The following is a 1,153,433-nucleotide window of genomic DNA, read 5'->3' as shown; positions in this document are numbered from 1 at the left end:
GGTTTGTTGTTGTTTTGCCTGTCGATAATCATAATTTTTGTTTTGGAGGGATTAATTTCAAGTCCAAGTTTCTCTGTCTCGTATTCAACCAATTTTAGAAGCTGCAGTAATTCTTCTTCGTTCATGTTTGGTACCATAGATGGGCTGGAAGTCTTCCGAAGTAACGCCATTGATGGTAATTCTACTTTTGGTATTTATATAGAGATTCTGAATCAATGAAATCAGATGAAGAGGCACGCCCATTTCTTTAAGAACCAAAAGCTTTTCGATAGTCTATGAAAGAAATATAGGGCGGATTGTTAAATTCTCACCTGTAGTACTAAGCAATAAAAAGGATTGGAAGAGAAAAACGTTTTCTCAGCAGGTACCATACCATAACGTGGTATACTGATGCTTCCAAAACCAAAGTTAAGGTTAAGTTAAGAATAGGAGTATTTGGGCCAAAAACTAAATACTCCGAAGCAATGGGCACCTACCCCAGCATCCTTCAGGCAGAAATCTACGCTATCGAAAGATGCGTACAATTTATCTTAGATAGGAACTATTGGAAACAGGAAATAGCATCTTATCCAATAGTCAAGCAGCACTAGAAGCGATCAACTCAGTAACCGTTAATTCGAAGTTGATCAAAGAATGCCTAGAGAAGCTGAACAACTTAGCCAAAGAGAATAAAGTACTCCTACTCTCGTTGCCACCTCACCAAGCAATAGAAGACACTGAAAAAGCAAACGATCTAGCTAGAAAAGGAGCGAACACTTCACTAACTGGATCAGAACCGTTCTGCTTTCCAAGTGGAAACCAACTTAAAGCGGAACTCAAGAACCTCATAAGACTACTGAAAACTTTAACCACCTTAAAAAAATTGTTCAAAAATGTTCGTTTTTTTAAGATTTAACATTTAAGCCTTCAAATACCGGCATAATTTGTAATGATATAAGAATTACTAAATTACTAATTTAGAAAGAAAGAATAAATTACTAATTAAATAGAAAAAATAATTCGAAATAAGATGAAAATTGGGTTAAAACTACTATTAAATACTAAATAAAAGACGTAAATTGCGAAAATATAGGCCGTTTTTGCTTTACTAATACCATTTAATGTAGGTTAAGATACACTATAAAAGTCGTTCGAAACAATAATGTTTAAAATCAATTTTCCTATAACTCCAGGACATTTAAGCCCTTAAAATACCATATGGCAGCGATCTTCATTTCATAGCCATCGTTGACGCCGTTTTTTTTCGATCACACGGTATATATTATATATGCCTATATGTATTCCAAAAGTATATATGATTTTTTATAAATGCAGAAGTTTTCATACTTTTTTTATCGTGATTAGTATATTTTCGAAAAATGTGAAAAAGGATTGTCTAAGCCGCCGATTTTGATATTAGTCCAGTAAATAAGGACACGAAAGACCCAAACATCAGATTAATTCGTCGACCATGACTTTTTAGGCGGATTGTGTACCTTTTGGGGAGTAGTTTTGGGAGAAAAATTGCACACTATGCAACACCGTGCATAGAAAAAAATGGTCCCAAATGGCCGAAAATCAGTTTTTCGCAAATATCTGCCTAAATATGCAATTTACGAAATTTTTCTTGAAATAAAAAATGAAGCTATATTATCTACCAAAAAGGTTCTGACACTTTTTTCGTAAAGTCCCAGGAAAACGGTTAAAACAGCCCTAAAGGATCAAAAATATGACATGTAGATGATTTTCATGATCGCCAAATGGAAGATTGGATCCTTAGAGGGAAAATATAGTCCTAACACTTTTTTCGCAAAGTTCGTAAAGAGAAACCAATTCGACTATTCGTAATTATGCCATTTTCTTCTCCAAATTATGACACTTTCGGGAAATCCCAAAAAAGTCACTCACGAATAGTTGCTTTTTATTAAAGTGTGATTAAACAAATTCAAATTTTCTGAGTTGCTTAAAGAGAATCTAAGAACAACTATTAAAAAAATCTTGACAAATAAGCTATTATTAGTGAAAATATAAATAAGTAAAAATCTGAAAATTTTTATACAAAGGAATGTTTGCCCGTTTTTTTATTATCATAAAATATGACAAAATTCAAACAAATTCCCAAATATGATAGCTGTTGATTCTACCTTTTAAATAAACTTTGAATCATCAAAAAATATTAAATTTTAGCCAAGTTATTAAACAATTTCTTCTGCCAATCAATGATACGCATATGAAATCTAAATATCATCGGAGTTTTAAAACTTAGAGAAAATTGAGGGATATCCCGGGCGGGATATCTCAAAAACTACTAATTTTACGTAAAAAATGATAAGAATCATTTTTGTGGTTGGAAAAATTTTGTAAATTGCATATTTTGGTAGATATTTGCGAAAAAACGGCCATTTGGGGCCATTTTTTTAGCCAAAGCTGGCTATGCACGGTGTTACAGTTTTTCCCCTTAAAACCCAAAAGGTACACAATCCGTCTGAAAAGAATTTTCTTCATTTACTGGACTATATGTTTTTTTTGATGCGACAGTCAGTTCAAATCATAGACTTAATATAAAAATGTATATGTTTTAAATATATGGTTGTCAAGTATATTTTAATTTAATGATAAATAGCTATACCGGGTGCGTCTCAAAAGTGACCCTTTTTGGAACTTTTTTATTTTTTCAGATAAAAAAACGAGATTTAATATGTTAGTATATGACTTAAATTAGGACTGATCGACGCTATCGATTGTTTTCGGTCACTTCCTGTTTCACCGGAAATGACTAGAAATTTTGATCTTTAAATGGCATATACTCGGTATTTTTTTTTACTTTATTCGATAGAAAATGATACTCTGAATAGAATGACATATCATATGTCAACTTTGGACATTTTCGTGTATGGTTTATTTGAAATTGTAAGATGCGGTTCATAACGACAATTTGACTCGAAAACCCAATTTTGTGGTACCAAAAAATATTTAAAAAAATATTTTTTCTAAATATGCTAATGAGCGACCCGAGTCCAATTCCAAAAAATTGAGATATTACTAAAAATACGAATTGGACATTTTTTAGCCGGCCAGGACATGACACTCAAAACATTAGTGTTTTAATACAACCATGGCATACTAGATTGAAATTTAAAATACAATGTTTTTTAAGCGAATATGTCAAAAGATGACATATGATTTGACCTATTCAGGGTGTCATTTTCTAATCGAATAATATAAAAAATGCAAAGGGTACAATTTAAAAATCAAAAGTTGTAGTGATTTCCAGTGAAACAGGAAGTGACCCAAAACAATTGAATACATCAATCAATCCTAATTTAAGTCCGAGTTTAAGTCAAATACTAAAGTACCAAATTTTTTATCTGAAAAATAAAAAAGTTATAGGGGTGAGCCTGGAGCCACTATTGAGACGCACCCGGTATAAATAAATAATAAGCCATTCACGATGTGTTTATTTTCATTGATCTTCCTCAATAATTACCATGTACGTCAAGTCGTTTTTGAAACTGTTCATAGCTCGCGAATCTCCGAGAAAGAAAAACTATAAAACTCAACAAACAAAAAGCGATATCGGTATGGAAACATCGTCGGATTGTAAACACGCAATAAACATTCACTTGTTCGTGTTCGTCCTATCGAATACATTCTGTTTCTGCATAGAGAGAAGTGAGAATTAAAAAGGTTGTACCGCAAACTCTCAAGCTCGAGCCGTTGCAACAGATATTATCAAGGGACGAACTTTATTTAACGCACTGCCAAGTTGTTAGCATTCTTGTACCGCACGTGAATATACTTTCAGCTCTGTGACAAATTGCTTTTGGCTAATGTACGAACTATTGTATTCTAATGAAATGCTATCGAAGAAAAGGCATGTCCTTTTTGAAAAGCAAATCAATATATGTTATGCTCATTGGTTGCAACTATAGCTTTCAGTATTAGACAAACTTAGCTCCAAATAGAATTTGAACAGAACTTATATTCACTGTATTCAAAGCTGCAGCAAGTCAGATTCCAAAAGGCTTAAATCTTAAGTTTTAAGTCATTTATAAAATCAAAATGATTTAAATCTTAAGTCAATTTCAACATCATTTAAATCTTAAGACTTTGACTTAAATAATTTTCTTTCAAGTCAAGTCATTTTCGTAACATTATATTCATTGAAGTCTCAATGAATATAATGTAATTTTAATCGTTTTTATGACTTAAGTCTATATTTATTATTTAAAACATGATGATGTAAAAAGTCAGGACAGCCAAAATTCAATTTAGGCCTATTTTTTAATGCTGATATAAATTTTCTTATATTACCCCGATTTACCGATTTCCTTATATTACCTATATTATTAATTTTTTCTTGGTTACAAATGAGATTAAAATCACATAAAATAAAAGGGTAAATTTCCAGAATAACTACAAACACAAAAATATATTTTTTTAATTTGACCCCTCGATTTTGTAGTACTTTATACAGGGTGAGTTTTCTAGGATGTTCTCTATGGGTATCTCGGAAACTACTGAAGATAGAGAGTCGGTTAAATGGGGAAAGTATTGCAGTTTTGTGAGGTCATAAATATGCGCCTTTCAGATTTTTAAAAAAGTTCATGGCTTACTAGATATTTCGAAAAAAACAAATTTTGGCTATTTTAAAAATTGTCTCTAATTCCGTTATAATCTATTTTAGAGAAAAAGTTTTCAGATAAAAGTTGCAGATAATCACATCCTTAATGAGATCGTATCCACCGATTTTTTCTAAAGCCTGTCATTTTTGACATATGACACAAACATATGTTTTTTTACATGGAAACCATAGTTGGCCATGACTTCATAAAAAACGCCATTTTTTAAGCTTTTCAGCGATATAAGCTATAATATGTTTTTTTTTCGAAAAATTACTGAGTTATAACCAATTTTTATCTTTTTTGACTAATTTCACTTAGTTGGTATGGTATTCTTATTCTGTTTTGATTTATAGTCTTAATGAGATCGTATCCACCGTTTTTTTCTAAAGCCTGTCATTTTTGACATATGACACAAACATATGTTTTTTTAAATGGAAAACATAGTTGGCCATGACTTCATAAAAAACACCATTTTTTAAGCTTTTCAGCGATATAAGCTATAATATGTTTTTTTTTTTCGAAAAATTACTGAGTTATAACCAATTTTTATCTTTTTTGACTAATTTCACTTAGTTGGTATGGTATTCTTATTCTGTTTTGATTTATAACTTATAAAGAGACTATATTATTAAACGGTCCATTACAATTAACATTATACACCTAACTACTAGTTAGGTTAGTTACCTAACCTAACTAAATCTTAAAAAAATAATATTACTACAAACACTTTAGGTTATTTTTGAAAATGTTCAAAAAATCCGCCATTGTTTTGAGTGGGTACATAAATGCATCTTTTTAAAACTGAATTACTAGATATTCTTACAGAACGACCGGTCGACTTTATTAAACTTCTCCCATACGCGTCTTCGAGTGCCTCTCTTAATTCATAAGTTCTTTTGTAAACCTTGTTGTTAACCATACCGCATAAAAAAATCTAAAATGGATAGGTCAAGTGATCAAGGAGGTCCATATTGGTCCACCTCTTCATATCCCTGAGTTTGCATAATTATGATATAAATAATTTTTAACATTTCTTTCATTATGGAGGGGGGGCATAATGAAAGTCGTAGGATAAAGCGTAAGAAACGTAAGTAACTTTAATTTTAATTACTCCTCGAAGATGTATGGCAAAGAAAAGTTGAACTAATAATCCTACACCTTTTTCTTCATTTGAAAAATTCATATTTACAATTTTTGTTCATTTTAATTTACAAAGTTTGGATGTGACAGTTTCACATTTCTGGGAGCAACGACGATTGAACTTATTTCCATGGCTAACTAAGTGAAATTGTTTAAAAATGATAAAAATTGGCTATAGCTCAGTAATTTTTCGAAAGAAACATATTATAGCTTATATCGCTGAAAAGCTTAAAAAGTGGCGCTTTTTATGAAGTCATGGCCAACTATGGTTTCCATTTAAAAAAAACATATGTTTGTATCATATGTCAAAAATAACAGACTTTAGAACAAAACGGAGGACACAATCTCATTAAGGATGTGATTATCTACAACTATTTGAAATTTTTTTGTCTAAAATGTATTATAACGGAATTAGGGACCATTTTTAAAATAGCTAAAATTTGTTTTTTTCGAAATATCTAGTCAGCCATGAACTTCTTCAAAAATCTAAAAGGTGCATATTTATGACAAAACTGCAATTCTTTGCCCATTTAACCGACTCTCTATCTCCAGTAGTTTCCGAGATACCCATAGAGAACATCGTAGAAAACTCACCCTGTATGTATACATTGCAGTTTAGATGTCAACAAATACATGTCCATTAAAAAGTGATGATATGTTTACGATGACATAAGCTGCTGGGGGATTCTTAAGGTACTCTTCAATATATTCGAGATTAGTTTCTTTCGTTCGTCTTTCGGGCCGGAATTTACTTGAAACAAAAAAAAACTTTTACAAACTAATTTCAAATGTTGTACCTACATGTATGGTGCATTTAGACTTGAGCACGCACGCACTGATCCTTCGCGAATGCTCAAGTGTAAACGGCTGTGCGCGCACTCTGAATCTGTCTGTGCGCGAGCAACCGCGAACGCGAGCCGTGTGGTGTCGGTTTTTGGTCCGTGCTCAAAGGGATTTTATATGTGCGCGAACGCTCAATTTGCACCCGAAATTTATTTTGTCTGCCTGCGTGCGTGCGTGTGTGATTTTTTTTTCGTTTTCTTCAATAAAATTATGGAGTTGACTAACGAATCTTCGTTACTGGTAATACAAGAATATGATTTTTTTTAAAAACAATTATTGAATGTAAAACATTCTGTGTATTATTCAAAAACCAAAAAAAAATGACGCATGGCACTGACTAAGAAATTTAAAGTCAAGGCTTAGCATTCTCTTGGCGATATTGCTATTTTAATTTTTTTTATCTTTTTTTGGAATTTTTGGTATAATTAAATTTAGTAAATATTCAAAGTCGGGTCTGGTCATTCTCGTAAAGTTTTTGAACTGATTATAGCCCTCCTCAGACACTAAGTTGTTTAATATGTTATATCGATTTCTAAAAATTTGGGTTTGCCATCAGTGACAATGTTTTCCATTTTTCTTCTTTTTAAATAATTAAACTGTGTATAACAATGAATGCAACCGCCGTTATCTCTCGGTCGTCCATTGATGATATGATTTTCACCAACACAACTCTGCTATGCGCGCACAATATTCTAAAGATGAAGTTTAAGTGCCATAACAAAATAAAATATTAATTGTGGCATATTGTTCAACTGAGCAGACCGAATTCTTTCAAAACCTAAAATAAAAAATGCAAGTCCATATTTAAAAAAAATAAGTTGGCTTATGTATCTCCCAAATTATCAGCTAATTTAAAAATCTAAAAATACTATCAGGTAGCCTTGATAAAGTGGCTATGAGAATGTGCAATTAATTTTTGGATTTTCTAAAAAGTAACTAGAGGTAAAAATAAAATTAGGTTGGTTGGCAACTCCTAAAATTTTTGAAACTTTTTTGAAGGGATCTTGGTGAACATCCCAAGGTGCAAATTTGTCCCAATTCAACCATGTTCGTGTATCTATTACTGTTGCCGAGAGACCAATGCTCGTACCCCGAAATAATTCTTTAAATTAAAATTATATTACAAATTACAAAAGGTATATTATAATTTAATTTTAGTATTTTTTGTATTAAGGTGTTTATAATTAATCTCAAACATTTTTAAAAGAAGTATGCTTCTTTCGTGGGAACATCTCTCTACCAACAGAAATAAAACAGTAAAGTACCGCATCAAATCAAAAGCTTTTTTATTTATATATTAATCTAACATCAGTTACTTGCAGTTGTAATAACGTCTGCAAACATAACCGGGAGTTGTTTTGAGAAAATAACTGTTTCTCAACGTGTCTAGTTGCAATTGAAAAATCATCGCGTTGGAGATTTTCAAAAAATACAATTTCTACTAACAATTATTTTAACATACAGAGCGAGTCAATCATTGCATAAAACCCTAGTACCCTATACTTTTGTACTACTGTAATCTTTATATTCAAATATGCAAAAAATCTTGCCAGTATTCTGTAATTTCAGAGGTATTAAGTAAACAATTGTTATAAATTTACACCTTATTTTCTCTTGCAATCTAATGTAAATCACTCATCAGCCTTATTAAGTTTACGCACGTAGGCACCAGACAGGATACTCCTAACATCTCTTGACTCGCTCTAACCAAATAAGCAAGAAAGAGAAAAAAAGCCAATATTATTGATATTGGCGCACTTTATTGATCATTAGGGAGCACACCTGCCATCTAACGGATCGCGCTATTAGACCGACCAGCTCTTTTTATTTGAATCTTTGTTTTAGCGTTTATGTTGGTTTGGAGCATATGTTCGCTGTACAGCTATTTATATTGCACACCGCAAAACTGATCGACCGTAAAAATAGTGCAGAATACGTATACCTACCTAATTACTTAATTTTTACCTCTACTTTTTGCCTTTTAATATTTAAAAGTCTACTGTACGTTTAGCGAGTTATATATAATTTGAATCATCATCTTTGTTTGCCATCTTTTTCCTGATTTTCGTATATCGTAAACCTATCGTTTTTTTTAATATGGTAGCAAAGCTGCAACAAGTCAATTTTAAAAAATTTACATCTTAAGTCTTAAGTCATTTCCAAAAACCAAAATGATTTAAATCTTAGTCAATTTCAACATAAATTTCAAATGATTCAAGTCTCAATCCATTGACTTAAATCATTTTATTTCAAGTCAAGTCATTTTTGTAAAGACTTAAATCAATATAACGTCATTCAAATAGTTTTTATACTTGTGACTTAAATCATGATGACCTGAAAATTAAGTCATTAAAATGTATTCACATTCCTATATCTATACTAATATCACAGATAACACATAATCCAGATGGCTCCTTACGTGTTAAAAATTGTCACCCTAATTTCACTCCAATTTGGAAAAATATTGGAGTGACATTTGAATAATCTGAAATTTTTAGATTTCTTTTCTCACTTTTTTGGGAGGTTTTGCTTCTCTTGCACAGATGTCGCTTGCACTTCAGTTGCGTGGTTGCCAAACGTTATATCGAAATATATTTCATTTCATTATGAATATATAAAATTAAAGGTATACAAAATTAAAAGATTATGTAATTTATAAACATGAAATAGATATGTTAAATTAATATATAAATATTTAACTTAATACGTTCATTATTATTTTATTAATCTATCGTCACACGTCATTTACCAGTTCCCTAATTGCGAAAAGTTTCATATGACATTAACCTCAAAAATGATCTTTGAAAACAAACAACAACAAACAGAGCAAGAAATGAACAAATAACTACATAATGACTGATAATGATAAGTGATAATAATAACTTTAATGATATGAAGGCTGATGAAGGTAATTATAAACATTATTTTGAGTTTGTTTAATAAAATATAGGATACAATATAACTAAGCAAAATCAAACAGTTTTAGACAACCAATACAAGATTTAGAACTTGACATCGTGATAAACAAATTGTACATTCAGGAACTCGTTTAAATATTATAGGTAAGTAATATTTTCACAAAACTAAACATTTTAGCATAAAATCACAGATAATATATAGAATATTACCTATGATAAAATGTTAAATACTGATGTATATTTATTCTAATCACATATAAATTTAAACTCAAAATTTTCATAAAAAGAAAATGAGAATTTTTCGCAAATATAAAGTAAATAATATTACATATTTCAGGTTGATTGACGAATACTCCACAGTTGATTAGAGCCCATGATGATGCGAAGATAATTAATATCACCTAACTTCAAGAAACCAGCGTAAAGAAGTTTACATTCACAACTCATCTAACCATTATAGGTAATAATTTACAAAATTAGTCATTTTTGATTATAATATTAAGGTACTTAGGTACATTTTTATCTTCTAGATCAGTATGTCGTCATAATTTAAATGAACTCACAGATAGCAATGGGGCACTGCACCGAAGCAGTATTACAAAATATGTGAAATAAAACTGTAATACAAATTGCTCTATAAAATTTAATAGAAATAAATTTATTTATGAAAATTAAGTTATGAAGTTTTATTTTTCCTAGGAAAAAAATAACATTTATATTTTGATCAATTTAGAACATTACAGTTAAAAAAATATGTGTTAGAATAACATATTTTTAATAAAATTGCAGCTTTTAATTTTTATACTTTTTTGCTTTTATATCAATAAGAACTAACGTAAGGAACAATTCATATTTATACTATGAAAACACATGCATATTTTTTGATGTTTTTAAAACCAGTGAATGATGTTGAAATATACTACACCTATTATTCTTATTAACTAACTTTAATTACAAACTTACACATTATTGTCATTGGAAATAAATTAATTTGGATATTCTATTTGTTTAGAAACTTTTTTACCTATTGTAGTTTTTTTAAAACCTACTTGATTTAAAACAAAAAAATGTCACCTGTTGTGACAAAATAAGGTCTTTTTTACTAGAAAACAATCTAGTGAGCTTTTCTAATAATACTTTATTTGATATACCATATGATCGAAAAAACGGCGTCAGCGATGGCTATGAAATGAAGATCGCTGTCATTTTAAATGTAAATTTATATGGGAAATGTGTCATCGATTGCCATTTCCCAGCCAACTGGACGCCGTTTTTTTTTCGATCATACGGTATAATATGTATTCCCATCTGTTAATCTTTTTAATTTAAGGAAGATTTATCAAGGGTAGCTTAAAACATGTTTGTCAATCAATTATCTTTATATGTCGTTTGTAAAAATATTTTACAGTAGTAGAAAATAAAACTGTTTTTAAGGCGAACAGCTTTGCTAAAATATTTTTTTGGTCCCAATACATAATGATTTACATTTTTTTTAACTTCAAATAATGAATTTAATGGAAAAATTGCAAGTCATAAAAACGTTCTAAATATACAAATCTATCCATTTTTTCCATATTGTTGCTACAGTTTTTTGTCAAATTAACGAATATTAGAAATAGTTTATTTCAACCTCTTCAGCTTATTTTAAAAATGTTGACAAATAACAAAGAATACACCCCTTAAAGTTTCGCATTTGTCTTGATATACTCTGTATAAGACAACAGTAAATAACTTGTAATATAACTTCGAAATATAAATTTGAAATTATAATAATGATTTGTTCATAAGTGATTTACGTTTTATTAATTTTGATTTTTTTTTCTTAAATTTAATTTAAAAGTGATTTACGTTATTTATTAATTGAAACGTTTAAAATTTGAATATACGTTCAAAATTTTTTTTTACAATAAATTTGTTTATGATAAATAATTTTATAATAAAAATATGACCGAATTTCCTGGAAAGTTTGCCAGATTTGTACATATGAAAACCTAGCTTTACCACTTATCACAGAAAATCTCTATTCCTTCCCTTATCACAGAATAATACAGAAACGAACCATATGCGACAAAGATAGAATATGTCGTTACTGTTTTTTGTTTTTAATGGATATTTTAAAAGCCGGGTAATATATGGTAATCTGTGATGGTAATATACTATATACCTTTGACTGTCTTTGATTACAACTGTGTGATTAGTGATAATTATTATTAAAATGTCTGGTAATAAGTGTCAATTTTACAATTGTGAGATTTCTCGAAAATCAGGTGTACATGTGTTTAAGTTTCATGCGTCAAGAGATCCTAATTTATGTACAAAGTGGATAGAAAATTGTGAGTTCATTCATATAGAACTTTTTTGCACATTTTGTATGTAAAAATACGGCGTTAAGTTACCTTAGAAATGGTGATCGATGGCTTTTACCATATACCGTATGATCGAAAAAAAAAACGGCGTCAGCGATGGCTATGAAATGAAGATCGCTGTCATTTGATATGTAAAATTATATGGGGAATGTCATCGATCGTCATTTCCAAACCAATCGGACGCCGTTTTTTTTTCGATCGTAGGGTATAATTTAACACATTAAGAGTTGTCCATCGTTATATTTCTATATCTATGCAAAGTTTACGATGGATAAATCAAGTAATATTAAGTGGATACAAATTATAAATGAATCAGTGAATATAAACTGTTATAAATTATAAGTAGGTAATGCAGTTAGTGAATATACCGTACGATAGAAAAAAAAGGCATGGGAGTGGGCTTGGAAATGAAGATCGCTGTCGTTTAATAGGTATGTAAAATTATATGATAAATCTTATCGATTGTCACTTCCAAATCAACATGACATGCATCTGTACATCATTAATCTCACGACTAGAGTTTCCTGAAATCCCGAACTCCCAGGATCCCGGCGGCGTGTATGTTTATCTCCGAAATCCCGATATTAAATTCCGGGATCCCGAAAATCCCATAAAATTTAAATGTCCAATCTAAAATGATTCGACTTTATACACCTTTCAAAGATCAACAAAACAAAGTAAAATTCATATTTAGTAAGTAAAAAAATGCAGTTTCAGACAATAGTTTGGTTTGGTTTGGTCGAGTTTTGTTAACACTGTCTAGTCTGGGCTTTTTTATTTGATATATGTTAATCAAATAAAAAAAGCCCAGACTAGATAAAATCAGGAGCTAACTAATAGAATCGTATCAATTCTTTCTGATGTAGGATAAGTTTCTATTTTCGGAAAATTTCTTAGATTTTTTTTGTTTCAACTGACGAACTGACACAAAATGATAACTAGTTGCTAAAGTTGAACTAATTTGACAGCTATGTTGAAGTAACGTCAGACATATCACAGCCACCCTAGATTTTATCAAATAATAAAGATCTATTCACACTAAATCATAGAAATGAAAATATCTAGGAAAATCTTTGTTTGAGGGGTAGGCCGGTAACTTTAATAGTATTTGGAAGTGACATGAATTTCCCATTGAATATCGGAATAATATTCTGGGTGATTCAATTAAACTAAAGGAGTTATACAGGGTGGGTATTAAAGGAGTTATACAGGTTATACTAATGTTCAGCATTAATTTTGCCCCACCCTGTATAACTTTATGGGTCAGGTTTTAATTTGATTTAAAGTGCAATAGAGTAAATTCCAATTTAGGTAGTTTTTCTTGAAATTTAAAAATTGTTCTTCAAAATCTTAAGTAAGTCTAAAACCTTACATTTCAGTCATATACTTCCCTAATAAAATACACCTTTATTTTTCTCTTAGAATCTAAAAATTAATTAATAAAGGGGGTATTCCGTTACAAAAAAACACAAATTTGATGTGTAACTTTTTTTGGGGACACCCTGTAGAACGCTCTATATTTTTAAAACGTGCGCAGAATTAACTTACATATGCTCACAAAATTTCATTTTAATACGAACTGGTCGTTCTCCTTGGAGCCTCCGAGTCGTATGAGAGGCGCCACCCTGTATAATTTTTATATAGTTGCACTTTAATAAATTGTTAGTTAAAACTAACAGTCCTACGAGTGTGGAATTTTGTACAGGTGGATTTTGGACATTTATCTCCTAAGAGAGTGAAATAAGGGATGAAAATTTGTACAACATTTGTTAAAATCGGGTTTAGAAGTATGAAATTCTGTTTGTTCCTTATGTAACGTAATTTAGCAATAACAAGCAATTTTTTTTTCGTCCACACCTCATTTCACCCCGTTAGAGGGCGAATTTCCAAAAATTGTTCCTGAGTGCTAAATTACGTTACATAAGGAACGTCTGCGCAAAATTTCATACTTCCAAAACCGATTTTAATGAATTTTTGTACAAATTTTCATCCCTTAATTCTTATGGGGCGAATGCCTAAAATTCGCTTCTGAGTACTCTCGTACTTTCGTACTCGTACTCTCGTACTCTGAGTACTGAGTACTTTCATCACTTGAGGAACCTCTGTGCAAATTTTCATACTTCTAGGACAGATTTTTTTCAGAAAGTTCACCCCTCATTTCACCCCCTTAGAGGGAAAATTTCAAAAAATTGCTTCTTAGTGCTAAATTACCTTATATAAGGAACGTCTACGAACAATTTTATACTTCTAAAACCGATTTTAACAAATTTTTGTACATATTTTCATCCCTTATTTCTTAAGGGATGAATGCCCAAAATTCGCTTCTAAGTATAACTTTCATCACTTGATGAACCTCTGTGCAAATTTTCATACTTCTAGGACAGATTTTTTTCAGAACGTGCACCCTTCATTTCACCCCCTTAGAGGGAAAATTTCCTAAAATTGCCTCTTAGTGCTAAATTAAGTTACATAAGGAACGTCTACGCAGAATTTCATACTTCTAAAACCGATTTTAACAAATTTTTATACCAATTTTCATCCCTTATTTCTTAGGGGATGAATGTCCAAAATTTGCTTCTGAGTACTCACTTTCGTCACTTAATTAACAATTTCCAAATTTCAAACTCCTCGGACTAATTTTAAAAAAGTATGCAAAATTTCACCCCCAGTTTCACCCCTTAGTAGAAGAATTTCCTAAAATCGCTTTGTATAATCGAACTGTTAAGTTACGCTACTTAAGGCACCTCTGTGCAAAATTTCGTAGTCCTAGGACATGCTTTTTTTTGTATACAAAAGTACCCCCCATATCACCCCCTTAACGAGCGAATTTCCAAAAATTGCCCCTTAGTGTTCAATTACGTCAGTCAAGGAGCACTCGTGAAAAATTTCATACTCTTAAACCAGATTTTAACAAATTTTTATGCAGCTTTTCATCCCTAATTTCACCCCCTTAGCGGTCGAATTTTCAAAAAATCCCTTCTTAGTGCTCATTTACATCACTTAAGGAACCTATGTGCCAAATTTTATTTATTACTATATAGATAACCTTTACCCTTATTTTCAGCTAATGAATATTAAGAGACAAATAATAAAAATAAAATCTAAATTATAAATTTCATGCTATAAATAGCATATATATTCATCTAGAAATTCTGACTTTCAAACATCCACTGCGACTAGTATTTTCATATCCAATTGTATAGTATTAAAGTCCGAATATACATTTTCCCTGGGTTTGACCGGGAATTTGCTTATAAATATGAACAACCGGCTACGTCGCTTCACATCGCGTGGCCGTGGTGTGGCTCCAAATTCGTTCGTTTTAAAAATATTATTAGATTTGGCTATAGGCGCCCTCTGTGTCATTAATAGGGAACTGTCTCATAGGCGCCCTCTGTGTCATTAATAGGGAACTGTCTCATCGAAAACATGCTGTTCCGTAAGCAATGGCCATCTGGATTATGTGTTATCTGTGCTAATATATAAAATCCTTAAGTGACTGACATACTGATTAATCACGATCCTGCTCAAACCACTCAACGTAAGAAGCTCAATTTTGGCATAAAGGTTGATTCTAGGGTGTAGAGGTTCGATAAGAAGAGATTTTTCGAAATTCCAGTTCCAAGAGGGTAAAACCACCCCTCAAATATTACAATATTTTTCATTTAAAAAAAAAGTTTCCGATAAAACGCTTAAATACGTATATTTTATTTTGTTTTTTTATATATTTTAAGGTTTTTTAAAAATGTATACAGGGTATTTCGAAAAATCTGGTCATTGATTAATCACGATCCTGCTTAAAACGCTTGACGTAAAAAGCTGATTTATGGAAAACAGATTGACTTTAGGGTGTAGAGGTTCGATAAGAAGGGATTTTTCGAAACCCGAATTCTAAGGGGGTGAAAGTGGGGGTGAAAGTATCCCTCAAATATTAAAATATTTTTTATTTAAAAACCGGTGAGTTTTTCGGAAAACCTCTTAGACCTCTTAAACACGTATATTTTATTTTGTTGTTTTACATATTTTAAGATTTTTTATAAATTTATACAGGGTGTTTCATAAAATATGACCATTGTGTAATCACGATTCTGCTTAAACTGATTGACGTTTAAAGCTGATTTTTGGCAAACGGATTGACTGTAGGGTGTAAAGGTTCGATAAGGAGGGGTTTCTCGGATCTCAAATTCCAAGAGGGTGAAAACGCCCCTCAAATATTACAATATATGTTATTTAAAAACGGTTAGTCTTTCTGGAAAACGCTTGGACAAGCATAATTTATTTGGTTTTTTACATATTTTGAATTTTTTTAAAAAATCATACAGGGTGTTACAAAAAGTTGTGTAATTTCTTAACCACGATTCTTCTTAAACTGCTTAACGTAAAAAGCTTATTTATGGCAAACGGATTTTTCGAAAGTCAAATTCCAACGAGATGAAACTACCCCTCAAATATTACCAAGTTATATAATAATATCGCCATATTGTTTTTTCTCATGCTGACATAAATGTGAGAATTTTTTTTCCAGTTTATATGTTAATTGAAATTCTTGCTTTGCTTTATCATCACCATTACAAATGATTAATTCGACGCGAACGAAGTCGCTGGTACACGCTAGTTACTAAATATACGTAGTATTATATCAATCAGGGTTATTGTGAAAGAGACATCCTGTAAATTTTAAATATTTCAACGTTTTACATAAAAAAAACAAAAATACATTGAATTCCTGAACATCATGACAAAACAAATAATACGTTCTGTTAAATGTATTATGTCTATAAATCTAGATCAAGTCAAGATCTTGGTCACTAGAGACGTGTTTTTGCAGACTGATTGACAACATCGTGAGTCTTCAACTTCAAACAGATGACTCAATTTTAAAAACAGGTAACTGTAATCTAAAGGCATCTATATAAAAAGTGAAGATTGTCAAAAGTGTGAAATTGTTCCTCAAAATTATTTTAGTATTTTGTTATGAAAGAATAACCGAATAAAGTAAAACTTTGTCTGATGATTAGGTTGAAACAATACAGGGTGACTCACGGTTATTGAGAACTGGTGATAGGACTTTTTTGAAAATTTTGATTTTTGAATAAAGGCACCTGCTTCATCTGTCTAAATTATTTCGACGTTACAGGATTGCCGCTTCATACTAAAAGTGGTAACATCTTTGTTATTTTTAGTGCTACTTTCATATCTCATATTTTTTTTATTTTACCTACTAACCTAAACCAATCGCAAATACTCTTCGAGATAAAAAAAAATACAACATGTATAAAATTGACAAGAGCATGATCTTGAATAACCGTTGGTCAAATCATAAATTCGGCATATTGAAAGCTGAAATTCGGATTATATGTTAAGGAAAGTCGACATATTCTATCTGTCTAAATCAACCGAGAAGATCTCAAACAGGGAGACCAAAAAAATATTTATTTCCGTTTGTTATAAAATAGCTCAAATCACTGTTATTTTAAATACAAGCCATGTATATTATTTGAGAAATCAAAATATTAAGTTTTATAAAACCTGTTGGTTTCTTCAGTAAAATAATTTAAAAGATAAATATTCTATTATAATTGTTTCGTTTAAAGAAAATCGTTACCATCACAAATATACAAACGTTATATGTACCATTTAAACTTTACTTGCTAAATTTCTAAAATTATTATGATAACGAACTTCTTGAAATGAAACTATGATATAGAATTATTAATTTTTAAATAGCTCTACTTGTATACTGAGATGAGCTGCCTATTTAAAAATTTCATTTACAGAACCTATCCTCCTCAAATTTCCCAAAATATTGCTTCTGTCGAACGCATTCGAGGTAATCACAATAAAAAAATATTAAAATATATATAAAACACAACGTAGGTTCCTTTATTTCGTTTAAATTGTTTTGTTATACAGTTGACCAAACTATTACCTCTTTAACTTTGTTGAACGAACTACAATACATAGGGCTGAATTTTAATTAACAAAGATTTGGGCAATTTTATAACGAACGGAAATATTTTTTTTGTTCTTCCCGTGTTATATCCAATCGTTTGTTATAGACCGATCGAATATATGGACTTTCTTTAACTTGTAATCCAAATTTCAACTTAAAAAATTTACAAATCATGATTTTACCAATGTTTATTCAAGATAATATTTTTGTCAATGTTAAACATGTTTTATTTGTTATCTCGAAAATAGATATAGGTTAGTATAACAGAGAAATTATGATATATGAAAGTAGTCTCCAAAAATGTAATAATATACTGGGTGTCCCATTTAAAATAACAAAGATGCTACTACAGTGTTTTTATTTTGCTGCTACTACATTTAAAAGGATCCGGCAACACTGCCTCGCTGATAATATTCTCGAAATATGGAGCAGGCGCAAAAATCCAAATTTTCAAAAAATCCTGTCACCAGTTCTCCATAAACGTTTATGGTACCATATCGCCGTGAATAATCAGTACATATTCAATTGCAATTTTTATTCTCAGTGACGAAAAAGAACATCAAATATATGATTTTCTCTTTTTAAGTAACAACTATGTTAATAAACAATGTTTAAGAACATCATATGTTTATTTCACATCTACTATAATAACAAGAATACATATTAAACTAATTAAATTAATACCTTTTTCAACACGCACTCATAGAGGCATACATTATGCAAAACGAAATTGCGAACCATAGATACGGTTTTTTCACCATAATCGTTATTAGTTGAAAAAATAGAAAAAAAGTGAAATTGGTCTGTAACCGCACGCAATTTTATCGATAATTTATTCGCACTGGCTATAATTATTAATTAAATCATACATTGCGACGTAACTAGTAGAATTTTTCAAACATTTACTACTCGAGTTACAAATGAGCCTGTTTATTTTTAGCCTAATTAAGCAAGAATGATGAGGCTATCGCAAGCATTGATTTGGCGGAGAAAATTAAAGGAAAATAAATAATTAGTCATACCATCATTCTTAATATTCAATTAATTATTCGTACCATCACTATTATTATTATTATTTACAGTTAAAAGAATGTTGCCTCGTATTGCACTACAATAAATGATTTTTTGAGAGACCAACAAGCAAACAATAAAAGTACAGGAATCAGTTTTGCGCGGTTTCGCTTACAAGTGGTTTTATTAATTTCATATTAGATAGGAAAGGTAAATTTGTATGTAACTCAATACGAGAAGAAATCAACCGATTGTCGATATGTAACTTACAATGCGAAACGACAAAATAGATATTAGCCACGTATGACTAGAAATTGACCCACCCGCAGGTGCATATCAAATTAATGAAATTGCTGATTAAGAAAATGTCGTTGCTTGGAGATGGATTTAATAACTTGCATCTTACGACCGAAAAAAAGATTTTACTTGATTTAAGTAAGAACAATCTTGGGATTGTAACGGGATTTTTAACATGCCTCCTCAACGAACACCTCAATAGATTGATAGTAAGAAACAACAGCAAATGCAGATTCTGTGGGGGAAAATGGGGAAACACCAGAACCTCATCACTAAGGGCGCAGAGACGACAACCATTCGTGCCATAAACTTGGTACGAGTGATATCGGAGATGGAGAACTAGCCTCAATTAAGCCGTCTCAGATACTGGCTTTCGTCAAAGCCCTGAGACTGTATGATGAGTTATAACTCGTTATAACTCATAAAAGAGAGACATATAATAGATCTGTAAGGTCGCAGTGATTAACCCCCCTCCTAAACATTCTACATTCTACCTCAGGAAGATGTAAATGACTTACTTGAATCAAATATTGTTGATCTCACTGAAGAAGAACTCAGAGGATTGAAGCATAAGAATCACACTCAAGAAAGAAATGAAGATGTAGCCCTGACACCATAGGAGTTAACACCGGCAAAACTCTACACAAATCTTACCATAACACATGATCTTTAAAATTAAAAAAAAAGTTTGAAAATTTAAACAAGAGTCCTTCTTTGTAGCATTTGCATCAAACATTTATTTGTGTATTAACAATTATTTATGTTCATAGATACAAATTTGCATGAATGTTACATGATATTATGTATACAGGGTGGTCCGAACTGTATTCCGGAAACTTTGGCAGCATATTCTGCAGATAAAAATAAGTAAAAAAGTTCGTATAGTATGTCCTAAAATGCTTAGTTTCGGAGATACAGGGTGTAGAAGTTTAATTTTTATTTCGATTTTTTTTTTCAAATAATCTCTGAGCTAACGTTAATATTTGGATGAAAATTGGTACCTGAGAGTTTTTGAGATGAGAAATTTGATTTTGATGTCAGTATGATTCCTACTTGTAGAGAGCGCCAAATACTCATTTTTTAATTGGTTTGAAGGGTAATAACTTTTCGTCCGTACCTGTATAAAACTACTACACAGACGAGTAAAAAAATATACATGGACGACATTTTTTACGTAAAAAAAGGTCTCTTGGTAAAAATCGCTACGAGCAACCGTTCTTAAGATATTTAGAATGAAAATAGCCAAGACATGTTATTATTGTAAAAAAATAGACATGCTGAGTAGACAGTTATTTGACTGAAATGATTAATTTGGAAACTTATTTTTTTTAATTAATCATAAATTTTTCTTTGAAAAAATGATGATAAAATAGTTTCTGTTGATCATTTGGCACAAAAACATTTCAAATTTATGATTTCAGTCTAATAATTATTTTCAACAACAACAAATTTCGTCAACATATGTTTAATTTTTGTCAGTGTTGAGTGCTGACAGATATTGATAATTTAGATTCCAAATATCTCGAGAACCATTATCCGTAGCAATTTTTACCAAGAGACCTTTTTTACATAAAAAATGTCGTAAATGAATATTTTTTTAGTCAGTAGAGGTCAACAGGTACGAACGAAAAGTTATTAGACTTCAAACTAGTTAAAAAATACGTAGGTGGCGCCCTCTGCAAGTAGTAGGCATATTGACATCAAAATCAAATTTCTCATTATAAAAAACTCTCAGACACCAATTTTCATCCAAATATTGTAATTACTTCAGAAATTATTTGGAAAAAATCGAAATAAAAATGAAACTTTTACTATTTTAGTAATCTGTGTTTCTACACCCTGTAACTTCAAACCTAAGCATTTTAGGGCATATATTTATACGAAATTTTTTACAAAATGTTGTATTTCATAAAAAACTTTATAAAACCCCAAAAATATATTATTTATTCATATCATCATCCTAAATATTCAATAATTTATTAATACACTGTTATCATTATCATTTACAGTTAAGAGAATGTTGTTCCATATTGCACTAAACGAAATGACTTTTTGAAATATCAACAAGCATTCAACAAAAAAAAAATTATCTAAATTTAACACCTATTATAGGTATACCGTAAATACAGCAACACCATAGGTGGTATAAACGGTTAAATTTTGTTTAAAAATACATAATGTTGTATTTCATTAAAACCGTTTAAAATAAATACAAAAATAGCTAGTCTCAGTTTTAATTACCTCCATGTCGCTATAATGCTGCTGTCAAAACGTGGAAGTTGTAAACCATTATACGAACGCATTCGTCCAGTTTAGCAGAACCAGATTATTACTTAACCAGACTTAACGTTCAGTTGGTAGCACTGTAGCGACTTCCGTACCTGCGGTAATTTCAACGTAAATCACTCTAAGTGACATTGTGCATTTATAAGGACGATATATTTTCGCTAAATATTTCTTAACAGAACGTTAATTACATTAATTTTCATGTAATATTTGATTAGATATCTTGCAATTTGACTAGTAACGCAACTGCGAATCCGACAGAAAATGGTTTGTTGTTTTTCAATTAGCTTGGGTTAAATATGTAATAAAACATCTGTAGCTTAATAGTTCCACTACTATTTTTGTTTTATTTTACTATGTAATTAGTTTCGTTATCAATGCAACTTCTTCGAAAGCAACTGAATTATACAGTTATATTTAAGTACAACACTTTTTTTCATATTAAGATCCAATGTAACATAAAAATATATTCAAAAAAGTCTTCTGGACTCTTTAAATAGTTTTTTTTTGTAAACATCGCAGCGTTGACCAATTTGTTAGCGATATTTTACTAATAAAACCAAATTGCATAGCGGGCAAAAACTGTAATAACTAAGAGTACAAACAAAAAAACTTGTAAAACCAACTGCTATAACTGTCTGTAGAAATATATTGTGTTGTTTTCCCATTCTACTTCAAGGACTAGGCGAATATTCATAATTTCGGCCTTCTTTAACAAGATCCATGACGTTTGCACAATCTCCGACAGTAAAAAACATATTCCGTCTTACACAACAATAATCACCAAAGCCACTATGTCATTATGAAAAATAACATCAAAATGTAATGATAATTGAAAAAATTGTAAAATCTTTGTGGCAAGTTCATTTCCTCTTAAAACTAACCAAGGCATGTGATGACAAGAGTCAAAAAATAAAATATTCGGGAGACATGGTTCTGACTGCAAAATAAAGTTTTAGGAAAATTTGCTCACGAAATTATTACACAGGGTCTTTTAAAGATAGGATAAAAAACAATTCTTCGATTAACGCTGTATCATAAGTCAAATACTAAAGTTTATACATACTATAAAACAGAGTTTACAAATTAAAGTTTTATATATTTATATATAGATTGTTAAAAAAATCGAAATAGCGTTAAAACTAAGAAAATATAACATTTTACACTTGACCAAACATTTTTCCGTTACGTTTTTTTGCATCTGAGTGTAGATGCATTTTTTAGTAGATCATTTTGTTTTATTAGTAGAATACCGCTGACAAATTAATCTCCGTTGGATGAACGCAACGATGCCGATGTTTTCAAAAAATATCTATTTTATTTTGTAGATTTTTTTCTAGTGACAAAATACCCAGAAGTTTTTTTGAAGAAATGAACCCGCGCTACAAAGGTATACTGGGTACGTCTCAAAAGTGGCTCACCTCTATAACTTTTTTAGATAAAAAACAAGATTTGGTATGTTAGTATATGATATAAATTAGGATTGATTGACGTATTCAATTGTTTTCAATCACTTCCTGTTTCACCGGAAATGACTAAATGACTAAATGACTTTTCTAAGACTCCTTGATTAAGAATTAGTGTTGTAAACATAGCCTAATTTAAAATACGATTTTTTATTAAACGAAAATATCAAAAGTTGACATATGATATGTCATTCTATTCAGAATGTCATTTTCTATGGAATAAAGTAAAAAAATACGGAGGATGCCATTTAAAAATCAAAAGTTGTAGTCATTTCCGGTAAACCAGGAAGTGACCAAAAACAATTGAATATGTCAATCAATCCTAATTTATGTCATATACTAACATACCAAATCTGTTTTTTTTATCTGAAAAAATAAAAAAGTTATAGGGTTGAGCCACTTTTGAGGCGCATCCGGTAGATATTATTTATAAAAATTTATATTACATTTATTGAAGATATATTGAAGAAAGAAGAATATTGAGGAAAGAATCTGGGTTATAGAATAGAAGTTTATTTAAAAATGTAACATTAATCAATCGACTATACGTTAAAATTATTCAAATTTAATAAAAATAAGAAGATAAAAAACGGAATAATAATAATAAATTCTACATTCTACGACTCCTCCATATAATCGTTCCATTACCGTTAGCGAAGATGTTTCAAAATTTTTCGAAAAACCGTTTCTGCCGAGGACCATATGGTTCTCACCAGCCGAACTATTTAATCAGCTAGATATTTGTAGTGTTCGAATCATCGCTATATTTCATCTTCGGCATATGGCGTTTTCTACTGTACCTATACTCATACCATCAGTAGTTTTTTCATATGCAAACTTCCGCAATTATTATATTTACTTCTTTTTCATTAAATTTTACAATTTAAGTAAGGTTGAAAAATAAAATAAATAACGGTTTCTTGTTTAAAACGATAAAAAAACAGCATCAAAGGCGGTTGGGAAATGACAATCGATGATAATTTTGGCGAAATCAGTCTCTAAACGTCATGTACTAAAAATTGACCTTAAACTTGAAAATGATAGAACCTTACCAGAGACACAAATATATTTCCAAAAAATAATTTTCTCTCGAATTTTAAATTAAACTACACCATTTAAAAATCATTTTTACTCAATAAATTACAGCCTTCTTAAGGCCAGCAGTAAGCATCATAGAAAATAAAGAAGTAAACGGGCTAAGAAGAGTACGAGCCAGGATTGTCATTCCCCAGTCGTCTCTAACGCCGTTTTTTTTTCGATCGTATGGTATAAATAAATATATGTTTTTAAATGATTATTTATGAGATAACAGAATGACAATAAATACACTCACATGCACGAAAAACGAGCACCTTAAAATCCTGATGTGTTTTAAAATTTTATATATTGTGTTCTAGTGATCCTAACCGATTTTGATGATCTTTTAAGCGGTTTATAGATAAATTATTTGACTTATTAGGATCTCTTTCTAAATTAAAAATGAAAGTTAATCTAATCTGTCAATTATACGAGGGAACACAAAATGTTGTTATTTTGGTGAAAGTTTGAAACATCCTGTAGAATACATTAAGACAGCAAGGAATTTAAAAATAATTTTATCATCTAGGTACATCCTTTCTCGATGGTTTGTTTTTTGGTTCATCTGAATAGTTTTATTCTTGTTTGAGATATTATCTTTTGAAGAAGAAACTAACATTTTTTCGCAATTTCTACATTAAAACCATGCCTTTTGTTTTGGTCCCAGTCAACAGACCTATGAAATAGTGATTATGATTTATGTAATGTCATTGTTATAGAAAAAATATAGTATTATTGTCCGTTGGCCGTTAGGGATAGATAGATGTTGGCTGTTAGATGATAGAGATCAAAATTAGGTCGCTAACAGATTTAGGTGTACAGTGCAGTCACTTCCTCGAGGCAAGTTCGTAAGCTAGATGTCTAGGAACCGTCGTATGAGAACTTCGAATCGAGACAATTGACTTATTGTAAGTTTATCGCTAAGAAACCACCTTTTGCCAACTCTTCAAATTTGTAATGAATTGCCCCTAAGGAACGTACATGTAAGTGAACAAACTGCAATAAAAATATTAAACCAAACAAATCTTATATCAATAGGGCCTGCTTCGGGACCACAACTTACTGGGTCTGTTGACTAGGACCAAAAGCAAAGGTGAGGTTTTAATATAAGAATTACGAAAAAAATGTTAGTATCTTCTTCAAAAGCGAATATCTCCCACAAAAATAAAACTATCGAGATGAACCAAAAAACTAACTATCGAGAATACTAGGATGTACCTAGATGATAAAATTATCTTTAAATTCCTTGCTGTCTTAACATAATCCACAGGGTGTTTTAAACTTTTACCCAAATATCAACATTTTGTTTTCCCTCGTATAATTGACAGATGGGAACTTCCATTTTTAATTTCGAAAGAGATACTGAAACGTTTAATAATTTAGCTACATATTGCTGAAAAATCATCGGTCCACTAGAACAAAATATATTAAACCTTAAACTACATGAAATTTTTAAGGTACCCGTGTTAATCCACTTGAAAATATTTATTCTAAAAATGCTTCATAAGCTTTACATCGTATGATCGAAAAAAAAAGCATCCAGTTGGACAGCGATCTTCATTTCATAGCCATCGCTGACGCCGTTTTTTTTTCGATCATACTATACAAGCATATGGTTCCTCTTTACAGTCTAAAAGCAAAATATTACATAGTTATTAATATTAAAGCTGTTTCTATTATATTATCATAGTTGTTTAAAAATAAGCAGCATTTTTGAAAACTGTAGTAGTAATGAATCGGAAAAAATAACGGATTTTCTGTAATAGATTTTATAATCTTCTGCAATATATTTTGTTGTTTATTTTCTTCCGTATAGTGAAACGTCTCAAAAAGAAAACACTTTTTTCCCGATTCTGTACCCCAGGGTAAAGGAAGAATGAGGTACTTACCGTTAATGTCATCTACGCATATTCTAAGATCTTCTCTGAAGGCTGGCAGATGCGAATGGCACCTGCACGTGCAAAAATTCTCACCCGATACGGCAGCGGCGGTGCCACTGCTGATACCGACGCAGGTTTCTTCAGTGCAACGCTCATCTTTATCTGCAATCAAGAAAATCACATTAAAATGAACGTATTCAGTTATGATGTTCGATAGAAAATTGTTGAGACTGTGAATTCTATTAAGAGTCTATTACGCTGTACTATTCGGATCGCTCTCAGGGGTCGGGGACAGCAGATGGTGGCTGTAGGAAATATATATTATAATTCAGAAATCTGCCAAAGGCTTAGCCCGATACTGTTGCGTTAAGCTACATCTACAATTCCAAACACACGTGCTTGCATTAAGGCTTGATTAATATTTGCAGGGCTTCAGCATTTCCCATAAAATAGCGAGCAATTTGTTACAAAACCATATATAAATCATATATCATTGTAATCACAAAATTTTTATCTATTTCCGTATTGTAACGGAATTTTAAATTACGTCTTTATTTTCGAGTAAATTTAGTCCAAACATAAGGAATATTTTGTTCATGTCTGACCATCAAAGTCTTGAAGATAAAGAAATTTTCTAAAAATACGATACAATACGGATATAGTATAATCCTTTATCTTTAATTTTCTTCTTCATTTGTGTAAAAATACGTACCCAGTTTTACATAAAACGTTAAATGCCGAACGCTTATTTTGCTACTGACTAGTGAAATGGTCTCTTTAAGGTTTTATCATAACCGTGAATATATCTAACCGTAAAAATACTATGAGGGATATTTCAAATAGATATCGGTAATTTGGAAGAAGAACCAAAATGAGGTATTTTTGAATTCACCCACCCTCATCTCTTATAGAACAGCTACACCTTTTTTAATACAAACCAACCGTGCGTTCGACATCGTTAAAAAGCTCATTGCTTTCTCTTTACAGTCTCAATCTTCAATCGTAGATACTATTACATTTTTTAGACTTCCCTGTTTAAAAGTAAGCAACATTTTTGAAACCTAGTAATTATGAAACAAAAGTTTTATATGAATGTTGCATAATATACAGGATGAGTCTTAAATAAGTACAAATATTTTTAGGAGTCTATATTTTGACCCCAGAAAAAATATGTTCAAAATCTTACATTTTCTTTTAAATTTTCCTGTATATTTTAGAAAACTTTTTAGAACCGCCTGTTCGCCGCATATTTTTTTAATCTCTCTGAATTCTTAATGAATCTCTAATTTCTTAATCTCACCATTTACTGTTACGGCACTAAAAGGGATGCAAATACAGAAAAAAAACCGGGTGTTTTTAATAATAAATCAATTTTCAAACTTGAATAATTCGGGTATTTTGGACTTTGAAAAGATGAAATGTTGTGAAAAGCACAAGATATGGGAAGAAACACCTACATTATATCTTACAAAGAGTATTTTATACGGCGTTCTCAAACCGTAAAAAAATCGTATAATGACCGATATGACATATTAGTCCATTCCAGTAACGGTCATAAAATAAGACCACCATAACAATTTTTAAACAAAGCTTTAGTAAATACGAAATAGCATGGCAACACCGCATATTGATTCACGTAAAAATACTGCACTATACTGGGTACGTTTCAAAAATGACTCACCCCTATAACTTTTTTTATTTTTTCTTTTTTTTAAAAAAAACGAGATTTGATATGTCAGTACATGACATAAATTAGCATTGATTGACGTATTCAGTTGTTTTTGGTCACTTCCTGGTTCACCGGAAATGACTCAAACTTTTGATTTTTAAATGGCACCTTCGGTATATTTTTCTTTATTCGATAGAAAATGCCAGTCTGAATAGAATGACATATCATATGTCAACTTTTGACATTTTCTCTTTAAAAATTGTATTTTAAATTTCAATCTAGAGTGTAAATCAGAAAAAAAATTGAAATAGAAATAGAAATTTCAATCGGCTCTGTTAAAAACACTAGTTTTTAATGAAGGAGCCTTGGAAAAATAGATTTGATCGTCTAATATTTTTTTGTGTCTTGTTTTGAATGTCATTTTGTATCGAATAAAGTAAAAAAATACCGAGGGTGTCATTTAAAAAATAAAATTTGTAGTCATTTCCGGTGAAACAGGAAGTGACTGAAAACAATTGAATGCGTCAATCAATCCTAATTTATGTCGTATACTACCATAACAAGTCTCGTTTATTTATCTGAAAAAATAAGAAAAGTTATATGGTGAGCCACTTTTGGAGATGCACCCGGTATAGAGAATTTTATGTTGAATTATTATTATTCATTACAACGTTATCATTATTTTCTTTTGGAAGACCCTTATTATAAACCAAGTAACATTTATACAGGGTGAGTCTTAAATAAGTAGAAATATTTTTAGGGGTGGTATATTTCGACCACTGGGAACACATCTATAAGCTTTTTCCGCGAGTTAAAAAAAATTGTTAAAAACATAATATCTTGATATAATGGTAACATAGGTTGTAGATTAACTTAGAAGAACGAAATCCTTGAAAAAATCCGGTGGTTCTCAAAATTAACAAAAAATCATTTTTTTTTTAATTTTCAATGTAAAAATAACTCTTTTGGACTTATCTCAAATACGATAAAAAGAAAATATGTTTCATTTATCGAGATTAACCAGCCCTGTGTGAAAATATTTATATTCATTTAAGACTCCCTGAAAAATATATAAATATATGGGTGTATAAAACTATATTTCATATCTTCATCAACAACGACGATATTGGAATTCCTCGACTATTGGACCACCCTGTATATTTTATATCTTCCGAATTGTATTTTTCCTTTCAGATATAATCCATGTTGCTACTTTGTAAGCAGTCCCCTGTATACAGCTTACGTAATAATTAAGTAGGTATTAATGTAACAACTCTATATTTATACCGTCCGTCCTCGTACTTAAGTTATATTACGTTGAGATACTCAACTTTAATTGATCTGGAAGACCAGTATCTGAAGAAATATAGCTGCTCATTAAAATCGCAATAAAACGGGCTCTAGAGCTGGACACGTCTTAATTTTACTCGTTCTCGGACCGTAAAAAAATCGTAAAGTGACTGATATGACATCAGCCCATTCCAGTAACGGTCATAGAATACGAAGATAATGCAGAGGTGGCATATTTATATTTAATAATTGTTTCATAAAGGCAAACTATAAGGAGAATTGTCCTCGGTGTTCCAGGGCCCGAATTTTGTAAACGCTAAAGCGCTTTTGGCTTTGGGAAACGCTAAGCGCTTTTAGACGCTCAGCGTGTATGACGTTAATTTTCGCTTAACGCGCACTTAACTACCAATTTGGGTATTCTCATCTAACGTGCTTATTGTTTCGAAAACGGCTACCTTAAAAGGATCGTTTTGCTTGTCGACCTGTCAGTAAAAATAGAAAAAAATGTGATTTTGTGCGTTCTCTTGCTCTTTAGTGAAAACTACTTTTTCTTTTATAAATTCCTCAATAAGTAATTGATAATTTTCGACTTGGCAACTATAAATATTGTTCAAAATAACGAAGATGCTTAGAAGCGTCTTCAACATTTCCCTCATATAATAAGAATACTGACATATCCATAGAAAAATAGGTTGACATAACTCAACAATAATTGGTTATGAAATTCACGTAACATTGACATTTTTCATTGTTTTGTCCACATTTGCCTATTAGATACCTGAGAAATTGCGATGCTGCCATCATGTGTTCAACGCGTATCCAGAAAACGATTTTAGAATACCAAAATCGACTGATGCTTAGCGAACGTATTCACTTTCGCTCACCGCTTTAACAGCGTTACGGTTTTTATGTCGAAGTTCAAGAATTCGCTCTCAGAGCATTTAATTTATTAAAAAAGGATTCAGGAGTCCTTTATTTTTGTCGCAGGGACAAAAATAAGGATTACAATACCAGGAGGTGAAACGAAGCAATCCATGTATTTAGATGAGGATATATCATGCCATCAGGGGCATATATACAAAATATCTATCATTTGTTTTTTTAATGTTTTTCTTTTAGTTAAAATAAAACCAAAAATATTATTGTGTCAAAGAAAAAGAATACTCTGTTTTATTACCCAGGTAAGATTTCGACAGAAGATCAGATGCAGACCCCGAGCACCCAGAGCAGTTTATAGTTAATATTCTGTGCCAGGACAGAGAGTTTTATTAGTCACCAATAAAGTTACCATCAATAAAGTTTGTTTACCATCCCGTATATGGTACTAAAAACTAGAGTAGCTGTAAAATAACGACATCACACGATAGGAAAATAATAGATTTTGGTACCGAAGAAAGATAAGTCAAAGGGTACTGGTTTAAAAAAATTAAGATTAAAGTTAATTAAACAACTTTTATGGTATAAAATTAAAGTGTTATTATTAATAAAAAAATGTGTTATTCTTCCAAAAAAACATGTACGCCATTGACTTTTCTCTCCTGTTATCAAAATTGTGTGGACCGTGTAATGCCGATTAAATGTTGTTTCTTCATATTTTGTCGATCTCGGTCTCCTTGATGCGAAATCTATGCGATGGAAAGATGCGTACAATTTATTTTAGATAAGGAACTCTCGAAAATAGAAAATAGCCATCTTAACAATAGTCAAGCAACACTAAAAGCGATCAACCCAGTAACCATCAATACGAAGTTGGTCAAAGAATGCCTCGAGAAGCTGAACAAATTAGGCAATGAAAATAATAGACAATTGAAGGCAATGAAAAAGCAAACGCTCTACCTAGAAAAGGAGTGAACACTCCACTAACTGGAGCAGAACCGTTCTGCCTTCCAAGCGGAATCCAACTGAAAGCAGAACTCAAGAACCTGGAAGACTCCATCAGAAAACCTGGAATGGGAATCCTCCAACGGCTTAAGAGACATAAAAAAGTTTTTGTAAACTTACGACCGAGAAAAATTTTCCTTGATTTAAATAAGAACAATCTTTGGATTGTCACGGGGTTTCTAACAGAACACTTTTCCCTCAACGAACACCTCAGTAGATTGAAGGTTAGAAACAACGGCAAATGCAGATTCTGAGAATGGGGAAATACCAGAGCACCTTATTACTGAGTGCACCGAGTTGGAAAGCTGGCTTCTGTGGAGCCGTCTCAGATACTGGCTTTTGTCAAAGCCCTGAGACTGTATAAGGATTTATAACTCGTTATAACTCAAGATAGAGGACACACAATACAACTGTGGTCGTGGTGATTAACCCTGCTGCTAAACATTCTACATTCTCCTTTAATTAGTTTGCCCCAGCAATGCAAGTCTAACAACAAACTTTAATAGTTATTAATGATACAAGTTCGATACAAACATCATAATGAAACGCGTGTAACGTTAAGCCACGAGGCGTTAGCCGAGTGGCTTAGTTACACAAGTTTCATTAAAAAGTTCGTATCGAACGTGTATCATTCAAAATTTAATCTACGACGCGACACGAGGGACGATCCAAAGAGATTTGATTTAATTTAAAATATCAGAGATATCCTCATAAAAATTAAAATTCAAAATTATCAGGTGCCCATATTATTCGAAGCCGCGCCGCGCCATGGTAACCGTGCTTGTTGATTGTTTCCATTTTGACTTTGACAACTCAATTATTGATGTTCAATTCTGTGTTAAACGTTTAGTTTTAGCAAAAAGCAAAAGATAATATTAATATGGGTGATTCTGATTCTGAAAGTAACCAATTTCAAAACCAATTCTGAATTTAACCAATTGTACTGATATTATAATTAATGTTTACAATAAATAAACGTATTTAGGTACCTGTTTTTGCTTGTTTCTTATATTAAAATTTGCCTGTTATTATGAATTCATAATAGCACTAGTGCTATTATGAAAGAAACAAAACAAAACAAAACAAACAACGCTTTATTGTGCAAAAAGCCAAAACAGCTTCATCGACAAAGCACTCACAAACAACAAAATCACAAAAAAATACAAACAACAAAAAATACACAATACAAATAATACAATTCAAAAAAATTTAAGTCTTTAAAATTACAAAAAGAATATACATGGACAATTTTAGAACAGTACGCAGTAAATAGATATAATTTTAAAGTTATAAAATATTAAATACTTGACCTTTGACCAGTGTGTGAGATGATCAAAATTTTAAAATTCAAAATTGTTCATAATTAAACATCAACAAAAAAGTCGTTTACCACATATAGGGCTCTCTCCAGTAGGTATGATTTTAGAGCTTTGCGAAATGCGGGAAAGAATGAAAGCGATTTGCTATTCAAAGGCAGATGATTGTACATTTTTTTGGCATTGTACAGTATTGAACCTTTAACTAGTTCTGAGCTTGGGGATGCCAGATAAAGATCGCGCTCTGCATTCCTAAGTGGATAGCTATGAGATGGCCTTTCGGGAATAGCAGATATGTGCTTGCGGATTAAGCAAACGGATTCAAAAATGAATAAAGAAGGAAGAGTCAGTATTTTCAAATTTTTAAAGAAATTCTGGCAGTGAGTTCTACTGTTCAGTCCCAATAAATATCGAACTGCTCTCTTTTGAAGTCTGAAAACACGATCAAATTTTGTTGCGCAGCTAGTACCCCAGAATGGAAGGGCATAACGAAGATGTGACTCAAAAAGGGCATAATAGGCTATTCTAGAGGTTGAGAAGTTAAGTTCCTTAGAAACTGATCTTAGCGCAAAACAGGCAGCGCTTAGTTTCTTTGATAGAGCTTCAATGTGAAAGTCCCATTTTAACGAGTTGTCTACAAAAGCCATCTACGAAAGCCATAATGACATTCAAATGACAATGTTAAATGTGTCATAATGACATTGTCGTAGATTAAAATGTTTAATATCATTAATTAGCCGAAGTGTCAAATAAATATTCATCGATTCCTCATCAAAAAATATGGAAAATGTTCGTATAAACATAGGTGCAGAAATGCATAGTTTTAAAGTTACAGGATGATAAAACTTTTGTCTTAAATACCATTTTTTTTTAATTTGCAGTAGGTAGCACTGTTTATACATTTTAATAAAATTAAATATTAAATTATATTAAATAAATAATTTATTAATTTTCTTTTTATTTTATTAATTGTAATTCATAAAATTGCGTTTATCTCAGCAAGGAAATCGAAATCGACAAAATATCAAGATAAAACCGAGGATAAAACTTTTAATCGGCATTAAACGATCTGCATAATTTTGCTAAGAGAAAAAAAGTCAGTGGCGCCCACACAAATGATACAAATAAATAATACGAAAAATACAAAAAATATTACAGTGATAACTGTAATATTTTGTGTGCATATCCCTGGTGAATCTATCGATAATTCTTTAGCCTTAAAATACGTAGCAATTATACGTATAATTATACGTATGGTGAGACAATTCCGTTTGCGGAGGAAGTTAAGTATCTGGGATTAAACCTGGACAAAAAACTTAGCTGGTCCTCTCATCTGGAAAAAACATCAAAAAAGGCTTGCTATGCTCTATGGGCATGCCGCCGAATTTGTGGTAGAAACTGGGGATTAAACCCCAAAAATATGACTGGCTATACGTGACGGCCATCAGACCTATTATCACGTATGATGCAGTTACCTGGTGGCAGAAAGCCAACCAAACAACGGCAAAGAATAAATTGTCGAAACTACAACGACAAGCATGCTTAGCGGTGACTGGTGCTTCCATTCCACGCCGTCAAAAGCTATGGAAACCCTACTCGACCTACCTCCTCTTCAAATTCTTTTGGAAAGAGAGGCGAGATGGGCTACATATAGGTTTCTAAGTATAGCACGAGGAAGCCAAGGAACAATCATGTTCATACAAAACCGGCTAGTAGAAGAACTACAGTCGGATGGGATTCTGGGAATGGTCTCGGATCTCACACCACCAGTCCAACTCTTGACGCGCACCTACAACGTCCTGTTTCCGAATAGGAACGAGTGGGATAAGCCGGGAAACGGTTTATTACATGCGGAAATGTGTTGGTACACGGACGGATCCAAAAACGAAAAAGGATCTGGCGCAGAAATTTACTGCAGCAGTCCAAAGACTGAGATCTACCACAGTCTTGGAAAACACACCACGATTTTCCAAGCTGAGCTATATGCTATTGAAACCTGTGTGCAACTGCTGGTAGAACAGCAATACACCGGGAAAACAATATGCATATTTTCCGATAGTCAAGCCGCGCTGAAAGCACTTGAGGCAACGAAAAGCACGTCTATGACGATTCTTCATTGTAAGAAACTACTCAATATACTGGGAGATAGGAATAAAGTGTCGCTAATATGGATACCGGGACATGTCGGCCTAGAGGGAAATGAACGTGCTGATTCCCTCGCCAAAATTGGTGCAGGCTCGCCATTCGTGGGCCCAGAACCGACACTTAGCGTTCCTAAAAATCTCGCAAGTCACAGGCTCTGTGAATGGGTTACGGGTGCGACGTTCCGGGACTGGAATGACAGTCCCGGAATGGAACATGCCAAGAAGATCCTAGCAGGGCCATCCAAACATAGAACAGGAGAACTCTTAAAGGCCGGTAGGAATGGAACGCGTGCTCACTGCAGTGTACACGGGCCACTGCCGGCTGAGATCTCACCTACAGAGGACAGGACTGGTGGAAGACGCCGAATGCCGACTCTGTATGGAAGATGATGAAACAATGAAGCACGTTATGTGTACCTGCCCCGCTGGGAGCAGGACCAGGTTTGAGATGTTTGGCAAACCCATGCTAGACCTATCAGACCTAGGAGACATATCGCCCTCAGACATAACGGCTTATATTAAGAGGCTGGGTCTTGAGGATGAACTTTGACGCTCTTGTAAATTAGAGCTTGCAGAAACTGAGCCACAATAGGCCCTCGCGGCCTCAGTGGAGTGTCCCCTATGGGACCCACTCTTAGTCAAATACAATACAATACAATTATACGTATACTAACTCTTAAGCTTGATTTTCATGCATCCGTTGTCCGACGATACGATGATACGATATTAATTTTATTGGTTGAATTGAAAGGCTTCGATTGGTTAACCGTTTCTAACCAATCGAAGTCTTTAAATTCAACCAATAAAATTAATATCGTATCATCGTATCGTCGGACAACGGATGCATGAAAATCAAGCTTTAGACTAAAATTTTTATTTCAGTCACAATAAAAGCACTGCGAAGAAAACTATAATACATCCAATAAAAAATAAAGATCTCTCTGTACCTATAAAACAAAGCAGAATCGGACTTATAGTTATTATATAAAAAATGAATCTTAAATTTACGTGAGGAATCTCCCCACGAGATGGAACATGTTTTTGAACACCCTGTATATAATATACAAAAGATTTTTTTTTCTGCTGCCATCGAGTTAATTATACATGTTTAATAAAAAAATACATAAAATTTTATTATACATCTAATTACAAAATAACTATCTCTATGAACATATTCAGGAACGTTTCCTCAAGAAATAGTTACCATATTTAGAATTTACCATACCATGTGCTTATATCCTAGAATTTAAAAAACCCGACAATCCCACAACTGCTGCTAGTACCGGTAGTAGAGCGTACCATTTTACTGACATACAAGACGGCTCCTGAAACACGTATCGAAACCTATTGTAACATGTCTTTCGGAAATATTGCAGATTTATAAAATTTAAGTAACTGTACCTTGATCTAAGGTGTATCGAGTGCCGAGAACGACCAATTCAACCACACCCTGAGTGTTTTAAATCTCGTTGAGTGGAATAGATAATACAATGGAGGAAGAATAAGAATGTAAATATATGGGTGGTTTATTGAATTGATTGGTGCGTGTACTATCACGGAATACAGAATAAATCTGTATTCCTTGGTACTATTTTGAATAGAAATAGCCTATTGATAAGATTATTTCAATACTATGTAATACGAGCAATGTAGATTGTAGATAAGGAAAGGATTTAATTCACAAAAATCTCAATATAAATTGTAAAAATGTTCTGACACTGCAGTGTATCTTTCCAGATTTATTAGCTTTAGATCAATTATAAAATATACAGAATGGCGCTTCTCATATGACGCGGAGACTCCAATGAGAACGGTAGCTTATATTGAGGTGAAATTTTGGGGGAATATGTAGGTTAATTATAAATAATATATAATTAATATGTTAGTTAATTGTGAAATAATTTTATAAAAATATGTAGAATTCTACAGGGCGTCCCCAAAAAAAGTTAACCATCAAAGTTATGTTTTTTGTAATGGAACACCCTATATATTAATTGATTTGTTATGTGAATTTTATTAAAGAAACATATGCCTAAAACGTAATGAAGAATAAATTTTAAATTTCAATAACAGCAACCTAAATTGTAATTTACCCTGTACAGCCTAATATTTAATTACAATAACCATTGTATGTTAAACCAAATTAAAATTTGGCCCGAAAAGTTATTCAGGGTGACATAAAATTAATATTGAACATTGGTGACATTTAACAGCAAGTTACTCCTTTATTTTAAATAGACCACAAAGTATATTATTCCGATGTTCAATTGAGAAGTGGTTGTCAAAGGTTGTCTACCCCTCAGACAAACATTTTCCTAGATATTTTAATTTTTATCATTTTGCGTCAGTAGATCTTTATTAATTGAAAAAGTCTAGATGGCTGTCATATAGCGTTTCTTAATTTAGCAAAAATTAAAGGTTGTAGAGTAAAATATTCAACGATAATAAAAAGATACACGTTTAAGACATATTTTCACTATTACAGAATTAAAACTAGATATAAACGTATAGGGACAACAATTAGCTAGATGAAATCAAAGGCTCAAAATGCTTCCTTTCCTGTTCATTGCATAAAATTATTCTCTTTTCAAAAGATCTTTTCATGTTAAAAGGTATATGTGGAGTTTTATCTACTTCGAAAGGTAGCTAGAGTTGCTACCTTTAGCTACTTCGAAAGGTTCTCTTGTTGTCGACAATCGCTGGTCGAGTTTTGTAAATTGTATTTAACATATCCGCATAAAAAGCCCAGACTAGATAAAATCAGGAACATTTAAGTATTCTATTAATTGGTGAATGCACACTGCACTCACCAACTAATAGAATAATATCAATTCTCCCTGATGTAGGATAAGTTTTCAGTTTCGGCAAATTTCTGAGAATATTTTTTGTTTTAACTGATACAAAAACTGGTTGTTAAAGTTGATCTAATTAGACAGATATGTTGAAGTAACATCAGACGTATCTCAGCCACCTAGATTTTATCAAATAATAAAGATCTACTGACAAAAATCATAAAAATGAAAATATCTAGGAAAATCTTTGTTTTAGAGAGACTTTAATAGTATTTTGAAGAGACATAAATACCGCATTGAATATCTGAATAATATACTGGGTGTTCCATTTAAAATAAAAGTGTTTCATTTAAAAATAAAAACTTGCTTTTAGACGTGACCAATATTCAATATTAATTTTGTCTCACCCTGTATAACTTTTTGGGTCAAGTTTTAATTCGATTTAAAGTACAATAGTTATTTTAACTACATATTGGGCTATACCGGGTACCGGGTAAATTCCAATTTAGGTAGCGTTTATTGAAATTTAAAAAGTCTGCTTAATTTTTAGAAAATGTTAAATTTTATCAAAAATGTTATATTTTTGTCATATACTTTTCTAATAAAACTCATCTTTATTTTTCTCCTAGAATCCGAAAATCAATTAATCTCAGGGAACACGTCTACATAGGCTTTTCCGCGAAAAAAATATTATTTAAAAATTTGAAATTTTTTAATTCGTTTGAAAAATATATCTTGGTCACATTGCAACATAGGTAGTAGATTATCTAAGACTCATCCTGTATAATTGAGTATATATCATCCATATATAATTGTAGTTCAACAAATCTGACACAAAATGAATGGTCATAACGAAATTTCAAAAAATAAATTAGATAGAATAGAGATGAATTTTGCTATTAAAAAAAATATTATTTACCTTGGTCTTTTGAGAAGACGTCTCCATTGTTATGACGCGTAATGTGCAACGGACCCATAGCATGTATTATTGCTATAAGGGCTAGAAACCATATCGCCCCATAGACTCCAAACGCTATTTCCATCTAGAGATCAAGATCTGACAACTCTGAACCATATCTTTCTGAAAATAAAATCAACAAAGAATTATTTTAAATATTTTTTTGTCTTATGTATGACAGTTAATATAAAAACAATATACAGTGTGGTCCGAATTGTATTCGAGAAACTTCGGCAGCATATTCTGCAGATACAAATATGTAAAAGAGTTCGTGTAAATGTTCATGTTCATGTATGTCATGTTCTGAACTAACGGAATTGGATGATATAATTGGTGTCTGGGAGTTTTTTGACATGAAAAATTTGGATTTCGATGACAAATGACTCCTACTTAGAGGGGGACACCTACATAGTTTTAACTAGTTGAGGAGTAATAATATTTTGTCCGTGTCGGTATAAAACTACTAAGTGAAAAATATACATCTCCGCCGTTTTTTAAGAAAAAAAGGTCTCTAAATCAAAATTTTTATATCTAATGGTTCTCGAGATATGTGGAATCGAAATAATCAATACGATCATGTCATCATTAACAAAACAGTTAATTGGCTGAAAAGAGGTTTCTCATAGATATAAGAACTTTAACTTTCGCTTTAGATACAGAATGGTGAAGTGTTATGTCTGGTCCGTTTTCTTGTATGGTGTGGAAGCATGGACACTGAAAGTAGCAACAATAAACAGAATTGAAGCTTTCAAAATGTGGACCCTAGACGAATGCTAAGAGTATCCTGGATCGATCGTGTGAGGAATGAAGACATTCTTAGAAGAGCTGGTCTAGAAAAACGTAAGCTCTTCGAATTTATCAAGAAGAAAAAATAGCTCTCTTGGGTCACATACTACGTGGAGAACGCTTATCACTTTCAGTGTCTAATTATCTAGGGTAAAATCGAGGGAGGTAAAAGGGGAATAGGCTGATAGAAACTATCGTGGTTGAAAAATATTTGTCATTGACATACAGGACTTCTAAGCTCTCCGAGTCGCTAACCCAGGAATCTGCTCGACACTTTAAGAAGAAGAAGAATGTTGAAATCATAAATTTGAAATGCTTAGGCATGAAAGGTTCAACAGAAATTGTTTCATCAATTTTTCCTAGAAAAAATTATGATTAATTTAAAAAAAATTAAAAGTTCCCAGATTTATTACTTCAGTCAAATAACAATCTAATCAACATGCTTATTTTTTTGTTAATAATGACATGCATTGATAACATTCCAAATATTTAGTTATTAGACTTACCGATTTATACCAAGAGGCTTTTTTTACTTAAAATACAGCAGAGATGTAATTTTTATCTAAATATTGACAGTAGTTATAATAATTTGGAAGAAATCACATTAAATATGGAACTTCTATACCTACTCTGTATCTCCAAAACGAAGCATTTGAAGACATAAATTTATACGAACTTTTTTACCTATTTTTATCGGTAGAATATACTGCTGAAGTTTCACGAATACAATTCGGACCTCCCTGTGTAAATTAGTATAAAAGTTGTTACTCAATATTCTAATTTGAGCGCACGGTATACAAATAAAAGAAAGTTTATATAAACACCTTTCTCTGATATCGATAATTATTTCGTCATCGTTTCAGAAATTCGGTTGTATCGATTCACATGACAATTTTCATACGGATTTTGATTAAGTTACTGACCTTTCTTCGGTGGATCTGGTGGCGAATATTTCGTAATATTATAACGGTTAAGAAGCGCTCCAACTCCGAGAATTGATAACATATGGCAACCGAGCACCTTGCGACGTTTGTCACTTGCCGAAGACACCGTCTTCCCATCTTTGTTTAACAGTAATTACCATTTCGAACGTGATTGAGAAAGATATTGTTTTTTTTTAATTGATTATGGCAAATACTGTGTGGCGTTGTTAAAAATTGCCTTGAGTGACTTTGAGGGTATCCAATTTTCAGAATACTCTTTAAGTTGAGTTCATATCATTGAAATCTTTGAATAAAAAGATTAAGAAAGGAGTATACAAAGGTGAAGGGGTGTTAATGGGATAATGAAGCGCAACATAAAGCCTCTCTTACCCAAATGTCAACCACCCACTGTCTAGAAATGGACTTGGTACACCCTGTGTTCGCAAACGAGGCTCTGCCGGCCGAGTATGGGCGGTATAACCCTAAAACCTGCACGCACTAAATAGCGTCGCTCAAGCCAGGTTTTACCTGAGGTATGTTTGGATGCTATAGCTGGCAAACCCAGCACCAAAATCGGATGCGGAAGGCTAATCCCCTGCCCATCTTAAAACTATTGATTCCTGAAACTGAAAAGAGAGAAAACCGGATTGATCTTACGATGACGAACATTGGCGCGAAAAAACGGACAAGAATTGGTAATTGGAACGTCAAAACTATGCTGGAAGCGACTCGTTTGGCACAAATCATTCATGAAATGAACAACTATCGTCTAGATATTTTGGGAATATGCGAGTCGCGTTGGAACGGCTTTGGAGAACATCACTCAGCCTCAGGAGAATTACTATTATACTCTGATAAACCACCTAATGAAAAACATGCAAACGGAGTGGCTCTTCTCATAACTAAAAAGCTCACCAAAAGCCTTATAGAATGGAAACCAATAAATGACAGAATCCTGATAGCAAGATTCAAAACCAAAGTCAGAAATCTTACAATTGTACAGTGCTATGCTCCAACTGAACCCTCCACCGATGAAGACAAAGACATATTTTATGAAACATTGAACACTACCCTTAATGCGATAAAAAATCAGGACATGATGATCGTGATGGGAGGCTTTAACGCCAAAGTTGGAAGTGATAACCGCAATTCTGAAGATATAATGGGAAACACGGATTAGACAATCGAAACAATAACGGCGATAGACTGCTGGGAATGTGCTCTAATTACCAACTAACTATCGGAGGCACACTTTTCTTCATAACATAGTCCATAAAGCGCTACATGGAAATCGCCAGATGGGCACACAAACCAAATTGATCACTTTTTTAATTAGCCGGAAGTGGAGAAACTCACTTTTTGATGTAAGAGCGTACAGAGGGAGCAGACATTAACAGTGATCATTATCTACTGATTGCTCAAATAAAATTAAAATTGCAAAAGATTCAGAAAACACAACCGCTAAGACGTAAATTCGATCTTCGTCGACTGGCTTCTCTAACATTCAAAACCAAATAAAGCACCAGATAGAAGAAATAAACATCGATAATTCAACTGTAAATATAGAAGAGAAATGGGAAGAAGTGAAAGAAAGCCTTCAAAAGATTGGCGAAGAAAACCTCGGATATCAGAGACATATTAAAGCCATGGATCTCAGATGGCACATGGGAAAAAGATTAAAGAAAGAAAAGAAATTAAACAAAAATTCTACAAGCAGGCCACAGCACACAAATAAGAACACTAGAGGAGCAATATCGCACAAAGAATAAGGAAGTGAAGAGATCAGCAAGAAGAGATAAGCAGCTTGTGGACAGAAGAACTTGCAGAAAAAGCTCAAATGGCAGCTGAAATAAATGATTCCAGGACACTTTATCGCACTACTAAAACGCTTGCCAATAAAAAACATTAATAGGAATGTCCCATAGTGAAAGATAAAGAAGGAAATATACTGACCTCAAAAAAAAGATCAGCTGCACAGATGGACAGGAGAATTTTTTTTTTAGTGAGCCTCAACAGGTAACAAATGTATTGATGAGGTACCAACGTTTCCAACAGAAAACTGCAAATCTAGAATCGCAACACGTGCTCCATCGATTCAAGAAATTAAGCAAGCATTATCACAGCTTAAAACTGGCAAAGCGGCAGGTCCTGATAATATACCCGCTGAACTATTTAAGATACACCCAGAAAACATTGTACAGCTACTAGAGACAATAATAAAAAGCAGTTGGGAAACAGAACATATCCCGTCAACGTGGAAAGAAGGACTTATTGCAAAACTCCCCAAGAAGGGCGACTTATCCCAGTGTAAAAACTGGCGAGGCATTACCTTACTTAACACCATTAACAAGATAATTGCTATAGTCATCCAAAAAAGAATATCAGATGCCCTTGAACCGACTTTGAGAAAAGAACAAGCAGGCTTTAGGCCTGAAAGATCATGTATCGACCAAATTAATACTCTCAGAATAATAATAGAGCAATCTCAAGAGTTCAGATCGCCATTATACATGGCGTTTGTGGATTTTCAAAGAGCATTCGATATATAAAACACATAGCTATCTGGAAAGCTTTGAGAGAAAAAGGAATACCCGAAAAAATAATCCGCATGATTAAAATGCTTTATCATGATGCTACAAGCTGTGTATTACATAAAGGTTAAGTGGGGGAGAAAATTTCTATTGTAGTAGGTGTAAAACAGGGCTGTATACTTTCGCCGCTACTCTTTAACATCGTTCTGGATGGTGCACTAAATAGAGCATTTAAAGAACCACTAGGGATACAATGGGGACTCTTAAGCAGGCTTGAAGACCTGGACTATGCAGACGATCTATGCATCTTTTCCCATTCACATTCGGATATGTCTCCAAAACTTCTTAGACTCCAAGAGGAAGCTAATAATGTCGGTCTTTAAATCAACGTGGCGAAAACCAAAGAAATGAGGTCAAATACTCCCAACAACCAATGTCTATACATCTCCAACTGAGCCATCGAAAGAGTTGATGAATTTCAGTACCTGGGAAGTATGGTTCACAGCGATGGGGGCACAGAAAAGATATAGAGGAAAGGATTTTGAAGGCACAAAGAGCTTTTGGCATGCTTACACCTGTGTGGAACTCCTCTATATATATAGCAAAAAAACTAAAGTCCAGCTCTTCAATAGCAATGTCAAATCTATTTTGCTTTATGGATGCGAAACATGGAAGGTTACGCGTGGTCTCATGGATCGCCTACAGGTGTTTGTTAACAAGTGTCTTCGAAGAATATTGAGAATTTTCTTGCCCAATCAAATTAACAACGAAGAACTGTTGAGAAGAACATCACAAAATCGAATAGATATCGAAATTAAGAAAAGAAAGTGGGGCTGGATTGGGCACATTTTGCGCAGACCCCACAGAGATATCGCTAGACAGGCACTTGAATGGAATCCACAGGGAGACGTGCCAGGGGAAGACCAAGGAATACCTGGAGAAGAACAGTAACCTCTGAAGCCCAAGAGGTCGGGAAAACATGGGGAGAGATCAAACAGACAGCTCAGAATAGGATCAGATGGAAACATCTCTTAGAAGCCCTATGTCCCACGAGAGGGATGGCCAGGGAACATATATATATATATATATATGCTGTATATATATATATATATAGCATATATATATATATATATATATATATATATATATATATATATATATATAACAACTAATATGTAACATATATGTATATATGTATATATATGCTATATAATATTAAGGAGCTTTAAGGTCACGTTGGGGTTGCAAAAGATGTTTCTAGATTTTGTTCATTATATATTATTAGCTTTGTGAAAGATGTTTCGATTTTTTGTGTCATTATTTTCTTACAGCTCGATTCTTTCGAGCGTTAAATGTTTGTTCTACTGGACAATACAATAACACATATTACTATTGTTTTTACTTGTTTTGGACATTACACGAGCCTACGAGCACGTACGTATTTCCTTGCCGATCGCTCTGTATAAAACACATTCATCGGTTCATTCAAGTAGACATCGGGTATTGAACCGGATGAATGGGGTTCTGGCAAACAGAGCGATCGGCAAGGAAATACGTACGTGCCCAATAGTAAAGTGTAATGTCCAAAACAATTAAAAACAATAGTAATATGTGTTATTGTGTGTCCAGTTAACAAATTTTAACTCTAAAGCAATCTACGTTCAAGAGGCTTGAAAAAGAGACATACTGCCTGAAACGTCGTCACAAAAATAAAAAAACATAATGAACAAAATCTAGAAACATCTTTGCAACCCCTAACGACCTAAAAGCCAAGAGTGAAAAACAAAAAAATATATATATATATATATATGTTATGTTATATATATATATATATATATATATATATATATATATATATATATATATATATATATATATATATATATATATATATATATATATATATATATATTAAATTTCGGTTTAACACTGCCGCTTTAATTAAAACTAGAATGTAAAGTAGACTCAATAATTTGTTACTTTATTTTACGGTGTCAATAACTGTTAGTAGTTATTAAAATTATTATAAAAGCACAAAAGTAAATTTTTCTAGTTATAACTAGATAATAATTATTTAATAACACAAACATCAGATACTCGACTAAAACACGTATATCAAATTGACGTATCTTAATTTTTATTGAGTACTAAAGTATAAATAAAAGCGAAAATGGAAGACATCATATACAGGGTGAGTCTTAATTAAGTGCAAATATTTTCAGGGCTGGTAGATCTCGATAAAAGAAACATATTTTCTCTTTACCGTTTTTTTCAAATAAATCCAAAATAACCAAGTTACTTTAAAAATTTCCAAAAAAAAATAAGTTTTTGCAAAAATTTTGAGAACCACTAGATCTTTTCTGGATTTTCTTCCTTGCAAATTTAATCTACTATACCTAATTTGCCATATTATCAACAAATTATGTTTTTAACAAAAACTAAAAAAAAATTCCAAAATTTTTTGGAGATAATTCCTAATTTTCAACTTTCTTGCGAAAAAAAATCGTAATCATGTTTTCTGGGGTCGAAATAGACTACTATGTATACTACCCCTGAAAATATTGCACTTGTTTAAGAATCACCCTGTATAATTAGTTAATTATAAGTAAATTCTATAAATAATCGGTTTACTACACGTATGTATATTATGTAGTCACTTACAAGTGAAAAGTTATGCCATTATTTTTCCTTGATTTATGATGGAGATCTAACGCAAGCTGGACAACCAACTATTTTACAGCTTTTTTCGGTAAATCGCAATAGTGTCACTGTTAATTTAAGTTCTTACACAATTTCCTTCTAGATTTACACCTCTAAACAAAACTATAATTGTAGAATAGATAATAAATTAACATAAAATAAGCTCAGTGAAGACAAACAAATCCAAAAAAATTCAAATAAAATTCAAACGTTTCAATTAAAACGTCAAACAGAACTGTCAGGGGTGGGGACCTATGATGTCGATTCCGTCCATGTATGAATACATGGATAGTAGATAGTACCGTATGATCGAAAAAAAGCGTCCAATTTGCTTGGAAATAAACATCGAACATTCCCCAAGAAATTTACATAGAAAATAACAGCGATTTTGATTTTATACCCATCGCTGACGCCGTTTTTTTTTCGATCATATTGTATTTAACTCCTTCCTTAACCTTTTTATTCAAAGATTGAAATAGTATATTACAGACGGAGTAGGGATTGATTCATTACTATTAACAAATTGAGTAAATGTTTGGTTTGGTTTGAATAATGAAAACGCTTTTCCTGATTTGTATACTATTATTTACAGCCACAACATTAATAATTGAAGAAAAAATACATATTATTTTAGAAAAGAAAAATGGAAAACTCTAGTAAAAATGTCGTTATTTTGCCAAAAAATTGTCAGAAAAAATCTAATAACAAGGAGGAGTAATTAAATAATGATAATCCACTAAAACTTAAAGAAGCAACATTTTGTAAAGAAATGGAAAAAAGTAAGGCAAACGGGAAGGAAACGAATGGGTAAAATATGTAAGGAAAATGAAAAACGGAATTGACACTTCCAAAATTTAATAGTCAGAACATTACAAAAGACATTAACAAGGCAGAACATTAAAAGAAAAACTAACTCTTTCTTTTCCCAATTGACTAAAAGATAAAACGACATACAGAGGAAATCTTTCATCTCATAAGTTAATATAAAATTAAACATTAACTTGCAATATTGTTATTAACTGACGTTCTTGTAAATCTGATGTGCTAACAACATGATGGAACCCTTGTACGTAGCTGTTATAAAAACGGTTTTTGCGTAATAGTGCCACTAAAAGAACCATAATTTCACCGAAAACAACGAAATTAAAACGTCTTCTCATAGGTTGGACAATGCGAAGCCTGAGAACGGGCACAGAACCATAACTTAGGACTAAAAGTGAAGGTATTGCTTAAGTTTTCTGTCGTTAAAAATGAAAAGTATGAATTAATTAATTATTAAAATAAAAAAAATAAGAAATATGGGGGTGGGTAAATTTTTTTATATTTTTTTCTAAAATGGTTCACACTGAAATCCGGTCATTTGGTCTGTGAATTCCATAAATCAAGTCGCATTTTTAGGTAATAACGATTATACGGAAGTGTATACAGGATGTTAAAGAGCAACTCGAATGTAATATATAACTAACATTTTTTATTGTCCAAGCAATTTTAAAATATTTTACTTTTTGAGCCTTATGCAGTATATTAGACGTAGGTACTCCGATTTGTCTGAAATAGTACCGTATGATCGAAAAAAAACGGCGTCAAGACGGCTGGGGAATGACAATCAATGATAATTTTTGCGAGGTGAATATTTAAACGTCATTTACTAAAAATTGACATAAAACTTATTAACACTAATTATAGAAAGATTTATAAAGGATAGGTTAGGTTGCAGAATATTATTGACGGCTTGAAGTAAATAACGTTCTCTCTCTAAAGTGCCGAAAAATCGGTTTGTCATGTTTTATTTTTTGTAAAATGTCCTAAGTTCCATAACCAACAATATTAAATTGTATTGAAAAAAATTCTCAACATAGACCGGGCGGTGTCTATGTTGAGAATTTTTTTTCTTACTGGGCAAACATTTGTAATTGGCATATAGGGTTCGGCGATAGTGCGTCGGTCATCTGTAGCTCCTATAATAAAAAAACTTTTGTAAAAAAGCAACCTTAAAGTATGTATAATGTATAATTTTCATTTCAGGACATTTCTTGTATTTTTAATATTTCTTAAAAAAAGCTTTTATTTATTTATTATTAATTAAAAGCTTTTATTTATTATACTTATTATATATTACATTGCTTTTATTTATTTATTAATATCTCGTTTATTATAGTATACAAACTATCAACACAATTATATCTTAGGATTTTGTAAATTGATCAGAAAGGAAGCCAAGGATGCAATATTATAGAGTGTATCCTATTTAAAAAAATCATCCCGATCTACTCACATATTTTTGAGCCATCATGTAGAAGTTAAAATATTTCCTTGAAATATATCCTAATACCGTTACTAATACCCTTGTTTATAAAGGCTATACTTTAGGTTCGCACTTATACAAAATTTCTAAGTTGTTTATTATAGGGACTATAGATGCCCGAAACACTTTTTCAGGACCCTGTATACCAATAATAAATGTTTGCCAAGTACACGAGTCGTCTGAGTTCGGCAGTATACATTGGTTATATAAAAAAAATTGTTTATTTCGAAATAATGATTTAGATACTTGAACATTACCTATTTACTTCATGTCGTCAATTAGAGATATGAATCAAATATAATCGGTTTTAACCGACTTTTTGTATAATCTTTAGTAATTTTCTACATATTTTATATAACTACTTAATTGAAGTAAACGAAAACGATCAAGATTTGTTAAAATTATATTGAAACCGATCAATCCTGTTAAACAGTTAGAAATATGTATGCAGCCTGGAGTCGTATATTAATTTAATTATGCAAAATATAAATATGATGGATATTTTTTTTATTTAGACCTCACGCACGAACCTACATCATCATCATCATAATAAGCCTCATGGCAAAAATAAGATATATTAGCAAATAAAATTATTAGAATACATGCAATAAAGATGACGCTAGGTGGCCAACCTCACATACACAACGTGTGCGCATAAATGTTACCGATAGGGTCGTCTACGAATATCAAGATATTAAAATATCGATATTCAGTTTAGTATCGTATATATGGTATATAGTCTGTTCAACCACAAAATCCTTGGGAGTGGTTGTGGTTGGACATGTATGTGCCTGTCATCTGTCATTTTAATTATAAAGTAGTTTATTTTATATTACAAAGAAATAAGTTGGTACAATTGGGACGCATAGCGGAAAACTAATATATTTAAAATTGGTGTGACAAGTGATTGTGTCAAAATATATGAGATTATGTAATTTTGGTAAATTCTCTGATGAAACTTTATATCACGTCCCTTTGCCAAACGGTTTTGCGCGCCTTTTTACAAAATACAACAACGACAAGAACAAACATTTTCCGCGAGGTTTTCCAGAGATTTTCGATGACATAACCTCACATCAACTGTTGATGTAAGGTTGTGTGATCGAAAGTCTCATCAACATCAACCACAGAAGATAACTGTCACGCCTGCCAATCAAATTAAATCAGGATAATGTTTTTATTTCTGTTAAGATTATACCATATTTCTGTCATATTATACCAGATTATACTCTCCTTTTTTATGATTATCGCCTACTCTAGAAAAAAAAACGAGATAAATCGAAAAAATTAATTTTAAAATTTCTAATCATTTCTAATGTCATTCTAGAGACTTCCTAAAAATATTTTATTTCGTCTTATGAATATCTTTAAAATGATGTCCAAAAGTTGTCTTATTGGTTAGTCTTTAGGCGTTAAGATCTAATTAAGATATAAAAAAGACGTCTTTAAGATATTATGTGCTGTCTGGGATAACACCACATACCAAAAAAAATATTAAAAATAACTACCTATTTCTTACTTTCAAACTTCAAGAACTTTCTGCAATTATTATTATATTTATCAACATAACTTTTGTACAAATATTTTTTTTTTAAATTGCACAGGAATAAATAAAACAAGTCTATTATTTATCTATCTCGTGATGTCGTTATTTTACAGCTACTTCAGTTTTTAGTACCTTATATGGTACATCTCGTATATATACAAGATGGTATATAGTATAAACTTTATTGGTGGCTATTGGTGGATCTGGACACAGAATAACAGAATATTAACTATAAACTGTGTTCTGGGTCTACAGTTAATTTTCCCTCGATCTTTTCTTCACTTAACTTCAAAAAACACAAAACACAAGTAATATCACGAACCAAAATGTAAAAGCAATTCGCAAATAGATATTTGACACAAATTATAACCTATAATTTGGCAAGAGTTTGACAAGCCTAAAAAATTTTAAATCGAGTTCATACGCATCTGCGTCCGTGCATTGTTTATCATTCCGTCATTCTAATAATATTGAAATATGGTTTGTCATTTTTGAAATAAACCAATAAAACTGATTAAAAACAATAAGAGACAACACATGACGGATTTATGCCGGATGCATTTCAAAAGTGACTCACCAATATAACTTTTTTATTTTTTCAGATAAAAAAAACGAGACTTGGTATGTTAGTATTTGACATAAATTAGGATTTATTGACGTATTCAATTGTTTTTGTCACTTCCTGTTTCACCGGAAATGACTACATCTTTTAATTTTTAAATGACACCCTCGGTATTTTTTACTTTATTCGATAGAAAATAACATTCTGATCAGAATGACATATAATATGTCAACTTTTGACATTTTCGCTTAAAACAAAATTAAATTTTAAATTTCAATCTAGAGTGCCATAGCTGTGTTAAAAACACTAATTTTTAATCAAGGAGCCTTGCAAAAATTGATTTGATCGTCTAATTTTAATCGTGTCTTGTCCTGGCCGGTTAAAAGATTCCCAATCGTATTTTTAATCATATTTTAATTTTTTCAAATGGAACGAGGGTGGCTCATTAGCATATTTGGAAATAGCATTTTTTTACGAATAATTTGGTACCACACACTTGGTATTTCGAGTCAAATTGTCGTTATGAATCACATGTTGCAATTTCAAATAAACCATATTTGAAAATGTCAAAAGTTGACATATGATATGTCATTCTATTCAGAGTGTTATTTTCTGTAGAATAAAGCAACAAAACACCGAGGGTACCATTTAAAAAATCAAAAGTTGTAGTCATTTCCGGTAAAACAGGAATGAATCCTAATTTATGTCATATACTAACATACCAAATCTCGTTTTTTTATCTGAAAAAATAAAAAAGATATAGGAGGTAAGCCACTTTTGAGACGCACCCGGTATATAGGCAAACCCATCCATAGTTAACTTTTTTTTAGGCATAGAAACTTTTTTTTAGTGAAATAAATGGATTGGTATGGACGCCACCTGTCTTTTTTTGTCATCGTCTTTAGAAATATTTTACCTGAGTAAAAATCAGAGTATAGTAAATATCGAAGACCAAAACATACTTTGATCCATCTCTGATTTGAAATGTACAAAAAATATATACCAAATGATATACTAAAATTGGTGAAATTTACTAAATTTTTAAATACAGATTTCAAGCTTTAAGTCCCACACTTACTATGTGCCAGTGCGTCGATTTGATTCGTCCATGCGTCCATGCACGCATATAGTGATAATGATGTGGTTAGTTCGTTTGGAAATTCGTCCATTTTGTTCATGATATTTCTTTTGATGGCTCGCCAAGAGGTTTGCCCAAAAACCGATATTCCCCCGAACCGCCGCGGGCCGCACAATTCCTCGCATCGACGCATTAACGCACCAAATCAACGCATTGACGAACCGCATCAGCGCATAGTTTGTATGGGATTTTAGTCTTAGTAATCTTTGTCGCAACAGAAATCCCTCGCATATGTTATAGAAAAATATATCATCGACGTATCATATTATTGAAAAATATCGATATCGCCATTTTTCGATAAATGGACATTCCTACATTTAGAAAATTAAATTAATTGAATACATGTAATAAAAATGACGCTAGGTGGCCAGCCTAACCTATAAACAACGTGTGCGCAGCCACGGCAAATTCTAATACGCGTTTAAGTTTGAATTTATCATCTTTCCGTGATTGAACAGGAAACGTATTGAAAATTATTTACTAATAATAACGATTATTACTTTTATAAATCAAACCTGCGTTACTTAAATAGCCTCGCAGATCCAGCCTATTAGTTCTACCGTTAGAAATTTGAAAATTATCATAAAATTTATGAAATATCTCGTATTTATGGAGGAATAAAAAAATAGATTCGAACATTTCAGAATGTACGGTTGATATATTTATTACGCTGAAGGTTTTTATCGAGTTTGGGTATCTTGATTCCCCATACATGAATAACTTGATTTCAGTGTTAAGATATCGATGAACACTCACAAGATACAGCGCTTTAAAGAGGAGAGACTTGTACTCAATTACTTCTTTTAATAATAATAATAATGCTTTTGGAACGCTTTAGTTTTTTAAAAAAAACTAAAGTGTTCTCGAATAGTTACATTTAGATTTGACTTTTTCAGAGAAATAATGCTCTTATTATTACATACCATTGATATTGATACTTGGCTACAATGGCCATCTTCAAAAACAATTCTAGGTGTCAGACTATTTTGTATCTATATGGATGTAAAAACGAAGATAAGATAGTTCAACATATACTATACGTCTGCCCAACTTTGGCATCAATCAAAAACCAAATATGATGTTTTATAAAAACTCAATAATATAAAAATCCATTCATTACGAACTATTAGACACATTGTGGATAGACAATGTCTACCAATATTGTAACTTAATTATTCATTACCAATTATCAGCTTTGAAATTAATATTTGACAGTTGTTTCAAACACACCAACATATGGTAGAAATGCTTGTATATTAAGCGGAATTGCCCAAAGTGAAAATTTAATTTAAATTTAAAAAGCAGCAAGTGGTCAAAGATCGTTAGATAGGGGTTTCATTAATATTTAATTCCTAGTTATTCTTGAATCTAAGCCCAGAATGTTTATCCACGGTAGTTATAGTACCTGGTGCGTCTCAAAAGTGGCTCACCCCCTATAACTTTTTTATTTTTTCAGATATAAAAACGAGATTTGGTATGTTAGTGTTTTTAGTTACGTTAGTATTTTCCTGTTTTTTGGTACGTTAGTATTTTCCTGTTTCACCCGAAATTACTACAACTTTTGATTTTTAAATGGTACCCTCCGGTATATTTCTACTTTAGTTGATAGAAAATGACACTCTGAATGGAATGACATATCATATGTCAACTTTTGATTGAAATTGTAACGTTAATTGAAATTGTAACATGCGGTTCAAAACGACAATTTAACTCGAAATACCAAGTATGTGGTACCAAATTTTTCGTAAAAAAATGCTTTTGTCAAATATGCTAATGAGCCGCCCTCGTTCCATTTCAAAAAATTGAGTTATGATTAAAAAACGATTTGAGCTTCATTTAACTGACCAGGAAAAGATAGGAAAAACATTAGACGATCAAATACATTTTTCATGGCTCCTTGATTAAAAATTAGTGATTTTAACACAACCATGATACTCTAAATTTGTATTTAAAATAATATTCTTTTAATTAAAAATGTTAAAATTTGACATTGTAGTTGTAGTAATTTTCGGTGAAACAGGAACTGACTGAAACTAATTGAATACGTCAATCAATCCCGATCTATGTCATATACTAACATACCAAATAATTTATACCAACAAATTATTCTGGGTGCCGGGCCACAGCGGCATCCAAGGCAACGAAAAAGCCGATGAGCTAGCTAGGCAAGGATCATCAGCATCCTATCTTGGTCTAGAGCCAGTACTGGGAATACCCAAATGTATGGCACGTGCCGTAGTGCACTAAAACACGGGATCAGGGAAAAGCAGAATGTCCACAGGAAAACAGACAGGACCACAGGCACAGCCAGGCCTTTATCCACGGGCCTAGCTCTAAAACTGCAAAAGAACTGCTAATACTTAACAGGAATAAAGTGCGGATTACAACCGGCCTCTTGACAGGACACATGGCTGTCAAGTGTTACCTGAACAAGCTCAACCTGTATCAAGGGAGTCTTTGCTGCAGACTCTGCGATAAAGATCCTGAAACAGCGGAGAACATAATATCGCGAGGCTTTGGATCGCAAGCGACACTTTTATTTGGGAAAGCTAGGCTAGAACAGAAGGAACTATGCTCCTATCCTATCAAGGACCTGCATAAGTTAGTGAAGGGCACAGGGATAGGAGAATGGGTGCAGATATAAAATGGGGACAAACACTATTGGCTTCACAGGTCGCAGTGTTTCCGGGAGAGGACGGCCCCTTGTTATTGAAAAAAAACATACCAAATATGGATATATTTGGTATGTTTATTTTTTCATTTTTTCATTTTCACCTAAAAAATAAAAAAATTATAGGGATGAGCCACAGAAAAAAAATATACATACAGGGTGGTCCGAACTGTATTCCAGAAACTTTGGCAGTCCGGAAACTGTCTGCAGTCTGCATATAAAATTAAGTAAAAAAGTTCGTATAAATGTATGTCCTAAAATGCTTAGTTTCGGAGATACAGGGTGTAGAATTTTCATTTTTATTTCGATTTTTTCCAAATAACTTCTTCTTGTATACATGTATTTACATCTAAGTAGATATTTATTATTTTTATAATGAATATAATTTACACATTTTTAGAATAAAAATCCGATCTCATAATATAACCTTGCATATAAATTTGCCCTTCCCTAAAATAAAAAAAAATAATGTGAAAGACTTTCTTAATCTTTTTTGACAGCTTTACCTGCAGGGTACTTGGTCAGTTTTTTCTTATAATTGCCCTGTATTTATTGAATGAAATTGACTTTTAGTTCCGTTTTTATGTTACTTACATACATGCACCTGATAAATTTATATCGTGTGGTCGGTAGTACTTAAGATAAGACTTAAGGTACCACTTAAGGATCATAACATAAATTGAATCTGTCACTGGTTGTTAAGCACAACAAATTCACATTTTTTCTTTAATTTGCAATGGCATTCCAAAACGAAAGAGATCTTAATTCTTGTCTATCTCTTGTTAACTATTTAGACACACATTTTTTTAATAAAATACAATTTTAAATGAGGATATTCATAAAATATGAGGTTGAAACAATCTATGCCAACCATTTATATCAATAATTCAAGACATATGTTCAAAATAAAGTTAAATTTATATTTTCCGTAACTAATATCTGCCTGTGCAACATAAATATCACACTAGAAATTAATGAATTATTATGGAAATCAAAATTTTAAACTGTTTCTCAATTTTATTGCTATACCCATTAGGACCAAAATTTGAATATGGAAACGATCTTTTTACATTCTAAAAGAAAACACGTTCAGTATATCACCGACTAGTATAATAATAAATCAGTTATAAGTCGATATACAGGGTGTTTCAATTATATAAAGAACAAGAAAATTAATTTAGATGAAAAAAATTAAAATCTGGACGTTTTGCAAATATTTTTGCATCCTGTATTCATCATCATCATGGTCATATTTGACTTTACTTTATAATTAATTACAGTAAGTCCCCCCTTGAATGTTCTTACATTTGTGTCCATGTGGAGTGTCATCCTTGTGATGTTGGGGTCAAACATTTTGTTACTGCATATCTAATCCACTGAATCTTGTTGTGCATCTTGTCAAGCATGCATCGCTTTATAGATAGATCTTTGTGCTATATGGAATTTGTACACAGCGATCAACAATGATTGAAATGGTTGTTTTGATGTCGCTCGTTTAGTTGGCATTATACAGGGTGCCCCAAAATTCCGTAGACATAGAACTACTACGTATTTTTGGAATGAAAATAAGTTCATTGGGCACAATTTACCTCTATATAAAACAAAAGTTTACATTACAACCTGGGAAGGAATCAGCGAAAGAATTATTAAGATTAATATGAATATTCGAGGATATAGATTAACAATCATTGGACTATACGCAGTAAATGATGATTCACCAACAGCTTCAATAGATACATTCTTCTAACAGTTGAATGATGAGATTATAAAAATCGGAAAAACGAGAGAAATATTTTTGTTGGGGGATTTAATAGCCGCACCGGAAAAGTGATAATGATGTTACTATAGGAAAATATGGAGAAGAGACGCTCAATAATAATGGAGAAAGACTAATTGACATGTGCAAATAGAATAACTTAAGAATACTAAATGGATTTTATCAACACCGTAACATACACAAATATACGTGGACACAAGACACAAAAAAATTAAGATCTATCATAGATTACGTAATTACTAAACAAAAAACAAAAATACAGATTCAAGACGTAAGGGTATATAGAGGGGCGATATGCGGTAGCGACATTAAGTGTCAAACAGTCAAACAATTTATATACATCTGTCAGAAAATTAATTATTTCAATTTCCTATATTATAACTACTGCTACTTTAAAAGTTCAAAAAGGTTATTTATATAAATATATCTCGTATTTTCGTTCTTTAGTGATATATAATAGTTGATATTTTAATAATATACCGTACGCGATCGAAAAAAAAACAGCGCCAAAGTTAGCTTGGAAATGATGATCTATAATATAATGTCATAGGCTACTGGTTAAAATCAAGAAAAATATACGCTTTAAAGCTGTATCTTAAATAACTTAAAAACTATTTATTCTAGGTACAGGAATATGTATAGTCAAAGAGTAACAAATTTTAAAAACGAAAGTAACGAAAGCCTTTTCACGAGTGAAATAAAAAAGTGTATTTTCATTTGAACAAAAATGATTTATGATAATTTTTTAATCGCTCAATTCCATCTTCTCTTTATGGTACAGTGGCTGTGGCAATCACTAAATTTGAGGTTTAGGCTATATACATATTTTTGACAGGCAGTTTTTTCCTTCAAAAATTATAAATATTTTTTTTCTCAAAAACGGTTAGGTATAGAGTGTTTAATATCAAAATTCATAAAATTTTACAGAGAATTTAAGTATGTAATAAAAAATGGGGTCACCCATTTAAAATAAGAAAGTTGCTGTCAACTTCCGGTATCTACTTCCGAAAGTGCCGCCATATTGAAAATAGTTTTAATCGATAGATCTCATTGTGAAAAAATGATATGCACAAAATCTCGCATCTAGATATTGTAGTTCTCTAGAAACTTCTAACGCAGGCTCAGCCTGGGGCACCCTGTATAAATACTTGAATTTTGTCAACCATTATACATACGTCATTCAATTTTTACATAATGTGCATTAGAAGTATATCACTATTTAAACAGACCGGGGGCCACATTTAGCTTCGCCACCCCGGGTCCCCGACCAGCTTAGTCCGCCACTGGTAGTAGCTCTACTGTAAAAAATGTCAGGTTGCCACATTTATTTATTTATTTCCTAACATTGTTATTCGTTTTGACATTGTAGTTTTGAATTACGAGTTTTAAGTTAAACTGAGTTATGTTGTGATACTTTAAACTTAAAAATTTTTACTGGCAGACTTTTCAGTCGAAAATTGTTCTATTTAGACTTTAGAGCCGCTTTTAGTGCGAAGTCCGCAGCAGATGCCGAAGCAGCTTAACAGTAAAGTAAGTTAAAGACAGTTAAAGTGAGTTTTGTTAATATAATTGAACTACGTTGACTGACATAATTTTCTAAAATATTTCGATCAATAATCATTGGTGATCGTTAAGTAGTATTCCATCTTATTATAATGATTAATTATTTGCTCTTCTATTAAAGCACTATTAAAATTTTGTCCACTCTGTATAAGCTATACAAGTATTAGTTATGCAAATAAGGCAGATATCGAAATAATCTACATGTAGTTGTACAGATGTGTCTCTTTTCACTGAATCAATAGGAACCCAAACTTAATATTATAAAATTTATCAAAAACTGGTTTTATAGACTAGGAGAGAAATCTGTTTAGTGCAGATGCTTTTCTATGGCATAAAAAAGGATGCTATAGTAGAGTATAATAATTTTAACATAAACTTTACAACGTAGTAGTTAAGATTAAATATTTTATGGCCTTAAGTAAACACAAGAGTTTTATGAATAGTATGTATTAGAAAATGTAAAATATTGACTGTTATTTAAACACAGAATCATTTAAGTTTAGTAAAAAACGGAGAAAATGTTGGAATTATGTTTTTTTCGATAAAGTATTTAGATGGCAGATGCCCAATGGTCCTATTTAATTAATCATCAAATTATATGCCTTCAAATAAAAACCCGCCGGAGTAATTCATCCACGTATACAAATTGATACTGCCGAAATAACAGTTCTGCAAGAAGGACAAGTATGTTAAACTGTCATTAAAGACTTAATCATGATTTAAAGACTACGAATTTTAATTCGCCTTAATGACACCACGATCGCTAATAACAGCTCTTTGGCTGCTCACCGTCAATTGTTATTGATGAGCTTTAATGATAGGAGCGCCACGAAAAAAAATGAAATCTTTTTTATACCATTTTTTCATGATTTTTGAGATTCCTTATAAACAGCCTCATTCAAGAATTTTTGGTTTTAATTGGGAAATGAAAAAGAGTCAAAGTGGCTTCAAAGTTGTTTTTGTTCATGTGAAAAAGTATTTATTTGAAAATAAATCAAGTTAATCATTATTTATTTCACATCGACTATTTGAAACGAATTTATTAGAAGGCAAACTTATTTCTGTAGATTTTTAATTCGCGCGTTTTAAGTTTGGTATGTTTTAAGTACCTACTTAATATAGAAAGTCATTTTTATTTATCTCTAATATAAAAATGACACCAATTGTTTAAAATTAAAATAAAATAATGAAACTCGTATAAATGGTAATAATGATTGACTTACAACGAAACGGCTTGGCCTAAAAGCAGGAAATTTGGTATTGTTGAACCTTAAGTAAGCTAACCTTAAGTAACCTTAAGTACCATCAAGAAAAGATTTTAGGAAATTCAACCCCTAAGGGGGTGAAATTAGAGATGAAACTTTGTGTACAAATATGTTAAAATATGTTGAGGGGAGTATGAAATTATGTACAGAGGTTTCTTTAATAATGTAATGGAGCAGTAAAAAATAAATATACTATATAAAGAAAAAATATACTTTATATAAAGAAAAATATTGAAAATCAAGTATGTAGTTATTGTTGAAGTATGTTGTTTTTGTCCAGTCATGCAACCATGGTCACTATAAAGGAATTCTTGAAAATTGATCTTCTAAGAAGGTAAAATAGAGGATAAATATTAAAATAGGATGGATGAGTATTAAACTTTTAAATATGCTATGTGATATGGAGCACTAAGAAGAGATGTTTTCCCTTAAAAGGCTGAAATTAGGGGTAAATGTTTGTATGAACATTCGTTCTTATTTGGTCTAGAAGTATGAAATTTTACATAAAAATTCCTTAAGTGGGATAATTAAGTATTAACAAGCGATTTTTTGCAATTCATCGACATAGAGGGTAACATTAGGGGAGAAAAAATGTATAATTTTTGAATTACTACTATTTTATTTTGTATGGAAGTTAGTATCTGGTCTAGAAGTATGAAATTTTGTAAAAATGGTTTTAAGTGGCGTAATTGACCAGTATGTATCTATAAGAGGCAATTTTTGGAAATTCATACGTTCGGATGTGATATGAAATTTTTTATAGATATCTTGCCTAGAACTATAAAATTTGGCACAAAATTACGTAATTGAACAAAATGACGTAATTGAACAAAATAGCGTAATTGAGCTGAAAGGAAATAATTAACACATATTTGGAAGGTAATGTGTCGCAAATAGGGGTATAATTTTGTAGGAAACTTTGTTAGAACTGATAGTTCAATATTAAATACCTTAACATACCCAAACAGCAGGCGATCAAATCGATAGGAGAGTGATAGATCTGTACAGGGCAAATACGTGAATAGATACTTTATTAGCTTATGATTTTCTATTTAAAACAAACTTTTTGTACATTCTCTAAGTTCATTGTAAAATCAGAGTAAGTGGATCGAGTAGCGACAGAAACCGTCGGCTCTTTTGATGTGGTGGGACCAAATTTTCTCTCTCTCTCTCTCTCTTTTGACGTGTTTGACAGATAAACTACTTATTTAACTGCTCAACTTATGAAGTGGTCCTATAAACATGGTATGTATACACTGCTCATAATTTGAAGTGGAATTAATTATAAAGTTTTAAACATATTTTTTTGTTTTGTTTAGTCCTTATTTCTAAATTTGAATGTATAAAATATCTTACAGTTAATAAATAATTAAAAAAATGATTCGTTGCCTGAGGCATACTTCAAATAGAGTATATGTATAGAGATATTTGATAAATGGCAACAGTGGCAACTTCGCTTCTTCATATGACATGATAGAATACTTATTTCGCGCTAAGTCATGATAGACTACTTATTTCGCGCAGCCGCAAAGAAAATTGAAAATCTGGTAAAATGATATGAAATTCGGATGCTCGTGGTTTATTTCTGTAATTTACACCAACCCTAAAATGTATAAGAGATTCGAGTTTTACTGGTACCACCGTAACCACGGACGAAATCGAGAACCAAAAATTGTTGTAAATATTACTGTTAACAATATAATATTATTATACAGAGAGAAATTAAAAAGGTCCCCCCCCCCTAATAAAAATGCCTTCGATATGCCTCTGATTACAGTTAAATTAAAAAATTAAAATATCAATTTTTGTTCACTAATTTCATTGATTGGTCATTTTGTAAAAGTTGAATGGCATTTTACAAAATATAAAATTTTACTAAATTAAAATTTGATACTTATTTTAAAGTTTCTTGAAAATAAGAGTCGTAGATTTTAAAGTAACCCAACTTTTTCTAGAAAAAAATCGAATTCGGTTTCACTGGACAAACAATGCCTCATTATTACATCGCTAACAGCAGCGAAAACCATCATTAACTAATTACTAACCGTTTTGGCGGGAAATGAGCTGCTAAGTGCCATTTACAACGCTATCAACTTACCTCTTAGCAGTCGACGACGGTATTACAACTAATTACCACCAGACTTTTTGCGAAACACCGAAGATAGAACAAAACAAAAACAGCTTTTGACTCATGTGTTCACACTGAGTACAGCTATTCTTCCTACATAGGGTTGACACCTTTTTCTTCAAGACTTTCGCGCTTTTTTAACCAATTGTAACTTGTATGTACGATTCTCTCGACTTCTATATACAGGGTGGCCTTTTAGTGCGAGGAACTCCAATATTCCCGTTGTTGTTGAAGATATGAAAAAAGTTTTATACAGATGTTGCATATCCTAAAAATATTTTGTAGTATACAAAGTTATGATAAGGTTTTAAGTTTTTTTTTAAATTGCACTCCTTAATTTTCTGTAGATAATTGGATACAACATAAAATTCTGCATATAGTACACTACTTTTATTTGAACCACTATGCTTTACCATTCTATTTCTTTTTTACTAAGGGCAACGGCCCAGCTACGTCGAAACACCGATTCCCATTAGAACACCGAAGTTTGGTTTGGCGACGTAAGGCGATACTAGTGGATGGACGGGTGACCGGTTCGAAACTCTGTATCGTGCTCTTGTCCAATATAGGCAAATGTGTAAAATCTATTGACACACACTGCTCATTCACGCCGATTCGAGGCCGGATGAGATCGGATATCTTGTGAGTAAGAGTCGATTTAGACACTTGCCAAGTAGGTAGGCCATTGACCATGATATGGCCGAGGACCGCGGTTCGGATTCCGCGTAAACAAAGTAGGCCCCGTCCAGATTAGCCCTGGCAGCAAAAAGGAGACGTTAACTGAAATCTTTACTTTACTTTTCTTTTTTACTAAAACTTTGGTTAAAAACACTGGAGTGAATATAACTTTAAAATTGTGTGTCTTAAAAAAGAGTGAAATTATTTTTTTCACTGGTTATAAACTGGAGTGAATATAACTTTATTAATACATAGCTATATTTTTCTAAATGCCAAGAATAACAGAATAAATCCGAATAAAAAAATTTACGATATTCTATACAGATTGTTTTTTATAGCGTCACCATGTATACACCCTGTTTATTATTTTTCGTTTACATGCAGAATAAAAAATGCTCATTTTTTGTATTTAAAATGTTTATTAGTTTATAATTTTTAGTGGTTTTGCAGATATTCTCTCTATTATATTACATGTGGGGTTTTAACAACGGTAAAATACCAAAAATCATATTAGGTGGCTTTGATTAGGGAATTTATTGTTGGAAGAGCCATAATATGGCTATATTACATATTACGTAATATAATACCACGATTATCAGCAAAACTGAATTTAAATTTTTCCAATTTAAAGTTTTCCTAAATTTTTAACGGTTTTGCAGATAATCGCGGTATTATATAGATATATATGGCTCTTCCAACAATAATTTTTTATCAAAGCCACCTAATGATCATTGGTATTTTACCGTTGTTAAAACCCGAGTTAAAACCCCACATGTAACATAACAGAGAGAATATCATCTGCAAAACCGCTAAAAATTTAGGAAAACTTTAAATACAAAAAAGGTCACTTTTTAATTCTACATCTAATAGAAAAATAATATACAGGGTATTGAGATATAGCATTTTAAATATTGCGATGTTGGGGACACCATAAAAATTACCCTGTAAAAGATAATGTAGATTTTCCTTCACCGGTTTATTCGGTTATCCTCGAGATTATCCTTGTTGTATAGGAAAATATAGCTAAGTATTAATAAAATTTAATACACTCTACTTTTTAACCACTTTTCGGATATAGTGTTTTTAACCAAAGTTTCAGTAAATATGAAGTAGAATGGTAAATATGAAATAGAACACCACAAAGTGCTGGAAATGAAAATATCGTACTATATGCAGAATTTTATGCTGACTCAAAATTGAGAATTCAAAAAATTGAAAACTTTATCATAACTTTTTTTGGTACACCCTGTATACAAAAAAATATTTTTAAGATATGCCCCTTTATAAACTGTGCAACATCTGCAAAAAACATTTTTCATGTATTCGACAACGGCGACGGTATATTGACTTCTTCGCACTAATCTAATTGGCCACCCTGTATGTAGTTCCTAAATGCTTTTGGCGTAAATAGAGATGTTATGTCTATTTAACACTATTTTTCTGTGGACAAATCACTAAATAAACAGTTGGTTTACATTTTGCTTGTATATGTTGGAACAAAATAAATTAATTTATATGGTTACTAGCGTGTACCAGCGACTTCGTTCGCGTCGAATTAATCATTTGTAATGGTGATGATAAAGCAAAGCAAGAATTTCCATTAACAAACAAACTAAATAAAATTTTCTCACATTTATGTCAGCATGAGAAAAAACAATAGGGCGATATTATTATATAACTTGGTAATATTTGAGAGGTAGTTTCATCTCGTTGGAATTTGACTTTCGGAAAATCCGTTTGCCAAAAATAAGCTTTTTACGTCAAGCAGTTTAAGCAGAATCGTGGTTAATCAATTACACAACTTTTCGGAACACCCTGTATGATTTTTTAAAAAGATTCAAAATATGTAAAAAAAACAAATAAATTATGCTTGTCCAAGCGTTTTCCCGAAAGACTAACCGTTTTTTAAATAACAAATATTGTAATATTTGAGGGGCGTTTTCACCCTCTTGGAATTTGAGATTCGATAAACTCCTCCTTATCGAACCTCTACACCCCACAGTCAATCCGTTTGCCAAAAATCAGCTTTAAACGTCAAGCAGTTTAAGCAGAATCGTGATTACTCAATGGTCATATTTTATGAAACACCCTGTATAAATTTATAAAAAATCTTAAAATATGTAAAACAACAAAATAAAATATACGTGTTTAAGAGTTTTTCCGAAAAACGCACCGGTTTTTATATAAAAAATATTTAATATTTGAGGGATAGTTTCACCCCCTTAGAATTCGAGTTTCGAAAAATCCCTTCTTATCGAATCTCTACACCCTAAAGTCAATCTGTTTTCCAAAAATCAGCTTTTTACTGTTAAGCGCTTAAAGCAGGATCGTGATAAATCAATGACCAGATTTTTCGAAACACCCTGTATACATTTTTAAAAAATCTTAAAGCGTAGTTTACACGGGCAAGTAAATTATCGCAAGTATATGCCTGAGAGCACTTCTACCAAACTTGCATAATGTAAACTGTATCCGAAAGCACTCTCCCAGCAAGTCACAAAACTGGGGTGCAACTTTGTTCAAGTTAGCAACCGATCGTTTAGAAGCGATGTCAAAACCAGATCGATACTATGTTCATTGCAAAACTATTGTCTCTCAAATGCTGCGAAATATGGTATCACTATCACACTCTTGCACACGTGTCTAGACTGTCGCCTCGCCACAAAGCGAGAAATCAGAATATCGCTACGAATCGATGTTGCTACTGAACATAGTGCATCAAGCTACAAATTACTTTGCTATCGCTTTGAAACATGAACAAAGTTGCACCCCTGGCGGGGAAGTGGTTGCGACCATGTTGCGACGAAAGACGCTTGCTAGTGTAAACAGGTTGGGAGAGTGCTCTGGCAAGTTAAAATTTATTTCCGTCTTGTTGAAAGTTTTTGGTGTAAGTGATTTTCGAAGGCGTGTTAATTAACGATATTAAAATGGACTATGTGGTCGAAAGAAGATACCATCACTTTGATTAATTTATTTGAAGGATTTCCGGAATTGCGGCAAAAAAAATTGAAAATTTACAGAGATAGAGCAAAAAGCAATCAAAAAAGCAAAAAACAATCAAATTTATAGCTGACAAATTCAACACAACTGAGGCTGAGATTCAGCGGAAGATACATAATATTCGTACTCAAGCAAACCAGGAGTGGAACAAAATTATAAAAAGAAAAAGTAAAATCGACTTCTGACATTCGCAGAAAATTGTTTAAATGCTTTGGGTCTTCATTTCTTTATTTTTTTAATAGCATCGCGTAAGCTCCAATTCTAAGCCTTCTGGCAATCCATTCTTTAACCCATATTCTATTTCTAGATTTTCTTGACTGTTTGCGTAAAATTTCAACAAGTAGAGCAGTGGCTGCAGCTCTCTTTTTACGGCGACATTTTTCTAGTAAACAATATACTTGTGCAATATACACCATACCGTGTATACGTGCATGCATTTTCTTGCTCAAAGCATATGCCTAGAAAGTACTTGTTGCAAGAAATTTCTTTAAAATTTGCTTAAATGTAAACACTATCGCAAGTTACTCTAGCAAGTTCTATCACAATTTTCTATCCGGTGTGAGCTAAGCTTAAAATATGTAAAAAAATTCACAGTCCTTTACAAAGATGCAACCGGGGGGGCATTGAAAATGGTGAGTAAAAACGTAAAAATATGATTAGTGTTAATATGAGTGTATTACATACATATTTTTAAGTAACGAACTTAACAAAAAACAATAGATTTAAAGATTCACTGAATAAGTAGTAATGTTAACATTAAATAAAACATTATTAATAATAATTATGCGATCGCACCTGTCCGTAAAACAAACAAGCAAAAAAACAAAATAACATACAAAACATCAGGTTAACATGATGACAGATAAAGAATTCTTACGGGAAGTTACACTTTACGATATAATTTTTTAACTGTTAAAGGCAAACCCCATTTAAACACAAAATTTTTTAATACCTACTACTGTATCTAAAACATTTTTTTTTAAATTACTAAATTCTTAGCCACGCTTCTGTTTTTCTTGGCTGTTATGCGTCACGTCACAGATTAACAGGCCCACGTTTGCACCACAAGGCGATGCTGCAGACCACTAGGTAGACCGGTCGTAGAAATTTATGTTATAGAATTTGTAGTCAATCTACACAAATATTAGCAAAAGCTTTTTTTCTTTTAAAATGTGTTCAGATTTTGTAAAAAGTATAAGTCAAAATCGCAAAACTTAAATTTGATATGAGTTTCTTAGTTTTTAACTAATATAGTGGCGAATTATAAAAATTCCTTTTCAATGAAAATTAATCAGTTAAATAAAATAATTTAATAAATTACTAGCTTTTCCCGCGACTACGTTCGCGTTACACCTCGAATCGTTTATGCATTGATTTCAATGATTTTTTACTTCGTTATGAGAGCTAGTGAGCAAAGATGTTTTTTATTTTTCATCTTTCTTTTATTTATCAAGAGCACTAATACTCTCTTTATAGGTTATTTTTTATTCTTTGAAGGATAATTGAGGAAGATATATTTCGTTATGATGTCACTAAATAAACCCTTGTATAAAATTTTATACTGTCTGGTTTATAATGTTATATTAATTGCATTTTCGTACAGCAAACTTTCATTCCCTATTCTACTCCCTAAGTGTATAAATTTCATAAATTCGCTTTATCTTTGTGCCAATTTTTATGTGTATAATCCAGAGGTCACCAAGTTTTATATAAATTTTTACTAACTTTACCCATTTGGTTGATGAATTTCAAAAATTTCTTCTAATTCTTTTTGTAGGATTTTATTCTTCTAGACCAAATAGTAAGGAATTTTCATACAACACACTGTTCCGACATAATTTTACTCTCTAAGAGGATGAATTTCCTAAAATCGCTTTGTGTAGCTAATTCACTAATGTCGTTTAAACGAACCTTTGTGCTAATATTTATGTATCTAAAGCTGGCGGTATGAACTCACTCCTAAAATATCTAAAAACTTAATATATAATCTAACTGACACACCACTGACAATGACAAATAATTTATTTCTGGAGGTATTGTGTGTAGGTGTTTTTCAGGTATGTTTTAGTATTTAGTCGTTTTACAAAAGAAATAGCCATTAAGCACTATGAAAATAGTGCATAACAAATCACATGTATACCGTATGATCAAAAAACGGCGTCCAGTTGGCTGGGAAATGACGATCGATGACATTTCCCATATAAATTTACATATAAAATGACAGCGATCTTCATTTCATAGCCATCGCTGACGCCGTTTTTATTCGATCATACGGTACCTTTCATTTAAAAAAAGAATCATCATGATTGGTGAAGCGGTTTCGGCGGGATGGATGCAACAAAAAAACCCTTTGAGCTTTTATATATGTATGGATTAATTATTTTTCCAACATATTTTACTTCGCAAATTTTTATAAATATTCAGACTCGCCAATATCGTAGTCCACCGTGTCCAGCCTGTTTAGCCAAACGTAGGCCGATTCCTCTTCAGCGGCGCGCGGCGTCGTGAACATTTCTTATTTGTGAGATTAAAAAAACAAAACAATGCATTGGTTAAAATAAGTACATTCAATACATGTATTGTGTTAGACATTTATATGCCCAGTATATTTTTGTTTAACAAACCAATCAGGAAAAAATCCAAACCTACCGTTATAGGAGGTATAAGATGATTAAACTTATATAATGACAACTACTTATCGGATAACAAATTAATTACTACTGTCAGCTACTGTCTAGGTAGAATATACCTAGAGTACCTACACCTACCTATGATGTAGGTAGATTAAAGCTTATTTTGACTTTACGTGTCACTTCGGTGTCACAAGCTGAATTTTTCAGGGATGGAAGTACAGTACATGATATGGGGACCCTTATTCCGAAAGTAGTACAAAATTAGACCGGGTAAAAGGGCACTGTCATCAAAAATCGATATATTAATAACGCCGTATAGAGAAAACAAATACTTATTTTTTGATCCAGTACACAATAAAGTCTTCGTAGGGAGTAATTTTTTATAATTATTTACAAAAAAACATTTCCATTAGCGCTTATGACCAAAAAAAACTTTAAACATGAATAACTCATTTCAATCATGCGAAAATTTGGTTTAAAAATAGACTTTTTTTAATATAACTTTCATTTAAGGAAAAACGAAGGCCTAAATGAAAAAAAGAAACAATTTAAACGTTTTTGCGCGCGCTGGCCGACTGCCGCCGCTGCGCCGAGATTTTCTATACCCTTGTATATATGACGTCATGGTGTGGCAAATGTAGCATTTTAATTCGATTTGGGCTGCCTTATATAGGATAACAGAAACATTTTCAATGTTAAAACAAAATAAAATATAAGTGTTTAAGCGTTTTTTCGGAAACTTGACCGTTTTTTAAATAAAAAATATTGTAATATTTGAGGGGTGGTTTCACCTCGGAACTGGAATTTCGAAAAATCCCTTCTTATCGAACCTCTAGACCCTATAGAGTCAACCTGTATGCCAAAATTGAGCTTCTTACGTTGAGTGGTTTGAGCAAGATTTATCAGTATGTCAGTATGTCAGTCACTTAAGGATTTTATATATTAGTATAGATTTATACATATTATGTCCACGGTAGGAATACAAAAATTATGTAAACGAATTATTTTAGTATAAATAATCTAAAATACGTTTTATAATGCACTGATATGAGTTTGAGAAAATTTTATGATTCAATCAATCAATTCTTTCAATCGACGATGATACATATTCTTAGTTTTTTCTTCGATAAATGACATCCGCAAGTTTTTAGACTTTTCTTAGATTTTAAAAAATAACGCATATAATAAATTTAGAGATTTGTCAGAAACCATTTTTTAATACTATTTTAAATACGTCTCTAACACTATATTTTAAATACAGTCAATCATTTTTGTCTCTCAAAAATATTTCCAGCAAAACTCATAAAATAAATTATTGTTGAAAGTAATAATTGTAATAAACATATGGATATGTTTGATAATTAACACATTAAAAAAGCACTAGCAGAACGTAGTACGATTACATAAAACGGTATATTCAAATTAGAAAATTAAAAAGTTGAAAATTCATTACTTCATTAAAAAAGTAATTCTCAAATAAATTAAAAAATATAGAAAAAGTGCATAGAGTTATCTCATACTATAAATGTATTTCTAAGATAAAATGCCGTACGATTATCAAACGTGTAATTATTTTCATATGATGAGTTTTGAAACTAACACAACTAATAATTTAAGGTGACCCTGTGTATAATAAATGTAAAGATGCGCCGTTACCACTGCTAGACTGTAAAAAAATGCTCAATAAAATTTGTAAAAAATGTTTTTTTTTCAATGCAGTGGATTGTCCTATTTAAGGTGATTCGGGCTTCCGAAAAAATTGTTCTATTATGATACAAAATACAGGGTGTTACATTTAATACAGTGGATAAATATAAAACATTAGTTTTGACTCGACCTGTGTATATCAAACAAGATTGCAAATTATTGTAGATCGAATTTTGAAGAAGACACTAATATTACAGCTATTATGCAGTACTTGCTTTAAAAAAATAAAATTCTTCGAATTCAAAATTTTAAGAGAGATTTAAATAAGCAGTGAATTTACTTTAAAAACGATTATATTTCAAAAACCACTCGATATAGTATGACATTATAGTATTTTTGGATTGAAAATTAAATGGTAAATCCACTGAGTTAAAAAAAAATATAGTATTTCATTTAAAAATATAAAATTTTGCTTTAAAAATATATTTGAATCGCCCTGTATGTTGACAAAAATATTTTCAAAGTGTGCCTTACCATTGCCTATTGCCTTGCCATTGCATATTTGAAGTGAAACTACTTTTTACTTCCGTCTATCTGTCTGCCCATCTGAGCACTCCATTCGGGTACCTCTATCCACGTGTCTAGTTTGGTTCCAATCGACCGATAATTAAGAAAAATCCTGATGATTTCGTCCATTTAGAGGCATCGGTTCGAAAAGTCAAGGGCGTCATCCTGTAGCTCGTCACCAATTATGCCGAAATCGACGCACATTTTTCTTCAATATCAAACCCTTAGTCTCACCCTGACGAAGATGTAAACGAAACATCGTATCCGACTTTGCAAGGTGGGACCGACCGTGTGCACCGTCGCTCACATCAAAACTAATTGTCACAGTGACACGTGTCGTACACGGTCAAGTTGGCCTTAGTCCAATCTCTCGACATACCAAATTTCATTTAAATCGGACGATTTGTTTATTTGATTCATTGATGATGGGGTTTCGTAGTACACAAAACGTCGCTAAAATATCATGATAAGATGAAGCTCTTCGAGCCCCATCTACATTCCGGGTTTCAGCCCCCTAGCTCATTTAGGGCCCGAGTTACGACGCTCCAAAGACCCGTCTCAACTTCCTGATTGACTTGCCACTTTTTTCTCGCTAGCTCGTGTCAAGGCCGTGTCGTGTAACAGCCTTGAATTTTTACTCCCATCGCGCGTAAAGAAGTTTCACTTCAAAAATATATAGTATTTCATTTTAAAATATACAACTTTGGTTTCAAAATATGTTTGAGTCGCCCTGTATATTGACAAAAATATTTTCAAAATGTGCGTTACCAATGCCCCCATATTATGTAAAAGAACTGAAATGAAATTCACAAACCAAAAACATTTCACAAACCAAAAAAAAACTTTTTCGGAAGCCTGAATCACCCTGTACTTTTATTTATAGGACGAATCAATAAAGTTTCTGTATTCCTGTTATGTTATCTTGTAATTGAGTCACGAAAACACTTACGTATCTCTTTAATTTTAAAGTTGAGTGTTTTCTCGTTGACGACATTTAACCAAAATATTGCCAATAATAATCGATAATTATCCTGAAATATATTCCCGTTCTCCTTTTAAAAATTTCCGACTGGGAGATAAAAAGTAGAAACAATCAATTTTGCTGCATTATCCTGAAAAATAGGCCCATAAACGAAGCGACATTTTAATAAAAGTCTTTTTTCAGCTGGTTTAATGTCGGCAAAATATTGTTTCCGCCGTTTAATTATAATAAAATATGATCGGTAATGACTAACCGAGGGAGAATATTAAAATTATTTACGCGAAAGAGCCGTCCCGAAGTAGGGATGTACATAACAATCGAGATTTAAATGTCATTTTCTTAAAATATTTTTATAACTAAAATATTAATAACCAAATTAAAAGTAATGAAGGATTATAATGACATAGAATTTTGCATTATTAAATTGGTAATATATGACTTTTATAATTTAATTAAGGATGAAAAATAAAATAAATAACAGTTTCTTGTTTAACATGATAAAAAAGGCATCAAAGGCTGCTGGGAATGACAATCGATGATAATTTTGGCGAGGTCAATCTCTAGACGTCATTTACTAAATATTGACAAAAAACTTATCAAAATTGACACTAATTATAGAACTATTAAAAAAGGATAGTACGTTTCCAGAAACACAAATCGATTTCCAAAAAATACACCATTTAAAAATAAATTTTACTCAATATAAAAAAGAATTACAACCTTCTTAAGACCAATTAGCAGTAAGCGCCATCAAACAATAAAAAGGGGTTGACCTCGCCAAAATTATCATTTGAATTTATTCGTTTCATTTTTCACTTTAACGCCGTTTTTTTTTCGATCGTATTTTAGTATGACGTATAAAAGACCACAGTAAAAATAGAATCACTCATAAGGATGAGCTTTTTTGATAAATAACAATATTTTAATTATATAAACTAATTTAAAAAAGTTAAGGATATTGTGTTTTCGCTAGGAAGAATTTTTTTCAGAAAAAATGTGTTATAGGTATTAATACCTATGTCGTTTGTGTTTAAAAAAATACTGTTTGTAAACATAAAAAATTGTACCCAAACAAATAAAAAGCATTATCATAAAAAATGTACATTTAATTTTTGTTTAGAATAGAATTTGTTTGCGTGTTGCTAAGCAGCAGTTTGCGATATTGTGGTTATTCTGGCATCGATAATATGATTAGACGTCATTTAATAGTAGAGGAAGCAAATCAAGCCATTGGGTTGCTTCTTGGCGGTGCGCGACAGATCGATGTGGCTGATCGATTTAAAGTCACATAGAGTGTAATTTCTAGGCCTAAATCCAATTTAATGGGACTGGATCTGTCATGGAGAGGCATATTGAGAGTCGACCAAGATCGGCAAATGCTAGGGAGGACCAAAGCTTACTGAGAGGAGCTTGGATGGATCCTGCAAGAAATTACACGTTGCTCAACCAGAACCTTTTGGCTGCCAGCAGGGTACGTGTTACCCCTCGGGCAGTTTTAGGTCGATTAAAAAAGCAGTTTTACATTGTTATAGGCTTATAAGACACCCTCCGTGATCCTCCAATGATGTCAGCATAAATTTCACATGTCATTGTACCTTCACAGACATACAATTCCGTTCGACCTCCGTAGAAAATTCCACCCCAGACCATTACACCTCTAACTCCAAAGGGATGCTTCTTGAACATATCGGTCATTAAGTCTTGTATTTCTTAATCTCCAACTGTACGTCTGTCAGTACGAAGACAAAAGCGGCTTTCATCGCTGAACATCGCAGTATGCCACTCATCATTCCAGTTAGCTCTTTCATTACACCAGAGCAAACGTTGAGCTTTATGACCTCAACCTGACTCTCGCGGTCAACGGAGGGTGCCCTATAGCAATGTAAACCTGCTTTTTTTAATCGACTTAAGACCGCCCGAGGGGTAATACGTACTCTGCTGGCAACCAAAAAATTCTGGCTGAGCAATGTGTAGTTTCTTGCAGGATCCATCCTAGCTCCTCTCAGTAAGCTTCGGTCCTCCCTAGCATTTGTCGACCTTGGTCCACCTTCCCTATGCCTCTCCATGACAGATCCAGTCTATCATTAAATCGGTTTTTAAGCCTAGAAATTACACTCTAGTTGACTTTAAATCGATCAGCCACATCGATCTGTCGCGCACCGCCAAGAACCAACCCAATGATTTAATTTGCTTCTTCTATTGTTAAATGACGTCTGCTCATATTATCTATGACAAAATAACCACATTGTCGCAAAATGCCGCTTAGCAACACACAAACAAGTTCTATTCTAAACAATAATTAAATGTACATTTTTTTTGATAATGCTTTTTATTTGTTTAGGTTGTGATTTTTTATGTTTACAAACAGTATTTTTTTTAAACACAAACGACATAGGTATTAATAGTTATAACACGTTTTTTCTGAAAAATTTCCTTCTTGGCGAAAACACAATATCCTTAACTTTTTTCTCTCTCTCTCGATTAGTTTATTTAATTAAAATAAACTTACCTCTAAATAACAATTTCTGTGGATTTTTCTGTATACGGCACTGAAAAGTACCTAAACATCGATAAACTTTTTTCTTAAAACGCACATCTCTAGCACCAAGCCATCGTCTGATTTCAATTAGAGATTCAAGTAACTATATAAATAAAATATTCCAACGTATGCGAGCAAGTAGTGGTTATAAACACTGTTTTTCAACGATAATCTGACAGTTTTCTTCATAAATAATCCCATAACAGTGTTTTAAAATTGAATTTTTTACGTTCATCAATTTCAGATTTTATTAGCATACCCTGTACATGCAGTGGATTTCATATTTGTTTATATTGTTTATATTAATGTATATTAACTTGTTTTGACAACAAGGTTATATATTTAACAGTTATTATCGTAATTTGACATATTCTTAATCTGTTATTTGGTGTAAAAAAGTGAACATAGTATTGTTTCGTTCCAACACAACAGAGAACCGTACTCGGTACTGTAACGCTTATGCCCGCACTGATGAAAAAACGTTCCAACCAAGAGGGAAAATTCATTAAAAACGTTATTTAACGGTTAAATCAAATTGTGACTGATAATTTTATGTCCGAACAAAATAACGTGCAAACAACAATATTCACGGATTTTACTACTTGGTTTACCAATAGGTATGGTAAGCTATTCAAATTTGCAAAAAAAAGCTTTTTTTTAATTTCACTCAAAATGAGTTATTTGGGTCATAAATGACCTAAATACAAAATATTTTCATGGTGTCTGTATGTCTGTCCGTCTGTAACACGATAACTCAAAAACCGCTAAACCGATTTTAACCAAATTTGGCACAAAAATACTATGGCACCCAAGAATCTGGCCATTAGTTTTTGGTGGGGGTGGGGGTTGGTAATGGGGTATGGGAGGGGGTTAAAAATTTTAAAAAATCGTAACTCCAAAATTACAGTAGCTAGCGAAACGCGGTTTTCAATTTAAGATTGGGAATAATATTTGCAACAAAATTTGTCAAAACATCAAAATCAGTCAAAGTCGCAGTTTTTGAGATAAAAAAAAATTGGAAAAATTCCTTTACTTTGAAACTAAAAGAACTGCCTACCAACTTTTTATTAACATATTTTAGTATGGGCGGCTATACGTCCCACCCGACGCAATTATAGGCAACAATAATTAAAAATGAAGAAAACTAGACGAAAAATACTATTTAAGAACATTAAGATGTAAAATTCAATGTCTGTTCATCGTCATGTTCACAACGTTTAGTAAGTTTTAATTTAATTAAACATTTTCTTCATAATGTATCTTTCTTCATGTATTCCATAAGGCAAAAAATTTAAGCTTTGTATATGCAAATTTCCATATACAAAACAGAAAACAAATAAATAATATATTAATGAATAGCAAGTCTCTACAATATACGGTATCACCAAAGTTCAGTTATATACCATCGATACAATGGCTAATCTTTTCTTGATTACGGCCACAGATGAATTCTGCAGGATATAAGAAAAATTCTGAACATAACACATTCTGAGCATAATGCAATTTACCGAGCGTATATAATGGTATGTAGTACAGAAATATTACGCTACAAAACCACAAACCAGAACAATTATTAATTTTTGCCAACCCACAAGATATTACTCTTTCCTCTAACTGCTCTTATCTAACACCATTTACACAAGAAATGGAAATTGGAGGTGAAGTCTATGAACGAAATATCAGATCTTTGATAAGTAAAATTAGTGAAATCTGTGTTAATTATAACCAGTTTTACAGCTATTTAATAATTATTTCATTTGATTCTCACTATACCTTCCGTTTCCATTCCATATGCATTCCATATCCGTTCCGTATTTTTTATTGTATTGACGCTATACGTAAACTTCCGTTCCATATCAGTTCTATACTTTTTATTGCACAATTTATATCATTACGAAAGTTTTTAAAAATTTGAATCTTTTGAAAAAGATAATAAATTTAATTAAGAGGTGAAAGAATAAATAAATATCAACAGAATTTTAACAGCTGGTACAAATGTAAGAACTGGTAAGAACTCGACAACGCTGTTTCCGTCCGCCAAAGAAATGTATGGAAGGAAAGGATATGGAACGGAAGGGAAACGGAACGAATAGTGTGCATTGTCCTATTCATTTACGTGATATAATATTTCATGTAAACCGAAGGGAGCTGATATATGCAAGGTATAGTGAGAATCAACCTTAAAACTTCTTCTTAGAAGCTCATTTCTTAAACTATTTTAAGGCTCTGATTTATCAAAAAAGTTATAAGAAAATAGTCTATAATATAGACTACAATATTTTATATTGTCAATATTTAACTTTAAATAGTTAATTTGAAATGCATTGTGATGCATAGGTATGTGATCATGTATAATTAATGTTATAACAGTAGAAGGTATTATGGAATTACTTAACAAACAATATAACACTTAGTTACCACAAGTGTAAACTCTTCTCCTATATTATCTTTTGTTTTGGTTTGTAACCAATGTATTCTTATATATGCAATATGCAATCCAATAGTCGATGACCGCGGCTCCATAAGAATACGAGCCCTAACAACTAAATGTTCGGATTAACAAAAATTTATTAAAAACCTTTATTTTCATTAACTGAATTATTTACATTTAAGAAATACATTAAAAATATATTAAAATCTAACATTTCTAATGAGTATTTAAATAGTATAGTTTTTATAAACATTAAAATAAACTGTAGGCCAATAAATAATCAAAAATATTGCACAATATTGTGACAACTAAATGTTCGGACACTTTAAAAAATAACTGTTCTAATATAGCTTTACATCGGCATGAACTTTTGCAACCACTGCAAGCCTGTTTGGCATTGTTTTTATTAATGATTGACATACGCCAGAGTAAAAATTTTGCCATAATTCACTGAATATCATCGTCAAATAGGCAACGGTTTCTTGGGGATCGTGGCACAATTTTTTTTTGTTTTATGCCACATGTCTCGATAAGATTAAGGTCCGGACTATGCGAAGGCAATGAGGGGACCTTGATGTTCATGTCCCTAAACCATTTTTTAATAATTTTAGCCGTATGGCATGCCCCGCCATCCTGTTGAAATATACAATTCATATCCTGGTAGTCTCTCGCACTTCGCACAAAACTGTTTTTCAAAATTTCTTGTTATTTTGACACATTAGTTGTGCCTTTCTACCACCTCATACCTTCCTAGACCCATTGCGGACATAAACTCTAAAAGCATAATGTCTTTAGGAAATTCCACTGTCCATCTTTCATAAAGATCATGCATGCTTGCAGACGTAATCCTTGAACTTGCAGTTTATTATCAGCGTCGGATTGGAACTTCTGATGTCACAAACTACAAAAATGACATTAAGGTAAAATATTTAATTATTTCCCAATCCGACGCTAATAATTCCAATCGCAAATGGCAAGAGCACGGATTACATATGCACATGAGCCACCTTAATATCCTTAATATCGGTATAATAAATATAATCGAACACCGCTAGAGTGTCAATTTGATAAAGATTGCCTCAAAAGGACAGTGAAATTTCCTAAAGGCATTATGATTTGAAGGTGTATGTCCAAAATAGGCCCAGAAAAGTATGAGGTGGTAGAAGGCATAATTGATGCGTCAAAAAATCAAAGAATTTTGAAAAATATTCTTGTGTCAAGTGGAAAAGACAAAGGTCCTTGTAACCAATTGTTCTGGTAAAGACCAGGACAATAATTTTATATTTCAACAGAATGGCGGGGCATGCCATACGGCTAACACTACTAAAAAATGGTTTAGGGACATGAACATCAAGGTCCCCTCATGGCCTTCGCACAGTCCGGACCTTAATGCTATCGACACATTTGGCATAAAACAAAACAAAAATTGTGTCACGATCCTCAAAAGACCGTTGCCCATTTGAGGATGATATTAAGTGAATTATGGAAAAAAATTTACTCTGGCGTATGTCAATCATTAATAAAAACAATGCCAAACAGGCTTGCAGCGGTTGCAAAAGTTCATGCCGATGTAAAGCCATATTAGAACAGTTATTTTTTAAAGTGTCCGAACATTTAGTTGTCACGATATTGTGCAATCTTTTTGTTTATTTATTGGCCTACAGTTTATTTTAATGTTTATAGAAACTAATCTATTTAAATACGCATTAGAAATGTTAGATTTTAATATATTTTTAATGTATTTTTTAAATGTAAATAATTCAGTTAATTAAAATAAAGGTTTTTAATAAATTTTTGTTTGTCCGAACATTTAGTTGTTAGGGCTCGTACAATGATTAGAAACCTGCAACTAAACATTCAGTCGACTAAAAATTTTCTATCAGCGCACGGGTTAAGGCTATGCGTTGACTAGGGTTCAGAAGCGGGACATCCCGGTACAAAAAGACCCGAAATTCCCGGTTCTTTTGAGACATCAAAGAACCGGACTCGAAATTATTAATTATCGGTTCTTTCGGTACTTTCAAGACTCGGTAACAATAATTAAACAATTATTTTTTGTTACATGCGAAAGGCCATTAATACTTTCTAGCTGTCGAAATGAAATTCTTCTAAATATGTAGTGATGTTATATTATTGTTCTTACTTCTAAGCTCTTTTGGTGTTTTTGAAGTGCCTATAATGTTTATTAGCAATTATTGACGTTTAAATATGTTATTTTTTAATAGATGTTTGCATTTTTAATTTAAAAATGTAGGGCTTTTTTTCTCAAATCTGCTTAAGGCAATTTTCAGTCGGCCTGCTCTTTAGCTGTAAAAGTGAAAAAAAAGTTCAAATAATAAAAAATCTTATTAGCAGTGTTAAAAATGTAACCGAATATGGACTAATTCACACATAGGTAATTTATTAATGACAAAATTCTCGCACTAGACCTAGATATGCGACCAAGTGACACATCCAAGAGAAAGAAGAAAATAACAATTCAAGGACGTCATTGATGGTGTCTAGTGCCGGTAATGTTTAGAGATTCAGAGTAATAAAGAAAAAGTACAGTTTTCTTCTTTTATATAGTATGTCCCCGGATTGTCTTTACAAGAGGAAAAACCTTTTTATTATTGACATTTTGAGAAAAATGCATTCTTGTTCTAAAATAGTTAATCTCGTTTATACTTTTCCAAATTTCCATGCCGTTTTAGAGAAGATTTGAAAGATATGAAAATACATATTAATTTTATTTTACATTATATTATACATATATTATATACAGGGTTGTTCACTACATACGACACGGAGTATAGTAGCTAAACGATTAGATTTTTACAAATTGTAAGTTTTGGGTTCGTTAAAGGACTATTAGAGCTACAATTTAAAAATAATTTTACAAGATACCGAGTGTCCCAAACAAGTAAAAAATATTATAGTTTTATTTTTTTAAATGGAACACCCTGTATATTATTCTATTTTTAGATTCTACGATTGAAATAATGGTAAATTTGACTAAGGTTTATCACACTTATACCTTGCCGTTTTTGAAATATTTTCAATTTTATAAAATTGCAGTAAAAAATTTAATCTTCAAGTGTATCAAAGGTTGTAATACTAAATATTTACTGACGATTATTTATTGATCAGATATTGTGTTGCAATAATAAAAATTATACTACCTTATACAGAGTGTCTAAAAATTTGTATTAAATAATTAATACCTTTAAACGGCAATAACTTGTTTAATTTAAATGGAACACCCTGCATATTTTACATATATCAGATGCACAATTTAATTATTTATCAAATTGTATCATACAATTTTCCACCTATCTCTTCAAGTTTTCGTAGAAAATGCATTTTCTTATAATTTAGAGCTCATTTGTCACTATAGCCATGGAATATTGACATTTTAGATTTTTTTTAAAGCAACATAATTATGTACAAAATGTACAGGTGGTAAAAATAATAATATTGCAAGCCCATTTGTTTACGAAAAGCAAAACTATTTAAATATTTGTAAAAGAGTATACCAATTAAATATACTACCCATTATTTCCGATCAAAAATTAGTTGATACATAATTGTTTTAATTAATAAATTAATCAGAATAAATGTAGATTTGACTCAGAAATCAATATAATAATAAGTTATAAAAATGAACGTCACTGTTGTTATAAATAAGCATTCGTCAAAAAATGAAATAAAATTTATAAGGTGTGTTACTTTTTACCAAACTGTCTAATACACACACAAAATTAGTTTTTTAGTATTTGGAGCAATTATCATTAATCAATGTAAACAGTTAATTAATATAGTTTGAATACTGAGATCTTATTAAATGGTCCTCTTTAACAAAAATATTTAAACCGTTTTTTTAATGAAATAAGCAAACTATATCAACAATATTAGTATCTGGTACTCTGAAAATTTGTTACATCATTAAAAATAATCTAAAATGTCAATATTTCATGGGTATAATGATAAATATGGTCTAAATTATAAGAAAATGCATTTTCTACGAAAACTTGAAGAGATGGGTAAAAACGGTATAATACAATTTAATAGGCAATTAAATTATGCATCTGATTCACGTAAAATATACAGGGTGTTCCATTTAAATTAAACAAGTTATTGCCGTTTAAAGCTAGTAATTATTTCATATCAATTTTTAGACACTCTGTATAAGGTAGTATTTTGTTTATTATTGCAACATAATACCTGATCAATAAATAAACTTCAGTAAATAATTAGTATTAAAAACTTTGATACCCTTCAAGAAATGAAGCCTTAAAAATTTTACTGCAATTTCATACAATTGCAAATATTTCAAAAACGGTAAGGTTTAAGTATGATAAACCTTAATCAAATTTACCTTCAATCGTAAAATCTAAAAATAAAACTATATACAGGGTGTTCCATTTAAAAAAATACAACTATGATATTTTTTACTTATTTGGGACACTCTATATCTTGTAAAATTATTTTTAAATTGTAGCTCTAATAGTCCTTTAACAAACCCAAAACTTACAATTTTTAAAAATCTAAACGTTTAGCTACAATAAGGCTACAATACTCCGTGTAGTATGTGGTGAACAACTCTGTATATAGGTAGTAATTTTTGACAAGTTTTATATCAATTTTTAGTAAATGACGTCTAGGGTAATTAAATTCAACGATATTTTCATGTTTTTTTTTAATTTTCTCTAAAACGGTATACAAATTTGGAAAAGTATAAACGGAATAGACCATTTTTGAATAAGCAAAGATCTTTATGAAGAATACATTTTCCCTTAAATGTGAATAATAAAAAAGTTTTTCCTCTTGTAAAGACAATCCGGGGATATACTGTAGACTAATGTATTTTTTTATTTTGTTAATTGTTATAAGGAAGAATGTAATTTCAGTTATTTTAAAATCTGCTACTCAATAAATTACGAAAATTTAATTTAGTTATAGCGTTGATTGACAATTCTTTCAATCAGTGGTTATAGTTCATATCAAATAAACTTTTAGTCACGTGATTAAGTTTGACCGGCACAGCGGTGCCCACTTTTACATATTTTCTTTTAATCAAAATATTTTAGGAAACAAAAATGTATATGTAATAATGTATGTATGTAATAATTAAAATGTATGTAATAATTAGAAATATATAAAACAGTTATTATTTGCATCAATAAAATTTACCTTCTTAACAGCCCTTAAAGTCTGACATAACCAGCGACCATCTCTGGTATCGTTAGAAGATTTTCCACCCCCTCACAAAAAATAGTTAGGATTTAAATTATCTTATCAAAATCTCCTTTTTTGTTACTCTGAACGATACTAGCATCAAGACGTTTGAAACGGCTGGTCTAGATCAGGAAAACTGTTATAGAAAGAACGTCTGACGATCTAGGTGACACTTAATTCATTTCAACGCGATACCTCTCTAAATAAGTCTATAGAAGATGTCGCAAGAATGACTGAAAGATCTTTCATTTTTTTGTTATCGATGAGGCATCTACATTCTTATAAGCAGTTTCTTTATTTTCTGCCTTATTAGCAACTGTCAATAAGCATCATTTTTTATTACTTCAAACAGCAAAAAAAAGGAAAAAAATATTGAAAAACGGTTATATTTTAAAACTGCAATTACTATGTATTATTTAAAATTATAGACGTTTCTTAAAATGACGGTTATTCTTTCGCTTTCATAAAAATACTAATGTATAAACTATTAGTATTACCAGCAATTACTCTGTCACGTTAATATTATACAAAACAAGAAACTAACATTTACTTTCGTATTTTTGTTTTGTTTTTAATAATTTTATTATAACCCATTTGCCTCGTCTGCGTTTTCTATTCTTAATCGTATTATCATTTCGATCGGCAGAAAATGAGCAATAATAACAATAAATAATAGTTGAGTTGAATTCTCGAGACCATTTCTATAGGTAGATAATGGCTTGTAACTCGTAGTAAAGTAGCAGCGAAGCTTGCTGCTACCTAACCTGCAATTCCGGGCAACTTACATAATCTGTTATTTTCATTCTTGACCTTGCCCTTGTTTTAACCATGAACAGAACATTGGAATTCTTGGGCTACGATCTTAGAATATTACCGGTATAGAAACACAATTTACTTGCAATTTTTCAAACATTAATGAGGTGCTTTGTCGTATGTGGAGTCTCAATTTAAGTCATTTTTTAAAATTGAGAGGATTGTTATCATTTTGGGCAGAATATTTTATATTATTCTTAGCCTAGACTGTTTTACCATTATGACCCCTTTTTAATTATTCTCAATCACCGAAATTTTTTTAAAAATTATTATTTGCCATAATAATGTAAAAATATTGGAATATATCGATTTTTTCCAAAAGAATCAACATTATTCATTTTATTTTCCCTATTCCTACCACACCATAACCATTTTCCCAGTTTTATTTTGCGATTTATTACATATGTTTAGTTGTGGTGTTTGACCTAGTTTTGTTCCAGCTGTTTCTAATTTTGTAGTTTCATCTTAAGTTACGGCATTTCATCTTTTAGCGCTTCTCAGGTACCACTGGGTAATTTTTTCTGATCTATTTTTCGTCAATCGTTCTCTCTAAGTGACCCATGGTCCATTTGAGGAATTTAATTGTATAGATCACGTAAGTTTTACCTGTTGGTTTTCAGTCTTATCCACTTTACCCTCTTGTGATATTTCAATCATACCTTGCTTCATATATCTTCAGCTACCTTTTTTATAAATTCTTGTGTCTATGTTTCAATGTTCATAGGTCGGATGATGACTTGACTGATAATATAATTTTCTTTAGGTCAAGTTGCATTCTTTATACAATGTGTCTCAATATTCCGTGGACATAGCACTATGTATTTTTGGATTCAAAATAAGTTCAGTGGACACAATTTACCTCCATACAAAAAGGCTTCGTTTGTCCTTTAGTAGACATCAAACTTTAAAAAAACAAGAATTAAAGCTAAATATTTTAAGAACCTTTATCCCGATTTGAATGAGATTTTGAAAGCAGAAGAAGTTTGAAAAGCACTTAGCAAAAAGCTTGTGAAAAAAAAATCGGTCGTCGGTTCAGTTGAAAAATATTTTATACTTAAATTTATGTAGGAATGGGGGCAGTTTTTACCCTTCCCGTACGTTTTCTTGATTTTTATGAAAGTCAAATGTTAAAGCACTTAACAAAACATAGACACCCAGAATCTTATTCAAGTCGGAATAATGGTTCCTAAAAAATCTGAAAAAATGTGTTTATTTTCTTAAAGATTTGATACCCTCTAACGGACAAACAAAGCACTTTTGTATAGAGGCAAATTTTGTCCAATCAACTTATTTTGATTCCAAAAATACGTAGTAGTTCTATGTCCACGGAGGACACCCTGTATATAAAAAGGACGTGATTTTACCCTAATCACGTGTGCCAATTTTATTCTGTTAGTTTCCAAAGACTGTTAATTTAAGACTAAACCAAATTTGTGATTTTTTATTTGACCGAAATAATGAGATTTTAGCGAACTATTACAAAGAAATAAACAAGACCTATCATTTGTAATTTCGACAAAATATTTCAATAAAAAATACAAATATTTTTACAAAAATAAAGATTTTTTTAAATATCAACATAATGCTGATCATCGTCGGTCCACCTATCAGCCTAACAAGTCCACTGCAGGACATAGGCCTCTCTCAATCGTCAATATTTTTTTACTTGTAACGAATTGATTTTAACTTTTAATCTGTTGTCTGGCCATCTAAAGGTTGATTTTCACGATACCTTCCGGTTCCATTCCATATCCGTTCCGTATTTTTTATTGTATTGACGCTTTACGTAAGCTTCCATTCCGTATCAGTTCCATACTTTTTATTGTACAATTTATTTATATCCTTACAAAAGTTTTATTTTAAAAATTTGTATCTCTGGAAAAAGGTAATAGATTTAATTAAGAAGTAAAAGAATAAGCAAAATTTTAATAGAGCTGGTACAAATAATGTAATGCGACAACGTTGTTTCCGATATGCTTCAGTCTGTCCGCCAAAAAAATGTATGGAAGGAAAGGATATGAAATGGAAGGGAAACGCAGGAGTTAGCAAAAAAGAACGGATAGAACGGATAGTGTGCATTGTCCTATTCATTAACATGATATAATATTTTATGTAAACGGAAGGGAAACAGAAGGGAGCTGATATGGAAGGTATAGTGAGAATCGACCTTAATAGGGATCTTCCTCTGTTTCAAAAAGGTTTGAAAACATAATATTAGTTTTTGTAACTTGTTATAATAACCAATTAAACTTCTACTGAGAGAAAAACCGTCATATATTGTTATATAATGAACGATGGATAAAATTACAGGAAGACGACTTCGGCTTGTCCATTAATTATCGCCATATGCAATTTATCCAATTTGCATATTAATAATTCACTGTTAAGTACCTTCTGACAGTTGAAACGTATTGCAATAAAAAATAAAGTAATTATATAATATGATGTCTGAGAAACTTTATATAAATTTCAGAGACTTTGCTAAAGCATTCTTTTAAACCAAAAAGTAATTGATAATAGAGATATTGGGAATTGGAAATTGTGCCGCCTTTAATAAAAGGAGTCAATATTTTTATTTATGTCCATTATTCCTTGAGTTATTAGCAGAATGTTTTTTATTTTCATGATCTGTGGATCTGTTAGTTGTAAGCCTCTGGAGTTCTTGAGAGGTGGACTGCCAGCTGTCTTTCCATCTTTGTTTGGAGATGGTTTCCCTTCCAAAGCTTTGCGTGTTAGCCAGTTTTCATCGATGCTTTTTACGTGTGCAAACCATTATCCTTTGCTTTGTCTAGCCCATCTTATTACGTACCGTATTCCACATTGTTGTCTAGCATCTGTGTTTCTAATTCTGTCTCATCTGGTCTTCCCCATTATGGTTCTTAGGTTCCCCATTCCAGCTACTCTTAACATGCTTTTGGTTTTGTTTGTTTTTCCTCGGATTTCTATGCCAAATGTCATTATTGGTCTAGTGCAGGTCTTATACAATTTTCCGTACAATTTGCCTCAGGCATCCTGACATGGCCGTCGCTCTGTTTGTTTGGTTGCTTTTAATATCCTTCTCTGGATCGTGATAGTGCGACATATCTATTCCTAGGTATCTCAAATCTCAACTGTAATACTTGCTCAATAATTTTATTTTCTACTATTATTTTGCATCTTATCTGGTCTTTGGAAAAAGTTAAGCAACACCCACTAGCTATATACTTTTTCGTTCAAACCAACATTACCAAAAACAGATGTCACATGTCAAAACCATGTATAGTTAATTACGTGAGATTAGTATATTTTGCAAACAGGGTACCATATCCTCGGAATAAAACTTAATAACCGTTTAAACACCAAACAAAAACAAACTTTTATTAAAAAGCTGCTGAAAATGAAAGTAGAGAGAAGAAATTATATTATAACCTTCCTACAAACCACAATTGTTAGAAACCGCCAATAATTTGTTTTAAATTATTTAGATTAATAGACCAAAACGCTTGATCTATCTCACGGTGTTGTCTATTTTTCTTGTTTATTTCAAATTGTTAAATAAATCAAACAAAAAATAGTCGTTTAAGTTTTTAACAAGCTTATTGAATGACGGAAATTATGTACTCAATTATTCTAAATATCCCAATGAATAAAAAAGTTAAAGTTAATTTTCAGAAATTTAACGATTTAACTTTTCCCTTCACCTACACGAATTTAATTCCAGTATTATACAGGGTGTCTCTTAAATAAGTGTGAGTATTTTAACTGGAACGTATATTACATATTGAACGGGCAGAAATACCCTCATGAGTTTTTTGCAAAAAAATTGTTAAAAATTTTACATTTTAGACTTTTCCCGGTAAATTTAAAAAAAATTTAGTGCCTTAGATTAGTTTTCCTCAAATTTCTTAGCGGTGCAATTTATTCAAACATTGCTAACTCCTGCATTACCCACATTCTGGTAAGAAGTTATGTTCTTATGTGTGTTTATAAGTTTCCAGTAATTTTTTTTCTACGCAATAAATGACAAAAATTAATTTAATTATACAGGGTCCGGCAATAGTGCGTCGGGCATCTGTAGCTCCTAGAATAAAAAACTTGAGAATTTTGTTTAAGTGCAAACCTAAAGTATGTACCAGGATGTATTTCAGGAAAATATTTTAACTTCTATAGGGTGGCTCAAAAAAGTGTGAGTGGACCTGGATGATTTTTTTTAAACGGAACACCATGTATATTATTGCATTTTTGGATTTCTTTCCGATCACTTTACATAACCCTAAGATATGAATAAATACATTTCGATAGTTTCAGAGATATTAAAAAATAAATCAAAAATATATATTTTTCAGCCCTTCTTAAAAAAATTATTAAAAATACAAGAACTGTTCTGAAATCAAAACTATATTAGGTATTTACTTTAGATGGTCTGTACTTACTTTGCTATAAATATGAATATCGTAAATTATACAGGATGTTCAAAATTCTACGCCAAACTTTCTAAAATATAAAATAATTTTTCTTCGTTTTTTTAAATGGAACACCCTGTATATTATTCTTTCAGTAGACGGAGAATTAAAAAATGAACATTTTTTGTATTAACAGTGTTTTAAAATTTTTAACGGTTTCGCAGATATTTGCAGTTTGATATTTCATATGGCATTTTCCACAGTAAATTTTTATCAAAGCCACCCAATGATTTTTCTCTCGTATTTTACCATTGAAAGCGCCATATGAAATAATACTGCGTGTATCTGCGAAACCGTTAAGAATTTTGAAATACTCTAAATACAAAAAATGTTCATTTTTACACTCTCCATCTAATAAAAGAATAATATACAGGGTGTTCCATTTAAAAAAAAACAAAGAAAACATATTTTATATTTTAGAAAGTTTGACGTAGAATATTGAACATCCTGTAGGATTTACGATTACCATATTTATAGCAAGAATAGACCATCTAAAGTAAATACCTAATATAGTTTTGATTTTAGAACAGTTCTTGTATTTTTAATAATTATTTTAAGAAGGGCTGAAAAATATATATTTTTGATTTATTTTTTAATATCTCTGAAACTATCGAAATATATTTATTTATATCTTAGGTGTATGTAAAGTGATCTGAAAGGAATCCAAAAATGCAATAATATACAGGGTGTTCCATTTAAAAAAAATAATCTAGGTCCACTCACAGTTTTTTGAGCCACCCTATAGAAGTTAAAATATTTTCCTAAAATACATCCTGGTACATACTTTAGGTTTGCACTAAAACAAAATTCTCAAGTATTTTATTCTATGAGCTACAGATGCCCGACGCACTATTGCCGGACCCTGTATAGCACTGTAGTTACTTTTGCCAAACACTAATACATTTTTCCAGCTATTTTCAATTAAACTGAAAGAATAAATCTTATAACAGTTATTACAGATTTTCATATAGTCATATTACGAGGTATTTTGAATCAAGTGAAGTGAATACTTTCTAGCCCATGTGGCAACGCAGGACGCCTAATATACTAACCCCAAAGGATTAGACATCAAGCAGATGAGGCATACATCAAGCTTCGTGAATCTACATCCCGGTGCCAGTTCTGCCGTGTACGGATCTATATCATTCAAATTTTAATTTAACTAAATGTTCTTTAGCATGAAGTAATCCGCGTTCAAAAGTTTTGTAGTCCGTTAGGGAAATCTGATGTTTGCGTTTTGCCGAATCTTAGCTATAGAGGTAGCTTAAAGTTCAAATTTATGACTACGAGGCAAAGCATTACGAACTTTACATACTAATAAAAGAGTCGAGACACAAGCACAACTTTCCTTCAAAACTGAATGCGAGCAAACTGAAACAGACACTATGCGAATAATCGGCAGTTAACAGATAACTTTTTTACAAAAACAAAATTGAACGTAGTTCTCGTCTGCTGATTTCTTTGACGAACCCGTACAATCATAAGATATTCCAATATTAAATTATATGGCGAATGTCATCGATGTTCATTTCCAAACCAACTGGACGCCGTTTTTTATTTTTGATCATGTGGTTCTATCATATTTCAGTAAAATTAAAAATCTATTAATAATTATTGTTAGTATGAATTCATTAATTATGGTTATTTGCGAAGCAAGCAGTACAGTTTTTTTCATTTGTCTATTAATACATGTATAGTTCATATCAAATTAAGTTTTGGTCACATAATTAAGCTTGACCGGCACAGCGTTGCCGACTCTGACATATTTTTTTTAATAAAAATATTTTAGGAAATAAAATAAATTAATTATACATATATAAACAGTTATTATTATTATTTATATCAACAAAACGCACCTTCTTAACAGCACTTAAGGAAAATAAAGGGCCATTACTACTGCTTTCACGTTAAAAATATTTTAATAAAGTTGCGATGAGTTTTTACGGCTATTAAGCTATCTTGTACGCTTCGCACTAAAAGAGGTTCTAAAGAAAACAATGTTCGACTGCAAGGTCTGCTAGTAAACATTTTAAGCTTAAAGTATCACAACACTATTTATTTAAACTAAAAACTCGAAATATACGAAACTAAAGCATCAAGACGAATGACAATGTTAAGAAATAAATAAATAAATGTGGCAAGTTGACATTTTTTACAGCAGAGCTAAAAATTTGAATTTTTTTTAGTTTTTAGTTACAAAACATAATTTGTTGATAATATGGCAACAGGTAGTAGATTAAATTTACAAGAAAGAAAATCCAGAAATGATCCAGTGGTTCTCAAAATTTAGCAAAAAATCTTTTTTTGGAAATTTTCAAAGTGAATTATCTCGGCTATTTTCGATTTATTTGAAAAACGGTAAAGAAAAAATATGTTTGTTTTATCGAGATCTACCAGCCCTAAAAATATTTGCACTTATTTCAGACTCACCCTGTATGTATAGTATTTTTTATTAATAGAAAATAATCAATACTAAAATAAGTCATATAATGCGTAAAGCTGTAAAAAATGGAAAATTGCCTCCTCAACTTCATGACATAATAATTGCGTCTCATTAATAATGAGAAGCAATATAACTGCTAGTGTAATGTTATCAACACTTCGCCTTTTAACATTTAATGACACATTTGATAATTAAAAAAATTATCCCTCTATAAAACTTGTAATAAAACTCAGCAAATGACTTAATCCAAATGTATATGCTACGGGTATGTCAAGATTGCGTGTGTACGTACGGAATATAAAAAATAATATTGCAACATTCTGATAAACCTGGCGATAAAACAGAGCCCTGCGGTGAGAGACCCCTCGCTGTACATTTTATGTACTTATAAATTAACTGAGATTTTATCAAACTCCATCGTAATATTAAATTTGAATATCCGGAACTTATAGAGAAATTATAACTTGACATGGTAATTGTACATACGTGATTTGCTCAGGAGGTCGTTAAGCATTAAAAAGTAAAGTCGTTAATAGCTTAATAAATAACAAAAATCTAACGCATTTTTGAAAAATTAATTTAACAAGTTCGGAAATAAAAGTTTTAGATGTAACACGAAAATAACAAAAATGCTTTTTTGCTTTTGACTTTTGCTTTTTGACTCATGTATGCCTTGATTAATTTTTAAGAGCAAAATGAATTTGCCACCAAAAATTTGCAATTTTTTCATGATAGTTGTACTTTATGATGTTATTTTTTAATAACACAAGGTAGCTTTGGTGACTATTATAATAAAGTCATATCGACACTGATTAGAACTCTACAAACAGGGTTGTTCACCACATACGACACGGAGTATTGTAGCTAAACGATTAGATTTTTACAAATTGTAAGTTTTGGGTTCGTTGAAGGACTATTAGAGCTACAATTTAAAAATATTTTTACAAGATACAGAGTGTCCCAAATAAATAAAAAATATCAAAGTTGTATTTTTTTAAATGGAACACCCTATATATTATTACATTTATAATTTCTACGATTAAAATAAAGGTAAATTTGATTAAGGTTTATTATACTTAAACTTTACCGTTTTTAAAATATTTTCAATTTTGTGGAATTGCGATAAAAATTTTAAGGCTTCATTTCTCCAAGGGTATCAAAGTTTTTAATACTAAATATTTACTGAAGTCAATTTATTGATCAGTTATTGTGTTGCAATAATAAAAATAATACTACCTCATACAGAATGTCTAAAAATTTATTTTAAACAATTTCTGGAACGCCCTGTATATTTTAGGAGAATCAGATGCACAATTTAATTGTCTATCAAATTGTATTATACCACTTTTTACCTATCCCTTCAAGTTTTCGTAGAAAATGCATTTTCTTATAATTTAGACCTCATTTATCAATATATATATTATACACATGGAATATTGACATTTTAAATTGTTTTTAAAGCAACAAATGAACAAAATGTCCAGGGTAGTAATATTAATGTTTTTAGCGAAACGATAATATTACTAGCCCATTTGTATGTAAAAAGAAAACTATTTAAATCTTTATAAAATAATATACAATTAATTAAATATACCACCATTATTTCCACCCAAATAATAATTAATTACATACTTAATTGTGTTCGTTAATAAGTTATTCTAAATAAATATGGATTTGAATCAGAAATCAATATAATAAGTTATGAAAATGATCGTTTCTGTTGTTATAAAAAAGCATTTGTCAAAAAATGAAATATCAGTTTTAAAGTGTTACTTTTTCCCACACTGTCTGTCACATACAAAATTCGGTTTTTTAGTATTTGAATCAATTATTATTAATTAACGCAAACAGTCAATTAATGTAGTTTGAATACTGGCATCATATTAATTGGTCCTCTTTAACAAATATTTAAACAGTTTTTTTTTACTCTTTAATGAAATAAACGAACTATATCGACAATATTAGAATATGTACTCTTTCAAAATTTGGTACATATTTAAAAATAATCTAAAATGAAAGTATTCCATGGGTATTGATAAATGAGTTCTAAATTGCAAGAAAATGCATTTTCCACGGAAACTTGAAGAGATAGGTAAAAAATGGTATAATAGAATTTGATAGACAATTAAATTGTGCATCTGATTCTCATAAAATATACAGAGGGTTCCATTTAAATTAAAAAGTTATTGCCGTTTAAAGCTAGTAATTATTTAAAATAAATTTTTAGACACTCTGTATAAGGTAGTATAATTTTTATTATTGTAACACAATAACCGATTAATAAATAAACTTCAGTAAATATTTAGTATTTAAAACTTTGATACCCTTGGAGAAATGAAGCCTTAAAATTTTTACTGCAATTTCACAAAATTGAAAATATTTTAAAAACGATAAGGTTTAAGTGTAATAAACGTTAATCAAATTTACCTTTATTTTAATCGTAAAAACTAAAAATGTAATGATATACAGGGTGTTTCATTTAAAAAAATACAACGTTGATATTTTTTATTTATTTGGGACACTCCGTATCTTGTAAAAATATTTTTAAATTGTAGCTCTAATAGTCCTTCAATGAACCCAAAACTTACAATTTCTAAAAATCTAATCGTTTAGCTACAATACTCCGTGTCGTATGTGGTGAACAACCCTGTATATTAAAATTTAAGAAACCTTAAAAATTAACGATACAGGCTTGGTTTTAATAAATATTAATAACACTAACAGATCTGAGAATATTAAAAAGCACTGTAATAACTAAGTGTTCAAACAAAAAGCTTTTAAAAATTAGATAAATAAATGCATTTATTGCTCTTTTACTTTGTAGTGCCTCCCCGCGTCGGTTCATTCTGTTAATATGGATGCAAGTATATTGTGATATGTTTTCCCATTCTTCTTCAAGGACCAATTGAATATTCATAATTTCGGAAAATCAATGACTTTTGCACAATCTTCAACACTAAGAACTATATTCAATCGTACACAACAATAATCACCAAAGCCACCTCGTCATTATGAAGAATAACACCAAAAAGTAACGATAATTTAAAAAATTGGCGCCGGGGGACACGTATAGCCGCCCATACTTGATATTTTCTTTTATCTCAAAAACTGCGACTTTGACTGATTTTTGTTTTCTCTTAAGCTGGCAATGAGCGTCCATAATAAAATAAAAAGAGTAGGGCTTGACCTCACCAAAATTATCATCAATTGTCATGCCCCAACCATCTTTGACGCCGCTTTATTTTAATTGTATGGTATTCCAATTCAATCATGGTACATTCCAATATGGATAATAACGCCCATAGGCATCCTAATAATAATAATGAATAGGTAAAAGACTAATAGTTTAAAATATTTTGTTTGATTTGGTATTATCAGAAAGATTAAAAAAGAAAAATAAACGATAGGAAACGTATTGTCTGTGTTCAGTGTTGTATTTATTTTTTAAACGATGTGACATAGAAATGTTAGATTAATAGAATTTTCATTCGAACAATTACGTATTCCATTTCTTCCGATGCAGAATAACTTAATCCTTTTTAGTACAAAGTAAATTGACTAAACACACTCCTATTACCTCTAAGCAATCTTATATGGTAATGGCATAGTTTTTTTGTCACATTTTCTCGTTTTTTAGGTTAATTATTTTAAATGCACCTGACGTCAAGTTCTGTTAAAGATGTCGATTTAGAAGACTGCAGGAAATAATTTTCGTTTTTTATTTCGAGTTAATTAAAAGGAGTTAAATTAAATATAGTTTCAGAATAGGGTAAGTTTTTTTGATAATTATTTAACTAAAGGTACGATTCTCATGCTATTTTTTAGCTGTATTTTTTAAGTATGATACTTTATAGTTTTTTATTCGGTTGATTTCAAATTTACTTTTAAATTTAATACTACGCTCAATCTATACCAAGGGGTTCTAGAAATACGACATTTTTAGACTAAATGTTTTATTTCGTCAAGAAAATCCTATGGGTATTCCTTGCATTGCACTGTAAGAATACAAATGTTTGCCTTCTTACAGACAAAAGAAAGGTTTTTTTCAAACGTCACAAAAGTATTACTTTTGGGTTGGCATGATTTAAATCGTGATTTAAATCAAGTGATTTTTTTTTAATGTTAATCATGTGATTTAAATTAAAAAAATATTGAAACTTTATAATAAATAAAAAAATAACTGTAAAAGTTATAAAAATGTGTCTTAGAAAACTATAAAAATAGTTCTATAACAGATAATAAATCGAAAAATAATTCTGTACCTCAGAGCCAGACTATGTTAAGTCCAAATTTACCAAATTTTAGCTAAATATATTAAGTGACTTAAAATTTTGTGCTGCATTTTATGGTATTTTTTATTTTAACCAATCTTTTAAACTAACGGAAATATTTGATTTTAAACTACGTTAAGTCCATAGGTCTGCTGGACTCAAACAATGTTAAGTCTCACTAACCTCACATTTGCATCTGGATTCACGTCAGTTTGAAATGTCAGCTCCACCTGTTAACATACTTAACCTCCTACATTGTTGTTAAATCACATTTTTTAAAATAATGCCTTTTACTTCACGTGTTCCGTGGTCCTCTCGGACAAGTAAAATGGTAAAAAACTGCATAGAAAATAAAACAAATAATGTCCAATCTGTTTCCAATATTGAAATAGCAGAAGCCAGTTCTACACAAACATTAGGTAAGTACCTGCAAAATACCTGTTGTATGGTGTAGTTTTAATCTAAATTCAGTGTTCTAGTGTCCACTATTGGTGGTCCACTAATACCTAACTATAATAAATATAATAATATAAAAAGTTTATTTATTGTTTTTTTTGTTTTAGAAATTTATGAAGAGGAAAGTACATCTCCCATGAGACGTGCTATTCCGTCTTTAAGTTTTTTATGCCATCAGATGCTGCAACAGTCACGCTTTGTACCAGAAACAGCTGTTATACAAAATTTATTAGGAAATACTCCCGAAAAATCGCTAAATAATATCCCAGAAAAAGTGGTACATAGTTCTGATGAAGGGTTAAAAAATATTATGGACGATCACATACAAAATCCCAGTAAAGGCGAAGTTTTCCACATAAGTGCTGAGAATGAAGAACAATTATTACATAGAACTCCTGAGAGGGAATTTGTAGATTTTGATAGCGATGATGATATAGCAGACCCCGACTATTCCGATGACACCGAACCTGACGAGGATGAAAACCAAGAAGCAGTGAAGATGTTAAGTCGTAAAAGAAAAGCAGATCCAATGAGTTGGAAAAAGAATATTACAAAAAAGAAACGGTATTCAGGGTTAGAATACAAAACTGACAGTGGAAGTCGAGTTATGAACCCAAAGTCCCTAAAAGAACCTTGTCATGACAATTGCAAACTCTCCTGTAGAACTAGAATTTTAGAAGAACGTCGGCAAATGATACATTCTAATTTTTGGAGTCCATCAAAAACAGTAGATATGAGAAGACAATACATAGCATCTATGGTATCACAAATACCAATAAAAAGACGCAGAGAGAAGACCGGCGAAAGGAGAGGAAAAAGAATCTTTACCAATTGTTACAGTTTTGATACAGAAGGAAAAAAAGAAACAGTTTGTAAGAAGTTTTTTTTAAATACCCTTAGCATCTCACAGCAAACAGTAGATACTGCAATTAAAAAGAAAAAAGAAGGAGGTATTGTAACGCCTGATAAAAGGGGAAGACATCCATCTATTAACAAGATCCCAGAAGAAGTCCGCCAAAATGTTAGAAACCATATTTCAAAATTTCCAACATACGAATCCCATTATTCTCGGGAAAGAACCAAAAAGAAGTACCTTGGAAATCATTTGAATATAAGTAGAATGTACGGACTTTACTTAGAAGAATGTACAGAACGTGGTTTTGGACCCGAAAGTATTGCAAAAGAATGGCTATACTCGGAGATTTTCAACTATGAGTATAACTATTCATTTAAGAGCCCAGACAACGATACCTGTGACTTATGTGATCAACTTCAGCTTCAAATTCGCGAGGCGGAATCACTTGATATAAGAAAGAAGCTACAAACTGAATACGATCAACATCTGGCAGATACGACTAACAGATACAAAATGAAATCAGAAGATAAAAAAAAGTCCAGGGACAACTTATTAGAAGCAAAAGTTATTATGATTGATCTCCAAAAATGTCTACCGACCCCGGATTTGCACAATTCACAGAGCTTTTACTCTCTAAAACTATGGACGTATAACCTAACTATCCAAGATGCAACCTGTGAAAAAAGTTTCTGCATGATGTGGGATGAAAGTGTAGCCGGTCGGGGAGGAAATGAAGTTGCATCATGTCTAATAAAATGGGTTGAACAGAACGTTTCAGAAGAAATTAAGGAAATAACAATCTGGTCGGACAACTGTCCAAGTCAAAATAGGAACATCCTAATGATAATGTGTTATTTTTTTATCCTTCGTATAAGACCAAACATCACTGCTGTTAATCACAAGTTTCTAGCAAGGGGGCATACTCACCTGGAGGCTGATGTCGTTCACTCTACGATTGAGCGTGAAAGAAAAAAACTTCCTCAATTTCAAATTGTAACCCCTTGGGATTGGCAGCAGATGGTCCGATTATGTGGAACAAAAAAACAATTTAATGTGGTCAATATGGAACAATATGATTTTAAAGAATTTAAACATCTGTTTGAGGGATCAACTGCACCATACATCAACAAGAAAAAAGATATGACGGGAAACGATTTTCTGATATCTCATGCAGTTCACTTGCAAGTTAGGAGAAACAACCCTGGAATTCTCTACTACAAAACCGATTTTAATAAAGATTTTTTGGAAGTCGACTTTCACAGAAGAAACAAATCAAATGATTACACTCCTTTGGAAATTCCACCAATTCGAGAGAGTTCTAAACCAATATCTGCAAAAAAGTATAACCACTTACAAAAACTTCTTAAATGGGTGCCAAAAAGATTTCACGACTTTTACAAGAAATTGGAATATGAACGAAGCGGAGACGACGAATAAAAATATTTGTTTATAATAAAGGAATAAACTGTTTTATATGTTTTGTAAGCATTTAAGCATTAAACTAAGTATAATGATTAATTAGGTAGTATTTTTGCCCTTTCCATTGATCTAACATCCATATTATGTCCACTGTAAATATTTTAAGTCCATACCTTTGCTCTTAATATGGTTGTTAAATCCAAAATTTTAAGTTTTTCTAGATAGAAAACTATGTTAAGTCCCTTATTTCAAACAAAAACGAAAGGAAAAGTTTACATTATGGCACTTATTCCTGTGACCAAACCTTATTTAATTATAAAGTAGTTACAACTTTTACTAAAAACAGAATTTAAAAATTTAAAAAAATCTGGTATGAAGTTAATTAAATCGCTATACTGAAAAACAAAGCTTTTGGACTTAACATACTCTGGCTCTGAGGTACAGAATTGTAAATGTTATAAAACTATATAAAAATATCTATTCATCAATTTAAATGTTGGACCGATTTTTGAAGTAATTTCGTGTGAATCCATTAGACCGTAAACGCAGGGATTTATTTTAAAATTTATGTATCCCAAAAATAGGATATTATAGTTTCTTTATACTGTTTCAAATGAAACACATTGTATTTTATGACGAAATGAACGTAGTTTTTATCCAACATTATTTTGAAATGGAAAATATTTTTATATATAAAAATAGATGTCGATTCACTAATTCTCTGTTTTATAATGATAATTATCAGCTCTATTAGCGCAACAAATCATATTTATTAATTCGCAAAGTGAAATACCGTACAATAAAAAAACGGCGTCAAAGACGGCTGAGGAATGACAATCTATCGTAATTTTGGCGAGGTCAAGCCCTTCACGTCATTACTTGGCCCTTACGTCTTCTTTATTTGTTAATGGCGCTTACTGTCTTAGAAGTCAAGTTAGTTAGTCTTAAGAAGGTTGTAATTTATTTTTATCTTGAGTAAAAATAAATTTTAAATAGAATAGTTTAAAAATATTTTTTAGGAAATTGGTTAGTGTGTCTGGAAACGTTCTATCATTTTTAGATCTTTCTGTAATTAGTGGTAATTTTGACAGGTTTTATGTCAATTTTTAGTAAATGACGTCTAGAGATTCTTCAGCCATCTTTAAAGCCTTTTTTTTGATCATACGGTATTAATTTTGAAATTAATTACATTTTAATTTTGTTGTAAATATGTGTCACTTCTAATGAGAAAATTAAATTATTTTTATTTAAAAAATATAATTTTTTTCATATTTTAACTAATAAACTGAGAAGTGAAATAAAAATAAACAAGAAGAAGAAATCTACTCACTGAAACTCTAAAGTTCCAACCCCTCACTTTCTCATCAGTGTAATTCATTCGTTCACCGGTCACAGTCATCAAAACGTACCGAAAACGTCACTGAAAAATATTCGAAAAAACTACCATGATCATGACATTGAAAATCGATCTTTTTATACCGTTCGCGGTCAAAGAAAGCTAGGATGACGCTTCTTGCAGCGAATATCACCACGCGACTGACAGCAGGCCGGCTGCAGGAAGACCCTGATGGTGAAGAAGTAGCAAAGACAGGGAGAAGTTCCGCAGGAGGCGCTAAGAATGTTGCCGGATTGTCGAGAGAATACAAAGCTTCAAAGAATTTGTATTTGGTTGTGCTAATAGATACTGAAACCAATCACATGAAATTGAAATTATGGATGAGTTAATTCTAATGTGATGATTACATTGGGCTTCTAATTTCCTAATGTCATGGTCTCATCTCAGGTTCGGTCTTCTTCTAGGCCACGTAATTCCTCGTGGGTACCATGCTGTAATTTTTGGTCCATCTTTTGTCCGTTCTTCTTGCCAAGTATCCTGACCCTTGCTATTTGAGGAATTTATCTCTGTGCTGGATGACATCTATTACTTGGGTCTTTTATCGTATCCACTCTATTTTTTTACAATCTCTCTTGGTTATTCCCAAAATATTTTGTTCCATTCGGCGTTGTGCGACCTGCAGTTTCTTTATGATGTTCATTTTAAGTGTCCAGGTCTTGCATGCATAGGTGATGACTGGTAGTACACATTCGCCGAATGTTTTCTTCTTTATATAGAGTGGCATTCTAGATTTGAATATAATTGAGATTCTTCTATAAGTACTCCATGCTAATTTAATTCTTTTGTTGATTTCTAGTAGTAGAGATCCCGAGCCGTGTATTAGTTTTCCCAAATATATACATTCATCTACCAGTGTTATTTATTAGAATGATCTTTCCACTAGTTCGTTGTTCCTTGCTTTAGTTTTTGCTAGATTCATTTTGAGGCCCACTTTATTGCTGGCTGTATTTAGTTTATTAATTTGTGCTTGTAGTTCTTCAGGACTATTGGCAATTAGGACTATGTTATCGTCAAATCTTAGATAGTTAAGGTATTCTCCATCTATTTTTAATCGTTTGTTGGTCCAGTCTAGTTGACGGAAGACTTCTTCTAGTGTTGCTGTAAACAGCTTTGAGGATATTGCCTCTCCCTGTCGTACTCCTTTGCTAGTTAGGATAAATGTATATAGTCTCTATATAATTTTATATGTCAATATGTTGTTATAACCTATTAGGTAATAAAAGGGAAGCAGAAATATAAGAGTCTAAAAAAACTACCACCTTACGACAAAAAATACATATGTTTTAGAACACTTAATATCTCTAGTACCCCGAAAATAAAAATGTAGAGAACAAAATGGCGTTTTTCATCCCATCAAACTATCAATAAAGCAGTAAAAATGGGTTGGGGGTTTCACCCAAAAATGGTGGGTGATGGAGAACAGCAGATACGATAAGATATGAATCGTCAAAAATGGTGTCAGGAACACCCACTAAAACACATAACAATAATCTGCTTATTGCTGATTAGAATTTTAAAATGAGTGGGAGGGGGGGGTTAATCACTGCGATCTTACAGATCTATTGTGTCCGCCTTTCTTGAGTTATAACTCATCATACAGTCCCAGGGCTTTGACAAAAGCCAGTATCTGGGACGGTTTTATAGAGGGTAGTTCTCCATCTCCAATATCAGTCGTACCAAAGTTCATGGCACGAATGGTTGTCGTCTCGGCCCACTCAGTGATGAGGTATTCTGGTGTTTCCCCATTTTCCCCACAGAATCTGCATTCGCCGTTTCTTCTTAGTTTCAATCTACTGAGGTGTTCATTGAGGAGACAGTGTCCTGTTAAAAACCCCGTGACAATCCGAAGATTGTTCTTACTTAAATCCAGGAAGATCTTTTTTATTGCTGACTAAGCTGTGGCCAAGATGAAGAAGAGTTTGCAACACCGCAAGGACATGGTGTTACGTGGATGACATAACAGGTGCTCGACATATTCGGGCCACTATCAGGAATACTGGGACCTGAAATGACCTAGCGGTTGTTTCAAGCTATATTATATGAGTTTTGCCAACGCGCAACGAGCTGTATTTTTTTATTTATTTTCCTTTTAATTATAATTATCGAATCTTTTGGCATTTACCGACGACCAATGGTTAAAAAAGTCATTAAAATATGATAAGTATTTTTAAGTGTTCTTATATCTTAATTAGCAGAGAAGTAAACCATATAAAAGTAACTATATAGTTAACAATTTAAAAATTGACTTAAAATTAAAATATTTCTACTGCTAGATAAATTTTACTTTAAATTCCTAATTTAATTTTATATTAATTATTTATTTATAACATTACCTACTTAAAGATACTTAGTGTTTTTTATTCTAAAAATTAAATTTTATTCAATGAATTTAGTAATTTTGACACTATGCTATGCTGCTTCTAATATCCGTTGACTCATCACTCTATACAGTATGTTCCAGGATTGTCATTAGAAGAGGAAAAACTTTTTTATGATTGACATTTTTAGAAAAATGCATACTTCATAAAAAATTTTGCTTCTTCTAAAATGGTTAATTATACTCTTCTAAAATGGTTAATTATTAATTTATATTTTTCCAAATTTCTATACCGTTTTAGAGGAAATTGGAAAAAACATGAAAATATGGTTGATTTTTTCCTTAAAAATCAAAAGATATGGTAATAAAATTTGGATTTCATTCTTTTATAGATGGTTATGATTAATTTAATAATAATTGAAGACTTGAAGTAAATAATGTTCTAAGTGCCAAAAAATCGGTTTATCATGTTTTATTTGTAAAATGTCCTAAGTGCCACAACCAACAATATATATAAATCACTAATTGTCACGGCTATTAAACTGTATTGAAAAAAATTCTTAACAGAGACACCGCCCGTTCTTATACATTGTTATACCCTGCTGGCAAACGAACCTTTAGGTCGGCGTTTACATGTAGAGGAGTGAGTCGCTATGGCAATCTAGTAAGTCGGAGTAAGCAAAAATACGAAGTATTTATTACATAACTACTTAATCTGACGATAGATTCCATGCGCTTGGGAAAATACTCGCCTTCTGTCTTTATTCAGTACATCTTATTTTACAAAGCGTGTTGGCCGTGCTCTTCGTACACATGAAAACCGGCACCCAAGACCAGAAATGCCGACCCTTACTATAACAAAAAATGTTGTTTATCTAGAAAAAATGATTTTGGCACTTAGAACATTATTTACTTCAAGTCTTCAATTTAATTAACATCACCTTTTTTGCTGGTGTTAAAGTAGCACATTTTTTGATAAATATTATGACCCTTTCACAGCTATATTTTCATGTTTCTTTAAATTTTCTCTAAAACGATTGGAGATCTGGAAAAGTATAAATTGGATTAGCAATTTTAGAACAAGCAAAAATTTTTATGAGGAATGCATTTTTCTCAAAATGTCAATAATAAAAAAGTGATTCATCTTATAAAGAATCCGGTGACCTACTGTATAACAAAATATTTCTATTATTTGAATAGATTTTTATCATTTTTCCTAATAACGATTGAAGATCTGGAAAAGTATAAATTGGATTAGCAATTTTAGAACAAGCAAAAATTTTTATGAATAGATTTTTATCATTTTTCCTAATTTTTGATCCACTTAATTTGCCTTATCCTGTAGAGTGATTTTAAGCTGGCAAATGTATCTTTACAAGATGTGTTCTTTTTGCGAATTTAAGTTCAATTAAACATTCCGCTACTACTATAAAGGCTAAAATATATAGATATTATTTCCTTATAAAGATAAAACTGTCAAATAGAAAAAAATAAATTGTGATAATTTAACTAATCAATTTTTGAATTTATTTTTGGTTGACAAATTTTATGTTAATAACACTATAAATATTTCAGTGGGGGGGCTGTAACCTTTGGTGTTACAACAGCAAAACAAAAACACTAATTCACCACAAAACACTAAATCTTAGGTCATAATTTCGTTGGCTAAAACAACAGTTAATACTTATACACTCACCGGCGCTAAAAACAGGCACCTTAAAATTTTGATGTATTTTAGTTAAAGTTTTATATATTATGTTCCAGTGGACCGATGATCTTTTGAGAAATTTGTAGCTAAATTATTTGACTTTTTAATATACCCTTCTAAATTAAAAATGAAAGTTCCCATCTGTCAGTAAAAGGTCGAGGGAACACAAAATGTTGTTCTTTGATGAAAGTTTGGAACGCCCTGTGGAATATGTTAAAAATGCAAGAAGTTTAAAAATTATTTTATCTAGGTGCATCTTTTTTCAAGAGTTTACCTTTTTGGTTCATCTCAATAACATTATTTTGTTGGAGATATTCGCTTTGGAGATATTCGCATTATTTATTCTCAAATAGAAATGAAACTGAAAAAGTGACGGTAATATTCTGATTATATCCCGAAATTTTTATTTTTGGATTAAAAAATTATATTTACCTTTTGGTTGCCATTGCATTACGGATATTTCCCTGATGTCAAACACTAACAACAAATCAATAAGAAAAAATTGTCTAAAACATAAGACAAAAAATAAGCAAAAAAGCCACCCGGGCCCCTCATCACAATACCATCCGGGCCCCTCTGACCCAGTCCGACCCTCGCCAATGCAATTATAAACTCAAATACTAGAAACCAAATATTGAAAAGGTATGATGTAGGAGCCAGTACGGTATACCGGGTGTTGCATCGTCGGACGGGACATAGGAAATTCCATGTCAATTTTAATGGGGTCAATTATTGACTTCCCTAATTGTTTTAGAGCATAATTCTATTTAGGTTTATTGAAGAGCACTAAAACCCACATTCAAAAGTATAACTTTAGATATTTTTGATTAGCTCGTTTACGAGTTATCGCCGATTACTTTTTAAATATTTCTCCTTTCTTATGGCCCTGTATTTACTTATGAGCACCAGTCAAGGTAAAAGATAACTGTCAAATGAAGTTGTCATTTCAGAAATTTACCTATTTAGTGCTTTATTATTATTGAAAACTCATTCCTACATCGGAAATCTTAAAGATGTATTTATAAATACAAATTAATATGAATTAAAGTAAAATAAAGTAATCAATTACAAGGTTAATTATTATAGTATTATTACAATATTCAATAACTTATTAATTTTGGTACTATTAAATTGTTAGAACTTTAGGATTTAAGAAGATGTTCAAATATTCCTCCATCGACTGCTCGACAATAACCCAGGTGATCATAAAATTCTCTTCTTCTAAATTCTAAATTTCTCTTCTGATCTAAAATTCTCTTCTGACATTCGCTAGTTGGTAAACTAAAATTCTATTGCATTCGGCAGAAATAACATTTTTTAACTCGTCTAGATTTGGGTATTTTTTATCCTTGTATATCCTGTTTTTTAAATGGCCCCAGAGAAAGAAATCATTTGGCGAAATATCAGGAGACCTTGCTGGCCAATTTACTGTATGATTTAGGCCAATAATGTTTCCGTTAAAACTATTGTCTAAATATTTCCGAACAGCCAGGGTACTATGTGCCGGGCAGCCATCCATTTGGTACCAAACTTCCTGATTTTCCCTAGCGGCATCATGTAAAGCAAGTAAAATATGATTTTCGAGTAGTTCCAAATAATATTCTGCATTTAAATTTCGCGTAAGAAATAATGGCCCGATAATATTGTGTCCGAATATCCCTGCCCAAACATTTACTTTCTGTGGATATTGCGTCCTTGTTTCGACAAACCTGTGTTGGTTTTCTTTGTTCCAATATCGATAATTTTGAACATTGGGTTCATTATTTAAGGTAAACGTGCATTCGTCAGTAAAACATGTTTTTTTTAAAAATTCCCTATCCGTGTTTGCTCTTTCCATCATATCAAAACATAACGCCTGCCGCCGTATTTCGTCCCCATGTCGTAGCTCTTGGTGCTTTTCATATTTGAAGGAATAGTATTTATGTCTTTCAAAATTCGAAACGCTGTAGTGTGATCTATTCCTATTTCATCCTCAGGTTTCCTTGTGCTGATCTTTCCATCGTTCTCTTCCACGCACAATAAAACTTCCAAGTCGGTATCATTTCTTGCATCTTTTCTTTGTTCCTGCCTTGCTTCACATCTGCAGTTATTTATTAGGGTATCTTTGGTCTTAAATCTCTGGATATTCCTTGCGATTGTACATTTTTTTTGTAGACACGATTGTAGACACCTTTTGATAACCATTTCCTTGATAATAGCATTTAATCATCAGTACTTTTTCTTCGGTAGTGTAATTAATGGCTAATATTTTCGATGTAGGTATGAGTTTTTAATAATAATAATAAAATACTAAATAGACAAATTTCTGAAATGACAACTTCATTTGACAGTTATCTTTTACCTTGACTGGTGCTGAAGTAAATACAGGGACATAAGAAAGGAGAAATATTTAAAAAGAAATCGGCGATAACTCGTAAACGAGCTAATCAAAAATATCTAAAGTTATTCTTTTGAATGTGGGTTTTAGTGCTCTTCAATAAACCTAAATGGAATTATTCTCTAAAATAATTAGGGAAGCCAATAATTGACCGCATTAAAATTTCCATGGGATTTCCTATATGTCCCGCTCGACGATGCAATACCCGGTAGACTCCCCTTAAGTATTTCTCTATTTCTTGTGATATCTATGGTTACTACACATTGGTGATTCGAATCGCTGAGAAAGGCGTGTGCCCACTAACATCTAATTAGATACCTAGGCTTTCCTATATCTGTCCGATCTTTTATTAATGTGTAGTAATAATATGGCACTCCACCTCGAATTAACCTTTTTTATTCCTTCTAGTAATGCAGTGTAATAATGTGCTAAACTATCGTGCCTAAGAACTTCTTGCAAGAGTTATTCAATTTGAATGAGATGCCTAGGTAATATAGGATTGTTAATCAACTGGTTAAATGAATAAGTAATGAGAAGTTAACGTTTGGTACTCTGCTTTTTTCAGACAGATTCTTAATTTTATCAATATATTATCTTTGTATATGTATCTACTTTGATTATGTATAAACAAGGATATTTATAAATAAAAATATTATACAGTGTTTATAAAGAGTTCTTGTAGAATTTGGATATTTTAATTATTATTATTTTTTCGGAGTACGGGGTTAGACATATTTCCTAAAACGTTAAGACTTTTTGTTGGTTTGGCATATTTTTTACCAGCCTTCCAAATAAATAGTTTTCAAGTAAGCAATCAAAGCCTATTTATTAGACAGCCAGTCGACTTGAGACCTTTTATATGGAATTCTGCGTACTTTTTTAAATATTCGCCTTTTTTATCTTATAAGCCGAATTTTTAGCTCCGTGAAGGTCCGTTTATAAAAACTATGGAGAGTGGTGCTTTGACTGCCCGCGTAGGTACGAAAAGAGACGCAACACCTAAAGCGCGAGTACTCATTAATCAGCGAAGATGACTAGCTGCATAACGAATAACCTGTGTTTCTAATATTATTTTTTGTCTCAGATTTCAAAATTTTCGTATATATATTTCCTCTTTAAAACACATTACAATAATGATTTATTATACCTTTATACATAAAATAATAAAAATGACTATCCGCACGGCTCCTTATATAAATTATAGAGATGTTTTTCATGACAAAACGCTTTTAAAACAACTATATAGGTTTAAATTATGTCTAGAAAGTTGTTAAAACTGTATATTATTAAAACGGATGCGCTATGACAGTATATTCAGGGACATTTAGAGGAATACCTACGGAATTTTTGGAAATTATATTATAAAAAATATGGTGTTGACACACATCGATAGATTTCTGAATATTCTGCAAGAAAATACAATAAATATGTATGTTAGTATGTTTGGAAAATAACTAAATATTGTTGGATTTATGGAGGAAACTATATATCAATGAAATAGTTTTTTTTCTTGGAAGTACCCATCTTTCAGGAATTATTTGAATATACGGTTTTAAGTTAGTCAAATACACAATGTTTTAAACATTTCTTAATTGGGTACCATATCATACTAAGAATTCCAAAACAGTGATAATGGAACTACGTCAGAATAGTTTAAGATATCATTCACCAAACATATTGATATTTAGTTTTATTTATTGTCGTTTCTAGACTAGTCTCCTTCATTGGCAGAAATCGGAAGAAAATTCTGTAAAATATAAAAATGGATTTGTCTTATAAAAATGGAAAGAAGTTTATTTACTTCATACTTTGTGGCTTCTTGATAAATTTGGTAAGCGGTGTCAATCCAGGACCCCAAGTTATAGCTACCAAAGGTGCAATCTGGCCAAAACCACAACGACAAAATATTTCGGACAGTTATTTTATACTCAAACCAGGAAAATTTCAATTTGTCGTAAGTAAATGTTATATTTTAGTTAAAATTTTTACTTATAACAACAGTAAAGATGGATTATCACATACAGGGTGAGTTTTCTACGATGTTCTCTATGGGTATTTAGGAAACTACTGGAGATAGAAAGTCGGTTAAATGGGAAAGAATTGCAATTTTTGTGGGGTCATATATGCGCCTTTCAGATTTTTGAAAAAGTTCATGGCTTACTAAATATTTCGAAAAAAACAAATTTCGGCTATTTTAAAAATGGTCCCTAATTCGATTATAATCTATTTAAGACAAAAAGTTTTCAGATAAAAGTTGTAGATAATCACATTCTTAATATGACTGTGCTCTGTTTTTTTCTAAAGCTTGTCATTCTTGACATATGACACAAACTTATGTTTTTTTTAATGGAAACCACAGTTGGGCATGACATCATAAAAAGCGCCATTTTTTAAGCTTTTCAGCTATACAGGGTTGTTCACCACATACGACACGGAGTATTGTAGCTAAACGATGAGATTTTTACAAATTGTAAGTTTTGGGTTCGTTGGAGGACTATTAGAGCTCCAATTTAAAAATATTTTTACAAGATACAGAGTGTCCCAAATAAGTAAAAAATATCAAAGTTGTATTTTTTTAAATGGAACACCCTGTATATTATTACATTTTTAGTTTCTACGATTAAAATAAAGGTAAATTTGATTAAGATTTATTATACTTAAACCTTACCGTTTTGAAATATTTTCAATTTTGTGAAATTGCAGTAAAATTTTAAGGCTTCATTTCTCCAAGGGTATCAAAGTTTTTAATACTAAATATTTACTGAAGTTTATTTACTGATCAGTTATTGTGCTGCAATAATAAAATAATACTACCTTATACAGAGTGTCTAAAATTTATTTTAAATAATTATTAGCTTCAAACGGCAATAACTTGTTTAATTTAAATGGAACACCCTGTATATTTTACGAAATCAGATGCACAATTTAATTGTCTATCAAATTATATTATACCATTTTTTACCTATCTCTTTAAGTTTCCGTAGAAAATGCATTTTCTTGTAATTTAGAACTTATTTATCAATATACCCATGGACTATTGACATTTTAGATTATTTTTAAAGATGTACCAAATTTTTAAAGAGTACAGATACTAATATTGTCGATATAATTCGTTTATTTCATTAAAAAATAAAAAAAACTGTTTAAATATTTGTTAAAGAGATTAATATGATTCCAGTATTCAAACTACATTAAATGACTGTTTGCGTTGATTAATAATATTTGCTCCAAATACTAAAAAACTGAATTTTGTATGGGCATTAGACAGTGTGATAAAAAGTAACACCTTAAAAATGATATTTAATTTTTTAATAAATGCTTATTTATAACAACAGAGACTTTAATTTGATAACTTATTATTATATTAATTTCTGACTCAAATCCACATTTATTTATAATAATTTATTAACGAACACAATTAAGTATGTAATTAATTAGTATATGGGCGGAAATAATGGTGTTATACTTAATTAATGGTATACTCTTTTATAAAGATTTAAATAGTTTTCTTTTTGCATACAAATGGGCTAGTAATATTATCGTTTTGCTAAAAACGATAATATTACTAGTCTGTACATTTTGTACATTTGTTGCTTTTAAAAACAATCTAAAATGTCAATATTCCATGGATATATTGATAAATGAGGTCTAAATTATAAGAAAATGCATTTTCTACGAAAACTTGAAGGAATAGGTAAAAATGGTATAATACAATTTGATAGACAATTTAATTGTGCATCTGATTCTCCTAAAATATACAGGGCATTCTATTTAAATTAAAGAAGTTATTGCCGTTTGAAGCTAATAATTATTTAAAATAATTTTTTAAACACTCTGTATAAGGTAGTATTATTTTTATTATTGCAACATAATAACTGATCAATAAATAAACTTCATTAAATATTTAGTATTAAAAACATTGATACCCTTGGAGAAATGAAGCTTTAAAATTTTGCAATTTCACAAAATTGAAAATATTTCAAAAACGGTAAAGTTTAAGTATAATAAACCTTAATCAAATTTACCTTTATTTTAATCGTAGAAACTAAAAATGTAATAATATACAGGGTGTTCCATTTAAAAAAATACAACTTTGATATTTTTTATTTATTTGGGACACTCTGTATCTTGTAAAAATATTTTTAAATTGTAGCTCTAATAGTCCTTCAACGAACCCCAAACTTACAATTTGTAAAAATCTCATCGTTTAGCTACAATACTCCGTGTCGTATGTGGTGAACAACCCTGTATAAGCTATAATATGCCTTTTTCGAAAAATTACTGAGTTATAGCCAATTCTTATCTTTCTTGACTAATTTCACTTAGTTGGCATTGTATTCTTATTCTGTTATTTATTTAATTTATATAATTTATAACTTATAAAAAGACAGAATATTTTATTAAACGGTTCTTTACAAATTATATTACACAAACTAAAACTTAAAAAAATAGTATCACTACCATACACTTTAAATTATTTTAGAAAATGTTCAAAAAATATACCGCATTAAATCTAAAATGGATAGGTCAGTTGATCGAGAAGGCCCATGCAATTAGCCCACCTCTTCCTATTCCGGAGTTTGAATAATTATGATATAAAATGTTTTTAACATTTCTCTCATTAAGGGGGGTAGGGGCGGAGTGTCATATTCTAAGTCATGTTTGAATCACTCCATTGATTGGCGAGTCTCTAAATTTAACTTTTCTAAAATGTCTTGAAAACCGTTCTCTAAAAAGCGTATGTAACGTATCCTCGAAAATGTATGGTCAAGAAAAGTTGAACCAATATATCCTACACGCTTTACTTTATTTGAAAAATTCATATTTACAATTTTTGGTTATTTTAATTTACAAAGTTTGGATGTGACAGTTTGATATTTCTGAGAGCATAGACAATTAAACTTGTTTCCATGGCTAACTAAGTAAAATTGTTTAAAAATGCTAAGAATTGGCTATAACTCAGTAATTTTTCGAAAAAAACATATTATAGCTTATATCACTGAAAAGCTTAAAAATGGCGCTTTTTATAAAGCTATGGCCAACTATGATTTTCATTTAAAAAAACATAAGTTTGTGTCATATGTCAAAAGTGACTGGCTTTAGAAAAAAGCGAAGAACACAATCTCATTAAGGATGTGATTATCTACAACTTTTATTTGAAATTTTTTTGTCTAAAATGTATTATAACGGAATTAGGGACCATTTTTAAAATAGCCAAAATTTGTTTTTTTCGAAATATCTAGTAAGCCTTGAACTTTTTCAAAAATCTAAAAGGCGCATATTTATGACCCCACAAAACTGCAATTCTTTGCAATTAATGTATGAGATTTAGGAATGTAATTTTGTAAAAGAAGGAATGTAATTTTTGTTTTTTTTTTGTAAAAAAAGGAATGTAATTTTTGTAATTTTTGTGTTGCTGCCATTTTGCCAAAAAATAATTAACTAGAATTATAAGTTCTGGGTATAGCTAAGACTAATATCTCGGGACGTATTTGGAATTTTTACGATAACTCATCTGGAATAAAAGATAATCAATTTTTACTCTAATTTGTGTTTTTTCTACCTTTCTTATTAAAATTGTAAGATATTTGTTACTTTTACAATGTGAAATTAAAAAAAAAAGATTTAACTAACGCAGTTTAATACAGGATCTCTTAAAAATACGACCAGCGAAAAAGTAATTTTTTTGTAATACTCTGAACTTAACAGCCCAAAAGATTAATATAAAAGCTCGACACGTATTTGATATTTTTGTAAAAACTCTTTTTGTGTCTAAAAATCTGTAGTTTAGTTTTAGCTGCAACTTAAAGTGCTTAAAAACAATTAAAAAAAATACATAAAATTATTCAATATTATGATTTTTAAAGTTAAAATTGCGTAGGCGAAGGTGGAAAAAATACAAGTTAGAGTAAAAATTGATTATCTTTTATTCCAGATGAGTTATCGTAAAAATTCCAAATACCGTTCCGAGATATTAGTCTTAGCTATACCCAGAACTTATAATTCTAGTTATTTTTTTTGCAAAATGGTATCAACACAAAAAATACAAAAATTACATTCCTTTTTTTCACACCCTGTATATCATAGAAAACTAAATCTCATACGAAATTTAGAAAAATCAGAACTAAAACGATGTTTAATATGCCAGAAAAATCAACAAAATTGGTCCATTTTTTTCAAAGTTACAACTCGTTGAAAATGAGTAAAAAAATCACTGTGGTATTTAATTTGACGGGCAGTTTAGATTATATTTAGTTTAGATATATTATCATCATTACAGTACTATACATAAAAGTTTTTAAAATAACTTATATTTTTTTACACACAATTTCCTACAAACATAAAAAACCGGCAACACTGTATGCCGCTTTTGATTTTGTCTCTCTGTCTTTCAACCGGTTATTTATATTATTCTCTGTCACACCTGTTAAAATCCACACCACATAATTTGATGACCAGCAGGGTATACAGAAAAGTCCACAGACTTCGAAACATAGGAAAATCAAGTCCAGTTAGCGTGTGTCCAAATTTTGACAAGTTTTCAAAAATGACAGTTTTGTTTAGACTGACGTTTAATTTCACCTGACCTCTCGGTGAATGATTTCTTTTTATGGGGGTACATAAAATCTAAAATTTACGGCCATGAAGAAATTCAAAACATGGAGCACTTAAGGCAGAAAATATTTAATGCCTTTGACACTGTCACCTCTTATATGTTATCCAATGTGAGGAGGGGATTTTATGATCGTTTGGGTTATTGTTTAATGCAAGAGGGAGGCATTTTTGAACAATTTTTGTAATTTTTTAAATTTCATTATCCTGTTTTTTTACTGTTTACCTATTAACTACCTTGACGAACATGGGGAAACAAAGATTCTTTTCAGAACCACAAATATTTTGATTGAGAAATTTGTTACTTTTATTTTTTTTTGGATTAAAAAAACAAAAGTTGTTAATATACTACCAATTTAAAAGTGTTTTAGTAGTTTTAATACACACCATGATGTAAAATTTATTATTATTATAATGTACATTATTAATACTATTATTCATTCGAAATGCCATTTTAAGACCAAATTGCACCAATGATTTAATTTTTTCTTAAAGATAAGTAGAGCTTAGAATGAGCTGTATCAATGAGGGAATTTGACTGATACAATTTTTGAATTTGAATTGTTTTTAATGATACTAACAATTTTAGTTCAATTTTTAATAAAATTTATTTAATATTAATAAGAAAAAAAATCCAAGAGATTTGAAACCTCTTTTAGCGATTTATAACATTCTCAAATGAATTACATAGGTGCCCTTATTTTCTATGAAAACCACACAGCTTTTTTCATAGTCGCTGTGGTCGCTATAGCTATAAAAAACATTTTAAGGTGTGAAAATTGCGACACACGTTAAATGAACTTGATTTTTCCTATGTCTCGAAGTCTGTGGACCTTTCTGTATAGGTCTAGGCCTAGGCACAACTGTGCCCCGCAGTCAAATCGGTGCGCAGTATGTGAGAATACACTTTAATAAGTAAGTAAATTAAATGTTGATTTGTTTACCTGAACTTTTTGTTAGATGGTAAAAATACACAAATTAAGTGCAATTTCTTATTAGTATGCTCCTATTTTTTAGCTTTCAGATATAACTAAAAACTGTGGTATTCTACAAAGCGCACTAGATAGGTACCTAAAAATCATACAACAAAATGAAATTCTGACAAAAGATACTTTAAAATACCGGAAACCCCATGACAAAAACAAGAAATCCTGGCATTTCCGAGAAAAATTTTTGGGTTATCTGGACCAACTTACCATAAATTTATCCCAAACATGTGACGACACTAAATATCCAGACCTGGAAATGGACGAACACTGTAAGTTAACTTTCAATTATCGTGTATGTTTTAAAATTTCTTATTTTTAGATTATCTGGTTATCAATCAAACAACGTTTAAGCTTGAAGCGGCTTCTTTTTGGGGCATTTTAAGGGGATTGGAGTCATTTTCACAATTGTTATATCTAGGAGATGATCTATTATCTGTTAGTTAGGCAGTCTTCGTAGAAGAAGCACGTAATATAACGTTTTAATTCTTATAGCTACGCATCAATCAAACAGAAATTGTTGATTTTCCAAGATACAAACATAGGGGCTTATTAATAGATACTTCCAGGCATTTTTTGCCTTTGAATGTCATTTATAAGACCTTGGATGCAATGAGTTATAACAAAATGAATGTATTGCACTGGCATATTGTGGACGATCAGAGTTTTCCATATGTCAGTATTAGGTTCCCAGAACTAAGGTATGTAAATTTAAATAATGTATAATACAATATAAAGTGTTTCTTAAATAAGGGCAAGTATTTTAAGGGTGGTAGATCTGGACAAGTAAAATCTATTGTCTATTTACGATTTTTAAAATAAATTGAAACTAACTAGTTATCTAACTTACAAGATACGTATCACGTATATGTAATTGCAAGCGAATTGCTCCACACTGCGCCAGCGTACATATCAAATGATACGTTTACGTATACGTCTTTGACCGTGCTTTAACTATCTACTACCAGTTAATACTTGCACTTATAAGAAACACCCTGTATAATACTCAATGGAAATATTTGTCTAATTAAACCAGTAACATTACACAATTATGTTACACTTGATCAATCCCACTTTATGAAAGTGAAAATTAAAAAATAAAAAATAAGTTTAATTTGAACAGAAACACTACAAAAGGAGCATCATCTGCCAAATAGACCTTGAAAAATTACTTTTCCACACTAAACTACATTACAGATATATTAGGTGTACTCAGTAAAGTTTTCACGAAATATAATTTCTATGCATGAAATTATTTTTGTAATTACTAAAATATTACCGTATAATTGCCAAACATTCTGTATTCTGTACCATCTATAATAATACATTTTATAGTTAGTTTTATTTACATTAAGTCTTGTGTCTATTATACATTTCAAAAAACTACAAAATGCAAAAATTCTAGTCCTGCAATCATAATAAACATATCAATAACTTAAGATCTTAATTACTGTACCTAATCCAAAAAAAAAACGGCGTCAGCGATGGCTATGAAATGAAAATCACTATCATTTTACATGTAAATTTATATGGGAAATGTCATCGATCGTCATTTCGCAGCCAACTGAACGCTTTTTTTGGATCATACGGTATTACTGTGCTATTATTAATATTAAAATAATAAACGTTTTTAATTAAATATAATACATAATATATGATAATTTTTAGTAATATGAAATGTAAGAATTATAATGGGGGCGCAATGTTAAACAAAATTAATTGTAATTTCAGCAATTTGGGATCCTTCAATCCTTATACTAAGACTTATACTCCGGAAGATATCAACAGTATTATAGAATATGGAAAAGTAAGGGGCATTAGGATTATACCTGAATTTGACACACCAGGTATAGGTACTAGACATATACCGGGTGCGTCTCAAAAGTGGTTCACCCCTATAACTTTTTAATTTTTTCAAATAAAAAACGAAATTTGGTATGTTAGTATATGACATAAATTAGAACTGATTGACTTACTCATTTGTTTTTGGTCACTTCCTACCAGAAATGACTTTTTAGATTTTTAAAAGTCTCCCTCAGTATTTTTTTATTTTATTCGATAGAAAATGACACTGAATAGAAGATATATTTTTGGTATCTGATGATATATCATATGTCAACTTTTGACATTTTCGCATATTATGGTTTATTTGAAATTGTAACAAACGGTTCATAACGACAATTTGACTCAAAATACCAAGTGTGCGGTACCAAATTATTCGTAAAAATGCTTTTTTTCAAATACGTTAATGAGCCACCCTTGTTCCATTTGAAAAAAATTGAGGTATAATTAAAAATATGATTTGATCAACTTCTAACCGGCCAAGACAAGACACGAAAAACATTAGACTATCAAATTTATTTTTCCAAATCTTCTTGACTAAAATTAATGTTTTTAACACAGCCACGGCACTCTAGATTGAAATTTAAAATACGATTTTTTTTAGCGAAAATGACAAAAGTTGGCATATGATATGTCATTATATTCAGTCATTTTCTATTGAATAAAGCAAAAAAATACCGAGGGTGTCATTTAAAAATCAAAAATTGTAGATATTTCCGGTGAAAAAGGAAGTCACCGAAAAGATTGAATACGTCAATCCTAATTTATGTCATATACTAACATACCAAATCTCTTTTTTTTTATCTAAGAAAATAAAAAATTATAGGGGTGCGCCACTTTTGAGACGCACCCGGTATACCCTTCATTCGGGAGCTCGAAATTAGTGGTTTCAATTAGCGTAGAAGTTTGTTTCTTTAATTTTAATGTAAGCATTCAGAACGTCAAAATTAGTGGTACTAAATTTCAATTAGTAGAAAAAGTCAACAAACTTTTAACTTTTGCCAATATTATACTTTAAAATTTGCGAGAAGTAATGCCATTTTGTCCTTGGGAATTGTGGTTAGAAATGAAATTTTTATTGTTTTATAAGCTGATTAAAAAACTTTTAAGTAAAAAGGATAATTAAAACCACTAATTTATTCAACTAATTTCAAGGTTCTAAATAAGGCTATAGATTCGTAAAGTTTGTCGGAACATGAAAAGGAAAATTTCAATTGATTACATCCTGAAAATAGAATAATCTGCCTTCGCATTAAAAAGGCAGACGCAACTATCGCTGTCATAAGTGTCATATATTCTCTTGTTGGACAGACTATAGTATTACCGGGTGGTGCATCGTCGTTGAAAACATAGGAAATCCCATGAAAATTTTGAATGATTCGAATGAGGCAAAAACCTAACGTTTAGAAAATACAATTTGACAGTGACAAAATTATAGCATGACCACTTTGCTATAAAATTAATGGGGGAGGCAATATCTGGACAGTTCAAAATTTCCATGCGATTTCCTATGTTTCCAGCGCAATATTTTTTGACATTTAAATTTAATCAATCTATGATGATATTATTCGTAAAATATTTACAAATTACAACAAATATATACAGGGTGTCCCAGGCTGAGCGTGCATTAGAAGTTTCTAGAGAACTACAACATCTAGCTCGGAGATTTTTTGCGCATTATAGTTTCACAACGAGATCTATCGATTAAAAATATTTTCAATATGGCGGCACTTCCGGAAATACCGGAAGTTGACAGCAACTTTCATAATAAAAAATGGGTACCCCCATTTTTTATTATGTGTTTAAATTCTGTGTAAAATTTTATGAATTTTGATATTAAACACTCTATATCTAACATTCACCGTTTTTGAGCAAAAAAATATTTAAAATTGTGAAACAACAATTTGAGCAAAAAAAATGTCACAGATGAGATTTTTAGAGCTATAGATAAGGGTGAAACAGCAGTAATGGTACTTTTAGATTATACTGAGGCTTTTAACAAAATTAACCATGAAATTTTAGTTTCGATATTGCATTACTTAGGATTTTCGGAGAGTGCAACTTTGTTGTTAAGCGGATAGAAGACAGTATTTGGAAACAAATAAAGGAAAATCTGAGATTCTATCTATTGATAGTGGCGTACCGCAAGGTTCTATATTGGGGCCTCTTCTATATAGCATGTATACTTGCAACATATCTCAGTATATTGAATATAGCATGAGCCAATTATATGCCGATGACACGCAATTAGTAATGTCATTTAATCCTGATAAATCGGCCGATGCTTCAAAATTTCTAAATACTGATTTGAAAAGTCTAAGTAAGTTTTCGGAAGCGCATCTTTTAAATATCAATCCAAGTAAATCGTGTTTTATGGTATTTGGAAAACATAATAAAACAATTTCTGTTGATTTTGAATTAAAAATAAAAGATAGTACACTTCAATGTGTTGATGTAGCTCGAAATTTGGGTCTTACTTTTGATAGCAATTTACGCTTTAAACCTCACGTTACTAAATGCCTCAAAAGAGCGTATACTAATTTAAAACTATTGTTTCCTCATCGTCATATTCTGTCAGAAAAACTCAAGATTGCACTCTCCGATTCACTTGTTCTTTCACATTTTAATTTTGCTGATGCGGTTTATGGGCCATGTTTAGACCAGTTTGATATAAGACGTATACAAAAAGCACAAAACTCGCGTCTCCGTTTCATATACGGAATTAGAAAATACTCGCGAATATCTCATAAACTGTAAAGTGCATCATGGATGTCAATGTTAGAGAGACGCAAGCTTCACTCAGTTATATTGTTTCACAAAATTATATTTAATAACTGCCCTCCCTATTTAGTGTAGAAAATATCATATAGGACCGACATTCATAATCTCAACCTTCGATTTGGAGGTCGCATCTCGCCTCCTGCTCATAGAACACAAATATTTCAGAGGTCGTTTACTTATAACATATACAAACTCTATAATTTGGTACCTGACTATTTAAGAAATCTTTCACCTGAATCGTTCAAATTTTCCTACAAGTCATTATTAAGTAAGGCTTTATTGTTTGTTCCGGCTGGAGTGCCTGCCCAAACCTTATTTCATTGATAACTTTTGTTTCTTTGCTGTTCCGCTTCTCCCGTCTTTGATCATATATATGCTTATGTTTAAAAAAACTGCCTATCAAAAATATGTGTAATAGCCTAAACGTCAAATTTAGGGATTACCACAGCCACTGTGCCATAAAGAGAAAACATGTGGCTATCTATTTCAAAACTTAAATTGTTCGAATGTCATATAATAATGGCCGCAGCTGTCATAGAATTAAGCGATTAAAAAATTATCATAAATAATTTTTTTCAAATGGAAAACCACTTTTTTCAGTTCACTAGTGAAAAGGCTTTTCAATTCGTTACTTTTTAACTATACATGTTCCTATACCTAAAATAAATCGTTTTTGAGTTATTTAAGATTTAGTTTTAAAGCGTATATTTTTCTTGATTTTAACCAGTAGCCTATGACTTTAAACGTCAAGTGATGCAAAACAATAGATCTGGCCATGTCATATTGTGACGCTTTGTTCAAAAAGCAGCATCATTTTCGAGCCAACTTTGCGCTGTTTTTTTTTCGATCATACGGAATATTATTAATAATATCAACTGTTAGATATCACCCTTGTTTATATATATCACTAAAGAGCGAAAATACGAGATATATTTTTTTATAAATACACTTTTGAAACTCTTAAGCAGGCAGTATTTATACTATAGGAAGTTCAAATAGTTCTTTTTCTGACAGATGGAAATAAATTGTCTGACCGTTTGACACTTAATGTCAAAGGAAGCTAGATAAAAACAAGAAAAATATACGTTTTCAAACTCAATCTTAAATAACTTAAAAACGATTTATTTTAGGTATAGGAACATGAAAAAGAAATAAATAGTGAGGGAAATGTAAAAAAAAGGAGAAAAAAGATTAAAAGGCTCAGCCCTCAACAACTCGTAACCGTATACACCAGTGTACACCAGTGCAGACACGCATACTCACACTCACACAACCACACCTACACTAGTGCACACTGATGTAACTGCCTTCAGGCTTCATCAGTACGGTAAGGAATCAGGAAGCGAAGAAACCGATCCCAAAACACAAAAAAACCAGGAAGCAAACGATGCAACGAGGCACCGTGTGCAACCCAGGAGATGGTAAAACAAAATTGATGAAGAAACGAAAATAAAAGATGGAAAATAAAAGGAGCAAACGGGAGCCTAAAGCCCCAATTTGCAGCCAAGAACCAGAATCGCCCAGGATTGTGGGCTTCGTCCAGAACAGCCACGGAGGTAGCCAACAGCAACCCGCCGCAATACCCTTAGCCGTGGTACCAATATGAAAAAGAAATAAATAGTGAGGGAAATGTAAAAAAAGGAGAAAAAAGAATAAACGGCTCAGCCCTCAACAACTCGTAACCGTATACACCAGTGTACACCAGTGCAGACACGCATACTCACACTCACACAACCACACCTACACTAGTGCACACTGATGTAACTGCCTTCAGGCTTCATCAGTACGGTAAGGAATCAGGAAGCGAAGAAACCGATCCCAAAACGCAAGAAAACCAGGGAGCAAACGATGCAACGAGGCACCGTGTGCAACCCAGGAGATGGTAAAACAAAATTGATGAAGAAACGAAAATAAAAGATGGAAAATAAAAGGAGCAAACGGGAGCTTAAAGCCCCAATTTGCAGCCAAGAACCAGAGTCGCCCAGGATTGTGGGCTTCGTCCAGAACAGCCGCGGAGGTAGCCAACAGCAACATGGATAGGAACATGTATAGTTAAAAAGTAACGAATTGAAAAACCGTTTCATTAGTGAAATAAAAAAGTGGGTTTCCATTTCAAAAAAATGATTTATGTTAATTTTTTAATCGCTCAATTCCATGACAGCTACCGCCATCATTATATGACATTTGAACAATTTAATTTTTTAAATAGATAGCCACAAGTCTTCTCTTTGTGTCACAGTGGCTGTGGTAATCATTAAATTTGACTTTTTGACAATACAAATTTTTTTGACAGGTAGTTTTTTTCGTCCAAAAATTTTAAATATTTTTTTTCTCAAAAACGGTTAATGTTAGATATAGAGTGTTTAACATCAGTATTCATAGAATTTTACAGAGACTTTAAGTGTGTAATAAAAAATGGGGGCACCCATTTAAAATAAGAAAGTTGTTGTCAACTTCCGGTATTTCCGGAAGTGCCGCCATATTGAAAATGTTTTTAATCGATGGATCTAGTGAAACTATGATTTGCAAAAAATCTCCGATCTAGATATACTGGTTCTCTAGAAACTTCTAATGTACTCTTAGCCTGGGACACCCTGTATATAAAAAATTATGTTTAAGGTCATACAAGATCTTGGGGAGTATCACATCCCGAGCTTTTAACTGAATGCCAGGAACTTGATACTTTCGGTCCTTTGGATCCAACAAAGGCCGAAACTTATAGTTTTATGAACAATTTGCTTGCTGAAGTGAAAGTCTTATTTAAAGATCAGTTTTTGCATCTTGGAGGAGATGAAGTTGACTTTACTTGCTGGTTTGAAATAATTTTTAGTCTAATTTATGATTAGAGATAGTTGCTGGTATTTTTTTCTGCAGGATGGGGAGTCAGAACATTACTGAGTTCATGAAAAAGTACAATATATCTAGTTATTTCGCCTTAGAAAGTTATTATGTGCAGAAAATTGTCGATATGACTGAAAAGTTAAAACTAAACTCAATTGTATGGGAGGAAGTATTTCATAATGGTGTTAAATTACCACAAAGTACAGTGGTTCAAGTCTGGAAAGGTGACTGGAAAGAGACAATAAAAAATGTAGGAAGTATTATTATAATCTACTACTCACTACTATAGGCTATATAATTCTGTTATAATTTACATACTTATAACTATCCATGCGTTTTAAAAGCAAACTGATTCGAAACTAAAAAATGTCAATACAAATATATTTTAAAATAAGACAAATATTTTTTAAGTAGGTTACAGAATCAGGATATCAAGCTCTTTTGTCTTCCTGTTGGTACTTGGATAACATTCAATCTGGAGGAGATTGGACATCTTTTTACAACTGTGATCCCTCCGTGTTCAATGGGACAGAAAACCAACAGAATCTTGTATTAGGAGGTAATAAAACATTAATAGTTTCCATTAGTTCGTTATTTAAACATTTTTATAATGCACTAACTTGTTTATTGTCTGAATAAAGCTATATTTAAATACATAATAACTGGAAGAGGCCAACAAAACTCAACAATTTAAATTTTGGATGTAAAGCGTTCAATAATGTATAAACTTCAATATAAAGAATTGAAAATTCGATCAAAATACAATATGGAAAAAAATGGCGTCAGCGACATTTTATATGTAAAATTATATGGGGAATGTCATGGATGTTCATTTTCAAGCCAACTGAACGCCGTTTTTTTTTCGATCCTACGGTATTTCGTTGAGATTGAATTTCCAATATTATTGCACTATAATAATAAGTATTCAAGATATTTTAGGAATTCAGGAAATATCGATGAGAAAGAATTGATATTAGTGATTATTAAAAATCAAAATGAATTACGCAAATAAGACTGACGGTTTTCTTAGTTAAATCTGCGTCATTCTGTAGTTAATTACATATACTTCTCGCTAATAATATTAGTACTAAGGGAAGTACCGTAGACCACATTAAATACTAATTTGTGATTTTCTGGTTGGATAATATAGTAAGTGTATTTAATAACTAACAGGTAGCTTTATAAATTCCACAAAATAAATTAGATACAGTATATCTTTGGTATAATAAAAAACGACTTTAAATAAATTATAATGCAATTAAAAGTGTACTTTTTACATACAATATTCAGTCTTAATTATGTTTACTTAAAATTATTTTAAAAAAAGTTGTTGTTTTAAACCTATTATTATGTACGTACTTAAAAATAATTATATCAGCATTATTATATGATTTGTCTATTTGTGTATCTAACATATTTGATAATTTTTTATAGGTGATGCTTGTATGTGGGGTGAAGTTGTCAACGAACACAATTTAATATCCAGGGTTTGGCCCAGAGCGTCAGCCCCAGCTGAGAAGCTTTGGTCTGCCAAAAATAAAGATCCCGATTTAGATGAGGTAGCTAGAAGACTAGAAGAACACACTTGTAGAATGAACAGACGTAATATAGGAGCTGAACCACCCAACGGTCCCGGATATTGCGACTAAAATCTTAATAATACAAGAGATAATCAAAAAATACGATCATTCTACCAGGGTCCGGCAATAGTGCGTCGGGCATCTGTAGGTCCTAGAATAACAAACTTGGGAATTTTGTTTAAGTGCAGATCTAAAGTATGTTCTAGGATGTATTCCAGGAAAATATTTTAACTTCTATAGGGTGGCTCAAAAAAGTGTGAGTCGATCGGGATGAATTTTATTAAATGGAACACTCGGTATATTATTGCATTTTTGGCTTCTTTTCAGATCACTTTACAAAATCCTAAGATATGAGTATATATTTCGATAGTTTCAGAGATATTAATAAATAAATAAAAAATATATATTTTCAGCCTTTTTTAAAAAAATTATTAAAAATTCAAGAACTGTCCTAAAATCAAAACCATATTAGATATTTACTTTTGATGGTCTGTACTTACTTTGCTATAAATCGAAAAAACTATCGAAATATATTTATTCATATCTCAGATTATAAAGTGATCTGAAAGTAAGCCAAAAATGCAATAATATACAGGGTCTTCCTTTTAAAAAAAATCATCCGGATCCACTCACACTTTTTTGAGCCACCACAAGTTAAAATATTTTCCTGAAATACATCTTTGTACATATTTTAGATTTACACTTAACCAAAATTTCCAAGTTTTTTATTCTAGGAGCTACAGAATCTGCCCGACGCACTATTGCCGGACCAGAGAGCAGTTTTAATCAGAAATATCTCTGTTTTAAGAAATCTTATAATAAAAATTCTGTTCCAAAATGTATATTATAATTAGGAAACAATATATTATCACTTTTAAACAAGTGAAATAATCGACTTCGACTATATAATTACCACAAAGATAAACAAGAGATATATACCTACCTATACAAATATTTAATGCACTTATTGTTACTCTTATTAGCATTACAAGTATAAGTAAATAAAATAAGACAATCGTTGATTGATCAGTTTTAAAAAAAATAACCTAAATTACTTTGTAGAGTGCTCTTTAATGATAAGATTTTTTTGAAATAGTTACAATGCAATATTATTCATTGTTCATTAATATTTCATTTATTCTCCAATATCTTTTAAACTGTCAAATATAAGTGCTTATATTATACATCAAATTTTATTCAACAGCAGCACTATTTATAAAACATTAATAATAATCCGCAAATAAATAATTTATACCTACCAAGTGTTTTTCAAGAGTTTGATGACATGATCACCTCTATAACTTTTTTATTTATCCACATAAAAACATAACATAAAAAACTTCCTGTTTCCAGTGGCGGCTCGTGACCCGTGTGACTGATGGGTAGACAAAATTTTAGTTGCGTCTATTTGCCCCCCTCCTCCCCCCCTCCCCCATTTAACAAGCTGTACAACAATTTTGTTGCCCTCCGATATTTAAATTAAGCGGACGACCCCGGTATAATAATAATAATAAACCAAGTTAATAATAATAATAAACTGACCTCAAATTGCCAATTTTATAGCTATATAATCAAAATGATGTTTTCAGTAGTTTGTGAGACTACAAACGAATACATTAGATAAGATGGCCGGTATATTATAAAATAAACGTTAACGGGGAAGACCCACGATTTTTTAAACAAATAGGTACAAAATTTAATTTATTTAAATAGCACTATACTCATTTATTTTAATTATTCAAATGTATCTAGGAAAGTAATTTAAAAAATATATATCTTTAGTAAAATGATATCGATAGCTTATATACAGGAAGATAACAGTATTTGATTTCTTTAAATTTTTTGTATTGGTGTATATCAAGCGCAGTGATAATACAGAAGCGATATAATGAAGGTTTTGATAAGTGTGGCGGTAGCCCTGATTTTTACCGAGTGTGTTGATTGTTATATAGTGAATCCGGGGCCGTTATATGTGGCCACAAAGGGAGAGATTTGGCCAAAACCACAAGACCAAGTGAAATCAGAAGATTATTTTGTTATTACTCCAGAAAATTTTACATTTTTAGTAAGTATATAAATTAAGTATTTAATATTTTATAATTACTAAAACAAGCTATTTATATTTATGCAATTCATATTTATTCAGCTTGCAGAGAACAGTGGAAATTGTCTTATTCTACAAAATGCTTTCGAAAGGTACTTCAAAATACTTCAACAAAATACCATTTCACAAGCGACAGTTCGTCGACTTAAGTCATTTAGGGCGAATTTGACTGAAGGATCGAACTTGGGTTTGATAACAAATATAACAGTTAACTTGAATGGAGAATGTTCAGATAATGACTACCCTAGTTTAGATATTAATGAGACATGTAAGTTGAAAATACAAAATAATATGAACAAAGTGGTATCATTTTGAAATAGATATTTTTATTTTTTTTTCCTTTATTATTTATACAATTTTATGTACGTTATACATAAAGTTGTATAAATAATAAAGTTAGTAAACAAATTACAATATTTTTGCACATATTTAGTACTAATATTTTTTGTAATTTTACTATAAATTTTACTGTCGATAATTTTATTCAAAGAAATTTTGAAACATATCAAATACCTATTTTATTTCAAAATTGATGATAACGTCATATTTTAAAAATTCAAATATTAGTCTATATAAACATATTATATAAATGCCTACTTGAAATAATCAATAATTGACGTTCTATGACTTTATCTGATTTTTCTTAAATTGAATGCAGTATATTTCAAATTATGATATGGACAATAATAATAAAAAAATACTTGCGATTAAAAAAAGTATACTTATTAAAAATTTTATAATTTATTATGCTAACATTTATATAATTAATTTCCCAATACTTAAAAATACTTTTAAATTTTCGAAGACTTAAAAATGTTTCTCCTAAATCAATGAGTAATCACTTCACAAAATTTTAAATAAGTAAGATATATATATATATACATATAATAAAAACTGGTAAAATAGAACACTAATTCATCGTAATTTCTATGATCATAATACAAAATACATACACCAAAATACTTTTCTTTTTAAACACATTACGTGCGTTTTGCTAACCATGTTAACATTACCAGTTTTAATCATCTGCTAGCAATTGCTAACATGGTTAGCGAAACGCGCGTTCAGTATTTAAATGTAAAACACGTATTGTGGTTAATTAGTGTTTTATTTTGCTGTTGTAAGACCAAAGGTAACAAAGGTAACAAAGGTAACACCCAACTGTAACAAAAACTAATATTCAATATTGAATACTACATAACTACCGTATGATCGAATAAAAACGGCCTCAGCGATGGCTATGAAATGAAGATCGCTGTCATTTTATATGTAAATTTATATGGGAAATGTCATCGATTGTCATTTCATAGCCATACGGTATTATCTATTAAATATTTCATCATCAATTCATTATTATTTATGAATTCATTATACAGTAGTAGAAAATAAAAAAAATTGTGTGTGCACTATGTGCGCATTTGAAGTGAAATTTCTTCTTACTTCCGTCTGTCTGTCTGTCCGCCTGCCTGTCTGTCCGTATATGCACTCCATTCTAGTACCTCTATCCACTTACCTAGTTTGGTTCCAATCGACCCATAATTAAGGAAAATCCTGATGATTTCGTCTATTTAGGGGCATCGGTTCGAAAAAATGAGAGCGTCATCATGTAGCCCGTCCCCAATTAAGCCGAAATCGACCCACATAGATTATAAATTATTATCGTGACATTCGCGTCTCGTGTGTCACGACCTTCAATGTTTACTCCCATCGCGCGTAAAGAAGTTCACTTCAAAAAACATTGAAATATTAAAAAAATTATTAGTTATTATTTTTTAGACATATTAAATGTTACTCTATCAGCTGTCCAACTCGCATCATCCTCTATATGGGGTATTTTAAGAGGTCTAGAGTCATTTTCACAGTTACTTTATTTAGGATCCGATGGATATACTGTAAGGGTAAAACTTCAAAATGTTTTAAAATTGGAATGGAAAGATAGATTTAATGGTGTTTTTCTTGTAGATTCGTCTTAACAGCACGGATATATATGATTATCCTAGATACAAGCATAGAGGATTGCTTCTAGACACCTCTAGACATTTTATTCCTTTGAAACAAATCTATCAAATTATAGATGCACTCGAATACAATAAAATGAACGTCTTTCACTGGCATTTGGTTGATGATCAGAGCTTTCCTTTTGTCAGCCAAAAATTTCCAGAACTTAGGTAGGTATCTATATATAATCTATTCGACGAAAAAATATAACAGTGATAATAATGTAATAATATAATAGGTAACCTATTATTTTAAGCAACTATAAAATTTTTACAGCCAATATGGTGCTTATGATCCAGAACTTTATGTCTACAATACCACTGATGTGCAGGCCGTTATCGAATATGCCAGACAAAGAGGTATCAGAGTAATGCCAGAAATTGATACACCTGGTAAGCTTCCATATAAATGCAACTTTTAATTCTTTATCCGTAAAAACAACATTATCATTAACAGGACACACTAGATCATGGGGTGCTTCACATCCAGAAATTTTAACAGATTGTTCTGCTGTACAATCTGGAGCTTTGGGACCTCTGGACCCTACGAAAACAGAGACTTACACTTTTCTAAACGATCTATTATCCGAGGTGAGGGGTGTATTTAAGGACGCTTACATCCATCTTGGTGGTGATGAAGTTGGTTTTGAGTGCTGGTAAAAAATACAAGATTGATAATCTTAAAGTACCTACAATTATTGAAAAGATGTGTTTTAGGGAAAATAATGAAGATATAGTTAAGTATATGGCATCTAATAACATAAGTACATATGAAGACTTGGAAAGCTATTATATTCAAAAAATAATCAATTCAGCGAATTCTTTGAAGTTCAATTCAATTGTTTGGGAAGAAGTATTTGTAAACGGAGTAACTTTGCCCAACGATACTATCGTACATGTTTGGAGAGATTATGGGAACTTCAAGTGGGTCGAAACAATGAAAAGCGTTAGTTCGTAATGATATATTATATTTTTATTAATTATTTTTATATATATAAAATAGGTAACGGAATCTAATAAACCAGCTCTACTATCAGCCTGTTGGTATTTAGACCATCTTCAAACTGGAGGAGATTGGCAAGGATTTTATGAATGTGATCCAACGAATTTTGGTGGTAATGAAGAAGAACAAAATCTCGTACTTGGAGGTATGTGATCCGTACTATTACCAACGAATTTTAATTTATCCAGTAAGAGAATATACGTATATGTCAACAGACTACATCGAACATATCATAACAAAACTTTTCAATTCAATTTTCAGACAAATGTGACTGTCTTATACTCTTATTTCATCGGAAAGATTGTTTTTGCGTAGAAAACTGAACTTTAGTTTTATGTGCTGTGTCTGTAGTCAGAGCAGATGTCTCTGGTCAGGGTGAAACCCATGTGAAACCACAGCATCGTAGGAAAGGCCAGAACCACGGATCGGTGTATCAATTTCCAGAAGTTTTATTGGCTGAAATTTTTGACAGATACATTTTCGAAAAATTTTACCTAATACAATAAAATTGCTAAAGATACGCCGATCTGCCGTTCTGCTTTTCCTGCGATGGTCTGAATTCACCTTCTGGGAAGATTTCGAATTTCGCCAGACTACCAATAGTTTCTAAAAAATGACAGAAAATGCATTTTACCCAAATACGTTTGGTTTGGTTTATGTGTGCATCAAAATACAACTGTCACTGCCGTGTATCTTCTCGTTGAACATACTATATAAAGAATCGACAGTGTTTTAAATAAGCACACTTAATTCGTTTCCTGTGAAGGAGAGCTTTTTTTTTAATTTTTAATTATAACGGAAATTTTGTTACAAGATTTAAGATCCAAGTCAAGTAATAAAATCACTTAAAAATGGTATAATCTGTCTATCAATAGGATCCATGACAGTTATTTTAACTCACAGGTAAATGGTAGCTATTTTCTGTCTATTTTTACGTCGTTTGTCAAAATCTTCCCTGACTCGATGGACAGACTTTACTCATTTGTGATGTCGTGAGACAGTATGCAACTAATATTACACTCAGTCCTAATAAACTTTCCTCAATTTATGGATGATTAATTTCAGCTTTACGCATAGTTGACATAAGATCGAGAACAAGAGGAAACTAATATAATCCGACGGCTACACAGAAAGCGAGTAGAGCGATTTTGCGTGTAAAATGTTTAAACAGTTAACGTTTATATTTTTAAAAACAGTCAGGTATATTTAACTCTATGGTTATATTATATTAAAAAACGCTAAACGCTATACGTTTTTCACCGAGTCACTCATATAAGACTCATATAATCCTGTTACTTTTGTTTATAGTCGCAAAAGACGCTTAAACGCTTTTCACGCAAAATCGCTCTCTGTGGGGCCGCGGCCATTAATTTTGTTTTTAAAGATCTATAGTGACAAAAAGCTGTTATTTAAAATCAAAATAATCTACATAAACCAAAAATGTTCTGATATGGTGTTTTGAAACTAAATTATTTTGTCATTTGTTACGACGCGCGACGATTACGATTCAAACCTAAGATTACGACCATGTATTAGGACGATGCATGGTGTTGATTGCATACTATGGGTGGTTTCCAAAAACATGTGCCATCTCTCGTGGGGAGATTTCTCTCGCAAAAATAAGATTTCGTAGCTACAAGGAGTTAAAGTTTTGTTTCGATTTATTATAATTTTCTTCCAAGTGGTTTTAGCGATTCGAATGAAATTTTGGGGGTAAAATTTACTATAAGTACGACATATTTTAATGCTAAAAAAGTGTCGACATATTCACCACGGACGTGCATATGGGTTATCACTAGAATATTTTTCTAAAAAAAATATGTGCTCCACTGACTTTTTTCTTTTGCTGGCAAAATTTTGAATGTTCTATTGTTGGCGTTTTGAAAAAAATGCAATTTAATTCATTTGTCTTAACCCAATTCTAATTGCAACCTTGAAAACTTACATTAAATTAACTTGCCAAAATTTACTCTTTTAAAAAGTACTCATTGATTACTAATCAAAAAATATAAAAAAAGTTCCTATAAACATATGAGTGCGGAAATGCATAGTTTTAAAGTTACAATAAGATGTTAAAACTTTAAAAAATATAGGTCTTTTGTAATTATCTTAACCATTATTATCTTGGAGAATTTGATGTAGCACTGTACAGGGTGGACCATTTTGCTTGTTTCTATAGGGTATCTAGGAAACCGTGAGAAATATTCAAATTTTGATATTGTAGTCTCGGGTTCTTTTTTTAAAAAAATCACAATGCCGCAAACGAATCGTGGCTAGCTTGATCGGTTTCGAAGCTACAGGGGGATTCTCAAATTTTGTACTTTTTGAAGATGTTCGAGAGTATGTTTATTTCAACAACTAGGCAAAAATGAATTAACATTCTAAAGGCACTTTTCTGTGTAGAATGCAGTGGCGTAGTCAGACTTTTTTCGAAAAAAAATTTTTTTTTTTCAGATATTAACTATACTTATGTTTTTTTAAATACAACCCCCTGTATATTTTTAAATTTCCTGATTCAGTTTGCCATGGGCTTCTCGAAAATATATAACACTATATATTTATTTCCACTATTAACCTTAAAATTCCAATTTATTTAAAGATATCGACTTTCCTCTTGATAGGTCATGCCGAGTATTAAAGGAAACAAGCGAATATCTACTTTCAAATTAATCCATGTATTAGCAATTAAATAAATTCGAAAAATACGAAGCAAATAAAAAATAAGTGTGACAGAAACAAAAGAACATATTTTAATACAAACTCAACAGGTTATTTCAATCGGGCTTCTCAGTTAATATAAAAAAAAATTGGCGCCGGGAGGCACGTATAGCCGCCCATACTAAAATATGTTAATATCTCGAAAACTGCGACTTTGACTGATCTTGAAGTTATTACAAATATTGTTGGAAATATTATTCTTAATCTTAATTTGGAAACCGCGTTTCGCTAGCTACTGTAATTTTGGAGTTACGATTTTTTAAAAATGTTAACCCCCTCCCATACCCCCTTACCAACCCCCCACCCCCACCAAAAACTAATGGCCAGATTCTCGGGTGCCACAGTATTTTTGTGCCAAATTTGGTTAAAATCGGTTCAGCGGTTTTTGAGTTATCGTGTTACAGACGGACAGACTATAGACAGACACCATGAAAATATGTTGTATTTAGGTCATTTATGATCCAAATAACTCATTTTGAGTGAAATTAAATAAAACTTTTTTTTGCCAATCTTAATAGCCTATCATACCTATTGGTATGGTCGGCTAATAAAAACACAAAGACTACATTAAATGTTCAAACTGCTGCCCATTATTATCTAGACGGAGTTGGCACCGTCTCTGCACGCCGCCTCTAACAGCATTTCGAATGTGTATGTTGGTTACACTTTGCAAAGCCACAACAAAACTATTTTGTAACTCTTCTAATAAATTTGCATTTCGATAAATTCCGTTTTTCAGAAAGCCATAGAGAAAGAAGTCTAAAAGAGTGATATCAGGTGACTGAGGTGGCTAGGATTAAACCATTTTCTGACCTTTTAAAAATGGCTGGGTTTGGTTGCTCGCGCTCAAAATACCGCTCAAAATATAAATCAGCTGCCATTTGCTTATGTTTCTTAGACTCAATATAACATTCTAACATATTATATTTCTCAAAACTTTCAAATTTACTCATATTTTATTATTTAAAATACACACACTTCAACCTGTTGAAATGAAATGTCACGCATCTATCAAAGGTATGTGCCGATCACCATGACATGACAACCGTTTACTTTGTTACTCGGCGCGGCCTACTATACTAACTGGATATTTTAAGAAAAATTGGAAATGTTGAGGTTAATAGTGAAAATATATATAGAGTGTTATATATTTTCGAGAAACCCATGCCAAGCTGAATCAGGAAGTTTAAAAATATACAGGGGGTTCTATTTAAAAAAACAGAAGTATAGTTAATATCTAAAAAAAATATTTTTTTCGAAAAAAGTCTGACTACGCCACTGCATTCTACACAGAAAAGTGCCCATAGAAAGTATATTTCATTTTTGCGTAGTTGCTGAAATAAACAAACTATCGAACACTTTCAAAAAGTATAAAATTTGAGAATCCCCCTGTAGCTTCGAAACTGATCAAGATAGCCACGATCCGTTTGCGGCATTGTGATTTTTTCAAAAAAAGAACCTGAGACTGCGGCATCAAAATTTGAATATTTCTTACGGTTTCCTAGATAGCCTATAGAAACAACCAAAATGGTCCACCCCGTACAATTAGAGGACGCGTCCCGTCAATAAAAATTCGACAAATTTGCAAGTAGCCAATAAAATGAGTGGGCGGAGCGATTTGCGGTTGTCGTACTCGTCAAGTCAACGTATAAAATATATTGCTGTTTATTTAAATGTTTTTTGTCCGCATTCCTTTCATAGACACAAACCCAGCAGACCCACTTTACATCAGTGGTATAAATTTTAATAAAACTTACTAATAAATTACATTCAATAAACAATTTATTAATTTTATTTTTATTTTATTGTCATTACTAAAACTGTGTTTATCTCATCGAGGAGATCAAAATGGGAAAAATATCAAAAGATACATACAAAAGCACATAAGCAAGCCTACACACTTTGCTTATAAGAAAAAAGTCATTGGCGCACGTTTTTTTAGAAAAATATTCCAGTGATAACCCACCAGCACGTCCCTGGTGTATCTGTCGACACTTTTTTTAGCATTAAAATATGTAGCACTCATATTAACTTTTAGAAGTGTCTAGTCCTAGCAGTCAACTATTAAGCTTGACCAATCAGGTTGGTTAGCGTGATTATTTGGAGTGTGTTAATTCATTTGTGTTTGTCAAAAACTCTAACGTGATTGGTCGGGCTTAATAGTTGCCCGCTAGGGCTAGACACAAGTTTAATTTTTACCCTCCAAATTTCATTTGAATCGCTAAAAGCACCTGGAAGAGAATATATAAAATAAAAATACCTCCTGTAGCTACGAAACAAAGCAGAATCGGACCCGTTGATATGAATCGTTGATTGATTACGTGAGGAATCTCCCCACGGGAGATGGCACGTTTTTTGAAATACCCTGTAAATTTAGGGTCGGCGGGCGTCCGGAATTTCCGGGAAAATATCGGATAATAAGTTGTCCCGGAGCCTTGAATTATACTATCCCGGAAAACGTTATAAAATTCACAAAGTACAAAAATACACATTTATGCTTAACACATTTTCTTTCCATCACAATTTTTCGAATTAGCTTCGTGCGTTTAAGCGTTTATATCTAATTATTTACCTTGATTTATGATATTTTGGTATTATTTGTGGTATTATTAACTATCTTCGTTTATGTTGCTTGTGCTTCTGTCAATAAAACATGCGTTGACTATGATTTATTTTAATTATGGAATGTAGAGTTCTAATTTAGTTTCCAAACGCTATTCTAGCAAATGTGGAATAGGAAGGAGGTTCTGGTGCGTATTTTTTTTAAGCGTCATTTTTTTTGGTCTCGCATTTTTTTGCCCCCCTCGGAATTTAACTAAATCAATCTGGCAACCCTAGCTATATTGCGTATATCATACTCGTAGCTCGTAGATAATACAGATGTTAACATATTTGTGTATTGTGTGTTACATAAATAGAAATTTGAAAATTTTAAATTTTAGGGGAAGCTTGTATGTGGACCGAAGTCGTTAACGAATACAACGTTGTCCAAAGAATTTGGCCAAGAGCATCAGCACCAGCAGAGAAACTGTGGTCAGCTTACGTTGATGTGTCTGATGGTTTCGATTATACATTAACTGCACAACGATTAGAAGAACATGTTTGTCGCATGAACAGGCGCGGAATACCTGCTCAACCTCCAAATGCTGCTGGTTACTGTCTTTAAATTATTTAAAAATATGCCTGTCATCTTTGAAAATAAATAGAACAACTATTACATTTAAAATTATATTAAGTTTCTTTATATGTAAAAAAAGTATTTTTTATGACATTTAATCACAATTACACTGAACTTCAGTGATATTTTCAGATATTTTAAGGAAAAAATTGATCAAAACAACAACTCATTTCCTTTTTGAACATCCCTTACAAGCTAATACTTAAAATATAAAAATTTGTTTGTAGGTGTTCCAAAAAAGTTGTTTAGGTTTATAAAATTACATTTGAATGTAGATTCTTGATATTTAAATACACAGTATTCTAGGCTACAATTCTTATATAATACCGATTTCTCTTAATTTTTCTCTCATTTTAGACACAGTTCCATCCCAGAGCGTTTGTAATGGATCCCTTACTGTGTCCATGGGTAATTTTGTAATAATGCTCATAGCGGCTTTTAATGTTGGAACCATTTCTCCTAAAAATAAAAATATTTATTTACTAAATACATTGTATTTGTATTTTGAGGCTAAGTATTAAAGTATTAAAGTTCACCCTTAAAACGCAGCATTTTAACTAGGCTGTTATGTCCAAGGGTGTACTAAATACTTTATTAGAACATTAAAAACTAACCATGGTTATAAATATTTGTAATAGCTTTTGTGAGTAGTGTCTGTGATGCCTGTGCACTCTTTATTTCGCCGTTTTCCATACATGAACATATTGACTCAGCAAGCTTAGGTAAAATATTTAAGCTGTTACCCATAACGCAAGTGAAGCCACTTGCAACAGCTCCTAACATACCCTGGAAAAAAATGTTTTAAATAAAACATTATTATGTTTTTATGAAATGATCTACTTCATCTGTTCCCATAAAGACAATAAATTTCTCTGGATTTAATTCCATGACAGATACAGTTTCTTGTAAATCTCCTGTTGTATATATTAGTCCTACAAATGTGTCAACCTCCCCTGTTATATCCAACAAGAATTTTTTCATGTCAACTAAAACATTAAACAACTATAAAGACCAAACTCTCGTTACAGTGTAACTATTTTATAGGTACTTACTATTTAAATTTGTATATTTAGGATAATGATGATAGAGCACTGGCATTGAACCAGTATTATGGGAAACTGTTTTAATATAACGAATTAAATCTAAATGGGTTTGTGGCCTGTGGTACAGATCTGGTAAAAGCACAACTGCTCCAACACCGGTTTTCTCAGCATGCATTGCCTAAAAAATTGTATATTATTTTATTATAACTTTTATTTGGTTAACGACTCACCAACTCAATAACACTTCTCAATGGAGCTCCACCAATTTGGACCATTACAAATATACCATATTCTTTACAATAATTACACCAATACTCCAAAACTTTTTTTCTTTCACTAATAGTTAGAGACATGCCTTCTCCCAAAACATCATTTACTAAAATGAAATTTATTATGCTATGGTATAATATTCAGCTTGAAATTAGATTACCTAGAACGCCTTTTACACCACAGGCTTTTAAAAATTTAACATATGGTTTAATCAAATCGTAACATACATCTTTAGTCCTAGCTTTAACGAATGGTGTAACTACTGGGCATAGCAAACCCCTAAACTTCATCATTTGCTGAAAATATAAGTAATAAATTAATAAAAATTAAAATTATAGCACAACACAAATTTCCATAATATGATCTTACATTACTCCCCACCTTTTTTATAACTTTTTCAGAGGGTGGCTGCGTCGTATTTCTTTTGTGCTTCATAGAAGACATATGTTTAAATACTTCAGATTTCCCACACTTATAGTCTTTTTTACAAAATTTACAATAGAAGTAGGTTTCACCATGTACACTCTCAGACAACCAAGGCTTCACTGAAGGTATATCTTCCCATTCTTTCTTATACTTCTGCAAGTACTGTAAGCAAGAACAATTACTTAACAAAAATGTAAAAACTCAGAATATTCACTAAAATACCTTCTTATTATTTGGGGTACCATTAGACTTCGAGTCTCTTCTCTTTTTTCCAGTTTTACCAGGATTTTCCTTTTTAATTCTCTTAGCTAGAGGTTCATCATCATCTTCATCATCATCGGTATCATCCTCGTCGTTGTGCTCCAAATCGCTGCCTGAATCAGGCTTAAAATCTGAGAAAAGGTCTTTAGCTGTTTTTGGAGTTTCAGTTTTAATTTTATCGTCGTTTTCAATATCCAATTGTATAATTTCTATTCCATCTTCGTCTCCTTTATTGGATTCTTTTTTAACGTCCATTTTTATTAAATATTTGTAAAATTGTTAATAACAAACACATAAATGCAAGCCAAACATAACCTCCAAACCGAATCAAGAATCAATCGGAATTTTAATTTATGACAAATGACAGAAAAAAAAGCAAAAACTTGAATAACATTTCCACAGATTATAAATATCTTCGTCGGTGTTACTCTGCCTGGATGCGGGCAAAAGAAGAACAAGAAGGCAAAAAATTAAGATGACGGAACATCATATATATTTTATATATGATTTAAGCTTAAATCCGCTAAAATTAAGAGAAGAAATTTTGTAAAATAACAAGTTAACCATACTTTTTTATTCCAGACTTCCCTTTGTCCAGACCAGATTTCCAGACTATGTATATGTGTTTTGTGCTCCAGACATTCCAGACTGTGATTGTATCTTGATTGTATCGTCGTGGTATCGTCTCGAAGTAAAACAAGACATCTTTTCTTGCAACCCTTGTTGCAACTAAACAGGTAAATAATGGATACTCTTCATGATGAGAAACATCGTATTATTCTGAACGAACATAAAATTGTAAATGTAAGTACTTTATTTCCCTCGTTTATATTTATTTCACATAAGGATTGACTGATTCTAGAATAATTCAACAAGCCCCACAGTACTCGACGATAAATTCGATATCAAAAAGTTTAGAAAGATATTTAGAGTTGTTATAGTTCGTCATGAAAACTACGAAATGGAATTTGATTTGATTGGACTTCATCCATTTCTAGCAAATACTTTTCGAAGATTGATCCTTAGCGATGTTCCTAGCATGGCAATTGAGAAAGTTCATATTTTAAATAACACATCTATAATTCAAGATGAAATTTTAGCACATCGTTTAGGACTTATACCCCTCAAGGCTGATCCAAGATTATTTGAATATAAATCAAATTGTATGAAGTATTGCCTTTCAATTTTTTAGTTTTAGAATATTTTTAATCTAAGGTATAATTATAGGGTCAGCAGCTGCAAATGAGAAGGATACTTTAGAATTTGAATTGAAAATTAAGTGTTCTAATAATAAAGACTCTAGCAAGAAGGAATCTTCTAGAGCAGAAGATATTTATAAAAATACCAATGGTAGGTATTGGCTTTGTTTAAATACATATATAAGGGTATAAATAAGAACGAATATGAATTTTTAAACATTCGTGAATGCTAATTTAATTTGTTGTTAAAAAATTTATACTAGATTGTGGATGTTTTAAAGAAAAACTTTTTCTAAAAAAGTTTAGCTGTCAAATTGTTTATTAGTATGTTTAGTTATAAAAGATTACTATTTTTTCAGATTAAAAATCGATTTTATTTAAAATAAGAATACGTTGGATGATGGTTTGTTAATTTTTTTTTTCTCAAAAATATGCTTATCAGAAGATATTTTTTGTAAGGTACTTTTCATTTCATAAACAAGACAACTACTCTGATAAAAATTTAATAAAAGAACATACACATTTTTTTGCTTAGTAGTCTCTAAAGCCAAGTTGATTATAATACCTCAGCAACACCAAATATTAAGTAAATGTGGGTTACAATAATTAATGTAATCAGATATGTCTCTGATATAATTACAAATGATAGAATTGTAAGACTATGCCAACTTAAAAATTATAAGAAATTCATATTTATTTCCATTTACCCAATGTTATTTACATTTTATTTATTTTTTTGAATGTTAATATTAGTAAAATATTCACATAAATTAAAAATATGCGAATATTAGCAAAGTATATTATGAATAAAAATATATAAATATTTAATACTGTATTTTTCAGTATATTCCAAACATATAAAGTGGATACCCACAGGGAATCAAAAAAGTAAATTCAAAGAAAGTGATGTTGGTCCTATTCATCCAGATATTTTGATAGCTAAGATGAGACCTGGACATGAACTAGATCTCAAGCTTGTTGCTGTTAAAAGCAATGGAAGGGACCATGCAAAATTTTCACCAGTAGGTAGGTATAGAAAAATAGAAATATATCATTATATACTAATTTTTTTAAATTTTAGCAACAGCTTTCTATCGCCTATTACCAGATATTAAAATTGTAAAACCAGTAGAAGATGAAGCAGCATATAGATTACAGAAGTGTTTCTCACCAAGTGTTATTACTATAAGGACACAAAATAACAAGAAAATTGCAGTTGTAAAGGATTCAAGATATGATACAAGCAGTAGAAATGTTTTTAAATATGATGACTTGAAAGACTCGGTAGTTATGTCTAAAATTCAGGATCACTTTATATGTAAGTAGTAAACTATACTGAAATTTAGAAAACGTTAATTGACCCAAAGTGGGGTTATAAATAAATATCTTCAATTGAGGGAACAAAAGGCACTTATTCAGAAGGTAATGAATTAGAAATATTTTGTTTTTCTTGATATTTTTTCAGTTACAATTGAATCTGTTGGAGCTATGCAACCTGAAGTTATATTCAAAGAAGCTGTCACTATTCTCAAAGATAAATGTTTGTCTCTTTTGGCAGAGCTTAATTCCTAAATAAATTTTATCTTTAAACTGTATTTTTTACAACCTTAAACATCAAAAGAAAACGCCATTTACTAATGTAAAAATAATATATTTATTATTATTTTTTTTAATCCGTCACTCATTTTAAAACTAATACTATATAAAATAAAAATTAAACAAATAAATAAAACAATACGAAACAAATATAAGAATCTTGCACCGTAGATTGTTCACCCAAGAATATAGAAAAGTAAGATTACTTATTTTTCTAAAAATTTGAGTGCAGTCGCTTTAATAAAAGATTAAAATATAAACTTAAACATAATAACTAGGTGGAACCGAGAGATCACTTAAAATAGATAATTCCTCTTCAGTAAACTTTAGTTTGTGCATTTCCCAATTGTCATGATGCGTTCTCTTGAAGTCACCCATGGTTTTTCTTATTGTAGCCTAACGATTAATTTGTATGAAAATTTATATACCTACATATATTTAAAAAAATAGCTTTTACCGGTATTGGTTGTGGATCGCTTAAATTATACCCCAAAGCCTCAAACACGCTGGGTAAGTAATCAGGTACATTGTAAGGATGGGCGTTAATAAATGAACATAAGCCAAGTACGCCTGCGTGCCTGATAATAAGATTTTTATTAATATTTTCAGTCGTTTTGACCTTCTTGACCTTCGTTCTCGCTTTTTGCATGAATATATTCTGAAAATTCGTTAGTTCAATCATACAATATTCATTAATAATGCTGAAATAATACCAATAAGTCAGTTGGTGCTGGTATAAATTGGCAGTGTAATAATCCACTAACAACTTTGGCTGCTTCAACCCGCACTTCAGGCTGTGAATCTTCTAGAAGTTGTAAAACTAAATCTTGTATCTGAAAAAATGAAATATATGTAGTATATAGAACATTTAATATAAAAAAGAAGTAGAAAGCGGCAAATATTTATTGTGAAATACACTCCGCGGGTATAAATAAGTAGGGTTAATAAATAACTTTTCGTTGGTGCACTCCTGGAAAGTGAATGTTTTTTTGTTTTATATTTTGTTTATTACGGGGCTATTATTATTTGCTTGCTAAAACTGCATAAATAAATTTATAGTTTTTTGCGATGTCCAGATTTCAGAGTTCATTTGTCCGGATTTTGTCTGGATTTCTGAGTTCACTTGTCCAGAATTTACATAAGCTTTTATGAAAACCCTATGTATAAAATTATAGAATAGTTACTGAAGAAATATACACGGAAATGAAAATGAAAAATCAAATTTCAAAATTATACTGCGGGTTTAGTATCATGTCTCACTTACCTGTAAAACCCACTGCTTGTTACTATTTATCGTTGCCATGTTATAAAAAATTAAAACTGGCAACACCTCTGAAATCGCGCTTCTAGCAGACCATAGTGGACACCTAACAACCTCGCTAACGGCTTCTATGGCGTATGGAATGTGTTTTTCAGAGGTAGGACTTTGCGCCAATACCACCAGAAGGTTCACAGCCAGAATGGGGATTTCCTCGTCCTTATCGTAGTTGTGCAGTACGGCCGCTAAGGGTATGAGCTTTAAGAATTCAGGCCTTGGACTGAAATTCACTCTGTTGACGCTACCGATAATGAATTTGGATACTAAAAATAGACATTGTAAATAAGATTATAGATATAAATAAAAAGGCCGTGAGAGTAAATTAATAAGTATGTTAGACAAAAGCTCCATAGATCAATCTAAGTATAAAGACACATTGAAGTTGAATTAAACAATTTCTTACGTTGCTGTTCTGCTTACATATTTTTTCCTAACTTAAACATTTGACATAGTGTATGCTAATACTGTTCTAGGCAATATTTAACAATACAAAAATATAGATCAATGAAATATTTGCAAATTATATATAATATTAAATATAATTATTATAATCCATTATTTTCTCAACAATTGTGGGCAAATGTTGTAAATTTAATTATCACGAAAAGTATCAACTTACCTATTTTAAATAATCTCATAACATCTTCCCTATTTTTCTCCAAAGTCAAATCACACTCGCTTGATTTATCACAGCTATTTTCGTCGGTTGCCATTTTCAGAGCGTCATTATCACTTTTCTTTAAAAGATAATCATACAAAAGCTCCAATTTTGGAGCTACCTCTTTAAATAGATCTTCTATTCTGGGTCCCTGAGTGGGAGCACCGCCAGGAAACACTAAATCTTTGCCATAAACCACCGACAAAAACAAACTAATTTTGTCTCTAATATTCTGGTACGGATGTGTCAAGTGTGGTCTGAAATATTCCATCATTCTATTGTAAATAGGGGCGTTCCTCCAGGATTGCTGACTAATAGCTACGCAAAGCAAATGAAGCCGATTACAAGCGACAAAGGAGGTGGGGTCTTTCAAAGGATCATCTGTCAAAAATTCTAGAAGCCAGTGGACCATGGTGGGATCTCTGGTTTCGGTGCTCATGGTAATACAGAGAACCCAGTCCACTAAAGTCTCGTTGCTCATGTTGAGGATGGCGCTGTCCAGTATGGGCAAGATCTGCTGCCACATCTTGTTCACTTTTTCGAAGGGCCAGTGTTTGGACCCACGGATGATGGCAGTTACGAGTTCGGCAGCGCATATTTGGCTAGATTCGTGCTTGTCTTTGGCCAGTCGCTCAATGTGGGGAAGAAATATGGGCAGGAATTCGTCTTCAAAAGTTTTAAATATATTCTGGAACAGATCATAGAAGCATTATAATGTTACGATAAGGTCAGTGATTTTTAGTTAAAAAACATAATATCTTCATAATATGGCAACATAGGTAGTAGATTAAATTGACAAGAAAGAAAACCCGGAAAAGAGAAAATATGTTTTTTTTTTATCGAGAACTATCAGCCCCGAAAATATTTGCACGTATTTAAGACCCACCCGGTATAGACGGTATAGGAGTCTGGCGTCTACAGGCCGAAATATTTAGAGCGGACGCCGTCTTTATCTACGATGGTCGCAGCCGCCGTTGCTGGTCTGTGCCGATTCAGTACGCCGAGTTACATTTATTTCCATGTAAAGAAAAAACTGTCGATAGCTCTTTATTGTGTGGACCGGGCGAAGTCGATTCAGTGCACATTCACCTTAAGTGGGCGCGGACCTTTAGACGAAAATAAAAATGGCCAAACATTTCTAGTATGTTATAGATTTTACTGGAATACCATCTTTGGGTATACAATATACAATATGAATACGCTCAAGGCGGGACAAGTCAATTTTTTAAATAAAAAGTTTTTTTTAATAAAAAGTTGTAAGAAATCGATTGGAAATTAACAGTTAGTTATTATGATTTTTGTGGTGTAAATGAGTAGTGTATTGGGAGTTATTAGTGGTTTGGTCCATTACCCCGTCATCCTTTGGGTATAGAAATTAATGAAAAATTATACATGATAACATCCAAAGGATGCTTAGTATGGATGTTCGATTTAAATCGATTCTTCAGAAAATCAATCTTTTGACATGCGATTCCCGATTTTTTGAATCGATTAATCCAAAACCGATTTTTTATAGAATCGATTCTTTTAGATCGAGAACGAATCGTTATGCAACCCGAATTTTATCCTCAATTTCAGAAGATATCCTTATCCTTCTCTCTAGTGGTTTAATAAATTACTTAATTGTGTAATTTAGTAAAGTATGTTTAATTATTACAGTTGGGGGTTGGAACCTTTGGTGTTACACAGCAAAATAAAACACTAAATCACCACAATACACCAAAACACTTTTACTTTTACGCAAGTTTTGTAAAAGTAAAAGTGTTTTGGTGTATTGTGGTGATTTAGTGTTTTATTTTGCTATGTTTAATATAAAGACCGACGGTATCCGTAACAGTAAATACTATAAGTATATATGTACTAAATACTATAGACCTACAGTATGTCCTCGGATTGTCTTTACAAGAGAAAAAAACTTTTATTGATATTTTGAGAAAAATACATTATTCATAAAATTTTTTGCTTTTTCTAAAATGATTTAATCCCGTTTATACTTTTCGAAATTTCCATACTGTTTTAAAAAAATCATGAAAATATAAAATAGTTTAATTTTTCTAGGTCCTAAAAATCAAAACGCGTTTCTATGGTAATATACTTTCGTTCTCATTCTTTGGTAGATTATGGGTAGATTGTTATTGATAGAATTTTAATTAACGTCTGTTAACGTCATATTTTTTGCTGTTATAAAATGTTAAAGAAGCACAAAATTTATTTAATTCAATGCTACGGAAAGGATTATAATAGTTATCGGAAAATATGATACTTTAATAACGGCAAAATATATGACGTTAATCAAAATTAACAATAACCATCACACCATCTATCAAAGAATGAAATCGCAATTATATTACCATAGAAAGGGCTTTGGATTTTCAGGACTGAAAAATTCAACCATGTTTAGATAATTTTTTTAATTTTCTCTAAAACGGTACGGAAATTTGGAAAGGTACAAACAATTTTAGAACAAGCAAAATTTTTTATGAAGAATGAATTTTTCTCAAAATGTCAATAATAAAAAAGTTTTTCCTTTTATAAAGACAAGCTGGAGACATACTGTATATAAAAGAGGGGGATAGTATCTCCGGCGACGGAATATATGATAGTGACAATGTTCCCTGTCATTTCAATACAAAAGTAGATTTTTCGGTTATTTTTTAATGTCCTCTGTCAATACCATATATCCACGCAGTAGACAGACTATATAGTACAAAAACTAAAAATACCTTGAATGCAAGAAATCTAAAGGCGTTGAATTTATCCTGGCCTTTCTTTTCTTCCAAAGAAAGATATCTGATCAACTGTGAAATATTGTCTTCATTCCTAAAAAAGTTGAATATTTCTTTCTGCGTCTCGGTCATGTCAACTTGCCCCGAAACCGCAGTTTTTTGCTCAGATGGTGGAGCATAAAACGTCAACTTTTTGGGCCAGGTATAATAACCAACACTTTGATTGTGCATGAACTTCAATTTCTCCCATTCTTCGTTAGTTTTTGGTATTTTCTCCCTGTTGTACATCAACCACTGATTATCTGGTCGTTCTCCAGGTACCATTCTGTCGTTAGGTTGGCAATTTAACATCTGGTACGTGTCGATTTCGACTTTTTTGAATTTTGATTTGTTCTGGATGGTTATATAGACCAGCACCTTGATGGCGTTCTTCCTAATGTGCAACGATTCGTTTATGGTGGCCTTCAGGAAGAATCTGACGACTTTTGGGTCGTAGTTTACGTCGAAATGGACCAAATTCTTTATAAAGCTTATTGCCATAGAGTTGTATCTCCAGTGTCTAGAAAAAAAAGATTCAGCATATAATAACTATAGAAAATTTTATAAATTCTATAAAAAACAGATAAGATTTACAGCGAAAATTCTATAAAATACTTACAAATTTCCATTTTCACATGCCTCTAACAATGATGACATTGTATGGTTGTATGCCTCTCGTCTTTGGAGCGATTTTTCTTTTAAGTAATTCTCCCCATTATCAATAAACTTCTGAAATTCGACTAAATTGCAAACAAACGGCTTGGTGTTAGCCAAATCATAAGCTGACCTCAGTGTTCTTTCAGGTATAGTAAGCTTTATAGCTATGGTAGGAAAATATTTCTGCACAGAGTCTGACAAGGCCGCTATCAGATTTACTATAGAAGGTTTTTCTGAAGGCATTGACTTCACAATTAGCGGCCATATCTCTTTGATAAAGTCCCAATCATGTCTGGCAACTATGGGTGAGTTTTTAGGGCCTAAGAGAATATAGAGACATCCTTTGAATTTTTCGTGATTCTCCACTGAATCCATTTTTAGTATTTCCTTGATTTTATCAGTTAACAAAGTAAAAGAATAAGGGAAGTACTGGATCATTCCAAACAGTTTGGATTGGGCTGAAATTCTAATCTAAAATAAAAAAACTGGTTTTTAAGTTTAGTTAAATAATAGATCATGTAAAGAAAGGAATTTCAAGAATGCGGGCACAATATTTGAGTATAATCAATTTACTACAAAACACATTTAAATAAACAGCAATATATTTTATAAATCGCTACCTATATACAAACGGCAGAGTCCACGTGGACTTGACGAGTATGTCACCGCAAAACTCATTTAATTGGCTACTTCCAAATTTGTCAAATTTTTATTGAAGGAACGCGTCGTCTAATTTTTTACGAGAAATATCGATTAAAGTTTGATTTTCGTGCATCCGTTGTCTGACGATACGATGATACGATATTAATTTTATTGGTTGATTTTAAAGGCTTCGATTGGTTAACCGTTTCTAACCAATCAAAGTATTTAAATTCAGCCAATAAAATTAATATCGTATCAACGTATAGTCGGACAACGGATGCATGAAAATCAAGCTTAAACGGTAGCAGACCGAGCTGGGAGAACAGTGCAATCGTCGGTAAAATAGTTCCGTGATTGTACTGATTTTTTGTTTTTCTTCTAATTTTTATAAAGATTATGTGTCATTTACATGGGAAAACATTGAAAAAATACAAATGATTGAGTATTTTTTAAATTTTTGTATAAGTATAATGTTATCTAAAATATTTATAACACGCCCATGAATTGCCGGCTAACGGAAAATTTGATTTCCTCCCTTACGGATGCCTGTACCTACAAAAAGGACAGATGTACTGTGATAATGTAGTGTAAACTACAGTTGTTGATCAACTTGTACCGACTTAATACTAATTGATTTTTCCCAAAATATAATATTTATAATGCTCAAACTATTCCCAAAGTTGATACAAATACTCCTTGAGTTGTAAAAGGAAGTAAGACAAACTAGAGACTTTGTGTACCAATGATGACGAGTAAGCCGTCAGGCCTGTTTCCTAGAAGGTATTGGCCTAACCCGAAAATACTTCAATCAATAATGGAAAAATTTCTTAATAAGAGAAATCGGAAAATTTGAGACAGTAATACTACTGAGAACAATTTAAAAACCATATTTTTAAGATTGGTATTTGTAAGTATGATCAGTAAATTATCGATAGCGTGTATTGACAGAATCGACATAAGTTTAATAAATATATTGATCACACAGTGTTCCTATACTTACTTCACTATATCTTGATACTGCCAGTTCCAAAAGATCTTCAAGAATCTGCTTGTGAGTGAGAGTAAACGAACAATTCCTACACTCTATTCGCAGCTCTTGCTGAATCATCACCCTCTCCAAATGCATATGTCTCAAGTGTTGTTTCTTCTTATGAAGACGGTCTTCCAGAATCTTTTTGGCCACGTGAAATGACTTCCAATGAAGCTCAAAGTCTTGATTTCTCGATTTGTTGAAGAGAACTATATTGTATATCTAAATATTTTTTACAGGAAAGCTGAATATTAAATAGATCAAAGTAGAAAATATATTTACATGGATAATATTTTGAATACTTTTTGTGTCTCCTTCATCTAATTCTAGCAACTTCCTCTGTGCTCTGTGTAAAGTATTTACAATACCTTTCCGAATGTTGCTACCGTCCGGCATATTAACCGTTCCATTTTCTATAACTATTAAGTTAAACGCCCAAGGATCCAAAACTGAGTCCACTCTGAGGAAAAAATCAAATTAATAAAACAAATAGGTAATCGTCAGATAACATACAGTTTATAGGCCGGTTCTTCCCAGATAGGAAGCAATAAATGACAGGAAAGAATAGAAATGATAATCTTTAAAGTACACTTGAGTTCCTGTCGCGATATTTTTAAATCTCCAGAAGCAAACTGGTTTAAGGTTTCCAGTTCTGGTATCAAATATTTATTAACCAACAGCTGAACAGCCTCAATTTCTTTTTCTTTAGGAACGTACCAACTTATTTTTAAGTCTTCGATACTTTGAGCTTTACCCCACTCCCTGTAACAGTATAAAAAAAATATAAATAAGTAAATATAGTTTTAGTTAAGACCTTATGGGTAAGAAATCCTTCACAGGAGTACCATAGTCTTGATCTGAACTTCTGGAATCTCTAGTTGAGATGTTTGTTAAAGAAGCTAAAATTAGTTCAAGAATTCTTGCAGATAGCTGGTTAGCCTGCAGACATGTCATATGTAAAGTTTTGTCTAGTATTTTAGTTAACGGATCTATATAAGGTAATAGTTCGTCTTTACCATCAACAACCTACAAACAAAAACAGAAATCAAAAAAATTATGTACATATATTATACAGGCTATATACACACACAATAATTGTATTAATAGATACAAATATTACAGTTGAGGGTTGGAACCTTTGGTGTTAAACAGCAAAATAAAAACACTAAATCACCACAATACACCAAAACACTTTTACTTTTACACTGGACGCGCGTTTCGCTAACCATGTTAGCATCATCAGCAGATGATTATAAACTAAAGTACAATCTACAGGTTGAGCGTTTATATACTCGCCCAGTGGGCACCGAGTGGGCGTGGCAAAAACTAGCCAACCGAGTCAGAGCCAACTGAGCGTAACAGTTAGATTTCCGCCACTAGAGTAGTAGGAAAAAGAACTTGAAGGAATTGGACCGTTGTCTCTGTTCATACTATCTTTACATTTATTAATTCTGATGCTTTCATATGCATCTAATTGCCTGTAATTTGAGACTTGTTTAATTAATTTTAAATTATTAAGATCTATACAATGTTCTTTATGAACAATATGTTCGGCAACGCAAGATTTATCCGGTTTACCATATCTTATCTGAGCTAAATGTTCTTTAAATCTAGTTAATATTGATTTTCTAGTTTGCCCAACATATTTCTGATTACAATCTTTACAAGAAATTTCATAAATACCCGACCTTTCCAGTGGAGGTGTTTTATCCTTTGGATTACCTAATAATTGTTGTAATTTATTATTAGCACTATACACAAGTTTATAATTTACATTCTTCAAAATTCCTTTTAGACCACGGGATAACTCTCTATCAAACGGCATCGAAAAATATTTAGACGTGTCTTTCTCCACTTGAAAAGTCGAATTTTCAGAAATCATTAACCTATACCTACGTTTTCTAATTAATTTATCAACTAGTGAAGGAGAATATCCATTACACTCAGCTACATTCCTAATGTAATCTCTTTCTATTTCATATCTTTCTTTGGAAAGTGGGAAACTAAGTTATCTATGAACTAGGAAATTTAAACTAGCCATTTTATGTTCAACACTATGATGTGATTCATTAGGAATATATCTGCGTGTGGTCGTATTTTTCCTATAGATATTAAATTCCAGGCAATTATTAATATTTCTAATAACTCATACATCTAGAAATGGTAATCTGTCGTTGTTCTCAATTTCATGCGTAAATTTAATGGAAGGAAAACGATTATTTAACTTAGAAATAAAATTATCTATGGTGTCTGAATGTGTGTCAAAAACAGCAAAAATATCATCCACATACCTAAACCATACTCTTGGAAAATACTCAAACTGATTCTTAGCCTCCACTTCAAACCTGCTCACGAATAAATTAGACAAAAATGGAGACAATGGATTACACATCCCGCTGTTCAAAAAAAGTTGTTATTAAATTGAAAACAATTTTGTTTCATACATAACGATGTAAGCTCAATATATTCAATCACAGTTTTGTTGTCGAGACCATTTGCGTTCAGTAATTCCTTCAAGTAGCCTAAAGTATGTGGAATTGGAACACTTGGGAACAACGAAGATACATCAAAGGAGACCAAAATTTCACCTTCATGCAATGTTATATCTTTAATTTTGTTAATGAATTCAATATTATTTTTAACTGCGAAAGAAGGTTCTTGATCAGGTAAATTTTCGAACTCCCTTGATAACCATTTTGCCAAATTATAAGTCGGAGAACCTACAGCCGATACAATTGGGCGCATAGTTCCGGTTTATGAATTTTTGGCAAAGCATACAATTTTGGTAATGAGGGATTGGATACTTGCAATTTCCTCTTTAAAGAAAGATCAATAAGGGTGTTACATTCTTTTAGAGTTTTTTAACGTCTGCTACCATCTTAGACAAAGGATTCTTTTTCAAATTTATGTAGGGGCCATTATCGATTAAGTTGTTAACCTTATCGTAATAGTCTTTTTATCTAATATAACAACCTTATTTCCCTTATCAGCTTTTAGGTAGAAACAATCTTTGTTACGCAAACTCTTGACAATATTGTGCTCCTTGTTAGATTTTAATGATTTACTTGAAACGATATTTTTTGATAACTGATTTCTACAAGCCTCTCTTGCAAATACTTTAGAAGCCTCGGGCAAGTGCTGAATAGCAGTTTCAACACCAACGACGATTTCCTCCAAAGCGCTACCAGAGTTGGGCAATGCAAACTTTAAACCTTTGTTTAATAAACTGAGCTCTTGTTTATCAAAAGTCTGCGAAGAAAGATTTTCTACTATGTTTATGTCTCTTTGGAAAACATGTTTGTTTTTAGAGCTTTTTTCAAACAAAATTGTTTTCAATTTAATAACAACTTTTTTGAACAGCGGGAAGGTACAGCAATGGGTAATCCATTGTCTCCATTTTTGGCTAATTAGGTTTGAAGTGGAGGCTAAGAATCAGTTTGAGTATTTTCCAAGAGTTTGGTTTAGGTATGTGGATGATATTTTTGCTGTTTTTGACACACATTCAGACACCATAGATAATTTTATTTCTAAGTTAAATAATCGTTTTCCTTCCATTAAATTTACGCATGAAATTGAGAACAACGACAGATTACCATTTCTAGATGTATTAGTTATTAGAAATGCTAATAATTGCCTGGAATTTGATATCTATAGGAAAAATACGACCACACGCAGATATATTCCTAATGAATCACATCATAGTGTTGAACATAAAATGGCTAGTTTAAATTTCTTAGTTCATAGATTACTTAGTTTCCCACTTTCCAACGAAAGATATGAAATAGAAAGAGATTACATTAGGAATGTAGCTGAGTGTAATGGATATGTGGATATGAATGTAGCTGAGTGTAATAGATGATTATATCTGCTGATGATGCTAACATGGTTAGCGAAACGCGCGTCCAGTGTAAAAGTAAAAGTGTTTTGGTGTATTGTGGTGATTTAGTGTTTTTATTTTGCTAGATACAAATACATATTCTAATTGCTAGAATATTTTAACAGAAACATGCTCATGAGTTGTTTTCGCGGAAAAAATTGTAAAAATTTTATATTTTTCTTAAATGTAATGCGACATAATAAACAAGACAGAAACATTTATGTTTTACGACAAAATTGCGACAAATCCAATACATTTCTGCGACATTTTTGTCTCATTTTTGTTTTGTTTAAAAATTCTGAGACTTTTCAGTGTCCCGTCTCGAGTCGGTAAGGATCAAAGTGTCTATGTTTTGTTCGTATATTTTACGACAAGTTGTGGGCGCAGTGTAGATGGCGTGTGCTGCCCACAGTAGGAGACCAGTGAAATCACACATGGTTAATAAAACTCATTCGCAACAACTAAACTTTTGACTTTGTTGTACTTCTGTCTTTCCAGTGTGGACAATTTGTCTGAAGCTTGTCTTGTCAGAAATCCCCATTTTTTGTCTTAAGTTTGTCTCGTTTTGTCTCAAAATCGTGTTTACTTTTTGTCGCCTTGGTCTGGACCCGGCATAATAGGTATATTTTTTTAATTTTTAAAGATAAATAATCACTATTTTCATTTTCAATTAATTTTAAATATGACAAATAGAAAATACTCGTTTCTTCAGATCTACCATCCCTTATAATACTTTAAATTATTTAACAGTCCTTAAATTAAAAATGCTTATTTGAGAGCCACAGTCGAGTACATAGAGTATATAATACATCACATAAGAACACAGATTATAACACATCGAAAATATTTAACAAGATTGTGACAAAAATTATGGAAAACAACCTACTTTTGAAGTTGTAGATTCTTCTACATAAAAAATTTCTGTTTATAAAGCCCCGTTCTCAGAACAGCGACACATCAAAAGAACCAATGAGATTTGTACAAAGTTCAAACAGCTGTCAATTTTAAATTTAGTACAGCTCCCATTGGTCGTTTTGAAGTGTCAACCAGTGTAGCTGGCGACACGACGTCGTTGGAACACGTCAAAAGAACCAATCAGATTTGTAGGAAATTTAAACAGCTGTCAATTTTAAATTTTGTGCAAATCTCATTGGTTCTTTTGACGTGTCGCTCGACAATACAAAGTTCTCAGAACGACGTCGTGTCGCGGGCGACACGTCAAAAGGACCAATCAGATTTGTACAAAATTCAAACAGCTGTTAATTTTACATTTAGTACAGCTCTCATTGGTTGTTTGAAATCTCAAACTGTGTAGCCAGAGACACAACGTCGTTCTCAGAACAGCGACACGTCGAAAGAACCAATGAGATTTGTACAAAATTCAAACAGCTGCCAATTTTAAATTTAGTACAGCTCCCATTGGTCGTTTGAAGTGTCAATCAGTGTAGCTGACGACACGACATCGTTCTGAGAACGGGGCTTTAGTCTATAATAAATACCTCAGATAAAATCATCATATTGTACAAGAACTTTGCGTCAACGTGTTCATCCTGGATCAGGTTCGGATTTTCATTTAAGGCTTCTTCTATAGCACCCATCAAATAAGGCAAGAAAACTTTTAAGGTTTCTTTCGGATTGACCATGGAAAAAGCACGAACGACTACCGCAACTAATTTTCCTGCTACTTGCACCTCCAGAATTCTGTCCGCCACAAAGTTGTAAACTTTTCTTAAGGCACTCTAAGGGGAAAAAATTCTTTAAATTCACAGGAAAAAAACATGTTCAAATGAATAGTCACCTGGAATTAGTTATTAGTTACAAAAAAATAATGCGAATATAGTACTACCTGTAAAACTTTTCCCAAAGGTGGGAAATTATCCTTCAAAGGAATCAAAATTGATCATTTTTTAAATAAAACATAACCTGCTATAAGTATTCAAAGTGTCTATGAACATATTTGTATCCACTGTCTGAAGTTTTTTCCTTTTCAGTCAAAGCGTTCAAGGTGTCAAATGTCAAAAGGAGGGATTTTATGTGGAAATAACTATATTTGAACGAGCCTTTTGCAACTATTAACAAATTCAGTAATTCCCTGTGACTATAAAAATATTAATTACATGAAATATCGATGGAGAACACTGATTCAAAACGGCATGAACGAGGCTTCCCACGGCTGACTCAGCTATAGATTCCGATCTGTTCTTTGAATTGTTGTTGCTGGCCATCTGTTCCAATCTAACGAAATCCAGCGAGCTCGAATCGACCCACACGATCAGTTTATCAAAAAATTGCAGGACGAAATCCTCGAATCCTGCTGTAGCTTCACATAACAAGTGTTCTTCTTCAGTCAGGTTGTTGTAGTGATTGTAGGCATCTGAACAATTGATTAGAGGCACCATACTAACGAAACGCACGATAAAATTAAAGGTGACGTAAGACTTTCGGATGTCGTTGGGATCGATACCCGGTAAAAGGGCCATCAAAAGAGGAATCACATGAGTAGGGCCTTCAGGATAGTTGTTGTGAGTGCCTTGTACCATATGTCTGTAAAATATCGGTGTTTTATAATTATTGTAAAATAAAATCCATGGTCTGAATTTTAACATGTAAGTTTTTTGCCAGAAAAATATTTTTGTTAGGTTTGTACTTGTATATCAAGGGTTTTGTTTTACATTTTGCGAAAATTTTACATATCTTTTTAGTACTGCAGGTTCATTCTCCTCATATTTCTTGACTGTTTAGCGAAGCTTTTCAATGTTACCACATTCTAATCTAATTTTAATTTTCTATACAAAAAATTTCGGAAATTAATTATATCATATCATTGTACATTACTAATAATTTATTCTAGAACACCACTTATTTTTAAGCACACGTGGCAAACAATACTGTATAGCACCACAAGGCGTCGAATAATTACAGCTGAGTGCCGGTCTTAAAATGTTAACGTTATTTTTTTGAAGTGAAACTTCTTTACGCGCGATGGGACTAAAAATTAAAGGCCGTGACACGACCCACACGAGACGCGAGAGGAAAAGTCGTAACGATCTTGGAGCGTCGTAACTCGGGCCCTATGTGAGCTAGGGGACTGAAACTCGGAATGTAAATGGGGCTCGAAGAGCTCCAACTTTTCATGATACTTTAACGACGTTTCAAAAAATCGTCCCATTTAATGGGTCTTTCGAGCGTCATAACTCGGGCCTTATGTGAGCTAGGGGGTTGAAACTTCGAATGTAGACAGGGCTCGAAAAGACCCATCTTTTCATCAAAAAATCGCTCGATTTAAATGAAATTGGGTATGTCGATAGATTGGACCAAGGCCAACTTGACCGTATACGACATGTGTCACTGTCACAGTTAGTTTTGACGCGAGAAACGTCAAAAGTTGATGTCGACCAAATTTGGAGGGTAGGCGCGACCAAATTTGGAGGGTAGGCTATGTGAGTGACAGTGCACACCATAAAGTAATCCTAAGGTATACTTTATGGTGTGCACGATCCCACCCTGCAAAGTTGGATACGTTTCGCTTACATCTTCATCAGGGTGGGAATAACGATTTGATATTGAAGAAAAACGTGGGTTTGGCCACTCCTTAAAATACAATATGATAGAGAAAAACGGCGTCAGCGATGGCTATGAAATGAAGATCGTTGCCATTTTATATCTAAAATTATATGGGGACTATGATCGATCGTCATTTTCAAGCCAACTGGACGCGCCGTTTTTGTTTCGATCATACGGTACTTATTTCAAAGACACCCAGTATGAGACAAGTCAACTACTTCTATCTTTGACTTTCGCGTGAAAATTAAATAAGAACATAAATATATATATAGAATAATATAATGAAAACTAAAAATAAAAAATAAATAAAATTATAAAATAGTTAACTTAAATTTTGTTCATAAACGTTTACTCAGATCAAATATACCAAACACAAAAATGGTAAAAAAATAAAAAGGGGTACTCTTACCTTCCTACGGCAACAACGGCCATCATCGATGACGTGAGCTTATGAGGCTCAGTCAAACTGTCCATGGAAGCGTAGAGTTTGTCCAAAATACCGGGTATAATCAAATTCGGTCTAAGAGAAGCTAAATATGACAAAGTTAAGATGACATCTTGTGACCCTAGGCGAGAATACATGGCAGGCTCGACACAGGGTTTCAGTATGTTAACGAAGCGATCTATATCGTCATCTGTCAGTTTGAAATGATCGGGAACGTTGTTGTTCCACGAGGGCTTCTTGAAACGTTCCCAATGTAATCGCTGAACGAAAAAGAAGGTCAGTTTTTTAAGTAACTCTCGCAGTTTTATAGTCCACCTGTAGAAAAATATTTTATTCCCTTTAAATATCAATTGTTCATATGCTTATATACAGGGTGCTATAAATTCAGGGTACGAGCATAGATCTCGGTAACCGTAATAGATACGAACATGGTTAAATTGGGGCAAAGTTGCGCCTTGGGATGTTCACCAAGATGCCATCAAAAAAATTTTAAAAAATTCAAGGATTGCTCAGTTATTTTGAAAAAAAGGATTTTTTTTTAAAAATCAATTCTATTTTTTCCTGTCGTAACTTTTTAGACAACCAAAAACTAATTTCACATTCTCATATAGCCACGTTAAGTACCTAAAACAAAAACAAATAAGAAAATGGCGGTGAAATAAAAAATGGAGGTCCGTATTTAAAAAAATTAAGTTGGCCATGTATCTCACAAATTATCAGCTAATTTGAGAATCTAAAAATACTATCAGGTATATAGCCGTGATAAAGTGGCTATGAGAATGTGTAATCAGTTTTGGGATTTTCCAAAAAGTAATGACAGGAAAAAATAAAAAAAAATCAAATAACTCAACAATCCTTGAAATTATTAAAACTTTTTCGATGCCTTTACCCCAATTTAACCATCTTTGTATCTATATGCGTATCTATTCTGGTTTTCGGGATACCAATGCTCGTACTCCGAAATCATCGCAAGTTTTTAATGTTTTAGTAATAAAAAAACGGCCACGCTAAAAACTAGTCCCAATTTCAAAGTTGGATTTCTCGCTAACCACTAATTAGATTATGTAGGGTGCAGCAGCTGTAGTAGCTATTGCTAAATCAAATCACATTGTAGCCTCATCTTTTGTGAGCATTTTTTTTGTGAGCGTTTTTTTGTTTTATTTGTGGGCGTTTTTTTAATCACGACATTTTATCTCTGATAGTATTGGAGATACGCTGCTTTAAAACAAACGCCTCGAACAAATGCTTCGCAGGCAGAAACTTTTATGTGTAAATAATCAAGGCGACATACGCAAAAACGGACTTATGAATATTTGCAATATGACAACAACGGTTGTCAAATTAAAAAATGCCATTATCTTTAACGGATGGTGGCTCGTAATGTGGCTTTAATTGAGGATGGCCGAAGTCAACGTTATGTGTACAATACCCTGGGTATACCTCGAACAGTTCAGGTTGCCTGGAATCGGTATAAGGAAACGGGAAATTTCACCAGGAGAGTGTTCCGGAAGAAAACGGAAGAAAAATGAAATTGACGACCGCTTTATTGTCCTGAATACTTATAATACGAAATCGTAAAATTACAGCGTTTCAGAATCAACAACAATCTGCTACAAGCCGTGGGTAGAACTCAAGTCAGTGCGAGAACAATCCGACGAAGACTAAAAGAAAGCAGCGTGTCTCCAATACAAACAGAGATATAATGTCGTGATTAAGAAAACAAAATGCTCACAAAAGATGAGGCTACAATGTGATTTGATTTAGCAATAGCTACTACAGCTGCTGCACCCTACAGGGTGTTACAAAGTTCGGGCAAAAAACTTCGTTTTATTGTTGTGTCCTGTATACCGGGTGCGTCTCAAAAGGGGCTGACAGATAAAACAACGAGATTTGGTATGTTAGTGTATGAGATAAATTGGGATTGATTGACATATTCAATTGTTTTCGGTCACCGGAAATGACTACAACTTTTGATTTTTAAATGGCACCCTCGGTATTTTTTTTATTTTATTCGATAGAAAATAACATTCTGAATCGAATGACATATCATATGTCAATTTTTGACATAGTTACTCAAAAATAAATTCTATTTTAAATTTCAATCTAGAGTACCATGGCTGTATTAAAAACACTAATTTTTAATCAAGGAGCCTTGGAAAAATAGATTTGATTGTCTAATATTTTTACTGTCTTGTTCTGGCCGGTTAAAAGATGCTCAAATCGTATTTTTAATCATATCTCAATTTTTTCAAATGGAACGAGGGTGGCTCATTAGCATATTTGGAAAAAGCATTTTTTTACGAATAATTTGATACCACGCACTTGGTATTTTGAGTCAAATCGTCGTTATGAACCGCATGTTACAATTTCAAATAAACCATATGCCAAAATGTCAAAAGTTGACATATGATATGTCATTCGATTCAGAGTGTCATTTACTATCGAATAAAGTAAAAAAATACCGAGGGTGCCATTTAAAAATCAAAAGTTGTAGTCATTTCCGGTGAAACCGGAAGTAACCGAAAACAATTGAATACGTCAATCAATCCCAATTTATGTCATATACTAACATACCAAATCTTGTTATTTTATCTGAAAAAATAAAGAAGTTATAGGGGTGAGCCACTTTTGAGACGCACCCAGTATAGTCAAAATAAATTTGGAATAAACAATTCTGACCTAGCATCAGTTAAGAAGGAATTAATTTACAATTAAAAAAAATATATCATAATCAAATGAGTAGTTCGCGAGAAATCCAACTTTGAAATTGGGACTAGTTTTTAGTGGCCGCCGGTCAGTAAACATTATATTCCAGCATATGTCTTATTTTCCATATAATTTTACTGCATTTTAAGGTGCAGTTTAACTGCACTAAGGTAATAAACCTACAAAAATAAAATTTCATTCACCATACCTTCCCGTATTTGCTGGATAAAAGTAAGATTCTAAAGTCTGCATCAGTTTCTCCAAATGGAAAAATGTAGAATTGTCTTTATGCAGTGAGCATATAATCCAGATGGCCATGGCGGAAGTGTCAATTTTGAATTGTTTTCCCAATTGACGCTGCTTAAAATTTACAGGCAATTGTAAACACCTCTGAAATCTAACAAACATACCCTCTACATATGGCTCCCAATCAACATAACCCATTTGATAGGAGGCTAAGCCAGAAAATATCCACATCATGTTCTAAAATAATAATAAACGTGTAATTAATTCTGACTGGTATTGAAAAAGCTAACGTTTTCCCAACTGCCAGCATTAGGGCATGCTTCCCATAAGTTCATAAATTCATTAAGCCATAGATTATATCCTATAGGTGCCTCTTCAGGCTTCATAGCAGTGGGTAAAAATAATTCAAGATACTGAATTGCAGTTGATATTCCATCAACATTAAAAGGGCACAACTTTGATCTAAATTCATCTAAAATTTCTTGGGTAGCTGATGCAGGAAAATATCTAAAATACGTTTAATCAACAAATTTATTTTGTATGCAGTAATTATTATATGTATACACTTACAATTTGCAATTTTTTATTGCAGTGAACAAGGTACTTTCAAAAGTTGAAAAATACCTATACATTCCTATACCACTTTTACTTTTATCTAATGCTCGAATGCATAAATCATATAAAGGACGCCACTCCAATTGTAGGTCATCTCGACTCAATAGATGTTTCTTTCTAATATAAAATCAGTCACTAATAAATTCTAAGCAATTATTAATTAACAAAAAACAGGTACTTACTTAAGTAACTGCGATAACGTAAAAGCGCATTTGTTCACTCTCGTTGGTTCCAAATCGGAAATAGTCATTAATTCATAAAATAGCTTTACCAAAGCGATATGGTCCTCCTTTGAAAATTTTAATCCATAAATTTTTATATATCTAAAACAAAAGCGGGAAAATTTTGAATATTCCAAGATACAAATGACAAATCACGTGACAATGATATTCCAATAAATGTCGTCCGTCAAAGTCAGAAATTTAAATGTCATCCTCAACATGGCAAAATATTTTATATAATTTGAATTTTAAGATAATAGTTTAACTGCATATTTATATATCAATTTAAAATAAGTATAAAAGAGTTATAGCTTACTTATTAAGTCGAGACGTCCACAGGGCACATCCTGGTCGCATTTCGCGAGCCAAAACAGATTTGACAAGGTTAGTTTTGATTGCAATGAATAGTTTTTCCGATTCTTCGTCTATATATTGAGCGTAGGGTAGCAGTTCGTTGTATTCGTTTTCCTTTTGCGGTCTATACCCCAATTTGGCCGCCCTTTTTTCCTTATAATTTTCATCCATACTTATTTTTCCACTGTTGTCACTGTTGTCTTACAAATCACACTAAACTATTTTTTACGCACACTGTATTAAACTATAACTTTGTCTTGTTCCACGCACGATATAAAGTCAGAAATGAAACAGTTATTCAACAATCAACTATTTTTATTTACAAATGTACCAAGTCATTTTGTCAATGTTTTCTGACATTTTTCAAAGAATTTTTGATTGGAGTAATGACAGTTGATTTTTCCCCACTATAAATAATTTTGACCAATAAGATCTTTCTATGAACGCGGCATTTTTAAGTTGGAATAACTAGTTAATTACTACTACTTATAATCATGAGATTTGTGTGTGAATTTTCTAATATTATAAGTTTATGTACTTTTTCTGTGACTGTAATAATGACCTAATATTACGAAATATTAATTATGTATTTAATTGATATTCTAGAACTATGACTAAAACACTTTCAAGTTTTACATTGCCATGGACATTATGGAAGCGTACAGGATGTTTTCGACATTTTTCCTTTTCAAAAGGAACAATTTTATCTTCAGGTAAAAAAATTATAATTTGTATATGGAAAAATGGTAACATAAATATTTTTAGGTGATATAATTAAAATGTCAACAAATAATGAAGATGAAATATGCAATAGTCTTAAAGTAGCAACTTCCTCATCAAAAATATTAAACATAATTGGTGAAAATCATAAAACTATGAACAGTAAACATGTTCTTCAAGCTTTAAAATCAATATTTTATTTAGAAAAAAATGAAAGGTACAGGAAGATATTTAGTGAATTATTCTATAATTAATAGTTCATTTGTAGGACTAATTTTTCGTCCATGAAATCCCTATTGAACAACCCCAATTTTGAGAAACTCTGTCGTAATTTAAAATCACAGGCTGGCGTACTAGATTTAAATGATGTAGTTGAATCCTTAAAAATTTTAACATTCATAAAAGTACCAACTAATAGTACAATATCACAGATTCTTCTACAGTTGATCAGGCATAACGTGAACTCACTTAATATTTATCAGCTACTCTTCTTAGACTTTTTACTGAAATCTTTCGAACCTACACCTTTAGTTGAAGCCCTGAATATAGCATTACCTTTGGTATTTGAGATTCAAATACCGATAAAAATGGATAAACAAAACCCAGCACATATGGCAGCATGCTTATTTTATGCTCTTAGAAGGCGTCTAAATGACAAAACAATAAATTTGATAGTGAGGAGTTTAGAAGAGTATGAAGGGGAGTTTGATATGCCCACGGCAAAGAGTATAATTTTATCGTTGTGTGCCATGAGAAGAAATTATGATATTGAAGCCCTGTACCGAAAAAGTGTTACTGATCTTATACTTAATTTTGATGGAATATCTACTGAAGATGTAGGTATGGTGTTACATAGAATGGCTCAGAAATATTGCAGACTCTACTCATTTTATTATCAAGAAGTTTTTTTTGATACTTGCGCCAATTATTGTGTGGAGAACAAAATTGATATGAAAATGACAGCTGATATATTAAGACATAGCTCAAGAGTGGTAAGTCACTAAACTATTAGAGCTCAAAAGCACTGACCGCCAGGTCGCAGCGACTAGCCAACGGCGAGACCATTAAATCAAGTGATAAAACAAATAAATCAAGCGACCAAGCCATACCATTAAATCAAATGCTATTCGCTGCGACCTGGTCGTCAGTGCATTTGAGCTCACGCTTCATTCTATGTGGGAGACAAAAGCGCGCGATACGGGCGGTGCGAGCGCCGCGTATTTATCAAACAACGTTTTCTTACGATGCTGTCCTAGGTAGGAGATTGTAGTAGGAGATGCGCGCGACTGAAGCGGCATCGTAGACGATTAAAATGTCGTGCGAGTCGCGCTCATCGCCCTCTGTTGTCGTACGCGTCGCCCGCTCCCTTTTGTCGCCCACGTAGGACGAAGCGTAACATATAATTCAAACTCTTTAATAAATATAATAATTAATAAATTTTGTACTTTAATAAAAAATACCTTTAGCTAGTTTTTTAAACCCAAGGAATTAGAGCCCAAGCAAGTTAGCTAAAAAGTATTTTCTTTTTCTAGCATCATTTCAATAAAAATCTTCTGGATTATGCTTCATCTTTAGTGCACAATGACCCTTCCCTGATATGCACTCCGAGCCGTTGCTACAGCATTGTTATATCTCTAATTTTAAGTGACTACAAACCTATTTATTGGGATAGTTTATCAAACTGGATTAAGAATGCAAGGGATTTAGGTTTAGTTGACAAGAGAGAAATAATTTGGATACGATTTGCCGCAGCGTTATGTCTGTTAGAGATATACAAAGCGGATGTATTATCTAGAGCTCTAAACAGATCCTATTTAGAGGCCATATTTAGGAAAGGTAAATAAAAGTAACATACTAAAAAATGCATTTCCTTTGTGTTAATTTATTGCAAAATAAAATATTAACAATATTTACATTAAATAAAAATATATTGTATATTAGAACTATACATAAATAAATATCATTTTTAAATTTATAATACTATCCTTACAACAAAAATAATTGTTTGACGATTTCAGAACAAGTATATAAGTATTTAAATATTTCTTTACAGGTTTTATATCTGATTTTGAAAACTACTTTATAATTTGGAAATGTATAACAAGGGATAAGCCTGAATTAAGTGATCTACTGCCTTCAAATTTTGAACCAAAGACATTGGTTGATAGAATTATTATAACAAATGATTTTCCACTTCAGGCCGCTTTAGAGAGAGGTCTGGGTAACAAAAAATACTTATTAACAAATTTGTATTCAAAATATGGAGACATTATTGGTAAGTGCATAGCTACGAGATATAAATATTATTTTTCAAAGCAATTGTTAAGAAAAGCTTATTTTAATGGAATATGTCAAAACAAGTCATTTAGAGTACTAGGAAAGAAATTTTATCACATATTCACAATTTAAGTTCTTTTTAAGCCTCCTTGGTGATCCTTTTGCCAGTGTGTTTCTAAATGCTTCTTAATACACTGTAAAAAATAATTTGTAGATCATGCAATTGTTTTCGATGATAATGGAGATCCAATAATATTGGACCAAGATGTGAAGTTTATAGAAGACTTAAGTATAAACGACAACAGTCAATTGTAAATATATTATAATCAAATTAGAACATACCTATATAAATAATTTATTTTCAGGGTTCTAATTTTAGGATTGCAAGATTTTAATTATACAGTAAATACAAAAACTCAACGCGCTAATGTAACAAAATCTATTGAGATCTTAGAAGGAATTACAAAAAATTGCCATGTTATTCCTGTCAATTTAGAATGTTGGTTGGAACTAAATGAATTTGAAAAGATTCCCTATTTGATACAAAAAATTAAAGAAAAAATTGATCTTGATATAAATATGTCAGAGATTGTAATATGAGAATAAAACTTGTAAATGATCTTTATTTTTTATTACATGAAATATCTTTATTTTCAGCAGTAATTGCAAAATTATCTGGATGAATCACCAGTTATCTACTTAATACTAATTACCTCATATTTTTAATATATACCTTATGATTTTAAAGCTGCTAATCTACTTTGCATTTCTTCAAGCTCCGTTTCATCTTCTTCACTGTCTAGGCCAGGATTATCACTCTCCCTAACTTTCTCTGTGGGCTCTGAAGGTGGCAATGGAGCTTCTCCAATTTTCCCTTCAGTGATTTCAAATAGTACTTTATCAATTTCCTGTTGCGCCGCTTCTTCCTCTTCCTCAGTATTTTCCATATCGTCAAAGGTTTCATCAAGCATTTCTTCAATTATACCTGCCTTCATCATTTCTTTTGACATTTCTTGCATTGTATGAGCCACATCAGGCACGCGAATAAGAGACTGCATTGCTTGCATTACTTCGGTTGATTTTTGTAAGGAGCCAGCTACTCTTAAAGTTGCTAGCTGATTTTTCATTTGCAACATTACAGAATTAATATGAGCCTTTGATGTATATATTTTATTAACAGCTTTTCTAGCTCTTAGTATTTCTTTTGCCAAAATCGTGCAAGTGTCTTTATCGCCCTTTTTAGCAGCTTCTTTTAGAGAACGTTTAACTTTTTCTTCTTCTCTTTTTATTGAATTGATTTGGCGGTCCAGTTGGTACCCTTCTTTCCTCAACTTGTGATTCCATTCCGTGACCAGGTCTTTTGGATTCCGCTGCTGCGATTTTCCAAACAACCCCATTGCTTTCCAGTTGAAATCTTTTGCAGGAAATAGTTTTCAATAAAAAATAATTGCGTCACCAATCATAAATAAATCACTATTTACGGCATTTGCTATTTTGGATTGGAAACGTCAAAACAATAACATAGCCTCAAAATTTTGTGTCAACTTAAGCCCGAGTGACTAACGTTTCGCAGATAAATACAAAACACGGTTATAAAATTAAAAAAACATAATTCAATATAAATAGAAAGCCTTAACTTAAACCATTTTGCTAAGTAGGATTTTTGAAAATACATATGATATACCTTAAACATATTGTTATATTTTAATCAGTGTATTTATATTACAAATGTTTTTCTTATAGTACCCGCACATCCGTCTATCTGTAGACACACCCAGATATAATTTGTTATTTTTTTAAATTTTAAACTCCCCTTAAAATTGAGGGAAACCTTGACCTCTGCACATTGATTTTTACTAATTTAAATGGTTTTAAATGTTTATTCTATATTGAAGCATTACATAGTAGTACCATTATATTTGTTATAAAACAATATTTTGGGAATAACGTTTTTGTTTTATAAACGACGTGTTTTAATGCTCGACTTACATTAGGTTAAAGTATAATTACTTCAATTATTCCCTTTTTTCTGAAAACTTAAAACATAAAACAGTGCAATTTAGAAGTAAACATGTCCGTCAATCAGAATACGCCGTATAATAAAATTCAAAAAGCAAAAAGAGGATCACTAAACCGTCCTCAGAGTGCTGCTATCATGGATAGTGATTTTTCAACTGGATTCAGAAGCGATATTGAAAACGATTCGTTATCCCTGGCTTACAAAAGCAGACTACATGCACTCTTTATGCAAATTGAGAAAGAATTTGATTTACTTTATCAAGAGAATTTGAATTGTAAGTTGATCAATATCGTGATGATATGCTTGAACTTTTAACTCAATATTAATTTTAGTGCAAGAGAAGATTGAAATACTAAATGAGAAGTTAGAAAAAGATACATTTGACAAACCTGATTGTCCAGATCTTGAAAACAATTTTTCCAAAGTGCTCACCAAGAAATGCAAGTTCTATAAACCTATTTTAGTAATATTATGATTTATATTATGTTTTTGTATTTATTACAGTGAGTTCCTCATCTCAGAAATCTAAAACAGCTCATAAACTTAAGGCTCAAACAAGTAAAATTGTCTCAAGTTTTAAAGCTCCAAACTATAGCTGTGGTTTGATTAAAGAATATTTAGGGCATAAAGATGGAGTTTGGGAGGTATCTGTAGCTAGACCAGGGATTCCTGCAATTGGCACTGCATCAGCAGGTAAACTTGAGATAATTATTGTATTTCAACATCATACATCCATACTACATTTTATTTTTATAGATCATACTGCTTGTATATGGAGTATTGAATCTACCAGATGTCTGCTCCAATACCAAGGTCACTCTGGCTCAGTCAATTCCATTAGATTTCACCCTTCTAAAGATTTTGTTCTCACTGGAGGTGGAGACTGTGTTGCTCATATTTGGCAAGCAGCTTTAAATTGGGATTTGCCCGTAATGACATTTTTAAATTTTAAAGTCTTGAAATGCTTTTAATCTTTATACTTATAGAAAGGGCACTCGTCTGAAGAAGAATTAGAAGATGGTAATGATACTTTAGGAGCAGGAGACGATACTTCTGATGTAGGAAGCTGTCAACGAGTACCCACATTGAGGACTCCTATAGGAGAATTGATAGGTCATTCAGGTGCTGTTGCTGCAGCTGAGTGGTTAACAGGTGCTGAAATGGTTATAACAGCTTCATGGGATCGATCAGCTATATTGCATGATGTTGAAACTGGATCACAAATTGTCACACTTTCAGGTAAATGATATATAAGTATATGGGTACAAATAATGTTGTATGTTTGATATTTTTTAATAGGTCATGATCAGGAATTGACACACACTGCTAGTCACCCTACTCAGAAACTAGCAGTAACATCATCTAGAGATACAACTTTCAGACTTTGGGACTTCAGGGAAACTGTGCATGCTGTTTCAGTTTTCCAAGGACATACTGAGTTAGATAATTGGATTAAACAATTTTTTCAAACATTTTTAACTTGTTTATATGTTTAGGAGCGTTACTTCTGCAGTATTTACAAGAGAAGACAAGGTAGTATCGGGTTCGGACGATCGTAGCGTGAAAGTGTGGGACTTGCGCAATATGCGATCTCCTGTTGCAACAATAAGAGTTGACTCTGCCGTTAACCGACTTTCGGTTTCTTCAAATGGTATTATTGCCATTCCTCATGACAATAGACATATTCGTTTATTTGATTTAAATGGCGCCAGGTATGTATTTAAATAATTCTATTTCATATATACCGTTACTATCGCGAGAGAAGGCCGCTTTGACATACATATCTACCTACACAATGTGATGAAATGAAGGTCACTGTCATTTTATACGTAAATTTATATGGGAACTGGACGCCGGTTTTTTTTTTCGATCATATGGTGTGTTTTAAGGAAGGCGGGCGAACACTCAAATGTCAGTCATATCAGGATCAGACTGGCCATATAGTCAGGGTGGCGATTATACCCGGGCCTCACCCTACCCTGGTCCCCCCTGCCTTAGGACCTACATATAAAATAGTTTATTATTTATTCTTAAATACACGGAAAAAATAAATTGTAATAAACTCCACAATTGTAGAAAACACCGCTGCACCAAACCAAACCAAACCTAAAAGGGTACTAGGCATCACTTTGCAGCTTTTATTTCTGTTACAAGATCTTCAAAATAGTTAAATATTATGCTTGATTTTATATGAAAATAGCGAACAAGTGTGTTGGTAATTCACACAATTTGTGTCAGGAAATATTCAGATTGTACTTGTTGAAACTTAAATGAAAATCATTATTACAAATTGTAACACTACGTATTTTACTACTAACTATTTATTTTTTTGATACAACTTGCTGTTACTAAGCACTATTGTAAACTGAGTTGGGGAAGAATAATAACTTAGCTAATATAACAATTGTGTGTCATATGTTTACAAAAATCTAAGTACAATCTGTGGTGCAATGTTCTAGTTTTTTCTTAATTAGTTACTTTCCGTATAGAAATGAAACAGAAAGAAGTGACGGTAATATTCTGAGGTTATTCCCAAAACCTTTTTTCTATTAACTATATTTACATTTGCATGGCATTACGGGTAGTTCCCTGATTTTATCAGGGAACATTAACAGTTTAATATAGGGAAAAATTTGCAAAACGTAAGGCGAAAAAATGCCCAAAAAATTTCCACCCTGACCCCTTCTTACAACTCCACCTGGTCCCTGTCCGACCCTGAGTCATATGATAATGTTTTGGTTTGGAGAAATGACAATTCGTTTATTTCTAAACAAGGTTTTTCTTTATTATAGCTAAAATATGTTGAAATTAGGTGTTTTAATAGTTTAATAATTAATTAATACTATAAGCATAGAAAAAAGTGTGTATCTAAATAACTGTAAATTTTGAATATTGTGATGAATTTGATAGAATTTTAAAGACCTATATGTCAGTGCTATAAAAGAACCAGTGTGTACCTGTAAAGAGTATTGCCTGTTTCCTCAGTCTAATGACATCATACGTTGGCCGGCGGGCCTTCTCTACTCGATAGTAATGTAGGCACAAATGTATTCTCAAGAAATAATTTTTGCTTGAAAAATATTGACGCCTGTGATTGTTTCTAAATAATTCTTCAGATTAGCTAGATTGCCCAGATCAAGTCGTCAAGGTCACAACAGAATGGTGGCTGGCACTGCATGGGCTGATGAAACACTGGGAGGAGTTAATTTATTGACATGTGGTTTTGACAGGAGAGTATTAGGATGGTCTGTAGCGTCGTTGAAAGATATATAAAGGGGTCTAAATCATTCGGCAGTATTTCTTTATATATGTGATACAACAATTATTATGAGATTTAGGAAGTTAAATATTCGAATCAATTAAAAAATATATTTAGGAACAAAAAATCGATTGTAGAGGGAAAGCTTGTAGAGTGGGCGCATTTTAAGAAGGAGACAGGAGACAGGACCAATGTTTTGCCAATGAACGCCTAGACAGTGCCGCGCGAAATAATTCGAAATATTATTTTATAGTGTTAGAATAAAAATAACAAAGCTCACGCTCATGGGTCACTATGCATTAGTGTCATTGATAGCACTCCTTGTTTTTTTTAAAATGTGCCCACTCTATAATATTAAATACCATTAAAGGAAACTGACCTATACCAGGCCTAACCCTCCGTTTATATACAGTGTGATCAAAGAGTTGTACATTTTTAATTGGAAATAACAAAAGTGTGGGTTTACATGCATCTCTCATTAATCGTCCATAGCATAGATAAAGGAAATAAGATTGGAATAATTTAGATTGGAATGCTCGGCTTCCCGCCAAAACATATAATTGTTTTGGTTTGGGTTGGGTTGTCGCGATCTGGCGCTGCTTGCTGCTGGTTGCTAAGAACAATCGCAAACAAGAACAGAAATAATTTTCTCTTGTCAAAATCAGAATCTTCAAAAATTATAAAATCTTTCAAAATTTAAACCGCCCTCATTGAAAAAAGACCGAAAAGTGTTTAACATGTCTAAAGTTATTATCTATCTCTAGTGCGTTAAATTTAAATTTTCTTTATCTAAACCCGTGATATTTGTGAAAAAGTGGCATTAAAAAAACTTACCAGGCTGTGTGAACTGTGAACTCCAATTACCATCGTGGCATAACGTCGGTTTCAATGTTCCGTAGGTATTCCATACAAGTTTCTTATATGCAACATACTATTTTATTTATAAAATTAAAAGAAAATAATAATAAATTTGAATAAACAATATCTGGCGACATAATTCCGGAGACAGCCGAACCGCTCCGAAATGATCAAAAGCTTTGGATCGCGACCGTTGTAAGAATATATTTACATTGATCTTATGGGTACTTACCAATCTAAACTTGTTTTCTTTATCTATGGTCCATAGTTCCGTCACTCCAATCATATTTAAATATAGGCTGTCATTTTTGAAATAAACAAATACAACCTTTGAATAAAACTGTTTAATATCAACGATGGACGGCGCATATAAATCGACACAAGTCTCGTTCTCAGAACTACATTCTGTCAGTGACGACACTTGAAAGATCCAATGAAAGCAGTTTTAAATTCAAATTTAGACAACTGTTTGAATTTTTCTTGGGTCTCATTGGTTCTTTGAAGTGACGCCGGAAACTACATAGTTCTTCAACTACATAGACCGAGGCTTTAGAATGTTTAACTGTCATCTGTATCAGCTTAATGAAAATACTTTTTAATCGTGCGATATTTAGTTTAGTTTTGTGATGCACTGAATATTTCAGTATTTTTCCAATCAAAAATAGTTTGATTCGTTTACCAGTTTTGGTTTGGTTGTGCGTTAAATCATGTCGTTCTTTTTTAATAATAAATGACAACATATTCTGTAAATATATACGGTTTTGTGTAGTCATTTTATTTTAAATTTTATTCCCCCTTAGCTTTAGATTTAGGTGTTTTTTACTAATCAGTATGATTGAACGGAAATAACTTCACAAATTCGTAGAAATATCATTGGTTTTACTATAGTATCTCGCCGGCGTTGATATCGCTAGACAGTGGCATCTCGCAATTTATTAATATTATTCAGAGTTGAAAATTACACTTAGAAATTAAATTTTTGGCGATTTGAATATTTATTCGGATTTTCATGCATCAGTTGATAGGATGATCTGATGGCGCTCTGATTGGTCATAGCGTTTTCACGTCATTTTTCATCCGAAAAATTTAAACCCCTGCCCATCAACGGAGAAAATTAAAATAATAAAATTTCGTACAATAACGGATGTTTCGACAACTGTAATCTAATCTTACTTTCTTTTGTAAATTTGGGCATTTATCGCTATCTAGCTTTGAATAAGAAGACTATCTAGAAATGCTTATTATCTTTCTAATTTATATACAGGTTGTCTGATATATACCGGGTATATATACCGGGTGCGTCTCAAAAGTGGCTCACCCCTATAATTTTTTTATTTTTTCAGATAAAAAAACGAGATTTGGTATGTTAGTATATGACATAAATTAGGATTGATTGACGTATTCAATTGTTTTCGGTCACTTCCTGTTTCACCGGAAATGACTACAACTTTTGATTTTTAAATGGCACCCTCGATATTTTTTTACTTTGTTTCATAGAAAATAACACTCTGAATAGAATGGCGTATCATATGTCAACTTTTGACATTTTCGCATACGGTTTATTTGAAATTATAATTTGCGGTTCGGAACGAAAATTTGACTCGAAATACCAAGTGTGGGGTATCAAATTATTCGTAAAAAAATGCTTTTCCAAAGATGCTAATGAGCCACCCTCGTTCCATATGAAAAAATTGAGATATGATTAAAAATACGATTTGAGCATTTTCTAACTGGCCAGGACAAGACACTAAGAACATTAGACGATCAAACCTATTTTTCCAAGGCTCCTTGATTAAGAATTAGTATTTTTAACATAGCCATCGCACTCTAGATTGAATTTTAAAATACAATTTTTAATTAAGCGAGTATGTCAAAAGTTGACATATGATATGTTATTCTATTCAGAATGACATTTTCTATCGAATAAAGTAAAAAAATACCGAGGGTGCCAAAAAAAGTGACCAAAAACAATTGAATACGTCAGCCAATCCCAATTTATGTCATATACTTACATACCAAATATCGTTTTTTTATCTGAAAAAATAAAAAAGTTATAGGGGGTGAGCCACTTTTGAGACGCACCCGGTATATGGGAACGATCGATTATTAATTATTAGGTAAAATATACGAGGTACCGCAAAAAGTTAAATATAAAAGTTATATGGTTTTTAAATATCCATTGGCCAGTAATAAATTTAAGTATACAGGGTCGGTCATAAAGTTGTGGCACAGCAAAATTTATTTTTTTTTTAAATGGAACTCCCTGTATATTATTGAATATTTCAATTATACCTTCAATTTTCTGAACTATTGACTTTTGAAAATATCAGTTAAACAATTCGATTTAATTAATTTCGATGTGTTGGGTTTCATTTAACGATGCAATTGTGCGGAAACTGTGATACTTTTTTCTTCTTCTGCGCATGCGCTGTAAAGTTGTAGAACGGTTCAGAATTGGCAATAGAAAAAAACTGAACTAAGCTAGTGTTCTTTATTGTCCACTTTATTGTGAACCTCTGTTGCTAATGCATGATTAACTATCAGTTGTAACTGTGACTGATATTGTGACGTTATTTTTATTCAATCACAATGTACCTACAGTAAGTCCTCGGATTATCTTTACAAGAGTAAAAACTTTTTTATTATTGACATTTTGAAAAAAATGCATTTCTTCGTAAAATTTTTTGCTTGTTCTAAAACGGTTAATCTCGTTTATAATTTTCTCAATTTTCGTACCGTTTTAGAGAAAATAAAAAAAAAACATGAAAATATGGTTGATTTTTTTAAAAAAAGTCCTAAAAATTAACAGGCGTTTCTATGGCAGTATCACTGCGATTTCATTCTTTTATAGATGGTTATTATTAATTTTGATTAACTTCATATTTCTTAAAGTATCACATTTTTCTATAACTATTGCCACCCTTTCATAGACATTGAACTATATAAATTTTGTACTTATTCAACATTTAAACATCATAGCAGAAAATATGAAGCTAATTAAAATTCTATCACGGACTTCAAAAATTCTAAAAAACTATATTTTCATGTTATTTTTAATAATAATAGCTCCCGTATGAGTTTAACGCCTTGGGAATAGCATGCTAGCTACTTGGCATGCTAGAGCCGTTCGGTATACAAGGAAGGCAGTGTGGCTAGCACTCTACGCTTCAACCGTCTATTATTACCTCAGGATTGTGAATCCCAAGTACTCATTTAAGGCTGAATCGATCTAGGTACCTAAACTATTTTTATTTTATTAAAAATAGAACTGCCGTCTGTAGGATTCGAACCCACAACCTTTAGATTGATAGACGAGAGCTGGTACCTCTACGCTACCGGGCACCATTGCACTGGGCACCATGTTATTTTTAATTTTCTTTAAAACGGTATGGAATTTTGGAAATGTATAAACTGGATTATCCAGTTCAAAACAAGCAAATTTTTTATGAAGAATGCATTTTTCTCAAAATGTGAATAATAAAAAGTTTTTCCTCCAACCTCCTGTAAAGACAATCCGGAGACATACTGTATATAAATTTATTAGTTTTTGTTGCATTTTTTCTAGTCAACTTTTTTAACATAAAATTGTCTAATGAGAATAGTTGGATTTTAATATAGTTTAAAATATTTTCTGTTGTTTTATTTAAATAGTATTTTTAGGTAACTACACTATATTTTATTTAAATGATATCCTAGATATTTAGTCCATTCAGGAGCGTTTGTAAGTTAAACTAGAGCCAATATTAGGGTAGCCCAATGACTAAAGAATATAAGGACATGTAACGCCCATATACGGGCTGCAGCAGAATTTGTGACATTAGACGCCATTCTTTTAATAGCAAACAATGAGTCATCATCTGGTCACCAGCGACAATTTTAGCGATTTTTATTAGTTTGTGTGTAGTGAACTTTGTATAAACTTTATTACAATGGTGATTAGTTGTTCAGCTTTCAAGTGTAAAAGAAGCAGCGATAAGAAAGAGCCAGGAGTTACGTTTCATAGGTAAATAAACAGTCTGCTCCACCTTTTTAGCGTTTTCTTAGTTTTCTTATTGAATTCGATAATTATTTTTCTGATATTAATATGTACTGTTTTGTACCTTTTGTTAACATGTTAATACGTTTTTTCGTAATTAATTAGTATGATACCACCGTATAATACACCATAGGCGTAGTCAAAACATTTATCAAAAAATATCAATATTTCTTCAAAATTCACAATTTGCTCTCTGGTGTTATTTGTCCTTGGATTCTTTAGTCATTGGGGTAGCCAGACAGCCGTGATTTCCGGGAAAGTCCTGGATTTGGATAAGTTATCCTGGATCCCTGAAAATCATTATACTATTCCGAAAAGCGTTAATCAAATTATGAAATCAGGTCAAAGGTTATAAAGTTCAGAGAGTAAAAAATATACATTTAGGCTTAATATTATTCCATCGCATTTCGATTTAGCCTTCCTTCGTTGATATCTACATATATATTTTATCTCATTTATGATATTTTGGTAATTGTTTTTTTGCCCTCCCAGGAATTTAGCTATAAAAATGTGGCAATCCTAGCCAATATACATCATGTCAAAGTTTGCAGAATAAAATATATCACAGCCACTGGCGGCACAGTGGCCAGTGGCGTTCAATTATTTTCCCAAAATAGTAAAAAATGGTTAGGAAAAATGTATCATCATAGATTGTCATTTTAAAGTTCAATGTGAGTGGATTTATTTTTGTTCATACAACAGGTATTATAGGTATATTTGTGTTTCAGGTTCATTACAAGTAAACAAGATAAATCGTTCGATTATTTATTTGCCATGTTTTCTAGAAAATGTTGTTTACATAGGGGGCACAAAAAGGACGTTCTCAAACATTGTTTCAAACAGTACGGATGGAACAGATGATTGCAAGGGGTTATTCTTGCTCTAGACATATTACTTAGACATACGGCACAAATATCATCCCAATCTTCAATCTCCCTTTGAGTTGCTATTTGAAAACTTGAATAGGCTTCTTTCTCGGCTACCAATATTTCCCAGTAATTATAATATGCATCTTTTATTCTTAAGTACACCATAAAGTAAAGTGCCAAAAAAATAAGTGGGGAATAATTCAAGTACAAGTTGAACATAGATGCGGATAGTCCAGCTAATACAGCTAAAACATTCATGTAGAACGGTATGTATAGGTATTCTAAATTGTCAAGTTTTCTAATATTTAGAGCTTCAACAATTTTTGGAAATACTTCAATAAAAATTCTTTCAGTTAATAAATAATAAACAAAAGTTATTATGCTGTAGATAAGCTTTGGTTCGTATTGTATGCCTTGTTCTCTTAAACACAAAACAACAATGAGAGCTTTTATCCATTCCAAAATAATTCTGCATATCCATTTGGTATATGTCATAAATGATGGTGTTCTGGGAACTGTTCTAGTTCGGTTTCCTAGACAGATATCCCGTACTCTCGTAGCAAAATACCCAAGAACTGAGTAAAATAGTACTGTTGTAAGAGCCATCACTACATTCTTGTCACCTTTCAGTTGGGGATGAACTGAGTTGTCTAGTAATTGTTCACAAAGAATGAAAAAACTGACCTAAAAACAACGTAAGAATATTATCCAACTTTTATTTTTCAATACAAAACCTAAACTATACGCGATAAGGCGATACCAAATAAACTTTTAGTTACGTAATCGAGGGCGCGATTATTAAATTCATTGATGCCAACCATGGACATATTCTGTGCCTGGCTGACCCACTGGAATGTACATTTCCCGCTGGCGATTCAGGTGGTAGCTCTGCTGTAAAAAATGTCAAGTTGCCAATTTCTGATAGTTTGATTCGTTTTGACACTTCAGTTATGTATTACGAGTTTTTGGTTTAAGTGAATTGTGTTGTGATACTCTATGCCTAAATTTTTTTACTAGCAGACCTTGCGGTCGAAAATTGTTCTTTTTAGAACCGCTTTTAGTGCGAAATGTACACCATGCCGAAGCAGCCATTGCAAAAAAATTCAATGGGACCTTATTAGAATATTTTGAACGAAAAAGCGGTAGTAATGGCCCTTTAGGTCCCTTAAGTTAAGGAGGTGAGTTTTGTTGATGTAAATAATAACTGTTTATACAGGGTTGTTCACCACATACGACACGGAGTATTGTAGCTAAACGATTAGATTTTCACAAATTATAAGTTTTGGGCGCGTCGAACAACTATTAGAGCTACAATTTAAAAATATTTTTACAAGATACAGAGTGTCCCAAATAAATAAAAAATATCAAAGTTTTACTTATTTAAATGGAACACCCTGTATATTATTACATTTTTAGTTTCTACGATTAAAATAAAGGTAAATTTGATTAAGGTTTATTACACTTAAACCTTACCGTTTTTGAAATATTTTCAATTTTGTGAAATTGCAGTTAACATTTTAAGGCTTCATTTCCAAGGATATCAAAGTTTTTAATACTTAATATTTACTGAAGTTTATTTATTGATCCGTTATTGTGTTGCAATAATAAAAATAATACTACCTCATACAGAGTGCCTAAAAATTATTTTAAATAATTTCTAGCTCGAAACGCCAATAACTTCTTTAATTTAAATGGCCCCCTGTATCTTTTAGGAGAATCAGATGATTGTCTATCAAATTGTATTATACCATTTTTTACCTATTCCTTTAAGTTTTCGTAGAAAATGCATTTTCTTATAATTTAGACTTCATTTATCAATATACCCATGGAATATTGACATTTTAGATTGTTTTTAAAGCAGCAAATGTACAAAATCTACGAGCTAGTAATATCGTTTTTAGCAAAACGGTAATATTACTAGCCCATTTGTAGGCAAAAAGAAAACTATTTATATATTTATAAAAGAGTATACCATTAATTAAATATAACACCATTATTTCCGCCCAAATACTAATTAATTACATACTTAATTGTGTTCGTTAATAAATTATTCTAAATAAATGTGGATTTGAATCAGAAATCAATATATTAATAAGTTATGAAAATGAACGTCTCTGTTGTTATAAATAAGCATTGATTAAAAAATGAAATATAATTTTAAGGTGTTACTTTTTACCACACTGTCTAATACACATACAAAACTCAGGTTTTTAGTATTTGGGGCAATTATTATTAATCAACGCAAACAGTTTGAATACTGGAATCATATTAATTGGTCCTCTTTAACAAATATTAAAACAGTTTTTTTATTTTTTAATGAAATAAACGAATTGTATCGACAATATTAGTATCTGTACTCTTTAAAAATTTCGTACATCTTTAAAAATAATCTAAAATGTCAGTATTCCATAGGTATATTGATAAATAAGTTCTAAATTACAAGAAAATGCATTTTCTACGGAAACTTAAAGAGATAGGTAAAAAATAACATAATACAATTTGTTAGACAATTAAATTGTGTATCTGATTCTCATAAAATATACAGGGTGTTCCATTTAAATTTAACAAATTATTGCCGTTTCGAGCTAGAAATTATTTAAAATAAATTTTTAGACATTCTGTATAAGGTAGTATTATTTTTATTATTGCAACATAATAACTGATCAATAAATAAACTTCAGTAAATATTTAGTATTAAAAACTTTGATACCCTTGGAGAAATGAAACCTTAAAATTTTTACTGCAATTTCACAAAATTGAAAATATTTCAAAAACGGTAAGGTTTAAGTGTAATCAAGCTTAATCAAATTTACCTTTATTTTAATCGTAGAAACTAAAAATGTAATAATATACAGGGTGTTCCATTTAAAAAAATACAACTTTGATATTTTTTATTTATTTGGGACACTCTGTATCTTTTAAAAATATTTTTAAATTGTAGCTCTAACAGTCCTTCAACGAACCTAAAACTTACAATTTGTAAAAATCTCATCGTTTAGCTACAATACTCCGTGTCGTATGTGGTGAACAACCCTGTATATTTATAATTTGTTTTTTGTGTCTAAAATATTTTGATTGAAAAGAAAATATGTAAAAGTCGGCAATGATGTGCCGGTCAAGCTTAGTCACGTGATTAAAAGTTTATTTGGTATGATCCAATGACTAAAGAATACAAAGACATGTAACGCCCATATACAGCAGAATTTGTGATGGTAGACGTCATTTTTTTGGTTGTAGCGAATGAGTCATCAGCGACAATTTTAGCAATTTTTAATAGTGTGTGTAGTGAACTTTGTATAAACTTTGTTACAATGGTGATTAGTTGTTCAGCTTTCAAGTGTAAAAGCCGCAGCGATAAGAAAGAGCCAGGAGTTACGTTAAATAGGTGAATAAATAGCCCACTCCACCTTTTTAGCGTTTTTTTATTGAATTCGATAATTATTTTTCTGATATGTACTTGATATGTGCTATAGGTCCGTCGATACTAGTTTTGTACCTATTATTAACATTTTAATAAGTTTTTTTCGTAATTAAATAGTATAATGCTACCGCATACACCAGAGGCGTAGTCAAAACATTTATCAAAAATATAAATATCTCTTCAAACGGCTATGTTAAGGAAAATATGTGCCACGGCACTGTTTGGTGGTATGGTAACAATTTGGTTTCGGGTGTTATTTGTCGTTGTATCCTTTAGTCATTGGTATCATACCGGACGCGTCTCAAAAGTGGCTCACCCCCTATAACTTTTTTATTTTTTCAGATAAAAAATCGAGATTTGGTATGTTAGTATATGACATAAATTAGGATTAATTTATGTCATATAGGGCAGAGAGAAACTAATAACTAAAGTGAGAGGGCTTGTGGAATAGGGCATTTCGTAGACAAGTTTATTTTGTCACCGCGCATCCCAGACGCGCATAGCGTTTAGGCGGTCGAAAAAGGTTGCAAAGTTTTCAACTTTGCAAGTTAAACATTTGACAGGACTAATTAGATTGTCAGTAGCTTTTTCTATTTCTTAGCTCTAGAAGGAGATAACGAAAATCTGTTGATAAACGGAGCAAATCGGAGTAATAAATTGTTTTTAACTGAATGTGCCTGTTCTTTTAGCTTGTCAGAAGAGAAGATTATTGTCATCACAAAACATCCCCCTTTAGAACTTTTTCTTTAATGGCCATAAGCGGGAGTAAAAGACCAACCGCCCGAACAAACACTAGAGGCGCCACCGGTCATCAAATGGTGTAAAAATTGCGAAAATTTAGTCATCTAATTTTGAAACAAGGGGTCGCGCTTAACTTTTTCAATTTTAATTCAATATTCATTGTTTTCAAACTATATTATTAGACTTTGTTGAATTTTGTGAATGTATAAATGTTTTCTTAGTATAAAGTTGCATTATATTAATTTAAATTATTTTACATACATGTTTAAGATTCAAATATTATGACATATATGTCAGTTGCCGTCTAAAATGTCATCTTGATAAAAAGTTAGTTATTGTCAAAAGTAGTTAAAATCATGTTAAAATATTAAAATTTACAAGCTATAATTAGATATTTTATATTATTTCAACAATAAACACATAATAGTACAGCGTAATGTTGATATGCAGGTCCAAAACAAAAAGTGCCGTTATATTTTTCAGTTTTCGTTGACAGCCGCGGAAGTTTCAGTGATTTTAGTGTTGCCGGATATTTTTATTTGTGAAATAGAAATATTGCGGATTGCAAAACTAAAAGTGGAAGTTTTATTGCAATGTAAGTAAGCGTTTGTCCATTTTATATTTTACTTTTTTCATACCTACGACAAATATACATATATTGAAATTTTATAATACGTTTTATTTAAAAAATGTTAGAGAACAAGCTTGTAATCCTGTAATTGACATAATTGTTATGTAATATATTTCATTTAAATGTAATATATTACTTTTCAATTAAAAAAATGTAAATTTGAAAAATATATTAAAAATACATATAGGCATTAATTTAAATTTTTTGAGTGCGAACAAACACGAGAGGCGCTTTATTATTTACTTTCATTTCTTAACATGATAGACGAAGTTCTAAAGGGGGATGTTTTGTGATTGTCATTATTGATTATTTCAGATTCCACGATTATTCGGCATTTTTGTAATGTTTGTTTTGTGGTTGAGACCCAGACAAAACGTTTCCTTTAAAGGTAAGTTTTATCTCGGTAATTATTTTAACATACCTAATAGTAATAGTGAGTGCACATAATAATCGTACATTGCTAATTTATTTTTTTTTATTTAAAACATCACATTCTTTTTTGATTCCTATGGAACGACTAGGTATTATACCTGGTATTACTTCCAGTAATATAGTTATTTTCTATATTTATTTCCAGTAATAGTTATTTTCTTTAACTGCTAGGTTCTTGTTATAGAATAAAGACTATCAAAAACATTGAATACCTACGGGATACCTACTGATACTCTGTGCGAGCTCCCAACCGTGTTTCCCTGTTCACTCCCAATCAAGTTAGATAAAAAAGATACTGAAGATTGCAGCCTTGAGTTGGAGTATGGCAAGGAGTATGGAGTTAATTAAATTATTATGTTCCTACACAGTATTTTATTTATAGGTTTTAATGCTTTAAAGTCTAATAATAAATTTTCGTTGTCAACAAAATAATCTAAAAAAACTACGAAGATTTCTTATTATAAAACTTGAAAGATTAAGATTCGGTTCAAATATACAAATTTTAAATTTTTGGCGCCAGTATATAGGTATGAATGCAACCTACTATATCGATAATGCGCTCATAGTTCGGGTTAGATGCCAAAGGCCGCGCCACTAACACAGTCTTCAAAAATTAACGTTGATCGGTCTCTCTCACCTTAGTTATTAGTGTTCTCTCTGATATAGGGATTCTTTCAAAATAATAGCGCTTTTAGTTAGTTTGCAAAATAGCTGGCTAGTTTTAAAACTAGCCAAGTATCGATTTTAGCCGTAACATATATTTTATACATACCAAATTATATATACCACAATATATGTATTTTATACATACCAAATCTCGTTTTTTTTCTACAAAAAAAAAATAAAAAAGTTATAGGAGTGAGCCACTTTTGAGACGCACCCGGTATTTCTTTTAATTTTAATATATTGCATTCCAAATCATAATTACTATAATAATGTTAAAAAATGTCCATGGAGTCTATACGGCAGTATTATAAAAAACATGGGTGGATTTTATTTCATAACGCAAAAGAGCGATTTCTTTCGCTTTAATTTAGTGACATATAAGTAAAAAATTTTAAGGGGGTTGATTCGTGTTAATAATCATATTTAATTACTGTTCCAAGACAAACCTGTGAAGCGAATCCATAGATATTATGTAATTTAATAAAGTATTGCTCCACATTATGGATTTCTTGCAATATTTCCATCCTGATGGTTAAAAGAACCTCGAAAACCAAAGGACACCATCCTTAAAAATGTAGGTTGAATTAGAAGTTTCTTTTTTCATACAAACTCACTTAAACCAGGGTTAATTGACTCATTGGAATCTGTACTGTGAAAAAATGTTGCCATTTAATACTGAAATTTTGAATTTTGGTAACATTTGTCAAAAATTGTATATTTGATAGTTCCATGAATGATGTCATTATTGTCAATGTATACAGAGTGTTTCTTAAAAAAAATGATAAAAAAACAAATTAATAACTTGTATTTTATTATAATTAAGTACCAAAATAAGTGTTATAAAAATTCTTTTATAAATAGCTAATGATTTGTTTTGTTTGCAGTACAAAGTTCATGTTTTTGTGTCAAGATTTTCAGGGAAATTTTAAAATATTCCAAAATTTAATTAATAGTAAATTTGAGAAGAATATGACAAAGCTCTTATAGCTTATATTTTATTTTGCCGAATTGAATTTTATAAAAAATTCTTTTATGAAGATTCTCATATTGTTTGAAATACTTATAAGTACCTTTACTTAAAATTAATATTTTTGTATTCAAATACTCGAAAATGATGTTTGTACTAAACAAAACAAAAAAGAACTATAGACTAACTTACTAATATAAACGTACAAAAATTACTCCCTAACAAAGCAGTCATAATATTCTCTATTGACAATAACAATGAACCGAAAATATCTTAATCGACAGAAATAAAAACACTGAAAATACAACAAGAAGCGTTGAACGTACGTGCCTATAAAAATATCTTTAATATTACATTAAATTTACTTAAAAATATCTCATCTCTGACGCCAATGCACCCGAGTATAAATAAATCTGAAAATTTTTGGCAAGAGCGAAACCCTGTCAAAATAAACATTTTAAAAAATGTTTTGGTTGTATTATGGCCTGATTTTTTGTTCAACTGGGGTGTGTTTCTTTTTAAATTACCAAGGAAAGTTGGTTTTGTATATATTTCAGGACTTTTATGAACATATTATGCTACATAAAAAAAGTATTTTTTAATATTTATCTTGTATTCTGTAAACTTTATGGTGTTCTAACTTTCACTTATATATTTTTTGGTTTATTATTGCATTCAAAATTTTAATGGGGAAATTTTGTTACTTTGTCATGTTAATTGCTTTTTTATTTCAAAGATTTCAAAAACTTACGCCATATCACACATGTAACATAACATGGTATATGTTATCTGTGACCATATATGAAATTGGCTTGATTTGGTTTATGGTATGAGAATACCGGTTGCCTCTAAAAAGTGGCTCACGCCTATAACTTTTTTTATTTTTTTAGATAAAAATACGAGATTTGGTATGTTAGTATGTGACATAAATTAGGATTGATTGACGTATTCAATTATTTTCGACCACTTCCTGTTTCACCGGAAACGACTACAACTTTTGTTGAACAAAATTTTTAAATAGCACTTTCGGTATTTTTTTACTTTATTCGATAGAAAACGACACTCTGAATAGAATGACATATCATATGTCAACTTTTGACATTTTCGTTTAAAACAAAATTGAATTTTAAATTTCAATCTAGAGTGAAGGCTGCGTTAAAATGAGGCTGTGTTAAAATGAGGCTGTGTTAAAAACACCAATTTTTAATCAAGGAGCCTTGGAGAAATAAATTCGATCGTCTAATGTTTTAGTGTCTTTTCCTGGCCGGTTAAAAGATGCCCAAATCATATTTTTAATCATATCTCAATTTTTTCAAATGAAATGAGGGTGGCTCATTACCATATTCGGAAAAAGCATTTTTCCGAATATTATATATTATTTCGAGTCAAATTGTCGTTATGAATCGCATGTTGCAATTTCAAATAAACCATATTCGAAACTGTCGAAAGTTGAGATATGATATGTCATTCCTTTCAGGGTGTCATTCTCTATCGAATAAAGTAACAAAATACCGAGGGTGCCATTTAAAAATCAACAGTTATAGTCATTTCCGGTGAAAGAGGAAGTGACCGAAAACACTTGAATCAGTCAATTATTCCTAATTTATATCATATATTAATATAACAAATCTCGGTTTTTTATCTGAAAAAATAAAAAAGTTATAGGGGGTGAGCCACTTTTGAGAAGCTCTCGGTATAGGCAAAGTTTACAGAATCTGTAAACTTTGGTATAGGAGAATATCCTAAAATTATGAGTTTTTTTCCATTCTGAAGCATCATTTTGATAGATATACCTAACACTTTATATTAGTCTTTTTTAACGACTCTGGGCATTGAAGACTTTCTTTAGAATAATAAAAAAATATTCTAAAGTACCATTCCGAAATCTTTGTAGTTGTTTATGATAGAGACCTCTTAATTTTTTAATATCTATAAGAGGAAAGTTTTTTATTGCATTTAGGTGTCGGCCTACGTTAATAAAATTCGAATAGATAATTCTCCGCAATAAAAACATAATAATAAATTATAACGACCAAGGTTTAAGATCATGAGCAGTAGACACGTGCCAAACTAGGCCTTGCAGTGAGAGATGAGCGAGGAAAAATTAAATAGGGCCGTGGGTTGTTTATTTGAAAATAAATGGGTCAGCGTCTATATCTCAACGACGGAGATTTAATAGAAAAATGCCACCAACTTCCTTTTTATTTCGCGTCGAAAACACGATTGCATTATTCAAATTTAGAACTTATTAGTCTTAAAGATAGTTCACATATCTACTTATACACATTTTTATAAATTGTAATAAATATAATATAATAAATACTTTTTTTATAAATGTAAAAAATGTAAGTTTTGCCAATTGATAACAATTTGCGAAGTGACACGTTTTTATATTTCTATGTTACCATGACGCAGAGTGCGAAATATTTTGCGCTCCAGGGCGCAAAATTATTTCTCACTCTGTAGCCTGACTGTGCCTAAAAAATAAAATGCATAAAGGTGCGTTTAGACTTGAGCACGCATGCACGCGCTGAGCATACGCTAAGGGCATTCGTTCGCGCTATCGGCTCCGTTTAAATTAAAAACTTCTTTCTCGACGAATGAAGTGATCCACTTCGTGTTGGTGAAAAGAAATAGCCGCGGCTGCCTTCATTGTTATGCACAGTTTAATTATAAAAAGAAGAAAAGTCGAAAACATTGTCGCTAGGGTTAAACTCTAATTTTTGGAAATCGATATAACATATCAAACAATTTAGTGTTTGAGGAGGGCTAGGATCAGTTTAAAAACTTTACGGGAATGATCCAACCCGACTTTGAATATTTACTAAATTTAATAACACCAAAAATTACAAAAAAAAGATACAAATTTTAGAATAGATTTTATCTCCAAGAGAATGTTTTAGATAGCGGAATATTTTATATCCCATAAAATCGGCAACTTTTCGTGTTCTTGTATTAACAATAACAAAGAATCAAGTCCATAATTTTGGCGAAACGAAAATAATTTAACGAACTTCACACACCCACGCAAAACAAATTGCCTTTGTAAATTGAGCGTTCGCGAACACATAAAATCCCTTTGAGCACCGACCAACAACCGACACCAGACGGCTCGTGAGCGTGTTGCATTCGCGAAGGATCAGTGCGTGCGTACTCAAGTCTAAACGCAGCTTAAAAGGTGTGTTCGGGTTTTTGTTATTACCGATTCCGAACGCTCCCAGATCCCTAGTAAGCTATTGCTGTCAACAATTATTTTGTTGCCATAGTTATAGAAACAAGTTGATTTGGAAAGATATATTTTAAGTGCGATTCCTAACCTAACATTTTCATATTAAATTAAGCATGTTATTTATATCACCAAATATTTACAATTACATACAGTAATTATAAAAAAATAATATATTTTATCAAAGTACTCTTTCGCGCGTGAGACAAAAATAATATTCCATTAATTTTTCTGTTTAAATCCTGCTCTTAACAGACCAAAAAATCTTAGTTCGATGTTCATTATGCAAGGTGGGTCTTAAATAAGTGCAAATATTTTTAAGGGTAGTATATTTCGACTTCCGAAACACGATTATGCGGTTTTTTTCGAAAAACTTCGAAAATATGGGATTTTTTGAAAAAAAATTTGAAAATGTTTTTAGTTAAAAACCATAATTTAGTTGATAATATGGCAACATAGATAGTAGATTAAATTTAAAAGAAAGAAAATCCGGAAAAGGGGACCATTGGATTCTCAAAATTTTAGCAAAAAATATATTTTTTTGGAAATTTTCAAAGTAAAATAACTCGGTTGTTTTGAATTAATTTGAAAAACGGTAAAGAGAAAATATGTTTCTTTTATCGAGATCTACCAGCCCTGAAAATATTTGCACTTATAATATTATATTGTCCATTCTAGACTCGCCCTGTATAAATAAGAAGTAGGTATTTTATAAAATGCAAAATCTGTAAAAAATATCTGTAAAATTTCCCCAAACAGTTTTTGTGCTTGCGTAAAGTACGTTTGTGCTGCAGTAGTTGTGTTTTGTGCTCCAGTAAAATAAAGCATTGGTATTTTAGATAGATATTGTATCTAGAGCGACTGTTTAATAAATATAGTTGCACTTAGGTCTGATATATTGATTAGCAATAATGTATCACAATAGAATAATACACAATTTGGTGCACAAACTATAGTTATATAGGTATGCAATATTTTTATACAACATAGTCATAAAATTGAAACATAGATATACTTTTTCTATATCTTATGTCTATATATTTTTCTTTCTTTAGAATGCAATAATCACCCAAAAAATACTAGTGCACAAAAACGTACTCTCTTTTACAAATAGGGCACTTATTCGAATTATTCAAACATTCCCTCAGACAGTTGGCGTGGAACATATGCTGACAAGGCGTCACTCTTGCTTTCGTCATCTGACTCAGGCAAACCGCACATACGTCATCACAATTCTCGATTTCGTCACTGGTCGCGTAACGAAACTGACCCAAGACCGCCTGCTCGGTCCTAAGCTTTTTTAAACAGTTCACCACCATATCTTTTGTTCTAAGATACACCATGATGTAAAACGCGATAAACATAAACTTGAATTGTCCGTAGAATGGTAAGAGGATCACCATAATCACCGCTAGCGTGATAGTGTAATATCTGAGAATGACTGGGGCATAGAACTGCTCCAAGGCTTCGAGAGAATTTAGTTTTAACATCAGAAGTAACGGTAAAAACAAATCTACGAAAACTTTTTCGGTGCACATATAGTAAGTCCAAGTGATGAATGTATACAACGGCGTTGGATGATAATGTTGTAAGCCTTGCTCCAAGCCAAACACCAAAAGCATAAACGTCACTGTTATAATAAAGGTGACGGCTTTCGTCCATTCTAGAACGATTTTGGTCGCTGACATGGCGACGTGTTTGAGGTTGCTGTGATGAGTCATGTTGACAGTGACCGACCAGTCCTCTTTTTCGATGAGTTCTTTGATGTAGCTGACGCAGTAGGCTATGACGTTGTAGAACATGAGGGAGTAGAGGCCTGTAACTCGTTTTTTGGGACAGTTTTGCCCGCCGAGGCTGCAGAGGAGGACTTTGTCGCAGGCAATGAAGAATATCAGCTAAAAATAAGGTTTAAAATTACTATTATAAATAGTTCATTTTTTATAGAAGCTTTCTAAATGCTGTTAATTGCCTACCTGGGTAATCAGATTAGAAATATTGTTCATTTTCATGAAAACATTTTCACATTTATGTACTGGTGAATACACTCTACAGATGAAATTCCAAGTTGGTTTTGAATATTTTTTAAAAATACCTGAAAAAAGAACAGAAATTTTTATTAATTGATTAAATATTGATATTCGATATTAACTGTTGAATAGTAGATTGATTTTGGACTCTCATTGCTTTTATTTTTATAATATACTATCGAAGCACCATTATTAGTTAAACTGTTATTAAGTACGAATGTACGAAAACATTAAAAATAAGGGCAATCGAAATCCAATATTAATCTTTTATTAGTGAAATATAGATTCATTAGAATTTATTATAGTTTTTTAATTGAAATTATTAATTTATATTCTTCAATCTAAGTTCCCCGTCAATTTAATAAATGAAAACAATTATTGATCACTACTAAGCCTTTTTAAATCAAAGAATCCAATTAAATGCTCATTGTTACTGTTAAAATGAATCGGTTTTTTTTTGTCTCGACTTTGGTCCCAGAAGGTTATACACACGGCATGTTACATAAAATCTCCATAATAATGTGTTACACGCACCATTTTCATGCTACGGCTCTATTATATCCAAACAGCAGTAGCGATAACATTTTGATATTAGAAATTAGTGTCCCTAGAACACTCGACTGCGTAGGTACATACCTAATTTAATAATTGATATTTTTGAATAGTTCTAGTAAAATCAGACAAATCTGAATTAATATTACTGCTAAATATTACTGACATTTAATATACATATAAGAATCGCTTTTAAAACGTCCTTCGACGTTGTGCGATGCCTAGTCAACATTGGTTTCGTTTATTCCAGTATCCGGCACGCATCAGATCCCTTGAGCTCGCCTTCTTGATACCCTCCATTCAGTTTGTTCTTGGTCTTCCCCGTTTCCTTCTCTTTTGTGGAAGTCAGTTTAGTACCTTCTGAGGCAGTCGCGTGTTGTCCATCCTTCTCACATGTCCATACCACTTCAGTTGGGCTCTCTCTATTTCCTCTACTATAGTATTCTGTCTACCCATTTTGTCCCTGATTGTCTCGTTTCGTACTCTATCCAGCCTTGATGTTCGTGCTGATGTCCTTATCGCGTCCATTTCTACCGCCAGTAATTTTCTTTTGTTATTCTCCGTTAACCTCCATGTTTCTCGCCCCAAATGACATTTTATGATTATAAATTTCATATATTATATTTCTTATTTTGAACGTTTGGTAGTGCAGAATAAGTAACTAGGGTACAACTCTCGTCTACCACGCTAAAGGTCACAGATTCACTTCCTGTTGGTGGAATTTTACCAATCGGATTTTTTTTAATAAAGACTGGAAACTTAGGATGACCCCTAGAGGTTACACTGACTACAGACCAGCAAACGGCTCTAGAAGAGGCGATTACTGGACGAGACGAAGTAGTAGCGAGCGGATTGCAGCGCAACGACTCACTGCAATGTCGGTCATCTCCATTTTGCGGGAATGCACTTTCGGGTGGGTAATCCTCATAGATTGTGTATCTGAAGAATCAGTGGATTGGTTGATGGAAACGGTATTTAAGCTTAAGAATTGGCATCAGTGCCCGGGACTGATTGCAGTGAAAGGAGAAAACATCTCAAAAGGGGGCGACCATCACTGTCTTTCTGCCAAGGAGCAAGAGGAAAGACACCACCTATACCTGCTGAGCCTTATCCAAGCTCAGAACTCCAATGTAAGCACATCGAGTTGGCGAGTCATCAACTCGAGGGAGGAGGGTAATGGTCAGATCCTCACAATAGGAATCCAGAAAGGCGATTGAGAAAGAGGGTTCCTCCTCTGTTCTCTGTTATAGATTCGGGAGAACACCGGTATCAGGTCTATGGAGAGACCAAGTTAAAAAAGTGGAGAAAATGGAGACAGATCCTCCAGCTTCCACCTCATTGGTACCTCAGTCGGAGATAAGCTCCTCGACTGTGAAGGGCATGGAGGGCCCTTCACATATGAACCCCTATAATATATTAAGCCTCTGACACGGCACTGTTTGGAGTCAAATGATAACAATTTGGTCTCGGGTATTATTGGTCCTTGTATTCTTTAGTCAATGGCTGCATAAATGAATATTCTTATGAAGCTGCGCAAATATACTATCAAAAAATAAAAATCAGCCGATCAACTTCATAGATTCTCGGATATATTGTGGTCCTCTTCTGATCCTTAGGATACATCCTCTAGTACTATCCTTTTTACAAAGTCTAGCAACTTGGAGACTGAACCCCTCATGTAGCGTATTGGCAATAGCCCATCATTGCCTATTACCGAGAATCGCACATTTGCCAGCCTGCCGGACCGACATAAAATGTCTTTGTGGATTCTTCCTCAGATTGGCAGAACCTACACATGGCTTCGTCCATCAATTCCATGAGCTTTACATGCCTATTCAGCTTACAATGCCCTGTTAGTAAACCCACTACCGCATTGACTGTCTTTCTATCTTTGCTTATTTGGTCTGCCGTGAATTTTGGCGAATGTTCTACTATGACTTTTTCGCCTGTCTTTGCCCTGGTGAGTTTCTCCACCATTCTAGAGATTTGTTGGCCACCCATCTTTCCGTGACCATTCTCATCGACTTCATAAGAATATGTTATTTTCACTTATAGAACTCAATAATTGGTATTGCCTTTTAGATGTTTTTATAATCGAAGTTTCAATAGAGCGTAGTACCAGATTTTTTTTACATAACATAAGATATGCGAATATCTACGTAAATATAAATATGCAGGTGCAATAATATGGTGATGCAAATGACTGAAATTGACAAGCCCAGATATGCTGACGTTTACATGGAAACGATTGATCGTAAGTTGGCAGGCTGGTATGAATAGGTTGTGGTAAAAATAGCTGTGTATCTTGCTACTTTCAAAATATAGATCTCTTTTATTCTCTTTTTTTTTATTTAACTAAACCAATCCAATTTAAAATAAAGCGTGAATCACGAAGTTCCTCAATTAAAACTGGTATAAATGTATTTTTGAAACAAATTGGGAAAGAAAAATTATCACCGCACTAGACAGAATTAAAAATGTTGTTTGTCATGTCCTAATTTTTTCAGTTTAATATTAAATATAAAATAGACAACCAATATAAATAGATTGATGTATACGCATCGATTTATTAAAATTTCTAAAATCAAACTATTATGACAACCGCAATTAGCAGAGGTCAAGATGTCACGACGTTCATGTAACGTTTTTCAATGCATATAGGGTGTCCTTAATTAGAATTTTTGAATAATTCGTTGAGAGACAAATAAGGAAGCCTAGAGGAGTTATAATGTATTTCGTATTTAGTCAATCTAATACTGAAATTTTGTCATTTTCGTACAGGATTACCCCTGTACATGTTCTTTTTACTAACTAACCTTAAAAATCTTTAATCTTTGGGTCTAAGCTTGGTAATTTTCTGTACAGGGTCCGGCAATAGTGCGTCGAGCATCTGTAGCTCCTGGAATAAAAAACTTGGGAATTTTGATTAAGTGCAAGCCTAAAGTATATACTAGGATGTATTTCAGGAAAATATTTTAACTTCTACAGGGTGGCTCAAAAAAGTGTGAGTGGATTGGGATGCTTTTTTTAAATGGAACACCCTGTATATTATTACATTTTTGGCTTCTGTAGAAGTTTTTCCATGAAGTACATACTTTAGGTTTGCACTTAAACAAAATTCCCAAGTTTATTTTTATTCTAGGAGCTACAGATGTCGGACGCACTATTGCTGGCCACAGAGAAAGGACGTTTCTTGTATATTTAGATCATTCATGATATAAATATACAAGAAATTCAGATTCATGTATATTTATATCTTTTTGGCAATTTTCTGCATCTCTATTCTTTGAGTTCATAATAAGTAATTTTGGACTTAACCTCGTACGGCTTAGACTAGGCGCTCTGCTAGACGAGAAGAAAACAATGTACTTGTTGTTATTGAACTCATTTATTAATTTTTTTATTTAAGTCCAGTAAATAAACCAAACGATAAGGAGATGCGTTTACCAGGAAATGGTCTATTTTTAGAACGTAAATTAGAGCCATTTCATTAAACTTATCGTGCCGAAAGTACCACTAAAATACGACAGGAATTCCAAATTAATCAATTGTTTATTTGTTTGGTGCAAGGTAGTATGCAGTGCCGTCCTGAGATAAATAATATAAATAGACAATTAACTAACTGTACAAAAAGCGAAGGTACTCGGATATAAAAACCAGATGTAAACAGAAAAATGCTATATACCTAATACCACAAACTAACTTTAATACTACACTAATATTTTTCACAGATTCACAGAACATACTAAAAAAACACTTACTCCAGTGTATTTTAGTGGCGCCATCTAGTGTGCCAGGAATGAACTAAACCTGGCGGAAAATTTGAATATACCATATGTTATGTAAATTGTTTAAAATGTAGATACAAAACAATCAGAAACAATCAGATTTTCAGAAATCAGTATAAAAATTTATTTTCTTACATCTGATTGTCGCTGACTTGTTCGTAACTACTCTGAGAATAAAGAAAATTATCAATAAATGATAGGTATTATATTAAAAGGAGTTGTAAATATTGTAGTGTCAAATGGTTCCATCATACATTTTACAATACAGATGAAACTCAATTCAAACTATACGATAGGTATTTATTAATAAAGCTAATATGAATAACCTATTTGAAATAGTTTCTTCGAAAAACTTCTTCGAAATAGTTTTATAGGTTCATTATTTTCCCAAAAATTAAGTAAAAGTAACTTAAATGTTCCTAGAAATAGAAGTATTTACTAAAACTATTGTAATAGAAAACTGGGCAAATCTTGTAATAAGGTACGTAGGTACCTGAAACAATTTAATTTTAAATAAAAAATGTTTTCACACACAAATTCCTAACTCGGTTTATGAAAATTATGTTTTTTTCACAATTCACGAACTACTTCCTCACCTGTCGCAATAAAGATCTAAAATCACAAATCCGGTGAAAAATACATTAATTATTACAACAATTGAAGATCAAAAGTTCAGAAATCATAATTAACAGCTGATGATTTACCGTTATCAAATTTATAAAAGTGTGGTTTAAAATCAGTAGAAAAAGAAACAAAATATGTCCTTTTTGTCAGTTTTTAGGCAACTATAAAAACTTAACAATTTCGTACGCAATCTTTAGGCAACTATAAAAACTTGATACGCCATCTAGCGCACCAGGAAATTACTATCTCAATTAACAGATCGTTGAAGGTCGTATATCTCAGTTGACTGGCCCTGCCCTGATTGCTATTTATTTATAAAAGTTTATTAACGAAGATTGTATGTGATTGTAATATTTCATTAAATTATAAAGATTTTTTCAGTACGATTTTTTATACGGGGTGATTCAGGCTTCCGAAAAAGCTCTATATTAGGTTTTTGGTTTGTGAATTTTATTTCATTTTTTTACATAATATGTAAACTAACTAATGTAGAGCCTATTTTCGGAAAACAGAATCACCCTTATAAAATATTTTTTTCCTGAGTATTTCCTGTTATTATAAAAACTATTTTATACGCCACTGGAGAAAATGTTGTTTATTTATTACGTGGCGCCAACATAGAAAAAATATTATTTTTTCTAGATAAACTAGTCAAAATTGTTTACGCCCAGACGTTGCACTATTGGGGGTTATGAACAAGGAGGTACCATCAAGAGATCAAAAGTCAGTGAAGGCACGAGTCACATTAGATAATATTATATAAAGATTTATTACTTTTATACATCATTATAAATTAGTATCTCTATAAATATATCAATTTTTACATTATGAAACCTATATGTTGTCTAAAAATATTTCAGATAATCTTGAATAAATTATATTTAATAAACCTATCTAAATTGTTTGCCGTATTTTTTCATGGATATAGATGAAATGGTGGTGTCACTAGATGAAATGGTGGACTTTTTACCCAAGCTTTTTACGAAGCTCTTGATGAGCAATTTCTTTGCAAGCTCTAAAAAAACTTATATCTTCAAGGTGTAAAAGCCTCTTGCAAAATGTGTTAGAGAACTATACAGGGTCGCTGATGTATGGGAACGTTCGATTATTGGGTAAAATATAGGAGGTACGTATCGCAAAAAGTTTAATCTAAAAGTTATAGGGTTGTTAAATGTCTATTAGCGAGTGATAAATTTTAGTATACAGAGTCGATCATAAAGTCGTGGCACATCAAAATTTACTTTTTTTAAATTCAACCCCCTGTACCTGTTCCTTCAATTCTAAGCTAAAATACAGGGTGGCGCACCTCATTCGCCTCGGTTGATTATACGAAGACGGAAAGATGTACAAAATATTTTATGGGTATATGTGGGGAGTCAATGTGCACAATTTAAAATTATTTTGAAATATACAGGGCGTCTTCTGAGACTTCTCTTAGTTCTGACTAAGATCCATACCAAAGTTATCATTTTTCTTATGGAACACCCGGTATTTTATTTAATTTTTGGATTCTTGGGCCCAAAAAAGACATATATTGTAAGGGTTAAATGTTTAAAATCATTGGTTTTTGAGATATTTAAAGATATTTAAATATGCATGCTACAAGAGAATTGATTACCAATACCCTGTACATTACTTTTCAAAATTAATCTTCTGCTGAGTTTAAAGGCAAAGAAATAAACTTTACTGAAAAATGTTATTGCTTCCTTAAATTTATACAGGGGTACCAAAAATTAGTTATTTATTTTAAGGATTTATTCTACATAAAAACTTTGTTATTTCAAATGCAACACCCTGTATTTTTTTAAATAAATCGAAGCAGATTCAAATGCTCTTTCAAACTATATTAGGGTTTCCTATACCTATCTATCTCAGATTTTGAATAAAAAGCGATTTTTAAATAAAATGGTAATCAAGATGGCTGATATCGCCATGGCAATTTTCTAGTGACAGTTAGTAACTATTTTCAAAATCGACATTAGTTTATAGACTTTATTTAAATCTATACCAGTTTACTTTTATTTAATTGACCTACAATAGTTTAATAAATAATATTTATTAATATGTATTTATTATTCTATCAAGAAAAAGGAACAAGTAGTTCTTTGTTTTATTTTACGATAACTTGTAGATATATGATTTTTTTATAAAAGAGCCAATTACGGCAAATTCAATTTCTTCACTTCCCACGACAGGTTTCTGCTTCTGCGCCTAATAGGATTTTTATAAACTACACTACCAATTCTGCGAAATAGGAAATAGGACAAGTAGTTTTTCAAAGGAACGCTTATCAAGAAGATTCCTATTTGGATATATTTGAGCATTAGCTCTTGAAGCCAAGAAATAATTTTCCTCACAAAACAAAATCACTAGTAACATATCCATTCGTTCCACCAGCAGATATGGCTTTATTTTTCTTCATAAAATAAAGAATACTTACTTATTAAACTATTGCGGGTAAATTTTAGTAAACTGTTTAAATAATAATGTCCATACACTAATGTCGATTTTGAAAATAGTTACTAACTGTCACTAGAAAATTGCTATGGCGATACCAGCCTTCTTGATTGCCATTTTATTTAAAAATCGCATTTTATTCAAAATCTGAGATAGATAGGTATAGGAAACCCTAATATAGTTTGACAGAGCCTTTCAATCTGCTTCGATTTAACTAAAAAAATACAGGGTATTCCATTTGGAATAACAAAGTTTTTATGTAAAATATATCCGTAAAATAGGTCACTAAGTTTTGGTACCCCTGTATAATTTTAAGGAAACAATAACATTTTTCAGTAAAGTTTATTTCTTTACCTTTAAACTCAGCACAAAAATTAATTCTGAAAAGTAATGTACAGGGTGTTGATAATCAATTCTCTTGTAGCATGCATATTTAAATATCTTTAAATATCTCACAAACTAATAATTTTAAACATATTTAACCCTTATAATAAATGCCTTTTTTGGGCCCAAGAATTCAAAAATGAAATAAAATATCGGGTGTTCCATAATAAAAAATATAACTTTGATATGAATCTTAGTTCTGAGACACCCTGTATATTTCAAAATAATTTTAAATTGTGCACATTGCCTCCCCCATCAACCAAGGCGAATGAAGTGCGCCACCCTGTATACAACGTACCTCAGACCAACCGTTTTCGAAGCATTGACTTTTGAAAATATCAACAATTCGATTTAATTAATTAAGATGTGTTTGATTTCATTTAGATGTTTAAAATGAGATTATATATCAAGTCTGGAAATTACAAAAAAAATTGTTTAATATTTCATAATCAAAACTTCATAATTCGGAAATGGTTGAATTTAGGTACATTATGTGTATTACGAGTATGCTTAAAATTGAAGGAAGAATTGAAATATGCAAAAATATACAGGGGCATTTAAAAAAAGTAAATTTTGTTGTGCCACAACTTTTTGGCCGACCGGGTATAATTAAATTTACTACTAGCTAATAGACATTTAAAAACCCTATAACTTTGTATTTAACTTTTTGTGGTACCTTGTATATTTTACCCAATAATCGACCGTTCCCATACATATCAGCGACTCTTTATTTAATAAACCTATCTTAATTATGTTTCCAAATTGTTTACTCTATTTTTTTCATGGATTAACTTCCAAAATTATCCAGTGAATCCAAGCTTTTTGGTTAGCAATTTCTTTCAGCATATAGAGAATTAAATGTATACCTGCAAGGTGCCTCTTGCACAAGATAGATAATGTTCTATTAATTCCGTTGTAAATTCGCTATAAACATAAATTTCGTTTCTATTTTGCGTTAATCTCTCAGATATCTAAGATCTAAGATACCCTAAATTTTACCAGGAAGAGATAGCCTGTCCATTGTCCATGTCTGTTGTGTTTGTTATTTTAGTTCAGAGATAAATTAAACTTTCTGTTATTTTAACCTACGCTATTAAAAGATACGTACAACTTAATCTTAGATAGGAACTATCGGAAACAGGAAATAGCCATCTTATCTGATAGTCAAGCAGCGATCAACTCAGTATCAATCAATTCAAAGTTGGTCAAAGAATGCACTGAGAAGCTGAACAAATTAGGCAAAGAAAAAAAGTCCTCCTAATCTGGATGCCAGCTAACCAAGGGAAAGGTAATGAGAAAGCAAATGATCAGAACCGTTCTGCTTCCCAAGTGGATACCAAATAAAAGCGGAACTAAAGAACTTGGAAGATTCCATCCGTAATCTGGAATGGGAATCCTGCAACGGTCTAAGATACTCGAAGAAGTGTTTAAAGACTATTAAAGTAAGAACAATCTTCGGATTGTCACGGGGTTTTTGATTATATAAGGGGATACTGTCTCCGCTATGAACACCTCAATCGATTGAAGCTAAGGAAAAACGGCGAATGCAGATTCTGTGGAGAAAAATAGGGAAACACCAGAACACCTCATCACTGAGTGCACCGAGAGGACAACCATTCGTGCCATAAACTTTGGTACGACTGATATTGCAACTGGAGAACTACCCTCTGTAAAACCGTCCCAGATTCCCTGACTCGTTGATCAGATTATACTACATCGTAGTATGTATAAGGAAAAGTAAAAGTAACATCATGTCTTAAAACAATCATGCTGTTGTTCGTTCCATTGAGATGCTCTCTTGATTTCTTAATAAACTTTTATTTTTACTGTCTCACAACTAAACTCATTAATTTTTGTCGCCCTTTCATAATTTACTATAATATTTTTATATATGTGTAATTCAACTGACATCCTTTTATTTATTGCATAATAGCTATGTAGCTTATACCATACCAAAGTTTACAGAATTAAAATTATTTCTGTAAACTATGCTATGAAACTATGAGAATATGATGAACACAGAAATGGCATCAGAGATGACTTTGAAACGAAGATCGATGTCATTTTATATATAAAATTATATACACTCAGATGCAGAAAAAACGCAACGGAGAAATTTTTGGTCAACTTTAAAGTGTTATATTTTGGTGTTTTTAGCCCTATTTTCATTATTTTTTTAGCAAGCTGTATATAATTATATCAACTTTAATTCGCAAACTCACCTTTTTATTAGGTAGTATCTCACTTTAGTATTTTGCATATTATACAGGGTTAATCGAGGGGTTGTTTTTTTACCCTAACTTTAAAACACGTCGTGTGTAAATTTTCCTAAAATATAATTTTACGGTCAAAACCAAGACTTCTGAGCATTTTGTTTTTTCATTCACGTCAATACATGCTTTGGTTATTTTTTAAGAGCGAAATGAATCGATAACGATCAATTTGCAATTTTTTTAATTATCATTACTTTTTTATGTAATTTTTTAATATGACGAGATGGTTTTGGTGACTATTGTCATAACGTCATATTAAACTGCATTGGATACCCTATACTAAATTAAAAAAAACGTTAAAGACTAACGATACAGTCCTAGTTTTAATAGACATTAATAACGATAACCAGAGCTTATGATATTAAAGAAAACACCTGTAATACGCAAGTATACAAACAGAAAAAAAATTGTAAAAAATAGCCTAATACTTTGTATCACGTCCCTTGGCTACTATAACTGTATAGGTCCGTTCATACTGTCATTGAGGCTGCATATATCATATTGCGATATGTTTTCCCATTCTTCTTTAAGGACCAAGCAAAGTACATTTAATGAAGCTGGTACCGCTTTGCGACCTCTAACCCTCCTGTCAAGCATATCCCAAACGTCAAACGTGATGGGCAGTTCATAATAGTATATAGTTCACAATAATCATCAAAGCCCCCTTGTCATATTGAAAAATAACTTGCAATTGCAAAAATTGCAAATTGTTTGTGGCAAGTTCATTTCGCTCTTAAAAATTAACCAAGGCATGTATTGACATGATCATACACACTTTCCAGGTAGCATATCTATTGATACGCAAGTAGCTCCGACCGAACCCCACAATCCTCGCAGGGAAGACAGGGAGACGGCCAAGCTAGTAATAACGGAACAAAAACTGAAATGGGCTATTGACACCTTTCAGCCTTATAAAACAGCAGGAATAGATGGGATATTTCCTGCCCTTCTAAAGGAGGGTCGGGAAATAGCTTCACTCCATCTATTAAACAGATTTTGTGGGGAAAATGGGGAAATACCAGAACACCTTATCACTGACCACACACAATAGATGTATAAGGTCGCGGTGATTAACTCCCCTCCTAAACATTCTACATTCTACATTGACATGATCCAAAAAACAAAATGCTCAGCAGACATGGTTCTGACCGTAAAATTATATTTTAGGAAATTTTACACACTAAATTATTGCAGAGGGTGTTTTAAAATTAAGGTAAATAAACAAGCCCTTGATTAACCCTGTATAATATGAAAAATACTAGTTTATAAAAAACTGAGCTTACGAAATAAAGGTGATATAGTTATATACAACTTGCTAAAAAAGTCATGAAATTAGGGCTAAAATTAACAGAAATATAACACTTTAAAATTGACCAAAAATTTTTGTGTGTAGTTTTGAGTGTAGTTAATATTAGCGATCGTAATTTCCAGGCCCACTGTATACTTTTTTTTATCATATGGTATAATCCTTTATTCTATTGTGTTACTATATCCAATTATTAATTTCAGACGCTATTTTTTATAAGAAAAAGACACTTCACGTTAAAAATAAGAAAACCTTATTATAATACCAAAATATGCTGTTCAGATTAAGTTAAAAATAATCCCTCATCACTCAAGAGCCTAAAAAAATTGTTTTTTAACCCGGATGGTGGACTTTTGATAAGTGCTCAAGGACTTGGGGTGGGTATTTTAGCGTCCCATATTTTATTTGTGTTTCTAATTAAAATATGGTAATGCAAGCTCTAAAAAATCAGCAATTAAGGAGAAGATATATCGGGGGTGTCCTATGACTATAAAACTTCGGTTTTCCATGTAACTTCCTCACAGTAGCTCTTGTCCTTCTCCGGTCAACCGTGAAAGGGTAAGTAAAATTTTGTTATAGCAATATTTATTCGAAAATATTTTAGAGTTTTTTTATACTAACTGAAAATTCAAAATCTTTAAGATCAATAACATGAAACCATATATAATTAAAAAGAAAATCGTAGAATTTTTTTGCGACGGGTGAAATACAATAATTTGATGCCTCAGCGATATGGCTTTGAAATGAAGATCGCTGTCATTTCATATGTAAAATTATGCGCCATTTTTTCTTTTGTTGATCATGCATATGTATACAGGGTTAGTCTTAAATAAATACAACTATTTTCACGGCTGGTCCATTTCGATAAAAGAAATATATTTTCTCTTTGCTGTTTTACAAATGATGCCCAAAATAGCCGATTTTTTTTCAGTTTCACTCGATTTGTAGTGTTTTTCGTTCCCATCTTATCTACTATCTATGTGGCCATCTTTTTAAAATAATTGATATATTTTTTAATTTAAAATTTAAAAAATAAATAGAAATTTTCAAACATCACATTTTTTTTGCGATAAAAGCCATCATAGTTTCTGGGATAAAATGTAAAAATACATCAGACCTGAAAATATTTGCATTTATTTACGACTCATGCGGTATAACGGTATACAACCTATGTATATTGTATACAGGGTCGCTGTTATGTATGGAAATTGTCAATTATTAGTTAAAATATAGAAGATACCGTAAAAAGTTAAACATAAAAATTATATATAGGATTTTTAAATATCTATTAGCGAGTAATAGATTTAAGTATACAGGGTTGGTCATAAAGTCGTGGCACATTAAAGTTTTATTTTTTAAATAGAACCCCTTGTATATTATTGCATATTTCAATTCTTCCTTCAATTCTAAGCAAAAATCGAAATATGCACAATGTACCTCAAACCAACCGTTTCCGAGTTATTGACTTGAAAATATCGCTTAAACAATATGATTTAATTAATTTCGATATGTTCAGTTTCCTTTAAAGATGCAATTCTGCGGAAACTGTGATACTTAATCTTAATAATATTTGACGTTGGTTGTCAAATTAGCATTTATAGATGTATAAAATGAGATTATATCAAGCCTAGAAATTACAAACTTTTCGTTTAACATTCCAATTCTTCAATTTATGTACATTGTGTATTACGATTATTGTTTAAAAAAAAGAAAGAATTAAAATACGCAATAATATACATGGGGGTTCAATTAAAAAAATAAAATTTGATGTGCCACAACTTTATGACCGATCCTGTATACTTAAATTTACTAGTAGCTAATAGGCATTTAAAAATCCATTACAACAGTATCATAGTTTTGGAAGAATGGCATCATTAAATGAAACTGAACATATCGAAATTAAATCAAATTGTTAAGTGATATGTTCAAAAGTCAATAACTCGGAAACGGTTGGTTTGAGGTAGATTGTGTGTATTTCGATTTTTTCTTAAAATTGAGGGAAGAATTGAAATATGCAATAATATACAGGGGGTTCTATTTAAAAAAAATGAAACTTTGATGTGCCACGACTTTATGACCGACCCTGTATACATAAATTTATTACTCGCCAATAGACATTTAAAACCCCTATAATTTTTGTATTTAATTTTTTTCGGTACCTTGTATATTTTACCAAATAATCGACCGTTTACATACATAACAGCGACCCAGTATAAGGTAATAATAAAAGTAAATTCAAGTGTTTTAAGGAAATATAATTTCTATTTGCCATTTATCAAATAAATTTAAAATAACCGAGATATACTTTTCTTAAACCATATTTTTTTAAATGATTTTAACATTTTGAGAACCGTCTGCAAACAGCTTACGCCCTGTATTGTCAAATGAACAAGAATTTATACACTTAATATGACTGAAAAATACGTTGTCATATGATGATAAAACAAGCTGCAATATTTGTTAAGAATTTTATTATTAATAATATCAGTTAATTTGAAAATAACAACAATTTTTGTGTTTCTGAAGTCGAACTATATTCTACCAGTTAATAGGTACTTGCATTTATTTCTCTATTATTACCATTATTACTCTGTATTTATGACTTTTTCAAATTTTCTTTGGAGATATTCCAATAAATCCAATTTTATAAATACTTGTAGTTTATAATATTGTTCGTCTATCTGGTATGTAAATTTACTGAACTTTGGAAGTTTTGTAAACAAAATATTCAATACTTACGAGGAATGTTCTCTCTGATACTTCTCAACCATCGCACTGGGTACTTGTAATTGGCTGATATGAGAAGAGGCAGTACCAGAAAAGAGTAGGTTGTAACGAACCACCCACCAAGACTAACTAAGAGTGGTACATGGCCTCTCGAACAGTAGGGTAGTAGAAATAAAATGGACAGCAGACAAACTGAAAAGCCAAAAAATAAATTAAAAACTTATTGAAATCATATTCGTCAGATTTATCGATGATAGGAAATAATTAAAACTCGTTTTTTCGCTGCACTTTTAAAAAATGTCTGTTGAAATAAGTTAGAATAGACGCCCGCCCCATCTTCGCTGGCCAATTTCTCTAATTTTTATTTGACCTATTACCTATCTTTTCTAGGCGGCTGTAACGGGCTTCGTGAATGTTCTCTCGCTAGATTTTTCTGGTTGAATTAATATTAATGGCATAAATATTGAAGTCGGACAGCACTCCGCTTTAGAGCAGATCGTCGCCTCTATTAGAATAACTAGCTAAAAATAGAGCCGTTAAAACGAACATTTATGTTATTTAGTGGATCGCAAGTGTTCCAGTGAGATTCCAACTGGAATATTATTGGACCCACGCTAAAAATCGATTTAGTTCCTGATTTAAAATAATTATCTTAAAAAATACAGAGCAAACCAAACTGGAAGAAAAAAACAACGTGTCTCAAAAGTGGCTTACTTCTATAAATTTGTTATTTTTTTAGATAAAAAAACGAGATTTGGTATGTTAGTGTATGATATACATTAGTATTGATTGATGTATTCAATTCTTTTCCGTCACTTCCTGTTTCACCGGAAATTACTGCAACTTTTGATTTTTAAATGGTACCCTCGGTATTTTTTTACTTTATTCGATAAATGATACTCGAGAATGTATCATATGTCAACTTTTGACATCTTCGCTTAGAAAAATTGTATGTTAAATTTCAATCTAGAGTGCCATGGCATGGTGTTAAAAACATTAATTTTTAATCTAGGAGCCTTGGAAAAATAGATTTGATCGTCTAATATTTTTAGTATCTTATGCAGGCCGCTTAAAAGATGCTCCAATCGCATTTTTAATCATAACTTAATTTTTTCAAATGGAACGAGGGTGGTTCATTAACATATTTGGAAAAAGTTTTTTTTGCGAATAATTTGGTACCACACACTTGGTGTTTCGTGTTAAATTATCGTTATGAACCGCATGTTACAATTTCAAATAAACCATATGCAAAAATGTCAAAAGTTGACTTATGATATGTCATTATATTCAAAGTGTCATTTTCGATTGAATAAAGTAAAAAATACCGAGAGTGCCATTTAAAAATCAAAAGTTGTAGTAATTTCCGGTGAAACAGGAAGTGGCCGAAAATTATTGAATACGTCAATCAATCCCAATATATGTCATATACTAACATACCAAATCTCGTTTTTTTATCTGAAAAAAATAAAAAAGTTTTAGGGGTAAGCCACTTTTGAGATGCACCCGGTATAGTCCATCCAACTGGAGGATACATGACAGTGACAGTTGTGTCTCAGTGATTTTTTTACATTCAAATAAGCATTTGCAGAATCTGGCATTACCGGCAAAGATATTCTAGACAAAATGTCTGATTTATCACTTCATTTCTCCTTCGAGTAGAGTAAAGAATGAGTAAATAAAATTTTATACAGAATATTGACCTTGTCTGACAGACGGTTTCCTTTTCGTTCTAATTATGTTATTGTTCAGTGGTACTATTTTCATATTGCATTTCTTTTTCTCTATATTAAGAAAATGACTAATTGTTGATTCTCGTATCAAATCGAAGGAAAACAATATTTCGATACGAATTGATCAAATTATGAGGAGCATCTGAAAATTTAAGAAATATATTTAAAAAATTATTATCGTAAACAGACGAGAATTTATTATTTTTACTGGTATATTGTTATAAAAGTCAGCGTGCTAAAAGTCCATCGATGCGGGGGATGCGTCGCATCCCTTCAAAATATTGTGCTTAGTACGTTTTTATTTAAAAAAGTCACTGAGATCTCATAATATAGTAAATTAAGATTCTCAGCAAATTTATTCAAATAATTAAATTCAATTTTAATTATTTAATTATCTTGGTCTAAGACCTACACTAAACGCTAAAAATAAAAATATCTCTACCAGCGCCAACGCGAGGATGCGACTGTTTTCGCTACATCTTGAACGCCGCCGAACGCGAGCTGGGGTCAGCGAACTTTCCGGCTGCGATTACGTCTCCCATTCGCTGTTTTAGTCGGTGGGTGATGCGGCTTTTTAAACACATCTCGTTCGCAGTATAAAATAAAAAATATAGTCGCGCGTCGCGTTGACCGATTCTGAGTGCAGGGGTAAAATAGAAATAATTTTGCAATCATCCTTCAGTTCTATGGTGTATTCAGAAAAATTAAAAACTATTGAAGAAGCTAAATTAAAAACCTCTAAAGCATATTTTGAATATTAAAGTATTATAGAATATTAAATTAAAGTCGTGTGAAATTTTAGTGAAAATGTTTATAAAAGTAAACACTGGTAATGTGGTTGTAAGGCACTCAATAAACTTTTTTGTTGGCCTTGTCTATTTTATCTAACAGAATACGTTAGCAAATTTGTTTTTTAGCTAGATTTAGTTCTTTTTAAAACTGGTTTGATTATTTTTTTAACCTGTTAAATTTTTTGTATATTTTATTTTTGTAACTTCAAAATTAAAGACTTGAAAAAAAAAGGAAAAAACTTTATTGCGTTAGTAAAATTGGAGTTACTTATTATATCCCCTTGTATTGACCCCACGCTACGCCGCTGCTAAAAGTATATGCATATACATGTTCAATATATATATATATATATATATATATATATATATATATATATATATATATATATATATATATATATATATATATATATATATATATATATATATATATATATATATATATATATATATATATATATATATATTATACATTCAACCAGTAGCACATAAAGTTATAAACATTCCTTGTATCGATTTTTTCTTTGATCAATTTATATTGAACATTCGAAGCCGTTCTAAAAAATCGATATCATTGAATGTACGGCCCATTTCTAATACGTTATCAAATCTAAACTAATCTATTTGTTAAAAATACTTTATTTAGAACAAATAATTTAATAGAGGTTTGAGTAAATATTTTCAAGTATGAGGTGCATCAACACCAGGTTAATATTATTGATCGAAAACAACTGTTAAATTGTTTAAATTTCGTTCGAAATGAGTTTACTTAGACAATATTTTTACATCCAGCTAATCGCGGCTTTCAGATAGATTCTGTCAATAATCCAGAAAACGTTTATAAACAATAGAATAGTTCCTTGTTTTTGTCCATTATCATGCGCAGTTAGAGTGTCGATAGGCAATATTTAGTTCAATACTAATTACGTTTACTTAGATTCGTTATTTCTTACATTATTTTTGTTATAGCATTTGCTTCATTTATATATTCCAAAGGTTTCGATCAACAAAAAATAACAATTATTTTTGGGGTTTAATTGCCTCGGACAATATTTCTTTAATCCACATTTTATATTAGGTATGTATACTGTCTTCTGTCACAGTTAATTATTGCTACTTTAGTCTTTTTATTTTGCATTATTCATATAGTCCAGGAGGCACTAATTTTTTTTGTACTTATTTTCCCAGTGGGTGAATACATATGTACTAATAGTTTGTTCGGATAATGACATTAAAAATGACAATTTGTCAGTCTGGCTAAAATTTTCGGATGGGTCAACACAATAGAAAAAAAATTCACAGTCCTTTACAAAGATGCAACCGGGGGGGGCATTGAAAATGATGAATAAAAACGTAAAAATATGATTAGTGTTAATATGAGTGTATTACATACATATGTTTAATTAACGAACTTAACAAAAAACAACAGATTTAAAGATTCACTGAAAAAGTAGTAGTGTTAACATTAAATAAAACATTATCAATAATAATTATGCGATCGCACCTATCCGTAAAACAAGCAAAAAAACCTCGAAAAAAACAAAATAACATACAAAACATCAGGTTAACATGATGACAGATCATGATCAATTACAGATAAAGAATTCTTACGGAAAGTTACACTTTACGATATAATTTTTTAACTGTTAAAGGCAAACCCCATTTAAACACAAAACTTTTTAATACCTACTACTGTATCTAAAAGACTTTTTTTAAATTACTAAATTCTTAGCCACGCTTCTGTTTTTCTTGGCTGTTGTGCGTCACGTCACAGATTAACAGGCCCACGTTTGCACCACAAGGCGATGCTGCAGACCACTAGGTAGACCGGTCGTAGAAATTTATGTTATACAACTTGTAGTCTTTATTAAGAGCACTAATACTCTCTTTATAGGTTATTTTTTATTCTTTGAAGGATAATTGAGGAAGATATATTTCGTTATGATGTCACTAAATAAACCCTTGTATAAAATTTTATACTGTCTGGTTTATAATGTTATAGTATTGCATTTTCGTACAGCAAACTTTCATTCCTTATTCTACTCCCTAAGGGTATAAATTTCATAAATTCGCTTTACCTTTGTGCCAATTTTTATGTGTATAATCCAGAGGTCACCAAGTTTTATATAAATTTTTACTAACTTTACCCATTTGGTTGATGAATTTCAAAAATTTCTTCTAATTCTTTTTGTAGGATTTCATTCTTCTAGACCAAATAGTAAGGAATTTTCATACAACAAACTGTTCCGAGATAATTTTACTCTCTAAGAGGATGAATTTCCTAAAATCGCTTTGTGTAGTTAATTCACTAATGTCGTTTAAACGAACCTTTGTGCTAATATTTATGTATCTAAAGCTGGCGGCATGAACTCACTCTAAAATATCTAAAAACGTATTATATAATCTAACTGACACACCACTGACAATGACAAATAATTTATTTCTGGAGGTATTGTGTGTGTAGGTGTTTTTCAGGTATGTTTTAGTATTTAGTCGTTTTACACAAAGAAATAGCCATTAAGCACTATAAAAATACTTCATAACAAATCTACACATATATACCTTTCATTTAAAAAAAGAATCATCAAGATTGGTAAAAGCGGTTTCGGCGGGATGGATGCAACAAAAACTCTTTGAGCTTTTATATATGTATGGATTAATTATTTTTCCAACATATTTTACTTTGCAAATTTTTATAAATATTCAGACTCGCCAATATCGTACTCCACCGTGTCCAGCCTGTTTAGCCAAACGTAGGCCGATTCCTCTTCGGCGGCGTCGTGACCCTGGCCGAAGGAAGAGTCTTGAAGACGCTCATCCGCGCATAGGAACAAGTTGACTGCGTAGCGTATTGCGTATTAATCGATTCTGAAACTTTCTATCTCGTGTATAACATGTTACGCAAGTTTATTATTTTAATCTCGATTTTAAGATAAATGTGTGAAATGCCACCTGAATATCTTCCGCCATGACATGTTTTTACTTTTTTGTTATGGTAAAGTGATTTGTATAAACTTTATTCAATAACGTATATTTTCCACCATTTGTGATTTTTTAATTTTAAGCGAAAATTAAGTATAACGTTTTAGGAAAAAGAAACACTGTAATATTTAAAAGAATAAGAAGAAGTTAGTCTCATTTTGAAAGGAAAACATAAAAAAACTCTTTCTATAGAAAAAGTCTTTATACTAACCAGAATCCGGTGACATATACGCGGTCTCACCGGAAACATTACTTATTACTTCGCATAACTTGAAGAATATCTACTTTTAATAATGATCACTTCAGAAATACACCAGTAAAAACATTTATTATTTGAGATTAAAACTCGAATTAAATTATAAATATTAGTTACCTATGTTGTTATAGCTTTCATATGCCTGTTTAACGACTTAATAAGTTACCTAGCGAAAAAATCTGTGCGCGTACCTACCACTATTGTTACAGGTTAATTCGTTAAAGAAATATGTTACACGAGTTAAAAACGCTAAAATTTTAATGGTATTACTTGTGCATTATTTTCCTTATAATGTAGTTTGTTAATTAGACTTTTTAACGACTTTTAAGTTACCTAGGAAAAAATCTGTGCACGTACCTACCAGTATTGTTACAGGTTAATTCGTGAAACAAATGTGTTACATATTATTCGTGGTATTAGTGGTATTATATTGGAATCAGCTTGGCATTAGTGGGGCATTATATGAGAAATTTTGGTATTTAATTTGTATTTTTGGCATTACTTTGGCATTAGTATACAGACATTTGTAAGCGGTTTACTCCTTGTAGATAATCAAAAGTTTTTGATAAAATTTGCTTTTATGTCAGATCATTTCTATGAAAAATTACATTAGATTTTTATTAAAGACGCTGGGTAATTATAAAACATTGACTAATAAAGCTTGTCCACTTTAAATAAGGGGTCACGAAATATCCTCCTTGGAGTGTTTGGGTTAAGGGGTGTATAATAAATTAATCGTTGTTTTATAATAAAAACCATAAAACATTTATTTGCGAGTAAAATAATGCAATGGTTGGATATCTCTCCTTTATAATTAGGTGACTAAAAATACACTAAAATAATTAGAAAAAAAATCTTGTACTTATTTAGTAATTACGTCAATATTAATTAATTGACTTTCTAATCTATTCTATTTTATGTACAAATATATTATTAAATTTTAAGCATTAAGTAATAAAACACTTTGTGCCCTCTTATATCGTAAGAGGTTACGAAATATACTCTTGGTTACACCCCTCACAGAAAACAGTGTAAGGGGTGTAAATAAATTGTATAATCACTGTTTTTTAAAATAAAAACTATAAAACATTTCTTATTTGTGAGATTAAAAAAACAAAACAATGCATTGGTTAAAATAAGTACATTCAATACATATGTATGTGTTATAACATAATATAGCCATTGCTATTATACTATTATTATTAAAATAATATGGGTGTAACATATTTCTTTAACGAATTAACCTGTAACAGACATTTATATGCCCAGTATATTTTTGTTTAACAAATCAATCAGGGAAAAATCCAAAACCTACCGTTATAGGAGGTATAAGATGATTAAACTTATATAATGACAATTACTTATCGGATAACAAATTAATTACTACGGTCAGCTAGTTCAGCTACTGTCTAGGTAGAATATACCTCGAGTGCCTAGATTAAAGCTTATTTTGACGTTACCTCTCACTTCCGTGTCACAAGCTGAATTTTTCAGGGATGGAAGTACAGTACATGATATGGGGACCCTTATTCCGAAAGTAGTACAAAATTAGACAGGGTAAAAGGGCACTATCATCAAAAATCGATATATTAATACCACCGTATAGAGAAAACAAATACTTATTTTTTGATCCAGTACACAATAAAGTCTTCGTAGGGAGTAATTTTTTATAATTATTTACAAAAAACATTTCCATTAGCGCTTATGACAAAAAAACTTTAAACATGATTAATCATTTCAATCATGCGAAAATTTGGTTTAAAATAGATTTTTTTAATATAACTTTCATTTAACGAAAAACGAAGGCCTAAATGAAAAAAAGAAACAATTTAAAAGTTTCGCTTATGTCTTGACAATGTATCAAAGCAAACCCCATATTTTTTGCTTTTAAACTAATAAAGATATATCAATAAACAATTAGCGATGTAATGGTTTCTGCGCGCGCTGGCCGACTGCCGCCGCTGCGCCGAGATTTCCTATACCCTTGTATATATGACGTCATGGTGTGGCAAATGTAGCATTTTAATTCGATTTGGGCTCCCTTATATAGGATAACAGAAACATTTTCAATGTTAAAATACAGTAGACTTATTTCCCTAGTATAATCATTTTATTAATGGAAATAATAGTCTGGCACACAGAGCTGCAACAAGTCAGTTTTAAAAAGACTTAATAAGTCTCAAGTCAATTCTAAAATCAAAATGATTTAAGTTTTAAATCAATTTCAATATAAAGTTCAAATGACTTAAGTTTTAAGTCTTTGACTTAATTCATTTTCTATCAAGTCAAGTCATTTTTGTAAAGACTGAATTGTTTGTAAAGACTGAATTGAATTTTGTAAGAACTTGAAATTTAACGTATCATTTGATACTATCAGAAACTATAATTAAAAGCAAGTGTGGCAGATTTACGAAATTGGCAAATGAGTCTGGCAGCGCGGCATCTTGAAAATTGCAAAAATTTCAAAATTTTTGCTCTTATTTTCCCAGATTTGAGAATTTGCCACATGCCAAAAAAAAATATTATAATTTCATAGAAATGAAGTGATGAAGCCGCACGTGCGTATTTAGATAACATACGATAATAAAACACGGGTAACGACGCGGGAAATTTTTGACAATTTCGTGATTTTCAATACGGCAAAATCGAGAAACATACAGCAAATCACTTTTTATTTCAAAAAAAATTTAAAAGTCGCTCTAGATCCCAACACATGATGAGAAGTTTAAGACAAGTCACCTTGACCAGATATTTTTATTGCTATAACTCAAAAACTAAGGGAAATAGAACATAAAGTCAAGAGATCGATTTTTTAGAAAATACTATGTAAAAATGTAGAAAACTAAAAGCTTTCTCGTGTCTAATATTTATAAAGTTATTGGCAAATTAATTTTTTTGATGACAGACTCTGACATTTTGCTAAAACCATGTTTTTTGGATTCCTGAAGTCTTAAAACGTTGAGAAAAGCGTTTTTGACTATATTCAAGTTTCTCCCTAAACCAATACTTCTTTTATCATAAATTATGAAGACTAAAAACATGTAGAGATGACTACAATAATTCCCTGCATAATTGAACATGCCGAATTTACCGCACCTGACAGACGTCCACGGGCAGCTGTAATTATAATATAAACATCTGACAAATTTTTAAGACTGCGAAAATAAGAATAAGGGCAATGGTTTCACTAATTTTTATCCAATTTTTCACCTACCAGACATATTACCTAGACGATTTTTTTTCTTAACCGCACAACAAAAAAAAAGTGCAGTATGCATTTTCATAATATCATACATAATACATTAATAATATATATATACATAATAATATACTATACATAATAATATACCGGGTGCGTCGCAAAAGTGGCTCACCCCTATATTTTTTTTATTTTTTCAGATAAAAAAACGAGATTTGGTATGTTAGTATATGACATAAATTAGGATTGATTGACGTATTCAATTGTCTTCGGTCACTTCCTGTTTCACCGGAAATGACAACAGATTGATTTTTAAATGGCACCCTCGGTATTTTTTACTTCATTCGATAGAAAATGACACTTTGAGTAAAATGACATATCATATGTCAACTTTTGACATTTTCTCATATGGTTCATTTGAAATTGTAACATGCGGATCATAACAACAATTTGACTCGAAATACCAAGTGTGTGGTACCAAATTATTCGTAAAAAAATGCTTTTTCCAAATATACTAATGAGCCACCCTCGTTCTATTTGAAAACATTGAGATATGATTAAAAATACGATTTGGGCATCTTTTAACTGCCCAGGACAAGACAGTAAAAACATTAGACGATCAAATCTATTTTTCCAAGGCTGCATGTTTAAAAATTAGTGTTTTTAACACATCCGTGGCACTCTAGATTGAAATTTAAAATACAATTTCTTTTTAAATAGAAAATGTCGAAAGTTGACATGTAATATGTCATTCTATTCAGAGTGACATTTTCTATGGAATAAAGTGAAAATATACCGAGGGTGCCATTTAAAAATCAAAAGTTGTAGTCATTTCCGGTGACACAGGAAGTGACCAAAAACAATTGAATACGTCAATCAATCCCAATTTATGTCATATACTAACATACCAAATCTAAAAAGTTATAGGGGTGAGCCACTTTTAAGACGCACCCGGTATATACTAGGGTCGGCATTTCTGGTCTTGGGTGGCGATTTTCGTGTGTTTTAAGAGTACGGTCAACCACGCTTAGTAAAATAAGATGTACTGAATAAAGACAGAAGGCAAGTATTTTTCCAAGCGCATGGAACCTAGCGTCAAATTAAATGATTATGTAATAAATACTACGTATTTTTCCTCTCTCCGACTTACTAGATTGCCATAGCGATTCACTCCTATACATATGTAAACGCCGACCCAAGGTTTCGCTTGCCAGCAGGGTATAATATAATCATTGACATAATTCCCTGTAGACATAAGGGATTATTCTAGGGATGTTTAACCTTACTAGGAAAATAAATACCGAAAATCTTCACTGCCTCCTAGACTAATATTTAATTATTTAGAATTTCTTCTAAATATATTTGCAACGTAAATTATTTAATAAATACCCAAGACTATTTTTAGATACATTGTTGCTTAACGATTTTGATCTAAATACTTAAGTATTTGAAAATGTTGAAATAAATGTATTTACGGACATTCTTAAGCAACAAAAACAACAACATTCCAAGTATTTGTTAATTACTTAAAAGTATATATAAACAGAAACAACTTAGTAAATTGCTTGTTATTAGGTAAAAAAATTCCCAAACTTTAGAAAAATTTCTGTTTCTCAGTGATAAATGATCATAGTATGGTTTCTTGTAAATCTGTATTTTCTTATAAACATAGGTGATATAAGGATTGACTAAATCCAACCAGTAATTGTATGCTTCAAAATATATTAAGTAATTCCTCCAATCAGCCGGTTCACTTGCAATTTTATTACTTAAGCAATTAGACGTGGAATCCATCTTGCCTGTTGATGTTTGACTTGTCAACTGAACGTCAAATAGTTATAATGTAGATGTCGCAGGCGTATCGAATAAAGCTTGCTTTTCATGCATCCGTTGTCCGACGATACGTTGATACGATATTAATTTTATTGGTAGAATTTAAAGACTTTGATTGGTTAGAAAATAACCAATTAATTTTCATGCCTCCGTTTATCGGATATACGTTGGTGTCATTTTATATTTTCGTTTCCATAACGATTTTGCTATTTTACTTATATTTTTATTAAGGTTAGATTAAATTTGTCAAAAAAGTGTCAAAACGTCCGTTATCGTATGAACGGATCCATTGACGGGCTAAAGTAAAATATTTACGGATGAATGGCGCGAAAACGCTATGACCAATCAGAACCCCGTCGGACCATCGTATCAACAGTATCAACGTATAACGGATGCATGAAAATCAAGCTTAACTCGGCATTTTTCAAAAACACTAGGCTTATTATAAAACGCAGGCGTTTTTAACAAAAGAAGGATATTTTACAAAGAGCCTATCTGTTTTCTGTCACTTTGCAAGATGCCTAATGAGGACTAGTCTTATTGCATAAAACATTTTACGCGGGATTGGTATAACCAATAGTATAACTAACCTAAATTTATTTAACGACATTTTCTTGAACTTCTCTTTCAAAATTAGAAAATAATGGCACAAAAAGTGATAATTCTGTTAATAAGATATAAATTCATCTTATTCTAAGGGAAAGCAAAGTTTCACAAAGAAGCAGCCCTGTACACAGAATCGAATTACAGAATATAATAATTAAATAAGATATTAATATTAAAATTTAATATATTTTGTATTAAAAATTATGTTACTTATTAATATTATATATAAGACGAAAACAACTTGAACTCTATTTCATAAATAATTATTGAAATAAGGATCAAGTTGTTTTCGTCTAATCAAAATAAAATTTTGACATAAATTACTGTTTTTGTATAGGAAAATATGGTATTATATTAAATATAGCATAATTAAACAAATTATTCTATATGCTCATGCTCATAGCTGACTAAATTTTGATAATTTTTTAATATGCCTGGCTTTGATTTGGCATTTTGTAAAATGACTGAAAACAGCTACAGTCTTTTTGCAGAACTGTACAGAAAATATCGTTATTGTTTAATATGCCTAATTCTGATTAGGCTTTTTGCAAAGTGACTGAAAATAGATATGCTTTTTCTAAAAATTACTTCTTTTGTTTAAAAAGTCGGCCTAATTTGCCTAGTATTTTTGCAAAGAGCCGGATAATTCTATACGCCTGCGACATAGACACAACTTGGTCTGTACTTTTTATTTGCAAAATTTGGCGATGCTAACAAATCATATGATTAGTAGTTGCGTGTGGACCGCGCTTAACATTAGAAAACTCAAACACGTCAAATTTCTTTGGAGAAATTTTGCGGGCCGACTTTACGGATTTCTTTTTAAATAAATTGAACAAAAGTTTTTCTATGAAAATGAATAAATAAAAGATTGACTTGACTGGAACAACATAAAGTCAAAATTACATGTCATGGCTTTGCTCACAAAGCTCAACTTTTAAGGTATATTACCAAAAATAATTATTAAATATCTGTAATACCTTAATTAATTTAATATTATTCAGATCACTAATATTGACATTAAAATTATTAAAACAATTACGAATTTTTACCTGTTTCTGCAATTTTTTCATCACGATCTTTGTCATCTAACTTGGGCAACGTATGCAGACTTCTTAATCTGCCACGAACTCTAGTTATCATTCCCATGTTGCTCACTGAATATTCACAGTAAAAATCACACTTTCCAGTTTCGAAAAAGCGTTTTTCCAAGATTTTCACTTCGGTTTCTCTAAATTTTTCGATGAAAATTCAAAAGAAAATGTTTCTTTGTATCACTGTACGTTTTTTCGCCAGCTACAAATACGACTGCGAATCGCGAATTACCAATTTCCATTCATGTGATGTTTTTCAGGATGTGCCTATGTCCCCACCCCTCCATCGTGTTTTTCATTTTGCGAGATTTCATACAGGGTGGGTCGAATATAATTAATTTTCCATCGTGTACACAACACACTTACTCAGCATGGTTATTTTTGGATCGACTTCGAAAAGAGGAAAGACATCGGTGTTTTTATTGTCGATATTTTAATGCTGTTCTGCTTAAAAATATCTTTGAATATCGTAGGTTGAATAGTCGTACGATCTTGGCCCGACACGCCTCTTTTTATGTTTCAAATTTAACTGTAAAGACAACAACGAAGTGGACAAATTGTAGTTTCTTAAAAGAAAACTGTTACGTCGAAGTTTCACTATCGTGATGATTTAGCGTAGTCATCCTGTAGTTTATTCCTGGCAAGAGTCAACAGGAATACCGCTATAATACGTTAAACTTGAGATCGGTTATTTTTAAAGCGTATAAACATGTTTTGAATGTTTGAAGTACGATCATCTTCACATCCCATTACAATAAAGCTAAAAAATGTGCTAACAAAAGTTTCTTAAAAGATTCGCTGCTCAATAAAATTATTTTTTGTCGAATAATATTTTAGTTTTAGAATGCTTCTCTTAAATTCTCAAAAATAACAATGACAACATATTGTGATCTGTGAGCGTTGTTGAATTCTTTACTATATATAAAAATTGCAATCACAGATAACATTAGATATTATTATGTTATTTGTGTTACAATCATAGATAGAGAAAGGATGTCTTTAATGTCTTTGGTTACAATTCTAGATCATATATACTGGTTGAACCAAGGGGCTGAACAGACTACTTACGTGGATACGTAAATAACTATGAAAACTGTCGCAGACATATCAACTATTTACATTTATCTTCTTTATTTGTTGCACATGAGGTGCTTTTACTTTGTATATTCTTGTCGCGGAACTACTGTCCACAGGCTAAAAATGCATATACAGGTTGTTAATTTCTTTATTACTCGTGGCAAGAGCTTTATGGTTGAAATATGGCAACCTCGGCCCGCTCGTAGAGATACGACGCGACGCCATAGCGACGCGAAGGGACGAGTCGGCAGCTTAGCTTAGTACTAATTTGGAATGTAGGCAGTGTTGCCATTCTGTTCCCCAATAAGTAACCGTCCAGTTAACAATCTGTATATGCTAGACTCATATGCCGAATTCGCCCATTGAGCGAAATAAATACATCCACAAAGTTGCACGAAAGAGTTTTGATTGCATTGGTTTCAACTTCTATGCGGAGGGGGTTAATCTTCTGTTGTTATATTTTATCAAAAAAAAAATAATCCCAACCGCAAAGAAGTTATATAAAGACTATTTATAACCACGAAGTTGCACGAAAGAGTTTTGATTGCATCATAAATAATAGCATTTAATCATATCGCGAAATGAGTATTTATTTCGCTCAATGGGGAATTCGGCATATGAGTCTAACATATAAATACAACAAGAAATTGAATGTTTACTGTCAAAAAAAAATTATATAAAAAATACATTTAGCCACTCCGTACGAATAAGAATATTCTTAGGAAATCTAACCAGAAAGTATGCCGTGTGGTTTAATATAAATAAAAGTACAACTGAATACTTTATTTCCCTATGAAACGATAATTCGGCGTCCTTTATAAGAATTTCCACACACCAAACACTTTCTATTTTTTTATGTAGTAGTATATAAAAAGTCCAACGAAAAAAAAAATTGAAATATAAAATATAATTGCCCAAACTTAAAATTAACTTCTTAGTGAAAACACTTGCATCCATTGCTATATAAAGGCGCTCGATAAAAGAGTAATTAATAACATTTTTAAAATAAAAAACGCAAAAAACAAGCGGCGTTACACAATGAAAATGAAATGACAATACAAAGAAGAAAAGCGTATGACAATGAAAAGTTGTTTCCATAGCAATGTATAATTTGTACTTTTTAAAACCGTATAAAATTGTGATTCTTTTGAAAATATGTGCAAATTTTAATGCGCATGCGCAAAGTAAGATTCTCGGGGAAGACCAGGGAAGATAAACCTACTGAACTTTTCATACGTACAATAAAGAAGGTTTGAAAATAGCATGTCGTGATCTTGGAGACACCGTTTTTAATGCTAATCATATATATTAGTATATGTAATGATAATATAAATATGATCTAGGGTTACAATATAAAAATATAAATTGTTTCCAAACAAAAAACATGTGCAAATTTATTTCATTTTTCTATATATTAAACAATTAAATAAGACTGAAAAAAATAGAAATGAAAAGAAATAGAATAGAATCAAGTGTTTTACGAAACACATCTAGGGATTCTAGAACTTTTAGATAATTACAATAAATTTAAAGAAAAACAGGAAACTTTATAATGAATACCTATAAAACACTGTAAACAAAGTATTTTTTTGAATAAGTGTGTTTACATATTTTGTAGGCATTTATGAATTTGTTCACTAATTTTAGAGACAGCCAACTTAATTCTGTAAGCTTTGATACAGCAATTTCTAAAAAAAAATATTTAATGTATTTATAAATTTGATGACGTAGGTACGCAAATATGATGTCAACATAAGTTTGAGGGCATTTTCTGATTTATTTCTAATTTTCATAGCTAAAATATCACATGTTTTTGAAATTCATTGAGTCTGAATAAACAGTATTGTAATCACTAGTTAAATCATGAATTTAAATCAGTTAAAAAAATTAAAATAGGGTGTTTGCTCCAAGGGCATAGAAAAGGGGGGGGGTACTGGGGGACAGTATCCCCCCCCCCCTGACGCTTGACGAGATACGAGAATTGAAATAGTCATTGACTATAAAAGGATTTTTTTTAATTAAAATCCGACATAAGAACACTTTGTATGCTTTTAATTATGTTGATTTATCGTTTATAATATGTTCGACCTAATTAAAAGCACACAAAGTGTTCTTATTGGCCAGGACAGATCAGTGGGGTTAACTCTAATCAATATCCATAAAGATATTGAAATAAATGTTGATGCTGTTATTGATAGGTTTTCCAAACAGCGTACTAGAAAACTTGATTTTGTTTTGTAGTTTTATTTATAGTTTTTATAGTTTTTTTTGATAGTTTAGAGTTTTTTTTTATAGTTTATAGAAAATTAACTAATAAACGTCGTTGTTTCATTTTTGTTTATGTTATTTACAAATCTATATTTTAATTTTTGTGTTATGTTTTTATCTTTTTGAAGACAAAAAAATCGCCGTCGTTTTAATTCGACAAAAAAATTCCGACGGTGATTTTTTTTGCGACTTAATCATAGTACCACCCCCATAGCATACACCTATCTACGCCCCTGGTTTGCTCTACATATTTGCGTCAAGTGAGCTGGTTTTTCCATTGTTTAAAAAAATCAAATCGCCAATATATTGATTTTTGAATTTTTTGGCACCAGATCATTTCGTAATTCTAAATTTGTATCATCCGTTTTTATAAGCATTTTTTTAAGACACTTTTTCTCTACAGACATAACAAAAACATCGCTACCTACTTTTCATAGAAGAAAAAAAAAGTGTTTTTAGTACACGTCGAAAAAATGGGTTACCACTTCAGACTTTCCTACAGGCACAACATTTATCTCAAGAAGTGGTGTAACCAAGGCAGTGGTAGATTGAAGAAATAAAATTTCCAATTCTTTCAATCAACGGTGGTAGTCTTCGGATTCGAAGTATTTCAGAAAAAAATACGAGTTTAATAGAGATTCTTTTTGTTTTCTTCTTTCCTGGAGAAATTCAGAAATTCACTAAATACTAGTTACTCTAACACGTGAGATAGGGGACAACATGTAGCAGTAACACTAATCATTGTTGATCATAACAAAAGGTAATAATGAAGAAAGTACTATGTTACATTCTTAATTGTAAAACAGTATGGGAGAGATAACAACTAAAGGTAGTATCAGACAGAGCTACTTTTGTTGCGCAATTTTTTTGCTGCCGCTTCAAAAGTTGCATAAAGTGTTCATACACCAGCAGAATGTAGCCCAAAATGCGCATTTTTTATGCAGCCTGCCTAAATGTTGTTGTCGGTCGACATGCTTTTCATATATTCACACCAAAGCGCTACTTTCGCAGCATATTTTGGTAGCCGCGCCTTGGAGGGGCAACATTGTGTGTGTAGCTTTTGGGAGAGCAAACTGGATTTGGAACTTTTCGTTTTTGAACGATCTTTAGAATATTGTGTACGCAACTTTTTTTTTCTTATGTCTTCATTGTATGTAATTCAGAAGAAATTTCTGAAATAGCGGCTCGTCTTTTCGTTTGGTTGTGATAGAATGGACTTTTTACTTTTCATAAACAACTCCCTTGCTTCTACCGCTTCTATTAAACATTTTACTTGTTCTCTGTTCCAAATCGCTTGTTTTGACTTCGACGACATCGTAATTTGTCGGTTAATTCTTTACTAAATACCTACATATAAATCCTGGAGTTAACTGAAAAAAAGTGTATACATTTCGGGCATACCAACATAATACTGCACCGATGTCCGCAGTAAAAGTTACAACTGATTAGTAATCTTTTGCTGCATCTTGCAACCTACCTCAACAACTGTTCACACCGGCTATTTTTTAAACTGCGCGCAACAAAAAAGTAGCCTTCGCAACCAAGCTGTGATCGCAAAGTTGCAGGTTGCCTACCCAAGTAGCAAATTTTATTTTATAAAGGCTGTATAAACAGCTATGTGATCATTTTTATAGGATACCTCAATTCATATAACGTGCTATAAGACCGTAATATGATAGCTTTACAACCAAAAAAGGCCCATTTTTATACAACCGTTTAGTAGTATAGAAGTTCTATAAAAAGGGTATACAACTCTTATGCAACTATTTTACACAGCGTTATATAACTATTATAAAACTAGTGTTATTGTGTATTACGTGGTTACATCTAAGAAACAGAACAATAAAAACATTTGATCATTTAGCGAGGTAACAGAGTATTTTATTTTTTACCGAAGAATATTAGGAGCAAATTATATTTTAAGCGTGTAGTAAAATAAATCTAGAGAATGTGGATTGTTAAAAAGGAGACTCGACGGTGAAAATGGCGGGTAGAGCCAGAAGGTACAACAAATATGTAATATAAAAAATCATTAATAGGGTTTGAAAAGTAGGGACAATTTTTGTTGCGCCGAAAATTTTACTGGTAGATTAGAGGTATGTATTTGGCAAAAAATTAAAGCACTTTAATTTCGATTAAGGTTTACGTATAAATTTAAACAATAAAATAAAATAAAATTTTCAAAAATTCTTGTTTTTAATTTAATTAAACAGTTTATTACTGTTATGTGGGAATCTTATCACAAAATAGTTCTCAAAAATAACATTTTACAATTTATTTTGATGTTTTTAATTTTGCTTCATATAATGGCGGCCATAGGCCATACAAAAATTCTGCCTTAAACATGGCCAATTATAATGCAATAATATATTTTATTAGAAATGAATCCCTTAAATAAGTCTTTGTTGTAAAATAAAACGGTATAGGATAAATATCTATCATTACGCAGAATTTCCAGACACTATACAACTATTTTTGACATTTTGAGATTTGTGACAAATAGATGTTGCCAAATCTCATTTGATTAGTATTTAAACTAACAAACATGATCAGGTTTTCATGGATTCATGCACGCAATGCATTTCATGCATGCCCGACGAGTGAGCGGCAACCTAAGGACTTGGAAAAACAACAATAAAACAATACAAACACTACTACAGTAAAACTTTTACATCAACGTGGCAACAATACTTTGAAGAAACCAGACAACCCGAGAGATTTTGGCTTTTGGGAACCCAGGGAAATCTCGGGATTATTTGCCGTAATTTCGATGAGTTTTTTCTTACATGCTCTTTGTAACTACCACTGCGTTTGTTAACTTTTTTCCAACTTTGTCCAGAATTCATAATAGCTGTAATTGATTAAACTCGTACGTAGATATTACTTTTGCAATAATAACAAAATAAATAACTAGGTATACCATTTAATTTAAAATGAGGTTATATTATACATTCCCAGTTTTATAATGCAGGTATTACAGCGAATTTATTTTGTTGATCACAATTTTATCATATAAGGCTATATAACTGGTGTTGTATACAGCACCGTAGTTTAACGCAATAAAACATTCTATCATACAACGTAATATAACTTTAATAAGACAAGTTTAAGTAACTATTATATGATCTTGTGACTACTAGTTATATGAATATTATAGAACTTTTACATGGTGGGTATAAGAGTCTAATAAAATAATATGTTTCTTATCATTGTCTTATTAAGTGTTATATCATACTAAAAGAAATTATCGTTTAATGCGTTATAGGATACGTTGTAAAAACCACTAGAAAATGTTTAATAAACTTTTATTAAAAAACAGAATGGTCGAAATTAAACGCTTAATAAAATCAAGCAGTCCTTAAAACAACGCTATTCGACTGTTATGAAATAATTCAATCCTTTTAGAACTTCTTTTTGCTACTTGGGTAGGTATTCACACTTGCAGCAGATCAAGTTGCGCAGTTTTTTAATGTACTGCGCAACAAAAGTAGCTATGTCTGATACTACCTTAGCATTCAACGTCATGTTCTTTTGTTAATGTATTAAATGATTTACCCCGGTATCATTCCTAACCTTTCATAATATCGATGTCAAAACAAACAATTGTAACATTGTAATGTCGCTACCGATTAACTATTATGCAAAAATCGATTGTTTATTAATGTAACAAAGCCGGTTCAATCTGTTTTGAGGAATTTCCGACAGTGTCGGTAAAAGTTCTTGTTTACCAGTTTGAAAAATGACCAGCAGAACGAACAACGATATCCTGAGGAATATTTTTACAAATTTTATGGTTACTATAATAAACATGAATAATTCTGCATTGTAATATATGTATATATGTCGAATAATTCGGCTTTTTGCAAAAAGACTTTTTTTAGAAAAGAAATTTTTATTTTAAACAAAAGAAGGGAATTTTAAAAAGAGCCTATCTGTTTTCAGTGCTGTGCAAAATGCCTAATCAGCAGTAGGCATGTTAAATAATAATGATATATACTCTAAATTTCTAAATATAAGAGAAGACCGCTTGCCTAATAAAGACTAGTAAAGACTAATAAAGAATAAGCCTAATAAAGACTAGTCATATCGCACAAAATATTTTACGCGGGATTCGAATAACTAACCTAATTTTATCCAAGAAACATTTCCTGAACTTTTCTTTCAAATTTAGGAAATAATAGCACCAAATACTAGTGATTCTGTTAATAAAAGTGTAGTTAAGAACAATTCTAAATTAATTTTATTTTAAAAGACACCAAAGTTCCACAAAGAAAACCTGGATTCATAATTGAATTACAGAATATAATAGTTAAATGAGTATTAATATTAAGTATTTAATATATTTTGCATTCTAGTTGTTTTCGTCTAAACAAAATATTTTTTACATAAAATATTGTTTTTTTATAGTAAAATATGTATACGTCTGCTCATCTCATAGCTGATGATTTGATCTCAACCTTTGATGATTTTTTAACCTGCTTGATCTCGGTTTTGCATTTTGTAAAATGACTGAAAACAGGCAGTCTTTTTGCAAAAATGTACAGAAAATATCGTCAATTTAATAGGTATACCTAATTGATTAGATTTTTTGCAAAACTGAAAATATATGAGCTCTTTGTAGAAACCTTTTCCTACTTTTGTTTAAAAAGCTGGCATTTTATAATATGTCTAGTCTTTTTGTAGAATTCCGGATTATTCAATACACCTGCGACATATATCTGTAGACGTATGACTCAGGAAAAATTTCGACAGACGACATTAAAAAAATGTCAGAAAATACCACATTACCTGTGAATTAAAATGGCAGACACAACCCTCACTGTCATCGATCCTCGTTGGGCAGACTTTAGATTAAATAAAGCAGATTACCGACAGTTAAGCTTACTTATATTATTAATTAAAAAAAAACATAGGAACATCTCCACTAAGCTCTACAAAAACTATATATCCTCTTAGAAATCAACAAGTAACGAATAGCCAATTCATTCAAAAATCAATATCTTTATTTTCTTGACTAAATAAATAAATAAATAAATAAATAAATGACTTTATTGTCAAAAAATTTTTCAATTTGTAGACAAAGGTAAACTAACAAACAAAGTAGAAAAAAAAACAAGGTACACAAACAAACAAACAAAAGATAATACAAAACATTATATAAATAATATTGTCAGTCTTATTGTTAAAATAAACATTTATAAATGTTTACAATGTCAAAGAACAAAAAATTTAAAATAATATTCAAAAATATTTAGCCAGTTTATAGCAAAATATCAATGACCTCTAAATAAATTAATTATTAAATTAAAAACTATTCTATTCGTCATTATACTATTTCTGAAGACCTTGTATGCCGGGTGTTTTTCAAAAGTGTCTCACCCCTTAACTTTTCTATTTTTTCAGATAAAAAAACGAGATTTGGAACATTAGTATGTGATTTAGATCAGGATCGATTGACTTATTCAACATTGTTTTCGATCACTTCCTGTTTCACCGGAAATGACTACAAATTTTTAATTTTTAAATGACAGCCCCAGTATTTTTTACTTTATTCTATAGAAAATGACACTCGGAATAGAAAATGACAATTACAAAAATTGACCATATGATAAAATTTTGACATTTTCGCATGTGGTTTATTTGAAGTTGTAACATGTGGTTCATAACGACAATTTGACTTCAAAAGCCAAATGTGTGGTACCAAAAAATTATTCGTAAAAAATGCTTTTTCCAAATATGCTAATGAGCCACCCTCGTGTCATCTGAAAAACTTGTAATTTGATTAAAAATACGATTTGGGCATCTTTTAACCGGCCAAAACATAAAACATTAGACGATCAAATCAATTTTTCCTAGACTCCTTGATAGATTGAAATTTAAAATACGATTTTTTTAAATCGAAAATGATATGATACACTCAAGGATACACTATTTTATTTAGTGTTATTTTCTATCGAAAAACTAAATAAATACCGAGGGTGCTACTTAAAAATCAAAAGTTGTTATTTCCGGCGAAACAGGAAGTGGCCGAAATCAATTGAATACGTCAATCAATCCTAATTCATGTCATATACTAACATACCAAATCTCGATTTTTTATCTGCAAAAATTAAAAAGTTACAGGGGTGAGCCACTTTTGAGAAACCCTCGGTATAAGTCACTGTAATAATTTGCGTACTCCCAAACATATTTAGTCAGACATTATTTCTAAGAAATATATTTTTTTCTATTTATAGTGTAAATGGGAATACCGGATTTATTCAATTATAATTAAACTAGATAAAATTTAGTTAAAATGCTGTTATAAATTCTAGTTATACAGAGTTGCTCTTAAACAAGTACTACTTGTTTAAGAGCAAGGTAGTATATTTCGACCCTAGAAACACACCAATAGGTACTTCTTTGATTTTGTTTTTCTTTCAACTTTTTCCGTAAGAACATTTTACTGCTACAGGTTCATTCTTCCTGAAATTTCTTGACAGTATATCGAAGCCTTCCATGTTAACTGCTACGTTCTCACGTCCTGCAAATTTGTGTCTTTAGTCTTGATAAGTTTACATTAATTTTAATCATTTGCACAATAAGTTGGCAATAATTTTAAGATTAATTATATCAGTGGATTACTAAAAATTCTCGAAAAACGCAGAGTACTCATTTTTTTAACACATTAAATTCTGCAAGAATCATTAACTGACCGAAAAAAAGGCTCCAAAGACAACTGGGAAATAACAATCGGTGATAATTTTGGTCAGGTTAATCTCTAGACGTTGTTTACCAAAAACTGACATAAAACTTAACAAATACAAAACAAAAATTAACACTAATTATAGAAAGATTAAAAAAGTATAGAACATTTCCAGACACACAAATCTATTTCAAAAATACACCATTTAAAAATCATTTTTACTCAATATAAAAATAAATTACAAACTTCTAAGGCTTACTGGTGGTAAGCGCCATTAAAAAATAAAGAAGAATACGGTCCAAGTTAATGACATCGCTTGACCTCGCCAAAATTATCATCGATTGTCATTCCCCAGTCGCTTTTGACGCCGTTTTTTTTAGATCTACTAAATACCGCATATACGTATTTAAACATACTAAACTAGTGAAGAAATTCAAGACTAAGACCAAGATTTCTTTGGTCTTGGCCTTGGAGTGAAATAAATAGTCTTGCTCTTGGTTTTGCTGCAAGACTGCAAAATTTGCACTTATTTAATAGATTTTTACAAGGAAAACTTTAAATAAATCGTTTTTTAAGTAATATAATACAAATGAATCTTTAAAGAAAGAAACATTATTTGGATGATTGTATTTTCCTGTAAAATATATTGAATCAGCATTCAGCATTGTTTCCTTTAAAGGTCCCTTTAAAAGTTGAAAAGCTTAAGGGACATTTAAAGAATGAAACCTTTTCTGAGTAGGGATCGGCAAGACAAGAAATCTTGTCTTGACAAGCAATCTTGTCTTGACAAGCAATTTCTTGTCTTGTCTTGAAATATTTTCAAGAATTAAAAAAAATCTTCTCTTGACCATTTCTTGAGAGTTGATTTCTTGTCTTGATTCAAGAAATCTTGAAATTTCTTGATATCTTGACAAAAGGGAAACCCTCGTTTAAAATTCGTTTATTAAAGGGGAACCCCCTGTTTAAAAGTCACGGTGTGATTGGTTAATGTGATGTTTATGCTTTATGCTTAAAATCTAGGGTCAGGCATCTAATTTTCAAAAAATTCAACTTTGGGCTCATTATACTACAGTAGCCAAAATCATCAGATTTACATAATTTTGTTAATTATTATTATTATTATCTAACATTAAAATGAGTGATTGTGGTGGTTCGTTGAGCAGAAAATCTGAGCCATTCGTAATTGAATCGTTCAGAATACCTACCGCCTTAGACACCTGGACGTAGATAGAAGTTTAATTAGTGACTTTGGCAGTATATATATATAGTGACGGTGATAATACTACTACAGATAAAAACAGTAAAAACAACAATGATAAAAACTACTCTATTACTTCAGTGGCATTAGATTTTAGCTCAGATTTTAGATTCAGTATATTAAAATGTATTATTTTTTTTTATTTTAAAAGTTTTACGTTAATTCAAAAAGTCTGTATGCCACTGAAGTAGACCCGCTTTGCAAAGTTTTTTTTGTTCTAATTTCGTAGGCCATAACATAACATAACCAAAAAATTATAAATAAAACATTTAAAAATTCAAAAACTATTAGGCATTAAAAAGGTTTCAATTTAATTTGGCCCTCAGTATGCCAACTTTGGACATCCGACTTTGGACGTACTTATGGCAACTTTGGACATCCGACAAAGTGCCGCTTCGTACAAATATTTTTTTGCTTAATAATTTTTTTTAGTCAATTAATGGATATTCATATAATATACAAATACCTAAGTAAATGAGTATTTCTTTTTTATATTATATTTTCAAGAAATTTCAAGATTTTCTTGATTTCTTGTCAAGAAATCTTGATCTTGAGAATTAATTTCTTGTCTTGTCTTGAAAACCAAAAATCATTTCTTGTCTTGATCTTGACAAGATCAAGAAGTTGTCAAGAAAATGACGACCCCTACTTCTGAGAAATATTCCAATAGGTTCGGAGAAACCTTTTTTATTATTTTTTATTTAATACATTATAGAGAGGAGGGGTAAATCTAGTGATCAGATCGGTAATTTATAAATCGGTAATATTACGGGTAATATTACAGTAACATTGGTAATTTATAAAAAAACAGCTTTGTAAATAATATTTTCTTTTATTTCAAAACTGTAAAAATCTATTCTTCGTTCTCTTTCATTAATTGAGTCAAGTTTGTTACTTCGAAATCGATATCTTCTTTTATTTATTTCTCAGCAGCCTCTACTATCATTCTTGGACGTTCTTCTCCATTTAGTAAATTATAATTATGGGCAGTTTACGATGGTAAATTTCAATTGTCTATAGCCCGCATATTTATTTTAGAGCTGAAACATTTTCCTGCCCACTAGAGATATCCAGACATAGATTTTTTGCTAGAAAGGACGAATTCTTTAGCAGAAATATTACCTCTATTTTTGTATTGTGCCACTCAGTGCTTCCATAGTGAGATTTACTTGTCAAAAATATTTTGGATGATGCCTTGCAGAACCATAGATGAACTCCGTTGTAATTAATTATTCACCTACAGTCAAATTTTCGCTGCGTAAATTTAGTTATAATCGGTAGGCAGAAAGATGGGCAGGTCTTAAATATTTACTTGCCCGTTTTTCCAGAATTGCACATATTTTCTTGTTTTCCAACCTAGCAACGGATGAATCTGATACTTTGATACATGTACATATCGTATTTCAAAAAAGCAGCTAACAGGGACGCGCCAAGTATTTTCGGCGCCGTCGTGCGAAATTAAGGGTAGGCGCCTTTCTCCAATATTATAATATTAAGCCAAAATTTCCAATGACCAGCGACGCGGCGCTCGACATTGGTAGATAATATATTTTCACCACTGGCATTCATAGATAAAAGTATTACTTAAATTTTATGCTAATTTGTTGATAAGTTCCAAAAAATGATTTTATTATTTTTTAAAGTCAGTGACCGCAGGCGTCTTTAAGGATTTGGCGCCGTCGTCGTGCGCCGCACGGCCTTGCCCATATGGACGGCCCGCTAGCTTCAAAAATCGTTATCCACTTAGAGATTGGCTTAAACAAGTCATAAGTTGCTTGTATTTGTAGTCACAATCCGTTTCGATGCAATTTCCGATGTTCGATTTTCCGAAGAACGAAGAAATTTTTTAGTTTAGTGTCCAAAAAGGTTTTTAGACAAGAAACAAAGTTGCCCCATCTAGTTTTCACCAAAAAAAAAGAAAAAGAGTAGAGTGGGAAAAATTAGTATTTCCAATGTAATATTACCAAAATTACCGGTAATATTACTCTTTACATCACTACGTAAATCATTAAAAATGTTGTGTACTTTTAAAAATGTGTACTTCTTTTAATTATTTTTTAAGAAAAATTCGATGTAAATAAAAAACGTGAAAAAAAATGCCAGACCTCAAGATTGCCACTTGGTCTTGCGTCTTGTCTTGCACTGCAGTGCTACAAAGCTGTAACGCTAGTCTTGATCTTGATCTTAGTGTCGCTTTTTGTGCAAGACGAAGGCAAAGACCAGTTTCATGCATTATTATTTTCAATTGAAATGAAAGAACAAGATCTTTCAATTATTGTAGCTTCTGTTATCGCCATATCTTCTTCTTCCTTTGCCTTGTGCTTAGCCGCACGTTGACGATTGTCTGTACTCTTCATACAATGTGTAGAGTGCCGTTTTCGGCTCTTCGAAATATGGTGGCTGCGTCGCTGATGTTACACCAATCCCGTATGTTTCTTAGCCAGGAATGTTGTTTTCTTCCTGGGCTTCGCCGTCTCTCTATTTTTCCTTGTAGAATCAGCTTAGGAATGTAATATTTGTCTCCTCTAAGGATATGGCCGAGGTATGAGACTTTCCATTCTTTAACTATAATAAGCATTTCTCGTTCATAGCCTGCAGTTCTTAAAACTTCTTCGTTGGTGGCATGTGCGGTCCATGGCACACGTAAGAGTCTCCGGAGAGTCCACATTTCGAAAGCCTCGATGCGGTTCAAGGTCCTAGCCTTGAGAGACCACGCCATATAACAAAGTTTATTTAATCAAATTATTTATAAAATTTCTTCTCCATAGAATAGCCAGCTGGAAAAAAATTTCGAAAGTTATATTCAGTTTACTTTAAATATAGCAAATAAAAAATATATTTCATTTGTCCATATTCACTCCTTAATCTTAAAATACTTGCACTTATGCAATAACCACTTCGTATAATTAACTGTAATAATTTGCAATAATCTCCAACGTATTTTTAATCAGACGTTATTTTCTAAAGAATTAAACATTTTTCTATTTATAGTTTAAAAAAAATCTTGTTAAGTGTTGTTATATCATTCTTTTTCTACTTTTTTATTGTTTGCACACTGTTTAAGTTAACTGTTCCTGAAGATGCATTTATTAAAAATTATGGCTTTTACGGAAAATTAATATTTAATAGGTATTATGTACGTATTTTTAAAAATAATTCTATTACATCCTTGATTAATAATGAAATGTAAAGAGTGATTGCTTGTAACGATGACGTAATCACTAATAGATTACAGAACTTTTACAATATTTTTTATAAGAAAAACCAGAATATGGTATTAATAGGAAAAGTATGTCTCTATACTACCCAGTCAATTGTTAAATTGTCTGTGGTAAGGTACGGTGTAACAACTTTAAACCATTCAAATGTTAATAGGAACTTTGACCCCATTTAAAAAGGTAAGGTTACAATAATAATTGTATTAAAAAGATTGTAAACATTTTTAAAATACTACACCCCCTGGATGCCTAAATATTCTTGGAAATAAAAAAAGATATGTATAATTAGAGATTTATTAATATTATTATACCGTATGATCGAAAAAAAACCGCATCTAAGAGGGCTGGGGATTGACAATCGATTGTTATTTTGGCGAGAGTAATCTCTAGATGTCGCTTACCAAAAATTGACATAAAAATTGTTAAAAATTAACAATAATTATGGAAAGATTAAAAAAGGACAGAACGTGTCCAGACACACAAATTTTTCCAATTTTTTTCTGGAATTTTGAACTACACCATTTAAAAATCATTTTTACTCAATATAAAAATAAATTACAACCTTCTAAAGGCCAACTGGCAGTAAGCGCCATTAAAAGATAAAGAAAAGTATGAGCCAAGTAATGACGCCTAAAGTTAACCTCGCCAAATTTATCATCGATTGTCATTCCCCAGCCATCTTTGATGCTTTTTTTTTAATTGATATGGTACCAAAAAATAATTTTGTGCTGTTACCATTTATACAGGATGAGTCTTAAATAAGTGCAAATATTTTCAGCGACAATATATTTCGACCTCAGGAACACGTCTATGAGTTTTTTTGGCAAAAAAAAGATGTTAAAAATGGTGTATTTTTTTTAATTTTCCTGTATATTTTAGAAAACTTTTTAGAATTGCCTGTAATGCTTCTTCACCGCAAATTTTCTCAAAGTACCTATTTGTTAATTTTTGATATTATATATCATGGTTCCGGCACTAAAACGGATGCAAATACAGAAAAAAATCCAGTGGCTTTCAATATAGTTTGAAAATGTAATAATAGTTTGAAAATGAAATAAAAAATAATAAATCATTTTTTATTTCATTTTCAAACTATTATTACATTTTCAAACTATATTGTTATTTTGGACTTAGATATTTGAAAAAGGGTAAAGAGAAAATATGTTTCTTTTATCGGGATATGCCAGCCCTGAAACTATCTGAACTAATTTAAAACTCGCCCTGTATAATTAAAAACATTATTTGCTGACTGTACTATTTGATGCAATTTTAAGTCGGTTGATTATTTAGTTGCAGAATTCAACCCAATATTTTCATATGAAACTGGGCATATAAAATGCAATGAATAGTGGACCGATCGACATCGGCTCCATTAAGAATATATTTTTTTCACTTTTGCAACTAAATAATCGGCTGATTATAAATTGCATGTGAGCGCCAAGCCTAATAATATTTCAAAATTTAGGTGTGTGTATGAAACTGCAAGATTTATAAATAGTAAAAGTTTTTACCACCAATCTGATTATTTCTCAGTACATTCCTCAGCCTTTGTTTTGTAAAAAATTCAAGGAAAAATAATATTAAATCAATTAAAACTACAGAAACAAACGTAATAGACTTTTTGTTGTCTAGGGCAAGAATTAACTATTATTTATTTGTTTTGAAATGCTTACGTTATATGTAATCATTTGTATTTTTTTAAATCGTAATAATGACTAACAAATACAAATTATGTGATATATAAATAACTATACTTATACCATATTTAAATCAAAAACATCACCCTACGAAACTTCTAAAACAAACTTCTGTCATTGACCAGAGAGTACATTATTAGTGTGGGATTACATGCATCCGTAATGCGCCTTTCGTCCTTGATATTAGGCAATTTTATTGGTTTATTTCAAAAATGATGTAAAATTTGTTGGGTCCAGTGATCCCCAAACAAAACATTGCAAAAAACAACAATTTCGTGACCTATCTAACGGTGTATATTATTATTTATGATAAGCTACAAAAATAACCTAATACGTAAATAACTCTAAAAGTTTTATTAGTACATTCAGATGTAAGAAAAAAATTCTATATATCATGTCTTTTAAGACCCCGTATAGTATATATCTCGAACTTTGGTTGTTTATAACTCGAAGCACGCATGTTTTCCATGCCATTTTACACAAATGGAACAATTTTTATTTGTGCTATAACATTGGATGAATAAAAACATCGAACCAAGTTTGTCATGGGTCAAGCGAAAACAGCAGAAAAATCTCGTTTTATTTCATTAATTCGACAAAATCTAAACGCAGTTTCCCTCATTTATCGAAATTTAATGAATGAGTTTGGTTTTTACATAATTACATCTTATCATAGGACATAAAGAGAATTTATGTTTATAATTTTGATATAAATAAGGCTATACAAGTTTCCTTTACAGTAGGTCACGGGAAGTGCGTCTCATGTTGCATAATAATTATATATTGTTTATGGTGAATATATTAGATTCGTGTTTTAGTCAATTTTTAAGATAAATTTTAAAATATACACTATACAAATAAATCATATCTTACCGCCTATTCATAACCAGCTTGCCGACTTACGATCATTTGCATGGAAATATGCGTACCTACCTAGATATTCGATTATCTTACGTTGTAAAACAAGACTAATTCCACTGCAAGTAGTGCAACTAGGGGAGGGTCTAGGGGGGTTCAGACACCCCCTCTCCCCCATAAGCTGGTGCGGGTCGTATAAAATTGGTTTTAACCCCCTAAATGTCTGTGTCTAGTTGCGCCCCTGGCTACAGCCTACTCATTTAGACATTACATAAAACTCTTCGTATGTATTCCTTATCTTACAAATCGAATTTTGAGCTCCATTGACGATCTGTTTAAAAAAACAGAGCGTAAATAAGCCTGCGTGTGCACGAGAACAGGCACTGCAGATGAAGTAGAGATGGGCAGATCCGGTATTTTAAAAGAATCGGGTCCGGAGTTACATCAAGCTTCATGGACCTACATCCAGGTCCCAGTTCTGCCGGATCTATATCATTCTAACCTTTAATTTTAATTTAACTAAAACTGATTTTGCATGAGACAATATGCCTTCAAAAAGTTTGTATTCCGTTAGGAAAATCCGTTGTTTGTGTTTTGCAAAATCCTTATCATCTGAGCTTATAGCTGTTCTATTTATTTTTGTAAAAGTACTTTAAAGTTCAAATTTATGATTATAAAGCATTACGAACTTTCATAGTAATAAAAGACAGTCGAAAACAATTACAGCCTTCCATCAAAACTGCCGCATAGGGATAATTATGCTTATCTTCATACTAGAAGCAAAATGATCGCATTTTAACAGCTCAATTTTTTAAGCGATAAAATGGCATCTTTTTTTTTATAAAAAAAAACAGAATTTGAACGTAGTCCTCGTTTGCTGATTTCTTTGACAATCCTTATGCAATCATAATATATTCCATAATTTCTCGAATTTACCAATAAAGTAACAACCATGTAACAACACTAGACACAAATTTGAAATTATCATCATCATTTCCAGCATATTCAACCATTTCCAATTATGGTGTAGCCTTCCTCGCATATTTAGATACTCTCTTTGTAGTTTATACTTGGCATATTTAGATATTCTCTTTGTGGTTTATTCTTGGCTATGCAGGCCCAAGTTATCCCTGCTAATTTCCTAATATCATGGTCCCATCACAGGTTCCTTCTTCTAGGTCTCTTAATTCCTCATGGGTACCATGCTGTAATTTTTGTGGTCCATCTGTTGTCTGTCCTTCTTGCCAGGTGTCCTGCCCATTGCCACTTGAGGGATTTGATTCTGTGGATGACATCTATTACCTGGGTTTTTTGTCGTGTCAACTCTATTCTTTTATGATCTCTCTTGGTTATTCCCATCATATTTTGTTCCATTGAGTGTTGTGCGACCTGCAGTTTCTTTATAATGTCCGGTTTAAGTGTCCGGGTTTCGCAAGCATAGGTCATGACTAGTAGACACATTGGTCGAATGTTCTCTTCTTTAGATAGAGTGGCATTCTAGATTTGAATATGAATGAGTTTCTTCCATATAAGTGCTAACTTACTAACACATGCTAACATAATTCTTCTGTTAATTTCTGGTAGTAGAGCTCCCGAGTTTTGCATTGGTTGTCCCAAACATAAACAGGGTGGTCCGAACTGTATTCCGGAAACTTCGGTAGCATATTCCGCAGGTAAAAAAATGTAAAAAAGTTCCTATAAATGTATGTCCTAAAATGCTTACTTTCAGAGATACAGGGTGTAGAAATTTCATTTTTATTTCGATTTTTTCTAAATAATTTCTGAAGTAACGTCAATATTTGGATGAAAATTAGGGTCTGGGAGTTTTTTGTCATGAGAAATTTGATTTTGGTGTCAACATGACTCCTACTAGTAGAGGGCGCCACCTACATGTATTTTAACTGTTTTGAAGCGTAATAACTTTTTGTCCGTACCTGTATAAAACTACCGAGAAAAAAATACATCTCTGTGACTTTTTACGTAAAAAATATCTCTTTGTAAAAATCGCTACGAGCAACCATTTTTAAGATATTTAGAATGGAAATAGACAATGCATGTCATTACTGACGAAAAATAAACACGTTGAGTAGATAGTTATTTCACTGAAATAATAAATTTTTGGGAAATTTTTATTTTTTTTACTTAATCATAAATTTTTCTGCAAAAAATGATGATAAAAGAGTTTCTGTTGAACTTTTGGCACAAAAACATTTCAAATTTATGATTTCAGTCTAATAACTATTTAGTCAGCATGTTTAATTTATGTCAATGATGACTGGTATTGATAATTTCGATTCCAAATATCTCGAAAACCATTACTCGTAGCGATTTTTACCAAGAGACCTTATTCATGTAAAAAACGTCGTAAATGTATATTTTTTACTCAGTTGTTTTATACAGGTACGGACGAAAAGTTATTACTCTTCAAACCAGTTAAAAAATATGTAGTTGGCGCTATCTACTAGTAGGAGTCATATTGACAACAAAATCAAATTTCTCATGTCAAAAAACTCCCAGACACCAATTTTCAACCAAATATTGACGTTACTTCAGAAATTATTTGGAAAAAATCGAAATAAAAATGAAACTTCTACACCCTGTATCTCCGAAACTAAACATTTTAGGACATACACTTATACGAACTTTTTTATTTATTTTTATCTACAGAATATGCTGCCGAAGTTTCCGGAATACAGTTCGGACCACCCTGTATATACACACAACCAAACTTATATGGAATCGTCTATTATTTTTCATAATTTTTGAGAAAATTTTGTGTTTATGAATAAAACTCAGTCCTTACCAATGACTTTTAATGAAAAATAAACCATATAGTAATAAAAAAAGCATCAGTTCCCAAAATAAACAAAATGGTATTTTTTTGGATTCTGAAACGAACTTAAGATTTAAATTTTTAATGACCAAAAAGCATAAACAAAAAAAAATTGATAACTTTAATATTCCTTGTTGCCACCTCTAGCCCTTTTGCAAGCTTCTATCCGCGCTGGCATGCTTCTTATTAAATTATCCACGTTGACTTGGAGTATTTTTCCAATTCTGCTAATGCTGCATCAATAAGCTGTGCGAGATTTCCTGGATTGTTTCGACGAGCTCTAACCCTTCTTTTGAGCTAGTCTCACAAGTGTTCGATAGGGTTTAGATCTGGTAAATAGGCAGGCCAGTCCAAAACTATGACACCTTCCGTTTCAAGACATTCTCTAGTCACTCTGCTTGTATGGGGAAGTGCACTATCGTACATGAAGTTAAAATTATCCCCAATTGCAACTCTCTAAAGACTAACGATTGGTTCTAGCACCAAATCAACATATCTCCGGCCCGTTAAAATTTGTGGAAGTGGTAACAATGGAGTTTTTCTCCCAGTATAACACCTCCCCAGAACATTACAGTTCCTCCTTTATCTCTTGGTACAGATTTGGCAGCCTGAAGTCTCGCTCGACTTCCTGGAGCTCTGGGAACCCGAATTCGAAAGTTATCTGATCTTAGGCCAATTCTGGTCTCATCCGAAAAAAGAACATTTTACCAATTCTCAGTTAATGACAATCGTGATTTTACTGCTGAACACAAAATTCAAAAGAAAATAAATCGCAGCAGTCGTTTATTCTTTATTATCATGTTTATTTATTACAAAAAAACCTTATCTTAAAGTTGTATACCAATTTTTATCCTTGCAAGAAATTTAGCCAAAAATAAAGAATGATTCCATATAAGTTTGGTTGTGTGTACTTCTACTATTTCCAGTGTTGTGTTATTTACTGGAATGCCTTTTCTGTCTACCAGTTCATTATGCATTACTTTAGTTTCTGCTAAATTCATTTTGAGACATACTTTATTGCTGACCGTATTTAGTTCGTTAATTTGGGCTTGTAGTTCTTGAGGACTATTAGCAATTAGGACTATGTCATCAGCGAATCTAAGATATTCTCTATCTATTTTTAATCCTTTGTTAGTCCAGTCGTCCTGGACTATCTCTGTCTAGTCGTCCTGGACTATCATCCTTGCTAGTCCATTGACCGAAGATTTCTTCTAGCCTGACTGTAAACAGCTTTGGGGATATTGCATCTCCCTGTCGTACTCCTTTGCCAGTTGAGAAATCTGTTTTTTTATATATTACTAGCGTGTACCAGCGACTTCGTTCGCGTCGAATTAATCATTTGTAATGGTGATGATAAAGCAAAGCAAGAATTTCCATTACATACAAACTGGATAAAATTTTCTCACATTTATGTCAGCATGAGAAAAAACAATATGGCGATATTATTATATAACTTATTGTATTATTTGAGGGGTAGTCTCATTTGGTTGGAATTTGACTTTCGAAAAATCCGTTTGCCACAAATAAGCTTTTTACGTCAAGCAGTTTAAGCAGAATCGTGGTTAATCAATTACACAACTTTTTGAAACATCCTGTATGATTTTTTTAAAAATTTCAAAATATGTAAAAAAACAAATAAATTATGCTTGTCCAAGAGTTTTCCCGAAAGACTAACCGTTTTTTAAATGACAAATATTGTAATATTTGAGGGGCGTTTTCACCCTCTTGGAATTTGAGATTCGACAAACCCCTCCTTATGGAACCTCTACACCCCACAGTCAGTCCGTTTGACAAAAATCAGCTTTAAACGTCAAGCAGTTTAAGCAGAATCGTGATTACTGAATGGTCATATTTTATGAAACACCCTGTATAAATTTATAAAAAATCATAAAATATGTAAAACAACAAAATAAAATATACGTGTTTAAGAGGTTTTTCGAAAAACTCACCGGTTTTTAAATAAAAAATATTTTTGAGGGATAATTTCACCCCCTTGTAGTTTGAGCAGGATCGTGATTAATCAGTATGTCAGTCACTTAAGGATTTTATATATTAGTATAGATTACTCTTGCTTTGGCTTCCTTGTATATATTGGCGAGAGTTTCTATATCCTATATCTATATTCTAAGGCCGATTCTGCCAATTCTGGTATATGGTATATGGTGCTCTTTGTAGATGAAAACATTGACAGGCGCCTGCTGCATTTTTTTACGAATTTAATATACACTCCCAATTGAACTACCAAAACTGATTTTTTTGGTTCTTAACTTTAAACTTTTCTTACTTAACTATAACCTATAACATAGCTAATACTTTAACCTATAAGCCTAGAATACAGATATAGTTACAAACACAATTATGATTTATTAATGACCTGTCATTTTTATAAATGTATTACCCGGCGTCTAGTCTAGCAGACTTTTATCTGTAAACATGTATTTATTTAATAATAATTGATAAATATCTCCTAATAATTACTATTTTGTCGTCGAATGCTAGAAGATTATACAATAGATTTTTAAATCTTGAGGTAGATGGAGGAAGATCCAATAAAAACCATTCGCCATTTGCATATATACTGGACTATAAATTACAAACTTTATTACTTGTTACAAAGAAAATAAAACATATTTTTATAGGTTTTTAGTTTTATATGACATCTTCTCGTCGTAGGAAACGCTGGCAAAATATTATAGGTCATTATAACTTTTAGTAGGTATATACAGGTTCATTGTTAGAAAACAAATCTTCTACACAAAGGACCATAAAAACATAGACAGTAAAATAAAACCATTTTAAAATTAATTTTGGTCTTAGAGTTTGCAAATTTTTTAACAGTATCCTATTAACAATTTAATAACAAATTGTAATTATAAAAATTAAAAAAGAATAAAATACATTATTGTAAACAAATACCAACCCTGTATAATAATAATGTTAAATCATAGATATTCAAAATATTTTTCGAGATATGCAATTAATAGTATGTCTTTTAATTTAGTTGCTCTTGATTATTAGGTATTTATTTATAGATAACACTTATTTTTCAATTTAATGCTTATTAAATATAAATTATGTTAATCGTTTTTGTAAGTTAGACATCCAAAATATGAGTATTTTGTAAGCGATATCAGCTTAGAATATTTTAATTTATTATTGAAAATAAACAAATAAATAAAAATACTATAAGTCTTATGATGTCGGACATTCATAAGGACGTCATAAGGAAACTGCAGGGCGCACAAAGCTCAATGGAACGAAATATGCTGGGAATAAGCAAGAGAGACCGTAAAAAAATAAAGTGGATACGACAAAAGACCCAGGTAATAGATGTCATTCACAGAGTCAAATCACTCAAATGGCAATGGGCAGGACACCTGGCTAGAAAAACAGACAATAGATGGGCCACAAAAATTACAGCATGGTACCCACGAGGAATTAAGAGACCTAGAAGAAGACCGAATCTGAGATGGGATGATATTAGGAAATTATCAAGGATAAATTGGGCCCGCATAGCCAACAATAGACAATAATGGGCCTAACTACAAAGAGAGTATCTAAATATGCGAGGGAGGCTACACCATAACTGGAAATGGTTGAATAAGCTGAAAATGATGATGATGATGACTATAAAAGTCAGAAAATACAGTTTACCAGTTAATTAAAATCACAGGCAACAACTGTCATCGTCATATTTATAATATATTCCTTCTTCTCTCGTTGGTCAGACTTATCGTAAAAAATAATATCGGCTTTGATTTTTACAGTTTAAAAAATCTGATGTACTTTCTCATATGAACGTATATCTGTCATTAGCCAAGGCATGCTTGATATTAGTTTTTACTTTCTTTATAATTGATTTTATTTATTCTTTTATATTTAACAATACTCAATGTAATTTTTTAAAAGATAAATCCATATAAATTCATCTATTTTTGAAATATTTCTGAATTTAATATAAAGGTATTATTATTATTATTAATACTATGAATACTAAAAACATATACAGGTGTAACAATTTGAAAATGTAGCAGTCAAAAGAATATTAAAAAAAATATTATCGGGAAGATCTAAAATAACGAGGAAATGGAGGGGAACATTGGTTTCCCCGTTATCCATTTGAGACCTTTACCTTCACACATTTTCTTGCTTAAAGAGAAAGTGAAAATTATTAGTTTTCAAATGTTATTTTTAAATACCGATATCTCAAGAAGAAACCGTCAAGATTTTGGCATAACATAGTACAAGGGTGATAACCTTTTCGTGTGTTTTATGGGGCTTCTACTTAAGGGGTAGAGATACAAAGATGTGGTTTTCACATTAGTTTTATTGTTTCCTGAAATACCAGGGCGGATTTCGACTCCCTTCGTATCCCTGCTATCTTATAACTTAACAAAAAGGTGTAACCTGATTTCAGTAGAATTTTTTACGTAGGATCCAATGGCGTAACTACCATTTTGCTGAGAGTTAATGTTTTCAAAATATAAATGAAACTTATATATTTTATAAGCACACGTATACCGGGTGCGTCTCAAAGGTGGCTTACCCCTATATCTTTTTTATTTTTTCAGTATCATACACTTGGTATATTTCGAGTAAAATTTTTGTTACGAACTGCAAGTTATAATTTCAAATAAACCATATGCGAAAATGTCAAAAGTTGTATTCTATTCAAATTATTTTCTATCGAATGAAGTAAAAAAATATCAAGGGTGCCTTTTAAAAATCAGAAGTTCCGGTCATTTCCGGTGAAACAGGAAGTGACCGAAAACAACTGAATACGTCAGTCAATTGTATCAACAATCCTAATTTATGTCATATGCTGACATACCAAATCTCGTTTTTTTAACTGAAAAATTAAAAAAGTTACGGGGGTGAGTCACTTTTGAGACGCACCAGGTATAATTTTTAGTTTATTTGCATGATTATGAGATGTGTAAAAATATAATATATTCTATACTTATTTTTTTGTGCAGCTTTTAGATAACACGCTGTTAATCAGAGTTATTGATATGTTTGATCCATACTTGTGCAATAGTTCTACACACAGAAACTAGCGTGTGATAGCCAATAACCAAAATTTCAAATCGCATAAATTATTTGATTGTTTTGATTGTCTAATTTAAACCGATCGCCTATGTTAAAAAGTCAAATAAAGCATTTTTACCTTGTTTATGAATATAAGTATAATGCACACAGTGTTAGAAATAATATACAGTGTATCCCATTTAAAAAAAAATAAGTTTGAGCCATATTTCAAGAATGACAGCTCCCAGCGGAAATGTAGTTACGCCGCTGGATTCTATGTGAAAAACTTTATGGAACACAGTTTCGATCAGTTATTTATAAGATACCTGAAATACGAAGGGGTCAAAAAAAGGAAGATTCTGAAATTTGTTCTAGCATTTTTAGTTCCTGTAAAACACGAAATGGGACATCCTGTACAGAGGAAGACAACAAACAAAACGGGGACGCTACTTTATAAGGGGTGGGGCGGAGTCAAAAAGTATCTCATTTTAGTTTCTCCTCCAAACCTTCGATAGGTCCTTAGATACTCGTACTTCGATAAAATATGTATGGAAAAATGTCTAAAATGCCAGTTTTGGGAATTATTTGACGCGTATTCATGGCCCCCAAAAATTTTGTAAATTTTAGAGTTTGTAGTAAAATTTATGGTCCTTTTAGAATTTATAATCACTTAGCACAAAATTGATTTTTCGAATCCTTGTTTTTAAACGTATGGCAAGGTAGTTAAATCTTTGTTTACATCATAAAAACCATAAAGCAACCACCCCCTGAATTTTTTCGCCCTTATTCATTTACACTCTGTATATTTTCTAAAAGATGACAATTTTGTGAATATCTATATTATGTTGCTGTAAATCGCCACAAAAAAAGTACGCTTCTTCTCCAGTCTCTGGATATTGAGTCAACTGTCAACCGATGTGCAGCACGACTTTACGGTATACAGTACACAAACTGTTCACTGGCCCAGAGGTACCCGTAGTGGTGGTGGTACTTCGATAAGAACTCTTCCTTTCTTGTAATTGTCGCTAGTGTTCGCAGAACTGCCTCGGTGTTGTCGTTGTGTGATTGTCTCGTGTGGCGGCTCTCCGAGGATACTGCCTGCCTGGCCTTGTTCGTGGCGAAATACGATCCATAGATGTGTGGAATAATTGTTGGCGCCGAGGAACGGGTAACGCAGAGCTACCATTGGACGTTCTCGATTAGATACTTGAAAAGCCGATCTCAGACACTGAAGGTACTCCTATGCTCTTTCACACATTTTTTACCCTAATTTTTTACATTTATTCTACTGTTTTGAAATAAATAATTCCGATACTATCTCTATTTAATCTTGGACACACATGGATTTAGTTTTTTGGTCCCATTTTTCATAGAATTGTGCCAGAGACTCTTCCACACATTTTTTTATCTAATTTTTCACATTTATTCCACTGTTTCGACATAAATACCTCACATACTATCAAATCTCTTTACACAGGATTTTTAGTTTTTTAACCCTATTTTTGCAGAATTGTACCAGAAACTTGAAAGGTACTATCAGGCCCTTTCGCATATTTTTTAATTATTTTTTGACCTTATTTTTCCACATTTATTCCACTGTCGAGAAAAAATACTTCTGATACTATCTAATCTCTTCGGAAATTTGTATTTTTTTTTCCTATTTTTTTGTAGAATTGTAATACTGCTTTCAAAAAATACCTAAATAAAAGTAAACTACAGTCAGGTTTGTATACAAAGTACTGACTGCCTATCAGTGGCGTAGCTACACCTCCGCTAAACCCTACGGAAGCGGGGGGCTCGTTGATACACAGGGCCCCGACCGTGTAATTAAAAACTTAAGATATTGTGGACAGAGAGGCACAATGTTGAAAGATGCGGGGAAGCCCAAAATTTCTAGTTACGCCACTGCTGCCTAATCTTATTGATACCATTTTTTTTATTCTATTTTTTCAGTTTTATACCACTGTTTAATTCAAATAGCCAAAAGGAAATAAATTATAATTAAATTTTAATACGGCACTGTCTATACTCTATTCTAATTTTTAACTCTGTGCTCTATTCATTTGGAAGACGAAGTAATAATATACCCATACAGGGTGCGTCTCAAAAGTGGCTCACCCCTATAACTTTTTTTATTTTTTCAGATAAAAAAAACGAGATTTGATACGTTAGTATATGGCATAAATCAGAATTGATTGATGTATTCACTTGTTTTTAGTCACTTCCTGTTTCACCGGAAATGAAATTGTACCCTCAGTATATTTTTATTTTATTCGATAGAAAATGACTCTCTGAATAGAATGACGTATGATATGTCAACTTTTGACATTGTCACATTATTTTCGCCGATTTTCGGTTTATTTAAAATTGTAACATGCAGTTTGTAACGAAATTTTGACTTGGAAATACCAAGGGTGTGGTATCAAACTATTCGTTGTATCAAACTATTCGTAAAAAAGCTTTTTCCAAATATGCTAATGAGCCACCCTCGTTATATTTGGAAAAATTGAGAGATGGTTAAAAATATGATTTGAGCATTTTTAACCGGCCAGGACAAGACACGAAAAATATTAAACGAGCAAATTTATTTTTCTACGGCTCCTTGATTAAAAATTAGTGTTTTTAACACATTCTAGATTGAAAATTAAAATACGATGTTTTTTCTAAGCGAGAATGTCAAATGTTGACATATGGTATGTCATTCTGTTCAGAATGTCATTTTTTATCGAATAAAAAATACCGAGAGTGCCATTTAAAAATCAAAAGTTGTAGTAGATAATTTCCAGTGGAACGGGGAGTGACTGAAAACAATTGAAAACGTCAATCGATCCTAATTTATTTCATATACTAATATACCAAATCTCGTTTTTTATCTAAAGAAATAAAAAAGTTATAGGGGTGAGCCACTTTTGAGCCGCACCCGGTATATCTCCCAAAAATAGTAAACATCGCCGTAAAATTTTGAAAATGCCAGCGTTTGTAGCTGGCTCTCTCGTGGAGTGATTCCTGACATAAAAATAAGATTTAGTTTTCATATCAGCAAAGGTCCGATTCTGCTTTGTTTCGTAGCTATAGGGTGTTAAAATCTTAAAATTTTTTCGATTTATTATAATTTTCTTCCAAGTACCTTTAGCGTTTCGAATGAAATTTTATGGGTTATCACTGGAATATTTTTCTAAAATAAGCATGTACCCCACTGACTTTTTTCCTCTTTTTAGCGAAATAGTGTAAGCAGTAATGCCGATTAAAAGTTGTCTCTTGATATTTTGTCGATTTTGGCCTCCTTGATGAGATAAATGCAATTTTATAAATTTCTTTCCTCATCAAAAATATGAAAAAACGTTCCTATAAACATGGGTATGGAAATGCATAGTTTATTAGAGTTATAGGATGTTAAACTTCTATATAAAAATGTTTTTATATAGTAGGCAACTCTTTGCCTAACATCTATTACTAGTACTTACAAGCTTAAACAGCATAAATGTTCTTGAATTGTACCGTATGATCGAAAAAAAAACTGCGGCAGTGATGTCTATGAAATGAATATCGCTGTTATATATGTAAAATTATATAGGGATTGCCATCGATAGTCATTTGCAAGCCAACTGGACGCCGTTTTTTTTCGACCATATGGTATCTTATATTTAATTTAATTTTATTTTACTCCTTGACAAACACCTATTAAGGTAGCTACATGTAAAGGCCTAAAGGAAACAAATACAATCACAATTACTTTATTAAAACTAAGAAAAAAAATCAACATGTACTTCGAACCTACAAAAGTATACATAATATTTAATTTATAATTGGTCAATAATAGGAGTTCTATCGATCAGTGAATTAACCAAAATCAACACTTTTTTGCTAAAATATGATCGCTACCAAAGTAACTCAGTCAATCCAAAATACTTTTAGATATTTGTTTACTTATAAAATGACATACTTTTATTATATCTATTATATCTGTCTTATCGTTCTATTGATTTTCTCCAACAAGCTGCAAATACAAAAATCCAATTTATCTCTATTGTATTATAATGTATTGATATTGCTATTGGATAATAATAACAATTAATAATATCAAAAGTTTAGTGTACAACGAGATAAAAGTTTTAATTATACTTCACACGTCGATATAAAAACAATATCAAGTTTGTTTAAATAAATTAGAGCATAAGAATAAAGAATAATATTTATTTATCAACACTATTAAATAAATGTTGATCTAGGAAGGCTATGGAAATAAATATACGAGGGTGTCCTACAACAAAAATTGTGTTAAAATCATTAATGTCTTTGGTTATAATAGGTGTTTTCGAGATATCTTTAAACATTTGCATTATTCATGTTAGTTTTGCGGATTAAGATAGGATATATTTAGGTTTTGTGGATTGTTGACTGTCCGGTGTACGAGGAATTCAAAAATGTACAGATGCTACTGTATACGTTTTAAATGTATTAGTTTGTTTTCATCAAAATCATCGAGCTAAAAATATGATTTGGCCTGCTTAATTTATTCAATAACATATTTACAAAATTCGGTTACTTTCTCGTAGCAAACATGTGTATTTTATTTATTTATAACTCTTTTTTTTCTAAACTCTTTTAATGAAATCATTACCTATATTTGCCATTTTCTTTGTAATATTTTAATTAATTGATTGAGAGACAGACGATTGATAATTCTGAACAGTTCTTGTTATACGGAGTATTTCAAAAAACATGTGCCATCTCTCGTGGGGAGATTCCTCACGTAAAAATAAGATTTATTTTTGATATCAACATAGGTCCGATTCTGCTTTGTTTCGTAGCTACAGTGTGTTAAAGACTTAATATTTTTTTGATTTATTCTAATTTTCTTGCAACTACCTTTAGCGTTTCGAATGAAAATTTGAGGGTAAAAGTTACTATAACTGCGATATATTTTAAAGCTTAAAATGTGTCGATATATAACCAGGGACGTGCATATGGTTTATCACTGGAATATTTTTCTAAAAAAAAGCATGTACGCCACTGACTTTTTTTTCTCTTGTTAGCGAAATAGTGTAATCAGTTTATTGCCGATTAAAAGTTGTCTCTTGATATTTTGTCGATATCAGCCTCCTTGGTGAGACAAACGCAATTTTATTAATTTGCCTTTATCCAAGTCTAATAGCAAACCTTTAAAAAAAATAAACTTGTGAAAGTTTTAAATAAGTACTCCATTGATTTCCCACCAAAAAATATAAAAAAAGGTTCCTATAAACATGGGTATGGAAATGCATAGTTTTAAAATTACAGGATGTTAAAACTTTTTAAAATTAGGTTTTTTTGTAATTATCATAAATACCATTATTTTTTTACTCCAAATTGCTGTAGGTTGGACTAGTAGTAATAATAACTAATAGTAATAATATTTAATAATAAAGAAGAGGTAAAATATATAACTTATTTATTTTATTTTTCTTTAAATTTTATTAATTCTGATTATTATTTTTTTTAAATTGCTTTTTTCTCATCAAGGTGGCCGAATTCGACAAAATATCAAGAAATAACTTTTAGTTGGCATTAAACGACCTACACAATGTTGATATTAAAAAAGTCAGTGGCCTACGTGCTTTTTTTAGACAAATATTCCAGTGATAACCCATATGCACGTGTCTAGTGAATATGTCGACACTTTTTTAGCTTTAAAATATGTTGCATTTATAGTCACCTTTACCCTCAAAAAGTACCTGGAAGAAAATGATTATCGAATGATTACTAAGAATTTAACACTCTGTAGCTACGAATCAAAGCAGAATCCGACCTATGTTGATATCAAAAATAAATCTTACTTTTACGTGAGGAATCTCCCCACGAGAGATGGCACATGTTTTTTGAAAATCCCTGTATTAATCAGAATGGTCGAATTTTTCTTTAACGATAAGTCATATCACACTAAAGTGAGTAAAAAATGGTCAGTCTAGATCACAGCTTATTCAGCACCAGCTGAACATCTTCGCTTCTTCTTTGCGAGTATTATTATTTTAGAGTATCCTCGTGTCACCTAATCTTACTATTCTCATACATACGAGTATACCAGCAGTCAGAGCATGAGTCTCGTTCGTTTTTTTTTTTCATAAAACTTCCAAGGAGCTCGGAACCCGACTTGGTACATAACATATCTACTACACTACATGTATCTAGGCACACCTTATTCAGTACCAGCTGATCATCTTCTATATTCTATCTATATAAGTCAGGAGGCGGTGATAAATTATTGATCTAGATTAAATATCTGCTTTAGAACTGCACATGAACTTAAAGTGTTCGATGGAGATCGAATAATACATGTCTATTTACTTGGTTTCAAGTTCAGGAAATCTCTTTTTGAAAATTGAAGATAATTTCTTTAAAAAATAATTCCGTATGATCGAAAAGAAGGGCGTCCATTTGGCTTGGAAATGAACATCGATGACATTCCCCATATAATTTTACTATAAAATGACCGCGATCTTTTTTTCGATTATATTGTAGATTAATAATAGAAACTTAACAGATACAACAGTGGAGTACTACGGTATTTTTATTATATCATATTTAGCTTTAGGGTTTCATTTTTGCTCCACAGTATTTAAAATATTTTAGGCGGAAAGTATACTCTCGACTGACTAGTGAGAAAGAAAATCTAGGATTTAGTTGGGTTGCAGTCGGAAGGGTTTGACAAAGAATTAATACATTTTGTTAATTGTCAAGTTTTCGGAATTTATTTATTCCTTCCTCAGGACACTAAAATGGAAATACATGTTAGACAATTATTGTTCTAAAAGTTAAGAGTAAAAACTTACTTAACGTGGTACAGAAAAGACCTTCATAAAAAACTACATTAAACATCGTTTGTGTTGATAACTCCACCGTGAAACATCGCTGACCAGTCAACCACAAAAAAGGGGGGAAGAGGACTCTTATAGGGCGGTTAAGTCAATGTTCTAAATAAATATCAGGCGGCTTAACCGCCCTATAAGAGTCCTCTTCCCCCCTTTTTTGTGGTTGACTGGTCAGCGATGCTTCACGGTGGAGTTATCAACATAGTTTTTTATGAAGGTCTTTTCTGTACCACGTTAAGTAAGTTTTTACTCTTAACTTTTAGAACAATAATTGTCTAACATGTATTTCCATTTTAGTGGCCTGAGGAAGGAATAAATAAATTCCGAAAGCTTGACAATTAACAAAGTGTATTAATTCTTTGTCAAACCCTTCCGACTGCAACCCCACTAGATCCTAGATTAAAATATTTTAGGTAGTTAAGAAATAATATTAATTCAAGTAGAATATAGCAGTAAGTGAACACGCTTTGTCTGTATTTCTTTATTTTGTTCTTTATAACATATGTCATGTTGTAAAGGCTGGACCGACATACCAGTACTAGTTTATTTTATGACCGTATATACGGCCATTTTAATATGTGGACTTATTCGTCATGCCTGCTTTTACTACTGCTATATTTAATTAAAATTTAAGTTGTTATTGTTTATTTCTTTGTCTGTTTATCTAATTTCTTTATTTTTATTGTTGCAGGCTGCGATTCCCCGAGATCCGAGGACACAGAAAAAATTGTAACATCTTTAATTATGCATACTAGTATAGTTCTAGTATTAATTATAAGCTTTATGCTACCTCTCAACTATGAGGTTTACGGATAGTAAGTATACATTTTATCATAGTAGAATGTATAAAATGCAATATAAGTAATATCAAATTATATGTTTATTTTTTTATTAAAGCTCCGAATTGTATAATTTGAGTTGTGAAGCATTTCTGTATGAGCCATATACTTTTTCGTTTACCTTCTCTAGCAAAATAAATAATGATTTGGCATTTACTTTTGTTATTCAAAGAAAAGCAATTATATTATTATTGTGTTTTAATTAGTATCTATAAAAGAGTTGTATCTTCTGTTGTACAATAAAGAAAGTCAATTCCTCAGCAGAGCTGCAACAAGTCAGTTTCAAAATTACTTAAATCCTAAGTCATTTCTACAATCAAGATGATTTAAAACGTAAGTTAATTTCAAGATGAAGTTTAAAGGATTTAAATCTTAAGTCTTTGACTTAAATGATTTTCTTTCAAGTCAAGTCATTTTCGTAAAGACTTTAATCAATATAATGTAATTTAAGTCATGACTTAAGTTTATATTTTTAGTCTATATATAACTCGTAAATCATGATGATCTGCGAGTCGGCAAAATGAATTAAATCAAAATAATTACCGTTAAGTCAAGACTGCGAAAATTCAATTTAAGTACCTATATTTTAATGTTAAATAAACAGGTATGGTAGGCTATTAAGATCGACAAAAAAAAGTTTTTTTAATTTCACTCAAAATGAGTTATTTGGGTCATAAATGAAAATACAAAATATTTTCATGGTGTCTGTCCGTCTGTCTGTCTGTAACACGATAACTGAAAAACCGCTAAACCGATTTTAACCAAATTTGGCACAAAAATACTGTGGCACCCGAGAATATGGTCATTAGTTTTTGGTGGGGGGTTGGTAAGGGGTTATGGGAGTTGTTGTATGTAAAATTTCACTCAAAATGAGTTATTTGGGTCATAAATGAAAATACAAAATATTTTCATGGTGTCTGTCCGTCTGTCTGTCTGTAACACGATAACTGAAAAACCGCTAAACCGATTTTAACCAAATTTGGCACAAAAATACTGTGGCACCCGAGAATATGGTCATTAGTTTTTGGTGGGGGGTTGGTAAGGGGTTATGGGAGGGGGTTAAACATTTTACAAATCGTAACTCCAAAATTACAGTATCTAGCGAAACGCGGTTTTCAATTTAAGATTAGGAATAATATTTGCAACAAAATTTGCAATAAAATCAAAATCAATCAAAGTCGCAGTTTTTGAGATATTCCGTGTTTCCGTAGTCCGTTTTTGAGAAAATCCGTGTGGAGAACTCCAAACTCCCATCGGACGCGACCCCAGGTGGCGGATAGGGGAAATAACCACGGAGCAAAATTGGAAAAATTCCTTTACTTTGAAACTAAAAGAACTGCCTACCAACTTTTTATTAACATATTTTAGTATGGGCGGCTAGACGTGCCTCCCGGCGCCAATTTTTTTTATTTAAATGTAACCGTTTTTGTAGATGTCATCGAATACATGCCCATTAAAAAATGGTGATATGTTTGTATGTACTATGTCGATAGCATAATCTAAGGACTGGAAGATTTTAAGGTATTCTTAAATATATTCGCGATCAATTTCTTTCGTTCGTCTTTCGGGCTACATAATTGAGTCGGGGATTCATTTCAATTGTATTGAGTATTGTTTTTTATCGGCTGCCTGGCTGCCATCTAAAAAAAGAAATGCTACCCACTATTAAACATGTATCAAAAAAATATAAACATCTGACTTCAGTCTTTTATAAAAAGACTTAAATCTTTTTCTATTTGGGAATAAAGATTTAAATCGCAAATCGTTTTGAAAAAGACTTAAATTTTAAGTCTTAAGACAGCTTTCGGAAAATGACTTAAGTCATTAGAATTATTTAAATCAAAAAAATATTCTCTGAGCTTGCAGCCCTGTTGGTCAGTGAAGTCCTATTCCTTGGACCTTGAAAAAAACTCTGTATTTTGATATAAATATAGTGATTAAAATAAATAGCAACATTAATATATTTGCAAAAGACAAAATAGGAAATTTGACACAATTTAATCACAGTACAGTTTTAATCACGAAGACATTAACTTTCTTGAGTGTATATGTTTATCATTAAATAACTCGATTTCCTTTACTGTGTATCACAAGTTAAAGTCTGTTTTAAATACTGCTTTTCATAATAAATTTTGAATAATGCCATTTTTTTAGTATTTTATTAACCAAGAACTCCGATTTTTAAGTATTTTTAGGTTCCAGTTTCTTTAACTGCAAATATGACAAAATAGAAAATTATTTTTATAAATTAAACAGTGATTGGTGTTCTTTGAAACCTTAAATAAGTTTATGAATTCTGCGGACTTTCTTATTACTCAACCTATACGTCCTAATTCAAATCGTACATTGAACATACATAATCTGTCAGTTCTGGCTAGACAATTTTCTCTTTATACAATTAGTCTTGATCACGCACCGCTCGCAAGGACATTTTAGAAGCCGGTCTATATTTTCGTTTGTGCAGGTCTGTGAGATAATAAGATCATACACCGAGTGTTACGACGTATTCGTATATAATTTAATCCCATCTTTATTCAGCGCGTAAATTCTGATGCATCTAATGCATTCGTTAATGTAAAAATACGAATTTATAATGGACTAGAGATTTTTTATAAATATTTTTACATTAAAAAATTAATTTTCAAACGTATCCCTGAAAATGTTTGAAGGGTTTTAAAGTTTTCTTATAAATTAATCTTTTTTTTTTAGTTTTCTCAGACCGTGTCAAGTATGCGACGATGATTGTGATGCAGAGTTACCTCAGCCATGTATATGGGGAGAAGCTAGAGATGAATGTGGTCGAAGAATTTGTACAAAGGTATTTTTTATTAAAATATTGTATTCCACTTCTTAAATGCCATCACCACAATTTTTTATTACCGCAATTGTTTCCCTACTACAATGTCACATGTGGATTGTTAGAATCACAGCGTATTCATAACCAGCCTGCCAACTTACGAGCATTTGGATGGAAATCTGGATACTTATATCCTTCTTATATCTAAAGACTGTTCAGCCATCGTTTGCCGTTACGTCATCATTATTTTTCAAATATGAGTTTTAGGGTGTGTCTGAGATCAGTTCATATTGTTTAGAAAATTTTACGTACGTTCCTATATTATTATGTTTGTTCCAACCGGACGAGAGAACCGTCCTAGAACGGTAATTTCCTATCAGTCAATTCATTTGTTAATCTTGACAAATGATCAAACTTTTCAAACAATAAGTGGGCGACTAGAAATTACCGTCTCAGGATTCTCAGTCCGGTTTGAACGAACCTATTGATTAAGCAAGTTCCGTTCTTTTCGGCATTTATTCATTTTTCTTGAACTCTTCATCAGTTACAATCCTTTGGACAGTTGAAATTTCTATTTCTAAGGCAACAGCAATTCGCTATATTCTTTAAAAACGCTGTCAATTCGTATTTTACATATTGATATTACACCTTGACATTCATTTTTTAGCCGACCATACCAACAGGTATGGTAAGTTATTAAGATCGGTAAAAAAAACGTTTTTTTAATTTTACTCAAAGTGAGTTATTTGGGTCATAAATGACCTAAATACAAAATATTATTTTCATGGTGTCTGCCTGTCTGTCCGTCTGTATAATTCAAAAACCGCTAAACCGATTTTAACCAAATTTGGCACAAAAATACTGTGGCACCCAAGAATCTGGCCATTAGTTTTTGGTGGGGGTGGGGGTTGATAAGGGTGTATGGGAGGGGGTTAAAAATTTCAAAAATCGTAACTCCAAAATTACAGTAGCTAGCGAAACGCGGTTTTCAATTTAAGATTAGGAATAATATTCGCAACAAAATTTGTAATAACATCAAAATCAAAGTCGCAGTTTTTGAGATAAAAAAATGCTTTTTATACGTGCCTCCCGGCGCCAATTTTTTTTACTTCATATACGGCGTCCACGAGCGTCTCTTTCTGGAGAAAAATAATTATAAGCTTAGCAATGGAGTTCTTGTTCATTTTGGTTGGTCTTTGAGGCAGTTTTGCAATAAAAAAAATTGAATTTTGTTTTACAGCAACAATTTGGCAACAATCAAATTTTAATTTTGACATTGATCGATGTCCGTCAATAAAATTATAACCCCAAATGAAATGATAATGATAATTACTAAAAGGAATATGCAGTAATGCATATTCAAACCAAACCAAACCAAACCAAACCAAACATTTGCACTTATTTAAGACTCACCCTGTATATTAAAAATTTAATTGTTTTTGGAAAAATAAATTATAAAACTGCCATGCTTAGAGGTGCATGTTAGATAGTCGCTTATCTTATTTAACAAATAAGACAAAGTCTGAGATTGATTAATTGAGGGTGCATCCACATTATCCTAGAAAAAGCGGATCAGCGTATCGGCGTAACGATCTTGAAATGATTTCCAGTAATTCTATTGGCTGAAATTTTTGACAGCCAGAAAAATTACTGGAAATCGTTTCAAGGTCGTTACGCCGATACGCCGATCCGCTTTTTCTAGGATAATGTGGATGCACATTGAACCATCGTGTAAAAAACGACCAATAGTGTTTCTCTGACTGCTGGTAGAGGTGTTCACTATGATAGACGCAGTAGGAAACATTCGAAATACTCAAAAACAAATGAAGATGGGCAGCTGGTATTGAATGGGCTGTGTACGAGTATAACTACTTTTTGCTCATTTCTTTATTAAATTATTGATTGATAAATTGACTGATCTATTGAATTATCAATTTTAGGGACCTGGTGAACGCTGCGGTGGAAAGTTCAACATCTTGGGCAAGTGCGGTGAAGGCATGATGTGCAAATCAGACGAAAGATGTCACGGCTGTTCCGTCCAAACCCTGGAGTGTTTCAACGGCTAACGTCTCGATCTCAACACGCAACTACCATCATCAGTATTACGTGGCGTAACTGTTTCCCATTGTTTTTAGTAGTTTTTAATTCGTCAATTGTCAATTTTTTGTTCTACTCGTTTAAATGCTGTGATTCGCGTCGTTTTGTTTTATCTATTTCTTTTTTTACCGACTCGTGGAAGTGATAAGATAGTGTGGAACATCACACCTAGATGGCTGATACAACTAAACACTGACGACCTCTTAAGTGACTAAAAAAATTGTGCCCAATATTATGTAGAGACGATGTAATTTTATGCATACTTTTTTTTATTTATGGTATTTTTAACCCATACTGGTTAGAATTTTTTTTGTAAAGATATTTGTTATCTTGGGTTTATTTGTGATAAAATTAACCATAAGTGCTTTTAGGATTCAATCCTTCAAAATGTCAGTTAATATTATTTATTTTATAATATAACTTACAAAAATATTGCTCTCTTTATTACATAAGTAAATATGAAGATAAACGATAAAAACATGTAATAAAAAGAACGAGAATTAAAATATAAAATTATAATAATTTTTGACGCATAAATTGATATAATTTTGTGATAAATACTTTTAATTCTAATGCAACTCTAACAAACAACATATATATTATTGTACATATAAAAACCGATCTTGTACTGTCTTATAGCTCTCTTCCGAATAATTTTAAGGCCAAAAACTTTAGATTATAAGTTTTTATTTTGTATTTAAGGGCAATTCTATAGTACAAATATAAAATAGTGGGAAAGACAGACTACTATTATTAATCTAATATATAGGAGAACTAATCGACGAAATCAAATTAATGAAGTTTTGTTCAATTTCACGTTACACACTTTTTTTAAAATAACGTTTTTTCATTTTTTTGTAATTATGTAGTTACGCTACTGAAAACTGTGCACTAAAGTATATTTAATGTGATTATATGAAAATGGACTTAATATGCTTTTATCCTGTTAAATTTAAATAACAGGAAAATGCAAGTTCTGATCTGATCGTTATTTATTTTGTTAATCTACTAGACATGCATAATATTTGATATAATATAGGACTGCAAATTTCTACTATTTTGTTTTATTCTTGAACCTATTTATATATTCCTATCAAATGCAAGGGCCAATAATCCCAATTACCAACCAAATTGTTACCAGTTGGCACCAAGACTATATGGCCAGTGCTGTACCAGAGGGTTTATATAAAAATGCAAAATTAAATAAAAATCGCAATTTAAATGTTTCTTGAATTATTATCCGATGGTTATTAATTTTATGTTTTACACGTCTGCCTTTTATAATAAAATTGATTACTCAACTTTTTAACTCAAAAAAAATTAAATGTTATTAGTTATCAACTAAATTGGGGAGAGTTTACAGAATTTAATTTAGTATTTACTGTCACGAATTATTATTAGCTATAAATAATATTTATTTATTTATATTTTTGATAAAAGTTTGGCCTACGCCTATGGTGGATGCAGCCTATTTAGGTGGTGGTATGCCAATTATTTGAAGAAAACGAGTGGAAAATGTATTAAGACATTTACAGATGGTACAAATCTTGTATAGACTTTTATGCCCAATATCTAGTACATATCATAGTATACCTACTATAATAAAAATAATTATCAAACTCAATAAAAAAGCTATAAAGGTAGAGTGCAGCAAATTAATTTTTATTTACCTAGAAACGTAATTCCTGGCTCTTTCACAAAATAAGCTCTTTCTTCTTGCTGCGGCATTTACACTTAAAATCTGAACAAATCGCTATTGTAATAAAGTTTATACAAAGTTCACTACACACAACAAACTATAAAAATCGCTAAAATAATCCTACTCCTTTGTTTGCCACCAAAAACATGGCGTCCTATACAGGGTCCGGCAATAGTGCGTCGGGCATTTGTAGCTCCTAGAATAAAAAACTTGAGAATTTTGTTTAAGTGCGAACCTAAAGTCTGTACTAGGATGTTTTTCAGGAAAATATTTTAACTTCTATAGGGTGGCCCAAAAAAGTATGAGTGGATCTGGATGATTTTTTTAAATGGAATGTTATTGCATTTTCGGCTTCCTTTCTGATCACTTTACATAATCCTAAGATCTGAGTAAATATATATGTCGATAGTTTCAGAGATATTAAAAAATAAATAAAAAATATATCATTTTCAACCGTGCTTAAAAAAATATTAAAAATACAAGAACTGTTCTGAAATCAAAACTATATTAGGTATTTACTTTAGATGGTCTGTTCTTACTTTGTTATATGGCAGTCGTAAATAATACAGGATGTTCAATAATCTATGCCAAACTTTCTAAAATATAAAATATTTTTCTTTGTTTTTTAAATGGAACACCCTGTATATTATTTTTTTAATAGATCTATCTATCTATCTATTCAGCCTCTTCGGTCCATCGTTGGACATAGGCCTCCCCCAATCTCTTCCACTCTTCCCTCTCTGTCGCCATGCTCATCCATCTTGTGCCTGCATGTTTCTTCAGATCGTCCGCCCATGTCATCAGGGGTCTTCCTCTACTTCTTCTATTCTCCCAGGGCCTCCAGTTTACCGATGCATTTGTTCCATCGATCATCCTTCTGTCTGACATTGTGACCGGCAAACTTCCATTTCAATTTTGCTACTTCACTTCTAACATCCCTTACTTTAGTTTTTCCTCTGATCCACTCATTCCTTTTTCTATCTGCCAGCCTTATATGTAGCATTTGACTTTCCATAGATCTTTGAGATTTGATTACCTTATCCATATTCGATTTCGTCAGTGTCCAGGTCTGGGATCCGTAAGTAAGTACAGGGAGTACACATTGATTATATACTTTGGTTTTGAGGTACTGTGGATATCTTTTGTTTTTTAATATGTAACTTAATTTTCCAAATGCTGCTCAGGCCAGTCTTACTCGTCTCTTTATTTCAGCTGTTTGGTTTTCTTTTTTCAGTTTAATCATTTGTCCCAGATATATATACTCTTCAACTTGTTCTATTTTTTCTTGGTTTATTCTGGTTGTTATGTTTTCATCTGTGTTTGTTATGATTTTAGTTTTAGTGTAGTTCATATTTAGGCCTATTCTTCTAGCTGCTGTATCCAGTTCTTCCAGCATTTCTATCAGTTCTTCTTTCTTTTCTGTTATTAAGGCGATTCCATCCGCATATCTTAGGTGATTCAAGTATTGTCCACATATTTTGATACCTTTTTCTTCCCAGTCTAAATTTTTGAAAACGTCTTCTAATGCCTGGTTAAAGAGTTTAGGGGATATTGTATCGCCCTGTCTGACACCTCTTCCTATGCGAATTGGCTTTGTTCCTTCGTGGATTTTAATGGTTGTTGTTGCTTCGCTATATATGTTGGCTATTAAGTCTGCGTATCTGTAGTCTATCCTGCTATTTATTAAGGAAGTTTTTACTGCCCAGTGCTCAATACTATCAAAAGCCTTTTCAAAATCTACAAATGCAATATATAGTGGGATGTTGTATTCATTGGCTCGTTCTATTAGTATTTTCATAGTTAATAAGTGGTCGACTGTACTGTATCTTTTTCTGAAGCCTGTTTGTTCTTTTGCTTGGTATCCGTCAAATTTTGTTGTTAGTCTATCGGTTAATATTTGCGTGAAGAGCTTATAAATTACATTAAGGAGTGTTATAGGACGATAGTTTTTTAGATCTGCCTTCTCACCTTTTTTATGTAGGATGATGGTTATAGATTCCTTCCAGTCGTTTGGGATTATTTTTTCTATTAGGATTCTATAGGAGAATATGAAGAGTATTAACTACAGCTTTTCCGCCGTACTTTAGCATTTCTGTTGATATTCCGTCTTTTCCAGGTGATTTGTTGTTTTTCATTTTCTTCAATGCTCTCTTAATTTCCGATTTGCTTATTTCAGGTTGTAGTTCTGAGTTTTGAGTTTATAGTTCTGAGTTTACGTAAACTTTTCAATAGATGAAGATTTAAAAAACGAACATATTTTTTATTTAAAGTATTTCAAAATTTTTAATAGTTTTTCAGATACACGCAGTATTATTTCATATTATGGCGCTTTCAATAGTAAAATACGAGAGAAAAATCACTGGGTGGCTTTGATAAAAATTTACTGTGGAAAATGCCATATGAAATATAAAATCGCGAATATCTGCGAAACCGTTAAAAATTAATAATAATAAAATTGATACTTTAAATACAAAAAATATTTATTTTTAATTCTCAATCTATTGAAAAAATAATATACAGGGTGTTCCGTTTAAAAAAAAGAAGAAAAATTATTTTATATTTTAGAAAGTTTGGCGTAGAATTTTGAACATCCTGTATGATTTACGATTTCCATATTTATAGCAAAGTACAGACCATCTAAAGTAAATACCTAATATAGTTTTGATTTCAGGACAGTTCTTGAATTATTAATCATTTTTTTAAGAAAGGCTGAAAAATATATAGTTTTTATGTATTTATTAATATCTTGCTGAAATTACAGAAATATATTTACTCATGTCTTAGGGTTATGAAAAGTGAACTGAAAGGAAGCCAAAAATGCAATAATATACAAAGTGTTCCATTTAAAAAAACTCATCCCGGTCCATTCACACTTTTTTGAGCCACCCTATAGAAGTAAAAATATTTTCCTGAAATACACCCTCCTACATACTTTAGATTTACACTTAAACAAAATTCCCAAGTTTTTTATTCTATAGCTTTGTTTGGGTTCTTGTTATTACCGATTCTGAACCGTCCTAGAACTATGATGCGTATGCGCAGAAGGAAATATGAAGGCATTATTGCATTTGCGCATGCGCTGCAGAGTTCTAGGACGGCTCAGAATCGGTAATAACAAGAACCCGAAAAAAGCTAATAGGAGCTACAGATGCCTGACGCACTATTGCCGGACCCTGTACAATGTAACATAACATATACCTTGCTCCACACCTATATGTGTGTCCTTCTCTTCTTGAGTCATTGATTCCGAAATACATGTTGTAGATTATTATAGCTAGGGCTTGGAATCTTTGGTGTTACAACAGCAAAATGAAATAGCATAAGAATTTACTTTTAACACTGGACGCGCTTCAGCTAACCTTGCATCATCATTAGACGATTAAAACAATTCTTCTAAGTTTTAATCACCTGCTGATGATGCTAACATAGTTAACGAAAGCGCGTCCAGTGTTAAAAGTCAAGTATTTTAGTGTATTGCGGTGAATTAGTGATTTATTTTTCTATATGTTCATTCTTAAATGAAAAAATCTTCCTAGATGTTAAGGTAATGAATTTTCATACAACAAACTTTCATACCCCATTCTACCCCCTAAGGGTATGCATTTCTTAAATTCGCTTTATAACTCGGCAACCTTTGTGCCAATGTCTAAGGAATTTTCGTCACAATAGTGTGTAACTGTGCCATCTATCTTATCCAAAGTGAAATACATATTTTTTCGTCACAATAGTGTGTAACTGTGCCATCTATCTTATCCAAAGTGAAATACATATTACTAATAAAAATATATTATTGAAGAAAACGATTTTAGATATACATAAATCAAAATAATCTAGCTGAAAATTAGGTCAGTCAATTAATATTTTTATTCCCTTTTTTGACGATTTTGTCTATACCAAGCTTTACTATAAATACCTTGTCATATTCTACCTCACAAAATTTGTTTCTAAAATTATATGTTAATGACAAAATGGCGAAGGAGATTTAAAAATATAGTTTAAGCATTATTCATGTCATTATCATAATATGTCTCTAATATCCCCTTAAATTTAGTTATTTTTCCTTACTTGTCAAAATGGAACATTAAAGTTTTTCCCTTTTCATGAACTAAATAAAGCCTTATAAAATATAATATCTAAGTTGCCTTAAATCTATATTAATATATAAAATCCTTAAGTGACTGACATACTGATTAATCACGATCCTGCTCAAACCACTCAACGTAAGAAGCTCAATTTTGGCATACAGGTTGATTCTAGGGTGTAGAGGTTCGATAAGAAGGGATTTTTCGAAATTCCAGTTCCAAGAGGGTGAAACCTCCCCACAAATATTACAATATTTTTTATTTAAAAAACATTGATTAATCACGATCCTGCTTAAAGCGCTTGACGTAAAAAGCTGATATTTGGAAAACATATTGACTTTAGGGTGTAGAGGTTCGAAAAGAAGGGATTTTTCGAAACTCGAATTCTAAGGAGGTGAACTATCCCTCAAATATTAAAATATTTTTTATTTAAAAACCGGTGACTTTTTCGGAAAAACTCTTAAACGCGTATATTTTATTTTATTGTTTTACATATTTTAAGATTTTTTATAAATTTATACAGGGTGTTTCATAAAATGTGACCATTGATTAATCACGATTCTGCTTAAACTGCTTGACGTTTAAAGCTGATTTTTGGCAAACGGATTGACTGTGGGGTGTAGAGGTTCGATAAGGAGGGGTTTCTCGAATCTCAAATTCCAAGAGGGTGAAAACCCCTCAAATATTACAATATTTGTTATTTAAAAAACGGTTAGTCTTTCGGGAAAACGCTTGGACAAGCATAATTTATTTGGTTTTTTTACATATTTTGAAATTTTTTAAAAAATCATACAGGGTGTTCCAAAAAGTTGGGTAATTTCTTAACCACGATTCTGCTTAAACTGCTTGACGTAAAAAACTTATTTTTGGCAAACGGATTTTTCGAAAGTCAAATTCCAACGAAATGAAACTACCCCTCAAATATTACCAAGTTATATAATAATATCGCCATATTGTTTTTTCTCATGCTGACATAAATGTGAAAAAATTTTATCCAGTTTGTATGTTAATGGAAATTCTTGCTTTGCTTTATCATCACCATTACAAATGATTAATTCGACGCGAACGAAGTCGCTTGTACACGCTAGTTTAGTTATAAATCGATTTTAGATTTGTAGAAAGATTTATAGAGATTTTATAGCGACTGTCGCCTGGCGTGCCAAAACGAATCAACAAATCGTAAAGCTTCACCGTTGCAACAGTTTTGTTATATCTTTAGCAAAACAAATATAAACGAACTTGTACCGAATTTCTGAGGCATTTCACGGCCAAATGGTGAAAATAACGGCTCTCCACAAAGTGACACACACCAGCCAGAATCCTAAGCTCATCTGTAAAAACATTCTTGTTTATTACGAACGCATATTAGTGGCGTCGACTGACTTAACTTTATTATATTATGCGACCTAAATTAAACAGAATTAAAATGCACAAGGCCTTTCATTACATTTATTTTTATGATATTTCTCTAAAAAAATATCGCTAAGTCCTTAAAATATAAATCAGTAAGTAACATTGGAAATGCTAATTAATTCCCTAATTCTAATATCTTTGAAAAACATTAAACTAAGTATAATCTATTGTTAATATAATAATACAGCCTGATCAAAAAAAACAACGTCATGGTAGGGCCGTGGACCTAGAAATAACACTTCAGCTCGAGTTGTACCAGTCTGTGTAGCTTTTCACTTTGAAATTTTATTACATTAAAAAAAGTCAAACAAAACAATTAAGTACAGGTACACCTGTGGTATAATTATCATTTAGTCACACTGTTTTATTTGCATGCATTCGATTATGATTACTACAAATTAAATTCGTAACTAAAACTTAAAAATTCTGTGCTTTGATCATGACTTCACTAGATACTCATCTAATATACTCTTATAACTTACAGTAAGTTGTGAAATGTGTATTTTAAATACTTTTTTAATGAGAATGTATAATTATTCTTTTCTTGTTTGAAAAACAATTAAGTAAATAGTTTTGATCCGATTTTGAAACATCCAAATATTATTTTATATCAAGTATGGTTTAACGTAGCATTTGGAATATTGTTTCCTGTAGGGACAAAACTATTAATTATTATAAACATTTCTAGGCAATCTGTGCTGAAACAGATCAATTTGTTTGTTTCTTCTGTCTTCGTCTCACCAAGAATCCTCTGACGCCCGCTTGAATTTTGACAGCCGATTTTTCTTCTAAATCATCCTTTTTGTTGTCACCTGAAGAATTCTTCCTCCTCAGAGGTTTTTTGGGGTTCGTTTTATCAGCTGTCGTCTTCTAGAAATAAAATATCCATTAGATATTTATATCTGATGTCTGAAAAAACGGAGTTATTTTACTTTGAAAATTTCCAAAAAAAATATTTTTTGCTAAAATTTTGAAAACCACTGGATCTTTTCTGAATTTTCTTTTTTGTAAATTTAATCTAATACTTATATTGCCATATTATCAAGAAATAATGTTTTGGAATAAAAACTAAACAAATTTCGAAAAAAAATTTTAAAAAATTTCGAATTTTCAAAATTTTTTTTTCGCGAAAAAAACCTCATATGTGTGTTTCTAGGGTTGAACTATATTACCAGTTAAAATACTTGCACTTATTTCTGGGACACCCTGTATATTATAAACGTGTAAGTTTCTTTTGTATGAATTTTGTATGTTAGTTACTCTTTCACGCAAAAACTACTGAATAGATTTTAATGAAACTAACAATAATATAGCTTATACGTACATCAGAATAATATAAATAAAAAAATAAAAAGATAAATACCAGGAGACCAACAAAATAGACACATATTTAATAGGTACTTTCAAATAATGCAATTATATGCTATAATAAATATTATACAGGGTTCGGTAGGGTGCGTCGAGTATCTGTAGACCCTATATAATGAAAAACTTAGGATTTAGTATAAATGCAATCCTAAAGTATGTATTAGGATGTATTTCAGGAAAATATTTCAACTTCTATAGGGTTGTTCAAAACAATGTGAGTGGATCGGGACGATTTTTTAATGGAATACCCTGTATATTATTGCACTTTTCGCTTCCTTTCTGATCACTTTACATACTCCTAAGATGTTATTAGAAATATGTTTTGTTAGGTTAGTTTCAGAGATATTAACAAATATAAAAGAGATATATATTTTCGGCGTTTTTTAAAAAAAATTAAAAATACCAGTAATGTCCTGAAATCAAGACTTTACTAGGTATTTACTATAGTTGGTTTCTACTTACTTTGCTATAAAAATCGTATTCTGAAACAATACAGGATGTTCAAAATTCTATGCCAAACGTTCTAAATGGAACATCCTGTATATTATTCCTTTGTTATATGAAGGATTTAAAAATAAAAGTTTTTTGTATTTAAAATATTTTAAAAGTTTTCGCGGTTACGCAAATGTTCGCGTTTATATTGCATATAACTCTTTCAACGGTAAACTACCAGAAAAAAATTATTAGGTGGCTTGATAAAAAATTACTGTTGAAAAATCAATATGTAATATATTTTAACGAATATCCGCAAAACCCGCAAATTTTGAAATACTTTAAATACAAAAAATGTATATTTTTTAATCCTCCATCTAACAAAGGAATGATATACAGGATGTTCCATTTAAAAAAAAAATAAAATAAACTATTTTAAATTTTAGAAATTTTGGCTTTGAATTTTGAACAGCTTGTATGCATTTAATATTACTTTAACATACTATATTTATAGCAAAGTAAGTACAGACCAACTATAGTAAATACCTAGTAGAGTTTTGATTTCATGACATTTCTTGTATTTTTAATATTTTTTTAAGAAATATTGAAAAGATATTTTTATTTATTTATTAATACCTTTGAAACTATCAAAAAAAATATAATAATATCTAGGAGTATGTAAAGTAATCAGAAAAGAAGCCAAAAGTGTAATAATATACAGGGTATTTCATTAAAAAAAATCATCCCGATCCATTCACTCTGTTTTGAGCCACCCTATAGGTATAAGTTAAAATATTTTCCTGAAATACATCCTAATACATACTTTAATATTGCATATATACAAAATTCCTAAGTTTTTTATTATATTTATAATCTACAGATGCTGGACGCACTATTGCCGGACCCCTGTATAATATTAATAATATAATAATAGCTCGTATATAGCGTTTAACGCCTTGGGAGTAGCAAAAGTATGGCATAAAAATAAAATTTGAATTTTATACGGACGAAGTCGCGGAAAAAATCTAGTACTTAATAATTCAAAATAATCAGAAGTTATATCCAACAAAAAAATTAATAACATAAAAATGCAATTATGAAAAAATGTTCATAAGAAATAGTAACGTAAGATGATGTCTAATTTCTTATAGTTACAAAGTGTCAAAGTGAACAACACGTGCACAACAAACACAAGTGCACAACAAAAACACTTGGGCGCAATATTGGAAGAAAAATATGTTCTGCATATGATGATGTATACCTCTTTATTCTCCTGTCAATAAAACACATGTATGTCATTCTATTTGTACCCATTTTTTTATTAGTTTATAATTTAATAGCCTTTCTTAACAACTTAATGATGTTTTATAATGGTTTAACGATAAGTATTTTATGGTAAACGTCTTTAATTAACACCATTTAGGAAAAGCAGTCTTGTAAAAAAATACACAATAATGTAAAATATTGTAAACAAAACGATTAGTCTTTGGCACAAAAATGGTTTTATGGAGTTGAAAGTTGAGTATTTTATAAACGAATATTGACAGAAAAAAAAAGATAACTAATCCTTGCAGGTTCCTAGAAACACACACTTTATATAATTGTTATTTTCTTTATAAACTTAACAGAAAAATGAAATTAGATCAACCACGTCAATAAATATGGTTTGTCTGAAACCATTTTAATAGTAGCTACGAAATATTTTATGACATGGCGTAATATATACCAGGATACAACTGAACTTTTTAGCTACCTCATATACGCAATGCTGCTATCAAAAATTGTTGCAAATTTATTTTCTTCGTGAGTCTACAGGGTAGTTCAAATTGTATTCGGGAAACTCCGGCCACATATTCTGCAGATAAAAATAAGTAAAAAAGTTCGTATAAATTCATGTCCGAAAATTCTTCGTTTCTGAGATACAGAGTGTAGCAGCTTCATTTTTATTTCGGGGTTTTTCCTAATAATTTCTGAATTATAGTCGATATTTGGATGAAAATCTGCGTGTGGGTGTTTTTTGACATGAGAAATTTGATTTTGGTGCTAATGTGACTACTACTTATAGGGGAGGCCACCTACATGTTTATTAACTGTTTTCAAGGGTAATAGCTTTTTGTCCGTACTGGTATAAAACTACTGAGTGAAAAAAAATATATATCCTTCATTTTTTACGTAATAAAGGGCTCTTGGTAAAAATAGCTACGAGCAACTATTCTCAAGATATTTGGAATGAAATAGTCAATAAATATTTCATTATTGACAAAAAATAAACATATTGAATACATAGTTAAATATTTAGGAACTTTTTATATTTTCAAATTAATCATAATTCTTTGTTTTTATATAAAAAATTATGATGAAACAGTTTTTGTTGAACCATTGGCACAAAAACGTTTCTTAAATTATTATTTCTAATAACTCTAATAACTATCCAGTCAACATGTTTAATATTTGTCAATGGTTTATGAGTCCACATATCTTGGAAACCATTACTAGTAGAGATTTTTTACCAAGTAATCTTTTTACATAATATTTTTCTCGGTAGTGTAATACAGTTAGGTACAGTCGAAATATTATTATGCTTCAAAACAGTTAAAACGTATGTAGGTGGCGCCCCCCCTACAAGTAGGAGTCATACTGGCATAAAATCGAATTTCCCATGTCAAAAAAAACCATATTTTCATCAAAATATCGATGTTAGTTTAGAAATTAGTTGAAAAAAATCGAAATAAAAATGAAATTTCCACAACCTGTATCTCAAAAACGAAATATTTTGGGACGTGATTTTATACAAACTTTTTTACTTCTTTTTATCTGAAGAATGTGTTGGCAAAGTTCCCGGTTACAATTCGGATCACCCTGTATATCTCGAAAACTTAATAAATGATTTAAAAGGTAGAAGATAGTTTTGAATATATATTTTATTTATCTACCCAAGCAGTATTTGGACGTCGGGAGAACGTTGTGTCACGCGACCAATTCGCGACGTCGGCACAATCTCGTGCCAACCCTAGTCTGCACTAGTTTGGAGAATAATTTTTGGGTCGAAACGACGTTGGATACCGACGTTGGCTAGCAGCCTAATTTAGTACAAACTGCAACGTTGTTTAAAATCCTAATTCACAGAAATACAAAACTATAATAATATGGCGTCTAAGTCGCGTTTTATCCTAAATTGGGATAATATAGTAAAAATATTATTTTTATGATTTAGTTAGAGACATATGCCGGATGGCAGAAAAGGAAAACAAAACAAAAGTATTTAAGTGTGGAGGATGTTTGAAGATCATAATTATTGAAACACTAACCGACTCTGTAACTCGTTACCCAAGGCAAAAAAGTTAAACGAAAACAACTTTATTGATAAATATATTGTTTCTACTTTGAAAAATACTAATGGGCCTTAAAATTAAAGAAGTTTTAAAAAATTTCTTGAATTTTTTTTAGTAAAATGAGAATAATTTATTCGCAGTCGAAAAAATTGTTTCCGCGTGGTGTTTAGGGCCAAATATTTCAAGTTAATGTATTCAAAAAGCAGGAATTGCTATTTTAGGAACGAAACATTTTCTTATTCAACAACATGGCGACTTTCACTTTGTTGTTTTGGAGATTAAGATGGAGTAGTTCGAGTAGTCGCATACTGGACTAATAAAGTCGCAGTTCATCCTTAACAGGTAGTATACTAGTCGCAAGATTGCCTAATTTAGTCATCCTAGAATCTAGCTTGTGCCGCCCTCTATATTCTAAATAAACGAGGGAGTGAATAAAGTATCGGTAATATGTCGATATATATTTAAATTTAGTTTTATATGTACCTTTCTTATGTCCCATTTTAATTAAGTTTTTTTATAAAAACAAAAACAGCACCGAACTGTCTGACTGAACAGAACAATGAAGTGAAAATTTAAGATTTAAGGTTATGGTTCAATACAGTTGCAAAAAGGTAGTGGCTCGACGTCCTACCAACGTAAGAATAAGGAAATCTAAACAACGTTGGAATTAGTAAAACAGACGACGTTTGCATAACGTTGGAATAGGTCCTGAAAGTGACGTCGGAAAACTCTTTATTGTCCAACATTGTAACTACGTTGTCCGAATCACCTAAAGATCACTTAAGCAAAAAAAGGTTACAACACAACGTTTATTCGACATCACAGAAGCTTTTACTTTGTTGTAGTACTAGTTCAACGTCGGCACAACGTCACAACAACGTTTACGTTTATTTTAATACCCAAGGTACGGAGCTAACTATTATTTGAAACTAATCCAACGTTGTGTTTAGCAAACATGTGGTCGCAAGTCGTGAAAATGCTACTTGGGTACCCATACCTCGCTGGAATGCACTTCATACTAAAACACAGTGTATAAACATAGTATGTATTTTACATCCCTTCTTCTCCTATGCTACGCCCTATGACAAGTCGATCGTGACACACATTTAAGGTAAAAAGTCGATCTTATATACAGAAAAGTTGGCCACCCCTGCAATATACCAAGTCGAGAACAGCGTACCATCCTTTTCTCGAAGTTATTAGTGACTTTTAGATTAGTACTTTTGACTACCCTGGAACTTCGTTGTGGATAAAGTAAGAATATTAATTTTTACTAAACACGAGGACAGACTAGAGCTGGCGAGATTGCCAAAATATCTAGTAATTATAGCCTTTAGAAGCCTTTTCATATACAAGGATCATAGTTTATGAATTAGTACTTTTCAAATTTCTTTAATTTTATAACTGACTCACTGACAGATCATGAAAATCCTGAGGTACAGTTGACTATCGTAGATAGGTAGAGGTAGGAATCTGGCCTCTACAGGCCGAAATGTTTTAGTGGACGCCGGCGCCGTCTAAATGTACGATGGTCGCAGTCGCTTTTGCTGGTCGGTCCGATCCGATGCAGTGCGCGCGGAGCCTTAAGCTTATAACGGAAGGCAACAATTAACAATTTCGAAATATCTTTATGGATTAAAAGTAAGTCTTGTGCTAGTAGCCTAGTAGTCTAGGAAAGTCAGTTACCGGTAGCCTAACTGATTCTCTGGCGATGGTAATAGGAGAACCTGTGATAGGATGTTTTGAATGCCTGGATTTTTACATAAAAGTGCCTGCTCCATCTATCTAAAATATTATCAGCATTACAATGTTATCAGATCATTTGAAAAGTAGTAGCATCGTTGTTCAATTATCGAACACCAAGTATATTACTACATTTTTGAAAACTACTTCTTATCTCATAATTTTTCTACAGGATGTCCCAGAAATAAGCGCAAATATTTTAACTGGTAGTATAATTCAACCCCAGAAACACGCCTATGAGTTTTTTTTGCGAATTTTTTTTTTGAAAATTCGGAATTTTTGGACAAATTTTTGGAAATCTTTTTTAGTTTTTAGTTAAAAAATATAATTTCTTGATAATGTGGCAACATAGGTAGTAGAATAAAAGATAAGAAAGAAAATCCAGAAAAGATCCAGTGGTTCTCAAAATTTGAACAAAATTTTTTTTGGAAATTTTCAAAGTAAAATAACTCCTTTATTTTGGACTTATTTGAAAAACGATAAAGAGAAAATATGTTTATTTTATCGAGATCTACCACCCCTTAAAATACTTGCACTTATTTCTGGGACACCCTGTATTATACTAACTTATACCTATCTCTTATAGTTTTCGAGATAAAAAATAAAATATGTGTAATACTCACAAAAACATGATTTTGAATAAGCATTGACAATCATGAATAGAACATTGTTAAAGTTGAAATTTAGGTTATATCGAAAGCCGAAAACAAAATTCTAAGATTCTTCTAGATCTTCAAACTTCAAATTTTAAATTTTACATACCTAGTTAACTTTGTGCTTATAACGAAAGAAAAAAAATGAAAAATCTCGAAATATCCTTATGGATTAAAAGTTAGGTTTACAGCCGCTACCGGTAACTGACTTTCTAGCCCACAAAAAGATAGAATATAATATTAGACTTCGCGAAAAAAAAATTGAAAATTCGAAATTTTTATGGATTTTTTTTTAGTTTTTAGTAATATGGCAACATAGATATTAGATTAAATTTACAAGAAAGAAAATCCAAAAAAGATCCAGTGGTTCTCAAAATTTTAGAAAAAATCATTTTTTTTTGGAAATTTTCGAAGTAAAATAACTCCGTTATTTTGGACTTATTTGAAAAACGATAAAGAGAAAATATGTTTCTTTTATCGAGATCTACCACCCCTTAAAATATTTGCACTTATTTCTGGGACACCCTGTATAGCAAATGCCATCGATCGTCATTTCCAAGTCAACTAGACTCTCGATCATACAGTATTTCGTTGTCTATGTAAAATGATCGTCCTATAACGACAATGTCAAGGCCAATTTAAATGATTCAATGTGTTACTACTACTGAAATATTGCGTGTTTAATTACAGATAAATTGAAATTTAAAAGTTCGTTTTCTTTCAAAATTCTGGGTGTTAAAGTTTTAACATTAACCACCCTAATTTCTTTCTCACCCTAGACACGTCTTTGCAATCATTCACAAATCACATGTGACATGTGAGTATTGTAATTTTGTTATCATGGGACAAAATAACAACAAAGCTGTAAAAAGTTGTAAACAGCTTTTAAGGTAACTCAATGGGCATCATGCCATATTTTTGAAAATCAACGTAATAACACGTGTGTTGACCTCAAAAAACCATTAGGATTTTGATAAACAAGAACTTAATATAATGATGGATCATCTTCAAAAATCGAACGATTTTTAAAAAGAACGCCGGAAATGTTTATAAGATATATTAAAAAAATATGTTTTTAGTTCCATCTGAATAAAAAGGTGATCAGTAAAGAGTTTACAAATATCCAATTGTTTACAATAGAATTACATAAATATTTCAAACATATTTCCCGTTATTTATGTCTTAATAGACTATTTTTATTCGCTGTAAAATGAATGAATATCATGCATATGCATAAACAACTTATTTGAACTATTTAAATAAAAAACAAACATATAGATAAATAAACATTTAACAACTATAATTTCCAAATATCACCATATACTATAATTTATTTTAGGTTAGCAAAAATATTAACTAAAAATCCTAATAATCATAATGTTAAATAATTTGTACCTAAAACGGCCTCTACACTTCTCGCGAAGTAAGGCGAAGTAGGTTAAGGTTAAATAGTGAAGAGGGATATTCGTTATTTCCTCGTTTAACTTTACCTATCGCGGCTAATTTTCGTTAAGGCGGATTCTGACGACTCGTGTACTTGGCAAGTACGCCAATATATGCGTACTTGGCAAGTGTACCCATCCAATGGCGGATACAGAAGGGGGGCCCATGGGGCCCGTGCCCCCCCTAGAACCTGTAAATTGTGTTAAATATTATGCTTTTGGATTAAAAATGGCGCCCTAAAAAGCATATTCTACATTACTTTTTATTTTGGGCCCCCCCTAAAATAAATTCCTGTATCTGCCCCTGTACCTATCTTTGTAAACAACATTTCTTTGCAACAACGCTCACACGACATGACAAGTATATGCCAATAAAAAAAGTTTGTACAAGTTAAGTACACGAGTCGTCAGAGTCCGTCTGAACGAAAATAAGCTGAGATAGACAAAGTTAAACGAGGAAATAACAAATATCCCCCTATCACTATTCGACCTTAACCTACTTCGGCTTACTTCGCAAGTAGTGTAGAGGCCGTCTCTTAGTTACTTCTGTTTAGATTTAAGAGAAATTTTGTTAGTGTTATTACTTATGTTTAACGTTTTAAACAGCCTCTACACTTTTCGCAAAATAAGTGGAAGCATATCAAGGTCAAATAGTGAAGAGGGTTATTTAGTATTTCTCCGCCTGAATTTCTCTCGTCTCAGATTATTTTTTTTAAAAGGCGGATTCACACGCCTCGTGTACTTGTACAAACATTTGTTATTGGGATATACTTGCCATGTTGTGTGGGAGGTTTACTTATGCAATTATTATTCACTAGTCGCGTCGCGTAAGCACGAAGTTTGTTGTAAAAATATGTTATTTAAAAGAATAGTATACTTGCCAAGTACGCAAATATTGGCGTACTTGCCAAGTACACGAGTCGTCAGAATGGGCCTGTAGACAAGAAAACAGAAAGTAAACCTCTTCACTATTCGACTTTGACCTACTTTGGCTTACTTTGCAAGTAGTGTAGAAGCCATTTTACCTAAAAAATACCTTGTATATTTGGATAACTTATTACTAAACAAGACAGGGTGAGTCTTAAATAAGTGCAAATATTTTCAGGGCTGCCAGATCTCGATAAAAATACATATTTTCTCTATACCGTTTTTCAAATAAGGGGTCATCCATAAATTACGTCACACGAATTTTAGGACTTTTTAACCCCTCCCCCCGTCCTTGTCACAGGTTGTCACATTTTTAGAACCCCATCCCCCCTGATGTGACGTCACACATTTTTCAAATTTATGCATGTATTAAAAAATCATCAAAAGAAAACAATTATTTTTATTTTTTTCTTGACTTAAACCATTTAGAACTTTTGAGAATTTTAGTATCTCACTTGTATTAAAAGTCCGCTCTAGAAGTTAAACTTTGTTGCGTGAGATAATCTCATAGCGAGAGTGCTAAATTATTAATAAATATAGATCAAAGTCGAAAATTTTTAAAGCTATTTTTTTTGCAAATATAAATTTCGTTCTTTATTATTTTAAATTTTAACATGTTACGTCGGAAAACTACAGACCCCCCTGACCCTTGTCGCACTATGTCACATTACGGTGACAAACTCTTCCCCCCCCCCACGCCCCGTTAACGTGTGACGTAATTTATGGATGGCCTCTACAAAATATCCAGATATTTTACTTTGAAAATTTCCAAAAAAAAATTATTTTTTCGCTTAAATTTTGAGAACCACTGGACTTATTTTGAGTTTTCTTTTTTGTAAATTTAATCTACTACCTATGTTGCCTTATTATAGAAATATTATCCTAAAAATATTTGAACTTATTATTTAAGACTCACCCTGTATAATTATTGTTTTATTCCATTCTTATAAATCAACCACCTTAAAAAAGGCACGTTTTAAATAACGTATGTGGAAGTATTTTTGTCTAACAAGTTTTTTTAACAAAAAAATACTAGAGATCGCATCATTGAAAAAGGAATGTTGTCAAGTTGCCAAAGATGTAAAAAAAAATTTAAATAAAAATGTGGTTAAATGGAAAAGAAACATGTTTAATATTTGCTTAGAGTAAATTAGATTATTATCCTTTTTTGGGCATCATCCAATAAAGAAATCCATCCAAGAATTATAATAATTATTTTTTAGGTTAAAGAAGTTAGTTAGTTATTAAATTAGTTAATAGTTATTTAATAAAAAATTATTAATAATCTTTGTTTGTTCGTTACCGGAAAAATAATTAGTAATTATTTTAGTATTTATTTATTCTTTGTCATAGAAATAAGCCAAGGTCTACACTATATACACAGTTAATTTTCATGGAAAGCAATTTAACATATTTTATTGGCTAGTAACATTAGCATGCGCTAATTGTTTGTAAATAATTCATAATAGTTTTCATAGATATAAATAAATTAAAATAATTTGGTACAACATAAAATTATTTAATATGTAATAAAATATTTAACATCTGTGTAGGTAATCTTTCGGTGTATTTATAAATAATTCGAATAAATATAAGAACATGAGCTAATAGCTTAAACCAACTTTATTTATAGGTAATTATGCTCCATGTCGTTTTGGTACTCTCAAGAAGAATCATTAAATTGACCGCGACGATTTAATTGTGACAAAGTGTCAATAGAAAATATTTCTTAGAGAAAAAGTACAATGGAGAAGACCTTAAAAAGCACCAATTTATATCGATGGTGAACATTGGTTTCCTGGACGTTTATTTGAAATTTCTATTATTGTCATTTTTTCCAAGTCAAAATCACATGTTTCACAAGTTGCTTACTTTTAACCAGCAATATCTTAAAAAACTAATACGATGAAATATGTGTCCCAGTATGTATTTGGGATCTTAATAAGAGATATTCCTAATTAAAAATTTTCAAATTATCACCCATTATATAGTCTCGTACAGGATGACTGGTTAAACAATAATACAAAAACATGTATTCACTATAACACAAAACCATTCCTTTAATTATTACCTTAGATTTCAGCTGCTTCCTGACCTGGTATCCTCTGAATCCAGCCTGGATTTTGGTAGCTGCTTCCACTTCCATTTGTTTCTCCGTGGACCCGATAGCGCTGTTACTGACCGCGTTGTTTTTCTTGCTGTTGTTGTTACTACTGCTGTTCTCACCATCCATGTCCTGCTGTTGTAAAGTGCGCGTTCGCGACTGTGGAGGTGGTGAGCGGTGGCCCCCCTGCGAATCCTGCCGCGTTTTAAGTGGCGGCTGCGCCTCGAAGGAGGACCGCGGAGATGAGCTGAGCGGTGGAGGAGTCAAGTTCTCAGGACCTGCTGCACGTGCAAATCAAGTATTGGTCGATTATCTGTTTTAACAACTTCTTTTTAACTATAAAAACTAAATCATACTATCGCATTTGACACATAAATAGCTAATAGTTGTTAAATATTACAGGCATTTGCATTTGAAAAAAGTAGATAATGATGAATTGTCTCAAAACTGTGTGAACTGTCTGAAAATTGTATTTAAATTTGGAACATTCACAAATATACTCTGTTTGGGTGTCTGTGTTTTGCTAAGTGCTTTAACATTTGACATCCACAAAAATCAAGAAAAAGTACAGGAAGGGTGAAAACTACCATTCAAAACCGAGCATTTAAAATTATACAGGGTGGTCCGAACAGTATTCTGGAAACTTCGGCAGCATACTCTGCAGATAAAAATAAGTAAAAAAGTTCGTATAAATGTATGTCCTAAGATGCTTAGTTTCGAAGATACAGGGTGTAGAAGTTTCATTTTTATTTCGATTTTTTCGAAATAATTTCTGAAGTAACGTCAATATTTAGATGAAAATTGGTGTCGTAGTTTTTTGACATGAGAAATTTGATTTTGATGTCAATATGGCTGCTACTGGTAGAGGGCGCCACCTACATATTTTTAACTGGTTTGAAGAGTAATAACTAATCGTCCGTACCTGTAGAAAACTAATAGGTGAAAAAATATACATTTATGACGTTTTTTACGTAAAAGAGATCTCTTGGTAAAAATCGATACGAGTAATGTTTCTCGAAATATTTGGAATCGAAATTATCAATACCTTTCTTCATTGACATAAACTAAACATGTTGACTAAACAGTTATGAAACTGAAATCATAAATTTGAAATGTTTTTGTGTCAAATGTTCAACAGAAACTTTTTTATCATTTTTTCAAAGAAAAATTTATGATTAATTTAAAAAAATAAAAAGTTCCCAAATTTTGTCTATTTCAGTCAAATAAGTATCTACTCCACATGTTTATTTCTTGTCAATAATGACTAATGACATGTATTGACTATTTCCATTCTAAATATCTCTTGAACGGTTGCTCGTAGCCATTTTTACCAAGAGATATTTTTTACGTAAAAAATCACGGAAATGTATATTTTTTCACTCAGTAGTTTTATACAGGTACGGACGAAAAGTTAAAACAGCAGTTAAAACACATGTAGGTGACGCCCCCTACAAATAGGAGTCATTGACATCAAAATCAAATTTCTCATATCAAGAAACTCCCAGACACCAATTTTCATCTAAATATTGACGTTACTTCAGAAATTATTTGGAAAAAATCGAAATAAAAAAGGAACTTCTACACCCTGTATCTCCGAAACTAAGCATTTTAGGACATATATTTATACGAACTTTTATACATATTTTTATCTGCAGTATATGCTGCTGAAGTTTCCGGAATACAGTTCGGACCACCCTGTATAGTATATTTTCCAACTCAACCGGACGACCGATTTTTTTTCGTAAAATGATCTTTCTAGTATTTTCTATATCTCTATATCTAGTTTTTTCCTATATTTTTTATCTCTTGTAAAAAAGGCCACGTCGGCGTCGCAAAAAATTGGAGGATTTATTTTTCCAAAGCAGACCTACCAAATATACAAGGACTTCCAATATTCCGTGGACATAGAACAACTACGTATTCTTTGAGTCTAAATAAATTAATTGCACATAATTTATCTTTACACAAAAGTGCTTCGTTTGTCTGTTAGAGGGCATCAATCCAAAACAAACGCGAACGATGATTAATTTAAAGTTATTAATTTTTCAAGTTTTTATGAAGCAATAATCAAATATAATTTGTAATACTAAAGTGAAATTCCATATTTTTACAAACTAGATTATTAAGAACATAATAGATTTTATGTGCCCCCATAGCTTGATGTGACAAAAAATATTTTTTGGCAGTCAGCTTTGGAAAAATATTTTTTTCCTCAAGTATGTGCGATGACGTTTTTTTACAAGAGACAAAAAATGTAGTAAATACTAGAAAACAATTTTACAAAAAAATCGGTCGTTGGTTGAGTCGGAAAATATTTATAGTAAAATTTACGTAGGAGTGAGGGTAGCTTTACCCTTCCAGTACATTTTCTTGATTTTTGTGAAAGTCAAAGGTTCACAAATCGGAATAACGGTTCTTAAAATATTTGAAAAAATGTGTTATTTTTTTTTAAAGTCTGATGCCCTCTAACGGACAAACGAAGCACTTTTGTATAGAGGTAAATTGTGTCCAATGGGCTTATTTTGATTCCAAAAATACGCTGTCCTCGGAATATTGGGACACCCTGGATAAAGGAGAGACAAAACGTTTTCTAAATGTACGACTTAATGATCATAAAATCATACACAAAAACAGTGGCAGTACGTGGTTCAGTACATAGGGGTGTGTATTAATCCGAAAATTGACATGTCCACACCGAAAACAGGGCTATCAAATCGTCAATCAAAGGCTGAAAATTAAGGATCCTATTATATTCAACTAATTACCAAAAACACCATCTGTTAAAAGGTATTACCAGAAGTCCCAATCTGACACAGATAATCGCAGTCGCGAGCTGCAAGTGCACGTAAAACGTAAACCAGTTTAACAAACAAACAAACAAACAACGCTTTATTGTGCAAAAAGCCAAAACAGCTTCATCGACAAAGCACTGACAAACAACAAAATCACAAAAAAATACAAACAACAAAAAATACACAATACAAATAATACAATTCAAAAAAATTTAAGTCTTTAAAATTACAAAAAGAATATACATGGACAATTTTAGAACAGTACCCAGTAAATAGATATAATTTTAAAGTTATAGAATATTAAATACTTGACCTTTGACCAGTGTGTGAGATGATCAAAGTTTTAAAATTCAAAATTGTTCATAATTAAACATCAACAAAAAAGTCGTTTACCGCATATAGGGCTCTCTCCAGTAGGTATGATTTTAGAGCCAAGTTAAGTTTAATACAATGAACGTCGTTAGAGTGTAGCGGCGAACAAAGAATGTTGTCTAAAAAAAGTTAAAGGTAAAGGTTTGACCAATTAGATCTACGAGACCTTGTTGTTGGTGGGGAAGCTTCTAGTCAGGTGCTAGGGGAAATCCCCGCTAGTATGTTGGTGGGTCTATATAAGGAGCATCCCTAGCTGTAGTGTCGCTTGGCTTAATCACCCGGATCAAGAGGAGACAACCTCACCAAGAAATACATGGCTAGATAGAAGACTATAGCTTCTACTGGTTTCAACCTTGGGACTCTAGGAGGCAACCTATTGTATTCTCGTCTCCCTTACTTCTACATGCGGGGCTCTGTACTAACCCATAGATAAAGAATATATTATACTGAAACCACTGAACTAACCTTTGCGGTGTATCCCTAGCTTTGCCAGAACTCCAATGTAAGAACATCGAGTTGGCGAGTAATCAACTCGCGGGAGGAGGGCTATGGTCAGGTTTTCACAATGGGAATTAACCTCAAATCCAAGGAGGCAGAAAGAAAGATATACTCTATTTATAGATCAAGCAACGAAGCAATAGAGAAAGAGAGATATATCCTCTATTATGGATCCGGGACAACACCGGATTCAGGACTAAAGATAGATCAAGTTAAAAAAAAGTGGAGAAAATGGAGACTAATTGAGACTCAGACTGATAGATCCTCTAGCCTCCAACTCAAGGGTACCTCAGCCGAAGACAAGCTGCTTGACTATGAAAGGCACGGAAGGCTAAATCCCAACCGTAGAAGGGTGTATGCTTGGTGTATGCCCTCCTAGGGATAGATGGCCACTCCTCGGCTGGCAACCACTCATCAAACGTACTTATGTTGGCGCCTTTAGCAGACAATCTCAGCTCTAGGCAGCACCGACTGGCGATCCATCTGATCGAAACGCTCATAAATGTTGAGAATTAAGTACAATATCAATCAGAGAAGATATTTTATTTCATAGTACAGCATTTATTTCGATTTCAGAAATTATTCAATAATTTAAAATGTAGTAGAAAACTTATGAAGCTACGCATAGAAGATATTATTTGGAAATATTGTTCGAAACAATTTAAAGAATTTACTTTGGAAGCTTGAAATAAACTTGTGTAAAATAAAACTTTAAATGAACGTTTTTTCCAAATATTTCAAATTGCCTTCTATTACCTTAAGAAAACAAAACTCCTAAAACTTGCAGTAATCAATACCTACTAGGTCATGAAAACCCATTTTTAAACCATGTATATTTATCTAAAACGGAATCAAAACATCCCGGCCTAATTTATTGCCTTGAAGAATCGCGTTCTGTTTAAGCAAATTAAGTTTCACTCTCTCCTACCTAGGATAAACACCGAGTGTTCCATATAAACGTTAGATAATTAAATAACAAAACTATTTTCGATAGATTCCGATCGATTTCCTTTCATTAGTCTAGCCTTAGAGCGACAAAAAGATACAGAAAGACCATTTAAAAAAAACACTTTCTATCAGGCAGAGATGAGTCACTAATAATAATTAAAGATTGAATGTGCACATCCATTCCTGGCTTTATTACTAACACCAGTTTTATGAACACGTATATTAAAATAAATTATTTTATATTGCAAACATCCGTTTACGTTTTCTGTTATATGTTATTTATATGCATAGTAGTGGATCATAACTAGTCAGTATATAGTTTCAAATGCATCTTAGATCATAATATATTACCTATACGACCCAGACACAATATGCCGACGCTATTGCCCAAAATTCTAACGCGTGAAGAGTTATGTTTTCATTTTTGTTCCACAAAGCATGCCCTATACTTAATATACATGCGTCTCAAAACCTCAGGTTCATAACATAACGACAATCTGACTCGAAATACCAAGTGTGTGGTACCAAATTATTGTTTTATGTTAAATTAATGTTTTTCCAAATATGCTAATGAGCCACCCTCGTTCCATTTGAAAATTTTGAGATATGAATAAAAATACGATTTGGGTATCTTTAAACCGACCATGACAACACGAAAAACATGAGCCGATCAAATCTATTTTTCCAAGACTCCTTGATTAAAAATTAGTGTTTCTAATACAGTCATGGAACTCTAGATTTTTTAGAAATTTAAAATACAATTTTTTTTTAAAGCAAAAATGTCAAAAGTTGATATATGATATGTCATTCTATTCAGAATATCATTTTCTATCAGATAAAGTAAAAAATACGAAGAGTGCTATTTAAAAATCAATCAAAAGCTGTAGTAATTTCCAGTGAAACGGGGGGAGTGACTGAAAACTATTGATAACGTCAATCAATTCTTTTTATGTCATATACTAATTCACCATATCTGGTTTTTTTATGTGAAAAAATAAAAAAGTTATAGGGGTGAGCCACTTTTGAGATGCACCCGGTATGTTGAATGAACTAAGGTTTAACTATTTATATTATTTGTCTGAGTTTATGTATGTATAGAATATTAATCTAAAATGTGCGGCATGTCGAGTTTTTTTATTAATAAAATTGATTGATATCATAGACTAAATCTAATATTAACACCATATTATTTGTATAGGTTTAGTTTTGTATAATAAATAATATCTTTGAAATACAGGAATTAAATACTGTTTCAGTAATATTCTAAGAGAGATTTCAAATTGGGGGGGATAGTTGTGTATTATTTGAAATTTTTAGAAAACTGATTTTTTTAATTTGCTTTTATGTTGACTAGAACTAAAAAAACTGTAGTCCAGACAACTGAGTTCGTTGGCAAAAAATCAGCGATGGCCTATATATCTGTCAATGTCAAATTTAATTTGTTTTAAGATACTAAACGCGGAACTATATATATTTTTTTATTTTAAGATATATTTTCTTCTCATTTAACCCTATTTTACATAGGAAAGCACTGTTTCTATGATGCGTGACGCTCGTACGTCATTGTTGGAAGACTACATACAAAAATTCTAAAATTACACGCCGAATAGACGTAAAACATCCTTTCCTCTTTACTGTAACGTCAACGACAATCTATATTTAAAAAAAAGCTATGTATATACATAAAACCGCAACTGGAGATTAAAAGAACTCACGTTGTGTTAAAAGATGAGCGTATTTTTTAGCTTTTATTAGAATTTAATTATAGTATTTTTATTACATTTTGGCTTTTTATTAAAATAAACAAAGTTAATGTTCTTCTGCTTTTATACACAAATATCTCAGATTAAGAAAACAGAAGTATAGACTGTTGAAAGTGTTGAACTATACATTTAGCATCAACACTAAAAACAACAAACAATAAAAAACAGTAAACAATAAAAATGTGTGAACCCTAAACGCGAAAACCGATGCTTACAACTAACATATGATTCGAATGATCAGTTGATTCAACTTACTATTATAATAAATACTTGACCTGGAGCTTGTTGGATTGCTGTTTGATTACCACGATCTGTCGACTCAGGCCGTTGAGGTTCGGCAGCATCTTGTCCAGAAGTCATACCAGCAACCACATCCAGCCTTTCGTTGTTTAGTGGTAACGGAACCACCACTGTGTCATGGAACTCACTTGAATGCTGCAACATGTGTGTCTCTACATCTTTAGTTGGTGGTTTTTCGTTTAAACTTTTCACTTCAATCGAAGGAGTAGTCTGTTCTGCAACACCTGGAGCTTGTTGGATTGCTGTTTGATTATCACGATCTGTCGACTCAGGCCGTTGAGGTCCGGCAGCATCTTGTCCAGAAGTCATACCGGCAACCACATCCAGCCTTTCGTTGTTTAGAGGTAATGGAACCACCACTGTGTCATGGAACTCACTTGAATGCTGCAACATTTGTGTCTCTACATCTTTAGTTGATGGTTTTTCGTTTAAACTTTTCACTTCAATCGAAGGAGTAGTCTGTTCTGCAACCTTATATGTTGTAGAATGGTTATTATCTTCAAGATTGCTTATTTCATCAGGACTTAATACTTCCACTTCACTTTTTGGTCGCCCAGCTTTCAGATTTTCACTAGAAAGACTGGGATTACCACAAAACTTTACCGCATCTTTATTATCTTCAGAGTCTCTTGATTCAGTCTCACGTTCTTCTGCTATATCTGGTAGTTCCCTATTTGGACTTCTAATCCTTTTTGAATCAAACATATTTTCCTCTGGTTCAAAGTCGCTTAAATAATGCAGCAATTCGTCATTATGTGTTGTCTGTGTACTCTCATTTTCGTGATAGAGTGATGCAGCTTCTTGTAATTCTTGCCTCAACTGTTCTATATCGAATTTTTTCGATGTGTCTACTTGCTTACCACAAATCTGATCTAGTAGTGTATTTTGTACTTGGTCTATTAAATCGACATGACCTTCTAATGCATCTGACATATTTTTATTGGAAATATTTTTATTTGTTTTAGTTTCAACTTGTTCATTTACATCTTTCGATTCGTGATTTGGGTTTTCAATAACTGTAACTACTGAATCAGCCGAATCAACACTGCTTAAATCGTCTGGTCGTTCATCTATTTTTATATCCAGTTTTTTGGAAGTATTTTCCTTACCTTCAAAACGAGTTTCATTTTCATTTAAAATGGTGCTTCCCTTTTTATTTTCATCTTCATTCTCCTTTGTTTCATCGTTTAATAATTGTCTATCATTTTCTTTTGTTATAATTTTATTAGCTTCGGTATCATCTGAAATAGAATCTTTGTTTGATGATATTAACGTTTCTTTATTAGATTCATTTAAATTAACGTTATTTATCTTAGAAATAATATTGGGTTCTTCTCTCTTTTTATCTGTTTCAGTTACAAAATCCTTGTTCGTTCCCTGATCGTTCACTTTCGAATTACATGAAACTGGTTCATTTTGATCTTTATTCTGCATAATATTAGAAATTTTGCTAGTATCTTCTTTAACATCTTTAGATGATTCAGTTTTATCTTTCAAAGTGTTTCTATTATGTTTTGCCCCTACAGCAAGCGTATCAAAATTAAATTCATTGTCTTTCTCTTCTGTAACACCTTTTGTTCTTCTTAGTTCTTCAAAATGCATTTCTGATGGTAGTTTATCTAGTTCAGGTTGATTTTTCAAATCAGTATCATTTTTAGTAATATTGTCTGTTTTACTGGATATATCATCTTCAAGTTTGAGATCTAATATTTTCTCTCCACTATTTGATATTGCAAAGCGAGAAACCTTGTGATCTGCTGTATTTTTTAGTTCTAGTTTAGTTTCTGCTGTAGACTTATTTGTTTCTAATATGTTATCATCTTTGCTCTTTATATCATTAGCCTCAGTGACATAATCATTTTTGAATACATCTTCTTCATCGTTGTCTGGCTTGTTAACAGTTTCTATAATATTATTAGTATCACCATCGTCAGTTTTAGAGCTATCCATACTAGTAGATATATCTTGTAAAGTATCAAATTTATCTGGATATTCGTTTGAAATTGATTTGTTTTCAGAACTATTTTCATCAGATTCGGCTTTAGTAATCTGTGTCAGATGCTTATTAACTTTATCTAGCGATTTTTTATTTAACAGTTCAACATCAATTTTAGGAAACATTTTACTGTTATCAGTATTATCATCAAAACTGGTTTTAATCGATTTTATATCATCGGATTCAGTTAAAGTATCATCGTATGATTTTTCAGGCTCATCGTTCAATATTAGTTGTAGTTTGGCACTACCCTCTGTTAAGGTATGTGTTTCCTCGCTGCTATAATTTTCTGAATCTTTTGACATGTCCTTATCATTTTTCTCAGGTATTTTATCAACTTCTTGTATGCTGTTAGGGATATCATGAGATGGAACTATTGGAAGTTTACTAATAGCTTCTTCAATATTTTTCATACTTTTTCCCGTACAACTTGAACTTAGATTATTACTCTTTTCTTCAGTAGCTTCTTGTTCAATACCTGTGTCCATTATTTTACGTATAGTTTTACTGACTTCCTGTTCCATAGGAGTCATTAAAGCGGTTTCACTATAACCTCGTATAATTTTATGTACAGCTGATTTAGTATCTCTTTCTAAGTCTGTTTCATCTTTGCTTTGATTGTTATTATTATCAACAGTTTCCTCATATATTAACCTTTCGTTACTAGATTCTGATGAAGTATGAAGTTGAGGTATATTCTTTTTAATTATATGTGGTTCTATTACAGTATTTGATCTATAAAAATCAGGTTTTTTCGGTAAAGTATTATCTTTAGAATTTTTACTAGCCGTTGCTTTGATTTCTTTCGGAGGAGTTTGCATAACCTTCTTGTGCTTATTTACCTTTTGTCTATCTATGTAGCCTCTTACAAACGATTGTATTTTTATTATGGCTTGTTCAGTACTAAGGTTTGTAGACTTTCTCTAAAGCAATAAAACAATATTAATATTAGTTTAAAATTTGTTTGAAAACTTTAAAAACTTACCTGTTTTTGAGATTCTTTAAGATTTTTTCGGGTGATAAAGCCTCGCCACATAGATTGTATTTTTACAGCAAACTCTTCCTTTAGCTTTTTTTCTACTTTTCCATTTGCTCTACTTTTTTCTTGGTTTAATAAATCTATTTTATAGTTATGTAAATATTCTGTTTTTACATTATTAGTGTCTTTATAGTTTTTATCGTTTTCTTCAGGCTTTATTTTGTTTTCAGACTCTTTTTTATTTTTTGATGTACGTTCTTCATTATCTTCATTGTGTATTTTTTCCTGATTTTGTTGCATTATTGTATCTTTATCTTTCGGTATATTTATGTCATTATCTATGCCAATAGAACCTAGCATCATATAGTCATTGTTAGCAGATTCTATTACAAATGGCTCGCTCGCCAAATCAACCTTATGGTTCTTATTATTTACTTCAACAATGGTTTTATTTTTGTCTTTATTCTTTAATTTATATAGTCCATTTTGTTCATCATCAACTCCCTTTAACACTTTGTTTTGCTTTTCTTCAAATTCATTAATTATTTGAGTATCAGTTTTACTTTGTTTGGAATCAGTCTTTCCTTGCTTATGATCAAAAGAATCCTGCAAAGGTTCACTTATTTTTGCACCTTCAAGATAAATTTTATTTTTGTTATTTTCCGTTTTTTGTTCTCTTGAATTTTTTTCACGTTTTTCTCTTGATTTTCTTGAGACGTTCTCTTTATCACTTTTTTCACTACTCGATTCTTCAGTTTCTTTTTTCCCCAGTATTTTTTCTTCTAATTCTTTGCTAGTGGTCTCAAGTTGTCTTATCAAAGGTCGTCTACCTGCTGATTTTCTAGTTGTTTTTTCTTTAGACCTTTGTCTAGCGGACATTGGGATGCTAGTTGTTGGTTGACTACGATCTGATTTCAAGACTCCGACTGACTGAGTTCGTTTAATTTTATTTTCTCTAGGTGATATTTTTTCATCTTCACTTGAAGTTGTTTGCGACAAAGATCTTTCAAATCTTTTTTTAAAAGATCGTTCTTTTTTCTCTTTTTTGTCATCCTTAATTTGCTTTTCGTTCTTTGTAGATTTTTCTTCGCTAAATTTATTTTGTCCCTTTTCAATTGTGCCATCATTAATTTCTTTTGGTTTGAGAATGTCATATTTTTCTTGATGAATAAAAGAGTTTAGGTAATTCTTGATAGAGTTATCTATTATTCCGGGTTTTTCAGATGATAATTCAAGATTTGCAATGCTTTTAATTATATCTCCAGATACATTTGTATGTTTTAATTCTTTTTCGTCATCTTGCAATTTGAGGTGAGGTATTTCAATATTATTTGGGATATCTGCAGACAACAGCTTTATTTCTTTTTCATGTAACAGCTGCTTTTCTGATTCAGGTAAAGAAGTCTCCTTTTCATCTTTATTTTTGACTAAAGGTTTTATTTCAACGGAATCAGAATTTTGTAATGAGGACTCTGTTTCTTCAACTTTGACAGAATCTTCCGTATATTTTACTTCTTCTTTATTATCCTTAAGATTCTTATTTACAAATTGAGATACAGTACCATCAGACTCCTTATTATGTTCTGTATATGATGTTTCAGGTTTCATATCAGCTTTTTCTTTTGTGTTTATATTATTTTTTCCCAGTGGATCATCTTTCACTAAATGTTCTTCTTGTGATAAGGAATTATATTCAGTTTTTGTCTTACTGATATTCGTATTATCAATTTTACTAATCTCTGAGTGCTGAGGCTGTGGTTGTACTGTTACAAAGTTTTCATTTCGTACTAATTTATTTTCTTGGCTATGCATTGTTTGAAGTCCTGTAGTTCCTTCTTCTTTCAATCGACTATTTACTTGATCTTTGTTTTTATTTAATTCTTTAAATTCACTGTGAGTGGGTGTAGAGCTCTCTACAGTAGATACATTTTCTTTGAGTTCATTCTTTTTTACATTATTGTGAGTTACATCAATATTTTTTATAGAATCTTCATTTTGAAACGCGGTTTGATTTTCAGGGTTAGAAATACTTATGATATTAGTTTTCTCCTTTCTACTATCTATTTTCCTAACAGAATTTTCTTCTTCCTGTAATAATTCGTTATTTTTACTATCAACTTGTTGCTTTGCAATTGTTTTGCTTTCTTCCAGTAAGTATTTTTTCTGACCTTCGTTTTCATGATTTTCATTAAATTCATTACTACTATGATCAATGTTTTCTACAGTATATAATTTTTGTTTTAATTCGGGCTCATTTTCTTTAATGAGCTCTGTGCCATATTTTATTGGAGATTTAATTTTATGCGATTCTATATTTCTTAATGCAGTGTTATTTTCAGATGTTGTAGGTATATTTGTATGATTGACTGCCTCTTTATCCCCACTATCTGTTTTAATATTTTCTAAATGGCAAAGTTCAGATTGTACTGTGGTAGAATTTTCTATATCTATTATCTTATTGTTTTGATAATGGTTTATCTGTTGATCCAGAGATTCTGTTTTGTCTTTTAACTTGTCAGATTTGGTTACTTTGGTATTATTAATTTCCTGATCGCAGCTCTTAGAATATTCAGTAGATATATCTTGATTTAAAACTTGTTCTTTGCATTCTATATTATCGATTACATGAGCGGTATTTTCAGGTAAATCATTATTCTTTAAAGCAGTATTATTTTCAGATTCAATGGAACTATATATATCAGTATCCTTTTTATTGTCGCTACACTTTTTATCGTGCTGTAAAGGCAGTTGTTCTGTTTTAGATGTTTCATTTTTACTTAATTCAGGTTTTACTTGTTGTTCAGTAGATTCGTTGTATTTCTCTAACTTCTCATCTTTGACTTCCTCTTTTATTGGCTCTTTTTTTAAGACTGCATTTTGTGATAATATATCATTATTATACTTAATAAAATCATTTATATCACTGACGTTTACATTATTAGTATCTCTTTTATTTCTCTCCATAATTTGAGGTTCTGTTTGTTCTATTATAGAATTTGCCTTATTTATTATTTTATAATCTCTGTTATTTTCAACGTTTTGTTCGACTGCTTGTTTTTCTTGTTTCTTTAACTCATCCTTAGCATTACTAATATTTTTAGGTTTAATATTAAGAGATTCTGTATTAGATATTTCGAGATTTCTTTCACCTTCTTCTGGGTATGTTATATTATGGCTTATATTTGTGTTATCTAATTCAGATTCTTGTTTTACTTTTGTCACATTTTCTGGTTTATGGAATGGCGATTCGTAGTCCACACTGTCCATTTGGAAAACATGATCTTGTTCAGTTTTTATAAACCAACTTAGAAACTTTTTAACCTCGCTATCAACTATACCTGGATAGTCTTCAGATAGTTTTGACTCCAAAATCTTCTTAGTTGCGTTACGATAAGGTGAAGTTTTCATAATATCACTACCTGGTTCAGAAGCAACCTGTTCGTCGTCAGATACGTTTGATTTTACTTTATCTTTGTCAGAGAATGAGTCTCTCTTAAGGTTTTCTATGTTATGTTTAGCAATCGTTTGTGCTTGATGCATTTCAACAACAGGTTCTGCAGAAGATGTTGGAAAGCTAACTGTTAAAATATCATCTCCATCTTGATCTTCAACTTTATTTTCAGTTTTTTTATCATCTACTAACTGCTCAGATGTTGAAATGTTTTGAGGTAGCCCAGTTTCTTTATTTTCAACAGAAGGCACCTCTTCGGGTTCAGTCATATTTTTCTGGTCTTCTAATTGATCAGTCTTTTGAAGTATTTCGTAATTATTCGTTGTCTCATCAACATTTTTATTAATATCATTTTGTCCTTCTTCTTCTACAGTTTTGTCTCTTTCAGTATTATTTTCTTTCATTTCATTTTTAACTTTTTTAGATGTTTCTAAATCTTTCAATAACAATTCTTTATCTCCAGTTTTGTTAGATTTAATAGTAACTTGTTTAATATTTTCGGCAATTATATCTTGACTTGTTAATTTTAAATCTCCATTTTTAATATTATCTTTAAGTTCATTGACATTATCTATTTCATTCGTTGAGTTATCATTTTCTATATTTTCTTTTAATCCATCATCAACTTTAGATGATATATCGGAGGGTCTCAGTTTCTTATTCAAATCATGTTTATTCTCTTCTTGTAAGCTTTTTTTAATAATGTTAAGATCGTGTTTCAAATTTTCTTTTAATTCTATTTGACCATTATTATCTACAGCAGTTTTATTATCTTTGATTATATTTTCTATGCCATCTTTCATGATAGTAGATTTTTGTTGTTCATAATCCTTTTTTATATTATCTCCATCTTGCGAATTTTGCATTTCTTTAATACTTCCCTTTATATCTTGAGCTATATTTTCTGTTTTATTGTTTTTATTATTTTCAGAATCCTCAGGATTATCATTGATATTATTTAAATCTTGATCTTTAGATAATTTTTCCATATCACTCGATACAATTATTTGTTTGCTATTTTCAAATTCATTATTTTTATTATCACCCATTTTCTGATCAACGTCATTATTTGACTCATTTAAGTTTGATTGGATATTTTTAGATACTATGTCTAGATTTGATGATTTAGCCCATATTTTAGAATCATCTGCTTTATCATCCTTTAAATTTTCCTCTTTTGCATTGATTAATGTATTTTCTGATTTAAAATCAGTAAGAGGAACTTTCTTGATGCTGTTTTCACTGTCGGTAGAGTCTAACTCATTAACTTTATTTATGTCATCAGATAATATAGCAATATTTGTAGCTTTTGCTAAAATATCAGAATCTGAAATATCGTCTTTGTTATAGTCAGTTTTTAATGCACTTAATTTAGTTGAAACCTCAGGTACTTTTTCAGAGTCTTTATTTTCTTTAGTCGATTCTGATATACTAAAAGTTTCTTTGCCTTTTGTTTTATTTTTAATGTTATCTAAGCTGTTGTCTAGGCTTTCTGTTAAAATAGGAGTTACTGCAGCAACAGCAACCGTAGTAGCTCCAGCTACAGCTAAAGATACGGGACCTAAATTATCTTTACCACTACCTTTTTTACCATCACCTTTTTTAATGCTATCTCTGATATCCGTAAGAAATGTATTAATATCTTTTTTATCTCTACTTTTTAAATCATTGTTAGAACTTTCTATGTTGTCGGAGAATTTTTCTGCATCATCTTTATTAGTTATCATCATTCCATTTTCTTGACTCGTATAAGAATTAATAACATTATCACTAATCTTTTCTTTTTCAAGTTTAGCATCATTTATTTTACTGGATTCTTCTATATTCTTTTTGAGATCTATTGCTGAAGCAATATCGTTATTCACAGAATTGGGTCCTGTTTTCACTGGTAGTTCATTTTCACCTTTTAACTGAACAGATGTTTTACTACTGATACCTTTATTTGTTGTATCAGTAAAAGTCTTTGTGTTAAAAGTATTGTTTACAACCCTTGAATTTTGAAGATCTGGGTTAGAGACTTTGTCTATTTCTGACAGGGTTTTCACTTCATTATTAAAAACGTCTTCAATATTTTGATTATCTTCAACAAGATTTTTTGTGTTTTTTTCTTCAATAGTGTCAACTTTATTTTCTTTCATATTTTTCTTAAGTGTTTCAATATCTTTTTGATTAATTTCTAGCTCTTGAAATTCGTCTTTTTTGTTTTCATTAACATCTACATGATCTGATATATTTTCAAGTTTAGATATACTATTTTCTGTTTCAACTTTAGTAGAATTATTTTGATTGTCATTTTCCTGTATATTGTTTACGTTATTTTCATTTATTTCAACAGTATTAACTATATTAATATCTTTGTTAGAACTTTTGCCTTTTTCAACATCAGAACAACCATTATGAGTCAAATCTTTCTCTCTCTTGTCTTGGATGTTTTCCTTAACAATAATTTTACTTGATTTTGTATCTGCACTAATATCCTCTATGGTACTTTCTTTAATATCATGTGCATATTTATTATCTTTAGGTACCTCAGAAGAAACATGAGCTCTCAATTCTGGTAGATTTGCCTTTGGTTTAATTTCATTATCCTGTTCTACAGTTATAGGATTTTCCAAGTTTATCTCATGTTTAAAAACATCCTTCTTTTCACTGTCAAGGAAAGTAGTTAGTGCGTTGCTATCTATTTTTATATTTTTAATATTTTTTTTGATATCAATATTCCTGTCTTTTAAATTAGAATCTCCAACATTCTCTAAAAATATATCTCTAGAAAGTCCAGAAATATCAGTTTTTTCTCCTTTAGCTGTGCTAGTATCTACAGTATTAATAGTGTTTTCTTTATTGTCTTTTAAATCAACATTATCAGTATCAGTTTTCGTTTCCTCTACAAAATCACTGTTTTCCCTCTTGTAATCGTCAGAAATTTGTATTTTGTCATTCGTTGAAATATTTTCTTGATTTACATTCACAGCAGTTTTAGTCTGATTCTCATTACTTTTAACTATTTCATCTGGTTTAGATTGATGTTTATTGTTTTCTTTCTCTAACTTTGTATATCCTTCTTTAAATTCATTTGTAATATCTTTCTTATCTACAGATTCTTTAAAATCATTGCCATTATTTGTTTCTATATTTTCTTCTAAAATACTTAGTTCTTTATGACTATTGACTTTTTTAATTTTTGGGTCCTCGTTTTTATTAGAAATGTCAACGGCTTCGATAATTTTACTAGTATCCATTTTTGCTGTGTGATCAACTATAGCTTGTTTAGCTAGATCTGCTTCTTCTACAATTAATTTCTTTGGTATAGAGGAATCTTCCTTAATGATATGATCAGAAGATAAACTTTTATTATTATTAATCTCTTTTTTTGTTTCTTTATCTTGCTCTTCCTCAATATTATCTCGCATACTTTCATTTGTTTCCTTATTTTGTACAGTTAGAGGAACTGTTTCATTTTTACTTTTTTCTTTATTGTCTGAGAGAATACCAATTTCTTCTTTTGATCTGTTTTTATCTGGCTCCTCTTCTTTACTGTCTTCTATAGTAGGACTATTATCAGTTAATTTATCTTCAATTCGATTACTCTTATCTTCAGTTGATTTAAATAATCTATCAGAATTCAGTTTTTCTTCTTTTTCTTTCAGTTCAGTTTCAATTGTGATGGACTCTTCAATCGTTTTTTGCTCCTCAGATTGAGACAGATTATTATGAGAAGGTGCAATGTTAGTTTCTTCTACTGACATTAATTTATCTTGTTTGTTATCCTCTATTATAACCTTATATTCATTTGAATTATTATTTTCTTTAGTTGATTTGTTTAAAATATCTGATTCAAGTGTTTCTGTATGATTCATACTATTTTTATTAGTATCTTTAATAGTTTTATCCTTTTCAGTTTTGGAACTATAATTTTGGGAAATTGCGGTAGAAGATACATCCAAAATATCAGTTGTTTTTTTGATTTGATAATTATCTTTAGAACCAGCATTAATATTACTATCTTTTTCCTTATGAATAGATTTAATTTCATCATGATCTTTCTGTTTTTTACTCTCATTTGCAATTATTGTTTTGACAGAAGCACCTGCACTTGAAGCAGCAACAGCTGTACTAGTTATGACCAATCCATCTTTTAACTTATCTTTATAATCCTTTTTCTTGGTCCTTGATAATTTAAAATCTTTATCCTCTTTTTTGTCATCAACAGCTTTGACCTTCTTGGGTACAGAAGTTTGCCGTTTATCTCTAGGTGTACTTTGCACGCTAGAAGGGTTAGTTGAACTCTCACTCTTTCTTTTTGAGCTTATAGAACGATTCCTAGGTGTTTCTTTCTTGGTTTGACTTTCGTTTCTCTCCTTACTGCGGTTTTTCTCTCTGTTTAGTGAAGGTGCTAGTTTCTTTTCTTCTAATTTAGATTTTATTTTTGGTGATCTACTTCTAATGCTTAGCTGGTGTGAGAAATGCTTTATGGGTTTAGGTGGAGAGGAATTCTTTACAGGTAAAACCGTAGGTGCCTTAACCTTCGTTATAGATTGAGCTGATCGAACTGGGTGTACTGAAAGAATGATTAATTGCTCTGTATGGCACAAAAAATATAATCAGCTATTATAATTTATTATACAGGGTATCTCACAAATAAGTGTAAATATTTTAATTGGTAGTATATTTCGACAGCAGAAAGACGCCTGAGTTTTTTTGGCGAAAAAAAATTGTTGAAAATTTAAATTTTTTCTTGACATTTCCCAGGAAATTTTAAAAAACTTTTTAGTCCCACTTGTTTATTCACCTGAAATTTCTTTACGGTGTATCTAAACCTTACGGTGTTGCCACCTACTACGTTATCCACATTCTACATATTTCTATATTTATAAATTAGCAGCAATTTTAAATTTCTACTCAAAAAATTAGGAAAGTTAATTTTAAACTTTTATCTAAATTTGCCAATTAAATTCACTAATTTTAATACAAATTTTGATTGATATTTACTCAATTTAATCTAAAATTTTTAGATGCCATTGATTACAGAGTTTTGTTTGTTTCCTTTCGTTTTTCTCTGTTTTATTTTTAAAATTTAATACGAATTTCATTGCTTTGGATGTCTTGAATTTAAAATTGTTGCTTTTAAAGAACCATTTGGCATGTGGCACTCTTTTCGGACGGATGGGTTGTTGATGGAGCCATTGAATACTTCGCAATACATTGGAAATACATAAAAAATAACAAAAAAACAAAATATATGTATTCAAAATTAAGATTAAAAGTAGTTCGTGAAATGGCGATGAGAGGCAATAATTCCAAACATTCATTCATTCAGAAAGGTATTCACAGTGTAGTGTGCGCTTTTCAAGGTGTTTTGAAAATCATTGGTTCAAATTATGATGAAGCCTGTATGAAAATAATGTGTTAGAACGAGGACTATTATTTTAGTAGTTATTATAATAGCATGTACATGTAAAATAGCACAGTGAAGTGTATTTTAGTTAAGTGTGTATCGAAAAAGAGTACTGTCACATTTGTTATTACTAAATATGTCATAAGTTTAAGTATTTTTTTTACTGTTGTAGGTAAGTTTTTTTCTTTTATAATTTACTTTGTGTTGGCCACCATCTTAAAAATGTCTGGAATCTCTGCTAAACTCTTCAAATGGTGTGATTTTCTGATTGATTTTTAAGTACTACTTTCTTGACTATGCGGCAATACAGGGCGTCGAATTATCGGAGATGCTAGAACCAATCCGGATAATTTTATTAACTTTTTCTTATTTTATTTAATTTATATAGTTGGATGGTGTTGTCGATATCTGCCGGCGGTTCTCAAAATGTTGCCATATTTTTTTTAAATTTTCAAAGTTAAATAACTCGGTTATTTTCAATTTATTTTAAAAATGCTAAAGAGAAAATATGTTTCTTTTGACCAGATCTCCGACCCCTTAAAATATCTGCACTTATTTCTGGGACACCCTGTATATGCTACCATAAATAAATAAGTAGCTATATACTTAGGTAATCTATTTTTTAATCTGTGTGGAGACTATTATTTTTTTGTATCTATTCTATACATACCTTTATATTTGTGACTTTTTTCCCGTAGCAATACCAGTTGTGAAAAATACTCAGAAGCGAACTGGTACAGATCTTTAGGTTTTTTAAGAAGTACCTCTTTAGTTAATCCTTCCATGAGTTCTTCCAGTCCCGTAGGCACGCTTACTCTTTTAACGATCATTCTATCGTCACTGTCCCTTTTTATCAAAGTTTCCATTGTTGAAATAGGCTTAATTAATTAATAATAATTAGGATAAAAAAGACTACTTTAAAATAAAATTAAACAAAAATATACACTTAGATGCAAAAAAATGCAACGGAAAAATTTTTAAAATGTTATATTTTTATATTTTTAGTCCTATTTTCTTGATTATTTTAACAAACTGGTATACAGATGACAATTTCGATGCTCAACATTGGTATCTCAGAGACTACGAGAGATACGAATTCGGTTAAATAGGATAAAAGTTGCGTAATTAGAAGTTTGACAAACACATATGAAGAAAACCCCGGTATCTTGATTAGTTTCGGATTTATGTAAAAAAATTAAAATAATACGTTTATTTTAAATAACAATATCTTCAGAACTATTCTATCTATTGCAACGTAAGTTGGTAGTTTTATATTTTTGACATCGGCCAATTAGATGCCGTTTTCAGAAAATTTCTAAGCCTTCTAGATTTCACACAACAGTCAAGGTTTTGTTTTCTAATGGCCGCCATTTTGAATTTTTATACTGTTAGAGGGAGCGAAAAAAAGTCTATACGATGGTATCTAATTTTTATTCATTATTATGTAAATTCATTAAAAAATAGATTTTTCAAAATTCGCCATAGATCAAGTCTGCCTTGGAAATCCAATTAACACTTTATATATGTCAGCAAGTTATTTTTTGTTTATAATATTAAGTGTCAAATCTGGACGCACAAAAATTGTATAGTAGAGTTCAATACAGATCAATACAGAACCTAAAATTTTATTGTCAAGAATGCCAGCCCATACGTTCAAAGAATATATTACCCTTGATTATAATATATAGACAAGGATATTACTGTGGTCTGGTTTCTCTAATTAAATGAGGATTTTCTTTTGCATAATAATGTGAACTTTTTTTCTGTTAAATGTACCAGAATTTGTAAATAAAGATTCATCCATCCATAATATTTTTCTAGAAAAAAGAGGGCTGTTGAACACTTTCCCGAAACTATTTGCAAAATTGTAAATAGGGAATGCAATCCCGCACCAAAATCTCAATCCCGCAAGCCCGCGGGATTAAAGCAATCAATCCCGCGGATCCGCAAAATTGCGGGACTGTAAACAATAGTCATACATTTGGTTCTAAATGGTACAAAAGGCATTGTACATTTTGCATAGGCCCTCAATATATTGATATAGCGTGTATCTTAAACTAGCTGTACAGAAATTTGGACCGATTTATACAGGGTGTTCAAAAATATATTTAGTATATTAATCTAAATAAAATGAACTTAAATTTTATTATAATTTATCTACTTATTTTATAAATAAAAATATTATTCTGATGTTGAAGTTTTTTTTTAACTTGTGTTAGTTATCTGCTTTTAGATACACTCTATATCAATAATTTTTTGGCATATGCAGAATGTACAAAGCTTTTTGTACTACTTAGGACCATACATATGACTAAAAATGCATATTTTTCAAAAAAAAGTCAATTTTCCTTAAAACAAAAAAAATTAAAAAAACGATTAAATTGTTTTTTCTAATTTCAATACAGATTAGTCGTACTTGGTAAAAATTTCGATTTTTTTAAAACTCGTAAATTTGCGGTCAAAAAGATTCTTGACCAAATTTTCACTCTCTTATAAAACACCCTGTATACGAGAATTCGCTAAATATATTTTCGAAAACCACATAGCATCTTAAATCACAATAGATGCATCTAAAACCTGGTCCAAACCGCATCCCAAAATCTTTTTTAGTTCAAGAGATATTCAACTTTAAATTTACCCTAAAATTTTGCTTGTCCCGATAATTATGTCCGGCAGTTTTTTTGACGAAATTGTCCACAAGTACGGGTCCGGTTAAACAGGTCCCCCGGGTTCCGAGCGTCGACTCATCGGCCCGGAATGAAGGGGTTTGACCTTGGTCGTGATCGATTCGGTTACCCAGTAGTAATAATGTGTCAATCCCGCGGATCCCGCACGATAAATCCCGCAACTTCGATCCCGCGGAATCTCATTGCGGGATCCAGCATTTGCGGGATTGCATTCCCTAATTGTAATCTTCTCTCGTGATCTCCAGCATGTAAAAAAATGTAAATTTGGTATAATTTAAATTTAAAGTTGTGATATTTATGTTTTTTGATAATTTTCCCTTCATAAGAATCATTCATACAACACTCGCGAGTTATTTTACTTTACTACTAGAAGTTTCCGGATTTATTTCAATCTGAGCTGGCACATTAAAATCATTAAGTCTTTTTAAATATTGCCCTCTTGTTTCTTAAAGCTACCAGCAACTGCTAAATTTCTTGAAATCCTTGCGAAAATAGTACGATGAGGCTGCGTCCTTTCAGGACACAATGTTCTATAACTTGCGCATGCATGCCATATCGGAATTTCTATTATTTTTAAGTAAACATCATACATATCTCGTGTTTCTTCACTTGTGAACATATTGTTAAAATATATTTTACACTATTTACTATAAATTTGTGTGTCAAGATTTGACACTTAATAGAGTAAACAAAAATTAACTTGCTATCATTGGATTTCCCAGGCAGACTTGATCTTTTGAGCGAATTTGTAAATATCTAATTTTTTAGTAAATTTACATAATAATGAATAAAAATTAGATACCACTGTATGGGGGGGGGGGGAGCTTCCTGGCTACAACCCCCCGGGGTGCGTCCAACAAGTAATACGATATTATTATTTTCTTTAGTCACAAACGACTCTGGAGAATGTACTTTGAATCTTCTTTGAATAGAATTTTGTGTCTAACCCCCCCCCCCCCCCCATTTCCCGAATCCTCGATCCGCCGCGCCGCTGATCGAAGAGTTGTTTTTTACTCTATTTTTCGAAAGCCAATTTTTCTAAAACATCATTTGTCAGTCAGAACCATGTCATGAATATTTTGTTTTTTGACTTATGTCTTTTTTCAACACATGCCTTGGTTAATTTTTAAGAGCAAAATATGAACAAAATCCCACGAACATTTTCCAGTTCTTTCAATTATCGTTACTTTTTGATGTTATACTTCATAATGACGAGATAACTTTGATGATTATTGTTGTGTACCATTGAATATGGTTCTTAGGGTTGAAGATTGTGCAATTGTCATTGATCTTGTTGAAGATGACCGAAATTATGAAAATTTGCTTGGTCTTTGAAGAAGAATGGAAAGACATAACACAATATATTTGCAGCATCGTTAACAGTATGAACATGAACCGACGTCTACAGTTAGTTAAAGCAGTCGGGAGTGGTAGTAGAAAGTATTTCTTACAAGTTTTTTGTTTGTTTGTACAATTTACAGTTATTTTTTTTAATATTCTTAGTTCTGTTAGTGTTACTAATATTTCTTAAAACCAAGCCTCTGTATCGTTACTTTTTAACATTTTTTAAAATTTTAATATAGAGTTTCAGTGACGATATGACATTATGGCAATAGTCACCAAAGCCACGTCGTGATATTAAAAAAAAATATCCGGGATAAAGTAATGATAGTTGAAAAAATTGCAAATTGTTGGTGGCAAGTTCATTTCGCTCTTAATAATTAACTAAGGCATTTGTTGACATGTGTCAAAAAATAAAATGCTCAGGACTCTCAGGAGACACAGCTCCGATCTTTGTTCCGATCGTAAAATAATATTTTAGGAAAAGTTACATACGAAATTATTACACAGTGTGTTTTAAAGTTAAGATAAAAAACATCTCTTCAATTACCCCTGTATAATAAGCCAAATACTAAAGTTTATAAAAAACTGAGTTTATGAATTAAAGTTGAAAGATGTACACCGGGTGCGTCTCAAAAGTGGTTCATCCCTATATAACTTTTTTATTTCTTCAGATAAAAAAACGAGATTTGGTATGTTAGTATATATGACATACAGTACATCTGCTGGATCTGTGTCTACGAAAGGAATGCGGACAAAAAACATTTAAATAAACAACAATATATTTTATACGTCGACTTGACGAATATGTCACCGCAAATAAAAAAATTATAGGGGTGAGCCACTTTTGAGACGCACCCGGTATATAGTTTGCTAAAAAAATAATGAAAATAGGGCTAAAAGTAAAAAAACTATTAACACTTTTAAAATTGACGAAAAAAAAATTCTGTTGCATTTTTTTGCATCTGAGTGTACTTTAAAAATCATTTGTGAAAAAAACAGCCCTTATAGTTAAGGGTTGTTTTTTCACAAATGTTGTCTATTGACATACGCCTAAATAATACATACCGTATGATCAATAAAAAACGGCGTCCAGTTGATCCAAATTGTCCAAATAACGATCGATGACATTCCCATATAAATTTACATATAAAATGAAAGCGATCTTATTCATTTCATAGCTATCGCTGATGCCTTTTTTTCGATCATACGGTATTTTCAACGTATTATAATTTCTTACAACTTTGAAAAAAATGTTTCTTTCAATACCAGAATTTTAAAACGGGCGTATAAAAAAAATAGATTTTGAATAAATATCTCCTTCTATATATTTACTGAATTTTCATTAATATTGTAATTTATCTAATTTTTTACTGTTACGCAAGGTAGATAATCGAAATTGATCCAGATAAAAATAAACTAATAGAATAGAATAAAACATGAGATTTAAAAGAATACTGAATATTCCTAAAAATCTTGTACACAAAAATATATTTTTTCCTAAATATTTAAAAAAAGTCACTCACCAAAAAGTAGACTAATATTTGATAAAATACTATCAAATTTTGGATATAAACTTGATTCTTAGAGTAAGTTCGATGTTATAATGGTAAATATTCCTTAGTTACCAACTGGTTACCAACCACTCTAATGTTGATACAAACAAACTAAAAATATACATTAAATTTAAAGCGGTAGTTTACCCCGAAATATGATTTAGATATGCAGTAAAAAATACGCCCAAGGCCAACTTTTTACACCACCTTAAAAATTGCATGATGTTTAATATAAATATTTTTTAATTAATTTTGCTAGAAACATTAACGAACATATTTGGACTAAATTTAATTTAAAAATATTTTTTATTAACAAAAAATTAAATCCTTTGTCTTCTTAAAATAACTGAAATAATTGATCAAAATTCCTTTTTTAAATTGGATAAATTAACTATCTATATAACTGGTTGCATAACTACACTGATTATTACGTGTAGATTATTCTATTTCACGGAGTTCAATATGTTGCCAATTTCTATTAATCTTTTCATTTATATAAGAATACATATACAACACAGAAGACTTTAAATTAATATTAAAATTGATCTATAGCTTTATGTAATTATATAATGTATAACAAATAAAAAACACCACACATATCAAATGGTATTTATTTTTTATATAAATTGATCTACATTAATCATCATTGATGAAGTGCACCTAAAGTTGTATTAATTTCCCTATAGTATATACCTAGGTATTATTCCGAGGAAATGAAAAAATCAACTTTACACTTTCTGGAGTACTGAATAAAAAAATCTTATGAGGGTTTCTTTAAAATGGCGAAATCAGGGAACGTTATAAGTAGATCTCTCGGGGGTGGTTCGGCCGTACTATTGGAAAATATTTTAGATATATAATCGAGGGTACAATATTAAATTAAAAGAATATCTAACCTGCAGATATTTGATATTGGGAAATTTTGGAAGCGAAAATGAAAAACGGATAGTAAAAAATCGTCTGCAAAACGTTTTTCTTTAAATTTAGTACTACCTATTATAGTATTCATGGTTTACTAATGTTCGTTAATTTTTTATAAAGTTGCTTGTAATTCCTCTTAATTCCTGTGGAATTCCTCTAAATTTCTAAGGAATTCCTTGGAATTCATTGGAATTCTTACGGAAATAATTGGAATTCCTAGTAATTTCTATGGAATTCCTTGGAATTCCTCGTAATTCCTTGGAATTCCTGTAGAATTCCTTCATAGTGTACACCATAATTCCTCTGCGGTTTACCCCTCGAAATTTACATATAAAATGAAAGCGATCTTATGTATTTCATAGCTATCGCTGATGCCTTTTTTTGGATCATACGGTATTTTCAACGTATTATAATTTCTTACAACTTTGAAAAAAATGTTTCTTTCAATACCAGAATTTTAAAACGGGCGTATAACAAAAATTAGATTTTGAATAAATATCTCCTTCTATATATTTACTAAATTTTCATTAATATTGTAATTTATCTAATTTTTTACTGTTACGCAAGGTAGATAATCGAAATTGATCCAGATAAAAATAAACTAATAGAATAGAATAAAACATGAGATTTAAAAGAATACTGAATATTCCTAAAAATCTTGTACACAAAAATATATTTTATCCTAAATATTTAAAAAAGTCACTCACCAAAAAGTAGACTAATATTTGATAAAATACTATCAAATTTTGGATACCTATAAACTTGATTCTTAGAATAAGTTCGATCTTATAATGGTAAATATTCCTTAGTTACCAACTGGTTACCAACCACTCTAATGTTGATACAAACAAACTAAAAATATACATTAAATTTAAAGCGGTAGTTTACCCCGAAATATGATTTAGATATGCAGTAAAAAATACGCCCAAGGCCAACTTTTTACACCACCTTAAAAATTGCATGATGTTTAATATAAATATTTTTTAATTAATTTTGCTAGAAATACCAACGAACATATTTGGACTAAATTTAATTTAAAAATATTTTTTATTAACAAAAAATTAAATCCTTTGTCTTCTTAAAATAACTGAAATAATTGATCAAAATTCCTTTTTTAAATTGGATAAATTAACTATCTATATAACTGGTTGCATAACTACACTGATTATTACGTGTATTGGTGTAGATTATTCTATTTCACGGAGTTCAATATATTGCCAATTTCTATTAATATTTTTATTTATATAAGAATACATATACAACACAGAAGACTTTAAATTAATATTAAAATTGATCTATAGCTTTATGTAATTATATAATGTATAACAAATAAAAAACACCACACATATCAAATGGTATTTATTTTTTATATAAATTGATCTACATTAATCATATCTTAAATTTTTTTAAGAATTCTTCCTCTAGAGGATGCAGCACTGGAGCAGGAATAATCAAGGAATGTAAAGGACCACCTAAATCAAAATTTGATATATCTTTCAAACTGCAAACTATAATCTTCTGATTTTCTGATCCAATACGAGCCAAACCTACTCCTAAACTGGAATCTGTAATATCTAGAAAAATCCAATGATATATAAAAATATTACTATGGCGTCCAGTTGGCTTGGAAATGACGATCGATGACATTTCCCATATAATTTTACATATAAAATGACAGTGATCTTCATTTCATAGCCATCGCTGACGCCGTTTTTATTCGATCATACGGTATAATAATTGATTAGTTTGATTGAAAACAAAATGGCATCAGCGATGGCTATAAAATGAAGATCGCTGTCATTTTATATGTAAAATTATATGGGAAATGTCATTGAAGTTCAAGCCAACTGAACGCCGTTTTTTTTATCATACAGTATAATTACTCGTATTTTTATGTCCCTCTTGTCTCTTTTTAATAATGTCTAGTAATTGTTGGGAAGCTTCACTAACAGACATAAACCTTGGTTGCATATATTCTTTTTTCTTCTTTGTTAGACTCTCTAATGTAGGCTCTTTAACCTTAATGTCTATGAATAAAATGTTATTTCTCCACTATATAAAATGCATAAAAATAACTACCTAATAGACACAATGTGTGCCAATTATTTAAAAAGTTCTTTTCAATTTTATCATAAAAACTATCTGGTTGCCAGTTTTCAGTCCAATATGGAATTGATACTGTCTCGCCAAAACTATACAGTTGCAAACCACAACATCCAACTGCATTTAAAATTGAAGTATTGTGTATAACTTGAACTGGTATTTCTTTTTCTTCTGCTCTTAGCACTAGATCAGTATGTGTTGTAGCACCAAAAGGGTCTCCTACTACCAATAAAGCAACATCTGTTTTGTTTGCATCTCTTAAAATCTCATCTGCATCTTGTTCAACTAAATCTCTATCAGCTACAATTAATTCTCTTCCATAAAATTTTTCCTATAAAAGAATCTAATTATTCAAGTTGCTTTCATCAATAAGGGCTGTATTTTATTCTCTTACTAGTGCTTCTTTACCACATGTTAATATTGAGGTGTATGCTTCTAAATATACTCGTTCACATTTCTTTACTGCTTCTAAACCTTTTACAGTTATATCTTTACAGTCTCCTAAACCTAAACCCACGATATAAAACATTATTACTAATTTTACAAATTATTTCTAAAGTATTTTAGCGAACCTCTGCTGAAACATTGCAAATTGTAAGGTTTATGACTTACTTTCTTCTTATGTATAATTAATTTAAGGGCCTAAGCTGCTAGGATCGTAAAATAATAAACTAGGCTAGGACTATCCGGCCTAGCAATAAGGTTACTCATCGTCTTATAAATACGGGTCGTTGAATACAGGTTGAATATTAATCTGCTGGTATATAGGCAAGAAAAGCTGGTACTGAGACAGAAAATCTTAAGGTGTTAGGACTATCCAATCTGGATAAATACAAATTTTAAATTATCACGTCTTTTTTGCACCGAATCCGAACTGCAATCCTCAACGAAATCATTGGGCGCGTTGAGGGACGATCAGCGGCTGAGTTGGCTGAGCGGTTCTCTAAACGGTCTATTTTTACTATTTCTCTGATTTTTACACACAAAAATTGTCAGCCGCTTAGCAAAAGTCTCAGCGGTCGGTCAGCCGTTGTGTTCTCTGAACGCGCACATTGTCAATGGCCTACAGACTTGCTCGTTTTAAATTTTTAAGCCCTCCATAGTTTTAAATAATTGCCAAGTCAGTAGGCCATTAACCATGATATGGCCGAGTACCGCCGTTCGGATTCCGCCTAAACCCGGTAGTAGGCCTCGACAAGGAGAAAAAGGAGACGTTAACTCAGAGATATAGAGCTAACTTAAAATTTACCTTTTTTTTAATGTTAAAATTATGAAAAGAAGAATTTTCTTTTACTTTAGCAAACTGTCGCTAGATGACACCAATTTAAAATTTTGCTAAAAAATGTCAAAGTTTGATTTTCCATTAGAAAAACGCTTTTGATTTTTCTTTCTTGAGCCAGATTGAGCTTTTTATGGTTACATTCAATGTAATACTTTTTTGTAACTGGTAAGTACCTATTAAAGTATTACATTACTACAACCCTTGAACTAAGAGGTAAATGAAGGTAAAAAAGTCAAACTATAATAGATATCACTGCTTAATTCATTATATTAAAACATAAAAATATAAAACAATAAATGAGGTAATATGTATAATATACCGATTTAATTTTTAACATCTAACATATTACATGATATCACATGTTTATTTGCACACATCCAAGTGTTGTACGTAAATTTAATTATTGACGATACGTCGATGTGGGACGATAAGTATCTTTTGTTGCCTTAAAACAAGAAACAAACCACACTTTCTGTTGGCCAGTTTCATGTTTTTTTAAAATATTGCTCGTGTTTGAATTTGTGCAAAAAATTAGCCATGACTCAGTTTCCTACAGTCGAGCAGCAATATACAAATTTCAGTAAGTATTAAAATAGTTAAAATTTTGTTCGATTTATATTGAGTATTAAAACTGGGATATAATCACAGAAAACGGAGCGTATATTATGTATTATGGAGGTATATGTATACCTACCTATAATACGTAATTGAAAATTAAGATTTCCTAGAATTGTTTTAATTAGTAACAGGATTATGGCATAATTTTTTGATTTGCAAAAATTCAAAACCGATTACATTATAAGAAAATAATTTTCTTTATTGCAGCCTTATCAAAATATTTATTTAAATTTTTCTGTGCTGTAATATTTTTAAGAATTAAAGACACAGCAATATTTTTTCTTCTTTTAACTGTAAATATTATGTATATGATTGCCATTTATATTTATTCTTTTTATGTTCTACCTTTTAAACAGGCATTTGAAATATTTTTAAGTTAAAACAGCCATTCGGCATTGTGCCCTTGTATTATATTAAGTTCCAGCTAAAGTGTATTTTCTTCTGTTTTTTTTTAATATGAAAATTGACCAGAATATATTTTGTATATTATTATTCTTCAAAATAAATCTTGCTAAAATCGGAATATGCCATCAAAAGGGTTTTAATAAAAATTAAATTAAATTTCTTTATTTCCCCAACTTTAGCAAGATTACCTACAACAGTTGATATTTACACAGTATTTGTTAAAGATGCAACATAAGAAAAAAAAATAAAACTGATTAAAATTTGAACAAATGTCATGGCAAGAAATAGGAATACAAAAATAATAAATTTTCTCAATACAGTAAACTCTCCATTATACGTGCTAATGCTGTGCCCTAGCTCAGATAATTGGCGGCTCGGATATTCCGGATTCTTTAAATTTTGTTTTTTTATATATTTTTAATATGTATTATCTACATATGTATACAGGGTATCTCAGAAATAAGTAGTAAGAGTATTTTAAGGGGTGGTAGATCTCGATAAAAGAAACATATTTTACTTTGTTATTTTACTTTGAAAATTTCCAAAAAAAAATGATTTTTGCTAAAATTTTGAGAACCACTGGATCTTTTCTGGATTTTGTTGTAAATTTAATCTACTACCTATGTTGCCATATTATCAAGAAATTATTTTTTTTAAATAAAAACTAAAAAAAAATCCAAAAAAATTTTCAACTCTACTACCAGTTAAAATACTTGCACTTATTTTTGGGACACCCTGTATAAAATGCTAATGTTTGTCTGTGTCGTCTCTACTGAAGTAACGACTTGCTCTGGAAAGTTGCTTTTTTTACTAAAAGATAGCTAATTGGCTCTTCTAAAAACAGTCGCCGCCGAATTTTTTGTTTTTCGTTTAATTAAAAAAAAAGTATTTTTTTTTCTGTTGTAGTGGCGGATGCGCCAGGCTTCAACTATTTTAATAATAAATGCCAATACCAACGGTAAAATATTTTATTAATAATTTTGACAAACAAAAGAACAACTAAAGTCAGTTTGTGTTGCTTGTGAGAGTCGGATAATCGAGAGTCTACTGTACTTATGTTTTTTTTTCAAATTTGAATTATAAAACAAAATTAAATAAGGAAAATAATATGTTTACTTATAGATGGCGTCTTATACTATATATACCATCGCCTTTGTCGCTTAAAAAGCCCATGGGACGGTTTGCAAGATCGATTATTTTTTTGTATTCAATTTTATATCAAACTTTAATACTGGCTCGTGACTTTTTAATTGATTCAGGCAATGGCAGACTAGAATCATTATTCCCAACGAAGGTTTGTCGGTATTAAAAAATTGGTATTTCAACCGAAAGTGTTGTTTACTTCATCATAACATAAATTAATCAAATTCAGTTCTACTAAATTAATATATTTAAATAAAAGTACTTTATATAGAAAAGTGTTCTCGCTGGGAATGTATATATTTTTAAATATTCTTTTAAATATACTGCCAATTATATAAATTTCACATATATTTTATTTCTTAAAACAAGTAACGTTTGTTTAGTTTTATGTACAAACATATAGTACCTATCATTATATACCTCTTTTGTACACTATATACAAGGGATTTAACTATTTTACATATTTAAAACCCGCCTATTTAGGCTCTTAATTTGTCTACTAATAAACTTTTTGAGCTACGCAGCACAGATACGGCTATGGAACGTAGATTAGAATACATTTTAAAATTAAAAAAAGCACCATTTGTGAATAAGTCTTCGATTGACCTCATCCTCTTCGATATCAGAAATACTAAAATGAACTTTTTCATGGTTTTTAGGAAACAAAAATGAGAGAGAGAGAGAGAGAGAGTGAGCTTTGAAAATCTCTGGCACTGTTAAGCATAAGACAAATATGATGACAAAGAATGATTTTGATATTAGGATGCAATAATGTGAAGAATTGAGGTTTTTATAAAGATTTGTATCTTAAATTATATATAGTGCGTTTATTTTAACTAAAAATGCCCTTTATTGTTGTATATAACCAGAAATATTCAAGTGTATTTGAACTATTTCAAGTTAATAACTATAAATTCTACTATACGTAAAATGCATTTTCTTGCTACATTAATAAAAAAGTGTATGTCATATTTATAGTTAAAGTAAGAGCACTGCATATAACAACTGTTTTGTTAATTACTCGAGATTAATCGAGAAGTATCTCAAATATCTTCATATCTTATTAAATGAGAATCATATATGTTTTAGATGTGGATCTGTGTAATATATAATATATAAGCGATACCAAATAAACTTTTAGTGACGTGATTAAGCTTGACCCGCACCGCGTTGCCCACTTTTACATATTTTCTTTTTATTCAAATATTTTGGGAAACAAAAATAAATTATTTATAATTCTATAAGCAGTTATTATCAACAAAACTCACCTCCTAAACAACACTTAATGGACACAAAGGGTCATTACTACCGCTTTCCAGTTCAAAATATTCTAATATAAGGTTGTGATAAGTGTTTTGCAATGGCTATTAAGCTATCTTGTACACTTCGCACTAAAAGAGGTTCTAACAAGAACAATGCTCGTCTGCTAGAATTTTTTTAAGCTTAAGGTATCATTTCATTCAAACAATTCAATTAGACCAAAAACTCGTAATACAGAACTAAAGTGTCAGAACGAATGACAATGTCACGAAATAAATAAATAAATGTGGCCACTTGTCATTTTTTACCGCAGAGCTACCAACTAATCCCCAGTGGGAAATTTAAATTCCAGTTGGTCAGCTCCGCGCCGAAATGTCCATGGTTGGCAACAATGAATTTAAAAATCACGCCATCGATTACGTAACATAAAGATTAATTGGTATCGCTTGTATATATAGTTTAAGGTAATTGTTAAGATAAACTATTTTAAGAGACTAGTCAGATAACGTCTTATGTGTTAATCTGGCAAGAGATTCGAAGAGGCGAAGCTAGTTTCTGGGTATCGTTGTGCCCTCTATGCTGCGCTTTGTAAGTAAATTGAGCGACGGAGATCAGAGACGCCTTGCGTGTCACCGAATAAGTACCCACTTTGATAATTACCACCACGAGTCTCGCCCTCGCATTGTCTCTAAGAACTAATCTACAAATCACAACCTGAGTTAAAACACAATTCTTCTTGCTCTCGTCCAGTTATCAATTATTGCTACGTACCGCCTACCAGGACGTGCATAAGACCGTCCCATTCAGCGGTAGGTTCCGTTCTAGGTTCCTTCCACTCTTCATCGTTATCGCTTAAACCTAGCTCCGCGTAGAGCTCGTTGTTGTTGAGAGATTCCAGGTCGGTTTGTGATGAGAGGCTTAGGACGGAGCCCCAATTGATGGGCCTGGTGTCTTCGTCCCCTATTCCTGAATCCGTATCAGGAGCGGAGGATGGAAAAGGTGTCGCACGTCCCGAGGAGCACGCCACCTCCCGTAGACTCTGCTCGTACCCCGCTTCGGGCACAGGACAAGGCCTGGTAGGTGGGGTCATTTCAGGGAGAAGAGGGTAACTAGGTTCAGGAGGATCGGCTTCCATTTCTCGTTCCAGTCGCCTGAGGGTATTGCAGATGAGCACAGAACGACGCAGAGAGGGGTCGGAACATTGACGGTACCTTGCTAGTTTGCACATGGAGAGGTTGAGTACAGCGAGTCGTCGCTGCCGGTAACAAGGGACATGACACCACCTGGTGCGACCGTCGCAGCAACGAACGCGCGTCTTGGCTTGAGGAGCGGCGCCCAATTCCAAATACGACTTGCCATTTTCCTCACAGCGAATTGTTTGTTGTTGGGGTGGTTGGTAGTATTGCCAGTAGTCGGCGGATTGGTATCTGAAACAAAACGAATTGTTAGAACTATAAACGGAAAGACACTACCTTGTCATAACATATGAAAGGTGAGTTAGATCTGAGTAGTTAATAGAATAATGCTTACCTTCCATAGGAAATCTGAGGAACGGGGGTTGCGAATCTCGGTGGGTCGAAAGGCGGGACCATCCCAGCGCACTTCTCTTCGTCGCTCAATTCATCTTCAAACTCGTCATCCTCAAACTCGTCTTCGCTAAGCAGGGTGGCAGCTAGGGAGGGGGCGGGAGCCCGCCACGTATCGGCCGCGGGTACCGCTACTGCCCTCAGCCGCGCTATGCAATCGTCGGTGGCAGAGGAGGGGGTGACCGCAGGCGGCTGCTGTGGGGCGGTGAGTGTGTCCCACTTGCCGCTCTTAGCAGGGGGTGCGTCCGGATCTGGCAAAGGGGCGGGCGTGGTTGAGTCGAACTTGCGCTTGCCTGCCGCTACCGCTGTGGTGGTAGTCTGCAAACCCATCATGTCACAATTCTGAAAAAAATAAACATTGTTAGTTTAGTTTACTCACTCACATATATACATTATTATAGACTTATTAAATCATTATATATATTTTGTCCGGCTAAAAAATATATGAAATTAATAACGGTTGTCTGTCATCTGTCCAGATCGTACTCTCTTGTTTGATTACTATAATTAGTAATAGTTTATAATTCTGTAAGAGACTTTACTCTTACTTATTTGTCTCGCTAAAAAATGTATAAGTCATAATAAACACATACTGTTACTGGGCAACCTAAAGATTACAAGATAACTATAATACTAGTCTGTAGAGAATTTATTGTTATTGACTTTCTTGAAAATATCGTGACAAAAAATATAAAAATATTATTTTTTTTTGTGTTAAATGCCTCTGGGTTAAAATTTTTAATAAAATGTCTCAGTTTATGATTGGCGATTTAAGTTTGTTATGGTATTTCTAGGATATTCAACTATTTTGTATATACAATAAATGTTATATTTTTTTATATAAATAGTTTTAAATTTGTTGTTGATTTTTCTGAAATTAAGTCTTGTAGAAGCAAAACTCGTCTTGTTTTTCTTTTTGGAAATACATATGAGAAAGAAATCAAGTTGTTGACGACCTAAAAAAGTAGAATTAGAACTTTTTAACGCATATTTTAATTGATATAAGACAAGTTTTGCTGATCTGTACTATTCGCTATAGAATAGATACCAATTTATTAGAAGGTTCATAGGATATGTATAAAGAACAGATAATCAAGGAAAAAAAATCAATGCAATGTTCAACTCAAATTTCATGAAAATTGGATAAGGCGAATTTGGTTTGATGTCAGGATAATAGAATAGATATGAGAATATATAAAGATTCTACTAAAGACAGGGCCACGGTTTTGGGATAGGAATTATACAACAAGGTATTTATAACTTTTTTTTATTATATCTATTTGATTTACTAGTACTGCATCGAAATTGTTAAAATGAAGTTTTTGTTTTATACCATCATAAACTAATTATATATTTATATGAGCGATGTTGCCGTTATCGGGCCGCTAGTGTTCCGAGTTATATTAAAAAAACTCGTCGTATTGCGGCAACGCCGACTATCCGCGTGCGTGTGTGTTGTAAACGACGCTCAGTCGTCGAAAATAACCTTGAAGAGACGTAGTTTCTCATGACACAAGCTGGCCGGTCTGTCGGCCTATCGCCGCGGCCTTCAAGGATATAAAACCGGCCCGTGGAGTTGCTTGGGACAGGACTGCCTCGAATCGACAACGCCAGCAGCAGCATCAGCGAACCACCAAAGGAGAAAGAATACACCATGGGACGAATTATGTAGAAAGTTGTCATGTTTTCGACTGCAATAGATATTTCCTATTCATAGCTATTTTGAAAAGATGATTTACGTTTTTATATTAATTCGATTTTTTCTATTGTCTTAAGTGACTTGGACAAATCTATGTACTTTCTTGCCAGTTTTACCACAGCTTATTGGACAGCCAGTACTGCCCCGCTACATCCTACATCCAATGCAGTATCGCCGATGAAGTTTAATGTCATCTAATCTACATATCGGATGTTCTTTGGTATACAGAAAAAAAAATCGTGGGTGTTTGGGAAGGCTCGAAAGGAAACTTATGTTTTTGCGACGTTTCGCGACTTTATCGCTTCTTCAGGCACTATAGGATTCCCCCGATAATGATAATGATCAGTATATTTTTAGCAAGTGGATCCATGAAATAGATCTAAGGGATTGAAACCCAAATAGTACAGGACATCCAAAAGACATAAACACAGGACATTCAGAGGATGTCTTTTGTGATTTGTTGACTATGGTTGTAACAAATGAATTTAACAATGTATTATACAAATTAGTTTGTTTCTACATATGACAAATGTAACGTGTTTATTTGTAATATCTACTAAAAACAAATTCTGAAAGCACCATTGACAGGGTCGGGCTGTAAAATATTTGTAAAGTGGTGTAACCTCGATAGGTGGCGCAATTTCCATTCTGTTGTCTGTACGTGCTGCGTTGTGAAAGATGACTCGAGGTTAGTAAGTAAATGGGAAAAATAAATATTCACTGCAGGAAGGTGGCGTGACACCACAATACTCATATTGTTGCGAATGAAAACAGCCGTAGGGTTGTTATAAAAGGTTTAAAACGGCAGGCAGTTACTTATTTTTCTCTGTCGCCGTAAAAAGAGTAAAATTACATTTTTTAGTACTTTCCGTTAACCGACAGTTCATATATAAGATGAAGGGCTGAAAATTCATATTTGAAGAGAATTTAGTATTTTTAATAGTAATTTTTACTATTAGGCAACTGAGACCGATTATGATAGATAAGAAAAAGAGCGATTGACAACTGTAACTTTTAAATTTATTTATATACGAACGAAATAAAATGAAAGTCAACTTTTCCATAAAAAGAACCGAGTACAAAAGACAATGAAACCATAACTGACTGGAAAAAGGTATCTTTTGTCGACATGAAAAAAAAAACAAAAAAATTATCAATTGGCGAGGAATCAAGTAACGGATCTCGAGTTGCGCACCGAAAAGTGGTACGTGCGGCTGCTGCGGATCGACGCCATGGCAAGGTAAGACCGTCCGCCAAGGAAAATAATAATCAGTAAATTAAATAGAAAGCGCGCACTTATATAAAATCAAAAGGCCCGCGCTCGCTAGCTTGGTCGCCGCGCCGTTCACCGCAAACGGCTATGTTGCGAACACGGCCTCTCGTTTCCAAACCGCCTCAGAGCGACAAAAGAATTGGGATAATTACCCTGTCCGGCGAAAAAGTTCATAGTAGAACATTCGCCAAAATTCACGGTAGAGGTGATAGATAAGGATTGAAAGACAGCCAAAGCTGTAGTATGGATCTGCTAACAGGGCATTGCAAGCTTAATAGGCATCTAAAGCTAATGAGGTTGACGGTCGAAGCCATGTGCAGGTTCTGCCAATCTGAAGAGGAAACGACAGTCAGGAAGAGGAAAAACATTCTTTGTCGGTGCGACAGCCTGGAAAATGTGCGGTTCTCGGTAATAGGCAATGATAGACTATTGCCAGGGAGCTACATGGAGGGTTCAGTCTCCACGTTGCTAGACTTTGTGAAAACCTAAGGATCAGAAGAAGACCACAATCTAAGAAGGTCGCAGTGGATCAGGCCGATAGCCACCCCTAGGAATCTAATCTAATCTAATATATCCTTCCGCTTCCCGAAAAGTACTGTGGTTATGAAAGTACTGGATCCATAACAACCGAATTATTGAGTTTTAAACAGTGGAAAATATTTTCCTACATCATTCTCGCGGTCTCTGTCAAGAAAAATTTACGATTCTGTGAAACCACCCAGAAGCACAGAGAGGCAGACAATTTCCACAACAATAATCGTATATCAGATAATTATCCACTTGATAGCCAAGAATCGTATGTGCACGGCTGAAGACTCTGTTTTTGTCGTTCTGAGGTTGAAGCTCTCCTGCTGTCGGTTTCACCGTAACATTGTCGTCGTTTTTTCTTTCTTTTTCGACACGCCTAATGGTGAAATTTTCTCATTTTTCTCCCGTAGACGAACCGTTAACATCCTGGATTGGCGGTCCGATCAAAAGAAATTCTAGACTGCATCTCAAACAGTATCCGCGATATTAATTGAGACTTGATATTAGGCCATCAAAGTCTTTATTATGCCGATATTTACCTTCACTTCCATTTATTTGAATGTGTATTTTGATGCTTTTAATATACCGTGTGATCAAAAGAAACGTAAGGAAAATAAGTAAGTGAAATAAAACTATTGAGGACTACGTAAAAATGCATTCTCTTTACTGAGGGTCCTGAAATAAAGGATATATAGACATAGGAACTACCTTTAAGCTAACAGTACTTTAAGGTCCGTCTTATTATTAAAGACGGCCATAGGGACTTGATAAGAATGAAAATTATTACCTTATAAGTGTGGAGAATGTTACACTGAAAAAACAAAAATGTTACTAGAATTTAGAATTAAGAACATTATACCAACATAATAAAGTGAGACAGTTCAATCAATATCAGTGGTTTTAGACCATCTTTACTCATATTAATCTCAAATCTTAGTGGTCTGAGGCTAGAGTTGTCCACAGATCACCGCACGGGAGGACGTTTTTATTCAGAATGAAAATATTTTTAGGCAACCAAGCTTTGGAGTACCAAAGGTTTGTAGAACTTCTAAAGAAGACTAATCCAGGAATCCTTGTGCACACTCTCATAGGTGAACGATTTTTTACGCTATATTTAGCATGTTAGATGATATTTAGTTATAGTATCAGTCTGATAAGAGGTAGTGTGATATGGAAATCCTAAACAAGGATAGGATGCAACTTCGACATAATAAATTTCTTTTAAATGAAACATTATCTACCACCTTAAAGCGATTGTATTAAAAACATTTAAAAAATCTGATTCCATACAGGAATAATAAAACAGCACGGACAAATATAAAGACGCAACCAACGGAAGCCAATATCGAACGAGTTTATGAGCATCCTGCAGACAGGAACAATAGCAATGGGGCGCTTAACGTGCACATAACTGTCATAGCGGAGCACCTGCTGATCGAAAAATCACAAACGGCGTTAGGGTAGGTCGCGACAAGTGTCTTTAGTATTTATGGTCGGCGGCAGGCCCGTTAACAGTTACTCAAAAGTAATCTGTAGTCGGTTTATGTTCGACATAAACGACTGTGACACCTGTTTGTTCAATAGGTAATTGTAGGGTCTTCCCTTTGATGCGGTTTATAGAATATTTAGAAACGCTATTGTTTGTTTTTAATGGTATTATGGGTGGAGTAGTGTATTTAGGTGTTACTAATCCGATATTTAGAACTGCTTTATTTATAAAGTTTCGACATTTCATGACTTGTTCTAACCAAAGCACAATATTCATGTTCGTCATTTTAATTCAAAAGTTTTTTTCTGATAATTTTGGAATAATCTGGAATTTTTAGGATCCTGTATAGATCTTTGCAAAAACTTCCACCTTTGCAGCCTTTAGGACAATGCCTTCTTATTTATTACTTTATTAGAATCATTTTTCTATTTCCTCCGGTGTATAAAACCTCCCAAAAATCGACATATGAAGTGTATGCCCAAAATGTTGAATCCTTAAAAATACACTAAAAAGCGAATGACAAAATAAACTATAAGAACAAAACGGTAAATTCAAATTTCATAGATTATACACTATTAACATATTAACAATATCTATATATTTTATACATCACTAACTACTTTCAATTGGTTACTAATCGATTGCAGAAAATTGATGTAATTGAGGGGGTGTACTATTTGGAAAAAATAATACTTTTATGTATAATAAAGTAGAATAAAATTATAGATTATCTAAAATGAATTAGTGTTAAACGTGTCTGTTTAAATCAATCCCGTCGTTGTAAACAAGTTCCTTGATGAGCTGTTTTCGAGAAAATACATGTCGCAAATAACGCTCTAATTCAAGTTTTCCTATGAAAAGGACAAGAAAATAACGAAATAAAGTTTTAAAGGATATAAATTAAATAAAATTTTGGAAGAGTTGTAAGAAAAGTTTTTCGAACTCCTTTTTGAAAGATTCTTCAATTTTTTGCAAAATTTGTGTGTTATAAGTTATAATTACGAATTTTGGATTATAATTTTAGTCCATTTTAAAGTTTATTCAGAACCTCGCAATTAGTGGAATAAATTAGAGGCTTCAATTAGCGTAGAAGTTTGTTCCTTTAATTTCAATGTTAAGCATTCAGAACGTCAAAATTAGTGGTAGTAATTTTCAGTTAGTAGAAAAAGTTAAGAAACAAAACAAAATATCTTGAAAAAGTATAAATTATTTAACCATATAGACACTATATAATACATATGTATAATCTGTAATCTTGACACTATTTTACCAACTGATACCAAAAATTTAGCGTTTTTAATTTCAAACATTTTCAAAACCTCTCTCAGGCCAATATTATTCATTTATTCAAGGGATCCCTGTATCTTTCTCGAAATATAATGGCGGGTTTTTCGAAAAATCGACCTCGGTCGTCTACCTGGGGTAGTCCTTTATATCATCTAGCCTTTTGGGGCATCTGCGACCCTCCTTTTTTTCAAAGGGCCCAGGTACGAGACCCTTCGATCCTACGGAGGGTTTATATATTTTTAAGATACTGGTAGGTCTGGCTGTATTCTATGCAGGGTGTCTAGGTAGACTTTCTGAAAAACGACTATGTTGAAAGCATTTAGTTTTAATATCTTTAAAATTTTTGGTAGTAAAAAAACTACTGAAATTAATATAAAAATTGGTGGAGAGATTTTTAATTATTTCTTAGATATTTCCAATATTTAAGGGACCTAGTGTTTCTTATAAACGCTCCTATAGAAGTGATATAAAAGAAATATTTTCGTTTTTTTTATCATATAGGTATAGCTTTCGAACTTTGACTCACTGATTCATAGCTGGTTTTTTTTCTGTCCCCAACAGTCGCGTCATTTTCTCGTTAATGACTCACGGCCACAGATTCGAAATTATAGCTAACATACATCGATGACTATTCCTTTTCACCAGTCTTCCAGTGCTATATAACATGAAAATGATGTCTTTTTAAGTCGATTTTTATTAGGGAAAGGCCTCAAATAAACGTTAAAGTTACTTTTAAGTACTTCTATAGATATTAGGTATATTACGTAGTTGTTGATATTATTCTCTCTGATACTCTTGTACTTTCTGATACTCGTGTTTATACAGTGATCGGGAGAAGACGAAAATATATCTGAAATACTATTGATTAAATTTGATAAACAAGTAGTTGGTCAGTATTATACTAATTTTCTAGGCAAAGAAACAATTTATCTAGAATAGATAAAAAACAACGGTGTACGAAGAACATTACTGTAACAGTCAATATATTTACAAAAATAATATTATGCACAAATACAAAAATAATCCGGAAACTTCTTTTTTATCTCTACAGAAAAAGGATGCCTGGCCATTAAGGATTGAGGCTGCTACAAGTGGCAATTAGCTTTGGCTCATTTCACAAACTAATGTTTACTGGTTTCGACTGAGCCAACTAATGAACTTCCAATACTGAGGCCGATGCCTGTATATTTCGTCCTTTTTAATGGATAACTGCCGGCCGCGTTTGTTTTTATGACCTATAAATGTTTGTTATGCTATTTTCAGGTTAGGGTACTTTAAGTATGCTGGGTGTTAATTTGCAATACGTGGTTAATTAAGTGGGATGTAGAATGGTCGCAATTAAAGAAAAGGCTAGAAGCGTCATCAATATTTTGCCGGTGAATGCCTTCTCGACCGCGCGAAATAATTTGAAATACTGGGCGCGTTCAGCTACTAAATACCACTGAAAAGTTTGTTCAGCGGTTGACCGTTGTTGTGTGTTATTCAGGAATAGGCTTTCTCAGGTACTCAGCCGCTGACCATCCCTGAACGTACCTATTGTTTTATAGCGTTAGAGTAAAAATATCTAAGTTTGCGCTTATAGATCACCGACCCGTACAATCGCAAGCAAGGGGTGACTATGCAACCGTGTCTGGATTAGAATATAGACGCGTTCAACTCAGTAACCATCAATTCGAAGTTGGTCAAAGAATGCCTAGAGAAGACTTTCCTTGATTTAAGTAAAAACAATCTTCTGATTGTCACGGGATTTCTAACAGGACACTGCATGTCTCTTCAACGAACACCTCAGTAGGCTAAAGCTGAGAAACAACAGCGAATGCAGATTCTGTGGGGAAATGAGGAAACACCTGAACACCTTATCACTGAGTGCGCCGAGACGATGACCGTTCATGCCATGAACTTTGGTACGGCTGATGTCGAAGATGGCCAGCTGGCCTCTATAGAGCCGTCTCAGATACTGGTTTTTGTTAAAGCCCTGAGACTGTATGAAGAGTTATAGGTTGCTATAACTCAAGAAAGAGGAACACAATAAATCTCTAAGGTCGCGGTGATTAACTCCCTTCCTAAACATTCTACATGCAGTCGTAGCACCGTTGAAGTTTCTGACCTTTTCTTTAGTTGCGACCATTCTAGTTATCTAAACATTCTTGTGAGAATCTAAAATTCTTAAAATTTAATTAAATTAATTGAAAATAATGACAAATTTTATTACATATTAACGAATCCGAATTTTGTTCCAAGATGACAGTAGGTATATCTCCTGCGACATCTTTGCTTGCTTTTAATTATTTCCTATCTCATTCCCATCTCCACCTACACTAAGGTAAATATCACCGTCGCCGAAATTTTCCCGACCCTAGATGGCGGCACGGTCTTTCTCCTTCCACTCTCCCTCGCCACCCATCCCTCTCTCGAAATCCGAACTCCTTCGTTCTATTTCGAGCGTAGAGCACGAACGTGGAGCCAACCCCTCTATCCCCTCTATAGGGGACGAGATATCGAAGGGGGCGATGGAGTGTAACGGGGCGACAGCCTACGAACTCAACCGTAGAAGGAGAGACAGGGAGAGAAACGGACCGCCTGCCCTGTTGTCGGCTCGTGCAATATTTAATTAGTTTATATATATATAAATATATATATATATATATATATATATATATATATATAATATATATATATATATATATATATATATATATATATATATATATATGTGTGTCTGATGATGTCTAAACCGATTGTATTTTAACTACAAGTGCCGGCTTTACGATGGAGAACCAGAGGGAGATGTTCAGTAGACGTTTTTTTTGGCTCAGATATATTATAATGTCTTCAAGAACCGCTATGTTCAGTAGAGTTTTACTGAATGATTCATATGTGATCTTGTTCTTAGCTATACAGATACATATCAAGTGCTCCGGATTAAGAGTCTATTACGCTGTACTGTTCGGGTCGCCCTCAGGGGTCGGGTAAAGCGGGTGTGTGGCCGAAGGAAATATATATTATATTTCAGAAATCTGCCTAAGGCTTAAGCCACATCCAAAAATTCAAACACACGTGCTTTGTTTAATAGGTTTGCAGAGAGTCAGCATTTGCCATAAAATAGCGAGCAATTTGTTACAAAACCATATAAATTATATATCACGGTAATCACAAAACTTCAATCTATTTCCGTATTGTAACCGAATTTTAAATTATGTCTTTATTTTCGAGAAAATTTAGTCTAAATATAAGGAATATTTTGTTGATGTTTGACCTTCAAAATCTTAAAAATAAAGAAGTTGTCTAAAAATGTGCTACAATATTGATATAGTATAATCCTTTATCTTTAATTTCCTTAATATAAGATAACCGAGATATAGAAATATAAATATTTCTTCATTTGTGTAAAAATACCTAGCCCGTTTTACATAAAACGTTAAAACCGAACGCTTATTTTGCTACTTTTTCGGACTAGTGAAATGGACTCTTAACTTTACATGTAGCGTCTGTAGTACTCCTGGCATCCTAGGAAGGCTATCGAAATTCTGAACCAGATATTACATTTTACATTATTTTTTTTCTGTCAAAATCATAAATTATTTTGCTGGATTTTACCTACGCCATTCGTCAAAATTGAATAAAACTCAATAAGAAGTCTTAAGACAGTCAACTGGAAAGTTGTTTCAGTCTGACTATATCCATTTGGCATATGCATTCTAAATATCAATATACTAACTATGCTACTATAGTTTCATTCACGCATTGAAATGAAATATGAAAATATTTTTAATTAATTAACTCTATGGTTACAGGTTAAAACTTCTAAAAATCGTAAACCTTTTTGGGAAAGTTTCGTATGAATTTTTAATATTATTTGATGTGGCAACATCGGAAACAAAGAACGACGGCCGAGGACCAAGGGGAGGCGGCTCAGAGCCGGGCTCCCAAAGATTTATTTATGGCTATTTTTTTTTCTCTTGGAATCTTCGTCAGGGAAGGGAGACAGCCATGATCCATTGGCAAAAAGGGAATGCTTTTTTATTCTGGAATTTTTTACGATTTTGGTTTGTTTAGCAGTTTTGATTTTTACTTTTTATTATACTATACTATTTAGCAATATTTGATACATTGTTTTTACAAAAATAAATATCTGTGTAGTTAATGTACCTATATTTCTGAAGTTACAGAAGTGCCAGTATAAAAATGCATATTGAAAAACCACTAAAAGGTGCTCTCTGATAAAATATAATATCTGTAATGGAAATTACCTAGAAGTTTCTTCAAATATCATTTCAAATATCATCTCTTCGTGCCAACTTCTTCTCGGTCTTCCTGGCTTTGTTTTTTCTGCAGGTTTCCAGTTTATAATTTGCTTTAGGATTCTTATTTCTGCCATTCTTTGTACATGCCCTTACCATATGAGTTGTCTGTTCTTTATCTCGTCCACTATTGTATGTTTAAGTTCCATAATCTCTTATGCGTTCATTAGTTATTCGTTCGAGTCTTGATTTGCCTGCTGGTCTCCTCCAAAAATCTATCTCTGTAGCTTCCAGCATTCGTTTTGTTGTTTCCTTAATTGGCCACACTTCACAGCTGTACGTGGTTATACTCTTGATGATGGTATTATAATATATTAGTGTTTTGTTCGTTTGTTCCTGTTGTTTATGCTTCTGTCCCACAGTATCCCATTTAATACCGTGATAGCATTCCTTCCAAGTTGGTTTCGTTCTTTAATTGCTGTATCGAATAGTCTATCATTTGTGATTTCCATACCCAAATATTTGTATTTTGTGCAGCACTTAATTTTCTTCCCTTTTTCTAGTATTAGGTCTTCTTGTTCTCCTCCGATACACATATTCTGTTTTGTTAGTATTGATCTCAAGTCCCCATTTCTGATATTCTCCTATAAGCGTACCCTTCATATAATTTATGTCATCGTAATATTGTGTTATGAACACCTGATCGTCCGCGAAGCACAGTATGGGTACTCTCATATTTCTACATTTTTGCTTCCAACCTTTGAGAACTTGTTCGAGATAGATCTTAAATAGTGTTGGTGAAATACAGAACCCTTGATTCAGACCATTGGTTCCATTAGATCCTGTTGTTAACTTTTTGCCGACTTTTATAATATCTTAAGGCATATTAATAACTATAGTATTATGTATATAAAATATAATAAAAGAGCTAATGTAGATTTTATATGTAAAGATAAACTAAGTGACTAAAACCAAGACGAATGTGCCACAACCCGGCCCTGTTCACATCTCTCGCAACGTAGCTAGCGAGGATTAGTAATACGGAGCGGAGCCCCACAGGCGGCAAGCGTCCGGGGTTCGGCCCCTTTGTCAGGGGGCTGCCGAGGGCCACCCTTCTCGGAACAACGGCGGTGGGACTGACGCCAGCGCCATCTACGACAACGACCCTGGAGCGATTTATAGCGCGCGCTATGTCGTTAGGACTTGGGCTGCCGAACCTCATAGTAGGCCCTGAAAAAGGTAACGGGGGAAAGACCGGCGAGGAAAGGACGTGTGGCGAGTTATTTTTGGCGCCATAAATAATTGTTGGTTATGTTTGAAACGTATACCTATAAGGGTAGAACTTTTTTTCCATTATTGGTTATGTACTCTGTTGAGTTGTTATGTACTCATTTTCGCATCTATACCGTTCTTTTACAATTTTTTACATTTACCTAATTCTTTACAATTATATAGAGAGTGGCAATGTAAAAATCAATTGAAGGCGGAACAAAAATGATATACAGGGTAGTCTGAACTGTATTCCAGAAACTTCGGCAGCATATTCTGCAGATAAAAACAAGTAAAAAAGTTCGTATAAATGTATGTTCTAAAATGAATTATTTGAAAAAAATCGAAATAAAAATGAAACTTCTACACCCTGTATCTCCGAAAGTAAGCATTTTAGAACATACTTTTATACGAACTTTTTTACTTATTTTTATCTGCAGAATATGCCTTCAAAGTTTCCGGAATACAGTTCGGACCACCCTGTATATTTGTTTCTCCCCGCCTCGCCTGTCTCCTTAGGAAGCGGTCTAAGTTGAAAATCTCGTTACATTCTCTTGGATGATTAATTTTTGAGATACCAATGTTTAAAAGAATGCAACATTTTTGAAAAATAGTAGTTTTGACTTTCTATTAGGCAATCCACAAATTCACATCGATGAAACCAATGCTTCTCCTCCACTCCCCGAAACGTATTCGAGAACTTCCATCAGGATAGTATTTTTTGTTCTAAGAGATATTTTCAATTGCTACTCTTCAAATTGGAACGGTCAATACAACAGATTTCATTACATATAGGGAATCTTAAACTAAAAAATAATTTCCAATTTCCATGCCTTCCGTGACGTCCTTTTCGTGCTATTATTAGCATCTGTGAATTTTTTCAATGTAGATGTACTTTTCTTAAATGCATTTCAAATATTTAAATTGTAACAATCGTAACAATACTTTTATTTCTTATTTTCGTACAATAATTTTATTCAAGTCTCCGATCCTCGTGACACACATTTTCTTATCAAAATATATAAGAGTATTTGTATAGCGCCTGTTCAAATACTATGATCCCCTGCAGTTGAGCTTTACGGAGTTTATCTTTCGTTTTTTTGGCCCCACAGACCAGTTGCTTTAGATTCTTGGTCAGGAAAAAAGGGGTAAGATAAATAAAATAAATTTCGATATCTGTGGCATTTTATTTTTACTTTCAGAATAAAATAGAAAGCTTTCACCCTGTACACTTTTAATTTAATAAACAAGTATTTATGACAAGTAATTCTGTCTGATCATCACAACCACCATAAAACTTTTATCCGCGAATTCAAAAAATGACCTGTTGTTCCCACCCCGTTCCCTTTTTTCTTTTGACATTTCCTTCTTACGTTTGACAAATGTTTCCCGCATTTACAATAGAAAAATCAGGAACCCCTTCGACAAAGGATATGTATCCCCTCCCATCCTTAATTCAAATTCATCCGAAATTTGTGCGCGATACCGGCTTGGGGGAAAACCCCACGTATAACTCCCGAAAAAAAAGTAGAGAAAGGAGACAGACAGTCCTCTTTAAAATTTCCCTTTTCTCTGCGTAGAGAGGGGAACTTTTCCTCATTAATTTCCACGAGAAAAGCGTACCGAGGGAGGATGGATAAATGGGAGTAAGGGGAGAAGCAGAAAAATATATTCTGTTATTCGACGTTCGGGTATTAGGGAAGTTGAAATTTAAAAATACATCGATAGATATCAAATTTTTATTAAACTTTGTAAAATTGCGAAGATTTGGTAGTTTAAAATAACAACTCTTTTTACTGTGAGGGCTAATCTGGACATGAGCTACTTTATTAACGCAGGTATCGAATTGTAGCCTCAGCTATGTAATGGCCTACGTTTGTAGTATTGTAGAATGTTTAGGAAGAGAGTTAATCACCGCGACCTTGCAGATCTATTGTGTTCTTCTTTCTTGAGTTATAACGAGCTATGTCTCAGGGCTTTAACAAAAGCCAGTATCTGAGACGGCTCTGCAGAGGCCAGCTCTCTATCCTCGACATCAACCGTACCAAAGTTGATGGCACGAACGGTCGTCGTCTCGGCGCACTCAGTGATAAGGTGTTCTGGTGTTTTCCCATTTTCCCCACAGAATCTGCATTCGCCGTTGTTTCTCAGCTTCAGCCTACTGAGGTGTTCGTTGAGGACACAGTGTCCTGTTAGAAACCCCCGAAGATTGTTTTTGCTTAAATCAAGGAAAATCTTTGATTTTTCTCGGTCGTATAAGTTCTGAGAAACTTTTTCGAGGGTCTTAGACCGTGGGAGGACATCCATTCCAGGTTACGGATTGACTCTTCCAGATTCTTCAGTTCCGCTTTCAGTTGGTTCCCGCTTGGATTACAGAATGGCTTTGGTCCAGTTAGTGGAGTGTTTGCTCCTTTTCTAGCTAGATCATTTGGCCTACCGACTTAAACGAGTGTCTTTAACCGACATCTCATTTCATTCTTATTGTTAGAAGAATCAAGACTACAGCACTTATAACTTATCGAAAATGTGAAAATTGAGTAACAAAGAGTTTTTCACGTAGAACTCAGCGGCGTAATTATATTTTAGCAAGGAGCTGTTTTCATGCCGTCATGTTTTTTGTAGGACACGTTTAAAATGAAAACAAGGTTAAAATGAGAGGAAGGGTTTTCTTCTCTTTTTGAAAGTCCAAAACGTAATTTTTATAGTATCGTGAAAAATACTCATTATATTAGCCTAAAGTTTGCCATAAGAGGACTAGTTAGTAAGTTGTTTAGTGATGTAAAATTACCGGTAATTTCAAAATTGGTAATATTACCAGTAATATTATGTAACATTTCGGTAACATTGGTAATTTATAAAAACGCAGATTTTTAAATAATAGAGTCAGAGTGGCCTATATTATAATACGTAATAGAGTGGATAAAGGCAAATCATCCTAAATTTCGTCATCTCGTTCTTCTCTCTTTTTCATTAATTGAGTGAAGTTTATTTCTTCGAAATCGATATCTTCATCTTCCATTTCTTTGTCAGCAGCTTCCACCATTCTTGGATGTTTTTCATAGTAAATTATAATTATAGGCAATATATGTAAGTTTTCAGGAACCCTTTTCACGGTAAGTATGTTTCTTTTTGTACTAAAGGTTTTTCAGTTTGTGGCTGTTGACGATGGTAAACTTAAAATGTCTACAGCCAACATTTAGAGCTGGGCAACTGAAAAAGGGAAGAGCGAAAAAAAAACAATATTTCCAATGTTACCGATCTTGTGGTAATATTATGTAATATTACCACACGGCTAATATTACCCTTTACATCATTGAAGCTGTTATTTAATAGAACATCGCGTTTTTGATATGTCGATACTTTTATACATCTCTATGTAATATAATTTCTCTCATTTTGGAGACGGGTACAGGAGATGATTCGAAACGAGGGAAGAACGTGGAGATTATGAAGAAGGGGTGGCAGAGTCGCAAGGGTGAGGGATATATTTGGAATTGTTTCGCATGGGAGTTTGTTTGGATTTTGGGGCTTCCAATAGTGGCAAAGCGGACCTTTGTTAATAAACAATATACTATGTTTTGTGATTGGTTTTAAACGGTGCAATGCCTACTGACGGTATTTAAGGTCATTTCTTATCAGAGGGGATGAATAATGTGCTACTAAAGATTCTATGAGACGTTTCTTTGAAGATTTATTTTCAGACATCGGCTCCTTAAGAAATGCATTGGTTTGGTTCGGTTTGGTTTGGTAAATTTATTAGGCATCATTTTTTTTCGGTGCCATAGCCATAGAATTACTATTTTAATTCTGTAAACTTTGAGCATAGTAACTAATGCTCAAAGTAATGTTACAAACAACCGAATCGCAAAATAATGTTACAAACACTAATCGCATAGAGTAATATTAACAAGGCGTCAGGGAAAAAAAGAAAATATACCATCAGGTTGATGGTTGATGAGTATATTAAAATGGTATTTTATGGTAAATTAAATAGTCACACAATAATAATTAATGTTGCTATGTAAGCAGCAAACAAATTAGGCATATTATTGTATGAATTTTATTTTTGTCTTAAATATCCCCTTCTATAATAATGTTCGTATACGATCTTTTAAACCGTTAAAGCAACACAAGAAACGTTTTAAAACAAAAGAAACTGTATATACGTATACAAATTCTCGATCGGTTTGGAAATTAAAGATTATTCTGCGGAGATTTCCAGCGAAATTCGGAGCGGCAAAACCCCGAAACCCGAATCCGATCCTGTCGACCGATAACAAAAAGCGGCGACGTTGCAAAAACCGTACTAAAAACAACCCCCGCCAGCTAAAAAGAGAGGAAGCAGGGGCCGAAGCTGCCCTGAATTAAAACGCTCCGATCGGCTACCCTATCGTCAACGTTGCCACATGAGCAATATAGCTGAAAATCATATAAAACACTGACATGAGAATTTTTTTCATGTTTGGCCAAGTATTAAAATCAGTTTCAACTGAGTTTGATTATTAATTATAAATTTGTTGGCTTCTCTTTGACCTGTGTTGTTTTTCTAGACAATTCCGTTTGGTCCGTTTTCCAAATTTTCCAGACTTTTTAGGAAACTTTTACGAACAACAATTTGTTCTGGCAACATTGTCCAGCGTTTCATATTGGGTCGTTCTATGCAAACATCGTCGTTGGTGGGGATAGAGCGCCGCTCGAATGGCGTAGAGCGTCGCCATGGCTACGACCAATAGCCGTTCGAAGCCCAATCCCCACTCCTATTTCCAGGCAGACCCGTTCTGGATAAGGGGGTAAAGAGACGAGGAAATAGGGAATAAAGGAACTAAAAAAACGTGACTCTCTGCCGAGCTTTTCCGAGAAAACGTTGGAGAACGTCGAAAATTGTTTTTGCCAGTCGTCAAACGGCACACAGAAAGGTTTATTTTCTAATAATAATAACCCCTAAGGATTTTTTCCAAATGAATTTTGCCGAATTTATTGTTTTTGTTCGATGAGAGACGCAGAATCGGTCAGGTTCGGGGGAGAATTAAATTTTTAAGCGGTTATTTCAAAAATAGCCTTTGGTGGAGCGAATCGCGCAGAAGCGTGGGGGCGGGCACTGGAAATATCGATATCGATATGGGGGGCGGAACTTGGAAACAGTGGCGTAACCAAAGTGGAGTTTTTTATTGTTTATAGCTACTGTTCCAAGAACTGGCGAGGGTTTGAGCGTTATTATAACTTCTGGAATAAGTAGTTAAATGAATATAATTTTTATATAATCAAGTCTGTACGATATACAGGGACACAATTTCGAGAGTAGTAAATAAAAGGAAATTATCTTAGACAAAAATTGCTGTTAGGAAAGCAAAAAAAATACATAACGGGGTATTGAAGGGGCTAACTACTATGTCTATCTATTTTCTATACGACTCAACTTGTGTGGAACATCGTCGAAAAATTCGTTGTTTTCTTTTTACAGTTTTATAGCAAAATATTAAATTGTACTATTATTATATCGTCTGTTTCTTAGATAAATTCGTCATAACTATCTCGACATCGGAGAAAGCATTGTTCTCCCTCGATATGTATTTGACATCTTCCTCTTGATTTTTCATGGTGTCGCTCTGTATACGTATTATGTTACATAATATAGGTACCATATACCTCTGCAGTATTATTTACAACTGTTATATTTTACAGATAAATTAGTAATTTAATTGATGAAATCTCTAAAAGCATTTGCTATTAGTACAAAAATTGAAAAAATATATTTTTTACCTGAAATGTTTGAAAATTGGTGTATTATTTCATTAAAAACGTCTTTTTCGGATAAAAAACGTGATTTTAAAATCAGTAGATATACTACTTTATCACGAAAATACATCACAATTAATCTTAAACGCACAGCGTAAATATTACAACGATAACGCGATACTAATTAACACACTCTTTCTAATAACAATTATCCAATGATAGCCAATTATCGTCAATCCTCTGTGAAATAACGAAATGGCTGCGCCACTGGATGACGCGCTACTCCCGGGAGTCGAGAATAAAAAAAGCACGTGGCGGCAACGCGGAGCGTCGCTCCTCGCTCCAGCCCTAACGCAATTACCCGTTATTTTGTTCTCTTCCATCGTGGAGGGGTTGCTATTATTCGTGGAACTTCATCCCAGGAGATCGCAGCTTTTCAGGCGTAGTTTATACAGAGCGTCGCGAATTTTCAACATATTTTCAGATATGTATATAACTATAATATTTTTCATATACATTGGTATATCATATTTATACTTTTAAAACCTCTTATTCAGAACCCAGCTATCAATGTTCGTTTGTTTCGAAGAGTCCGCATGTCATATGTCATCTACTGCCACCTGTACACATGCGAGTAGTCAGAACACCACTTGTGATTGAGCAAAGCACCAGTGGAGCTTATTATCCGACTTGTTACAGAAGATAAGCCGATAATTAAGTAGGATCATGAATTCAGTGTAAAAAGTCATCATTAGCACTTGGCAGGCCAGTTCTAAATAGACTATGCTCTTAGTAGATGTTGAAAAATAATCTTGAGGGAAAGATATAGAAGAACTGAAATATGATGGAAAGGTAATCCAAAATTATTGCAATGCCATTCATGGACGAAAAGGTGGCAATGCCATTCATGGACGTTCCTTGTAAATTTGGTCTCCGTAAACCACTCTTCATCCAGAATAACCTCGCTGATGGACGACAGGGTCAAAACGTCAAGTAGCAAATGTTGAACGGCCTCCTCCTCTTCTTGTACATCCCCTGCAGAATGGTGTGTCACTTATTAGCGTAATTTTGTGAAGGTGTTTAATAAGTTGGCGATTAAAATATCAATTACAGTTTGAAGACTCTTTAGCACTGCAAAGTTCATATAGCGCATTTTTAAAAGAAATACTGAACTACACTCCAGTAGAAAGAAGAAGAAATGATAGACCGACAAAGCCTTGGATAAAAGAAATAATATGGTGAAATTAGAGCTAGAGGTCTAGATTTAGACCTGCAGGATGGCAAGAAACATCAGTGAGTTTAGCCAACATAATTTGTGACAACCTGTATAATTCTATATTTTTGGTTTTTCCTCTGTCGCATCGACTAGGAGAAGAAACAGTTCCTCAGCTCGTACGCGGTACCGTTACTTGGAAGCTTAGCTAAGCTCGCTACTCGCTAGAATAGGAATTTCGTTATTTTCGAAGCAACTGCAAACATTTTTCGGCGTCGTTTCAATCGGTTTGCTTTCGACCTTCTTTCGGTCGGCCTCCGCCGGCACGATCAATGCCGAACGCGCACGAATCGACTTTCGACCAGCTAAAGTTATCGTGAGGCCCAGGCAGGGGGCGTCAGCGACGTTGTCACACTGCATAGCTAGAGTAAGATTTCAGGATTATTTCTTCTATTTCTGTTTCTCTAAATATAATAATAAGTTAACTTAAGTATTTCATTATGGTTATTTTAATAGTTTATGTATCCAACGTTTTGGTTTCTGTAATTTCCAGAGGTATTATTATTATAAGAGTAATACTTCTGTCTCGATATATTGACAACCTTGATATTGACAACCATTGGAGATATTTATGCAATCTAAATATTCCAGTAAACCGTTAAAAAAACAATAGGAGGGACGATCAAAATCAGTCTCCTATAATTACAGCTCGTGTGTACTATTATTATTAGATACAAACGAGTCTATCTCCTTTTTACAAATTATAGCTATAGTCTGTTCAACGACAAAAAATGGAACAAAATATTATTGGCCTGTGAATATGGTGGGAAACGTTTATTGAAAAGTGGTCATCAAAGAGGGAACAAAAGATGGCGCTGCTAGGGCAAAAGTTCCACATTTGAAAGAAGCGCCAACAATGTTTAGAATAGGAAATAATTAAAAAGAGATAAATAAATATACACTTTCTTAAGTTCAGTTCCATCTATTATTGCTTATTGGCGCCACTGTGGTTATTTAGTGAACCCTTATTTTCTCCTTTTAAGTGACCATTTTTTCAAACAAAATTCGATTATAGATTCTCCTTACCTGTACATATCTATGATTTAAACTTTCACGGATCTTCCTGTTGGATAGACGTTATCCCAATTTAATCCAATAATTAATGTAACAATTATTTTTGGTGCAATATATTTTCATTTTTAATGAATCATACTTAACTGAAGAACAAGTAATCGAGCAATTTATTAGCAATAAAGAGACTAAATTTTGTAAATTTCACAGTGCTTATTTTTAATCATATTTTTTTCTAATTCCTGTAACTGTGTTTAGATTTGCGCGATAAGATTACACTACTTAAACATATTAAAATATAGGAACACGTAAAATTTTCCGAATTATATTAATACGGCTAGTAAAGTGAGCCGGCAACGCTGCTTCCTACATAAGGTCGAGATTGGCGCGCCAGAAACGTGCTTTTTTTAAACCACTTGTTTACGCCGCGTTCGGGTCGCGTCAGCCGCCTGCTAGATGGCGCTGCCGTTCGAATTTCCTGGCTATGCGGCGCGTTAACCAAATAACAACCGCTGTTGCCGGATCGCTTCTGTTGGTACTATAATATTCACTAAAAAGGTTATAGACGAATGAAATTTTTAGAATTCCAACCAACTTTGTTATACCTATATCACAAAATTACAATATATTTTTTACTCTAAAATGTTCTTAGTAGTCCTAATAAGGTTTTTAGGGATTTTTTTTTTCGTTACTCTACAATCTCTGTTGTAAATGAGCAATTTAGTTAATTCTACTATATTAACAAAATTGAGTTATACTGTTTTATTTCATTATCGTTCAAGTTTAGTAGTAAATATATTGATCAATAATTTCATAATTTTTTAGCTGTACTACAATTTATTAGTCAGAATTATATCCTATTTAGGTAAAACTTATTTTGTTATTTTAAAATGTCAATTGCAGTTTAGAACATCCATTTTTGTAGTTTTATTTTGCTGTTTTTTGGAATTTTGACAGATAAACATTTTCTTTGATTTAATCAAACCATATATTTTTAGGGCGTACTATTATTTGTATTAAAATTTTCTTTCGATGTGAAATATTGGCAACACTGATTCGTTACTCCAAAGTACGCGCGATGACTGAGCTAGCGGGTTACCATACGACAGCGTTAAAGCTGCTAGAAATAAATGAGGCGTTTCTGAGATCATAACCTAAAATAGAGTCGAGTGAGGATGATGGTTTGCTTCTTGTCCGCGTTTTAAAATGCTGCGGTTGTTCGATGAAATATTCGGCGGATGCCTATTCACTGAGATGTTTCAAATTTCAATGCGTCGTTTAATATATACAGTGTTAATTTTTCAAAATATAAATGCCCTAACTTTTCTGTTATTAATATCACTATAATGTTGTTGCTCGAATATGAGATTTTTGATCACAGCGTTATTCAATTATCTTTTTATCAGAAATGTTTAAAATATAAGATTTATAGTATACAGCATTGAAAGATCATAGACAATTTTTTACCGTTTTTAATATTTTGACAAAAACTTTTTCACATTAAATTACAATATTTTAATATGACTTTTTATTTTACTGGCTCTAATCTACAAATTGTGGCCGGCCGTAGATCCAGCAGTAGCAAAGCAGTAGTGTGCCAACTGCTGTGCGAGAGGTACTGGATTCGAAAATTTAATTAAATAAGGCTATTTAATTAAATAAAAATATTTATCTAATTAGAGCGACCAGCGGGCCACCATCTCAAGGAAGGCCATCTTGAGTATATTTACCTCGTACTGTATCTCATATAGTGTGATAAATAAACTGTAGGTCCCGTGTACTTGTGAAACACTGATGACACACATCACAATTACATAGTAGCTGACGCTCTTTCTAGAGTATGGCACTAGAAGAAGATTCAACAAGTAATACCTGTAGATATATAAATCTAACCTTTATATACAGGGTGGTACGAATTGTATTCCGGAAACTTCGGCAGCATATTCTGCAGTTAAAAATAAGTAAAAAAGTTCGTATAAATGTATGTCCTAAAATGCTTAGTTTCGGAGATACAGGGCGTAGAAGTTTCATTTTTAATTCGATTTTTTCCAACGTCAATATTTGGATGAAAATTGGTGGATGGGTGTTTTTTGAAATGAGAAATTTGATTTTGATGTCAATATGACTCCCATTTGTAGGTAGCACCACCTACATATGTTTTAACTGTTTTAAAGAGTAATAACTTTTCGTCGGTATCTGTATAAAACTACTGAGTAAAAAAATATACATTTGCGACTTTTTTTTACATAAAAAAGGTCTCTTGGTAAAAATCGCTACGAGTAATGGTTCTCGAGATATTTGGAATCGAAATTATCAATACCTGTCATCATTGACATAAATTAAACATGTTGACTAAATAATAATTAGACTGAAATCATAAATTTAAAATCTTTTTGTGTCAAAAGTTCAAAAGAAATTGTTTAATCATCATTTTTTTCGCAGAAAAACTTATGATTAATTTAAAAAATTAAAAATTTATTATTTCAGTCAAATAACTATACTCCACGTGTACTTATTTTTTGTCAATAATGACATGTGTTGACTATTTCCATTCTAAATATCTTGAGAACGGTTGCTCGTAGCGATTTTTACCAAGAGACATTTTTTACATAAAAAGTCATGAAAATATATATTTTTTTAGTCAGTGGTTTTATACAGGTACGGTCGAAAAGTTATTACTCTTCAAAACAATTAAAACACATGTAGGTGCCGCTCCCTACAAATAGGAGTAATTTTAACATCAAAATCAAATTTCTCGTGTCACAATACTCCTAGATACCAATTTTCATCCAAATACTGACGTTACTTCAGAAATTATTTGGAAAAAATCGAAATAAAAATGAAACTTCTACACCCTGTATCTCCGAAACTAAGCATTTGAGGACATACATTTACACGAACTTTTTTACTTATTTTTATATACAGAATATGCTGTCAAAGTTTCCGGAATACAAATCGGACCATCCTGTATATTAAACTATCTACGATTTAACACAAGCAATACATGGCGAGCCCAGTTTTTGTTTGTACTATGAAATATTATATTTTCATGTATTATTATATTATATGCATGTTGTCATAATTAATTATTTTATTTAATATAAAAAGTTACCTGTAAAACTGTAAACCGTGGACTCTGCTTACCTGTAACAAAAATTAAGATGAAACATAATGTAATTAGCGTACACATATTTATATTTATCTAAAAGCCACCGCAATAATCGATCAAACATTTCTCCGTACATCATACACATTTCTAAGAATTATCCGAAGTAAAATATATGTTTTTCGTTAAACTCAACAAATATACACACGCCGCCGATGCAGTTTGTTCGTAGCCCTCGAAGTAAGGAAGAAGCTGGAGGGAGCCGCGGGGCTAGAGGGGCTTATGTACATTGAGGAAAATGTGTAACGGGCAATGAATGAATGAAGGTGTGTGTACGTATGTGTTAGTGCAAGTTAAGTAGGTCAGAAGTATGTACGTGTGAGTGGAGAGTGCTTTATGAGATGTTACGAAGCGTATTTTGTTGGGGTGTGTATACAAAGGACGTTTATTGTATAATGGTTTTATTAAGAGAGAGATGAGTGTTTAAATTGGAGTAATTATTATTTGCGGTTTATGGAATTATTTAGCGAATTGCGTATTACAATAATGGGGAAAATGGGGAAACACCAGAAAACCTTATTACTGAGTTCGCCGAGATTACAACCGTTCGTGCCATAAACTTTTGTACGGCTGATGTAGACGGAGAGAGTATGTGGAGCCGTTTCACATACTGGCTTTTGCCAAAACCCTGAGACTGTATGATGAGTTATAACTCGTTATAACTCAAGAAAGGGGAACACACAATATATCTGTAAGGTCGCGATGGCTAACCCCCTGAATAAAACATTGAATAACAAACTAAAAATATAATATGTGTATCATATACCATGCAAGTGTGACAAAATTTGCATTGCCGAAAGATCTCTTCTTACAGCAAGGGCACATGTATAATATATAACGTATGGGGGTAATTACCTCTCCCAGGAAGAAATTTATAAATAAGCCAAATTTTGGTAGTAATATTTTTATTTAAATATTACTAAAGAAATTAATTATACCAAATTACTTCCTCTATCAGATGCGAGACCTTGTCGTTGGTGGGGAAGCTCCTAGTCAGGTGCTAGACGGAATCCCCTCTAGCCAGGAAAATGCACCAAGAGGTATATATAAATATCGATACAAGATGGGAGTACCCTGTCCGTCATTCCAGGCATCCTCGTGTCTAGATGCGTGGCTAGATAGAAGACTAGCCTCTACTGGTTTCAACCTTGGGGCACTAGGGGGCAACCCATTGTATACTCGTCTCCCTTACTTCTACATGCAGGGCTCTGTAGATGTGGACCAACTAACTCTTGCGGTGTATTACCATTTCCTATATCACCAGCTTTACCAGAACTCCAGTGTAAGAACATAAGGCGAGAGCGTTGAAGTCATGGTTACAAAATCCCGCCTAAGATGGGCTGGTCACGTATGCAAAATGCAAGAAAACCGCCTACCGAAATCTCTGCTTTACGGTGAGCTTGTGAAGAGGAAACCGGGTGGACAACTCAAAAGGTACAAGGATATTCTCCACCAAAACTTCAAGGGGATAAACATGTAGAATGAGTGGGAAGAAGGGCCATGGTCAAGTCCTCACAATAAGAATTGACCTCAAATCCAAGGAGGCAATAGAGAAAAAGAGATATATCCTTTATTATAGATCCGGGACAACACCGGTATCAGGTCTAAGAAGAGAACAAGTTAAAGAGGTTGAGAAAATGGAAGGCCAAACCCCAACCGTGAAAGGGTGTATACTCTCGTTGGAGATAGATGTCCACTCCTCGGAGGATGAAGAATTGTCGTCGGCGGACGATGGGAAATGCCCTGTTCCTCCCACAACAGGGTATCCTCATGAATGATGAGTTATATACTGTATTATGTTATAACTCAAGAAAAGGGGACACAATAGATCTTTATAGTCGCCATGATTAACTTCCCTTCCACTCATTCTACATTTAAAATCAAATTAGAAAATCCAGGCCAAATTCAAGTTTACTACTACCCATCCCAGACTCAATCTATAGATGCGCCACTATTGTATAGTGGTATGCGCTGTACAGGCGTAGATGACCGTATCAGTGTGTCACAAGAACACATCTATACTTCTTAAATGTTCGAATTAAAAAATACAAAGATTATAAATCGAGTTATAAATACATACTTTAATTTTTGCATAATATAAAGAATGATATAAACGTGACAAAATAATTCGATATTTTTGTCTTTTTAGACAACTGGATAAAAAACCGTCAGACGTCAAATATTTTTTTGTTGGTTTTTAAAATATGTCTTTAAGAAACAGTGTTTGGATTGTAACATTGAGCGCTACTACAGAAAAACTTTACGTGCACTTGGGACAAGCGTTTTGTTAACCATGTTGTAATCATCAGCATATGATTAAAACTACGTTTTACTTCGAACCAAAACTGTACCAGCTGATGATTAGTGATCCTCTGTTGATGATACGAACATGGATACTTACAGAGTTAGTGTTCTAAATCTAAGTAAAGGATTTTAGTGTATTGTGGAAAATTATTTTTCTCTCATTAAGAGCTAATGAAAATGTTCTTTTCATTAATTTGTAATAACATAATTTTGTATCAAACCGAGAAAACAGTAAAGAATTAAGAATACAGAACAATGTATACGCATCGTAACCATTGTAGAACAATGCTGATAAAAATCTTCCTGCAATCAGTCAAATTTCATTCAATATGGCACTGAATAATTGCACTTGGCATTGCCAACGAGACGTAATTGAATGCATAACATGTAGTGCTAGACGGTTAGACAAACAGAATCTGAAGAGATACGGAAACTACTACTGAACAAACGATTAGAGGACCCCCCACCGCTAGACCAATTAGTAGATGCCCCGACACCTGTTTCGCCGTAAACACCGATCAATTAGCATGGAAGCAGGCGCCGACACACACACTCGATAGAAACAATAGAACACGACGAACGACGTCGCGGTGGCCGTGACCTCGTGGAATCGACGCGCAAAAACAACGACCGATGATCGTCATCAATCACTGCCGCCGTTGAGCCCTACGGCGCGAGATGCCGACGACACTGACCCCGGAGCTGGCGACAGGTACATCACACGTCGCTCTCTCGCACTTCCGATCAAACAAAAATCCCGCCCTTTTTTATCGTACGCGTGTTGCTGCAGACGGCACGCGCCCGTCTGGCCTTTCCCCGCCAGAAAAAACACGCCCGGCGCTGCATGCATAAATAAATCTCTAGACCAAATACCGTCGATTTTCAGACTGATTGTTGATCTGTGTTTATTGAATACGTTCTATATTCCAAATACCTGTCGGTAGGTTAAAATTTCTTAATATTTTCTTAAATTTTTTTCTTGGTAATGTATTATTTACTAGATTAACATGATTAGTGCATCGTGCATTCAAAGTAAAAAATGGTATATGGTAAAATTATTTCTTTACGAAATGCTATTTTATCATTCTTTTAAACGTTGCAGGAAAGCGAGAGCCCCGCAGGGGTTTACATTTTGTAGAGTGCTGGGGTTGTAAGCCAAGAGGTAGGGGATGCTCACTTTGCTTTATATTATCTTGGGTTGGTTACTATTTGGTTATAACTCGTTGAAGACATATACATGGACATACGAGGCTTTGGACCTTAAGCTGAACATCGATAAAACTAAAGTCATGTGCACTCCCTCGGAAGATCACAACAATGCTATAAAAATATGGAAAATACGGAGAACTATTGGAGTATGTAGCGGAATTCAATTACCTCGGCATAGGCAGTTTGATTTCAGAAAAGGCCAATATCGACTCTGAAATTCAGCACAGGATTAGAAGCGCCTCTAGAGCATTCTGGGAATTAAAAGACAGGGCACTAGACTATAATCATGACTTGAGCACGAAAACGAAACTTGCAGTTTCCAAGCAATAATAATCCCCACCATGTTATATGGAAGCGAAACATGGATGCCGTACCGCCGCGCCGACACATGAACTCATTAAACAAGTTGCAACAGACACACCTTATACAACTTTTAAGAATCCGGTGGTTCCATTATGTCTCAAACGTATCGGTCCTTGAAAAAGCTAACTGCGAGAGTATTGAAGTCATGGTTACAAAATTCCGCTTAAGATGGACTGGTCACGTATCACGTAATGCAAGAAAACCGCCTACCAAAATCTCTGCTTTACGGTGAGCTTGTAGACGGTAAGAGGAAGCCGGGTGGACAAGGTACAAGGATATTATATTCTCCACCAAAACTTCAAGGGAATAAACACGTTGAATGAGTGGAAAGAAGCAGCGCACAATAGAACGCAATGGAGAAAAATTTTAAACTCAGTTAACAGCGGCAACCAAAAAGTAAAGAGGCAAGCAATGAGATTTTTGAATGTCCGGAGTGCGGAAGAGAGACATCACGTATCTGGCTTTTCAGTCACAGAAAATCTCATGAGAGAAAACGCCTTGCGTAACCATCTTCTGATGCGTGTCAAATACTCGTCAGCGAGTAATGGCAGTAGTATGTAGGTATGTATATTGTCTTGGGTGAGATCCTGTATTTTTTAACTTTTTTAATCAATTCCTTGTTTCAACTCCTTGATACTTCTTCTCTTTAAACCACAATAGGTGTTTGAGACCGCAGTGGAAGGTGTTTAGTGAAAACCAATTGAAGGCCTATTCAACTCGAAATAACTAATGCAAGAGATAAAAACTCACGTGGAAAGTAAATGTATAGATTTATTGAAAAAAAATAAACTTAAACGATTACCTATATTTAAATCCAGTATCCGTAAACAAGTTTTTATCTTCTATCTTTTCTTCCATTCTTTACGTACATTTCACTTTTTACCGAAAAAAAACGCATGTTCCTAGATCGATATCCTCACACCTTCCAACAAACTCCTACATTTCTATCCTTCGCAAGGGAGGTCATCTTACGTTTCTCTCCCTTCATCTTGTTTTCGTATGTGTACAAACTCACACAATCACACTTTGCCGACGGATTTACGTTCATATATGCATCGTCGTCGTGTCTGCGACGTGACTTCCCTTTATTTAGGTCAGGGACCGTGACAGTAAAAGTTGGAGACTCACGCGCTATTAGGGAGGACCGTGGAGGTTCTGAAAGAGTCGGGGGAGAGGGGGTGGTAGACCGTCGCCTTTCTCCATGTTATCTCCCTTTCCCGAGCCCGGTCTGCGCTAGTTTTAGTTTGTCTCGGAATGTAGGGAACTTACTACGACTTATAGCCTCCGAAGTTGTGTAGTTGTAAGACGTTTGGCGGTGCCTTTTGTCAGATTTTAGGACAGTGACGTGGGAGAGAAGACGGAGAAGGGTATTTAGTTTTCTTTTGATTAAAGGAATCTTGTAAACGAACGATTAGGATCATTTTGATGTAGATTTAGTAGGAACTGCAGTACAACCAGTTACAATGAAAATTCATAAGTTCTTTAAATATTAAATTAAATTTCACTGTCAAGATGTCAACCTTGAAACATCAGGATCAAAGAAGAATAATTTTGACAATTCTTTTAATTATAATGTATTTTCTGTGACCCCACAGATTTAACTTACAAAATATATTGATAAACTTTGAACAATACTTGCTTATTCGTCCATCCTAGGCTCTCATTGGTTGAGCTATGGCGGCGTGGTACGTGTTTCGTAACCATTTTAATCATGAACGGATGAATGCGAAATTGAGAAAGGCCTCAGGCCCAGGCAGACAGAGAGGTCGCTTACGTAATCCAATTAGGCGCATAATTTATCCCATCAACAAGTCCGGCCCGTTATTGTCGGCCTCTTGAGCCGCAGGGAAGAGGGTTCTGCCTGCTCGGCCCCATTTACCGGTTAATATTACCTATTACCCGAAATCGAAATGGTTTTGTATGGCTTTTGCTCGCAATAAGCGTGCCAAAGCCATCCCTAATCGTTCTTGCATTTCGCCAACTTAGTTTTCTTTTAAGTAGGATGGCACTGGTGTTTGTTCTGTATAGAGTCGGTCTCTAATGGGTTTTCAACTTGGGCGCAAAGGCTTATTGCGATCCAAAAAAAGAAAGGTCAGAAGGAAACAAGATTCGATCAAGGGAGATCGCTATTACAAGCTGAAGCCAACTAAGCACTAAGATACATCAGCAGATGATGCTAACTTAAACTTAAACAGTTCTAATCATCTGATGATGATTCTAACATGGTTAGCGAAACGCGTGTTAAGTGTAAAAGTAAAGTGTTTTGGTGTATTGTGGTGAATTAGTGTTTTATTTTGCTCTTAATCAGACCTTGCAAAAATAAAAGCAGGTGGAAGGGAGAATCGCTAGGGATTACAAAAGAAAGTAATAAGAATTATAAACTACAACGCCTACTACATTAGTCGAGCATTTCAGGCCGAGCATTCAAAAAAGAAGAAAAAAGTCGGATTTAAACTGCCATCAACGGGCAGGCGTTAACGGTGTCCGTTGTAGTATGAAACCTAATTAACAGCCGAAGAACTTTCATTAAGCTGCGGATATCGGAATGCGACAGACATAGGGTCTTTACCAGGCCGATTACGTGCTGTAAAAATAGATCGATTGTACCGTTTTTTCCGGTGAGTAAACTCGCTGTCATTCAGCTGGGTTTACTTTGAGGTGTTTATATGACTGTAGTGTTGAAAATTTTGGTGTTGCAGCACACTAATTAATTAGAAGGTGATTTAAACTTTCAATTTAAATCATAGGTTGATGATATTATGGTGAGTTAGGAGATCTTCAGGAAAAATATGATTACAAGTTTGACTCTTAAGAGTCCATTTCGCTAGTCCGAAAAAGCGGCAAAATAAGCGTTCGGCATTTAACGTTTTATGTAAAACTGGTTAGGTATTTTTACACAAATAAAGAAGAAAGTTAAAGATAAAGGATGTATACTATATCCGTATTGTAGCACATTTTTAGACAACTTCTTTATTTTTAAGATTTTGATGGTCGAACATCAACAATATATTCCTTATGTTTTGACTAAATTTTCTCGAAAATCAAGACAATTTAAAATTCCGTTACAATACGGAAATAGATTGAAGTTTTGTGATTACAGTGATATATAGTTTATATGGTTTAGTAACAAATTGCTTGCTATTTTATGGCAAATGCTGAAGCTCTGCAAACCTTAATCAAGTCTTAATCAAAGCATGTATGTTTGGAATTTTGGATCTGGCTTGACACGACAGGATTGAGCTAAGCCTTAGGCAGATTTCTGAAATATAATATATATTTCCTTCGGCCACAGACTTGCTTTACCCGACCCCTGAGAGCGACCCGAACAGTACAGCGTAATAGACTCTTAATGTCGAAATTATTTAGAATTAGTCATTAAAACTGATAACCGTAGGATTCACTTGTAAATAAGCTAGAAACCTCGACCCACAATACCATTTACTTTAATCAGATCAAAGTCGTGGCTTCCTGGCGAATTTCGTGACTGATATAAACTACGAGCGGTTTCGGAATGTCTGGGTCTGCATCTCTCTTGTGTGTATGTGTGCATCATCTGGTCGTAACCGACGTCGCGAAAGGATGGAGGCCGACGCCGACGGTGCTCGCCTTTATGAATGGAAAATTCACTCTCGATTTCCACCGTCAATATTTATGGCGGTTTCGCATTATACGGCCCGCCGCCGCCAGCAGCAGCGGATATAAAAAGCGACGTGCATTCCGCGCGACCGGCTCTGTTTGATTTGGGGGGCCCTGGGGGCGGCCGTCCCTCTTCGGAGGGCGGGGAAGGCCGATAAAAGTAGTATTTTTGAATGGGAAAATCGTCCCTGGTGGTGTTTTTAAAACGTAGTTTTATTGGGTCAGCGGTGCATCGCGGTGACGCTATCGATACATTTTATTGTTTTATGCGTGAGCGAAAGATATATAAATAATTAAACTTTAAATAACTGGTTTGTTTGTTATTGTGCTTTCTGCGCATTACGCTTTGTGTATACGAATTTTCATTATCGGGATTAGTTACTGGGCCTATTTGATGGCTTGGTATTATTAACGGGCCTAAGTCCGATTACCTTCTCCTAGTCCTAGTAGTAGATAGTCTTAGTATTTGGACGGATCAGGATTACTTGCTGGGCTTACTCTGGTATGGCTCAGGATTACTTTTTAAAATAAAGTATTAGATATTCCAACTGTACCATTATTTACCACTGAGCCACTGTACATAAATATTGGTCCTTTGTCAGGAATTAAAGAATCTTCAATACAGAAATTTCCTAGCACTTTCCTCTGTCTCTTTGACTATAAACTATGTTAGCAAGGACACTCAACCACAATTCAAAGTTGGTTTGCCGAATTAAGAACGACATATTTATATAATTTCCCTAGAAAAAAATTCAAGAAAAATCAGAAAGTTCAGTTCCATGCTAGGGATTATAAAATGATAGAATTAACTGGGGATAGATGCCAGGAAGATTTGTGAACTTGCCTCCGCAACAAGTGAGTTATCATCATATTGACTTTGAAACTAACGCTTGACCTCGTTTTCAAGGATGTCCCGCATATTAAACCAGCTCGCTTTGCTTTACATAATCTCCTACGATGATTGCTCGAAAAATGTTCATCTCTCGCGTTGTAGTATTCCGACACCAGCGAATATAACCTGAAAATTTCCATTCTAATGTTGTATTAATATTGTTTATCGAGATCAATTTGAAAATATGAACTCTTATAGTGACTCTTTTAGTTTTCAACTTGTAAATCGCTTGTGAAAATGTTAAGGACCGGTAATTGGCATCACTGTTTTAGCGTATTCTTTAATTTTGCTAATTATTATTAACAAAAAGAAAATATATTATTACAATATAATTTTAAAAGAAGACCAGACTGATATTAAGAATTGAAATGCCGTGCAACCGCGTTTTTAAACAGCAATCAATAAAAAAATATAATAAAAAATATATTATATTTGATACCAACTAAACTTTTAATTACGTAATCGACGGCTCGATTTTTAAACTCATTGTTGTCAACCATGGACATATTCGGCGCCGGGCTGACTAACTGGAATTTAAATTTCCCTCTGGGGATTCAGGTGGTAGCTATGCTGTAAAAAATGTCAGGTTACCACATTTATTTATTTATTTCCTGACATTGTCATTCGTTTTGACATTTTGATATTACGAGTTTTCGGTTTAAATGAATTATGTTGTAATATTTTAAGCTTAAAAATGTTATCAGCAGACCTCGCAGTCGAACATTGTCTTTTTAGAACCTCTTTTAGTGTACAAGATAATTAAATAGCCGTAAAAACTCATCGCAACTTTATTAGAATATTTTAATGGATAGTGGTAGTAATGGCCCTTTATGTCCCCTAAGTGCTGTTATGAAAGTGAGTTTTGTTAATAACTGTAAGTAATAACTGGTTTAATATATTTATAATTAATTTATTGTTGTTTGCCAAAATATTTTGATTAAAAGAAAATACGTAAAAGTGGACAACGCTGTGCCTGTCAAGCTTAATCACTTGACTAAAAGTTTATTTGATATGAATTATACATATTCATTACCATACATTTTGTTATAAACAAGAATAATTAGGTTTTACAATATTCTTTGACTATAACTGGGGGGGATGCATTTGAAATTTTGAGTAGCTAAAGAAACATTTCACTAGTATAAAATTTTTACTATATTCATTCATTCGACAACAAAATTTCAGGTACTATTGAGCATCCAAGTTGTTAGAATAGTAAACAGAATTAACCACAAAGCGGATTAAAGGAAACATTTACTTAAGTGATCCCCTGATTTTATTATTCACACTGTTTACAAACAAGATAAATTACCGTAACGGTTTACTCTTACGTTCGGCAGTCAGGCAAATGAATTTATTTAAATAGCCGAACTCGTCGACGACTACGTCATAAAAATAAACCATTAATACCAATTACCGTCGTTAAACCGTGACCTACCTCATAATCGAGTACTTTATATATTATCTCGAGACAGATCCCCCATCAGGCAAGGCGTAACATTAAATAACGTAATGCGATACCGACAAATTTACGGCCGATTTCATATAATTTCGGTGGAAGTATCGCTTTCCGACTCGGTGTCAATCAAGGATGGGTAAAAAATATCGATTTTGATTTAAATATTTTTTTTATTTCGCTATCCTATGTATGTACGTGTATTTTTAATAGGAAACCAAAATTATAAAAATCAACCAAATCTTTTTTTGCATCGATATGTCTATGTAATAATTTTGGAATCTACAGAAATATTTCATGGTTAGTTATTATATTTAAATTTTTTTCACTAATGTTACTCTTGAAATTAGTCACTGAATTATTAGTAAATGAAATTATTGTATCAATTGATATATCGCTGATCGCTTCAACAAGTTCTTCATATGAATGCTGAGATGACTAAAGGTGTTCGGATTATGCATGTAGGTAGCCTTTAAATTTCTTCCGAAATCTATATTGCTTCCTATTAATTATTTTGGTATCTGACTACTGTATTCTGCGATAAGAGATCTCGTGGTGTCCTTGATTCATTGGCTAGGGCATCTTAGTCTCACAGATATAAGATATTAAAAACCGTTAATATATTTTTAGGCTATATTTCCAGAGAGAATATGTGTATCATACTATGTGAAGTAATGATAAAATTTAATGTATATAATGGGGGTAATGTAAAAAATAAATAAAAAGAACGTTAGTAATTATATTTTACTGGGCCTTGGATTTGCGAACAAACACATATGATTCTGAGCAGTAGTACCGGAACAAAATCATGGAAATGAGTTTATTAGTCAACAATAAAAAAACTGTTCGTAGAGGAATTCGAGGAGACAAATCTCAACGGGTGTAAAGCTTTTGAGCGAGTGCAAAGAAAATGTAAAACAGCACAAGAAATTACGTAAGAAATTGCTAATATGCAGTGGACCCATCACTCGTATAATTCCGACACAAACTTATTCTGTAGCATTGTTTCTGTACATATAGAAAACTAACATTGGCCTTTTGTCAGGAATTAAAGAATTTACATCTTGAACTGTCTTCACATACATAGCCGCCATATTATTTTTGTTCAGCGATGTCAGCTTTTCTATTAATGAAACGAATGCCTGCTTTTCAATACAAAAATTTCCTACCTACAAATTTCCTAAATTATGTTTTAACTAAAAGGTTTTGGAGACAGTGCAAAGAAAATGTAAAACGGCACAATAAATTACGTAAGAAATTGCTAATATGTAATGGACCCAACCCTGTCGAATAATTCCGGCAAAAAGTTGGCTTTTCCTCCACCGTGTTAACCCAGTTCTCGTTTCGCGTTAATAAATCGACCGATTGGCCGATCTTAATAGTCGGTCGTCTGACCGCCGTCGACGTCAATTCCGTCTGTGAAGGAAACTCATTAAAAACGGGTCAGGGATTCCCTCAGTCTCCTTGCGCTGTATTTGTATCGGTTTTGGGGATTCCGGAAAAGGGTCGATGACCGGTAAGGCGCGCCGAGTGAGAGTTATTATTATGGAGCCCTTTGTTATGCCAAGAAATCTCAAAAGGGCAGGGTAAACACCTGTACGAATAAGCTGGAAAAAAGGAACATCGTAGATTCGTTTCTTTTATTGATTTCTGCTACTGTGAGATTCTCTTGCCATTGTTTCTAATTGCGCCTAATCTCTATTAATATAGTTACTTCAGCATTTTATAACAAAAATTAGATCGTGCATTTTCTATGTACATACATGCATGACTATGAAACAATACAACAATCTTTAGAAAAGCTCATGAATTCTTATATATTATTTGTCTTCCTTGAATCAGTGTTATCTAGTTGCAAGTTGCAAGACTGACACCTTGTAGAATGTAGAATGAGTAAGAGGGGGTGTTAACACCCGCGACCTTAAAGATCTAGTGTGTCCTCCTTTCTTGAGTTATAACTCATCATACACGGTGATCCTCCTGTTGTAGCGGGGACAGGGTATTTCCCATCCTCTGACAACAGATGTTAATCCTCCGAGGAGTGAGCATCTACCTCTTACGAGGGTATACACCTTTCCACGGTTGGGGTTTAGCCCTCCGTGCCCTTCACTGTCGAGGAGTTTGTCTCCGGCTGAAGTACCCATGAGGTTTAGGCTGGAGGATCTGTCTCCATTTTCTCCACCTCTTTAATTTGATCTCTCCTTAGACTTGATACCGGTGTTGTTCCGAATCTATAAGAGAGGATATATCCTCCTTTCTCTATTGCCTCCTTGGATTTGAGGTCAATTACACCCCCGGTCACTTCTACAGAGCCCCTCATATAGAAGGGAGACGAAAATACAATGAGTTGTCCCCTGGTGTCCCAAGTTTGAGACCAGTAGATGCTAGTCTTCTATCTAGCCACGCATCCCTTTGACCTGGTCCCGCCATAATAGGATTTAGGTTGTTGGTGAGGTTGTCTCCTCTTGGTCCAGGCAGTTAAACTAAGACCCCCTCCATACCCTCTGCCCGTGATACATGAGACTGACACCTTACTGTAGTGCGTATTTTGTATACATTTCCTGTTAGATGAGAATCGTTACTTAGAAGATCCAATTGATACCAACCTATTTCTATTTAACAAGTAGCTTTCTTGCAAATGAATTCTTCGTCATAAATAAAAAAATATTGTTGAAATATTGTTTGTAATTGCAATTATATTTATAAATTAATTAGACTATTATTAGAATTATTATGGTATTGCTAAAATATACGCATTGTTTATTTGAATAATTTGATAAGCGTAAACCTTGTTTATATTTTTATGAACAAATACTGCCCACACAACTTCTAACAAACGTTAATAACCACGATTCTGATCGTTGTGATCCTTTTTGCGAAAGGATAATGAGGTGTGCGAATGAGACGGTCGACTATGCACACAATGCACAATTGTGACAAATTGAAAATTACGTTAGAGTCGGAAGACGTCCGACACCTATCGACCCGACGCACATACACTCATACATCGTCAGTCATCATCGCTTTGAGGTAGGTCGGCAGCGAAACGCGCCAATTATTAATTATAGTAATAGTATTTTTATGTAAACGCTCTCCTTCTCGTCGTCGCAGTCCGTCTTTGTCGCTTTTCTGTGCTCCTAATGCCGCCCACTAGATAAAACACCGTTCGGGGTCTCTTCCTGTTTAGGGATGTATAAAATATATCGATATATGTTTTTTTAAACCGATATAGTATCGATAAAATAAATGCACATAAAAGCGCCTAACATACTAATAACATTAGTTTGCGGTTAATTGCAACATTACTTTATTAAAGGGATATGAAAAAGCAACAAATTTTTAGGGAGAATTTAAAAAACTCTTGCATATTCTTTCATTTTTGTCTCAATGTGTTTCGTTGTGCTGTTTCATACCATTTTGCTCCTGCTTGTTTTTTACACCTCTCCGGAACCACAGAGGTCTATTCATCACTTCTTATTGCCAGGAGACCTGCCCTTTGATATTTGACAGATTTAATCAACGCTTAATGTCTATTACTTGGGTCTTCTGTTTTATGCAATCTATCCTCGTTTGGTTCCTCTTTGTTATTCGATGTTTCATTGGCCTTTGTACTATCTTATGTATTTTTTATTAAGAATTCCCTCATTTTCTAAGTTTTATTTTTCCAAAATAAGTATAGAATTCATAAAAACTGCATGTTTACAAATATAATATTTCTTTCTTTAGACAATTTAAACTATGAACCCTATTTATTAGAATTATCACCCCATTGTGTATAATATATCTTACAGAATAATTATTATTAAGGATAATTTTAAATTTTACTTGTTCGATAATATATTTTGACTACATATGTGAAAATGAGATATCGATTTTTTCTACAATATCGATACTTTTCCAACGTCCCTAGTCCCTGCTATTGTCTGTTATAAACGGTCGCAGACTATTACGTAACGTAATGTGTTTTTTTATCGGCTTGGTGAAATAGTCATTCGCCTCATTTTGACGTGTCGCGAGTTTAACTCCGATTACCAACAATAATAATATTAATGTAATCGCGGCGATTTTATTTGTCTAAACTGTGCGTGTTTACATAAAGCAGATTTCTCGATACTCGTTCAACCTTGATCGGATTTATCTACCACTTGTTTGTTTATTTCTGCTAAATTCAAATTTATTACATGTGGTTATTTGTTTTAGTCGCTTTGAACTTGATAGAAATCCGTAGTTGATTAACTAGGTACTGTGGCTGACTGTGGTACTACTTAAGAGCAGTTCATTAAAAATCATGCTATATTTATTGGGGAAATTCTGTTTATTATAAATAAACTTGGTGTAAAATTTTGAAAATTTTAGCATTTCGGAAATATATGCATACTTTTAGTATTTGTAAACATGTAAGGGCTTAAACGCTCTGATTTTACAAGAAATTTATTTTTAGAAACCTTGATTTTGAACTCTTTTAATACCAACAGTTTCAACGATTTTTTATAGTACATTGCCTACATCTGACTTATTTTGATGGTTAAATTGTCTACATCTATCCATTGCCTACATCTCTAATGATCCAAACTTGTTTATTAATTATAATAATACCTTTAATTTAGAGATTATATTTTGAGTTACAATTAACTTTAAAGTTAAGTGAAATAAACAAGAAGGTTGTCGATCTAGGCAGGTCTCCATTATATACATAATCCATTTATCTTGCTCCAAAGCCGTTAAGTACACTTGTCCCGACCAGCTCATTTAAGTATTTATTACCGATCGCCACCGCTGGGGGCGTCGTAGTATCTCTCCGATCGACCTTTCGCCTTTCTTTCTAACCAACACCTGCAGAGAATTCCATTCATTGCTCGAAACATGCTCTAAAATCCTGTAAATCCGATGTAATTGTCCGATGGAGTCTCGTGCCATTAAAATACTATAACCATTCACACAGGTAGCCAGTAGCACACGCCGTAGAGATTAACATGTAAATTAAAGGCTTGTTAGCACGACAATGGAATTATGGATGCAAGTATTGTAGAAGAAACTAAGATCAGGCCGTGGCTCAGCGGCAAGTGTATCTGCTAATTCTACTTGCTACCAGAGAACGCCGGGTTTGAATACTAGCCGGTAAGATTGCTTTGTTTATTCAACCATCGAGCCGCCACTTCAAGGGAACTATTCATTTACGTTCTGTACTATAAAATAAGTAGAAAAGTAAAATGATGAATTTTACACCAAGATAACTGAAGAACTAACTTTGAAATGAAGAAGTTACATACTGAAAATTCCGAATTACTTAAAAAAGCTTAGAATCATTTAATGAAGGAGAATTTAAAGCTTAGTAAAAACGTAATAGAATCACACAGAAGGTATTTAATTACGTGATCTCGATTAACCTGCCTGAAAGGCCGCCGATTCAAGGCCGTATCTTCTTCGATTGACTTGTTGATACGTCTGCCTATTTACGATATAGCCTTTAGCGACAGATCCGAGTTCTTTAGATCTTTTATTGCCCGCGATCCCCATTCATAACGATTCACGAGATAAATCCGATCGGACCTGTTACGTCACCGATAATGGCGCCTCCTTTAATACGGTTTCGCGAAATGGCAATGTGCTGGTGTGCGTGATCTTTATAAATCATCGGCGTACGCGTAAACATGGGCGTACACTTCAATATTTTGTATTTTTATACATTTTTTTATTTTCTTCTACTTATTTCAGATCTAGTTGATCTGTTAGTTTTAAGGTTGCCTCTGTAGCAGTTCTTGGGAGATGAACTGCCAGCTGTCTTTCCATCTTTTTGGAGGTCTTCCGGCTAACTCTTACCCATGAGTTTCCCTTCAAGAGCTATGCGTGGATTTCTTCCATGCTCTTTATGTGTGCGAACCATTGCCTCTTTCTTTGCCTACCCCATCTCACTACGTCCTGTATTCCACATTGTTGTCTAATAGGTATTTGTGTTTCTAATTCTGCCTCTTCTAGTCTTCTCCATTATGGTTCTTAGGTTCCTCATTTCAGCATCCCTTAACATGCTTTTGGTTTTATTTGTTTCCTCTGGGATTTCTATGCAATATGTCATTATTGGTCTGATGCAGGTCTTATAAATTTTAATTTTGTTGTCTGTTCGCATGGGAAAGGGGTTTGACCGCACTTTTTACCTTAGACATCCTGACATGGCCGTTGCTCTGTTTATTTGGCTTCTCAGATCTTCTCCTGGATCGTGATAGTACGACATATCTATTCCTAGGTATCTGAACTGCGACACTTGCGCAATTATTTTCTTTTCTACTAGCAGTTTGCATCTTACCGGCTCTTTAGAAAAGGTTAAGCATTTAGTTTTTTTCTGTGTTTTTTTTTTAATTCTGGGCTTACTCCACGATAATGGCTACATCATCGCGTAACCAAAAGTGTAACACACCATGCTAACTCTGTTGTGTCCGGTTTATTGATGAATATCGGTTATTCAATAACCATATATATCGTGGTCACCTTTTCTAAGATGATGTCCATTAGAAGATTGAATAAGAAGCTTCAAGAATGATAAGAAGGCTCCTTGAATAATGTCTCCTGGTGTTGGTATGTCTCGTGTTAGATTATTCCCTGCTCTTACTTGAGTTATGTTATTTATTATTATTTAGCTTTCCGATGATTTTCACTATATTATCAGGCACTTTTTTCTCTTTCAATAATATCAAATAGGCGTACTTTATCGAATGCTTTAGTCAAGTCGTTGAAACAAAAAATATAGGCTGGTGTATTAAACTTTATTGCGTTTCCTTTAATTTGTTTAATGATAAACACGGCGTCTGTAGTTGATCTATTTCGTCTAAAACCTTGTTGCCTTATAATTTTTAAACAGAAATTATATAGCTATGTGTCTTCTGAAATAATGAAGTAAAAACTAAAATTATAAATATTCCATCCTCATGATCAAAGCCCGTAAATTGTTGCATCGAAATATTATAGGGAAATCCCTAAACTACTGTTCAAATATTGACATATTACAAACAAAACATCAACACGTGTGGTTTAAAATAAAAAGAGACAATCGAATGAATGGACTGCAAACACAGCTTTCAGCGACGATGTAACCTTAGAAAACAAAGAAAAAAAACAAAAGCGCGCCTCTGAATGGTATGTAAATCGTCGGCACGTGACACTTGCAGGCCACGGCGCCACTCTAATTAGGTAATGTGGTAATGTATTTATGACATTCCGTCAAAACATCCCGAAATCGTCGGGTTTTGCGAGCCCGTGGAGGGGTTAACAGTGAAGACGGGACGACGACAGGTGTCTGTAGTGGAAGCGGCGGACGGAAGACCCGTTTATGGTAATTTGATTTAGGGGAGACTTGTTTAACTTGATAGATTGTTTTCATTCAGTTTTTTTATTCTTTAAAAAAGTATCGTCATTTGATTAATGTTGTTTGTCAACAATTATTAACTTAACATTTTGTTTAAATACAAACCCTATATTTATAACTTTAATATTAATTTAATACTGTACTTAGATATGTGCCTGATGATGCTGTCTGAGCCTACTGTCTATAACTTTAAAAATATATAGAGTCTACAGTAACAGGTTCTTCTATTTCCAGTGAGGCATTTAAAGTAATGAAGGCGATTACTTGTACGCCATTTAAGGGATTTTCCTTTTTCTTTCTGAAAATCGCTTTCCATTTCGTACCCGCTTACCCGGTTAGAGTTTCCACGTTGTAACGATTTTTTATTATCTATTTTTATCGTAACAGCCTGTTTTTTGTCAGCTAAATAAAAATAAAACACAGCCCTCGTTTGCTAGGACAATGACGGGGATTTGGCAACAATGTATATGCGTCGCTGATGCGTATATTCGGAGTATACTTTTCGTTATAAAACAAATATTTTTACATTTAAAATTAGTAAAATATCGCAATAGGGACGCATAAATATATCGATATATTAAAACGTCCATACAATTTCAACTATCGATTTTATTTTAAATATAAAACCATTCCTAATTAAATAATACCTAGAAATACCAGACACATACACGTGATAAATCAGTGAACTCTATGTGCACTATAAGATAGACAATAATACTCTTGTTTATATGTATATTTCATATACAAGGACAATACTTATAGCATCATGATTTTTATTAATGATAACATCGGGAAAGTTTAATTAATATTCGATGTAAATAGGCTATTATAAAATTAATTATACATAGAGAAAAATTTCACATAAAAAGTAGTATAAAATTTGAAATCAAAAAATCAAACAATCTTAACTTAGTAAAATTAAATGCAAAATTTCCTATATCGGTATATAGAGTTTGTCAGTTAATTAGTGCACACACACGCACGCACATAGATTGTAACAATATTATTTATCGATTTTGACAGTGGACTATGTGAGCGCGCCATAAGGAGGCCGCCGCTTTGCGTTGGTGTGTATCCATGGCAACGGTGGGCGTAACACTCTGTATAACCTGTTTTGAACTTGCCTCCCTTCCGATTTGGGGGGACAGGCGGTCAGTTCGATGGATATACGGGATAATGAGACCCCCATTTGCTTCCAAAAATGATTTAGGAAAAAATTAAATTATAATTATAAATTACCATTATGTTTGACCAAAAAAATACCATTTACATAGAAACTCTTAAGAGGTTGATTTTTTAGGGTAGTAGACCTACTTAAGAATCTTTAATTGTTCTTGCAAACTGGTACGATTATCTATATAATCCGCGCTCTATTCAGTAACTGTTAAATAATCATTTCAATTCAGTAGTTACTCTAATTCTTTTAGTTAAATTCTACCTGACCATATTAAAATATATCTAAAGATCTATGTATATGTAATTGGGCTTAAATAATAATAATAGATATCTTTTAATCAATGAGGGAATCTATAGAGGGATAGTTTTGCAGATATACTTATATTTTAGTTATATTATGTTATTGTTTAATCGAAAATCACTGATAATATTAACTTCGTAGAGAGAAAAGTGGGTTGTATTATAACAAGTTTATAAAAAAATTATTTGTGATGTTAAAAACAAATCTACTTTAATGTAACCTCTTTCACGAAAATTAGGCGTATAAATAAATCCATAAATAGTACAATAAGTTTATTTCACCTGTTACTCCAATTCGGGAACCGTAATAATTATTTAAATATTCTCTACCTGGATTTACTAGAATATTTGTAAAATTCTAAATCTCATTATAAAATTATTCATTCATTGACAAAAAAAAACATTTTGTATAGTAGAGAAATAAAAGTGGCAGTGATAAAATTTTATATTTTTTAAATTTAATATAAAATATTTAAGGATACACAACAAATTAACTTGCTTATAAAATAAATATATTTAGGTATTTACATAAAATACAGTATATATTATTTACCAATAATTACTACTTAACACAATAATTAATTAGATATTTTTTGATTTGATCAAATTTTTCTTAATTATCCTAAAATTCAAATATGTAATATATTTATAATATTATCTTTATTGTTTCTTATTTTTTTTTGATAAAAATTGAATTTTTTAGTCAAAATATTAAAAGAGAAAAACTGAATTAAAAGGATGGGTAATTTCAGAAAAGCAATTGTTTTTCAGAATAAACTGTAACCGCATATGTGTGATTAAATTCTACTTAAAGCAAAAAGCAAACAGCGGAATTTCCCCAGGAACCCAAGGTCTTTTTGTTTTCGAAACTCCATAAAATATCCAATCAAAATCAGTTTCTAATCTAGAATTTCGCGTTTTCCGACTGCACGAAAATTTCGCGCCGAAAATCTATAACATCATTTTCGAAACTTGTAAATAATCGGTGTGGCGCCAACTCCCACTACCGACCCGTCTCAGAAGTACAAAGAGTAATGTCCAATCGCCCAACCAAACCTCGAGTCCGATCCACATAGCGTCGAACCAACGCGCACGTCCACAACTCGCTTGGCCGACCGCACACAAAACCATTCCAATGCACACCGAGATCCGCTCGTTTTCAAAACAAAACCACATGCCGAGATAACGTAGGTAACTAGATCAACTTTGACATTTGTCGCGCCGCGTTTCCACTCGAATTTTTGAATGAAAATCGTGGAAAATTAACGTGACAACCGTCGATAATATTCGAGGAAAGGTTAAAGTTGCATACTTCGAAAAAAAATCAGAAAAAAATTGAATAGTTTATGTGAAAAAAAAATATTTTTTTTACATACCTGAGTTTCAAACCACATTGTTAGTTGGGTCCGTGGTAGAGCATGGTCGCTCCGCACAGCAACATTTCGAACTGTAAAATCGCGCACAAGTAGAGAACTGAAGCGAGTAGGCTACGAATGGATCGAGACACTCGAAACTAGAGAGAATACAGCAGCGAAACAGCGTCTGTGTATGCGGCGCGAACGAACGAAAATACACTAAGTGCTGCTTAGTGCGGAGACCAGTCTAGCGTGGTCGGCACAGCTCGGTAGTGTTCGGCTTCGGTCGGCCCACCTGCATAACATGCCCGTTGCAAAAGGTTAGGTTGAAAAATACGAATATACGCTGCTGTCGCCTCTACCACTGTCGTTGCTGCTACGCGCGGACTTTCAAAACTTTTTACACAGCACCGCGTTGCCTGTAATATATAACGTTTATTATATTTTAACTTAATAAAAACACCCTCTAAAATGCTACTAAAACCAAAATCAGTCTTAATGGCACCTAATCAATGTCATTATTTCAGAATCAGACATGTACTACCAATATACTACTATGATAAACTTGTATATGTATATACACCTATATTTCCCTCTACTTTGGCCGCAAGCGCCTATTGTGACTTGAATTAATGTTTTAAAATTTTTAGTTACTTACTGCTTCTGTAATATAACTCTAAAACTTACAGAAAAAAATATAATTAATAATTACAGATAATAATTATTTATCAAAACATGTCCCAAATTCGTTCAAGATAACCGTACGCGAATTTTTGAAACTCATATACGCTATCAACAATTTACGTAGTCGAACCGTTTTCTCGATAATATCTCTCTTCTCTTTTTCTTTTGTCGTTGGAGAGACAGAGGCAGCCAGATAATTGACTCTTACTTGACTACAGAGGCGTGCGCAAAATAGCAGAGGCGTAGTTTATTTTAAAGAAGTAGTATTTTTACTCGGAGCGCGCGATGGAATTATAAGCGAATAATATTTGTTATCATGGAACGAAGTAAAGTTATCATCACTCTTGAGATTGTTTTTCGGAAATAATTCCAAAGTATTTTAATAATATTTTTTGTTTTTAATTGAATTTTAAAGACTTACATAATGATACCATTATTTTTATATATTTAAAAGAAGGATCTATTTGTTAATAAGCAAAAATTTATGGTTTAAATTTGCTAAATAATGGCAAAATCAATCTGCGGTGCTATTCCCCACTTTGCACAATTTTGCGTATACGACTAACATGTTTTGTTATATGGCTTTTTCGGAGAGCGAGTAATATTTGATGAGAGTGGTCAAGAATAGGTACCCTGTCCAGATTAGCTCTGGTAAAAACAATGTAACTTAACGTACTTCAATATATGTATATTTGCGGCCATAATAGAGGATCCCCAGTATGGGAAATATAGGTATATGATTATACGCTTATTCAATTTTATATAGTAGTATATTGTTTTTTCACTTGTAAAATACCGCTGATAAATTGGTTACTGGTGTTTACAAAAAATATCTATTTTATTTTGTAATTTTTTTCTAGTGGCGAAAAATCCAAAAATCTTTTTTGATTTAAATACTTTAACAATAATTGTAATTTTTTTTAAATTTATTTTATGTTTGACTTTTATTGTATTATTTTTTTAGGTCTACCCTATGTAGTTTGCGTTTTCAAAAGAGGTTAAAGTTTAAATGGAATTACTCGGTGATATACTTGGTGTTCCGAAATGCACACACCAAATCTGACCAGCTTATTATTATGATTTAAATACATCATTCAGGTGTCTCCGTTTATAGTTTATATCCATTTTATACTAAACAGGGTGACAATTAGAAATGTACGAATGAGAAATATTTCTTAGACAAAAAATTCTGTAAAAGGAAGATCTCAAATACATATCAGGACATCGGTAACATTGGTTTTTCCCGAGTCGCAATTGGATCCTTTATAACAATTTATCTGTTGACAATGGTCCCAATCTTAGTTGTCTATAAAATCATCTCATCCTTCAATGTGAATGGAAAACATTTGATTATAGAGGACCTTAAAATGAAAAACGAATACTATATGACAGGTCTTCAGAATTTTAATATACAAATTCTGGATGAAGTTGAAATCTATTTTTGTCTAAGAGTTCTTCAGTCTGAGCTCTGCAATCTGTAGCAGAATTAGGTTGTTTACTTACACAGAAGATGCTCTATTGGTTCCGCCTCATCATCGCATTTCTCGTAGTAGCGACATATCCGTCATTTACGGATAGTTTATTTTTGTATTTTACTCTGTTCTTATTATTTCTTAGTTCTAGTTAAAGTCAAAACTCATCCAGCCATCTTTTGTACTTTCCGTTATAAGATGTGTTTTTGGAATCTCATTAGAACCTTGAGATATTTGTTGTCATACAATTTCTTTTATTAGTAGATAGGGTTATTAGATACCTCTTGAAAACAGGTAACTTTTCAGTAATAGTAGGTAACTGAAACATTTATGACAATTTTTTTTCAATTTTTGTCATACTTTTAAAGACCGTTATCTCAAAGACTAATAATTGTACGATTTAATGCTTTGCTATAAAACTATAAAGAGAAAACAACGAGCATTTCAGGAACATTTCAAGGATCCAAGCAATTTCAAACGGCGAGCTTTATTAAATATTCCTTATTTTGGTTCCTGTTTGATCCTAAGAGATGTATTTCAGATTTTCACTAGAACATTTTTTGTCTAAGATATATTTCCGATTATTGCTTTCTAATTATCGCCCTGTATACTAGTATTTTTTATTTAAACAATATCAAAATACATGCAAGTTAAGGCAAACAATACTTTAAGCTAGTCAACGTATTATCAAAGTTCCATTACTCTATAATTCGTCCAAATTACCCTTAGATAAATTTGCCGCTAAGCCACCGTCTTTCAGAGCCGGAAAAATCCGGAGACCGCGTCAGGGACGCCATCCTCAGGCATTTCTACGCCACTTCCGGTGCCGTGCTTCTTATTTATTACCCTTCGACGACTTTGATTGCCCGCCGATACACACGCGGCCGCAGCTCTGAATGAAGAAGGACCTCTGGTGCGTAATTGTGTAGATTCGCTTTCGATTCAAGACGTACGGCGTCGATTTGCATTTTAATATTAAAGGAATAAGGATCTTTTTTAATGTTTCCTTGTGTGGATATTGGGAAGCTTTGAAAATCAAATGTTCCGTTCGGCTATTCCTTGTAACCCCTTGGAAATTTGTCATTTTGAAAGACGTTGGAATAAAGTAGGCACCTCCTGTTTAATAGAAAAGTATATAAAAGCCATATTTATAAATAATCGTTTTATTGTAAAAAACAATGAGAAAAAAATGTTTACTCAGAGTAGTAAAGGTGTATTTATATATAAAGTAATTTCTTAAACCATTCCATACTTACTGAGCAACTGAATCTGATTTAAAATTCCAATACTTATTACATACTAATAATATTTACTCATCCTATGTAACAGCCTCGATCTGTATAAATTCCATAAAAATTACGTTGCTTCAAGAGTCACGTTGCTTCAAGAGAAACTACACTACATGGCATCTACCTTTGTGACGGTTTCATTTCTTGAAAAAAATCTGTTTTGGAACTGTACAGAAACAGGAATCTAAAAAATAAAGTTATTTTTTTTTAATTCTATTGGGTAGAATCAAAATGGAAACCACCTTGTCAGTGGCAATAAATCGTAAAAGTCGTAAAGAAATCTGCTTAACCAACAAAAAATACTTATTATTTCAGTGATCTCCCCCTGTCCTCAGAAGCAAAAAACAAAATGAATAATGAAAAACTATTATAAATGAAACTACATCAGAACACTTTAGTTTACCGTTGACGTTTAGATGATAATATGACAGTTACCTTAAGAGACCTAGAAGAAGATCAAAACTGAGACGGGACCATGATATTAGGAAATTAGCAGGGATAACTTGGGCCCACATAGCCAACAATAGACAACAATGAACCCAACTATAAAGAGAGTATGTGAGGGAGGCTACACCATAATTGGAAATAGTTGAATAAGCTGAAAATGATGATGATGATTATGATGACAGAGTTACCCATTATCTGACAAACGGTTCTGAAACAGCAAAAGGTATGTGGGCAAAAAATCGAGGTTGTCAAGTTTAACTATACAAAAGCAAGTTTGTTCGATATTGCCTATAAATTTAATATATTTTTAGTTTATTCCACCATACCTACATAGTTATATATTACTATCTACAAATAATGTGTACAAATAAATAATTTTACACAGAAGTCTTAAAAAGGTTTTTAAAGGTACATTTTTTGTTTACTGAATACATAGCCAAATTTTGAACAAGCCGACGTTAAGTAATTTAAGAAAAACTGCATCTATTTTTAAATTAAAACTGAACAAGGTAACAATGCAAAACCAGGCAAATACCAGCGTACCTTAAGTTCTCATCCTATAAAGTTGTCAATGTCAAATTGTATTTTCAAAACGTTAGGCTTTTGCCTCATTCGAACAAGATTTAAATTACAAACATGGATGTTGGATACACTAACCGTAGGTACTATAACCTATTAGTGGAGATAGCACAGCATTCAAATTGCATTTGACAATGATAAAACCATAGGTTGCTAACTAAAGGTATGTTGACGTTTACCTTGTTTTGTATTGTTACCTGTTCAATTTTAATTTAAAAATAGATGCAGTTTTTCTTAAATTACTTAAAATCGGCTTGTCCAAAATTTTCAAAATTAGCATATATATGTATTCAGCATATTATGCAGGCCTTTGAGAATGTAGAATGAATGAGAGGGAGGGTTAATCACTGCGACCTTAAAGATCTCTTGTGCCCCCCTTGAGTCATCACACAGTCTATAACCCATCATACCTCTGTTATAGAGGAGACAGTCACAACAAATATTCTACCTCCGAGGGTACATACCCTTCCACGGTTGGAGTTTGGCTCTCCGTGCCCTTCACAGTCGAGGCGCTTGCTTCCGACTGAGGTACCTGTGAGGTATAGGCTGGAGGATCCGTCTCCACCTCTTTAACTTGGTCTCCCTTGAGACCTGATACCGGTGTTGTCCCGTATCTATAATGGAAGATATGTCTCTCTTTCTCTATTGTCTCATTGGATTTGAGGTCAATTCCTATTGTGAGGACCTGACCATGACCCACCTCCCTCGAGTTGATGACTCGCCAACTCGATGTCCTTACATTGAAGTTCTGACCCTGGATAAGGCTCAGCAGGTAGGTGGTGTCTTTCCTCTTGCTCCTCGGCAGAAAGACCGTGATGGCAGGCCTTTAAAACCCCTATTTATGACTGAGCTGTAAAATTAATAGGGGAGCCAATATTTGATCAGTTAAAAATTTGCATTGGATTTAACGTTTCCAAAGATAGGGTATACCGTAACCCGATAGGGGATAACCCGATAGGGTATGTCTAATATCTTATTTTAAATTCCTTGTTTGAGGAACTTTAATAATATTATCACAAATAGTTGATAGGAAGCTGTTTTGGAACATCTAGAAAGTTCTTAGTCTCCAAATGATGATGGTTGCGTTAAAATTGACATGTTTGTCAATGATAAAAATTTTCTCCATATTCAAGTCTCCGTATTCATGTCCAAATTCAAATCTTACTTGTCCTTGATCGGAATTTTTCAGACTATCCTCGAATTAACAATTTCGATAAGAACTATTCTTTTTAGAGACCTGTATATTTCGTATAACTAATTTTTTGGTTCAAATCTTTGGGGAAATACCCATACAAGATATTTATCCTTCAGAAGGCTGTGCTAATTGTAATAACGGTCATAATATACACTTGTGAGATAAGCGATATTACATATTTCAGTAATTTATTTATTCTGATAATTAAATATTTTTTACTCAAGCATTCATAAAAATAAATGAATATAAATGATTTTATTAAAAAGCATCAATAGAAAATAACGTAATTATCTCTTAGATCTCGCTAATTATAATCTTCGATCTAGCAACGGGTCTTTACTACGCGTATAAATATAGTAATGGCGCCGATACTATCCTTATTGGGCATGTAATTGTTGCATTCGCGTTCAAATCCAATTTAAAATAGATTTCCGACATGCGGTACTATGTCGACGGTCTAAGTTCAAGGTCATTGTGCGTGAATTTCACATTTTTGTTGTTTTTATGAGATATGTATGTTAATTATGGGGGCATTAATCTCGTGTGTAATTGGTCAAAACTGGAGGTGTGTATTTTTATCGTTTATTTTTAAATTAATACTATTTAAAATGCTTTATTGTATTACATAATCTTGATTGATATAGGAGATTATGGCAATGCACAAGTTATACGTAATTATTAATAACGAATTGAGTATGTTTGTTTTATTTATTTATTGATGGGCCATGGATTTATGAATGTATATTTTTTATTTGGAAGGTTATTTGATTTTAGTATCTTTCTGCGCGTCCAGTATTAAAAGTAAAGTGTTTTGGTGAATTGCAGTGAATTAGTGTTTTATTTTGCTGTTGTAATATAAAGGATTCTAACACCAACTGTTATCTTTAGAATACAATGGAGGAATATAAATAAGAGTGTAAAATTGCAGATATTTCTTCAAAATATTGTTATTTATCGTGATTTAAATTTTCATCCTTAACAAAACTTCCACAAAACTAAAATACTACTGATTGAGTAATTTTATCTGTTGTAGTTTTTATCATTATTACTTGACATTTAATAGCATCCTAAACATTTTAGGACTCAGAGACGGAGCAAGACTTCTTTGCTTCGAAGAAAAACAATTAGATATGAAACATTATTTGTTTTTTGTTACGGATTTATTATTGTTGATTCTTTTGGAATCGTCACCGAAACATTTATTTGGTTTTCGTTATTTTTGAATTTTTTAATACGCAATCCTAATTTTTTCTTCTGTGTACTTTATAGCTTCAGAATTGAGAATGATCCAGTAATGATTGTCTATAAAATTCTTTCATCTGTAGATGTATGTGGGAGACGTCAGATCATATAGGAACTTAAGATGAATACTGGGTGGCCCAGGGTTTTTTTTTCCTGAAACAGTATGGCTTTTCTTATTTCATCCATTAATATTTGTAGTTTTAGTATTGTCGTTTGTATGGTTTACATTTACAGGGACATTGTATTGACGTTTCCCTTGTTTTTTTTTGTCGATGATAATGCTATGATTAGAGTCATGTATGTAGCCCTATGTTTGGTTTGAATTTGTAGCTTCTTCTTTGATTTTTTTTTATTTGTGCAACTTTGAATTGTAAAAAGAAACTCTCTCTACTTTATATTAACTTTACAGTTTCAAAATGAAGGAGCCTTTACCCGAATTATGCAGTTTACTCACACAAAAGGTGCTCTGTTGGTTCTACTGCATCCTCGGAGTAGCGACATCCGTCATCTATTCTTAGGTCGATTTTGGTCGGATGATAACTGAGCGTATTGTGTTTTCAGTATTTCATCCTGTTCTGATTATTTCTGCGTTTCATTAAAGTAAAAATTCGTTCTGTCATCCAACCATCTATCCTTTACTTATCAGTATAAGATGTGTCTTTGGGAGCTCGTTAAAAACTAATATATTTATGGGGGCTATGTGCTGACTCTAGATAATGTGTTGACTCATAAGATCTTATGGTTTTTTTATATTCTTGAAATGAAAATCAACTATTTCTGAAACCTAAATATATACTTTAAAAATATTAGTGCTTTCATATCATTATCCTCACTATTTCATTGTTTTCAAACAATGCCCGACCGTCACTTAGAGTGTTAAGATTTATCGGAAAAAAGTTGGAAAAAAACTCAATTATCAATTTTTACTTTATTAATTAAAAATAACAAACTATACAACAATGGTTTTATTTGGATTTTGGCTGCTTTCGAAATCCCAAACATTTATCAGAAAGAAAGACGCGTATAGATCTCGCGACGAACGAATTACCCGCGCTGCTTCACTTATCGTACGTAATTTTTCCGATGCAGTCGCGCAACACCCGATATTAATATCGCAAACCGATTTTCCCTCCAAAAAAAGCGAATACTAATTAATCCGGGACTTTTGGTGGATGGCAAGTCCTCCTGCGTCCACCACCGCCGCACAGAGGGCCAGAAATACCCTTTAATATTGAATAAGTCCAAAATATTTTTATTAACATATCTGATAACTTAACACTTGCATAAACTTAGTAGACTTTGATCCATAAAAAAACAAAATAATTATTTCGATTGATCGTCATGGAGACGTCAAATAACGCGTCATTTTACGACAGGTTTGCCTTTCGCATTTGAAAAAAAGTTTGTCTTTAAAAAGTTTCAATTTCGATATTTTTTCTGTGGGAAATTATAAGCAATCAAATTTTTGTGATGGATGTAGGTGAAAGAGGTAAGTGTAGTCTGCTTTAACATATTTTATTTTGTTAGTAAATCTTACAACAAAAGGCACTTTAAAGGAAGACTCCTGAATTGGTAAAAATATGCCTCAAATCGAAAAGTTCAAATTTGCCACAGACTTTTTTTAAAATGAGGAAATATCATATTTTTGAAACTTATATTTTTGGAATATATAACAACTATATTTTATTTTGATAAAAAAAAATTCTGCCCCAAAGTGCCCCCCATTGAAAAATGAGCGTTTTTATTTGCTATGCATTTGTTACGAAAAGGTCAATACGCTTATTTTTATAGTATTGTGAGTCGTTTTTTCGGGTTATTATTATCTAAAATAATAATAATAATGCCGTGAAAGCCTACATTTATTATACAGGGTGGAACTTTTAACTGGAATAAATTCTGTATTACAAAATACTATTCATCTCGTAAGAAATTAAAAAAAATACGGGTCAATTTTTTTTCAATTTGCCACATTTTTTTCATGTCCAAATGACACTCACCCCCCATTTGGGGGTAAAAACAACCCCCAACTTTTTCTTTTTAATGTAAATGCCTTGTGGTAGCCGAAATCTAAAATTTACGTAACGAAATCTGAAAATTTGGAAGATAACACAAGAAAATAGACAAATAATCCCAGAAATAATACAGAATGTCGGAAATGAGTTTCATTTTAGATTAAGGTTCTGTCAGGAAAAAAATAGTGAACATTTTCAACAATTTTTTGCAATAAATAATATTTTTTTTACGAGTTTAATAAAATACAAAAGTAAATAGTGGGTCATATTCCTTTTTTTGTGCCCTTTCCAACGAGCTACCACAAAACATACGTTTACATTTGAAAAAAAGAAAGTTGGGAAGAATGTAGACATGAAAAAAATGTGGCAAATCGAAAAAAAATTGACCTTATTTTTTTATTTCTTTACCAAATAAACGCTGTTCTTAATATATAATTTTGATGGAGTTCTAATAGTTCTGATGGGTTTTTGCATTTTTAGAACTTGAATCCCATACGATTCAGTTAAGACAAATATTTGAAAAAGGCATAGAGAGGATCAAAATCAAAGAGACATTAAACTCTATTTTATGTATGAAGTGCATGAAGCAAAACAAGGCAAGAGTAATGCAATATTCTCGTCTTTATTCCCTTGATTTTCGAAGGAAATGGCTGGCTGCAAAAAGGACCAAGAGTAGATTTTTAGACTGGAACAAAACATGGCTTGACAGGGTCATAAATTTTGCTTGTGTTAAAACAAAAACTACTGGAAGACCCAAATCTGAGTTTCAAAATCTCAGTTACTCTGGAAAATTCCGAAGAACGGAACAGTTACGAAAAACGGAAACAAGCGAGCTGATTTTTGCTACTGAATTAAGATTAAGGTCTGATGGAAGACCAGAAGCTGCTAAATTATTATCTCGATCTCGTACTGTTTTATCTCCGAACCAAGAAATAAAAAAAAATAATCAAACTACTTCCAAAAACGCACAATCTCCATTAAGTTCAGATCAAGCTTTAGCGTTATTTCTTGACGCTAAACTTACTAAGCGATCATACCAACTTCTAAGAAATAACGCTAAAGAAAACAATTTCGACATCTACCCCAGTTACAACAAAATAAGAGAGGCAAAGCAGTTATGTTATCCGGAGAATATTTCTGCGCAGGAACATTCTGTGGTGTTACCTTTACAATCGCTACTAGATCATACAACTTGTAGGCTTTTGTCGACTTTGGATCTAGAAAACCAACATTTTGAAAACTTAAATTTTACTTTAATTACTAAGTGGGGAATGGACGGAAGTAGTGGACAAAACGAATATAAACAAGCATTTGAAGGCAATTATAGTGACAGTAATTTGCTGCTTACATGTCTGGTTCCTTTACAGTTAAATACCACAAACGGTCAAAGCGCAAAAATTTATGTCTGGCAGAACCCCCACCCTGCATCTACGGTTTATTGCCGACCTCTAAAAATGCAGTTTTTGAAAGAAACTATCGAAATTTCAAAAAAGGAGAAAAGTCATATGGACCAAGAAATTTTAAATTTATCACCGACTAATTTTAGATTAAAAAATAATTCGGTTATTTTGGTAAAACATGAACTATACATGTCAATGGTAGATAATAAAATGATTAACTCAATAACAGGTACATCATCCCAAAAGTGTTATTTGTGCGGTGCTTCACCCATTGAGATGAACGATATTGATGCAGTTCTGAAAAGAACTGTAGATAAGAACCATCTTTCCTTCGGAATTACATCCCTACATGCATGGATTCGATCATTCGAATGTATTTTGAAAATCAGTTATCGATTACAGATACAAAAGTGGCAAGCACGAGGTGATGATAAAAATGTCATTAAGCAAGAAAAAAATAGGATCCAAGCAGCCTTTCGATCTCGTTTGGGGATTATTGTGGATCAAACAAAACAGGGAGCAGGGACGACTAATGATGGCAACACAGCCAGGACATTTTTTCAAAACTATAAAGTGTCCGCTGAAATAACCAATATTGACGAAAATCTAATATATCGCATTTATGTGATTTTGCAAGTCATTGCTAGTGGCTTTGATATTAAAATTAGAGAATTTAAATATTACTGCATTGCTACAGGAAGACTTTTTCTGCATCTATATCCATGGTATAGAATTCCTGCTTCACTACATAAAATTTTTATTCACAGTGCAGAAATAATCAAGTCTGTTCCTGTGCCTATTGGGCAACTGTCAGAGGAAGCCCAAGAGGCCAGAAATAAAGAGTACAGAAGGGCTAGAGAACAAAACTCTCGAAAATGCAATAGAGTATCAACAAATAGAGATGTTTTTAATTATTTGCTTGTTACTTCCGATCCAAAAATTACTTCACTAAGAAAGCATAGTACACCAAAAAAGAAAATATTTTGCCCAGAAGCACTTAATATGTTCAAGTCATTTAAAACTACTTCTTCTAACCACAGCAGCGATGATGATTCGGATTAGCTTAGTAGTTTTGTAAGATTCGAAATAATTATTGTTATACTTTTTGTTCCTGTAGGTATTTATTATATTTGTTGTGTTTGTTACTTTATAAAAAAGTTTATTTTGTTTACTTTAAATTTGTTATTAAATTCAATATTGTTTCACAAAAATGGTTGGTGTTTCTTAAAGAATGGCATTTTTACATTTAGAAAAGTAATAGTCTTAAAGTTTTGGCAAATGACTTTGACATTAATACATAGTATTAGATCGAAAATTAAAATAAACTAAAATAAAAATATGTCAAAAAGTACCAGTTGACATATTATTGTACTAAAAATGTAATTTTTTATCAAACTGGTAAAGAAAGTTTGGGTGTGCCATTTAAAAAACGAAAGTTAGGGTCACTTCCGGTCAAACCGGAAGTGATGTAAAACAATTGAACACGCAGAAAAATCCCGATTTTTCTCTTATATACGCTCCCCAAATATTATTTGTTTACGTCAAAAACAAAAATGTTATAGGGGCGAGCCACGTTTGAGGTACACCCGGTATTATATTCAGTTCCTACTATACCCTATATAATTATGTTTCTACTTGTCCAATTTAGATATTTTTCACATTTTAATCAATATTAGCTTTTGTATCACGTTCAAGACCAATTTCTACGCGAACAATAATTTTTCAATAAAATAAGGCTACGCTGGCCCACTGTGCGCCGCCCCATCGGACATGACCATCGTCATAGACACCACCAGCAGGATCCCGAAGAAAAACTCGACGGCGGTTTTCTGCCTCTTTTCAGTCCAATTCGGTTTTCGTCCTAATAGCAAAGAGCAATGCCTAAGTTATTATCAATTACTGTGACTCAGCCGTTTCCCGGCCCGTCCACAATTCACAGCCATGCATAAAACATCGTCTTTCTCTGTCTATTCCGGCATTCGGATCGATCGTTGGACGGGCCGGGGACTGGTTAGGTTGGGTCGTTCGTTCGTCCCCACTCTAATAAGTTTCTTGCGCTGTCGTCTCGCTCTCTCCCACGGCCAACGCATAAATCGTTCCCTTTCTATCGGTTGACGTCACGCGGTCGCAGCGCACTGCTAGGCTACACCGTGCTGCTTTCACGGAAAGCTCGACCCTCCAGTCTATTTCTCTCTACAGCGGACCAGCAAAGGCGTGGCGACTAGCGCCGCGGCGACACAAAGACGATCAGGGCCGCTGTTTCGGTGGCCTGCTTCGCTAGTTACATATAACCGTGGAATGGATAATTTCGAAACTTCTACTCTCCGTGTATTTCGAGCATAATAATGGAAATAAGATAATCAAAATTTTGAGCATATTAAAAGAGGCGGGCGCGGTATATTTTTTCTTTCGAATTTCTCTATATTATCTTTATTTTCAAAAAAAAAGAAAAGTCTTGTCGCGTCCTACCTATATGTTGATGGGACGCGCTTTTTCAATTGGCAGATGGCGTGACTGTTGCGGCAGATAACTGAAATTTTGAGCGTAGTGTTAAGAGAGGCGAGCGAGGCGCACTAATTCGCGGTCACAGGCATGTCGCAGGTCATAGGGAATGAATTGAGTATAAGTCGCGTCTATTAGAGCGATTTACAACAATCTGAATGCCCATCTGAAGCAGTGGCGTAACTAGAAATTCTAGCCCCCCTCAACTTTCGGGGGTTTCATATCTCAATTTTTAACGGGTCGGCGGGGGTCCAAAACAAAGCTTCTATATCAGGAGCTACACCCCCGCAACTACGCGACGGGGATAAGCGAGGGTGTAGCTACGCCACTGACCTGAAGGATTATCTAAAATTTATTAAAAAGTATTTTTATATTATTAAAATATTTTTAATATGTTTGCTTATGCCTTATATTATGCCTGTTATACTTTACTCTTTGCAAAATTCAAGAGATGATTTGTTCTCTTCTTCAAATACCCGAGCTCTATGGTATGATCTGTTTGATGAAGAAAGAGTAGTTGCACTAGTAGAGCACTTTTGATAACTACTATTATAGACAGATAAAAAAACGGACGACTGTTTCAAAACGACCGACACGTGTCGGGTAGGTGTGAGTAGCGCAATATAAGTTCCAAGGGGGGGGGGCCACTATTTGGCCGTTATGGTTTGGACGTTGACGACTGTCGGGGATCGTAGTAGTATCTGCCAGATAGTCTCAACAATTGACCAACAATCGGATGACCTATACGCGACATAATTCGTACAAATGTGAATGCGTGTAGTAAACATTTAATCCTAATAATCGGATGCGGGTATCGTTTACCCCATTGCCGACTAAGTTTGAAATAAGGCTTAACCCAGTTTCACACATACGTGCCAACCGTTCAAACGAAACCGTTTACACAGCTTACTAAGTGTCTTGATAACACCCATGTGTCCACCGCTGGTTCCATTGCGAAGTTCCTGAAAGACGATGCCGGACGGGCCTACCCTGTCTGTCATAAGGCACTTTTTACTGTGTCTATGCGTGTCTAGATAGAAGACTAGCCTTTACTGATGAGGGTACCCCATTGTATTTAGCCCTTATTTCTACCTGCGGGGCTCTGTAGAAGTGGGCCGATTATCCCTAGCGACACGTGGGAATACTATGAGATCTAGTATTTAAAATACCACCGGTAAAGCTGTGGGGAAATACCCTAGCGACACTGGGAACATTAACAATGAAAGTTCCAAGGCACCAAACCCAAAGGGAACTACAGGAGAGGCGGCTGACACTTGCGTGAGATCATCCTCCACAAGTGGCACACAAGCTACCACCTTCTCCAGCAAGGGTCGGGAGCCTACCTCTAACGAGCTAGCTAACCTAACGAGCTCTAAGCGACACAAGCTATGGTTTTGTCTATCCGGCCTGGGTCAACCAGGGCGGGCTAGACGATCCTCTGTGTTAGCGGAGCAGAAGCACGGAGATAGCCCAGACTGCTCCACAAAGGACATGCTCCAGAGAGGAAGCAAAAGCGAAGCAACTCCTCAAAAAAGGGAGGGTGAAGGAACCAAGAACCAGCCTGGTGCATCTCCACCAAAGGGAAGAGAGGGAAAGAGAACCTCTCACCTCTGCTACGGCAAGAGCACGGAGATAGCTCAGACTGCTCCACAAAGGACATGCTCCAGAGAGGAAGCAAAAGCGAAGCAACTCCTCAAAAAAGGGGAGTGTGAAGGAGCCAGGAAACAGCCTGGTGCATCTCCACCAAAGGGAAGAGAGGGAAAGAGAACCTCTCACCTCTGCTAGGGCAAGGAGAAAAAAAGCTAGCATGGAAAGCTATCCAACACCGAGAGGTAATCGGGACGTATCACCAGCTTTGCCGGTGTTGCTGGCTGGACAAGTAAAAACGGCGCCGACGGTGCTGCCAAAGGATTACCCAGAGGCTACACTGATCACCGACCAGGAAACGGCTCTAGAAAAGGCGATACTGGAAGTAGTGGCGTCCTCGCCGTACCGGATCGCAACACAACGATCTACAAAATGTAGCTGAATATTGCCGAGATACACTTTCTGGTGGGCATGATCCTCATAGATTGTGTGTCTCAAGAATCAGCAGAGTAATTAGCGGCAAATCGTACCTAAGCTTAAAAATTGGCAAGAGTCGGGACTGGTTGCAATGAAGGAAGAAAACATTCCAAAAGGAGCGACCATTTTTCTGTTTAAGGTCTTTCTGTCTACGAGCAAGGAGAAAAAAAAAAGAACACCACCTACCTGCTGAGCCTTATCGACACTCATAACTTCAATGTAAGGACATCGAGTTGGCGAGTCATCATCAACTCGAGGGAAAAGGGGTGGGTCGTGGTCAGATCCTCACAGTAGGAATTGACTTCAAATCCAAGGAGGCAATAGAAAAATAGGGATATATCCTCTATTCTAGATTCGGGACAACACCAGTATCAGGTATAAAGAGACCAAGTTAAAGAGGCGGAGAAAATGGACACAGATCATCCAGCCTCCACCTCACGGGTACCTCAGCCGGAGAGAAGCTCCTCGATTGTGAATAATACGGAGGGTCAAACTCCAACCGGGGAAGGTTGTGTACCTTCGGAAAAAGAACATCCGTTGTCAGAGGAGGATGGGATATACCCTGTCCCCCCTTATGACAGGAAAAGGTATGATGGGTTAGACGGTATGAGTTATAACTCAAGGAAGGGGGCACAATAAGTCTCTAAGGTCGCAGTGATCAACCCCCCCTCTCACTCATTCTGCTTCCAATATAAAATTTCCATTGCCAAGAGGGTAGCTAAGTATGGGCGCACTAATCAAGACCTTCGTCAAATTTTAGAATGTCTAGTCACAATCTAAATTCCAAGAGAAACGCTTCTCTTCCTCGGTAAGTCTTCTCAATGGTTTAGCGATGGTAGAGAAACCCTGTACATCTCGGCGATAGTATGGGCATAATGGGCTATTAGTCTTACTTTTTACTATATTAGTCATTAGTAAGAGGTTGCTGGCGCGTTGAACGAATCTTTTTCTTTCGCTAACATTTCCGCCGTTTGCACTCTTTCCACTTCATTCTTTTTTACGGATAGGTCCACACCACAAAGTTTCCAGTCATTGGCGGCTCGCATTTTTCTTTGATCTACTCAATTTTACCGTCAGAAGATGGAAAGCGTTCGTTCGCGCTGAAACCATTCGTCATGACGTACATTCGCTACGAATGCACGTCCACACCTGAGAAAGATTTCCTCGCGAATGCGAACGAATGGTAACGTTCTTCAGGTCTGTCCTCGGCTTTAGAGCGGGCCTAGTTTCAATAAATTATTATATTTATTTTAAAAATAAGTCCCTATATTAGTAGGTAGTAAGTTAGTCAAATACCTATTTGATTAGGAAACGGACTTCCATAAATTAATTTTACTTCTGCCATGATAATCGGCTGCTATTGGTTAAAAATTTCGATTTTTCATCAGCATCACATTTTGTACAGTTATGTAAAATTAAAAATTAAATCTAAATTTGTTCACACAACGAGGAATAAACACATTTTAGTCATTTACATACACTAAATGTCATTTACTAGAGATAGATTGGACACTGAAACAAATGGGTCCGTCATTTAGAGCCACCTGGTGATCCGGAAGAAACTAATGGAGAGTTTTGGCATAACATAATTTTAGCGTTCCGTTACTTATTAATGCTAACGTTATTCAAGCGCAAAATTATTCCTTGTAAAATATAAAATAATAAATATAGACTTTTTTACTACGTTTTATGTTTTGCTAGATCATTAGAAGTGTAACATAGTCAAAACAAAATTAAAATTATGAATACATACATTTTAAACACCAACAATAGCGCCTATTTTTTTGATTTATCAAATAAATTATAATATAGTAAAAATAGTATAGACTACTAATTAACTGTTACTAAAAATACTATATATTACCAACTATGTACATACTTACTTATTTATGATTAAACTATTTTTTTATTTGGTTCATAAATTTATCATTTCTAAAATGTCAAAATGACTTTAATAAAAAAGTTTAGTATCAAACACCGAAAATGATGATCTACTGTAAATATGAGAATGCACAAAGTAATAAAAACACAAACTATAAACACAGATAACTGAAACCACCGAACTTTCCGACAAATCAAGAATATCTGAATTAATAATTATTTTAATAATGATTTAAAAATAACTTGACGGATCACCAACATTTTGTCAACTAGACCATGGATGGTAGTCTATAAAACAATTAACATAGAGACTGTCATGTCATCTTCATATATAAATTATAAACCTGTACTTCAATGTCTTGCGCCATCTGGCGATGCGGAAGAAACTAAATTTGTAGTTCTATAAAATTAACGTGATTGTCTAGGGCCTGGCAATTTATCACTTTAAATGTCAAATTTTACAGGTATCTGAGAACAACAATTTAAATTTTATTAGGTTATTTAAATTATTTCAAAGGAAAAACTTACGCCAAAGTCAACTTTTGGGTTAAATAAATTAATACAAAGTCCCATATAATGCGGACTTAAATCTGTTACGCTGCAATGATAGAAACACAAGGATATTTCATTTATATATTTTACTCCAAAGATCTTACCGCCTTGGAGTTGGACCGTCCTGTATTTTTTAGAACTGTTTTTATGTAGCGTTTCAACGTTCAATGTGATCCCTACGAACAGAGAGAATACTGGCGTCGCCGGCTAGAACGTCAGACTTTGTAAAGCTTCATACAGGATGGCACAAACAGTGACCTACACCGAGTTTTAAATTACGCATTAGAATATTTATCAGTTTTTCTAATCTAATCATGGTTTTATTATTTTACTGATATTTTTTTGCAAAAAAATAAGTTGTGGAAATTGAAAAAGCATCTAATATGAAATGCATATCAAACTTTCTAGAGCAAGTCGTTACTTCAGTAGAGACGACACAGATAAACATTAGCATTTTATATATGTAGATATATTACACTATATCGCTAGTCAGGAATAGAAATTGGAGCCAAACAAAATCCACATAAGTCGGTCCTTTTCTTTCAACATGAACTACGCAAGCGTGAGAAGTGCTTCTTGATTAGTTGATTTATTTCATAATATGCAATAGAAGTTTCTATCTACCACGTAAATCAATTTAGCCTCTGATTATTCGCACCTTTTTATAAATTTAAATTTAATCTCTGACATATTTAAACAAAAACAAGAAACGGATAGATATGATGAATATCTAAAATAACAGGTTGAAATAATGCCATTACCAATAAAAAAATAATATAGTCTGCGTTATTAATATTTAGAGTTTGGTTTGGTTTCCTTTCTGGAGTACCTTTTTGGAATCATTTAAATGCCGAGTCCGAATAAAACGAAATTCTAGTACTACTAGCTTTAACGCTTCTTCAAAAAAGTCTAATACAACTTTTGCATAAAATTATCGGTGGAGATTGTTGCCTTGGGTGCCGATTTTCATGTGTACGAAGAGTACGGTCAACACGCTTAGTAAAATAAGATGTACTGAATAAAGACAGAAGGCGAGTATTTTCCCAAGCGCATGGAATCTAGTTTCAGATTAAGTAGTTATGTAATAAATACTTCGTATTTTTGCTCTCTTCGACTTACTAGATTGCCATAGCGACTCACTCCTATAGGTACATGTAATCGCCAACCCAAAGTTTCGCTTGCCAGCAGGGTATAATCCAATAAGCTATCGCCACTTATTATTATAGTCAATTATTAGTATAGTCTTTTCTAAATGACATGTCAGCCATTACTGACATCATAAATCTAATTTAATATAATTGAAGTATTTTTTCCAGTGCGTCACTATTATTATTTATTTAATTAAAGTATATAAACTAAAGTTTCTATCAAACATTCGATGATTCTAAAACTAAATATATATAGTTCATACCAAATAAACTTTTAGTCACATGATTGAACTTGACCGACACAGCGTTGCCGACACTTTTAATCAAAATATTTTAGGAAACAAAAATTAATTAAATATAAATATGTAAACAGCTACTTATTATTTACATCTACAAAACTCACTTTACTAGCACTTAAAGGACATAATGGGCTATTACTATCGCTTTCCCGTTCAAATTATTCTAATAAGGAAGCGATGAGTTTTTTGCCACGACTATTAAGTTGTCTTGTACCCACTTCGCACTAGAAGAGGCTCTAAAAAGAACAATCTTCGATTGCAAGGTCTGCTAGTAAATTTTTTTAAGTTTAAAGTATCACAACACAGTTCATTTAAACCAAAAACTAGTAATACAAAACTAAAGTTTCAAAACAAAGGACAATGTCAGGAAATAACTAAATGTGGAAACTTGACCTTTTTTACAGTAGAGCTACCACCTAAATCCCCAGCGAGAAATTTAAATTCCAGTTAGCCAGCCTGGAGCCGAATATGTCCATAGTTGGCAACAATGAATTTAAAAATCGCGCCCTCGATTACGTAGTTAAAAGTTTAATTGGTATCGCTATAAGTAACACAATTGTACGCATTCTACCTAGGTTTTTCTTATTTTAGACAAAACATGCAGGACGTAAGGCACGCATTTCTTTAATATTTCAATAAGTACCAAATATTGAGTATATTCCCTATTGATCAAAATCATGGCGTATCAAACATTGTGTGAACCATTTTAAAACAGTAAATTAAAACTTAGTATTGTAATACAGGGTGATTCAGGTGCATTATCTGGATTTGTGGAAATTTTCAACAGTTTGCTCGATATATTTGGCCTTTTATCTAATCTAATCGATGTTTACCCAGTGTATATTTTGTAAAATTTTCACGTCAACGCTTCCACAATATATTATAAAATAAATTTATATCGTTACAGCATTTATTAATATTTTGTTTTGCGTTAGTATAAAATATCAACATTAAAAAAGGCACTAACCTGTTAATAAACGGTTGTTAGCAAATTTATCTTTTATACTGATAAACATTTTGACACGCTGTTAAAAAATGCATCCTTCTATAGTTTTTTTCATATTAACTTTTGCTTTATTTTTAAATAAAACTACAACAAACAAACAAAAGTATCTGAGATAAATTAGAACCAAATTTTGTTACAAAAATGTATCTACACATATTTTCCTATATTATAGTGTTAACAAGTAAAAAAAAATCGGTATTAGAAATTTAATTAGAACCGCACATTAAATCCTTAAAAAGCGCAGTAGGTATAGGTGCCTGTCAACATTTTAAACTACAATTTATTTAGGACTATACCATTGGATTAGTGAATATATTTGCGCAATTAGGATTTAAACAGAGTTGTAACCTTAAGAGCAATCAACTCAGTAACCATAAATTGGAACTTGGTCAAAGAATGCCTAGGGGGGCTGAAGAAATTAAGCAAAGAAAATAAATTCCTCTTACTCTGGGTGCCAGCCCACCAAGAGATAGAAGGCAGTGAAAAAGAAAACGATATAGCTAGAAAATGAGCGGACACTCCACTAACTGGACCAAAAACGGTCTGCTTCCCAAGTAGAAACCAACTTATAATAATAATAATAATAATAAAGAACTTTATTAACAAGAAAAATACATACATATTCCCTTATTAAGAGGCGAAGTCTGGCTCTATGGACCACTCATAACTTAAAGCAGAACTCAAGAACCTGGAAGACTCCATCCGTAACCTGGAATGGGAATTCTCCAACGTCTAAGACACTCGAAAAAATTTCTCACGTCTTCGAAAAATGCCGAGTGGAACCGAGAAAAATAGAAGATTCTCCCTGATTTAAATAAGAACAATATCCGGATTGTCACGGGGTTTTTAACAGGACACTGTCTCCTCAATGAACACCTCAGTAGATTGAAGCTAAGAAACAACGGCGAATGTAGATTCTGTGGGTAAAATGGGAAAACACCAGAACACCACACAGAGATGGAGAACTAACCTCTATGAAATCGTCCTATATACTGATTTTTGTCAAAGCTCTGATTCAAAGCTCTGATGATTGATGTATAACTCAAGAAAGGGGTATGAATCTTAGATCTATAAAATTGCGGTGATTAACTCCCCCCCCCCAACATCATCTACAATCTTTGTTTTCACCCTACACCTATAACAAAAACAGATTTGGTATGTTAGTCAACTTTTGACATTTTCGCGTATGGTTTATTTGAAATTGTATCATGCGGTTCATAACAATTTGACTCGAAATACCAAGTGTGTGGTACCAAATTATTCGTAAAAAAAATGCTTTTTCCAAATATGCTAATGAGCCACCCTCGTTCCATTTGAAAAAAATCAGATATGATTAAAAATACGATTTGGTCATCTTTTAAACGGCCAGAACAAAACACTAAAAACATTAGACGATCAAGTCTATTTTTCCAAGGCACTTTGATTAAAAATTAGTATTTTTAACATAACCATGGCACTCTAGAATGAAATTTAAAATACAATTTTTATCAAGCAAAAATTTCAAAAGTTGACATATGATATGCCATTCTATTCAGAGTGTCATTTTCTATTGGGATAAAGTAAAAATATACCAAGGGTGCCATTTAGAAATCAAAAGTTGTAGTCATTTCCGGTTCAATCAATCCTAATTTATGTCATAAAATCGTTTTTTATCTAAAAAAATTAAAAAATTATAAGGGTGAGCCACTTTTGAGACGGGTGCGTATATTCAAATAATTTTGAAGGGAAACGCTGAATCGAAAAATTTTATAAGGAAACTCTTCATAATTTTTTACTATTTTTAGAAAAAATAATGCTTAAGTTTCTATTATCACAGTATTAGATATCAAGAACAATAATAATGTTGTAGATATCGATTCATATATAGTTTTCGTTTGAGTTTTATCTTTAGATTTATTCTGACCTAGATTACTTGAATGAGACACATTTGAGAGACCAAATATGTAAGTGTATTTTCTATCGAAATACTAATTTCTACCCCGTAGACCTACAAGACCCACTGTCGAAAGCGAGGGAAATTTGAAAAAGCGGCAGGACTAAAACGAGCAGCGACCGGCCACTCTTGAAAACAGATCGATCGGAGCGTATTTTTAGGTTTTCGTGCGATCAGAACGGGTGCGATACAGACAGACACAATCCGACCACGTCGAGAATTGCTAGAGCGAAACAAGGACAGAAAATCGATACGCGGCGAGAGAGAGAGACGGAGTGATAGAGACGCGCAGAGCGATCGTAAACTTGTTTCGATTTTTTTTTTCGAAAACTACGGTCATTAAAATATTAGCTGGATGCTTTACGTGTGTTTTTTCTACGGTATAGTGGAAATTTTAGTTTAATTAGAGCTAGGATAGGTAAATGTTCGACCAGTACTCGCGAAATAACTTGTTTACTGCTGATACGACGTGATTTTGTGACGTTAGAGTAGGGATAAACGGTACTTTCAATAATATCGATATTGTATATCGATCCGCATATGCTGATAACAAATCAATATTCATTATATCGATAGTTACGATCCACCTACAAACTATAGATAGTTTTTAATTCTATAATCTACAGGGTGGTCTGAACTGTATTCGGGAAACTTTGGCAGCATATTCTGCGGATAAAAATAAGTAAAAAAGTTTGTATAAATGTATGTCCTCAAGTTTCGGAGATACAGGGTGTAGAAGTTTCATTTTTATTTCGATTTTTTCTAAGTAATTTCTGAAGTACGTCAATATTTGAATGAAAATTGGTGAAAAGGGGGACGCCACCTACATGTGTTTTAACTGTTAATAACTGAGTAAACTGTTTTAACTGAGTAATAACTTTTTGTCCGTACCTATATAAAACTACTGAGTGAAAAAATATACATTTCCGTGATTTTTTACGCAAAAAATGTCTCTTCGTAATAATCGTTACGAGCAACCGTTCTCGAGATATTTGGAATAGAAATAGTCAATACATGTCATTATTGACAAATAATAAACATGTTGACTAAATAGTTACATATTTGCCTGAAATGATAAATTTGGGAACTTTTTTATTTTTTTAAATTAATCAAAATTATTTTTTCGAAAAAATGGTAATAAAACAGTTTCTGTTGAACTTTTGGTACGAAAACATTTCAAATTTATGATTTCAGTGTAATAACTATTTAGTCAACATGTTTAATTTATGTCAATTAGTATGACAGGTATTGACTATTTCCGTTCTAGATATCTTGAAAATGGTTGCTGGCTTTACCAAGAGACATGTTTTACGTAAAAAATCACGGAAATGTATATTTTTTCACTCAGTAGTTTTATACAGGTTGATACACTCAGTAGTTTTATACAGGATATACAGGACGAAAATTTATTACTCTTAAAAAGAGTTAAAACACATATAGGTGGCGCCCCCTACAATTAAGAGTCATATTGACATCAAAATCAAATTTCTCATATCAAAAAACTCCAAGACACCAATTTTCATGCAAATAATGACGTAACTTCAGAAATTTTGGAAAAAATCTAAATAAAGATGAAACTTCTACACCCTGTATCTCCGAACTAAGCATTTTAGGTTTAGGACATATATTTATACGAACTTTTTTACGTATTTTTATCTGCAGAATATGCTGCCAAAATTTCCGGAATACAGTTCGGACCACCCTGTATATCGAAATTGTTTAGTCCACAAGCAAAACACTAAGTTCAAAAACGAATAATTTTTAATACATTTTTACTGGACATAAAAACGTCATTATGGAGTTATGGAGTATATCAAAAGCGTAAATACAGAGTACATTGAAATTTGGTTAAATACTATATAACCCGGCGTATATAGTATCCTTGTTTATATAGTATTTACCCAAAATTTAATTAGTAGAAAATTTATATAGTATACCCAAGTATGGTTATTTTCTTAATTTAATGTACTATAACAAATTTTAACAACAATTTGGTGTCATCTTACTTATCTTATCCCACAAAGACTGCACAATAACACAATAGCCTTAATTGTATCGAAAATACAGCACAACGCAACGCAGACAGTTCAATTTAGGTTAGGTGAATAATCGAATTTTACAAAGGGGTTCCCCGACAAAATATAACTAGCGCTTACATCCCACTAGTCTACTCGGGCACCCAACAATGTTGCCGTTTGTTGTCCCTTAATTTCATGATTTTTAATTGTTTGCTAAAGACGTTTTATTTTTATGCTTTATTTCAAAGTTTGATTGTTATTTGGTTTATTTTGTTAGAACGTTCTTAATAGCACAGATTAGGTATACTTATATTAATATTAATTAGAATACTAAATAAAGCTTTTAACTCTATTTTAAAAGTAAAGTAAAGATATCAGTTAACGTCTCCTTTTTGCTTTCGGGGCTAATCTGGACGGGGCCTACTTGTTTATGCGGAATCCGAACCGCGGTCCTCGGCCATATCATGGTCAATGGTCTACCGACTTGGCAAGTGTCTAAATCGACTCTTACTCACGAGATATCCGATCTCATCCGGCCTCGAACCGGCGTAACTGAGCAGTGTGTGTCAATAGATTTTACACTTTTGCCTTTTTTTGGACAACAGCACGATACAGAGTTTCGAACCGGTCACCCGTCCATTCACTAGTATCGCCTTACGTCGCTTAACTTCGGTGTTCTAATGGGAACCGGTGCGGTGGTTCGACGTAGCTGGGCCGTTGCCGTTAACTCTGTTAGTTTACTCATATAATATTTTTATAAGTGCTTCTGAAACATGTTAAAAAATTAATCCTAACCAGATATAGGAAATTTGACTAAAATATCGCATTTTCCTGCGAATTCTGTATCAAAAATTTTGGTACCAAGAGTTTAACAAGGCATTTAAAATCACATGCACAAGTGGCACAAGGTAATTGACCAAATTATCAAAGAAGTAAGGCAGAGTCAAGTGTAAAAGGTCGATGCACATTATCATACACGTAGCGTTTCCGTTCCAGCATCCGGACTCTGCTTTCACATATGCATACACGAAGCGTTTCAGTTTTCTTTAGTAAAGTCAGAGATTACTATATAAGTTGTCTCTGATCAAATGATGTTTTTCCATTTTTCTCGTAAATAACATGTGCAATTGCCCTTCTACTAGATGTAAATTAAACAAGACAAGCTTCTATTGGACCAACATTAAAAGGTCTCTAGTGTATAACACCTTTGATAGAATATAATAAAGAACCAAAAGAGCCTGGCAACAAAAATACGATATTATCGAAAAAAAAACGGCGTCAACGATGGCTATGAAACTAAGATTGCTGTCATTTTATATGTAAAATTATATGAGAAATGTCATCGATGTTCATTTACAAGCCAAACTAGACGCCTTTTTTTTGATCATACGGTATTATTCAAAAATAAAACTTTTTAGTACAAAAACGAAGCTTAGATAAACGCTTTGATAAACCCCAGAAACATTAAACCATCTAAACCAAAATAAAAATTATTATAAAAAAATTAAAGAACATTGTTTATACATTGACTTTTATTATTTATCAGATAAGTTAGTATACGTATTAATGTATTTTCACACATAATAATTCATCAGCATTTTTGCATTCTTAGAGATTTTCATTTTTAGATGGTTTAATGTTACCTGTGATGTTACTCTAAATAAAATCCAGTGAAAATGTAAATCTAATACTTTATCAAAAGTAATTATTACTAATATATCTTATATTTTTATAAACAATAGTAAAAATATTTCTAGATGATTTGATTAACGTTCACTTTGAATAAAATTAAGTGAAAATTAAGATTTAATAGTTGTCAACATTGTTGGGTGTCCGAGTAGACTAGTAGGACTTAGACGCTAGTCAAAATATACCGAGGGGTGGGGGGGGGAGATAGATGGTAATTTCTTAGCACGCTAGATGGCGTACCAGTTTTTATAGTTGCCTAAAAACTCACAAAAAGGGAGATATTATTTTGTTTCTTTTTTTACTGATCTAAACCACACTTTTTCAAATTTGATACAGTTAAATCATCAGCATCAACTGTGAATTGTTTTTTATGACGATGTGCAAACGAGTAAAATTTCCTGTGCGCAAAAATAAACTCGCGTAAAAAAACAATAAACAGCGTAATAGAGAGATATCGCTAAACCGAATAGCGTACATGGACGTCAAAGCCAGGTGTCATTTCCTTACGTGAGGTGGTTTTAACTCTCTTCATCTATAGTTATCGGATCGAAAAGAATTCTATTCGCGTCGCGTCCGCTATTTAAACTTAACCTAACTTTGAATTTAAAACTTTGAAATTGTTTTGTTTACTAGGTATTTTAAAACTATAAAGGGCTAAAGTGCTAATTTCCAGTGCTTCATTGTCCAACGTCTGCCCGTGGATTTAGGGCAACAAGCAACCAATTCTCTTAGGAGGGCTAAGTCGTCATCTGCTGTAAACCTAAGCCTCTTTATAGGTTCTTTAATATTGGAAGAGATGGAATCCATATTTTGGGTCATATTTATTTAATTAAAGCTAATCTCAGCTACTTGGAACCACGAAAAACTATAAAGAAAAAACAAAGTTTATAATCTGTATGATCTGTGGTAGTACTTGTGGTAGTACTAAATTTGAAACTAAAATATACACGGGAGTTAGCGTTCTTCTTAGTATGTTCTGTGAAATATATGTGCTCTCAATGGGTATTATATACCCTATAAAATTTCTGGGGATATTACTAGGTATATACACAAATTTCTTTATTATACCGATTGGGTAAATACCCACCGCCCATCACTGATGAGATTAATTTAAAAATGAAACATAATTCTTAGAGCCTTTGTAGGTATATTTTTCCAGAATATAGCTCTACCAGGTGCGTCCCAAAAGTGGCTCACCCCCTATAACTTTTTTATTTTTTCAGATAAACAAAATGAAATTTGGTATGTTAGTATATAACATAAATTAGGATTGATTGACGTATTCAATTCTTTTCGGCCTCTTCCTGTTTCACCAGAAATGACTACAACTTTTAATTTTTAAATTGCACCCTCGGTATTTTTTTACTTTATTCGATAGAAAATAAATACTCTGAATATAATGACATAATATATGTCAATTTTTGACATTTTCGCTAAAACTAAATTGTATTTTAAATTTCAATCTAGAGTGCCATGGCTGTGGTAAAAAGAATAATTTTTAATCAATGAGCCTTGGAAAAATAGATTTTATCATCTAATGATTTTAGTGTCTTATCCTAGCCGGATAAAAGATATACAAATCGTTTTTTTAATCATATCTCAATTTTTTCAAATGGAACGAGGGTGGCTCATTAGCATATTTGGAAAAAGCATTTTTTTATGAATAATTTCAACCACACACTTGGTATTTCGAGTCAAATTGTCGTTATGAATCGCATGTAGCAATTTCAAATAAACCGTATTTGAAAATATCAAATGTTGACATATGATATCTCATTCTATTCAGAGTGTCATTTTCTATCGAATAAAGTAACAAAATACCGGTGGGGGGCATTTAAAAATCAAAAGTTGTAGTCATTTCCGATAAAACAGGAAGTGACCGAAAACAGTAGAATACGTCAGTCAATCCTAATTTATGTCATACACTATCATACCAAATATCAACTTTTTATCTGAAAAAATAAAAAAGTTATAGGGGTGTGAGCCAGTTTTGAGACGCACCCGGTATAGCCCGGAAGAAATCTAGTCAAATAATATATTTATAGTCAAAAATGAAATAATTGGATCTTCGAAATGAAATAATTGATGTGTTTTGCTTGTAGACCGACGGCGACGATATACTACTCTAAATGTACCGGGTGTCCCACTAAGAATAGCTCTCGGATGTATCTCGGAAATTATTAGCCGTAGGGCAAACGGAAAAAAAATATTTATAACTAAAGAGGCTATGAGAAATTGCTGGAAATTATTTTCAAGTTTGTAAAACGGCCGCTAGAGGGCGCGACTGCTATGGAAAATAGGAAAATAGAATTTTTACAGAATTTTGCCTAGATAATGGGTACTATAAATAATAGCTTCATAATATTCAGTAAATTTTGGATTTTTTTTGTTATAACCATTTTCCCCTATCTGCTAAAATAAAGTGGTGGGGGGAGGTAATAACTCCGGACTGGATGATCAGAATCCAACAAACGAGGGCTCGTTTAAAAGAGCGTTTCTTACTCTATATTATACCATAGAATAATAATAATAAGGTTTTGAACGTAGACGCTAGGGGGCGCTTTCTTACAACTTAACAAACATAGCGCGTTTTTTTTTAAAATTAAATATGATAGTATATGTAATTTTAGCTGATAGTAAAGAGTAGTAAAAGCTTAAAAAGTCAGTGGAAACCGCATCTTGATATCTTCTTTCAAACCGAAGATATTAGCAAAATTATAATAAATACCAAAAAATAAGCCCTTAATTACCTTATTTTTAAAACATGGTATCAGTAGCCCTTTTGATTATGCCCATTCTAACAAAAAAATAAGATAGAAACAGTTACTTTATTTTAAAATCGACGAAATACTAGAATATCATAATACCAGATGTATTAATATTGTTACGGATTCCGTGGGTCCACTATTTAAACTCACGATAAAATACTTAACGAATTTATTTGTTTCAGTCTGTACACACAACTTATACTATTTACAACACAACTTATGCAACTACTATTACTCTAACGGTATTTCGCGGTATTTTCAAACTTCAGACTTCAGACTATCTTCAGACTTGTCCAACTGTCAAAGCGCGGGCCTTATATACCCCCTGGCGATTGTTTCTAGATTTTTCTAAAGAATTCTATAATTTTCTTTTACTTTCTGGCGAATGCGCCAGGTTCCTCAATGCACGTTGCGATTATTTAGCAGTATGCAGTTATGCAACCAGTAATACACCTTGACATTGCCCCCTTTTCAAATTTGATCGTCCCGATCAAGGTTTCCCTGTCTGGTATCTCTTCAATCGATCCAGATGAACTACTTTCATCTTACTTCTAGGGCTGCGTTGAATCCGGTACACAACATCATTTATCCTCTTGATGACTGTATAAGGACCTTCCCATGCTGGAGTTAACTTTGGGGACCTCCCTTTCTTGCGCTGTGGGTTATATAACCATACCATATCGTCCTGTTGAAATCCCGTAGAATTAGCTCTGAGGTCGTAACGAGCTTTCATCCGGTCACTGGCTAGCGTAATCTTACTTCTCACGGCCTTATGAATTCCCAATAACCTTTCCTTCAGTTCATCCGCGTAGTCCTCTACGTTCGTGGTGCTGTCGTCTGGTGATCCGAACACCAAGTCACAAGGCAACCGTAATTCTCGACCAAATAAAATCTTCGATGGTGAAAGTCCGGTGGTGTTGTGAACTGCACTTCTATATGCCATTAGGAATAGTGGTATATGCTGATCCCAATCTCTTTGATGTTCATCCACCATTTTCGAGAGATGTTCTTCAATGGTCTTATTGAATCTCTCGACCATCCCATCAGACTGCGGATGTAAAGCTGTTGTCCTAGTCTTGTGAATACCAAGCAGATCACACATCTTCTGGAACAGTCTTGACTCGAAGTTCCTTCCTTGGTCAGTGTGAAGCTCTAAAGGAATTCCAAATCTACTGAAGACATTATTGACTAATACTTCAGCTACAGTCGATGCTTCTTGGTTTGGAATGGCAAAAACTTCTGGCCATTTACTGAAATAATCCATCGCCACTAAAACGTACTTGTTGCCCTTGTGCGTTTCAGGGAATGGGCCTGCAATGTCAACAGCGATTCTTTCGAATGGCAGTCCAACGTTATATTGTTTCATTTTTCCCCTAGATCGAGTGCTTGGTCCTTGGCTGGCTGCACAAATTTTACATTGTCGACACCATTTCTTGACATCTTCGCAATAATCCACCCAGTAAAAGCGATCTCTCAGCTTGCTCAAGGTCTTGTTTACCCCAAGATGGGCTCCAGTTTTACCACCGTGAATTTCTTCCAATACCTGGGTAACTTTCTTCCTTGGTACCAGTAACTGAGTTGTTACTGTGCTGCCATCCGCACTTTCCCATGTGCGCTTTAACAATCCATTCTCAATAACCAGTGAATTCCACTGAGCCCAGAGAGCTTTGAAAACGAGCCCTCTGTCCGCAATATCCTGCCACGGTGGTCTCTCGCCGTTACCTTCCTTGAGCCGTAGTATTGCTCCGATGTCTGGATCTTCCATTTGATCTTTCCTCAATTGTGTCGTCGTCCACTGTTCATCGGTTCCAAGTTTAAAACTCCTTATCATGGCAGTGCCTTCACGTTGTTCCGTTTTACAGCAGTGCTTACAATCGGTTTGACAGGGTCTTCTGGATAAACCGTCTGCGTTACCATGCATCTTTCTTCCATATTTCCTGGTCTCTTCTCTTTAGATACAGAAAATTCCTCATTTCCGATTTTCAGGATGTTTCTATGGTGATCAAACGAAAAACCATGTTGACTGATCACATCCATACCCATGATAAAATCATCTTCAATGTCTGCCACTAAAACGCTATGCCGAAACTTCAAATTCCCTAACTCCAATTCCATGAAAGCCTCTCCCCGTACAACGGCCATTTCCCCGTAACTGTACGTAAATACACTCTTCTTCTAAGAGGCATCATCTTCAATCCTTGCACTGAGTTAGTCCGCACCAACGATACCATAGCGCATGTGTCCACAGTCATTCGAATTCTTCTACCATTGACCTTCCCGTTGATCACCAAACTGTCAGCGGTTTTTCCTAGACTCCTAACGGAAAACATCCTAGGGGCTCTGTTTTCTTCAGCCAATACTCGCTCATTAGTGTTGATTTCCTGGTGCCTATGTTCTCTCGATGGTAAACGGAATCGCATTTGGACGCGGCAATCCCGTTTGATGTGGCCATTCCTGCCACATCTATAGCAACTTATGTCCTGTGATCTTCTATGGTTCTCTGTCTGGGTGTTGTTGCTACTCTTGTTCACTAGTAACTCACATAGTTTACTAAACATCTCCTCCAAACGTATGTGAGAACTTCCGGGCTGTTCCTCGACCGTTACCGATCTTATCTTCGGTCTAGGGATGGCGCTAAAAGCAGCTTCGATTTCCAGCGCCCTGACCAGTGCTTCGCTGCTGGTAGAAAATCGGGATATTTGCAGCGCCCTCTGTAATTCGTTGTCCCTCAGTCCGCTGATAAAGCACTGAGCAGCGAGTTCCTCCCTAAATCCTTCCGGTGCTTCAGGATACGCTAGGTGTACCAGCCGACGTAAGTCTGCTTCAAATTCCTGCAGACTCTCTCCGGACCTCTGCAGGCGTCTCTTGATCTGGGCCTGGTAAAGTTGGCGTCGATGTTGGTATTCCTGCTGTTGGGCTGCAGGAATAGTTTGCAACAGTTCCAGGGAAGGGCCACGCAGCGCGATGACAAGTGCCGCTGCTTTCTCCTGGTCAGTCCATCCGTTGGCAGCGGCGGCTGCTTCAAACTGACGGTGGTACATTGTCCATGTCGTTTGTCCATCGTAGGTCGGGGCCTTAAGGTTCGCTGTTCCTTGAACGCCAGGTGTCTTTACTTGTACCTTGGTCTTCTGTAGGTCCATCTCCAATCTTTCTATCTTCTGCTGAAGGCGATCCTCCAGATCTTCTACGGCTTCTTGAAGGTGGATTTCTTGCCTTCTTTCTAGTTCTTCAAGTTCTTCTTAAGACGGTTTTGATCTTCTTGTCTTTCTTTCTGGCGGTGCGTCTCTATATCTTCTAAAATTTCCCTCCATTCATTCTTCTGACGGATTTCTAAATTGCCTAAAATTTTCTCAAGCCGGTCCTGCTCTTCTTGTTTTTCTTGTTGTCGTTGTAATTTTCCTCTTCCTTATCTTTACGTAGTCTTTCTTGTTCTTCTTGTTTTTCTTGTTGTCGTTGAATTTTCAAATCTTCAAAAATTTTGTCAAGCCGGTCCTGTTCTTCTTGACGGCGTAATTTTTCTACTTCTTTTCTTCTGCTTTCTCTTCTCTCATATTCTCAATAAAATCGCCCAATAATTTGCTTACTTCTTCCATTTTCTTCGATTGCTCCCTTGTACCAACCATAAAAATACTCTGATTCGGTCTAAAAATCTTCCAATCCACTTAATTTCTTCTTAAAATCCTCTTGAATCCCACTTCTGACACCAATTGTTACGGATTCCGTGGGTCCACTATTTAAACTCACGATAAAATACTTAACGAATTTATTTGTTTCACTCTACACACAACTTATACTATTTACAACACAACTTATGCAACTACTATTACTCTAACGGTATTTCGCGGTATTTTCAAACTTCAGACTTCAGACTTGTCCAACTGTCAAAGCGCGGGCCTTATATACCCCCTGGCGATTGTTTCTAGATTTTTCTAAAGAATTCTATAATTTTCTTTTACTTTCTGGCGAATGCGCCAGGTTCCTCAATGCACGTTGCGATTATTTAGCAGTATGCAGTTATGCAACCAGTAATACACCTTGACAATATCTAATAATTAAGATATTAATAACAGTGAACAAGAAACGATGATTCAGTGAAGGCTTTGGAAAAAAGATCCAGTGGTTCTAAAAATTTTAGCAAAAAATCATTTTTTTTTGTAAATTTTCCAAGTAAAATAACTCTAAATTTTGGACTTACTTGAAAAACGATAAAAAGAAAATATATTTCTTTTATCGATATCTACCACCCCTTAAAATACTTGCACTTATTTCTGGGGCACCATGTATAATTTATGTAAAGTATAGAAAATTCTTGAAACAACTGTCACTGTTATGTATATCTCTGTGACTGTCTGTAAAGTATAGTCTTTCGTTGGATAGACTATACTTTCATTTCATATGTGGTATCTTGTGTAACGTATCTATATCATCATATCGATACATTCCGACGAATATCGATATATTCAACAAATCGATATACCATCGACATCCCTACAAGACGGTACGACATTGGTACGCCCGTCTTAAATGTGGCGGAGAATCTGGAAATTCCAGGCACATTCTTCTTTGATGATCCAAAGAATTAAAAGAAAAATGTATTTATGAGGTTAATTCCCAGTGCGGTATGCATAGGGGAGTCTTTGGAACAATCTCAAAAAAACATGAAAAAATTGTATGAGAAAATAGCCCTCACAAATATTCTAACAATTATTTAAAACTAACAAAAGAAATAATTAAATGAGCGTAAAATTTTGTTGTGCATTAAAAAATGTATAATAATTCTTGACATTGATGTATACCTGGTGCGTTTCAAAAGTCGTCAATCCCTATAACTTTTTTATTTTTTTCAGATAAAAAAACGAGATTTGGTATGTTAGTAGATGACATAAATTAGGATTGTCTGACGTCTTCAATTGTTTCAATCATTTCCTGTTTCACCGGAAATTATTACAACTTTTGATTTTTAAATGGCACCCTCGGTATTTTTTTACTTTATTTGATAGAAAATGATATTCTGAATAGAATGTCATATGTCAACTTTTGACGTTCTCGTTTAATATAAAATTGTATTCTAAATTTCAAACTAGAGTGGCTTTGTTAAAAACACTAATTTTTAATCAAGGAGCCTTGGATTGGACAAATATATTTGATCGTCTAATGTTTTTCGTATCTTTTCCTGGTCGGTTAAAAGATGCTCAAATCGTATTTTTAATCATATCTCAATTTTTTTAAATGGAACGAGGGTGGCTCATTAGCATATTTGGAAAAAGCATTCTTTTACGAATAATTTGGTACAACACACTTATTGGTATTTCGACTCAAATTGTTGTTATGAACCACATGTTACAATTTCAAATAAACCATATTCGAAAATGTTAAAAGTTGACATATGATATGTCATTCTATTCAGATTTGTCATTTTCTATCGAATAAAGTAAAAAATACCGAGGATGCCATTTAAAAATCAAAAATTGTAGTCATTTCCGGTGAAATAGGAAGTGACCGAGAACAATTGAATACGTCAATCAATCCTAATTTATGTCATATACTAGCATACCAAATCTTTCGTTTTTCCAACTGAAAAAATGGAAAAGTTATAGGGGTGAGCCACTTTTGAGACGCACCCAGTATATATTTCAAAAACTTGATATTAACTGCAAGAGATAAACTTAGCTCTATGTTTCCAATTTTGGTTTTGGTTTGATTTTTGCAGTGAATAAGATACAGGGTGAGTCTTAAATGAGTGCATATATTTTCAGGGCTGGTAGATCTCGATTAAAGAAATATATTTTTTTTTACCGTTTTCCAATAAATTCAAAATAACCGAGTTATTTTGAACACACTAGACACTAAAAACATTAGACGATTAAATTTATTTTTCCAAGGCTCCTTGATTAAAATACAATTTTATTTTAAGCGAAAATGTCAAAAGTTGACGTATGATATGTCACTCTATTCAGAGTGTCATTTTATATCGAATAAAGTAAAAAAAAAATACTGAGGGTGCCATTTAAAAATCAAGTTGTGATCATTTCTAATTCATGTCCTATACTAACATACCAAATCTCGTTTTTTTATCTGAAAAAATAAAACAGTTATAGGGGGAGCTACTTTTGAGACGCACCCGGTATATTAAATTTTTATTCGAACTTTCTGCAGATAAAATATTTTTTTAGAAAAACAACCGCTCATCGAATGTGCTAAAAGCCTTTTGTTACGTCATTTGTTTTCGCCCATACTTTGTCTGAAATCGCTGTTAGGAACGTGCGCGGATCACCATTTCGTCAGGAAGGCAAAACGAATTGTCCTCCGATCAAGGTTGAAAATATCAACCTCTGATAGATAGACGACATGGTTTGGAGTCACATGTGTCTGTAGTCTGTAGAAGACTACTTTATCAAAACCATATTATTAAAACATTAATATCAAATTAAGGCATTAAATATACTACGGTACAGGGTGTCCCACTAAGAATAGCTCTCGGCTGTATCTCGGAAAGTATTAGCCGTAGGGCAAACGAAAAAAAATATTTATAACTAAAGGGGCTATGAGAAATTGCTGGAAATTATTTTCAAGTTTGTAAAACGGCCGCTAGAGGACGCAACTGCTATGGAAAATAAGAAAATAGAATTTTTACAGAATTTTGCCTAGATAATGGGTACTATAAATAATAGCTTCATAGTCTTCAGTAAATTTTGGATTTTTTTTGTTAGAACCATTTTCCCCTATCTGCTAAAATAAAGTGGTGGGGGAAGGTTAGATGTGTCTTTATTTAAATGTTAATAACTCCGGACTCTCTCTCTGGATGATCAGAATCCAACAAACGAGAGCTCGTTTAAAAGAGCGTTTCTTATTCTATATTATACCATAAAAATAATAATAATAAGATTTTGAACGTAGACGCTAGGGGACGTTTTCTTACAACTTAACAAACATGGCGTGTTTTTTTTTAAATTAAATATGATAGTATATGTAATTTTAGCTGATAGTAAAGAGTAGTAAAATCTTAAGAAGTCGGTGAAAACCGCATCTTGATATCTTCTTTAAAACCGAAGATGTTAGCAAAATTATAATAAATACCAAAAAATAAGCCCTTAATTACCTTATTTTTACAACACGGTTTCAGTAGCCCTCTTGATTACGCCCATTCTAACAAAAAAATAAGATAGAAACAGTTACTTTATTTTAAAATCGACGAAATACCAGAATACCATAATACTAGATGTATTAATATCTAATAATTAGGATATTAATAACAGTGAACAAGAAACGATGATTCAGTGAAGTCATGGCAGGCATTGCTTTTGACGTAATAGTATAAACGTCAAATTGTTATTAGATAAACATTTTGATAGTCTTAACAGCGTTTTTTTATCTTTTAATTGCTTTTTCAAAATGCCTTTATTATTTGAAGCAGATGAAATTGTTGGCATTTTGAAAAAGCAATCAAAATATAAAAAACGCTGCTAAGACTATCAAAATGTTTATCTAATAACAATTTGACGTTTATACTATTACGTCAAAAGCAACTTTTTTCCAAAGCCTGCCTGTTAAGAAAACGCCCCTTAGCGTCTACGTTCAAAACCTTATTATTATTATTTTTATGGTATAATATAGAATAAGAAACGCTCTTTTAAACGAGCTCTCGTTTGTTGGATTCTGATCATCCAGAGAGAGAGTCCGGAGTTATTAACATTTAAATAAAGATACATCTAACCTTCCCCCACCACTTTATTTTAGCAGAAAGGGAAAATGGTTCTAAAAAAATCCAAAATTTACTGAAGACTATGAAGCTATTATTTATAGTACCCATTATCTAGGCAAAATTCTGTAAAAATTCTATTTTCTTATTTTCCATAGCAGTTGCGTCCTCTAGCGGCCGTTTTACAAACTTGAAAATAATTTCCAGCAATTTCTCATAGCCCTTTTAGTTATAAATATTTTTTTTCGTTTGCCCTACGGCTAATACTTTCCGAGATACAGCCGAGAGCTATTCTTAGTGGGACACCCTGTACAGTAGTATATTTAATGCCTTAATTTGATATTAATGTTTTAATAATATGGTTTTGATAAAGTAGTCTTCTGCAGACTACAGACACACATGTGACTCCAAACCATGTCGTATATCTATCAGAGGTTGATATTTTCATCCTTGATCGGAGGACAGTTCGTTTTGCCTTCCTGACGAAATTGTGATCCGCGCACGTTCCTAACAGCGATTTCAGACAAAGTATGGGCGAAAACAAATGACGTAACAAAAGGCTTTTAGCACATTCGATGAGCGGTTGTTTTTCTAAAAAAATATTTTATCTGCAGAAAGTTCGAATAAAAATTCAATATACCGGGTGCGTCTCAAAAGTAGCTCCCTCTATAACTGTTTTATTTTTTCAGATAAAAAAACGAGATTTGGTATGTTAGTATAGGACATAAATTAGAAATGATCACAAATTGATTTTTAAATGGCACCTTCGGTATTTTTTTTTACTTTACTCGATAGAAAATGACACTCTGAATAGAGTGACATATCATATGTCAACTTTTGACATTTTCGCTTAAAACAAAATTGTATTTTAATCAAGAAGCCTTGGAAAAATAGATTTAATCGTCTAATGTTTTTAGTGTCTTGTCCTAAATATGCCCAAATCGTATTTTTAATCATATCTCAATTGTGTCAAATGGAACAAGGGTGGCTCATTAGTATATTTGGAAAAAGTATTTTTTTACTAATAATTTGGTACCACACACTTGGTATTTCGAGTCAAATTGTCGTTATGAACCGCATGTTACAATGGTCGCGTTCATCAGGACGTAGCGCTACTGCAGCGATCACTAATTTTCTGCTGAACGCACCGATTAGTTGTGAGCGCTCTGGGATCAGTCGCCATTTTTTCCATCAGATTTAAAATACGCTACGCTACCGATGCATGATGGATTAAACGTCAAATACGCCAAATGTCACAAAATGTTTTGGAAAACGAAAACAAACCGTTTTGTTTATTGTTCTCGGTTGACTAATCCCCTCGATTTGTGCCAGAATAGGGTGAAAACAATTTAATATGCATTACTTATGACTTAGACTATATGCATTACTTATGATTTATAGACCTTAGACAAGGAAAGAGAGTTCCTTGTCTAAGGGATGCTAAAAAACACGTTCAGCAGGATAACCAATCGATCGCACATCGCTCACTGATCAACTTGTCCTGATGAACGCGACCATTTTCAAATAAACCATATGCGAAAATGTCAAAAGTTGACATATGATATGTCATTCATTCAGATTGTCAATTTCTATCAAATGAAGTAAAAAAATACCAAAGGTGTCATAAAAATCAAAAGTTGTAGTCATTTTCGGTGAAACAGGAAGTGACCTAATTTATCTCATAAACTAACATACCAAATCTAGTTTTTTATCTGAAAGAAATAAACAAGTTATAGAGGTGAGCCACTTTTGAGTCGCACCCGGTATATAAATATACATACACTTATTTAAAAATATTCTTTATACAGGATGAGTCTTAAATAAGTGCAAATATTTTTATGGGTAGTAGGTATATTTTGACCTCAGAAACACGATTATGATCTTTTTTCGCGAATTTTTTTTTGAAAACTTGAATTTTTTTTTTAGTTTTTATATAAAAACACAATTTGTTGATAATATGGCAACATAGGTAGTGGATGAAATTTACAAGAAAGAAAATCCAGAAAAGATCCAGTTGTTCTCAAAATTTTAGCAAAAATTCACATTTTCTGGAAATTTTCAAAGTAAAATAACTCGGTTATTTTGAATTTATTGGAAAAACGGTAAAAAGAAAATATGTTTCTTTAATCGAGATCTACCAGCCCTGAAAATATTTGCACTCATTTAAGACTCACCCTGTATCTTATTCACTGCAAAAATCAAACCAAAACCAAAATTGGAAATATCGAGTTAAGTTTATCTCTTGCAGTTAATATCAACTTTTTGAAATATATACTGGGTGCGTCTCAAGAGTGGCTCACCCCTAACTTTTTCATTTTTTCAGTTGGAAAAACGAAAGATTTGGTATGCTAGTATATGACATAAATTAGGATTGATTGACGTATTCAATTGTTCTCGGTCACTTGGTGTTTCACCGGAAATGACTACAATTTTTAATTTTTAAATGGCATCCTCGGTATTTTTTACTTTATTCGATAGAAAATGACAAATCTGAATAGAATGACATATCATATGTCATTCTACATACTGTCATATACTAACATACCAAATCTCGTTTTTTTTATCTGAAAAAAAATAAAAAAGTTATAGGGGTGGACGACTTTTGAAACGCACCTGGTATACATCAATGTCAAGAATTATTATACATTTTTTAATGCACAACAAAATTTTACGCTCATTTAATTATTTCTTTTGCACTGGGAATTAACGTCATAAATACATTTTTCTTTTAATTCTTTGGATCATCAAAGAAGAATGTGCCTGGAATTTCCAGATTCTCCGCCACATTTAAGACGGTCGTACCAATGTCGTACCGTCTTGTAGGGATGTCGATGATATATCGATTTGTTGAATATATCGATACTTGTCGGAATGTATCGATATCATGATATAGATACGTTACACAAGATACCACATATGAAATGAAAGTATAGTCTATCCAACGAAAGACTATACTTTACAGACAGTCACAGAGATATACATGACAGTGACAGTTGTTTCAGTCATTTTAATGCATATGTAAATTTATTTTGTGTAATTTTTAGATTTTGTCTGTCAAAATCTTCCCTGGCTCAATGGGTATACTTTATATAAATTATACATGGTGCCCCAGAAATAAGTGCAAGTATTTTAAGGGGTGGTAGATATCGATAAAAGAAATATATTTTCTTTTTATCGTTTTTCAAGTAAGTCCAAAATTTAGAGTTATTTTACTTGGAAAATATACAAAAAAAATGATTTTTTGCTAAAATTTTGAGAACCACTGGATCTTTTCTGGATTTTCTTTCTTGTAAATTTAATAAAATACCTATGTTGCCATATTATCAAGAAATTATGTTTTTTAACTAAAAACTAAAAAATTTCCAAAAAATTTTTCAAAAAATTTCGAATTTTCAAAATTTTGTTTCTGGGGTTGAACTATGCCACCAGTTAAGATACTTGCACTTATTTCTGAGACACCCTGTATAAATCAAAATATTTGTTGCAAATTACTTGCTGGTCAGTGTATATCGATTACTTTTATGTCTAGTGTGAATCTATTGTGTTGAGCATCCCTACAAGCGAGGCGTTTTCTTCGAAATCGTACCAGATTGTGTCCAAAACTAGCGGCTTTCTAAAGACTAAAAGGGAAAAGAGCGTCCGCTTTTATTTTTAAATCTCGCCGCCACTCCGACTTCGGCCTACCACACACCATCTATACATCGAAGGATAAAACGTAGCCAACGAGGAGAGAGAACGGTTAGGCCGTCGAAAATAAAACGCGAAATTGCCATGTTGCCGATAGTTTTATTTGGTGGAATATACTTCAATTTATAGTTTTAATTTTTGTTGAATTTAAAATTTAATAACTATAAAATCAAGACATCGAGAATCACTATTACACATACCGATCACAAATCACAACTACTGTACAGTATGGAAACTTAGACCCTTGAAGCAACCTATCAAAAATAAGGTTGTTCGAGGTGCAAACCAGATCAAACCAAACCAAACCAAACTACACTAAGATTTTTTTTTTAAAACTTGAATTTTTGATATAAGTTACTTTGAAAAATATAAAAACGAACTGTGAAAGATTTTTTTTATCACCCCCGAGAAGGGCTGAAATAAATAAATAAAATTATTTTTTCGAAATTTCTGAGAAACGGTAAGAAAAAAGTTCAAATAAGAATTGTGGAGCGTCAAATTTTACATAGAAATGATCTCTATACTTTTTTGCTGAGGTCAAAATTAACCGAGATAGGGTGGCTAGAAGCTAGGGGATGATAGTAAAATCACCCCGCGAAGGGGTGAAAAATATAAGTAAGGAGTTTGAAAAAAAAATATTTCAATAAAAATTGTCCCCTAGCTTCTAGCTCTAGTAAAGTAAGCGAGACCCATTATTTCCAATTGTTCTTGGCAATCTAAAACAGAATTTACAAAAAAATGAAGTGAGAAAGTAATTAATTACTTTCATTTTTGTTAGGACTAATTTATCTTAGGCATATAATGACCTAACTATTTAACGAGTGTCTAAATCGACTCTTACAATAAGATATCCGAGCTCATGCGGTCTCTAACCGATGTGAATGCTAGCAGTAGGCCTAAATATATTTTGCGTAGATTTGTTTTTTTTCAGAAAATTAATACTGAGTATTAATCATTTGCTGATGATGCTAACATGGTTAGCGAAACTCGCGTCCAGTGCAAAAATAAAAGTGTTTTGGTGAATTAGTGTTTTATTTTGATAGAAGATATACACAATAAACTATAACATCAAGACATCGAGAATCACTATTACACATACCGATCACAACTACTATACAATATGGAAACTTAGACCCTTGAAGCAACCTATCAAAAATAAGGTTGTTCGAGATGTGGCTCTATATAGTCCAAGAAAATAGGTCTTTCACTAAGAAGTTTTGGTAAAAACTTGAATTTTTGATATAAGTTTTGAAAAATCTAAAAACGAATTGTGACAGATTTTTTTATCACCCCCGAGAAGGGTTGAAACAAATAAATAAAATTATTTTTTCGAAATTTCGGAGAAACGGTAAGAAAAAAGTTCAAATAAGAATTGTGGAGCGTCAAATTTTACTTAGAAATGATCTCTATACTTTTTTTGCTGAGGTCAAAATTAACCGAGATAGGGTGGCTAGAAGCTAGGGGATGATAGCAGAAATTTAAAAAAAAAATCTAAGTTGCGGAAAAATTCATATATTTAACATATTTTTTCAATTTGTTTGGAAAATTATATACATTTCAATTAAGATTTTTCTAAAATCACCCCGCGAAGGGGTGAAAAATATAAGTAAGGAGTTTGAAAAAAATGTTTCAATAAAAGTTGTCCCCTAGCTTCTAGCCAACCTATCTCTAGTAAAGTATGCGAGACCCATTATTGGCAATTGTTCTTATATAGCTGACCCGGCAAACGTTGTTTTGCCATATAAATATTTTTTTTATGGGAAAACAGTAATTTTTATTTACGAGGTTGAAAATTATTGAATTACTAATATCGGTATTAAAGACCAGCTTAGTTAGTTAGCAGGAACATTATATATTTGATGGTAGAAGGGTACAAAATTTAGGGCTGTATGAATTTATTAATGTCACACCATAAAAAAATAAAAATTAAAAATGTCCAAAAAATAAAAAAAAATGGGGTGGACCACCCTTATCACTTAGGGGTATAAAAAATACATAACAATAAATAATAATAAGTAGGTAGCTAGATTATGACTTTCTTATATTTTACATATTTTTCCTATTGTAGAGAGTTCCAACTGCTTCCAACATAATGCTCTTGTTTAAAGGGTAGTACCTACATCCTCAGAACGTTCGTTTTGGGTCTAGGGCCTTCATTAGAGAAACTTTTACATATTTTTGTAATAGTTCCGATATGACTTCCAATTCGACAAACTAGGACTGTTTGGTGTCTCGAATATTCCAACCAAACTAGGACTTAAACTGGGCATTCACGGGCTGTTTGTGCTATATGGAATATGGGATGTTCATTAATTCTTCTAGACTTTAGATACTACTATACCTATGGGTTTGAGCATCATCAAAATCATAAAATAATGAATAAGCAGATCATTATTAGAGGAGAGATTTTGGTACATTCGTAGGAATCTTTACAAGTCACTGACAGATGAACTATATTTTTCATATAATAATTGACGAACTATTTAAGTTGCAGTTCTGTCTTCTTACTGAGGTATTATGGTATATTTTATATTTATACAATATAATATTCAAGGAAAAGAGAGAATATCTGAAGTGTTGGCAACACTGTTGCGCCATCCTTGGTTCGTTGATTCGATGTTGCCTTCGCTCGCCGAGAGAGGAGAACGTAGAGAACAAACGACTTCGGAGGGGCCATAGAACCCCTCTTTCCCCGTCTTTTATATAGGAAGCCTACTATGTGAGGTGCGCGTCAAGGAACGCACGGAAAGGTCCAATTTAACTTTTTTTCTACTAATGAGATAGAAAGCATCATCATATTTATTCTATAGATAATCAAAAACTATAAATTAATTATATTATCAAGTTCGTAGTATTTAGTAAGTAGTTGAGAGTAACATCAATTAACTAAAAAAACTTCTGAAAATAGGTATAGTATTTATTGAAACAGGAATGCGCGATTATGCGATTAAAATGCTTACTATAAAGATATACCATATCGGTAAGAAACATTCTTGGGCCGGTAAGCCGAAGAGGAAATAGAGAGGATTTAAATATTTTTTACCCATATAAAAGAACAATTTGCCTTCCAAATTTATAAATATATATCAAGCTTGGTGAATTCTTCGTCGGTGCTGCCACCATCGGGGGATACCGTAAACAGCCGACTAAACAAATACACGGGTTTAAATAGCGAGAACACGAAAAATTTCTCATTAAATTTTTTGAAGATGTGACATTTTTAAAAAAAAATTGGATTTTTTTTATAGTTTTTAATACTTTAGTCGAGCACTTCTGATTTCTGCCGTCTCAAGCGTTGCTGTCGGAAATTTTAAAATCAACTGAAATGCATCTTAAGTCTATAGAACTGTTTTACCTCTAATTTTAAACATATTTTATTATGTTTTGTATTATTACCTTCCTAACAAACATTATTTTGCAATTTAATTATACAATTATGCGTTTTATTATTAAAATTTATTAGAACATGTAACTATACTATACTTTTATTTACTATACTTTATTTTATTAAATAATTAAATCAGAAAACATTCTGATTAAATCCATTTTTCATCTCGTTTTGATTTGACTCGCATTATTGCGGAAATTATAATTATTATAATTAGAATTATTTATTAAATTTAAATATTGTCAAAAAATCAAATCGATAGTCACAAGAGTTGATATACAGGGTGTCCGGAAATTAATGCCACAAAATTTGGTCATAGAGTTGGTTTGGTCATTCGCCCCTAAAAAGAGTTTTTTTAGTATCTCAGGACCCTGTTGGACGAAAATCACTAAATTTGGTACACGTTGTTTTACCATTAAATGACATTTTTTGATGCTATTAACTTTTTTTTATGTTTATCAGTGGCATCCCTACGGTATTTAAACTAAATATTATTGAAGAAAAAAATGGTACGCCACTGTTTTTTATAATTAAAAATTATTTTTAAAATCTACATTAAATTTGGAACAAATTTGATCTCTTGACTTTTTTTTGGTACGACGCACCGTTTTCGCGTAAAAAATAAAAACCATTTTCATACATGACTAAATCGCTAAAATTTTACCGTAAATTTCAATGGCAAAATTTTTAAAACGGCAAACTTATGCTTAAAATAATTTTTTATTTTCCAAAATCTTGTTTTTATTACCTAAGTTCGAACCAAAATGTCCAAAAACCTAAATTGCCGTTTTTTAAATTTTGCTATGAAAATTTACATTAAAATTTTAGCGATTTGGACATATATGAAAAAGGGTTTTTATTTTTTTAAGCGAAAACGGTGCGTCGTAAGAAAAAAAGTCAAAAGATCAAATTTGTTCCAAATTTAATGCAGATTTTAAAAATAATTTTTAGTTAAAAAAGAACAGTGGCCTACCATTTTTTTCTTTAATAATATTTAGTTTAAATACCGTAGGGACGCCACTGATGAAAATAAAAAAAAGTTAATAGCATCAAAAAATGTCATTTTATGGTAAAACAACGTGTACCAAATTTAGTAATTTGCGTCCAACAGGGCCTTGAGGTATTAAAAAAACTCTTTTTAGGGGCGAAATTTAGGGAGCTGTAAATCCGAAAAGGGGGGGCCACTCGCCAAAAATAAAAAATACGGGCCAACTATTTTTTTTCAAGAATCTATGACCAAATTTTGTTGCATTCATTTCCCGACACCCTGTATATAGGAATTCAATTTTTTTAAATTTATTTGCCAACCAAACGAGCAAAATCAGAATAGCCAACTATTTCAATTATTGTATCGTTGATACAAGGGAAATAATATGTATTTTATGATGTCTTGATGGTAGTATAGCATAGTAGGCCTCAAAATACTCTCAACGCAAACTGGCTGATCGGCTCGGTCGTACACCAGTGGCCGACTAGGTAGAAGAAAACGACATATGGTGGTACCGTGAGAGAAAGGAAGACGCTCATCGTTAACGTTCCACCGGAAACGCCAAACAACTGCGTTATTTTTCCGTAAAAAATATCCTTATTTTTTCATCGCACGTATACCAACCAAGGTATAAGAATTATTTATTTAAAAAAGTATACAATTCGAAGGATTTCTATAAGAGGATGTTCTTACAATATTCGTTGTTTAAAATGACTAATTATTAAGATAATAATAAAACAGAACATAATAATAATAATAATATGAGGAATAACCTGAAAAGCACTATACTACTCTAGAGTAGGGATTTACCGATTCATATAACAGGAATCCTCCGTTTTTGTAGCATTTAAAGAAGCATTAATAAATCCGGCTCTATCAATACTCGCACCATCTCATTTTAATTTGATAAATATCAAGGAAAAAACTAACATTAATAGAGTACAATAGGGTCACTGAATTTGATATTGCCTTTAAAAACAGTTAAGAGGAGTGAGGACACCGAATTTGATATACTTTTCGTAAACTTCATATTCTTAATGAGCTATAAATATAATATTAATATAAAAAATAGGGAAAATAAAATTTAAAAAAAAACAACCAAAATACATTTTTCTTAAAAGGTTTTTAATAAATAAAAATAAAAACATTTAATTTCACTTTATTCTAAGGATTTATATAATGCGTTATGTATAATAAAAAAAATTATATATTTTTCCTTGTTACTTTGACATTACAGATTACAGTATGTACAAACAATAATAAATATTATTTCTGTTTAGCCAATTTCTTTTTTTAGGATAATAATTTATACAAACAAGTCGGTGAACTTAATGAATTATATTACTATATATTTTTGTTTATACACTTATTCTTCAATAAATTTGAAGAGAATCTCTTAAAAACTAAGGATACAAAATCTCATGGAAGGCGCAGATATTTTAGCAATTGGAATTTTGGGGCTTTTTGCTTTAACATGTATGTACATTTTGACAAAAAGGGCTGTATCTTCCATCCGATTTTCCATAGCTTGCCTAATAAAGAATTGCAACGATCATGGATATAAAACAATCATATCCACCAATGTCCGTATTGTTACGTCTTCACTATTCTATCTTTGCAAGGTTTCAGTTAAACACCACTTATTCCTTGCTGCTAGTTTTGTTCTTCTGTCACGCGCATGCCATCTCCTGTTTGCTAGATTTCAGTGCTGCAAGGATGCAATAAAAACATATTAAACATCTACACATATAAATATACTAAATATCTAAAATATTCCCAGTGGTTTTATTTTAAACAAAAGGATTCAATCATTTCTGAAAGTACTATACATATATATGTATTTAATCATTTAGAAATGCATGTATGTTTTAAAATTTACAATTACATAATAATCAGCAGTATACTTGGCTGTATCGTCATAAAAAGAAAACATTTAAAAGTTTAGAACTCTCATTCTCTAATTTATGTGAAAATTGTAATATTTAATTTCAAAATCACATAATTATAAAGCTAATCTATCTTTACAAAACTGAGTTGTGTTAAATCAATAAAAAACATCAGTTTTTTAAACAAAAGAAGAAAAAAAAAAGAATAAAAAATAGCACGGGCGTCATATTCAAACTACTTTCGCTTTACGAAATACGTTCCAATTCTGAAATAGAGATGTATCAAATATTTTGATACATCGAATATTCGACAAAAACATCGATGTCAAATTAATTATTAGTCAGACGAATTTCCCATTAAAATATTGTTTAGCTATCCCCCGCTTACCCTCGCGGTCGCGGGGAGGTCATCTGATATAGAGGGCCTCGCTCTGGGTCCTGGCTAATAGGTTAAAAATTGAGTATGGGAAAATTTCTAGTTACGCTACTGAGTTATAGTTCATTATACAATTATTTTATAGTTCATTATTTACAATTATAAAGTATAACGAATTATTATTTTACTTTAATATCATTATGTCAGATATTTTCAAAAAAATGTTTGATTTACGAATATTTTTTAAAGTTTAAACAGAATCGATACTTTTCTACATCCCTATTATGAACACCGACTGATCATCAATTCTAGAATTGCGGCGTTGCCAGATCTGTAGGTCGAAAGCGAACATATTCGATAAAAAAAAACTTTGATAGATATTTCTGAAACGTAGATAAAAAATGAGTTCAATTATTAACGTCAATATAGAGAATTCAAGTAATTCACTCTTTTTTGTACCATTTTTTTTATACAGGGTGGTCCGAACTGTATTCCGGAAACATTCCGGAAAAAATTCGGCAGCATATTTTGCAGTTAAAAATAAGTAAAAAATTTCCTATCAATGTATGTCCTAAAACGTAGCTTCGGAGATACAGGGGGCGTAGAAGTTTTATTTTAATTTCGATTTTTTCCAAATAATTTCTGAGTGACTTCAATATTTGGATGAAAATTAGAGTCTGGGAGTTTTTTGACATGAGAAATTTGATTTTGATGTCAATATGACTCCTACTTGTAGAGGGCACCACCTACGTATTTTTTAACTGGTTTGAAGAGTAATAACTTTTCGTCCGTACCAGTATAAAACTACTGAGTAAAAAATATACATTTACGACGTTTTCTACGTAAAAAAGGTCTCTTGGTAAAAATCGCTACGAGTAATGGTTCTCGAGATATTTGGAATCGAAATTATCAATACCTGTCGTCATTGACATAAATTAAACATGTTGACTAAATAGTTATTAGACTTAAATCATAAATTTCAAATGTTTTAGAGCCAAAAGTTCAACAGAAACAGTTTTATCATTTAAGAAAAATTTATGATTAATTAAAAAAAATAAAAAGTTTCCAAATTTATCATTTCAGTCAAATAACTATCTACTCAACATGTTTATTTTTTGTCAATAATGACATGTATTGACTATTTCCATTCTAAATATCTTGAGAACGGTTGCTCGTAGCGATTTTTATCAAGAGACATTTTTTACGTAAAGAATCACGGAAATGTATATTTTTTCACAGAGTAGTTTTATACAGGTACGGACGAAAAGTTATTAATCTTCAAAACAATTAAAACACATGTAGGTGGCGCTCCCTACAAATAGGAAGCATATTGATTTCAAAATAAAATTTCTCATGCCAAAAAACTCCCAGACGCCAATTTTCATCCAAATCTTGACATTACTTAAGAAATTATTTAGAAAAAATCGAAATAAAAATGAAACTTCTACACCCTGTATCTCCGAAACTAAGCATTTTAAGACATACATTTATACAAACTTTTTTAACTATTTTTATCTGCAGAATATGCTGCAAAGTTTCCGGAATACAGTTCGGACCACCCTGTATATACATGGTGAGTCTTAAACAAGTGCAAATATTTTTAGGGGTTGTATACAGGGTGGTCCGAACTGTATTCCGGAAACTTCGGCAGCATATTCCGCAGATACAAATAAGTAAAACAGTTCGTATAAATGTATGTCCTAAAATGCTTAGTTTCGGAGATACAGAGTGTAGAAATTTCATTTTTTTTACGTAAAAAAGGTCTCTTGGTAAAAATCGCTGCGAGTATGGTTTTCGAGATATTTGGAATCAAAATTATTAATACCTGTCATCATTGACATTAATTAAACATGTTGATTAAAATAGTTATTAAACTGAAATCATAAATTTTAAATATTTTTGTGCCAAAAGTTCAACAGAAACTGTTTTATCATCATTCTTTGCAGAAAAATTTATGATTAATTTAAAAAAAATAAAAATTTTCACATTTATTATTTCAGTGAAATAACTATCTACTCAAGTATGTTTATTTCTCATCAATAATGACATGTACTGACTATTTCCATTCTAAATATCTTAACGGTTGCTCGTAGCGATTTTTACAAAGAGATATTTTTTACGTAAAAAGTCACAGAGATGTATATTTTTTCGCTTGGTAGTTTTATACTGACAAAAAGTTATTAAGCTTCAAAGCAGTTAAAACACATGTAGGTGGCGCCCTCTACTAGTAGGAGTCATATTGACATCAAAATCAAATTTCTCATGTCAAAAAACTCCCAGATACCAATTTTCATTCAAATATTGACGTTACTTCAGAAATTATTTAGAAAAAAACGAAATAAAAATGAAATTTCTACACCCTGTATCTCTGAAACTAAGCATTTTAGGACCTACATTTATACGAACTTTTTTATTTATTTTTATCTGCAGAATATGCTGCCGAAGTTTCCGGAATACAGTTCGGACCACCCTGTATATTTTAACCCGAGAAACACGTTTATGAGGTTTTTTACGAGAAATGTTATTTTTTTAACTTTTACTTAAAACACATAAAACATATCTTCATAATATGGCAACATATTATGTAGTAGATTAAATTTACAAGATAGAAAACCTCCCATATTTTGGCCCTATTTGAAAAACGATAAAAAAGTATGTTTCTTTTATGGAGATCTACTAGTACTGAAAATATGTGCACTTATTTAAGACTCACCCTGTATAACCATTATATTATTTATTTTTACTATATTTGTAACATAATGTTCTGTATAAATATTGTTATGAAATATTCAAAAAGATGAATTAATTTATTCATCAAACTGACCCTTTTTACCTTCTCTCTCCCTCCTCCTGATCTTTTTTCTCCGTCTTTCCACAGTTGCCAATTCGGCTTTAACGTCGGCGTATGTTTTCCTCAAATCGCTCAATTTCTGCTGCAACAACGCTATCCGTTGACCGCTATCCAAACTCGGATCTAAAGCAACAAAATATCCATAAGTACAAAAATTATAATTTAACATAGGTATTTATTGTAGAGCACGGAATAAAAAATTAGAAAAGTTAATGGAGTTAAAGTTTTTACAATAATTCCCTTTGTTAAAAAAATATAAATTCTAATTGACATGACTACGAGGAAAGAAAAATTTATATATTATGAAGACTTACCGAATTCAACGAAGAAATTGTACTTGGAAGGTCTAGGCGACCTAGCTGCCCTATCGTATAAGGAATTCCCGCTGACCGGCGTGTGACCCCCGGTACTACCCGCCACTGAATTTTCCGAAGCATCGTCACTGTCGCTGTCCCGCCTCTGGCGACTGGCCAGTGGCTTGCGTCCCCTTTTTGCCGGTCCGCTTGGTTGAGAATTCCCGTCCTCTGATGTTCTCAGCGAACGCCTACGTTTCCTACAACCAATGGGCGGTCCGCAAGGATTCTCAGAGGATTTTTTGGAAGGAGGAAGGTCTCCAATTTGAGTATCTGGAAAAAAAATTGTATAAAAAATGTGCTAAACGCTAACAACAAAAAATATGTTATTACCTTCTTCGCTGTATGTCGTAACTTTTATTGCACTATTCCTTCTTTCAGTTCTGAATTCAGGTTCGCCTTCATTTGACTTACTACTGTCATTCGAGTTGGGTGATATGTTACCATTTTCTCTATAATTAGAAAAATATTGTTAAAAAACATCTTCTGTTGACAACTAACCTCAATATTAGATTAGCCTGTTTAATTTAGAATTATTATCTTTTTTATTTTTAATTTTAAATAACAGGTCTATTTTTGGCTAATTTGTAAAATGCATACACTGAAAAAATGTCTAGTCTCTCATATAACCATAAAGTAATGAAAATTTAACAACTGGCTTTATTAAACATTAAAATTATAGGCTAAGTATATGTCATATATTTATATGATAAACTCAGAGGCCACGAAAAAATCACCCGTATATGTGTCGCTTCTGTATAGTTCTGTATTAATACAATTCTGTATTAATACCGTATGATCGAGAAAAAACGGCGTCAGCGATGGCTATGGAATGAAGATCGCTGTCATTTTATATGTAAATTTATATGGGAAATGTCATTGATGTTCATTTCCCAGCCAACTGGACGCCGTTTTTTTCGATCATACGGTACTTTACATGAAAAAAAAGGAGTTTTAAATACGAAGAATAAAATGACATGATATAAAATATTTAAAAATATCCTAAAAAAACTTACCCTCTGGGTGATAAGTTGCTTGAAGAACTCTCTGGAGTAGTTGGTGGTATATTTTCAATTTCAACTTGAGCGTCCGATTTATTTTCCCTTTCTCCAGACACTACCGAAACCAGCGGAGGTACCACTTTCTTCTGTTCCATCAACATCTTGCAGTTACTGCTACTTGGAGCGCTGGCAAAGGGCATCTCGTGCATCTAAGACAAATATCACTCATTGATATTTATAAACCTGGATATTCATTTATGACTTACAGATGAACTGCTAGGAATATCTGCAGGATTCGGTACTTCCGGTGCCGGTGCTGGACTTCTAGGAAACTCTTCCTCGCAAAGCAACAAAGAGTGCAAATTCGGATCCTGTTCTTCCTTCGCATTTTCTTCTTTAACTTCTTTTTCTACAGTAACTTCTAATTCTATCTTGGTTGCCGCCGCAATTTCTTTAGCTTCATTACCAGTATCTTTCTTTCCCTTTACATCGTCAAAATTGAAGCTACGCTTCTCTTCTTCGGGTTGGGATTGTGAATCGTCAGTTGTGATAGTTTTCTGAAATCAACTCTAATTAGCATTGTATGGAAAATTGAAATTCAGACTTATTTAAGACTAAATTTAAAATGGATAAGTAAAATCTTACCTGAACTGACATGTTACTGTCAGTGCTTTCCTTGATCTCAATCAAAGGCTTATTATCGGAAGAGTTAGTACCAGAATCGTCGTCAGATCTCGCTATTATCAGATTATCAGAGTCGCTACTGTCGCTGTCCGATTCATCAATGTAAGCCTTACTGATAACCCGTTTTCTCTTTGAACTGATAATTTCACTCCTTGTAGAACAGCTCGGAAGATCGCCTTTCAAACCAGTTTCAGGAAGCTTTATTTTATTTTCAATAATTTTTATTTCTTCCTTGAGTTTGTCTTCAGCAGGAGATTTAACTTTCGTTTCCACACTGAGTTTGGGTTTATTATCAGCACTAGATGTTGAAGGCTCGGGTTCTTTGTCCAATTGGATAGGTAGAGTAAAGGCAGGCTTCATATCGATTTTCTCCGTTTTTGTTCCTAAACTATCTAATAAACTGCTATTGGTACTGGGGTCGCTTTTAACAGTTTTTAAATCAAAGTTATTTTTGATGGAGTTGAACTTTTCTAAAATAGAATCGGCGATTCTGGTACCCGTTTTAATTGTAAACTCTTTTCCGGTGTCGTCTAGCTGGGGATTGAGTATTAGCGGTGGGTTTGAAAATATAGATTCTAAAAGAGAACTGTCGGTTTCTTGAAGAGCTGGGTCAATGGGCTTTTTCGGTGATACAGGTTTCATAGTATCGATAGGAGATTCCAATTTAATGGGATCCAATTCTTCTTTTTCTACCGTTAACTCCTACCAAATAAGAAAAACAAAACATTATTAATCTCAAATAAAACAAACAATAAGTGAATAGTTAACTCATCTCATTTAAATAGGTTATTATCGTTTAAAACTGCCTTTTTCTTAAACCTTTATTCAATATTTCAGTTGTGATTTTCTTGGGTACAGGTTTTTTTTATTAAATTAAATGATTTTTAGGTGTTTTCAAAATCATTTATTTGCCGACGTTTCGATTTTTAATGCAAATCTTTCTCAAGGCATCTCAGATGTTGTTTCCGCCGTTGACGGTCAAATAACATCTGAGATGCCTTGAGAAAGATTTGCATAAAAAATCGAAACGTCGGCATTTATTTAAATGATTTAAAAACACCTAGAAATTATTTAATTTTTAATAAAAAAACCTATACCCAAGGAAATCACAACTGAAATATTTTTTACTAAATATACAGGGTATCCTAATATTTCGTGGCCATAGAACTGCTAACTGTTTTAAGATACGTTAAGAATCGATATTCGGATTTGAATGGGATTTGCGTGCCTATGTTTAGCGAAGTGCTTTACCATTTGACTTTCAGAAAAGTGAAGAAAAAGTACGGGAAGGGTGAAAACTGCCCCCACTCCTGCAAAAATGTTAGTAGAAATATTTTCCAACACCACCCAGGAATGATTTTTTTCCAAAAATTGGCGTTCTAGTATTTACTACATTTTTTTATCTCTTGTAAAAACTCCACTGCTCATACTTCATACTTTTAGATGAAAAAAATGATTTTGCAAAGATGACTTACAAAAAATATTTCTTGTCACATCAGCTATATGTAAGGGCATAAAATCCGGTATGTGCTAATAATATACAGGGTAAGCCTTAAATAAGTGCAAATATTTTCTGGGCTGGTAGATCTCCACAAAAGAAACTTATTTTCTCCATACCGCTATTTAAATAAGTCCAAAATAACCAAGTTATTTTACTTTGAAAATATGACAAAAAAAATTGAGAACCACTAGATCTTTTCTGGGTTTTCTTTCTTGTAAATTTAATGTACTACCCATGTTGCCATATTGTGAAGAAATTATGTTTGTAACTAAAAATTAAAAAAAATCAAAAAATTTTAAAAAATTCCAAATTTTCAAAAATGTTTCTCGCCGAAAAAATCATAACCGTGTTTCTGGGGTCGAAATATACTACCCCTAAAAATATTTGCACTTATTAAAGACTCACCCTTTAGATGGCGAAAATATCGAATTTTATGTTATCCCAAAAGATAATTGACAATGATCTTCATACATTTTAAATTGCTTAACGTTCAGGTTTACATTTTATTGATGTCCTCTAACGGACAAACGAAGGACTTTTATCTAGAGATTGTGTGCATTTATCTTATTTTCTTTCAAAAAATACGTAGTAAATGAGTTGTTCTATGTACACGGAATACACGGAATATTGGAACTCTGTATATTTTGGAGGTCTGTTTTAGAAAAAAGAATTCTCTAAAAAAAATCTTAAAAACTAGAAGGAAACATTTTACGAAAAAAAAGTCGTCGGAGTTTGAAAAATTGAAAATATTTCTAATAAAAATTATGTAGGGTGAAGCATAGAGAAATATAAAATAAAAGAGTTGTCATTTCCATAGTCAAAAGTAGGCAACACGTTTAACGAGGATCGATTGTAGCGCACCCTTAAGCCCTAACTGAACTAATGGAAATATGACAGACGTAATCGGTAAAATAGGTATCTGCATTACCTATCACAAAAAAGGGGGGTAGTTTAAATGTGAGTATAAAATTTTATGCATGATCGAATAAAAACGGCGTCAACGATGGCTATGAAATGAAGATCGCTGTCATTTTATATGTAAATTATATGAGAAATGTCATCGATCGTCATTTCCTAGCCAACTGGGCGCCGTTTTTTTTTCGATCATACGGTAGTTTCCAGTTATCGCATACTTTTTCTTATTTTTTGTGAAAATCATATGCTAAAAATATATGCTTAGCAAATCATAGGCACCCCAAATCTCATTCAAATCGGAATATTGGTTCTTAAAGTATCTTAAAAAATGTGTTTATTTTTTTTAACGTTTGATAGCTCTTAACGGATAAACGAAGCACTTTTGTATAGCGGTAAATTGTGTCCAATGAACTTATTTAGATTCCAAAAATACGTAGCAGATTTATGTCCAGGAAATATTGGGACAGTAGATATCAAAATTTTACTTTATACTTTTACGCTTCTACACATTTGCTAGATGAAGAAATTTATAAAAGAAAAGTTATTCAGAAATGAATTTTGGTAGCAATGATATAACATAACACAAAGTCAAATCAAATAAAAATAATTTCTAATACCTTTTTTTCAGATAATGAATTGTAATTTTATATTTTTAAATAAAAAAGATTAAAAAGAAATTTATAAGTAACCTACCTTTACTGGTGATGGCGCTAAAACCACAGGTTCCTTGATTTGTACAGGAGTCGGACTAAGCCTGAGAAGTGCAACAGGCTTCTTAACTTCTGCTGGCGTTATACAACTTGTCAAGTCTATGTCTAAAATGGCACCATTACTATCATCATCCGACGAAGAACTCTGTTCAATCACCCTTTTTATTTGAGCTTGGATATCTTCGTCATCACTGGTCAACGTTTTACCTAAGGCGATTATTTATTATCACTACTTACTTTAAATAGGAACACTATAAAAGCAATTTTCACGAGCGACTAAACAGGTACCGAACACAATTCAGAATGAATTAAAAGATCACACCGCCGTTAAGTAACTCAGAACATGAATGAATTGAATCCAATAGGAATGCGTCTTTCCCCTCTTAACCACTGATGTCGGTTGTTCAAACCAATAGGATTGCGCCTCTCTCCTCTCCGCCCCCTTACGTCATTCTAACCCAACTTCAAGTAAGAAGTGTAAATATCTTAAGAAAAATATGTGAAAGATGGAGATGGATATTTTTGCTCATTATATATATTTCAGGAATATTTTATTCAATTAAAATATGAAGATATTTTAATCAAAAATGAATATATTTTTCCTTATACGCACTGTAAACTATAAAAAGTTATGTTTACTGGATACTTAAATTAAAACAAATCGTATTAAAAACTACCAAAGATTACCATATTAAAGGTGTGATATTTGATACAACCTAAAATTTTAAGATGCGTTCAGAACCGAACATATCCCGAATAATTCGCGAACAAAATACTAATAAAACATTGTGAATTGAATTTTATATATTTCAAAAAATTCTTTTAATCCTGCGGACGCAATCCTACACTGGTTCAAAATTATTTATTACAGAAAATTAAAAATTCTGTCACTTACCTTCGTCAATTTTGCTGGTAGAAAACTCTAGATCAGGACTATTTCTTTCTGAAGATTTTGAAAACGGATTGTTGAATAACGTATTTTCCCTTGTTAATATTTGAGTTTGCGATTCACAATCGGACAGCTCCATATCGCGGCTGTATTCGTCAGACATCTCCGGTACTTCCCCGAATAAAGTCAAAGATACGTCCAAAATATTTGACACCTGTAATAACAGAACTAACACTTAAAACTGTTGATTGTCGATGAAGAGCCCGCGGAAAAAACGAGGCCATTTTTTGCTAATTTGGTTTTAATGTATAATATTTTTCGTCTTAAAAATGGAAAAAATGAAAAGTTCATGCGTAATTTGAATTAAAAAAACGGTTTCCTGAACATTTGTTGTTTTTGGACACTCATTGTTTTTCCCGTGTGCTTTTCATATTAGACCTGTAGAATCTAATAAACCGCGTCAAGTTACTTTAGAAATGACTTCATATTGGACTTACTCGGACTAATGAGTCCAAGTAAGTCCAATATCGTCGTTGTTGACAGAGATATACAAAAGTTTTATATAAATGTTGATTGGGTTTATAAATATGATAAAATTGTATTTTTTTAATTGCAACCCCCATTTTTCTGTAGAGAATTGTATTAAGCATAAAATTCTAAAAAGGGTAACAGAATAAAAAAGAGAGAAAGAAAAATCATTATTTTATACAGAGGATTTTTAATGGCATGATCAACATCGCAATATTTAAAATGTATTTAGTAATATCTCATTTTTTTAAATACCACATCCTGTATATTATTTTTAATTTAGATACGAAATTATAAAATTCTAGATGTTTATTCAGGTGGTTCTTTCAATGGTAATTTTTTGACAAAGACACCTAATGATTTTATCCAGTACTTTACCATTGAAAGAGCCAATTCTGTGTAATTTAAAGAAACTTACGACTTTATATTTACTTTTTGGGGATACCCTGTATTCAACAAAATGTTTTTCAAGGCAGCTTAATAAACCATGCAACATTTAAATGAGGCTTTTAAATTGACCCTGTGTATATAATTATGGGGTAAATAAAAAATCATCAATAAATGTCGTCTGGTGTCATTTTCTATCTAGCTCTTTATGGTATAATATTTAGTTCACAATAAATACCAGAAGGATAATTTATTTTTTCTAAATATTCTCTCATAAAACCAGTAACCATAAATTTACGATAACATACAAAATAATTAGTTTCTCAAAGTGATTACAATGAAAAAAAGACAATTGTCAAGGTTGAAATATGTAAAGGTACAATACCGCAGGTATCAAGATATAAAATAAAGTCTTTAAAATTTACTATAATATTGGGGAAATTGTTGGCGGGTGCTATAATACAATTAAATATATAGAAATATGTAAATTTAGCACTGTTATATTGTATTGCGTATTGCCTTCAAGGGTCGTATATTTTATAGTGTTATTCACGCTATTCGATGCGGAATATTGTAGCTAAACGATTAGATTTTTAGAAATTGTGAATGTTGGAGCCGGTAAAGGACCACTAGAAACTAGAAGTACAATTTAAAATATTTTGAAGTAGTGTCGCAAATAAATTAAAAAAATATTTAAGTTGATTTTATTTTTAATGGAATATCCTTTATATTTTAATATCTTTAGTTTCTTCTACTAAAATAAAGATAAATTTAATTAGGGTTTACCTTTTAATTAGGTTAATCTTACAGTTTATGAAAAATTTACAATTTTGTAAAAATACTGTAACAATTTTAATGCTTTGTTTCTTTTGGCATATTTAAGTGTTTAAAAGTATCATAAGTCTCTTTATTTAATATATATATTGTGTTGCAATAATAAAAATATCACCAGCTTATATCATGCTCAAGTTTAAGAAAGGTAAACCTTAATCAAATTTAATTTAATTTTAATCGTAGAAGCCAAAAATAAAAGAATATTCAGGATATTTAATTAAAAAAAATACAACTTTAATATTAATTATTAATTTGGGACACTCTGTGCCATATGAAAATACTTTTAAATTGTAGCTCTAGTGGTCCTTTAACGACTTCTACACTCAAAATTTCTAAAAATTTAAATATTTAGCAGCAATACTAACGTGCCGAACAGCGTGAATAACCTATATTGCTATAAAATATAATAAAAGATACGTTGCACAGAGGAGTATTTTCGTCTAAAATCCGGTCATAAAAGGAATTTATCAAATGTCGTAAACATGTACTAGTGTCACATATTATTGAAGCTCATGAGCCAAGCCATCCAACCAGATTCACTTATACCACCTAGTTTGTTGAAATTTGTCGCAGAGGCCGTGGAAACCCAGGCATTTTTTAAACCACATATGCTTATTCCTGGCGCTTACATTTATTTTCAATATTTGTGTTATAATTACTTGTTGGTGTAATTAATTGTGAAAAATTAAAATTATCACTATGGAGTTCAAGATATGTAGATCATTATAAAATAGAAATTCATTTATTTTGTATAGCATGAATACGTGTAAAAAATAAAATTAAATGGAACCGAAAAGTTCAGATTAATTTGTCTAATGTACAGGGTGTCCCACTAAGAATAGCTCTCGGCTGTATCTCGGAAAGTATTAGCCGTAACGGCTGCGGAAAAAAATATTTATAACTAAAAAGGCTATGGGAAAATGGCTGGAAATTATTTTCAAGTTTGTAGAACGACTGCTAGGGGGCGCAACTGCAACAAAAAATATAGAGTTTTTACACAATTTTGCCTAGATAAGGTGTACTATAAGTAACAGCTTCATAATCTTCAGTAAATTTTGAATATTTTTTGTTAGAGTCATTTTCCCCTATCTACCAAAATGAAGTGGTGGGGGAAGGCTAGATCTGTTTTTATTTGAATACTAGCGTGTACCAGCGACTTCGTTAGCGTCTAATTAATCATTTGTAATGGTGATGATAAAGCAAAGCAAGAATTTACATTAACATACGCACTGGATAAAATTTTCTCACATTTATGTCAGCATGAGAAAAAACAATATGGCGATATTATTATATAACTTGGTAATATTTGAGGGGTAGTTTCATCTCGTTGAAATTTGACTTTCGAAAAATCCGTTTGCCAAAAATAAGCTTTTTACATCAAGCAGTTTAAGCAATCGTGGTTAAGAAATTACCCAACTTTTTGGAACACCCTGTATGATTTTTTAAAAAATTTCAAAATATGTAAAAAAACCAACTAAATTATGCTTGTCCAAGCGTTTTCTAACCGTTTTTTAAATAAGGCGTTTTCACCCTCTTGGAGTTTGAGATTTGAGAAACTCCTCCTTATCGAAGCTCTACACCCCACAGTCAATCCGTTTGCCAAAAAATCAGCTTTAAACGTCAAGCAGTTCAAGCAGAATCGTGATTACTCAATGGTCATATTTTATGAAACACCCTGTATAAATTTATAAAAAATCTTAAAATATGTAAAACAACAAAATAAAATATACGTGTTTAAGAGTTTTTCCGAAAAACTCACCGGTTTTTAAATAAAAAATATTTTAATATTTGAGGGATAGTTTCACCGCCCCCTTAGAATTCGAGTTTCGAAACAACCTCGAACCTCTACACCCTGAAGTCAATCTGTTTTTCAAAAATCAGCTTTTTACGTCAAGCGCTTTAAGCAGGATCGTGATTAATCAATGACCAGATTTTTCGAAACACCCTGTATACATTTTTAAAAAATCTTAAAATATGTAAAAAAATAAAATAAAATATACGTGTTTAAGCGTTTTTTCGGAAACTTGACCGTTTTTTAAATAAAAAATATTGTAATATTTGAGGGGTGGTTTCACCCTCTTGGAACTGGAATTTCGAAAAATCCCTTCTTATCGAACCTCTACATCCTAGAATCAACCTGTATGCCAAAATTGAGCTTCTTACGTTGAGTGGTTTGAGCAGGATCGTGATTAATGAGTATGTCAGTCACTTAAGGATTTTATATATTAGTATAGACTCTGCACTGGATGATCGGAATCCAACAAGCGAGGGCTCGTTTAAAAGAGCGTTTCTTACTCTATATTGTACCATATAAACAATAATAATAAGCTTTTGAACGTAGACGCTAGGAGGCGTTGTCTTACAATTTAACAAACATTGCGCGTTTTTTTCAAAAAAAAAATAAATACAATAGTATATGTAATTTTAGCTGATAGTAAAGAGTAGTAAAAGTTTAAAAAGTCAGCGAAAACCGCATATTGATATCTTCTTTCAAACCGAAGATATTAGCAAAATTATAATAAATACCAAAAAATAAGCCCTTAATTACCTTACTTTTACAACACGGTATCAGTAGCCCTCTTGATTATGCCCATTCTAACCTAAAAATAAGATAGAAACAGTTAGTTTATTTTAAAATCGACGATATACCGGAATATCATAATATCAGATGTATTAATATCTAATAATTAAGATATTAATAATAGTGAACAAGAAACGATGATTCAGTGAAGTCATGGTAGGCTTTGGAAAAAAGTTGCTTTTGACGTAATAGTATAAACGTCAAATTGTTATTAGATCAACATTTTGATAGTCTTAGCAGCGTTTTTTATCTTTTGATTGATTTTTCAAAATGCCAACAACTTTAACTACTTCAAATAATAAAGGCATTTTGAAAAAGCATTTAAAAGATAAAAAACGCTGCTAAGACTATCAAAATGTTGATCTAATAAAAATTTGACGTTTATATAGTATAAACGTGATAAGCAACTTTTTTCCAAAGCTTACCAAGACTTCACTGAATCATCGTTTCTTGTTCACTATTATTAATATCTTAATTATTAGATATTAATACCTATGGTATTATGGTATTCTGGTATTTCGTCGATTTTAAAATAAACTAACTGTTTCTATCTTATTTTTTTGTTAGAATGGGCCTAATCAAGAGGGCTACTGATACTGTATTGTAAAAATAAGGTAATTAAGGGCTTTATTTTTTGGTATTTATTATAATTTTGCTAATATCTTCGGTTTGAAAGAAGATATCAAGATGCGGTTTTCGCTGACTTTTTAAACTTTTACTAGTCTTTACTACTAAAATAACTAAAATAAATACTAAAAAAGTGCTAAAATAGCACATACTGTCGTATTTATTTTTTTTGAAAAAACGCGCTGTTTGTTAAATTGTAAGAAAGCGCCCCCTAGCGTCTACGTTCAAAACATTATTAATATTATTATTATGGTATAATATAGAGTAAGAAATGCTCTTTTAAACAAGCCCCGCTTGTTGGATTCTGATCATCCAGTCCGGAGTTATTAACATTTAAATAAAGATAGATCTAACCCCCCCCACACTTTATTTTAGCAGATATGGAAAATGGTTCTAACAAAAAAAAATCCAAAATTTACTGAAGATTATGAAGCTATTATTTATAGTACCCATTATCTAGGCAAAATTCTGAAAAAAATATATTTTCTTATTTTCCATAGCAGTTGCGCCACCTAGCGGCCGTTTTACAAACTTGAAAATAATTTCCAGCAATTTTTCATAGCCTCTTTAGTTATAAATATTTTTTTTCCGTAAGCCCTACGGCTAATACTTTCCGAGATACAGCCGAGAGCTATTCTTAGTGGGACACCCAGTACACATATAATACTGTTTTTGTTTATGAATGGGGATTTATCGGGCATTTATTTTATCATTAACAAGTTATTTAGAATACCTATTTGTTGAAGCAACAAAAAAACAGTGCGCCATTTTTATTTTCAATGACTTAAAGATGCCAGGTAGATATGTGGAACGCATGTGCAGAAAAATACACACTACAGGGATCTCGTAAACCATAAGAGATATAAAGACGATTAAATTAGAGAAAAGTTGCGCCGTGCTGTATATTATTCCTAATGTTATTTTTTATGGCTCTATTTGAAAAGATGACAATACTAATTTTACATTACTATTGTTACATTTCCTGCTCTACAAGTTGATGTTATTATATTTTGAATCTGACGTTTCGTTCCCGAGATACCTTTATTTTTTAAACACGGACCTGAATCATTTATTGCATTTTTTAAAAGTTTATGATCCCTCAAATACAATGATGTAGAATATTAACCCCCAGAAAATGCATAATAAAGAATATTTTCGTAAGATGCAATGATTTGGAGCAGATGTTGAAATATGTTGTAGAGGGATATGTATATGTATGTGCGTAAAAACGACCAACATTTTTTGAGTAATTATGATACATTATTGCATACAGAGGTCATAAACTCTTTCTTGAAGAGAGAGAAATAAGAAAACTTACAGGTCTCGTTTCTGGCGGCTTGTCCGGACTAGTTTTGATAATATTAAAACTAGGGGAGACAATCAATTTATCAAAAGGATCTTCATTCTTCTCTTCAACTTCGGGCTTATCATCTTCCAGAAGTTCATCCTCTTCCTCTTCGTCCGATATATGAACCGGTTTAGGTATTCTGGAGTAAGTTTTTGGTTCGGGCAAATCAAGCTTTGTTTCGCTTTTTTCTGTAAATGTATAAATACGCGGTACAATAAAAAACCGGGTATCGAAAAAAAAATACTTATAAAACAATATCAAAGATGTAATCTTTGACAATATCCTATACAAATCATCAAACAATTCATAATTGATAAATAGTTTACTTTTTTTTTGTTAATGAGTTTTTTTTAAAGAAACACAACTATTAATAGTGATGTAACGAATATTCACATTCGCATTCGCGAATATTCGCACTCGCGAATATTCGCACATTTTTTGATATTCGCTTTCGCATTCAAAACATTTATGCAAATACCAAAATGTTCGAAAAAATACATAAAATGTGTAAATAACAATGGGTAAATTATACAAGGATGAATTTCTGTTTTAAATTAAAATAATTATATCAATTGAAGGGTCCAGGAGAAAAACTTCATAAATGCCAATTTCTTAATTTTAGAATTTTATAATAATTTTATTATATACGTCGTACAAAATAAAAACCGTTGCGGGCTATCGATTAGGCTAATAAATGTGTGCAGTGCTACCACTACACAAATATGGCCCTGATGGGACGTTTTCAATGAGTTTTAAATCTCCCACTCGATATTGTGTTGGCAACGGCGAGGAAGCGGTTGCAGCGGTGCCACGCTTATTTGACATTTGCCAGAATTTTCTAAACGTTAGTTGAGAGTTTTGTCTCGTGTCTATTGTATCTTTTTAAACCTTTATTTATCGATCGAAAACTGTTGTTTTCAGAATATTTTGTGTAGTAATTGTTAGTTTTTTCTTTGAAAAATGCCTAAGCAGTTAAATAGTCGGTGCCAATAATTAGTGTCATCTCTGATATAATATTTTGAGAAAGGAAGGGACAACGTATATTATAATATTATATTTATTATATAATATTATAATAACGTATTTTAAAGTATATTATAATAAAGTATTTTAAAGTAGACCAGTGAAGTGAGTTTTTTTTATTTTGAGAAACAAAACCTACTAATCTTCTATGGAAAATACTTTTTAATTCTTGAAATATTTCAAAAAGTTGCCTATATATTTTATAATCATTTACCACTCTTCATAATAGATAATATTTTGAATTGCCCGAAACCCAGACTGTTATTAATTAAACAAAATGTTTAAAACAATGTTTTTAAGACACCATCACTTGTTTTAAAGAGTATTAAATAGGTTTGGTGTGTAGGTGTTTATTTCAATAAAAAATGAGAAAAACTCTTCCAAAATAAAAAAAAAACAACTATAATACAAAAGGAATAAAAAACAAAGTAATCAGCTCAACTTAATATTGTCTAAATAAACTATTAATTCTGTACTACTACTTGGAGGAGCACCATTAAGGTTTCTAAAATCGAATTAAGTTTTGTCCTTTGGCTTTATCATTACTCAACATGATATGGTTTAAAACAGAGTATAAAAGTGTTGTAAACATATTTTCGACTTTTTTGTATTTACAATGTTCTTTAAACCATAAAAAAAATTTAAACAATAAAAAAACAAGTTTTGTTTAAAAATATTTTTGAAACTATTTAAAACTGTTAACAATTTAAAGTTTATTTTAGAATTTTTAATAGATCTTAGATATAGTAAATTTTTCAAAAATATTTCTCCACCGATTACAATCTGGCAACAATGCTGTCTACAATCAACGCACGTGCTCGATGACATGCAACGGTTTTTATTTTGTACGACGTTTTAGTGAGTCTAACTGGTCAATAATAGGTAATTCTGCAGGGCAATAAGTTGTTAAATCCTACGATATATATATGCCTAGGAAAAATATAGAATACACGGAAAGAACCTGATAACTACCAACCGTCCAGTGCTCTCATGTAAAATTAGTAAAATGACGTTTTCCCCTGTACCCTTCAATTGAAATTACATTAACTGTAATTAGAATCTTGGGGATTTTGTTTAAGTGCTAACCTAAAGTATGTACTAGAATGTATTTCAACAAAATATTTTAACTTCTACAGGGTGACTCAAAAAAGTGTGAGTGGATCGGGATGATTTTTTTTAATGGAACACCCTGTATATTATTACATTTTTGGCTTCCTTTCAGATCACTTTACATAATCCTAAGATATGAGTAGATATATTTTGATAGTTTCAGAGATATTAACAAATAAATAAAAAAATTAAAAAGAAGAAAATTAAAAAATTAAAAAATGAACATCTTTTGTATTTAGAGTATTTCAAAATTTTTAACGGCTTCGCAGATACACACGGTATTATTTCATATGGCTCTTTCAGCGGTAAAATACGAGAGAAAAATCATTGGGTGGCTTTGCTAAAAGTTTACTATGGAAAATGCCGTATATATCTGCGAAACCGTTAAAAATTTTGAAATACTCTAAATACAAAAAATGTTTATTTTTTAATTATCCATCTATTGAAGAAATAATATACAGGGTGATCCATTTAAAATAACGAAGAAAAATTATTTTATATTTTAGAAAGTTAGTTTAGGCGTAGAATTTTGAACACCCTGTATGATTTAAGATTACGACATTTATAGCAAAGTAAGTACAGACCATCTAAAGTGAACACCTAATATAGTTCTGATTTCGGATCAGTTAGGTTAGACTTGTATTTTTAATAATTTCTTTAAAAAAGGCTGAAAAAATATATTTTTTTATTTATTTATTAATATATCTCTGAAACTAACAAAACTTATTTAAAAAGATCTTAAGATTATGCAAAGTGATCAGAAAGGAAGCCAAAAATGTAATAATATACAGGGTGCTCCATTTAAAAAAAATCATCCTGATCCACTCACACTCTTTTGAGTCGCCCTGTAGAGGTTAAATTATTTTCCTGACATACATCCTAATACATACTTTAGGTTTGCACTTAAACCAAATTGCTAAGTTTTTTTTATTTTAGGAACTACAGCTGCCCAACGCACTATTGCCGAACCCTGTATAATAATATAATAAATAGTTAACATTTAATAGAGATTACTAAACAAAATATGTATATCCTTTTTTAAAACTTTTATCAGTTTTTACATATGTATATTATTGATATTCTTTTATTTTGAACTTAATCATCTTGTTTATAAAACCAAAATATTCCTCTATTAAACTTTATGACAAAAAATATTAAATATCCAACAACTAAGCCCTGTGGCATACTGTGCGTTTTTGCGGTTGCCGCAGAAACGCAGAGATGGCGACAACACATGATTTTATATGAGACATGGCCCCCATGCGTTTTTGCTGCAACACTGGCGCTGTGTGTATTGTATATGGTTGGTGCAGCAGCAATTAAACCGGATGCCTTTCAACAGCACCGCAAAAAGGCGCAGTGTGCCACCAGGCTAAGGTGTATTCTTCTCGTAAATTTTTATTAATATTTACATAAATTTACTTTTATTTTAAACTTAAAATAAGCATATTCTTTTATAACTCAAAATACTAATAACAAACCATAAATTTATTAATAAATAATATCATTTTGAGGCCCAAAGAAATTACAATTACAACAAAAAAGAGCAATAAACTAAAGTCTGTAAGGGTGTAATAATGCAGGTATAAAAGTCCGCGTGCGTCTCAAAAGTGGCTCACCCCTATAACTTTTTTATTTTTTCAGATGAAAAAACGAGATTTGGTACGTTAGTATATGACATAAATTGGGATTGATTGACATATTCAATTGATTTCTGTCACTTCCCGTTTCACCGGAAATGACTACAACTTTTGATTTTTAAATGACACCCTCGGTATTTTTTTTACTTTATTCGATTGAAAATGGCACTCTGAATCGAATGACATATCATAAGTCAACTTGTGACATATTCGCTCAAAAACAAATTGTATTTTAAATTTCAATCTAGAGTGCTATGACTGTGTTAAAAACACTAATTTTTAATCAAGGAACCTTGGAAAAATAGATTTGATCGTCTAATGTTTTTAGTGTCTTGTCCTGGCCGGTTAAAAGATGCCCAAATCGTATTTTTAATCATAATTCATTTTTTTCAAATAGAACGAGGGTGGCCCATTAGAATATTTTGAAAAAGCATTTTTTTACGAATAATTTGATACCACACACTTGGTATTTCGAGTCAAATTGTCGTTATGAACCGCATGTTACAATTTCAAATAAACCATATGCGAAAATGTCAAAAGTTGACATATGATATGTCATTCGATTCAGAGTGTCATTTTCTATCAAATAATGTACAAAAATACCGAGGGTGTCATTTAAAAATCAAAAGTTGTAGTCATTTCCGGTGAAACCGGAAGTGACAGAAATCAATTGAATACGTATATCAATCCCAATTTATATCATATTCTAACATACCAAATTTCGTTGTTTTATCTGAAAAAATAAAAAAGTTATAGGGGGTGAGCCACTTTTTTTTACTATTTAAGTAAAGGTTAAATAATACCCTTGTATATATATTTTTAAAGTAGATCAATCTAAGACGTTTATGGATGTAAAGCACCAGATGGCGGGGCGTATTTCACGGTCTTTTATTACAGAAAAATATTTTTTGTTACTCTGAATTTTGAAGCTACCAATAAAAACAGAGAAAATAAAAATCGATAATTTTCGGACTGTGCCAATTGGTTACTAATCGACCAGATACTTTTTATTAGATATGCTATAAAAGCTGGCAATTATACAATTCGACCATTGTTCCGACAAATTCTTCAACGCCGACGAGGCCGATGTTTCTCACTGATAAGAAATAAAAATGTTTGTTTAGATAATTTTCGAGGTATTTTTTCTTTCTGAATGCACATTTTAAAGTATTTTATATTCTTTGTCCCCTTGACCTATTATCCTGATCGCACGTATGGAAGTTCTGTTTCTTCTAGTTTTAGAAAATGTTCTTATTTCTTTTTTCTTTGCAGTTGTAGTGTAAAATTAGATTAATTTATTAAGTCTAATTATAGTGTTTAGTGTAGCATGTTAGTGTAGTCTACCAAAAATAGTTTAGTAGTGTTTTTATAGTTTATTTTGTAGTTAAGTAGTAGGTGAAGGGATAATTTTGTTACTTTTTCTTTTTGTTTGATAAATTAGTAATCAAATTGATAATTTGTTCAGTGTAGAATACAAGAATAAGTAGTTGTGTAGTGTTTTTAAGAGATTATACTCGTTTATTTTGTAGTTGAGTAGTAGCTGAAGGGGTATTTGGGTATTTCTTCTTTTTGTTTTTCTTGTAATTGTAGTAGTTCTATTAAGTATTGTGATAGATACACTATATCTTCCTTCAACTTCGTTGAAAAGTGCGTTATCATATAATCTTGGTTTTCTGGTAGCAGAATATACGAAAAAAAATCTGATCAAATTTATTTGAAATTAAATTAATCTAGTCTTATTAATCAAATTAAACTAGTCAAATAATAATAATAGTTAGTTTCAAAATAATATACAGGGTGAGTTTCCTACGATGTTCTCTATGGGCATCTCGGAAACTACTGGAAATAGAGAGTCGGTTAATGGGGAAAGAATTGCAGTTTTGTGGGGTCATAAATATGCGCCTTTCGGATTTTTGAAAAAGTTTATCGCTTACTAGATATTTCGAAAAAAAAACAAATTTTGGCTATTTTAAAACTTGTCCCTAATTCCATTATAATATATTTTAGACAAAAAGTTTTCAGACACAAGTTGTAGATAATTACATATACCTAATGAGTTTGTGTTTGCTGATTTCTTCTAAAGCCTGTAATTTTTGACCATAGTTGGCCATGACTTCATAAAAATCACCGTTTTCGCTTTTATTTTTTATATACCAATCGCTTTTCAGCGATATAGGTATATGTATATGTTTTTATCGAAAAATTACAGTTTGATACAGAGTTATAGTTATAGCCAATTCTTTTCTTTCTTGGCTAATTTCACTTAGTTGGCATGGTATTCTTACTCTGTTGTGATTTATAACATAAAAACACAGAATATATTATTAAACGGTTCTTTACGATTTACATTACGCAAACTAAAACTTCATAATATCACTACCCCATACACTTAAGTTATTTTAGAAAATGTTCTCCCGTACCGCCTCTTCGAGGGGGCCCATGCAATTGGTCCACCATCCACCTCTTCCGATCCCTGAGTTTGCATAATTGTGATATAAATAATATAATTTTTAACATTTCTTTCAATATGGGGGGGGGGGAAGTTTCATAATGAAAGTCATATATTGGAACCACCCTATTGATGCGCGACTATCTAAATTTAACTTTTCTAACATGTCTTGAAAACCGTTCTCTTAAAAAGGTAAATAACGTTCACGACGTTAGGAGGACGCAATCTCATTAAGGATGTGATTATCTACAACTTTTATCGGAAAACTTTTTGATTAAAATAGACTATAATGGAATTAGGAACAATTTGTAAAATAGCCAAAGTTTTTTTTTTTCGAAATATCTAGTAATCCATGAACTTTTTCAAAAATCTGAAAGGCGCATATTTATGACCTCACAAAACTGCAATTCTTTCCCCATTTAACCGACTCTCTATCTGCAGTAGTTTTCGAGAAACCTATAGAGAACGTCGTAGAAAACACCCTGTGTATTGAAAATACTGAAGACCATAATATAAACAGAATAAAAAATAAATTTTGCATTATCTAATTAATTTATTTTCCTGATACATTTTTTTAATGAAAATGTACCTACTTGAATTATTTCAGTTAGATGTATTCTGCTTTTAGAAAGTTTTATGGTTTAACGGGATTTGTGTATGAGTTAAAATAATGAAATTTTTAGTTTTTATAATTCTTCACACATACAAAGTTAAAGCAAACTTGATTTTAAAACTCTGGCCATATTTTACATTAATAAAGATTTAATTGGTGTAATAAAGATTTAGATGGTGTATTAAGTACAATATATTTATTTTAATGTCAAATAATATTGAAGCAAGTTGCAATTTTTTGAACATTTAATCAAGAATGTAAAAAGTTTTATGTTTTTAAAAAAATATATCGTAAAATTCGTTAAACAATCAATCTTGAAATGAATAAAATAAAACAAATTAAAATAGGTATGTAACTTTTTTTGAATATTAATTATCAGCAATTAACATTATCATAAATTATAAATAATGTACCAACATATCGAAATAATAATTTCTTTGTTAATACGGTTTAGAATTCTTAAAATAACAGGCAAAAATAATCCACAATTTACAATAAAATAAAAGTTTCGTTTAAATTTATTAATCAGCTGATCACTATTAAAGTTCGCAGAAACCCGGGCTATATTATTACATTACTCTGAGGAAAATAACGAAAATAATCGATATTTTTGACTCCGCCCCGAAAGGTTCACGATTTGTCCTCCAGTTGGCAGCACATTTTGTCTAGTCGGTTGGGCAACTTTAAGAATATATAAACAAGGATAATACTAAAATAATAAGTTTTAGTATTAATACTTAATATAGGTATAATAATTATAATAGTTTTACTATTATAATTATTATACCGATTTGGTCATTTTAGAAGTGGTCTGGATTTTAACGTGTAAAACAGTGTAGGCAGCTTAATGGAAAATCAAATGAATAAAAAGACATTATTATCACTCAGAATAAAATGACATATCATATGTCAACTTTTGACATTTTCGCATATGGTTTATTTGAAATTGTAACATGCGGTTCATAACGACAATTTGACTCGAAATACCAAGTTTGTGGTATTAAATTATTAGCAAAAAAATTATTTTTCCAAATATGCTAATGAGTCACCGTCATTCCATTTGAAAAAATTGAAATATGATTAAAAATACGATTTGGGCATCTTTTAACCGGCCAGGACAAGACACTAAAAACATTAGACGATCAAATCTATTTTTCCAAGGTTCCTTGATTAAAAATTAGTGTTTTTAACACAGTCATGGCAACCTGCGGCATTTCTGCGGCAACCCCAAAAACGCACAGTATGCCACAGGGCTTAGTTGTTGGATGTTTAATATTTTTTGTCATAAAGTTTAATAGAGGAATAGATAGAGGAAGTTCAAAATAAAAGAATATCAATAATATACATATGTAAAAACTGATAAAAGTTTTAAAAAAGGATATACATATTTTGTTTAGTAATCTCTATTAAATTTTAACTATTTATATTATTATACAGGGTTCGGCAATAGTGCGTTGGGCAGCTGTAGTTCCTAAAATAAAAAAAACTTAGCAATTTGGTTTAAGTGCAAACCTAAAGTATGTATTAGGATGTATGTCAGGAAAATAATTTACCCTCTACAGGGCGACTCCAAAAATTGTGAGTGGATCAGGATGATTTTTTTTAAATGGAGCACCCTGTATATTATTACATTTTTGGCTTCCTTTCTGATCACTTTGCATAATCTTAAGATCTTTTTAAATAAGTTTTGTTAGTTTCAGAGATATATTAATAAATAAATAAAAAAATATATTTTTTCAGCCTTTTTTAAAGAAATTATTAAAAATACAAGTCTAACCTAACTGATCCGAAATCAAAACTATATTAGGTGTTCACTTTAGATGGTCTGTACTTACTTTGCTATAAATGTCGTAATCTTAAATCATACAGGGTGTTCAAAATTCTACGTCAAACTTTCTAAAATATAAAATAATATTTCTTCGTTATTTTAAATGGATCACCCTGTATATTATTTCTTCAATAGATGGATAATTAAAAAATAATCATTTTTTGTATTTAGAGTATTTCAACATTTTTAACGGTTTCGCAGATATTTGCGGTTTTATATTTCATACGGCATTTTCCATAGTAAACTTTTAGCAAAGCCACCCAATGATTCTTCTCTCGTATTTTACCGTTGAAAGAGCCATATGAAATAATACCGTGAGTATCTGCGAAGCCGTTAAAAATTTTGAAATACTCTAAATACAAAAGATGTTCATTTTTTAATTTTCTTCTTCTTTTTAATTTTTTTATTTATTTGTTAATATCTCTGAAACTATCAAAATATATCTACTCATATCTTAGGATTATGTAAAGTGATCTGAAGGGAAGCCAAAAATGTAATAATATACAGGGTGTTCCATTTAAAAAAAAATCATCCCGATCCACTCACACTTTTTTGAGCCACCCTGTAGAAGTTAAAATATTTTCTTGAAATACATTCTAGTACATACTTTAGGTTAGCACTTAAACAAAATCTCCAAGATTTTTATTCTAATTACAGTTAATGTAATTACAATTGAAGGGTACAGGGGAAAACGTCATTTTACTAATTTTACATGAGAGCACTGGACGGTTGGTAGTTATCAGGTTCTTTCCGTGTATTCTATATTTTTCCTAGGCATATATATATCGTAGGATTTAACAACTTATTGCCCTGCAGAATTACCTATTATTGACCAGTTAGACTCACTAAAACGTCGTACAAAATAAAAACCGTTGCATGTCATCGAGCACGTGCGTTGATTGTAGACAGCATTGTTGCCAGATTGTAATCGGAAGAGAAATCAAATATTCAAATATTTTTGAAAAATTTACTATATCTAAGATCTATTAAAAATTCTAAAATAAACTTTAAATTGTTAACAGTTTTAAATAGTTTCAAAAATATTTTTAAACAAAACTTGTTTTTTTATTGTTTAAATTTTTTTTAATGGTTTAAAGAACATTGTAAATACAAAAAAGTCGAAAATATGTTTACAACACTTTTATACTCTGTTTTAAACCATATCATGTTGAGTAATGATAAAGCCAAAGGACAAAACTTAATTCGATTTTAGAAACCTTAATGGTGCTCCTCCAAGTAGTAGTACAGAATTAATAGTTTATTTAGACAATATTAAGTTGAGCTGATTACTCTGTTTTTTATTCCTTTTGTATTATAGTTGTTTTTTTTATTTTGGAAGAGTTTTTCTCATTTTTTATTGAAATAAACACCTACACACCAAACCTATTTAATACTCTTTAAAACAAGTGATGGTGTCTTAAAAACATTGTTTTAAACATTTTCCGAAACGTTAAGCATTTTTTTCTTTGTTAGGCAAATTTGTATAACTGTAAACAAAACTTCTGACAAGTAGTGTCCGTTTAGATTTAAAAAATAACTATTTTATTTTGTAGATTTTCCTGCAGTGCAGTGGCGAAATACCCATATAGGATTTTTTTGGAGACACTAAAAACATTAGACGATCAAATATATTTTTCCAAGGCTCCTTGATTAGAAGTTAGTGGTTTTAACATAACCATGGCACTCTAGATTGAAATTTAAAATTTAATTTATCATTAAGCGAGAATGTCAAAAATTGACATATGATATGTCAGTCTATTCAGAATGTCATTTTTTATCGAATAAAGTATAAAAATATGAGGGTGCCATTTAAAAATCAAAAGTTGTAGTCATTTCCGGCGAAACAGGAAGTGACCAAAAACAATTGAATACGTCAATCAATCCTAATTTATGTTGTATACTAACATACCAAATTTCGTTTTTTTTATCTGAAAAAATAAAAAAGTTATAGGGGTGAGCCACTATTGAGACGCAGCCGTTATTTATAGGCCGTTTCATAAAAGAAAGTGTTTGGATTAGAATATTTTTTACGGAAAGATGTACACAACCAATATTTAAATATGCGAGATAGATTTTCGAAATAACTATTTTAAAAATTGTATTATTTAAATGAAAGTTTTCACTAGACAGAGAAGAGTAAAATATAGTTCAAAACATAGTATCGATTACTAAATATAAAATAATTAAAATAAGAACATAAAATACAATAGGAAACAATGTTAAAATTCAATGAATTGATAAAACAGCCAGAGACTGTGAAAACGCTTCTCAAAGAAATAGTGACTTACCGGGAGACATAGGCGATCTTCCACCTTTTTTCTTTGGAATTTTGTCCAAGTCTTGGAATATCCGCATGCGCTTTTTCGAATTTTTTTCGTCAGCCAGTTTGGACCTACTTTCGAATTCGAAAGGTTCGGGTTCCTTGAACTCGTAAATATCTTCCGAACTGGAGGACTTCTCCAACTTTGGAGATGGCAAGGGCGACGGAATACTCGGTTTTGACTCTTCCAACTAAAAAAAAATTGTGTGTGCACTAAGTGCGCATATTTGAAGTGAAACTTCTTGCTAACAGATATTAAATTGAAGGATTTGAAGGATATATATTTTTTTATGAATGCTTTTTATAAACTTCAAAAAAATTAGAGTTAATATAAAACCGTATCCTATTCTAGCTTTATAATTTTGTTTTTTATTATAAAACGATAATAATAATCACTCGGCCGGATAGCCTGGCAGCTGTGGCCAAAATACTACTACATCTATATCTCTGACTACTACTAACTGCCGCTGGTCTATTTTTGTTTAAATGTTTTGTTTATTATTTATGTTGGGGATTTATTTTTAAACGACTGTTAATCGTTAGGCAAACTTATAGAATATGTATTTCTTTTACATAATCAAAATCGTCACTCTAAATTTTACATAACCAAATTGTCACTTGTCTCGATTTTGACACTTGTCTTGTCATTATTCAATTCATTATTCGAATTCTCAGAATATTGTTAACAAAAGTTTCATCTTAAAATAAAATTTTAATCAATCACAATTGTTTTTCTCCATCATTTAGCGGATTAAAAATATAGAAGTTACAGTTCAATTACAAACAATTCATTATTTATAGTGATTTACAGTAATTTGATTTACGAGACGTTGATTATTGATTTGAAATAAATATGACAGTGTCCTCCAAGGAAAATGCGAGTTACTAACTATAAATTCTAATTCTGAGCTGGCAAATGAGCTAGATGCTTTACCTAGATCGTTATTCAGAAGCTATAAACCTATCAAAGAAAATATGCATAAAAATTTACTTCCTAGCACACAAGGTTGGTACATATCAAGTTTATTATAGTGATTTTCTTAGCCGCGTATGGCACAGATCGTTACCCAGTGTTGCCACAAGTTTATTTTTCATCGGGGTAGATTATCACGAGATAGCGGGGTTAAATTGTTTTACAAACGGGTAGATCTACCCCGAATGCGCTACCTATGGCAACACTGCCGTTATTACTTTTCCTCTGGCTAGCTCGCGCGTCACCAAGCCCGAAAGTCACGGCCTGCAACTTTTGTTCCCAACGCGCAAAAGAAAGTTTCAAAGAAGTTTCACTTCAAAAAATCAAATATTCTTTTTATGTAATACGATAAAATTGTCGTACCTTGATGTCTTCTTTTTCTTCCTTAATGACCAAGTTAGGAGCAGAAGAGGAATCATCGGATGACAAAGCATTTTCTTTGTCTTCGATTTCCACCGTAGAAGCTTTGATGGTTTTACTAAATCCCTTTAGTTCTGAACGGATTTGATTCAGATCGAAATCTCGGCCCTTAGGGTGGCCTAGACTGTCTTCATCGCTTTCGTCGCCAAATTTTTCAGAGGATTTCTTGATTTTCTTCACTCTGCGATCTTTCTGAACCCTTTCCACCTCATCTTCCTTATCTGTATCGTCTTCCTCTGTCTTGTCTTTCCTTTTATCTCCCTTAATAGGACTGGGCTGGCAAAATAATAAACATATGTTTTTTTTTCGGTCTCGATGTCATTATACTAATTACAAGTTTTATTGTCTATTATAGTCTAACCAGCGAGTGAATATACGATTTCAATAAACATAAAAATAATATAAAAAAAATAATCATTTTTGAATTAAAACGATTAGATAACAACTATAACTCTGAATTTCTCTCATAGACAATAGCTAGCTACATAAAAAACCTTATCATCGTAACATGGCTAATTTTTCTTGTAAAGTATCCTTTTGTGTAGCCAATATGAAATAGTCAAGTCTGTCAGCGTGATCCCGGGGCTTAAAGTGGGGGCGGCCAATCGAAAGTTAAATTTTTGACACTAAGAATATTATAAGGTACACGAGTTATAATTGCGAAAATAGCCTTTATTTATTATTAAGAAATGTGGAAAATTGTTGATGAAGAGACAACGCGAAAGAGGCATAAATTTTTTTAAAAAAATTGCATACATACATGCCGATTGGTGGAATGTCACATTTATTTATTTTAAAAACCGTATGCAAAAAATAGGAAGAGCCCAGGGCAAGATGATATCCCAAACAAATTACTTAAATATGGCGACCAAAGTCTCATACAGCAGCTACCATCCCTGATTCAAAAAATCCTTTACCAACACAGGATACCCGATGAATGGCGAACCCGCACTACTATCTTGATGTTTAAAAGAGGAGATAAGAAGCTGCCCTCAAACTATAGAGGCATAAATCTTCTAAACACCACTCTAAAACTTACGACAAAAGTGATAACAACCAAAATTAACGACTTAACATGCTTAGCAGATAAACAGCAAGGTTTCAGATCGGGCAGATCATGCCCAGACGCAGTTTTTGTCATAAGACAGATAACAGAAAAATCAGCCGAATATAACAAACCAGCGTATATGTGTTTTATTGATTTAGAAAAAGCGTTCGACCGTGTGCAGCTAAGAGACGTTGTAAACCTTCTTTACAATAGGCAAATCCCACACAACCTCGTTAAAACCATACAAAACATATATGAAGCGAACCAAATTCAAGCTAAAATTAACGGGGTCCTGACCGAACCAATAAATGTAGGCCGTGGTATCCGACAAGGTGACTCCCTGAGCCCTCTTCTTTTCAACATCATTATGGACGAAATAATAGGAAATGTACGTTTACTGAAGGGATACAGTATGGGCGATCAGGAAATTACTATTCTATGCTATGCCGACGACGCCGTATTGGTAGCTGAAAATGAGAACGATCTACAGCGCTTATTACATCGATTTAATTGCACTGCCAAATCACTTAATATGATAATATCGACCCAGAAAACTAAATGCAGGACGACATCAAAAGTATCACTAAGATGCAAACTGGAAGTCGAGGGCAATGTTATCCAGCAAGAGATGAAGTTTAAGTATCTAGGCATAGAAATCTCAGGATATGGTGATGTAGAAGCGGAGGTGCGAGAACGGACAACGAAGGCAACCAGAATAGCAGGATGCCTGAATGGTACAATATGGCGAAATAAAAACATTGAGGTGGAAACTAAAGCGAGGATTTACAAGGCAACGGTACAAACAATAATGACATACACTGTAGAAACTCGACCTGATACAGCAAAAACTAAACAACTACTAGAGACAACCGAAATGAGAGTACTACGCAGAATAGCTGGAAAGACGCTTCTGGACAGGGAGAGAAATGAAAGCATAAGAAGAGCGTGCAAGGTGGAAAATGTAAATGAGTGGGTACTCAGCAGAAAGGAAGAATAGAACGACCATATCAGCAGAATGGACAACAGAAGGATAGTGAGAGTTGCACGCGACAAATCACCGCTAGGTCGCAGAAGCTTAGGACGTCCACGAAAACGATGGAGCGACAACTTGTCAGTCTAACCGGTAGAGACGACGAAACCAAACAGGCGATTCGCCTAGTATGAAGAAGGAAGAAGAAGAACTATGCAAAAGGCAGACAAAAAGATCGTGGCTAAATCAACGGTAGACAGTTATCAAAAGCGCTCGCCGCCTCATCCATTTAAGTATAAATAAATCATGTATACGATTATATTATAAATATATTTTTTTATTATTTCAATAACAGATATCATACATTTAGTATTCTGTCTTACTATTTGTATCTCACTCATCGTACTGCAGACGAGTCTTTGTCTTTTGACAGTCTTCCTCTGAGTCGATATCTGCGCCGTAAAATTTTTGTAGACTTACATCACAGATAACACATAATCCAGATGGCTCCTTACGTGTTAAAAATTGTCACCCTAATTTCACTCCAATTTGGAAAAATATTGGAGTGACATTTGAATAATCTGAAATTTTTAGATTTCTTTTCTCACTTTATTGGGAGGTTTTGCTTCTCTTGCACAGATGTCGCTTGCACTTCAGTTGCGTGGTTGCCAAACGTTATATCGAAATATATTTCATTTCATTATGAATATATAAAATTAAAGGTATACCAAATTAAAAATTATGTAATTTATAAACATGAAATAGATATGTTAAATTAATATATAAATATTTAACTTAATACGTTCATTATTATTTTATTAACTTATCGTCACACGTCATTTACCAGTTGCCTAATTACGAAAAGTTACATATGACATATGATATTAACCTCAAAAATGATCTTTCAAAACGAACAACAACAAATGAACCTGAAATGAACAAATAACATCTCTGATAACACGAAAGCTGATGAAGGTAATTATAAGCATTATTTTCAGTTTGTTTAATAAAATATAGGATACAATATAACTAAGCAAAATCAAACAGTTTTAGACAACCAATACAAGATTTAGAACTCGACATCGTGATAAACAAATTGTACATTCAGGAACTCGTTTAAATATTATAGGGATTATAGGTAAGTAATATTTTCACAAAACTAAACATTTTAGCATAAAATCACAGATAATATATAGAATATTACCTGTGATAAAATGTTAATACTGATGTATATTTATTCTAATCACATTTAAATTTAAACTCAAAATTTTCATAAAAAGAAAATGATAATTTTTCGTAAATATAAAGTAAATAGTATTACATATTTCAGGTTGATTGACAAATACTCTACAGTTGATTAGAGCCCATGATGATGCGAAGATAATTAATATCACCTAACTTCAAGAAACCAGTGTAAAGAAGTTTACATTCACAACTCATCTAACCATTATAGGTAATAATTTACAAAATTAGTCATTTTTGATGATAATATTAAGGTACTTAGGTACATTTTTATCTTCTAGATCAGTAATGTCGTCATAATTTAAATGAACTCACAGATAGCAATGGGGCACTGCACCGAAGCAGTATTACAAAATATGTGAAATAAAACTGTAATACAAATTGCTCTATAAAATTTAATAGAAATAAATTTATTTATGAAAATTAAGTTATGAAGTTTTATTTTTCCTAGGAAAAAAATAACATTTATATTTTGATCAATTTAGAACATTACAGTTAAAAAAATATGTGTTAGAATAACATATTTTTAATAAAATTGCAGCTTTTAATTTTTATACTTTTTTGCTTTTATATCAATAAGAACTAACGTAAGGAACAATTCATATTTATACTATGAAAACACATGCATATTTTTTGATGTTTTTAAAACCAGTGAATGATGTTGAAATATACTACACCTATTATTCTTATTAACTAACTTTAATTACAAACTTACACATTATTGTCATTGGAAATAAATTAATTTGGATATTAAATATTTTTTTGGTCCCAATACATAATGATTTATTGTAGTTTTTTAACTTCAAATAATGAATTTAATGGAAAAAAAAAAATGTCATAAAACGTTGACAATATAAAATCTATCCACTTTTTTCCATATCGTTGTTAGTTTTTTGTAAAATTAACGAATATTTGAAATAGTTTATTTCAACCGGCGTCAGCTTATTTAGGAAAAAAGATCGTTGACAAATAAAAAGAATACACCCCTTAAAGTTTCGCATTTGTCTTGATATACTCTGTATAAGACAACAGTAAATAACTTGTAATATAACTTCGAAATATAAATTTGAAATTAAAATAATGATTTGTTCATAAGTGATTTACGTTATTTATTAATTGAAACGTTTAAAATTTGAATATACGTTCAAAATTTTTTTACAATAAATTTGTTTATGATAAATAATTTTATAATAAAAATATGACCGAATTTCCTGGAAAGTTTGCAATCAAATTTGTACATATGTCGTTAGCTTTAATACTTAGTAGTAGAAAATCCCTATTCCTTTTTATCACAGAATAATACTTTGAACTAAAATATTTTTTGGTCCCAATAGATAAAGATTTAGATTTTTTAACTTCAAATTTTGAATTTAATGGAAATTTTAAAAGTCATAAAACGTTCTAATATACAAATCTATCCATTTTTTCCATACCGTTGCTCCAGTTTTTGATTATTAACGTGTATTAGAAATAGTATTATTTCAACCTCTTCAGCTTATTTTAAAATGTTGACATTTAACAAAGAAGGTGTACATGTGTTAAAGTTTCATTTGTCTTGATATACTAATTATAAGACAAAGTGGATAATAACTTGTAATATAACTTCGAAATATAAATTTGAAATTAAAATAATGCGTTTGTTCATAAGAAATGGTGATCGATGGCTTTTACCATATACAGTATGATCGAAAAAAACGGCGTCAGCGATGGCTATGAAATGAAGATCGCTGTCATTTGATATGTAAAATTATATACGTTTTATTAATTTTGATTTTTTTCTCAAATTTAATTTAAAAGTGATTTACGTTATAAATTAATTCAAACGTTTAAAATTTGAATATAAATTCAAAATTTTTTACAATAAATTTGTTTATGATACCGTAATTTTATAAAAAAAATATGACCGAATTTCCTGGAAAGATCGCTGTCGTTTAATTTGTAAAATTATATGATAAATCCTAGCGATTACCACTTATCAACAGAAAATCTCTATTACTTCCCTTATCACAGAATAATACCTGAACGAACCATAACTCGACAAAGATAGAAGATTTAGATATGTCGTTACTGTTTTTGATATTAAAATCCGATATTTTAAAAGCCGGGTAATTTAAATGTCCAATCTGTGATGGTAATATACTATACACCTTTGAAAGTCTTTCAACAAAACAAAGTGATTAGTGATAATTATTATTAAAATGCAGGTAATACAGTGTCAATTTTGGTTTTGTCGAGATTTGTCGGAAATCAGGTGTACATGCTGTTTAAGTTTCATATATGTTAATCAAAAGAGATCCTAATTTATGATAACAAAGTGGATAGAAAATTGTGAGTTCATTCATATAGATTTTTTGCACATTTTGTATGTAATATCACAGCGGCGTTAGATTTTATCAAATGGTGATCGATCACACTTTTATAGAAATAAAATATGATCGAAAATCGGCGTCAGCGAGGGGGCTATGAAATGAAGATAGTATGTCATTTGATATGTAAAATTATATGGGGAATAATATCATGGATCGTCAATTTCAAGGAGTTATCGGACGCCGTTTTTTTTAAATCGTACAGGGTATAATTTAACACATTAAGAGTTGTCCATCGTTATATTTATATATCATGCAAAGTTTGATGGATGCAATAGAGTAATATTCCAATGTGGATACAAATTATAAATGAATCAGTGAAAATAAACTGTTATAAATTATAAGTAGGTAATACAGTTCAGTGAATACTTCCGTACGATAAAAAAAAGGCATTTATTTTGGGCTTGGAAATGAAGATTTAATTAATAGGGAGGTATTCAGTTACAAAAACTAGAACTCTCTAAATCTTATCGATTGTCACTTCCAAATTAACATGACATGCATCTGTACATTTCATATCAATACGAACTAGAGTTCTCCTGAAATCCCGAACTCCCAAGAGAGGCGGCACCGTGTATAATTTTATCTCCGAAATCCCTTTAATAAATTGGGATCCCAAAACTAACATCCCAAATGTGTGGAATTTTGTACAGGTGGATTTTGGACATTCATCTCCTAAGAGAGTGAAATAAGGGATGAAAATTTGTACAAACATTTGTTAAAATCGGGTTTAGAAGTATGAAATTCTGTTTGTTCCTTATGTAACGTAATTTAGCAATAACAAGCAATTTTTTTTTCAGAACGTCCACACCTCATTTCACCCCGTTAGAGGGCGAATTTCCAAAAATTGTTCCTGAGTGCTAAATTACGTTACATAAGGAACGTCTGCGCAAAATTTCATACTTCCAAAACCGATTTTAATGAATTTTTGTACAAATTTTCATCCCTTAATTCTTATGGGGCGAATGCCTAAAATTCGCTTCTGAGTACTCACTTTCATCACTTGAGGAACCTCTGTGCAAATTTTCATACTTCTAGGACAGATTTTTTTCAGAAAGTTCACCCCTCATTTCACCCCCTTAGAGGGAAAATTTCGAAAAATTGCTTCTTAGTGCTAAATTACCTTATATAAGGAACGTCTGCGAACAATTTTATACTTCTAAAACCGATTTTAACAAATTTTTGTACATATTTTCATCCCTTATTTCTTAAGGGATGAATGCCCAAAATTCGCTTCTGAGTATAACTTTCATCACTTGATGAACCTCTGTGCAAATTTTCATACTTCTAGGACAGATTTTTTTTCAGAACGTTCACCCTTCATTTCACCCCCTTAGAGGGAAAATTTCCTAAAATTGCCTCTTAGTGCTAAATTAAGTTACATAAGGAACGTCTACGCAGAATTTCATACTTCTAAAACCGATTTTGACAAATTTTTATACCAATTTTCATCCCTTATTTCTTAGGGGATGAATGTCCAAAATTCGTTTCTGAGTACTCACTTTCGTCGCTTAATTAACAATTTCCAAATTTCAAACTCCTCGGACTAATTTTAAAAAAGTATACAAAATTTCACCCCCAGTTTCACCCCTTAGTAGAAGAATTTCCTAAAATCGCTTTGTATAATCGAACTGTTAAGTTACGCTACTTAAGGCACCTCTGTGCAAAATTTCGTAGTCCTAGGACATGCTTTTTTTTGTATACAAAAGTACCCCCCATATCACCCCCTTAACGAGCGAATTTCCAAAAATTGCCCCTTAGTGTTCAATTACGTCAGTCAAGGAGCACTCGTGAAAAATTTCATACTCTTAAACCAGATTTTAACAAATTTTTATGCAGCTTTTCATCCCTAATTTCACCCCCTTAGCGGTCGAATTTTCAAAAAATCCCTTCTTAGTGCTCATTTACATCACTTAAGGAACCTATGTGCCAAATTTTATTTATTACTATATAGATAACCTTTACCCTTATTTTCAGCTAATGAATATTAAGAGACAAATAATAAAAATAAAATCTAAATTATAAATTTCATGGCTATAAATAGCATATATATGCATCTAGAAATTCTGACTTTCAAACATCCACTGCGACTAGTATTTTCATACCCAATTGTCTAGTATTAAAGTCCGAATATACATTTTCCCTGGGTTTGACCGGGAATTTGCTTATAAATGTGAACAACCGGCTACGTGGCTTCACATCGCGTGGCCGTGGTGTGGCTCCAAATTCGTTCGTTTTAAAAATATTATTAGATTTGGCTATAGGCGCCCTCTGTGTCATTAATAGGGAACTGTCTCATCGAAAACATGCTGTTCCGTAAGCAATGGCCATCTGGATTATGTGTTATCTGTGCTTACATGTATTATGTTTCAATAGAAAACGCTTATACAGGGCGAGTCTTAAATAAGTGCAAATACTTTTAGGCGTGATATATTTCGACCCAGGAACACGTCTATGAGTTTTTTTAGCAAAAAAAGATGTTGAAAATCATGTATTTTTCTAAATGTTCATGTATATTTTAGAAAACTTTTTAGAACTGCCTGGTCACCGCAAATTTACCCACGGTATAATTTCTTAACCTACCATGCTTACGGCTTTACTTAAATTTTCAAACTTGAATAAATCGGATTTTTGGACTTTTGGAAAACGGCAAAAAGTAAATATGTTTCTTTTATCGAGATTTACCAGCCCTGAAAATATTTGCACTTATGCAAGACACCCTGTAGAGTAATATCGCGCTTTTGATAACTGTCTACCGCTATATTAAGCCACGATTTCTTTGTCTGTACTTTTACATACGGCTTTTTAAATAAATAAATATGACATTCCAACAATTGGCATGCATGTATGCCATGAATTTTTGTCAAAATTTCATGCCTCTTTCGCGTTGTCTGTCGGCATTTTAACCACGAGAAAAACGTCTGCCAACAATTTTTCACGTTTCTTAATAATAAATAAAAGCTATTTAGTAATTATAACTCGTGTACCTTATCATATTTTTAGTGTCAACATTTCACCCTTTCGATTGGCCGCCCCCACTTTATGCAGGGTGAAATTTTATGGCCTGTTTTACGGCCTATGCTAATTTATTTACATTACAATCGATTTCAGCACAGGCACCGGCACCCATTTTGCCAATGTGTGCAAGCGCTCTAAACGGAAACATTACGTGCAAGAACCAAGTTTGAGAACCACTGATTTTTCTTACCTGTATTAAAGATTTTGGAGCTCGTTTCTTATATACTCTGACCTCAGGTTCTTCACTCTTCAAACTTCCGCTTCTGGTCCTAGGAAGCTCATTTTCGCTCTCTGAAGAATCACTATTGGAGTCGGAGTGTATAGAAGCATCAGTCTGAGCTGATATTCTTCGCCTATTTGATGATTCTACGAAATTAACGCAAGGAGTTATTAAACTTTAGACGTAGTTTTTTAAAGTGAATTTCGTCAAATAGGTATACGACGATTCACAAAAGATAATAAATGCGTCAGAATATGTTTATTCGAAAGACATACGGGACCGATATTTAGATGTATTAGTCCATGGCCACACAGAAAGCGATTTTTGCGTGAAGCGACCTTTGCGACTAAAACAAAATAACAGGATTATAGAGAAAAGCGTGTAGCGTGTATTGTCTCGCAAAAGGGGCAAATGAAAACAAATCAGTTTGTTCTCTGTAGCGTCTTTAGCGATTTCTAAGATGAGACCCCGTCATAGTCGAACGTAATATTTAATAATACAATAAAAATAAATTAAATTGTATACTTTTTTTTTCATTTTAGTATTATCTAAAAATATTTTTATAGAGAACATCTACTGTTTGGAATGATTCTATTAAATTGAAAAATTTGAAGGAAATGTTTGAAAATGTGTAGTTTGAAATGTTGAAAAAGTAATAAACTAAAAAATATTTTTTTACGCGTAAAAAATAGTTTTTTATGCGTAAAAAATAGTTTTTTACACGTAAAAATAGTCTTTTTGCGTAAAAAATATTTTTTTTACCAATAACAAATAGTTTTATATGCGTAAAAATAGTTTTTACGGGTAACAAATGTTTTTTTACACGTAATAATTTGATTAACTTCTACAAAATTTGTATTAAAATGTCAATATTTTTGATAAACACGTGGACTGCTCACAAATACACGTCGCGTCACTACGTATTTCTAAGCTATTACTACGTTTCGTTACAACTACCTCGTATGTCAGGGCCGTCTCGCTAGTTTGTATGTCACGGCCATTTTTACTCCCAGTGCGCGTAAAAAGTTCCACTTTTCCAGTTTGATAAATCATGTCCTAAAATTGCGTTAGCAACTAGTAATATTTACTAGTCTATTATATAATTATTTATTATATTATATTATTATCATTATAACACACAAGTAACCACAAAACTACAACATAAAAAATCTATACACAAATAACCTAAAATTCGTAAAATAAATGGCAAATAATATTATTATTTTTAGGGTATGTCACTGACACTAGTAGTAGATTGCGTTTGTGTCGAATATCCGGCCCGTTCAACGATCGATCCAAGCATATCTTTTATCTTCTTCTCTTCAACGCTAACCGCGCCGATCTCGCCTATCTCTTTCTCACAGGATTGATTGTTGAACGGGACGGGAATCCACGAGCTTACAATGTTACTAATTGACATCTTGAAAGCATCTGCAGACCTGCCGCTTCTTTTGCGTGTTTTTAATGGACACAAATCAGAATAAAAGCTTCAAACGGTAAAATCGTAAAAGCGCTTCACACGCAAAAACGCAAAAATCGCTTCTGTGTGGCCGTGGGCTTAGAGTCATACTACTTTCTAATTTTCTAGTCCATTGAAATATTCAGTATGATGCAATCGTCACCTTTCCTGAATTAGACTATACAGGGTGAGTCTTGGATAAGTGCAAATATTTTCAGGGCTGGTAGATCTCGATAAAAGAAACATATTTTCTCTTTACCGTTTTTCAAATAAGTCCAAAATAACCGAGTTATTTTACTTTAAAAATTTCCAAAAAACGATTTTTGCTTAAATTTTGAGTACCACTGGATCTTTTCTGGGTTTTCTTTTTGTAAATTTAATCTACTATACATGTTGCTATATCAAGAAAATATGTTTTTAACGAAAAACTACAAAAATGTCCTAAAATTTTTTCAAAAAATTCCAAATTTTCAAAAAAAAATCGCAAAAAACTCATATTCGTGTTTTGAGGTCAAAATATACTACCCCCAAAAATATTTGCGTTTATTTAAGACTCGCCCTGTATATTATATAATATTTTCGCAATAAACTGTATTTAATAAACATTTTGTATGTTTTTTTATAAAACATGCGAATTAACAGTATTTTCAATGTCATAATTTGGTTGCTGTATATAAAAAAAATGCTCATATTCCGCCTCTAATATAATAAAATATTTACATATCTGACTGTGAGCGTTAAATAATTGAATCTATTTGATTTTACCTTGTCGCGCAGCTAATCTACTGGACCTAGTAGCCGGTGTTGCAGGACTCTTAGTCCTGCTACTGTTGGAAGTGACGCTAGATGGTGTGGTAGACCTAGGGGGTTTGTCGTCAGGTGGCGCTCGACTCGATACCGACATAACCCTACTTCTCCTACCCACGGTTGGCCTCGTACCGGAAGTAGATGCGCCGGAAGGAGCAGGTTTAACGTTTACAGCGGCCGGTATTTTCGTACGTTTTAGTCTAACACCGGAATTTAGGTTTTCGGCAATTCGCGCACCTGGGATCCACTCATCGTATCTAAAATTGACGGAATTGATATTTTTGTTACTGTCGTTAATATAACCTACATTTGAACATGTTTAAAAATTTTTGTTCTTTACATAAACAACGCCTCGTAAAATCCTACTTAATTATATATTTTCTCTTCGTTATAATTTATTTGACACATTGAATCTATTTGTATTAAATTTTGTGTAAGTACAATTATAAGAAAGATTGTGAGTATTTTTAGTTAATTATGAATAAAATCCAATCGCATAAAGATAATAATTTATAAACATTTCATCTTTTAATTTGAAAACAAAATTTAATAGACCAGTTCTATCTTTTATTTATTTGTGAATACTTTATGTAATATTTTTGGTCTTAATATTTTAAAATCTTCACACTTATCTATAATAATAAAAAACTCACCTTTCTAGTAACCACATATAATCATAAAGAGAACAGTTTTGATTTGATATCTACTGAAAAGCATTTTTCTTTTACTAAAATAAATACATTGAAATAGAAGTGCTTTTTTCATTGAATTTTTAGATTTGATGAGATAGAAATGCTTATTTTGGATTAACTGAAATAAAATGTAAATATTTTTTTTGTTATCTTAAATAAATAAAATACCATAAACATTAGTTTTTTTAATAAATAACTGAGAATACAGATTGACAAATGCAAAGTTTAGTAAATACCATAAAAATGCCTTTATAGTACCTATACCGGGTGCGCCTCGAAAGTGGCTCACCCCTATTACTTTTTTTATTTTTTCAGATAAAAAAACAAGATTTGGTATGTAAGTATATGATATAAGTTAGGATTGATTGACATATTCAATTGTTTTCGGTCACTTCCTGTTTCACCGGAAATGACTACAACTTTTGATTTTTAAATGGCACCCTCGGTATTTTTTCACTTTATTTGAAAGAAAATATCACTCTAAATAGAATGACATATCAACTTTTAACTTATAATATCTGAATAGAATGATATATCAACTTTTGTTGATATATCATTCTATTCTAGTTTTGTTGAAAAATTTCTATTCTACGTTTGTTGAAAAAAACATCGTATTTTAAATTTCAATCTAGAGTGCCATGGCTGTCCTAAAACACTAATTTTTAATCAAACGAGCCTTGGAAAAATAGATATGGTGGTCTAATGTTTTTAGTGTCTTGTCCTGGATGATTAAAAGATGCCCAAATCGCATTTTTAATCATATATATATTTTTTTTAAATTGAATGAGGGTGGCTAATTAGCATATTTGGAAAAAGTATTTTTTTTACAAATAATTTGGTACCACACACTTGGTATTTCGAGTCAAATTGTCGTTATAAACTGCATGTTACAATTTCAAATAAACCATATCAGAAAATGTCAAAAGTTGACATATGATATGTCATTCTATTTAAAGTGCCATTTTCTATCGAATAAAGTAAAAAAATACCGAGGGTGCCATTTAAAAATCAAAAGTTGTAGTCATTTCCGGCGACACAGGAAGTGACAGAAAGCAATTGAATACGTCAATCAATGGCTAATTTATGTCATATTAACATACCAAATCTCGTTTTTTATCTGAAAAAATAAATAAGTTATAGAGGTGAGCCACTTTTGAGACGCACCCGGTATAGTAGCAAATTACTTATATTTTTTTACTGGTTATTGATCAACATATTTTTAATAGAGCAGATGTTAAAAAATAATATGATCATATAAATAGATATAATAAAATGAAATTGGAAACTAAAAACTAAAAATAACTACAATTAATATATCCTTAAAAAACTCAAGGGACTATCAGATTCTATTGTTTGTTAAAAAAGATTAATATAATTTTTAATATCAAAATTTTATCAATATTATGAGTAATTATGTAGTCCAGACAAAATATAAAACAATATAAATATTTTATATTTTGATACTTTTCATTCCAGTTATAAAGCTGTCAGAAAAATGAATGAGATAAAGTTTGTAGAGTGTGAAATTCTCTATAAAAAAGGTCTCAAAAACAACGAAAAAAAAACAACGCACAAAAGGCATCGATGGAGACTTTCAACATAGCATTTGTAATGATGAATTTAAGACCTATACAAAAATTCAGCTTGTTGGGAATTAATGCAAACTCAGACAAAATAAATGAATAATTTTTCATTTATTTTGTCTGGACTAATCAGTATCTCCAAAAATCTCAAAATCTTAATAATAAAAAGATAAAACATGAATATTTTCAAAACGTTTTACCTCGTATTCCAGCCAGTGTAATGCACCAAATAAATTGGACCTGATTGGTCTTTATCAATATCCACTACTTTGGCTTCATAAGTGACCTTGGATTCGTTGGTCGGTCCATAATAGATGATAAGTTTGTCACCAATGTTAGCAGAGATACATTGGCCATCTGAACTACTGCTACTGCTGCTGCTACTCGTATTACCGCCCTCCGAAGGTAGTTTTTCTCCATCACCAAGTGTTTTTTTCCTTTGTTTCAGTTTCTTATCCCTTTCCTAATGAAAAAAAAATAAAATAGTTATTGTTAATTAATGCCAGTACAGACATATCTTTTACCTCTAATTCTTCTTTATTTACAACCTTCTTAACCACTTTTATCGGTGTTTTAACCGGAAGCGGGACAGTCTCTTTATTTTGCCTGGTACCAATAGGTTCTTTAACAACTTCTTTTCCCTTAGCAGTACTGATAGTTTTTGAGCGAGTGTTCTGAACCTTTAAAAACATTAGGAATATATCACAATAGAATATTTTTGCAATGCAGAAGGGACAGTGCCATATTCTTTAATGTATGCGTCTCAAATTGCTTGACCTTGAAGTCAGATATTTAATAATTATGAAAAATGTTTAAAGTTTTGATTGAAAAAAAATTATAGACAAGAAATACATAGGTATTACAAGGAAAAAACATATAGCTGTTATTTTATTAGGGGAGATTTTTCTTGGCTTAAGGTCGTTATTTTTTGTGTAGGATTTAAATTATGTTAATAATGTTTATGAATTTATCTCTATAGGCTTGGTGCATTTCAGTTGATTTCAACAAATTCCGACCGCAGCGCTTCAAAGGAAAAAATCTGAAATTATCAATATATAGTTCACGCCGCCGCCGTCATGTTGATCGCATTAAAATAGTATTGAAATCGTGGTTTTGTCATAATATTTAAAAATGTTGACAACCGGCGTTAATAAAATTGAGTCGTAAAAGTGCAAAACCCTTATTATCCCACAAACGTTGTTTGGAGATAATAAGCCAAAACTGTTTTAGCAAATGTTTGAAGCGTTAATTTACCAAAAAACAAACGTGTCCATTGAGTGGAATCATTGTTTGGTATCTCGTTTTTCTAGAAATAAAAATTAATTTTATTATAATTATTTAATTTTTAAACAAAAAAAAACACACAAAAATAATTCGGATAAGAAATAAATTATATACATGTAAATTTTTTATGGGAATGTCAGCGATCGTCATTTCCTAGCTAACTGGACGCCATTTTTTTTTCGATCACACGGTATTTGCATCCTAACTTGATTTATTAAATATACTTTTTTATTAAAATTAAGGAAGCATTTGAAAAGACGTCAATGGTAATGTTATATTATACTTGTGTAAAAAGCTTATGAAAAAATGCGGAGAGAGAGAGAGAGAGAGAGAGAATTTGTAAAAATAATGACAATAAAAAGCGGATAAGACGGATTTTAAAAATAGGCGACTTTTACTGCAGTTTAGGACTATGTTTATGTAGATTTCAGGGTCCCATTATTAATATACTGTTATTAAGCCATTTTTAAAAAAAATGGATAAGGCGGGTTTTGCAACTTGAAGCCTCAATTATAGCCTAAAAATTTGATCCATGAAAAGATCACACATGTCGTTTCTGTATGGTTAGGTAATTCTGCGATATTTTAGTCAATTAAACAACCGAATGTACAAACCTTTTCAATTTTTTTTTCTGACTCTTCAAATTTTTCTACTAAAAGTTTAACTTTCTCTCCTTGTGGCGGTTTAACAACTTTTTCTTTAATTTGTTTTGATTCATAACGTTTTGGCCTAATACTTGATGTACTTGCAACTTCAGATACGTCACTACTTGCATCACTTATTTCTCCTAACTTTGATTTACGCCCACTATCTTCTTTTTCTTTAGGTTCAGCTTTTTTCTTTGCTTTTGGTTCCACTTTTTCCTGCACAGGCGTCTCTTTCTTAAGAATTTTATCAACACTTTCATCATCGCGTTCTGGTCTTGGACTGCTCACTGATAATATAAAAAATAAAATAAAACATAAAAAAAACATTTTTTTTTAAAACTTACTAGGAGTCCTATCTTTGTCCCTTATCAAACTTCTGCCCTTACTTTTCTTAGGCCTCGTTGGATTAAACATAGTCACTCCTAATGATCTGTGGAAAGCCTCATAACTCACCAAGCACTTTCTATAAACAGACTTAACCTGATTGGAAATATTTTGATTTACAGGTAGCCTTAGCTTGCCAGTAATGGATTTCCACTTATTTTGATTGGTAACTCTGTTGTAACCACCTAGTTTATGAACCACTCGAAATAATCTATGTAAGTCTATGTCTTTACTTGAAATTACTGGAGTTTTATTCAGGGGAGTACCAGATTCATCCATAAATTTATATAATTGGGCTACAAAACGATCCTTTTCTTCACTCTGTTCGTCTTCTGAACTCTAAAAAAAGTGTTTTATATGTATATTTTAAATTTAAAATGTTTTTAAAAGTTATGGCTTACTTCACTGGCATTGTCATAACTGTCACTATCAGCAGACAGATTGAAGAGAGAACTTTTTTCCCAATGTAATGGTAACTCATTATGATCTAAAAATTTTATAGCTTTTTGAATTGCTTCTTGCAAACCAGCACTCTCAGCTCGTTCTGCTTGTTCTCTACTAAACTCATTTACTTCTTTTTTTGGTACTGTATAACTGCAAAGCAAAGTATTTATACAAATTCAGAAAATAAAGTAAATATTGTCAATTCACATACTATCTATCATCTCTGAATGATCTGATTAAAAATTCATCCTTAACATTAATCTTAACAGTTGGTTGGGCAGATGGTATCACTATGAGACCAGGAAACCATTTCTCCCTTCCTCTCTTATTTTCACCAGTTTCAACACTCACAACCCTTCCAATATCTTGTGTGTAACCTTCTAAATCAGGTTCATTCTCTTCCTCAATCTCCTCATCACTACTTCCATCCCTAATTATTTTATTTATACATTAACTAATATTTCAAACTGTGGCAGGACATCACATTATTAAAGCACTAATAAATGAAGAAAAAAATTATTTAAAGGTAAGAATTACTTTAATTGCCTGTTTCTTCTGCCTCTTCTGCCACCCACCACAGGATTACCAAAATGTTCAGGATGTGTTAGTGGCAATTGATCTAATGTTTCACTTTCATTAAAATGTCTTCCACTTTTCAAACAAAGGGCCGTTCTTCTAAGAGTTGTGATATCCCCATCATCAAAAACTAATGAGAAACTATTTATTATGACAAAATCTTAAAATCATACTCTGGTTAACCTACCAACTGTATATTGACTGCAATCCTGTATTTTAGTAATAGTTGCATCTACTAAATCCTTTCGATCAGGATGTTTGACTTGAACATGTGCACCTACTCTAAGAGTTCCTTTTATATCATTGTCAGTTACTGTTGCATTTCCTAAGCCCATTTTAAATGTTACCTATAAAAAAATGTGATCGTATTCTGAATACCTAGTTAACATAGTTGACTAACCTTGCATTTCACAATACGATCTACTTTGCTAACTTTTGCTTCACAAAAAGCTCCTTTATACTTTGCACTTACAGCAGTACCTACGGATAAGTACGGAGGATCGTCCACTTGCTAAAAATTACGACGTTTTAACTGAGAAGTAGAACAATGATTTTTTACTTACCATTTTCGCGCTTTCTGAAAGGGCTTGATTTCAAATCATAGATCTTGTTGGTGTAATTGATAACAGAGTCACTAACAAGAAAATGGGTATACCAGAATATGTAACGATATAAAGTTAAGAGAAGATATAAAGGACCACTTCTTAAATAAGATAGTTTTTTTTATTCACTTTAAAACCTGCACAATATCTTCAAAAAAAAGCACAACTTATGTGTGACTATCATCACTGCTCATAATAATTACATTTCAAAGAATTTTAAGAAGATAAATATGGTAAAATATTACAAAAACTAAAAAAAATTAGATTGATGTTTATACAAATTACACTCGAGAACAGCCATCACTCTACTTCTACAGGTTTGTCAAATTTCTCTTTTAGAAAGTTTCGCAACAACGCTTTGCTTTATCCATAGATAAAAAAGTGGATTAAGAATATTTCAGTTTAACGGCCTGAGCTGCCAGGGCTATTTGGCAAAAAAAGTGGATTTGATGAAATTTGTTCTTCTTTTTTGTTTATAACTTCTGATAAATACTGTTGCTACAAATTATGTTTAAAAAATTATATATGTTGACGTTCCTGTCATATATAAAATTGTTTGATGTCTGATAACCATAACATAACCCCTAAAAAAATTGCATGTTTTATTGTTCACAGTTATTGATTTATTTTTTGTGATTTAGATTTGTGTTTTCTGATTTTGATATTGGATGTACAATGGGTCGAAAATTAAAATACAAAGACGTGGTAAAAAAAGGTCCTTCTATATCCAATAAGAAAGGTAAAAAGAGAAACCAAGGTAACAATTTTAATAAAAAGAAAACATACAGTCTTTATAAAATTAAGGGAAACTTTAAGAGAAAATCAAATCATAATGAGGAAGAGGGAGAATTTAAAAAGTTTAAAAACGATCAGCCACCATCACATAGTCCACAACAAGTTATAGAGGAATCTTCAGATGATAGTGATGTAGCCGAATTTGAAGATCCAATAAAACAATTAAGAGAAACTTTTACAGGAAAAATTGTTGATTCTGTTATTAGTGAGAGTGATAGTAATAGTGAGATAGAGAATAATGAAAATGAAGATTTAGCAGAACCTGAAGTTTCAGAATCTGAAGATGATAATAGTGTATCAGGGGATGAGAGTGATAATGAAAATATATCTTTTAAAGAGGAGTTGAAGAACAGTGAATTTACTGAAGAATTAGTTAATCAAAATGAAGAAGATATTATTTTCGATGATTTAAAGGATCCTTTTGTTAATCATACAAATTATGAATTGCACACTACTCTCCTAGAATCCTTACAATCACCATCAAATCTAACTGAATCAATATCCAAATATTGGACACACCTTGGTAATGTTATTTTTCAAATTCCCAAATGCAATAATGAAGGTTTTTTGAAAACAAAATTAGATAATACAACTTATGCCAAACTGGGACAAGTCCCTAAGAAAATAGATAAAAATAGTAAACCAGGTGATATATTTATTAAATCTCAAATTTCAAAAAATATAATAAATGCCAATAGAAGTTTGATTAAAGGAGAAACAATTTTTACTTCCCTGCAGCAAGAGTTATTCTCAATTATCAATAATTATCAAGATTTGTATTATCCATACAGGACATTTGATAATGCTAATGAAATTAGGTTTGTCTATAGCTTACATGCAGTAAACCATGTTTTAAAAACGAGAATTAAAGTTGTACATCATAATGCAAAATTATCTAAGAAGGATGATGTTCCTGATGAATTTAGAGATCAAGGTTTAGTGCGACCAAAAGTAAATGTCTTTTATTTTATTTTCAAACAATTTCATCTTCTGATTTCATTGTAGGTTTTGATTGTAGTTCCATTTAAAAGCTCTGCTCTTAATATTGTGAATACAATAATTGATTTGATGTTTGCAGAAGATAAGGGAAATGTTATAAAGAAAAACAGATTTATAGAGGACTATTCTGGCAATGAATTGAGTTTTCCCAAAAAGAATCCAAAACCTGAAGATTATGAAAAGACATTTTGTGGAAATACAGGGGATGATTTTAAGATAGGCATTTCTGTTACTAAGAAAAGTCTAAAGGTTTGTTTATTTTTTAATTAATTCCTCAGTATCTTATTTTATATTTTTTATAGTTATATGCCGATTTTTATTCATCAGACATTTTAATAGCTTCTCCATTGGGTTTAAGAACAGTTATAGGAGCTGAAGGAGAACCTGAAAGAGATTTTGATTTCCTTACTTCAATTGAACTCTTAATTCTTGATCAAACTGATATATTTTTTATGCAGAATTGGGATCACATTATGCATCTTTTTAATCACATGCATCTCAAACCTAAGAACTTACATGGAACGGACGTTTCTAGAGTGAGACAGTGGTGTTTGAATTTATGGGCTAAATATTACAGACAAACACTAATTTTTTCTTCAGTCGTATTGCCAGAAATCAACTCAATATTTAATAAAAAGTGTTTTAACTATGCTGGAAAAGCAAGAGTATCGAATCCAGTTCAAGCAGGCTCTATAAATCAAGTTTTTATACAGCTACCTCATTTATTTCAAAGGTTTGAAGCAAACAGTCCAACAGATGCAATAGAGGCTAGGTTTAATTTCTTTATTAACAGAATTTTGCCTCAGCAGAGAGACAGTTTGATGAAACAAACTTTAATTTATATACCTAGTTATTATGATTTTGTAAGATTAAGGAATTATTTTAAAAAAGAGGACATCAGCTTTGTACAAATTTGTGAATATTCCAAGGTAAAACTGAACTATAATATTTTTTGTTAACTATTTTTTCAAAAATAAGTATTTTTAGGAAGGAAAAGTTGCGAGAGCTAGAGACATGTTTTACCATGGAGATGCCCATTTTCTTTTGTACACAGAAAGACATCATTTTTATAATAGAATAAGAGTAAAAGGAATAAGACATTTAATCTTTTATCAACCTCCAAATTTTCCTCATTTTTATTATGAAATGAGCAATTTGATGCAAGTAAGACATTTTTTTTGTTATTTGTTGACTTAAAATTCATTTTAATTTTTTTTTTCATTAGGAAATCAACATGAATAAAAAAGTAGGAACTATGACTAACATGACTGTATCTGTGATATATACAAAATATGATGCTTTACAATTAGCTTCAATAGTGGGATCTGAGAGTGCTGCAAAAATGCTACAATCAGACAGAAAGGTTCATATGGTGGTAACTGGTTCAGATTAATATTTTTTGTAATTTATATTTATTTTAATAAAAGACACAATATTGGTATTTTAAATATTTATTAAAAAAGTCCTTATAATGATAATATCAAATGTTTATAAATATATTACTTATAATATTATAGACAAGAATAAATTATGTTTACACAAGGTGTCTAATAAATGCAAGTACTTTAACTGGTGGTATATTGACACCAGAAACATGCCCATGTGTTTTTATTTAAATTGTTGAGAATGTTATTATCTTGCAAAAAATTGCTGCTGTAGATTTATTACCTGAAATCTTTTGACAGCGCATATTGTAATACTGCCATCTCCTTTTTACCAATATTCTGGGTATTTGTATGTTTATAAATTCACAGTAATCTTTTTTTTAAATTAATTTTAATTGTGCGTTACTAATAATTGTAGAAAAACGCACACTACCTATTTTTAAGCATACAAATATAATATTATGGTAAGCGTTGTTTTTAAATGTAAAAAAATGACTTAAAAAAAATATTCTTTTGTCCAGATTCCAGATCTACCACCCCTTAAAATACTTGCCCTTATTTAAGAGACACCGTGTATATAACTTTGTACAAGTTAACAAAAATAGCTTAGCACTACATGGGATATCTTAATTAAAAACTATATTTTCTTTTTAAACGAAATTAAGTCTAAACTTTTTTCATTTGGTAAGCTTTATAGTTTTTTAACTGACTTTATTATAAAAAATCATATGTTATATTACTTTTAGTTACTCATAGGGACAACACTATATTTAAAATAAATAATCTAGTATCTTTTATCTAAAATCGTATTTATCACAAGAACGTTAACAAAATTTTACTTATCTTTGTACAATATAAATCTATGTTGATATTTTAACTGTTTGGTGTTTAATTATAGATAATTTCTATTATTGGTAATGTGATAATTTCTATTATTGGTACTTATATAAAGTGTGCCCATGCGTCAGGAAAGATTTCGACAAACGACCTACCTGTGACAGAAAACTGTCACTTTATTCTTTCACTAGACATACTTTATTTAATATTTATCCTAGTATAATTATTAGCAAGGCATCTAAATTTTTTCTGCATAATTATTATATAAGAAATATTCTTAAAATTAAATAGGCCTATCAGAGCGCCAAAAACTTATCAACTAATACTGTCTTAAGGAAGCATTGTTATCAAATTCAACAGAGTTATAGGAATGGGCAGTATTAAGATAAAGCGCAATATATTACTATTATTTGCTATTTTTTTTAAATAAATTGTATTTATCTATGCCTAGAGAACTTCGTTGTATGGATAATCATTTAAGTTTAGTAGTTTTTCGAAATTGTCTGATTTTTGGTTGTCCTGAAAGTTGGCAAAATCCTCGTCAAACCACGTCGTGGTTTCTGGTGTTGTTGAAGGTTGACTTATGGTTGGTTGGAGAGATGGGGGTGGGTTCTGGTTCTGCAGAAGACGTATTTGACGTTGAAGCTCTAAAAGAATAAAAAATGGTTAGATTTTTCAAAAATTTTATATATTACCTAGGCATATGTTTTAAAGTCTGAATATTTCAATAATAAATGTTCCAATTAATTTTATGTCCTGTGTTTGAAGAATGTCGCCAAATATTATATTTGCAAAATTTTCATCATCATCTCGTGGGGAAATTCCTTCGGTAAAAATGATTTATTTTTCATATCAACTTAGGTCCGATTCTGCTTTGTTTCGTAGCTACACTAGGTTAAAGTCTGAATTTTTTTTTATTTACTATAATTTTCTTCAAAGTGCTTTTAGCGATTCGAATAAAATTTTGAAGGTAAAAGTTACTATAAGTGCGACATATTTTAATGCTAAAAAAGTGTCGACAGATTCACCAGGGACGTGCATAAGGGTTATCACTAGAATATTTTTGTAAAAAAACCTGTGCGCCGCTGACTTTTTTTCTCTTGTTATCAAAATTATGTAGACCGTTTAATACCGATTAAAAGTTGTCTCTTGATATTTTGTCTATTTCTGCCTGCTTGATGAGATAAACGATAAATTTTTATTAATCCACAATTTATAAAAAATTAATAAATTATTTATATTTATTTATTATTAAATTTTATATAAGGTTATAATACTGATGTACAGTCAAATAATTTAAATATATTTGTGTACAGTGCTACCTACAGCATATTTCGAAAAAAATGCTAACTAATGAGTACTTATAACACTTTGGCCAGTTAATGATAAACAATTTAAAGGTTGCTGTTTGATCACTTTTAGAGATCACTTTTTATCGGAATTAAATGGTCTACACAATTTTGCAAGCAAGATAAATAAAAATTCACTGGCACACTGTTTTTTTTTAGAAAAATATTCTATATGCAGACGTCCCTGGTGAATATGTGGACGCTTCCTTAGCATTAAAATATGTCGCACTTACAGTAACTTTTACCGTCAAAATTTCATTCCAATCGCTAAAAGTACTTATTTAAGAAGAAAATTATAATAAATCGAAAAAAATTAAGACTCTAAACCCCCTGTGGCTACGAAACAACAGCAGAATTGGACCTATATGAGGAATCTTCCCACGAGAGATGGCACATGTGTTTTGAAACACCCTCTATGTCTGAATTTATTTCTGTTTTTTAAATCCTAGACCTAGATTTGTTAATATAAATATTACACTCAAATTTTGAGTGTTCTCTTAAAATTACGGTAGAGAGTACTGCATTTCTGAAGATATTTTAAACAAATAGGTTTGATATTATTATACCTTCGAGAATATTATCGCACTTGGTAGTATTTTGCAACTGACGACTGGCTAGTTTAGCAGCAACTTTCTCATCTCCATTCCACAGGAAAATATAGTATAAGGACAACATAATCGCAGCCAATGACACAAAAAACACATAGGCCACCACCGTCAACACTCTTACAGCTTTTTTCTTATGCTTCGGCTCATATAGCCGGTCTTTCGCTTCTTCGCCAGCAAATTTAACCGATCCAGTCTCTATCACAACCGATGTAGTTTTCCACTGTTGAGAATCACATTTGGTGAGCTTGATGCCGTTGGATTTATACGACATTATCCTTATTTATTATTATTCGTTGTTAGAAATATTGTAACCTAGGTTTGGAGTCTTTTAAGGGTTTAAAAATGAAAAACAAAGTTCTGAAGCGAAGTTGTGAGCGTTGGTGTAGTTCTTAAGGGTTCGATCGATCATTTTAGAAAAGAAAAAGAAATGTGTGTTAGTTGGTTAATCGAGGGGAGGGAAATTGGGGCGAGATTGTTGTGATTTAATCGCGGAAGCGGTTCACTGGCCGAGTAAAATCTATCGATCGGGTGTGCGCCATTTTCCCTGAGGAATACGGAATTTGATTCTGCCGGCTTCTTCGATTAGAGCGTCAGAGGAGTATAGTGCAGACGCATAACATCAGATGGCGTTGAACTGTTTATTTTTTTTAATATAAATATTTTTCTTTAGAAAAAAGAAAGCGTACGATAGCGTCCCTATCACCAAACTGTGGGAATCTCTTAAACTAACCAGATTAAATCACACACTTATAACAGCAATACAAAAGATATATAAAAATTCTTGTTCCTCGATAAAAACTGGAAATAAAGTATCAAAACCATTTAAAATATCAAAAGGATTAAGACAAGGGTGTTGCCTGTCACCAACTTTATTTAAAATATACGTCAACCAAGTTTTAAAGCATTGGAAAAGCAAGTGTAGAGGCATGGGCATACCAATAAGTGAAGTATCCTTGCTTATACACTTTGCAATTCGCCGACGACCAAGTTATTTGTGCAGGAGACAAAGATGACTTGGAATATATGACACGAAAACTTAAAGAGGAATACCAAGTTTGGGGACTGGAGATGAATATCGCAAAAACTAAATATCTTTGCATTGGATCGGATCAAACAGCAATAAAACTAGATAATGAGTACATACAAACATGTAACGAATACAAATACCTAGGTGTTACTTTTTATAAATCCGGGAAATACGACAATGAAATAAGCGCGAGAATAGTCAAGGCCAGAAATGCAATAAAATGTCTGAATAATATACTCTGGAGTAACGAAATAGGTAAAGACAGAAAACTAAGGATTTATGATACGATAATCAAGAGCAATCTGTTATTTGGGGCGGAAACATGGAGGTTGACAGAGAATAACAAAAGAAATAAATTACTGGCAGCAGAAATGGACGCGATAAGGAGATCAGCACGAACATAGGCTGGATAGAGTACGAAATGAAAGAATCAGGGACAAAATGGGTAGACAAAAAATAGTAGAGGACATAGAGAGTGCCCAACTGAAGTAGTATGGACACGTGAGAAGGATGGACAACACGCGACTGCCTCAGAAGGTACTAAACTGGCTTCCACAAAAGAGAAGGAAACAGGAAGACCAAGGACAAACTGGATGGAGGGTGTCAAGAAGGCGATGAGCTCAAGGGATCTGCGTGACGGAGACTGGAATGAACGGAATCAATGGCGACTAGGCATCGCACAACGTCGAAGGACGTTTTATAAGCGATTCTTATATATATTTTTTTCTTTAAATTTTTATAGTCGAAATATGATCAAATTTCTCACGATTTTATAATAATAATAGCTCCCGTATATAGCGTTTAACGCCTTGGGAGCAGCAAGGTACAGCTTTGCCATGCTAGAGCCGTTCGGTATACAAGGAAGGTAATGTGGCTAGCACTACGCATCAACCATAGTTATGCTTCAACCGCCTATTATTACCTCAGGATGGTGAATCCCAAGTATTAATTTAAGGCAGAGGCGAACTAGGTACCCAAAATATTTTTATTTTATTAAAAATAGTCGGCTGATGAAATGCCGGGTGTAGGATTTTTTTCTAACGATTTTAACAAGCTTTTTTCTAGAAGATTATAACAAGCTGTTTTATATTTCGTTCTCATTGTGCCGTCTTGCATAAGGGTCAATGGAGCGAATCCATCAGCATTCGGAATGGGGTGAGAGAGGGTTGCCGTCCTGTCCCCCTTTCTTTTTAATATCCTCTTGGATGATAGTCTATCGCGAATCATCGTGAAATATGGTGGACTTCCTTTAGCATGTTAAAAGATCTCAGTTATGCAGATGACATCTGTCTCCTTTCTCATAGTTACGCGGATATGGTATCAAAACTACTTGCCTTAAAAAAACTAAATCGATGAGAGTTTGTACCAACAATGTCGCTCCCTTTATCATGGGAACAACACCTATAGAGGAGGTAAATAATTTTACTTACTTGGGTAGTATAATATCAAACAACGGAGGCACAGAGCAAGATATCATAAATAGAATAAACAAGGCAGAATAACATTTGGAATCCTCAACAATATTTGGGGATCTAGACAGTACTCTCACATGTACTCTCAATTTACAAATTTAAAATTTCCAATTCAAATGTCAAGTCAGTATTGCTGTATGGTGCAGAGACCTGGAAAATTACATCGCCAGTAATTAACAAACTCCAAGTATGCATAAACTGCATTCTGCGAAAAATTGTAGGAATATTCTGGCCAAATACTATCAGAAGTGAGGATTTATGGAACTTAACCAAACAGAGGCAAGTGTACAATGAGATTAAAGATCAAACTGAGAAAATGGAGGTGGATTCGTCATGTATTAAGGCGAAGAGGCAACAAAATTGCTGGCAGAGCTATTGAGTGGAATCCAGAAGACAGTAGAAGAACTGATCGTCCAAGACATACATGGCAAAGGACAATTAAAAACGAGATCAAAGCAGTAAACTGCTCATAGCGAGATGTCATATTAATTGCAAACAACCGAACCCGCTGGAGAGTATAAATTGAAGCCCTATGCTCCACGTAGGAGTAAAGGATAAAATTTTAAAAAATATATATTTTATATTTCGATACAAAAATATACAGGGTATTAAAAAATAATATATCTAACTTCGATGGGTGATTCTGAACAGATTTTATAAATATATGCCCTAAAAAGCTACAGCCCTCGAAAGTATAAATAAAAATAATATATTTTGTCTATTATTAATAACATCGGTAAACCGTTTTTCTTGAAATTTGGTACTTTTACACACATTTTAATTCTAAAACGAATGGCGATAGTGTGAAAATCCCGAGGGGTGTCTCACTTGGGTTAAAAATGTACATGTACTGCCAAAATATCATGTTACGCGCAAGTGACTGCCAATGACTGCGAAGAAGACTGCCTAATGCCATGTAATTATTATAGGCGACTGCCGTAAGACTGCCAATGACTGCCAGCGACTGCCAAGAAAATGTACATGTAATTCCAATAGTGAGACACCCCTCGGAAAATCCATAACAGTCCTGAAGGGACACTTTCCATTAAGGTAGAGGGTACTACTTGTTTTTGACAACTTTTTTTTGTCATAAGAAATACAGTAATTTCAACAGATGATAAAAAAATCTGAGACTTTTTCACGTAAAAACGGTGCTTAGTTTAGTTCAAAACGGTAAGATCATATTATATGGTATGTAAAAAATACAGGGTTGCATTTGAAATAACGAAGTTTTATATAAAATAGATCAGCAATTTTTGGTAGGTACTCCTGTATAAATTTAAGGAAGCAATAACATTTGTCAGTAAAGTGCATTTCCCCACCTTTAAATTCAGCACAGGAATTAATTCCGAAAAGTAATGTAGTAATGTACAGGGTGTTAATAATCTATTCTATTGTAGCATGCATATTTAAATATCTCAAAAATCAAAGATATTTATCCCTTCTTATAATATATACCTTTTATTGGATCCAAGAATCCAAAAATGAAATAAAATACCGGGTGTTCTATAACAAAAAATATAACTTTGGTATGGATCTTATATTTTTTCTTATAATAAAAATATAACTTTGGTATGGATCTTAGTATGGTGCCCGGTGGCGTCGAGGTACAGCTCTCGTCTACCAATCTAAAGGTTGTGGGTCCCAATAAGGTCCCAATCCTACAGCCGGCATTTGATCAGCCATCAGATTTAATAAAATAAAAATAGTTTAAGTACCCAGGTGGACTCAGCCTTAAATGAGTACTTGGGATTCACAATCCTGAGGTAATAATAGGCGGTTGAAGCTTTTTATTCTTAATCTAAGGTTGAAGCGTAGTGCTAGCCACATTACCTTCCTTGTCTACCGAACGGCTCTAGCATGGCGAGCTCATGTACCTTGCTACTCCCAAGGCGTTAAACGCTATGTACGGGAGGTATTATATTATATGGATCTTAGTCCTGAAACACCCTGTATATTCAAAATAATTTAAATTTTTTAAATTGTGCACATTGTCTCCCCACATATATCCATAAAATATTTTGTTTCTACATCTTTCCGTTTTCGTATAATCAACGGAGGAGAATGAGGTGCGCCACCCTGTATATAAAACTTTTTTCATATTTTTGTTAACGATGATATTAGATGTACTCGGACTAACGGGCCACCCTGTATATAAGCAAGAAAATCGATGGCTGACGACGGTCTAAAACAAGAGCTTGCGTCCTCGGAAACCCTATCATGTTTCTAATTACTCTAATTGGATTTAGATACATGCAATAGCTTACGTGCTCCAGAAATTTCTCGCAAATGAAAATAGGATGTAACGGGTTAAAAAATGCATAAAATACAGACAGAATATTTATACGGAGTTAAAATAAGGTATAATTAAACATATTATAAAATCATGAAGATTTTAGCCAAGTAAATCAACAAAACTTGCCCTTTGTAAATATTGTCTTATTATTTTTCTTGTTCTAACAAATCGATATGTACAAATGTACACACGTTTTACATTACAATAACAAGCAGCGTGTCAACATGATCCACTATCCATTTCTAAATATATCTGAAAAATTGTTTACATATTCCCCAAGGCATTCGTACGGCATTTTCATAAAAGAAAAACACCGTATCAATTCCAGATGTTCGTACATATTTGTTATTGACCGCGAATTCTTACAAAGAATTGAATATATTGATATATACAGGGTGATCCGAACTGTATTCCGGAAACTTGGGCAGCATATTCTGCAGATAAAAATAAGTAAAAAAGTTCGTATAAATGTTTGTCCTAAAATGCTTAGTTTCGGAGATACAGGATGTAGAAGTTTCATTTTTATTTCGATTTTTCTAAATAATTTCTGCAGTAACGTCAATATTTGGATGAAAATTGGTGTTTGTTTTTTTTGAGATGAGAAATTTGATTTTGAAGTCAACATCCTACTTGTAAGGGGCGCCACCTACACGTGTTTTAACTGTTTTGAAGAGTAATAACTTTTCTCTCGCCCGTACCTGTATAAAACTACAGTGAAAAAATGTACATTTCCGTGATTTTTTACGTAAAAAATGTCTCTAGGCAGGGTCTATTTTTCATCTGGTCGGGCCCTAAGGCCCAAGCAAAAATTCGGGTCCTCTTCCAATAAAATTCAAAAATTCAAGAAATTATGAATATTTTACAACCTTTAACGGGCCCCCAGACCACCGGGCCTTATGGTAAAATAGGCCCTGTCTCTAGGTAAAAATCGCTACGAGCAATCGCTCTCAAGATATTTAGAATGGAAATAGTCAATACATGTGTCTTTATTGACAAAAAAATAAATATGGGTAGACAGTTTTTTGACTGAAATGATTTTTGTGTCATGACTTTATGTCAATGATGACAGGTATTGATAATTTCGATTCCAAATATCTCTAGAACCATTACTCGTGGCGATTTTTACCATGAGACCTTTTTTACGTAAAAACCGTCGTAAATGTATTTTTTAAATCAGTAGTGTTATATAGTACGGACGAAAAGTTGTTACCCTTGAAACCAACTAAAAAATATGTAGGTGGCGCAAAATCAAATGTCTCATGTCAAAAACTCCGAGACGTCAATTTTCATTCAAATGTCGAAGTTAGGTCAGAAATTATTTAAAAAAAATTGAAATAAAAATGAAACTTCTACACGCTGTATCTCCGAAACATTTATACGAACTTTTTTAGTTATTTTTATCTGCAGAATATGCTGCCGAAGTTTCCGGAATACAGTTCGGACCACCCTATATACAGAACGATTTTTTTTTTTTTTTTGTTATAATGAGTTGGAAGATTAGTCCAGTAAATGAAGGTCGAAACCACGGCCTAATTCGTTGACTGGGACTTTTCAGGCGGATTGTGTACCTTTTGGAGAAAAAATTGTAACACCGCGTTCGGCCAGCTTTGGCCGAAAAAATGGCCCAAAATGGCTCAAAAATCAGTTTTTCGCAAATATCTGACGAAATATGCAATTTACAATTTTTTTCTTGGAATAAAGATTATGTAATTACCTGAAAAATGGTCCTTATAATTTTTTACGTATAGATATTCCGCCTCGAAGATCCCTGAATTTTCTCTCAAAGTCTTAACACTCTGAAGATAGATTTCATATGCGTATCATTGATTGATAGGATAAATTGTTTAATAGCTCGGGTAAAATTTAATATTTTTTGATGATTCAAAGTTCATTTAAAAGGTAGAAATAACAGCTATCACATTTTGGAACTTGTTTGAATTTTGTCATGTTTTATGATAATAAAAAAACCGGGCAAACCATTCCTTAGCCCAAAAATTTTCAGATTTTTACAAACTTAATATTTCACTGATAGCTTTATTTGTCAAGTTTTATTAACATTTGTTCTTAGAGTCTAAGTAACTTAGAAAGTTTGAAGTATTCAATAAGTTTTTTAATAAAAAAACAACTATTCGTGAGCGGCTGTGTCCGTTTTTTTTTGGGATTTCCGGAAGGTCTCATTAACAAAAGAAAATTGCATAATTACGAATTACGAATAGTCGAATTGGTTTCTTTTTCCGAACAACTTTACGGAAAAAAGTATCAAGATTATTTATTTAGCTAAGGACCATTTGGCGATCATGAAAATCATCTACATGCCATATTCTGCCAATATTTGCGGAAACCCTATTCCTTGACACTTTAGGGCCGGTTTTAACCGTTTCCTGGGAGTTTACGAAAACAAGTGTCAGGACCCTTTTTGTAGATTAATGACCCAAGCTTCATTTTTTATTGCAAGAAAAATTTCACTGGATATGTTGGCAGATATTTGCGAAAAACTGATTTTTGGTCCATTTGGGGCCATTTTTTTGGGGATCAAAATGGCTATTTTCATGAACAAACAATTTTATTATTTATACCAGTGGCGTCCGTTTTTAAAGGATAAAATAGTCTTAGACTAAAAATTATTTTCATAATCCTCATTCATCTTTAAACAATTTTCATCTGCTGATTTTTTTTCGTCGGACTCCTAGTTCTTGCTTAAAAAAATAAGTATCAAATCGCCAAAAATCTGAGACGATGACTGATGTGTGGAAATCGTTTGTGCATACAATAAAACAAATTACATAACTCCAAAAAATACAGTTTTATGCATAGAAGACGTGTATGTATATGTATTTCATAAAAGATATAAAACAACTTCAGAGTAATTATGAAAAAAAGTGTTTTTTTAGAAAATTTTACCACCTTGTATCTCAAAAGTTAAGATGTTTAGGACAGACATTCATATGAAGGTTTTTCTTAAAATAGGCCCAAGAAGCACCCCGCCTTAAATATTAACATATCATTAAGGAACACCCTGTATTTAAAGTTTTTTACTAACTCGCTTGAAGGTGTCGCCCTAAATATATCTGAAAACCCTGTACAATATAATTTTTAGGCTCTATAAAATGTATATTATACCGAGAGTGTGCAAGTTATGTTCGAAGCTAGTTTTAATCGTTACACATAATTATAGTTATACAATCTTGGGTTATACGGGGTCGCTTTTATGTATGGAAACGGTCGATTATTAGGTAAAATATAGATGGTTCCGCAAAAAGTTAAATACAAAAGTTATATGATTTTTAAATATTAGCAAGTAATAAATTTAAGTATACAGGGTGGGTCATAAAGTCGTGGCACATAATAGTTTCATTTTTTAAAATAGTATGTATATTACTGCATATGCATATCCCTGTATATTACTGCATATTTCAATTCTTCCTTCAATTCTAAGTAAAAATCCGATTACACACAATGTATGTACCTCAAACCAACCGTTTCCGAGTTACTGACTTTTGAAAATATATCACTTAAACAATTTGACTTAATTAATTTCGATATGTTCAGTTTCATTTATCGAAGCCATTCTGTCGAAACTGTGATACTTAATAATATTTGACATTAGTTCTCAAGTTAGCATTTATAGATGTATAAAATGATATTATATCAAGTCTGGAAATTACAAAATTTTTGTTTTAAAATTTCAATTCTTCAATTTATGTACATTGTGTATTACGATTATTGCCTAAAATGGAAGAAAGAAGTGAAATATGCAATAATATACAGGAGGTTTCATTTAAAAAAAAAGTTTGATGTGTTACAACTTTATGACCAACCCTGTATACTTAAATTTATTAGTAGCCAATAGGCATTTAAAAACCCTTTACAACAGTATCACAGTTTCGGCAGAATGTTATCATTAAATGAAACTGAACATATTGAAATTCATTAAATCAAATTGTTTAAGTGATATGTTCAATAGTCAATAACGCGGAAACGGTTGATTTGAGGTACATTGTGTGTATTTTGATTTTTGCTTAGAATTGAAGGATGAATTGAAATATTATTATGCAGTAATATACAGGGGGTTCTATTTAAAAAAATGAAACTTTGATGTGTCACAACTTTATGATCAACCCTGTATACATAAATTTATTACCCGCCGATAGACATTTAAAAACCCTATAATTTTTGTATTTAACTTTTTGCGGTACCTCCTATATTTTACCTAATAATCGACCGTTTCCATACATAAAAGCGACCCTGTATATAACTTTGTACAGGAACTACAAATAGTAAAAGATCTTAAATTAGACATATGGTAAACCAAATTGCCCTACTATACGTCGTTTTGACGACTGAAATGAAATGACTGAAATCAATGAAATTCATGAATTCAGTCACTGATTGACTGACATCAATTAATTCAAAAATTGAATTTTTGGGTATTAGCACAAACTAACTTATAAGTTAGTCTTTAGTATTAGTTTTAGTTGTATTTTAATTTTTATTACGTCTTCCTTACCTGTTTATTTCTGATGATAATTCAGTTGAAATAGGTTGAATTACAGCCTCTGTAATATTTTGTTGTAGCTGATCTTCTGATATTAGTTTTTCATACCGTGGAATAAATTTTTGAATGCTAAAATATAACATACAAAATGTATAGTTCATTATACCAATTAGTCCTCCAACTTTTATTCCAATCCAAAATTTAATAAATATTTTTTAGTTTGTCTAAGTTTCTATTCAATGATAACTTTTCATATTTACCTGGTTACGTTATAAGTGCAATTTTTGAAAGGTGGAGGGCATCCTATATCGCCAATATGTTGGGCTCCAAGATGGGGTCTACCTTGCCACATAAAAATATAATAAATGGAAAGCAGAATAGCAGCCATGGACACGCTAAGAACGTATGCCATGACTGTAAGTACTCTTATGGCTTTGGGTTTGTCTTTGGGAGCATCTTGGGATTTACTGATGTTTTCTTCAGATGACATTTTCGGAAAATAAGAAGCACTTCACATATTTCTGTAAATCGAAATAAACTCATATTTTTTAAAAGTGGTATAAGATGGCGATTTATTTAAGTATTCGTATGAAAAAAGATGCTTGGAATGGTAAAGTAAATTTTCAAAATTACACACGGTAATTCGATCATCTTCATAACCCGCCTCAATGCGAACAAAAAATATATTGTTCAAATAATATAAAGTACGCACTAAAAACGTCTTTTTTAAGATTTATATTGTCCATGTGCGTCTCAAATGTGGCTCACCCCTATAACTTTTTTACTTTTTCGGTTAAAAAAACGAGATTTGGTATGTTAGTAAACGACAAAAATTAGGATTGATTGACGTATTCAATTGTTTTCGTTCCACTTCCTGTTTCACCGGAAATGACTACAACTTTTGATTTTTAAATGGCACCCTCACTATTTTTTTCCTTTATTCGATAGAAAATGACATCCTGAATAGAATGACATATCATATGTCAACTTTTGACATTTTTGAATATGGTTTATTTGAAATTTTAACATATGGTTCATAACGACAATTTGAGTCAAAATACCAAGTGTGTGGTATCAAATTATTCGTAAAAAGATGCCTTTTCCAAATATGCTAATGAGCAACCCTCGTTCCATTTGAAAAAATTAAGATATTATTAAAAATACGATTTTGGTATCTTTTAACCGGCTCAGACAAGATACTAAACTCATTAGACGATCAAATCTATTTTTCCAAGGCTTCTTGATTAAAAATTAGTCCTTTTAACATAGACATGGCACTCTAGATTGAATATTAAAATACAATTTTTTATTAAGCGAGAATGTCAAAAGTTGACATATGATATGGCATTATATTCAAAATGTCATTTTCTATCAAAGAAAGTAAAAAAATACACAAGGGTGCCATTTAAAAGTCAAAAGTTGTAGTCATTTCCGGTGAGACAGGAAGTGACAGAAAACAATTGAATACGTCAGTTAATTCTAAATTATGTCATATACTAACATACCAAATTTCGTTTCTTTATCTGAAAAAATAAAAAAGTTATAGGGGGTCAGCCACTTTTGAGACGCACCCGGTATACCGTAGTATATGACATAAATTAGGATTTATTGGCGTATTCAATTGTTTTCGGTCACTTCCTGTTTCACCGGAAATGACTAGAACTTTTTATTAATTTAATAACCTTGGGCACCCTCGGTATTTTCTTACTTTATTCGATAGAAAATGACACTGAATAGAATAACATATCATATGTCAACTTTTGACATTTTCGAATATGGTTTATTTGATATTGCAACATGCTGTTCATAACGACAATTTGACTCGAAATACCAATTGGTATTAAGTGTGTGGTATCAAATTATTCGTAAAAAAATGTCTTTTCCAAATATACCAATAAGCCACCCTCGTTCCGTTTGAAAAAATTGAGATATGATTTGGGCATTTTTTAACCGACCAGGACAAAACATTAGACGATCAGATCTATTTTTCCAAGACTCCTTTTGATTAAAAATTAGTGTTTTTATCACAACTATGGCACTCTAGATTGACATTTAAAATACAATTTTGTTTTAAGCCTAAATATCAAAAGTTGACATATGATATGTCATTCTATTCAAAGAGTCATTTTCTATCGAATAAAGTAAAAAAATACCGAGGGTGTCATTTAAAAATCAAAAGTTGTAGTAATTTCCGATGAAACAGAGGAAGTGACCAAAACAATTGAATACGTCAATCAATCCTAATTTAAGTCATATACTAACATACCAAATCTCGGTTTTTATCTGAAAGAATAAAAAAGTTATAGGGGGTGAGCCACTTTTTGAGACGCACCCGGTATATACATTCTTCTTTATCTAATTATGGTATTAATTCGGGTATTATTTTTTTTTTATTAAAACGTATTACTGATGAAGCTATATTGCAATAAATAATAAATAACAAATTAACTTACCAATTCACAAAAAAATGTTATTTCCTCCAGGATATTGATACTATCGATCGCTTGAACATGCTAGTCCACTCCCAAGAACGAAAGTGAATAAATTGAAGGTGGTTTCACGGCAATTTAATTTAGATAACGTGGACGCAGATGCTTTTATGGCACTATTTGAAGCGTCCCGACGGCAACAAATAATTTTCCGATGCTGTTTTCCATTTTATTTCCACTTGTTACACATGCGCCAAAGCCACGCACCGGCAAAAAATTATTTTATTACTTGTTTGTTTAACGCTTTTCCGATATACATGATGCTCCAGTTTTAATTGTATCAGTCGACGAAAAATTTATTTTGATGAAACAGTTATGTTAATATAGGGATTAAAATGCTTCATTTTAAAAATAGAATTTAAATGGCCCAAAATCAGTTTTTCGCAAATATCTGCCAAAATATGCAATTTACAATTTTCTTCGAATAAATGAATATTATTATGTAATTTTCTGCAAAAATGGTCCTCATCATTTTTTACGTAGAATTAGTAGGTATATAGTTTTCGAGATGTGCCGCCTCGAAGATCCCTGAATTTTCTTTTCTAGACTTAATACACTCCGAAGATAGATTTCATGTATTTAATAACTATAAGTATGTGTTTATATTTTATTTGTATTTGTATTTGTTTGTATTTGTTTGTATTTTTTCTTTAAGCAACTCGGAAAGTTTGAAGTATTTGTTTAATCACATATTTTAATAAAAAAAACAACTATTCGTGAGTGGCTTTTTTGGGATTTCCGGAAAGTCTCGTAAACAAAAGAAAATTGCATAATTACGAATAGTCGAATTGGTTTCTTTTTTACATCTTTACGGAAAAAAGTGCGAGGACCATTATTTAGCTAAGGACCCAATCTTACATTTGGCGATCATGAAAATCATCTACATGCCATATTTCGGCCAATATTGGCGGAAAACCCGTTCTTTGGCCCTTTAGTGTATCGGTTTTAACCGTTTTCCTGGGGCTTTACGAAAAAAGTGTCAGGGCCTTTTTGGTATATAATAACCCAAGCTTCATTTTTTATTCCAAGAAAAAAATTGTAAATTGCACATGTTATAATAGGGATAAAATCTCCTCATTTTAAAAATAGAATTTAAATGTAATTAAGGGAGGCAAAAAAGGAATTATTTTTGTAACGGAACCCTTTGAGACAACATATTTATACAAATTTTTCTATACAAAGTATTGGAAGAATTGCTTTTGACATTTTTTGGGCAAATAGGAATTAAGTACCACCCTCTGGACCCTGATGCTTATACAATTGTGTTTACAAAAAAAATAAGGATATCGCTTCTATAAGAATATAGAGGGTGTTTCAGAAAACATGTGCCATCTCTCGCGGGGAGATTCCCTCACGTAAAAAAAAGATTTATTTTTCATATCGACATAGATCCGATTCTGCTTTGTTTCGTAGCTACAGGGTGTTAAAATTTTAATAATTTTTCGATTCATTATAATTTTTTTTAGTGTTTAGAAATGTTAGCGTTTCGAATGAAATTTTGAGGGTAAAAGTTACTATTAGTGTTATATATTTTAATTCTAAAAAGTGCTAAAAAAGTGTCGTCATCAGGGACGTGCATATGGGTTATGTTCTTGTGTTCTTGTTATGTTATCATATTGGAATATATTTCAAAAAAAAATATGTGCGCTAATACTGACTTCTTTTCTTTTGATATCAAAATTGTGTAGACCGTTTAAAGCCAATTAAAAGTCATCTCTTGATATTCTATCGAATTCGACCTCCTTGATGAGATCTTTTTTTATCACACATTTGACATACACCTCAATTACTTACCTTTTTCTTTAAGTAGTTAAATAATAAATCTTATTAGACATAAACATATAAGTTCACATTTAAAACTTTCACAAGTATAATATTACCATTTTTTGAATGTTGCTATTAGACTTGGATCAAGGCAAATTAATAAAATTGCGTTTATCTTATCAAGGAGGCCGAAATTGACAAAATATCAAAAGACAACTTTTAATCGGCATACTGCTTATGCCGCGACCGCACATGGACTTCGGCTTTCCGTATACACATGCGGGCATCACCGAGCTCGATAGCGACAACATAGAGACGAGCGCTCGGAAATCGCCAAATGCCGTATGTGCGGTCGCGCATGTTACACTGTTTCGCTAACAAGAGAAAAAAAGTCAGTGGCGCAATGCTTTTTTTTGGCGCTTTTGCAAGAAAAATATTTCAGTGATATTTGCACCCCCACATGCACGTTCTTGGTATATATGTCGACACTTTTTTAGCTTTAAAATATATGTCGCATTTATAGTAACTTTTCCCTTTTTTATTCGTAACGCTGAAAGTACCGTATGATCGAGAAAAAACAGCGTCAGCGATGACTGTAAAATGAAGATCGCTGTCATTTTATGTGTAAATGTATATGGGAAGTCATTGATCGTCATTTCCCAGCCAACTGGACGCCGTTTTTTCCGATCATACGGTACTTTGAAGACAATTACAATAAATCGAAAAAATATTCAAAGCAGAATCGGACCAATGTTGATATAAAAAATAAATCTTATGTTTACGGGAGGAACTCCCCACGAGAGATGACACGTTTTTTGAAACACCCTGTATAAACAAGGCTATTATAGCGGATATGATCGTCAAATACCAACTTCGGGTGTCGATTTTCGTGTGAAGAAATAGTACAGAAAATATGTTTAGTACAATAAGATGTACTGAAAAATAAAAATAATAAAAGGTCGGATTTCATTCCTACACATGTAAATGCTAACCTGGTATAATATTACATAGAATTCCTCAAACTAAACTATCAGCATATGTGATCTTTTTTTATCACACATTTGACATACACCTCAATTACTTAACTTTTTCTTTAAGTAGTTAAATAATAAATCTTATTAGACATAAAAATATAAGTTCACATTAAAAATTCTTAAATTCTTAAAAAGTTTTATGGACATTCTATTATATTTTATTAAAAAAGAATGACAACACCAAAAAAACTTAAGTTACAAATATGAATTATAATAATACATTTTCAAATCATATAATTTAAACTTTATTCTCTGCATCTTCTTTTTCTGCTTGATATTTATAATGCAAATCTTGACAATCATTATTATCAATATGGATCCATCCAGTCTCCTTCATATGATAAACTCTGACAATACCACCTGTAATTAAAGAAAAATATATTTTACATCCTAGAAATATTCTGAATCATTTACCTGAATAAGCATCACGATGAGTGGCATGATAGATAGACCTACGCCCCAAATCATAGGCCTCTTCATCAGTCAAGTCCCATCTATAACCAGAGTCCAAAACACCAAATGCATAAATTGATCCGGAACCAACACTGAAAACTTTGCCAGGCGTACGAGTGCCTTCTGAATCTATATAGTATAATTGGGGTCCCTACAGATAGTACAATATATTAATAAAAAGTTATGTAAATATGAATATAGTTAATTACCCTCTTGTCCCAACCAGCCAACATCATTCCCATACTAAGACCCATGCCTTTGTAATTGTATACCATGTTTGACATTAGTTTTGAAGCAGCTGCAACAGATATACGTTCCCTGTTTCTGAGTTCATACATTCTGCATTGTTTAGAAAGGACACGATCCCAGTAAACACAGTCTGCAGCTCCACCAGCCAAAGTGCCTTTAATTTTTGATATAATAATATGTTATCTTTTATACTGCTTCTAAGACACTATGTTGTATGAATGATATACTTACCTAACAAGAAATTATTAATTTCTACAATTTTCTTCATTGTTTGTGACCCAATAAATTGTCCTCCGGTGGCACGTGAATCGACAGCTAAAACTACACCCCCTTGGTACATAAAACCCAAAGTTGTGGTACCATGATCAAAATTAATTTTAATATCACGACCTGCATCATCTTTTGATAGGTTTGATAAACTTGTAGCAGGCTAGAAATACATCAAAATTACCAATATTATAAATAAGCATAATATATTCATTCAGTATTTCAGCATAATATACACATCAGTATGAAAACTTACATTTTGAAATGGTGGGACTCCTAGTTGGATGTTACTCGAGAAATTACCGCAGAAATTATTAATATCATAGTTTAAACTTCTTTCGGACTTAAAGGATCCGAAATCTTCCATTCCACAAATTTCAGCTAAACTCATTTTTGTTGTTTATAATATGTTATAAAAAAGCTATTCAGGATGAGTTTACAAAACTGAAATTTAAGGTTAGTTTGTAAACTTCGTCTTATTATTATTTTTTAACTAATTAAAAGCCTGAGATACTAGGACATTGCTAGGACTATCCGGCCTGCAAATAGGACACTCCTCTCGGCAAGATGAATATCAATGCTGAAACCGGATCCGCCTAAGCAGATTTGAGTCCGTTGTCCGAGTCTGAGTAAAGCTGCTAAAGGCTTACTTTACCCCACGAGGACTACTTTGTTTACGCGGTACCCGAACCGCGGCCATATCATCACTGATATCAATAGATATGTCTTTCATCCTAGAGCCGTGCTAGAGCTTTGAAGAAAAAGATCCAGAGATATAAGATAATAAATAGATAATTATATACAGGGTGTCCCAATATTCCGTCGACATAGAATTACTACGTATTTTTGGAACCAAAATAAGTTATTTGCCCATAATTTAACCTCTATACAAAAGTGCCCCGTTTGTCCGCTAGAAAGCGTCAAACTTTAAAAAAATAAACACATATTTTATTTTTTCAGATATTTTAAGAACCGTTATTCCGATTTGAATGAGATTTTGGGCGTCTATGTTTTGTTAAGTGCATTAACATTTGACTTTTACAAAAATCAAGAAAATGTACGGGAAGGGTGAAAACTACCCCACCCCTACATAAATTTTAGTATAAATATTTTCCAACTCCACCGACGACATATTTTCTTTTCGCAAAATGGTCCCTCTAGTATTTACTACATTTTTTCTCTCTTGTAAAAAAAACGCCACATCACATAGTTTTTGAGAAAACAATTTTTCGAGTGGACATGGAACATATTTTTTTAAAGTATAACATATTCATTGGTACGTACACATTGGCGCGCTGCGCCGTGAACGCGCGGCACCCGCGCACCTATTCAACTCTGTTAGTACGTGTTGGTACGTGTTTTCAAGATGCGCAAACAGCTAGCGGCGAACCATCTCCAGGTCGGTTTCATGTCGGTTTTTCGACGCTCCGCTTTGTGTGTTCGTTGTTCAGTTGGGACGGCCGGTGAAGACACCGCGCGCATTTATCAGTGACTATGTGTATTTTCTTTGAATAAATTCCCTTTTTGTGTTTTTCTTTGAATATTGTTTATTAATGGAGTGTTTAAAGAGTCGCACTACTCATGATTAAAATTGCGTAGTTTTTCTCGGACGATAGAGACATGATTAACGACTAGACGAATGTTCATGGGATTTCTATGGATCGCGGGATGTTCGTTAAAACAAAAACAGCAACGCGCGGCGAACGCTTGGAGCGCGCGCCTTGCGTTCGCGGCGCAACGCACCAATGTGTACGTACCATTAGAATAACATATTTTTTTGTTGAGTTAATTGCACATAATATAATTTACCTTTATACAAAAGTGCTTCGTTTGTCCGTTAGAGCACCAATCAAAAATAAACCCGAATGTTAATTAATTTAAAAATTATTATTAAGCTTTTTATGAAGCTTTATTGTTAAATATAACATTATTCCATATTTTCGCCAAATGGATTATTAGAGCATAATAGATTTTATGTTTCTGCGCCTCCATAGTTTGATGTGACAAAAAACATTTTTTGGAAGTCAGCTTTGGAAAAAAAATTTCTCAGAAAGTATGCACAGTAACGTTTTTTACAATAGACAAAAATGTAGTAATACTAGACCATTTTACGAAAAAAAAAATCGTTCGTCGGTTGAGTTGGAAAATATATTATTTAAACTAAAATTAAAGTAGGGGTGGGAGTAGTTTTCACCCTTAAAGTACATTTTCTTGATTTTTGTAAACGTCAAATGTTAGAGCACTTAGCAAAACACAGACACCCAAAATCTCATTCAAATCGCAATAACGGTTCTTAAAATATCTGAAAAAATGTGATAATTTTTTTAAAGTTTGATGTCCTCTAGCGGACAAACGAAGCACTTTTGTATATAGGTAAATTGTGTCCAATGAACTTATTTTGATTCCAAATATACGTAGTAGAAAAAACCACGGAATACTGGGACACCCTGTATATCTATGTTAATATACAGGGTGAGTTTCCTACAATGTGCTCTATGGGTATCTCGGAAACTACTGGCGATAAGAGAGTCAGTTAAATGGGGAAAAAATTGCAGTTTTGTGGGATCATAACTATATGCGCCTTTCAGATTTTTGAAACGTTCATGGCTTCATGTTGCGTTTTTTAGAGAACGACTTTTAAGACATGTTAAATGTTCAAAAAATCCGCCATTGCTTTGAGAGTTGCATCTTTTTAAAACTGAATTACTACCTATTCTCACAGAAGGACCGGTCGACTTAATTAAACTTTTCTCGTACCGCCACTTCGAGTGCCTCTCTTAATTCATAAGTTCTTTTGTAAACCTTATTGTTAACCATACCGCATAAAAAAATCTAAAATGGATAGGTCAGGTGATCGAGGAGGCCCACGTAATTAGTCCACCTCTTCCTATCCCTGCGTTTGCATAACATTTCTTTCATTATGGGGGTGGGGGGTGGCGTGTCATAATCTAATAATCATAATGAAAGTCGTGTTGGAACCACTCTATTGATGCGCGAGTATCTGTACGCTTTTCTTCATGTGAAAAATTCATATTTACAATTGTTGTTAATTTTAATTGACAAAGTTTGGATGTGACAGCTTCATATTTCTGAGAGCAACGGCGCGGAGGCCGGCGGCGATTGAACTTGTTTCCATGGCTAACTAAAGTGAACTTGTTTAAAAATGATAAGAATTGGCTATAACTCAGTAATTTTTCGAAGAAAAGATATTATAGCTTATATCACTAAAAAGCTTAAAAATAGGGCTTTTTATGAAGTCATGGCCAACTAAGGTTTCCATTTAAAAAAACATTATGTTTGTATCATATGTCAAAAATGACAGGCTTTAGAAGAAAGCTGAGGACACGATCTCTTTAAGGATGTGATTATGAAGAAAAGATATTATAGCTTATATCACTAAAAAGCTTAAAAATAGGGCTTTTATGAAGTCATGGCCAACTAAGGTTTCCATTTAAAAAAACATTATGTTTGTATCATATGTCAAAAATGACAGGCTTTAGAAGAAAGCGGAGGACACGATCTCTTTAAGGATGTGATTATCTACAACTTTTATCTGAAATTTTTTTGTCTAAAATAGCTTATAATGGAATTAGGGTCAATTTTTAAAACAGTCGAAATTTGTTTTTTCGAAATATCTAGTAAGCCATGAACTTTTTCAAAAGAGATACCCATAGAGAACATCGTAGGAAACTCACCCTGTATATAATTATATGAAAAGAAAATCTAGGAATAATTATATCTATATCTCTGGTAAATATTCAATGGGTATAACAAAGAAATTTGGGTATATATCAGGTATAATACCCAAAATGTGTTTGGTATATACTCATTGAGAATATATTTCGTCGGAGAATCACCGATTTCACCGAATCACAAATTTCGATTTTTTATGAAACTGTCTGTTGCTGTAATTTCGATAAAGGCTATTGTGGAGTCTTCGTCATTGGGTATATACCGCATGCAAAACGTCGGGTATTTACAGAAATTTCAATATATCGGGTATTTGCCAGAGATATGGACATATCTATATTTATATCTCTATAAATCTCTGGTGCTTGCCCACTTCAAGAGAGACATATATATATATATACATATAGATAGTGATCAATAATAAACAAGAATGTATATAATAAAACAAAGAATTGTTTTTCAAAATGTTTGACTATTTCTGAGATTGATGCAAATAAATATAATGGTAAATTGACTTAAATAACATTCACAAAAATAATTAGCTTGATTAAATATCTTTCACTTTTTTCTAAACGTTGTGTAGTTTACATTTTCTACTTCTCTGAACTTTAATATCATTTAATTTGTCACCTTGGCTTGTTTGAACGGGTTTAAGTTGTTTGGTTTGAGCATGACTGTTCTGCATTTTATGTTCTTTATCGCTGTTTTTCTTTTTTACCGCTTTCTTTGGAGAAATGTCTGTACTTGTGCAGTTGATACATTTATCTGATTTTGAATACTTTTTAACTTTTACATCAGATCCTCCATCGTGGACGTTCCTGAATTTCTTAAAGGTATGTACCGAAGATAATAATTTGGATATGTTCTTAAAACTGTCGCCTGAGGGTAAAATTTTTGAGTCAGTATGCAATTTATCTACGCTCAACGCTTTGCTCTTCTTTTGCATCTTAGAAATGAGAAAGAATCAGTGATATCAGTTGATCTATTTTATTTTAAATCGTAAAAAAATATATTGAGGATGAGTCTACCTGGAGTAAATTTTCTGGTTCTGTTCTCGAACATGTTCTGAAGGTTCTTCTAGATTCTTTAATCATTTTTTCTCTTTCAGTAGGCCAAATTTTGCTGTATATACCATATTTGTGTCTAGGAATCTTATCACCCTCCCCAAAATGTTCAATTCTAAAAGCAAATAATTTTTACCTAAACAATCTGAATTATTTTTTCTTCACACCTATATTGACTACCAATTCTCCATAACCAGCTCTGAATTTTTTCCAGCCATATTTGCTGTTGCCCTATTACAGACCCTGGTCTACATATACGAAGCCAGGCTATAGCTTCTCTAGCACTCATATGATAATGCTTGATTAAATAAGCTCCAATTAAAGAGCCTGTTCTACCTAATCCGGCCTAGAATAGAGCACTATTTTTGACCCAGCTAAACTAAGGCAGTGGCCCAATATAGCTGCGCGCGTAGGGCGGAGCGGACAATAGTAAAATACGCGTCAATCCGCAATACAACTCGCCTGTAATGCCTATAATCAATGCCTTTAAACGCTTAGCGGTCCTCTCCGCTCTACCCTTCGCTAAGTTGTACGCCTCATATGTAGGGTTTCCATAAAGGCTTTTGAAAATTCCGGACAAGTGAACTCAGAAATTCGGATAAATGAATTCTGAAATCCGGACAAAAACCGGACGTCGCAAAAAAAGAAACTAAACTTATTTATGAACTTTTATAGGTTGCAAATAATAGCCCCGGAATAAATAAAATATAAACCAAAAAAACATTCACTTTCCAAAGGTGCACCAAAAGTGAAAAATTTGAGCGCCAAAGTATATAAATGGCTACTTTCGAACACGCGTCGGTCAAGTAGAGCTGTATCATCGATCATCGTAGAGACCAATGACTAAAGAATCCAAGGACAAATAACACCCGAGAGCAAATTGTGACGATGTCACCAAACAGTGCCGTGGCACATATTTTTCATAACCTAGCTGTTTGAAGCAATATTTATATTCTTTGATAATTGTTTTGACTACGCCTATGGTGTATCATCCGAATTAATTACGAAAAAAACGTATTAAATGTTAACAAAAGGTACAAAACTAGTATCGACGTATAGCACATATCAAGTACATATAGATGTTAATTGAAATTGAAGAATACTTATCGAATTCAATAAGAAAACGCTAAAAAGTTGGAGTGGACTGTTTATTTACCTATGAAACATAACTCCTGGCCCTTTCTTATCGCTGCTGCTTTTACACTTGAAAGCTGAACAACAATCACCATTGTAATAAAGTTTATACAAAGTTTACTACACACAAACTATTAAAAATCGCTAAAATTGTCGCTGGTGACCAAATGATGACTCATTGTTGGCCACCAAAACAAAAAAAAAAGTCACAAATTCTGCTGCAGCCCGTATAGGGGCGTTAGTGCGGCGTTACACGGTCCGTTTTGCAGGATGCCGCAGAAACGGATCGTGGCTTCCAATTATACGATCCTGCAAAAAAGGGTTCGTGCAGCTACTACGCACATTTTGATATTGTGTGGCAGACGCGAAAGAACTATGTCCCTTTCAAAATTAAACATTGTTTTATTACTTGAAGCTAAAAATTTATTACGAGAGCCGAAATGCCGTAAAACCTGGGTTCATCCTTTTAATTCCGAGCGCGAAAGAAGACGAAGATTCGAAAATTTTATTCTAAAATTCGAAAGTACAATGATAAATTCTTTGGTTACTATCGGATGTCTCAAAAATCTTTTGATGTATTGCTTGAAATGTTGAGACCCAGCATCACGAAACAAAACACGACAATGAGGATTCACCCATGCCCTTTGTCGTGCATCTTTGTTGGAATATTCAGGGTTTGATTTGTCCCAAGGGGCAGGTAGCTCGATAAATTGGTCAGTATCAAACATATTTTGCTTTTCGCGATCAAAGCGGCATACCGCAGAAACGTACCGTGCTACGGTTTACATTCAACTGACTGTGTCGTCACCAAGGTTCCCGCATCCCGCAATCCTGCATTGCGGCAGCATGTCGCCGCATATCCCGCAAAAACGGATGGTGTTACATCTGCCATGCCATCTCATGCGATATTGCCATACCGCAAAATGGGACCCGCAGTGCGGGACCTGCAAAAACGGACCGTGTAACGCCGCACTTACATGTCCTTATATTCTTTAGTCATTGGTAGAGACTAAAATAAGGTTAAAATATTCAACAAAGTAGGTAACTGAGAAATTAAATCAACTGTAAGTGGGGGTAAAATATTTTACTAAGCTAAATTGTTTTTGCGGTCAGGTTTCCCGGACGCTTTACCAAATACGGACCGAACAGCCCCGGACACTAAAAATCCGGGCATGTTCGGGTAAATCCGGACATATGGAAACCCTACTCATTTAGGATCGCGCACTAGGTCTATATATTTGTTTTATAGCAAAATACACAGGGTGGTCCGAATTATATTCCGGAAAATTTGGCAACATGTTATGCAGATGAAAATAAGTAAATAAATTCATATAAATGTATGTCCTAAAATGCTTAGTTTCGGAGATACAGGGTGTAGAAATTTCATTTTCATTTTGATTTTTTCCAAATAATTTCTAAAGTAACGTCAATATTTGGATGAAAATTGGTGTCTGCGAGTTTTTTGACATGAGAAATTTGATTTTGATGTCAATTTGACTCCTATTTATAGGGGGCGCCACCTACACGTGTTTTAACCTAAGGTTTTAACTGTTTTGAAGAGTAATAACTTTTCGTCCGTACCTGTATAAAACAGCAGAGTGAAAAAATATACCTCTCCGTGACACTTTTTACGTAATGTCTCTTGGTAAAAATCGCTATGAGCAATCGTTCTTCGTTCTCAAGATATGTTGAATGAAAATAGCCAATAACATGTCATTACTGACAAACACGTTGAGTGGAGAGTTATTTGACTGAAATAATAAATTTGGGAAATATTTATTTTTTTAAATTAATCGTAATTTTTTCTTTGAAAACTCCCTGGCACCAATTTTCATCCCAATATTGACGTTACTTTAGAAATTATTTGGAAAAATCGAAATAAATAATGAAACTTCTACACCCTGTATCTCCGAAACTAAGCGTTTTAGTATATACATTTATACGATTTTTTTTTATTTATTTTTATCTGCAGAATATGCTGCCGAAGTTTTCGGAATACAATTCGGACCACCCTGTAGATACAATACCTTGCAATGAACAGCTATAGCAGCTGGAGCAGTTTCAGAAATATACAAAAACTTTAAAAGGATATCTTTTGGTGGTGTAGATCCATCAGGAAATATCAAGTTATAGTGCTGTATGCCGACTTGCATAAACCTGTAAAACTAGGATAAAAAATCTTTTCTATTTTCTAAATTCAGTTTCCTTACGCATACGAATCGTATAAGACATTGTTGAGCCTTATAACGGTTTTAACATCATTCTTTATGAAATACTTTATGTAAAATTCCGGTGGATGCGAAGTTCTGTTATCGGTAGGACCGATAAAAGCTAAAAATTTTCTAGGCACTAACCAATTTATATCACCAAATTCTAGCTTATTGTATAGATCGTATTCAGAAGAATTAAAATCTTCAAAATTGAAAAAATTAAAAGCTATAGCTTTGGAGATGGCTTGCAGACAGTCCAGTAATTTTAATGTAAACTGGCATGGGTATTGAGAAGCATCAAGAAATGGCCTGTAAATATATGGTTAATAGGACTAAATTGAAAATCTAAACTAAATTTTATATTTTCAAAATGAACAACTGTAATATCGATTTGTAATAGTTTAATTGGGATAGGTTTTTTCCTTTATATCCAATAATTAATAAAATTTTACTAAGATAATCAATAAAATTCCAAGAACGCACGTTACATTAGTGAATTCATTATATTTTACCTGAACGGTCCAACATTTTGCAACATCTTCATTATATTTTTAGGTTGCATATTTAAATAAATAACACAGTAAGCTCCTATAAGGAAGGTTGCATTTGCTTTTTTATCTGGATGGTTGCAAGTATAATGCACGATGCCTTTAACACCCTTGGCATACTGAAGGTATTTATTCAGCTTGGTGCAGTATTTGTACAAACAAGAGATATTTAAAGGTCCAAAATCGTAGTAATAATTTTGATATGATAATTCCTCATCTACAGTGAAATAAAATAAATCTCCATGTCCTCTAAGCTTCCTGTTACAGTTTGACGTCTTTAAAACAGCAAAAAACAGGGTGTTTGCAATAACTTCCACGAAGCTTTCAATCTCGGTTTCGCCACTTTTGGTTGTTCGACTCATTTTCAAATTTTACTCAAAGAAATAGGACGTATTGGCGGACTTTTTGTAAAAAATTACATAAATCAGAAACTGTAAACAATAATTTACAAATATAGCCAAGAAAATTTCAATTGCCCTTTGAGCAAGTTCATTCATTTTTAGAATTTTGATAAATTTAAAAACATTTTGACAGCTTCAGTCAAAATCAGTTTGAAAGGTAGAAAAAAAGCTTTCATAAAAATGAACAAGCTTCTAACTTTTTTCAACAAATATTTTTATTTGTTACATAAAATAACAAAAGCATTTTGCTTGTAAGGCTCTAGTCTACACAGGATTAAAAATTTGTGGATAACTGATATAGATTCAAATATTTAATTTTTTAATATCACAATACTGAGGTGGTCGTTTTGACATAAAAAATCTCTTAAAGAATTTATCTTTTTCCTCATATGTATTCTTAAACTATCTTTTTGAATTATTTGTCATGCTTCTTGTTTGCAGGTAAAATTTTTGTCTTAGATATTACTGGTGGCATGCCATTAGGATTATTGCTATTCCCTCCATTAACAATAAATATAACAGTACCATTTGGTGTATTCTGAATAGTCTGTATTGGTAGTGTGGTAGCAGAGCTATTTAATGGCACTATTAAAGGTGGCGTTGGCGCCACTTTGGGGCATTTTATTTGGATGTGATGGGTATTACTCTTAGAACTAGATTTATTACATTTCAGCTGTTTCTTATATCCTACTTTACTAGGTGCATCTATACTTTCAAATGTTAAATTTTTATCAGTAACTTCTATGTTAGGCTTATCTGAAATATTCAGAAGATTAAAAAAAAGTGCAATGTAAGGAGTAAATATGGATACCTTTATGTTTTGATTTTAATGAATTAATTATCTCTTGTAAATTTTGATTAATTTGAATTAGTTGTTTATTTTCCTTCCTCAACTGTAAAACCTCAATTCTCATTTCCTCAAATTCTTTTTTCTTTTTCTTCCGAGATCTAAACTGTGCTGCTTTATTTGCTTCTCTTTTAAAAGCTATATGTTCTAAATCTCGTTTATTGTTACGTTTATCAGGTTCTTTTAGTCTGCTTATAGGTATAGGTGTAATTGAACCTTGAATATTTTTTACAGAATTTGTTTTTGTTTTATTACTATTATTAGTAGCTGATGAGCTTTCCTCTAAGTTTGGATAAATTTGTGGTGTATGTAACGTGTCATCTGATGAATTAGTAGGTACTTGTAAATTAATGGAAGGATTTTCTATAGCCTTTTTGAAAACTTCATCAAATGGGTTTACATTTTGTAGGTCTTGAAATAGTCCCACTTCTTCACAATTTCTAATCAGTCTTGTAGGCGTTGGCGTTTCATCTAACAAAAATTACGAAAAATATGATATTGCCCACGATGTTCTAGAATATTACCATTCCCAGAGTTTTTAGATGTTAGACCTAAATTCAACATCATCTCGCGTTTCTTTTGATTCCAATCTAACTGATCATTATTAGAGTAACTTATTTTACATTCAGCCATGTCCTTTCTCTACTTGTAACTCAAAAATAAAGTTAATACTGACGTCTGTTGCCTGAAATTCTCAATTATTATAAAAATAGGAAAAGGAAAATAGTTCTGTTTGTGAATTTTATTACCAAACAATTGACGTTCTGAATTGGGTTAAGATCACTTCTTCTCTTTCTAAAATTGGGGCCCCCAGTTTACTGGCTGGCCAGACGTTCAAAAACGCGGGGCCATAGTATTTAAGGAGAAGAAGAATATCGCTGGTATACAAGAGTACAAGAGAAAGTTTAAAATGGTCTTCAAACCAAATCAAACAGGATAATATTCAGACCTGCTTAAGACGGATCCTATTTTCGGTATTGATTAAAATTCAACCAAAAATAGTAACCTATTATCACATTAAGAGGCCGGATAATCCTAGTAGCGTAGGCCTTTACATCAATTAAAAAAAAGGACAGGCCGGATAGTCCTCGTAACTTAGGTCTTTAAATCAGTTAAAAAAAGTGACAGTGAAAATTCGAAAAGTTCCAGTCTAGCCTTACTTTTTTAAAAGAAAAAATGATTTTCTTATAAATATATTTTTAAAATTATGGCATCTTACACCAATGTTCAAAAAGTCAGAATTTTATATAAGTTAATATTAAGATTACATCGAAGTTTACCCGATGAATTACAAGTAATTGGAACGAATTATGCCCGTGATGAATTTAAAAGGCATAAAAGTTGTGCACCCAATGAAGCAGCTATTTTTATGAACGAATGGACTGTAAGAATTGTAAACTGTATCAGAATTATTATTTTAATAGATAATCTTTAGGATTATGCAATATCTCTGGCTAAACAACTTGGTATTAAGAATAATAAGACTATAGGCTCCGAGCTATCTCAAGATATCATAAACAATTTTAAAGATGAACAGGTTGTACAATTATATGAGTTAATGCAAGCTGCTAAAGCTCCAAGAGAAGACGATTTGGGAAAACAATCTAGTCAATAATAAGATAGTAGGTAATAACATAAATTGTTTATTTCTCTTTAAAGTTTTTACTAGAAATATATAAACTGATATTGTTTAATTATTTAAAAAAATAATAAAAGTTAAGTTTAGTACTCTATGCCATTATAACATACGTGGGTGTTGTCATGACGCCACAGTTGTTCTTCTCAGAGGACATTAAAACATATCCATCATTACCCCAATAATTCGACCAGCTATTTTTAACTAGCCAATAATTCTTGCCTCCAATTGTACCATAACCAACTGCTAATACTGCATGATCCAGATCTTTTTCAGTATTCCCACTAAAAGATATTTTGATATAATTGTGAAAAATAATTATACTTATAAATAATACCAATTTTCATCATAATAGACACCATTTGAGTAGAAACTGAAGGTTTTTTTACTGGCATCTATAGAAACACTTACAGGACCATTTTTAAATAAGGCCAGTCTAAGAGCATTCTCATCATTTTGAGTTACATTGACCCATGCACTAATCTTGGCTACTTTATCTACTTTCTCGGCATGACAGTAACCATCCTATAATATTAAAATTTATGTGTTTTACTCTTTTTACTAAACAATATCCATTTAATTACTTGGCCTAAATATGGCCCATAGTCCTCTTCAGTAGGTATTCCTCCATGTTTCAACATCCACTGATAAACTCTGAAGTCTTCTCCACCATCACATCCATTATTACCATATCTGTAAAATTATTTAGGTAGGTCAAAATATGATATTTTATATAGGGTGATCGGGTGATCAAAAAGAGTTCCTATCAGGTTTTCTTTTTAAAACCTCAAATAGAAAACCAACTGTGGAGCTTTTTTGGGTACACTGCTATATTTAGATTAAAAAGTTACCCCCAAGTGCAGTCTATTAAAGCTTGCTGGGATAGACGGACTAGTTTTCCACCATTTTTCAAGAAATAAGCCCCTTCAATTGCACCTACAGTACCAAATGACCAGCAAGAGCCGCATACAGATTGATCTAAAAATATATAGAATATTAATTTTTTTTAACAATATAACTAGTTATCACCTTTCACAGGTGTTACTGCTCCATATAACCTCCAATCCCATTGATCAGGAAGATCAGCATAATCACTGTCCTTATAAGGGAAAGGCTGACCTCCATTGTATTCGCCAGAATACAACTTGCCTCTGTAAGCTTTAAGTTCATTGTCAGTCTTGTCAGCAAGGTGGTTAACAGCTAAAGAATATCCCACATTTTTCCTGTTGTGAGAATGTATAAATCTGATGTTTTGTTTGAATATTTCTTTACGCAGAGTAGATTCAAGGGTTCCATTGTAAGTTTTGCCATGTTTCCGTGTGAATTTGTCAAACTCAAAATCGAGATGTCCTTGTTCTTCTGGTTTGATAAACTCGGCCATGGGGTTGAAAGTGTAGATGTGTTTGTTACCAGGACCAGGGAATGCACTGCAAGTTAAATCTGAAACATATTACCATTTTGGCATTAAAGTTAATTTAGAGAAGAATATTTAAAGTTTAGAATGTAGAATGAGTGGAAGGGGGGTTAATCGGCGACCTTAAAGATCTATTGTGTCCCCCTTTCTTGAGTTATAACTCGTCATACTGTCTAATAACTCCCCATACATGAGGATCGTCCTGTTGTAGGGGGATAGGGTATTTGCAATCCTCCTCTGACAACAGATGCTCATCCTCCTAGGAGTGGAGATCTACCTCCTACGAGGGTATACACCCTCCAACGATTTAAAGTTTTAGGGGACTTACTGTCTGAAATTTTGAATGTTTCCTCAGCAATAGGACTGATATCATATTCGTTATAATATAGGTAGTAGTGATCAAAGTGACTTCCTAAAATTACATTGTATCCTCTCATATCAAATCTGTAAATAAATAACATATTATATATACAGTGTCAACCAAGTTTTTGCTTTAAGTAAAATATAATTTGTTCAAATTCTCACCTGACAGGTACAGATACTTTAGTTCCATCTAAGTCCTTTTCCCTGACCCAAAGTGTGTATATATTTCTTTTTTCACCAATAATATTTGTTAAGTTCCATTTTTGAGTTGCGACACCTTCAATAACTTCTTCACCTACGTTTTTCAAGAAGAAAAAATAAAATAAAAATTGTATAAATAACCATTCAATGTTTATCGATTTTTTTTATTATAATATTGCATTTTGTACCAGCATATTCAAATCCTGTAATATCTGGCAGAACAGTTTGTGGAGAAATTTGATCATCACTGGTTCCATTCACTTGAAGGCATGTTACAGAATTTTCAACTTCTTCAGTAGTAACAGGGGCTATTTTAAGGCTAGTACCATATCCACTGTTGCCCAGTTGATAGGTTTTCACCATATCACCATAGTAGTCGATTCTTGATTGTTTGTTTGGGCCATCATACCTAGTATTTTTTTAAAAAATGAGATTTGTCTCTATATGGATAAACAAATTTAGTATAATCGAATATAAATAAAAATATTAACAAATTTAGTATAAACGAATATCAATAATTTTATTTTGATAATTTTGATTTGTAAAAGGACAAATATTTGTTTTTAAAATTGAATGATAAAGCATAAAGTACTGGCATTATTTTTACTCTAAGTGGAATACTTAGATTTAAAGATATAAGAATATGTAAACAAACTATGGATATTATCAATTACGATGAACGACATTTAATTGAAAGTAAACAGTTTAGCAATAAGTTTGCTAAATTTGAAAAGTTAAACAAATATACCTCAATTATTAATTTTATAAGACCAGTTAATTTACCTCGGTTTATGAACAGTAAGGGAAAAAATTAAGTGTTTTTATAAATATTTATTAAGCAACTTAATATACAAACTTAAGGAGATTAGGCAGCAGTTTTTATAATTAAATGTGTTGTACAAACACTTTCAGCATCTAATAAATTATATAAATTAAAAATCATCAATTTGTTAATTTTTAGCCGACCATACCAACAGGTATGGTAGGCTATTAAGATCGGCAAAAAAAGTTTTTTTAATTTCACTCAAAATGAGTTATTTGGGTCATAAATGACCTACATACAAAATATTTTCATGGTGTCTGTCTGTATGTCGGTCTCTCTGTAACACGATAACTCAAAAACCGCTAAACCGATTTTAACCAAATTTGGCACAAAAATACTGTGGCACCCGAGAATCTGCCAATTAGTTTTTGGTGGTGGTGGGGGGTTGGTAAGGGGGTATGGGAGAGGGTTAAAAATTGTAAAAAATCGTAACTCCAAAATTACAGTAGCTAGCGAAACGCGGTTTTCAATTTAAGATTAGGAATAATATTTGCAACAAAATTTGTAATAACATCAAAATCAGTCAAAGTCGCAGTTTTTGAGATAAAAAAAAATTGGAAAAATTCCTTTACTTTGAAACTAAAAGAACTGCCTACCAACTTTTTATTAACATATTTTAGTATGGGCGGCTATACGTGCCTCCCGGCGCCAAATTTTTGTCATAAAATTGCTCTGGAATGAGTTAAAATAAAATTTTTAAATGTAAAAAATGCCAAGTAATTTTTAGTCTAAAAAATCGTTTAAATTAATATTGGATATACTCATATCTTGTATAAATTGTTAAATACAACAGAATAAGAATAGTTTTAAAATATAAAGTTTTAAACATTACAATTTTAGGAAAAAACTTAACCAGAAAAAAAATTATACCTACTGGATATTACCACTCAAATAGAAAACGTTATAAGATCTTACCATGCAGAAAAGGGCTCTTCAATTTCAGCATAAGGAATGAATAACATTCCTTTTACAGAATACACATCACTCCATACAGGTGCATCTACTGCATTAGCTGAAATTATTTTTTAGTACATAATTTTGTTAGTAATTAGATATAAAATTGGATAATCTGAGGTATTATAATATATTTATAATGTGGTAGATTCTTTATGTTATTTATGAAGTGGCGTTGGCAGGTTTAGAACCAGGAAATAAATACTCTTTATTTTAAAAATTGCCGACGTTTCGACATACATTTAGAGGGTTTAAACCTGCTGACGACATTTCATGTATTATATTTATTTGATAAAAATAGGGATTTCTTAATATGTGTTTGTGCTGTTATATATTTAGTTCAAAAATCAATCCATAATCTTTGTTATATTTGTTGTTGAAATCAATAGCATGTCAATTTCTCAGTTATTTATCTCTTTCAACAAACAGTTATTTGATTCTTTGTGATTTTTAAGTTAAAATGAAAAATACCATTTTAAAAATCCAGAAATTTTAACAAAACTCAATTTTGAGAAACACTATTTGACTAATTTACTTACCAGCAAAAAATAGAGCTGAAAAAAGGAACCCAAACACCAACATCGTGATGTTGCTTATTTGAGTGATACACCAAGAATAATGACGATAATTCTCGATAAGCTATTTTATAAATTACTTATTCGTTTGCTTATTCTTTGTTTACTTTTTGCCGAGTTTTAAATGCTTATCGACTTAATCGAGTGACCTAGGCCAGCTGATTTAACTCTGGAAAGAAGTTTTGATGGTAAAGGTTTTTATTGTTATCCCAATACCACCGAGAATATTTAAAGTGGTATTGGTTTTTAGGTTTTCATAAGATGTATGGAGTGTAGAGGTAATAAGATGGTAAGGATCCTTTATCCTTTTGTGGTATTGCCCCAACACGCTGCCATGTTTTGATCTCTAATGAATAGAGGGCGTAAGTGAAAAATTTGCGTACGTGCATTTTTCTTTTTGGATGTGGAAATTTAAAGAAAAACACTCTATAACAATCATATAAATTAATTTATTTTTTATTATGATACATTTATCCATTAAACACTATATATTACATTTTGTCGATTTTTATACAACGTCTGTTTTTTTGTCATTTTTTTCTTTTAAATCAAAACAACCCGATTTTTTTCTCAAAATTAGTAATTATATCATTATTTTTTTGATATAATTATATAATATATTATTATCAACAAAATTAAATCTTACTTTTAAGTAATGTTTTATTGTATAAATTATTTATCGTAGGCCTTACTTTATACATTTCAGAAATGGTATATTTTCGCAATTTTACAAAAGCTGAAAGATTTTTTTCAGACTACTAACTTGTTTAACAAAAAATTGTATTTTTCTTATTGGAAGATGTGTTTATTCACATTTTATGGGATTTTTATTTTTTACTAAGAGTCAGTCTTTACAAAACATTCTCACCAAATTAAAATTCCTTTTTATAGTAAATTGCATTTCTATCTACTAGGTTTCATCATATTTTTTATGATATTAAAGAAGAAGTTACATCTTATACAGGGTGGCGCACCACATTCGCGTCGGTTGATTTCGCCTCGGAAAGATAAGATAAGAACAAAATATTTTATGGGTATATGTGGGAAAGCAATGTGCATAATTTAAAATTATTTTGAAATGTACAGGGTGTCTCAGAACTAAGACCCATACCAAAGTTGTATTTTTTCTTATGGAACACCCGGTATTTATTTCATTTTTGGATTCTTGGACATAAAATAAGGCATTTTTTATAAGGGTTTAAAAGGTATGTTTAAAAGCTTTTGTTTTTGAGATATTTAAAGATATTTAAATATGCATGCTATAATAAAAAAGTTTGCCAACACCTTGTACATTACTTTTGAGAATTAATTCTTGTGCTGACTTTCAAGCCAGAGAAATAAACTTTACTTAAAAATAATTTTGATTGCTTCCTTAAATGTATACAGGGGTATCAAAAATTGCTGGTGTATTTTAAATATATATTTTACATGAAAACTTTGTTATTTCAAATGCAACACTATGTATTTTTTTAAATAAGTCGAAGCAGATTTAAATGCTCTTTCAAACTATATTAGCGTTTCCTATACTTATCTGGCTCAGATTTTGAATAAAAAGCGATTTTTCAATAAAATTGTAATCAAGATGGCTGGTGTCGCCATGGCAATTATTATCTAGTGCCAGTTAGTATCTATTTTCAAAATCGACATTAATTTATGGACTTTATTTAAATTTATAACAGGTTAATCAAATTTACCTACAGTAAGGTTAATAAGTAAGTATTTATTATTTTATTAAGAAAAATGAAGCAGGATCTGCTGGTGGATAGGAATGGATATGTTACTAGTGATTTTATTTCGTGAGGACAATTATTGCTTGTTGGCCTGAAATGTTTATGCTCAAAGATATCCAAATATGCATTTTCTTGACAAGCGTTCCTTTGAAAAACTACTTTTCCTATTTTGGCAGAGCTGATAGGGAGATGTATAAAAACGGTATTAGGCAGGAACCTGTCGTTGGAGGTTGGAAGTGAAGAAAATGAATTTGCCTTAATTGGTTCTTTTATAGAAAGTCCACAAGGTTCCCTACCTACAAGTCATCGTAATATAAACCAAGGAAGTACTTCTTTATTTTTGTTGATAAAATAATAAATACTTACTTATTAAACTATTCGTAGGTAAGTCCATAAACTAATGTCGATTTTGAAAATAGCTACTAACTGTCACTAGAAAATTGCATTGGCGACATCAACTATCTTGATTGCCATTTTATTGAAAAATCACTTTTTATTCAAAATCTGAGCCAGATAGGTATAGGAAACCCTAATATAGTTTGAAAGAGCATTTGAATCTGCTTCGATTTTAAAAAATACAGTGTTGTATTTGAAATAACGAAATTTTTATGTAAAATAAATTTTTAAATAGAATAATAAATATAATAAAAGCAATATTTTTTTTTAGTAAAGTTTAGGCTTCAAAGTCAGCACATGTGTTAACTCTGAAATGTAATGTACAGGGTGTTGACAAACTTTTTTTCATTATAGCATGCATATTTAAATATCTTTAAATATCTCAAAAGCTATAGCATTTAAGCATATTAAACCCTTATAATAAATGCCTTATTTTATGCCCGAGAATCCAAAAATGAAATAAAATACCGGGTGTTCCATAAGAAAAAATATAACTTTGGTATGGATCTTAGTTCTGACACACTCTGTACATTTCAAAATAATTTTAAATTATGCACATTGCCTTTCTACATATACCCATAAAAATTTGTTTCTACATCTTTCCGTTTTCGTATAATCAACCGAGGCGAATGGGTGCGCCACCTTGTATACTACATAATAAGGATAATATCTATTAAATATGTATAGTTGTTTTTTATAACAATAATTACATAGCTAAATAAGATGAAACAAATTTAGTAATGCAATATTAATCTCTACCACAAAAAATACAACTTTAAAAATTCAAAGGTTGCAATTATAGATTATATTATTTATGTAACTTCTTGTTATGTATATAAAATATTTTTCAATTCACACCATAGCAATAGGCTTTTGGAGGCATTACTTTCTAATAATAAGTTTCCTACAGTTCGTAGAAAAGTTAATAACTGTTTTGGTTTATCTATTTTTCGAGTTAAATCTGAAGAGTTTCTACCTATAAATATATTTTATTCATATAATGTACAGTTACTAACAATAACATTGTTCAGCTGGCCTCACATCAAAGAAATATGAATGTTTACAACCAAAAAATTCCGAGTGTCAGTTTTAAATCATAGACAAGACATAATGAGTCTTTAATAATGGTTATACCAGGTGCGTCTGAAAAGTGGCTCACCCCTATAACTTTTTTATTTTTTCAGTTAAAAGAATGAGATTAGGTATGTTAGTATATGACATAAATTAGGATTGATTGACGTATTCAATTATTTTCGGTCACTTCCTGTTTCACTGGAAATAACTACAATTTTTGATTTTTAAATGGCACCCTAGGTATTTTTTTACTTTATTCGATAGAAAATAACACTCTGAATAGAATGACATAAATTAAATGAAGAGATTCACAAATCGTTTATAAAATATCTGTTGAGAACAGGGCTTAAATTATGAGTTTTGAATTGGTCAAAACTTAGGATATGCATGATCCCTTGTACTCGAATAAAGTAAAAAATACCGAGGGTGTTATTTAAAAATCAAAAGTTGTAGTCATTTCCGGTGAAACAGGAAGTGACCGAATACAATTAAATACGTCAATCAATCCTAATTTATTTTATATACTAACATACCAAATCTCGTTTTTTTTATCTGAAAAAATAAAGAAGTTATAGGGTTGAGTCACTTTTGAGACGCACCCAGTATAAATTGACGATCAGAAATGTCTCTAGATATAGTTTATAGAATTATTTAATCACTTTTATTTTCTCGTACTACATAGGAACTATGTTGATGTATTTCGTTGTATATGGCTGCACACAATAATTTCAATAGTCTAACAAAGAAAGTAGTAGAATATATAAATTCTTGGAATTCCACGATTATATTGATAATAATAAAAAGAATCAACAAGTTAGTGAGAAATTAACAGGTCCCTCGTTACTATACCATGCTGGCAACTGTTACTTTTGGGTCGGTATTTACATGTGTAGAAGTAAATCGCATAGGGATCTTATTAAGTCGGAGTGAGAGAAATGCGACGGTGTGCTGTTGCGGCGTTGCCGGTACGCCTTTCCCTATCAAGTAAAGTAAAATCACGATCGCAAACGGCTTATTTTTAAACTTTTTTTCGAAAAGATAACTAGATAAAATCATTAGATATGTTTCTGCGCATCTGAAATCGAATTATAACGATGTCGTTAAGGTGTCCATTTTTTTATAACGAGAAAACGTCACTAATCGCGATAATTTAAAAACTTAACTTTTTTAACACATAATACGCCATAATTTAAGAACCACTTTAGATATTGAAACATTTTTTTTTATTTTTGAAGATCTGATCTTTTAAAATATGTTTAAAAAGAAAAATTCGATAAGGTTGTTTTTTCCCTTCAAAAATTTTGAACAACCCATCCATTTAGTTTTAGTGCATAGCAATTTTCAGCAATCGTGTAACTTTTTTATTTATAAAGATGTTTACATATTGTCTGCGAACAAAATATAGCAGAAATATTAAGAAAGTTTTGGAAAAAACTACAATCAATTTATTTCTAATAGATTTCGAGATATCGATTTTTGAATTCAGAGTTCTAATAGCGCGACCACTGTCGAACACCAATTCAATTCTACTTATTATTCCAAAAATGCAAGTGTTTCTAACTTGCACTTAAAAATGTTCAAGATATAGGGAAAATTACAACGACTCGTTAATAAATAAACAAATAAAGTATCATGAGACGTAATTAAATCGTGAAGCTGAACGCATGATGTACACCTTTCCCTAGAACTTTAAGTACTGACAGAGGTACTGATAGGGTCGGCCGCTCGACTGCGACAAATCTATATCCCCTTCTATGTCTCTTAGCAGTATGTGCACAGTTTCTCGGTTTATTTCATGCGTTTGGCAACGTGTTTACTGTTCTCTCTTTGTTCGGTACATTATAAAACGTATTGTACTCTTCTTACATACGGAAATCTCGACCCAAGACTAACCTTTGCCAGCCCTTAGTATACAATCATGTACTTCAATGTATTAGTAAGAAACACTAAGATATTTGTCTCCATTGATTTTAAACCCAGTGGGGTTTTAAATTAATTTTTTATTGTTTATTACTATTTATTTGATGTGAAGCATGCCTTACATCACATCCTTTATACAACCTCAACCTTTTATCACCTCAGTAATCACAATAACACAATATTTTAGATCGTTTTATATAAAATATACAGAAAACTCCGATTCCTATCAAGCCTCATACTCACTATTCGCTAATAGTGTTCGTCAATGGAAATTCATCCATTCTCTTTGTGATATTTCCTTTGATTCAAAACGGACTTCGCAGGAAGATTTCAGAACGAATCACATCGACGAATCGCATCAGCAAATAGCGAGTTTGGTGCTTGAGAGTAGAGTATTTTTTTTGTTAGTCTAAAGCACTAAAATATTCTTGCCAGCCATTTTGCGATTACATATATTTGATATTTTTGTGTTCTAATTTTAGTAGTCAGAATATTTGTAAACTGAAATTGGACACTTTTTTCTCGAGTTTTCTTAGGATAGAATGACACAGAAATGGTTGTCAAGAATACGGCTGTAGTTAATCTATAAAAGGGTCGAGTATTATTCATTAAACTATGGTTTTATTTATTTTTTTAGACACAACTCTCAGGACCCGGTATAGTGTCGGTTATGATGTGCTGTTCTCTCCTCATGGTGGCGAAGGAACCGTATGACATGTCTCTAGGTCTTGTCCTGGTTCTTCCTAGCGTGCTGTTTATATCGTAGTTTGAGGTGGACTGAAAAATAGATGCAAAATTAATAAATTAATATTTATTTTTGTTTATATTTGTATTTTTTTAAATTAATATCAAAGGTTTTGTGTAATTGAAATATTGAGATTTCTACCATTAATCGCCTATACAGGCAAGATATTTTTGAAAGATTTGTTCCGTCGCAGTCTGTACCTTTCATTAATATTTGTAAAGGTTGTGTCCAGACCTGACGAGACAAGAGCGAGACGAGAGCGAGACATCTATCCATTTTTTGAGGCAAGCCTGCCACGAGACAAGCGAGTTGGATCATAGTGAAACGAACCAACACATATTAAATTGTAATTGGATATAACAAACGATGGTTAAATAATAGCGCATACAGTAATACATTTTTGTATCTCTAACATGGTATTTGGTTCGGCGTGTTTTATTCATCGTCGGTTTTTTTCCTTTTGGTTGACACGACGTCTTTTATAAAATACGTTTTTTAGAACAAAATGTTAAATAGAAAAGTTATAGGGAAGGTTAAGAGCAGTGCCGGACTTAGACATCCAGGGCCCCTAGGCACTTGACATATGGGCCCCCCCATGTCGTAGCCAATTTGGAAATTTACCGAATTAAATACACTAGTACAGAACAAATAATTTTTAATCGAGTTTAATGACTTTAACCTTTAAGCTAATACTTTCGACAAAGCGCTTTGATAAGCCAGGCTTTTGAGCTTATATATAAAAGTTGCGCGCCACTCATTGCTTGGGGCCCCTAGGCTAACTGGGCCCCTAGGCCCGGGCCTTGCAGGCCTAGGCGGAAATTCGGCCCTGGTTAAGAGGCACATTTTAAATCTACTGTAGAGTATATATAGGTCAAAAAATACTTCAAAAAAGTGTTGCGAATATGACATATATATATTAATGGGAATACCTTATTTTTTATTTTATTTTTATATTCTACATACAAATTGATAACTTTTTTTGCATATGATATATCAAAAATTAATAGATTTTGTAATAATTCAATTTGTTTAAAGCTTTAAAAAGGCTTATAGAAATGTTGGATTTCGGTACGGTAAAAAATTATCAGTGACGCAAAATTTGTAAATTCTGTCAGAAAAAATGATAATACAAACCATTTAAAAAAAAAACCGGTGTACCATTTAAAAAGTTTGAGATTACTTAATTTTAAATAGTCGAAATTCATGAATCAGAGCTAATATCTCGCAGTCGAACGAGACTACCAAAAACACGCCAAGACTGTGCCGCTAGCTTTCTTTGATCGGCCGTTGCAAAACCGACAGAGGACGTATACCAACGAGGCTCCGTGGGTTGTCTCGCGAGGCTCTGGCGAGACCCGTCCACACTTAGCGAACTTGGAATGCCTCGCGCTCGTCTCGCTCTCATCTTGTCAGGTATGGACGCACCTTATGTAATGGACTAGCACGGAGAAATATCGGATATGTGGCAGCCCGGGGGATCGTTGCGAGTTATAACCTGCTGTACACACAAAAAGAAATTTCTTGATGATTTTGCCTGCATAAATATGCAGGCAAAATCAGACTTAAGTCGAAATAAATATTTCGACTTAAGTCTTTGTGATTTAACTTCTTTAAAATATACCAGGTCGCAAGATGAATTCCATTATTTATCAAAAGATTTTGCCATTAACTGTAAGCTGCTAGGAAGTGGATTTGCGATCTTGCATACCATTGAGAATCGGATATGCAAGATCACAAATGCGTTCGTGAATATCAAAGTGTTTTTCTCTTGAACGACCGAGTAGGAGAATATGTAATGTTATATCTCTGGCCGGCTATAGCGCAAGCAGTTAGTGTGTCGATCTGCGGTGCGAGAGATGTGATAGTACTGGGTTCGATCCTCAGCCAGTACGGTCGCTTTATTTATTTAAATAAAAATATTAATTTATCTAAATGGAGCGACCAGCGAGCCACCACCTCAAGCAAGACAATAGAAAACCACCTTGAGTATATTTGCCTTATACAGCCTCTCAAATAGTGCCGTTCGTATTCGGCGATAAACTGTAGGTCCCGTGTACTTGTGTAACACTGATGACACACATCACAAGTACCATTGCGATAAAAAAAAAGTAGTACAACAAAATATGATTTAATCTGCTGGTCTATAATAAAATTAAAAAAAAAAGGTAGTAACAGTTTATGTCGTGACCACGATACGATTCTTAAAGTCGTTTCTAAAGATAGTGTACTTGTGAAACACTGATGACACACATCACAAGTACCATTGCGATAAAAAAGAGTAGTACAACAAAATATGATTTAATCTGCTGGTCTATAATAAAATAAAAAAAAAACTTGAAAAATTGCCCATTTTTAAAAGGTAGTAACAGTTTATGTCGTGACCACGATACGATTCTTAAAGTGAATGAATTGAATGCGGTTACAATTTCATGTTATTTAAGTAAACTTATGCTAATTCCATTAACACCTAAGAAATTTTAGTATCTAAAGCTGTTATTAATTTAATTTTATGCTATCAATACGTTACACATCTAATTTTCTTCTAAAATGGACATCTCTAATTACGATTTTTGGCTTGTTTCTCAGTGGTTTTCGATCATACATGTATAATGATTATATGTATCTCTGTCTGTTTTATCTAAATAAATAGACATACTACGATTGTCTCTGTTGTACTCACTTGTAGGTCTGGAAACGCCGTTGGTGAAGCTATGCTAATTTGATTGGGCGACTGAGTGAACAGATCGTTGGGTCTGGGTAATTCTGGAGGCGTGGTGGAATTCTGCCGATCCTCACCTATTTCAAGTTTTGTTACTAGCGGGGAAAATAATATATTGCTTAGGACATGATCTAAAACATTTGACATGTTTTTACAATAATATGTATCATTGTTTTAAAGTATACAAAATGTATGTTTGAACAACTTTTCAAAGGATGCGACATATTTTTTTTGTATAATATGCAGTATGTGATGTGTTTTATGTGCTTCTGTTGACCATGTTAAATAAAAAAAAGACAAAATTAAAAAAAAATGGTTACCTTATTTTCTTTGATGTTTTCGGCTCTACATGGGAAACTTAAATACATAAATATCTACCATTTATTCATCTATATTTATTTATTCGAAAATGATGCATAGTAAATAAATAAATATACAGAGCTAGCTTATATACATAGCCCGAAGGACATAATATACTGAATTTTATTATACATTTTTAACCAACAAAAATATTTAACCTTTGATTTTGTATTCATGATAATATAGAACAGAGAAAATTTAGATTTGAGATTCTTATAAATATTATAGACAAATATAATATAATAAAAAATAAGGAAAGGAAAAGTAAAAATAAAAACGCAATACGTAAAAAATATATTTATTTCTACAAATAAGTACAAAAGTAAAATGTCACAACAGAAACAACAATAATGATAAAAATAATATCTGTTTGTGTAGGTATATGTATAGTAAGGATCTGTTTATGAATAAATGAATGATGTATTTCTTTGAAACAATACATTTGAAAATTAACGATATATTATATTATATAGACAATAATATGTGCATGTATAGATGTTTGTGCATATAATAAAAAAGTATAATTGTATGATATATGATATAATTATATATATTCTATTTTTTATTTAATAATATTTTGTGTTTAAGGACGGAAGAATATTTTATTCACAGATAAGCGCTATAACACGTATTAATAATTGTTTATTCTTTTTGATTAATATAAAATTATTTTTTAGTGTCGCTAGACTTTAAATATGACTAGAAAATTACTTAATATTAGTAGGGTCTCGATGTAGTAAACTTTTTACCAAATAAAGTAAGTATGTACTTATATTTTAATAATAAAATAAAATAATATATCCACTATAGGCTTGGTGCATTTCAGTTGATTTCAACAAATTCAGACTCTACGGTAGGAATCAGAAAATATCAATATATACGTTCACGCCGCCATGCTGCGCCGCCGCGCCGCGCTGCGCCGTCATGTCGATCGCATTAAAATAATATTGAAATCGGGGTTTTGTCATAATATTTAAGTATGTTAGTTTTTTGCTAGTGCAGTTATTGATACTATAAAACACTCATGTACGAGGTCTGTGTGATGTAACGCTGTTTCGGGTAGTAAAAAATAAGTGAAAAAGAATTCGAACTAGGCTTGTTCTGTTTGACAATTTCAAATGTTAATAAAATTGCTAAAAAAAATGTTAACGCGTAAAGGAGAGAAATAAGTCTTCCTACTCTGGGTGCATGCTCACCAAGGAATAGAAGGCAATGAAAAAGCAAATGATCTAGCTAGGAAAGGTGCGAACACTCCACTAACTGGACCAGAACTGTTCTGTTTTCCAAACGGGAACCAACTGAAAGCGGAACTGAATACTCTGGAAGACTCCATTTGTAACTTGGAATGGGTGTCCTCCAACAGTCTAACGGCCGTATTCATAGTCGAGCGCCAGCCGCCCGCCGAAAAGAAGCGCTAGCCGAAGATTTCTCCGGCGAGCGCTTCGATACCGGGAGAGAAAAAAAGCTCTTTCATAGTCGGCCGCCAGCGCACCGCTGGCTGGCGAAAATGACGGCCCGTCGCCAACAAAATTTCACTTCGGGTGGAGGGTTTTAACAACAGGGAACATGTTTTCTTCCTTTTTCTACACAAAATCGGTTATACGAACTTTAACATTCTCTAAATATTTAAATATTAATAATTTAAATATTTTATTGATACTGGGTAATTTAAATATTTTATTGATGTGTCCATTATTTTATTATAATTCGTTTTAAAGTAATGAATAATATCTTCGTAATCCTTCACTTATAGTAAAAAGATTTACAATTTTTTATATACATATTTTTTTGGCTAGGTATATTTTTGGGTAATAATTGAGTGCAATAACATTCAATAACTCAACTTTCCCGGATATTGAACTCTCCCGAAACAACATTTTATAGCTTCATAATTTCTTACACCGATTTGATCAATAGCAAAAATGGTTTCAAGCAGTTCGACGAAACAAGTGAGTAAACAAGGTGCTCGTTACATAATCAAAAAATTAAATAGATTATAATATGAGAGGATGAAATATAATTTACAATATTAATGGTATACTTTTTTAATAACTAGTGATTAAATGTTTTACGAACATCTTTTAAAATTATAATTATGTACCTTTAAAAAATTTCGTTATAGCCGAAATAGCTCCAATTATGCCCCACTAGCAAAACCGGTGATAAAACTATGCTCGCTACCGTAGGTGAACTCATCTAAAAAAAAAATTTTAACTGGAATAACAAATTATAATGCAAGTTCTTCGGAAGATATCAAAATATTTACCTTTTTATTTTTTTGTTTAGAAATTCCACAAATTACACTTTCTAACACTTAGAATAATTATATACTAATTTTTTCGTTTACTCGCCATTTAAACCGGTGTATTTGTATGTATTCGTTATTTACGAGTTCTCCGGCGGTGGCAGCACCGGCGGAGAATGCACCAAGCCTATAAGCTGATAAATATAGGTATAGTATTGTAGTAGTATATAATATAATATCCATAGGAGAAAATATAGAAAACAGGACTCTCTTTTAAATTCATCAAAATGTTTATTGCTTACTTTATGATACATATACGCTTCATTAAGTTCAATGAAGTTCTAATAATGTTTAAACAATATACTTGTTTTCTTGTTTTGTACACTTAACAACAAAAAACAACTTTTGCAAAACCGTGACGTTTACTAGCTATCTCCAGGTATTCTTGTATTTATTGAATGTTCCGTGGGTATATCCAGAGGATATGTGCGCAGGAGTTGACAGGGTAACTCGAAAATATGCGAGTTATCCTGCTATAAGTTTACTATAACGAGACTATACTGTGATAGGTTACGATATTAATAAACTTTTCAAAAAATATCGTTTTCTATACGTTGTCAAAGTGTTTAAATGTGGAAAAATGTTGACTGTGAGTTCTACATTGAGCGTTATGATGTTGACCGTGATGACACCGACACAAACACTCACCTCTGGGTGTGTTCAGGATGTCCGGTTGTCTTTTTGAATCGGATGAACCGGTAATGTTGTCCTGCGACTGGTAAGATGGGGAACAGTCTGCTGCAGGCTTCAGAGTGTATGCCACAACATACCGATTGTCACCTGAAATTACAAAATGTTGGAATGCTAATATATATATACAGGGTGTCCCAGGCTGAGCGTGCCATTAGAGGTTTCTAAAGAACTACAGCATCTAGCTCGGAGATTTTTTGAACATCATAGTTTCACAACGAGATCTATCGACTAAAAATATTTTTAATATGGCGGCACTTCCGGAAATACCGGAAGTTGACAACAACTTTCTTATTTTAAATGGGGACTCCCATTTTTTATTATGTACTTGAATTCTCTGTAAAATTTTATGAATTTTGATATTAAACGCTCTATATCTAACATTAACCGTTTTTGAGAAAAAAAATGTCTGTCGAAAATATGTGTATAGTCTAAACGTCAAATTTAGTGATTACCACAGCCACTTTGCCATAAAGAGAAAACATCAAAAATTAAATTGTTCGAATGTCATATAATAATGGTCGCAGCTGTCATACAATTGAGCGATTAAAAATTATCATAAATCATTTTTTTCAAATGGAAACTCACTTTTTTTTATTGCACTAGTGAAAAGGCTTTTCAGTTTGTTACTTTTTAACTATACATGTTCCTATATCTGAGTATTAAGTTCCTATATTTGAGTTATTTGAGATTTAGTTTTAAAGCGTATATTTTTCTTGATTTTAACCAGTAACCTATGACTTGAAACGTCAAGTGATGTAAAACAATAGATCTGGCCATGTCATATTGTGACGCTTTGTTCAAAAAGCACCATCATTTTCGAGCCAACTTTGCGCTGTTTTTTTTTGATCATACGGAATATTAATAATGTTACGGATTCCGTGGGTCCACTAATTTAAAATCACGATAAAATACTTAACGAATTTATTTTCTCACTTTATACACAATTACTAACTTATAACACACAACAAACTAACTATTTATAAGATTCCTTCACCAAATTGTCCGATTTTCAATTTCCACGCGGTATATTCAAATTTCAAAAACTGTCTCAGTTGTCGATGGCTCCGGCTTATATACTCTATTGACTGCTTCTCGAAATTTCCCCAATTCTCGGAAAGCGTACTTCTTCATACCAGACAATTCTATTGTCTGATTCCCTTACTTCGACTTGACTAAAAGATGGCGCCTGAAAAGTCTTTTAATTTCTGGCGGATACGTTGCGGTTGTGCAGGCACCAGTAATACATTTTTAATTTCTGGCGGATAGGCCATTTTTCTTGACATTGCCCCCTTTTCAAATTTGATCGTCCCGATCAAGGTTTCCTGTCTGATATCTCTTCAATCGATCCAGATGAACTACTTTCATCTTACTTCTAGGGCTGCGTTGAATCCGATACACAACATCATTTATCCTCTTGATGACTGTATAAGGACCTTCCCATGCTGGAGTTAACTTTGGGGACCTCCCTTTCGTGCGCTGTGGGTTATATAACCATACCATATCGTCCTGTTGAAATCCCGTAGAATTAGCTCTGAGGTCGTAACGAGCTTTCATCCGGTCACTGGCTAGCGTAATCTTACTTCTCACGGCCTTATGAATTCCCGATAACCTTTCCTTCCTAACGACTCTTTCGAACGACCGTCCAACGTTATCTTGTTCCATTTTTCCTCCAGATCGAGTACTTGGTCCTTGTCTAGCTGCGCAAATCTTACAACGTCGACACCATTTCTTAACATCTTCACAATAATCCACCCAGTAAAAACGGTCTCTCAGCTTGCTCAGGGTCTTGTTTACCCCAAGATGGGCTCCAGTTTTACCACCATGAATTTCTTCCAATACCTGGGTGACTTTCTTCCTTGGTACCAGTAACTGAGTTGTTACGGTCCTGCCATCCGCACTTTCCCACGTGCGCTTTAACAATCCATTCTCAATCACCAGTGAATTCCACTGAGCCCAGAGAGCTTTGAAAACCAGCCCTCTGTCCGCAATATCCTGCGACGGTGGTCTCTCGCCGTTACCTTCCTTGAGCCGTAGTATTGCTCCGATGTCTGGATCTTCCATTTGATCTTTCCTCAATTGTAACGTCGTCCATTGTTCGTCAGTTCTCAGTTTAAAATTCTTTACTCTGATAGTGCTTTCGCGATGTTGCATTTTCTTGTCCAAGGTAGCTCGTCGTCGATCTAGGTCGTTGTCGATAATTTGTACCCGTCCTACACGGCACCCAGCGGTTTTCTCTAGTTTCCCGAACATAGTCTTCTTGGTATCACCAGGTATCATCACAATTTTCGATGATCTTTCTTCCGTATTTCCTGGTCTCTTCTCTTTAGATACAGAAAATTCCTCATTTCCGATTTTCAGGATGTTTCTATGGTGATCAAACGAAAAACCATGTTGACTGATCACATCCATACCCATGATAAAAATCATCTTCAATGTCTGCCACTAAAACGCTATGCCGAAACTTCAAATTCCCTAACTCCAATTCCATGAAAGCCTCTCCCCGTACAACGGCCATTTCCCCCGTAACTGTACGTAAATACACTCTTCTTCTAAGAGGCATCATCTTCAATCCTTGCACAGAGTTAGTCCGCACCAACGATACCATAGCGCCTGTGTCCACAGTCATTCGAATTCTTCTACCATTGACCTTCCCGTTGATCACCAAACTGTCAGCGGTTTTTCCTAGACTCCTAACGGAAAACATCCTAGGGGCTCTGTTTTCTTCAGCCAATACTCGCTCATTCGTGTTGATTTCCTGGTGCCTATGTTCTCTCGATGGTAAACGGAATCGCATTTGGACGCGGCAATCCCGTTTGATGTGGCCATTCCTGCCACATCTATAGCAACTTATGTCCTGGGATCTTCCGATGTGCCGATGTTCTCTGGATGGTGAATGGAATCGCATTTGGATGCGACAATCCCGTTTGATGTGGCCATTCCTGCCACATCTATAGCACCTTATGTCCTGTGATCTTCTATGGTTCTCTGTCTGGGTGTTGTTGACTCCCTTGTTTATTAGTAGCTCACATAGTTTGTCGACTTTCTTACACATCTCCTCCAAACCTCTGTGAGTGCTTTCGGGCTGTTTCTCGACCGTTACTGATCTTATCTTCGGTCTAGGGATGGCGCTAAAAGCAGCTTCGATTTCCAGCGCCCTGACCAGTGCTTCGCTGCTGGTAGAAAATCGGGATATTTGCAGCGCCCTCTGTAATTCGTTGTCCCTCAGTCCGCTGATAAAGCACTGAGCAGCGAGTTCCTCCCTAAATCCTTCCGGTGCTTCTGGATATGCCAGGTGTACCAGCCGACGTAAGTCTGCTTCAAATTCCTGCAGACTCTCTCCGGACCTCTGCAGGCGTGTCTTGATCTGGGCCTGGTAAAGTTGGCGTCGATGTTGGTCGCCATATCTTCTGTCCAGTGCAGCGACCAAAGTTTGGTATTCCTGCTGTTGGGCTGCAGGAATAGTTTGCAACAGTTCCAGGGCAGGGCCACGCAGCGCGATGACAAGTGCCGCTGCTTTCTCCTGGTCGGTCCATCCGTTGGCAGCGGCGGCTGCTTCAAACTGGCGGTGGTACATCGTCCAGGTGGTTTGCCCATCGTAGGTCGGGGCCTTGAGGTTCGCAGTTCCATGAACGCCAGGTGTCCTTACTTGTACCTTGGTCTTCTGTAGGTCCATCTCTAATTTTTCCATTTTTTGCTGAAGGCGTTCCTCCAGATCTTCTACGGCTTCTTGGAAGTGATTCTGCTGTTCCTGGCAACGCATTTCCAACATTGCTTGTTGCTTTTTTTTCCATGTCTCCGAAGCTTTTCTGAAGTCGAATTTCCTGATTTTCTAAGATTTTCTGAAGCCGGTCCTGTTCTTCTTGCTTTTCTCTCTGACGTCGCTCCTCCAAACGAATTTCCAAATTACCCAATATTTTTTCAAGCCGGTCCTGTTCTTCCTGTTTATCTTGTTGTTGTTGGAATTTCAAATCTCCGAAAATCTTCTCAAGCCGGTCCTGTTCTTCTTGTTTTTCTTTTTGTCGTTGTAAATTTTCCTCTTCTTTATCTTTTATCTTTTCTCTTTCTTCTAGTCGGGCCTGCTCTTCTCTCGTTCTTTACGGAGTCTTTCTTGTTCTTCTGCCTTCTCTCTTCTCATATTCTCCATAAAATCGCCCAATAATTTGCTTACTTCCTCCATTTTCTTCGCTTGTTCCCTTGTACCAACCATAAAAATACTCTAATTCGGTCTAAAAATCTTCCAATCCACTTAATTTCTGCTTCAAATCCTCTTGAATCGCACTTCCGACACCAATTGTTACGGATTCCGTGGGTCCACTAATTTAAAATCACGATAAAATACTTAACGAATTTATTTTCTCACTTTATACACAATTACTAACTTATAACACACAACAAACTAACTATTTATAAGATTCCTTCACCAAATTGTCCGATTTTCAATTTCCACGCGGTATATTCAAATTTCAAAAACTGTCTCAGTTGTCGATGCAGTGCCTTCTATTAAAAGATCAGCCTACGGGCGAGATTTATGACGTCACGCTAGTTAGATATAACGGATTAATAAATATATTGTAGAATACATGGAAAACATAATTATTTCCTCAGATTTTGGGGTTTGTATTTTAAAAATGATATAGTTTAAATGAAATATACATAATATACAGTTAATAACTACAACATATATACCTATTTATAGTAATAAATACTTTGGCAAATAAACTATGAACCATACAAATGCAGCAAATGTTTTACAATGTACAAATAATGTATAGGTACATAAGATAATGGGTAAAATGTAAATATATTTTAAATTTTGGGGTTTGAAAATCGATCTAATTTAACAAAAAACATTTAATATCTACTAATAGTGATGTATTATTATTTGCATTCACAAAATTTATATGTATATTTTGCAAGTATCAATGTTGGAAAATTATATTTACAAATAATACAATATTATCTAAAAAAGGCGTCAGCGATGGCTATGAAATGAAGATCGCTGGCATTTTATATGTTAAATTATTCTAAAATTTTGATTTTCTTGGGATTTTAGGTTCGGGAAAAACGCTGATTAAGTTTTCATTTGGGTTTTCATTATTTTTATTTGGTTTAAAAAAAACGTTTCGGCTAACTATAGCCTTCACAGTGTTGTGTCATATGAGAAAAATCGTGTCGAATATAATCCAAAAAATTACATATACAATATAATTCACACCTCATAATGTTTACTGCAATTAATAAACTAATATAAACTTATGAAAAGATGACCACATATTTTTTAAAATTATTATTCTTAACACTAAAATTATCTACATTGACTATGGAGTACGCAGTAAACATTATGTGCGTGGTGTGAATATTTTATATGCAATTTTTTGGATTATATTCGACACTATTTTTTTCATATGACACAACACTGATGGCGGCTATAATGTTAGCCGAACCGTTTTTTTTTAAACCAAATAAAAATAATGAAAAACCAAATGAAAAATCAATCAGCGTTTTTCCCGAACCTAAATTCCAAAAAAATCAAAAAATTTAGAATATTTAGAATCAAGGTTCAAGAATATCAAATTTTCCAAGATTGTAAAATTCTAGTTAATTATTTTATGTGTACAGTTATTTAGGGAATGTCATTGATGTTCATTTCCAAGTCAACTAGACGCCCATTTTTTTCGATGATACGGTATAATTCTCGTAAAATGTAAATAACATTAGACCAATTAAAACAAAGAAATATGAATTTCTTAGTATTTTTAGTAACACCTTTATTCTTAAAACTTAATTTTGTATTATGCAAATATACCAATTTTATTGTTATTTTATTCATATTGTATTCAGCCATCACTTAAATATTTGATATTAATTTGGTATTATAAATAATCAATACTATTCATTAAAAATTACTGAACAAATATATGTTATGCTTAACATACATTATATATTATCAAACAAAAACACATTCTTCTTTTTAAACTGTATCAGTCTTGTCTTTACAAAATCTTTTTTAAAAATTTGAACTCAAAATAATAATCTTTTCATGATCTCTAATACACATATTCTTTATTTTTCCCTAGATCATAATACCTACTTACGTGTTTGAATCTATCGACGCTGAACCAGCAACACTTGGAGTGGAGATTCCACAATATGAATAAAATAACATAATTGTCCAGTTTTCATTAATACCATCATGGGAGAATATTATTTTTAAATTTATTAAAGATATTTTCAATAAAATTCTCTTGATTTATAACTCGTACCCACTTTTCTTGCTCTTCCGGACACTTTAGGCTGCCTAGTATAATAACTATCCTTAGTAACTATCCTTTCCACCAGGAACACAACAAAGATGAGGCATAGCACCAAAAACACACTCCACTTAAGCTTTATTGATGAATTGTTAGAGTCTTAAAAAACACACACAAAAATCACGATAAGTAAAAAATGTATGGGCACTTTTAGGTTAAATCACTTACACAACGTGTAATTTTTAAAATTTCTATTTTTTTATGCGAAACCGAGAGTGACCATATATCTGGTAGTAGTTTATGTCACTTCAACACCAAAATAATTAGTTTTTTGCACTACAATAATAAATAATACCAAAAATCAAAGAGTTAAAACCAAAAATCAACCGACAAAATATGAAACGGAATCTAACCCAATATCTAAGTATGTACAGCTGATGAAGTAAACAAAAGTCCGCCCGTAGGCTGATCTTTTAATAGAGGGCACTGGTCGATGGCTCCGGCTTATATACTCTATTGACTGCTTCTCGAAATTTCCCCAATTCTCGGAAAGCGTACTTCTTCATACCAGACAATTCTATTGTCTGATTCCCTTACTTCTCGACTTGACTAAAAGATGGCGCCTGAAAAAGTCTTTTAATTTCTGGCGGATACGTTGCGGTTGTGCAGGCAAGCAGTAATACATTTTTAATTTCTGGCGGATAGGCCATTTTTCTTGACAATAATATCAACTATTAGATATCACTAAGGAGCGAAAATACGAGATATATTTTTATAAATACACTTTTTGAACTCTTAAGGCAGGCGGCCACTGCGAGCTTAACTAAACTAAGCTAAGAATATGAAAACAAACGGTAACTAAATGGGTACTCTACTGGGAACGATTTTCGCTCAGTAGTCAGCTAAGTTTTCGTATTGTATCTCTGCCATCATAGAACTAATCGCTGCGAAAAATTCGCTGGAACCTGTCACGAACTAAAACGAGCGAAACTAAACTCCGATTCGAATCTTCGTTCATATATTTTCATTTTGTTTCGCTCAAGTAGCCGCTGACGCATTAAAAAGTATGGGAGCTGATTTTTACAAATCTTATCTTCGCTTAGTTTAGTTTCGCTCGCAGTGGCTGTATCGCAGTATTTATACTATAGGAAATTCAAATAATTCGTTTTCTGGCAGATGGAAATAAATTGTCTGACCGTTTGACACTTAATGTCAAAGAAAGCTAGATAAAATCAAGAAAAATATGTTTTCTAACTCAATCTTAAATAACTTAAAAGCGGTTTATTTTAGGTATAGGAATCGTATAGTTAAAAAGTAACGAATTGAAAAACTGTTTCATTAGTGAAATAAAAATAGTGAGTTTCCATTTGAAAAAAATGATTTATTATAATTTTTTAATCGCTCAATTCCATGGCGACTACCACAAAACATCCCCCTTTAGAACTTCGTCTATCATGTTAAGAAATGAAAGTAAATAATAAAGCGCCTCTCGTGTTTGTTCGCACTCAAAAAAATTCAATTAATGCCTGTATATATTTTAATATATTTTTTAAATTTACATTTTTTTAATTGTAAAGTAATATATTACATTTAAATGGAATATATTACATAACAATTATGTCAATTACAGGATTTCAAGCTTGTTTTCTGACATTTTTTAAATAAAACGAATTATAAAATTTCAATATATTATATTTGTCGTAGGTATGAAAAAAGTAAAATATAAAATGGACAAACGCTTACTTACATTGCAATAAAACTTCCACTTTTAGTTTTGCAATCCAAACGCAATATTTCTATTTCACAAATAAAAATATCCGACAACACTAAAATCACTGAAATTTCCGCGTCTGACAACGAAAACTGAAAAATATAACGGCACTTTTTGTTTTGAACCTGCATGTCAACATTACGCTGTACTATTATGTGTTTGTTGTTGAAATAATATAAAATATCTAATTATAACTTGTAAATTTTAATATTTTAACATGATTTTAACTACTTTTGACAATAACTAACTTTTTCTTATCAAGATGACATTTTAGACGGCAACTGACATATATGTCATAATATTTGAATCTTAAATATGTATGTAATATAATTTAAATTACTATAATGCAACTTTATACTTAGAAAACATTTATACATTCACAAAATACAACAAAGTCTAATAATATAGTTTGAAAGCAATGAATATTGAATTAAAATTGAAAAAGTTAAGCCCGACCTCTTGTGTCAAAATTAGAAGATTAAATTTTCGCAATTTTTACACCACTTGATGACCGGTGGCGCCTCTAGTGTTTGTTCGGGCGGTTGGGCTTTTACTCCCGCTTATGGCCATTAAAGAAAAAGTTCTAAAGGGGGATGTTTTGTGGCGACTACCGCCATTATTATATGACATTTGAACAATTTAATTTTTGAAGTAGATAGTCACATGTCTTCTCTTTATGTCACAGTGGCTGTGGTAATCACTAAATTTGACTTTTAGGCTATACGAATTTTTTTGACAGGAAGTTTTTTTCGTCCAAAAATTTTAAATAATATTTTTCTCAACAACGGTTAATGTTAGATATAGAGTGTTTAACGTCAATATTCATAGAATTTTACAGATAATTTAAGTATGTAATATAAAATGGGGGCACCCATTTAAAATAAGAAAGTTGCTGTCAACTTCCGGTATTTCCGGAAGTGCCGCCATATTGAAAATATTTTTAATCGATAGATCTTGTTGTGAAACTATGATGTTCAAAAAATTTCCGAGCTAGATGCTGTAGTTCTCTAGAAACTTCTAATGCACGCTCAGCCTGGGACACCCTGTATATCTCCGCTCTCAAGATAATTAAACAATTGATTAATTTTTCTGTCATTATTTTGATGTCTGCTGAAACGATGTATTCTTTCGCTGGATATACAGGGTGGCGTCTCTCATTTGAGTTCGACAGTTTGTACTGAAATGAAATTTTGTGAGCATATGTAGGTTGATTTAGAGCATTTCAAAAAAAGGTACACATCAATGTTGTGTTTTTTGTAACGGAATACCTTATATATTAACTGATTTTAGGATTCTAGGAGAAAAAAAGGTGAGTTTCATTGGAGACGTATATGACTAAAATGTAAGGTTTCTGGAATATTTAACATTTTCTAAAAATGAAGAACAATTTTTAAATTTCAATAAAACCTATCTAAATTGGAATTTATCCGGTATGGTATGTAGTTAAAATAACTGTTGTGCTTTAAATCAAATTAAAACTTGACCCGAAAAGTTTTACAGGTTGAGACAAAATTAATGTTGACTATTGGTCAGCTTTAAAAGCAAGTTACTCTTTTATTTTAAATGGAACACCCAGAATATCATTCTGATATTCAATGTGGAATTGAAGTCTCTTCAAAATACTATTAAGCTTTGTCTACCCCTCACACAAAGATATTTCCTAGATATTTTCGTTTTTATGATTTAGTGTCGATCTTTATTATTTGATAAAATCTAGGTGGCTATGATATGTTCAGGGGCGGATCCTGGATTCGGGAAGGGGGGGGGGGGTAGACGCAAGGCTTTACTTAAAGTACATACTCAGGAGTCGTTTCTGACATAATAAATTAATAAGACAGTATTACATGACTGACCCTAAGGGGGGGGTTGAGCGAAGAGAGTGTTCCATTACAAACTTTGATCCGTCTTTTTTACATATACCGACTTTTTTTGGGGATACCCTGTAGAACTCTATATATTTTTACAAAATGCTTTCAATTGTAGGTTGACATACGCTCCCTAAATTTCATTTCGATATACAGGGTGGTCCGAACTGTATTCCGGAAACTCCGGCAACATATTTTGCAGATAAAAAGAAGTAAAAAAGTTCGTATAAATATGTCCTAAAATGCTTAGTTTCGGAGATACTTTTTTTTCTAAATAATTTCTGAAGTAATGTCAATATTTGGCTGAAAGTTGGTGTCTGGAAGTTTTTTGACATGAGAAATTTGATTTTGATATAAATATGACTCCTATTTGTAGGGGGCGTCACCTACATGTATTTTAACTGTTTTGAAGAGTAATATCTTTTTGTCCATACCTGTATAAAACTACTGAGTGAAAAAATATACATTTCCGTATTTTTTACGTAAAAAATGTCTCTTGGCAAAAATCGCTACGAGCAACCATTCTCAAGATATTTAGAATGGGAACAGTCAATATATGTCATTATTGACAAAAAGAAACCTGTTGAGTAGATAGTTATTTGACTAAAATGATAAATTTGGGAACTCTTTATTTTTTTCAATTAAACATACAATAACGATAAAACAATTTCTGTTGACCTTTTGGCGCCAAAACATTTGAAATTTATGATTTCAGTATAATAAGTATTTGGTCAACATGTTTTAATTTATGTCAATGACGACAGGTATTTATATTTTGATTCCAAATATCTCGAGAACCATTACTCGTAGCGATTTTTACCAAGAGACTTTTTTTACGTAAAAACGTCATAAATGTATATTTTTTTACTCAGTAGTTTTATACAGGTACGGACGATAAGTTATTACTCTTCAAACCAGTTAAAAACTATGTAGGTGGTGCCCTCTACAAGTAGGAGTTATATTGACATCAAAATCAAATTTTTCATCTCAAAAAACTCCCAGACACCAATTTTCATCCAAATATTGACGTTACTTCAGAAATTATTTGGAAAAAATAAAAATGCAACTTCAACACCCTGTATCTCCGAAACTAAGCATTTTAGGACATACATTTATACGAACTTTTTTACTTATTTTTATCTGCAGAGTATGCTGCCTAAGTTTCCGGAATACAGTTCGGACCACCCTGTATACTATGCTACTGTTCTCCTTGAACATCCGCGTCGAATGAGAGGCGTCACCCTGTACTGCTAGTAGTTAAAACTTTTTGAACTTCAGATGAATTTTGTAAAACATTTTTAGCTTAATTCGTTAAAAACTTCTTTATAGCTATGCAGCTTAAAAAAATAAATGGAAATAAAAGATTTAGCAACGTTCGATTTGCAACGTAAAAAAACGTTGAAAGTTTTCAGAAGTTGAGAAATTTAACGGGACAGCAAACCGCAATCACGAACTAGGTCAGCAAAAGTTCTCGGCCCTCTCTAGCGTCAAGTAAACTGTTGGAATTTTAGAAATTAATGTGTAAAATTTGTCGTAGTTTGCTGCTGTAGCTTATTTCAGAACAAAAAACGAAATAAACGTAAAAATTTTGTCAGTTATTTCCTAGAATAAAAAATATATTTATGTCTACAGATACCAATTCAAAATAACAAAAAATATAGATATACCTGTATTAATTTCGAGCATAGAGCCCTGCCTAGATTTAGTGTTGGTTTTCGACACGTCCAGCGTGATGTGATGGGGACAGTGATTGGCTCCATTGCAGTGTCGTTTTCTCCTCACAGCTATCACTACTATAACCAGTACTGCTATACCCAGGGTGAGCAATGAACCCGTTAGTAAACCAGCTAATGGCACCAAACTCATGTTGCTATTTCCATCTTAAATAATAACGTTTTATTTAGAAAAATGTTTGAAAGACGAAGAATGATTGATGACCATACATAACCAAATACATTTGGAAGTTTTGATTCAACATATATAAGCAAACTGTAAACTGACTGTTTGCTTGTTGACCGTTTGATTTGATTACAAATTTAGTATAAATCTTTGTGGCCCGAAATTGTAAGACAGGAACACAGGAAAAAAACTTTGTAACAAACTTTGCTAACTTTACGGTTAAAGTGTGATCGTAAATTCGCGAAAACAGAATGGTACTGTGCCAGTTAACAACCAATACAGGTACTGAAACATTCAAGAGATAATCGAATTGTGATTATCATACACAGGGTGAGTCTTAACTAAGTGCAAATCTTTTCAGGGCTGCTAGATCTCGATAAAAGAAACATATTTTCTCTTTACCGTTTTTCAAATAAGTTGAAAATAACTGAGTTAATCCAGTTTGAAAATTAAAAAAAATTGATTTATTTTTAAAAGATTTTGAGAGTCACCGAATTTTTTCTGTATTTGGGAAAATTAGCGGTGAACTGGCAGTTCTAAAACTTTTTCCAAACTATACAGGAAAATTTAAAAGAAAATACACCGATTTTCAACATCTTTTTTTCTCGAAAAAAACCTTATAGACGTGTTTCTGGAGTACAAATATTAAAAATATTTAAGAGCCACCCTGTATAAGTGACGGCAGACAGTATGTGAAAATCGTTATAACTAAAAAAGTTACACGATTGCTGAAAATTGCTATGCACTAAAAGTAAATGGATGGGTTGTGTAAAATTTTTGAATGGACAAAAACAACCTTATCGAATTTTTCTTATTTAAACATATTGTCAAAGATCCGATCTCTAAAATAAAAAAAAAAGTTTCAGTATCTAAAGTGGTACTTAACTTATGGCGTGTCATGTGTTAAAAAGTTGAGTTATTTAAAAATTATCGCGATTGCTGACGTTTTCTCGTTATAAAAAATGGATATCCTAACGATATCCTTATAATTTAAGATGCTCAGAAACATATTTAATGATTTTATCTAATTATCTTTTCGAAAAATAGTTTTTTAAAAATAAGCGGTTTGCTATCGTGATTCTACTTTATTTGATAGGGAAAGGCGCACCGGCAACGCCGCAACAGCACATCTTCATATTTCTCTCACTCTGACTTAATAAGGTGACTTAATAAGGTAATTACTTCCACACATATAAATACCGACCCAAAAGTAACAGTTGCCAGCACGGTATGTTATTTCAATAGTGAGATACCCTCGGGTCGATTTGTACAGTTAGATTTATATTATTTATCTGAGATTTTTACCAAACCTCACCTGTTCGTTTTTCTGCATCATTTAACATGATATCGTCCAGAACTAATTTCTCACTCTTTCCTTTAGCATTCACAGCATAAACAACTATTCTGAGCGATGGTGGTGATGGCAATAACTCCCCAAGATCCAAGCGAAATAAAGGGTTTTCTGAATCACCAACTGAAATCAAAGAAAATGGAACTTAGTTTTTCTAAAATAATGCTTCAGCCGATAGAAACCTACCAGTTTGGTTTATCCTCAGCCTCATGGTGTGAGCATCGAATGCTTCTAGAACAAATTTTTGAGGCAGTCCTCCATCATAGCCTGATTTGCATTCGACTTCAACAATTTCTATGGTGAGATTGTTAACACTTTTCAATGTACAATTGGATAATGGTGAGGGTTTTGAGGCCGGAACAATCTAGATAAAAAAGCCAATTTAATAAGTTGTAACTATATAACTTAGTCATTTTTAACAAGTTGAGATTCGTGACCACACAAGTTATGCGATATCTTGTGATCGAACTATATTACTTAAACTCAAAGACATCTAACTAAAAGGAGACAAAACAATTTACATTTTATCGCGATCACGAACTGTGTTCCGCAAAAATCGATGATGACAGATTTACGCGGTATGTGATAGAATACGGTTCGAATTCCAAATGTTATTATTGTTATTAATGTTTTTTGGGTACCTATAGAAACGTTAAACTAAAAATTTGTATAGGTATATGACTTTAATTAAGTTAATTTTCTAGTTGAATTATATTAGGGAAATTACAATGGCAACTAGCGGCATCGCTGCGGATTCATCTTTACTACGAAATTGTCGAAATCTGTAGGAATTATGCTGACATTTGACGTTTTCATTTGTTTTCATTCAACTTATATTTGACAGCGCGCAGTTGTGAGTTTTCTGCGGTAGTTGAAAGCAGGGGGGTGACAGTAAACCGGAAAATTGGAAACAGTTGTGGCGCGGTTCTACCCAGGCAGAAAGCATGGCCTTCTAGACTGTCCTAGACAAAAATCTGAATATTTCTATATGATTTCTGTCAATTTCTGCTACGGAACATTTTTATGCACGTCGGCGTCCTGTTCTTTTGTCTTTTGTCTGTGTGTCAGCGTCAGCTCCAGAGGCCTCTGGCAAGGTCGGGCGCCATTTAAATTTTTGCCGTTTAGATTTGATTGGAAGTTTGTTTCTGATATTTCGGCTGAAATTTATAAGTACAAAGATGTTTTTGGTATAAAGTTCCTTGTTAACACTTTAATAAAGTATATATGATATTAATTACACGAAGAAAATGACGAAATCGACGTTTCTGCGTGTGGTAAGTATAGGCCATATTATATGTAAAAATAGGTAATATATTAACTGTTTTTATATTTTTTAGCTTTAAACCCAAGGATCTTGGGATATTCTTTGCCAAGGATTTTTCCGTATCTCTACTTTAAAGACTGATCGGTGATTTTGAGCAATTGAAAGCAAGTTATACAAGGTAAATTATGATTATTGAACTATTATTAGCCTACATTAATTTTCTACAAGATGAACAGAAATGCGTAATTACATATCACATGGGTACCTATTATGTATTTTCATAGCAATAATGCTATAAATCTATGTATGTAGATTATTTTTAAAATACAAATGAGGTATTAGATGTATATGTATTATATTTTTTATTGATTTTATTTTCATTCAAGTCCTGTTTGATTTAATTCACAAAAGTCTTATGTACCTATATTTATGTTTTTTACATATTTTTTTTTGATTCCAGGTTTTGTGTGGGTTCCGGTTGCCTTTTTCCTGCTTCCAGTTATTTAGTTTTATGCCCGTGAAGCTGTGAAAACATTTATTTATCTTCAAGTTTCTGTAAGTCAATGCACTGTTACTTTACTAATTCACTTTAACACAGCATCTGTGATATTATTTAAATATTTGATTTTGATACAGTAGTTTATTGGATTATAGCTCTTTAATTGTGTTGATTTGCATATTTACATTGCTCTAAATTCCAAATAAATATTTTTGAGTAATTTTATTGTATTATTTACCACTAGAAAGAGTAAAAAGTATATTAACCCTCATTTAAACCTCCTGAACAGCCCGCCATTAAAACCCGGAAACGGAAATAAATTTCATAAAATTGAAATTGTCATGTCTATGTCATGTCAAATGTCCCAGCCGCCATATCTGAAAATTAGTTACCCAGGCAGCCACGCTGTTTCCATAATTTAACATTGACTTGACACTTCTTCTTGTATTTATTATTTTATGGTTGAAAGTTTTTGTAGCTTTTGAACAACTTTCTAATAATTATTAGAGTTTATTGCAAAGAAAACTATTTAAGGTAGTTTTTAACTATCTACGATGGTTCGCCAGTGCATAGTTTGTGAAAAGGTGGACTATTCTAACCCGGAATTGATATTTCGACGGTAAGTGTTATTACGTTTTTTTACCTTCAGCCATATAACCTTTAGCCATGCTTACAGTAGTGGATACGTAAAAATACGTTCATTTTCTTATTTATTGGCGCTTTCGATTATGAAATTAGTTACCCTCAGTTAGACCTCAGGCAAAACTAGTTATAATGGAAAATTGGTCTGAGGCAATCCCAATCAAATTTTGATCAAATTCATCAATTTTAGATCAAATTCATCAATTTTTGATAAAAAAAAACATCACGCTACCGTCACGCCACTGATAGAGCCAAAAATGACAGAAAGATAGACGAAACTCAACCGTGTTGTCATATTGATGTACCCATCTCTTTTTAACTCTCATAAAAGTGTCAAACCATGTATGATTCTAAAAAATAGAGTTTTTTGAATGGAGTGTTCTGTCTACCCATTTAGATGTCTTTGCTTAAACTTTACTACTAAAACGTATTTTTAAGTTTTACAAGATTTTTTTATCCCTCTAGGTTTACTTATTTTTTTTGAAAATCAAAACATATTCTTAACCTGGAATATGCAAGGTTCCACTTGCTTCCCTATGGAATTGGAACCCCAACAAGTAAGTGTACCATAGTCTCTCTGTGATTTGGCTGTGTAAGTCAGTTCACTGATGTTCCCGCTAGACGTCGCAAACCGTGGCGGATGGACGTCAAAACTCTCACCGCTGTTGTTGAACTGCCAAAGAAATGTCACGTCTGTTGGATCTGCAGCTACTTGACATCGAACTTTAAGTATTTCGTCTAAGGATGCTCCTATTATTGTCACTTCGGTTTCTTTATTACATACAGGTGCGACTGGAAAAGAAATCATTAGATTAGACAACGACTTTTTTTAAATAAATGTTATTAAAACTATCATCCTATATTTGAGGAGCTGATAAAATGTTTTTTAGACGTGTAATATACTGATAATCTTTGGTCTATGTAACTTAAGATGCTTTTTATTTTAATAGGATATTAATAGTGTCATGTTGCCTTTAATGCGAATTGAATCAACAATATTTTTAGGCTACAGATTACACATTAAAAGTGCAGACCGCCGTATTAGCGGACCCACCCTCTGGCGCTTGTCTGATAAATTTAATGATTTATTGTTGGCCTACTTGTTAGAGTAATTTGTTAAATTAAACACTACCCAGGATATGTGGTATGCCAAATTTAATTATTCACTATATCGCCAAAAGCGAAAGATTGTAATAAATTATAGTATAAAAGGTTTATCCTAAATAGAAAAAATTACATTGACGGTGTAATATTGTTAGGTGTTATAATATGAATATTTTTGGTAGGTATGAATTTAGAACGAACTTAGTCAAGATATTTATTTGAACAAACTTAAATTATTGCATTGTCATCGATTTTTGATTATTGTGTAAAGTTTAAGTTCAACCTGACGTCTTAAATTGGGCGAGAATAAGGATCAAAGATTCTGTTACATACAGTATGTCTCAGCTTCTTCATAAAAAAAATTGTTGTCAAATGGTTAATCCACTTTATATCTTTCCAAATTTCCAAACCGTTTTAGAGAAAATTAAAAAAAAAATGAAAATGTGGTTGAATTTTTCCTAAATAATATCAAACGGCGTTTCTATGGTAATAAAATTTCGTATTCATTCTTTGATAGATTTTATTGATAGAATTCTAATTAACGGCATATTTTCTGTTGTTTTCAAACTTCAAAGAAGCATAAAAGTTATTTTGTTCAATGTTACGAAAAGGGTGATAAAAGTTATTAGAAAATGTGATACTTTAACAACAGCAAAAATATGACGTCAATCAAAATTCTATCAATAAAAATTTGTCAAAGAATGAAATCAAAATTAAATTATCATAGAAACGCTTTCTGATTTTTAGGACTTTGAAAAAATTCAACCACATGTTCATGTTTTTGGAAACCACATTTGGAAAAGTATAAACGGGATTAACCATTTTAGAACAAGCAAATTAATTTATAAAGAATGCATTTTTCTTAAAATGTTAATAATAAAAAAGTTTTTTCTCTTGTAAAGACAATATTGGGAGTAAGCGCGTTGGGAGTAAAAATTCAAGGCCGTGACACACGAGCAAGCGTCAGGAAAAGTGGTAACGATCAGAGGTTACTACGGAGCGTCATATGTCTCGGGCCCTACGTGAGCTAGAGGGCTAAAACTCGGATTCGAGCCCCATCTTATTCTGATATTTTGACGATGTTTCGCGCACTACGAAACCCTATCATCAATGAATCAAATCAAAAAATCGTCTTATTTAAATAAAATTTGGTATGTTGATAGATTAGACCAAGGAAAAATTGACTCGTGTCACTGTCACAGATAGTTATGATGCAAGAAACGTCAAAAGTTGATGGATTCCGATCGCGTCCAAATTTTGGTGGGTAGGCTAAGTGAGCGACGGTGCACACGGTCCCACCCTGCAAAGTTGGATACGACGTTTCTTTTACATCTTCATCAGGGTGGGATTAACGATTTAATATTGAAGAAAAATGTGGACTAATTTCGGCATAATCGGGGACGGGCTACACGATGACGCCCTCGACGTTTGGACGAAATGACGAAATCATCAGGATTTTTCTTATTTATGGGTCGATTGGAACCAAACTAGGCACGTGGATAGAGAAACTCGAATGGAATCCAGTGGCGGCTCGTGACCCGTATGACTGGGTAGGCGACAAAATTTTAGTTGAGTCTCTTTGATAAAATATAAATAACAATGTTATCTAATATTTCATAAAATAAAATTCGCAAAGATATTTGACTTAGCCGCTTTTATTAAGATATTAAACATATCGAAATGAAATAGCACAGAGACTTTTCTGTAATATCTGTTGTATCGTCTTCTTGGCATCGAATAAAATAACGCGCTTTTTTATTTCGGATTCTTTTATTTCTGTGGCGTGTTCTGAAATACAACCGTTTACATCATTTTTAATAATCTCGGACAAGCCCGAAAAAGGTTTTCAATTTGCTTTACACGTTTTTTGAATTTTCATATAAAAGTTTTAAATGCTACGTATAATGAATCATATGAAATATCCCCTTGACGAAATGTGATATATCTCCTTATGAAGGTATCCGGAATATCCCCTTAACATCCAAGCCTACCGAGCCTCCACAACTTCATGCGAAGGCGACCGGAGATTTCGCCTAAGCCCCGCCTTAATATGATACAACTCCGACTTACGTCGCGTCGCTACACGTTGAGTTAGACAGAGACAGAAGACTGCCGTACGTCGTGCATCGTACGGCCTACGTTTCTACATCGTCTAGTTTCTACATCGCCTACTCTGATAGTAGGCGATGTAGAAATCGCCGAACAAAGGCACTCCAACAGTCAAAATTATTTTGTTTTCTAACGCAGCGGCACAGTCAGCGGTCAGCGTACGCCAGCGATAGTGAATATGTTAATATCGTTAATATACAAGACTACAAAAAATATTAAAATAATATTGATTAATTAAACACACTTCCGTGTATTAACAGTATTTTTATGTATTGGCAACATTAATAGTAAATAATGTAATGTAATAATTCGCTTAAATTCTGCCAAAATCTTAGGGTAGGCGCCGCCTACCTTGCCTACCCTGACGAGCCGCCACTGATGGAATATTCAGACGGACAGGAAAGACGTGTCTGGAAACGTTGTCTCCTTTTTCAATCTTTCTATAATTAGCATTAATTTCTGACAACTTTTATGTCAATTTTTAGTTAATTACGTCTAAAGATTGACCTCGCCAAAACTATCATCGATTGTCATTCTCCAACCGTCTTTGACACCTTTTTTTTTCGATCATAGTAGATACTTATACCTAATATTTATAAATAATATACTCCTTCCTTAAACTTTTTATTTAAAGAGGTGAAATTATTAAATGCGCGTTAGTAAAGGAAATCATTTAGGAAAAAAATCGCTTTGAATGTGATGAACCAAATAATATAAAAATCCAATTTAAAAAAAAAACTAACGAAACACAAAATAATATCTGTTGATCATTATTTTATTCATTGTAGTCGCATCAAAAAAAGGTTCAGATTTTTTTTGACTAATATCCAGTTGGTCGAATTCCGCGCAAAAACACAAACTAAACTAATATTTAAACTCGGGCAAATCTGCATAGTAATTTCGAAAAAATCAAATCCCGTGAACACAGCTCACGCACCATTTGACGAATCAATAATAAACAATGGCGCAGTTTTAAAACCAAACAAAACCGGCAGCTAGGTTAAATCATTGCCGCGATATCGAAAACTGACATATTTTATTGACAGGTAAATATAGGAAGTAAAGTGTACCATATACACGGCCAATATTGAGCGAATAGAATGTTCGACACTGATGACCGATTCCATGCGACATTTTTGTCTATTTCCGGTTATTTATACAGTTTTAGTATTGGAAATACTACTAGGATAATTTTTATGTAAAATTAACATTGGTTGTCGCGACCTCGACATGTAAAATCGACACCGAAACAGCGATATCTACTTGAAGATATCATCTGTACTTGAAGTAACGTAATACCTTATGATCCTTATACGTATCTAATTGTTTGGTAATCCTTACTAATATTATAAATGCGAAAGTTTGTTTGGATGTATAGATGGATGTATAAATCTTCGTTACTCTTTCACACAGAAACTACTGAATGGATTTTAATGAAACTTTTCAATAATATAGCTTATACATCAGAATAACACATAGGCTATAAATTTTATGTAAAATTAACATTGGCTGTCGCGACCTCGACATGTAAAATCGACACCGAAGCAGCGATATCGCTTTAAGTAACGTAATACCACGGCATATAAATCACACGGCAGGCTAACTCTGCCCAGATCCCATTGTTTTAAATTTCTATAAAATTTGACCTTAAAAACACCATTATGGGTGCCGAGTCAGGGCCGGATTAAAACGTATCAAAAAATTTCCCAGAAAATAAACTATTGATACACAGGGTCGTATTAAAAAAAATACTGTAATTGACTGAAACTAAATTTTATTTACACAATACTTTTATCTAAACAAATGAATCGTTAACCGCGCATACTCCTCGAAAAGTAACAATGAAAAAATCAATTAAACATTTAACTGTAGAGAATAGACAATTAAAATTAAAAAACATGCCAGGAGTTACAAACAAGAATTAAAGAAATACCCAATAAAATATCTATTGAACAATCTAAAGAGGCTACGTACAAATTATGTCCATTAATGGACATAGCAAATTTTGTTAATATTCATCATAATATAATAATAATATAATCAAAGTGCAATTTATTTTATAATAGTGGTCGTGATAATATTGTAGGTTTTGAGGACCAGAAGGGGAACAGAGAGTTTAAACCAGCTCGGGTGTCTAATGTTGTTATGGTAAGAGGTATCTCTACTAATGGAAAGAAGTCCCTAGCTTATTTTACAAGCTTTTATTTAACTTGCTTTGTATGTATGTTTGTTTGGGGCAAATCTTTAGAAGCACTTCCTTTCATTGTAGGAAATTGAAATTTGGCATGTAGGTTCAGTCCCGATGACAATACATTTTCTTTCAAGTCATGACCCGAATTTTTGACAGCTATCAAAAAAAATTCAAATTTATCCGATTTTGATAAAAATCGATATATAGGATGGTCATGGGCTTAAATGAAAGAAAAAAAAAATTGAGCTGTCAAATTTGACAGCTGTCAAAAAAATTTCAAAGTTGTCCGATTTTGATAAAAATCTATATATAGGATGGCCATGGGTTAAAATGAAAGAAAAAAAATGAGCTGTCAAATTTGACAGCTGTCAAAAAAATCTCAAAGTTGTCCGATTTTGATAAAAATCGATATATTGGATGCTCCCTACCCCATAGTCGGTTTTAATTTTATTTGAACTGTCAAATTTGATAGCTGTCGTTTTTTTAAGTTCCCCTTTTTTAATGAAAATCGATATACATATTATTACGATGCCCATAGGAAGTCATTTAAGAAAAAGAATTGAGTTTAAGTGTGTGGCACTAAGAAACCAGAATAACTAAAAAGTAAAAAATATATTTAAGAAAAAAAAAACTTTTTAAAAACAAGGTTTTATTTAAATACATTAAAAAGAAAAAAAATTAACTTTTATTATGGACTTATAATGTCATTACAGAATTTTATATTATATAAAAGCTTGTCGCGAGATTTGAGTGTACAGTTGCACTCATAAAAATCTGGTACGACAACTTTATCTTGTAATTCCTGTAATTCTTGTAATTCCAATATCTTGTAAACCTATCATTATTCCAATCCAGGATAAATTCATCCAGTTTAGAAGAATATTTAAAAAACTTTGTGTCCGAATATTACACACGGGTACTGAAAATTGCCAAAATGATATGGCAAACATCTTATTAAAAACGGCAGACCTTATTGTTTACGTCGGAATCCGTAAGATTATTATAAAAAACAACGAGACCTCTGTTCTTTTCTCTCTGAATTGTCATGAGCTATCCATAAAAATTAAAAATAGATACGGATAATCAGAAAAACAGTAATTTAGAAATGAATCTTGTTTGTCATTTTGCAGGATACCTAATAATAAAAATTACTTTGAATGCCGTAGGCAATGATTGAGTATTAAAACTAAAAGAACTTCGGACTTCCATTGTACTACTAAACTACAAAAACCAAATATATCACACACAATAAACAAAAATAAAATATATCACTCAAGAAAAGAATGAAATAAATTAAGCCGCACGCTACTGACTCAAAGCCGCCGTAACTGAATGTTCTCGATGACAAAGACTACGACTGACTACGACACTGGTTAATTTCTGTTGCTGGCACCCATAATGGCGGCGTGCGCTAGGATATGCGCGTAGCGTTCCCGCCAAAGCGAGTTGGCCTGCCGTGTGATTTATATGCCGTGGTAATACCTTATGATAAAGACACACGTATCTTAGTAGAGACTGGTTCGCATAATAAACAAGATTATTTTGTGAGCATTCTTAATGTCTGTCAAATGAATAATTTTGTTGAATGATTAATAATTTGTGTATATTCTAATTGTTTGACAATTAAATAATAATTTTTGCATATTCTAATATAGATATAATTCTTCTAATATAGGAAAATATAGGAAGTAAAGTGTACCATATACACGGCCAATATCGAGCGAATAGAATGTTCGACACTGATGACCGATTCCATGCGACATTTTTGTCTATTTCCGGTTATTTATACAGTTTTAGTATTGGAAATACTACTAGGATAATTTTTATGTAAAATTAACATTGGTTGTCGCGACCTCGACATGTAAAATCGACACCGAAACAGCGATATCTACTTGAAGATATCTTCTGTACTTGAAGTAACGTAATACCTTATGATCCTTATACGTATCTAATTGTTTGGTAATCCTTACGAATATTATAAATGCAAAATTTTGTTTGAATGTATCTATAGATGGATGTATAGATCTTTGTTACTCTTTCGCTCAAAAACTATTGAATGAATTTTATTGAAACTTTACAGTAATATAGCTTATACATCAGAATAACACATAGGCTATAAATACGGGTAGTTCGGTACCTCGGTAGTTCGTAGTTCGGTTTAAACATTTCAAAACGTAAAAATGAAGGAAATCTGATAAAAAAAAGAAAATCGGACGATGGCAGTCAAAGCGTACCTGAAAAAAAATCACATCTAATGATATAAATCAAAAGGAGGAAGAGGTTTCGCTGATAAATAATAACAATTTGACAAAAAAAAAGAATTCTTGTATAACAAATGCAGAAAAATGTCATAATTATAGGCAACGTAAACTACAGGCAAATTACCAATAACTAAATATTCGTTAGTGTCACAAAAGAAATCAGAAAAATCACAAAATAAACAAAGTAAAAGCTGTATATCGAACGCAGAAAAATATAGCAGTTAACGCCAATAAAAATCAAATTAAATTATTAACAACTATCAGTAATACTACTGAGTATACTACAATACAACAACTACTGATACAATTACTTCAATAGAATTAATGCAATTTATTATAAGAGCGATGGCTTCTATGATGTACTATATATGTTGTCTCTGTGTGTACGTTCTATTGACTTTTAAAAATATTAGGATAAATTTTAAAAATTAACAAAATCTACGTTCAGGATGAAACAAGTAGAAGATATCATTTAATTATGATTATTGTTAGTTCCCAGTAGTTAATATACAGAAAAAAAAATCGTGGGTGTTTGGGAAGGCTTGAAAGGAAACAATGTTTTTGCGACGTTTCGCGACTTTATTGTCGCTTCTTCAGGCACTATAGGAGAACCAGTTTTTTTTAAAATATCAAAATAAGATTAACTGACCACTTACCCAAAACATATATTAATCCACATTATGCCTACAAATATTCATGGCGACTCCAACCGCCAACACTAAGACACATACAGACGAATCGAACAGAATAATACTAAATAAATAATAATAATCGAAATAATACCCGTTAAGTTTCTGTTCGATTCGTCTCTATGTTTGATAGTTTTAAAAAAACTGCTTCTCCTGTTGTGCCTGAAGAATATATTTTTTAATAAAGTCGCGAAACGTCGCAAAAAAACTGCTTCTCCTGTTGTCCTGAAGCCTTCCCAAACACCCACGATTTTTTTTTTTCTGTATATTAACTACTGGGAACTAACAATAATCATAATTAAATGATATCTTCTACTTGTTTCATCCTGAACGTAGATTTTGTTAATTTTTAAAATTTATCCTAATATTTTTAAAAGTCAATAGAACGTACACACAGAGACAACATATATAGTACATCATAGAAGCCATCGCTCTTATAATAAATTGCATTAATTCTATTGAAGTAATTGTATCAGTAGTTGTTGTATTGTAGTATACTCAGTAGTATTACTGATAGTTGTTAATAATTTAATTTGATTTTTAGTTTCCTTTCAAGCCTTCCCAAACACCTACGATTTTTTTTTCTGCATATCATTTAATACGAAGATTAAATAATTCAATTTAGCCATTGTGCAAAAAAAAACAGAGACCAAAAAGACCAAGTTAAGGGTCGAAACGTCTTGAAATTAGTTTGTTTTATCAATAAATAATAATTAATGGATTAAATCTCTAAAATATTTATTTACACAAGGTGCCCGGTGGCGGAGGGTACAGCTCTCGTCTACCAATCCAAAGGTTGTGGGTTCGAATCCTACAGCCATCATTTCATCAGGCGACTATTTTTATTAAAATAAAAATAGTTTGGGTACCTAGGTCGACTCAGCTTTAAATGAGAACTTGAGATTCATAATCCTGAGGCAATAATAGGCGGTTGAAGCATAGTGCTAGCCACATTACCTTCTCTGTATACCGAACGGCTCTAGTATGGCAAGCTGTAACTTGCTACTTCCAAGGCGTTAAACGCTATATACGGGAGCTATTATTATTATTATTTATTTACACCTGACCGCAAACCAAGAACAAAATTTACTTAAAATATATAAGAGCTTCATATAATTAAAAAATACTACTGAAATAATAAAAAATCCGATCAAAAATAAACATAGGAATTTGTTATGTACAATATTTGTATCGGATCGCTATCACGTCTGAAGGTCTCTTTACATTTTTAATAAACATAATTATTTGTTATATTGGAAAAGATGTAAATAAACATAAACATAGTATAGTAGGTAATTAATTTGTTATATTGGAACAAATGAAATCTTACATGTTGTGTCAGGTATTTTCAATTCACAGGATTCTTGCGTGAGGTGCGAGATCTGTGAATTTTTAACATTGTTTTACCTGTATCATCATATTCTGTGGTAGATTTTATTTTCTTCTGTAGTGGTAAACTATATTCATTTTACCATATCTCTTTCGCTCTCTCTGTTTGTCTCTCTATCCACTTACAGTTTATTATCTCTAGGGATCCCTTATTAGTTTCCATAGGCGAAAGCCGGCTATTAGTTATTTAAATCTGGCCCACTAATATATTAATTTATTAGCCTTGGTCAGCTTACCCGAATATAACAAAGCGCTATCAAGGGGTTGGAAGTAGTGGCCTCCGAATATTTCAACTGATTAGGGCGATCCCTTTGAGATAACGCCACCTTCATTATACCTACTCACATTCTTTTGTTTCTACACGCTTTTATTCTTACTTCACCTGTATTCAATGTCTTTGAATACAAAGATTAAGGAAGGAGTATATGAATCGATATCGTATATATCTGCTTAAAAAACTCAAATGGAACTGGGCTGGGCATATTGCCAGAAGAACGGATGATAGATGGACCAAGCTAATACTAGAATGGCGGCCAAGACAAGATGCTCTCAGAAACAGAGGCAGACCTCCGACAAGATGGTCCAAAAAAAAATCAAAAAACTCCAAACTAAAAAAAAAAATTGCGAAAAAACCTCATAATAGTGTTTCTGGAGTCGAAATATATTATCCCTAAAATATTTGCATTTATTTGAAGACTTACCCTGTATATAATGAAAAGACGTTTGTTAGTCTCGTTAAAGGCTGGATAGATTTGGTTCAGATGACTTGAAGAGATTTAGGGGAAACTGGATTCAAGTGGCACAGGACCGAGAAGAGTGGAAGGATTTGAGGGAGGCCTACGTCCAGCAGTGGACACTTCAGGCTGATTGATGATGATGATGATGATATGAATCGATATCATGCTTGACATTTCTGTTTAACCTTTCAATTGGCACATTTGAAATTGGTTTGCAATTTTGCCGATTTGTTTTGCTTTTCTAAACATATATCGTGGGTTTTATGACGAAAAGACGTATCTCGATTTTTGCAACTTTTGAGGAGAGCAATTTTTACAAATTCTAAATATTTATTAATTCTAGTATTTAGCATAGGGCAATTTTTTAAATGAATATAAAATGAATAAGTTATACTATTGAAATACAGTTAATTTTCCAATGACCCATTGGGGATGTCTTAAAGTTGATATCTCCGAAATTATCTCCTACTGCCTCTATTATAGTAAACATCTCTACCAGCAGTCAGAGAATCAGTATTAGTCGTTTTTTTAAACGATAATTAAATTAATTAATCTCAGCCTTTGTCTTATTTGTTAAATAAGATAAGCGATAACTTATTTTTAATGTATCTTCAATAGCATTTTTTCTTCAAGATTATTTCTGTTATATTGTATAAGAAGGACTATTTATTTTTTTTACACATTACCTGAGAAAATATAAATTACTGTCAATAATTTTGTGGTTAAAATAAAGATTTGAATAATTTTTATAATGTACGAAATATAACGAAACGTGTAATTGCGTATGTTAAAAACATATAGGAAGTTTTATTGCAGATAAAAATAAAAAATTAAAAAAGAAACTCAAATCAGAGTTTAAAAAACTATATGACAAATCAATGGGAGTAAATAATAAAATACTTAATACTGGCACATGTAGGTGAAGCTAAATGATAAATATGAAGGTGAAGTTATCTCTCTTATTTAACGAAAAATTGCATCTTTTCTCACTTCAAATTTTTGTCTTTGTCTAAAAAGTCAGAATATCTACTTCGTTTTAAAATATATTTCTTAATTTTAGGGACCTAAAGTGAAACATTCCCATAAAATAAAATAAATAAATAATAATAAATTAATAAAACGTCTACCGGTTATATAGTTGCCTATTTAAAGTAGATTAATAAATATACAACAGAAGAATGTGCATAGTTGCGTGCATACATAGGACTAAGTGATATAGAAGAATTATGAAACCTTATTCTGTAATAGGTAATTAACAAATAAAATAAATTATAAACACATTTCAATTAAGTTTCGGGAGTAAGTGTAAGCAAAAAGCAACGTTTTCAAAAGACTTTTTAAATAGTATTTTATCTGAAATTGTATTGTGTTATTTTTAACAGACGAAGCTTTAAGCATTATTTAGAAATAACAGTTAGTTCCCATCTATATTACCTACTCTCTCTGTAATTAAGGTGAAAAAAAAAACAGAAATCGAACGATCGGACGTACTCGTTATATTTTTTTGTTCACGATTTTGGTCCAACGGAGCGTGAATTCGAACATATCCAAAAGGTACCCTACCCTCCGTTCCCTTTGATGAACTACCAATTTACGTAGAACGGCAAAGTTAGACTTACTTTTTAAAACGCTACTTTGATTTGCCGCATCATTGGCTTCGGCCTTCGCCAAACTCGTTCAACGTGTTATTTCGTGCACACACATACACAACCACTCAAAGGATGTAGAGGTAAAAACAGATTCAGAGCAATAAAGAAATACAACAAATTTCGACTATGTGTATTAAGTCTTTGCCTTAGATTAAATTTAGAAGAGATACGACATGCTTGCTTTAAATCGTCTGCAATATACCGATCTGGCCATCGAAACTGCGTGGTCTGGATTTTAACATGTAAGATAATGATGTCGACAGCTTAATGATAAATCAAAAGTATTAAAAAGAGATAAAAGTTGGGTTGATACATTTCTTCTATGCGGTATTGCCGGATTTTGTATCAACATTTCAAACCGCACAAGTAGGCGTTTATCAAAAATGTTGCATCTAGGGTTGGAACTTTATTTTTCACAATTAGTTACTCATTTTACTACAGCTGTAATAGATTTTATATTTATCTTAGATACATTATATTTATACAGGGTGTTTGAAAAAACATGTGTCATCTCTCGTAGGGATATTCCTCACATAAAAATAAGATTTATTTTTCATATCAACATAGGTCCGATTTTGCTTTGTTTTGTACCTACAGGTTGTTAAGTCTTAAGATTTTTTTGATTTATTATAATTTTATTCCAAGTACTTTTAGCGATTCGAATGAAATTTTGATGGTAAAAGTTACTAGAAAAGCGACATATTTTAAAGCTAAAAAAGTATCGACACATTCACCAGCGACGTGGATATCAGTTATCACTGGAATATTTTTCTAAAAAAAGCATGTACGCCACTGACTTTTTTTCTCTTGTTAGCGAAATAGTGTAAGCAATTTAACGCCGATTAAAAGTTGTTGTCTCTTAATATTTTGTCGATTTCGGCATCCTTGATGAGATAAACGCAATTTTATTAATTTGCCTTGATCCAAATCTAATAGCATCCTTTAAAAAATTATATAATTAACTTGCAAAAGTTTTAAATAAATACTTATTGATTCCTCATCAAAAAATGTGAAAAAAAGTTCCTATAAACATGGGTATGGAAACGCATAGTTTTAGAGTTACAGGATGTTAAAACTTTTTAAAATTAGGTCTTTTGTAATTATCTTAAATATACCATTATTTTTTATTTGAAATTGCTGTTATGTTGGACTAATAGTAATAATAACTAATAGTAATAATATTTAATAATAAATTAGGTAAAATATATAATTTATTAATTTAATTTTTATTTTAATTTTATTAATTGTGATTAATAAAATTGCATTATTCTCATCAAGGAGGCCGAATTCGAAAAAATATTAAGAGATAACTTTTAATTGGCATTAAACGGTCTACAAAATTTTGATTTCAAAAGAAAAAAAGCCAGTGTCGCACATGTTTTTTTTTGAAAAATATTCCAGTGATAACCCATATGCAAATATGCACGTCCCTGATGAATTTATTGACACTTTTTTAGCATTAAAATGTGTAGCACTTATAGTAACTTTTACTCTCAAAATTTCATTCAAATCACTAAAACTACTTGGAAGAAAATTATAATAAATGGAAAGATTATTAAGACTTTAACACCTCGTAGCTACGAAACAAAGCAGAATCGGACCTCTGCAATATTTTTACGTGAGGAATTTCCCGGCGAGATATGGCACATGTTTTTTGAAACACGCTGTATATTCATTTGAGTAGTATACATGAAAGTTTCTAAAAAATTGTTGAAATGAAAAATAAGTCTTATTTTTACGTGAGAAATCTCCCGACGAGATATGGCACATGTTTTTTGAAACACGCTGTATATTCATTTGAGTAGTATACATGAAAGTTTCTAAAAAATTGTTGAAATGAAAAATAAGTCTTATTTTTACGTGAGGAATCTCCCGACGAGATATGGCACATGCTTTTTGAAACACCCTGTATATTCATTTTCTTTACGCATGCTGGGAATAAAAAATCAAATATTGATATTTTAATATAAATTTTGTGAAAGTTAAATTAATTACTAATTAGATACTATAGACTATACATAACTATCATACAATTCAGGGTGGCTGCAACGACGCGCGACGTCCCGTAATCCTGCGGTTAAAACAAAACAATGGGTTTTTATATATGAAAACCAACTGTCATCTTTTAACAGCAGGATGACGGGACGTCGTTGCAGCCACCCACAGACGGACAGACGGTTATTTTAATACAATTTTTTTGAAAGGGAATCAAATACGTGAAAACCGGCAACACTGTATTTTTTGAGGTACTCACTTTTTTGAGGTACTCTGTAGAAGTCTGTATAAGAAGTATTTTCCTAAAAGACATTCTAGGATCCTAGTACAAGCTTTATGTTTGCACTTAAACAAAATTTCCAAGTTATTTTTTATTCTAGGAGCTACAGATGCCCGACGCACTATTGCCGGACCCTGTATACCTATTTAATTTTTAATTATGTAACGGGTACATTGTTTACTCACTTGTTTCGTCGAACTGCCTGAATCCATTTTTGTTTTCGATCAAACCTGTGTGATAAAGCTGAGAAGTTGTAAAATGTTATTCCGGGAGAGTTGTATTGAATGTTATTATACCCAACAACCACGCAATGATGCTCTCCTTCTCGTGTTGATGATATTTTATGGTCATTTTATTATCATTTGAAATTGTCACAACATTAACGCGTCGCCCTGTTTGGGTTCTTTATGAGGTAATTTTTACGCATAAACTTCATACCTGAGAATTTTTTCGTTTCAATAACTGGACCAGTAAAAAGTAGAATCCTCAAATATATGACAAAGCCACGATTTCATTATTATTTTAATGTAATCAACATGAATGCTAACCGGGAGTGCGTGAAATGCAGAGCTTGATAGTTCTGATTTCTGCCGTACCGAGCGCTGCTGTCAAAATTTTAAAAGTCAACTGAACTGCATCAAGTCTATAGGGGGATAGAGGTGCATTAGGATAGCTTAGATTATATTACTCTAAGGATGACACTTGAATTAGACACGCGAAAGTCGCTGGCTGGTAGTGAATAGCATGTGATAAATAATCTTACCTAGCGTTAGAAACATTTTTTTAGTTATGGATTTTATAAAAGTCGTCTCAATTAATTGTTCACCTACGATCCAACTATAAACTAGTTAGTAACTAGCTCAGCGACATAAAGCATATTGCTCTATATAACGTTGTCGCAATTCCGTCCCCCCTTAGTTCCCTCCATAACTACAACGCCACAACACGATGGGAAAGGGAAACAGGTGTGCGGTCGTAATCAAATGCAATTCTGCCACTTAAATGCGCCCCCAGAGGGCGCCGCATCTAATTACTGGTGCCTTCCACGTCCGCACGCTGGAATATGTCGTCGGCATGTATAAATGTATGTGCGCATCAGCCTAATACGTTGTCGCTAAGCTCTTCTTTATGTCATTTTGTCACACACCTAGGGGTAATATGAGCGATTTTTTTCGACGAGATTTTAATTGAAAGACAACCATTATTACTTCTTCAACTCGTAATGACATTGTAAAGCAAGCGCGAGGGTTAATGACTAGACGACGCTTGCCTATTTTTTTTTATTCTTAATCTAAGCTCAAAATAGCCCGATGGCCTATTTTAAAGACGTAAAATCTATCAGTGGAATAACCTATTGACTTTCTTTATCGAACTGGGCTAAACGACCGGGCTCTGTGAGCACTCGCACGTCACTCTGCATCCACCGATTCAGTCGTCCATCATATGGAGTACATTATTCTAAATAAAGAAAGTACAACAAAAATTATAGAGCATCAAATTGTGGGTTTAATATACCGGGTGCGTCTCGAAAGTGGCCCATCCCTATAACTTTTTTATTTTTACAGATAAAAAAAAGAAATCTGGTATGTTAGTATACGACATAAACTAGGATTGATTGACGTATTCAATTGTTTTTGATCACTTCCTGTTTCATCGGAAATGCCTATAACTTTTGATTTTTAAATGGTACCCTCGGTATATTTCTACTTTATTCGATATAAAATGACACCCTGAATAGAATGACATATCACATTATGTCAAATTATATTTCAATCTACGAGAGTGCCATCGCTGTGTTAAAAATACTTAAATAATTTTTAATCAAGGAGCCTTGGAAAAATAGATTTTATCAACTAATGTTTTTCGTATCTTGTCCTGGCCGGTTAAAAGATGCCCCAATGATATGTTTAATCTTATCTCAATTTTTTCAAATGGAACACGGTTGGCTCATTAGCATATTTGGAAAAAGCATTTTCTTACAAATAATTTGATACCACACACTTGGTATTTGGAGTCAAATTGTCGTTATGAACCGCATGTTACAATTTCAAATAAAATATGAAATTACCTAAAAAGTGTAGATATAGATACTAATTGCGAGATAGACTTGAATTTGTTGAAAATCTAGCCTTTCAGAATCTTTTATGTGCTTTGTCGTATTTGTCCGGAAATTGATCCTAGTGGCGGAAGCGGCGAGAAGCTTCCGGTCCTGTGGCAGATACTACTTAGCCATAATGGTTTAGAAACATTGGTTATAATATTCTTAATGAAAAGTGGTACCAAAAATTTATAATGACAGACGATCGTCAACGAAAACGGGGTTGGAGTTGCTACCACTATTATACGACACGCTCGACGACACGACATACAATGCATGATATGCACTCTGCACTCTCACTACAAGCTGGTTAATTTTTTGAATGATGTGGATCCCAAAATCTCTGAAGCTTCTTGTGCATAATATAGAAACGCTAAAAAATAAACGTAGATACAGAACGAATTAACACTAAAGTTATAGTTATTTTCCACTCTGTATTTAGCGGACTTATTTAGCAATCTAATTGTAAGAAAGAATAAATATACCCATCAAAATCCTTAAAATATTTCTGCAGGGTAAACCGGTCTGGATCTTCATCATTAGCACGGATATTACTCTATTTTCTGGGAGTCTGGTGACTTGACGACGATGTTTCTAATGACTAAATCTAGTGATTCTAAATCCGGTGGCTTCTCGCCGCTTCTACCACCAGATCGTTTATAAAGTACGACAAAACGCGTTTTGATCATCTCTCAGTTAAGCTACAATAATTAAAAAATCGCAATTAACATCTATACAGAGTTGGAAGGAACGGTAGAGTACCTCTCTTGGGCACTGAAAAGCATAAGGCAAGTTTCAAAATATTTTTATTTTCTCGGCATGTACTTGATCAAATTTAAAAATTAACCCTTAACACAAATTTAAAAAGCTAAACCTATAATTTGATGCGTTATAACTTTCGTTGCATTTTTTTCAACTAGAATGATGTTTTCCATGTGATGGACAATTCAATGCCACTTTAATGCATTTTCAGCAAAGTGATATCATCAATCTTCAACTTTCGATTTTAGCCATACGACTAAACCGATTTGAATAAATTTATACTCATTCCAGAGAGAATTTAATTCTCTTTAATTTACGTTGTTTATTACGTGAAATATTCGCTAGAACTCAACATTTCGGAACAACGTCAGGCGAAAATCTCAAAAAAGTCCAAAAATTTTACTATTTTTTAGGCCTCCTGAGTCAAGCGGAATGTGCAAACCTAGGAAACTAACTTTTACGTCATATGAACCAATCAAAGCAATAATTAGTTTTCCAACAAATTTTTCCAAGCGACCCCTCTTATTTGATTGGTTTATTATGGATCCGTATTAGATGTGAGCAAAGATTAAACGAGTCGTTCATTCATGAATCGTGAGATTCACTTCACTGCTTAGAAAAACAATTTGTTCAATAATTCAATCGTGGTGTTGTATTATTGTTCCGAGACTCGACATGGGAATAAACCAGGAGTAAACGCAAAACTTAGTAAACTTTTATTGAAAAACGGCAGATACAAAATAAACAGAAACTACAATTACAGATTATTATCTTTGTCAGGATATATATGTCGCCATACCCATACATATATACAGAATTTTCTGGTTATCTGCACACGGATCCATAAAATTTGAACGAACGAGTTGTAAAACAGAGTCGTGTGAATTGAATCGGATCACAATGCGATCGTTCGTTTCTACGGCTCGTTCGTTCAAAGAGTCGTAAGAATACATTCATTACTTGAGCGAACCGTAGCTCAATTGAATCGTGGCCAGCACGGATCCATAAAATTTGAACGATGAGTTAATATTTTTGTTAAAAAAAAAATTACCGACTATAAACCATTAAATGTCGGACTAAAAGACAAAATTGTGTTTTTATGCAACTCCAAATAAATATTGTTGGCCTCTGCTCAATATGATAAAAAACGGCGTCGGCGATGGCTATGAAATGAAGATCGCTGTCATTTTATACTTGTATGTAAAATTATATGAGGAATGTCATTGATTCATCAGTTCATTTCCAAGCCAACTGGACGTTATTTTTTTCGATCGTGCGGTATTATAATACTATTTGTTATATGATTATTAAATCGTAATTAAAATATACTCTAAAAATATTAAATTGGTATTAAGAAGTGTTTTAATAAATAGTATATATGAATTGGATTGATAAATTAATATTATTGATAAAAATAATCAATCCAATTACACCAGTGCCATAAAGTGTTGAAAAGCCAATGAAAGAACTGTATATTTCTATTTCAATTGTCCGACCAAATTATCGCCGGTAGTGTCAGTTACGATTCTTGTTTTTATGAAACGTAAATTGTGCATGTGTTTCGTTCAAATGAACGAATCGTAAAAGTCAACTCAATATGACAAATTGAATTGTGTGATTCGATTCACTAAAAAGAATCGTAACAGGAAATATGCATACAATTTATCTTAAATAGGAACTATCGAAAACAGGAAATTGCCATCCTATCTGATAGTCAAGCAGCACTAAACGCGATCAACTCAGTAAACATCAATTCGAAGTTGGTCAAAAAATGCCTAAAGAAGCTCAACAAATTAGGCAAAGAAAATAAAGCCCATTACTAATCCGTATCGATTTACTTCAGTAAAGTCGTATGAGGCTTCCTTAAAGGCCACGATTCATTTGAAGAAACCGTATTCTCAGCGGTGAATCGATTCATACGATTCATTTTTAAAACTCGTTCAAATGAAAGATTCATTCAATCTTTGCCCACCTCTATCCACAGTATCCTTCAGACAGAAATTTACGCTATCGAAATATGCGTACAATTTATCTTAGATAGGAACTATCGAAAACAGGAAATTGCCATCCTATCCGATAGTTAAGCAGCACTAAACGCGATCAACTTACTAAGCATCAATTCTAAGTTGATCAAAGAATGCCTAGAGAAGCTCAACAAATTAGGCAAAGAAAATAAAGTCCTCCTACTGTGGGTGCCTGCTCACCAAGGGATAGAAAGCAATGAAAAAGCAAATGATCAAGCTAGGAAAGGAGCAAACACTCCCACTAATTGGACCAGAACCGTTCTGTTTTCCAAACAGGAACCAACTGAAAGCGGAACTGAAGAATCTGGAAGACTCCATCAGTAACTTGGAATTAAGACGACGAGCATTCGTGCCATGAACTTTGATACGGCTGATGTCGAGGATGGAGAACTGGCCTCTGTGGAGCCGTCTCAGATACTGGCTTTTGTTAAAGCCATGTGACTGTATGATGAGTTATAACTCGTTATAACTCAAGAAAGGGGAAACAATAGATTTGTAAGGTCGCAGTGATTAACTGCCCTCCTAAACATTCTACATTCTACATTGCCCACCTCTAACACAGAGCACGTAGCATGGTATCGCTGAAAGATTGAAACATTATAGGTAGATTGACATAGTTGCGATATTAGATAGACATTTAGACAAACTAGAAATTAATGGCAAAAACTCTTATGAGAATATTAAAGACCGAACGATCGATGTTTATAAACGCTAAAACTAATAAAGCAATGTAAACGAACAACTTCCGTGTACTTTCGTTAGGATCGTTTTCCTTTTCGCCCATTTCCAAGAAGGAAAATACGAAGTTCTAAGTGTGTAGCGGGGCCCGGCCGGCCGTTTCATACGGGGCTCTTGGGGGCCCAGTTGTGCGAAAATTCGATTGTCGACGATGGAAAGCGTCCGTTTTCCGGACTAGAAGTATCGCTAAATTTTCCTTTACGACATTTTCCGTGCGGACGGTCATCTCGAAATTAGTTTGTTAAGTCCGTAGGAAATATCGATAGGGTAAAAGTTGGCTTACACTCGATTCGGAGCGATATTTAGTGTACTAGGAAAGACGTAGAGTGAGAGGATATTATCGAGAAGTCTAAGAGAATTTACAGAAATTTATATAGTAATATAACATTTAATAGAACAGTTTAATTTTAAATTGCCGTAGAATTATAAAACCGTATTTTAAACCAATTCGGATTTAAGACCCGTTTTGTTTTTACTGATACCATCGTAGGTATTTTTACTTAAAATATACGATGCTTGGGTATTGTACCGCCGGCACACGAACGCATTAAGAGTTGCAACAGAGACACCTTAGACAACTGTTAAGAATCAAATGGTACCACCATGTCTCAAATGTATCAGTCCTTGAAAAAGCTCGCTGCGAGAGCGCTGAAGTCATGATTACTAGATCCCGCTTAAGATGGGCTGGCCACGTATGCAGGATGCAAGAAAACCGCCTACCGAAATCTCTTCTTTACGTTGAGTTTGTGGAGGGTAGGAGAAAACCGGGTGGACAACTGAAAAGATGCAAGAATATTTTACAATAGAACGCAATGGAGAACAATTGTAAACTCAGTTAACAACGACAACCAAAGAGTAAAGAGGGAACAAAGTAATGAGATTTTTGAATGTCCGGAGTGCGGAAGAGAGACATATCGGGCTTTTTAGTCGCAGAAAACCTCACGAAAGAAAACGCCTTGCGTAAACATCTTCTGATGCGTGTCAAATACTTGTCAGCGAGTAATGGCAGTAGTAGTACTTAAAATATATCAATTCTGAGTGATGATAAAACTTGTTATCCAAAAAAGACCTATGGATATTTCGCCACTGGAAGAAAATCTACAAAATAAAATAGTTATTTTTTGTAAACACTGCTGCGTTAATCCAACGGAGACTGATTGTCAGCAGTGGCTTACTAATGAACAAATTTGCCCAACGGACAAAAAAATGCTTAACGTTTCGGAAAGTATTTCTCTCTCCGTCATACAAAGAATAAAAAAACTATATTAAAATATCTAAATGAAAAAAAAAACTAAAAAAAAACTTATTTATGTCGTGATTAAAACTGGCACAGAAGACATAAGGACAAAAATAATCGTTGATGCTGCAAAACATGACAAAAATAATATAATGTCAAAACTTAAATCTAGGCCAACTTAGTTTATATAAACTGATTTGTTTTCAGTAAGCCAATTCGATGTGAACCCAAGAGAATCGTGCGCGTAACGTCGACCTAGGCATGCTTTTTCTAATAAACATTATTAATTAAGTAACTAAAATTTGGTTGACGTAACGTAAGAATTCAAGGCGAAGTTCGTCGCAGGTATCGGCGGTGGAAATATACTGTAAACTGCTTTATAACGCACCCGCCGCGCGCCGATGGCTGCGACGAGAAGACGAATATAATAGAATATGCTAAAGACAGCGCAGGCAGTCAGTTAATGAGTGAGTCAGACGGTTGATGAGTTATGGTGACTGAGATCGCGTAGAGTTAAAGTCCAATGATGTTGGCAAAACTGGAAGTACTTCAGCGTACTGTGTTTTGGTGTTTCCTAGTTTGTTTCCCTATATTTATTATACAGGGTGGCGCACCTCATTCGCCTCGGTTGATTATACGAAAACGGAAAGACGTAGAAACAAAATATTTTATGGGTATATGTAGAGAGGTAATGTACATAATTTAAAATTATTTACTAAGATCCATACCAAAGTTATATTTTTTCTTATGGAACACCCGGTATTTTATTTCATTTTTGGATTCTTGGACATAAAATAAGAAATTTATTATAAGGATTTAATATGTTTAAAAGCTTTAGTTTTTGAGATATTTAAAGATATTTAAATAAGCATGCTATAATAAAAATGTTTGTCAACACCCTGTACATTACTTTTCAGAGTTAATTCTTGTGCTGCCTTTGAAGCCAGTGAAATAAACTTTACTAAAAAAAATTATTGCTTCCTTAAATGTATACAGGGGATCAAATATTGCTGGTCTATTTTAAATATTTATTTTACATAAATACTTCGTTATTTTAAATACAACACTATGTATTTTTTTGAATAAGTCGAAGCAGATTTAAATGCTCTTTCAAACTATATTAGGGTTTCCTATATCTATCTGGCTCAGATTTTAAATAAAAAGCGATTTTTCAATAAAATTGTAATCAAGATGGCTGGTGTTGCCATGGCAATTTTCTAGTGACACTTAGTAGCTATTTCCAAAATCGACATTAGTTTGTGGACGTTACTGCACATTACGATGTTTCTAGCCTCGCTGTGTTTACGTAAGCGTTCGCGCTGAGCCCACGGAAATTTCAAACAGCCCGCGGCTTTCCGATAAGAATTTCGCGTCATCCCCGGTGCCGTATTTCAAATATTATGCAAATATTTTCCCGTATATTTACACACACACACGCGCGCTCCCAGCCAAAGCCAAATTGCCGTTTAATGGAAGTGGGGGACGGAAGACGTCGAAATTTGACGAAATCCCCGAGTCTGAAGCATTTAGACTGATATTTTGGCGAAATAGAATTGCCGAAGGAAGATGATGATGATGATGTTTCGGCGTCAGCTGGCTGTCTTAAGGCGCAAAGTAAATTTTCTCGTGTCGGCGGTGTTTTAACTTGTGATATTTCGGAGTAATTATACTTGATTTGTCTCCTTTAGGGAAGTTTTATTGAATAGGGTAGTAAAAATTACCACTTTCCATAAATTATTGTAGGTAAATGTAATACTACAGTGACCGCTAAATAGTTTGCAACAAATGGGATTTTAATACTTTATTTTTTACTTTATCACTTATTTAGCATTATTGTTAAGATAAAAAAAATACGTAAACATAATTTTATTACTATTATTATTTTTATATATAGCGAGTGCGTCTCAAAACTGGCCCACTCCTATAACTTTATTATTTTTTCAGACGAAAAAAAGAGTTTTGGTATGTTAGTATACGATATAAAATAGGATTGATTGACGTATTCAATTGTTTTGACCACTACCTGTTTCACCGGAAATGACTACAACTTCTGATTTTTAAATGACACTCTCGGAATTTTTTTAGTTTATTCGATAGAAAATGACACTTGAAATAGAATGACATATGATATGTCAACTTTTTACATTTTCGCTTAAAAATAAATCGCATTTAAAATTTAAATTTCAATCTGAAGTGCTTTAAAAGGTACCTTTTAAGTCACTTTTTTGCGATTTTTTTTACGAATAATTTGGTACCACACACTTGGCATTGTTATAAACCGCATGTTACAATTTCAAATAAACCATATACGAAAATCTTAAAACTTGACATATTTTCATCTGTCATTCTGTTCAGAGCATCATTTTCTATCGAATAAAGTAAAAAAATACCGAGGGTGTCATTTAAAAATAGAAACTTGTATTCATTTCCGGTGAAACAGGAAGTGGTCAAAAACAATTGAATAAGTAAAGCTAGATTTATAAACACGGGAGTTGGCGTTCAGTTGAGGTTCAGTTGCAGTTGGATGTTCGCGGCAGTTGAGGTTCAATGTTTTTGCATTTATAAACTGTCAGTTTCGGTTGTAGGTTAGGTTTGGAATTGTGAAAATTTCGAACGTTTTTCTTTCGATTTAAAAATACTTTTGATATTTGTCAAAGTTCAAACACAGTAATCCAAGATTAGCCAAAATATAAACAACAAATATAAACAACAAACAACAATAAGGGTAATTTTCTAATGTATCGGCGTACTTCACGTGATCGACAGGCGCTTATTCATTGGCTGTCGCCGAACGTCGCCAGCGGTCGCCAACTGCCGACATAAACATTGACCATCTTTGAACTCCGCTGAAAGTAAAAGGAACTGCCAACTTTTCGACCAACTGACTTTATAAATGCGCGCGTTCATTTCATAGCGTTGAACATTTTGAACGGTAATTGAACCTCAACTGAACCTCAACTCCCGAGTTTATAAATCCAGCTTTAATCAGTCCTAATTTATATCATATACTAATATACCAAATCCCGTTTTTTTATCTGAAAACCCAGCCAAAACCAGCCGGTATTTATATTGACAAGCTAGATATTAAGAGGTGGCTATTGGTCTCTTCCAGTACGACCATAAGTCGATAGGCCATTGACAATCATATGACCGAGGACCGCGGTTTGGATTCCGGTTAAACAAAGTAAGCCCCGTACAGATTAGTCTTAGAGCAAAAGGAGGCGTTAACATAAAATACTTGACATTTTTTTTAATCTTGAGATTACATTTTTCAATCCTACTCATTTCACAAAGTGTAATAACTTAAGAGTCCGTACTTTTGAGCTTGCAATATGATTTGTTAGTAGATCAACTTACTAGAGTTTTGATATTTTTCCTTTGTTTCCTTATGACCTGGTGATTTTTCCACTACTAGAGATTTATTGGACACATACTGTTTTGTGGCCATATTTGTAATTCGTTTTGCAAAACAGAAGAAAAGGATAAAAATAAAAATATTTTACAAATAACCAAGGATCTAATACCAAAATAGTCCCAAACTACAGCAATAATTAATAAGATATTTACTTCCTTTCTATGTTATGCAAACTTAATAAAAACTCATTAAGTTACTTAAGTTAATGGTATCTCTAAATAAAAAAAAGTTAATTGAAAAAAGAAATAGGCTATTTCTTGGAATATATAAAGGCTCTTTGAAGGATTTCTGCATAGAGCCAGGCCGTAATTAGCGTTATTGCAGCCTCTTTTTAGATGTACCTTTTGACGGTGCTTGTAATTATGTTAAAGTAAACTCGCTTTTTATTCGCCGTAATTAATAATCAGAAATTCAAGTTAGAATAAAATATAAAAAGCCTAAATATACATTTTAGTACGTTAACATTACGTTAAAAAGGTCATTTAATTTTTAGTTATGCAACATTTAATACTTACATCGGACTTTCAGATTGACAGGGTCACTCAGCGTCTCTCCTCGAGGATTCACAGCAAGACACGTATATGCCCCACTGTGCCACCTAGTAACGCTTTGTAGAACCAAACTATTCGTGCTGATTATTATCCCCGATGATACGTTCTGACTAACCAGCACACCCTGTAAATAAGGAAAATATTCGTTTTATTCATTTACTTTGACAAATCCTCTAAAAAATAAGTCCTAGAAATTGAATGTACGTTATCCTTTAATGGAGTTGTTTCTGTAAGACGGAAAAGATATTTTTAAAAATGCTCTATAAGCGGATTAGAGTGTTTAGAGGAAAAATAAGAGGTTAGTAATGGTGGGATTATATTTCGTGGGGTCGCTTTTACTGTACGCGGAGATAGAGAGTTGAAATATAGGGAAAAATAGCAGTGAAAACTCTGGCAGGTCTTTAAGGATACGTATGCAGGTGCTCAGACTTTAGTATGATGAATAAATAATGTAAAAATTAAAAAATAACAGTTCACATTATAATATTTCAAAGATATACAACGTAGTTGAGGTTAGTTGGGGTTAGATCAAAGATAAAGCAGACAATGGCCATCGATCATTTGCTTAAACTATACATAAATCCCCTTCCTCCCTGTACCCATCCTATTCTATTTGATAATCGATATCCAGTGTAAGTTTTGGATATCGCGTTTGTAATTGAGACTGGATACTGGATTGTGCCATTTGATATTTCGACGGGGCGATAGAGAAGGCATTAGCGCTGGATGGATCGGTTGATAAGTGTGGGAAATTCCAAGATTGGAAAATGCCAAAGAAATGACGTGGCCAATGGAGGGTAGGAAGAAACCTCTTTGAGTGGGTGACTGGAAATTCAATCTTTTTCTCTATAGGATGAAATATGATGCAAACAAATGTGAAATTAGTTTCTATGAAAAGTTAATTTGAAGCTCGTCGCTAATATGATACTTGTTTCTTATTTTGTTATTGCGAAAAATGTCAAGTTCCTAATAACAACCTATTTATGGAAAAAAATGTTTACAGATAACATTTTATTTCTTCAATAAATAAACTATGTTGTATTTTACCATACCAGAGAAAAGCACACAAAAACCTATTTTTCAAATATTATTTACGAATGAAAAAAAAAAATGTAGAAAGATAAATATAAAAAAGACTAACCATATATATATATATACAAATATACATTGATTTTTCCCCTGAACACTTCTAGTCCGGTCAAGCTACCAAAATCCTTGTGTTTTTAGTAGGGGGCCTAATTTTTATGATTCTAAATAATTTTTAAGGTGTTAACGTTGAAATTAAGCGAGGAAGTCACTTCGAAAATTTTGGTGTTTGGTCACTACATTAAATTATACCAGCAGGAACAAAAAAAAAAAATAAAGGTGTAAATAAAAATAAGATGTTTCCTCTCGGAACACTATGAGATCTAGTATTAAAAACACCACCGGTGAATCTGTGGGGAAGCCCCCTAGCGACACTGGGAACATTACAAATGAAAGTTCCAAGGGACAAAATCCAAAGGAAACTACAGGAGGGGCGGCTGACACTTGCTTGGGAGTATCCTCCACAAGTGGCACACAAGCTACCACCTTCTCCAGCAAGGGTCGGGAACCTACCTCCTAAACCCAATAAGCGACATGAGCTACCGTTTCTTCTACCCGGCCTGGGTCAATCAGGCGGGCTAGACGATCCTCTGAGAGTAGGTCTTAGCGGAGCACAAGCACGGAGATACCTCCGACTGGTCCACGAAGAACTTGCTCCAGAGGAAGAAAAAGCGAAAACACTCCTCCGAAAAGGGGAGAGTAAAGAAACCAAGAAACAGCCTGACTCATCTCCATCAACGGTCAAGAGAGGGAGCGAGAACCTCTCACCTCTTCTCCGGCAAGGAGAGAAAAAAGCCAGGATGGAAAGCCGTCCAACACCGGGAGGCAAGCAGGGACGTATCACCAGCTTTGCCGCTATTGCTCGACAAGTGAAAATGGCGGTGCTGCCAAAGGATTTTCCAGAGGTTGCTCTGTCCACTAACGCAAAACAACGATCTACAAAATGTGGGTCAGCTACGTTTTGTGGGGTTACACTTTCGGGTGGGCCTGATCCTCATAGATTGTGTATCTCAAGAATCGGCGAATTGGTTGGTGGAAATCGCACACACCTAAGCTTAAAAATTGGCGAGGGCCGGAACTGGTTGCAGTGAAGGGAGAAAACATCCCTAAGGGGAAAGACACCACCTACCTGCTGAGCCTTATCCAAGGTAAGAATTTCAATGTAAGGACATCGAGTTGGTGAGTCATCAACTCGAGGGAGGAGGGTCATGGTCAGGCCTTCACAATAGGAATCGACTTCAAATCTAAGGGGGCAATAGAGAAAGAGGGACATATCCTCTATTATAGATACGGGAGAACACCGGTATCAGGTCTAAGGAGAGACCAAGTGAAAGAGATAGACAAAATGGAGACAGATCCTCCAGCCTCCACCTCACGGGTTCTTCAACCGGAGGCAAGCTCCTCGACGGTAAAGAGCGGCACGGAGGGCCAAACTCCAACCGTGGAAGGGTGTGTACCCTCGGAGGAAGAACTGTTGTCAAAGGAGGATGGGAAATACCCTGTCCCCTCTACAACAGGGGTATGATAGGTTATAGATTGTGTGATGACTCAAGGAAGGGAGGCACAATAGATCTTTAAGGTCGCAGTGATTAATCCCCCCCCCTCTTACTCATTCTACACTCTACTTGGGTATAATGGTATTTACCCAAATTTAATATATGGAGGGTAGGAAGTATTTACCACTGGGTATAGACCTTGGGTATTTAATCAAATTTCAATATATTGGGTGTATTCCCATCACTGGTTATGAGTACCATCATTTTGCACAGTGTGTACATTTTGTGTATATTTTATATTTTTGATGTGAGTTATTTACTAACGAACAATAAACAATTATTTTATAAAAAAATTATATAATTATTATTTAATAGCAAATAATACAAAGAGGGCGACGCCCCCTAGCCGCAATAGCGGAAAATAATTCCTCTGAAATAAAAGCTAACACGTCGTTTATTGTACTTTTAAATACGTCTGGGCCTGTCCCTCGGGAAACAGTAATAAATCTACACGCCCAGGCTCCCGTCTCGTCTCAGCGCCCTCTACGGCAATAGAGTGAATTATTACGGGGTTTTTCCGATAAACACTTCTCCTCCCTCGCCCTTAGACACCCCTCTATCGGCCCTTTCTTTCTTTTCCACATCCGTTCGATAGCTTTTAGTGAACGTTATTTCGACTTTATCGGTTCATTATAGTTGGATTTAGATTTTTTTCGGCGACTCTTTTTTGCCCCGGCCACTTGCCGTGCCTGAGTGTGTTTATTTCGGTTCAAATATATTGTCTCTTTTTCGATGGCAGTTTATGATTGATTGGTCAGTATTTTTATATCTAGAAGCTCTTTAAATTGTTATATAACATCTTGAAGAGCTTCTAGGTGGTTACGGATTTACCCTATGGTTACGGCACTAAATAGGATGCAAATACCGAAAAAATCCGGTGGCTCTCGAAATTGAATAACTCGGTTATTTTGGATTTGAAAAACGGTGAAGAGAAAATATATTTCTTTTATCGACCACTTTTAACTATCAACCCTAATAATATTTTTACTTATTTAGGACCCACCCTGTATAATAGACGGTTCCATTCGGTTAGAAACGATAGGGAATCTCAGAATGATTAAGAAAATAGGTTGGGTCGATTCAGTAGGGTTGGATCAATAATCCGGTAGTGTATAAAATTAGTAAACCAAACAAAAGGGTGCATTTTTACTGTTAAGATACTTAGATTACAGTTGGGGGTTGGAACCTTTGGTGTTACAGCAAAATAATAAATCACCACAATACACCAAAAACACTTTTATTTTTACACTGGACGCGCGTTTCGCTAACCATGTTAGCAATATCAGCAGATAATTAAAACTGAAGTTAATAAGTAAGTAGTTTACTACTAGTAGTTAAACTAGATTTAATCATCTACTGATGATGCTAACATGGTTAGTGAAACGCGCGTCTAGTGTAACAGTAAAAGTGTTTTTTGAGGAAATAAAAACATAACCCAGACACCTGGCCCTTTGAGGAGAACCCACTTATTTTTCTATATTTTTAAAAAAGAAAAACAATCAGTATATTATAATGATACGTTTTTTACATTAAACCGTGATCATAATGTACATATTGTTTAAAATTAAGTACAAATAAATAAAATAAACTTAACAGTACTTGTATCACCCGTTGTAAACCTGCCACAAACTTATAAAATATTTGGAATCACTTTGTACTTTGTAAACAAAATCTTTGCATAAACGGAATAAAATAAACCACGTTTCGACGTTTTCAGTGCACATACACGTACCATGGTAACCTATGTCAGTTATTTTATTATTTGATGATTCTCTAGAGTTTTCTTAACTATTATTAATTAAAAATAAAGGGGTTTTCTCAATTTTATTTTTTTGAATTATTCCACATTTTAAGTTGTTTCTGGCCCAATGTGATACGGTATTTTTTTAAGGTTTTTATGAAGCTTATTGTCAATAATATGTGATGCTAACATAAAATTTTCTTCAGAACTGTTCCTCAGAACTTACGACCGAGAAAAATCAAAGGTTTTACTTGATTTAAGTAAAAACAATCTTCGGATTGTCACGGGGTTTCTACCAGGACACTGTCGCCTCAACAATGAACTTTGGTACGGCTGATGTCGAGGATGGAGGGCTGGCCTCTGTGGAGCCGTCTCAGAACTGAAGAAAGGGGAACACACAATAGATCTGTAAGGTCGTGGTGGTCCTAAACATTCTAACATAAAATTCCATATTTTCGACAACTAGATTATTACAGAATAATAGATTTTATGCGCTTTCAGAGCTTTTTGTGACAAAAATATTTTTTAGCAGTTTTTCTTCAGAAAATTTTTTTTTTCCTCAAAAAGTATGCGCGGTGGCGTTTTTTACAAGAGACAGAAAATGTCGTAAATACTAGAAGGACCACTTTACGAAAAAAAAAACGGTTGTCGATTGAGTTCGAAAATATGTCTACTAAAATTTATGTAAGGGTGGGGGTAGGTTTAACCCTTTCCGTACTTTCTGGATTTTTGTGAAAGTCAAATATTAAAGCATATAGCAAAACATAGATATCAAAAATCTCATTCAAATCGGAATAACGGTTTTCAAAATAAAAATAATAAAAAAATGTGTTTATATTTTTAAAGTTTGATGCCCTTTAACGGACAAACGAAGCACTTTTGTATAGAGGTAAATTGTGTCCAATGAACTTATTTTGATTCCAAAAATACGTACTAGTTCTATGTCCACGGGATATTGGGACACTATATGATCAAGTGGCAATATACTAGACAAGCGTTAAGGTTGTCAAAATAATAATTTGTAAAAGTTTATGTTTTTTATTCAAAAACATAATTATAGTCCAAGGTTCTCACAAAGATAATATAATTGTAATCGACTAAGAATTATTAAGAAAACGTGTACCATAACACACAATATTATGATACCATATTCCTCTCCACATAAACGTTTCGTTTCATAAAAGCAATAACTACGACAACGCCAGCTTCGTAATAAATCTAACAACGTCCTATATATACCTTCCGGTGTATGTGTATGTAGTATCTGGCTGTAAAACCGACTTCTCTAATTTATCTTTCCGCACGCTGCCGCATCGGCAACGGAAACGACGGCCAAAGCAATTTTGTCCCTGTGTTTCCTCTCAAAGGTAAATTCTGTGAAACCTTTACGGTCTAACGGTCTATAACGAGTCCGATTGGTCCGTTCGTTGTATCGGATCTGCGTTTAATCCGAAACCGATTGGCCAAATAAAAGGACAACGGAGAAAGGCCTCGGGCCGTGAAAAAGCGGCCGACCGCCTGGACAAGCACATACGATAGCCAAACCTTGTTATAAGGTGTGTTATTTTTTAACGGAATCAAAAAATCGCTGTATTTTTTCGAGATTATTTTTAATATCATTGATATAACTACAAGGAAAATGTTTACATTTTTATCCTATGTCGACATCCATAGACGAAAGATACATATGTCCGTTGTCAATATCGCAAAGTGGCGTAACTAATTTTTTGATATTTTTCAGGAGAGCGGTTTTTTACGACTTTTGTTTCAATACTAACCAAAATATATTGAAGCTACTGTGTTTCTTTTTTGTTAACGAAATTGTTCATTTTTTGTTAAAGAAATACAGTGACTGCAATATATTTTGGTTGGTATTGGGACAAAAGTAGTAGGAAGCCTTAAACCGCTCTCCCGAGAAATATCAAACAATGAGTTACGCCACTTTGTGATATTGACGACGATGTATCTCCGGATAGGACTGCACTTGGCTGCTGACATTTGCATTTTATATAATTATGATATACCCTTTAAGTTTGGCAACTGCCTCGACAAGATGGTTTTGATTGTTTTGGTTTCAATCATTTGTTCGTGATTATTTTTTGAAGTGAAACTTCTTAATGCGCGTTGGGAGTAAAGATTTAAGGCCGTGACACACAAGCTAGCATCAGGAAAAGTAGTAATGGCAGTGTTGCCACAGCTACCCCATTCGAGGTAGATCTACCCCTTTCTAAAACAATTTATCTCGCACTGGGTAACAATCTGTGCCATACGCGGCTAAGATAACTACTATTATAAACTTAAAACTGTATCTGCGTACTAACATCCTCTAGTTGTGTGCTAGGAAGTAAATTTTCATGCATATTTTCATCGATAGGTTTGTAACTTCTGAATAACGGTCTAGGTAAAGCATCTAGCTCAGTTGCCGGCTTAGAAATAGAGAGATTATTAGATAGAGATTATTAGAGTTAGTAACTCTAATAATCTCTCTAATCAACGAGGAATATTCGCATAATTTAACAAAAATAAAAAAATACTGTAAACTACTATATATACGAATCGTTGGTTAGGTTCAAAATTTTTTCTTCAATTTAATAGCTGTTAGTAGAAGTTTCACTTCAAATGATGAGCACATAGTACACACATTGTTTTTTAAATTACAATACGAATTTGATTAGCTTTAAATGTCTAAAAGTTAATTACTTCTCTGTTTTTCAGCTGCTGTATTGATCAGCTGTGATCGGAATTTAGGGCTAGTCAGTTACCGGTAGCGGCTAGACGCTTGTCGAGGTAATTGTCAAGATGTCGGCAGCTAAATGCATTCCTGTCTGAAGACGCACGTTAAAGGATAAGCTAAACTTATACATTGATCCGAATCATGATTTGTTGTTGAACCGTTTGTTTATTTATATTATGATTTTATAATATGCCTAATATAATTCTGTTTCCAAGATTTCATGATCTTATTGGCGTTGATTCAAGATCTTTATATAAACAGAGTGTTAAATAAATATATTTGATATTTATTTATTATATATTTATTATATTGCGCATATTCGGCGCCAGACTGACTAACTGGAATTTAAATTTCGCGCTGGGGATTTAGGTGGTAGCTCTGCTGTAAAAATGTCAAGTTGCCACATTTATTTATTTATTTCCTGACATTGTCATTCGTTTTGACACTTTTACTTTTGTATTACGTGTTTTTGGTTTAAATAAGTAGTGTTGTGTTTGACTTTAAGCTTAAAATGTGTAATAGCACACCTTGCAGTCGCATATTGTTCATTTTAGAACCTTTTTTAGTGCGAAGTGTACTACTTTTTGAATACCCATCAAAAAAATTCATCGCAACTTTATTAGAATATTTTGAATGAAAAAGCGGTAGTAATGGATCCTTATGTCCTTTTAGTGCTGTTAAGAAGGTAAGTTTTGTTGATATAAATAATAACTGTTTATATAATCATAATTAATTTATTTTTGTTTCCTAAAATACATATATGGATTAAAAAAAAACTGTACCGGCCAAGCTTAATCACATGACTAAAATTTATTTGATATAAACTATAAATAAATACCTCTACTTACGGCAAAAGCACTTATAGTACAGGATCCGACTGCAAGATTATTACGCTCATTGTATTTTTAATCAAAATCTATTTTTACGTATTTTTATGAATAGGAGAACAGGGTACCTATCAGAATGTTGCCGCAGACACAACTATGTTTAATAATAATAATAACTGATTTTGGAGACGACATAACGCTCATAAATTATTTTGAATTTTTTAAAATCATTTACATATATGTAAAATTGCCATTATTCAAATTTCCATCAATTTCCATTCCCCAGCCCTCTTATGTCGTTCTTTATGGTCATACGGTATTTATTTTATCGTATGTCGCAGCCTCATACAAATTCGTACAAACATTCTCAACCATAACAAATCCTCCTCCCGATTCGAATCGAACAACGATCGCGATCAAGAGTTTCTAGTGCGCGTCATAACTCAGATCTCTTATCTAAATCGGGCAGCGTCTCGGGACGACCGGATCCGGAAATGACCGAACGACACCCTCGGGAGCCCTCGTCCCGGACCCCATTAGGGAAACGTACTCCGTTACCGATAGACTCTCCTGGATGGCTTCCTTTGGCCGTCTCGCACCGGACAGTGGTCTGTCGACGATCTCAATTGGACAGTAAAATTTAGTGCATCGAATTATTGAAGCATGGAGATTTTTTAGAGTTTTATACAAGAATAAAGATTTTTTGCAGAGTGTTTCAAAAAACTTGTGCTATCTCACATGGGGAAATTCCTCATGTAAAAATAAGATTTATTTTTCATATCATCATAGGTCCTATTCTGCTTCGTTTCGAAGCTACAGGGTGTTGACGTCTTATTTTTTTTTCGATTTATTGTAATTTTCTTCCAAATGCTTTTAGCGATTCGAATGAAATTTTGAGGGTAAAAGTTACTGTAAGTGCAACATGTTTGAATGCTAAAAAAGTGTTTCACATATTCACCACGTGCGTATGGGTTATCACTAGAATTTTTTTCTAAAAAAAACATGTCCGCCATTGACTTTCTTTTCTTTTGTTAGCAAAATTGTGTAGGCCGTTTAATGCCGATTAAAAGTTGTATCCTGATATTTTGTCGATTTCGATCTTCTTGATGACATGAACGCTATTTTATTATTAATTATCACAATTAATAATAAAATATTTTATAATTATTAATCACAATTATTATTAATCACAATTAATAGAATTAAAATAAAAGGAATATTAATAAATTCATTGTTTAATCTAATTTATTATTAAATTTTATTAAAATTTATAACACTGATGTTCTACATCAAATATGAGTACATCAAATTAAAAAAAATGATATTGAAAATAGACCAAAGGCCTATTTTTTAAAAGTTTTAACATCCTCTTTTTGAAACTATGCATTTCCACATCCATGTTTATAGGAACTTTTCTTCATATTTTTTTTAAGATGAATCACTTTGTACTTATTTAATACTTTGGTCAGTTAATAACATTAAAAAAAAATCGAATGACACGATCACCTACACTGCATTTGGCTTTTCGCTTAATATGCGTTTGCCAAATTGTCAAAATTGTAAAGGAATTTTGTTAAATATGACGCAATACCCTTGAAATCCCACGATATTTCCCGAAATACTTTAAAATTCCCCTGCAATTTCTTGCGTTTGTACATACAATACCCCAGTGATTTCCCCCTCGAATTATTTAAAGGTTGCTGTTAGACTTGGATTAATGTAAATTAATAAAATTTATTTTATCTTATCAAGGAGACCGAAATATCAAGAGACAACTTTTAATCGGCATTGAATGGTCTACACAATTTTGCAAACCGGAAAAAGTGAAAAAAAGTCAGTGGCGCATATTATTTTTTTTGAAACGATTGATCCCAAGCGTAGCCAAGGCAGACCTCCCACCCGATGGACCGACGACCTGAAACGAATAACAACTAACTGGATTGCAACAGCTAAAAACCGCGAGAACTAGAGACGTTTAGAGGAGGCCTATGTTCAACTATGGACGTGAAAGAAGGCTGCGTGATGATGATGATGATGATGATGATGATGATGATCCCAAGCAAAAAAAAAGAGATCTAGTAAAATCTTATAAGCAGATCCGAATCTGAAACATTATACAGCGCGAACAAACCATGTTCTTTCTTTCAAACAAGTCTATGTTATACAGTATTTAATATTTACAGAAAATAACATCGGAGACGTTGACACACAGAGAAAATATATCGTTCTAGAATGGCATTATTAAAATACCGGCACATCACTAATAATAATGGCAGCAAGACGTGGAAGCTATCCAGAAAGATAACTGAAAAACTCCAAGTCAGATCAAATATTAACATGTTGTATTACAAAACGATTTAATCTAAAAGAATAAAAATTAGATACTTACATCGTGGTACCATGTAATCTTGTATTGTTTGGGATTGGCCTTGATGTTACATTCGAAATATACGTCATCGCCTTCTTTAATATCACCAGGATTGAGGGTACTGCCTAAATGGAGAACAACTTGAGGAGGATCTGAAAGAAAGGTCAATATTAATTTATTATTTACACAAATTTTACTTTTATTCAAAGAAAACGAATCGTATAGACGACGCGGAGTTTCTAAGGAGAATGACAGTGAAATGAAATTTTGTCAGCATATTATGTGTTAATTTACTTTACGTTTAAACTACAGGATGTCTCCAAAAAAGTACACATCAAAGTTGTGTTTTTTGTAATAAAACACCCTATGTATTAATTGCTTTTCAGATACTAGAAAGAAAAATAAAGGTGAGTTTTAAAGGCTCTCCTTCCCACTGGCGCTAGCCTAGCATTTGTAAGGGTTTGGCTGTCATAAAATGCTGCAAAAACCATGTGACCTTTCTTCACGAATCATTATTTGTTTGTATACATCTTAAGACGTGCTTATAATTATATTTCCTTCCCCAAACTCAACTCAAACTGTTTCAAATTTACCCCTAAAACGCCCTAAAAAAAGATGATTTTATAAGTATTTTTTTTAGCATTAAATGTATTCAAATCGATTTTAAAACTAATTACAAGCATGTCCGGAAGCTTCCTTAATAAAGTGAAATAAAAATTATTTCAAAATATTAAAAAACATGGTCGCAATTTTGTGACGCCCGACCCTCTGCAAACCCAATTTTGATCATTTTTGTTGCTCGTAATGTGGCGCCCTCACATGAATTTTGTTGCTGACGCTGTTGAAGGCGGGCAAAGGAAACCAGGTACGTATTCGAATTATTTGGATAAATTATTTTATAACGCTTGTTTCTTACACAATAATTTAAAATTTTTATTTTGTAATCAAATCCCACGGCAAACAAAATTTGCGTTTCATCTATTGTGTGTGTACGGTCATTAATCATGATGCAATGTAACAAAACATAAAACAATAAATAATTAATAAGATGGTTTGACCACTGTGAAGTAATGGAAGTCCACAGTAACATGAACCGGCGCGGTGCCAGGGCGCGGCGGCGCGACTTCAATAAGCAAAAATTAGAGTAAAATCGTTATATCGCATTAAATAAAGAAATAGTACATGATACATGATACAGAGATTACATGATATAATAATTGTTACTACCTATTCTTACTTTTTTACTCTATTATTTTTAAATTGTTTAAAAAATTAATATTGTTAAAAGTGATAAAAATTATATTACTATGTATTATACTGGTGATAGTTAAAGTGCCATAATAGTAGTACTCTACAAACAAAAAATAATTCGTTGAAAAAAAAACACACCAAAATAAAATAAAAAACACTGAGATGTACTAAGATGATATCTTTACTAAAAAGGTATGTACTACATATACGAAGTCAATGGACATACATATAGGCAATAATAATGCATATAAACATTGATTATATTAGATAATAATATTGTTTAAAAAATGGACGATTACGATGGACTACTTAACTTTTAACAGAGATATTTCAAATAGGCATATTTCTAGATTTTCTAGGATCCACCAATTCGGTCAAAAGACATTTTATGTAGAATTCCGTAAGCTGTTTTTTAGTTTTTTTCCAAAAAACTTCATCTTTGAAAATCATTTCGTGTTTAATACCCAAGGGTGTCCACACAGGAAACAACAGAGAGCCAGGGTCACTAAAAACATTGATTATCCCCAAAAAAAAGATATTAATATTTCATAAATCTTGTTATCAATTTACAACAAGTAGGCTTTGGAGCATCCCAAAACAAAAGCAAATGAATAATGGAATTGTCGTAACTAATAAAATGCTATTATATCGCAGCAGAAGTGTCTCAATTTTGTATTTTTTTTTAAAACGTATATTTTACAAATATTTTTTTTATGATGAATGTAGATGATAGGGGTAAGTTTTTACTGTTTTTCTGCTCTTTCACATTTTAATAATATTTTCCCATATTTGTATTAGGGTCATTTTTGTTAAAATATATTTTTCAAAAAAAAACCTTTAAAATTTATGAACGATTTAAAAAAAATGTAGAAATATCGTATTTTTTATACATGTCATTCGCTTAGGTAGTCCTTATTCTTTTATGTCGAGCAAAATAAATCTGCCCCAAACTGCCACCCTGTATGATAGAGCATAGTTTTGTTGGATGCACAGTCCGGCAATAGTGCGTCAGGCATCTGTAGCTTCTAGAATAAAAAACTTTTTTAAGTTTGCAAACTTAAAGTATGTACGAGGATGTATTTCAGGAAAATATTTTAAATTCTATAGGGTGGCTCAAGAAAGTGTGAGTGTATACTCACTCACTGTAACTCTGTATATTGTTGCATTTTTGGCTTCCTTTCTGATCACTTTACATAATCCTAGATAAGATGTAAATATATTTGGATAGTTTCAGAGATATTAATAAATAAATAAAAAATATATATTTTTCAATAAGTTACAAAGTAAGTTGATAAAATATTGCATTTTCAAAATAATAGTTTAAGGTAGAGCTCCTATCATATTTTTATGCAATTGTCTCAAAAGACTTAAAAATCGATTTTTAAGAAAAAACTAGTTTTATAAAAAAGTTAATTACTTTTGACTTTTGAGACAACCTGTATAACAAAATTTTTTACATATTATGATGCTTCTAGGCTCATACATTTTTTGGAAACTAGTTAAGGTGTGACTTTGACCTGAGTCTGCGAAAATATGATTTTTTATGTGGGTTAATATTATAACACCCTGTATAAACCATTTCCTATGCACTAATAATTGTTAATTTTTTCATATTTTGTATTGACTTTGTAATTTTAACACATATTGAATAATATCTACCAGCAAAATAATTTTTTCATAAAATATGGTCCATCGTTGGGATTTTGGGCGCCGTTGACCTTGGATTTATCGAGAGATTCGTAAGTGCAAGTAGTCAATGCACCGCCTTCTGTTAGTTTAAAAGCTACCTCGTCTCTTCGGATTCCCCGCAGGTGTTATAGTTTGTCTAGGGAAGGGCAGCCTTAAGAAAAGCTTATGACTAAATTTTAAGGTTTCTGACATATTCAACATTTTATAAAAATGAAGAATACATTTTAAACTTCAATAAAAGCTATCACTGAATTTACTTGGTATAGCCTAATATGTAGTTAAAATAACCATTGTTCTTTAAATAAAATTAAAACTTGGCCCAAAAAGTTATACAAGGATATACTCAATTAATATTGAACCTTGGTCTCATTTAAAAGCAAGTTAATCTTTTATTTTCAAATGGAACATCCAATATATTATTCCGATATTCAATAGAGAATTCATGTCTCTTCAAAGTACTATTAAGGTTGCCTACCCCTCAGGCAGATATTTGTTACGTTATAAATCCGGTAAATCAACTTTTACAGTTAAGTATGAGTGAGATGTTCATCCAGAATTTAAAATGGAAACTGTAAAAGTTAATTGCGGACGAATGACGTACAATGGTTTATTTTATCCTGTTTGGATAAAATTTATGTTTTTAAATATTTGAATATTTTTAATCCGCTTATGTATATTTTGGATGCTGTTGTATTTACTGGTGGAAACATTGTAAAAAGTATAAACATGAAATTTGAATTTGGTGTAAAATGCATTGGGATAACCACGCAGCACAACTGTTCTAATTTATTTTAATTTTATCTACGTCATTCGAGTCACTTAAAAGTCAGTGTTGTTTAAGGAATTCACTTATATTAAAAAAAATGATAAAATAAAGTCGATACGTATTGAAAATCTAATTCCGAAAGAAGTTATGCAAAAATTTAACGAGGCTACAGAGGGCAATAGAAAAAAAAAAAAATAAATAAAAAATAAAATCATCAGTACGGCAAAATGCTACGTTTAGCTTGTCAAAAATCCAGATTAATTTATTTTCGTATGTTTATTCACACATTGTTTTTCTTATTACATTTGTAGGGCTAATTTTATATATTATAAATTTTTCCGTTTAATTTTAGAAATTCTTAATTTAGAATATCTGTCTTCTTAAAACTAAAAAAAAACTTTCTTGATATTACAGGGTTGGTATAGAAATCAGTGCGATTTCTTGCAAATAAAGGGCTATTTCAAAAAAGGGCAGATTTGGGAAATCTGATTTTTTATACCTGTATCAACACACATTAGGGATTTTATTTTTTTTTGTTTGAGTGCTTTAACATTTGACTTTCACAAAAATCAAGAAAAAGTACGGGAAGGGTGAGAACTACCCCCACCCCTACATAAATTTTAGGAGAAATATTTTTCAACTCAATCGACGACCGTTTTTTTTTCTTAGGATGGTCCTTGTAGTACATGCTACATTTTTTGTCTCTTGTAAAAAAACGTGAATTTCAAAAAATGCGTTTTGTCACATCAAGCTATGGAGGCGGATAAAATATATTAGGTATGCTCTAATAATCTAGTTGGCGAAAAAATGGGATTTTATGTTAGTACCATAAATTATATTTGGCAAAAGGCCTCATAAAAAGCTTAAAAAATAATTAATTTTAAATTAATTAACATTAGGGTTTATTTTTTATTTTTCCCTCTAACGGGCAAACGAAGCACTTTTGTATAAAGGTAAATTATGTGCAATTATTTTGATTCAAAAAATACGTACTTGTTCTAGATCCACGGAATATTGGAACCTGTATATTTTGTAGGTCTGCTTTGGAAAAATAAATTCTCCAAAAAAAATTCTCGAAAACTATGTGATGTGGCTTTTTTTATAAAAGACAAAAAATGTAGTAAATACTAGAATAAATGATCCCTATTTTACAAAAAAAGTCGGTCGTCGGTTGAGCTGGAAAATATTTATACAATTTATGTAAGGGTGGGGGTAGTTTTCACTCTTCCCGTACTTTTTCTTGATTTTTGGGGAAAGACGAATGTTCAAGCACTTAGCAAAACATAGGCACACCGAATCTCATTCAAATAGGAATAACCGTTCTTAAAATATCTAAAAATATCTGTTTATTTTTTCAAAATTTGATGCCCACTAGCGGACAATCGAAGCACTTTTGTACAGAGGTAAATTGTGTCTAATGAACTTATTTCGATTTCAAAAATATGTATTAGTTATGTCGACAGAATATAGGGACACCCTGTATTTATTGTAACAATTGTATTTATTACTGTAAAACCTTACGTATTTTCCGGGCTTGAAATATGTAAAGGCGTGTTCTAAGATATAGTAAAAAATAAAAATTATTAAGAAACTTAAATTTTATTAAGTGCAGAGATAAGTAAAAAAATTGTCCGAAACTTTAAAATGTGTCCCAAGAATTTCAAATGATTTTGAAGCTCCACTGTGTTTATTTTTACAAAGGGAAGCGGAAACCAGGTTCCTTTCCGAAATAATATTTCTATAGCTTACGTCATCAGTTCTCTCGCCGGCTAATTGCGAAAGTCGTTCTGTCTGTTTTCATCATCATTTCCCCGGTTTCCATTAATTCCAGCATCAGTCTTTTACCCCCTTCCATCCCCTCCACCTTTCGGCCTCTTTTTGCGCCTACTACTTTTTCCAGAGCCCTCGAAAAGAACGCAAGAAGGTTCATCCTCTGTTATTTTTTTCAAATATTATTGCTATGACGCCAGTCGCGCCGTTCAAAATGATATATTTTTCATTACTTTGAGTTTTTCCACAGCTTTGTAATTCTCTCAAAAAAAACGGAATGTCAGCAGCGTATGTTAAGGAAATATTAACTCAGCTTTATTCTACCGTTAATTTATTTTTTCATTCATTTACGCTTCTGTAATGTTGTAGTTCCATCTTAGATTAGAGCATCTCCTTGGTCTTTATATGTTTTTCAAGTACAACTGCGTAATGATGAGAAACTTCAATATACGAGTATGCGATATCAACTTTTAGATACGTAATCGAGGGCGCGATTTTTAAATTCAGTATTGTCAACCATGGACATATTCGGCGCCGGGCTGACTAACTGGAACTTAAATTTTCCGCTGAGGATTCAAGAGGTAGCTCTGCTGTAAAAAATGTCAACTCGCCACATTTATTTATTTATTTCCTGACATTGCCATTGGTTTTGACACTTTAGTTTTGTATTACGAGTTTTTGGTTTAAATGAATTGTGTTGTGATATTTTAAGCTTACAAATTTTTACTAGCAGACCTTGCAGTCGAACATTGTTCTTTTTAGAACCTCTTTTAGTTTGAAGTGATACAATACCGGGTGCGTCTCGAAAGTGCCCTAACCTAACCCCTATAACTTTTTTATTATTTCAAATAAAAAAACAATTTTTGGTATGTTAGTATATGACATAAATTAGAATTGATTGACGTATTCAATTGTTTTTGGTCACTTCCTGTTTCACCGGAAATTACTACAACTTTTGATTTTTAAATAGCCCCTCAGTATATTTCTACTTTATTCGATAGAAAATGACACTCTGAATAGAATGACATATCATATATTAACTTTTGACATTTTCGTTTAAAAACAAATTATATTTTAAATTTCAATCCACTGTGTTAAAAACACTCATTTTTAATCAAGGAGCCTTTGAAAAATAGTTTTGATCGTCTAATGTTTTTCGTGTCTTGTCCTGGTCGGTTAAAAGATGCCGGTCGTATTTTTAGTCATATCTCAATTTTTTCAAATGGAACAAGGGTGACTCATTAGCATAATTGGAAAAATATTTTTTTACCTCTAATTTGGTACCACACACTTGGTATTTCGAATCAAATTGTCGTTATGAATCTCATGTAATAATTTAAAATAAACCATATGCGAATATGACAAAAGTTGACATATGATATGTCATTCTATTCAGAGTGTCATTTTCTATCGAATAAAGTAGAAATATACTGAGGGTGCTATTTAAAAATCAAAAGTTGTAGTTACTTCCGGTGGAACTGGTGACCAAAAACAATTGAATACGTCAATCAATCCTAATTTATGTCATATACTAACATATCAAATTTCGTTTTTTTACTTGAAAAAACTTTTGAGACACACCCGGTATACCTTAATAGTAGTTGCAAAAAACGCATCGCAACCTTATTAGAATATTTTGAACGGAAAAGCGGTAGTAATAGCCCTTTATATCACTTAAGTGCTGTTAAGGAGGTGTATATTATTGATGTAAATCATAACAGTTTATATATTTACTAGCGTGTACCAGCGACTTCGTTCGCGTCGAATTAATCATTTGTAATGGTGATGATAAAGCAAAGCAAGAATTTCCATTAACATAAAAACTGGATAAAATTTTCTCACATTTATGTCAGCATGAGAAAAAACAATGTGGCGATATTATTATATAACTTGGTAATATTTGAGGGGTAGTTTCAACTCGTTGGAATTTGACATTCGAAAAATCCATTTGCCAAAAATATGCTTTTTACGTCAAGCAGTTTAAGCAGAATCGTGGTTAAGAAATTACCCAACTCTTTGGAACACCCTGTATGATTTTTTAAAAAATTTCAAAATATGTAAAAAAAAACAAATAAATTATGCTTGTCCAAGCGTTTTCCCGAAAGACTAACCGTTTTTTAAATAACAAATAGGTATTGTAATATTTGAGGGGTGTTTTCACCCCCTTGGAATTTGAGATTCGAGAAACCCCTCCTTATCGAACCTCTACCCCCCACAGTCAATCCGTTTGCAAAAAATCAGCTTTAAACGTCAAGCAGTTTAAACAGAATCCTGATTACTCAATGGTCATATTTTATGAAACACCCTGTATAAATTTATAAAAAATCTTAAAATATGTAAAACAACAAAATAAAATATACGTCTTTAAGAGATTTTCCGAAAAAACGGTTTTTAAATAAAAAATATTTTAATATTTGAGGGATAGTTTTACCCCCTTAGAATTCGAGTTTCGAAAAATCCCTTCTTATCGAACCTCTACACCCTAAAGTCAATCTGTTTTCCAAAAATCAGCTTTTTACGTCAAGCGCTTTAAGCAGGATCGTGATTAATCAATGACCAGATTTTTCGAAACACCCTGTATACATTTTTAAAAAATCTTAAAATATGCAAATAACAAAATCAAAGATACGTGTTTAAGCGTTTTTTCGGAAAGTTGACCGTTTTTTAAATAAAAAATATTGTAATATTTGAGGGGTGGTTTCACCCTCTTGGAACTGGAATTTCGAAAAATCCCTTCTTATCGAACCTCTACACCCTAGAATCAACCTCTATGCCAAAATTGAGCTTCTTACGTTGAGTGGTTTGAGCAGGATCGTGATTAATCAGCATGCCAGTCACTTAAGGATTTTATATATTAGTAGTATAGATAATTAACTTATTCTTTTTTCTTAAAATATTTTGATTAAAAGAAAATATTACAGTTGAGGGTTGGAACGTTTGGTGTTACACAGTAAAATAAAACACTAAATCACCACAATACACCAAAACACTTTTACTTTTACACTGGACGCGCGTTTCGCTAACCATGTTAGCATCTTCAGCAGATGATTATAAACTAAATAGTTTATGATGATGCTAACATGGTTAGCGAAACGCGCGTCCAGTGTAAAAGTAAAAGTGTTTTGGTGTATTGTGGTGATTTAGTGTTTTATTTTGCTAAAAGAAAATATGTATAATTGGGCAACGTTGTGGTGGTCAAGCTAAATCACGTGACTAAAAGTGTATTTAGTATGATCTATAGATCATTTCCTTCTGATTTTTATTTTAATTTCACAGCTTGTTTCACAGCTATAAGTCATGACTGGTACTATCAAATGATCTATGATTCTCTTTAGATGGAGTTACATACATTCCGGGCTTTAAAGATCAATGTTTTGAGATTGGAGTTAATCTTTTTAATTTAAAGAGAGTGATAGAAAGATTGAGATTAAATCTCTGCAATACAAGATTGTATAGTAGTTTAAGTTGGTTTATTGATTAGAACATTATTGGATACGCCACTGTGACAGAAACAAATTACCTGTCTCATAAAAAATTTTTGTAACCATTACCAAAACCTCAAGAAAATTTAAACCATTTAACTCTTCTCTCTCTCCGTTTCTTTTATGCTTAATAAAAACTTTCATAAATCATTTCTCCTTCGGATTTTCGTGTTTCGTCGCACTGACGACCCCTCCATCTTTATTCCTTGCTTTGGATTTGTTTTGATCCAATTTTTGTTTTGCCCGAACGATTACGGTAACATTAAATACCGATTTGTAATCAACACCTTTTAATTTTCATGGTAGCAATTTTATTAAATGCCAAGAAAGAAAAAAACAGTATGTGCACTACTTGCGCATCAGAGGTGCGCATATTTTAAGTGAAACTTCTTACTAACAGCTATTAAATTGAAAGATTTGAAGGATATGTATTTTTTTTATGAATGATTTTTATAAACTTTGAGTTAATATAAAACCGTATATTATCTAGCTTTATCATTTTATAATGTTTTTTTATTTTTTATTAAAAAACGATAATTCTATCACCCGGTCGGATAGCCCTGGCAGCTGTGGCCATTAAACCAAAATATTGCTACATCTATATCTCTGACTACTACTAACCAACTATTTGTTTTGTGTGATCTGTGGTGTGTTTTACAGTATTTTTTTTACAGTAATTTTATTAAATTATACGGATATTCTAATTGATTATTGGTTTGAAATAAATATGACAGTGTCCTCCAATGAAAATACGAGTTACTAACTCTAAATTCTAATTCTGAGCTGGCAAATGAGCTCGATGCTTTACTTAGACCGTTATTCAGAAGCTACAAACCTGTCGATGAAAATATGCATGAAAATCTACTTCCTAGGACACAACCAGAGGATATTGGTACACATCAAGGTTGGTACAGTATCAAGTTTATTATAGTGATTTTCTTAGCCGCTTATGGCACAGATCGTCACCCAGAGATGCCACAAGCTTATTTGTCATCGGGGTAGATTATCACGATATAGCGGGGTTAAATTGTTTTATAAAGGGGGTAGACCCGGGTGCCCGGGTAGACCGACTCCTAATGGGTGGGTATGGTAACAGTGCCGTTACTACTTTTCCTCTCGCTAGCTCGTGCGTCACGGCCGTCATTCAATACCCTGTGTCACGGCCTTGAATTTTTGCTTCCAATGCGCGTAAAGAAGTTTCACTTCAAAAACAATACATTTATCAATTCTCATTTTTAGTTGTAAATTTTCTTTTGTGTAAAAAAAAAATTGCACATATCAAGTGTTCAAAAAAGTGCCTTAATTACAGGGATTGATTTTATCATCACTTTCTACCCCTTCTCAGCTAAATAATCATCATTACTGAACCCTAATCATTATTATATCTACGCTTTTCGATATAAAATGAGCAATAAACGTTAGTGAAATTAATTAAGCCTGGATGTTTGCACAAACTTCATCTCGTTTTAATAGTTCCGCCTAAAGTAAACTAAATAAAGCTTTATAAGTTAGCTAACACAGCTATACAGCTCTAAGTGTAGTTAAGATATGTTTCTCAAAATTAATTAAGAGACGTTTATATTGGATGAAGAAAAAATGGGAAAGCCGTTGCAAGAGATTTTAATTCATTTAAATATTTTTGATAAAAAGTATACAGTATGTTCTCGGATTGTCTTTACAAAAAGAAGACCTTTTTTATTACTGACCATTTTGAGAAAAATGATTAGTTCCTAAAAATTTTTGCATGTTCTAAAATGGTTTATCAACTTTAGACTATTCCATATTTCCATACCGTTTTAGAGAAAATAAAAAAAAACATGAAAGTATAGTTGAGTTTTTAGTTAGTACTAAAAATCAAAAGGCGTTACTATGGTGATATAATTTCGATTTCATTTCTTAGCCGATCATACCAACAGGTATGGTAGGCTATTAAGATCGGCAAAAAAAGGTTTTTTAATTGCACTCAAAATGAGTTATTTGGATCATAAGGACCTAAATACAAAATATTTTCATGGTGTCTGTCTGTCTGTCCGTCTGTCTGTAACACGATAACTCAAAAACCGCTAAACCGATTTTAACCAAATTTGGCACAAAAATACTGTGGCACCAGAGAATCTGGCTATTAGTTTTGGTGGGGGTGGGGAGTTTGTAAGGGGGTATGGGAGGGGGTTAAAAATTTAGAAAAATCGTAACTCCAAAATTACAGTAGCTAGCAAAACGCGGTTTTCAATTTAAGATTAGGAATAATATTTGCAACAAAATTTGTCGCAGTTTTTCAGATAAAAAAAATTGGAAAAATTCCTTTACTTTAAAACTAAAAGAACTGCCTACAAACTTTTTATTAACATATCTTAATATGGGCGGCTATACGTGCCTCCCGGTGCCAATTTTTTTAAATTAATTATAAAATTTTCTTCGAAAAAATGATGATTGATGATGATGATTTGGCACAAAAACATTTAAAATTTATGATTTCAGTCTATTAACTATTTAGTCAAACTGTTCAATTTATGTCAATGATGACAGGTATTGATAATTAGGATTTCAAATATCTCGAGAACTATTACACGTAGCGATTTTTATTAAGAGACCTTTTTTACGATAAAAAAGTCGTAAATGTATATATTTTTTTACTTAGTAGTTTTATACAGGTACGAACGAAAATTTATTACACTTCAAACCAGTTAAAAATATGTAGGTGGCGCCCTCTACAAGTAGGAGTCATATTGATATCAAAATCAAATTTCTCGTACCAAAAAACTCCCAGGCACTAAATTTCAGCTAAATATTGACGTTACGTCAGAAATTATTTAGAAAAAATTGAAATAAAAATGAAACTTCTACACCCTGTATCTCCAAAACTAATCATTTTAGGACATACATTTATAAGATGTTTTTTTACTTTTTTTATCTGCACAATGTGCTGCCGAAGTTTCCGGAATACAGTTCGGACCACCCTGTATTTTGCTGCTGTTAAAGTATCACTTTTTTGTATATTCTTTGAGTATAACAAATATCACATTACTATACATGGTACAGTATCTGTAGTCACTAAATAAATTTTGGGGTTCTTTAACATTTTAAAACAGCAAAAAATATGACGTTAGTTAAAATTCTATTAATAACAATATACTCGAGAATTAAAACAAAATTATATAACCATAGAGACGTTTTGAATTTTTGGATTTAGAAATTCAACTATATTTTCATATTTCCTTTGATTTTTTCTAAAACGGTATGGGAATTTGGCACAGTAAAAGTGGGATTAAACCATCTTAGAACAAGCAAATGTCGTAAATTGTAAAGACAATCAGGGGACATATGACATGATTTTTAGGAAACATTTCTTCAAAACATTTTTTCGTGGGTAAAAAATCATAATCAATTTCGTGTAGATTTTTTAATATTCTTTCAGAAACAAACGGTTCCCCGTTATGTTTAGGCGTACTGTTTAGTCTAGAAGACTAAATATTATTTCAAACAATTTTGTAGAGTAATAGTGATAGGCTCTGTTGACAGAATAAACTCATCGAATATCGACAATAAACCCAAAATAGAATGTTAAGCAGTGAACAGTAAATAGAGCAATTTCCTTGATAAAATAATACAGCCGTACTTTTGACGCTCTCTATTACCTCGAGGATGTTGATGCTGAAATAAACAGTACACATAGACGTATAGTATTCTAAATTGTTTTACCATATACTCATAAATAAATATAATTTAGCTGTGCTTGTGAGTTATATATCTTATTTTGAAATCTATCCTTATAGGACCAACAAAAATTCTATTAAATGTAAAATGTTCTTAAAGTTAAATATGAAAAGTTGAAGTTAAAAGTTCAATTTTGCAGTTCTTTTTCAGTGCCTTACGTGCATTTTTTTTCGTTTTTATATAACTATTAGTTATATTAAGTCTACCATTGTCTCTGTGCAGTTAAAGGTCCAAAATCGAATATTATATATTGTCAAATGGTTTAAGAGTGAGAAAAAAGATTGGAGAATGTTATCTAGAAAATAGAAGAGGACCACGATAGATCTGTAAGGGTCGCAGTAGAACAGACCAGGATCTCAATCCGATTGAGCCTATGGAAGGAACTTAAAAGAGCACTGTGTTATTGAGCTATGCAACCACAAACTATGGAGGAGTTACGGATAACACTGACAGAAGAATATTACCGTTAATTGAAGAAATAAGAAGATGCGTAACCTTATGAGCGATTCCGTGGCTCAAAACCAGTCCGAGATGTAGCTGGTGTTACCGTCAGCCTGTCCGAGAATTTCGAGATTTAGTTCAGCTCTGCGCCGCTGTGCGCTGATAGTCGTTTACAGCGCAGTGGATAAAGAATACTATACCGTAGTTCTACTTTCAGTCGATAGAGTGAGTGGTTGCCGGAAACAGTGTTGCCAGAACTACTGATTAATCCGTAGATTTACGGATTTCGGCTACAGTACCTTAATAATACGGATTTTCTCTCATTAAACGATTTACTGCATCCTTAGTCTTTAACGTTTTTTTTTTAATTTAGTATAGAGTATCCAATGCAGTATAATATGAAGTTATGACAATAGTCACCAAAACCATCTCGTCATATTAAAAAATTACATCAAAAGTATTGATAACTGAAAAAATTGCAAATTGATCGTTATTAGTTCATTTCGCTCTTAAAAATTAACCAAATGATGTATTGACATGAATCAAAAAACAAAATGCTCAGGAGTCATGGTTCTGACCGTAAAATTATATTTTAGGAAAATATACACACGGAATTTTTGCAGGGTGTTTTAAAGTTAAGGTAAAAAAACCACCCCTCAATTAACCCTGTATAATATGCCAAATACTAAACTTTATAAAAAGCTGAGTTTACGAAGTAAAGTTGATATAATTATATACAGGTCTCTAAAAAAATCATGAAAATAGAGCTAATAATAACAAAAATATAACAGTTTAAATTTGACCAAAAATTTCTCCGTTGCGTTTTTTTGCATCTGAGTGTACAAACTACGAAAATCGGATAAAAAGTTATAAAATATGAAAGTTGAGAAAAATTTTAGGGATGTAGCATTTTTTGCTGGGGAACGTATACATTATTAATTTAAATAATCTATAGATACAGATCTACCAGCTATCATTTAGTCCCACCTTCTCCAACCTTAATATATTTCACCTTCTTATTTCCATACCCCTTACGTTGAAAGGAATAATAAATTTGAGCTGGTATAAAGGCTAAATAAACATCTCGATAAATAACCAGGTTTATGTTTCGGTTCATTAACGTTTAGGGGGGTAAATTGGGGGCGGACAGGGAAGGGTGGGAGAAGGGGGATTTATCGACAATTACGCCACTCCTCCAAACTGTAAACCCTCCAAAAATATTTTGTTTCCTGTTCTTCTCGCTTCGCATTAAATTATTTTGCTTGTAGATCACCTGGGAGAGGGTCGTTTTTTTATTGAAGTGGTGATTCACTCCATGAATTCAGCGAATAATAAATTTAAATTAAATATAATAAATCTTCATTTTAATTGACTTATATACAATTACGGATTTCGATCTTTGAATAGGAAGATTTCTTTTGTCTATTTCTTTTAAGTCTTTTCAGGGTTCCGAATAAAAAAGTAGATCCGATCATAAAATCTTGAAAATCTCAGGATTTGTAGAAAATATAATGTACTTTCTTTCTTTATTCATATGTAGGTTTTATAGAATAGTTTTTATTCTTGGTTTTATTGCATTGTAAATTTTCGCTATGTATTTCACGCCATCCCGGTTACAGTTCATGTTGATCGTATTAAAATAATATTGACATCGTGGCTTTGTCCATAATATATAAGTAAGTATTTTAGTTTTTTGCTAGTGCAGTTATTGAAACTATAAAACACTCAGGTAAGAGGTTTGTGTGATTAACGCTGTTTCGGGTAGTAAAAAATAAGTGAAAAAGAATCCTAACTAGGCGTCGCGCATCGTGTTGTGTTGTGACAATTTCAAATGTTTATATATAATAAAATTGAGGAAAATATGTTAATGCGTAAAGGAGAGCGTAATTAGGGCGTTGTTGGCTACAATAATATTCAATAACTAAACTTTCCGGGATATTTAACTCTCCCGAAACAAAATTTTATAGCTTCACAATTTCTCGCACCGATTTGATCAAAAGCAAAAATGGATTCAAGCAGTTCGACGAAACAAGTGAGTAAACAAAGTGCTGGTTACATAATGAGAAAATTAAATAGACATACAATATAATCTGCAATATTAATAGTACGCTTTTTTAATCAACTAGTGATTAAATGTTTTATGAATATCTTCTGAAATTATAATTATGTACCTTTAAAAAATTTCGCTATTGCCGAAATAGCCGCAATTATGACCCCATTAGTAAAACCAGTACGTAAAACTATGCTCGCTACCGTAATCGAACTCATCTAAAAAGTTTTTTTAGTTGGAATAATAAATTATAATACAAGTCAGATATTCTGAAGATATCAAAATATTTACTTTTAGAATTTTCACAGATTTTACTTCCTAACAGTTTGAGAATAATTATATAAGAATTTATTCGTATACTCGCTATTTAAAGCAGTGTATTTGTATATGTTACTGTAAATGTCCGAAATGCGGTAAAATCTAGGTTTTACCGTATTTCGAGATGGTTAGCGTGGTTATCTGGGGGGTGTTAATTCATTGGTAAATCCTAGGTTTAGCGCGCTTATCCTAGGTTTTACCGCGCTTATACTAGGTTTTACCGCATTTGGGACATTTACAGTAACATATATACTAGTTGTTTACGATATTCTCCGATGGTGGCAGCACAGGCGGAGAATGTACGAAGCCTATACTATTCAGATTTTAAAAAATTTCTTTTTTCATCTGTAGTGTATGCATATTATTGATTGTATTAATAAAGAAATGCCGGTGTCAGATGACTCAGATGTCCGATAAGCGAAGAAAAAAGATAAACAAATCGGGTTTTTGTGTTGGCCGTGACAAGGAACGACATTAGATTTTCTGACACCGGCAAGTGAGAATATCAAATAAAAGAATTTTATTTATAACCATAAATGAACCCCACACGGTACACCATCCTTTTTTTCAAACCATTTTTTATGGTGGTAGAATTTTTCTTTACTTTTACTGCTGTACCTACAAGGTCAAACCGATTTATATCTCCTCACAAATACTATCTGAAAATAATGCATAATGCTAGTGCTTCATTTAAACGACTTTATTTTTTATATTACAAAGAAGCAATTATTCATAATAAATTTTTAAGTATCTACTTTATGAATAATACACTATTATGTATGAGAACTCTTTTACATTAAAAGCTTTGTTTTATACTGAAAAAATCCTCTTCTCGTTGACGATTTAGATGTCTAAATTAGGTGTTCTTTTTATCCCTCCTGCAGAGAGCCCATCTTTCTGGTCCCATATGCATTGCAAATTCATAAAACAACGTTAAGCCACACCGCTTCCAAAATCCTGAAATATGAACAGCGGTCTGCAAAAATGAACTGTTTCTCTCTTTCTCCCTTTTTAAAAGTCGGTCTAACTATTAAAACCCACACATGCCCAGCGTGGATGGATAAAAAAAGAAGCTCTATCGTATATTCAAACATATACCTACCTACATTTTGAATCATTGATATACGGTCTGTTTCGCGTTATCCAATTACAATTACGTTTTCAACCATTCATTATTTTTTGGCGTGTTCGTAGCGGTGAACCAAGTTGCTATTCGCTCGTTTTTTATCATGTAATGTATCGATTTTAATTGCAAGATTTAATTACTGTGTTCTTAAAATTTAATGCGGCAGATGTAACAAAACAGCAAAAGTTATTTGGTTTTGAGTCATACTATTCGATTTTCTATAGAGAGAGTGTCCCTACTGCGTATTTTTGAAATCAAAATATGTTCATTGGACTCTGTATATTTTGACGAAACAATCTGTATATTTTTTTTTATCAAATATATATCTCATATATCTCTTCCTGTTTTCGTAGAAAATGCATTTTCTTATAATTTAGACCTCATTTATCAATATACTCATGGAATACTGACATTCTAGATTTTTTAAAGCAACAAATGTACAAAATGTACAGGTGCCGAAAACGATAATATTGCAAGCCCATTTGTTTACAAAAAGAAAACTAATTAAATCTTTGTAAAAGAGTATACCAACTAAATATACAACCATTATTTTCCATATATTCCTTCGAAAAATTAGTTAATTACATGTTTAATTATTTTAGTTAATAAATTATTCTACATAAATGTGGATTCGAATCAGAGATTAATATAATAATAAGTTATGAAAATATACATATCTGTTGTTATAAATATGCTTTCGTCAAAAAATGATATAAAATTTATAAGGAGTTACTTTTTACCGCACTGTCTAATACACATTCAAAATTCAGTTTTTTAGTTTTTGGAGCAATTATTATTAATCAACGCAAACGGTCAATTAATGTAGTTTGAATACTGAGTTTTTTATTTTTTTAATAAAGCGAAATATATCGACAATATTAGTATCTGGTACTATTTGAAAATTTGTTACAATTTAAAAATAATCTAAAATATCAATATTCCATGGGTATATTATTGATAAAAGGGGTCTATTATATATCTCAATTATAAGAAAATGCATTTTCTACAAAAACTTGAAGAGATAGGTAAAAATGGTATGATACAATTTGATAGAGAATTAAATTGTGACTCTGATCCTCGTACAGGGTGTGTTCCATTTAAATTAAGTTAAATTAAGTTATTGCCGTTTAAAGCTACTGATTATTTAAAATAAATTTTTAGACACTCTGTATAAGGTAGTATAATTTTTATTATACTACATATAAAATTGTTACACAGTATTTTGACAAAACCGTAAATATTTCAAAAACGGTAAGATTAAAATGCGGTAAACCTTAATCAAACTTACCTTTATTTTATTCGTAGAAACGTAATAATATACAGGGAGGTAATAATATACATGGAGGTAATAATATACAGGGAGTTACATTTAAAAAAATAAAGCTATCCTATTTTTTTATTTATTTGCCATTCAAAAATCAAAAGTTCAGTTTTGTTCACAGGAAGTGAGCAAAAACAATTGAATACGTCAATCAATCCTAACTTATGTCATATACTAACATACCAAATCTCGTTTTATTTTCTCAAGAAATAAAAAAATATAGAGTGGCTCACACTTTCGAGACACACCCGGTATACTTATAAATGGCCATATCTCAAGATAATATGGATAATTTTTCAAAACACAAAAATGTAGTAAATACTAGGAGAACTGTTTTACAGAAAAAATATCAGTCGTGGAGTTTTTTTCAACAATATTTCTAATAAAATTTATGTGGGGTACGCGTAGTTTTCACCCTTCCCGTACATCATCAGGCAGACTTTGCTGTCTCCTTCGATCTGACATGCAAAGCGCAGTAATCGTATCTGAGTACCATAGGTACTATTATAGTCAGTAGTAGTATATTAGTCAGACCGAAGGATTCAGCAAAGTTGGCCTGATGATGGTGATACATCCCCGAAACCGGTCGTCGGAAAGCTGTTTCCTTCAGTCTGATAAACTTAATGCAGAAATTAGCACACTTGGAGGGGTCAAGGCCTTTTTATACTTCTGTATATACTATGTATTTTTTAAAATTTATCAGTCAAAATAACCCCAAAGTGTATAATTACAAATCCAAATACACGAAAACAAACCAGAAGCTATAATTTTAGCTGCGCATTTCTCAGACACTATTACTGTTGCTATTTTTCATTCCTTAGCGAACGAAATAACCTAGAATTATTATTGTCTGACACTTTACCCTCACCCTTCTTTATTTACGATCTTGTGTTTCACCCGAAGTCACCATTAATGGTAAAAAGTATTTTCGGCGCTACGTAACATTAGTAAAGCTTTATTAAGGCTACATTTACACTATTCTACTATAATAGTGTCAATATTTTTCATTTTAAAACTCATATAGCGGAACCGGACCGGGTTAAACGTATAGGGGGAACGTTGTTGCCAAATATTACAGCATTGTCCTAATTGCGTCCATATATTTCAGTTTAAAACTCGGCGTATGTCTGGGGCCTTAGCGCGGCCCGCTGTTATTGGATTAAAGCTATTGTGAGGCCCGCTTTTGCTTTTCATTTTGGTACGGCGGAAAGGGACAAATATTGCCGCCGTTCGGGGAATCGAGAAAGGTTTTATTAAATTGGTTTGGTTAAGAGTGAATTTGGCAAAATTGGGCCATTGCTGCTTCGGCCCTGTACGATACAAAACCTAATAAAAATAATACGTTTTTTTGATTAACTTTCCCTTACGTGTCTCGAATATTGTATAAGACAAATTGTGTCAGTGTGACATTTTTTGCGCTGACAAAATATCCAGAAACATAAACAGATAATAGAATTAAACACACAAACAAAAATCAGCAAATAAACAGGTAACATAGTAAGTATTGTATGTGATCTGTGATAATTATTGTTATTTATATTAAACGAATATATAAATATATTTTGTATTGTGGGGAGGTGACCGGTGGCGAAGAGCTGCAGTTCTCGTCTACCAATCTGAAAGTTGTAAGTTCGAATCCTACAGTCGGCATTTCATCAGCCGACCATTTTTAATATGATAAAAATAGTTTGGGTCCTATCTAGGTTGACTCAGCCTTAAATGACTACTTGGGATTCACAATCCTGAGGTAATAATAGGCGGTTGAAGCGTAATGCTAGCCACATTACCTTCCATGTATACCGAACGGTTCTAGCAAGGTAAGCTGTACCTTGCTACTCCCAAGGCGTTAAACGCTATATACGGGAGCTATAATTATTATAAGTATACTTTGTATTGCCTTCCTTGGCTCCTATAACTGCCTGAGACGTCCGTTCATACTGTCAACGAGGCTGCCATATTGCGTTATCCTCTCACATTCTGCTTTAAGGACCAAGCAAAGTTTATTTAATAAAACTGGTATCGTATTGCGACCTCTCTCTCCTGTCAAGCATTTTTCAAACGTGTTTTATAGGGTTCAGATCTGTCGAACATGCCGGAAAGTTCATAGCAGTATACAGGGTGATTCAGATTTTACTAGAATAACTTCAGGTATCGATAGAACAAACCGAAATAATGGTAGTTTGTATTATAAACCATACTCCAAAAACGCTTCCGCTTGGAGTAAAATGGCGCTAACATTTGAATTATTTTTCATATGGCATGCTGCTAATTAAGTAACAATTTTCGAACGCAGTTGAGCTATGTCCGGAATTTTGTGGAATATCTCGAAAACTAAGCGACATATCAAAAAAAAAAAATTAAGAACAAGAAAAGTTAGTAAAAAGACGGAAGGTATCAGAAAAAAATACAAATTTATCCAGTGGCGTGAGACAAAAAAAGTTCGACAAGGTTCCGTGCAGTTGACACTCACAAAAACAACACCCTGTATAGCAATTAATCCAATTTTTTTCACACATATCAGCCACGTTGCCCTTAGTATTCAAACAAACACTTGCGTATTTAGATCCTCTGGCTTACGAGTAATAAAATAAAAACCGAAAAATAATTCAAATCTTAGTGCCATTTTACTCCAAGCGGAAGTGTTTTTGGAGTATGGTTTATAATACAAACTATCATTATTTCGGTTAGTTCTATCGAGAGATACCTGCAGTTATTGTAGTAAAATCTGAATCACCCTGTATAATCCACAATAATCAACTAAGACACCTTGTCACATCGAAAAATAACAAAAAAGGGATGATAATAATTAAAAACAATGCAAATTGTTGGTGGCAACTTCGTTTCGCCCTTAAAATTTAACCAAGGCATGATCCAAGAAACAAAATGCTTCAGAAACATAGGTCTGAAACAAGAACGGTTAACCTAATAGGACTGCTCATTCAGCCAAAAGTGTCCGCCAGGTGCATGCGAAAACTACTCGCTTTGTGACGTCATTGTAGCCCTTGTCATGGTTATTAGTCCTTATCCGGCAACCAATAATACACACACGTGTGTTATTGGTTACCGAATGCAAAACGTTCATTATTTAGTTTATTTATTTAAACACCTTATATGTATGCAGTATAGAAAATCAACTGTATAAATCGTATTAAATACTCGGATAATGCATTTTTAAGAACAGCAGTTCCCAGCATCACCTTTTGTAAGCATTCTGTTTAGAGTACTTCCATATTTTGCTTTAAAATAATTAATAAACAAAATCGTGGGCACTTAGTATGCACTTTGTCACAATCCACAACACAAAATGAACGTATTTATACACTCTACAGCTCTAAAAACTTTAAAGACACCTTTTTCACATTTAAAATTGACAAAATAATTAACTCAAAATTTCTCAGCTGTTATTTTTATAAGTTTACCACACGCAACTAATAATACCCACTATCATGATAAGGCCACGAAGGCTTTGACAAGGGCTACAATGACGTCACAACTGTCAGCTGAAGCGCGGGAAGAGGTGAACGTACGTCTTATGAGGATGAGCAATCCTATTAGTTTACCGTTCTTGGGTCTGAAACGTCTGAAACGTCCGAAAAATTATGTTTTAGGAAAATTTGCTAACGAAATTATTGCACAGAGTGTTTTAAACTTTTTGGTAAAAAACAACCCTTCAATTAACCCTGTATAATAAGCCAAATACTAACATTTTTAAAGAAACTAAGTTTATGGATTAAAGTTGATACATTTATATACAGTTTGATAAAAACTTCATCAAAATTGGGCTAAAAATTAAAAATATATCACTTTAAATTTGACAAAAATATTTCCGTTGCGTTTTTTTCGCCCGGCATAATAATTATTCTAGAAGTCTAAACAGAAAATATAATCTACGCAAAGGACAGTAAATAAACAGTAAAAGTTACTTACAGACAACGTTAAGCTTGAAGGAATCTTCTTGTCCTCCGTCAGACAGCTTGGGATTTTCGCCTATGCATTTAAGAATAGTTCCATCATCCTCAGGGACTGGAGAAAAGGACACCGAACTCACTAGAGTGTCGTTTGAATTCTCCTCATGAAACTGAAAGAGTTTTTTTATTCTACAATAAACAGTTATTTTCTTAACATTCGAAAGTATCTTTTAGAGACAAAATACTATGACGAAATATGATTTGATGTGTATATGATTTGAGAAACATGGTATTCATGGATTTACTGATATTATTTATTAAATATGTACCTTGCCTCTCCTGAATGGTCTATTTTCCCTAGTCCAGTGAATGATGGCTTTTGGTCTAGATCCAGAGACTTCACAATGAATAGTGATTTCTTCGTTTGCTATTAGCTGTCTTGGTTTCATTGGTATGACTGCACTTAATGGGCGAACTGTAAAATATATTATATATTAGAAATTACTACGATTCAAATAATAAGAGAAAAATAATAAAAACAAAATAACAGTTATTAGAAATATTTACTAGTAGGTCTATGACATGTCACTAATTGAAATACTTTTAGATATACGAATAATTTGTTAAAGGGGGAATTTAGGATAAAATTATATATTTTTTATTAATTTTAATCAATTTGTTTTCATAGGTCCTAACTTGATATTATTATAAAGATAGAAATATATAACAGTGTATCATAACATTACAAATTGTGAATAAAATGGTGTGTGCACTATGTGCGCATATTTGAAGAGAAACTTCTGTCCGTCGCTCAAATAGCCTACCCACCAAATTTGGTCGCGATCGGACGACATCGATTTTGACGTTTTTTACTTCAAAAGTAACTGTCATAGTGTCACGTGTCGTACAGGGTCAAGTTGGCCTTGGTCCAATCAATCGACATACCAAATTTCATTTAAATCGGACGATTTTTTCGCCATTGATGATGGGGTTTTATAGTGCACGAAACGTCTTCAAAATATCATGACAAGATGGGGCTCTTCGAACCCTATCTGCATTCCGAGTTTCAGCTCCCTAGCTCACATAGGCCCGACTTACGACGCTCCAAAGATCCATCTCAACTTCCTCGTTGGCTTACCACCTTTTCGATCGTTACTACTTATGTGGCGTGTATCATGTAACGTGTGACGTGTAAAAAGTTTCACTTTAATAATAAAAAAAACTAGCATGTAAATAAAATTACTTTAGAATTATTTGTATAAATAAGACATTGTTTGTATTTTTAATAAAAATAAACAAATTGTTGATGTTGAAATGTACACTGAATGAGTTTATTTAATAGGAATGATCCTGTGAAAAGAAGCTTTTCTGAACGTCGAAAGCGTTCCCTTTCGCTGATTGGACAGAGAAAAGTAACTATAAAGGAAAGGAAGATTGTTTTATGCTAAATTAAACTTCGAAATTTAATCATAGTAGATAGAATGAAAACATTTATTTATCTTATATTCCGCTCTCCTTGCAACGGAGAAAATAATGAATGAAACTTAAGATGGAAAAGGATAACTTGTAGAAAATTTTATGTACTTTTATAGAGAATCAAAGACTTTTGAATTTGTAAAAAACTGATTTTTTGAACTCACTAATAGTACTGGTAATAACAAAATACCTTATATTCGTTATTTAATTAGTTAATAAAAGTTATTTAATCAAAACTGGTGAAATTGAAAAAACAGAAACCATTTTACTTCTCGTAAAACATCCACCCAACGATTTTTCCTGATTGAAAATCAACGACAAGTATAAATCCTTCATATCACCTCCAACGTATCATTCCTCTAGGCTATCGTCAGGATCCTCCAACGAGATATAAGCCTGGAATCTCCTACTGTTCTAAGTGGCGATGGAAAAAATGGCAGAACGGCCAGGCCGACAGAAATGTGAATTGATGGAGGAAATGGAGAACATATATTATAATAAGCTGTCAAGTCGGCTGAGCAGAACAAATGAATAACGATCAGCGTCCGAATAAATCGTCGAGTATGGTGGGGGGAAGGTCAACTGTACGGGGCGGGAAAGGGGAAAGGGATGAGTAAGCACAGAAGAAAGGTGAGGAAGAGATAAACAAACAGAAATTTTAGTTTATTAAAATATAAATAAAAAATGAAGCAGAAATTATGGAAATTGCTCGTAATAAAAATATCTAGTGATTTCAATTTATAATACAGTACTTATGTCATACAGTAAAACTGTATGACTGAATATGTAGAGACTAATTGATTTTGTTTTTGAATAAATTTTATAACCGTAAAAAATATTTCCCTATAATGATGTATTCCTAAAACAAACATGGTTTATACTTTCCTAATATACAGGGTGCTTCAAATTGTATTCGGGAAACTTCGGTAGCGTACTCTGCAAGCACAAATAAGTAAACAATTTCGTATAAATTTTTGTCCTAAAATGTTTTGTTTCGGAGATACAGGGTACAGAAATTTAACTATTATTTTAGCTTTTTCCAAATAATTTCTGATCTATAGTCGACATTTAGGTGAAAATTAATGTCTGGGAGTCCTACTTGTTGGGGGCGCGCCCGGGCGCCACCTATATGTTATTTAACTGTTTTGAAGAGTAATATCTTTTCGTCCGTACCTTTATAAAACTACTGAGAAAAAATAAATTTCCATCGTATTTTATGTAAAAAAGGTCTCTTGGTGAAAACCGATGTCATGATTGACAAAAATTAAACATGTTAACTAGATATTCTTTAGACTTAAACAATAAATTTGAATTGTTTTTGTGCTAAAGGTTCAATAGAAACTGTTTTATCATAATTTTGTCTAAAAAATATGATTAATGTAAAAAAAGTTCCCAAATTTATCGTTTTAGTCAATGACATGCATTTCCATTTCAAATAGCTTGGGAACGGTTACTCGTACCGATTTTTACAAAGATACTTTTTTACGTAGAAAACGACGGAAATGTATATTATTTCACTCAGTAGCTTTCTACAGGTGCAGACGAAAAACTATTACTCATCTAAAGAGTTAAAAAAATGTAGGTGGCGCTCACTACAAGTAGGAATCATATTGACATCGAAATCAAATTTTCCATGTGAAAAAACTCTCAGACTAATTTCCATCCAAATATCAACTATAGTTCATAAATTATTTGAAAAAACCCGAAATAAAAATAAAACTTCTACACCCTGTATCTCCGAAACGAACTATTTTATGGTATACATTTATATGAAGCTTTTTACTTATTTTTATCTGGAGAAGATGCTGGCAAAGTTGCCCGAATACAATTCGGACCACCCAGTATACCGCTTGATTAGTTGATAAGAGTATTATCAAAATCGGCTAATTAACTAAAATCGCTTTTTGTAGAACTTTTTATGCACTTTTAGAAAACACGTGAAGACATATGGAAACAAACACTTATTTCTCAAAGATGTGTGTGTTTTATAGTGTTCAGATCATTAGCTACATCTCGTAAAGCTACATCATAAAAGAAGAAAATGGTCTATATTTTCTCAATCTATCTCTATTAGTTGATCAAAATTAGTAGCTTTATCAAAATCGGTGACTTGAGCAAAATCCACAATTTTTTAAACAAGATCTTAATATAATGTAGACTTACGCAGTAATTCCAAGCGAACCATCTTCTCAAAAGGCATCATTAGCTTGGTGTTGCTGGCCTGACACTTGAACGTCGAGTTTAACTTGTCCCTGGTCACTTCTTTGATTTCCAATTTGTTGACCATCACGTGACCGTCAATGGCTTCCACACGACCTTCTACCATACGGTCGTTTACAAACCATGTTACGGTTGGACTTGGCTTACCTACACAGAAACGAAAAAAGGATTTTAGAGCTCGAACAAAATAGTAGACATTAAAATATTTTTTGAACATTTCAGAGTTTCTAAAACATTTTATGTACATAAAATATATCTAAACAAATATTTAAAAAATATTAAAATATATATAAAATATATTTAGAAGCCTAACAGTTGTTTTTATAAGAAAATTGTTTTGTCGAAGGCTTGTTTCGAGAATTATTTATTTAGTACTACATTCTAGAACTCTATCTAGCTGTTGAGTTATCTTTGACTAGATTTGATTAAATTAGATTTTTTGTTCTATCTTTTTCAAAAAGTTTAATAATTTGTATATTGAACCCTTCATAAATCTCTTGAACAATTGCTTATCATTGCCTAATATAAAGAACTGCATATTTGTCAGACCATCGCGCATCGCACTGACATAAAATATAAGCAGCCGTTTATTTTTCTGATTGACAAAATCTGCACACGGCTTTGTCCATCCATCAATCCTATCAGTTTTAGATGCCTATTGAGTTTGCGGTGCACTTTGCAACAGATTTAGTTAATAAAAAATTAATATTTAAAAATGTATATTGTGACCCATGCGTACGGTAGCTTGTATTGTTCGCAGAGCTGGATTGTAAGTTCGTTAATATTTCACCAGAGAAAACTAATTTAATATACTAAAACTAAAAAGGTTGGGAGCATGGCATATACAGAAAAAAAAACATTCGTAGTTGTTAAAAATAAATGTCTATATTGCATCAGGATAATTCCGAATTACTGTAATTAACATTGCACAATTTGTAAGGTTATGATATAAAAATACTTGTCAGATAAAAAATTATGTGAAATTAATTGGTAAATTTAAAATATGAGAGGTTTAAGGTTTATTCTCACTATACCTTCCGTTTCCATTCCATATCCATTCCATATCCGTTCGGTATTTTTATTGTATTGATGCTGTACGTAAGCTTCCGTTCCGTATCAGTTGCATACTTTTTATTGTACACACAATTAATATCATTTATCAGCAAAATGTTAGCAGAGCTGGTACAAATGTGAAAACTTGACAACGCTGTTTCCGATACGCTTCAGTCCGTCCGCTAAAAAAATGTATGGAAGGAAAGGATATGAAACGGAAGGGAAACGGAACGGATTGTCATATTCATTTGCATGATATAATATTTTATATAAACGGAAGGGAAACAGATGGTAGTGATATGGAAGGTATAGTGAGAATCAACCGTTATTAAGAGTGAACTTAAATAAAATGCCTCAGCAAGTATGCCAGATATTTTAGGTTAAGTTGGGCTCAGAAAAACTCTATCTTAAAAATAAACAGTGAAAATACTGAATCCACAAAAGACAATATCACATTATTACCTTTTCACTGAAATCCCAACGGATTATGTAGATTAACACAGTAAATAGTTTTAAATGATCAAACTATAACCCAGATTTGTAATGGCGATGGACGTCAATAAATTAATCTGACAAACAATTATTCTATGCGCACGATAAGCGCGACCACAGATAACCGCGAGATGATAGCAGTGATGCCCACTAAAGGAAGCTCAAAACTAGTTGGATCAGGAATACAGAACTTTTGCAATCATAATATATAAAATACCTTATATAATATACAAAAAAAATAACTTTTAGTATACGTAATACTGTATGTTCCTGACTTTGCTTATCAGGTCTGCCTTAAATTTTAGTTTGGTTAGTGTTGTATTATTGGCAGGTGTTAGTTCTATAATGAACTTTTTGCCTCTCTCTTTTCTGGTGAATTATTGCTTTCATTATTTTAGAGAATGGTTGGTCATTTTTGAAATCACTTTAGTAGCTTTGTAGAAAGGGTCTGGACCTATGAATGGTATTGATATTTTATCTGCTATTTTCTTGCCTTTGTAACCGTTGTGCTCCAGTATCCAGACTAAAGTAACATTGATACGTTGTCTCGTCCTATTTAAAGCACTAAAAAGGCACACTATCCAATACTAGTCTAGAATTGACATCTATGAAATCGAATGCTTTTAGCGTGGGTTGGATACCTGTAAATATGGCAACTAAATGGTGTGTTATCCATATGTATATCCTGATTTGTTATTTCTTCCATACAATGATGGGTTGCTGTTATTTCTAGATAAAAAATGTTTGGAAATGGAAAACAATTCCTTGATTCAAATTTACTCTCCCTGCTCCCCACATTTTTTGATGTTCTTGAATTCATTCAGCTTAAATGGGTAAACTTTTTTATCTTTCCTACCCCCTAATATAGTTGTTATAAATGATGCTCAAAATATGCTCAAAATAACTGTTTTTTTAATATTTGATATTTAATGTAATGTAATTTAAGTTAAACTACACCTTTTTCTATTTGTTAAAAAAAGATCAAAATTTGTTCATAAACTGAGGCTCCAACAGAATGAAAACAAATATTTTCCTTTAATAAAGCCAAGCAGTATAAATTGCGAACACTTTTCTTTAAAGGAATAAGAGGACGAACTCCGCCAGTCTCAGCTTTATTAAAAAACAGTCCAGCTTTCCACCGGATCTCTCTTAATTAAAATTTGTTTCTGGTGGAATTACCCTGCGACCACCTGCACTTATTCCTAAATTTATATGCACCAAGAAAAGCACCGCGCCGGATTCTAATGCAGAATTGAAACCGTCACTGGGGAATTGCGAAAATTACACCTTTTGTTTCTTTCATAAAAATTTTAAGCCCGGCTTTTGTTACGGAAGAAATCTCGTCTTCTAAATGCTTTTATTGTCATTTACTATTTTAATTTAAGTTATTCAGTCGGGGCGGTTATATTTCATTGGGTTATAAAAATGAGTAAATTTAACACATTTACTCTCTCCGAGGTTTGAAAATGAAAAATAGAACGTTTATTTTCTAGAACAAGTACTGTAAACCTCAAATAATGCAATTTTTATTAGTTTAGATTTTAAATATTAAAAGGTTTAAAAAAATCCATGTTTTCAGATGTATGGATGGAACATGGTATTATGAGAGTGGTACGTAATTTTATCTGCTCAGCTTTTTTTTGTCTCGACTTACTTGACAAAATTAAATAATATATAATAATTAAATAATAATTCCAGAAGGTATAATCTTATAATTAAGTCATCCATGTATTCCAATATGGGAGAAACATGTCAGTAGAAGCACCTTTGTATCTAGCATGGTATCTCTTTAACTTGTTAATTATTCCTTTGATAAAAATGACAATTAAAATATTACAGGGGGCACAAGAAGATATCCATGTCTTCATACAGAACTCTGATAAAAGCAAGTTCTAAAATATCATGAGTTGTAGGTTTGCACCATTGTACCCAGACCTCAGCTTGTTTCACGACATCTCAAAAATGTACAGATTAAAATAATATTAGGTTTTCAAGAAACTATCTACCGGATTGGAAACATAGGAAATCTTTCCAAATAATGGCTCTCCTACTGATTCACGTAAATAGGTATTAAAGATTGGGGTATGCTGAATACACTTGTCAAATTGAACAATTTTGAAAAAGCCGTTTTAACAAAATTTAGAAAAACTGCATTTATTTTTAAATTAAAACTGGACAGGTAACAATGCAAAACCAGGCAATTGTCAACCTACGATAAATTGTCAATATTTGCGGCTTAAATAAAACGGCTTACTCAAATATGTCCAAATTCGGCTTGTGTCTTCATGATACCCAGATCTTTAGAAACCTATTTACTACTTCGCTGTAAAATCAATAGGGGAGCCAATATTTGGACAGTTCAAAATTGGCATATGATTTCCAACGTTGATGCACCACCCGGTATGTTTTTAGATGAGGATGGAAAATGTCTCATCACTATTGACAATATACTAGTTTAAAGACCTTCGCTTAAAGTACTTTAAAGTATAATTTAGAGTTTAAATTAACTAATGAAGACCTTCGCAACAAAATTTGCCAGAAGAAATCAAATGCAGTGAATTGGTAGAAAAAAGTATTAATTAATATTAGTTTCTAACGTGTTGTTTAAGTACGCAATCATGACCACTCTAGAGAAATATTTAAATACTTTTAATATTTTGAATATTACATATAGTACATTTTTTAATATGTGTGCATGATATTAGTCAGAGAAACCATTTTATTTTCCACTTTCTCTACTTTCTTATTATACCGGTCCTGATTTCCTACGATAGCTAATTTGTTATCGAAGTAATCAGGTGGGATTAGTGTTTGGAGGAGCAGCTTGGTTTTATTGGAGAACAAAATCCCGCAGGGAAGTTCCGGCGTCTTCCACTCCTGCAGCTGTCGATTTGATAATTACCGGATTTTCTTTACGAAACCTCAAAACGTAATTTATAAAATAATTGCCTAAAATATTAGATGCTCAGAAATTGTATTTAATCACATCTAATCATATTAAGAATTATACTTTATTTTTATTAGATTAAATACGATTTTGTAAACATTCGCTTATTCAAAAGTGGTAGTAGTAGTAGTATTAGTAGTAACTCTATAGTTATTTAATCATAATCACAAATACGCATCAGGGTTGTTCACAGTTTAGTCTCAACAATATTTTGTGACACTATTCATGGTTTAATTTATTTTACAGATAGTTCACTTTTACAAGAATATTTTATTAGTATATATATATTATATATATATATATATATATATATATATATATATATATATATATATATATATATATATATATATATATATATATATATATATATATATATATATATATATATATATATATATATATATATATATGTTATGATGCTTCTGGAGGATGATTTCACTTTTTAAAAAATTATTTTTTAATTGTAAATTATTTTATTATTTATTTTTTTATTAAAATTATTATTTAAAAATCAAAAATTAAACGGACATTATAACGTGCTTTAATAAATGCAAAATTATAAGTGTTTTTCTATTACAATACATTGGCTTAAATAAAGAATTGATTTGCTGACACCGTGTGATCGCGGCTACGGCGATTTCCACTGCGGATGGCGCAATATCGCTGATGCGGCGATTGGCAGGATGTGGCCATCGGTGTGCTTGACCGGCAAAGGTGTAAAGGTCGATGGAAAACCAATATAACAGCTCCCATTATTTAAAAAGTTGATGCTGTGCGTCGACTTTAAGGATGATTGAGGGACACCGTAATTCGAGGCTTCTTCTTCTATTGGCTCCTCTGGGTGGATGCTGCTTCTTCTTCTGGGCAGGATCTTCCTGAACCTCTGTTGAAGTCTATGAACTTGTGGTTCGGGAGGCGGTGGATCGTTGCCATCAGTAAGACTTAGCGTGGGTGTTCTTCTACGTTGTCGGCACTTGCAACAGATGTAGAAGAGAACTAAAACAATTATTAAAACGATTGTAAAGATGGTTAACCAGTGAAGATGTCTTGAGACAAAGGGTTGTTTGTCATCTTGTCAAGTTCTTCTGAATATTGGTTGAGCCTATGTTGAGCTATATTGAGATCATCCATGTCTAAATGACTCAATTTAATTGGTTTCAGCTCGGGAATATGAAATTTATCTGGTAGATGTGTGCAGCAATCGAAGGGAATTTTTACAGGGTGGCTTCTGCAAGTAACATTTCTGTATTTCTGTATCGGATGCTTGGAATGTATCCGAGTGCTTCCAATAAATGCGTTGCAATTCGGTTGTAGTCGGTTGCTAAGAGTAGAGACGTCTGACATGTTCGGGGTAGTTTGTTTGTCTGTCTCAGAAGTTGTGCTTCACAAATAGCATCGCTGTCAATTGGAAACTGGAGTAGATCAGAGCAAATCTTGACATTAGGTTGTAACTGCTTGCATGTTTCTAGATCTTCAAGAAGTATGTACAGTAAAGAATTGTCATCTCGCGCAATAAATTTTATTGAAGTGGATAAAATGTGGTAAATACCTGTTCGATTATCCAATAATGGAATAGGAAAGATTTTAAAAAGAGTATAAGTTTCAGGTTCGATTAGAGGAATTTTAAGAACAAATACAATTTTATTTTCTGTTTGATAGGCCTCTAATTCTATTATGTCAAGGTATTGACCAATGTTGGAAGAATATGTCGGTAAAGGTAAATTATTTTTAGAGAGAGATTTTGAAATATCTTGAAGAGAAAATACTAGATCTCTAGGTGTGATTATAGAACTATGTAGTATTCTTAAACGCGCGAATGTGATGGCATTCAAAATGTCATTAAAAGAATCTTCTAAAAATACATAACTTTCCATTAGAGATTGGCATATGTCTAGAGCTTTTATTTGACTTTCATAAAATGCAAAATCATCGGATAAATTTGACATAGAAGTTTGAATTTCAGCGATGTTTTCATTAAAACTTTCTTCATCGATCTGCAATTTCTAATAGTAGAATTAAAATTTGATATAACTGATGTAGTAACAGATATTTGACTTTTCAATAAATTTTCTATTTCCCTTTCGTCGCGATTAATTTTGTTAATACATTCATTGTAATAGTCTCCATCTGAAGAGTCTAAATTGCCTGTTATAGATTTAAAAATACTGCCTATACCATTGATTAAGCCGCGTCTTGCTCTTAATTCGTATTTCTTTGTTTCTGTTGTAATTTCTTTAAATTTTAAATTTACAGAGTCAGCGATCTGAGTTAAAAGATTAACGTGCGTTTGTATTGTAGGTTTAAATGATATCATTCGAGGGTTAGATTGATCGAATGTGTCTATTAAGTTAGAAAGAATTTTGTCATTATTAGAAATAGATTGTTTTATCGGTTCGAGTTCCTTATACACTAAAAGAGTCCACTTATTATTAGATACTCGGATAGTATCTTCTTCGTGAAAGAATATTCCAACGGTGTTGTTTATGGGCGTGATGAAGATTTGAGAGATTGTTGTTGGCACTAGCCAGAGAAATCTGAAAAGAAAATAGACTATTCGTAGAATGGTTTTAGTCTATCAAAATTTACTTTTGAAATTTGATTTGAATTTAAATTTTTTAATTTTGCGGAAGTTCCATAAAGTTCTAAAATTTCGAAAGGACCATTAAATTTATTATGCGATTTATCTTTTATTTGAGCTTCTTTAACGTATACTTTATTACCTATTGCAAAATTTGGAAGATTTTTAGAGACTGTTTTATCGAATCGAATTTTAGCTTTTTCCTTTTTCTGATTAGTTCTAGATCTCGCTACTTTATAATAGTGTTCCATTCTATTGTTTAAATCACGAATTTACTTGGAGATTAGTTCTTTTTGATTATAAAGTGTTTCTGGAGGTCTACTTGATGTATGGCCAAAAATTAACTCGTAAGGGGAAAAACCATGTGTTTTATTCTTTGTATTATTATAGCAAATAACAGAATAGGGTAGTATATTAAATGGATGTTCTTCTGGATGTTCAGCCATATGAACTCGAATCATTTCAGTAAAAGGGTTGCATGAAATCTCTCAAGTGAGCCATTGGATTGTGGGTGACTAACACTGGAAAATGTTAGCTTGATATCAAATAATTCACAAAGATCTTTCATTAAATTATTGTCAAATTCTCGACCGTGGTCACAGTGTATCCGTAAGGGGGTACCATAGTGTTGGAAAAACAATAAAAGTGTGTTGACAATGGAATGTGCTTTTTGTCACTAACTGCGTAAGCCTGTGTAAAATTTAGTTAGTTAGTCTCGGATAGTTAGAGCATAATTACGAGTAGGAAATTCAAAAATGTCTATATTTATTCTTTCGAACGGGGTCTTAGGAGTTTTCGTAATGACAAGGGGAGTACTGAGATTTTTACGACAGATTTTGACTTTCTGACAAATCTCACAACTTTTATTAATTTCTCTACATCTTTGTTAAACCATGCCAATTATACTTTTCTTTTATTCTTTTGATAGTTTCATTTATTCCACGATGTAAATTATTTTTTCCAGTGTGGTACTGATCAAGAATAATAGAATTTGATCTTGGTCTGGAGTTTGAACAACATTTTGACATATCTTAAGTTTTATGTCGTCGTCAGTAAAAATAAAAGAGAAAAGTTCTAATATCGGTAGCTCTAAATTATTTTCTATACAGTAGGTTTGTAAAAGATCAAAGTTATTTTTTCCTTTATGAAGAATATAAAAAAGATGTTGAACTACTGTTTCATTATCTAAAGGTAACGGAATAAAAAAATATTTACGATCTTTAACTGTTTTACTATTGAGAATATTAATGTCATGAGAAGAAACATCTGCATGTTCTTCAAATAAATCGTCGTAAAATTTTATTATGTAAATCTTGTAATTTAGTCTGCCAGAAAAATGTGACTATATTTTTATTAGATTTGTCTAATAACTGAGAGTTAGAAATTTCTATTTTAGAATAATCTATAATTGACTTAGTTCTGTATAAATGTACGAATCTATTATATTCTTCAGTTATTGGGTGAGTGTCGTCATTTTCGTCATCATCTGAGTCGGGTACTTGAAAAATAGTTGAAGGGCGGTTATGAATGTCTTTACCTAGGGCTAAAACGGAAATGTTTGATTGAAGATCAGAACAACTTTTAAAATGATTAATTTTTATACGCGACAAAGCATCTGCGTTTTTATTATTTTTCCGGTTTGTACAATATTATAATCGTATTCTTCTAACTTAAGACGCCAACGAGCTAGGCGACTTCCTGGGTCTTTAATGGAAAATAGCCATGTTAATGGACGATGATCTGTTACAAGGGTAAATTTTCTGCCAAAGAGATAAGGCCTGAAGTGCTTAACTGCCCACACTATTGCAGTAGTTCTCTTTCTATGGTGGAGTATTTCGTCTCTGCGCTACAAAGTGTTCTAGATGCGTAAGCTATAGGAGATCTTTCGAAATTGGACCCTGTGAGAGGGACAGCTCCGATCGCAAAGGCACTTGCGTCTGTGGTTAAGATAAAAGTTTCGTCGAAATTTGGATATATTAAGATAGGGTCAGAAATAAGGGCATTTCTTAATTCATTAAAGGCGGATGTGCATTCTGAATTGAAAATAAAAGGAATGTCTTTCTGAAGAAGTTTAGTTAAGGGTTTGGAAACTTTAGCGAAATTAGGGATGAATCGTCGATAGTATCCTGCTAAGCCAAGAAAGGATTTAATGTCTTTAGCACTTAGGAGTGGGAAAATTTTTAATACATGCGACTTTTGACGGATTGGGTTTGACACCATCTTCGGTGATCAGATGACCTAAATAAGCAACTTCCTTTCTTAGGAATTCGCATTTGTCGGGTTGAATTTTCAGGTTAGCTTTGCGAAGACGTTTAAAAACTTCTGTTAATCTTAAAATATGATCATGAATGGTTGCAGAATATACAATAATATCATCCATGTAAACTAAACAACGCTCATTCTGGATACCAAGGAGAATATTATCCATTACCCTTTGGAATGTCGAAGGGGCGTTTTTTAAACCGAATGGCATGCGAACGAATTCGTAATGACCATTTTCGACTGTGAAAGCTGTTTTTTCGATGTCTTTGGGGTTTATTTCGATTTGGTGGAAACCTGAAGCCAAATCAGGGTAGTGAAATATTGACAATTACCAAGTTGGTCCAAGAGGTCAGAAATATTTGGAAGAGGATATTTGTCGTCTACAGAAAGTTCGTTTAGTTTCCTATAATCGATGACTATACGCCACTTAGGTTTACCTGACGCATCAAGTTTTTTCAGGACAACCCAAACAGGGGATGACCAGGGTGAAATTGAGGGACGAATAATTTTTGATCTAACATTTTATTTATCTGTGATGTAACTTCCTCTTTATGAATTTGAGGGTATCTATAGGATCTTGTGAAAACAGGTTTAGCGTTATTAGTGTCTATCGAGTGTTTCACTTCGTTAGTAAAGGTTAGTTTGTCACCTTCGAGATAAAAATGTCAGAAAAATCAAGACAAAGTTCAGTAATCATTTCTTTTCTTCAAAATTTAGATGGTCTGTTCTTAATTGATTTTTAATATTTGTTTCTCTATCGAAAGAATTATTATTTTTAAGATCAGGATTAAAATTAAGAATTATATTATTTTACTAGATTCTGTGTCAAAAGGTTCGATAGTGAAAGTTGAGAAATCGATAGTTTTATTGATAACATTTGCATTGATAATGGAAGTGTAAAATTCGCCAAATTCGTTTACTCGAACTAGAGCATTAGGTAGCCTAACTTTATCTATTTCCTTTGCACATAAAATAGCCTCTGTATTAGATAGATTACAAGATAATTTAAAAAAACTTTTCAGTTCTACCATCTATAGATATTTGATTTTTATTAAGAGATTTATTAAAAGGTGGTTTATCGAGAATGACATTATTTTCTCTCAGTGTAGAAATGTTTTCTGTAACTTTGTGTAATGGTATGGTTTTAAAATTAGTTATAAGTTCTTTTGATTTTAGGTCTATTACACAATCATAGTGTTCTAAGAAATCTAAGCCTAAAATTCCGTCAAATTCAATGTCAAGATTATAAATATAAACTCTATGGGAATCTCCAGAAGAAAAGGGAATAAGAGTAGAAGTATTTATTGAAAGTTTTTGATCTGTTATACCTTGAATCGTAATGTTTTCGGGACGTCTATTGCGATAATTTTTAGCTATATTTTCTTTAAATATAGAAATTCCAGCACCTGTGTCTATAAGTAATTTATATTGATTTGAACAGTCATTAATATAGTATAAATTTTTGGAGTTTACTGTTAGGAGAGGGTTTAGAGTAACTTCTGTTCTGGGAAGTTCAGGTTTGGATTCATATCTTCGAGATTCAGCGCTTGTATCTGCGTCTGAATTTCGGATGTAGAGTCTTGTATTAGGGTGTCGGGTGGTTGGTCTTTGGTTGTAAGATCGAGAAAATCCGAATAGTTATCGGGATTAGGGGTGTCATAGGAATATTCATCGTAATAGTCATTTTCTTGAAAATTACCATTATCGTTTAGATCATAGTTAGGATATTCTTCATAAGAATAGTTATTATTAAAATTGTTATCAAAATTTACATGATGAGCTCTTTGTTGGGGTTGATTAAAATTTCTTTGAAATGTAGGTCTTGAAGATTGATTTTGATTTTGTCCATTAAAAGTTCTTTGTTGACTTTGTTGGAAAGTATTAGGTTTGCTTGCTGAATGAGAATTATTATTATTATTAAAATGAGAGGAATTATTATTAGAATTAGAGTTGTTATTATAATTATTATTATTAGGTAAATGTGGTCTAGAAAAATTAGGGTTAGAATTTTGAGAAAAATTCGATCGATTAATATTTTGTCTACACTGATTACTTAAATTACCAATACGATTACAGTTTGAGCATTTAGGAGGTAAAGAGGGTGTTCGGATAGGTTTTAGAATAGGAATGTTAGATTTACTTGTTTTTTGATTTTCTAAATATGACAATTGTAGTTCTCTACGAATTTTATTTTGTGCCTCTACCAAAGAATTAGGGTTACTTGCCCTAATTAGTTGGCCTAGACGTGGTTCTAAACCAGTAAGAAGAGTGTTTAAAGACATAGTATCTATTAGATCGGTTTGAGCCATTTTTTGATCTCTAGTTAAATAAGATTTTTGAACATAAGAATGCATTTTTGCATTTAATACTTGTAATCTATTAAAGAAAGTTAATGGTGATTCTCCTGATAACTGTTTTAGTCTTTGTAAATCTTGGATAAGAGAGGATAGGTCACGGGAATCTCCAAAATGTAGCGAAAGTAGTTGTTTAATTTCGGAATAACTAGCTGGATTTCGCGAATTGATTAATTGAACAGCTCTACCTCTAAGTTTGTTTTTGATATGTATTATTAGAAAAACTCTCTGTTGTTCGGTTGCCATATCATATGCGCAATCACACGCATTTAAAAAATTGCCTAAAAATATTTGGTCGCCTTCGTATTCAGGGACGATTGAAAAAATTTCGGAAAGTTTATAAGCTTCCAATTCAATGGTTGTACCTTGAGCTGTTGCCATTATTTAGTAAAGATTGAAAAATGTAATTTGACAGTAAATAAAATAGAAATAAAAATTATTAAAATAAAATGTATTTGATTTAAAAAAAAATTATATGAAAAGAAGATTGTTTATTTTTAATTTAAGATGATAATAATATTAGATAGATTTTTCTTTAATAAATATTATATTTTATTTAATAATTTAAATAAAATTATTTAGTTTCTTAAATGTTTACTGATTTTATTTTTTTTTTTTTTTATAAAATGTACTCGAAAATATACTCAACTATTTTATTTTCAAAAAGAAAATATACTTAATATTTAAATAAAAATATTTTCTTATAACTACGTTCAAAATTATTATTTGTATTTATTTTTATTTTATACTGTATTATAAAGAATATATTGAAATATCGAACAGTTTCGAAAAATAAATAGATTTATTTTAGAGATTTCAAAAAAAAATGTACGTGACAAATTCTTGTACTTACATTAATATTATTTCCATGGATTGCCGTGTTCTCGTCGTGACTAACAGGGGCTTCACCAGGTGTGCGGTTCTTTTTTTCGTTAAGGGATTGGAATCCGCCGCTGTTTTCTTGTTCCAGCGTTTTACGAATCCTACACACGACTGCGCCAATTTGTTATGATGCTTCTGGAGGATTTCACTTTTTAAAAAATTATTTTTTAATTGTAAATTATTTTATTATTTTAATTATTTTATTATTTATTTTTTTATTAAAATTATTATTTAAAAATCAAAAATTAAACGGACATTATAACGTGCTTTATTAAATGCAAAATTATAAGTGTTTTTCTATTACAATACATTGGCTTAAATAAAGAATTGATTTGCTGACACCGTGTGATCGCGGCTACGGCGATTTCCACTGCGGATGGCGCAATATCGCTGATGCGGCGATTGGCAGGATGTGGCCATCGGTGTGCTTGACCGGCAAAGGTGTAAAGGTCGATGGAAAACCAATATAACATATATATATATATATATATATATATATATATATATATATATATATATATATATATATATATATATATATATATATATATATATATATATATATATATATATATATATATATATATATATATATATATATATATATATATATATATATATATATTTTATTAATTCTTATTTAAATATTTGCTAAATTTTATGATAGATTTTGACAATTTGTTTTAACTTCAGATTTAGTATTTATTAAACGAATCCAGTACATTTTAGACCTTTCAATCAATACACTTTTTCCATACACCTCTCTTTTGATATCTCTTGTTCTGTGCATATATTTTATTTAATTATTTACTGAGCTAGCTGGAACCTATTTGTAACGGAACCTTGTGAACCTGAGTTCCCGTTATACATCTTCTGATGCGTGTCAAATACTCGGCAGAGAGTAATGGCAGTGTATGCCTAGACCAACTACAATTTTGACAGTCTCTCACTTTACTTATCAGGTCTACCGTTTGACAAGTGTTCTATTATGAACTGTCTCACCTGTCTTTGTCCTGATGAATTTTTCCATCATTCTTACTTTTTTATAAATTATTCCTTTTATAAATAATGAGATTATGAGTATATCCAATTAAATTACGCAAAATCATATTTCCATCGAATTTTAAATTTTCTATCTATTTTTATTTTCTCAAAAGGTTCCAGTTATTATAAGTCAGTGTATTTTCCACAAAGTCTTGTTTAAATTATATAATATAAAATAATTACCTAAAATAGATGCTCAGAAATAATATTTCCTTGCATCTAATCATATTAAGTATTATACTATACCTTTATTACATTAGATAAGCATTTGCTAATACTGGCTAATTCAATTGCGACCTTTACAGATCTATTGTGGTCCTATTATCTTTCATAAAACTTTTTATCGAGGCTAGTAGAATTGCACATTTGCCAAGCCATCACACTAAAATAGAAATTGTTCTGCCATTCATACTTCTGATTGATAGAATCTGCACATGGCTTCGTCTGTTAATCCCATTAGCTTTAAATGCCTGTTGATCTTGCAATTGCCATTAGTCGACCCACTCCAGTTTTGACAATTTCTTTGTCTTTACATATCAGGTATGCTGTAAATTTTGACTTTCTACTATAAACCTAATCTGCCTTTGTCCTGATGAATTTTTCCACCATACAATATTATTATTTATTTTTATTACAAATTAATCTTTTTTGTATAATGAGTTTTTCACAATATCCAATTAGGTTATGTAAAAGCATATTTAAATCGCATTTTAAATTTTCTATGTAGGTTTCTTTACTCAAAAGCTTCCAGTTAATATAAGTCAGTATATTTACCACAAAATTTTGTTTTAATTATGTGCTTTCTGTTTTATTAAGTTTCGTGCCCTTTGATCTTTAATTAACTACGAAACATCGACTTGTATGGCTTGAGTCAACCCTCAGTCTCTTCCCACTTAGGGAGGAGAAATTAGTAATAAATATGGTTCTTCATATTTTTTCTGTACATTTAAGTCCAATTACCTTGCTACAAAGTATGTAATATTTAAAATGTAAAAAAATTGAATTGTGTTACGTCAGGGCGTCCCAGGCTGAGCGTGCATTAGAAGTTTCAAGAGAATCACAATATCTAGAACGGAAATTTTTTGTACATCTTGTTTTACAACGAGATCTATCGATTAAAAATATTTTCAATATGGCGGCACTTCCGGAAATACCCGAAGTTGACAGCAACTTTCTCATTTTAAATGGGTGCCCCCATTTTTTATTACATTAAAAACTTAAAAAAAACAAATTCTCTGTAAAATTTTATGAATTTTGATATTAAACACTCTATACCTAACATTAACTGTTTTTAAGAAAAAAAAATATTTAAAATTTTTGGATGAAAAAAACTGTTAAAAAACTTTGTATAGTTTAAAAGTCAAATTTAGTGATTACCACAGCCACTGTGACATAAAGAGAAGATATGTTGCTATCTATTTCAAAGATGAAGTTGTTCAAATGTCATATAATAATGGCGGTAGATGTCATGGAATTGAGCGATTAAAAATTTATCATAAATCATTTTTTTCAAATGGAAACCCACTTTTTTCATTTAACTGGTGAAAAGTTTTCTCAATTTGTTACTTTTTGAGTATATACATGTTCCTATACCTTAAATAAATCGTTTTTAAGTTATTTAAGATTTAGTTTGAAAACGTACATTTTCCTTGATTATAACCAGTAACCTATGACTTTAAACGTCAAGTGATGTAAAACAATAGATCCGGTCATGTCATATTGTGACGCTTTGTTCAAAAAGCACCATCATTTTCGAACCAACTTTGCGATGTTTCTTTTTTCGATCATACGGAATATTATTAATAATATCAACTATTAGATATCACTAAAGAGCGAAAATACGAGATTTATTTTTATAAATACACTTTTTGAACTCTTAAGCAGGCAGTATTTATACTATAGGAAATTCAAATAATTCGTTTTCTGGCAGATGGAAATAAATTGTCTGACCGTTTCACACTTAATGTCAAAGGAAGCTAGATAAAATCAAGAAAAATATACGTTTTCTAACTCAATCTTAAATAACTTAAAAACGGCTTATTTTAGGTATAGGAATATCTATAGTTAAAAAGTAACGAATTGAAAAACTGTTTCATTAGTGAAATAAAAAAAGTGGGTTTCCATTTGAAAAAAATGATTTATTATAGGTAATTTTTTAATCGCTCAATTCCATGACGGCTACCGCCATTATTATATGACATTTGAACAATTTAATTTTTGAAGTAGATAGTCACATGTCTTCTCTTTATGTCACAGTGGCTGTGGTAATCACTAAATTTGACGTTTAGACTATACACATGTTTTTGACAGGCAGTTTTTTTCGTCCAAAAATTAAAAAAAAATTCTCTAAAACGGTCAATGTTAAGTATAGAGTGTTTAATATCAAAATTCATAAAATTTTACATAGAATTTAACTATGTAATAAAAAATAGAGGCACCCATTTAAAATAAGAAAGTTGCTGTCAACTTCCGGTATTTCCGAAGTGCCGTTCTATTAATAATATTTTTAATCGATAGATCTCGTTGTAAAACAATGATGTGCAAAAAATCTTCGATCTAGATATTGTATTTCTCTAGAAACTTCTAATGCACGCTCAGCTTGGGACAACCTGTATATTAACAACTGTAAATAACCAGAGCGCCATGCAGGTAGAGGGAAAGAATAACCAAATTTCTATTAAAAATCCGAATTAAAGTTGAAACTGGAATTTATTCAATGGCGAATGATTTATGCATGCTTCCGGTTTGGGAAACGGAAATAGAAAACAGTTCGGCGTGCGCCCCCAACCGCCGGTTTTAAATAAATATTTTAAATTATATGGAAAATTTACCTTGCATCGAAAGAACGACCGACGCTGTCGCCCATTGTGAAACCGTGCCCGTTAAAAATAGCGGAGCGATTTTGAAAATTTATGTACCTGTCTCGAAAACAATTTAAAATTTATTAAAGAAATATTTAGAAAAAATAATACCGTATACTCGGATAAAAATAGCGTCATAGTTGGCCTATGAATACATTTTTTGTTTGAATAAAAAGACTATTGAGATTTTTTGATTTTAATCAACATAACATATAGAATCACATCAAATAAACTTTTAGTCACGTGATTGACCGGCAAAACGTTGCCCACTATTACATTTTTTTTAAACAAAATATTTTAAAATGCAAAAATAAATTTATTACAAATATTTAAACAATTATTATTTATATCAACAAAACTCACTTTCTTAACAGCACTTAAGGGACATAAAGGCTTACCACTGCTTTCCCGTTTATAATATTCTAATAAAGTTGCGATGAGTTTTTTGACGGCTATTGAGCTATCTTGTAGAATTCATACTAAAAGAAGTTCTAAAAAGAACAATGTTCGACTGCAAGGTCTGCTACTAAAAAAAATTAAGCTTAAAATATCACAACACAATTAATTTAAACCAAAAACTCGTCATTCTAAATTAAAGTGTCAAAACGAATGACAATGTCAGGAAATAAATAAATAAATGGCAACTTAAACCGCCGGCGGGAAATTTAGATTTCAGTTAGTCAGCCCGACGACGAATATGTTGCCGTGTTCGGCAACAATGAATTTAAAAATCGCGCCCTAAATTACGTAACTAAAAGTTTAATTAGTATCAAATATAAGAAGAAATTAAAAATAAACAAAAAATAATCATGTTTAAAAACATTAAAACTTTTGCAACACAAAAAAACATTAAAACTTTTTGGTTTTACCTCACTAAGTAGTCGTTATCAGGTAGTAATTATTGTTAACAACAGAACGTCAATTGTTCGTAATAGACGCATCTTCTAAAGCAGCTAGTGTTTTTGAATAGTTGTCTTTGTTTGTGTTTTGTAATGTTTGTAATATTTAAATAGTTTTTTCTTTGCTTTTTATATTTTTTGCTTGCGCAGACGGGAGGAAATATACCTCCAGAGACATTAAGATTTTTTTGTCGATTAGGCAAATTGTTTTACCAGTAAAATACCAATCACAAGTTGGTTTCTGTTTGGCTTCAACGGTTCATAACTATTTTATTTAGTAGATCTTTTTTTATAGCAAGAAAAAACAGAATTCTTTCCAGGAAAAAAAAGGAGTTTCATACTATTTTTATATTTATGCATTAAATCGACACACGCCATTTTTTGACAGTTTTGTTTGAAGTTTTTCTTGACACATTTGAATTTGATTGGAATTTTTGCGGATTTGTTGGGCTTTTGTGATTATATTTTATACTATTTCTTAAATAAGGTATTGTTTATTTAGTTATTAATTTTATGCAAAGTGTACAAATTTTGGAAAAAAAATTATATCATAACTTGAATTAAATTGAGATTATTGTGAATCCAGGAAAGCATTGACGAATAGTTACATGTGCCAATCGTTAACAAAGAAAGAAAACATACACACAATAGAATGAAATTACTTTCCATTAGTAAGTAACTATATAATATATATGTTAGTAAACCAAGTAATTATAAAATTATTTTAAAATAAATTAATTTTGTTTTCATTTTTGTATTTTCGTATTTATTTACTACTTGTCAAAAATAGCTCGTATACACCAATTGGACTCATGTGTTTTAGTTGCACATATTATGTATTTTTGTTTTTAAATAATTATATTAACTAATTTGTAAAAAATGTCTATATCTATGTGTCGGATTCATCTCTTCAAAAAATCCCTGGCTATTTCAAAACTTGCAATGTATGCAAATGCACAAAATATAATATTTACTTTTTGTAAACACCTCTGTATTAATCTAACTAAGATCAACTTGTCACCGGTATTTTACCAATGAAACAAATTTGCCTAACGGACAAAAAATGCTTAACGTTTCGGGAAGTATATCTCTTCCCGTCGGCGTCGTCGGAAGCAAAAAAATACAAAGAACAAAGAAAAAACTATTTAAAATATCTAAATATAACAATATTCAAAAACACTCTAGTTTTTTTCAACTATACGTCTATTAAAAACCGTTCTGTTAAAATTGCCTTTATAACAGAACGTCAACGGTTTCCTACAGTGCAAGTGGCGAAATATCTTGAGGATTTTTTTGAAGAAATTAACTAATTGATTTACAACCAAACATATTTTTAACAATTTCAATATCTAATCTAATAAAATAATATCTATAATAATTATCTATTAATTAAATATCTAATAAAAGCGTAATTTTCTTAATTTTCTTAAATATTTGTTTGGTATTCTGAACCCCAAGCAATTCTATATAAAAAATAACTCCAGTCTAACAAATAGCGTTTAAATAAACTAGCCACTAATAACGATTCTTCTGGTAAATTTCCGAAGGCGTTCCACAACATTAGCGCTATTTCGGTCCCATAGACGATCGTTATTTTTCAGAAACAGCCCCCGAAAATAGACAGGGAAGCGCCGAAGTTGGGCTATAAATTATGAAATGCTATAATGACCCATTAGGAGCAAGTGTTCGCGTTTTTATCGTCGCCTTCATTACAACGCCATTTTTCTTTTTAACCTGCCATTAATTTTTTCATAAAGCGATGGAGGGTGAAAAAAGGAGGAAATGCTTTTTTCGCAGAAGAAAAATGTAAATTTTCTGCCGCCAGTCGATGGAGAAAATATGCGGCGGGGTCGGGAGTAAATGAAAAAATATCCGGATTATTATTTTTCCGGTATTCGCGTCCTGGTTCTCTAAATCACGAAATTTTATTAATAATTTTGTGTTAAATTAAAGATCTGAGCTTATATGTTTTAACAAACTGTATATGCTTAATATTCAACGAATATACAGGGTGACTTACAGCCATGGCACGTCAGACGTTTATGGATAACCGGTGATTTTTTTGAAAGTTTGGATTTTTGCCCAGAGAATAACTAAAATAAATTCTGAACAACTGGTAATTGATAAACTCGCAGTCAAAGTTACAGGCGTTTAAAGAACTTCAGTAATAAAAATCTGTTCAAGAACAAGGAATTACAAAGACCCAAAGCTAAGTCATAATACAGTAGAGCTATTAAAAAAGAGGTGAAACACAACCGACAAAACAACCGAATATTATAAGGAAGTAAATAAAAAGGTTAAAAAAGAAATCAGGAAAGACAAAAGAAACTACAACACAAAACTCGTAGAAGATACTATAAATGATAATTGTAAAATGAAAATACTAAAAAGAAAACTTTCTAATGGCAGAACTAAAATAACAAAAATATGCGACGGAAACAACATTATAATACAAAACAAAAATGATATCATTAAAGGCATGGAAGATTTCTACACTACTCTATATTCATCCATATCCCAAAATCAAATAGAAAAAACAATCATCATGAATGTCGGATATTCCAGAAATTACACAAGACGAAATAACCACAACACTGAAACAGATGAAGAACAACATATGTCCAGAAGAAGACCAAGTCAGTACAGAAATGTTAAAGCTAGGAGGAGAGAGACTGTACGAGAAGCAATAAGTGTACTGCTGAATAAATGCTTACATGCCGGTAAAATTCCAATTAAATGGTGTAACTCTGAGGTAATACTACTCTCACTCAAAAACGGTGACAACACAAACATCGAAAATTATTATAGACTATATCCCTTCTATCACATTTATATAAACTATTTACAAAAGTTATAACTAATCGTTTAACTTCAAAATTAGATTTTTAACAACCCGTCGAACAAGCAGGATTTAGAAAGGGATATAGCACGATAGATCTCAATACAGTCCGTACCGTTATAGAAAAATGTACAGAGTACAATGTACCTATACATTTAGCATTTGTTGACTTTCAAAAGGCTTTCGACACCATTGAAATATGGTCAATATTAGCAGCTCTACAAAATGCAAGATTAGACTCAAGATATACTCAAATCATTGAAAATATTTACCAGGATGCAACAATTCATATTATATTAGATGCAACAACTACGACCAACAGAATAGTATTGGATGGAGGTATGAAACCATGTCACCATGTCACCATGTCACCTAAACTGTTTACTCTAGCACTAGAAGAAGTATTCAAAAAGTTGCAATGGGACACCAAGGGCATTAGCGTAGATGGTATCAAACTAAACCATCTCAGATTTGCAGATGATATAGTTCTAATAGGTAACAACATCACAAAACTAGATGAAATGTTAAATGAATTACATCTATCAGCTGCAAAGATAGGCCTAAGTATAAACTTTAATAAAACAAAAGTACTGAGCTCTGAAGATACCAACATATACAGGGTGAGTCTTAAATAAGTGCAAAATTTTCAGGGCTGCTTCATTTGCAAATAAACTCTTAACAACTCAAAGAGCTATGGAATGATGTATGCTAGGGGTCTGTCTGTGAGACAAAATTCGTAATGAAAACACCAGGAGGCAAACAAGAGTTACCGATATAATTCAGGACTATAAGAAGTGTTGGACGTCCACAGAAACGTTGGGTGGACGACATAAGGGAAGTGGCAGGTAAACGGTGGTTAAATACAGCACAAAACAGGGAAACATGGAAAAGGATAGGAGAGACCTATATCCAGGAGTGGATGAAACAGGGTTGAGGAAGAGAAGAAGAGAATTCTATAATAATTGTTTCGTTTAAATAAAATCGTTACTATAACATAGATCAGACTCTATAAGTATCAATTAGATTTTACTTGAAAAAATAACTAAATAATTGCAAAAACAGACAGTTGTATGCATAGAAGACGTGTATGAAATTTCATAAAGATAATTATAACAATCTCATAGTTATTACTAAAAAAGTGTTTTTTTTTTAGAAAAGTTTACAACCCTGCATCTTAAAAGTTAAGATGTTTAGGACACACATTCATATGAAGTTTTTTTTAAATAGGTCCAAGAATCGTCCGCTTAGATATTAACATGTCATTAAGGAACACCCTGTATATGAATAGTCAATCTTTTATACAAGTGTAGAGGTTGGGCGGCTAGAACAACAATGAATATAGTGACCGAAGGAACTTTTTAAGTACGAACAATAATAATTCTATTTCTCTCTCTCTTTGAAGTTCTGTACTGCAACACGATACCCTCCCTAGAAAATAGTTCGTTCGATCCTTGAAACAATCTCTTAGATTGTCTGGAAGCGGAGGATTATCGAAGAAATCGTGGGAAATAGAGGTCAGAGTTTATTTAAGGAGAGAGACAAGACGCCTTTATATGAAAGGCTGTCTATTGATCGACCTGTTGAATTTTGTAGGGTTGTACAATTTGCTAGAATAATATTTGAATAATAATAAGTCACGTGAGTTCAACAATCTAATTAGTTTGATGTATTAATTTGGCTTGTCAAATTAATTTGAGGAAATAGAGGCAGTTAATTAATTTAAATTAAATTAAATTAAAGGAAATATATACAAAAATTGGCAAATTTAGATTACTTTTTATTAAAAAGACAGTGGCAAGAATCATTTTTGGATATTGGACATTTAGGAATTAGATAAATATATACAGGGTGGTCCGAACTGTATTTCGGAAACTTTGGCAGCATACTCTGTAGATAAAAATAAGTAAAGTCAAAAAGTTCATATAATAATTGTATGTCCTAAAATGCTTAGTTTCGAAAATCCAGGGTGTAGAAGTTTCATCTTTATTTAGATTTTTTCCAAATAATTTAGTTTAGTTTAGTTTAGTTTATTTATTATTAATAGCATACAAGAAAAGTATTTTTACAAGTCAAAAAATATACAAAATGATAAAAATTGATAAGAATTATGTCTTAGGTGTAAGAATTAAAATTGATTTTTCTAGTTTAGACAGTTATTTTGCTCTTATATTGTAAAATAAAATAATCATTTCTGAAGTAACGTCAATATTTAGATGAAAATTGGTATCTGGTAGTTTTTTGACATGAGAAATTTGATTTTGATGTCAATATGACTCCTATTAACAGGGGGCGCCACCTACATGTGTTTTAACTATTTTGAAGAGTAATAACTTTTCGTCCGTACCTGTATAAAACTAATGAAACTGAATAAAAAAATATACATTTCCGTGATTTTTTACGTAAAAAATGTCTCTTGGTAAAAATCGCTACGAGCAACCATTCTCAAGATAGTTAGAATGAAAATAGTCAATACATGTCATTATTGACAAAATACAGAAATGTCGAGTAGATAGTTATTTGACTGAAATGATAAATTTGGGAATTTTTTATTTTTTTTTATTAATCATAATTTTTTCTTTGAAAAAATGATGATAAAACAGTTTCTGTTGAACTTTTAGCACAAAAACATTACCAATTTATCATTTCAGTCCAATAACTATTTAGTCAAAATTTATCTCAATGACGACAGGTAGGTACTGATAATTTCGATTCCAAATATCTAAAGAACCAATACTTGTAACGATTTTTACCAAGAGATCTTTTCTACGTAAAAAAACGTCGTAAATGTATATTTTTTTAATAAGTAGTTTTATACAGGTACGGACGAAAAGTTATTACTCTCCAAACCAGTTAAAAACATGTAGGTGGCGCCCTCTGTAAGTAGGAGTCATATTGATATCAAAATCAAATTTCTCATGTCAAAAAATTACTAGACAGCAATTTTCATCGAAATATTGACGTTACTTCAGAAATTATTTGGAAAAAATTAAAATAAAAATGAAACTTCTACACCCTGTATCTCCCAAACTAAGCATTTTAGGACATACTTTTATAGGCATTTTTAACTTATTTTTATTTGCAGAATATGCTGCCGAAGTTTCCGGAATACAGTTCGGACCACCCTGTCTAGCGTATCTACAGAAAAGCTATACAGAACGTTATTCAGGGTGTCTAAAAAAACATATGCTATCTCTCGTGGGGAGATTATTGATGTAAAAACAAAAATTATTTTTTATATGAACATAGGTCTGATTCTGCTTTGTTTCGTAACAACAGGGGATTAAAGTGCTTTTAGTCACTCGATTAAAATTTTGAGGGAAAATGTATAAGTGTCACATATCTTAGTACATATCTATAGTACTAAAAAATTGTTGACAGACTCACAGGAGACGTGTATGTGGGTTATCATTGAAATATTAAAAAAAAAAAAACATGTGCGCTTCTGACTTTTTTTCTTTTGTTGGCAAAATTGTATAGGCTATTTAATGCCGATTAAAAGTTTATTTTTATATAAATTTATTTGTTTTATTAATAAACTTACCTCCTCTAGCTTCACAGGTTAGGGTAAGACTGGATCCTTCTTCCAGAGGTCCTACTATGTCCGATACATCTCTTCCAGAACCGTCATATAAAATTAATTGATGAGGGGGAACTGAAAAAAAAAGAAAAAATAGAGGTTTTACTGATATAAAAGTATTTGTTCAAAAAGTATTGTTATATACAGGGTCCGGCAAAAGTGCGTCGGGCATTTGTAGCTCCTGGAATAAACAACTTGGGAATTTTGTTTATGTAAAAATCTAAAGTATGTACCAGGATGTATTTCAGGAAAATATTTATGGAACTTCTGCAGGGTGGCTCAAAAAAGTGTGAGTAGATTGGGATGATTTTTTTAAATAGGACACCCTGTATATTATTGAATTTTATCTCTCTTTCTGATCATTTTACATAGTCCTAAAGTCCTGAGATATTATTAAATTTGTTTTTATGGTTTCAGAAATATAAATAAATAAAGGAAAAAATATATTTTTCAATCTTTTTTTTTAATTATTAAAAATATACCTAAGATGTGTCCTAAAATAAAACTGTATGTCTGTACTTACTTTATTATAAATATATTAATCTCAAATCATACAGAATGTTGACAGTTCCATACTAAATTTTTTAAACTATAAAGTAACTTTTCTTCGTTTTTTTTAAATTAATACCCTGTATATTATTTTTTATTAGATGGAGATATAATTATTTTTATTATTAAATTACATATATGGTTCTTTAAACGGTAAATATCAGAAAGAAAAACATCAGGTATCTTTGACAAAAAAATTTACCGGTGAAAATCCCATATGTAACAATACAGCGAATATCTGCGAAACCGTTAAAAATTTTGAAAACCCTTAAATACAAAAAAAAAATGAAAAAAATGTTCACTTATTAATTCTTCATTTAATAAAAAAAAATAATAATAGTATTTTATTTTGAAAAAAGAAGAAAAACTATTTTATATTTTAGAAAGTTTGGCGTAACATTTTGAACATGCTGTATGATTTAAGATTACGATTATTATGGCACGTATATACCATCTATAGTAAAAGCATAGTATAATTTTGATTTCAGGACAGTCCTTGTATTTTTAATAATTTTTTTAGGCTAAAAAAATATATTTTTTATTTATTTGTTATTATCTCTGAAATTATCAAAACACAGATATTTATTAATGTCATAGGATTATGTAAACTGTATAGCTGCTAAACGGTAATTACTTATTGAAACATTTAAATAAATAGCCCAAGAAATAAATTCCAGCGGCGTAGGGTGGCGTCACTACAAGGGGCTGTAATATGTAACTGGCAATTAATCTATATACCGTATCTGTTGAAATTGAATTTAATTATTTGAATAACTTTACTGACAATTTTTTATTTAAAAAGTGACTTTTTAAATAAAAACCTACTACAATATTTTGAAGGGATGCGACGCATCACCCGCATCAATGGAAGCTCTGCCGCTGAGAAATTCTTCTTAATATATTTTTCTAGAACGTAAATTATATATATATATAGCGGGATATTCCGGAAGAAAACGGGCAATAAAAGACACGTTTATTCATCGAATAAAAACTTTTTTACCATTGATTTCGAATGGAAAATGTCCGTTCTTCCGCGACCTGGAAGTCTCTCGCACTTTAATAGTTCTTTCTTCATCGAACTAAAACGAGAAAACTTTTCAGAGCGAATTAAAAATTTAATTCGCGCCAGCAAGAAAATGTAAAGTAATAATCATAAATTTTATAAAAGGGTTTCGAAAGTCTAGTGGTTGGATGTGTGTGAGTGCTGCGCGCGTTATACGAGTTTCTATGCCATGAAACCGAGGATATAGCTTTCACGGTCCTGGCCGGATTTGATAATTTCTTTTATTCTCTCTAATTTTTCACCACGGAATTAAAGAAAACTTTTTCGCTGTTATAAAATGGAGGAAAAATGAAACACACTACCAATTCTTACAATCCTTATAAAATGGTGATTATACAGGGTGTTTAAAAAACCATGTGTTATCTCTCATGGAGAGATCCCTCACGTAAAAATGAGATTATTTTTTTCATATCAACATAGGTCCGATTCTGCTATGTTTCGATTTATTATTATTTTCTTCCAAATACATTTAAGGATTTGAATGAAATTTTGAGGGTAAAAGTTACAATAAGTGCTACATATTTTAATACTAAAAAAGTGGCAACAGATTCACCTCGGTCATGCACATAAGTTATCACTAGAATATTTTTCTAAAAAAAAACTTGTGTGCTACTGACTTTTATCTCTTGCTAGCAGAGTCGTGTAGACCGTTTAATACCGACTAAAAGTTTGCTTTTGATATTTTGTCGATTTCAGTCTCTTTCATGAGATAACGTAATTTTATTAATTTGCTTTAATCTAAGTCTACTCGTAATAGCAACCTTTAAAATAATTAATGCGATTAACCGGCCAAAGTGTTAAATAAGTACTTAATGATTCCCCATCAAAAAATATGAGAAATGTTCATATAAATATATGTGCGAAAACGCATAGTTTTACAATTATAAGATTTTAAAACTGAAAAAATATTCGTCTTTTCCTAGAGAGATTTCCTAGAGAAGATCCTAAATACCATTATTTTATTTACCATTTTTTACTACTAAAATATGTAATACTTATAATAACTTTTATCCTCAAAATTTCATTCTAATCAGCAAAAACATTTAAGAAAATTATAATAAATATAAAAAAATGAAGTTTTTTTGAACTTTGTAGCTATATAACAAAGCAGAACCGGACCTATGTTGATATAGAAATAAATCTTATTTTTATGTGAAGAATTTTCCTACGAAAGATTGCATGTTTTCTGAAACACCCTGTATTCTGTCTACCGATAGAATTCTGTTCATGATAATATTGTCTGTCTGTTTTTTCTGTTAATATTTGGATGTCATTTTTCAAAATCGTTCCTTCTACTATACAGGGAGTCCCAATATTCCGTGGACATAGAACTACTACGTATTTTTGGAATCAAAATAAGTTCATTGGACACAATTTACCTCTATACAAAAGTGCTCCGTTTGTACGCTCGAGGCCATCAAACTTTAAAAAAAAATAACACATTTTTTCAGATATTTCAAAAACCGTTATTATTTGAATTAGATTTTGGGTGTCTATGTTTTGCTAAGTGCTCTAACATTTGGCTTACACCCCACCCCTACATAAATTTTAGTATAAATATTTTCCAACTCCATCGACGCAACGGCCGACACAATTAACTTATTTTGATTCAAAAAACACGTAGTTGTTCCTCTGAATATTAGAACTCCCTGTATATTTTATAGGTCTGCTTTGGCCAATAACTAAAGAATTCAAGGACAAATAATACCCGAAAGCAAATTGTTACGATATCACCAAACAGTGCCGTGGCACATAGTTTTCTTAACTTAGCTGTCTGAAGAGATATTTATATTTTTTGATAACTGTTTTGACTACGCCTATGGTGTATACGGTGGTATCATACTAATTAATTACGAAAAAAAACGTATTAAAATGTTAACAAAATGTACAAAACTGTTATCGACGTATAGCACACATCAAGTACATATAATATCAGAAAAATAATTATCGAATTCAATAAGAAATCAAGAAAACGCTAAAACGGTGGAGCAGACTGTTTATTTACCTATGAAAAAACGTAACTACTGGCTCTTTTTTATCACTGCGGCTTTTACACTTGAAAGCTGAACAACTAATCGCCACTGTAATAAAGTTTATACAAAGTTCACTATACACAAAATATTAAAAATCGCTAAAATTGTCGCTGATGACCAGCTGAGGATTCGTCGCCATCAAAAAAATGGCGTTTAATGTCACAAATTCTGCTGCAGCTCGTATATGGGCGTTACATGTCCTTATATTCTTTAGACATCGGCTTTGGCAAAATAAATTCTCCAATTTTTTTTTTATAAAAATTATGCGATGTAGCGTTTTTTTTACAAGAGCCAAAAAATGTAGTAAATACTAGAGGGGTAGTGATGGGCAAAACTGTTATTTTAGATAACAGTTGAAACTGTTATAGTTATTTATAAAAAACAGCTTAAAATAACAGCTTAAAAATAACAAGTTTCTTTATTTTACTGCTAAATATATGAAAGAGTATGAGGCGGTCACCGCCAGGCGTATTAACGCAGTTGCAAGTTGCAACAATGACGTGCTCGGTGGTAGTATTTCCAGGGTGTCAAAACATTTTTAAATATCGATTGTTATCTAAAATACCTCTCTAAAAACGGAGGTTGTTTACAAATAAGCGCTGTTTACAAATTGCGATATAAAAAAGCCAAAATTCCGCCACTCGTCTATACCTATACATTCCGATCTACCTACGCCCTGCCCCTCGATCCGCGTAGATCCTGAATTGCGTAGCAGTGTACAGGGTGCATCTCACTCGACGGACGAGAAGCTTTTAGTTATGATTTTACCATTTGCGGTCAAAAAATAGCAATATAAGAAAATGTGTAGTATATTCTTCATAAGTAAACCAACTACACACTAGAGTTCGAATTAATTTTACACTTAATCTAACGTGTACCCGCGACTAGCGTGTGTTCGCGTCGAATTAATAATTTCTAATGGTGATGATAAAGCAAAACAAGAATTTCCATTAACATACAAACTGGATAAAATTTTTTCACATTTGCCAAAAATAAGCTTTAAACGTCGAGCAGTTTAAGCAGAATCGTGGTTAATCAATTACTCAACTTTTTGGTTGCACCCTGTATGATTTTGTTAAAAATTTCAAAATATGTAAAAGAACAAAATAAATTATGGGTGTCCAGGTGTTTTCCCGTTAAATAAAAAATATTGTAATATTTGAGGGGCGTTTTCACCCTGTTGGAATTTGACATTCGAGAAACCCCTCCTTATCGAACCTCAACCCCACAGTCAATCCGTTTGCCAAAAATCAGCTTTAAATGTCAAGCAGTTTAAGCAGAATAGTGATTACTCAATGCTCATATTTTATGAAACACCCTGTATATATTTTTAAGAAATCTTAAAATATGTAAAACAACATAATAAAAAATACGTGTTTTAAGAGTTTTTCCGAAAAACTCACCGGTTTTTAAATAAAAAATATTCTAATATTTGAGGGTAGTTTCACCCCCTTGGAATTCGAGTTTCGAAAAATCCCTTCTTATCGAACCTCTACACCCTAAAGTCCGTTTTCCAAAAATCAGCTTTTTACGTCAAGGGCTTTAAGCAGGATCGTGATTAATCAATGACCAGATTTTTAAAAACACCCTGTATACATTTTTAAAAAATCTTAAAATATTATTCTGAAAATTTTTCAGAAAAAATAAATACCTAAATATTAAAAGTTTATAAGTAAGTACTGAAACATACAGAGCCATAATATCTCGACCTCCGCCCGTTATGCTCGTAACAGGTTGAAAAACAATGTATCTAAAACAACTGATGCGTTATTCTCCAACCTGTTTCGAGCCTCCATTGACAATCGACCGATGCAGGAGCGTTCCTTTCCCACTCCGATTATCTCGACCGCCGCCCTGTTATGCTCGTAACAGGTTGAAAAACAACGTATCTAAAATGACTGCTTCTCCAACCCGTTGCGAGTCTCCATCGACAATCGACCGATGCAGCAGCGTTCCTTTCCAACTCCTGTTATCTCGACCGCCAGGCATTATGCCCGCAACTGTTTCGAAAAATCTGCTTCTTTTATATCCTATTATTTTTAAGCTGTTGTAAGCCCAATACGACCATCAACGGCATCAACCGAAGCAGCTACGTTCGCCGTAGCGCATTCCCCACTCCGTTGTCTCGCCGCCTGTATCGATGGTTGACGAAATAACATGTTTTCCATCCATACTAGTTGTTTTTTGGAATTTCTTCGAGCAGCATAGAATTTCGTAGCGGTGCAGAGCGCCGACTTCGTTCTTCGTTTCACGAGCGGCCGATCTCCACGTGTCGTTATTTTATATCTGTTATTTTTTAGAAGTAGTAACGGTTGCGTTATGTTATTTATAAATAATTGTTATAAAATAACAGATAGTTAAATAACAACCCATCACTACTAGAGGGACCATTTTCCGAAAAGAAAATCTGTCGTCGGTGGAGTTGGTAAATATGTATACTAAAATTTATGTAGTGGTGGGGGTAGTTTTCAACCTTCCCATACATTTTTTTGATTTTTGTGAAAGCCAAATGTTAAAGCATTTAGCAAAACATCCAAAATCTCATTCAAATCGGACTAACGGTTCTTAAAATATCTGAAAAAATGTGTTTATGTTTTTAAAGTTTGATGCTCTCTAGCAGATAAACAAAGCACTTTCGTATAGAGGTAAATTGTGTCCAATGGACTTATTTTGATTCCAAAAATACGTCATAGTTCAATGTCCACGGAATATTGGGACACCCTGTATACACAAAAATTTCTGATCGTCTGATGATAGAGAAGCAAGTCGATAAATTGGTTTCTTGGAATAAAAAGATCGAGGACGTATACACAAACATACTACCCTATAACTACAGCAATATAAATGTACGTTTTTATTGTACACTAACACAGCATGCCACAGCCCTACCATTAGCGATCGATTTCTTATAAAAGGTGATCAAATACAACACGCTGCGAGAATTATTTATGTTTATTTTGCGAGCCGTAGTGCAGTTAAGAGAACAATTTCTCTATCACTCCTTATCCAGTTTAGCATCAATTTATTTTTTGTTTCACACGATTATAAAATCAAATTGGCAGCACCTGGAATTTGCTACATTTGTTTATGTTAATTAATTAATAAATTTTCTAAAGAAGAAAGACATTCTTGATTTTTTTTTCTTTCTTGATTTAAAAAATGCACTGAAGGAAACAGTTATAAACATAATTAAAATTTTCATCAAAATAATTACGATTTCTTGAAAAAAATAGTTCAAGGGTAGAAATTTAATATAACATTTCTATTATTAAAATGATTAAATTAAAAATTCGTAATAAAACTATAAAATGTATCTCAAAGTTATTAATGAAAATTCATTAAAGCTTTTGCCTATAGTCACGATATAATAACTTTTGAATTATTCTTGGATCTTGAAACAAGTAGTCATAATGTTATTTCAAATAGCACAAATGTTAATAGATCAATCTATGCATGCAATAACAAAAAGGGATATTAATAGAATAAAGGGTATTAGACAGAAGACTAACAAAAAATGGATCTCCAAAATTACAAAGTTGTACGTGCGGGTCATAAAAAGATCAAGGAATTTTCCTAATCTAATGGCCCCTCTACACGATAACCAATATGTAGAGTGGACTATTGGCTATGTTAGCGACATTGAATTTTCGAGACAAATCAAAGGGTGATGTTTCTGGCAGTATAGTAAATACGTTCACATGTTGGTTGCACTGGCCTAATATGCAAACTGCGGGAAATGTTGGTTAATCTTTTGTACATTTCTTTTTATATTTCATCTTCTTATGCTCTGTATAGAGCGTAGGTGATAAAAGAATGGTGTCAGATTTACTTAAATGAAAAACGCGGTGATATATACATTTAATGATATCGCGGATATAACTTATATCATTTCTTATTAATTTCTAAGCCAACTTGATGCCGTTTTTTATTATATGGTATCTAAGTAGCACTATTAGTCGCATTATTTAGTGGCATTATTATCGTTTGTACTATATTATATTACAAAACCTTCTTCTGGTATCGGGTCGTAAATAAATAAAACATTAAATCACCACAATACACCAAAACACTTTTACTTTTACACTGGACGCGCGTTTCGCTAACCATGTTAGCATCATCAGCAGATAAATATAAACTATCAGTTTATAATCATCTGCTGATGATGCTAACATGGTTAGCGAAACTAAACTGATAGTAAAGTACTAAACTAAAAATAAACTGATAGTTTATAATCATCTGCTGATGATGCTAACATGGTTAGCGAAACGCGCGTCCAGTGTAAAAGTAAAAGTGTTATGGTGTATTGTGGTGATTTAGTGTTTTATTTTGCTGTGTAATACCAAAGGTTCCAACTTTCAACTGTAATCGTAAATAAATATTTATACTTAAAGAAATGAAGCGACAGTGTCCCAAAGTGTGGACAGATTATCAATTCTCTGGCTAATAATTGCAGAGGCGTATTGGCCAACACATTGCCCAACATCTATAAGTGCCACAGATTGGACTAATTGGCCACTAGTTAGCCAGTGCATGGGCCAATATGTTGGCACACGTACGGGCCAGAGAATTAGTCATCTGTCCTGTGTTGGAAAAACGTTTTGTTTGTCTCGATGCAGGACAATATCAACAAAAGATATCCGGAATTTAGCGGCTTCTCCGATTTATTTATTTAGTGCTTAGAAGTACCACCTAGGATGTAGAATGTTTAGGAAGGGGATTAATCACCGCGACCTTACAGATCTATTTTGTGTTCCCCTTTCTTGAGTTAAAACGGGTTATAATTCATCATACAGGGCTTTGACAAAAACAAGTAGGTATCCAAGACGGCTCCACAGAGGTCAGCTCTCCATCTTCGACATCAGTTGTACCAAAGTTTATGGCCCGAACGGTCATCTTGGCGCACTCAGTGATAAGGTGTTCTGGTGTTTCCCCATTTTCCCCCACAGAATCTGCATTTGCCGTTGTTTCTCTGCTTCAATCTACTGAGGTTTTCGTTGAGGAGACAGTGTCCTGTTAGAAACCCCGTGACAATCCGAAGATTGTTCTTACTTAAATCAAGGAAAATCTTTGATTTTTCTCGGTTGTAAGTCCTGAGGAACTTTTTCGAGTGTCTTAGACCGTTGGAGGATTCCAATTCCAGGTTATGGATGGAGTCCCCTAGGTTCTTTACTTCCCCTTTAAGCTGGTGTCCGCTTGGAAAGCAGAAAGGTTCTGGCTCAGTTAGTGGAGTGTTCACTCCTTTTCTAGCTAGATCGTTTGCTTTTTCATAGCCTTCTAACCCTTGGTGAGCGGGCATCCAGAGTGGGAGGACTTTATTTTCTTTGCCTAATTTGTTCTGCTTCTCAAGTACCATCTAAGTGTGTGTAAAACTAAAATCATGTGAACTCCCCCAGAAAATCATAACAGCGCTATAAAATTCAAAGAAGAACTATTGGAAGATGTATCAGAATTTAATTACCTCGACAGTTTGATTTCGGAAAAGGCAAATATCGACTCCGAAATTCAGCACAGAATCAGCAGCGCCTCAAGAGCATTCTGGAAATTAAGACGGGGTTTTCTACAATCATGACTTGAGCACAAAAACGAAACTTGCAGTGAATCGAGCAGTAATAATCCCCACCATGTTATATGAAAGCGAAACCTGGGTGCCGTACAGCCGGCACACGAGCGCATTAAACAAGTTGCAACGGAGACACCTTAGACAACTGTTAAGAATCAAATGGTACCATCATGTCTCAAACGTATCAGTCCTTGAAAAAGCAAGCTGCGAGAGCGGTGAAGTCATGATTACTAAATCTCGCTTAAGATGGGCTGGTCACGTATGCCGGATGCAGGAAAACCGCCCTGAAATCTCTTCTCTACGGTGAACTTGTAGAGGGTAAGAGGAAACCGGGCGGATAACAAAAGATACAAGAATGTTTTTCATGAAAACTTAAAGGGGATAAGTATGCAACATCAGTGGGAGGAAGCAGCGAATAGAACGGAATGGAGGAGAATTGTAAATTCAGTTAATAACGACAACCAAAAAGTATAGAGGCAACAAAGTAATGAGATTTTTGAATGTCCGGAGTGCGGAAGAGAGATAACATCACGTACAGAAAAGCTCATGACAGGAAACGCCTTGCGTAACCATCTTCTGATGCGTGTCAAATACTCGTCAGCGAGTAATGGCAGTAAGTAAGTAAGTACCTAAGTGTGCACTATTACAAAATTGTCAAAAGAAAATAGAAAAAAAGAAAACTGGTGGATGCTATACTTCAAAAGAGAAAGTAAAAATGTCTCACACTCAACTGCTGTATCGGTCGGTAGTGAGCAACAAAACAAAAAAGTATTCTTGTGTTTATCGGTCGGGAATGCCTATGTGACTTTCCAACTTACTAGACGTTAGTAAATATACACACAGTAAAATATCACCGATCAGAGCAGCCAACGTGTGGACGTATGCCAGCGCCAAGACCAAATCCCTTTGATGTGACTTGAAGAAAACGACAACAGACGGTTGCCAATGCTTCACCAAGAGTCTGACGTGACGATGACCAATATTCTCCTCGATACTTTGGTCACAAATACTGGCACATGTATTGATCAACGTGTAGAAGGGACATAAGATATTGTTCTGGTCAGTGAGACATCAGATGGCAATTACGGCACACACGCTGTTGGTTACCACTACGTCTGGTTACCTTCACAGGTTCACATCGGATATCGATATATTTGTACATCCTTAGTAGAAATGATGTTACGGTGGCTAGGGAAAATGTACAGTACAAAAATATTCCCAAACAACACCGCGGCGATGAGGTAAATTTAGATTTCAGGTCTCGGTTTACAGCAGGCCGCCTATTTTTCATGCCGGCACGCGAGGCCATCGGGAATTTTCTACATTACCCACCTGCAGATTATGTATGTGTGTGTGTATTTTAAAATAACGGGAATATATAATTTATTAATGCACTTTTATTCAGATTTTTCGTAAAAAATTCCCCTTGGGTCCCGCACGCGATACCAAATTGTATAAATATCGGTGGTTACTTTTTTTACGACTACCGTCATCTTGAAGACGGTTACATTACCATAAAAATTATGTTATTAGTAATCGTTTGTTTTTTAGGGTCAGAGGAAGAACCTCAAAGAAATACGTAAGTAGTACGTTGGTGTAGGCTGTCTCAAAAGCTTGTTGCTTTCTCACAGTCTTCTGGTAAAATATTAAATAGTACGATTAGTTTTTTAGTTATAAAAATGTTGCTTGAAAGTAAGCAACATTTCTAAAAACTCAATCTTCATAAACACCAGATAGAGAGTGTTAAATAAATAAATACGGAGCTATCACAATGATAGGAATAGTTGCCAACGTGGCAAATAAAAGGGAATGTAAAAGTAACTGGCAATTAACATTTTACCAACACAATAAAGTTTTCTTTTTTATTTTATTAAAGCCTTTAATTTTGACATTACAAAAATAAAATATACAAAAAATGGAACACGTTAAAAAGATAATCAAACAAATTTGAAAAAAGAACTAAATTTAGGTAAAAAAAATTGTGAACGTATCTGTTAGTAATAATAATAGTAGACAAAGCCAACAAAAAAGTTTATTGAGTGCCTTACAACCAGGTAACCAGTGTTCACTTTTATAAACATTTTCATTAAAATGACCAATACACGATTTTAATTTAGTATTAATATTCAAAATATGCTATGGGGGTCCTTGTTCAATACTTTTTAATTTTTCTGAATATACCATAGAACTGAAGGATGATTGGAAAATTATTTTTATTTTACAGGCTGCACTAAAAATCTGTCATCGCGACAGGCGACACTATTTTTTATTTTCTTCATAAATGAGATGTGTTTAAAAAACCGCATCACCCACCTATTAAAACAGCAAACGGGAGACGTAATCACGATTAGAAAGTTCGCTGATCCCTACTCGGGTTCGGCGGCGTTCAAGATGTAACGAGGACAGTCGCATCACCGCGCTGTCGAGATATTTTTATTTTTAACGTATAGCTTAGGTATTAGTGTTATCTATAAAGCTCGACCAATACACACTTTAAATCATTGAAATTGAATTTAATTTGAATAAATTTAATGAGAAACTTAATTTATTATAGGAGATCTCAGTGACTTTTTTAAATAAAAACGTATTAGAATATTTTGAAGAGATGCGATGCATCACCCGCATCAATGGAAGCTTCGCCGATGGTGGGCTGTCTTAAATGATTTTAGGAACAGTGATTGGTGATAGTGATGCCTTAGGATTAGTGAAGCCAAAGCAAATTATCAAACAAAACATTTTAAAAAATGATGCCAATTCACTGACGTCAATCTATTGGCTTTTCTTAATCTTCTTGAAAATTTATAAATTTTTATTTTGTTATTTGTGTAATCGACATATGTTTTAATGGAAAAAATCAATTTAATACAACTGTGGAAAAGTACTATTAAAATATATAAGCTTTGTTAACATTGGTTTTAATCTCGGTAAAGTGGTAATAGAGAATTTTTCTGTTTAACTACATTATGTTATTATTTTTTTTTGTAAGGTTTGTCCATTTTTGTTATTTGTCCCGAATATATCTCCCATTGTTACTAAAAAAATAAAATATTGTTTACATACGAATGGCTGTGAATCGACAAAATACAATTTCAAAAACCCGCTGGTCAGTTTTACCACTTTATCAATCAAACGAAAACTGGCACCGTGACAGAAAACCAATTGCCCCTAGTGATTCGACAATAACAATATAGAATTCTCCATTATACCATTAAAATTATCGAACTACTGATATAAACACTAGGCGAGCTGATATATGGTTATTACTATATTCCCTGTCAGTTCAATTCTCTTGTTTCAACATGGCCTCCCGCTTCGGTTCGAAACTAAAATCAATTTGTGAGCGAAACTGCGATGGCTGTATTAATTCAATTTATAATCCCTAAGCTTTAGACATTTGTTTGTCTCTTAATTAGCAAGAGCTACGCATTTTAGTTTTGTATCCTGTGCATATACCATTTGCTTCTATTTTTGTCCAATAAAAGATACTAATAGTGTAAAAATAAATTATATAAAGTGTCTATTAAATAAGTGCAAGCATTGTAAAGGGTTGCAGATTTGGACAAATGAAACATATTTCCTATTTACAATTTTTATAATAAATTGAAAATATGAAAATATCCTAGGTTTTTTCACAAATTTAGACAATTTTATTGCTTACATTTTGAGAACCGCCGGAACCAAGCGACAATCAAGCGACTCTCATCTTATTCGAAGCACCGTGTTGCCATATGTACAGGGTGGGTCAAATTGGACACTTTTAAAGAGGGTATTTATCTCTAAAAACCTTTTCTATAGGAGATAGAGGAAAAGAAAACTGATATCGGTGTCTGGAGCTCATTTTGTACCAAAAACATGATGGTAAAAACCACACATTCACATCTGTTACCGCTTCGGAGTTCTTTCAAGAGTTTTTCAAAATTTTACAAACGTTTTTCCGATGAAAAATTTTGTATTTTTATGAACACATTTCCAAAGTACTTTTTTACGTAGAATTTGATGGTTTAAGTATACTTTTTTTACAATTAATAATTTAAGAGCTATCAACAGAAAAATTGATTTTCTCTATGGACCCTGTATAATTGTATTTCATTGAAAAGAACTTAAACACAGAAAACAAATGCTCGCCGGTAGCTGTCAGCAGCAATTAAAACGAAAATAATATGTACAATAAAAGATTGATAATTTTATAACAATTTAAATTCTATTTAACAACAACACATTTGAACTACAGTGGCGAACAAAAGTATGGAAACATTTTAATTTTTACTATTTCTTAGGAATATCTTCTGGTAACACTGTATTTTATCTATTCTTGATTAACCTCAAAAATTTTACTGATAAAATATAAAAAACCTTTGACAAGGTTTTGTCGATTATAATGGTGTTTTGGTATTTGGTTGTTTACAAAAGTAAGGAAGCATTTTAAATATTTTTATTTAAAATTACTTTAGTTAGTGGTCTGCCTTAGTAACTTGGTGTAATAGTATTATTTCCAAATACAATGCCGAAGTGCAAGTACTATGTCTCTGACTTTAAACAGAAGATAGTTGCATTATATCAAAAGGGTGTGAAGCAAATTGATATTTCTAGGCGGTTGGACCTCAGAAGGGGTACAGTAAGTAAGATTATTAAGCGTTATTTACAAAGAGGGACTGTAGACCCTGCAGTTAAAAGTGGAAGACCGCGAAAAACTTCCTTAAAAATGGACCACATAATTTTAAGAAAAGCCAGAAGCGACCCAAAAAAAAGTGCCGTAGATATTAACAAGGGACTTAAGTAGGAATACCCAGATGTAAACGTTTCTGACATGACTGTTAGACGGCGCGTCTACCATAAATGTTCTCCTTTAGTAGGCGCCGTCTAAAAAAGTTAAAAGCCCTTGTTAACGAGGCGCTACAGAATGCAAGATTAAAGTTTGCTAGAGATCACAAAGACTGGACACAAAATCAGTGGGCTTCAGTAGTTTTCAGTGATGAAAGTAAGTAAAGTTTAATTTATTTGGAAGTGATTCTACAGGATATGTGAGAAGGCCTCCTGGTCAAAGATTTGACCCAAAGTATTTAATTCCAACTGTCAAACATGGTGGAGGAAACCTGATGGTGTGGGGATGTTTTAGACGATCTGGTACTGGTCCGTTAGTCAGAATTGATGGGCGTATGGATGCTCAAAAGTACGTTGAGATATTGGAGAAAAACTTGTTGCCATACGAAGATGATCTGCCTTTGTCATGGATTTTCCAACAGGATGATGATCCTAAGCATACCTCTCGACTTGTGAAGAATTGGCTGTCAAAGGAAAAAATTCGGGTTTTGGATTGGCCTTCTCAATCGCCCGATTTAAATCCCATCGAGAATCTTTGGATACAGTTAGAAAAGCAAATCAGAAAAAGACAAATCACAAACCGAGAAGATTTATGGGTAGTTTTGCAGGAAGAGTGGAATAAATTTTCAATTGATTATTGTGCAAAGCTAATAGACTCGATGATGGGGAGAAGATGTCAAGCAGTCATTAAAGCCAAGGGGTGGCCGACTAAGTATTAAAAAAAATATTACAATTATTGATTGAATAATAATTTTTTTGGTGTATGCTTTAGAAATGTTTCCATACTTTTGTTAACCATTTTTTTGAATTTATTTTCTAAATATTTTTAAGTGTATACTTATGTTTTTAATGTATGATATTTTATACCCCGTCACTTAAATTAAAAATAGTATTTTATAAAAAAAAAAAACAGAATAATATACATATTATGTACAATATTAAAGGTTTATAAAATGTTTTCATACTTTTGTTCGCCACTGTATATCTAATAATAATTAATATTAAGAGATGTTGCTATAGGAGGTGTTTGAAATGTCGACTGTCTTCTCTTATGTACAGACGGGACCGTTTCTGAATATTTCTCGCCGAAGTTATTGACTCAGTGGGGGTAAAAGATACCCTCGCATAACCGCTAAGTATTTAATTCTTGTCTAGAGTATACGGGCAATTTAAAAATAAGATTTTTTACTTTTCATGAAAGATAAAAATTCATAGACGCTCAGTTTTAAAATTTATAAGAGAGATTTTTATCTCAAAGTTATAATATGCTCGGGCAATGTAAACAAATCGAAAATATAAAAAATAATCCATTTATTTAGGCTTGTCGGAAGCTCTAAAGACTCGTGAGTATTTCTATACAAAAATCAACACGATACGATAATTATTAACGAAACGACGGCAGGTTTAAAATTATTTATTTTGTTAAATCGGCGCGTCGCTGTCTCGCTTGCCTACTGTGCTGCCCGCGGCCACGCGCTAAGGTCGTTGTACAATCCGGACGCTCAGTTGAATACGTCAATCAATCCCAATTTCTGTCATATACTAAAATACCAAATTTCGTTTTTATTTATCTGAAAAAATAAAAAAGTTATAGAGGTAAGCCATTTTTGAGACGCACCCGGTATATCGATGTGCGGTTTTTACCATGATGTTTGTGATAAAAATTGAGTCCCAAACACCGATATTAGTTTTCGTCTATCTCGTATAGAAAAGGGTGTTTCCCTATAAAAGTTTCCAATTTGGCCCACCCTGTATCAGCAAATATACACATACACATGACTTAATAGAGAATATTTTGTAATGCGGTAATAATGACATCTGCAATAATTGTTTGGATTGATTAGTTTGGTTTAGTAGAAAATAACTGTAAAAATGTATTAGTGAGAGTTAAAAAATAAGTACAGTGTATTTTTCTAGAATTATTAGTATACCACTGATATAATTAAGAATTAATTATTGTAGTTTACTGCGTGCAGAAAATTAAACTTCTCCTAAACTTATAAACATACAAACATGCAGAATTTGGTAAACGTTGGAGATGGCAACTTTGCAAGGCTTCCATTTTGAAACACAACGACAAGAAATTTCAGGAGTATGAACCTGAACCTGAAAATGTCAAGAAAATTGTAAAATATTCTTTTTTTTTGCTAAAATACGCTGAGCGTGTTTCTGAAAATAATATACTTGGGGTTTGAACTTTTGGTGTTACACCAGCAAAATACAGGCAGTCTTCGTACTTACGGCAGGTTAGGTTCTTCAAAACAGCGCCTTAAGTCGAAACGACGTAAGTCGAATCTTATTTTGTCATAAGATCCTATAGAAAATGGGGAAGTTAGGTACTTTTGTAAGATAAAAATAAAATAAAACAAAGGGATATGCTTTGTATATATTAATATTATGGTATTTTTAAATAATTGAGGTTTGCGAAACAGTGTATTGTATGTGTAGTTAAACTTATAATAATACAAAAAGCAAAAAAAATAACAAAAATATAAAAAACGAATTATATTTTAGAAAGTTTTTTTATGAAAAACAAATCAGGGCGAGTATTTTTACAGTCCCTCTTTTTTACTATCTAGTCATAAAAAGTATTTTTAACTATCCATAATAGTAAATATAATACTATATGGCAACCACAAAAATACCAGAGAGTAAAGTAGATATATTTATAAAGTAGATATTTTTTTTTTGGTTGGAACATTTATTGTGGGTGTCATCAAATGTCGTAATAGTTACTAATTAAGTAATGAGCAACACTGTCCCGCTTTTTCATTATGAGGATCTGTCAACCCTGCTTGTATGCTGCTAAAATTTAATTGTTTATGTCCAAACTTCTTTCAAAATTTGAATCATTCTTTTCAAAAAATGACGTAACTCGAAACAGTGGGACGTAACTTTGAGGAATAGTGACAAAAATTTGTTCGACGTAACTCGAAACGACGTAACACGAAACGACGTAAATCGAGGACTGCCTGTATAATATTAGTCCACCACAATGCACCAAAACATTTTACATTACAACACTGGATCAGCATCAGGAGATGATTATAATTATCTGCTGATGATGCTAATATAGTTACCGAATAGCGCGTCTAGTGTATAAAGTAAAGCGTTTTATTTTGCAGTTAATATACTTGCATCTTTATATGAGACACCCTGTATAAATATAAAATAACAATAAAAGAGAACTTACCTATAACAGTTAAGTTTATAGCAAAGTTCCTTGTAGGAGATGTCTTGAAGTCCACCCTGCATCTGTAGATTCCTTCGTCTTCTAACTGGACACCGTCCAGTGTTAGGGCTGCTGAATTCGAGACTGTGACAAAGTAGGCCCGCGGTCCAAAAACATCTGTGTCTGACCACTGCCTTGCCTTGCTGAACGATCTACCTCTTACATCGTAACTGCAACAATGAGAAAATACATTGTAGCATCATATGAATACCAGTGAATACCAGCATGGTAATTCTCAACTTATTTGTAAATGTGAGGCAAAACAATGCTGTGAGGCAAAATAATATGCGGTATTGAGAACCGCCGATTTTTTTACTGGGTATTTACCTATTTATGTTATACGAATATTTTCTAATAATTATATTGCATGGTTTACCGTTACTAAAATTAACTGCCCGCCTGCCTAGTTAAAACTAAAAAATTACAACAAAAATCCGAATTTTCAATTTTTTTTTCGTGAAAAAAAACCCGTAGGCGTGTTTCTGGGATCGAAATATATTACCCCTAAAAATATTTGCACTTATTTAAGACTCATCTTGTGTATTTATATAGAAACTAGTCTATCGGTGTGATATGTTTAAGACAGTGATATGATTTAGGACTTAGACTAAGGATTTAGGATTTCAAATAATATTTATCAAACTATTCATAAAATGCATTTACTATACGGGCGCTATGATTCGTTTCTATGACACAACTAGGTATGAAATCCGGGAAGCACCGCCATCTAAATAATAATGAATTAATAAACTTAGTAATGAGGAGGCAATGCCTAAGAGAGCCCCAAAGAAAATGTCCTCTGTATTTTATTATTACCCATTTTATTTTTAATGGGGCGTTTTACACGGATATTACATTAAAACATCCCTATAATACATAGAAGTATCATATATTTTATATCCGGCCATAGGAAAACCACACAAATAAAGGTGATACTTAAATCTAAAGTACTTCAAACGACGGGAAACTTGAACTAAAAATGTCTTCGCAAGCGTGTGACAAAGAACAAGTTTGTTTTCGTCGCAAAAGGAATAAAAAAGTAAAAAAAGAAAACCTTTTCCGACACACAATAAGATAAAATATCTACCTTAAAAACAATCCAAAGCATTTTATTTTAGTGGAGAAAGTCGTGAGTGGGTGGTAAAATATGCTTTTATTGAGTTTATTGCTGAGAATATGGTGTAATGCGACGTAAAAAATATGAATGGGCCATTTTGTTGAAATTGTTTGCTTCGTATATGTATTAAAGTAAAAAATGTATAAAAAGATATTTTGTATTATATTCTCATGTTTATTTAAAAAATAGAATTCTTCTGAAAATATATGATAAGGTTCGTATATTTTCACTTTGTGGCGATTTTCCTATTGATTATGAAGGGTAGAGGTAAGTAGAAACAACTCTTATAGGACTTTTATTCCAAAAGTGGTCACAAAATGGGAAGAATAAGGGTTCACCAAATGATCATAGTGGCGCTAAAAACGCATAAATCTAAAAAATTAAAAGTTACCATAGACAAAAAAAGCTTTGTTTTTATTTTTTTTTTAAATTATCCATATTTTGTGCTTTATTTATTATTTAACAATGGTTAAAGTGTGTGTGTGGTGCGAAGTGGATTGAATAGCTTATGGAAAAATAAAGAGCAAAGGATATCTTTTTTCCAACCTACGGTATGTCAAATACATATAATTCAGTATTATTTGTATTATATGTTAAAATTAGAGTCAATCAAAAGTGTAGCAAAGATTTTTTGTAAGATTATTGATATACATGGTACAAAGTATATTTTTACAACCTAAAATGACCTGAATAAAATTTATTTTTAATGATTTTAAAGTTTGACAGACATGCACAAATTGTTGGCATTTTTTTAAACAAGTAAAAGTAGGAAATACATTAAAAATTGTACTTTCAAGAAATGTATTTAACATTTATTGGTTATATCAATAAACCTAAAGAAATTGAGTTTATGAGTCTAGGTCCTACAAGCAAGCAGATCTTAAATCACATAATTTTAAGTGAAGATTTATCTATTATAGTATGTGTATAAACATTTTGCATATTTTATTCAATGTTGTAATGAATTAACAAATTGCATGTAATTTATTCTCATAACGAAAAAAAAAACTTTGGATCAAAAAATATTTTCTTCTGACGAAGTTTATGAATATTGAAGTCTGTTGGAGTGTGGCCATTATGTGTTGGTATACAATTTATTTATGATGTTACAGTAGTTAAACCATCCGAGTACGAAACATGTTTAAAATCTACCATTCTTCATGAATGGCAACTACCAACTTGAGAGGAAGCTAAGACAAAGGTTCTATTGGGTGGACTACAAGGAAAACATGAGGATCTGGAAGGGCTATAAAATGACGTCCCAAGCTATGGGACAATAGGAAACGAAATTCAAAGGAAAAAAAGTACAATACGTGGGATGCAAATTATACTGGTTACTACTAGTTAAACCATCCGATTACCAAACATATTTAAAATCCACTATTCTGAATGAATGACAACTACCAACTTGAGACGAAGCTGCGAGAACGAGTCTATTGGGTGAACTACAAGGAAGACAGGAGGATCTGGAAGGGCTATAAAATTATATTATTCCACGTCCCAAACCATGTTGGAATAGCTGGGAGTGAAAAAGAAGATAATACTGCACACGATTCTTGTCTAGAAGTAGTTGATGTTAAAGTAGTTAAGCCATCCGACTATCAAACATTTAAAATCCACTATTCTGAATGAATGGCAACTACGATGGCAAAACGTAAATAAATACTTGTACAGTATAAAATTACATTATATATTGGCTTAATTTTACTAAATAAAATGTGTTACGTTATTTTCGATCTGCATTATATTTATTTAAATCCCATATCATCAATTAATTACTTTAAATAAAGTTTTCCTAATTATAATTAACATTAATTTTAAACTAAAGTTTTTCATCTTGAATGAGATTTACGAAATAACTTATGAGAAACAATAAAAAAGAGGCCCAGTCTATTGCTTCTGAATAATCGATAATAGAACCACATAATGACTTAATTTTTATACTAAATAAATGTATGAAGTTATTTTAAAGCTGCATTATATTTATTTAACACCCAGCACCAATTATTAAAATAAAATTTTCTTAATTAACATTAATTTAAAGCTAAAACGATCACAATATTTTTTCGTCGTCTTGAATGATATTTGCGAAATAACTTATGAGAAACAATCAAAAAAGGGCCTAGTCTATTGCTTCTGAATAAAAATCTATAATATATGTCATGTGACATGAAAATAAAATTTGTATTTTTTTGAAACGCGCGGCTTCACGTGCATATATGCTTTACGTCAAATATTCATCTGTTCTAAAAATGTTCGGCGCATGTCTTAAATTTTAGGTTTTTGCTACAGCAGCGCCATCTTAATTCTTCCCTTTTTTGACCATTTTTTAATGCACGGAGTTGTTTCTGCTTACCTCTACACTCCATACTATTGATATTAAGTAAAAATATTTACTGTACCATGACGAGGTGTAGTATTTTTTTGAAATGGTTTTCCCTTTCCGAAGATAATTGATTAGAATGATATCACGATCGAGCAAAAAAAGCCAACTTTGCAATAATATACAGGGTGTTCCATTTAAAAGATTCACACTTTTATGAGCAAACCTACAGAAGTTAAAATATTTTACTGAAATACATCCCAGTACATACTTTAGGTTTGCACTTAAACAAAATTCTCAACTTTTTTATTATATAGGAGCTGCAGATGCGGGACCCTGTATGATACATAAATTAGTTTTAATAAAGACAAAGCAATAACGTTTCCTTTGAAAATCATTTAAGAAAATTGTCCCACTATTAAGAGCAAACAATCGTTGTTTGTCTTGTCCCAGTTAAAGCCCTTGCCCTTTATTCTTCTTCCACCAACTACACGTCGTTCCTGAGATCTCAAACAATCCCCTTCGTAGGGTTTTTAAACTTCCTTTTTTCCTCCAGCAGCGTTTTCTTTTATTCCCTATAACCGTCGACTGAATACTAAACTCGCTGGCTCAATCGATAGAGCAAAAGGGACCGAGAAAAGAAAGTTGCGAAAGGCTTTCGCGATAAGGCCTAGGGTCGGAGCATTGCGAAGGTCGGGAGTCGAAGTATGATGCGATTTTCATACGTACCTCAGGCGAAACTTGCCCTAAAGAGAAGAAGTTGTTGATGAAAGTTCTTAAGGGTGGGTAACCTTGAATGTTTTTTGATAGATTTAGAAAAAAGCTAGATAATAAGCAATATAAAATTATTGGGAGAAATATTCCGGTTAAATACTGCAGAATGGACGGGAACTGTGTATATCCCCGAAATGTTTTAGGATATATTTCGCAAAACATTTCTGGAAATACTTTCAGAAGTAAACTCAAATTAAGTCCGAGTTACAAAAATTAGTTCTTGCGTTTCCCGAAATAGAACCAAATATACCGAGATTAACAATAAAAAACAATCAATCACGGCGCATCTCGGTCTATTTCATGAAACGTGGGAACTAATTTTTATAACACGGGCTTATATCTATCGTACTATTTCGTGGTATAGCACGAAGCAATCAAGATCAAACGTTGTGGTTGCTTCAGAAAAATAAGTAAACATGGAGTATGAATAAATATAATTAGTTTGTAATGGAGTGTAATCTAATGCCACTATATTAAACTGATATGAAATATCATAAACAGGGCATTTAGAAAACAGGTACCGATGGTAGATTAAAAACTGTAAAATTGTAGTATCTTTTACAGAGTTTTCTCTTAAAACAATAAGAGAACATCGCTTTTTTAAAAATGTCCATGGACCATACTTTTATTGACATCGGGTAAATCAATAATTTTCTCAATTAGTTCGATATATTTATGATGTTGCCAGTATTACTCATCAAGTAACACTGGCAACTGTCTACTCAATACTACTGTTATATTAATCAATTAATTCCGAGTAAACAAACATACCATGTACAATAATTTTATATACTAATTCATTATAATAAAATGAAATAATAAAAATATTGTAATTATATTCCTGCAGTTTAAGTGAAAATTTTAGTTCTTAAATATCTACTACAACATATTGTAAACGTGTGACCAAATATTAATTTTGTGGAATATACAGGGTGTTTCAAAACAAATGCGAAAAACTTTAGGAGGTGATTCCTTGTTTTAAATAAAGGGTAGTTTGCTTTATAAACGTTGGGTCAAAAGTCAACCATTAGGGAGATATCGCGGTACAAAGATGGCGGAAAAATAATGTTTTTATTTTTTATCTTAAAAACGAAAAGAGATAGACTAATGAAATTTTATGGAAACATTACTGTTACGAAAACACACTTTCAGGTAATTTTTTTACTTTTTTAAAATGAGTGGAAGGGGTTGAAATAAACTACCCCTATCATTCTTGTTAATGAAATTTAAAGAAAAATCTTATCAAACACATGCAAATGCTTTAATTTGGATAGTTTAGTTTGTTTAGAAACTTTTTACCTCTTGTTGTTTTTTGATAAAACTCACCGATTGGAAATTAAAAAATAAAATGTAAAGCATTACATGTCAGGACAAAAAACATTTTTAGATTAAGAATCTAGTGATAATAACGATAATAATAATCATCTAGATAATAACGTATTGCAGTAGAGTAATGTCAAATAAAATAATATTAGGAACATCCTAAAAAGTAACAGCGGCCGACTAGATTTTTTCCTAAACGAATTACAGCAGCCCACTAGATTCTTTATCAGAAAATGTTTTTTGTCCTGACATGTAATGCTTTACATTTTATTTTTTAATTTCAAATCGGTGAGTTTTATCAAAAAAATACAAGATATAAAAAAGTTTCTAAACAAACTAAACTATCCAAATTAATTTTTTTGCATGTGTTTGATAAGATTTTTCTTTAAATTTCGTTAACAAGAATGATAGGGGTAGTTTATTTCAACCCCTTTCACTCATTTTAAAAAAGTGAAAAAATTACCTGAAAGTATGTTTTCATAACAGTAATGCTTCCATAAAATTTTATTAGTCTATCTCTTTTCGTTTTCAAGATAAAAACATTATTTTTCCGCCATCTTTGTACCGCAATATCTCCCTAATGGTTGACTTTTGACCCAACATTGATGAAGCAAACTACCCTTTATTTTGAACAAGGAATCACCCCCTGAAGTTTTTCGCATTTGTTTTGAAACACCCTGTATATCAACATAAAACGAGATGTAATTAACGAAATATCATCGTATCAACAACTATTTTAGAAACGTCTAGAGTTACTTATTTCACTGAGATTTATGAAAAAAGTCCTTTGCCTCGGGTACAGATGCCGCCACGTTTTGGAAATAACCCGAAATGAAACGTAATTGAACAAGATAACAGGAAATGCCAAAAATATCCCCCATGACGACGCCGACGTTCTCCGCAATTTCACGAGTAGTTTTCAGGCGCATTTTAGAATCGAAAGTGGGTCGAGACAAACCGAAGTAGGTCAAGACAACTGGAAATAAACTGAAATGCCACAAAGTTGGGCGACGAAACGCGACTTTGACCTGCTTCGAAGAGTTCTCCGCATAGATCGAGTATAGAACTTCGCATACATAGAGTTCTCCGCGTAGATCGTGTTTTACAGTTATAGAATCTTGGAATGTCTCGTCTTCATGCTTACATCTAGCGATAAGCAAATGCATTTGGTCTTGCAGTTAATAAGTAGCCTTGGTCTTGGTCTCGCTGCGAGAGATTTTACTAGACGCACATTTTACATAGAAAAGCTTTAAATAAATAGCATTTTTAGTAATTTAGTGCTAATAAAACTATAAAGAAAGAAATTATGAGAATATTTCACTGACGAATGTTTTTATATTTGAATATATTATATTCAAACAGCATTAGATTCTGGAAAACACTATTTTTTTAAATACTTGCATTTACTTAAGAGACATCCTGTATATTCTTTCAATCGAGAAGGTTTAAATAAAAGTCCCAATTGGTTTACCAAAAATATAATCGAAAACTCTGCCACCGTGTTACGGCATAAAAAATTAACTGTATCCGCTAATCGGTCTTGGTTTGGATACATCAGCCATCCGATATCAAGCGGGAAATTAATCTACAAGTCGAACTTGTCAGGGAGTGGGGAAAAGAACCGAGAAACTGACGGCACCGCCATCTATAATCGGGATAAGCGACTTTGCGGAGGCGGTTTTTTCCCACAACCAATGCCGCCAACCCCGTTTTTTTTTGCCCCCGATAAAAAATATATAGGCCCGAGCCCCGAAGCGATTCGATTTAAGGGGCCCTAAAAATCGAAAAGAAGATAACTGGAGAATAATGTATCATTTTAACAGAGCAACAGAGGCAGGGAGAAGTAAGAGACGAGCAAGATTGTTAGTTTTTAGTTATCGGTAGTTTTTGCTAGGTCGTGTTTTCTCGATAATATTTTTTTCCGATATTCTATTTTTGATATGTTTCATAACGTCAACGTTAAAGTTATGTAGGAAAGTCAATAAAACTTGGCGTGCAAAATATTTGACTAATTAACGTCAAATATTAAACGTAATAATTCAATTAAACGTCAAAAAATAATTCAATTACAGGCATCAAAATATTTGACTAAAGTCGGTCCTATACGATGCGTCCACGTTGTACCAACATATGCCACAGGTTTCGACAACGTTGCAATTTACAAGTGTGCCTCATACACAATGATGTGGCAAATGATCATGTGTCCAGCATTGGAAGGTGTTTGTCATGCACGTCACAATGTTGCTACGTCTACTGTATGGAGTGTAGAGATGAGGAGAAATATCTCTTATGGGACTTTATTTGAAAAAGTCACAAAAATGGGAAGAATAAGGGTTCACCAATTAACCACAGTGGCGCTAATGACGCATAAATCTAGAAAATAAAAAGTAACCATAGATAAGAGAATAAAAGTAACATAACCAAACATTACCCACAAAAGCTATGTTTTTATTTTTTTAAAATATAAAACAATTATTTTTATATATTAGAGGTCCAGTCTATTGCTGCTGATGTGACGAGGCGCCCGGATTACTGGAGCCACTTAAATTCATTTCTTTAGAAAATGAAAACTCAAAGATCGTCAAATACCTATAATGTTGATTAATCAAAATTATAGATAAAAACTATATTGCCCATAAAAAAACGATTTTTCGATCTTTCAAGATCGAGCGGATTTTTCATTTTGATGAACTCATCTGCATTGTACGCTTATTCTTTGGTTAATGTTATCTCTGGAAAAACAGATCTAAACTTTTCCTGAAATGGAACTACGGCGTTAACATCACTGGAGTCAAAACAACTAACGTCACAACAGTAACATTTTTTGGCCACATATCGACAAAAAACGTATTCTGTGTAATTTGTTAAAAAATACATTTTCGCTCTTGAAAATTCTGTTCAAATAAGTACGTAATAATTTCGCTGTTTAAGCCATTTGCAAGATGCTAGTTCAAGTTCAGGCTATTCTGTTTTTCTAAAAAAAATTAAAACAAGACGTCATCGATAAGGCTATTCCTACTTGGCTCTTGAAATTATTTTGGTATAAAAGTCCTTATTTTATCTTTCTTCTTGTTTATATCAAACACTGGCAAATTTTGGAGCCATAATCGGCTCCGCAAATTGACTATTATTCTTCCCGAATCAAGATAATGTAATATTTTAGATTTTTCGGTGAGAGTAAGAGTCTGATTGGAACCATTACGTCTAATATACTGAAGAATGAAATTCAGAAATACTGGGTGCGTCTCAAAAGTGGCTCATCCCTATAACTTTTTTATTTTTTCAGATAAAGAAACGAGATTTGGTATGTTAGTATATGACATAAATTAGGATTGATTGACGTATTCAATTGTTTTTGGTCACTTCCTGTTTCACCGGAAATGACTAACTTTTGATTTTTAAATAGCATCGTCGGTATTTTTTTACTTTATTCGATAGAAAATAACACTCTGAACAGAATGACATATTATATGTCAACTTTTGATATTTTCGCATATGGTTTTTTTGAAATTATAACTTGCGGTTCGTACCGAAAATTTGACTCGAAATACCAAATGTGTGATATCAAATTATTCGTAAAAAAATGCTTTTTCCAAATATGCTAATGAGCCACCCTCATTCCATTTGAAATAATTGAGATATTATTAAAAATACGATTTGAGCATTTTCTAACTGACAAGGACAAGACACTAAAAACATTAGACGATCAAATCTATTTTTCCAAGGCTCCTTGATTAAGAATTAGTGTTTTTAACATACCCATGGCACTCTAGATTGAATTTTAAAATACAATTGTTTATTAAGCGAGAATCTCAAAAGTTGACATGTGATATATCATTCAATTCTAGTCATTTTCTATCGAATAAAGTAAAAATATACCGAGGGTGCCATTTAAAAATCAAAAGTTGTAGTCATTTCCGGTAAAACAGGAAGTGACCAAAAACAACTGAATACGTCAATCAATCCTAATTTACGTCATATACTAACATACCAAATCTCGTTTCTTTATCTGAAAAAGTAAAAAAGTTATAGGGGTGAGCCACTTTTGAGACGCACCCGGTATAGACTCAGTTCATAAACAAAATGTAAACGTTTCTGCTTCTTCATATTGGAAAAATCTGAAATTTCGTTTAAGATTTTTTTGCGTCCGGATTTCAGGGGCAAATTTTTTAAAATGGCCGAATAATAGCAGTATCTGGAGTGCCCGGTCTAGAGACTCTCCTGACTATTGAAGTTTTGTAATACTACTTTGTTTATGGTTATTATAGAAACAAATTCTAAATAAATAAATCCTGTACGGGTATTTCGCCACATAAAATGACATTATAACAAATATTATAATGTAATTTTAACAGACCGTCAACGGTTCGCCGACGACAGAAAGAGATAAACTTTCCGAAACGTTAAGCATTTTTTTGTTCGTTAGACAAATTTGTATATCTGTAAACCTAACTTCTGACAAGTAGTTTCCGTTTGGATTAACGCAGAAGTGTTTACAAAACATAACTATTTTATTTCGTAGATTTTCTTTCACTGGCGAAATACCCATACAGGATTTTTCGGAGAGATGAATCCGCCACATAGGTATAGACATTTTTTAAATAAATAAAGTTATTAGGAAGTTTTATATCGAAAATCTGAAAGATGTAAAATTTTGGAATGGTTTAAAGCATTGGTTAACATTATTTTCACTTTTTGTGATATTCTACTCCATAAATTGAGTGCAGCTGAAAGAGGCCGAAAAGATATATGTATTTTCAATAAAAGTCGCAGAACGGAAGCAATAATATCAATTTTTACCTCTCAGCAGGTTAATGGAAAAAGTGGATCGCCATGATCTCTTTCAGGTTCGAAATAGTTGAGCAGAGACGAGACAAGTTGTTGATTTCGACTGTTTAGTAGTTTTGGCATTTTAATGCAATAAAAATTGCTGTTTTAACTTTACACAAAGCAAATTTAATTTCTAATTTGTCAGAGAAGTCTAAATACAATTTAAAATGACATATGTCAGATCAGAAAAAACGAATTAGTTCGAAAATGACAAATATCGGATTTGCACAGAAAAATATCATGACCACCGGTACCATTTGCCATGACTACCAACATAAACATTTATTTATTGGCAAACTCTTTTATTTGTTGCTTTAAATAAAAAGATTAAGGAAAGGGCATATCAAAAATCTTAGATCGACCGCGAGGGGTTCCTAGAATGGTCGACTTAAATTCCGGTTTATCAGTGCCATTCTAATTTTATTCAAAACGTGTAAAAATATGATGTAGAGTAGACATAGGGTAGACTCAATAACTTGTTGTTTTATTTTACGTTGCTAGTAAATGTTGGTAGTTATTAAAATTGTTATAAATTTATAAAATTCTAATAAAAATAGATAAGTTACAATAATTATTTATTAACACAAACATCCGATACGCTACTGAAACAGGTAAATCAAATTGACGTATCTAAATTCTTTGACATCTAATCTTTGACAAGTAGTAAATAAAAGCAAAGATACAAGAAAAAATACATAATTAGTTAATTTTAAGTCAATTTCATAAAAGGTCGGTTTACTACACGTATGTACCTATATTATATTATAGTCACTTATTAGCGAGAAGTTATTCCATTATTTTACAGTCTTTTTCAGTAAATCGTAATAGTATCAATATTAATTTAAGTTCTGTTATAAAAAAAATCATTTTAGATTTATTACCTTTAAACAACTATCAGTAGTAGAATAAATAATTAATAACATAAAATAAGATCAGTAAAGAGTGAAAAATCCACAAAATTTAAAATCAAATTCAAATGTGTCAAATGAATCGTCAAAAAGAACTGTCAAGGATCCTCATCCTAGGGCCCTTTGTTCGTCTACCTTGCAGGAATACATGGATAGCGTTATAATCTTTCCTTAATCTTTTAATTCGAAGACTTGATTCGATATAAAATTAATAGGAAAAAGAAAATTTGCTCCCTTATATATTAAAATGTAATTGGATAATAGTTTCGACATTTTGATAACGTAGACGCCAACATTTTTTTATTTCTTTATAACCCTAGCAGATAAACACAGATGTAGCAAATTCTTTATCTCTGTTTTCGCATATAGAAAAGTATGTCTTGGCAATATAACATCCCATCGACCACTCTCAACTCGAAATTGTCCCTCTAATCGACGTTTGAACGCGACATTTTTCCCAATCCGTTGTCAGATGCGCTCGAAATGTTATTCAAATATTTTCCTGGTTGTTTCGCATAGTGCTTTCACCGGAAGCGCCAAAATTGAAAATATAAAATGCAAATTCGGTGTTTTATGGCTGACGGACCGGTCGTTAGATGCGGCGACGCGATTTAATAATAGATTTACGTGTGGAACAGTGTGAGAACGGTAACGTTTGCGACAGAAAGCGTAATTTTTCAGGAAAGATTGTCTTAGAAAACGATCAGGTTACGATTAGTATTTTCAGCCATCTAGGTGATTTTTTTGTCATTTTTAACCAATAGTTATCTTGTGATAAGAGAAATTAAAATATTTATCTAGCATTATATACAGTGCAACCTCTTTAAGGACAATGCACCCCCTATCCGTTCCGTTTCGTATCCTTTCCTTCCATACATTTTTTTTGACGGACGGACTGAAGCGTATCGGAAACACCGTAGTCATGTTCTTACATTTATACCAGCAAGGTTAACATTTTGCTGATATTTATTTATTCTTTCTCCTATTAATTAAATCTATTACATTTTTTAAATTTTTAAAATAAAACCTTCGTAATGATATAAATTGTACAGGGTGGGTCAAATTCGACGCTTTTAAATGGAAACACCCTTTTCTATAGGAGATGAAAACTAATATCGGTGTCTGGAGCTCAATTTTCATCTGTTACCGTTTCGGAGTTACGGGGTGTTTTTCAAAAATGTGCATTTTTAACAAATCGCTGTAACTTTTTGTTATGGAAAATTTTGTATTTCTAAGAAAACATTTCCAAAGCACCTTTTTACGTAGAATTTAATGGTTTAAGTATAATTTTTTTAACATTAATAATTTAAGAGTTGTCAACAGAAAAATTGATTTTTTATTTGGGACACCCTCTATATTTTTAATTAACTGAAAAGAATTTAAAATTACCTTTCCAAAAATATAGCACACTTGATATTTTGTTATAATCCCCTTCGAAATACAGAATTTTTAAAAGTTCGCCACTTTTAATTAGTAGGCTTTGGACCCCTTATTGATGATATGCCCTTAATGGAACTCGAAAACATATTTTTCCAGCAAGACTACGCACCTCCTCTGAACGCTGAAGTTATTAGTAAATTTTTGCAGCCAATTTCAAGAATAATTGAATAGCTAACCAAGATCCCAGCCGTTGGCCGTCGAGTCCGCCTGACTTAGAGCCCATGGATCTAATCCTATGGATATATTTGCGAATAAAGGTTCCTTATTCTTCCGTATAATCTAGACAAGAATTAAAAATACTTAGCAGTTATGAAAGGGTATCTTTCACCCCTACTGAGTTAATGAATTCCGCGAGAAATGTTCAAAAACTGCCCCGTCTGTCCATAACAGATATAAGGTCGATATGTCGAACAACTGTAGCAAAATCTCATGTCTTGGTTTGCTATTTATTTTTATTGTTATTAGATATAGTTTAAATGTGTTGATGTTGGTTAAATATATTTTAAATTGTTATAAAATTCTGCATAGCTCTCATAGCAAATATTATTTTCGTTTTAATTGATGCTCACAGCTAGAATTTTTTTGCATTACAGCCGGTGTCGTTCAAAGCCTACTTACTTAAAGCGGGCGAATTATTATATGCTCTATATCTCGAAGAGGAATGGAGCAAAATATCAAGTGTGTTATATTTTTGGAAAGGTAATTTTAAATCCTTTTCAATAAATTAAAAATATACAGGGTTTCCATATAAAAAATCAAATTTTATGTTGATAATTCTTAAATTATTAATTTAAAAAAAATTATACTTAAACCATTAAATTCTACGTAAAAAGGTGCTTTGGAAATGTTTTCATAAAAATACAAAATTTTCCATAGCAAAAAAGTTACAGTGATTTGTTAAAAATGCATATTTTTGAAAAACACTCCGAAACGGTAACAGATATCGATATGCGGTTTTCACCATCATGTTTTTGACAAAAATTGAGCTACAGACACCGATATTAGTTTTTGTCTATCTCCTATAGAAAAGGGTGTTTCCATTTAAAAGCATCGAATTTAACCCACCCTGTTCAATAAAAAGTATGGACCTGATATGGAACGGAAGCTTACGTATAGCGCCAATACAATAAAAATAGAATAGAAATGGAAGGTAGGGGAGCGGGGGGTACGTTGTTACACGGGTAAAGGTGCGGATTCATTATCCGAACGAACGAACGAACGAATGTTCGCTAGTGGTATGGACGGGAACCGTACGATAGAACCGCACGAGAAGACCGGATGCGAACGCCTTTGATGTACCGACTCGAAACGGATGGTCGAGCGAACGAACGAACGAACGGCCGCATGCGTTCGGTCCCCGTCTAAATATACCGCACTTTCATTCGTTCGTTCGTTCGTTCATTCGTTCGGATAATGAATACGCACCTTAAGAAGTTACACGCCTTTTTTACCGAGATTTTAAACTCTTTGGTGGATATAAGTGGACTCATTTATTTTCTTATAACATTGTGTATTACATAAAAATGATAAGTGACCCGCCAGGCGCCAAGCTGCTAAGTTGTGTGCATGTGTCTCGATTTGAACCAAGTAAGTAAACAAATCCTTTACAAAATTTTTGATTCCTGATGTCTATATTTTTATTTACTCAAAAATTTTAATCTTGAACGTTCATAATATATCTACCTTTAATTTGCGATGTTGTTTTTTCTACTATCGATATCCTTTAATGCCTGACTTCAATTTATATCTAAAAACGTGTCATGGGGCAGGTAGTTACAATTTTTTTAGGTTGTTACATGTAACAACTTACCCCAAAATATTACCCTGCCTTGTATTGTACCGTTCGTCTTCATATTTTAAAAATTCTAAATATTCGTTGTTTTTTTTCAGAATGAGAAACTATAAAAGAAAAACAGAAAGAGATACAACTAGCCAAGAAGTTTATGAATCTGCTGCAGCAGAAGTACTGCTGAATAAAACAAGCATTCATAAAGCAAGCGAGATGTTTAATTTGTGTCCGATGTCCTTTCCAGGTATGTCAGAAAAAAGACAAAAACAACGAAAGTTTTTCATTGGGTGACGTTAAACCTACATAGGTATGCTCCCAAGAAATATAATAACATAAATTAGCTGTTTTTATCTACTCAAAAGCTCAGAAATATATTTAGGTTTACTACCAATAGAAGTCCAAAAAATAGCTTACCAAATAAAAAATATTTTAATATTTGAGGGATAGTTTCACCCCCTTAGAATTCGAGTTTCCCTTCTTATCGAAAAAATCCCTTCTTATCGAACTTCTACACCCTAAAGTCAATCTGTTTTCCAAAAATCAGCTTTTTACGTCAAGCGCTTTAAGAAGAATCGTGATTAATCAATAACCAGATTTTTCGAAACACCCTGTATACATTTTTAAAAAATCTTAAAATATGTAAGAAAACAAAATAAAATATACGTGTTTAAGCGTTTCTTTTCGGAAACTTGACCGTTTTTTTAAAAAAAAAATATTGTAATATTTGAGAGGTGGTTTCACCCTCTTGGAACTAGAATTTCGAAAACTCCCTTCTTATCGAACCTCTACACCCTAGAATCAACCTGTATGCCAAATTCAGCTTCTTACGTTGTTGAGTGGTTTGAGCAGGATCGTGATTAATCAGTATGTCAGTCACTTAAGGATTTTATATATTAGTATAGATAAGAAACTTTTCCAAATAAAGTTCTTCAAACTACCGCCAATACTAAGCATTTTATTTTGAATCGGAAAATTTTTGAATCAAAAACTAACGTCAAATTCGAGCTAAATAAATAAATAAAAAATTCTCTATGTTGCTGTCTTTATCTACGGCAGTGTGTATAATCAAAATATATATAATTATTATTTTCTGTTGAAATGCCAACTTTTCGATTATAGAACTTTCTGCTCCCACAAACGTCTTCCTCTTTCTCGTAACAGATTCTAAATCATATTACCTTAATCTTTACGCTAGCTAGCTCTCTCATTCGTCAGTTAGCAATTTTCTTCCTAACTTCTTAATACGATTCCACCGGTCTACCGCTAGATGACGCCCCGCGATTATTTTCGAAAACAAATGCCGCTCGCTCGTTGCTGCTCCGGCTCCGCCAAACTTTCTAATTACTTTTATCATAGTTGGCGGAAGACGGATGTCGAGTTACGGCCCCTAAGTGTAAGTGTCAAAAATAGAGGACGTTATGTTTGTAACTGTGGACCGGAAAACGGATGAGAGGTTCTCAGGTGAGAGAAGACTTCAAGGAGGTGATAAAATTCAATGATATGGTAATTTATATAAAATATGACCATCAACGAAAACCACTGTGTGAATTTTCTTTGAAAATATCAAATTTGATAGCACTTTAGGAGTCTTGTTAATCAATTACATACCGGGCGCGTCTGAAAAGTGGCTCACCCGTATAACTTTTTTATTTTTTCAAATTACATAACGAGATTTGGTATGTTAGTATATGACATAACATAGGATTGATTAACGTTTTCAATTGTTTTTGGTCACTTCCTGTTTGACCGGAAATGACTACAACTTTTGATTTTTAAATCACACCCTCGATATTTTCTTACTTTATTCGATAGGAAATTATTCGAAACACTCTGAATAGAATGACATTAATATGGCAATTTTTGACATTTTCGAACATGATTTATTTGAAATTGCAATATGCGGTTCGTAACGACAATTTGACTCGTAATACCAAGTGTATGGTATCAAATTATTCGTAAAAAAATACTTTTTCCAAATATGCCAGTGAGCCATCCTCGTTCCATTTGAAAAAATTGAGTTATGATTAAAAATACGATTTGGGCATCCTTTAGCCGGCCAGGACAAAACATTAAAAACATTAGATGATCAAATGTATTTTTTCAAAACTCCTTGTTTAAAAATTAGTGTTTTTAACACAGCCATGGTGCAGATTGACATTTAAAATATAATTTTGTTTTAAGAGTAAAAAAATACCAAGGGTGTCATTTAAAAATTAAAAGTTGTGGATATTTCGGGTGAAACAGGAAGTGACCGAAAACAATTGAATATGTTAATCAATTCTAATTTCGGTCATATATTAACATACCAAATTTCGTTTTTTTATCTGAAAAAATAAAAAAAAATTATCAACTTGTACGATCAACAATAATAATTGAATTTGTTGGCCATTTTGGTTTTGTTCGCCTGGTTGGTAAGGAATTCAAGAAATTCAAATATTGCCAGCTGTTACCAGTAGTCAAAACAAACCAAAACTTTATAATATGATTAATTTTTTGACGATATCTAAAGTCGTATTCCATAATATGTGCGATTAATCAAAGATGAGAAATAAAATGTATTTACATTTAAAGTTTCATAATTTAATTATTTATTAAGTGTATTAAAAAATTATATAGATTGAGTTACATGCTCGTAATAAATTTTTAAAATAAAACGCATATTATGGTATTATAACAGTGTTTTTTAAAATTTAATTCGTTAAATTGCGATTCTGTATTTGATAAACCTTATTGTTTTGAACGCCGCGCCGTGATTAATTATGCAAGTATTTCTTTTCCACGTTGAAAACTATTGTTGTATTCAGAAATAGTGATTTTACATTGAAAAATATGTTGGTTTCACTAATATTATAGTCAAAAAAAAATGAAGAAAAAGAAAAACTAAAAATTTGACGCCCAAGAATTGAAACTTAAGATAATTTGCTAAAATCTCTCGAAAACAATAAAACACTAATTCATCAAAACGCTTTTCTTTTGCACTGGAAGCGCGTTTCGCTAACCTTGTTTGCATCATCAGCGGGGTGATCAAAACTATACTAATATCTACAAATTGAGCGTTTATATGGGCGCTCAGTTGACAATGACCAAGCGTGGAAAAACCATCCGAGCGTAAGAAGTAATTATCAAGACTATAGCAATAGGAACAGAGAACTGAAAGAAATTGGATCATTATCTTTGCTCATATTATCTTTACATTAATTAATTTTGACTCTCTCATATGCATCTAATGCATGTAATTTGACATTTGTTTAATTAATTTTAAATTATTAATATCTATATAATGATTTTATTTTCGTTTCTTTGACCTGGTATGCTATATTTTTTTTCTTTTTATTCTTGGCTTTAGGTCACTGTGGTTCCAAAGATGTTACTAGATTTTGTCTTATTATTTTATTTTTATGACGACGTTTCAACAGTATATGTCTTTTTCAAGTCTCTTTAAGTACATATAAAACAGTTAGTTAAAATCAAAAAGATAAAATGTCATACATATAATTGGCTTGGCCGAGAGAGAGAGACAGATTCAACCCAGAGTCTATTCAAAGTCTATTCGACCCAGAATACAGAGATGCTGCAATACAAAAAGCAAAAAATGCATTGAAAGAAAATAACTAGCCACAAAAAATAATAAACAAAATATTTAAAGATAGACTCCAAAAATTCTTAACACACAAAACAATCAAAATCCAATAGAAAATAAATAGAATAAAAAAGATACACGATATATTGCGCTCCCCTTCGTAAATGGGTTGTCTCAACAATTACAAGGGTTACACAAAAAGTATAATATAACGATTTGTCATACAGCACATAACTTGTTAGCTAATAATTTCTCTAAACTAAAATCTGTAACACCGTTAAACAAACGAAGCAATGTTATATATGAAATTCAATGTTCGAGCTGCGCCCAGGTTTACATAGGACAAACTCTTCTGGTTAGAAAATAGACTGAAAGAGCACAAGTATGATAAAAAAAAATATAACCGCCCTCACAAATCATATATCAACAGAAAATTTTATTCATTCGATTTTAATAAAATTAAAATTTTAAAAACAGAAAATAACCAAAAAAGGAGAGAATTTTATGAAATGGTGGAGATACAAAAAAACAAAAACGCGGTAAATGATAAAAAGGACCTAAAAATCTAAGCAAAATATATCTGTCGATCCTCTAACGCACTATAAACAGTAGACATCGGCTATTGAAATGATAAATATTTTATACAGAACGGTCTCCTAGAAAATATATACGTGCTCTATACTAAAGCGTGATGTCCATAAACAATTAAAATAATAGTTTTAATATGTGTTATTGTGCTTTTGTCCAGTTTTTAACAATTTTTAATTCTGTAGAAATCTACGTTCAAGGTAAGACCTTTTATTTTGACATTTTATCTTTTGATTTTAACTGACTGTTTTTATATACTTAAAGAGACTTGAAAAAGAGATATACTGTCGAAACGTCGTCATAAAAATAAAATAATGAACAAAATCTAGTAACATCTTTGCAACCCCAGCGACTTAAAGCCAATAATAAAAAGAAAAAAAAATATATAATGATCTTTATCCACAATATGTTGAACAACATCTCGTCTGAGCCATATGCTCTTTAAATCTAGTTTATATTGATCTTCTAATTTGCCCAACATATTTCTGATTACAATCTTTACATAAAATTTCATAAATACCTGACCTTTGCAGAGGAGGTGTTTATCTTTAGAAATACCTAATAGTTGTTGTAATGTATTATTAGCACTATTCAAAAATTTATAATAGTCATGCTTCAAAATTCTATTTAAACCACAGGATAACTCTCTATCAAATGGTATTGAAATATATTTTAACATACTTCTCAGCATGAAAGGTCTCGTCTTTCTCAACATTAAAAGTCTAATTTGCGGAAATCGCAAACTTATAACTATGTTTTCTAAATATTTTATCAATTAATGAAAAATAATACCCATTATACTCAGCTACACTCGTAATGTAATTTATTCCCATTTCATATCTTCTGTTGGTAGGTGGAATACAAAGTAGTCTATGAACTAAAAAATTTAAACTAGGAATCGACCGATAATTTGTTTTATCATCAGAAACCAATCACTAATTCTGAAATCCTCTAAGATAGTAATTGCAACAATTTCAGTCATGCTCCGTATTTCTTTTATGAAATCTCACACATGTATAGATGTTTTCATATTTTCTCAACAGTCCAAGAATGTTTGAATGAATACAAAATGTTTTACTATTCTATTAACCCAACAAATCCACTGACAAACCAACACTTTTTTGCGTTGTTCGGGTCAACGTAATTTTCGTTCGGCTCAGTCTAAATCTCCTCTGTTTCTATTTGCAAATACGTAGTCCTCATATTCCTCGCCCTCCATCTTCTCCCATCATTCATCCTTTCTCTTCTCTAACAACGAAATATCAAATCTCCAAACAGAATAATAAAAGGTATATATTCTACGGTCCCTGCGAAGCCTTCCTAATGAAACTAATTTATCCGTACAAATATAATGTATCATTTTGACCGTGAGTTACAACATCGGCTGCTCTTAATAAAATATCCGTGATTTATGAGTTGCGTCCTTTTGTGCCTTCTGCGCCTCTGATACCCTTATTTTGATGCACAGTTTTAACTTTGGGTCGTGTAGTTTTTAGTTGAATTTTATCAAACGCGTAGTCTTAGATAGATAATACAATATTTTTTTTAATTAAAGTATTTAAAAGTATGAATAAATTTTTCCTTAATTTCTTTCTTCTTTTTTGATTTCTCGGAACAGGTTTAAGAGTCCTTGAGAGGGAAGAAGTTACTATGTATTCGTGTTGTACCGGACTATGTCGTGAAGGTTAATTCAGGTCAAATAGGTTCCATTCAGAGTGTCATTTTCTATCGAATAAAGTAAAAAAATACTGAGGATGCCATTTAAAAAATAAAAGTTGTAGTCATTTTCGGTGAAACCGGAAGTAACCGATAACAATTGAATATGTCAATCAATCCCAATTTATGTCATATACTAACATACCAAATATCGTTGTTTTATCTGAAAAAATAAAAAAGTTATAGGGGTGAGCCACTTTTGAGACGCACCCGGTATAGATAAGTTTATAAATAAACTTATTTATATATGATAACACTTTATTTTTAATATAGAGTATTTTTCTTTATATATTTAAAAGATAGTTTTATAGATAGATAATTTAATTTTATCAAACACGTAAGCTTAGAATGATAATACCGATAATTTTATTAATTAACACATTTTTGAAACTAGAGAGAATACATTTTTCAAAAACTAGGAAATTTTTCATGATTTCTTCGGTGAAAATAGAGGTGTAAAGAATCCTTGACAGGGACAAAGGTACTATGTTTCTATGTCGTCCCGGACTATGGCATGAGAAAGAGGTTGGATTGGTTGATTTTCAATATTTCCGTATCGTATTTCAATATTTCCGTTTACGTATTACCAAACGTTACGTAACCAAACCAAACCAAACGCACACATCCGTTCCGTTTCCATACCGTTTCCATAGTTACGTGTAATAGTGTGAATGCAATCAAATTATACGAACGTTTACGGAACGGATATGGAACGGAAACGGAATGTATAGTGCGAATTAATCTTTATATTAAAAGAAAATTATGTTGACCAAAGATGTTTTGTAGAAACGTCATTTTTAATTTGTTAAATAAATTTTCTTTATAAAATGTACCAGTTGGAAGTTAGGAAGACACTTATCTATGTATGACGAACATATTGTTTTTATTATAGTCTAATTTTTCTTTATATATTTAAAATATGTTTTAGAAAATTGCAAAACAAAAAAAATAGAGTAATTTTTAAAGTTCCGTATCTAAAAAGGAAAAAACGGAACCATTATAGGATCACTTTGTTGTTCGTCTGTCGGTCAAGGTATTTTATCTCTATAACTAATTATCCCGCAGAAGATATATTGCTTATTTAACTTTCAATGCCACTTTGGCCGGAAGTTTTTGTCTAGCACAACAACCCCGATGACTACTCTAGTACTTCTACAGCACCAGATATGTACAAGATACCTCATAAAAATTATCCGAAATGCAAGTTTCAAGATACTTCTAAGCAAGGTATTTGATATATCAGTTATAAAATACTTTTGAATAAGATATTTAAAATACTAGATATAAAATACGTATATTCTAAATACTTATAAATGCCGAGTAAAATACTTCTTGAAAGAAAATATTTAATTATTTAGCTTATTACTTTAGTAATAATTATGAAACAAGAATCATGTAAATCTGTGAATGCCCTATTTAGCGGGGCCGGCTATACAAGATGAAATTAAAAAAAGTATTTCAAATATATGATAAAAATACGTATTTTGTATCTTATATCTGTATTTCAAATGCTTGTATCTGAAATAAGTCACCTCTCTGTTTAGCACTAACTGATTGATTGATTTTGTATTAACAGGTAACAATAATAATTGGTAATAATTTATTAATGCGAATAAGTAATTAATTACAAAACTTATTCATAGTTAATGATATCTTCGATTTGATGCTGTAATAAATATCGAAGTCAGGCAAAATTATAACGTTACTAAACGATTTTAGCCTTTCCAATTGGCTGAACCTTCTCATTCACGTCCTCCTCCACTCGGCTTATTTCCATTCAAAGACTTGTCCCAGTCAGAAGGGGGCCGTTCTTCTTACTGAGGGCAATTTAGCCGTCCATTAAGCGGCCGTGGCAAATTAATACTTCCGACGGCCTAAACGAAGGGCCAACAAGGTGACAACCGCGTCGCTTCTTCAATTTCACCCTCTGGTCTTGTTAATTTGAACTCAGTTGGTGTAATTCAACTCGCTTAGTTTAAATTCTGCAATTCTTATTTTTTATCTGCTCTGTTTGGACGTGTGATGACCTGCCTATCTAAAAATAAACATATTTCCTTATATTCAAAACATGCAGTTTTAAGACACTCTGTAAACGTAAATGATTATTGATTTTTAAAGTCAGGGAGAGGAAAATTAGATAATGAACAGAGATGGCTAGGTGTTAACTAGTAGCTTTGAGACCACCGTTCCAGACGCATTGATATTATTTTGGTTTGTAAATTTTAGTTATTGTGATAATAATATTATTAAAGGATAATATAAATGTATAGATAAATGTTTCTTCATTATTTAACTAGTGTTAAGTAAAGCATATATGTCATTTTTCTGTTGTAATATTCTATCCGTAAGCTTTTCCTTTTTTATTTCATATGAGAATAATTATATAACATGTGTATGTATTTAAATTATTTATGTTGTGAATAATTTGAGTTTAAAAGTAATCTAAATACAATCCTTTACTGTCCGTTTGTACCGTTGTTTGTGGTTCAGTGTGACAATAATGTTGAATGTACTAACATTTCTCTTCAGTTTTGAATGTAATAAATGTGGCATATTTGAATCTATTAAACTAAAAAACCATGGTATGAGGACAGGTTTTTATTTATTATCGGGCGACAAGAAAAACGTAGAAAATTATAGAGGTATTTCTAAACTTTGTATATTTGCTAAAATCTTTGAAAAAGTTGTCTATAAATATCTATTTTCCTTAGTAAAAAATATTTTAAATCCCGAGCAACATGGTTTTTTTTCTGGGAGGTCTACAGACACAAACCTTATCAGCTATGCCCAATTTATATTAAGTAGCATAGATGATCGTGTACAGGTGGACTCTATTTACACTGACTTCAGTAAGGCTTTTGACAAGGTCGATCATAATATTTTGTTAGGAAAACTGGCGGGAGTCGGTGTGGATGGAGTCATGCTTGACTAGTTTCGATCGTATTTATCGGGCCGGTCTCAGTGGCTGAGAGTCTATCATTCCCGTATGAGTCTACATCGGGAGTTCCACAGGGAAGTCACCTGGGTCCGTTATTATTTATTATATATGATATAAAAAACTGTTTTCATTTTTCCAACTATTTGTTATATGCGGACGACTTAAATTTTTTTATGAAAATTCGTAACATCAATGATGCGCTTTTATTTCAGTCTGAATTGGAGAATTTTAAGAATTACTGTTCGAAAAATAATCTTTTTCCAAATCCGGAAAAATGTTTCATGATCTCATTCAGTCGTAATCACAATAAGATAGTGTATAACTATAGCTTAGGTGACATTGATTTACTACGAAAACAAGGAGCACGAGATCTAGGTGTATTCTTTGATGAGAAAATGATTTTTAGCGAGCATATTGAGGCTATTGTTTCTAAAGCATTTAGAATGCTGGGATTTATAAACAGGCAGGCTAGACAATTCACCAGCAATAAAGCTTTGCTCTCTTTATATTATGCGTAGGTATACAGTCAGTTGAACTTTGCATCCTTAGTGTGGAATCCAATGTACCAAATTTATATAAATAGGCTAGAGCAGGTGCAAAAAAGATTTGTTAAATATTTGGGATATAAAAATAATATTAACGACTCTTATATATCTATGTGCAACCGATTTAATATATTAACTTTAGAACATCGTAGAATAATTACTGATATAGCAGTATTACACAAAATAATAAATTCTCAAATCGATTCACCTTATCTCTTGTCTATGATTTCATTTAATGTTCCAAAAAAAATTTAAGATTCACCTCCCTTTTCAAGAAGACATTTTCTCACACAAATAGTGCTGCCAATTCACCAGTTAACAGAATGCTTGGGGTTTGCCAATTCCTACTGCACGGATTTTGATTTTTTTTCTGATTTGATTGAGAATTTGTTTGCCTTAAAATGTAAATTAAAACGACAATTTGTGAGTGTATAGCCATATCCAGATATTATACTCCTGAATAGTAAATTTGTATTTATAAGTTAATTCCTTTTTTCTATGGTTTAATATCTATAATTTAATTGTTTACTTTTAATATATAATTATTGTATTCCTTATCGCGATTCCTTTGCTTGTTATTTCATAGTGTTTTCATTTCATATTTTTTTGCTTAAATCTTAAACATATTGGTATTGATATTGACTTAGTTTGTGTATATATATAGAAAAAATTGTAATTTTAAGAAAAATAGTATTATAATTTTAAAATTGGTTATCACTATTGTTATTGGTATTTAGTTATTATATGTAAGCTGTGGACACTAATTTTGGGACTTGTCCTGTTTGTGTTCCGACTAGAAATAAATAAATAAATAAAATAAAATTTTCTCTTTTATTAAAGTTCAGAACAGCATAGGTTCCTTTATTTCATTTAAATTGTTTTTGTACGGTGGGCCAAAATATTATCTCTTCAACTTTGTTGAACGACCCTGGTGTGTTATACTACTGATATGTTAATGATATATGTTAATCCAAACTGCTTAAACTTTCTAAATTCCTGTAAAAACTAGAATATGTGGCAACATGGTAGTAAAAAGTTCGAGGAAATGCAAGTTTATTCAATTGATTTGGCAACCTCGATTCTCGGTTGTTGCGTGTGACCTAATGTCGTGTCAGTTGGATATAAAGCCGGATTGTTTTTCGGGTTGTTTAAGGTAGGCGTTTTTTTTTAGGAAAAACGTTGTAAGAGGGGTGTAAATCAGAGATCGATACATATAAAGTTGTTGTGCAAATGAGAAAAAATAAATAAATGGGTTGGCTATATTTGCATGTCGCAGATAGGTGAAAAGAAAAAAAATATTTATATAATTTTTATTTCTATAGAAACTGTGAGCTGTGGCTGTAATATTATAATTAAGTATGAATTCTTAATGTATAATTATAAATGTTTTTTAATAATATAAATAGTACCTATACTAAGGGCTGGCAAAGGTTAGTTTTGGGTCGAGATTTCCGTATGTAAGAAGAGTACAGTATATAATGTACTGAACAAAGAGAGAACAGTAAAAACGTTGCCAAACGTATAAAATAATCCGAGAAACTGTGCACATTGCTAAGAGATGTGGAAAATTCCAAAAAATTGGAGGTCGACCGGTCGACCCACTTAAAATTCTAAGAAAGGGTTACATCATGCATTCAGCTTCGCGATTTAACTAAGACTCGTAATATTTTTGTTTATTTATTAAGGAGTAGTTGTAATTTTCCCTATAGCTTTTAAATTTTTAAGTGTAAGTTAGAAACATTTGCACTTTTGATAAAAATAAGTGGAATTGAGTTGCTGTTCGACAGTGGTCGCGCTATTAGAACTCAAAAATCAAAAACTGAAATAAAAAAAAAACTTACTAATAACTAACAGAAAACTGAATGCAAAAATTGATATCTCTAGAATCGATATCTTATTAGAAATAATTGATTGTAGTTTTTTTTAAAAACTTTCTTAATATTTCTGCTATATGTTCTTCGCAGACAGTATGTGAAAACCTTTGTAAATAAAAAAGTTACGATTGCTGAAAATTGCTATGCACTAAAAGTAAATGGGCGTTTTAAAATTTTTGAATGAAAAAAAAACAAGCCTATCTATTGTTCCTTAATTAAACATCTTGTAAAATATCCGAACTTAAAAAAGAAAGTTTTAATATCTAAAGTGGTTCTTGAGTTATCGCGTCTTATGTGTTAAAAAGTTGAGTTTTTAAATTATCGCGATTACAGACGTTTTTTCGTTATAACAAAATAGACACACTAACGATATCCTTATAATTCCATTTCAGATGCTCAGAAACATATCTAATGATTTTATCTAGTTATCTTTTCGAGAAAAAAGTATATTAAAAATAAGCTGTATGCGATCGTAATTTTACTTTACTTGATAGGGAAACGCGTACGGGAGAAATGTGGTAACGCTGCAACAGCACACCGTCGCATTTTCTTTCACTCCGACTTAATAAGATCCCTATGCGATTTACTTCCACACATGTAAATACCGACCCATAGGTAAGAGCTGCCAGCATGGTATACCTGAATTAAAACCTGTAATTTTACAAATTTATTGGCGTAGGACTATCTCACCTGCCTTATAAGACAAGCCGTCCCTGTTATTGTCCTTGTCCTTGTCGTCCCATGTATTTTTGTCTCAGCTGCTCTATTCTTATGTGTGTCAACAAAGAGATACAGAAGTGGTCTTTTTTTTTCTAGGAGTTGGCTCGCAATATATTCCAAATCCGTTGCTCGACGAGCCAAAAGCAATTTTGCGAAAATTCAGCGACAAAACGGCAGGTAAACCGACGGCTGCAAGTCGACTGCAGTTAGAGATGTCCTAAATTATCGATAATATAAGTGTCGATTAGATCAACGATATACCTACATTAATAATTATATCGGAGGTTGTTTTTTGACAATTGGTAATAATTTGATTTTTTTATTAGTTCTTGTTTATTCATTGAGATTAAATCATCGTCGTAAATTTGACACACGTATAAGCGCGATACAATAAGCGCTTTTAGACGCAGCTTATATGACGTTAATTTTCGCTTAGCGCGCACTTAACTACCGATTTGGGTATTCTCATTTGACGCGCTTAGCGTCTTTACTGATTGCGCTAAGCGGTTCGAAAACGGCTATCTTAAAGAATTGTTTTGCTTGCCGAACTGTCATTAAAAATAGAAAAAAAATGTGATTTTGTGCGTTCTCTTGTTCTTTAGTAAAAAAACTTCCTCAATTAGTAATTGATAATTTACGACTTGGCAGCTATAAATATTGTTCAAAACATCGAATATCCTGAAAAGCGTCTCCAACATTTCCCTCGTATAATAAGAATAATGACATATCCATAGAAAAATAGGTTGACATAACTCAACAATAGGTTATGAAATTCACGTAACATTGACATCTTTCATTGTTTTATCCACATTTGACTGTTAGATACCTGAGAAATTGCGATGCTGCCAATATGTGATCAACGCGTATCCAGAAAACGATTAGCACGGTAACGAGAATACCAAGATTGACTGCTTGGCGTTCTAATCGAATACTTTCGCTTACCGCTTTGAAAGCGTAAAGTTTATATGTCGAAGTTTCAGAATTCAGGACCAGATACACTGATATATAGCGCATAATATTATTTTATTATGGTAATATTATCTTCAATAATTGTGTAGCTCATAATATGGAATTATAATAAAGTATTATTAGTGTTAAATATAAAAATTAATACTTTAAAATTACAATTGACAATAACTGACAATGACAAAATGATAGGTTGATAATTTAAGTTATGTTGACATTTACATGGTTTTGCATTGTTACTTGTTCAGTTTTAATTTAAAAATAGATGCAGTTTTTTTTTATTTAGTTAAAAACGGCTTGTCCAAAATTGTTCAAATTTGGCATACGTTTTCAGTACACACAGACCTTGAAAAAACCTATTTACGACTTAGCTGCAAAATCAACAGGGGATCCAATATTTTGGCAGTTCAAAATTTGCATGGGATTTCCTGTTTCCAGTGCCTCTGTACCACCCGATATGTACGTATCGATATTTTGCTCAAGCATCCCATTCCTAACTGCAATAAGATCCAAACGACCGACGTTTTTAATAAAATCGCGACAGCGCAATACCAGAAACGATAAAGAATTAAAAGTTACGGTTTCAGGTGGCACCGGGGCATGAAGAGGGAGAGAAGCAACAAACTCGGGGGTGCTAAAGTGAAGCCAGGGCTCCGCTGCTCCTAGTTAATTTTCTTCCGTGCTAAATTGGCCAAACTGTTCATAACAAATAGTCGGACGGTCGTATCTCAAACGATTTAGCAGTAAAGTGGAATTTGCGCCCTCTGGCGTGACGGCGTTTAAGCCGTGCATTTTACGGGATTGCGGCGTAGCTAATTTTGTTGTTTAAGGAAATTGCATTTCTATGATTTTGACTGTAGACGATGTAAGTAGTGATTTTACCTAACGCGTTGCTGTGACAGTGGATGGCGTTATCCCATTACAACCCCCCTTCACTCGGTACGGTTTCATACAATTGAAACCCGAATCTATAAAAATATGTTTTTTTTATCTGAAAAATTAAAAAGTTATAGGAGTAAGCCATTTTTGATAAATACTCCGTATAAAGAAAAATAGACTACAGTATTACTACACTAGAGTATTGTAGCTAAGCGATTAATTTTTTACAAATTGTAAGTTTTAAGTTCGTTAAAGGACTATTAGAGTTGCAATTTAAAAACCCAAATAAGTAAAAAATTATAGCTGTATTTTTTTAAATGGAACGCCGGGTATATTATTCTATTTTTAGATTCTACGATTGAAATAAAGGTAAATTTGCATAAGGTTTATCACATTGAAACCTTACCGTTTTTTGAAATATTTTCATATTTATGAAATTGCAGTAAACATTTTAAGGCTTCATTTCTCCAAGTGTATCAAAGTTTTTAATACTAAATATTTACTGAAGTTTATTTATTACTCAGATATTGTGATAAATAATAAACAAAATACTACTTTATACAGAGTGTCTAAATTTTTTTATTAAAAAATTACTAGCTTTAAACGGCAACAACGTTTAATTTAAATGAAACCCCCGTATATTTTACGAGAATCAGATGGATAATTTAATTGTTTATCAAATGATATTATACCATTTTTACCCATCTCTTCAAGTTTTCGTAGAAAATGCATTTTCTTATAATTTACACCTGAATTACTATATCCATGGAATATTGACATTTTAGATTATATTTAATGATGTATCAAATTTTCAAAGAGTACACATACGATATAATTCGCTTATTTCATTAAAAAGTAAAAAAATTGTTTAAATATTTTAGTTACAACGCTCCGTGTCGTATGTGGTGAACAACCCTGAATAATTAAAAATAAATTTAAATATTTACATAAAAATAAAGTGGTTATCATACATAGATAAGTTATAACTTCACTTACTACCTTTTATAAAGAAAATTCATCTATCAAATTAAAAATGACGTTTATACAAACCAACTTAGTTCAGCATAGTTTCCATATAACTCTTCCAAACTCTCCTCTTCACGCTATAGTCCCGGACGACACAAAAACATAGTACCTTCCTCCCTGTCAAGGATTCTTTAACCTGTTTACCGGAGATTAGGAGATAGAACACGCCGCATCCCGCTCATAAATTAGGCATTATCGCGTCTACTAATACGAGGGATGCCCGTGGGATGAAGGGACGAACATCCCTCCACCTAGAGGGTGTAGCACGTGGTGTTATCGTCTGATCTTTGCTCAGCTCCGTCTTCTCACTCGAATCGATGGGGCTATTTAAAAAGCGAGACCGCGGCCTGAAGGTGATAGGGCACAAACTTCAAATTTGTACAAGTCCTTTTGTTTGCCAGAGACGGGAAGTGTAATGAAAAAAAGAGTCGTCAGGACAAATACAAGAAAGCAGATGGAATATTTATACCGGGTGTTTTTCAAAAGTGGCTCATCCCTATAACTTTTTTATCTTTTCAGACACAAAAAACGAGATTTGATGACTTAGTGTATGACATAAATCAGGATTGTATTCAATTAATTTAGGTCACTTCTTGTTTTACCGGAAATTACTACAATTTTGATTTTTAAATAGTACTCTTTAGTATAGAATATAGAATATAGAAAATCATATTCTAAATAGAATGTCAATATATTGTATGTAAATTTTAGACATTTTGGTTTAAAAAAATAGTATTTTAAACTTCAACCTATAGTGGAATGGCTGTGTTCATAACGACAATTTGACTCGAAATACCACAATGTTGTATCAAATTATTCGTTAGAAATGCTTTTTCAAATCGTTTCAAATTTCCCTCATCTCATTTGAAAAAAATGAGTTATGATACGACTGGGGCATCTTTTAACCGATCAGGAAATATCACAAAAAATATTAGAATATTATCAAAGTGTATGGCGACATCTGTCAGTAGAGCCTAAAACCACTAAGCATGCTTAGATTGTCAAGAAGCGTGGCGACATCTTTCGGAAATCGAGTAGCGCACCATCTCTTATATTTTCCTGGAAAATCCCGAACCAGACAACGGAAATTGCTAGAACTAAAAAGAATACGACAGATAGTTCTCGAAAATACGCCAGACATCCGCTGAGGTATTTAAGGCGCTGCCCGAGTTTCACAGTTTAGTCAATTTTTGAATAGCGTTCTGTAAATAGCGAATTGTGACAAATTGGCTAAAGTTTTTCAAATAGTTAGTTGTGTGTTATAGTTAATTAGTAAATTGTGTGTATAGTTGGAAAATAAATTCGTTAAGTGTTTTGTCGTGTGCTTTTAGAGGACCCACGAGATCCGTAACAATATCAAATGTATTTTTCCAAGGCTCCTTGATTAAAAATAACTGGTTTTAACTCCGCCATGGAACTCTAGATTGAAATTTAAACCATTTTTAAGCAAAAATATCAAAAGATACGATATGTCATTCTGTTCTGAATGACATTTTCTATCACTTAAAGTAGAAACAAATATCGAGAGTACCCTTTAAAAATCAAAAGTTGTAATCATTTCCGGTACCTGTCACCGAAACTAATAATTGAATACCACAAGCGATTCTGATATTTGTCATATAATAACAAAGCAAATAGAGATTGACAGATTAATCGACTTCGGCCACATTAGACCATTATTTAAGCCTTCGGCTAAAATTCGGCTTCGGCAAAAACTAAGGCGAAGTTTTTGCCAAAGATGAAAGTTTAAATATTAGAAGAGTTTTCAATCTTTTATTTTGGCATATACTAAGGGCTGGCAAAATTTAGTTTTGGGTCGAGATTTCCGTATCTAAGAAGAATACAATACTTGTACGTTTATAATGTACTGAACAAAACAAAGAGAGAACAGTAAAAACGTTGCCAAACGTATGAAATATACCGAGAATCTATGCACATTGCTAAGAGATGTAGAAGAGGATACGCAGATTCGTCGCGGTCGACCGGTCGACTCAACCAGTACTTAAAATTCTAGAGGAGGGTGTAGAAGGGGTATCATCGTTTAGCTTTACGATTTAATTAGGTTTCGTAATACTTTATTTGTTTATTTATTAACGAGTCGTTGTAATTTTTCCTATAACTTGTAAATTTTTAAGCGCAAATTATAGTACGAGAGCTATCAATGTCGGAAAAACAAGTATTTTAAGACGTCTGGTTCTTTGATATATTTTTTACTATGCTCTATAAAACAGCATGCGGCGTTGCGTTCCCTACTGCGCATTGAAAGAAGATCCTATATTTTTATTAGTCGTTTAAATTAGAATCTAGATCTTCTTCCGATGCGCAGTAGTTAGCGCAACGGGTATCGGCAGCCAGACGGCCAGCATGCTCTTACAGAGAGCATAGTAAAAGATATATCAAAGAGCCAGAGATCTTAAAATACTTTCTCAAAAACGTTGCTACCTCTTTGACTATTAGAAACACTTGCACTTTTGGTAAAAATAAGTGGAAATGAGGTGATGTTCGACAGAGGTCGTGCTATTAGAACTCTATATTATAATATATAGAATAATTATTGATAGTAGTTTTCTTCAAAATCTTTCTTAATATTTCTGCTAAAATTTTTGAATGAAAAAAAATACAAGCCTACCGAATTTTTCTCATTTAACCTTGTTAAAGATCCGAAATTCAAAGTAAAAAAAATTTCAATATCGAAAATAGTTCTTGAGTTATCGTGTGTTATGTGTTATAAAGTTGAGTTTTTAAATTATCGCGATCGAACATACCTAATGATTTTATCTAGTTATCTTTTCAAAAAAAGGGTTTTAAAATAATCGGTTTGCGATCGCGATTTTACTTTACTTGATATGGAAAGGCGTATAGGAGGAATGTGGCAACGGCCGCAACATCACCCCATCGCATTTCTCTCACTCCGACTTAATAAAATCCCTATGCGATTTACTTCCACACATGTAAACACCGACCCAAAAGTAAGAGTTGCCAACACTCCGTATAAAGAAGCACAGATTCAACGCCAGCACAACCAAACCAAACCAAACCAAACCACAATAGATCTGAGAAGGTCGCAGTGAATCAGTCCGAAAGACACCTCCATGAATCTAATCTAAATATCGACCCAAAAGTAAGAGTTGCCCAGCACGGTATATTTTAGAATATTTCTTATGTTTATTATTAGTTTATAAAAATATATTTGGCTTTGGCATCGGCTTCAGCCGGAAGTGACACTCAAATCGAAGTTCGGTTTCGGCTACAGATTCGGCCAAAATAATTGCATTCGGTCGGTCTTTAATACTAAATCTCGTTTTTTATCTGAAAAATAAAAAAGTTGCAGGGGTGAGCCACTTTTGAAAAAAACCCGGTATAGTCTAATAATATTTCAACATAGTAAATTTAACCAAATTTCTAAAACTTTTTATAATACAGCTTATATTCCTACGGTTAGAGTAAATGAGCTAGAACAGATAAACAAACAAGAATCCGTATATCATTACAGATTCTAGTGCAAATTCCTGTATTTTGCTTGGTCAGACTTGCAAATCCCTTGGTCAGATTTAAAACACCTAGCGGGATAAAACAAACGGCCGAACAAGGACTAAGCTGACGTAAGCCTAAGAAAAATATCCTCTTTCTCGACTGAAGGGTGTATCTGTAACGAATACAAGGGATGTATTTGGGTCAGGTACTGGGCAACCCTTTGTTTTATTTATGTCTTCTCTTTCTGATCTTTCTTAAAGAAGTTAGTAGAATTTCTGTCGTGAGGTTAGGTTGTCATGTTTTGCATTTTATATAAAATTATAGAGAATTAAAAGACATAGACTAAGAAAAGTCCAAACATAATAAATATTTTGTTGATGTTTGACTATCAAAATCTTAAAAATAAAGAAGTTGTCTAAAAATGTGCTACAATACGGATATAGTATAATCATTTATCTTTAATTTCCTTCTTTATTTGGGGTAAAAATACCTAGCCAGTTATTTTATACTTTTTCGGACTAGTGAAATGGATTCTTAACCAATATAATTAATTAATGTTTCAATGACCATATTTACCTATTTATCCCAATTCTCAGAATCCTGTAGAGTAGTCATATAAACATATAATAAATACTAAGTAACTTTAAATTTAGTGTAATTATTACATTTAAAAAATAATCCTTGAAATTAATAATTAAGAACAAAGACAAGTTTAATTAAGCTTAAAAACTAAGCCCTTGATTTGTTTTGTAAGACGAGGGTGCTAGAAAATCAAACAGTGCTTTGCCTTATCAGTTTGCAACTGGACAGGAATTGAGCCAAGGGATTAATAGTTCAGGCGGACTTAATCAAAGTAAATTTGTCCAGACAGAATGACCAATTATTTAGAGCAAATTACTTAACATCCAGCTTCTATTACTAGTAGTAAAATCATTTTATAATCTAAATTTAGTAAAATTTTAATATAATAGTTTTTATACTATATGTATGTTGATTTTGATCGAAAAATATGAACTTTTAAAAAATATTATACAGGGAGATTCACGGCGATGGTAAGTTAGACCAAAGACATCTAAATAAAGGGGAGACAGAACATTCCATTCATAAAACTCAAGTTTTTAGAATCATACATGGTGAACATTTTTAGGTGAGTTAACAAGAGATGGGATATGACAATACGGTTGAGTTTGGTGTTTCTTTCACTCATTTCGCTCTACCAGTGGCGTACTGTTTTTTATGAACAATCGTAAAAAGTTATTTTAATTTAAATTTTGATTTATACTATACTAAACTAGTTTTGCCTGAAGTCTAACAGAGTGTCTCTGAAACTCCAACTTTATAATGTAAAACACTAAAATACACAAATAAAATATATAATATTATACGTAATTTTGTAATAGTCTACTTATTTATACTAAATAGATACGCCACAACCAAGCTAAAGAGACGTAATGCCTCTCACCATCGAGGTAGTAATCCGGGGTTAGAATGGTCCACATTCTTACAAACTATGCTCTGGCGAACCATCGCAGATAGTTAGAAAACTACTTTTAATAATTTCCTTTGCAAAAAAGTACTAATAGCTACAAAATTCAGAACCACCTGCACCGAAGTCACAACCCTGGTCTGTCAAACATATAATGAATGAAATTGTAACATAACGTAACTTCTAGAGATTATAATGGGTAAATTTCAATACAATATTTGGTTTTAAAGACTTAAATATGCCTAGAGAAATGAAGCATTAAAATAATTATTATTGCCTTTTCGCAAAATAGTAAATATGTAATAAACGGTAAGATTAAAGTGCGGTAAACCCTAATCAAAGTTATGTTTATTTTACTCGTAGAAACTAAAAATGTAATAATTACAGGTGATAAAAAAATAAAACTTTGATATTTTTTATTTATTTTGGACACTCTGTACCTTTTTAAAAATTTTAAATTATGACTTCAGTAGTCCTCCATCATTCATAATTTCCAAAAATCTAATCATTTGGCTACAATACTCCGAATGAAGTGAATAACCCTGTATAATATTCTACTGGAGATAAAAAAATAGTTTGTTAAACGAGAAAGATTATAAAAAAGGTTTTCATAAAACTTTTAATTAACCAAATCCCTAAATTGAAAGACGGCTGCCTGTCGGATGGGATTGAATGTAACCGGGTTTGGGAAAAATCTGCCGAAAAAAAGGAATAACTAATAATAAAATCGATATGGCCGCTCAAAAACCAAGGGAATTGGAAAAGCGGGGACTTTGCAAGATTGATGGGTATTTTGAGTGTTATGACTGAATGGGATGGATACTTTTTTTTTGGAGCGACTCTATTAACTTTTTTGCTATTTCGAAATGAATGATTTCCTCGGGCGAATAGCAGGCGGGTCTGTAATTTTCTTGACAAATACTTCTCGTTTGTGATGCCACTGGTTATGTATGTAAATATTTAAATCTTTAAGATATAAGATATGACTGTAAAAATTGTTTTGTCTATTATTTTACTCCAAGAAATAGTAAACACAGTTATAAAATTTAAGAAAATTTGGTATTTAAAAGGGCTCCAAAGGTGTAAATATTCAGTTTGCGATAAACAAGAGAACCAATTTTTAGAACCCTTGTTAAATGATTATTTACAGTGCTAAAATTATTGCTGGCATCTAGTAATATACTCTTAAGGACAAACCGGGCTATATTGTCTTGATTTACATATTGTATTTTAATTAGCCAATAGCAGCAGTTTCGTCAAATTTGGTGGGTTAACCAAAAATTTGCCGATTTTCATATTTTATATGGAAAATTGTAGAAAAATTGATTAGTTTTGTGATAATATTTTACTCCATTTTACTGCTCAGAAAAACATAATTTACATAATCGCAAAATTTTTAAAAAAATTAGTTTTTATGTAATAGTTTATACAAATAAAGGTATATACCTGAAAAGGTGTTATAAGAACATTGAATTTTGAAACCTATTATTTTTTGAACATCTAATAGACGGAGAGCTGGCTACATAAAAAACCTTATCATCGTTACATGGCTATTTTTTTGTGTGAAGTATCCTTTTGTGTAGCCATTATGAAATACTCATGTCTGCCAGCGCGATCCCGGCGCTTAAAGCGGGGGCGGCCAATCGAAAGGGTGACATTTTGACACTAAAAATATTATAAGGTACACGTGTTATAATTGCAAAAATAGCTTTTATTTATTATTAAGAAACGTGCAAGACTGTTGACAGACATTTTTCTCGTGGCTAAAATGCCGACAGATAACCCGAAAGAGGTATGGAATTTGACAAAAAAAACATCACATACACGCATGTCGACTTGTGGAATGTCATGTTTATTTTTTTAAAAAGCCGTATGCAAAAAATCGTGGCTCAATCAGCGGTAGACAGTTATAAAAAACACGATATTACTCTACAGGGTGAACCTTGAATAAGTGCAAATATTTTCAGAGCTGGTAGATCTCGATAAAAGAAACATATTTTCTTTTTACCTTTTTCCAAAATATCCGAGTTATTCAAGTTTGAAAATTTAAATAGAAATTGATTTATTTTCAAATAATTTTGTGAGACGCCTGTTTTTTTCTGTACTTGCATTTATTATTTTAGTGTCGTAGCCATATAGAGTAAAGCCGTAAGCAGGATAGGTATATAAGAAATTAACTATACTGTTGGCAAATTTGCGGTGAACAGGCAGTTCTAAAAAGGTTTCTAAAATATATAGGAAAATTTAAAAATAATGCACAATTTTCTACATGTTTTTTTGCGAAAGAAAAAACTCATAGACGTGTTCCTGGGGTCGAAATATATCACCCTTAAAAGTATTTTCACTTATTAAGACTGTATAAGCGTTTTCACTGTATAAGCGTATAAGCGTATGTATAATAGCATATTATACAAACACTGTATAAGCGTTTTCTGGAAACGCTGGCTGCGTTATCAATTAAAACATAATACCTGTAAGTCTACAAAAATTTTACGGTGCAGATATCGACTCAGAGGAATACTCGTTTGCGAAAGCGGGGATCTGCAGTACGATACAAATAGCAGTACGATACAAATAATGAGACAGAAATAGTAAGTGTATGATATCTGTTTTGAAATAATAAAAAAATATATTTATAATACAATCGTATACATGATTTATCTATACTTAAATGGATGAGGCGGCGAGCATTCCTTGAAAGCGCTAGAGTAATATCGCCCTTTTGATAACTGTCTGCAGCTGATTTAGCCACGATATTTTTGTCTGCCCTTTTGCATACGGCTTTTAAAATAAATAAAAATGAGATTCCACCAATCAGCATGCATGTATGCCATACTTTTTTCATTCTTCAAATTTAATTATTTAATAATTTTCGAGATAATTTCATGCCTCTTTCGCGTTGTCTGTCGGCATTTTAGCAAAAAGAAAAATGTCTGCTAACAATTTTCCACGTTTCTTAATAACAAATAAAAGCTATTTTCGCAATTATAACTCGTGTACCTTATAATATTTTTAGTGTCCAAATTTCACCCTTTCGATTGGCCGCCCCCGCTTTAAGCCCCGGGATCGCGCTGGCAGACATGACTATTTCATAATGGCTACACAAAAGGATACTTCACACAAAAAAATAGCCATGTAACAATGATAAGGTTCTTTATGTAGCCAGCTCTTAGACTATAATATTGTACTCACAAGGCTAAAACGGAATAATATATATTCTTGATCTACGTATGTTAGTTAGTCAACGACAACAGTTTCAACAAATTCAGCAAGTTGACCAAAATTGCCAATTTTATTTTTTGGACAATATGCGTAACATTGTCCTTTTTGGGTATTATCTAATTTTTTATAGGTTTTCTATAAAATAGTATCTAGACAACAAAATTATGCACATTTTAAGCTTTATATATTTTTTTTGTATTTTTGGAATATATAGGGTGTCCCAACTTAGAGGGCATAAATAAAAAAATAAACATATAAGATATTTTAGGGATGGATATTCCGATTTGAATAAGATTTAGCGCCTAAATTTTGCTTTAACATTTGATTTTCACAAGAAAAAAACAGAAAAGATACGGGAAGAGTAAAAACTACCTCTGAAGTAGAATTTATGTATGGCTGCATAAATTCTACTTAGTAGAAATATTTTCCAACTCCAACGACAACTGATTCTATTTTTGTAAAATGATTCTTCTAGTATTACTACTAGTATTACTACATTTTTGCCTAATAAACCTCGCATATTTTTTGAGAAATTTGTGCAATTAACTTATTTTGATATACCGAGTGCGTCTCAAAATTGGCTCATCTCTATAACTTTGTTTTCGGTCACTTCCTATTTCACAAGTGATTATAACTTTTGGTTTTAAATGGCGCCCTCGGTATTTTTTTACTTTGTTCGATAGAAAATGACACTCCGAATAAAATGACATATATATAAAAATCGTATTTTAAACTTAAATCTAGAGTACCATGGCTGTGTTAAAAACACTCATTTTTAAACAAGGAGCCTTAAACAATAGATTTGATCGTCTAATGTTTTTCGTGTCTTGTCCTGGCCTTTTAAAAGATGCCCAAATCGTATTTTTTGGTGAACGAGGGTGGTTCATTAGCATATTTGGAAAAAGCATTTTTTACGAATAATTTGGTTTCATTTCAATTTGGTTTATTCATTTATGACCATGGCACTCTAAATTAAAATTTAAAATTATATTATTTTTGATTGAAAATGACATACTATATTATTGTATTCAGAATGTCATTTCCTATCAAATGAACTAAAAAATACCAAGGGTTTCATTTAAAAATCAAAAGTTGTAGTCATTTCCGGTGAAACAGGAAGTGGCCGAAAAGAATTGAATACGTCAATCAATCTTAATTTATGCTATATACTGACATACCAAATCTCTTGTTTTTATCTGAATAAATAAAAAATGTTATAAGGGTGAGCAACTTTTGGACGCACCCGGTATATGTCCACAGAATATTGGGACTCCCTGTGTCTTCTGTAGGTACGGCTTTAAAAAAAATCTGAAATTTTGTAGTGATACAAAAATGTCCTTATAGTGAATACTGTGAAGACAATTTTATGAAAAAAAAACTCAGTCGTCGTTGGAATTGGAAAATATTTCTACTAGAATTTATGTAGAAATGAGGGTAGTTTTCACCCTTCTCGTACCTTTTCTGTTTTTGTTTTGGTTTTCTGTTGTTTTTTTTGTCAAAGACAAATCTTAAAGTGGCTAGCAAAACACAGGCACCTTAAATTTTATTCAAATCGGGATATCGGTTTTTAAAATATCTTAAAAAATGTGATTTTTAAAATTTGATTAAATAAAAATATGTTTATGAAATAGAAATAATTTCATAAAAAAAACAATTACGGGAAACTTCCTGCTCACCATTGTATTCGTAAAATCTAAACAGTTTATATTTTACTAATCTACATCTATTAATTAGCAAATAACAAGACTTTTATCAAGATCGGTGACTTCACCAAAACATTAAATGTCCATGACTATAATGCTCATGAAGTTATATCTAAAAATTAACTGTTTTTGATTATTATTTTACTTTCTAAATTCACCTTCAAAATCCATTTCAAATTGCTTTTAAACCAGAACCTTGCCTTTCGCGAGTACAATTCGATTTTTGTGCACGTCACACCTTGCAACATTTTAACTAAAAATTGAACAACGCCGACAGCAACCAGACGCTTATTAATTCGTTTCTTCGTGCGAATGCTTATTAGGTTTTGCGTGCTACGTAGCGAATTACATTCAGGAAAACAGCTTTTCGATTTCTCTGGTTTAAAGTAGTCGAGAAAAAGCCTTTTTTGCAATTTTCAGATTTAAAATTCAAATTGGAGTTGAGTAATTGTGTAAAAAAGGAAATTGAGTAGTGTACGAACTGACAACTCACGTTCGATTTGAAATTATTCCTTAACTGATATATCGAATACAAACATACTGAAATAGAACAGATAAAAATGTAGATAAAAAACTATTCTAGACCCGTCTGATTCTTTTCTCTATACGGTGTTATCAATTTAATTTGTTTCACTTTTAATACACTCTCTACATCATCCGGAAAAGAGTTCGAAGCAGGTTAAGATCGTGTTTTCCCGGTCTTGTCAGCCTCGGTTTATCATCATTTTTCTTGACCTACTTTCAATTGTCTTGACCTACTTTCATTTGTCTTGACCTACTTTCATTTCTTAAAAACGTCTCGAAACTACTCGTGAAATTGCGGATATGGGGCATGCGTTTTAAAAAGAGCATAGGAGGATTTTTTAGCGACTTACGGTTGTTTCCTGTTGTCTCGTTCAATTTTGTTTTGTCTCGAGCTACTTGCACGATGTGTCGGTATCTGTACCCGAGACAAAGGACTTTTTTCATAAATCTCAGTGAAATAAGTAAACCTAGACGTTTCTAAAATATATGTTATTACGATGATATTTCGTTCATTACATCTAGTTTTATGTTGACATATATTTAATATAATATTTGAACACGCTTTTTTAATGCCTAGTAGATATTTATGAACAAAACTTTTCACATAAGCTTCATTCAGAACCTCGCAATTAGTGGAATAAATTAGTGGTTTCAATTAAACTTTATACTTTTTAGTTTGCGATCATTTAAAATGTCTAAAAAATACAATTAAAATTAATACAATATCCTAGCAACAGCTTGCAGTAATCAGTTGTATCCACAGAGAAAACCTAATATTTAGCTTATAAAACAATAAACTTTTGATTTCTAACTATATTTTCTCTTGACAGATGGTAATCAAAGGCCAAAATTATATTCGTCGCAAATTTTGAAGTATAATTAGTAGAAAAGTTAAAAGTTTGCTAACTTTTTCTACTAATTGAAAATTCTCACCACTAGTTTTGACGTTCTGAATGCTTACATTCAAATTAGGGGAACAAACTTCTGCGCTAATTGAAACCACTAATTTATTCCACTAATTGTGAGGTTCTGAAAGAAGCTTTAATCTGCAGGAATATAATGACTAATTACAAAATTTTTACTATTTAATTTTATTATAATGAATTAGTATATAAAATGGTATGTTATGATTTATTGATTAATATAACAGTAGAATTGCTTGATAAGCGATACGGGTAACATCATCAAAAATATTGAGCTGATTGGGAAAATTATTGATTGACCCGATATTAATAAAAGTACGGTCCACGAACATTTTAAAAAAGCAATGTTTTCTTATTGTTTTAAGAGAAAACAGTGAACTATACTTTTGTTAGCATCATGGTTTTATCAAAATATAAGTTGTTCCATTTAAAAAAGTGGACAAAAATATATTTAGTTTTGACCCACCCTATATATACATACAACCAAACTTATATGGAATCACTCTTTATTTCTGACCACACTTTTTGCAGAGGAAAAAAATTCAATTGTTACCACTTTAACAAACTTTAACGGGTCGGAGTTATGTTGATTTAGTGCTAGAACCAATCGTTTCAAAATATGTTTGAATCACTCTGTATGTTGACAAAATGATTTTCAAAATGTACGTTACCATTGCCCCTATATTACATAAGATAATTAAATGAATATCACAAACAATAAACCTAATATAGACCTTTTTTGGAAGCCTGGGTCACCCTGTTTAACCTACAGTAGGCTCTTGAGGCTGGATGATGATCATGATGGTGTTTCGTAATAACCCTGCTAAGATTTACAATCTTACTCGGAAATCTTACCTAGATATTCGCTTTTGCTATATTATGTAAAGTACGGTTCTGAGTTTCTGTGCTCCATTACAGCTTCCTTAGCTGGTACTAAATATGCTGTGATATTATTATTTCTATCTGTTATATCTACTTGCTATCATTTAAATATTATTCATAATAGGTAAAAATTAATTTACTGAAGTGTGTAGAAAAAAATACAATATTTGTGTGTAAGTTTCAAATTATACTCCGGAAAACTGTTTAGAATTTCTCAGTTTAAAGTAGCTGTCGAAAAACCCTTTTTGCCACGTTTTCGATTTACAATTCAAATGACTTCTGGCTGACAGGTCGTAGTGGTTAAGGCGGAGGCGGCGGCCGAATTTTTGGGGCCAAGGTTTCGGCTGAAGCAAAGAGAGCGTAAATTAACAAAGAGTTATAGGGTTAGGTGTATAATAACTGGGTCGTTTGGCTACGCTCTCGTAGAATCCATTTATTTTTAGATTTCAGACGAATTACAAAATGTATTTTTAATGTATGAAGGACCATAAATAGTCGAAACCGAACAGAAATAAATACCTTTATTTCGGTTTGGTTTAAAGTAAATAATGTCTGTTCAATGATCGCTCAATGGTACGTCATTATTATTTGTAAAATATGTTATAGGTGTTAAAAAAAGTTATAGAGGTGAGACAATTTTCAGACGCACCTGGTATACCAGTTCTTCATCATTCAGGTAAATCGTACCTATTTTAAAAGTAAACTTATGAAAAAAATTGAGATTCTATACAATAAAATACACTTTGATACTCTAAAAGTTTGTAAGAAATACCTATTTTTAAACATCAGCAATACGCCATATTTTTTAAAAACGCCAATTAATTTGTGTTTACATAAGACTACTCACATTAAACTTACTTCATATACGGCATCCACGGGCCGAAGTGTTTTATCAGTGTCGCTTTTCTCGCGAAAAATAATCATTCTAGTAATAAAAAATCTAATTTCAAATTAAAAATCAAAAAGTCAGAATTAGAAATTGTTTGACAACGCAATTAAATTTTCATTTTGACATTGATCGATGTCCGTTAATAAAATTATTATCCCAAATCAGTGAAAAAAACCTCAAATAAGAATGACAAAAAATATACTAAAAATAATGTGCAGTCATTTCCGAAATGCCGTAATGACGTCAACAATTTCTTTCAGCTTGTCGTCGAGTGAAAGAAAGAATACGACAATATATGACGTAACGTTGAACAATCGATGAACACATATTACTAAGTAATATGTTCAGCAGTAAATTCAGCAGTTTAGTGTTAAATTCCAAAATTAATAATGACAATACATTATTTATACTGATATAGATTTTAGAACAATTTATACAAAAAGATATTTCATATGTTGTAGAGTTATGAAAAATATACAGAATTACATTTTTTAAACATAAATGTCCATCTTTATGCCCCTTATTATACTTAAACTCTCCAAACTACAAGCGGAACTGATTGATGGTTTTAATGCTCAAAACTTCCAACACACATTAGCAAACTAGAATTAGGGTATAAAATTGCACGCTCCGGTCGTTTGAATTACCGCCAAACTTATTTTAAAGCGAATTTGCCGAAAATTTAACGGTTGATTAGACAATTGGGCCTGTCGCACTCTTTTTCGTCGGGAATTCTTTTGGGTCTTTGCAACGTCGTCGATGCGCGGCTTCAATTAATTACCACCAGACATCGCTGGGTTCTCAAAGGGAAACAAACTGCGTCACAGGCAGCTTAACGAAGCCTGATTACCTCCTTGTCTTCGCTTGCAATGAAAGCCCCTGTTTTTGATGCTGAAATTTAGTATAATACGCTTTTTTTATAATGAGTTCCTCTTACAGGAATTTTATTTAAAAAAACCGTGAGATTTAGCTGTTGTGTTTCATATCAACGATATAATCGAATAAAAATGATGACAGTCCATAAAACAACAATTTTTTTGGTAAAAATATATTTCTGTTAGCGTTAGTTTAGCTTAACATCAGAAGTCATCTATGTCTAAGATAGACAAGAAGCGCTAAATGCACTTGATAAGCAAAAACAGAAAGTTAATAGACATCCCTAGCTGATGAGATTAAAGGACAAAGTCGTGTGTAGGATTTGCCAATCTGAAGAAGAAACGACAGAATACATTTTATGTCAGTGCGACAGCCTGGCAAATGTGCGATTCCTTGTCTTAGGTAATGAGAGGACCTTGACAAAGGGCTATATTATGGAGTGTTCAGTCTCCGAGTTGTTATAATTTTTAAAAAGGATAAGATTGGAGAATGTAACCTAGACATCGTAAAAGGATTAGAATGTAGAATATAGAGGGGAATGAATCACCGCGACCTTACAGATCTATTGTGTGTTCCCCTTTCTTGAGTTATAACCAGTTATAACTCATCATAAGTCTCAGGGGTTTAAGAAAAGGCATAATCTGAAACGGCTCCACAGAGGCCAGCTCTCCATTCTCGACATCAGCCATACCAAAGTTCATGGCACGAACAGTTATCGTCTCAGTGATAAGGTGTTCTGGTGTTTTGTTTTGTTTTATTTTTCTCATTTGTTTCTCAACTGCAACCTACTGAAGTGTTCGTTAATGAGACAGCATCCTGTTAAATAAAAATCCCGTTTTTAGTTACATCAAGGAAAATCTTTGATTTTTCTCGGTCGTAAGTTCTGAGGAGCTTTTTCGAGTGTCTTAGACCGTTGGAGGTCTTAGAGAGTGTCGAGGTCTTTCGAGTGTCTTAGACCGTTGAAAGTCTTAGAGAGTGTCGAGGTCTTTCGAGTGTTTTAGACCATTCCAGGTTACGGATGGAGTCTTCCAGGTTCTTCAGTTCCGCTTTTAGTTGGTTTCCGCTTGGAGAAAAGAACTGTTCTGGCCCAGTTCGTGGAGTGTTCGCTCTTTTTCTAGCTAGATCATTTGCTTTTTCATTGCCTTCTATCCCTGGGTGAGCGGGCACCCAGAGCAGAAAGACTTTATTTTCTTTGCCTAATTTGTTCAGCTCCTTTAGGCATTCTTTGGCCAACTTCGAATTGACGGTTACTGAGATAATCGCGTTTAGTACTGCTTGACTGTTGGATAAGATGGCCGTTTCCTGTTTTTGATAGTTCCTATCTAAGAAAAATTATACGCATCGTTTGATAGCGTAGATTTCTGCCTGAAGGATGCTGGGGTAGGTGCCCATAAAACGATTACATTAGATATATAAAGGTCACAATAAAAGAGCCTGATAGCCATCCCAAAAATTTAATCTAATCTAAATCTATGTCTACAGATGTTTGTGGAAAAAAATTGAAGCACTATTGTACCGAGAACCCCGCTTGTTTAACTACTTAAAGCTTACCGCTACGGTCTACGGTTTAACTACTTCTTAGACAAAAATAAGTGTTATAATATCACGATATGTCCAAGAAAGCATCCATGTCTTCAGATGTATAAAATATGCCCAAAGAAGCACTATGTTCTGATAAACCCCCGTATTTAAGAGTTAAAATTCAAGAGGTTGTACAAAAAGCATCTACGGGTTTAGATGTAAATAAAAGAAGTTATATCTAACATCACTATACTACACAGAAGCATCATTGTACACATTGCTTGTTTAACTTTCTATCGAGTTTTGATGAAATATAAATAGAAACCACCTATGTTTTTATATGTGGATAAGCCATTTTAGCACCATTGTTCCCAGAACCAAAATGCTTAATTCCTTGACGATATTTTGTTTAAAAATAAGTGATAAAATATTACAAGAAATAGAAAAAACCACCCGTTAAATGTGGACTAAACTTAATATAATCGAAATACAATACAAAATAAGTGACGTTTTTTAACCAATAATTTAACCAACAATGTTAAAATCGCAAAAATATTAATTTAACTTCCCATTAGGAAACAATTCTGCAACTGCCGAAACACAAAGTAAAAGAAAGAACCGTTCCAACTTAAAATACTTGACGCTCTATTACCGAGTATTTCTCTCTGCGGCCCACAAAGGAAAACTTCATTAATTCTTGCAGTTTTGGAATGTCCCCGCGACAGCCTAGAGTAGTCGCCTAAACTATTTGCCGCTCGGCTACGACGCATTCGAATTAAAGCTACGAAGGGAGAAGAGACCGACGTACGCTTGCTGGGCTTTGAAGTCGGAACGACGGCGGCGCTTAGGTAATTGGTTTTGCTGCAAATGAAGCGTCGCAGGCAATTGTCGTCCGACAGAAGAACGGACGTATGTGTCGGATTCCAGTATAAACATGCCGACGTGATTCGGAAATATTAGATTTTTTAAAATGTCGTTGTTGTCAGGAGAACGAATTTGAACCACAGTTTGAATAGCAAGTCAAAAGCATAATAGCGTTGATTAAAAGAATTGGGAAGATATGCAACCTAATGGGCATCGTGACATGACTGATTTGATTTCCCTTTACGTCTCAAGCGCTGTACGGTACAGTCTCTACTCGTTCTGCGGCCAACGCATAAAACACTCATTTTCTCTAATTCGGCTAGCGAAGGTATATCGAATTCGGTGTGGAACTCGAAGCAGCAGTGTTGCCATATTAAAATCTATAATAGGTTTGACCAAAAAATCTTTGGATGAAAAATCCGCGTTTATAAATTCAAAATTTATCGTGTTAAACATAGAATATACAATAAAAGTAAACATTCTTTTATAGGTACTGAAAATTTCGTATGATTGATCGAAGTCATTTAGTTAGGTTAGGTTAGGCTTGGAATTGACGACTATTGACATTTACCATAATAAGAACTAACCAACCAATATAAAATAATGGCGATCTGCATTTTCAAGCCTACTCTGATGCCGTTCTTTGTTTAATCATATAATATTATATTAAATTGTTTAGTGATAGAAAACCCGTATTATTAATGTACTGTACCCAAAATCCCTAAATCTTCGGATTAATCCACCCACAACACTGTCTCCGGCAAACACCCACTCTGTCGACTGAAAGCAGAACTACGGTACAGTATTCTTTATCCGCTGCGCTGTAAACAACTTGGCGCGCAACTAAACTCGGCGCAGAGCTAAACTAAATCTCAGACAGGAGGTAGACTAGCGGCGACGGTATCGCCATCTACATCTCGAATAGGTTTTGTGCCACGAAATCGGCCATAGGTTTGCGCATCTTCCTATTTCTTCAATCAACGATAATAGTAATTATAAACAGTATGAGTCTTAAATAAGTGCAAATATTTTCAGGGCTGGCAGATCTCGATAAAAGAAACATATTTTCTCTTTACCATTTTTCAAATAAGTCCAAAATAACCGAGGTATTTTACTTTGAACATTTCCAAAAAAAAATAATTTTTTCTTAAATTTTAGGGACCACGGGACCTTTTCTGAGTTTTCTTTGTTGTAAATTTATAACAAACATATTATAAGGATATTACGTTTTTTAACTAAAAATTTAAAAAAAATATTCAAAATTTTTTTCAAAAACTTTTTTCGCGAAAAAAAAACCTTTGTCCTGTTTCTGGGGTCGAAATATACTACCTCTAAAAATATTTGCACCTATTTAAGACTCACCCTATATATTTAACATGCGCTGTTTAAAAAAATAATTTGTAAAGTACGTCTGTGTTTATGAAAGAAATGTCAAGAATGCAGACACGATATTGGAATATGATCAATTTACTACAAAAAACATTTAAATAAATAGCAATATATTTTATAGATCGCTCCCTATTTAAAGCGACATAGAATCCTCGTGGATTTGATGAGTATGTCACCGAGAAACACATTCCGCCCACTCATTATAATAATTATCTAGAGGTAACTATAATTAATTATATAATTAACTATAGGTAACATAGGTAACAATTTGGTAGTAAATTTTACTACCAAATTTGTCGAATTTTTATTGACGGCACCAAAGGACGGAACGCATCATCCTGTTTTTCAGGGTGAGAAAACCTCATTTGTTTTTCATATTTTTACCATTTTTTTAAAATAAAATAAAGGATTTTTGACAAAAATATTGACCTGAAAACTTAATGTTTTTTATACCATAGGATATAAAGGTAACCATTCATGTTTTTAGATGAGGATGCAATATAGTACCAGAAGAATAATTTTACCTAAAACATTATCTATTTAACTTTTTAACAGGATTTTTGGCAACAGTAACTTTCATTGATAAAGATATATTTTTGACGTTTTATGATTTTGTAATAAATATGCCAGGAAGTGTATAGGAAGTTATCCATGTTTTCAGCTGTGGGGGGAACACACTTCTCAAGCATTATTGTCAAGCCTTGCTTTTATTGCTTTTTAACATTTGTATTTTAATGAAAATAATGGGAAAACTTTGTTTCAAAGATAAAAGATATCAGCGGCAGACCAGAAGCCAATCATCTCTTAAGATGCGAATGAATAACATCAATGTATTCAGAAGAATGTTTAACTTTTCAATTTCCTTTTCTAAGCATTTATGTAGCTCAGAAATGCAAAATCGATATTTAGCTTTGTCTGTAATAGCACAGTGATATTTTGACATTAATCGCTAAAACGTCAAAATTAAAATCGAAAAATATAGTTTTCTCGATGCAAATTTGACTTTCGTTAATTACTGGACCTCCAATTTGGAAAAGGCTTATTTTTCCACCGGTTTTCAGTGTTCCGGCGCAAAACAGAACCGTCCCCAAGTGTTATTTATTAATTCGACGGCGCGATTTGTCGATTAAAAACTGAAAATTATGGCTAGTTGGGCCCGCCATCGCCGATAGAGGGCGTAATTGCCATCCGTACTTGGGGACCTCCTAAATTAAACGGCGAAATATATATTCTGCGATACCCGGGCATTTTAAAATGTTAATAATAGTCACGGTCCGTGATTCCAGTGGAAATTGATTGCCGCCCGGTGGAATATATATATTGTAAGCAGATGCTCGAAAGTGCTCGAAACTCGTACAATTATTATCCAAATTAATGATTTAAAATTATTCAGCAATTAGAGAGCGACGGTAGGGAAATTAATCAGCGTCGAAGTTCCTTTTGACATTATACACTTGCTATTTGTCAGTTTTCGCTTACCAAAGCAGCTACAATTTTGTCTAACGAATACCGATCGCTTCCAAGTGCAAGTTAATTCGGCCACCAAATTTGCCATACACTGCAAAAAGTTAGTATTTGCAAAATGGCACAAGACGGTTTTTAATATTAATTATTGTGTTGTAAATGTGTATTGTTTAACATACAATAGATAATTAAGTTTCTTAGAGAAGTAGGTCTTGGGATCCTTGACATAGACAGCAGTTTTTTTGCTGTCTATTTTACTGTCATTGCCCTTTGTTTTACTCTTTTGCTGAAAGCTTGTTTTTTATACAGTATGTCCCCGGATTGTCTTTACAAGAGGAAAAACTATTTTATTTTTAATATATTGGGAAAATTCATGCTTTATAAAAAATTTTGCTTGTTTTAAAATGCTTAATCTCGTTTATAGTTTTCCAAATTTCCCTACCGTTTTAGAGAAAATTAAAAAGAAACATGAAAATATGATTGACTTTTTTCTAAGTCCAAAAAATTAAAGAAAAATCAAAAGGCGTTTCTAGTTTCTATGTCTCCAAAAAATCCTATATGGGTATTTCAGAAGTTAGGTTTACAGATATACAAATTTGTCTAACGAACAAAAAAATGCTTAACGTTTCGGAAAGTTTATCTCTTTCTGTCGTCGGAAGCAAAAAAATACAAAGAATAAAGAAAAAAACTATTTAAAATATTTAAATTCAACTATTCGAGAACACTTTAGTTTTTTAAAACAGATACGTCTACAAAAACCGTTGACGTTCTGTTAAAATGACATTATATCAAGTTAAATTTCAAAATTAACAATGACTACCTGATAACAATTACTTAATACGGTAAAACCAAAAAGAAGAAGCGATTGCCATACATTACTAACATTTACAGATGCATGAGCAATACATTTATTTTTATTAGATTGTGTTAAAAAGCCTCTTTTATTTTTCTTTTAGAGGCTATCGTTTCTTTCATTATAATTTTGACGTTATTAAATAATTAATTTATATATTACTATATTATATTTTTATTTTATTATGGTAATATAATTTCGATTTCATTCTTTGATAGATGGTTGATGGTTATTATTAATTTCGATTAACATCATATTTTTTGCTGTTATTAAAGTATCACATTTTCCGATAACTCTTATCATCCTTTCCGTAGCATTAAACTATAAATTTTGTGCTTTCTTAACATTTTAGAATACTAAAAAATATGACGTTAATTAAAATTCTATCAATAACAATCTATTAAAGAATGAAAACGCAATTACATTACCATAGAAACAAGTTTTGATTTTTAGAACTTGAACCAAAAAATTCAACAATATTTTCATATTTTTCCTAATTTTCACTGAAAAGGTATTTGGAAATTAACGAAATTTGGGAAATGTATAAACGAGATTAACCATTTTAGAACAAGAATTTTTTTTATGAAGAATGCATTTTTCTCAAAATGTCAATAAAAAAAAGTTTTCTCTCTCTCTCTCTCCCTCTTGTAAAGACAATCCGGGAACATACTGTATATATTTCACAAGGACAAAAAATAGCCAACATTCTTATTTTAAAATAATTAAAAAATGGTAGATCTGCTATGACTGGTTTGATAAATTTAAACTATAAAACAAATTCAAAAAAGAAATAATTTAAGGTATACTTGTTTTGAAATATCTGCAACTGTTCGCATTGTATCTTTTTCTTTTTCGAATTCTTTAACTTCAAAGTTTTGAGTTAAAGATTACGGATTAGCCATTTTAGTACAAGCAGATATTTTTATAAACAATGCATTTTTCTCAAAATGTCAATAATAAAAAAGTTTTTCCTTTTGGAAAGACAATACGGGGGTATACTGTATATTAATTAAATCATGAAAGTGCAGCAATGTGATCATCAAATTCACTATGAACAAAAAATATTTTAAGTTTATCCTTAAATGTTGACACATACCTACTGTACAAAAATTTAATCACTTGAGATATATATCAGCTTTTTTACTTTTTGTTTTAATGTTTTTACTAGCAGTCTCATTGCTTTGATTTTGCTATCGATTATACTATTTTGCTTTTTAATTTATTGTTTTGCTGTCAGTTTTTTCCATCACTCTTAAAAGCTGAATTTATATGCATCTGTAATATACGCCCGTCGCGTCGTTCCGTCACTCCAATCATATTTAAGTATAAACTGTCATTTTTTAAACAAACCAATAAAATTGTATAAAACCAATGATGAACGACATTTGACAAACGCATGCAGACGTATACATCTGTAGACTGATAGACAAAATATTACAAATATAGTAAAAACAGTAAAAGTGACAGTAAAAATAGTGAAACAGGTAATAAAACGGGTTAAACAGATTGCTAAAACCACTAAAAGAGAAACGCAAATAGTAAAAAGTATTTTTGTCTCAAGTGCCACTTTACGAATCTATTTATATTTTATGTTGATTTATTTTAGAATAGTAAGTATTTCAGACTTTTAATACTTGAGACACACATCAGCTTTTTACCGCGCTTTGATGCCTCTTTTATTGTTTTTGTTGCCTATTTTACTCTTATGTCTGGAAGTTTTATTGTTTTCCTGTCAGCTATTTCCATCACCGTTGTACCTCTGTAGTCAGATAGTAAAAAAAGTAAAACAGATCGAATAAAGAGTTAGACATTTCGTAAGACAATGAAACAGAAAAAAAGTTAAGCTAAATAGCAATACTTGATAAATATTATACACCATGTTTCTCAAATAAGTATTTAGAGATATTTTAAGAAATTATACATGAAACAAAATCAAAAACAACAGACAGGAAATAATCGAGATATTTAACTTAAATTTTTACTTTTTCGTATTTATTGATTTAAGTAAGAAGATCTTTGTATTGTCACGGGGTTTTTATCAGGACATTATTTCCTTAAACACCTCAGTAGATTGAAGCTAATAAACAACGGAGAATGCAGATTCTGTGAGAAAAATGGGGAAACACCAGAACACCTCCAACCAAATCAATATGTGCGCTGAGATGACAACCATTCGTGCCATAAACTTTGGGACGAGAGACATCGGAGAAGAACTAACCTATGTAAAACCGTTTCAGATCTTGGCTTTTGTCAAAGCCTTGAGACTACATGATGAGTTGTACCTCAAGGAAGAGGGACACAATAGATCAAGGTTGCGATGATTTACGGGAGATGGACGTTATCATAACGTCATAGGCAGTGTTAATATGTTCATTGTTAGCAATTTAAGAATATTCTTCGTGGTGGCCCGCGGCTTGCCGGCGCGGCGCGGCGGCTTGAAGTGAAGGTGAGGTACGTTATAGTGAGAATAGAGTATTACTCAACGTGTTTCCACAAGGACAAGATACCTTCTTGTCCTTATGGAACACGTAGGTTGATTGAAAATACTCCGTAATATATGATGATAAGAGAATCTGCAAAAATTTTTACTATAAAGATATTTGAAAATAAATTTGCGGTACTTTTTTTATTTTCCGGAATATGTCAAAAATTATGAAATATTTAACGGGTTTTTGGTGTCAGAATACACTACCAGATAAATATTTGCACTTATTTAAGAGACACTTTGTATATTAAAAACTAAAAATGAAAAATTATTAATAGATTAAATTTTGTAATTATTTTTTAAAGATAATTACTCTATAGAAAATTATAATAACTTCTAAAAGTGAATTTAACTAATTAAATTTTCGAAATTGTTAATAAATCACATCGCCTCCGGAAATATTATCCTCAATTAAAAAGTTTTCCTAATCTAAAGCTAACTTCGTCGAATAAAAGTGGAAAAAGGAAGAATAGAAGGTACAAAGAAACGCGAAGAAATTAATAGACAATTTTTAATTCTAGGATAACGGCGTCTGAAAACTAAAAAGAAATTAATTTTTCTTATCGCCAACTGCCGTTCGGTCAGAACAAACTAGAAAGAAACTGTCTTAGAGCGATGTTTATTTTTTAACTGGGCGATATTTGGGATTTTCTTCGAGCTGTACAGTAATTTTTGCTGCAAAGTCGAGTTTAAACTCGCTTGAAAACCATTTCTGTTTAATTTGCGCCACGTTCTATGGTAGTACGTTAATTAAATGTTTTAAGGTTATTACAAAAGGTTGTAAGAATTAATTTTAACATTGTTAAAGTATACAGCTGAAGCAAACTGGAAAACTATTTTGTGATGTGAAGACTATAATAGAGAACAAAAGAGAAGAATTATTTGTAATGTAAAATTAAAAATACAAATTTTAGTTTTTGATCAAATAATTTTTTTTATTTTCAACGAAGTCATAACGCTTTTAACGGATGATTTTGGAGTACCCTATATGTTCTAATTAGGAAATTGAAACATATCAGCTTTTCTCATTGTTTGAGTTCTAATAACAAGCGCCCGGCCAAATACCATTAGTGAATCACGCTGATGTCAACAAAAGTAATATCGGTAGCCTTTCAAAAAAGACTAGCAAAAGTTGGGAAAAGAGTTTCTAAAATGCCTCGTCGAGAACGCACTAGAGATGTAACAAAATATCGATAAGTTAAATTTTATAATATTAATATAAAAAATGTCTATATACCGGGTGCGTCTGAAAAGTGGTACATCCCTATACCTTTTTTATTTTTCAAATAAAAAAACGAGATTTATTATGCCAGTATATGACATAAATTAGGATGGATTGACATATTTAATTTATTGTGGTTCAGTGTGAGAATAAGGTCCTTGTTGAGAAGTTTTTCGACCGTGCATGGGCTTGAATATGGACCGGCATATCTTAGATCGCAAAAAAACAATAAATAGAATAACTCATAGAATAATTTATAATCTAAAATATTGGCACCAAACCTTCAACTTTAGCTTCAAGACTCGAAACAATAGACCTTAATACCTGTGGGTGGGGACCTGCTAAACTAACAAAAAAACTCTTCCGTTTTAAATGTAATAAATGTGACATGTTTTGAATGTATTAAACTACAAACTTTGATTTGAGGACAGTTTCTATATTAATATTATTTCTCTTTTATTAAAGATCAGGACAGCATAGTTAGATTCTCTGGAATAGTGATCGGGGTTTTCTCTGGCGTGCTTTTTTACTTGTGAATTCCAGGCAGAGTACGGCACTCCTTTCGTTTCATTTAATAAAATAAATAGGACTACTTACAAACTTAGCGTTTCATTTACATAACCTATTCTATTTAAATCTCCCAAAATATGGCTCCTTGCGGGCGCATCAGAGGTGATTCACAATAAAAATATTTTTAACACAATGTAGGTTCTTTTATTCTATTTAAATTGTTTGTATTTACAGTTTGCCAAAATATTACCTCTTCAACTTTGTTGAACGACCCTGGGTTGTTACACTACAAATTCTTTAACAAAAATAATGAACAATGAACGACAGTTCTGTATGACATTTTTTCATTTGACAGATGTGTCAAATGTTAACTTGACAATAATAACAAAAATATGGCAAATAAGTATTTTCATGTGCTCCTTCCTTAATTTCTTTGTTCAAAGGTTAGAATCGTATTGTTACTGTGACAAATCTTTTGAAATTCGACCCTTACTATGATAGAATTACCTTGATATAAATATAATTTCGACATTAGTTATATTATAGCGGTAGCACTTGATGTGGGAACATCAAACCTTAGGTGCGCCAAATATGTAATGGCTATATAGGGTACCATTTAAAACAAGAATAAAAAACATCAAAAATCCGTGCAAATCTTGTGTTTAATTATGTCTAAATTAATCCTTATGTATTATATACCAATTCACAAAAAATAATTTGGAAAAACAAACTTGCATATCATGTAATTTTTAGATTCCTTTATATATTAATGTTCAGTGTTAATCTATTTAGATCGGCAAGATAAAAAAGAAAATCATTGACAAAGGGAGCAGGTAAATGCCATCAGGATCATCATATTCAAAATGACGATATCAATTAACCCCTGATTAACGATATCGATGATATTAAATATTATCGATATTTCCCTGAAAAATACATATCTAGGATTGCAGTTTTGTAGATTTACTTCACCACCCGTTGAATATCAATGGATTATTTGTAAAGCCGACGTCGATTCTGACCTTAGACATGTGCCGGCCGTAAAATATGGCCCGCGGCGGCCATTTGCATTTTATGCGCCGTAATTTCCGCAATTATCTTCCTTTCGTGGGGTGTTTTTCATGGAAATTTGACGTTTATATTGGCGAAATAAGCCCAGTTTTGTACGTACGGATAAATATCCACTCCTTCTGTACTACAGCGGATATTAATCTAGTTTTTTAATCTACCGGATTTGTATGTACTCGTAATGGAGCTCGTAGAGATCAGTATAGGATTAAAATTTTAAGCTAGATTTAGCTGTAGAGTACAGTTATTGTTCTATCTTGATTATATTTTTTATAAATACCCAGGGGTAAGTATATCAAACATTGTACAAAACTATTGATACTCTATTTGAGCAGCGACACACTTTGCAAAAGACTATGTCAAACTAATGGATCAGGCATTATTTTACTTTTTTCCAGACATATGTGTATTCCTGATAGTTTGAGAATTTTAGTCAAGTTACCAATTTTGAAAAAGGCACTGCTCTTAACTAATGAGAAAATGTAGACTAGGACATAGTTCGTTTTCGCATTATAAATACGGAATTAGATGTAATGATTCAAAAAAGGAGATAGAAAAATAAATTTTACTAGAAAACAGGAAGAAACATTTAATGTGTATATGGTGTACGATGATATCTCGTAAAACGCGAAAACCTCAATCGAACGTTGATAAACGGGAAAATTGCGATAGGATAGTCGCTATAAGATATTTTAAAATTTTATAGTCGTGTGAAGGTCGCGAATTGTTAAAACGAGGTATTCAAACGAACGCAATGTGTTACTAGAAGACGAGTCGCTATTGAAACTCAGCGGGAGTATACGTCATTCGCAAACAGCAATTTAGTTAAGCAATAGTACTAGTTTGTAACAGAGTGAACATATCGTGAACCCATTGTTTCAACTATTCTGCGTTGATAGATCTTTATTATTTAATCATCTTATAGACCGTCTCCCTTCAGTATTAGTTTAATTCATTAATTTTTTTATTAATAAAAACAATACCTTCACTCTTAAGTGGGCGGCAAAGTGTAACACATTGATAACAATTCAACAAATTTTATAGGATTAGATATAAAGGTTAAGTTGTCTAAGGATCTACTGGGGAAAAGACCCTTGAGCCGATCAAAAAAGCGCGAATAATGCATTTAGATTGGTATGCAAAGGATCTAGATCCGGTGGCGTGCCAAAAGACAGCCGCCTACCCTAAAAGGAACCAGCATCAGAAATTTCAGGTTTGAAGACAGTTCAGTTTTAAACTTCTTAGCTCTTTAGACATGTTTAATTTTCATGCGCTTCTTATAATTTGCTAGTGTTCTGAGTTTTTTCGAATAGTAAGATATTTCTGTGGTATAAAAGTATGTACATTTTCTGGAAACTGTAAAATTTTCAATATTTTATAACCATGCTTATTATTTTTCGAGAGCCATGAAAAAGTTTAAAATATAGCCAAAAACAATTTTTTTCGACTTCTTTGCATAGGGAAAGAAAATGTAAAGATAATAAAATGCTCCCTTTGCCGTTATCTTTGTTTTATACATATAATTATTATCCATCTTTTTTTTATGTGTTATTTACAAATCGTTATTATTTTGCATTTTCTTAAATTTTATTAAATAATACCTTTTCATTGGCAATAGAATAAATATTGATAATCCAAAAAAAAAAAATAAAAAACAGGATTTTTATGTCAGCCAATAAAATCGGTTTAAACCAGATTTGCTTTTCTATAGCCCAACATAAAACGCATTTCGCAGCATGTTCGAATTTCCTTTAAAAAGAGTGTTATTTTATGAAATATGTATATGTCATGTTATCTGTTTAGCGTTTTATACCTTGTCCCTTTGAGGGATTTCCATTACTGTGCAGGTTTTATATTTTTAAATCTCGTAAAATTTTCTATACAGTTCTTTTTACAAAAAAATATCTTTGTAGATAGAAGTAGCCATAAATTTAGGGATATTAGAGACAAAGTAAATACAGGAAGAGTTAAAACCTTTTAATTCTATAATCTCGTACGATAATGTTTGCTTTAAACTTATCGATAATGGATATTAGTCGGATATTCTTTTTTTAAGAGAACTCTGAATCGAATAGCTTAATACTACTATATTTGAGTTAAATATTAATAGAAGAAAGTTAAATTATTACAATACTTTGTCTATATTTTAAGGAATTACATACATAGAATAAAAGTATTAAGAAAATAGCCTAATACTATTTTTATATCCGTGCATTAAGGCTGAATTACACGTATCTGATATAGTATGTAAAATACATAGTTAAATTTGCATCAGTTACTAGATACGTGTAATTCAGTCGTCATGACACGCCATTCCTTGACATTGGTTTGACGTTTTACATGACACATTTGAATTTAATTTGAATTCTGTGGATTTGTTCCGCTTATAATTTCAATTGGCTTTATGCAAATTGTGTATACATTTTGAGAGATATTATGTCAATATTTGGAATTTAAGTGAAATTATTGTGAAACTTAGGTATTTCAGGTTAGGGTGCAGCATCGTTCATAGAAAAAATCATAATAAATAATGAAACTCCCTTTTATTAGCAAGTTATTATACAGGATGTATACTAAAATTTGTGTATTAAACATCAGTGGGTACAGTGGGTAGTACTATAGACAAAAATAAAAAAGATGCTTCCTGAGGAAGTTACAACCCTAAGGAAAATTAATATATTTTGTTTATTTTTAACATTGTTCGACCATTTTCCTTGAAAATGTATATTCTTACACATATTTTAATGCCTTAATGCCAAAGCGAATGCCTATAGTGTAATCAATCCTAACAGGTTTGAATAGGTACTTTTCATTAGGGTATAGATTATTTTCAGAAAAAAAAGAAAGATAACGATTTACGATATGTCGATTTTAGTATTAGCGAAATCATGAAATGTTGAGTGAAATTTTTTGATAGATAACTAGAAGGAATTTGAATTAAGTGACGAAAGCAATTAACAATGTAATTACATACGGGATTATCTTATCTCTAAACATTTCAAAACATGTTCCAAGTAAGAGTTGTAAGGGCTGTAAAAGATTGCAAAGGCTGTAACTTCCCTAGGAGGCATCTTAGGGCTCATAGAAACTTTTTTTAATTTTTTTTTGTAGTATCACCTAACTGAAGTTTGGTTAACTATTTATTAACACCCAGAATATGTTACGAGTAGCAAATTAATAAATTTTGAAATTGATCTAGAATAAGCGAATTATGCTTTTACGCTTGTATTTTCGCAGTTGTTTACTACTTGGCAAAAGGATATATCAATTTTACTTAAGCACAGTAGCGTATCTGTATTTTTTATTAAATAATTTTATTAACTTATTTATTTTTATTAGAAACATATTTTTAGTTATAATTAATAACATTTATATCAAAGTAAAATATATTATTTTATTATTATATATAGTATATATCAAAGTAAAATAAAACCACCAAATTATTAAGTATACTCTATATTTTAACACGTTTAAATAAAGAATATATTATTAAAAAGTATATTAATATTGATTAAATTATATTTTTTATCTTCATAGTATGCCTATTTAATTTTTTGATTATATAATGGAGCACTTTGTTTAGTGTCCATTTGTTTTTTGAACTGCCTGAAATCACTTTTGCTTTTGATCAAATCAGTATGATAAAGCTGTGAAGCTGTAAAAACTTATTCAAGGAGAGTTGTATTGAATGTTATTGCACCCAACAACCACGCAATTACGCCCTCCTTTTCTTGTTGACATTTTTTCGGCAATTTTATTATAATTTGAACTTGTCAAGACAACCCGTTCCCCAGTTCAGGTTCTTTTTCAGTTTATTTTTACTACCAAAAAGTGTTACGTCAAACAAATTTCGTACCTAAGCATTACATAGTTTCAGTAATTACACAAGTAAAGACCAAAATTACAGTTGGGGGTTGGAACCTTTGGTATTAAAACACTAAAACAGCAAAATAAAACACTAATTCACCCCAATACCGAATTTTGCGTAACCAGTGCATAAATAAAAGTGTTTTGGTATGTTGTGGTGAATTACTAGTGTTTTATTTTGTCAATGACCAAAATACTTAAATATTATGACATATCCACGATTATTCCTCATTTCAATGCGATCAACATGAATGGTCACCGGGACGGCGTGAAATAAACTTAGTCGGACAGTTTTGATTTCTGTTGTACCGAGCACTGCTGTCGGAATTATAAAAATCGGTTCAAATGCACCAAGTCTATAGAAAATTGTTGTATAAATCGATTAATCGACTTCAGTGACGTAAATGCGCTTTAATAATTTTAAAATGCCATCCACTAATAGCGAAAAAAAAAACTAATGCTATACATTATACACGTACGTGAAATAATTACAAAGCTCTCGTTCGATTACACGACGAAAACCTAAGCATGTTAAGAGCTTTATTATAGATCCCACGTGGTGCGTGCGCCTGTTACATTATTAATTTAATTGATTTAAAGCAATTCAATTAAGGCCTAAGTGTTTATGGGACAGGGGCGTGGGGAACAAGGGGTGCTGTCGTATAATTATTATGTGACGAGGTTAGAGGCAAGGGAAACGAACCAGGGATAGGTAAATGAAACAGTTTTCAATTATAGAACATTTTCCAGCCTGTCAACGTTTCGAATTGTCTCCTCAGACAAATAATGTAAATAGACAAACTTTATTGTTAGACCAGATTAGTAAAACCAGATATAAATAGCCGATTATTGATTAAAATAGATTACTAATAAAGATCGTGTATGACTGTTATACAGGGTATTTTAATTAAGTGTTTTTTTATACCGGGTGCGTCTCAAAAGTGGCTAACCCGTATAACTTTTTTATTTTTTCAGATAATAAAACGATATTTGGTGTATTAGTATATGACATAAATTACGATCGATTGACATATTCAATTGTTTTTGGTCATTTCCTGTTTCATCGGAAATGACTACTATTGGTTTTTAAATGACAACCTCGGTTTTTTTAGTATATTTGATAGAAAATGGGATTCTGAATATAATGACATATTATATGTCCAGTTTTGATATTTTCGCATATATGGATTATTTCGCATATATGGAAATTGTAACATGCAGTTCATAACGACAATTTGATTCGAAACACCAAGTATGTGGTACAAAATTATTCGTAAAAAGATGCTTTTTCTAAATATGCTACTGAGCCATCCTTGTTCCATTTGAAAAAAATTAAGGTATGATGAAAAATACGATTTGGGTATCTTTAACCGGCCAATTTGACCAATTACATATTGATAGTTACTGAGTTGTTCGCTCTTAAGGCTGCTTTGCTATCACAAACTAAAAACAAATAATAAAACTAAAAACATCAACGTTTATGGGGAATGTTTGAGATCATAGATCACTTCATAGTGATACGTTCCCGGAGCACGATATCCAATGTTAACCTCTTTACGAATGGGAACATTCTTTTCATTATAACGGTAGTAAATCTATACAGTGTGAGTCATAAATAAGTGCAAATATTTTCAGGCATGGTAGATTTCGATAAAAGGAACTTATTTTCTCTTTACCGTTTATCAAATAAGTCCAAAATAACTAATGCTATATATATATATATATATATATATATATATATATATATATATATATATATATATATATATATATATATATATATATATATATATGAGTTATTTTACTTTGAAAATTAAAAAAAAAATTTGTTTTGCTCAAAATTTTAGAACCTCTGGATCTTTTCCGGATTTTCTTTATTGTAAATTTAATCTATCACTTATGTTGCCATATTATCAAAAATTTAGTTTTTTAACTAAAAACTAAAAAAAATCAAAATTTTTTTTTTCAAAAAATTCCAAATTTGCAATTTTTTTTTCGCGATAAAATCTTACAATCATGTTTCTGGGGTCGAAATATAGTATCCCTAAAAATATTTGTACTTATTTAAAGCTCACGCTGTATATTTATTAATGTTTAATACATGTCTATTGGTTATGCATTTTTAACAAATTGAACGGCTAGATTAAAGTGTAATAACAGGCTGTATTTAAATTACTACGTTAATAAATCTTTAATTTACATCATACCCGACCCTGGGAAGTACACAACAATGACAAAAACAACGAATGTGACCCGGCACTCGCCGCATTATAATAATAACATTTGAATTTGTTATACGAGTGATTAAAACCTTCGTACGCGCCGCTTTATAACCGTAAACAATTTTATTCCCAAAATGAAGAAGTTCCGAGTGGGAAATTAATGGGCGATGGTGGGGGTGAGCTTGTTGATAATTATTCGCTGGGGTGAGGCAGAGGAGAAGGGGTTACAAGATTATAGGTGGTTGGGCAATTAGCAATATGCAAATTTGGAAGGCAACAGCGCAACGTTTTGCTGAAGCTGGAAAAATATCGGTTGCAATTACCGTGGTCTCTCCTCTACGTTCATTATTTTTTCCTCGTTTTCTCGTTTGTTTGGAAGATATTAACTTCTTGTTATAGAGTGTTTTAGTGCTTGGTGTGCTCAAATTTATGAGTAGAAACCGCAACAATGTTCAGAGAAATTTTCGTTTCGCTATTTTGTGTGGTGCAGTTAAATGTTGGATCTTATAAGTTTCTCGACAAAAATGTTTGTTTCATTTTTTAAGTAAATTAAAGATTTTTATTGTGGGTGATTCTGTTCTGTTATAATTTTAGTTAATTGTCTTAAACTATATATCAACTCTTTGAATTATTTTTTTAGTCTTAATTTATTTAGATCAACGTAGTGTTGTGATATTTCATGATCGTGATAGTTCATAGACATGCATAAATAGACATTCATTTGTTTTGACTCAACAAATACAAGAAAAACTTAAAAAAGTATTTGTTAATTTACAGTTTGATTTGACCACAAACTTGTACAAACTTTACAGATTGATTTGACTACAGAATGCGATCTTTTTTTCAAGATTTGACGATGCTGTTGGCGTTAGTTTCAAGAACTTCTTAAAAAAGTTAGAGAGTGTTTAATAAATATCTCTATCTATGATGATAGATGATATAATAAAATATAAAATATAGAGAAAAAAATAAACAGAACATTATTTAATACCAAATGTATCTTATAGTACGAGAGCTAGCAACATCGGGAAAACAAGTATTTTAAGAAAGCTGGCTCTTTCATATATCGTTTACTATACTCCCTGGAACAGCATGCGGCCCGTCTGGCTGCTGGTAAACGTTGCGTTCCCTACTGCGCATTGAAAGAAGATCCTATATTTTTATTAGTCCTTTAACTTCTAGTATTGAATATAAACCGACCGAGTCTCCATAACTCAGCGCGTAGAGTTTACGCGTATCAAGCGAGGAGTCAGAGTTCGAGACCGGGTCAGGGCAAAAACATTTTTATTTCATTTTCGTTTATATTCTGATAGTAAAGTATTAAATAATTCTGGTGATTTAAAAAAACAAATATTTAATACTTTACTATCAGAATATAAACGAAAATAAAATAAAAACTTTTTGTCCTGACCCGGTCTCGAATTTTGAATCCTCGATTCGTAGTCAGAAAATCTACGCGCTGTGCTATGGAGACTTATTCGACTCATATTCAATACTAGAATTTAACGGATTGAATAAAAAAATATAGGATCTTCTTCCGATGCGCAGTAGTGAACGCAACGGGTATCAGCAGCCAGATGGGCCGCATGCTGTTCCAGAGAGCACAGTAAAAGATATATCAAAGATCTTTCTTAAAATACTTTCTCGAAAACGTTGCTAGCTCTTAGACTATTAGATCAGATCTTATCTAGTAATATGATCCAGACACAACATAACAGCGGACTACTACTGCACGGTACTGTCCAAAATACAAAGTTGTGAAAGATCAAGTTTTTTTGTAGTTAGATTCACAAATCCACTTTATACGTTCTATCGCACAGGATATTTGTCATACTTTGAAAAAAAGAGACGGTATCACAACCTCCAAGCACAGATTTTTCACAACTAAAACAAATAAGATGAAACTTGAAAACAAAGCATTAACTCCAACGCATTAACCTGTAAATAATGTTGTTGAAAAATTGATTTTTAACGAAAACTGACGTTTATGAATTACTGATATAGAAAAAGTAAATATTTCATATCAATTGATAAAAATCTGTAAATCTTAAAATAAAAAATGAGTTGTCTAGAAATTTGTTCAATCAATATACAGGATGGTCGGATTTGTATTCGGGAAACTTCGGCATCATATTCTGCAGATGAAAATAACTATAAAAGTTCGTATAAATTGTCCTAAAATGCTTTGTTTCGGAGATAGAGGGTGTAGAAGTTTCATCATTTCAACTAACGTCCGTATTTGGATAAAAATTGGTGTCTGGGTGGTTTTTGACATGAGAAATTTGATTTCGATGTCAATATGACTTCTACTTGTAGGAGGTACCACTGACAAAGTTTTTTTTCTTTTGTTTAATCATATTTTTTTTCTATATAAAAGAAATTATGATAAAGCAGTTTCTGTTGAACCTTTGGCACAAAAAAGTACAAATTTATTATTTTAGTCTAATAACTGTCTAGTCAACCAGTTTAATTTTTGTCAATTTTGTCGATTCCAAATATCTTGAAAAGCATTACCCGTAGCGATTTTTACCAAGAAACTGTTTTACGTGAAAATGTTAAAATGTTAAAACTTTTCACTTAGTAGTTTTATGCAGGTGCGGACAAAAAGTTATTACTCTTCAAAACAGTTAAAAAACATGTAGGTGGAGCCCCCTATAAGAAGAAGACATATTGATATCGAAATCAAATTTGTCTTGTCAAAAAACACCCAACACTAATTTTCATAAAAATATTGACGTCAGTTCAGAAATTAATTGAAAAATATCGAAATAAAAATTAAATTTCTACACCCTGTATCTCCGAAACGAAGTATTTTGGGACATGAAATTTATACGAACTTTTTTACTTATTTGTATCTACTGAATATGCTGTCGAAGTTTCCCGAATATCATTTTTAATGAATGTGACACAACATTTGTATTTGGGGTGTTTATCTTGGGTACGTTGGTTTTGTACGGTGAGGATTTTCTATTGATATTATTTCTCCGAGTGTCTATCGTTCAACCGTTATATTAACTTTTAGTTAAATGCTTTGTTTTCCCTCTTCTGTTAAATGGGCGTTTCAAACAGTTCGACCGGCAAAACATGTAAATACGCGTCACCCCGTGGCTTGCTCCACAAATATTACACGCTTAATAACTTGGTACAATCGCCGTGTAAAATATGGCCCTCATATGTTAAACGACGTTAGTTATCAGTTTATACACCTAGAATTAGTTGCTCGTGCTGTTCGACCGTGTCCATGCCCAATTGCACAACAATTATTTGTTCGGGTAGGCTCGATTATGTTGATTATGTTCGCGAATTGCCAAATTTGAGGTTAGCATTGAGGCTATTTATCACCGCGTCACGCAGAGAAATACGGGTAATGTTTAACCGAAAAACCAACCTAACGAATTGGTTTGTACATATTTATGACGCATAATCTTATGTCCTAATTATTATTGTTGCATCTATTATGTTACAATCCTACCATACAATCGAAAAAAAGAACGGTGTCAAAGATGGCTGAGGAATGACAATCGATAATAATTTTGGCGAGGTCAAGCCCTAGACGTCATTTACTTGGTCTGTACTCTTTTTTGAAGTTAAACTTCTTTAAGCGCGATGAGAGTAAAAATTCAAGGCTGTGGCACGCCACGGCCTTGACGCACGAGCTAGTGAGAAAAAAAGTGACAGGGATCACGCAAACACCAAAAAACATTTGATTTAAAGCTAAGTTGAGAGCATTATATAAACTTGATATTGTGCCTGTGTACCAATATCCTCTGGTTGTGAGCAAGGAAGTAAATTTTTATGCATATTTTCATCGATAGGTTTGTATCTTCAGAATAACAGTCGAGATAAGAATCTAGCTCATTTGCTAGCCCAAAATTAGAATTATTATAGTTAAGCAACTCGCATTTTCATTGGAGGACATTGTCATATTTATTTCACACCAATAATCAACGAGAATATTCGTATAATTTAACAAAATTACTGTAAACCACTATAAATACGAATTGTTGGTTAGCTTCAAACATTTTTCTCTTCTTAAATAAATTTAAGCGTTAACATTATTAGGCGTTTGCATAAAATGTGTATTTTGGGTGGTATTCCAGAACATTTACACGCTATTGAGGAAATATAAAATGTACAGATTACAGAAATAAATTGAAAATAATATTTATATTGAAACAGCATTTTATGTCAACACTTTCCACTTAAACCTGTGTATAAAACAAGAAAGAAAACATCAATATACAAAAGTAAGGAAATAACAGAATGCAAAGAGAGATTAGACACACTACTAATGCTATCAAGATATAACGATCAATATAAAGATATTTACAGAGCCACAAAGAAAGAATATGACAGATTATTAGTTAAGGAAAAAAAGCTAACAAGTATGACGCAGAGTGAAATCATCTGATAACAAAATGAAGTGTTTATGGTCAATCTGCAAGGAAACAACTGGTAAAAATTCCCCAAAGGATGATTGTTTTATAGATCAAGACCCACTAGTTCTAGCAAATGAATTCAACAATCACTTAATCAGTGTTGTGCCAAATATATTGTCCAGTATTAGGAAAGTACCATTCATCTGTAACATAAGTGAGAACAATGAGTCAATGCGACTGAAATCTGTGAATATAGAGGAAATTCAAAAAATTGGTCAAAGTCTAAAAAATAAACATAGCAGCGGTGTGGACGAGGTTCCAACATCTATAGTAAAATTCTGTTTGAAATATGTTGATGATATCTTGTGCTATATCATTAACAATTCGCTAAAATATGGGATCTTCCCAGACAGGCTGAAGTTGGCATTTATTAAACCAATCTACAAAAAAGGAGATCACTCTGATTTGAATAATTATAGACCAATTAGCTTACTGCCAAGCTTTTCAAAAGTATTTGAAACAATAGTTGCAAACAGAATATTAACTTTCATGAATAGTTGTAAACTGTTTCAGAATATACAACATGGGTATTTGAAGGAGAAAGGTACCATTACTGCATTGTTCGATTTCACTACATCAATAATACAACATCTGGAAAATAAAGATCTGGCAATGGGTATATTTCTTGATTTATCAAAAGCATATGACTCTTTAGACCACCATTTACTACTAATAAAACTCGAAAAATATGGAATAAGAGGTCCAGCACTCAAATGGATTACATCATACTTGACAAATAGAGAACAACAAGTTATTGTGAGAAAAGACGAAAAGATTAGTAAGTCCAGTATACAAAAATTGAATATTGGTATACCTCAAGGCAGTATCATTGGGCCACTACTTTTTATCATCTACTTAAACGATATTAGTCAAACAACAAGAAATGCAAATTTTAGCCTTACATGCTATGCAGATGACACTAATATACTTACTCACGGAACAACACAAGATATTCTGAAGGAGAATGGCAGCAAGGCTTTCATAAGAGTAGAGGAATGGTTTGATGCAAATAGACTAATGCTAAATAAAGAAAAAACTAATACACTAATTTTTCGAACACAACAGAAGAAAATTGAATTAGCGAGCAATTTGAAAATTGGAGAAATGGATGTCAGCCTTGGTAGTGAATGCAAATTTCTTGGTATTTACATAGACGAGCACTTAAAGTGGACCCAACATATTTATAAGCTATGCTTGAGACTTGGCACAATTTCCTACGGTCTGAGAATTGTGTCAAGTTATGTGAACCCAGACTCAATGAAAACACTATACTGTGGAAATTTTGAGGCACTGCTGAGATATGGAATTATTCTCTGGGGATCAAATTCAGAAACTGCAAAAATTTTTGTGATTCAGAAAAGAATTATAAGACATAAAGAAACTTCAGTACAGAGAAAGCTGTCGAGGACAGCTTCCAGCTCTTTATATATATGAGTGTTTAATATTCATCTTCAAACATAAGTCCCTATTTGAAATGGAAAAATTTCATGAATACCAAACAAGGTCCAGTGATGCCAAGTTCCCCTCACATCGTCTTACCCTGACTGAAAAAAATCCAGTATACATGTGTGTAAAGTTTAACAATAGCCTCCCTGAAGACATAAGAGCAATCGAATCAAAATATCGTCTCTTCACCGCTGACAATATTTCAATATGTCTATATATTTGTAATTATATTGTACATATTTAGATCATTTTTGAAATAAATATTTTTATTATTATTATTATTATTATGTCACTTTTTCAAACATGTCCTTCAAATTCATCAATTTAATAGCTGTTAGTAAGAAGTTTCATTTCAAATATCCGCACACTGTTTTCTATATAAACAGCTTACTGCCAGTTGGTGTATTTTATTGTTTTAAAGTTGTATTTTATTGTTAAATTGAAAGTAAAAATTATTTTTAAATGGTGTAGTTTAAAATTAGAGAAAAAATATTTTTTTTGAAAATAGATTTATGTGTCTGGAAACGCTCTATCTTTTTTAAATCCTTCTATAATTGTTGTTAATTTTTAGAAAATGACGTCTAGAGATTTATCTCACCAAAATTATTATCGATCATCATTCCCCAACCATGTTTGACTCAGTTTTTTTTTTCGATAAAACGGTATTAAGAAATATATAAAGATAATAAGTAAGTGTTAACCACGGCTTATATTGTACATACATAACTTAAGAACTTTCCTTCTAAACTTTGTCATGAAGTCGATCCATTCAAAATCAAACTGTCGATACCCAAAAAACTGCGAGAAGTTTTCCAGAGTCCAACGGTCTTCGGCTCCAAAGAAAACTTAAACTTTGCTCATTTTCCCGACATCTGTTTTCCTTTTGACACGCACAGCATGTATCGATCACCAACCCTTGTACCACCTAAGTGCTTTTCCGAAATTGAAAATTTGTTCACCGTTCTCGGGCTTCCCGTCTTTTCTCCAAGGACCGCTTCGCTTATAACTATTAATTATATTTTCGTCTTTCTTACTCAGGAAATTTCATTTCAAAAAGTTTCTTTATTATTTTTAATTTAAATATTTTTTGTCTTTCTTTTACTTTCTACGTATTGTGATTTTTAAAGAACATAATTTCTACACAATAGTTTTTAGTAAAAGATTAGTTGTATTTGATTTAAGAGTTAAAAGTTAATAAGAGATTAAAAAGTGTCTCGTTAAAATTCAAGGACGTGTAACAGTCAGTCATATCTTCAGATATCCATAGAATAGACTACCATCAACATCATTGTACCAAAACCACAAACTGCAACCTATTAAAACCACAAAAAGTTTTATTCGGAGTAAAAAATATTTTTACTCCGAATAGAACATGCTATTTTTTTCAAACGATATATACAGGGTGAGTTTCCTACGATATCTATAGGTATAGAAACGAAAGGGGCGAAAAACTTCTTAACTTCCTTCAACAACACAACATCTATGCAATGAACACCTTTTTCAAAAAAAACCCGAACAGAAAATGGACCTGGGGCGCTATTCTGTACAATCGTCGGTATCGGCAAGTTACCGATTACTATCGGTACGTACGGCCAATGAGCGTCGTGTTGATTGTTGTTATCATAGTTTCCGATCGGCCCTATGACAGATATCGCAAATTTGTACCGACGACTCTCGGTATCTCTACCGTGCCCTTGTCAACCTCACGGTAGAGATACCGATTTTCGTCGGTACAAATTTGCGAATCTGCCGTAGGACCGATCGGTAACTATGGCAACAACAATTAACACATTTTTACTATATACAAATACGTACCGATAACTGTCGGTAACTTACCGATACCGACGATTGTCGATGCCGTGTACAGAATAGCGCCCCTGGGCTAGTCCCGATGGATCAACAAGAAATGAGATTGATTATGTCCTATGTAATAAAAAACACATTGTTGAAGATGTATCGGTAATCAACCAATTCTCTACTGGCAGTGATCATAGATTAGTTAGAACTAGAATTAAAATCAACACATCACTAGAAAGAACAAAACTCATCAATACTAAAAGGCAACACCTAAATCTGACCAACCAAAATACCTCTAACTACCAAATCGACCTAAATAGAAGACTATCCAATATGCGAAACGCGGAAGACCTGTCATTGGATGATCTGGTACAACAAACAACCTCCCAGATTATAAATAGTACCAGGAAGACCGCATCAAGATTAAAAGTTGCCAGAAATCCAAAAATATCCCCAGAAACACTAAATCTCTCCAAAAATATCCCCAGCTAATGATGGAGAGACGGAAGCTGGATAAGAGCACATCACAATACAGAGAAATGAACAGGGTAATTAATAAGGCTATACGTAAAGACACTAGAACTTACAACACGTATATGATAAAGGAATGCATAGAACATAATTCCAATATGAAAGTACTTAGAAGGAACAGACTCGGAAGCAAAAACAAAATTTACAAACTGAAAGATTCGGAAGGCCACCTAGTCTCGACCACAGATTCAATGCTGACGGTGATTGAAAAGTTCTATACAACACTATACAGCAAACAAATAACAACGATCAGCGAACCCACTAGACCCCCAGTCATTAATGTTAACTCCGAGGAAATTCCTGAAATAGACGTAGAAGAAATAAGGAAAGCCCTGTCCCAAATGAAAAATAACAGAACAGCGGGAGAAGACAGAGTAACAACCGAAATGTTCAGATCTGGTGGACAATTTCTACTGCAGAAGATGACGGAAATTTTTAACAGATGCATTATGGAACAAAGATAACCAGAGCTATGGCAAAACGCAACAATCACTCTCATTCACAAAAAGGGTGATAACACCAGACTCGACAATTATCGTCCCATCAGCCTGCTCTCGCACTTCTACAAAATATTCACAAAGGTGCTGACAAATCGCCTGTCAAACAAATCCGACTTCTATGAACCCCCGGAACAGGCAGGGTTTAGAAGTGGATATAGTACTGTGGATCACCTTCAGGCAGTCCGCACTCTCATAGAGAAAAGCACTGAATACAACTTCCCTAATATGTCGCCTTTGTGGATTATGAGAAGGCTTTCGACTCTATAGAGCTACACGCCATCCTCGATGCCCTACAAAATGCCAGAATAGACTACAGATACTCGGGCATAATATCATCTATTTACAAATCAGCTACAATGACTGTCAAACTGGATGACATAAATATCACAAATAAAATTAAAATGGAAAGAGGAGTCCGATAGAGAGATACTATTTCCCCCAAACTTTTTACACTGGCCCTGGAGGACGTATTTAAGAAGTTGAACTGGGACAAGAAGGGTATTAGGGTAGATGGTGGAATGCTTAACCACTTGCGCTTCGCTGATGATGTCGTTGTCCTGGCCTCATCGTTAGAAGAACTTCAAACAATGCTCGAACAACTTCACCACACATCTGCGCAAGTAGGTTTAAAAATAAATTTGTCTAAAACTAAAACCCTAAATGAAAATGAAGAGCAAGTTATTGTTAATGGACAAAGGATTGAAAAACGTTAAAGAGTATATATATCTAGGTTATGCCATAAAACTCGGCAAGGAAAATCAAACAACCGAAATTTCTAGAAGGATTAAACTCGGATGGGCAGCTTTTGGTAAACTTAACTTTATATTCAAAAGCAAAATCCCAAATAGCCTAAAAAGAGACGTTTACAACAAATGCGTCTTGCCTTTCATGACCTATGGTTTTGAGACTATGACGATGACGGCACGAAGTGTGAACAGGTTGCGAGTGAGCCAAAGAGCTATGGAAAGAGCCATGATGGGTATCAGTCTTCGCGACCACATTAGAAATGAAGACATTCGCCAACAGACGAGGATAACGGACATCGTAGAGAGGATAGCTAACTCTAAATGGTCTTGGGCAGGACACTTGACCAGACAGTCCGAGGAAAGATGGGCAAAAAGACTTCTTTGCTGGAGGCCACGCCTAGCAAAACGCCCAGTCGGCCGACCTAAAAGATGGACTGATGATATCCAAACCGTAGCCGGTAAGAACTGGATGAGGAGAGCACAGAATCGAAATGAGTGGAAGAAACTGAGAGAGGCCTACATTCTGCAGTGGATGAGTAATGGCTGGGAAGAAGAAGAAGAATCTCGGAAACTGCTGGAGATAGAAAGTCGGTTAAATGGGGAAAGAATTGCAGTTTTGTGGGGACATAAATATTCGAGATACAGATTTTTCAAAATGTTCATGGCTTACTAGATATTTTGAAAAAAAAACAAATTTTGGCTATTTTAAAAATTGTCCATAATTCCATTATAATCTATTTTAGACAAAAAGATTTCAGATAAAAGTTGTAGATATTCACATTCCTAATGAATTTGTGTTCTCCGATTTTTTCTATAGCCTGTCATTTTTGACATATGACACAAAATGTGTTTTTTTAAATGGCCATAACTGCCGTGACTTCATAAAAGCGCCATTCTTTAAGCTTTTTAGCGATATAAGCTATAATATGTTCTTTTCAAAAAATTACTGAGTTATAGCCAATTCTTATCTTTCTTGACTAATTTCACTCGAGGATACGTCGACCGGTGAACGTTACTTACATTTTTTAGAGAACGGTTTTCAAGACATGTTAGAAAAGTTAAATTTAGATACTCGCGTATTAATAGAGTGGTTCCAACATGACTTTCGTTATGACACCCCACCCCACCCCCCACAATGAAAGAAATGTTAAAAATTATTTATATCATAATTATGTAGACTCAGTGATAGAAAGAGGTGGACCAATTGCATGGGCCTTCTCGATCACCTGACCTATCCATTTTAGATTTTTTTATGCGTTATGGTTAACAACAAGGTTTAAAAAAGAAATTATGAATTAAGAGAGGCTCGGTGAGGCGGCACAGGGGAAGTTTAATTAAGTTGACCGGTCGTTCTGTGAAAATAGCTAGAAATTCAGTTTTAAAAAGATGCATTTATGTACCTACTCAAAAAATGGCGGATTTTTTGAACATTTTCTAAAATAACTTAAAGTTGATGTAGATATATTTCTTTTTTAAGTTTTAGTTTGTGTAATGTAAATTGTAAAGAGCCGATCAATAATATATTTTGTTTTTAAGTTATAAATCATAACAAAATAAGAAGACCATGCCAACTAAGTGAAATTAGTCAAGAAAGATAAGAATTGGCTATAACTCAGTAATTTTGTGAAAAAAAAACATATTATAGCTATTATCGCTGAAAAGCTTAAAAATGGCGCTTTTTATGAAGTCATGGCCAACTATGGTTTCCATTTAAAAAAAAACATATGTTTGTGTTATATGACAAAAATGACGGGCTTTAGAAAAGATCGGAGAAAACAAACTCATTAGGGATGTGATTATCTACAACTTGTATCTGAAAACTTTTTGTCTAAAATAGATTATAATGGAATTAGGGACGATTTTTAAAATAGCCAATAGGTTACACACACCCCAAAATTTCTGAAATAACATAAATAACTAGCCAGGTATTGAAACCAGTTGTTTGTTGATTTGAATCCGTACATTTGACATCAATCGGATGCAATCTAAATTCATGGCAATGCTATTGACTATATGGAGTTACGTAGTTTACTTTAATTTATTATTCGAAAAAAAAAGTTTCTAGGTGAAATATAATCGTGAAAAAGTTGAGTAATCCAAGACCATAAAAACATCTGATAGCGATCTGAAATTGCATCGTCGACGCTCTTTTTTACGTGGCACTTTTCGATTCGCTCGTAAAAGTGACTGGCGCGCAATTTAATCTCGCCAAGTATAAAAGCGAAAAAGTCTCTCGGACCGCATAACGGCAGCTGCAAACCGTTTTGCTCGGCGACTATTAATTTGATTACTGGACGACCAAAACGACCGTTAGAGAGCGTCCTATTAAAGCCACGACGGAACGCCAGCTACAATCTTGTCTATTAGATGGCGGAAATGCCAAGACAGTAATAACTCAAATTTGAAACAACAAACATATATTTAAATAAAAAAAAACAAAAAAGCAATATTTTTACTCAATAAAAATTGATGAAAAGGGCTCTCATATATTTACAAATTATGATAAATGATATTCACGCTACTTATTTAATGACTAGTTCTTACTACAAGAAGCTAGATATGTCTTCAGATTATATATATTATATAATATTATATTATTATACGTGTTAATGACTTTATACAGGGTCCGGCAATAGTGCGTCTGGCATCTGTAGCTCCTATAATAATAAAGTTAGGCATTTTGTTTAAGTGCAGACCTAAAGTATGTATTATATCGGGAAAATATTTTAACCTCTACAGGGTGGCTCAATAAAACGTGAGTGGATAAGGATGATTTTTTTTAAATGGAACACCCTGTATATTATTGCATTTTTTGCTTCATTTTTGATCACTTGATATAATCCTAACATATTAAATATGTTTCGATAGTTTCAAAGATTTTTTAGCCTTTTTTTTCAAAAAATTATTAAAAATACAAGAAATGTCTTGAAATCAAAACTATATTAGGTATTTACTGTAATGAGTCTGTACTTACTTTTTTACAAATATCGTAATATTTAACTATACAGGGTATTCAAAATTATATGCCAAACTTTTTAAAATATAAAATAGTTTTTCTTCGTTTTTTTAAATGGGACACCCTGTATATTATTTTTTTATTAGTTGGAGAATTGAAAAATGAACACTTTTTGTATTTAAATATTTCAGAGTTTTTAACGTTTTTTCGGATATTCGTGGTATTATAATACGTATGTAAGTAATAAAACCGCAAATATTTGCGAAACCGCCGAAAATTTTAAAATACTTTAAATACAAAAAATGTTCATTTTTTAATTCTCCATCCAACAAAAAAATAATATACAAGGTTGTCCCATTAAAAAAAATGCAGAAAAACTATTTTATATTTTAAAAAGTTTGGCATACAATTTTGAACACTCTGTATAGTTAAAGATTACGATAATTGTAACAAAGTAAGTACAGGCCCACCACAGTAAATATCTAATATAGTTTTGATTTTAGGATGTTTCTTGTATTTTTAATGATTAAATAAAAGCCTGACAATTTTTTTACTTATTTATTAATATCTTTGAAACTATCAAAACATATTTAATAACACCTTAGGATTATGTAAAGTTATCAAAAAGGAAGCGAAAAATGCAGGGCCTTCCATTTAAAAAAAATCATCCTTATCCACCCACGTTTTATTGAGCCACCCTGTAGAGGTTAAAATATTTTCCCCATGTAATACATACATAAGGTCTGCATTTAAATAAAATTCTTAACTTTTTTATTATAGGAGCTACATATGCCCGACGCCCTATTGCCGGATCCTGCACAATGAAGAAAAAAAAATACAAATTTGACACTTGCTGGAAAAATTACCAGTTAATATCAGAAGAATTATTACATCTAAAATCCAGTCAATTTAATATGTTAACTTCTAATCGAAAAAAGGAGAAGAGTACAAATTTAACACTTTTGGTCCGAATGTCAGGGTGTGTCCAAGAATCCATTAATGTCTTAATATGTAGAAAAACATGCCATCAGGAGTATCATTACTCCCAAAGTTCCGCCTAGCCTGTTTAACTTGTTAACGACTTCTTAAACAAAAACGATTTATCATCTAGGTGCATCTTTTCTCGATAGTTTGTTCTTTAATTCAACTCAAAAACTTTATTTTTGTTGGAGATATTCGCTTTTGAAGAAGACACTAACCTTTTTCGTAATTTTTACGGCAAAACTATGTTTTCGTTTTTGGTCCTAGTCAAAAGATCTATAAAATAGTGTTTATGATTTATGAAATATATCACTGTCATTGAAAAATCATATAATTATGGTCTGCGGGCTGTTGGGCAGTTACTCTAATAGAGGTAATTTAAGTCTAGAAGTTGTATCAGCTGTAGTTGCTTCAATTGAAAGTGGTAGAGATCAAAATTATGTCGCTTCAATATTTAGGTATGCAATTACAATCCAACTCACTTACGCGCGCTTCTTCGAGACAGGTTCATATACCAGAGGTCCAAGAACAGGCCTTCCTAGGAGAACTTAAAAAATCTAGACTATCAATTTATTGTAAGTATATCGCTAAGAAACCGCCATTTGCCAATTTTTCAAATTTGTAATGAATTGCATTTCAGGAACGTACATGTAAGTGAATAGACTGTAAGAAGAAGGCTAAACAAAGCAAATGTTATGTCAAGAAGATCTGCCTCGGGATCACAACTTTTTAGGTTTGTTGACTAGCACCAAAAGCAAAGGCAAGGTTTTATTGTAAAAATTACGAAAGCATGTTAGTATCTTCTTCAAAAGCTGATATCTGCAACAAAAATAAAGCTATTGAGATGAATTAAAAAACCAACTATCGAGAAAGGATTTTAGTTAATATATTCCATAGGGTGTTTCAAACTTTCACCAAAATATTAAGTCCTTGTTTTCACTTGTATAAATGTTATATTGGAACTTTCACGTTTAATTTAGAAAAATAAACTAAGAGGTTAAATAATTTAGCTACAAATTGCTTAAAAAATAATCACAATCGACCCACTAGAACAAAGTATATTAAATTTAAAATACATCAAAATTTTAAGGTGCCCGTTTTTCGTGCCGGAAAAGTTCATGTTTTCAAACGTGGATGGAACATGCCACCATTTGACAAAAAGCCATCTGTGCCAAAGTAGAAAGTATTTATTAATTTAAAAAATGTGTTTTTTACTTTAATTGAATTATATTTAAGACCGACAAAAACAGAATTTTAATTTATATACGTTTTTATTTACTTAAGAACTTTTCTTCACTGAGTTCCATTTTAAAGTGATTATTTTCTCAAAATTTTATATCGCTGTAATAACCTTTGCGTGCCCGGTTGCGTGCCGACCTACATTCCGGCCACCGAAGGAAATCCTTCCAGTTTTCCTCATTTTTTCTTTTTTTCCTTCACTCCTGGTTTTCTTTCACTTTTTTTAATTGAAGCAGAATTGATGTCCGCACCCTCGGCTTAGGGAAATCGGCGACGAGGTGTAGAAGAGGAGCGCTAGGAAAATTGGGGGTTACTAATTAGGACTGGCCGTTATTTTGACAGGTTTTCCAGATAAGGTACGTCCCCCGGGCCACGGTTTTGCGATAAAGTTCTAGATTAAAGATCGGGTGAACGAAGACCCTTCCGTTCTGACGAGGGAAAAGTTAAAACACCATTAATAATGACCTAGATAATATATCGGTTGCCGTGTTTATCGTTGTTACGCATATTAAATATTAATAAAAAAATTGTATAACAAAAACTGACAAAAAAATTGTGTGTGCACTATGTGCGCATATTTGAAGTGAAACTTCTTACTAACAGCTATTAAATTAAAGGGTTTGAGGACATGTTTGAAAAAGTGTAGTTTGAAATATTGAAGGAGTAATAAATTAAAAATTAATAAATAATTTGATCCACTTTTACAAAATTTATATTAAAATGATTCCATTCAGATACCTCTATTCATGTGCGGAGTTAGGTTTCGATCGACCCATAATTAAGAAAAGTCCTGATGATTTTGTCCATTTAGAGGCATCGGTTCGAAACGTTGAGGGTGTCATGCTGTAGCTCGTCCCCGATTATGCCGAAATTCAATTTTCAATTTCAATGCCGCTCACAATTTTCTTCAATATCAAATCCTTAGTCCGACCCTGATAAGGATGTAAACGAAAAGTCGTATTTACCTTGGCCGGGTGGGACCGTGTGTACCGTCGCCCATAGTTTACCCACCAAATTTGGTCGCGATCGCACAACATCAACTTTTGACGTTTCTTACGTCAAAACTTGTCGTTTTCTAGTTCTAGATTACACGGTCAAGTTGGCCTTGGTCCAATCTATCGACATATCAAATTCCATTTAAATCGAACTATTTTTTGATATTTATGATGGGTTTTATAGTGCGTTTTATACGTCGCGTTGTCAAAATATTATTAAAAGTTGGGGCTCTTCGAACCCCATCCGAGTTTCAGCTCTCTAGCTCACATAGAGCCTGAGTCTAAATACGACACTCCAAAGAAGCATCCCAAATTCCTCGTTGGCTTACCACATTTTCCATCGTTACCACTTTTCGTGAGACGTGTAGTGACGTTAGCTCGTGTATCACAACATTGAATTTTTACTCCCAGCCCGCGTAAAGAAGTTTCACTTCACTAAATATATAAGAATTTTTATTAATACATCTGTTAATTATACATGTTCAGTGCCTCATACTTAAAGAAATTGTGCTTCATTTGACAACTTACCAAAAATAACTTGTTCAATAGTGTGTTGACGATTAGTAATTTCTTATGCCCTCTTTGATACGCCTAGCTTTACTTTTGATAAAGTGGTCGATATCTTTTTTCTGACATTTCAATCTGGATTATCCGAACATTATAATAAAGCTGCTGAAATTTGCAGAGAGTGCTGTGTTTTGAGACACGAAAGTCTAACATATCCCAGACATGTTCAATATGAGAGATAACAGGCGATCTTGGAAGCAAGGTAAACAGTTGATGTGTTGTCGATAAATGAAGGCTATTGTTACTCTGCCAACATACGGTCTGACATTATTTTGCCGAAACCGTTTTGGAGGGTGTGATAGTACGGAATCGCATATTGATTGAGTTCTTAGAGAATAAATAAGGTCTATACCTTTGTGGCGGATATTAACGTTTTCAATTACATTAATTATTACCATTTCACAAAAAAAGTCAAAAAATAAAACAAATTTGCCTAATGGGCCAAAAAATGGTTAACAGGAGGTATCTCTTCCCGTTCCCGTCGTGCGTCGTCGAGAGCAAAAAATACAAGGAAAAAGGAAAAACCATCTAAAATATCTAACTACAAGTATTCATGAATACTTTACCTTTTCTTTCAGCAAATACGTCTAATAAAAACCGTTGACGTTCTGTTAAAATTACATTTTTAGTTAAACTTCAAAATTAACCCAAATACTACCTGATAACAATTACTTAATGAGGTAAAGCCAAAAAACCTCAAACTTTCTGTATATGATTATTTTTTTTGTAATATTCCTAGAATAACCGGAATAACATTTGTGATAGCATCGGGAATAATACATCTAGCTTATTTTTAAACAATCAAGTTAAATATACCTGGCGAGTCTTAAATAAGTGCAAATATTTTTAGGGGATTTTAGTGAAAAATGTTGATAATTTTTAATTCTATTGGCATTTCCCGGAAAATGTTGAAAAACTTTTGTGGGTCACTGTTTATTCTCGAGAAATTCGGTTACGGTGCATAAAAAAAATCTTGGGGAGGATGCAATGTTGCCACACCCTATATTACCTAGTTTACAAACACTTGTAGATAAATCTATTATTGATTTATCTCTGTTTATACAACCAGACAACCACCAATCAGCTGATCTGTTCGAATGCTTTTTGTTGTATTTATGTAAATTATTATGATGTGAAACATTTAAAATAATACTTTGCAAGTGATGTTCAGTTTAATAGAGATAAGTAAGTGTATGTGAATTGTTTAAATATCTAAGGTTATTTTAATTCTGACATAAAAAAGAAAACAATGTTATTAACGATATTAGAATGCACGAAGAACTGATTCAAAACGTTAAAAATTCCATGCATAGAAGTCAGAAGAAGGATAGGATGTGTTGGAAATGGAGGCCGTCATTTTGAACAATTATTATAATAGCATGCAATCAAGAAGTGAAGGATATTTAAGAATAGTGCTGTCAATAACTGCAGTGAAGTGTTGTGGCCGGCTGTAGCTTCAGCTGCAGTGTGTCGATCTGCGGAGCGAGATGTACTGGGTTCGATCCCCAGCCAGTACGGTCGCTTTATTTATTTAAACAAAAATATTCATTTATCTAAATACAGGGACCAGCTAGCTGCCACTTCAAGGAACGCAATGGCAAACCACCTTAATTATATTTGTTTTCAACAGCCTCTCAAACAGTGCCGTTCGGATTCGGCGATAAACTGTAGGTCCCATGTATTTGTGAAACACTGATGACACACACCACAAATACATGCGAGAGGTAGCCGAGTATGGCATTGTAAGAAGAAGTGTTTGGTTGTGAGGTTAAGAAGAAGTGTTGTTAAATGTTAAGTGCGGTTTCTAAACAGGGCCTATTTTACCATAAGGCCCAGGCCTTGGGCTCGGTGGTCTGGGGGGCCCGTTAAAGGTTGTAAAATGTTCATAATTTCAAATGTAAATTTACATAGCAGAGAAAAAAAAACAGTTACCTCTGATAAGGAAAATAGAATTAAATAAAATAAACTTTAGATTAATATAATTTTTGTTTTTTTTTTCATTATTTATTTTGTTGAATATACCTAATGTGTATTTATTTTTTAAAATGATTAAAAAAATAAAAATAAAAATAATTGTTTTATTTTTTTAACCCAAACTAACAAGAGAATTTTTGAATTTTATTGGAAAAGGGGGCCCGACCAGATGAAAAATAGGCCCTTTTTTTAAAGTGGTAAAAGGAAAGAAAGAAAGCTCCGCAATTATATCGATTTGCTATCGGGATATTATTTTTTAATGTTCGGTAAGTTTTTTTTTAATCTTTTATTTTATTTTGTGGAATATTAAAAGTAGGGCTACAGGCGATCACCAATTTCAAAAAATACGGTACCTTTGCAAAAGCTTTTTGGTGGTGGTGATCTTGCAAGTAGTTTTTAAGTTTTTGTAGTCGATTTGGTAACAGTGGACGACAAAAAAGCTGATATTCGGGTCATTGCCGATTTCTGCCGGCGACGGCTCTCAAAATGTTGCAATTTTTTCTTAATTTTCAAAGTTAAATAACGGTTATTGTCAATTTATTTTAAAAACGGCAAAGAAAAAATATGTTTCTTTGGCCAAATTTACCACCCCCTAAAATACTTAAGTACTTATTTCTGGGACACCCTGTATAGGGCGTCGAATAATCGGAGAGTAGAGTGATTGTGGGTCGATGTCGGCGGTTTTCAAAAAATGTAACTATTTTTCATTAAAATTTCAACGCTAAACAAAGCGATTATTTGCAATTTATTTTATCCTCTCTTTTTTGCCCAGAGTTGCACTTATTTAAGAAATATTCTGTGTCGTAAGAGTTTACAAAGAATAAGGCATATTTTATCGCTCTGAAACGGATCTGAATTAAATTAATGCGACTTGTCTTTGGATAAAATCAATTACACCTGTCTGGAGCACAATGCTGCTCAATTATCTCTGAGTAAATTTATATCTACACGGGGACTAGACTCGGTAGTAGTTATCCGGCGTGTCAATTCGCTCACCGCAAAGTTACCGGTATTAACTAATTATTATATAAATCTCGAGGCTCCTACTAACGTCGGTAAACCGACATCAACCTGCTTCTGTGCCGTAATTAATTTGTTTGTATTTTAATTAATCGGACGTAGCTACCTATGTTTCGTTTGCTTATGGAATAAGTGACAATAGAAAATTTATCGGGGATAACTCGGTAACATGTTTTTGAGATAGAAGTTTGATTTGTCTAGACGATTAATTATATTTATTTTTAGTTATACCGGGAGTTTATTAAATACGTGCAAGTATTTTAACTAATTGTATGTGTAACCTATTAATACTAATATATAAAATCCTTAAGTGACTCACTGATTAATCACGATCCTGCTCAAACCACTAAACGTAAGAAGCTCAATTTTGGTATACAGGTTGATTCTAGGGTGTAGAGGTTCGATAAGAAGGGATTTTTCGAAATTTCAGTTCTAAGGGGTGAAACCACCCCTTAAATATTACAATATTTTTTATTTAAAAAACGGTTAAGTTTCCGAAAAAACGCTTAAACACGTATATTTTATTTTTTTACACATTTTAAGATTTTTTAAAAATGTATACAGGGTGTTTGGAAAAATCTGGTCAATGATTAATCACGATCCTGCTTAAAGCGCTTGACGTTAAAAGCTGATTTTTGGAAAACGGATTGACTTTAGGGTGTAGAGGTTCGATAAGAAGGGATTTTTCGAAACTCGGATTCTATGGAGGTGAAACCACCCCTCAAATATTAGAATATTTTTTATTTAAAAACCGGTGAGTTTTTCGGAAAAACTCTTAAACACGTATATTTTATTTTGTTGTTTTACATATTTTAAGATTTTTTAAAAAATTATACAGGGTGTTTCATAAAATATGACCATTGAGTAATCACGATTCTGCTTAAACTGCTTGATGTTTAAAGCTGATTTTTCGCAAACGAATTGGCTGTGGGGTGTAGAGGTTCGATAAGGAGGGGTTTCTCGAATCTCAAATTCCAATAGGGTGAAACGCTCCTCAAATATTACAATATTTGTTATTTAAAAAACAGTTAGTCTTTCGGGAAAACGCATGGACAGGCATAATTTATTTTGTTTTTTACATATTTTAAAATTTTTAAAAAAATCATACTGGGTGTTTTTTTGTTCAAAAAATTTGGGTAATTGATTAACCACGATTCTGCTTAAACTGCCAAAATATAATAATATCGCCATATTGTTTTTTCTCATGCTGACATAAATGTGTTATATGCTGACATAACAGTTTGTATGTTAATGGAAATTCTTGCTTTGCTTTATCATCACCATTACAAATGATTAATTCGACGCGAATGAAGTCGTGGGTACACGCTAGTACCATATTATAAAACAAACGGCATCAAATTGTCTTAGAAATGGCTATCGATGACATTCTCCATATAATTTTTAAGGCAAAATGACAGGAATATTCTTTTCCAAGCCATTTCTGACATGTTTTAACATTTTTGGGGAAATCAGGTTTACTCTATTCTGCACATTTGTGTGTTTACTTTTAATTCGCAGTACTTTTAGTGAAAATTAATTTTAACTGTATAAGTTGTATTATTATATAGTAATTCTAGAAAAAGTTCGAAGTTGGTTTAAGCTAAATGAAGATAATAGCATTTATCAATTATTGCAGATTCTCATATTCGCCATATTACGAAGTATATTCAATTAAGTTAAGTGTCGAACAAGCTAAAAGTCGACAAGTTGACGATTGATTGAGGCCGTTGCAATTTTCTCAATTATTTTCTTTAAAAAATGTTAGTAAGTACGTGTATTATAGAAATTAATAACATTAAATAACATTTCCAAAAAGTTTTACAAAGAACCAAGTGTGGTATATGTAGACCGTATTATTTAAAAAAATCAAAGTTAAATAATTGGTTATTTTCAATTTATTTTAAAAATAACAAATAGAAAATATTTCCAAAAAAACCCTATATAGGTATTTTGCCACTGCAAGAAAATCTACAAAATAAAATAGTTGTTTTTTGTAACACTGCTGCGTTAATCCAACGGAGACTAATTGTCAGCAGCTGTTGTTTTCTTTCAATAGCAAAAAATACAAAGAATAAAGAAGAAAAAAACTATTGAAAATATTTAAATGCAACTATTCCAGTACACTTTAGTTTCTTTTTAAACAGACACGTCTATCAAAAACCGTTGATGTTCTGTTAAAATGACATTATATCAAGTTAAACTTCAAAATTAACAAATACTACCTGATAAAATTACTTAATAAGGTAAAACCAAAAAACTTCAAACTCTCTGTATGATTATTTTATTTCGTTTTCAATTTTTACGCATGTTATGTTTATTTATGTTATGTTCTTTAAAATCAAAAAAGCGATTGCCATGCATAACTAACATGATGAAGATGCATGACCAATACATCTAATTTTATTAGATTGTATTACTAAAATACACACAAAAAGCAAATCATATTTAAATGTTAGAATTCACTAGTAAGTTCCAGAAAATGTTAACATTCATTAGTAAAAGTATGTTTCAAAATAAGTTGTTGAACAGATATAACTTGCGTAGGGTTTGCAAATCAGTATGTCATGTGTATATATCATGTGGGGCTTTTACTAGTAACTGTTAATATTCACTAATTTTTTGCTCTTACTGTACAAACTGAGTCTTAAATAAGTACAAATATTTTCAGGGCTTGTAGATCTCGATAAAACAAACATATTTTCTCTTTACCTTTTTTTAAATAAGTCCAAAATATCCGAGCAATTTTACTTTGAAAATTTCCAAAAAAAAATGATTTTTTGCTTACATTTTGAGAATCAATAGATCTTTTCTGGGTTTTCTTACTTGTAAATTTAATTCTGAGGTCGAAATATACTACCCTTAAAAATATTTGCACTTATTTACCACACATCCTGTAAGTCTATACATAGGACGTCGTTTTTTCACTCTAATGGTATTTACTAACTAATAACGAAATCTTAATATTATGGTTTATCCTTGGTAACGATAAAACCAGGCACGATATAGTTCAGAGTTGTCATAATATTTTTATGTACTTTTTCAAGTTTCAAATCCTACGTAATTCGCGTAAAAAGAAATATAACGATTTGAGTTACATTCACGCAACTCTTACGTTAAGCGTTTTTTAAATATTATTACGGTTTTTACACTACTCTCATTGAAATCGAATTAGTCTTAACAGTGTATTGTTTTTTTTTCTTTGAACAGTAATTAAGTTAGATTGTAAAAAAAATAGATTTAGATTATATTTAATGCTTAGAAATATGTATATACATTTGATATCAATTAAACTTTTAGTTACGTAATTGAGGGCGCGATTTTTAAATTCACTGTTACCAACCATGGATATATTCCACACTAGGCTGACTAACTGGAATTTAAATTTTCCGCTGGGGATTCAGGTGGTAGCTCTGCTGTAAAAAATGTCAAGTTGCAAATTTGTATTTATTTATTTCCTGACATTGTCCTTCGTTTTGACACTTTAGTTTTGTATTACGAGTTTCTGGTTTAAATAAATAGTTTTGTGATACTTTAAGCTTAAAAATGTTTACTAGCAGACCTTGCCGTCAAATATTGTTCTTTTTAGAACCTCTTTCATCTCAAAAAATCATCGCAATTTTATTAGAATACTAGCGTGTACCATCGACTTCGTTCGCGTCGAATTAATCAAGCAAAGTAAGAATTTCCATTAACATACAAACTGGATAAATTTTTTTCACATTTATGTCAACATGAGTAAAAACAATATAGCGATATTATTATATAACTTGGTAATATTTGAGGGGTAGTTTCATCACGTTGGAATTTGACTTTCGAAAAATCCGTTTGCCAAAAATAAGCTTTTTACGTCAAGCAGTTTAAGCAGAATCGTGGTTAAGAAATTACCCAACTTTTTGGAACACCCTGTATGATTTTTTAAAAAAATTCAAAATATGTAAAAAGCCAAATAAATTATGCTTGTCCAAGCGTTTTCCCGAAAGACTAACCGTTTTTTAAATAACAAATATTGTAATATTTGAGGGGCGTTTTCATCCTCTTGGAATTTGAGATTGGAGAAACCCCTCCTTATCGAACCTTTACATCCCACAGTCAATCCGTTTGCCAAAAATCAGCTTTAAACGTCAAGCAATTTAAACAGAATCGTGATTACTCAATGGTCATATTTTATCAAACACCTTGTATAAATTTATAAAAAATCTTAAAATATGTCTTAAAAATCAAACAAAATAAAATATACGTGTTTAAGAGTTTTTCCGAAAAACTCACCGGTTTTTAAATAAAAAATATTTTAATATTTGAGGGATAGTTTCACCCCCTTAGAATTCGAGTTCCGAAAAATCCCTTCTTATCGAACCTCTACACCCTAAAGTCAATCTGTTTTCCAAAAATCAGCTTTTTACGTCAAGCGCTTTAAGCAGGATCGTCATTAATCAATGACCAGATTTTTCGAAACACCCTGTATACATTTTTAAAAAATTTTAAAATATGAAAAAAACAAAATAAAATATACGTGTTTAAGCGTTTTTTTTGGAAACTTGACCGTTTTTTAAATAAAAAATATTGTAATATTTGAGGGGTGGTTTCACCCTCTTGAAACTGGAATTTCGAAAAATCCCTTCTTATCGAACCAACTGAAATTGAGCTTCTTACGTTGAGTGGTTTGAGCAGGATCGTGATTAATCAGTATGTCAGTCACTTAAGGATTTTATATATTAGTATAGATTTTGAAGGGGAAAGCGGTAGTAATGGCCCTTTATGTCCCTTATGTGCTGTTAAGGAGGTGACTTTTGTTGATGTAAATAATAACTGTTTATGTATTTATAGTTAATTACTTTTGTTTCCTAAAATATTTTTATTTGAAGAAAATATGTAAAAGAGGGCACCGCTGTGCCGATCAAGCTTAATCACGCGACTAAAAGTTTATTTGATATGAACTATAATTGAATTTGTTTTTAATCTATACTTTTACTACAATTAGAAGGTAAGTAAATAAGAATTTACATAAAAAGTGTTTTCGAAACTGAATTGGTAGATTGGGAACTGGCTGGTAGGAAGTGAGCTAATAATTCATTGGGGAAATGAATAGAGTGACGGATGTAATGACAGTAAATCGACCGTCATTATTGGAGTGTTAATAACCAACCGGCGGCGTTGAGTTATTATTTATACGGTTTGATCGGACGGCGGCCTTAAAATTGACCCAGCAAATCGCCGATTAAATGTAGAGGAGACATTTTATTGGCGGTGCATTAACGCAAACAAACTTATATAGAAAAAATTATTCTCCCGGATTTTCTTTTAAAATTATTCTCCTCGATAGAAAAGATATTTTATATTATTTTTCAGTTTTGATAAAGATTCTTAGAAAGGGAAACCTTAAAATACCTCGATATTGACACCTCCCTCCAGGTGCATCTCAAAAGTGGCTCACCCCTATAACTTTTTTATTTTTTTCCGATCAAAAACGAGATTTGTTATGTTAGTATATGACATAACTTGATTGAATTATTCAATTGTTTTTGGTCACTTCCTATTTTACCGGAAATGACTACAACTTTTGATTTTTCAATGGCACCCTCGGTATATTTTTATTTTATTCTATAGAAAATGACACTCTGAATAGAATGGCATATCATATATCAACTTTTGACAACATTTCGCTTAAAAAAATTGTAATTTAAATTTCAATCTAGAGTGTGTTAAAATCGCTGTAACCGTCTCTTAAATATGTAGAACAACGGTGGTTTTAGCTCATTAGCATATTTGAAAAAGCATTTTTTACGAATAATTTGGTATCACACACTTGGTATTTCGAGTCAAATTGTCGTTTTGAACTGCATGCTACAATTTCATATAAACCATGTGCAAAAATTTCAAAAGTTGACATATGATATGTCATTCTATTTAAAGTGTAATTTTCTGTCGAATAAACTAAAAAAATACCGAGGATACCATGTAAAAAAGTTGTAGTTATTTTCAATGAAACAGGAAGTGACCGAAAACAATTGAATACATCAATCAATCCTGATTTTTGTCATATACTAATATACCAAATCTGTTTTTTTATCTGAAAAAATAAAGAAAGTTATAGGGATGATCCATTTTTTAGACGAACCCGGTATAAGGACAACATAGTTTATGCAAAAATGAAGAAAGTATTAACCTATCAATGAAGATTTTCACTGACCTTTGCTAAACGATTAAGTTGTATTGGCACAGGACTTCTACGACCTTCAGTGTATGTTAAAACGACTATATGAAGCCAATTCCAATGGGGCCTATAGGTTAGCCTTTGGAAAGCCAAATATTTGACAGTTAACACCGATGAAATTTTTGAAGTCCTCATAAATGATTATACCACGGTCAAATAAGTAAACAATTTTAAATATCTGTGTGCAATAACAAATAGAGAGAGACTATCTAAAAAAGCTATAGGAATTGTAGAATGCCTCGATTGTCTTGAATGGGATCAACATCTTTTACTAGAAACCAAAAAACGACTGGGTCAAACATTGGTGTATTTAGTACTGTTGTACGTATTCGAGTTGTGGGTGCTAAATTCTGATCGGCGAAAGGTGAAAACAGTCAAAATGGACTATCTGAGAAGAAGTGCTCGAATCTCTAGGCTGGACCGAAGAACAAATAAACAGGTACAGTAGGTAATAAACGCAAAAGAAACAATTATTCAGGTCATATATTAAGAATGCCAGCAAATATATCGCCAAAGATAAAATTCTTCTAGACACCCCCTAAAAGAACGAAAAGGAATAAGCCATGAAGATCGTTGAATTGAAACATACGGGGAACTATGGTGTCCTACAACATAAACGAGGCAGATGCTCTCAATCGGGAGGTTTTGTGTCTGGAAATAGAAAAGCAGCTGATACTGTATCTTAAGTGGTAGTCATATTTTTTGGAAACTAAAGTTCGCTCATTCATATGGCGAGTAAAAGACCTATTATACGATAAAAGACCTATTAAAAAGGACGAATAAACCTATCAAAACTACAACAAAACCGCACTGACAATCCCAAAGATTTACGTCTCGTGTTTACCTCAACCTTTCACCGTAAATACGTAAAGCGTGGCGGCGGTGGCAACAACATACCAAGAATTAATTATTTATACAAAAGTTCGACGAAAGTCCGCAGCCTTAGATAGAAAGGGGAATAACCTAAACCGAGGAAATTAAACGAATTTGAATGCCGATCCCGCACTCCTTTGGATTATTACCGTCTCCATGAGTTATTGTATTTAAAGTTTTAAATGAAGAAGTATACAAGAGATGGAAAATCTCCCGGTAGGTAGGCAGAAATAATTTTTGGCAAAGGGGATCGAGATGGGCTTTCCGGGGATTGCTACCGTTGTGGGGAAATTATTGGAAATAATGGAGGTTTTGATAAAGGATCTAATACCAAGGAAGATTATATTTAAAACGCCTACGTTGTTTTCTTTGGGGGTGCAAGTGAACTTTACTGGAAGAAGGGATTATATAAAAGTTAATTTTAGTTTGTATTTTAATATGGTCTATTTCTGTCAGTGTATAAAAAATAGTAAGGAAAGAGAGAGCTGCAGGAGCAAATTACAGTGAGATTATTGTGAATATTAGAAAATTCAAATTAGACTTCAAAAATTTAAAAATTTTTGTTTAGTTAGAAATATACAGGGTGTCCCAGAAATAAGTGCAAGTATTTTAAGGGCTGGTAGATCTCGATAAAAGAATCATATTTTCTGTTTATCATTTTTCAAATAAGTCCAAAATAACGAAGTTATTTTACTTTAAAAATTTCCAAAAAAATGATTTTTTGCTAAAATTTTGAGAACCACTGGATCTTTTCTGGATTATCTTTCTTGTAAATTTAATCTAATACCTATGTTGCCATATTATCAAGAAATTATGTTTTTAACTAAAAACTAAAAAAAAATACAAAAATTTCGAACTTTCAACATTTTTTTTTCGCGAAAAAAACCTCATAGGCGTGTTTCTGGGGTTGAATTATACTACCAGTTAAAATACATGCAGTTATTTCTGGGACACCCTGAATATACTACATACAAAAATACTGTAAGAACTTTTAACTAAGAATATTAGTTAGTTTTATATATACAGGGTGAGTCTTAAATAAGTGCAAATATATAGTGGTAGTATATTTCCCTAGAAACATTTGTATGAGATTTTTCTCGCGAACATTTTTTTTTTGAAAATTCGGAATTTTTTTAAATATTTTTTGGATTTTTTTTAGTTTATAGTTAAAAAACATAATTTCTTGATAATATGGCAAAATAGTTTGTAGATTAAATTTACAAGAAAGGAACCTCCAAACGATCCAGTTCTTAAAATTTAAGTAAAAAATCACAATTGTTCAAAATTCTTGAATTCATTCATAAAAAATTTAAATGGCGTGTTTTATAAAAATATGTTAGAAATTTGTTTTCCAGTAAATTCTATAATATTATTTTACTTTAAATGTATCTAAATTTTTTAATGATTTTGTAACGATTTATAACGAATTTTGTAACGATTTGGTAAATATACAGGGTGGGTTTTAAATAAGTGCAAATATTTTCAGGGCCGATAGATCTCGATAAAAGGAACATATTTTCTCTTTACCGTTTTTCAAATAAATCCAAAATAGCCGAGTTATTTTACTTTGAAAATTTTCAAGAAAATCAATGATTTTTTGCTAAAATGAGAACCACTGGATCTTTTCTGGATTTTCTTTCTTGTAAATTTAATCTACCACCTATGCTGCCATATTATCAATAAATTATGTTTTTTTAACTAAAAACTAAAAAAATTACAAAAAAAATTCAAATTTTTTTCGCGAGAATAATCTCATAATCATGTGATGTTAAAACGTGGGGTTAAAATATACTACTCTTAAAATATTTGCACCTATTTAAGACTCACCCGGTATTATTTCCTTGAAAGCTAATTATAAACTACATAAATGAAGTAAAAGGTAGGTAGAATGTAAAAAGTATGAGAGGGGGTTAATAACCCCGTAACCTTACGTATCAATTGTGTCCCCTTTTATCGTAGCGTAACAAGTTATAACCCATCATACAGTCTCAGGGCTTTGACAAAAGCTAGTATCTGAGTTGGTTTTACAGAGATCAGTTCTTCATCTCCAATCAGTAGTATCACACCTCATGGCACAAACGGTTGTCATCTCGGTGCACTCAGCGATGAGGTGTTACCACCAATATTTGAGTTCTATTCAATATTTTCACTATTTCCAGAACATAAAATCGGGAGTAGTACTAATCAATAGAAAAAGTTATGAGCATGGCAACCCCCTGGCAACGAAAAACGCAAGATCTTCGGCAATCAGGTTGGTTGAATTCGCAATACAGTGATGTATTTTAGGGCGATGCCTGAAGTGGATTATATCTTTAGAATATATTTGCCTTTTATAATAAACAGAATAAAAAGAATCAATTATTAAACAAATATCATACTAGATTTATAGATAAGTAAATAATGATAATTAATTTTTTAATCCAGACAAATATCCTACAAGATTTAAAATAATTTCCCATAACAATATATACATTATTTATATATTATAAACCTTTTTGGTTGTGAATATTTTAGAATCTTACTAATTAATATAATACAACACAAAATAGAAAATGCGTATAGTATTTCACGATGTTATGTAACTTAAACTAGAAACCATCTCGAAAACAAATTTTGTATATTCCACATGCATTCCTACATTTTTTAATAAAAATAAACTACAACGGTAAACCGAACGAAGCGCCCTAAACGTATTCGGTAAAAAATTCGAGATATGTCCGCCAGCCAGCCAACAAATATAAACTTGTATAGAATTCTAGGCTAGTAATGAGGTACATTCTTTGGCCCCGCAAAACGTATTGTATGTGGATAGAGTGAAATTGAATTTGGCGTTAGTCGCAGAAAGAACGGTCGGCGCGGCCATATTTCTAACATTGTTCGAAGCTGGCGAGAGATATCCGCACAAAGGCGGCGTTGACCGCAATATATCAGACCGGTCGCGAAACACATGTTCGCAGAAATCAGATAGCGCATTGTGATTCCGGGCACAGCCGTCCTCCTCGCTCCTATTGTGTCGTTGTTCTCTCTAGCGAGCCGTTCTCCAAATGTTGATTTTTATTGATGCGCGAGACGACGACGACGGCGGTGATGAAAACCGCTGCTTGTTTTCACGCTGGAGACCTTAGACGAATGATATAGACAAATCTTACTGTAGGAAACGTAGGTACCCGAGAGGTGCCCAGATGTAAAGAGAAAACTGCTAGGTTGTTATTTATTTGTTAAAATAAAATTAGTAGCGCAGATCGTATACAAGGTGTCACCTTATCACTGAGTGCGCCGAGACGACGACCATTCGTGCCATGAACTTTGGTACGGCTGATGTCGAGGATGAAGAGCTGGCCTCTGTGACGCCGTCTCAGATACAGGCTTTTGTTAAAGCCCTGACACTGTATGATGAGTTATAACTCGTTATAACTCAAGAAAGGGGAACACAGAAGGTCGCGGTAATTATACGCGGCAACCAAACTCCCCTCCTAAACATTCTACATTCTACATACAAGGTGCCAGATAAATAGTGTATCTACTTCTTAAAAAAATGTAAATAAGATATTATGCCAAATGATGATACAACAGAAAAAAATAAAAAAGGAGTTTCTATGAACGAATGCCAAAAATGCTTCTTGAGGACTCCTTACAACCCTTACTTTATACTTCTTTGGATCAAATCTAGTATGTAACTATATCGTTAATTATTTTAATACACGCCATCCAAAATTCCTACTAGTTACTTACTATCACTATTTTTTTATATCTCATGATTTCGATAACAATAAAATCTGCGCAATGTAATCTATTAAACGCAAATATCTTTAAAAACGTTCACTGTTTTGAACTAAATAAACAACACCTTGTTTACGTAAAAAAGTACTGAATTTTTATGCCATCTGTTGAAATTACTGTGTGTGTTAAAGTACCAAATTTCAAGAAAAAATGTTTACTAATGTTCTTAAAAATAAACAAAACATATTATTTTTATCTACCCTTTTGAGGGCTGTTACTTCCTTGGGGAGCATTTTAGGAGATATACTTATAAGCGCTTTTTGTTTTTAATTAAATGCTGTGACACTTAATAATATGTGACATTAGTTCTAAAGTTAGCATTTATAGATGTATAAAATGAGATTAAATCAGATCTGGAAATTACAAAATTTGCGTTTAACGTGTTAAAATCAAAACTTCATAATTTGGAAATGGTTGAATTTAGGTATATTATGTATATTACGATTATTGCCTAAAATTGAAGGAAAAATTGAAATATGCAATAATATACATTGCATTTAAAAAATTATTACTGACTAGTATTGAAAGACCCTATAACTTTTGTATTTAACTTTTTGCGGTATATTGTATATTTTACCTAATAATCGACCGTTCCCATACATATTATCCACACTGTAGAGATTACCATTTTCCAAGTATAAAATTCTATTTTTATTGTTTCACATGAGCTCTTCATAGCGAGTTTAATGTATTTGTAAGAGACAGCCCAAGTAGCATTTTTGGACACATTTTAGGTAATTTTTCTAATAATTGTGTCTGTTATATATTTTATATGGCTTTATTACATGTGTTTTCAATGTGGTGGCACTAGCGTTTCCTGAAATGGTTCGATACTGAATCAAAATTTTTCGAAGACATGTTTTAAAACATTTTTTGCAATTTGTGTCCAAGAGGGTTTTTTTTTCACAGCCACTGTTTCTAAATGCGAAGAAACAAAATACCAAACTAAGTCTATGTGTGGATTTCAAAATGAAAACAACCATCAACATTGTCGACCTTCCCCATAATTTTTTTGTCTTAAGATCTTTGTTTTTAGGTTTTCTACTACAAAAAATATTTGGTAAAAGCAAATTCATCGTTTAATTTATTAATGTACTTTCATATTTTTAATGCCTCTTCTATATATCATTTTATTTGTTGCTACAAACTATTCTATATTATGGTCCTGAAAATAAAAATATATAAATCAATGTAAGTAGAATGCGTTCTTAAAAGTTTTAAGGCTCAACAGCCAATAAAAACATATATTTTAGTCACAAACGCTATCACCAGACAAGATGGCGGAATTTTTATTTATTTTTTTTTAATTTTTAAATAATGAATGCGGAATTTAATTTTATTACTTATAAAATTTACATGGAGTCGGACAGAAATCATCTACATTATATCATATTTGTGTCTAAAAAGAGAGAAACTCGTGTTTCAAAAACGAATCGACAATAAATGGAAATCTTGTTTCCAAAATGTTTCTAAAAAATTTAGCGCTATCTGTGTAGAAATTACGAACTAGTCACCGGTCAAAATCGCCAATCAAAACTTTTTGTCAAAATAATTAAAGCACTTTTATTTACTTATTATAACACAATTAAATCATAAAAACATGTATTGCATTGTGAAAAAAAGAGAAGAAAAAACGTTTGCTGGTAACATTTTTCTTGGGTCTCCTGTTAGGTATGGGTAGTGGTTGTTATTACATTTATTCCTAAGACAAATCATCTCTGTAATGCGTATAATAAATAATTATAAAATCGCATAAGAAAAATAGCTGTATTTGTACTCCTACCTTCCTTCTGCTTTTTTAGTTATAGTAATATAAAAACTTGAAGAAAGCTTAAATGCAAAAACTGCAGAACCAAATAAAAACAATAAAGTAAGGATATGTTCTCATATTTGACAGAATATTAAATAAATGATGGAAACTTTTGAGGCACAAAACAGGTACGAAATCTGTAAATGTGAGCCACAGCTGTTTCTTAAAAGTTTCAAAAAATTTGTGGCACTAACATCTTTATTGTTATAGTTTATGTAGCGAAACCATATTTTGGTAAAATGTTTCGAAACAAAAAGCGATTTATGTTACGAAACATATGTATCAAAAATGTGACGAAACTGTTTGACAATGTTTCTGAGAGATTGTGTTTCGATTTTGTGCCTAAAAATGCTACTTGGGAGAGATCACTTTTAGTTTTAATTTAAATAATTAATAACTTAATGTAATTAGGTTTTAAAAAAGGTGACTTTAGCGTTCAATAAGTGCCGCGCGCGCGCGCGTGTTTGTTAATTTACATATCAATGTTAACGTCTAATAAAAGTTATTTTTTAATGAAAAAATTCAATACTGGAGTAATGTTTATTATACTTTAATGTGAAACACAGAGTCAAAATAAGAATACATTGTTTTAATTACACTTTTTTCCTAAAACACGTAAAACAAGGTATAAAGATCATTTTTTAATTCTTTTTCTCTTCATTCTTTTTCCACGGAATATTTGTAAGTCCGCCCAGATTCATTCTACCTTTTTAAAATGCCATTCTCCTTTATTGTGCTCGCTTATAACCTTCTATACGAGCTGTAAAAGTAAAAATTTAAATTAACTTTGCCGCATTTTGTCGCCAATGTTGAGCCCTCTAACTTTAATAAGTCGATCCTCTGTTCTAATTTTTAACAAGTGTCAACGGGATCTTTCCCCAGAGAAACGGAACAGAAAAGGATAGAAGATTATGAGTTAGAACGAGATAATGGACCTCTCTTTCTCTCGTTTTTTCCATCCGGTTCTTTTTTTTTTCGTTCCATTTGCCACCGCAAATAAAAACTTGACATTTTATAGGGGATTAAAAATGGGCCACTGTCAACAAACGGAAAGAATTTTTTTAATTTAAAAACGGCGCCAAAACCGTATCTTCGCCTACAAATGACCGGACGTGGATGTTTGTTCGGGCTGAATTCCTTCGGGAATGCGCATACGGGAATAAATTGGATGTAGTTAATAACTGTCTTTTTTAATTAAATTCTTAATACACCGAATATCTGGACGGAAGTAAGCCAAATTTTGACAGAGCACAGATTACACATAAACTGAACTTATAAAGTGGCAACTGAGAATATACAAGGTGTTTCAAAAAACAGGTGCCATCTCTCTTCCTCACATAAAATAAAATTTATTTTCCATATCAACATAGATCCGACTCTGCTTTGTTTCGTAGCTACTGGGGGTGAAAGTCTTCAGTTTTTTTTTCGATTTATTTTAATTTTCTTCTAAGTGCTTTAAGTGATTCGAATGAAATTTTTTACCCTCAAAATTTTACTATAGGCTTGGTGCATTTCAGTTGATTTCAAAAAATTCCGACCGCAGCGTTGTATACGGCAGATATCAGAAATTGTCACTATGTATTTCAAGCCGCCGCACGGTGAGGTATTACGAGCATATATTATATATTTATATATATTAAGATTTCCCAAAAAAAGATAAATGATAAGTTAAATCATATCTGCCATGAATGGCGTTGCTATGGGTGTGTTTAGTTGCATTTATTTCTTTCAACGAAACGTCAAAGTTGTTACTTCTCACAGATAAGAGGTAAATGGCTAAATTTTATGTTTAAAATTATAAATTGTTGTTGTTCTTGTGCTCTTTTTACGTTTATATTATTGTTTTGATTGAAAATGGCTCAGCAAGCTGCAGGTATGTATTCTACAAAAACGTATTATTTATTTTGATATTCTCTATACTAACGATTTTTTTTGCAACTAACAGTTAGGCGTTCAGAAAATTTGATTAAATTTGTGACATTTTTATTATTACTTTGAGATTTAGTTGCGCATTTCGAAGAATTCGGCATATTGTGTATATACGTTTTACTTAGTAAACATTAGGCTTTCATACAGTAAAATAAAATACTGCGACTTTTTGCGACTTTGCTGATAAAATGAGAAAAACATTCTTGGTTTCCTCTAATATGCCAATCAGTGATATACTAATGCGAGGTGTAAACCGCGATGGCATTGTTGTGTACAAAGCGATCGCATTAGTGCTATTAGCAGTATAGCACAATTTGGCATTAGTAGCGACTTTAGTGGTATGGGCACTGCTCGCGGATCAGTCGTAGCATTAGTAGTATTAGTTGCGATATTACTACTGGCATTAGTGGCATTGACCGTGGAAACACTGGAACAGTGATTTTTCTTTCTTTTTTTAGAATCGACGGAATTATCCTTTATTTTGTTCATATTATTTCCTCTTTAATTGAAAATAGCAATAATTTATATAAGGTCTACATAAAAAAAATCGATCAATTATCTGTGTCAAATACCCCACTGTGTCATTTTGGGAGAAAAATCCTAGAGCTTTCAAATCAGTCTTTTTAATTCATTTTGGCACAAAATATAAATAAACAAACATTTTTTATAATATCGCAATAAATACATTTTAAATGAAACTTATCAATTACAAAAATAATAATTACAAAAATAATAATAAAATAAATAAAACTAATATAAAACCAAAAAAAATACAGGGTGATTTAAAATTAAGTACATAGATTTTAAGGGCGTATTCACGGGAACACTAAGAAAAATATTTCATACAATCCTAACTTGCTTCGTTTTCTAGATACAGGGTGTAATGCGTTATCTTAAAAAAAGAAAAAAAAAAAGACTCAAAAAGTGCATGTTAGTAGCAACAACGGAGCACAGATTTATAATGTCCAAATATAAGGCTACTAATATACAACATCTGTTCGATATGTTTTTTTTAAAAGCTTACTTAAAGTTTTTATTTTATACTTTCTGAGCTACGATAGGTTTAAATTTTTTGTAAATTTAGGGTGATGAACTCACACGATTTTTGTTGTTTATTTTTAATACACTTACGTACACTAACAGCAAACATAGCAAAATAAAACTTGTATAAATGCTATTAAAGTGACAGCGAAAAACGTGCAACACTTAATGCTTTATCGACTAATTTTATTATAGAAATATAAACAAATTTTTGTGATTTGGAGGCATTCCTGGTAATTTTTTGCTTTGTTTTAATAAATAGGGATATACTACTAAAATAACACATTTTTTAAATTAGAATTTAAATTTGGATTTTCGTATTTTTGTCCATGGGCCGCAACAATGTGCGCCGTCCCGGTTACAGTTCGTGTTAATCGCATTAAAATAATATTGAAATTGTGGCTTTGTCATTATATCTAAGTATTTTAGTTTTTAGCTAGTGCAGTTATACAAATTATAAAACACTGGAGGTACGAGGTTTGTGTGATGTACCAGTGTTTCGGGTAGTAAAAAATAAGTGAAAAAGAACCCGAACTAGGCGTCGCGTTGTGTTGTGACAATTTTAAATATTAATAAAATTGCCGAAAAAATATTAACGCGTAAAGGAGAGCGTAATTAGGGCGTTGTTGGGTGCAATAATATTCAATAACAACTTTCTCGGATATGAACTTTCCCGAAACAACATTTTATAGCTTTAAAGTTTCTAACACCGATTTGGTCAAAAGCAAAAATGGATTCAAGCAGTTCGACGAAACAAGTGAGTAAACACAGTGATCATTACATACTCAAAAAATTAAATAGTATATACTATTGAGAGGATTAAATAAAATTTGCAATGTTAATGGTCTACTTTTTTAATCAACTAGTGATTAAATGTTTTATGAACATCTTCTGAAATTATAATTATGTACCTTTAAAAAATTTCGTTATAGCCGAAATAGCCCCACTAGCAAAACCGGTGATTAAAACTATGTTCGCCACCGTAGTTGAACTCATCAAAATGAATGGTGTTCAGTGCCGCCTAGAGCAAATTCAAGAAAGAAGTAATGGCATTTAAGATAATTACAAAAGACCTATTTTTTAAAAGTTTTAAAATCACGTAACTTAACCTAAAACTACGCATTTCCGCTTTTAGGCTGTTTTCATGTTTATAGGGGTACCTACTTATTTAATATTTTAGCCAGTTAATAACATTAAAATTTTTTAAATTTTGCTATTAGAATTGAATTAAGGCAAATTAATTAAATTTTACTGACAAGGGAATATATTCCAGTAAACATATTCCAGTAATATGGGTTATTACTACTGGAATATTTTGCATGTCGATGGTGAATATGTCGACACTTTTTTAACATTTAAATATTTAGCATTTATAGTGACTCTTATCCTCAAAATTTCATTCGAATCGTTAAAAGCACTTAAAAGAAAACATAATAAATCGGTAAAAATAAGACTTTAACACCCTGTATCTACGCAACAAGCAGAATCAGACCTATATTAATATGAGAAATAAATCTTATTTTTACGAGATAAATCTCCCCACGAGAGATAGCACGTGTTTTTTGAAACACCCTGCATGTATAAAAACTCATCAAAAATAAAGATTTGTCAGAAACGTGAAATTATCCTTTTTAATGATGGCTAATATTTTTGAATACTTTGTATATTATATTTATAGTTCATACATTATAACATTTCTAAAGGTTTTTATAAAAATTCAAAAATGACGAGAGCATGTTCGATATGGATGGCATACCAATTAAAATTTTAATAGCAACATTCAAAAAAATCATATTTACGTTGGTGTAGGTACGTAAAATATACAATATAGCAAAAAATATTTTTTTTATTAAAAACTGGTGTATCTACTGACATGTGTAAAACTCTTTTCACACATTTAAAAAATACTAATTTGTAAAAAATAATAATCTCACATGTAACAGAGGCGGTGAAAGGTAAAAAATATGTCGAAAAATTGATATTTTAAAATATTTTCAAACACTGTAATTCAAATAAAATGCCAAAAGATGATGCAAAATGATATGTCATAAATAAATATAAAATACATAAATAAAAATTGTTTTTAAATATATAATAATAAAAGAATGTTAAATAAAGTTTATATTAATAAAAATAAATTCTGTGTATTGAGCCTAAATAAATGGGTGCGCAGGGTATTATTGAATAATTTTTATGAAGGTATTAAATATCAAAATTTCATATTTAAAACAGACAAAAAAAATGAATCATATTTATTTTTAGAATGATTGTTACAAAACATCATAAAAATAAATGACCTACTTCAAAAATATTCTGTTACATCGTAAAATTTAAAATTTTCGCAATAAACGAAACAAGTATTTTTAATTAAAATTCTTTTATAAGGCTCTTTTAGAGGGACGTCTAAAAAAGTTTGAATTATGGATGGTACCTGTCATTATTTATAAACCGAAATACCCTAAAATTATAAACTTATTTCATAAAAAAGCTTTAAAAGGAGTTATTTTAAAGTCCCTAGAGTATTAAGGTGTAAAAGTAACTTTTTTTGATAGTTTATTTTTAGTAAGGAAAAATCCCCACTCGCAAGGTCTGGGTATGGGTCTCCATTTCCGTATCTAAGAAGAGTACAGTGCATTTATAATGTATTGAACAAAGATAGAAGAGTAAAAATATTGCCAAACGTACGAAATAAACCGAGAAACTGTGGTCATTATCGCTGCACTCAAAAATTAAAAATTAGAAAATTGAAATCCAATACATACTATATACTGCCATTACTCGCTGACGAGTATTTGACACGCATCAGAAGATGGTCACGCAAGGCGTTTTCTTTCATGAGTTTTTTTGTGACTGAAAATCAATCCAGTACATAGAATTCTAGGGAAGGGTTTATCATGCGGTCAGTTCCACGATTTACTTACGTTTCATACTTTCTTTGTTTATTTATTAACGGATCGTTGTTGTAATTTTTCTAATACCTTGTAAATTATTAAATGCAAGTTAGAAATTAAACAACAACTCTAAAATGCCAAGAAGTTTACAGTTTTTTTTAGAATTTAGATCATTAGAAATAACTGATTGCTTTTTTTAAACATTTCTTAGTGTTTCTGTTATCACAATCATACAATCATCAATTTTTTTTTATTTTGCATGTTATGTGTTAAAAAGTTTAGTTTTCAAATTACCACGGTTGTTGGCGTTTTTTCATTATAAAAGGACTCTATAACAATATCCTTATAACTCGATGTCAGACGCCCAGAAACATATCTAATGATTTTATCTAGTTATTTAAAAAAAAAATAGAAATAAGCGTCTTCCGACCCTGTTATTGCTCCACTATACAAGGAATCGCGCACCTGTATCTCCGATAAATTTGACAACGCCGAGATACCGTCGCTTTTTCTCACTCCGACTTAATAAGATCCCCAAGCGATTCCTTTCTACACATGTAGATACTAGCAAATTTATACGACGTCGTTTATGCAGGTTGTTAATTTGGTTATTACTCGCGGCAAGAGCGAGCTTTATGGTTGAAATATGGCAACCTCGGCCCGCTCGTCGATAGACGACGCGACGCCAAAGGGACGAGTCGGCAGAAAACCCTATAAGTGCATGCGTTCTCAATAGGCAGTGTTGCCATTCTGTTCCCCTATAAGTAACTGTCCAATTAACATCCTATATATTTATCCGTTGCGTATCTGAGGGACACAATTTTACGGCCTAGATCAACAATGCTTTGAAATAAACTAAATCGATCAACCTTCAAGCGAATCGCTCGTCGCCCGCTACTTGCCATTCCTCACCGAAAAATATGTGCCCTGCGCACGCAACTTACTGATTGGCGCTTGGCGTTAACGAATACTTACAATAAGCGATGGACGAAAAACCGTATTTTTAAATACGAGCGATATTTCGCTCGAGCGATTGCTCGGTTATTGCAATCGCTTGAAACTCGAGTACTCGATTATTGAAATTAATCTGTTTTTCTCATCACTAGTAAATACTGACCCAAAAGCAAAACTTGCTAGCGCGGTATAAGCCAATAAATAGATAATAAAATTATTTATACAGATGCATAAATTTTGTACAGTTTTATATTTTCCTATTATTTTTCCTAATTGTCTCGTCGTTTTATACTTTAAATATTATAAATTTTATATTTGTGTTAAAAACACACATTTGCAAAATTATAAATGTCATTTTCGACCTTATTAATAAAACCTTTGGAATTTTGCCGTAGCCAAACTAATATAAAGTCTATAACCTTATCGATTTTCTATTAGTTTGACCATCGCAAAATACAAAAGTTTTAAAATTAATTATTAACATTAATTAAAATCGGCTTATCCAAGGTTGTTTAAATTGCCTTCAAAAAACTATTTACGTCTAAAGGTTGATTATCACTATACCTTCCGTTTCCGTTCCATATCCGTTCCGTATACCTTCCGTGTAATTTGGTTGTATTTACACTTTAAAAAGTAACCATGTAAAGGGTACGGAAACTGAACATATAATGTGTAGTGTCCCATTCATTTATATGATATAATATTTTACATAAACGGAAAAGGAACGGAAAGGAGCGGATACGGAATGTAGATAGTGAGAATCAATCTTAAGCTGTAAAATCAACAGGGAAGCCAATATTTGAATGTTGAAGGTAAATGCAATTAAAAGTTAATTATAAAATAGTAAAATCCCGAGAGTTAAATAAGAAAGGAACTTATTTCTTCGCCATAAATCAAAGAATTCACGCCCCAAAACTCAGCAACAAGTCAGCTTGAAAACAGGGACTTGGCTTTCCTTTTTCGCCTTTCTTCATCATTTACACTGCGTAATTAATAATTTAGGGGTGCAAACGCATCATTTCTTTCGCTCGACAACCCTATATTTGCCGTCTTACCTGAAGAAACTTTTTAATTTTCAAATTAACCCGAATTATAACGGATTAGAAGACAAAAGGGAAAAATATCGAGTTGAGCTTTTTATTTTCATTTTCCGTTGATATTAATACTTTTATTCTATAATTTTCTTAAAGAATGATTATTAAAACACGATTAATTTTAATTGTGTTAATATTGTCGTGTGCATTATAATAAATCGTATGAAACAATAATTTTTATCTCAGTATTTCTTGCATTGTTTACCCTGATTACTAGTGCCTACCACAGGGCATCATAAAGAACGAAAAATCCATATCCATTGTTCATTTATTTACAGTTTAATTTGACTACGTACTAAATATAATTCTTCTTTTTCAAGATTGACCAGGTTATTGAAGAATAGTAATAAATACCTACATATTTAAGAATAATTAAATTAATATCTAAAAAGTCAACATTTTCTGGGAATATTGATAATTACAAGAAAATGCATTTTAATACGAAAACTTGAAGATATAGTAATGGGTAAGAGTAAAAAATGGTCTAATACAATTTCATAGACAATTAAATTGTGCATCTGATTTGCGTAAAATATACAAGGTGTTTTATTTAAATTAAACCAGTTCTTGTCGTTTAAAGATAGTAATTATTTAATATAAATTTTTAGACACTCTGTATAAGGCAGTATAATTTTTATTATTGCAACACAAAATTTAGTAAATAGAAAAATTTCAGTACAATATTTGGTTTTAAAAACTTAAATATTCCTAGAGAAATGAAGGATTAAAATTATTGTTACTATATTTTCACAAAATCGTAAATATTTCAAAAAAGGTAAGTAAACCTTAATCAAATTTGCATTTATAATAATCGTAAAAAATAAAAATGTAATAATATACAGGGTGTTTCATTTAATAAAATACAACTTTAATATTTTTTATTTGTTTGGGACACTCTGTACTTTTTGAAAATAATTTTAAATTGTAGTTTTAGTAGTCCTCCAACGATCCCATTACTCACAATTTCTAAAAATTTAATTATTTGGCTATAGTATTCCGTGTTGCATGAGGTGAATAACTCATATACGGTGTAGACTGTATACGGTGCAGACATAAAATACCGGTGGTGAGGCGCCACTGCACGCCACTGTTTAAAATACTAACTTAAAGAATGTTAACATTTGTGTTGTAAATTTCAAAAATCATGCACTTGATCAGTTCAATCGCTCATAATTCTTGTCTTACTTTGTATAACGTCTTACAACATCCAATAATAGTTATTTATGATATAAATGCTAAAAGTGATATTTTATTTGGTGAGAAGGGAAGCCCATCCCTTCGAACAAAATAAAGTTACTTTTAGCACACATATCATACACTATTTTTTTCTACAAACAAGTTTATGCTCGTATATCTCAAAGTATTATTACTTTTTACGTTAATGAATAATTCATATGTCATTCTGAAATCAAATTAATTATGAAGTTTATGGTTGCTAGGGTAATTCATCGGTTCAGTGTTAAAAGTAAATCACGTGACTTACTTTTAGCACCAGTGCTAAAAGTAAATGACTTTTACCATCAGTGACATAATGTCACATTTTAGGCACTGACAGCATGCGTTAAAAATTACATTTTTACCACAAAACATCCCCCTTTAGAACTTTTTCTTTAATGATTATAAGCGGGAGTATACTCTGTTTTTTTTCTCAGGTAAGATTTCGACAGACGATGACAGAAGAAAAGCAGATGACGTCCCATACCAATCTATTTATTTTACTAAAAAAAGTTTCTAATAATTTTTAAGTTATCTATGGATGGGTTTAAATATAAATCCGTCATACGTGGTGTCTTGTTGTTTTTAACCAGTTTTATTGGTTTATTTAAAAAATGACAGATCGTATTTCAATTTTATTGGTTTGACGGAACGATGAACGACAAACGGACGCCGATGCGTATGAACTCGCCTTTAGATTTTTGTCATTTTTGACGCTTGTCAAAGTCTTGCCAAATTATAGGTTAGAATTTTGTGTCAACTTTTTGTTAAATACCCTGCGTTTTGGAAGATGATGCATGTTGATTCGTATTATTACGTGTGTTTTGTGTCTTCTTCAAGTGGAGGAAAAATCGAGTGAAAATTAACTGTAGACCCAGAGCACAGTTTATGGTTTATACTCGCTGCCCAGGCAGAAAGTTTTATACACCAATGAAGTTGCCATCGATAAAGTTTGTATACCATTTCGTCGTAGATAAGTGCATCTCGTATATGGTAAAAGGATCAAACTAAACACATACTAAAAACTGGAGTAGCTGTAAAATATCGACATCACACGATAGGTAAATAATGGATTTTAGTACTGCAGAAAAATAATGTCAAAAGGTACTGGTTAAAAAATTAAGATTAAAGTTAATTAATCAACCTTTAAGGTATAAAATTTGGTAGATGATATTATTAATAAAATAGTTTGCTTCATTTACCTATGTTGTTTTATTTATTCCTGTGGAATATTACAAATTTGTATTTGTACATAAGTTATATTGATAAATATAATCATAAATTCGGGTAGTTTCATAAAGCTTGAAAGTAAATAATAGTTCTTTTTTATATTTTTTTGGTATGTAGTGTCTTATTCTTGTTTGTTTTGTATTAACACATACCGTTTTTATTAAATAAAATAACTCGATTACATTTTTTCAGTTTTATACAGTTTTTTTCACAATATTTTGAAGTAATCACTTGTCATCTTGTCAATTAAATTTTAAATATATCCTGCAATGCGTTCCAGTTGCACCAACTTATTTCTTTGTAAAATAAAATAAACTACTTTGAAATTAAAATGACAGACACATCTATCACTGTCAAGGATCTTCTCGTTGGACAGACTATAAAAGACAACCGCCCGAACAAACACTAGTGGCGCCACCGGTGATCAAATGGTGTAAAAATAGCGAAAATTTAATCATCTAATTTTGACACAAGGGGTTGCGATTAACTTTTTTAATTTTAATTTTAATTCAATATTCATTGTTTTCAAACTATATTATTAGACTTTGTTGTATTTTGTGAATGTATAAATGTTTTCTTAGTATAAAGTTGCATTATATTAATTTAAATTATCTTATATACATATTTAAAATTTAAATATTATGACATATATGTCAGTTGCCGTCTAAAATGTCATCTTGAAAACAAAAAGTTAGTTATTGTCAGAAATAGTTAAAATCATGTTAAGATATTAAAATTTACAAGTTATAATTAGATATTTTATATTATTTCAAAAACAAAAACATAATGGTATACTCTGTTTTTTTTCTCAGGTAAGATTTCGACAGACGATGACAGAAAAAAAGCAGATGACTTCCATACCAATCCATTTATTTCACTAAAAAAAGTTTCTAATATTTTTTAAGTTAACTATTGATGGGTTTATAAATAAATACGTCATGCGTCAATTTCAATATTATCTATTGCTTTGACGCAACGATGAACGACCAACGGACTCCGAAGCGTATGAACTCGACTTAAGATTTTTGAGAATTGTCAAACTCTTGCCAAATTATAGGTTATAATTTTGTGTCAAATAGAAATGATAAATATTTTGCATTTTGCATTTTGGACTGTGTTGTTACTTGTGTTTCGTGTTTTTTAAAATTAAATGGAGGAAACGAGGGAAAATCATCTAATTTTGACATATACAATATATTAATTATTCGGTGCCCAGAGACCGCCAGAAACACAGTTTGCCAGAGACTATGGCCAGAGAGTTGTATTAGTAACAAATAAAGTTGTATACTATCTCGTATACGGTACCAAAAACTGGAGTATCTGTAAAATAACATCACACGATAGGTAAATAATACATTTTAGTACTGCAGAAAAAAATTAAGATTAAAGTTAATTAACCAAGATTAGATTTTGTCAGTTTTATACATTTTTTTTCACAATATTTTGAAGTAATCACTTGTCACTCAAAATTTAAATATATTAATTATACGCATAGACCTTTGAATAAGAAGACTAAGGAAGGAGCATACTGCTATCTATGTATTCATGCATGGTGGGCGGAAAAGGCACCATAAAAGCTCTCTAGGGTGGGGATCCTTGACAGTTCTGTTTGACGATTCATTTGACACATTTGAATTTGATTTGAAATTTTGTGGATTTGTCAGTCTTTATGGAGCTTATTTTATGTTATTTATTATATATTCTACTACTGATAGTTGTATAAAGGTAGTAAATCTAGATGAAAATTGTGGCAGAACTTAAATTAACAGTGACACTATCGCGATTTATCGAAAAAGACTCTAAAATAGTTGGTTGTGTAGCGTGCGGTAGATCTCGGCAAAAATTGAGTGAAATAATGGAACAACTTTTCGCTAGTAAGTGACTATATAATATACATTTAGTAAAACCGAAATTTCACTTAAATTAACTAAATTATATATTTTTCTTGCATTTTAGTAAGGCACATTTTATTTATTACATGTCAAAGATTAGATGTCAAAGAATTTAGATACGTTAATTTGACTTACCTGCTTCAGTAGCGTATCGGATGTTTGTGTTAATAAATACTTATTATAACTTATCTATTTTTATTAGAATTATATATTTTTATAACAATTTTAATAACTACCAACATTTATTCACAACGTAAAATAAAACAACAAATTATTGAGTCTCTCCACCTCTACCCTACATCATAGTTTTACATTTTTTAAATAAAATTAGAACGACACTGATAAACCGGAATTTAAGTCGGCCATATTTGAGGCCCATCGCGGTTTTTGATATGCTCCTTCCTTAGTCTTCTTATTCAAAGGCATAGACTAATGTCACGTACTAGAGATAGATTGGACACTGATATAAAACAAATGGGTCCGTCATTTAGAGCCACCTGGTGATCCGGAAGAAACTAATGGAGAGTTTTGGCATAACATAATTTTAGCGTTCCGTTACTTATTAACGCTAATTAAAACGGTAACGTTATTCAAGCGCAAAATTATTCCTTGTAAAATATAAAATAATAAATATAGACTTTTTTACTCCATTTTATGTTTTATTAGATCATTAGAAGTGTAACATAATTACAACAAAATTAAAATTATAAATACATACATTTTAAACACCAACAATAGATCACATATCGCCTATTTTTTTTTGATTTAACAACTAAATTATAATATAGTAAAAATATTATAGACTACTAATCAACTGTTACTAAAAATACTATATATTACCAACTATGTACTTACTTATTTATGATTAAACTATTTTTTTATTTGGTTTATAAATTATTATTTCTAAAATGTCAAAATGACTTTAATAAAAAAGTTTAGTATCTAACACGAAAATGATGATCGACTGTAAGTATCAGAATGCACAAACTAATAAAAACACAAACTATAAACACAAATCACTGAACTTTCCGACAAATCAGGAATATCTGGGAATATCTGAATTAATAATTATTTAAATAATGATTTAAAAATAACTTGACGGATCACCCATGGATCACCAACATTTTGTCAACTTGACAAAACTAGACCATAGACAGTAGTTAACATAGATACCATAGATAGATACTGTCATGTCATCTTCATATATAAATTAGAAACCTGTACTTTAATGTCTTTTGCGCCGTCTGGCGATGCGGAAGAAACTAAATTTGTAGTTCTATAAAATTACCATTGAGTGTCTAGGGCATGATTATACGTTCCAATTGTGCCAACTTATATCTTTGTAAAATAAGAAAAACTACTTTGAAATTAAAATGACAGACACATCTATCACTGTCAAGGATCTTATCGTTGGGCAGACTATAGCCCGTTATTTTGATATGCAGGTCCAAAACAAATAGTGCCGTTATATTTTTCAGTTTTCGTTGTCAGCCGCGGAAGTTTCAGTGATTTTAGTGTTGTCGGATATTTTTATTTGTGAAATAGAAATAATTGCGTTTGAATTGCAAAACTAAAAGTGGAAGTTTTATTGCAATGTAAGTAAGCGTTTGTCCATTTTATATTTTACTTTTTTCATACCTACGACAAATATACATATATTGAAATTTTATAATTTGTTTTATTTAAAAAAATGTTAGAAAACAAGCTTGTCATCCTGTAATTGACATAATTGTTATGTAATATATTTCATTTAAATGTAACATTATTTATATTTCTTAACATGATAGACGAAGTTCTAAAGGGGGATGTTTTGTGAATTTTACTGACGTTTGTAGAAAAAAGATATTTTACAATAAAAAAATTTACGATGAAAGTTAGAAATGCAAATACAACAAAAATTCTAAAGCAGTGACTAAAAAATATCATTTTTTTGGTTGTAACGAATGAGTCAACAGCTGGTCATCAGTGGCAATTTTAGCGATTTTTAATAGTTTGTGTGTCGTGAACTTAGTATAAAATTTATAACAATGGTGATTAGTTGTTCAGCTTTCAGGTGTAAAAGCCGCAGCGATAAGTAACAGCCAGGAGTTACATTTCATAGGAAAATAAACAATGCCCTCCACCTTTTTAGTTTTTTCTTAAGCTACACGTACACTGGTGCGATCACGGCCGCGATCACGATCAAGACAGCGATAACATGAGCGATCATTCTACCACACACCAACGCGTTCACGTTCACCGCCGTACCTATATGTAGTGCACCATTCTGTAGGTATATACAGGTACAAATTAAAAATGTGAATTATGTATACCGAAAAAAACATTCTTAAATATTTACCTACAATATTTAAACTTAAACAATAAAAATGTATACATTATGTACTACCCAATTCAATTGCAACTCCAATTTTGTCTCAAACTTTTTATTTTTAATTCTATTATTTTTGTAACTTGGATCGGATAAATCATATAGAATTTTTTGTATTTTACAGCCCTAATTAGCTGCTCTGTTAACTCCATTTCTAGAAGAAAAACACACAAAATAACGTAAAATTCCTATCAATTGGGTCGCGATCACGCGATCAAACTCGACAAGTTGAATCTGATTGCCACCGCAGAATAGAACGCCGCCAGGCCGCTTCGTCTCCAAAACTCGATCGCGCCAATGTGAAACGGCTCATATGTATTCTTCAGCAACTTTTGGCCGCGTCCGCGCGGAGATCGTGATCGCGGCCGTGATCTTTGCGTGTAGCTTTGTTTTCTTATTGAATTCTTATAATTATTTTTCTGATTTTATATGTACTTGATATGTGCTATATGTCGATACTAGTTTTGTACCTTTTGTTAACATTTTAATATGTTTTTTTTCGTAATTAATTAGTATAATACTACAGCATACACCATAGGCGTAGTCAAAACATTTATCAAAAATATATATATCTCTTCAAGCTAAAAAAAATATGTGCCACGGTCAGCGGCGGATACAGGAATTTATTTTAGGGGGGCTTTAATAAAAAGCAATGTAGAACATGTTTTTAGAGCGCCATTTTTAATCCAAAAGCCTAACATTCAACCCAATTTATAGCATTTAGGGAGGGGGGGTGGAGCGGGTCCCATGGCCCCCCTCTGTATTCGCCACTTGCCCCGGCACTGTTTGATGGTATGGTAACAATTTGGTCTCGGGTGTTATTTTAGTCCTTGTATTCTTTAGTCATCGCTATAAAACGATATGTTGTAAATAAACAACTGTGGTATTTGTTCAATTCATAGACTTAAAATAAAATATAGATTGAGCATCTCATTCATAAATAGCTAGAACATGCGGTCAGACAATGTCTTGTTATTGTTGTGTTATTGTTTTAGGTTATAACGAGTGCGACACGAGCGATAGATGGTTTGTCTCTGTCGTAACGGTCGTTCCTTGACGACTCTGACGAGAAACGCAAGACTGTCTTTCGTTTCTCAAGTACACCTGAACTCTCCGTATCATAGCCGGGTAATTTTTTATTTTAATGAAGCTATAATTAAATTAAAATTATATCGTATTTAAACCTTTTTATATTTTATTAAGATTTAGGAGAGCTTTTTTTAAATAAAAGTTTAGAAAAAACGTCTTATAGTCCAAAAAGGATAAAATAATAAAATACATGTTATAGAAGAAATTTTATAATCGAAATTACGTAATTTTTGAAATTATTAAAAAAAATATCAATTTTAGTCAAACATTTACAACCCCTAATATTAATCAAAACAGGATCTATTCTACAGATATAATAGACTCGACGACAGGGAGAGAAATAAAAATGTTATGATTGTTGTTTTTTTTTTGGTTAAGTGATGTCTTATTATGTAAATTAGAGAAAACATAAATCTGTTCCGTTAAAGCAAGGAAGGTGATAGGAAGTGGATAAAATGAAAACTACATTTATTTAACTCGGTACTGTCTTCATTATACTGGGTGCGTCCCAAAAGTGGCTCATCCCCATATTTTTTATTTTTTCAAATGAAAAAACAAGATTTAGTATGTAGTATATGACATAAATTAGGATTGATTGACGCATTCAATTGTTTTTGGTCACTTCCTGTTTCACAGGAAATGACTATAACTTTTAATTTTTAAATGGCACCCTCGGTATATTTCTACTTTATTCGATAGAAAATGACACTCTGAATAGAATGACATGTCATATGTCAACTTTTGACATTTTCGCATATGGTTTAATTGTAATTGTAACACGCGGTTCATAACGACAATTTGACTCGAAATACTGTGTGGTATCAATATATTCATAAAAAAAACCTTGTTCCATTTGAAAAAATTGACATATGATTAAAAATACGATACCGGCCTAGACAAGACACGAAACCCATTAGACGATCAAAACTATTTTTCCAAGGCTCCTTGATTAAAACTTAGTGTTTTTAACAACACCATGGCGCCCTGGATTGAAATTTAAAATACGATTTGTTTTTAAGCGACAATGTCAAAAGTTGACATATGATATGTCATTCTATTCAGAGTGTCATTTTTTATCGAATAAAGTAGCAATATACCGAGGGTGCCTTTAAAAATCAAAATATATAGTCATTTCCGGTGAAACACGAACAGACCAATATATTAAAAAATATTATTTCATAATGTAATATCATTTTAAAATTCTTGTATGTTATTTCAGATTCTGAAGATAATTTTAGAATAAACCGGAATATAAATAAATAAATAAATGAATAAATAAATAAATGCCTTTATTGTCAAAAAATTTTTCAATTTGTGGACAAAGGTAAACTAACAAACAAAGTAAAAAAAAACAAGGTACACAAACAAACAAACAAAAGATAATACAAAACATTATACAAATAATATTGTCAGTCTTATTGTTAAAATAAACATATATAAATGTTTACAATGTCAAAGAACAAAAAAATTAAAATAATATTCAAAAATATTTAGCCAGTTTATAGCAAAATATCAATGACCTCGAAATAAATTAATTTCGATGTCATTAGTAAATATAGCAATAGCAAACATTAGACCAGTGTTTTCAAGATCAAATTCGATTTTCAATTCAAATATAATTCATTTACGGCGTAGAAAGCCTTGTCTAGTAAATAAGAGTTCAATGCTTTGCGAAATGAAAAAAATGATGTTATGGATTTGATTTCAAATGGCAGGTGATTGTGCATTTTTTTCGAGTTGTATAATATTGAACTTTTAACTAACTCTGAGCGTGGGGTAGGTAGATAAACATGGTACAAAGAATACAAGGTATGATCGATAGCGGCTCCAATTTCGTTCGGTTCGTGCATACCACCTGTGACGTCACTAGGAAAATAATGAATAAATAAAAAATAAAGAAAGTTGACAGACAGGAGATCTGCATTTTTGGGGTTATGGTTAAGAATTGTTTATTTTTAAGACTTTTTAGTTCGTTTAATTTAATAATTACTAAAACCAGCAGTTCCAAAAATATATTTAAAAATAATAATTATCTATTAACATGGATTTGGATGATAATAGGTAAAAATACTAAATTTATTTCTATATTCGGTATAAAATTGTTTATTAGGTTTTTAGTTTGCGATGTTTATGGTAAATAATTTTCATTTTTATTGCCTCTGAATTCACATGGACAGGGATGAGGATATCTATGGAAAAGTAACCACAAGAGGAATTGTTACATCATTTAAAAAATGTTGGGAAGTTTATTGTTTCCCATCGAAAAGTAGAAAATGCCAATGCAGATGAACGTATTGTAATTGTGATAGAAGTAATTCCAAGGGTGAAGTTTATTATAATTAGTGGAAGTAATACCAAGGGTGAAGTTTATTATAATTAGTGACCTGTGCTTCTTTTTATATGTAGATGTTTCTGGTTTTGAGAATAAATCGGTTGAACGACACCCAAAATTTAAAGGAAGTATTTGCATACCCAGAATATGCCCATCAAGGGTTATATAGCTCAAATTTCCTTTAATGGTAGGCAATTATTCAATGCAAATTAACTTTTTAAGTGACTGAAATAATAAAGAGTTTACAATATGGCATATCACTAAAAAAATATTACTTTTAGGTACAATTAGGGCCCGATACATTTCAAAAAGTAGAATATTATTTTATATTAAATGAGGTATTGTACTAACAATCAATTTATATTAATAACGGAGATTAAAAAATAACACAATAAATAGTTCTTTTTATACTACAAAATAAACTATAGAATACAACAGTATTTAAAAAAAGAAATAAAAAGTGATGTTCCGACCGAGATTCGAACTCCGGTCTCTCGCTTCCTAGCCCGACTCCTTATGCACTGCTCCACAGTAACTTGCTTAGCGATAATTCAATGACGGTATATAAATAAAAAAAACAGGTTTATAACAATATCTTGACGATTTGAACTGGCGCGCGGAGCGTGCTGACCAATAGCGCCTGTTATCACCTGTGACGTAGCGACCAACCTGCGCAATATCATACCTTGTATTCTTTGTACCATGGTAGATAAAGATCTTGCTCCGCGTTCCTGAGTGGATAAGTGTGAGATGGCCTTTCTTGAGAAGCTGATACATGTTTACGTATTAGGCAAACGAATTCAAATATAAATAAGGAAGGAAGAGTCAATATTTTTAATTCTCTAAAAAAGCCCCGGCAATGAGTTCTGCTGTTTAGTCCCAGTGAATATCGAACAGCTCTCTTCTGGAGCTTGAAAATGCGGTCAAATTGAGCCGCACAACACGTACCCCAGAATGGAAGGGCATACCTGAGGTGCGACTGAAAAAGTGCATAATAAACAGTTCTAGCCACTGACAAGTTAAGCTCCTTAGAAACAGGCCTTAATGCAAAACAGGCAGAGCTCAATTTTTTCGACAAAGCTTCGATATGTATGTCCCATTTCAGAGAATTGTCCACAACAAGCCCTAAGAATTTTACGGATTTTACGACGTCAATGGTGGTGTTGTCAAGTACAAAAGGCTGCAACGAGTTTTTATACGACAAAGCCTTAGTTTTAGAAATGTTGAGACTCAGGAGGTTCGAATCGCACCAAGATTTAATGGTGATTAAGTCATTTGATATAATCCTATGAAGTGCCGCGATGTCCTTGTTGCTCCAAGTGAAGCTAGTGACATATTTTGCCACTGATGTTTATGTTAGCAATGTCGTTAATAAAAAGAAGAAACAAAATATGGCCTAGTACTGAGCCTTGTGGTACTCCACATTCTATTGGCTTGCTAGAAGACAACGTGATATCCACCCTCACAAGTTGACTTCTGTTGCTCAGATACGACTTAAACCATTCGAGAGATGATCCCCTGAACCCATAGTGCTGCAGTTTATTAATTAGGATCTTATGATTTACACAATCGAACGCCTTAGAAAAATCACAGAAAATTGTTGCTGTAGAATGATGGTTGTTTAGGCTGGAGTAAACTTTATTAAGGAGGGAAAACATAGCGTCATTTGTTGACTTGTTGCTTAGAAATCCAAATTGATATTCAGTAAGTATTTTGTACTTAAACAGAAAAGATACCAGCCTGCTTTTAACCAATCTTTCTATGATCTTAGATAGCGTTGGAAGGAGTGCAATTGGGCGATAGTTAGAAGCTTCATCTTTGTCTCCTCCTTTGTGCAGTGGAATGATTATTGCCGTCTTAAGACATTTTGGAAAAATACCATTTTGGAACGACATGTTTATTAAAGTTGTTAGGTGATTCAGAGTGCTTTCTGGCAGATTCGAAAACATTTTTAAAGTTAGCCCGTCGGTCCCAGAAGAGGATTTATTTTTGATGGTATTAATTGTACTGCGAAGCTCTTCAAGACCTACGGGCGAAAAAAAGAAACTGTGTAAGTTTACATTATCATTAGAGAGATAAGAAAGTGCATCATGAGGAGGACATACGGTATTAGTTAAGTTTTTTGTATATCACTACTATATATTTTTAATAAAAACATTATTAATTATTAACAGTGTTATAATAATTATAATTTTGTTACAAAAACCTTTATATAAATGATTATGTAAGAGAAAAAATTCAGATTTTACATTTTACTAAAATATTATCTAAATAAGCGCCTTTCTACAACAACGCCACTGACGCCCAATGGGTAAATTGAGAGTTGTCTACCGGTCGAAAGTCGTTTCAAGACTTAAATGGATTATTTAAGTTAAATTTCTAGCAAATTTGGCACTGGCGAACCATATTTTATTGTTCTTGAACAGAAAACGTAAATAAAATAAACACTTATGGACTACAAGCTAAGAAAATGCGTTAATACAGCCTAGGACATAGCGGCAACAAAGCTTTACCGCACACGTGCGACACGTACTACAAGGTAATAAATGAATGAATAGGCGACCTCGCCTCTAATCGGTGTTGCCATATTGTAAAGAACTTATCCTTTTTAAATAGTATCCGACTTATAATTTAGTAGTATAAGGACTACCTATTTAATACATCTATGGAATATTAAAAACCTATTTTATTAAAATGTAGTATTAATATCTCAATATATGTGTATAACAAGAAAAAAAATATTGATATTAAAGACGTGACAACATAGGCTGGATGATGAAGGCTCGGTCGACTGTACCCAGAAGTAAACATGTGTACAAAAAAGATTGTTTGACCGCGTTTAGATGTAAATAGTGTAGTCTATATTTTATTTTAAGTCTATGGTTCAATTGCATTATGGAGGGTAGAGGTAAGCAGAATTGTCTTTCTGTATTGAAAAGTGGTCATCAAACAAGGAACTTTTAAGGTAGCGCTGCTGTAACAATGTTCTCCGTTTGAAAGAAGAACATTTTTAGAACTGGAAATAATTAAAAAGAGATAGATAAATATGCGTGTGCGATATTGAAGGCGCTTGTTGTCTCTCTTTTTATCTAACTTTACTTTATTTGTAAACGCTATGTTCAGTTTGGTCCCTTATTGCTAGCTAGCGCCACTGTGGTCATTTAGTGAACCCTTGTAGAATATTTAGGAGGTGGGTTAATCACCACAATGTTACAGACTTATTGTGTGTCCCCTTTCTTGAGTTATAACCAGTTATAACTCATAATACAGTCTCAGAGCTTTGACAAAAACCAGTACCTGAGACGGCTTCACAGAGGCTAGTTTTCCATCTCCGATATCAATCGTACCAAAGTTTATGGTACGAATGGTTATCGTCTCGGTGCATTCAGTAATGAGTTGTTTTAGTGTTTCCCCATTTTCCACACAGAATCTGCATTCGCCGTTATTTCTTACCTTCAATCTACTGGAGGTGTTCGTTGAGGACAGTGTCCTGTTAAACCTGTGTTCTGTTGAACCTGTTAAACCTCGTGTCCTGTTGACAGTGTCCTGTTAAAAAAAACGGGACAATCCAAAGATTATTCTTACTTAAATCAAAGAAAATAATTTATTTTTCTCGATCGTAAGTTCTGAGACATTTCTTCGAGTGTCTTACACCGTTGGATAATTCCCATTCCAGGTTACGGCTGGTGTCTTCCAGGTTCTTGATTTCTGCTTTAAGTTGGTTTCCACTTGGAAAGTAGAAGGATTCTGGTCCAGTTGGTGGAGTGTTCGCTTCTTGTTCTTTTCTTTATTTATAGTAAATTCTACGATATTATTTCCATTCTTGTGACCACTTTTTCAGATAAAGTCCCATAAGGGATGTTTTTCCTCACATCTAGCATCCATAAATTGAATATTGCATGTCAAAAACTGACGTAGGTATACCTTTACGATGAAGAGAATTACTACAGAACTGAATAGTAGGTATAATTGTATCAAGAGATTATGTTTGTCCATGTTCTTATATGAGTATCTTTGTTCCAACGCAAAAAGATATATGGATATAGGACGCTGGGAGCAAATTTTAACGGAGGCGTACTGGTAGCTGCAACCCCGCAGCTATTTTCCTCGTCAAAGAAAGTTTGACGCAAGCGAGTTTCGGCAGAATTCAGACCCGTATTTAATTTAACAAACAAGCAACGAGGAGACGAAACGATATCAATATTTCGAATATACGTGTATAAAATTTAAGTTTGCCCTCGTGCTTACGCAAATATCGTCGTCGGGTATTTGCCAGACGAAATACACACATACACAAGTACTAGCAGGCAGAGAGAGTTAGAATCCAGTCAAAAGTAAATAGACGCCAAGAGGTTAGAGAAGTGTTTGTCTTTCGATATTTTTATTTTGCATAATTAACCAGTTAACGAACTATAGGTAACTTGTTTTGAAAAAGGGCTATATATTTTAGGTATTTAGCTGTGTTTAAATTGTTTGGTTTGGAGAACATAATAATATCTCCATAACTTTTAATATTGTTTAAGTGTTACTACTGTTTCTGTATTTATCCTTTTATGGCCCCGGATTGTTTTTACAAGAGAAAACGCTTTTTACCACCAATTTTTGTAAAAAAATATACATTCCTTATAAAAAATTTTGCTTTTTCTAAAACGAACCTCTTTTAGCGCGAAGTGTACAATATAACTTAATAGCCGTTGCAAAAAACTCATCGCAACCTTATTAGAATATTTTGGACGAGAAAGCGGCAGTAATGGCTTTTTATGTCCCTTAAGTGCTGTTAAGGAGGTGATTTTTGTTGATGTAAAGTTTATTTGGTATGATCTATACATTGATACTAAAGATGTGAAAATACAGATACATAGCTACAGAATGTGAAAACTTTTGGAGGAACATTTTTTTATTATCTCGAATACTATTATTTTTTTTTAATTTGCCTTGAACATCAAAGTTGTAAATTGTAATTTGTTGTCAATAATTATTTTAATACTTTATTTGCAAATTAAAATGTTGCTTCTAAATGTGCCCGGTGGCGTAGAGGTACAGGCTACCAATCTCAAGGTAGTGGGTTCGAATCCCACACCCGGCATTGCATTAGCCGACTATTTTTATTAAAATAAAAATAGTTTGTGTACCTAGGTCTACTCAGCCATAAATGAGTACATGGGATTCACAAGCCTGAGGTAATAATATACGGTTGAAGCGTAGTGCTAGCCACATTACCTTCTTTGTATACCGAACGGCACAAGTATGGCAAGCTGTACCTTGCTACTTCCAAGGCGTCAAACACTATATACGGGAGCTATTATTATATAAAATTTTGCTTCTTTAATGTTGTCCAGAGACGTGAAATTATTTTTTTTCTCGGAAATACTTCTAGATAGGTATTTGATAAAAGAGAAAAAAAAATGTATTTTTAGATGCTTATTCTGAAATGATACAAAAAATGGTAAAATGAAAATGAAAATAGGTGTCTGGGGTTTTTTTGACATGAGAACTTTGATTTTGATATTAATATGATTCCCATTTGTAGAGGGCGCCACCTACATGTGTTTTAACTATTTTGAAGAATAATAATTTTTCCTCCGTAACTGTATAAAAGTACTGAGTGAAAAAATATACATTTCCGTGACTTTTACGTAAAAAATGTTTCTTGGTAAAAATCGCTACAAGTAACCGTTCTCAAGATATTTAGAATGGAAATAGTCCATACATGTCCTTATTGACAAAAAATAAACACGTTGAGTAGAGATTGACTGAAATAATAAATTCGGGACATTTTATTTTATTAAAATTAATCATAAATTTTTCTGTCAAAAATGATGATAATACAGTTTCTGTTGAACTTTTGGTACAAAAACATTTCAAATTTATGATTTCAGTCTAACAACTATTTAGTCTCTCAACATGTTTAATTTTATCATTGATGACAGGTAATGATAATTTCGATTCCAAATATCTCGAGAAACATTACTCGTAGCGATGTTTACCAAGAGACCTTTTTTACGTAAAAAAGGCGTAAATGTATATTTTTTACTCATTAGTTTTGTATAGGTACTGTTTTGGACCACCCTGTATAAGAAATGATTTCAATATTTTTGGATAATGAATGACCTCCTGAAATTTGGCGGTGCATTTTTCGAATACCCTGTATAAATCAATCCCTTTTGCACTTGATGCTCTACATTTGCTGGGAGCGCGCCACATTTATTTTTCATTTTGTTCTTGGGGGCAGACATTACTCGTCTAAAGCAGTCTTTAATCTTTGGCATTACTCGCATATTTTACAGTTTTATTGGAAAAATGTAGCGATTTATCTCAAATTTGATGGTTATAGCATATTACTAGCCACATTTAGTAAAAACGATAACTATATTATGTAGATATATACTATACGATCGAAAAAAACGGTGTCACAGACGGCTCGGGAAGGACAATCGATTATACAGCGTGTTTGAAAAAACATATGATATCTCTCATGGGGATATTCTTGACGTAAAAATTAGAGTTATTTTTCTATCAACTTTCGTAGCTACAAGGAGTTAAAGTTTAATTTTTTTTCGATTTATTATAATTTTCTTCCAAATGCTTTTAGTGATTCGAATTAAATTTTGAGGGTAACAATTAATGTGCTACATATTTTAATGCTTAAAAAGTGTCGACAGATTCACCAGGGACGTGCATATGGATTATCACTGGAATATTTAAAAAAAATGTACGCCACTGACTTTTTTTCTTACAGTTTACAGTTGTTTAGGCCGTTTAAGGCCGATTAAAAGTTGTCTCTTGATATTTTGTCCATTTCGATTTCCTTGATGAGATAAACACAATTTTATTAATTTGCTTTAATACAAGTCTAATAGCAACCTTAAATAATTGTAATGTCATTAACTGGCCAAAGTGTTAAATAAGTAGGCATTGATTGCTCATCAAAAAATATAAAAAAGGTGCTATAAACATAGGTGCTGAAATGCACAATTTTAAAGTTACAAGATGTTAAAACTTAAAAAATAGGTCTTTTGTAATTTTAATAATAATTTTAATAAGATTTGATAATAAATAAAATTAAATAAATAATTTATTAATTCGATATATAGTTTAATTTCATTAATTACGATTAATAAAATTGCATTTAATTTATCATGGAGATCGAAATCGGCAAAAAATCAAGATACAACTTTTAATCGGAATTAAACGGCCTACACAATTTTATTAACAAGAGAAAAGTCAGTAGCGAAATACATCAGCTGATTATTTATTTAAAATAGAAGAAAAATATTCCAGTGATAATCCATATGACCGTCCCTGTTGAATTTGTGCAACCTTTTTAGCATTAAAATATGTCGCACTTATAGTAACTTTTAAACCTATAGTAACCCTCAAAGTTTCATTCGAATCAATAAAAGTACCAAGAAAATTATAACAAATCGAAAATAAAATGAGGAAGAAAGACAGAGAATCTTTTAAAAGAAACTTTTTATGCATCAATTTCAAGGCTTTGACTAATATTTTATAACTTTATTGTTTTTGAAATAAATATATTTAGATAATGAAGAAATATCAGATATAAATCGTTTTTTTTTCACAAGAAAAGGTATTATATTTCGTTGTTTATGTGCACATAAGCACTTACTGAAGAAACGTCACTGTCGTATAGAATTTTTTGCACTGTTCCCTGCTACACAGTTTCTGTCAAAGACATCGGCAGAGATATTCTACATGAAAAGACGCGGTTTCTGTATTCCTATCTCGCTTCAACAGTTAAAAACATCACGAGATATAATTTCTAACGACTGCACTTCGTTTATACCCATTATACACATGTTACCTTTTAAACGGTAGGGGCTTGACGTTTGTACGTTTTAATTAAATTTACTTTATATTCGTAATGAGCCGACAGAGGTATATAATAAAGCGGGCCTCCTCCTCCTCCTCCCACATTCCTTTGATTAAGCACGACAAAACCAAAGACAAATTCCATTTAAACGGCAATAAAATAAACGTTATCGCGCAGTCTGAGAGAACGAGCACAGTTTTAGTTAATTTTCTTGTCGGTAAGTATAGAGAAACAAATGTTGGGAGAGACGTAACATTAGTTTTTAGTCAACGTCTTAAATGCAATGAAAAAAACTATACTATGAGAGTTTTCATTTCTTTTAGGTCACAAAACAGTTAAAACTTTGACTTATATGTCATAAAATGAAACTAACAGAAAACTTCTTGCGTTTGTTAAGGTGCGTATTCACTTGCAACAAAACACTCGGAACAAACCAAACGCGCCGCGCACTCCAAACAATCTGCAACAAAACATTTTCCGGGAGCGCTCTGAACGACCTGCAACAAAACATTTTGCGCGGAGCGTTCCGCCTGTTTGTGGTGTTCGCTGCGTTCCCACCAGTAATCAGTGTTAGTGTGTTTGTCGACATGGATACATCGGCTATGATATTACCATAGCCGCTGGTGCTTTTTTAATTATAGAGGCATTAGCGGGTAACAAAAAAGAGAAAAAAAGGTAATCACGAAAAATGTGGGCAAGACGCCTCTTTTTGCGTCGTCAATATTGACTATATAATATGGCCTTACTTAGTGACCTAGATAGAATTGATTATATAATATGGCCTTACTTAGTGACCTAGATTATATGCATAAGGAGAATTTAATTAATTTAATAATTGATTATTCATAATAATTAATAAAATAGGCCGCCTTTCAAACTCATCAATTAACTCTAAATACTTTTCTCTGTTCCACTCCATAGCTAGGTACAGTTTAAAAACACCCCAAACACAACGAACGTTCAAAACTGCCGTATCCACGGCCAACACCGGCCAACGAACAGATTCTTTGAAAATGTTTTCGTGCGTTCGGTTCGGTTCGGCGCAACGTATTGTCTACACAAACTTGTCACAGCGCGCGCGGCGCGTTTATTTCGTTCAGAGTGTTTTGTTCCAAGTGAATACCCACCTTTAGACTAATATTATGAAATATTATCCAGTCATACTTTTTTCTTTATATTAGAGAATTTTTTTTTAAATTACAACGAAATATATAGAGTGATTTACGGCGATGGTACGTTAGACGTTTATAGCATTTTTTTTGGAAAATTTGGATTATGACATAAAGGCACCTGCTCCCATCTTTCTAAAATATTTTGAGCATTACAGTGTTGCCGCTCATTCGAAAAGTTGTATCATCTTTCTTATTTTAAATAGAACATCCAGTAGGTATATTATTATAGTTTTGGAAACTACTCATAATTATTTCTCATAATTTTTCTCTTATACTAATATTTTTTGAGATAAAAAATAAAACATGTGTAAAATTGACCAAAACATGATCGTGAATAAGCACTGGTAAAATCTTTAATTAAACATTTTTAAAGTTCAAATTTAGGTTATAAGTTAACCAAAGTCGATATATTCGATTTGTCTAAATAAACTCATTGGATATTACACAGAGAGAGCAAAAATATTACTTATTTTCGTTTGTTATGAGATTGCTCATATCTTAGTTGTTTTAAATTCAACCCTATGCATGTTATTTGAAACATCAAAAGACTAATAAAATAGCTTTTGAACGATATATCATGTTCCCATACCTAAACCTTCCGGTTTTTAAGTGGAGCTATTTAAAATTAATAATTCTAATATTATTGTTTCATTTCAGGAATTTTGTTACCGTAACAATTTTAGAAATTTAGCACGTAAACTCCAATTGATACTACTTATAAAATTTCAATATTTGTCATGGTAACGATTTTTTTTAAACGAAACAATTATAATAGAATTATTATCTTTTAAATGGCTTTACTGAAGAAACCAGAAGGTTTAGGTATAGAAACATGGTATTTTTCGAAACCCAAATAATATACATAGGTTTGAATTTAAAATTCCAATAATTTGAACAATTCTATAACAATAATAATAATAATAATCTTTATTTCTCAAGTCATACAAAATTTTTACATTCCTTATGTTAACTAATATAGTAGTAACCTAATTAATACAAATACCTGTTTACAAACTGCCAGACATAATTTGTTTAATAAATATACACCGTTTCAGTTCTGCAGTGACTGCATTTTTTTGAATTCTAGGACAGCATAAATAAAGTAGTTAATTAATAATAAAAAAGCAACGGTGTATGTTTTCATTTGTTGTTACAGTTTTTTTTAATTTATATCATTTAAAAATAATAAATATATTAGTTATAAAGAATATTTATATTTAAACTCAATACAAAATAATCAAATTCCAACTCAAGAAATAAATTGAAAGACCCCAGAAGTCCAAAAACTTTTACGGGGTGTCTATCAAAGTAGCCTGTGTTTGAAATAGTTAAATGTTTGAATTAAATAAATATATGTGAGTAGAGGTAGAAGGCCGATTCTGCATCAGTGGAGCAGTGGAGCAGGTGGAGCAGAGCGCGTAAATCAGCTAGGAACATGTAAAATAGGCTAATAAACAAGAATAAACGGGTTTGAACCGCTTTGAACAGCTTTTGAACAGCTTTGAACGGGTTTGAATAAAAACTGAACAGGTCTGTTGTTTTACGCTAAAAAGCCGTTCAAAGCTGTTCAAAAGCTGTTCAAAGCGGTTCAAACCCGTTTATTCTTGTTTATTAGCCTATTTTACATGTTCCTAGCTGATTTACGCGCTCTGCTCCACCTGCTCCACTGCTCCACTGATGCAGAATCGGCCTTCTACCTCTACTTATGTGCTTGAATGATAAATAAAAAATATAATACTAGTTAATAAGTCAAATTAAAAACTACATATGAATTTACAAGTCAAATAAATAAAAAATACGATTGCATTGCATACAACCAAAGTCACATAACAATTTGAGATATTAATAAATAATATAATCTTTCAACACAAAATAATCAACTTAATATTATACCATATATACATAAAATATAAATAAAAATTTTCTATAGTACAAGTGTTAGAATAATAGAAAAAAAACATAAAAAATGAAAAGAAAAAAAATACACTAGGTGTTAAAATCTCAGACAGCGGGCATTTCAATAATTTCACGTTCAATTAATCTATGTGCCATATTTCGAGGATTTGTCATTATCCAATATTTCAGTCGTTTTTTAAAAATATGGAAAGTGAGAGAGGTCTTAAGAAACTGAGGCAGTTGTCTATATATATAAGGCGCTAGATACCAATAAGACCTCTAGATATGTGCTTTGGAGACTTTTATAATTGAAGTTTGCATATATTGCTTGCATCTAGTGTTATACGCATGATCAATAGAGTTAAGAATTTCTTTATTTTAGTATTGATGATTTAAAAATTTTTATAGATAAATCTGTCTTATATCAGAGAGATTACTCATTTTGTAGAGTTCATCATTAGGATAAAGATAGCTTTTGTTAAACATTATTTTTAAGAATAGCTTTTGTACTATTTCCATAAGTTTTATATAGGATGAATATGCACCGCCCCAGCCAGCAATACCGGAAAATCGGAAATAATTATTTTCCGATTTAATTTTTTAATTGATTTATTTCTTACCTCCCTGTTTGATATCCAATTAGTTGTTTAGCCAGATCAAATATGTCGATTTTCTTTAACTTGATTTAACCAATGCTTATTCAAGATCATGTTTCTGTCAATTTTATACATGTTTTATTTTTTACCTCGAAAATTATTAGATATTTGTATAGGTTAGTATAATAGAAAAGTTTTGATATATGGAAGTAATTTCAAAAAATATAATAATATACCGGATTTTCCATTTAAAATAACAAAGATGCTACATACTACTACCATTAGTATGCAGCGGTAACACTACAATGATGAAAATAATTTAGATAGATAGATCAGGTGCCTTTATGCAAAAATCCAAATTTTCCAAAAAAAATCCTATCGCCGCGCCGCGCGCCGATTCTCCGTAAACGCCTAACGTGCCATGGCCGTGAATCACCCTCTATAATAAGTAGTCAGATACTAAAATACTCAACGTCAAAATACAAAGTAAGTTTAATGAAACTAAAAATAATCGAAGACTTTATTATTCTAAGTTCCACTTTGATGCGAGCTGCAACCAAACAAAAACTAAGGTCAGATAAATCTGGCCGAAACTCTAAAGGAATTATGTGTAACTCCGGCGAAGCAAAGTTTCCCAGTCGGTAAACTTCGCCATGGTCGAATAAAACGTCGGAGCCCTTTGAAATTAACGTTAGGGGGGACCATTGTGTAATATCATGCCGCCCTGGTTCCCTGCAGTTCAATATTAAACAATTAATTTCACGTTCGTGGACCTGAACGTTGCGGGTCAAAGATCCGTTCTAACGGGCAAAATTTGCAAATCTATTTTTGCGATTTGCATTAATTAGAAACTGGGCCTGTTTTAATTTATAACTTACGTTGTGGGTCAAAGATTTATTTTAATGGGCAAGCTTTAATTAAATTGATTTATCTGATCAATTAATTAAGAGTGAATCTAGTATATTTCATAAACTTTAAATAAAAATTAATTTCTTCTTTTTTAATTAAAAGTTTTAATTAACGATGTAATTAAATGTTAATAGAGAATCAGTTTAATTAATATACAGAACGATTTTTTAATATCAGTAAATTAAAACAGTGACGTGATTACGACTCTCATACTGGTCCACGGCTATAGGCTTGGTTCATTCTTCCCAGGTGCTGCCATCATTGGATAATATCGTAAACAACCGGTATATACAAATACACGGATTTAAATAGCGAGTATAGGCTTGGTGCATTTCAGTTGATTTCAACAAATTCCGACCGCAGCGCTTCAACGGCAGAAATCAAAAATTATAAGTACATGTTGATGTTCCAATTCATGTTGATCGCATTAAAATAATATTGAAATCGCAGTTTTGTCATAATATTTAAGTATTTTAGTTTTTTGCTAGTGCAGTTATTCAGAATATGAAACACTCAGTTACGAGGTTTGAGTGATGTAACGCTGTTTCGGGTAGTAAAAAGTAAGTGAAAAAGTATTCGAACTGGGCGACGTATTGTGTTGCTACAATTTCAAATGTTAATAAAATTGACAAAAAAATATTAACGCGTAAAGAAGAGCGTAATTAGGGCGTTGCTGGGTGCAATAACATTCAATAACTCAACTTTCCCGGATACTCAATTCTCCCGAAATTTTTTTTATAGCTTCATAGTTTCTCTCACCGATTTAATCAAAAGCAAAAATGGATTGAAGCAGTTCGACGAAACAAGTGGAAATAAAGTGCTCGTTACATAATCAAATAATTAAATAGACATACTATGGGAGGATAAAATATAATTGAATATTAATGGTATACTTTTTTAATTGACTAGTGATTACATGTTTTATGAACATCATCTAAAATTATAATTACGTACCGTTAAAAAATTTCGTTATAGCCGAAATAGCCCCAATTATGACCAAACTAGCAAAACCGTTGACTAAAACTATGCTCGTTACTGTAGTTGAACTCATCTAAAACGTTTTTTAGTTTGGTTAGGTTAGGTTATTAATAAATTATAATACAAGTTAGACCTTTTGAAGATATCAAAATATTTACTTTTTTATTTTTCTTTTTAGAATTTTCACAAATTATATTTCCTAACAGTTTTAGAATAATTATATAACAAATTTTTCGTATACTCGCTATTTAAACCCGTATATACTAGTTGTTTACGATATTCTCCGAGGATGGCAGAACCGGCGGAGAATGCACCAAGCCTATACGAAAAAATAATTATATAATTATTTTAAGTGTTAGGAAGTGTAATTTGTGAAAATTTTAAAAATAAAAATAAAAAAGTAAAAATGGTATCTTCTTTCTTAACTAAAAAATAATATGGTATCTTCGGTAGGTCTAACTTGTATTATAATTTATTATTCAAGCTAATAAAACTTTTTAAGTGAGTTCAACAACGGTATGAATGGTAACCCGACTTTGGTCAACAGTTAAGTTTCCGTGATTTTTTAATATTGGTGATTAAATCACAGTTTCTATTATGGCTTATCATTAGTATGGTGACATAATATGGTAATGTATGAGACACATTTTCTAGTTAAAAAATAGATATAGAAAACTATAAAAACAAATGGCAGTTAGTGTGTTTTTACGGAACAGTATTTACTTGAATAATAGTAAATAGACATGGATTGAAAAAGAATATGAACATTTCTTAGAAAGAGAAATCTAAAATTCGTATTTTTCTCCGTATTTTCTGGAATATCCAACCACAGTACGTAATTCCGTGCAAAACGTAACAGAGAAATAATTAAAGCTTATTCGACGGCTCCAAACAGTTCATTCTTTCTCTTCTATAGAGTTACTAATTTAATCCATCAGAAAGAGAATGTGTAGAAAATAATAATAACAACAAAATCCTACCATACAAATAAATCCATACGTTTTTTTAGAAGTTCTATTATGTTCTATTCTATTATGTGTAGTTTTGTTTTTTTCCTTAGTTAGCTTAACTAACTTAACAAGCTTGTTGTTTATTATAAATAAATACCGTTTGACCCTGTCACCATATAATTAATTATTTATTTATACTATTCTACCCTGTATATTAATGATGCATTCGTTCTCTGAACATTCTCTCTATGTCAATTACCCTTTAACGTATTAGCGTTGTATGTGGACATGTTACAAGCGGCACAAGAGCGGCCTAATTTAATTAATAACTACGCCCCCTACCTGTAAATCGGCTTACTGTATCCATCCCTGAACCAGAGAACCATGTAGACCCGGTCATCCTTGACGTCCGTGTTGATGTCACAGGGCAAAGTGGCGCTCCTAGAAAGGACCGCGTCAACTGACGTCATGGCAACTGAAAATGGAAACAATACACTTAGTTACATCAAGTATGTGGACGATTGAGAGCGTCAGATATCAAAGTGAATTCAGGCAGTTTTGGATTGTTACTTTGTTATCGCAATACCCTTAATGGGCAAAAATATATCAATTCCTAAAATTACTGTACGAGTGATATAATATATTTATATAAACTTAGAAATTTCAAGTTCTTGAACCTTGTATCGAAATATTCTTAAATTAATTTTCTTGGGATATTAGGTTTCGAAAACGCTGATTTAGGTTTTCATTTTGTTTAAAAAATATTTATGTAAATAATATCAATACTGTAGTACAACAACCCAGGGGCGTTCAAGAAAATTGAAGAGGTAATATTTTGGCAACTGCATAACAACCCATACAGCATATCAAATCACATTTACGATGTGTTTACATTATTAGATGTAGACACAGGGTGACACAATTCCCCCGATGTAAATATGCTACGTTTACACATTGTAGTTCAACACGTATGCACAAAGGTTAAACGTCCGCCTAACAATGTAGCCACAGTATAGCATTTACTTTTTTTAGCACAGTATAGCATTTACACAAAGTAAGGGATACACAATGTGCCGTAGGATACACAGTGCTTGTGTATTACGTTTAAACTCTGTTTACACATTGCAGTTGTGACTACCGCGTGTATACGTGTATATTTTGCTTCGTATATACATCCTGTGCTAGATAAAACTACTTCTTATGAACGAATTTAGGAAATAATACAAGTTTTGATGCCTAACTTTTCGTTCTTTTTAAGAAATATTTATTCAATGACACCAATTATATCTTTTTAGAACGAAAAGTAGGAAGGCAAAACTTTGTATTTTCCAAAAGTATCTCGATCGTAAGTTCAAGAGAAGTAGCCTTAAAATTGTTCCATTTTTGTTTTCGTATTAAATGTACCATTTTTCTTCAATAAAATGGATTAAGTGGTTAAAAAATAAAATTCTTATATTTCTTTATATCATGAAACGCAATAGCGCAAATAACACAATAATAATAATTATTTACACTGCAGAAACCAGAAGTAAGAAAACACTGTAAAAGAACAGAATTTGTATCAAAATGTATTAAAAATATAAATACCTAGTATAACAACATACTAAAATGGTAAACACTGGTATATCGCCACGATTTCGTGGACCTCCTTTAGTCATTTTTTTCTCCTCTTTTCCCTCCAAGCAGTTGGTTTATTTGCATATTCATTCATCGAGCACTCTGTTGGACTTTGTTGTATTTTATTTCCAAATTAACAATCTCATCCTTAAATTTTATGTGAAACTGGTTATTGAATATTAAACATATCTGTATATTGATCCATCAATAACTTACCGAGTATCAGTGTAACAAGTTCTTTGAAGTGCTCTGGTTCATTTAGATTTTTATTAATTCCAAATTAAAAAAAAATATATTGCAGAGCTAACTCAGCTAACCTCTTTATCATTATACGAGAATATTTGGAGTTTTCCTTTACTTTTTTCATTCATTGGAGTCAAAATTTGGTAAATTAGGTATCGAGTAAGGGAAGAGTCGCTGCTATAATATTAATAATACTCTTAGGAAGGTGTAACAAGGTAATTAAAAACTTGTGCTTGCCTTAAAATTTCTTTTAAACTACACACAAACAGACCATTTATATAGAGCTTCAGAATGATAAAACAATAATGGCTGCTAACACATACCACTCCTAGAAAGGAGAAAGGAGAGAGGACACATAAGATACACTTGGTCGGTGTATCTACGCTGAAGCTATCCGCGCATGCGCACACCTTCGTTTCATGCTAGAATGTAGACACAACAGTACACTATTACAAAGTGTCTATATAGATATTTATATTATGTGTATACGTCACATTTTTACAAGGTGTATACTATAGGCACAACTATGACACGAAGTATCACACATACATATGACTTATACATTGTATGTCTCATATATCGACGTCAGATTTCATCATTTTAATAATTATTTGTTACGTTACAAAAAAACTCTTTAGAATCTTGAGTGCATACGGTATACAACTAGTAAACACTGTATCACACAATTCTATCAATATAAACCTGCGTGTATCTCATATGTATATGTTAGAACTAGATGAACACTAAGGTTCACTTTAACATATTTTGTTTCTCATGTGTCTCCCTTGTAGAAACGTAATTTCATTTGGACGTGCTATATGGGAAACAATTTAAATGAAATAAAGTAAGCTATGTTGTGTTAAAAACTTTTTTTTTTGTGACTTACCTAGGATGCGCTCGTCAGAAGCAATATTAGGAAAATTTTAGGAGAATGGGTTATACAGGGTGAGTTTCCTACGATGTTCTCTATGCGTATCTCGGAAACTACTGGAGATAGAGAGTCGGTTAAATGGCGAATAAATTGCAGTTTTGTGGGGTCATAAATATGCGTTTCAGATTTTTGAAAAAGTTCATGGCTTACTAGATATTTCAAAAAAACAAATTTCAGTTATTTTAAAAATTGCCCCTAATTCCATTATAAGCTATTTTAGACAAAAAGTTTTCAGATAAAAGTTGTACATAATCACATCCTTAATGAGATTGTGTCCTCCATTTTTTTCTAAAGCCTGTCATTTTTGACATATGACACAAACATATGTTTTTTTAAATGGAAACCATAGTTGGCCATGACTTTATAAAAAGCGCCATCTTTCAAGCTTTTCATTTTTAAATAATTTCACTTAGTTAGCCATGGAAACAAGTTTAATCGTCTTTGCTCTCATAAATGTGAAGATGCCACATCCAAACTTTGTAAATTATAATAAACAAAAATTTTAAATATGAATTTTTCAAATGAAGAAAAGCTTGTAAGATTATTGGTTCAACTTTTCTTGACCATACATTTTCGAGGATACCGGTGAATGTTATGTTTTTTAGAGAACGATTTTCAAGACTTGTTAGAAAATTTAAATTTAGTTATAGCAAATTCTTATCTTTCTTGACTAATTTCACTTAGATTGCATGGCATTCTTATTCTGTTATGATTTATAACTTATAAAAAGTCAGAATACATTACTAAACGGTTCTTTAGAATTTACATTACACAAACTAAAACTTAAAAAAATAATATCACTGCATACACTTTAAGTTATTTTAGAAAATGTTTAAAAAATCTGCCATTGTTTTGAGTTACATCTTTTTAAAACTGGATTATTACCTATTCTCACAGAAGGACCGGTCGACTTAGTTAAACTTCTCTCGTACCACCACTTCGAGTGCCTCTCTTAATTCATAAGTTCTTTTGTAAACCTTATCGTTAACCATACGGCATCATATGTTTGTGTCATATGTCAAAAATGACAGGCTATAGAAAAAAAAACGGAGGACACGGTCTCATTAAGGATGTGATTATCTACAACTTTTATCTGAAAACTTTTTGTCTAAAATAGCTTATAATGGAATTAGGGACAATTTTTAAAATAGCCGAAATTTGTTTTTTTCGAAATATCTAGTAAGCCATGAACTTTTTGTTTATCTGAAAGGCGCATATTTATGACCCCGCAAAACTGCAATTCTTTCTCCATTTAACCGACTCTCTATCTCCAGTAGTTTCCGAGATACTCATAGAGAACATCGTAGGAAACTCACCCTGTATAAAACCCTAAATTTATAAATAGCCCTATTTATTATATTAAATGAAATGAAAGGAATGCCGTGCGCTGTCTGGAATTCACAAGTAAAACAACACCGAAGAGAAAACCTTGATCACTATTCCAAAGAATCCAACTATACTGTTCTGAACGTTTTAACAAAAGAGAAATAGTAATAATACAAAAGCTGTCCTCATACCAAGGTTTGTAGTTTAATACATTTAAAACATGCCACACTTATTACATTCAAAACTGAAGTTTTTGTTAGTTTAGCAATCTTCAAAAGCAAAAAAAGAGAATGAACTATTTAAAATTCATAAGAATCAAATATTTCACAAAGTGTTTTTCTTCGTCCTTTGTGTGTTTTCCTTTTGCCTCTGACGACGGGAGGAGATATATCTCATGAAACGTTAAGCACTTTTTTGTCGGTTAGGTAAATTTGTTTTACTAGTAATATACCACTAATAAATTGAATTTTGTTTTTAATCAACACAGTGGTGTTTACACAAAATACCTTTTTTTGTAAATTTTCTTACAGTGGCAAACCCAGAATTATTTTCAAGAATATATTCATGCATAAGAAATATAATATTTTATTAATACTTTAATAATTTGTTATTGATACATTTGAGGGCGGAACCTTTGACATTATAACAGCAAAGAGCAAAATAATACTACATTTCATTTATATTTTATTTACGTCTGATATAAACACGTGTAAATACGATACATACATCTAAGCAGACCGTATTATAATTTGTTTTTCGGAAAGCATCTAAATTTTTAATATTATTTTAGTATACGTATATTACATTGAAAATGTCACGTAAAATACAGGTTAATTTAATTTGTTCACCGTGAATATTATAAAAGTAACAGAAAAAGCTTATGGTAGTTTAGCGCAAAACGTACGAGAATAACGAAGTAACTGACTGAAAACTAGGGTTCAGAACCGGGATAATCCTGGTGCCGAAGGTACCGGGAATTCCCGGTTCTTTTGATATATTATAGAACCGGGACTCGATATTATTAATTCCCGGTTCTGTCGGAACAACACACACTCACGACTCGGTAATAATAATAAAAAAAAATTGTTACATGCGAAAGTCCATTGATACTTTCTAGCGGTCGAAATCAAACTCTTCTAAATAAGTAATGATGCTTTCTCTTACCTGTTCTTACTTCTGATGTTCTTTTGAAGTCCTTATTATGTTTATTAGCAATTATTAAAATATAAATATGTTATTTTATTATTTAGTATAATGTTGTTAAATGTAGTTATATTTTTTAGGTTAGGTTATGTTTTTACAAAGTGGAAATTTACGACATTGACTTAGGATTTTTCATAGCAGTTCACGGCAAGAATTATATAATCTATTTAGTTATGTTTTATAGGCATTTGCTTCTTTGATTGAAAATGTAAGGTTTTTAGTTAAGATTGATGTAAATTTTAAGTTATCTGTTTTTTTTTTCTTCGCTTGTGTTAATTTGTGTTCATGTTAATTTTCTCATGGCTGATTACTTTATAAGACACTAATTCACCAGACGATTAAAACTACGAGTGATGCTGATGATGGTAACATGATTAGCGAAAGTGTAAAAGTAAACTGTGTTGATGTATTGTAGTGAATTAGTGTTTTATTTTGCTGTTGTAATACCAAAAGTTCCAACCCTTAACTGTAATCATGATTACTTAATAATTTGATATTATATTCGTTTGAAATTCAAGTTTTTATCGGTTTTACTTTTGAAACCCATCTTTTGCTTACTGATTGAGGAACTGTAATCATTAACACAAATTTGCTAGTATCTACCGAAACCAACAAAACCGGAAGATCCCGGTTCCTTAAAGGCATTTTACTGAAATTCTCTGTTCCGAAAAACAGTTCCAGCTTCTAAAACCCTAATTAACACTAATAAATCCCGGTTCATCACAGAATCTGGCCTTGAGATTAATTGCCGCTGGTTCTTTCGGGACTCGGTAACAATAATTTAAAAAAAAACTATTTTTTTAGTTATATGAGAAAGTCCTTTGATGCTTTCTAGCGACCGAATTCAAGCTCTTCTAAATAAGTAGTAATGCAAGTTCTGATTTTTCTTGCTTCTTTTCTCTTTTGAAGTTCCTATAAAGTTTATTAGCTATTATAAAAGTTTAGATATGGTATTTTATTATTTAGTATAATGTTCAATGTATTAGTTATATTTCATGTTATGTTTTAATAGACATTTGCATTTTTAATTCAATATTTTAAGATTTTTTTTCAAATTTAGCTAATTTTATTAATGTTATTTGATGTGAATTTTTAGTTACCAATATTTTTTTCGTTGTTGTTAACGATTTAATCGGACAAAAATCAAATCGGCAGACTAAGTCGGCAGGTCAAGTCCGCAGGCCAAGTCCGCAGATGAAATCTTCTAGTGTATGGAGGGCTGATAGGAGGTTGAGATTTGTGCGCACTAGCTTTTGTCAGCACATGCTTATTATTTTTATCAGGCCACACTTAAAGAACGAAGAAAGAATAGTTTGATACAATACACCAAAACACTTTAATTGAACTTAGTTTTAATCATTATTTGTTTTACTAATACTAAATTATGATTACTAATTTCCGCTTAAGATGGGTTGGTCACATATGCAGAAAATCCGTTTGTAGACGGTAAAAGGGAGCCGGGTGGACAACTCAAAAGGTACAAGGATATTTTTCGCGAAAACTTAAAGGGGATAAGCATGCAGAATAAGTGGGAGAAAGCAGCGCTCAATAGAACGCAATGGAGAAGAATTATTGTAAACTCAGTTAGATACTCAGTTAATAACGTCACCCAAAGAGTAAAGAGGCAATAAATTAATGCGATTTTTGAATGTCCGGAGTGCGGAACATCACATATCAGGATTTTCAGTTACAGAAAAGTTCATGAAACAAAACGTCTTGCGTAGCCATCCTCTGATGCGTGTCAAAAACTCGTCAGCGAGTAAAAGCAGTAAGTAGGTATTTGTTTTATTGTAGTGAACTGGGGTATTGTATTTACATTTTGGAATTATTTAACTTAGTTATAACCTAAAAATTAAAATCATTTTATTTTTTATATTTTCCCTGTTATGACTACAAAATAAAATTGTTACATATTTCTTTTTAAATAGCAAACATTCACTAAACCTATTTTCAAAAAGCCACAATAGCCCAAAAACCTATTATGCGATCGGTTGAGTTCTATAATAATATTTTTTAAAAATCTATTTATAAATCTCCATTTTCCAAAGACAGCACGGGACAAATCCTGTTTAAACGTGGCCGTCGCCCGACGAAAGGATAAGCTTTTTGCCATTTTTAAGGCAAATTGCTGTTTACACTATCGCGAAGGGATTTGTATTTCCATTCCGTTGTCTTTTATAAGCTCGCCCGGCCGATATTCATGGCGAATCTTGTTACGGTCTTATTTAGAGCGCATAATGGCCCGGTGAGAGTGGCGACAAAATTGCAGATGGCGCTGCAGGAGGGCCGTGAGCTTTCATAAACTGGCGCATTTTTCATATTTATCGGTTGGCACCCGTTAGGATTTTGGCGTTTTTGAACTAGTGGAAAGAGTGGGTAGATATACGGTGGGTATATATTCCAAAATATTTAAAGTGAAGGATCTTTTTTGAATAAGCTAATATTTTTTTAATATCCAGAAAACTGTCTTTTTAATACGCTTTTGTATTAAAATGCTTCATCTGTATTAATGTGAATCTTTGTATCTAGGAGTGTCTGAAAATTATTTTTACACACTTCAGAAGGCAGTTTGTATTATACAGGGTGGTCCGAACTGTATTCCGGAAACTTCGGCAGCATATTCTGCAGATAAAAATATGTAAAAAAGTTCGTATAAATGTATGTCCTAAAATTCTTAGTTTCGGAGATACAGGGTGTAGAAGTTTCATTTTTATTTCGATTTTTTCCAAATAATTTCTGAAGTAACGTCAATATTTGGATGAAAATTGGTGTCTGGAAGTTTTTTGATATGAGAAATTTGATTTCGTTGTCAATATGGCTCCTACTTGTAGAGGGCGCCACCTACGTATTTTTTTAAATGGTTTTAAGAGTAATAACTTTTCTTCCGTACCTGTATAAAACTAGCTAGTTAAAAAATATACATTTACGACATTTTCTACGTAAAAAAGGTCTCTTGGTAAAAATCGCTACGAGTAATGGTTCTCGAGATATTTGGAATCGAAATTACCAATACCTGTTATCATTGACATAAAATAAACATGTTGACTAAATAGTTATTAGACTGAATTTATAAATTTGAAATGTTTTTGTGCCAAAAGTTCAACAGAAACTGTTTTATCATCATTTTTTCGAAGAAAAATTTATGAGTAGTTTAAAAAATTAAAAAGTCCCCGAATTTCTCATTTCAGTCAAATACCTACTATACTCAACATGTTTATTTTTAGTCAATAATGATATGTATTGACTATTTCCATTGTAAATATCTTGTGAACGGTAGCTCATAGCGATTTGTACCAAGAGGTATTTTTTACGTAGAAAATCACGGAAATGTATATTTTTCCACTAAGTAGTTTTATACAGGTACGGACAAAAAGTTATTACCCTTCCAAACATTTAAAACACATGTAGGTGGCGCCCCCTACAAATAGGAATCCTGTTGACATCAAAATCAAATTTCTCATGCCAAAAAACTCCCAGACACCAATTTTCATCGAAATATTGTCGTTACTTCAGAAATTATTTGGAAAAAATCGAAATAAAAATGAAATTTCTACACCCTGTATCTCCGAAACTAAGCATTTTAGGACATACATTTATACGAACTTTTTTACTTATTTTTATCTACAGAATATGCTGCCAAAGTTTCCGGAATACAATTCGGATCACCCTGTATATTTAGGTACGTTATCATCATCTTTCCAAAAAAATCCTATATGGATATTTCGTCAAAAAAATCTACAAAATAAAATATAATAATGTCATTTTAACAGAACGTTAACGGTTTTTATAGACGTATCTGTTTTAAAAAAACTAAAGTGCTCTTAAATAGTTGCATTTAAATATTTTAAATAGTTTTTTCTTTGTTTTTTTTGCTTCCGACGACGGAAAGAGATAAAATTTTCGAAACGTTAAGTATTTTTTGTTCGTTAGGCAAATTTGTTTATCAGTAAACCTAACTGCTGACAAGTAGTTTTCGTTGAATTAACCCAGCAGTGTTAATAACTATTATATTTTGTAAATTTTCTTGCAATGGCGAAATACCCATATAGGATTTTTTGGAGAGATGAATCCGCCACATAGGTACATACATTTATTATTATCATCATGATCATCATCATTTTCAGCTTATTTAACCATTTCCAATTATGGTATAGCCTCCCTCACATACTCCCTTTGTAGTTAGTGCCATTGCTGTCTATTGTTGGCTATGCGGATCCAAGTTATCCCTGCTAATTTCCTAATATCATGGTCCCATCTCAGGTTCGGTCATCTTCTACTCGTAGGTCTCTTAATTCCTCGTGGGTACCATGCTGTAATTTCTGTGGTCCATCTGTTATCCGTTCTTCTTGCCAGGTGTCCTGCCCATTGTCATTTGAGGTACTTAACTCCTGTGGATGACATCTATTACCTTTTCTTACCACTTTCTTACTCATCCTTACTTCTTTTGTCGTACCCACTCTATTCTCTTACTGTCTTTCTTGGTTATTCCCAGCATATTTCTTTCCATTGAACGTTGTGCGACCTGCAGTTTCCTTATGATGTCCGTTTTAGGTGTCCAGGTTTCGCATGCATAGGTTATGTCTGGTAGTACACATTGGTCAAATGTTTTGTTCTTTAGATAGAGCGGCATTTTATATTTGAATATGGTGATATTTCTTCCATAAGTACTCCATGCCAACTTATTTTTAACCGCTACTTAACCCAGAAGGTCACAACAATACTATAAAAATTGGAGAAGAACTATTGGAATATGTAACGGAATTCAATTACCTCGGCAGTTTGATTTCGGAAAAAGCCAATATTGACTCTGAAATTCAGCACAGGATTAGCAGCGCCTCAAGAGTGATCTGGAAAATAAAAGACAGGGTTTTCTACAATCATGACTTGAGCACAAAAACGAAACATGCAGTGTCCTGAGCAATAATAATCCCCATCATGTTATATGGAAGCGAAACCTGAAAAGCATGAACGCATTAAACAAGTTGCAACAGAGACAACTTAGACAACTCTTAAGAATTAAATGGTACCATAATATCTCAAACGTATCGGTCCTTGAAAAAGCTAACTGCGAGAGTATTGAAGTCATGGTTACAAAATCCCGCTTAAGATGGGTTGGTCGCGTATGCAGAATGCAAGAAAACCGCATACCGAAATCTCTGCTTTAGGGTGAGCTTGTAGACGGTGAGAGGAGACCGGATGGACAACTCAAAAGCTACAACAACATTTTCCAGGGGATTAATATGCAGAACGAGTGGGAAGAAGCAGCTCACAATAGAACTCAATGGAGAAGAATTGTAAACTCAGTTAACAGCGACAACCAAAAAGTAAATAGGCAACAAAGCAATGAAATTTTTGAATGTCCGGAGTGCGGTAGACAGATAACATTACGTATCGGACTTTTCAGTCACAGAAAAGCTCATGAAAGAAAATACCTTGCGTGACGATCTGATACGTGTCAAATACTCGTCAGCGAGTAATGGAAGTATGTAGTATATGTATATGTATGTTAAATTAATTCTTCTGTGTGATTATCTACAAATATAATACACTCTATATTTAAAACTAAAAGAACTGGCTATAAATACTTGCCTGAAGTATAAAAGCTCTGTAGTTTTAGAAATTAGATTATTTTTTTATACCTGATAAGAAATGTTCGAAACGGTCGATGATTCTTCTGACCGAAACGTTGTGTTAATAAAAATAAATAAAGACAATGGAAGTCCGAAATTATTTTACTTTCAATACTGAATAGTTTGTCTACCACATTCAAATACACTCTATACTTATTTTCAGAAAAAAGGTAAAATATGCATTGGACAAGCCAGTATGAAAAATAGAAAAATTACAGGCCTAGACCGTTAAAAAATGACCGCAATTATTACAAACTTTATTTTGCACACTGTAATCAAGTATCTAAAGGTGTGTTTTTCGAGAGAGTATTTCAATGAAGGTATGTATTACAACTTGTTTAAAAATTTACGTTAATTTATTACGAACCGGTTTTATTCAATTCAAAATAATATCTGATAGTTACATATCTAATGACCTATGTCGTAGTTGATCGTAGGTAGCTATCTGAAACAAGACTCCTGGAGGTATTTATGATAATTGAAACCAAGATAGGTGATAGTGTTTACGTGCGTTGGCACAATGAGAAACTTCCATCAAAAGCAACTCTCTTGTTTCTAATCTAAATTACTGAACCGTACGCGTTGAAATGCCCCTTGTTTGTGTTCGCTGTTTATCTAATATCCAATCAATGATGGAAAATACAGGATTGGCGTTGGGAAACTTGGGCTATACATTATCTAATCCAAACATGTATTACATAAATCTCTATCGAATTAAATATTTAGTATTATAATTATACGTAGCGATCAACAATTGATTCAAATAATTGGCAATACTGTATTAGAGAATTTTAGGAGTAGTGATTGGTACTGATGCTAATACAAATTGTTGATTTTTTCAAGTCATTGGCGTTAATTTCTTTTAGTTACATGTTTTGACTTTGTTATTTCTGAAATCTACATATTTTTCAATGTAGAAAGCAGTAGTTTTCAATATATGTCTGGTGTTGTATATAGAAAAAGAATACTTATACAGCGTGTCGCAGAAATAAGTGCAAGTATTTTAACTGGTAGTATAGTTCGACCACAGAAACACGCCCATGATGTTTTGTTTGCGAAAAAAAAATGTTGAAAATTTTATATATTTCTTGACATTTTCCGGAAAATATTGAACAACTTTTGAGTTCCGCTTGTTCAGTTTCCGGAAATTTGTCTATAGTACTTCGCTAGAATGCAATGTTGCCACCTCCTACGTTATACATATTTTGTGTGTTTATAAGTTAGAACTTCACATTTTTAAATTTCTACAAAAAAATTCTTAAATTACTTTTATTCATTGTAGATTTTTTAATAATTGTAGATTACTATTAGGTATACTCGTAGTGCAACGTCTATTATTTTAAATACCGTTTTTCCAGTTTAGTAAACTGCAATAATGAAACTCTAAATAATGAACAACAATAGCAGCTTTTTTCGCGATATTATGAAATATTTTCAAATTTTGTATAAATATTTTATGATAATACTCACTCATAGGATGCGAATTTAACAGTATTTTATTCAGCATTTTTTATGCAAACACGTGCACATCCACGAATCTATTAAATTGAAAATTACATATTATAACTTTTGGCATAATATTATTTTAATTTTTACACATCAAACAATTCTACATACATACATGAAGGTTCAGGTTAGGTTAGGTTTTTTTTCTATATTTAAATATTCGGTGCATTTGGTTCAGAGTAATCTTTAGAAACCGTAAAACTGAAAAAAAGCAACTTAATCAGAAGATATATAACATCAAAGTTATACTATAAAGAAAAACAGCTCGTCGAGCCAAAAAAAGAAAAAAAAAACATCAATTCGTTGTTGTGTTAGTACGTTTTTCCGTTACCAATGCAATGGTATTTTATCTAATAAAAGATACCTTAACTAAGTTCTAACAAATCTCTATTAGGCTATTTTTTATAAGTTCCTGTACTCTATTTTTGTAACGTTTTGAACATTAAATTGGGCTTTTCTCAGTTTGCTGAGAAATTGACTTCCCTACTTTTTCCCCTTGACCCTTCACATTAGAAATTTTCTTTATACAAGATACTTTGAATAGGTTTGGCGCGGCAAGGCGGCGTATTAACTCATGATAATATTCCCAGATCGACACTCCACCAAGACGCATAGTCTCTCTCACACCGATGAGTCCAATGATACTGAATAAATAATATTTTTTCACCTCGTGTTCGAATTTTTTGAATCAGCACCCTCTAGTAGATATATAAATCGTCAACATTTGACCTACATTTAAACAGGATGGATTGAACTACCTAAATATTCCGACATCGAGATTACACCAAGACGCATGGTCCTCCACTCATGAGCCCAATGATACTGAATCAAATGTTTTTTCACCTTTCCTTTTTTTGACCCAAATTTAAATAGATCAGCTGTTGAATTATAAGTTATCCAATTCATTTGATATTTTACTCAAAACAGTAAACCTCTCACAAAATTAAAGGAATAGGCAAATGTAAGATAAGCCTGTAAAAATAATTTTATTATTCAAAGAAAAATATCAATTATGTTGGTGTTTATTCGCATAAAACAAGAGTGTGAAATAGAAAAACAGAGGAGATTGAATTCTTAAAAAATAATAATTAATAATGCAGATGGATATGAATGTACTTGGTATTTAAGTGTAGTGCTGTTAAGAATCGCAGTGAAATGAGGTGTTGTTAAGTTACGGTTTTAGGTAAAATGATAAAACGACGCTCTAACCTAACTACATCGATCTGCTATCTATCGGAATCCCGTTTTCTAATGTTAGGTAAGTTTTTTACCCTTAATCTGAATCTTGCAAGTTGTTTTTAAATCTTTCGAGTCGATGTGTTAAAACTGGACCTCAAACAAGCTAAGATCCGTGTCATTCCTTGGTATATGTGGTTGATTTTAATGATTCCTGCCTGGGCTCTCAAAATGTTGCCATAATTTTTGAAATTATTCAAAGTTGATTAACTCGGTTATTATCAATTTACTTTAAAAATGGTAAAGAGAAAATATGTTTCTTTTGGCCAGATTATAAATTGAACGTAATCGGCGAACTAACTTTTAATCGATTTAACTTGGACGACTTGAAAATACTCTTACCTATATCATTTACTACAGATATTTAATGTAATTAAATTGGAAAACCTTCAGATTAAAGTTATTTATTTCTCATTTAATTTTGATTACTCTTAAATTATCATAGAAAACCAATTAAAGTATCGTCAAAAATTAATCATACTATTTAATTTTTTGCAACCAAACTATTTCAATGATCGTTGATCTCGTAATCTCCGTAGTATTAGTACTATTTTCAAAACAATTTACCAAAAAAAAACATACCATTTATAAAAAGCAAATTCCTTCGCATCCAGTTGAACGGCTCATATTTTTTCTCTCATTTGAAAGTGAAATATTATAAGCCGTCCGTTATCACAGAAACAGTATACAGCGAGAACAGTCTACCAATCATATTTCAACCGTATACGCTTTTCTTGTAGCGCTGTCAGACGTCAGTTTTTTCATTTGTTTCTCAATAAAACGTTACCCGAAAAATGTTTATTCCAAAAAACAGCGGCCATATTTCTGTCCAAGGCGTTGCAGACGATGTTTTATAGAAACGGGTATCATTTGTTAACATATTATGATTAGAACGATAAAAAATACGTTATCTATTTAGTTTCTAATAAAAAAAAAATTGTGTGCACTATGTGCGCATATGTGAAGTGAAACTTCTTACTAAGAGCTATTAAATTGAAGGAAATATATTTTTTTACGAATGCTTTTTATAAAGTTTAAAAAAATTAGAGTTAATATAAAACCGTATACTATTCTAGCTTTAAAATTTTATAATGTTTTTCTAATTTTTATAAAAATTAGAAATTTTTATAAAATTATATTTTTTTATTATATTTATATTTTTATTAAAAAACGATAATTCGGCCGAATAGCCTGGAAGCTGTGGCCATTAAACTAAAATACTACATCTATATCTCTGACTACTACTATCTGCTAATAATCAACAATTTGTTTTGTGTGGTCTATGGTCTCTTTTTGTTTAAATGTTGTGTTCATTATTCACGTTTAGGATTTATTTTTAAATTAATGTTAATCGTTAGGCAAATCGAAATTGTCACTCTAAATTTTCCATAAAAAAACAATTTGTTACTCTAAATCGCTGTCTTCTTTAGACAGATGTCACTTGTTTGGTCATTATTCAATTCATTATTCGAATTCTCAGAATGTTAAGAAAAATTTAATCTTAATATAAAATTTTCATCAATCACATTATTTATCTCTATCATTTACCGGATTAATAATACAAAAATCAAAGTTCTTTTACAAACATTACAAAAAATTCGTTATTTATAGTGATTTACAGTAATTTTATGAAATTATACTAATATTCTCGTTGATTACGGATTTGAAATAAATATGACAGTGTCCTTCAATGAAAATGCGAGTTACTAACTCTAAATTCTAATTCTGAGCTGGCAAACGAGCTAGATACTTTACCTAGACCGTTATTCAGAAGCTACAAACATATCGATGAAAATATGCATGAAAATTTACTTCCTAGAATACAAGGTTGGTACAACTTTTCCTCTATCACTTTTCCTCTCGCACGTCGTGGCCGTCTCGCAGTCGCCATTCAAGGCCGAGTGTCACGGCCTTGAATTTTTACAGCCAACGCGCGTAAAGAAGTTTCACTTCAAGAAATTTAAATATTTATTAACAAAAACAACGTTTTTTACTTATTTTATCAAGTAAAAAGAATAAACACAGTGAACAAAATGTTATTATTTTCCTTTCATCATCTTTCAGTGTTCTATACCCATTTTTAAATTAATAACCGAGATAATTCTTTATTTATCATATAGCATTTCAATTTCACTGGAGCATTTTTTTGCTGTGAAAATTTTTAATAAACAACATTATTTCATTTGTTTTATTTACCTTTCTCTCATTTAATTAAAAGTCGTATAGACTCAGCTTGAACAAATATAATCATTCTGCGGTATTTTTTTATAAAACTAAGAAATTCATGTACCACGTAATCCAACGGTAACCAACTCCTCAACAATAGAATATTTATTATAATGGACATTGTTCTTTGCCATTTACAATGCATATAAAGAAGACTTACATAAAGTCTCTATTATAATAGAATTCTAAAGAAGGTTATTAGAGACTTTGAGTCAAATTTCTCTAATAATAATAAACTCAGTTTTTTAATATATCTTAAAAGTTTTTATAGGATTGTAAAACTTGAAAAATAAGTTCGTTATAATAATAGTTTTGTTGTCCACGATTGTAATAAAAAAATATGCATTCCTTTGAAAGCTCTCTACTTATTTATCTAGTAACGCTAAGATCGTCCGCACACGGGTCGTCCTGCTATGGAAGCAGAGGCATCTCGAACTCAGAGTGAATCTCCCTCTACCATCGTAGGTAAATAATAGTATCATTCACTTCGACTCTGCGTCGACCGTTATACGACCCGTTTCCGGGCCTACTATTATTTACGTAGGAAGTATAGTGGAGAGAGATTCTCTTCAAGTCTCAGGCGCTTCGAGTTGGTGCGGACGTTCTAAGACCGTGCACACACGGGTCGTCTCAAATTCGAAGCGGAAGCGTCACGAATTTGAAATGAATTTCCCTCCGCTTTACTTCCTACGTAAATAATATAGGTCCAAGAACGGGTCGTATGGCGGTCAAGGCGGAGTCAAAGCGTAACTACTAAATAATATTATTATTTAGGAAGGTACAGTGGAGGAAGACTCGTTTAGAGTCTTCACACATGGGTCGTCTAGCTTTCGAAGTGGAGGTTTCTTGACACTCCGACCGGAATGCGAACTATATGCGATGCGATTTAATGTTTCTCCGCACACGGGTCGTCTCGAAGCGGAAGCGTAACTTAGAGCGAATGTTGTTTACTTCTTTTAGCGATATTGCTTCGTTTTTATTGGTTATGTAATATTTAATTTTTGTTTTTGCCTAGTAGGCAAATCTAAAAGTGCCACTACACTATCTCCGAAATATTTCGTGAAACATTTCTGGAAATTGTACGATAAATATAAGCCCGTGTTATAAAAATTAGTTTCCACGTTTCCTGAAATTGATCGAGACCCGCCGTGATTGGTTGTTTGTTTTTTATTGTTAACCCAGATTAACAGTAAAAAACAAACAACCAATCACAACGCATCTCGATCAATTTCGTAAAACACTGGGAACTAATTTTTATAACACGGGCTTTATTTATCGTGCTATTTTGTGAAATAGCACGAGGCAATCAAGGTCAAACGTTGTTTTGGCTTCAGAAAAATAAGTAAACATGGAAAAACTGATATGAAAACAGTTACCGATGGTAAATTAAATTGGCTAATCCTCGAAGTTTACACAAGAAAATTTAGTTTTCATTGTCTAATATTATTAATTACAATACAGTAAAAAAATAAACCAGTGAGTAACTAGCGTTCTACCATTTATCGGCTTATACTCCACGGTATTGCGCCTCATGAACAAAATATACACAAATTTATTTAAAAAATCGTCTAATTAATTATTATTTCGGGGTATGGTAAAGTAACATTTATACTGTAGTCTGTAGCAAAGTTTAGTGTACGAATTTGTTTTTTTTTCTAGTTTTAATTGTCTAAATCCCTGCATAATCAATACTAGTTGAATCGATGTATATCAAACCATACTGGGTGCTAATAAAAGTACCTATCATTTACAGATTTCTCTTAAGGACAATAAAAGAACATTGCTTTTAAATAATGTTCGTGGACGTTATACTATTGTTGACATCGGGTCAAATAATAATTTTCCCAAGCGGATATATTGATAATGTTACCAGTATTACTCATCAAGCAATACTACTCTTATAATAATCAATTAGGGCCGTAAACAAACATATCATATACAATTTTATATACGAATTCATTATAATAAAATTAAATCATACAAATATTGTAATTCGATTTCTGCAGTTTAAGTAAAAAGTTTTGTTCCTAAATATCTACTAACCATACCCTGCTGGCAAGCGAAAGATTGGGTTGGCGTTTGCATGTATAGGAGTGAATTGCTATGGCAATTTAGTAAGTCGGAGAGAGTAATAAAACAAAGTATTTATTACATAACCACTTAATCTGACGCTAGATTCCATGCTCTTGGGAAAATACTTCTCTTCTGTCTTTATTCAGTACATCTTATTTTGCTAAGCATGTTGACCGTACTCTTCGTACACACGAAAATTGGCACCCAAGAGCAGAAAAGCCAGCCCTAGTATAATAAACGAGTGTTTAAATATTAATTCTGTGGAATGTGGAATATATATCAATATAACATAAAACGAGATGTAATTAACGAAATATCATCGTAACAACAGCTATTTTATAAACGTCTAAGTTTACTTATTTCACTGAGATTTATGAAAAAAAATCCTTTACCTCCGATACAGATACCGCCACGTTTTGGAAATAGCTCAAAAACAAAACAAAATTGAACGAGGCAACAAAAAACGCCAAAAAATCCCCTCTCACCCTCCTCACGAGTAGTTGTAAGGCGCTTTTAAGAACCGAAAGTAGGTCGAGGTGAACCGAAGTGGGTCAAGATAACTGGAAATAAATCGAAATGCATCAAAGTTGGGCGACGAAATGCGACTTTGACATGTTTCGAAGAGTTTTTCGCATAGTGTAGACTCTGTTTTAGAGTTCGAGATGTTTCGAAAGCTAGATGATCCGTGTACGAACGCTCTAAGGCACTCTATTTAAGGCCGATTAGAGACAATAGAATGATTTATTGGCGAGCAAATATTTGCGATCAGGTAAAATTGTTATGTAAGAGGACTGGTGGGCGAATCAGTTATAGACGGGCCTCTGCGTGCGTTGTCACAGAGTTTTGTGACTTGAGTTTTTTTGTTGAGTTTGAGTTTATCGATCGATTTACACGCGGTGCAGGAAACTTCAGTATTTTTTGAAGCATACGGCAACCTTGCCTTCTGGTTGGTACGTGTGATTTGACTGGATCTCACATGCTTCTCGATTGACGATGGGGCGTTGCAGTACAGAAAGGTACGTTCAATAGCCTTATTGATTGGGATGCAAAACTGCTTAGCGGTAGATTTGAGTCCGGGGGAACATCTACTCATTTCAGATGACATTAGCTAGTTGTTAAAGGATAAAGATAATTAACAAATAGATCAAAATAATAGTTGAATGAGATGAAAGATATGGAATGACATATTGAATAGAATGTCAGTGGTTAGGCGGCGGAGTACCCCCGGGTGAATTTTTCTATTTAATTATCAATTTTCCAGATCCGTAAATGTTTGCTTTATTATTTTCACGTACAACAAGAATATGCCAATGACCAACTAAATGAATATTTGAGGTGACTTGGCATTGTGAGACCTGGTTGAGTAAGCTCCAAAGAAAACATTTTTTGTTTTAACTTTACTGAACTTTCTATGCATAAACAAACATTGTTTAATAATTGTTATTTACTCAAATTTAACGAGAAAATTTAGTTCCATCCAATTAAAAACAAATTATCATAGCAATATTACAATTACATTTATTAAATCTAATTCGATATCTACATATTCATTTATGCTAAATCAAATAAACCGATATACAATTGTAAACCAAACTGTAATTTGTAGATGACTATATCCAATATGCGACAAGTAACAATATAATCTACAGGATTATAGTTTTTTATTGTTTTAATAATCTCTCAATTTAGAATAAATAGAAGAGATATGTATCAGAAACAAAAACATCTAAAACCTGATCTGATTTTAAGAAAATAGAAAAACGACTTAAAAAGTTCAAGAGCCAGTAACTGATATTTATTTAAATCTTTTACAATACTAATTATTACAGGAATACCCAGATTAGGATTAAAGAAGTTTTAGTTGATATATACCAGTGATATCTACGGGATAGCGGAGATAAACTACAAAATGTAATAATATGAGTAGGGTTTTATGGCGGCCGATACGTTGGGCTGGAGATTAGCTGGAAAGTAGGACAACCGGTATAATTTGCGGTAAACAGACAGGCGGTAGCTATTAAAATTTAATCTCTATTTGAGTGTAGAATTGGCCGATTACATGGAAACATGGTGCAGAAACATGGCGTGGTGTGAATATGTATAATCAGGCTCGGGGCGCCATATTTGTATTACAATAATTATATTATTATATTGTGACTCGTTTAACATGATAATCCAATTTTAACTCAATAAATTTTTGATTAGTGTAATTTATTTAGTAAGAAAGTTATTAAAAACAGATGTTACAGATCTTGGTAACGACTGACAAAAGAAAACAAAATAACAATAATAAATTAAAATATTTGAGGTAAAAGAATTAGAGTAGAGGTATTGCAGAACCCATAACTTTGCTTTTTTAACCAGTTAACTACTTATTGAAAAGTAACAGAAATATCTATATCTATCAACCGCCCACAGGTGTTTATCAATCGCTGCTTGAGAAAAATATTAAAAAACTTTTAGCCCGACACTATACGCAATATCGACCGGCTTCATTTTACAAATCAACAAGAAGTAGGCATTGAGCTTCGCAAAAGAAAATGAGGATGGATAAGTCACACGTTGCGATTATCTGATGGTAACATAGCGAAAGCAGCATTGGAATGGAACCCTCAGGGCAAAAGAAAACAAGGACGACCGGTTCAAACATGGAGACGCTCTATATTGGATGAGTTCCAACAAATAGGGTCAACATAGCAAAAACAACAGCCACAAGTAGAATCCCATGGAGAGTTTTTAATGAAGCCCTTTGCTTTGCGTAGGAGATATAGGATAATATAAAATTAATTATTACAATAAACAACAGAATAAACAGCAATTAGGAGCATCACTGTGCTCAAAACTTCAACTGTTTTTAACCTGTTATTCATATTTTAACTTGTTTTTGAGAAAAAATACTTCTTGACAAAAATAATGAACTAAAATCTTATTATTTTAAATAAAAAATATATCATGGAATATAAGAGAAACTATCCATGTCCTTAGATGAAGACGGACATGAAATCAGGTAAATTATTATACCCAAAACCTATTTAACTTTGTAATCACAACCTTGCCTCTTATCTTGATAATGTCGATTTCTACAACAAATTAAAAATAAAAAAGTAATAAATATTTTTTAGTTAAGTTATTATTTCTATAGTTAAAGGACGTATTCATGAATTCAGATGGTGGTTGGATTACAGTTGTACCAACATTTCAACTTGATAACAACTTTTTACAACTTAATTTACAAAATAATAACAAAAATTTAATTGAACACATCCTGATTAAAATACCAGTAAATGTATAACTACTAAGTAAACTTTTCTCATACCAAACTCATTCCAAGTAAACTTTTAGTCACGTGATTAAGCTTGACCGGCACAGCGTTGCCCACTTTTACATATTATCTTTTAATCAAAATATTTTAGGAAAGAAAAATAAACTAATTATAAATATATAAATACTTATTATTTACATCATCAAAACTCACCTTCTTAACCAAACTCTAAGAGACATAAAGGGCCATTACTACCGCTTTCCCGTTCAAAATACTCTAATAAAGTTGCGATGAGTTTTTTACGGCCATTAAGCTATTTTGTACACTTCGCACTAAAAGAAGTTCTAAAAAAACAATGTTCGACTGCAAGGTCAGCTAGTTCAGTACTTTTAAGTTTAAAGTATCACAACACTATTTATTTAAATTAAAAACTCGTAAAACAAAACTAAAGTGTCAAAACGAATGACAATGTCAGGAAATAAATAAATAAATGTGGCAACTTGACACTTTTTACAGCAGAGCTACTATCTGAATCCTCACCGTGAAATTTAAATTCCAGTTAGTCAGCACGGCGTCGAATAGGTTCATGGTTGGCAACAATAAATTTAAAAATCGCGCCCTCGATTACGTAACTAAAAGTTTAATTGATATGAAATATATCTGTGTCTTCAGGTATTGACATCGGGATCACTATTGCAGTGAGATCTCCGATTATCTAACTTGTTAACGACATCTGGACATCATATAAAAAAAGAAAAATAAATAAATTAAACATCCGCTAATTAAAATATCAGAGGATATTATTGAAGCCATCTGTATCTTTAGATGTGGATGAAACATACCATCAAGATGTAACTACACTGTCATGTACTGATACTGACTTGATAACGACTTTTTACAACAAATAAAAAAAAAAATTAAATAATAATATATTTACAAAATTACACTTTTAGTGAAAATGCACCACTGTATGTTAAAACTGGACACAGGTTTATATTAATTGAAATCCCATGGTTATAATTAGCGTACAACTAAAAAATCAATCGCAATGAATGGTGGGCGAACGAAAAGACTAAAATATTAAACCGTTGGAAACTTCACAGAACTAATCGCCTTAATTGAATATACATCAATAAATTATTATAAAAGCGACGGCTGCTGTCCATGTCGCTCTTTTGCTCTGTCGTTTATCTGTTATATTAAAATTAATTTGGTCCAATTTAAACGCCTGCCGTTCAAAAAACCGAAACTGATAGAATTTACAAAAATAAATAATCCGGAATTTTACATTTTAAAACTAAATAAAAAAAGGCTTTTTTATAAAACTATAGTTGGCGCTAACAAAAGTGTCGTTAACAATTTTCTTAAAAACAATAAAAGAAAATCACTTTTAAAAATCCGTGGACAATATTTTCATTGTAGTGGAGTACACTATACTACTGGATCAGTTTAAAATAATTTTGTATTGTTTTTAATAGAATCCTATTAATCTTAATGTACAGGGTGGCCCATCGAAAACGTATTTTTTTAATGTTATCCTTAGGGTATTGTTTTTTTTCAAAAAATTCAAAAACACGTCAATTTTGTTTGTGAGGTGGACAACTTTTGCCCCAAAAATGATTGCAAAATCTTCAACCCTCTCAGCGGGGGTGTCATCCCCCAACTTTTTTCAAATGGGAAGGGGGATCAAGTGGTGCCGCAATCAAAAGAGCTTTCTATTCTCTATATTTTCCCGCCTCGTTTTTGAAAATCGGTAGAGTCATTGAGAAAATATGAAGGATTGAAATTTGAAAAGTTTATTTAAACATTTATCAGAGTAAATGATAAGGATAAATTCCTTCGACCAATTCGAGTTTTTTTCTTATTATTTCTAGATGTTTACGCATTTTTTCACTTGCCACAAGGTTGAACGATCAGGTGCGGTAGTTGCTAGATAGCTGTTCTGTGGCTTGTGCGTTGAAGTTCTCAATATCGTTAAACTGACCCACAATAGAATTTCCAAAAATACCAGCCCACACGTTCAGTTTCTGAGGGTTTTGTGTGTGCACCTCGTGAAAAACCCTGGGGTTGTCCTCAGCCCAGTACCGAGAGTTGTGCCGATTAACTACATCGTTCAAAAAGAAAGTACACTCATCCGAAAAACACACATTAAATAGGAAATTATTATCATTCGCCACTCGTTCACTCATAGTTTCGCAAAATTGCAAGCGACCATCAAAATTGTCTTCGTTAAGTTCTTGTACCAACTGAATTTTGTACGGGTAGAACTTGTGTTTTTAATATCCTTTGGACATTTGTACGATTCACGCCGCGCGCCGGTCTCATTGGCCAACTTCCTTGTATTCCTGCGTACTATCCATGGCAACTTGACCCAATAAGAATACCTCTATAGCTTCATTTACTACAGCATTTCCCTCTGCCTCTTTTTATTCATAACGGAACCAGTTTCGCGAAATTTTGCTACTAACACGCGAACAATTTTGCCATAAAGGTTTGGTCAGGATGGCGTTCATTGAATATCTGCGCAACCCGATTGCCACATTCATTATCTTTAAAATAAAGTTCGATTATTTCCATTTTTTCTGCAAGTGAGTACACCATAATAATTGTTAAAAAGTTTAACGATATTGAGAAGAAGTTCAACGCATAAGTCACAGAACAGCTATCTAGCAACTACCGCACCTGATCGTTCCACCTTGTGGCAAGTGAAAAAATGCGTAAACATCTAGAAAAATTCACAGTCCTTTACAAAGATGCAACCGGGGGGGCATTGAAAATGATGAATAAAAACGTAAAAATATGATTAGTGTTAATATGAGTGTATTACATACATATGTTTAAATAACGAACTTAACAAAAAACAACAGATTTAAAGATTCACTGAAAAAGTAGTAATGTTAAAATTAAATAAAACATTATCAATAATAATTATGCGATTGCACCTATCCGTAAAACAAGCAAGCAAAAAAAAAAGAATTCTTACGGAAAGTTACACTTTACGATATAATGTTTTAATGTTAAAGGCAAACCCCATTTAAACACAAAACTTTTTAATACCTACTACTGTATCTAAAAGACTTTTTTTTTAAATTATTAAATTCTTAGCCACGCTTCTGTTTTTCTTGGCTGTTGTGCGTCACGTCACAGATTAACAGGCCAACGTTTGCACCACAACGCGATGCTGCAGACCACTAGGTAGACCGGTCGTAGAAATTTATGTTATACAACTTGTAGTCAATCTACACAAATATTATCAAAAACTTTTTTTCTTTTAAAACGTGTTCAGATTTTGTAAAAAGTATAAGTCAAAATCGCAAAACTTAAATTTGATATGAGTTTCTTAGTTTTTAACTAATATAGTGGCGAATTACAAAAATTCCTTTTCAATGAAAATTAATGAGTTAAATAAGATAATTTAATAAATTACTAGCTTTTTCGCGCGACTACGTTCGCGTTACACCTCGAATCGTTCATGCATTGATTTAAATGATTTTTTACTTCTTTATAGCTAGTGAGCATAGATGTTTTTTATTTTTCATCTTTTTTTTTATTTATTAAGGGCACTAGTACTCTCTTTATAGGTTATTTTTTATTCTTTGAAGGATAATTGAGGAAGATATATTTCGTTATGATGTCACTAAATAAACCCTTGTATAAAATTTTATACTGTCTGGTTTATAATGTTATAATATTGCATTTTCGTACAGCAAATTTTCATTCCCTATTCTACTCCCTAAGGGTATAAATTTATAAATTCGCTTTACCTTTGTGCCAATTTTTATGTGTATAATCCAGACGTCACCAAGTTTTATATAAATTTTTACTAACTTTACCCATTTGGTTGATGAATTTCAAAAATTTCTTCTAATTCTTTTTGTAGGATTTCATTCTTCTAGACGAAATAGTAAGGAATTTTCATACAACAAACTGTTCCGAGATAATTTTACTCTCTAAGAGGATGAATTTCCTAAAATCGCTTTGTGTAGCTAATTCACTAATGTCGTTTAAACGAACCTTTGTGCTAATATTTATGTATCTAAAGCTGGCGGCATCAACTCACTCTAAAATATCTAAAAACGTAATATATAATCTAACTGACACACCACTGACAATGACAACTAATTTATTTCTGGAGGTATTGTGTGTAGGTGTTTTCAGGTATGTTTTAGTATTTAGTCGTTTTACACAAAGAAATAGCCATTAAGCACTATAAAAATACTTCATAACAAATCTACACATATATACCTTTCATTTAAAAAAAGAATCATCAAGATTGGTAAAGCGCTTTCGGCGGGATGGATGCAACAAAAAAACCCTTTGAGCTTTTATATATGTATGGACTAATTATTTTTCCAACATATTTTACTTTGCAAATTTTTATAATATTCAGACTCGCCAATATCGTACTCCACCGTGTCCAGCCTGTTTAGCCAAACGTAGGCCGATTCCTCTTCGGCGGCGTCGTGACCCTGGCCGAAGGAAGAGTCTTGAAGACGCTCATCCGCGCATAGGAATAAGTTGACTGCGTAGCGTATTGCGTATTAATCGATTCTGAAACTTTCTATCTCGTGTATAACATGTTACGCAAGTTTATTATTTTAATCTCGATTTTAATAGATAAATGTGTGAAATGCCACCTGAATATCTTCCGCCATGACATGTTTTTACTTTTTTGTTATGGTAAAGTGATTTGTATAAACTTTATTCAATAACGTATATTTTCCTCCATTTGTGATTTTTTAATTTTAAGCGAAAATTAAGTATAACATTTTAGGAAAAAGAAACACTGTAATATTTAAAAGAATAAGAAGAAATTAGTCTTATTTTGAAAGGAAAATATAGAAAAAACTCTTTCTATAGAAAAAGTCTTTATACTAACCAGAATCCGGTGACATATACGCGGTCTCACCGGAAACATTACTTATTACTTCGCATAACTTGAAGAATATCTACTTTTAATAATGAACACTTCAGAAATACACCAGTAAAAACATTTATTATTTGAGATTAAAACTCGAATTAAATTATAAATATTAGTTACCTATGTTGTTATAGCTTTTATAGGCCTGTTTAACGACTTAATAAGTTACCTAGCGAAAAAATCTGTGCGCGTACCTACCACTATTGTTACAGGTTAATTCGTTAAAGAAATATGTTACACAAGTTAAAAACGCTAAAATTTTAATGGTATTACTTGTGCATTATTGGCCTTATAATGTAATTTGTTGGAATTATATCTTCTTTAAATATAATTAGACTTTTTAACGACTTTTAAGTTACCTAGGAAAAAATCTGTGCACGTACCTACCAGTATTGTTACAGGTTAATTCGTGAAACAAATGTGTTACATATTATTCGTGGTATTAGTGGTATTATATTGGAATCAGCTTGGCATTAGTGGGGCATTATATGAGAAATTTTGGTATTTAATTTGTATTTTTGGCATTACTTTGGCATTAGTATACAGACATTTGTCAGCGGTTTACTCCTTGTAGATAATCAAAAAGTTTTTTGATAAAATTTGCTTTTCATGTCAGATCATTTCTATGAAAAATTACATTAGATTTTTATTAAAGACGCTGGGTAATTAAAACATTGACTAATAAACCTTGTCCACTTTAAATACGGGGTCACGAAATATCCTCCTTGGAGTGTTTGGGTTAAGGGGTGTATAATAAATTAATCGTTGTTTTATAATAAAAACCATAAAACATTTATTTGTGAGTAAAATAATGCAATGGTTGGATATCTCTCCTTTATAATTCGGTGACTAAAAATACACTAAAATAATTAGAAAAAAAATCTTGTACTTATTTAGTAATTACGTCAATATTAATTAATTGACTTTCTAGTCTATTTTATTTTATGTACAAATATATTATTAAATTTTAAGCATTAAGTAATAAAACACTTTGTGCCCTCTTATATCGTAAAAGGTTACGAAATATACTCCTGGTTACACCCCTTACAGAAAACAGTGTAAGGGGTGTAAATAAATTGTATAATCACTGTTTTTTATAATAAAAACTATAAAATATTTCTTATTTGTGAGATTAAAAAAACAAAACAATGCATTGGTTAAAATAAGTACATTCAATACTGTTTTCAATTGTTAATTCAATAATGTGTTATAACATAATATAGCCATTACTATTATACTATTATTATTAAAATAATATGTGTGTAACATATTTCTTTAACGAATTAACCTGTAACAGACATTTATATGCCCAGTATATTTTTGTTTAACAAACCAATCAGGAAAAATCCAAAACCTACCGTTATAGGAGGTATAAGACGATTAAACTTATATAATGACAACTACTTATCGGATAACAAATTAATTACTACTGTCAGCTAGTTCAGCTACTGTCTAGGTAGAATTTACCTAGAGTACCTACACCTACCTATGATGATGTAGGTAGATTAAAGCTTATTTTGACGTTACCTCTCACTTCGGTGTCACAAGCTGAATTTTTCAGGGATGGAAGTACAGTACATCACAGTACATGATATGGGGACCCTTATTCCGAAAGTAGTACAAAATTAAACAGGGTAAAAAGGCACTATCATCAAAAATCGATATATTAATACCACCGTATAGAGAAAACAAATACTTATTTTTTGATCCAGTACACAATAAAGTCTTCGTAGGGAGTAATTTTTTATAATTATTTATAAAAAAATATTTCCATTAGCGCTTATGACCAAAAAAAAACTTTAAACATGAATAATCATTTCAATCATGCGAAAATTTGGTTTAAAAATAGATTTTTTTAATATAACTTTCATTAAATGAAAAAAAGAAACAATTTAAAAGTTTCGCTTATGTCTTGACAAGGTATCAAAGCAAACCCCATATTTTTTGCTTTTAAACTAATAAAGATATATCAATAAACAATTAGCGATGTAATGGTTTTTGCGCGCGCTGGCCGACAGCCGCCGCTGCGCCGAGATTTCCTATACCCTTGTATATATGACGTCATGGTGTGGCAAATGTAGCATTTTAATTCGATTTGGGCTCCCTTATATAGGATAACAGAAACATTTTCAATGTTAATAATAAGAAAAAACAGCAAATTGGTCGAAGGAATTTACCCTTATCATTTACTCTGATAAATGTTTAAATAATTTTTTTAAATTTAAATCCTTTATAATATCTCAATGACTCGACCGATTTTCAAAAACGAAGCCGGAAAATATAGAAAATAGAAATCCCTTTTCATTGCGGTACCACTTGACCCCCCTTTCCATTTGAAAAAGATTGGGGGATGACACCCCCGCTTAGAGGGTTGAAGATTTTGCAATCATTTTTGGGGCAAAAGTTGTCCCCCTCACAAACAAAATTGACGTGTTTTTGAATTTTCTGAAAAAAAATTGCCCTGGCCGTTATGCCTTGCGGAACGTTTTCGATGGGCCACTCTGTATATATTACGCTCAATAGTCGAATTCGGACAATGCCTGAGAAAAATACGCAAATCTAGTTTTGAGCAGAGAATATTTCCCAAACCCGCAAAATGACGAATGAAAGGAAATCTGTAGATACTATACAGTTTAGTTAGGTTAGGTTAGGTTTAAGTTTTTTTTATTAGTCTCAGGAAATTTTTCTAATTCCCTTCATCATTGCTCGAAATACTCGCCCCACTGCGCTCAATTAACGGCAGATAGGCCTGAGTCAAACTGTCTGTTTCTTTCCTAAATTCGATTGGTTGGAAATTAGATCGGATCAGTTATTTCTAATGAAAAATATTTTTATAAAATTAATTTAAAAAACATACTCAATTTTTTTCTATATATTCATACCCTTAATCATTGTCTAGAATTTTCGTTGATATATTTCTAGCGACCACTTTACTTAAAATGTTCTCGAAAACAGAAAATAACTTTGTATAAGATACTTTCTAGCTTTATTCGTAATACACACTTAATATTTTATAAAGATCCTCGTTTATAAGCTTTAAGCATATAAGCATGCCCGTCAAATGAAAAAAGCAAGGTAAAATAACCAGATGGAGGTAGAAGACAGAAAGTTAATAATTTTTGGATAAAAAGTTCAACAGCTATTTTTGAAACCAACTTTTACTGGTGACGATAGCATTTCCTGGACGATAGCAGTGAGTTTGAAAGATTCAGTTAGCGCGGTTGCCACATATGGTAAAATATAAGGATAAATAACGATAAGTTGAATAATAGGAAATATAAGGATAACATTAAATTAGGCTAAACGTTGGCAACGTTGACAGACATCTGGCGTAAGTTCGCTTTGTTTGTGGTTATGTATAATTGGAGAACGTTTAGTTATGTATAATTGTTTTCTTATCATTGTAAAAAGTGCTGTGCGGTATTTTCCCTATGGAAGAAATTTTCTGTGAAAAATTAAGGTAAAAACTCGCAAAAATGTAATGTGTGCGTTTATGCGTTATGCGTATAAGTGCTTGTTTTTCATTTTTGCAATATAATGAATTCATACCAAAGTTAAGCATGCAAGAGAAAAATATATTAAGGCACCTAGTGACTGAACTTATCAAACGTTTTAATATGCTTGAATGAGCGGGTTTGAAAAAACGAATAACTCCCATTAAAGGAAATTCGGCCACACTTTATTTTATCCACGATGAAGAACTTTATTAAAAAAAACTTGTACCATTAAGTAATCTTATGTTTATAAATGTTGTGTCGTTATTTTCTATAATTTTTAATAAATACACTAAAGAACTAAATTGTAATTTTAAGATATGTGGATCAGCTTGAATATTGAGGTGATCCAATATTCTTCAAAGTTTTATTATTCTTTCCACCAACATTGTTCCTTACCACACCCGCCCTGTACAATAGAATAACTTTTATTGTAGTCCGGTTTCAATTTGTCAAATATGGGATCCCGTGTGCAGATTTGTGATACAATATTGTGCCATACCTTAAAATTTTCAGAAAACCTTGTAGAATATGAATATTGATGGGCCATCTCTAGCAAATATGGAAGAGGGGTATATTTTACCCCTTTAACACCCCTAAAGGAACAAAAATTAAATTAAATGAAATTATGGAAACAAATTGTTGAATAATTTTAAAAACTTTTTTTTTATTTAAGATAACAGAAAATATGGTTTAAAAAGTGACAAGGGGTGAGTTATACCCCTTATGTGTCGTAAAGGGGTAACTTTTAATGTATGCGTGTTAATTAAAAATACTATATTCTTTTTTTGTTTCAAATTTAAAATAAATCAAAATTAAAATTTGCACTCGAGTCAACGCTTAGTCACTCGAGTCACCCCTTATAATATGTCACCCCTAAAATAAAAAAGTTTTCTTTTTATGTTTTAATAAATAAACAATTTTAATAAATAACTAAAGTAAGCACAACTTCATTGTTAAATAAAGTGTAAGAACATGCAAATGTAGTTTTCTTACCCCAACCACACTTTCTTATTAAGTTGTTATAAAGTTATATTATGGTTTTCTATTTTTCAATTTTCAGCATTATTTTAATATTTTTATAATTACCCGATGAAGAATTAGAATCCCGATGGCTCAATGATTCATAGCCAGTGAAAAAGTAAAATTAGACATCTTCTGGAAGAGCTTGTTCATTCACAATGGTTCCAAAGTTAGTGATGTGGATGTAGATATCTTAAAACAGCCTTATAGTGTAGCAGTTGTCGATGGTATGGCAGAAGTGCAAATGGTATCGTTTAAAAATGTGGAATACTTTCCTGATTTGTCAAATCAGTTCTCAACCAAGATTTAAAAAAAAATATTCTACATATTCTGAAATTCACGTTGTTTTTGACTCGTATAAACACGACTCTTTGAAATCAATGGAAAGGGTCAGAAGGCAAAAAGGAGCAGACCCTATACAATATACAGTTAATGATAAAACTAGTCTTAAAAACACATGTCTAAAAAAGCTGTTCTCTCAGGGGAAATTAAACAATATTTCTCACAACATCTAATATCACTGGGAAATGAAACTAATCGCAAAGTGTAATGTTCCTTGGAAAATTTCATATTGGCTACAACTGCTTGTGACAATATGACGGACTTCAGAGCTCACACCAAGAAGCTGATCCAAAATTAATACTTCATTCTGTACATGCATCTAAGAGAGGAGTCAATAGGATAAGAATATTTTCACCAGATACTGACGTTTTGTTACTTGCTTTAAGACGTTTTCCTTTGTTTCCAGAAGACACAAACTTTGTAAGCATCGGATGAAGTAATCAGGAGATACGTTTTGACCAATTTATGATTCGTTGGGAGAGTTAAAAGTAGAAGCTCTTCCAGAACTTCACGCATTGTCAGGAGCTGACGTTACAGGTGCCTTCAAAGGTAAATTAAAAATTAGCTATGGGAAAAAGTTTCTAACAGCTTCTCCATCTACACTTCAGGCGTTAGCTCCTCTTGGGAAAAATGAAATATTAGCTGAATCTGTTATTGAAGAAATCGAATCTTTTTGCAGTGTGTATTCACCACCAAAGAAAAGCTTTAGCAAGTTATCCGACCTGAGATAGTGGATCTTTAGCCAAAAACAAGGTTTCAGCGATAATATACCACCAACCTTAGCAGCTCTGAAACCAGCAATATTGAGATGCCATTATCAATGCATGGAATGGTATAGAGACATACTTCCCCATCCTTGTTTACCACCAGCAGCGGAATGTGAGTGGAAATTGGTTAATGGTGAATTTAAACCCATAATATGTGATCTTCCGTGCGCCCCTGATGAAGCGTTAAATTTAGTGAGATGCAAAATGCATGTTCCAAAACTAATTGCTCCCAACGCTGGCAAATGTGCCACTTTAAGTGTGGTATGCACAGAGATGTGTGCATGTGAAGGAAACGTTGATTCTTGTGCAAATGTCGGTTTTGTAGAGGAAATCAGCTTGGATTCGGAGGACTCATCGGATGACGAGTGTTATACTGTTGGATAAAATTGTAACATTTAGGGACTGCGCCCCTCTTTGCCCTCTCCCTCTTGCTACAAAAATGCCTCATTTAACAAGCATTTATATACCGTTTCTCTATCTCTATTTTATTTGATATATAAATATTAATGAACATCTATATAAACATTCATCAGTGTTTCTATAAACAACAACACTTATATAGCCAAGATGGTTTTTTATACTTATTACTATTTAAAACAAAACTAACATTTATAGGTTTGGCATTGATTATATGGTGTAATCGTATATTTTCCACCCCCAATGACCTAGGGGTGGAACGATTGAAAGTATTTACAAGTTCCAAAAACAGTTTTGTATTAAAAAATACTCGTTAAAATTAAAATATATTCAATACATTTTATTAAGCGAATTTACATTATTTTATAAGGGGGGTTGTTTCTTCCCTCAGACGCATTTGCGAGAGAGGGCCCATCGATTCTCGGAATCTGTGTGGTGTTATGAAAATTTTAAGGTATCGCCTAATATTGTATCACAAATCTGCAAACGGAATACAAATTGAAACCGGACTACTGGCAACCTTTGGTAAATGTTACTTTCACTATAGCGAATGTTAGAAATTACTAGGAAAAATCGACAAATCTCTTGTGAATGTTAACAATCACTGAATTTCCTACTTTCACTGTAACATATATGTTACATAATAAACAAAATGTTAATTAATAATTTGTTTCTTTCATTTATCCAGTAAATGAACTAATAAAAACTGTTTATTCGTTACAGTGGACATGGTCCACCCACCTTAATTCTAGCAGACCCGTCTATGCGTTGTGGCTAAGGTATACGTTAACTACCGAAGTACCGAACTACCAAATTATGAACTACCGAAGTACCGATAGTATCCGTAACTTATAGCCTATGTTTTATTCTAATGTATAAGTTATATTATTGTAAAGTTTCATTAAAATTCATTTAGTAGTTTTTGCGTGAAAGATTCATTTATCCATACATACAAACTTTCGCCTTTTATAATATTATTAAGGAGAGTAAAACACTGAGCTGTAATTGACCAAATAACTCCGATTTGTCATAACAGATGAAAGTGTGATGACCGTTCAGATGCAGCCACCGTCTCCAGATTAACGGACCCAGAAAGAGCCACTTCCGACACCCTAGTATTACCGAAAAAGAAGGATAAGGGAAAAAGACAAGTATTTGCGAAACTGTCCGCCATTACCGTTGAAAAATGGCGGCCCTACGAGCCGAAGTGGCTTTTCCATCAGTCTCCGGACCCAGTCCTCGTAATTGATGCTGTCCATTTAGCAAACATCCCTGTCCAGTGTTTCACATGAGAAGAGGGGACAGTGTAAGGTAGAAGCAGAGGAGAGGGGCCATTGTCAGTGAAGAGAAATAAAGGCTCAAATATTTTAAGCCAGCTGTAATTGTAGTGAATTTTCTGTTGTTAGTTAAATTTTTCTCATGTCCTTGTTAGGTCTACAGCAGTGGCGGCTCGTGAGTTTATAGGAAGGTGAGGCTACCGGAGGTTAATAATTTTGTTTAAATACGAATAGATTTTCTCACCTATAAAATATTATTCTGCGACGCGTTATCCCTTTTTTAATGGTACCAAACCTATTAGTTGGTATTAGTTTGGTACGCAAAAATATTTAAAAAGTTTTTAAATACCTATTGTCTACCTAGTTTCTTATCGTTAAATATTGCGAAAATATTTGACTCCTTAATATTTATTTGTCTTTTTTTCAGTTTTATTTTGTCTTAGAAAAGGAGTTTCAAGTATAGAAAGAATAACGTTATAAATAGGATTAATTTTAAAGAAAACATTAAAATTCAACTCCTCTTCGGTACATTGAAATAAATAAAATAAATCTTACCGGCGAAGAAAAAACCCAACCTTCAAATTTCAACATTATTTGTTGCGTTGAATTTTAAAAACTGCTAAAATTCCACCTTACCTGTGTGTAATCGAGTTAAAAATACTGTATCTAATAGCCATAAAATAATTTAAATTTATCACACAATCAACACAAACAATCTAAATAATTCTTGCTCTAAATGTAATACAAACCAAAATATACGCTAATTAATTCACCCACGCTGTTCTCTCCACAACCGGCCAGCCACCGGCACTTTAACTTCCTGAGTCATGCATACGAGATCGAGACTTTGTCGCATTTTTCAATAGTCATATGATTTAAACTACCAATGAAAACACACCCAAGCGCCAAATATCGCGCCTCAACCACGCCTCAACCACGCCTCAACCCTGCGATCGAGAATGCGTACCCCGTCGTCACCGGCGTCACATGATCTTAAATCGTTGCTGCTAATATGGTGCGTTTAGACTTGAGCACGCAAGAGCTGAGCGTGAGCGCACGGCATTCGTTCGCGCTCTCGGCTCCGTTCAAATTAAAAACTTATTTTTCGACGAATGAAGTGATCCATTTGTGCGCGCACAGCAGAGTTGTGTTGGCGAAAATAATGGACGACCAAGAAATAGTCGAGGCTGCAGTCATCGTTATGCACAGCTTAATTATTAAAAAGAAGAAAAATCGAAAACATCGTCGCTGATGGCAAACCCAAATTTTTAGAAATCGATATAATTTACTGCAACAACTTAGTGTCTGAGGAGGGCTATGATCGGTTCAAAAACTTTCTAAGAATGACCAGGCCCGACTTTGAATATTTACAAAATTTAATAACACCAAAAATTAGGAACAAAATATACAAATTTTAGAATAGCAATTTAATTAATATCGATATATTCAATATTAATTTTATATATTTTTTTATTTTTTAATAATACAAAGAATGTTTAACATTCCATAATATAGGCAACTTTTTATATTCTTCAATTAATAATAACGAAGATTCATTGATCCACTTCATAATTTTAATAAAGAAAATGAAAAAAAAATCACACACGCACGCGCGAATGCAGACAAAACAAATTGCCGGTGCAAACTGAGCGTTCGCGCACACATAAAATCCCTTTGAGCACGGACCAAAAACCGACACCAGGCGGCTCACGTTCGCGGCTACTTGCGCACAGACAGATTCAGAGTGGGCGTGCGCGCACAGCCGTTTACACTTGAGCATTCGCGGAGGATCAGTGCGTGCGTGCTCAAGTCTAAACGCACCAATAGGTAGGCAATTCCAACTTTCCAAGCTAGAATTGTTTCGCTTCTGTGTAGGTACCCCTGTCGAGTCGCGTTCTTTTGGCTGGAATTACGCAGCTTATGTTGTGCCTGGACCTAGATGTTATTATAAAATATATATTTTTTAGTTTTTTTTATGTTGAATGTGTTATAGAATTATAATAAGTTATACTGAGATTAAATAAAAAACTAGATGCAAAAAATAAATCGTACCTTCATTTCAAGGGTGAGGCGCAGCCTCAGAGGCTTACCCTGACGAGCTGACAAACACCCCCTGAGGCCTACCCTGACGAACACTGGTCTACAGAGAAAAAATGTTTGGAAATTTGTCACTGCTTCAAAGGTTTCTGAGAAACGGACAAAAAGGGTGGTCATTGGATAACAAAAAAATGCCCATTAATCAACATTACTGTAATGTGTGTATACTACATTACGAAATTAAATAATCGCTTTTTTGGAATAATAAGTAAGCTTAAATAATAAATACGTAGGAATAATTTCAGCTTTTATCTCTCAAAGTCTTTCCCGGACAATAGAAGCCCCAAAAATGTAAGTAGAAATACAATAGCTTCATAAAAAAAGCAAAAGCCCCATAAAAATCTCTTTTTGTTGGCCGAGCTTAAAGACTATTCATTTTAAAGACGATACAACGAATAAAAAAGACAGGGCAGAAAAAATGTTATAAATAAAATATGAAAAAGGGATCGACTAAGGTTCTGAACCCGCGATTTTTCGATCAGACCACTAAAAATATATCGATAAACGTAACTAAAGTCCCTTAGGGGATAAAGGTCTTTTGTAAAAAGCCATAATAGGAAGCGTGTTGAGCCGGGAAAAACCTTGAAAATAAAATTTTTCTTTGGGGCCATGGTAGTGTTGTTTATTTAAATATCCATTTTATTTTATGTAAGGATTGTAAAACTCCCCAAACGGCTATTCTCATGTTTCCTTTACTAAAATAAAAATCTTTTTCCAGGTTTCTTTAACGTTTAACGTACACAAGAGGCGTTCCAAAACAAATTGGACGATTTGTTTGTTTTAAATAAGCTTATATTATATAATATATAAGCGCTAAAAAGCCGGGGTACGAGCATTGTTACTCCGATAACCGTATTAGATACAAAGATGGTTAAATTGGGGTAAAGTTTCTCCTTGGCATGTTCACCAAGGGATCTTACTCACGAGATGTCCGATCTCATCCGGCCTCAAACCGGCGCGGCGTGAATGAGCAGTGCGTATCCATAGACTTCACACTTTTCCCTTGAACAACAGCACGATACAGAGTTTCGAACCGGCCACCCGTCCATCCACCAGTATCGCCTTATGTCGCTTAACTTCTGTGTTCTAATGGGAACCGGTGTTTCAACGTAGCTAGGCCGTTGCTTTTAAGATGGCTCCGTGTTCCTAAAGATTCCTATTTCAGATTTTCACTCCAAACCTTTTACAAAATATGCATTTAATGGTAGGTTACATTTCAAAAATATTTTTATAGATATACAGGGTGGGCCAAATATATTTTTACACGTAAGTTTTAGTTTTTCAAACGAAATGCTTGATCTTTGTTTAGTTCAGTGAATTTGTTATAAAATTCCGGTTCCAAAAATACCTTAATACCTTATGACCACGTCCATGAGGACGCCAATCTAGACGTCCAGGAGCCTTCGTATGAGAACTTTTAATCGAGAGGATCGACTTATTGTAAATTTGTCGCTAAGAAACCGCCGTTTGCCAGCTTTTCAAATTTATGATGAATTGCACCTAAATAACGTACATAGTAAGAAGACTAAATGAAACAAATCTTATGTCAAGAAGGTTTGCTTTGGGACCAGAACTTATCAGATGTGTTGACTAGGCCCAAAAGCAAAGGCATGGTTTTAATGTAAAAATTACGAAAAAATGTTAGTGTTTTCTTCAAAAGCGAATATCTCCAACAAAAATAAAGCTAATGAGATGAACCAAAAAACCAACTATCGAGAAAGGATGTATCTAGATAATAAAATAATTTTTAAATTTCTTGCTGTTATAACATATTGCATGGGGTGTTTTAAGCTTTCACCAAAATATCAACATTTTGTTTTCCCTCGTATAATTAACAAATGTTTCACTTTTAATTTAGAAAGACATACTAAAAAGTCAATTAATTTGGCTACATTCTGCTTAAAAAATCATCAAAATCGGCCCACTAGAACAAAATATATTAAATTTTAAATACATCAAAGTTTTAAGGTGTCTATTTTTCATGCTAGTGAATATATTTCAAAAACTATACATTTTAGTCATATACTTTTCTAATGAAACTCGCCTTTTTTTTACTAGAATCCAAAAATTAATTAATATATAGGGTATTCCAGTACAAAAACATAACATTGATGTGTAACTTTTTTTGGGGACACCCTGTAGAACTCTATATCATTTTAGAAAATGCTTTAAATTGATTTACATAAGCTCACAAAATTTCACTTCAATACAAACTATTGTTCTCCTTGCAAAAACCGCGTCGTATATGACGCGCCACCCTGTATAATTCGATTTCAATCAAAATTTCAATGACTACAATATAAGCAGAATAGGTATAGCCAGGGGCGGATACAGGCATATATTTTAGGGGGGCCTAAATAAAAAGTAATGTAGAATATGCTATTTAGGGCGCCATTTTTAACCCAAAAGCTTATTATTTAAACCAATTTACAGATTTTAGGGGGGGGGGGCCGGGCCCCATGGGCCCCCCCTCTGCATCCGCCACTGGGCTGTATCCGCCACTATAGCTTATGCATTAGATTCATTTATTTCAATAAATTTACTTAGAAAAAAAATTAAAGAAATCAAAAAATTAAGAAGGAAATAACTAAGAATTTACTAAAATAAAAAAATAAAAGCAACGAAAAAAAAATGGGTAAACATTTTAGTATTTTACCTATAAAACACAACACAGGTTTCACATTAAAAATCAAAAAACTAATTATTGCAAATTCTCATAGCCACTTTATTAGGGCTGTCTGATAGTATTTTTAGATTTTCAAATTAGCTAATAAATTATGAGATACAGAAGCCAAATTATTTTTTTTAAATACACACCTGCATTTTTTATTCCAGGTTTTGAAAGAACTCGGTCTCCTGAGTACAATGATATACCACACTTTACACTTTTTTTTTGTTTACTGACTTTAAGTTGACCTCTGTATTTATAAGTTATGAGCTAATTTGAAAATCTAAAAATACTATCACATAGCCCTAATAAAGTGGCTATGAGAACGCGCAATTAGTTTTATGATTTTCTAAAAAGTAACGACAAGAAAAAATAAAATTGATTTTCAAAAAAATCCGTTTTTTCAAAACGGATCAATCCTTTCAAACAACTCATCAATCCTTTTTAAAGCTATTTTGATTGCATCTTGGTGAACATCCCAAGGAGAAACTTTGTCCCAATTTAACTATCTTCGTATCTATTATGGTTTCCGAGATACCAATATTAGTACCCTGGACCTGTAGCAACATGTTTCAGCATTTCTTTAAATGGAGTTGAATACATTTTTTTGTTGAATACATTTTATAGAGAACTTAAGTTTCTCATGTCCAAATTTCACATCTTCATTTTCTTAAATCTTAGTTCTGTACCGTTTGAATTGAAAATTAAATAAATTAATCTTTTAACATAAAACTGCTCTAAAGAAATAAATTGCATTTAGCAATCGACAGAAAAGAAAAATAACGTAATAAAATAGGCAATACCTGTGTTTGATTCTCTTTCGGGCCTTTTTTTTCTGAGATACTACGTATCCTGGACTAGCTTAAAGTATTGCTAGAAAATTGTCCAATGCCGATAAAAAGACGCATGTCTATCACATAGATATAAAAAATAATAGATAGCATGACAATGTGCAACTAACCTAACCAAATCATATTCCCATATGAAATTCTTTAATTTTGAAATTTTATGGGTATCTGTTAGATACCTGACCATTATTGTCTGTACAGGGTTCTCAAAGATATTTAAAAAAGCGAAAGCAAGCTAGTAAAGAAAACTTTAAATGTCAAAAACAATTCGCACATATTTATCATTTTCCAGAATGCTCGACTTTTCCGGAACGTTTAATTTAACAAGAGTGTGGCAAGTTTCAAATATATTAAGTCGATTTCATACGCAACTGCGTCCGAGGGTCGTTCATCGTTGCATCACTCCAGTGATATTGAGATGTGATCTGTCATTTTTGTATAAAGGGTGATTTACGGCGATGCGATGGCTCGTTATGGTACGTATACATTGGTGCGCTGCGTCGCGAACACGCAACGCGCGCGCCGAGCCTTGTCCGCGCGTTACTTTTATTGTTTTAACGAACATCCCGCGATCCATAGAAATCCCGCGAACATTCGTCTAGTCGTTAATCATGTCTCTATCGTCCGAGAAGAACTACGCAATTTTAATCATGAGTTGTGCGACTCATTAAACACTCCATTAATAAACAATATTCAAAGAAAAACACAAAAATGGGAATTTATTCAAAGAAAATACACATAGTCACTGATAAATGCGCGCGGAATGCGCGCGGTGTCTTCACCGGCCGTCCCAATTAAACAACGAACAAACAAAGCGGAGCGTCGAAAAACCGACTGGAGATGGTTCGCCGCTACGCGCAACTTGAAAACACGTACCAATAGAGGCGAATCGGTGCGCGCGTGCCGCGCGTTCACGGCGCAGCGCGCCAATGTATACGTACCATTAGACGTTTATGGAAAACCGATAATAGGATTTTTTGAAAATTTAGATTTTTACATAAAAGCACCTGCTCCATCTTTCTAAAATATTTTCACCATTACAGTGTTGCCGCATCATTCAAAAAGTGGTAGCATCTTTCTTATTTTAAATGGAACACCCAATATATTATTACATTTTTGGAAACTACTTTCATATCTCATAATTTTTCTATTATACTAACCTAACCTAACCTACACACACACACAAATTAAACATTTTTAAAATTGATATTTGGGTTATAAGTTAACGAAAGTTGATATATTCGATCTGCCTATATAAACCAATTGGACATTACACAGGGAGAGCAAAATATTATTTATTTTTGTTTGTTATAAAATTGCTCAAATTTTTGTTATTATAAATTCTTACCCTATGTATATTATTTAAAAAATCAAAAGACTACTAAAATTAATTTTCAAGGATATGTTATCATGTTCCTATACCTAAACCTTCCAGTTTTTAAAGTAGAGGTATTTAAAAAATAATAATTCTGTTATTATAGTTTTATTTCAAGAATTTCGTTACCATGACAATTTTAGAAATTTAGCACGTAAACTCTAATTGATACTTATAAAGTTTGAATATTTGTCATGGTAACGACTTTAGTTAAACGAAACAATTAATAGAATTACTATCTTTTAAATGGCTTTACTGAAGAAACCAGAAGGTTTAGGTATAGGAACATGATATATCGATGAAAAGCAATTTTATTTGGTTTTCGATTTTTTAAATAATATACCAAGGCTTGAATTTAAAATAACAATAATTTGAACGATTTTATACGATAACTCCCTGTTTGATATCCAGTCAGCTGATTTAGACAGATTAAATATGTCGACTTTCCTTAACCTGTAAACCAAATTTCTGCTTTCAATATGCCGAATTTATGATTCAGCCAACGCTTATTCAAGATGAAGTTTATGTCAATTTTACATATGTTTTATTTTTTATCTCAAAAAATATTAGAGATAAAAAATAGAGGTATAGAGGTATAGGTCATAATAGAAAAATTAAGAAAGATGAAAGTAGTTTCGAAAAATATAATAATATACCAGGTCTTCCATTTAAAATAACAAAGATGCTACCACATTTTGTAGAAGCGGTAGCACTATAATGCTGAAAATAATTTGGACAGATGGAGCAGGAGCCTTTTGAGGACAACTCGTGCTCTATTTAAGCATGCTATTTAAATTTTTTATTCTAAAACGTGTAACTGTTATGCTGTCAAACAGCGGCCTCTAGCTACCACGCCAAAAGCTTTTGAGAAGAAGTTTAAGCTGTAGTTTATTAATGAAAAAAACTCTTTTAAACGAGCATCAGATTGTTTAATTCTGTTTAGCCAAATCAGAGTTGTCCTTATTTAAAAAAAAAATCAAACTTCCTCCCCACTTTATTTTACAAGATAGAGCAAAATATGTTATAATAAAAAACACAAATTTTACGTTGATTACAATAAAAGAATTTAAAATAATATATGTTCACCTGAAATTTTTTTATCCCCTAGCGGACATTTTTCGAACTTGGAAATAATTTCCAGCGATTTCTCTTGGCCGATTTTCTTAATAGAACTTTTTCTCAAAGTTATACGATAGGTAGTTTCTGAAATACAGCCGCCGCGCCGTCCATTCTTAGTTGGCCACCCGGTACATGTAATTCCAACAGTGAGACACCCCTCGACATAAATCCATCCATAGTTAACTTAAATAATATCAGAATTTTTTTAGAATAAACGGATTGGAGTGGACGTCATCTGCCTATTTTCTGACATCGTCTGTCGAAATCTTCCTGTGTTATAATCTGGCTTTATGAATTCTTGAATGTTCTACACTCAGATACAAAAAACGCAATGGAGAAATTTTTGGTCAAATTTAAAGTGTTTTATTTTTATTATAGTTAGTCATATTTTTATGAATTTTTTAGCAAACTGTGTATAATTATATCAACTTTAATTCGTAAACTAAGTTTTTTATAAACTTTAGTACCTATTTGGCATATTATACAGGGTTATTCGAGGGGCAGTTTTTTTACCTTAACTTTACATCAGATTTACCTTAACTTACTCATACAAACAGAAAAAAAAAATGTAAAAAATACTCTAATACTTTGCATTGCTTAACTTGGTTGCTATAACTGCCTGTATACGTCGATCATACTGTCATTAACCAAGCGAAGTTCACTTAATGAAGCTGGTACCGCTTCGCGACCTCTAACCCTCCTGCCAAGCATGTCCCAAACGTCAAACATGATGGTTCATCAGAACATAATAGCCAGCTTGTCATATTGAAAAATGACTTCAAAAAGAAAGGATAATTGAAAAAATTAATGCAAATTGTTGGTGTCAAGTTCATTTCGGTCTTAAAAATTAACCAAGGCATATTGACATGATTCAAAAAACAAAATGCTCATGAGACATGGTTCTAACCGTAAAATTATATTTTAAGAAAATTTACACACGAAATTATTGCACAGGGTGTTTTAAAGTTATAAAAAATACAACTCCTCGATTAATCCTGTAGGTATGACTGTATGATATGCCAAATACTAAAGTTTATAAAAAACTGAGTTTACAAATTAAAGTTGATATAATTATGTTCAGGTTGCTAAAAAAATCATTAAAATAAGCCTAAAAATAACAAAAATATACCAATTCGTTGCGTTTTTTTGCATCTGAGGTAAATGAACGTCTACATCTTCAATATCTATGGACCATCGTGAGATAGAACCAAAGGGACCGGATTGAATCTTATTCCAGTTTTCTTTGCCCATTCGCCGCCTTCTTTATCGCCTAGGTCGAATTTGGAATTCGGGCAATTGGCGACACAAAAGGTCCACGTCGGTGCCGAGACCTTTCTTGCTTGGTGACAATGGAACGACACTGACGTTTCCCTTTTTGCCACGCGCTTCTGTCACAATGGACGCCACTAGGCGCCTTCTTTTATTTCGTTCTTCTCCCCCTTTTTATAGCATTTTATTCCGGTCCGATAAAATGCAAGATGGTACACTTTTTACATTCTCGTCCTCGTTTTGTGTGGCCTAGTTTTCAAGGCGAGAATAAGTAATCTAAAGGTTAAATTGTCTTGTGAAATCATCAGATACTTAGAAATGTAGACATATATAAAAAATACCGCTACCACATACGTTGAGTTGTTAAGACCCAACATAAAAAAGCAAAATGTAAATAAACCGTTTATTTTAATTTGACCACAGACTCAATACAAAGCATTTTTCAAGATTTGAAAACTTCATTGGCGTATTTGAAGATCTTCATATAAATAGAAAAACGGTATTGGATAAATAAATATCTTTATATCGCGAAGAGCAGTTTTCTTGAGTGTTATAACGAGTTATAACTCAAGATACTCATCATACAGTCTCAGGGCTTTAACAAAAGCCAGTATCTGAGACGGCTCCACAGAGGCCAGCTCTCCACCCTCGACATCAGCCGCAGTCGTACCAAAGTTCATGGCACGAACGGTCGCCGTCTCGGCGCACCCAGTGATAAGGTGTTCTGGGTTTCCCCATTTTCCCCACAAAATCTGCATTTGCCGTTGTTTCTCAGCTTCGACCTACTGAGGTGTTCCTTGAGGAGACAGTGTCCTGTTAGAAACCTCGTGACAATCCGAAGATTGTTTTTACTTAAATCAAGGAAAATCTTTGATTTTTCTCGGTCGTAAGTTCTGAGGAACTTTTTTTAGTGTCTTAGACCGTTGGAGAACACCTGAATTGGATTGGACGGAATCTTCCAGATTCTTCAGTTCCGCTTTCAGTTGGTTCCCGCTTGGCAAACAGAACGGTTCTGGTCCAGTTAGTGGAATGTTCGCTCCTTTTCTAGCTAAATCATTTGCGTTTTCATTGCCTTCTATCCCTTGGTGAGCAGGCACCCAGAGTAGTAGGACTTTATTTTTTTGCCTAATTTGTTGAGCTTCTCTCGGCATTCTTTGACCAACTTCGAATTGATGGTTACTGAGTTGATCGCGTTTAGTGCTGCTTAACTATCGGATAAGAAAGACGAAACTGATATATCTCTTTCAGTTATGAATTATGCCTATTAAGAATTCCTGATATCGAAATAAATAAACATCCCAATAATCAACTCCATCAAAAACAATAATTATAATGACTTGGCTATTGCACCATCCATAATATTATAAAAGAATAATCTACCCTTTCGATTAACTAAGTAACTCTAGAAAAGGTATTTAATAATAAAGTATTTTAATTAGTAGAATATCACTGTCAATTGCCAAGTCATTATAATTACTACAGAAATAAAAATCAGTTCAAATAAAATAAACTGACTTGGTTTTACATGAGATCTTACAACTTTTTATAGTGGAAGAATTGTGTTGCGAGATTGGGCGTCTTTTTATATTCTATGTTTTTGATGGGATATTATTTATATAGTAGGTTATCCTCCTGTTTTTTTTTTCTCGGGTAATCAGTGTCGGACACAGAGAAAAGGCCCATGTGGCCCAGCCCCCCCCCCCCTTACGACTAACCTAAATTTAGTTAAATATTAGGCTTTTGGGTTAAAAATGGCGTCTTAAAAAGCATATTCTACATTACTTATTATTTGGGCCTCCCTAAAATAAATTCTTGTATATGCCCCTGCGGGTAATATATCATTCTAAATACACTCATCGGCACGAAAAACGGGTACCTTAAAATTTTGCTATATTTTAAAGTTTAATATATTGTTACGTTTTTCGTCGGTTCCGTGTGGATAGAAAGTCACAATTTATTTAAACATTATTTATTTAACACTAATTAACAAAAACAATAACGATAAAAGACTTAAAGAACTATTTACAAACGATTTATAACTAAGAATTTTTGAATTTTAGCGCGTCAACTGTACTCGTCTATTTATAACTGCCCTCTCTAGGCCACAGCCGCCGGCTTTTATACCTACAGCTAAAGATTTCTAGAATAGTCCATAGATCGTTAGGTGCATAGAGAAGGTTTCGATTATTCTCGTATGTACTACTCCATTCCAGTGGAACTCGATTTTTCTCGAACGTCTAAATGAATCATTACGGTGTCTATTCTTTAATGCGATGTGAAGGTCATCTGAGGGCGGGACATAAAGTTAGGTTAGGTCGAGTCCACACGGGTCCGCAACAATATTTTCTTCTAGTGAGCCGATTTTTATGTTTTTTTTAACAATATTTAGCTAAATTATTTGACTTTGAACAATGACTTTGAGATAGATGGAGCAGGTGCTTTTATATAAAAATCCAAATTTTCAAGACAATTATCGGTCCTCCTATTACCATCGCCGAAAAGTTGGTTACTGGTAGCGGCCAGAGAGCCAACTTTTGTTCCATAAGGATATTTTAAAGTTTTTCATTTTTTTCCTTCCATTATAAGCTTAATGCTACCTGAAATTCAAATTTAGAAGTTTGTAACACACTAGAAATACCTTAGAATTTTGATGACGGCGAGTGGGCCACTGACGAAGTTAAAGAAGTTTGACTATAAAAAATTCATAAGCCTTGAATTATTGTTGGTACATTGACATACAAAAAATCAGAAGAGAACGCTTCGATTAATTCTGGTTTTCTACCCTTTTCTCGACTGGAAAGTCAGTTACAGGTAGCGGCTAGACTATTTTAACAAAACAAGAAATTCAAAAATTATTTTATCATCTAAGTATATCTTTTCTCGATAATTTGATTTTTTTGATTCATCTCAGTAGCTTTACTTTTATTGGAGATATTCGGTTTTGAAAAGACAGTAACGATTTACAGCAATTTTAGCATTGAAAAAATGCCTTTTGGCTTTTGTGTCCCATCAACACACTTAAAAATACCGTATTATCGATAAAAAAGGCGTCAGCGATGGCTATGTAATGAAGATCGCTGTCATTTTATATGTGAAATTATATGAGAAACGTCATCGATCGTCATTTCATAGCCATCGCTGACGCCTTTTTTATTCGGTCATACGGTAGTGTTTATAGATTTTGTAATGTCACTGTCATTGAAAAGTTATATTATATGGTCTGTTGGGCAGTTATACCCCAGCAGAGATGGTTTCCAGAAATATCGGCTATTGCTGCTTTAACTGTTCATGGTAGAGATCAACTTCTGGACTTAAGACCATGTTTGCCAGGGCAACAGACACTAATAATATGATATTTCAAAGACAGTGACATTACATAAATAATGAACACTAATTCATAGTCTGTCAACACTAGGACCAAAAGCAAAGGCATGATTTTAATGTAAATACGAACAAATATTAGTATCTTCTTCAAAAACGAATATTTCCAAAAAAAATAAAGCTAGCCAGATAAACCGTCAAAAAAAAACTATCGAGAAAAGATGCACCTAGATGATAAAATAATTTTTAAATTTCTTGGTTTTAAAATTTGGTTTTCAGCATCTTCCGTTTGACAAAAAAGCAGAATAGAATTGTGCAAACCGCATCCTCATATCTTTACTAATAAAGCAGATACAGTATGTTATTTGTTTCAGGTTATAAATATTTGTTTTTATCTCTTGAATAAATACAAACTAAGGAAAAATTGTGTCAACAAGATTGGCGGACTTTGGGGACCCCATAGATATTTCAGTATTGCTGACTTTAATTCCAGTTTATCAGAAAACCTTCGATCAACTTAGTAAACTGTAGAATAAAACTATAAGATAATAAGTCAATAAGCAATTTTCACTTATTTCTGATAAATAGAAAAAAAAAACTTTTCTTACTAAACGAATGCCTAAACATTCAATGTCAAACACCGTTCTAAATCTCACGTTCCAGAACACCGACAACAAATTTAACACCTACCCCATAAAGCGAGGTCCTAGGGTGCACCGTCCGTCTGTAGGACTTTTCCACAAAGTTACGGGAACGTGCATCCCGATTTCCGGTGCATCCCCGGGGATCGTAGGTCGTTCCTGGCCTGCGGCCTCGGCTGCAGGAGCAGTCGCTGCGGATTTTCGTCGTGGCAGGATTTTATCGCAGGAGCGTGACGATGCCGGGCCTAAATTATTCAGTCGCTTTGCGGTCGGTTTCGTGCCTGTTTTGAGATGGCGGTAAAATCGCGAGAAATGTATCCGTCGGGGTTACTTTTCTTCGGAGTAAGTACTCGAAATTGACATTTAGAATGCTCTAAGTCCGAATCCTTTAATCTGAAATGGCGATTGAAAATCAACTTCAATGAATTTCTATTGAATAATTTCTATGCTTTTGGACAATTAACTACATTGTCCAATAAATATTATGACTATTAACCTTACAAATAAAGGTTTTATGTAACAAATGCCTTGCTTTGCCAAAATAGCCAAAATACATTAACACTCTTAATGCTTTATTTCTCTAGGCGTAATTTAAGTTGTTAAAACCAAATACTGGATGCGTCTCAAAAGTGGCTCACCCCATAACTTTTTTATTTTTTCATTTAAAGAAACGATATTGGGTATGTTAGTATATGACATAAATTAGGATTGATTCACGTAGGTATTCAACTGTTTTCGGTCATTTCCTGTTTCACCGGAAATGACTACAACTTTTGATTTTTAAATGGCACCTCGGTATTTTTTTACTTTATTCGATAGAAAATAATACTCTGAATTGAATTACATATCATATGTCAACTTTTGACATTATCGCATATGATTTATTTGAAATTATAACTTGCGGTTCGTAACGAAAGTTTGACTCGAAATACCAAGTGTGTGGTATCAAATTATTCGTAAAAAAATTCTTTTTCCAAACATGCTAATGAGCCACCCTCGTTCTATTTGAAAAAATTGAGATATGATTTAAAATACGATTTGAGCATTTTCTAACTGGCCAGGACAAGACACTAAAAACATTAGATGATCAAATCTATTTTTCCAAGGCTTCTTGATTAAGGATTAGTGTTTCTAACATAGCCATGGCACTCTAGATTGAAAAATTGATATAAAAACAGTTACCGATGGCTATTAAATTGGCTATTCCTCGAAGGTTATAAAAGAATATTTAGTCGTTGTCTAATATTATTAATTACAATATAGTAAAAAAATATCAAATAGTGACCAACTAGCGGTCTACGATTTATCGGCTTATTATCCACGGTATTGCGCCTCATTAACAAAATATACACAAAATGATTTAAAAACCTAAGGAATGCATTTTTCTCAAAATGTCAATAATAAAAAAGTTTTTTCTTTTGTAAAGACAATCCGGGGACATAATGTATTTGTGGAGGTTTAAAGGCTGTTGAAAATTCAATTGTTTTTCTTGCTGGTTAAATGTTTGCCTACACCTTGTACGATATATCGATATTTACAAAAAAAATCCAACCAGCCATCTGATATATCGATAGTATAAAACATTCCTAATAAAATCATTTATCCACCGCCCACAGATCGAATAGCAAGTAAAACCAGGAAAGCGGAATGAAATTCTCCATCGTAAAAAAACATTTTAATTTTTCGGTCACAGACGAACTACGCTAACGAAAAAAAAAAGGGGGGCCCGTAAATGGACATTTAGTGAAGCTCTAAAGGTTTTTACTGCAGGTTTAATAGCCTCAGCTGTAAAACGTATTTACGTTTGGATTTGTCGTAAATGAAAAAAAATTGCTGGGCGACCGTTTCAGCTAAATTCGATTACGTATGATACCTTGCCCGTCAATAAATTCCTCGGTCATAAAATAGGTTATGTGCTGTGGGGCTGGACCTAGTTTCATTAACACGTCGTTTTTTGTTGATTTATTTATAACCAACTGCAAAAAAAACACTATTTACAAATACAGTAGATTCAAATTCACCAAAAATGCTATTGAAAATATGGTCCCATCAAAAACATAGAATGTAAAAAAATGCCAAGTCTCGCAAAACAATTCTTTCACTATAAAACATGTTGTGAGATCTCATGTAAAACCAACAGTCAGTTTATTTTATTTAGTCTCTCTTTAAGCACCTATTCAACAATTTTGTTATGAATTGTGAGTAGGTATCAATATTTCTGTTCTGTAATAATTATAATGACTTGGCAATTGCACAGCGCCATAATTATAAAAGAATTATCTACCATCTCGATTATTAATTAAATCTAAACACTGTCCTTAAAAATAAAGTTTTTAAGTAGAATAGAATACCATATCGTGCAATTGCCAAGTCATTATAATTATTACATAAATAAATATGACTACTATTGATACTAACAATTTATAACAAAATTGTTGAATAGGGGCTTAAAGAGAGACTAAATAAAATAAACTGACTTGGTTTTACATGAGATCTCACAACATTTTATAGTAGGAGAATTGTGTTGCGTGTTGCGAGACTTTTTCTCGCATTTTTTTACATTCTATGTGTTTGATGAGATCTCTTTTTGTAGGTTATCCTCCTATGTTTTTCTCGGGTAATAGGTATATCATTCCAAATAATATTAAAGAAGTTTGACTAGGCAATAATTCATAAACATTGAATTATCGTATAAAGTCAGATAACATCAAATGGATTGATTTTAGTTTTCTAACGACTTGTTTTTCCGACTTTAGTTATAACCTAAATATCAACTTTAAAAATGTTCAATTCGTGATTTTACCATTGCTTACTCAAAATCATGTTTTGTCACTTTTACACATATTTTATTTTTTACCTCGACAACTACAGGGTGTCCCAGAAATAAGTGCAAGTATTTTAAGGGGTGGTAGATCTCGATAAAAGTAACATATTTTCTCTTTATCGTTTTTCAAATAAGTCCAAAATAACGGAGTTATTTTACTTTGAAAACTCCCAAAAAAAAACATTTTTTGCTAAAATTTTGAGAACCACTGGATCTTTTCTAGATTTTCTTTCTTGGAAATTTAATAAAATATCTATGTTGCCATATTATCAAGAAATTATGTTTTTTAACTAAAAACTAAAAAAAAAGTCCAAAAAATTTTTCAAAAAATTTCGAATTTTGAAATTTTTTTCGCGAAAAAAACCTCCTAGGTGTGTTTCTGGGGTTGAACTATACTACCGGTTAAAATACTTGCACTTATTTCTGGGACACCCTGTATAAGAGATAGGTACCTATAGGTTAGTATAATAAGAAACTCATGGGATATGAGGGTAGTTTCCAAAAATGTAATAATATACTGGGTGTTTCATTTAAAATAACAAAGATGCTATCACTTTTCAAATGATCCGGCAACACTGTAACGCTGATAATATTTTAGATAGATGGAGCAGGTGCCATTAAATAAAAATATAACTTTTCAAAACAATCCTATCATCGGTCCTCCTATTACCATCGCCGGAATGTCGGTTACCGGTAGCGGCTAGACATCTAACTTTTGATCCATAAGGATATTTCGAGATTTTTCACGTTTTCCTTCCATTATAAGCTTAAAGCTACCTAGAATTCAAAGTTTGAAGTTTGGGACACATCTAGAAGTACCTGAGAATTTTGATGATCTGTCAGGGAGCCAATATCGAAATTAAAGAAATTTGAGAAGCGATAATTCATAAACTATGGTGTATACTTAATAGATATTTTAGTAACCTAGCCAGCTATAGTATGTCTTCATGTGTAGTGAAAATTAATATTCTCGCTATATCCACAACGAAGTTACAGGTAGGTCAAAAGTATTTAATTTTTATAAATTTTATTTATAAATTTTTATTCAATTTTAATAAATATTAAATTTTTTAAATACGTGTACTTTATTGAAGCGAAACTTCTTTAAGCGCGTTGGGAGTAAAAATTGAAGATCGTGACACACGGCCTTGAATGACGACCTTGAATGACTTTTCCTCTCGCTCGCTGAGTGATAGCGGCAGTGTTGCCACAGCTACCCCATTCGGGGTAGATCCACTCCTTTGTAAAACAATTTATCTTAACCCCGTTATTTGGTGATAATCTACCCCGATGAAAAATAAGCTTGTGGCAACACTGGGTAATGATCTGTGCCATACACGGCTAAGAAAATCACTATAATAAACTTGAAACTGTACAAATCTTTATTTCATGCATATTTTCATCGATAGGTTTGTAGCTTCTGAATAACGGTCTAGGTAAAACATCTAGCTCATTTACCAGCTCAGAATTAGAATGTAGAGTTAGTAACTCGCATTTTCATTGGAGGACAATTTCATATTTATTTAAAACCAATTCGTATAATTTAATATAATTTGTGATTGATTAAAATTTTATTTTAAGACAAAACTTTGGTTAACAACATTCTGAAAATTCGAATAATGAATTGAATAATGACAAGACAAGTGACATCTGTCTAAAAAAGACAGCGACTTAGAGTGACAATTTGGTTATGTAAAATTTAGAGTGACAAATTTGATTACGCAAAAGGAATACTGGTTGCCTAACGATTAATATTAATTTAAAAATAAATTCCCGACATGAATAATGAACAAAACATTTAAAGAAAAACAAACCACAGATCTAACAAATCAAGTTGTTAGTTAGTAGCAGTTAGTAGTAGTGAGGTAGTAGTGAGATATAGATATAGATGTTATAGTATTTTGGTTTAATGGCCACAGGTATCCAGTCAGATAATAGAATTATCGTTATAAGGAAACATTATAAAATTATAAAGCTAGAATGGTATACGGTTTTATATTAACTCTATTTTTTTGAAGTTTATATAAAGCATTCATAAGAAAATATATATCCTTCAATTTAATAGCTGTTAGTAAGAAGTTTCACTTCAAATACTCATAGTGCACACAAATTTTTATTTATTTATAAAAACAATTATATTTTAACCAACGGCATCGTTTATTAAAATTCTTATTAGCGACAGTGTTACTAAAGAGCCTCATCTCATTACCGGATCATTTTCAAAAACAATTCCGCTTTTGTTCCTCTAACGACCCATTCCAAAGTCGTATTCGTAGAAAAGCAAACTATGACAAAGTTATTTAATGACCATACGTTCGGTGCGAAAGCTGTCGTTAGACGCCAGAGCCGGCTTTCACCGTGTTGCCGTTTTGTCGACAGCAAATATAATTTGCATTATAATTTGGAACTGGGGGACTAATAAAACCTAACTAGTTGTCGGTTAGCGGAATTACGTTTCGGTAGACAACAGAGCCAGCAGCATCAGTGTATCATAAAACTTGTCTTCGTATAGAAACGAAGGGACGAAACCGTCATTTCTTAAACAAATAAAGTAGAATTTGTTGTGAAGGTAGATAGAGAAAATGGACGACACAAATTAATTTAAAAAACAAAATAAATTCAACAGGCCCCTTGCACCTTACGAGTAAAATTTAATTATTTATGATTACAATACAATCTACAAATTAAAATTGAGCTTTGACATTGTTAGTTGTATTTAAAGGTGCGCGTTTCTGTAGTTTAGCACAAAAGATCCCCCTTCAGAACATTTTCTGTAATGGCAATGACTGGAAGTAAAAGTTATACTGTGCGAACAAACACTAGAGACGCTGCTAGTCTCATTAAAAAGTTAACAAATATTCAGTAAGTTGTGTTTTGTGAATATTCGGTGTGTGATTTTGGCAATTTCCTCATTTAATTACTGGTGTATTTGTACTTATTTTACCAAGTACATTTTATTTTAACTATCCATATTTAATTGCAATGGCTTTTTCGACCGAGAACGCAAACCTGCGAAGAAGAACTGTAGCGTTCCTAATTGCGACAACAAAAATAGCAGTTCTTTTCGTTTTCCAAATCTCCGAAAGATTCAAATTGTTTTGTACGTTTTTTTTTTCAGTTTATAGGTATTTAAAATACATAATCTATAATAATATCAATAATTGTTTTATTTTTATAAACGTTCGATCTGGGATTGATATAAATATTTTTTTTGCGACAAAATAGGTAGGTATATTAAAATTAAATTATATGTATATATAAATTACAATTTTTATAGTAATTTTTAATATATGTACATATAATGTAATTTTAATATACCTATTTCGTTATAATTAAAAAAATGTTTCTGTAATATTAAAAAAAAATAAATTAAATATAGGGATCGATATTTCATGAATTTAGTGCGCGAACAAACTCAAGAGGGCGCTTCTTTTATTTTAATTTCATAACATATAAGTCAAAATTCTAAAGGGCGATGTTTTGTAGGTAGCAGTAAATTATTTAAAATTTTGTGAATTTTTCAGTTGAAGGTGTTTTTTAGTCTTAAGTGTACCTACCTATTCATTTCGCTTCTCGAATTTCAGCAGAACTAAGCAATATATATTTCGAAACATATTCGGTGATCAGAATCGTATTTACTTGTCAAATTGTCCGATTGGGATTTATTATAAACAGGTGCGGTCGATAATAAATATAATACCGTTAATATAATTAAATCTAAAAAGCATATAGAAATAATCATATGGTTTACCTACGTATAACAAATTTGTCTACGAGTTTGTAAAAATAGAAGAGCGTTAAGAATCAGGTTATCGGTCAACCTCAATTTATGATGGGTCATCCTAAATAGTTTCTAGATGAAATTTGTATAAAATGATTTTACATTTATGTATATATTTTAGTTAAAAATGTTGTCAGTAATTAAGAATATTGTGTATACAGTGCTGGCAACTGTTACTTTTGGGTCGGCATTTACATGTGTGGAAGTAAATCGCATAGGGATCTTATTAGGACGGAGTGAGAGAAATGCGACCGACCGACGCGACGCGCACGGTGTGCTGTTGCGGCGTTGCCGATACGCCTTTCCCTATCAAGTAAAGTAAAATCACGATCGCAAACCGCTTATTTTTAAAAGACTTTTTTTCAAGAGATAACTAGATAAAATAATTAGACATGTTTCTGAGCATCTGAAATGGAATTATAAGGATATCGTTAAGGTGTCATTTTTTTTATAACGAGAAAACGTCAGTAATCGCGATAATTTAAAAACTCAACTTTTTAACACATAACAGGCCATAACTCAAAAACCACTTTAGACATTGAAACTTTTTTTTATTTTCAAGATCGGATATTTTACAATATGTTTACATAAGAAAAATTCGATAAAGTTGTTTTTTCCATTCAAAAATTGTAAACAATCATCCATTTACTTTTAGAGCATAGCAATTTTCAGCAGTCGTGTAATTTTTTTATTGATAAAGATTTTCACATACTGTCTACAAAGAAAATACAGCAGAAATATTAATTAAAGTTCTTGAAAAAACTACAATCTATTATTTCTAATAGATTTCGAGATATCGATTTTTGAAGTTTGAGTCCTAATAGCCCGACCACTATCGAACACCCACTCAATTCCACTTATTTTTACCAAAAATGCAAGTGTTTCTAGCTTGCACTTAAAAAAATTCAAGCTATAGGGAAAATTACAACGACTCGTTAATAAATAAACAAATTAAGTATCACGAGACGTAATTTAATCGTGAAGCTGAACGCATGACGTACACCTTTCCCTAGAACTTTAAGTACTGACAGAGGTATTAATTGGGTCGACCGGTCAACTGCGACAAATCTGCTATATCCCCTTCCACGTCTCTTACCGATATGCACAGTTTTTCGGTTTATTTCGTACGTTTGGCAACGTGTCTCGACCCAAGACTAACCTTTGCCAGCCTTTAGTATATATTGTGTAAAATATAAGTAGTCTCCTGTAGGCCAGCGCCATATATGTATAACAAAATAATTTGTATAATTATTTAAGGTTCTTTGCTGCTTTGTATTAAACAGATACGAAATGCGACCTTGGCCTGTTTTGAAGAGTTCTCCGCATAGTGTAGAGGGCTGTTTAAGGCTAAACTTAAACAAATTTCTAGAATGATGGAAAAATTCAGTAGAATTGAGGCAAATGAAACAGTAGTTTATACTAGTGAAACTAAAAGGATTTCGGACTTTTTGGTCAGATACATCACTGACCGTTATCAAGTAGTGTAAACTAATCTAAATTTTAAAACTATTGAGCTTATACAATTTGATCGAAAAAAAAACGGTTCTGGAATGAATATCGTTGTCATTTTATCAGCGTCATTTCCAAGCCCACTAGGAGCGGGTTTTTTTTCGATCATATGGTATATTAGAGCAAAGCATTCATTCACTCGAAAAAAACTTCTGAGCAGTCAAGCGTGAGTAGTTACCATATGGTGGAAATTTTCATAGTTGAGTCGGTAAAGATGTTATCGCTGGGGTGTTTGATATAAAAATGGCCTTTTTAAATTTAGTTTTTTTTCAATGAGGTTCCTATAGACAACCCGAGATTCCGCTACTTTATATTGCGTTACTTGGACCAAACATGATCTGCAATGCTTGAATTCATTATTTCACTTTTTTTACAGGTTTTTTGTGTTTGTTAACTCCTACATTTAGAGGACGTTTTGTCAACCAACCAAACCATTCTACGATAGACACACTCTTTCTCTTGTTTCGATGTTTCCTGCCGTGTTTTTTTAAGACACTTTTAGAATCATTCCAGATAGGACCACAGTTTTAATATTTTATTGTTCTTTCGATATTTAATGTCTACCATATTCATAGAAAACTTTATAGTCGAATGCTTGGTAAAATTTACGGCAAACGTAGTAAGCAAGGATTATATTACAGTTTCTGCAGTTGTAAAATTTGTTATGGGTTCACTAACAGTGCATTGTACTCTAGTACAAGAGGCATTTAAAGCTGATGGAATTAATAGACAAAGCTATTTACAAATTTTGCCAATTAGAAGATGAAACAGCAAAACACATTCTGAATCAGCGCCATATCACATTATACTAGGTCATGATATTGCCAAAAAGCTATGTGGAAGGTTCAGTTCCCAATTTATTAGATTTTTTTAAACAATACGACTGGAGAATGTTATCTAGAGAAACCAGTACATAAATACGTAAATTTAAGAGGTATTTAAAGCAACTGGGATTAATAGACAAAGGTATTTGAAAATTATGTCGATCAGAAAAAGATGAAACAGCAAAACATGTTCTAAGTCAGTGCCATGTCATGGCACATGTACGGTTTTTGGATTAGGCCATAATATTCCCAAAGAGCTCTGAGGGAGGTTCAGTTTTCAACTTATTAGATTTTTTTAAAAGGATTCGACTGAAGAATGTGATCTAGAGAAACCAGTATGTATCATGGCAGGTCTAACGCTTGAAGTAAGTAAAGCTACTTTGTTGGTAGCTTCAAAATCTGCAGCCGCTATTACAAATACGTTTGGTTACCTAGGTTGAATTTTAATCAGTACTTGGAATTCACATCGCAGATAATAATAATAATGAGGTAGGTAATAATAGAAATCGCATGTTAATAATAGACAGTTGAAGCGTAGGGCTAACCATACTAATTTTCTAATATCCCAACATAACAAGCTCTACCTTACGTATCCCAAGTCGTGTAGGAGGAGCCTCTTCGGTTTGCCTCGACCTACTTTCGATTCTTAAAGGCGCCTGAAAACTATTCGTGACGAGGGTGTGGGGGATTTTTTTTTGTGTTTTTTGTTACCTCGTTCAATTTTGTTTCGTTTTGAGCTATTTCCAAAACGTGGCGGTATCTGTACCCGAGGCAAATGATTTTTTTTTCATAAATCTCAGAGAAAGAAGTAAACTTACACGTTTCTAAAATAGTTGTTGTTACGATGATATTTCATTAATTACATCTCGTTTTATGTTGGTATATTCCACCATTATTTGAACGCGTTTATAATATGTATAGTAGATATTTAGGAACAAAACTTTTCACTTAAACTGCAGAAATATAATTACAATATTTTGATGATTTAATTTTATTATAATGAATTAGTATATAAAATTGTAATGTAATGTATATTTACGCGGCCTTAATTGATTAATATAACAGTATAGTATTGCTTGATGAGTAATACTGGCAACATCATCACTATATGGAGATGATTGGGAAAATTATTGATTGATCCGATGTGAATAAAAGATACTTTTATATATAATAATAACATAGTCTGGTATAAATCCATTCAAAAATAAGAAAAAATTAGACGAGTTTTAAAATCGTTTAACACTAGTCGAGTAAAAACGATATAAAAATGTGTCAAAATATTTTTTGGAGGTATAACTACATGCTATCTATACAGGATTATCAGTTAGGGCTTTGTGCATGTGAAATGACTAATTACGACCTTTTTGGAGGGGTCAGAAATTTTTTATGTCGGAAAATGTCAAAAATCTATCAAAAATGTATAACCATGTTTTTTTACCTTTCCTACGCGATAACTCCTAAACTAATCAACTTATTCACATACTCTTTTTTTTAATCGATTGGGAGCACATAGGCGGTGATAACTGAAGTAATTAAAGTTCCATAGTAAGTGTATTTTTTTCTGAAAAATGGATTAAACTTCAAACATTAACTTTATTGTAATTTTTCCGGAATAAAAAATTTCTGACCCCGCCAAAAAGGTCGTAATTAGTCATTTCACATGCACAAAGCCCTAACCGATCATTTCATAACGAGTTTATGTGGTTATACCTTAACATTTTTTTTTTCGAGAAGGAAGCGACTTTTCTCAGTGATTTTACTCCACTACACCGTGGATTATAACCGATATACGGCGGACCGCCAGAACAGTTTTTTTATCTAAGTTTTGTAAATATATTTTTTACTATATTGTAATAGTTAATAATGTTAGACAATGATTAAAACCAAATATTCTTGTGTAACCTTAGAGGAATAAATTTAATCTACCATCGTTAACTGTTTTCTAAATCCACTGTTTTTGTTTTTTCACATCAATCAGTTTAAAATAGTGGTATTACATTACACTCCATTACAAAGCCACCACAGCGTTTGACCTTGATTGCTTCGTGCTATTTTATAAAATAGCCCGATAAATATAAGCCCGTGTTGTAAAAATTAGTTCCCACGTTTCCTGAAATTGATCCAGACGCGCCGTGATTGTTTGTTTGTTTTTTTATTGTTAATATCGGTTATATTTGAGTTTACTTTTTAAAGTATTTCCAGAAATGTTTTGCGAAATGTTTCATGTAATATTTCCAGAAATATTTCGTAAAACATTTCGGGGATATTATAGAGGCTGTTTTACACTGGATTTCTACATACATACAGTGACACATAAAAATGTTGCATCATATGGAACCTTTTTTGTTTACCGACTTAGGCAAAATTTCACTTCGACAATAGTCCCTACTTTGGTTTAGATTGAAAATAACATAAGACACTTTAACATGTGGCTTTCGTGTGTCTGTCAATTTGACATTTAAAATAATAAATGCTCAAAATTTGATTTCTTGGCCGAATTTTGAAGGCATCATGAAGTTCATATTTTTACATTTTGGAAGTTATTTGCACTATTCTAAATGTCAAAATGTATTTTTATAGTTTACATTAAAATTCTTTATTTGGGTATTTCCCATATATTGTCTATGATTAAATTAAAATGAAGATATAAAAATTGTTTAGTTTACTACTTATCGGGCCTGTTTTTTAAAGAATATTTATATATATTTAACCAATTTTCAGACAAAATGTATATGTATATGAATGATGTTATCACTAATAAATATATTTTGTTTCTATAGAGTTACAATGTATATTTTTAGTTAGATTTATTTTCCTGTTTACGGAATACGAACATGTTCTGTCTGGAGTACAAAACCGAAAAAGTTACCTAAAGAGAAAAATAGAAAGATAGGCAAGTCGAAAAAGGCAATTTACCCAATCGGAAGATTTGTATCGGCTCATCTAAATATTTCATCCGCGTTTTGTCCGGGGACCGCTTACCAACTTCCAGCTAAAATAACTTTTCAAACAAGTCAAATTTGTAGTTAGCCGAGTTGGCAGGCGAACGCTCCATAAACTTCGTATCTTAAAATCTCGAAACAAAAATATAACCTTAGTGCGGAGTTGCAAAGTGGAGTATATGCAGATAGCAAAAGTATGTACGAGAATGTAGCCGCGTATTGATAAACGATGATAAAATGCCATACTCGGTACTTACCTTTTTCTATTTTTTTTATAAAAAATAAAATAAAGATAGATAGTTACTTGCAATTAGTGTCACAGATAAAGTCGGCATGATATGGGATTTTATTTATTGATTTAGGTAAAATTTGACTTTGGCGTTTGTTTTTGTTTTAAAATGATAAATGATAATAATGATAAATATAATAAAATTTGCGCTATTGTTTTCCGGTATTTGTCAAACTTGGCTTTTTAAAAATAAATTGGTAAAAATTATTTTATTTCTTTTTTGGTTTAGTTTCTTTGACCTGGTATACTATATTTTTTTTTCTATTCCTGGCTTTAGGTCGTTGGGGTTGTAAAGATGTTACTGGATTTTGTTCATTATTTTATTTTTATCGACGAAGTTTCGACAGTATATGTCTTCTTTAAGTCTCTCCACAGTAGATATCGGCTATTGAAACGATGAATATGTTTTTATACAAAACGGTTTGCGAGAAAATACGTGGTGTATACTAAAGTGTGATGTCTCTAAACAAATAATATAATAGTTTTAATATGTGTGTATATTGTGTTTGTCCAGTTTTTCACAATTTTAATTCTGTAGGAATCTACGTTCGAGAGACTTGAAAAAGGCATAATGAAAAAAAAAAAACTGCCGAAACGTCGTCGATAAAAATAAAATAATGAACAAAATCCAGTAACATCTTTATCAACCCCAATGACCTAAAGCCAAGAATAGAAAGAAAAAAAAAATATTAACCGATTTTTGAAAAAAAAAATTGAAAAAGTTGTACGCCAATTTCAGCCATCTACAGTAGGTATATCCTCGGATTGTTTTACAAGAGGAAAAACTTTTTTATTATTGACATTTTGAGAAAAATTTTTGCTTGTTCTAAAATGGGGGCTAATCTCGTTTATACTTTTACAAATTTGTATACCGTTTTAGAATATTGAAAAAATAAGAAAATGTAGTTGAATTTTTTCTTACGAATCCTAGAAGTCTTAAGAATCAAAACGCGTTGCTATGGTAATACAATTTCGTTTTCATGCCTTCATAGATTGTTATTGGTAGAATTTTTATTAACGTTATTTTTTTGCTGTTTTAATATATTAAAGAAGCAGAAAATTTATTTAGTTTAATGCTATGGAAAGGGTGATTGTGAAAGTGTGATACTGTAACAACAGCAAAAAATATTATGTTTATCAAAATTAATAATAACCATCTATCAAAGAATGAAATCGAAATTATATCACCCTAGAAACGCCTTTTGATTTTTAGAACTATCAAGGAAAAAACTCTTTTTTAAATTTCCTAAAACAGTATGGAAATTTGGAAAAGTATAAACGGGATTGGCCACTTCAGAAGCAATTTTTTTTATGAAAAATGATTTTTTTTTCTGAAATTGTCAATAATAAAAAAGTTTTTTTTTCTCTTGTAAAGACAATCCGGGGACATACTGTAGATGAAAAATAAAATTTTTTAATTTTTAGCAAATAGCAGTCAATTCTTGTAGTAGAAGCAAAAATAATTATTGATGGTCGTTAGTCAAATACAATATGATCGAAAAAAAACGGCGCAAACGATTGCTATGAAATGAAGATTGCTGTCATTTTATATATAAAATTATATGGGAAATGTGATTCATCGTCATTTCCGAGCCAACTGGACGCTGTTTTTTTTCGAAAATTTTTTTGAAGAAAAAAAATTAGTTGTAACAAATTAGACTAGCAAAGTATGAATAACTTGCCCATTTATCGAGATGATATCATGAAATTCATATTTCTCATATGCTTGAAACTTATTTGCACACTACTATACCGGGTGCGTCTCAAAAGTGGCACACCCCTATAACTTTTTTATTTTATCAGATAGAAAAACGAGATTTATGTTAGTATATGACAAAGATTAGGATTGATTGACGTATTCAATTCTTTGCGGCCATTTCCTGTTTCACCGGAAATTATTATAACTCTTGATTTTTAAATGGCACCATCGGTATATTTTTTTACTTTATTCGATAGAACATGACATTCTGAATAGAATGACATATCATATATTAACTTTTCACATTTTTAGCCATAGAGTGGTATATTAAAATTACTAATTTTTAATCAAGGAGTCTTGTAAAAATAGATTTGATCGTGTAATGTTATTCGTGTCTTGTCCTGGCCTGCTAAAACATGCCCAAATCGCATTTTTAATCATATCTCCATTTTTTCAAATGGAACGATGGTGGCTCATTAGCATGTTTGAAAAAAAAAACATTTTTTACGAATAATTTGGTACCAGACGCTTGGTACTTCGAGTCAAATTGTCGTTATGAATCGCATGTTGCAATTTCAAATACAGCATATTCGAAAATGTTAAAAGTTTTTATATAAGCCATTCTATTCAGAGGGTCATTTTCTACCGAATAAAACAACAAAACACTGAAGGTACTATTTAAAATTCAAAAGTTGTAGTAATTTCCGGTGAAACAAGAAGTGACAGAAAACAATTGAATACGTCAATCAATCCTAATTTATGTCATATATTAATATACCAAATCTCGAAAATGTACAGGAATGTTGTCATCTCGATATATGAAAAAAAAAATTTATTGTTTGCATCACGCAAGTCAATTTTTTGACAAGAAAATTTAATTTTTCGTAAAAAACAAAATTTAACGATTACTAGATAAATATTTGACTGGCAAACGTTCTCCCATCAGCAATTTTTGTTTTCATCACCAGAATCAGTTGCTATTGGTTAAAAATGAGTAAAAAAATGATCTAGATGGCTGAGAATTGTCATATTTTGTAAAATTAAAAAAGAGACAATACTTTGAAGTAAAATTTTTCGAAATTCGGCCAAAGAACCAATTTTTAGCAATTTTTTTACATACTAAGTTTGATAGATAACCGAGAGCAACAGGCGAAATTTTCCAACGTCATTTTTAATATAAATCAAAGCAGAAACTAGTGCCGAAGTAAAATTTTACCTAAGTCAATAAATTAAAAAAAGTTCCATATGGTGCGCACTGTATCTGTGACACTTTATAAATAGTAAAGTTCGTATAACATGATATGTTTTGTTTTAAATATTCATACTTACATATGTATAATTTTAGTAAAAAGTAATATTTAGAAAACGATTACAATATTATATTGATATAGATTTGATATAATTAAGTAAATCCTTCGATTTCCCTATTAGGATAAAAATATATGCATTAGATAGGGGTTATAGCTTTAATAAAATTAATATGTAAAATATTTTCATTTATATTCCTGTTTCTTAAATGTTCGTTTTTCTCTCAACTGGCGAAACTAAATGTGAAAAACGAATATAAATTTAATATAGCTTGAATATTTTCAACAATAAAATTTTTGTCAAATTATATGCGAATATACTCTCTCCGAGCATTCCATTCATTTCACCACTTGAAGTCAAGAAAGAGATATATTGTTGGTAAATATAGAAGGTGATTACATTATTTATTTTCTCAATAAGAGAAGGAAGTAAGAGGAAAAACACACTCATCTTATATATAAATGTGGTTACTTATTTAATAAAAATTATTTTTTAGGACGATACTAAATTTTTTTTATTTAAGTAATTGAAAACGCTATTGACTTTTTATTGTTTATTAAAATAAATTACATCATACCTTAACAAATTATGAAAAAATTGGAGTTTTAGGCTTTTTTAAAGTAAAGGTTAGTTTTCGTTAATATTTTTATTAAATTTTGATAAAAATCAACAGAAATGTTAAAACTTTTATACGTTTTAACTTAGACATATACAAAATGTCAATAACAAAAAGTTTTTTTCCTCCTGTAAAAGCAAACCGGGGGCAAACTGCAGATAGTTGGTAAGATACTAATATAATGAAAGGGCGTGTGTGATATATTTCATTCTGTGCAATAATTAAATTTAAAAATGTGCTTTTATATAATATACCATTAAGATTAAGTATTCCATTCAAAAAATATTTGTATCCATAACTACGACTTCCAACGCCATATGCCATCTTTCATAAAACCTACTTACTAAGACTTAACTAAAACCATTTAATATATTTTTTACTAAATGTTCTAGCCCTAAAAAGTCAACGTTTAATAAATACACCGCACACTCAAAAAGCTTAATTTAATTTCTTATTATCTGATTGGTACCTGTAGTCTCTGGACAATAACACATATTGTCATAACGTGATATAAAGTTCCAGTTGGGAGGTCCAATAAACCATCTGGACGTGCGGTTGCAGATCCAAAACGAATTACACCGATTGCGCTACATTTTACATTTTCTCGCAAAATTTATCGAGTTTTCCTACACAGCGTGTGTCCCTGTTACCCCCATCACCCCTACAGCCGACCCCAACGGTCGTAAAAATCGGTTATTGTGTAATACGCAATCTGGCAGCGCAATAACACCGAATTGCCGACAAGGAAACGATAAAAAAGGAGAAAAAGGTATTTAACAATGACAGTCATATTATCACCGTCTGAAAAATGCAATGGTTAACGAAGGGTATAGACTGTACAACGACAAAATTCACACCAGTGATAGATGTGTCTGTAATTTTAACTTCAAGATAGTTCATTTTATTTTACAAGGGAATAAGTTGTTACAATTGCAAGCGGGAAATTAATGTATTTGAAATTTTAGTGACAAATGATTAACTTTAAAATATTATTAGTTATAATATTTATAGTATTTATAAATAATGCTGTACAAAACTGAAAAAATCTATTGGAGCTATTTTACTTAAAAAAATTAAAGGGTGTGTTAATACAAAACAAATAAAGATAGACGTTAAACAAAAGATCACATACAAAAAAATAAGAAAAAAAATCTTTTTACCTTCAAACTTCAAGAAACTTCCTGCATTTATGCTTTTTTTATACTAACTTCAGTACTAATAAAAAAAAATTTAATAACGTACAGGAATAAATAAAGCACAACATGAATTAAACAAAATATTTTGTTAACTGAAATATTTACTGAATTTTAAACCTTAAAATGACCGTTAATTAATTAACCTTAAACGCCTTTTTAAACAAGTAACTTTTGACCATATCTCTCTCTGCAGTACTAAAAGCTATTATTATTATTATTTACCTATCGTGTAATGTCTTTATTTTACAACTAATCCAGTTTTTAGTATGATATATGAGATGATATACAAACTTTAGTGGTGGCTAATACAACTCTCCGTGACTACACTTATTTTCCATGAATTTTTTCTTCACTTAACTCCAAAAAACTCAAAACACATGTAATAAAACAAACCAAAATGAAAAGTAATATCGCACAAATTTATCATTTTTCAGAACGCTGGTCATTTGACATAATTTGACACATATAATAAGATTACAGTTGGGGGTTGGAACCTTTGGTGTTAACAGCAAAACAAAACACTAAATCACCACAATACACGAGGTGCTCAGACACTTTTACTGTTACACTGGACGCGTGTTTCGCTAACCATGTTAACATCATCAGCAGATGGCTAAAAACTAAACTAATACCTAAAATTTTGAGCGTTTATATGCTCGCTGTATCGTCGTATGCTGCGTAGATCCTGTATGGATAGAGTGACATATGAGGAGGTACTCGCGGATGGGCAAAGATAAAGAGCTCCTATCAACAGTGAAGGAAAGGAAGTTACAGTACGTCAATCACATCATGAGGGGTGATAGATACGAGGTGCTCAGACTGGCCATCGAAGGCAAAATTGAGGTCAGAAGATCAGTGGGAAGAAGGCAAAACTCCTGGCTTAAGGATCTGCGTCGTTGGTTCGGAATAACATCGATTAAAATTTTCAGAGGTGCGGTTTTACGGACCATCATAGTCAGTTGGATCGCCAACCTCCGAAGGGAGACGGCGGCCTTAAAAGAAGATATACTCGCTCAGTTGGCACCGAATGGGCGTGGCAAGATCTAGCTAACCGAGTCAGAGCCCGCCGAGCGTCACAATTAATTTGGTAGTAGGAAGAACGTAGTAGAAAAAAGTAGGAAGAACGTAGAATTTCGTAGTAGGTAGAAAGAAGTAGTAGGAACAGAAAACTGTAAGGAATTGGACTGTTGCCTCTGTTTCTATCTTTACATTTATTAATTTTGATGCTTTTATATGCATCTAATTCCCTGTAATTTGAGACTTGTTTAACTCATTTTAAATTATTAATATCTATACAATGTTCTTTATCAACAATATGTTCAGCAACGCAAGATTTATTCGGTCTACCATATCTTATCTGAGCTATATGTTCTTTAAATCTAGTTAATATTAATCTTCTAGTTTGCCCAACAAATTTCTGATTACAATCTATACATGAAATTTCATAAATAACCGACCTTTCTAGAGGAGGTGTTTTATCTTTAAACGGCCTACACACGTAACAATTTATCGTACTGCGCGTTGAACTGCAGATCCTAAAGAAAATCGTACGGCAGTACAGCCATTTTTTGTACACACAATGCAACACATTGTACTGCCGCAGTTCAGATTATTCACTTTTCGTCGAGAAGGGCTACCGTTATGTCAAGAATTTCGAAGAAGAAAGCTGCCGTGCTTGTAGCTGCGATATTGCTGATAGATGAAGATGATGAACAAAAAGAAACCAAAAAGCGAAAATGATGTAAAAAGTGGTTGCTATTATATATTTGGCATCGATTTTCTCTATATAAATCAATAAAGTCTTCCCAGATCGTCTTATTTTTTAAATCCATAATATTGATTAAACCAAAAATAAATAAAAATTATATTGATCGTAACTGGGCGCTGCGGCAGGGAATACACTCCACCACAGCACTCCACACTTGCTTTTGGTTTGACTTGCGTTCAAACCCCACCCCAGACACGACCCGTTGATACGATATTTTACGGAAGCTCCGTAAACGATTTGACGACTGCATACTGCAAACCATCCAATTTCCCTACACACACTACGATTTATCGTTAATGCGGCAGTTTCGATGGATATCATACTGCATGCAGTACGGTAAATCGTTACGTGTGTAGGCCGTTTTAGGATTACCTAATAATTATTGTTGTAATTTATTATTAGCACTATACACAAGTTTATAATTGACATTCTTAAGAATTCTTTTTAAACCACGGTGTAAATCTTTATTAAACGGTATTGAAAACAATTTGACGTATCTTTCTCCACTTGAAAAGTCGAATTTTCAGCAATCGCGAACTTATACGTACGTTTTCTAATTATTATATCCACTGATGAAGAAGCATATCCATTACACTCAGCTACATTCCTAATGTAATTTCATATCTTTGGTTGGTAAGTGGAAAAATAATATCTGTGAACTAAGAAATTTAAACTAACCATCTTATGTTCAACATTATGACACGACTCATTAGGAATGTATCTGCATGTAGTGGTATTTTTTCTATAGATATCAAATTCCAGGCAATTAGTAGTATTTCTAATAACTAATACATCTAGAAATGGTAATCTATCGTTGTTCTCAATTTCATGGGTAAATTTAATTAATTAACCTTAAAAATATTAGATTGTTTTTAGTGAAGTAAATATATAGGGAAATTGGAACAACTTTCGTTGCACGTCATCAACAACACCATGCGTCGTCTTATGGAGTTTGCTGGTGGTCGTATTATGATGTGCAACGAAAGTTATTTCAATTTCCCTATATTGGTATGGCCGTCATTTGCTTTTTTCTGTCATTATCTGTCGATATCTTACCTGAGAAAAAAAAACAGAGTAAATCTCGATAAAGTTAAATAAATAATTATAAGAGATTTAAAATAATAAAGTGGTAAAGAAAAATACTCTTTGTCAGAAAATAGGTCAAAATCTTTTATCATCGTAATACATTTATTAAATTAAAATATAATGGAGCAAACATATAAAAGACAATAAGGCAAATTTAAATTTAATTATATATAAAACTCCTATACTTCGCTAAACAAATAATTGTATATGAATATTATGTTAGACATTATTTAACAAAAAAAACAAAATAAAAAACTAACAAGTTTTACCGTTACACAGAAGCACTTTTAAGCTGTTCTGTCGTTCTTTTTCGCCATATTTTTTCCCTTAGCGTTCCAAAGTTGGTTCATTAAAAGTTAATAAATTTTCTTGAAAAATACGCTCGAGAATAAACAGAATACGATTTTTTATAATAGTATTTTGCAGAAAATTGTTATTTCCAGCGGAAAATAATATCAAGTTTTATTTTATTATAATTTCAAGGCAGAAAAAGTGCCAACTTTGAATATTAAATTATATAGAAAAAGTCTTTCACCTTTTAGAAAATAGATAGATGATAAAGTGTTTTGTATTATAAAGTTTTGTTGAATATATACTTTATTATTAACTTACTACTTACATAAACTAGAGCGTAAAAAATAGTTTAGGAGGAAAGTCTGATGTCTGTTAGGAGGAAAGTTGAACTTAATATCATCCATATTTTTTGCATATTTTTTGTTTTTTAAAAAAATGATATACACTCAGAGAAAAAAAAAACGTAACAGGATTTTTTTTCGTCAAATTTAAAGTGTTATTTTTTTATTTTTAGCCCTATTTTCATGAATTTTTTTAGCAAACTGTATATAAATATCTCAAATTTAATTCGGAAATAAGTTTTTTTATATACTTTAGTATTTGGCTTATCATACGGGGTTAATCGAAGAATTGTTTTTTTACCCTATCTAAACACCCTGTGCAATAATTTCGCTAGCAAATGTTCCTAAACATTATTTTTCAGTCAGAACCATGCCTTTAGAGCATTTTGATTTTTGATTCATGTCAAGACATGTGTTGGTTAATTTTTAAGAGCGAAATGAACTTGCCACCAACAATTTTAAATCTTTTCAGTTGTCGTTAATGTTTGATGATATTTTTTAATATGGTGGCTTTAAGAGTAACAGAAGATTTTGAAATATAAAAGGGGACAAGGCAGGGGTGTATTGTGTCTTCAATGTTGCTTAACTTATATATGGAAAGAGCATTCACTGAGTCAATCTCCGACAGTCCCATTGGTTTGAAAATAAATGGCATTCCAATTAATAATATCGGATATGCGGATGACATAGTGATATTGGCACACAATACAAATGATCTCCAAATCCCTCTAAATAAGATTAACAATAAAAGCCAAAGAGTGAGCTTAAACATTAATACTAGAAAAACTAAATTTTTTGCTGTTATCAGAAACAACATTCCGAACACCAGAATTTACTTAAATGGAGAGGGCATCAAGCAGATCACACAATTTAAATATTTGGGATGCATGGTTAACCAAACGTGGGATCCAGATCAGGAAATCCAATGCAGGATTGAACAAGCAAGAATAACTTTTATAAAAATTCGAAGGTTTCTCACAGATAGAAACTTAAACTTCGACCTTAGATGCAGAAGGTGAAGTGCTATGTCTGGTTCGTTTTGTCATATGTTGTGGAAGCATGGAATCTGAAAGTAGCAACAATAAACAGAATTGAAGCCTTCGAAATGTGGAGCGTACGACGAGTGCCAAGAGTGTCCTGGGTCGACCCTGTGTGGAATGAAGACATTCTCAGAAGAGCTGGTCTAGAAGAACGTGAACTCTACGAAATCATCAAGAAGCCGAAAATAGCCTATTTGGGACACATACTACGTGGAGAACGCTATTACTTTCAGCGTCTAATTCTCCAGGGTAAAATCAAGGGGGCAAAAGGGGAATAGACCGAAGGAAGTATCATGGCTGAGAAATATTCGTCATTGGACAGTCATACGGGACTTCCAAGCACTCCAAGTTGCTGCAATTCCATCTGATGAGGAAGAAAAAGATGAACGCCTGCGCAAGAATCTGCACGCCACCTTAAGAAAAAGAGGGTGACTTTGCTGACTATTATCGTAATTTTTTATTGACAGTTATATTTTGTGTACCTACGATTCAACGAACTGTTGATACACTTACATTCTTGCCTATAACCTCCTGATGCCGACTTCTTGTTTACAAGGTTGTTAAATGGCGGTTCCGCAAAGCGTTTATTCTAATCTAAGACATCGATCGTCTAGAGCGTTAGTTTTACGCTTCTTACCACTACCCTTTACGCTTATTTCGACCAGTTTGTCTAAAACGTTCCATTACCATTTTGACCTTGTAGAGCGATTAATGTGTATTACCCTAGTGTAGTGGCGCATCCAGAGATTGAGTCTGGGAGCGGTAGCGGTAATATTTAAATAAAGTAATATATTTAAATTAAATTTTCGCTCTAAGGTATTGTGATTATAAAATAAACTTAAACTGTTATGGATTTCTATTTTGATTGACGGTATTAATTTAGTTTATGACAATGTTATTTTATACCAGATTTTCTTATTTATAAAGTTCCTGGTAGCGACATATTCATAATTTCGCCCATATTTAACACGAGCAACGGCTTTTGCACAGTCTTCTACACTAAGTATCGTATTCAATTGTTGGCATATAAAATGTAATTATCAATATGACATTATGACAATCATCTAAGCCACTTCGTCATATTAAAAAATAACCATCAAAAAGTCATAATAATTGAAAAAAGTGCAAATTGTTGGTGGCAAGTTCATAGGGTAAAACACAACCTTTCGATTAACCCTGTATAATAAGCCAAATAGTAAAGTCTATAGAAAGTTGAGGTTATCAGATATATTCCAATAGAGTTTGTTAAAAAATCATGAAAATAGGGTTAAAAATAAAAAATATAATGCTTTAAATTTGACTAAAAAATTCTTCGTTCGGTATTTTTGCATCTGAGTGTAAAAATAAATAAAACATATTTTTTTAAATGTATAATATAAATGTGCTGTTAAAGAGAATAAAAATATATTTCATTTGTTTCAGTTAAGTTCCTCAAATTATCTCCATTATAAGATCATAGAGATTAATTCCCAGGATACTGACTGAGATAAGATCATTCGAATGTTCATTCCAGAATTGATTCTTGTCGAGGACAATGAGCGAAATCTCTAAGGATTATCTGGAGAAGTCGTTTGCCAAGTGGTGCTGAGAGCTAGATTTTTTCCCTTACTTTGGGATAAAAACATATATTTTTTGCGATCTGTTGGGGCAAATATTTGTAAGCAAAAATTGTCTGGCAATAATAAAATTAGATTTTCTCCGTTTTAGCTATATACAAAGATACAAAATATTTTTCTAAAACTCAATAAATCATACTTAAGCCCTAACGTGCTGCAGTATTTTCTTTTTGCTTCATAATAAATTTCTGGAGTCGGAAAGCAAAGCACTTTTCAAAATGTCGATTTGTCGGTATCGAATGGCAATATATAGATCATCTGGCTCCTTCTATTTTTGCCCGTTTCCTAGAAATATTTCTAAATTAAGTTATTTATCCGGTTATAAATTGAAAAATGGACATTTATCGTTGTTAGCTTTCTTTGTTAGAGGAGCTCACGTCAACGGACTTGAAACCTTGACAACGAAAAAGAAAGATATATAAAATATTATATATTTTCGTAATTAGACATCTTTAAAAGATAGATTAACCATATACATTGATTTATTTTGACACCAAGAGTTGTTAAATTAATAAAGATGTACTGAGAGATTACATAAACATAGAGAAGTTAAATGACGTGATATCACAGAATATGGTATCCACAGAGAAAACAAACAGAACAATTATTGTGCAGTATAATTACAGAAAAATAAAAGGCTGTAATTTCAACTATTTCTTAGATCATATATATATATATATTAACTATATTATCCAGACAAAATATACCGGTGGAATGCAGCTCCTACATGCTACTGTCCAAAGTACTAACTTCTAAAAATTTACGTTTTTGAATTTGAGAATATTTATCTCTTACGTTCCAAAAATAGTATGCATTCTTTTTCATTTTAGGGTTGTATCTAAAAATATTCTTATAAAGAACATCTACTGTTTAGAAAGATTCTATTAAATTGAAAAATTTGCAGGAAATGTTTGAAAAAGTGTAGTTTGAAATGTCGAAAAAGTAATAAATTAAAGAAATATTTTTTTACGCGTAAAAAAATAGTTTTTACGTATAATAAAGAGTTTTTTACGGGTAACAAATAATTTTATACGCGTAAAAATAATTTCTAGGCACAAAAAATAGTTTTTTACGTGTAACAAAAAGTTTTTTACGGGTAACAAATAGTTTTTAATGGTTAAAAATTGTTTTATACGGGTAACAAATTAATTTAATTTGTTACCCGTCGTTACCTGTCAATTTTTAATAATTTATACGCTTATAAAATAGTTTTTTTCCGTGTAACAGTTTTATTCGCGTAAAATAAAAGATTAATAAAAATAGTTTTTTACCTGTAACAAATATTTTTTTACGTGTAACAAATGGTTCCTTACACGTCATAATTTTATTCACTTTTACAAAATTGGTATTAAAATATCAATATTTTTGATAAACACATGGATTGCTCACACACGTCGCGTCACTACGTATTTATAAGCCGTTACCAAGTTTCGTTACAACTAGCTCGTGTGTCAAGGCCATCTCGTTACCTCGTATGTCGCGGCCTTGAATTTTTACTCCCAGCGCGCATGAAGAAGTTTCACTTCAAAAAGCTTGATAAATCATGTCTTAAAATTGCGTTAGCAACTAGTAATATATACTAGTCTATTATATAATTATTATAATTATTTATTATATTGTATTATTATAATTATAACACACAGGCAACCACAAAACTCCAACATAAAAAATGTATGCACAAAAAAACTAAAATTCGTAAAATAAATGGCAAATACTAATAATTATTTTTACACACACCACTGGTACTAGCAGTAGATTACGTTTGTCGTCGGATATCTAGCCCGTTCAACAGCCGATCCAAGCATATCTTTCATCTTCGTCTTTTCAACGCCAACCGCGTCGATCTCGCATGTCACTTTCTCACAGGATTGACTGTTGAACGGGCCGGGAATCAACGAACTTGCGAAGTTACTAATTGACATCTTGATATAAACTGCAGACCTGCCGTTTCTTTTGCATGTTTTTAATTGACACAAATTGAAATAAAAGCTTCAAGCGGTAAAATCGCAAAAGCGCTTCACACGCAAAAAAGGTAAAAATCGCTTTCTGTGTGGCCGTGGGCTAAGGCTTTCTGTCCAAAGAGACGTAACTTAACGTCATTATACGTTAGGAACACGCCTGAAAGCTGCTGCCTACTGTGGATATCCATCGACAAAGCTGCAACTTCATGAAGCGTGACGATGCAGCTTATTGAGTTCATCATTTCAGTCAAATAACTATCCAATCAACATGTTTATTTTTTGACAGTAGTATATTTTAACCCCAGAAACACGATTATGAGATTTTTTTGCCAATTTTATTTGAAAATTTGAATTTTTTAAAAAAAATTGGAAATTTATTTAGTTTTCAGTTAAAAACCATAATTTCTTGATAACATGGCACCATAGGTGGTAGATTAAATTTACAAAAAAAAACAGAAAAGATCCAGTGGTTCTCAAAATTAAGCAAAAATATTTTTTTTGGAAATTTGTGTGTGAAAATGTTATTCTTACAGATTTATGCTAAACTTTAAACTTCGTTCTCTCAGCATACACGGTATTAGAGAGCACATCTCGCGCGATAGCTCTAATTATTTATTCGCACTTAAGACTAAGTCCCTGTCTACACGTGCGGAGACGCAGCGGTGGCGACGTCGGCGCCATCTAAAGGACGTTAATATTTATACTCGTTGAGGCAACATCAGCAAAAGTGTAGGATGGGGGTGAGTAGGAGTTGCGGAAACGTGATGGGAAAAACAAATTAGGTAAGGGTGGGGGAAGAAAAACTGCGGAAGTTGTTTGTTAAACGGTTTTTTTAAAGAGTAGAAAGTTGCTAAGCGTACGATAAAGAAAAAAAGTTTAATTAGGATATTTATTTATCTATTATACAGGGTGTCCCAGAAATAAGTGCAGATATTTTAACTGGTAGTATAGTTCAACCCCAGAAACACGCCTATGAGGTTTTTTTTGCGAAAAAAAAATGTTGAAAATTTAAAATTTTTCTTGACATTTTCCGGGAAATTTGAAAAAACTTTTTAGTGCCACTTGTTTATTCACCTGAGATTTCTCTACGGTGTATCTAAACCATGCAGTGTTGTAACCTCCTATGTTATCCACATTCTACATAGTTCTACATTTATAAATTCATAGAAAACTTTCTACTCAAAAATTAAGAATGTTAAATTTTCATCAGTGCTCATTATTAATAATTATTATAGAAAAAAAACACATTAATTATTTTTAGTACTTACCCTTTCAATGAAAACTTAACAAAAACCACCGAAAATTAACTAAAACATTACGTTTATGACGTTTACGAAAATGATTCATTATATTATTCACAACCAGGTCACAAAAAAGAAATTCCTAAAATGTTTATCGTAATTTAGAATTCAATATTTGTTTTCTTTCATGTTTCTCTGTTTTATTTGAACCACTGATTTACAAAACACCTTGAAAAGCGCACATTACTTTGAATACCTCTCTTATCGCTACTTTACGAACTACTTTCAATTTAAGACATGTTTCACTCAACAATTTTAAATACGTATTTTGTTTTTTCGCTATTTTTTCGATGTATTTTGACAGCCCGACCGTCGCGCGTTGGCCAAGAGTGCCACGTGTGAACTGGTCCTTTGAGCCGCGCCGTCGTGGCAGGCTTGCGTCAGACGACGATGTTAAGCAACGTTGCCGTAGTTACAACAATTTCAAATTCAAGAGATTCGAAGCAATCAAATTTGTATTAAATTTTTAAAATAAAACAGAGAAACATGAAAGGAAACAAACAAAACGAAAATTAATTGATTATTCGTCGGGCTGTTTTCGATATATTGAATTCTGAATTACGATAAACAATTTAGAAATTTCTTTTTTGTGACCTTATCAATTATCAATTCATTTGTGTTTTGTTTGTTTCCTTTCATGTTTTTCTGTTTTATTTTTAAAATTTAATAAGAATTTGATTGCTTCGAGTGTCTTGAATTTGAAATTGTTGAAACTACGGCAACCTCGCATGACGCAAGCTCGACACGCCGGCGCGACAAAGAAGCAGTGAGCAGTTACCAACCAGTGATGCGTGGCTGTCTTGGCCGACGGATGGTTGGGCTGTTGACGGAATTGTCGAAATACATCGAAAAAATAGCGAAAAAGCAAAATACGTATTTAAAATTGTTGAGTGAAACATGTATTTTCTTAGATTGAAAGTAGTTCGTAAAGTGGCGGTAAGAGACAATAATTCTCAACATTTATTCATTCAGAAAGATATTCAAAGTAATGTGTAATGTGTGCTTTTCAAGGTGTTTTGTAAATCAGTGGTTCAAATTGTGATGAAGCCTATACGAAAATAATGTGTTAAGTTAAAAATGGGGACTGTTATTTTAGCAGTTTTTATAATAGCACGTACAAGTAAAGCAGCACAATGAAGTGTATTTAGTTAAGTGTGTATCGTAAAAGAGAACTGTCGCAGTTACATCGATCTGTCATAAGTATCTTTTTTAATGTTGGGTAAGTTTCTTTAATTTAACTTCTAAACATTTAACTTTTAATTTATTTTATGTAATAATATCACAATCTTAAAAATGTAATGCATCTCTGCAAACTCCTCAGGTGTTGTGATTTTATAACTTACTTGTAAACATATACTTTCTTGTTCATATGGCAACACAGTGCGTCGAATTAACTGAAATCCGGGCTTGATCCGGGTAATTGGATGTAGTTGGCAATATCTGCCGGCGGTTCTCAAAATGTTGCGATTATTTTTTTAAATTTTCAAAGTTAAATAACTCAGTTATTTTCAATTTATTTTAAAAATGGTAAAGAGAAAATATGTTTATTTTGACCAGATCTACCACCTCTTAAAATATCTGCACTCATTTCTGGGACACCCTGTATATTAGGATTTTTTTTTATAAAAAATGTCATACTTTTTGTGATGCAATGGATTAGTGTGTAAATTTATAGGATTACAAACTGCAATATTCGTGAGTGTCGCTTGAAATGTTTGATAATAACTGTACTATAATTCTTTGAGCTAGGAGAGGCTAGGAAATTCCTTAAGTTATAAAACTAGCACAGATTGGGCAACAATAAGAAAAAAACTTAGGACAAGCGCGATGGGGTCCTAATACGGTCGACTTAAATTTTGGGTTATCAGTGCCGTTCCAGTTTTATTCAAAACGTGTAAAAATATAATTTAGGGTAGGCCCAATAATTTATTGTTTTATTTTACGTTGTCAATAAAAATGTTAGTGCTTATTAAAATTGTTATAAACATATACCGTATGACCGAAAAAACGGTGTTCAGTTGGCTTGGAAATGACGAATCGATGATATTTCCCATATAATTTTACATATAAAATGATTTAGTGTCGGAACCTTAGAGTAAAGCCGTAACCATCAGGAATTAAAAGACGTAATATCAGAGATTCAGAAATTATACCGTGGGAAAATTTGCGGTGAACAGTTGAACAGTTTTCTAAAATATACAGGAAAATGTAAAAGAAAATATACGATTTTCAACATCTTTTCTTGAGAAAAAAACCTCATAGACGTGTTCCTGGGGTCGAAATATACCACCTGTAAAAGTAGTTGTACTTTTTTAAGATTCATCCTGTATAGTCATTTAACACTGAAAAGTTATTCCATTATATCACTAGATTTTTGACTGAAATCTACCGTACCTTGCACAATCAACTATTTGACAATCTTCTGCGATAAATCGCAATACTGACACTGTTAATTTGAGTTCTGACACAATTTCCTTTAAGATTTACTACCTCTAAATAAAACCAATTGTAGAATAAATAATAAATATCATAAAATAAGAAAAGTTCGGTAAGACAAACAAATCCATAAAATTTCAAATCAAATTCAAATATTTTAATTGAAACGTCTAACAGAACTGTCAATCATGGGGACCTATGATGTCGATTCCGTCCATCATGCAAGAATATATGGACAGTGTTATACTTCTTCCTTAATCTTTTTATTCAAAGAGTTTAGAAAATCAAATGTATTTTTAGCGAGATTTTTAGTCTAACCAACAAAACAAAATAAAACACTAAGGGTGGCTGCAACGACCTCCCGTAATCCTGCTGTTAAAACAAAACAATTGGTTTTTATATCTAAAAACCAGCTGTTATGTTTTAACAGCAGGATTACATTATTAAAACAAACCAATTGGTTTTTATATATAAAAACCAAAAGTTCCAACCACCAACTGTAGTCTAACCAAATTGTAGTATAACAAACCAGTTTCGTTCAACAAAGTTAAAGAGGTAAAATTTTGACCAACTGTATAACAAGCAGTTTAAATGAAATAAAGGAACCAACGTTGTGTTAAAAATATTTTTTATTGTCATTTACCTCGGATGCGCTCGATAGAAGCAATATTTTGGGTATTTGAAGAGAATAGGTTATGTAAATGAAACGCTAAATTTGTAAATAGCCCTACTTATTTTATTTAATGAATTAATTTGTAAATAGCTCTACTTATTTTATTTAACGAAATAAAAGGAATGCCGTACTCTGCCTGGAATTTACAAGTAAAAGAGCACGGCAGAGAAAACCTTGATCACTATTCCAAAGAATTCAACTATGCTGTTCTGGACTTTGATAAAAGGGAAATTATAATAAGATTATAAAAACTGGCCATAAGGCCATTTTAATTAGTGTACGTGTCACACTAATTGCATTCAAAATGGAAGAATTTTTGTTAGATTAGCAGGTCCCCGTAATTGCAAAGGTCTCTGGTTTCGAGTCTCAAAGCTAAAGTTGAAGGTTAGGTGCAAATATCTGTTGATTATCAGGTATTCTATTTTTTGGTGATTGCCCATTTGTTTGAGGAGATATTGACCTAGTCCCGGTCGAAACATTTTAGTACACTCAACAGAGCCCTTATTGTCACACTAAACTAAAAACATAGGCACGAATGGTCAGTAAACGATTGTATTTAGGTTACTTTTAAACTGAAATTATCCACGGCATAATCGATTCCATTAAATACATACACATGTGATAGACAATATAATTCACAGATAAAATAAATAAAGAAGAACTTTAGCACAGAATATTACAAGAGAAAAATAAAATATATCCGAGTAGAAGCAACCGAAATGGGTGCACTTAGAAGATCGGTCAGAATATTCAGAACCGAGAGAGTGAGAAATGCAAATATCCGTGAACAAATGGGAATTCAGGACGCGATTAATGACTGACATCGAAAGAATGCAACTTGTCTGGTACGACCATGTGCGACGTATGAATGACAACAGATTACCCAAAAAACAATAAACTGAATACCACGTCACCGGAAAAAGAGGTCGCCCAAAAAGAATTTGGTACGAAGGTGTTCGTAAAGCCATGAGTATGAGAAATTTAGCCGATGGCCAATGGAGCAGGATAGGAAACAATGAAGTCTAGATATCGGATATAAAATATATGCTTTAGTAGACATTAGTTAAATAATGAAGAAACATTTACTTTAACTTTAATAACATTCTCTGCCACAATAATGAAAAAGTACAAACCAAAATAATATCAGTGCATCTCGAACGGTAGTCTAAAAGCTATTATCTAACACCTATCATCTCTGTTCATTGTGGCATTCATGACCGAATCATTATTGGAATCGTTTTTATTGTAACATGTTACTCTTTATATTAATTGTTATTGTTGTTCTCTTAGTGTAGATATATTGCTTACTAATCAGCAGGGTATCATAATATGAGGAGGTGGGAATGGGATTAGAAGGGTAGTATGGAGCATCAGCGTGTTAGTTCACGCGCTCGATTGAAATAGATTCATCATGATCTATAGGCATTAATCACGTCGTATTGTCTTAGCATTAGGGGAATGTAAGAAAGGAGGATGGGGAAGTGTGTGTATGCACGGTTTAGAATTTGCGAGAAGGCAGTTGATGGAATAGTAAATGGAGTCTGATTATATCAAACCCTGTGATGAATCGAAATTAGGTATATAATATTACAGCATGAGATAAATATTAATTTATAAATAATTATAAAATTATACCCTCAGATTAGTAATACAAATCTTAAAATCTTATTGCATAAAAGAAAGATACTTTCCAGATAAATCAGAGGTAAACAGAAATATGCTATGTTCTTATTCTATGTATTTATTAAATTAGTGAATGTAGTTATTAGTATTCTTGAGTTTGTGGCTAGAATCAATTAAAAAACTTCTTTTGTTTTAATTTATCCCATTTATCCCAATATTAAATTAGTTTATTAACAAATATCGCATATGATTAATATGAACTGGATACCACTGAACTGAACCACTGATTGGATACCATTGAACTGGTGTCCCAGGCTGAGCGTGCATTAGAAGTTTCTAGAAAACTACAATATCTAGATCTTAGATTTTTTACACATCATTGTTTCGCAATGAGATCTATCGATTAAAAATATTTTCAATATGGCGACACTTCCGGAAATACTGGAAGTTGACAGCAACTTTCTTATTTTAAATGGGTACCCCCATTTTTTATTACATATTTAAATTCTCTATAAAATTTTATGAATGTTAATAATAAATATTCTATATCTAACATTAACAGTTTTTACAACCGTTTTTAGCTAACATCCGACCGAATACAAAATTACCCGAAAAGATACGTGCTTAAAAAATAACACCATATTACAAATGATAAAGGAAAGGCAGAAAATAATTAATCTAAAATAAAGTGCAATAATTAAGGAAACATGACCTATTTCCGTAGTAATTGCACTTTATTATGGCCATTTTTAATTTTAAAATTTAGTTTTTGCCGCTCTTGTGAAGTTGCCGTCATAACAATACATATTTACTTACCATTTAACGGCCATTTTCTATTTTTATAAACTCCTGAAATTACAGTAATAATAAAAATAACCTAATAATATATTTCGTCAAAACAAATTATTGCATATGGTTAGTCTATCTTTTATACATGTCTATGACGATACCTGACAATTAGTAATATAAAATCATTTGTGTGAAGATGACAAGATATTACAGGGTGAGTCTTAAATAAGTGCAAATATTTTTAGGGATAGTATATTTCGACCCCAAAAACACGATGAGGTTTTTTCGCGAAACATTTTTATTAAAATTTGGAATCTTTTGAAACATTTTTTTTGGATTTTTTTAGATTTTAGTTAAAAACCATAATTTCTTGATAATATAGAAAATGATAAAAAGGAAAATCCAGAAAGGATCCAGTAGTTCTTAAAATTTAAGCAAAAAATAACTTTTGCTTTGGAAATTTTAAAAGTAAAATAACTCGGTTGCTTTGGACTGAAAAACGGTAAAATGAAACTATGTTTTCTTTATGGAGATCTATCAACCCTGAAAATATTTTTGTACTTATTCTCACCCTGTACAGGGTGGCAAATGGTGAAGTAGCGATTAGGAATACCTCTTTGCTACCAAATATTCTTTGGTATGGTTTGTGATAACTCTGATGATTGAAGAAGAACATTGGTTTGGTTTTTCCGGTGTATATTTGACACCTTTATAACATTATATTATTTGTTTTGTCTAAGATGGAGCCAAACTTTCTTAGTTTCCAAAAATACTTTTATAATATTTTTGTGGATATATAGATAAAGATAAGATATATTCCCCATTGGTATATTCCAAATCATTCCCTGTAGCTGAAATTTAATTATTTCCAGAGTAAGATAAGATAAAAAATAAGAAATATATAGACTTCCCCTAAATGTACGAATTACAAGGGTAAAAAAACCGACTGATCGAAACGACCCTGGGAAAGTTTTAATGTGACTTGGCGGTGATAAATTTTTAAACTTTTTTCTAAAGTATTGCTTTAATCAGGCAAAGAGAGCCATTATCGTTTAAACCTTCTTCTCTGCTTAAATTCGGTGTAGATATCGGAAAGACGGTCATTCTTTCTCCGAAAAACTCTTAACAGCTTATTAGTCGTTTTCTTTCATCCCTCACTCTTACCCTTGCCTCGAGTGGTCCAGGGGAAAAAAGCTAAATATTAGATAGACCCTTTCCAAGAGGAGCTTTTTGGGGATGTGCCCTTTCACGTCCCTTAATAGCAGTCGAGATAAGTGGATGTTTTATTCGGAACGACTTTTGCTTAAATTGGAACAAATCTCTTTTTTGGTGTTTTATTTTATACGACAGCATATAAAAATTTTGAAATTATTATTACTAGAATTAACCCCAACTTATTTTGATTATTTCTGTATTACACGTATCATCATCATCATTTTAAGCTTATTCAACTATTTCCAATTATGGTGTAGCCTCTCTTACATATTTAGGTACTCTCTTTGTAGTTGGGCCCATTGTTGTCTATTGTTGGCTAAGCGGGCCCAAGTTATCCCTGCTAATTCCCTAATATCATGATCCCATTTCAGGTTCGGTCTTCTTCTAGGTTCTTGCGGGCCCAAGTTATCCCTGCTAATTCCCTAATATCATGTTCACATTTCAGGTTCGGTCTTCTTCTAGGTCTCTTAATTCCTCGTGGGTACCATGCTGTAATTTTTGTGGACCATTTCTTGTCCGTTCTTCTTGCCAGGTGCCCTGCCTATTGCCATTTGATGGATTTGACTCGTATTATATTGTTGTCGTATTCACTCTATTCTTTTACGGTCTCTCTTGGTTATTCCCAGCATATTTAGTTCCACTGAGCGTTTTGCGACCTGCAGTTTCCTTATGATGTCCGTTTTAAGTGTCCAGGTTTCGCATGCATAGGTCATGACTGCTAGTACACATTGGTCGAATGTTTTTGGAAAATGAATTCAAGCAGCTGGACAAAACAAGTTAGTAAACAAAGTGCCCATTACACAATCAAAAATTACATAGGCCCAAAAAAAAAAACAAACAAAACACTATGAGAGGAGAAATTATAATTTGCAATATTAATGGTATATTTGTTTTAATCCACTAGTGCTTAAATTGTTTACGAATATCTTCTAAAATTATAATTATGTACCTTCAAAAAAACGTTATAACCGAAGTAGCCCCAGTTACGTATCCGCTATCAGAATCGGTGCGTAAAACTATGCTCGCTACCGTAGTTGAACTCATCTAAAACGTTTTATTAGCTTCAATAATAAATTATAATGCTAGTTAGACCTTCTGAAGATATCAAAATATTTACATTTTTATTTTTAATTTTAGAATTTTTACAAATTATACTTCCTAACACTTTTAAAAAAATTATATAATAAATTTTTCGTATACTCTCTATTTAAACCCGGTATATTTGTAGGTATATACCGGTTGTTTACGACTTTCTCCGATGGTTTGGTTTGGTTACAAATGGATTCGATTAAATTTATGCACATATTATATAGTACTGATATTAGTATTATATAACGTTTATTTTACTTGCTATACGTAACCCAATTAGCACAATAGAATTAGCTTTAATCACCTGCTGATGATGCTAACATGGTTAGCGAAACGCGCGTCCAGTGCAAAAGTAAAGTGTTTTATAGTGTATTGTGGTGAAATACTAGTGTTCTATTTTGCCTTATAATGAAAATTGTAATATAAGTATTGGATAATAGTTCTATAGAACTAGAAGGTTCCACAGAAATCTTTTATGTACATCAAAAGCCAAAAAAAATTGTTAATAACCTTTATATAAATTTAATTTAAACTTGAATTGCTTTTTTAAGAATTCTTTCAGCCATTCTCAAACTATCTATCTATCTAACTAACCTCCCAAACGTTCGGGCAAGCACTGATTTATTGCCCTTGCTTAATAATGATCAATTAATGGGGATATTGGGCCAAACTCCTATACATTTTCCAGTTCGAATCTTGTTTTACTATCGGCATTAGACAAGGGAGAACCGTTTCCAGGCGGACAGAATGGAATCAGGTGAAAAATGGATGCAGTTTTTTGCATCCGCCGGTCGATATGGGCGGATGTCGGCGAAAAATTGGACTCGTTTAACAAAGCAACAAACACATTCGGACCGGTTATAAATCAGTTTTTATTAATCCGCCTTGTTTTAATTTCGTTTTGCGTCTGTCCGTGAACTGGAAAGGTGGGATTATTGTATCGGTACGTCAATATGTTTTCGATCATTTCGATTTGGGATATTCTATGTTTTTTATATGTGTTTTTGGATATTTGGACACGTATGTGAAAAGAAGTTCATGTTCATAATGTGTTCTGTGTTTTAAATATACTCATTAAGTAACACAGATTTTGACTCACCTTTTCTTCTAACAAACGATAACTTTGCGACATGACTTGGCAGTCCTTCTGATTTAAGATATTTACATTTGAAGTGAAAAGGAAATTCCATCTTGTAATTAACTATTACTGATATTTTTATTCACTTTTTTAAAATATCTGTATGTTTTAATAAAGTGAACACACTCTGTGGTGTTACAAAAAATATGTGCCATCTCTACTTGTGTGATTTCTCACGTAAACATAATACTTATTTTTTACATCAACAGAGGTCCAATTCTGCTTTGTTTCGTAGCTACGGGGGGTTAGTCTTCATTTTTTTCTGTTGATTACTTTGAAGTACATTTTTTAATGTACATGTCGTTTGAATAAATTTTGAAGGTAAAAGTTACTATAAGTGCGGCATATCTAAATGCTCAAAAATTGTCGACAGATAGATATGTGCATTTTGCAGGACTTTAACGTGAATATAGTGAATATTTAAAAACAAAGAAAGTGCATAAGATTGCGGAAACTACCGGGGAATTTCGCTAATGTCTATCAAACGGCCTTCACCCACATATAGAAAAAATCCTCCCAGAGTCGCAAACGGGTTTTCGCACTAACCACGGTACCGTTGAGTCCATATTCTGGGAACAGTATTCAATGAACAGCAGAATAAACTTTATGTTGTATTCATCCACCTAACGAAAGCCTTCGACTCTGTAAACAGAGATGCACTTTGGGCAATTATGCAAAAGTTTGGAGTACCCAACAACTTTCTTACAGTGTGTAACAGCGTCCATAACAACAAGTCGAAAGTGTCACATCATGGATCACTGAGCGATCCCTTCCTGACAAATGCAGGAGCTAGGCAGGGATGTGTCCTAGCTTCCCTCCTATTCAACATATTCACGGCGTCGCTCTCTATTATAGTGGACAGCAAACTGTAGGAAAGAGGAATGGGTGTCAGATATAGGTATGACGGCGGTCTGTTCTTTATAAAAGACTCAGGATGAAAACATGTATAAAATTTATCACAGAACTTCAATACGCTGATGACTGCGCTCTAATTGCAAAAATGTTACAACAATTACGAGAAATTTGAACACATATATCTGGGCATACGAGGCTCTGGGCCTTAAGCTAAACATCGCCAAAACTGAAATCATGTGCACTCCCCCGGAATATCACAACAATGCTATAAAAATCGAAGAAGAACTATTAGAATATGTAGCGGAATTCAATTTTCTCGGCAGTTTGATTTCGGAAAAGGACAATATCGACTCTGAAATTCAGCACAGAATTTGCAGCGCCTCAAGAGTATTCTGAAAATTAAAAGATAGGGTTTTCTACAATCATGACTTGAACTCAAAAACGAAACTTGCAGAGTACCGAGCAATAATAATCCCCACCATGTTATCTGGAAGCAAAACCTGGGTGCCGTACCGCCGTACACGAGCGCATTAAACAAGTTGCAACGGAGACACCTTAGACAACTGTTAAGAATCAAATGGTACCACTATGTTTCAAACGTATCAGTCCTTGAAAAAGCAAGCTGCAAGCGCGCTGTAGTCATGATTACTTCCCGCTTAAGATGGGCTGGCCACGTATGCAGGATGCAAGAAAACCGCCTACCGAAATCTCTTCTGAACGGTGAGCTTGTAGAGGGTAAGAGGAAACCGGGTGGACAACTCAAAAGATACAAAGATATTTTCCATGAAAACTTAAAGGGGATAAGTATGCAGCATCAGTGGGAGGAAGCAGCGCACAATAGAACGCAATGGAGGAGAGTTGTAAACTCAGTTAACAACGACAATCAAAAAGTAAAGAGGCAACAAAGTAATGAGATTTTTGAATGTCCGGAGAGCGGACAAGATATAACATCACGTATCGGGCTTTTCAGTCACAGAAAAGCTCATGATATAAAACAACTTGTGTAACCATATTTTGATGCGTGTCAAATACTCGTCAGCGAGTAATGGCAGTAAGTAAGTAAATTTCTAAAAAAAGTGCATTACTGATTTCTTCCTAGCAACATTGTGTAGGCTGTTTGATGCCGATTAAAAGTTGTCTTGATATTTTGTTGATTTCGGTCTCTGTGATGAGGTAAAATCGATTTTATTAATTTGCCTTAATCCAAGTCTTCAACCTTAAAATATTTATAATGTCATTAACTGGCCAAAGTATTAAATTAGTACTCATTGACTATATATAAAAAAATATTTAAAAAAATCCTATAACTATGGGTGCGCAAAATGCTTAGTTTTAATGTTAAAACTTTTGGGAAAAATAGGACTTGGTTATTAAATTAATTATCTTAAATACCATTTTTTTAAATTTGTTTTGCATTTGCTGCTGAACATCAGTGTTTTGATAAAATTTAATAATAAATTAGAGTACATAAATAATTTGTTAATTTTATTTTTATTAAAATTATTTATTTATTATTAATTGTGATTAATAAAATTGCATTTGTCTCATCAAGGAGATCAAAATCGATAAAATAACCAAAACATATTTTAATCGGCATTAAACGGTCTACACAATTTTGCTAACGAGAGAAAAATATATCAGTGGCGCACATGTTTCTTTTAATTATTCCAGTGATCACCCATGTATACATCCCTGGTGAATCTGTCGACACTTTTTTAGCACTAAATCTGTATCACTTTTAGTAACTTTTACCCTCAAAATTACATTCGAATCACTAAAAGCACTCGGAAACAAATAATAATAAATCGAAAAAAAAATGAAGACTTCCTATAGTTATGAAACAAAGCAGAAACGGACATATGTTGATATAAAAATTGACGTGTTTTTTAAAACACCCCTATAGATATCTTAAATTTATTTAATATATCAAATACTAAACATTTATATTTAGAAAGAAAGTAGGCATCAAGCAACCAAAAACGTAGAACAAAATAAAGTTTTGTTTTTTCCAAATATTAATTTTCTGGATGGCGGCCCAGAATCCGACTTTTCAGTCAAAAAAATAAACGAAACTGTCTTTTTGTTTCACCGGTAGATTGACGCAGAGCTAAAGGAAGAAAACAAATGTTATATTCGTCCATGAAGATGATGTCGTGGGCGTATTCTCGAAATAGTAATCGTCATGACAAAAATAACGAGATACAAAGAAAAAAGCCTGCCATAGAAAAAGCACTGAAACAAAGAGTGAAGCAAAAGAATCAAATAAAAGTAGAAAACGTCACCGATTCGCATCTGAACTTGGACGTTGCAAATTGGAAATAGGAAAAAGTGGTTCAATTAAAACGTTTTAGTCCCTGGGGAAAGCAATTTAGGTATTGGACAATTCGCTGTGTATTTTACAGTACCTAATACTCCTTCCTGTTTTGTTAGTAATTTATTGAACGTATACGATGTGTCTAATTGTAGTTAAAAAAAATCTAGGCAGAAACCATTCAATCTTTATTCTTAAAGACTTTATTAATTTTAGTATTTGAAATTTGCGTTTACTACACTTAAATATAGAGTGACGCCTTTCATACGACGCGGAAGCTCCAAGTAAAGCGTTAGTTTATATTAAAATAAAATTTTGGAGTTGGAAATATATGGTATTCTACAAGGTGTCTCCAAGAAAAGGTAAGCATCAAAGATTTGTTTTTTGTAATGGAACACTCTCTTCGGTGGCCCAAGCCTCCCCCTCCCCCAAAAGTGAGTTTTATTAACGAAGCATATGACTGAAATGTAAGGTATTGACATTTTACAAATTTTGCGAAAATGAAGAATAAACTTTAAATTTCAATAATAGTTACCTAAATTGTAATTTATCCTGTAGGTGCCTAATATTTAGCTTCTACACTATGCGGAGAACTCTTCGAAACAGATCAAGGTCGCATTCTGTCGCCCAACTTTGTCGTATTTCAGTTTATTTCCAGTTGTCTTCCCCCACTTTAGTTTGCCTCGACCTACTTTCGATTCTCAAAAACGCCTAAAAACTACTCGTGAGGAGAGCGTGGTGGATTTTTTTAGCGTTTCCTGGTACCTCGTTCAATTTTGTTTCGGTTTGAGCTATTCCCAAAACGTGGCGGTATCTGTACCCGAGGCAAAGGATTTTTTTTCATAAATCTCAAAATGAAAGTGAAATAAGTAAACCTATGCTAAAATAGCTGTTGTTACAATGATATTTCGATAGTTATATCTCGTTTTATGTTGATGTATATTCCACAAAATTAATATTTGAACACGCGTTTATAATATGTAGAGTAGATATTTAAGAACAAAACTGTTCACTCAATCTGCAGGAATATAATTACAATATGTTTATTATTTAATTTTATTATAATGAATTAGTATATAGAATTTTATACGCTATGTTTGTTTACGCGGCCTTAATTAATTAATATAACAGTAGTATTGTTTAATGAGTAATACTGGCAACATCATCAATATATCGAGCTGATTGGGAAAATTATTAATTGACACGATGTCAATAAAAAATATTTTTATATATAATAACATGGTTTGATATAAATCCATTTAAAAATAAGAAATAATTAGACAATTTTTTAAATAGTTTAAAACCGTGGATTGACCGCCAGAACATGCAGTTAATCAATGCTATTGCCAGCACTTTTACGATGTTAAGTTTTGGAAATATATTTTTATTGTTTTTTATATATTTTTATATTTATGTTAATCTGGGTTAACAATAAAAAAAACAAGCAATCACAGCGCATCTCGATCAATTTCAGAAAACGTGGGAACTAATTTTTATAACACGGGCTTATATTTGAGTTTACTTCTCAAAGTATTTCCAGAAATGTTTTGCAAAATGTTTCACGAAATATTTCCAGAAATATTTCGTAAAAGATTTCGGTTTGAGGCTGTTTAACATTTATACACTGTTTTACACCAAATGTGATATTTCTTTCGTTAATTTATTAAAAATTAAAGAATGTAGAGTAAAATATTCAACGGTAATAAAAATGATGACACATTTGAAAACTATTTTAACTATTACACAATCCTTTCTTTTTTTAGAGAGAGTTTGTGACACTGTTTTTAATATATCCCCATAAAAAAGTCCAGACTAGATAAGTCAGGAGTATTTAAGCATTTTATTAATTGGTAAATGCACACTGCAGGTACCAATTAATTGAATCATATCAATTCTTTCTGATGTAGGATAATTTGTCATTTTCAGCAAATTTTTTATAATTTCTTCGTTTTTATTGACACAAAACGATAACTAGTTTTACAGTCGAGCTAGTTTGACAGCCATGCCGAAATCAAGCATACCACAGCCACCTAGATTTTATTAAATAATAAAGATCTACTAATACTAAATCATAAAACTGACAATATTTAATAAAATCTTTGTTTGAACACAAGGTAAGCAACCTTAATAGTATTATGAAAAAAACATGAATTCCCCATTGAATATCGCAATAAGATACTGAGTGTTCCTTTAAAAAAAGTTTAATATTACTTTTATCTCACCCTGTATAACTTTTTTATGTTAAGTTCTAATTTTATTTAAAATACAATGTATATTTTAACTACATGTTAGGTTATACCGGGTAAATTCTAATTTAGGTAGCTTTTATTGAAATTTAAAATGTGTTCTTTATTTCTAGATAATGTTAAATATGTCAAAAACCTTACATTTTAGTCATATGCTTCTCTAATGAAACTTAAAAAGTATTCTATTACAAAAACACAACTTTGATATGCAACTTTTTTGGGGACACCGTCTAGAAATCTCTATGTTTCTAAAAAATGATATAAATTAACCTACATATGCTCACAAAAGTTCATTTCAATACAAACTGTCATTCTCCTTGGAGCCTCCGCGCTGTATGTCAGGCGCAACCCTGTAGACATTAGCAGTAATACCCTTGTTATAAAGCTTTCAAGAAGCATTTTGGTTTAAAGCAATAGAGAGCAACATTTTGTCATTGCCTACAACTTTACAATCCCTTTAATTACATACGTCTATATATCTTTGTGTAGCAAATAAGTCTTGTTTACGACCGAACAAGTGACAATAGAATGACTTAAAATAACGTGTCTTGCAGATTCAACAGGCTTTATGGAGATACTTTGTGTAAGTTTTAAATAGTTATGTTACTCGAAATAATCTTATGAAAATTATTCTATGCCATTTATTTATAGAGAAAAATAATTCATTTTTTAGTTAAAGAATGCTTTGCAGCAATGTAGTGAATGTTTCGTGCAAATAGATAATTATAAAGTAATTGTTATAAAGATTAATTAATTGAGTGTATCGAAACTTGGACAGATGGTGGTTTTTTAGTGCATAATTATAATAATTTTCCTACGTCAAATTTTGAAATATAATAATTTGCTGACGCTGTAATAAAAATATTCTATTTGAAGAATCTAAATAAAACACCGTAAAAGTAAAGAATTTACAAATACAAATTAAAATCAAAATTTAAAATTCATTAAAAGAATAAAAACCACGCAAGATCCTCCAGTTTTTTAACTTGGGCAGTGGCAATTTTATTATTTTGTCGGGTAAAACATTATAAAATTTAATTGCCCGGTAAGCAGAGCCGGTTTGACACCGTTTCAATCGCAAGTAGTAAGGCATAATGTCGTTATATCGAGTGAAGTAACTGTGGACTTCATTATGTGTCATAAACAAATGTTTTTTTTTCTTGTAAAAATAAAAATTATGCTATTCTCTAAAGACATTATTGCAGACGTGAACTATACAGGGTGAGTCTTAAATAAGTGCAAATATTTTTAGGGGCGATTTTTCGCAAAAAAATAATTTCAAAATTTGAAATTTTTGGAAAAAAATTTTGCAATTTTTTTTAGTTCTTAGTTAAAAAATATAATTTCTTGATAATATGGCAACATAGATAGTAGATCAAATTTACAAAAAAGGAAACTCAGAACATCTTACATACATTTACTATATTCAATGCTGACTGTGTGTCAGAATGCACCGTCATACTTAGGCATAAAATGTTGTTTTGGCATAAAAAGACTTGTAAATTTGTGCCAAATTTGGATCAGAACAATTATAATTATAAAAACAAACTGCAAAGATTTTTACTGGATAATGTATTTTATTCGATAAAATAATTTTTATGTGTAATTTAAATGCTTTTTCTTTTCTATATTCTGTTTTTTTTCTGGCTAATCTTATGAACTGCAGAAGCGTATATTTATATCTGTATGTATACTCCAAGAATTAATAAATATATTATTATTACTACTGTAGTGTCTTATTTAGAAAACAGGATCGATACCTTAGCACAATATAATATATAGTAACATCGTCGAGAGTGTGAATTAACGTATCATTATTCAACAATAGCTATCAATCAGTTGGATACCTGTAGGTAGGTCTGGTCGATTCAGTAGACAAACAGTGATTTAGCAAAAAAGTAAGGGAATGAGAGAGAGAGAGACATAAAAAATGGCGGGATTTTCAAATCGATAAACGAAAAGTAACTGCTTTCTGCGGCGAGGCAATGAGTTGGAAAATTGTAGGGAAAATGTCTATTTGCAAATCGAAATAGTTCGAAGGATTAAACAGAGTCGATTTGCTCGGAATTGGAATTAAGGTTATATAGTGTTCAGTGAGAAAAATAAATGACAGTCGTAGCCATAAATGTTATGTAATGTTTTTCAGATGTAATTAAATTTAGTATTTATTCATTCTATTTATATTAATGAAACAGCCCGCTTACATAATAAATTAGAACATGACAATTAAATAATGATTTTGTTTAATTTACATAAGAGAATTTTATTAATTAATTATATTTTTAAAGATGAAATTTTAGGTATTTCTTATATAAAAATACATATTTTTTTCATATATTGGGTATAAATAAAAATGTACAAAACCCTAGTAGGCAATTGCTACTCAAAAATAAGAGGGGCTTTTTGATAAGTTTCGATGCTATGTTTCCCCACAAAGTTATTTGGTTTTAACAAACTCTATTTGCAATATTCTTTTATAACATTTTTATTCCCCTACTAATTTTAAAGTCAAATATTTTTGTATTCGTCATTTTGGAAACTTTTTTATCGCTACACGTTTTTTTTTCTACAAGGAAGAGTTGACGGAAAAGATAATTCGATATTATTATTAGGAATGCTGCCTATACAAGTTTTTGGTTCTTATTATGAAAAATAAACTAATATACTTAAGTACTAAGATTATGCCTTTTTAGTTGTTCCATTTTTCTAAGTCATTACGCAATGGAATACATATTCCTAGCCAAACTTTATCTTGCCTGTTTACTTTTAGAACTAGCTATCGTTATCTATACAGGGTGAGTCTTAAATAAGTGCAAATATTTTAGGGCTGGTAAATCTCGATTAAAGAAACATATTTTCTCTTTAGCGTTTTTCAAATAAATCCAAAATAACCGAGTTATTCAAGTTTGAAAATTTAAAAAAAAGTTGATTTATTTTTTAAAAATTTTGGGAGCCACCGCCCAGATTTTCTCTGTATTTGCATCTCTTTTAGTGCCATTATCATAGAGTAAAACCGTAACCATGGTAATATCACAGATAAAGAAATTATACCATGAGAAAATTTGCGGTGAACAGACAGTTCTAAAAAGTTTTCTATAATAAAACTTAAAACAAAATTCACAATTTTCAACATTTTTTTTGCAAAAAGAATCTCCATAGACGTGTTCCTGGGGGTATATGCCACCCTCAAAATTTTTGCACTTATTTAAGACTTACTCTGTATATTCTATTCATATAAAAGCGATTTGGCACTCACTGATTCATCAGGATATCTCCAAGACTGCACAGCAGATTGAGCTAAAAATTGGTACAGCTATTCCCTACTGGATATAAGATTCAAGGATATAAGGATTCACTAAGAACGGATTTTGATAAAATTTCATCCAAAGTATAGTTTTCTATTATTCCGAAAATTATGAAAACATTTTTGTAGCCCCCATGATGACATTAAAACTTTAAAATATAATTTTAATTGTTATTTTGTTAGTTTAATGCATAGATAAAAAATAACCGTATAGTCCTGTACGAAACCTAGAAAATAAGCAAGAATTACATTATGTGAACATGTTAAACTCCATGTTGTGTTGAAGCTTACTCCAAGTCTGGCAATTTTATTCCCCTATCCACTTTTCAGAAACATCGACTTTCTATAGAAATAGTTTTTATGTAAAAGTATGAGCTAAAAATTAAAATAATAATTGGCATGTTTAAGCATTTTGTTGCATTTAAGTTTTGTGTTTAATATAATTAATAATTCGGTGTTTATGTTTTCTATAGCTTCATTCAGAGCCTCGCAATTACTGAAATAAATTAGTAGTTTGAATTAGCGCAGATTGTTCCTTTAATTCCAATGTAAGCATTCCGAATGTCAAAATTAGTGGTGGCCATTTTTAATTAGTAGAAAAAGTTAACAAACTTTTAACTTTGCCGCTAATTATACTTCAAAATTTGCAAGGAATGTTATTTTGGCCTTTGATTATTTAGAAACCAAAAGTTTATTGTTTTACAAGCTTAGAGGCTTACCCTATGGATACAATAGATTAAAGCAAGCCGTTTCTATTAATTTTAATTGCGTTTTTTAGACATTTTGAATGGTCGTAAACTAAAAAGTATAAAGTGTAATCAAAACCACTAATTTATTCCACTAATTCCGAGGTTCGGTATGAAGCTTACTTCTTCACTTTAATTAATTTAATATCCATGCTTTACTCTTTCCTTTTACTGTACTGTTTTTGTACCTCAATATATAAATACCGAAGAATCTCTACGAAACAGCTGAAAAAAGAAACCTAATGTATTCAGACCTAGAATTCGATAGTCGACAAAATATCACAATATATCACAATCATGTGAACAAACTCATAAACTCATAAGGACACACATACCACTAAATTAGTCCCGGCTTTTTATCGAATAACGCATACAATTTGCAGTGACAAAATCGAACATAAAAAAGGTTGATTCCGGAAAAATCTTCATATACACAACAATAGCGGTCACCTCAATAGCTGCATTCAAAACATGCGCCAATGAAGCATTCCATATTTTTATCGATTCGATAAAATAATCAATGTCGGACTGTGTGAACGGGCAGTTACATTTGATTATCTTCGAAACAAAGAAAAATTACTTGTCAATTCTCTCGATACGCTCTGAGTAACAATTCTCCGGGGTGAAAGGATGGTGCTTCTATTTAAAACTTTTAATTTGTTTACTTTTCCTGAAAGAGCAGTAACAGCTCTGGCGTCGCTTTTTTCCCAGCTTTGGGTCATTAAAATTTTCACCGAGTCGCTAGAAACAAAGACCCGCTCCCAAAATTCCGACAAAACAACTGGCGCTATCCTGCGACAAAAGAACGAAGTTTTACCGGCCAGGTAAACCGGTTTAATTAAGATACTTATTTATGCAAATATCGGAAAAAGTTTCAGAATTTTCCTCGTAAAGCGACAATTTGAACAAAACAGGGGTAGTGTTTAAACTGACAACTCTAAAACTTGTTTGAGAGGTTCAATTCGACATGTATTTCTTCTTCTTTTTCTTCCATCTTCCATTTTTAAAATAAGCTATCTATAAACAAATATTTGCACAAAAGCAACTCGTACTTAATTTTTTTTCCAGCACTTTAGATTAAATTAGATTATATTTTTAGGTGACCATCGATCAGCCTATTGTGGTCTTCTTCAAATTTCTAAGTTACAAAATTTTGCAACGTGGAGACTGAACTTTCCATATAGCTCTTTGTCCTGTCCTATCATTGGTTAGTATCAAGAACCGTATATTTATACCAGGCTGTCGCCCCGATATAAAATGTGTTCTGTCGTTTCTTCTTCAGATTGAAAAAATCTGGATATTGTTTCTTCCGTCAATTTTATCAGCTTTAGATGCCGATTAAGTTTAGAATGCCCTGTTAGTATATTTACTACAGCTTTAACTGCTTTTGGTTATCAAGTCTGCCGTGAATTTTTGCGAATATTCTGCTATAAACCTTTTTACTTTTCTCTGCCCTGCTGGATTTCTCCACTAAACACTGTTTGTGGCCATTTTTGTGACTGCTTTTGCAGCGCCGAAGAAGTGTTCTTGACCTACGATGAGCCTTGTTTGGCCATTTCATCTGCGCTTTTGTAACTCTTGTGGCCTTAGTTCCTCCGGTATCCAGACCGTAACATGACTATGCTTACCCAATATACCGTGTGGTGCATCGGAACACGGGACATAGGAAATCCCATGTTAATTGTGAAAAGGTCAAATATTATCTCCCCAGATGATTTAATACAAAAGTTTTATTAGACTTGAAGGTACATAAATTTGAAGTTGAATTTTTAATTTCGTATAAAATAATTATGAGTTTCACAACTTCTAAAAAAGTTACGATGGTTAAACGGCATTTTGCTGGAAATAGTACTCCCGCTGTGTTAGATATGTTTGCAGCTCAGTCTCCCGGAAAGCTTATACCGAATAAGTCAACAGTTTAAAGAATAAACCAGATGTTTGAAACTAAAGGCACGGTAATAAACAGGAAGAAAACAACAATGACTTGAATATTCATCTTTATGTTGAAGAAATGCAAAACATTAACTTCCGTCTATTGTGGATACAGAAGAAAAAGATCACAGGATCTTTTGCTCGCCGAACAACTTCTTCCTGCAGAACATACTTATAACCGGTCTTTATGAGCATATTAAATACAGAAACTTAGATGAACTGAAAACGACATCTCTGTGGACAGCTAAAGATTCTCCCCTTAACAGGTTTTTATTATGTGTGAATTTTACAATAATTATTTGGGGTATTGTTTCGCTGTGAATGGGGAATCATGTAAAAAAAAATATTAATTAATGTCATGTTGGTTAGGTTAGGATTTATTTTTAAATTAATGTTAATCGTTAGGCAAACTCATGGAATATGTATTTCTTTTGCATAATCAAAATTGTCACTCTAAATTTTACATAACCAAATTGTCACTCTAAATCGCTGTTTTTTTTAGAAAGAAGTCACTTGTCTTGTCATTATATAATTCATTAATCGAATTCTCAGAATGTTGTTAACAAAAGTTTCATCTTAAAATAACATTTTAATCAATCACAATAATTATTTATCTCCAATCCAAATCATTTACCGGATTAATAATACAGAAATTACAGTTCAATTACAAACAATTCATTATTTATAGTGATTTACAGTAATTTTATTAAATTATACGAATATTCTCGTTGATTATTGGTTTAAAGTAAATATGACAATGTTCTCCAATGAAAATGCGAGTCACTAACTCTAAATTCTAATTCTGAGCTGGCAAATAAGCTAGATGCTAGAACCTAGACCGTTATCCACAAAGTTCCGGAACAAGTATTTCCTTTATTTCTTAAATTATTGTAGGTGTATGTGGTATGAACGAGGCCTGAGAGTGATCGAGTAATAAACAGAAAACAAATTATATACCGCGAAGAATATTTTCAATTCAACTAATTAATGTCATTCCAATTCAGAAAAAATAGACACTTTATAAACGACTCAAATTCTTGTAAACAAAATATAACACCGAATTTGACAATGACAAAATCATATTTTTGCTGGTATTTTAATTGTAGCTTTCTCTGGGCCGTAATATAAATTTTACTAATTTTAATGTAGATTTTTGCAAATAACATTTAAATGCCGATTCGGAATAAAAACAAATTCTAGGCGAAAGTACAACTTTAACGCCTCTTCAAAAAAGTCTAATACAACTTTTGCATAAAATTATCTGGCGAGATAATATTTGACCTTTTCAAAATTTACATGGGATTTCCTACGTCCCCTGTTGCGATGTACCACACGGTATATAAAGCACGCATACAATCCCATGCTAGTTTTTAGAGTGCCTTTAGCGCTGCTTGGTTTCAGCACTTATTTTTTTAGCAGATTACAAAATTAGAGCAGTTGTTAAAACTCTATTAAAATAAAGTAAATGCCTTCTAAATATCTGAACCAGGTAAATGGAGCACCTGTGCATGAAACAGAATTAATTTACGATTGAAGTAAAATTAATTTAATTTTTTCTACCGTAAACCGTTTAAAAGTTTTAAATAGCGCGTTTAATTTCAGTTCCCCCATTTTTAGCTCTGTCTCATCTCGCTTCGGTGGAAACCTTTTCATGGATAACCGGAAAATTATTGAGTTGGCATCAATGATTTAGTAATTATTAATAAACTTATTGTTTGCTATACGTAGAGTATATTTATTATTATATGTTTTAGTAACTGTATTGATATAAATAAAAGCAAAATAAGCTGTACTTAAATACCCTCTCAAAAAATGACCATTTTCATATAAAAATGTGCTTGTTTCCATATTTAGCCCTGTTGTCTTCATAAACATGAAAATAGTTGTTGTTTAAAATGAAAAAACTTTCTTGTAGTCGAGTAATTCAGACGGCAATGTTCTAAACGTTGTCTGTGTTTTTTTCCCTCCATTTTCTTGTGCCTTGCTCTAAATTACCCTTTTCTTGTTGAAAATTAATTAATTTCTAATGAAAAATTAATAAATGTGCTTCGTCAGATCTTAATATCGACGGAAATTCAGAAAATGAATTTTTTTCGCACTTTTCATTAATAAATTCAATGGAAGCAATAATAACGACTAACTTTCATGATAGGCCTTTCTAAACGCTCTAGCTACGTTTAAAATGCTTTTATTGTTACTGTCACCAGTTTTTTAGTTGTAAAAAATCAACTATTCTCCTTACAGTGTTTTTATATAGCGTAGGCGACCATCGACGAGTTTTTTTTTATAGAAGCTACTTTGGAATCTGTATCGTATGATAGAAAAAAAAACGGAGTCAGCGATGGCTATGAAATATATTAATAAAATATTAATTTAAACTATAAAAAAAATATCGCTGTCATTTTAAATGAAATAGGCAAATATCAACCCACCTCCTTGTTGGTGATAAATATAATAGGTATGGGTAGGATATACCTACACCTGGCAAATATATTCGAGTTACTGTTTAATCTTAGGTTAGGTGAAAAAGATTATCGAAAAATATAATATAGTTAAAGCTATTGAAAATAGAAATAGTGTAGTATTGCTTTACTTAGTTATTCATTTTTATACGAAATTAAAGCCGTCACTACGAGTTTTAAATTCTAGAGTTTATGTCGAGGGCGCACTGTAAACATTCAAAGAACACACGGTATATATCTAAGGTAATACCATTACAGAAGATAATATGCATAACGAAATTTAAGATCAAGATCGTATTTTAAATATCGTATGATCGAAAAAAATGGCGTCCAGTTGGCTTGGAAATGACGATCGATGACATTTCCCATATAATTTTACATATAAAATGACAGCGTTCTTCATTTCATAGCCATCACTGGCGCCGTTTTTATTCAATCATACGGTATATTAAACTGACAGTTAAAATAACCACTACACGTAAAATCCGTAATAGATTGATTCAAGACTGAAGCTGTAAAAATATGTCGTTGAACATAAGGCTAGAACTTAGCTTATCGCTATTCTATCCATGCAATCTTGTCCCAAGCAGCGACAGCATGAGATGGGCATATCTATACTTTTCCAGTGGTTTTCGTACACTAAGATACAGAAACTGAGGTCAGGAGGAAAAGGACATCCCAAACGAATACAGCCATATATTACACACTAATCCTTATTCTAAATATGCCTCTGAGGAATACCGTAGGCTCTACGTTTCTAAAGAAAAATCTATTTAATTCCTGAAGCCCTATGAAACATCTTGAAAATTAGAACATAGGTATAAAAACATTCTATAAACTCACCTCGAAATATTTCGAGGGTTTCCATGGTCAACTCATCCGCCGTTTCCTCTACATTCTGGTGTGGTTGAATAAATGCAAGGAAATATGCGTCAGCAGCGTGCCAAATATCTCAGGTTAAAATAACGAAGGACTATTTAAAATAGACCAGCAATTTTTGATACACCTGTATACATTTATGAAAACAATAGATTTTTTTTAGTAAAGTTTATTTCTCTGGCTTCAAAGTCAGCACAAGAATTAACTCTGAAAATTAATGTACAGGGTGCTGACAAACTTTTTTATTATAGCATGCATATTTAAATATATCAAAAACCAAAGCATTTAAACATATAAACCCTTATAATAAATGCCTTATTTTATGCCCAAAAATCCAAAAATGAAATAAAATTGGTGTTCCATAAGAAAAAATATAACTTTAGTATGTATCTTAGTTCTGACACACCCTGTACAATTCAAAATAATTTTAAATTATGCGCATTGCCTCTCTACACATACCCATAAAAAATCTTGTTTCTACATCTTTTCGTTTTCATATAATCAACTGAGGCGAATGAGGTGCGCCACCCTGTATAAGAAAAACAAGTAACGAATTAAAAACGTTACAAAATTGTTTTAAGTAATATAGAACTGTTGTATGAAATAAATATCATTGCTAATAAATTCAAAACCGAAATAATTCGAGCAACGAAGAAATATATTTTGATTCGTTTCCACCGCTTGCCGGAAGAGCCTCCAAAGTGGCCCCCATCTTCCCTAAATATGCTAATACGATCCTGGAGTCCGACTCATACACATATTTACATATCGGTTCTGCGGAAACCGTCGAGAAAAATTCGATCGGTTGGGCGCGGTGGCGGCGGCCGATTTGAATAAATGCTGCCATAAATCATGGGAATGGGCCTTAAGAGCGGCATTATTTGTTCGACGCGAGGCTTAGTAAATTTATTGGATTATTGCGACGTAATTTCGTTTTATTTTGCCAAATGGAATACCGGACGCAGCGCCGCGCCGAACGAGTGCTATCGATGTTATTCCAATGGAAGAAGAGAATTGTTTGAGTCGAATGCACGTACAGGGTGAGTCATTTCTTGTGCTTTATCAACTTTTTCGTTCGGATTGTCACGTGGTTTTTAACAGGACGCTGTCTCCTCAATGAACACCTCAGTAGATTACAGTTGAGAAACAACGGCGAATGTGGATTCTGTAAAGAAAATGAAAAAAAAAACACAAGAACACCTTATCGCGCCGACGCGACAACCATTGGTGCCATAAACTTTGGTACGACTGATATCGGAGTTGGGAAACTAACTTCTGTAAAACCCTCTCAGATACTGGCTTTTGTCGTCAAAGCCCTGAGACTGTTTGATGAGTTATAACTCAAGAAAGGGGGACACAATAGAAATAAAAAAAATAAAAATATTAGAACTTTAACACCCTGTAGCTGCGAAACAAAGCAGAATTGGACCTATGTTGATATGAAAAATAAATCTTATTTTTAAATGAGGAATCTCCTCACGAGAGATGGCACATGTTTTTTGAAACACCCTGTAGAAGAATTGCTAATTATAGTCAAAACTAATTGAAATATCTTCTTATAATCTCTAAATAAAAAATATGATAAAAAACTTATTGCTAACATTTATTGGACTGGAAATAACTGGTCATTAACGCCTTTTTACCTACATTATATGAAAAAAAAAGTCTAAACCTCTGTGGCAGATTCATCACTTCAAAAAAATCCTCTGGGTATTTCGTCACTTGTACTGGAACAAAATCTACAAAAAAATAGTTGTTTTTTGTAAACACTTCTGCGTTAATCTAACGGATACCAACTTGTCAGCAGTGACTTAATATTATCTATTGTATATACGAGTATAATGTATATAAATAATGTATATTATTAAATTACAACCTAACCTAACCTAGCCAACCTATCCTAACCTAACCGACCCATTCACACGGCGTGTGGCGCGTATTTTTTGTTTCAGGCTCGGCGATCCACGCGCCATGTAACTGCACATATACCCCGTCCGTGGTCTGAAGATCGTCGTACCAAGCCAATTACACGGAGTGCGGCGCAAAATTATTTGTTTCAGGCTCGGGGAACCACGCGCCCTGTAACGGCACCTTAATGTTTCGGCAAGTATATCTCTTCCCGTTGTCGGAAGTAGAAAAACACAAAAAACAAAGAAAAAAACTATTTAAAATATCTAAATACAACTATTCAAGAACACTTTAGAATTTTTCAACAGATACGTCTATGAAAGCCGTTGACGTTCTGTTAAAATGAAATTATATCAAGTTAAATTTCAAAATGAACAATTCCTACTTGATAACCTGTTAGTTGCATGGATAGCATGGAACTTCTTTATTTAAATATATGTTTTGCACCATGTAATTTATATATTAATATATAAAGACACTTTATTATCATTATTATTATAACAATCACTTAATGATGTAAAACCAAAAAGCTTGAATCTTTCTGTATGATTATTTTTTAATTTGTTTAAAATTTTTTACTTTTGTTATGGTGATGTGCCGGCCGTAGCTAGAGCGGTAGTATGTCGATCTGCGGAGCAAAAGGTACAGGTTTCGATCCCCAGCCAGTACGGCCGCTTTATTTATTTAAATAAAAAATATTTATTTATCTAAATAGAGCGACCACCGAGCCGCCACCTTGAGGAAGGCAATGGCAAACCAGCTTGAGTATATTTGCCATGTAAAGCCTCTCAAATAGTGCCGTTCGGATTCGGCGATAAACTGTAGGTCCCGTGTACTTCTGAAACACTTATGACACACATCACAAGTACATGCGAGAGGTAGCCGATGCTCTGTATAGAGTACGACACTGTAAGAGGAGGAAGATTCTAATAATAATGATGGTAAAAATAATGCCAAAACATTAAAAAATAAAGTTTATAAAGACATTTTGTTATTATTATTCACAATTGCTTGATTAGAAACTGTGAAAAAAAAACAATATAATAGATTTTATTTATTTTTACATGAAAATTTATATATCCCAAGAATAATAGTAAATTTTTATTTTTAACCTATTGTCAATTTGTAAGAATCTCAACAAGCTAAAATAACTACAGAACACGACAGAAGCTAAAATACTCTACATAGTTTCCCTTCAGTTCTAATCATTCCTTTTCGCTGTTTATTATCGTCAATTTCCTGCAGCTCCTTTTGCCTTTGTATTGTTCATTTGAAATTCCGATCGTCTCGCTTGCCGAGCGACTCTCCAGAGATTGGAGCGCGTGCAAAAGACAAAACTTCAATATTTCGCCGTTATTTAATTAAGTCCCGATACCATTTCGACGACGGCGACGGCACAAAGAACTTTTCTGCAATTGATTAGCGTCCCGATCTCAGCCAGAGAAACGCTATTAAAGAGAAGAGGAATTATAATTTGCAGTATTTACAGCGCGGATTTCGACCTGTTGATGGAGAAGGGTGGAGAAAATGGGAGATGAAATGGAGCGGAAATGGAAACTGGTTTAAGTGGTGTTTTTGTTCCGTAACAGAAATGCCTAATTTAGATTCGTATTTTTGATTATTTACACAGTCATGTTTTAATATAATAAGTTATAAAAAATATAACTCGATATAAAAAAGATCTATTTAACTTACTCTTTTATTATTTACTATCTAACCAGTAATAGAGAAACTATAAAAATATGACTTTGAAAATAATATAACGAATAGTAGCAATAAAATAAACATTCTTTATAACGTTAATATAAACATGCATAATTAGTTAAACTATGATCTTCATTTTATTAAACAACACCAAAAAAATAACAGGTAACTATATTTTTTAGCATATAAAACTTGAATGCATTATGTTTCTCAACAATACCTCTACAGCTTTGTTCTGTTTCAAACTTATGTGATACTGCTCTAAAACAGAGGTAAAAGTGCATGCTTTGTAATTTGCTAGATAATGACTAAATTAGGTTCAAACTAAAAATTAAAAAAAAACTCTTTAAGAATACCACACAAAGCAAATGAGTTTATATCATTATCCCTTCATTAAATTTAATAAACATAAGTAAAAGTCAAAAACAAAATAAAAATTATCATCATCATCATTATCATTTTCAGCTTATTCAACCATTTCCAATTATGGTGTAGCCTCCCTCACATACTCTCTTTGTAGTTGAGCCCATTGTTGTCTATTGTTGGTTATGCGGGCCCAAGTTATGCCTGTTAATTTCCTAATATCATGGTCCCATATCAGGTTCAGTCTTCTTCTAGGTCTCTTAATTCCTCGTGGGTACTATGCTGTAATTTTTGAGGTCCATCTGTTAGGTTAGTTCCGTTCTTCTTGCCAGGTGTCCCTCCCATTGCCATTTGAGGGATTTGTCTCTGTGGATAACATCTATTACCTGAGTCTTTTGTCGTATCCACTCTATCCTTTTACGGTCTCTCTTGCTTATTCCCAGCATATTTCGTTCCATTGAGCGTTGTGCACCCTGCAGTTTTCTTATGATGTCCGTTTTAAGTGTCCAGGTTTTGCATGCAGAGATCATGACTGGTAGTACATATTGGTCGAATGTTTACTTCTTCAGATAGAATGGCATTCTAGATTTGCTTTTTTCCATAAGTAATCCATGCTAACTTAATTACTAAAAATAAATACCAAACTCAAAAAAACTAGCTAAAAAAATCACATTTATATAGGAACTGTTTGGTTTTACCTTATTAACTAATAATTGTTATCAGCCTGTAATTGTTAGGTGAAAGTTTGACTTATTATAATGGCAATATAACAGGAAAGTCAACTCTTTTTAATAGACGACGAAGCAGAGATGTATCTGAAACGTTAAACATTTTTTATCCGTTAGACAAATTTGTTTCATTAGTAAAATATCACGAACAAATTGGTTGCGTTGGATCACTGGAGGTGATGTTTAAAAAAACTTGTTTATTTTGTCGATTGGCAAAAATCTAGAATACTCTTGAAAAAATAAACTCGTCACAAAGGTATAGACATTATTTAAAAGATCCGCTTGTTTTCCTAAAAATACCTCAGATGCATATCTTAAAGAAAAAAAATCGGCAGACCATTTTAGACCTTAACAATACCCAAACACCCACTGTTTACAATCCAATTACATCCTTTGTTACATTATTCAATGGTGTCCCCAGTTGACTGATTGAAAACCAAATAAACCAGGAACAAGAAAGGTAAAGCAAAGGGAGTTTCCCCGAAAACCTTCTCTGGGATTTCTGCTTTCCGCACGCTCAAAACGCCAAAACTTTCCTTCATGAGTTGTTTAAATTTTTTACTAACAGCTATGTGTTGAACTTTCAGTTTGCGCTGAATAATTTATCGAGGATGGTCCCGGAAAGTTTTTCCTCTTAATCAAAAGTTAACAAAAGGAAAAGGCCCTTCTCCATATTTTTTTCCTTTCCTTTCTGTTCTTATTTTAGAGAGGACGAGGACAAATTTTCCAACTGTATTCTCTTTAATTAATCAAAATAGTCCTTCTTGTTCGACAGCCCTGGGGCTTTAAGAAAGTAGAAAGAAGTTTAGAGAGTGAACTCCGAGTTGGCCTTTGGATAATATTTTGTCTAAGAGAGGGGTTTAAATAAACTGAAATTATTCTCTTGTTTAAATTTATTATGGCAATCATTTTTTTGTATTTTTTAAATGAAATTATATAAGAAATGTTAAAATATGTGCAATAGGTTAATATTACTCATTCTTCTTTATATAATTATCATTATTTTTTTTGTTTTTACTCTTGGCTTTAGGTCGTTGGGGTTGCAAAGATGTTACTACTGACGGGTATTAGACATCGGGTATTGAAACGATAAATGTGTTTTATACAGAACGGTCTGCTAGGAAATACATACGTGCTCTATACTAAAGTGTGATGTCCAAAACAATTAAAATAATAGTTAATATGTGTTATTGTGTTTTGTCCAGTTTTAACAATTTTTAACTCTGTAGGAATCTACGTTCAAGAGGCTTGAAAAAGACATATATTGTCGAAACGGCCTCATAAAATACAACAATGAACAAAATCTAGAAACATCTTTGCAACCCCAACGACCTAAAGCCAAGAGTAAAAACAAAAAATATATAGTATACAGGTCAAAGAAACGAAAAAAAAATATCATTATTTTTAGCTTTATTTTGGCGATGCTTTCCTCAAATATTCTACTTTCGTTTGAGCCCCTGTGTATTATTGTCGTTCTGTTCGACGCTGTTATCTTCAAACTTGTTTCCTAATATCAATGCCAATATTATATTAGGTAATTTATTTTGTCGTTTTACGCTTCTCCGGTACTACTGTGTATTTTTTGTAGCTCTTGCTAGATAACCTGCTAACCTAACATTATTTAATGAATTTTATTCACTAGGTCTTATCCATTTCCATTTTCTGTCTAATCCATGCTATTCTCTTAAAGACTATTATCTAATGTAATAAATTAATGGATTCAATTTAATTTAGTTTATTTTTTTCTTTTAGAGCATTTAAATATCAATCATATATTTTTTTTAATCTTCTGTGTAAAGCAGATATAATTTTATAACCGGAAATTTACACAAATATTACTGCATCTGAGTGTGGCAACATGCGTAATTTTATCGGCACCTTGATGAAGTTCAATAACTGGGCTATTTGAATAAAAGTAGCATATAGAGATTATCTTCTTTAATTAATACAGACTATCCAGCTATCTATTTTTTCTCCGTGAGGCAAATTTGTTTTATTAGCATACCACTGACTAATTATTGGTCTTTGCGGGATCAACGCAGTTGTGTTTACAAATAGCTATTTAAGTAACAAGTTGCGAAATGAATGTGTTTTAAGCACGGGACGCAAAATTGTCAATGGACAATGCGTCGAGTGCTTAAAACACTCTTTTCGCAACAAATTCCATACAAGATTTTTTGTGAAAGCGGATAATTTGAGATTTTCATGCTATTATTATTATTTATTTTTAAACATTTTTTAAAATGTTTTGGTAATCGGTTTCTAATGCATTCTTTATGTATTGTTTAATGACGTGTTTAAGTTCTGTCAGGTTCAAACGTCGCCGTATTTCCTACAAAGTTTTGTGAAAAAATGAGTGATAAGGACGAGTCTTTGGATATTCAATAAGCTGCTGAAACTGCGCTATCCACGTTAGTGCCTGAGAAGTCGAAAAACTTATACGAGACCACCTACAATAACTTTGAAACCTGGGTCAAAGAAAAACATGTTGAGAATTTCACAGAAAAGGTATTCCTAGCCTATTTCCTGAAGTTATCCACTACCTTAAAGCCGGCAATTCTGTGGAATAAATATTCGATGCTCCGCATCATGATTTACCTGAACAGAAACGTAGATATTAGGAAATTCACAAACCTTATTGCATTTTTAAAAAGAAAAGCTTCCGGATATCAGGAAAATAAATCAAAAGTATTTACAAAACTGGAAATAAAACGCTTTATGGAAGAAGCCGATGACAAAGAAATCCTGTTAGCTAAAGTTGTCTTAATCGTTGGAGTATTTGGTACCTGAAAGGAGGGAAGAAATCACGTTTTTAACCGTAGATGCCATTATTAGTCAGTCATTTATTAGTGTGAAGATTCCGAATACAAAAACTCATTTTCCAAGAGTGTTTACGATTACTGAGGGACCCTAGATGGTATCAATTTCTTACATATATTTCGTAAGTACGCAAAACTTCGACCACTCAATGTGACACATCAGCGATTTTTCTTGACATATCGAAAAAATCAATGCTGTACCCTGCCAGTTGGAATCAATACAATTGGGTGTATGCTAAAAAAGATAGCGGAATTTCTTTGACTCTCCAACGCCATTGAATACACTGGTCATTGTTTCCGGCGCAGCTTTGCAACAATGCTGGCAGATTCAGCAGCGGACATAACAGTTTTAAAGCGACATGACATGGAGGTTGGCGATCAAGCTCGGTTGCTAAAGGTTACATTGAAAAGTCAATTGAACAGAAAACCGAAATAGCAAAAGGAATCATAGGACAGAAAGATATGCCAAATAAGAAATTAAAAGTTCACGTAGAAGCAGAAGCTACCAGCATTGCCAGTACAAGAAATTTACTTATTCCGACTCCTATAACTTGCATTTCTCTTAGAGACGAAAAGTTGGATGCCTCTTGTATTCACTTTAATAATTTAAATAACTGTACCTTTAAGATTTATAAGAAATAAATATTTTCATTGTTTCTAACGTTTTTTTTTACTTTTAGGCACTAGCGCCTAAACAAGTGTCAGTTTTAGATACTAGTGCTTAAAAGAATGTTATTTCGAATCTCAAATAAATATCAAAAACTGTCAATTTCGAAACGCTTTCACAAAAAATAATTTTTATGTTGTAGATTTTCTTTTCGTGGCAAAAAACCCCAAAAGTCTTTTCAAGAAACGGATCTTTTGTAAAATAAAATAAATAATACAAAAGCAAAATCCATAAATGTATACAGGGTGTTTCAAAAAACATGTGCCTCCTCTCGTGGGGAGATTCTTCACGTAAAAAAGATTAATTTTTATATCAACATAGGTCCGATTCAGCTTTGTTTCGTATTTAGTAATTTCGTATTTACTTAATTTTTTTTCGACCTATTATAATTTTCTTCGAAATGGTTTTAGTGAATTGAATAAAATTTTGAGGTTAAAGTTACTATAAGTGCGACATATTTTAGTGCTATAAAGTGTCGATAGATTCACCAGTGAAGTGCTATAGGTTATCACTGGAATATTTTTTCTAAAAAAACATGCGCCACTGTTTTTTCTCTTGTTACCAAAATTGTGCCGCCCGTTTATTGCCGCTTAAAAGTTATATCTCTATATTTTGTTGATTTCGATCGCAATGATGAGTTAAACGCAATTTTGTTCCTACAAAACAAAGGGGGATCGGACCTATGTCGATGTAAAACAATTACGTGAGCAATCTCCCCACGAAAGGTGGCACATGTTTTTTGAAACACCCTGTACAGTATAACGTTCTTGGGATCGTCTATTATTTACAATAACCGTAAGAATTTGCAAGTATAAATAACAAACGCTAGATCAATACGTACGGGAATTTCTGATATTGCTAATTCCTCACAAATTTCGAATTTGGCGAGCACGCAACCGCTCGACGTCGGAAAAGTAATTTGCAGGCGGAAAAATTTCGAATTTAATAGGGCCTGGGGCGTATTAAGTCAAATTTCCCTGTAATAGAGTATGTTTTCCCTTAATCTGATGGCAATTACTCGCGTGTAATAACACAGTTTGAAATTTTTATAGCAGTTTTTAAGAAAGGAACAAATATTCTTCATTATAAAACGTAAATATAATACATATTTGATTTTTATTTAATTGATTTTGTAAGTTGATTTTATATGTATTATATTTCGTATATTGTTTTTTCGTTTGCGTGTATCTTTTTCGTTGTTGTTTTGTTTGATGCCATTTTGATCCAGACAGTGTTGAGATACTCTGGTAGAATATAGAATGTATGGGCGAAGGGTTAATCAACGCGACCATACAGATCTATTGTGCCCTCCTTTCTTAAGTTATAACAAGTTAAAACTCATCGATCACATTTACAGTCGCAGGGCTTTTACAAAAGCCAATATCTTTTTACAGCCAATAGGTTTTTACAAAGGTTATTTCTCCATCTTCGATATTAGTCTTACCAAACTTCATGGCACAAATGGTTGTAGTCTCGGCGCACTCAGTGATGAGATGCTCTGGTGTTTCCCCATTTCCCCCACAAAATGTGTATTTGCCGATGTTTCTTAGCTTCAATCTACTGAGACAGTGTCCTTTTAAAATCCCCGTGACGATCCGAAGATTGTTCTGGCTTAAAGGCAATTTTTCTTTTTCACTGTCGTAAGTTCTAAATTTCTTCAATTGTCTTAGACCGTTAGAGGATTCTCATTCCAGGTTACGGATATAATCTTCGGGGTTCTTGAGTTTCGCTTTAAGTTTGTTTCCACTTGGGAAGCAGAACGGTTCTGGTCTAGTTAGTGGAGTGTTCGCTCCTTTTCGAGCTGGATCGTTTGGTTTATCGTTACTTTCTATCCCTTGGTGGGCTGCCACCCAGAGTGGAAGGACTTTATTATCGTTACTAAGTTGTTTAGCTTCTATAAACATTCTTCGAATTGATGATTACTGAGTTGATCGCTTTTAGCTTTACTCACATACCAGCATATGCTGAATTAGAATTGTTTCGTAAAATTTTGTATACTTATGATTGAAAACGAATAAAGATTATTATTATTATTATATACAGAACCCATTCAAGGCATTCAGATATCGATGTTGAATAAAAAAAACATTCTCTGTTCATAGCTGACATTTAATAAAATATATAATATGTAACTTTCCGCGTAATTAATTGACAGTGATGTCTATTAAAATCAACGCCAATTATGTGAGAAACAAGAATATTTGAGCGGCTCTCGTAACGGATATAAATTTAAAATTAATGTAATACATAAATAATCATTACTAAATATTAAATAAGCTTTCCAAAGGAACATAATATACATTTATTTGACTAGACAAAAATAAATAGTATCTAAAAACTAATTTAAATATTATTTTTAGACATAACATTTTTTAATTTGTATATTTAAATAATTGTAATTAATAAAAACTAATGATCCTTTCACGTTTGTTTCTGTCAGACTTTTTTTAGAATTATTTCCTTTTTTCCAATCTTTTCCACAATAATAAACATCGCAGGTATTCAATAGGCATACAGCGGTGTAGATTGAGCTAGCTGAACCAGCGACTTCACCCGCTGGTTACCGGTAGATATTAAAGGTATCCAATGATTGCTGGCACCGGCAAAAAGTCGCTGTTTAAACTCATATCGACACGCCCGGTCACCGTCTCATCTCCTAGCGCAAGCCGCAAATGGAATCTAATGAAGACGAGCTGTATTTTGTATCGGCGAGTCACAACGATCCCGGTGACTTAAGTCGCTGTTACCAGTAACCAGCGAGCAACTGGCCGCTGTTACCGGTATACCAGTCACTTGCAATGTATCCCCACTAGGCTGGTGGTATCCTTGCACCGCGCCGCCGGCTTATGTATGTATATAATTGTCTGTATTATAATATGTAAGTATATGATTAATACTTCATTTTTAAATCTAAAAACAATGAAGTATTAAAATAGGAAGAATTGTAAATATCAGAGGCTGATTTTTGAATTACCTGAGCAGATCTCGTGTTTTATGTAGTACAATTTTTGAATATACATACATGTTTTCTAGATTTCTTTACTAACCAGATGAAACTTATTCTAAACAAGATATAACTAACTCTCAATAAAAAAATTAAGCCTTCACAGCTATGAATTTGTTTTTAATTGCAAAAATTTCTACACACACTCGCTGTTAAAATGCATTTAAGGCACAAAATCAATACCTTTACTTTAAAAGCATATTTATAACGCACTTTTACTCTTTTATAATACGGCGGAACCATTTTAATTGACATAATAATCGTTTAATAATTACCGTCTTTTATTCAAAACGTTTTTAAAGCACTTTTAATAATAGTTATGTGTGTAGTAGGGACGTGGAGTATTATCTTTATAGGATATCAGCCGTTCATTATGTAAGCTGCTACCTCTATATGGCCGTCGTGCATTGCCCTTAGGGCTTTCAGCTCGGAAAACTTTCTTGCCACGTACTCGAAAATGTCCTCTCGGGGAGTTTTTCTTAATGAATAGTAAGGCATTTCTTGACAAAAACTCCGAAAGTAGGTAAGTTTTTTTCCTTTGCTTTCATTTAATATTGTTGCGTGATTGTCTTGACAATGAATCTCGAAAGTACAGTCTACAGGGCATTCGAAATTGTTTGAAACTTTACTAACATGTTGTATATAAGAAATGTCAATTGGTTCTTAGTAATTCTTTAAAAGTAAGTAAGGTTTCTCATAATCAGAAAAAGTATATTTTAAAAATGGAAGGGAATAATTATTGAGTACTAAAATTATTGTTTAGCTTGATCTGAGCAACATTTGTGTGTTTAGAAAGCACCACTTTACACCGTCAAAGACGGCTGGGGAATGACAATCAATGATAATATTGGCAAGGTCAATAATCTCTAAACGACATTTACTAAAAATTGCTATAAAACTTGTCAAAAATTAACGCTTATTATAGAACGATTATAAAAGGATAGAACGTTTCGAAACATAAAAATCTATTTCTAAAAAAAAAAAAAATTTCGAATTTTAATCTACATCATTTAAAAATAATTTTTACCCAATATAAAATAAATTACAACCTTCTTAAGGCCAAATGGCAATAAGTGTAATTACAATATAAAGAATGGTGAAGTAATGACACCTAGGGCTTGACCTCGCCAAAATTATCATGGATTGACACTCCCAGCCGTCTCTGAAGCCTTTTTTTATTGATATTATTATTTAGGTATTAAATGAAATATCACCGGTAGATACATTTATCCAAAATATCAATACTTTTTTTGCAAAGAAATGCTTGTTTTATTTAACCTCCAAAGTAAATAATTTACAATAATTTTTCAAACAATACAAATGAAAATTTGAACAAATTAAATATATATAAGGTGAGTCACAGAAACACGTCTATGAGTTTTTTTTGCAAAAAAATTAAAATTTGATTTTTTTTAATTTTTAGTTAAATATCATCATAATATTTTCATAATATGGCAACATAGGTAGTAGATTAAATTTACAAGAAAGAAAACCCAGGAAAAATTAAACTGAATTCAAAATTTAAGCGAACCTATTTTTTTGGGGAATTTAAAAATAATATCTCGGTTATTTTGGACTTATCTGAAAAACGGTAAAGAGAAAATATGTTTCTTTTAATGAGAACTACGATTCCTGAAAATATTTGCACTTATTTAAACATCATTTTATTTATTATTTTTACATCATTGTACTTGTTTGAAAACCGTTAAAGAGAAAATAGTAATATGTTTCTTTTATTGAGATCTACCATTCCTGAAAATATTTGCACTCATTTAAAACTCACCCTGTATATTTTATAAAAATTATGGGATAGAAACTACCGAATTAAATTATTAAAAAAATATAAAAAAGTAAAATATTGTTATGTAAAACCAATATAACCGCAATTTCAATAAATGGCTATGGATTTTATTGACTACATCATATTAAAGCTTATAAAAGGAAAATACCTCTCTATGAGCTCTCAAAAAAGCAAATAATTTGAAATTGTAAATTTCAAAATGTTTGATATTGGAAAAACAGGTATTTACCGACAAGGACAAAATTGAAAATTCTGATATGGGACTAAAAAAGTTTCTAGGTAAATATTTTTGTCAACATTTAGTAATAAGAATGAAACGTAAATGATTAAATGAAAGAAAAAACATATTCCATTCAGCATGCCATCTGACTAAAAACGTATTGTTAGAAATTTAAGGTAATAAGGCAAATATAGGAAAAAATCTTGCAGACGGATCTGCTCTTATAAAAACATAAAATTAAGTTTGCATAGAGATTATATATTACCAGAAAACACAAAGCAATTTGTTTAGAGAAGGGTCCCAAATCTCTTTATTTTCATCTTAAAACGTCTAGCCAGTTTTACGTCAAATATTTTTTCCTTACAACATATTGAAAATTGCTGTTTTTTTTCGTACATTTTTTCGTAGTCTGTCAATTTTATCAACAATATGGTTATCCTATTTACATAAATTATGTTACGTCTTTTTTTTTTCTATTCAAATTTCTTATAAATTTTGGACAGTTTATATAGTTTAGCAGTTTTTTTTTAATTTTTACTTAATTTATTTCATGTGGTATCCTTGAAGAGTAATTAGTAAATTAATATGCAGTTACAGAATTACTAATGCGCAATTTGAGAATCTAACTTAGTCATTATCTAGCGAATTAAAAAGCATTCACTTCTATCTCTTTAATTATGTTTTAAAGCAATAAACTTTTTGCCAGCACATTAGTTTCAAACAGAACAAAGCTGTAGATGACTAGACTTTTTAATTACTTGTCTTCTTTTAATAGGGGTATTGTTGAGAAACATAATGTAATCAACTTTTATATGCTAATTACTTTTTATTTGACAGATAAATGAAAGCTAAAAAATATTTATCTGTTTTTTTTGCCGTTGTATAATGAAAATGCATGCTTATAACGTTATCAAGAAAGTCTGCTTTATTGCTACTATTGATTCATTTCAGATTTATATTTTTATAATTTCTCTATCAAATGTGTAGAGAGTAGTGCAATGATAAAATCGTAAATTAAATCTATCTTTTTCATATCGAGGAATATTTTTTGATAATTTAATAAAAAGAACCACCATTCTGCTGATATTTATCTCTCTAACACAGACCATATTCTTCCATTTGCTCACTTGCGATATCTAACGGAATTTCAGTTATATCTCGTAAAAAGTCAAACAACAAAGCCTAATGGCTACGTACATGATTTTGTAACACAACTAGTCGTGTTTCCAGTCAACTTTAGTGCGGTTATTGGATAATCTCATGTCACAGAACAATAAAAGAAGAAACAAACGCGTGTAAACGACGACAACCCTAAATGGCGTTTTTGCTTTCTTTATTTGACGACGATTCCATTTAAAATGTGTGTTAGATTATAACTAATGTTTACCTTAATGTACCTCGGGCTTACGTGATAATATTCAACAGTAATTTCGTGCAAAGGTCATCAAACATCATTGTTTTCATGTTTATTTTACCTGAAACAGAAACAAAAGTGCATTAGACAAAAATTTTTAAAGTAATACATTAAAGTAATACATTAAAATGTATTTTTACAGTAAACGCAATAATAATATGTACACGGTGGTGAGCTATAAGTTTGTATGCATAATGGACGTGCATCTTGCACGTGTCCAGTTAAATTTAAATATTTATTATTTCTAACACATTTTTAGCTAAATTATAAAAATGTGAAATCTGTTTGTAGGAATTTCATCTGGAAAGTATTTAAATGAATCATTGAAGTCGACCTAAAATTGAATTGTGCCAAAACTTCCATCAAATGACGCTACGTCATAAATTAGTAGACAAATAAATTATACATAGATAAACTATATCGTCGGTGAAATGTAATAAACTGCTAACTCCATTATTACTAATTTTACAGGAGAGCAAAAAAACGGTACAAAAAAATATGTACACATGTAGGAAGTATTTTCATGCGTTAATATGATAAAGAGAAAATAATTTAATTTGCTGGGGAACCATAAAACTCAATATTTCGTGTTACGTCATTTTTTTCAGACACAATAGGAAGATAGCAGATATTCGTCTTGGAGAAATAACAAATAAAAATATATTTCTGGAGATAGCAACCTTTATTGTTTGAAATTTTGAAAATGGAATTGAATATTACCCAAACAGATTTAGAAATAATCAATTAAATTTAAAAAATATGATATTCATAACCATATATGTTATTTATAATATCGTCGATCTAGAAGCCAAACAGACAAGTTCAAAGACGAATAAATTTTTAATGCATTGTTAAAGAACTGAAATAGCAGCATTTTGGACTTAATGAATATGAAAATAATTTAAAAATTAAACTTATAATTCTTAGAAGATATGGTAGAACTCTTCCGTGCTTATCCAATTTTTATACAACGGTAGTAGACCGAGCTTGGAAAACAGTGCGTGATTTTATTAAATTTTGATTACTTTTCTATTTATTTTTTTAATTTTTATAAAAATTATGTATCATTTTCGTGGAAAAACATTAAAAAAAATAAAACTGATTAGGTACTATGGAAATTCTTTTACAAGTAAGTAATTTTATTTAAACTATTTATAGCACGCCGATGAATAGCTCGTATATACAGAATTTCGTTTTTCCTTTTACCCTTTACAGATACCCCGTATTTACAGAACGGATCGACGCAGGGTCGGACTGGCCACATTATATATATAACTATTAGGGGGGGCCCCAGCCTTCGCGGGCCCCCTTTATAGTTCATTATTTATTGTTAACAATATTTGCTTTTGCATTGCATTATGGCATTTGCATTGGATTGGTTTATCTTGCATTAGGGTAGTTCCCTGATTTCTATACAGGGTGAGTCTTAAATAAGTGCAAATATTTTCAGGGCTGGTAAATCTCGATAAAAGAAACATAATATTTTCTTTTTACCGATTTTTCAAATAAATTCAAAACAACCGAATTATTTCACTTTTAAAATTTCTAATTTTTTGCTATAATTTTGAAAATTATTGGATTTTCTTTCTTGTAAATTTAATTTACTACCTATGTTGCCATGTTACAAAGTATGTTTTTAAACTAAAAATTAAAAAATTTCCAAATTTTTTTTAAAAAAAATTCCTGATTTTCAAAAAAAAAATAATTCGCGCAAAAAACCTTATAATCGTGTTTCTTGGGTCGAAATATACTACCCCTAAAAATATTTGCACTTATTTAAGACTCACCCTGTGTATAATAGGGAAAAATTGGCCAAAACGTAAGGCGAAAAAATACGCAAAAAAAATCGCACGGGCCCCTCCTTCCTTTACCACCCGGGCCCCTTTGGCCTAGTGCGACCCTGGATCGACGTACTGTACTAAAGAAACATACGAGTAAGAATCCGTGTGTTTGCTTTAGCGTGATCGTAACGGAAATTACGGAGATAGCAGCATTTTGATGGCTATTTCAGATCACTGGGAGTTAGCAGATATTATTGAGTTAAAATAGTAAATTTCCTTTAATGGGAAAAATGTATTTGCTTTCCCTACTTATAGAGTATTTTTTTCTCTTTCTAATGGTATAAAAAACTTATTCACATAAAAAATGGAGTTAGCAGGTTATCACGTTTCACTAACGATATGATGGTTTTCTATCTGCTTGGACAATTTGCTAAAAGTAGATTCGATGATAAGCGCTCAATATTTTTAACATAGGATTTAATCACAGAATCAATTTCGTCGTTCAAGAATATGTCAAAATTTAAATTAATTTTGAGGTTTCCTTAAATGCTAACTAGGAAAAATAAGGGATTTTGATTTAATAAAAGAAAAAAGAAAAATTTGCGGAAAAGTCTGAGCGGTAAGCACGCATCCATTTATCTTCGCCGAAACATTCGCGGCATTCGCACATAAATACAGATATAAAACTGAAAATAAATTCGGGCATAAATAAAGCTTTTAGGAGTAATTCGCGAAATGAACGAAAGGAATAATTTCGGTCTCTCTTCTTGAGGCCGCGAAGAGACAGAACCCCGAATTTTGCGGATTTTGTGGGGCTCCGGAGATTCAAATTTATTTTCAACCTCGGCGCAAATTTGTCTTTGAGATAACGTCTTGATTACAGCGATCATACAACAATTCCTCCCAATCTACAAAGTGCTTTACATTATTAGTTATTTTTGCTTATCCCTCACGCAGGTTAGTGTCATTTTGACTAAGAAATGTGTTTCTCGTGTCTCTTTATCAACTTGGAACATATATACAGTGTGTCCCATTTTGATTTAAATCATACGGTAACTCCTTTATTAATGAAGATAGAAGGATGTAGCTTGTACAAACCTATCCCACTTTTGTATCAATCGGAAGATCCTGTAAACAAAATGTTCATAGCCCTATTTGTTTCTGTGTTACAGGGCCTTTTTGAAAATTTTGGAATTGGAAACACTTCCCGTATCTCTGTAATTGTGAAAGGTGTCAAAAATGTGAATACAGCTTATTTTAGAACTTTTTACGTAAAATACAGTGGCGTAATTTGTTATTCGACGAAAATAATATTTTTAAAGATATGAAGCATAGTTATGTTTTCTTAAATAGAACACCCTGTATATTTATAAATCATATAATCTGGATTGCTATAAGCTTCTCAAAAATATATAACACTCTATATTTAGTTTTACAATTTACTTTTATATTTAAAAGATTTCATTAATGAAACATTTTTATTAGTAGGCCGTAATTGCTGACAAAACAATTATTAAAAGTATACTGCTATCAGTATCTTCTTTTTTATTGTGGGAACTACTAATATATTCTCATATATACAGGGTACGTCTCTAAAGTAGCCATTAGCGTAACTAGCAATTAATCCTGGGGGGCTGGGGTTTGCCCAGGGGGGGCCTAGTGCTTTTGTTTTTTTTAAATAAAGAAAAATTTAAAAACACATTTTTTGAATTAAACATTTACATAAATTTCTCTATTAATACATTTCATAGACATGGTTGTCAAACCGTGTTCCCGTAGATTACTTAAATACCTACAAATTTTCTAAAAAAATAAAAATTAACACATTTTTTGAACACAACAAAATAATATTAGTAGAGGGAGATGGCCGATTCTGGGCCAGGCGGCGGCGGAGGAGGAGGCGTTATGTGACTTCTTCAGGTAGGAACATGTAAAATACGCTGATAAACAAGAATAAACAGGTTTAAAAAAGAAATAAACGGGTTTGAACAAAAAATGAACAGACCTGTTCAGTTTTTGTTCAAACCCGTTCAAAGCAGTTCAAAAGCGGTTCAAAGCGGATCAAACCTTTTTATTCTTGTTTATTAGCGTATTTTACATGTTCCCAGCTGATGACGTCACATGACGCCTCCTCCTCCGCCGCCGCTTGGTGCAGAATCGGCCATCTCCCTCTACTAATATTAACTAAACAAAACTAGAAAACGTAATTTTTACTACACAAGCAAATAAAAATTAATACGTAGCCAAGACTCATAATTCAAGATTTCTCTGGGGGTGTCCAGCAGTAGCTGGGGGGGGGGGGGGGGAGCGTCACCCCCGGGCACCACTGTAGTTACGCCAATGAAAGTAGCTCACCCCCTATAACTTTTTTATTTTTTCAGATTACAGAACGAGATTTGGTATGCTAGTATACGACATAAATTAGGATTGATTGAAGTATTCAATTGATTTAGATCACTTCCTGTTTTACTGGAAATGACTAAAACTTTTGATTTTTAAATGGCACCCTCGATATTTTGTTACTTTATTCGATAGAAAATGACACTCTGAATAGAATGACATATCATATGTGAAATCTCAATTTTGACAATACTTGTCAGTTTATCACATAGTAAGTACAATGTGAGTTTAATTGTTCGAAATATGAGCATTTTTAAAGACTTGTGTTCCGAATTGCAAACTCTCCGTTCTTACTCTACAATCTAATTTGCGAAAATAAAAGTGGACTGGAATTGAGTAATAAAAATGCAGAACGCCCAAACAAAACACCGTTATGAAATCCTAAAGCTAGCAGCATAGCGTTCCTTACGAATGATTGAGATACTTGAGAAGCATACATTGTGCAAGCATTTTATTATCGCAATTCAGGAAATATAGAGCCTGCAAAATAAATAGTTTCAGCTTTCTGTAACTAATATACAGTATATTTGTAAAAAACAGTGTGTGCACTATGTGCGCATATTTGAAGTGAAACTTCTTACTAACAGCTATTAAATTGAAGGATTTGAAGGATATATGTTTTTTATGAATGCTTTTTATAAACTTCAAAAAGATTAGAGTTAATATTAAACCGTATACTATTCTAGCTTTATAATTTTATGTTTTTTTTTTATTTTTATTAAACATTTCATAGAAATTAAGATAGCGACACAAATTTATAGGGAAATGTTAGCGTTATTCGAGCAATATACGCTTAGTCCCAGAGATGTTACAGCTTTATTATTTTACAATACAAAGGAAAAACGAGAGTAGCCCAAGCGTAATTGCATTTTTTTCTGTTATTGATATATTAAAAAAAGCCTCTTACTAGTTCGGTGACAGAATAACGCGAGGCCCGTGGCTAACGTCATGTTGTTAACATCTAACGTCAAATCAAGAACCGTGTTTTTTTAATCCTGGATATTAAAGATTTATTGAAATCCTTGGAAACTAGGTATACTCTGTGGATATTTCCATTACTATTTTTGATATAAAAAGTCCATTTTTTGATTATTTACTTGGGCTAGGATATTAAAATATTGGTTAAAATAAGGTTGGACCATACCTAAGTATGGTTATTTGTATAGATATTTATAAAGCTTACTATCTATTTTGCATTTTTAGTTTTTGATGAGACAATTATTGATTTTATTTGTGAAATGCCCACAAAAGACCTACCAATGATTCAACAATAGTGTCTTTACTGCATAATGGGTCTTTCCTGTTGATTTTTAGACCATTTTGAAGACTACATGGGAAAAACCAGATGTCACATTTTCATAGAAATTAAGATGACACTACTGTATAGGCAAATGTTAGCGTTATTCGAATCAATTTAGTGTTCTTACCTATTATCGTTCAAATCCATGTTAATAGATAATAAGTATTTTGGATTTTTCTCTTTTATTTTTAAATATATTTTTGGAACTGCTGGTTTAACCAATTATTAAATTAAACAAACTAAAAAAACAATTGCCAACCATAATCTGTACCATTACCCTATAAAATAGTAGTGGAAACTATCGAATGAATACTATCGAAACATTCGATAGTTGCAATTCAGTCGAATAATTCGATAGCTAGTAAGAAAACATTCGTCGAAAACTATTAGAATAAAAGTTATCGAATAGATGCGTGTATAATAAATATTGTATTCTAGTAATTCGGCAGCAAAACCCATTCATTTATAAAATTCATTCATTTATTCGTCAGGATCGATTATAACAAAATACAAATTGGATTTTAGTTGTCGCCCGGCGACGTAGGTTTCTTTCCTAGAAACCCGACAGCGGTCGGTGGCAATGCTATGAAAGAAGCCGGCATTTTTTGCGGAGTCAGATAAAGATAAGGACACATTATTTTTTTATTGAGGTGCTAGTATTTACACAGAAAATACATTATGAAGGGCGCTGTTGCCATATATTGTTATTAGTTGATATTAGCAAAGAACATTATTCTTCGGCATTAGTTAGTTAGGGATAGTATGTCTATATATTTTACATTTTTTTTTATTAATATTGATACACTGCAATAATACTTTTTATTTTGGATGTAGGAAAATGATTTTAAATGTTTTTAGTCAAAGACTGGTTTAATAAATAATAATAACAGTAATAATTTGTCATTAACAACAAAATTTAAAATAATTTAATATAAACATTTTTTTAAGTAGTAGCAAAATATAAACAACAAATTAGAAGTCAAAATTATTTATATTAGATCCTATTTAAAAATAATATAGTCTCTAATATTTTTGGCACCGTTGGTTTATTAAATAATAATAATAACTGAACTAATTTGTTATATTAACAACAAATTTTAAAATCATGAAATATAAACATTTATTAATTTTCTAAGCATGCAGTGTAATGGAAGGAAAATATAAATAAAAAATTAGAAATCAAAATTATTTATATTACTTTATATTTACTATTTAAAAATAATATTTACTTTTAGTGGCATTTACTTGAAAAAATAAATGAAATATTTCTTCGAAAAAAACTACATGTAAGAGAATTAGCATAAACAAAATACAAACATCGTTACCTTTTTTTTAAATTGGCACGTGTAAAACTTTCAATTTAATTTTCTCACCCCAAAATTTGAGTTCGATAACCCCATTTACTTAACCACATTACTTAAATATGATTATTAAGTTCAACTAATTCATATTATTAAAACATCTAAAATACAAATATGTATTTTTAAAATTAATTGTAAGTCCATCTCATTTCTCTTAAAAATTGCTACTTCTCAAAATTTCCCATTCCCATACCATATAAAATTAAATAATTGAAAGATCGGGCTACGAAAATCACACAAATTTTCGGAAAAATTTTGACCACCTGCACACGCACACAATCGTCAATTAAAAAGTACTACTATTTTAGTATTTTAAATATTTTAATATACGCAAAAATAGCACAGTATTTACAAGGCGAAGTTGTAAAAATTTGGAAGAACTAATAATGCACTGACGCACACAAAAATTAAACGAATACTAAATTTCATTTACCAAAAGCATTCGATAGTCCTGGCTCAACGATAACCATTTAGTCGCACGGCGAGGTTATCACATCTGCTTTAGTATACAAATGAATGAATGATTTTATTCGAATAAAACTATTCGATAGTTGAAATAATTCATTCAGTAACCATTCGATAGTCTAATTCATTCGATAGTTCCCATCGCTACTATAAAATAATCAAAATAAGGCATATCTCCTGGTAAACGATTACGTCTTTGATCTGATGCTTCGCATGACCTTCGCGTAATGACAAGGTCATGCCGTCCCGCAGCCGTCAATCAAGGCCGACTCGCGGCCTTCGATTTTTACTCCCATCGCGCGTAAAGTAGTTTCACTTCAAAAATTGTATATTCTGTACTCTGTACCACATATTACTATCGACATATTAATAAAAAATAGAATTAAAATAAAACGTTTCTTTTTATAGTTAATAACAGATCAAACTCAACTTGTGACGGGTACATGCTTTTCTTCTGATAGTTAAGTCAATTTTAAGCCATTGGTTAAAAAATATAAAATCTACTAGTTCATTTACAAACTCGCCCTATATATTTAGCTTTCCATTTTAAGCCAGCTTCAGACGCGGCGCTTAAGCTCGGTACGGATTTAGCCTTTAACGCGCGCGCTACGCACCGCTCACCGTTCATTATTTCAATATTGATACAATTAAAGCGTTCAGCCGTTCTGGGATATTAAATTTCGTGTCCAAAAGGCGCTTATGAATTTTTCATGATTTCGTGGCTTCCGCGGTTTTCATCTTTTGCTCTTTCCGTCTTTGTTTGCGAACATCCTTTGTCTTTGTCGTTTCTCGTTTGGAGGTACGAAGGGTGCATAAAATTAAACTTCCACTGTTTTTTTTGTGCCTTTCTTATATTAGATTTACCAAGTAGGTATAGGGAGGATTTAATTGTACCAACAAAACTTTACTGCTAAAACATAAAAGATTGTGGCATTAACACGTTTGTAAAAGAAGTAAAAGCTTGCAGATGAGGTTAAAGTTATTGTTTATATGAAAGAGACCAAATAAAATCTTATTTAAAAAAGTAATCCATGCCAAGGACAAACCAAAATGGTAATAAAACTTTATACGCAAAATAATATATAATAACTAGCGTGTACCAGCGATTTCGTTCGCGTCGAATTAATCATTTATAATGATGATGATAAAGCAAAGCAAGAATTTCCATTAACATACAAACTGGATAAAATTTTCTCACATTTATGTCAGCATGAAAAAAAAAACAATATGGCGATATTATTATATAACTTGGTAATATTTGAGGGGTAGTTTCATCTCGTTGGAATTTGACTTTCTAAAAATCCGTTTGCCAAAAATAAGCTTTTTACGTCAAGCAGATTAAGCAGAATCGTGGTTAAGAAATTACCCAACTTCTTGGAACACCCTGTATGATTTTTTAAAAAATTTCAAAATATGTAAAAAAACCATATAAATTATGCTTGTCCAAGCGTTTTCCCGAAAGACTAATTGTTTTTAAATAAGAAATATTGTAATATTTGAAGGGCGTTTTCACCCTCTTGGAATTTGAGATTCGAGAAACCCCTCCTTATCGAACCTCTACACCCCATAGTTAATCCGTTTGCCAAAAATTAGCTTTAAACGTCAAGCAGTTTAAGCAGAATCGTGATTACTCAATGGTCATATTTTATAAAACACCCTGTATAAATTTATAAAAAATCTTAAAATATGTAACACAACAAAATAAAATATACTTGTTTAAGAGTTTTTCCGAAAAACTCACCGGTTGTTAAATAAAAAATATTTTAATATTTGAGGGATAGTTTCACCCCCTTAGAATTCGAGTTTCGAAAAATTCCTTCTTATCGAACTTCTACACCCTAAAGTCAATCTGTTTTCCAAAAATCAGCTTTTTACGTCAAGCGCTTTAAGCAGGATCGTGATCGTGATCAGAATGACCAGATTTTTCGAAACATCCTGTATACATTTTTAAAAAATCTTAAAATATCTAATAAAACAAAATAAAATATACGTGTTTAAGCGTTTTTTCGGAAACTTGACCGTTTTTTTAAATAAAAAATATTGTAATATTTGAGAGGTGGTTTCACCCTCTTGGAACTAGAATTTCGAAAATTCCCTTCTTATCGAACCTCTACACCCTAGAATCAACCTGTATGCCAAATTCAGCTTCTTACGTTGTTGAGTGGTTTGAGCAGGATCGTGATTAATCAGTATGTCAGTCACTTAAGGATTTTATATATTAGTATAGATATACAGGGTGGTCCGAACTGTATTCCGGAAACTTCGGCAGCATATTCTACATATCAAAATAAGTATAAAAGTTCGTATAAATGTATGTCCTAAAATGCTTAGTTTCGGAGATACAGGGTGTAGAAGTTTCATTTTTATTTCGATTTATTCCAAATAATTTCTGAAGTAACGTCAATATTTGGATGAAAATTGGTATCTGGGAGTTTTGTGACACGAGAAATTTGATTTTGATGTCAAAATTACTCCTATTTGTAGGAGGAGCCACCTACATGAGTTTTAACTGTTTTGAAGAGTAATAACTTTTCGACCGCACCTGTATAAAACCACTGACTAAAAAAATATGTATTTCCATGACTTTTTATGTAAAAAATATCTCTTGGTAAAAATCGCTAAGCGCAACCGATCTTAAGATATTTAGAATGGAAATAGTCAATATATGTCATTATTGACAAAAAATAAGCACACGTTGAGTATACATAGTTATTTGAATGAAATAATAAATTTTTATTTTCTTAAATTAATCATAAGTTTTTCTGCGAAAAAATGATGATTAAACAGTTTCTTTTGAACTTTTGACACAAAAAGATTTCAAATTTATGATTTCAGTCTAATAACTATTTAGTCAACATGTTTATGTCAATAATGACAGGTATTGGTAAGTTTGGTTCCAAATATCTCGAGAACCATTACTCGTAGCGATTTTTACCAAGAGACCTTTTATATGTAAAAAAATTCGTAAATGTATATTTTTTACTCAGTAGTTTTATACAGGTACCGACGAAAAGTTATTACTCTTCAAAACAGTTAAAACACATGTAGGTGGCGTCACCTATAAATGGGAGTCATATTGACATCAAAATCAAATTTTTTATGTCAAAAAAAACCCATCCACCAATTTTTATCCAAATATTGACGTTACTTTAGAAATTATTTGGAAAAAATCGAAATAAAAATGAAACTTCTACACCCTGTAGGTATCTCCAAAACTAAGCATTTTAGGACATACATTTATACGAACTTTTTTACTTATTTTTATATGCAGAATTTGCTGCCGAAGTTTCCGGAATACAGTTCGGACCACCCCGTATATGTATATAATAACACGTGACCTACTTTGTTTCTGGCTGTAAATAGGTTTCAAAATGAATTTAGCAAAAACTAAACTAATGTATAACAAACTAGTAGACAGAAAAGACATTGAAGGTTGATTCTCACTATAACTACTAACTCATTAAAGGAATGGAAACTTCCGTTTCCATTCCATAGCCGTTCCGTATTTTTTATTTTATTGACAATATACGTAAGCTTCCGTTCCGAGTTCCGTTCCATATCAGTTCCATACTTTTTATTGTACAATTTATATCATTACAAGATTTTTATTTTAAAGATTTGTATCTTTTGAAAAATGTAATAGATTTAATTAAGAGGTGAAAGAGTATCAGCAAAATTTTAACAGAGCTGGTACAAATGTAAGAATTTCACAACGCTGTTTCTGTACGCTTCAGTCCGTCCGTCAAAAAAATGTATGGAAGGAAAGGATATGGAACGGAAGGGAAACCGAATGGATAGTGTGCATTGTCCTATTCATGATATAATATTTTATGTAAACAGAAGGGAAACGGAAGGGAGCTGATATGGAAGGTATAGTGAGAATCAACCTCAATAAATAACACAAGACTGGAATAGTAGGAGAATATATATTTGAGACAACTAATACCCAGCTCTGGATCTCTACTACCAGAAGTCAACAGAAGAATTAAGTTACCATGAATACTTAAGGAAAAAACTCAGTCATATTCAAATCTAGAATGCCACTTAATCTAAGGAAGAAAACATTCGACCAATGTGTACTATACAGTCTGACAAACGGATCTGAAACAACGGGGCAACGGTGAGGGGATCGCAATTTTCTAAAATCATGACCGATTTCATTCATAAAATATCCACGAGCGTGCGGTGTTTCATAAAAATATATCAGGAATTTTTATAATATTTTCCAGTAAAGTTTATAATATTATTTTACTTTAAATGTACCTACATTTTGTTTAGTCATTTGCCAAATATAGTAATATTTGTTAAAACGCGTGTACTAATTACAATAAACACAAATCAAGTTATAGATATAAAACACAATACAATAACCCCGCCACTGGATTTTTCAATAGTAGTGACTGTTTCTACTATTCCTAGAGAGGGGCATAAAGTTGGGGGTAATTGCGGCAAGACGTGCGAGAATCTCGACCAATCAGACTGGTTGAATCCGGGATGCCATGATGAATTTTGTCAGCGTTGCCAGCTTACCCTAAGCGGACATTATCTTAAGGAAATACTTTACCTTTTATAATAGGCAGAATGAACGAAAACTGTTAATTAGATAAATATACATTATTACAATAAGAACTACGTCAACATATTAGCATATATATAATTATGTATGTTGAAATGAACTAAAATATATTCAATTTATAGGTATTATCGAGCAACTTTGCTTTTCTATAAGTAAACGTGACAACAACGACTTTTTTTACCCGAATTCCTTCCGCTGTTTTAGATTCGTTTGTCAGATAATACCATACCGTGTCATAACCTTGCACACCAAACCTGGACACTTAAAACGGACATTATAACGAAACTGCAGGTCGCTCAACGCTCAATAGAACGAATTATGCTGGGAACAGCCAAGAAAGCTCATAAAAGAATAGAGTGGATACAACACCCAGATAGTAGATCTTATCGACAGAATCAAATCCCTCAAGTGGCAATGGGCAGGACATGAGGCAAGAAGGACGGACAACAGATAGACCACAAAAATTACAGTATGGTACCCACGAGGAATTAAGAGACCTAGAGGAAGTCCAAACCTGAAATGGGACCGTGACATTAGAAAATTAGCATGAAAAACTTAGGCCCGCATAGCCAACAATTGACAACAATGAGCCCAACTATAAAGAGAGTATCTAAATATGTGAGGGAGGCTATACTATGATTGGAAATGGTTGAATATGCTAAAAATGATGATGATGATAAATGATACGCGTAGATATGATCTAAAAAGAGCAAATATTGTCGGCTTTATAACAAAAAGGCGTAACTCGATTTTTGCTACTTTTCAGAAGAGCAATTTCAAGAAAATCACTTACTTTATTTTGCCAATAAACGTAAAGTCTTTAATTTTTTAATATTGTTTTTGTACTAACACTTAAACGGAGACCTTCAGAAAACGTTCTACAGTAGAAACTACCACAACAGTACAGAAATTGCCACAAAATACAATATGTTACCAAAAGAAATAATATAGTTATAGAATGAAAAAATTAAGAAGATAATTAAAAATATGATATTTAAGAAGACGATATAAACGTAAACTACATAGACCTATTATTTAAAAAAAAGAATGCCTTCGATACCATCTGCCCAAGGAGAACCTTAAAAGTCTTCAAACTGTTGCAGATGACGAAGGCCGTAACCAACAACTACGACAAAGATAAAGCCTACTAAATAGAATTATTAAAATGTTTAATATTTTCACATAGTTGTAAATATACTTTAGTTAATAAATAATTATTATTCTAAAAAAGAAACTCAAAAACTTTATAATTAGAAAATAATTCCTTTATAATTCTTCCAAACAAAAGCGTTTCATCGAGCGAGTGAAATTAATCAAAAACCCATCTAGACAAAACTAGCCGGAAACTGTTTTTCCCCACTGAAATCAAGCTCGTTTAATAAAAAGGCCCTCCGGTGCCCCAAATACTATATCCCCGTTTTATATCTAATTATTTCTTTGATGAATTGCACGCTTCCCAAATGATTTATTTTAATAAAGCTGACTGGTTACCCACCCCTCTCTCTCTCTCTCTATCTTTCTCTCTCTCACTCACTCACTCTCGCTCATACATTTACCGAAATTAAAACTATTGTGCCTGGTTGGCTCTGTTTAAAATTCACGGGATTCGCATGGCCAACTAACCGACCGCACAGTGAGCCTAGCCTATAATAAAGCTAGATAAATAATAATAATAATCTTCTTTTCTCCGTTGTCCAGTGGTACAAATTTTTTATACTCCTTATATTGAATAATATAGTAGTAACCTTAATTAATATAAAGATTTACAAACTGCCAGACATAATTTTTTTAGTAAATATATTTATACATCCTTGGAATTTTACAGTCATTGCAATTTTTTTCAGTTCTAGGACAGTATAAATAAAATAGTTATAATTAATAAAAAAACAACGGTGTATATTTTCTTTTATTTGTTACAGTTTCTTTTTAAATTAACAATATTTAATAAGTATGATAATATTTATGTTCCCAAACAATTTATGTTTACAGTCCCATCTTGCTATTAAATTCGATATACTCTGTTTTTTTCTCAGGTAAGATTTCGACAGACGATGACAGAAGAAAACCAGGTGACGTCCCATACCAATCTTTTTATTTCACTAAAAAAAGTTTCTAATATTTTTTAAGTTGACTATGGATGGGTTTAAATATAAATCCCTCATGCTTGTTGTTTTTAACCAGTTGTATTGGTTTATTTCAAAAATGAGAGATCATATTTCAATTTTATTGGTTTGACGGCACATTGAACGACAAACGGACGCCGATACGTATGAACTCGCCTTTAGATTTTTGAGACTTGTCAAAGTCTTGCCAAATTATAGGTTATAATTTTGTGTCAACTTATGTCAAATATCTGCGTTTTGGAAGATGATGCATTTTGATTAGTGTTATTACGTGTGTTTTGTGACATCAACAAAAATATTAAAACACTCAAACACGTTTCTTATTTACAGTCCCCGTTTCTACCAAACTATCGATCGCCGGCACGTCAGCTGATCTCCGACCTCGCCGGTAGTCGCGGCGTTGCCACTGTTCCCAGTATCGGTCTATGATTACTGCTACAACACCAATAAAGCTACCACCAAAAAAGTTTGTATACCATCTCGTCGTAGATAAGTGCATCTCGTATATGCTACAAAGATCGTACTAAACACTACTGGAGTAGCTGTAAAATATCGGCATTACACGATAGTTAAATAATGGATTTTAGTTCTGCAGAAAAATAATGTTAAAAGGTACTGCTTTAAAAAAATTAAGATTAAATTTAATTAATCAACCTTTAAAGTATAAAATATGGTAAGCGTTATTATTAATAGAATAGTTTGTTTTATTTGTTATATTATTCATTCCTGTGGAATATTACAAATTTGTATTTGCACATAAGTTATATTAATAAATATAATAATAAATGCGGGAAGTTTCTTGAATCTTGAAAGTAAGAAATAGTTCTTTTTTATATTTTTTTGGTAAGTGGTGTTTTGTTATTGTTTGTTTTGTATTAACACATACCTTTTTATAATAAAATAACTCGATTACATTTTTTCAGTTTTATACAGTTTTTTTTCACAATATTTTGAAGTAATCACTTATCAGTCAAATTTTAAATATATTAACTTCCTGCTATGCGTTCCAGATGTATCAACTTATTTCTTTGTAAAGAAGCCCTAAAGATGATTTAAGATCTTAAAATATACTGAACTGAAACTTAGCCGTACGATGTTCGTTTCAAGCTAATTATGGCCCAAGCAGCGGCAGCAGGAGATGGAGTCAAGTATATCTATACTCTTCCAGCATACATCGTTGACCAAAACACATGTCAACTGTGGTCAGAAAGGGACATCCAGATCAAATACAGCCGTGCTTATATTATAGACTAATCCTTAAACTAAACATGGCCTCGGAGACACACAGGAGGCTTTAAATTTCTACGGGACGATAGAGGGAAGTACTATCTCCCAACGAGGACCCTACAAAACATTAGTACCTTTGTTTAGGTTAGGTTAGGTTAGTTAATTATATAGAAATTAATTAGAAAATATTGAAAAACTTGATTGCCGCTTGTTCAGTTTCCGGAAATTTGTTTATAATGCTTTGAGAGAATGCAGTGTTGTCACCTCCTACGTTATCTACATTCTGTATATTTATTACCGTACTGGTTGAAGCCTGGCGCATCTGCCACGACATCAGGAATAAAATACTTTGTATTTTTTTAATTAAATGAAAAACAAAAAATCGGCGACGACAGTTTTTAGAAGAGCCAATTAGCTATCTTTTAGTAAAAAAGCAACTTTCTAGAGCGAGTCTTTACTTCAGTAGAGACGACGTTAATAGGTATGACGTCGTTGATGTGACGCACTTGACGGCTTTATGAAATATAGAAATTTTATAAGGACTAACCAGCGCTATCCACCCCACCAAATAACCAACTTAACCAACGCAACTAACCTCGACACTGATAAAAAATATAAAAAACAAATATAACTTAGTAAAAATCAACCAACCCCACCAAATAACCAACTAACCAATGAATTGAATGAACACCCTCCAAATAACCACGCTAACCAACCCGCCAAATAACTAAACCAATCCAGCTAAAAAGAGTGAAACCAATGCAATAAGATCACGCTATAAGGAAAAAAAATATAAAAAAGTCTTGGTCGGCGTGAGATTTGAACCACGGACCATTCGCTTAGGAAGCGATAGCCTCAGTCACTGACCCACAGGTGCTCTTGCAGAATGCTTAAGGCAAGGCATTACTTTCCGCCGACATGAACGACGTCACAATATCTATTAACGGCATTTTAGTAGGCTACCGTTTAACGGCTGTTTAAGTACATCGTTTTATATATGTAGAAAACTTTATAAGTTTACATTTTAAATTTCTACAAACAAAAATACTTAAGTTAATTTTATTCACTGTAGATTTTTTAATCTTTTGTAGATTATTATTAAATATAGTGCAACGTCTACTATATTTTAAATACCTTCTTTACATTTTAGTAAACTGAAATAATAATGAACAATTATAGCATCTTCTCAACATTTCAGAATCAGCGCTCTCTATTAGATATGTAAATAGTCAATGTTTGACCTACATTTAAAAAGCTGATTGAATTTTTTGGTCATCTAATTTATTTGAGATTTTATTGAAAACAGTAAATCTCTGACAAAACTAAAAATAGGCAAAAGTAAGATAAGCCTGTAAGAATACTATTATTATTCAAATGGAAATATCAATTATTTTGGTATTTATTCACAAAAATAAAGTGTGAGGTGCGCGTGAGTAATGAAATTAAGTAAAGGATTTTAAAAACGTAAATAACATGTTTTTATTGAGGTCGATTTTTAACTTTTACTAAATTTTCAACAAGGTCATCCCACTATTCGGCATTTTAGTCGATCATATGGTCGACAAATTTTTTGTCGTAATTTACTTCCTATGTGACAGTTATTTAAATCTACTCTAAAAGCAACAGTATGTTGCATCGGTAAACAGATTGGAACGTTGGTCGACAATTTGTTTGATATGCTCTAGCCGTCCTTCTGCATCCATATAGTGGCGAACTTTTTAATTTTATCGAAAAACTGTTGCTCAGTGACGGAACCAGATTATAATTTAATAACTCTTTTCAACAAGTTTTTTTATTTTTTTATTCGATATTTAAAAATCAAATCCTGTTACGCTTGACAAATTTATTGAATAGAGCAACATTCCAAATACATGTGTAATCCTATTATTTATTATTTTTTTAAGCTAGACAAGTTTATACAATTTATACAGGGTGATTTCTACAGACGAATAATAAAAAAATTGAATTAGGCCGATTAAACCTGCACCAATAAATTTCGACATAAAATAATGAAACGATTTAATCCGAACGCATTTATAAAACGAACAATTCGACTTTTCCATGTGCAATATTCATTTTCATAGCAAATATCCAGGTAAACGGGTAAACAAACTAGTTCAATGTAAATAGCAGCTGTAATTTCTAATTAATAATTTGAGGTTAATTAATGGGGTCATTTTGTCCGCCTAACAAGCGGCTAGTTTAATTTTAATGAATTGTGACCTAGCGTTCGCGTTTCACCTGACTTTTGTTACAAATTGCCCTTTGTTTTTGCTTTGTCAATTACGAGGTTGTAGTCAGAATTATCTGGAATTGTCTCTTTATAATTCAGTTTGCGTGTTGACAAAGGGAGCGTCACTCTGTATATCTTTTGTACAGTTATCAAAGAAAAGTTTTGAATCTGTAAATAACATCTGGTATGTTTTTTCTTGTTTCAATACTTGACAGCATCCCATACAGCACGTTCAAATGAAATTATGTTTCTACAAGGGAGACACATGAGAAACAAAATATGTTAAAGTGAACCTAAGTGTTCATCTAGTTCTAACATATACATATGAGATACACGCAGGTTTATATTGATAGAATTGTGTGATACAGTGTTTACTAGCTGTATACCGTATGTACTCAAGATTCTAAAGAGTTTTTTTCTAACGTAACAAATAATTATTAAAATGATGAAATCTGACGTCGGTATATGAGACCTACAATAAGTCATAGGTATGTGTGATACTTCGTGTCATAGTTGTGCCTATAGTACACACCTTGTAAAAATGTGACGTATACACATAATATAAATATCTATATAGACACTTTGTAATAGTGTACTGTTGTGTCTACATTCTAGCATGAAATGAAGGTGTGCGCATGCGTGGATAGCATCAGCGTAGATACACCGACCAAGTGTATCTTATGTGTCCTCTCTCCTTTCTCCTTTCTAGGAGTGGTATGTGTTAGCAGACATTATTGTTTTATCATTCTGAAGCTCTATATAAATGTTCTGTTTGTGTGTAGTTTAAAAGAAATTTTAAGGTAAGCACAAGTTTTTAATTACCTTGTTACACCTTCCTAAGAGTATTATTAATATTATAGCAGCGACTCTTCCCTTACTCGATACCTAATTTACCAAATTTTGACTCCAATGAATGAAAACTCCAAATATACTCGTATAATGATAAAGAGAGGCTAGCTCTGCAATATATTTTTTTTTAATTTGGAAATAATAAAAATCTAAATGGACCAGAGAAAGAAAGATTTAAACACTTCAAAGAACTTTTTACACTGATATTCGGTGTTATCAAGTTATTGATGGATCAATGTACAGATATGTTTAATATTCAATAATCAGTTTCATATAAAATTTAAGGGTAAGATTGTTAATCTGGAAATAAAATACAACAAAGTCCAACAGAGTGCTCGTTGAATGAGTATGCTAACAAACCAACTGCTTGGAGGGAAAAGAGGCGAAAAAAATGACTAAACGAGGTTCACCAAATCGTGGCGATATACCAGTGTTTACCATTTTAGTATGTTGTTATACTAGGTACTACCGTTATACTACCTTTGTGCATTTTGATACAAATTCTGTTCTTTTACAGTGTTTTCTTACTTCTGGTTTCTGCAGTGCAAATAATAATTATTATTGTGTTATTTGCGCTGTTGCGTTTCATGATATAAAGAAATATAAGAATTTTATTTTTTAACCACTTAATCCATTTTATGGAAGAAAAATGGTACATTTAATACAAAACAAAAATGGAACAATTTTATGGCTACTTCTCTTGAACTTACGATCGAGATACTTTTGGAAAATACAAAGTTTTGCCTTCCTAATTTTCGTTCTAAAAAGGTATAATTGGTATCATTGAATAAATATTTCTTAAAAAGAACGAAAAGTTAAGCATCAAAACTTGTATTATTTCCTAAATTCGTTCATAAGAAGTAGTTTTATCTAGCACAAAATGTATATACGAAGCAAAATACATACGTATACACGCGGTAGTCACAACTGCAATGTGTAAACAGAGTTTAAACGTAATACACAAGCACTGTGTATCCCTTACTTTGTGTATACGTAAATGCTATACTGTGGCTACATTGTGAGGCGGACGTTTAACCTTTGTGCATACGTGATGAACTACAATGTGTAAACGTAGCATATTTACATCGGGGGAATTGTGTCACCCTGTGTCTACATCTAATAATGTAAACACATCGTAAATGTGATTTGATGTGCTGCATGGTATGGTTGGTAACATCTTAAAAACATTAGTGACCACTATATTAACTATGCATTTTTATTCTTCATAGCATGAGATTTCTCGCTTTATTTATTTTTTCTTGTGAAATTTCGCTTGTTGACAAAAAGAGTTGTATATCTTTTGTTCAGCTATTAATGAAAAGTTTTAAATCTGTAAATAAAATCATGTATATTTGATACAAATTTAATACTAATCTTTTTAAATGCATTGTTGCCAACCATATACATATTACGCTGGGCTAACTAACTGAAATTTAAATTTTCCACTGGGGATTCAGGTGGTAGCTCTGCTGTAAAAAATGTCAAGTTGCCACATTTATTTATTTATTTCCAGACACTGTCATTCGTTTTGACATTTTAGTTTTGTATTACAAGTTTTTGGTTTAAATAAATTATGTTGTGATAATTTAAGCTTAAAAATGTTTACCAGCAGACCTTGCAGTCGAACACTGTTCTTTTTAGAACCTTTTTTAGTGCAAAAGTACTACTACAAGATAGCTTAATAGCCGTAAAAAACTCATTGCAATTAGAATATTTTGAACGGGAAAGCGGTAGTAATGGCCCTTAATGTCCTCTAAGTGCTGTTAAGAAGGTGAGTTTTGTTGATGTAAATACAACAACCTTCTACATTCTCATTTATATATTTATAATTAATGTTTTTTTGTTTCTCAAAATATTTTGATTACAAGACAATATGTAAAAGTGGACAACGCTGTGCTGGTCAAGCTTATTCAGGTGACCTAAAGTTTATTTGATTTGAACTATAGGTATGTTTTTCCTCTATTCAATACTTGACAGCATGTTTGGTGACATCTCAAAAATATTAGTGATCCGATGTTAACTATTTGCTAAATATATATTGTCGCAGCTTCGAAATGCATTTTTATTCCTCATTGCCTGAGTTTTCTCGCTTTATTTATTTTTTCTTCAGAGATCAGTTGCTTGCATATAAAAGTCTCGTTCTTTCTAAAACAGCCTTTTTAGATGCAAACTACGTCGATATGGCCAGATTAAAAGCCTTTAAAAGTTAAACCGTATGGGTCTCTATTTATACTGGATAGATAGATGCCGTTTTCCAGATCAGTTTCTGGAAACTAGAGATATTCTGAAGTAGTGGCCATTATTGAAGCTAAGAAACTAAACTTTAAAGCCAGATATTGTTGTTTTTGTTAATACTAAATGACTTGGCTATTTACGTACCGTCAGTCAACAGTGAAGTGAAGTGAGAGTTTTTGGCAGTACTGATTTAATGAATGATCTGAAATTATGAGACCAATCGATTTGACCGTTGTTTTTATTTCATCTCGATATTTTTGTTTACATTTTAAAGTATTTCCTATATAGTTCAGTATCTCTTAGTTTAGTAAGTTTTAATATATTATTTTCCCACTACTTTTCTTCAGATGTCTATTTCTATTACCAGCTTTACCAAAACTCACACAATGTAAAGAGATCGAGTGGCAGGTCATCAACTCGAGGGAGGACGGCCATGGTCGGATACTCACGATAGAAATTGACTTCAAATCCAAGGAGGTAATAGAGAAAGAGTGATATATTCTCTCTATTATAGATTCGGGACACCACCGGTATCAGGTCTAAGGAGAGACCAAGTTGAAGAGGTGGAGAAAATGGAGACAGATCCTCCAGCATCCACCTCACGGGTACCTTAACCGGTAAAAGATCCTTGACTGTGAAGAGCCCGGAGGGTTGAAGGGTGTATACTCTCGTAGGGGGTAGATGTTCACTCCTAGGTTGAAGAACATATGTTGTCAGTAGGGGATGGGAAATAACCTCTCCCCCTTTCAAGAGAAAAATTCCCATGTATCAACAACTCAAGAAAGGGGAATACAATAGATCTTTAAGGTCGCGGTGATTAACCCCCCTCACACTCATTCTACATTCTCGGTCTAGTATGTTACTGATTTACAGTAAACCCACCCCACAATTATTACAAAAAATAAGCTATAAGCGTGCGTGACGTAAGGTCTCAAAAATTCGTTATTCGTTATTTCCAGTATTGATAATTAAGTAACGATTACTCGAGTAACGAATAGTTACTGTTTCAAGACCTTTACATGAACTAGCTTCTACGTCGCACTAGTCAACTCGCGTACCCTACAATGTTGCCAAGTTATAGTGAGTTGTTTATTTGGTTTGGTTGGTATAATAATAAGTTAAAAGCTATTTTGTTTTATTCTGGTTTAGATGGTTTATAAGCTTTCTGGAGTTTATCAAAGGGTTTTTCTAAGCTTTTTTTATAATAAAAAGCCTTCTTTTTGAAAATTTTTCTTGTCAAGCTCTTTTGTTTTTTTATTAGAATGTACCTATCAAAGGTGATATATTTGCGAAAGTTTTCTTGAACCATTTCTTAACTATAAGAAAGTCATATTTTCTTGGATTTAGGTTCGTTAATAAATAACAAATTTAGTTTTTTTTAAAACATCTTCTTGACTTTTCGCCCTTAATTTCGGGGCATCTTCAAAAGTTTTTATTATCTAATTTTTTTTTATAAATTACAATGTCAAAATTATTTAAAAGGTGATATATATATATATATATATATAGGGTGCTACAAATTCGAGGTACGATATTGGTATCGCGGAAACCTTAATGGACAAGAACATGGTTAAATTGGGGCAAAGTTGCGCCTTGCTATCAAAAATGATTAAAGTAAGTTCGCCTACATGCTATCAAAAATGATTAAAAATTGATTTTGTGTATTTTTTGTGATTTTATCCGTAATTCTATTAATTTTTCTGATATTCAGGGCGGAGACGAATCCAACAAATTAATTATTATTGAAATCGGTCCATTCGCTCTTGCCTTATACCTACATGATGTACATACTAATTCGATTTGCTTTATTTATTTAGATTAAACATCCCCAAAATTTCCTATCTAAGAAATACGTTTAAAAGTTGGGGAGCCATATTTGGAGCATTTAAGTAATTATTGTTTATCTTATGAAATTTTTATTAAATAATAAATATGGTATAAAAAATTGTGTGTGCACTATATGCGCATATTTGAAGTGAAACTTGCTAACTGCTTACTAACAGCTATTAAAAAATGTTTACTTGTAACAGCTATTAAAATATTTTTTTATACAGGGTGAGCCTTAAATAAGTTTAAATATTTTCAGAGACGGCAGATCTCGATAAAAGAAACACATTTTCTCTTTACCGTTTTTCAAATAAATCCAAAATAACCGAGTTATTTTACTTTGAAAATTTGAAAAAAATGATTTTTTGCTAAAATTTTGAGAACCACTGGATCTTTTCTGGATTTTCTTTTTTGTAAATTTAATCTACCACCTATGTTGCCATATTATCAACAAATTATGTTTTTTAAGGAAAAACTAAAAAAAATTCCAAATTTTCAAAACATTTTTTTCGCGCAGAAACTGTATAATCGTGTTTCTGGGGCCGAAATATACTTCCCCTAAAAATATTTGCACTTATTTAAGACTCACCCTGTAGGCCTCGTATTTTTACTGCCAGAGCGAGTAAAGAAGTTTAACTTCAAAAAGTTGTCGTTTTTGTTATTTTATATTAAAATTTCTTCTGGTCCAACTTTTAATATAAAAACAACGGGCGCTCTCTTTCCTTTTTCTTCTCAATTAAAGCACAACGAAATTCAATTTACTAGAAAACGGCACGAGGAAAAGGTAAATTAAAAGCTAAGTTTGTTGTCGTTATTCAAATATTTTCTTCCCATTTTCCGAAAAGGAGCAGCAGCCTGAGCATCCAGCCGAAGCTCTATCATAAAGTAAGAGCTTTTAGTTTTATCTCTTGGTCTTAAATTTCTGTTGGCTTATCTGCCGCTATTGATGGAATCTCGGATAAGTTTAACTTGAAAATATCGCAGGGCTTTTCAGAAGGCTCGAGTCGTTCCAAATTACTGTTGTTGTGTTGCCGTTTGGACGATGAAATGTCATAAAACATTTAGTTAGGGGAGTTATGATTAAGTTTATATACTGTGTGTTTATCGTCGACCTGAACATAGGAAATCCATGTAAATTTTAAAAATGATGAAAAGGTTTTCTCGTTTTTGAGTTATGGGAGATTCAAAAAAAATATATATTCCAGACCTGGTAAAACAAACATAACAATCAGAGGTTATGTCAGTTATATTCTGTATGAAAAGTTACAAAATGTACACTGTAAACATAATATAATCTTTGCAAAATCAAATATACCGGGTGCGTCTCAAAAGTGGCTCACCCCCTATAACTTTTTTATTTTTTCAGATAAAACAACGATATTTGGTATGTAGGTTGTAAGGACAGGTGAGTCCTCAGCCGGTCTCAAAGCCTTTTGGATTTCCTGGAAATAGTGCTGTTGTACCGACAGTGAGCTCTACAGCCACCCTGACCACTACGACAGTGACAACTACAGTGACAGCAACCTCGGTGGTCTATACTTCTACTTCACAGCCTGTCCCTCTGCCGATAAATCCAGGTATGTCAAATAGTTTTAATACTAATCCTATACAAGTTTACAAATGGGGGGTGACATTTAATGGTCGCTCGGACCCTGTAACATTCTTAGAGAGACTGGAAGAAATTTGTATAGCACAGAATATACATCCGGATCGTTTATTGCCACATTTGCCAGAAGTTTTGCAAGGAGAAGCTGCGCTCTGGTACCGCAATAACCGAGTAAATTACAGGACCTGGGAAGAATTTACTGGAGAATTTAAAATTTTTTATTATCCAGTAAATTATGAGGTGGACCTAGAGGCGAAGATAAGTCGTCGAGTGCAAAGACATAACGAGTCTGTCACGGCGTACATCACTGATCTTCAAACGTCAAAAAAAGAATTACAGTGGTTGTACAGAAATTTGCTACCTGAATTTCGTCAGTATGTCCGGAGAGGAGACTTTCAGGATATTTCGTCTTTCTCTCGAATAACCAAGGAATTTGAACTACTTAATCAGGAACTGCAGCGATCGTCCCGTACTTATGCACCGTCCGATGTCGAAGTCCGACCGAATAATACGCCTCGGCAAACCATGCCGGAAAATGAGCATGCTGTAGCCAGGAGCAACCTGATGGTTATCCAGAGCCAATCGCCGTCTCAGAGTAAACAGAGGTATGTGTCTGTTACTCCCCGTGTTTCAAGATATCCGTATAGAGCGCCGAACTCTGCAAAACAGACTTCAGAAGCAATCTGTTGGAGATGTGGACAGACAGGACACTTCCGGAGACAGTGCACATCCGAGCCCAAAATCTTTTGTTCCCGATGCAAAAAGACAGGTGTTCTTTCTAGGAATTGTCCATGTGTGAGCCCAAGAAAGCGGGAACCAACCCGCACAGAAATATCCCAGGAACAACATTATTCACCAACGGAGATTGTTGAAGAATTACCACAAATCATACGTCAAGAAATTCGTCCTGTTGTGAAGATTCGCTACCGGAACACCGACTATTTGGCACTCCTGGATACTGGAGCTGCCCATTCCTATACTGGAAAGAAATTGACAGAACAGTGCCAAACTTCCAAGGCAATTCCTGTCAAACCCACGGTAAAAGGAGCGAGACTTGCTAATGGTGCCACGGAGTCCATTAGCACAGCATTTAGGATGAAAATCCAAGTAGGAGAGCAGTCTCTGAATGAGGTTTTCCACAGTCTAAAAGACTTAGTTTCGGATATGATTATTGGTATGGATATTCTGGGCAAACATGACTTCCAGATTGATTTACGAACCCGACAGATCCGATTGAATGCTAAGTTGATCCGAAGCTCCGCCGAAAGTTTACAAGTAAACCCGAAGAAAAGTGTTGAACAAACAACCGAGAAGTTGAGGAAAGGCCAATGTCAAGCCTCCGTTTCTAAAGGCAGTCGCCTTCCGATAAAAACGAGTCTACAGAGTCCTGTAGAAGAGTTCCGCAGACGTCAAACTAACAAGTTTTCTGACTCCAAAGATGTATTGCTTCAAAACTCTGATCGAGTTCCAGTGGAGAAGAATGTTTGCTGGCGATGTGGAAACCCCGGACACCTACGTAGTGTATGTCAGAAAAGATTTCTTTTGTTCTGTTCCAGATGTGGAACACTCGGCGTGCGATCACAAGATTGCAAATGTAGATGTATACCTTCCCGTTCAAATCACTCCGAATCCTGGGCTGATGGATGTTGGTCAAGAGGAAGATCAACAGGCATCTAAACAGTATCTAAAAAAAAAAAAACCGTCCCGACTGATGAAGTTGTAGAACTGATGTTATTTTGAATTTTTCAGACTATAACGACTCATGACTCATGAGTCACTGCCAGGACCTATCTGCAAGCCACACTGACGCTAGCCAACTCCCCCACATTCCCATGTGTCTGGAAGCCAGTCTAGGCGGAGACAGCAACAACTTGCCAGGGAAGAAGTGGAAAAGTGACATGCAGAAAAGCCCGATGTCCTGGCCCGTCTGAAAACCAACGCCGGACGTCCAGCAACAGGAGTCTGTCGTCACAATGTCCTCAGTCTACAAGTCATCAGATTCTAAGTTTTCATTTCTTGTTTACTTTCTCTAAGGGTTTTTTTTTGCTTTTCTTTAAAAAAAAAGAAGGGATTAAAATTAAAAAGGGAAACAGAAAGAGGGTTGAGAAGCTTTACTTGTTGTTTAAGGGAATTTTGTAGTATCTCTCATCTGGTCGTTTTTTTTAAATATGAAATTATATTGCGACCAATTGTTCTGCGTGCCTGAAGAGTTGAACTAATTCAGTTGTGCTATAGGTGTACGGGTCTCCATGACTGAGCCATTTGCAGGACCATTCAACACCGTTGGACCAGGAGGGACTCACCGAAGCCTTAAACACCGTTGGACCAAGAGGGACTCACCGAAGCTCTCAACGCCGCTAGACAACGAGGGACTCACCGAAGCTCTCAATGCCGCTGGACAACGAGGGACTCACCGAAGCTCTCAACGCCGCTGGACAACTCACCGAAGCCGCAAACACCGTTGGAGCAAGCTCGACACGTCGAAGCTCTAGACACCGCAGAAGGAAGATCTTCAAGTTGAAGAAGACCGAAGATATTGCGTAATTTAGTTAAGTTTTGCATTTTGAAAATAAACATTTGATTTTGCGGTCGTTTTATTTTAGTAACTTAATCATGATTACGATACAAAAGTCTAGATTAAGACTTGACAAATAAACATTTGAGTTTATGGTTGTTTTCTTTTAGTTGTAAGCATAATCAAAGTGATACCAGGTCCCAGATATATCAAGGTTTTAGATTAAGTTTGCCCCGTAACCATTCGAATTTGTTGTTATTTTGTTAGATGAAATCTTGCCCAGTAAATATCCGAATTTATTGTTGTTTTATTAGGTTAAGTTTGGCTCAATAAACATTCGAATTTGTTGTTGTTTTTATTAGACTTTAAGAGATATACTGGGCGTTAGCTTAAGTTTTGGACAAACAATATTCGAATTTGTTTTGTTTTATTAGATTAAGTTTGGCTCAATAAACATTCGAATTTGTTGTTGTTTTATTAGGCTTTAAGAGATATACTGGGCGTTAGCTTAAGTTTTGGTCAAACAAAAGCTGTTTTAACAGGAAGTTTCATTTCAGCATAGCTGACAAAAATATATGTTCATATATTTTTAACCGAAGTAGGGGGAGTGTAATGAAGTTCATAAATTTTGGGGCTCATTTCTGGGACACCCCGTATACTGTACTTAAATAATAGGGACCTTTTCTGTAAACAAGGTTAGGCAATGTATTTTATTGTTAACTCATTATGGTAATGAACTTCATTAATGTTCTTACTGTTGAATTAAATGCGTTAGATATTTAATGACCATATTGTAATAGAGTTTTGATCGGCGTTACTCGCTATAGTTCGGTACGGCAGCCGAGAAGCTGGCCCTACCAGTACCGGTCGAGTGGAGGGGAGGGTCGTTTGAGTATACCCTGGCAGCGAGAGCGCCAGGTAGTCAGTGGTGTGATCGCACGTGAACAGTGAAGTTCGAGCCCGGAGTGCCCTGCCAAGTACCCTGCTGCCAGCCGCCGTTGCCGCTCTGAAGAAGGTAAGTCCAGCCGCCAAAGTGATCGAGAGTAGGTCGTTTTCTTTTTATTGTTAATACGGTTTGTTTTACTGCCTTAACGCGTTATAGAATAAGGGAGATAGAGATAGTTAAATTCGCTCCAGGTGTCTCGTGTCCTACTGTAGAAGTAAAAATACGTGCAAGGTAGAGGCATCTTGTTCCGAAACGCGCGTACGTAAAATTTAACCAGACTTGTATCCGCTCAAGGTGTCAACTGTCCTACTATAGAAGTAAAAATACATGCAAGGTTGAGGCATTTTGTCCGGATCCCGTGGACGCGAAGACCGATTTCTTTTGGTTAAAAGGGAGACAGATAGCGGTTAAGGTAGTACAACAAATATACGGGCGCGAATATCCTTGGAGCTAAGGCAGGATCTCGTCCATCCCGAGACTGGTTCTGTAGTTCCCGTATTCTCATCAGGAGCGCCGTGGGATCTCGCCGACATCCCGAGGTGGTCCTGACCGGGCGGTGTGGACTGTGCTTATCCAGACGACTAACCGAGACGCCGTTTCGTTCTACTGCGAACGATCCAGGGCTCGCGTGCGTACCTATCCCACAGGACTCCGTTTCGTTCTACTGCGAACGATCCAGGGCTCGCGTGCGTATCTATCCCACAGGACGCCGTTTCGTTCTACTGCGAACGATCCAGGGCTCGCGTGCGTACCTATCCCACATGACTCCGTTTCGTTCTACTGCGAACGATTCAGGGCTCGCGTGCGTATCTATCCCACAGGACGCCGGCGCCGTCTCGTTCTACTGCGAACGATTCAGGGCTCGGGTGCGTAATTATCCCACAGGACGCCGTTTCGTTCTACTGCGAACGATCCAGGGCTCGCGTGCGTACCTATCCCACAGGACTCCGTTTCGTTCTACTGCGAACGATCCAGGGCTCGCGTTTGTTTATCCCGGGACGTCTGTAACGACGTCGCCGACGTTTAGAAAGTCGGTTTATAAAAGAGTATGTCGCTCCGGTACGTACATGTCTGTGTTTACTAGGACGCCGTTAAGTTAGACGCCGGTTAGAAACTCGCGTCGTTTTATTTACTAGAACGTCATGTCAAAAACGCGCTTTGAATTCGCGTGATTAAATCGGACAGTGAGTTGCATATCGAGATTATACGGTCAAAACTCTAGAGGTGCTCGATTGTTGTTGTAAATTTTATTTTACGAGTCTTTAATTATAAATTTTCTTTCACTTTCATTACAATTTAAAGTCGTGAAACTTCCTGGGGTATTTAGCATATAGTTAATTAATTAAATAAAGCCTTAATGTTATGTTATAGTGAACTGTGTGTTTTATTTCTTTTCATTTCATCACTCCCTGGTATCTCCACTGTATAAAAGCTACCCGTATTGGCGAAACGTGGACCTCTTCCACTATAAATAACAGAGGTGGCGCCCGAGAGATTTAAGTTTACTACTGTACGCCAGTAAGGCTATTTATTTTTCACTGAACCAAAGAAAAATAAAGTGAGACTCTTACAAGGTGTATGACATAAATTGGGATTGATTGACGTATTCAATTGTTCTCGGTCACTTCCGGTTTCACCGGAAATGACTACAACTTTTGATTTTTAAATGGCACCCTTGGTATTTTTTTACTTTATTGGATAGAAAATGACAGTCTGAATCGAATGACATATCATTTGTCAACTTTTGACATTTTGGCATATGGTTTATTTGAAATTGTAACATGCGGTTCATAACGACAATCTGACTCAAAATACCAAGTGTGTGGTATCAAATTATTCGTAAAAAAATGCTTTTTCCAAATATGCTAATGAACCACCCTCGTTCTATTTGGAAAAATTGAGATATGATTAAAAATACGATTTGTGCATCTTTTAACTGGCCAGGACAAGACACTAAAAACATTAGACGATCAAATCTATTTTTCCTTGATTAAAAATTAGTGTTTTTAACACAGCCATGGCACTCTAGATTGAAATTTAAAATAGAATTTGTTTTTGAGTGACTATGTCAAAAATTGACATATGATATATCATTCGATTCAGAGTGTCATTTTCTATCGAATAAAGTAAAAAAATACCGAGGGTGCCATTTAAAAATCAAAAGTTGTAGTCATTTCCGGTGAAACCGGAATTGACCGTAAACAATTGAATACGTCAATCAATCCCAATTTATGTCATATACTAACATACCAAATCTCGTTGTTTTATCTGAAAAAATAAAAAAGTTATACGGGTGAGTCACTTTTGAGACGTACCCCGGTATTTCATAGATAAGTAAACATACTGCTTCAAAGAAAAATGTATTTACTAAACACTAAACAATTCACAAAATTAAGTACTTGATGGAGAACATTTGCCTTACCTCTTTCACTCCCGTCCAATAATTTTTGGTGTTATTTTGGAATATTTAAATAGCTCTTCTTCAATTTTCGTCAAACAGCAGTACGAGATTTTTCGACTATTTTTCCAACTATTCTGGTACTTACTTGGGTTCTTCTGACGAATAGGTCCCCGCGCATTTAGCACTTTTTTATTTTGTTTGTAAGATTATCTTAAATTGGACATTTTTAAACAAACCAATTGTTGGATGAATTTGATTTTTCTTTAAGAGCGGACAAAACCTATTTTAGGTACAGTATTTATCTTTACAACAATTATTAGGTAATCCTAAAGATAAAACACCTCCACTGGAAAGGTCGGGTATTTATGAAATTTCATGTAAATATTGTAATCAAAAATATATGTTCGGCAAACTAAAAGATCAATATTAACTAGATTTAAAGAATATATGGCTCAGCTAAGATATGGTAGACTAGATAAATCTTGCGTTGCTGAACATATTGTTGAAAAAGAAGATTGTATAGATATTAATACTTTAAAACTAATTAAACAGATCTCAAATCGCAGTCAATTGTATATGAAAGCGTCAAAATTGATAAATGTAAAAGATAGTATGAACAGAGACATGGTCCAATTCCTTCTGCTCTAGTTTCGGTAATTAATTGTTACGCTCGGTTGGTTTAGACTGGTTTGGCTAGTTCTTTGCTACGCCTACTCGGTGTCAACTGAGTGAATATATAAACGCTAATTTTGTAGATATTAGTTGAGTTTTAATCATCTGCTGATGTATCTAACATGGTTAGCGAAACGCGCGTCCAATGCAAAAATAAAAGTGTTTTAGTGTATTGTGGTGAATTACTGTTTTATTGTGCTGTTGTAACACCAAAAGTTCCAACCCCTAACTGTAAAAATATATGACGTTTTAAATATTTTATAATGGTTAAAAAATTAAATTCAGGAAAATTTGCACTTGGTCACTTTCTCTTGACCGACGATATATTTTTCTACTATTTCCGGTGATGTGTTATTTATTAGAATGTCAATGTTCAGTTGTATAATCTTCTTACAGTGCCATACACTCTATACAGGCCGTCGACTACCTCTCGCATGTACTTGTCATGTGTGTCACCGTCATCAGTGTTTCACAAGTGAACGGGACCTACAGTTTATCGCCGAATCCGAAGGGCACTATTTGAGACGCTGTACCAGGCAAATATACTCAAGGTGGTTTGCCATTGCCTTCCTTGAAGTTGTATAATAAAAAATATTAAAAAAATATTTTTGCCACTTATAAAGTCAATATGACATTAAAATAAATATTTTTTTATTATTTTTGGCAAAAATGACGTAAATTTGACATTAAAAAATTAAATTTGATGATAGCATGTTTGTTATTCTAATCCGGCCCGCCTTATTTTTTGCAGTTATTTTAGTACAATTTTATCTTTCATTACTCCGAAAAGAATTCGTAGAAGTTATTGAAAGTGAACAATTTGCTTCATTTGAAGGAGTACTTTAAAAAGTTTCAAATACATTGTTCTGTAAAATAAAACGGGGAAAACTTATTCATCGTTTTTAAAATTTACATGGGATTTCATATGTCCAGGCGCGCGGCACATCGATGTAATAGTCTATAGCAATATAAATAACCATATTACACTAAATCAGAATAAGGAATAAGTAACAAAAATTTACGTAGACCTTTTTAAAACAGTCCTGGTGGAATATCTAATATAATAAACGATGCAATTAGGAGCTAAATGTTCGTAGAGTATAAAGTCCGAGCCATCGGAAAACGATTGTCGCAAAACAATCGGAACTATTTCTAAATTATTTCCTGGCGCGCTACGGAATTACTTCTCCACTCTGAAACTTCTCTATCGATAATCGCCGACACATTACTAATAAACTAAGCGGCCCGTACCTACAACTTTCCGTACCGACTGGCCCGGAAACGAAATATTACTTTTTAACTCCTTTATAGACTCGACGGATAATGAAAGTCTAAAGTAAACTCCACACGTTTACCCATTGCTGTTCATTTTATATGTTCTTACGTAAAGAATCTTTATTCTTAAAGTCCGTTTACTGTGGTCTTTCTCGAAGTAATTTGATTTGTAACATGTAGCCATTTTGGTTCACATTTGTCTTAATCCTTTATAGGTTCATGGTTGTAGAATGTAGAATGTTTAGGAGGGGAGTTAATCACCGCGACCTTACAGATCTATTGTGTATTCTCCTTTCTTTAGTTATAACAGGGCTTTAAGAAAGGCCTCAGGGCTTTAAGAAAAGCCAGTATCTGAGACGGCTCCATAGAGGTCAACTCTTCATCCTCGACATCAGCCGTACCAAAGTTCATGGCACGAATGGTCGTTGTCTCGGCGCACTCAGCGATAATAAGGTGTTCTGGGGTTTCCCCATTTTCCCCACAGAATCTGCATTCGCCGTTGTTTCTCAGCTTTAGCCTACTGAGGTGTTCGTTGAGGAGACAGTGTCCTGTTAGAAACCCCGTGACAATCCGAAGATTGTTTTTACTTAACTCAAGGAAAACCTTTGATTTCTGTCAGTCGTAAGTTCTGAGGGACTTTTTCGAGTGTCTTAGACCGTTGGAGGACACCAATTCCAAGTTACGGATGGAGTCTTCCAGATTCTTCAGTTCCGCTTTCAGTTGGTTCCCGTTTGGATAGGTCACTTTAATTTAACCAACTAATCAGTCGAGTGGAAATGTATTATCGCCCGGTTTGTTTCCTATGTTTATTTCTATGCGCGCCTTGGCCACTTAATCAACCATATCTATACGTTGGCAGAATTGGGGCGAAAAGTTAAAGTAAGCGGTTGAATATTCGACCAGTGAGCATTGGTAACACCCTATAGAAGTTAAAAAATTTTCCTGAAATACATTATCGTACATACTTTAGGTTTATACTTAAACAAAATTCTCAAGTTTTTTATTCTAGGAGCTACAGATGCCCGACGCACTATTGCTGGACTCTGTAGGTAATACTTGGCGTCTAAGCATTTTCTATGGAAATTTTGTGCGATAAAAATTTAAACATATAGAAACAAATGTATCTGTGACGTTTATTTCTTTTTATTTAGTGCACCAAACTTACGGCTCGGATGATATTATACATAACCTGGATATTTTCGATCATTTCTTATAGGATGCGAGTTTCTCGAAAAACAACATTTTATTTACTTATGGGCATGTATTTTATTTAATTATGGAATATGGGCATATTTTTGAGTAGAGACTTAACAAAAATAATCAAACCTTACTCTTCTTTCTAACATTGGTACATACAGTTTATACATTATATTGTATATATTAGATCATTACATATAGGGAAATTAAAATAACTTTGGTTGCACATCTTAATACGACCACCAGCAAACTTCATAAGACGACGGAAGGTGTCATTGATGACGTGCAAAAAATCGAACTCTACCCCCCCCCCCCACTCCCTTATTTGTTACCTTTTTGAAAAATGTTATTAAGAAGATATGCTCCCTTTGTGCTAGTTTATAAATATCTTTAAGTTAATTTGATCAAACTAGAAAATAATGAGTGCTCCCCGAAAAGGGTTAAGTTCCATATACAATTTCTGTAGTATCTGCCGCGTAGGATATCCTTTACCCATAACTAAAATGTTAATGAAATACCGTAGAAACTCCATCTATCGGTTGGTCTGGCTTTAATATCGAAACACTGCTCTAGATAGTCGATAACTCAATATAATAAGACCAACTTTGGATACTTCAAACCTAATTTAGTGAGCTATTTGACCCGAATTGCTTGATCTTCGATTAGTTAATGTAAAATTATTAATTTAGTATTGAGTAGAGTGAAAGAGAGCAGCATGAGAGATAAAGAGAAGAAAGACATAAGCAAGCTATAATTGAGCTGTTCCTTAGGCTTATACCGTTTTGGACTTTGCGGCTATAATGATGTCACGGAACCTCGATTATATGGAAAATAAAAATGGCTACGTCATGCGTCATCGTAACGCATGGGGCATTATACTAGGTTCGTTCCAACAAGCACTCACATGTATCGTTCTTGAACGGTAATTGGAATCGTCTGGTTCGGAATTGTACGCATGTATCCTCAGTATGGTTTTATCGAGACGAGAAATTTCGTCTCAAAGGCAATTTCTCGTCTTGTCTCGATCATCGAGACGAGATATTAACAAACTCTTGTCTCGATGTTTTTCTCGAAGTCAATTTCTCGATCTCGATTCGAGATTCTCGAAATTTCGAGAGTCTTTTCAAATATACACACACATCTTTCACCCACAAACCATATTTAATAGGTTTGTGGACTAGAACCAAAAGCAAGGGCATTGTTTTAATGTAAAAAATACCAAATATCTCCAAAAACAAAATAAAGCTATTGAGATGAATCAAAAAACAAACTCTTAAGTAAAAAAAACACCTAGGTCATAGTAATTTTTAAATTCCTTGCATTTTTAACGTAGTCCACAGGGTGTTGCAAACGTTCATCAAAATATCAACATTTTGTTTCTTCTCCTATAATTGACAGATGGCAACTTTCATTTTTAATTTAGAAAAAGGTACTAAAAATTCAAATAATTTAGCTACAATTTGCTTAAAAATCGTCAAAATCGGTCCAGCAAAAAAAAAAATATATATTAAACTTAAAGTACATGAAAATTTTAAGGTGCCCGTTTTTCGTGCCGGTGAGTGTAAAACAACGTATTGACACCAGTGTCGCCAACTAGACAAAACTAAATAACTAATGGATCAGAAATATAGAACGCTTGCACTCATACTAAAATACCTTAGATCATATTAAACATTAAGTAACGTATTTAAAATGTTAGACCTGTAACACTTAGTGTTTCTTGTTTCTGTATTTGTTATGCGGTACATCATCAGGTAATTTCGGTTTAATCATCACTTAACACCGGATTCACACCGTGCCACCGGAATTTGTCGCAATTACGGCGAAAATTTTCTTTCTCCGAAATGGAAAAACGTGGCAAGACCTGAGGATGAGCGGATTAGCGATACGTCGATGGCGAAACGTTGAGTTTACGCTTCATCCGAACGGGGAAACGGCGGAGACGATCCAGTCCTAGTCGGAATTTCTGTAATTCCGTTGTGATTGAAAACAGTTTTCGTTTAAATAGTGTCGCGTTACTTTGTTTGTTCGGTAAATAAACCGACCTGAGACTCGATTCAGTTGGCGATTGCCCGCTCTCGTGACTTTTAATTAATTCGCGTAAAAACAGAAACGTTTCGAATTTAAGCACGTAACTTTATTGTCCGGGAAATAACGTATTTATTTTCTTGCTGTTAAATCGAACGTTAAATTGACAAAGCGTAGCTTTTGTACATCCCCGATACAACGTATTGAGTCGTTGACACTTACAAATATATAAAGTCAATAGTCTCATCATTTTTACGTTCAAACACATATATGCATAAAATATAGACTAAACCTATACTGGCTGTTTTTCAAAAGTGTAAAAGTGTATTTTCACCCCTATAGCATTTTTATTTGTTTAGACAAAAAACGAGTTTTTTTATGTATGTATATTAGGGTGTTAAATTTTTTTTTCATTTATTTTTATTTATTTAGAGGTCATTGATATTTACTATAAACTAACTAAATATTTTTGAATATTATGTTTTTTTATTCTTTGACATTGTATACATTTATAAATGTTTATTTTTAACAATAAGACTGACAATGTTATGTAATACTTTTATAAAGTCTTGGTTCAGAAGGAATCAAACACCTTAGTTCATGACAAAAGTATCTTTATTAATAATGTTAATTACAGGCATTGGCCGATGGCTGAGTCATAGATTCTGCTCTGTATGCAATAGTTGCAACATATTTCCTATTGCCAAATATGTAACAAACCAACAATTTATTAGATACAGGGTGGTCTTTACCATCATATTACAGTTATTTGTATAATGTTTTGTATTCTCTTTTGTATGTTTGTTTGTTTACTTTGTTTGTTTAGTTTACCTTTGTCTACAAATTTTAAAATTTTTTGACAATAAAGGCATTTATTTATTTATTTATTTAAATAACAGGGAAATTTATCTTTTTTATTTTTCAATTTTAATAATTTCGGAATGGTTTGTTTCCGCAACATCCTCGCGAGAAGATTTATAGGAAATTTCAAATTCTACAAAAAAAAACGTCTGAAGGATACATATAAGTAATAAAAATGAACAATTTTTTAAATTGTGCATTATTAAATATTATTTATATACCTATTTGTGCATTTTGTGAGGTACTTGTGTGTTGAGTAAATTACAAAAAATGATTACAGTTATAGGTTAACAGAATTGAAGTGATTTTACAGGAAAACTTATATAAATATCGAATATGATATTTTTTTGTAGTTGTATTTGTAAAAAATGTTTGCAATGTGTTATTTTTGATCGGTGATATCTTTGAGACGGTTGATCTGAGGAACTTTGACCTTCAGACAGTTTTTGTAGAGCGTGAAATTTCCTATAAATCTTCTCGCGAGGATGTTGAGGAAACAAACCATTCCAAAATTATTAAAATTCAAAAATAAAAAAAAATAATTTCCGTGTTATTTAAATGGAAAAACAACAAATAAATTGAAACAAACCTTAATATTAATATTAAGGTTGTACTAGGCGCCAACATTTTTGTTATTAAATGAACTTTCAACTTTTCAACACCAAAATAAAAAATAAAAAAAATATTTTGAAACACCCTAATGTATGTGACATAAATCAGGATTGATGCACTTATCCAATTAATTTCGGTCATTTCCTGTTTAACCGAAAATGACTACAACTTTTGCTCCAACTTGCTTGACTACAACTTATTTAAACGGTACCCCGGTATATTTTTACATAATTTATATAAAATGACATTCCGAATTAATGCACTAAATTATTATTTCTCAGCTTATCTTAAACGGCATTTAGTAATCATGATTTCAGCGCTCTCGCAGCTAGCTTCTTCAAGGACCGATACGTTTGAGACATAGTGAAGCAATTTGATTCTTGACAGTTGTCTAAGGTCTATGTTGCAACTTGTTTAATGCGTTCATGTGCCGGCAGTAGGGCACCCAGGTTCCGCTTCCATATTACATGGTAGGGATTATTATTGCTTGGTACATTGCAAGTACCTATTTGTTTTTGGGATCAAGTCATGATTGTAGAGAACCATGTCTTTTAATTTTCACTCTGAAAAAACGGAACTCTCAGTCGAAATGAAATGACTTTGACCCAAAAGATTGGCGCTTTTCAATAGGGCCAAGAACGACGTTCCTTTGCTCAAAGCATTAACTATCTTTTCATAAGCTTTAAAAAATTACTTTAGAGAATAGAAGAATCTATCTGTCCAAAGTATTTCACTCTTGACCCAAAATTAATATGCAAAGAAGTTCTTGCTACAAGAACAATAGTCTCCTCTCTGGTTCATGCAAAAATTCTTGATTGAAAAGGGACCATTTCTTGATTAAAGAGACACTTTTCTTAAACCAATAGTGAATACTATTGACTTAACTAAAATTAATTTTGATCTAAGAGAAGTCTATACATCATATACAGGCATATTACGAGGTATATTATTTTCTGATAAATTTAGGTTTTCCTGGTCTGTAGTAAGTAAAGTGATAAATTTTTCTCGGTAGTAGTTATTTTTGCTTCTTCACTCCTTGGTATTTTTTGGGGTGGTCCATCACTCTACAAATTACGAAAAGAAATTTTACATCACGATTAACCAAAGTAAAGCAAATAAATTATTAAAATTATAAGCTTTGGTCACATTTTGAATTTTTTAATACGACGACTTGAAATTCTAAAATTTTTGTAATTATTTGCATAAAAAAATCGATACCTACTATATTCTTATTCTCTCTATAGTCACGCATGTATTATCTGAACAGGTGCATTAGGTAAATGTCTCTTACCTTCAAATATAGCAAATAAATGCTCTAATTTCCATTTTTTCAGAAACTCCTTTAAAGAATCCATATATCCTAAAATTTGTCCATAAAAAATGACAAATGCATGTTAATACCGATCACTAATTTGTTATACGATATGCGTTTAAAAAGCAAATTATGCAAAATTCCAAGTGGAAAATTCCAACCAACAAAACCCGTGCGTACTATGATGTGCGACCTATGAAATGTGACGTATGACTGATCAGACTGCCGACTGATTGTATATACCGTCCTTCGTTATCGTCTTTGTGTGTCGTTATTATTTTTCATCAAAAGAGTATTTAGCTGGCGTATTTTTCTTACTATCTTAAAACAAAGTAACTTGCACTTGGTTGAATGAAAATAAATCCATGAGAAATTTGGAATTTTTCAAGAGAACCAGTTTTATTGAGTTAAGAGAGTTTTTCTTCAGGCAAAATATTTTCTTTTACGCTAAAATAAATTATCTTGCCACTGAATTTTTTTTTCAAGAACCATGACGACTTTAGTTCAAGTCTATCTTTTTTACCAGTGCAGAATGCTCTTGAGGCGCTACTAATTCTGTACTGAATTTCAGTCGAGTCAGGAGTCGATATTGGCCTTTTCCGAAATCAAATTGCTAAGATAATTGAATTCCCCTATATATTCCAATGGGGGAGGGGGGTACACATGATTTTAGTTTTATTGTAGTTCAGCTTAAGGCCCAAAGCCTCGTATGCCCAGGTATATGTGTTCAGGATTTCTTGTAATTTCTGTAACGTTTTTACAACTGGAGCGCAGTCATCAGCGTATTGAAGTTCTGTGATGAATTTTATACGTATTTTGGCACTGGTTGAACAGACCGCCGCGCCGCGCCGTCGTCTCTGTATCTGATGCCCATTCCTCTTTCCTGCAGTTTGTTGTCCAGTATAATAGAGAGCGCTACCATGAATATGTCGAATAGGAGAGACGCAGAAGCACATCCTTGCCTAACTCCAATTTTTGTTAGGAAGGGATCGTTCAGTGATCAATAATGGTGGCACTCTGGACTTGTTGTTATGGAGGCTTTTACACACTGTAAGGAATTTGTTGGGCACTCCGAACTTTTGCATAATTGCCCAAAGTGTATCTCTGTTTACAGAGTCGAAGGCTTTTCTTAGGTCGATGAGTGCAATATGAAGTTTATTGCTGTTTTTTACTTTTTTTCTGTAGCCGGTGGACGGAGAATATAGAATCAACGGTTCCGCGGTTGGTACGAAAGCCCGTTTGCGACTACTAAAGCTAGTCGAAATGACGAGATAATACCATCCTAAAGAAGTATTTTACATCAACAGCTAGTAACGACAGTCAATGATAATTTTGCCGAGGTCAATCTCTAGCGGTGATTGAATTATTTTTTTTTTTTTAATTAACACTAATTATGGAAAGATTAAAAAAGGATAGAATGCTTCCAGTCACACAAATCTCGAATAACTACGCCGTTTAAAAATCATTATTACTGAATATAAAAATAAATTATAACCTTCTTAAGAGCAACTGACAGTAAGCGCGATTAAAAAATAAAAAAGAATACGAGCTAAATAAATAACGTCTAGTGCTGGAGCTTGCCAAAATTATCATCGATTGTCATTCCCCAGCTGTCTTTAATGCCGTTTTATTTTTTCCATAGTATGGTAATTTCGTTCTTATAATAAGAAACAAACTTATTATAAAATGCTACACAAAGTTAGCTCTTCTTTCGGCGATTACCCGAATAAAAAACTTTCTAGTGGCAAAATAAGGCTGAAAATTTACGACGGTTGGCCCCACTGGACCTGCGTTGTGCATTATTAAAACCGCTAAAATGTCCGCGCGAAAATAGTGCTGAACTTGCGATATTTAAGTGATATAGTGTTATGGCAGTTTGTCCGGCGCTAAATTTTTGCTTAATTTAAATCCAGGTAAAAAAAGTCCCGCTGTGTTTAGTTTACGTACAATTTTATATATTTCGCTAGCTATTTAAAGGAATATCATAGAAAAGATAATTTTTTACTTGAAGTATATTTCTTTTAAATTTGTGTTTATATTTTTAATTTTAATGTGGAACAATATCGGGTAGCGGTCTGGTTTATATTTTTATCCGCAATCATACACTAATGTGAGTTTTATCGGCTCAAATAAAGCGTTTAAAGTGATAGTTTATTCACTGTGTGGAATACCGTATACTTTATTCCGGGCACCGTCGTCCTTGGAAACACGAAATGGCATGCAAATTTTGAATTGTCCAGACATTCTCTGTTAATTTTACAGCAAAGTTGGAAATAGGTTTTTAAAAGGTCTGTGTATGCTGGATACACATGCCAAATTTGAACAAGTTTGGACCAGTCAATTTTAAGTAATTTAAGAAAAATTGCATCTATTTTTAAATTAAAACGAACAGGTATAAGAATGCAAAACCAAGTAAATGCCAACGTACCTTGAGTTGTCATCCTAAAATTTTTTCAGTATCAAATTGTATTTTCTAAACCTTTGGTCTCTTTCCAACCAGTTTTAAATTATAAAAATTACACTTCGGACTCACTAACCGTAGGTACTTTAATGTAGTAGTTGGTAGTAGTGCAGACAAGACAACAAATAACATTTGACAATGATAAAATCATAGGTTGACAACTAAATGTATGTTGATATTTGACTGGTTTTGCATTGTTACCTGTTCAGTTTTAATTTAAAAATAGATGCAGTTTTTCTTAAATTACTTAAAATCGGCTTGTCCAAAAGTTTTCAAATTTGGCATGTGTTACAGTTGAGGGTTGGAACCTTTGGTGTTACACAGCAGAATAAAACACTAAATCACCACAATACACCAAAACAGTTTTATTTTTACCCTGGACGCGCGTTTCGCTAACCATGTTAGCATCATCAGCAGATGATTATAAACTCAAAAGATTCAGTTCCGTTGACCGTGAAGCCATCGAAGATTACAGTTGAGGGTTGGAACCTTTGGTGTTACACAGCAAAATAAAACACTAAATCACCACAATACACCAAAATACTTTTACTTTTACCCTGGACGCGCGTTTTGCTAACCATGTTAGCATCATCAGCAGATGATTATAAACTCAAAAGATTCAGTTCCGTTGACCGTGAAGCCATCGAAGATTACAGTTGAGGGTTGGAACCTTTGGTGTTACACAGAAAAATAAAACACTAAATCACCACAATACAGCTAAGTCGTAAATAGGGGTTTTAAAGATGTGTCTATGCTGAATACACATGCCAACAAAATAAAACACTAAATCACCACAATACACCAAAACACTTTTACTTTTACACTGGATGCGCGTTTTGCTAACCATGTTAGCATCATCAGCAGATGATTATAAACTCAAAAGATTCAGTTCCGTTGACCGTGAAGCCATCGAAGATTACAGTTAGGGTTGGAACCTTTGGTGTTACACAGCAAAATAAAACACTAAATCACCACAATACACCAAAACACTTTTACTTTTACCCTGAACGCGCGTTTTGCTAACCATGTTAGCATCATCAGCAGATGATTATAAACTCAAAAGATTCAGTTCCGTTGACCGTGAAGCCATCGAAGATTACAGTTGAGGGTTGGAACCTTTGGTGTTACACAGCAAAATAAAACACTAAATCACCACAATACACCAAAACACTTTTACTTTTACCCTGGACGCGCGTTTTGCTAACCATGTTAGCATCATCAGCAGATGATTATAATCTCAAAAGATTCAGTTCCGTTGACCATGCAGCCATCGAAGATTACAGTTGAGGGTTGGAACCTTTGGTGTTACACAGAAAAATAAAACACTAAATCACCACAATACACCAAAACACTTTTACTTTTACCCTGGACGCGCGTTTTGCTAACCATGTTAGCATCATCAGCAGATGATTATAATCTCAAAAGATTCAGTTCCGTTGACCATGCAGCCATCGAAGATTACAGTTGAGGGTTGGAACCTTTGGTGTTACACAGAAAAATAAAACACTAAATCACCACAATACACCACAATACAGCTAAGTCGTAAATAGGGGTTTTAAAGATTTGTCTATGCTGAATACACATGCCAACAAAATAAAACACTAAATCACCACAATACACCAAAACACTTTTACTTTTACCCTGGACGCGCGTTTTGCTAACCATGTTAGCATCATCAGCAGATGATTATAAACTCAAAAGATTCAGTTCCGTTGACCGTGAAGCCATCGAAGATTACAGTTGAGGGTTGGAACCTTTGGTGTTACACAGCAAAATAAAACACTAAATCACCACAATACACCAAAACACTTTTACTTTTACCCTGGACGCGCGTTTTGCTAACCATGTTAGCATCATCAGCAGATGATTATAAACTCAAAAGATTCAGTTCCGTTGACCGTGAAGCCATCGAAGATTACAGTTGAGGGTTGGAACCTTTGGTGTTACACAGAAAAATAAAACACTAAATCACCACAATACACCGCAATACAGCTAAGTCGTAAATAGGGTTTTTAAAGATGTGTCTATGCTGAATACACATGCCAACAAAATAAAACACTAAATCACCACAATACACCAAAACACTTTTACTCTTACACTGGAAGCGCGTTTCGCTAACCATGTTAGCATCATCAGCATCAATTATAAACTAAACTAGGTGGTGATTTAGTGTTTTATTTTGTTGGCATGTGAATTCAGCATAGACACATCTTTAAAAACCCTATTTACGAGATTCTTTATATTTTTTTTGCTTCCGACGACGGAAAGAGAAAACTTTCCGAAACGTTAAGCATTTTTTTCTTCGTTAGGCAAATTTTTATTACTGTAAACACAACTTCTGACAAGCAGCGTCCGTTTAGGTTTAACGCAGAAGTGTTTACAAAAAAATAACTATTTTATTTTGTAGATTTTTCTTGCAGTACAGTGGCGAAATACCCATAAAGGATTTTTTTGGATAAAAAAATGCTCTCTTTAATTCGATTTTTTAAAAATAACGTTTGCTGCTAAATTTTTTTTATTAAATTTTTATAATTTTATCTAAATATAAACATGTGTTTGTGAATAAAATATTTTTGTTTTACTTGCCTTTTATCCATTTTAAAAAATTAAACGCTCAAACTACGTTTTCGCGTTTAACATTTTTGCGTAAATAAAATGCTGTTAATAAATAAACATTAAAACCTTCATTTCAAATAAACACAAATCTCTGTATTACATGTGTTTACAGCTTGGATTGTTAATAATCTCCCCAAATACGGGGAAGTTTACTAAAAGTTATAAAATTATAAACTTAATCCTGGAGTTATAAAACGTCAAAATGTTGCCGTAGCCAAACAAACATGAGCAGCGCTATTTAGAGCCACTCTACGCTATAGCAGAGTGTCGGAGAGAACTTTGAAGAACTATCGGAAAATAAACAGAATTATATCGAAATTCTAACAGATGCGAATTATGAATGTACATACTCGCCTAAACAAACATATAACGTTAAACCACTAACGAGGTTATAATAATAAACAGCAAAGACCAGCTTCATCGATGTTGCCAAATTAGTATAGATAGTTTTTACAAATTCCAATTCAACATACCAGTTCTTTTTATACAATAACTTTCAAAAATTATAATTATTAACCAGTTTTTGGAATTCTTTTAAAAAAATAATTTTTGCTAAAGATTATTCTGTATAGAAATACTCCTATACACAATGTGTGCTTTCAGGAGAGCATATAATGGTTTGGTTTGGTTTGGTTTGAGGAGAGCATATAATGGGGTAATTACCTCCAGAAAGATCTGGAGAGATCAAAATCCTTCGAGAAATGAAAGAAGAGGGTGTCATCGAACCATCAACAGCCCGTGGACATCGTCGGTAGTACTAGTAAAGAAGAAAAACGGTACCACCAGGTTCTGTGTTGATTATCGGCAGCTCAATAATGTTACCAAGAAGGATAGCTATCCCCTGTCGAGGATAGACGATACTCTAGACACGCTGGCGGGGTCGACGATATTCTCCACCTTGGATCTGAAGAGTGGATATTGGCAAGTCGACTTGGCGCCTAAAGACAGAGAGAAGACAGCGTTCTCGGTGGGCCTTACTGTCATGCCTTTTGGATTGTGCAACGCGCCAGCTACCTTTGAGAAACTAATGGAGTCTATGTTAAAGGGACTATCCTGGACTACCTGTTTAGTGTACCTGGATGATATCATAGTGGTTGGGAAATCCTTTGACGATCATCTGAAGAATTTGGAAGAAGTTTTCAAGCGACTAGGGAGCTCTGGTTTGACACTTAGCCCCAAGAAATGCCATCTGTGTCAAGAAAAGGTACACTACTTGGGCCATGTAGTCTCCTCCCAAGGAGTTGCGGTAGATCCACAGAAGACCAAGACAGTGGAAGAGTGGCCGATACCATAGATAAACATGAACTCAGAAGCTTTTTGGGATTATGCACATACTATCGCAGCTATGTACAGGGTTTCGCCACCATCGCTAAACCATTGACTAGACTTACCGAAGGCGAGAGGCGTTTCTCTTGGGACTCAGATTCTGACGAGGCATTCCGAAGATTGAAGAAGGCCCTGACTAGTGCGCCCATACTTAGCTACCCCCTTGGCAATGGAAACTTTATATTGGATACCGACGCTAGCAATGTTGGATTAGGCGCTGTTCTGTCTCAAATCCAGGATGGTCAAGAAAAAGTAATTGGTTATTTTAGTAAGAACTTGTCAAAACCGGAAAGGAACTACTGCGTGACCAGACGAGAATTACTAGCAGTAGTTAAAGCAGTGGAACACTTCTACAAGTATCTCTATGGAAGAAAGTTCTTGTTAAGAACAGACCATGCTGCTTTGAAATGGCTGTTGCAGTTTAAGAATCCTGTAGGGCAGGTAGCTAGATGGATCGAACGATTACAAGAATTTGACTTCTACACAGAACATCGAGCTGGGGCAATTCATCGAAATGCCGACGCACTTTCGAGAAGACCTTGCGATAAGGACTGTAAGCATTGTTCCCGAGCAGAAGAGAAACTCCTAAGAACAACTGTGGTTAATGATACTTGGCAACCCGAAGATCTTGCAAATGACCAAACCAGTGACCCAGAATTAGGTTTAGTAATTAACTGGAAAGACGCAGGCCAAAGACCAACGTGGGAGGAAGTTTGCAGATATTCGCCGAACGTAAAGTCGTACTGGGCCCAGTGGAATTCCTTGGTAATAGATAACGGATTACTTCGCCGTGTGATCGAGAGACCGGAGGGACAAGAAGAAAGAATCGTCATTCCAAAGAAGTGGATCCCGGAAGTCTTGGAGAAAGTTCACAATGGAACCAGCGGTGGACATCTTGGTGTTACGAAGACACTTGGCAAGCTGCGTGAACGGTTCTATTGGGTGAACTGTAAAGAAGATGTGAGGGCCTGGTGCAAGAAATGCGACGTTTGCGCCGCCATCAATGGACCACAAAAGCGCGGTAAAGCCCCAATGCGCCAGTACAATGTAGGCAGTCCCTTCGAACGAAAAAAACATTGACATAAAATAAAATTATACCAAAAAAGTATTAAAACAATCCAAATGGAAAATTCATACCTTTCCAAGTAAATATTTTTCACAGTCACAAAATATTTCAACGCAAATTTAATTTAAACCTATTTAGTACTTTACTGGAATATTGCCACTACCCCTCCCAGACTCAACCTCTAGATGCGCTGCTGTATGCTTTTTATTATTAATTCTAAATGTTTTATTAAATGGTAATATTTATTTATCGTGCCGTATAAAATTTTATTTTTATTTTATTACATATAACGCCAATCAAAATGTTTAATTTATTCCGTTTATTTGCAAGCTTTATAATTTACTAAAACGGTAATATGAAAATATAAGTAAAATCTTTTATTAGCTAACAATTTTATGTAGATATACAATATTTCGTTATATTTAAATAAGTAAAAACAATTAAAAATCATCAGAATATTTTAAAAAATTTACAATACAAAACTAAATTAAAAGTTTTCAATAAGGGTGCCGTTGATTTTGTGCATGACAAAAGATTAAAATAAACCTCAAAATAAGATTGTACCTCCTGAACTGTCATTTCACATCAGTGACGGCTCATGACCATTTGCGAAGGCGAGGAAAACCAATAATATGCGATATTAGAAAGTCAGAAATGAGTGACTTGTTCGGCGTGTTCCGCTTGACTCAAAAACCTCAACTCGGGACAAAAACGGAACCATCATTCAAAATTTCTCGAAAAATGCCAGGATAATGAAGCGACTTATAGCACGATATTCTGGCATTTAATGCCAAGGAGGAAAGCAGAACGTGCCATCAACATAAATTTAAATTGAAAAAAAAAATTCTTAGGTGCTCCAATAGTTTTGGTGCAATCGTTGATTGAAGAATTCCGAGAAAGTCCGAGATACAGCTGGTAATATCGTCGCCGCTAGTCAACCTCTCCGAGATTTAGTTTAGCTCTGCGCCGCTGCGCACTGATAATCGTTTACAGCGCAGCAGATAAAAAATAGTCTATAGTAGTTCTGTTTTCAGTCGACATAGTAGGTGGTTGCCAGAGACAGTGTTGCCAGAATTACAGATTACTCCGTGGATTTACAGATTTTGGGTACATTACGTTGATAATACGGATTTTCTAGCATTAATCAATAATTTAATATAATATTATATGATTAAACAAAAAACGGCGTCGAAGTTGGCTTAAGATCAGAATGTATTTCAGGCAAATATTTTAACTTCTTCAGGGTGACTCAAAAAAGTGTGAGTGGATCGAGAATATTTTTTTTAAGGAACGGTTTGTATATTATTGCATTCCTTTCTGATCACTGTACATAATTCTACAATATTATTAAATATGGTTTTATAGTTTCAAAAATATTAATAAATAAATAAAATTATTTTTCCAGCCTTTATTAAAAATAGTTATTAAAAATACAAGAAATGTTCTGAAATCAAAACTGAAGGGTCCAAGGGAAAAACATGATTAGCGCCATTTTACTAATTTTACAGAAGAGCAATGAACGGCTGGTGCATGGTTATCAGGTTCTTTCCGTGTTTTCTATGTTTTTACTAGGCATATATCATAGGAATTAACAAGTTATTGCCCTGCATAGTTTATACGTTTTCTGGGGACCAGTTAGACGTACTATATTGTAAAATCCTAAAATTAAGAAATTGGATCGTATCAAGTTTTTCCCCTGGACCCTTCAACTATACGAGGTATTTACTAGAGTTGGTGTGTGCTTACTTTGCTACATATATGGTAATCTTAAACCATACAGGGTGTTCAAAATTCAATGACCGAACTTTATAAAATATAAAATAGTTTTTCTTCGTTTTTCTTAAATTGAACGGCTAAAAATTTAAAAATGTCTTAAATGCAAAAGATATCAATTTTTTAATTATCCATCTAACAAAAATAATATACAGGGTGTAAGGATGAAGGTAATAATCCTGCAGCCGAATCTTAGACTATGCTATAGTATAGCTGAAGATTATCTCATTCTAGATTAAAAATCTAATTTTAGTTAACCCTCGAGCGGGCGCGTCCGGAGTTTTGTACCGCAATTTTACCAATTTCGTTAAAACAAAATATCCATTGGACGGCGGTGGTGCCATTAATTATTCTTATTTAGGGATATTTTACACTCTAGGTCATAGTAGTTGGGTATCCAGCGATTTTGGTAACCATTCTGTTGTAAATCTAGCACCTACAGAAGTTGCGGTACTCCGTGCCGCTACGCGCCCGGTTATGTAAGTAAAATAAATATCATATTATTTAATTATTTTGTTTTATTTGGTGTAATTTTAAATTGTTAATTAATTTTTTTGATTGCGTTTATAATAATCTGTAAAATATATGTTTATAACCTGTACTAATGACGGAAAGAGTCAGTATACAAACTCTTCCCAGAGGTTTTCAAGTTTTCCTTGCTAAATATGCTCCAGAGTTAAAGGTACCAGTTAGAGACAATAATAAATGAGATGGTCCATGTTATGTAAGTGAAACCGATAAAACTACTAGTTTTTGCAACTAATGCAACAAATTTGTCCACAAAAACTACAGTGATAGACTTGTCAATTGTATACCGGTAGATATCTACCTATAGAAGAAGACTAAACATTTAGATAATAGTTTTATCTTCTTCCAGTGGTTAAAAATATTTATTTTGAATATTTAAAAGGTTCTGCTTGGCTTATGTTATTGTATGTTCGGTATGATTTAGTTTTTGTGAGTTGGCAAAGTTATAAAAGTAGAGATTTCAGTTAACGTCTCCTTTTTGCTGCCAGGTCTAATCTGGACGGGGCCTACTTTGTTTACGCGGAATCCGAACCGCGGTCCTCGTCAATATCATGGTCAATGGCCTACCGACCTGGCAAGTGTCTAAATCAACTCTTACTCACGAGATATCCGATGTCATCTGGCCTCGAACCGGCGTGAATGAGCAGTGTGTGTCAATAGATTTTACACTTTTGCCGTTTTTGGACAACTGCTCGATACAGAGTTTCGAACCGGTCACCCCTCCATCCACTAGTATCGTCTTATTAACTTCGGTGTTCAAACGGGAACCGGTGTTTTGACGTAGCCTGGGCCGTTGCCCGGCAAAGTTATATATTTTTTTTTATTTTAAGTACTAAAAATGTTTCGTTCCGTTCCTTTTTTTTTCTAATACCTTTAAGTTTTTTTTTATAAAGTAATATGTATTAAAAATGTATATAAGTAAATGTGTATTAAAAATGTTGCTTGTTACGGTTTGTCATGCTAAATCTGACAATAAAATATTTTAAATTACAGAATACTTAAAATATATAAACGCGGTACAGAGTGCCGCTACGCGCCCGGTCGTGTGATTCTGAAGTATACAGGCACGTATTAAGGTTAATATTAAGATGAATGATTAACTATGATGACTAATAATTCTAGTTGCGGCAACAGTGCATTCGTCCAGAATCGCTTTGACTGAATTTATATTACTGTGGAAAAACGCACATTGTTCAATTTTATCGTTGCACATTCAATTCGTTGCCAATATTGTCATATAAATCAGCGGAATTGCAACATTACGAATCTAATCAACAATATTTTGCGACCGTTTTCGGTTTGTTTATTATAACCGTATTCGGATTTTAATTTCGTGGATGGTCGCATCGGATTGGCCGATTTTCCTTTTATATTTTTCCATATTTATTAGTTTTAAACATTTTCGGTTATCTGATAATTAATGCGGTGGTATTTAATTCGTTTAGAGAAATGTGCTTTACAAAGCGGGATGTACGTGTGGTGCAATTTATATTGATGAAACAGAAAGGTTTTTACCAATACATCTTTACCGGAACATTAGAAAAATGTCTCAATACCTGACAATATAAGTTCCGTATACTACACCGCAGAAGTGTATACGGGGTGTTTCTAAAAACATGTGCCATCTCACGTGGAGAGATTCTTCGCGTAAAAATAAGATTTATTTTTCATATCAACATAGGTCCGATGCTGCTTTGTTTCGTTGCTATAAGAGGTTAAAGTCTTCATTTTTTTAAGGCTTTTTAGTGATTCGAATGAAATTTTGAGTGTAAAAGTTAGTATTAGTGATACATATTTTAATGCTAAAAAAGTTTTAACAGATTTATCAAAGACGTGCATACGGGTTATCACTCAATATGATGGTTAATATCAAATATTTTTCGAAAAAAAAATGTGTACTACTGACTTTTTTCTACTGATAGTAAAATTATATAGGCCATTTAATGCTTGATATTTTGTAGATTTTGATCTCCTTGATTTGATGAGATAAATGTATTATATTAATCACATTTAAATAAATTATTCATTTTATCTAATTTATTATTAAATACTATTACTATTAGTTATTATTACTATCAGTCCAACCTACAGAAAATTCAAATAAAAAAATAATGGTATTTAAGATGATTAGAAAATAGAAATAATTTTGGAAACTTTTAACATCCTGTAACTTCAATACTATGCATTTCCATACCCATGTTATAGGATCTTTTTTTCATATTTTTTTAATTAATAAAATTAATAAAATTCCATTTATCTCATCAGGGAGGCTGAAATACACAAAATATCAAGAGACAATTTTTAATCGGCATTAAACGGCTAACACTATTTAGCTAACAAGAGAAAAGAAAGTCAGTGGCGTACATCCTTTTTTTTAGAAAAAATATTCCAGTGATAACCCATATGCACGTTCCTGATGAATATGTCGATACTTTTTTAGCATTAAAGTATGTCTCACTTATAGTAACTTCTACCGTCAAAATTTCATCCGAATCACTAAAAGTACTTACATAAAAGAAAATTATAATAAATCCAAAATACAGGGTGTCCCAGAAATGAGTGCAGATATTTTAACTGGTAGTATAGTTCAACCCCAGAAACACGCCTATGAGGTTTTTTTTGCGAAAAAAAAATGTTGAAAATTTTATATTTTTCTCGACATTTTCCGGAAAATGTTGAAAAACTTTTGAGTGCCACTGTTCACTCCCCGCGAAATTCGTTTACCGGGCATAGAGAGTGTCGGAGAGAATGCAACGTTGCCACCTCCTACCATACCCACATTCTGCATGTTTATCTATAAATTCAATTATTTTTAGTTGCTACAGAAAAAAATACGAAAATTAATTTTATTCATATTAGTGCAGATTGCTCTACTAATTCTAGAGAAACGCGCAATATTTTAAATACTTTTTACAGTGGAGTAAACTGAAAAAATAAATCTTAACAATTATAGCTTCTTTTTTGCCATATTAGGAAATATTTTCAATCGTTTCAATAAACAATTATAACCTTTAATGTTTAGTTAGAGCTTACCCTTTTAATGAAAGTGTTTTTTATCCAGCACACATATACGTAAACACATACACACCAAATATCTATTAAACTGAACATCACAAACCTATCACATGCCTATCACTTTTAAAATATTATTTAAAATTTTTCACATGATAATAATCAAACACTAAACTCATAAATACAATAAAAAATGTTAAAAAAACTTGCTTTAATAACTACTCATATCCGGAGGCTGATGGTAGACAGTCCGGGGTTTTCTTCGACATTTCTTCAAAACCGACGCAACCCCGACAACGATTTCGAAAACACTGAAGGAATTACAAATTACAAATTTTTATTTAGAAATTTTTTACCTTAGCGTCCTCTACTGGACTGATGTATTACTATTATGGGTCAACGTTTTGGTGGTTGTATAAAGATAGATAAATCAATTTTCTAAATGTTTAATGTATGGAGTAGGGATATCCCAAAAATAAAATAAAAGTACAAGAAAGGGTATACCCAAGAAAGAATTAAGGTAAAATCAAAGAGTATTCTACGTTATCTAAAATATAAAAATATGGGAAGCCCCGACAAAAATCTGACACCTGATATCAAAGTGATAAACAAACATCGGCGCATGCGGCAGCGAGCACTTACACTTAATTTTTCAGTTCATTGCTAGATGGCCTTTTACTAGGGATGCACTGCAAACAAATATTCCAGCAAAACTAAAGTGTTTTTTCTTATTCTAAATTCTAACAAATAAATAAACCTGTAAAACTGTATAAATAAAATCGGTCTTCGATTTAAAAAAAAAGATCGATTATACGAAAGAATCGTTTGATAAAAATCACGTCGATTTGATAATAATCGATTCGAATCGTACATCCCTAGTATGGTGTCATGAGGGCTTTTCGGAAACTGTGATCTGATTGATCGGATTGATAGGATTACTAATCCAGACGTTCGAAAAGTGATCTCAAAACGAGTCAATGCGTTCGGAAAGTGATCCGAATAACTCGATTTTTGCCATATGTTGTGATCCTACTAACCCTCCTAATGAGGTGGGTAGAATTAATCAGCTGATCATTTCTAGGATAATTTTAAACGTAACGGTCCGCATAGAAGTATAAAGTTTTTTAATAACCGTTTTGTCCGAAATCACTTTATCTAATGTTGATCAAATACATGATATTTTGTTAGTGACCGTAAAAATGAGCCAATCAGCATAGCATCAAGTAACTCTAGATTTTAAATAAATAAAAAACCAACAAGTAATTCTAAAGATACTGACTGCGAAAAAGCACTATCGGAGACACCCAATAGGAAAAAAATGAAAACTCAACTACAGAAAAGTGGTTTAAAACATTTAGATTAAAATAGCCAGGCATAATGAAAGAATGGAACTTGATAGACAATTCTGAAAATTTTCATCACAATTGGTAGATAAAAATTGATATATTTTTTTATTATTAATATGATGGAATGTTTATTATGTTGGCAGTAAATGATTAAAATAAAGTTTATAGTGTTTTTGTTTTAAATGGCATAATTTTAAAAAAGCCTAAAATAAAACACATTTTGTTTTTATAAAAAATAGTCTTACAGAAACTAAAAAGTATACTTAAAGCAAAACAAAGAGGATAAAAATAGATCTTATACAATCGTTAAAGAGGGATATTAGGATTATTCGTTTAATTTATCTCTTTTTACGAAATATATTTAAATGTAATTGTTAACCCGGTAAATCTAATGATCCAACCGTTCGTAATTAAACTACCAGCTGATTACTCTCAGCACTGATCTTGGAACAGCTGATTAGTAAACTACCTAATCTAGGATTTTATTTCCGAAAACCCCTATGGTGTGTAGTTTAAGGTTATGTTTAAGGTTAATCGTGGGTTATTAAACTCGCACAAAAACAAAACAGAAAACAACAAAAAACAATGCAAACAATGCCAAATAAACCTGTAAAAAAGTACTTTTATTATTCAAAATGAAATATCATATAATTCAGTTGGTATACGAATATTTTTTGATTTATTTATAATGTTTGGTGTCAAAAATAATATGTGAGAAATGAGGTAAACAGTTTAAATGTCTTAATAAATTCGTTTTTAATTTATTAACCTTTCAGGTATCTACCTAATGGTAGGAAGAAATTAATTATGTAATGGTAGGAAAAATAATTTCACTTTAATTATGTATTAGAAAATCAGTAATCTTAAATTAGGATGCATCAATGGAGAAGAAGGCAATTGTAATCACAATACAATAATAGATCTACAAATACCAAGCAATACATTAAATTAAAAATCTCAGTAACACTGTTATTATGTACTCCCTGTGGTCTTATTAAGTATAAAGTTTTGTTTTACATGAAAATAATTATCCCATTTAATTATGCATTAAATTTTAGTGTCAGCTTATTGATAGCTCGATTACCAGTCAAATAGTTTCGATGTTTTCTATACTATGAAGAAAATTTGATCTGATTAGATTAATTCAGATGTAAATTTATGTTATACGGTAAGATATTTTTAAACAAACCAAGAAAGTTCTCTTCAGACAAGTTCTGGTCTGAAATTGAAAATATTAACGAAAAGTTATACATGTAGTTTTCTATTCATAAATGATATTATTGATTTTATTCTAGGTGAATGTATCGAGTCATATATTATGCAGAATATATGGTAAACTAACTAAAAGTCTAACAAAATTTCTTAGGAAGTTATCGATATACCTAATTATTAGAAGCTGTAACAAATGTTCAAAGAGTCAGAGTATACTTTATTAGAAGTGTGTTAGATAGAATTATACACTTTAAAGAAAATATCTTTTATTATTGCAGGTAATGCATATTGTGTAATGCATATAATATGTGAAATCTATTATTACATACAAAGATTGAAAATTATTTAAACAGCTACCTGTATGTTGTCTCACAATCTCATTTAGTGAATGGGTTATTAAAAATTGAACATATTTACACACAGAATATTGTGGATATGGATATCTGGAAAGCATGTTATAACCATTTTTATTTTTAGGATTTATGAAATGATTACATAAATATACTAACAACAAATTGCAATGCATCTGTATATTAGAGACAAAGATGAAAGAGAGTAACAAGAATATATGTATTCAAAAGAAAAATATCAAGACCATTTGTAGTAATTAAAATTAAAGAATAAAATACATAAAATGTACCATATGATCGAAAAAAAAACGGCGTCCAGTTGGCTGGGAAATGACGATCAATGACATTTCCTATATAAATTTACATATAAAATGACAGCGACCTTCATTTCATAGCCATCGTTGACGCCGTTTTTTCTCGATCATACGGTAGTTTATGTGTGAACAAATTCTCATTTCATATAAAAATTGGAGCTCTATCTAGAGTATATTTGAATATAAATGTTTTTATGTATTGGAAGGGGGACTGTAGTTTTCAAATATAATAAAGAAAATAGACTAAAAAAACATGTGTGTAAGTTCTTTTTAAACTATTCTGTAAGTTACGTAAATGTGTTTCAAATAGGTTGCTTTTCACAATAAAGTCAATACACAGTAATTATGCTTTACTTTTTCAAAACACACTCTTGTTTTTTATTATCAGAGAGTTATTAATATTAGAAAATTTAGTTACATGAATATAATAGGAGCAAATATTATGTTTCAAGTTTCAAGTAATTAGAATATGATATGAGTCATAATAGCTTAAATATGATTGCTCATAAAATACCTAGTATATACACATTTAGATATATCTCTTTAAATATAAATTAGTATTGCCACCATGCGATTAATGGGAAATACAATATGGTCGTGAAAAAAAAAACGGCGTCAGCGATGGCTATGAAATAAAGATCGCTGTCAATCTATGTGTAAAATTTTATGGAGAATTTCACCGACCGTTATTTTCAAGCCATTCTGGACGCCGTTTTTTCCGACCATACGGTATTTCTAGGTATGGAATTATGTCTCTAATATGTAGTTAGGTAATTTTTTCCATTTGCCTATTGTTAATTATAACGTCGTCAAACTATAAAATTTGCTATATTTTTTAGTTAATTTTTTTTAGTAATATCAAAACATGTTTTGAATAGTTTAATTAGTAATAAAGCTACTAACATATTCAGTTATTCTTTTTTCTATAAAGCTTTTTTGATAAAAAAATGAGTATACCTGCTAAGACGTTAAATTGCCTGAGAAATTACGATCGATGCCATTTACCATCCACTTTTACACAATAGAATGCCATCGATCGTAATTTCAAAAGCAGAAAACTTGCCGCCGTTTTTTCCAATGAAATGGGCGGTGGGGAGAAAATTACAGATTCCTGTATTATATTAACGACTAACGACATTATTAATCGAGTGTACACAAAGCATGTACACTATTAGAAATCGATCTAATTTCTAATAGTATCGAGCTTTTAAAATTCGAGAAAGTGATCGGAGATTGTGTTTAAAGTGTTGTGAAATGTTCGTTAGTGCATATTTTTGTGTCGGTAATCGGTATCGGTATAGGCAAATCGCGATGAAGTATACAAATCCGGAGAAGGTGGATATGCTAAGACCATAGGTACTTAGCAGGGGAAAGCGCTGTAGAAGCTCGGAGACTTTATTCCGAAGAGTATCCGAGTAGACAAATCCCTAATGCTCGAACCTTTGTAAGTATGGTTCAGCATTTGAGGGATTCGGGAAAAGCAACGAAGAATTGCTGCAAAACGTTAAAAATTCCATGCTCAGAAGAAGGAGAGCATGTATTGGAAATGGAGGTCGTCATTTTGAACAATTATTATAATAGCATGCAGTCAAGAAGCAAGGGTATACCGGGTGGTGCATCATCGTTGGAAATATAGGATATCCCATGCAAATTTTGAACTGTCGAGATATTGGATCCCCTTGTGCAAATTTGTAATGTATCTTTAAAAACCATTTACGATTTAGCTCTAAAATTAATAGGGGAGCCAATATTTCCACAGTTGAAAATTTGCATAGTGTTGTTAAGAATTGTAGTGAAGTGATGTTATTAAGTGTAGTGTTATGTGCAGTTTTAAGAGTGGTAAAATGGAAAAAAAGAAAGCTCTGCAGTTGTATCTCTCTGCTATAGGGATATCTTTTTTTATTGTTTGGTAAGTTTTTTTTCTTTTAGTTTATTTTGTGTAATGTGGAAAGTAGGGCTACTGGCGATCACCCACTTAAAAAAAGTAACGCACCTCTGCAGAACCTCTTGGATGGTGTGGGATTTTGCAAGTACTTTTTAAGTCTTTCTAGTCGATGTGGCAACAGCGGGCGGCGAACAAGCTGAGATCCGCGAGATCTCTCCCCCGCGCCGGGGGATCCGCGAGATTCCCCGGCGGCTCTCAAAATGTCGCAATTTTTTTTTTAAACTTTCAAAGTTAAATAACTCGGTTATTTTCAATCTATTTTAAAAATGGTAAAGAGAAAATATGTTTCTTTTGGCCAGATCTACCACCCCTTAAAATATCTGCACTCATTTCTGGGACACCCTGTATATTAAGACTATAACCGGCGAAACAAAGCAGAATCAGATCTATGTTGATATAAAAAGTAAATCTTATATTTACATGAGGAATCTTTCCACGAGAGATGGCACACATATTTTGAATCACTCTGTATAAAAAATCAGCTATATGAGGAAATTTACCAGATTCTATAAAATTTTAAATAAATTCGACCATTATATTATTTTAAAATTATTTACTATTCCAGTTAATGGTTAATATGAGGTAGTACTGGTTGAGAAGAGAATTCAGTCCATCATTGATATCAAGAATTTGTGGAAGTTCCAACCCGTATCAATGCAGTGGCCTGAAGTAGTTAACGTTACAGTGATATAAGTATTTTTATCATTCAGAATAACAAAAATAACTATGGTTTTTTTAAGTAATTCTAGTTCATATTTTTATTTAAAAAATTTAAGAAATCTATTTAATATGTATCTGGTAGCATATCTACAAAAAAAGATTCAGAGAAGAACTCAAAAACTGAAAAACGATTATTTTTTACTTCCTAAAATTTATCTTTATAATTTGCGGGATTACCTAATTAAATGTCGATTTTGCGGCATCCGTCGGGACTTGGATCGGTAAATCACGTCGGTAAAGCAGATATTACAGCGGCTGTTTATCGATCCAGTATAAATCCCGCCGGATTTGAAAGAAAACCAACATTTTTTATTACTTTTTTGATTTAGAATCAGTTTAACAAAAAAAAAAAGAAGGATTTTTGAATTGACGTTTAATAAATCTTGAAGTAATAAGTAGATTGTGTATTTATAACAGAGTAACAAATACAGCGGACATTATTATCATTGCTAACGATATTATTCAGGCAGCAAAGAACACATCTTCACTGACCAGCCAAGCGGCGCTCAAGTATCTCGTTTCTACGGACATCAATTCTAGACTAGTGTGGAATTCTGTGAGTACTCTGAATATTTGAGTGATCGTAGCAATGTTTTACCAGGGCACGAGGGTCACAAGAGTAACAAAAGGCAGATGAAATGGCCAAGCAATGCCGTTCAAGGCCCAGTATCCTTCCGCAGCGTTGAAAAAGCAGTCACAAGAATGGCTACGGAACGATGGGTGGCTAATAAATCTCTAAAATAGTGGAGAAACTCACCAGGGCAGAGGCAGGTAAAAAATGTCATAGTAGAACATTCAAGTCAGACCTGTGCGGTTCTCGGTAATAAGCAATGATATGCCATTGCCAGAGAGCTACATGGAGGTTTCAGTCTCCAAGTTGCTAGACTTTGTGAAAAGGATAGGACTGGAGAATGTAACCTAAGGATCAGGAGAGGACCACAATAGATCTTCGAAGGTCGCAGTGATTCAGGCCGATAGCCACCTCCAAGTATCTATTCTAATCGAACGGTATTATTATGATACAGTTTGTTGAATGTTTTATAATAATGTATTTTTAATAATATTACAAAACAAAATATCAAAAATTAAAGAATTCTAATCAATGTTTTCATGCATAAAATTGCTGAGAGTTAGCAGAGACATTTTTTTCTGCCTGCATGTTTGAATAGCTGCATACGCTATTGGGATATGGGATTATCTCATATGCAAATGTTATACGGTGATAATACGACATTTGACAAGTTCAAATATGGAGAGCTCGGGTTCGTGAACGGATTTATCCATAAAACGGCGTCAAAGTTAAAGTATAAAACGAATTTTACAGGTCTCGCATAAATTTTTCATCCTTCTGGTAATTTGCAATTCGTTAAAATAAAATTTTCGTAGCATATCACTTATTTCACATACAGGAAGTTATTATTTAAACAAGTAGAGTAATATACTGAATTAGAGGAGATCGGACTGGGATGGTATACTGACTGTAATGGCACACTTGCATTTTCTTCTTTCGTGTTATGTTAGGAATATTAAAATTCGCAACTAATAATTCATTTATTTTGTTTCCATGCCACGTTTAATGGGTTCGCGTAATTGCGATGGCTTTTTGAAAATAAACGCAAAATAGTATATTGTTTTATTAAGAGTAAAAATGATACTTTCTGTGGCGAGGCTGTACGTCTGACAGACAAGCGTTAGCGAGTCAGACATTACAGGCGAGGCACAAAAAAATATTTTTACTCCGAATAGAACAGGCCATTTTTTTCAAACGTTCCAAATAATATAAAATAATTTAAAAGTAATACCTAGTAAGTAATTATATATCGAGAAACTATGGTTAGGCTCGTTGAATTTAAAACTTTATGTCAGTTTAATAGTATATTTTCGTACTTTTATGCTTGACGTAAAAGTGCTTTACTAGATATGCAGTGTGCTATTGCAGCAGTTGTGAAAAAATAAATGGGTTGATGCAAAGCTGCAAAAGCATTTCATGTCCAAAAAATACGCTTAGAAGAAGAGTGTAATACGAAAATTAAATATTACAAGTTAGTATCTCTTTTTTGGAAGGATTTTACCGGCATTTTCATAAGATATTGAAGCTGAGCTAGTCGGACAAATTAGGGCCCTCTAAACCCAATTTTTCGAGCTGACTTCCTAGTCTGGATACAGCGTAATATTTTCTAAAGCCAACTTACTGACTGAACAGGAAATATTTTTTATAATTTATTAATCGGTTTAAAAGATTCTACGTCTTCCGATGCCATCTCTCTATGCCTATCTGTCTTTCCATGCACCGTCTCCGAGAGCTCTTTCCTCCATAAAAGTGTCAATCCCTTCCTGTCAACTTCTTCTCGGTCTATCCGGTTTTCTACTTCATGCAGGTTTCCAGTTTATGATTTGCTTTGGGATTCATATTTCTACCATTCTTTGGACGTGTCAATATCAGGTGAATTTTTTTATTGTTTATCTCGTCCATTATTGTATGTTAAACTTCCCTAACCCCTCTTACGCGTTAATTAATTTTTCGTCCGAGTCTTGATTTGCCCCCTGCTCTCCTCCAAAAATCCATCTCTGTAGCTTCTAACGTTCGTTTTGTTGTCTCCTTAAATGGCCACACTTCACAGCTGTTTGGGGTTATATTCTTGATGATGGTATTATATATTAATGTTTTGTTCCCGTTCTTTATGCTTCTGTCCCATTGTATCCCATGTAATATTAGTTTATATATTATTAGTTAGCTTTGTTCTTTAATTGCCGTATTCATCATTTGTGTTTCCCTTAACCAAATATTTGGACTTTGTGCACCACTTGATTTGTTTCCCTTCTTCTAGTATTAGGTCTTGCTATTCTCCTCCGATATATATATATATATATATATATATATATATATATATATATATATATATATATATATATATATATATATATATATATATATATATATATATATATATATATATATATATATATATATATATATATATATATATATATATATATTCTGTTTTGTTAGTATTGATCCCCAGTAATGAATTCCCATTTCTGATATTTTTCTCGTCGGGGACAGTTAATAAGTAGTCAGTCAGATAGTTAGTTAGTGAGTTAGCCAGTGAGCGAGTCAGCCAGTCAGTTGGATAGTCAGTCAGAAGTTTGGTGAAAACGGCGAATCATGTTTATGTAAGTGCCTACTCAGCATACTCTTAGAAAGTATTGACATTTCCAAGAATTGTTATCCTTATATTTCTAAATTATTATATATTCCTCCAAAATAAATTTATGTTTTATAATGGTTTATTTAATCGGAAGAGTGAACCTGGTCTGAGCGATCCTAGCAAACAACGCCCGAAGCTAGGTCGCGACACGACAATATAATTTATATAATCGTAATCTTATGATCTATGAGCACCCGATCGTTCACAGTGTGTACAGCTTGTTATTCCCTATGAGTATTCCCATATTTCTACATTTTTGCCCCAATTTTTGAGAGCTTGTTCGAGATATATCTTGAACAGTGGTGGTGAAATACCGCACTAGTGTTTCAGACCTTCTATTAGATCCTGTTCTAGGTTCTATTAAATCCTGTTGTTAACTCTTTGTTGACATTTATTCTTGTTGTTGTTTGTTTATATAATAGTTTTACTGCTTTATTAGTTCCACGTTTATATTTTTTCAAGAGCTTCCAAAAGTCTCATAAGAGGAACTCTCACGTATGCCTTCTGCAGGTCCACTAACAGAAGTTGTAGCTCTTGGTTTAGATTGCCCTTTTTAGTTATTACTTGAGTGACTGTAAATAAGTGGTAGATCGTTAATCGTCTGGTTCTAAATCTAACTTTGGCTTCCATTTTTTGGTAAATATTATTTTAGCCCGATATTCAAAAAATTGAGGAATTATATTCAAAACAATAAATTCGAAAAAGAAAATATTTAAAAAAATGAAGAATCTCAATCTTTTTTTTTTAGAATTTAGAATGAGTGGGAGGGGGGTTAATCACTGCGACCTTACAGATCCATTGTGTCCCCCTTTCTTGAGTCATAACTCATCATACAGTCCCAGGGCTTTGACAAAAGCCAGTATCTGGGACGGTTTTATAGAGGGTAGTTCTCCATCTCCAATATCAGTCGTACCAAAATTCATGGCACGAATGGTTGTCGTTTCGGCGCACTCAGTGATGAGGTGTACTGGTGTTTCCCCATCTTCCCCACAGAATCTGCATTCGCCGTTTCTTCTTAGTTTCAATCTACTGAGGTGTTCATTGAGGAGAGAGTGTCCTGTTAAAAACCCCGTGACAATCCGAAGATTGTTCTTACTTAAACCCAGGAAGATCTGTGATTTTTCTTGATCATAAGCCCTCAGAAACTTCTTCGAGTGTCTTAGACCGTTGCAAGATTTCCATTCCAGGTTGCGGATGGAATCTTCCAAGTTCTTGAGTTCCGCCTTGAGTTGGTTACCACTTGGAAAGCAGAACGGTTCTGGTCCAGTTAGTGGAGTGTTCGCTCCTTTCCTAGCTAGATTATTTGCTTTTTCATTGTCTTCTATCCCTTGGTGAGCAGGTACCCAGAGTAGGAGGACTTTGTTTTCTTTGCCTAATTTATTCAGCTTCTCTATGCATTCTTTGACCAATTTCGAATTGATTGATACTGAGTTGATCGCTTTTAACGCTGCTTGACTATCAGACAAGATGGCTATTTCTTGTTTCCGATAGTTCCTATCTAAGATAAGTTGTACGCATCTTTCGATTGCGTAGATTTCTGCCTGTAGGATACTAGGGTAAGTGCCCATTGGTTCGGAGTATTTAGCTCTCTGCCCAAACACTCCGATCTGTTCCCGTATTGGTTTTGGAAGCATCAGTATACCAAGTTATGGTATGGTCTTTTAACTGCTGGGCAAGCGTTTCTCTCTTCTAATCCTTTTTATTGCTCAATACTACATTGAGATGTTTCTCAAAGTTGTACGTTCTTGGCATATCGTCCACTGGGAGTTGCAGGAGTGGTATTTCCTTTTTGAGAGTGTTCCAAGCCCCTGATCTGACAATTCTCCCAGTACTGAATTAATTTCAAATTCTCATGGAATCTGAAATTCATTGCCAGATATTGCAAGTCTTTACGAATTTAATCTACTTAATCTTTATAAATAGGGTGTCCCAATATTCCGTGGAAATAGAACCAGTACGTTTCTTGGAATCAATGACAATTTACCTTATACAAAAGTGCTTCGTTTGTCCGTCGGAGGGTATCAAACTTTAAAAAAATTAAACACATTTTTCAGATATTTTAAGAATAGCAATTTCGATTTGTTTTGCTAAATGCTGTAACATTTCACTTTCACAAAAATCAATAAAAAGTACAGGAAGGGTAAAACTACCCCCACCACTACATACATTTTATTACAAATATTTTCCAGCTCTATTGAAGACCGATATTTTTGTAAAATTATCCTTCTAGTATTTACTAAATTTCTCTAGTCTCTTGTAAAATAACGCCAGCGCGCATACTTTTTGAGGAAATAAAATTCCGAAGCTGACTTCCACAAAATGTTTTTTGTCACGTTAAGCTATGGAGGCGCATAAAATCTATTATGCTCTAAATTTAGTTGGTAAAAAATATCATAAATTATAATTGACAATAAGCATCATTAAAAAGCTTAAAAAATAATAAATTTTAAATGAATTAACGTTCGGGTTTATTTTTGATTGATGCCGTCTAACGGACAAACGAAGCACTTTTGTATAAAAGTAAATTATGTACAACTATCTAATTTTGATTCAAAAAATTGGCGCCGGGAGGCACGTATAGCCGCCCATACTAAAATATGTTAATAAAAAGTTGGTAGGCAGTTCTTTTAGTTTCAATTATCTCAAAAACTGCGATTTTGACTGATTTTGATGTTATTACAAATTTTGTTGGGGTTGCTGGGGTGATGGGGTTGCGTTGGGGTGATGGGGTTGCGTTGGAGGGGTAGTACCTTTTACAAGGAACGGCCGCATCGTGTGTTGTAGACAGGAGATGGTTCTAAGTAACTGGTCCCCACAAGGCACCCAACTCTCATATATGGCTCTTCGCGCCACACCCCGGGCAACTGCATCAGTCTGCAGGCTGAACAATATGAGGGTAACCAGATATGGTGAAGAGATTAATATTGGGCAGCAGCGATATTAAAAGTACTTTTGACGGCATCTACATATCTGATCAACCGGCAAGAGCTACACAGTTGAAGGCCTGGCAAGAACTGCTTTAACGACTTCAGCACTGCGAGGAGGAAGGAAACGGGAAACCACCTCCACTACACTTCCCAAGAGAACATTATGGCTTCGTTCAATGTAAAATATTCCGGAGTTATAAATAGCTCCCCAATCGGATCTCCGGGGGGAGCTGCTTTGAATAATGCCATACGAGACAAGATTCATCTGCGCAAGAAAATTCAGTTTGGCACCTGGAATGTCAGGGGAATTCTACAAACTGGAAAATTACACATAATTGAGAGAGAAATGCAATCCTACAAGTTGGATATAATAGGATTATGCAAAACGCACTGGAAGGGAAATGGGCATTTTGTTACAGCCATGGGAAACTCCATATTCTTTGCGGGGAATGACTCGGATAGTCGCAATGGAGTGGCACTTATGATGTCCAGGGCGGCGAGTAGATCTGTTCTGGGGTACAAGGCTGTCAATGATAGGATTATGGTCCTTAAAATGAATGCACACCCATTCAACATTAATATTATATAATTGTACGCCCCAACTTCAGAATCAACGGAGGAAATAATTGAATCATTCTACGAGCAACTAGAGACTACTATCAATGATCTGCCCACGAATGAAGTTCTTATTGCGCAGGGAGATATGAATGCGAAAGTTGGCGGAACAACCGCCATAGATCAGCAATTTAGAGACGTGGCTGGCCGCTTCGGCTTGGGCAGCAGAAATCAGCGAGGAGAACGAATGCTCCAGTTCTGCCAGGAACACAATCTAACAATATCAAACACCCTATTTTATCACCATGTCAGGCGACTGTACACTTGGAAGTCTCCTGGGGACCGATACAGAAATCAAATTGACTATATCATGGTTAGATCTCGCTGGAAGTCGTCCATACTAAACTGCAAAACATACCCTGGTGCTGAATGCGGGTCGGATCACCAACTGCTAGTAATGCAATTTAGATTACGTCTAAAGAATATCCGTAAACCACAAACAAAAGCTGCAATTACGAACGCTACTAAAGAGGTGTTTCAACGGGAAATACAGCAAAAATTAGCTAACGATGTTAATAACATCATGAATATACAAGACCCAGACCTAGAATGGGAAAACGTTAAAAGTCTCATGAAAGAAACAGCAGATTCAGTTATATCCAGAAATCATAACACAAAACGACCCAATAAATACTGGATAACACAAAGAACACTCGACACAATCGAGGAACGGAAAGAAATAAAAAGGAAAGGGTTAACAACACAAAATTCTAAAGAAACCTACAGAAGATTGTACAAGAAGATCCAGGAACAATGCAGACAAGATAAAAATAATTACGTAAAGAAAATCTGCAGTGAAATTGAAAAATACCAAAATTCAAACCAAACACGAGATTTATACAAGAAAGTAAGGGAACTCACTCGGAAATTCAAACCTAGAACAACTGCTATCGAGGACGAAAATGGAGAAGTACTGTGGAGCAACAAGGACATATTGCAACGATGGAAACAATATTGCGAAGAACTATACAAGGAAGAAGTAGACGTAGTAAACGAAGTTCAAGTACCTCACATAATAAACGAACTGGAACCAAATATATTGAAGAGCGAAGTGGAAGAGGCCCTAACTCACCTCAAATTAAATAAAACCCCAGGAACAGACGGTGTCTCAGCTGAAATGATAAAGTTGATAGGGGAGGAAGGTGTGAAAATAGTACATAACATCTGCAATAAAGTATGGCTGTCTCGACAATGGCCTAAAGATTGGACTCATTCTGCTTTCATCCCAATTCACAAAAAAGGATCCACACAAAAATGCCAGAAATTATCGAACAATATCCCTAACGTCACATGCAAGCAAGATCTTACTTAGGATAATTGACCGAAGACTTCAGAGGTACTTGACGCCTGAAATATCTCCTGAACAAGCCGGATTCGTGAAAGGAAGAGGCACAAGAGATCAAATATTTAACATACGTCAACTCATAGAGAAATCCCGAGAATTTAATTCGCCTATGTTCTTGTGTTTTATAGACTACAAGAAGGCTTTCGATTGTGTGAGGTGGAAAAGCCTATGGAGGGTTCTGAGCGAAATGGGAGTTCCGAATCATCTAGTGGCTCTTATTAACAATTTATATGACAATAATACGGCAATTGTCAACCTAGATAACAAAACGTCGGAACCTTTCAAACCTAGAAAAGGGGTACGCCAGGGCTGTATACTGTCACCCAGTTTGTTTAATGCCTATGGTGAATACATCATGAGACGTGCTTTGGAGGGCGAGGAAGGAGGAATCCTAGTCAACAGTAAAATCCTAAACAACCTCAGGTACGCGGACGATACCACCTTGATAGCGAAAAGTGAGGAAGAAATGGCCCGGTTGCTGGAAAGAGTTACCATTGAAAGCAATAATCTTGGTCTAGAAATAAACATTGATAAAACCAAACTCATGCTGATTGATAGAAGTGGTGCAGTTCGATTACACAACCTCCTCCCTAATATAGAAAGAGTAGATCAATTTATATACTTAGGGTCTTTAATAACAAATAATGGGGGCTGCGAGGCAGGGATAAGAAGGCGTATAGCTATGGCACGGACGGCTATGATGAGCCTAAGAAAAATATGGACAGATAGGAGCATTACTAAAAACACCAAAAAAAACCCTTGTTCGATCTTTGGTGTTCTCCATATTCCTATACGGGTCTGAGTCATGGACCGCCAAGAGCGCTGATAGACACCGTATAGATGCATTTGAGATGTGGTGCTGGAGGAGAATGCTGCGTATCCCATGGACAGCTCGAAGAACGAACCAGTCAATTCTTAATGAACTCAGCATCACAGATCGATTATCCACCATCTGCCGTAGACGCATCCTGCAATACTTCGGTCATATCACTCGCAGAGGTGAAGACAACCTTGAAAAAATCATAGTAGAAGGCAAAGTAGAAGGTCGAAGACCCAGAGGACGATCACCATCGAGATGGCTTGACCAAATAGCAAATATTACAGGTCAGCCATTTCAACCAAATCTCCGAGAGGCGGAAGATCGCCAACGATGGAAGATCAAAATCACCAACTGCACATAGCCATAATGTCACGATTCTTCAGACATGAAGAGACGACGAAGAAGAAGACAAATTTTGTTGCAAATATTATTCCTAATCTTAAATTGAAAACCGCGTTTCGCTAGCTACTGTAATTTTGGAGTTACGATTTTTAAAATTTTTAACCCCCTCCCATATCCTCTTACCAACCCCCACCCCCACCAAAAACTAATGGCCAGATTCTCGGGTGCCACATTATATTTGTGTTTTTTTTTTGCCGATCTTAATAGGCTACTATACCTGTTGGTATGGTCGGCTAAAAATACGTAGTAGTTCTATATCCACAGAATATTTTAAAATGTAATATTTTTATTGATATACTATACAAGAGGTCCCGTATAGTATATCAATAAAAATATTACATTTTAAAACTGCAATAATTTCTTACGACCTACAGGAATAAAATGGAATAATAACATACTACTATGTTAAGAATTATAGTAGAGAATCTTATAACTTGATTGTTTATTTTTACTGTTCTATAACTGTATTTGTTCAAGTTTCTACATATTATAACTGTTTTATATTATCACATATTAACCAATATGACAGCCGGTTCTCCCCTACTTAAATTTTATATGAACAAAATAGAATTAGGATTTATTGGACAAAAATAGGGATATACCCTAAATCCTATTTCCATAACGGCTAAAATTTGTATAAAACATGATAAAAACCGCTTGCACATAATAGGTTTTCGATATTTATCCCCGAAACTCATAAACAAGAAAAAATCGAGAAACTTTTCGTATTTGAACCTTTTCCACGTTCGTTCTTTGTGTCTGGGCGGACCTTCGCATCGAACTTTTTATTGGACCCTATTTTATAAACTTTCAAACACATGTAAATATACAAAATCACATCGAGATGAAAGACGACTCGAGGGGGAACTGGGGCAACAAAGGCGCAGGAGAAAAAAGCTTTAAACGGCCCTTTTTTGCCTTTCCTCGATCGTTTGAACCCATTTAACGGAGCAGAGCAACTTGTATTCTAATGTGTTTTTTAAAGAAGAGAAGAAGAAAAAGATAGAAAAGGGAAGGTTAAAGAAAAAGGGAAATAATATACGTATGTTTTGATATATGGGGATAAAAAGAGAAATGTTTACGAAGTAAATGAAGTGAGAAAAATGAAAGTGAGCAAGAAAAACTATTGTAAACTTTAAATATAGAACACGATACGCTTTATAATGAAATTCATACAATATTGATATATTATAGTATTTTTAATAAGAAACTTGTAAAAATAAGATATTTTTACATAGTTTGAAAATGTAATTTTGCAAAACAGTTTATTAATATTAAATGATTATTACAAAACGATATTAATTTCACAATGACTTTTGTGTTTTTAAAAATGAAATTTAAATGATAAATATACTTTTATAGTAAAATCGGATTGTGTCTAGACATACTCACAAAACTTGTGTAAATTTACCATAATAAATTTAGTAAAAAATGACCCCATGTGACGTGTTACGCTCCTTGTAAAGCTGATGCGCATTGAGTATTCGATTGAAAACGTAGTTAGGAGGAAAGACGAAGAATAGTTCAGGAGAAAATCTCAGAGCGTGGCGCGTGGGTGATTAGTGTTTTTACGATTTAAGGGTAAGTATATTATATTAATTATGTTTATATGTAGTTTCTGTAAATATAAAGCCAGCCTTCTTAGAAAACACCATCTCCATTTATTATAAATATTTGCATTTTAATTTTAGCAATTTTTAAAATAATAATAATAGCTCCCGTATATAGCGTTTAACGCATTGGGAGTAGCAAGGTACCAGCTTGCCATGCTAGAGCCGTTCGGTATACAAGGATTATGATTACCTCAGGATTGTGAATTCCAAGTACTCATTTAAGGCTGAGTCGACCTAGGTACCCAAACTATTTCTATTTTAATAAAAATAGTCGGCTGATGAAAAGCCGGGTGTAGGATTCGAACCCAAAACCTTTGGATTGGTAGACGAGAGCTGTACCTCTATGCCATCGCCACCGGGCACCTTCGATTGTAATTTTTTATATAAACATAATTGTTCCATGATCTCTCTATAACAACATATCTCAAGTATTATTTATTCTTTCAGCCTGTGTTTCGGAGGATAAATTTAATAGAGGACCGGAGTAGAAAACTCTATACATCCAGAGTCTAAGTTGGTAAGTTGACTTTTTTGATTAGATACCTTTTTCTTGCATGTTTTTTTTTAATTTTGTATCTAATGGCAATTTTATTCCTATTTTGGTTAGGCTCAGAATTCCAGTAAGGTTCTTCTAGACAAGAAGTAATGGTAATAAGTCTCTTACATATACAAATTCTGTTTTGTGACTTTTTATTAACCTTTATAACACATATTATAATTATAAACACGTATTTTATTAAATTTTATAATATTTACTAACGCCTTTTGAATTTACAAAAGTAATTGTAAATTCACTATAGTAAAATGTTAAAATTCCTTGTTACGCTGTAGTAATCGTATAAAAAGTTGCGATTTTAAAAGATAAATTTACAATGAATAAGTTAAATTTACTATGAGATACACATTTTTTACATAAATTTATAAAGCATATTGGTGAATATAAAGATATAATAATAAATAAAAATAATATTATAACATATTTACATACGTGCCACAAATTAGCCATACAGCGACTTTACAAATGAGTTGTGGAAATTAAAGAACGGATGGTAAATTTACTATAATAATCTGTGGCAGGAACACATCTGCGCAACAAAATCTGATCGTATTGTCAGACTTCAAAAGAGAGCAGTTCGTTATTTATTGGGACTGAACAGTAGAACTCACTGTCAAATTTTTTTTTAAAATTTCAAAATGCTCACTCTTCCTTCTTTATTCATTTTTGAATCGTTTGCTTATCTGCTATTCCCGAAAGGTCATCTCATAACTATCCACTTAGGAATGCGGAGCACGATCTTTATCTGCCAACCCCGAGCTCAGAACTAGTTAAAGGTTCAATACTGTACAATGCCAAAAAAATGTACAATAATTTTCCTTTGAATATCAAGTCGCTTTCATTCTTTCCCGCATTTCGCAAAGCTCTGAAATCATACTTACTGGAGAGAGCCCTATATGCGGTAAAGGACTTTTTTGTTGATGTTTAATCATGAACAATTTTGAATTTTAAAATTTTGATCATCTCACATACTGGTCAGAGGTCAAGTATTTAATATTTTATAACTCTTAAAATTATATCTATTTACTGCTTACTGTTCTGCAATAGCCCATGTATGTTCTTTTTGTAATTTTAATGACTTATTTTTTTTGAATTGTATAATTTGTATTGTGTATTTTTTGTTGTTTGTATATTTTTTTGTGCTTTTGTTTATTTTGTTATGTATTAGATGGCTTTTTGCACAATACAGCGTTGTTTGTTGTTTGTTTGAAATAACTATCAATATTGTTATTAAATTCACAAATTAATTTTTTCAGTGTACTACCACCCTTTTTAGGTGTTTTTTTAGAATATATTTTCCTAGAACATGGAATTTTGTCGGTGTAAAAAGTTTTACAACGTTCAAAATCCTTATATCATCACACCGATTGAATATCCTAACCGAAACGATATACGTATATATCCATTCCATTTTTCCCATAAAGATATTTCCTTTTTATAGCCGTTTTCCTTTTTCACAAAACCATTTTTCTTTTAGGTTTGAAATGGTAGCGTTCCAGAATTTGCCTCTTCCGATAATCAGATAGATATTTTTAAACATAAAAGAGAGCCAGACCTCTTTTATTCAAGGAATATACCAAACAAACCGCAAGTATTTGTAACAATCAATCTTTTGTTATGGATTTTCTTTATATGCTTAGACTTCGTTCTTTGTGTTGCTTTGGGTGTTATATTTATTGTTTTGATATATATTTGTTGCATCCTTTCTAAGATGCAAACATAAAGTATTTGTCTATACAGCGCAGCGTGAGTCTTAAATAAGTGCAAATATTTTCACGGATTGTGTGATGATTTTTCGTAAAAATCGTGCATTTTGTTTTAAATTTCCCTGTATTTTTTAGGAAATTTTTAGAGCTGCTTTTTCACTGCAAATTTTTCCACGGTATAATTTTTTACCGAGGTGTCCGGTGGCGTAGATGTACAGGCTTTCGTCTACCAATCTCACGGCAGTGGGTTCGAATCCTACACCCGGCATTTCATCAGCCGACTATTTTTATTAAAATAAAAATAGTTTGGATACCCAGGTCAACCCAGCCTTAAACGAGTACTTGGGATTCCAAAACCACATTACCTTCCTTGTATACCGAACGGCTTCAACGACACTACCCTGGCAAGCTGTACCTTGCTACTCCCAAGGCGTTAAACGCTATATACGGGAGCTATTATTATTATTATAATTTTTTAATCTCTGATATTACTACGGTTACGGCACTAAAAGGCATGCAACCATTGCCACTTCCTACATGTAAAAAACTACCAAGTATACTACGTAAAACACAAAACTAAAAAGTACCACTAACGGGTTAAAAATTGACAGATGAAAAAATACCCTGTATTGTAAAGTGTAGAAATACTGGTTGTGCTATTTTGACTGATTTATCTATTTCAGTATTCACATAATAAAATTAATAACTCTAGAAAAAAACACACCCCTTTCACCGTTTTTAAGTTTAATTAGAAATAACGAGAACTAAATCTTCTCAGTGGCGGCTCGTGACCCGTGTGACTGGGTAGGCGACAAAATTTTAGTTGCGTCTATTTGCCCCCCTCCCCCTAATTTACATAATACCCTAACCCAGTTTGTAAATATATATTATCTCTAGGTTAAAAATATAGATCAAGAATATTTAGGACAAAACTAAAGCAAAAATAACAGCATTCAACGTAATGACATATTGATTGACATAATGTACAAGTATATGTTTTTTTATCTATTACTATGGAGTCACTATGGAGTACATCATAGAATTTTATTTTATTTTTATTTATTTACGCAAACTTAAAAATTGGTAGTATTGAGAGAGAGAGAATAACTATGTTTTATATATATTAAATTGATGAGTCGGTCTCTTAATAAAGAAAAGTTATTTATTATTATATCAGTAAAATCATCAAATTGTTGAAGAGCTGTGAAAAGATCTTTTTAGATTGAAAGTAAGGCAAGTGACGATAAACGTTTATTTTTCATGGAATCTCTCTACTATAAATTTTAATGCATTTCAAACATGGAAAATGTCTCTCAACCCAAGTACTTGTAAATGGTGTAGTAACAAACAAAACAAACAATTTGAAAGCCTCTGGAAATATATTTCCAGGATTATTCTATTTAAATTATTTTATAATCGAAATTATCATATCTATTAGTAATACCTGAAATTTATTCATTAATTTACCTTGGTCAATAACATATTTTGTTTGTTAAATCACTATGAAATGCGTTGGAAATTTTTTATAGGATTCTTTAAATTTCCGATCCGCAAGAGATAAATAAAAATAATTGAGACATGCGAGTACCTATCTGCAAACCTTATTTCTAAATGAATAATAATATTTCATAAAATAAAATTCGCAAAAATATTTGACTTAGCCGCTTTTATTAACATATCGAATTGAAATAGCACACTGAGACTTTTCTGTAATATCTGTTGCATCGTCTTTTTGCGCCGAATAAAATAACGCGCTTTTTTATTTCGGATTTTTTTATTTCTGTGGCGTGTTCTGAAATACAACCGGTTATATTATTTTGAATAATCTCGGACAAGCCCGAAAAAATGTTTCCAATTTGCTTTAAACGTTTTTTTTTGAATTTTCATATAAAAGTTTTAAATGCTACGTATAATGAATCATATGAAATATCCCCTTAACGAAATGAAATATCGGGAATATCCCCTCAACATCTAAGCCTACCGAGCCTCCACGACTTCATGCGAAGGCGGCCGCAAATATCGCCTAAGCCTCTCCTTAATACTATAAACTCCGACTTACGTTGCGTCGCTACCGCACGATAAGTTAGACAGAGACAGAAGACTGCCGTACGTCGTGCATCGACTCGGATAGTAGGCGATGTAGAAATCTCTGAACGAAGGCACTCCAACGGTTAAAATTATTTTGTTTTCTAACGCAATGGCACAGTCGGCGTACACCAGCGGTAGTGAATATTTTAATATACAAGACCACAAATAGTAAAATAATATTGATTATTTCAACACACTTCCGTGTATTAACAGTATTTTTATGTATTGGCAACATTAATAATAAATAATGTAATGTAATAAACCCTTTAAATTCTGCCAAAATTTTAGGGTAGGTGTCGCCTATCTTGCCTACCCTGACGAGCCGCCAGTGAATTTTCTTCAATTACATAACTTATGGCTTTGGTACTAACTAGCATACATTATTACATCTCTACATAATACCTGTAATAACGAAAACATAAAACGTGTGTTTTGAGTGTACTAAATTGTTTTTGCTCGATTTTAAGCGTCTTACCTTCTCAGATAAAATATGACAACACAAGCCAATATCTATCCAATGTTTATTTTTCTGAAGGTTTGCGTCTATTAAAATAATTTGATTGGAATACACCTCTATGTGGTATTGCAATAATTTTTCAAATAAGAAAATAATGAGCTTCATAAAATTAACGATTCTTCATTTATTTTTAAATTATAATAGTTTTGACCATAAAGTCGGGAGTAAGTATAAGTATTTTAAGATCTGGCTCTTCGATATATCATTTACTATGTTCTCTAGAACAGCGTGCGGGCCGTGTGGCTGCCGGTAAACGTTGCGTTCACTATGGCGCATTGAAAGAAGGACCTATATATTTTTTATTAGTCGTTTAAATTCTAATATTGAAAATATACTGAGCAAGTCTCCATAGCGCGGCACGAAAAGTTCGGGGCAAAGTTGTAGTTCAAAAAAGAACATTTAATACTTTACTATCAGAATATAAACGAAAATAAAAGAAAAAATTTTTTACTGTTTTAGTGCCATGGGGACTTGTTCGATTTATATCATTTAGATCTTAAAGAATTTTCCGATCGGCGATTTTCCAAAGATAGATTTTGTTAGTAAATGCGTACGTTCCGTTTAGCTACATATTTTTTATGAATTTCAATATTTCTGCAATATTCAGTGTCCATCTTGGCCATATTCAAGCATATTTCTTAGCCATAGGTTAGTTAAAAAAAATATGTCATAGTAAATATATTTTTTTAAACGGCAGAGATAAAAATAAAATGAAAATTGATTTTTTTTCCTTTAATTTAATCATGACTGGTTGCTAAATATATTTACATTAAAGTTCGTGAAGGGCAAAAACGTCGTTTTCAAAAACGATTATTATCTTAGAAGGAAGAAAAAACTCGAAAAAAATACATTTTGCGAAATAGGGATATAAAATTCTTGTTTATTTTATCCAGCAGGAAAAAAGAGGAAAATCTTTCTCGTTTTCCGGGTAGTTCTGTTCCTTTATGAAACAACGCGATAACATCCCCACTCAGCTAGAGGGGATGAAAGGTGAAAGGAAAAAACTCAAAAGATATACACTCGAGCGTCATTCCGACCTAAAATGCTAGAAAAAGATTTTTTTTTCAAGAAATTTTATTTTTATATTCGTAGAGAAAATACTACGGAGATAAAATTATGGTACAATGCAGATATTTATTTTCGTATATTTTTAATATTTTACTTTTTTACTACCTTATGATTGAAAAAAAAATGCGTCAAAGATGTCTGGGGAATGAAAATCGATGATAATTTTGGCGAGGTGAATCTTCAAATGTTATTAAAAATTGACATGTAACGATTAAAAAAATTACAAAAAGATAGAACGCGTCTGGAAGCGTTCAACATAAATCTATTTCCAAAAAAAAAATATTTTTTTGAATTTTAAACTACGCCATTTCAAAATAAATTTCACTCAATATAAAATAATTAAATATTTTCTCTTATGAAAATTATTAATTTTATATTCTAAGGCCAACTGGTAGTAAAGGTGGCCACAGACGTCGTTGTTTTTAGCAGTGTTAATCGTTGATTAACACTGCTGGACTAGACAATTAAAACTGTGTTTGCACACACACTACGTCATTGTAAAACGGTAACAAAATGAAACGCGTCGATTTACACGCAGTGGCGGCAGCGATAGAAACACTAAAGTTAAAAAGAAGAAAATTTGAAAAATTGGGCTATAGATTGGTTATTTAAAAGATACCAGTATCTCTCATCTTCTTTAATTCCTTCCAGAAATTGTTACATAACCAAGCAGGGACCTATAGACAACTTCTATAAACTGTATTAAAAACTCGTTATTTTAATACCAATTCCACACATATTGGTTAAACTATTATTTTTTGAAAGTTACAAACGTAACCATACAAATGATACAACAACAAATAATAAATGCAACATGTACACGTGCACCAATGTGAAAGACCGCCGATTAAAAAGTAACGGCGCACACATTATCGGTTTTCACAAACATGGATGAACCGACGATTAAGATTTCAAGCAAAGGCAGAAATTTTCACCGACGGTGATGATATCCGTGTTTTGCTACAGATTATCAGTTTTAATCGTCGTTGTTAATCGCGGCGATTAAAAATGACAAAAAGGAACGCGAAGAAAGTCTGTGGGGCCCTTAAGCGTACTAATATTTGCCAAAACCAAGCCTGTCTCTTAAGTCTTAATATAGGTAGAGTTCTAATCAGTGTCAATATAATATTACGACAATAGTCACCAAAGCCACCTCGTGATATTGAAAAATAACATCATAAAGAAATGAGAGTTGAAAGAATTGCAAATTGTTGGTGGCAAGTTCATTTCGGTCTTAAAAATTTATCTCTTAAAAGGCAAACTTAACCACAATTTGTTGACATGAGTCAAAAAACAAAATGCTCAGCAGACATGGTTCTGCTCAAAAAATAGTGTTTTAGAAAAAGTTACTCACGAAATTATTGCACAGGGTGTTTTAAAGTTAGGGTAAAAAACAACCTTTCAAATAACCCTCTATGATAAACCAAATATTAAAGTTTATATAAAACTGAGTTTATGAATTAAAGTTGATAGATTTATATACAGTTTGTTAAAAAAATCACAAACACTTTAATCTTAAAAACGAAAATATTTTTCTCTGCGTTTTTTTGCATCTGAGTGTATATGTATGTCTAAGTACTTACTGTATTTAATAAAACACACAATTTTTTTATGGTGGAATGAGTTATCTAAAGACGCGTTCTCATGAGTCGATTTTCGTTGAACAAGCAAAATCGTTAAAAAAGGAAAAATATGCTTGAATAAGTTGATCAATTGTAGTTGAACCGAAAAAGTTTGATCTGTTAATAAGTTGAAAAGCATTTGAACCCTGTAAACGAAGTCGGTCGAGTTCTGTGTTCAATAGTTTATTTTAAAGGTTGAATGTGCTATAATACGTTAAGAAAAAAGCGACAAAAAAAGAGTGAAAAGACCTGAAAGTATTCTGTTACATTTTCTGGATTTATATCGACAGCATGACTGTTTCTGGAATACCCGACTAGTTATAGCAATAACAAGGATGCTCCTCAACAAAATGCTTTAGCAATCATCGTTAACATGGAGAATGTAGAAATAATATAAAAACATATAAAAATAATCAGAACAATGTACAAAAAAGAACTTACATTGGTATTAAAATCCAAGAAGACCGGAATATCCAATTCCTAGCTCAAAACCGACATTTACTAGAATTTCTGTAAAATTTTGAGAAAATTTCTCTGATTTCTTCACTACTAAATCAATATTTATTTATGTGTGTATCCGTTTCAATTTTGGTTGACCAACTTAAGTTGATCATTACAATTTGGGGTTGGAACCTTTGCTGTTATCACAGCAAAATAAAAATATTTATTTACGACAATACGCCTAAACACTTTACTTTTAGCACTGGGCGCTCGTTGCGCTAACCATGTTAGCATCATTAAACTCTAGTTTTAATAATCTACTGATGATGATGACTCTACATGGTTAATAAAACGCGCGTGCAGTGCTAAAAATAAACGTTTTTTGGTTTATTGTAGTAAATTAGTATTTTTATTTTGTTTAAGTTGATCAACTAAAATCGACTCATGAGAACGCGCCTTTATATATTTTGAATACAAAAAAAATTCCAAGGTTCTTTTGTTAGGGTAAGGAGACACGAGGGTCTTCGAAAGTTAAATAAGCCTATTAATTAAGGATAATTTAATCAGTTAAGACTCATTCGGAGACCGTTAATTTGTTAATTGAATTTGACGTTGGCGTCGGAGTCGAGACGAACTCGGGCGGCACCGTGTGACGTAGCACGACACCGGGACGCAATTAGCCCCTGTTTATACGATGGATTTATTTGCTCTTTACGTTTTAATTGTGCCCAAGTTTGTTGATTGCGATCCGCCTCTAATCTAGCAGTTAGTTCAGGTGTACCGTTTTTTTAACACGGATGGTTTAAGAGGTAATTTTGTTAAAAGTGACTGTGTTCCATGTTTCGAGTGTTTGTGTTACTTTTGACGTTTTTCTAAGCCTGGCATTTGCTTTAGTATGTAAAGTTAATGCATATATTAATATGTAGAAATGTTTCATCATATTTCTATCAAAACCAAACAAAGAAAATGTAGATTGATATCAGTATATTATTATAAAGTTTCGCCTAGCGTGGTAAGCATTTTCAAATACAGCAGAACTTCAATAATTCGGACACACATCGGTACAGCTTTCGCCGAATTAATGAGGTATACGAATTAGTGAAGTAATATTTTTATAATGTTATCGTTTTATGCGGTTATTGGTTCCAACTTAAAATTTAAACCTATTTTTATTTAAACCAAACCGCCAAACATTTTATTTAAACATATTAAAACTTTATTGTATCTACATGTACCTCTCCTACGTCCATAAAATAACTCAGTTACTACGTACTCAAATATACAAATAATTAAGTAAATATGCACTTACAAGCACATTACATATTTATACCTATAAAAATATAAACAAATAATGTGAAATTAATATTTAATTGGAAGGTTTTAAAAAACGGATCAACTTTTATCTGCATCAATTTTGCTGCATCAACAGTTCTTTTCTTTTACACCTTTCAAAAGCAATTCAATATGTTGCACAGAAACATAGTTTTCTGCGATCCGGTAAAAACTTTGTGACAAACAGTTTACAGCATCGCTAATCACAGTTAGGGGTTGGAACATTTGGTGCTACAGCAACAAAATAAATCACTAATTAACCAAAATACACCAAAATATTTTACCTTTGTACTGGACATCGTGTCCAGTGCAAAAGTTAAGTGTCCTGGTTTCATCATCATCATCATCAACATCATCATCGTTTTCGGCTTATTCAACCATTTCTAATTATGGTGTAGCCTCCCACACATACTCTCTTTGTAGTGTAGCCTATTGTTGTCTATTCTTGGCTATGCGGGCCCAAGTTATCCCTGCTAATTTCATAATATTAAAGTCCTATCTCAGGTTCGGCCTTCCTCTAGGTCTCTAATTCCTTGTGGGTACCATGCTGTAATTTTTGTGGTCCATCTGTTGTCCGTTCTTCTTGCCAGGTGTCCTGCCATTGCCAATTGAGTGATTTGACTCTGTGGATGACATCTAATTACCTGGGTCTTTTGTTGTATCCACTCTATTCTTTTACGGTCTCTCTTGGTTATTCCCCGCATATTTCGTTCCATTGAGTGTTATGCGACCTGCAGTTTTCTTATTATATCAGTTTTAAATGTCCAGGTTTCGCATGCATAGGTCATGACTGGTAGTAGACATTGGTCGTATGTTTTCTTCTTTAGATATAGTTGTATTCTAGATTTGAATATGATTGAGTTTCTGCCATAAGCAGTCTATGCTAACTTAATTATTTTGTTGATTTCTGGTAATAGAGATATACATATTAAGTTTTGGTATATTGTGGTGAATTAATATTTAATTTTGCACCATCGCCAAATTTTATTTTCAACATAATATTGGCATCCTCTGTTTCAGTTAAGTAGTCATCTGTTTCCTTTGTTTTCAATGCCTAGTTGTTAAGTTTCTTTTTCTTCTTCTCTGGCTTATTGTCTTCGGTCAAACCAGAGACTATTTTCCCCTTAAATTCATGTACAATTTTTTTTATTTCGAACATGGTTTGAATTTTTTGATTTGTACTTGGTATATTTTCACCACACATATACTCACACACACACATACAAAACTACTTATTTTATTTCTGTTTTTTTTATATCCGAGATATTAAATTTAGGAACATAACCGAATTAGAAATGTTGCATTTTTTTCAGCAAGAGTCGTTTAGTCGGTCCTATTTTTTAGCAGTATACGACATTTCTCTGCTGCAAAGAAATTACTACATCTAATCGTCTAGCGTCCAACAGCAACTTTTGGGCAACGTCTTTTAATTATAAAAATGCGAACTATATTTTAATTTAGTTATGAATTTTATCGACATCCCGAATAAAGAGGTGAAGATATCAAAATTGTCCGGTTAATTAGAGACGCCAAACTACTGGAGTGTCAAAATTTGTGCGTGTCCGATTTAAGAAAGTTCTAATGTACATATTTATTCTAAAAAAGTATAAAAAATTACAAAAAAATACGTACATATGGTATACAAGAAAACAATTAAAATAATTAAAATAGTCAAAGCTAAATAAAATTAAAAACCAATGAATACAGAACAACAAACAAAAAATGTAATATACCAAATACCCTGTGAATGCGATAAATTTTACATTGGTGAAACATCTAGACCCTTAAATGTTAGAATTAAAGAAAATAAAGATTATTTAAGAAAGGGAGATTTTCAGAAATCTAAGATTTGTCAGCATTCATGGGCCACAGGCCACAGAATAAATTTTAATAGCGCCAAAATTATAATGAAAGAAGCGATAGCCTCTAAAGGAAAAATAAAAGCGGCTTTTTTAATTCAATCTAATAAAAATAAATGTATTGCTCATGCATCTGTAGATGTTAGTAATGTTTGGCAATCGCTTCTTTGATTTTAAAGAACATAACATAAATAAACATAACAAATTTAAAAATAATCATACAGAAAGTTTGGGCTTTTCGGTTTTACCTTATTAAGTAATTGTTATCAGGTAGTAATTGTTAATTTTGAAGTTTAACTTGATATAATGTCATTTTAACAGAACGTCAACGATTTCTTGTAGACGTATCGGTTTTAAAAAAGTAAAGTGTTCTCGAATAGTTGAATTTAAATATTTTAAATAGTTTCTTTCTTCTTTCTTTGTATTTTTTTTGCTTCCGACGACGGAAAGAGATAGACTTTCCGAAACGTTAAGCATTTTTTTCTTTGCTAGGCAAATTTGTATAACTGTAAACATAACTTCTGGCAAGCAGTGTCACGCAGAAGTTTTTACAAAAATAACTATTTTATTTTGTAGATTTTCTTGCAGTGCAGTGGCGAAGTACCCATAAGGGATTTTTTTGGAGAGATGAATCCGCCACATAGGTATAGACATTTTTTAAATAAGATTACATACACATTAATTAAATTAAGTCAATACATAAAAAACATTTACAATTTTTCCACTTTTTGGGGTTGTACGTCCCTCGAAAAATCATATTTACTTTTAATGTTATTTCTATGACTGTTATGTTATTTCTACAAGTCGAGTCACTTAAAAGTCAGTGCTATTAAATGAACTTATTTGTTTTAAAAGAGCTGATAAAGTGGAATCGGTAAGTACTGCAAATCTGATTCCGAAAGAACTTATGGAAAAAAGTAACGATTCTACGGGGTAGCTGAGATCAACAAAAATTTGGTCACGGTAAAAAAATACCGGGTTTGTTACTCTAAAACTTTATTATCCGAACTGAAATCAGGTATGTTAAGGCGTCATTTACGAGACAGTATGGTATAAAATCTATTAACGGATGGTTGATTCATATTGAAGACTATTAAACAGTTCTCAACTTTTATTCATAATAAAACAGAAAATTGATATATCTTTTATAATCTGAGTAAATATAAAACTATTGCAGGTCTAAGCTAAACTTCCTCCTCTAAATCAACTTTACTAGCTAAAACTATTAAATTTATACTTACAGTTTAGTTGTCTAATAAAACTAAGCAGGAAGCAAAGAGCGAATCCAATCAAAATAGAATAGAGATCTTTATGGCACGAGGGTATATGAGATAAAAATTTTACGAGAAACTGTATAATTTTAATATGAGAGATGCATATAAAATTCTGCATTTTCAGGACCATAATATAGAGACTGCAAAATTTTTTACTATTTTACTTTCTTCTAATTGTGAAGTTATCTTCCATGTCTTATGGTTAAATGGAAATAGTCACTAAGTATCAAAATTATAATGAAAGAAGCGATAGCCTCCCAAAGGAAAATAAAAGAGTTTTTTTAATACAATCTAAGAATAATAAATGTATTGCTTATGCATCTGTAGAGATTATGTATGGCAATCGGTTCTTTTATTTAAAAAAAAACATAACATAAATATAAACATAGCATAAGTAAAAATTAAAAACAAATTAAAAAATAATCATCCAGAAAGTTTGAAGCTTTTTGGTTTTACCTTACTAAGTAATTGTTATAGGGTAGTAATTGTGTGTTAATTTTTAAGTTTAATTTGATATAATGTCATTTTAACAGAACGTCAACGGTATTTATATAGACGTATCTGTTTAAAAAAAACCAAACTGTTTAAACAATAAACTGGAGCACTATGGGTTCAGGGGGATATCTATCGAATGGTTTAAGTCGTATCTGAGCAACAGAAGTCAACTTGTGAGGGTGGATACCACGTTGTCTTCTAGCAAGCCAATAGAATGTGGAGTACCACAAGGCTCAGTACTAGGTCCAATTTTGTTTCTTCTTTTTATTAACGACATTGCTAACATAAACATCAGTGGCAAAATATGTCTTTTTGCGGACGACACTAGCTTCACTTGGAGCAACAAGGACGTCACGGCACTTCATAGGATTATATCAAATGACTTATTCACTATAAATCTAGGTGCGACTCGAACCTATTGAGTCTCAACATTTCTAGAACTAAAGCTTTGTCATATAAAAACTCGCTGCAGCCTTTTGTATTTAACAACACCTCCATTGACGTCGTAAAATCTGTAAAATTCTTAGGGCTTGTTGTAGACAATTCTCTGAAATGGAACATACAATACATATCGAAGCTTTGTCGAACAAATTGAGCTCTGCCTGTTTAGCATTAAGATCTGTTTCTAATGAGCTTAACTTGTCAGTGGCTAGAACTGTTTTTTATGCACTTTTTGAGTCGCACCTCAGGTATGCCCTTCCATTCTGGGGTACGTGTTGTGCGACTCAATTTGACCGCATTTTAAAGCTCCAGAAGAGATCTGTTCGATATTCACCGGGATTAAACAGCAGAACACATTGCCAAGACTTTTTTTAAAAAATAAAAATATTACTCTTCCTTCCTTATTTATATTTGAATCCGCTTGCCTAATACGTAAGCATGTATCAGCTTCTCAAGAAAGGCCATCTCACTCCTATCAACTCAGGAACGCGGAGCAAGATCTTTATCTACCTACCCCACGCTCAGAGTTAGTTAAGAGTTCAATATTATACAACTCGAAAAAAATGCACAATCACCTGCCATTTGAAATCAAATCCATAACATCATTTTCTTCATTTCGCAAAGCATTGAACTCTTATTTACTAGACAAGGCTTTCTACGCTGTAAATGAATTATATTTTGAAAATCGAATTTGATCTTGTAAACACTGGTGTAATTTTTGCTAATTGTTTGCTAATGGTGCATATATTTACTAATGATATCGAAATAAATTTATTTAGAGGTTATTGATATTTACTATAAACTAGCTAAATATTTTTGAATGTTGTTTTTATTTTTAAATTTTGTTCTTTGACATTGTAAATATTTATAAATGTTTATTTTAAACAATAAGACTGACAATATTATTTGTATAATGTTTTGTATTATCTTTTGTTTGTTTGTTTGTGTACCTTGTTTGTTTACTTTGTTTGTTTACTTTACCTTTCTATACAAATTGAAAAAAAAATTGACAATAAAGGCATTTATTTATTTATTGAATAGTTGCATTTAGATATTTTAAACAGTTTTTTTTCTTTGTTCATTATATATATGTTTCTGCTTCCGACAACGGGAAGAGATATACTTCCTGAAACGTTAAGCATTTTTTTGTCCGTTAGGCAAATTTGTTTATTCTTAAACCACTGCTGACTGCTGACAATTAATCTCCGTTGGATTAACGCATCAGAATAGGCTAATAAGAGAAATTTTTAATTCTCCATCTACTAAAAAATAATATACCAGGGTGTTATTATTATTTTATATTTTAGAAAGTTTGGCTTAGAATTTTGAACATCCTGTATGATTTACGATTACCATATTTATATCAAAGCAGACCATCTAAAGTAAATACCTAATATAGTTTTGATTTCAGAACAGTTCTTGAATTTTTAATATTGTTTTTAAAAGGTTGGAAAAAATATATATTTTTTATTTACTTATTAATATCTCTGAAACTATCGAGATGTATTTACTCACTTACACTTTTTTGAGCCATCCTACATAAGTTAAAATATTTTCTAGAAATACATTCTAGTACATAATTTAGCACGGCACAAGTTTTTGATTCTAGGAGCTACAGAAGTCTGACGCACTTTTGCCGGGCCTTGTGACAAGTTATCCCTACTAATTTCCCAATATCATGGTCCCATCTCAGGCTTGGTTTTCTTTTAGGTCTCTTTCCTCGTATCATACTGTAGTTTTTGTGGTCCATCTGTTGTCGGTCCTTCTTGCCAGGTGTCCTGCCTATTGTCACTAGAGGGATTTTACTCTGTTGGTGACATCTATTACCTGTGTCTTTTGTCGTATCCACTCAATTCTTTTACGAACATTCTTGGTTATTTCCAGCATATTTCGTTCCATTGAGCGTTGTGCGACCTATAGTTTCCTTATAATGTCCGTTTTAAATGTCCAGGTTTCGCATTCAGAGGTAGTACACATTGGTCAAATGTTTTCTTCTTTAGATAAAGTTGCATTCTAGATTTGAATATGATTGAGTTTCTTCAAATATATAGATTCTTCATTCGGTCATAACGGACTTTCTTCCGAGGAGCAAGGGAAAAGACACCACCTACCTGCTGAGCCTTATCCAAGGTCAGAACTTCAATGTAAGGACATCGAGTTGGCGAGTCATCAACGCGAGGGAGGAGGGTCATGGTCAGGTCCTCACAATAGGAATTGACCTCAAATCCAAGGAGGCAAGAGAGAAAGAGTGACATATCCTCTATTATAGATACGGGACAACACCAGTATCAGGTCTAAGGAGAGACCAAGTTAAAGAGGTGGAAGAAAATGGAGACAGGTCATCCAGCCTCCACCTCACGGGTTCCTCAACCGGAGGCAAGCTCCTCAACTGTAAAGAGCGGCACGGAGGGCCAAACTCCAACCGTGGAAGGGTGTATACCCTCGGAGGAAGAACTGTTGTCAGAGGAGGATGGGAAATACCCTGTCCCCTCTACAACAGGGGTATGATGGGTTATAGATTGTGTAATGACTCAAGGAAGGGGGGCACAATAGATATTTAAGGTCGCAGTGTTTAACCCCCCCCCCCTCTTCGTCATTCTACATTCTAGATTCTTCATATCCCATGTGCACTTATTGTATATATCATATTGAAAAACTTCACTAAATAGAATACGTCTATGTACCTAAATATATAAGATAAAAAAATTAGAGATTTTAACCTATATTGGAGTAAAAACAGTATAAAAAATGGTTCTCTGCGAAATGACAGGCCATCAAACGATGAAACCTTTTTTTTTCTAACAACATAACGGGGCTGCTTACTGTATTAAGAAATTACAGGAGCCTAATTCGATTTAAACTGTCTGAAAGTTTCGGAAGGAACACGACATTAGAGCGCCTTCACGCAGTAATGAGCAACGAATGACGAAGCAAACAGCAAAAATGATAGAATTAGGTCCTTCTAAAAGGAGTTCGTCGAGTTGATCGACCGTCGGGCGATGCCTAGCGTCATTAGGGAACTTTTCCTGCGCTTTTCTTTATTTTTCTATAAGTAAATGTCTTTCAATTTAATCATTTTATTTTAAAGCACCGACACGACGACGTTGTCTTTTGTAATTTTTATGAAAGCTGTTCGATCCTATTGATAGCTGACGGTAATAAACACAATTTATAAAATAAAATATGTTAAAATATTACTATGTTAATAGTAATGAAAAAAAAGTAACCAAAATTAATAGAAGCCAATTATTTAACTCTTTATAGGTTGATGATCACTAAATCGACCACTTTTTTACTCAACTAATCAGTCGATTGGAGCCATTGCTTTAACAGTCTTTGGTTGAAACGACCACCATCCCCCCCTATCCCTTATTTGTTAACTTTTGGCGATAGTCCCAAATCTTTAGTATGTTTGCTGATGTATTAAGCCGTTGCCGGATATCACTAGAGGTAAGATTTTTGTTTGTTTTAATTTGTATAACTGTCTAAGTTTATATGCCAGTTCTTCGTATTTTTGTTTCTTTTCTAGGTATGCTTTTTGGTCTAATGGTGTTATAAAATCTATTATTGTGGCTTCCTCCTCTTTCTTCTTAAAAAGCACCATATCAGGGCGATTATGCTGGACAAACCGGTCTGTAATAATTGTAATGCTCCAGTATAATTTATATTCAGCATTCTCCAGAATATCCTTTGGGTTATACTTGTACCATTCTATTCCTTCTTCCATTAGCCCAGTTCCCAGTGCTATAGCTTGATGGTATATTTTCCCCATTTCATCATGGCGTGCCAGATACCGTCTTGGAGCTAAAATAGAACATTCTGCTGTAATATGTTGGATGCTCTCAGCTGTACGCTTGCATTTCCTAAACAGATCACTTTCAACTCTCTCCTTCAAGACATATTTCCTATAGTTCAGTGTCGGGACAACTTGATCTTGTATTGCCAGTATACTTCCCTCGGTTTCTGGGAAAAGGTAACCCGCTTTTAGGTAGGTATTTGAATCCAGCATACGAATAATTCGTATGCTGGATTGTGGTATTTTTTAAGTTTGCTCTATACCTGCCATGGAGAGTTTTACTGGCCCATTCTTTTCCGTCCAATTCCTTAGACTTGGGCTGTCGTGGTTTATCAAGTCAAGAGGGGAATAGTTTTGGTCAATATCTTGGAGCGTACGGTGAAGCGATAAGTTGTTACTCAAGAAGTAGTTCCTCAGTTTCTGAACTTGTGTATTGTGGCAATTTTTTAGAAGGCCTCTCCCGCCTCTTGACCTTAATAAATATAATCAAAAAAGTTTGAAGATTACCTAACTATACCCAAAAATACAGGCTTTAATACATACATTCTGTTTCCAAATTGCAAATACGATTCAGTTCTAGATATTCTAAGTCGATTTAGTACAAATTCACTCCCAATACCGTCTTCCTCAAATTGAATAATACGATTATCTAATAGTCTAAATATTAGACGAAGCTTTTCATTTACGAGCAATATCGCATCTTCAAAGATATTAAACTGATTTAAGCCAGATTAGAAATGAAAATTTAATAGCGCCATCTATTCGAGCGTGTTGAAATGAAATGACATGCAACGATTTGTCGATATTTGATATTTCCAATTTTCGTACTGTTATTCAATTTTGATTGATACCTCTTCTAAATTTCGCCAGTTAATCTTTGTTTTGATAATTGACACGAATATGGAAAACTGCAATATCCCAGTGCAACAAATTAAAATTAGTAGTGTTTATTTTTACAAATGCATAAGTAGCGATAGTGCTACTTATGCATTTGAGACCGAAGAATGCTGCGAATTTGATACACAGAACATCGGACCAACATCTTAATTCTAAGGCAGTGGAAAATTACCACAAGATTTTCAACCAAAATAAACCAGTCGTACCTTAGGTACTTAGAAAGGAAGTACTTAAGTACTTAGGTAGAAAGGAAGATTAATGGTAAAAGACCAAGAGGGAGGTCTCCGACGCGCTGGGTGGACCAAAATTATTGGTCACAGTCTACAAGTTTTCTCTAGCCGCTCAAGATAGAGAGGATGGAGAACAACAATCCGCGCAATTGAGACATGATGTCGCCATACTCTTTCAAGAGTTAACGGACGAGAAGAAGAAGAGAATCTTTGTTTTATATCTACTTTACGATACAATATATAATAAAGCTCAACATCGAACAATAATGGCCAACAATGGAAGAAAATCAATCATATTCAAATCTAGAATGTCACTTTATCTGAAGAAGAAAACAATCCACATGGACCACAAAAATTACATCATGGTACCCATGAGGAATTAAGAGACTAGGAATTAAGAGACGAGGAATTAGAAAAAAAACCTGAGATGTGATCATGATATTAGGAAATTAGCAGAGTTAACTTGGTTTTACATGAGATCTCACAACTTTTTTTAGTGCAAGAACTACGATGCATATTTCTAAATTTTATGTTGAAACATGTTTACACAAAAAAGATGGGATATGGAATATCTGTCTGATAAGTATTTCTTAAAATGTACTACAGCTTTATTATATCATCATCAACAATCAGCCAACAATAGACAACAATGAGCCCAACTACAAAAAGAGTATCTAAATATGTAAGAAAGGCTATAAAATAATTGGAAATGATTGATTGAGCTGAAAATGATGATGATGATATAATTAAGCAGTAGTACATTTTAAGAAATACTTATCAGACAGATATCCCATATCCCATCTTTTTTGTGTAAGCATGTTTCAACATAAAATTTAGAAATATGCATCGTAGTTCTTCGACTAAACAAAGTTGTGAGATTTCATGTAAAACCAAGTCAGTTACTTTAGTTAGTGTCTATTCAACAACTTTGTAAGTTGTCATTTAATCAATTATTTATGATGACCGTATTCATATTAGACATAATTATTTTTATAATAATTATAATGACTTAGCAACTGCATGGTAACATATTATATTAATTAAAATACTTTATACTTAAGAATTATTTATATTTAATTAAACAAGTATACACGGTTTTGGACCTGAGCAACTACATCAACTTTTGGAGCTGAATCCAAATCAGCAGTCCATTTTTTAAGATTTGTTCTAGTTTTCGAAATATTCAATAAATTCATTATTTTACTATTTTTGACCGTTAACGGTCATTTATTGAATTAAACAATATAAATCAGAAATGAACAGAGGTTGAACTGAGTCTTTTATACTGCTTGGGATCTGTTTCACGGATTAGGGCCCAACAGTCATCGCTCATCATGCTTTCGTCCCGAAATCCTTGGTATCGCCTTTCGATATCGCCTATATCTTGGTGTAGCCGCTCTCCTTGCTCGTCGCTCGTGTCGCCCAAGTTTTGTGAAAAAAAAAATCAAGATGTGAATGCAGAAAATGTATCTTGAGAGACATTCGAAGTCCATCCATCTTGTGGTAATTTTGCAACAAATTGTCGATTACTTGCTTGTAATTCGGTGATTTATGATTACCAAGAAAGTTGTGAACAACACCTTGAAACGATGCCCATGCTGCTGCCTGCTCAAGCGTTAAACATTTTGTAAACCTTGCGTCAGCCATTAGTTTTCGAATATCAGGTCCGACAAATATTCCTTCTTTGATTTTTGCGTATGACAGTTTTGGAAACAACTTGGTTAAGTACTGGAAAGCCGGTCCTTCGCCCTTCGCGATTGAGCGCTTTGACAAAGTTCTTAATAAGGCCAAGTTTAATGTGAAGAGATGGCAGTAAAACGTCCTGTGGTAGTAAAACGTCCTGTGGTATACAAGTGGTATCAACGTCGTCAACTGACCGTGCGTCAACTACCCGGGCCGTTATAAGAGCGCAGTGCTACTTCCATGCGCGAACTCGAAATCTAGAGCCAATCTTGACAAACGGATTGAATATCTGAGTTCAGGGCATGAAATAACGTTAAGAATCGTTCTCATCTGCTCGGGTCCAAAAGTTGACCCGAATTTGTAAACTTGTGTTAGTAATCGAAATAGAAGATATTCTCTTATAATTATGGCGACCCTGAACTATGAAATTTCAAGATTTTTAATTTTTCTTTTTTTAGAGACTAAACGCTAAATTAAATTAAACATTTGGTGTTTGTGAGATTTCTAGAAATTCCTTAGAATTTTGATGATGAGTGAGTGCATCGCTGTCGAAATTAAGAAACTTTAACTAGCGATAATTCTAAGACATTCAAAATAGTTAACGTTAGGAGAAAAAAAAAACATTAAAAAGAACAAAAAAAGGTTGTTGTTGATTATAGATTTTAGGAGACGCGGGAAGTTAATCACCGGGACCTTATAGATATGTATTGTGTCTCCCTTTCTTCAGTTAACTCATGTTACAGTCTCAGGGCTTTGAAAAAAGCCAGTATCTAAGAAAATTTTACAGAGCTTAGTTCTCCATATCCGATATCAGTCACACTAAAATTTATGGCACGAATGGTTGTTATCTCGGCGCACTTCGTGATGAGGTGTAAGGTGTTCTGGTGTTTCCCCATTTTCCCCACAGAATCTGCATTTGCCGTTATTTCCTCATTTTACTGAGGTGTTTATTGAGGAGACAGAGTGTTCTGTTAAAAATCCAGTGAGAATCTGATTGTTTTTATATAAATCGAGGAAAATCTTAATTCTTCTCGGTCGTCAGCCCTTCCCCAAATTTCTTCGATTGTCTTAGATAGTTGGAGAATTCTCATTCCGGGTTACGGAAGAAGTCTTCCAAGTTCTTGAGTTCTGCTTTATGTTGGTTTGCACTTGGGAAGCAGAAGTGTCCTGATCTAGATAGTGGAGACTTTTTCTCCTTTAGTGGAGTGTTTTTCTCCTCCCTAGTGGAGTGTGTGCTCCTTTTATAGCTAGATCGTTTGCTTGTAAACGTATCAGATGAGGATTGATCCTGTATTCTCGGATCAGCAACTACTATTTATAGACAGTCAGCAACTACTATTTATAGAACTTTTCTGTTTTTGAATAAAATAATTCTTTGCAAGTCAAGTCTTCCAGATTCTCTGAATAAATTCCGAGCTATATTTGTAATAAGAAACGACAAATTTGGCCGTAAAAGTAAATCCATTAACATCGTCCAAGCTGTAATTCCTTCTTAATTGCATTGTTGTTCGGATCGCAGCCTTTCCCTGCTTCCTCTGCGCTCCCTTCTATCCCTTTTACTTAATGGGACCTTTCACATGTAATTAAAGGACGTCATTTGCCGACTAATTAGTTATCTAGTCCAATATTTGTCGAGGAATGGCTTTCTTAATGAAAAGCAAGGTTAGATCGACGGTAAATTGGGCTGGGCGTATGTTATTTTAGCACGCGGGAACAGCGTGCCAAATTAGCTCTACGAGAGGGATAGGGTAATGTATACCTGGATAATATATAGTATATTTATTTTAACTGTAAATACACAACCTTCAGTATACATTACTTATTATACAGTACTTATATGTCCAAAAAAATTGACTCCTTTATACAATGGAAATTTAAGTTAATATAAATAAAATTACCACTATAAAATCAAGATAGAATTATTAGTAATAAAAATTACTAATAATCTCGGAATCAGAGTGAGCAATTTAATCTAAGGCAATGTGTAATAAAAACGCAGCTCCATATATCAAAAAGAAAATGAAAAGAGAGTTTTATTAAAATAGAAAAAACAAGGTAACATTCATATTTAGTAATAAAAGAAAAATCAATTCTTTTGTTGCAAACAAGTTGCAAAAAATTATGGCAAACACGGAAATATAACTTTTAGATATTGACGTTCTGCTTAGTATAAATAAAATATGATCTTTGAAATATAAGAGTTTCTTGCCTTGAACTGGTGGTATAGATAATATTTTTACTATAATATAGTTTTTTTTGACTATGTTTTACTTCTAGAGTATATACTTCCGTTATAGTAGAGTATATAAGAAGACCTCCATATAATCAAATTTAATTTGTGTTCCAATGATCTAATAAAACAAAAATTGTAGTAAAAAGTCTATATTTATTATTTTATATTTTACAAGGAATAATTTGCGCTTGAATAACGTCACCCTTATAGTTAGCGTTAATAAGCAACAGAACGCTAAAATTATGTAATGTCAAAACTCTCCATTAGTTTCTTCGGGATACCAGGTGGCTCTAAAAGACGGACTTATTTGTTATATTTCAGTGTCCCATCTATCTCTAGTTCATGATATTAGTCTATGGTTTAAACAGCGTAAAGATTTTAGAAATTTTCCAATTTTCTGCTCAATTATCTTCATTTTTCTTTCCGTAAGAATTTTCTACAAATTATTAGCAAACTATAAAAATAATATGAATAGGATATATTTTTTAATCAACTATAATTTTGTTTAATGATTTATTAACTAACAACATAAAACAAAACCGGAAAATTAATATTTATTGTACAGGGTCATTTTATACAGGGTCGAGCAATAATGCGTCGGGCATCTGTAAATAGTTCCTAAAATAAAAAACTTGGAAATTTTGTTTAAGTGCAGACCTAAAATAGGTACGAAGATGTATTTCAGGAAAATATTTTAACTTCTATAGGGTGGCTCAAAAAAAGCGTGAGTAGATCGGGATGATTTTTTTAAATGGAACGTCCTGTATATTATTGCAGTTTTGGCTTCCTTTCAGATCACTTTATATCGAGCTTTAAATAATCCTAAGTTATGATTAATTATTTTAATATTATAGATAGTTTCAGAGATATTAATAAATAAATAAAAAAATATATATTTTTCAACATTTCTTAAAGAAATTATTAAAAATACTGTATAATATAGATATATTGTATAATTCCATTAAAAAAAACGAAGAAAAATTATTTTATATTTTAGAAAGTTGGGCATAGAATTTCGAACATCCTGTACGATTTACGATTACAATATTTATAGCAAAGTAAGTGCAGACCCTCTAAAGTAAATATCTAATCGTTTTTTAAATAACAAATACTGTAATATTTGAGGGGCGTTTTCACCCTCTTGGAATTTGAGATTCGAGAAACCCCTCCTTATCGAACCTCTACACTCCACAGTCAATCCGTTTGCCAAAAATTAGCTTTAAACGTCAAGCAGTTTAAGCAGAATCGTGATTACTCAATGGTCATATTTTATGAAACACCTGTATAAATTTATAAAAAATCTTAAAATATGTAAAACAACAAAATAAAATATACGTGTTTAAGAGTTTTTCCGAAAAACTCACCGGTTTTTAAATAAAAAATATTTTAATATTTGAGGGATAGTTTCACCCCCTTAGTATTCGAGTTTCGAAAAATCCCTTCTTATCGAACCTCTACACCCTAAAGTCAATCTGTTTTCCAAAAATCAGCTTTTTACGTCAAGCGCTTTAAGCAGGATCGTGATTAATCAATGACCAGATTTTTCGAAACACCCTGTATACATTTTTAAAAAATCTTAAAATATGTATAAAACCAAAATAAAATATACGTGTTTAAGCGTTTTTTCGGAAACTTGACCGTTTTTAAATAAAAAATATTGTAATATTTGACTAATATTGGTGGTTTCACCCTCTTGGAACTAGAATTTCGAAAAATCCCTTCTTATCGAACCCCTACACCCTAGAATCAACCTGTATGCCAAAATTGAGCTTCTTACGTTGAGTGGTCTGAGCAGGATCGTGATTAATCAGTATGTCAGTCACTTAAGGATTGTATATATTAATATAGATATCTCTGAAACTATCAAAAAATAATTAATCATAATTTAGGATTATTTAAAGTGATCCGAAAGGAAGCTAAAAATGCTTTGAGTCACCCTGTAGATGTTAAAGTATTTTCCTGAAATACATCCTAGTACATACTTTAGGTTTGCACTTGAACAAAATTCCCAAGTTTTCTATTCTAGGAGGTGCAGATGCCCGATGCACTATCGCCGAACCCTGGACAAACTGCAATCAAAGTCAATGCTGCAAAGCAAAAGTCAGTCTTATTAAAGCCTCTTCACAGTTTTACAATAATTTTGTCGATATGATCCATACTCTGCCTTTTTTCAGTAGTTAAAAATGACGATTGTAGAAAAAGGCATATTAATAAATTGTAATCAAATCTATGGCCTGTCGGTAAACATTAACGTGGCGTTTCCCACAAACGGTAGCCGATAAGCCTACATTCGAACAGCGCCACGTATCGTTGCGGTCAAAATTGGAACTAGGGACGTGTCGCGCTGAAATATAATCTGATTTCGGTGTTGGAAATACTTAAACGTAGCTTTGGGCACAAACCGACACCGGCCGATTCAAAATGGCTTTCGATTCGACTTAGTAATTTAGCAAATACGTGTTTGCATTGTCGAAAGCTTCAATGAAAACGCCACGAATAAATAGAATTAGAGCAGGAATTATTGTTACTAAAAAGTATAATTGATATATCGTCCCATTCAGCTTTATTGTACCGTAAATTGCACTGACATTTATCTTTTGTTTAACATTATGTTGAAAATACAGGATGGCGAACTTCGTCTTGGTTAATCACATAAAAACGGAACGATGATGAAACAAACTATTTTATGGGTATATGTGCGAAGGCAATGTGCATAATTTAAAATTATTTTGAAATATACAGGGTATCTCAGAACTAAGATCCATACCAAAGTTATATTTTTTTGAAACACCCGGTATTTTATTTCATTTTTGCTACCTCTCGCATGTGATGTGTGTCATCAGTGTTTCACAAGTACACGTAAAATAAAGCATTTATTAGAATTAAATATGTTTACAAGCTTTGGTTTCTGAGATATTTAAATATATTTAGATGTGCATGCTATAATAAAAACATTGACAACACCCTGTACATTACTTTTCAGAATTAATGCTTGTGCTGCGTTTTAAGCCAGAGCAATAAACTTTAGGTATCAAAAATTGCTGGTCTATTTTAAAATCGATTTTAAATATTTATATTACCTAAAAACTTCGTTATTTTAAATACAACACTATGATTTTTTTTAAAAAAGTCGAGGCAGATTTAAATGCTCTTTCAAACTACAGGGTCCGGCAATAGTGCGTCGGGCATCTGTATCTCCTAGAATAAAAAACTTAAGAATTTTGTTTAAGTGGAAATCTAAAGTATGTTTTAGGATGTATTCCAGGAAAATATTTTAACTTCTATAAGGTGACCCAAAAAAGTGTGAGTGGATCGGGATGAATTTTTTTAAACGGAACACCCTGTATATTATTGCGTTTTTGGCTTCTTTTCAGATCACTTTACATAATCCTAAGATATGAGTAAATATGTTTCTATTAGTTTCAGAGATATTAATAAATAAATAAAAAATATATATTTTTCGGCCTTTCTTAAAAAAATTATTAAAAATACGAGAACTGTCCTGAAATCAAAACTACATTAGATATTTACTTTAGATGGTCTGTACTTACTTTGCTATGAATATGGTAATCGTATATCATACAGGATATTCAAAATTTTACGTCAAACTTTCTAAAATATAAAATAATTTTTCTTCGTTTTTTTAAATGGACCACCCTGTATATTATTTTTTCAATGAATGGAGAATTAAAAAATGAATATTTTTTGTATATGGAGTATTTCAAAATGTTTAACGGTTTCGCAGATATTCGCGGTTTTATATTTCATATGGCATTTTCCATAGTAAATTTTTTATCAAAGCCACCCAATGAATTTTCTCTCATATTTTACAGTTGAGAAGAGCCATATGAAATAATACTGCGTGTATCTGCGAAACCATTAAAAATTTTGAAATACTTTAAATTCAAAAAATGTTTATTTTTTAATTTTCCATCTAATCAAAAAATAATATACAGGGTGTTCCATTTAAAAAAACAAAGAAAAATTATTTTATATTTTAGGAAGTTTGGCGTAGAATTTTGAACATCCTGTATGATTTAAGATTACGATATTTATAGCAAAGTTAAGTATATACCATCTAAAGTAAATACCTAATATAGTTTTGATTTCAGGACAGTTCTTGTATTTGTAATTTTTTTTTTAATAAATAAATGGTTGAAAAATATAATATTTTTATTTATTTATTAATATCTCTGAAACTATCCAAATATATTTATTCATATCTTAGGATTATATAAAGTGATCTGAAAGGAAGCCAAAAATGCAATAATATACAGGGTGTTCCATTTATAAAAAACCATCCCGATACACTCATACTTTTTTGAGCCACCCTATAGAAGCTAAAATATTTTCCTGAAATACATCCTTGTACATACTTTAGGTTTACGCTTAAACAAAATTCCCAAATTTTTAATTCTAGGAGCTACAGATCCCCGGCGCACTATTTCCGGACCCTGTATATTAGGGTTTCTTATACCTATCTCGCTGATATTCTGAATAAATAGCGATTTTTCAATAAAATTGCAACCAGGAGGGCGGGTGTCGTCGTGACAATTTTCTAGTGACAGTTAGCAGCTATTTTCAAAGTCGAAATTAGTTTATGGACTTTATTTGCATTTATAGCAGTTGACTTTTCATTAATTTACCTACAATAGTTTAATAAATAAATATTTATTATTTTATCAAGAAAAACTAACTTATTAAGTTCTTTGACTTATTTTACCATGACTTGTAGATATGTATATGGATTTGCTATTTTTAAAGCAAATCCAGCGAGCCAATTGGGGGCAAATTAATTTTCTGCTCTTCCAACGACAGGTTTCTGTCTAATAAAGTTTTCACTAACCACAACATCAGCTCTGAGAAATAGGACAACTAGTTCCTTAAATGAACGCTTATCAGGAAGAATTCTATTTGGATATCTTCGAGCATAAACCCTTTAAGTCAACAAGCAATTTTCCTCACAAAATAAAATTCACTAGTATCATATCCATTCTTTCCAACAGCAGATACTGCTTCATTTTTCTTGACAAAATAATGTACTTACCTATTAAACTATTGTAGGCAAACTAAATAAAAGTAAACTGTTATAAATTTAAATAAAATCTATAAACTAATGAGGATTTTAAAAATACTTACTATCACTAAAAAATTATCATGACGACACCAGCCATCCTTATTGTCATTTTATTGAAAAATCCCTTTATATTCAAAATCTGAGCCAGTTAGGTATAGGAAAGCCTAATATAGTTTGAAAAAGCATTTAAACCTGCTTCTATTTATTTAAAAAAAAAATAGAGGGTGTTACATTTGAAACAACGGAGTTTTTAATGTGAAATAAATATTTAAAATTGATCAGAAATTTAGTAAGTAAAGAGTAACGATCTTACAGTAACGATCTTAGTTGTGAAACACCCTATATAGTTCAAAATAATTTTAAACTATGCACATTGCCTACCCACATATATCCGTAAAAATTTTTGTTTCTACATCATCGTATACCGTTTTCGTATGATCAACCGAGGCGAATGTAGTGCGCCACACTGTATATGTAACAATATAAATCTATTATTTGCAAAAGTAAAATTTATTAATGATGCAGTAGAGTTGAGTGGGGTGTATATAAATCACATCCTGCATAATGGCTAAATAATGTGTTTTTTATTACTCTGAACTGCATATACGTTGTTAATCTAGTTTTAGCTTCGAACGATGGTCTTTATGCAAAGCGTGTCACCTAACCAATGAATAAAATTTCGATTTTATATCTTGAATCGTTTTATTTTTGGAACAACGCGTCGAATACAAAGCAAATAATACGTTTGTATGATAAAAAAGGAAGAAATATCGGCTATAGCTTCGTCGTGTAGGAAAAGGGATATTTTTGTAAGAATAAAGAACGGACTTATGCTTTGCGATGTGATAATAAACAAAAAAATCACAACATTTATTTGAAGTCTATTTGGTTTCTATGTACGTAGGGGGTGTCCCAGAAATAATTGCAAGTATTAACTGGTAGAATAGTTCGACGAGAAACACGGCCATGAGTTTTATTGCGAAAAAAAAATGTTGAAAATGTTATATTTTTCTTTATATTTTTTCCGAAAATATTGAAAAACATTTGAGTGCAGCTTGTTCAGTTGCGGGAAATCTCTTTATAGTGCTTCGAGAGAATGCAATGTTGCCACCTCCTACGTTATCCACATTCCGTAAGTTATAAGTTGACATATTTAAATTTCGGTAAAAAATATTTAAATTAATTTTATTCTATTACAGTTGGTGGTTGGAACCTTTGGTGTTACAACAGAAAAATAAAACTAACTCTAATTCAGCAATGGAATCAGATATGTTTTCAACTTTTTCCCGAATTAAAATCAGCGCCCTCTAATAGTCAACTTTTAACCTACACTTAAACATACCAGGTGTTGTAAATCATCTGTTTAGCTGATGAATTTTAGGATACCCAATTCATTTGAGATTTTACTTAAAACAGTATGCCTCAAACAAAACTAAAAGAAGAAAGCAAATGTAAGGTGAGCCTGTAAAAATACATTTATTGTTCAAATAGAAATATCAATTATTTTGGTGTTTATTCGCAAAAACAAAAATGTGAGAGGTGTCAAAAAATAGTCCTAAATAATTGAGGTGGCATATGAATGTATTTTGTGCCAAATACACGTGGGTATTTTGTAGTGCTGTCAAGAATCGAAGTGAAATGAAGTCTTGTTAAGTGTATAGTTGTGGTTTTCGGTAAAGTAAAAAAAACGACGCTCTATCAGAGTCCCGTTTTAGGTTAAGTTTTTTAATTTTAATCTGAATTTTCCAAGTCTTTTTTAAATCTTTCTAGTCAATGTGCCAACACCGCGCTTCGAACAAGCCGAGATCCAGGTAATTGCTTGGTATTTGCTGCTGATTATCGATTGTTGGCGGCGGCGCCGGGCTCGAAATGTTGCCATTATTTTTTTAACATTTTCAAAGATAAATAACTCGGTTATTATTAATTTATTTTAAACATGGTAAAGAGAAAATATGTTTCTTTTGTACATACTTATTTCTAGGACACCCTGTATAATTCCTTCCCCGAGTTTTTTCCCTTCACTTATTTTGTAATTTTACGTAATTAGTAATTGAACAGAAAAATACTAATATACGTGTTTTTTAATTTAATTTCATCCTCTAACGTATGAACGCGTTCTTTGATTTATTGGAGGCGCCAAAGTACGGGAAGCTAGAGTGAGACGGACCAGCGGAGGCGGCAGTAGAGAAGGCGAGAGAGTAAGGAGAGAAAAAAACAGCAATTATCTGGTATTCAGCCATGGACAAAAGATCGATTACAGTGTAGCACATCGATCAGGTGGTGATTAGACAAAGTCAGGGCAGGCGAATGAGGGGAGGGGTGGGACTTAGCGGCCTGTCAAATTGTTAATCACTGGGTAAATACAGCCGGGCCAGCAGCGGTTACGATCATTTATAATGTACGTCGAAGTTTCTTAGCGAGACTGAGAAGGAAAACTCAAAAAGTCTCTTGAGCGGAAGATCGGTGAACAGTTGGTGTGTGTTGTTTTCAAACAAAATGCCGCGTTTTATTTTTCTTGCAAGTTACCTAACAAACTATTGTTGGCGTTAAAGTAGGTAGTTTTGATACGACAAAATATCTATCATTAGTTGGGATCACAACTAGGTATAATAAAAAAATATATATTATCATTAGCGTAACTAGGAATTTATCCTGGGATGGGTTTGGAGGGGGGGGGGCTGGGATTGAGCCCAGGGGGGGCCTAGGGCTTTTGTTTTTTTAAAAATGAAATATCATTTTAAAAAACCCGTTTTTTTAATAAAACATTTACATGAATTTCTCTATCAATAAATTTCATAGACTTGGTTATCAAACCGTGTTCCCGTAGATTACTTAAATATCTACAAATTTCTAAAAAAAATCACAGTCCTTTAAAAAGATGCAACCGGGGTGGCATTGAAAATGATGAATAAAAACGTAAAAATATGATTAGTGTTAATATGAGTGTATTACATACATATGTTTAAATAACGAACTTAACAAAAAACAACAGATTTAAAGATTCACTGAAAAAGTAGTAATGTTAACATTAAATAAAACATTATCAATAATAATTATGCGATCGCACCTATCCGTAAAACAAGCAAGCAAAATTCGAGAAAAACAAAATAACATACAAAACATCAGGTTAACATGATGACAGATCATGATCAATGACAGATAAAGAATTCTTACGGAAAGTTACACTTTACGATATAATTTTTTAACTGTTAAAGGCAAACCCCATTTAAACACAAAACTTTTTAATACCTACTACTGTATCTAAAAGACTTTTTTTTAAATTACTAAATTCTTAGCCACGCTTCTGTTTTCCTTGGCTGTTGTGCGTCACGTCACAGATTAACAGGCCCACGTTTGCACCACAAGGCGATGCTGCAGACCACTAGGTAGACCGGTCGTAGAAATTTATGTTATACAACTTGTAGTCAATCTACACAAATATTATCAAAAACTTTTTTTCTTTTTAAAATGTGTTCAGATTTTGTAAAAAAGTATAAGTCAAAATCGCAAAACTTAAATTTGATATGAGTTTCTTAGTTTTTAACTAATATAGTGGCGAATTACAAAAATTCCTTTTCAATGAAAATTAATGAGTTAAATAAAATAATTTAATAAATTACTAGCTTTTTCTCGCGACTACATTCGCGTTACACCTCGAATCCTTCATGCATTGATTTAAATGAATTTTTACTTATTTATAGAGAGCTAGTGAGCATAGATGTTTTTTATTTTTCATCTTTTTTTTTATTTATTAAGAGCACTAATACTCTCTTTATAGGTTATTTTTTATTCTTTGAAGGATAATTGAGGAAGATATATTTCGTTATGATGTCACTAAATAAACCCGTGTATAAAATTTTATACTGTCTGGTTTATAATGTTATAGTATTGCATTTTAGTTCAAGCAAACTTTCATTCCCTATTCTACTCCCTAAGGGTATAAATTTCATAAATTCGCTTTACCTTTGTGCCAATTTTTATGTGTATAATCCAGAGGTCACCAAGTTTTATATAAATTTTTACTAACTTTACCCATTTGGTTGATGAATTTCAAAAATTTCTTCTAATTCTTTTTGTAGGATTTCATTCTTCTAAACCAAATAGTAAGGAATTTTCATACAACAAACTGTTCCGAGATAATTTTACTCTCTAAGAGGATGAATTTCCTAAAACCGCTTTGTGTAGCTAATTCACTAATGTCGTTTAAACGAACCTTTGTGCTAATATTTATGTATCTAAAGCTGGCGGTATGAACTCACTCCTAAAATATCTAAAAACATAATATATAATCTAACTGACACACCACTGACAATGACAAATAATTTATTTCTGGAGGTATTGTGTGTAGGTGTATTTTTCAGGTATGTTTTATTATTTAGTCGTTTTACACAAAGAAATAGCCATTAAGCACTATAAAAATACTTCATAACAAATCTACACATATATACCTTTCATTTAAAAAAAGAATCATCAATATTGGTAAAGCGGTTTCGGCGGGATGGATGCAACAAAAAAACCCTTTGAACTTTTATATATGTATGGATTAATTATTTTCCCAACATATACAGTTATAGAGTATACTTCGCATAACTTGAAGAATATCTACTTTTAATAATGAACACTTCAGAAATACACCAGTAAAAACATTTATTATTTGAGATTAAAACTCGAATTAAATTATAAATATTAGTTACCTATGTTGTTATAGCTTTTATAGGCCTGTTTAACGACGCAATAAGTTACCTAGCGAAAAAATCTGTGCGCGTACCTACCACTATTGTTACAGGTTAATTCGTTAAAGAAATATGTTACACAAATTAAAAAGGTTAAAATTTTAATGGTATTACTTGTGCATTATTGGCCTTGTAATGTAATTTGTTGGAATTATATCTTCTTTAAATATAATTAGACTTTTTAACGACTTTTAAGTTACCTAGGAAAAAATCTGTGCACGTACCTACCACTATTGTTACAGGTTAATTCGTGAAACAAATGTGTTACATATTATTCGTGGTAGGTATATTTGTGAGTAAAATAATGCAATGGTTGGATATCTCTCCTTTATAATTAGGTGACTAAAAATACACTAAAATAATTAGAAAAAAAATCTTGTACTTATTTAGTAATTACGTCAATATTAATTAATTGACTTTCTAGTCTATTTTATTTTATGTACAAATATATTATTAAATTTTAATCTAAGCATTAAGTAATAAAACACTTTGTGCCCTGTTATATCGTAAGAGGTTACGAAATATACTCCTGGTTACACCCCTTACAGAAAACAGTGTAAGGGGTGTAAATAAATTGTATAATCACTGTTTTTTAAAATAAAAACTATAAAACATTTCTTATTTGTGAGATTAAAAAAACAAAACAATGCATTGGTTAAAATAAGCACTTTTAATACATATGTATGTGTTCTAACATAATATAGCATAATATATATTATTATACTATTATTATTAAAATAATATGTGTGTAACATATTTCTTTAACGAATTAACCTGTAACAGACATTTATATGCCCAGTATATTTTTGTTAAACAAACCAATCAGGAAAAATCCAAAACCTACCGTTATAGGAGGTATAAGATGATTAAACTTATATAATGACAACTACTTATCGGATAACAAATTAATTACTACTGTCAGCTAGTTCAGCTACTGTCTAGGTAGAATATACCTAGAGTACCTACACCTACCTATGATGGAGGTAGATTAAAGTTTATTTTGACTTTACCTCTCACTTCGGTGTCACAAGCTGAATATTTCAGGGATGGAAGTACAGTACATGATATGGGAACCCTTATTCCGAAAGTAGTACAAAATTAGACCGGGTAATAGGGCACTATCATCAAGAATCGATATATTAATACCACCGTATAGAGAAAACAAATACTTATTTTTTGATCCAGTACACAATAAAGTCTTCGTAGGGAGTAATTTTTTATAATTTTTTACAAAAAAACATTTCCATTAGCGCTTATGACCAAAAAAACTTTAAACATGAATAACTCATTTCAATCATGCGAAAATTTGGTTTAAAAATATATTTTTTTTTAATATAACTTTCATTTAACGAAAACGAAGGCCTAAATGAAAAAAAGAAACAATTTAAAAGTTTCGCTTATGTCTTGACAAGGTATCAGAGCAAACCCCATATTTTTGCTTTTAAACTAATAAAGATATATCAATAAACAATTAGCGATGTAATGGTTTTTGCGCGCGCTGGCCGACTGCCGCCGCTGCGCCGAGATTTCCTATACCCTTGTATATATGACGTCATGGTGTGGCAAATGTAGCATTTTAATTCGATTTGGGCTCCCTTATATAGGATAACAGAAACATTTTCAATGTTAAAATAAAAATTAACACATTTTTTGAACACAACAAAATAATATTAACTAAACAAAAATAGAAAACGTCATTTTTACTGCATCACAAACAAATAAAAATTAATACCTACGTAGCCAAGAGTGATAGTTCAGGATTTCTTTGGGGGGTGCTCAGCAGTATCTGGGAGGGGGTGCGTTACCCCGGGCTCCCCTGTAGTTACGCCAATGTATACTATATGGATTTAATATTTATTAGTAACGAAATGTATAATCATAAATTAAAAATATTTTTTGATTTAGTTGTCCAGGGTGGTCCAAATTTTATTCGGGAAGCCGTATTCTGTAGATAATAATAAGTAAATAGGTTCCTATTTTCGTATAAATGTATGTCCTAAAATGCCTCGTTTACTAAATACAGGGTGTAGAAATTTCAGTTCCAATTTAACTTTTTTAGTATATTTTCTAAAATAATATTAATATTTCGATGAAAATTAGTGTTTGGGTATTCTTTGACATGAGAATTTTGGGATTTCCATGTCAATATGACTCCTAATTGTAGAGTGCGCCACCTACAACATATTTTTTAACTGGTTTGAAGGTTAATAACATTTGGGCCGTACCTGTATAACACTGCTGAGTAAAAAAATATACAATCCCTCTTGTTTTACGTAAAAAAGGTATCCTGATAAAAATCGCTACGAGTAACTCTTTTCAAGATATTTGAAATTCAAATCATCAATACATGTCTTCATTGACAAAAAATTAACATGTTCACTAGAAAGTTATAATGATTAAAATGACAAATTTGGAAACTTCTTATTATTTTAATTAATTCTGTGAACAGAGGAAACAGATTCTGTGAACTTTTGCCACACAAACATTTCAAATTAGTGATTTCAGTCTAATAATTTTCTTGTTAGTTCTTGTTTGTATTATTTGTATATGTTCAATTTTTGTCAATGATGGCGGTTATTGATTATTTCGATTCCAAATATGTCGAGTACCATTGCTCGTCGCGATTTTTACCAAGATATCTTTTTTTACGCAAAAAACGGCAAAAATATATATTTTTTCACTCAGTAGTTTTATACAGGTACGGACGAAAAGTTATTACTCTTCACACAAGTTAAAAATATGTAGGTGGCTACAAGTAGGAGGCATATTAACATCGAAATAAAATTTCGCATGTCAAAAAAACTCCCAGATACCACTTTTCATTCAAATGTCGACGTTAGTTCATAAATTATTTGGAAAGAATCGAAATAAAAATAAAACTTCTACACCCTGTATCTCCGAAACGAAACATTTTAGGACATACATTTATGCGAACATATTTAGTTATTTTTATCTATAGAATATATTGGCAAAGTTTCCCGAGTACAATTCGGACCACCTTGTAGAAATATATTAAATTAATATTATATTATAAATAAATATAAAAAATAAACCATCATTTTTTTAACGTTTTAAGACTTTATATTTAATGATGTCTATCCTTTTTTTCTTACCGGTGTACTGCATGTACAAAAATTTTCTTGTTAATATTCTGTCTGTATGTATGTACAGGGTTTTTGGATATATTTAGTGCGATACCTGCAGGCTTACCAACTGGAGTTAGTAAAAAACTTTAAATGTAGGAGTTGCAAGGGTTTACCTTTAATCGTCAGAAAATAAAACAAAGAAAGATGACCAGATAATTAAAATAAACAAAATGCGATCACAAAGTTAAGAAAAATGTATAATTTCACTTTTTATAATAAAAATATATGTTTTTATAATAAAACACCCAATATATTTTATTTTTTTTTTAAAGATATTTTTTTGATATCACAATCATATAAGTATCTATAATTTTATATATATTTGAGTGAACAGTTTTTGAATTATATTGGTTTTTATGAATGTAACTGCTACCACACAAAATGCCTAGTAAAAATTGTCTCCGAGGTTATGCGTTTTATGGTATCGTGGTTGCATTCATTAAACCAAAATAGTTTAGAATGGTTCACCCAAATATGGACAAATTAATACGTTTAAAGCGGTAGAAAAATATCTTTCAATAAAACCTGAAATATACACGGAAATTAATAAAAAAGTAAAAATATAAATTTTTTAACCTTCTCATCGTCTTTTGATTTGGTTTGTTATATTATTGTTACTTCACGTTCTGGCGGTTTAACTAAAATCTGACAATTACAATGTTAAATTTTTTACTACCTCCAATAGGTAAATTTGCAGGTTGCTTGCACAAAATATATCTGAAAAGTAGTGTATGGTGAAAAAAGTGAATATATCAGTAAGTAAGTAAGTATATCTGAAAACCCTGGACAAAAGTAGGCGATAAAATTCGAGAGGCTATACAACAAACCATCTATGTTTTCCTGATATGAATAGGGAGCAACACTTCATGATAGGCTTTCCCTGTTTTACATGTTAATGATAACTTTGCTAAAGAGAATAATCAAAATGTGGTGTGCAAAATAATATATTTCAATAGATTTCTGAGCTGTCTTCAGATTTTGATCAAACATGTTATCAGCGATCATCTCTCTTTAACTTATTAAACAACTGTTAAACGAATGTTACTTTGTATCTCATTGTATCGATTAGGTTAAGAAGTCAATGAGGTCAAAATGTACTCATGGAAAATAAAGTCCTTCTACTCTGGGTGTCAGCTCAACAAGGAATAGAATGTAATGAAAAAGGAAACAATTGAGCTAGAAAACACTCCAGTAATTGGATCAGAACCGTTTTCCTTCCCAAGTTGAAGTCAACTTAAAGCAGAACTCAAGATCCTGGAAGATTTCCAGTTCTGCCGATGGTCTTAGACACTTGAAGAAATTTCTCAGGAGTTACGACCAAGAAAAATAAGATTCTCCTTGATTTAAGTAATCTCCGGATTGCCACGGGGGTTTTAACAGGACACTGTCTTCTTAACGAATGACGGCAAATTTATATTCCGTAGGGAAAATATGGATACACCAGAACACCTCATCACTGAGTGCGACGAGTCGACAAGCTTTCGTGCCACAACCTTGGTACGACTGATATCGGAGTTGGAGAACTAAACTCTGTAAAACCGTCTCCGATACTGGCTTTTATCAAAGCCCTGAGACTGTATGATGAGTTATAAATCAAGATGGGGAGACAATAGACCTATAGGTCGCGGCGATTAAGTTCTTCTCCCCTCCCATACAATCTGCAATCTACAAGATGTATTCATGTTCTTAAATATGGATTGAGATTGAGCATAACATTAAGCGTACCACTGTATTTTACTTGTTATACAATAAATAATACAGATTTTACCGTATTACTATATACTTTTTTTGGATAACTCTAACTAACTACCCGGGCAACAGCGACGAAAGAGTGAGATGGCGTCTGTCCCAAGCCGTGTATTATCCGCAGTTTCTGCAGAAAGTTATTGTTTGCAGGCTTCCTCAGCGCTGTGGGGGTGACTTATAGCCGGTAGCGACCTCTAGCGCTTTTATATTCGCAATTGTAACGAATATTTCGGCGAGCTGCCCGCTTTTGTTTTTGGGGAAGGTCTTTTTGTTTCCCCCGTCTCTAGATGGGGAAAACGGGTTTTCTTTTCAGAAAGGGCGGTAAAAATTGAATTGTTTTAAATTGTTGAATTCCCGGAAAAGGTAAAAGTCTATTTTTAGTTCAAAGGGTTTGGGATAGAATTTTCGGGTCTGTTCTCTTAGAAATCGATTTGTATTTTTTGTTTACATAAAGGTTATGTTTGTGAAGATACGAAAAAAAAATATTCTATATACTTATATTAAGATTTAAAACTTTTTTTTCTCTATATAAAATGTCTTGTATATATGACACATCTTAAATTTTAATTTATTGGTTCATACCGGGTCGGCATTTCTGACTTTGTTCAACACATATACCTGGGCATACGAGACTTTGAGCCTAGCTGAACATTGATAAAACTAAAATCATGTGCACTCCCCCAGAAAATCATAACAATGCTGTAAAAATTGGAAAAGAGAGAATATTAGAATATGTAGTTTGGTTTGGTTTGGTTGGTTGGGAATTCAATTACCTCGGCAATTTGATTTCGGGAAAGACCAATATCGACTTTGAAATTCAACACAGAATTAGCATCGCTTCAAGAGCATTCTGGAAATTAATAAACAGGATTTTCAACAATCATGACTTGAGCAGAAAAACGAAACTTGCAGTGTACCGAGCAACAATAATTCCCACCATGTTATATGGAAGCGAAACCTGGGTGCCGTGAGATACCTTAGTCAACTCTTAAGAATCAAATGGTTCCACCATGTTTCAAACATATCGGTCCTTGAAAAAGCTACTGCGAGAGCACTGAAGTCATGATTACAAAATCCCACTTAAGATGGGCTGGTCACGTATGCAGAATGCAAGAAAATCGCATAACAAAATCTCTGCTTTAGTGAGCTTGTAGACGGTATAGTCTAAGAGCTGAAGACATATTTAGAGAACATATTTTAGGCAAGTTAAAATAATAAAAAAAATAAAGTTTATTAACTGGTGAACCCAGAATCATAAGTCGGGCAGGGCGGGGGTTTGTGGCTATTTTTGCTACTGCGGAACCCCTTATATTTGCAAAAAAATAAATCCAAAAAATATCCTTTAGGCAAATTGAAATTTGTTTATTCTTAAATTTTAGCATCTATTTAACCTAGAAATAAGTATGCCAGACTTTTTTTTTCGGTTTTAAAGTGTAACCCGACCATTCCAAATATATTGTAACAATAGATCTTGTATTTTCAAATAAAACACTGGATTTCCCTCATAACTTCTTTATTACATTTTAGTACTTAGGATTACGACACAAACATGTGTCTCGGGCGAGCGCACGGTACCGACTGACTGCTGCGGACGCCTCACTCCCAATCTTATCTCCCGTAACATTCTATCGCCTCTGTCATAAAAACCATGCATTATGAATAATACAATCTGACATAATACATAAACCATAATTTGTTAATCATAACAATACACTATATAAACAAGGTACTCATAAAAATCATAACACTCGGCCATCCTACTTTCCGGTCGTCCTCGACTTCCCTCCTTTATTGCTTCTGAAAAGATAAATAAAAAAAATAAAAAAAAAAGAAAAAAAAATTTATTTTTAAGTTTCTATGCTCGCATTAGAGCTTTACTTATTTTTAAGTTTTTATGCTCGCATTAGAGCTTTACTTATTTTTAAGTTTTTATGCTCGCATTAGAGCTTTACTTATTTTTAAGTTTTTATGCTCGCATTAGAGCTTTATTTGTTTTTAAGTTTTTATGCTCGCATTAGAGCTTTACTTATTTTTAAGTTTTTATGCTCGCATTAGAGCTTTACTTATTTTTAAGTTTTTATGCTCGCATTAGAGCTTTATTTATTTTTAAGTTTTTATGCTCGCATTAGAGCTTTATTTGTTTTAAGTTTTTATGCTCGCATTAGAGCTTCATTTATTTTTAAGTTTTTATGCTCGCATTAGAGCTTTATTTGCTTTTAAGTTTTTATGCTAACATTAGAGCTTTATTTATTTTTTAGTTTTTATGCTCGCTTTAGAGCTTTATTTATTTTTAAGTTTTTATGCTCGCATTAGAGCTTTATTTGTTTTTAAGTTTTTATGCTCGCATTAGAGCTTTATTTATTTTTAAGTTTATATGCTCACATTAGAGCTTTACTTATTTTTAAGTTTTTATGCTCGCATTAGAGCTTTACTTATTTTTAAGTTTTTATGCTCGCATTAGAGCTTTATTTATTTTTAAGTTTTTATGCTCGCATTAGAGCTTTATTTGTTTTTAAGTTTTTATGCTCGCATTAGAGCTTCATTTATTTTTAAGTTTTTATGCTCGCATTAGAGCTTTATTTGCTTTTAAGTTTTTATGCTAACATTAGAGCTTTATTTATTTTTTAGTTTTTATGCTCGCTTTAGAGCTTTATTTATTTTTAAGTTTTTATGCTCGCATTAGAGCTTTATTTGTTTTTAAGTTTTTTATGCTCGCATTAGAGCTTTATTTATTTTTAAGTTTATATGCTCACATTAGAGCTTTACTTATTTTTAAGTTTTTATGCTCGCATTAGAGCTTTACTTATTTTTAAGTTTTTATGCTCGCTTTAGAGCTTTATTTATTTTTAAGTTTTTATGCTCGCATTAGAGCTCTACTTATTTTTAAATTTTTATGCTCGCATTAGAGCTCTACTTATTTTTAGGTTTTATGCTCGCATTAGAGCTCTACTTATTTTTTAGATTTTATTTTAATTTATTTTTGTTTTGTTTTAGGTTTAAATCAGTAATGCCTTCGTTGTGTTTTATATTCAAAAATAAATCTCATAATTTCATCTTAACAAAGACCAGAATCTAATCCTTAATAAAATAATTAATAATCAAATTTCAAAATATAGCAACTGACAATACACGCCTTATACTGGCTGCTAAAGTATTTGCTTATATTAACACCATCTAAACATTTAATTCTGATCTACTTAAATTTTGATTTTTGTTTTATTTTTAATAGTAAGTAAGAATGAAAATAAGTAAAGTAACGTAAACGTTCGTTCATCCTGACCTTACTCGCATCGCTGCAAATCGATGTCCCTTTTTATGGTTCTAAGGAATTGAATGTTGAAACATACAAAACTTTATATCTACTTAATAATTGTTCGCCTTAAGTGAATCCATAAAGTCAAAGAGTATTTTATATTAGACGTTAGATTTCTTTTTTTTTAATATTAGACGTCACATTATGGCAGATACTGTATTTTGTAGTACCCCAATTGTCAGAATTAATTTTTTTATTACAAACTCATTTGATCTTTGATTATTGCATAGATTTCATTTAGTTTTTGACTGAAAATTTTATTTACTATGGAACTGTAATTTTTTTTATTATTTAGAAATATTTATCTGCTAAAAGCTTTCATAAACTGATTTATTTTTCTTTTACTTCTGTTTGCAGTTTTAAATCACACTTCTCCAAATATGAGAATTAAATTCACCTTGCTTTTCATACAGTAACCAACCAAGTATATTTTCAATCGATTCATATTTTGACCCTATTTTAATAAAAATAAGTATTAATGAATAATATTCCAATTATTTTTAATACTAAAGATATTTCGTTTTTATTTTTAATTATTTTTTTTTATTTACTATTTCTACTGAAAAGTTTAGATTCAATTAGACCACCAATCAGAACCCAGTTGAAGAGGATCGGGCCAGCTCATAATCCCCTGCAACCAACGATCCTCAATGATCATTATCAAAGCCAAACATTAATTAATTAATATGGGTTGCAGCATTGTAACCCTGTGCTTTTACTGATACGTGTTACTAAAAGTATAAGAACATTTAGTTCTAATTTTTTATACCTTCCTGTAAAATTTAAAATTAATTAAAACTGAAACTTTTGTTAACACTGGAGATGTTTTTTTTTATACAGTCTTAAATATTAAATATCAATTTACTAATAATAGTCAACTTCATGAAAAACTGGTATGGTTTTTCATAATTCCTTGTACGAAATATAGTGTTAGTTGTATGCAGTAATTTGTTTGTAACAGGTTTTTTTTATAAGTTATTTTTTTTACCAAAGAACTTTAGTTTTTATCAATATGCTTCGAACATTTTATTAAACTATCGCAGTTGTCTTTAAAACAAAATATAGAAATATTAGAAATATTGATGATATTCTGATCCTCTTTGTTTAGCAAGTACTTAGTCATATTTAATTCTTGGTATTTTTAATTAAAAAGAAAATTTTATCCTGTAAACATACAGGGTGCAATTTGAGTGTTTTTGCTTGAACTCTGTTGTGGTTAAATAGGAAATGATATTTACTCAATTGTTTTTAATAAGAAATTATTGAGTTTTGATAAACTATATACAGCAGTCAAATTTGCAACATTCCATGAAAGCTGGAGGCAATGAAATTGATATCTGTACCTAACTGCTATTCATAAGTAATAAACATAAATTATTATTTTGTTTTTTTCTGATACTTTAGTGTTGATGAACACTACAGATTGGAAATTATATTTTAATTTAATTAAATTCGATTTTTTTTAAATGCATTAAAAATCTTGTTAAATAAATAGTACAGAGTGAATAATGGTGTGATGACTTGAAAGGATACATATGATGGTTGAAATCAAGTTCCAACTATATAAGTAGTAGGTAGTTGCTCAATTTGTTTCTATATAAAAAGAAACAGATACTTCATATTCTTCTAAACTTCATATTCCAAATCGCTCAGCAAACTTATCATCTGTAAATGACTATACTCGGCTGTGCTACCAAAAGAGACACCTTGCTTCTCTCTAGGGTTCTAGAATCTTGATAATATCTCCCAATTCATTATAATTTTATAATTCATGAAGCACTTCAAGTATGTCTTACATGTCACTAAAACAGATTTCAATAAAAGAGATTAGCGAATAAATCATGGAACAAAATAATAATCATTCAAAAAGTGAAATCATATACTGTTTCCAAAGAGAACATTCAGAATAAATATTTTTTTTAGGAAGTAGAATGTTGTGAGGACATTGCATTTGACATTGCGTTCAATGCTAATTTATTTTATTTTTGTTGCAAAACAGTCTGATTTCTTATATTGATAAACTTTATTTTTTTTAATTGTTATTGTCTGAAGTTACAGCTTTTGGTATTTCAAACTTCCTATTTCTTTTTATTTATTTATTTTTTTTTGAGGCCGAACAAAAGTAATTATTTAAACTTTTTATTCCTCCGACACTCTATCTTCTGGTAAAATCCTGAAGGGCTTTACTAAAACCATAACATAAAATATAATCAACACAACACGAAATTAATTAAATGGTTTCTTTTAAACTCCTCTGTATAAATTGTTAAACATACAAAACAATTTTTTGTGCATACTAATTTCTTTTTACAAATCCAAACAAATATTATTGTGTTATGTAAAAAACTCTGTGTGTTTATCGACCTGTGTACGAACATTTTCTGTTATCAATTATCACCATATTTTTTTTGAAACATATTGTGTAACTCCTTTTATTTCTATTAACAGACTATTTTCCAAGAACGTCCTGAAAATAATAATTAGTCCTTAATTATTTTAAAAAGAACGTTATATCTTTATAAGAAACAGAAATAATTTTTGAATCATAAACTTTATTAAAACAATAATTATTTTTAGACTATATCGGTCTATAATGTTTGTAGAGACTTATTTTTGCGATTATTTGTTCACAGTGTACATTTAAACCTTGGTGATATTTTAAACCTTCATATTGTTTAATTTTATTCACTAGAAATGAATAGCCTTTACAAAATCAATTTAAATAATTTAGACATTAAAAATTTGATTTTGCTTGTATCAATTTGCAAAGAGATTATGCAAAAGATGCTTGTTTTTAATTTTAGTTAAAACATTTTTTTGTTATACAGGCTGTCCTATATTGATATCACTATCATTAATTGATCTGAACCTTTTATTTTATTTGATTCTTTTACAAATTCAATTTATTGGAATATTAATTTCAATAACGTCTTTAAAATCATAAACAAGCTACTAAAAATTTTATATTCGTAACTATGAAACATAAATTAACAATTAATTGATATCTGTGTACTTATCTTATTCGAATGTATCCTCTGAAGCTATATTTTCTCACTGCTTTAGTGTTTATGTCAACATGGTCAATCAAAAGACTTATTTTAGCAAAAATGACTTGCAGTTTGCACCTTGCACATCGTAACAGCCTTGTCTTTTCCCATTTTTGAAGTAGGAGTGGATAAGCCAATTTCCAAATGTTCCTGTATGTATCCTTTTTATTCACTAACACTGCTGGCTTGTTGCTTTATGGCTTTATGTCCTTTTCCAGCAACTTAACTTATGGATTCACACACAACATGGCATATTGGCACTTTTTAAACTCTTGTGGTACTTCTAGTAGTTCTATCCCACTTCTGATATGTAACAATAGATCTTGTATTTTCAAATAAAACACTGGATTTCCCTCATAACTTCTTTATTACATTTTAGTACTTAGGATTACGACACAAACATGTGTCTCGGGCGAGCGCACGGTACCGACTGACTGCTGCGGACGCCTCACTCCCAATCTTATCTCCCGTAACATTCTATCGCCTCTGTCATAAAAAACCATGCATTATGAATAATACAATCTGACATAATACATAAACCATAATTTGTTAATCATAACAATACACTATATAAACAAGGTACTCATAAAAATCATAACAATATTTAATTATTATACCTCGAAAAGATACTTTAGGCATTCTAAAATTTTTACATCGTGTTTATTAGATAATATTAACAAATATGTGTTAATTGCCAGACGAATTCAAGATGTGCATAGTGTAAATAGTTTAGAATAATTACTGCAAATAAATATTTTAGTAACTATTAATTTTAAGGATATGTACCTACTAATAAATCACAATAGATAAAAAAACATTTAAGTTAAGTAAGTTTTGTAAGTTAGTTAGTGATAAAGTGATTATTTCTGAAGGCAGAGTAGAAAAATGCAAACAATTTTTAAAAGTGTGCCAACAACATGGCCTAAAATGCAAAGAAGTGGTTTTACCAGAAAATGTATCTCCGACAAAAGGGTGCCATACACAGTGCTACAAGAAATTTTCAGCTGTTATGAAGAAACAGACATTGAAATCCTCAAATAAACTTCCTAAATCATCAACATCTTCATCAGGTAATCAAGTCCACTATTTTTCAATTGGTATTTATGTATTAAAAATAATACAGACAACGCTTATTTTATAACAGTTTATTTATAGTTAATAAACTTTAAATTTTTTGTTACTTTAACTTTACAACCTAACCTAACCTGACTCCAGTACAACAAAGAATAAATTACATACTGCATCTAACCATCCACCGTCCAAGAAAAATGCGGACTTTCATTCTTTCACGATTTTGTTGGAATCCAAAATAAAGAGGCAAATATATTAAAATTATCCCGTTGATAACAGACGCTGAACTACTGTAGTGTCCGATTTGGCGCGTTTCCTAACGAGAGAACTTCTACTGTATAGAAAAAGAGGCATAACGTTTTTTAAAACATTCCACCTTCAATATCCATGGTAATGATGTAATTAACCAGCCGAATTTAACTCTATAGAACATGAAATTGTGTGTCATACTAAATTAAAAAATATCGATTTTTTGGTGAAGTTTTCAGAACCCGCTTTTATAACATGAATGCCCCTGTTTTTTAATCATTACTCACTGTCCATGAAGACCAGCTTTTAGTAACACCACTTTTTATACAGCTAATAAATTTTATTAGGAGCCTGAATAGAGCGAGGATATTAACTCATTAAGCAAAATAGAAACTTTGTTTTGGTCGAATAAAGAATGTTGGTTTAATAGAAAATAAGGAAGCATCAAATTTCTGAATAACAACTTTATATAGTAATATAATTTTACCTTGAATGAAATTTATTGACTTATACCTATTATATTTAAACACGGAGGTAATATACGACTTATAATGATTTATTGAAACAAAAAAAAATGAAATTTATAAAAAATAGAAATTTAAAAACGTGTAATATTTTTTGTATATTAGAAATTTTTGGATTTTGTATGTCAAAAAATTAAGTTTTTAACTAAAAAAATTCCAAATTGTCAATTTTTTTTTCGCGAAAAGACCTCCATAGGCGTGTTTCGAAATAAACCACTCCTATAAAATATTTGCAATTAAACTGTTGTTTGTTTGATTTAAATTCACCGTGTGTATAATAATAATAATAATAATAATAATAATCGTCTTTATTGGAGAAAAAGATGTGTAACCTTACATATATTACACATCATGCAACAAGGGTATATTTTTTTATATACAGGGTGAGTCTAAATTAATGAGATATAATTATTTTCAGATGTGATAGATTACGATAAAAGAAACATATTTTCTCTTTTTTTACCGTTGTTTTTCAAAGAAGTCCAAAATAAACGAGCTATTTTACTTTGAAAATCTAAAAAAAATAACTCTTTGCTTAAATTTTAAGAACTGGATAATAATTTAAACACTGGATATTTTCTCTGTTTTCTTTTTTGTAAATTCAATTTACTACCTATGTTGTCATGTTTTTTTAATTAAAAACCAAAAAAAAAATAAAAAAATTCAAAAAATTCCAACAAAATAAACGTGCTAATTTTCACAAAGTTACGGCAAAATTAATTTCAGGTACGATGTAACTTTTTAAAGCCTTATGGAGGTCATTCTTTAAATGTTGTTTTAGTTATGCAATTTAAAAAAAATAAGATTGTGAGAATCATGTCCCATCGAATTATGGTAAGAAATAGATGGAAAATATTAAGAAATACTAAGAAGTGTGATTTCCTTGTATTAGTAGATATTTTGATTTTTATTTGTTTAATCCTTCTATCTATTTCAGTATCAAGATTGCAATATTCAACAGCAGTGCGTTACAATAATTTAGACTTGAGTTCATCCTGTATACCGGATGCGTCTCAAAAGCTCACCCCTATAACTTTTTTATTTTTTTAGATAAAAAACTAGATTTGATAATATTAGTATATGACATAAATTAGGATTGATTGACGTATTCAATTGTTTTTGGTCACTTCCTGTTTCGCAGGACTACAACTTTTGATTTTTAAATGCCAACCTCGGTATATTTTTACTTTATTTATATAATAAAAGGGTCGAAACGACGTTGGATACCGACGTTGGCTAGAAGCCTAATTTAATACAAACTGCAACGTTGTTTAAAATACTAATTCACAGAAATATAAAACTAATATGGCGTCTAAGTCGCGTTTTATCCTAAATTGGGATAATTATAGTAAAAATATTATTTTTATGATTTAGTTAGAGACATATGTCAGATGGCAGTGAAGGAAAACAAAACAAAAGTATTTAAGTGTGGAGGATGTTTGAAGATCATAATTATTGAAACACTTTAACCGACTCTGTAACTCGTTACCCAAGGCAAAAAAGTTAAACGCAAACAACTTTATTGATAAATGTATTGTTTCTACTTTGAAAAATACTAATGGGCCTTAAAATTAAAGAAGTTTTAAAATTTTCTTGAATTTTTTTTTTAGTAAAATGAGAATAATTTATTCGCAGTCGAAAAAATTGTTTCCGCGTGTTTTTTAGGGTCAAATATTTCAAGTTAATGTATTCAAAAAGCAGGAATTGCTATTTTAGGAACGAAACATTTTCTTATTTAACAACATGGCGGCTTTCACTTTGTTGTTTTGGAGATTAAGATGGAGTAGTTCGAGTAGTCGCATACTGGACTAATAAAGTCGCAGTTCGGCCTTAACAGGTAGTATACTAGTCGCAAGATTGCCTAATTTAGTCATCCTAAAGTCTAGCTTGTGCCGACCTCTATAATATAAATAAACGAGGGAGTGGATAAACTATCGGTAATATATGTCGATGTATATTTAAATTTAGTTTTATATGTACCTTTCTTATGTCCCGTTTTAATTAAGTTTTTTTTATAAAAACAAAAACAGCACTGAACTGTCTGACTGAACAGAACAATGAAGTGAAAATTTAAGATTTAAGGTTATGGTTCAATACAGTTGCAAAAAGGTAGTGACTCGACGTCCTACCAACGTAAGAATAAGGAAATCTAAACAACGTTGAAATTTGTAAAACAGACGACGTTTGCATAACGTTGGAATAGGTCCTGAAACTGACGTCGGAAAACTCTATATTGTCCAACGTTGTAACTACGTTGTCCGAATAAAGATCACTTAAGCAAAAAAGGTTAGAAGACAACGTTTATTCGACGTCGCAGAAGCTTCTACTTTGCTGTAGTACTAGTCCAACGTCGGCACAACGTTATAAAAACGTTTAAATTTATTTTAATACCCAAGGTAGGGAGCTAACTATTTTTTGTAACTAATCCAACGTTGTGTTTAGTAAACATGTGGTCGCAAGTCGTGAAAATGCTACTTGGGTTAGCATATTTGGAAACAGCATTTTTACGAATAATTTGACAACACACGCTTGGTATTTCGAGTCAAATTATCGTTATTAACCGCATATTACAATTTCAAATAAACCATATGCGAAAATGTAAGAAGTTGATATATGATATATCATTCTATTCAGAGTGCCATTTTTTATCGAATAAACCAAAAAAAATATCGAGGATATCATTTAAAAATCAAAAGTTATTTCCGGTGAAACAGGACGTGACCAAAAACAATTGAGTACGTCAATTAATCCTAATATATGTCATATACTAACATACCAAATCTCGTTTTTTATCTGAAAAAATAAAAAAGTTATAGGGGTGAGCGACTTTTGAGACGCATCCATTATAATGATATATAAAATATAATGTAGTACATTTTCACTTTTAGATTTATAAAAATATGTAGAAATTCCTGCTACTAGAAAGAAAATGAGAAGAATTATCAATGAAGAAAAATTGCTCAAAAACAGGGTTTCAAAAAATCAATTTTTTTCCAAAAACTAAGAGATATAAAATCGAAAATTTTCAAATTTTGAGAGTCGAATACATTGATATTGCTGAAAACGTGAAAAATAATAGCCGAAACAGGCAAAATTCGAATATTTTAACAATTTTCTTAAAATATTTGTAAGCTGGAACTAACTCCCAATTTAATTTATTTACTAGTAGCTGAATAACCAGTAGAAATTCAAACTGTTCATGACAAATAGGTCACAAATCACAGTAACAACATGCAGTTTATTGCCTAACGAAGTATCGGACCAATTCGTCTGTATTTATTCGGCATTTTGCCCAAATCGACGAAAAAAAAACAGTTTAAACTGTCGATAGAATATCGATTTGCAGTCAGCAACACTCAGCTACTGCCGGCGCTGTTCATGACGCGTCGAGGGGATGAAGCTTTCTATTTTAGGCAGTGCTTCGATCAGTTCCTAAGCTGTTTTTTTTTCAAGGATGATTGGTTGGGAGCACGTGCTTTGGAGTAATAAAAAAATCCGATTTTTTAGCCGTCGTTTTTTTCATTGCTTCACACATTTCTCGGAATTCTACCAGACTTCGTTAGGTTTACCTTCGATTCTACATTTATCTCTTTGATTTTATTCGATTTTCAGATTTCATTTTAGAATAATTTGAATTTTTATTTGATTTCTGCTTGTAGCAAGCTAAGACAAAAAATAGATTATTTAAATAAATAATACCTTATTTAATATTTTTCTTTAACTGTGTGTGGTAAAAGGAAGGTGTTAAAGATATGCACACAAAATGTAAACAGAAAAATGCGTGGTTGCAACTTATTTTAGACATTTGAAAAATATAATTTTAACACCGCAGTTTCAGTTTCATCTTACTTATTTCATTTACATATGTTATTTTTTGGTAATAAGCTGCATGAACTTTGTGCGACTTTCAAAGTAAGACAAGAATTCATGCGATGAATCATGCAAAGTACGTAATTTGTGAAGTATTCTGTAGAAGTTCAAGTAAAGATAGATTTTATATTATAAAGGGTCGTCCGAATTGTATTCGGGAAACTTCGACAGCATATTCTGAAGATAAAAATAAGTAAAAAAGTTCGTACAAATTTAATTTTTTGACTATATAAAATAAACATGTTGACTAGATAATTATTTGACCGAAATGGTAAATTTGGGACTTTTTATTTTTTTTTAAATTATTCACACTTTTTTCTGGAAAAAATATTATGAAACAGTTCTGTAGAAACTTTGGTCACAAAAACATTTAAAACTTATGATTTCAGTCTAATAACTATCTTGTCAACATGTTCAATTTTTGTCAATTATGACATATTATATGTATTAACTATTTCGATTCCGAATACCTCGAGAATCATTACTCGTAGGGATTTTTACCAAGAGATCTTTTTTATGTAAAAAATGACAGAAATGAATATTTTTTCACTTAGTGGTTCTACACAGGTACAAACGAAACGTTATTACACTTCAAACCAATTAAAAAAAAGTAGGCGGTGTCACCTAAAAGAAGAGCCATATTGACATTGAAATCAATTTTCCCATGCAAAAAAACTCCCAGACTTTAATTCGATTTTGTTTTATAATACAATAGACTATAGAATCTTTATCTTGTCGACATGTTTGATTATTGCCAATTATGACATACTGTATATTCCGAATACCTGGAGAACCATTACTCGTAGCGATTTTTACCAAGAAACCTTTTTTATGTAAAAAAATGGCAGAAATTAATATTTTTTTACTCAGTGGTTTTACACAGGTACCAACGAAACGTTATTAGCCCATGGCCACACAGAAAGCGTTTTTAGCGTTTTGCGTTTTTTTAAGCGCTTTTTTCGATTTGTGTCAATTAAAAACACGCAAAAGACGCGGCAGGTCTGCAGTTTCTATCAATATGTCAATTAGTAACGTCGCAAGCTCGTGGATTCCCGGCCCGTCTAACATTCAATCCTGTGAGAAAGAGATAGGCTAAATCGGAGCCGTTAGCGTTGAAGAGACGAAGATAAAAGATTGCTTGAGACGAAGATAAAAGCTGGGATTGAATTGTGGACGGGCCGGGGCATATATTCGGAGACAAACACAATCTACTGCTAGTGCCAGTGGTGTGTGTAAAAATAATAATTATTATTTGCCATTTATTTTACGAATTTTAGTTTATATGTGTATAGTTTTTTTATGTTGTAGTGTGGTTAGTACTGAATAGTAAATATCTCTAGTTGCTAATACAATTTTTGAACATGATTTATGAAACATTTTGGAGTGAAACTTCTTTACGCGCGCTGGGAGTAAAAATTCAAAGCCGTGACATACGAGCTAGTGAGACGGCCCTGACACACGAGCTCGCTGTAACGAAACGTGTTAACGGTTCAGAAAATCACTAGAAAGTTAAAAATCACTAGAAACGTATTAACAGTTAGAAAATCATAAAAACATTGATATTTTAATACAAATTTTATAAAAGTGAATCAAATTGTGGCTAGGATGACAGATAGACGGTGGACAAAGAGACTTGTGGAATGGAGACCGAGACACGAGGCCTATAGAAACAGAGGACGACCTCCTAGTCGATGGACAGATGACATTAAGAGGGTGGCTGGAAACTGGATTCAAGTGGCACAAAATAGAAGGAAATGGCTAGAGTTAAGGGAGGCTTTTGTTCAGCAGTGGACGGTATAAGCTAAATGATGATGATGATGATGATGATGATGATGATGAATCAAATTATTACGCTTAAAAAAACATTTGTTACATGTAAAAAGCTATTTTTATTATTTTAAGCGAATAAAACTGTTACACGTAAAGAACTATTTTTTACGCGTATAAAACTATTTGTTACTGGTAGAAAACTATTTTTTACGCGTATAAAACTATTTGTTACGTGTTAAAATCTATTTGTTACACGTAAAAAACTCTTTTTTTACGCGACAAAAACTTCTTGTTTTTGGTAAAAAACCTTTTGTTACGCAAAAAAAATATTTTTTACGTGTAAAAAACTATTTGTTACACGTAAAAAACTATTTTTTACGCGTCAAAAACTATTTGTTTCTGTTAAAAAAAAACTTTTTTACGCAGAAAAAAACATTTTGTACGCATAAAAAAACTATTTTTTACGTGTAAGAAAATATTCCTTTAATCTATTACTTTTACAACATTTTAAACATTTCCTTCAAATTTTTGAATTTAATAGAATCTTCCTAAACAGTAGATATTCTTTATAAAAATTTTTTGGATGTTCTAAAATGAAAAAAAATGCATACTATTTAATTTATTTTTATTGTATTATTAAATATAACGTCCGCCCATGACGGGGTCTCACCTTAGAAAACGCTAAAGACGCTACAGAAAACAAACTGATTTGTTTTCATTTGCGTTTTTTGCGAGACACGCCGAACGCTACACGCTTTTGGTGTGGCCACACCTATATAATCCTGTTATTTTGTTTTAGTCGCTTAAGACGCTTCACGCTAAAAACGCAAAAACGCTTTCTGTGTGGCCCTGGGCTAAAAAAAGAGCCATGTTGACAACGAAATCAATTTTCCCAAGTCAAAAAACTCCTAAGTCAAAAAACAATGATAATATTTACATTGAAATAATAAAACTAATGCAGGTTGTCTTGTGGGACAGTCTTGATAATCACTCGTCATTTAGAATATTACTATAACAAATCCACCATCCTATTTTACAGTGGTGACTGATCCAAAAAGGCTCAAAGGCATTTAAAGGAAAGAAATATGTAAATAATTGATGGCATGATGATATTTTTCCATTAAATTTTATACCATGAAATAATGGCATCCTTTCTAGCACGAAAATTACAATGGTAAGCTATACATGAACTAAAAATACTAGTTCAGTTTCTCTAGTGTTGGCTGTGCCCAACCTCCTTCGGAACTCACGAGCCGCCACTGCTATTTTATAACCTGGATCGTGGTTAGTATTTCCGGGAGATTAACTAAAGATTTTTATTTTTTGCCTTCATGTTGTCCTGTTGGCTCAGGGATTTATTTTGTTTGCTTTCTATGCTGGTCGGCGCCTGGGAGAATATATGCATTTTAAATTTATTTTAATTTTGCATAAGTGGGTATTATTTTTTTTTGTGACTGAATATAGTCCACCATATTAGAGAAGCTAGTGCCTTTTTTAATATGAATATAAATATATATATACAATTTTTTATATTTAACAGCCATAAGCTATTAAGGCGAAATTATTTTATTAATATGAGTCTGAAATATAAACAGATTTTTATATACCAGGTTGGCATTTCTGGACTTGGGTGCCGATTTTTGTCTGTACGAAGAATACGGTCAATATGGTCAGTATATAAGATGTACTGAATAAAGAAAAATAGCGAGTATTTTCACAAGCGCATTAAATCTAGCATCGGATTAAGTGATTCTGTAATAAATACTCTGCATTTTTCTCTCACCGTCTTCTTAGATCGCCATAGCGATTCCACTGCGAAACATGTAAACACCGATCCATGACTTCCCTTGCCGATAGGGTATACAAACTCTTAGTCGTTGATATTAATGATGAACTAAATAATATTTTGATATCGAGAGAGATTAACTCAAATGGACTGTAACATTTTATACCTTATTCCTTTTACACCTTGTCCCTTGTGCATTCTCTCTCGTGAAACCTACAGGTAGTCATCCCAACATACAGGGTGGCCCGAACTGTATCTCGAAAACTTCGGTAGCATATTCTGTACATAAGAATAAGTAAAAAGACAAGTACATAAGAATTATTAATTATTAAGTACATAAGAATGAGTTATGTCCTAAAATTCTTCCTTTCGGAGATACAGGGTGTAGAAGTTTAATTATTATTTCGTTTTTTTCTTAATAATTCCTGAACTAAATTCGGTATTTGGATGAAAATTTGTATTTGGGTTTTTTTGACATGAGAAATTTGATTTCGATGTCAATGTGACTCCTACTTGTAGGAGGTGCCACCTACATCTGTTTAACTGCTTTGAATAGTAATAACTTTTCGTCTGCCCCTGTATTACACTACTGAGTAAAAATATACATTTGTGCCTTTTTCTACCTCTTCTATTTAAAAGCAAAAGGTATGCAAGACAAGGACCCCTCCAACTCTAGTTAATATTACGTAAGAGATATCTTGGTCAAAAATTACAACAAATAATAATTATCGAGATAGATGTTCGGACTTGCATTAATCAGTGGGGGCATGTCAATTTTCTAAATGGCAAAAGTTTTAGGAAATTTATGATAACATGTTTCGGTAGAACCTTTAGCATCAACTCGTTTTAACGGAAATACAGTTTTTCAAAAATTACGAAATTTCAAGTATATTGACACTTAAGTTTTAAAACAGCTTCTGTTGAACCTTTGGTATCAGAACGACAAAAAACTATGTATTTTAAAATAAACGACATAAAAATTATTAATTTACTCAAAACTCTATCTAGTGAACATGCTTAATTTTTGTCATTGCATGCAAGGCATGTGTTCATTATTAAGGAACAAGATATCTTGAGAACAGTTATTCGCAGCTATTTTTACCAAGAGACATTTTTATGTAAAAATAAGACGTAAATGTATATTTTTTCACTCGGTAGAGTAATACAGAGACGGACGAAAAGTTATTACTATTCAAAACAGTAAAGCACATGTAGGTGGCGCACCATACAAGTAGGAGTCATATTGACATATAAATAAAATTTCTCGTTTAAAAAAAAAAGAGATACCAATTTTCATCCTAATATCGACATCAGTTATCAAAAAAATTATTTCGAAAAAATAAAAATAAAAATGAAACTTCTCCATCCTGTATCTTCGCAGCGAAGTATTTTAGGACATAAGTTTATAAGATCTTTTTTACTTATTTATATATGTAGAATATGTTGCTGGAGTTTCCGCAATACAGTTCGGATCACCCTCTATCAATGGAATTTCTGATAGAAAATACAGTCGGGCAGTCGCATACCACATGTTGAACCACCTCATCTTTTGTCTTACCTTCACCGTGGACGTGGGACACGTAGCTTCTTTATAGGTGTTTCCAATCAGTTAAAATTGTTCGGTTTGATGTCTAGTTACAGTTTTGAAGAATGGTTTTAACCATCAAAAATGTTATTGTTGCTTCCTTATAGGGGTTCTGCAAAGACAATTTGATATCGATTTACGTCTTTTTCTCCACTTTTTTGTATTAGTTTAAAATCTCACTTCATATTCCCTAGAAACAACTACAAGTTAAAAAAAATATTCAAAATGAGAGGATTTTGTGGGATTGTCCATTTTTTATTATTAACATTTTTAATCCTATCAGACTTAACGAACCGAAAAAATAATTGCCAAAGCCGAACGTAAATTTTTCAATTTAATAATTGAACTCGTGTTTATTTCCAAACAGAAGTTCAATAGAGTATAGGATAGAAGGATTTCCGATAATGTTTTCGACAATATCGAAAAATACTTGTTTTGTTTTTCGCTTTCGTTCATTCACTTCGAACATAAACCTATTTAAACGTATAGGGTGTGGCATTTTCGGGTGTTTTATGGGGTTTCTTGTATCTGAGTAGAGATACAAAGATGCCGTTTACCTCTGACTGTACTGCTTTTTTATTAATCTAAAGATGCTATACACAAGTTTGTCCTAGCCATTTGAGTTTCTGAAATACGAATTTGAGATTGTTTCATTTTTGAAACCACTTTCGTATCTCGATTATCTTGTAACATATTGAAAAGGCAAAAACTGAGTCTCATACAGTTTTCCATGTAAAAATTCAGTGGCGTAACTACTTTTTAACTGGAAGCTCTTGAACCGAGGAAGAAATTATGAGTGCCCTAAGAGATATTAAAAATAACAGAGCTGCCGGTGACCGACGGTGGACTCTTAATAAAGATAATCAATAAAGGAGGACTAGAAATCATCAAAGCTTTAAATGTTCTATTTAATAAATGCACTGAAGAAGAAATAACCCCGTCACAGTGGAAAAACGCAACCATTGTTATTGTACACAAGAAAGGTGACGCTACAGAACTAAAAAACTATAGAACAATCAGAAAAAGCTTTTGATTCCGTAGATCAGTAAAAGCTTCTAGATACACTAAGTAAGAGTCGCATCGATACTCCACAATCATAAAGACAAGGCGGCACACTCTCCTCTAAACTACTCGTTGCAGTGCTAGAAAGTATGCTAAAAATGATTAACTGGGGATTCAACAATCCCCAGTTAATTGACATCGATGGATCCGAATTAACATCGATGGCAAATTGATAAATCATCTCTGTTTTGCAGATGATATTGTTTTAATAACAGACAACATACAGGAAGCACAGAGTATGCTGGATACGCTAAATGATGCTTCAGAAAAAATCGGTTTGAAAATTAACTTCTCAAAGACAAAATACATGACAAACGTAGAACTCAGTGGTACTTTAAACATTAATAACATACTTTTGGACTAAGTGCATATATATATATATATATATATATATATATATATATATATATATATATATATATATATATATATATATATATATATATATATATATATAAATACTTTGGACATGAGGTCGGTATTAGAAGGGATAATCAGACACACGACTACGAAGAATAGGTTTGTCGTGGGCGGCATCCGATAAAATAAAGAATATACTATATAAGGAGATCTGATCTTTAAATATGCTTAAAAAAGGACGGTCGTTTACTCATTGTGTCTTGTCTGTCTTCACATATGGAGCACTTATTTTGACAAAAAAAGGGCATACATGGAATTCAGGTTATGTAACGGAAAATAGAAAGGTCCATGTTGGGAGTTACACTTAGGTATAAAATAGCCAATTATAAACCATAAGAAATCGAACTTGGAGTAAGGGATACGTTGATATCTATCTTACATATTAAGTGGAATTGGGCAGGATATGTGGTTAGGAAGGTCTTTAACAATTGTGTCTTGTCTGTCTTTTGAATTATTACAAAATTAATTTGAATTATTACAAAATTCATTAATTTTAGATAATCATATGCAAAAAAAGATACCAAATTGTACGTAGAATCTAATACTCGCTCTCGTCTCGCTCTCGTCTTGCTCTTGTCTCGCTCTTGCTTCGCTCTCGTCTCGCCCTCGCCTCGTCAGGTCTGGACGCACCTTCAGAGATCCAAGATACGAAGGGGTTAAAAAATGCAATAATTTCAACTTTGTCCTGTATTTCAGAAACTAAGATAGCTAGGGCAAACCTGTGTGTAGCATCATTAGTTTCATAAAAAAGTAGCATAGAGATATAAAACCGTATGTTTTTGTCTCTACTCATAAACGAGAAATCCTGTAAAACATATGAAAATGGGACATCCTGCAGAGTTTACTTTTTTATCACAACTTTTAACTTTTGCCTTATCTTTCAATAGCTGAAACAATACGTCTCATTTTACCTTCTCCATACATCAATTAATTTAAATTAATTTGATAGAAACCAACAAAGTTTAGAACAAGTACGTTTCCCGTACAGTGGCAACTGTACCGCAGCCGCATGGGAAACTAATAAATCGACATCAAGTGAATTTTGATTTATAGAAACCGGATCGTTCGAAACGCGACGGAGCATCAAAAGGCACCAGGCATCGCTTCGATCGCTCCTAGTTTTAATTAAATATGGAAAATTTCCATTTTGCAGTCGATGCAAGGACGGTCGCGGGATGCGTTAGCATGACGGTATTTCAATATCTCTTAGAATACTAAAGCCACAGCAAAGACAATGTAGAATGTTGAATGTTTAGGAGGGAAATTAATCACCGCGACCTTACAAATCTGTGTATTCCCCTTTCTTGAGTTATAACTCATCTTACAGTCTCAGGGCTTTAGCAAAAGCCAGTATCTGAGACGGCTCCACAGAGGCCAGCTTTCCATCCTCGACATCAGCTGGTACAAAATTCATGACACGAACGGTCGTCGTCTCGGCGCACTCAGTGATAAGGTGTTCTGGTGTTTCCCCATTTTCCCCACAGAATCTGCTTTCGCCGTTGTTTCTCAGCTTCGGCGTACAGATGTGTTTGTTGAGGTGACAGTGTCCTATTGGAGGACTACCATTCCAGGTGAGTCTTCCAGGTTCTTCAGTTCCACTTTTAGTTGGTTTCCGCTTGGAAATCAGAACGGTTCCGGTCCAGTTAGTGTTCGCTCCTTTTCTAGCTAGATCAGTTGCTTTTTTATTGCCTTCTATCCCTTGGTGAGCGGGCACCCAGAGTAGGAGGACTTTATTTTCTTTCTCTAATTGGTTCAGCTTCGACTTGACTAACTCGACTTCTACTAACTAGCTGCTAAACAGTTTGACTGACTAATTAACTTTGAATTGATGGTTACTGAGTTGATGGCGTTTGGTGCTACTCTTGACTATAGGATAAGATGACTATTTCCTGTTTTTGATAGTTCCTATTTAAGATAAATTGTATGCATCTTTCCATAGCGTAGATTTCTGCCTGAAGGATGCAGGGGTAGGTGCCAATTGATTAAGAGTATTTAGTTTTCGGCCTAAATACTCCTATCCCTACCCCTGTTTTGGTTTTGGAAGCATCAGTATACCACGTTATGGTATAGTCTTTTAAATGCTGAGCAAACGCAAACTTTTCTTCCTTCCCCCCATACCTTTTTAATTCTCAAAACTACAATGAGGTGTTTCTCAAAGCTGTAAATTCTTGGTATGCCATCCACTGGGAATTGGAGAAGTGGAATTTTCTTTTTGACGGTGTTCCAAACCGCGAGACAATGCAATAATATTTCACGTCATGCTTAGATTAAGGAGTTTGGAGCTTTATGGTTTGTTGCTGTTAGTGAAAGGGGAATCAGAATCGTATACCTTTTGAATCTTTGAATTCGAATACAGTTGTGAATGGAATACATATCAAATCTTTTTGAATTCGAATACCTTTGAGAATTCGTGTAATTGTAGATTTTATAGGATAGGGGAAGTTAATCACTGCGACTATATACCGGATGCGTCTCAAAATTGGCTTGTCCCAATAACTTTTTTATTTTTCCAGATAAAAAAACGATATTTGGTATGTTAGTATACGACAACTTTGATTTTTCTTGGTCGTGAGTCCTGAGAAATTTCCTTGACTGCCTTAGACCTTTGGAGGATTCCCATTCTAGGTTAGGGATGTACCCACTACAAGAAACTACTATGACGTTAGACGGAAAATCTAATCCTTAGCATTTTAGGAGGTATTATGAATTTGTCGTTTGGAGGAGCTGAAACCTCGCGTGCACGTATTATTTGAATAAATTCTCCACGATACTCTCTCCAAATTCAATTATTTATTGTCAAGGAGATTTAATGCACTTTTCAAGTCGTAAAACTTTCCAACCATCAGTAACAACAATTTACTTTTCCGTTGTGTGCTCGTTACTAATGAAATCATAAATAAAATAATGCTGGGAGTAAACATTTCGATGATATAATAAGTAACCTCAAATACTTATGATAAATGAACGAATATTTCAGAAATGCGATGTTTCGATATTCGGTAATTATTATTTTCAGAGCTTGCATAAAAATAGTGGATACAGTCATAATATTTTAGAATTTGCAGAAAACTAAATGTACATTCTACAAGATACATGGACATTTAAAAGTTTTAAACACTTTGGTTATACAAAAAAAAATGATGAATGAATGTTTCCTAAATTAGTGCTCTATACTAAACGCTAAAACTACCTATATTTTCTTAATCTATGTAGTTTAGTAACTCAATAAGAGTGGTTTATCAAAATGAAGAATTTCACCCAAATCGAAAAAATTTCATGAGGTATGATAAAATGTAAAAAGAAATTGCTTGTTTTTGTAATCCGAGACAAGACATAAGACATTTGCATTCAAAAATGAGTAACCATTGTTATAAAACTTTGAACTATATATTTATAGAGTCTTTTTTTAAAGACTTAAGCTTCATTGAGAACCTCGCAAGCAGTGAAATAAATTAGTGGTTTCAATTAGTGTAGAAGTTTGTTCCTCTAATTTTAATGTAAGCATTCAGAACATCAAAATTAGTGGTAGTCATTTTCAATTAATTAGCAGAAAAAGTTATCAAACTTTTAACATTTCCACTAATTATACTTCAATATTTGAGAGGAATGTAATTTTGGCCTTTGATTATCATCCATCAAGAGAAATTGTGGTTAGAAATCAGAAGTTGATTGTTTTATAAGCTAAATATTAAGCTTTCTCTATGAACACAACTGACTACCGCAAGCTGTTGCTAGGATATTCTATTAGTTTTAATTGTGTTTTATTAGACATTGTGAATGATCGTAAACTAAAAAGTATAAAGTGCAATTTAAACCACTAATTTATTCCAATAATTGAAAGGTTCCGAATGAAGCTTCAAATACCCAGGTTTTACAAGAGAATTTGATTTTTCAAACCCTTTTTATAAACAATGTAATTAGGGTGGATAAATATTTTCTATATCTAGTACCGTAATCTTAAGGCTAAAACTGCATATGTTTGCAATTATTTTTTTTTCATGGAAATTAGTAACTTCGCCGAAAGTTGTATTTTTCATGACTGTACAGGGTGACTCTTAAATAAGTTCAAATATTTTCAGGGCTGGTAGATATCGATAAAAGAAACATATATTCCCATTATTGTTTTTAAAATAAGTCCAAAATGCGGTTTTTTAACTAAAAACTAAAAAAAAATCCAAAAAATTCCAAATATTCAATATTTTTTCGCAAAAAAAACTCATAATCATATTTCTGGGATCGAAATATACTACCTTTAAAAGTATCGCATTTATGTTGTTATTTTACACGTTTTCTGATTTTTGGACACACCCATAAAATCCGAATCCGAAAATATCGGGCAGGGCCATACATTTTTTTTAAATTTTTGGGATACGTAGGAAGTTTATTTAACTTTAAACGCTCAATGACAAATTATATGACCTTTTTTATATATTTTTTGTCCTATGATCGATACGAGTTCCTATTCATCCCAAAAATTAGGTCACCTAAACAGGTGTCCAAGCCAGTTTAGTTCCGCTATCTAACGAATTGGACTCTAGTGGAGTGGAGCTATTGTATCGGTCGTCTTGACAAATACCGTCCCGATTGTGTTCCAACGGAGAATTTCCCGTATATATCGTCCGGAGAAATTCCCAAACCGCCGCGGAAGAAGCTCTCTGTAATACCGACACACTAAACTGTCCGGGCCATTGAAAGCTTTTCTCGATTCCAGCTCTTTGCTCTATTATTTGAATTAGTTTGGCAATTATTTCGTGTAGATGTTTTCGATAGAAATAAAGATATAAAAAAATGGTAGTTAAGGGTGGATTTTGATATAGAAATTGAAGAAGTAAAATTTCTCTTCTCATATTTTCTTTGGGGAATTAATCACATTTTTAATATAAAAGGGTTTGAAAAAATGTTAAATAATTGGTCAATAACAGCATTTTTATCAAAATTGGACACTTGACCAAAAATGATAATTGTTATGATGTTTTTAACACATTTTCTCGGCCCTCCTAAGATTTTTTGTAAGTAGTTTTGTTTTTATAATATTTGAAAATTTTAAATGTGTAGAAAGTTTTATGTATGATATAATTAAATGCCCGTGTTAAGGCGGACTCTGACGACTCGTGTACACTTGGCAAATACACCAATAATTGCATACTTGGCATGTATACTATCTTTGGAAACAACATTTTTTTGCAACAAGCTTGGCGCTCCCGCAGCTCTATAAGTAACAAGTAATTGCACAAAGAAACCGCACATATGATAATGGAAAGTATATGGCAATAACAAATATAATAACAAAAATATTCAAGTACACGAGTCGTAAGAATTCGCCTTTGAGGATATCATAATATTATAATCATAAAAAGTAACAACCGCGTGGGAAAGTTGAGAGATAACAGAAAAAAGAAAGACTGATTTAGACACTAAAATTGTTATAAGTAATTAACCACGTTTTCATATTTTTTATAATTTCTTTTTATTAAAATATTGAAAAGATGTCTGTCAATGTTTATACAATTTAACACCGCTAGTAAGGGTAAGTAACACTCGGAACCAGCTATCAAAGGCACTAACAGCTCTGATTTTGTAAGATAATTGATTCCTTGTACTTTTGTCTCTGAACTATTTATTATGGTCGTTAAAACTTGCGCGCTGGTCCTAACGGACTTAGCCACCAAACTGCTGCTACTACTGCCATTACTCGCTGACAAGTATTTGACACGCATCATAAGATAATTACTCAGGGCGTTTTCTTTCGTGAGCTTCTCTGTGATTGAGAAGCCCGATACATAATGTAATTTCTCTGCCGCACTCTGGACATTCTAAAATCTCATTAAATTCTTGCCTTTTTACTGTTTGGTTGTCGTTGTTAACTGTGTTTACAATTCTGCTTCGTTGCATTTTACTGTGCGCTACTTCCTCCTCCTGATTCTGCATGTTTATCTCCTTCAAGTTTTCGTGGAAAATATCCTTGTACCTTTTGAGTCGTCCAACAAGCTCGCCGTAAAGACGAGATTTTGGTAAGCGGTTTTCTTGCATCTTGTATATGTGACCAGCTGCTCATCTTAAGTGGGATTTAATAATCATGACTTCAACGCTCTCGCAGTTAGCTTTTTCAAGGACCGATATGTTTAGGACATGGTGGAATCATTCGATTTTTAACAGTTGTCTAAGGAGTCTCTGTGGCAACATGCTAAATGCGTTTATGCGCCGGCTCTACGACACCCATTCGTTTTCCCATTTCGCTTCCATATAACATGGTGGCAATTACTATTGCTCGGTTACTGCAAGTTTCGTTTTTGTGCTCAAGTCATGATTGTAGAAAACATTTTCATTTAATTTCCAGAATGCTCTTGAGTCGCTGCTAATTCTGTGCTGAATTTCAGAGTCGATATCAGCCTTTTCCGTAATCAAACTGCTGAGGTAATTGAATTCCGCTACACATTCCAATAGTTCTTCTCCGATTTTTCAAGCATTGTTGTGATTTTCGAATCCATCAAACTGCTACAATAAAAGGAAAGAAATAACTATATACCTATAATTGAGTGTACTATGATATTTTTGCGTTACACTTTATACGATCAAATCATGACGGCATTTCTAGCGTGAAAATGAGAAAGATAATTTATTTTTATGAATTAAAATAAATGTTTTCCTTACAGAGGGTGCGCCCACAATACAAAATACTATTTTTACTGTATTATAATAAAAAACTCTGAAAATGTTTGGTGATCAACGCAGACAAATTAAAACCAAATATTTATATAAAATCGCAAACCTGTCATCCTAATTTTACCTCCGCTTTATCTGGCCCTCCCGTGCAATCCGCCCCCGCAGATTGCCGCTAACAATTCTGCGTTAACAATAAAACAAGGTTAAGCCATAATCTAATTCTGATGGTTCTTTAGCTTCCCCAAGCGAACGAGAATAAGAAAACAAGACCGAGTAATAAATTTGGGGTATGTTAATGGGGTGGGCGGCCGCCATTTTAAAATGCGGCGCTACTGAAGGTTCGCCCTGGAAAAAGATGGAGATGGAGGCGACTAAAAGGAATACTTTCGAAGATATTTCATTCTTCGATACGGTATTAAGCAGCCCAGTCGATAATTTAATAAAACTTTATTACTTTAATTTCCAAGAATTCGCCCTCCATCGAGGCCGGAGGTGCGGGGTGCGGAGGGAAGGCAGTTTCGGAATTTTATGTAGCAGTAAATTAAAGGTTTCTGGCAAAGGCGTTGCTCGGGCTGTGTGAAATAAAGGAGAATTTTTGATAATGGTCTCTATTTGGAAAAAATCGCATGATTGGTTTTCTAATTTAATTTCGATTTGATAAAGACCAGTGAGAAATATTATGTGGTTTTAAATCTTTAGAAAAAAAAACAATTAATTTCTGTTTAGTTAGTTAAAGTCGTATCAAATAACTTTTTAGACCTAATTAATTTTTTAACCTATGTTTTTGAAAGATTTTTATAATTGTTAAATCTTGGCCTTCACCGAATATGGTACTTCTAAGGCCAAAACAGGCTATATTTTCTTAATCTATATAGTCAGTGATCATTCACCGTCATCAAAATTCTAAGGTACTTCTAGAAGTGTTACAACTTTAAATTTTGAATTTTATATAGCTTTAAGCTTATAACCCAAGCAAAAAATTAAAAATCTCGAAATAACCTTATGGATTAAAAATTAGGTAATTAATCCATTTGATATTATCTGACTTTAACAATAATTCAAAGTTTAGGAATTATTGCTAGAGAATCTTTTTTAATATTATTTTGAATTATATATTAAAAAAGACGTAAAAGAGGTGTTTTAGTCGGTATTTGTTAAGAGAGCCTTCGTGCGTAAATTGCATTTCACTTCCTTACCAAAAAAAAGTATATTATTACATTTTGGGAAAATATTTTTATATTTCATAATTTTTCTATTATATTAGTCCATACCTCTTATAGTTCTCGAGGTAAAAAATATGTGTAAAATTGACAAAAACATAATTTTGAATAAGCATTGGTAAAATCATGACTTGAATATTTTTAATGTTGAAATTTGGGTTATAACGAAAGTCGGAGACACAAGTCGTTAGAAAAGTAGAATTAATTCATTTGATATTATCTGACTTTATATAACAATTCAAAGTTTATGAATTATTGCTAGAGAAAATTTTTTAATATTATTTTGAATTATATATTACCCGAAAAAAGAGTAGAAGGATAACCTACAGAAAAAATGAGACCCTATTAAAAACATAGAAAGTAAAAAATACAATTCTTGCACAAAACACAAGTCTCGCAATACAATTCTTGCACTATAAAAAGTTGTGAGATCTCATTTAAAACCAAGTCATTTTATTTTATTTAGTTTCGCTTTAAACACCTATTCAACAACTTTGTTAAAAATTGTAAGTATCAATATTAGACATCTTTATTTCTTTATTAAATATAATGACTTGGCAATTTCACGGCACCATTATTATTCATAATTAAAAAAGAATAATCTACCATTTAGATTACTAAGTAAATCTAAACAGCGTCCTTAAGAATAAACTTTTTTAATTAGCAGAGAATATCATATCGTGCAATTGCCGAGTTATTATAATAATAATTATAGAAACCAATTGTTTTTTGTTTATCTGCTACGCATTTGCGGGTCCCCAAGAAAATTTAAATATGATTTTTAATGAACTAACAGTTAAGTAAAAACTTACAAACGAAATGTAAAAACTGAAATAGATAAGAAATTGAATAATTTCCGATAAATCTGGAAGAGGAATCTCTCCACTTTCCAGCAGCGAAAGGCGACGGTGGCAGTGTAATAAAATCAGCCATCCAGGACCGTAATCGACATAATTTTTCGCCGCATTGAAACATTACGACGAATCCAGGCCGGCAATTTGCATTAATGCCGCGTTTATCCTAATTCCGGCCGGGCCGAGAGGGCGACACCGCCACTTATCCACGACCTCTTTTACGGAACTTTTCCAGCTCTGGATGCGGCGCCCGTATAAGTTTGGCCGATCTAAAATGTAAACGGCCACGAATTTTTAACAAGATCCTTCGAACTACTAATAAATTACATCCCATTCTTGCTTTTTTTTAATAGATTCGGCCAATAAGATCGGAAAACTTATTAATTTTTACTTTTCCACTGATTTTTTTGATCAAACAAACGATATATGGGATGGTGCAGAACCTCGCAATTAGTTGAATAGATTAATGGTTTCAATTACACTTTATAGTTTTTAGTTTACGATCATACACAATGTTTAAAAAACACAATTAAAATTAATAGAATAACCCAGCAATATCTTGCGTTAGTCAGTTGTATCCAGAGAGGAAGCCAAACCAGAGTATAACAAATCAACGAGTAGCGTCACTTTGGTTCCGAAATTTACAAGCGCATGCGCGAAATAGACAGGATCAACGTTAACATAGGATACCGATAATCAGTCGGCCGAATTTAGTCAGGTAGCAAAGGCAATAATATATGATATTGACATTTGAATGCGAAACGTGTTAATTGTTGTTTGCTGTTTCTTTAATAATTATTATTAATAATGCCAGGAGCGCGTTGTGTGTATCGCCCTTTTTTAATAAGACCAGGAGATAAGAAATCCATGTTTTCATTTCCCAAAGACTATGATCGGTAAGTACATTTAACCATGTATTATAAAGTGTTCTATGAGTCCACTTCGAAACTTGAAGTTACATTGTATTCGACATAGTTCGCGTTTTCAGCAGTGTATTAGTCAGGATCACCTTCAAAGCCGGCGGCTAAAATTGGAACATCAAAGGTTCCGATGCTTACTGTCGCTACTCGTTCGTTTGTTATACTCCGGCCAAACAATCAACTTTTGATTTCTAACCACAATTTATCTTGACGGAAGATAATGAAAGGCCAAAATGACATTTCTCAAAAATTTTGAAGTATACCTAATTAGTAGAAGTTTAAAAACTTTTTCTACTAATTGAAAATGTCTACCACTAATTTTGATGTTCGGAATGCTTACATTGAAATTAAAGGAACAAACTTTTTGAAATTGAAATCATTAATTTATTCGACTAATTGCGACATTCTGTTGATGTTGATGTTCACATTCCTCTTTCCTGCAGTTTTCTGTCCACTATAATCGAGAGCGCTGCTATGAATATGTTGAATAGAAGAGACGCAAGACACATCCCTACCTAACTCCTGTATTTGTTAGGAAGGGATCGCTCGGCTCAGTGATCCATGATGTGCACTCTTGACTTGTTATGGAGGATTTTACACATTGTAAGAAATTTGTTGCATACAATCAACTTTTTCGCCTTGTTGTTCCGATAAACAATTGGCACAAAATAATTTCCAAATTTATTATTTCAGTAACTAGCCAATATGCATGTATATTTGTCAATGATGATATGTATTGATTATTTCGATTCCAAATATCTTGAGAATTATTACTCGCAGCGATTTTGACCAAGAGACCTTTTTTACGTAAAAATACCGGAAATGTATATGTTTGGTCTCAGTAGTGTCCTACAGGTCCGGTCGAAAAGTTATTACTCTTCAAAGCAGTTAAAAATATCAGGAAATGCAAAAAAATAAAGAGGAAGAAATCAAAATTAAATTTATACACCCTGTCGTATGAAACAAAGCATTTTAGGATACACTTTTATATGTTTTTTTGCCTGTTTTTTTCTGATGTAGAATATAGAATATCTTGCCGAAGTTTCCCGATTACAACTCGGACCACCCTGTATAACAAAAATAGAGTATAAAAGACTTTTCGAGCTTATTATTCTCCTCCTCTAAAGATCAAATCATCTTTATTTCTTGCATTTTTCTGGAAATCGTTCTCCAGATAAATATTCTGATTCAAATAAGCGGATTGCAGATTTCTTTAAATGCATTTTGTTCCCCCGGGGAACATAAGTAGACCTTCGAATTAGGGATGTACAAGACTATTTGATTTTTCAGAATCGATAGTCTCGTAAAGTTTGTCCAACGAATGAGGGATGGTTTCGACAGACGACATCCAGAAAATACAATTTACTTATGAATAAAAATGACAGACAACTACTGCCACTGTCGCCATAGATTGATAGAGTAACCAGAGTGGTCCGAATTGTATTCGGGAAACTTAGGCAGCATATTCTGCAGATAAAAATAAGTAAAAGAGTTCGTATAAATTTATGTCCTAAAATGCTTTGTTTCGGAGATACGGGGTGTAGAAGTTTCGTTTTTATTTCGGGGTTTTCCAAATAATTTCGAAACTAACATCGATATTTGGGTGAAAATGGGTGCTTTTGTGTTTTTTGAGATGAGAAATTTGATTTCGACGTCAATATGACTCTTACTTGTAGGGGGCGCCATCTACATGTTTTTTAACTGATTTGAAGAGTTACAGTTGGGTGTTGGAACTTTTGGTGTTACAACAGCAAAATAAAACGCTAAATCACCACAATACACCAAAACGCTTTTACTTTTGCACTGGACGCGCCTTTCGCTAACCATGTCAGCATTATCGGCAGATTATGAGAAAGAGTCTTAATCATCTGCAGATGATGCTAACTGGTTAGAAAAACGCGCGTCGAGTGCAAAAGTAAAAGTGTTTTGATGTATTGTGGTGATTTAGCGTTTTATTTTGCTGATTTGAAGAGCAATAACTTTTCGTCCGTCTCTGTGTAAAACTACTGAGTAAAAAATGTGCATTTTCGCAATTTTTTCCGTAAAAAATATCTCTTGGTGAAAATCGCTACGAGCAAGCGACATTAAGGTATTTGGAATGGAAATGGACATGTCATTATTGACAAAAAAATAAGCATGTTGACTAGATAGTTATTTGACTGAAATGGTGAATGTGGGAACTTTTTATATTTTTATACTAATCATATTTTTTTTCTAGTAATAAATACGATAAAAAAGATTCTGTTGAATCTTTGGCCCAAAAAGTTTTCAAATTTATTATTTCAGACCAAGAACTATCCAGTAAATGTATAATAATAGTCAGTTATGACATGTATTGACTATTTCAATTCCAAATATCTTGAGAACCATTACTTGTAGAGATTTTTGCCAAAATACCTTTTTTTACCCAAACAATTACGGAAATGTATATTTTTTTACTCAGTAGTGTTATACACGTACGGACAAAAATTTATTACTCTTCAAAACAGCTAAAAATATATAGGTGGCGCCCCCTACAATTATTAGTCATACTGATATCGAAATTTGACGTCAAAAATCACCTAAACATCAACTTTTATCCAAATATCGGTACAAGTTCAGAAATTATTGAGAAAATATCGAAACAAAAAAAATTCTGCACCCTGTATCTCCGAAACGAAGCATTTTAGAACATAAACTTATACGAACTTTTTGACTTATTTTTATCTGCAGGATATGCTGCCGAAGTTTCCCGAATATAAATCGGACCACCCCGTATATAATATTTGATATCTATATTATCAAAGCCGTAGAATGCATATTATGTTGATGCACCGTTTTACTGCCTACCTGAACATAGGAAATACAGGGTGAGCCTTAAATAATTGCAAATATTTTTAAGGTAGTATATTTTGACCCCAGAACACGGCTATAAGTTTTTTTCGCGAACAATTTTTTTCAAAATTTGGAATTTTTTAAAAAATTGAATTTGATTTTTTTTTAGTTTTTAATTACAAAACAATGTCTTAATAATATGGCGACATAGATAGTAGATTAAATTTACAAGAAAGGAAACCCAGAAAAGATCTAGTTGTTCTCAAAATTTTAGCAAAAAATCTTTTTTTTTTAAATTTTCAAAGTAAAATAACTCGGTTATTTTGGACTTATTTTGAAAAACGATGTTTTTTTTATTGAGATCTACCAGCCCTGAAAATATTTGCACTTATTTAAGACTCACCCTGTATGTAAATTGTTTTTAAAATTTACATACTATAGATAAATATGGAAACTTATAAAAATAAAGCAAGTTTTCCATTTTCAATAGCTTCTACAAATTCGTTTTAAAGTTATGAACGATCAAAAAATACTAAATTAATCAAAAAATGCATCCGGTCATGATTGATATAACAAAGATACCCTCTTCAAATCCAAACTTTTACGTCACATCGACGTTACACATACATTCTATATCGATATTATAGAAAGCGTTGTACCTCCCTAGTTTAAGTAACGATATCTGCATACTACCGGAGGGTCCGATGCATCCGGAATAAGCACATTCCGAACTTATTTCGTTCCTGTTTATTCCCATCCAGGATAAGGAATTACGTCGGCAATATTGCCGCAGGGAATTTTAATTTCCTTATCTGGACCGAGGGATACGATAAATCCCCCAGTCGCTTTTTTCGATAGATTTTTAAGCAGCTTTCTGGGGGTAGAGAGGGAGCATAAGTCGGTCAAGGGATGAATATCAAGTGAGCTGAGGTGTTTGAAGAGGGTCGCGATAATAAGGCGTCGGTTAGAGAAAGGTTCTTTTTAAGTTGGCAAGATTGGGGCTGATTAGGATGGAATTTATGGGCCATATTTCTGATTTGATTGCATAAATTATGTGGGGTTGTTATTTGTATATTTATTTCGCTTTTAGTGGCGGATGTAGTTCAGGAAAATATTTTAACTTCTACAGGGTGGTTCAAAAATGTGAGTGGGATGATTCCTTCACAATAACAGCGCTTTCAGTTAGTTTGCAAAATAGCTAGCTAGTTTTAAAACTAGCCAAGTATCCATTTTAGCCGTAAGGTATATATTTTTTTAATGTTATGTTTTTAATGTTGTTAACATAGTTTTTTTTAATTAAATTTTGGTGTTTTAATTTGGGAATGGGTATCATTACAGAACATCTTTAGCCTGTGGTAATTTTCATAATTTTTTAAATATCACATTAACTTGGCTTAACTTAAGTGGTGCCCAACAATCTGCAAAAACAATTAAATGAACCTACACCTATTATTGTTCACCAGATGAAGAGCAGCCGTACGCTGCGGTTTTCTTTTTAATCTTTACCATCTTTATATATAATTTTTTCTAACCTTTTAAAAAATAGCCGCAATATGGCATTTCCCACAGTATACTATTATCAAGGTGACCCAATAATTTTTCTCCCCTATTTTACCGTTGAAAGAACCATATGAAATAATACCGAGTTAAAAATTTCGGCAAAGCCGTTAAAAATTTCGGAATACTCCTAAATACAAAAAAAGTTTATTTTTTAATTCTCAATCTGTTAAAAAAATAATATACAGGCAATTAAAAAAAAAATAGAAAAAAAATATGTTATACTTATTTTAGAAAGTTTGGCGTAGAATTTTGAACATATTGTATGATTTAAAATTACGATATTTATAGCAAATTGCAGCGTTTTTTTTTATAAACATTACCACTGCAAACGGACATCATATATATCATATGTAAAAAAGACATGTAACGAACTAAAAACGTTACAGTAAGTACAGGTCATCTAAAATAAATACCCGATATAGTTTTGATTTTAGGACAGTTCTTGTAGTTTTATTTTGAATCACCATTGCCAGACCCTGTACGTTGGATCAAAACAAATCAATGTATATTGGTTAATCTATCTTTTATACTGGTCTCTGGTCCACAGTTAAACAAAGCTATTTATAAATATTTTCAACAATGGGCAATAATTCAGAGACCACAAATTTAACGTAGGTCATACACATAACAAAAGGGACAATTCTCAGAGTGCGGCCGTACGCTATTTCTGCCCCAAACTACTCCAACAATCCCATAACCCTTTTAAAGTGAACGAATAAAGAGATATGGAGGCACAACAACGATAATACAGTAATAAAGCATAGGCGAATTAATACCTATAATAGCAAAGCCGGCTTAATTATCAACGAAAGGAAACGATCTCCCCATTCCGCCCTGTCCAGCAGCCTTAACAATACTATCTGGGTTGCCGTAGAATAATTCCGGTTGCATAACGGACAAAATAATCCGTGGTTAGGTTCTTTTACGGAGTTCTAAACTCGGATAACGACTGTCTGCGAATTAAATATTCACGATTACGAGAACAGATGATAACGGGCGGTGATGTCAGCGTAAAATGCGAAATGGCGCTTAAAACCGCACAAAACAGGTTTCACGAGCATGTATACAGGGTGTTCCAAAAACAAGTGTAGATATTTTAGGGGTGGTAAATAATGATGGGTATTATGATTCTTTTTAGTGAATCGAATCACACAATTCAATTTCGCATATTGAATCGACTCCTACGACTACGAGCCACATGCACAATTTACGTTTCACAAAAACAAGAATCGCGGCTGGCACCACCGGCGTTCATTTAGTAGAAGAATCAGAAAAAGAAATATACAGTTCTTACATTTGTTTTTCAACACTTTATGACACTGGCGTAATTGGATTGATTATTTTACCAATAATATAAAATTATCAATCCAATTTATTAAAGACGTCTTAATACCAATTTAATATTTTTAGAGCCATATTTTAATTCTGATTTAATAATCATAATGAATACTATATAATACCGCATGATCGAAAAAAAAATGGCGTCCAGCTGGTTTGGAAATGAACATCGATGACATTCCCCATATAATTTTACATTATAAAAAATGACAGCGATCTTCATTTTATAACCATCGTTGACGCCGTTTTCTATCACATTGAGCAAAGGCCAACAATATTTACTTGGAGTTGCATAAAAACACGATTTCGTCTTTTAGTCCGACATTTTTTAATAGTCGGCAATATTATTTTAACAAAAACATTAACGTGAAAATTAAATACCTTACAGATACTCCCGTACTAAGCACATTATAAATAGGTTTTTTTCTTGTAAATATCTTTCTTATCGTTTGCATTTTATGCCCACGACGTTTATTTAGGGCTTTTGGTCAAGTCTAAATATTGGTGCCTGCATTTATGCCTATATCACCGCCGCCGCGCTGTAGAAACGAACGTTCGCATTGTGATCCGATTCAATTCTCACGATTCTTTTTTACGGCTCAGCGTTCAAATATTATGGATCCGTACTGGTCGCGATTCATTGTGATCCGAATCATTTCTCATGATTCTTTTTTTAGGGCTCAGCGTTCAAATCGTATGGATCCGTGTTGGCCACGATTCAATTGAACGAACCGTATTGTAAGCAATGAATCGAATCTCACGACTCTTTGAACGCACGATCGCATTGTGATCCGATTCAATTCTCACGATTCCTTTTTACATCTCATCGTTCAAATCTTATGGATCCGTGCTGGCCACGATTCAATTGAACGAAGCGTATTGCAATCAATGAATCGAATCTCACGATTAATTTTTAACTAACTCGTTTCGTAAATGAACAACTGCCCACTCAATTCAATCTTTGCCCACCTCTAGTGGTAGATCTGTTCAAAAGAAACAAATTTTCTCTGTTTATCATTTTTAAAATAGATTCATAATAACCGAGTTATTTAACTTTGAAAATTTAAAAATATAATGGCAATATTTTGAGCGCCACCGCCGCGCCGCCAGCAATCGATAATCAGTCGCAAGTTATCTCACAACCGCCTGGATCTCGGCTTGTTCGACGTCCAGAGTTGACACATCGACTAGAAGTATTTAAAAAAAAACTTCAGATTAAGAAAGAACTTAGACTGGGGTACAGGCGCAGCAAGGTTTATATCCAAGGACCTAGCTCTAAAAACGCAAAAGAACTGCTAATGCTTAGGAGGAATAAATTGCGGATTACAACAGGCCTCTTGACAGGACACATGGCTGTCAAGTGTTACCTGAACAAGCTCAACTTGTATCAAGGGAGTCTTTGCTACAGACTCTGCGATAAAGATCCTGAAACAGCGGAGCACATAATATGTTACTGCGAGGCTCTGGATCGCAAGCGACAATTTTTATTTGGGAAAGCTAGGCTAGAACCGGAGAAAATATGCTCCGATCCTATCAAGGACCTGCATAAGTTAGTGCAGGGCACAGGGCACAGGAGAATGGGTGCAGATATAGAAAGGGGACAAACACAAAAGGCCTCACAGGTCGCAGTGTTTCCGGCAGATGACGGCCCCTTGTTATAAAAAAAAACTTACCTAACTAAGTTTTATCACTTTATCTAAAACCGCAACTTAACAACACTTCATTTCACTCCGATTCTTGACAGTATTACAAAATATCCTCGTATATTGGGCACAAAATTACATCCATATATTATCTGAATTATTAACGATTATTTATTGACCTCTCACAGTCTAGTTTTTGTGAATAAACACCAAAATAATTGATATTTCTATTTAAATAATAAAAGGATTTTTACGGGCTTTTCTTACATTTGCCTATCTTATTTAGTTTTGTCAAAGGTTTACTGTTTTGAGTAAAATATCAAATGAATTGGATAACCTATAATTCATCAGCTGGTCTATTAAAATGTAGGTAAAACGTTGACCTAAAAAGTTATCTAATAGAGGGCACTGATTCGAATAATTCAATGACTAAAGAATCCAAGGACAAATAACACCCGAGAGCCAATCGTGCCGATGTCACCAAACAGTGCCGTGGCACATAATTTTCTTAGCCTAGCTGTTTGAAGCAATATTTATGTGTTTTGATAATTGTTTTGACTACGCCTATGGTGTATCATACTAATCGATTACGAAAAAACGTATTAAAATGTTAATAAAAGATACAAAACTAGGATCGACGTATAGCACATATCAAGTACATATAGATGTCAATTGAAATTGAAGAATAATTATCGGAATTCAATAAGAAAACGCTAAAAAGTTGGAGTGGACTGTTTATTTACCTATGAAACGCAGAATTAGAATTTAGAATGAGTGGGAGGGGGGTTAATCACTTCGACCTTACAGATCCATTGTGTCCCCCTTTCTTGAATCATAACTCATCATACAGTCCCAGGGCTTTGACAAAAGCCAGTATCTGGGACGGTTTTATAGAGGGTAGTTCTCCATCTCCAATATCAGTCGTACCAAAGTTCATGGCACGAATGGTTGTCGTCTCGGCGCACTCAGTGATGAGGTGTACTGGTGTTTCCCCATCTTCCCCACAGAATCTGCATTCGCCGTTTCTTCTTAGTTTCAATCTACTGAGGTCCATTGAGGAGACAGTGTCCTGTTAAAAACCCCGTGACAATCCGAAGATTGTTCTTACTCAGACCCAGGAAGATCTGTGATTTTTCTTGATCATAAGCCCTCAGAAACTTCTTCGAGTGTCTTAGACCATTGCAAGATTTCCATTCCAGGTTGCGGATGGAATCTTCCAAGTTCTTGAGTTCCGCCTTGAGTTGGTTACCACTTGGAAAGCAGAACGGTTCTGGTCCAGTTAGTGGAGTGTTAGCTCCTTTCCTAGCTAGATTATTTGCTTTTTCATTGCCTTCTATCCCTTGGTGAGCAGGCACCCAGAGTAGGAGGACTTTGTTTTCTTTGCCTAATTTATTCAGCTTCTCTATGCATTCTTTGACCAATTTCGAATTGATCGATACTGAGTTGATCGCTTTTAACGCTGCTTGACTATCAGACAAGATGGCTGTTTCTTGTTTCCGATAGTTGCTATCTAAGATAAGTTGTACGCATCTTTCGATAGCGTAGATTTCTGCCTGTAGGATACTAGGGTAAGTGCCCATTGGTTCGGAGTATTTAGCTCTCGGTCCAAACACTCCGATCCCTGTTCCCGTATTGGTTTTGGAAGCATCAGTATACCAAGTTATGGTATGGTCTTTTAACTGCTGGGCAAGCGTTTCGCTCTTCAATCCTTCTTATTGCTCAATACTACATTGACATGTTTGTCAAAGTTGTACGTTCTTGGCATATCGTCCACTGGGAGTTGCAGGAGTGGTATTTCCTTTTTTGAGGGTGTTCCAAGCCCCTGATCTGACAATTCTCCCAGTACTCATTCCGTTAGTGACCATTCTAATCATTGTCGCATTGGCAATCTACCAATGACAATGTGCAGTGGTGTTAGATCTAGAATAACCTCCATTGCTGCTGTTGGACAGGTTCTCATGGCTCCTGTGATGCAAACACAGAGTCTCTGGAGTCTGAGTCTCTGGACTTTGCATAGGTTTAGCCTTGCCGTCCGTTGCTCTAGTTTTGTGTACCAGGCAACTGCTCCATAAGTAATCATGGGTCTTACTATCATGGTATACATCCAGCGCAAAATGTTAGGGGAGCAGCCCCATCTATTTCCCGCCAGTCTTCTGCATATCATGAGAGCCTTTATGGCTTTGCTGGTAGTGTTCTTAATATGCCTGTTCCACAGGAGTTTACTGTCCAGGGTTATTCCCAGGTATTTAACTTCCTGTGTTGGCAGTATTTCCTTTCCATCTAGTTGGATTCTTTTCAAGGTTTTCAGACTTCGCCTTCTGGTGAATGGCACTATCGCGGTTTTTTCTGAGTTGATACTCAGCCCGACAGTCCTACACCATCTCTCAGTGATACGGAGTCCTCTTTGGATAATATCACACAAGGTGCCTGCATGTTTCCCCCGAGCGATCATGACTATGTATCTGCATACCCAATGCAGTGTATTCCCGCTAGAGTTAATTCATCTAGTAGTTCATCCACCACCAAGCTCCACAGCAAAGGGGAGGTTACTCCACCTTGTGGAGTTCCTTGCGTTGTTTTAACAGCTACAGTTTTGGTGCCCATCTGAGCCTCTGCTGTTCGTGTTGACAGCATTTCCCAAAACCAGCGAATAATAGTTCTGTTCACCCCTCTTGTTTCTAGAGATCGCCTGACCACCTTATGTGGTATATTGTCAAACGCCCCCGCAATATCCAAGAAGGCACAAATTGCTGTTTCTTTGCTATCCAGACTTGTCTGTATTAGCTCCGTTAATTGGTACAGAGCAGTTTCTGTGGATCTGCCCGTTCTATATGCATGCTGACTATCATGCAGTGGTTTAACCTTTAGATGATTTTCTCCAATATGGTTGTCAACTACTTTCTCCAGCGTTTTTAGTATGAACGATGTGAGACAAATAGGCCTAAATGACTTGGGATTTGTCCAGTCAGTTTTGCCTATTTTGGGTATGAAGATTACTTTTGCTCTTCTCCATGTGGTTGGTATATATCCCATCGCTAGACTGCTTCTTGTAATGCTTAGTAGATGGTGAGTAGCTATTTGCTGACCCTCCTTTAGAAGGGCAGGAAAGATCCCATCCACTCCTGCTGCTTTATAGGGCTGAAAGGTGTCGATCGCCCATTTCAGCTTTTGTTCTGTTATTACTAGCTTGCCACTTCCCAATCTTCCCTGCAAGGATTGTGGGGTTCAGTGGGAGCTACTTAAGTATCAATAGGTATGCTACCTGGAAAGTGTGTATAAAGTAGGAGATTTGCTCTCTCTTCCTCTCCCTCCGTGTAGCTTCCGTCAGATTTCTTAAGTGCCATGTTGGGGATAGATCCACTCTTGGCCATAGCTTTGTGTAATCTAGCTGCATCAGGAGTAGGAGTGATGTTTTCGCAAAAGGATCTAAAGTCAGACCGGTTTGCCCTTCTTATCTCCTTCTTATACTCAGTTAATTTCTCGCTGTAGAGCTGCCATTCGCCACTGGATTTAGCTCTATTAAAGAGTCGTCGGACCTCCGATCTAAGTTTGGCCAACTTCTTGTTCCACCAGGGCTTGTTGTTACTTTTTTGTATGCCTGTACTTGCGGGGCAACTAGATTCATATGCATCCAATATTGCACCGCTGACTTCCCTTGCGTACCATTCTAGATGCAGATGGTTTCTGGCCCTACTTGCATCTATACGGTTTAGGTTGTCTACGAGATTGGTGTTATACATGTCCCAGTCTGTTTTTCTTGGATTCCTTCTAGTTTCTGTTTGGGGTGTGATTCCTCCTAATTTGAACTCGATGATTCTGTGATCTGATAGGGAGGGTTCCGTTGAGACCCTCCATTGTTTCACGTAACTGATTACACCAGCACTCCCGATTGTTAAATCTAACACTTCTGCCCGCGTTTTTGTCACAAACGTGGGGGTTTTTGTCACAAACGTATAATTGAGAACTTCAAGATTGCATGCTAAGAGGAATTCAAGTAAACACTCACCTCTAGTGTTAGTGTTAGTGCTTCCCCATACCTCATTGTGTGTATTGGAGTCGCATCCCAATAGCAGAGGTAGTCGCCGTTGGCTGCAGAATTGCACGAGCTCCCGTACCTCCGGAGGCGGTGCCTCCCCGTCACCCGGAAAGTAAGCAGAGGCAATCACGATGTCTTTACTGCAATCCTCGATATTATGCTGAACCATGATAGGAACAAGATCTCGGGTTGTAAATTCTGAAACACATGTGTAGTTAATGTCCTTTCTTAAGTAAGACTACAGGCTCTAAATTCCTGCCTGTTATCATATATTACCTTTGAATTTTTTCCAGACAAACCTCTAATTTGTCCCTGATACACCCAGGGTTCCTGGGCTAGTACCATTGCGTAATGATTTTTCTCAAAGAGTCTTGCTATTGTAGCGGAAGACCCTTTGCATGGTGCAGGTTTATTTGGGATATCCCATGCATGGGGGGAGGAAGAAAGGATAAGTTCGGGGTGGGAAGAGGGGCTGGAGTAGGACTTTGGACCTGGTTTAGGTTACTGGGGTGTGTGAGGATTCTCCCGTTGTAGAGGGATAGGGTATTCCTCATTTTCCTCTGACAACGGAAGTTCCTCCTCCGAGAAGTGGCCATCAACCTTCTCCGAGGATATACACCCTTCCACGGTTGGGGTTTGGCCCTCCGTGCCCTTCACAGTCGAGGAGCTAGTCTTCGGCTGAGGTACCTGTGAGGTAGAGGCTGGAGGATCTGTCTCCATTTTCTCTACCTGTTTAGCTTGGTCTCTTCTTAGACCTGATACCGGTGTTGTCCCGAATCTATAGTAAAGAGTGTATCCCTCTTTCTCTATTGCCTCCTTGGATTTGAGGTCAATTCCTATTGTGAGGACTTGGCCGTGGCCCTCCTCCCTCGAGTTGTAGATTCGCCAACACGACGTAATATGAAACGTAACTCCTGGCTCTTTCTTATCGCTGCTGCTTTTACACTTGAAAGCTGAACAATTAATCACAATTGTAATAAAGTTTATACAAAGTTTACTATACACAAACTATTAAAAACCGTTAAAATTTTAGCTGGTGACCAAATGATGACTCATTGTTTGCCACCGAAAGAATGGCCTCTAAGGTCACAGATTCTGATGCAGCCCGTATATGGGCGTTACATGTCCTTATATTCTTTAGTTATCGGAATAATTTGTAAAACAGATATTTAAAATAGTAGGCGTTGCACTACAATGATTTCACCTGCTGTGCCTATTCTGGTACCCGCCAGCAGTCGGACCAGTCTCCTATACTTTATTTAAACAAAATTTTCATGAAACATAACTCAACTTGTATATTGTTGTAAGATACGAGAATATATACAAATAAACTTGGAGCATCCAGTTCTCTTACTAAAACACTCCTTTTACTAAAAACATTATAAAAGATAAAAATTTGTTCTCTGAATGAACTTTACAGCTGCCACATGCCGTGAAATACTATATAACAGAGACATTTCTAATATAGAGTTTCCTCTTTCCGGCAACAGTCTCGCTCTAGATTATTATTTTCTTATTTTTGTCGCTGAAACAAAACGGCTGTCATTAAAGTAACTACTGTCTCTGACTTATGGTCACGACGGAGAAACATAATAACTGAAATTATAAGAAGGATGTTACGTAGAAATAGTGTCGCAGAAGGCTGTTCTATAGAAAATATTAACGAAGAGAACAAACAATGTAGAGGATATCGATTTTAAATTAATAGAGTATAAGAGATAAAACTTTGAAATTGAAATATGTCAGAGTTTAACAAACATAAAAGAGGAAGATATAATATTTTGTGACATAATATTATCAGGAATATTCCATATACATATCAAAGAACTGGAGGAGAAACATTGATAGTATGACCTATGATCTGTTATTTCAAAAATGGAAATGGCATTAGAGGAGATAGTTTAGTAGGTAGAGATCATATTTAGTAGGTAAAACTCAGTAGTAGTAGTAGTAGTAGTGCTTTATGACTTCACAGATAGAGCTGGCAATATCAGAAAAGACAATTCAATCATTGAGATAGCCATTGCTGCATATAATGGATTTATTCAATCTAGAATCAAGTATGGTTTAATCTATTGGGATAATAAAGAATTTTCATCTTACAAAAAGGCGTAGGTTTGGTTTGGTCAAATAGAGACACATTAGTATTAGCATTGTAATTAGTATTGCTATAACCGTTACTAGAATATATTAGACTGTTCTCTTTGTAGCAAAAGAGAACATCTGTATACTAAAAATAACTTCACTCGCGATTATGGACTGCAGATAGGTGTCTATTTAGTTTACCATTTAATATCAGAAATTTAAAATATAATAAATCTAAAAACGATTTTTTTATTACAAAACGTATTTTACAGTATGTATGAGTGCTTTTACTTTTACAGTATGTATGGCATACTGATTTTTTTTGCTAGCATGTAGAAAGATATTTGATATTGTAAATTGGAAGATAAGATTATCTTTTTTTTGTTTTTTACTCATTTATTGTACTTATTTGTGTAGGTTTTTTATATTTTGACATGGTTCTAAAACTTTGATGGATTATGTATTGTTTTGCTTGGGAACAAATAAATTATTATTTATTTATTGGTTTCTCCCTGTGTACTTGTGACACTTGTGATATTTTTTTTGATTAGGTTTAAAATTAATAGTTTTTAAAAATATTATTTAATTTTTTTTACACCGATATCTCAAAACTAATCATATGCTTTAAAGGGGATATACCTAGATATTTCTATAAAAGTTCATTAGTAATAGCTTTCCGTTTTGGCCACATACATTTTATCATATAAACTTTAACAAATACCTGAAATATTTATGATGGTAAAAATATTTTTCAATTCGAGGCTACAAATATTACTTTCCTGTAAAGTAGCGAAAAGGAAAAAATCCTGAAACCTCGGATCTGTCACTTGCAGCTGCACATTCTTAAGCTGCATAATGCCGGAGTTATTTACCAGTAAAATTCAGCCAAGAATTTTTCGATTTCTAAATAGAACACGGTGCTGCCCTTCTTATCTGTCTATTTTTAAGTAGTCCAAAGTCAACTTTGATCGATATAGATAGCTAGCAGTGTCTATATAATGACGCGTTCAGAACGATGCAAGAATTTTATTAATAATAATGGAAGTGTATTTATTATTTACATCATTAAAATAGGTTACTAATATAATTTTATAACAATTTCTTGATGATTCGTAATTATTATTATATTTTTCTATATTCTTATCTAATATCTTCTTTTCCTTGTCACCATCTGAAAAATCTTATGAAGCACCACTGAATTGCTACCACCACAATAGACAACGAAAGATGGAACATTTGCGATAGAGCGGAAGAAAAGGGTGAAAGGGGTGGGGGTGACATATTTGAACCGCACATTCTATATGGATATTGCATTGCGGTGGGACAAAACGGCTTTTATATAGAGTCCAGAATGTTCGCAATAGTTTAAGTGGAGGAAGTTTAGCGCCGGGAGGAAGTTTGAAATTGCTTGGTTTTTAATATCGGATTTATCGGAATTACTGGATACATATATACAGGGTGTTCCAGCTTTGTAAAGCAGTACTTGTACTAATCAAATGTTATTTGAATGTTGATTCAGTAGTTATTTTAAATTTTTGATGGTATGAAAGTGACTGTTTATATCTCCCGTTAGGAGTGTTCCAGGTTGTTGAGTTCCGTTTTAACTTGGTTTCCACTTGGGAAACAGACCGGTTCTGGTTCAGTTAGTGGAGGGTTCGCTCCTTTTCTATCTAGATCGTTTGCTTCTTCATTACTTTCTATCCCTTGGTGGGCTGATACCTAAAGTAAGAGGTCTTTATTTTCTTTGCTTAATTTGTTCTACTTCTCTAGACATTCGATGTCCAACTTCGAATTGATAGTAACTGAGTTGATCGCTTTTGATGCTGCTTAGCTATCGAATAAGATGGTTCTTTCTTGTTTCCGATAGTTCCTATATAAGATACACTGTACGCATCTTCCAATAGCGATTTCTGCCTGAGGTCGCTAGAGTAGGTATACCCATATGTTGGGAGTATTTAGTTTTTGACCCAAATACTCCTGTTTTAGTTTGGGAAGAATCAGTATCCTACGTTATGGTATAGTCTTTTACCTGCTGTCCAAACGTTTTTCTCTCTAATTATTTTTATTACTCAATACTACTGAGGCGTTTCTCAAAGTCACAAAGTGGAATTTTTCTTTTGAGGGTGTTCCAAGCTCCTAATAATTCTTCCAGTACTGTTTCCGTCGACGACCATTCTAATCATTATCGCATTGGCATACATGGCATCCCAAGCTGAGCGTGCATTAAAAGTTTCTCGAAAACTATAATATCTAGATTGGATATTTTTTGCCCATCATTGTTTCACAACGAGATCTATTGATTAAAAATATTTTCAATATGGCGCATGGCGGCACTTTGGAAAATACCGAAAGTTGACAGCCATTTTCTTGTTTTAAATGGGTGCCCCCATTTTTATTAAATACTTAAATTCTCTGCAAAATTTTATGACTTTTGATATTACACTCTATACCTAACATTAACCGTTTTTGAGAAAAAAACATATTTAATATTTTTGGACAAAAAAAACTGCCTGTCAAAAATGTGTATAGCCTAAGCGTCAAATTTAGCGTTTACCACTGCCACTATGCCATAAAGAGAAGACATGTAGCTATCAATTTCAAAAATGAAAATGTTCGTATGTCATATCTATACTCGTAATAATGATCGCAGCTGTCTAAGAATTGAGCGATTAAAAAATTATCATAAATCATTTTTTCAAAAGGAAACCCACTTTTTCATTTCACTAGTGAGAAGGCTTTTCAATTCAGTACTTTTTGACTATACCTGTTCCTATAACTAAAATAAAACGTCTTCTAAAAAAAGTTATTTAAGATTTAGTTTTAAAGCATATATTTTCTTGATTTTAACCAGTAGCCTATGACTTTAAACGTCAAGTGATGTAAAACAACAGATCTGGTCATGTCATATTGAAACTTTTTGAAACTTCTTCTTCTTCTTCTTTTAGAAGGCGTATCGCCTGTTTAGTTCCGGTTTCCTCCTCGTCTAAGCAACTCTTGCGAGGTTGACTGCCAACTGTCTTGCCAACGTTTAGGTGGTCGTCCAGTAGGTCTTCTGCCATGGGGTACGTTGTTGCGAATTATTATGGCCATTCTATCGGGGCCCATTCTATGGACATGCTGGTTCCATTCTCTTCTTCTCTGCCTTATCCATCTGACAACGTCGTTTGTTTGGCACTTTTCTCTTATGTCTACATTTCTCTGTCTGTCCCTCAATGTGTATCCAGTTATCATTCTTAAGGTCTGCATTTCAGTAGTTCGTAGGATTCTCTTTGTTATTGATGTTTCAGCTTTCCAGAAACTTTGTTCAAAAAGCAATATGTTATCGATCATCATTTTCAACCCAACTTTGCGCTGTTTTTTCGATCATACGGAATATTATTAATACTATCAACTATTGGATATCACTATAAAGGGAAAATATGAGATATATTTTTATAAATACACTTTTTAAAGTCTGAAGGGCAGGCAGTTCAATAATTCGTTAATATAGGCAATTCAAATAATTCGTTTTCTGACAGATGGAAATAAATTGTTGGACTGGAAGACTGTTTGACATTTTAACAAAGGAAGCTAGATAAAATTAATAAAAATATACGTTTTCAAACTAAATCTTAAATAACTTAAAAACGATTTATTTTAGGAATAGGAACATGTATACTAAAAAAATAACGAATTGGAAAACCTTTTCACCAGTGAAATAAAAAAAGAGGGTTTCCATTTGAAAAAAAAATGATTTAGCATGACAGCTACTGCCATTATTATATGACATTTGAACAATTTAATGAAATAGATAGCCACATATCTTCTCTTCATGTCACAGTGGCTGTGGTGATCACTAAATTTGACTTATAATAAACTATACACATTTTTTTGACAGGTAGTTTTTCACGTCAAAAAAATTTAAATATTTTTTTCTCAAAAACGGTTAATGTTAGGCATAAGAGTGTTTAACATCACTATTCATAGAATTTTACAGAAAATTTAAGTATCTAATAAAAAAATTGGGGCACTCATTTAGAATAAGAAAGTTGCTGGCAACTTCCGATATTTCCGGAAGGGTCGCCATGTTGAAAACATTTTTAATCGATATATCTCATTGTAAAACAGTGATGTGCAAAAAATCTATGACCAAGATCTTTTGGTTCTCTAGAAACTTCTAATGCACGCTCAGCCTGGGACACCCTGTATATGTGTTAGGTGGTATAATGGTGTTAGGTCTAGAATGAGCTCCACTGCTGCTGTTAGACAGGTAAAAGTAGTCCTTACTCTCTGTCTAGATTGTTATATTTTTACTCGTTATTTTCCTGTGGAACATCTACATCTCTGACAGTTAAAGGGGTAGTGACACTAGCTTTCATTTTATATTATTAATTAATAATTATTGATAATGTTTCGAAAAATTATTAAATTTATTCAATGTCTGGAATATTTCACATTTTTAAGCCTGCGAGGATTATTTCAGCCCATAATATGTTAAGGAACTCTCTATTAAAATAGACAATAATCTCATATAAGTACATATCGTAACTTGAGAATGCCTTGGAGAGCATCCGCCGCCTCCCGACTACTCTTTCCATTTTCTCGTCTTACCTGAAAGGGATTAGTGTGCGCTAACTGAACGAAATTACTAAATGATTTAACGGCATTAATTAAGAAAGGAGAACGACTTTAAAAGCCCTCAGCCGGGGGATTATCCTAATTAGAGATTTATTTTGGACGGTGAGTGTCGGAGAGGGATCCCGGCCTATTACTGTACTACATTTTATTTTCACCAGTTAGTTAGAACCATAGATGTTACATCCAGTAGATTCGACTATTTTTTTCGACAAATTACGAGAATGGTGAAAACAGTTCAACGTAGTCGCCAAAATTATAAGCAGACCTGATAAGTAAAGACATGGAAACTGTCAAAACTATAGCGGGTCTAGTAATAGGACATTAAAAGCTCAATGGAGATTAAAAAGTGATGAGATTAACAGACACAGTTATGTGCATATTCTGTAAATCACAAGAAAAAATGACAGGATCTAGGACAATCTATGTCTGTGATAGTTTTTAAAATATTAGGTCCTTTGTAGTAGGTGATTACAAGCTATTGGAAAAGAGCTTTTAAAACTTTTTGAAAAGGATACGACTGGAGCATGTAAACTGAAGATAAGAGGTCAACAATCTGAAAATGAAAAAAAATTCTCTACTGCCGATCAAAATTTAATTTTGTCCTTACTTCCTGCTATGATTTGCACGTATTAAGGTACATTCAGGCTGAGAGCGTCCAGCGTCGCGTCCGCGTGTCGAAATGGAATCAATTCACTTAACTTAAATTAGACCGTTCAGGCAGACAGCGTCGCGTTTGGCGTTGCGCTAGCGTCCGCTGAGCGTCGGGTTTCGAGTTCAATGGTGCGGACGCGACGCAAACGCGACGCGACGCTCGACGCTCTCAGCCTGAATGTACCTTAATACGTGCACCTTTAAACTCGAAACGCCGCGCCGCGGCTCGTAACGCCACCAAGGTAAGGTATACTACGTATAGAAAATATAACGGGTTAAAGTGCACTAGATATAGTTTATATTGACCATTGACCGCATCATTCATAAAAGGATTTCTATCGTTGGAAAATTTCGTCGTTTGGGCAGTTTGGGTGTTTATAAAAACTCAAATTATAAAACAACCTAGGGTTTTTTATCGTTTATCGCGTATAATGTTTGGTTTAGTCAATATAAAGCAATACTTACATTTTTAATATCGAAAGAAATCCCATCTAGTTTGAGGTGTAGCTCGAAATTTGTGTAGGTAATAATTCATAATTTTCTGGTTATGGATAAATGATGATTTGATTCTGGAATAGTTTTTTTAAAATAGACAACTTGGTGTTTAGTTTGTGAAATGGTGCCGTCAAAAGAAAACAATTTGCTAAATTTCGAAAAACGTTTAGAGAAAGAACGCCGCATTGGCTTAAAATATAAAAAAATGTGAAATAAAAGTTTGTGAAATAAAAAAATTGTGTATTTGTATATATACATTTATATTTTTGTGACATTATTATTTATGTGTATTTTAAATCCTACCGTGGAAAATTTGTGTAAAGAACATTGACTAGATTTTTAGTGAAATGGCACTAGACCACCTGTTTAAAAAGTAATGGTAGGTTTCATTTTATCAGAATTTATATTTATTTTTAGATTTATTTTCTTTTAACTAAACGTACAAGTACCTTGTAAGAAACCATTTAAATTTGTGAGCGTCCGAGGGCGCGTCTTTAAAAAAAATCGACGCAATATTTTTAGATATTGACCTTCCTACAATAATGACCACGAGCCGCCATTGGCATGAACGCGAAAAGCCTATGGTATCTTAGCTGAATATACTCGGTATATGATTTAATTTGGCTTAGGTTATACGCATCGATTGACTACAGCTTTGACTGTCTTTCTCTGCTTGCTTATCAGGTCTACCGTGAATTTTGGTGAATGTTCTACTAATAACTTTTTCGCCTGTCTCTGTCCTGGTAAGTCTCTCCATTATTCTAGAGATTTGTTGGCCACCCATCGTTCCTTTGCCATTCTCGTGCCTATTTTTGCAATGCCGCAGAAGGGTTCTGGGTCTATGGATGGCATTGATGAACATTGCTTGACCATTATTTTATCTGCCTTTTCGTTACTCTTTAGACCCTCATGCCCTGGTACCCAGACTGGCGTAAGAATTAAACGTTAATCTAAAGTATTTAGAGCACGCGTACAATCCCAGGCTAGTCTAGAATTGACTTCCATGGAACCGAGTTCTTTTAGCGCTGCTTGGCTGTCTGTGAAAATGGCCTCTTGACCATGTGTTCTTTGCTGCCTCATTATTTATTCTACACAATAATAGATTGCCGTTATTCCTGCCTGGAAAATTATTGTGACTTATATTATATATTCTATTATTTACTTATTATGTCCTTATATAGATATACGTGGAAAGATATTCCTTGTTTCAGTCCTACTATTGCAGCTCCCGACGTTGTTGAACCGTCTGTATACCCGGTTGCCTCAGCTTGTAACTTTTTCTCCAGTCCTCCCTTCTTGGTATAGTTTAAAAGATACTAGTGTATTTTGGTCCACCTAGTTTTGAAAAGAACGATATAATTACATATTTCGGATTAAAACAGACCTATACGTAATTCGGTATTTTATAATTCATACTTGTATGTTAATTATTCATTTAGTGGGTCTCCGCTCATTTACGATCTCATGTTTTGGTGTCGGAATATAGCTGTGTATAGAGGACATAACACGCAAAAAAAATGATCCCAGGGGTATTTTCAATATTAATAATGTAAAATGACATATGAAAAAAACTAAGTTTCGACAAAAAAAATATTTAAAGTAAAGAGTAAAAAGTGACAATCTATTCATTTCAAAATCTATGGTCGGAGCGCTGCTTCTCCCTAGAAGTAAATCTGGAAAGATAAAGATGTCGGTAATTTGTTTTTGTCGAGAGGCGACGATCTGTTTGTTTTATTGGCGTTTTACCTTGCAAATTAGCCGGATGAACGTCGAAACGTCGGATTAAGGATGGACAACGTTTTAATTTATAAAACTCGCTGAAACTATATAAATTTCTTTTAATCTACCTCTGAGTTAAGTTTGTCTGGATAATTCTAGCACTTTTATTTACAAAAAAAGGGTTTAATGTTTAATATACAAAATAATTAGCATTCTTTGTTTATTTTTTACCCTTTTTTATATTGCATCACTACATATTAACACAATTTTTGTTTTGGGTTGGTTTGGTTTAATACCTATACTGTAACAGGTAAATACACTTCCTTCAGGCAGGTAATCTACAAGAACTCCTGAAAGTCACTGAAACGCCTGAAAATTTCAGGAAGTCGATGGAACCTGTCACAGTATAGGGGTAAGATAACTACTATTAAATTATATTTAAACAGACTATTTTATATCTTTCTCTTCTTGTTATAGTGATATGTTTAGGCAAACTCCCGGATGCGATGTATGTCATCAGTTTTTCACAAGTACACAGGGCCTACAGTTTATCACCGAATTCGATATGCAATATTTTAGAGGATATATCATATTTAGAGGATGTGTTAGGGGATATATAAGTAAGGTACCAAAGATGGTTTATGCTTAATTTTGTGGAATCGAATTCCTTACAGTTCACTGTTCCCTATTATTGCCCTAGTCTCGCTAATTAATTGTTAAGCTCAGTTAGTTTTGACTCCCTTGGCTAGTTTTGACACACTTTGTCAGTACCAACTAATAGCCTATATAAACGCTCAATTTGTACATATTACTTTAGTTATTTAATCATCTGCTGATGATGTTAACACGGTTAAAAGAAGACAAAACGATTTACAGCAATTTTTATTATTAGAAGCATGATGTTTTGTTTCTGGCCCCCATTAACACACCTATTAAACAGTGGTTGTGGTTTTTATAATGTCACTGTCATTGAAAAATCACATGATTATTGTCTGTTGGCAGTTACCTTAACAGAGATCATTTTTAGTCCAGAAGTATATATTGGCTATTGTTGCTTTAACTCAACATGGCAAAGACATTTTTTGGACTTAAAACCATCTCTGCAAGAGTATCTGCCAATAAACGATAATAATATGCCTTTTGAATGACAGAGACATTACATAAATAATAACCACTATTTTATAGCTGTGTTAATGACGACCAAAATAGGGGCAAACTTTTAATGCTAAAATTGCTGTAAATCGTTGCTGTCTTCTTAAAAGACGAATATCTCCAATAAAAATAAAGAAATTGAGTTGAATAAAAAATTATTATTATTTATTTTTTATCGTAAAATATACATGATGCCTATATTATTATAAACTTTTTTTCGATTTAGCTGAAATTTTAAATGCGCGTATAAGTAATTTAAAAAGAAATGAAGAAACACATTACTAAAAATTGTATTAATCAATAATAAATATGTAAAAAATAAAAATAAATATGTAAAAATGTGTAAAAATGAAAAAAAAAACGATTAAAAAAAGTCACCTTGACTAGGATTCGCACCTGCCTTACTACGGCTCCAACGTCATAGCAGCGTAAAGTCCTAACGCTTAAACCACGCGCCCACCGAGGACTTGAAAGATTTTATGTAAAATTCTTACTTAAAAGATAATGTTTATTAAAAGTACTTTTTTATTTATAAACATTTATTTAATTCTGTTTTTAGTATTTGTTCTTATAGCGGCAACATAGATACATTATCTGTGAAAATTTCAACTGTCTAGCTATAATGGTTCATAAGATAGACCTTTGTGACAGACGGACGGACGGATGGATAGCGAAGTCTTAGTAATAGGATTCCCCTTTTTACCCTTTAGGTACGGAACCCTAAAAAAGATGAGGGAATATGTAGCGTAATTCAATTAACTTGACAGTTTGATTTCCCGTCTGAAATCCCGCTTAAGATATGGGCTGGTCACGTATGCAGAATGCAAGAAAACCGCCTACCAAAATCTCTGCTTTACGGTGAGATTATAGACGGTAAGAGGAAACCGGGTGGACAACTCAAAAGGTACACGGATATTTTCCACGAAAGCTTAAGGATAAAAGCTTAAGATAAACATGCAGAATGAGTGGGAAGAGGCAGCGCACAATAGACCGCCACACAATGGATCGAAGCATAAGAAAATGGAGACATTGGCTGTTTTTGAAGAGTTCCAAATTTAAATATTTTTTTACATATTTGTGTTAAAGAGATATTCTAGTCTTGTAAAACATATACAGTATGTCTGTTTGTTATTTACTTATTGAGCATATGAGCACCATTTGAAGTAAATTGGAAAATCATTCAAATTGGTAGATAAAGAGTCTTACATTTGATTGTAATTTTAAAATGGATGTAAAAGATATTCGTTTGTTATATATAACGACTTATTAGAAGCGTTCTTGGGCTATAGTATTGAATTGTTAAATTAAAAAAAAAGTCACACCAGAAGTAAAAACTCATTTGTTTTTATTTATGTCATTAAGACTTAAAAATATAAAGTTTTCTTGAATTACAAGAAAATGTAAGCGGATGTAAGTGGAGATATTACATGCAATGTAAAGAGCCACCATTACTCGCACATATCATAAAAAAATTGGCTGCCCCAAAGTGCCACTGCAAAAAATATAATGTTTTTAATGTCAAAATTCTTGAATGTATGCAATGCACGCACAGTGCACCATCAAACAGTTTGTAATTTGCCGATATACATAGCTAAGTATATTCGTCGAAGAATATTGGAGTGGGACTAAATTACACTAAAATACATAAGGCATATGGTTGAAAGGTCCAGAAATGTTTTCGTTAATACCATTAATTTTTATGTAGCTAAGATAAACAAGGGACACCGAACATGAATGAGTCGAAGTTCAGGTTTTGTCTTTTTATCAATACAGAAATGATATAATATTTATACATTTGTAATACAGTGCGCTAAGCTTAGCAATTTCGTCACTCAGATATCAAGTTTGCCATGGAATAACAATCAAGCACATTGTGAAAAGCAATTTCTCTTTTGTTATAATGTTTTTGTTTTCTTTTTTATTTAGAGATTAGTTCTTTTATGAGTCACCCTGTATATTTTGTTAACTATTTGGTACAAAAGGCCATATTAATTTAGATTTAACAGAGAAAGTAATTACTCATTTGTTATAATGTTTTGTTTTCTTTTTTGTTTATAGATGAGCTCTTTTTGTAAGAGACCCTGTATATTTTTTAAAATATCTGGTACAAAAGGCCATATTAATTTAGATTTAACAGAAAAAGCAATTTCTCTTTTGTTATAATATTATTTATTTCTTTTTTGTTTAGATATTAGTTCTTTTTTTGAGACACCCTGTATATTTTGTAAACTATATGGTACAAAATGCCATATTAATTTAGATTTTTGTTGTATTTATTCAAGTAGTACATAAAAAGCAATAAAATAAAAGTATTAATTTCGAAATAAGCCAATGTCCATATTTTCTTATGATTCGATCCATTGTGCGCCATGGAGAAGAATTATAAAGTGTTAACAGGGAAAACCAAAAAGTGAAGAAGCAAGAAAGCAATGCAATTTGTGAATGTCCGGAGTGTGGAAGAGAGACATCGCGTATCGGGCTCTTCATTTACAGAAAAGCTCATGAAAGAAAGCGATTTGGGTAACCATCTTCTGATGCGTGTCAAATACTCGTCAGCGAGTAATGGCAGTATGTATGTAAATAACATAACAAAAAGTAAATAGTCTTTTAAAAAAAATGGAAAGAGGTAATATTTTATTTTTTTCTAGGCATTATGGTGAAAAAAAAACACCCTATATTTCTGCAGGTCTGACGTAGAGGTATCGATTTAACATCCCGTGCAATAAATTTTCGAAGAAATAAACACGTTCATTAACATACAGTGCATTTGCATTAATCTAATATGCATTCAATTAAATCTATACTTAGCCCTCATTTATTCTGCAACACTGCAGCAAACTGTAAAAGATATTTAATCTCCGGATATCAATTTTCAGGATTAGATTTAAAATTTCGGTATCGTTCTAGATATATTTCCGTTAAAATATCACGGTTTATACCACTATACCATAGAGCGTATTAATACCTGCATTTATCATAATTTTATATAATATCCCAGCAATAAAACGCTTAACGAGTAGTAATTTAATATCGGCATTGTTATTTTAATATTATTTTGTAATAACTTCAAACGGTTTAATATTTCGTTCGACAGAATTCGAATAATAAATCTGTATACTACTCAATATATATTTTTAATGCCTATGTAATTTAATATTTCCTAATATTCGGAAAATGCGGTATAATACATTTCATTTTGGGGAAATAAATCAATACTTGCACAATTATCGGACTCTAAATAGAGATGCAGAACAGTTTTAATAACATCGATAGTGTGTCTCAATATGCATAACTCCAAAAAAATCCTATATGGGTATTTCGCCACTGCAAGAAAATCTACAAAATAAAATAGTTATTTTTTGTAAACACTGCTGGGCGTTAATCCAAACGGAAACTGCTTATCAGCAGTTAGGTTTACAGACATACAAATTTGCCTAATAAACAAATAAATGCTTAACATTTCGGAAAGTTTATCTCTTTCCGTCATCGGAAGCAAAAAAAAAATACAAAGAATAAAGAAAAAAACTATTTAAAATATTTAAATTCAACTATTCGAGACCACTTTAGTTTTTTTTAAAACAGATACGTCTACAAAAACTGCTGACGTTCTGTTAAAATGACTTATATCAAGTTAAACTTCAAAATTAACAATTGCTATCTGATAACTTAATAAGGTAAAACCAAAAAGCCCCAAACTTTCTGTATGATTATTTTTAATTTTTACGTTATGTTATGTTTATTTATGTTATGTTCTTTAAAATCAGAGAAGCGATTGCCAAACATTACGAGTACTACCATCTACAGATGCATAAGCAATACATTTATTTTTATTAGATGTATTAAAAAAGCCTCTTTTATTTTTCTTTTAGAGGCTATCGCTTCTTTCATTGTAATTTTGGCGTTAATAATATTTATTCTGTGCCCTGTGTCCCATGAATGCTGACAAATCTTAGATCTGTGAAAATCTCCCTTTCTTAAATAATTTTTATGTTCTTTAATTCGAACATTTAAGGGTCTAGATGCTTCACCATCATAAAGTTATCACATTCACATAAATTTGTCGTTTTAAATTTACATTTGATATCCTATGTTCAGGTTGGTAAATAATGATACGAAATATGTATAATATCGAAAGAATGGTATCGATGTTTTGAAAAATTGCATCGTAGCGTGCATTCCTAAGCGCAAAGCAGTTTACGTGATGGTAAGAACGAAATTACACCCTCTGCGAACAAGCCCCTATTAAAGACTTGTTTTTCGATGACGGAATACACGAATTTCGTTAACTATTACAGTTGCGAATTTACCTAAAGTCAAGCAATAGTTTCACATGCCACACGATTTAGCGACAACTGATATTTTACGAAACTAACTTGTGGACAACTGTCAAGATAACCCACACGTAACTATTTATCCTTTCACTACCCAATCATTTATGACAATAAAATTATACATAGGTTATATGTTTATGTTCTATAAAAGTTTATAGACGGTGTTTCAAAAAACATTTGTCAGCTCTAGTGGTGAGATTCCTCATATCAAAATAAGATTTAATTTTTATATCAAAATAGATCCGATTCTGCTTTTTTTGTTTTAAAGTCTTCATTTTCTTCGATTTATTATAATTTTTTCCAATAGCTGTTAATGAGTTATATATTGTAAAAATAAGTATTATATATAAACAGCCCGGTACAAAATTACGCTACCCTAAAGTTTTGACCAAGTTTGATGTTTCATAACTTTCTAATGTGTAATCCGATTTTTATGATTATGGCATTAGTTTGTAGATAAATTTGTTGGGATTATTTTTTTATTTTAATGACTTATATATTTCGGTTAGGTGGGTTTATACCTAAATCAAAACTTTGTTTTTTGCAATAAATTCAAAACATCCTGTGGAAAAAATAAGACATTTTGGATAAAAAGCCACTTTCCTGTAATCCTAGATGTATTCCTAACGTTTAATTTTTTAATTATCCTATTATCTTTATTCTTTCATGAGCTACACATTTTAGAATTACTGATATTTTTACAATCTTGAATTTGTTGATCAATGCAAATCTCGATGCCTACCGTTATATTGAGGGTGTCCTCCAAGATGTTGTCGTTCCTTGTTCCTTTTATTTGAAATCAGTTTATACTGATGCATGATAATGCCAGGTCCCACATTGCGCGGGGTAACGAGTTAGGAGTACGAGTAGTTAACGAGTACAATTTAACAAGTTTAGCTAGAGACGTGAGAAATATAAAATAACGCGACCGGTGCTATCCCCAAGTCTCTTGCTATATTTGTACAACTGTACCTGGATGAGGTTGGACTACGAAGATTGGAATGGCCTCCTTGTAGTCCCGACCTCAATCCAATCGATTGTACGATGAACTTAAAAGAGCTGTTCGTCGGCGTCCTATTCCACCACAAACTTTGACTAAGGCTAGCATTAACGGAGATTCCTCCGTTAAGCTAGCCTTAGATTGAATATACCGACTTTCGTTAATTTATAATCCAAATTTCAACTTTTAAAATGTTCAATTTATGAATTTACCGATGCTTATTCAAGACTATGTTTTTGTCAATTATACACATTTTATTTATTATCTCGAAAATGTTAGAGATAGGTATAAGTTAGAATAATAGAAAAAATATGAGATATGGAAGTAGTTTCCAAAAATGTAATAATATACTGGGTGTTCTATTTAAAATAAGAAAGTTGCTATCATTTTTCAAATGATGCTGCAATCTTAACTCATAAACGTGTTTCTAGGATCGAAATATACTACCCCTAAAAATATTTGCACCTATTTAAGACTCACCCTGTATAGAGGTGCTTCAGATATCGAAATATATCGGCCTTTAGTATTTACGCATATTTAAGATTCACCCTGTATAAAATACAATATCTATTTACATGAAATTTCTATTATAAAACTTCGGTAAGTAAATTACTTCTAGCTAAAATAATTATTATCGGTCCGATGTCCATGATGTTTTATAAAAAGAATATTTAATCACAGGCTGCTCAGAGCTAATTACCCTGAGGAAGGATGGGAAGTAACCCAATAACTAGATACCGTCAATCAGATAAACTACCCTCCTGGAATCGGTTTATTTGGTTCCCTAAGGATGACAACCTCCGCAGACTTATAGTCGGTGATTAGGGAACGTTATCTCGATCTGACTCGAACATAATCACTACCCGGGACAAATTGTAGAAGTCTTTTAAAAAATAGACTGAATCAGATGGACAAATGACTAGTTTTTTGGTTAAATCTTTTAAAATTCAAAAAAAAAATCTATTGTCTACTTTATAATCAGTTTAGACAATTAATCTTAATTATACAGGGTGTTTTAAAAAATATGTGCCATGTCTCGTTGGGTAATTCCTCATGTAAATATAAGACTTATTTTTTATTTCAACAATGCTCCGATTCTGCTTTGTTTCGTAGTTATAGGGGTTAAAGTCTTCATTCTTTTTTCGAATTGCTAAAAAGTGTGCTAAATATGTGTTAGCTAAAAAAGTGTTTACATATTCACCAGGGACGTGCATATGGGTTATCACTGGAATATTTAAAAAAAGCATGTGCGCCACTGACTTTTTTTCTCTTGTAAGCAAAATTGTGTAGGCCAATAATGACTAAAGAATACAAGGACATAACGCATACGCCCATATACGGGCTGCAGCAGAATTTGTTACGTTAGACGCCATTTTGTTGGTGTCAACTGTCAACGAATGAGTCATCAGCTGGTCATCAGCGATAATTTTAGCGATTTTTAATAATTTGTGTGTAGTGAACTTTGTATAAAGTGTATTACAATGGTGATTAGTTGTTCAGCTTTCAAGTGTAAAAGCCGCAGCGATAATAAAGGGCCAGGAGTTACGTTTCATAAGTAAATAAACAGTCCACTCCACCTTTTTAGAGTTTTCTTAGTTTCCTTATTGAATTTGATAATTATTTTTCTGATATTATATATGTACTTGATGTGTGCTTTATACGTCGATACTAGTTTTGTACCTTTCGTTAACATTTTAATACGTTTTTTTTCGTAATTAATTTGAATGATACCACCGCCGTATACACCATAGGCGTAGTCAAAACATTTATCAAAAACATGAATCTTTCTTCAAACAGCTAAGTTAAAAAAAATATGAGCCACGGCACTGTTTGGTGACATCGTAACAATTTGATTTCGGGTGATATTTGTCCTTGGCTTCTTTAGTCATTGGTGTAGGCCCTTTAATGCCGATTGAAAGTTGTCTCTTGCTATTTTGTCGATTTCACTTGATATTGCTATTTATAAATTTAAAATTGTTTGTTGGATGTTTTTTTAGAAAAATATTCAAGTGCGACACTTTTTTTGCATTAAAATATGTCGCACTTACAGTTAACTTTTACCTTCAAAATTTCATTCAAATCGGTAACAGCACGTGGAAGAAAATTATAATAAATCGAAAACAAATCTTTAACCTCCTGTAGCTACGAAACAAAGCAGAATTATGACCTACGTTGATATGAAAAATAAATCTTATTTTTACGTGAGGAATCTCCCCACGAGAGAAGGCACATGTTTTTTGAAATACCTTGTATAGTGACAATTGTTGTTTTTCTCAATGAAACTATTTCTGTTTCAGTTGGCATACTTTTGAATAAACAGGCTAAGAAAGGTGTGCAATATTTATATATCCATGCACTTAAAGCGGAATTGATATCGTTACACTTCATTTTGAACAGTTAGTTTTTGTTTGGCGTTTTATTGGCACATTTGAATTTGGTTTGGAGTTTTGCGGTTTTGTTGTGCTTTTTTGAGCTTACTTTATGATATTTATTATTTGTTGTACAATTGTTTTTGTTCAAAGGTAGTATATCTAGAAAGATCTTGTGTTAAAACCTAAATTAACAGTCACATTCACAGTAATAACCATTTTCTCGTAACTATATACGTGTGTAGTTACGATATACCGGGTGCGTCTCAAAAGTGGCTCCCTTTTATAACATTTTTATTTTTCCAAATTATAAACGAGATTTGGTATGTTAGTATATGACATAAAATTAGATTAATTGAAGTATTCAATTGTCTTCAGCCACTTCCTATTTCACCGGAAATGACAAAAATGTTCGATTTTTAAATGGCACCCTCGGTATTTTTTTACTTCATTCGATAGAAAATGACATACTGAATACAACGACATATCATATGTCAACTTTTGACAGTTTCACTTAAAACAAAATTGTATTTTAAATTTCAATCTAGAGTGAAATGGCTATGTTAAAAACATTAATTTTTAATCAAAAAGCCTTGGAAAATAGATTTGATCGTTTAATGTTTTTAGTGTCTTGTCCTGGCGGGTTAAAAGGGGTCCAAATAGTGTTTTTAATCATATCTCAATTATTTCAAATTGAACGAAGGCGGCTCATTAGCATATTTAGAAAAAGCATTTTTTTACGAATAATTTGGTACCACACACTTGGTATTTCGAGTCAAAATAAAAAAGTTATAGGGTGAGCCAGTTTTGAGATGCACCCGGTATAACGAATCAGTTATGATATTCGCTTAGTATTTTCTTACCTTTGGTTTTAATTTCCAACTTCACAAGATTACTTAGGGTACATCAATTTGACTATTGTGACTTGATGATTATGTTGACTATTATATTGGTGTTAGTAGCTCATTTGGTATCTTTGTTACTAAATATTTATTATAACGTACCTATCTACTTCTAAGTATACTCAGAGTTACAGGAACACAAATTTTTGTTATGCAAAAAAAAAGAAAATGACTGTATTTTTAAAAATGCTGTAAATTTTACTAAAAAATCCAATCAACTGATATCTAATTTAGAAAGCAGTTAATGTAGTGTAAGCGTGGAACATGTCGATACCCACCATTTTAGATAACATTGTCAGACCCTCTATATGTTACTGACCTAGTTTTTAAAACTCTCCCTCCCTATTTGCCACACTGATAAATTATATAGAGTGAGTGGGGAGTGTTTATCCACAGCTACGTATTCCTAAATCAGTGATCAATTGGATGAAGATGAACGTGTAAGGTCTTCAAGCAAAGCTGGGGGAACGTTTTTTTTTTTGGATAAATATTTGACATCGTAATTTTATTTCACACGTGCTTTGCCTGATATTTTCGCAAAAGAAAATGGGAAAAGGTAAAAATACATGCTAATTTGATTTTTTCTCTCTAAAGGTTTCTGTCATTTTTTTCTGTTGATTTTTTGGATACCATTTAATTTATTGTTACTTACAAGAACTTAGAAACTGCGTGACTGTAGCCATACCTGTAAATAAAATAAAAAATTATTAATGTAAATTTGTAAAGCGTATACAGAGTGATTCACGGCCATGGAACGTTTATGGAGAACCTAACCTAACCTAACACCCGGTATATTATTATATTTTTCGAAACTACTTCAATATCTCAAAATTTTTCTTTTGTGCTAACCTATACCAACCTCTAATAAATTTTGGAGATAAAAAATAAGACATGTATAAAAAATTGACAAAAACATGATCTTGAATAAGCATTAGTTAAATTATAAATTCCGCATATTTGAAGCTAAAATTTGGTTTATAGGTTAAGGAAACTCGACATATTCGATCTATCTAAATCAACTGATTGGATAACAAACAGGGAGGCCAGAAAAAAATAATTATTTTCGTTTGTTATAAAATCGTTCAAATTATTGTTATTTTAAATTCAAGCCTATGTACATTATTTAAAAAATCGAAACCCAAATAAAATGTCTTTTCAACAATATATCATGTTCCTATACTTAAATCATCTGGTTTCTTCAGTAAAGGATAATAATTATATTATAATAGTTTTGTTTAAAGAAAATCGTTACCATGACAAATATTCAAACTTTATAAGTATCAATTAGAGTTTATGTGCTATATTTCTAAAATTGGCTTCTTCTTCTTAAAGTGCGTATCCTCTTGGATGTTGTCTATCACATTGATCCATATTACTTTGTTCACTACCGTTCTGAACAAAGCTGTTGCCGTCAATCCGGTCCATGTTCGTAGATTTCGCAGCCACGATATTCGTCTGCGTCCCGCTGATCTTCTGCCTTCTATTTTCCCCTGCAGTATGAGTTGGAGTAGGCGGTATTTCTCGTTCCGCATGATGTGTCCGAATTATTTCAGTTTTCTTCGTTTGACATTTACCAGAAACTCCAACTCCTTGTTGATGCTATGTAGTACAGTCTCATTTGACATGCGATGCACCCACGAAATCCTAAGCATGCGCCGATAGCACCACATCTCAAATGCCCCCACACGCTTACATGATGCGTCGGTATGGGTCCACGCCTCTGCTCCATATAGAAGGGTTGAGAGCACGTAGCATCTCAGGATTCTGATTCTAATGCGGACGTTGAGGGACAGGTTGCATAGTATATTTCGCATTTTGTTAAATGTCCCTCTCGCGATTTCGATTCGGTGTTTTATTTCGCGAGAGTGGTCCCAGTCTTTAGTCAGGGTGCAGCCCAGGTATGCAACTGTCTCGGCCGCTGTAAGTTGTAGTTCTTGCTAATGATCAACGTTTGAGTTTTCTTGCAGTTCATCTTCATTCCGTATCTGCTGCATGTATTCACCACACGATCTATAAGCCTTTGGAGACCTTCAGCGGTATCATCTGCATATCTCAAATTGTTTACTCTAAAATTGTCATGATAACGAAATTCTTGATTTGAAACTATAATAATAGAATTATTAATATTTTTAAATACCTCTTCCCTCTACTTAAGAAATCAGAAGGTATAGGTATAGGAACATGATATATGGTTGAAAAACAATCTTATTAGTCTTTTGATTTTTTAAATAATATACATAGGGTTAAATTTAAAATAACAAAGATTTGAGCAATTTTATAACCAACGAAAATAAATAATATTTTTGCTCTCCCTGTGTAATATCCAATCGTTTTATTTAGACAGATCGAACAGAGTGACTTTCACGAACTTACGTATATCCCAAATTTCAACTTTAAAAACGTTTAATTCATGATTTTACCAATGCTTATTCACGATCATGTTTTTGTCAATTTTACACTTATTTTCTTTTTTATCTCAATAACTATTAGAGATAGCAATAGGTTAGTATAATAGAAAAATTATGAGATATAAAAGTATTTTCCAAAAATATAATACTATACTGAATGTTCCATTTAAAATAAGGAAGATGCTATCATTTTTCAAATGGTGCAGCGACACTGTAATGCTGAAAATATTTTTTAGAAAGATGGAGTACAAACATACAAATTTTCAAAAAAATTCTAACACCGGTTCTCCATAAACGTCTAACGTGCCATCGTCGTGAATTACCCTATATAAAATGAATAAAATAATAAAGCATAATAATATTTTGATATTTTCTGGGTTTTTTCTTTCAGAACAAAGTATGGGCGTTATTTGCTTTTTTATTAAATTCTAGGTGACATCAAAGAAAGCTGGTAACCTCGCTAAAAACACCTCGGATATAATAAACGTTTTATTAAGAAAATAACTTTTTAAATGGTTTTGAAAAATGAGACCTCAAAGTGTTTTACTTTTGACTGTCGTGAGGAGAGGAAGGAAAGATAAAAGAAAAAAGGTGCTAAATGCGGAAAATTACTTATTGTGTTTTTTAATCACCTAAAAAGGGTTTAGCCCGATATAATTTTGGATATATTAAGGTTTGGCGTGTTTACTGGTAGGAAAATTTATTATAAAATGTAATTCTTCGTTAGAAATGCATTGCTGTTTTTTTTTCTAAAAAATATTAAAACTTGTTTCCATACAGAGTCATAAACCGAAAGGTTATTTAACTATCAAAATGCTTGTAAAATCCACTTACTGTTTTCATATCTCTATTAGTTTCTTTAAGCTTAGTTTTCATACATCCGAATTTCAAACGGTTTCTGCGAAAAATTTGCGTCGTAGATTTTAAAACGTTTTTATTTAAATATATTCAAATATTTTGTTTCATATATTCAAATATTTTCTAGGAATTTCTTTGTTAATTTTATATTTCGTCCAATATTCGTATAATCGTTCAAACTTTTTTAACTTTTTACGAATTTTATACTGCCATATTTTTTAGCAGAAAATGTCGAAATTCGGATGCATGAAGACTATAGGCTTTATTGCTCACAGCTCAATGTCATTCAGAAGTTAGATATCATCATTGCGATATGTAAATGCTAATTATAATTATATATATTATAATTATATACATATATATTATAATTATATATAATATTAATAACTATTGCTAAAAATTCTACGGAACAGTTATTGAATCTGAAGTTCAGATCTTATATAATTTTTGTACCTTGTATTTTTTGTACCCATGCCTGGTTTATACAACATAGTCGTAATCATATTCACAATTGTAGTCATTGTCATAAGCACAATCACAATCATAAGCATTTATACAACATAGTTGTGATCATAACTTTGAATGAAAATAGCGTTGAAAAATAACCTACTTTTATTTTTTTATTGCATCATTTAATCATTTTTGAAGTGAATTTGTGTTTAAATTTTATTACTCAGGTTGTTCAAACACGAAACTTATCATAATTATTAAACATGGAAATATAAGGACTAAATACAAGGACTAATAACACCCGAGACCAAATTGTTACCATACTTCCAAACAGTGCCGTACCTCTTACCTTTATATTTTTGATAAATGTGTTGACTACGTCTATGGAGTATGCGGTGGTATCGTACTAATTAATTATGAAAAAAAAAAACGCATCAAATGTTAACAAAAGGTACAAACCTAGTATCGACATATAGCACATTTCAAGTACATATAATATCAGAAAAATAATTATCGAATTCAATAAAAAAACGCTGAGTGGGCTGTTTATTTACTTTTGAAACATAACTCCCTGGCTCATTCCTGTCGCTGCGGCTTTTACACTTGAAAGCTGGACAACTAGTCACGATTGTAATAAAATTTATAGAAAGTTCACTACACACAAACTATTAAAGATCGCTAAAACTGTCGCCGATGCTCAACTGATGACTCATTCCTTACATCCAAAAAAATGGCGTTTAACATTACAAATTCTGCCGCCCCCATATGGGCGTTACGTGTCCTTGAATTTTTTAGTCATTGAAATAAATAATGTTCCTTAACCTAAGTTTTCTGATAAAAATTGACACCGTGCATACGATCTTCGATTTTTGTTGTAATCACAACCATAAAAGTTGGAATTTGCCAACTTGAAGATTATTAAGTTTTGCTTATGATTACAACTGTGATGTATATGAACGCTCGTATTTAAAATAATAATTGTTTTAACTTTGACGATTGTAACTAAAATTATGATTATGATTACGACTATGTTGTATAAACTCAGGATTACTTGTCCGATCTTCCCAATACTTGCTTGATTTCCTGCTTCTCATTCTCATCAAAATTTTTATTCTCATAATAATGCCAGAACATATTCATATCACGTATACGTATATTACGTATAGCCCACTAAAACTCTGGATCTGGGAAAATCAAAATCTCTACTGGAGAAACAGACAGGGGCACAGGCGCAGTAAGGCCTTTATCCAAGGACCTAACTCTAAAACCACAAAAAACTGCTAATGCTGGAATAAAGTGTGGATTACAACAGGATCCTCTTAACAGGACACATGGCAGCCAAGTTTACCTGAACAAGCTCAACCTGTATCAAGGAAGTCTTTGCTGAAGACTTTGCGATAAAGATCCTAAAACAGCGGAGCACATAGACATTTTTTATTTGGGAAAGCCAGGCTAGAACCGGAGGAACTATGCTCCCATGCTATCAAGAACCTGCATAAGTTGGTGCAGGGTACAGGGATAGAAGAATAGGTGCAGATATAGAAAGGAGACAAACAGGCCTCATAGGTCGCAGTGTTTCCGGCAGAGGACGGCCCCTTGTTATTGAAAAAAATATATATTCATATCCAAGCATTCTATTTCATATAGCCATATTGCAAAAACATCTAAAACTTTGTGTTTTACACATTATCTTTCACAGATTTGACGTTGTTGAGTAAAACTGTCATTTATTATCTTCAATTTTGTTTGTTCTTTCATTGCTTCTTCTTTTATTAAAGAGGCATTATTAAAACCTTAACTTTTTGATGCGAGCTGAATTAGAAACCACGCGCCTTTTGCCTGGCTGAATCTTTCAATTGCTGAACATTTTAAACCCTTTATATTTTACCCTTTAGTTCCTTACTGTCCCTTGCTTCCCCTGACTGGTTTCATATCAACAGATTGAAGTTTTAAAATATTTATAAATTTACAGTCTGCTCTGTCTCATTTCCCTTCAATTGCTGAAGCTAATTAAAAGCTTTCGCTTCCTGTTTCTCAGTTGGTAATTAAAACAGTAGGTCCCTTTATCGGTTCTCGTTTTTGTTTAGAAACTTTCCTTGGGGACAAGACGAGATAAGGATATCTGTGAAGCAGACAGATTTTTCGGAGAAATACAAGCAGGGAATTTGAGAAGAATCGAGTTGGAAAATAAATAAAGTTTAGGAAGGCCATTTATTGAATTTGTGTCAGTTAAAATGTACAGATGTTTAAACTGGCGGAGAAGTTGTTCAAAAAAAGTTGTATATTTTTATTTATCATGATATGATTAAATCCAATAACTGAAACATATAAATAAATATATTGATAAAAATGTAAAAAAGCAATAATATCAGTTTAAATGTTGATACTAGAAGCTGCAAGAAAGATAAAAGGACAGATAATACATTCTGAAGTGTTTGAACAGATGATGCAATGAAAGAAACCAGACCGAGACACATCTAAACTTCTCATAGCGTACCAAATTATACAACCTGTTCGGATTAATGAACAGTAGGTAATTTTGTTAATGAAATTGTTATATACGCAAGGAACAAAACAAAACTTTAAAGGAATCTTATTACATATAACAGCAAATTATCTGTGAAAAATCTTAAATTGAATGACAACAAAAGCAAAACTAATAATAAGTGAAAGATGCAATGCTTGGTCCATAATGTGATAAACGATCAAATATTAGAGCAGTTATAAAATTCTTCAAATATTTGGTAGTTTATATGGATAGTGATATGACTGATATGAAATCATTTTATACAGGACCAGACCTCAGTGCGGAACTCAGAACTCGAATGGCCAGATGCTATGTCTTCTCTCTGTTACTCTATGGATGTGAGAGCTGTACACTAAATTCACAGACCGAAAAGAGAATAAAAACCTTCCAAATGTATGTGTACAGACGGATGCTGCGAATCTCATGAGTACAAAGGATCATCAACGATGAAGTACTCCAGCGCATGCAGAAACAAAAAGAGATACTGAACACCATCAAGGAAAGAAAAATGCAATACCTGGGTCATGTGATGAGAGGTGATAGATACGAAATACTGCGCCTCATAATAGAGGGCAAAGTGCAAGGGAAAAGATCAGTAGGAAGACGCCAGAACTCCTGGATACGGACTCCCAAATAATTTAATATCTAATATTTATTTATCCTCCGCAGCGGTTTTTCGGTGGTACCTTTTCCTTTTTTTCCGGATCACTAGTTCATCGTTGCTGATTCCTCGCGTACTGATGAAGCCGGAAGGCAGAAACACTGAGTGTCTACGAGTAGTCATTGTCTGTTTTAGCCATGTCTCATGGCTAATCTTAGTGTAGGCTTGCCCAATAAATTCTTTCTTCTATGTATACTCATATATAAAATCCATTGAATTACTGAAAGTCTATCAGAACGTTAGTTAAATAAAATGTATCTTTTTCTAGAAATGTTCATATTACTATTATTATTTTTATTCATTCATCACGTTTGATTCAGAATTAAATATTATCCCGGGGATTTTTAAATTTAACGTTAAGACTAAAAAATTCAATGAAACTGATACTAAATCTGTATCTTAGGTCTTTTTCTCATACATTTTTTTATTCATCATTTTTTGTAAATAATAAAAGCTTGTGACTAAGACAGTTTTGACTTTTGGCTAAAAAATACTCCCAAAATTCGTTTTATTAGATTCAGTCTGATATCCTCAATTTTATTTTCATAAAATATAAAAAATATGTTTTCCTTGTGTTTTCTGTTTCCTTAAACAAAATTCCGAAGAAAAATCGAGGAAAAGTAAAGAAAAAATGGCCCCCGGGGAGACTTTCTGTAATTTTATACACAATACACTTTGGCGCAAACTGATGAATTTTAAAAGAGTTTTAAGCAAAGGCGAACTCCCTGTTCTAAATAAATCTAAAGATTATCTTTTATGGGGCATTTTAAAACTTTTTCTGCTGTCCCTTTTTATTTGTTCATTTTTTTTCAACATTTATTTCCAGTTTTATTTTAAAGCTAATATTATTCTTTACAAAAAATTCATTTTTTTGATTGATCTTTTGACTTTCTCAACTGATCTGAAAAGTTTTGAAAATAATATTACTTGAAAGAATCATCTATTTTCGTAATTTTGATCGACTTTTTTGTAAAATACAATTTCATCGTCATTTTAGACATAAAGAAGTGAAGGAGAAAAGTTGGTCAACTGCGAGTCGGACTCGCGCACGAAGGTTTCCGTACCATTCATTATCTATACAACATTAGACACTATATTATTATAAACTTTTTTTCGATTTAGCTGAAATTTTGAATGCGCGTATAAGTAATTTAAAAAAAATGAAAAAACACATTACTAAAAATTGTATTAATCTATAATAAATATGTTAAAAGTGAAAATAAATATGTAAAAATATGTAAAAATTAAAAAAAAAACGATTAAAAAAAGTCGCCTTGGCTAGGATTCGAACCTGCCTTACTACGGCTCTAACGTCATAGCAGCGGAAAGTCCTAATGCTTTAAACCAGGCGGCCACCGAGGACTTGAAAGATTCTATGTAAAATTCTTACTTAAAAGATAATGTTTTATATATACCAAGGCAATACCTTTGTAACAGACGGACGGACAGCGAAATCTTAGTAATAGGGTTCCCGTTTTTACCCTTTGGGTACGGAACCCTAAAAATGTAGAATTATAAACGGGTTAACACCCTTAAAACACCCTTAACAACCTTCAAGGAAAGAGAAGTGTAGGAAGAAGGCGCCACTCATGGATGAGAAACTTACGTGACTGGTTCGGGTGGTTGGTTCCACAAACCAACTATTTCGGTCGGCTGTATCACGAATACGTATAGCACTGATGATTGCCAACCTTCGCAACGAAGAAGGCATTTGAAGAAGAAGAACACCCTTAAGAGGCGTTTTGAAATTTTACTGCTGTCCTCTGTTTGTTCTTGTCATTCAACATTATTTTCTTTTAGTTTTATTTCAGGACAAAAATAATAATATATAGGGTGGCGACTCTCATACGACGCAGAAGCTCAAAGGAGAACCACAGATTACCTTGAAATGAAATTTTCAAAGTATATTAATTTATGTTAATTTAAACCAGTGAATGGGCGAATCTATGACACGCGTGTCAGTATTTAGGTAATTTTTGGTGGCAGGCATTTCAAAGATAAAAATAAAATTTCATAATTTAAATATTTGTTTCTCATAACGGTTAGGGTTGGTTATTAACAATAATATTATTACTTACGTTAAAATTAACTTGTACATACGTGGGCATATTATATAAGTCTCTAAACCACGTTGTCGGTTTTTGTATTTTAAATAGCATTAAACAAATAAATACTTAACTCAAAAAATTATAAATATTTCTATTTTTTAGTCTTTACTTGTTTGATGTGACACGGCCACGAAAATTATGTTTCGATTTTTCAAACTTTTGACACCACATGCTCAAAAGGTTTGCCATCACTGATTTAAACCATTTTTTAAAATATATATAGAGTTCTAAGAGTTCTTTCTATAGACTGAACACAAAAAACTTTTGACATCAAAGTTGTTTTTTTTGTAATAGAACTTCTAGAAAAAGAATAAAGGTGAGTTTATATTTCGTATTATATTTCCTAAAAATGGAGAATAAATTTTAAATTTCAATAAAAGCTACCTAAATAGTAATTTTCCCTGCATAGCCTGATATGTAGTTAAAATATATATTGTACGTTATAACAAAAACCAAATAAAAATTTGACCCGAAAAATTATACAGGGTGACCCAAAAAATTATACAGGTGTTTTAAAAGCAAGTTATTCTTTTATTTTAAATAGAACATCCAATATATTGTTCCGATATTCAATGCAGAATTTATATTTTTTACAAATACTAAGATTACTTAAGACTACTTAAGATTACCTAGACCACAGACAAAGATTCGTCTATATATTTTTAATGTTATGATTTAGTGTCAGTAGATAAAATCTGTAATCAAATCCTCAAAATGATTCCCTTTACGCTATCATAAAATGATCCTGTTTTCAAATGATCTTTTCACATTAAGAAGCATATGCGAAGTTATACTCCAAAAAGAAGCAATAATCCTTCTTTCCATATTGTCGTCAGTTATTGGATGGAATTTCATAGATACTCTTTTTAACATATCCCCATGAAAAAATCCGGACTAAACTCCATACCAATTCATTTATTTTACTAAAAAAGTTTCTAATATTTTTTAAGTTAACTATGGATGGATTTATAAATAAATACGTCATGCGTCGTCTCTTGTTGTTTTTAACCAGTTTTATTGGTTTATTTCAAAAACGACAGATCACATTTCAATATTATTGGTTTGATGCAACGATGAACGACAAACGGACTCCGATGCGTATGAACTCGACTTAAGATTTTTGAGAGTTATCAAACTCTTTGTCAAACTGTGTGAAACTTGTGTCAAATTATGTCAAATAGAAATGATAAATATTTTGCATTTTGCATTTTGGACTATGTTTCGTGTTTTTTAAAATTAAGTGGAGGAAAACTCGAGGGAAAATTAAGTGTTGACCCAGATCATAGTTTACAGTTAATATTCGGTGCCCAGAGACCGCCAGAAACACAGTTTGCCAGAGAGTATTAGCTACAAATAAAGTTGTATACCATCTAGTTTATGGTACTAAAAACTGGAGTATCTGTAAAATAACATCACACGATAGGTAAATAATACATTTTAGTACTGCAGAAAAAATTAAGATTAAAGTTAATTAACCAAGATTAGATTTTTTCAGTTTTATACAGTTTTTTATCACAATATTTTGAAGTAATCACTTGTCACTCAAAATTTAAATATATAGGGAAATTAAAATAACTTTGATTGCACTCATAATACGACCACCAGCAAACTCCATAAGAGGACGCATGGTGTCATTGATGACTTGCAACGAAAGTTTTAATTTCCCTGTGTTAATTATGCGTTCCAATTGTACCATATTATTTTTTTTGTAACATAAAATAAACTACTTTGAAATTAAGATGACAGACATGTCTATCACTGCCAAGGATTTTATCGTTGGACAGACTATATTTAAATAAGGATCATTTAAGCATTCTATTAATTGCACACTGCCATTCACCAATTAATAGAATCATATCAATTGTTTCTGCTGCAGGATAAGTTTTCAGATTTGACAAATTAATGAGAATTTTTTTGTTCACATCAAAAAATAACCAGTTATCAAAGTTGAACCAATTTGACAGCTACATATGTTGATGTAAACATTATGAAGTTGGCTACCCTAAGCCAACCTTAATAGTATTTTGAAGAGACATGGATTCGCCATGGTAATCATGATAATATAAATGAAAATAATGTGGTAGATGTGCGTCCTTATGTTATAGATGAAATGTTGCTCGTAGGCTTAAGACCAGGAAATAAACAACCTTTTATTTAAAAAATTCCCGACGTTTTGACGTGTATTTTCGTCTTTATCAAGGCTACATGAAAATACACGTTGAAACGTCGCGTCGGTAATTTTTTAAATAAAAGGTCGTTTATTTCCTGGTCATAAATCCGCGAATGCGATTTCATAAATGAAAATAAAAATATATTACTTTCATAAAAGTTATTTTTGAAAACAATATATTTTCTAAAACGATCTCAAAATCTTCGTAATAATATTACTTCAAAAACCCATTTTTCCTTATATTTCTTCTTCCCCTTGCACAATTTCATCGTCATTTTAGAAACAACGAGGGAAAGAAAACAAGTGGAGGATTATAAAGGGTTCACACCCTCTTCTTTTGGAAAACTTATAAATATAATTAATAAGACCTTGGCAACTTTGCTGGATCTCTTTTCTATCTTAAAGTGTTTTTCTTCTCAACCCTTTGATGTTGGCTAAAATAGCGTAAAATTACTTGCAGGAGAAAAAATGTCGAAAGGGGAATAAACAGCAAATTTTGTTGTTGAATTGTTTTTATACTTAGATTTATGTTCCTTTTTTAATAATATTTGTGCCCTAATTAAATGAGAACATTCAAAGTCAACATGAAAAACACTACTGGGTGGTGCATAGTCATTGGAAACAGGAAATGCGTTGCAAAATTTCATTTCTCCAAATATTGGTTCCCTTGTTGATTTTACAGCGAATTTATAGAGTATTTTTCGGTCTACGTATCCCGAATAGACATGCCAAATTTGAACAATGTCGGCCAAGCAGATTTTAGCAAGCAAGCATTTTTAAATTAAAACTGAATAGGTAACAATGCAAAACCAGGCCAAATACCTTAAGTTGTCAACATATGATGTTAAATATTATTTTAAAATATTGCTTATAATATTTAAAACTAGTAATGCTTTATTGGCAGGGGGTGCTCCACTTGGTTAAAAAATGTACGTGTACTGCCAAAATATCATTTTACTGCTAAGCGAGGTATAGGAGAAAATATTAAAAAGTCATAACACACTACTAAAAACTTTAAAAACACATAAATAGGTATCATTAATTTAAGTTATTAAAATCATCAAAAAATGCTAGAAGGCGACAAAGAACCTAATATCATTGATTGAAAGAATTGGGAAGATACGCAACCTAATGGGAAATGAATTCATTTGGCTGATTTGATTTCCCTTTACGTCACAAGTGCTGAACGGTGGAGACACCAACTCTTCTGCGGCTAACGCATAAAACACTTATTTTCTCTAATTCGGCCAGCGAAGACATATCGAAGACGGTGTGGAACTGAAAGCGAAAGTGTTGCCATAATAAAATGTGTAATATCTGTAATACGTTTGACGAAAATATTTTTGGATGAAAAATCCGCGTTTATGTATTGAAAATTTATTCGTGACAAACATAGAATAAACAAAAAAAAATTCTTTTATAGGTACTAAATATGTCGTATGATCGAAAAAAGTCGTTTAGTTGGCTTGGAAATGACGATTAGTGACATTTATCATAATATTTTACGGATTAATCAGTAGTTCTGAACACTGTCTCCGGCAACCACTCACTCTGTCGACTGAAAGCAGAACTACGGTACAGTATTCTTTATCCGCTGCGCTGTAAACGACTATCAGCGCGCAGGTGTTGCAGTTGCGCAAATTAGTTGGTTTTGTATCAAATGGTATATGTATGTATGTATTTAGAACACATGTCTATTTTTTAAACATTTGTTAAATTTAGTGGTACATCAGTTAAACTAAAATAGGTTTAAAATCAATAAAAAGCAAACCCGTTTAATGTTCATGCAAAAGTTAAAGCTGTCTACACTATTACGGTTAGTGTAGGTACACGAAATGGGCATTTTTATAATTTAAGGGTGAGGTATTTGAATTAGACCATAAAATTAGAAAAAAAAAACGAACAACGTTCAGGAAATACAACTTGACGTTGACAAAATTATAGGATAACTTAAGGTAGGGGAAAGTCGGTTAGCACCGGACAGCGGGTATCATCGGACGGTCATCGTTTTCTGGTATTGGTCGTTTTGCCGCTTCCATCATATGCTTTTTCTAACTATTTTAATGCACATTTTAACATAAATTCATTTGAACTCAATACTTTGAGCGGTTCAGACGTTAAAAATGTATATGTAATATTTTCGGTGTTGACAGAATAAATTTTGATGGCCTATTTTTCTTTATTGGTAATTGTTAAGTGTCTGCCCTCTTTACAATACATGCACATATTATGAATAGTGAATATAAAAAATAGGTACAGGCTCTCTGCATTTTAACTACTTACCTGTTGACAGTTAATTCGTTCCAAGGTATACGTAGGGTGTTACCGGACACAACCATGTCGGGTATGACCGGACGCAAAATAATTTCAATATTTTGTTCAAGAATACGTAAAATGACAAATTTTATTAACAACAAAGTACGTGGGCAATGGGACAAAGGTTGTATTAATACAGCAGTTAGAAAAGTGCTATCTATAATTTCCACACATAACTACTTTACCAAAAACTTCACCAAATCTTAACGAACCTTTAATTTCAAGACATAACTTCCCTTATATTGAACAAATAAATCCCAATTCTGATACCAATACAATTTGAGAAAAAAGTATTAGTGGTGTTCTTAAGGAAATTTTCCCCGCCCCTAATGCAGCTGAATGTAGAATTGTTTGAAGATTAAGATGTGCTGAAAAAAGTGAGTGTCCGATATTACCCGCTTATTTTTCAAAATTTTGAAATGCTGTGTTTTTTTCTTCAGATAATTTTGTACCTAGGAAGGGGATATAGCAGATTTGTCGCAGATGACCGGTCAACCCAATCAATACCTCTGTCAGTACTTAAAGTTCTAGGGAAAGGTGTACGTCATGCGTTCAGCTTCACGATTTAATAACATCTCATGATACTTAATTTGTTTATTTATTAACGAGTCGTTGTAATTTTCCCAATAGCTTGAATTTTTTTAAGTGCAAGCTAGAAACACTTGCATTTTTGGTAAAAATAAGTGGAATTGAGTGGGTGTTCGATAGTGGTCGCGCTATTAGAACTCTGAATAAAAATCGATATCTCGAAATCTATTAGAAATAATAGATTGTAGTTTTTTCAAGAACTTTGTTAATATTTCTGCTGTATTTTCTTTCTAGACAGTATGTGAAAATCTTTATCAATAAAAAAATTACACGATTGTTGAAAATTGTGATGCTCTAAAAGTAAATGGATGGATTGTTTACAATTTTTGAATGGAAAAAACAACCTTATCGTAAAATATCCGATCTTGAAAATAAAAAAAAAAGTTTCAATATCTAAAGTGGTTCTTGAGTTATGGCCTGTTATGTGTTAAAAAGTTGAGTTTTTAAATTATCGCGATTACCGACGTTTTCTCGTTATAAAAAAAATTACACCCTAATGATATCCTTATTAGATGCTCATATCCATTTTAGATGCTCAAAAACATGTCTAATGATTTTATCTAGTTATCTCTTGAAAAGAAAGTATTTTAAAAATAAGCGGTTTGCAATCGTTATTTTACTTTACTTGATAGGGAAAGGCGTATCGGCAACGCCGCAACAGCACACCGTCGCGTCGGTCGGTCGCATTTCTCTCACTCCGACTTAATAAGATCCCTATGCGATTTATTTCCACACATGTAAATGCCGACCCAAAAGTAACAGTTGCTAGTACGGTATACAGACCTTTAAAAAACTATTTACGACTTCGCTGTAAAATCAACAGGGTAGCCAATATTTGGACAGTTTAAAATTTGCATCGAATTTCCTGTTTCCAACGATGATGCACGCACATTTTAGTACGTTACTCAAATTAGTGTCCTTAAAGTAAAAAAAGATTTATGAATATTATAGATTATAGGTAGTATTGAAAAATAAAATATCAACGAAAATTTTTTACAAAAAAAAAAATAAAAAAATCTTCTATTTTAGTCTAGTTATTTCATTCTTTCATCAATTTATTGTATCGCCCGTCTTAAAATATATAAATTTTTACAAAAAAATAATTGTATGTAGGTACCTACTTTAGTTTCAAATTCTTGAATTTGCTTTACATTTCGGACAAAAACAAAACAAAGGAAGACAAAAGCAGAGGAAAATACTAACGAGTTTTAAAAAGGGTGTTTCAGAATCGTTTCTTTTTATTTTCACAGCTACAGGACAAAAAAGAAAGCGAAGGGTCGATGGCTAAGGGCTAACAGCACTTTCTCGATTTCAAATGAGTTCTTTAATGGTATCTGGTTCTTCGTTGATGAAGTAATTTAGATTGAAATTAGACAACTGTTTCGATTTTTTGATTATTTCACCGTCCGATTGGTAAAACAGGTTTAATTTAAAAATGTCTTAATATTTTTGATATTAAAATTTTTCTCTTTTGTATTAGGCAATTTTTTAATTTGATAATTTACAGTCACTTGTTTTAGAGTACCATTTGTTGGAAATGAAAAGCTGCCATCACCATAGTTTAATAATTGATATTTTCTTTTCACAGATATTTTATTTTATAAACGGTAGGCATATATTTAATTATAAATAACATATAGGAATATAATTTTAATTCAAAAAATAGAAAATGAAAATTAATTATTACTATAAATAAATATACCTGATTTATTACTGTCGTAATGAACTCTATTTATTTCATTTAGAAACAATACACCATATCTTTTTATAACGAAAATTATTAACTAAAAAATTGGCACGATATAATAATTAAAACAAATATGAATAAAATTATTATTTGCTATTGTAACTGTAACTTTATATTAATCGTTAGCGGTATTTGCTGTTCTGTTATTTACCCAAATTATTATTTTTTAAATGTTGTATATTTTGCCAAGTTTATAATGACTAAAACTTTATAAAATATTTAAACTAATTTTAGGTATTGTTATTTCAAATGTAATCACTGGTGGTGGGATGCAGATAAAAAAATTTAACATCCTGCATCTTTAAAACTACGCATTTCCGAACCCTCGATTATAGGGACTTTTACATGTTCTTTAAGGATGAATCACTGGCATAAAAGTCATCGATTTTAGTATTAGTGAAATGATAAAATGTAAAGAAATTTTAAATAAATTAATCTCCTGATTTCGCTAATGCTAAAATCTGTATATCGGAACCTTTAAACGCAAATATTTTAAAAACCGTCTATTGTTTCGAACTAAACGAAGATTTTTTACATAAAAAAGTCCGAACTTTAATTTTCATTTATTGAAATTACTGTATCTATAAGGATAGAAGAAGTACCACCATTAGTACTCTCTGTCCTAATGGAAAGTACCTTTTCAGGCCTGATACGGAATTATTATTAATTATCGCCGTTCGCTTTGGCATTAAAATCAGTGTAAAGGTACATTCAGGCTGAGAGAGTCGAGCGTCGCGTCGCGTTTGCGTCGCGTCCGCCCCATTGAACTCGAACCTCGACGCTTAGCGGACGCTAGCGCATCGCCAAACGCGACGCTGTCTGCCTGAACGGTCTAATTTAAGTTAAGTGAATTGATTCCATTTCGACACGCGGACGCGACCCAAACGCGACGCGACGCTCGACGCTCTCAGCCTGAATGTACCTTATGAGTACCAACTTTCAAAAAAAACGGTTAACCAATGTTCTTAAAAATAAACAAAATATAATATTTTTATTTAACTTTTCGAGGCTTGTAATTTCTTCGAGAAGTGTTTTAGGGCATATGTTCTTAGGAACTTTTTGTTTTATTTTTATCTGTAGAATCAGCACTACTTTTATTGGCACGCTGTATAAAAAAGTTCTTTATTTATTACTCTATTCTGCAAAAAAATATATGATTGAATTTGCATTTGAATAGAGCAAAATGAAATAAAAAGGGAGTAAAATAAAATTAGAATTACCGGCAGCAGTAAATCACAGGCTCTATATGATCAGCCTTTTATGGTTTTCCCTAAAATTTTATATAAAACTGTTAATATTATCGCTATTGAATATTAAAATAAAAATGCTACAGGCACAAAGAACGGGAGAAAAATGACATCAATTCAATTTTAATTAAATTTTGGTAAGCGATAAAAAGACTGATGCACGTTAAATATCAATCGTTAATTCGTCTTTTTTATATTAAATAACTCCGAGAAAATATATTCATATATTTATAGTTAAAATTACACTGTAAACAATGCCAATAAAGAATAAAGGTATAAAAATGTTCTAATCTACCCCAGCGAAATCTGAGATCGTACACGTATCCGAACCACCGCACAAGAGGTGTTACAACTCCCCTGCAAAAGAGACCCGTCAGCTGATCCTTGATTAAGTCCTTTGTGAAAGTTTCATGCATGTAAATGTCGACTATCGTCAGAGAGAAAGTAAATAGGAGAGGCAAAGTTCGGCTCCCATCGGAGTAAATCGACAGAGTTCGGTCCAAAACTTTAATATAACTTTTTTGTCCATAGACTATGAATGAGATAGATTGTGCCTCCGGTTTGGGCATAAATAAAATATATATATATTTTAACTGTATTAAATAAATCAGGGTTGGAATTGGGCATAGCATACCAAACCGTCCCGTATGTCTGCTAATACCGGGTGCATCTCAAAAGAAGCTCACCCCCTATAACTTTTTTATTTTTTCACATAAAAAATCGAGATTTTATATATTTGGTTCCATCCAGTGTTGGATATAGGCCTCTTCTAGGTTTTTCCACGCTTCGCGATTTCTAGCCAATCTTATCCATTGTCTTCCCGCCACTGCCCTGACGTCATCGACCCATCTCTTTTTTGGTCGGCCCACACTTCTTGTTTTTCCCCTAGGTCTCCATAGCATGACTTTTTGGAGCCATCGGTCTGGACTCTGTCTTGCACATGTCCACATTCCTATCCATTGCCACTTCAGACTTGCCACTCTTTTAACATCTATTAATTTTGTTTTTTGACGTATGTGGGTGTTCCGTATTTTTTTCCTAATGGTGTTCCCTAAATATGACATAAATTAGGATTGAATGACGTATTCAATTGTTTTCTGTCACTTCCTGTTTTACCGAAAATGACTACAACTTTTGATTTCTAAATGGCACCCTCCATATTTTTTTCTACTCTATTTTATTAGACAGAAAATGACACTCTGAATAGAATGACATATTGTTGCCACCTAGCTTGGGGGTTGTTCGATAGGATCGCTAGAGCAGGTTCTCTCTTCTGATTAAAACAGCCATTAGAAAAATATACATTTATTAAATAAAAATGCACAGTGTGGATAAAAATATGAGAACAATTTCAGGAAATGTCAAGACTTGCTAAAGTATGCTAAAAGGAGTACTTACAGGAACATCTTCAACGTCTTCACTGTCTTCTGACTAACCTTTTGACTGTCAACTCACTATGAACTAACTATCAACTCGTTGACTAACCCCGTTCTCTTCGGCCATACTCTTTTTTATATTCTTCTACTCCTCGTAGTCACCGACACCACCGGTTACGTATGTCGTAGTCACCGCCGCGGCCGTTAAAATAATTTACACTCTAATTACACTAACCCGGCTATGACCATGAGGAAATCGAACTTCGGTGACCTGCGTTTGATTATCGACCCGAGATTGTTATATTTTAATTGTTTAATTATTAATGCTATTTAATAACATATCTGGGTCGATGGCATATACAGGTAACTGATCTCTTGGGCCTGTATCAAATTTGTTTATTGGAATTATATTTTACATGATATTTTCTCAATTTGGTATAAACTCAAGTTGATATCTATTTAAGTCTTGACAATATCATACGTCAACTTTTGACATTTTCAAATATGGTTTATTTGAAATTGCACATCCGATTTATAACAACAATTTGATTCGAAATACGAAGAATTATGTACCATATTATTCGTAAAAAATGCTTTTTCCGAATATGCTAATGATAAATTCATTGACTTAACAATGTCAAGTTGTAGAATGTACAATGTTTAGGAGGGAAGTTAATCACTGTGACCTTACAGATCTATTGTGTGTTCCCCTTTCTTGAGTTATAACGAATTATAACTCATCATTCAGTCTCAGGACTTTAACAAAAGCCGGTATCTGAGACGGCTCCACAGAGGCCAGCTCTCCATCCTCGACATCAGCCGTACCAAAGTTCATTCCAAAATGTCAAGTTAAAATATCAGTTATTGTAGAAAGGCTGCTATGACAGTGTCTCCCTTGGAAAACAAATTGACTACCAAACAAATAAAATGGCTCGCTCTAAGAGAGAATGGTGCCTATGCGTAAAATTAATATTAAGGTAGCCAAAGGGCTTTATACGAATATAACAAGCAATATTAAAATTGGTAACAGAATATCGAAATCTTCCTCAATCACTAAAAGGCTTCACCAAGAATTACCGATAGCTCGAAATCTTTCAAAAATGTATATAAATTACACGTTTGGTAAAATGCATTTAGAATTCTGCAGTACAAACTTTTCAAGACACAGAAAATCTTAACTAATTTATGATAAATTCATCTTAGTTTAGCAATGTTTCGAGTTAATATACCTCTCTCGTTAACCACAAACAGGAAATGGATTAATTTTCGCAAATCAATCATATCTCACCCTTTAATTAAACCAAATGACCATCGCATTAGATCATCCTCGTCATCGTAACAGTTCATAGCGAGAGTCGGGAAAGCAAACCGCAACTGGAATCGCATTCGAGTTCATTTCGGCGCAAATCCCAGCCACTACGTCTGCTTTTCCGATATTCATACGCGTTCGTATAAAAGAGGAAGTTGCTCTTTGATCGTTCGAAAGTTTTCCATTCTACGGTTTCTATGGCCGGGACAAGATTCTAATTTAATCGGATACGTGCGGCAGCGAAAGAGGTTAAGCCCTATCCAAATTGCAAACTGCACGTGTAGGTAGAAGTTGGAAGGAGCTTAGACCATCGAACGACTAGACACAGACACTCGCCAACTTTTCGTAGCCAACGTAAGTATTGACATCACATCATCAGCATTAAAACTAAAAGATTTTCGGACTTCCATTGTCTTTATTTAATTTATTTTGGACTTATCTGAAAAATGGTAAAGAGAAAATACGTTCCTTTTATCGAGATCTACCAGCCCTGAAAATATTTGCACTTATTTAAGACTCACCCTGTATAATATTTATCAAAAAAATGCAAAAATTATTTTTGTCTAGTCATTTCATTATTGCACCAACTCATTTTATTGCCATCTTAAAATATATAAATTTATACAGAAAAACAATTTTAGATTTCACACACACACAAATTGTTGAATTTGCTTTACATTTCGGACAAAAATAATAGAAAAGCAGAGCAAAATAATAACAAAAAGTAAACCATATATTATCACTAGTAATACCACTAGAGGTCAAATTATTTCCGGAAGTTTTATTTATTATATTTTATATTTATGAAATTTTATATTATATATTTCCGGAAATTTTATTTATATATAATTTTCTAAAAATATTCATGAGCGAGAAAAAATGTCCGGATTTAATTTGACTTCGTGTGGTATTCGGTAAGAAAATTCCACACCAAATTGTGTTTGAAAATCAAATAATTAAAATAATGTATTTTTCGATTTTTGGGCGAATTGAATGGAATTGATTATTTAGTTACTATGACAACTAAGTGACACCCAAACCTAAACTAAAAACATTGCCTCGAAACTTATATGGTGAAATTTTGATAAAATAATTTAGTACTCACTAAAAACACGGTATGTCGCTAGAGGTAGGAAAAATCATTTTTAGAGGTTAGTAGTTTATTTGGTTGCCTGTGACATGTATATACAGGGTGTTTCCTAATTAATCTAAAAAATAAAAATCGTTAGAAAACGGCTTAAGGCGGGCTCTTAATAAGTATATTTATTTTTTTCTCGGCAACCGTTTGATGAACAAGAAAAACTCAAAAGATCAATTTTGTTGAAAAAGGATGGCCAGTCAAGAAAAAAATATATTTTCTTTAAAAAAGCAGTAGTGTACCATTTATGTTAAGCAAAATATCGATTTTTTTTTTAATTTTTAACACCCTGAAGATCAGAAAGGAAGTACTTTAGACATAATGGTTATATGAAAATTGTTTTAAGAACACATGAGGAATCACACCACAATTTTTTAGACTAATTAGAAAACACCCTGTATATTGTCAACTTGACAATGATTGTTGATAAATCAAAAAATACCTTTTCTGTGAAAAAAGCCCGATTTTCGCAGGAAAAATTTTGGTTTTTATTGAATTTGGGCCTGCGTCTGCAAATACCGGTATGTTTTTTAATATTCTAATAATTATCTATCTAAATTTTAAATATCATAGTCAGAAATAGTTTTATTATTTATTAACTGAAAAAATGGTATACTTATAAGTTTTATTGTGGTTTTATCAAATATTGTGATTTACTTTCTACCTTGTAGTCAAAATTTATATTTAATAAACTGTAAAATATATATATTCTTATGTTTTATTAAAGTTACTCTGATATACGAATATATCAGTGTAACTTTAAAACTAAATCCTTTGAAATCAAATATAAACAAAAAATATTTACAGCAGAAAAGGCGAAGGCGCTGGGTTAAACGTAGTCTCTACTAAGAACACGGAGGGGCGCTTTGACCCAAAATTTTACTATTAAGTTTCATATCTATCTAAATAGAAGATTATTTTCTTTTATCTATGACTAAAAACTATTTCAGTTTTGAAGCTGACAAGCGACACGGCTTAAAAAAAATCGTTTCACTTCGGTCATGAAAGCAAAGAAAATATTCGCCAGGAGATTAAGCAGTTGACACCCGCGAATACTAGGAAATCGAAGTCAAGCAACAAATATCAAGCCAAATAAATATAAATCTTATTGATTTTTTTTAATCTGACTATCGCGACATATATTGACTAGTATCATTCTACTACATGAGAAAAAAATAAAGTAATGCTTGAAAGAACTATACAAAATGGAAGAACTATTACAAACTACTACAGAATATGTACCGGAATTTCCATAACTTTATTACTTCCAAAATGCAGGATTTAAAGTGGTTTTATGTTAAAGTGCATTTTAACTTAAAGTAGCTTTCACAAAAATATAAGCAGACTCACTGCTACATTTACACCTACAATAACTAAAGTAAATTTTGTTAAGTATATTGTTCTTCCTTCTTTCTAGACAGCAAAAGAATATAATATTAAAACTGAATAATGCTTTTTTTGCCTTTTAAGTGAAATCTAGAGTACTTTCGTGTGGGAATACTGATTTGAATTAGAATATTTTTAAAATCTGCAGGTGAAAAAGACTACGGGAATTTATTACGAACGGGCTCGATGTTTTCCGGATTTTCCCATGCGAAATGTATTCAGGAAAAAATGCAAATTCAGCTCTTTTTTATTATGCATGGTTCAGACCCTAATAGCGCTGCTTTTTTCCCGCAGATCTATGTCAAACCTGAAATTCCACCACCCACACACAGTTACTTTTCAGAAGATCTCTAGCTATAATCAGGCATTTGTTATAATATTTTTTGTATGTTTGTACTCCTAAATAAATATTTTTATGTTTAGTATATTATGAGGCTTATTTGAAAAGATTTCAGAGAAAAAAATACTTACATTTCAAAAACTACACCTTTTTCCATTTTTTTTGTCTTACTTAATATAAAGAATTAATTTTAATGAAAGAATTGATTAAAACTTTATTAATGAATTCTTCGAAAATTTATGAAATACGGAGCGATCAACAATGATTGAAATTATTGGCTATTCGGATTTAACTCGTCGGATGGCAATACATTTAAAAAATTCGAATATTTGTCGGCTGTTATTACTAGAGTAAAAAAAAACTATGATTAATAAAGTGATACTAATCAAAACAAAATGCGAAATGCACCGGGTGCGTGTCAAAAGGGGCTGACCCCTATTACTTTTTTATTTTTTTCAGATAAAAAACGATATTTGGTATGTTATATGACAAAAATAAGGATTGATTGATGTATTCAATTGTTTTTGTTCACTTCCTGTTTCACCGGAAATTACTACAACTTTTGATTTTTAAATGGCTACCTTCAGTATTTTTTTTCTTTATTCGATAGAAAATGACATTCTGAATAGAATGACATATCATATGTCTACTTTTGACATTCTCGCTTAATAAAAAATCGTATTTTAAAATTCAATCTAAAGTGCTATGGCTATGTTAAAACCACTAATTCTTAATCAAGGTGCCTTGGAAAAATAGATTTGATCGACTAATGTTTTTAGTGTCTTGTCCTGGCCAGTTAGAAAAATGCTCAAATCGTATTTTTAATCATATCTCAATTTTTTTCAAATGGAACGAGGGTGGCTCATTAGCATGTTTGAAAAGAGTATTTTTTTACGAATATTTTGATACCACACACTTGGTATTTCGAGTCAAATTTTCGTTACAAACCGCAAGTTATAATTTCAAATAAACCACATGCAAAAATGTCAAAAGTTGACATATAATATGTCATTCTATTCAGAGTGTTGTTTTCTATCGAATAAAGTAAAAAAATACCGAGGGTGCCATTTAAAAATCAAAAGTTTTAGTAATTTCCGGTGAAACAGGAAGTAACCGAAAACAATTGAATACGTCATTCAATCCTAATTTATGTCATATACCAAATCTCGTTTTTTAACTGAAAAAATAAAAAAAGTTATAGAGGTGAGCCACTTTTGAGACGCACCCGGTATAGATTCAAACTAAAATTTTGATTATTGAATCATCATAATCATCATCATTATCAGCTTATTCATCCATTTTCAATTATGGTGTAGCCTCCATCGCATATTTAGATACTTTCTGTGTAGTTAAGCTCATTGTTGCCTATTGCAAAATAAACACTAAATCACCACAATACACCAAAAAACTTTTACTTTTACACTGGACGCGCGTTTCGCTAACCATGTTAGCATCATCAGCAGACAATTATAAGCTAAAAAAAATAGTTTATAATCATCTGTTGATGATGCTAACATGGTTAGCGAAACGCGCGTCCAGTGTAAAAGTAAAAGTGTTTTGGTGTATTGTGGTGATTTAGTGTTTTTATTTTGCTGTGAAACACCAAAGGTTCCAACCCTCAACTGTAAGCCTATTATTGGCTTTACGGCCCAAGTTATCCCTGCTAATTTCCTAATATCCTGGTCCCATCCCAGGTTTGGTCTTCCTCTAGGTCTTCCTCTTGGGTATAATGCTGTAATTTTTATGGTCTATCAATCTGTTGTCCGTCCTTCTTGTCAAGTGGCCTGCCAATTGCCACTTGAGGGATTTGATTCTGTCGATGACATTTATTACCTGGGTCTTTTGTGTATCCACTCTATTCTTTTACGATCTTTCTTCATTATTCCCAGCATATTTCGTTCTATTGAGCGTTGTGCGACCTGCACCTTATAGTGTCACACGACCTGCACCTTATAGTGTCCGTTTTAAGGTTGATTCTCACTATACCTTTTATTACCACGTTTCCATTTTATATCCATTCCTTATCCGTTCCGGATTTTTATTGTATTGACGCTATACGTAAGCTTCCGTTCCGTATCAGTTCCATACTTTTTATTGTACAATTTATATCATTACGAAAGTTTTTTTTTAAATCTGTATCTTTTGAAAAAGGTAATAGATTTAATTAAGAGTTGAAAGAATAAATAAATATCAGCAAAATGTTAATAGAGCTGTTACAAATGTAAGAACTTGACAACGCTGTTTCCGATACGTTTCAGTCTGTCCGTCAAAAAAATGTATGGATGGAAAGGATATGGAACGGAAGGGAAACGGAACGGATAGTGTGCATTGTGCTATTCATTTACATGATATAATATTTTATGTAATAGGAAGGGAGCTGATATGGAAGGTACAGTGAGAATCAGCCTTTAAGAGTCTATGTTTCGCACGCATAGGCCAATTGTACACATTGGTCGCATGTTTTCTTCTTTAGATAAAGTGTCATTCTAGATTTGAATATGATCGAGTTTCTTCCATAAGTACTCCATGCTAACTTAATTCTTCAGTTGATTTCTGGTAGTAGAGATCCCGATCTATGTATTAGTTGTCCCAAATATATGTATTCTTCTACTGGTTCCAGTTTTGTGTTATTTTTTAGAATTCCTTTTCAGTCTACTTCTTCGTTGTACATTATTTTAGATTTTGCTAAATTTATTTTGAGACCCACTTTATTGCTGGCTGTATTTAGTTCGTTAATTTGTGTTTGTAGTTCAATAAAGTGCAATAAAAATATATGCTAGATTACGTGTTAGTAATAATTTTTTATGAAATGGCGTTCGCAGGTTTAGGAACAGCAACTAAACAATCTTTTTTTTAAATTGTCGACATTTCGACGTGTATTTTCATCTTTATTAAGGCTATTTTCAGCTAGTAAATATATCGTAATAAATTTTTATAATAAATCACATATAATACTAAGATGTCATAATAATAAATACCAATCTCTAATCCTAAAATTATGTCTAACAGCATTGCCAACTATTTCGATCATAGTTGATTCCTTCGTAGAGAATAATTATGTTTTAAATTATTAAGAAAACCCTCGTATTTAAATCCATTTAAATCGAAATTTGAGAAGATTTGCGCTGAGAGAACTACGGATCGCTCAGCGCTAAGAACATAATCGCGCTTTTAAGATAAGCAGGAAAAATGCAAAACAGCTACCAGTACCGACCCAATCCGCAGGAATTAGACGGGTATTATTTCGATCTCTTTTTGTTATTCTGACTCAAAAAATAGTTTGAACGGTTATATAAGAGATAATTTGTTCTTTACTACTATTTGTAATTTTTGGTTTCTATCTTTTTTTTCGATTAAAACTTTTTTAGTACTGCTTAGTACACAATATGAAATAAAGTATCAGTTTTTACACGCATGAATTACAATCAAAATAAATATGAAAGCTCAATAAAAAAAAGAAAAATGTATCATACATTCAAATGTTATGAATAAATATGCAATGAACTCATAAAACATTAATACGATAAAAAATAGATTTATAAATGTCTAATACTGTTTGCAAAATATTTATAGTTTAATTTGGATCTTTATTGCAAACAAAGATGCCTTTCTTTCACTGCTCGCAAACAAAAGATAAATATAATACTTACAAGAAAGCAACCCTATATCATATACATGGTGTTCTTTAATGACATGAAGAAATTTTCTATAAATGTATGTCCTAAACATCTTAACTTTTGAGATACAGGGTAGCAAACTTTTTGAAAAAAAAATCATAATAACTCTGATATTATATCGTTATAGGAATAAAACTTGATGCACGTTTTCTAAACATCAAGATCTTTTTTTTTCTGTACAAAAATATCTATTTACTTCAACCAGTACATACGGATTTTATAATGAATATTTTTGGAGAAAAAAAAGGTACGCCGTTGAATAAATATTATTTTCAAAATCTTCATTCTTTTCTAAATAATTTTCACCTTTATATTTTCTTTCGGCCGGTACATGGTTTTTGCATAAAAAAATTAAAGTCATTTTACTTCAGGGTCAAATCAATAAAAATCTGATGCGATGGGTAGGTATATGTTACGTATAGGTATATGTTACGGTTTAAAGTCCGATGATCGGTTATTGTCGACATTAACAGGTTAATGTTTGGGTTTGGTTTTGTTTTTGGTTGTTTTGTTGTTTGTTATTCTCGAGATTAACCGGGTAATGTCGATATTAACGAAATATCGGACCTTAACCGTAACATGCACATTTTAATGGCATACAAGACCTGTATCAAATTTCATAAAAATATCTATAACAATCAGAGTTTAAGTGGTAAAATTTTACCACCCTGTATCTCAAAAGTTAAGATGTTTAGCACATACATTCATATGAAGTTTCCTTAGATTAGGTCCAAGAATCACGGTCTCAAATATTAGCATAACATTAAAATGTACAACACGTTGTAAAATGACAGCACCGTATAAATCATACATATTTGCCTTATACACAATAATTATCTAATTTATTTTTGGAGAAATCTATGTATAAATCCTCCTGATTTTAGTTATATTTTGTTCTAGATATTGTGGGATATTTATTTGATTAGCTTATGCTCTCCTTGAATAGTCCCTTTATTGCAGTTACTATAATGGTCCTATTGATTCTTATACTGTTGTTGATACCACTGTTTCAAATACATAAATAGCTTCCATGAAACCAAAAAGCATTTCTGAAGTTAATATTTTGTATAATTTTGCTTTGATAATGTAATTTGTAGAATACTCTGTAGGCTTCATATTGACACAAAATGAGCATTGATGCATCTTCTGTACAGGGTGAGTCAACGATAGAGTAAAGTCTATTATCTCATTTGTTTCGAGGGTTACAAAAAAAATATTAAATATAAAAGTTATAGGGATGGTTAAGATACACATTTTAAAACTATTATAGAGTATACAGGGTGCGTCAAAAAAGTGTGGCGTATATAACATATGTTTTTTTAAATGCCCCTAAAACACCCTATTTTTTATTTTATTTTTATATTCTATGTAAAATTCCATAACTTTTTTGTATATAATTTTATATACCTAAAATTAATAGTTTTTGTAATATTTAAATTTGTTTAAACAAATGTTAGATTGCAGTGTGATAAAAAATTGTCAGTGATGGCATTGTTTCTGAAGTTGGGCAACTAAAATTTGGTAGGAGAATTTTATAGAGATATAGAAAAAGACCTATGTAAAGATATTTTAGTTAGATGCTACAGGGTGTTCAAAATATATTTATGAATTTCAACTACTTAAAATTTAAAAAAATAATTTTTTTTAAATGAGACACCCTATATATTATCATTTTTCTGATAGATTTTACAAAACTCTTTAACTTTTATTAAGTATGTCATATACCTATTTTTAATAGTTCCATTTTTTTCTATTTTTATGCATATTTTTCATACATTTACGCTATAACATCATAGTTGCCATGACAAAAAGTAAGAATTATCAAAATTTCATGTCTGTTAAGCGAGTTAAGAACAATATTTAAATTTTGGTTTAATTTGTTGTAATAAGTATAAATGGTAGAGATAATAGTCACAGATTTTCCTGAAAATGAATTATTAGTCAATGTGACTGATTTACACGAAAAAGCCAAGAAAAACGTATTTTTTGGTTCAGTACTATATATTACCGGTGATATTACATAATACTTTTACTGTAGTACTATAAAAATAAATGTAGATTATCTAGAAAACATCTTCAGTGTGTAATGGGACGGTTTCTCGGCAGTAGTAATTGTTTAGTTGGCTTTAGCAAATGTATTATAAACAAGAATTACTACGAGAAAGAACTTTATGTCGAAGAAAATTCCTATATCAGTAGTTTTGAACAATTCGGTAATCTAGTATTTCCCTAATCTGTGGCTTTTCGCTCCGACTGAAAATCCAAGTGTCATCTTTCATAATATAGAAATACACCAAGAAATTCACGACTGCGATTTTAGTTTATTTGGGTAAAGTTAATTAATTTTAACTAATAACAGCAATTGTAACTAATTTTTAAGCTACTTGTTAAAGATAAGTAATAAATAGTTTTGTTTTGTCATGGCAATTATCTTTTTACAGGGTAATTGTATTAAAAGTGTGTATAAAAATAGAAAAAAAAATGGAATAAATCGCAAACTATTAAAAATAGGTATATGACATATTTAATAAAAGTTGAAAAGTTTTTCAAAATCTATCAGAAAAAATGATGATATATAGGATGTCCCATTTAAAAAAGTTGAGATTTTTTAATTTTAAGTAGTTGAAATTCATAAATATATTTTGAACACCCTGTATCGTTTAACTAAAATATCTTTACTTATATCTTTTTTTTCATCTCTATAAAACTCTCCTACCAAATTTTGGTACTCCAACTTCAGAAACAATACCACCACTGACAATTTTACCACATTGCAATTTAACATTTGTTTAAACAAATTGAAATATTACAAAAACTATTAATTCTAGGTATTTAACATTATATATAAAAAAGTTATGGAATTTTACGCAGAATCTAAAAATAAAATAAAAAAATAGGGTATTGCATTTAAAAAAACATATGTTATATCCGCCACACTTTTTTGAAGTACACTGTATACTCTATAATAATTTTAAAATGTTTATCTTAACCTTCCCTATAACTTTTATATTTAACATTTTTTGGAAACCTCGAAACAAAGGAGATAATGGACTTTACTCTATCGTTGACTCACCCTGTACAGCTCATTTTCTTTGAACAACTTTCCTGATTTTTTGACATGTTGTCTTTTGCAGTTCAACATCATACCACTAAATCAATTCAAAATGCTTCTTTTCCTTTAGCAAGAAGTGTTGATGCAGATTTAATGATTCAACATGCAGAGTCTTAATTTTTCAAGCAATAAATCATCGAATTTATTCCTTGAAAAATGAAGTATCTGATTATTGTAATGTCATTAATTTATGAAATTATATTGTTTAGTTTTCAATGGTTTTCTAAAAAATAAATTGCTTATTTATTGAGTCACTTAAGACAAACCCTCGTAATCTGAGATAAAACTTCAGTGTTGCCCTCTTACTTCTCCTTCTTCACCCCTGCATTCATTCTTCTAGTCGCGCTTTTATTACATATTCATAAGGTGAAAGAAGCGAATTTTTGCGACCGACGACGGTCGCGAGTTCCGAGAGTTGCGACGAGGTCACCCCTGACCCCCTCCCCCCCAGCTCCCTCATTTCCAGCCGGAGTTACGGGGAAGTTTTTGTGCAGTTGCAACGAGCTGAACTTCGTCATCACTCCCCTCAATTCCCACCACCATTCCCATCCCTAGTCGGTCCATTTGCAAAAATGTTTTGCGAAAAAGGGAAAGGCCATATTTCCATACGGTTGCACTTTTAAACTATTGTTGAAAAGTGAGCAACTTCGCCCTCTGTTGCGAAAAATGCATTTTTTCTATGCAAAAATGTCAACTTTTTTGCGCTTGGTGAATTACTGCTAGTAGTTAACGGATTAAATGATGCATAGAGAAAAAGTGGTTGTAAATCGGACAAAAGTTTTATGCATAAGTTAAGTACATATTTTTTAAATCCAATCAGTACAGACATTTGTTTTCACGCAGCACTATATTATTGTCAGCCATTTAATAATATAATCTATATACTGAGAATACTAGTAATTTTAGTAATACTAGTAATTCTAGTAATACTAGTAACACAACACTAGTTATACTAGGAATTCTAGAAATATTAGTAACTCTAGTAATTATAGTAATACTACTAAAACTAATAAGACGCGATATCCTCAAAGCTGTTTACAGCAACACTAGAAGAAATCTTCCGTCAACTAGACTGGACCAACAAAGGATTAGAAATAGATGGAGAATATCTTAACCATCTAAGATTCGCTGATGACATAGTCCTGAAGAACTACAAACACAAATTAACGAACTAAATACAGCCAGCAATAAAGTATAGATCTCAAAATGAATTTAGCAAAGACTAAAGTAATGTAGAACGAACTAGTAGACAGAAGAAACATTCTAGTAAATAACACAAAACTGGAAAAGTAAAAAAAAATTAAGACAATTAGTACACAGCTCGGGATCTCTAATGCCAGAAATCAACCGAAGAATTAAATTAGCAAAGAAGAAAACATTCGACAAATGTGTACTACTATCATGACCTATGCATGTGAAACCTAAACACTTAAAACGGTCAGTATAAGGAAATTGCAGACCCAGAAGCAACAAAATAAGACTCTAGTTCACAGCAATACACCAAAACAATTTACTTTTATTAACAGCAAAACGCACGTCCAGCGTTAAAAGTAAATTGTTTTGATGTATTCTGTTGAATTATTATATTTTATTTTGCTGTTGAAACATCAAAGGTTCCAAACCTCATCTGTAACAGGTGAAACAAAATGTAGTTGGGTAATTAAGTATAATATACTTAATATATGGTATAATAAGGGTCTTTGAATGTGGTAGTCAATGATTCAGTATTGAAACTTAAAGAATTTCTGACTTCCATTGTCTTTATTTATTTTTGGTTAACACAACTTTTCGATCGGAAGGGTCACTGACCGTTATCAGACATAGAGTTTCCACTTGAGAACGGTCAGTGATTCTTTTGACCGAAACGTTGTGTTAATCAAAAATACATAAGGACAATGGAAGTCAGAAATTCCTTTAATTTCAATAATAGTCTTAATATTACTGCCCTGAAATGATCCATCACATCCTTCTAACCAATATTCATGTTGGTTACAAGGAAGCAGAAGAATGAAAACTATTCTAGATGTAATATATTTCTATGACCTAAAGAAAGTTTCACTGTGAGGCAACGACCTGTAAAATAGTCGAGTGTGTGCTGGTTTGAAATATTATTTAAATCAGCTGTTGGATAAGTTATTCCGGGGGAATAAATGGGGATTTATGTCTGGAGTGCGATCGACAGCCATTTTCCAGAATAACCCTGTTGTTTCCGAACCTTTCTGACGATAGAGAAACGTTATAGTTTAGTTTCAGTTAATCTAAATTAAGTTTGGAAACAATAATTAATCTTTTTCACATCAATAGAGTATTTTATTCCTTAAAAAGTCTGGGTCTTGTGCCGCTGGAAAAGTAATCTACGAAATAAAAAAGTTAGTAATCACTACTGTGTTAAAGCTAGAGGGAAACCGTCTTATCATCAGCATTTTAATAGCGAAACAAATTTTAACTGAACAAAAAATGCTAAATGTTTCAATAGGCTGTCGCGTTGTCGCCAAAAGCAAAAACATAAAGAAAAAAGGAAAATATTAACTTCAAATTAACAATTACACCTGTAGGTAAAGTACTACCTAATTACTTTATTAGATAAAACCAAATATATCTAAATCAATGGGAGACAAAACAATCCATTCATAAAACACTACGTAGATTGCCTTTTAAGTATTTACAAAAAGTGAAACAGAAACAAACAAGTTCGAAACAAAGTGTTTTATTGGTTTTCGAAATATTCGCCCTTAAGGTCTATAGATTTCTGCATACGCTCAAACCAATTTTGGAAATATTTTTCCACTCTGAAGCTGATATCGTAGAAACATGGTTTTGAAAGTCTTCAACAGCTTCTTGAGGTGATGAAAATCGCTGTCCGCGCATTTTTTTATTTGACAATGGGGAACAAGAAAAAGTCATTACGCCATAAATCGGGTAAATACATAAAAACATACTAGATACATACATATACAAATCGGGTAAATACGGGCAATGAGACATTAATTCGATGTTTTTCTCCTTCCAATATTCAGTTGTTTGAAGTGCTTTATGGGAGCTGGCATTGTCGTGATGAAAAATGATACGACGTTTTTTGATCTTTGTCCTTATTTCATCGAAGACCGTTGGCAAACAAATTGTTGTATACCATTCGGCATTAACAGTTCTTCGATCCTTTAATGGATTGATTGCGACGTGTGCCGAAGAAACAAGCGATTGTAAAAACTTAAAAGGCAACCTACGTATCATACAGATTTTAGGTTTTATATAAGTTAAAAAGGGACGGGAGCATAAATAAATATGGCAACGCTATTGAGTTTCGTGCTCATTTCACGTGTGTTAAGTTAGCACAACCACTTTACAAAAAATATATAAAACTATTTGAAATAAATCCGTAAATTAGCTGTAAACTTACCGCTCTTCGCTAAGTATGTTAAATCGATGATTGTGCTTAGTTAATATTAAGTTAGCACAACCACTATTGGAAATCAGTAAAAGAACATAATTAGGAACTTTACAGAGTAGCAGGAATTTGCCGTTTTTTGTCGTTCATAGATGCACATCATTCATCATAGATCATTCTCTATCGCCCTACATCAAAAAATGTTTTAAGGTCATATATTAACTATATATCGTTCCAGTAAACGTTAAGCAAAATGACTAAAATTAGGTGGAACAATTGCCGTAAATTACGTAGTCCTAAATACACCATGCAAACGAAAAATTTGCCGCTCTATTATTTGTGTTTAAAATCAATAATTTTTAAATTAACAGAAATGATAACTTTAAATTAGCGGGATTTTTGTTTGTAATCACTAAATAGGGGTCAAAAATGATTTTTAGTATAACAAAAATATTCCGTAAATAAGGCATGAAATCAGAAAATATATAGGTCCATTTATACAAGTCCAAGACCCAATATTATTATATAACAATATTATTATTAAATACTCTGTTTTTTAAAATTGTATGGATTTACACAGCAGTGTAAAAATCAATACAATATTATAATACTTAGTTACTAAACCTTAATTTCAAAAAAATAATAATAATTCATAATATCCTTATTGCAATAATTTAAGCACAATTAGCAAAATTAGTAATGTTTTATTGTTTTAAATAAACGTATTGATGTAAAAAAGTAATTGTATTGAATGAAGTGCAAATTTTTTTAGAGTATATTTCGACCCCAGAAACACGATTATGAATTATTTCTTTGAAAATTTGAAAAAAAATTGGAGATTTTTTAGTTTTTAGTTAAAAAGCATTAATTTTTACCCAGAAAGGATCCAGTGGTTCTCAAAATTTAAGCAAAAAATATTTTTTGAAAAATTTGAAAGTAAAATAACTCGGTCATTTTGGACTTACTTGAAAAACGGTAAAAAGAAAATATTATGTTTCTTTTATCGAGATCTACCAGCCCTCAAAATATTAGCAGTTATTTAAGATCTCACTCTGTATAATAGACGTATCTGCTAAAAACTACAAAAGTGTACTTCAATAGTTGTAGTTGTTTAAATAGATCTTTCCTTTTACTGTTTCTTTTTACTTCTCACGGCTAGAGAAGATATACCTTTTGAAACGTTAAGTATTTTTTGACGGTTAGGCAAATTAGATTTACTAGCAAAAATTTCGTGTTTTTTTTACTAGCTAGTTTCCATTTGGATTCAACCCAGTGGTGTTTAATAACTTTTTCAGTCCCAAAACCTCCAGACGTTTTTCAAAAAATAAACCCGCCATAAAGGTGTCGACATTATTGAGTATTTTTATTGTTTTTTAATCCCCTTGCTCTCATAAAACTGAAGAAAATAAAAAGAAAATACTTAATCTGATGCGCCTCGTAAAACATAATTAAAGCACTGTCAATATTTTAGAAATCCATTTAGTTCGAAATTTTCTTTTTATATTAAAATTTCCAATTAACTTTTTACGGTCTCGATTTTCATGAAAGCGCTTTTTACTCGGTTATATGGAACGCTGCAAGAGAACGTAGTAGACGATAAAAGGGAGTCTGCTTGTGTAATATAATAGTTTTTTACGATATAAATTATAATTAAGAATAACTTGTTTGTTGTATTAATTCATTTATTAATGAGATATATTAAGTGACATCGAAAATGCAACACCCAGACTAACCCCTCTTATTTTGATAAAAATTTGTAAACATATTCGCTATCACGTTTATTAATGTATCTACAGATAATTGGGTAAATTGAAACGAGGAACTAATGAGATGTTGTCGAGTGTGGTTCCAAGAAGGTCGAAGTAAACATACGAGACGTACTGGAAGATGAAGACAAACCACAGAGCGGCAAGACCAGCGGTTAAGGTTACTAGCTCTCAAGGATCGGTTTTCCATAACAAAGGAAGTTGCAAAATAGTGCAGTGGTTTGATATTGCAGGACGGGTAATATCAATGAAGACTGTTTATCGCCGATTAGGATATTCGGGCTGTTTTCATAGGTCTTCATCTTGTATTACTCTCGACGGCAACCCAAGTAGCATTTTTAGGCACAAATTAGAAACAAAATAACTGCTGAGATTGCGAAACAATTTCGTCAAATTTTTGGAAACATTTTACCAAATTATGGTTTCGCTACATAAGCTATAACAATAAACATTTTAGTGTCACAAATTTTTCGAAACTTTTAAGAAACATATGTGGCTCACATTTACAGGTTTCGTACCCGTTTTGTGCCTGAAAAGTTTCCATAATTTATTTGATATTCTGTCAGATATGAGCACATGTTTGGGTTTTGTTCTGCAGTTTTTGCATTTAAGTTTGCATTAAGCATTCTTCAAGTTTTTATAGTATTATAATTAAAAAAGCAGAAGGAAGGACATATGGTAAGTACAAATACAGAGATTTTTCTTATGCGATTTTATAATAATTTATTATACGTATTACAGGGACATGTTTAGGCAGTAGAAAATCCGCATTCCGTAAGAAGATCTAATTTCCAACATATATTTTCATTAAATGTTTAGGCTGGTGAAAAAAAATGGCATGCTTATTGGATCATACTTTTATCACCTCGGCTAACCGGTGACATTTATTTAGATTTTCTTCGACACCATCTGCCAGAATTATTAGAAGATGTTCCAATAAATGTTAGGCATGATATGTTTGTGGTTTCTACATAACAGAGCCTCACCGCATTTCAGAAGAGGAGTTCGTGAATATTTGAATGAACAGTTTCCGAATAGATGGATAGGGAGGCATGGACCCGTTTCTTGGCCTGCACGCTCCCCGGACCTAACTCCTTGTGATTTTTTTGTGGGGTTATTTAAAACAGTTGGTGTACCATGATGGAGAAGTAAATACTGTGGATGAACTTCAAGACCGCATTGTAAATGCTTGTGATGTTATTCGCGGACATCCGGATTTTATTTTTGAGGCCTGTTAGGAGTCGTCGGTACGCCAAGCAAGACTATGCATTAATAGGCAAATTGCCAATTTTGAACAATTTTTGTAAAAATGGAATATATTTTACCGATAATGAATGTTTTTAATATAAAAAAATAATTATTACTAAAAAGACCTACAACTTCCTTATTATGCAACTTTTATATAGGTGATTTTTGGCGTATCAATTTCTTTTGACGAGTTCTACATGCTCTTAAAATAAATGACTCAACTTTGAAAACACCCTGTATAATTTAGTGCATCCTCCTAAATTTGGTGTGCATCCTTAGGCTACGTACGCAATGAAGTTCAAGTGGCCTGGCATACCATACCCCAAGAAGAGATTGACCACCTAATCCATTGACGCCACGACGCGCGACGATTTCACGAGTATACAGGGTGGCCCGAAGTGTATCCCGGAAACTTCGGCAAAATATTCTGCAGATCAAAATAAGTTAAAATAAAGTAAAAAATAAGTAAGTTAAAATATGTAAAAAAGTTTGTATAAATGTATGTCTAAAAATGCTTAGTTTCGGAGATACAGGCTGTAGAAGTTTTATTTTTGTTTCGATTTTTTCCAAATAATTTCGAAATTAACATTAATATTTGGATTAAAATTTGTCACTGGGAGTTTTTTTTTACTTGAAAAATTTGATTTTGATGTCAATATGACTCCTATTTGTAGGGGGCGCCACCTGTATGTGTTTTAACTGTTTTGAAGAGCAATAACTTTTCTCTCGCCTGTACCTCTATAAAACTACTGTATTTTCGTGATTTTCTACGTAATAAATGTCTCTTGGAAAAAAATCGCTACGAACAACCGTTCTCAAGATATTTAGAATGGAAATAGTCAATACATGTCATTATTGACAAAAAAACAAACATAGTGAGTAGATATAGATATACTTTGTTTTTTTTCTCAGGTAAGATTTCGACAGACGATGACAGGAAAAAAGCAGATGACGTCTATACCAATCCATTTATTTCATTAAAAAAAATTCTAATTTTTTTTAAGTTAACTATGGATGGGTTTATATATGAATCCGTCTCTTATTGTTTTTAACCAGTTTTATTGGTTTATTTCAAAAATGACAAATCATATTTTAATATTATTGGTTTGACGGAACGATGAACGACAAACGGACTCCAATGCGTATGAACTCGACTTAAGATTTTTGAGAGTTGTCTAACTCTTATGTTCGCCGCATATCAGTGACTGCCAGAGACACAATTTGCTAGAGAGCTATACTATCTCGTATATCTTACCAAAAACTGTAAGTAACTGAGTATCTGTGTAAAATAACATCACACAATAGGTAAATAATAATTTTAGTACTGTAGAGACTGCAGAGTTTTATTTATCTTTTTTCACAATATTTTGAGGTTGATTTTCTGCCTTTGTTTTCTGCTATGCGTTCCAATTGTACCAACTTATTTCTTTGTAAAATAAAATAAGCTACTTCGAAAAAAAAAATTACAGATCCATCTCTCACTCTCAAGGATTTTGTCGTTGAACAGACTATAGTTATTTGACTGAAACGATAAATTTGAGAACTTTTTTATTTTTTTTTTAAATTAATCATAAATTTTTCTTCGAAAAAATGATGATAAAACAGTTTCTGTGGAGCTTTTGCCACAAAAACATTTCAAATTTTTATGATTTCAATTGTGTCAATATGTTTAATGTATGTCAATGACGACAGCTATTGATAATTTCGATTCCAAATATCCCGAAAACCATTACTCGCAGCAATTTTTACCAAGAGACCTTTTTTACGTAAAAAACGTTGTAAATGTTAATTTTTACTCAATAGTTTTATACAGGTAGGGATGAAAAATGATTACTCTTCAAAACAATAAAAAATATGTAGATGGCGCTTTCTACAAGTAGGAGTCATATTGACATCAAAATCAAATTTATAAATCAATATCAAAAAACTCCCAGACACCAATTTTCATCCAAATATTGATGTTAATTCCGAAATTATTTGGAAAAAAATCGAAATAAAAATGAAACTTCTACAACCTGTATCTCCGAAACTAAGTGTTTTAGGACATACATTTATATGAACTTCTTTACTGATTTTTATTTACAGAATATGCTGCCGAAGTTTCCGGAATACAGTTCGGACCACCCTGTAGAAAACAGAGGATCGTCAACAGATTATTATCATTAAGGTGTAATGAATATCTCAGTTTTTATTAGATATTTCGGGATTAAATTATAAACACTAACTAGTTAGTGGTTATCAAACTAATTAAAGAACTCTCTATGTTGCATTTATAAGCTTTTGTTAATGTCACTTAGTATTAGTAAAAGGAAAACTTTGGAAATATATTTGTCGTTGCCTTTATAAAAAACACCATTATTCTTTTAATTATTTTTGTATTCATATATGTATCAAGTCAGATTTATGTTTAGCAGATATCGTATTAGAAACTATGTAACTAGTACAAAATCTCAAAGCAGAAAAGAAAGTTTTCCCGACATTTTCCGAGCAGTTTAAGACGATTGCAGATGAACTAATATGTATTCAAATCAGAAAATAGTCTCCGCTGTTAAAGCGATTCGAAAAACTTTCCGTCCGACATTGTTTTCGAATTTTAACGAACGTTTCCATTGTGCCATGTTTTAGCAAACATTTCTTCTTTTCTTTTTCCACGATATTAAAACGATTCAGCGAAAAGTTTTGCTATGGGCGCATTAAAACTAAAGATAAACGTAAACGACTCGCGTTTCTTAACTGCAGTTAACCGGTCAGTTTTAAATAGAAGTAAATGGAAGAAATAATGTGATATTTTTTTATAGTTTGAAAAGTTAAGTGCGATTTTTATTTCTTTTATTCTCTCATGGCTGTTGTTTTAGTATCTCTATACAAGCTGAGTGTTATGCTTACTCGGTCCAAATATCGCCACTTAAGAAACTTTGTAAGATTTTATTTTACTGATATACTTTTTAAAATTCGTAGATATAAGCTTGTTTGTCTAGATATCCCTACAGGGTGGTGCAAATTGTATTTGTGGAACTTGGGCAGGCATATTCTGCATATAAAAATAAGTAAAATAGTTCGCATAAATATACCGATTTGGTCATCGGAACTGTGCGACCTGGATTTTAACGTATAAGACAGTGATACAAACAGTTTAATAGAAAATCAAATGTTTTAAAAAGAAATAAAAATTTGGTCGATACATATCTTCTACGCGGTATTGCCAGATTTTCCATCAACATTTCAAACCGCACAAGTAGCCGTTTACGAAAAACCTTGCATCTAGGGTTGCATCTTTATTTTTCACTGTTTGTTACACATTTTACTACAACTGTAATAGATTATATTCAGCTTAGATATATTTTCTTCATTTCGGTAATATACATGAAAGTTTTTAAAATAGCTTATATTTTTTTACAAACATTTTCTTACAAACGTAAAAAAAACCGGCAACACATGTGTTTTTTTTATTTTCTTTCTTATGCCAGGTTTCTTATCTGTCAACCGGTCATTTATATTATTTTCCATCACACGCATTAAAATCCAGACCACATAGTTTCGATGACCAACAAGGTATGTCCTAAAATGCTTCATTTCGGAGATACAGGGTGTAGAATTTTCATTTTTATTTTGATTTTTTCTAAATAATTTCTGAACTAACGTCGATATTTGGATGAAAATTGGTGCTTGGGAGTTCTTTGACATGAGAAATTTGATTACGATGCCAATATGATTCCTACTTGTATGGGGCCCCACCTATATTTTTTAAATATTTTGAAAAGTAATAACTTTTGGTCCGTACTTGTAGAAAACTACTGAGTAAAAAATTATACATTATCGTAATTTTTTACGTAAAAAAAATCTCTTTGTAAAAATCGCTACGAGCAACCGTTCTCCAGATATTTAAAATGGAAATTGCCAATACATGTGTGACAAAAAATAAACAAGTTGAGTACATAGTTATTTGACAGAAGTGACAAATTTGGAAACATTTTTTTTTAATTAACCGTATTTTTTTTCTAAAAAGTCATGATAAAACTGTTTCTGTTGAACGTTTGATACATAAAAAATCAAATTTATTATTTCAGTCTAATAAGTATCTAGTCAACATGTTTAATTTATGCGGACTATTTCAATTCCAAATATCTAGAGAACCGTTACTCGTGCCGACTTTTTCCCAGAGACCTTTTTTTACGTAAAAAAACTGGAGGAAATGTATATTTTTTATTCGGTGGTTTTATATGGGTACGGACAGAAACTTATTACTCTTCAAACCAGTTAATAAATATCTAGGCTATCAAGATCAAATTTCCCATGTTAAAAAAACTTCCAGACATAAATTTTCATCTAAATATCGACGTTACTTTAGAAATGATTTGAAAAAAATCGAAATAAATGTGAAATTACTATACCCTGTATCTCCGAAACAAAACATTTTAAGAGATAGGTATATTTATACGAACTTTTCTACTTATTTTTATCTGCAGAATATGCTGCCGAACTTTCCCGAATGCAATTCGGACCACCCTGTATTTTCTTTTCTGCAAGTTAGCTCATATATGAACCCTTGCTACGGATTTTGAATTAAAGGTTTTTATCAAAGGAGCGGACAATAATCACTATCTTAGTTTAGAGGGTCTCCTTGAGCCTTTTACGCTTCTCACTGTAATTTTGACGAACCATTTTCCGCGAGTGTTTTTTGCAAGGTACCTAGTCTATTGCCATTTGAGGGTTTAGTTCTGGTGGTTCACTGTTTCTTGGGTGTTCCCTACGCACTCTATTCTCTTGTAGTCTAGTAGTAAAATCTAGCAGTAAAAAAATTGTATATGTCTCAATATGGGACTGTCCCAATAAAAGGAACACATTTTATATACAGGGTTGTCCAAATTGTATTCCGCAAAAAAATATGCTGGAAATTAACCAAACTAGTGCCAAAATGAGTTATACGACAAAAGACCCAGGTAATATATGTCATCCACAGAGTCAAATCAATCAAATTACAATGGGCAGGACACCTAGCAAGAGACGGACAACAGATGGACCACAAAAATTTCAGCATGGTACCCACAAGGAGTCAGAGACCTAGAAGAAGACCAAACTATTTAAAAAAAATAGCTGGTTAGTTTGCAAACAATATATTCTTTTTGGTTAATGTAAGAATTTTATATTATTGTTTTAATAATCATCATCATCATCATTTTCAGCTTATTTAACCATTTCCAATTATGGTGTAGCCTCCCTCGCATACTCTCTTTATAGTTGGGCCCATTGTTCTCAATTGTTGGTTAAATATAATTTCCTAGTATCATGGTCCCATCCCAGGGAGATAATAATGAATCAGACAAAGATAATGATCAGATGGGATAACCTGGACCCACATAGCCAACAATAGACCACAATGAGCCCAACTAAAAAAGCATGTGAGGGAGGCTACACCATAATTGGAAATGGTCGAATAATCTGAATATGATGATGATGATGATTAAAACAATAATATAAAATTCTGATATTAACCAAAACGAATATATAGTCTGCAAACTAACCAGCTATCTTTTAAAATGGTTAGTTTTAAAACTACCAAGTATCTATGCTACATTTTGGCCGTAACACATGCGCTGGCTGGGAAAGCTTTTCAATATTAAAAAACTTCTAAATATTGTATAATGTATATGCATAAACAATAATTAATTATGCCCCCTTGAGGTTGATTCTCACTATACACTCCGTTTCCTTTCCATATCCATTACATATCCGTTCCGTATTTTTATTGCATTGACGCTGTACGTAAGCTTCCGTTCGGAATCAGTTCCATATTTTTATTGTACAATTTATATCATTACGAAAGTTTTGTTTGTATCTTTTGAAAAAAGTAATAGATTTAATTAAGAGGTGTAAGGATAAATAAATATCAGCAAAATTTTAACACAGCTGGTACAAATATAAGAACTTGACAACGCTGTTTCCGATACGCTTCAGGCCGTCCGCCACAAAAATGTATGGAAGGAAATATGGAACGGAAGGGAAACGGAACGGATAGTGTACATTATTGTACTCATTTACATGATATAATATTTTATGTAAACGGAAGGGAAACGGAAAGGAGCTGATATGGAAAGTATAGCGAGAATCAACCTTTATTCTTCGACCCTCGTATTCCGTTAGTTGACTACTTGGGCTTTCAAACCGAGCTGCCGCCAACTTTGTTTTTTACACTCCTCCAGGTAATAAAGCGCTTGTTTTTTATTACGTCGTAAACCGAACGACGTAGATAAAAATATGCCCTTAAACACGTCAGACGAACGTTATTCGCTGGAAAAGATAGTGGAATGCAGGCCGCATTCTCAGCAGATAATCGTTCTTATTTAAGGCAGATTGTGTTCATACGTTCGAACTGTCTCTGGGTTAAGTTATAAGCTCTTATTGGCTGTATTAGGGTATATTATACCCAGTGAACATTTTATTCCTTTGAGGGAAATATGTGCTAGGTGACGTCGCTGTTAAGGTACATTCAGGCTGAGAGTGTCGAGCGTCGCGTCGCGTTAGCTCAGTTGGCTTAAAAAAGGAATAATGTGCACTCTTACACAAAATAGGAATTGTGTTGACGCAAAAGGAACTGTTACTCGAATGCAAATAACAACTGACATTTAATAAAATGGTGTTTAAACAATGCCATATCTGTGTCTGTACCTTTAAAAGACACAAAACTATTATTATGGAATGCATAGTGTTAGGCATAGTAGGAATTTTGTTCTTAAACCCATAAAGTTCATTTGTACATCACGGAAAACAGTAACTGGGCCCAAAATTTGTATAAACGGTCACAAGTAAGTTCAGTGTAACGCTATAAGGTATTTTAATCAGTTGTTAGCTCGCACAGTAGAAATTAATCGATCCAGATCAACAGAGGTCTCATTAGTTTTGGATCGATCTGTGTAATATACAATATGTAGTTGTCAAATCAGAAACCCGTGTGTTCTGCGATATTATAAAATTACCTCTTCTTACTTCAGAAAAGTAAAGCGTGCGGATTACTAAAATTTTCGTAATTAACGGATTACGAATTTAAAAAAAAGTCGAATTAAAAAGAGTGATAAGTGCCTTATTTGTGTATTAGTTCACAAATGCATTGGCAGAATTCCGAATTTTTGCCTAAAATGCGTTGTCACCGTACTTCACTTTCCACGTATACTGAGCACATAAAAGTGACAGTTTCGAAATATGTGTGTGCAATTGATCGCATGAATAAAACGCAGATACGTAGCTGTTCTTTAAATACGACAAAATATTGCACATTGGGTAGATTCAATTGAAATAAAATACCTCTTCCCTATTAGTGTAATCTGATAGTTTTAATATTAGATAACCTTTCGATTATCTTTACGAAAAAAGTACCGATATATTATGTGTTTGACCTGAATTTAAAATTTTTGCAATCATCTCGATTACATGTTGTATGTTTTTAAAATCATCTCAATCGCATAACAATAGTATCAATGAATCAAATAAAAAATTCTAATCTCATCTTACAAAAAACAGAAGACTATGTAATTTTATAAGTCAATAATTGACAGTATTTTTTCTCAAAGTATTTTCTTATCAACTCAAAGTGTCACTGTGACATTATCGTACCTTTATATACAGCAGTCATCGACATAAATCCTTTTTGGGTCATTATCTAAGATATATCTAATGGAATATATCGCCAACTCTGGAGTGGACTATACTCACCTCAAAGCCTCGATATTGGGAAAAACTGCGATGGTGGAAAGGGCCGAGATTAGGGGAGATATACACCCCGTAGTATAAGAGCGACATAAATCGCAGTTAGGATGGAACGAACTAACCACCCCGAGAAAATGGGAAAGTTTCTTTTTCCCTGCCTTTGACAAATCTGAAACGATGAACTGAGAATTGATATTTACGCGGTAGTGGAAAACTAGGAAAAAGAACGCGGAAGCCGAGAGTGCTGAGAAAAATAATTTTTAATTTGCAGAAATAAAAGGGTTTTCCGATCTTACGACATGCCATCACACAAATACTCAAATAAACGGCGTCCCGCTGGCCGTTCAAAAGAAAAGCCATGATAATTTCTGCCAGACTAGACTAGACTAGACTAGAGCATTTATTAGTGTCATTTATATCTACTACTATTGCCATTACTCGCTGACGATTATTTGACACGTACACAGGGCGTACCCTTTGATGAGCTGTTTTTTTGGCTAGGAAGCCCGATAGGTGATGTGATCTCTATTCCACACTCCGGACATACTTAAGACATAAGTCTCATTACTTTGTTGCCTCTTTGTTTGCCTTTTTTTGGTTGTCGATGCAACCAAAATGGTAATAAGAAAGACGTCTTTGTGCCTTTTGAGTTTTCCACTGATATTTCCTCTTACCGTCTACAAGCTCGCCGCAGAGAACATATTTTGATAGTTTTTTTGCATACTGTATAAGTGACCAGCCCACCTTAAACAGGATTTAGTAATCATGACTTCAGCGCTCTCGCAGCTAAGTTTTTCCAGGAACAATACGTTTAAGACACAGTGGAACTATTTGATTCTTAACAGTTGTCTAAGGTGTCTCTATTAATGCATTCATTTGTCTAATGGATTTATGTGCCAGCGGTATGGTATCCAAGATTTGTTTTCATGTAACATCGTGGGGATTATTATTGCCCCGTAAAATGCAGGTTTCGTATTTGTGTTCAAGCCATGGTTGTAGAAAACCCTCTTTGCATGCTCTTGAGGCGCTGCTAATTCTGTTCTGAATTTCAGAGTCGATATTGGCCTTTTCCAAAATCAAACTGCCGATGCCGTGGTAATTGACGTCATAATTGTCATTTCAAAAAAGACTATTGTGACATTGTTTTATTTTAAATCATGGAACAAAGGCCAATTTTTCAAAATGCGCCAAATAAAATAAAAAAGTTGATTTGCTTTTCAGCTATAACATTTATTGCTTACTTATTCGGGTACATCATCTTACCAACTTAGAATATTTGAAAGAGGGAGAGAGGGAAAACCTATTACATTACTTTATAGTTGGCAGTCCTTAAAGTTCAATATTGAAGTGTCCTTCCATTTTTTAAAAACGATTTCCTATAATACATTTTTCTTCTATTTCACATTTATTTATCTAAGAGTGACTGCAACGACGCGCGACGTCTCGTAATCCTGCTGTAAAAACATAACAATTGGTTTTTATATATAAAAAATAGCTGTTATATTTTAACAGCAGGATTACGAGACGTCGCGCGTCGCGTCGTTGCAGCCATTCTAAATGATTTAATATAGAGAATATTGCTGAATGCATGTAGAATTTGTTTAACAAAAATTTGTGTCGTGTTTTTATAGAAAATTTGTTATTAGAAACAAGTGAAACATATTGAAATATGAAATATTAGATTTTGTCTTTACTTTTTTATGGTAAAGGAACAAGTTAATAAATAATCGTTATTAAGCGACAATTACTGAAAAAATATTTTTTTTCTTTATAGTTCTTAGACTTAAAATCATCATAATTTAATTGCAATGATTTAGGGTGTTGCTAAATTTTCTTAATAACAGTAGATTCATTTATTACAGCAGGATTAAACGAGCTTATTTTTTTACCTAATAAGACTCTGTCAAAAATTTTTAGTAACAAGGTCACAAAATTTTAGTATATTTAGAACTAGAGAAGTGGTAAGGAAGAAAATAAGTAATATTTTATCCTAATCCTATCATCCTAATCATATGCTTATAAATGCATAACAAAATGTATGCTCATTTTGCTTCAAACTCACAAATTTCGTACTTAAAGAAAACAGTTTTTGTGTTATTGTAACGGATGTTTTGTTATCCGTATATCTATACAAATATTTTTTTATGGTGTTCTTACAAATCAGTGGGTATTTAAAAATCAGCATTATCCATATTTACGGATTTTAGTATCAGACGATCGAAAAAAAAACGGCGTCAAAGACTTCTGGGGAATGACAATCAATAGTAATGTTGGCGAGGTCAAGCCGTAGGCATCATTTAGGTACTTGATCCATACTCTTCTTTATTTTTTAATGGCGTCTACTGCCTAAGAAGCAGTTTTTAGGTATATAATTAAATAATTTCTTGCAGTTTTTAGGTATATAATAAACTTATTAAATTTATTTTTATATTAAGTAAAAATTATTTTTATGTGGTTGTAGAAAGAAAAATATTATTTTCGGAAGTAGATTGGTGCATCTGGAAACGTTCTATCTCATTTTAATCTCTCTATAATTACAAGTTTTATGTCAGTTTTTATAAATCACGTTTAGAGATTGACCTCGCCAAAATTATCATCGATTGTCATTCCCCAGCCGTCTTTGACATCTGGTTATTTTCGATCGTACGATATATTAGTAAATGCACTAATTTTTACTAAAGAAAAAATTCTAGACCATTTAAACTTTTTTAATTTTTATAGCAAAGTTGTTATATTTTTTAATTTTTATAGCAATAATTTTTATAGCAAAAAAAAATTGTGTGCGCACTATGTGCGCATATTTGAAGTGAAACTTCTTACTAACAGCTATTATTTTGCCCTGTGTGTACAGGGTGGGTCCCGGAGAAGCTGTGGGGAAACCCCCTAGCGACAATGGGAACAGGAACAATGAAAGTTCCAAGGGGTCAAACCCCCCAAAGAAAACTACAGGAGAGGTAGCTGACACTTGCGCGGGACCGTCCTGCGCTAGTGGCACTCAAGCTACCACCTCCTTTAGCAAGGGTCGTGAGCTTACCTATAAACCCAACAGGCGACACAGACTACCGTTTCGTCTACCTGGCCTGGGTCAACCAGGCGGGTTGGACGATCCGCTGAGAGTAGGTCTTAGCGGAGCAGAAGCACGGAGATACCTCCGACTGCTCCACGCAGGACTTGCTCCAGAGAAAGCAAAAGAGAAAGTACTCCTCCATAGAGGGGAGGGTAAAGGAACCAAGAAACAGGCAGGCGCATCTCCACCAAAGGGCAAAAGAGGGAGCGAAAACCTTTCACCTCTGCTCCGGCAAGAAGAGAAAAAAGCCAGGATGGAAAGACGTCCAACACCGAGAGGCAAGCAGGGACATATCACCAGCTTTGCCTCTATTGGCCGACCAGCAAAGAGCTCTAGAAGAGGCGATACTGGACGAAGTAGTGGCGATTGGAGAGCAACACAACGACGGACAAAATGTGGGTCAAATGCGATTTGCGGGGATTCACTTTCGGGTGGGCATGCTCCTCATAGACTGTGTATCTCCAGAATCGGCGGATTGGTTGATAGAAACGGCACCTAAACTTAAGAATTGGCAGGGGCCGGGACTGGTTGCTCTGAAGGGAGAAAACAGCCCTAAGGAGGCGACCATCACGGTCTTTTTGCCGAGGAGCAAAGGGAAAGACACCACCTACCTGCTGAACCTTTATCCAGGGTCAGAACTCCGATGTAAGGACGTCGTGTTGGCGAATCATCAACTCGAGGGAGGAGGGCAACGGCCAAGTCCTCACAATAGGAATTGACCTCAAATCCAAGGAGGCAATAGAGAAAGAGGGATACACTCTTTACTATAGATTCGGGACAACACCGGTATCAGGTCTAAGAAGAGACCAAGCTAAACATGTAGAGAAAATGGAGACAGATCCTCCAGCCTCTACCTCACAGGTACCTCAGCCGAAGACTAGCTCCTCGACTGTGAAGGGCACGGAGGGCCAAACCCCAACCGTGGAAGGGTGTATATCCTCGGAGAAGGTTGATGGCCACTTCTCGGAGGAGGAACTTCCGTTGTCAGAGGAAGATGAGGAATAAACTATCCCCTCTACAACGGGAGAATCCTCACACACCCCAGTAACCTAAACCAGGTCCAAAGTCCTACTCCAGCCCCTCTTCCCACCCCGAACTTATCCTTTCTTCCTTCCCCCTCCCCATGCATGGATATCCCAAATAAACCTGCACCATGCAAAAGGGTCTTCCGCTACAATAGCAAGACTCTTTGAGAAAAATCATTATGCAATGGTACTAGCCCAGGAACCCTGGGTGTATCAGGGACAAATTAGAGGTTTGTCTGGAAAAAATTCAAAGGTAATATATGATAACAGGCAGGAATTTCCCCGAGCCTGTATTCTTATAAGAAAGGACATTAACTACACATGTGTTTCAGAATTTACAACCCGAGATCTTGTTCCTATCATGGTTCAGCATAATATCGAGGATTGCAGTAAAAACATCGTGATTGCCTCTGCTTACTTTCAGGGTGACGGGGAGGCACCGCCTCCGGAGGTACGGGAGCTCGTGCGATTCTGCAACCAACGGCGACTACCTCTGCTATTGGGATGCGACTCCAATACACACAATGAGGTATGGGGAAGCACTAACACTAACACTAGAGGTGAGTGTTTACTTGAATTCCTCTTAGCATGCAATCTTGAAGTTCTCAATGTAGGGAACAGCCCCACGTTTGTGACAAAAACGCGGGCAGAAGTGTTAGATTTAATAATCGGGAGTGCTGGTGTAATCAGTTACGTGAAACAATGGAGGGTCTCAACGGAACCCTCCCTATCAGATCACAGAATCATCGAGTTCAAATTAGGAGGAATCAAACCCCAAACAGCAACTCGAAGGAATCCAAGAAAAACAGACTGGGACATGTATAACACCAATCTCGTAGACAACCTAAACCGTAGAGATGCAGGTAGGGCCAGAAACCATCTGCATCTAGAATGGTACGCAAGACTCTTTAATAGAGCTAAATCCGACGACTCTTTAATAGAGCTAAATCCAGTGGCGAATGGCAGCTCTACAGCGAGAAATTAACTGAGTATAAGAAGGAGATAAGAAGGGCAAAGCGGTCTGATGCAGCTAGATTACACAAAGCTATGGCCAAGAGTGGATCTATCCCCAACATGGCACTTAAGAAATCTGACGGAAGCTACACGGAGGGAGAGGAAGAGAGAGCAAATCTCCTACTTTATACACACTTTCCAGGTAGCATACCTATTGATACTTATGTAGCTCCCACTGAACCCCACAATCCTTGCAGGGAAGATTGGGAAGTGGCAAGCTAGTAATAACAGAACAAAAGCTGAAATGGGCGATCGACACCTTTCAGCCCTATAAAGCAGCAGGAGTGGATGGGATCTTTCCTGCCCTTCTAAAGGAGGGTCAGCAAATAGCTACTCACCATCTACTAAGCATTACAAGAAGCAGTCTAGCGATGGGATATATACCAACCACATGGAGAAGAGCAAAAGTAATCTTCATACCCAAAATAGGCAAAACTGACTGGACAAATCCCAAGTCATTTAGGCCTATTTGTCTCACATCGTTCATACTAAAAACGCTGGAGAAAGTAGTTGACAACCATATTGGAGAAAATCATCTAAAGGTTAAACCACTGCATGATAGTCAGCATGCATATAGAACGGGCAGATCCACAGAAACTGCTCTGTACCAATTAACGGAGCTAATACAGACAAGTCTGGATAGCAAAGAAACAGCAATTTGTGCCTTCTTGGATATTGCGGGGGCGTTTGACAATATACCACATAAGGTGGTCAGGCGATCTCTAGAAACAAGAGGGGTGAACAGAACTATTATTCGCTGGTTTTGGGAAATGCTGTCAACACGAACAGCAGAGGCTCAGATGGGCACCAAAACTGTAGCTGTTAAAACAACGCAAGGAACTCCACAAGGTGGAGTAACCTCCCCTTTGCTGTGGAGCTTGGTGGTGGATGAACTACTAGATGAATTAACTCTAGCGGGAATACACTGCATTGGGTATGCAGATGACATAGTCATGATCGCTCGGGGGAAACATGAAGGCACCTTGTGTGATATTATCCAAAGGGGACTCCGTATCACTGAGAGATGGTGTAGGACTGTCGGGCTGAGTATCAACTCAGACAAAACCGCGATAGTGCCATTCAAGGCGAAGTCTGAAAAACTTGAAAAGAATCCAACTAGATGGAAAGGAAATACTGCCAACACAGGAAGTTAAATACCTGGGAATAACTCTGGACAGTAAACTCCTGTGGAACAGGCATATTAAGAACACTACCAGCAAAGCCATAAAGGCTCTCATGATATGCAGAAGACTGGCCGGAAATAGATGGGGCTACTCCCCTAACATTTTGCGCTGGATGTATACCATGATAGTAAGACCCATGATTACTTATGGAGCAGTTGCCTGGTACACAAAACTAGAGCAACGGACAGCAAGGCTAAATCTATGCAAAGTCCAGAGACTAGCATGTGTTTGCATCACAGGAGCCATGAGAACCTGTCCAACAGCAGCAATGGAGGTCATTCTAGATCTAACACCACTGCACATTGTCATTGGTAGATATGCCAATGCGACAATGATTAGAATGGTCATTAACGGAATTAGTACTGGGAGAATTGTCAGATCAGGGGCTTGGAACACCCTCAAAAAGGAAATACCACTCCTGCAACTCCCAGTGGACGATATGCCAAGAACGTACAACTTTGACAAACATTTCAATGTAGTATTGAGCAATAAGAAGGATTGGAAGAGCGAAACGCTTGCCCAGCAGTTAAAAGACCATACCATAACTTGGTATACTGATGTTTCCAAAACCAATACGGGAACAGGGATCGGAGTGTTTGGGCCGAGAGCTAATTACTCCGAACCAATGGGCACTTACCCTAGTATCCTACAGGCAGAAATCTACGCTATCGAGAGATGCGTACAACTTATCTTAGATAGGAACTATCGGAAACAAGAAATATCCATCTTATCTGATAGTCAAGCAGCGTTAAAGGCGATCAACTCAGTATCAATCAATTCGAAATTGGTCAAAGAATGCATAGAGAAGCTGAATAAATTAGGCAAAGAAAACAAAGTCCTCCTGCACTGGGTGCCTGCTCACCAAGGGATAGAAGGCAATGAAAAAAGCAAATAATCTAGCTAGGAAAGGAGCGAACACTCCACTAACTGGACCAGAACCGTTCTGCTTTCCAAGTGGTAACCAACTCAAGGCGGAACTCAAGAACTTGGAAGATTCCATCCGCAACCTGGAATGGAAATCTTGCAATGGTCTAAGACACTCGAAGAAGTTTCTGAGGGCTTATGATCAAGAAAAATCACAGATCTTTCTGAGTAAGAACAATCTTCGGATTGTCACGGGGTTTTTAACAGGACACTGTCTCCTCAATGAACACTTCAGTAGATTGAAGCTAAGAAGCAACGACGAATGCAGATTCTGTAGGAAAAATGGGGAAACACCAGTACACCTCATCACTGAGTGCGCCGAGACGACAACCATTCGTGCCATGAATTTTGGTACGACTGATATTGGAGATGGAGAACTACCCTCTATAAAACCGTCCCAGATACTGGCTTTTGTTAAAGCCCTGGGACTGTATGATGAGTTATGATTCAAGAAAGGGGGACACAATGGATCTGTAAGGTCGAAGTGATTAACCCCCCTCCCACTCATTCTAAATTCTAAAAAAAATTCTAAACAGGGTGGGTCAAATTCGACGCTTTTAAATGGAAATACCCTTTTCTATAGGAGATAGACAAAAACTAATATCGGTGTCTGGAGCTCAATTTTTGTTAAAAACATGATGGTGAAAGCCGCATATCGATATCTGTTACCGTTTCGGAGTTACGGGGTGTTTTTCAAAAATATGCATTTTTAATAAATCGCTGTAACTTTTTTGCTATGGAAAATTTTGTATTTTTATGAAAACATTTCCAAAGTACCTTTTTACGTAGAATTACGGTTTAAGTATAATTTTTTTTAAAATTCATAATTTAAGAATTATCAACAGAAAATTTGATTTTTTATATGGGACACCCTGCATATTTTTAGTTTATTGAAAAGAATTTAAAATTACCTTTCCAAAAATATAACACACTTGATATTTTGCTCGATTCCTTTTCGATATATAGAGTATACAGGGTTGTTCACCACATACGACACGGAGTATTGAAGCTAAACGATTAGATTTTTACAAATTGTAAGTTTTGGGTTCGTTGAATGACTATTAGAGCTACAATTTAAAAATATGTTTACAAGATACAGAGTGTCCCAAATAAATAAAAAATATCAAAGTTGTATTTTTTTAAATGGAACACCCTATATATTATTACATTTTTAGTTTCTACGATTAAAATAAAGGTAAATTTGATTAAGGTTTATTACACTTAAACCTTACCGTTTTTGAAATATTTACAATTTTGTGAAATTGCAGTAAAAATTTTAAGGCTTCATTTCTCCAAGGGTATCAAAGTTTTTAATACTAAATATTTACTGAAGTTTATTTATTGATCAGTTATTGTGTTGCAATTATAAAAATAATACTACCTCATACAGAGTGTCTAAAAATTTATTTTAAATAATTTCTAGCTTTAAACGGCAATAACTTGTTTAATTTAAACGGAACTTTACGGAAAACGTATATTTTAAGAGAATCAGATGCACAACTTAATTGTCTATCAAATTGTATTACACCGTATTCGTAGAAAATGCATTTTCTTATAATTTAGACCTCATTTATCAATATACCCATGGAATATTGACATTTTAGATTGTTTTTAAAACAACAAATGTACAAAATGTACAGCCCATTTGTATGCAAAAAGAAAACTATTTAAATCTTTATAAAAGGGTATACCATTGATTAAATATACGACCATCATTTCCGCCCAAATACTAATTAATTACATACTTAATTGTGTTCGTTAATAAATTATTCTAAATAAATGTGGATTTGAATCAGAAATCAATATAATAATAAGTTGAAAATTAACGTCTCGGTTGTTATAAATAAGCATTTGTCAAGGTGTTACTTTTTACCACACTGAGTAATACACATAAAAATTCAGTTTTTTAGTATTTGGAGCAATTATTATTAATCAACGCAAATAGTCAGTTAATGTAGTTTGAATACTGGAATCATATTAATAGGTTCTCTTTAACAAATATTTAAACAGTTTTTTTATTTTTTAATGAAATAATCAAACTATATCGACAATATTAGTATCTGTAATCTTTAAAAATTTGGTACATCTTTAAACATAATCTAAAATGTCAGTATTCCATAGGTATATCGATAAATGAGTTCTAAATTATCAGTAAATGCATTTTCTACGGAAACTTGAAGAGATAGGTAGAACATGGTATAATAGATTTTCATAGACAATTAAATTGTACATCTGATTCTCGTAAAATATACAGGGTGTTTCATTTAAATTAAACAATTTATTGCCGTTTAAAGCTAGTAATTATTTAAAATAAATTTTTAGACACTCTGTATAAGCTAGCATAATTTTTATTATTGCAACACGAAACTCAGTAAATAAAAATACTTCAGTGCAATATTTGGTTTTAAAAACCTAAATACGCTTAGAGAAATTAAGCATTAAAATTATTACTGTATTTTGACAAAAACCTAAATATTTCAAAAATGGTAAGGTTTAACTGTGATAAACCTTAATCAAATTTACCTTTATTTTAATCGTAGAACCTAAAAAAGGAATAATATACAGGGTGTTCCATTTAAAAAAATACAACTTTGATATTTTTTATTTATTTGGGACACTCTGTATCTTGCAAAAATATTTTTAAATTGTAGCTCTAATAGTCCTTCAACGAACCCAAAACTTACAATTTGTAAAAATCTAATCGTTTAGCTACAATACTCCGTGTCGTATGTGGTGAACAACCCTGTATAAAAATTTGCCCGCTTGAAATAAGTAGGCTTTGAACGGCACCGGCTATAATGCAAAAAATTCAAGCTGTGAGCATTAATTAAATGAAAATAATATTTGTTATGAGAGATGCAGAATTTTATAACAATTTAAAATATATTTAACCAACATCAACACATTTAAACTGTATCTAATAACAATAAAAATAAATAGCAAACCAAGACATGAGATTTTGCTACAGGTGTTCGACATATCGACCGTCTTCTATTATGGACAGACGGGGTAGTTTTTGAACATTTCTCGCGGAATTCATTAACTCAGTGGGGGTGAAAGATACCCTCTCATAACTGCTAAGTATTTCTAATTCTTGTCTAGATTATATGGAATAAGGAACCTTTATTCTTCCGTAAATATATCCATAGGATTAGATCCATGGACACTAAATCAGGCGGCCTCGACGGCCAACGGCTGGGATCTTGGTTAGCTATTCAATTATTCTTGAAACTGTCTGCAAAAATTTGCTGATAACTCCAGCGTTCAGAGGCGGTGCGTCGTCTTGCTGGAAAAATATGTTTTCGAGTTCCATTAAGGGCATATTATCAATAAGGGGTCCAAAGCCTACTAGTTAAAAGTGGCGAACTTTTAAAAATTCTGTATTTCGAAGGGGATTGTAACAAAATATCAAGTGTGCTATATTTTTGGAAAGGTAATTTTAAATTCTTTACAGTTAATTAAAAATATAGAGGGTGTCCCAAATAAAAAATCCATTTTTCTGTTGATAATTCTTAAATAATTAATTTTAAAAAAATTATACTTAAACCACTAAATTCTATGTAAAAAGGTGCTATGGAAATGTTTTCATAGAAATACAAAATTTTCCATAGCAAAAAAGTTACAGCGACAAATCGCTGAACAAATTGAACAAATTCAAAATGCACATTTTTGAAAAACACCCCGTAACTCCGAAATGGTAAAAGATATTGATGTGCGGTTTTGACCATCATGTTTTTGAAGAAAATTGAGCTCCAGACACCGATATTAGTTTTCGTCTATCTCCTACAGAAAAGTGTGTTTCCATTTAAAAGCGTCGAATTTGACCCACCCTGTACAGTTAATAATATTCTAATTGTCTTGTTGCATTGTTGCATTGACCTACTTTTCTAGTAATACGAATCATTTTAGTATTGTAATAAATTAGTTTTATGTAGTTTGTAAGAAAAAAAAGATAAAAATAGCAAATAAAAGGTCTCTTTTTATTTAGCAACGACCAAGGATATCTGCGACATGAGTAAGAACGTAGGTTATATATCGTTTTCAGTCTGGAACGTATGTACATATATTAAGTGTACAAGGAGTACGTTGAGATAAAGAAAAAGAAAGAAAAAGTAGACAAAAAGAAACAGATTGAAACTGCTTTCCATTTAAATGAGAAAGGAGTATAAAATTCAGTTTAAGAACCAACCAGGTTATGTATATTAAGTGGCGTAATATTGTAATTTATGTAAAATAGATAGTCATTTTGTGGAATGCGGTCTTGAACTGCAAATATGATCATTATTAAGTATCGTTAAATAGGCGCGCATATTAGTGTGAGATTTTTAGTTTGAACATGATGTAAAAGACTATGAAAGGAGTCGAATATTATTTTTTTTAAACATCACAAAAGCATTAATTTCTGCGTCATGATTGACAATATAAAAAGATAATTTTAACGCCTAGGCATAAAAGTAAAGCACTACAAATATTATATTGATTTATTAGGAGTAAAAATGATACTTTTCGTGGCGAGTCATTTTCGTGGCACAAAAAGTCATTTTTACTCCGAATAGAACAGGCTATTTAAACGTCACAAATAATTTTTAAAAGATTTCAAATGCTGCAAATAATACAAAAATATATAAAAGTAATACCTCGTAAGTAACGATATATCGAGAAACTATGGTTACACTCGTTGAATTTGACACTTCATATCAGTTTAATAATACATTTTCGTATTTTTGTGCTTAGGCGTAAAAGTGCTTCACATTTATGCTTAGGCGTTAAAATGAATATAATTATATCATGTATTAGCAACGTAAAACAAAACCAACAAATTATAGAGTTTACCCTACATTATATTTTTTCGTTTTAAATAAAATTATAATGGCACTGATAAACTGGAATTTAAGTCAGTCATATTAATCCCCCGTTGCTTTCAATCTAATTTTTTTTTATATATTTCTTTCTTCATTTTTATTCAAAGGTTTTAACATTAAATAATAATTCTGTGCGGCACACTGTATCTAGTTCATATTATAACACCATACTAATTTCTTAAAACTTTTTATTACTTTTTCCCCAAAATGGAGTATAAGAAAATAAAAAGTAAAATGCAAAATTATAAAATTGTTATAATTTACTGAAGTATGATACACTTTAGTTTGTTGAAGAAGCATCTGCTAAATTTCTGTATCCCTTCTGGGACAAACTTTTAAATAAGTAATGGGAAAATTATAACATCTGAGGATCTCGGGATGATCAGGGAGTGAGAATGCGGGGGAAGCATACTTTGACGTTTACGTATTCATTATTCATGTATCCCGTCAGCACTACTAATACAATTAAGTAGCAGCCAGTAAATTCGTAGGTTGACTTTTGAAATCGATAAAGGATTTATTTTATTTTTTTAAAGGAAAAAATATTTCGTCAAAAATATTTTAAAAATTCTAAATTTAAATAAACGAAAACCAACCGTTGTGTAATTTAAACTAAAACTTGTTACAATATTTTTGTATGCAATATATTAATATTAATTGAATCTATATACATCCTAAACCTTATAAAACTAAACTATTCACGCCGGAATTAGTTTTTGCATAACTTGTTGAACCATCGTCAGTTCGCTTTAGAGTTTGAGCAGGTTTCCGTATTAATAAAGGGAAACTCTTGAAAGGAAACTATTTTTAAAGAAAACTTCATCAATATTGAACTATATACACTTTTCGATCGATATGGGGTGTAATTATGTTCGTTTCAGCGCTTGGATACAGTTTATGCTAAAAGTTATTTTCGATATGCTGAAGAAATTATTTTATATTTTCTTGTTTGAAGAATGCTCATTAATTTGGAGGCAGTATAAAATATAAAATGCAATGTGCTGCATTCTAATGGTATAAAATTTATATAATTTAGGTTAGAGATAATTTAACGAGCTAATCAGCTTTTAGCAATACAGTTTTGATTACAACTCTTATATAGTACTTTCGGTTATTAACAGAGGAATAAAATTGGCATGGAGAGCATTTAGGTCCATTATCTTGAACCCAACTTCGTAAGGAAACTCTTGGAGTAAGAAAAGCTTCGAGTGAAACTCCACAAGTCAAAACTACAAGAGAATTGAGCGTATAACACAAAATACCCCGTAACGAACGTGATCTATAGAATTAAGCCACTCAAATTGCACTGGACAGGTCATCTAATTAGAAGGATTCATGACACATTGACCAAACCAAACTATTCAGTAGTACATAAAAGGCGTAATAATATTATTAAGATCACCTTAATGCCTTAATGCTCCTAAGATCGGACTACGATATTATAAAAATAGCGAGCTTAAATTAAGATCAGCGTGTTAGTGTACGTCCATAGCGCACCGGCTTTCCGCTTTCAGGTGGCCGGCTTATATCACAAAAGGTCTTATCGCTTTGTGAACCTGCGCCATTGAAGCAGATAGTGGCCACTAACAACCGTTTGCAGGAAGCGGGAATGCCATTTGACATCATAGAACTATCCAATGAGGATCTATTATGTCTTTTTATTAGCTAATGATTATGTTCACTTTAAATCGATTCAAAAAAGTACTACTTGCGAGAATGAAATTAATCGGTCTCATTTTGAATTTGGTAAATATCATACATTATATCCACAACCAACAACGAATATCTCCGCATGTAATATATTTCCAACAAAATTGAAAACCGTTTAATATAATGTACACAAGATGGTTATGATTAAAATCTATTAATTTTTAATAATTTTGTAAGTAAATATATTGTGCTAAAACCCAACCTTTATTGGAGGTTTAGAAATGAGCCGAGCATGGTAGATTAAGTTTAGCGGAGCGAGGGTGTTTAATTCATTTCACAAGGGGTTCCGATAATAGAACTTTTGAGCGGGCGAAGTGGGCTAGCGACAAAAAGAAACAATAGTCCATTCCGGTAAAAGCAGTTTAAGCCCGTTGAAGCTAGCTGACTGCCGCGATAAAGAGCAGCGGGAAGCCGGTGCACTATGGACGTACACTTGAACAGCACAACAAAGATATACCGGGTGCGTCTCAAAAGTGGCTCACCCCTATAACTTTTTTAATTTTTAGATAAAACGACGAGATTTGGTATGTGACTTCAATTATTAGGATTGATGGACATATACAATTGTTTTCTGTCACTTGCGGTTTCACCGGAAATGATTACAACTTTTGATTTTTAAATGACACCGTCGGTATTTTTTTACTTTATTCGATAGAAAATGACATTCTGATTAGAATGACATATCACATGTCAACTTTTGACATTTTCGCATATGGTTTATTTGAAATTATAACATGCGGTTCATAACGACAATTGACTCGAAATACCAAGTGTGTGGTATCAAATTATTCGTAAAAAAATGCTTTTTCCAAATATGTATCTAATATCTTTTAACCGGCTAGGACAAGACACTAAAACATTAGATGATCTTTTTAATACAGTCATGGCACTCTAGATTGTAATTTAAAATACAATTTGTTTTTGAGCGCATATGTCAAAAGTTGACATATGATATGTCATTCGATTCAGAGTATTATTTTCTATTGAATAAAGGAAAAAAATACCGAGGATGCTATTTAAAAATCAAAAGTTGTAGTCATTTCCGGCGAAACAGAAACTGACCAAAAACAATTGAATACGTCAATCAATCCTAATTTATGTCAATACTAACATACCAAATCACATTTTTTTTATCGGAAAAAATAAAAAAGTTATAGGGGTGAGCCACTTTTGAGACGCACCCGGTATATGGTATAAATAATGAATAATAATCACCGTAAGAAATGATGAGAAAGCTTGCTTATTACGTTATATTTAATTTTAACCATATTCTGCAAGGTTTCAATAAAAGGTAACTCCTAACCAGTAGAATTATGTTAATTTACAATATAAGGAATTAAAAAATTTAATACGCTGTTTTTACTTCCCCTTACTACTTTTTGACAATTCTAAATTGTAAAATGACACTAAATCGCCATAGAAAATTCAATTTAATTCAATATTGATATTGTAGGTACGAACTGAGCTTAAACAAACTACGATATTATGAACTCCCAGTCTGTTTGTTGACGCTTAATTTCTGTTTGTGGGCTACATTAGTGTAAAGCGGCCTTTTGCCGAAGCAATTTTATTTCAAAAACGTTCGTGCAAAAATGCGTTTTTTTTCAGATTCGTAGAGAGGAATTTAGCTCTTTAGTTCAGCTGAAAAAAGTCTTGATATTATTCAGGAACTGAATGGATGGCGTATAAAATAAATTAGGTAATCGATTTTAAAATATTTATAGCTTTTATTTAATTTACTGTAAAGTAATTTTATTTGTTTTCTTCGGCGTTTTAAAGGGTTTGATCTGGTTTTCCTGATTAATATCTTGAAGATTTAAAAAATACACAATTTTGTCCATTATGAGTTGTACAATACTGTTTTTAGTGTCTCTGTTACTGGGCAAAATGTTAAATCTGATATTCTATAAAATTTCTATGAATTATCAGGCGTTCGTTGTATGAAAAAAAATATTAATGTAATGTAATAATAATTAAAATATTAAATTATATTATACTAATTTTCTATTTATTTTATGGAATACCGGTTTAATAATCGGAAATGTATGGAGTATTAGGCATAAAATTTGGGTAATACAGGCCGTTTTACCTAAGGATGTTCGAATAATATATTACACGAATGAGTTTTGATTGCTTGGGTTTCAAACTTTTTTTCGTGATTCTACGCTATAACTACTATATTTGGTCCAAACATCTGAGTAGAATGGCAGACTTTATCCGCTAATAAATTTTGCCAACATGCTTGTGACGCAACAAGTAAATGCCACTCAACTTTACCTTGCAAAAATAAATAGAAAATCGGTTTCAATATACCGTATGATCGAAAAAAATTGCATCCTGTTGGCTTGGAAATGACGATCGATGACATTTCCAATATAATTTTACATATAAAATGACAGCGATCTTCATTTCATAGCCATCGCTGACGCCGTTTTTATTCGATCATACGGTATTTTAAGAAAGACTGTTACCTTTGTTAAGTTCAACTTTTCTGTAAGTGAAGGTAAAGTTTAATTAATACTATTGTTTATTCCATACCGAAATTTAAAAATATTTTTTATTATATTATATTTTATACTTTTCCTAATATTACACCGGGTGTTTCTCAAAAGTGGCTTACTTACTTATTAAATTTCAATCTAGAGTACCATCGCCACGTCCATGGCTTTATTAAAAACACTCATTTTTAATCAAGAAGCTTTGGAAACATACATTTGATTGTCTAATATTTTTCGTGGCTTGTCCTGGCCGGTTAAAAGGTGCCCAAATGATATTTTAATCATATCTCAATTTTTTGAATGGAACGAGGATGGCTTATTAGCATATTTGGAAAAATCATTTTTTACGAATAATTAAGTAATAATAATAAGTAAATAATAAGTACTACACACTTGGTATTTTGAGTCAGATTGTCGTTTGTTTCAATTCAAATAAATGTGTACAAGGTGTTTTATTAAAAAAATCATCTCATCCACTAACACTTTTTTTAGCCACACTATGGAAGTTAAAATATATTCCTGAAATATATCCTAATACATATTTTAGATATGGGCTTATACAAAATTCCTAAGTTTTTTATTACAGACCCGTATAAAGTATTAGGAACGATTTTGAACCTTAGGAAACCTTATTCGCAGAAACTTTTTGTTTGGCACCGTGTTAATATAATATACGTAATACGTATAATATACGTATAATATACGTAAAAATTATATTCCGATTAACTATGTGATAAGCGTAATAATCCTGCAGTCGGATCTTAGATTATTAGTTTATCATGCCTTCACCGACAAAACACCGAATCTATAACAACATTTTATCTAAGACCTTGACGAATGTTCTTTCTTTTCTTCTGTTTTCCTTGATAAATAGCTTTCTTATTTCGATTTTATAGCCATCTTTTATCTACCCCCCCCCCATCTATGGACATCTTACGGGCACGCCCGCAGAATAACCCTCCATAAAACGCGGCCATAAAGGTGCCATAACCTCACTTTGGCGCGCGATTTCGAAATTATTAGACATAAAATTGAACGTCCAGAGGCAGGAGGGAGGGCAATAGCTGCGCACCTCAGAGAAATAAGTCAATATAGAGGCCCTAAAATATAAAATTAATAGTGGTAACATAAAGTATTAGTAGCTAAATTAGATTATATTTTATAAGAATCTATTGGGTCAATTTCATTGCCACCTTTTCAGATCTATTGTGGTACACTACTGTCTAGATTACGTTCTCCAGTCGTATCTACTTCAAAAAGTCTAATAACTTGGGGAGTGAACCTTCTGGGGAAAACAGGGTCCGGCAATAAGTCCGGCAATAGGAGCCTCTGTAGCTCCTAGAATACTTGAAACTTTTGTTTAAGTGCAAATCTAAAGTATGTACCAGGATGTATGTGAGGAAAATATTTTAACTTCTACAGGGTGACTCAAAAAAGTGTGAGTGGATCTAAAGGTAATGGAACATTCTGTATATTATTGCATTTTTGGCTTCCTTTCAGATCACTTTACATAATCCTAAGATATGAGTAAATATATTTCGATAGTTTCAGAGATATTAAAAAATAAATCAAAAATATAGGTATATTTTTCAGCCCCTCTTAAAAAAAAGTATTAAGAATACAAGAACCTGTTCTGAAATCAAAACTATATTCGGTATTTACTTTCGATGGTCTGTTCTTACTTTGCTCTAATATATGGCAATCGTAAATCATACAGGATGTTCAATATTCCACGCCAAACCTTCTAAAATAAAAAATATTTTGTCTTTCTTTTTTAAAATGGAACACCATTAATATTATTATTTTATTAGATGGAGAGTTATGCAAGAAATATTCATTTGCAAGAAATATTCATTTTTTAAATCTCCATCTATTGAATAAATAATATACGGGGTGTTCCACTAAAAAAAACGAAGAAAAATTATTTTATATTTTAGAAATTTTGGCGTAGAATTTTGAACATCCTGTATGATTTACGATTTCCATATTTATAGCAAAGTAAGTAAAGACTATCTAAAGTAAATACCTAACATAGTTTTCATTTCAGGACAGTTCTTGTATTTGTAATAATTTTTTTAGAAAAGCTGAAAAATATATATCTTTATGTATTTATTAATATCTCTGAAACTTCGAAATATATTTACTCTTAGACTTATATATTACTATTACTCTATATACATTATTGCTACTACTCTTATATATTATGTCTTAGAATTATGTAAAGTGATCTGAAATGAAGCCAAAAATGCAATAATATACATTGTGTTCCATTTAAAAAGATCATCCCGATCCACTCACACTATAGAGTTAAAATATTTTCCTGAAATACATCCTACTACATAATTTAGATTGGCACTTAACCAAAATTCCCAAGTTTCTTATTTTACGAACTACAGATGCCCGACGCACTATTGCCGGACCTGTATATAACTTTTTCCAAAGTAGGTTAGTGTACTTGGACCAAGTCAACTTGCTTTAAAAATACTGCCATACAACTGTACTTATAATAATGCTGTGCGTGTTAACTGTTTTATCCAAATCAAATTGGAAGTCTTCGTAATATCCAAGTAAGTACGCTGGTTGCCAACTTATTTGGATATTAGGAAGCATTCCAACTCGACTTGGATACAACAGTTGATAAGATAGAAGCAGCGTACAAGTGAGACGTGCATAGAATAAATGCACGTGTACTTTTTTAGCGGCATCCAAGTATACTTGGTCCAGATACAGTTGGACCGTGTCTACCGAGCTTTTAGTACAAAATTTAGTACAAAAGCGCTCATTTGTTAGGCTACCGCACTGTCATAGAATGTATTTTCGTTGGCTGAGTGCATATATTTTCTTTGTTAATCCCCTCAGGTTTAGATGCCCATTGAGCTGTAATGCTTTGTTAATAGAGCCACTTCAGTTGTGATAGTTTTTTGGTCGTTGCTTATCAGAGCTACCGTAATAGTGATGGATTGGTTTAAGTTACTTTCTTCTAAGTACAACCATAAATATCACTGTTGATTCATCACTGAGCTTTTGCAAAATATTTAACTTACTTTTGCTTGTTTTACCTCAGTTTAGTATGGTAATGTTTTTGATCGTATTCGTTATTGTTTTTCAAACAGGGTCCGGCTATGGCCGGACTATTGTTCGTTGGGCTGTAGCTCCTAAAATAACTTGGGAATATCTGTAGCTCCTAAAATAACTTGGGAATTTTGTTGGAGTCAAACCTAAAGTATGTACTAGGATGTATTTCAGGAAGATATTTTAACTTCTACAGGGTGGCTCACAAAAGTGTGATTGAATCGGGATTATTTTTTAATGGAACACAATCGGGCAACAATGTTGTCAAAAATGTAAGCACATGCTCGATGACGTGCAACGGTTTTTTAATTTGTATGATCTGTAAGAAACCCTCTAAGTTTACTTATTTCTCTGAACTGCGGACGGCGGGAAGAATCTTATATCTCCTTGTTCCCCCCATATCTGCCCGAAAATATAACAGATTACCCACGTTATTAACTATCGCCAGCTATAAATTTCGGGTTTTTGGCGCCAGATATTAACTGTGAACGGGTAGCGGCCATACTTCAAAGGTGACACGGTTACCGGCCGGCAGTATTTTATATCGGGCCGCCGATTTTCTTTTGTTCGGAGGAGAATTCGCCGCCTCCTCCGATGCTACCGCCCCAGAGAAAAACCCGTCGGCGTGGCATTTTTAACTCCTTCCTCCTTCGGCCGACCTATATATTTGTCCTTTTCTACTTATTGGGTGGCACGGGTGCGACAAAAAGTTATTTTCCTGAGAAATGGTCTGTTAAAACGGCATATCTTAGTCTAGGTGGGCGGGGAGATATATATAAAAAGGAAAAAAGTCAGATTGAGTTTTAAATGCGAGGGAAAAATAAAGGAAGGGATTGGAAATAAACTAACTCTGTCATGGATGGTAGAGGAGTCATGAAAGTCCAACTAAAAAGGTAAACTAATAATATTAAACTAAATTTTTGGGTAGAAATATACAACTTTTGTATCATACAAAGGTAGGTCTTCAAAGGAGATTCCGGGACTAAACCTTTTGCTAGACCCTTATCTTTGATGGAATTAGAAACCAAAATATGTAGAATACAAACTATAAATAAATATGTTAATAGAAATTCCGGACATAACTTAAATAAATTTCTTTATGTACACTCAGATACAAAAAAAAAACGCAACGGAATTTTTGGAAGTTTAAAATGTTATAATTTTTAGGTACTTTTGGTCCTAATATTTTCATGATTTTTTTAACAAACTGTATATAAATCTATGAACCTTAATTCATAAACTCAATTTTTTATAAACTTTAGTATTGGGCTTATTATACAAGATTAATTGAAGGGCTGTTTTCACCCTAACTTTAAAACCCCTCTGCAATAATTCCGTAAGTAACTTTTCCTAAAACATTATTTTTCAATCTGAACCATGTCTCCTGAGCATTTTATTTCTTGACTCATGTCAACACATGCCTCGGTTAACTTTTAAGAGCGAAATGAACTTGTCACCAACAATTTTTTCAACTTACTTTATGATGTTATTTTTTAATATCGCGTGGTGGCTTTGGTAACTATTGTCGTAATGTCATATAGACACTGATTAGAACTCTATATTAAAATTTAAGAAAACGTTAAAAAGTAACGATACAGGCTTGGTTTTAATAAATATTAGTAACATTAACAGCACTAAGTATAAAAAAAATATATCTGTAATATACAGGGTTGTTCACCACATACGACAGGGAGTATTGTAACTAAACGATTAGATTTTTACAAATTGTAAGTTTTGGGTTCGTTGAAGGACTATTAGAGCTATAATTTAAAAATATTTTTACAAAATACAGAGTGCCCCAAATAAGTAAAAAATATTGTAGTTTTATTTTTTTTTATAACACACTTTTTTAACACACTGTATATTATTCTATTTTTAGATTATATGATTGAAATAAAGGTAAATTTGATTAAGGTTTATCACATTTAAACCTTACCGTTTTTGAAATATTTTCAATTTTATCAAATTGCAGTAAAAAATTTAAGGTTTCATTTCTCCAAGAGTATCAAAGTTTTTAATACTAAATATTTACTGAAGATTATTTATTGATCAGATATTGTTTTGCAATAATAAAAATGATACTACCTTATACAGAGTGCGTCCAAAAATTTATATTAAATAATTACTAGCTTTAAACGGCAATAACTTGTTTGATTTAAATGGAACACCCTGTATATTTTAGGTGAATCAGATGCACAGTTTAATTGTCTATCAAATTCTATAATACCATTTTTTACCTATCTCGTCAAGTTTTCGTAGAAAATCCATTTTCTTATAATTTAGACCTCATTTATCACTATACCCATGGAATATTGACATTTTAGATTATTTTTAAAGATGTAACAAATTTTCAAAAAGTACAGATACTAATATTGTAGATAATGTTCGCTTATTTCATTAAAAAAATAAACTATTTAAATAGTTTTTGTTAAAGAAGACAAATTCATATGATCCCAGTATTCAAACTACATTAATTGACTGTTTCCGTTGATTAATAATAATTGTCCTAAATACTAAAAAATTGAATTTGAATGTGTAGTAGACAGTGTGGTAAAAATTAACTTTTTATTATTTCTGGGTCAAATCCACATTTATTTAGAATAATTTATTAATTAAAACAATTAAGTACCAATGTAGCAGAAGTAATGATGGTATATTTAATTGGTATACTCTTTTACAAAGATTTAAATATTTTTCTTTTTGTAAACAAATGGGCTTGTAATATTATTATTTTTACCACCTGTACCTGTACATTTTGTACATATGTTGCTTTAAAAAAATCTAAAATGTCAATATTCCATGGGTATAGTGATAAATGAGGTCTAAATTATAAGAAAATGAATTTTCTACGAAAAGTTGGAAAAAATAGATAAAAAATGGCATAATACAATTTGATAGACAATTAAATTTTGCATATGATTCACTTAAAGTATACAGGGTGTTTCTCCATTTAAATTAAACAAGTTATAGCCGTTTAAAGCTAGTAATTATTTAATATAATTTTTAAACACTCTGTATAAGGTAGTATAATTTTTATTATGGCAACACAATATCTGAAAAATAAATAAGCTTCAGTAACTATTTAGGATTAGAAATTTTGATACCCTTGGAGAAATGAAGCCTTAAAATGTTTACTGCAATTTCATAAAATTGAAAATATTTCAAAAACGGTAAGGTTTAAGTGTGATAAACCTTAATCAAATTTACCTTTATTTCAGTCGTAGATTTTAAAAATAAAATAATATACAGGGTATACCATTTAAAAAAATACAACTATAATATTTTTTACTTATTTGGGACACTCTATATCTCGTAAAAATATTTTTAAATTGTAGCTCTAATAGTTCTTCAACGAACCCAAAAATTAAAAAATCTAATCGTTTAGCAACAATACTCCGTGTCGTATGTGGTGAACAACCCTGTATAAGTGTACAAACAAACAAAAAACTTGTAAAAAACTCTAATACTTTGTATTGCCTCCCCGGCTGCTCTAAATGTCTGTAGACATCGGTTCATACTGTCAATGAGGCTGCAAATATATTGTGTTATGTTTTCTCATTCTTCTTCAAGAACCAAGGAGGATTCATAATTTCGCCCATCTTCAACAAGATCAATGACTTTTCAAAATCTTCGACATTAAGAACAATATTCAATCGTACACAACAATAATCACCAAAACCACTTCGTCATTATCAAGAAGAACATCAAAAATGAACGATAATTGCAAAATATTTGTGGCAAATTCATTTTGTTCTTAAAAATTCACTAAGGCATTTGTTGATATGACCCAACAAACAAAATATTCAAGAGACATAGTTCTGATCGAAAAATAATGTTTTAGGAAAATTTGCTCACGAAGTTATTGCACAGGGTGTTTTAAAAATAGAATAAAAAAACAACTCTTAGATTAACGACCCTGTATAATACATCAAATACTAAAATTTATAATAAACTGTGTTCACGAATTGAAGGTGACATACTTATATACAATTTGCTAAGAAATCAAGAAAATAGAGCTAAGAATAAAAAAATATAACATTTTAAATTTGACCAAAAAATTTTCCGTTGCGTTTTTTTCATCTAAGTGTAGTAGGAATAAAGTTCCAGAAATACATTATTTAAGAAATTTCTGTCAGTTAAAGGACTCTTTGTTTTGTTTTATTTAGTTTATGTCCTTCAAGTTGTCCTGAAAGCTCACATTAAGTATATTTATAGGATTATATCAAATCAAAGTTTAAGGTAATTGTTATAGTCCTTAAATATTTTATTATTATCTATATTCAGACTGTCAAAATAGAACTTTAGCCCTAAAATAAATATACTTAATTTTCTAGTACATTTCCAGATTCAAATATAGATAAATTTTATATGCTTTTCTTTGATCTAGGCTATGTCGATTTGTTCACATACGTATACACAAAAAAACGAGTTTATTTATCTTAGCTATTTATACAGAAAATGACTAAAACGAAAAAAAATATAATAGTGGTATGATCAAAAAAACACAAAACTTTATTCTTTGTTTGTCTGTAATTTACTCCACAGTTTATAGACAGGGCTGGTCACGTATGCAGGATGCAAGAAAGCCGCCTACCAAAATATCTTCTTTACAGTGAGTTTGTAAACCGTAAGAGGAAACTGGGTGGACAATTCAAAAGGTACAATGATAATTTTCACTTCTACTTAAAGGGGATAAGTATGCAAAATCAGTGGGGGAAAGCAGCGCACAATAAAATACGCAATTGAGAAGAATTGTAAACTCAGTTAACAACGACAACCAAAAAGTAAACAGGCAACAAAATTATGAGATTTTTGAATGTCCGGAGTGCGGAAGTGAGATAACATATCGGGCTTTCCAGTGAAAGAAAAGCTCATGAAAGAAAATGCATTGCGTAACCATTTTTTGATGCCTGTCAAATACTCGTCAGCATAGACTAATGTCACGTACTAGAGATAAATTGGACACTGATATAAAACAAATAAGTCCTTCATTTAGAGCCACCTGGTGATCCGGAAGAAACTAATGGAGAGTGCTTGACATAATTTTAGCGTTCCATTATTTATTAACGCTAACTAAAACGGTAACGTTATTCAAACGCCAAATAATTCCTTGTAAAATATAAAATAATAAATATAGACTTTTTTACTACATTTTATGTTTTATTTGATCATTAGGAGTGTAACATATTTAAAACTGAAAATAAAATAATAAATACATACATTTTAAATACCAACAATAGCGCTTTTTTTTGTTTTAACAAATAAATTATAATTTAGTAAAAACATTTTAGACTACTAATTAACTGTTATTGAAAATACTTTATTACCAACTATGTAGGTACTTACTTATTTATGATTAAACATTTTTTTATTTCGTTCATAAATGTATTAGAGGTTTAAAATGTCTTTAATAAAAAAGTTTACTATCTAACACGAAAATGATGATCAACCGTAAACAACAAAATGCACAAACTAATAAAAACACAAACTATAAACACAAATCACCGAATTTTCCGGAAAATCAGGAATATCTGAATTAATAATTATTTAAAAATAACTTAACGGATCACCAACACTTTGACAACTAGACCAAAACTAGACCATAGATGGTAGTAAATATAGAAGCTGTCATGTCATCTTTGAATATAAATTAGAAACCTGTGCTTTAATGTCTTTTGCGTCGTCTGGCGATACGGAAGAAACTAAATTTGTAGTCCCATAAAATTACTATTGAGTGTCTATGGCCTGCTCGTCAGCGAGTAATGACAATAAGTAAGTAAGTTTATAGACAACTAATATACTGAATGATTATATCAAAGTAAACTGCAAGAATATAATATTTCCAAAAATTACACCGCTTCGTTGGAATTTCAGTAGAAACTCCTACATCCTGTATTCGTTATATAAAATAACAGTCTGAGCACGTATTTTCTATCTCTAGAGACCAGTTTTCACTAATTAAAATACTCAACTTTTGATAAATTTGAAAAGCTTATTTCATTAGACATCTCCGTGTCATTTGGAGTTTTATAACGTTTTTAAAGTTAGCCTAAAAATAGTTTTATCGCTTGAACCACTCACTTCTTGTTCAGCCATGCAAAAATATTGTTTGCCAGCTATTTCGTAATGCTTCGTGAAAATAATTATAGTATAAACTTTTATAATATTCCTATCCAAAAATGAATAAAAATGTTCCTGTCTTTGATTTGAAACTTCTTTGAACCACTGTTTTGGCTATGTTTTTTTGTTCTTAGTGTGCATTAATTAATTAAAATAGAAACCAAATAAATAGATATGTTAGTACATGTGTTTAAATTTAATTATTTTTTAAACATCATCTAATTAGTATTTTTCTAGTTCAGAAAATAATAACATACCTACTTATTTTGAATTAAAAAATGGACATATGAAAAAAAGTGTGTGCACTATGTGCGAATATTTGAAGTGAAACTTCTTATTTCCGTCTGTCTGTCTGTCAGTCTGTCCGTCTGAGGACTCCATTGGGGTACCTCTATCCACGTGCCTAGTTTGGTTCTAATCGACCTCAACCGTAAATAGTTAATTCTATCATCCGACGGATATCCCTGGCAGCTTTGGCCATTAAATCAAAATACTACTACAACTATGTAGTCTGTGTTTTGTTTTTGTTATTTTCTTCATTTTTATAGTGATTTACAGTAATTTTATTAAATTATACGAATATTCTCGTTGATTATTGATTCGAAATTAATATGACAGTATCCTCCAATGAAAATGCGAGTTACTAACTCTAATAATTCTAACTCTGAGCTAGCAAATGAGCTAGATGCTTTACCCAGACCGTTATTCAGAAGCTACAAACTTATCGATGAAAATATCCATGAAAATTTACTTCCTAGTACACAACCAGAGGATATTGGTACACAGGTACATTATCAAGTTTATCATAGTGATTTTCTTGACCGCGTATGGCGCAGATCGTTATCCAAAGAAAGTTAAATTAGTTTACTAAGGTGTAGATCTACCCCGAATGGGGTAGCTGTGGCAACACTGGCGTTACCGACGCTAGCTCGTGTGTTGCGGCTTTGAATTTTTACTCCCAAGCTGCAAGAAATTTCATTTCAAAATTAATAAAAGAATATGAGAAATGATATAAAATAACTATTACTCATAGCTTTTCAAATATAAGACTCATTCATATATGTGTATGGAAATGCTGTAATACAATATAAGTATACAAAAATAAATTAAATCGCAAAAACTAAATTAATTTAAAAAACATTTCTTTCGAATTATTAATTTATTCTAATATTTAATTTTTCTCTGGAATCTCTGAATTTTTTAGAGGACTTTGCTTAAAAGCTTACATTTTATAAGCCTTCGATATTTTTTTCCACTTATATAAAGCACGTAAGCCTCTATGTGTAGGTTGGCCAGGTAGCTTACTTGGTAGTGGGGTAAAACCAGAGAGTTCACGTTTCTTTTTAACCCCTTTAGAGATGGGAAAATATAAAAAATATCGAGATTCCGGGTAGGAATTTCGCGCTTTGGGTGCCGAAGAGTACATCAGTCAATACGCTCAGTACAGTAAGATAATAAGTACTGAATATCGAAAGAAGAACCAGTATTTTTCCAAGAGCATAAAATCGAATTAAGACCGTGTCCACACGGGTCGTCTCAAACTATATTTTTTTCTTTTTGTTTTTGGGTTTAGGTTTTTGGAGTTTTAAAGGTGTTAGTAGATTTCTCTCCAAAAAAAATCCTGCTTGGGTATTTCGCCACTGCAAGAAAATCTACAAAATAAAATAGTTATTTTTTGTAAACACTGCTGCATCAATCCAACGGAAACTACTTGTCAACAGTTAAGTTTACTGATAAACAAATTTGCCTAACGAACAAAAAACTGCCTAACGTTTCGGAAAGTTTATCTCTTTCCGTCGTTGGAAGCAAAATATACAAAGAATAAAGAAAAAAACTATTTATAATATTTAAATTCAACTATTCCAGAACACTTTAGTTTTTTTTAAACAGATACGTCTAGAAAAACCGTTGGCGTTCTGTTAAAATGACATTATATCAAGTTAAACCTAAAAATTAACAATTACTACCCAATGACAATTACTTCAAAAGGTAAAACCAAAAAGCCTCAAACTTTCTGTATGATTATTTTTAATTTGTTTTTTTTTTAATTTTTATGTATGTTCTTTAAAATCAAAAGGTGATTACCATACATTAGTAACATCTACAAATGCATGAGCAATACATTTATTTCTATTAGATTGCAGATTGCATTAAAAAGCCTCTTTTATTTTTCTTTTAGAAGCTTATCGCTTTTATAATTTTGGCGTTGTTAAAATTATTTTGTGCTCTGTGTCCCATGAATGCTGACAAATCTTAGATTTGTGAAAATCTCCCTTTCTTAAATAATCTTTGTGTTCTTAAATTCGAACATTTAAGGGTCTAGATATCTCACCAATGTAAAATTTATCGCATTCACATGGTATTTTGTATATTATATTTTTTGTTTGTTGTTCAGTATTCATTGGTTCAGTATTTAATTTGAAAGATGTTCTTATGTTATATTGTTTTCCTATCCTTATTTTTTCCGAAATGCCTTGTAGCTTTGGATTTGTAAGTTGGATATATTGTGTATTGTTATCATTGTGTCTATGATTTGGGGTTTATATTTCGTTTAATGTTTTGCCAATAAAAGATGGTGGATAGTTGTTTTTATTAATGTATTTTTTATGTGGTTTATGTCTCTATTCAGTGAATTGTCGTCTGAACATATTATTTTTGCCCTATCATATAAACTTTTTATAACACCTTTTTTTACACTTATACTGTGATTAGATGTAAAATTTAAGTATCTGTCTGTATTTGTGGGTTTTCTGTAAACATCTAAAATAACATACATACATACATAACATAAATTACGACAGTCATGACTTTTTCAAGTCTTGGATGTAGATTAAAATTCACTATAGACTATAACCAGTAGACATGCGCTATTAAAACGATAAATATGTTCATATACCAAACCATCTACGAGAAAATACGTGCTGCTATACTAAAATGTGATGTGCTTAAACTAATAAAATATTACAAAGTTTTAATATGTGTATTGTCCATTCATTTACAATTTTAATTCTATGGAAATCTACGTTTAAGACTTGAAAAAGAAATATGACTGTCAAAACGTTGTCAATGAACATAAAATTATAAACGAAATCTAGAAACATCTTTAAAACCCCAACCACCTAAAGCCAAAAACAAAAAAAAAATAGTTTTAAATATCGATACACTGTATACATCTCTAGTACCATCAGGCTCATTCATATTTAATGTTCTTATATAGAGCGGTGGTTTAAGCAGACGCTTGCTAAAATATAAAAATTTTCGTAATAAATACAAAAAGTAGGTCGCGGGTTTTTGAATAACGTGGTAAGTAATGAGATTTTCTCCCATATTTCTGTTGTTTTAGACGGGTAAAGAAAATACCGCTTTGAAAAAAAAACAACATATATGTACAAGATAATTAATAAAACTCATAAAATAAATTGATGATTTCCATGCGAAACATTTTTCAGATCATTTTTTTGGCAAGATAATGGTTAACAAACACATATTTTTACAAAAAAAATACCAGAAGGTATACGAGAATACAGTGTTTTCGGATGTGGATGCAACATGTCATCTACAGCACCACTGTACCAAGAATGTTTAATTTTATAATAACTTTTGACACAAATTAGAGTAAAATAACTCTATTTTATCAAAGAAAATGATACCTACTATATAGTATTCAAGAAGAATTCTGTTTTCAAATATGAAAGTAAAAAAAATATATATTTTGTAAAAGAAGAACGTTAGATGATGTGAGAGTTTGAACGGTGAAGGTCTGGGTAGTCTGGAAACCCTGTTGTATAGTTGATCCATACCGAGAGTTTAAAATATATGGACATACACTTCTCATTCACGCGAATGAGATCGGATATATCATGAGTAAGAGTCGATTTATACAGGGTATTTCAGAAAATATGTGCCATCTTTCGTGGGGAGATTCCTCACGTAAAAATAAGATTTATTTGTCATATCAACATAGGTCCGATTTTGCTTTGTTTCGTAGCTACAGGGTGTTAAAGCCTTAATAATTTTTAAGTACTTTTAGTGAATTGAATGAAATTTTGGGGGTAAAAGTTACTATAAGTGTTATATATTTTAATACGAAAAAAGTGTCAATAAATTCATCAGGGACTTGCATATGGGTCACCAACGAGGTTATCACTAGAATATTTTTCAAGAAGAAAACAAGTGCGCAAGTACTTTTAGTGATTTGAATGAAATTTTGGGGGTAAAAGTTACTATAAGTGCTACATATTTTAATACGAAAAAAGTGTCAATGAATTCATCAGGGACGTGGTGATATGGGTTATCACTGGAATATTTTTCAAGAAGAAAACATGTGCGCCACTGACTTTTTTCTTTTGATATCAAAATTGTGTAGGCCGTTTAACGCCAATTGAAAGTTGGCCATCGGTGGACAAAATATCTCTTAATATTTTGTCCAATTCGGCCTTCTTGATGACATGAACGAAATGTTATTAATCACAATTAATAAATTTAAAATAAAAACAAAATTAATGAATTATATATTTTACCTAATCTATTATTAAATATTACTACTATTAGTTATTATTACTATTAGTCCAACATACAGCAATTTCAAATAAAAAAAATGGTATTTAAGATAATTACAAAAAAACTAATTTTCAAAAGTTTTAACATCCTGTAACTCTAAAACTATGCATTTCCATACCCATGTTTATACGAACTTTTTTTCATATTTTTTGATGAGAAATCAATGAGTACTTATTTGAAACTTTCGCAAGTTAATGATATTAAAATTTTATAAAGGTTGCTATTAGAGTTGGTCAAGGCAAATTAAAAAATTACGTTATCTCATCAAGGAGGCCAAAATCGATAAAATATAAACATACAACTTTTATTCGGCTTAAACTGCTTACACTATTTTGCAACAAAAGAAAAAAAGTCAGTGGCGTACATGATTTTTTTTAGAAAAATATTCCAATGATAAACCATATGCACGTCCCTGGTGAATATATCGACACTTTTTTAACCTTAAAATATAATAATAATAATAATAATAATGCCTTTATTTCCAAAAAAAAGTAAAATAAAATACAGTTAATTATTAATACATTAAAATAGCAAGAAATCATAGAAATTAAATAATTACACCATCAGAATATATATATACATAAAAATAATCAAAACCCAATTTTGGAGTGGAGCGAAATTCAGAAGCATAATGCTTCTGCTCTTCCATTTAACTCCGAATGCATCCGAATGCAGTACAAAAAAAAATAGTAAAATAGTAAAAGGTGAAAAAGATTAAAATATGTTATATGAAAAAAGAACAATAAAAAAAAATTATAATAATAAGCAAAACAAATCAATAAAAAAAACAGTGAAAAAAAAACTCAATTTCAAAGAAAAAAAAAAGTTTCAGTTAGATAAAGAAAAAAAAAAGACCTACTGATTTTCATAAAGCCATCGACGGATATGCATCTTAAATGTATGAATATTTAGAGTTTTTAGGTTTGAAAGTAATTCATTATATAATTTCGCATACAATAACTGAACGAACCTTCAAAAAGAGAGGTCTTATGGTAGGGAATTGTAACAGTGTCCTTTGCTCTAATATTACCACTATGCGCATTCTCTCTAAGTTGAATCTTCTCAAACAGGTAAGTTGGTTCTTGGGTAGTAATAATAAAATGATACAGACTCAGTGTGCCCAAACGATGCCTATTCTTCATACTGAGCCACTCCAATTCTCGAAGTTTATGCGAAACATGGTCAAATTTTCTTAGATTAAAAATATATCTAGGCATCAAACGATGTATTCTGCGACCATATTATTCGATACACTTCATGAGTGTTTAAGGCTTGCGAATACAATGGAGCACAATGAGAAAAATGCGACAAAACTAGGGCATTACACAAGTTAGCCTTGAGCTTATGGCTCAGATAATAACGGTGAGGATACAGTTGTCTCAAACCAGCATATGATTTTTGAATGCAGGACGATACATGCCTGCTATAGGCAAAGGATCTGCCTATTATAACTCCCAGATTTTTTGCCTGTTCGACCACAGGCAGTATGGCACCATTAATTGATAACCTAACCTCGCCGAGGAGATCCTGATAATGATTTCCGCCTGCAAACAACATCACCTTTGTTTTTTGAGGGTTTAATATTTAATGGATTCAAGATATATGTTATGTAAGTCTAAACTAATTTTATTAAGAGCAAGGCCAAAATCAGTCTTAGCAAAAGACGCATATATCTGCGTATCATCAGCATAAGCGTGTGTATGGGAATATGTGCCATATGTGCCGTGGGAACATGGCACAAAATATGTCGCATTTATAGTTACTTTTACCATCAAAATTTCATTCGAAACGCTAAAAGTGCTTGGAAGAAAATTATAATAAATCAAAAAAAATATTAAGCCTTTAACACCCTGTAGCTTTGAAACAAAGCAGAATCGAATTTATGTTGATATGAAAAATAAATCTTATTTTTACGTGAGCAATCTCCCCACGAGAGATGGCACATGTTTTCATGTTTCATGGCAAACAACCTGTATATTTGCAAATTTGTAGGCGATTGACCATGAATTGACCGAGGTAGGCTCTGTGTAGGCTCCGTCCAGATTAGCCTTAGCAGCAATAAGGAGACGTTAACTTAAAATACTTTTTAAAGAAGAAATTATACCAAAGAGTGCACAAGAAGCCATCCAAGTCTTCAGATGTCGACGGAAGATGTCATCAGGAGCTCCTTGGTGCCAAAAATTTCACATTTCCAACTTTTTACATTTGTTAACATAAATAAGGACCATAAGACCCGTACATTGCAAGATAAAATATGACAGGAGCATTCTAAGAAGCAATCCAAATATTTTTGAATTCAATTCGACATTATGATATTATACTTTACATTCCCACTTACCACAAATTATATTCGATGATATTAGTAATGTAAGATTATATTAGTGATATAAAAAAGCAATTTAAAAACAACAGAATTCATTTACGAAATTCAGACGACTCTGTAAATAATATCTCCGCAGACTGACCATGCAGATCACAATAAAATGTATATGCTTCCCAGTTCAGCGATATCGTTCAAACCGTCCATTCATGTGAATAATTTCATAACTAATCGAATAGTGGAAACCGCAGTTCAATATCCGGCAATGTTGCTGGCCAAATCGTGCAACTTTAGATATTTTGATTAATTTATTATTCGGTTGATTGTTAATTCTGAGTGGTCCTTGAATACTAATCCGAATTTAAAATTTACGTTTTTCAAATAATATTACAAATGCACATTTTAGAAAATATATTGAGAAAAAATGTAACCTGAAAATATTGTTTCTATTCTAGGAGTATAAATAAATTTGCAACAATTTAATATGACAAGAATAATCCTGACACTCGAATCAAGTTGGTACTACAATTTATTTGATAATTGACAGTAAAATAGATCTCGTTTTAGATATTTAAGTAGGCCCTAAGCACTCAATAATAATTTTATAGAACTACAAATTTAGTTTCTTCCGCATCGCCATACGGCGCAAAAGATATTTTGACTACCGTATATGGTCCAGTTTTAGTCTAGTTGACAAAATGTTGGTGATGCGTCAATTTATTTTTAAATCATTATTTAATTATTTAAATAATGATTTAACTATTATTATTATTAATTCAGATATTCCTGATTTGTCGGAAAGTTCGGTGATTTGTGTTTATAGTTTGTGTCTTTATTAGTTTGTGCATTTTGATATTTACAATCGATCATTATTTTTGTGTAAGATACTAAACTTTTTTATTAAAGACATTTTAGAAATAATAAATTTATGAACCAGATAAAAAATATGTTAATCATATACCTATACAAGTATACATGTATACATATATATATCTATATATATATATATATATATATATATATATATATATATAATATAGCAGAAAGTGGTCACGACTGACTAGTGAGAAAGAAAATCTAGGAACTAGTGGGGTTGTAGTCGGAAGGGTTTGACAAAGAATTAATACACTTTGTTCAGGGCCTACTTTACCATAAGACCCATAAGGCCCGGGCCTTGGGCCCGGTGGTCTGGGGGGCCCGTTAATGCCGTTAAAGGTTGTAAAATAATCATAATTTTTGAATTTTTGAATTTTATTGGAAAAGAGGGCCCGAATTTTTGCTTGGGCCTTAGGGCCCGACCATATGAAAAATAGGCCCTGACTTTGTTAATTGTCAAGCTTTCGGAATTTATTCATTCCTTCCTCAGGACACTAAAATGGAAATACATGTTAGACAATTATTGCTCTAAAAGTTAAGAAGAAGAAACTTAGTTAACGTGGTACAGAAAAGACCTTCATAAAAAACTACATTAAAAAACCTGGCTTGTGTTGAAAACTCCACCGTGTAGCATCGCTGACCAGTCAACTACAAAAAAAGGAGAGGGCTCTTATGGGGCGGTTAAGCCGCCTGATATTTATTTAAAACATTGGAATAATTAACAGATGTTCGATTAAAAAATTCAATTGCGTCTTAATCTAAGACGTGAAGGCGCAAAGCAACCGACAGGCGACAACTGTGACATCCATCTGTCATCAGTCAATTGTCAAAAGTCAAGAAATTTATGAAAATAATCTATGGATGTCGACCAGGGCTGCCGCATGTCAATTATTATATTCCTGTAATAATTGTGTGAGTGGTCATGTAGAACAGTGGAGTGATCAAGGCACGCACACTTATAAAAACATTTAAGAAACACCCTTACTCGTGCAACGAGAAAAAATAGGTGGACGTATACATTTACATTTACAGTCTAAAAGATGTCACTAAATGTCTGCAACCAGAAAAACATTGAGCTCAATTCAAAAATACACTTGCACAAAATGCAATTATATAAACATTAAGATGTACTATAATTTAAATAAGAGAAAAAGGTACATTGCAAATGGTTAAAAAAGGGGGTTACATGTAAAAAAGTTAATGACAACAACAATCTGTCCAAAATGATTACAGTGAAGCAAAAGTTCGAAAAGTCGATTTACAAAAATCTCAAAAATCTTTTACGTAAACATTAGTAACATTTATAAATTAAATGGGGTATAAAAACTTACAATATCACTCCGTAGAGGAGGGAACAAACAACATTAATAATTGAGACTCAATTGAAAAACCAAAGTAAAAACAATATGCGGCTTGGACAATCCAAGAAAAGGCAATGCACCAAACTAGCAGTGCAATTCACGCAAATTATTTATTATTAAATTAAAAAATTTTATCAAAGGTAAAACCACCGTTGGTCCTGAAGGGACCAAGGGTGGGTGAAGAGAAGGAACAAGTGCCCACGGGCACCTGTTATGGTGATATGCACTGGAAAATGTTAGTTCATATACCTTTAACAGCCCGAGAGGGACTGGGGAAGGGGCAATTAACAAGATTCATAGCATCTATAAAAGATATGGTTAACATTCCGTTGCATACATCATCAACGAAATGAGACAAAGATCTCCAGGTGAAAAAACTGTCCCACTCACCACCTACACAACAACTCCGCACCACGCGATGGGTGCGAATTGTGTGAGTGCTCGAGAGTCGACGCACTGTTGGTATGAAAATTCTTAAAATCCGAATTTTCTTTGACTTAAAGGCCCTTAGTGATTAACTAAAAGTCTTTACGACAATTGGTGAGGCAAGTGATAATGTGAGGGGAACAGCGACCAACCAAGAGACCAGGCTATCTTTGTAATGCCAACTGTGGGTGCACGCAACACACATAGTACCTCAAAAACCTGCGGTAGGCTGAGGGTTTTTTAAAATAAACAATTGAAGAGGAGACGATGCACGAAGGTTGAAGGTGCAAAGCTCCCAAATAATATGAGAGGGAGAGGTTCCCCACATTCGTGACTAGGACCACAGACGCAGCAGCCAGACCTCCCATGTGGAAAGTCATAACAGAAAACTGTGAAAGCAGAAAATTATATCAATAAAGCAGTCAATAGTATTAAGAACATATTAGAATTTGTAGAGCCCATAAGAGCCCTCTCCTTTTTTGTGGTTGACTGGTCAGCGATGCTTCACGGTGAAGTTTTCAACACAAGCCAAGTTTTTTAATGTAGTTTTTTATGAAGGTCTTTTCTGTACCACGTTAAGTAAGTTTTTTCTTCTTAACTTTTAGAGCAGTAATTGTCTAACATGTATTTCTATTTTTGTGTCCTGAGGAAGGAATGAATAAATTCCGAAAGCTTGACAATTAACAAAGTGTATTAATTCTTTGTCAAACCCTTCCGACTGCAACCCCACTAGTTCATAGATTTTCTATATATAATATATATAGTACCTATTTTTAGTAACAGTTAATTAGTAGTCTATATTATAATTTGCTTGTTAAACAAACCAAATAGGCGCTATGTGCTCTATTGTTGGTGTTTAAAATATTTTCATTATTTTAATTTTGTTTTGACTATATTACACTTTTAATGATCTAATAAAACATAAAATGGTAGTAAAAAGTCTATATTTATTATTTTATATTTTACAAGGAGTAATATTGCGTTTGAATAACGTTACCCGTATTAGTTAGCATTAATAAATAACGAAATTCTAAAATTATGGTATACCAAAACTCCCCATTAGTTTCTTCCGTATCACTAGGTGGCTTTAAATGACGGACTTATTTGTTTTATGTCAGTGTCTATGGTTGCTGTTCTAAATTTAAATTTATTCTAATAAATATTTCAAATAAAAATAATTACTTCGCGTTTGTATGTAAACCTTTGAAGTTAAACAGTCATATTTTTTATTATAATAATATGTGTATGTTCAGTTCAATCGGACTAGCATTTTTGTTGATTTAAATCGGTATATTATATTAGGGTCAAACTGAACTTAGCGGTTGTAAATGAAATGAAGAAAAAGAGTGGCAACTTCAAAGATATTATAATCTTTCAGATCGATAACATTGCATACCATTTCTGAATAAATTATATGTTAGTTTTAGTTCTTAAGAGAAATCTGAAAACGATACTTTTATTCGCACACAGCATGGTTTGATATAAATCCATTCAACTAGTATTTATTATGCAGGATTTGAACAATTAAAACTAGTAAAACAAAACCAAATTCCTAAACAAAACTTTGCTACAGACCACAGTATAAATGTTACTTTACCATAACCAGAAATAATAAATAATTAGACGATTTTTTAAATAATTTTGTGTATACTTTGTTCATGAGTCGCAATACCGTGGATTATAAGCCGATAAATGCTAGACCGCTAGTTAGTCACTGTTTTATATTTTTTTACTATATTGTAATTAATAATATTAGACAATAATTAAAACTAAATATTCTTGTGTAACCTTCGAGGAATTGCCAATTTAATTTACCATCCGTAACTGTTTTCATAACAGTGTTTCCATGTTTACTTATTTTTCTGAAACCACCCTAACGTTTGATCTTGATTGCCTCGTGCTATTTTACAAAATAGTACGATAAATATAACCCCGTGTTTTAAAAATTAGTTCCCACATTTCCTGAAATTGATCGAGACGCGCCGTGATTGGTTGTTTGTTTTTTGTTGTTAATATGAGTTAACAATAAAAAACAAACAACCAATCACTGCCGGTCCCGACCTATCTTAGGAAACGTGGGAACTAATTTTTATAACACGGGCTTATATTTATCGTACTATTTAATAATAATAATAATAATCGTCTTTATTGAAGAAAAAGATGTGTAATATTACATATATTACCCATCATGCAACAAGGGTGGCGAAATTTAACAAAAAATGTTATTCTTACATTTAACCACCCATAGCTGCATAGTTGTGTTGACAGCATTACGATACAATCAAAACATGAAATACACACAAAAAAGATAAAATATTTCATAAATCACATATTAAAAAATACACAAAGTTAATTATTATACCTACAGAGAAGACGAGGCTACTAGTAACATAGCAAGTTGCCGGACGAATTTACGTTTACCCGTTTTGCGTTCGTACTCGAGATTGCCGGCTAGTCGGCTGGTTAGGCAGTACGCAGTTGCAGTTGTGCCTGGACGGGTCGGTCGTGACAGACTAGGAATACGACGCGAGGAGTGCCGAGTATTTATTATTTTCATTTTAAGTGTTTACCTTCACTTAAGGTAACATTTGAAATGAAAATACTAAAATATTTATTATTTGAGTGTGTTTACAAGCCAAAACTAAAAATAAATAAATTTTCTAAACCCAAAAAAAAAACTAAAATATTACTCTAAATAAGAAGAAGTTATAACAAGTGTTCAAAAAGACCATCTTCTTGTGCTAGACAGAAGCCTAGGCGGTCGTAAAATCCCCGTCTGACATTGACTAACATATTAGTTGCTAATAGTTTGGAAAGCCTCTCGTATTTTTACTTGAAGCTCATCCAGGTTATTAGCCCTATTATGACCATACACTTTGGATTTTACATATCCCCACAAAAATAAGTCATTGGGAGAAAGATCTGGTGATATAGCGGGCCACAAAATAGTTCCATATCCACTAATTAAACGGTTGGGAAAAGTATTGTTCAAATATTCTTGAACAATACGGGCATTGTAGGCAGGACAACCACCTCAGCAATTTGATTACTTGAAAACGTGGGATTTTGATCCGCGGTAGCACAAATGAACACTTGCTTTAACTCCTGTTCTTCATTTATCAACACATCAGGCTTTTTGTGTTTTTGTGGGAACACGCACTCATGTGTTACAAAATTATTAATAACTCTTGATACACTAGGTAAAGATGGAATTGGCCTGTTTACAAAAGTTTGTGGAAAAATTGTTTGCATATTCCGATAAGACCTATTTTGAAAATACCATTTTACAATTTGAATTTTCTCACGAACTTCGTAAACATCCATTATTTTACTTAAAAAATAAATTTTACACGAGAACTGTCACGAGAATCTATGTATTCGTTTAGGCTATTAAAACACGAATAAATACAAATTCTGAAACATCCTTATCACATATCTACCTATTTTTATTTTATCGCATTTTTTCGCCTGCTTTTTATCCGGCGGACGGGTATGCGCTAATTCGTCCGGTTCTGCCTATGTTACTACTACGGTGGTCCGGTCTGTATATACAAGTAATTATTGTGAAGATAATTTAGGTTTATATTATATTTAATGAAAATATTCCGAGAAAGAATTTTTATATCTTCTTCGCAACTTTACAACAAGACAAAAAAATGTTCTATAAACTAACAAATTAAAAAATATACATAGTTAATTCTTATACATCGAAGAAAAGTATACATCACAGAAAATCGACATAATCATTTTAAAACACAAACAAAAAATACAAAACCATCATCATTCCTGTGAATAGAAGAGACATTTTATATGTTTTCCTCAATTGACCAAAATTACATTGTTTGAAATCATTATCAAGGGAATTATAACAAGTGACGGCCATATAGGTAAAACTTCTCTGAAAAAGGGCGGATCTATGTTGAGGCATGGTCAGTTGATTATTAAAATTATGCATGATATTACGAGGAATAAGTTTTTCACTCAGATATATAGGGGTGAATTAGTCAGCACCTTAAACAGAAACATGACGAAATGCAGCCTGACAGTGTTTGAAATTTTTAGCCACTTCAATTCACTAATACGAGCAGAAATATGATCGTACTTCCTCAGACCAAAAATAAAGCGACAGCAATCTAACGTTTCTACATACTACAATCTGTTTTTAGAAAGTAGATCCAAACATGGATAAAAAATAATATTAGCATAGTTGAAAACAGACAGTACCAGGGATTTCCAGAAATGTTTCGCGAAATGTTTCATGAAATATTTCCAGAAATATTTCTTAAAACATTTCAGAGATACTGTATAGTTTTACACAGAATTGAAAAATCAAATAAACGTAGTCAGGTATTTAAAAACCATACGTTATATTCTAGATACTTTTGTCCTTTTGTGAAGCACGCATTGTACCCCAAAATTATTTTGAATTTTGTATCTTAACATTCCCTAAAACTTATCTATTTATTTTTTTCGTAATTCTCAAAACAAATCTCTTATAAAACCATTAAAACTAAATTATAAATTAAAAGAAATTATTACTATCGAATTTTCTTTTAAAAACCAATTTCTACGAAATTCTGCAAGATATTTCGGTCAAGTTGGCCTCCAAACCTCCAGACCTCATTATAAAAATGAATTTTATTACTGCGAATTATATATTCTTTTATTCGTTTCTCCGGTCTTTCGACGCTGTTACTTAAAAAAATTAAATTCCGCTCTACACTACAGACGATGGAAATATAAATTTCTTCTAAGAGAGAGGCCCACAGTATTTTTAATTTAGAACTAGAGCAGTGAGGAATTATTTGAAGTCGAGACCTCGAATTTTTTTCTATTTTATAATAAATTGCCATTAATAAACTGGAATTCTTCGTTGGATGATGTCAGAAAAAGGCATAAGAAAATGAATAGAAAAAGACGGTATAATCTCTCACAGAGAATAAATTTATTTATTTTTTAATTTAATTAAATTGTTTTTTTGTTCCTTTGACTTTTCATTGCCAACAATTCTTCTTCCATATAAACATATCTTTTCCCTAGATCATATCGTCGGCTTTATGTTGAAAATGCGTGCGAGAGAAAATGACACATTCTGCCTAACTATTTTCTGATTGTTTCTTGGGACAAAATAAAACTACTATCATGGAAGTAGCTCTCTTTTACAGTGTCATTTTAAGTCATTGCTCATGCATTAAAAAAACAGGCCAATTATTTATGCCCAACCAGCTGTTAACGGTAATTCGTGAAAGTTAAAGAACAGTAACCCTAGAATGTAGAATGTTTAGGAGGGGAGTTAATCACCGCGACCTTACAGATCTATTGTGTGTTTCCCTTTCTTCATAATACAGTTTCAGGGCTTAATAAAAGCCAGTATATGAGAAGGCTCTACAGAGGCCAGCTCTCCATCCTCGACATCAGCCGTACCAAAGTTTATTCCAAAATGTTAAGTTAAAATGTCAGTTATAGTAGATGGTCCTCGTCTCAGCGCACTCAGTGATAAGGTGTGCTGGTGTTTCCCCATTTTCCCCACAGAATCTGCATTCGCCGTTGTTTCTCAGCTTCAGCCTACTGAGGTCTTCGTTGAGGAGACAGTGTCCTGTTAGAAATCCCGTGACAATCCAAAAATTGTTTTTATTTAAATTAAGGAAAACCTTCGATTTTTCTCGGTCGTAAGTCCTGAGGAACTTTTTCGAGCGTCTTAGACCGTTGGAGGACACCCATTCAAAGTTACGGATAGAGTCTTCCAGATTCTTCAGTTCCGCTTTCAGTTGGTTCCCGTTTGGAACACAGAACGGTTCTGGTCCAGTTAGTGGAGTGTACGCTCCTTTCCTAGCTAGATCATTTTTATTTTACAGTAACTCAAAAACAATAGCTAACTCTTCTAGCATCACATGCTAAACTAAACTCAGAGCCAAACCTATAATATTACGAAAATATAAAGATCTAAAACTCTTTTGGCACTGGTGATAAACCTGTCATCCAACTCAATTAACTAAATAATTACTAAACATATATTAGTTAAAAAAAATGTATTTTTATATAAAAAACAATGTTAATAAGATAATTTTAATTTATTATTGTCTTTGTTTCGAGTTGATTTAAAGCGAATAAAAGTGTTTATGATTTTTTGATGATTTCTAGATTTTTTTCTTGTATGTATCTAAAGGCGCATTCTCACGACTCGCGTACTTGACAAACATTTGTAAATGGTATACAGGGTATACACGGTGCGTCGGGCGTCTATACAGAATTTCTAAGTTTCTTATTAAGGTGCGTTCACATCGGCTGTGCCGCTTCGCACTAAACATTTTTTTAACATGTACTTTGGAAGTGTATTTTTTTAGCACGCACGAAAGTATATGTAAAAAAATGATTTCTGATGCGCAGCCGATGTGAACGCACCTTTATAGGAACTAAACTACGCCGCACTCCTGCCAGACCCTGTAGGCCAATAAAAAATACTTGCCAAGTACACGAGCCGTGAGAACGCGCTATTAAGTGAATATTTTTTTTCCTTATTAACGCTTTACCATCATTTTTAAATTAATTTTACATAGGTGTATGTATACTATTCGGTTGTCAGCACGGCGCCGAATATGTCCATGGTTAGCAACAATCAAATTAAAAATCGCGACCTCCATTGCATAACTAAAAGTTTAACTGGCATCACTTATATCTATACATGTCGAGGAACTATCTATTGAAAAATACAACACTAAACACTCAGTGTTCAGTGTTGTACGCGCTATGGACCTGTTCAGTGAACAGGTCCGTAACGCAGCCCAACGCATCTACTACAAGATTATCGATAAAAAAATAGAAATTAGGTTACGGAATTACAAGGGCATAAGTTTACTACAACACAACGGATATACACATTTAGTAAATTAACATTACATTAGCTCAAGAAAATGTTTAATCATTGTTTGCTTATATTATTTGAAGTTTTACCTAATCCGGTCCTCTCCAAGTGGTCTAATTTTATCCTACAGAAATACGTATACGTATAATAGTAGCCTCTTCCTCCCTCTTATTCCTCCGTGGTTTTAATTACTAGGAACCCTATATAATAAAACCATACCACTCCCATAAATATATAAACAAGGATAATACCTAAAACCCGATTTAGTAGAGTTTTAGGCTCGGTTTTAGGTAAAGTTAAAATAACTGCTAAACTCAAAAATACCTTTTTTTTTGTTTTATACAGGGTGAGTTACACAAGTGCACATATTTACAGGAGTGGTATATTTAGATTCCAGAACTGGAAAGAAGAACTTAAAAATGTTGTGTAATATGTTGATAATATTTTAGGGGAACAAAAACACAGAAGGTTCTCAAAATTTAAGCATTTTCTGATTAATTTTCAAATTAAAATAATTCCATTTATATCAAAGAAGAGAGAGATCTACCAGCCCTTCGGTATACTTCTGTAGTACACTTTTTCAATAATCACCATATAGATTATGGCCACTTATTTAGCAAAACTTGACTCCATAGACCCATATATTTACTTCCCCTTGTGTTTGCCATTAGACAGAGTTTAGCTCGCCCTTGTAAGGGTCTATTTTTAAACAAATTTAACTACAACCACTAATACTCTAAACACATTAGGTACCCCTATTAATTATTGCTAGTCTAGCCTAGGCAATATGGCCCTCTTTTCCCTCACTTTCACCCTTCAGGCCCTCCATTTGGGAAGTTATCAGACCCTTTTAATTAATCAAGCTTCTAAAGATCAAGTTCTCCCCTAACGTAGCAAAGAAAAAGACCAAAAAAACTGACAGGGTAATAATTCATATAAAACAATATGCGTATCTCAGATGCAAATGCTAGGTATTTTGCTACTGAAACAATAATCTGTGTATGTGGTTAACAGTTAAACAAAGTTAATAAAAACCAGTTGTTTAGTTTTCCAGTTTTTTAACATCTCCAACACATAGATATTAAAACCTAACAAATATAAATTTAAAATAATATAACAAATAATATAACAAATATAAATTTAACCTAACCTAACCACGATCTACTCTTGCTACGGTTCTCAGTTATCTAATTCTTTATCCAATTCTTAAAAGATCTTAAAGAACTATTTTTGAAGGTGGTTCACCAGCGGCGGATACAGAGGAATGGGGCCATGGCCCATGGCCCCCCCCCCCCTAAAATCTGTAAATTTGGTTAAATATTAGCCTTTTGGGTTAAACATGGCGCCTTAAAAAGCATATTATACGTTACTTTTTTTTTGGGCCCCCCCCAAAAATAGATTCCTGTAGCCGCTCCTGTGGCTCACCTCTATAACTTTTTTTTATTTTTTTAGAGAAAGAAACGAGATTTGGTATGTTAGTATATGACATTATACGTATTGAATTGATTTGTATTCAATCCTGTTTCACCGTAAATAACTTCAACTTAGGCAAGCCTTTTACGATTATTTGGGATATTCATAGGATAATACAAGGATGATGTTGGGAGCATTATAGAATATTTTTAGGACATTATATGAGGACTGTTATTTGACAATACTTACTTCATCCTTAGTTTATAGTAAAAACGTTCGCGATTTAGTTTTATTTAGCCACATTTTGACGTTATTCATTGGATATTTTTATTAACAGCTCTATAATATACCTAAATATTATGTCAATGAATTTTGCGTCAAAATTTAGAAGTTTATTTGTATGAGTTAAGAGCTTTCAATTTATAATACTGTACCATCGAAAAAAAAACGGCGTTCAATTGGCTTGAAAATTACGATCGATGGCATTTCCCATATAATTTTACATACAAAATAACCAAAATTTCCAAGAAACCTCTGACGCCGTTTTTTTCGATCGTATGGTATTATATGTTTGTACCATGGTATTATACCAGATTATACTACCCTTTACGGAGTCTAGCAGTTTATGTCTAGCAGCAACACTTTACATCAAAGTTAGCACACAGTGGCACACAGGATACAGGTATAATTTCTAACACCACACATTCCAGAAACTCACAATAAAATACAAAAATAGGACTTCTGTTCGAATAGATCAAATACGAAAATGGGTTTAGGGATAAAGAACAAGCGCTTTGCAACAAATTTTCACCTATAATTTTCTCACAAATTTTTCATTGCGAGACCCTGAGTCGTTCATCGTTTTTCGACATTAGTTGAGGTTAGGATAGAATTTCTGCTAGAACAAGGCTAGAACTATGAGTATAAGAAAAAACTAAGACAAACTCAACCAGTTTTATTAGTTTCAGCCATTTTTAAGCCCATTCAATATCGACAAACGACCGAATTCACCTCGAATTTCACTAAATCCACACTAAATCAAAGAACTGAATAATACACGATGCAAAAACAAACAACTGTCGAGATGGATTGTGGGAAATTTTTTGCGCGGGCGTTTTAAATTCTCTGTATTACTGGGAGTGGCCAAGCTCATAATTATCCAGATTATCCAGAAGATACCAACAGGATATTTTGTTGCCTTGGCGTAGTATATATCTATCTGTATGGTTTAGTGCATTTTATGTCATATAAAAAGTAGTACATTATTTATTTTTTCTAAATATTTAGACGATATTGTTAGGATATTTTATTATCATGAGAATGTTTGGATATCTCGCTCAACTGGATGTACATTAGATATACGACAGAGATATCCATAGGATATTCTATTCTGAGACATCTACAGGATTTCAGGATGTCTGGAGGATATCCTATAGATGTCTTTATAAGATGATCTTATAATGGGACATTCCGACATTCTATGAATATCCTGCGGATATTGTGTGTTCTATGGGAGCCACCCTGCTCCATTTAAAAAAAAATTGAGATATGTTTAAAAATACGATTTAGGCATCTTTTAAACGGCCAGGACAACACACGAAAAACAATAGACAATGAAGTTTTTTCTGAGGATCCTTGATTAAAAATTAGTGTTTTTAACACATCAGCCATGGTACTACTCTAGATGCAAATTTAAAATACGATTTTTTAAGCGGAAATGTCAAAAGTTGACATATTATGATATGCTATTCTGTCCAGAGTGCCATTTTCTATATCGAATAAAGTCAATAAATACCGAGGGTGCCATTTAAAAATCAAAAGTTGTAGTCATTTCCGGTGAAACAGGAAGTGATCGAAACGAAAAATAAAAAAGTTATAGGGGCGAACCTTCGGGCGAACCACTCGGAAGACTTGAGAAACATCCGGTATATTATGATCCTGGCCCTAGAAAAACCCTTTCTATAAATAAAATCAAAGAAAAAATTCAGTCGCAGTTTACTATAAAATGCTTCAATGGATCACAAAATTACATTCGCGATAAAATCTCAAATCGCAACTCCTAAAAATTCAAACTCGCAGAGAGAAGGTTGTCACAATTTTAAAATCACTGCAATTATTTTTTTTGTCATCTCTACAAATATGTAAGTATCAGAGGCTAAGCAACATAACACATTGGCGTATTAGGGGGTATATCTCGGTCCGTCGTTAGAAAGAATCAGAGATGCGAATAAAACTAATTAAAATTTTTAAATCAAGGATTAATAGCACACTTTAGTATAGAATTGGCACAGGGAGTGTTCCATTTAAAATAACAATGATGCTACTAATTTTCAAATGAAGCAGCAACATCCTCGTATATTACCACCCTATGCTTGTACCTATACACCCTGTATATTTTTGTATTTTTGACTTCCATTAAAATAACTTTACATAATCCTAAGATATGAATAAATTTCTTTCGATAGATTCAGAGATATTAATAAATAAATAAAAAAAATATATTTTCCAGCCATTTTTAAAAACATTATGAAAAATACAAGGACTGTCATGAAATAAAAATATATCAAACTTAATAAACTAAAAATATATAACTTTATTAGCTATTTACTTTAGACGGTATGTACTTATTTGCCGTAAATTTAGCAATCGTAAATCATGCTTGCAAAGCAAAGTACAATAATGTTCATTTTATAAATATACATCTAATAAAAAAGTAATATACAGGGTGTTCCATTAAAAATAGCAAAGAAAAATTATTTTAGATTTTAGAATGTTTGGCCTAGAATTTTGGCCTAGAACACCCTGTATCATTTACGATTACGATATTTATAGCGAAGTAAGTATAGATCATCTTAAGTAAATATTTATTATACTTTTGATTTCAAGACAGTTCTTGCATTTGTAATAATTTTTTAAGGAAGGTTGGAATATATATACAGGGTGTCCCAGAAATAAGTGCAAGTATTTTAACTGGGAGTATTTATACTTCAACCCCAGAAAAACGCCTATGAAGTTTGTTTCGCGAAAAAAAATTTTGAAAATTCGAGATTTTTTGAAAAACATTTTGGATTTTTTTTTAGTTTTTAGTTAAAAAACATAATTTCTTGATAATATGGCAACATAGGTAGTAGATTAAATTTACAAGAAAGAAAATCCAGAAAAGATCCAGTGGTTCTCAAAATTTTAGTAAAAACTATTTTTTTTTGAAATTTTCAAAGTAAAATAACTCCCGTTATTTTGGACTTATCTGAAAAACGATAAAGAGAAAATATGTTTCTTTTATCGAGATCTACCACCCCTTAAAATACTTGCACTTATTTCTGGGACACCCTGTATATATGTCAGTGTAAATGTCCGAAATGCGGTAAAACCTAGGTTTTACCGCATTTCGAGTTGGTTTAGCGCGCTTATCCTAGGTTTTACCCCGCTTATCCTAGGTTTTACCCGAGGTTTTACCGCATTTCGGACGGTTACATTAACATATACAGGGTGGCGCACCTCATTCGCCTCGGTTGAATGTAGGGAGGTAATGTGTGCAGTATAAAATTATTTTGAAATGTACAGGGTGTTTCAGAACTAAGATCCATGGCAAAGTTATATTTTTTCTTATTGAACACCCAGTATTTTATTTTATTTTTGGATTCCTGGGCGCAAAAAAGGGTATTTATTATAAGAGTTCAATATGTTTAAAATCTTTGGTTTTTGAGATATTTAAAGATATTTAAATTTGCATGCTACAATAGAATAGATTATTAACAGCCTGTACATTACTTCTCAGAATTAATTCTTGTGCCGACTTTTATGCCAGAGAAATCAAATTTACAGAAAAATGTTATTCCTTCCTTAAATGTATACAGGGGTATCAAAAATTGCTGGTCTATTTTAAATATTTATTTTACATAAAAACTTCGTTATTTCAAATGCAACACTATGTATCTTTTTAAATAAGTCGCAGCAGATTTAAATGCTCTTTCAAACTATATTAGGGTTTCCTATACCTATTTGGCTCAGATTTTGAATAAAAAGCCATTTTTCAATAAAATTGTAATCAAGATGGCTAGTGTTGTCATGGCAAGTTTCTAGTGACAGTTAGTAGCTATTTTCAAAATCGAAATTAGTTTATGGACTTAGTTAAATTTATACCAGTTTACTTTTATTTAATTTACCTACAATAGTTTAATAAATAATATTTATTAAATATGTGTTTAGTATTCTATCAAGAAAAACGAAGAAGTATTTCTTCGTATTATTTTACGATGACTTGTATGTATGGATTTTCTATAAAAGAGACAATTACGGCAAATTCATTTTCTTCACTTTCAACGACAGGTTTCTGCCTAATAGGTTTTTCATAAACCACACTACCAGCTCTGCGAAATAGGACAAGTTTTTCAAAGAAACGCTTATCAGGAAGATTCCTATTTGGATATCTTTGAGCATAAGCCCTTGAGGCTAAGAAGCAATTTTCCTCACAAAATAATATCACTAGTAACGTATCTATTCGTTCCGCCAGCAGATACTGCTTTATTTTTCTTGATAAAATAATGAATACTTACTTATTAAACTGTTGTAGGTAAATTTAAGTAAAACGTTATAACGTTATAAATATATAAACGTTATAAATAATAATGTCCATAAACTAATGTCGACTTTGAAAATAGTTACAAACTGTCACTAGAAAATTGCCATGGCGACACCAGCCATCTTGATTATAATTTTATTTAAAAATCGCTTTTTATTCAAAATCTGAGCTAGATAGGTATAGGACACCCTAATATAGTTTAAAAGAACATTTAAATCTACTTCGATTTATTTAAAAAAATGGGGTGTTGCATTTGAAATATCGAAGTTTTTATATAAAATATATCCCTAAAATAGATCAGCAACTTTTAATAGCCCTGTATAAATTTAGCGAAATAATACCATTTTTCAGTAAAGTTTATTTCTCTACCTTTAAAGTCAGCATAAGAATTAATTCTGAAAAGTAATGTACAGGGTGTTAATAGTCTATTCTATTGTAGCATGCAAATTTAAATATCTTTAAATATCTCAAAAACTAAAGAGTTTAAACATATTTAACAGTTATAATAAATGTCTTTTTTTGGACCCAAGAATCCAAAAATGAAATAAAATACCGGGTGTTCCATAAGAAAAAATATAACTTTGGTATGGATCTTAGTTCTGAAACACCCTGTACATTTTAAAATAATTTAAATTGTGCACATTACCTCCCTAGATAAACCTATAAAATATTTTGTTTCTACATCTTTCCGTTTTCGTATAATCAACCGAGGCGAATGAGGTGCGCCACCCTGTATATTTTATTTACTTATTAATACCTCTGAAACTATAGAAATATACTCAGAAATATATTTACTCATGTCTTAGGATTACGTAAAGTGATCTGAAAGGAAGCTAAAAATGCAATAATATATAGGGTATAACATTAAAAATCATCCCGATCCATTCACATTTTTTTGAGCCACCCTATAAAAGTTAAAATATTTGCCTGTTATACCATCCTCGTACATACTTTAGGTTTACACCTAAACAAAATTCTCAAGTAAAAAAATAAACATCTTGTATATTGTATTTCTTAGAGATTGATACTGATTTATTATAGTACAATATTAGGGCAATTCAATAATGCATATGTCAAAATGGCACATACAGATGGTGTGTCCATCTAGGAGCCTATTAATTAAATTTCAGGAATTAAATAAAATAATATTAGTAATATGATATCTATTGTATATTGATCACTGTTAAGTTTAATAAAGTTCTAAAAGTTTAAAGTTTTATTCTAGGTGCTACAGATGACCGAGGCCAACGCACTATTGCCGGATCCTGTATAAACATCTAACCCACCTTCGCAATGAATTATATTGTAGTATAACAACCCAGGGTCATCAACAAAGTTGAAGAGGTAATATTTTGGCCAAACTGTATAACAAACTATTTAAATGAAATAAAGGAACCTAAGTCGTGTTAGAAATATTTTTATTGTGATTACCTCGAATGCCCCTCGACGCGACAGAAGCAATATTTTGGGAAATTTGATAAGAATGGGTTATGTAAATCAAACGCCAAATTTGTAAATAGCCCTACTTAATTTATTAAATGAAATAAAAGGAGTGCCGTTCATCTCAAGGGCGAACGGTTCATCTCAATATGTTGCCTTATTTTTCTGATCTCGCTTCAAACATTTTAATCACCCGTATAAAGACAAACGTTTTTCATTATTCATTAAATTTAATTTTGAAGACTAAAATTAATTATCTAAAATAATATTAAATTCTTTAATTATGGTGTGGAATATTATTACCATCCCCTATATACCCACCAATTTAATATGTACATTAACTAAAAAGCCAAACCTTGGGTTAATATTAAATGAATGCCAATCATACGTTTTTCTACCCCTAAAAGTAAGCAGATGTTCAATGGCTCCCGCCGTTGTTTTAAGCGTGAGTTTTTGATATATTTTTAATTAGTTTGGCTTGCTTGAGAATGGGGGAACAGTGTTTCGACGCCGACTCTACAAGACGCGGGTGTTATCGCTCTGTGGCAATCTTAGCTCGGTTTTGCATAAATTGCATAAATTAATTAGGGTAAATAAATGTTGTTTCATTTCTTATCTCTGCGTCTAGGATATATTAATATATTTAATACAGGCGTTGTAGACTGGGGAAAAAAAGAACTAAAAATGAAAATAAACAGTTTCTTATCATAGCGGGTGTTTTTCAAAAGTGGCTCGCCCGTATAACTTTTTTATTTTTTCAGATAGAGAAAAACAAGATTTATGTATGTATACAAGGTGTTTCAAACAACATGTGTCATCTCTCGAGAGATTCCTGACGTAAAAAATAAGTTTTATTTTTTATATCAACATAGGTTCAATTCCTCTTTGTTTCGTAGCTACAGGGTGTTAAAGTCTTAACAATCTTTCGATTTATTACAATTTTCTTCCAAGTACTTTTAGTGATTCGAATGAAATTTTCAGGGTAAAAGTTCCTATAAGTGCTACATATTCTAAAGCTAAAAAAGTGTCGATAAATTCATTAGGGAATATTTCAAAAAAAAGCATAAGCGCCACTGATTTCTTTTCTTTTGATATGAAAATTGTCTCCGTGATGAGATAAACGCAATTTTTATTAATCAGAATTAATAAAATTATGATAAAAATAAAATTAATAAATTATATATTTTACCTAATTTATTACAGCAATTTAAAATAAAAAACAATGATATTTAAAATAATTCCAAAAAACCTAATTTTAAAAAGTTTTAACATTTTGTAACTCTAAAACTATGCATTTCCATACCCATGTTTATAGAAACTTTTTTTCGTATTTTTTGACGAAGAATCAATGAGTACTTATTTAAAACTTTCGCAAGTTAATGATATTAAATTTTCTTAAGGGTTGTCATTAGACTTGGGTCAAGGCAAATTAATAAAATTGTGGTTATCTCATCAAGGAGGCCGAAATCGACAAAAATATCAAGAGACAACTTTTAATCGGCATTAAACTACTTACAGCGCTTTCAGATGAAGCGGAGTGTCCGCGACAGACCGTCCGTCGTGTTTTTTCAAGATAGCCGTCGGACGGAGCATACACGACCATGTGAAAATATTCATATAAACACATGGTACTTGCTTGAAATCACGGACGGCCCGTCGCGGACGCTCCGTTCCTTCTGAAAACGCTGTTACAGCGCTTTCAGACGGAGCGGAGCGTCCGCGCGTACCGTCCGCGAGTTCCATGAGTTTAAATGAACACTTTCACATGGGTCGCGTATGGTCCGTCCGGATGAGCTATGTTGAAAAAACAACCGCGCGGACGCTCCGCTCGTACGGTCCGTCGTGTTTTTTCGAGATAGCCGTCGGACGAACTCCGTCGGACGGAGCATACGCGCCCATGTGAAATTGTTCATATAAACTCATGGTACTTGCTCGAAGTCGCGGACGCTCCGCTCCATCTGAAAACGCTGTATTTCGCTAACAAGAGAAAAAAATTAGTGGCGTACATGTTTTTTTCTTAGAAAATTATTCCAGTAATAACCCATATGCACGTCCCTGGTGAATATGTCGACTCTTTTTTAGCTTTAAAATATGTCGCATTTATAGTAAATTTTACCCTCAAAATTTCATTAGAAACGCTAAAAGCACTAGGAAGATATAATAAATCGAAAAAATATTAAAATTTTAACACCCTGTAGTTATGAAAGAAAGCTGAATCGGACCTATGTCGATATGAAAAATAAATCTTATTTTTACTTGAGGAATATCCCCACGAGAGATGGCACATGTTTTTCGAAACACGCTGTATAATCAGGAATCATTGACATATTCAGTTAGTTTCGGTCACCTCCACTTTCACCGAAAAATACTACAACTTTTGACACTTACATTTCTTTTAATGGCACCTTCGGTATTTTTTTACATTCTGAATAGAATAACATATCATATGTCAACTTTTGACATTTTCGTTTAACAAAAATAATGCAACGTCAATTTGACTGGAAATACCAAGTATGTGATACCAAATTATTTGTAAAAAATGCTTCTTCAAAATATGCTAATGAGCCACCCTCGTTCCATTTGAAAAAATTGAGTTATGATTAAAAATACGACTTGGGCATCTTTTAACCGGCCAGGAAAAAAGACGAAACACATTAGACGATAAAATAACTCTATAATAAAATATATTTTTCCGAGGCTCCTTGATTAAAAATGAGTGGTCTTAATACAACCGTGGTACTCTAGATTGACATTTAAAATACCAATTTTTAATTGAAAATGTTGAAAAAATTGGCATATTTAACAATATACCGGGTAAAAACAATTATTTTTTTTAATTTTATGAAAATGTTTATGTATTACATATTCCTTTAATAATGTTTCTTTATTACACATTAAAAGATATATAATTTATGAAAATATCGGCAGTTATAGTTTTATAAGCACGGCACTACATATAGACAAAGATTTAGACAACAAGAAAAATGCATTCAGAAATAAAGGCTCGAAAATTTAATAAATATCACAACACTTATCATCCACATGTCTACAGATTTTAAAAGTATATAAACTTAAAAAATATTCAAAATTATATACCAGTTTTCATAGTATTTTTGGAAGGCATTAAAATATGTAAAAAATAGCCAAAACGGGCAATGTCTCAACATTTTTTCCTACAGATGAGCATGAAAATTGGCAATTTTGTCATCTTACTGTTTTACATAAAACTCTACTGTTTATTGATCTAACTTATCCTGAAAATATAAACCAGTTTGATTTTTTATGAGTAGGTATAGTACATAAGCAAGTGCAACAAAGGGCAAAAAATTACTTATAAAATTAGAGCATTTGAGCGAACTTTTTAAATGTTTACATATTAAAATATCCCTTTATCTTGAAATTCTCAAAAATTATATGACAGTGTCCGTTTTCTATTTGCGAGCCTTTTAAACAATGCAAAAAAACAGTTAAATAAACAATTTTTCGACTTTTTCCTTTTTTTGTCTCCAGAATATTTTCTCACTTATTTACACCCTGTATATATTTATTGTTGAAATTCAAATAAAACCAGTCACACACTCTAGGAAAACAAGGTGACAAATCAACGATGACTAATAGAGGTCTCATGTCGCACCCCTAACAAGAAAATTCGGGATTATTGAGGTAGTTTTGCGGTTTGGAGAAAGTAGGGGAACATCGAGCACTGCGGACCTGAGTGTAAAGAATTATTAGGAAGGAAACCGGGTCCTGGACGACTTGGCGTTGACAATTATGTCGTTTTTATTGGATTAACTTATTGTTTATGGCCGGGACGGGAGCAAACTGCGGAAAATAATATTGTTATGCGGGTAGTTTGCCCTCCTGCGGCTCTATTTTATCTGAGAAAAAGTCCAGAAACGCAGAAAAAAAGAAGAAATCCTGTTTTGTCAGGACATTTTTATTAGCTTGTATTGGCCATCAGTAAACATGATGGTTCTTTGAACCTTTATAGTAGAGATGAGCAAAACTGCGACTCTCTAATCGTAATTGAAACTGCGATTGCGATTTTTAAATCGCTGCGACTGTAACCTGCGATTACGATTTTAGTATTTAAATATTGCACTAAGTATACCGGGTGGTGCATCGTCGTTGGAAACATAGGAAATCCCATGCAAATTTTGAACTGTTCAAATATTGGCTCCCCTATTGATTTTAAAGCAGTCGTAAATAACGTTTTTAAAGGTTTATGTAAGATTGTGGTATTAAATATAATATAATACACATGTCAAATTTGAACAATTTTGGACCGGCCGATTTTAGGTAATTTAAGAAAGATTACATTTATCACATTAAAGATCACATTAAAACAAAACAGGTAACAATCAAAAACCAGTCAAAAACCAACATACCTTAGGTTTATAAACTATGACTTTGTCATTGTTAAAACTAATTTAATTTAAATATTCAATTTAAATATAAGAGAGACTTAAGATCGAGCATAGATAAATAACAATTAAATGGTATTAAACTGAAGTTAAAATCTATGTTTTGATATTTTGATGTAACTAATTTACCTTTTTTTGTTTTCTAGCCTACTACTATAATTTTTAAACCTTATAATCCTAAGGGACACCCTAATATGATTTATTTTCTTAATATATCCCGTTAGAGAAGATAGAAAGTTGCGGTTTGCGCTGATATTTTGGAAATGTGGTACTCTATTTAACTGTGCAAAGAGAAATATAGCCTCCTATTTAATTGTTTTATGCAAAAGCACAATATCTGTTATGATGTCAAACTGCGCCGTCTAGTTGTGACGAAAAAACTTATGAGAACAAAGTTTATACTGGAGATCATTAAGGAAGAATAGCTCTTTTAAACGAGTCCTAGTTTGTTTAAATCAGCTAACCTTTTATTTAATTTTAATATTCAGTTACTCTTATTTTAATAAAAGCAAGTTTAACCTTCCCCACTACTTTATTTTATGAGATAGAGCTAAATACTCTATCAATAAAATTACAAATTTCTTGATGATTACAATAGTAATAATTAAAATACCTGTTCACCCGCATATTTTTGAGAAAACCCCTGTTTTCTGATTGGCTATCAGAGAAACGCCCCCTAGCGGACATTTTTTGAAAATAATTTCCAGCGATTTCTGTTAGTTGATTTACTTATTAATTTCTTTTCCCAAAGTTGTGCGATAAGTAGTTTCTGAGATACAGCCGGCGTCCCTTCTTAGTTGGCCACCCGGTAATATATAATAGCTTAACAGTTAAAAAAAGTTAATAAAAATCAGTTGTTTAGTTTTTAAGTCACACAGCCATGGTACTCTAGATTAATATTTAAAATACGATTTTTTAAGCGTAAATGTCAGAAATTGACATATGATATACCATTCTATTCAGAGTGTCATTTTCTATTGAATATTGTAAAAAATACCGAGGGTGCCATTTAAAAATCAAAAGTTGAAGTCATTTTCGGCGAAAACAGAAAGTGATCGAAACGAATTGAATGCGTCAATCAGTCCTAATTTACGTCATATGCTAATATCTCAAATCTTGTTTTATTATAAGAAAAAAATTTGAAAGGGCCAAACCATGTCTTGAAAAGTATACCCGGTATAATATGATCTTTGCAAATAAAACCAGAGAAAAAATTCAATTGCAATTAACTATAAAATGCTTCAATGGATCACACGATTCATTACATTCGCAACAAAATCGCAAATCGCAACTCTTAAAAACTCAAACTTACAGATAGAAGGTTATTACGCTCCTGGTTTACAAAATCATATCATCAGTCGCAGCAAAATCGCGACTACAGTAATATCGGTTGCCTAAATTGAAACTCGGAAATAGAAGAAATCGTAGATTACAATCGCAGATTACAATTGCGATTTTACAATCGCTGCGATTGAATAGCAGTTTGCGATTAGCTCTCGAAAAATGCAGAAAGGGCAGATTATAAGGGATTCTCATTTTTAAGGTGTTTCTTGAAGATATCCTCATTATTCATATAGCAATATTCCCCAAGTTTTCTCCTTATTCATTATAAATTATTCTTGAAACCTATTAATCTTGTATAAATTAACTTTGTCTTCGTTCTTTCGGTGGCGTTCTCAAAATAAGCTTCAAACAATTTCTCAAATAACATTAATCCTCTATGAAATCCTCTTCAGGCTTCGCCTTTATTTTGAGGCTTCTCAAGTTTTCAGCGTAACCGAAACGAAAGAAAGAAACCACCCCTTTTGGCATAAATAATATTAAAACTTTTAATAAGTATAGTATTATGTTTATTTTCTTTTTATGTTGGAAGTACCATTTCCAAAACATGTCTGCCGATAAAACCCGGTAAATAATACGTTAATGTAAAGTAATATTGTATTATCCAGAATAAGTAATTTTAGTTTAATACGGCTTTTTTAGTTTTAATTTAAAGTTTATTTTGATAACTTTATCCTCTGGAGGTTTCTGTTAGAAATTCACTACAAAGCCATGGCATTATTATAAATAGTTAGTAGAAACATTCTGAAAATTAATAAACTTTGTTGTATACAAATGCTTCTCATATCTAATTAATAATGTCGAACTTAATATATAACTATGAAGTTAATTATTTGATTCTCTACTAAACAATTTTGATTAAAATATATTTGGTTCAGTTATTTAAAACAAAGACACGCAACCTATAATTTAATTACCTATCAATAATAATTAATAATTGATATTTAATTTAAAATTTTTAGATGTGGATGAAACATGTGACACATCATTCTATTCAGAGTGTTATTTTCTATCGAATAAAGTAACAAAAAACCGAGGGTGCCATTTAAAAATCAAAAGTTGTAGTCATTTCCGGTGAAACAGGAAATTACTGAAAACAATTTAATACGCCAATCAATCCTAATCTATGTCACATAGAAACATACCAAATCTCGTTTTTTTATCTGAAAAAATAAAAAATTATAGGGGTGAGTTACTTTTGAGACGCACCCGGTATATCAACATAAAACGAAATGTAATTAACGAAATATCATCGTAACAACAGATATTTTAGAAACGTCTAGGTTTACTTATTTCACTGAGATTTATGAAAAATGTCCTCTGCCTCGGGTATAGATACCGCCACGTTTTAGAAACAGTTCGAAACGAAACGAAATTGAACGAGACAACAGGAAACACGAAAAAAAAAACCCACGCCCTTCTCCGCAGTTTTACGAATATTTTTGAGGCGCTTTTAAGAAACAAAAGTAGGACGAGAATAACCGAAATATGACAAGACAACTGGAAATAAGCCAAAACGCGACAAAGTTAAACGACGAAACGCGACCTTTAACTGTCTCGTTCTATTCTCCGAATAGTGTAGAGCCTGTTTAAGAGTCTATTACACTGTAGTCTGTACTGTTCGGGTCGCTATCAGGGGTCGGGTAAAGCGGGTGTATGGAAGAAGGAAATTTATATTATATTTTAGAAATCTGCCCGATCCTGTCGTGTTAAACCACATCCAAAATTCTAAACACACGTGCTTTGATTAAGGCTTGATTAAGGTTTGCAGAAGAAAGAAACACGAAGTGACAATTGTAATGGGAGATTTCAATGCCAAAATCGGTAGAGGAGGAGTTGTGGATGTCATTCGAGAGCACGGACTAGGACAGCGTAACGAGAGAGGAGAGAGGCTGGTTGAATTTGTCCAAGAGAAAGATATAGTAGTAACACCTTATTCAAACTACCACCAAGAAGATTATACACGTGGAGATCACCACAGGACACAAAAGATAAAATAGTAAGAAACCAGATCGACTATGTCATGATTAATAAACGATACAGAAATAGCATACTCTCAGCCAAGACATACCCAGGGGCAGACATCGCATCGGATCATAACCCTGTAGTTGCAACATTCAAACTAACTTTAAAACGTATCAAACAGTCCAAGAAGAGTACCAAAATGGACGTCACAAGATTAAGAAACAGCGAAACTAGATCAATGGTTGAAAAACGACTTACAGAAGAGTTGCAAACATTACAGAGTAGAGATAAGGGAGACATAAACATCGAATGGGAGAAAATTAAAGACACAATTCTTGAAATAGGAACCAAAGAGTTGGGCTGTAAGAATGAGAAAAAGAAAAACGAATGGATGACCGATGAAATTATCGAATTAATGAGATTAAGAAGAGAGGCTAAAACCACTGAAAACAACAGATACAAAAGTATACATCGGGAAATACAAAAGAAAGTAAAAGAGACGAAAGAACACTGGTTGAATGAGAAATGTGCCGAAATTGAACAACTGCAAAAAGTACATGACTCCTTTAATATACATAAAAAGGTTAAGGAGATCACTGGAGATTATAAAAAGAGGAACGCAAATATACTGGTGGATGATGATGGGAATATAGTAATGGAGCTGACATCAAAGCTTAAGACATGGAAAACATATATCGAAACGCTGTTCGAAGATGACAGAAATAGACCTTTACCCCCAGAAAATGATATAGAAACCGGACCAGAAATAACAACAGATGAAATAGAATATGCGCTGAAGAACATGAAGAACGGGAAAGCACCTGGCCCAGACGAACTACCCATTGAAATGATAAAACTGCTTAAGGAACATAGCTTGGATGCACTTGCTGAGCTCTTCAATGCAATCTACAGATCAGGAACGATACCAAAAGACTGGTTGGTGTCGATCTTCATTGTGATTCCTAAGAAAGCCAACGCAAGATTATGTAAAGATCATAGGACCATAAGCCTAATGAGCCAGACACTCAAATTATTTTTAAAAATAATTCACAACCGTATGTATAAAAAACTGGATAACGACATCAGCGATACACACTTCGGTTTCAGCAATGGAGTTGGCACGAGAGAAGCATTATTTAGTATAAACGTGTTGACTCAGCGCTGTTTGGATGTTAACAAGAATATGTACGCCTGCTTTGTGGACTATGAGAAAGCATTTGACAGAGTCCGTCATGAACAACTTATCAAAATTCTAAGAGAAAAGCAAATAGATACCACAGATGCCAGAATTATTGAAAACCTATATTACGACCAAACAGCAAACATCAAGATAGACAATAAATACACGGAAAACAGCAACATCAAACGTGGTGTACGACAGGGATGTATACTTTCCCCGCTATTGTTTAATATGTACTCGGAAGTCATCATGAGAGAGGCATTACACAATGAAGCAGCTGGAGTAGTAGTAAACGGAGTTCCTATAAACAATATACGATACGCAGATGATACCGTACTGCTAGAAGAAAGTATACAGGACCTGCAACGAATGTTTAGAGAAAATTTAATCTAAACCTAAGGAATATTTTGTTGATGTTTGACCATCAAAATCTTAAAAATAAAGAAGTTGTCCAAAAAATGTGCTACAATAGGGATAATATAGTATAATCCTTTATCTTTAATTTCTTTCTTCATTTGTGTAAAAATACCAGCCAGTTTTACATAAAACGTTAAATGCAGAACGCTTATTTTGTTACTTTTTCGGACTAGTAAAATGGACATCGATAAACTGGCGAAAATAAGAAAAAATATTATATCCACAAATGACTAACGAAAATTGGGAATATCGAATATTGGCACATCATTGCATGCTATTTTGTTTCAATATGAATAGATATGGCGCTATTAAATTTTCATTTCTAATCTGGCTTAAATCAGTTTAATATCTTCGAAGCCGCGATATTGCCCGTGGATGGAAAGTTTCGTCTGATATTTAGACGATTAGATAATCGTATTATTCCATTTGAGGAAGACGATATTGAGAGTGAATTTGTGCTAGATCAACCCAGAATATCTAAAACTGAATCGCTTATGCAATTTGGAAACAGAATATACAGGGTCCGGCAATATTGCGTCGGTCATCTGTAGCTCCTAATATAAAAAATTGGGAATTTTGTTTAAGTGAAGTCCTAAAGTATGTACTTCTGGAAAATATTTTAACTTCTATAGGGTGGCTGAAAAAAATGTGAGTGGATCGGGATGATTTTTTTTAAATTGGAACACCCTGTATATAATTGCATTTTTAACTTCCTTTCAGATCACTTTACATAATGCCAAGATATGAGTCAGTATATATTTCGACAGTTTCAGTCATATTAATAAATAAATAAAAATATATATTTTTCAGCCTTTCTTAAACAATTATTAAAAATAAAAGAACCTGTCCTGAAATCAAAATTTTATTAGGTATTTACTTTAGAGTACTTTGCTATAAATATGGTAATCGTAAATTATACAAGATGTTCAAAATTCTACGCGAAACTTTCTGAAATATAAAATAATTTTTCTTCGTTTTTAATACTCATATCTTAGGATTATGTAAAGTTATCTGACGGGAAGCCAAAAAATCAATAATATACAGGGTGTTTCACTTAAAAAAATCATCCCGATCCTCTCACACTTTTTTGAGCTACCCTAAAGAAGTTATAACATTTTCCTGAAATACATCCGCGTATATACTTTAGGTTTGCACTTAAATAAAATTAACCAGTTTTTCTAATTCTAGGAGCTACACATGCCCGACACACTACTGCTGGACCCTGTATTTTGAGACTTGGCATTCATTTAGTTACAATTTATGTTTTTGATGGTATTACATTAATTTTTTTCGGCCATTTTATATTATCAAAATATAAATAAATAAACAGGTAAGCCTTTTAATCATCAAAGCAATAATAGCAATCGAAATTATAAACGAAAATCGTAAACGTACCAGACCTATAAGTGGCGCTCGGCCCACATAAAACAGCATGCGTGTGGAAGTACAAGCGCTATGCTTTATTTGAACGTAATTTGTAATAAACATTATTTTTCATTTAATGAATAATGAAATTACTGGATTTTTTATTTTTTTCCTTTTATAACTAAATTTAAAATTTGAACTTTGTCTGACTACTAGCAGTACAGTTGAACAAATATAGGAAGGGACTTGGGGATAGCTAGCACCGGTCGCGTGTTATTTTATATTTCTCACGTCTCTAGCTATACTTGTTAAGTTGTACCTTACATTGACGCATCTAGAAATTAAATCTGGGATGGGTAGTAGCAATATTTAAGTAAAATACTAGACTTAAATTTACCCCGAAGCGTATTGTGATCGTGAAACAAGATAAGCTTAGAATAGTCTGAATTTTTTAATTTGATTGGTATTATTAATTTCTTTTTATGACACATTTTATCATATTTATTACCCCCATTACCCTTCCCTTACTTGCGTCTATGGTATTCCTTAGAATTTTGATGATCGGCGAGTGTCAGTGACAAAATTAAAGAACTATAACTAGCGGTAATAAAATGCATAAATTAGGAGTATAATATTATTAGGTATATTTGTATCAATTTGTATCGACAATTATACAGGGTGTTTAAAAAAAGTGCTATATCGAGTGGGAAGATTTGTCATGTAAAAATATGATTTATTTTTCATATCAATATACCTAGGTCCGATTCTGCCTTGTTTGGTAGTTACAAGGAGTTAAATTCTTATTTTTTTCGCTTTATTCTAATTTTCTTTAAGGTGCTGTTATCGAATCGAATGAAATCCTGAGGGTGAAAGTTACTATAAGTGCGACATATTTTAATGTTAAAAATGTCGATAGATTCACCAGGAGCCTGCATATTGGTTATCACAGGAATATTTTCTTAAAAAAAACTGTACGTCGCGACTGTTTTTTCTTTTACCTTTTGAGTAGGCCATTTAATGCCAATTAAAAGTGTCGTCTTGATAATTTGTCAATTCAACTCTCCTTGATGAGATAAACACAATTTTACTTTTAAATTGTCTTAATCTAAAACGAACAGCAACCTTTAAAAATGAAGGGTCCAGAAGTCCAGAGGAAAAACTTGATGAGCGCCAATTCCTTAATTTTAGGATTTTAAAATATAGTACGTCTAACTGGTCCCCAAAAAAAATGTATAAATTCTACAGGGCAATAAGTTGTTAAATCCACGAAGAATATATACGGAAAGAACCTGATAACCACCAGCTGTCCAGTGTTCTCCTGTAAAATTAGTGAAATGGCGCATACCATGTTTTCCCCTGGACCTTCAAATTGTTATGTCATTAACTAACTAAAGTATTAAATAAGTACTCTCTGATTCCCCATCCAAATATATGAAATAAAGTTCCTATAAACAGGTATGCGGAAATGCACAGTTTTATAGTTACAGGATATTAAAACTTAAAAAATAGGTCTTTTGTAATTATTACCTTAAATACCATTAATTTTTCTTGAATTTGATGTGATTTGTTTTAAATCTCCCCACGAAAGATAGTACATGTTTTTGAAAACACCCTGTATACAGGAGACTTCAAAATAAATGCAAATATTTGGTATGGGTGGTATATATCGATCCTAGAAACACGTCTATAATTTTTTTTCGCAAAAAAATCTGAAAATTCTGTATTTTTTTTAGATAAAATGGATTTTTATTACATTTAATAAAAACTTAATATCCTAATAATATAACGGAGATAGTAGATTAACCCTGAGATTAACTTTAGAAGAACGAAACCCCAGAAAAAAAATTCAGTGATTCTGAGAACTTAAGCAAAAATATAATTTTTTAAAACAGACTGAAAATAATAATTTATCCTTAAGTGGCTTTTTGTTTCAGTCAAGAATTCTAAGTAGAATTCTTGAGAAACTTCTGACTTATTTGCAAAACGATAAAGAGAAAATATGTTTCTTTTATCGATATCGTCATGTCTTGAGACGTTGATGGAACATGCTAGGTTGCTTGTTTAACTACATCAATGACAAAATGACCTAAAATCAAATTACTAACCTATTTTAATCATATATATATCGTAGTCTCATAGTGTATTCCGTCTTTTCATGAAGAGCCTAGTCACTTAATGAAAAAAACTAACCTAACAACATAACTAGCCCGCTAACCTACCCGACGGACGCTTCATGAAGTGACTAGGATCTTCACGAAAAGACGGAATAGACTATGTGACTACGACATATATAATAAATATATTTTAAATAATTGTTTTAATGATTCATAAATAATATTGTCTAAACTAGATTTAGTTTCTCAACTATATCTCGTCGACAGAGAACTATTAAAACTGTTTAGTTCAGGACCGCACTAAACGAAATTTCGTTTATTTTCCCTTTTGATACTAATTTGCTTCAATAGACTCTGTTCCTAGCTTTAGAACAAATCCTTTAATTATATTACCTTTCTGCTAATGACATTTTAATTTACAGTCTGGTTTGCCGCAAGAATTTATTTAAATAACCGAGTTAACGTTTCATTTGAGCCGGAGAAGGGGGTACACGTGGAAAGTAGATAGATTTAATTGGTTTAGAGTTCATTTAGTGGGTTAAAATATAGAGGGTGATAAAATAATTATATCATACAAATATTCCTAGTACTGGCTGTACACAAAGTCATGTCTAGTTCATATCAAATAAATTTTTAGTCATGTGATTAAACTTGGCCGGCACAGCGTTGCCTATTTTTATATATTTTCCTTTAATAAAAATATTTTAAGAAACAGAAATGAATTAATTCATCAGCAAAGGCCTGCTAGTAAAAAGAATTGAGCTTAAAATATCACAACTAAAAACTCGTACTTATTAATACAAAAATAAAGTGTCAAAACGAATAACAATGTCAGGAAATAAATGAATAAATGTGGCAACTTGAAATTTTTTACAACAGAGCTACCACCTTAATCCCCAGCGAGAAATTTAAATTCCAGTTAGTCAGCCCGTATACCCGTATATATTTATTTTACTAAGCGTGTTGACCGTACTCCGTACACCCGAAAATCGGCTCCCAAGACCAGAAATGCCAACCTTACATTTCTGGTCTTGGGAGCCGATTTTCGTGTGTACGGAGTACGGTCAACACGCTTAGTAAAATAAAACGTACTGAATAAAGACAGAAAGAAAGTATTTTTTCGGACGCATGGAATCTAGCGTCAAATTAAGTGAGTATGTAATAAATACTTCGTATTTTTGCTCTCTCCGACTTACTAGATTGCCATAGCGATTCACTCCTATACATATAAACGCCGACCCAAGGTTTTGCTTGCCAGCAGGGTATATCCATGGTTGGCAACAATGAATTTAAAAACTCCACCTTCAATTACGCAACTAAAAGTTTAATTGGTATCGAATAAATATTTTTAGTAGTGTATTAAACATTATATCAGCTTTATCAAAGATATATTTCATATTTCTTTGTGATTTATACAAATTATGAAAGGTAACTTTTCCATTCGTTTTTACGTCTCGTTCTTAATAGTTCAAATTCCATTTCCAGGTCGTTATAAAAGTAAAAAAGACAAAAATAGGGGCGGAAGAATTTTTATTTCCTAAAACGTCACCTCCAAGAGCTTTTCTTTCTTTAGTGTGTAAAAAGATAAGAAGACGGCAGATATTTTTATTGTGAAAATTTGGAAAATAGCACGGGACACGTCGAGAGATTACGGATTTCTCTTTTCCCGTCAGGAAAATTGGTAAAATCAACCGTAAAGTTGTTTTTCCTTTATTGAATTTGATAGTAGACGTCTAAAAATATTTAATAATAAACCTTGACGCTCAGAATAAGTGTCGTGTGTTCTATATCGGTGCAGTACTATTTTTAGGATAACGTGGATATGAATATTTTATTATCTAGTTTATAGAGGTAACTTACTCTATTTATTATTTGTTAAGTAAAATATACACAAACAAACTTATATGGAAAATCATCTATTATTTTTCATAATTTTTGAGACGTATGATAATTTTGTGTTTATGAATAAAACTCAGTCCTTACCAATGACTTTTAATGAAAAATAATCCAAATAGCAATAAAAAAAATTAATCAGTTCCCAAAATAAACAAAATGGTATTTTTTTGGTTTCTGAAACGAAATTAAGATTTAAATATTTAATGGCCAAAAAGCAAAAACAAAAAGAAAATTGATAATTTTAATATTCCTTGTTGCGACCTCTAGCCCTTATGTAAGCTTCTATTCGCGCTAGCATGCTTCTTATTAAATTATCAACGTTGTCTTGAGGTATGTTTTCCCATTCAGCTAATGCTGCATCAGTAAGCTGTGCAAGATTTCCTGGATTGTTTCAACGAGCTCTAACCCTTCTTTTGAGCTAGTCCCACAAGTGTTCGTTAGGATTTAGATCTGGTGAACATGCATGCCAGTCCAAAACTATGACACCTTCCGTTTCAAGACATTCTCTAGTCACTCTGCTGGTATGGGGAGGTGCACTATCGTACAAGAAGTTAAAATTATTACCAATTGTAGCTCTCCAAAGACTAACGATTGGGTCTAGCACCAAGTCATCATATCTCCAACCTGTTAAAGTTTGCTAAAGTGGTAACAATGGAGTTTTTGCTCCCAGTATAATACCTCCCCAGAACATTATAGTTTCTCCTTTATATCTTGGTACAGATTTGGCAGCCTGACGTCGCGCTCGTCTTTCTGGAGTTCTGAGAAACCGAATTCGATGGTTTTCTGATCTTAGGTCACTTGTGGTCTCATCCTAAAAAAGAATATTTTGCCAATTCACAGTTGTTCAGTTTTGATGTTGAAGGCATCAATTTAGCCGGTCAATTTTATTTTGCCGAGGTAACTGTGGGATCCGTCCAAACTCTCTCCTACTATAAAATCCTCGAGTACGAATCCTTTTTGTTATGGTTTCAATTAAAACGTTTACACCTGTAGCTGCCAGAAGTTGTCTTTGTAGCTCTGGATGAGAAACATTGGGATTTATTCTAGCAATTTAGCCCACAAGGCGGTCTTGTTCTTCAGTTGTGACTCTTTGACGACTTTGTCTGAGCCTATCCTTGTGTGTTCCTAATTCCAAGTATCTTGCATATGTTTTCGATACAACACCCTGGGTAACGCCTACTATCTACGCTACGTCTCTTTGGAGCATTCCTTGTTCGGTAAGAGCAATAATTCTTAGCATCTGTACATCTGTTAATCCAAGTTAAAGCATTTTTTTAATTTTTTTTTGGATCAAATGAAAATTACTGGACAATCGTGATTTTACTACTGAACACAAATTTCAAAAGAAAATAAATCGCAGAGCAGTCGTTTATTCTTTATTATCATGTTTCTTTACAACAAAAAGCCTTATAATCTTAAAGTCGTATACCAATTTTTATCCTTGCAAGAAATTTAGTCAGAAATAAAGAGTGATTCCATATAAGTTTGGTTGTGTGCATTTTTCTACTGAAAAATCTGATATACAGGGTTGTCCCAATATTCCTTGGACATAGAACTCCTAAGTATTTTTGGAATCAAAATAAGTTCATTGGGCACAATTTACTTCTATACAAAAGTGCTTCGTTCGTCCGCTAGAGGGCATCAAATTTAAAAAAAAATAAACACATTTTCTCAGATATCTTAAAAACCGTTATTCCGATTTGAATGAGATTTTGGGTGTCTATGTTTTGCTAAATGCTTTAACATTTGACTTTCACAAAAATCAAGAAATTGTACGGGAAGGGTGAAAACGAGGGTGAAAACTATCCCCACCCCTACATACATTTTAGTCTAAATATTTTTCAACTCTACCGACGACAAATTTTCTTTAATATTAAAAGCAGCGTAAAATATTCCCTCTAATATTTACTACATTTTGTGTTTCTTGTAAAAAAAACGCCACATCGCATAGATTTTTAGAAAAAAAATTGGAGAACTTATTTTTTCTAAACAGACACATAAAATGTACAGGGATTTCCAATATTCCGTGGACATAGATAAACTGCGTGTTTTTGTCATCAAAATAAGTTAATTTCACATAATTTACCTTTAAACAAAAGTGTCTCGTTTGTCCGTTAGAGGGCATCAATAAAACATAAACCCCAATGTTAATTTAAAATTTATTAATTTTTTAAGCTTTTTGTGAAGCTTATACTAAAATAAAATTCTTTATTTTCGCCAACTAGATTATTAAAGCATAATAGATTTCATGCGGTTCCATAGCTTGATGGGTCAAAAAACATTGTTTTGGAAGTCAGCTTCGGAATTTTTTTTCCCCAAAAAGTATGCGCGGTGGCATTTTTTCACGAGAGATAAAAATGTAGTAAATACTAGAAGGGCTATATTACGAAAAAAAAATCGCCCGTCAGTTGATTTGGAAAATATATATACTAAAATTTATGCAGGGGTGGGGGCAGCTTTCATCCTTCCCGTATTTTTGTTGATTTTTGTGAAAGTTAAATGTTAAAGCATTTAGCAAAACATAACACCCAAGATCTCATTCAGATTGGAATAACGGTTCTTAAAATTTTTGAAGAAATGTGTTTATTTTTTTAAAGTTTGATGCCCTCTAGCGGACAAATGAAGCATTGTTGTATAGAGGTAAATTGTGTCGAATGAATTTACTTTGATTCCAAAAATACGTAGTAGTCCTATGTCGACGGAATATTGAGACAACCTGTATATTATAATGCTGAAAATTTGTATGTATGAATGTGTAGATGTTTCTTACTCTGTCACGCAAAAACTGCTGAATGGATTTTAATGAAATTTACAACAATATAGCTTATACATCAAAATAACACATAGGCTATAACTTATCAAGATATTGTGTATTGTCCAAAATAAAGGGTGAGTTTTCTACGATGTTCTCTATAGGTATCTCGGAAACTACTGTAATAGAGAGAGGCGGTCAAATAGGGAAAGAATTATTGCAGTTTGGTGAAAACAAACATGTGCGCCTTTTAGATTTTTGCAAGCTTATGGCTTCCTAGATAGCTCGAAAAAAAATTCGCCTATTTTAAAAATGCTCCCTAATTCCATTATAATCTATTTTAGACAAAAAAAAAATCAAATAAAAGTTGTGAATAATTAGTGATGGGATAACTTGAGCGAAAATTCGCTCGAGTGCTCGATTATTGAAATAACCGACATCGATCGATTATGAACGAGCGATGCAAGTGACAAGCGATCCTAGAATGAAATAAATTGAAATCCGATCCGAGCGAATTTTCTACATACATTGCAGTTAGCAAATTTATACAACATTATCCGTTGCGTATCTGAGTGACAAAATTTTACAACCTACATCGACGATGCTTTGAAATAAACTAAATCAAGCGATTTATTCGTCGCTATTCGCTTGCTGCTTGCTATTCATCACCGAAAGAATGTTTCTGCGCACGCAACTTACTGCTTGGTGTTACGAGTACAACAGGCGACTGGCGAAAAACCGTACTTTTAAATACGAGCGATAATTCGCTCGAGCGATCGCTCGATTATTGAAATCGCTTGAAACTCGAGTACTGGATTATTGAAATTAATCGGTTTTTCCCATCACTATAAATAATCACATCCTTAATGCTACGGAAAGGGTAATAATATTTATTGCAAAATGTGAGTTTAGCAACAGCAAAAATAAAACGTTAATAATTATTAATAAGAACCATCTATCAAAGAATGAAATCGAAATGATATTACCACAGAAACGCCTCTTGATTTTTAGAACTTGTGTGAACTCATGTTTTTGTTTAATTTTCTCTAAAACGGTATGGAAATTTGAAAACGTATAGACGATATTAACCATTGTAGTGTACTTTAACATTTATTAACAGCAAAATTTTTTATGAAGAATGCATTTTCCTTTAAATGTCGATAATAAAAAAAAATTTTCCTCTTGTAAGGACAATCCGGGGACAACTGTAGATTGAAATTTAAAATGCTAATTTTTATAATAATTGAAAATGTCAAAAGTTTACATGTCTATTCAGAATGTTATTTTCTATCATATAAAGTATAAAAATACCGGAGTACCATTTAAAACCCAAAAGTTGGAATCATTTTCAGTGAAACAGGAAGTGACTGAAAGTAATTGAATACGTAAATCAATCCCGATTTATGTCATATACTTAAGATACCAGATTTCGTTTTATCCTCTGGAAAAATAAAAAAAAAACTTGTGAGTCACTTTTGAGAAACACTCGGTATTTAAATATTTATAAACTTGATTTTTAAACGATTCTATCTGTCCAATTGAAGTTTCTGAGACAAAAAATACAGGCAAATAAGGCTAATGTGTTCATCCTTCTTTCCATTTTCTTTCTTCCACTTCCCTTTTCGTTTTGTTTTTTCAACGTGTTTCAACCGTTGATTTATTATAGTAAATGGTATTGTTCGCGAAGACAAATGATCCTGTTGGTTAGATTACTCAAGGCGTTGCGGTAATCAAATTTAGGTTTCAAATTTCAAAAGAAATTGCTCTATAAGTATATATATTAGAGGAAAATTTTTATTCCTTGGTCTGGACCTTCGATTTTTCCAGTTCTATATTATTTTTATAGAATTATTAACTAGTTTATGATTTTATTTTTCTTATTTTGGAATTTTATGAAACAATATTCAAAAGATTTAAACGAATTCTTCCTTTAATATACAGGGTGTATTTTAAATAAGTGCGTAGTAGTAGTGACTGGTAGTCATAATTCGACTCTACAGTATGTCCCCGGATTGTCTTTACAAGAGGAAAAACTTTTTATTATTGACATTTTGAGAAAAATGCACTCTTCATAAAAATTTTTCCTTATTCTGAAATGGTTAATTCCATTTTTACTATTTTCAAATTTCCGTACCGTCTTAGAGAAAATTAAAAAAAAACATGAAAATACGGTTGAATTTTTTCGGCGTTTCTATGGTAGTTTCCGAGTTTATTCTTTGATAGATGGTTATTAAAATTTTGATTAACGTCATATTTTTTGCTGTTGTAAGTATCGCATTTTCGGATAACTATCATCACCCTTTCCGTAGTACTGAACTAAATAAATTTGCGCTTCTTTAACATTTTAAAACAGCAAAAATTATGACGTTGATTAAAATTCTATAAATAACAATCTATCAAAGGTTGAAAACGAAAGTATATTACCATGGAAACGCGTTTTGATTTGTAGGACTTGGAAAAAATTTAACTACTTTTTCATGTTTCTTTTAATTTTCTCTAAAACGGTATGCGAATCTGTAAAAGTATAAATGGGACTAACCATTTTAGAAGAAGCAAGAAAACACATCAGAGATATTTTACAAATACAACATGACCAAGAACGGTAAACTAATAGGATTGCTCATCCTCATAAGACGTACGTTCGCCTCTTCCCGCGCTTCAGCTGACAGTTGTGACGTCACTGTAGTCCTTGTCATGTTAGTGTGTATTATTAGTTGCCTATGATAAACTTATAAGAATAACAGCTGAGAAATTTTGAGTTAATTGTTTTGTCAATTTTAAATGTGAAAAGGGTGTTTTTAAAGTTTTTAGAGCTATAGAGTGTATATAAAATACGTTCATTTTGTGTTGTGGATTGTGACAAAGTGCTTTCTAAGTGCCTACGATATTGTTTATTAATTATTTTAAAGCAAAATAAGGAAAGAATGCCTGCAAAAGTTGATACTGGGAACTGCTGTTCTTAAAAATGCATTATCCGAGTATTTAATACGATTTATACAGTTAATTTTCTATACTGCATACATATAAGGGGTTTAAATAAATAAACTAAATAATGAACGTTTTGCATCCGGCAACCAATAATGCACGTGTGTGTATTGTTGGTTGCCGGATAAGGACTAATAACCATGACACGGACTACAATGACGTTACAAAGCGAGGAGTTTTCGCATCCACCTGGCAGGCACTTTTGGCTGAATGAACAGTCCTATTAGGTTAACTGTTCTTGCAACATGACGACCCTATTTTTTGGCACTTAGGACATTATTTACTTCAAGTCTTCAATTGTAATCTGAATAAATAAATTGAGCTCATATTTATAAAGTGTTAAGCTTCACTCTTTTTCAATTAGTAGAATAAATTAATAGTTTCAATTAGTGTAGAACTTTGTACCTCTAATTTGAATTTTCAATTAATGGAAAAAGTTAACAAACTTTTGACTTTTTCACTAATTATACTTCAATATTTGCGAGGAATGCCATTTTGGCCTTTGATTATCATCCGTCAAGAGAAAATGTTGTTAGAAACCAAAAGTTTATTGTTTTAGAAGCTAAATATTAAGCTTTCTCTATGGATACAACTGATTACGCAAGCTGTTGCTAGGGTATTCTATTAATTTTAATTGTGTTTTTAGACATTGTTAGTGATCGTAAACTAAAAAGTATTAAGTAATAAGTACTTGAAACCACTAATTTACTCCACTAATTAAAAGGTTCTGAATAAAGCTTTAATATCCTATTCCGACAGGTTTAAGTAGGCTATACACAAAAAAAATAAACCAATTATAGTTATTAGCCACTGAATAATAAAATTTACCTAACGGAAATATCACATTAATACAACAAAAACAGTCTAAATATATGTGATATAAATAATATTGGTATCGTACATTATATTATCGTTGACTTAATTTCCAGTTTATTTACAAAAAATGTACGTATATCATTTGTATTTTAGCTATAAAAAAACAATAAACCAGAATCGTCAATCATCTCTGTCATTTTCCTGGTACCTATTTGTTCGTGTAATCACTGAATTGAAATATAAAGCATGTAAAAGAAAACAAATATTGAAAAAGGTATTTTACCATAACAAAGACATGTAATAAAAAAATAATAAAAGTTCTACAGTTCTAAAACAGCCTCTACACTATCCCCGAAATGTTTTACGAAATATTTCGTGAAACATTTCGCTAAACACTTCTGGAAATAGTAAGATAAATATAAACCCGTGTTATACAAATTAGTTTCCCACGTTTCCACCCGCCGTGATTGGTTATTTATTTTTTATTCTTAACCCAGATTAACAATAAAAAAACAAATAACCAATCACGGCCCGTTTCGATCTATTTCAGGAAATGTGGGAACTAATTTTTATAACACGAGCAACACGAGCTTATATGTATCGTACTATAGGTATTATTTTTTGAAATAGCACGGAGCAATCAAGATCAAACGTTGTGGTGACTTCAGAAAAATAAGTAAACAAAGAAAAAAACTGATATCAAAACAGTTGCCAATGGCAAATTAAATTGGCTATACCTCGAAGGTTACACAAGAATACATATTTAGTTTTAATCATTGTCTAATATTATTAATTACAATATAGTAAAAATATATAAAACAGTGACTAACTAGCGGTTTACCATTTATCGGCTTATAATCCACGGTACTGCGCCTCATGAACAAAATATACACAAATTTTTTTAAAAAATCGTCTAATTATCTATTATTTCTGGTTATGGTAAAGTAACATTTATAGTGTAGTCTGTAGCAAAGTCTAGTTTACAAATTTGGTTTTGTTTCTCTAGTTTTAATTGTCTAAATCCCTGCAAAATAAATACTAATTCAATGGATTTATATTAAACCATGCTGGGTGCTAATAAAAGTATCGTTTACAGATTTATCTTAAGAACAATGAAAGAATATTGCTTTTAAATAATATGAACCATACTTTTGTTGACATCGGGTCAATTAATAATTTTCCCAAGCAGATATATTGATAATGTTACCAATATTACTCATTAAGCAATACCTACTACTCTTATTAATATAATACAATATAATATAATATATTAATTAAGACTGTAAACAAACAAATCATACACAATTTTATATACTAACTAGCGTGTACCAGCGACTTCGTTCGCGTCGAATTAATCATTTGTAATGGTGATGATAAAGCAAAGCAAAAATTTCCATTAACATACAAACTTTATGTCAGCATGACAAAAACAATATGGCGATATTATTATATAACTTGGTAATATTTGAGGGGTAGTTTCATCTCGTTGGAATTTGACTTTCGAAAAATCCGTTTGCCAAAAATAAGCTTTTTACGTCAAGCAGTTTAAGGAGAATCGTGGTTAAGAAATTACCCAACTTTTTGGAACACCCTGTATGATTTTTTAAAAAAATTTCAAAATTGTAAAAACACAAAATAAATTATGCTTGTCCAAGCGTTTTCCCGAAAGACTAACTGTTTTTTATATAACAAATATTGTAATATTTGAGGGGAGTTTTCGCCCTCTTTGAATTTGAGATTCGAGAAACCCCTCCTTATCGAACCTCTACACCCCACAGTCAATCCGTTTGCAAAAAAATTAGCTTTAAACGTCAAACAGTTTAAGCAGAATCGTGATTATTCAATGGTCATATTTTATGAAACACCCTGTATAAATTTTTAAAAAATCTTAAAATATGTAAAACAACAAAATAAAATATACGTGTTTAAGAGTTTTTCCAAAAAACTCACCGGTTTTTAAATAAAAAATATTTTAATATTTGAGGGATAGTTTCACCCCCTTAGAATTCGAGTTTCAAAAAACCCCTTCTTATCGAACCTCTACACCCTAAAGTGAATCCGTTTGCCAAAAATCAGTTTTTTACGTCAAGCGCTTTAAGCAGGATCGTGATTAATCAATGACCAAATTTTTTGAAACACCCAGTATACATTTTTAAAAAATATTAAAATATCTAAAAAAACAAAATGAAATATACGTGCTTAAGCGTTTTTTTCGGAAACTTGACCGTTTTTTTAAATAAAAATATTGTAATATTTGAGGGGTGGTTTCCCCCTCTTGGAACTGGAATTTCGAAAAATCCCTTGTTATCGAACCTCTACACCCTAGAATCAACCTGTATACCAAAATTGAGCTTCTTACGTTGAGTGGTTTGAGCAGGATCGTGATTGATCAATATGTCAGTCACTTAAGGATTTTATATATTAGTATAAATTCATTATAATAAAATTAAGTCATAAAAATATTGTAATTATATTCCTGCAGTTTAAGTGAGAAATTTTGTTCCTAATATCTACTATACATATAATAAACACTTGTTCAAATATTAATTTTGTGGAATATATACCAATATAACATAAAACGGAGATGTAATTAACGAAATATCGTAACAGCAGGTATTTTAGAAACATCTAGGTTTACTTATTTCACTGAGATTTATTAAAAAAAAATTCTTTGCCTCGGATACACTGCCACTTTTTGGAAATAGCTCAAAAGAAAACAAAAAATTAACCAGGCAACAAAAAACGCCAAAAAAAACGAAGTGGGTCGAGGCAACTGGAAATAAATCGAAATGCGTCAAAATTGGGCGACGAAATGCGACCGTGACCTGTTTCGAAGAGTTTCTCGCATAGTGTAGATTTCAACATTTTTGTCCCGTAAAAGTGTGTCCTATTTTGGAGCCATTTCAATATGATATCTGATTAAATTAATTTTTTTGTATAAATGTTAGGTAATACATTTTATTTATATTCCCCAATTTTTTTTTAATAAAAATACATATCTCAGTGAAAGCGAATACTGCTGGAAGCCAACCAAAAACAACATTAATGAAATAAGAGGAATACCTAAAAAACATCTTTGCCGGGAGAAGAAAAACATTAGAAAAAATAAAAAGAAAAATAAATTTAACTTTCTTAAACGGGAAGCTACCCGTTTATCAAAACAGATTTCTGATTTTTTCTTCTTTTTCCTTTTATTATTCTCGAACTTGTTCGCCTCCGCGAAGAGTTTTAAAACAATATAAATGAAATAGTGGAGTTTGAAAACTGGAACTTATTTGAATTTCTTTTTCGACACGGAGTCAAAACTTTTCCAGATGAGGAGGAAAATGAGCCGCGCTATGCAAAAATCTCGGATTAAACGCTAAGGTTTCCAGGTAAAAAAGTTTACTGAAAGCTTACAACTTTACTTGATTACCCTACTTAATAAATTAGACTATACAGAGTGCTACAAATTCGGGGTACGAGCGTTAGTATCTCGGTAACCGTAAACCGTAATAGATAAGAAAATGGTTAAATTTGGGCAAAGTTGCACTTTGGGATTCTTTCAAGAAAGTTGTTTTAATAAACTTGGATTCACCAAGATGCCATCAAAACAGTTTTAAAATTTTCAAGCATTGCTGAGTTTTTTTGAAAAACGAATTTTTTAGAAAATCAAAAAACTAATTGCACTTTCTCATAGCCAGTTTATTAGAGCTATTTGATAGTATTTTTAGATCTATACAGGGATATATACATTTAGATCAAATTAGCCTATAATTTGTCAGATACAGAGACCAACTTATTTTTTTAAATACGGACCTGCATTTTTTATTTCAGGTTTTGAAAGAACTCGAGAGAACTCCTGAGTACATTTAAAAAATTTGAGATTTTTTAATTTGACAATTAAACAGTTGATATTCATAAATATATTTTGAACAGCCTGTAGCCATCTAACTAAAATATCTTTACATATATCTTTTTCTTCATCTCTATAAAACTCTCCTACCAAATTTTAATAGTCCAACTTCAGAAAAAATCGCATCACTGACAATTTTTTGCCATACTGAAATCTAACATTTATTGAAACAAATTGAAATATTACAAAAACTAATAATTTTAGGTATATAACATTATATATAAAAAAGTTTTTACACTAAATCTAGAAATAAAATAAAAAATAGGGTGTTGCATTTAAAAAAAAAAACATATGTTATATCCCTCAAACTTTTTTTGAAGCACCCTGTACAACCTATAATAATTTTAAAATGTGTATCTTAACCTTCCCTATAACTTTTTTTTGTAAAAAACTTCGAAACCAATGAGATAATGAACTTTACTCTCTATCGTTGACTCACCCTGTACTTTAACACTTTTATGTGAAAAAAAAGAGAGGTGGTACATAAATGTGGCAATGCTGTTGAGTTTCTTGTGCATTTCTAACTTTTGTAATGTTGTAATGTAATATAACAATTATTTCTCTATCACAGTAATAGTACAATAAAGCAATAGTAGGTACATAAGCTGCATTCGAGATGTGAGATCAATCAAAATTGTATAGGTATAAAATATTATGTTCAATAATGTTTTTTATAATAACCTATGTAAATTATAAATTAGATACAACACTGTTAAAGCTAAAAAATAAAATAATCACTTACAGCTGAAAAATACCAATTTGAGCCTAGAATAGTCCACTTCACAAACTAAGCTCTGGCGAATCATATTTAAAAATACTTTAAACCGTTCTTTTACAAAGACAAACAGTAAAAATGATTTGAAAAATACAAAAGTTCGCAAAAACCGCACAAACTTCATGTAGAATATTCGAAAACACTGGGATTTGGTTTAAACACTGCTTACAACTGAACTCGTCTTTCCGCATTACGTAAAGACATGCATTGTTAAAATAAACAAAGTACAAAAAGCAAAAAAGGCCAAAAAACATTGTTATTTAGATAAAAAATATATTTATTTTCGGTTTATTGTAAAACTGCTTTATTTCAAATAGAACCCTATGTACAGGATTCGGCAATAGTGCGGCAATGAACTTCTATAAGGTGAGTCAAAAAAGTGCGAGTGGATCGGGATGATTTTTTTAGAATGGAACACCCTTTATATTATTGCATTTTTGGCTTCCTTTCAGATCACTTTGAGATATTAATAAATAAATAAAAAATATGTTTTTTCAGCCTTTCTTAAAAAAGTATTAAAAATATAAGAACTGTCCTGAAATCAAAACTGTATTAGGTATTTACTTCAGATGGTCTGTAACTTTGCTATAAATAGGGTAATCGTAAACCATACAGGATGTTCAAAATTATAAGCAAAACTTTCTAAAATATAAACTAAGTTTTCTTGGTTTTTTTAAATAGAACATCCTGTATATTATTTTTTCATTAGATGGAGAACTAAAATATGAACTTTTTTGTGTTTAGAGTATTTCAAAATTTTTAACGGTTCTGCAGATATTCGCGGTTTTATATTTCATATGTCATGCAATTTCCACAGTAAATTTTAGCCACTTTAAAGCCATCCAATGATTTTTCTCTTATATTTTGCCGTTGAATGAGACCGTTGAGATGATATAAAATAATACTGCGTGTATCTGCAAAACTATTTAAAATTTTGAAATACTTTAAATACAAAAATGTTCATTTTATAACTCTCCATCTAATAAAGAAATGATATACAGGGTGTAATAAAAATAATGTACAGGTGTTACCAGTAAAAAAAGCAAAGAAAAATTATTTTATATTTCAGAAAGTTTGGCGTAGAATTTTGAACTGAGACAGTTCTTGTATTTGCAATATTTTTTTAAAGAATGTTAAAAAATATATATATTTTATTTATTTATTAATATCTCTGAAATTATCGAAATATACTCGTATCTTAGGATTATGTAAAGTGATCTAAAAGGGAGCCAAAAATGTACTAATTTACAGGGTGTTCCATTTAAATAAAATCATCCCGATCCACTCACGCTTTTTTTGAGTCAACCCTATAGAAGTTAAAATATTTACCTGAAATACATCCTCGTACATACTTTAAATTTGCGCTTAAATAAAATAATTGTCCGACGCACTGCTGGCGGACCCTGTATATTAGATATTTAAGTAATAAAAATACTAATAAAATTGCTTTTCAACGATATAAGGTAGTATCAGACACAGCTACTTTTGTTGCGCAATTTTTTTGCTGCCGCTGCAAAAGTTGCATACTTACAGTGTTCATACTCCAGCAGAAAGTAGCCCAAAACGCGCAGTTTTTATGCAGCAGCTGCCTAAAAAAGTTGCAGGTCGACACTACGTGCTTTTTATATGTAGTGTCGTAAACCAAACCAAAGCGCTACTTTTGCAACATATTTTGGCAGCATATTTTGTTTTGTAGGTTCCGTCTGCTCCGCAACCAGATTTGGAACTTTTCATTTTTGAACGTTCTTTCGAATATTGTGCACGCAACGTGTGAATTTTCTTCTTTATGTCTTCATCGGACATATGTAATTCAGAAGAAATTTCCGAAATAGCGGCTCGTCTTTTCATTTGGTTGTGATAGAATGGACTTTTTATGTTCCATAAACACTCCCTTGCTTCTGCCGCTTCTACTAAACATTTTACTTGTTCTCTGTTCCAAATCGCTTGTTTTGATATCGACGACATCGCAATTTGTCGGTTAATTCTTTACTAAATACCTACATATCCTGGAGTTAACTAAAAAAAGTGTATAAATTTCGGGCATACCAACAGAATACTGCACCGATGCCCGCAGTAAAAGTTTCAACTGATTAGTAATATTTTGCTATACTTGCAACCTTCCTCAACTTTCCAACAACTGTTCACACACGGCTATTTCTCAAACTGCGCGCAACAGAAAAGTAGCCTACGCAACCAAGCTGCGATCGTAACATTGCAGGTTGCCTAGGTATTCACACTTGCAGCAGATCAAGTTGCGCAGTTTTTTAATGTGCTGCGCAACAAAAATAGCTATGTCTGATACTACCTTTATTATGTTGAATGTCCCTATACCTAAACCTTTCGGTTTCTCCAGTAGAGCTATTTAAAATATAATAATTTTATTATTTCAGAGCATTATGGCAACTAAAGTCTAAAGGATACTTATAATAACGTTTGAATATTTCTCATTGCAACGATTTTCCATAAACGCAACAATTATAATACAATTATTAATCTTTAAATGACGTTCCTGAAGGAACCGGAAGGTTTAGGTCAACATGATAATATATCGTTGAAGGGATATTTTATTTAGTCTTTTAATTTGTTAATTAATATACATAGGGTTTCAAGTTCCATCTAAAATATCAAAGATTTCAGTAATTTCCTTGTTTGATATTCAATCGGTTACTTTAGACAGATCGAGTATTTATGGACTTACCCTAACCTATAACTTAAAACTCAAATTTCAACTTTGAATATGCTGACTTCATCATTTTACCAATGCTTATTCTTCAAGATTATATTTTTGTCAGTTTTTTACACATTTGATTTTTAATCTCTAAAACTACTACGAATATGAGTGTTTAATAGAAAAACTATAAGACATGAATGTAGTTTCCAAAAATGTAATGATATGCCGGGTGTTACGTTTAAAATAGCAAATATTTTACCTACCATTTACTATCTCGCCCTGTATGATTTACAAGTAGCGGTACAAAAGTAAAGATTTCAGTTAAGGTCTCCTTTTTACTGCCAGGGCTAATCTGGACGGGGCCTACTTTGTTTACGCGGAATCCGAACCGCGGTCCTCGGCCATATCATGGTCAATGGCCTACCGACTTGGCAAGTGTCTAAATCGACTCTTACTCACGAGATATCCGATCTCATCCGGCCTCGAACCGACGCGGCGCGGCGTGAAAGAGCAGTGTGTGTCAATAGATTTTACACTTTTGCCTTTTTTTGGACAACAGCACGATACAGAGTTTCGAACCAGTCACCCGTCCATCCACTAGTATCGCCTTACGTCGCTTAACTTCGGTGTTCTAATGGGAACCGGTGTTTCGACGTAGCTGGGCCGTTGCCTAAATAGAGATTTATATTTTTTTATAGATAATAATTTATAGATAATTAGATAATCAAATACTGATGCATAAAACTAATTTAATTTCAGTTTTTCAGAAATATAATAAAGTATTCCTTTAAAAAACACTTCTGTGTCAAAGCAACTTAACTAAATTAAAATATCAGTAAAGAAGACAAGTTGTTGCTATTATTAGAGCTTTAAAAATGAAGGCACTAAATAAAATAAATTAGGTAAAGAAACTAATTTTGTAAACATTTCGAGTAATTAGTGGAAGCCCATATTTCAAGCTGGCCATAGGAAGATAAATATAGCTCTCGCCTCTCTAGAGAGCCGTTGGTATATCATTCGATGATGTTGCCCCTCGACCTGTCCAATATGTCGACTTTATTTATTTGGTCTAAATAAGTTTCTCGTTTTGTAAGATGTTTCAATTTATGTACAGGATGTGGAACTAACTTTAATTATAATAACTTTACTAAAAACATTGTTTTAATGATTAGATAGATTTAGTTTCTCTATATCTACATGGAGCCTCTGAAATATTATCAACTATTTTAAAGGCTGGTAGGATAGAAGAGATAGAAAGAAACCCAGCTATATAACTTTGAAATTATAAAAAATAAATAAACAAGAATCTGAAGAAATTGCACTGTAAGTATACAGAGTGATTCACGTTTATATTCCGGTTAGATGTTTACAGAGATCCAATAGGATTTTTTGACAATTAATTTGGATTGTCGTATCCGGATTACAGTTTGTTAGATCAGTAATTCTTCCCGTTGAGCCAGCCACCTATGGCTGATGATAAACGATAGGTGGAGGCAAGCAGGATATTGAAGACGTGGTACTGAAAGGCGTCACATTTGTCGTCATTTCTGTCCAGCAAACTCCATTTGATTACATTGGATTTTACTGGGGCCACCCTAGTTCTGATACGGTTGAGCATTCTACAGGTTTTCCAGTCGCTAGAAACACCGTTTGGTGGGTACTCTCTAAGTAGGTAGTGGCAGGGAGATTCATGGTGATCACGTGGCTTAGGAAACGGCATCTGGATTTAAGTCTGCTTGTGCTGCACACTTCGCCAAAAATTGAGTGACGAACATCAACGGTTTGTTTTAGCTTCTCAGTCTCTCTCAACACAGTCTCATCTCAACACAGTCCAGTCTAGTCCCGTCAGTTTCAGTCTAGTCCAGTCAAATCACTACAGTCTACTGCTTTCAAACCAAAGGCGTCCGACGTTTGTCGATGACATTTTTTTTAACGTGTTCTCAGCAAAAATAAGCAGTTTAACAACAGAACGCTTTGAAAATGGACCAGAATCTTAGAGTAATAAATTTACGTCGATTAGAAAAAAGAAGAAGGCGAAGGAGAAATTATTTTATTTTTTTTATTACTCTCGGTTTCTATGATTTGAATGCTTGGGGTTATATATCGCCTCTTCTTTCTAACCAAAACAATTAAACTTTCCACATCCATTTGTGTACAAATATCGCAAATGACTGGCATAAAAATTCGACCGAACGAATCACTATCAGTCTTGACTTGTCTGGAAGCGACTGGACTGTAGACGACGTGTTTTGTTTGAAAACAAATTTCATTCCCGCATTTGTTTTTCTCATGACTGTCCTAGATTGGTTTCAGCAATGTCCGACGTGACTGATCGTGACTGGATTAGACTGTGTTGGTGCGAAATGGCCCTAAGTCAATGCTTGTAAAACCTGCGGTCTTGTAAAGGTTTTCTAGGGGGATTGGGTTTCATACAGCCTGTCACTCTTCTGCATATTTCATTCAGGTTATATATAGGGGCAGATCTACACCTCTCTAAGCAGGCATATTCGGCAGTTGTGAAACATAGAGCTTGAGCAGAAGTTCTGACTACGATAGATTCGGCTTCCCATTTGCTATTGGTCAGCTTATTAGGGAATTTCGTGCTTCTACTTTTTGGCGTGTTTTTTTGCAATGATATTTAATGTTCTATCCAGCACGACGCATATTTAGGCATATCTGTGTGTTCTATATAGTGGTGTCCCGTCCCATGTGATTAAGTCTGCGGCTTGTCTGTCTCAAGTTCAGGTGGAATGCACTCATTTTAGTTTTAAGAGGTTGGGTTTTAAAGAATTCCTTTTGTAATAAGTTGACATCGTTTATAGTGATAATAATAATTAAAAAATTGTATTTTGTTACTGTCTTTAGATTGAAATGGCCGTTTTTCAGAAAGGAGAATATTATAGGAGTTATTTGACTAAAGTTATTACAATTTACAATTTCAAATAAACCATATGCGAAAATGTCAAAAATTTAGATATGTTATGTTATTCTATTCAGAGTCTCATTTTCTACCCAATAAAATAGAAATATACCAAGAGCGCCATTTAAGAATCAAAAGTTGTCATTTCCGGTGAAACAGGAAGTGACCAAAAACAATTGAATACATCAATAATTAATCCGAATTTATGTCATATACTAACATAGCAAATCACTTTTAACAATAATTCCTCCAACTAGAAGTTGGAAGATATTTTTTTCGACTGGTTTACTTTGCAATAAGATTGGGTCTCCTCTGAATGATGATCGTATGGACGCACTTTTGTTTCTGGGATCTTACTACAAAGAGAAAAAAAACATCTTCTAAATCAGTAGTGAGGCTCTTTATTATTGTTCGTACTTACTTTTCTATTTTGAAGTACATATATAATATTGATTAGCAATTAGTGATGAATAAATATGTTATTTTTTATTTAGTATAATGTTTTGTTGAACGTATTAGTTATGTTTATATAGACATTTGCATTTTGTTTGTGATTGTTTGTGCTCATGTTAATTTTCTCATTACTGATACTTAATAGTTTGTTATTAAAAAACTCAATTTTTTATCGATTTTATTTTTGAAACCATCATTTTCTTGGCCATTGACGAACTCAACATTGTCCAAAAAATTGCTAGTATCGAAATTCCCGGTTCCAAAAAGAGCTCCGGTTCCGGACATCCTAGTAGTCAGGATATAGGTACTACTAGCTAAAATTTTACTAAAGTTACTTAAGAGACGCCATCTACAGTATGTCCCCGGATTGTTTTTTTCTCAAGAGAAAAGACTTTCTTATTATTTACATTTTGAGAAAAATACATTTTTCATAAAAAAATTCCTTGTTCTAAAATGGTAAACCCCGTTTATACTTTTTCAAATTTTCATACAATTTTAGAGAAAATAACGGAAAACATGAATATAGAGTTTAATCCTGAAAATCAAAACGCATTTCTATGGTAATATAACTTTGTTTTCATTCTTTAATAAATCGTTATTCATAGAATTTTAATTAATATTTTTTGTTGTTTTAACATGTTAAAGAAGCACATTTATTTAGTGCAATGCTATGAAAAGGGTTATTATATTTATCGGAAAATGTGATTTGGATGTTTTTGAAATGTGATTTTGGATGTTTTTCTTAATTTTCTCTAAAACAGTACGGAAATTTGCTAAAATATGAACTGAAAATTTTTATGAAGGATGATGTATTCTTCTCAAAATCTGACTAATAAATTTGTTTTCCCTGTGAAAAGACAATCCGGGAGACATACTGTATATAACAATATTTTGACAAAATATTTATAAATGAAAATTAGTATAAATTTTCTGAAAATCAATATTCAATATCCATGCGTTAATAAACCTATAACAATCATATAATATATATTTCAACAGAGCTATTCCGACAAACTGAATATTTTATTTATTACCGACAAAATTAAACTACTATCACTGTAAATTTTGTAGCATTACTGTTGGAGTGTAATCAAATAGTAATAATAAAGAATTGTATATCATGCTTTTATTTGTCTATTATATAAATTCTTCTTTGTAGCAGAATCTGCATTACTGCTTTCCAATAATGATGTTCTCTAGAAGAAGGAACAAACAATCCCAACACAAATAAAATAACCAGCTTATCAAATATAATAGCAACAGGGAAATAGCCCAATAAACATTGAAATTCGGGCAAATTGGTGACCGATTGTCGCTAATAATGGGAAAATGATGGGAAAGGTAATAATTTCAGCTTTTTTTATCGATCTCAGTAATAATGTGGAGTAAAAGAATTCTATTTCATGTTTTTTTCGTATCAACAAAGGGTTAAATAGTTCTAAACTAGTTAGTTCTATTAATAATCAGGCCATCAAAATATAATAAGAAATATTAATTGTTAAATTATACCTCTTAATTATATTCAAGTGATAACCTGACCCGGGGTGACTAGCTTATATACAGAGTGAGTTTTCTACGATGTTCTCTATGGGTATTTCGCAAACTACTGGACATGAGAGTCGGTTAAATGGGGAAAGAATTACGTAAGGTCAAAAATATGCGCCTTAATTCCATTATAGTCTATTTTAGACAAAAAGTTATCAGATAAAAGTTGTAGATAATCACATCCTTAATAAGATTTTGTTCTCCGGTTTTTTCTGCCTGTCATTTTTGACAGGCTTGGTACAGGCATGACTCAAACATATTATATGTTTTTTTAAATGAAAACCATAGTTGGTCATGACTTCATAAAAAGCGTAATTTTTAAAGCTTTCCAGCGATATAAGCTATGATTAAACTACTACCGTACCACCCCTTCGAGTGCCTCTCTTGATTCATAAGTTCTTTTGTAATTTGATCTTATTGTTAACCATACCGCAAAAAAATATAAAACGGATGGATCAGGTAACCGAGGAGGCCACCTCTTCCTATCCCTGAGTTTGTATAATTATGATATAAATAAGTTTTAACATTTCTTTCATTATGAAGGGGAGCGTCATAATGAAAGTCATGTTGAAACTACTCTATTGATGCCTGAGTCTCTAAATCTAAATTTGATCATGAAAAATCTAACTATCTAACATGTCTTAAAAAAATCGTTCCCTAAAAAGCGTAAATAAACACCGTCAAAGTATTCTCCAAAATATATGGCCAAGAAAAGCTGAACCAATAATCCCACATGCTTTTCTTGATTGAAAAATTAATTTTTACAATTTAGTTGCGTCTCGATAAGATATATTGATTTGGATGTGACAGTTTGACATCTCCGAAAGGTAACGACGATTGAACTTGTTTCCATGGCTAGTGAAATTGTGTAAAAAAGATATGAAGTGACTATAACTCAAATTTTTCGAAAAAGCGATATTATAGCTTATATCTAAAAGCTTAAAAAATAGCGCTTTTTATGAAGTCAATGCATTTTCATTTTTTAAAAAACATATGTTTGTGTCATATGCCAAAAATGACTGGTTTTGAAAAAGAACGGAGAACACTCATTAATATGTGATTATCTATAACTTTTATCTGAAGAGTTTTTGTCTAAAATAGGTTATAATGGAATTAGGGAGCATTTTTAAAATAGCCAAATTTTGTTTTTTTAAATCTCTAGTAAGCTATCAACTTTTTCAAAAATCCGAAAGGCGCATATTATGTTTATCCTCACAAAACTGCAATTTTTCCCCTTTTGACTCTCTAGCTTCAGTAGTTTCCGAGATACCCATAAAGAACATCGTAGAAAACATCCCTGTATAGATTAATAAATATTTATACACCATATTTATTTTCTAGACAAAGCATTTTGCTACGTTGGAAAAAAAATTAATAACAAGGAAACGATAAAAATATGTAAGAGAGTATTAAGTTATCCATTAAAACTATCAAAAAGCTATTAGCTGCCTGAATCCGATAACTCGTAGAGTGCAATTGCGAGCTATCGGTTTTTAGTAACTCCCACCCACCCCATAGCTTCCCTTAGTTCTTTTGGTATTAATAAACTTGCTATCAGACCGAGAACTCCGCCTAGTGAATCTATAAACTTTATTTTGTCTTGAGTAGATAAGTTTAGCAAATTGTTTAAAAAAGTTAATAGCTGTATAGCTTACTATTCCTTGCGATTAGAAACTTATCGTTGTTTATAAACAGAAATTATACAGGCTGTCTTAAATAAGTGCAAATATTTTCAGGCCTGGTAGATCTCGATAAAAGAAACATATTTTCTCTTTACCATTTTTCAAGTCCAAAATAACCGAGTTATTTAAGTTTGAAAATTTAAAAAAATATATATTTTTTGGAAAAATTTTGAGAGCCACCGGATTTTTTCTGTATTTGCATCTCTTTTAGTGCCGTAACCATAGAGTAAAGCTGTAACTATGGTAATATCAGAGATTAAGAAATTATACCGTGGAAAAATTTGCGGTGAACAGGCAGTTCTAAAAGTTTTCGAAAAATATACAGGGAAATTTAAAAGAAAATGCACGATTTTCAACATCTTTTTTGCGAAGAAAACCCTCATAAACGTGTTCCTGGGGTCGAAATATACCACCCCTGAAAATATTTGCACTTATTTAAGACTCATCCTGTATAATAAAAAATAAAATAATGATAAACTAAAGATCGTGAGAAAAGTTTGTAAAATGTCACTAAAATATATCGGATGTTTTCCGAAAAGTGGCTCACCCCTATAACTTTTGAACTAATGAAATTTTGTATATTAGTGTATATGACATAAATCGGGTTTGATTGGCGTATACAATAATTGTATACGCTAACTAATTATTAGTTTCGATCGCTTCCTGTTTCGCCGGAAATGACTACAACTTTTATTTTTTTTACATGGTATCCTCGGTAATTTTTTACGTAATTTGATAGAAAATGACATTCTCTCTTATTTATTTCTAATTCAACTTTTGACATTTTCATTTAAAAAAACTGTGTTAAAATCATTAACTTTTAATCAAGGAACTTTGGAAAAATAAATTTGATCATCTAATGCTTTCGTGTCTTTTCCTGGCCGGTTAAAAGATGCCCAAATCGTATTTTTAATCATAATTCAATTTCTTTAAATGGAACGAGGGTGGCTCATTTGCATATTTAGAAAAGTAATTGTTTACCATTAACTTGGTACCACATATTTGGTGTTTGAGACATTGCATCTTGTGTTATTTTTTCAAACAAAAAAACGAAATTTGGTATGTTAATATATGACATAAATTAGGGTTGATTGATGTTTTCACGGTTACTTCCTGTTTTACCGGAAATATTTCACCCTCGGTATATTTCTACTTTCTTCGATAGAAAATGGACACTCTGAATGGAATGACATAACATATATAAACTTTTCAAATTTTCGCATTAAAAAAATCGTCATTTTAAATTTCAATCTAGAGTGTTAAAAGGTTATAGACGGAGAACTGGCTACATAAAAAACCTTATCATCGTTACATGGCTAATTTTTTGTGTGAAGTATCCTTTTGTGCAGCCATTATGAAATAGTCATGTCTGTCAGCGCGATCCCGGGGCTTAAAGCGGGGGCGGCCAATCGAAAGGGTGTAATTTGGACACTAAAAATATTATAAGGTACACGTGTTATAATTGCGAAAATAGCTTTTATTTATTATTAAGAAACGTGTAAAACTGTTGACAGACATTTTTCTCGTGGCTAAATTGCCGGCAGACAACCCGAAAGAGGCATGGAATTTAACAAAAAAAATCATCGCATACATGCATGTCGATTGGTGGAATGTCATTTTTATTTATTTAAAAAACCGTATGCAAAAGGACCAACAAAAAAATCGTGGCTCAATCAGCGGTAGACGGTTATAAAAAACGCGATATTACTCTACAGGGTGAATCTTGAATAAGTGCAAATATTTTTAGAGCTGGTAGATCTCGATAAAAGAAACTTATACAAACATATTTTCTTTTTACCGTGTTCCAAATAAGTCTAAAATAACCGAGTTATTCAAGTTTGAAAATTTAAAAAGAAATTGATTTATTTTTAAATAATTTTGTGAGACACCTGTTTTTTCCTGTACTTGCATCCATTATTTTAGTGTCGTAGCTATAGAGTAAAGCTGAAGCATGATAGGTTAAGAAATACTTATACCGTTGGTAAATTTGCGGTAAACAGGCTGTTCTAAAAAGTTTTCTAAAATATACAGGAAAATTTAAAAATAATGCACGATTTTCTACATCTTTGTTAGCGTCTACCCTATAGAATTGATTAAATTCGCTTAAAGCGCGTGACCTTGGCTGACAGTAGCCTAGACCAACAGTAGCCAGAACTGAATATCCGCGCAGGTCCAAGCATGAATGCTGTCTTGAGGCGTCAAGACTTCACTTCGTCGCGCGCCCTGCTTGATAATGTATATCTATTATTTAATTAATTAGTTTATTAATAATGTATATCTATAAAGAGACCACCCTGTCTCTAATATCAGAAGTGGGGTTGTACCCGTTTACCCCATAAAAAGTGCCCTTTGATTGGTTTGTGGTTTGTTGTGCTATATTTTGGTGATAAAATTAGTTTTTATGGTGAAAGAATGGTATTATTTTCAAATTGTTTTATTGGGGGATAGGTCAAGTGTAAGAAAATGTAGGTATTTAGATTATCGGTAAGTTTGAAATGAGATTTTATAGGAAAGATTAAAAGAAGTGCCGATTTATACGAAGGGCGAAGTCTTTTGATAATAAACGTTAGGGATGTACGATCTGAATCGATTTTAATCAAAGATCGATCTTTTTGCAAAGAGAAATCGATCGATTTTTGTCAAATTGTCTTTTAATATAATCGACTTTTTATTTCAAAATCGAAGATCGATTTTATACAGTTTTACATGTTTATTTTTGTTAGAATAAGAAACATTTTAGTTTTGCTTGAATAATTGTTTTCTAGTAAAACGGCATCTAGCAATGAATAGAATTAAGTGTAAGTTCGCCATGTTTGTTTATGATTTATGTCAGGTGTAAGATTATTGTCGGTGATTCCCATATTTTTATATTTTGGCCTTTTTATTTTATATCGTATAATTCGTATATTTATAATAATTTTAGCCTCTGAATCGGTTTAAATTTTAAATGTGTTAATAAACGGTTTTACGATTTTTATGTATCTAATAATTTTTTATATGATGATATTATCGTATTTTTATTACACTAGACAGTAGATACACCAGTAAATTCAGAGTCGAATGTCGATATTTGATAGGATCGATCTTTTGTTGCCGATTTTTCTGGATTGATCTTGTGTCCGATGTGGAATCGATTAAAAATGTCGATTTATTTTATTTCTGGGACATCCCTAATTTACGCGCCTTTGCTGATTCAAAATATTTTATATTTCGATTACTCCTAATGTAACCAAACTGATGAAAAAAAAAGGTATCTGAACCGACAGACAGGATATCTACAGGGTGCGAGGTATGATGTTCCTGGTTTTCAACCAGACACTTGTTCTTGTGATTTGTAATAATTTAGGTATTATTAATAATATAAATTGTAAAATTAATTTAATAATTAATATTGCAATCAATTTTGTTATGTTGAAGAATTTATATTTAATGATTAATGGTAACCTATTTATAACACATATTATTAATTTTCCTTGTTGAAACTTTTGGATAGTGGTGATGTAATCGAAATATCAATTGCAATAAATAGGTCCGGCAAAAGAACAATGAAAAATATTTTAAGTTGATAGTTATTTTATGTCTACTTTGGTCACAGCTTTGGTTGTTTATTGAATTTGTAGATTTGGTAAAAATTTCGGAAAATGTTATTTTTACATTATACACTATCAATTATTTTAGATAAGCATATTTCTTCAAATAAAATGAGTTCTGTACATAATGAGATACTGTGATGTCATTTAAAAATTAGTTAAGAAAAGAAAAAAAAATGAAACTGGATCTTGTAACTTAATGTGCAGTGAACGTTTAAATGTTCAGCAACTACTTAAAAAAAATGGATAAATAAACAAGGGAATTAAATAAAAATATAGTTTTTATACTCGTTAGGTATAATATATTATTTGTCCGAAATAAATTCAGTGTGAATCCTGATTATCCTGTAAAATAAAGGTGTTTATGCTTTGATAAAAATATAATGGGCTAGTATATGATATTGTTAGAACCATGTTACCAGAATTATTTTATTAATTTACATTTTTTTTCATTCGACTTATTTTGATGCACCCTGTATAATGAAAATCATTTTGGTGGCAAATCCAGGGCGTTCAGTCTGAGCCTTATCGGTTTGTTAATGTAAACAAGCCTTTTGCCACCTAGCATTTTCTTTTCGTCTCGAGAATTGTTTTGTTTTTCCGACTGAAAGCTGAGACATTCGGTATTTGGGAGTTTGTAATGGTTGTGTAAGACCGATGAAATTGTACCACAAATAGTACAATTTGTGGTACAATTGATATTGAGTCGTGCATCGAGTAATGTATTTTGTACGCAGGTGTTTGTGTTAAAGCTGTGAAGGGGTGACATTTTTTGTACCCATTGGTAAGAGCAGCGAAGGGACATACATTTTTTTGCTTTTATCGACAATGCGCTGAAGGAGTTTTCGGGAGCATCTGGATTCTCTCAATTACTTCAGATGTCATATAATACATTATCAAAAATTTTCGATTTCATGTGCACCAACACTAACATAATCATAATCAAGGCATTGTAGATGAAATTCAGATTGCTGCAAGAGGCGAAAATTGGGTTTAAAATTGAACTTTTGTCAAGTATACCGTACAACGCATTAGATTGAAGTTACTGTTTTATTGAGTGGTAACGTGTAGGGTGAAAAGACATAGTTTGGTGTCTACTTTAACATTTTTAGCCTGATTAATAGGTATGTTATTGTTGTTAACCTGTTGTAATATTTACAAGTTAAGGTTAATTTAAAATGGTGTACACTGGTGTGGCAAATCGAACGTTAAAATAAAAATGAAGGTGTTTTCAGCACAAGTGTTTTTTTTTAAGTTCTTTTCCTGTAATTACTTTTGTAGAGTTATATAGATTTGTATACTTACATAGATCAGGACGCAAGTGTACATTTTGTCAGAATGGGCGAGCGAATTATAAAAAAAACACAACTTGTCATAAACAAAGAAATAAAATGCAACTTGTCATAAACTCCACTGCTGACAAACATTACTCAAAGATCACCATTGCAATTGTTGTTCGACAGCTAGGATTCTGACCCAAGGCATGGTGTCCGGAGGGCTGCACCGATTTGCTTGACATAGAGAGCGACTGCGAGGATGAAATGGCGTGTTAGCGTCAAGTTTATTGCGTACCTGCCAGCTCTTATTTAATGGGTGAGCCTTTTAATAAAGTTTTGCTAATATTTGTATTGTTTATTTTGTTTTATTTGGAAATGTTGCGGGCAGCGGCCGGACATTGTCCATTGTGTATTTTGTTTCATTTGGAAATGTTGCGGGCAGCGGCCGGACATTGTCCATTGTTTATTTTGTTTTATTTGGAAATGTTGCGGGCAGCGGCCGGGCATTGTCCATTGTTTATTTTGTTTTATTTGGAAATGTTGCGGGCAGCGGCCGGACATTGTCCATTGTTTATTTTGTTTTATTTGGAAATGTTGCGGGCAGCGGCCGGACATTGTCCATTGTGTATTTTGTTTTATTTGGAAATGTTGCGGGCAGCGGCCGGACATTGTCCATTGTTTATTTTGTTTTATTTGGAAATGTTGCGGGCAGCGGCCGGACATTGTCCATTGTTTATTTTGTTTTATTTGGAAATGTTGCGGGCAGCGGCCGGACATTGTCCATTATTTATTTTGGTTTATTTTGGAAATGTTGCGGGCAGCGGCCGGACATTGTCCATTGTTTATTTTGTTTTATTTGGAAATGTTGCGGGCAGCGGCCGAACATTGTCCATTGTTTGTAACTATTAATGAAGAAGAGAGGTATCTCTCGTACGTATGCTTTTTCTTACCAAGGGTTATTCTATTTACAGAATCCTCCATATATGGTATGGGTATGGAGTATGACATATCAATGAAAAACTTCGAGAGGTGGCATCGTATATATGTGGATTTTATATTTGGATCGTATAACCTTCGCATTAACCACTGTTTGTATGCTTATAATGTTAATAGGTATATATTAAATATTATTATTGTATAAGTGTATTGACTTATCAATTACCTGAACAACAATCATTTGAATTTGAGTTGAGCCGAGCACGTCTCAAATGCAGAATGGCCAAATGTTAGCGTCTACCCTATAGAATTGATTAAATTCGCTTAAAGCGCGTGACCTTGGCTGACAGTAGCCTAGACCAACAGTAGCCAGAACTGAATATCCGCGCAGGTCCAAGCATGAATGCTGTCTTGAGGCGTCAAGACTTCACTTCGTCGCGCGCCCTGCTTGATAATGTATATCTATTTTTTAATTAATTAGTTTATTAATAATGTATATCTATAAAGAGACCACCCTGTCTCTAATAATCTTTTTTTGCGAAAAAAAAACTCATAGACGTGTTCCTAGAGTCGAAATATATCACCCTTAAAAGTATTTTCACTTATTTAAGACTCACTCTGTATAAGCGTTTTCAGGAAACGCTGACGCGTTATCAATTGAAATATAATACCTGTAAGTCTATAAAAAAATTACGGTGCAGATATCGACTCAGAGGAAGACTCGTTTGTGAGAGCGGGGATCTGCAGTACGATGAGTCAGATACAAATAGTGAGACAAAATAGTAAATGTATGATATCTGTTTTGAAATATTAAAAAAATATATTTATAATATAATCGTATATCGTATACATGATTTATCTATACTTAAATGGATGAGGCGGCGAGCGTTCCCTGAAAGCGCTAGAGTAATATCGCGCTTTTGATAACTGTCTGCAGCTGATTTAGCAACGATATTTTTGCCTGCCCTGTTGCATACGGCTTTTAAAATAAATAAATATGACATTCCACCAAGCGGCATGCATGTATGCCATTTTTTTTCAGTTCTTCTAAAAGCTATTTTCGCAATGGGCTCTTTCACAAAAAATAAAATACCCAATTCAAGGACAAAATCTGAAATACAAGACTATTTTCAGTATATTTATCCAAAAAAAAATAGTTCCATGACATTCTTTTATAGGCCCTATTTTTTTATACAATGACATAATTTTTTTATAGGTCCTCAAAATTGCTTTAATTAGAAATAATTTTAAAGTGCCAATTGATGACGTATGAAAAATACGCCCAATCACATTGCAGAACCGTGCTCGTGCGCCAGCCAACAACTGGAAACATTGCGATTTGATTTGACCAGCACCACCTCAACTCAAGGCCAATCAGCATAATATGGGCAAGGTAAATATGGCGGCGAAGGCAGCGCATTATTAAATTGTTTACCTTTAACCTGAAAAGCCGGTAGTGGTTTCTCGTTCCGATTGCATACCAGAAATAATTAATTATCTCTAGTTTGTTGTGCTTCTGCAACACGTTTATTTAGTTCTTAGTGTTCAGTGCATGGTGTGGTCAGAAAATTGTGATAAAATAACAGTGTAATAAAAATCCAAACCAGACATTCCAAATAGGGAACTTCAAATTTTTGGGCTTTTCGTACTCCTCTATTATTAATTATTTTAAGGTAAGAACTAGAAGTATTTATCAAGATATTACACCTAAATGAGTAAAAAGCCTTCGCCGCCAGTCTGCATAGTACTTTATAATGGTTACTTACAATAATCAAAAGATAGGTATTAAAGGGTAGGTATTAACATTTTATTTTAGCATGCCTTTTACATGCTCTGTTCCAAATTGTCACGGGAATTATAGAGGGGGTCCCAAGGTTTCTGATTTTATATTCCCCAAAAATGACGAGCTTCCTAAAAAATGGTTGACTATTACTATTACTGAACTATTAAAAGAGACAATTTTACTCCTACGAGTAGTTCTCGGGTAAGAAGTGCATTAAATATGGCAAAAAGGCAAAAGGCCCCCCAAAGCCTCTGTTACCCTAGTGGGGATGTAGTTATGGCTACTGCTTACACTTACCTCACTAAAATGTACAAAAAAATGTAAAATCACAAAGTAAAATATTGGAAGAAAATCAAGCTTTTTACATCAAAAAGATCACAGAAAGATATTGACAACATTGAAAATATAAATGGCCTGAATGTAAGTCTTTTTTAGGTCACAATTGCCCCTCACATACGTCACAATTTATTATTAAATCCATCTTGTTCAGAATATCCAATATTTTAGTTTGTTTTAATTAATTTTTTAGTGAAATATTACGTAATCTAACCCGACATTTGTGTGAAAAATGTCTATTTGGAAATAAAACAGGTTTTATAATACGCGTCAAATAAAGCACTTCTATCTCCGCCATATTCGGCCCGGACGCGGCCCTGTTGCATATACGTATTACTTTTTACAAATATACTCAGCCTAATCTCCAAAAAGTGAAGCCCAAACAGTGAAAGAACAATATGGAATTCTGCATAAGTCTATTTCACCCGGATATTCATTTAACTGAGCATGCCTCACCTGAAGAAATTTTCATTGGTCGATGTTTTTAAAGAGAAGTGGTTGACTGACATTTCCCCTAACCTTCAATTTTATTTATATTTTTATTATTTATAACACATTATCATGGAGTTGGAAAAATATCAAAAAATTGTTGGAAACAATAAACTAAACAAAATCACTCTTTTACGCGCACAAATAAAAAGTAATCCAAACAGAACTAAAACAACAATCAATCGTAGTTTGGCGCAATCGCAGTTCAATCCATATCCGGGTGAAATAGACTTATGCAGTTTTAATATGGAGCTGGGTTATGTTGTCTTTTTCTTACGGCACAGAAATTGCACACGGGGTTAAATAGGGAACCCTGAGTATATTTGTAAAAAGTAATACGTATATGCCCTGTTGCCGCTTTTCAACATGCCAGGTGTGACGTATTAAAAATAAAGTGCGGATTTTTATTCTGGGCTTTTTTGTTTTTATTTATTTTCTTAAGAACGACTTCAAATTTTTCGAAAGTGAGATAGCAGAAAATTCTATAATTAACTTCTTTATTCAATTATGCTAATTCCAAAATATAGTGAAGGAGCCCATTATAACTCGTTTACCTTATAATATTTTATATTATAAGGTAAACGGGATCGCGCTAGCAGACATGACTATTTCATAATGGCTACACAAAAGGATACTTCACACAAAATATTAGCCATGTAACGATGATAAGGTTTTTTATGTAGCCAGCTCTTAGATTATTAATAGGCTGTGTTAAAAACACTAATTTTTAACCAAGGAGTAAGGAGCCTTGGAAAAATAGATTTGATCATCTAATGTTTTTCGTGTGTTGTCCTGGTCGGTTAAATGATGCCCAAATCATATTTTTAATATCTCAATTTTTTCAAATAGAACAAGGTAAGCATATTTGGAAAAAAACATTTTTTTACGAAAAATTTGGTACCGTACACACGGTATTTCGAGTCTAATTGTCGTTATGAACCGCATTTTACACTTGCAAATAAACCATATTTATGCGAAAATGTCAAAAATTTCTATACAGAGGCGCATTTTCTATCCAATAAAATAGAAATATATCAAGAGTGCCATTTAAGAATCAAAAGTTGTAGTAATTTCCATCGAGAAGTGACCAAAAACGATTGAATACATCAATAATTAATCCTAACTTATGTCATATACTAACATACCAAATCATTTTTTTTGTTTGAAAAATTTAAAAAGTTATAAGGGGTGAGCCACTTTTGAGACGTACCCGGTATATTCTTGTTTTATATTTATTTTTTTAATGAGTTACTTAAACAAAAACAATATTTGTTGGACATAATTAATTATTTACCTAATTATATATTTACTACTTCGTTACTGTTAATAATTTACTTATAGAAACTTAACTTTTCTATAATTAAGGCGTTACGTGACAGGAGTTCCAGTAAAAAAGTAATTTTCAGTTATTTTTTATTATAAATAAAAAATAACTGAAAGAACCTTGTATATTACTTTTTTTTTGTATTTCCGTATTTTTTTCTATTTTAATATAAGAGGTGAGTAATCCTTTTTTTCGTTTTTAATAAGAAATAACTCAGACGTTTTATTTACAATAAAAAGCCCAATAACCGTAATTAATTCAAAATACAAGCCTCATATTTTTTATGGGCTTCTAACACGAAATGAATTAGTAAAGAACTAGCTGGTCTTTTAGCTGTTATTAGTATATTACAGAATATTTATTTTATAAAAAAAAATCTAAATATATTAATTTTCGATTTTATATTTTTTATGGATTTTGAAAGTTGATGGATTTTGAAAAACCGTAAAATTAAATAAAAAAATATTGAAATTTTATATTAAAAAATATATTATTTAAGGTATTTTTTTTAATTTTTCTTAATAGTTCTAAATCATTAATCACTTAATTTATACATCATCAATCACATTTTTAAAATACCTGTCTCATCAGGATCTTCATCCTCGCTAATCAGCGTCTGACAATGACAGCAGCACCATATAAAAACCGAAATCAACACCACTTTCAAAAAATAAACCATGTCTCAAACAGCAAGAATACCGAAAAACCGGCCACCAAAAAATGTTCTATCAGCGCGAAACAATCCTCCAAAAATCCACACGCACCAAAACTTTCGTCTCCTGCGACCGACTAGAGCTTCGACGTCGTCCGTAACGATGATGCGTCGCGACGGCGGGCGTCAGGTCCTCCCTCACAGCCGGTACAGCGTATACTGGCCCATTCAGCAGGCCAAGGGTAGAAACCACCCCCTGCAGCACGAGCCGCAGCGGAACCCGCCGAAGGTTCACGAACCACCACTTCGTCACACACCTGAAATCTTGGGCAATCACCGAATTCGGCAGGAGTTGCTGCTGGAAAAGTGGAACGTCGACCTCCTGATGGGGTGGTAGTAGGGGGTGATGGAAAACACGAGGGTGGTGATGGAGCGAGGTGGGGGAGGTAGAGGATAACAAGACATGGTAAAGAGGCGAGTTGAAAGATGAATTTGTTCGATGGTGTTATCTTGTTACCTTCACAATTTGTTAAAGTGTATACAAGAGCAATATGCATTTTTCAATATTCCGGTAAATATGTTAAATCAGTGTTTAATTTTTGTCGTGATAGATACATCCATGTTATCGGATGATACCTTGCATCCACTAGTAGTAAAGGCGCGTTTACACGAGATGAGTGAATTGATCAAGTAACTTGAATTCAACATACTTGAAAGCATATTCCGAATTTACACATTTCTTGTGTACTTTCAAGACTAAAATTAGCCAAATCTGTCCAGCCGTTCTCGAGTTTTAGCGAGACTAACAAACGTCATTTTATTTTTATACGGGGTGGTTCGAACTGTATTCCGGAAACTTCGGCAGCATATTCTGCAGATAAATATAAGTAAAAAGCGAGGTAAAAAGATTTGTATAAATGTATGCCCTAGAATGCTTAGTTTCGGAAGTACAGGGTGTAGAAGTTTCATTTTTATTTAGATTTTTTCCAAATAATTTTTGAATTAACGTCAATATTTTTTTTATATGATTCCTATTTGTAGGGGGCGCCACCTACATGTGTTTAAATTGTTTGAAGAGTAATAACTTTTCGTCCGTACCTGTATAAAAAAACTAGTGAGTAAAAATATACATTTCCGTGAATTTTTACGTAAAAAATATATCTTGGTAAAAATCGCTACGAGCAACCGTTCTGAAGATATTTAGAATGGAAATTGTCAATACATGTCATTATTGACCAAAAAAAAACACATTGTGTAGGTAGATAGTTATTTGACTGAAATAATAAATTTGGGAAATGTTTATTTTTTTTAAATTAATTATAAATTTTTCTTCGAAAAAATGACGATAAAACAGTTTCTGTTGAACTTTTGTCACCGAAAACATTTCAAATTTATGATTTCAGTCTAATAACCATTTAGGTAACATGTTTAATTTATGTCAGTGATGACAGGTATTGATGATTTCCGTTGCCAATATCTCGAAAACCATTTCTCGTAGCGATTTTTACCAAGAGACAAAAGACCTTTTGTACGTAAGGTACAGACGAAAAGTTATTACTCTTCAAAACGATTAAAAGACATGTAGGTGACGCCCCCTAGAAATAGGAGTCATAATGACATCAAAATAAAATTTCTCATGTCAAAAAACTCCCAGACACCAATTTTCATCGAAATATTGACGTTACTTCAGAAATTATTTGGAAAAAAATCGAAATAAAAATTAAACTTCTACATCCTGTATCTCCGAAAGTAAGCATGTTAGGACATACATTTATACGAACTTTTTTACTTATTTTTATCTGCAGAATATGCTGCCCAAGTTTCCGGAATACAATTCGGACCACCCTGTATATACAGGGTGAGTTTCCTACGATGTTCTCTATGGGTATCTCGGAAACTGCTGGAGATAGAGAGTCGGTTAAATGGGGAAAGAATTGCAGTTTTGTGGGGTCATAAACATGCACCTTTCAGATTTTTGAAAAAGTTCATGGCTTACTAGATATTTCGAAAAAAACAAATTTTGGCTATTTTAAAAATCGTCTCTAATTCCGTTATAATCTATTTTCGAGAAAAAGTTTTCAGATCAAAGTTGTAGATAAGCATATCCTTAATGAGATTGTGTCCTCCGTTTTTTTTCTAAAGCCTGTCATTTTTGACATATGACACAAACATATGTTTTTTTAAATGGAAACCATAGTTGGCCATGACTTCATTAAAAGCGCCATTTTTTAAGCTTTTCAGCGATATAAGCTATAATATGTTTATTTTCGAAAAATTACTGAGTTATAGCCAATTCTTATCTTTCTTGGCTAATTTCACTTAGTTGGTATGGTATTTTATTCTGTTATGATTTATAACCTATAAAAAGACAGAATATTTTATTAAACGGTTCTTTACAATTTACCTTACACAAAATAAAACTTATATCACTACATACCTACAATTTAAGTTAAGTTATTAGCAAATTCAAATGTTTAATTAGCAAATGTTCAAAAACCGCCATCGTTTTGAGTGCATAAAATGCATGTTTAAAACTGAATTACAAGCTTTTCCCACAGAACGGCCGGTCGAGTTTAATAAACTTCTCTTCTCCTAATTCATGCTTGCATGATGCCTCTCTTAATTGGTAAGTTCTTTTTTAAACCTTGTTGTTAACCATACAGCATAAAAAAATCTAAAATGGATTGGTCAGGTGATCGAGGAGGCCTATGCAATTAGTCCACCTCTTTCTATCCCTGAGTTTGCATAATTATAATATAAATAATTTTTAACTTTTCTTTCATTATGAGGGGGAGTGTCATAATGAAAGCAATGTTGGAACCACTCTATTGATGCGCGAGTATCTAAACGTAAGTAACGTTCACCGGTCAACGTATCCTCGAAAATGTATGACCAAGAAAAGTTGAACCAATAATCCTACACGCTTTTTTTCATTTGAAAAATTCATATTTACAATTTTTGTTTATTTTAATTTACAAAGTTTGGATGTGACAGTTTCACATTACTGAGAGCAACGACAATTGAACTTGTCCCCATGGCTAACTAAGTGAAATTGAGTAAGAATGATAAGAATTGGCTATATAACTCAGTAATTTTTCGAAAGAAGCATATTATAGCTTATATCACTGAAAAGCTTAAAAAATGGCGCTTTTTATGAAGTCATGGCCAACTATGGTTTCCATTTAAAAAAACATTTGTTTGTGTCATATGTCAAAAATGACAGGCTTTAGAAAAAAAACGGAGGACACAATCTCATGGATGTGATTATCTACAACTTTTATTTGAAAACTTTTTGTCTAAAATAGATTATAATGGAATTGGGGACAATTTTGAAATAGCCAAAATTTGTTTTTTTCGACATATCTAGTAAGCCATGAACTTTTTCTTCACAAATCTGAACGGCGCATGTTTATGACGACACAAAACTGCAATTCTTTCCCCATTTAACCGACACTCCATCTCTAGTAGTTTCCGAGATACCCATAGAGAACATCGTAGGAAACTCACCCTGTAGATTAAAACATATTTATATTTATGTTACTGTAAATGTCCGAAATGCGGTAAAACCTAGGATACGCACGGTAAAACCTAGGATAAGCGTGCTAAACCTAGGATTTACCAATGCTAACACCCCCCAAATAACCACGCTAACCAACTCGAAATGCGGTAAAACCTAGGTTTCAGTGGCGGATACAGAGGGGGGGCATGGGTCCCGGCCCCCCCGTAAAATATATGAATTTGGTTAAAAATTAGGCTTTTGGGTTTAAAATGGTTCCCTAAATAGCATATTCTACATTACTTTTTATTTGCCCCACCCCCTACTAAAATAAATTCCTGTATCCGCCCCTGCTAGGTTTTACCGCATTTCGGACATTTACAGTGACCATTTATACATCCTATTTATTATATCATCAGCTTTGCTACGTTGAAAAACAAACTTAACGAGGAAACGATAAAAATATGTAAGAGAATATTAAGTTATCCATTAAAACTATCAAAAAGCTATTAGCTGCATGAATCCGATAACTCGGAGAGTGCAATTGCGAGCTATCGGTTTTTAGTAACTCCCACCCACCCCATAGCTTCCCTTAGTTCTTTTGGTATTAATAAACTTTTGCTATCAGACCGAGAACTCCGCCTAGTGAATCTATAAACTTTATTTTGTCTTGAGTAGATAAGTTTGGCAAATTATTTAAAAAAGTTAATAGCTGTATCGCATATTATTCCTTGCGATATAAGATTAGAAACTTATATGTGGTTAAAGAGATAAATTCTACAGGTTGTTAATTTGTTTATTACTCGTGGCAAGAGCTTTATTGTTGAAATATGAAAACCTCGGCCCGCTCATCGCGTCGATAGACGACGCGACGGGACGAGTCGGCAGAAAACCCTATAAGTGCATGCGCTCTCAATAGACAGTGTTGCCATTCTGTTTCCCCATAAGTAACTGTCCAGTTAACAACCTGTATAATAAAACACAATTAATGATAAATTAAAGATCGTGACAAAAGTTTTTAAATATGTATGTCACCATAGATGGCAGATAAAATATATCGGATGTCCTTCAAAAGTTTGCCAAAATTTCTCCAAAACACACCTTGCATCCACTGGGTCAGTAAAGGTGCGTTTATATGAATTTTGAATTGAATTGATCAAGTAACTTGAATTCAACAGACTTGAAAGCATATTTCGAATTTACACATTTCATGTCAAAAAGCTTCTGTAAGTTGATTCAAAATGGCGACAGTACATAAAGCTGAACTTCAAACTTCCAAAATTATGGCAATAGAATTAACAGAAAGTTTATTACGTAAAAAAACAAGACGTAAAAGAAGAATGTAGATCAAAAAATGGATTAGCCGCAGAACTACTTATGGTTCATCTAATAACTTAATATCTAAGCTATAGTATAAAGATCCTAGAGAGATTATAAAAAAATAAGGGTAAAAAAAGTAATGTTATAAAATAAGCGTAATGCGTTATGTTAAAAGTGAAGTGTGAATTGTGTTGAAATAATGCTTTATTTTATTTTTGTAGAAAATGCTCGAGAAAATGCTATCATTATACGCTCTTTACACTATGGGGAAAATACTTCGAAGCAGGTTAAGATCGTGTTTCCTTGCCTAAATTTGTCTCGTCTCGGCTTATTTCCGTTTGTCTTGACCTACTTTCATTTCTTAAAACATATTCTCCGCTTGTCTTGACCTACTTTTATTCCTTCAAAATGCCTCGTAACTACTCGTGCAATTGCGGAGAAGGGCGTGCGGGGATTTTTTTGACTCGAGTGTCTCCTAGTTTCCTGTTGTTCCGTTCAATTTCTTTTTGACGACAACGCTTTGACGACAACCCGAGAAAAAGGACCTCTTTTCATAAATCTCAGTGAAATAAGTGAACCTAGACATTTCTAAAATTTCTGTTGTTACGATGACATTTCGTTAATTACATGTCGTTTTATGTTGATATATGTATATTCCACAAAATTAATATTTGAACAGAGGTTTATAATATGTATAGTAGATATCCTTGTATATGGATTTTTAAAGTAGCTCAACCTAAGACGTTTATGGATGTAAAGCACCAGATGGCGGGGCGTATTTCACGGTCTTTTACTACAGAAAAATATTTTTTGTTACTCTGAATTTTGAAGCGACCAATAAAAACAGAGAAAATAAAAATCGATAATTTTCGGACTGTGCCAATTGGTTACTAATCGACCAGATACTTTTATCTATTAGATATGCTATAAAAGCTGGTAATTATACAATCTGACCATTGTAAATACCCGACAAATTCCGCAAGGCCGAGACCGATGCTTTTCACTGATAAGAAAAAAAATGTTTGTTTAGATAATTTTCGAGATATTTTTTCTTTCTGAATGCACATTTTTAAAATATTTTATATTCTTTGTCCGCTTGATCTATTATACTGGTCGCACGTATCGAAGTTCTGTTTCTTCTAGTTTTAAAAAATGTTCTTATTTCTTTGTAGTGGTTGTAGTGTAAAATTAGATTAGTTTTATTAAGTTTAATTATAATGTTTAGTGTAGAATACCACAAATAGTTTAGTAGTGTTTTTATAGTTTATTATTTTGTAGTTAAGTAGTATATGAAGGGATAATTTGGTTATTTTTTCTTTTTGTTTGATTAATTAGTAAGTTTGATAATTTTTTCAGTGTAGAATACAAGAAGTAGTTGTGTAGTGTGTTTATAAGAGATTATATTAGTTTATTTTGTGGATGAGTAGTAGGTGAAGGTATTTGGGTATTTTTTCTTTTTGTTTTTCTTCTAATTGTAGTAATTCTATTAAATATTGTGATAGGTACACTATATTATCTTCCTTCAACTTCGTTGAAAAGTGCATTATCACATAATTTTGGTTTTCTGGTAGTAGAATATACGAAAAAAAATCTGATCAAATTTATTTTAAATTAAATTAATCGAGTCTTATTAATCAAATTAATCTAGTCAAATAATAATAATAGTTAGTTTCTAAATACTACACAGGGTGAGTTTCCTACGATGTTCTCTATGGGTATCTCGGAAATTACTGGAAACTGGAGATAGAGAGTCGGTTAAATGGGGAAAGAATTGCAGTTTTGTGGGGTCATAAATATGCGCCTTTCAGATTTTTCGTAGAAGTTCAAGGCTTACTAGATATTTCGAAAAAAACAAATTTTGGCTATTTTAAAACTTTTGTCTCTAACTCCATTATAATCTACCGTATGATCGAATAAAAACGGCGTCAACGATGTCTATGAAATGAAGATCGCTGTCATTTTATATGTAAAATTATACGGGAAACATCATCGATCGTCATTTCATAGCCATCGCTGACTCCGTTTTTATTCGATCATACGGTATTTTAGACAAAAAATTTTCACATAAAAGTTGTAGATAATCACATACCTAATGAGTTTGTGTTTTCTGTTTTTTTTTCTAAAACCTGTCATTTTTGACATATACCTATGACACAAACGTTATGTTTTTTTTTAAATGGAAACCATAGTTGGCCATGAAAGCGCCATTTTTTAAGCTTTTCAGCGATATAGGTAGATATAATATGTTTTTTTCGAAAAATTACAAGTTATAGCCAATTCTTTTCTTTCTTGGCTAAATTCCATACCAATAATACCATACCAATTAGTTGGCATAAACAATGTAAAAAGTTTTATGTTTTCAAAAAAAATATCGTAAAATTTGTAAAGCACACAATTTAGAATAAAATAATCTAAGAATGAAATGATTCTTTTATAAACCTGCATTAAATCAAATTAAAATAGGTATGTAACTTTTTTTAAATATTAATTAATAGCAATTAGCATTATCATAAATTATTATAAATAATGTACCAACATATCGAAATAATAATTTCCTTGTTAATACGGTTTAGAATTCTTAAAATAACAGGCAAAAATAATCCACAATTTACAATAAAAGTTTTGTTTAAATTTCTTAATCAGCTGATCACTATTAAAGTTCGCAGAAACCCGGGCTATATTATTACATTACTCTGAGGAAAATAACGAAAATAATCGATATTTTTGACTCCGCCCCGAAAGGTTCACGATTTGCCCTCCAGTTGGCAGCACATTTTGTCTAGTCGGTTGAACAACTTTAAGAATATATAAACAAGGTAGATATTTAAGAACAAAACTTGTCACTTAATCTGCAGGAATATAATTACAATATTTTTATTATTTCATTTTATTATGATGAATTAGTATATAAAATTGTATAATGTTATAAATGTTTCCGGCCTTAATTGATTCATATAACAGTAGAATTGCTTGATGAGCAACATTGGTCACATCATCAAAATATACCGAGCTAATTGGGAAAATTATTAATTGACCTGATTGTTTTTTTAAGAGAAAACTGTAAAGATACTTTTGTTAGCATACAGAATAGTTTGATATAAATCCATTCAAAAATAATAAATTATTAGACGAATTTTTAAATAGTAACACCGTGGATTATAAGCCGATAAAAGGCAGACCGCCAGAATAGTTAGTCACTGTTGCCCTGCAGTTTTACGATTTTAAGTTTTAGAAATATGTTTTTTTTATTATATTGAATAATAAAATCAGGTTTTTTTATTATATTATATATATATATATATATATATATATATATATATATATATATATATATATATATATATATATATATATATATATATATATATATATATATATATATATATATATAAATTTATATATAGCAAGTCCACAGATATAGATATAGTCATGATACATGACTATAAACATGATATTTAATAAGGTAGGACAATGATTACAACAAAATGATCTTGTGTAAACTTAGAGGAATAGCCAATTTAATCTACCACCGACCGGTAACTGTTTTCTACATGCACTGTTATTAATTTTTAATATCTGTTTAATATAGTGGTAATACATTACACTTCATTACAGACTAATGCTATTTATTCCTACTCCATGTTTACTAATTTTTCTGAAGCCAGCACAAAAGCTTGATCTTGATTGCTTCGCGAAGTAGTACGAAGAATATAGACGCGTGTTATAAAAATTCTGTCGAAACTGATCGAAACGTTCATCGGAACACTGCCCGAGACAGTTCCAATAACAATAAAAAACAAACAACCAATCACGGCTTGTCTCGGTCGGCTTCGATCTGTTTCTGAGTTTGCGACCGAAACAAGCCAAGATTCCCCACAATATAAAAAAGCACTGGGTTTACTGAAAGTATTTCGAGAAATGCTTCGCGAAATGTTTCATGAATTTTTTTCAGAAATATTTCGTGAAACATTTCGGGCATAGTGTAGAGGGTGTTTTAAGATTCTCGATTTTTTTAAAATTTTGCCATTCCTGCAGAGATCATTTTCAAGCAAGATATAAAACTTAAGCCTTGCCGGCAGTTATACTCCTCAACTTTCTCCGACAAATAAAGGAGTCCTGCTCTCTTATCGCAAACCATTGCACCCATTTCTCCAAAAATTATTCTCCCGTCTCTACCGTCTACGCCCCCACCACCTGTTTAAACTGCCTCCCCCTCAAGCTACCTTAGGCTGATATAATATCACCCCAGCGGCCCATCGCGACATGCTTAATAGCTCCATCTCTAATTGCCTACATCCAGTTGGAGAAATTAATTCGTGTGCCGCTTGAAGCCGCTGTTGACAAGCGTTGATGTTTGAATGGTCCCAGAAGTATACAGTGTGTTTAAGATATTTGGATAGCTAGAAAAAATCTTCAACACCGATAATCACTTTTCTAAATTAAATTTAATCAGAAGTGACACTAACAAAAATTTTCATATACTAGGACGAAAAAAAAAGGATAAAAAAAGCAGCAGGTGTGGCGTTCTTTTACTCTGGTGCATAAGCATCTATTTTATTCTATATTTTTGAGTACGAACAAATATGTATATCGCATATTATTGTTGATTGAAGAATTAAGAAAATGCGCAACCTTATGGGCGATTTCGTGACACAAAATATGTCCGAGATGTAGCTGGCGTTACCGTCAAGTCAGGCTGTCTGAGATTTAGTTTAGCTCTACGCCCCTGCGCCCTGATAGTCGTTTGTACCGTAATTCTGCTTTCAGTCGACATAGTGGGTGGTTGCCGGAGACAGTGTTGCCAGAACTATGGATTAATCCGTAGACTTATGTTAATCTAATATAATATTACATGTAATATGTAAATGTCAATAATGGTAATTTCCAAGTAAACAACTCTTTGGATTATACCAAATATTCAGTACCTGTAAAGAATTTTTATTTTTGTTGTTTATTCTATGTTTAATACGAATACATTTTCAATGCATAAACGCGGATTTTTCATCCAAAGATATTTTCGTTAAACGTATTACAGATATTACACATTTTAATACTGCAACAATGTCGCTTTCATTTTCAGACCGTCTTCGATATTCCTTCGCTGGCCCAATTAGAGAAAACGAGTCTTTTATGCGTTGGCCTCAGAACGAGTAGTGGATCTACCGTACAGCACATGAGACGTAAGGGGAAATTAAATCAGCATTGGCATTGTCACGAATTTGCCCACTGGGTTGCTGGGTTGCGTAACTTCCTAATTCTTTCAATTAACGATATTATATTTCATTTGGCTGTTAAGCCTCATTCAGAACCTCACAATACGTAAAATAAATTAATGGTTTCAATTACATTTGTACTTCAAAAATATACGATCATTCACAATGTCTTAAATTAGTAGAATAAATTGAATAAAATATTTCAACAGCTTGCAGTAGTCAGTTGCATAGAGAAAGCCTAATAATTATCTCATAAAACAATGTACTTTTTAATTCTAAACACAATTTCTCTTGACAGATGAGCTGATAATGATTGATTTTCATCATTTTGATTTTGATTATCATCTTGACAGATGATAATCAAAGGCTAAAATAACATTGCTCACAAATTTTTGCATTGCTCGCAAATTAGTGGCAAAAGTTAGGAATTTGTTCACTTTTTCTACTAACTGCAAATTACTATCATAAATTTTGACGTCCTGTATGACAACATAGAAATTAGAGAAACAAACTTCTACTCTAATGGAAACTACTAATTTCCAGGTTTTGGATGAAGTTCTGAAATTAAAAAAAAATAATTTTTATTTGCCAGTGTTTTTAAATTTGTTTTTGTTATTTTACTATATTTCTATTTGATTTTTTAGTAATAATATGCATATTTTGGAACTGATTATTACCAAAAAAATAAAATAGCAAATAATGCAGTGTTTTTAAATTATTTCGACTGCCAGAAACCCTCGAATAGATATCTCTCTTGGAAACTAAATTTAATCAGAAGCGACAGTAACGCAACTTTTTTTTATACCAGGCCGAAAAAAAGAATGAAAAAGCAGCAGTTATGACGTTTCTTTAACTCTGGCGCAAAAGTATATATTTTACATTTTTTATCGTACCTTTGTTTCACTCGCCGACTATAAAAATTCATATAAACGGTCCCAGCTTAACGCAACAAAACAATTTATGCCCCTTGGAATATCCGTGTTTTATTTTTTTCGTTTTGCTTTGTCTTAAGGCATGAGCTGCCAAAATTTCACTGTTTTTTTATCATTTTACTTTTAAAAACGTTTCATTTTATATTTTTTTATTTACGTATACTGACGTGTAAAAAATTTAAGTTTTTTTGTACGAATGATATTTATAGTGAACTAAGATAAGATACTTCCCCTAGGAGATGCAAGACCTTGTCGTTGGTGGGGAAGCTCCTTGTCAGGTGCTGGCGGAATCTCTTCTAGCACTTTGGCTCGGTCCAAGAAGCATCTCACTCATTGTCTTGTCTCTGGCTGTAGTGGCCAGGGAATTGCACCAAGACATTTAAACCAGGCACCTTCTACTGTCTGTTGTGAAAAGTAAGAACTTTTCGTCCGTACCTGTATAAATCTACTGAGTTAAAAAAATACATTTCCGCGATTTTTTATGTAAAGACCGCCTCTTGGTAAAAATCTCTACGAGCAACCGTTCCCAAGATATCGTCACCCTAGAATTAGGTTGTTCTATATCCACTTTTGGGTTACATACACCATTTTTTTTGCAGAATTATCTTGTTCTATATCCACAAAAACAATATAGCCAAATTCACAAATAAAGAAAAAAAAATCTAATATTTTGTAGTATATTCATATTAATTTGAAAGTCGCGAAACCATATAATGGCCTACATCCAAAAATCACTATTTAAGGCTACATCCTACAGTTTGTAATGAAAAAAATAGAATTATTGTGTTCTTTATCCTAAGAAGTGGATATGGAACGAAAATACCAGATCAAAAAATATGTTACTATGCATAAAAATTAGATTGTTCTATATCCATTTATTCTCGATCTCTTTCTCTCTAACATACAATGTATGTATCTGTTTTTATTTAAATTTGAGGCTTTTGTTTTAAGCGGGTGAAATTGCACCACTCGGTTCGTTTGAAAAGCACTGATTGCCTGAATTGTTAGCAAATTCGAATGTTTCACACTTTGGAATTTCGTGAAACCAGCTGCTTCAACTCAATTGACTGCTCAATCGTTCGTTTGAAAAGCACTGATTGCCTGATTTGTTAGCAAATTCGAATGTTTCACACTTTGGAATCTCGTGAAATCAGCTGCTTCAGCTCAGTTGACTGCTCAGTCGTTCGTTTGAAAAGCACTAATTGCCTGATTTGTTAGCAAATTCGAATGTTTCACACTTTGGAATCTCGTTAAATCAGCTGCTTCAACTTAATTAACTGCTTCAACTCGATTAACTGCTTCAACTCGATTGACTGCTCAATAGTTCGTTTGAAAAGCACTGATTGCCTGATTCGTTAGCAAATCCGAATGTTTCACGCTTTGGAATTTTGTGAAACCAGCTGCTTCAACTCAATTGACTGCTCAATCGTTCGTTTGAAAAGCACTGATTGCCTGATTAGTTAGTAAATTCGATTCAAACACTTATACAAAGTTTTTTACTTATTTTTATCTGCAGAGTATGCTGCCAAAGTTGCCGGAATACAGTTCGGGCCACCCTGTATTTTATTTAACCTTTTGAGGGCTGTAACTTTTTAATTTTTCTTTAACAGTAGAATTATTTATTTATTTACAAATTTAGTGTTTGATTTGCGGTAGACATACTGCGATTCTTCAATCGCAATTGAAACAGCGGTTGCGATTTTTAAATCGCAGCTACTGTAACCTGCGATTGCCATTTTAATATGTACCAAACCAAATTATTCGTAAAAAATGCTTTTTCTAAATATGCCAATTAGCCATCCTCGTTCAGTTGAAAAAATTGGGATATGATTAAAAATAGGATTTGGGCATTTTTTAACTGGCCAGGACAAGCCGCGAAGAACAATAGACCATCGAATGTATTTTTTCAAGGCATCTTGATTAAAAATTAGTGTGTCTAATAAAAAATTGTGCTGTTTAACACAGCCATGACATTCTAGATTGAAATTTGAAATAAAATTTTTTAAGCGAAAATGTCAAAAGTTGCAATATGATATGTCATTTTATTCGGAGTGTCATGTGCTACCGAATAAAGTAAAAAGTAGCGAGGGTACCATTTCAATATCAAAAGTAGTAGTAATTTCCGCTGAAACAGAAAGTGGGCAAAGACAATTGAATACGCCAATCAATCTCATTTTTTTTATCAGAAAAAATAAAAAGTTATAGGGGAAACACCCTGTATATTAAGATCGTGATCCTAGAAAATAATACCTTCTCTATAAATAAACAAAAAAAAATCAGAGAGAAAATACAATCGCAGTTTACTATAAAATGCTTCAATAGACCACAAAATTACATTCGCAACAATATCGAATCGCAACTTCAAAAAAAAATTTAAACCTGAAAAAAAACAAAAAAATCGCAAAATCACAATCGCAGAAAAATTGCAAATCGCAGCTATGGTAATACTGGTTGCCTAAAATGAATCTCGCAATCGTAGTTTCCTAACAGAGCCAATCCCAGGTTGCGATTGCGATTTTAAAATCGTTGCGATTGAATAACAGTTTGCGATTTTTTGCTCATCTCTAATTTAAATAAATTATTCTCCTCAAATTTCTCTTATATTGCTTCCGTCAAGCGCATCCGAGATAAGTAACAATAAATATTTTTTTTTTAAACTACGTAATTTCCTTTATTTCATTTAAATTGTTTGTTATACAGTTGGCCAAAATCTCACCTATTCAACTTTGTTGAATAACCGTGGGTTTTTACAGTACACACACCTTAATATACTTACATTACTAAAAGTTTAAATATTAATAAAAATAGCTAGTTTTAATTTGCATAAAATGAATTATAAATGACCCAAAGTAATAAATTTATTTTCATATCCATATCGTTCGCGGAAATCAAAAATACACATACATATAGCGCACCTCAATCAGTGTGAGTAATGACCTACCGAGAAAATAAACAGAAGGGCCAAGAGGGTACACGTAGAGAGCTCTAAAAACAATGAAATGTTGACAATGAGTCACCCTTACCTTTTGAATTGGGGTGAAGTGCAAAAAGGGGGCTGAAGTTGAGTCAGAAATCGTAGGTGGTGTTGCATGTAGGTAATGACGCCGGTGTGATATCATCCAGTGTTTATGACACGAAAGTATACGAATCATCACTAATCAATAATAAAGGTAGAAACGTATAAGGGCCGTCGCGGTGCTGTCGCTTCAAAATCATGAGCCCCTTGCTGTAACTATTGAAACGGTCGTTTCAGTAGGACATGCAGAAAAAAGATGCCTATAGGCTCCAGCTTACGACACGTTAGCTTGTTTTATTTTATGTAATTTCATAATATACAGGGTGACCTAGGCTTCCAAAAAAGCTCTATATTAGGTTTTTGATTTGTGATTTTCATTTACATTTTTTACATAATATAGGGGCAATTGTAAAGCCCCATACTCACACTTCGCTCCTTCGTCCCTTCCTCGCGTTACTTCCTCGCGTTACTTCGTCCCTTCGCTTCCTTCCTTCGTCCATTCGATGCTTGGAAATTAGTCGATTATGCAACAACACACCACAAAATATTTTTAATATAGCAGAGCTACATGTTTATTACGAAATATCTAGTAACCTCTAAAATTTTTATTATAAAACGGCAATTCTTTGTCGTGTCAAAAATAAAAATTGAATTTTAATAATATAATTTTTTTTAATAAATCCGAATATTTCAGTATCATGTACAAGGTATATCAGTATGAATGTACAAGGCCAGTCAACAATAGAGTAAAGTTTATGATGTCATTTATATCGAAACTATGAAATATAACATACTAATTAAACGTTGATGTCAATCCCCATTTCTTCAGATATTTTTGTAAAGGCATCATACACACTATTTCTATTTTTTATTTTTGTCGCTACGATTACATAAATATGGACATGTATTTCTTCACAAATATGAAGACAATACTGTCTTTTCCTTCCATTTTTAAGACTATTGTGTGTGATGTCTATTTTTATATCTACTGGCGATTGCTAGATGTACAAGGTGTCCCATTTTTGTGTGTTTTATAGGGTTTCTGGTTTATGAGTAGAGATATAAAGATGCCGTTTTGACATCATTGTTCTACTTATTATGGATCTAAATATGCTACACACAGATTTATCCTAGCCTCCTTAGTTCAAATTTATTTCTTATTTCTTTCTTTTATACTTTTTATTTTTTAATTAGTAGAAATTTTTGCATTGTTCGATAACCTTTGTATCTCGATAATTTATAACTTATCAAAAAGGTGAAAAGGGTTAGTGATGGGCGGTGGGTAAGTACCCAATTTGTAGCTAAATAAAATCTGAGTATATATGTATATACCTGTACATTTAGATGAACATCCTAATTTTATAAAAGGAATTTCCGACGACCGCATAGTAAATACCCGGTATAATACCGGGAACAGGAATATACCAATATATATTAGGAATATTGTAGATATATTCCTGATATTACTTGTATATTTCTGGTATTATACCGGATATTTACTATGCGGTCGTTGGAAATACCTTTTATAAAATTAGACTGTTCATCTAAATGTACAGGTATATACCGGATAACCTAATTTTGTTTTTGAGTACTTACCCACCGCCCGTGTCTCGTTTTTCAGGTAGAATGCAGTGACGAAACTAGTTCTTCGTCGGGAGCTGTCTATTTCGAAAAATGACTCAAACTTATGTTCTTTTTTTTAAACAGGACACTCTATATATTATTTTTTATTTTATTTGCCTTGTTATGAGCTTTCTAAAATTATAATATGTATACTCTAGGTATACTTATTTATTTAGGTACTGCTAAACTGCTAAACGGCTCTTATTTTATAGTTATATTATAACTATACATAAAAATTAGCGTGGAATAGTCAATAACCCACATTTTACATCAAAGAAATTAGTTGATTGTTTTGATTACCTAATTTAAACCGGCCGACTATGTAATAAAGTTAAATAATGCATTTTTACCCCGTTTATGAAAATATATAAGTATTTTAGAAAGCCCGCAACAAGGAAAATAAAATAATATAGAAAATATCGCAAAATATCGACAGATTCTAACGTAGTCACTGCATTCTACGTGAAAAACTGTACAGGACACCGTTTTCACCTTATCGATAAGTTATAAGATAATCGAGATACAAAGAGAATCGAAAAATGCAATAATTTCAGATTCGCCCTGTATATTAGAAAGTAAGAGAGCTGGGACATATCTGTATGTAGCATCTTTAGTTTCATAAAAAAGTAACATCGTAATGTGAAAACCGCATCTTTGTAGCTCGACTCATAAACGAGAAACCCTGCAAAACACACAAAAATGGGACACCCTGTACAGACGTACTGCTAAATCAAGAAATCAACTACGAATGAAATCCAAGATCGATTTATATATTTTATATATTTTAATATTTTTTGTATTCGTGATAATTCCTTTGCTACTTCCTCCAAAAACCGACAGTACGGGGAAGGAGCGTTTCGAGGAAGTAAACGGACGAAGGAGCGTTTTGACGAAGGAACACACAGTCGCATAAATCGACAATTTCCCATAGTAAATATATGATTTTTGGACGAAGGGACGCGAGGAAGGAACGAAGTGAAGTAGCGAAGTGTGAGTATGGGGCTTAACGCACATTTTGAAAATATTTTTTTCAACATACAGTGTGATCTAAACATATTTTTAAATCAAAGTTGTATATTTTTTAATGGAACATAATAAAAAAAATAACTCAGTGGATTTGTCATTAAATTTCCATGTCAGAAATACCATATTGTCATATATTATACCGAGTGCTTTTTGAAATATAACCGTTTTTAAGCTTAAGGTACTGCTTACTTAAAGCCCTCTTAAAATTCTAAATTCTAGGAATTTAGATTTCTTTAAGAGAAAGTACTGTATTCCATTGGTGTAGTTATCGTAGAGCAGTTCGGTGCGAAGCACCGGGGTTCGTTTTTTATTTTTTTTTCTTAATCTTTTCTTTTTCTTAAGCTTTTTTATTTACTTGTTATAATTTTTGTTGGTTGCATGGAAGAGCAGCACGCTTGCTGAACGTCGCAAACATATTTAAATAATTTTTGCACTATGGAATTTATATACAGTCCATTTCGGTTGCCCATTTCGGCAGCATATTCTGTAGATAAAAATAAGTAAAAAAGTTCGTACAAATGTATATCCTAAAATGCTTAGTTCCGGAGATACAGGGTGTAGACACGGTGTGTACAGATTTCGGAAGTAACGTCAATATTTGGACAGAAATTGGGGTCAGGGAGTTTTTTGTCATGAGGAATTTGATTTTGATGTCAATAAGACTTTTATTGGTAGAAGATGCCACCAACATGTGTTTTAACTGCCTTGAAGAGTAAAAACTTTTCGTCCGTACCTGTATAAAACTACTGAGTAAATATAAAATAAAATTAGGAAATAAAAATAAAATAGTAAATAAATATATATGTAACTACTGAAAAATATACATTTCCGAGACTTTTTGTGTAAAAAAATGTCTCTTAGTAAAAATCGCTACGTGCAATCCTTTTGAATTTATTTAGAATAGAAATAGACAATACA

The 1,153,433-nt window shown here is 32.4% G+C and overlaps 25 protein-coding genes and 1 long non-coding RNA gene across 40 annotated transcripts in view; 11 read left to right on the top strand and 15 right to left on the bottom strand.

Annotated features, from left to right (window-relative positions):
• LOC115887303 overlaps window positions 1-95,709 on the bottom strand; it is a 187,092-nt gene extending 91,383 nt beyond the window's left edge. The window contains exons 1-3 of the mRNA XM_030906696.1: window positions 95,511-95,709; window positions 37,853-38,014; window positions 25,851-26,003 (exon numbers count right to left, since the gene is read on the bottom strand). Of these exons, the coding sequence (XP_030762556.1) occupies window positions 25,851-26,003; window positions 37,853-37,976 (277 nt within the window). The 5' untranslated portion in view covers window positions 37,977-38,014; window positions 95,511-95,709. The remainder of the gene's footprint in view (window positions 1-25,850; window positions 26,004-37,852; window positions 38,015-95,510) is intronic.
• The window catches only part of LOC115887309 (beta-hexosaminidase subunit beta-like), a 274,263-nt gene extending 155,410 nt beyond the window's left edge, over window positions 1-118,853 (top strand). The window contains exons 1-10 of one of the 5 annotated variants that reach the window (XM_030906701.1): window positions 90,816-90,947; window positions 103,689-103,932; window positions 109,608-109,848; window positions 109,899-110,014; window positions 110,072-110,277; window positions 111,245-111,423; window positions 116,819-117,011; window positions 117,074-117,290; window positions 117,455-117,599; window positions 118,475-118,853. In XM_030906701.1, coding sequence (XP_030762561.1) covers window positions 103,741-103,932; window positions 109,608-109,848; window positions 109,899-110,014; window positions 110,072-110,277; window positions 111,245-111,423; window positions 116,819-117,011; window positions 117,074-117,290; window positions 117,455-117,599; window positions 118,475-118,689 — 1,704 coding nt within the window. In that variant the 5' untranslated portion in view covers window positions 90,816-90,947; window positions 103,689-103,740 and the 3' untranslated portion in view covers window positions 118,690-118,853. Of the gene's footprint in view, window positions 1-90,815; window positions 90,948-102,447; window positions 102,467-103,688; window positions 103,933-109,607; window positions 109,849-109,898; window positions 110,015-110,071; window positions 110,278-111,244; window positions 111,424-116,818; window positions 117,012-117,073; window positions 117,291-117,451; window positions 117,600-118,474 lie in introns of those variants that run through there. The other 4 variants (XM_030906705.1, XM_030906704.1, XM_030906702.1 and 1 more) reach the window with 4 other exon arrangements.
• LOC115887308 lies at window positions 91,445-94,419 on the top strand. Its single transcript, XM_030906700.1, has 2 exons — window positions 91,445-91,868; window positions 92,013-94,419. The coding sequence occupies exons 1-2, from the start codon at window positions 91,733-91,735 to the stop codon at window positions 94,196-94,198; spliced, it is 2,322 nt and encodes a 773-aa protein (XP_030762560.1). The 5' UTR covers window positions 91,445-91,732; the 3' UTR covers window positions 94,199-94,419.
• Window positions 118,854-120,448: 1,595 nt separating the features above from the next.
• On the top strand, window positions 120,449-129,671 carry LOC115887275 (beta-hexosaminidase subunit alpha-like). 2 transcript variants are annotated; one of them, XM_030906660.1, is made up of 9 exons: window positions 120,449-120,685; window positions 120,767-120,992; window positions 122,501-122,622; window positions 122,687-122,892; window positions 122,999-123,114; window positions 123,179-123,377; window positions 123,439-123,667; window positions 123,725-123,869; window positions 129,385-129,671. In XM_030906660.1, the coding sequence occupies exons 1-9, from the start codon at window positions 120,509-120,511 to the stop codon at window positions 129,606-129,608; spliced, it is 1,644 nt and encodes a 547-aa protein (XP_030762520.1). In that variant the 5' UTR covers window positions 120,449-120,508; the 3' UTR covers window positions 129,609-129,671. The 2 variants fall into 2 exon arrangements, with proteins under 2 accessions (XP_030762520.1, XP_030762521.1); XM_030906661.1 differs by having other exon boundaries at window positions 120,450-120,685; window positions 122,501-122,616.
• Window positions 129,604-131,976, bottom strand: LOC115887278 (N-acetylneuraminate lyase-like). 2 transcript variants are annotated; one of them, XM_030906663.1, is made up of 8 exons: window positions 131,582-131,976; window positions 131,303-131,521; window positions 131,094-131,229; window positions 130,894-131,039; window positions 130,673-130,841; window positions 130,461-130,606; window positions 130,235-130,406; window positions 129,604-130,079 (listed from the first exon to the last, which is right to left on the bottom strand). In XM_030906663.1, the coding sequence occupies exons 1-8, from the start codon at window positions 131,873-131,875 to the stop codon at window positions 129,937-129,939; spliced, it is 1,425 nt and encodes a 474-aa protein (XP_030762523.1). In that variant the 5' UTR covers window positions 131,876-131,976; the 3' UTR covers window positions 129,604-129,936. The 2 variants fall into 2 exon arrangements, with proteins under 2 accessions (XP_030762523.1, XP_030762524.1); XM_030906664.1 differs by having other exon boundaries at window positions 131,315-131,521; window positions 131,582-131,975.
• A 158-nt stretch (window positions 131,977-132,134) lies between these two features.
• LOC115887279 (DNA-directed RNA polymerases I and III subunit RPAC1) lies at window positions 132,135-134,409 on the top strand. The gene is made up of 6 exons (XM_030906665.1): window positions 132,135-132,424; window positions 132,483-132,783; window positions 132,848-132,970; window positions 133,663-133,845; window positions 133,901-134,137; window positions 134,285-134,409. Exons 1-6 carry the CDS (start codon window positions 132,365-132,367, stop codon window positions 134,389-134,391), a joined length of 1,011 nt encoding a protein of 336 aa, XP_030762525.1. The 5' UTR covers window positions 132,135-132,364; the 3' UTR covers window positions 134,392-134,409.
• Window positions 134,410-134,456: 47 nt separating this feature from the next.
• LOC115887273 (proteasome activator complex subunit 4-like) lies at window positions 134,457-154,033 on the bottom strand. Its single transcript, XM_030906658.1, has 19 exons — window positions 153,476-154,033; window positions 153,121-153,261; window positions 152,894-153,055; window positions 152,614-152,830; window positions 152,286-152,560; window positions 149,336-149,686; window positions 147,480-147,906; window positions 146,862-147,101; window positions 142,300-142,511; window positions 141,999-142,247; window positions 141,768-141,945; window positions 141,456-141,707; window positions 139,776-140,284; window positions 139,115-139,676; window positions 136,353-137,079; window positions 135,680-135,996; window positions 135,129-135,248; window positions 134,873-135,073; window positions 134,457-134,811 (listed from the first exon to the last, which is right to left on the bottom strand). The coding sequence occupies exons 1-19, from the start codon at window positions 153,682-153,684 to the stop codon at window positions 134,677-134,679; spliced, it is 5,484 nt and encodes a 1,827-aa protein (XP_030762518.1). The 5' UTR covers window positions 153,685-154,033; the 3' UTR covers window positions 134,457-134,676.
• Window positions 153,406-157,135, top strand: LOC115887274. The gene is made up of 8 exons (XM_030906659.1): window positions 153,406-153,543; window positions 154,120-154,226; window positions 154,279-154,450; window positions 154,502-155,225; window positions 155,766-156,069; window positions 156,287-156,508; window positions 156,725-156,821; window positions 156,876-157,135. The coding sequence occupies exons 2-8, from the start codon at window positions 154,124-154,126 to the stop codon at window positions 157,108-157,110; spliced, it is 1,857 nt and encodes a 618-aa protein (XP_030762519.1). The 5' UTR covers window positions 153,406-153,543; window positions 154,120-154,123; the 3' UTR covers window positions 157,111-157,135.
• LOC115887280 (charged multivesicular body protein 3) lies at window positions 156,313-158,041 on the bottom strand. Its single transcript, XM_030906666.1, has 2 exons — window positions 157,244-158,041; window positions 156,313-156,704 (listed from the first exon to the last, which is right to left on the bottom strand). Exon 1 carries the CDS (start codon window positions 157,905-157,907, stop codon window positions 157,245-157,247), a length of 663 nt encoding a protein of 220 aa, XP_030762526.1. The 5' UTR covers window positions 157,908-158,041; the 3' UTR covers window positions 156,313-156,704; window position 157,244.
• A 102-nt stretch (window positions 158,042-158,143) lies between these two features.
• On the top strand, window positions 158,144-162,979 carry LOC115887276 (WD repeat-containing protein 37). Its single transcript, XM_030906662.1, has 8 exons — window positions 158,144-158,804; window positions 158,863-158,970; window positions 159,035-159,223; window positions 159,287-159,459; window positions 159,517-159,769; window positions 159,830-159,968; window positions 160,027-160,242; window positions 161,647-162,979. The coding sequence occupies exons 1-8, from the start codon at window positions 158,582-158,584 to the stop codon at window positions 161,801-161,803; spliced, it is 1,458 nt and encodes a 485-aa protein (XP_030762522.1). The 5' UTR covers window positions 158,144-158,581; the 3' UTR covers window positions 161,804-162,979.
• A 4,455-nt stretch (window positions 162,980-167,434) lies between these two features.
• Window positions 167,435-175,389, bottom strand: LOC115887318 (RING finger protein 145-like). Of its 2 annotated transcripts, none has more exons than XM_030906719.1 (3): window positions 174,603-175,389; window positions 173,890-174,008; window positions 167,435-168,236 (listed from the first exon to the last, which is right to left on the bottom strand). In XM_030906719.1, the coding sequence occupies exons 2-3, from the start codon at window positions 173,965-173,967 to the stop codon at window positions 167,445-167,447; spliced, it is 870 nt and encodes a 289-aa protein (XP_030762579.1). In that variant the 5' UTR covers window positions 173,968-174,008; window positions 174,603-175,389; the 3' UTR covers window positions 167,435-167,444. The 2 variants fall into 2 exon arrangements, with proteins under 2 accessions (XP_030762579.1, XP_030762578.1); XM_030906718.1 differs by lacking the exon at window positions 174,603-175,389 and adding an exon at window positions 174,058-174,190.
• A 2,845-nt stretch (window positions 175,390-178,234) lies between these two features.
• Window positions 178,235-206,517, bottom strand: LOC115887304. The gene is made up of 4 exons (XM_030906697.1): window positions 206,224-206,517; window positions 193,787-193,966; window positions 179,610-179,728; window positions 178,235-179,531 (listed from the first exon to the last, which is right to left on the bottom strand). The coding sequence occupies exons 1-4, from the start codon at window positions 206,318-206,320 to the stop codon at window positions 178,716-178,718; spliced, it is 1,212 nt and encodes a 403-aa protein (XP_030762557.1). The 5' UTR covers window positions 206,321-206,517; the 3' UTR covers window positions 178,235-178,715.
• Window positions 206,518-232,183: 25,666 nt separating this feature from the next.
• Window positions 232,184-244,822, top strand: LOC115887305 (neuroparsin-A-like). The gene is made up of 4 exons (XM_030906698.1): window positions 232,184-232,421; window positions 238,727-238,850; window positions 241,584-241,692; window positions 243,612-244,822. The coding sequence occupies exons 2-4, from the start codon at window positions 238,780-238,782 to the stop codon at window positions 243,735-243,737; spliced, it is 306 nt and encodes a 101-aa protein (XP_030762558.1). The 5' UTR covers window positions 232,184-232,421; window positions 238,727-238,779; the 3' UTR covers window positions 243,738-244,822.
• A 6,162-nt stretch (window positions 244,823-250,984) lies between these two features.
• On the bottom strand, window positions 250,985-288,771 carry LOC115887302 (uncharacterized protein PF11_0213-like). Its single transcript, XM_030906695.1, has 7 exons — window positions 288,670-288,771; window positions 282,128-282,335; window positions 278,314-280,620; window positions 272,618-278,142; window positions 269,612-272,555; window positions 262,931-263,241; window positions 250,985-251,832 (listed from the first exon to the last, which is right to left on the bottom strand). The coding sequence occupies exons 2-7, from the start codon at window positions 282,321-282,323 to the stop codon at window positions 251,671-251,673; spliced, it is 11,445 nt and encodes a 3,814-aa protein (XP_030762555.1). The 5' UTR covers window positions 282,324-282,335; window positions 288,670-288,771; the 3' UTR covers window positions 250,985-251,670.
• A 536-nt stretch (window positions 288,772-289,307) lies between these two features.
• On the bottom strand, window positions 289,308-290,686 carry LOC115887322 (diphthine methyl ester synthase). 2 transcript variants are annotated; one of them, XM_030906723.1, is made up of 4 exons: window positions 290,460-290,686; window positions 290,042-290,396; window positions 289,846-289,989; window positions 289,308-289,536 (listed from the first exon to the last, which is right to left on the bottom strand). In XM_030906723.1, exons 1-4 carry the CDS (start codon window positions 290,592-290,594, stop codon window positions 289,352-289,354), a joined length of 819 nt encoding a protein of 272 aa, XP_030762583.1. In that variant the 5' UTR covers window positions 290,595-290,686; the 3' UTR covers window positions 289,308-289,351. The 2 variants fall into 2 exon arrangements, with proteins under 2 accessions (XP_030762583.1, XP_030762584.1); XM_030906724.1 differs by having other exon boundaries at window positions 289,449-289,536; window positions 289,835-289,989.
• Window positions 290,687-295,290: 4,604 nt separating this feature from the next.
• Window positions 295,291-339,659, bottom strand: LOC115887288. 2 transcript variants are annotated; one of them, XM_030906678.1, is made up of 3 exons: window positions 339,401-339,659; window positions 296,304-296,701; window positions 295,291-296,200 (listed from the first exon to the last, which is right to left on the bottom strand). In XM_030906678.1, exons 1-3 carry the CDS (start codon window positions 339,416-339,418, stop codon window positions 295,537-295,539), a joined length of 1,080 nt encoding a protein of 359 aa, XP_030762538.1. In that variant the 5' UTR covers window positions 339,419-339,659; the 3' UTR covers window positions 295,291-295,536. The 2 variants fall into 2 exon arrangements, with proteins under 2 accessions (XP_030762538.1, XP_030762537.1); XM_030906677.1 differs by lacking the exon at window positions 339,401-339,659 and adding an exon at window positions 319,278-319,370.
• A 7,831-nt stretch (window positions 339,660-347,490) lies between these two features.
• On the top strand, window positions 347,491-351,452 carry LOC115887317. The gene is made up of 2 exons (XM_030906717.1): window positions 347,491-347,776; window positions 348,780-351,452. The coding sequence occupies exons 1-2, from the start codon at window positions 347,758-347,760 to the stop codon at window positions 350,759-350,761; spliced, it is 2,001 nt and encodes a 666-aa protein (XP_030762577.1). The 5' UTR covers window positions 347,491-347,757; the 3' UTR covers window positions 350,762-351,452.
• Window positions 351,453-384,464: 33,012 nt separating this feature from the next.
• LOC115887372 (AT-rich interactive domain-containing protein 4A-like) lies at window positions 384,465-430,831 on the bottom strand. 2 transcript variants are annotated; one of them, XM_030906784.1, is made up of 24 exons: window positions 430,472-430,831; window positions 430,309-430,419; window positions 430,096-430,255; window positions 429,870-430,038; window positions 429,544-429,762; window positions 429,290-429,482; window positions 428,849-429,227; window positions 428,472-428,791; window positions 427,098-427,253; window positions 426,774-427,036; window positions 424,257-424,555; window positions 422,003-422,178; window positions 413,112-413,444; window positions 411,744-411,966; window positions 400,763-400,980; window positions 394,494-394,701; window positions 393,582-393,805; window positions 390,434-391,174; window positions 390,055-390,345; window positions 389,804-389,997; window positions 389,121-389,239; window positions 388,749-389,060; window positions 388,408-388,557; window positions 384,465-385,029 (listed from the first exon to the last, which is right to left on the bottom strand). In XM_030906784.1, the coding sequence occupies exons 1-24, from the start codon at window positions 430,472-430,474 to the stop codon at window positions 384,992-384,994; spliced, it is 5,499 nt and encodes a 1,832-aa protein (XP_030762644.1). In that variant the 5' UTR covers window positions 430,475-430,831; the 3' UTR covers window positions 384,465-384,991. The 2 variants fall into 2 exon arrangements, with proteins under 2 accessions (XP_030762644.1, XP_030762645.1); XM_030906785.1 differs by having other exon boundaries at window positions 388,417-388,557.
• Window positions 430,832-431,088: 257 nt separating this feature from the next.
• LOC115887282 (digestive organ expansion factor homolog) lies at window positions 431,089-433,745 on the top strand. Its single transcript, XM_030906669.1, has 5 exons — window positions 431,089-432,256; window positions 432,311-432,553; window positions 432,607-433,233; window positions 433,292-433,468; window positions 433,530-433,745. Exons 1-5 carry the CDS (start codon window positions 431,186-431,188, stop codon window positions 433,695-433,697), a joined length of 2,286 nt encoding a protein of 761 aa, XP_030762529.1. The 5' UTR covers window positions 431,089-431,185; the 3' UTR covers window positions 433,698-433,745.
• Window positions 433,746-433,771: 26 nt separating this feature from the next.
• On the bottom strand, window positions 433,772-448,472 carry LOC115887283 (putative transmembrane protein INAFM2). 2 transcript variants are annotated; one of them, XM_030906671.1, is made up of 4 exons: window positions 448,227-448,472; window positions 446,034-446,294; window positions 445,786-445,902; window positions 435,037-435,173 (listed from the first exon to the last, which is right to left on the bottom strand). In XM_030906671.1, exons 2-4 carry the CDS (start codon window positions 446,261-446,263, stop codon window positions 435,068-435,070), a joined length of 453 nt encoding a protein of 150 aa, XP_030762531.1. In that variant the 5' UTR covers window positions 446,264-446,294; window positions 448,227-448,472; the 3' UTR covers window positions 435,037-435,067. The 2 variants fall into 2 exon arrangements, with proteins under 2 accessions (XP_030762530.1, XP_030762531.1); XM_030906670.1 differs by lacking the exons at window positions 445,786-445,902; window positions 446,034-446,294; window positions 448,227-448,472 and adding an exon at window positions 436,442-437,434 and having other exon boundaries at window positions 433,772-435,173.
• A 2,728-nt stretch (window positions 448,473-451,200) lies between these two features.
• On the bottom strand, window positions 451,201-452,526 carry LOC115887321 (proteasome subunit beta type-5). Its single transcript, XM_030906722.1, has 5 exons — window positions 452,286-452,526; window positions 451,994-452,192; window positions 451,723-451,916; window positions 451,475-451,664; window positions 451,201-451,420 (listed from the first exon to the last, which is right to left on the bottom strand). Exons 1-5 carry the CDS (start codon window positions 452,418-452,420, stop codon window positions 451,299-451,301), a joined length of 840 nt encoding a protein of 279 aa, XP_030762582.1. The 5' UTR covers window positions 452,421-452,526; the 3' UTR covers window positions 451,201-451,298.
• A 3,645-nt stretch (window positions 452,527-456,171) lies between these two features.
• Window positions 456,172-462,713, bottom strand: LOC115887289 (dual specificity protein phosphatase CDC14B-like). Its single transcript, XM_030906680.1, has 8 exons — window positions 462,448-462,713; window positions 461,888-462,394; window positions 460,640-461,832; window positions 460,128-460,436; window positions 459,945-460,074; window positions 456,951-457,129; window positions 456,748-456,898; window positions 456,172-456,665 (listed from the first exon to the last, which is right to left on the bottom strand). The coding sequence occupies exons 3-8, from the start codon at window positions 461,035-461,037 to the stop codon at window positions 456,288-456,290; spliced, it is 1,545 nt and encodes a 514-aa protein (XP_030762540.1). The 5' UTR covers window positions 461,038-461,832; window positions 461,888-462,394; window positions 462,448-462,713; the 3' UTR covers window positions 456,172-456,287.
• A 345-nt stretch (window positions 462,714-463,058) lies between these two features.
• On the top strand, window positions 463,059-473,833 carry LOC115887285 (succinate dehydrogenase assembly factor 3, mitochondrial). 4 transcript variants are annotated; one of them, XM_030906674.1, is made up of 3 exons: window positions 463,059-463,307; window positions 463,359-463,545; window positions 473,647-473,833. In XM_030906674.1, the coding sequence occupies exons 1-2, from the start codon at window positions 463,131-463,133 to the stop codon at window positions 463,536-463,538; spliced, it is 357 nt and encodes a 118-aa protein (XP_030762534.1). In that variant the 5' UTR covers window positions 463,059-463,130; the 3' UTR covers window positions 463,539-463,545; window positions 473,647-473,833. The 4 variants fall into 4 exon arrangements, with proteins under 4 accessions (XP_030762534.1, XP_030762533.1, XP_030762535.1 ...); XM_030906673.1 differs by having other exon boundaries at window positions 463,359-463,549; XM_030906675.1 differs by lacking the exon at window positions 473,647-473,833 and adding an exon at window positions 467,201-467,373 and having other exon boundaries at window positions 463,359-463,549.
• On the bottom strand, window positions 463,551-468,054 carry LOC115887284 (digestive cysteine proteinase 1). Its single transcript, XM_030906672.1, has 10 exons — window positions 467,854-468,054; window positions 467,276-467,372; window positions 465,726-465,946; window positions 465,499-465,631; window positions 465,302-465,417; window positions 464,589-464,999; window positions 464,411-464,537; window positions 464,144-464,252; window positions 463,897-464,084; window positions 463,551-463,843 (listed from the first exon to the last, which is right to left on the bottom strand). Exons 1-10 carry the CDS (start codon window positions 467,894-467,896, stop codon window positions 463,654-463,656), a joined length of 1,635 nt encoding a protein of 544 aa, XP_030762532.1. The 5' UTR covers window positions 467,897-468,054; the 3' UTR covers window positions 463,551-463,653.
• On the bottom strand, window positions 473,643-1,136,080 carry LOC115887301 (hemicentin-1-like). Its single transcript, XM_030906694.1, has 16 exons — window positions 1,135,817-1,136,080; window positions 722,854-722,986; window positions 597,457-597,665; window positions 580,202-580,312; window positions 556,390-556,593; window positions 553,080-553,225; window positions 552,770-552,920; window positions 530,936-531,066; window positions 520,567-520,726; window positions 495,879-496,165; window positions 493,155-493,332; window positions 492,933-493,091; window positions 491,386-491,598; window positions 479,787-479,918; window positions 476,435-476,568; window positions 473,643-473,786 (listed from the first exon to the last, which is right to left on the bottom strand). The coding sequence occupies exons 1-16, from the start codon at window positions 1,135,914-1,135,916 to the stop codon at window positions 473,643-473,645; spliced, it is 2,592 nt and encodes an 863-aa protein (XP_030762554.1). The 5' UTR covers window positions 1,135,917-1,136,080.
• On the top strand, window positions 857,843-860,207 carry LOC115887287. The gene is made up of 2 exons (XR_004051045.1): window positions 857,843-858,018; window positions 859,797-860,207. It is a non-coding gene; the product is annotated as an uncharacterized LOC115887287 (long non-coding RNA).
• Window positions 1,136,081-1,153,433: the final 17,353 nt, after the last annotated feature.

The sequence above is a fragment of the Sitophilus oryzae genome, unplaced genomic scaffold, assembly GCF_002938485.1.
Source record: "Sitophilus oryzae breed Bouriz unplaced genomic scaffold, Soryzae_2.0 scaffold_562_pilon_pilon, whole genome shotgun sequence".
Classification (NCBI taxonomy): domain Eukaryota; kingdom Metazoa; phylum Arthropoda; class Insecta; order Coleoptera; family Curculionidae; genus Sitophilus; species Sitophilus oryzae.
Note: the sequence above shows the minus strand (reverse complement) of the source record. Positions and strands in the feature narration are given on the sequence as shown.

Excerpts from the sequence above, each read along its gene's own strand:
- LOC115887304 (XM_030906697.1), bottom strand. The coding sequence starts at position 206,320 with ATGGGAATGATAACTAGAGTTCGTGGCAGATTAAGAAGTCTGCATACG. Across the intron at positions 193,967-206,223 it reads TGAAAAAATTGCAGAAACAG|TTTGTCTGCTGTCCATTTTA; the intron begins GTAAAAATTCGT and ends TTGGCTTTTCAG. Across the intron at positions 179,729-193,786 it reads TATCAGAGAGAACATTCCTC|GTATTTTTAAAAAATATTCA; the intron begins GTAAGTATTGAA and ends TTCTTTTTTCAG.
- LOC115887275 (XM_030906660.1), top strand. The coding sequence starts at position 120,509 with ATGAAGGTTTTGATAAGTGTGGCGGTAGCCCTGATTTTTACCGAGTGT. Across the intron at positions 122,623-122,686 it reads CCGATGGATATACTGTAAGG|ATTCGTCTTAACAGCACGGA; the intron begins GTAAAACTTCAA and ends TTTTTCTTGTAG. Across the intron at positions 123,668-123,724 it reads GGGTCGAAACAATGAAAAGC|GTAACGGAATCTAATAAACC; the intron begins GTTAGTTCGTAA and ends TATATAAAATAG.
- LOC115887288 (XM_030906677.1), bottom strand. The coding sequence starts at position 319,355 with ATGTGTACGCTAATTACATTATGTTTCATCTTAATTTTTGTTACAGGT. Across the intron at positions 296,702-319,277 it reads CACGGTTTACAGTTTTACAG|AATTGTGACATGATGGGTTT; the intron begins GTAACTTTTTAT and ends TATTTTTTTCAG. Across the intron at positions 296,201-296,303 it reads CCTCAGATTTCCTATGGAAG|ATACCAATCCGCCGACTACT; the intron begins GTAAGCATTATT and ends GTTTTGTTTCAG.
- LOC115887280 (XM_030906666.1), bottom strand. The coding sequence starts at position 157,907 with ATGGGGTTGTTTGGAAAATCGCAGCAGCGGAATCCAAAAGACCTGGTC.
- LOC115887283 (XM_030906670.1), bottom strand. The coding sequence starts at position 436,754 with ATGTCGTATAAATCCAACGGCATCAAGCTCACCAAATGTGATTCTCAA. Across the intron at positions 435,174-436,441 it reads GTGCGATAATATTCTCGAAG|AGCTTCAACGTCAAATACGT; the intron begins GTATAATAATAT and ends TTATTCTTTTAG.
- LOC115887282 (XM_030906669.1), top strand. The coding sequence starts at position 431,186 with ATGGGTCGAAAATTAAAATACAAAGACGTGGTAAAAAAAGGTCCTTCT. Across the intron at positions 432,257-432,310 it reads AAGGTTTAGTGCGACCAAAA|GTTTTGATTGTAGTTCCATT; the intron begins GTAAATGTCTTT and ends ATTTCATTGTAG. Across the intron at positions 432,554-432,606 it reads TTACTAAGAAAAGTCTAAAG|TTATATGCCGATTTTTATTC; the intron begins GTTTGTTTATTT and ends TATTTTTTATAG.
- LOC115887284 (XM_030906672.1), bottom strand. The coding sequence starts at position 467,896 with ATGTTGGTGTTTGGGTTCCTTTTTTCAGCTCTATTTTTTGCTG. Across the intron at positions 465,947-467,275 it reads GAAGAGCCCTTTTCTGCATG|GTATGATGGCCCAAACAAAC; the intron begins GTAAGATCTTAT and ends AAAAAATACTAG. Across the intron at positions 463,844-463,896 it reads GTCTATTATGATGAAAATTG|TGGGAATACTGAAAAAGATC; the intron begins GTATTATTTATA and ends AATATCTTTTAG.
- LOC115887289 (XM_030906680.1), bottom strand. The coding sequence starts at position 461,037 with ATGAGTCGAACAACCAAAAGTGGCGAAACCGAGATTGAAAGCTTCGTG. Across the intron at positions 460,437-460,639 it reads CAAAATGTTGGACCGTTCAG|GCCATTTCTTGATGCTTCTC; the intron begins GTAAAATATAAT and ends ATATATTTACAG. Across the intron at positions 457,130-459,944 it reads CTATAGCTGTTCATTGCAAG|GCCGGATTAGGTAGAACAGG; the intron begins GTATTGTATCTA and ends GCTCTATTCTAG.
- LOC115887302 (XM_030906695.1), bottom strand. The coding sequence starts at position 282,323 with ATGGAAACTTTGATAAAAAGGGACAGTGACGATAGAATGATCGTTAAA. Across the intron at positions 278,143-278,313 it reads TAAAGTTGAAACAGAAAATA|ATAATCAAAATATTGAAGAC; the intron begins GTATATCTAAAC and ends ATCTTGTTGAAG. Across the intron at positions 263,242-269,611 it reads AGCAATCCAACAAGCTCCAG|GTCCTGAGAACTTGACTCCT; the intron begins GTCAAGTATTTA and ends CACGTGCAGCAG.
- LOC115887273 (XM_030906658.1), bottom strand. The coding sequence starts at position 153,684 with ATGGATGAAAATTATAAGGAAAAAAGGGCGGCCAAATTGGGGTATAGA. Across the intron at positions 141,708-141,767 it reads GTATTCAAAATATTATCCAT|ATATACAATATAGTTCTCTT; the intron begins GTAAATATATTT and ends AAAAATATTTAG. Across the intron at positions 140,285-141,455 it reads CAGTATCAAGATATAGTGAA|ATTAGAATTTCAGCCCAATC; the intron begins GTAAGTATAGGA and ends TTTTTATTTTAG.
- LOC115887305 (XM_030906698.1), top strand. The coding sequence starts at position 238,780 with ATGCATACTAGTATAGTTCTAGTATTAATTATAAGCTTTATGCTACCT. Across the intron at positions 238,851-241,583 it reads AACTATGAGGTTTACGGATA|TTTTCTCAGACCGTGTCAAG; the intron begins GTAAGTATACAT and ends TTTTTTTTTTAG. Across the intron at positions 241,693-243,611 it reads GTCGAAGAATTTGTACAAAG|GGACCTGGTGAACGCTGCGG; the intron begins GTATTTTTTATT and ends TATCAATTTTAG.
- LOC115887285 (XM_030906674.1), top strand. The coding sequence starts at position 463,131 with ATGGCATCTTACACCAATGTTCAAAAAGTCAGAATTTTATATAAGTTA. Across the intron at positions 463,308-463,358 it reads TTTTTATGAACGAATGGACT|GATTATGCAATATCTCTGGC; the intron begins GTAAGAATTGTA and ends GATAATCTTTAG.
- LOC115887301 (XM_030906694.1), bottom strand. The coding sequence starts at position 1,135,916 with ATGGTTTATTTTTTGAAAGTGGTGTTGATTTCGGTTTTTATATGGTGC. Across the intron at positions 552,921-553,079 it reads GACCATTCAGGAGAGGCAAG|TTTCATGAGGAGAATTCAAA; the intron begins GTACATATTTAA and ends AAACTCTTTCAG. Across the intron at positions 496,166-520,566 it reads TGTCAATCTGAAAGTCCGAT|TCGCACCTGTATGTAATAAA; the intron begins GTAAGTATTAAA and ends TTTCTTTTCCAG.
- LOC115887278 (XM_030906663.1), bottom strand. The coding sequence starts at position 131,875 with ATGGACGTTAAAAAAGAATCCAATAAAGGAGACGAAGATGGAATAGAA. Across the intron at positions 130,407-130,460 it reads TCTTTATGGGAACAGATGAA|GGTATGTTAGGAGCTGTTGC; the intron begins GTAGATCATTTC and ends ATTTTTTTCCAG. Across the intron at positions 130,080-130,234 it reads TACAAATATTTATAACCATG|GAGAAATGGTTCCAACATTA; the intron begins GTTAGTTTTTAA and ends TTTTATTTTTAG.
- LOC115887308 (XM_030906700.1), top strand. The coding sequence starts at position 91,733 with ATGCCTTTTACTTCACGTGTTCCGTGGTCCTCTCGGACAAGTAAAATG. Across the intron at positions 91,869-92,012 it reads CAGTTCTACACAAACATTAG|AAATTTATGAAGAGGAAAGT; the intron begins GTAAGTACCTGC and ends TTTTTGTTTTAG.
- LOC115887274 (XM_030906659.1), top strand. The coding sequence starts at position 154,124 with ATGACTAAAACACTTTCAAGTTTTACATTGCCATGGACATTATGGAAG. Across the intron at positions 154,451-154,501 it reads TATTTAGAAAAAAATGAAAG|GACTAATTTTTCGTCCATGA; the intron begins GTACAGGAAGAT and ends GTTCATTTGTAG. Across the intron at positions 156,509-156,724 it reads AAAATATGGAGACATTATTG|ATCATGCAATTGTTTTCGAT; the intron begins GTAAGTGCATAG and ends AATAATTTGTAG.
- LOC115887321 (XM_030906722.1), bottom strand. The coding sequence starts at position 452,420 with ATGAGTTTAGCTGAAATTTGTGGAATGGAAGATTTCGGATCCTTTAAG. Across the intron at positions 452,193-452,285 it reads GAGTCCCACCATTTCAAAAT|CCTGCTACAAGTTTATCAAA; the intron begins GTAAGTTTTCAT and ends ATGTATTTCTAG. Across the intron at positions 451,421-451,474 it reads TCATCGTGATGCTTATTCAG|GTGGTATTGTCAGAGTTTAT; the intron begins GTAAATGATTCA and ends CTTTAATTACAG.
- LOC115887322 (XM_030906723.1), bottom strand. The coding sequence starts at position 290,594 with ATGTTTTATATCGTGGGTTTAGGTTTAGGAGACTGTAAAGATATAACT. Across the intron at positions 290,397-290,459 it reads CATGTGGTAAAGAAGCACTA|GAAAAATTTTATGGAAGAGA; the intron begins GTAAGAGAATAA and ends ATTCTTTTATAG. Across the intron at positions 289,990-290,041 it reads GCACACATTGTGTCTATTAG|ACATTAAGGTTAAAGAGCCT; the intron begins GTAGTTATTTTT and ends TTTTATTCATAG.
- LOC115887279 (XM_030906665.1), top strand. The coding sequence starts at position 132,365 with ATGGATACTCTTCATGATGAGAAACATCGTATTATTCTGAACGAACAT. Across the intron at positions 132,784-132,847 it reads ATTTGAATATAAATCAAATT|GGTCAGCAGCTGCAAATGAG; the intron begins GTATGAAGTATT and ends GTATAATTATAG. Across the intron at positions 134,138-134,284 it reads AATTCAGGATCACTTTATAT|TTACAATTGAATCTGTTGGA; the intron begins GTAAGTAGTAAA and ends ATATTTTTTCAG.
- LOC115887372 (XM_030906784.1), bottom strand. Across the intron at positions 422,179-424,256 it reads TAGATTAGCTGCGCGACAAG|AATCATCAAATAGGCGAAGA; the intron begins GTAAAATCAAAT and ends TTAATTTCGTAG. Across the intron at positions 389,061-389,120 it reads TACGACATACAGCGAAGAAG|ATACTCAAATTGGAGACCTT; the intron begins GTAATAACATAT and ends TTTTTTTTCCAG.
- LOC115887318 (XM_030906718.1), bottom strand. The coding sequence starts at position 174,112 with ATGGCAACATTTTTTCACAGTACAGATTCCAATGAGTCAATTAACCCT. Across the intron at positions 174,009-174,057 it reads GTCAATTAACCCTGGTTTAA|GATGGTGTCCTTTGGTTTTC; the intron begins GTGAGTTTGTAT and ends TACATTTTTAAG. Across the intron at positions 168,237-173,889 it reads TCTATGGATTCGCTTCACAG|GTCAGTTTTTTCATTCTTTG; the intron begins GTTTGTCTTGGA and ends CGTTGTTTTTAG.
- LOC115887276 (XM_030906662.1), top strand. The coding sequence starts at position 158,582 with ATGTCCGTCAATCAGAATACGCCGTATAATAAAATTCAAAAAGCAAAA. Across the intron at positions 158,971-159,034 it reads CAAAGTGCTCACCAAGAAAT|TGAGTTCCTCATCTCAGAAA; the intron begins GCAAGTTCTATA and ends TATTTATTACAG. Across the intron at positions 159,460-159,516 it reads CTTTAAATTGGGATTTGCCC|AAAGGGCACTCGTCTGAAGA; the intron begins GTAATGACATTT and ends TTATACTTATAG.